The sequence below is a fragment of the Pan paniscus genome, chromosome 3, assembly GCF_029289425.2.
Source record: "Pan paniscus chromosome 3, NHGRI_mPanPan1-v2.0_pri, whole genome shotgun sequence".
NCBI lineage: Eukaryota > Metazoa > Chordata > Mammalia > Primates > Hominidae > Pan > Pan paniscus.
The window spans coordinates 52,878,492-53,959,795 of record NC_073252.2 but is presented as its reverse complement, the minus strand read 5'-3'; the positions used below and the strand labels follow the sequence as shown (position 1 = coordinate 53,959,795).

Below are 1,081,304 nucleotides of genomic sequence, written 5' to 3'. Positions count from 1 at the left end.
AATGGGTAGGAAAGAATGATGAGAGGGTAGTAGAGTAGTGTAACAAATTTACACACCATAAACTTGGCAAAAGTAGCTGCATACTTCTGGCAGTCAATTTGGATAGAAACAATCAGTTTTAAAGTTCCTAGTCTTGGCCAGGCATGGAGGTTCAGGCCTGTAATCCTAGCACTTTGGCAGGCCAAGGCAGGAGGATTGCTGGAGTCTAGGAGTTCAAGACTAGCCTGGGCAACATAACAAGACCCCCATCTCTACACAAAATAAAAAATATTAGCCAGTTGTGGTGGTGCATGCCTGTAGTCCCAGCTACTCAAGAGTCTGAGGTGGGAGGACTGCTTAAACCCAGGAGGTCAAGGCTGCAGTGAGTCGTGATTGTGCCACTGTACCCCAGCCTGGGTGACAGAGAGACTTGTCTCAAAAAAAAAAAAAAAAAAAAACAAAAACCCCACAAAAAATCCTAGTCTACACAACTGTAACCTATACAACTGAGGAGAAATCTCTTCAGTGGATTCTCAGAGGATGGACTCCAGATATACAGTGCATCACACTCTTCACCATCCCCATAGTAAATACAATAGCAAGATTCATGGGCCTGTTTCTTCTAACACCTGTCAATACAAGCCAAAGCATCACAGAGAAGTGCAAAGTTAAAGCATCTCAAAAGCGGCCAACATGATGCAGCCCAAATATATAGTGTAGTCAGAAATACTGTTTAAAATGATCCACTGGTTAAAGACCCACTATTTAACACTACTTAATCTGTTTAACTCAGATTTTCTAGTATTTCGAATACTAATGACATATTAGGGAATTCTTAATACTAGATGATATCTGAAGTAAGTTTTACTTGCCATACCCTAATCAAAATATATCAGCACTGACAAAAATCCCTAGGAGGCAAAAATAAGACTTAAGACTAAAATTCCTGACTTGTGATTATGAATTTAGTACCTGTGTGGACAAAAAATGGTCATTCCTCAAAAGCCAAATAAAGCACCAGACAGAATTATATAAAAGTAATTACAAATTAAGAATTTATTTATAAGTTTTCATCTTTTTAGAAATAAAAAGGCTTAAAAAACAAAATGGTTGCAAAAATGGTTAAGTAATTTTGTTATATCCTAATTGCTTAGGTGTGCTCTGTAAATTCCAAATAAGTAAAATAATATAAAAATACATTTTCATATCTTTATAGAACAAAAACAAAACATTAAATGCTTTTGGATTTTCTTTACTCCTCCCACAGATGAGTTCACAAATACAAAAACTGGTGTACATTTATACTCAAGTACAAATCTCCAACAGCCAAGTAATTATAGTTTCTTCTGTTATGTGCAAAGTAGATTATTTCATATTTACTTGGTATGGAAAGCAGAGTACAGGCTCAATGGACAATAATCATTAAACACAGATTATGTTTAAGAAAATGCTGTTGTAAAAATGTACAATAGTACATACAATTTTGGTAATTATGCACTTCTTTTAAAGTAAATACAGCTTTTAGATATAAATCTTTCAAAGGTTTTCTTTGAAGAGCTGTGAGGTGACTATTTCAGATTTGATGAACAGTAATTTGTCAGTAAACTTCTCAAAAAACCAAGCCAAGAAAGAATTGTTTTCTTTTTCCCTCCATGTGGTCGGTTTCATTCTTAAGGAAGGTCTGATGCAGTAAGAAGATGCATTTCACAAACCTTTACACAAGTTTGTGAACTGTCAACTAAAGACACCACCTCTGATGTGGATGGTTTCATTCAATCCATGTTCGACCAGCTTTATATCTTCTAGATCATCTTTAATGATGCTAATCAAATGGCTAAGGCCTTCCTGTTGTTGTTTCAAATGCTAGAACAAATTAAGAAACAACATATTAATGTATTAATTTCTTAAAACTGCAAGCTAGTCACAGGAAAAAAGACTCCACTTTGACTGTTTTACTAGCAACACAGTACCTAGTAAGTGCTCTAAATATAGAGGGCATGCATATTTAAACATTTGTACTACATCTTTTGCTAACAGTGAAAGACAAACTCTAAAGAATAAAATCAAACAAATATATAATGAACAATATCTTCCAACAAAAATGTTTTTTTTACCAACTTTTGATAAAGGCATGATAATAAAACAGAACTCAAAGGAGGTATTCAAATATAGATGACTAGCAAAATAACATTCTGAAAACTGAGAATATTCATGTTTTGAAGTACAAAGTACACAGTGATAATGGTGGTGATGACTACAGATGCTAACATTTTTTTAAGACTCCTCATGGGTTAAGGTGCTGTTTTAACAGTACTGGTATTCACTCACTTAACTCATTTAAAATCCTTTTGAGCCCCCTTTGGGGTACCATTATCATCTCGACAGTTAAAGAAACTACAGGTAAATAACCTGCCCAAGGTCATAAAGTAGATGGTGAACCATGATTCAATCCCAAAACAATACACTGCTCATAATTTTAAAAAAGACAGGTGTTTAAATTATTCCCAGTTTTATTGCATATATCAACTCTATTTAATACAACTATTTATTTCAATATACTGGAACCTGTTAATTTATTGCAAATACTTAAAACAATGGAATATAATTGGTTATGTGTGTAATATCCAAGAACCTGGAAGCCAAAGTAGTTTTTGGTTGCATAAAACCAGCCATATCCATTCTAACATAATAAAATTGGATTTGTTGATGACATTTATAACCTTTATCTAAAATCCTCAGGGCCATGCCAACAGTCACTAGCTACCTAGTATGTTCCACAAAGTTAATCATCTTCATATATTTTCTTTAGATGCAACTGTTCATTTTCATTAAACCAATCTGCATTTATACTAATGAAAATAAGCCAAAGCAGTGTTTCCCAACTTTTTCACACAATGTGAAAACCCTAGAAAAGTGGTTGGAGGTTCTGGCCACCTCAACCTACCTCCATCCAGATCTCCTGAGGGCTTAGGGGATAGATCAATAACCAAATGTTTATAACTTACATGCGACATATAGGCAGGGAAGGTATTATCTAGAGCAGTTGCTTCTCAAACTTTAAAGTGCATACAAATCATTCTATGATCTTGATAAAATGCAGATTGAGTACGTCTGGAGTAAGGACTGAAATTTTGCATTTCTAATGACCTTCCAGGTGCGGCTACTACCTACACTTTAAGGAGCAAGGTCTAGGAAACTTTAGTGTCTCTACTACCTCTAAATTCATCTTTTTGGCGAGGAGAGGGATAATTCACTTTTTTAAACAGTGGCAAAACAGGCATACCATAAAATTTTGCCTGTAACTATTTTTAAGTATACAGTTCAGTGGCATTAGGTACATTTAGGCTGTTGTGCAATAATCAACACTATCCACTTTGTTTAGAACTTTTCATCTTCTCAAGTTGAAATTCTGTACCAGTTAAGTTCCTCCCATCCCCTCCTCCCCTCACACCCTGGCAACCACCTTTCTACTCTCTATTAATTGGACTACTAGGTACTTTTCATAAGTGAAATCATAAATATTTCCCTTTTATGAGTGGCTTATTTCATGAAGCATAACTTCTTCAAGGTCAAATTGCATTGTAGCATGTGTCAGAATTTCATTCTTTTTTCAAGGCTGAATAATATTCCATTGTGTGTATATATACTACATTTTGTTTCTCTATTCCTTGATTGATTCTTGGGTTATCTCCACATTTTGACTATTTTGAATAAAGATGCTATGAACATGGGTGTACAAATATGTTCTGAGTCCCTGCTTCCAACGTACTTGGGTATATATCCAGAAGTAGACCTGCTAGATCATATCGTAATTCTATCTTTAATTTTTTGAGTAAACACTACACTGTTTTCCATAAAGGCTGAACCATTTTACATTCCCCCAACAGTGCAAGAAAGTTCCAATTTCTCCACATTCTCACTAACACTTTTCTTATTAGGATAACAGCCATCCTAATAGGTGTGAAGTGGTGAGCTCACACTTTAAATAATGCAGCCTCATGCAACACTTACCTGCTTGATTTCTCGTAACAGATCTGCATCTATGTAATACCTTTCTTCAGATCTGACTGCTCCAAAATGATTCTGCATCCTGATTTGAGACATCAATTCATTTAGTCGGCCCTAAAAGTTAAGACTGAGTCAAATTACAACTGCCGACGAAGACTTGTAAAAGACAATGTTTTCTTCTGAAAGGATGGTTTCAAAACCATCTATTAAAAATTTCTATTTCTCTCTCTGTACATTATATTTGAAACACTAATACTAGCCAAAAGAACCATGACTGAGTTTACTTTAGAAAGGAAGTTCTAATTGGAGATAAGAAACACAAGTATACAAAATTCCTGCTTGAAGATTACATAACTTTTTGTCTGCAGATCCACCTGAAACAAATTTTAGAATTATGGTCTTAGAAGTGGTTACCTTGAACTGAGTAGGTGCATTTAGTTCACCCTGAATCGTATCCAGCTGAACTCGCAACTGCTCTTCATCAGCCTGAATGGCATAACCACTCTTCCTTTGAATTTCCTGTTTGATTAGGACCTATACAAATAAAAACCACCAATAACAACAGAATCATCTCTTTTTAGTTATGCAAGTAGTAGTAGTACAATTAGTTGCTGAAAGAAATCAGCTGAAAATCAAACAACAGTAGGGTTCAACAGTTCAGGATTTGAATTATGTTTCTGTCCATTTTAACTAGGCAAAAGTTATCACATAAATACACTGATATAGACTTAATTGTTTTTTTTGAGACAGGGTCTTGCTCTGTCTCCCAGGCTGAAGTGCAGTGGCGTAAACACAGCTCACTCCTTGACCTCTGTGGCTCAAGTGATCCTCCTGCCTCAGCTCCTGAGTAGCTGGGACCACAGGTGTGCACCACCGCACCTGGTTACATTTTTTAATTTTTTTGTGGCGGGGTGGGGGGGGGGTCTCACTATGTGGCCCAGGCTGGTCTTGAACTCCTGGGCTTAATTAAGTGATCCTCCAGCCTTGGCCTCCCAGAGTGCTGGGTTTACACTTTGCCAAGCCAACAATTTTAAAACTATGGTATGGCTTGGCCGGGCGCGGTGGCTCACACCTGTAATCCCAGCACTTTGGGAGGACAAGGTGGGTGGATCAAGAGGTCAGGAGATTGAGACCATCCTGGCTAACACGATGAAACCCCGTCTCTACTAAAAATACATAAAATTAGCCGGACGTTGATGGTGCACGCCTGTAGTCCCAGCTACTCGGGAGGCTGAGGCAGGAGAATGGCGGAAAACCCGGGAGGCAGAGCTTGCAGTGAGCCTAGATCGCGCCACTGCACTCCAGCCTGGGCAACAGAGCGAGACTCTCTCACAAAAAACAGACAAAAACTATGGTATGGCTTAAAAGCAGTACAAAAAAATAGACAACATAATACCAGTTTCAGACATTTACTCACAGCCTTTCCAAATAAAGTGTTCTTTAAAGATGAGTTTATAATATTTAGGTCTAAAAATTATTTCTTGGATTTTTTTTGAGATTACAAAAGCAAAATGTACTTGTTAAGAAACAATACGAGAATGTAAAAGACAAATTTTCTCTCATACCCCCAAGACAAATAGTGCTAACTGATGTTCATTCCCCTGTACCTTTCTCCTTGCTCATCATACAGAGAGAGCACACACACACAGATCCAAAATAAAACTAAACTGTATATATCACTCTGTGACATGGTTCCTTTTTTTGGTTGTTGTTTTTGTTTTTCTGAGACGACCTTGCTTTCTTGCCCAGGCTGGAGGGCAGCTCAATGCAGCATCGATCTCCTAGGCTCAAGCAATCCTCCCACCTCAGCCTCCCAAGTAGCTGGAATTACAGGTGCTCACCACCATGCCTGGCTAATTTTTTTTCTTTTTTTTTTTTTAGTAGAGATGAGGTCTCCCGATGTTGCCCAGGCTGGTCTCAAACTCCTAAACTCAAATGATCCTTCTGCCTTGGCCTCTTAAAGTGCTGGGATTACAGGCGTGGGCCACTGTGCCAGGCCGGTCTCAAACTCCTAAACTCAAATGATCCTTCTGCCTCGGCCTCTTAAAGTGCTGGGATTACAGGCGTGGGCCACTGTGCCAGGCCGCTTCTCTTTCTTTCCAATTTAACAATGCATCGGGGGAAAGGGTCTAAAGCAGCGGCCTCTAAAGGCAGACTCTTGGTTTGCTGCTACTCTCCAAGCCCAGCTTACTCTGTTAAAAACAGTGCAAATCCTTCCATACTCTCATCCATGCTCCTATAACCATATCTTTTTCATAAACACACACATAGACCGACTGCTTTTTACTCATCTAAGTTTTTAAAAATGGATTATATATAATTAACAAAATTAATTTTATTATCAATATTAACCATTAAATTTTATAATTAAAATAATTTTATTATCAAAATCTCATGAAATGCCTTAAGAAGTATAGCTCTAATTTGTTATTTTTAATGGCTGTATGCTTTTTAAATGTTATTAACCAATAATCAATAATTACTGTCTTGATGGATATACATTTTGTTTTCACACTACAATGCCATAATAAACATTTTTGTAGCTTTGACTCTATAAACAATGCTGTAATAAATTTTGTAGCTTTGACACTACAATGCTATAATGAACATTTCTGTGCATATATCTATTTAACTGGTATAGATCTTTAACAATGAGGCTGAGTTTTAAAGTATGTACGTTTTCAGTTCTAAAGCTGCTAGATTGCTTTCTCAAAAGATCCTAATGATTTAGATCCATAGGCCACACATCAGAATACTCTTTCCCCACATTCCTGTCAAGAACAGGTGGTGGTTGTTTAAATTTTTCCCAACCGCATGAGTGTAAAGGGATCTCTTTTTTTTTTTCCCAGATGGAGTTTCACTCTGTCACCCAAGCTGGAGTGCAGTGCCGTGATCTTGGCTCACGGCAACCTCCACCTCCCAGGTTCAAGCAATTCTCTGCCTCAGCCTCCCAAGTAGCTGGGATTACAGGCGCCCGCCAACATGCCCAGCTAATTTTTGTATTTTTAGTAGAGTTGGGGTTTCACCATCTTCGCCAGGCTGGTCTTGAACTCCTGACCTCGTGATCCACCCGCCTCGGCCTCCCAGAGTGCTGGGATTACAGGCGTAAGCCACTGCGCCCGGCCAGGATCTCATTTTTTTTCTTTAATCTGCAATTCCCAGATTCCTAGTAAATTAAAGGGACCATCTTTTAATGACTAAGAACTATTTTGCATTTGCTTTTTCTATGAACTGCCTTTACACATCTTTTGCCCAAATTTCAATTGGGTTTTACTGTCAAATTATAGGATCTCTTTGTATAATATGAATATGAACACTAAATCTAAAATGAATGCTGTTTGCAAAATTTCCTTTTCCTAAACTCTATCACATGACTATTGACAAATGGCTTCTGGTATCTTTTGCTACACAATTTTTTATGTGGCCAATGTTGGTTTATAGTTTCTAGCTTTTTGATCAATGTCTCTCAAATCCCAGGCTGTACATACAGCTTTGAAAGTTTCTTAAAGTCTTTAGTCCACTTTATTTTTATACAATGCAATGGTCTAATTTTCTTTTCTTCCTTATGGATAGTTATACTCCAGCATTATTTATTAAATAAACCCACTGAATTGAAATACCACCTTTCTCATATATTAAATTTTCAGCACACTTGCATCTATTTGTAAATTCCCTACTCTGTTCCATGCATTGTTCTGTCCAATCCCATGCAGACACTATATTGATTCAATTATAAGAGGTTTAAAATAGGTTCTGAAATCTGGTAAAGAAGTCCCCTTCACTATTTCTTTTTTGTTCCTGAACAAGCTAGTCTCAAACACTTATCCTTCTTTATAAACTTAAAGAAATTTTAATCAAAATTTTTTTAGAGACAGGGTCTCCCTATGTTGCCCAGGCAACAGAGTGCAGTGGCTATTCATAGGCACAATCATAGCTCACTAGAGCCTCAAACTCCTGGGCTCAGGTGCTTCTCCTGCCTCAGCCTTCTGAGTAGCTGTGACTATAGGTGCCATGTCATCACACCCAGCTTAATCAATTTTTAAAAAGCTGTAATTCATTTTTAATTTTGTAAAGTGGGTATTAAGTATTCTCATCTAAGAATATAGTTTATCTATTTGTAAATACCTATACTTTCCTCAGAAATATATTCCTATTTTACAGTTTTGTCACCATAGTGAATGGAACATTTTCCTATTTCCAGATAGTAAAAAGGAAAGTTGATTTTTGTACTTTTATATCTAGCCAGCTTACTACATTAATTCTATGGTTTATTCCCTTGGGTTTTCCAGATATACAATCATATCAGCAAAAATAGATCACTTAATCATCTTCCCAATGTTTATATTATTTCTTTGCTTGTTTTATTTATGAAAACCTCCAAGATAGCAACAAATAATGATGATAATATTGGGTGTCCGTTGTCTAGTTTCTAAATGCGATTTTAGTGTTCTGCCTTTTTGAGTATTTGCTATTCATTTTTGGTTACAGTTTCTATTATATATTTTCCTTTAATGTGTTGCTATAATAAGTCATGTTGATAGATGTCCTGTTATTAAAACCAACCTTGCATTCCTGAAATAAACTTTACTTGGTCATAGTATATTTTTTAAGAAATTGATAAATAGCTGGATTCTCTTTGCTTATACTTCATTTAGAATGTGGTTTTTTGGTCCGATTTGAGGTATACTCTACATACGACAATTCACCTGTTTTAGGTGTTCAGTTCTATGAATCTGGCAAATACATACAGTCGTGTAACCACCACAGTGATTAAGATACAGAATATTTCCATCACCCCAAGCCCCTTGTAGTCACACTTCTCTCTTCATCTACAGTCCCTGGCAACTACTAATCTGTTATCTGTCCCTAATTTTCTTTTGTATAATGTTATATAAATAGAATCATGCCTTACACAGCCTTTAAGTCTGGCTTTTTTCACTTAGCATAATTTGCATCTCTTTAAAATAGCTGTTTATAATTTCTTTTTTTGAGATGCTACAAACAGAAATGTAAAATGGTACAGTTGCTTTGGAAAACAGTTTACGTAGTTCCTCAAAAAGTTAAACATAGTGTGCATATGACACAGCAATTTCACTCCTAGGTTTATACCCAAGAGAAATAGAAGTATATGGCCAAACAAACACTTGTAAATAAATTTTAATAGCAATATTATTCATAATAGCCAAAAAGTAGAACCACCAAAATGTCCATCAATTGAGTAAAATGTGGTATAGCCATATGATGGAATATTCAGCAATAAATGAATAATAATCATTTATTAGTACCTGAAGTACTATTACATGGTACAACACAGTTGAACTTTGAAAACATTATGCTAAGTAAAAGCCAGTCACAAAAGACCATATATCGTTATGATTCCATTTATATGAGGTTTCCAGAACAGGCAAACCCATATAGGCAAAACCGGTTGCATAGGACTGACAGATTTGCAGTGAAACGGGGAAGTGACTGACAATGGGTATGGGATTTGTCTGTAGGGTGATAGAAATGTTCTAAAATTGATTGTGGTAATAACGGTTATACAAGTCTCTGAATATACTAAAAGCCATTGAATTGTACACTTTAAATGAGTAAATAGTATGGTATGCAAATTATCTTAAGCTGTGAAAAAAGAACAAATGAAGCTGTATACATTATTCCTCAATTGTCTAGAATAATTAAAATAACACTGGAATTAGCTCTTTTGTGGTTAGACAAAATTTGGCAATGAAACTATCTGTCCCTGAGGCCTTTTTCATGTTTCATCTTTCATTTTTCCAACTGTTTCTGTGGTATTTGTTTTCTTACTTCTCTGTAGATTAATTTTGGTAATTTTCATTTTCATAGAAAAATCAAAATAAAACTTCCTCTGAGTTCCAAATCTGTTACCCTAAAGTACATGCAGCATCTTCTTTTTTTTTTCTCCTTTTTTCTGAGATGGAGTCTTGCTCTGTAGCCTAGGCTGGAGTGCAGTGGCGTGATCTCAGCTCACTGCAACCTCTGCCTCCCAGGTTCAAGCAATTCTCGTGCCTCAGCCTCCCAAGTAACTGGAACTACAGGCGCAAGCAACCATGCCTGGCTGATTTTTTTGTATTTTAGTAGAGATGGGGTTTCACCGTGTTGCCCAGGCTGGTCTTGAACTCCTGAGCTCAGGCAATCCACTCACCTTGGCCTCCCAAAGTTCTAGGATTACAAGAGTGAGACACCGTGCCCGGCCCATGCAGTATCTTCTTATTCTGTTTTGTATATCTATGGTGATGCCTCTTTTCCCACTACTAATTTTGTATATTTTACTCTGTTTTTCCCTTCTTCCAGCTGATGAGATGCTTAGTAATTTTAATGGTCTTTTCAAAGAAATAGTTTTTTAATTTATTCTTTCCACTATTACATTTTTTAGTCTTTCACTAATTTCACATTTATCTTTCTTTTTAGTTTCTTTTGGCTTATCTTGATATTCCTTTTCTAATTTAACATGAGTACTAAGTTCCTTTATTTTTCACATTTGATTTTTTTAAATGAGAATTTTTTATGGCTGTAAGTTTTCCTCTGAGTACAGATTTTGCTGTTTCCCACTGGTTCTGGTATGTAATATTTCTGTTTTCATGATAGTTTATAATTTCAGTTGTTATTATTCTTTTAATTCCTCCTGTTAATTTGGAAATTCTATTGTTTTTCGACCATTATGGTTACACTCCTTTTTCTAGCACTCAAAAAATTTTCTGAACTATTTTATGAAACTATTTTATGAAATTTATGAGACATCAATAATCTCACAGAAGCTTCCCTTGCACTAAGATGCTTTATTTCTTCACTGCTTTCCCTCAAACTGTCACTAAAATATGAACTTTAGGATATTTTTATTCTCCTCACTCAAACCTATGAGACTTGTTTTCCAATTTCAAAGTTTTACTGAAAGAATTCGGTACTTGTAATTTCACATTATTCTTTCATTTTAGTATTTTTTTTTCTATTTTAAAAATCTATATTTAGTACATTATTTCACACACATAGTCTTATAAACACTGGGGGGGAAAATCCAAATTACTACCTGTAAAGTTCTATGGGAAAGATCCATGAGTTTCCTCTTGTATTGTGCAATTTTGGCTACAGATGTAGTTTGATTCTTTTGTAGCTCACTAATATCTTCAGATATGATCTGTTTAAAAAAAAATTGGGGGGGGAGGGTTAATCAAATATCACAACTATTTATCAGTTACACCTGTGTGGAAATTCTAATCTTGGGATAAGCCTGAGATTCATCTCTCAAAATATAAACTCTTTCCCTATAAATCTGTGCTTTATATTTCTTCCCTTTTTACATACCTAAAATTTTTTTAAAAGAATCATGCAAAGATATCTTTAGAGCTCTAGGAAATTTAGCAATGAGGCAATACATAGAAAAAATAAGCTAGGCGTGGTGGCTCATACCTGTAATCCCACCACTTTGGGAGGATGAGGCGGGCAAATTACTTAAGGTCAGGAGTTCAAGACCAGCCTGGCCAACATAGTGAAACTCCGTCTCTACTAAAAATACAAAGAAGTAGCTGGGTGTGGTGGCATGCACCTGTAATCCCAGCTACTTGGAAGGCTGATGCAGGAGAATCACTTAAACCTGGGGGATGGAGCCGAGATCGTGCCACTGCACTCCAGCCTGGGCAACAGAGTGAAACTCCATCTCACAGAAACAAAAAACAAAAAACAGAGTGAGACTCCATCTCACACACACACACACACACACACACACACACACACACACACGGCTGGGCACAGTGGGTCACTCCTGTAAGCCTAGCACTTTGGGAGGCCAAGGCAAGAGGAGTGCTTGAGACCAGGATTTTGAGACAAGCTTGGGCAAAATGGCAAGACCTTGTGTCTACAAAAAATATAAAAAATTAACCAGGTGTAGTGCTACATGCCTGTAATCCCAGCTCCTTAGGAGGCTGAGGTGGGAGGATCACTTGAGCCCAGGAGTTTGGGGTTGCAGTGAGCCGTGATCATGCCACTGCACTCCAGCATGGGCAAGAGGGAGAGGGAGACAGGGAGAGAGGGAGAGAGGGAGAGAGGGAGAGAGGGAGAGGGGGAGAGGGGGAGAGGGGGAGAGGGAGAAGAGGGAGAAGAGGGAGAAGAGGGAGAAGAGGGAGAAGAGGGAGAAGAGGGAGAGAGGGGGAGAGAGGGGGAGAGAGAGGGAGAAGAGGGAGAGAGGGAGAGAGGGGGAGAGAGGGAGAGGGAGAGGGAGAAGAGGGAGAAGAGGGATAAAGGGGGAGAGAGGGAGAGAGGGAGAGAGAGAGAGAGGGAGAGAGGGGGAGGGAGAGGGAGAGAGAGAGACAGAGAGAGAGGGAGAGACCTATCTCAAAAGGAAAAAAAGACAACACATACTTCAGAAATAATTAAGGAATCTGAAGTAACATGGAATACAGCCAACAACCAGGTCTGAGTGGAAAAAGTTAAGATGTGTAAGATGATATCTAGGGGGTGTCTTAATAGACAATTAGCCCTGTATCTAACTACTGACAGCAAGTACAGTACATTTCAACATTAACTGTTACAGAATACTTGGAGGGAGTAATCAAGAGTGCAGAGGAAAAGGAATGATATTAATTATGCAGCAGGATACATTTTTATGCCTCTGGATCTTTGACTTGCTGTTTTACCTGACTGAAATCCCACTATTCTGCCTTAGGAAGTCTTAACCTTACAGGGTAGGTTAAAATCTCACTATTTTATTAAAGCATCCCAATCAGAATTAATCCCATAATTGTCTCTATCATAATTAATCATTCTATGCCACTGGCTTACATTAACATGTTACAAGAAAGAGGTTAAGATTGTGCAAGACATATTTTAGCACATCCACCTGCACACATCACCTTTTAAAGAAACTTTCCAATGCCAGGCCATGCTGAAAGGACAAAATTAGGTGGCCATGTTTTATATTACAAAACCTAGGCAATCTCCCCATCCCAATTTTGAAAAATCACCAGGGTTTTTAGATACAAGAGTACTTACAACATTATTTTCTACCAGTAATAACTAAAAAAATTAGACATGTTATCAGCCACAGTATTTATTAACAAATACTAAAACCATCTAGGAATTGATCCAAGAAAGAACGCATAAGATTTTAAAAGGGAATATTTAAAAATTATTTTAAAGGACATAAAAGACTACAAGGATTAAAGAGACATACCACATTCATGGATGAAATGATTTAATATTAAAATTCAATTCCCACAAATTAGTCTTTGCATTTAATGCAATTCCAACCATAATTCTAGCATTCTGACAAATTGATTCTAAAGTTTTTATGGAAGAATAAAGACCCATAAAGACCCAGAAAACTTTGAAAAGAAGAACCAAGATTAGAGATTCATGCTACTAGATATTAAGATACACTACAAAGCCATAAGACTAAAAAAATGTGGAATGGGTGGGTATAAGAACAGACCAACTGGCCAATGAAACATAAGAGAGGGTCTAGAAATAGATCACATATATATATGCAAACAGTGTAATTTAAATTCTTTGATAATCATTGAGGAATATCACATTTTTATAGGCAATATTAAAAATATAGGGCCGGGTGCAGTGGCTCACGCCTGTAATCCCAGCACTTTGGGAGGCCAAGATGGGTGGATCACGAGGTCAGGAGATCGAGACCATCCTGGCTAACACGGTGAAACCCCATTTCTACTAAAAATACAAAAAATTAGCCAGGCGTGGTGGTGGGCGCCTGTAGTCCCAGCTACTTGGGAGGCTGAGGCAGAACAATGGCGTGAACCCAGGAGGTGGAGCTTGCAGTGAGCCGAGATTGCGCCACTGCACTCCAGCCTGGGCGACAGAACGAGACCCCCATCTCAAAAAAAAAAAAAAAAAAAAAAAATGGACCCACTATTTAGAGAAAAATAAATCTGAGTTCATACCACATACTTTATATAAAGGTAAACTTCATGATGACAACAAAAGACTCAAATGTGAAAGGTTAAACTCTAAATTTTTTTTAATGTAGGATACTCTCAGACTTTGGGATGAAAAATTATTTAAGCAAATTCCCAAAAAGAAAATACAAGGCAAACATTTAATGGATATCATTACATTAAAATTAAGGATTTCTCTTCAACTACAGACACCAAAGACAGAATTAACAAAGAGATGAGAAACTAGAAGATATTTACAATGTTATAAACAGAGACTACAATCTAGAGTAAATGATTACTGAAGTTCAATAAAGAAAAAATAGGAAGCCCAGTGGAAACACTGGCCAAAGATATGAATGATTTCAGTTCTGGACAAGATGGACTAAGCATATGCAACCCCAATCTCTCCCATTTAATATAGCTATAAAACTTGGATGGAATACATGGGGGAGCTATTTGGGAACTCTGGCAGGAAGATCAGGTAAGATAGGAATTTAAAGTACCATTAAACTTGTGGTGAGTTTACCCATTTTTCCCCTCAGGCGTCCCTAGTCTGGTTTCAACCCAGCCTCAAACCTGGAAATGAGCATAAATGCTGAAAGGGAGCTCCAAGGGAAGTCTGCTAGTTCTAGTGGGAGGAGATACATCGTATTACCTAGAGAAAGGTTTCTCAACTTCAGCACTATTAATCTTGGGTAATTCCTTGTTGTGGGAGTACTGTTCTGTACACTGCAGAATGTGTGCAGCATCTGGGCCTCTACACATTAGACGCCTGTAGTACTCCCCAACCAAGAGTCTCCAGACATTGCCAAATGTGCTCTGGGAGACAAAATCACCACCACCACCACAAGCCACTACTAAGAAGTACTGCTCTAAGACTTGAAATAATAGATTAAAAGGAAATGCTGAAAAAAAAAAAGTCCAAATAACCCAAAAGAAAGCAGAAAAGTAGAAACAGGAATGAAAAACAGAGGCTACAAACACAAAACAAATAAATGGTAGGACTAAATCCAAACTTTTTGCTGTCTACAAGAATCTCGCTTCAAATATAACAATATAGGTAGGTTAAAAGCAAAAAGGTGGACAAAGGTATGCCATACAAACACTTTTTATCAAAAGAAAGGTAGCGTGGCTATGTTAACACCAGACAAAGACTTCAGAGTGTCTTGAGTAAGTGTCCATGAACAGATGAATGGATAAAGAAAACATAGTGTGTATGTGTACACATATATACACACACAATAGAATACTATTTAATCATGAAAAAGAATGAAGTGCTACCATTTGCAGCAACATAGATGAACTTGGAAGACATTTTGTTAAGTGAAATAAGCCACGTGCAGAAAGATAAATTCTGCATGTTCTCACTCATATGTGGAAGCTAAAAAAAGTTGATTTAGTAGAAGAAAAGAGTAGAATAGTGGCTACTAGAGGTGGAGAAAGAGTAGGAGTAGGGAACTGCCAAAGGTTGCTTAACAGATACAAAAGTACAGCTGGATAGGAGGATTAAGTTCCAGTGTTCTATAGCACTATAGGTAACTATAATTCACAACCATTTATTGTGTTTCAAATAGCTATAGGAGTGAATTTCCCATGATACCAACAAATGATAAATGTATGGGGTAATGGATATGCTAATTACTTTATTTGATCATTACACACTGTATCCATGTATTGAATTATCACACTATGCCCCATAAATATGTAGTTATGTATCGATTAAAAACAATAAAAGGCCATTAGAGAAGATTTAAAACTTACCGAGGATTAAGAGGGATATGATATAATAATAAAAGGTAAATTTGCCAAGAAAACACAACAATCCTATATAACAACAGCCCTTCAAACTATTAATACATGAAGCAAAAACTGAGAAATGAAAGGAGAAAAACACAAATCCGTAAGTGTTGCTGTAGATTTCAAATCTCTTCTCAAACTAGCAGACAGAAAAAACAACAAGAATACAGAACTGAACAATACTATCAACCAACTGGATCTCACTGACATTAATAGAAAACTTCACCCAAGGACTGCAGAATACACATTATTTTCATAGGCTCCTGGGTTATAAAACCTCAGCAAAGTTGGCCGGGCGCAGTGGCTCACGCCTGTAACCCTAGCACTTTCGGGAGGCCGAGATGGGTGGATCACGAGGTCAGGAGATCGAGACCATCCTGGTTAACACGGTGAAACCCCGTCTCTACTAAAAATACAAAAAATTAGCCGGGCGTGGTGGCAGGCGCCTGTAGTCCCAGCTACTCCGGAGGCTGAGGAAGGAGAATGGCGTGAACTCAGGAGGTGGAGCTTGCAGTGAGCCTAGATTGCGCCACTGTGCTCCAGCCTGGGCGACAGAGCGAGAGACGTCTCAAAAAAAAAAAAAACAAAAAAAACAAAAAAAACAAAAAAAAAACCTTAGCAAAGTTAAAAGAATTGAAATCATAGAAATTTCTCTGACCTTTAAGAATCTTTAAGTATTTAATTATGAAAGTTTTTTTTTTTTTTTTTTTTTGAGGAGTCTCACTCTGTCGCCCAGGCTGGAGTGCAGTGGCACGATTTCTGTTCACTGCAACCTCTGCCTCCCGGGTTCAAACAATTCTCATGCCTCAGCCTCCCAAGTTGCTGGCATTACAGGCGTGCACCACGACATCCAGCTAATTTTTGAATTTTTTAGTACAGACCAGGTTTTGCCATGTCAGCCAGGCTTGTCTTGAACTCCTGATCTCAAGTGATCCACCCACCCTGGTCTCCTAAAAAAGTCTACTTTATGAAATAAAATATTAAGTATATTTAAGCATTAATTTTAAATTTGCTTCATCAACATACAATAATATACCAAGACAATTATATGTCAACATAAAATAATCATTACTATAACCTTCATTTTCATAAGGCCCCATAAATAATAATATGCAATCCCTGGCTGAAACTGGAAATGACAGTCTAATTAATCCACTAAGACAAGAATTCTAAATTCATTATTATATCAAATCAGATTCATGTGATTTGGGGACTTCTATCATAAAGAAGGTAGTTGTATAAAACTATTAAATTGCAGTGTATGCTACATTGTTTCCTGATTAAGATAAAACAGTAGCACATATACTAAAAAGAATTAAATGTCTATAATCCCTTTCCCTACTTCCAGGGCCAGGGAATAAAAAGCTAAATGCTTACATCTAATCTGGTTTGATGCTGCTTAGTCATCTGATCTTGAACCTTCAGTCTTCGGAGAAGTTCCTTAAAACCCACCATTGGTACAGGAATTAACCTGAAGAAACGCAGTGAACAATTTTCAGACCTTAAGCCTATTACTACAAAATACAAGAAGTGAAGGTTTTAGTAACACTCATGTAATTTTACATCAACTTTCTAGGGCTCTAAGGCAGATCTATGACTATGAGATAACCATGTTATGCCAAAGAGATTTTATTCAACCTCTCTATTTTACAAATGAGGAAATACAGTTCAGTCAAAACATTACATTATTAAATGAAAATGCAAATAGAATTTTCCGCTCCTAGTTAGTTCTCACTATGCTATGCTGCCTTACCATAATTTTTTTTTCTTATTTTTTTTTTGTTTTGGCTGAAGCTTTAGCTGGACAATAATCAATATTTTTTAAAGGCCAGGACAATGAAAATAAACTTGCCTCATATGTAAGAATTATAATTAATAGCTCCCATGTTTGCTTTCCTAGCAGCAAATATTAGTTCTTAAATGAAACAAGATGAAGACATACTTACTTTTCAGAATCAGGGTTATCTACCTTGGCCTGTTCCCAGATAATAGGATCAACACCTACCACAAATAAAAAATATTTTTTCTAAAACAATTTTCTATTTTTATAATATGTGTATGACAAAGGCTTTCCTAAAACAAGACCCTAAACCCAGAAGCTATAATGAAAAGTGACTGTCAAATATGATCATGGTAAAAATACAAATTTTTGCAGAATAAATAAAGTTCAAAAAAAGCACAGATTGAAAGGAACTATCTATAACCTATAGGATAATAGATTAACCTCCAGAATATAGAAAGAGTTCCTATACATCAAAAAGGAAGACAAAAAAATCTAGAAAATGGGCAAAGGACACAAATAGGTAACTCACAAAAAATATAAATGTAGCTAATAAACATATTAAAAATAAGTATTAATTTTTAAATTAATTATTTTGCCATCAGTGGCCAGAAAAATAACATTCCTGTTATGAATATAAACGGTAGAACTTTCCCTGGAGGGCAATTTGGCAATATCTAACATACATAATATTGACTCAAAAATTTCATTACCAGAGATCTATTCTAAAGAAATATATACCAATGTGTTCTAAGACATGTTTACAAGGATATTGTTAATTACTGTACAGTTTATAATAGTAAAAAGAAAACAACTTAGAGGTGTTAAGTAAAGGTGTATCCATGGAATACTATGCAATGTTTAAATACAGTAAGATTTATCTTCATGTATTGACATGAAAAGTGCTAAGAAATACTGTAAAAAGGCAAGCTGAAGGTGTATATGGAGAATCCTTTTTTAAAAGATCTACATGTAAATATGCTTACATTTCAAATCACAGATAAAGGATTAAACACAGTACCATAAATTGACAGTAGTTACTTCCGGGGAAAGGAACTAAAGGTAATCTATCACATAGTCAATCTAGTTATGCCATCCAGAATATTTTACAGTTAGAATACATTCAGGTTTTACTTGAATATTCAGTTAAAATGAGATAAGCTAGAAAAAAATAAGCCAAAATTTTACTAGTAAATTACCTTTGGGTAGATGGATTATGGACTATTTTTCTTCAGTTCACTATTTCTCAAAATTTCTATTTTAACATATACATATTAGCTATACAATAAAAAACTAAATGAATACAAATATTCAAAACTATTTCCCAAATAAGTAGATATGTGATAAGATGATACTAATTTTATTAGCATTAATAACCAACCAACACCTCTGAAATACGGGGAGTGTTTAGTTCTAAATCTTTCTTTTTTTTTGAACTCTGTGATTCTAGAAACATACCAGCAGGAGGATTCTGTAAAAGCTGTTTGATCTGTGCAGGAGAAAGTTCTGTTCTAGTCATAGAAAGGGTTACACCAAGTTGCTGCAATTGTGTTTTTATATTGGCTTGTTCAAAATGGGCATATAGCGTTGTAGCTGGAACTCTTCTTGAAGTACCATTTGGCGAACGCTCAACAACATAAATAACAACTTCTGTCCTGAAGGAAGAATAACCAATTTATAAAATATGGAGCACAAAACTCATAGCGACAAACCTCAGCATATCATAGCATGTGATTTCAGAAGGGTTTAAGTTGAATTCAGAAATGGTTGTTTTAGGAGGCAATTAAAATGTTTCCTTTTTTTTTTTTTTGAGCAAGGTTTGCTCTGTTGCCCAGGCTGGAGTGCAGTGGTATCATCACTGCAGCCTCAATGTCCCAGGCTTAAGCAATTCTCCCACCTCAGCCTCCAAGTAACTGAGAGTACAGTTGCACACCCGCTACGTTTAGCTTACGTGTGTGTGTGTGTATACATAAATATATATGATATATATATATATATTTTTTTTTTAATTTTTTTGAGAGACGGACACTCGCTATGTTGCCTAGGCTAGTCTCAAACTCCTGGTCTCAAACAATCCTCCCACCTTGACCTCCCAAAGTTCTGGGATTACAGGTATGATGAGCTGCTGTGCCCAACTGTTTTCTTCTTAAATCTTGGAAAATAAGAAAGTTTTACTTCATGTAATGTTCATTTACAAATCAACCTAAATGAAAGTTAAAAAGAACCAGGTAAATAAGATAGTATTTGTTTTTTTTTTGAGACGGAGTCTCTCTCTGTCCCTCAGGCTGGAGTTCAGTGGCGCGATCTTGGCTCACTGCAAGCTCCGCCTCCCGGGTTCATGCCATTCTCCTGCCTCAGCCTCCCTCGTAGCTGGGACTACAGGCACCTGCCACCACGCCCGGCTGATTTTTTTTGTATTTTTAGTAGAGACAGGGTTTCACCGTGTCAGCCAGGATGGCCTCGATCTCCTGACCTCATGATCCGCCCGTCTCGGCCTCCCAAAGTGCTGGGATTACAGGCGTGAGCCACCGTGCCCGGCCAATAAGATAATATTTATAAAGGGGTTTGCTTAGTTGCAAAATCCTATGTAAATGTTATTTACTATAGGAAATTCTGTTGAAATTTATGGGTTGCTTCTCTGCAATTACAACCACAAGTAAAATCTGATTCAATTATTGCATCTCATTAATAATCATTCCTCCAAATATCCTAAAATAAATGTCTTGCCACTAACACTGAGAATTATACTTAGGTCAAGGGAAGTAAAGCAATAATATTTATTCATGAATGAACATGAACAGTAATGAGTTAATAACATTTTCCAATAACATCTTTATGGCCCTCAATTTGCACGCATCTATGACAAATGGTCCCTTCCTGGCCTGAATGAAAATCTAGAAAATTATTAGCATCTAGTAAGTTAAAAAATCCAAAATTTTAAAAAAACTTTTAAATAAATGTTTTTATCAATACTGAATAATCACTAGCTGAGAAAAGGCATTCTGCTCTGAGAATTAATTTGTGCTTTAGCAACAAAAACATTATTGATCACTCCCTTAGGACCAGAAATAAATATACAGAAATAAACAGTATATTTATGTATACTTACTGATCATCTGGCAATGTTTTAGTGCCCTCTACATTTACAGTAAGGGTCTGGTTTCCTCCCAAAACTTTATGCAATGATTCTACCAACTGTTGTTGTTGGCTTCGAATCTCTGTTTCTTTTTTGTTGAAAACTAAAACCACTAGACCATCTTCATCTTTATTACTGGGCATGCAACTATAACCTACTGCCTGTGGAATGACAAAATAAACAATATAAAAAATATGTACAGATCTTAAATCAGGTGTTTAATATTAATAGCTTAATATCTGCTAAAATGGGAAAAACAACTTAATGTCTGGTAATTAAGGGAATAATGATTCTTCCCACCATTTTGTGCCCTAGGAGGTCACAAAATTATAAAGAAAAACTATTTTACCCAGGAATAACATTAACCTATAGAGTAAGATTAACATTTCCTCTTTGAGAGAGTAACTAAACAGCTTTCTCCCCTAAAAAATTTTGATATTCATTATTGTTGGTTGTTTCTGAACCATCTGCAAGTCATTATAAAAGTGACTGCAAAAATCACCAACTAATTATAATTTATTTCACTATACAGATTGTTCTCAACTTATGATTTTTCCATTTTATAGGGTGTAAAAGCAATATGCATTCATATATACATACATGTAAACCATACATGGAATTCTGATCTTTTAGTTTTTATTATAAAATTATTATTATTATAAGATGGACTTGATGTTAGATTATTCTGCCCAATTGTACACTAATGTAAGTGTTCTGAGCATGTTTAAAGTAGGCTAGGCTAGGCTATGATGCTTGGTAGGTTAGGTGTATTAAATGCATTTCTGAATTACAATATTTTCAATTATGATGGGTTTATTGGGATGTAACCCATAATAAGTTGAGGAGTATCTGTATATCTGATTCATGGAATCTTAAACTAAGTTTTAAATATATAAAGAAGTAATTTACAAATAAATACTTTTAAATCACAGTAATGACAGTCAACTTACAAATACTATAAAGAATGTCTGTATCACTTTATTGGTTTATATAATACAAAACTTTATGAAACAGGGTTGTTGCTTTTTTACATATTAATATGACCAATTATACTTTTCTAAATAATTGCTCTTTTAGATAGAAGCCTTTTATCCCTTTTCACCACTCATCTGCAACTTTTAAAAAAGAATTTAAATTAACTCAAGTGTACATTATGCATTTTACCATGTTATACACCAACTTTATTGTTATATTCAACTTATGTCTATTATTGAATACCTCTTAGCGACTAAATACATGTATCAAAATTTCAACTATATGCACTCAATATACTTTTTGTTAGTGATGACACAAAGAGATGTTCTGTAATAAGACAGGCTGACCACTTTATTCAAGGATCTGATCCTCAGCCTTACAGCTCCAAACACAGGGTTATGTACACATTGATTAGGTTTAAGAGACCAACGTAGGCCAATATAACTCCTAAGAGGCTGAGGTATAAACTGGATTGCAATACATAATTTGTTATGGAAAATGCATTACCAAATGGACCTAAATACTCTCACTGGCTGATAAAGAGATTTTCTGAAGAGACAAATGAGAAGGTTCTTTGGTAGGCAGGGAATAAGAACACAGAAAATGGGCAATATTGTTTTAATAGCTTTGGGGTTATACATGCCAAGGGGAATTCCTGTCTGCTGGTTAGGGTATACTCTCCTGGCCAATGTTAAATGAATACCACTAAATTGTAGTTTGGTGTCTCCCCTTTACAGGTGCCAGGCAAACCATTCTCCTGTTTACATTTTTTTTCTTCAGTTATAAATCACATTCCAGTCACATCTTCCTTCATTCATATTCTGGTCACCTTCAACCACACATATGTATGAAATCACTTCAATTTTATAATTTCTATATTTTCAAAATAAAAGTATAATCATACCATGTTCAAGGAGTAAAGATCCAAGCAATTGTTATCTTGATATTAATCTAAATATATTTTCTGTTATACAAAATCTTCAACTGAAGATAAAAATAGTATTAATAATACCTTAAATCGGCAAAAGGGATTTTCTTGTGTGAATTCCACTGGCGGAATATTATTGTTGAAATACCCTTTTCCTGTTCCCCAAAAGGCCTGCAGTTGATTCCATTTTGCCAAAATAGCATCTCTCTCATCTCCCAACAGCGTTGGAGCAGAAAGAGCACTCGCAGTATTTATCAGCTGGTTGGACTGGGTAGGAGCTTGTGTAGGCTGACTGAAGAGACCACCTAATGCTAAAAATGTACCCAAAATTAGTATTTAAAAACAAAACAAAACAAAACTTAATCCAGATCCTAGGCGTGGTAGGCAAAATAATGGCCCCCTCCAAGATGCCCATATCCTAATCTACAGAACCTATAAATATGTTATCTTACATAGCAAAAGGGCCTTTGTAGATGTGATTAAATTAAGCATGTTGAGATAGAGGGTTATCCTGGATTATCAGGAGGGACTCAACGTAATCATAAGATCCTCAAAAGTGGAAGAGTGAGCTCAGAGTCAAACAGATCTGAAGATGCTATGCTGTTGGCATATGGCAAGATGGAAGAGCCGCGAGCCAAGAAATGCAGGAAGACTCTAAAAACTGGAAAATGCAAGAGAATGGATTCTCCCTTAGTGCCTCTAGAAATAACATAGTACTGCCAGGACCTTCATTTTAGCACAGTGAAACCCACTTCTGGACTTCTAATCTACAGAAACTATAAAATAATAAAATTTTATTGTCTTAAGCCACTAAGTTTGTGGTAATTTGGTATGGCAGCAATAGGAAACTAACACACTAGGCCAAACCTTATAACGTTAAATTTGTTTTTCTAATAATATTTTTTTGAGACAGGGTCTTACTTTGTTGCCTAGACTGGAGTGCAGTGGCAAGATCATGGCTCACTGCAGCCTCAACCTTCTGGGCTCAAGCAATCCTCCTGCTTCATCATCCTGAGTCGCTGGGACTACAGGAGTGCACCAATGTGCACCTGGTTAATTTTTTTAAATTATTTTTTGTAGAGACAGGGTCTTACTATGTTTCCCATGCTGGTCTCAAAACTTCTGAGCCCAAGCGACTCTCCTGCCTCAGCTTCCCAAAGTGCTGGGATTATAGGCATGAGCAACTGTGCCCAGCCCTAATGATGTTATCCAAATTAATTCCATTACCAGAACACAGATTGGGTCCACAATATTAAACCTACACATGAAAGAATGGAGGGAGGGAGGAAGGGATGCATGTGGATAAAAAAAAGTTTGTAAAGATGTAGGACTTTTTAAAATAACCTTTATTGCTGTTATATTTATATAATAAATACAAATTGGGGGATACAAAGTCTAAAAATCATTGTTATATCAAATACCAGCTTACTAAACATTTTCCTTTCTCTCGTTATTAAAAAATATATATAGTAATAACAAATGGATTAACCATCAGTATTCTAGGCTAAAACTTTAGATGGCTGTGTAACTTTGGGCAAATCACTTAACCTCTCTGGGATACCAATTTCTCTAATGGAAAGAAGGGCCAAGTTCTTAGGGCAGATAAATATGCCCCAAAGTGTGAGATAAGTATGTCATCTTAAACAAAGGGAGGAGCAAGTCTAAGGCTCAGAGCTTAAGGCAAAGTTATCTACCTAGAATTTATTTACACTATATTTTCTTTGTACTTAATTTCAATTACCTTTTCCTTAGAGCAAATGATACTAATTTTCCACTTATAGCAGCAATAAATTTTACTTTAAAATAACTGTATTTCGTGTTTCAAAGTAAACTGATTTAAAGAAAATTCTTAAATAGTAATACAAATGGTATGTAGATAAGGAGAAAATGTGAATACCAAAATGACCTGAGTTTTAAAACACTGTATTAGATATTGTTTAAGTTCTCTTTCCGCTCTAAACATTGAAAGTACCACAAGGTCCACGGAGCTTCTACAGAGCTAGAGAGAGGCTCTTTTACTCTCCAGAAAAGTATTAATTCCCAAATTAGTATATATAAACATTGGCAAGAACTGGACTAGACTTCAGAACACTTGAATCCTGGTTTATTATAAGGTCGCTTTCTATCCTTGAGCAAGAAATTCCTGGGCTTTATCTTCCTCAACTTTTAAATGAGATGAATCAACTGTGATCTCTATATCGAGACATATGCAGTCAGCCTCCCATGCTGTTGATTATTCCTTTGGCCCCCAAAGAAAATCTTCACCTTCTGTTGAATACACATCCTCCTTGAAAGCCCTTCTCCCTTAAATTTCCTGACAACACAGTCTCTCTTGGTTTTTTATAAACACATTCATTCATTCATTCACCATTAATTCATACAACAAATACTTACTGAGTACCTACTAAGTGCTCAGAGCCAAATACTAAAGACACAGTGGTAAACAAGGTAGACAAGGTGCATTAAACAAACTAAACACATCAAACAAATATTAACAACTGTGATAAGTCCTTCAGAGAAGTACAGAGGTTCTGGGAGTACTAAATAAGGGAGCTGATCAAGCCTGAGAGAGGGGTCAAGAGAAGACAGTTCCATTAGCACTTCAGTTAGGGCCTAAAGGAAGGAGTCAGCTAAGCCATGGGGTAGAGGTAAAGGCCAACAGTATGTGTAACATCTCTGTAGAGACAGAGAGAGGAAGATGAGTGGACAAAAGCAATAAGGAGGACTTAACAATGAGGTAGGAAAAAACTAGACTGGAGTGTCACAGAAGCTAAGGTCTCCCACTGGCCAAATGCAACAACTGAAACATATTTATTAAAGCCCATGCATTCAAAATGGTAATTTTATAAAGTAAAGATCAAATTTTTTTTAAATCCTAACTCCTTGGATACCATTAGAAATAATGAGACCACCAACTCCTTTTTACAAAAATTGTCCATTGAAAAGAAAAAAAATTATCTTGCCTTTACTATACAAACTGTACATCAGGGTGATCAAGCAGTCTTGGAGGATGAAGAAAAAGTTCCTTTTACAGAAGAAATTTCAGTGTGATAGGGAGGAAATTAGAAAATCACCATTTTGCAACTCCTAATAAGATAACTGATTGAGGCAATGATCATCAAGGAATGAAACCATTAGGTTAAAGTAGTAAGATAAAGATACGCTGTCACCATCTGAACCTACTGATCAATCTTAGCATCACCAAAAGTGAGATAGCCTCTCAATGTGATGTGATATGAAGCACACAGCACCACTTGCAAAATGTTCTTACCAAAAAAGCAAACGTCAAGTCCCTAAAGCAAACTTTATTTACCACAATTATGAGAGATAAAGTTAAATAATATTACAAGGAAGCAGAAGAAAAATACAGAATGGGGGGCATTTAACAAGACAACTGGAAAATTCATGAGGGAAAAAACAGAATGGGGAATTCTCTACACTAAAAAGAACTTAAGGGACATGACAAGAAAATGAATGTGTGGTCCTTGTTTGGATCATGATTCAAACAAACCAAATAAGAAAACGCTTTTGAGACAAATAGGGAACTCTGGTTATAGATGCGGTATTACATAGTACCAAGGAATTATTGTGGGTTGGAATGAGGTACACATTTTTAAAGAGAGAAGTATAGTAAAGTAAGCATGAAATGACATGCTTGGGATTTGCTCTCAAATACATCAGTGATTTAAAAAAAGGAAAAAGGAGATGGACAATAACAAGTTCTGACTTTTGATGACTCCAGCTGGTAGGGTTCACATCACTTCTTTTTTTCTTTGTTAGCATTTTTCATAAAGAACAGTAAGTGTTCACTGGATTTACTGAGATGATTAATGACCTTAACTTATTTGATAAAATAAAGAAAACAGAAACCAGATTGGCAAATAGTTTGTAAAGGGGAGGAGAGTGGTAGCTGAAGTGAAATGTGGGATTAAAGTAGTTTTGTTGTTGTTGTTATTACTGTTTCAAGAAAAAATAAACTTTGAGTTACTTAAATGTGGATGAGAAGGTGAAGACTGCGGAACGGAGTACAGCTAGAATAATCAACAGCACATGCGCCCTGAAAAGGCAGGAGGTTATAAGATCCTGAGTCAGGTAAAAAGAGGAAAAGGTGGATAGAGGGAGAAAAAAAATAGATTTGGTGGAGGGAAGTTGAAGGAATTGCAATAAGGGATTTTATTTTCTCTTTGGTTTTTTTTTTTTTCTGAGACAGAGTCTTGCTCTGTCACCCAGGCTGGAGTCCAGTGGTGCGATCTCAGCTCACTGCAACCTCTGCCTATGGGGTTCAAGCAATTCTCATGTCTCAGCCTCCCGAGTAACTGGGACTACAGGTGTGCACTACCATGCCCGTCTAATTTTTGTATTTTTAGTGGAGATGGGTTTCACCATGTTGGCCAGGCTGGTCTCTGACCTCAGGTGATCCGCCCACCTCAGCCTCCCAAAGTGCTGGGATTACAGATGTGAGCCACTGCGCTCAGCCCTTTTTTGTCTTTGAAGTAGCAGTCAAGGCCATCTGCTAAAAGTAAGAACAGATAAATTTGAGATTCGAAGAGAATAAAGGTTTAAAATTACTGCTATAGAAAGCGGGAGAATAAGTTGAAAGTAGAAATTTCACAGGATTACCAGGCAACATTGAGACCTGAGGTTGGTGATCAAGAATTTAGAGAGGTATTATCCCCTCTTCCATAATGTGTGATCTTTCTCAAGCAATATCTACACAGACAGTTGGGCTTACAAAGGCTTGGGGTTTTTTCAGGCAAATGTGACACAAAAACAAGGAAGTTTAGCATATTGGCAAGAGATATAGAAATGGAAGGCCATGGAATCTAAGCTAGTTAGAGTAGTGAAGACAGAAAGAGCTAACAGAGCAGAAAGTATCAGTTGTCGAAAGATCCAACAGTCTTCTGAAGGATCCTCGATAATCCATGCTTTGGCTTGGAAAGGACTTCTGGCGGTTGTCAGAAAGTCAAATGTGACTTTTCCCCTTGATTCACAGGTATTGCCAATTGAGATAGGAATAGCTGTGATTAGTAAAAGGGAGCTAATAAGTATGAGGAATACATGGACGGGCATCTCTATACTGAGATAGGACAAGCAGTGGTCCTAACAATGCTGCTCGCTAATTTATGGTCAAAATCCTACTTGGCTTGGGGGTAGGAGATGGCAGCATTTAAGTGTTAATGTTTCTAAGAGTTTTGTTCTAGTACTCTCCTCTTACTCTGGAATCAGGTCTCCTAAATTACATCATCCATATCTACCACTTTAAATACTACTTATGTTCTGATGGCTTTCATAAATATATACAACTACCCAAGGGACACCTCAAACTCATTATCTACCCACAAACATCTGCTCTTGCTTTAGTATTCTGGATCTTAGTGAAGAACAAGGGATCCTTCAGTTACGCCACCCAGAAGCCCAAGATACCTTTATCCAGTCATTCGCTTTTATTGATTCTACAAGTTAAATCTCTCTCAAATTCACATCCTGTTTTTTCTCTCCATTCTTAACTGTCACTGCCTTAATTCAGGTCTTCACTATATCTTGCTCAGATTTTGGCAACAGCTTCACCACATCTCTGCCTCCATTCCAACCCACCTATAATCTATCTTTGTATTTCTCTAAGAGATACTTCTAAAAATCTGATTATTTTCCTGTCTAGCTTAATCCTACAACAGTTTAGAATTGCTTAAAGGACAGCTCCTTAGTAAAACATATAAGGCACGCTAATAATCCAATTCATATCTATCTCTCCAACTCTCATCACTGACCCTGAGGTCATTTATGCATTAAAAAAAACTGCACTGATCTAGTTATACTGGTCCCAAAGGCATTATACTCTGCCATAAACCATGCCATGTTATTTCCTCTGTGTGGATACCCTAGAATCTCCTTGACTATAAGCAAGGATTGTGGTCTTCAACCTTGTACACCCAATGCCTGACATACGATATATACAATAAATGGATATTACATAACAAAATGAGCCCCTTTCAATTTTAAAATAGCACCAGATTCAAATTCCCATTTTCCTAAAAAAACCAAATGTAACTACAGTTACTCATAGTTGGAGAGACTTTATTTCAAGAAACAAAGGAAACACTTCACTTTTGCTGTTCTTTCCTTAACTACTTAAATATTTCATCAAATTTTGTATTTTTGCAGGATTGTAGAAAAGACGAATGACTGGAATACTTGAAAGAATAATTCTGAGAATACTATTCTATTATCTTCATCCTACTGTTAGGCAATCCTTGAAATTCATGTTTAATAAGTTAATAACTAATCTTCAATGACTGAGTAGGATGAATTTTAGCTAGTCAATCAAGTTACTTAAAAAAATGAAACAGAAGTAATTTTAAGAGGCATCAGATTGGAAAAGTGAAAAGAGCACTAGAATGAGTAGTTGAATTTACATCCCTGTACTTCTTCTAGAGAGGTATACAGGTAAGTCACAATCTCTCAGGTTCCTCTCTTCACCCATAAAATGGGGATAACAAAAGTATTATTTCACAGGGTTCTTGTGAGAATAAGTTAATCCATACAGAACAACCCCTGGAACCTACTGCCATACCACCTAGTAAGGATGGTTAGTAAGGAAGCCATCAAAGACTAATAACCAGACTGTCTCAAAGGGACTTGGGAGCCAACTTGAAAAGGCTTGCACTGGCCAAAGATGTAACAATTTAAGCATCAATAAGAATGGTAACTGCAATGGATTAAAAAATAGTAACTAGTTTAAAGGCTGCAGTTTCTGACATTAAAAAAAAATTGGTCATCTTTGGAGAATGCTAGATAACCAACTCTTTATTCTGAAAACCAGTAATAAAGAGAAAGAATCAACCAAACAGATGAAGTCAAGTTTCTCCTCACAGAAGTATTTCAACAAATAAATGAATCCAGGTGGAATGGCACTATTTGTAACCCCTAATGAATTAATGGATCTAGGTAATGATCACCAATGGCTCAATGGCTGATCACTCAAAAAAAAAAAAGATATTATATGTCTTCTGATAAAAAATAGGCCTATAAAATAGTCTTGCAAACAAACAACAACAAAACAACAAAATATATATATGTACGCCCCAGATCTAACCCAATCATCAAGAAATACAGAGAACAAAGGAATGTGTTAAACTATACCATAGGCGTGCAATCAGAAAAGTCTTGACTAAAAAACTCTATAGGATAAATGATCTGTTTTCTTCAACAAATTAAAAAATAAAAAAGAGAGGCCAGGCGCGGTGGCGCACGCCTGTAATCCCAGCACTTTGGGAGGCCGAGGCAGGCAGATCACGAGGTCAGGAGTTCCAGACCAGCCTGGCCAATATGGTAAAACTCCGTCTCTACTAAAAATACAAAAATTAGCTGGGTGTGGTGGTGTGCGCCTGTAGTCCCAGCTACTCAGGAGGCTGAGGCAGAAGTATCGCTTGAACCTGGGAGGCGGAGGTTGCAGTGAGCCGAGGTCGTGCCACTGCACTCCAGCCTGGGCGACAGAGCAAGACTCCGTCTCAAAAAATAAAAAATAAATAAAAAAGAGAGATAAAAGTGGAGCCTATGGAGATTTAAGACAGGCAAAACCAAATACTGTTTACATACTTGAATGACAAAATATAAAGTAAGAAAATGATCACCATAAAAGCCAAGACTGCAGGTCCTCTGATGGGGAAGCAATTGGTAGGGAAATGTGGTAGGCTTCTGAACTGGCTGGCCAGGAACCATCTCCTGACATGGGCAGTGATTACAAGGGTGTTAACCTTTGTAAACTTATATATAATTCATTAAGCTGTACTTTCGTGCAGTTTCTCTATTTGTTATTTTTAACAACAAAAATTTAAATGGAATGATCCTAAACACAGGGACCTTATAATCCTAACTGTGCCAATCAGTGTTCTCCCCAGTTGCTATCATATTTAAACATGAAAAGTAACATTCCTAATCCTTTGGAATATATTAATAATTCTTATAAAAAGTCCACTAAAGTATTCTGAATGCACTCAATAATGTCAGCTAGTATCATTACGGTTTTGTATTTGAAGCTGAAAACCTCATACTTACTAGTTTGCTGCTGCTGCTGTTGTGTATTAAATCCTCCAAATCCCAGTCCAGTTCCCAAACCAGTACCTAAACCAGTACTAGTTCCCGTTGTTGTGCCAAAACCAGTACCAAATCCAAAACCTTTGTTCTGAGTACCACCAAAGAGTCCTTTGAATGAAAAATTGGAACTTCGTAAGTTTAAAAAAAAAAAATCTGACCTCTACTTCATTTACTTCTACGAATGACTTAAGATGGCCTCTTACCAGTAGTGCCTGTGTTAGTTGGGGCAGAAAAGCTGAACGCAGAACCTGCAGTTGTAGATGTTGTCCCAAATCCTCCAAACCCACCTAATTAAAAAAGAACAAAAATAGAAAGGAAGAACCTTTTGTATATATAAAGGCAACTTCTTTTTAAAATTATTTTATAATTGCTACATATAAAATCAAAATATATTGATCTAATTTTTCCTTTCTCTACTTTCAAGATCAATTTTTTAAAAAACTATACTACCAATCAAGAAGTCAAAATGTTACAAGAAATGAACTAAGCATTTAAAATAGAAATATCACAATGTAATATATACCCTTCAATTAAAGGGGTGGTTAACAGTTACAGCTGAGAAAACACATTAAGCCTACTGCCATAATTCTAAAATGACTATGTATGTACTTTTAGAGGAGGTGTTGCATATTCATATGCCTAGAAGATTTAGACTGATAACAGTAAAGAGTAAAGTAGACTATGTGTTTACTGATAGGTGGAACTGTTTAAAATGAATAGTTTTTTAGATCAGCAGTTCCTAAATTCCAGCAGATACAAGAAAGGTAGTTTAGCAGTGTCACATATTCCCATTTTTTACCCCAAGAGAAACAGGAAATCTGGATTTTCTATGTAAAATTTATTGGTTTTTGGCTGGGCGCAGTGGCTCATGCCTGTAATCCCAGCACTTTGGGAGGCCGAGGGGGGTGGATCACAAGGTCAGGAGATTGAGACCATCCTGGCTAACACGGTGAAACCCCGTCTCTACTAAAAATACAAAAAATTAGCCGGGCGTGGTGGCGGGCGCCTGTAGTCCCAGCTACTCAGGAGGCTGAGGCAGGAGAATGGCGTGGACCCGGGAGGTGGAGCTTGCAGTGAGCCAAGATCTTGCCACTGTACTCCAGCCTGGACGACAGGGTGAGACTCCGTCTCAAAAAAAAAAAAAAAAAATTTATTGGTTTTTAAACCCTAATTCAACTACTTTTTTTTGCAAGGAATTCAAATGTTTTGAAAACAGCATGCCAAACATATCACATTGGCAGACTTGTTGCCAGTTAGCAACCTTGGTTTTGGTGAATTAATTTATGTCTAAATTAACTTATATTTCTACTTAGTCTCTGTCAAGACTAAGTAACTTTTCAAAGGAAGCATACCAATATACTTACCTCCAAACAACAAGAATGTGTTTCTTGAAGGAAGAGATTTGACAGATAAATGGAATGCTAGCCAATCTAAAATTGTTTTGTTATTTTTGTAACTTATTGTCAGTCTTCAGCTGATTACCAATGTGGTATCAAAAAGCCTTTCAAGACAAATGTTTGAACCATTAGTGTCGAATTATATTGCAGATTTTTTGGAATCTTCCTTTAATCTCATTTATTTCTGGTATACAACACAGATTCATCAATATTGCAATATAGAAAATACAAGAAGAAAAACATGCAACCATTTTATATTAATCACCTCATTCTGATTTGGAAAACTACTCAAGAGTAAGCTGCATGTTGCATGCAGGCACAACGAAATATTCTATTTACTTGTAGGTTCTACTGCAGTACTGCAAACTATAAACATTTTCATAAAAGTCACCTAAAGTACTAAGCACTGTTGTAATTTATTTTCATTATTCTTCACTTCCATAGAATAACTATGATATAATCTGAATTGGCTACACAATAGAAACACTAGTCAGTTTCTCATCATGCTCCACAACATCAAAAATGTTTTAGTAACAGCAGATCTGCAAGTATACAAAATAAAAAGTAAACAAGAAAGTCTATCAGCCTTTTGCTGAAGGTTAACACATATAAAAGTAGTTAAAACATGTTACATTATCATAACTCAAAACTTAACAGTGATAACTCCAAATGAACATGAAATCAAGCAAATACCAACAAGTTTATTTATTGTTGTTGAATTATGAGCTGGGTGGCTTTATTCGGAAACACAAATTTCAAAGTAAGATTTCTGTTTTACCCAGTGCCAATTTTAAGCAAACAAGGAAAAGTAAACACATCAAAGGACAGTGATATGTGATTACTTCGAATACATCTTAATTAAAATGCATCATCTTGTCTTTGAAGTTTTCAAATATTCTTCGAACTGTTTTCAACTCAGATGCTAGGGTGATAATCACATTGCAGTAACCAGTGAATGAACAAAATAACAAACTTCCCAATTAACTTTTAGGGAGTAAATAATGTTTATCAAATGCATATAATTGGCATGGGCACAAGAGGCATAACGTAAGAGACTATGGACGATAAATTCATATACGAGCAGCTGAAGAACAAGTTTTTTTCTACAGTGTCACTATGTAAAGTACACATAAACCTATTTTAAATGTATATATCATTATTGTTTTGCAAAATTTCTAATGAGCTGCAAACAACCCACGTGCATATGAAAATCTTCATAATTATCTTTTTGAATGCAAAGACGTCTAGCTTACCTTTTAGAATTCGATGCTATATGACATAAAACTAAACTGCTCTCTTTGAGCATTTCCCAAAATTCCAGCAAAGAACTGGGGATTCTTTCTATAATTACAAATCTTATAGAAATTACACATCTTATAGTATCCTAATCTGCTGAGTTGACCAAAGAAATACATTATTATCATTATAACACAAGTTAAAAAACAAAACAGGTTACTGCTGTTCGTATAAGACTTGTTTCTCTTTGGAAACACAAGGACAATAAAATGAAATCTCAATGAAAGATGCAGAAAAAATGAAAAATGACTGCAGGAGTCCAAGAATCCCAGGATGGGCTTGACTGGTGGTGAGTTTATACTTTGGAAGTCTTACCTAATAATTTTAAAGATATATTCTATTCAAAATTATAATCCAAATGCTTATCATTTGGAAGATAAGTGCACATTTAATAAAGGAACATTGTAACTTGCAAAACTTTCTTAAACCACATCTTTTAAGGCAGTAAAAACTTGATACAGATGTTTTTGATTCGAGATAAGGAAATAAATTTCCTTTCCCTATTAGACAAGTAACTGTTCTTTCCCAAACTCCAGGAACCACAATATTCTTGGACTCCAGCTCCCAACACTGGTTACACATACAACCCGCAGTATCTACCTGCACTTGCCAGACTGTTACCAAAATTGAACGGAGTCGCCGAGGTAGTAGAAACACCGAAATTCCCAATATTAAAGTTCACTGCAGGATTAGCAGTTAATCCGAAACCCCCAAAATTAAACCCACTGGCGGTGGAGTTGGCAGTCTCAAGCCCACCAAATCCTGATAGGCGTGTAGGCAAAGAAACAAAATTTTAAAAAGGGGGAGAGGGAAAAAGAAAAGAAAGCAAGATAAGGATTAGAAGAATCAGCAGGAGGTTTCACAGAAGTGAACAAACCTGGTTTTGCTCCAAACAGTTTAAGAAAGCAGAGTGGGGGTGGGGTGGGGCAGATGGAAGAAGCATGACGGATAAACCCCACAGCGAGGACCACAGGGGGCCGGGGGTGGAACTAAGGGAGTCAATGGGCAGTGCCGGTGGATCCCCAGCCCTATCCTCGCCGAGTCCGGCAGCGGGAACCACGCAAGCGTTCCCGCCCATCCAGGAGGCTGAGGTGCAGAGGGGAGGGAGGTTCTCGGGCAAGGGGAGAGGGAAGCAACCTCCAATTTCTCTGAGTAGGACTCCCCGGCAGCGGGAAGCGAACCGCTCAAGCCAGGGCCCTGTGGAAACTCACGCGCGGCAAGCGAGCTTCTAGTGGGACCCCGAGTACCCCCGTGGCCTCCTCGGGTGCCGCCTCGGCCCACTCTGCCGCCGCCCGCCCTTTTCCAATGCCTCTAAAGTCTCCGCGTCGGCGGGAGATTCCAGGATCCCCAGGTCGGAGAGTCTCGGACAGAGGGGGCGGACCAGACCCTTCCCCTTCTTCCCGGGTGAAGGTCTAGGGGGATCACTCACCCGCGGGGGCCGCGGTGGCTGCAGCGGTACCGGAGGTGCCAGAGGGAGCCCCAAAATTGAAGGCCATGTCGCGAAAGCAGGAGACCAAGTAGGTTACTCCTGCGACGCGCAGCGCGCTCCCCTTCTCAGTCCGGCCGGGAAACCGCCAGCCAGATCACCGAGTTCCGCCTCCTTTCTGACCTAGCCTAAGAGGCCGGAAGGCGCCAAGGGCGTAGGAGGTGGGTGGTTGTGAGGGAACGCCCCCAGCCAGCTCACTTCCGGTGGGCTTCACAAGCTGTGGGGTGTCACTGTTAAGGTAAAATGCTGGGACGCTCGCGAGGGTGTGCCGCCTGAGAGTCCTTTAAAAACTGCCGTAGGGAGGCTCTTTGGGAAAGGTGTGCAGAGGCTGAAGTTGTTACTGTAGGGATACGCGGTAGACAGCTAGAATTTGTATGTGGTAGGGTTGAAGTTGCTGCCTCATCAACTAGCAGGCCTGGGAGGTCGGGCAGCAGGGCCGGGGTTGAGAACCCCCCCAACACCCACGAGGAGGTGGTATTTGAACCCAGTGCTGAAGGATGAGTAGACGGAGCAGAAGCAGTAAAGAGGATGCACGTTGGAAGAAATGAAAGAGAATGGAATTGTAGCAAACACGTTGCGTTTGCTATGTGCCAGGCACTCTTCTAGACATTTTACATAATTTAATCAGCTATCTTATGAGGTGGGTTGCTGCTATCTCCAATTTATAAAAGAGGAAACAGGTACCAAAGGGTCAGGCTGTTTCCAGAGTAAATACTCCTAACCACTGCTCTAAGGGGAGCACTGAAAAAGAGGGGAAGAGTGGCCCCCCTCTATTGTACTTGTAATATAATTTAATCCTCAGAATAAATAAATAGAGAAGATTCTGTAACTGTATTTTGCAGGTGAGATGAGAGAATTGAGGTTTGGAGTTGTTAAGCAGCTTGCCCAAAGTCACCTTGCAGGTAGGTTCTGGAGTCTAGTTTTGGACTCATGTTTCTCCACTCCAGAGTCCCAATTTGTAAGAATTACCATTATATTATATTGCCTTGTAAATTATGGTAAGGATTTCAGACTATTTCTTGAGGGTAATGGGAAACCTTTAAGGGGTTTTAGGCAGAGGACTAGTATGACTAGAATTTTGTTTTTAGAAGATCCCTCTGGCTGCCGTGGAGAATGGATTGGAAGGAGCCAGAATGCCTGAGGAAGATAGAGCTTTTAGGAGTCTGTTGTAGTTGCACAGGTAGGAGATGATAATGACTTGGATTATATCTGGCAGTGGAATTAGGAGAATAAATTTGAGAGATACTTAAGAAATAGCATATATGAGCCTTGTAGTATTTGGACGTGGGAAGTAAGGATTCAAGGACAACCTCCTGCTTTCTGGCTTGGGCAAGTTGGTGAATGGTGGACCAGTGTCTGACTCCTACAAACTGAGTATGCTCTCATACCCACTGCACTGCCTTCTTTCACTGTTTGTCACAGATAACTTATCAATCTAATTTTTCCTTACAATAGTATATATTCCATAAGTGCAAGAACCATGTCCCTCTTGTTCCATGCCCATCACAAGTGCCTGGCATATAACAGGGGGAAATAAATAATGAATGAATGACAGATAGGTGGAAACCAGATCCTGAAAGACCTTCCTTAGCATGTTAAGGAGCTTTGATTTACCAGCAGTTTGTCCAGCCTGCGGCCCACAGGCCACATGTGGCTCATGGCTCAGGATGGCTTTGAATGCAACCCAACACAAATTCGTAAACTTTATTGAAACATTGTGAGGTTTTTTGCGATTTTTTTAAAGCTCATCAGCTATTGTTAGTGTATTTTATGTGTGGCCCAAGACAATTCTTCTTCTTCCAGTGTGGCCCAAGGAAGCCAAAAGATTGGACACCCCTGATTTAGCACATAGCCTAACGCTTAAGTACTTAGCTTACCTTAAACAAACAACCATTCTTCTTCTTCCAGTGTGGCCCAGGGAAGCCAAAAGATTGGACACCCCTGATTTAGCACATTGTCTAATGGCTAAGTACTCAGCTTACCTTAAAAAAACAAACAGCCCCCCAATCTAGCAGAAAGGAAAACCAATGATTAATTTATGGAATCTGCCAGAAGCTCAGGAATTGGAGATATCACGTATCTTCATAAGTTGGGGTAAAGGGTAGTTAAAATGAGAGGAACTGGTTGAAAGTCTATTTAAGAAGCAGTTAGAGCTCCCCAAATCCTCTTCTGACCCAGTGCAGCCAAGTGAATGCTTCTTCCCCACTCTAGAAAAATAATGGAGGATTCTTCTCTACAGTGATTAAAATAGTATTTGCCAGGCACAGTGGCACCAGCCTATAGTCCCATCTACTCGGAAAGCTGATGTGGGAGGATTGCTTGAGCCTAGGAGTTCAGCCAGCCTGGGCAACACAGTGGGGACTCCCCCCCACCCCCCGTCAGTGTCAAAAAAAATAAAATAGTAGTGTCTCTGGACTTGGGGGCACCAGACATTATTGAGAGTGGGTAGTGCCCTACTGAATGGTGGAAGACTGAGTGGAAATGCATGCCTATACACACCTTCCCCTACTGCTCCCAGAACATTGGCAGCCAGGCCTTCACCCTCCAGGAAGATATAGGAGAATTTTTTATGGGTGAAATGACCAGTATCAAAGAAAAGACAATCATCTGACATCAGAAATCTCTAAATAAATGATTTAGCCACATCACATTATAGCAGTGGTTCTCAACTGGTGCCAGTTTTCTACTTCTCCCATCCCCTGGCACATCTGGCAGTGTCTACAGACAGTTTTGGTGGTTGCAATTGGGAAGATCTTACAGGCATCTATTGAGTAGAAGTTGAAGATGCTGCAAAATACTCTAGGACAGACTCCCTTCCTACCCAAACAAAAAATTACCTGGCCCCAAATACCACTATTACAGAGTTTGAGAAATCCTGCTTTATAATAAAGCTCACACTTTGCAAGCCTCACTAAGGCACTCAGAACTTCCATTCAGCTTTTAAGTCCCACTCTTATATATGAGTAGACCAGCAAGGATTACCAAGCTGAGGAGCGCCTTTAACACAGTGTATAGAGGTCAAAACAAATAGAGCAGCAAAAGCAGCTTGGAGGAAACTAACTGCAAGGAGAATAAAACTTTTAAAAAGTGAACATATCTGCAGAGAGATAGGAAGAGATATTGTAACCATGAAATAATATCAGGATGTTATTATTTTCAAAGAAAGGTATTCTTAGCAGAACAGAAGAGAGCTATTGGAATTTTAAAGCTATTACCAGAAATGAAAAACCCAGTAGAAGTGTCAGAAGATAAAGGTGAAGAAATCTCTCAGAAAGAAAAACAAAAAGACCAAGGATGGAAAATTGAGGAGAAACTAAAACTAGAGGACTAGTTCAAAAAGTCCTCTATCACACACGCTGTTATATCATGCACACTAATACAATAATTTCAGAAAGAGTATAGAGAAAAATCTGTCCTTTAAAGTCCTTCAAGATTTGGTCTCTTCCTATTATTCGTTCATTCAGAGTTTATTGAGTCCTACTATGTACTTGGTACTATTCTGAGTGCTAAACAAAAAAGGTATGGTTTGTGCCTTTGAGAACTTACAGTTGAGTGAGGGAAAACCAGATATTGAGTTACTAGTACACTTGTGGGCCAAGTGCAGTGGCTCATACTTGTAATCCCAGCACTTTGGGGGACCAAGGCAGCAGAGTCACTGAGCTGGGGAGATTGAGACCAGCCTGGGTAATATAGGGAGACCCCATCTCTACAAAAAAAAAAAATAGACCAAATTAGCCAGGTGTGGCACACGCCAATAGCCCCAGAGGTTGACGCTGCAGTGAGCAGCGATCACGCCACTGCACTCCAGCCTGGGTGACGGAGTGAAACATTGTCTCAAAAATAAAGAAAAAAAAAATAGTATACTTGTGACTGTTCAAGAAGGCAGCACAGGTGAGGAAATTATTAAATAATTCAAGAAAATTTATCATAATTGAAAGACACTGCTGGGTTGAAAATGGTTCACCAAATGCTCATTACAATTAATGAAAATAGACTCACACTAAGGCACGTTCCAAAATAACAGAACCATGATGGCAAAGAAGTTTCCAGAGAGTAAAAGAGGTCACACACACAAAAACAAGAATCAAAATGGCATCAGACTTCTCAATGGTAACACTAGCTAGAAGGCAGTTGAGAAATGCCTTTGAATTTCTGAATACAAATTATTTCCAGCTACAATTCTATTCCCAGCCAAGTTATAGATCAACTATGAAGGGAGAATAATAGCATTTTTAGACAAAAAAAAACTATTAAAAAACAAAATACCTCCTATTTCTTAGGCAGTTAGTTACTAGAGGATGTTTGCCGCCAAGATGGAGCCAATGCTGAAAGAGGAAGACATTAGGAGCTCCAACACAGATGGCAGGAATCCTCAGGATGACTTGGAGAGCAACCAGTCCAGACTGTAGCAAGTCAGGTTCTGGGGAAGGCTACTTCATAAGGATGAACAATTTGAGAGAGACTTAGACAATCAGCAACAAGGTTGGGGTTGAATTGGTAATAAATACATGAAAACTAAGCCAGTGGGACAGTTAATATTAGATGAGAAAGGAAAAGTGTTGAAATGTTACTACATGGCTCAATTGTGCAGTTTCCACATAATCCCAATAATGTGAATTGAATATTGAGCTAGACAAAATTATGGCATAACTATACTGGAAAGATGGGGGAATGAAAAGAATATTTGTGTGCATAGAAAAGAGCTAAGCCCTCATCCTCCATGGTGGGGAGTCAGTGGGTAATGCTGAAACAAAATTCACCAAGCAGCATATCATTTATCTGGAGACAAGGGGGTAAATTAAAAAAAAAAAAAAAAAGGCTAAAAGAGGTGCCTGCAAGCACTCTGAGAGTAGTATCTGCTTTTCTTATCTTTTTTAAAAATAACAATTGTAGAATTGTTTGATTCTTACTATGTGCTTATATGTATAACTTTAATAAAAATGAAAACAAACAATAACAAAAAGCCTTTGTACTTATTAAAATTACTAATGTCATTTGACCCAGCAATGCTACTTCTAGGAATTTATCTTATAAATGATTTGGCAAAATAATGGAATACAAGGTAATTCATTACAACACCATCTATAATAATGATTGGAAACAAACCAGGGTTTGGGTAAATAAATTGTTGCTTTTATACAAAGGAATACTATTCCGCTATGAACTGGGAACAAAAAAGCCCTTTATGTACTGAAAAGAAAGACCTCAAAGATAAATTACATGTGGAATGTTCATCCTTGGAGTTGAAAAAACAAAATTACATGAAAAATGCACAATTCAGAACACTGTATGTATGCTACAATTTGGGTTTAAAAAAAAAAAGAGGGCTAGAATATATAAATACACATAATTTGTACAAAATATTCCTGGAAAAATACATTTGAAAAACCAAATAATATTGGTTGCATGTGGGAAGATGTATTGGGTGGCTAGGAAATGGGTAGAGGAAGACTTTTACCCTAAACCCGTTATGGTGACAGACTCTGTCTCAAAAAACAAAACACACATACAAAAAACCGTAAGTAATGCTAATTGTTGCGGGAAGTCAGGGACCCCAAACGGAGGGACCGGCTGAAGCCATGGCAGAAGAACGTGGATCGTGAAGATTTTATGGACATTTATTAGTTCCCCAAATTAATACTTTTATAATTTCTTATGCCTGTCTTTACTGCAATCTCTGAACATAAATTGTAAAGATTTCATGGACACTTATCACTTCCCCAATCAATACCCTTGTGATTTCCTATGCCTGTCTTTACTTTAATCTCTTAATCCTGTCAGCTGAGGAGGATGTATATTGCCTCAGGACCCTGTAATAATTGCATTAACTGCACAAATTGTACAGCATGTGTGTTTGAGCAATATGAGATGTGGGCACCTTGAAAAAAGAACAGGATAACAGCAATTGTTCAGGGAATAAGAGAGATAACCTTAAACTCTGACCGCTGGTGAGCTGGGCGGAACAGAGCCATATTTCTCTTCTTTCAAAAGCAAATGGGAGAAATATTGCTGAATTCTTTTTCTCAGCATGGAACATCCCTGAGAAAGAGAATGTGCGCCTGCGGGTAGGTCTCTGAACTGACCCCCCTGGGCTTAGCCGTCTCTTACGGTCAAGGCTGCAGAGATGAAATAAACTCCAGTCTCCCATAGCACTCCCAGGCTTATTAGGAAGAGGAAATTCCCGCCTAATAAATTTTGGTCAGACTGGTTGATCTCAAAACCCTGTCTCCTGATAAGATGTTATTAATGACAATGGTGCCCAAAACTTCATTAGCAATTTTAATTTTGCCTCGGTCCTGTGGTCCTGTGACCTCGCCCTGCCTCCACTTACCTTGTGATATTCTATTACCCTGTTAAGTACTTGATGTCTGTCACCCACACTATTCGCACACTCCCTCCCCTTTTGAAACTCCCTAATAAAAACTTGCTGGTTTTTGTGGCTTGTGGGGCATCACGGATCCTACCAATGTGTTATGTCTCCCCCCGACGCCCAGCTTTAAAATTTCTCTCTTTTGTACTCTGTGCCTTTATTTCTCAAGCCGGCCAACGCTTAGGAAAAATAGAAAAGAACCTACGTGATTATCGGGGCAGGTTCCCTGATACCTGGCGCCCACGTGGTCTTTCTTTTGCAGGATTCCTAGTGACAGTGCAGATGTGCAGGTGAGGACAGCAGGAATGAAGACTGATGGGTGATTGCTTAATTGATTGTATGTGGAGGGGAGGGAAAGGAGGAGTCTAGCATGAGTCCCTGATTTCTGGCTATACAGTGAGATATGATTGTGATGCTATTTTCTAGTAATGGGAATTTGGGAAGAAAAGAAAAATGAGTTCCTTTACTTACTGCATTTGAGGCATCCTGGCTAAGGATATCCAGTGGGTGTCTGGATATGTGAGGCTGAAGCTGAACAGTAAATCCCATTTACTTCCTAGACTTCAATTACAACCCAAACACAAACCAACCTGTATTGTGAAAAGAAAGACCTCAAAGATAAATTACATGTGGAATGTTCATCCTTGGAGTTGAAAAAAAAAAAAAAATACATGAAAAATGCACAATTCAGAACACAACCCAACCTGTGTTTTGGTTGTAATTGAAGTCTGGGAGGTAAATGGGATTGTCAGGGAGAGAGTATCAAGTGAGAAGAGGTTGTAGCTGAGCACTAGTATTAAGAAGAGAGCAGAGAGCCCTCAAGGGAGCCTGAGATACAGGGGCCAAATCCAGCCCACTGCTGATTTTTGTAAAATACTCTTTTGTTGGAACATAGAGACATCATTTATGTGTTGTCTTTAGCTGCTTTCATGCTGTTAAGAACAGAATTGAATAGTTGTGACAGGGCACCTGGCTTGCAAAGCAAAACGATTTTCTGTATGGCCCTTTGGAGAAGTTTTTCAAACCCCACCTAGACTACTGCAGCAGCTCCCGTAGCACAATGAGCAAGACTTGTCTATGACCTTGGCAGTTCATTCTTGGTTGCCTGCAGAATAAGTTAGCTGTGGCTGGGGTTTCCTCCTTCTAGGGAAAAGGCTGCACCCAAGCTCAGGTTCCCATGGGACTGGTGCCTTCTTCATCACAGGAGTGGAGATTTTTAACATTCCATGGACAGCTGGCATTTCCAGACAACTCCTGTAAACCATTGTCATTCCAAATCCAAACCACCTGTTGCTCAGCACCTTGTGTATTCCCCCGTTGACGAGACTGCTTCTTCAAGCTTGCCCTATTAAAGGGGAGACTAGTAGGATGTGCTCTTCTGAAACCAAACAGCGTTGTGGGCCTTGGCTCACCTCTCCATGGGATAACATGAGGATGGTACCTTCTTTTTTCCTGGCCCTGTAAATTTGTATTTCCTCCAATGAAGCTCATTCCCTAACCCATGCTATGTAGCTTTGTGGATTCACCCTGAAGGGTGGTGTATGACAGCTGATGACCCAGAAGACCCATCTTGCATGCCAATGGAGACCTAGCACAACAGCTCCTAATTGATCTCTCTGCATCCATGTGGATTCTCTTCAATTGTAGTCATCTTGCAGCTAGAATGGGTCTTTCTAAACAGACTTGCCCACCTTCCTCCCACAACCCAATTGAAAACACAATAGCTCCCCATTGGTCTTAAGACATACCAAAATACCCAAATCTTTAATATGGTTTAATGAGACTCAAGATGATCTGGCCTCTGCCTTTTTCTCCAGCCTATTTCCCACCGTTCATCCCTCTCTGGACTGCAGCCAAATATTTTCTCAGTCACTTGTAGTAAACACGTTTCCTCCTGCCCTTGACCATGTCCTGTTCCTTTTGTCTGAAATACCTTGCTTTGCTTAATTAACTCCAGCTCCTAGTCATGTTCCCAAAACAATGAACTCAGTTGAAATTTTACATTTATCTGTATGATTATTTGGTTACTGTTTTCCACACTAGACCATAAGATCCATAGATCTCTTTTAAACCAGTAGCCTAGTTTATATTCAAAGTGCCTAGCATAAAGTGAGTGCTTAATGAAATTAGTTGAACACATTTTTAGGTATAATGTAGAAAGAAGCCAGGATCCAAATACCACATACTGTATGATTATATAAAATGTCTCGAGAAGGGAAATCTATAAAGACCGACAGATGATTAGTGGTTTGCCAGGGGCTAGGGTTGGCAACACTGAGTGGCTATAAACTGGCATGAGGAATTTTATTGAGGTTATGGAAATGTTCTAAAACTGCACAACTCAGTAAATTTACTAAAAATCATTGTATTGTACATTTAAAATGGGTGACTTTTATGGTATGTAAATTATACCTCAATAAAGGTGTTTAAAAACTTGACTAAATGAAAAAATATAGTTATTGGAAATGAGATCTTTATCTTGTGCTGAATGTGTATACGTTTTTATACTTTGTATTCTATACCACTCATCCTATACTATTTTCTTATTGCTAATGGATATATGTTTTAACATACCTTATTGTTTAAAAATTTTTTTTTCTGGATTTTTCTTACTCCCTGATTTGAAATAACTAGGCTTGGCATGTTACAAAGTTCCAGGTGTCTCTAACTACCTTGAGTAAGAAGAAATAGGTACAAGGAGCTTCCCTGTGACATAAACCAGCTGCAGAGTTAGGATTCCTAGGAAGTATGTATCTTAGGGATCAAGTGTCCTTGATACATGACATTTGTAACACTGAGCCAGATATTTTAAGACTGATCTAGATTTGCTGATTTCAAAAATAAGTTGCAATATTGGGATGAGAAAGGTTTTAAAGGTAATCTGAATTTTAGAACTAATAACTTTAGTACCCTAGATAGTACCATAGATAAATATCCCTAGAAACAAAAGCCTCAGCACTTTGGGAGGCTGAGGCGGGCAGATTGCTTGAGCCCAGGAGTTCAAGACCAGCCTGGGCAACATGGCAAAACCTTGTCTCAACAAAATAAACAAAAATTATCCAGGTGTGGTGGTGCACACCTGTAGTCCCAGCCACTAGGGAGGCTGAGGTAGGATAATAACTTGAGTCCAAGAGGTCGAGACTGCAGTGAGCCGTGATTGCACGACTGCACTCCAGCCTGGGCGACAGAGCAAGACTCTCTCAAAAAAAGAAAAGAAAAAAAAAAAAAAAACCAGTGCCTCTCCAATAGCTCTTGGATCCTACTGAGCCCTTTCGGGTGGACTTATCTGCATTTTGGTTGGGTTTACCTGGAAGCAGACCTAAGATAAGGATGTTAGGACAGGTGGATGATTTGGGAAGCAGCATTGAAGGGCTGGGCGATTAAGACAGGGAATAAAGAAACACTGATAGAAAGTAGTTACCACTGTGGGCAACCCTAATTGAGGACCCATGTGGAATAAGCCTGAGAACTGGTCCTCTGAGGATTGAAACATCTATCAGCTGACTGACTCCTGCCCCATTTAGTTGAGGGTTGCCTTGGGTTATTAACTCCCTGATACTCCTATGGTGCTTTGAGGGCTCTTGAGAAAGACTTAAGACAGAAAAGCAGAATGTGGGACTGCTTGGAGTGAAACTTGTCAGGCTGATTGTAACTGTCCACTACAGCGAAGCTGAAATCAGACATGGCCCAAGTGTGTGACTCAGGGCTGCATCTGTCAAGGAACATCTTTCCAGTGAAACTCCATAAACAACAGGACATCCAATGACATATGACTTCTAGAGCAATTTTATATAAAGTGGTTTTTTATTAATGAAACATTTCATTGCATTAAGGGTAGAAATAAACATGTCAAGAACCGCATGAAGTGAACCAACTGTATAAGCTACATGAAGAGCATTCTGGTCAGTATTCTTGTTAACAGGCACAAGCAATTTAGTGATAATGCCCAGAGGGCCAAGGATGCGGACCACCTTTTGCAGAACTCATATCTCAAGCAGTTTAAATTAAAAATTAGCCTCCCTTAAGTTAAAAACCCCAATAGGGGTTAGTCGTGTAGTGCTTGTTCCACTTGACCATTAGTGATCTTTCTAGAACATGAGGAAATCAAGTCTGGTTGGAAAAGCCTGGAGCTAAAAGTGGCAAAGCCCATTTCCTGTCCTGTGCTCAACTCCTAATTTTCCCTGAGAGAAGTGAGTTAAGCTCTGTGTCTTGGTTTCTTCCTAAGTTGAGGATCATGGTACCAGAAGCTTGCATTCTGTGATCATGACAGTGCTTACAATCACAAAGCCTTTGGGGGTCTTTCTAAGATAACTGCCGCAAGAAAATGAGCATGAGAAATAATTTATCTTCAACTTAAAGCCAAATAGGTGCATTCATTCCTCTTAATCTATAATTTTGACTGTAGTTTGTAGATCTGTCTCAGACTTTTCAGAAGGATAGTATCAAATGTGATTTAAACCAAGTAACTATTAAGAATCATAAAACAGGCCAGGCCCGGTGGCTTACGCCTGTAATCCCAGCACTTTGGGAGGCTGAGGTGGGCAGATCGCAGGGTCAGGAGATTGAGACCATCCTGGCCAACATGGTGAAACCCCGTCTCCACTAAAAATACAAAATTTAGCTGGGCGTGGTGGCACGCACCTGTAGTCCCAGCTACTTGGGTGGCTGAGGCAGGAGAATTGCTTGAACCCGGGAGGCAGAGGTTGCAGTGAGCCGAGATCACACTACTGTACTCCAGCCTGGCGACAGAGTGAGACTCTCTCAAAAAAAAAAGAATCATGACACAAGTATGGAAGTAATATGTTTTTGGTCTCCCTGCCAGTGTGCAACTCAGTCTAAATGTGTATATCATTAACTGTTATCATTTACAGTATTTAAAATATCCTCCTCACAGATGATTATATCCTGATAATAGGACTAAACCAATAAGTATGCACTAGCATTGTCAATTTTATTAGTATGGATAAGTACATGCATAAATAAGACATGCCCAATTATCTAGTTAAATGTTGATAAATTCTAAAAATGTAGACATTTAGCATTATTGAAGACCAAATATTTTTGTTAGTTTTTTTACATTTTGGTGAGTTGGAGTATCTAAAGGTTCTATCTTGATTCTATAGAAAATTTGAGAGTTTAATGAATTGCCTCTTCAAGAGGGGAAATATATCACATATTGTTTTAGTGTAGAAAAAGGAAAAATTGTCAGTAAAACAATTTATTACCTCAATACAGGGATAAGAAGCTATGGAAATGAAATCTATATTTTTTTCTTCATTTGCTTACATTGAAATCCAGTTTTAAACAAAAAAAAATCCTTTTGAATGGTTCAGTTGTTAAGAAATTCTATAAGCACTTTGTCAGCTAAATGTATAGGCTTCTCAATTCAAAATGAATGCTGAACTTTGAGAATCAAAGAAAATGCCCTTAAATATGCTTGAATTCTGAACACTGTGACATATGATGGCTCCCAATTCCCTGTCTTAGGTTATGCTGAAACCAAGAAGTCCTTTGAAAAGTGGTGTCTCTGCTTCTGGTCCTAACAGACCTTTCTTTAAAGTACTTTCTGCAATATTTTAAACATCCATCATTCTGTCAGCAAAATGATTGTCACAGGAAGTATACGGCACACGTTTCTCTATTCAGTGAGTGACAGTGAGCTACAAAACACTGGAAAGAACTGAATCTGAGGAAGGAACTTGTAAAAAGAACTTCAAAATTACCAAGAAGAAGGCTGTCCCAGAAGAACTATCTCTTTAGTCTAATCAGACTTTCTGAAACTTATGTGTAACTTAGGCTGTAGATAGATGGATTTCCCATATTCATAATTTTACAAATAATCACTCAATATTAGATTAATTAATACAGTAACATATTTGGCAAGGGCGACTCAGGAAGAAAAATCAGTTACTCATTACATTCTCTCAGAAGCATCTTTTCGTAGCACGATCATTTTGACTAAAAAAAAACAGTTAACTATCCACCAGCATCATAACTAGCATTTAATTCTACATGAAATATCTGTACTTTATCCTCACCAACATTATTTATGCATTCTCTTCGTTCACAAAAGTACAAGTTAAAAATCCTTAGGAGCTTATCACTATCAACTCATGGGTATTGCCCCACCCAACCCCTTTCCCATTTGATTCTACCCAGTATTTTATTGTAGTTGGAAGACTGAGTTTTCCTGGAGGAATTATGAACTGAAGATCAGCATAAAATGTAATATGTTTTAGAAATCAGATGCATTTGAATGATATATTGGATGAAGCTACCATTTTACCCTGGGTCCCGAACTCTTATTTACTTCTGTTTTGCAAGTGAAATGGAGGAATACAACATAAAATGGTATATACGCATTTTGAGCACAAAGTTCGGTGAATGAAGCATACTGAATGAAGTTAGACCAAGTAGCATTAACAAGTGATGCAGAGACATTTTACCCACAACAGTGGTCACAAAATTCTGGAGCTACCAGCACCCAACAACAACAAAATTACTATACAAGGGTTTATTAAATACTTGCTAGACACATAAAAGAACAATTTCAGAGCCCACATGATTTTATAAAGCTTAATGGCCAGCCATGTCAGCCTGCTCTTTAACCTCTGGCCAGAATGTTCCTATCACTTGCCAGCGCCGTGTCTTTTTCCTTCTTTCAACAGGCAACAAGCCTGCAAGGAGGTGGAGGGTTTCCCCACATCATCGTCCAGGTCAGGACAGCTCACACAGTTTCTTCACCAAGCAAAGGCAATGTTTAGGTTCGAATGAGGGGTGCTCTTTCATCCGCTGTTCCCTGAAACACAGAAGAGAGAAAACAAGTTAGATGTTCATGTCAGAAACTTCTCCCCAGTGTGAAAAGTTTGGGTGGGGAGTGGGGGCATGGAAGGAGGAGAGACCTATAGGAAGGTGGCTCATCTCACTCACCTCCCCTCTCGGGCTGCTGCTTGTTCTTGAAGATTCAGGCCTAACCTTTCCAGGAGGCCTTCTCTGACCACTCCCACCCTCAATACCAGAGCAGTACCCTTCTCTGTGTTGATCTGGATTATAAAACTTAGACTCTATTCAACTTGCCTCCTTCCTGGTTTGAAACCTACTAAGGAGTAGTGTCTCAGAGGTATTAGTTCTCAATAATTCCTTGCTTGTTGAATATATGAGGAAGGTTAATTGTAGGAGCAGTAATTAACATTTCCATGAGGTTTCATTTGTGCTTAAGACAATTTCAATGACTGCATAAAGTCACACTGGAAGATCCACACATAGAAATGGCAAAATAGTTTGCCTCACAGCTAATTCAGGCTAAAGTGACTGGCAGGGGATAAGAGAAATAATGGAAGAATATGGAAGTCAGGGAAATTCAGCTAATTTTACTCAGATGGTTTCATGTATTTATTTTCTACTTCACATTTGCCTTGGACACTTAGTTGAGGAAACTGGAGGAAAAAAGGCCTCTGTTGTAAAAAAAAAAAAAAAAAAGGAAGCTGCAGAAAATTTAAGAAGGGCTTCTACAGAAAAGGCTCATTGGAGGTATTCAGGTTCCTGGTTGGGCTGCTGGTCACTTGGAAAGGCGAACCCAACTCTTTATCCTAGCCTTCCAGGAAAGTAACTACACCCATGTTCCAAACATTTATTATGCAGTGATACCTAAATCATAGGTATCTTTGGATACATCAGGGATTCTTTCCAAGCAGGACCCTGGCTGTCTTGCTTTATAATCTTGGAGATGTTTTATCATATTTAATAATACTTAAACCTTTATTGAGCTCTTACTATATGCTAACACTGGGCCAAGTCCTTTAAGTCTACTATATCATCTAATCCTCATGAAAAACTCATAAGGGAGGCTTTTATTATCCCATTTTACAGATGAAGAAACTGAAGCACAGTTTCTAGGGTCGTATAGCTGTTAAGTGGCAGAACTGGGATTTGAACTCAGGCAGTCTGACACCAAAGATCAGATGTGTAACTGTTATATATTCTTCCTTTTCTTTCAGGTTATTGTTTTCAAAGACATAAAGTTAACTCCCAGGGGATACATCCAAAGAGATTCTATTCCCCAAATATTAGATGGTACATTCTATCCCTCCACCTTCTTTGACACACTTCCTTTGCTTCCCATTTGGTCCAACAGTAAAATAAGCATGAAATCACTATGCCCAGCATAAAATCCCAGAATTCATCCTAATAAGCCAGCTGACAGCCCTTCAGTGAAGTACAGTTGAATTCCTCAGGTAAAGTTATCCAGTAAGGAAGAAGTTCCTTCAGCCAGTTCTCACCTCATCCATGGATCCCTGTCCTTTGCATGCAAGCCAGGTAAAAACCAAACCAAAGAACACACCCAGCGCCATGATGATATAGGGTATGTTGGTGATAATCAAAGTAGTGTTAATCATAGACTTCAGTCGACTCGCCGTCTCTTTATCAATGTGAACACTCTGGAGAGGCAAGAAAATAGTATTCTTGATGACTAAACATCCAGTGTGTAACTGTTTTTTGCTATATCTTTCCTTTATTTAATACAATTTGGGAATGTCCTCCTGTTAGCAAACCAAACATACTGAAAATCCATTTATAAGTCAGAGTAATCAGAAGGGACATTTATTCATTAATATCTTGTCTTCTCCTGAAGACATTTTTTTTACTCTTAAAATAGATTGGAAAAAGGAGGTAAAATGTATTCAGAAATATTGAGACAGTATCACCTTTTGTTTTATGTCAGATAATTCCAATTCATCCTTAAAAATCCAGCTCAGCATCACTTCCTTCCAAAAGTTTTCTCTGGCTACCTCAGGCCTAGTCAAAGGCCTCCTCCCTAAGTTTCCATCTCACTCTCTACTTCCATCATTGTCCTTGCACTCTGCATTGTAACTGTTTGTCTTGCAATGGCTGTGAAGTCCCTGAAGGCAAGACTTAACCTCAGTCACCTCCACACTGGGTATAGCACCCAGCACACAGTAGGTGCTTGATTAATGCTGGCTGATTAAATGAATAAATAAATGAAACACTGCAAAAATGGTATGTGGAAAGTATAATTTCTTTCTTGGTTACATCTATAGTAATCAGGACCACAGCCCTCTACAGAAAGTGCTCAGCAAAGTTGTGGGCTAACTAGAATTCCAGAGACTGCTGATAGAAGGAAATGTACTAGAATAACACTTAGTGTATGCAGAGCAGAGGAATTACCACCTAGTATAATGAGTGAGGTATCTGAAGAGCTTAATTCCATAGAAATTATGAGCAACAATTCTGGCCTAGTTTAGGCTTAATTTGCATTGGAAGCCTGGCATAGTTGCACACGCCTGTAATCCCAGCACTTTGGGAGGCCAAGGCAGGCGGATTGCTTGAGCTCAAAAGTTTGAGACCAGCCTGAGCAATGTGGTGAAACCACCTCTCTACAAAAAATACAAAAATTAGCTGGGGCTGGGCATGGTGGCTCATGACTGTAATCCCAGCATTTTGGGAGGCCAAGGTGGGCAGATCACTTAAGGTCATGAGTTTCAACATGGTGAAACCTCATCTCTGCTAAAAATACAAAAATTAGCCAGGGGTGGTGGCGGGCGCCTGTAGTCCCAGCTACTTGGGAGGCCGAGGCACAAGAATTGCTTGAACCCAGGAGGCAGAGGTTGCAGTGAGCTGAGATTGGGCCACTGCACTCCAGCCTGGGCAACAGAGCAAGACTCCATCTCAGGAAAAAAAAAAAAAATTAGCCGGGCATGGTGGCACACACCTGTAGTTCCAGCTACTTGGAAGGCAGAGGTGGGAGGATCACTTGAGCCCGGGAAGTCGAGGCTGCAGTGAGCCAAAATCGCACCACTGTACAGGGTGAGAGTGAAACCTTGTCTCAAAAAAAAAAAAAAAAAAAAAGAAAAGAAAGCATTTTTTTTCATTGGACCGAGTCAGTGGATTGGGTTCTAAGACATTTTTTCTAATAACTGGATAGAGTTTCCTCCTCAGTAAAAAGGTGGTGTGGCAACAGTCTCCAATGTCACTTCCAGACTTCCAGGTCTAATATTTTATTTTTCTAGAGAAGAGAATAATCACGCTCTTCCTAGGAGGCAGCAAAAATACAAGGTTCCACTCCACACACCTGGACTTAATCTAGTCTTTCACAAAAAAGCAAATTAGAAGTTGGGGGTGGAGGGACTTCAAATATGCCACTACTGAACAGAAGTTGGCAGAAAAGGGCCCTTCTGCATTTTCAAAAAGATCTACTTTCATGCCCCTGCCCACAAACAGGAACATGGATGATCAGGAGCAATTGCAAAGAGATCCTATAAATTGGTAAATATTGCCTGAATTTTTCCTATGAAACGATAAAAACCTCATCTTAGAATTGTAATCACAAACCCTTAAAAGTTTGTAAATGTGAATACCAATATAATGCTAAATGGAGAAAAAAGATATAAAATTGTATCTATCGTATGATTTCAACTATGTAATATCAAGACCAGAAAATATCAGGAGTTGACATCTGAACTGCACCTGCCTCTGAGAGAGAGAGACTTATCAGTAATTTACTTTTTAAATCAATTTTTAAAAAATTTTCTAAGAATTCTATAAAGAGCACATGTTTTATAAAATGTAAAACATTAGATTACCTTTTAAAGTTGTTATTGGAAAAAATTGTACAACACATTGAGTAAAATAAAATAAAAATATTATCAGGCTGACACAGATTTTGTGAATAGTGATTTTAATTTTTCTTTTTCTTGCTAATCTCTGTTATTCAATATTCTACAAACAGCAAGTATTTTTAGGAAACACAAAAATAATAAAAAGGAGAAGTGTGCCAATCAAGAATTTATTGAAGAAAAAAACCTGCGTTTTTTTTTTTTTCCCTCAAACTGGGCGGAAGCAGGAGAAACTGAGGAGATATAACTACAGTAAATGTGATATGTGATTCAGAAAAGAATTTATCACAGGTGTGTTAAACCAGCATGGTTTCAAAGAAGGGGGAGACAAAGGGCTAGCTGGCATCTATCTGAGTGTGAGCTATTTCCCTGCTTCAACAATGTCTGCCAATGGCTCCTTTTACCTGTTTTTGTTTCCTACGTGAGCAGCTCCCCAGAAGGGAGTTTTGCCCAAATAGTGTTCTTGAGAAGGAAAATTTCTTTCCATCATTTCTCCAAATCAGCTCTCAGACACAGGCAGATTCATGTGAACATTTAAGTGAAATTTTCTGAGGAATAACAGGTTTAAAAATCTTTTGCCCTTCTGTCATAACTTACATGTAACTACAACAGTAGACATCATAATGGATTTTTTCTGAGTCTGAAAACACCCGTGGCTCCCTCCGTCTCAGGACTTACCTCATTGAGGTACATCACTGGGAAAACCATGGTTCTAATGTCTCCCGTTTCACTACAAAGACAAAGGATGAGATTGTTTCAGAAACATCCTCATCACAATGGCACACTTTCCCAGACACACACATTTATATGAAGATTCTAATACACTTATTTCTTAAATTACCCAGAATTTGCTGATTTCTTAGTTATCTTTGCAAACATGTACCCCAAAAGTTAGATTCCAGTCTGTCTAGCAATTCCATGTGCTGTACGTTTATCAAAACACAAGATACTGAAGGCAGATTCCTTAAAATGATGACTATTCTCCTTAGAGTCATCAGGGAAGGCTCCAGTCGACAGAACAAAACTGTCACTCCTCAGAGTGTTTTGTAACTAGGCCACTGAAGTACTGTCTTTGCAACAAGAGCCAACTGAGCACGTACCACGTGCCAGCTCTGTGCTGGGTGTTTTTGGGATATTATCTCATTCAATTCCTAGAGTAGTCACCTACAGTAGGTATTACTGTCCCAGGTTTACAGATGAGAAAATTATGACTCAGAGAGGCCTAGGATCACCACAAGTAAGTGATGGGGCCACACATGTAATTCCACTTTGATTCTAAGATTCCAGCTCTTAACTACTAAATTATACTGCCTCAGAAATAGATATGCAGATGACAAAATGCATTCTTGTAAACCACCTACTTCTTAGAAAGAGCCATGACACCTGGTATTAAATCTGGCAAATTCAATGAGGTAAACAAGCCAAGTTTTATAGATAAATATATTATGCATAGTTTTGCATCCTGTTTATTTCACTCAACATTATATCATAATTTTCTCATATCTAAAAAATTCCCATTGAAAAGTCTGAGCAGGAGATTATACTTTGGAATCCAAATTAAGCTGCAGCATGGGGAAGTAAGGCTAGACTCAAGAGATTATAACTATACAAATGAGAGCTATGGCTGGCCCCAAGTGGGATCAGTGGGAATAGAAAGAAAGGAAGAGGAAGAGACTCTGTCTCAAGTCTCTGAGTGATATAGTTTGGATACTTGTTCCCCCAAATCTCAGGGTGAAATGTAATCCCCAGTGTTGGAGGTGGGGCTTGGTAGGCAGTGACTGGATCATGGGGGTGGATTTCTCATGAATGGTTTAGCACCATTCCCTTGGTGCTGTCCTTGTGATAGTGAGTTATCATGAGATCTGTTATTTAAAAGTGTGTGGCACCTCCCCTCCTCTCTCTCTTGCTCCTGCTCACCCCATGTGATGTGCTTTATTCCTGCTTCTCCTTCTGCCATGAGCAAAAGCTCCCTGAGGCATCCCTAGAAACTGAGCAGATGCCAGCACCATGCTTCCTGTACAGCCTACAGAACTGTAAGCCAATTAAATCTCTTTATAAATTAACCAATCTCAGGTATTTCCTTTCCTTTCCCTCCCTCCCTCCCCCCCCCCTTTTTTTTTTCCTGAGACACAGTCTTGCTCTGTCACCAGACTGGAGTGGAGTGCCACCATCTTGGCTCACTGTGACCTCCGACTCCCTGGTTCAAGCGATTCTCCTGCCTCAGCCTCCCGAATAGCTGGGATTACAGGCACCCACCACCATGCCCAGCTAATTTTTGTATTTTTAGTAGAGACGAGGTTTCACCATGTTGGCCAGGATGGTCTTGATCTCCTGACCTTGTGATCCACCCACCTTGGCCTCCCAAAGTGCTGGATTACAGGCATGAGCCACTGTACCCAGCCAGGTATTTCTTTATAGCAACACAAGAACAGTCTAATACACCAAGAGAGTCAAGGTGCATGAGGGAAAGGCTTAGTGGAGTGGATAAAACTTGACTAGATAGTAAGGCTTAGCCAAGTTACCTAACCACTCTGCTTCTGTTTCCTCATCTGTAAAATGGGGATAATACAAGGTTATATGTGAATCCACATAAGGTGCTGAGAACAATACCTGATCCATGGGAAGTACTCTGTAAGTGTATGATTAAATAAAACAAGTAAATTCCAAGACCAAGGCACCCATGAAAATGCTGATCATGCCCCATCCCTGAAGGGCAGGGGTGAGCAGGCTCAGATGAAGTAGGCTGTACTCCTCCTGACATCAACCCCACCAGACGGGCAATGGAGCAAAACTGCTGTCCCCTCCATAGAAAGAAGCAAAACTTACACAAAGTCATCTAATTTTTTGACATAAATGTTGATTTGGAACCTCTTGGCTGCTTTTAGGATTATTCCAGTCAACTGCAAATCAGAGAAGTGAAAAGGAAACATTAGGATTTATTAAACTGCAAACAACTTTTTCAATAGAGCACCATTTCTGTGTAGTCCTCATAAACAAGGTGACCATTACCATGTGTGACAGGCAGAGTGGAAACAAGTAAAAGTGATCCCCAGAACAGAATGAGAACCATGGGTTGTATTAGGTGGCTGATAGACCAATGTGTCTCAAACATGAGTATGAATGTAGGTCCTTGGGAATCCTGTTAAAATGCAGGCTCTGATTCAGTAGACTGGCCATTTCTAACAAGCTCCCAGGATGCTGCCACTCTGAATAGCACAGCCTTAGAAGGGATCCAACAGGAAGGAGGCCTAAAAGATAGCCTGTTAGGTCTGGATTTCCAGGCAGTTGTCCAGAGAGCTAAGAAGAGGGTGGTGGTCACTGCCAGAGAGTGGCATCCTAGTATAGGGCCCACCTAGCATAGCCATGGGGCACAGCTGCAGCACTTGTCATCCTTAGGGCAGCTCCATCTTTGCACTAAGGTTATAAGACTGTGTTCGTCCCTTGGTGACAAGCACTGCTAACAGTTTGGCTGATCCAAGGGAACTGATCAGCTGACGTCTAAGAGAAAAGGGAGAAAACCACACACAATTGTATTCACCAGAGCATAAGATCACTGGTTTCTCAGATACAAATGCAATGTATGCAGCTAAGAGTGTGAAGTACCCATAAAATACTGTGCTAAAAGAATGTTCTTGCTTTTTTTTTTATTGGTCCATAATGTTCAAATTCCAAAAATGAAGACATGGTTAGCATGGTTTTTGTTTTTCTCGTCTATGAATACAGGATTAAATGTGTATTATACACACACACACACACACACACACACACACACACATATATGTATGTCTCCTCTATGTATATCTGATACCTTTACAATTAATAATATAATAAACTCTCAAATAACCTGTAGAAAGAAGTTTGCCAAAAGTGACTGAGGTTAATATACATATTCATATTTCAACCAAAATATTCCTGGCAGTGAGGAAGCAAAGGGACATCTTTAACCTTATTGATCTGTGTCCCAAGGGGAGAAATAAATATATGTTGAGGTTCAAGGCTAGCATCAGAAGATTGACCGGGTTACATGGGTACATCAGTAGTTTCCAATAACTGAGTTTTCACTGTTGCTTTTTGTTAAAGGCAGGTTTGCTCGTATTTCTGCTATTCAACCCACAAAATTCAGCCTTCTAATTACAGGGCTATGAGACAATGCCTCCACCAGCACTGAGCTGAATTTCTCCCACTTGAATATGTATATGAAAGTAAGGATATTTTTAAAGAAGGCTCAGGACTAAGCTGGTGAACAATGTATAGACAGAATAAAACATATGCTGTTTTACCAGGAGGAAGTATGTACTCACAGGATTAATGTCCACAAATGTCTCATGGTCTTCCTTATTTGGGTGCATGCCTTCTACGGCAGAAACAAACCTCTCATCTGCTTGGTAAAAGTGTGGGAAAGACATAATGATGGGTGCACCTGCATTTGAAGGAAAACAGAAATGAATGATGCTGTTTTTAAAATCTAAGCTGAATATAAAAGTTCCTGGCCACAGCCTGGTTCCTAAAGAAAAACAAAAAAGCTACATATAAATTAACTTGGGTAGGCTAAAACACCATTCTTTACCTCCTAGTTCAGGATTTATACTTCATTTTCTGACATCTCATTTACCCCCAATTTTTTATTCCACATTAGATATTGAAGTTCAGGCTAAATTATTTATTCTTCAACAAATATTTACTGAAGTTAAAATGATTTTAATTTTTCTTTTTCTTGCTAATCTCTGTTATTCAATATTCTACAAACAGCAAGTATTTTTAGGAAACACAAAAATAATAAAAAGGAGAAGTGTGCCAATCAAGAATTTATTGAAGAAAAAAACCTGCGTTTTGACCAAAGATAGGCATAATCTCAGCTCACTGCAGCCTCCGCCTCCCAGGTTCAAGCAATTCTGCTGCCTCAGCCTCCCAAGTAGCTGGGACTACAGGCATGCACCACCACACCCGGATAATTTTTTTGTATTTTTAGTAGAGACAGCATTTCGCCATGTTGGCCAGGCTGGTCTCAAACTCCTTACCTCAAGTGATCTGCCCGCCTCAGCCTCCCAAAGTGCTGAGATTACAGGCTTGAGCCACCACACCTGGCCTATAGAATTTTTTAAGAGTTAGCCTGGTTGTGCTATACACCCAGCCTCTAACTAGATCACAAAGATTCTGGGATTTTTTCCTTTCCTATTCATTTTAAGAACCAAATAAGTGCTTATGTAAATTTAAATATATATATATATATATATATATATATATATATATATATATATATATATATATCCAAATAGGGAAACAAGGTACTAAAGGAAACCTATTCTAGATCTGGCTATTGAAAAGAAGAGAGGGGCCCAATAATTGCTGCCAGGGAAATACATTTTTGGAGAAAGGAGCTTGTCGGCAAGTTATTTAAATTTGCTTACATATTCACCAGCCCATGGCTTAAGGAACTCATCACTCATCTCTCACATGCACATGCATTTTGCTGTTTACTGCTGAATAGTTCCACAAAGGCAAGACTTCCTTCTTTGTGACCTATAATCATCTCGAAAATGTATTTCTTAAATCTGTTGAGGGCTTAATAGGGGCTACTGTCCTGAGTGTTTTATATATATTATTTCTAACTCTCACACAACCTCAAGAAGCTATAACCACCTCCATTTTATTAATGAGAAAACTGATGTCTGGAACCCTCCTTAATAAACTTTGGCCAATTTACTAACAAATAGAATAGGACTCAAACCCAATCTGCCTGACTCCAGAACACTCATCCTGCTATCCAAAATGTTTCCCTGGAGAATTCAAAACACTGGAGGATAATCCTGGAGAGTTTCACTTCAGTCCAAATTCGGGAATACGTAAGAGGGAAGAGGAAAAGGATTGTAGCAAGAAGTTTAAATGTGTAAAGTAGAATACTTCCGTTGATTCTGGCATCAGCTTCTTGAGGAAACAGAATTTAATAAAAACAGCAAGAGAAAATATATCTACATTTTTGCTTTGAGCCAGATGCACACCAGATGAGGGGGCAGGGACACTGTTTCAGGACTATTACCAGTAAGGCAATGGGGGAGATCACAACCAGGAACTTGTTCCCATTCAACCTTGGTCTTTATCTCCAGGTAAAGGGTACCATGTTCCCTTGCACAATGGTCCCCAAATACCTAGACGCCATCTTTATGGAAATCAGCTGGAGTACTTGTTAAAAGTGTAGATTCTGGGGCCCTGGTATATCCAACATGGGACCCTGGGACATACATGCACGTGTGTGCACCATGAGTGTGTGTGCACACTTGTGCACGTGTGTGTGTGTATACCTATATATATACTATATACATATATATTAAAATACAGTAAATATAAGTATATGCAAATATATGCATATTTATATATAACTATATAAAATTTGTTAATATACTCATATATTAACAAATATATTAACATATACATACATAAATATATACATGTGGCTGTTAAAACTAGTCTTCAAGATGAAAAATACTTTTGTCAGTTATATATATATGTATATATACACATATATATGATATACATATATATAAACAATTTTTTATATATATATAATTTTTTTGTTTTTTGAGACCAGGTCTCACTCTGTTGCCCAGGCTGGAGTGCAGTGTTGCAATCATAGCTCACTGCAGCCTTGAATTCCTACGCTCCAGCCTCAGCCTCCTGGGTATCTGGAACTATAGGTGTATGCTACTATGCCCAGCTAATTTTTAAATTTTTTGTTCAGATGGGGTCTCCCTGTTGCCCAAGCAGGTCTAAATTCCTGGCCTCAAGTGAGCCTCCTGCTTCAGCCTCCTAAAGTGTTAGGATTACAGGCATGATCCACCATGCCTCACCAATATATTTTTAATAACTCTCCAGATAATTCTGATGTAAAGCCAGGTGTGGGGGTCACTGCCCTGTCAGACAAGGATCAGGAGGTATACTGCTGACTTCAGACTTATTCCAAAATGATATCTTATTCTTTTTTTTTTCTTTTTTAAAAGATGGAGTCTCGCTATGTTGCCCAGGCTAGAATCAAACTGGGCTCAAATGACCCTTCCACCATAGCCTCCTGAGTAGCTGGGTCTACAGGCACACGCCACCATGCCAGGCCTGAAAGGAGATTTTAAAATGAGTTAGATAAGGGAGCAAAAGTGAGCACATTACTTTATTCAGGAGAAAGGGACTACACAGAGAGCTCTCCAGAGAAATTTTAAAGAGGAATTACAGCCCAAGAGGGAATCACAGGGCAAATATGAGAAGACCCTGAGTTCCGCCAGGGATCTGCTCAGAGGGAGGAGTCGCATCAAAATCACGTTCCCTCTCTGCGCCCTAGTTTCCCCAATTATAAAAACAGGCCGCTGAATGTCTACTATCTAGTAAGTTCATTGTGAATAATTCTGCAACATGTGGCTGTTAAAACTACTCTTCAAGATGAAGAAAATAGTTTTGTCAGTTGTGCCACTGATAATTCTGCCTCATTCATGGAAAGGAGCAGAGTAGCTCTGACATTAAGAAACACTGGGACATTTGTGTCAGGGTTTAAAACTAACTCTGCTTCAAAATCACTGAGAATCTTTGCCATGATACGTACTTTCTTAAAACTGAGTTGTCCACTTTTTCTTTTAGCTTTTTTTTTTTTTTGGTGGGGAGGTGCGGAATCACTCTATTGCCCAGGCTGGAGTGCAGTAGCACAATCATAGCACACTGCAACCTTGAACTCCTGGGTTCAAGCAATCTCTCTGCCTCAGCCTCCTGAGCAGCTGTAACTACAGGTGTGTGCCGCCACACCCAGCTAATTTTTTAATTTTTTTTTTTTTGTAGAGACAGGGTCTTGCTATGTTGCCCAGGCTGATCTTGAACCCCTGGCCTCAAGCAATCCTCACATCTCGGCCTCTCAAAGTGCTGGGAATACAAGCATGAGCCACCGTGCCCAGCCTTAGCATTGTTTTGAACATGAAATCAGTTAATGTTTTGCATGCATTAACTACATGTAAATATGTAAAGCACTTAGGACAGTGACTGGCATACATCAGGTGCTTAGTAAACATGAGCTATTATTACTGTTAAGACTTCTAAACCACTGTCCAGAAAAAAAAACACAACATGGCATTCTAGAAATAAAAAGCATCACAGAAAAGCCATGATTTTTTTTTACCATTCAATAGCCATGTTATGAAACATTGTTCTTGAAAGAAACTGATCTTTCTATTGGGCTGACAATATATTCTTTTTTGTTTGTTTTGTTTTTTAGAGACAGTGGTCTCGCCATGTTGCCCAGGATGGACTTGAGAACTCCTGGGCTCAAGTGATCATCCCACCTCAGCATCCTTAGTAGCTGGGACTGTAGGTGTGCGCCACTATGCCCAGCTACATATTCTTTGTTGAACTCCAATCCTTCTGCATTCTTGACACCCCTATCATGTCCCCTCTCTGAGTTCTTACCATTCTTGCAGATGCTGACATTCAGAACTCCTGAGCCCAGGCAGTTTCCCTCAGGTATACAGAAGCCGGCATTGTCTGACGTATTGGCTAATATTTCTGCAGGAACTTTATACCGAAAGGCAGGCAGTCCCTGTACACTCTCATAGTCACTGAAAGTAATATACACTGACCTGTTAGGATGTAAGAATAAAAAGTGAATGTGGACTCTGGTCAGTGTAATCTGCCCGAAATCCGCAAGTTAGCAACAGTTCTCAGGTACAACATGGCCAAAAGCTCATAGGGTAAGTAGAAAAGAATGTTTGGAAGGCATTCTGTCAACTCAACGTGTAATAAAGCAGAAGATGAATTGTAGTGGAAGGTGTTTATGGTAGCAACGGTGATATCATCCAAACAAGAAAAAACAATATGTGGTAGAAAATTAAGAAGATAACATTTAGAATGGAGACTCACATAAAAAAGAAATAAGAGGCCTCTCTAGACCTGCATGGACATATGCCAGTGTGGATGGGCCACCGGCAAAGCCAGGGAAGCCAGGGCACGGTAGAGCCAAAGCTAAGGTAGAACAGGCAGCGATGGCCGTGGCCTCGTAGGGTCTTAGGCACTTGAAAAGTGTCACATTGGACAGATACTTTATTGGAATACACACTTTGATACTCAATCCCCCCCTCCAAGAAAAATCAGATTCCATATTTTGCCCCAGTCATTTATTTAAATGGAGTTCAACGTAATTCTGCCTTTCATTCTTACTGATTTCAAACATAGTCCCATGTAATATGACCACTGCTTACACTGCATAGTGCCTAACCACTTTGATGTACACAGTCACCACTGAGCCTTCAGCCCTTCCTTTGAAGGCTGGCCGGAAGAGCCTTCTGGGCCTCACTTTTTCATCTCTGAACCAGAGCTGTTGATACATCTCTCGCAAGGTTGTGAACAACATAGGTGGTTTCACTGCACAAACCAAACCACCCCTACAGCATTTTTTAATGAAAAATTTTAGGCACCAGAAAGAGATAAAATACTCTAACAAATACCTTTGTATCTGCCACTTAGACAAATAAAAATTATATTATGGATATAACTGAACCTGTCTACGTAATGCTCTTGATTCCATTCCTTCTCTGCCTCCCCTGAGGAAACCACTCTGCTGAAATATGGACAACAGTATCTTTTATTTGGCTTCCATGTAGAGACTACCTATTGACTGGAAGTAGACCAGGTCAGTTTATGCTTGACAGAGCATATCATAGTAACTAAGAGCCAACACTTAATATTGGTTACTGTGTGATGGGCCCTGGGCTAAGTATTTTACTAATACTAACTCATTTGTCCTCATAACAACCTCTAACATAGTTAACAATTTCTATCTTTGTTTTACAAATAAGGAAAGTGAGGTACAGAGTGGTTAAGTAATTTGCCCAAGGTCACACAGCTATAAGTGGTAGAGCCAAGATTCAAACCAACAGTCAGAAGTCTGTGCTGTGAACCAGTACACTATACTGTCTCGATGTGCCATCAGCATTTATCACTGATTATGCATAAATATCCATGCATAATAAGTGTGTCTGCATATATTCCTCATGCTTTTGGTGGTCTTGCAGTGAAAGACCTTATTTTTGAAAAAGAACTTATCTTTAAAGCTTTTACCTGCAAAAGTCAGATGGGAAGACATAAAGGACCTCATCTTTGGTTATTAGTGGGTGGAAAGAATCTCCATCTGTTCCATTAATCATATTGCACTTGTCTGTTATCCACCAGTCAAGTGACCTATAATTGATAAGCACAAGAAAGAGTAAAGACGATCACATTTGAGTTTAGATTCTCTTAAATGGTCAGGACTTTGCAAGATTTAACTGGAGCTGTCTATCCACAGTATCTTATTCATACACAGACACAACAGTTTTAATTAGATCAAGGGGGAGAAAAAGTAGGTCCCTGGCCCAAATCAGTTTTCATAGAGGCAATGGCCAAACAGCCCAAAACATGTGGTGGTTTGAAAAGTATTTGTGCTGTAGCTACTACACATCACTCAATGACTACTAAGCAAGAGTGGGACTTTTCACTGGCCTGTAATTCATGCCTGGCCATGATAAATCTACAAATCACTAATATTTAATCTGTAAGATGTTTTACCACCATCTTGATTTGTAGAATAATAATTACAAGACTATTTACATGTTTTTATATTTTTCATCCAAAAAAGGCTAAACACATTTTTAAGCAATGTAGAAGTAGACATGTAGTTTAAATGAAAACTGAAAAAATAATTCCACTGATAAATCATTTGACTTACGTTTTCCCATTCCATTCCACAATTTTTGTAAAGTTAAGGTAACTGTCTTCTCCAGTTAGAAAAACATAGTCTCCATCATTAGTCCCATTTTTCTGAAAATATGTGAATATGATCATTTAAAGTAACTGTGATAATTTTATGACAACTTGGCTAGACTATGGTGCCCAGTTGTTTGGTCAAACACTAGCCCAGATGGTGTGGTGAAGGTATTTTGTAGGTGTGATTAATATCTACAATCCGTTAACTTTAAGGGAGGTTACCCTCAATAATGAGTGGCTGGGCCCCATCCAATCTGTTCAAAGCCTTACAAGCAAAAACAGAGGTTTCCTAGAGGAGGAATTCTCCTCAAGACTGCAACATCGAAATTCTGCCTGGATTTCCAGGTTGCAGCCCACCCTACAGATTTCAAACTCAAGACCACATCATCAACTTTTACCTGAGTTTCCAGCTGCTGGCCTGCCCTATGGATTTCAGACTTGCCAGCTCCCATAATCACATAAGCCAATTCCATAATATAAATTTCTTTCTCTCCCTCTTTCTCATCTCTACATATACACCCTCTTGATTCAGTTTCTCTGGCAACCCTAACTGATACAGTAACTAAAAAATTTAATCTTCATCTAACTGTCCTACTAGGGCCTAACTGCTACACAAGACTGAACCAGGACCAGAAAATAGTGACTATTTTGCTAAATACTATATTAACCATATTATTATTTTATGGTTTTAAAAAGTAGGAGCTCAATTTTAAAATGGGCAAAGGATTTGAAGAGACATTTCTGAAAAGAAAATATACTAATGGCCAGAGAGCACATAAAAACATGTTCAGCATCATTAGTCATTAGGGAAATGCAAATCAAAACCACAATGAGATACCACTTCACACCCACTAGGAGGGCAATTAAAAAGAAAAATAGTAAGCGTTGGTGAAGATGTGGAGAAATTGGAACCTTTATACATTGCTAGCAGGAATATAAAAATGTTGCAGTCACTGCAGAAAACAGTTTGTCAGTTCTTAACAAAGTTAAACAGAATTCATAGGACTCCAAAATTCCACACCTATGTATATACTCAAGAGAATTCCACTTCAAGGTATATACCCAATGTTCATATAAAAGCTTGTATGAACAAATATTCATAGCAGCACTTCTAATAATAGCCAAGAAGGAACACAACCCAAATGTCCATCAACTGATAAATGGATAAGCAAAATGTGGTATATCTACACAACGGAATATTCCTCAGTTATAAAAAGGAATGGAACACTGATACATGCTACAACATGGATGAACCCGGACAACATTACACTAAATTTAAAAAGCAGACACAGAAGGGCATATATTATATGATTCCATTTATATGAGATGTCCAGAATATGCAAATTCACAGAGCCAAAAAGTAGATTAGTGGTTGCCAGGGCCTGGGAGAGTAAGACAGGAATAGGAGTGACTGCTAAGAGAGTATGCAGTTTCTTTTTTGGGATAATGAAAATGTTCTGGAATTAGCAGTAATGGTTGCACAACCTTGTGACTATACTAAGGACTACTGAATTGTACATTTTAAAATGGTAAATTTTATAGTAAGTGAATTATTTCTCAATAATAACAAATTTAAAAGCCTAAGTCCAGGACCAGGACCAATTATACCAGAATAGCTACACTGGAAGAAGACGGTATTAATATAGCCCTATTTTCAACTAAGGTTTCTTCAATTGTATATTCTCTCCAAGTTATACTTCTTAAGGGCACATACAGACACTACATTCCTAAAATTCTTTATTTGGGCATGTAGCTATGATTTCTCAGAAATAGCACAGGTAGTAGCTCCTCTATAATAATAGGAGTGAACAATTGTTGAGTATAATATTCCTGGCTCTTCTAAAATTTTTGCATGAATCACCTCATGAAATCCTCACAACCACATAAGATAGTGTGGCTATCAGTCTGGTGAATTCAATGATGTAAAAACAAAAAAAGTGAGTTATATAATGCAAATTATCTGAGAAACAGTGAGATATTAGCAACAAGATCTACTTGGCTGATGGATTGAAGCCACTGGGACCAAAAGGGCCTCGAGGGAACCTTTGCATAATATCTCTCAGTAGGAGGCTCTCCTGAAATTATTTCTAGAAGGGAGGTTCAGTCAGGGCTTGACAGGAAATCGGTGCTTCCTCTGGTCCTGTGAAGCTGTATTCCTCTGAGACAGGACCCTCTAGGGAACTCCTGCCTGGTCTGCTTCTCCCGAATGATGCATTCAGAGTTGGTGAGGCCCTACTTTTAGGACTCCTGTCTCTCACACATATAATTTTTTAAAACTTGCTCACAATTCTATTTTAACAATTTCTACGTTTTATATAACCTTGAAGGCCCAGGGACACAATTATTGCTGTTTGCCATAAAAACTGGAATACTACAGGATTACATGAAGAGGGTAAGACTCTTGAACAGGCAGAGCCAGAAAACAGCTACAAATTTAAAGCTGAGGAGACTCATCACAATCCCAGAGCACACCCCTAATCTAATCCTCTTCCTGGGGTTATTTTATCTTTTACCAACTTCCCAACTATCCACTGCACTCCAGGGTTTTTGTTTTTGTTTTTTTGTTTTTTTGTTTTTTTGGCTTTTTTAGACAGAGTCTTGCTCTGTCACCCTGGCTGGAGTACAGTGGTGTAATTTCAGCTCACTGCAACCTCTGCCTCCTGGGTTCATGCAACGTACCTGCCTCAGTCTCCTGAGTAGGTGAGATTACAGGTGTATATCACCACAGCTGGCTAATTTTTGTATTTTTAGTAGAGATAGAGTTTTGCCATGTTGGCCAGGCTGGTCTCAAAGTCTTAACCTCAAGTGATCCACCCACCTCGGTCTCCCAAAGTCCTGGAATTACAGGCATTAGCCACCGCACCCGGCCTCAAGTTTTTTTTCTTTCCAAAAAACACTCCATTTTTCACACACTCTACAAGATATCTTAACTCTAGGCAATTTCTAGAAGAAACTCAAAGTTAATCTGGCTTGGGGTGCCCCAACCCACTGTCAGCTAAAAAAAGAGGTTCTGAAAAGAAAAATCTACTTACCTCATAGAATAGGCCAAAATAGGGAGAGATATCGGGCCTGAAAACATGGATAAGGGACAAGATTTCATCTTTGTAGCCCCAGAGCAATTCGTCAACTGTGTGAGTCACAAAGAGCTTCTGCTGATAGGCTTTCAACATGGCCTCGATGATCTCCCTGAGGAAGCGCACCTGGGACCACTCTATGACAGTCTGCAGAGCAGAGGTATATTAAGACAGCAGCATCCCCTCCAAAGCACCTCCATCCACTCTCTCCTAATACCCCTTGGCAAAGGGGGTTGGAAATATAAATGTAAAGGTTGAGATTAAATAGCTGAAAAATCAGGCAGTGAGCTCCTTTCTGGCTGCATATGGAAGACAAAGCCTCTTCTCTGTCCTTTCCCAGTACTGCATTTTGTAAGTGTAATGTTTACAAAGAGACCATTTGCAGGCTCTGAGTTATCCAGACACCACAAAAGGGGAAAAGCTCTTGTAAACATGTGGGCATCTTTGGCCACAAGGTGGTGCTACCTTCCGCCTAAGCAGGGCCAGAGGCTCATTATAAACCCGACCTACACCCCTGGGACTAGGCGGCAGGGACCTCATACTGTCTAGGTCCTGGGTCCATCATCAGTGTCCAGCTGCATATGGAGCGGTCACCTAGGGGTTAGGGTGGGAGAGTCGGCAGGGGTTGGTGTAGGTGAATTAGAATGTTTACTGGGCCAGCCCAGGCACAGTGGTTCACGCCTGGAGTCCCTGGCCGACACAGGAGGATCCCTGGAGCCCAGGAGGTAGAAGCTTCAGTGAGCTGTGATGGAGCCACTGACTGCACTCCAGCCTGGGCGACAGAGCAAGACCCTGTCTCAAAAAAAATTAATAATAAATAAATTAATTTAATTAAAAAAAAAAGAAAGTCTCATGGGTCTCAGTATAGAATAGATGTAGAATAGGTGTCGTTATTAGGTAGAATTACCATTATAAACAGAGCCCACTGAAATCACAGTAGGCTGCCAGTCTATTGATTTCTGGTGTCAATTTATGAATTTTGAGAGTATAAAATCCAACATAAAAATCTGAAGTAAGAAATGGTATACAAATTTCATTGATAGAATTTCTGAATGAAAACAAGGGGCAAATAAACATTTTTAAAATTATTAGCTACCAAAAAATCCTAGGGGCATATTTATTTGCACAATTGCTAATCCTGAACACCCAGGAAGAAATTATGAAAACAAATCCTAAAATCCGAATTTTGTCATCATTTGAAAAGACCTTATTTGATACATCTTAGAAAAAAGTCCAAGATGTACTTTAAAGAAAAGAAAAAAAGTATTTTTCTTTTTATATATGTATATTTCAACATAACTTAATGGCTCCTAAATGTAAAATCATAAAGAGCATTAACTTAGCTCTTTCCTTTCTTCCAAAATCCAACTTAATGGTATTAAAATGCCTACTTACCAATACAGGAATATTTAATGTTCTAATTAAGTCAATTTTAGGGTCTCCAACAGATTGGTCTCGTTCAAAAACATAGGCCTTGTTGCTAACAGCAGATATTGTTGTTCCATTATCTCCAAATTGAATATTTGCTTTGTTTCTGAGTTCCCTAAAAGAAAGAAAAGGGTTTTATTTGAAAATAGACACCACTTTAATAAGCAAGACTTTTCCTTTCTTTCAGCATCCAAGTTATATTTTCAATATAACATTCCCAGTATAACATTATATAGAGACTGCAGCTACTAAGCCTTAAAAAGCTGGAGATCGAAGCTATAATGTGGGAAGGAAACGAGGCCTAGGATAGAGTCTTCTCAAAAACTTTGTTTTCCTTCTTTTCTTCCCTGATTAGGGAAGTGCAATAGTTGAGGGTCACCTTGACCGGGAATCAAAGCCGATGAACTCTCTCCTGGGTTATGGTTTGGTCCTGAAGTATTTTCAAAATTTTCAGTTTGGTTCACAGATTTAGTTTGAATTTCAATTTGTTTACCAATGTCTTCTTGTTTCTACATTGAATTAAATTGAAATTTTATTTTAAAAAATAATGCCCAAGGCTTAGTAAATTACAGGAGTTCACTCCTGTTTCTTTTTTTCAGATAGGGTCTCGCTCTGTTGCCCAGGCTGGAGTGCAGTGGCATGACTACAGCTCACTGCAGCCTCAGCCTCCTGGGCTCAAACAATCCTCCCACCTCAGCCTCCCAAGTAGCCAGAAGTACAGAAGCATGCCACCACACCCAGCTAATTGTTTTATTTTTTTGTAGAGATGAGGTCTTACTATGCTACCCAGGCTGGTCTTGAACTCCTGGACTCAAGTGATCCTCCTGCCTCGACCTTCCAAAATGCTAGCATTACAGGCATGAGCTACCACACCCGGTCTCTGTTTCTGATATACAGCACAGTTTGGTTCAAGTTAGAGCCCCCAAATGAAGCATTAGAAAGTTCTTAGAAAGCGCCTGGTGCCAGGGCTGGGCCTAGAGTCAGTGTGAGTGATGTAAGAGGTGCCTAAACAAGTAGTAATCAAGATAAATAGTTTAATGCACTATTTATTAAAACCAAAATTTATGCCAAAAATTTATGATGAACAAAATTTTAAATAAAAACAGGATCTGATCTTTTGTTCATCAAATGCCTCACACTAGCCCTAGCCCTAGCCCTGCCTGGTACATAGTAGGCATTCAATAAATTCCAGTGACTTTTGTTTCTTTCCCTTTGCTTATCTTTCCTTCTTCCTAAACCAGCTAGGGTTATTATGTCTGACATGGTAGCCACTAGTCACATGTGACTACTGAGTACTTAAACTGTGGCTAACTGGAATTGAGATTTGCTGTAAGTGTAAAATATATACAGAATTTCAAAAACAGTGCCAACCTTTTTTTATATTGATTACATATTGAAATGATGCTATTTCAGTTATAATGGGTAAAATTAAAATATATTATCAAAATTAATTTTACCTGCTTCCTTCTACTTTTTAAAAAATGTGGCTACTAGAAAATCTTAAAATCTTAAATTACACATGTGGTTCATGTAATATTTCTACTGAACAGAGCTAATTTAAGAGCACAGGTTAGGAAGGCATTGGCCAGCTGGGCTACCCACACCTCCTCTGAGGCCTTTTCCAACCATAGCAGCACAGGGATTTTTCTCACCCACCTGTGGATGTCCGTACATGTCTTTAGCATTCAATTAGAAACTTCTGAGTGACATCATTTAGACTGTGAAATTATCATGTAGCCTCAGGTAGACTGCAAGCAAGCTGAAGGCTGAAACTTGTACGTAAAGATGCTCCTCGGTGATGATGGAGTTATGTCCCAGTAAACCCATCATAAGTTGAAAACATCATAAGTTGAAAGTTTGTTTTTGATTCAACAACTTAGTATCTTTCCAATTTACGATGGGTTTATCTGGATGTAACTCTATCGTCATTGGAGGGGCATGCCGAATACATATCACTTTCACACAATCGCGAAGTCAAAAAAATCATTCAAGTTGAACCATCATAAGTCAAGGACCGTCTGTATACTGTATCTCTTTATACCTCTTAAATCCCTTCTAGACTTTAAAATAAAAACAGATGAGAAAATAAATGCATTCATATAGATGCATACAAATAGATGAGTCTTTGTATCTTCTCCAGTAGAAAAAACAAACCATTTTTTTCTGTGCTCTCATACTGTAACAACTTACACAGAAGACTTCTGAGACTTCTGGTCACCAAGAAGTGTGTGGCGTTTTCTCTGCGCCAATAATTCTGCAGTGTCCTCCAATTCAATTCAATTCTGATACTTTCTACTTGGACATAGCATCAGATTCTACAGGTTGAGACTGCCTTCCACCTCCTATGCCAATCAAAAGCCCCAGGCTGTTTTACCTGTGCTTCCGAACTAATGGCTATAAATTGGGGTTCCCATCCCCCTGTGCTTGGGCTCAATTAATTTGCTAGAACAGCCCAGAGTACTCAGGGAAACACTTACATTTTATTATAAAGGATATTACAAAGTATACAGATGAAGAGATGCACTGGGCAAGGCGTAGGGGAAGGAGCTCAGAACTTCCATGCCCTCTGCAGGCTGGCTACTCTCCAGGAACCTCCCCATGTTTGGCTCTCTGGAAACTCTCCAAATTCAGTCCTTTTGGTTTTTTATGGAAGCTACATTACATAGGCATGATTGATTAAATCACTGGCCATTTGTGATCAACCCAACTTTCAGCCCCTCTCCCCTCCTGGGAGGTTGGGGGGTGGGGCTGAAAGTCCCAACCCTCTAATCCTGTCCTCTTCCTTCAGGACCAGCTCCCATCCAGGAGCCATAGAGGCTGCCAGTCATCAGTCAATTCACTAGCATACAAAAAGACACTTATCACTTAAGCAATTCCAAGGATCTTAGGAGCTGTATGCCAGGAAATGGAGGAAGACTAAATATATATTTCATCATATCACATGTCTATATCCTATACTCTGCCAAGTGTATAGAAAGAAGCATACTTCATATCACATATACACATATCACACATCATATCACACTAAGCACCAAGCTATGCCCACTAATCCTATAAATAGCTGACCCTTGCATAGCTCTTCAAAGAGTTTAACCCACATTATTTTATTTCATTTAATCCTTACAAGTATGTAGTACAAATACAGCATGTAGTATTGCCCCACTTCACAGTTGGGGACACAGAGCACAGGCAGAAGAGTGAGAACTTGATCCCAAGTCTTTCTCATTAGCACAAGGTGCTCCTCTCTCTGTATGAGACAACCTCTCCTAACAGGTACCTAAGAAACGCCTGTAGGATGAAACCAGCTAATGCCTCTAACAAATGCCTCTAACCAAAGCCAAATCTAATGATAAATTAGACGCCCTTCCAGTTTACAAAGAATATATTTAAAAATTTGATAGACACTTCCGTGTTAAACCACTTACACAGCTTGAAGTTCAGTGTTTGCAGTGGACTTTTCGTTTGTTAGACAACCATCCCGCTTTCTGCTGGTAATAGCCCTGATTTGCTTTCCTCTCTTGTATTGTACAGCTGTGTAAGACGATCAGTCAAGGGTGCTATGGGACCTGAGCTCAACCAATTCCTTTCCTCTGGCCTCTGAATCCTGAGCACAGTGCCTCAAGATAGAAAACACAGTAAAAGAACGAGGCGTGGTGACATGTACCTGTAGTGTCAGCTACTTGGGAGGCTAAGGTGGGAGGATGGCTTGAGCCCAGGAGTTTGACGTTACAGTGAGCTATGATCATGCCACTGCATTCCAGCATGGGCAACAGAGCAAGACTTTGTCTCTACCAAAAAAAATTTTTTTTAATTTAAAAACAAGAAAACTCAGTAAAAGACGGGATTCCTCCCAGTGGCAGACACATGATGTGATGATCAATACACTCTCGTGACCTGGATCTTTAAAGCTGCCCTGCATCCTGCTTTTGTCTTCCAAGCTGCTTTCCTTGATTCTGTTAACCTACTTTATAGCCTTCAAATAGATTCCCCTTTTACTTAAATTAGCCAGAGGTAGTTTATTTTGCTTATAACCAAAGACCCTTCACTTAGAAATCATTAACTCCACCTTTTTATAGATAAGGATATGTGGATTCAGGACCAATCGAAAGTGTCAGGGCCAGGTTTAGAATCCTGATGACCTCACCTCTCATTCAGGGTATTCCTTGATTTTACACAGAGGTTAATTCACAGTAATTTATTGCAATATGGAGGAGGAGAGGAAATTTCAAAGCCAAACTTTTGTGTAAGCCAAGGCTGGTGCCTGCAGAGAGGGGCATATTGATCAGTTACTGTCCTACAAGATCAAAGAAGACCAAATGAACTTTCAGAAATACAAACAAGAGTTTGAAAAAACAAAACAAAAACAACAACAAAAAACAAATCAAATTTTCAGCCTAGGCAATTAATCAAGGAACTATACTTAAAAGTGCCCGGCATGGTCCCTGGTATTTAGTAGATGCTAATGAATCTCAGACTATAGTATAACATTTGTGCATTACTATGATGGTCCTTGTCATTAAGACAAGGTTCAGTTATGCTCCATGAACTATTTAATCAGGCAGGAAAATTCATGGTTGGTTTTAGAAATAATTTTAGAAACAATAGACTGAGATAAGGAGTGGAAATCAAAAGGAATAATTTTAATTAGGTGGAAAATTAACATCGGTATATCTAATTCCTCAGAGGTGTTTGATAAATTGGATGCGTATAATACCATCATAGAATCGTTATCTTTCAGTCATATTGGTTCCTTCATTCACCTAATCCTCTGTTGAGAATTACTATTAAGAAGTGATTGGGCATACACTGGATACAAACTAGACTGAGATCTGGCTGGTAGGGTTGACATTCAACCCCGGTTTCATCTTACTCACTGCTTCTGCGCCTCAGTTTCCTCATCTGTAAAATGGAGGTAATAACGTACTCACCTTGTAGGGTTGTTGTGAGAATGAAATCCACATAAATCCAGTTAGAACACTACCTGGCACACCTGCTGCTTAGGAGGGATTAGCTACTGATACCATGTGCAACGGCTTGTGCTAAGCTCTTGAGATGGTGCGACATTAAGTCCTGGTTCTGGTCCTCCAAGAATCCACAGTAGAGCATGGGAGACTGCCTTCAGAGGCCACCTCCTTCACAGTAAACGCACTGTGGGCATACAGAGGAGGGAGGGATGGCAACTGGAAGGGGACTCCTGCAAAAGACACTTTTGCTTGATTCTGGAAAGAGTGGGCTTCTGCAGGTGGGAGGGTGCTGCCCAACAGAGGCAGCAGTGGGGCGAGGGTGGGCAGCAAGCATGAAAGCATTCCCATGTGGGGAGTGAGAAAGCTGTGGTCCTGGAGGAGGACACGCTTTAAAAGACCATCACAGATCCAGGCGAGGCTGGGGTGATGAACACATCAACGTGAAAGGAGTACTGAAGTCCTAGGGTGACCACAGAGAAGAGGGAAAGCAAGGGGAGCCAGCCAAAGGCACAGGCTGAGGAGCCTCTACCCTTAACTTTGAGTACGCTGCCCGCTCAGGTAACTGAAGGCAGCAACCTGTAGATACAAAGCAGGATACTGAGAAGAAGTGGTAAGAGCAGGGTCGGGAGAAGACTCACCCGCTTGTTGACGGTGTGCAAGAAACAGTTTCACTCCTTAAGATGGAAATATCTCCCTGGTCTCCCTGTCCCCAGGCAGTGACCCATAGGCTCACGTAGGCAATTCACCTAATGTACCACGTGCATTTAAAACTCACACATACCTGGTCACAACCTTTTGTGCATGATAAGATGGTGTGAGAGATCTTTTTCTATTTTTTTTTACTTCTGAGCAGTTTAAGGATTTTTTTTCAAAATCTGTTTCTATTTTGGCAAAACAAATACAGTTTTAGCTACCAATCTAAAATCACTATCAGAGAAAAGCGAGGCAAGTTTAGAAAAAAGGAGAAAGCATTCTCCTATAATAATGGAAACAATGATCACGGTGTTCCTAAATTTTTTGTTGTCTCTTTATGTTAAAAAAATTTCTTATACAGCTTGGCTCAGACACGGTTAAAGAACTAAAGGGTTAATAGGACAGAATTAGACAGTATAAACAAAATTCCTGCCTTTGCTAAATTGCAAGGAAGACACTTAGATCCTGAAGAAATTAAATGTGGAAAAATAGAACTATAAGAAAATTGACTTGAACATCAAACCATTGAAGGGAGTAAGACTTTTAAAGCTCAGACATGATAGAAATGTTGAAAAAGAATAGACTTGACTACAACACATTTTAAAAATTGACAAGGTAAACAATGGAAAAGCAGTTGCCCCAAATGAAACATAAAAGGTTCACAGAGTGCCATGAACACTCCAGAACCCAGATAAGCAAATGGACAAAGGACAAGAACTAAAAGTGTGGAAACACAACTGGCTGGCAAACATGAGGAGAACATTCAACCCACGAGGTAACCAGAGGAGAAAATGAAAGTGGATCTACATGTTCAGGAAAGGAACAGTTAAGTGTAGTAATACATTTACTCTATTAAATATAATCATCATTAAAATTCATTTGTATGAAGACCAAAATATAACACTGAAAAATCCTATGCTATAACATTAGGTGAATAAAAAATATGTATATTTTGTATATGTACATGCATATGTACATAGTATGATAACCATCTAAAACTCATCCATGGAATAATGGCCAAGAAGATATCCACTAAAATGTTAGTTAGCATTGGTTATTTTTGAGACAGTGAAGCCATGGATTAGTAGTTTTTGTTCAAAACTTTACTGCATTTTCAAGTTGATCTTTAGTGATTATATATATGGAACACATATATATGTGTAATTTTTATAATATAAAATATAGTTTACACTCTTAAAGATAATGCTGTATATATTATGTATGTTGATTATATTTGAAAATCCAGTATTACTTGATATCAATGAATAATAAAATAACTTAAGATCTAGCCCTTACATCTTTTTAAATAATACAAGCCTAAAATAGAAATGAATAATCCAAACAGCAAAACTAAGAAACCCCAAAATAAGATATTTCACGGGATACTGTAAATTTAGTAAATACCTCTTAGAAATACGCGAATTAATTGGAAGTGCCCTTAGACAAATTGTTTTCTTTTTTAATTCTTGAAATGTTAAATGGTAGGCAAAATAGAAAAAGGTATCTGACAAGATAAAAAATAAACCTCAAAAAGGCTGCAGAAGCCATGGGATACCACAACTTTGATACAAATTTTATACAAATATGTCCCTGAGCAAAAGGATCATGAGGCCAATGAGCCTTGTATTCACAGACCCATTCCAGGGCTGCTCAATCTGCAGCTTTACAAAAATGTAAATAATACACTTCATTCCTTAAACCAGACTGACTGGCTGTTATCAACATTTGGAATGCCCATCATCTTTTTCCAAAAACATTACTATTCTGAACTCCCCAGAATGTGAAAGGTTTGGGAAATGTGCCACTGTAAATCCTGTGTCAGATGAGTTAGGCCCTCCACAGCCTTGCTTGGCCCTTCCCCATCTCAGAGGTTTCCCACCACCACACCAATCCATACTAACTGGCGAAAGGGGCTACATGCCCTCCCCTTCCTTTGCCCCAGGCCCCCTGGCATACAACTGATGGAGTCAGCTGACTCAGTTGGGAGAAAACACTGGAGCAGAAGCTTCTGGAATGTTCTGTCTTATCCAGCCTAAACAATAGCATCATAAAGCCACAAGTGACAGAAATCAAATCCAGTGAATGACCGCAAAAGGCACATGTAGAGACTAGCAGGCCCCATAGAAGGTTTGGACAGCTCCCTAAAAAGCCATGTTTTTCTACAAATCCCAGATCTCACGACCCACTCAGCCCTGTAAGGAGCTCTTAGCAGCCTGCACTGCACATATGCATATTCCTAACAAATCCATTCATTTTCAGGGCCTGATTCCCCTTTCTTGAACCTATATTTGGGTTTCCTGAACTAAGTCCTATGGTTCCGGCTATTAGGTGGGTGCAAAGTAACTGCGTTTTTTGTCATTACTTTTAAATACTTTTTAATAATTGTGTCCTATAGTGTTAGTTTTTCCATGTGTCCTATGAATTTAAACCACAGTTGAAGATGTTTAATTCACATATTCCACAAATATTCATTAAATAGTAGACAGTCAGAGACGAAAGGACTTGGTCACTGCACCCCATGGAGCTTCCAGTACCTTGGGAAGAAAGACAGATACCTAAGCCAATTATTAAAATGCAATTAGTCACTGTCATAATGGATGCACATATTTATTAGTCTGTTCTCATGCTGCTAATAAGGACATACCTGAGACTGAGTCATTTATAAAGGAAAGAGGTTTAATTGACTCACAGCTCAGCAAGGCTGGGGAGGCCTCAGGAAACTTACAGTCATGGCAGAAGGGGACACAAACACGTCCTTTTTCACGTGGCAGCAGCAAGGAGAAGTGCCCAGCAAAAGGGTTTTTGTTTGTTTGTTTGTTGTTGTTGTTGTTGTTGTTTGAGACAAAGTCTTGCTCGGTTGCCCAGGCTGGCATTCGGTGGCGTGATCTCAGCTCACTGCAACCTCTGCCTCCGGGGTTCAAGTGATTCTCCTGCCTTAGCCGGTGTGTGCCACCACACCCAGCTAATTTTTTTTTCTTTTTGTATTTTTAGTAGAGACAGGGTTTCATTATGTTGGCCACACTGGTCTTAAACTCCTGACCTCAAGTGATCTGCCTACCTTGACTTCCCAAAGCACTGGGAATATAGGCATCAGCCACCACACCCAACCAAAAGGGTTTTTAAAAAAGTCCCTTATAAAACCATCAGATCTCGTGAGAACTAACTCAGTATCAAGAGAACAGCATGAGGGTAGCTGCCCCCATGATTAAATTACCCCCCCGGGTCCCTCCCATGACATGTGGGGATTATGGAAACTACAATTCAAGCTGAGATTTGGCTGGTGGGGACACAACCAAACCACATCAACATACCACTTTACAAGTGCTATAAAGTGGTATACCTGACACTTTTTTTTTTTTTTTTTTTGAGATGGGGGTCTTACCCTGTTACCCAGGCTGGAGTGCAGTGGTGCAATCTCAGCTCACTGCAACCTCCACCTCCCAGGCTCAAGCGATGCTCCCACCTCAGCCTCCCACGGAGCTGGGGCCACAGGCACATGCCACCACGCCTGGCTAATTTTTTGTATTTTTGTTAAAGATGGAGTTTTGCTATGTTGCCCAGCCTAGTCTCGAACTCCGCCTCAACCCCCCAAAATGCTGGGATTATAGGTGTGAGCCACCGTGCCCAGTCTACTTGACATTTTAAATAAGATGTAACAGGGAGAGTATCCGAAGTCAGGCAAGTCTCAGGAGGAGACAGCATTTGCACTAAGTAAGATGTGAAGGTCAAGAGAGGTAGCGCTGAGGAATTCATTCTTGACTGAAGCAACAGCATGAATACTGGCAAGGCAGTGTGTCTGGGGAGCTTATAAATCATGGGAGTGGCCAAGCATGGTGGCTCACGCCTGTAGTCCCAGCACTTTGGGAGGCCAAGGCGGGTGGATCACTTGAGATCAGGAGTTCGAGACCAGCCTGGTCAACATGGTGAAACCTTGTCTCTACTAAAAATACAAAAAATTAGCCAGGCGTGGTGGCCGTGCCTGTAATCCCAGCTACGGGGGAGGCTGAGGCAGAAGAATCACTTGAACCTGGGAGACAAAGGTTGCAGTGAGCCAAGATCGTGCCACTGCACTCCAGCCTGGGAGACAGAATGAGACTCTGTCTCAAAAACAAACAAACAAACAAAAAATCATGGGAGTATGGTTGGAATTATGCTGTCTAAAGGGTAGCCACTAGACACATGTGGCTATTGCACATTCAAAATGTGGCTAGTCTGAAATGAAATGTTCTATAAGTGTAAAACGCACACAGGATTTCAAAGACAGTATAAAAAAAGATTGTAAAGTATCTCATTAATAATTCTAAATATTGCTAACATGTTGGAATGACACTATTTTGGATAGTTTGCAGAGTCTCCATCACATCTTAAGGAATTTCGTTTAAAAATAACAACAACAACAAACAATGGGACACTTAGATACTGATCCTGGTTCAACTTCTAATTATTGCCAGTGGGAGAGCTTAAAATACAAACTTTCTCTACCCAGTACACAATGTTTCATCAGGCATAGAACACATACAAAATGGCTTTTTAAAATGAGGACCCAAGTATTTTCTTAGATTTCTTCATATAGCAACAGGGTTCATCTTTATAATTCTACATATTGACTTGTACAGACTAAAACAATTAATCCACAAAGACCAATAATACAGTTTTGGTGTCCCCTCAAAATCTCATGTTGAAATATGATCCCCAATGTTGTAGGTGGGGCCTGGTAGGTGTTTGGGTCATGGGAAGGATTCCTCATGGCTTAGTGCTGTCCTCGAGATAGTGAGTTCTCACGAGATCTGGCTGTTGTAAAGTGTGGCACCTCTCCCCTCTCTTGCTCCTGCTCTGGCCATGTGACGTGCCTGCTCCCCCTCTCTTACTTCCACCATGATTATAAGTTTCCTGAGGCCTCCCCAGAAGCCAAGCAGATGCCAGCATCATGCTTCTTGTAGAACCTGTGGAACTATAGGCCAATTAAACCTCTTTTTTAAGTAAACTACCCAGTCTCAGGTCTCTCTCTCTTTCTTTTCTTTCTTCTCTCTCTCTCTTTCTCTCTCTCTCCCCTCCCTCCCTCCCTCCCTCCCTCTCTCTCTCTCTTTCTTTCTTCCTTTTTTTTGAGACAGGGCCTTGCTCTGTCACCCAGGCTGGAGTATAGTGGCATGTTCTCGGCTCACTGCAACCTCTGCCTCCCAGGTTCAAGCAATTCTCCTGCCTTAGCCTCCTGACTAGCTGGGAATACAGGTGGGCACCACCATGCCAGGCTAATCTTTGTATGTTTAGTAGAGGTGGGGTTTTGCTGTGTTAGCCAGACTGGTCCCAAACTCCTGACCTCAAGTGATCCACCCACCTTGGCCTCCCAAAGTGCTAGGATTACAGGTATGAGCCACCATGCCCAGCCAGGTTATTTCTTTATAGCAATGTAAGAACAACCTAATTTAGAAAATTGGTACTGAGAGTCAAATATTGCTATAAAGATAGCTGGAAAATGTGGAAGCAGCTTTGGAACTGGGTAATGGGCAAAGAAGGGAAGAGTTTGGAGGGCTCAGAAGAAGACAAGAAGATGAGGGAAAGTTTGCAATGTCTCAGAGACTGATTAAATGATCGTGACCAAATTGCTGACAGTGACATGGACAGTGAAGTTCAGGCTGAAAAGGTCTCAGATGGAAATGAGGAACTTGTTGGGACTGGAGCAAAGTTCACATGTGTTATGCCTTAGCAAAGATCTTGGCTGCATTGTGTTCACGCCCCAGGGATCTGTGGAAGTTTGAACTTGAGAGTGATGATTTAGGATATCTGGCAGAAATTTCTAGGCAGCAAAGCATTCAAGATGTCGCCTGGCTGCTTCTAACAGCCTACACTCAGATGTGGGAGTAAAAAAATGACTTAAAGTTGGACCTTATTTTTAAAAGGGAAGCAGAACATAGAGGTTTGGAAAATTTGCAACCTGGCCATGTGGCAGAGAAAGAAAAAGCATTTCCGCAGCCTGGGCAACATAGGGAGACTCTGTCTCAAAAAAAAAAAAGTTAAAAATTAGCCAGGCATGGTGGCACTTGCCTGTAGTCCTAGATACTTGGGAGGCTGAGGCAGGGGGATCCCTTGAGCCCAGGAGGTCAAGGCTGCAGTGAGCCATGATCATGCCACCGCACTCTAGCCTGGCAACAGAGACCCTGTCTCAAAAACAAAACAAAACAAAACAAAATATTTTTGTGGGGAGATAAATTCAAGCAGGCTGTAGAGCAACCATTGCTAAAACGATTTGCATAACTAAAAAGAAGCCAAGTGCTGAGAGTCAAGACAATGGGGAAAAGGCCTTGAAAACATTTCAGAGATCTCTGAGACAGCCCCTTCCATCACAGGCCCTGAGACCTAGGAGGACTGAGTGGTTTCAGGGACCAGGCCAGGGGCACCACTTCCCTGTGCTGTTTCCCACATCCCAGCCACTCCAGCTCCAGCCATGGCTCAAAGGGGCTCAGGTACAGTTCAGGCCACTCCTCTGGAGGGTGCAAGCCATAAGCTTTGGCAGCTTCCATGTGATGTTAAGCCTGAAGGAACACAGAGTGCAAGAGTGAAGGAAGCTTGGCATCCTCCACCTAGATTTCAGATGATGTATGAGAAAGCCTAAGTGCCCCAGCAGAAGCCTGCTCCAAGGGCAGAGCCCTCAAGAGAAACTCTACTAGGGCAGTGAGGAGGGGAAATGCGGAGCTGAAGGCTCCACACAGAGTCCCCACTGAGGCATTGCCTAGTGGAGCTGTGGGAAGAAGGCCACCGTCCTTGAGACACCAGAATGGTAGAGCCACCATCAGCTTGCAATCTCAGCATAAAAAAGCTACTGAGGCAGAGCTGCCTAAGGCCTTGGGAGCCCACCCCTTGCACCAGTGTGCTCTGGATGTGAGACACGGAGTCAAAGAAGATGATTTTGGAGCTTTATGATTTAATAACTGCCCTGTTGGGTTTCAGACTTGCTTGGGGCCTGTAGCCCCTTTCTTATGGCCAATTTCTCCCTTCTCAAATGGGAATGTTTGCCCAATGCTGATACACCCATTGTATCTTGAAAGGAAATAACTTGTTTGATTTTACAGGCTTATAGGTAGAAGGAATTCATTTCTAGATGAGACCTGGGACTTAGGACTTTTGAGTTAATGCTGGAATGAGTTAAGACTTTGGGGGACTATTGAGAAGGGATGATTATATTTTGACATGTGAGAAGGACATGAAATTTTGAGGCCAGGGGTGGAATGATATAGTTTGGATGTCCCCTCCAAATCTCATGTTGAACTGTAATCTTCAGTGTTGGAGGTAGGGCCAGGTGGGAGCTGTTTGGGTCATAGGGGAGGATCCCTCAAGGTTTGGTGCTGTCCTCACAACAGTGGGTGAGTTCTCACGAGATCTTGTTGTTGTAAAAGTGTGGCACCTCCTCACCCCTTGCTCCTGCTTTCACCATGTAACGTGCCTGCTCCTGCTTTGCCTTCTGCCATGAGTAAAAGCTCCTTGAGGCTTCTCCAGAAGCCGAGCAGAGCCAGTGTGCCATGTGTGTACAGCCTGCAGAACCATGAGCCAATTAAACCTCTTTTCTTTATAAATTACCCAGTCTCAGGTATTTCTTCATAGCAATGCAAAAATAGCCTAATCCAACTAATAGTAAGAGCAAACACTTAAGTATCACTAATTATGTGTGAGGCACTAGGCTAAGCACTTTATACATAATGACTCATTGACTCAATCTTCGTAACAACCACGTGGAGGAGGTCCTATTTTTATCCCCATTTTATAGATAAGGAAATGGAAGCACAGAGAACTAGTAAGTTGCAGAGGCGGGAATCAAAATGGGTCATCTGACTCCAGAGTCATAGCGTGAGCACCCAAGGCAGGAACTAGGATTTTTATCTCTGAATTCCCACCACTGAGAATAGTACTGATTCATAGCACATGAATCAGTCAGCAATAATTTATTGAGCAATCGATTACAACAGAATTGTCAGGCATTTTTATCATTCAGCAGTTTTGAAAAAGAAAGATCTTGTTGTCTGCTTCCTCTATTAATTTGTTTTCTAACCTGGTAAGGAGAGACTTTATTGGAAAGATTATTGTATGGGAGAGGGAGGAGGTATTGTAATAGGGAAAAGGGGAGATTGCAACAGAGAAAATGCTCTGATTCAAGCGTCTCCCTCTACTAATCGTTTAAAAATGATTAAAGGGATCCTGATTCCCCAGTGTTTGGAACTGGTGGTCACCAGCAAAGACTCTAACAGCCTCTGCTACTTGCTTATTGCTTATACCCAGGATAGGTGGAGAAAAGGAGCGGGTAAGAAACAGAAAGATCTGTCCCAGACAAAAGTAAATTCTGGAACTGCTTTAAAACTAGTTATGTGGGGAATGGAAATGGAGGGAGGCCCTAAAAGTCACTTAAGAATATCAAGCAGTAGCCGGGCATGGTGGTGCTCACGCCTGTAATCCCAACACTGTGGGAGGCTGAGGCAGGAGAATCACCTGAGCCCAGGAGTTCAAGACCAGCCTGGGCAATATAGCAAGATCTCATCTCTACAAAAAAAATTATCTGGGTGTGGTGGTGAACACTTGTAATCCTAGCTACTAGGGAGGTTGAGGCAGGAGGATCACTTGAGCCCAGGAGTTGGAGGTGACAGTGAGCTATGACTGCTCTACTGCACTCCAGCCTGGGCAACAAAGCCAGATCTTGTCTCTTAAAAAAATAAAATAAAATAAGAATATCAAGGAGCAACCTTAAAAGGGTCAGGGTAAGGAGTAACTCTTCATGGTTTAATAATCACAGTCTGCCAACTCAGGAGGAAACCGCTGCACTTCAAAACACAACACGCTGAGACTTGGCCCAGTCCACAAAGCCATTCTCTGATGAGGTTTCACACACACATACAAAACATCAGCAGCGTTTCAGACAATGAAATCAGAAAGTGTGCTCCCACACAGCCCTGGAGCCTTGCTCTTGGGAAGAGGCAAGGACTCAGGCCATATTGGGGTCACTCTGTATTTCTTTCAAGACAGGAGGTGGTCAAGACTTACCTGTAGGTGTATGGCCCCACTTCTTCCACCCGAGGGGTCTCCCCTCTGAGGATCTCCTCTGGATTGGTGACATTGAAGAAATAGAACTGAGTATACACAGGCAGAGGGGGCTTCTCCCAGGAGTCAAATGCCTCAGTACCATTCCTTAACACAATTTTCTAGGAAAAAACCAAAAGGAGATTTACAAAAATGTAAGGCAGTAGTTGGCTTTAAACCCAAGAAGCAGAGGAAGGGACGCCCCCTATTCTGACCTCCTAGATCACTATTTTAATCATTTCACAGGCATTCAACTGCAGTCTCCTGAGAACAGGGCCATATCTTACACCAATAGAGCCCACAGTTCTAATAAGTCAGAGAAGGCCTTCGATAAATATTTGTAAAGGGGCCGGGCCCAGTGGCCCAACACTCTGGGAGGCCAAGGCGGGCAGATCACTTGAGGTCAAGAGTTCGTGCTTGGTCAACATGGTGAAACCCTGTCTCTACTAAAAATACAAAAATCAGCCAGGTGTGGTGGTGCGTGCCTGTAATTCTGGCTAGTCGGGAGGCTGAGGCAGTAGACTTGCTTGAACCTGGGAGGTGGAGGTTGCAGTGAGCCAAGATCGTGCCACTGCACTCCAGCCTGGGTTACAGAGCAAGACTCTGTCTCAAAATAAATTAACTAGTTAATTAATTAATAATTGTAAAGGAAGGGTACTAAAGACAGCACATGGGCAGAAGCATGAAGCATAGTGTTTCCAAAACCTAGGGCACAGATTGAGTGCCTAAAGGGCCTGCTGGCTTTGTTATTTTTGAAGATTCCATGGATGGTGTATCTTCTGTAGAAGTTAAGCAATTCTGAAAAGCACCATACACTCCCAGTTTGCCCAGATGAGAGAATAACAAGCGGAAGGGCCCAAGAAGGCCAGTTTTGGTCCTTTTTCAAGTCAAAACACATCCATCCCTACCGCCTCCACCACCAGAGGCTTTAAATGTATTTTCTTATTGGATCCCCAAAAACCCTAAAATGGAACTGCCTATCCCCGTTTCAAAAACCAGGAGGCCTAGCCTCACTGAGGTTAGCTGACAATGGAGACTGCACTCTGCACACAATCCCTCCTGCACTTTCCACCCCTGTTCTGTGTTACAGGATGAATAATGCCCCCCATACTCTAAATTCCTAAGCTGAAGTCCTAACCCCCAATACCTCACAATGTGCCTGTATTTGGAGTCGGGGTCTTTAAAGAGCTGATGAAGGTTAAATGAGGTCATGAGGGTAGGCCCTGCTAATAGGACTGGTGTCCTAACTGGAGGAGGAAACTGGGACACAGACAAGCACAGAGGGAAGGCCACGTGAAAACACGCAGAACTGACAGCCCTCTACAAGCCAAGAAGACAGGCCTCAGAAGAAACCAACTCTGCCAATACCTTGATCTCAGACTTCTAGCATCCAGAACTATGAGACAAATTTCTGTTGCTTAAGCCACCCAGTCTGTTGTATTCATTCGGGAAGCCCTAGCAAATTAATACACCATGACTCCCCTAAGGGTGAAGTATTCTCCCTGCCTCACTGACTTCAGGCTAGGCCAAGTGACTAGATTTGGCCAACAGGATGTGGGTGGAATGGCAATGTATCAATTTGGAGCTAAGGCCTTAAGATGCATGGCAAGTTTCTATCTGCCATCTTGAAGTTGCCACCCTTGGAAAAGAGAAGAGCAGGCCACAGGTAGCTGCTGATCCTTCAGCCTAGGTTCTAAAATGGAGATGTGTAGACTAGTCCTAAAGTGGACCAGAAGCCTGGAGTCCAGCCTCGTTCCACTGAGCCAGCTGAGCTCAAACTGCAACCAGCCTGCACACCCACATATTATTGTTATAAGCAACGAGACTGGGGAGTTACTTGTTACTCACCGTGGCAGTAGAGGCCTGATAAATACAGCGCCTGAGGTTAACAGAAACCTAACACCTGGTATTCCCAACAGTCCTCTATCTGTTAATGGAGAAAAGCCTTGTATTTTTACTGTAAAAATGGCTGAAATACAAAAATAATATAAAAGCACAGACTGCAAATAAACAAACCAAAATGTGAACTTTGAGTGTCGAGAATTTGTATCAGTTATAATTCAGGTCCGGATTAGGAGTCTTCCATTCACTGTTGCTTTTGTTTGGATTTTTACACCAGAAATAAATTACTTCTGTAAGCAGAAAAAAAAATGTTCCCTTATCTTTTTTTTTTAAGTGAAAATCTAAGAAACTCAGATTCTATAGCATGTTATGGATAGACCCTAAGGCAAGGAGAAGGAATGGACACAAAGAGAACTCACTTCATCTTGGCTTTCCTCTGTTCTAGCAAAACAAAAGCGAGCCTGATGCTGCCTCAGCTGCGGTCTGCTCTGCTGCAAAGGCCCAGGAGCAGCCGCCCCCACTCTCGGCTCCACCGCACTTTTCTTCCTATTACTGTCAGGACAGTTGAGTGAGCACTCTGTATTCCTGCCTAATTTTTCCTGACAAGCATCATAGTGTGTGAAGTTTCCAGTGAGAAAGGACTTGAGATCTCATTTATTTGTTCATGTGAAGAAAATCACCTCAGAATTAGGAACCCTGAAAGAATCAGCAAACATAAATGAACAGATGGCTAACCTCCCGGGTTTATCTTGCTGGGCTGGCATCCAGCTTTTAGGCAACCATAAATCCAAAGACAAGTGGAAGGGTTTCCAGAAAGAAGGGCTTACCAGAAAGAAGGGTAAACCTGGCTGTTCTGACATGCGTAAACAGTGTGACTTGAACTTGTTCCTCCAACTTTCAGGATAGAAATAAACATTTAGTACATTTGACTTCTTAATGAAACAAAGCAAATGAAAAACTAACAAGAACAATAAAAACTGTCCTTGGCAGCATGCCAGAGTCATAACCAACCCAGACCATGTTACAGCTGGGGCTTCTCCTCTGTCTCCCTCCACCCCCACGGCCCTTCTCTGCCTGGCCACTTCTTAGTTGAGTCACCAGCACTCAGACAAATCCTCATAGCCCCTTTTACTCCATTCAAATCTTGCCCTCAAGAGTGGTGGCTTTTCCTGCTGCTTTCATATGTCTCTTTTCCTCCACCTTACAAGTTGGATGTTTGTCAGGAAACCCTCTGTCAATCCCAGAGTAGATCACGTGCTGGAGAGAGAGAGAGAGAGAGAGAGAGAGAGTGTGTGTGTGTGTGTGTGTGTGCTCGCGCGAATGCACTAAGTAGGAAGAGAGATGGGGAATGAGAGAACAGAGGGAAGTTGTAAATACAGCTGCCAACATTTCTAAAACAGTGTGTCTTTATTTTTATTTTCTCACTTTCAGCTCAGAGAATGGCAGTTCCTATTCAGTTACCATTACTGCCACGCCAGCTGCAATTTACTGTGAGTCTGCTAAAGTCAGGTGCTATGCTAGGGGCTTTATAATGTACCTTATCTCTGAGTTTTACACTGACACTACAAAATAAAAATCCCCATTTTGCAGACAAAGAAATGGTGGCACTGGCTGTCCCAAGTCACAAAGCCAGTAAATGAAATCAAATCTGACCAAGTCCAGGAGTGCAGATTTACTCACCCATCCAGCAGCTGCCACCCCATGGCACCCTGAGGGTAGAGTTGCCAGATTTAGCAAATAAAACCTGGGATACCCAGTTAAATTTGAATTTCAGATAAACAACAAATAATTTTATAATATAATTATGTCCCAAATATTGCATGGGCTACGTCAAAAATGTTTTTATTCATAGGAGATGCATGCTGAAGGATTTAGGAACAAAGTGTGTGATATCTACAACTTACTTCAAATAATTCAAGAAAAAGTGCATCAGAGAGATAAATATGGCAGGATGTTAACAACTGATACATCGGACTGAACCGAAATATCACACGAGACAGACTCATACTAAAATGTTATTTGTCATCTGAAATTCAAATTTAACTGGGTGTCCTGTATTTTATTTTATTTGGCAACTCTAGCCCAGAGGGACAGTGAAACTATGGAGAAGCCATAAGTTGGACTCTGAACTCTCAGGGTTTCCTCGAGTGTTACCCGTGCCATCTGGAGGAAAGGAAACTAGGGCAGCTGCGTGAGGTCACTGTCAGCTCCTAGTAAGGAGCCCACAGGTGAGGAACCGAAAAAGGGAGAGTTCAACTCTAGAGTTTCCAGGCAGCCGCGCAGCCCCAGTATGCTAATGTGTCCAAAGAAAGCACCTCAACCTCCTGCCACAAGATGGCCCAGAGAGGGCTCTGTTTTGACTTAAACTTTTAATTTCTGCCCCTTCTATTTCTGATCCTCAGGGCATTCAAGTGTGCACTCCCAGGAGCTTGCTCGGCAAAGGAAGGCCTGAGAAACTAACAAATAATAACCTCAGCCTCAAGACCGCGGACTGTCTGGCACAGGAAGTTATTCATTCCGCCAGATACAACGAGCTAGTGTCCCCCTCAAAGGCGCCCTTTGCCAGTCTGAACAGAAAGCCATGGCTTGGGAACAACTGATCCTCCTCACCGAGGGTTCTGCTGTGGTGGTGACAGCCACCAGACAAACCTTGTAATCAGCTGAGTCTTCTTAGTTACACTAAATGAAAAAGCAACATAAGGCCTTACATCAGTTTTACAGTGTGACTCTGGATATTAAGAGTGGCACTGTGGAGTCACAATATAACTGTTGCTTATTAATTTTAACCAAGACGAACATAATGAATTTTTCCACGCACAATACTGTGGCACTACCACTAAAACAAAATACTGGAAAATTATCAAGTTCTATGGTGAATTCACAGCGTCAACAGCTAAATTAATAATTGGACTAAAAAACATACTTTTCAGTTAATCACCCAATATGTACCTACTGAGAGCTTTCTATGTGCCCGGACTATGCCCTGCAAACAGGCATAGGCCCTGTCTGTAAGAAGAAATTTAGCTAAGGACACAAAACCAACATGCATGTAACAGGGAGTGAAAAATTATGTGCAAGACTCAGTAATTCAGCCTAACAAACAGCTTATGCCTGAAATTATTTAGATCCTTCCAGTAGCATGGATCTGTGATAAAATTCCCCCATCTAAACATTTCACAGGCTGCTCCAAGACAACATGACCAAAATGGACTCATGATTTTCTCCCCTAGTTGATCACTAAGTCCTGCTGATTTCACCTCCTCCTCTTCCCCATTTCTACCCCAAGGCACATTTCATCATTGGCTTGGACTGTGACAATACTGTATGTAGGCTCCTAACTGGTCTCCCTCTCTCCAGCCTTTTTCCTTTCAAATGCTTCATCCATCTCAGCCTTCAGAGAAGCCTGTCAAAAGTGCCTAAGGGAACAGATACTCCACCCCTGCTCAAAGGATAAAGTCCACAGTCCTTGACCTGTTGTGATCTGATGCAACTGCGTCACCTGTCGCTGTCTTTTCCTGGTAGGCACTTTATGCACCAGTAACATGCAACCATCTACTGTTACCTAGCACCCACCACACAAGTTCTCAGCCAGTGCCTTGGCCTGAGTCACTCACTGCCCTTCACCCAGAAGTCTCTGCAGGGCCCTTATCACCTGGTTCACTTCTACTTGGGCTTCAGGGCTCAATTCAGAAGTGCCATCTCTCAGAAGGCCCCTCTGAACTATGTGTTTTCTCTCTGCTTTCATGAAACTTCACAAGTTTTATAAGGAAAATGTGTTCATTAGTCTTTAGTATCAGATTGGGTCTGATACTAAGAACTGTATCTTTTTCATGGATCCCCAGCACATAACATGGTTTCTGGCACAGAAGGGACACAATAAATAATTAATGAAGAAACAGATGATACTGCAGCGTAGAGCACAACGCTGTGCCAGGCATTCATCTTCTGCTGTTTACCCAGTTCTTCTTGGTAAAATCTTCAATGTGGCAAAATGCCGCATATTCTAAATAATATGTAAGAAAGGTGATCTGAATAAATAAAAAGTCTGAATTTCAGTACTGCAGAATCAAGAAGAGACAGTAACTTTCTTAGCTGCAAATATTTTTCAAGGAGACATTTTGGCCTCCTTTCATAAATGGTTAAGACTAGTATGGAATTAGCAGGGTCTATTTTTATGCATAATTAATATGCCAAAGGCACACAAACATTAGTTCTAAGTCTGTTAGATCTGTCTTTAGCAATTTTGGTTTTAATGAATTTTTTATAACATCCTTTTTCATAGCAAGTATAGCATAGGATTTTCACAACCTTAAAACTGATGAAACTCTTTCATTCTTTCCACAAATATTAACTTAGCAATTCCTTTGTGCCAGCCACTGTTCTAGGTATTGGAGATATAATGGTAGACAAGATCTCCTACCTTCTCATTTTATTGGTGAATTCTAAAAACTCCTTGATATAACAAGGAACAAACTAGACTTGTAAGCAATAAAATATCACATTTATCTAAGGGAAAAATACCTAGATATTATGATAAATTATCAATCTACAGAAATTTCTATATTCATATTAGAAGAGATGTTTAAAGTAGCAGATAACATTACTACAAATGTGCAGAAAAAGTCATGTGTTGCCTCCAATTTCTATTCACAAATGAGGCTACTGATTGTTATTACTTTATTTTTTATTTATTCAGTTACTTATTTATTTTTTGAGAGGGAGTCTCACTCTGTTGCCCAGGCTGGAGTGCAGTGGCATGACTCGGCTCACCACAACCTCCACCTCCCGGGTTCAAGCGATTCTCCTGCCTCAGCCTCTCGAGTAGCTGGGATTACAGGCACACACGACCACACCCGGCTAATTTTGTATTTTTAGTAGAGAAAGGGCTTCACCATGTTAGTCAGGCTGATCTTGAACTCCTGATCTCAGGTGACCTGCCCACCTCAGCCTCCCAAAGTGTTGAGATTACAGGTGTTGAGCCACCGTGCCCAGCCTGTTGTTACTTTAAATCAGGTAAACGCTACTCCATCCATTCCCTACCCATTCCATCATATTTGTCACAGAAAATTTGGACAATGAAGAAAGTAAAAGGAAGAAAATTTAAATCCCCTGTAATCCACATTATCGCTGTTAACATATGGGTTTATTTCCCTCTGGTCTAGTCATACATATGTGTATTTTAAACAAAATTGAGATCATATGTATTGTATCATTTTTTCGCTCATCTTTTATAAATGATTATCCTTGTTATTAAATAGGTTTTGAAACTGTTATTTTAATGTCTGTATACTAATCCACTGTATTAGTATATTTTTAAAAATATACTAAATCAGTTTATTTAATCATTCTTTTACTATAGGACATTTGTGTTGTTTTCATGCTGAAGTAAATGTTCTTGAATATATTTGTCCAAATTAGTGAATAATTTTTTTTTCTTTTTTTGAGACAGAGTCTCACTCTTGTCACTCAGGCTGGAGTGCAGTGGTGCAATCTTGGCTCACTGCAACTTGTGACTGTCATGCCTCAGCCACTGGAGTAGCTGGGATTACAGGTGCACACCACTACACCCAGCTACTTTTTGTATTTTTAGTAGAGATGGGGTTTAACCATGTGGGCCAGGCTGGTCTCTAACTCCTGGCCTCAAGTGATCCACCTACCTCGGCCTCCCAAAGTGCTGGGACTACAGGCATGAGGCACCACACCTAGCCCAAATCAGTGAATAATTTCTTAGAATAGACACCTAGATTGGGATTATTGGGTCTAGAGACAAAAAGTTTTCATGAACTCATGAGCCTTTAAATATCAACAAGTTGCTCCAGAAAGCAGTGTATGAGCAACCATTTCAGCATATCCATCCCAATATTGGTGTTTAAGGTTTTCAGAAATCTTTGCTTCTTTAGTAGTGGCAAAATAGCATCTTCTTGTTTGAACTTGCATTTCTTGAATTACTGGAGAAGCATAACAGTTTTTACCATGTATGAAGTGAGACTGTTTTAAAACAAAAGTAAAAGAATCTTCAACCAGCATAAGCTTCCATTTGGGTACACAGAAGGCTGGTCAGAGACAGAACTGAGAACAACCTCTCTGAGCTGTGTGTAGTGAACATGGAGTCGCTGGCCAGGCTGACACCTGACCTGCAGATGAAGGAACAGATGCAGGCTGGATTAGCTTGACTGCTGAACACTGACATGACTTAATACAGCCACAACCCAAGTCAGCCTGACAGCAATCTTTTGGGAAGGCAACACCATGAGAGTGGTTAAACCAGCTGTCCTGATATAAGCCACTTCCAAGTGATAAAAATAAGCACTCAGGGAATCCATTAGGCTTTCACGGGAATCAGTAATACTTTTAAGGAAAGTTTCGGGATTCAAGAGCACTACTGGTTGTTCTTTAAGGTCAGTAAAGTGCTGCTTCATAATTAAACACAACTTAAGCATCCATGTTGCCATCTGCACAGTCTAAATTCATCCAGAGATAATGCAGACCAACTTGGAGAACTTGGCCTAATTGTGTATGGTATATTGGCCTAATTGTATACTGGACTCCAGATTAATAAAACTCATCAAATGGCAAAACACTAATTGATTTGCTTTGTTTTTTAAAATTGCTCCCTGAAACGAAACAAACCCAACCCAGACTCGTGCAGTAATTTAAGTAATTTCCACTGTTTACATAAAAGAAATAAACTGCCATTAACATTGTACTCTTATTCCCTGACCTTATTTTAACTCAGTAAAAATGTATTGGCATTCATTTATTTATGTCACTGTTGCTTAACTCATTTTGATTTTGCAACTGTCATAATTTTAACTAATGAGCTCTGATAGTTCAGATTCAAATGTAGCTCATGGGTGAACTGTACTTTGTTTATAAATTACATACAGGACAATATGGTGGAATGACAATCCCAGAAAACCTCCTGCTACAAAATACCCACTAACTTATTTTTGAAAGTTTCTAGGTGATTACAAATGTACAGCCAAGTTTGAGAATGGATGACCTAAAGGGAAAAAAAGCAGCTACCGGATAGAAACTTAAACATAGAACCAGGTGAAAATTGGGAGCGGGAGGGGAATATATATATACCTATATGGGGAGTGGGGAGGGGGGTGAGAAAGAGGAGTTTCAGATGTGAATAAATAAGAAATAAGGCCACGGAAACAAGGCCCACATTCTGTGTGTAACTTGCACAGCCAGTCTCATTATTTTGCAACCTGTTTGGTTGTGATTATATCTCTCAAAATTGAAATAAGTAATATTTTCATTACCTACCTATTTCTATGTCTCCTCTTCCATTACTGTTGATTATCAGAAGCACAGTGTTAAAAGAAAATATCCTTAAAATGGGAATTGTGGGCGCTGGGAGGACTGGTGAGATGTTAGTCAAAGGACACAAAATTTCAGTTTGATATAAACAAATTCAAGAGATCTAATGTACATCATGGTGATCACAGTGGATAACAATATATTGGGCCAGGCACAGTGGCTCATGCCTGTAATCCCAGCACTTTAGGAGGCAAAGGTGGGAGGATTGCTTAAGCTCAGGAATTTGAGACCAGCCTGGGCAACACAGCAAGACCCCATCTCTACAAAAAAAATTTAAAAATTAGCCTGGCATGGTGCACACCTGTAGTTCCAGCAACTTTAGAGTTTAAGGCAGGAGGATGGCTTGAACCCAGGAGGTCAAGGCTGCAGTGAGCCATGGTAGTGGCACTGTACTCCAGCCTGGGTGATAGAGAGAAGCCCTATCTCAAAACAAAAACAAAAACAAAAACAAAAACAAAAATAAAATTTAAAAAACCCCCAAAATATTGTATATTTGAAAAATGCTGAGATTAGATTTTGTGTTCTTACCACAAAACAAAGATAAGTAATTGAGGTAAGGTGTATGTTAAACAGCTTGATTTAGCCATTTCACTATGTATATCTATCTATATGTATATCTCTCTCAAAACATCATGTTGCATGCCCTAAATATGTACAATTTTGACTTGTCAATTAAAAAATGAATTTAAAAAAATGGGACTTGTGATGAGTGATTACATTAGTGTAACAATGGCACTCTGCCTCACACTGTCTCTGGAAAGTGTGTAAAATTCAGATGCTGAAGGGGCCAGATGGCTAGGGCAAATGAGTGACACAGGCCGTGGGTTTGTACATTTGTTTGCATGTCAAACCCCAGCAACAATATTCATTTCTACAGAGAAACATGCCCTCCCCCATTTCTGTTAAACACATGATCCTCTCAAGCTATCTTTCATTTTCCTTCTTTTGGTAAGGATGTCAGATATAGAGAAACATCTCTACTCTAAGAAACACAACAGCACATGCACAACAACAGATACCTTCACTGGGCCTTGGGAGCCAATAAGGGCGCAAAGGACGGTGGGTGCTGTGGTCTGAATGTTTATGTCCCCTCAAAACTCCTTTGTTGATATCCTTACCCCCAAGGTGGTGAGATTAGGAGGTGGGGCCTTTGGAGGTGATTAGGTCATGAGCGTAGAACCCTCTCGAATGGGATTAGTTCTCATAAAAGGTACCCCAGAGAGCTCATTTGCCATGTGAGGTTAGAGTGAGAAGACCATAATCTATGAGGCAGTGGACCCTCACCATACCCCAAATCTGCCGGGGCCTTGATCTTGGACTTCCTAGCCTCCAGAACTGTAAGAAATAGATTTCTGTTGTTTATAAGCCACCCAGTCTATGCTATTTTGTGACAGCAGCCTGAATGGACTAAGACAGTGGGAAACAGGGAAGGCAGGTCTCTTCTTAGGGTCAGCCTCTTTTCTGCCGAGACAGCTACCACACAGAACTTGGTATGATGAGTACCAAAGAACATCCACATGTTTCAAGAGAAGCTGGAAATCTGGACCAATATGTGAAGTTTCCAGATTTTAAAGGTATAAATCATTCATGAGTCAAACATGTGACCACTGGCCTACAGAGTGAGGCAAAATGTGAGACTAAACAACAAAATGCAAACAAAATCATTTCCAAAGAAATTATTTTCTCTACTCATCCAAGTAACACTTACTGACCATCTATTTTGAATAAGACATTGCATTTGGCGGTAAGAAAAGACACAAAACTAAATACGACAGGACATCTACCTTCAAAGAGAGCTTTCATACTAGATTAAAATACCAAATTACGTCATATGGGTTGAAAATCCCTGCAGGGCTGAGGCCAGAAGGGAATTATTGAGTAATTCAATTATGGAGATATGAATGCTCTTGTCTACTTTGATCAGCACTCGGGGAAAGACAAGAGATTGTGGAACTGGAATTACTGATGGCCCAAACTCCTGTTTTTAACACTGGACTCACAGGAAAGCCAAAAGGACACAGTAAATCAAAGACACACCAAGCAAAATCCTGGTTGTTTGAAAATGTTAACAAGATAGCTTCCAAACTGGCCTTACAGGAATATAAAACAGGGATATTATGTATTTTAAAAAATATTCTAAAAAAATAATTAAATGAAAACTAGATCAACAGTTCTCAAAGTGTGATCTCAGGACCCCTGGGGAGCCCCAAGACCTTCTTAGGAGGCGCCCACAAGGTCAAAACTATTTTAATACTAAGGTATCATTTGCGTTTTTAATTCTATTATTTCTCTGAGTGTAGAGTGGAGTTTTCCAGAGGTTACGTGATATATAATGATGTCATATTGGAAAATGTGCTTGTGTAGTCTTCTGTTTTAAACATTTCTCAAAAATACATATCAGTTTCAATTTCTAATATTGTAAATATCAATAGGTATGGAAACATAAGTTCTTTGGGGTCCTCAATAATTTTTAAGAATATGAGGGGCCCAGGAGTTTAAATTGGATTATAAAATCTGCAAGGGTAGAGACTGCCTCTTGTTTAGTGTTATATCCATAGCTCTTAGCACACTGCCTTGCAAATGGTACACACTCAGTAAATATTTGTCAAATAAAAGAATGACTGCCAAAGCATGTACCCAAAAGTGCATTTAGATATAGAAAGCAAACACCTAAAGTGGTCTTTATTTTCCCTTGGTTGTTTTTTCCAGTCACCAGCTTGGATTAAAAATGGTCCCTTCCTTAGTGTATAGTGTATAGATAGTGCATATCTTGATGATACGGCCAGGAATGTCTAGTAACTTGGCCAACATCCTATGTTTTCATTAATGAGCTTATAATTCCACCTCCTGATTCTTCCTGGGAAACAAGCAAATGTCTGGCAGAACAGATGGCTCCTCTGCTGTGGCCTGACAGAATGAAATCTTGGATTTATTTAACAATAAAGCAAAGTAGTTTCCACAGGCAGGAACCTTCCCCTCCTCACCAAATAATATTTCCTTTAATGTAAACTTGCAGATTAATAGTAATTATAAGTAGTAATCTCCTCAATCAGAATTACCATCTTAAGGAATGAAGACATGGTCTAAAATAATCACTATACAAATATAAACACCTTTTTTAAAAATGCATATTCCCAAAATTGCAGATTACGATCCCACAGCAACCTGCCTCCAGTAATGGATTTTATGATAAGCACTTTAACCTGAGTTCTGTTCCTAATGAGTCTGATTCAGCAAGTCTGGGATGGGGTCTGGTATTTTCTAAATCTTTGTAAGTGATTTAGATGCATCTCCTAGAGTCTAGGGGCTATGCTGACAACTGTTAGCCTACTATATTGTCTTAATCATTAATAACGAATGCACTCATAGTCAACATGAATTAGTAAGACACTAAAATAAACTTAATATGATTTTGATATCACAAGATCGTGTTTCTAAAAGCCAGGAAAGAATTTGGATAATTTTGCTTAGGAGTTAGAGAATCTTGCAAGGAAATTAATGACACTGCCTCTGTTTACAGTGCTATAGTTTCTTCCTGTGCTGAGCCAATCACATTGCTCCGTTATAAACTTGGAAAAGAGAAACTAGGAGATGAAGCACGTCTATGAGAGGTCAACAGCTGGAAAGTCACACTGAGGTGGGGCTGAGCAAGCCCGGATGAGTACAGAGCCAGGCTGAGTAAACAGAGGAAGCCTGTTGGTGGAGAAAGCAGAGGAAAAAGTGAGAGGCAGAGTGTGCCTGCTTCCTGCTGACTTTCCACTTTCGGTTGTCCTCTCAGGAGGCCTTACTGTGCCATGGTTCTTGCCCTTTGATTTCTATGAGCTTCCCCTTCCAGATTTACAGAAAGAAAAAAAAGAATCCTATCTTGCCAGAGCTAGTTTGAGTAGGCCTCAACTCCTTAAGAGAGCCAAGAAGCGGGATACATTGTGGTCTGTAAGGACAATGTAGCATGAGAGGTGAGGGATGGCCATAGAATTTATTGTCCAAAGCAGAAATCTTTTGGAGGAAAGGGGGTGTTAGTGATTACACCAGCACAACAGGTACACAGAAACCATGTAGGACTATTCCAGGCAAATGGGATGTATGGTCATCCTTGAGATGGGAAAAGTGGGTTCAGGATCAGAAGGCTAGCTGGCACGCTCTCTCCTTCCCTCTCCATTTGACTTTAGATAAGTCACTTCTATTCCAAGAGCCTCAATTTCCTTGACCGTAAGATAACAGATTTAAGATATCTTTACAGGTTTTTTCTGATCAAGAAAAATCTCAGACTAAGATAAGTCTTCTTTGAATAGAGGCAACTCAGGAGATGAGGTAGATATGCAAGAAGGAGCCTTTTAAAATGATATATAGCTGAATGCCTTTACATACACATCAATAAAGATGTTTTGCTGATTTGACTTTAAAAAACAAGATCCCATATAGTCACCAATCAAAGCAATCTGGTTATCAGTGATTACATTTTACTTCTTTTTTTATTTTTATTTTTATTTTTTTTGAGACAGAGTCTTGCTCTGTCGCCCAGGCTGGAGTTCAAGGGAGCCATCTTGGCTCACTGCAACCTCCGCCTCCCGGATTCAAGCGATTCTCCTGCCTCAGCCTCCCGAGTAGCTGGGACTACAGGCACCTGCCACCACGCCTAGCTAATTTCTGTATTTTTAGTAGAGACAGGGTTTCACCATATTGGCCAGGCTGGTCTCGAACTCCCGACCTTGTGATCCACCCGATTCAGCCTCCCAAAGTGTTAGAATAACAGGTGTGAGCCACCATGCCTGGCCTATATTTTACTTCTTGAGGCATCGGTAGAACAGCTCCAGAGTTTCTATGGCTCCCAAAAGAAACCAGCTGGTACTGACTTGCCCAGAGCCTCAGGTCCAGATGAAGGGGAAGTGTATTTGTCCTGTTCATTGCATCTCTGAGACCTAATGCTACAGTCCTGCCTTGACCTATGAAGAGGAAGTCAAAGGTGTAAACAGTCTCCCACTGGTTCCCTTGCCAGCCCATCCCTTGTTGGCCAGCCCTGACTGTGGCCAGTTCTGCATCCCTATTACTGGGAGACAGTCAACCTGCCAGCACGTCTGCAGAGATTAGGAGCGCAAACTTAATATTCTGAACTGCATAGCTGCTCTTAAAGGTCATGGGATCTCAGAAGTTTGGAGCTAAGAGGAACCATAGCTTGTATAATAAGTTTCAATTCACAGATGACAAATATAGCTAAAGACATAACAACTGTTAACGTTCAGGCATTGTGCGAGGCATTGTGCTGGGTGCTTTATAGAAATCATATGATTTCATTCTTGTGACAACTCTATGAGTTAAGTATTCTTATCCTTATTATTCCTATTTTCAAAATGAGGATGCTTAGGTTTTGAGGGATTAAATACCTTGCCACTGCGCTTGTTCAGCTTAGTCCAAGAAATCCTTAGGGACAGAAAAACAATGTTTGATTCAGTTCTGCTGATTCTCAGGACACTCTTCTTTCTATTAAAATGATCACAGGCGAGTGAAGAGGCATTTAATACGTATCTCAGGCACTGTGCTAGGTGTCAAGGCAGTTCACTGGGATACCAGATGAAATGTAACATAAACTCCTGCCTTTCCAGGCCTAAGGGAGGAAAAGGAACTGCTGGGTCTCTGCAAAGTTCTCTCTTCATGAAGGCCCAAACGCTTGTAAGGAAATGCCTTATTAATGCTCATAATATCCCCTAGGAAGAGGGTGTGGGAAAAAGAGAAGTACTATTATGCCTCTCTTGCAAATGAGAAAATTGAAGCAGAAACAATTACAGGCCTTGCCCAATACGAGGCAGTCACCACTGAGGCCAAAAATGAAACAAAATTGTCTTGCTTCCTTCCACGATATTCACTGGCCAAAATTAAAAGTCTCTCTTCAGTTACCTCTGGTCACTGCAGGGTTCAAGGACAATTATCATTTGAGACAACTTTTTGGATAGGAATTATCTTACTAAGCTTCCCACACCTACTCATTTGAATTTCATCCCTTTCCCCTCTTCCCTTTTTAACGTAGACAAGTCGGGGCATAGACAATCTTCAAATGAAAAAACAAAGAACTGGAAATATCAGAGTAGATTATATTATAACTACATTAGAATCAAGTTATGAATGAATTCTCCCATAGTAATACTAGTGGCAATAAAGATGACTGCCATATATTGATTACCTATTCTGTGCCTGATACTATGCTAAGTGCTTTATACTTGGTCCTACAATAATACACATGCAGAGACAAATCCAGGTTTTGTGGGTCCTGAAGCTTATACAATTTGAAGGGTCCTTCTTAAGAAAAAAGAAAATTTGGGATACAGAATGAGGTACAGGGCTTCGCAAGGGTCTGTGCAAGTGAGGGACCCAAAGCTTAACTTTGCGAGTTTCATGGTAAATGCATCACTGTGCCCAAGTTAGCTAACAGCTCATATCCCCAGTTTTACAAGCAATGAAATTGAGGACCAGGTAAGTTAAGTAACTTGACGTAAGTCATAAAGCTTATACTGGCAAGGATAGGATTTGAACATATGGAATCTGACTCCAAATCTCACGTATTTTCTTTGTGTGGCTTCTAATAAAAATAAAGTTGCTATCACTTATTAAGCACTAACTATATCCCAGAAAGATCACACCTTAAGGTTATAAGAATTATTTGACAAAGCAGATGTGATCGTTAGTCCTTATTATCCCTATTTACAGATGGGGAAAACATGAATCAAGTAAGATTAAACAGCCCACGGTCACCCAGCTGGGACATAGTGGAAGCTAGGTTTCATGCCCAGGAGTGTAACATCCTCAATCTTTCCCACTGTCCCATGCTACCTACCACCCTACAGGTAATACAGGAAAAAGCAGAATAGCGATGTGTGACTTACCTCTAATGACAACAGTATTTCCACACCTGCCCACTGAAACTAGCCCTGTCCTTTAGTTTCATACAATACACCGTGCAGTCCTCCTTAGCTGGGATTGAGCAGCTCTGAAAGTCCACTTCCCTGTACTATTACTTATCAGAACAGAGTCCATTCCTCATGGAGAAAACCACTTGGAAATACCAACACAAACTCAGGCCCTAGCCAAGTTGCCTTACAGCCACCCCCTCACCCAGAGAAATGGAGACACACAGAGACTCTAAGTGCTGGCTATATGGGAACCACGGGGAAGATCACTCATCCTATAGGGCTCCTTGAAACAGCCTTTCAAAGCCATATAAGAAAACTCACATATTTACTATAATTGGATTGCTTTACTCTAGTCACCCAAAGCAAGAGTTTACATCCTCAAACACAGCTCACCATGGATTTGGACATGGACAGGAGTGGAGAAAGGATTCAGTTTCTTTTTTCCTTGAACATGATTGCTCAGAGGAAACTGACCCTCGAGACGCTCAGACAGTGGGCCTTGTCTTCCCTCGGCAATGTGAACTTTAAAAATTACATTATGCTTTGCCATGGTGCTTTTTGAAAAACTGCCTTTAACTGCCAGATTTCAGGTACTCACTTAATTACTTTTGGAAACTCAGTTAAAGGAAGATATCCATTGCCACCTGGAATAAAACAGCTTTACTGACTGGAGAGTGCAGTGATTCAAAGTAGACTAGGCCTGGGCTTTTTTATCTGGCCGCAGCAAGTGCAGACCAGTGGGAGAAATGAAGCGTGCAGTTATGGATGCTAACAAGAAAGGCTGCTGCTCCAGTGATTTTTTTTTTTCTTTTTTAAGGAAAAAATGATCCCAGTAACTCTCTCTTGTTCCTCTTTTGACACAGCTTGGTGGATGTGGGGGAAAGGGCAGATGAAATGACCAGTGAAATCAAAAGATGAAGTCTTCTTAAAGGACTGGCTCTCCAGCCCAATCATCTAGAGGAAGAGACAAGTTCAGATTCTTGTAGGGTATCTAAATGCATCTGTGCCTGAAAATTATGGCCGTTTGAGAAAAACAAGAATTCATGGTGAGACAAAGCAACACAGACTGTTGGTACAAGATACAAAGCCACTAAGTCAGCGTTCAGCAAAGACTGATGGATGAATTGTCACCCAGCCTAAAGGACTGGCCCAGCTACCAACTGCCCCTGCCCAGCCCAAGAGGGCAAGAACACAATAGACCGCACACCCACGTCTCATCCCCAGGCGCACACCACTTCAAAGGCTACAGCAAGCAGACAACATAACCTGCCTCTTCTGCGGTGTCTTTCATTCAGTTCTGTTTCTTCATGAAGTGGGAAGGAAACAAGTTTGGGCCCACCTGAGATTGGGGTGTAGACGGAAGGAGTGGGGAGAGATGCAAACGACAGAACACAACCGAAGGCCTTTTTAAAAGTCAGGATCCATAGCCTTACTTACCACTGTAAAGGGAACAGAGTCGGCTCCATCCTTCCCTATCCTTCTTTAACCCTCGCCTACCAAGCCCTGGAAGACAGGGACGCAAGAAGAGCTCTAGCGCGGAGGGCCTGCCTGAGTGCAGGTCTTTCCCATACAAGATGTAGCAGCAGGGATGGGAGGGTGGGCTGGACGACTCCACAACACACACACAGCCCGCCCCGCCTCACCTTCTCGATACTCTGGTCTACAGCCTTCTGGAAGACCCGGGCCACCAGCAGCGTGACGCTGGTCACCAGCAGGAGCAGGGACAACGTCCCCGCCGTGTAGAAGCAGCACCGGCCCATTCTGTGCGCCGCTCACGGGCCGGGCCGAGCCGCACCCGCCAGGGATCCAACTGCAAGGAGGGAGGAGCCGCCGCAGAGGCGTCGAAGACCCGGGACCCTTCGGCGCCACGCCCTCCCGGCGCCCGGTTCGTGCGCGCAGCTCTGGGCTCCGCGGCCTGGCGAGCGCGGCCCCGGGTGCACGGGGCGGATGGGGCCGCGGAGGGACGGGCCCGGACTCGGTTTCGGTTTCCTTCGCCGGGCAGCCGTGGCGCCCGCCTAGCGCAGCTCGGGAGAGTGCAGGGAGTGCGCAGGGACGTGACGTTCGCGGGCCGGGCTCGCCGCAACCCCGCGAGGCAACCGCCGGCGACTGCGCTGGGAGGCGGGCGGGGGCGGAGGCCGCAGTCATGTGCCCTGCGGCGGCGGCAGTGATTCGGCCCGCGCCCTCCCCGGCCGGTCCCCGGTGGCACTGAGTGGCTGCGGCGCCTGAGCCAGGCCCGGCCTGGCCGCTCCCAGCGCCCTGCACCGCAGGCCCAGCGCTCGCCCCACCGAAATCGCCGAACCTGGTTCACACACTCATTTACTCATTCCGCAGATAGGTCTGAGGGCCTCCCATGGGCCACGCGCTGGGGATTCAAGGTGGCTGGGACATTCCCCTGCTCTAGAGGCGCTCGCAAGTTAGCGGGGACACCGTTACCGCAATTACAACACAATGTAGCAAGTGCTTCTACCAGGTGCCTGCTGAGATCATGCCAGCAAGCATGTTCTGCCTGGATGACCTAGGGCCCCACATTGAACTGGGGCCTGGGGGATGCATAAGTTTGTCACGTAAGGGGCATGTGCAAGAAAGGAAGATGTGCAAAAAAGGGAGGAGGAGGCATTTCACGGAGAAGGAAACGGTGAGCAAAGGCATTGGGGGTGAAAGAGCAAAACCTGTAGGAAGCAAGAAGGAAGTTCCTTTTGACTGTAGGCTCAGGTGTTCAGGGGGTGGAGTCGGAGGCGTTGAGGCCCCAAGAGGTCAGACTTTGAAGGGCTCTTGGTATCCTGTTAAAGATGTGGAAGTTGGGAAGGAGCTTAAAGCAGGCATCGCTGGTGTTCTTGCCTGCTTTGCTCACTATGGTGTCCCAGACACCCAGGACCAAGACCTGCACACAGCCAGGACTCAAGAAGTGTTCGTTAAATGAGTGTTTCTTCTATGCCAGCCCTTTACTAGTTTCTTTGCACAGTTCTACTCATTTAATACCCTTGGCAGTCCTATGAATAGGAGGTTGTGTTTGTCCCAGTCCTCCAGAAACAGTCCCAGATGGGGGTACTATGCAAGAGAGTTTTGAGGGAAAACAGGGAGCTGGACCTGGGATGCAGGTGTGATCCTTGTGAAGGAAAGAGGCAAGCAAGGAAGGAAGGTTGGGTGGAAGGAAGCATTTGATATATATACAGTTCATGTATAAAAAGTTCAGCAAGGCCATTGGGGTGGGGAATCCTTTTGCCAAATGGGCTTGTCCCAGAAGTCTGGCATCTCCCAGAAAGAGGCCTGCCTTAGTATCCCTGCTGTGCTCAGTCATGAGCTGGGAGCAGCCTTAGGAAGCTGGCCTTTGCAGCAGCCTAGGGATAAATATCAGGGTATGGATTTCAGCAGAGCTCAGCAGTTGAGGCGGAGCCATTGGTCAGTTGTGCTATCTACACTGCAAGATCCAAGAAGTACATTTTCTTGGCAACTATAGTGTATTATCCTCATTTTACACTCAAGAACACTGGGGCTCTGAGTTAAGTAACCTAACAAGCTCAACCGGTTGCTGAGTGGTGGATCCTGCTTGAACCAGGATGTAGGGCTGGCTGTTGGCTTCCAAAACCCTCACTTTTTCTACTCTGCGCATTGCTGCATCCCAATCTGTCACTAATGAGAATCTGAGGACAGCAAATCAGTTAGGAGGCTTTGTTGAAGACTTGGTGAGATAGCATGATGGTTTAAAAATGGTGGCAAATTATTTGTTACTCCTTTCGTTGAGAGGTGGGGTCTATACTTTCTCGCTTTGAATTTGGGCAGGTTTTAGCAATTTGTTAAACCAATAGAATACAGTGGAAATGACCATATCCTGGAACTTCTGAAGCTGGATCATAAATGCCTTGCAACTTCTGCCGGGGCCTTTGGAAATTCTTGCTCTTGGAGCCTCAAGTCACCCCTAAGTTCAGCTACCCGGAGACTGCTGCAGAGAACATGGGAAAGACTGTGGGCAGAAGCCCTGAGTCTGTAGGAAGAGAAATGTCCCACCAGTCCCCAGCTGTCCCTAGCCTTTTGAGTCACAGGCCCTAGACATTATAGAGCAGAGGTGAGTGGTCCCTGCTGAGCCCTGCTCAAAATGCAAAATAAAGGATTGTTGTTGTTTAAGCCACTGAGTGTTGGTGTGGTAGGTTACTCAGTAGATAACTGGAGCAGATGGTAAGGGCAGAACTGAGGCTGGGACATCTTGTAGCTACCAAAGCTCTTCAAGCAGCAGCCCCAGAGGACCAGTCCTGTGTTCAAATAGAACCTGGTGGGGTCCTGAATGATTCAACTGTCCCCAGCCTGATGGGTGGGTGGTCTTCAGTCCTCAGGTGTCCACAATCGGCAGCCTTTCTCTTCCCCTAATCCTGCCTCTTCTCTGCTGTTAAGTTTCAGTTAGCTACATTAACTCTGCTCTGTGCCCCAGTTTGCTTAAGGAGTAATGGTAGCCCACTAACCCTCACATGTCCCCTACCTAGGCATTGGTTGAAGTCCTCCTGTCATCTATATGTCCTCTCCTTCCCTAACTAGAAAAAAATATTTGGTAACTTGCCTGCCTAGGTACTTTGGCACTCAGAAGTTCATGCTCACATTGAACTTCCACCCCCTACTCTCTGACTGCTACAATCAGATTTTCTGTTTGCGGGCTCCATTCTGGAGGGCAAACTCCATAGGTACCCACTCCTCCCACCCCTGGACCACCCATCCCAGGGTACTCTTCCTTTTCATTGTTCATTGAGGTCCCTTCTTGTCTCTTGTCTGGGCCACCAGGACAGTAACAGACTGTGGGGATGGAGAGATGGAGACAAATTTGATAAATGTATCTCAGTGTGGGAGAGTTTCTAAACAAGGGTTTACAGCTCAAGTTGCCCTCAGTTTACCTGCTCTCTGAGGATCTCACTCTGTTTCCACTATGTCAGGCGGTTAGTAAGCCACTTCCCCTTTAAAACTCTGGACAAGCCGAATGAAAACCTCTTTCTTGGTTCTTCTTAACACAACTGACCAGGCTAGCATTTTTAAATGTGTTAACATAAGACAGAACAAAAAGGACCTAATTACAGAAAATATAAACAGCTTTTAAGAAAATAATGTATGTTCCCAAAATAGCAGTCTGTGATCCCACAGTAATCTCTGTCTTATCACCAAGGCTGGCACAACTTTTTAGCAGCTGGCCTGGCTGTCTTTCTGTTCAGTTCCATCTTCTCTACCCACAGCTATGTTCAGAAGCTTTTGACACAAAGCCCCAAAATCCAGATTTAAGTTTCTCAATGCCCTTTGGGACTTCCTCCTCATTTCTGATCTATAGGACATGTCTGCACCGCTAATTGGCATTGTTAGTTTATTGCCACAGGATCATCTCACCCTATGAGAGACTTTGCCCTCTCATCCAGGGAGTAGCCCCTGCTTGCCAGCCACTAATAACCCTGAACACACTCTGGAGGGGCAGACAGCTTGGGAAGGGGTTACTGCTCCCAGAGTTTAGATGAGGAGGCTGATGCCAGGGCAGGGAGACAATCAGGAATCTTCCTGGTGACTTCTCTGCCTCGGTTTGGATTTGTGTTCCCTCCAAATCTCATGTTGAAATTTGATCCCCAGTGTTGGAGGTGGGGCCTAATGGGAGGTGTTTGGGTCCTGAGGAGAGATTGTTCATGAATAAATTAATGCCTCCCTCAGGCATGAGTGAGTTGTCAGAGAGCGGGTTGTTGAAAAGAGCTGGCACCTCCTCCTTCTCTCTCTAGCTTCCTTTCTGCCCATGTGCCTCACACAGGTGTGCTCCCTTTCTGCCTTCCCAGGAGTGGAAGCAGCCTGAGGCCCTCATCCAATGCAGATGTCTGTGCCGCGCGTCTTGTCCAGCCTGCAGAACCATGAGCCAAATAAACCTCTTTTCACTACCCAATCTCAGGTATTGTTATAGCAACACAAACAGACGAGGGCGGAAAATGAGGAGACTGATGCTGTGGCAAGGAGATACGGTGATCTCTCTATACCTAAAATCAGAAGACTTTATCTGAGAAGAACAAGTACACTTAATGAATGATTGCTGGTGCCTGTTGAAATTAGGCAATCATTCGGGACTTAGAAAAAGAGCTTTCTTCACAGACTCTAAGGGCTATCGAGGGGAAGCAAGAGGGCTCTTTGGGCTTTACCTTAAATTTAGAAAGTTGATACTATACTCAAATGAGTTTAATGATGTAGTCATTGTATACTTTTATGTTCAAAGTGTTAATGTGTTAAATATAAACATTTAAAATACACCACAGGCCGGGCCAGGTGGCTCATGCCTGTAATCCCAGCATTTTGGGAAGCCAAGGCAGGAGAATCACTTGATCCCAGGAGTTTGAGATCAGCCTGGGTAATGTAGCAAGACTTCGTCTCTACAAAAAAATAAAAAAATTAGCAAGGCATGGTTGCACCTGCTTATGGTCCCAGCTACTCAAGAAGCTGAGGTGGGAAGATCACTTGAGCCCAGAAGGTCAACGCTGCAGTGAGCAGTGATTGTGTCACTGCACTCCAGCCTGGGTGACAGAGTGAGACCCTATCTCAATAAAATAAAACAAAAAATACACCACAATGTCTATAACCCTGTATGGTAGATAATCTCCAAATAAGACTACCAACAATTCTTCCTGTTTTTGTAGGCTCATGCTGCTCCTCACGTCAAAGGTGGAGACTGTTTCCTCCCTTTAATCTGGGCTGGCCTTGTGACCTGCTTTGACCAGTAGAAAATGACAGAACCCATATGTGCCAGTGCCAGGTTTAGATCTGGCAGCTTCTTCGTTTGCCTTCTTGGGACCTAACTGCCATGTCAGAAGCTCAGATTAGACTACTGAATGATAAGAGACCATGTGGGGAGGGATACTGAAGAATGAGAGGCCACATGGATGTCACAACTCCAACCAAGTTTCCAGATGAATACAAGCTCATGCCCCACAGAACAGAGATAGTGAGCTGTCCCTGCTGAGTCCTGTCCAAATTGCAGAATTGTGAGCAAATGAATGGCTGCATATCAAGCTACTAAGTTTTGGGGTGGTTTGTTATGCCATGATAAATAACAGAAACAGTACTTTTATCACTTATTAATCCTTTTAATGCTCCAGGTGCCTAAAAATGAATGGAAATGGCCCTAGGCCTTGCCTACTTTGGGACAGGTCAGGCTCCAAGATACTTCTAAAAGTCTTGGCTTTCTTCTTATTGAAGGTGATCTATAAAATGTACCATCACACCCTAGTGATTTGACATATGTTATTCCTAAATGTTTGTGGGGCATCCTAAATCCTGAGCAATACAGGCTCCATAAGAAAAAATTACTCTCTCCTCCCTCCTCCCCTACCCATCATTCCAAAGTTCTTACATTACAGAACTGCTTTATGCAGATAGGCTTACATATCCCAGAGGAGAGCTCATATACCATTTATATTATATCACATGCACCTGTGCCAGGCCACAGAGACTCTGTGAAGTTACCCATGTCCCTGTCTACTGCCTCCTCCGATCAAGAAGACCTCATGGCTTCCTCATTATCATCTTTGCACCCCCAACTAGGGGAATCTTTTCCAGTTTGTTTTGGTTTGGTTTGGTTTTTATTTTGTTTGGGGTTATGGGAAAATGAGAATTCCCCTCTTCAAATTCTTATTTTCCTTTTTGTTCCCCTAATAATGCAGACTTATTGAAACACGGAACTAGGAGGAGATATCCTATTCACCTTTTTCTCTTCCCTTTCCTGAAAACACAAGCGTAGTGTTGTCTAACTAATAGAATGTGTGGTTGGAGGGCGAGGAGTCAGGAGATCAAAGAGGAGAAAAATATAGTGGGCAAAAAGGGTGAATATGTCAGCAATATTATCTGCTACTTGTACATAGTACTTGTACGAGCACTATGCTAGACAGTGGGCTTGCATTACTTCATTTACTCCTTACAATGCCCTATGATGTAGACATTCTATTTTAAGGATAAGGAAACTGAGGCACACAGAGATTGACTAAGTAGTCCAATGTTACTGGCCAGTAGGAAGCAAAGGTATTACTAAATCCCAGTCAGTCAGATGCTTTAGCCAGGCTCTTAACCCCTTAGCCACTGCTTGGGACTTCTGGCCTCATGCTTATTGAGAGTAAAAGGAAAGCAGTGAAAATTGCAAAAAATAAAAATAAAAATAAGCAATGGCACTGGAATACTCATGGTGACCTGGGCATCCAGGAGGGGCACAGGTTGGAATTAGTGTGTGTGGGAGACAATGCCTCTGCCTGAACCTGATGTTGAACTAGAATGGAGAGCCAGGAAGGAGTTGCCAGTCCGGTGGCCAAAATTATACTTTGCAATATATCTAAGGTATATTCTGACGTGAAATGTATTCTAATGTGTTCTCACTTGAGGTACTTTGATGGTACTTTCTAGAAGCAAATGAAGCTTGGGTTGGGTTTAAACTCACTGTGGCAAAGCCAGCATATTGTGAAATATCAAGGCTGTCTGATTTCCTGCATGTTGTGAAATCAGGGCTAAATAAACAACACGAGAGGTCACAGTTATTCTTTAATGATGTGTTCCATGGGGAGAAGCTGTATAAACGAGAAAGCCAGGTTTACTCAGCATCTCTTTCTGAGGGGAGAAAGGGGGGATGGAGAGTGAAGAGGGGACTGTCTGAGGGTAGAGGCAGACTTCGTCAGCCTGGAGTGGTGGGGAGAAGATATTTGGCCAGAGATAGGGGTGCAGTAGTGGAATGGGGAATGGGGGGCTTAGATATTAGACTATGGAAAGGGTAAAAATAAGCCCCGCCCCTCACCACTAACCTGGTCCCCGCATGACTTCTAACCACTGCACCCACCACATATCCTGAGACTCTGAAATGATTACCTAGAAGCCTCCTATACTCATCAAACCTCAGAGAAGACTGCTATTCAGTTAACTTTACAACAGTTGTAAGCATTTCCAGTTCTTTCATAAATAAATACTATTTCTTTTTAGTGTCAATGAAAAACGTTTCAGAATATTAATGAGTAGTGTTTGCTTCAATTGCACTGTAAGCTATCTTAAGCAGAACTGTTTCCTCCATTTTGAATCAAACCAGAGGAGACAGAGATGCAAATCACAGTTCTTTAAAAAGTTAAACAGAATTATCATATGACCTAGCAACTCTCTTCCTAGGTATATAACCCCCAAAATTGAAGACAGTTCAAACAAATACTTGTAAACCAGTGTTCATAGCAGCATTGTTCACAATAGTCAAAAGGTGGAACCGACCCAAATGTCATCAGACAATAATAGATACACAAAATATGTTATAGACATACAGTGGAAAATACTATTCAGCTATAAAAAGGAAAGAAATAGGCTGGGTGTGGTGGCTCATACCTGTAATACCAGTATTTTGGGAGACTGAGGCAGGAGGATTGCTTGGGACCAGGAGTTCAAGACTAGCCTGGGCATCATAGCAAGACCCTATCTCTACAGAAAAATTAAAAATTAGATGGGCACAGTGGCATGCACCTATAGTCCCAGCTTACTTATGAGGTGAGATAGGAGGATTCCTCGAGTCCAGGAGTTCAAGGCTGCAGTGAGCTGATTGTGCCACTGTACTCCAGCCTGTGACAGAGCTAGATCCTGTCTCTTAAAGAAAGAATGAAGTCCTGATACATGCTACTACAGTGCAGACTTCTTTTCTTTTCTTTCTCATCTGCCATTTCTGATGTGAGTAATGGTCCCTCATAGAATATGATCTTTTTAAAAATCAGTGATGGGAAAAGAATTCTAGAAAGTTCTGGCAGTTTTTTACCCAGGGAGAAATAAAAGGGATAACCAGTCATAGGTACATTTTCTGTTACATAAGAAGCAAGATTGTACAAGAATGCTTCCAGGTGCTCACCTGGGATCAGCTGGGACCACAGGGGTTTCTTCATTCTCTCAGCGGAGTCAGTACACACACTCAGCTTCCCCTGGGGATGGCAGCTTCCTCCTGGTCCTCTTTATTTCCCCATGGGAAACTGTACAACTCATAGGCCCCAAGGTCCCTCACTGATTCCTAATCAACTCCTGTAAAGAGTCAGCTCCCTAAGTCCAGACTGCCTGGCACCATGCAATCTGTATATTCCCTTATGAACAAGGCCACTTTCCCATACCTGCCCACAGGAAGAAAAACCCATTGTGGCAGGGGAAGGGGACAGGCTTTCTCCTCTGGAACAGAGTCATACAGCCCAGCAGCCTTCACCTGCTTCACTAATGGTAAGCTTGGGCGACCACTGCCTCACTGGTCCTGGCCTGGGGAGTTTTTCTTTTCCCCACTAAAGCCTATTCCCCATTACTCCTCTTTTGTTTGGCATGGGGGAGATGAAGTTTTGCTCTTGTTGCTCAGGATGGAGTGCAGTGGTGCAATCTCAGCTCACTGCAACCTCTGCCTCCTGGGTTCAAGCGGTTCTCCTGCCTCAGCCTCCCGAGTAGCTGGGATTACAGGCACCTGGTACCACGTCTGCCTAATTTTTTGTATTTTTAGCAGAGACGGGATTTCATCACATTGGCCAGGCTGGTCTTGAACTCCTGACCTCAGGTGATCCATCCGCCTTGGCTTCCTAAAGTGCTGGGATTACAGGCATGAGCCACCGCACCCGGCCTATTCCCCATTATTTCAAGCGAACTACTGCAAAAACAGAGAACAAAATACCGCATGTTATCACTTATTAGCTAAAGAGCTAAGCATCAAACACAAACGGATACAAAGATGGGAACAATTGACACTGGAGACTACTTGAAGGAGGACGTGGGTGAGGAGTATAGGTTGAAAACCTACCTATTGGGTATCATGCTCACTACCTGCGTGACAGGATCCTTTGCACACCAAACCTCAGCGACACCCAGTTTACCTGTGTAACAAACATGCACATGTACCACCTGAACCTAAAATAAAAATCAAAGGAAAAAAATGCATATTCCTTAATCTATGCCACATGATGTTGTGGAATTCATCCCAAACTCTTTAACAATAGGTGACTACCATGAAGGGATCCACCTGGTATACTAATATCTCTATATGAAACAACAAAAAGAAACTGCACATTTAAGAATGAGGCCTACACAGAATTTCAGGGAGGCTGGGCAGGCCCAATCCTTTATCTGAAGAAAAATCTCAATATTCAGTGGTACAAAATACTACTTTTAAATTCAGTCTCCAATCCTTCCAGTGTCCAATTCATGAACATCTGGGCATCATCTTTCCTATCTTCTTTTTTTTTGAGACCGAATCTCACTCTGTTGCCCAGGCTGGAGTGCAGTGGCGTGATCTCAGCTCACTGCAACCTTGGCCTTCTGGGTTCAAGCAATCCTCGTGCCTTGGCCTCCCCAGTAGCTGGGACTATAGGCGTGAGCCACCATGCCCAGCTAATTTTTGTATTTTTTAGTACAGACGGGGTTTCACCATGTTGGCCAGGCCAGTCTCAAACTCCTGACTTCAGGTGATCCACCTGCCTCGGCCTTCCAAAGTGCTGGGATTACAGGCATGAGCCACCATGCCCGGCCTTTTTCCTATCTTCTCCTTAGTCCTTAACTCTCCGCTGCCTCCACCAGCCCTGTCCTAGAGGAGCCTCTCATGTTCCGGGTAATCATCAGAGGAGGGTTTTGGTCCTTCACATTCTTTCAGAGTCAACAGCACAAACCCATCCTTTGCTTGTCACTGTTGAAGTTCTCTCAAACTCTATTTACTATGTCTGAGCAAAAGGTAAATATTACTTGCTATATGCCAAGCTCTGTTCTAAGGACTTCACATCTATTAATTTTTCAAAGGTCTGGGTAGGGGAAGAAGACCCTGGTCATGGATATTTCTACTATGGAGGACTAGTAAGCCCCAGCTGAGCGCCTAGTTTAAGTCTTGGTCAGGCAAGAGTTCCAAGCTGAAGCTCAGAAGAAAGGCAGGGGGGAAGAGGCCCAGGTGAAGCCTCGTGCATGGGAATCGACCATGTAGGTGTAAGAATTCTCTGGCAGGATCAGACCTTGACAGGTGGATGCATCAGACTAATGATAATTTCACACCCCTTCAAAGCCATATTTTCGTTCAATATCAAAGGTAAGGCTTTGTGGGGGCTGGTAGCAGATGTCAGCCTCTTGTCAATCCAGCTCTGGGGGCATGTTTGTACACCATTCAGTAAAACAGTCCTCCAGGTGTTAATGAAAACTACCTTCCTTGGAATTACTTTATTTTAACCTCAGCTCATTTCTGCAAGTGGCTTAACCAAGTGTTCCCTCCAAACACATACAGTGCTTGGCCTGTGAAAGGCTTTGGGAGACAGAATTGTCTCCTTCTTGGTAGATTTCCAGTGAGATTTGGGTAATCTGCATCCTGGGGAGTGGTACAGTAGCCCACCCCTTATTGGGTCCTACTTAGCCAGAAGTCTAACTTTGAGAATTCATCAAAATTTGGCTGGGTACTGTGAGAAGATAGCAGAATCCTGTATAATCCAGAATCAGAATCAGAATGTGATGTGCATCACAATATTATCACCGTTGTCTTTATTATCACCGCTCTCTTCCTCTAATCCCTTGCTACTCAAAGTGTGATCCCAAGACGTTGCATTGGAACCACCTAGGAGCTTGTTAGAAATAGAGACTCTCAGGCCCTGGTCTGGGCCAACTAAACAAAATTTGCATTTGAAAAAGAACAACCTATGACCCATGAGTAAAGTGTGAGAAGCATAGCAGGTTAGTCCATAGTCCCTCAAGGCCCAGTCACAAGTGTGCTTTTCCATAACCCTTCTTCAAGGGACCTCAAAACTGGTATTTGGACTCTCCACTCTCACTACACCTCACTAAAAGGAGAGTGTCCCTGGCCTGCTTTCCACCCTCAGAGTCTCCCTGGACTATTGAAGATCAGTATGTCTTGGGACATTCAGGCTTGATCTTTGGGCTGCTACCCTATCCCTGAGCGATGTGTGACACAGTCATGCCGTCTTCCCAGGTTCTGATGATGTTGGGGGAATGTAATTACAAATAAAATCTCCTGCCAAACCAGGAGACCTCCCCACAAACACAGAAGGGAAAGACAATTTATTATTGAATAGGTATTAAACCAGAATGTGATGTGCATCACAGGCAATCTGCTGAAGAGATTGCAGATTGCAAAGTCAGAAAGGAATCTCACCCTTTCCTATATCTAGGCAGATACAGTCCATTACATACATGTTTTCAGGTAGAGGACTTGACAGCACCATTGTCACACATAGTTCATCCAAAATTCACTGGATAATTGGGCTGGCCGTCTGTGTTAATTGCCTTTATCCGAAGGAAAAATAAAACTTCTCATATCTTTATGACAGGAGGTAGTTTTGCAACTTAGAGCCAGGCACCTTAGAGTTAGGCTCCTGCCCTCCCACAGAAATGGAGAGAGGAGGGGCTGTCTTTCTTGATGATTACACTTCAAAGGGTTCACTCCCAAGTCCTTAAGAAAAACATTCCTGTGTTGTAAAGGTGGCAGGAGACTTTTTTAAAGCTTTTAAGAAGATTTACATACATCTTAAAAGGGCAGAGAAAGAATAAACAATTATAACTTTTTTAAAAATCCTTTTTATTTTATTGAGACAGGATCTCACTCTGTCACTCAGGCAGAGCGCAGTGGCATGATCTCGGTTCACTGCAACCTCTGCCTCCCAGACTCAAGCAATTCTCCCAGGTCAGTCTTCCAAGTAACTGGGACTACAGATGCAAGCCACTAGGCCCAGCTAATTTTTGTTATTTTATTTTATTTATATATTTTTAATTTCAGAAGTTTTTGGGGAGCAGGTGGTGTTTGGTTGCATGGAAAAGTTCTTTAGTGGAGATTTCTGAGATTTTGGTGCACACATCACCCAAGCAGTAAACACGGTATCCAATGTGTAGTCTTTTATCCCTCACCCGCCTCCTACCCTTCCCCCCAAGTCCCCAGAGTCCATTATATCATTCTTATGCCTTTGCATCCTCATAGCTTAGCTCCCACGTGTGAGAACATACAATGTTTGGTTTTCTATTCCTGAGTTACTTCACTTAGAATAATGGTCTCCAACTCCACCCAGGTTGCTGCAAATGCTATTATTTTGCTCCTTTTTATGGCTGAGTAGTATTCCATAGTAAATATATATACCACATTTTCTTTATCCACTTGCACTTGTTGGCATTTGAGCTGGTTCCATATTTTTTCAGTTGCGTATTGTGCTGCTATGAAGACACGTGTGCAAGTGTCTTTTTCATATGATTTCTTTTCCTCTGGGTAGATAGAGTCTTCAGCATTTTCTAGGTATATGATCATATCATCAGCGAACAGTGACAGTTTGACTTCTTTACCGATTTGGATGCCTTTCCTTCCCTTGTCTGACTCCTCTGGCTGGGACTTCTAGTACAATGTTGAATAGCAGTGATGAAAATGGGCATCCTTGTCTTGTTCCAGTTCTTAGGGAAATGCTTTCAACTTTTCCCCATTCATTATAATGTTGGCTGTGGGTTTGTCGTAGATGGCTTTTATTACCTTAATGCCCCTTCTATGCTGATTTTACCAGGGGTTTTAATCATAAAGCGATGCTGGATTTTCTCAAATGCTTTTTCTGCATCTATTGAGATGATCAAATGATCTTTGTTTTTAATTCTGTTGATGTGATGTATCACACTTATTGACTTGCGTAAGTTAAACCACACCTGTATCCCTGGTATGAAACTCACTTGATCATGGCATATTATCTTTTTGATATGCTGTTGGATCCAGTTAGCTAGTATTTTGTTGTAGATTTTTGTTTCCAAGTTCATCAGGGATATTAGTCTGTAATTGTTTTTGTTGTTGTTATGTCTTTTCCTGGTTTCGGTATTAGGGTGATACTGGCTTCATGGAATGATTTAGGGAGGATTTCCTCATTCTCTATCATTGGAATAGTTTCAGTGAAATTGGTACCAATTCATCTTTGAATGTCTGATATAATTTAGCTGTGAATCCATCCGGTCCTGGACTTCTTTTTGTTGGCAATATTTTTTATTACTGTTTGTTGGGGTGATCAGACTCAACACCAGGTCGTGGTGGCTATGAAGTCCAACGGAGTCAAAGGAATGAGACAAGACAAGTTAAGAGTACATACGGTGGGTCCAGGGAGCCAACGCTAGTATGGTGGCTGTGAAGGCCCTGAGCTCTGGGAGCCCATACTATTTACTGGTAATCAAACAAAGAAGCAGGTGGTGAGGACGTGTGGACATGGGGGTAAACAGGTGAGGACATGAGGACATTGAGGGTAGAAAGGCAGTGGTGCATCAAGTGTAGCTGTCACGGTTTAGCATATGCTCTGCTACTTGAGATAATGGAGAACAGGTTCTTCTAATTCAAGATACAATCAATTTATGATTTTGGGAGAGCAAGGAGCAAGGGGCCAGTGAGTCTGGACACATTCCAGAGGCTAGGAGGGGTTTTATGCCCTGAGCCCTGGATTCCATCCAAGCCACAAGGGGTTTTATGCCCTGGGTTTAGATTGTAGTGCTGTGGGGCAGCCTTCCACTCTTTGGCACAGAGCCTGGTGTTCCATAGGCCACAAGGGGTTTTGGACCCTGGACCCAGGACATGTTCCAAGACTCTTCTACATTATGTCAGACAAACAAGCCCTGCCTCAGCCCTTCTACCAATACTGTTTAAGTCTCACTGCTTGTTACTGGTCTGTTCAGAGTTTCCATTTCTTCCTGATTTAATCAGGAGTGTTGTATATTTCCAGGAATTTATTCATCTTCTCTAGATTTTCTAGTTTGTGTGACTAAAAGGTGTTCATAGTAACCTTAGATGATCTTTTGTATTTCTGTGATATTGGTTGTAATAGCTCCCATTTCACTTCTAATTGAGCTTTTTTGAATCTTCTCTCTTCTTTTCTTGGTTAATCTCACTAATGGTCTATCAACTTTGTTTATCATTTCAAAGAACCAAGTTTTTTTTCATTTGTCTTTCGAATTTTGTTTGTTTGTTTGTTTCAATTTCATCTAGGTCCGCCCTGACCTTTGTTATTTCTTTTCTTCTGCTGGGTTTGGGTTTGGTTTGTTCTTGTTTCTCTAGTTTCTTGAGGTGTGACCTTAGAGTGTCTATTTGTGCTCTTTCAGACTTTTTGATGTAGTCAAAAGTTTGATGAACTTTCCTCTTAGCACCACTTTTGCTGTGTGCCACAGGGTTTGATAAGTTGTGTCACTATTATCGTTCAAAGAATTTTTTAAATTTCCATTTTGATTTCATTGTTGTTCCAAAGATCATTTAATGTCCAAAGATCATTCAGGAGTAGATTATTTAATGTCCATTATTTGTACAGTTTTGAGGGTTCCTTTTGGAGTTAATTTTCAGTTTTATTTCACTGTGGTTTGAGAGGGTACTTGATATAATTTTGACTTTTTAAAATTTATTGAGACCTGTTTTGTGGCCTATCATATGGTCTCTATCTTGGAGAATGTTCCATGGGCTGATGACAAAAATGAATATTCTGCAGTCGTTGGGTATAATGTTCTGTAAATATCTATCTGGGGTATAGTTTCAGTCCATTGTTTCTTTGTTGACTTTCTGTCTTGATGATCTGTCTAATGCAGTCAGTGGAGTATTGAAGTCCCCACTATTATTGTGTTGCCATCTATCTCATTTCTTAGGTCTAGTAATACATGTTTTATAAATTTGGGAGCTCCAGTGTTAGGTGAGTATATACTTAGGATTGTGATATTTTCCTGTTGGACTGATCCTCTTGTCACTATATAATGTGCCACCTCTTTGTCTTTTCTAACTGTTGTTGCTTTAAAGTCTGTTTTGTCTGATATAAGAATAGCTATGCCTGCTTGCTTTTGGTGTTCATTTGCCTAGAATATCTTTTTCTAGCCCATTACATTAAGTTTACGTGATTTCTTATGCATTAGGTGAGTCTCTTGAAGACAGCAGATACCTGGTTACTTGATTTTTATCTATTCTGCCATTCTGTATCTTTTAAGTGGAAAATTTAGGCCATTTACATTCAACTTCAGTATTGAGATGTAAGGTACTTTTTTATTCCTTGTGCTAGTTGGTGCCTGAATACCTTTTTTTTTCATTGTGTTGTTGTTTTATAGGCCCTGCAAGATTTATGCTTTAAGGAGGTTCTATTTTTGCCTATTCTGAGGTTTTATTTCAAGATTTAGAATCCCAGCTGGGTGCAGTGGCTCACACCTGTAATCCCAGCACTTGGGGAGGCTGAGGGGGGTGCAGATCATTTGAGATCAGGAGTTAGAGACCAGCCTGGCCAACATGGTGAAACCCCATCTCTACTAAAATACAAAAATTAGCTGGGTGTGGTAGTGCATGCCTGTAATCCCAGCTACTCGGGAGGCAGAGGCAGGAGAATCACTTGAACCCGGAAGGTGAAGGTTACAGCGAGCTGAGATTGTGCCACTGCACTCCAGCCTGGGCGATGGAGTAAGCCTCCATCTTAAAAAAAAAAAAAAAAAAAAAAAAAGAAAGAAAAAAAATTTAGAATTCCTTTTAGCATTTCTTGTAGTGCTGGCTTGTGGCAAATTCTCTCAGCATTTGTTTCTCTGAAAAATACTTTATCTCTTATTTATTTATGAAGCTTAGTTTTGCTGGATAAACTATTCTTGGCTGCCAATTATTTTGCTTAAGGAGGCTAAAGATAGTACCCCAATCCTTTCTGGCTTGTAGAGATTCTGTTTAGAAACCTGCTATTAATCTGATAGATTTTCCTTTATAGGTTACGTGATGCTTTTGCCTCATAGCTCTTAAGATTCTTTCCTTCATCTTGATGTTAGATAACTTGATGACTGTGTGCCCAGGTAATGATCTTTTTGTGATGAATTTCCTGGGTGTTCTTTGAGCTTCTTGTATTTGGATATCTAGATCTCCAGCAAGGCCAGGAAATCCCTCAAATAAATTTCCCAAACTTTTAAATTTCTCTTCTTCCACAGGAACACCAATTATTCTTAGGGTTGGCTGTTTAACATAATCCCTAATTTCATGGACGCTTTATTCATTTTTTTAATTACTTTGTCTTTGTCAGATTGGGTTAATTCAAAAGCCTTGTTTTCAAGCTCTGAAATTCTTTCTTCTACTTGTTCTATTGTTGACTTTATATTTTTCTAAGTGTGCACTTTATATTTTTCTAAGTGTGTCTTTGATTTCCAGAAGTTGTGATTGTTTTTTCTTTATGATGTCTGTTTCTCTGGAAAATTGTTCATCCATGTCTTGTATTGTTTTTTAAATTTCTTTACGTTGGTTTTCACTTTTCTCTGGTATCTCCTTGAGTAGCCTTAATAATCAACCTTCTGAATTCTTCATGTGGCAGTTCAGACATGTTTTCCTTGGTTTGAATCCATTGCTAGGGAGCTAGTGTGGTTTTGTGGGGTGTTATAGAACCTTGTTTTGTCATATTACCAGAATTACTTTTCTGATTCCTTCTCATTTGGGTAGACTGTTTCAGTGGAAAAAGCTGGAACTCAAGGCCGCTGTTCAGATTCTTTTGTCCTATAGGGTGATCCCTTGATGTGGTATGCTCTCCCTTTCCCTAGGGATGTGGCTTTCTGGAAGCTGAACTGAATGATTATTATTGCTCTTCTGGGTCCAGCCACCCAGTGCAGCTACCAGGCTCCAGGCTGGTGCTGAGAAATACCTGATTCCTGTGATGTGATCCATCTTCAGGTTTCCCAGCTGTGCATACCAGCACCTGCTCTGATGGAGGTATCAGGGGAGTGAAGTAGACTCTGTGAGAGTCCTTGGTTGTAGATATGCTTAGTGTGCTGGCTTTCTTGGATGCTGGTTATGCTAGCAGTGAAGTTTTTATGTGGACAGACCCAGGCCCTCTGGTTAGCCACGATGTTGCAGGCAGTGAAATTAGGTGTTGTTTTCTCCTCCCTTGGAGCAGGGTTATTCTGTCATTAATTGCTATTATGTCCTGAGGTGGATGATCTCCAGCCAGGAGGTGGTGCTTTCAAGAGAGCACCAGCTACGATAGTAGAATGGGGATATAAGCTTACCCTAAGTTGGCCAGGATACATATTTGGGTTTCTCAGGTAATGGTCAGGGCCATGAAGCTCCCAAAAGTTTATGTCTTTTGTGATTGGCTATTGGGATGGGTAGAGAAAAACCATGAGGTGGGTGCAGGGTTAGACAAGTCTGAGCTCAGACTCTCCTTGGGCAGAGCTTGCTATGGCCACTGTAGGGGATGCTGGGTGGTTCTTGGGCTAACGGGGTTATGTTCCAGAGGGGATTATGGCCACCTCTGTCACTAAGAAAGTGGGGGAAAGCCAGTAATAGGCCTAACTCAACTCCCACACAGTTGGTGAGGCTGGTCTTGCTCGCTCTGTGCCCTCCTAACAGTGGCAAATTAATCTCCAGGAAGCCCAGGGAGAACTCAGACCTTGCCCCAGGCTATAAGCTTCCCTGCTGAGAAAGCAAGCATCACTTTCAGGCCTCACCTGCCCCTCCCTGTCTGCCCACATGGTGGGCCATGGCTCCTGTGCTCCTTTCTGCAGCAGTTCCTGTTCAACACCTGGATTCTCCTCAAGAGAGTTTATGCCCAATAAAATTATTATAAAGTTCAGTTGGAAGCTTCCCTTCTCTTCCTAGCAGATATCTGGGGTATGTGAGAGAGAGAGGAAAGAGCGTCCTCTTTCCCTCTTCTGTCCTTCCATCCCCGAGTCCAGGCGACCTTGGCAGTCACCACCATGGGTGTTAAAATGACTTACACTCATGAAGCAGGGGGTTTAGGGGGTGAAAATCTGCCACTCTTACCCACATATGCCCTATCTCCCTTATTGTCAGTAGCCTTGAATTCCCTAGACCTCATTTATGCCATGGACACTAACGTGGCCTTTATCCATGAAACAGGAAGCTTGGGCGTGGCTTAATTGGCAGGAATCAGCCACGATCACCTGTGCTGTGCCTTTTAACCTCTCTTGTTGTCTACCTCTGGATCCCTTAGATCCAGTTTTCTTTCCTAGGGCTTTGACCCAAAGCTTGGAATTGAGTTTGGAACAAAAATGTGTCTCAGGGGAGTTGCATGGACTCCCTATCATAAGCTGAATGCTAAGGTGAAACCGTAGAACTGAGTCCTCCTCCAATAAGGGAGAGGAAAGGATGTCTTGTGACACACCTAGATGACTGATAGCTATAGTTATGCTTGCTAAGATTTGGGTGCATGATGCTTGGCTTTTGTTAGCTCCCTTGGTCTTATTTTCCCAAAGGAAATGTCCAAGTGATGGGCATCCTATTCATTCCCATCACCTGGCAGGGTTTTCAGGATAATTCCTCAGAACTAGAATGTTGATCCAGATTTTCACATTACCCATCCCTCTTGTCCTTTCTGAGCTGCAGCTGGAGACTGCTGGGTGGTTCATAGGAACAAGTAGGATTAGTCTTAAAATGTAGGTAAAAACTTAAAAACAACTAGTGAGTTTAGAATTTAATGACAAATATATGATAGGTTTTGAAACATGATTTCTCACTCGCCAGTCCTCATTTTTGTTAAAAACAAACAAACAAATCATGATAGGACTGAGTTGTTCGCAAAATAGACTTTACATTTTTATACTTGGCCTGATTATTTGCATAAAGTACAGCAAGAATTATTATTTCCGCAAAGGCCTTTCGGATTGGCTTTGATGGAAGTTTGTTCCACAAGGAATCAGATAAGACCTTTTAAAGCTGAGCCCAGGCATGGGTTTATCCTCAAATACCTGTGAGTTTGGTGATCCTCTCCTCTTAAGGTTCCAAGATAAACTTGGAGTTCCTGGACCTGTTAAAAGTGGCATTCTTTACTGACCATAGGAACCCTGTGCAGGGACTGTGTAAACAAGGGTATGAGGCCAGTTTCCCCACTGGGATTTTATTGGTGCTGCAAGTCAAGATTGACTCCTTAAAGGAAAGCATACCCTTCCAGTCAAAGACTTGGTAAAGTAACCAGTTTTTCCAATTGTGTCCTGTTGCAAGAGAGAAGTGGATTCCTATTGCACTGATGTAAACAACTATATTGCCATAAGTTATGAATACTCACAGATAGTTTTCAAATTTTAGAGGAACCAGGCAGAGAGAAACAAACATGCTTCAAATTTTGATTACAGAAGTATACCTTGCTTAATTATTAAAGGCCATAAATAGTTCAAAATAAGTTTCCTTGACTCTGAGAAACAAAACAAGGATGAGCAATATTCCAAGCAAAAGTCAAAAAGATTGCTTTAGTTTTCTGAGTTCAGTCCATTTAGTTAATTCTTGCTTTGGTTGATATTCGTGAACATTTCAGCTCTTCATGAGTCCTGTACATTTTCCTTTATTCCAATGTCACAATCTCCAAAGTTATCAGAAGCCTGTATTTGAGAGCACCTGTTACAGTTCTACGGCTTATTCTAAATCATCTCTTGAAAAGGATTAAAACAAGACAACAATTGTCTCTGAATAGCAAAAATGTCCAGGGTAGTTACACTTGGAAACACAATTGACAAACGAGTTTGGTTTTCTCTGTGGTTTACAAAAAGTTAACATAACAACCTTAATTATGATTGGTAGCATAACTTAGACATTAGAATTTTAGAAAATCCCATACAGTTTTGGAACATGTATTAATATTACTCACAAAAATATAACCTAAACAAGATTGAACATCATTATGACAATTTCATTTACCTAGACATGTCAAATCATCTCGTTTGCCTCTCTTTTCTGGATGTTTCAGGGGCCCTCTGGACTATCTAAAAGCCAGGTATCAGGAAAGACAATTATGAAACTTAAGTTTGATTTTTGGAAGGCTGTTAAATATGTTTAAAACATTTGATATTATGAAATAGTGTTCCAGATTACTATAAACAATTTTGCCAAAATGATGACTCAGAAATTTTAAAGCAGCAAAAACCTTTAATAACCCTTTTGAATTTAGTTAACATGGTCACAGAGAACCTCTTCTGCAAGATTAATTTCCATAATTCTTGCACCAGTTGTTTGAACCTTCAGCTTTTCCTATCTAACTCAAAACAATCCTTTAACCCTAGGCAAAAATTTACATTTCCATGCTTCCTTATAACCTTTTACTAAAAAACCACATTTTACCGTTCTTACACACCTTGCATGTAAATCTATTTCCAGTAGTCTCAATTACACGTTGTAATGGTAACTCCTAGAATTTTTAACGTTAATTTAAAACCTGGTAAGTTGTTCTAATTGTGTGCTAACTGCAGCCAAGTTTTGCCTTCTTAATTAAGGGTGTGGTTAGTTCCATGTGTCCCCAGGCCTTACCAGCTGTGAAGCCAGCAAGTCATATTTCTCAAAACCCAAAAAGCAGTTTGTAACCTTAAAACATTTAGCAAACCTTGCATCTGACCTGCATTATGCAGCCCACCTATTTACATTTTAATGACATCTGTTTTTACCAATAATCTTTAAGGTTGCTTTTATTTCTCAAAGATTAAAGTCGCGTGAACTGAAAGGCATCACAGCTTTTATCTTCTCTTAAAAAAATATTAGATCTGAGCACTTGTCTTTCTTTAGGCCAAATTAATTAGAGCTCTTTTTACAGACATCACACACACACACATATATAACTGACAAGCATATAACACACACATCTAACAGCCAGGCAGGAGAAAACCCAGTCCCCGGGTGGGGTTCTTTAAGAGACAGGGCTAGGAAAACATCCAGATATCAACCACAGCAGGCTCATCCCCTAAGGCAGGATTGCTGAACAAAGCCCTATCAAGCAGTTACAGGCAGTGCCCCCAATATGTAAAACCAGATGAAGGCTTCATTTCAGAACCAAAACTTTGCAGATAATACAAACAGAGATAGTTGGTTGGGGGGCCTTGGTTTAGTAAAGCATCTTCTAAAAGGAAAAGAACTTTAAAAGTTACTACTGATGGGGTGAAGAAGAGGAAAGAAAAAAAGTTTAAAAAATGCCTGGGGAAGAACCTCTTATTCTTATTCAAGTGGTTCCTTCACCAGGGAGACAAGTTTAATTGCTGCGGGTCAGAGCTGGCCTTTCAGGCCCAGGGTGTGTGGCAGAAAACACCAGCCAGCTGCCCGCGGCACCTTGGGCCATGTGTCTCAGCCCAGGCAGGGAGGGGAGGGTGGAGGGGAGCCGCTGCTCACTGGTCCATCCCGAAAAAGGAAAGAAAAGGCCATGAAAAGGCTGGGGAGCAATGCGGAGGTGTGGGCATGATTTCCCCCACTCTCAGAAGTCTGAGGATGAAAAGGCTTAGGAGCAACAGTGAGAGGTTTTGAGTCATTTCACTCACCGCTTCTTGAGCCCCATGTTGGGGGTCAAAAATGTTGCAGGACTTTTCCTTCGTGAAGCTAAAGATGGCATTCTTTGTCCCATGGCCACAAAAATTCAGGCTTGCAGACAATTTGAATGGTAAGACAGAATTTTATTGGGTGAAAAGGAAGAAAAGGAAGAAACAGGGACTCTTGCTAGGCCAGAGTCCCTGCTAGAATGCTTCCTGCTTTACGGTTGGAATCCTAGGTTCCACACAGGAAGTGAGGGGGCCAGGCTCCTCCCCGCTGCAAACAGCGTGAACTTCCCGAGACTCCACCCCAGGGCGCAGGTTGGTTGGAGTTTTTCCGGGGACCCCCTCCCACCTGGCTGTCTCACCAGCACTTTGGCAGGCCAAGTTGAGAGGATCACTTAAAGCCAGGAATTCAAGACCTGATCGGGCAATATAGTGACACCTTTATCTCTATGGAAGGAAAAAAAATGTTAGCCGGGCATGGCGGTGTGTTCCTGTAGTTCTAGGTACTCCAGACACTCAGGTGGGAAGAGAAGTTGAGCCCAGGAGTTTGAGGCTGCAGTGATGCAGCCAGCTAGGATTGTGCCACTGCATTCTAGCCTGGGCAATAGAGCAAGACTCTGTGTCTCAAAAAAATTTTTTCTTTGCCTGATTTAAATAGTAAAATTAGAGTAAAATAGTAGGGACAGGGTGGGTACCAGCAGCCATCCTGCCTCCTGAAAAATAAACATAAAAATAAATTGGCCGGGCGCGGTGGTTTACGCCTGTAATCCCTGCACTCTGGGAGGCCGAGGCGGGCAGATCACGAGGTCAGGAGATCGAGACCATCATGGCTAACACGGTGAAACCCTGTCCCTATTAAAAAATACAAAAAATTAGCCGGGCGTGGTGGCGGGCTTCTGTAGTCCCAGGTACTCGGGAGACTGAGGCAGGAGAATAGCGTGACCCCGGGAGGCGGAGCTTGCAGTGAGCCGAGATCGCACCGCTGCACTCCAGCCTGGACGACAGAGTGAGACTCCGTCTCAAAAAATAAAAATAAAAATAAAAAATAAATAAATAAATAAATAAATAAATAAAATAGAAATAAGATAAGTTTAATTTTGGGAAATATATTTTAAAATATAATTCTAAGCTACCTGTCCTCACTAAAATTAAGGTGGGGATTAGAAGGAGTTAGGAAGAGAAGCCTCCTATGCCAGGGACAGCAGTAGGCACTCTCCATATTTTACCTCCTTTACAACTGTGGGAGGTAGGAATTATTATCCCCATTTTACATTTGAAAAAAAACCTGGAAAAATCTCAGATAATAATTAACTTGTCCAAGATCATGAAGCTAGGAACTAAGCACAGATAGGGATTCCCAGTTAAGGGCTCAAGGGAGATCAACCTGTTAAAGAGAAGAGAAGGTGTTTTTCATTTTCATATTACCACCATATGCTGCTGTTTCACAAAGGAGACTCACAAATTCATTGATTAGTTCTAGATCCATTCCCCATTTCAGAAATCCTCTGCATTGTAACGCTAATATTTACTGGGAGCTTAACTACATGCTAGGCATGTTCTAAGCAGTTTATATGTGATAATCAATTTAATCCTCACACAATCTGATGAGGTAAGTGCTATTATTATCCTCATTTTAGCAGATGGGACACCAAGGCACAGAGAAGTTAGATAACTTTCCCAAGGTTGCATAGCTAGTAAACAGTAGAGCCAGGATTCGTTCCTGGCAGACTGGTGCGAATGTTATGCTCTTACCTGTCTTTTATAACTCTGGCACCAGAGCAAAGTATAACAACTGGTTTGAATTTTTTACATATCAAAAGTGGCTTGGAGAGATTAAAGAATATTTTTTGTGTTTTTTTTTAGTTGTCCCCACCCAACAGAAACCTGTCAAACTGGTTATTCAGGTTTAAGTCACTTTATAGTTCTCACAGGAGTGTTAAAGGAAAATAATGAAAACAAACAGATGTTAAATGATTCACTCCAGTATAAGCTCAATTATCTAGGTTCCTTTGCTTTTGTAGCAATCAAGATGTCTTTGGACTTTGACCAAGTCTGAAACTTTTTCATATTGTATTTATTTCAAATAATGAGATGATCAAAGGTGATCTGTGAAAAACACAGGATAGAAACTGCAGCACCCTAATAGAACCCACATCTGGGTTGTTGATGAAAAGAGTCAAACTCTGTAGAATGTTTGAAGAGATTTATTCTGAGCCAAATATGAGTGACGGTGGCCTGTAACTCAGCCCTCAGGAGATCCTGAGAACATGTGCCCAAGGTGGTTGGGGTGCAGCTTAGAACATTTTAGGGAGACATTTACACATTAGAGAGACATGAGACTTCAATCAAATACATTTAAGAAATACATTGGTTTGGTCCAGAAAGGTAAGACAACTGAAAGTGGTGGGGTAGGGTGGTGGGGGGTGGGATGGGGGTCAGGGGCTTCTTATAGGTGGGTTTAAAAATTTTCTGGTTGACAATTGGTTGAATTTAAAGACCTGGGATCAGCAGAAAGGAAATGTCTGGGTTAAGACAAAGGATTGTGGAGACTAAAGTTCTTATTTGCAGAGGAAGCCTTCAGGTAGTAGGCTTCAGAGAGAATAGGTTGTAAAATATGTTTCTTTTCTTTCTTTCTTTCTTTTTTTTTTTTTTTTTTTGAGATAGAGTCTCACTCTGTCACCCAGGCTGGAGTGCAGTGGCATGATCTCGGCTCACTTCAAGCTCCGTCTCCCAGGTTCATGCCATTCTCCTGCCTCAGCCTCCTGAGTAGCTGGGACTACAGGCGCCTGTCACCACGCCCGGCTAATTTTTTGTATTTTTAGTAGAGACGAGGTTTCACCGTGTCAGCCAGGATGGTCTCGATCTCCTGACCTCGTGATCCACCCGCCCCAGCCTCCCAAAGTGCTGGGATTACAGGTGTGAGCCACTGCGCCCGGCCGTAAAATGTTTCTTATCAGATTTAAAGTCTGTGTTGATGTTAATGCTGGAAAGGTATAATGAGGTATGCCCAACCCCACTTCCCATCATGCCTCAGGTTTAATTTTAAAAGTGCCCTGGCTGAGAAAGTCCATTCAGATGGTTGAGGGGCCTTAGAGTTTTTTTTTTTTTTTTTTTTTTTTTTTGGTTTACAAGGTAAAAGTTGGCTTGAGATAGTATGAAAAACAGTGAAGGTATATAGGACTCAGAGTTAATTTTAGTCCTTTTGATGTCTGTCTGTCCCAATCCAGCTCCATGTATCATGAGTATCACAGAGCGTAAAGTACAGTCATTCTGAGGACAAACCAAGGAGTTTGGACCCTGTGTTAGTCCATTCTCACATTGCTATAAAGAAATAACTGATACTGAGTAATTTCTTTTTTTTTTTTTTTTTTTCCTGGTTTCTTTTTTTTTTTTTTTTTTTCTTTTTTCTTTTTTATTGATCATTCTTGGGTGTTTCTCGCAGAGGGGGATTTGGCAGGGTCACAGGACAATAGTGGAGGGAAGGTCAGCAGATAAACAAGTGAACAAAGTTCTCTGGTTTTCCTAGGCAGAGGACCCTGCGGCCTTCCGCAGTGTTTGTGTCCCTGGGTACTTGAGATTAGGGAGTGGTGATGACTCTTAACGAACATGCTGCCTTCAAGCATCTGTTTAACAAAGCACATCTTGTACCGCCCTTAATCCATTCAACCCTGAGTGGATACAGCACATGTTTCAAAGAGCACAGGGTTGGGGGTAAGGTCACAGATCAACAGGATCCCAAGGCAGAAGAATTTTTCTTAGTACAGAACAAAATGAAAAGTCTCCCATGTCTACCTCTTTCTACACAGACATGGCAACCATCCGATTTCTCAATCTTTTCCCCACCTTTCCCCCCTTTGTATTCCACAAAACCGCCATTGTCCTCATGGCCCGTTCTCAATGAGCTGTTGAGTACACCTCCCAGATGGGGTGGTGGCCGGGCAGAGGAGCTCCTCACTTCCCAGTAGGGGCGGCCGGGCAGAAGCGCCCCTCACCTCCTGGACGGGGCGGCTGGCCGGGCGGAGGGCTGACCCCCCCACCTCCCTACCTCCCTCCCGGACGAGGAGGGAGGACGCTCCTCACTTCTCAGACGAGGTGGCTGTCAGGCGGAGGGGCTCCTCACTTCTCAGACGGGGCGGTTGCCAGGCAGAGGGTCTCCTCACTTCTCAGACAGGGCGGCCGGGCAGAGACACTCCTCACATCCCGGACGGGGCGGCAGGGCAGAGGTGCTCCCCACATCTCAGACGATGGGTGGCCGGGCAGAGACGCTCCTCACTTCCCAGATGTGATGGCGGCCGGGAAGAGGCGCTCCTCACTTCCTAGATGGGATGGCGGCCGGGCAGAGACGCTCCTCACTTTCCAGACTGGGCAGCCAGGCAGAGGGGCTCCTCACATCCCAGACGATGGGCGGTCAGGCGGAGACGCTCCTCACTTCCCAGACGGGGTGGCTGCCAGGCAGAGGCTGCAATCTCGGCACTTAGGGAGGCCAAGGCAGGCGGCTGGGAGGTGGTTGTAGCGAGCCGAGATCACGCCACTGCACTCCAGCCTGGGCGCCATTGAGCACTGAGTGAACGAGACTCCGTCTGCAATCCCGGCGCCTCGGGAGGCCGAGGCTGGTGGATCACTCACGGTTAGGAGCTGGAGACCAGCCCGGCCAACACAGCGAAACCCCGTCTCCACCAAAAAAATACGAAAACCAGTCAGGCGTGGCGGCGCGCGCCTGCAATCGCAGGCACTCGGCAGGCTGAGGCAGGAGAATCGGGCAGGGAGGTTGCAGTGAGCTGAGATGGCAGCAGTACCGTCCAGCTTCGGCTTGGCATCAGAGGGAGACCGTGGAAAGAGGGGAGAGGGGAGAGGGGAGAGGGGAGAGGGGGGAGGGGGGAGGGGAGAGGGGAGAGGGAGCTCTCTTCTGGTTTCTGTAAGTGAATGTCCGATACTGAGTAATTTCTAAAGAAAAGAGGTTTAATGGCTCATGGTTCCACAGGCTGCACAGGAAGCATGATGCTGGCATCTGCTTAGCTTCTGGGGAGGCCTCAGGAAACTCACAATCATGACAGAAGGTGAAGGGGGAGCAGGCACATCACATGGCCAGAGCAGGAGCAAGAGAGAGGAAGGGGAGAGGTGATACATACTTTTAAACAACTAGATCTCAGAAGAACTCACTCACTATAACAGGAACTGCACCAAGGGGCTGGTGCTAAATCATTCCTGAGAAATCCACCCCCATGATCCAATCACCTCCCATCAGGCCCCACCTCCAACACAGGGGATTACAATTCAACATGAGATTTGGGCGGAGACATTTGTCCAAACTATATCAGACCCATAGTTGAGTTTGCAGTGTAGCCCTGTAATGATATAGAGAGGAGAAGGATTGGGAAATAAGGGAAGATAGGTGAGCAGGCCAGACCCGGGAGGCTTTGAATACCAGCTTGAAGAATCTGAATTTATTCTGTATCTAATGGGGAGCCATGATCCATAAGGAAGGCTATGGAATTATCAGGTCTCTTCCTGCCAAGACTCTAAATATTCCTTTGTATCACGGTTGACCCAGGTCAGGCTGAATGTTCCCAGGTTACTTTGGGTTAGCCTGGCGTTTCCAAGTCTGGTTCACAGTCTTCAGGAGCTAGGAACGGGGTTTTCTCTACCTCGGCTTCCCTGTTGAATTTTGATCTAGCTCAGGGAATCTGTTTGTCCCTTTCTAAAAATATGAGTGTGTAGTTTCCAAGACAAATGGGCAACAACTGCTCTGTGGGCTGGCTGAAGGATCCTGCCAGGGTGCTGGTGAGTTTGTTTCCTCATACTACATTTATCTTTAGCACAGCAACTAGCAGTAGGCAGAATTCCTAGCTCAGCCCAGTGATCATCAAGAAGTAGGCAGGTAAAGGCAACTATGAGTCCAACAAGGAGCGGACTTAAAGGGGGCAATCAAATGAAACTATTGCACCTGCTTAGGTTCAGATGCCCAAGATAATCTAGGAGAGATGTGATGGGAAGGAGAATAGGAGGGTGCTTAGTCATGTTAGGTACAGAGACAACATTTAAAAAAACTTTATTGTTTATTTACCACAATTTTTCATTGTGGTAAAACATACATAACATAAAATTTACCATCTTAATCATTTTTAAGTGTACAGTAGAGTGGCATTAAGTACAATCATATTGTTGTGCTGCCATCACCACTACCCATCTCCAGAAGTCTTTCCATCTTGCAAAACTGTATTCATTAAGCAATAACTCCCATTCTTCCCTCTGCTCAGCCCCAGGCAACCACCATTTGACTACTCTAAGTACCTCATATAAGTGGAATAATACAGTATTTGCCTTTTTGTTATTGTCTCATTTCACTTAACATAATGTCCTCAAGATTCATCCATGTTATACCATATATCAAAATTTCCTTCCTATTTAAGGCGGAATAATATGCCATTGTATGTGTTTACCACATTTTGCTTATTCAGTCATCCACCAATAGTCACTTGGTCTGCTTCCACATTTTAACTACTGTGAATAATGCTGCTATAAACACAGATGTACAGATATCTCTTTGATACTGCTATCACTTCTTTTGTGTATATATTCAGCAGTGGAAATGCTGGGTCATATGGTAATTCTACTTTTAGTTTTTAAAGAACCACCATTTTACACTGGTGGTGCCCTTTTACATTCCCACCAACAGTGCATAAGGGTTCCAATTTCTCCACATCCTTGCCGACACTTATAATAATTATTATTTTTTAAATAGTAGCCATCCTAATAAGGGTGGGGTGGTATCTCATTGTTGTTTTGATCTGTATTTCCCTAATTATTCATGATGTTGAGCATCATTTCATGTACTTACTGGCCATTTGTATATCTTCTTGGAGAAATGTCTATTCAAGTCCTTTGCTCATTTTTAAATCATGTTGTTTTTTGTTGTTGTTGAGTTTTAGGAGTTTTCTCTATATTCTGGATATTAATCCCTTATTAGAGATGATTTTCAAATATTTTCTCCCATTCTGTGGGTTGCCTTTTTTACTCTGTTAATAGTACTTTTGATGCACAAAATTTTAAAATTGTAATACAATCCAATTTGTGTTCTTTTGTTGTTGTTGTTGCCTGTACTTGTGATGTTATATCCAAGAAATTATTGCCCATTCTAATGTTGTGAACTTTTGCCCTATGCTTTCTTCTATGAGTTTTATAGTTTTAGTTCTTACATTAGGTTATGGATCTAGTCTGCATTAATTTAATGTAAATGGTATCAGGTAAGGGTCCAACTGTATTCTTTTGTATGTGGCAATTTTCCCAGCACCATTTGTCAAAAAGATCATCTTTTCCCCATTGGATAATCTTAGCACCCTTGTGCTAAGAGGGTTTATTTCTGGACTGTGTTCTATTCCATTGGTCTATACGTCTGTCTTTGTGCCAGTACCACACTGTTTTGATCGCTGTAACTTTGTGGTAAGTTTTGAAACAAAGAAGTGTGAATCCTCCAGCTTTTGAAGTGCGGATTTGCTGGATATAGGATTCTTAGTTGATAGTTTCTTTCTTTTAGCACTTTATATCAGCCTACTGCTTTCTGGCCTCTGAAGTTTCTGATGAGAAATCTGCAGATAATCTTATTGAGGATTCCTTATATGTGATGATCACTTCTCTCTTGCGGCTTTCAAAATTTTCTGTCTTTGGCTTTTAATAGTTTGATGGTAATACTTTTGGTGTGTCTTTGAATTTATCCTACTTGGAGTTCATTGAGCTTTTTGGATATTTATATTCATGTCTTTCATTAAATTTGGCAAGTTTTTGGTCATAATTTCTTTGAATAATCTCTTTGCCTCTTTCTCTCTCTTACTTCTCCTCAAGGACTCCCCACAAAGCATGTGTGGGGCTGTTTGACGATGTCCTACAGGTCCTTTAGGCTCTGTTTTCTTCAATTTTTTTCTTTATATTCCTCAGATTCAATAATTTTCCTTGTCCTTTCTTCAAGTTTGTTGATTTTTGTGCTTGCTCAAATCTGCCATTGAATCTCTCTAGCAAGTTTTTTTAAATTTCAGCTATTGTACTTTTCAGTTCCAGAAAATTTCTGGAAACCAATTTCTTTTTGGTTTCTTTTTAGGTTTTCTCTCTTTTTATTGATATTTCCATTTTGTTCATACATCATTTTCTTGACATTTTCCACATCTTCCTTTAGTTCTTTGGGTAACTTTAAGACAGTTGTTTTAAAGTCTTTGTCTAATAGATCCTCCATCAGATCCTTTTCAAGGACAGTTTCTGTTGGTTTATTTTTTCCTTTGAATGGGCCATATTTGCTTGTTTCTTTGTATCTCTTGTGTTTTTGTTTTTGTTGTTGTTGTTGTTGTTGAAAACTAGACTTTTGAATCTAATAATCTGGTAATTCTGAAAATCAGATTATTTTCCTTCCCCAGGGTTTACTAGCTTTTTATTTTTTATTGTTATAGGCTGTCTCTGTGCTGAGGATTAGCCTGAAATATAAGCTTACAGTCTTCTTGGGTCTTTTCTGAGCCTGTCCCTGGGCACGCACAGTGACTTTCTAATATCTTCTGTAACAAGTGTATACACAGTTGTTTTGAATGTCATAGCCTTCAATGTCTGGCTTCCAAAAATGGAGAAAAAGAGAAAAATGAAGGGCAGAAAAAGGCTCTAATCGTTTAAATCCCCTGGAAGTTGCTTCAGCCAGAGGAGGTGGAGTTTGCCACAATGGGGGGGAAGGTGCAACAACAAAACAATGGCTGTCATTTCTTCTTCTGCACCTTTGTAAAGCAACAATCAGCAATCAGAGCCCTAATATTTGGAGGACAGTTTTTTTTTTTCAACCTTGATTCCAGCAAGTTGTGTGCAAACTGCTCCAGGAACACATACACAGCTGCCTGACACAGGGCTGAGGAGTAGGGTTTGGCTACTATTGGCTATTACTGTGCTGAAATTCACTGAAATTAACTGCAGCTTACTGTCCAACTTTTCCCCTAGAAGTTGCTAGCTTTCAATAGACCCCAAAGTTTTAAAATAGTTATGTCAGACAGATGCTGCTAGAACAGTTGTTTAGGTGGGAAGTCGGATTCCTGGTGCTTTCTACTCTGCCATTTTCCCAGAATCCTCTCTCTAGTTTTAAAGACATAAGAATTTATAATATACTTTTAACTCCAGTGGTAATAACAGCACATTAAATATCTACTCATCCAAATAAAATTTGTTCATTAGTACAAAAATCCAGTGAAATCCTTTATAGAAGCTACACTCTTCACGTTGGTTCTTGGCAGGAAAGTCCCTCATCTGAGCAGCTTGAGGGCTAACAGGTATCTTCTCATATCAGAAGGAAAAAGGGGGAACATCTTATTTCCTGGAGAAAAAAGAACAAGAATAGCTGAAATGGAGGAAGTATGTGGCTTATATGTGATTTCAAGCTTGTGTTGCCAACAGATCTTTTCTATGCTTATAATAGGGTAAGGAATACAGGAAACTTATGGATAAATTTAGTGATATGGTTTGGATATTTGTCCCCTCCAAATCTCATGTTAAAATGTAATCCCCAGTGTTGGAGGTAGGGCCTTGTGGGAGGTATTTTGTCATGGGGGTGGATCTCTCATAAATAGCTTGGTGCTGTCCTTGCAATAGTGAGTGGTTTCTCGCAAGTTCTGGTTGTTTAAAAATGTGTGGCACCTCCTCCCTCTTTCTCTTGCTCCCACTGTCACCAAGTGAGATGCCTGTGCCCCTTTCATCTTCTACCATGACTGTAAGCTTCCTGAGGCCCTTACCAGAAGCAGTTGCCATTACCAAGCTTCCTCTATGGTCTACAGAACTGTGAGTCAAACAAACCACTTTATAAATTACCCAGCCTCAGTATTTCTTTAGAGCAATGTAAAAATGACCTAATACACCCAAGGAATGTGTTTGAGCCAATATTCCTTGAGTGCCTCTTTGTGCTAGGCACTTGGCTAAATACTTATTATTTCTATTGTCTAATATGGTTGCTACCAGCCTCATGTGGCAAATGAATACTTGAAATGTGGCTTGTCAGAATTAAGATGTGCTGAAAGTAAAATACACACCAAACTCTAAGGATTTAGTATGAAAAAGAATGTAAAACATCTCAGTAATATTTTTTGTTGATTACATGTTAAAATCATATTTTTTATGTGGAGCTAAATAAGACATATTATTATAATTAATTTATCTGTTTCTCTTTACTTTTAAAAATGACTACTAGAAAATGTATACTTACGTGGCTCACATTTGTGGATTGCATTATACTTCTATTGGAGAGTGTAGCTTTACATTATTCCCATATTGCATCCCATAACAATCTTATAACATAGACTGCTGTTAGGTCTATTTTACTGAAGGAGAAACGCTGAGATGTAGACTGTGGTGAGTTGCCCAGCATTAGTAATGTACCCCAGAGGGTTCTCTTGCCCTATTTTCTGCCATGTAAGAACACAGCAAGAAGTAGTCAGTCTGCATCTGGGAAGAGGGTCCTCACCAGAACCCGACCATGCTGGCATCCTGATCTCAGACTTCCATTCTCCAGAACTGTTTCTGTTGCTTATATACCACTCAGTCTATGGCATTTTGTTATAGTAGCCTGGACTGACTAAAACACATATTAAGCCACAAGACACCAAATCATAATCTCTGCTCATGTCTGATATAGCTGGCAAATAAATCAGCAAGGTTCACATAAAATTGCCATGGAATTTTGACAACACCTCCTGCTTTATCTAGTACCTGATACTAGCTCTGGGTCTTGTTTCACCATCTCTCCCATGATTTTGTTCCTATTACTGCAAACTAACTTGGATTTGGGGCAGATATTATTTTAGTATTTCATAACCCACAAAGCATTCTTTGAATTGTATCTCATTGCCACCAAGTAATTATTTTTCTGGCAACTTTTTTTTCTACTTCAGGTGCAGAGCATTGCTTAATCTTAAATTCATGGCACTCCACTATCAATTATATGCAAGACCCTCTCTTATTCATTCATTCATTTTCATCCCTATTCTCCACTTCTGTTCCTCTGCCCTCTCCATAGGCAGTCATTCTTTTTATGTTTTTTTGTTTTAAGTATTTTTAAAGTTGTATGTCTTTTTAAGTTTTAGGTTTGTTTAAGTTCTGGGGTACATGTGCAGAACGTGCAGGTTTGTTACATAGGTATACATGCGCCATGGTGCATCAACCCATCACCTACATCAGGTATTTCTCCTAATGCTATCCCTCTCCTAGCCCCATAACCCCTGACAGGCCCCGGTATGTGTTGTTCTCCTCCCTGTGTCCATATGTTCTCATTGTTCAACTCCCACTTATGAGTGAGAATATGTGGTGTTTGGTTTTCTGTTCTTGTGATAGTTTTCTGAGAATGATAGTTTCCAGCTTCATCCATGTCCCTGCAAATGACATGAATTCATCCTTTTTTATGGCTGCATAGTATTCCGTGGTGTATATGTACCACATTTTCTTAATCCAGTCTATCATTGATGGACATTTGGGTAGTTCCAAGTCTTTGCTATTGTGAATAGTGCCACAGTAAACATACATGTGCATGTGTCTTTATAGTAGTATGATTTATAATCCTTTGGGTACATACCCAGTAATGAGATCACTGGGTCAAATGGTATTTCTAGTTCTAGATCCTTGAGGAATCACCACACTGTCTTCCACAATGGTCGAACTAATTTACACTCCCACCAACAGTGTAAAAGCATACCTATTTCTCTATATCCTCTCCAGCATCTGTTGTTTCCTGACTTTTTAATGATCATCATTCTAACTGGCCTGAGATGGTACCTCACTGTGGTTTTGATTTGCATTTCTCTAATGACCAGTGATGAGCATTTTTTCATATGTTTGTTTGCAGGCATTCTTCTTCTTCTTTTTTTTTTTTTTTTGAGACGGAGTCTCACTCTGTTGCCCAGGCTGGAGTGTAGTGGCGTGATCTCAGCTCACTGCAACCTCCACCCACCGAGTTCAAGTGATTCTCCTGCCTCAGCCTCCTGAGTAGCTGGGATTACAGGCACCTGCCACTGTGCCCAGCTAATTTTTGTATTTTAGTAGAGATGGGGTTTCACCATCTTGGCAGGCTGGTCTTGAACTCCTGGCCTCGTGATCCACCCACCTCGGCCTCCCAAAGTGTTGGGATTACAGGCGTGAGCCACTGCGCCTGGCCTGTCATTAAGTGTTGACATATGTCTTCTCTCAGAATTCTTATAAGAGGTACATTTTTGTTTTTTATGCACAGTTTTATATAAACCACATCGTAGTAAAAGTTTCATTCTGTTTTTCTTCATTCAGCAATATATTTTAAAAAGTCTAACCATGTTGCTGAGTATCTATCTAGACTATTGCTTCTAATGATGCCTAATTATCCATCCATTTTATCCACTCATTTCACAGAAATGGACATGCACATTGCCCCCAACTCACCAACACTAGTAACGATGCTGCAGCAACATCCTCATACATCTTGCCTTGTGTGTGAGAATTCCTCTGGATTCCTATACTTAGCAGTGGAAATACTGAGTCATAACTAACATACGTATCAGAGTAAAACCAGGAAAACAGAAGCCACTCTAAGTGTGTAAAACTAAGATTTTAATGCAGGGAATAGTTACAGAGGTGATGAAAGAGCTGAGAGCCAAACAGGGGACATAGGTAATCTAGAGACTGGCAATAATAGGAAGCCCCTACTACACCTAAACTGCACGAATTGCTTGGAACCAAGAGTTTGAGTCATGTGACAAAAGCCGGAATCATAGCACCTGGTGGGAGCTCCAAGAGAAGGAAGAAATATAGATGCCTCTATAAATAGGAGAGAGATGGAGAGAGAAAAATAGCCTGACTGTTCCCTTTCTCCATCCCCAATCTCCTATTAGTGCTTTCCACTAGCCGAACCCAGCCCCCAATGCAGCTTGCTGATGCCAGGGCAGAGCAGGCAGGGGCAGTGAAGAACAAATCAGCCAGCAGATACCATATACTTGGTTTGACTAAGTCCTTTCAGATTGTTCTCCTAATAACTGTTCTAGCTACACTCCCACCAGCAATGTATCCCTACATCCCATCTACTCTTCATGGCCCACTGTTCAACAAAGAGTGGAGGTACAGATCTCCACTATCTTCCTTTAAGTGTGTCTAGCCTATTGCAGATGCCTCAGGCATCTCCTCAAATCTAGCAGCCTGACCGAACTAAAGGACCCATCCATCCACTTAACCATAACCTCCTGAGGGCAGGAACCTTGTCAATTTTATCTGTAATCCCCTATCTGCCATCATGCTCAATGCTACTGACCAAGTGAGAAATGCTCCTGTTGACTATTGGTGTCATGCCTTTACCCCCATTGTTATTTGGTTTGCAGGTGTAGTCTACACTGAGGGCAGTTTTCAAGAAGCCACTTAAAACACTATGCAGGAAAATCTCTAGGGAGATTCTGTGGGTGAGGGAGAAGGTTGACAATAAGCTGGTAAGCAAGGTTTAGGACTATAATGGTTGTCAAAACACTGTGTTGGTTGGTAAATAGCCACTGCTCTGAGCAATTCTGAGTGACTGCTGTGCTTTGATGGCTCCAGCCACTCTCTGCAAGATCAGCAACTAAAGGAAGGTATTGCCGTTATGATTAGGGGACTCTAGGACTCCGTTGTTGCAATCTGGCTGGCCATCTTCCTGATTGGTTAGTGTATATGCTTTACTGGTTGCTAAATATTTTAAATGTCCTTCCCCTGGATGAGTACCACAAAATAAGGAATGTTTAGGGGAAAGTCTGCAGACTTTAGGGTGCCCTAGGGCTCCCAGGAAGCTTGTTTCTTTATGTGATAATGGGCGAGAGATTTCTCTAGGATTATTTTCCTGATGGAAAATGCTGCATTTTTTGCTTTTCTCTTAATGAATAACTTATATAGTAAAATGCACAAATCTGATGTGTATAGCTCATTAAAATTTTACATATGTACTAACATATCCACCAACTAGATCAAGATGTAGAAGATTTGCATCTTCCTAGCAGACTCCCTCATGCCTTCTCTTTGTCAGTTACCCGCCAAGTAACCACAATTCTGACATTTATCATTATAAATTAATTTTGCCTGTTTTAAAACTTCATGTTAATAGGAACACAGTGTATACTCTTGACGTCTGGCTTCTTTTGCTCAACATTAAAAACATACTTCTTTTGGGATTTATTTGACTATCTTTCCAATTTGTTAAGTTGGATTCTTAGCTCATTAATTTTCAAATTTCCTTCTTTTTTTGGTATTTTTTACAACTTTAAAAAATTGTGTCAAAATATATGTAACATGAAATTTGTAACTTTAACAATTCTTTTAAAGTTTATAATTTGGTGGCATTAATTACATTTACGATATTATGCAATCATTATCACTATTTCAAAATTTTTTCATCATCCTCCAAAAAAACCTCTGTATCCATTATGCACTAACTCCTCATTTCTTCCTTCTCCCAGTCCCTAAAAATCTCTAATTTACTTTCTGTCTCATGAGTTTGCCTATTCTAGATATTTCATATAATGGAGTTATACACTATATGTCCTTTTGCATTTGACTTCTTTCACTTAGCATGTTTTCAGGGTTAATCCATGTTATAACTTATCAAAATTTCATTCTTTTTATGAATAATTTTCCATGTATGTATATGCCACATTTTGTTTATTAATTCGTCTGTTGGTGGACACTTGGGTTCTTATCACTTTTTGGCTATTGTGAATAATGCTGCCATAAACATTGATGTACAAATATCTCAGTTCCTGTTGTTAATTCTTTTAGGTATATACCTAAGAGTGGAATTGATGTGTCATATGGTAAACCTTTGCTTAGCTTTTTGAGGACTGCCAAACTATTTTCCACAGCAATTGCAAGATATTATATTCCCACCAGCAATGCATGAGTGTCCTAATTTCTCCACATCCTCACCAACACTTGTTATTTTCTATTCGTTTGTTTTTATTATTATAACCATCCTAATTGGTGTGAAGTAGTATCTCATTGTGGTTTTGATTTGCATTTCCTTAATGACTAATGATGTTGAACATCTTTTGATGTGATTTTTCGCCATTTGTATATCTTCTTTAGGGAAATATCTATTCAAATATTTTGTCTATTTTTTAATTGGGTTGTTTGTCTTTTTGTCGTTGAGTGGTGGGAGTTTTTAAATATATTATGGATATTAAACTCTTATCAGGTATATGATGTGCAAAGATTTTCTCCTGTGGGTTATCTTTTCACTCTCTCTCTCTTTTTTTTTTTTTTTTTTTTGAGACAGAGTCTTGCTCTATCACCCAGGCTGGAGTGCAGTGGCGCAATCTCAGCTCACTGCAAGCTCCGCCTCCTGGGTCGACGCTATTCTCCTGCCTCAGCCTCCCAAGTAGCTGGGACTACAGGTGCCCACCACCACGCCCGGCTAAATTTTTGTATTTTTAGTAGAGACAGGGTCTCACCATGTTAGCCAGGATGGTCTCGATCTCCTGACATCGTGATCCGCCCATCTCAGCCTCCCAAAGTGCTGGGATTACAGGCATGAGCCACCGCGCCTGGCCTCTTTTCACTCTCTTGATCATGTTTTTCGATATACAGAAGTTTTTTATTTTAATGAAGTCCAATTTATCTATTTTTTCTTTTGTTGCTTTGGCTTTTGGTATCATTTTAAGAAGCCATTGCCAAATTCAAAATTGTGCAGATTTGCCCCTATGTTTTCTTCTAAGAAGTTTGTAGTTTTAGCTCTTAAATTTAGGTCTCTAAGCTGTTTTGAGTTGATTTTTGTATATAGTATAAGATAAGGGCCCAACTTCATTATTTTGCATGTAGGTAGGATTTCTCCAAGACTTAGGGTAGGGATCTTGTCCATCTTGTTCCTAGTACTGTGCCTGACACACATTATATACTCATTCAACAACTATTGATTTGTTATATACCATACTAGGCACTGGAGATGCAATGGAGAAGAAAACAGACCTGATCCTCGTCACCTTGGTACTTTGTTGCTAGTGTTTGCTGAATAAATAAATAAGAAACCATCTATTTTCATGACATCTGCATCATCACAAGTTGATAATTGCTCTATATGGTAATTTTGACTCCATACATTGCATACCATAATTGTAGTCATTACTTAGAGACTCTCTCAGTCTCTCTCTCTCTCTCTCAACTCAAAGGTGAAATGTATTAAATACAGTAATCAAGTGAGTATATGTTATTTAAGAATGAGGTTGGTGATTTTCCAGGTGTTTATTTCTAGACTTTTTGCCAGGTAAGCTGGCCATTTCATTCCCAAAAGGATTATTCAAATATATAAAATAGTATTTTCAAACACTATTATATATTCCAGAAAAACAAGCATTTGAATAACAAAAACAATAGAACTTAGCAAACATGGTGAAACTCCCATCTGTATTAAAAATACAAAAATTAGGGTAGATAGAGCTCCCTCTCCCCTCTCCCCTCTCCCCTCTCCCCTCTCCCCTCTCCCCTCTCCCCTCCCCCCTCCCCCCTCTCCCCTCTCCCCGCTCCCCTCTCCCCTCTTTCCATGGTCTCCCTCTGATGCCGAGCCGAAGCTGGACGGTACTGCTGCCATCTCAGCTCACTGCAACCTCCCTGCCCGATTCTCCTGCCTCAGCCTGCCGAGTGCCTGCGATTGCAGGCGCGCGCCGCCACGCCTGACTGGTTTTCGTATTTTTTTGGTGGAGACGGGGTTTCGATGTGTCGGCTGGGCTGGTCTCCAGCTCCTAACCGCGAGTGATCCGCCAGCCTCGGCCTCCCGAGGTGCCGGGATTGCAGACGGAGTCTCGTTCACTCAGTGCTCAATGGCGCCCAGGCTGGAGTGCAGTGGCGTGATCTCGGCTCGCTACAACCACCTCCCAGCCGCCTGCCTTGGCCTCCCTAAGTGCCGAGATTGCAGCCTCTGCCTGGCAGCCACCCCGTCTGGGAAGTGAGGAGCGTCTCCGCCTGACCGCCCATCGTCTGGGATGTGAGGAGCCCCTCTGCCTGGCTGCCCAGTCTGGAAAGTGAGGAGCATCTCTGCTCGGCCGCCATCCCATCTAGGAAGTGAGGAGCGCCTCTTCCCGGCCGCCATCACATCTGGGAAGTGAGGAGCCTCTCTGCCCGGCTGCCCATCGTCTGAGATGTGGGGAGCACCTCTGCCCTGCCGCCCCGTCCGGGATGTGAGGAGTGTCTCTGCCCGGCCGCCCTGTCTGAGAAGTGACGAGACCCTCTGCCTGGCAACCGCCCCGTCTGAGAAGTGAGGAGCCCCTCCGCCCGGCAGCCACCCCGTCTGAGAAGTGAGGAGCGTCCTCCCTCCTCGTCCGGGAGGGAGGTGGGGGGGTCAGCCCCCCGCCCGGCCAGCCACCCCGTCCGGGAGGTGAGGGGCGCCTCTGCCCGGCCGCCCCTACCGGGAAGTGAGGAGCCCCTCTGCCTGGTCAGCCGCCTCATCCAGGAGGGAGGTGGGGGGGTCAGCCCCCCGCCTGGCCAGCCGCCCCATCCGGGAGGCGAGGGGTGCCTCTGCCCGGCCGCCCCTACTGGGAAGTGAGGAGCCCCTCTGCCCGGCCAGCCGCCCCGTCCGGGAGGGAGGTGGGGGGGTCAGCCCCCCGCCCGGCCAGCCACCCCATCCGGGAGGGAGGTGGGGGGGTCAGCCCCCCGCCCGGCCAGCCGCCCCATCCAGGAGGGAGGTGGGGGGATCAGCACCCCGCCTGGCCAGCCGCCCCGTCCGGGAGGGAGGTGGGGGGATCAGCCCCCCGCCCGGCCAGCCGCCCTGTCCAGGAGGTGGGGGGGCGCCTCTGCCCGGTGACCCCTACTGGGAAGTGAGGAGCCCCTCTGCCCGCCCAGCCGCTCTGTCTGGGAGGGAGGTGGGGGGGTCAGCCCCCGGCCCAGCCAGCCGCCCCGTCCGGGAGGGAGGTGGGGGGGTTAGCCCCCCGCCTGGCCAGCCGCCCTGTCCGGGAGGTGAGGGGCGCCTCTGCCCGGCCGCCCCTTCTGGGAAGTGAGGAGCCCCTCTGCCCGCCCAGCCGCTCTGTCCGGGAGGGAGGTGGGGGGGTCAGCCCCCCGCCCGGCCAGCCGCCCCGTCCGGGAGGGAGGTGGGGGGTCAGCCCCCCGCGCGGCCAGCCGCCCCGTCCGGGAGGGAGGTGGGGGGGTCAGCCCCCCGCCCGGCCAGCCGCCCTGTCCGGGAGGGAGGTGGGGGGGTCAGCCCCCGGCCTGGCCAGCCGCCCCGTCCGGGAGGGAGGTGGGGGGGTCAGCCCCCTGCCCAGCCAGCCGCCCCGTCGGGGAAGTGAGGGGCGCCTATGCCCGGCCGCCCCTACTGGGAAGTGAGGAGCCCCTCTGCCCGGCCAGCCGCCCCGTCCGGGAGGGAGGTGGGGGGGTCAGCCCCCCGCCCGGCCAGCCACCCCATCCGGGAGGGAGGTGGGGGGGTCAGCCCCCCGCCCGGCCAGCCGCCCCGTCCGGGAGGGAGGTGGGGGGATCAGCCCCCCGCCTGGCCAGCCGCCCCGTCCGGGAGGGAGGTGGGGGGATCAGCCCCCCGCCCGGCCAGCCGCCCTGTCCAGGAGGTGGGGGGGCGCCTCTGCCCGGCGACCCCTACTGGGAAGTGAGGAGCCCCTCTGCCCGCCCAGCCGCTCTGTCTGGGAGGGAGGTGGGGGGGTCAGCCCCCGGCCCGGCCAGCCGCCCCGTCCGGGAGGGAGGTGGGGGGGTTAGCCCCCCGCCTGGCCAGCCACCCCGTCCGGGAGGTGAGGGGCGCCTCTGCCCGGCCGCCCCTTCTGGGAAGTGAGGAGCCCCTCTGCCCGCCCAGCCGCTCTGTCCGGGAGGGAGGTGGGGGGGTCAGCCCCCGGCCCGGCCAGCCGCCCCGTCCGGGAGGGAGGTGGGGGGTCAGCCCCCCGCCCGGCCAGCCGCCCCGTCCGGGAGGGAGGTGGGGGGGTCAGCCCCCCGCCCGGCCAGCCGCCCCGTCCGGGAGGGAGGTGGGGGGGTCAGCCCCCCGCCCGGCCAGCCGCCCCGTCCGGGAGGTGAGGGGCGCCTCTGCCCGGCCGCCCCTACCGGGAAGTGAGGAGCCCCCCTGCCTGGCCAGCCGCCTCATCCAGGAGGGAGGTGGGGGGGTCAGCCCCCCGCCCGGCCGGCCGCCCCGTCCGGGAGGGAGGTGGGGGGTCAGCCGCCCGCCCGGCCAGCCGCCCCGTCCGGGAGGGAGGTGGGGGGGTCAGCCCCCCGCCCGGCCAGCCGCCCCGTCCGGGAGGGAGGTGGGGGGGTCAGCCCCCTGCCCGGCCAGCCGCCCTGTCCGGGAGGGAGGTGGGGGGGTCAGCCCCCGGCCTGGCCAGCCGCCCCGTCCGGGAGGGAGGTGGGGGGGTCAGCCCCCTGCCCAGCCAGCCGCCCCGTCGGGGAAGTGAGGGGCGCCTCTGCCCGGCCGCCCCTACTGGGAAGTGAGGAGCCCCTCTGCCCGGCCAGCCGCCCCGTCCGGGAGGGAGGTGGGGGGGTCAGCCCCCCGCCCGGCCAGCCACCCCATCCGGGAGGGAGGTGGGGGGGTCAGCCCCCCGCCTGGCCAGCCGCCCCGTCCGGGAGGGAGGTGGGGGGATCAGCCCCCCGCCTGGCCAGCCGCCCCGTCCGGGAGGGAGGTGGGGGGATCAGCCCCCCGCCCGGCCAGCCGCCCTGTCCAGGAGGTGGGGGGGCGCCTCTGCCCGGCGACCCCTACTGGGAAGTGAGGAGCCCCTCTGCCCGCCCAGCCGCTCTGTCTGGGAGGGAGGTGGGGGGGTCAGCCCCCGGCCCGGCCAGCCGCCCCGTCCGGGAGGGAGGTGGGGGGGTTAGCCCCCCGCCTGGCCAGCCACCCCGTCCGGGAGGTGAGGGGCGCCTCTGCCCGGCCGCCCCTTCTGGGAAGTGAGGAGCCCCTCTGCCCGCCCAGCCGCTCTGTCCGGGAGGGAGGTGGGGGGGTCAGCCCCCGGCCCGGCCAGCCGCCCCGTCCGGGAGGGAGGTGGGGGGTCAGCCCCCCGCCCGGCCAGCCGCCCCGTCCGGGAGGGAGGTGGGGGGGTCAGCCCCCCGCCCGGCCAGCCGCCCCGTCCGGGAGGGAGGTGGGGGGGTCAGCCCCCCGCCCGGCCAGCCGCCCCGTCCGGGAGGGAGGTGGGGGGGTCAGCCCCCCGCCCGGCCAGCCGCCCCGTCCGGGAGGTGAGGGGCGCCTCTGCCCGGCCGCCCCTACCGGGAAGTGAGGAGCCCCCCTGCCTGGCCAGCCGCCTCATCCAGGAGGGAGGTGGGGGGGTCAGCCCCCCGCCCGGCCAGCCGCCCCGTCCGGGAGGGAGGTGGGGGGGTCAGCCCCCTGCCCGGCCAGCCGCCCCGTCGGGGAAGTGAGGGGCGCCTCTGCCCGGCCGCCCCTACTGGGAAGTGAGGAGCCCCTCTGCCCGGCCAGCCGCCCTGTCCGGGAGGGAGGTGGGGGGTCAGCCCCCCGCCCAGCCAGCTGCCCCGTCCGGGAGGGAGGTGGGGGGGTCAGCCCCCCGCCCGGCCAGCCGCCCCGTCCGGGAGGTGAGGGGCGCCTCTGCCCGGCCGCCCCTACCGGGAAGTGAGGAGCCCCTCTGCCTGGCCAGCCACCCCATCCGGGAGGGAGGTGGGGGGGTCAGCCCCCGCCCGGCCAGCCGCCCCGTCCGGGAGGGAGGTGGGGGGATCAGCACCCCGCCTGGCCAGCCGCCCCGTCCGGGAGGGAGGTGGGGGGATCAGCCCCCCGCCCGGCCAGCCGCCCTGTCCAGGAGGTGGGGGGGCGCCTCTGCCCGGTGACCCCTACTGGGAAGTGAGGAGCCCCTCTGCCCGCCCAGCCGCTCTGTCTGGGAGGGAGGTGGGGGGGTCAGCCCCCCGCCCGGCCAGCCGCCCCGTCCGGGAGGGAGGTGGGGGGGTCAGCCCCCCGCCTGGCCAGCCGCCCCGTCCGGGAGGGAGGTGGGGGGGTCAGCCCCCTGCCCGGCCAGCCACCCCGTCGGGGAAGTGAGGGGCGCCTCTGCCCGGCCGCCCCTACTGGGAAGTGAGGAGCCCCTCTGCCCGGCCAGCCGCCCCGTCCGGGAGGGAGGTGGGGGGGTCAGCCCCCCGCCCGGCCAGCCACCCCATCCGGGAGGGAGGTGGGGGGGTCAGCCCCCCGCCCGGCCAGCCGCCCCGTCCGGGAGGGAGGTGGGGGGATCAGCCCCCCGCCCGGCCAGCCGCCCTGTCCAGGAGGTGGGGGGGCGCCTCTGCCCGGCGACCCCTACTGGGAAGTGAGGAGCCCCTCTGCCCGCCCAGCCGCTCTGTCTGGGAGGGAGGTGGAGGGGTTAGCCCCCCGCCTGGCCAGCCGCCCCGTCCGGGAGGTGAGGGGCGCCTCTGCCCGGCCGCCCCTTCTGGGAAGTGAGGAGCCCCTCTGCCCGCCCAGCTGCTCTGTCCGGGAGGGAGGTGGGGGGGGTCAGCCCCCCACCCGGCCAGCCGCCCCGTCCGGGAGGGAGGTGGGGGGTCAGCCCCCCGCCCGGCCAGCCGCCCCGTCCGGGAGGGAGGTGGGGGGGTCAGCCCCCCGCCCGGCCAGCCGCCCCGTCCGGGAGGGAGGTGGGGGGGTCAGCCCCCCGCCCGGCCAGCCGCCCCGTCCGGGAGGGAGGTGGGGGGGTCAGCCCCCTGCCCGGCCAGCCGCCCCGTCGGGGAAGTGAGGGGCGCCTCTGCCCGGCCGCCCCTACTGGGAAGTGAGGAGCCCCTCTGCCCGGCCAGCCGCCCTGTCTGGGAGGGAGGTGGGGGGTCAGCCCCCCGCCCAGCCAGCTGCCCCGTCCGGGAGGGAGGTGGGGGGGTCAGCCCCACGCCCGGCCAGCCGCCCTGTCCGGGAGGTGAGGGGCGCTTCTGCCCGGCCGCCCCTACTGGGAAGTGAGGAGCTCCTCTGCCCGGCCACCACCCCATCTGGGAGGTGTACTCAACAGCTCATTGAGAACGGGCCATGAAGACAATGGCGGTTTTGTGGAATAGAAAGGGGGGAAAGGTGGGGAAAAGATTGAGAAATCGGATGGTTGCCGTGTCTGTGTAGAAAGAGGTAGACATGGGAGACTTTTCATTTTGTTCTGTACTAAGAAAAATTCTTCTGCCTTGGGATCCTGTTGATCTGTGACCTTACCCCCAACCCTGTGCTCTCTGAAACATGTGCTGTATCCACTCAGGGTTGAATGGATTAAGGGCGGTGCAAGATGTGCTTTGTTAAACAGATGCTTGAAGGCAGCATGTTCATTAAGAGTCATCACCACTCCCTAATCTCAAGTACCCAGGGACACAAACACTGCGGAAGGCCGCAGGGTCCTCTGCCTAGGAAAACCAGAGAACTTTGTTCACTTGTTTATCTGCTGACCTTCCCTCCACTATTGTCCTGTGACCCTGCCAAATCCCCCTCTGCGAGAAACACCCAAGAATGATCAATAAAAAAGAAAAATAAAAAAATAAAAATACAAAAATTAGCCCGGCATGGTGGTACGTGCCTGTAATCCTAGCTACTCGGGAAGCTGAGGCAGGAGGATCACTTGAACCCAGGAGGTGGAGGTTGCAGTAAGCTGAGATCACACCACTGCACACCAGCCTGGGCAACAGAGTGAGACTCCATCTCAAAAAAGAAAACAAAACAAAACAAAAAAATAGAACTTGAAGATGAGAAATGGGAAAGCAGTCCTGAATTGGTAGAAACCCTAGGCATCTGGACAAATCGTTTATTTATTATTTGTTTGTTTATTTAAGAGTGATAATTTGCCAACATATTATTTTGCTAAATATTTTTAAAAGGATTATTGCAGCTGTAGAAAATATATAGAAAGCCATCTTAGGAAACTCTACCTCTTGCTTGCTGATATATAAATTGTAGTCAGCTTTTTCTTCTTTTTGTCACAACCTTTGGAGATTCCGGTAAAATGCCTCCTTCAGAATATTTCTGGGCATCCGTTATTTGTTTTTTTTTTTTTTTGGTTACATGAATAAGTTCTCCAGTGGCAATTTCTGAGATTTTGGTGCACCCATCACCCAAGCAGTGTACACTGTACCCAATGTGTAGTCTTGTATCTCTTATCCCCATCCTATCCTTCCCCCCAAGTTCCCAAAGTCCATTTTATCATTCTTACACCTTTGCATCCTCATAGCTTAGCTCCTACTTATAAGTGAGAATGTACAATGTTTGGTTTTCCATTCCTTAGTTACTTCAGTTAGAATAATGGTCTCCAGTTCCATCCAAGTTGCTACTAATGCCATTATTTCATTCCTTTTTATGGCTGAATGTTATTCCATTATATATATGTGTCTATATACACATATGTACCACAATTTCTCTATCCACTCATCGATTGATGGGCATTTGGGCTGGTTCCATAGTTTTGCAACTGCAAATTGTGCTGCTATAAACATGTGTGTGCAAGTATCTTTTTTGTATAATGACTTCTCTTCCTCTGGGTAGATACCCAGTAGTGGGACTGCTGGATCAAATGGTAGATCCACTTTTAGTTCTTTAAGGAATCTCCACACTGTTTTCCATAGTGATTTTACTAGTTTACATTCCCACCAGCAGCGTAAAAGTGTTCTCTTTTCACCACATCCACACCAACATCTAATTTTTTTTTATTTTTTGATTATGGCCAGTTTTGCTGGAGTAAGGTGGTATTATACTGTGGTTTTGATTTGCATTTCCCTTATAATTAGTGATATCTAGCCTTTTTTCATATGTTTGTTCACTATTTTTATATCTTCTTTTGAGAATTGTCTATTCATGTCCTTAGCCCATTTGTTGATGGGATTGCTTGTTTTTTTCTTGCTGGCTTGTTTGAGTTCCTTGTAGATTCTGAATATTAGTCCTTTGTTGGATATATAGATTGCAAAGATTTTTCCCGCTCTGTGGGCTGTTTACTCTGCTGATTATTTCTTTTGCTGTGTAGAAGCTTTTTAGTTTAATCAAGCATTGTTTGGACAAATTGTTACAAATCATTCCTGCAGGACTCCATTCAGCCTAGATAACCATACCTTTGGCCCAGTTCTCACAGAATTTCTACAGAAACCCTACCTCCTCAAAGTAATAAAAAGTTTATTATTTTGCTGCTGGGAAATATCTGCTGGGAAGATGAACACGCCTTCCCAGCAGAGTAATAAAAAATTACAATCGGACTAATATCAAAGAAAATAAAAATAACAATTGGGCTAATTATAATGATTACCTACATAGCTTTCTCCATTAACTAACTCACAACAGCTCTGTTAAGTAGGCAGGACAAATATTACCACCCCCGGTTCACAGCTGGAATAATAGTACTTGCATAATAATAATTCTTGAGGGATTCTTAAATGCTGGCACTGTGTTAATTTCTTTATATTCATCGAATATCCCTAATAACCCTACAGGTAGATACTATTATTTTCCCCATTTTCATGCCAGGTAATTAATGAAGCTTAAAAATGTAAGTACCCTGCCCCCAGGAGTGCATAATTATTAAGTAGCAGAACCAATGCTTATATTTAAATCAGAAACACTCAGAAGTAGCATGAGAATTCAGTAAAAACGAAACACACCCTCATGCAATCCGTATTATGTGGCCACGTGCCTACCAGGGTCAGCTGGATGGTACTTGTCTGCTAGAAGTGAGTCGAGGCAGAAGAATCAACACAGGAGCTGGAAGGGCCTCTGGAAATCAGCTGGGGACTAGAGACAGGTGTGCAGCCCTCGGTTTACAGAGGCTGTGAGACCAAGAGAGTTCCAAGACCTCCAGGAAAACATCTCCCTGCTAAAAGGCTTTCCCAATCTTTAGAAATCTATTCATTTCCCCCACTTTCCATCCTCTTTCTCTTGCTATCTCTTTATCGCTCCTCCTGCCTTCTTCCTTTCTTTCCTTCAGTAAACGTTTTTTGAAACGATGATGAGCAAAAAAGGCCTGATCCAGTCTATGGCGCGTTTCGGTGGGAAGATGAACACGCCTTCCCAGCAGAGTAAAACGTGATTACACCAAGGACCGGTACCCTCTCCCTTCCCTCGGCCAGGTCCACGTCCCCAGGCGTCGGAGAAGGGGTTGGACCGCGCAGCGGGGCGTCAGAGTTGCCAGGCGCCCGGGGCAAATACTAGCAGCGGTGGTTGTGCGGTGTCCTAGCGACGGGGCGGCAGCAGGGCACACACACCGCCCAAGCCCGGACGGTGGCCGCGAAGCTAGGGCCACCATGGCGGACCGCAGGCGGCGGCTCCGGCTGGGGACGTTGGCCCCGGTGCGCGAGGGCGTGAACCGCAGGTCCAGGTAAACACTCAGCGCCCGGGCCGAGGGCGCATCCCACGCGGGCCGCGCGGGGGCGCCTGGAGACCCGCGCTTGCTGGGGCCGGGGCGGGGGGAGAGGTCCAGCCTGCCTTCCCTCCTCAATGCTTCCTGTACGTACAACATAATACGCTGAGATAACCAGCGCTTGGCGCTGCTCTTTGCAAAGGATTTTTCCTGCTGTCATCCTCACAACCCCCGCCTCCCACGCCCCCAGGGATGTAGACTAATATCCCCATTTCTGATGGGAAAGTGATGGCCGCAGAGTCCGCTGCGGAGGCTGGTGCCCTCCTGCTAGCCACCCACCCTTCTCCGGCCTAGCCAACCAACTGTTCGCCAGATGCCCCGGGGCGCCTGGAGCCCTGTATCCGATGTTAGGCATCTGCTGTCCCTGGAGCCTTTGGTATCCAGATGGCGGCTGTGGCCAAGTGGAGCCCAGGGTTGGGGGAGCGCCTGGGGTGCTAGGGAGGTCTGCTAACATTTTGTACTGTTGTGGTAGCCTCAGAGCAGGAACAAGAAGGTTTTTGCCTTTACCGACTCCTTGACAATCTTTTGAGAATGGAATTCGTCTCTCTTCGAGACAGCACGATGTGGTGGTGAAGATTCCAAAGTCTAGAATCAGAAAGGCTTGAGTTGAAGGCTAGTTCTCCTCTTGTTTGCCTGGTGACCTTAGGCAAGTTGGTTGCTCCTTCTGGGCTCACTTTCCTAACTATAAAATGGGGCAATAACTTAGGAATCAGCTTTCTAAGATTGTCGTGAGGATTAATGGAGATAGCACATGTAAACTTGTCACTGGCACGTAGAACGTATCGTGTACATGTTAGCAATTATTCAAAGTTGTTTCTAGCAGTTATTCATAAGAGCTTCTTTGGGAAGCTTCTCCCCCCCATTTAAAAATTTTGTTTTGAAATAACTGTAGGCTCACAAGAAGTTGCAGAAATAGTACAGAGGTCCCATGTACCCTTCCCCTAGCTGCTTACAGTGGTACCATTTTACATAACGATAGCACATTGCCAAACCAGGAAACGTCATTGGCAGAATATGCTAATTGAACTAGAGACCTTACTTGGATTTTATCAGCTCTTACTTGCGCTCAAGTGTGTGAGTTCTGTAACATTTGGTCATATGTATACATAAAGATACAAAACTATTCCTTCCCCACAGAGGAACTCTTAGTATTACCCCTTTGCTGTCACTTCTTTTCCCACCCCAGCCTTGTCAATCGCTAAGCTGTTCTCCATTTCTGTAAGTTAGTTCTTTTGAGAATGTTAGATAAACAGAATAATACAGTATGTAACTGTTTGAGACTGGCTCTTTTTCACTCATCATAAAGCCCCTGAGATCCATCCAAGTTGTGTGTATCAATAGTTCATTTTTGTTGCTGAGTCGTGTTCCTTGGTGTGGATGTACCACAGTTTGTTTATCCATTCACTTGTTGAAGGACATTCAGGTTGTTTTGGACATTCCAGTTTTGGGGCTATTATGTAGAAAGCTGCTATCGACATTTGTATATAGAATTTTCTGAGAACATACTTTTTCATTTCTTTAGGATACATGTCCAGTATCCTTTTGCAATTCTTAAGGAGGGAAATATCCATATATCATGTACTAGTGTCTGTGAAAACAGTAAATATTTAGAAAAATTGTTTTCAGTTTTATTTTATGGGCCAAGCGAGATTTTTCCTGAACCCAACATAATGCAGAGTGGTAAGCTTATTAACTATGAGAGGCCATGTGGGGGAGAGGAAAGCCCTCCCTTTACACTGGTTGCCTTACTCTCCTCTTGGAACTTAGTTTCCTTATTGAAAAGAGGAAAGCGGTAGCCAGGCATGGTGGCACATGCCTGTAGTCCCAGCTACTCAAGAGGCTGAGGTGGAGGGATCACTTGAGTCTGAGAGGCAGAGGTTGCAGTGAGCCAAGATTACACCATTGCACTCCAGCCTGGGTAACAGAGTGGAACCCTGTCTCGAATTAAAAAAAAAAAAGAAAGGAAAGAAATGAGGAAAGTGGCTCACACCTGTAATCCCAACACTTTGGGAAGCGGAGGCAGGAGGATCACTTGAACCCGAAGTTTGAGACCAGCCTGGGCAACATAGCAAGACCCTGTCTCCTCTCTCTACAAAAACAATTAAAAAATTTAGCTAGGCATGGTGCCGCACACCTGTAGTCCCAACTACTTGGGGGCCTGAGATTGGAGGATCCCTTGAGCCCAGGTGTTTGAGGCTGCAGTGAGCTATTGAGCTATAATTGCCACTGCATGCTAGCCTGAGCAACGGAGTGAGACCCTGTCTTGAAAAAAAAAAAAAAAAAAACCAGAAAAAGAAAAGTGAAGAAAGTAGACTGGATTTCTTTTAGGATCTCTGCCAGTTCTAACATTCTATGAAGTTTCAGCTCACTGCCACGTACATTCCCCATTTTGAATTGTATGGCTGTACTTAAACAAAAATATTTGTTCTCAGATTTGATTTCATGAAGTGCTTGGATGCATGAGTTAGTTGTAAACGTGCATATAATGAACTTTGTGAAGACATTTAATATGGAGGGTTACTTACTAATAGGTAATGCTGAATGGGTCATTAATCTTATGATTAGATGTAATTTCAGCATCTTTCTGCCATTTAGCTATTTAAGAGTGATCTGTTAAATGCAGAGAGTAACTTTTTGTTAAGTTCATCTTTTTGTGTCCTTTCATCTAGATCTTCACAGTAGAGTTGGGTTAAGCCCTTAAAACAACACATACACATCTATGCAACAAGTAAGAAATTTCTAGGACTCACTAGAAAAGAATTGGGGTCAGGCCGGAATCTCTTAAAAACACTTTGTAGCAATGGGTGTAGCAAGGATTAGATTTGGTGTAAAAAGACATTATAGATAAAAGGGGTCTGAAGGTGGAAGAGGCTTCAGGGAAGGACACAAAGACTCTAGAATTACCTAACTAAGGCACTGTAATATGTGAGGATAATGAGACGCTCAGATTCCAAGTCGTGGCTTTGGTGTTCGCTGGTTGTGTTAGGTTATTCAGGAGCTTGTTCTATTTTCCTTCCTGTTTGCCCATCTGTCTCTTCCATCTCATCTATATGCCCTAACTACTCAATGCTAACAGGGGGCTGGTGGATAAGGAGGCTGAGTGAAGCAGCTATATATATGGCGGTGGGAGAGGTGGAGGTTGTGAATGAGAGAGCAGATGATTTGTCTCCAGTGGGCAACCAATATACCAATTGGGGCTCCTTGGATAAATGGACCCACTTTTCACAGATCTTGAAAAATCTGGCTTTTCAAGAGGAGCTATTTTTCCCGATTATTTATGTGAACATTTTTATTTATCATAAACTCCAGTAGAGTGATTAAGCACCTTTTTCTGGAGCTGCCTACCTGGGTTAAACTCCCAGCTCTACCATTTATTAGCTGTGTGACCTTTGACAAGTGTTTTGTTTTTTAACTTCTTTGTGCTCAATTTTCTTATCTGTAAATGGGAATAATACTTGTGCCTAATTCATAGGGTTGTTATGAGATTTAAATATGCTCGTATGTGTAAGCACTTAGAACAGTAGAACAGTGTCTGTTATATTGAAAATTCTCAATTTATGTTAGCTATTATGATTCTTATTAAAACACAAGGAGGACCAAATGACAGGTTTGTTGGCCCAAGGTAGCCCATGGACAGCCATTTTGCAGCCTTTGATCCCCTGAGTTTAGGGGGAACCCACAGAGGTTACATGAAGAACCAACGCCATTCAGCTAGTTAGGGGCTGAGTTGTCAGTGGGATCCAGGTTCTTCCCGCCCAACTGCACTCTGTCCCTTTTAGTGAAGAGAGAGAGTCCTTGGGAAAGGCAACAACTTGAGTGTCCTTCACAAAGCGAATGGAGAGATGAAATGTGGTGGCGGCAGTTGGAATAATGAACTAGATTTATATAGAGTGACATGGAAGGGTCTTTAAAATATAGTGCTGGGTAAACAAGAAGCCGAATAGTGCCATTTACGTAAATTAAGAGTGCATGCACACATAAGGATGCTTCAGAATTTCAAGGATGTGTACAAACAAAGGATATATTCCAAATCCACTAGGGCAGTTTTGCTTTTGCAAGGGAGACCAGTGAGAGTCAGATGTGGGGATAAAATAGACAAGAAAGCAAGAGAGGGGCCTTGTACAGAGCAGCGATTCTGGGCTATGAACTAGGAATATGATTAACTCCAGCTTCTCCAGTGAATCCCTCTTCCCCTACCCCCCACCCTAAAAGCTGGAGACCAGCCTTTTTACTACCTCCTTCTCCCACCCAAGTCCTGTGGTTAATATGAACAGGCATGTGGTATTCTAGGTACAAAGAGAATCTATCTACCTTCCAGATGTTTCACAAAGCACAAGAACGGGCTGAAGTTCCCCACCTCTCTGCACAGCCGGCAGTTGGTATTTCCAAGAAAGGGGCTGGACGACTTCAGGAAGGGCTGCCCGCCTTGCACTGGTCTGGTGACTCAGGTCCCTGTGGAGAGCTTTCTGCCCCAGATTTATCACAGAGCTCCCCAACTGGCCCCAAAGAAGAGGCAGATCAAGCTGCTCAAGGAAGCAGACCTGCTTTCCAAGCTCTCGCCAGCCCAGCAGGCTCGGAAGGCATTCCTGGAGGACGTGGAGGCCCACCTGACCCCACATCCCTTAGCGCTCTACCCGAATCTGGAAGAAGCTATGCCCATACAGGTGATGTGTCCTAGGGTTTGTGGGAGGGGCTTCACTGGGGCCTTGCAAATAATTCTATCTAAATGTCTAGGAAGTCCCCATGAGAGGGTGACATATTTGTAAGAGGAGCGATGAATGTCTCCCCCAGGGTGCGAGTTCTTGTGGGCCTCAGAGCAGCCTTCTGTCCTCTGTTCCCAGAAAACACAATCAGCAGCAACATGCACACTGCTCTCTTTGCTTCCTGTGAAGCCCTTCAATTTACAAAGATGCCACAAACCAGAAACATATGACTTCTATTCCCCATAATTTCTACCCATCTACTGTACTTTGTGTTGTGACTTTTTGGGGAGAGGAGGAAACAATGAGAGGGAATTGTCTAGTCTTATTTTTGTCACTTTAGCCTGGTATTAGGAGGTGCCCTTAAATACTTACTAAAGGGTGGAAAGAATGAGACCAGAAAGGTCGTGGGGAAAATCCTCCTAATGGTCCAGACTAGGGCTGGACAGCAGCAGCTCTGTGATGTCACCAATGTCCCAGGCCTCTCCTGACTTTAGCTCTATATCCTTAGTATGCATCTCTTGTCTTTGTATCTCAAAGTGGCTTCCATGCTTCCAGGCATTGAGTCTGTATTTCAGACAAGAAGACTGAAGGGACAAAGGTTAAAGGGTGCATGCCAGCTGACTCTGTCTTTTAATTAGGCAAATAATAGCTTTCCCAGTAAACATCTCTTTCATCTGACTACTCCTAGTTGCTAGGGAGTCTAGCAAATGGAGTTTCAGAGTTGGGCATTGAACCTGAGCAAAACCCAGGTTCTATTAGGTTTAAAGAGAAAACGTAGAATGGATATTGGGCAGGGAGCTAGCAGTGACTGCAACTCCATCCGCATCGCTGCAGCCTGTATTCTACACAGAGAGCGAGACAATGGTTCAGAAAGGCAAATCTCTGCTCAGAGCCTTCCAGTGTCCCCTTCTCTCTCAGAGAAAGCCAGAGTTCTTGCTGGGATCTGAAAGGCCTTGGCATTCTGCTTTCCACAGTACCCCTGTTCTGCTCCCTCTCCAACTTCAGCCCTGCTCCTGCCACTCCAACCACTCTGGCCTCCTGGCTGCTCCATCAACATTATGAGCATGTCCAATTCAGCTCTCTGTTCTGGTGCCTGGAACACTTGCTCCAGACGGCTGCTTGGCTTACTCCTTCACTCCCTTTAGATCAATGCTCAAATGTCTCCTGATGGGAGAGGCCTGTATAAAATAGCACTTCCCTTCCACCCTCACATCTACTCCTTACCGTGCCCTACTTTTCACTGTAGCACTTGCCACCACTGAGCTCCTCCCACAATGAAAGCTTATAAGGGCAGGGACTTTATTTGTGTCTTTCTCTGTGTACCACCAATACCTGTCCTATGGCAGACACTCAATAAATAATTTTGAATGAATGAATAAATAAATGATCAGTGGGAGAGAAGTCTACAGAAAGGACAGCTAGAATCGCTGATCGGTTAATCTCTCTCTGGGGCTTTCCCTCACTGCCTCCTGCAGGCCAGAACTTGTGAGTCCATGACAAAGAGATTGATTATTTCCACACCTCAGATGGCACATGAGCATGGCTTGGGATTGTGGCGCTTATTTCCATGTGTGACTTCTGCAAATAGGTGTGTTGGCTTCCTGCTGAAGCAGGATCTCTTATGGTGCTAAGGTGGCCATCAGAAGATCCAAGTTTAAGCCCTACCCACTTAGCAACCCCAGCAGAAAGAGAACGCACCTTTTTGCATGATCCTAGAAAACTTCCATAGCCTAATTATCATGGATCCAACTTTGATCATGTGTCTATTCCAAAGTCAGTCACTGTGGTTCTGATTGTTTGGTCTGCCTTAGGAGTGAGGATGGGGTCAGGCTAATTTAGACCATGCAGGTTGAGAGTGGAGAGAGAGGTGGTTCTCCAAGGAAAAATCCAGATATTCATGAGAGGGAAAGTAGATAGCGAGCAGTCAAAAACCACAGAAATCCTTTAGAGGCGCTTCACTCAGTGGGGCGTTTGGGGACAGGGGTAGGCCCAGAGACATATTCCATTCTAGAGGAAGTAGAACTTTAGTAAAAGACTGTGTACCCAGTGTCCAGGTGATGGGAGGTTTATCCAAGTGGTGCTGATTATAATCCCAAAAGACATAGTCCCAAACATCATAATCGTGAATGTTGAGATCCCCAAAGTCTAAAATCCCACAAATCACAATCCTGAAAGATTGAATTCCTGAATGTTGAAATCCTGAAAGCCAAATTCTGGGGAAGGGATTAGTGTGTTTTTGGTTGTATGCAGGATAGTTGCATCGTGGTAGGTGGACCTATTACCTTGCTATTGTCCTTATTTGGAAATTAAATATGGTTTAAGGAGATGAGTATGAGTGTCAACCTGACAAGAGGTGGACTTGTGGACTTAATTTTAGGTGTCAGTTTGACTGGATTAAGGAATTTCCAGAAACATGGTAAAGTGTTATTTTGGATGTGTCTGAGAGGGTGTCCCCAGAGGAGATTAGTATGTGAGTCTGAGTGGAGCAGGCCAGAAAGATCTACCCTCAGTGTTTCAGTGCTTCAGAGATCACAGAGTAAGTGAAAATGCAGGTGAAAAATACAAGAGATCTCCTCTGCCAAATTATTCAATTGTGTACAATTTATGCCTCTTCACATATAACACCGTGGTTGCCTTCGAGCATGTGACACTGTCAGAGAATTAAAAGAATTTGACAAGCTCAGCAACCTTCTGAACGAGACATTTGCTGATATTGAGATTCCTCCAGTGTCATAACCACATAAAATGGTGAACTACTCTTGGTTAAAGATATGACTGTCAAGAAAGATAGACTTCTTATATTTACCACTAAATCTAACATAGAAAAACTAGTGCATATTTCGCTTTGGCTATTGGATGGGACTTTCAAGACTGTCCCTACTTTTTAAAATCAATGATATACAATTCATGCCCCTGTTGGATCTGGAAATTCTAAAACTTATCTACTTCTTTATATATTAATGACTGGAAACAAATGAAGTATTTTATAATCACTTATTTGAAGATTTGGTGGACTGTGCAGAAGAAAATGGATTTCTTGGAACTCCCAAACCAAAATGACAGGTTTGGAATTAAGTGTAATCAAAGCTTCTAAAAGTGAACCTGAAAGAGTTATCAATAAAAATTTTTCTTCATGTAGTCTAACACATGTGGCAGAAATTCAGATGAATGGATTGGTCATGAGATTTGGCAATGACAGAAACTTGAGTTTAAAAATGAATCATTTCATGATCCTACACCCAGAAAACCTTGAAGATTCATCCAAAAGACTCCTAGACCTGATAAACGACTTCAGTAAAGTTTCAGGATATGAAATTAATGTTCAAAAATCAGTTGTGTCTCTATACATTATCATTGCTGAAGCTGAGAACCAAATCAAGAACTCAATATCATTTACAATTGCCACAAAAAACTGAAATACCTAGGAATGCATTTAATGAAGGAAGTGAAAGACCTCCACAAGGGGAACTACAAAACACTGATGAAAGAAATCATAAATGATGCTAATAAATATAAAAACATTCCATGTTCATGTAAAGGAAGAATCAATATTGTTAAAATGACCATACTATCCAAAGCAATCTACAGATTCAATGCCATTCCTATAAAATTACTGACATAATTTTTCAAATAATTAGAAAAAACAATTCTAAAATTCATGCAGAATCAAAAAAGTGTCTGATTAGCCAAAGTAATCCTAAGCAAAAAGAACAAAGCTGGGGTCATCATGTTACCCAACTTCAAACTATACTGCAAGGCTACAGTAACCAAAACAGCATAGTATGGGTACAAAAATATGCCTATAGATTAATGGAACAGAATAGAGAACCCAGAAATAAAGCCACACACCTACAACCAGCTGATCTTTGACAAACTTGACAAAAATAAACAATGGAAAAAGGGCACCCTATTCAATAAATGATGCTGGGAAAACTGGTTAGCTATATGCAGAAGAGTGAAACTGTGTCCCCATCTCTCACCATATACAAAAATTAACACAAGGTGGACTAAAGACTTAAATGTAAGACCTGAAACTATACAAATTCTAGAAGAAAACCTACAAAAAACTCTTCCAGACATTGGCTGAGGCAAAGAATTTATGACTAAGACCTCAAAAGCAAATGCAACAAAAACAAAAATAGACAAATGAAAGTTAAGCTAAAGAACTTTGAACTGCAAAAGAAACTATCAACAGAGTAAACAAACAGTCTGCAGAATGGGAGAAACTATTTGCAAACTATACACGTGACAAAGGATTAATGTCTAGAATTTATAAGGAACTTAATTCAACAAGAAAAAACAATTCCATTAAAAAGTAGGCAAAGCCATGAAGTCTCCCCAGGAGGTTAAGGCTGCAGTGATTGTACCATTGCACTTCAACCTGGGTGACAGAGTGTGAGACCCTGTCTCAAAAAAAAAAAAAAAAAGTGTACAAAGGACATGAACAGCCACTTCTCAAAAGAAGACATACAAGCAGCCAACAAACATATGAAGAAATACTCAACATCAGTAATCATCAGAGAAAAGCCGATTAAAACCACAATGAGATACCAGATACCATCTCATATCAGTCAGAACAGCTATTATTGAAATAAAAAAATAACAGATATTGGCAAGGATGCAGAGAAAAGAGGATGCTTATACACTGTTGATGAGACTGTAAGTTAGCTCAACCTCTGTGGAAAACAAGATGGAGATTTCTCAAAGAACTAAAAATAGAACTGCCATTCAACCCAGCAATTCCACTACTGGGTATCTACCCAAAGGAAAAGAAATTGTTTTATCAAAAAGACACCTTCACTTATATGTTTATCACAACACTATCACAATAGCAAAGTCATGAAATCAACCTAAGTGTCCATCAATGATGGATTGGGTAAAGATAATGTGGTATGTATATACCATGAAATACTATGCAGCCATAAAAAGAATGAAATCATGTCTATCGTAGCGACATGAATGGAACTGGAGGCCATTATCCTAAGTGAAATAACTCAGAATCGGAAAATCAAATACCATGTGTTCTTGCTTATAAGTGGGAGCTTAACAATGGGTATACATGGTCATAAAGATGGAGATAATAGACACTGGGGCCTCCAAAAAGGGGGGTTAGGAGGGTGTTGAGGATTCAAAAACTACCTATGGGGTACTATGTTCACTATTTGAGTGATGGGTTCACTAGAAATCCAAACCCCAGTATTACACAACATACTCATGTAACACACCTGCACATGTACCCCCGAATCTACAATAAAAAATTAAAAGGTAAAATAAAAAGATTTTTTTAAGGAAAGAAATAAACATGAAAACAAGTGTCATTTGTTCGCATTAGCATTCCTTACAGCTGCTGAAATTCCAGGAGCTTTTAATAAATTAAAGCTGCATCTGCCTGAAGAGATCAGTGCTATTACTGACTGGTTCAAAAATAATTATAGGATAAGTAAGATAAGAAGATGGTGTTGCTATTGGATCACCAGTATTGTTTCTGCCAACTTTGGGGTCTGTATATGAGTATATGTGGAATGGATTTCCCTATACCCAGAACAACATAGAAGTATGGCACAGAAGAGGGGAAAATGTAATAGGGAGTACTCACGTGAGTGTATATTGAATCACAGAAGAATTTTAAAAGGAGCAGTGCATGTAGAAAATGAATATGAACGTATTCTCCAAGGAGAGCCCTAAAAGAAAAAAAGCTACTATTTACTATGATGCAAGACTTCAAAATATAGTTAACGATCATAAATGCCTGCCAGTTCTTATGGAATACCTCTGTGTTATTGCCCATAATCTATCTCTCTTATACATTTTTTAACATGTTGAATTTTCTTCTTAGCTTTTTTTTAGTGCCCCCCACACTATTTTAAATTGTAAGTGTTATTTTTTACAATTCACTATGTTATGTGTTTCATCTTTGCATCATTTCTAATGCTGGAGATGTACATTGTGTAAAGACTTTTATAGAGCTCTAATTCATTTCATGCCTTTTTTGCAAATTCGACTTCATGAAAATGCGTTGTCACTAAACTAACTTTGTGTGTAAGCGTTGTGGATTTACATAAAAACATTGAAACTTCATCAATGAATGAAGAGATGTCCTTTTTTGTTCATCTGTATTTGTGAAAGATAACATTTCTTGATATCTTGGTTCTTTGGGTAACTGCACATAGAGTGGTGTCCCATCATGATTGTTTTTTGTTTGTTTTTTTGAGACAGGTTCTCATTCTGTCACCTAAGCTGGAGTGTAGTGGTGCAATTATGGTTCACTGTTACCTCAAACTCCTGGGCTCAAGGGATCCTCTCACCTTAGCCTCCAAGTATCTAGGACTACAGGAGCGCACCACCATGCCTGGCTAATTTAAAAAAAATTTTAAATAGAAACAGAGGTCTTGCTATGTTGCCCAGGCTGGTCTCAAACTCCTGGCCTCATACCATCTTCCTCCGTAAGCTTCCCAAAGCACTGAGATTATATGCCTTAGCCACTGTGCCTGGCCCCATTGTGCTTTTTGATTGATTTTGTCAAAAGGCTTAGGTTGTACATCACTGTGTTTCAGATGACTGAAATTATAAAGCAGAGTGCACACAATTGCCAAACATAGTGATATGCGTTTATACATATCACTTTTTGAGCTATTTCTTCATGAATATGGTTTCCCTGCTCATATTATACCCATGTGACTGCTAGTACACCTGACTGTTTATGCTTGCAAAACTATGTATATTGTTATTGCCTAATTCGTTGTATAAAATGGCCAATGAAGTGTTCTCTCATTTTTACATTTCTCAAATAAATCTCCATCTAAAAATTTAAGTGCCTTTAAGATACTTTTTTTGCAATTTTTTTCATAATTATAGTTTTGGGATTTTAATTTTGGGGATTGTGATTTTGAGGATTTTAGACTTTAGGGATTATGATCTTTCAGGATTTTAACATTTGGGATTATGTCTTTTGGGATATGGTCCAAATCTATCCATAGCACCCAGCATAATACTTGGCACAGAAGTTGGTGAACAGCACTGATGGACTGAAAAGGAAAAGTGAAGGGCAAGTTGGTCTGTTTTGTTGTAGAATGGGGACTCCCTTCTTCAGCATGTTTTTCTTTTCCTCTAAGACTATTTTCTGTTTGTAGCTCTTATCAAAGGTGCTGGAAGTGCTTGATCCTGACCAGAAGCTGGAGGACACATGGGCTTATTGTCAGGACACCAGGAAAGGAATGAAGGAACCCACAAAGCTTTTAAAAAAACATTCTACCCAAGTCTACCTGGGACCGTGAGTATTGTTCTTAACCCTTCAATCATTGCTGTCACCTGATGAAACATTCTAGGAATTACCTTCTTAAAACTTCTCATCTTTAGAATACTTCTAATGAAGCAAATGTAACTAAGTTCCCAAGGAAGAGGGAAAGGAGTCCTAGGTACCGCTCTAAATAGTGCTTATTTCTTCAATGGATGTGATTTATCCAGCGACGACGCAGACACAGGTGTCTATAAGGAAATTCCAGAGAGAGTCCCTCCCTATGCTTGAGGGGTAGAAACAGTGAAGGTTAGAAAATCCTTGATTTTGAGGCAGCTTCTAAGGCTTTCCAATTGCCTTTAATTCAAAAGTGCTCAGCATGCCAAAGCACCATACTTTTGGGGTATCATCCTTTGTGCCCCAAGAAATGTCAAGGCTGGAGGGCAGTGAAGAGATCACAACTCACTGCAGCCTTGAGTTCTGGACTCAAATGATCCTCCTGCCTCAGCCTCCTGAGCAGCTGGGACTTCAGGTATGTACCACCATGCCTGACCTAAGCCTTTTTTCTGAGTATAGGTCTACTGCTTGGAGTTTCCACCCATCTTTTTTGCATAAACCATACCTGTAATACTACCTTCATTGACCCTTCTCAAAGCACTAAGCTTAACGAAAGCACCTCCCTTTTGTAACACATTCTTGATTCCCCAGTCAACATAATATTTAATTAAATAACATAAATGCAGTGATAAGTTTACTGGACACAAATAGATTTGGGATACACATTTTTTGTTTGTTTGTTTGTTTTTGAGACAGAGTTTCGCTCTGTCTCCCAGGCTGGAGAGCAGTGGCACAATCTTGGCTCACTGCAACCTCTACCTCCTGGGTTCCAGTGATTCTTATGCGTCAGCCTCCCATGTAACTGGGACTGTAGGTGCCCACCACCACACCTGGCTAATCTTTGTACTTTTGGTAGAGGCAAAGTTTCGCCATGTTGGCCAGCCTAGTCTTGAACTCCAGGCCTCAAGTGATCTGCCCACCTCTGCCTTCCAAAGTGTGGAGATTAGAGGCATGAGCCACTGGGCCGGGCCTACATTTGACTTTTGAAATTAAAGACCTCACTGATGGGTGCTGAAGAGTATGGTGAACTAGAGAGTAGCCTATCCACAGTACCCAGACACTTAGAGGAGTGGGGACTGTGGTCAGTGTGTTTGGTGGGGGCCATGTAGATCTTGTTGGTCACACACATTACCTACATGGAGGGGATTTAGAGGGAATCTACTGCATTACATTATATATGTTTTTTAGGGTAAGACACAAGGTGAGAGGAACTCTACTCTTAGGACATTTCTGACTCTTCAGTCCACCTCCTGGTAAATGTAGGAAGGGTAACTGGACGTGCTTGTCTCAGTTCTGCCTTTCTTCCATGAGGAGCAAGATGGCCCATGGGAAGCACAATTTCTCCTTGCTTCCCCGTTCTAGAGGGGAGGACTGTCCTGGTCCAGCCTTGCAGGGGACTGGGTGGAAGGGTCTGCCAATTTCTGAGTGTCAGTTAGCAAGTCCTCTTGGACCTAAAGCCATGTCGTCTATCATGGCTGCTGTTAGCAGTGAAGGGGATATTTTGGCTATTGTCTTTGCTCTCTGTATTGTGTTTCAAGTTGCTCAGAACTTGGGTGAGGGAGCGAGAGGAGTGTTATATGTAGGGATCTGTGATATAATAAATATATTTGGTCTTTGTCCCCAGTTACTGACACAGGGCTCCTAAAACCCTTGGGATTTCCTGAGTGACAGGAATGCTTTTTGTTATTCATAAGGAGCCCCTTTTAGTCACTGGTGAGTTTATGCTAATGAGGCGCTCAGGTTGGGGCCCCTAGATTGTCTTAGAATGTGGCTGGTCACCAGAAAGACCAAGTGATTAGAGGGTTAGAATGTTCAGTCCCACTCAGTGTGACCTCTCAGAGGGGAAGAGAGGGGCGTGGCTGAAGATTAAAAACTCATGAACACATATATCTGATGAACCTCCGGGTTGATGGACACATCCAGGTGCTGGCAGGATGCAAGCGACACCAACTCCCACTCACCAGATAATCTGTCCTTTCCTTTAGAGCAAAATTTTTTGAAAGAGGCATTCATACTCACTTAGTCTTTTTCTCTCCAAACAACAATCAGGCTCTTATCTCCACCACTCCACTGACCTGACCTTAGTCAAGGTCTCCTTTGACCTCTATGTTAACTAAATCAGCTCTCAGAGATCACCATACTTGTTGTATACATAGTAGCAATTGACGTAATTGATCATGTCCTCTTTCTCATAACACTTTCTTTACTTGGCTTCTGGAACATCCCTCTTTCATGGACCTCTCCGTAGTCATCTTTTACTGGCCGCTCTTTACCTTCTGGCCTTGAAGTACTTCGGTCTTTGACGTCTTTTCAGCACATTTACTCACAACCAAGTGACCTCCTCTGGTCCATCTGTATATGGTTAATTCAGTATTTGTCCTTAGTTGTATAATTGGCATCTCAGACTAGAGAAACCCAAAACTGAACTCTTGTTTTCTCCCCCAAACTTATTCCTCCTTCTATCTTCCCCAGTTCAGTAAATGGGAACCCCATCTTTCCAGTTTTTTTCTGGAACAATAGTTGCAATCTGCCAGCAAATGGTAATGGCTCTACTTTTGAAATGTATCCAGAATCTCACCTTCTCCACTATTACCAGTCTATTCCAAGATTCCATCACCTCTTGCCTGGATTGTTGCAATAGCTTACTAACCGGTCTCATGGCCTCCACCCAAGCTCCCCCCTCTCAAGTCTATTTGTCACACAGTAGCTGACATAATCCTTTTAAAAGTGTAAGTCAAGTCGTGTCATTCCAGTGCTGGAGATTCTCCAATTGCTTATTTTTCTGAGTAAAATCCAAAGTCCTTACAACTGCCTTCAAAGTACTGTGTGATTAGGTCCCTGTCACCTCTCAAGCCTCATCCTCTACTATTCTACTCTTTAATTACTCCGCTCCACGGGACTTTGTGTTCTTTGGACATGCTCAGCACACTCCCAGCTCAGGTCTTTGCACATGCCATTCTTTTCTGTCTGTTATCTGCATGACTTGACATTTACATGGTTTGACCCCTTTCTTCTTTTGGGTCTTTGGTCAAATATTACTTTAATAGAGACAACTTCTCTATATAAATAAAATGCTCCCTACCATCACTCTCCATCCCTCCTGTCCTATTTTACTTTCTCTATATAACTTATAATCACCTGGCATATGTTTGTTTACTATCTATCTCTCCTATTCAGTTGTATACTCTATGAGGCCAGGGGCTTAACTTTATTTACAGTTCAATTCTAATGCCTGGCACATAGTCGGTGCTTACTGAATATTTGTTGAATGAATGGGTGGATAAATTAATATGAGTGTTATGAATAAAAGGTACAGAGGCTATGAATAAAGAGTAGGTTCAGGGGACAGCTTGTGGGGATGCCTCCCCGAGGAAGGCACATGTATGTTGAGATGTGAAGGAGATAAGGAAATGGTGACAGCATTGCAGTCAGATGCAACAGCTCAAGCAAAGGCCCAATGGCTGGAAGGAGCAGCATGAATTCACAGAACTGAGAGAAGGCCAATTGGCTGGAGCTCAGAGAGTAAAAAAGGGTGGTGGGTCCCAAAGAACTGGAGAGCCAGGCCATGCAGAGCCCTGGAGGTTGTGTCAAGATTTAAGTCTTTATTGGAGGAATAGCAAGAGGCTATTGAACACAAAAGCTTGTTCATGAATATCCATAGCAGCATTGTCCTTAACAGGCATAAAGTGGCAACAGCCCAAAAGTCCATCACCTGGATATGTTTGTGAATGGATAAACAAAAAGTGGTCTATGTAGACAATGGAATATTGGCCATAAAAAGGAGTAAACTACTAATACATGCTACAACATGGATGAGCCTTGAAAACATTATGCTAATTAAGAGAAGCCAGACACAAAAGCCTGCATATTGCATGGTTCCATTCAGATGAAATATCCAGAATAGGCAAATCTACAGAGACAGAAAAGTAGGTTAGTTGTTGCCAGGAGTGAGGGAAATGGGGAAATGGTGAGTGATTATTAATGGCTGCGGGGTTTCTTTCGGGGTAATAAAAATGTTCTGGAATAAGATAGTGGTGGTGGTTGCACAACTTTGTGAATATATAAAGGGTACTCTCATACACTTTTGAAGTGGTAAATTTTATGAATTTCGTGGTGGATGAATTATATCTCAATTTTTATAAAGAAGCTATTGATGGTGACGAAGCGTGGCTGCATTTGATATGTCCAGAGTTACATTTTGAAATGACTGCTTGGGCTGCAGTGTAGGGAATGGATTGGGGGTTGGAGGTTGGGGGAGCCATAGGAGTTGATGATGCAGAGACACTAGCATTTTGCAGCAGTCCAGAGAAGGAGACAGTTACAATCAGCCAGACTTTAACTGAGCTGGATTTTAAGAATGATAGAGAAGTCAAGGATGACTCCTACTTGTCAAGGTTGCCTGAGGCTTTGGTAGACTTCAAGCACAGTAATTTGGGCTTTTACCCAGTACATGTTTTAATAAATGGTACTCAAAATTTAAAAAAAATCAACTTATAATGGTAAATGCTATATAAGTTTTAATTATTATAACTAATCATGATATACTTGTCTTTATGATATTCGTAATGAGAATGTGCTCTTTGAAAAATTAAAATACAATTTGTATGTGAGCTTGCAAGAGACTGTTAGAAATACTTGCTTTATGATTTCCTTTTGCCTCTAAAACTGTTTGAAATCCATTTGGATTCATTGTGTCTCATATTGTAATTCTTTAATGATCTTATTATCTTTAGTTCCAGGAAGACATCTGTGTCAAACACAGGCCAATGGCTTTATGAAGAAAAGCCACATAAAGTGGATTTGCTCCATGAAAATGGTCCTCGTCCTGGTCTTCATGAAAATGTATGCAAAGCAGTTAGTGACTTCTGCAAGTGGGTTACTACTTTTGTAAGTTAGTGGTAATACTTAAACCTACTTTTAAATGTCAAGCTCAAAGTTGCTTTTATTAAAAAACAGTATTGGATAGAATCTAAGTCAAATCCTCAAAGTCGTAAAGGAATCATTTTCTTCTATTATGTATAAATAGAAATATTTCTGGTAGATGAAATTTCTGGAAAGTTTGCAAACTTGCTGCTAATTTGAATGTTTATGTTTACATCTCACATCATTGCAGCTGTTTCATATTTTTATTTTCCATTTTAATGTTAGGACTTTCTTTTCTCTCTTTCACTCCTTCAACTCATTTTTCTCAGTTAGATTTACCTAGAAGTACTCTGGCAGGTACTCCTTGATTATAATCTTCACACAAAAATGTTCTGACATGCCAGGCGCAGTGGCTCATTCCTGTAATCCCAGCACTTTTGGAGACTGAGGCGGGCGGATCACTTGAGTTCAAGAGTTCAAGACCAGCCTGGGCAATATAGCAAAACCTTGTCTCTCTTGTATTTTTGTAAAAAATATAAAAATTAGGCCGGGTACAGTGGCTCATGCCTGTAATCCTAGCACTTTGGGAGGCCAAGGTGGGTGGATCACGAGGTCAGGAGTTTGAGATCAGCCTGACCAACATGGTGAAACCCTGTCTCTACTAAAAATATTTAAAAATTAGCCGGGTGTGGTGGTGTGCACCTGTAATCCCAGCTACTTAGGAGGCTGAGGCAGGAGAATTGCTTGAACCTGGAGGCAGAGGTTGCAGTGAGCAGAGATTGCGCCACTGCACTCCAGCCTGGGTGACAGGGAGAGACTCCGTCTTAAAAAAATATAAATAAATAAATAAATAAAAATTAGCTGGGCATGATGGTGTGCCCCTTCCCACACAGGAGGCTGAGGTGGGAGGATTGCTTGAGCCTGGGAAATCGAGGCTGCAGTGATCGGTCATCATGCCACTGCACTCCAGCATGGGCAACAAAGCAAGACCCTGTCTGAAAAAAAAAAAAAAATCTGACATAAAGAGACTTTTGACTCAGTTATCAAGGTCTTCCCTTGTGCTCCTTCCAAGAACCTATATAGTTGCCTATTCCTGTTCCTGAGTCTCTGTAGATGTCTAAATACCTGATGCTTTTCTTGGATTTAAGGTCTTTAGGATTTGCATTCCATGCCCCCACCCCATCTTTTGAGTGTTAGTTTTAGTCAATGTATTTTTTTTAGTACTTTAAACATCAAGCTACTTACTTCATTGGCAAGTGACTTAAATATAATTCAGATTGGTTTAAGAGAGAAAAGGTAAGCATCCAGATATAGTAGGAACTTCAGGCACAGCTGGATCCAGGTGCTGAAATATTTTTAGATGTTGTTCCTATCTTTTGGCTGTGCAACTTGGACTTCATTATCAATCAATATTTCCCCAAGAAATGGCAAAAGTAGCCACTAAAATTTCCAAGCTTATATCCTACCAGCGAGCAACCTAAGTGTGAAGACAGCAAAGCTTTTCCATTAGGGAAAAGTCCAGGAATTACTCTCACTGGACTAACTTGGGGCACATGCTTTTGCTTGAATTAACCATTATGATTAAGGAGATGGAATATCCTTATTGGCTAGGCCATGACACACACCTAACCCTGAAGCCAAGAGTGGGGGTGTCCAGCCCAGCTGCAACAGAGTGAGAGTGAGGGACAGAGACTCCTCAGAGGGTGATTGAAGCGGGGATGCTGGATGAAGCAGACGACGCCCACTATGCCTAGTATCCAAACTACTGCTTGTCCATAATCTGTTCCGATTGGATTGCCTGATTTCCAGCATCCACTTCTCCCATTCCTGCTGCTGGAGGCGATTCGTCTCTCAAGGCAGGAAACTGAAGGAACCTTAGAATAGGAGTTGAGCTTCTCTGGTAACTGCCTTTAGTTTCAGACCCTGTGACCAAGCTCCCATCTTTACTGACATCCCACAAGCTGGGTCCCTGTCTCACCACCCTGTGGGATTTTCTTCACAGCACTAGCTTGTGCTTTTCCTTCCATGCTGTTTGTTTATTTTTCACCTCATTGATTCTGCTTGCTTTATTTCTGCTTCATTATTACTTTAGCCTCGTTTTGCCTGTACTTGTCCCTTTATGTACCTGATTCTGTTTCATGACTCCTCTCTATAAATTTTACTCCTGCCACAATGCCAGCTGCTGGTGACTTCATTCTCTCTTTGTTTTCCAGTTTCTGTTTTCCAGTGTGAGATTCTATTGAGTCTAAGATATAGCCTTGAGCCATATCACAGGTAAATGCTCAGCATACAGATTAGCTGCTCTTAATGTGCCCATCTCTACTCCCACCAGCTGTAGCTGAGGGAAGGAAATGGTGAAGGTTGTTCTGTGTACAGAATGCGGATGACTAAAACCGCCTCCTTCAGCAGGAGCTGTGAACCTGGCAGCTTCCATTATACAGAGTTATGGGCAGAGAAAACACTGCCATATCTACACAAGTCTGGAAAATACTTCTAGAGATGGCACCACTATAAAGTGCTGGAGAGGTTTGCTATGGATCAAACTGAATTTCCCTCAGGCTCATGATTTCCCTCACTGCTTCTTGCAAAGTCCTAAGCTGTCTCTTAATGACAAAGCCCTCCAAACCCCAAACACTTCTTGTCTTCAATGAATGCTGACTGAGCATTTTCTACCTCTCCCCAAACTACCTCTTTCCTCAGCAATGGCCAACTACCTCCCTTAGATTAAAGAAGAAAGCAAAGAGCATTTCACCGATTGCCCTCAATTCATGCAATGTGATATTCTTCCAGGGAATTTCGGACATCGATGAAGAGTTCATCTTGAAACAGTTTGACATTGACTATGAGACCAAACCAAGCCATGATGTGCTCCACACGATGAAGCTAAATCAGGTTCCTCTGGAGCTAAAGCGTAGTGTGGGGCTCAGTAAACTGCAGGAGCCAGAGTTGTTCCAGAAACTAGGCTATGAGAGGAAACTCCAGAAACCACAGGTAATTGCAGAAGGGGACCAGACCAAAAATCAAAGAAAATTAAGTTGTATTGAAGTCTTAAAGTTCTTGAATTCTGGTGTGTCATGGGTACTGGTTTTTCAAAGTAGAATTCTGGAATTTTTTTCATGATTAATATTTGTTAAATAAATGCATGTTTAATACCTATAACAAAGTCAGTTATACAAATGAGGCATGTCATTTGGGATTATTTTTAATACCTGAATAGTCATTTTCAGAGATAATTTGTTAGGTGTTTTATATGTTGGAATACTAAAAGTCAGTAGAAATATACATGAATGGTTATTATTGCAAGAGCAAAATGCTGCAATTAATTATTGTGAATGCTGTTAATATTATGTCCAAAGAATTCTTGAATTTTTGCTGGAGTCTTATTGACCACAAACCATCATTCTTGACCACATGCTTGCCTAATGATTAACAAGTTTCCTCAGCACCAAGTTTCTGTAAAGATGGAAGAACAAGGTAACAGAAAGGAGAAATAACATGCCATGTTCCAAAGGGAAGTACTGTGGGCCCCTAAAGTACTATTTACTTTTCTACAGTGTGTCACTGCAAATATATATACACAAGTCAAGTTATTTGAGTCAACAACAGATTTAAGTGCCTAAGTTGGAGGGGAGAGCCCTTCCCTGAAAATGAAAAACAATATTTTATCTCTAATTGTCTTCTGCCTTTTACACATAATCTTTGATATTATACTTCAATATTTGGGACATATTAATTTTGTCCTTTACAGTTGAACACATTTGCCAACCTATTTTGACACACATTATGTTTCTATCCTTGACTCCACTGCATAAGGTTTATGAAAACTACGCATTTCATCATAAATATCAGCACTTTTATTTTTCCATTCTCCTTTCATCTTTCTAAAAGGTAAAATGCAAAATGGTATTAGACAGGCAAATTATGTCCATCACACCTGAGGCCTGAACCACTGCTTGTCCTGATTCTGGGCTGAATAAAATTGCTCAATTCCCTGTATTTAGAAATAGTTATGCAAACACTGCTTTATAAACCATGGAAATTATTGCCAAAATTGAGCTTTTGACTGGCAAATGGAGGGTCACTATACAAAAGTTGAAAATATATTTCCACATAATATCTCTTCTCTTCTGACTAGAAGACCTCTTTTGACATTTCTTCCAGTGTGGATCTGCTGGTGATGAATTCTTTCAGCTTTTGTATGTCTGAAGACAACTTGTTCTGCCTCATTTAAAAAGATTCAGTAGTCGCCTGTTATCTGTTACCTGTAGGGGTTATGTTCCAAGATCCTCCAGTGGATGCTGAAACTTTGGATAGTACTAACTCCTATATATACTGCGTTTTTTGATATGATAACAGGCGGTTACTCAGTGACTAAGGGTGGGTAGTGTGTACAGTGTGGATACTCTGGACAAAGAGATGATCATATCCCTGGAGGAATGGAACAAGGATGGCTTGAGATTTCATCATGCTACTGAGAATGGCTCACGATTTAATACTTATGAGTTGTTTATTTCTAGAATTTTCCATTTAATACTTCAGACCATGGTTGACCACAGGTAAATGAAAATGCAGAGAGCAAAAACATGGATAAGGGGGAATTTTGTATTTTGTGGGAAAAGAATTCTAGTTCAAAGTTAATTCACAGTTTTAAAAATTTCACTAAAGGTCTTGCCTTCTTGTCTTCTTGGTTGTACTGTTTCTAGGAGAAATCTTATATCATCCTCATCTTCTTTTTGGGGGGATGTGCTTTTTCCTTGGATGCTTTTAATATTTTCTCTTTGTCACTGGTTTTGAGCATTTTGATTATCATAAACCTTGGTGTATCTTTCTTCATGTTTCATGTACTTGTGGCTTGTTGAGCCTTTTGGATTTGTGGGCTTATAGTTTTCATTAATTTTGGAAAATTTTGGACTATATTTCTTCAAACTTTTTTTTTGTTGTTTTTCAATCCCTTCCTAGAACTCTAATTAACTGCAATTAGGCCGCTTGAAGTTGTTTTACAGCTCACCACTGCTCTGGTCAGCTTTTTAAATTCTCTTTTCTTTTTGTGTTTCTATGGCTATGTCTTTAAATTCTCTATTTTTTTCCTGCAATGTCTAATCTTCTGTTAATCCCATCTAGTATTTTTTTAGAATCTCCTATGTTATAATTTTTATCTCTAAAAGTTTAACTTAGGTCTTTTTAATTTATATCTTCCATGTCTCAACTTCACCTTTTGCGCATAAAAAACATAGTTATAACAATTGCTGTGATGGCATTGTTTACTGATTCTAACATCTGCATCAGTTCTGTGTCAGTTTCCACTAGGTGATTTGTCTCCTCATTATGGGTCATACTTTCCTGAATCTCTGTGTGGCTGGTAATCTTTGATGGATGCTAGGCAGTGTTAACTTTATCTTACTGGGTGTTGACTATTTGTATTCCTATAAATATTCTTGAACTTTGTTCTGGGATGCAACCAAGTTACTTGGAAGTTTGATCCTTTTGAGTTTTGCTTTTAAGATTTGTTGGGGTTGGGTGTGGTGGCTTATGCCTGTAATCCCAGCATTTGGGGAGGCCAAGGCAGAAGTATCACTTGAAGCCAGAAGTTCAAGATCAGTTCGGGCAACATAGTGAGACCCCAGTCTGTACAAAAAAAAAAATTTAGAAAAGAAATTAGCTGGATGTGGTGGCATGTACATGTAGTCCCAGCTACTTGGGAGGCCGAGGCAGGAGGATTGCTTAAGCCTAGGAGTTCAAGGCTATAGTGAGCTATGATTGTGCCACTGTACTCCAGTCTGGGTAACAGAGTGAGACTTTGTCTCTATTAAAAAAAATTTGTTGGGAAAGACCAAAGTAATGTGGGGTAATTATTCCCTGCTATTGAGGCAAGACCCTTCTGTGTGTTCTGCCTAGTGTCCTGTGGATCTTTAGGTTTTCCAGGAGGAAGAAGGCAGTGTTCCTGGCCCTGTGTAAGTGCTGGACACTGCCCTCTTTTCCTTTTGGTTCTTTCCCTGACCATGGGTAGTTTCCTCCCACGCATGCACAAAGGGTACCCCCTGAAATCTCCTGGAGTTCTCTCTCTGTGCAGCTTTTTCTTTTCTGATACTCTGTGCTGCAAACTTTCTCTGCCTTGATCTGTCTGGACTCTCGGTCCTGTCATCTCAATTCAGAGAGTCCATTGGGCTCCTCCTGGGCTCTCCCTGAAGGCAGCGAGCTAGGGCAGTCGTGGGGCTTATCTTGTTTGTCACTCAAGGATCACTATCCTTGGTTACCCAATGTCTTGCATAGTATTAATTCATGTATTTTTTCTTGTTTTTTGATTGTTGAAGGTGGCAGGGTAAATCTGGTCCCCATTCTGGAAGTCCCTGTCTTTGTTTTCTGGGCATCCCTGTCTTTATTTTCTGACTCCACATACCCTCAGGCCTGCTAAACTGTGGTCTTTGGTGTATGAGCTTTCCTGCCACCTTAGCCTTGCTCATAGTATTCTCGCTGCCTGGAGTGCCCCTCCTCTCCATGTCCATAGGTTCTATCTTCCTTTAGACACAGGAAATATGCTGATTTCTCCATGGAGCTCTTCTAGGTCGCTTGGTTGACATTAATTTGTTCTTACTTCTAATCTCTCACAGCAATCTGTGCCTCTATTTTATATATCTTTCTTTGCCGTCTATATTAATTCATCAATTTGTGTATGCATTTATTCAAAAACAGTAGTAGGTTTTTGAGCACTGACCACTATGTGTCCAAAAGTGCTGGGAACAAATGAAGCAAAAATGGAGGACTGTTTCCTGCACTTCTGGAGATTACAGCCTAGTGGGGTCAACAGGTAAATGATTAACTATAGTGAAATGATGTCATGGTTTGTGCAGGACATAGGAAGAGGTAATCAATTCCATCAAGCACGGGGTGAGGGCATGTTTACAAAGGCATCACAGAAGGAATTATGTTTATCTTGAGTCTGGAAAGATCACCAGTTACCCAACAACATAACATATTCCAGAATTCAAGTTCTTCAGTGTGGCAGTAATGTAGATTCCATTCCTCTCCTTCTCCCCTTTCTTCCCCAATCTGTTTCCTTCCCTTTTTCATTTCAGTGGTTCGCATCTGAGGGCAATTTGCCCCCCTTCCTCCACCTCAGGGATATTTGGCAATATCTAAAGATGACATTTTTGGTTGTCACCACTTGGAGGATGCTATTAGAATCTAGTGGGTAAAAGCCAGGAATGCTGCTAAACATCCTATTATGCATGGGACAGACAGACAGACAGACAGACACACACACACATACACACACACCCCTCCCCTACATACAAATAGTTCTCCAGTACCAAATGTCAATAGTGCCAAAGTTAAGAGACCTGACTTTCATTCAACAAATACTTATTAAGCACCCATTATGTCCTAAGTATTTTTCTAGATGCTAGGGAGATGTAGCTGGGAATAATTTCCGAAGCTTATATTTTAGAGAATGAGAAGAGAGACAGACAAACGATCAGGAAATATATAGCATAGAAATGGTGATGAGGGTCATTAAGAAAAGTGAAGCAGAGAAAGAAGGCAAAGACTGTTGGGAGGGGGTTACTTTTTGTTTTTTCTTTTTTGTTTTTTTTGTTTTTTGGTTTTTTTTGGGAGACAGCGTCTCACTCTGTCGCCCAGGCTGGAGTGCGGTGGCGTGATCCCAGCTCACTGCAACCTCCACCTCCCGGGTTCAAGCGATTCTCCTGCCTCAGCCTCCCGAGTAGCTGGGACTACAGGCATGCGCCACCATGCCCAGCTAATTTTGTATATTTAGTAGAGACAGGGTTTCACCAGGCTGATCTCGAATTCCCAACCTCAGGTGATCTGCCCACCTTGGCCTCCCAAAGTGCTGCGCCCGGCCCAGGGTTACCATTTTTTAAATTGGATGGCCAGGGAAGATGCCACTGAAAAGATGACATGAAATAGGTAAAGAACAAGCCATGTGTGTGTCTTGGGGAAAAACATTACAGTAGAGGGAACAGTGTGTGTAGAGGCACTGAGGCAGAAGCATGACAAGGGTGCTCTGGAAATAGCAAGGCAGTCTGTATGCTCGGAACAGAGAGATCACAATGCTGAATCCAGCTCTGGAAGAGATTTCCCTCCTGTCTCCTCTGTCCCATTCTCTCTTTCTTGGAGCGTATCTGGCTCGACTCTAGAATGACCCACACATTCTGCCACATAGTTTAAATGTGCATGAGAGGAGACAGGGACAGAATCTTTGTGGTTTCATGTTTCTGACACCCAAGAGTTAGACTCCCTTTTGTGATGAGACAGTGTGGGTATTGCATTCACAGTATCAGTCTATGAACCAACAACAGGTTCTCCTAACATCCTCGATGTGCTACTGAGGAATCGGGGAAGGAAGGGAATGAGATATGTTCATCATCCTCTTTCTCTCTTCCAGTTATAAAGGCAAGAGCTTGGCTGGGCGCAGTGGCTCAGGCCTGTAATCTCAGCACTTTGGGAGGCCGAGGTGGGCGGATCACGAGGTCAGGAGATGAAGACCATCCTGGCTAACATGGTGAAACCCCGTCTCTACAAAAAAATACAAAAAAAATTAGCCGGGCATGGTGGTGGGCGCCTGTAGTCCCAGCTACTTGGGAGGCTGAGGCAGGAGAATGGTGTGAACCTGTGAGGTGGAGCTTGCAGTGAGCTGAGATCGCGCCACTCACTGCACCCCAGCCTGGGCGACAGAGCGAGACTCCGTCTCAAAAAAAAAGAAAGAAAAAGAAAAAAAAAAAGGCAAAAGCTTGGTGTTAGCGGTTTGATAAAAAAAATATTGTAGCATGTGCAAGGCTGAGCACCGTGCTGGGCTCACACTGTCTAATAACTTACTATTTTGGTTGACTGAATATTGTTCAAGGTCTTTACCCTAGGGGGAAATATGTGATTTTTACGTGATTCCTAGCTGCTTTGCATACATTCTCTCCTTTAATCTTCACAACAGCCCTGTGGGGATGTATACTATTGTTATCTCCATTTTACAGATCAAGAATTTATGTAACTTGATCATGGACTCCACCTACTAAGTTGGGGAAAGCTGGATTTGAACCCTGGTCTGTCAAAATCCAAAGGCCATGTTATTAACCACTGTATTATTTTTAAATCATGAACTTTAATGTTTACTTTGTAAAATCAAAGCATGCTGAAACTTCACAAAATACTTTGGCAAGGACCAACCTAAATTCCAAAGTAATGATCCTGCTCTCCTAAGCTAAGCTTTAGATTTTTGAAATGACAAACAAACAAAAAATCAATGGCACTGGGAATTATGTTACTTTCCATAGAATCCTTATAAGCCAAAGTGGGTGAAGATGAGGTATGGAGCATGGTATTTGAACCCCAAGTTGTGGAAAAAGCAAAGAGTAGACGAGCCTCTGGTTGACCCTGAGGTCTCACATAAGGCTCAAGAGGAGAATTTTAAAAAGGAGCTGCAGGAACAGGTATGTATTTATACTGAGATTTGATCATCTGAGCTTAAGATGATCACAGTGCATCTGCCACCCTCATACTGAACCAGACTCTGTGGCGTAATACAAAGGCTCCTGAAAGCCCTCCACCTTGCATATTGAATTCAGCAAGGAGAAAGCTAAGTAATGTTAAGGAGAATGTGTAATACGCAAGACTTGGAATCTCCTGGCTTTGTGGTAGACATGACATCTCTAAAGATTGGACAGCTACTCATGCTATTCCACCATTCTTGGAACAATTTATTCCAAGGATAATTGTTCAAAGGGTGGTGTGACTTGGTACGACCACCTCAGTGCCCAGAATAGATGTGATGTCATGAGTTATCTTTGGGTAACAAAATGTGAAGCTTGTTTCCTATCAGCTATAGGTGAATGTCAAAAAATTCAAAATTTCAACCAGGAAATTTCTTTTAAGCAATTCATTTGAGTTGCAGGATCTGTCTGAGAGGAAAGGGACAAAGGTTAAGCACTGTTTGATATTGCAAAGCAACAAACACTCACAACAAGGGTGTGCTCTAATTTTACTACAGATAAACTCTGCCTGCTCATTGCTTGTGTAAAAGTAGCTAGTGGAAAGAAGATACTCATTATGGCCCTGGAAATTTGGAAATATTGATGCAACACTTGCATAGTACTCTAATGAGGGTATTTGCAAACCTCTTCTCTTTTTCAACAGACCCCAAACTTCTCCTAGATAACAGACGTGAAAACACTTTGAGAAAGTAAAATACAATACAAATTAGACTTATTATTCTTCAGTAATTACTCATCAATTGTCTTCTTCAGATTGGAAAGCTAAGACAGGAAGGAAGGTCATTTTAATCTTTTCCAGTACTGAATATAAATTCTTATTTTCAGGTGTGAGGTATGATACAAATTTATGAGCACCCCATGTTTATATAAGTCTCAAAATTATGTAAATCATGTTTGGCAGAATTTCTTAGTATGGTTTTTGGAAAGCCTAAGTTTATGTGAATTTAATATATAACATAAAGCTATTCCAGTTGCACTTTTATTATAAAAGGTAACATCATTTTCTCAAATTAAATATTTAAAAAGAAAAATAGCTACAAACTTTTGCTTTAAGGTATCTAGAGTTCTCTTTTTAAAAGCATATTCTTAATTACTAATTCTTAAAAGACTTCAAAAGTTTTACAAAACATATTTCATTTTGATGACAAATGCTATAAAGATGTTTGCCAAAATGGTTACAGTGAGCTAATAAAGTAGCATTATTTAAATATAATTGATATAACTTGTATAGTAAAAGATTGTTTATCAGGCAGTTTAGACACAGGGAGGATTCATAACAATGGAATTGTTCTACAATAATTTTTATAAATCACACCTTTTTAATACCTGAGGAATGATTTACCTTATCGACTATAGGTGGTACCACTAGGCTGTGGCACCCCAGTTTACAAGACACAGGCACTGTGGGGTACTGGTAAGAGACAGTAACTATGACAACATGACTGTCTTTCTGGGAACTCGTGAGTTTTGACTACTCTTGATAGATTTGGTTTGGAAGGTGAAATGGTTTTAAAGTACTGAATTGAAATTATGTAAACTTATGCATCCAATTTTTAAATTAAAATAAATGTAAAGAAAAACTAAAAAGATGCATAAATATTGTAGATGTTGGGACTGATCAAATCATTTTTGATTGTTCTGTCCTTTGAAGTTAAGATCTATGATTTGTGGACATACTGTTAATCTTAACTAGGTTAGATTCCAGACATCATAGGTCAATAATTGTCTAATTGCTAAAATGTGTTGCCCATCCTTAATATGGGGATAAGGAAAAGGCTAGGGGAAGGAGAGAAAGCTGGACATCTTTAAAAGCCTTCATATTCATCAACTCATGAACATTACACACATATTCAAAAACAAGGATATGGGTTAAAATGAGATACTTCATGAAGACATAAATGCTTTTAATGAGAACAAATATGAAATCAAGCTTCTGATGGCTGACCCCTTTCTTCAAATGTGGGTACTCTTTTAGGAGGAGTTACTTGCAGACCTTCACGGAACAGTTGCCTTTAAGGATTTCATTCTAAGCAGGGGCTACAGGATGCCACGTGTGAGTAAAGCGTCCTTTCAGAAGGCCCTGCTGAGGGGCTTCATGGCTCACAGTTGTTGACGGGAAGAGGTTATGACCCTGACAAACCCAAATAGTTCTCTTACAGGCACATACCAAGACAGGCCCCTGGAAGAAAGGGCATGCTTATCCCCAGACGGGGACTCAGAGATAGGATATGGCATTTTGCCCTTTTTATTCTGCCTATTTGGTTTCTGCTACTATCAGAGATACTATTTCCCTGCTGATCTTTGACTCATCTTCCTTGGATTTGGCCTCAATAGGAGGTCTATGTACAGGGCATGGGCCTTGCAAATTCCAACTGTTACTCAACACCCTGAATTCTCTAGGATGTTTTCAAGTCTCCTTTACATCCTGGTCTAAGGACAAAGAACTGTGGCTTGGGTTAGGACAAAATAGCGTTGGGATTTGCAATTTTATCATTGCACTATTAGCTCTGCCTCAAGTAGAAACAGGCTAAGGCAAAAGTTCACTTCCTGGGGGGCCTGGCCAGTGTCTTCTGTCTTTTTTCCCTTTCTTCGTTTCTGCCTCCTGGTTTCCCCTCACTAACTTGTAAAGCTGGCCCCAGAATCTCCACACAATGTGGTACCCCTTTGGACAATCACTTGTAACAGGGTTGGGGTGGGAGGTTGGCAGAAGGGAACATGGAGCGGGAGGGCCTGCTGCCTCGAGCAGTGTGCCCAGATCAGCCCTGTCACTGCAGCAGGAGACTAGATAGGCATCTGGGGCTGAAGTCATAGCTGATAATGTCAAGCATTTGTCCACTGTCCTCTGTGTGCACGTACCTTGCGGTCCTTAGGGGACAGTGCAACTGAGATGGTCAGAAGTTTCTGGAAATGGGAGATTTGATTTCTGTTTTTCCAAGAGTGATAGAACTAACAATAGCTGATACTGCTAACAAATAAATGTAGGACGAAGTTCAGAATCAGACTGGTTTCAAAGTTAAATCAGGCAAGTCTAGAGCATGAGATGGAGATTTGAGACTGGGAAACTCCATTATAGAACTGGTTTGGAGGAACTGCTTTAGCTTTGAACATCAATACTAGGTCTGCTAGATATATTTAATATACAAATAACTGCCTAATCTGTATATAAGATTTGCATAACTATATTTATATATAATATATAAAATATAAAATATGCATCTATAGCTTTAATATTACATAATTATGTGTTTACGAGTCCATATTAGATATGTAAAGATGTACTTCTGTGATATATGTGTGTGTATATATAAATCCTTATTTGCCGTTGATATTATTGTGGCTCATTTTTGTATCTTAACATTTTTAGCGGCAAAACACACTTCTTTTTTTCATTTTGATGTGTTCCCTATTGATTTAATCCATGCTGTTCATGAATATTTAGTTCAGTTTTGGGCAAAAAGAAAGCATGCCTGACACACTGGCTATTGCAGGATCTGGCCAGCAGCCCGCAATGCAACAGGGCTCTCTGTTCCCAGGCGGATTGGCAGGTTGAGAAATAATAGACACACACAAGATAGTGAAAGCTGGGTCCAGGGGTGTCACCGCCTTCTGGTCCCACGGTGCCAACAATGCACTGGATATACCAGCATTTATTATTAAGTTTAGTGAGGGCGGGGGTAGGTTAGTGAGAGATTTAGGGTCATTTGATTGTGAGGTGAGATGGTCACATGGGGATGAAGTAATTCTTTAACATAACATTTGTATGTAGAAGTACAGTATACAGAGATAAGAATTTACAATATAGTGTGTGCGTCAATAATTTCTAACAGAGCCTTAAAAGAGAAACACAATCTTTCCATAACCTATGATTAGCAAGATATTAATCAGCAGTAACAGTTGCCACAAAAGCTGGTTACAAACAATCCATGGAAACAGGAGGTGAAGCTAGGCAACCGGTTAGACCAGAAATTCTCAGAAGGGAGTATGCCTTAACCCTAGAGAGGCCTAGAAGAGCCGCGGCAAGATGAGGGCGTTTATAGCCCTATCTTATCCATATGGACAGACGCCCCCCATGCGTCCGTTTATAGGCTTTCCACAAGGGTCGCATTCCATTCCCAGAGCTATGAACATCTGCTTTTCTGGGATAGGAATCTTGGTGATGTGCAACCTCCCTGACTGCACGTCTGTTCATAGGCTCTCTGCAGGGGGAAGCACATCATGCGCTGTTGGCTCGTTCTGGCAGCCCAGCCTGGCATTGTCTTTACACAATCCTGCATGCAATTTTGTATTTACAATAATCAGGAGCATTTCATCTTTTATTCCATAGCAATAGTTTCAGGGGGTCTCCCTACATCTAGCTGTCCTCTTTTCAGTCACATTGACTAGAGAAATGATGCCCCTGGTCACAACAGAGTCCTCTGAGAACACCTGTCACTCAAAACCCTACAATATTTTGTCCCTTTATTCTTACATCCTATATTCTTATTTTATCAATAAGATTTCAACTGAAAGAGAGAAGGGGCTCTATCACAGGGAGTAAGATATATATGCATATACACACACAGAGTATATAAATATATGTGTGTGTACATGTGGGTGTGTGTATACACAGTTATTATTTACTTAAATCTATATGTGAACATTCATTCTTTTTTTTAACCTCCTGTGTACATTCACATATGTTATGTGAACATATGCACTTACCTACACATTCCAGTATCTGCTGCTGGATTAACTACTTGATGCATCACCCACAGCCTCATTCCCTCTGCTGCACGGATGGATCCCAAGCCTTAGTAGCAGGGATGGGCAGCACAAGGCTATGTTGAGCTGGGCTGGGCCAGGCTTGGGCACAGAACAAGTGTGAATTCCATCTGAGTGTTTCTGATACTGTGTGACTACCTTCCAAAGACCAACATCTATCATGGTCAGATTATTAACATGTGATTTTGCATAGTGTAAGGATATATATTAGAGTGTGAAATTTTGAGTTAGGTATGGTAGTGGTTGTGGGGAGGACTGTACTGTGCAAGTTTTGTTTGTCAATCTAATGAAGGTTCTCTCATTTTTTTTTAGTTCCTTGAGAATATGTATATCGGGAAGGAATGTAAACGTGCATGTAATAAGACTCCTATAAAACGAACTCAAGCATAGAAGAATCGTAGGAGAATGATTAGGCAGATTTTATTACTATGTACTTGGCTATTTCTCTGTCTCCTTTTAAAGATTAAACAGAATTTATGATGAGTGTCCCACTGTGGATGTTCAACTTTGACTTGGCAACATCTGTATATGTAATACCTGATGGTTATAAGCATTTCTCAATGGATTTCTGCTTCAGTTAATCAACATTTTGTATACTTTATCACCCATGAGATCAATATTCACATGTAATCTTCTCATATTTTTGTGGCACGTGAATATTATATAGGTATATCAACTATTGGTAAAAATAAATAAAGGCATAAATAAAAACAGACTTACTCTATTGCCTTTTCCCCAGGTTTTTCCCCTGGTATTGAATGAGTACCTCCTTTCCTCTTCCTTTACAATATTATTTTCTTTCATTTTGAATTAAATTTACTGAGATATTTTTTCCTTTTGTCCGCATTGCCATGGGTGGATATGGTCTGTTTGGCCCCGCTAAATCTTATGTTGCAGCTTGATCCCCAGTGTTGGACGTGGGGGCTGGTTTGAGATGTTTGAGTCATGGGGGTGGATCCCTCGTGAATGGCTTGGTGCCTTTCTCACAGGAGTGAGTGAATTCTCACTCTTAGTTCCTGTGAGAACTGGTTATTGTAAAGAGCCTGGCTCCTCCTCCTCTCTCTTGCTTGTTCTCTCACCATGTGATGTCTGCACATGCTAGCTCCCCTTTGCCTTTTGCCACGAGTGGAAGAATCCTGAAGCCCTCATCAGAAGCAGATGCTGGCACCATGCTTCTTGTACACCCTGTAGAGCTATGAGCCAAATAAATTTCTTTTCTTAAAAATTACCCAGCCTCAGGTATTCCTTTGTAGCAACACAAATGGACTAAGACAGGCATGTTAGTGTTGATAATAAATGTGTATCTATAACATAAGGTCATAGGTCAGAAGGTTTAATGGAAACTCAAGATGACATGTATTTTAATTACTTTTTAAAAATTATATTTTATTTTAAAATGTTAATACTGTCTGGGTGTGACCACTCACTCCTATAATCCCAGTGCTTTGGGAGGTCAAGTCAGGAGGATGGCTTGAATCCAGTAGTTCAAGGCTGCAGTGAGCTATAATCATGCCAGTGCCCTTCAGCCTAGGTGACAGAGTGAGATCCTGTCTCTAAAAAAAAGTTAATGCTCATATTAGGAAAATCAGAAAACATAGATTAGCAAAAAGAACATAGAAAATACTAATTCTTCGTATAGAGTCAGCAATAACTGCTCTTTGCTCATTGGAATGTATCCTAGATTTTTTTCTATGAAACATATAGGGAATAATTTAATCAAAAAAGGATTTAATGAAAGGAAATTATTTATTAAAAACATATTCTGTCCCTAGAGTATCTTTTTTTTAACTTTTACTTTAAGTTCTGGGATACATGTGCAGAATGTTCAGGTTTGTTACATAGGTATACATGTGTCATGGTGGTTTGCTGCACCTATCAACCTGTCATCTAGGTTTTAAGCCCTGCATGCATTAGGTATTTGTCCTAATGCCCTCCCTCCCCTTGCCCTTCACCCTCTGGCTGGCCCCAGTGTATGATGTTCCCCTCCCTGTGTCCATGTGTTCTCATTGTTCAACTCCCACTCATGAGTGAAAACGTGATGTTTGGTTTTCTGTTCCTGTGTTAGTTTGCTGAGGTTGATGGTTTCCAGCTTCATCCATGTCCCTGCAAAGGATGTGAACTCATTCTTTTTTGTGCTGCATAGTATATGTGCCACATTTTCTTTAATCCAGTCTATCATTGATGGGCATTTGGGTTGGTTACAAGTCTTTGCTATTGTAAATAGTGTTTCAACAAACATACATGTGCTAGAATGATTTATAATCCTTTGGGTATATACCCAGTAATAGGATTGCTGGGTCAAATGGTACTTCTGGTTCTAGATCCTTGAGGAATCACCACACTGTCTTCCACAATGGTTGAACTAATTTACACTCCCCTCAACAGTATAAAAGCATTCCTATTTCTCCACATCCTCTCCAGCATCTGTTGTTTCCAGACTTTTTAATGATCGCCATTTTAACTGGCATGAGATGGTATCTCATTGTGGTTTTGTTTTGCATTTCTCTAATGACCAGTGATGATGAGCTTTTTTTCATATGTTTGTTGGCCACATAAATGTTTTCTTTTGAGAAGTGTCTGATCATATCCTATACCCACTTTTTGATGGGGTTGTTTGTGTTTTATTTTGTAAATTTGTTTAAGTTCCTTGTAGATTCTGGATATTAGGCCTTTGTCAGATGGATAGATTGCAAAAATTTTCTCCCATTCTGTAGGTTACCTGTTCATGCTGATGATAGTTTCCTTTGCTGAGCAGAAGCTCTTTAGTTTAATTAGATCACATTTGTCAATTTTGGCTTTTGTTGCAATTGCTTTTGGTGTTTTAGTCATGAAGTCTTAGTCCATGCCTATGTCCTGAATGGTATTGCCTAGGTTTTCTTCTAGAGTTTTTATGGTTTTAGGTTTTATGTTTAAGTCTTTAATCCATCTTGAGTTAATTTTTATATAAGGTGTAAAGAAGAGGTCCAGTTTCTGTTTTCTGCATATGGCTAGCCCATTTTCCTAGCACTGTTTATTAAATAGGGAATCCTTTCCCCATTGCTTGTTTTTGTCAGGTTTGTCAAAGATCAGATGGTTGTAGATGTGTGATGTTATTTCTGAGGCCTCTGTCCTGTTCCATTGGTCTATCTGTCTTTTTGGTACCAGTACCATGCTGTTTTGTTTACTGTAGCCTTGAAGTATAGTTTGAAGTCAGGTAGCATGATCCCTCCAGCTTTGTTCTTTTTGCTTAAGATTATCTTGGCTATATGGGCTCTTTTTTGGTTCCATATGAAATTTAAAGTAGCTTTTTCTAGGTCTATGAAGAAAGTCAATGATAGCTTGATGGGAATAGCATAGAATCTATAAATTGCTTTGGACAGTATGGCCATTTTCACAATATTGATTCTTCCTCTCCATGAGCATGGAATGTTTTTCCATTTGTTTGTGTCCTCTCTTATTTCCTTGAGCAGTGGTTTGTAGTTCTCCTTGAAGAGGTCCTTCACGTCCCTTGGAAGTTGTATTCCTAGGTGTTTTATTCTCTTTGTAGCAACTGTGAATGGGAGTTCACTCATGATTTGGCTCTCTGCTTGTCTATTATTTGTGTATAGGAATGCTTGTGATTTTTGCACATTGATTTTGTATCCTGAGACTTTGCTGAAGTTGCTTATCAGCTTAAGGAGATTTTGGGGCTGAGGCGATGGGGTTTTCTAAATATACAATCATGTTGTCTGCAAACAGAGACAATTTGACTTCCTCTCTTCCTATTTTAATATTTATTTCTTTCTCTTGCCTGATTGCCCTGGCCAGAACTTCCAATACTATGTTGAATAGGAGTGGTGAGAGAGGATACCCTTGTCTTGTGCCAGTTTTCAAAGGGAATGCCTCCAGCTCTTGCCCATTCGGTATGATATTGGCTATGTGTTTGTCCTAAATAGCTCTTATTATTTTGTTCCATCAGTACCTAGTTTATTGAGAGTTTTTATCATGAAGGGGTGTCGAATTTTATTGAGGGCCTTTTCTGCATCTATTAAGATAATCATATGGTTTTTGTCATTTGTTCTGTTTATGTGGTGGATTATGTTTATTGATTCGTGCATATTGAACCAGCCTTGGATCTCAGGGATGAAGCCGACTTGACTGCAGTGGATAAGCTTTTTTATGTGCTGCTGGATTCGGGTTGCCAGTATTTTACTAAGGATTTTTGCATTGATGGGCCTTTTTTGGTTGGTAGGCTGTTAATTACTGCCTCAATTTCAGAACTTGTTATTGGTCTATTCAGGGATTCAACTTCTTCCTGGTTTAGTCTTGGGAGGGTGTATGTGTCCAGGTATTTATTCATTTCTTCTAGATTTTCTAGTTTGAGTAGAGTTGTTTATAGTATTATTTGATGGTAGATTGTATTTCTGTGGGATCAGTGGTGATATCCCCTTCATCATTTTTTATTGTGTCTATTTAATTCTTCTCTCTTTTCTTCTTTATTAGTCTGGCTAACAGTCTATCTATTTTGCTAATGTTTTAAGAAAACCAGCTTCTGGATTGTTTGATTTTTTGAAGGGTTTTTCTTGTCTCTATCTCCTTCAGTTCTGCTCTGATCTTAGTTATTTCTTGTCTTCTGCTAGCTTTTGAATTTGTTTGGTCTTGCTTTTCTGATTCTTTAAATTGTGATGTTAGTGTGTCGATTTTAGACCTTTCCTGCTTTCTGATGTGGGCATTTAGTGCTACAAATTTCCCCTGAACACTGCTTTAGCTGTGTCCTGGAGATTCTGGTACGTTGTATCTTTGTTCTCACTGGTTTCAAAGAACTTCGTTATTTCTGCCTTAATTTTGTCATTTACCAGTAGTCATTCAGGAGCAGGTTGTTCAGTTTCCATGTAGACATGCAGTTTTGAGTGAGTTTCTTAATCCTGAGTTCTGATTTGATTGCACTGTGGTCTGAGTGGATGTTTGTTATGATTCTTCTCCTTTTGCATTTGCTGAGGAGTGTTTTACTTCCAATTATGTGGTCTATTTTAGAGTAAGTGCTATGTGGTGCTGAGATGAATGTACATTCTGTTGATTTGGGGTGGAGAGTTCTGTAGATAGGTCTGTTTAGTCCAGAGTTGAGTTCAAGTCCTGAATATCCTTGTTAATTTTCTATCTCGTTGATCTAATATTGACAGTGAGGTGTTAAAGTCTCCCACTATTATTGTGTGGGAGTGTAAGTCTCTTTGTAGGTCTCTAAGAACTGTTTTTATGAATCTGGGTGCTCCTGTATTGGGTGCATATGTATTTAGGAGAATTAGCTCTTCTTGTTGCATTGATCCCTTTACCATTATGTAATGCCCTTCTTTGTCTTTTTTGATCTTTGTTGGTTTAAAGTCTATTTTATCAGAAACTAGGATTGCAACCCCTGCTTTTTTTTTTTTTTTTTTTTTGCTTTCCATTTGCTTGGTTAATATTCCCCCATCCCTTTATTTTCAGCTTATATGTATCTTTGCATGTGAGATGGGTCTCCTGAATATAGCACACTGATTGGTCTTGACTGTATCCAATTTGCCAGTCATGTCTTTTATTTGGGGCATTTAGCCCATTTACATTTAAGGTTAATATTGTTATGTGTGAATTTGATCCTGTCATCATGATGTTAGCTGGTTATTTTGCACATTAGTTGATGCAGTTTCTTCATAGTATCACTGGTCTTTATATTTTGGTGTGTTTTTGCAGTGGCTGGTAGCAGTTTTTCCTTTCTATGTTTAGTGCTTCCTTCTGGAGCTCTTGTAAGGCAGGCCTGGTGGCAACAAAATCCCTCAGCGTTTGCTTGTCTGTAAACGATTTTATTTCTCCTTCACTTATGAAACTTAGTTTGGCTGGATATGAAATTCTAGGTTGAAAATTCTTTTCTTTAAGAATGTGGAATATTGGCCCCCACTCTCTTCTGGCTTGTAGGGTTTCTGCAGACAGATCCACTGTTAGTCTGATGGGCTTCCCTTTGTAGGTAACCCGACCTTTGTCTCTGGCTGCCCTTAACATTTTTCCCTTTGTTTCAACCTTGGTGAATCTGACGATTATATGTCTTGGGGTTGCTCTTCTCGAGAGTATCTTAGTGGTGTTCTCTGTATTTCCTGAATTTGAATGTTGGCCTGTCTTGCTAGGTTGGGGAAGTTCTCCTGGATAATATTCTGAAGTGTATTTTCCAACTTGTTTCCATTCTCCCCATCACTTTCAGGGACCCCAATCAATCATAGGTTTGGTCTTTTCACATAGTCTCATATTTTGTGGAAGCTTTGCTCATTCCTTTGCATTCTTTTTTCTCTAATCTTGTCTTCATGCTTTATTTCATTAAGCTGGTCTTCAGTCTCTGATATCCTTTCTTCTGCTTGATCGATTCAGCTATTGATACTTGTGTATGCTTCACGAAGTTCTCATGCTGTGTTTCTCAGCTCCATCAGGTCATTTATGTTCTTCTCTAAACTTGTTATTCTAGTTAGCAGTTCCTGTAACCTTATGTCAAGGTTCTTAACTTCCTTGCATTGGGATAGAACATGCTCCTTTAGCTCAGGGGCGTTTGTCATTAGCTACTTTCTGAAGCCTCCTTCTGTCAATTCGTCAACCTCATTCTCTGTCCAGTTTTATGCACTTGCTGGAGAGGAGTTGCGATCATTTGGAGAAGAAGAGGCATTCTGGTTTTTGGAATTTTCAGCCTTTTTGCACTGTTTTTTCCTCATCTTCGTGGATTTATCTATGTTTGATCTTTGAGGCTGATGACCTTTGAATGAGGTTTCTTGTGTGGGTGTCCTTTTTGTTGATGTTGGTGTTACTGCTTTCTGTTTGCTACTTTTTCTTCTAACAGTCAGGCCCCTCTGCTGCAGGTCTGCTGGAGTTTGCTGGAGGTCCACTCCAGACCCTATTTGCCTGGGTATCACCAGTGGAGACTGCAGAACAGCAAAGATTGCTGCCTGCTCCTTCTTCTGGAAGCTTCATCTCGGAGGGGCCCCAGCCTGATGCCAGCCAGAGCTCTCCTGTATGAGGTGCCTGTTAACCCTCGTTGGGAATTTTCTCCCAGTCACGAGGCACAGGGATCAGGGACCCACTTGAGGAGGCAGTCTGTCCCTTAGCAGAGCTTGAGTGCCATGCTGGGAGAATCCTCCTTGTCAGGATCCACTGCTGTCTTCATAGCAGGCAGGCAGGCAGGAACATTTAAGTCCGCTGAAGCTCGCCCACAGCTGCCCCTTCCCCCAGGTGCTCTGTCCCAGGGAGATGGGAGTTTTATTTATAAGCTCCTGACTGGGGCTGCTGTCTTTCTTTCAGAGATGCCCTGCCCAGTGAAGAGGAATCTAGTGAGGGAGTCTGGCCACAGTCACTTGGCTTTGCTTTGTTTGGTTCTACCCAGTCCTTAGCATGGTCAGGGGAAAAGCCACCTACTCAAGCCTCAGTAATGGTGGATGCCCCTACCCCCACCAAGCTTGAGTGTCCCAGGTTGACTTCAGACTGCTGTGCTGGCAGCGAAAATTTTAAGCCAGTGGTTCTTAGCTTGCTGGGCTCCATAGGAGTGGGACCTGCTGAGTGAGACCACTTGGCTCCCTGGCTTCAGTCCTCTTTCCAGGAGAGTGAACAGTTCTGTCTCACTGGGGTTCCAGGTGCCACTGGGGTACGAAAAAAAAAAGTCCTGCAGCTAGCTTGGTGTCTGCCCAAATAGCCGGCCAGTTTTGTGCTTGAAACCCAGGGTCCAGGTGGTGTAGGCACACAAGGGAATCCCCTGGTCTGCAGATTACAAAAACTGTGGGAGAAGCGTAGTATCTGGGCCGGATAGCACAGTCCCTCATGGCTTCCCTTGGCTTGGGGAGGGAGGTCTCCAGCCCCTTGCACTTCCCGGGTGAGGCGAGGCTTCACCCTGCTTCTGTTCACCCTCCATGGGCCACATCCACTGCCTAACTAGTCCCAATGACACGAACAGGGTACCTCAGTTGGAAATGCAGACATCACCCACCTTCTGCGTTATTCTTGCTGGTAGCTGCAGATAGGAGCTGTTCCTATTCATCTTCCGAGATCCCCTGCTTTTCATCTTGATCCACAGAATATCTTTATGGACAGAGGCTCGGATTTGAGTCTGCCCTCCCAGGAACAATACCCGAATTCATGCCTCAAAACTGAGCTGGTGAACACATCTCTATTGATGCCCTTGGCATAGACATGGCAACCAGCACAGAAGTCACCATCATCGGATGCTGGAGTTACCCCCAGGGCCACCGCCACTGCTGTCTTTGAACATAGATGCAACACCAGTGCCAGCACCTTACCCAGCAGCAGCATCCATGCCCAGTGTGGGTTCTGCCTACTCATCTCAGGGCCTCTGATGAGGCACTTGACTGGCGGAGCCAGATCCATGCCTATGAGTGAAGTAGGCAAAGAAAAGTAGTATATGGCATTTCTAGCTCCTACAGCGTAAGGGGACTCTGCCCCCATAGGTCAGGGGGTTCAGGTGCCTCTTAGAATATGGAGTTCAGATGACTAGACTCTTGAATGCCCAATATCAATATCTACTTTTTTCATAAAGAAAAAAGCATAAGAAACAAACAAAAAAACACCGTTTTCTAATTAATACAACCATCCCTCCTGCAGAAGAGGACACAATCATGTTCTCAAAAGTGATGAGATCAAAGTTGTATCCATTACTGCATTTGCCTTCAAATACAAAATCCCTGGGGGCTGGCATTTCATCCTCTGGGTCTGTGATGACCTCATCTCAGTAATCTGTATGCTGAACTGACTACATAGTAAATTTGATCACCAATAACACACCCTTTGTGGAGAAAGAGACAAGAGGAAGAAACTTAAAAAAATGGCATATACATGACATAGCAAGGAAGAAAATGCAGATAGATCCAACAGTATTCATTTCTACAACTGGTCAAGAAACCATAGTTCCTATATATAACTTCCCTTCTCCACTTCCCATTTCACATTCTTTTCACCTTTGGCCAGTCCCTTAACTGTTACAAAATATTTACTTAAGAGAGTGACCTAAACTTTTATTCACAAAGCGCCTGAGTCTTGCTGGTCCTGACCAGCCAGGACATTTTTATTAGTAGACATGACAACACTAGGTGCAACTCCAAGGGGTCCTTTGATTTCCATGACTCTACTGTCAATCAGTTTTCACTTGCTGTTGATGATTCATATAGTTCTCTCCTTTTCTTGTTCTTCAGGGATCATGAGGAGTCCATACAATGACCAGGTGGCAGTCTCAGATTCTAATTCAATGGAACTATTATTTTTTTTCTACTGATAGACACCTTGTCTCAAGCTTCTAAATCACCAGAGCCCAGTTCATGGGGCTAAGAAGTAACAGTTTTGCAAGTGGTTCTGAAGGAGGTGCTCCTCCTGATGCTACACCCATGTATGCTGAATATGGGAAAAACAGCATATATTGGTTGCTGGTGCAGAATAAATAATGAATGTTGGTGTGGGCAGAAATTTGTTAGGCAGGGTCAGCAAATCCCAATCCAGAATAAGTTACTATTCCAGTAAAGATAAATTTCTGCCCCTTTCATGATAATGGAAGAGGTCTGGGACATTCTTTGAACCCACTCATTCAACGACCATTATGACCTCCTTCTAGCTTGCCTTCCTACTGTAGAGGCTGGAAAACTAATGGCTGCATTTCCCAAACTCTCTTAATGTTTCAACTCATTCAAGTGCCCACATGTTTGGAAGTCCAAGAGAGCACCAAGGGGAGAGCTGATCCTCTGCAAGCCAGTCTGGCTTTCAGGTGCTGAGCAGCAGAGGCTACTGGAAGTGGTAGTCTGGAGGGAATCCACTTCGTTCCCCAGGCACATTGTTCCTAGCTTTGTTCCATTCAAACCTAATTCACATCAGGGATTTTAGTTTTATTTCCTGGACAAATAAATATTTAACAGAAGCAGTGGCCAGATCAGGTTTGATGAGGGAAATCCAAGTTGCTGAACCCCCGTGTAGCCTGTGATTCTGCTACTATGCCTTCTTCGCTCATTGGGCAACACTGGAGTGCCTGCAGAAAGGAGAGAGTTGGCATGCAGGGGCCAGGTCAACCTCTTCTCTTGACTATTGAGCACTTCCTCTCCAGTGGAGGCCTTTGGGTGGCATTCACAAAGAACCAAATATCCTCATACTCTGGATTCATTCTCAGAGATCCCATAGATACCTCTTCCTCTGAACATCTTTGTCACCAGACTTGCATTCTTGATCCTTCCATGTCTTGGCTGCTGAGCTACACCGTCAGCTAATGACCATTAACTGGTGATATCTGCACCTCATTTCCCCTTTCAGACAAAGTGGTCAGCAAGATAAAATGCTTAAAATTCTGCCTCCTGGAAGATTCCCCTTTGTTGATCCTCAGGGTCACCCTCAAGTTGGCCTGTAATGTTGCTGTAGTCCACTTGTGGCTGGTGCTGTCATATTGTGCTGGTTGCTGTCTAGTCAGTTGGACTTAGAGAACATACCATGAAGTCAGAGGTGTAGGCTGAGGAAAAAATGGTAATGTGGTAGGAGTGGGAACACCATGCAATTTGTTGTGTCTTCAATTTCTGCTCAAGCCCAATCTTATGTAGGAAACTTTCACTTGATCATAAGAAGCAATACAATTTGGTAATTTAATATGTGTACTTTGAAGCCAGGGAGCCTATGTTCTAACCAAGTCCTGCCACTTATTAGATATATGACTATGGTCAAATTGCTTTTATCCTCTCTCTGCTTCAATTTTCTCATCTAAAATAGGGATGATTACAATAACAGTACTATTTCCCAGAAATGTGGTGAGGATTAAAGGAAATGTTACAAGTAAAGTACTTAGAGGAGAGCTTGGCACACTGTGCACACACACTAAATGTCAGCTGACTTTATGGCGTGGTGAATCAGATAGTCCCCAGCTTATGATGAGCGCTAGCCATGAGATTAGGCTGCTGTATTTACCCGTGCTCAGCAACAAGCCAAGATCTGTTTCTCAAAAGGAGAAAAGTTACATGCCACAGAATCCGTGGCTTGGCTGCAAAACTCTCAGAGCCTATGCTGGATATTCCAAAGCTCCATTCAGCAGCCCTGTCTGCCACAGGCATTTCAATAACATTGGATCCACTGGATCAGAAGACAGAGCTTCCTGGACCAGTGAGAAAGCATACTCTTGCTTCAGGCTGCACTAAAAATTGGCAACCTCTCAGATTATTAAAAAAACTAGCTGAAACAGCATGTCTAAATCTGGTCTCCAAAATTCAAAGACACACCATTATAGAGTATTTCCAACACCCAGTTATAATACATATAAATAATCTGAGCAGCATAGATAATAATAAAAAGCTGTCAACTAGGAAGTGATGAGTTTGTAATTATCTTTGTTTTTCACATCATTTATTTAACTGTAAGTATATATAATTTGTTTTAATAATGGTTGTGTTTAGCAATCAGCTCACTAAATTCTTGAAAATTTGTCAGTTGACCTTTGTGAGTTGGTACAACCTGTCTCTAGCACCTTATTGACTGTAGAATTCAAGGCAATGAGGGATGTTAGGAGCAAAGAATGAAGAGAATTGTTTTCCCCTACCTCCAGTAAGGTTACTCCCACAAAGAATGACATCACAGAGTCTTCATGAAAGATGGAAAAAGCCTCATCATGAAGGGAGATTTTCTCTGACGAGGAAGGCTGCATTAATTCAGGTGTGCCAAGAAGCAGATGGCAAGATGGGAATAGATGTTCTTGAGCTTTACTGAAGGAAGGAATGGGAAAAGATAGAGAGAGCTTTAGACTGTGATGCCTGTCTGATGCCTGTGGAAGGAATAAGGGAAGGAAAGAAGATTGGTGTAAGAAGAATCTTGGACTGCAGCACAATTCAAATAAAGGTTTCGCCAGTCCAGCAGGAAGTCCTCAAGTTGAAGTTGCCTAGAGGAGGAGTTTCACTTCTTGCCAGAATGGGACTACCTTGGTGCTTCTGGCATGCTCAGTCATTGGTTAGGGGTAGCCCATGAGAAGCGTGGCCCCAGTGTGAGGGTGGAGGATCCAGGGAGGCAGCAATTTGGTCCACCAGCCAATGATGCTCTCTGCAGCAGATGATCTGAGTAGCATATTTTCATAGGGTTGGGAGTTTAGGGTACTTGGAGCCCACCGTATCTTCCCATATGTTCCCATTTCAGGATTCAGGGTCTCACTTTTTCCAAACAATGTTCTGTCTTCACATAAGGTATCCTAAAAACCTGTGAATTCAAATGATATCTTAACTTAGCAAACTAAACAGTCAATTATCTCTCTCTCCCCCAGTTCAACAGTTTCAAGACATATTTCTTTAGAAAATTCCAAAGAGCCCCTGATTTGGGGATTTGTGTTTGTTTTAAAATATGTCCACAAATTGGCTGGGCCGGTGGCTCACGCCTGTAATCCCAGCACTTTGGTGTGCCAAAGGCGGGTGGATCATGAGGTCAGGAGATCAAGACCATCCTGGCTAACACGGTGAAACCCCATCTCTACTAAAAAATACAAAAAATTAGCTGGGTGTGGTGGCAGGCAACTGTAGTCCCAGCTACTCGGGAGGCTGAGGCAGGAGAATGTCCTGAACCCAGGAGGCAGAGCTTGCAGTGAGCCGAGATCACACCACTGCACTCCAGCCTGGGCGACAGAGCAAGACTGTTTAAAAAAAAAAAAAAAAGTCCACAAATTATTTGATACTTTTTCAAAACGTGGTGTCTAATTCCCTCCACTCAAATGTAGTTAGTGACTATAGTTAGTGGGCTGTACTTAGCAACTTGCTTCTAATGAAGACAATGTGGGAAAGGTGATGATGCCTGATTTCTGAGTCCCAATCACATCAGGTGAAATTGTGGCTTCCTTCTTGTTCTCTTGGATCATCTGCTCTGGGAGTGTCTAACTGCCATGTTGTGAGGACACTAAAGTTGTCTATGGAGAGGCCCACATAGCAAGGAACTAAAGCCTTCTTCTAGCAGCCATGGGGCAAGCCACCTAGGAAGTGGATCCTCCACTCCCTAGTAAGTCTTCAGATGAGACTGCAACCCCTGCTGACATCCTGACTGTAGTCTTACAGGAGGTCCTGAGCCAGAACCACAAAGTTGCTCTTGAATTCTTGAATCACAAAAACCACTATAATGTTTGTTGTTTTAAGCCATTAAGCTTAAGATTTACTTGTTAAGCAGTAATAGGTAACTAATATAGATTTTGTTACCTGGAAGTGGAGTGCTGCTATAACAAGAACCTGAAGTGTGGGAGGGAGAAGAACTGGGTAGTGGGGTGGAAGCTGGAAAATTTTGAGAAGACTGTTAGTAAAAGCTTCAAGGGCCTTAAAAACACTGTTAGTAGAAGCCTTTGAGGAGGTGATAGCTTGTAGGAAAATGAGGTAATGTTATTGGAAAGTGGGAGAAACAGTCTCCTTGTTACGAAATAGCAAAAAGTTTAGCCCACATGGAATGTAGAAAAGGCAGCTGATGAGCTGGATGATCTAACGAAGGAGATTTTCATACAGAATGTTGAAGATACTGCCTGGTTTTCATTTGCTGCTTACAGCAAAATGCAAGAAGAAATAGATAAGCTAAAGCAGGACAGCTTAAAAAGAGGAACCAGGATTTTATGGTTTCGAAATGTCTAGCCTCTTGGATATCAGATAATGTTTAAATTAAGGAATGATTTGGGGCAAAGACAAAATCCAGGACATTGCCAGGAAAATATGGTCTAAAGAAGACTCCAAGGATGTAAGGATGTAACTGTTAAATCCTTTGTTAAGACCTCAGAAAGATAAAAGGTGTTGCCTCAGCGTACTGTTCAACTAGACAAAAGGCTCCCTAAAATTTTCTTAAGTGTGCTACAGTTTCTTTTGATCAAACAAATAAAGCTTCTAAGAAGCTGAAGATGTTGTTCTTCACCAGAAGCCCATGGTAGAGAAGGGCTTATCTTGAATTGATTTGTAGATTTGGCTTTTGAAAAATGGCATGGACCCAATAAGAGTCACAGGAAATCTGTAAAGTTTTTCAAAGAATTGTATTGGCATAAAAACTGCCAGCTTGGACTAAAAGGGACAAAGACAGTATGAAATGAAAAGAGGCCTCTGGATCTCCATAGTTCTACTGGCAGAAAGCAGACTGAGAGAACTTCTCAGCTACACATATGCGCTTCCATTATAGAACAGATGACTCAGAGGACATAACCAAGAAAGTGGAAACAAAGGCCATGCAGAATTATTCCTAGTTGAACAAAGTTCTAATTGAGGACCTTCTACAATTTCCTTGGCTGCTTTACAGAATTGCCATGGAGCAGTGACTCCTGTATGCCTCTATTTTTCTCCTATTTTTGGAATATGATTGTATATGGTGATTATATTGTGTCTGTTCTACTATTATATGTTGGGTGGTGTTACTGAGGGTGGGGGTGGGAGGGATAGGCATATAACTTTCTGTCTTCAGATTGAAAGGAAATGCATTAGAATAATTGTACTTAGGAAGTACATCTAAGCAGTTTCATCTGTACCTGGGCCTGATTCAGATTCTAACATTCTGGATTCCAAACTGATGCTGTAAAGGGGTTATGGGAGGATTTTGTAAGGGTGGGGCTATGGGGGTAAGTATATTTTGCATATGAAAAGAATGTAAGTAATTTGTGGCTAGAGAACAGATTGGTCTTGTCTTAAAATATGTTCACAAATTCTGTGATACTCTTTCCTTCAAAAGATGAAGCTTGATTCTGCTTTTCTTGAGTGTGGGCTGTGCTTAGTGGCTTATTTCTAAAGAATAGAATGTAGCAGAAGTAGCAATGTGTGATTCCAAAACTAGACTGTAAAAGGCGTTGTGTTCCCTCTTTGCTTTCCCTGAGATCACATGCTCTGGTGCAGATTTTCTCAGCCCAGGCAATATTGATGTTTTGGATAGAATTTTTCTTATTATTCTTTGTTGTGAGGGGCTGTTCTGTGCTTTGTAGAATATTTAGTATCACCTCTGGCCTCTACTCACCCAAAATTCCCAGAAGTTGAATTGCTATGTCAAAGGATATATATACATGCAGCTACACACACACACACACACACACACACACACACACACACACACACACATGCACTCACATAGTTGTTTATTCTGTCTTGTTCTTTAAGGTTTTTGGATATAGAGTGTTAAGTTGCCTCCAAAAAGGTTGAATTTTTTCCCTATTAAAATATATTGTTTATATTTGAATTTATTTTTATCATTGGTGAACATTTTTAAAAATGAACATTTAAAAAATGACTTTGGTCTATTGCATTTCTTTGTGACTTAGCCCAATTTTCTCCTGGGGCATGAGCAATGGTGTGCTCACAGGGCCTGCTTTCACTGTGGGCAGAATAGGCAGTATTACACATTCTGGTTAGAAGAGGTGGGGAAGCCCTGCTTTCCCCCATCACCCTCCAAGGTAGGTGTGCAGGGTATAAAATTCTTACATTAGAAATGCATTATTTGCCCACTTTTTAATGGGATTATTAGTTCTTTTGCTGTTGAGTTACTTGTATATTTTGGATATTTGTCCCTTGTTGGATGAATAGTTTACAAATACATAATGAAATCTAAGTTGGCTATAGAATGAAATCTTGTCATTTGCAACAACATAGATGAAACTGGAGGATATTATATTACGTGAAATAAGCCAAGCACAGGAAGACAAATATTGCATGTTCTCATTCATATCCGGGAGCTAAAAAAGTTGACCTCGTGGAGGTAGAGGGCCAAATGATAGTTACCAGAGGCAGGGAAGGGTGTGTAGGGGGTGGGGGAGGAATAAAGAGAGAAGTTGGTTGGTTAATACAGACAGTTAGATAGAAGGAATTAATTGTAATATTTGACACCAGAGTAGCAAAGTACTATATATTTCAAAATACCTAGAAGAGAGGACTTGAAATGTTCCCAACACATAGAATGACGGATATTCTAAATACCCTGACTTGATCATTACACATTCTGTGCATGTAACAAATACCACCTGTACCCCATAAAAATGTACAAATATGACATATCAATAAAAAATGCATTATTTTAGTTTGTCCTCCCTCTAAACTGATTTTAAAATATCAAACAAGTTCACTGTAAGATACTGGTGACACATCAACTTTCTTTTTGACAAATGTTCACAGATAACAATATTTACAGTTCCATGGTTGGGTGGATGGGTGGAATCAGAAAGCAGTTAAAGAATAATACTGAGGCCAGGTGCAGTGGCTCACACCTGTAATCCCAGCACTTTGGGAAGCTGAGGCGGGCGGGTCACAAGGTCAGGAGTTCGAGACAAGCCTGACCAACATGGTGAAACCCCGTCTCTACTAAAAATACAAAAATTAGCCAGGCGTGGTGGCACATGCCTGTAATCCCAGCTACTCAGGAGGCTGAAGCAGGAGAATCACTTGAACCCAGAAGGCGGAGGTTGCAGTGAGCCGAGATTGTGCCAACCACACTCCAGTGTGGGCAACAGAGTGAGACTCTGTCTTACAAAAAAAAAAAAAAAAAAGAATAATACCAAAAAGAGGAAGAAGACAAGAAACGAGATAAAGGGACACCCCAAACTTTGCCCTCATGGTGGTTTTGCTAGATCTGTCCTGGTCTAATCTACCTCATTCTCTCCCAAGAAGATAACTGTCAATGCTTTTAAAAAAATCTCTTGGACATTTACATCCTATATTTTGGTGGTACATGCTAGTGCTTGACCATTCTTGATATTCATTTATTCATTCACTCAATAAATACATATTTTGAGCCTCTACCGTGTAGGACACTAGGCACCCTATAGGTCACTGGGAGAAACCTATAAATTCCCTGCCCTTGTGAGCTTACAATCCAGTGAGGGAAACACACCTTTAATCAAAGAAGATAATATGGAGAGTGACAAGGGCAATTAATGGGGTGCAGGGATGGAGAATAGCAGAGGGCAAGCCTGCAGAAGTGAGGGCGAGGGCCAACTTTGGTTGGGGAGGATCTCTCTGAGGAGAAATTTGGCTTATATTCTCTCTAGTAACAGTGTGCACCTGGTGGGAATTGGGAGTCTTTCACTCATGATTACAATTATTTGAATTGTATCTAATGGTGTGAGGAGCTGGAGTGCATGGCGTGGTCCGGCAGGTCTGACTGGAGGAAGCAGAGATTGCCAATGGCACCCATGGGCTCTTCCCTTTTCTGTGTGCCGGGCCCGCTGCCCCTGCCCTGGACTCTCCCTGACTCCACCCTTCAAAACTTGCCTGTTCTCCTCTTCCTTCCTCCCTCATATTTCCCTCCATTCTTCCTCACTTCCTCTTTAAGCCTGCAAGGTTTGAGTTCACCTTACTCCTTAGTCTCCTTGCTACTTACAGTGAGGCCAACAGACCAGTATCAACTGGCAGCTTGTTAGGAAAGCAGAATCCAGACCCCACCCTGGACCTCTTTATTTATTTATTCATTCTCCTTTTATCCCAACTCCTATTCCTGTGCTTTTGCCCACCAAAGCCACTTCCTTTAATGTGTTAAGAATTGTCCCTAAATATGCATGTATCTTTGAAGCCTCAGTAGTGCTATTTTGAGTGTTTATGTATTTTCAACTTGCATAAATATTATTGTACTGTAAGTCATTGTTTCTTGCCTTTCTAGTCACCGTTATGTATTTAAGATTTAATTACGTTATGTGTAGATCTTGTTCATTGTTCTAACTACTGCATAGTATTTCATAGGCATCTATCGCATTTTATTTAGTTATTACCCTATGATGAACAGCCAGGGGTCTTGAACTTGCCGTTGGCCCAAGTAACACTGTATGTCCCTTATAGTCTTGTGCACATTTTTCCCTGGGCCTACGTGTTGAGGAGTGGGATTGCACAGCCATTGGCTATGTGCATACTTAGCTTCACAACACTCTTCCAGAGTGTTTGTACCTGTTGGCTCTCCCAACAGCAGCACCACACAACTTCTTTCTAATATTTGTCTCTCTGATGGATGTAAAATGGCATATCATTGTTTTAATTTGCATTTGTCTGACTATCAATGAGTTTAAGCATTTTTTGTGTCTAATTTTATTCAGCCAAAAATTATTGTGCCTATTATGTTCCAGTCATTGTTCTGGGCACTGAGGAAAGAGCGTCCCTCGTCCATTTTTATATTGGATCTTGCGTCTTTTTCTTGCCAATTTGTAAGAGTTCATTGTAGAGCTAGGTATTAATCTCATGTCAGTTTTAGACAACACAAATATCTTCCCCCAGTTTGGCTGTATCTGGTAACTGTTTATGGCACCCTTCATTGACCAGATAGCATCATTTTAATGAAGTCAAAATGTTTTTGGCCTCCTATGTTAGGCAATGTCACATTGCCAGTTTCCTGGATTTTGTTCTATTCATAGTTTTACCATTTACATTTAGGACTTTATTTCATCTGGAGTTCAGCATTTATGTGGTACAAAGTAGTAATCCAGCTTTATTTTTCTGTAAGATAGTGAGCTAGTTGTCTAACACAGATCTCCCTTTTCTAAAGTTTTAATGACTTAGCATGACTGATGTCAGCCTTGAGTCTATTCTGGAACTAAGATGAGTCAGAGGTTTGCAAACAGTTTCAGTTAGAAAATGTCTCTGTGAAACCTGAAACTGGGCAGCTCCAATGTGACTGCTTTGCAGAGAGGTTGTACTTGTGGTTAATGTTATGTGGCTCCCCAGGAGCCAGAGGTCTGACAGCAATGGACAGGTGCTGAGGGTGATAAGTGCATTCCCTCATGGAGAGAGGGGTTGCAGAGTTATTACAGATCAAGAACAAGTCTGAGAGTCACCACAAACACTGAAACACTCCCATAAGGGTTCTCTAGTATAACACATCCAAATTTGCACACTCACTTCTAAAATCTATGCTTTGAAATTTGAACATAGTTTAAGAATCATCAGACTTCAGTGTAGCTAGGGTTTCAGAGCAGGTCCTGGGGGTCAGAACACCGGGTTCAAATCCTAGCTCAGTCACTCATTAACTGTATGACCTTGACCAGATTACTTCCCTCCAAGCATTCCATTTATAAGGATGAGATAATCTTTATAAAGCACTTAGCCTGGTGCCTGCATATTTTAGTTATTCAATAAACAAAAACAATAAAAAGAAGGCCTATTAGATGGTAGCCTTGACATTCCAGGGAATAGAAAGATGTCCAAGCTGTGACCAGCAAGGGATTTAGGATCTAAACTGGGGATGAGACAAACCTCAAAAATACTGATACCATGAGAGAAAACCTGGTGTGATCGAAAGGATCCCATTAGGAATAACAAATCCCAAGGGTTCTTCGCTCTCTGTGCCAGCAACAAAAGGACAAGACCAAATCTCTTTCTTATTATACCCCACTGTGGAGAGGCAACAGGACTATGCAGAGACAGCTTTTCTACTGGCCATGTCTTCTCCCAGTGGTCATTATCTACTTTCTCTGCTTTTCTTAAAACTCCAGCCGGATTTTCTTTCTCCCACTCAGCTGATAACCTCATTGACTACTTCCTTTGTGGCACAAAATGTCCCTTATTTTCATTCTTTTCTTTTTTTCATGCCCTTCTCCTCTCTTTCCTTCATTGAAGGCCAATTCTTCCACTGGCATTCCTGACCCATCTCCCTCTTGTGCCTTATGAAAGTCCAATGAAAAAATATTTCCTCTGCTTCTCATGTCTTCAAGCTCAGTCTTCACTGGCTCTTTCCTGCACCCAATCGTGCTTAAATCTCTCTTGGTTTATAGGAACTGCCCTGAGTCCTGGTCTATTTCTTTTCTTTTTCTTTTTTTTTTTTTGGGGGTTGGTGGAAGGCGGCGGGGGGGGGGTCTCCCTCTGTTGCCCAGGTTGGTCTCGAACTCCTGTCCTCAAGAGATCCTCCCACCTCGGCCTCCCAAAGTGCTGGGTATCCTGTTCTATTCTTAAGCAACCCTTCAATTTCTCTCCAACCTATTGCCTCCACATTTCTCAAGAGAGAGATAACTCAATGCTGGACTTCTTATCCTTTTACAACATTTATATCTTAGCATTCTGAAATCCAACTTCCACCCCCACAAACACTCCAGAGCTACTGATGGCCTCTTATGTGCCAAATGCAACCATTTTCCCTTCAGTTCTCTATCAACTTCAGTTCTGCAGAGCAATGCCTCCATTCCCTCTCCCCGCCACCTTCTTGAACTGCTTTTCTTATCTGATTTTGGTTCTCCTTCTTCTCTGGCTCTTCCTTCCCACAGTCTTTAGTCTCTTTGACTTTGCAAACAGAGTTGCTTTTCATTGTTCTGTCCTCATCCCTCTAAGCCAGGATTGAGCAATCTTTTCTTGCATAAGTTTAAAGGAAAAAATATATAATAAAATAAACTTTAAAATATCCATCTATATCTATTCATACTTTATTAAATAGAATAATATCAATTAGAAAACGGGTTCTACATTATGGCCCATAAAATATAATCTCAAGACAGAATTGCAATATAAATAGCAACATGGAGGCAACTTCCCAATCTTTCTTCTTGCAATTGTGCCAAGGGCTCATCCATCCTTCATTTCTCTTTATAACATTAATCTTTACTATGGATTTAATTACCACATCTCTATGCAGAATTTCCAACATCTCCAGCCTTGATCCTCTTCTTAAACTAAAGAAACCGAGTTCCAACTTCCTGCTCGTGCCTCCAATTTAACACGTCCCAGCAGAACTCATCATCATCCTCCTTTGTCCGCACAAACGTTCTTGCCTTTTTTGCTCCCTGACAACACTATCTTCCTAGGCACTCACAGTTTTCTATATGGACGCAAACATGATTGTTTTGCAAGTGTATAGCGATAAGCACGGGTATCATCAGTGCGGCAAGAATGTTTTTAGGATATGTGGCTATGAACCTTTAATATAAACATATGACTATGATTGGAGCATTTTTTAAAAGAGCAGCAACACAGAAATTAATGAGCCAGCACTTAAGTTTGGAAAAGCCAAAAGGAAGGCCAAATAATGTTCTTTAAAAATGTTGCATTAGCTTCTTGGGATTCCCAAAGAAAAAAGTAAATTAAAAAAAATGTTGCATGATCAATACGATACAATGTAAAAATAATTCTGATGGGTTGAGAAAATAATTTTTGGTATTATTTTAAATAAATGAATGGACATTTATGACAACAATAAATATTAAGAGCCTTTTAGGTATTATAAGTGAATAGTGGGGCTTACATCTGAAGGATTTTACAGATTCTCTGGGATTTTTATCCCTTAGACAGGAGTCCCCAGACCTTGGTCTGAGGCCTGTTAGGAAGCAGGCTGCACAGTAGGAGGTGAGTGGTGGGCAAGTGAACATTACTGCCTGAGCTGCACCTCCTATCAGATCAGTAGCGGCATTAGACTCTCATAGGAGCACAAACCCTATGTGAACCGTGCATGCAAGGGATCTTTTATTTTTATCAGATTTTTTGAGACAGTCTCCCTCTGTCACCCAGGCTGGAGTGCAGTGGCATGATCATGGCTCACTGCAGCCTCCACCTCCCAGGCTTAAGTGATCCTCAGCCTCCTGAGTAGCTGGGACTATAGGCGCCACTGCCTTGCCCAGCTCATTTTTGTATTTTTCCATAGAGACAGGGTTTTGCTATGCTGCCCAGGCTGAAAGAATCTTATTTTATACAGTGACATTCATTCTCTTAAAAATATAGCTTTACGGTTACTTTTTATTATACATAAAATGAATTTCAAGGAAAGGTAATATCCACATGGGCTAAAAATGCATATGGAATCTACGTAAGAAAAATGCCAATAATGCTCTAGGGTGAAATTACCTGGGGCTTTTAATTCATTCATTCAACCTGTACTTCTAAGCGCTCACTCCGGAAAGGTTACAGGTGCTAAGAATTCAGCAGAGAACAAAGGACAATCATCCCTGCTGTCATTTACACTCTGAAGGGAGGAAAGAGAAATTAAACCACAGACACACAGATTATAGAGTGTATTAGAAATGACGCCCTAAGTGCTAATGAGAACGATGGAGCAGGGGAAGGATATCGGGAGTAGGATTGTAATTAAAACTGGGATTGTCAAGGAAGGGCTGGGCAGGGGAGGGGCCAGTGGGGATGCAGATGACACTTGTGCCAAGACCTAAAGGGGGTGAGAGAGAGAGGATGTCTGCAGGAAGGATGACTCTAGGCAAGGAAGCCAGTGTGGCTGAAGGTGGCAAGATGGAGACGAGTGCACAGTGGTCATGGGGAACAGATCCTGTAGGGTCTTAAAGGTTCTTCCGTGTGATCTGGAGCAACTGGAGGGTCTTGAGCAGAGAACTGGGGTGTTTTAACAGGATCATGCTGACTGGTGGTTTGAAAGTGGCCTGTGGGAGCTTGCTGTGTTTTGTTTTGCAGCAATGGGAAGGATGTGGTTGCCACTTCCTGAGATGGGGAAGGTGGGGAGAGTAGTAGGTTTGGGGAGTTAGGTGGGGAGTTCAGGTCTGGATGAGTTGGGTTTGAGATGTCTATTAGACATCCACGAGGAGATGCCCAGTAGGCAGTCTTCGCCCTCACCTCTCCTCTACCTCCTCTCTTATGATTACAGAAGTTGTGGCCTGCATCAAGGCGTGCATCAGCCTTCCAGTAACCCCACTGGCAGAACCTTGCACCCCGTTAAGGGCTACTGTCCATTCGGAGCAAGGGGCACATTAGATAATTTGCCCTACCAGAGAGAGCAATTATAGCAATTACTCCAAGGCAGGTGTTTGGCATCTGTGGCCTTTAGCAGTTGAATGTCGGAGTCCAAGGGAAAGGTGTGAGCTGCAGACATAGACGTGGGGACCATCAGCTTGAAGCTGTTGTGCAAAGTCATCAGATCAGCAGAGGAAATGATTTACAAAGAAATATATATAACACAGCACAGGGTTGTTGTCTTGTGAGGATTAAATTAAATACACACTTAAAACATCCGGAATACAGACAGTGCTTAATAAAGAGCTGCTGTTTTTATTAACAAACTTATCTGTAGGAGCTCGTCCATGGACAACATCCAGTTCATACAGATGGGCGCGCATTTCGCAGCAGCCATACACGGCCAAAGAGGACGAGACCGGATGTGGTTGAGCTGACTGGCATCTTTAGATGGATGGTCCTCAGTCCAGTCCTTTCATTTTACAGGCGAGGAGGCGGAGGCTTGGGGAGGCTAAGCGCGCTGAGCTGGCGGCGGAGCGGAGCTTCCACTAGGGCTCCCAGTTTCCCCGCACCGCGCCCGCCGTCCTCCGGGCCACCCATCCCACCCGAACGCGCCACCGCTCTAGCCCGCGCTCCAGCCCGCGCGTCACCGACGCCCGCGGCCTCTCCCACCTCTAAGTTCCAGGAAGCTCTCGGCCTCTAGCTGACCGCGTTGCTGCTGAGCTTCCCTGGGGAGGAGGCGCCGAGGTGCCCGGTGCGGGCCGAGGCAGGGCTGGGCCTCGCGGGCAGCAGGCGGAAGAAGGAAGGGCGGTGGGGCAGGTCCCGGCTGCGTGGGGCAGTTGTGCGCACTTGGGTTCTTCACGCGGGACACACGTGGAACGCCGACCCCTGCGCCCCCGGCCGCTGGCAACTGGCAAGGCCGGGAACAGAAAGTGTAGGGACAGAAGAGCGCTGGAGTCTTCCCCGGGAGGGAGCCCGGGGCTGCAGCCCAGGGGCGGGGAGCGGGGCGGGGCTGGGAAAGTTGAGTACTGGTCGCGCAGGGCCGGGCTCCGCCGGAGTGCCCGGCGCAGAAACCGTAAAAGGCTGGAGCGGGCGGGGTAGGTGTGGCTCTGTGTGCGTGACCTGAGCCCCGGTCCCAGTCCCTGTAGTCTCCTGCGGCCGCGGCCTCTCAGCCATGGGCGCCGTCTGGTCCGCCCTGCTGGTTGGAGGGGGTCTGGCCGGAGCACTTTTCGTTTGGCTGCTGCGGGGTGGCCCTGGCGACACCGGGAAGGACGGGGATGCGGAGCAGGAGAAAGACGCCCCTCTTGGGGGAGCTGCGATTCCGGGAGGCCATCAGAGTGGCAGCAGCGGACTGAGCCCTGGACCTTCCGGGCAGGAGCTGGTCACCAAACCAGGTATTCTTCCCCCCGTGACTCCAGGGCACATCTGCCAGAGCTTTGAAGTTCATCGAGGAAGGGAGCAAAGAGACAAACCCACCTGGAGCTTTCCTAGGGGCCCATTCCTGCGGACGGGCTCTCCTAAGGGGACTGGGCCATCCCCACGCCCCTCGGTTTCCCAGGCTGGTTGGTACGCGCAGGCAGGTTTCTTGTGTGGTCCTCCAAGGGCCGCGCCCTTGCCGAGTCCCTCAGCGCCCGCGCCTGAGGACTTGGTCCTGCCCCTCCGGCGGGGATGAGCTCCTCCACTTGGCGGCGCTTGGTGCAGTGCGGGCGGCTGCAGTGGCGGCGCCCCTTCCTGCCCTTTGGAAAGGGGGCTTAGGTTTAGGGGATCCTACAAGCCTCTTCGATCTCTGCCCAAGCAGGGACATTTTCTAAGTCCCAATCCGGGTAGTCTGACATCCTCCCATCGCACAGCCCATGAAGAGCTGGGTTTGGGAACACCCGAACTGCGGGCGCCTCCTGCTATCTGGACGCTTCTTTAGGAAGGCAAAGTTCAGGTTGGACTCTGGCCATGAAGGCTGTGGCTGAGGCCCTGGGGCTGTGCCTTGGTCACCCCTTTCAGCACTGTCGGCAGTCCCCCCCCACGCTGCCCCAGAATAGGGCCGGATAGTCATCCCTAGGAAGGGACTACCTAAATAGGGGACCCAACCCTGATGAGTAGAATTGACATCTGGGTTTAAATTTCTGTATTTTAGGGACCGTTTGCTAAGCAGAGAGCGAACACTGGCAGAAAAGCTTATCGTCCAGTGCCCTCCCTTGGCAAGCTGCCCATGCCTGGACAGAAGCCTAATGGTGAAAATGACATCTGTGAACTTTATTTTTAGCCCAGTGGTGTTCATGTGCAGCCATATGAAAATCTGCCCGTGTGCCTTTACTGTGATTGGTCAGGGATGCCTAGACAGTTCACTTATCTTTTTTCTGAAGACCAATCTCATGCTTTAGGTTGAAAAGTTGGGAATCCAGAATAATATTTGTTCATTCTCACTTCCAACTCCCACCATCACCGAGGCGGGCAAATCACAAGGTCAGGAGTTCGAGACCAGCCTGGCCAATATGGTGAAACCCTGTCTCTACTAAAAATACAAAAATTAGCTGGGCGTGGTAGCAGGCGCCGGTAGTCCTAGCTACTTGGGAGGCTAAAGCAGGAGAATCGCTTGAACCCGGGAGACAGAGGTTGCAGTGAACAGAGATCGTACCACTGCACTCACTCCAGCCTGGGTGACAGAGCGAGACTCCATCTCAAAAAAAAAAAAAAAAAAAAAAAAAAGGGATAAAATGAAACAAGACTGTTGTCCCCATACCACCACCACCCCCACACCACATAAAACCACAGCTGTGCTGATTGTATGTATGATTTGGAGATTTCAATCTTGTAGGGAGCTATTTGGACTACCAATGGCATGGCCAAGAAGGAAACTGCATTTTTAGAGGACTTGGATTTTGTATTTTTAAGAACATTTTTAAAAAAGTGCTTACAATGGAAGGGGATACAAAACACCGTTTTGTTGAGGAGGTTCCTAATGCATATGGGATTAGCAAGGAGAAACCAGCCCCGTCCCCCAATTCTCCCTCCACTCCTGCCCAGGGAAGCACTACTGTTCTCCGTATCTCCCCAAGGTGACGGCTCCTGCTGATCTGCCCGCAGGTCCGCGAGAGCCAATCCCTGCCCTGCACGCCTCCCCTGGGAGAACAAGTGTACTCTTCTGGTTTGTAACGTAGCCACGCAGCCCTTTGCCCCACAGCCTGGACAACATTCTTTGATGATAGGAGCCAAGCAACTTAACTTGGCTGCATGCCAGTATGGCCTGGATTGTGGAGACTGGGGACCATGGGGGGGTTACACGTCTGCCTCTACAGCTTACCACTTCATTTACACTTGTGCTGGCACACTGATACCCCTGGATGTCCCTTTTGTTGTCAGATATACATGTGTATTCTTAGAGCACAGTGTTGGGAGCATACTGGTTAATTAAGTAGTACCTGATTTTAATAGAGGGGGACTTTGTGAATTGCAGATTGATTAGTAGTAAAGCTTTCAGTAACTAAATCTATTTTCTCGGCCTGACTTTTTTCTTAAATGAACTACCTGACTCTATTACATTTTTCCTTTGATTTCTTAGAGCATCTTCAAGAAAGCAATGGACATTTGATTTCTAAGACCAAAGACCTTGGTAACCTGCAAGCAGCATCATGGAGATTGCAGAATCCTTCCAGGGAAGTCTGTGACAATTCAAGAGAACATGTTCCTTCTGGACAGTTTCCAGACACAGAAGCTCCAGCTACCTCTGAGACCAGTAACTCTAGGAGTTACTCTGAAGTTTCAAGAAATGAAAGCCTTGAATCTCCTATGGGAGAATGGGGATTCCAAAAAGGACAAGAGATATCTGCTAAAGCAGCTACATGTTTTGCAGAGAAGTTGCCTTCTAGCAACCTGCTCAAGAACAGAGCTAAAGAAGAAATGAGCCTCTCTCATTTGAACAGTCAGGACCGGGTTGATCACGAGGAGTGGGAAATGGTGTCTAGGCACTCATCTTGGGGGGATGTTGGTGTGGGTGGCAGTCTTAAGGCTCCAGTGTTAAACCTAAACCAGGGAATGGACAATGGAAGAAGCACTCTGGTGGAAGCAAGAGGTCAGCAAGTGCACGGGAAAATGGAAAGGGTAGCAGTGATGCCTGCAGGGTCTCAGCAAGTTAGTGTCAGGTTCCAGGTCCATTATGTCACAAGCACTGATGTGCAATTCATTGCAGTAACTGGAGACCATGAATGTCTTGGGAGATGGAACACTTACATCCCACTCCACTATAACAAGGATGGGTTCTGGTCTCATTCCATTTTCCTGCCTGCAGATACAGTGGTGGAGTGGAAGTTTGTGTTGGTAGAGAATGGGGGAGTTACCCGCTGGGAAGAATGCAGCAATAGATTCCTAGAAACTGGCCATGAGGATAAAGTGGTTCACGCATGGTGGGGGATTCACTGATTCAGTTTGCAAAGTAATGGAGAAGCTATAGAACAATGTGGAAGAGGCTGAGGTTGTGGAACACACTGAATAAAATAAAGGCAGTGTGACTCCAAATTCAGCCATCTGAATTGTTTCAAATTTGCTAGTGGATTTTGTCTACTGTGCAGAAATATATATGTCTAATGTGCAGAAATATATATGTGTGTATGTGTGTATATATATGCACACACACACAGATAATGCTTCCAGTGAATGTGAACTTCTTTTCCCTGTGGCACTGATTGACAGACTTGTGCTGATCCATTATTACTTTAGGGCTTGATTCTCTTGGGGAGTGACTTGGCTAAGCTTCAGGTGTGAACTGTGGTCATGGAGCAAAAACATTAACCAGCTGCCCAGGGTTCAAGCTTGAGCCTTTAGGTGATCTTTAAACTATGGTAGTAAAATAAGCCTCACTCAAACATAGCTGACTTCCTATTGGTACAGCTTGAAAAGCACTTTTTACTACATACACATTTTATGCTTAAAAAGTTAACATGATATGAAACTGTGATTAGAAAATATCTGGTCTGGATGTGATTAGTAAGGATACAAGATAATGCTCTAAGACTGCCTAATGCTTTTTATTTGATTTTCATCTGCCAGGCGTTGTTATGTGCTATGAGGGTAGCAAGTACGTCTTTGTCTTAATGATCTAAGGCTGGTGTAGAAACAAGGGGCCTAATGAGAACCAATCATCATGGAAGTCAGTTGTGGGGGCAGCCCATAAGGAAAGGGAACGTGAGTGGGGTTGGGCATAGGCTGAGTGAGGTGGCCTGAATGACACCTCTTAGAGGACTGTGAAGTACAGGCACAGCCCGACTGCAGGGAGGGACGCACCCATCATTTACCCATGAGAGCATCTGTAGGACCATCTCTCTCCCACTTCTTCTCCCCTCCCCCACCGCATCTGGACAGATGGACTGTCCTACAGCAATCGTTTCCATCTGTCACCCTCTTCCCTCTCCTTTCATACCAGTCACTATCTTGGGTAACAAATTTATACAGGACAGTGGTACAGAAATACATCTTTGCTCTGAGAATACAGCAAATATTAACTTTAAATTATTATAACTGAACAAATAATAAAACCTGAATTTTAATATCTTCATTTGATGTCTGAATTATTTGTCTAAATTTTAGTATCACAATAGCCTAGATGTAAAATAAAATACAAATATTTTCCTCCACTAATAAGAGACATATACAGAAAAGCAAACATCAAAAGGTACAGAAGACATGAAGATTCTGTTTTTCTCCTCCCTTTGGAGAAAAAGTTGACAATATTTATTCTCAAAGTTCACCTTTGACTGGAGGGAAATTCAGCACGCCTGTACTTGAAAATGAATTCTTACATGTTAAAATAACTTTTAATAAGTTTAACATCTATCAGTGAAATAATGTTTAATCCTTTTAAACAGATGGTCTTTGCTGAAAAGAATAAACCCAACTGAAAATAGCATTAGAAAGTGCTTAAAAGAACTATGTTTGACAGTTTTTGGCTCATAGCACTTTTATGTTAAATTCATGTGTACTGTTTACAGACTTCATAATGAATTTTATATTGTACCAGTAAGCTCTGCAGAAGGCATTCACCATTACTGCATGGAATGCCCAAACATGCCCATGAGGAAAATTAAAGGTAAAACAATTTAAGTAAAAGTCTCTCTAGAATTCTATTACTGGCTATTTTATCACTACCTGGTAAAATTAAAATTAATCTTTCAGTAAAGCCAACTGATCTAAGAGAGAAATATTACACTTTATATTTTAAAAATTCACTTAAAATTGGATGTGCTTACAGTTCTAACATTGTCCTTGAGAGCAGAAGCATGAGGATCTTCTGGTGAGAGCATGCATGCCCTACTCCATTTGTTGTCTGCATAGGTTAGGGCTGCTGCTAGCTGCTGTAATAGACACCATCCATTTAAGAAGGCTGCAGCACCAGAGGCCGATTTCTTGCTCATGTAACTGTCAGCAGTGAGTCTTCCTGGCAGGAGGGCAGCTCCCCTCCTTGCAGAGATTCAGTTACCCAGACTCCCTTCTGCCCTGTGGCTCTGCCATCCCCTATAATAACCCTCATGTCCTCTGCATCCAGCCCATGGAGAGGAAAATAAAGTTAGGAAGAACACCCATGCATGTTAACACTTTGACCTGAAAGTGCCACATATTGCTCTGTCCACATTCTGTTAATGAGAACCCTCAGGCCACACCCATATACAAGGGGAGGCAGGATTGGGAAATAGAGACTCTTGCTGGGCAGCTGTTTCTCAGTGACAATTCCAGGTTATACAACAGGAACATAAGATTCATTTTGGACAGCTAGCCATCTGCCACATTGTCCCTGATGTTTTGACACAACTGATACATTTTTGTATTTGTTCTTCTCTCATTTTATTTAGTTCACATATAAACCCCCCTAATTTATTAAAATTTAATTAAAGCAGACTGAATAGATATAATCTAGAAGTTACCAACTTGCTAAAGAGTAACAAAATCATTTTCTTTCTTTACTATTATTAATATGCAAAAAAGGGAAACTTTTGTAAAAGTTTTGACTGGGGGCCCTGATGTTAGGTTATCTGATTACCCTCAATGATATTGACAGAACAGTGAGTTCATAGTCACAAAATGAGTCCCTGTTAGTATGCTGAAATTTGTCCTCTGTCCTTGGTATTACACCACATCTTTCACTTTCATGTGAAAGTAGTTCTTCCCCCAGATTTTTTTTGAAGCTAAATTAGATTGAATAAAACATTTAAATTAAATTAAAATTTAAGTAGAATAAAATAAAATAAAATAGATTCTATTGTCTTGGGACCAGTAACAATAAAAAACCACAATTATTCCAATATATTAGAATAAGCACAAATTATATCTTATAATTAATCACCTTATAAGGTAATTATACCTTATTATGTATGAATAGTTTATAGGTATTAATTGTTACAATGTATGAATACTAGCTAGTAGATATTTGAAGTTTTACTGTGAGGGATTCAAGAATAGTTTATTTCAAAATAGAGTTTACAAGACAGGGTATCTTTTATTAAATTTTCACATAAAAAGAAAAAGTACACAGGGCACTAATTACAAGTAACACCACAATTAATTGGGCCTCATTCCTCTGTAAAGAATAGGCAAGCAACGAGTCATTTTAGTAACATTTTTTCCTGGTCTTTTACTTTCTGTATCCTCTTTTCTTGATTTCTGATCATTGAAGACATTGCTGAAAATGTTGATAAACAGTTAGAATAACAAAATCTACTTAGGTTTTAATTCTACTATGTGCTACTTAAAAGATCAGCTTGATAGTATAGAATAGACATGTTCTGAGCTCAAGACATTCTTAAAAATTGTGATGTAGCATATTTTGAAAAGGTTGGTGTTATGGAAGAGAGCTAAGGGTAAATCTTTAGTGTTTCAGGTGTTTTATTTACTTATTTATTTTGTAGAGACAGGGTCTCTCTATGTTGCCCAGGGTGGTCTAAGACTCCTGGCCTCAAGCAATCCTCCTGCCTCGGTCTCCCAAAGTGTCAGGATTACAGACATAAGCCACTGTGCCCAGCCTCAGTTGTTTTAAATGGGCATGATAATTGTAAAAGTAATACTAATTGTAAATAATTCAAACACCTCAGAAGGACACAAAGATAGATGAAGGTCAGTCTTTGTCTCTGCTCCCTCAATCTGCTGGAATCTGCCTCCACCCGAGAGGTCATTACCATAAGCAATTTGGTGAATATCTGCACATATACATGAATGTGCACATGTTTTATTCTTTACACAAACGAAAACATATGCTATAGACTGTTCTGTAGCTTCTTTTTCATATAACAAAACGTCAATAAGTTTCCAGTTCAGCTTATGTTTTGTTGTAACTGCATAGTATTTACTAATATTTCATTATACAAATGTATTAGAATTTAGTAAACAGACTAAAAAAGGTTACATCCTTTTTCTAAACATCCTTTTCTTTCTTTCTTTCTTTCTTTCTTTCTTGCTATAATAAACACTTTTGTATAAACACTTCTGTGCATTTGTACAATCATTTCTTATAGAATAAATTGCTAGAAGTGAAATTTCTGGGTCAAAGCGTAAATGCACTTCAAGTTTTGACAGTCCTCCCAGAATTCCCCCTAAAAATATTTGTTTTAGAATTTTCAAGAGGCGTCCCATCCAGACACTGCATTCAGCAAAAAGGTCTTTTTATTTTGTAAATAAATATATGTCTTCCATGTGGATTATTATTTGGTGGCATACATCAGATAAATTCAGAAACATATGCCATGGTGTGAGTAAAAATAGGATCAATAAGATAATGCATCTTCCTTCAAAAAACTCACAATAGATGTGGAGAGGAAGATGGCAGATATGAGACAGGGCTAACGTGCAGCTCCAACTTGGATGGACAGAGCAACATGTGGAGACTCACACTGTTGACTTTTGCTCCAAGAGCCACTGCAGGAACATACTGGGAAAACCAAAAGAATTTACAGATCCTTTGAAAAAAGCGGCATGCCACTGCAAATTCCACAAGATAGGTAAAAAACTGTGAGTTCCCAAAGTGTGGAGGGGGAAATCCTGCCTCTCAACAAATACCCCCATTGGGGAACCTGAAAATCCAGATTACGGGAGAAGGATTTAACCTTACCTAGAGCTGGAACAAATTTAGCGCAAAATATAAAAGTAGAAGGAGCAGTGGGAAGAGCCTTGGAGGCACTCCCATTCTCCAGCTCAAGCCCAGGGAAGCCATCCCTGACTATATCTCACAGGGGCCCTCGGGAAAGGTGGCTGGCAGAATTTGGGAGTGGTCACAGGGTGAAAGAAGCTTCCAACTGAACTCTGTAATAATTTCAACTGGGCACAAACTCTTTTGAGCGGAATCTGGGTGGTGAATGGGAAATGCTACAGAAAGGAGCACAGAAGCCACTACTGACAGTGTGGGCAGACAGGAAGGGGCAGGTGAGACCTGAAAGCCATACTTGCTTTGTCAGTGGGGAAGTTTATAGCACGGGCAAGGTCTGATCTGCCCGCCACCCCCAACCACCACCCTGCACTGGCTGCCTGGAGACACTGGCGCTGTTAGCAGGGCATGGTAGGAGCAAGACTGGCCTTGCCAACTGTGTGGGAGCTAGGTAAGGCCTATCGCACAGGCTTTCCCCAACTTCCTTGGCAACAGAGGCAGCCAAAATCACCTCTGGAACATAACTCCACTGGCCCAAGAACCACCCTGCGTACCCCACAGTGGCCACGACAGGCCCTACACAAGGAGAGTCTGAGCTCAGACCCACCTAACTCTGCCCCAACCTGATGGTATTTTTTTCCCTGCCCTGGTAGCTGATCACAAAACACACAAACTATTGAGAGCTTGATGGCCCTGCACATCACCTGATAAACCCAAATACTTATCCTGGCCAACTTAGGGCAAGCTTACATTCCCCTGTCTACTATCATAGCTTGTGCTGTCTTGAAGGTGCCACCCCCTGGCTGGAGGCCAACCAACTCAGGACATTACAGTAACTCATGATAGAAATGATAGAATAACCCTGTACCAAGGAAGAAGAAAACAGCAGCTAATTCCACTGCCTGCAACATTCTGGCTAACTAGAGGTACTAAGTCTGTCCATGTGAAAATATCACTGCTAGCATAATCAGTATTTGATTAAGCCAGGACACTAAACATATCTATAACCAAGGACTCTCATAGAGTGTACTTTACTCCCCTACGTCCTCTACCAGAGGAGGTGCTGGTATCCACGGCTGGGAGACCTGAAGATGAATCACATCACAGGACTCTTTGCAGAAATTTCCCAGCACCAGCCCCGAGCCTGGTAGCCCTACTGAGTGGCTAGATGTGCAAGAACAATAATGATCATTGCAGTCCAGCTCTCAGGAAGGCCCATCCCTTGGGGGAGGGGGAGGACACCACATCAAGGGGTCACCCTGTGGGACAAAAGAATCTGAACCTTGAGTTCCGGGCTTTTCCACTGAAATAGTTTACCCAAATCAGAAGGAATCAGAAAAGCGATTCTGGAAATATGACAAAACAAGGTTTGATAACATCCCCAAAAGGCCACACTAGCTTGCCAGCAATGCAGTTAAACCAAGAAGAAATCTTTGAATTGCCAGATGAAGAATTCAGAAGGTTGATTAAGCTACTCATGGAGATACCAGAGAAAGGTAAAAACCAACTTAAAGAAATCTAAGAAACAATACAGAATATGGATGAAAAATTCTCCACAGAAATAGATATAAAGAAAAACAATCACAATTTCTGGAAATGAAAGACACACTTATAGAAATACAAAATGCACTGGAAAGTGTCAACAATAGACTAGAACAAGTAGAAGAGAGACCTTCAGAACTTGAAGACAAGGCTTTCAAATTAGCCCAATCAGACAAAGACAAAGAAAAAAGAATTTAATAAAATTGAACAAAGCCTCCAAGAAGTCTGGGATTATGTTAAACAGCCAAACCAAAGAATAATTGGTGTTCATAAGGAAGAAGAGGAATCTAAAAGTCTAGAAAACTTATTTAAGGGAACAATTGAGGAAAATTTCCCTAGACTCACTAGTGATCTAGACATTCAAATACAAGAAGCTCAAAGAATACCCATGAAATTCACTGCAAAAAGATCTCCACCTAGGCACACGGTCATCAGGTTATCTAATGTCAAGATGATGGAAAGAATCTTAAGAGCTGCAAAGTAAAAGCATCAGGTAAGCTATAAAGGAAAACCGATCAGATTAACAGCAGATTTCTCAGCAGAAACCCTACAAGCCAGAAGGAACTGGGGTCATATTTTTAGCCTCCTCAAACAAAATAATTGCCAGCCAAGAATTTTGTATCCAGCAAAACTAAGCTTCATGAATGAAGGACAGATAAAGTCTTTTGCAGACAAAAAAAAAAAAAAAAAAAATGCTGAGAGAATTCACCAGTACCAAACCATCACTAAGAAATGCTAAAAGGAATTCTAAATCTTGAAATAAAACCTCAAAACACACCAAAATTGAACCATCTTAAAGCATAAATCTCACAGGGCCTATAAAACAATAACACAATGAAAAAAAAACCCAAGGTATTCAGGCACCAACTAGTAGGATGAACAAAACAGTATCTCGTATTTCAATACTAACATTGAATGTAAATGACCTAAATGTGCCACTTAAAAGATACGGAATGGCAGAAAAGATAAAAATCTACCAACCAAGTATCTGCTGTCTTCAAGAGACTCACCTAATGCACAAGGACTCATATAAACTTAAGGTAAAGGGATGGAAAAAGATATTCCATGCAAATGGATACCACAAACGAACAGGGGTAGCTAGTCTTATATCACACAAAACCCACTTTAAAGCAACAACAGTTCAGAAAGACAAAGAGGGATATTATATAGTGATAAAGGATCAGTCCAACAGTAAAATATCACAATCCTAAATATATATGCACTTAACACTGGAGCTCCCAAATTTATAAAATGATTACTACTAGACCTAAGAAATGCAATAGATGCTAATACAATAATAGTGGAGGACTTCAATATTCCACTGATACCACTAGACAGGTCATCAAGACAGAAAGTCAACAACAAAAAAAACAATGCACCTACACAATGCAATGAACTTAAACTATATCCTAGAACAAACAGACTTAACAGATATTTACAGAACATTCTACCCAACAACTGCAGAATATAAATTCTTTTCATTAGCCCATGGAACATTCTCCAAGGTAAACCAAATGATAGGCCACAAAACAAGTCTCAATAAATTTAAGAAAATCAAAATGATATCAAGTACTCTCTCAGACCACAGTGGAATAAAACTGGAAATTAACTCCAAAAGGAACCCTCAAAACTATATAAATACATGGAAATTGAATAATCTACTCTGGAATCATCTTTGGATCAATAATGAAATCAAGATGAAAATTTAAAAATTCTTCGAACTGAATGAAACTAGTGACACAATTTATCATACCCTCTAGGATACAGCAAAAGTGGTGCTAAAAGGAAAGTTAATAGCCTTAAATGCCTACATAAAAAAGTCTGAAAGAGCACAAATAGACACTCTAAGGTCACACCTCAAGGAACTAGAGAAACAAGAACAAACTAAACCCAAACCCAGCAGAAGAAAAGAAATAACAAAGATCAGAACAGAATTAAATGAAATTGAAGTAAACAAATAAAAAGCAATACAAAAGACAAATGAAACAAAAAGCTTGTTCTTTAAAAAGATAAAATTATTAGACCATTAGTGAGATTAACCAAGAAAAGAAGATAGAAGATCCAAATAAGCTCAATTAGAAATGAAATGAGAGATTTTACAACTTATACCACAGAAATACAAAAGATCATTTAGGGCTACTATGAACACCTTTATGTGCACAAACTAGAGAATCTAGAGGAGATGGAAAATTCCTGGAGATATACAACCCTCCTGATTAAGCTAGGAAAAAAAACAGAAACTCTGAAGAGACTAATAACAAGTAGTGAGATTGAAACAGTAATTTAAAAAATGCCAACAAAAAGAAGTCCAAGACCAGATGGATTCACAGCTGAATTCTATCAGGCATTAAAAAAGGATTGGTACCCATCTTAATGAAACTGTTTCAAACATAAGAAATAGGGAATCTTCCCTAAATCATTCTGTGAAGTCAGTATCACCCTAATACTAAAAGCAGGAAAGGACATAACAAAAAAAGAAAACTACAGAGCAATATCCATGATGAACATAGATGCAAAAATCCACATATTCTATGAAGTCAGTATCATCCTAATACTAAAACCAGGAAAGGACATAACAAAAAAAGAAAACTACAGACCAATATCCATGATGATGCTGGGTGCAGTGGCTCACACCTGCAATACCAGCACTTTGGGAGGCCAAGGTGGGCAGATCACGAGGTCAAGAGTTCGAGACCAGCCTGGCCAACATGGTGAAACCCCATCTCTACTAAGAATACAAAAATTAGCTGGGAGTGGCCAGGTGCGGTGGCTTACACCTGTAATCCCAGCACTTTGGGAGGCTGGGGTGGGCGGATCACGAGGTCAGGAGATGAAGACCATCCTGGCTAACACAGTGAAACCCTGTCTCTATTAAAAATACAAAAAATTTGCTGGGTGTGGTGGTGGGCGCCTGTAGTCCCATCTACTTGGGAGGCTGAGGCAGGAGAATGGTGTGAACCCGGGAGGCAGAGCTGGCAGTGAGCTGAGATCGTGCCACTGCACTCTAGCCTGGGCAACAGAGCAAGACTCCACCTTAAAAAAAAAATTAGCTAGGCATGGTGGCATGTGCCTGTAATCCCAGCTACTCAGGAGGCTGAGGCAGGAGAATCACTTGAACCCGACAGGTGGAGGTTGCAGTGAGCCGAGATCATGCCACTGCACTCCAGCCTGGGCGACAGACCAAGACTCCGTATCGAAAAAAAAAAAATTATATATATATATATATATATATATATATATATCCATGATGAACATAGATGCAAAAATCCACAACAAAATATTAGCTAACTGAATCCAACACCATATCAAAAAGATAATACACCATGATCAAGTGGGTTTCATATCAGGGATGCAGGGATGGTTTAACCTACTCAAGTTGATAAATGTGATACATCACACAAACAGAATTGAAAACAATAATCATATGATCATCTCAAAAAATGAAGAAAAAGCATTTGACAAAATCCAGCATCCCTTTATAATGAAAACCCTCGGCAAAATCGGCACAGATGGGACATACCTCAAGGTAACCAAAACCATCTACGACAAACTCATAGCCAACATTATACTGAAAGGGGAAAAATTGAAAGCATTTTCCGAGAGAACTTGTACAAAACGAGGATGCGCACTTTCACCACTGCTATTCAACATTGTACTGGAAGTCCTAGTCAGAGCACTCAGATAAGAGAAAGAAATAAAGGGCATCCAAATGGGTAAAGAGGAAGTCAAACTATTGCTGTTTGCTGATGATATGATCCTATGCCTAGAAAACCTTAAAGACTCATCCACAAAGCTCCTAGATCTGATAAATGAATTCAGTAAAGTTTCAGGATACAAAATCAATGTACACAAATCAGTACCATTGCTATACACCAACAATGACAAGCTTAGTATCAATTCAAGAACCCAGCCCCTTTTATAACAGCTGCAAGAAAAATAAAATACTTGGGAATATATCTAACCAAGGAGATGAACAATTGCTACAGGAAAAACTACAAATGCTGCTGAAGGAAATCATAGACAACACACACAAATGGAAACACATTTCATGCTCATGGATGGGTAGAATCAGTATTGTGGAAATGATCATACTGCCAAAAGCAATCTACAAATTCAATGCAATTCCCATCAAAATACCATCATCATTCTTCACAGAACTGGAAAAAACATTCCTAAAATTCATAAGGAACAAAAAAAAGATCCCACATAGCCAAAGCAAGACTATGCAAAAGAACAAATCTGGAGGCATCACATTACTTGACTTCAAACTATACTACAAGGCTAACATCACCAAAACAGCATGGTACTGGTATAAAAATAGGCACATAGACCAATGGAACAGAATAGAGAACCCAGGAAGAAAGCCAAATATTTACAGCCAACTGATTTTCGACAATGCAAACAAAAACATAAAGTGGGGAAAGGACACCCTATTTAACAAATGGTGCTGGAATAATTGGCAAGTGGCATGTAGAAGAATGAAACTTCAACTCAAGATGGGTCAAAGACCTAAACCTAAGACCTGAAACCACAAAAATTCTAGAAGATAACATCAGAAAAACTCTTGTAGACATTGGGTTAGACAAGAGTTCATGACCAAGAACCCAAAAGCAAATGCAACAAACACAAAGATAAATAGATGGGACCTAGTTAAATTAAAAAGCTTCTGCATAGCAAAAGAAATAAGCAGCAGAGTAAACAGACAACCCACAGAGTGGAAGAAAATATTTGCAAACTGTGCATCTGACAAAGGACTAATATCCAGAATCTACAAGGAACTCAATCGAATCAGCAAGAAAAAAACAAATAATCCCATTAAAAAGTCAGCTAAGGACATGAACAGACAATTCTCAAAAGAAGATACACAAATGGTCAACAAACAGATGAAGAAATGCTCAACATCACTAATGATCAGGGAAATGCAAATCAAAACAACAGTATGATACTACCTTACTCCTGCAAGAATGGCCATAATTTAAAAATATGACATAAGTTAAAAATATGACCAACAGATGTTGGTGTGGATGTGGTAAAAAGGGAACACTTTTACACTGTAAACTAGTACAACAACTATGGAAAGCAGTACAGAGATTTCTTAAACAACTAAAAGTAGAACTACCATTTGATTCAGTAATCCCACTACTGGAGGAAAAGAAGTCATTATATGTAAAGGACACTTGCACACGCATGTTTATAGCAGCAAAATTCACAATCGCAAAAATATGGAACCAGCCTAAATGCTCACCAACCAACTAGTGGATAAAGAAAATTATATCTATCTATCTATCTATATATAGAGAGAGACTATTACATGGTGTATATATATATATAGTATTATATTATATATATATGCACACACCTCACCCACCTCCCATTCTTCCCCCATATATATACCATGTATATTTATATATATATATATTTACATGGTGTGTGTATATATATATATGATATATTTACATGGTGTGTGTATATATATATATACACACACCATGTAAATATATATATATTTTATATATATAATATATATGTGTATATATACAATATATATATGTATATATATACACACCATGTAATACTACTCAGCCATAAAAAGGAATAAAATAATGGCATTTGTAGCAACCTGCATGGAGCTGGAGACCATTATTCTAAGTGAAGTAACTCAGGAAAAGAAAAACAAACATTGTATGTTCTCATTATACATGGGAGCTAAGCTATGAGGACGCAAAGGCATAAGAATAATATGATGGACGTTGAGGACTTGGGGGAAGGGTGGGAGGTGGGTGAGGGAAAAAAGATACATCATATACTGCTTGGGTGATGGGTGCACCAAAATCTCAGAAATCACCACTAAAGAACTTTTCCCTGTAACTAAACACCACACGTTCCCCACAAACTATTGAAATTTTTAAAAAAATGCTAAAACCCCACAAATTCACAATAAACTTAAAACCAAATGTTTTTCCTAATGTTCATATACATAGGGGTCTTGGGTTATCACGGGGACTTGGAATTTTCTTCAACAACAATTTGCTAAAGCCTTACTATATTAAAAACGTGGATTTTGGAGTCAGAAATTGCAGAGGCCAAGTCCCCGATCTACTCTTCACTGTGACTTGGAATTTATTGACTGTTCTTTTATCTTCAGTTTCCTCATTTTCAAATGCTGTAATAACAGTACCCATTTCCCAATGTTGTTGTGAAAATCACATGAAGAAAACGTAAGTGAAGCTCTGAGTACAAGGCCTGGCCCACAGTTGGGAAGTGCTCAATTAAGTGTTAATAGCAACTATTATTATTAATAAGGTTAAGTTTATTTTATGAAGATTCGTTCTTAGAATAGTATTTTCCTTTACCCAGCAATTTATTGTTTTCTAGGGATAGAAAAGATGGCATAAAAAATGTACTTCAAAATTCATTTCTCTCTGATAAAGGCTCCTGGATTCATGAAGGCGGGTTATAAAAGCATGAACCATGAGGGCTCCCCCATATTCATGGTACTTAGAACTTATGCCCAAAAAGCTGCTGGTCATCTGCAGATTAGAACAGTTTCTTATTCAAATAGTTTTAGCATTTTTAGAAGTGGATTCTTTTTATTTTGTGATTCGTTGGGTGGCATAGTGTCTTATAGTGCTATGCTAATTTAAATCCTGTGTAAAGATAAATACCATTATTTTGCTTTCTTGCTATTGACTATACTCTTTTCTTGGCTATTATTGTATAAATGCTTATCTACAGACATAATAGCAACAAGAAAGACGGTGTGTGGGAAAGTCCCATGTGAAAAACCACTCAGAACCTCAAAACCACTCCTCCTGAGGGATGGATTGTCATCGCCATTAGATAAGAGAGTATAGCAGGGCAAGAGCGACCTGCCCATGGTCACACAATTAATCCAGGGGCTATTAATGGTTAAGACCCTTATATTTAGACTTCAGTTTACAGTTGTTAATTCAATACCCTTTCAGCAGGTCTATAGACAGGAGGCTTAATCTGTAAAGAAGGTGAACATTCTCATGAGCGAGGAAGATCTCTCCAAAAACGTACACTGTACCTTGGTTCTTCAGCTGTAAATCTTCTACCAGAGTTTGCAAGCTTTCTAGTCTGTTCTGAAGCTTCCTGCATGTTTTTCCTGTTGTTTCTATTGGCGGAGACTGTGAATCTATTAGAAAATTGCTTAGATGTGATATTAAAAGTCTACTCCACATTTCCTTTTAGAAATCTTTGAATTAAAGGCTAAACAATTTTTCTTTAAAATAAAGGGAACTTTTTTTCATGACAAATTCTAAAAGAGCTATAACACTTAAAGGAAACTCTAAAACATGATTTTAAAAGAGAGATAAATGAGTTTTATCTAAATATTGCAATGCTAGCCTATTTGATTTTGTTCAAACCAATCCGATGTATCATTATTTAACTACATAATATTAAATAAGATGGGTGAAAAGAACACTTCAAGTTTAATGATGCATTCTGCATTATAAATGACAGCTTTTCGTACCAAGCCTGAGTAGTTCGATTAACTTGGGGTTTGAGGGAGTATGATCTAATATAGAAACTGCACCATTTTCAAGGTATGTGAGGCCAGTGCCCACGTTAGTTCTGTCACCTAACGAGAATGTTATTGTATGATGGCAGAGGGTGGCATGGATGCCAACATGATCACACTGAACCTAGAACAAATGTGGCAGTGGCAACTAAAGAAGGCCTAGGAGCATGTAAGCTATTCTCTTACCAGTATGCTGTTTTGTCAACCTCTAAAAGTACTTAATTGACAATCTGAAGATTTAAATTTTGATCTTAATCCCTGCCTAGCTGTATAAATTTGACAATATTTTTAATGGTTAATTTTCTTATCAAAAAATACCCTTTTCATTACAGCATTCAAGGCAATTATCTAGGAATTACTTCAGTTTAAGAGAATGAGAAACAATTTCTTGGAGAGTTTCTTTTTTTTTTTTTTTTGAGACAGAATTGTTGCCCAGGCTGGAGTGCAATCACAGGATCTCAGCTCATTGCAACCTCTGCCTCCCGGGTTCAAGCGATTCTCCTGCCTCAGCCTCCCGAGTAGCTGGGATTACAGGCATATGCCACCACGCCCGGCTAATTTTGTATTTTTAATAGAGATGGGGTTTCTCCATGTTGGTTAGGCTGGTCTTGAACTCCTGACCTCAGGTGATTCACCCACCTCAGCCTTCCCAAGTGTTGGGATTACAGACATGAGCCACAGTGCCCAGCCAGAAGTTTTTAACATAAATAATATAAAATATAGGTTTGATGAGTATCTGACAATAAGCGGGGGGTTGGGGGTGAGAAGAAAATGCTATGCCTTTATGTAACAAAAATTAATAATAAAGTGTCAAGCAGCATTGCTCTATTCCTGCAATAACCACAGCTTTAAAAGGTAACATGGAGGCCGAAGCAACTCCATCTTGGATGCTAATCTGCCAAGTTGACTTCTGATTAATCCCAGTTCCAGGAAGGCATCCAAGATTTCCAGTTTCCTTGTACGGTAGGTAGCAAGTACCTGCCATAAATTCTACCCTTAAGCAATTGTCCTGTTCATCCTTTCTGAGGCATGTATACCCTTTACTTATGGTATAGAGGCCCTGCGTCTGTGGGGATAGTGGTACAAGGATCCACCACCTTGTTTCACTGCTGCAGAGACACAGACATGGCTCCAATCTTAAGTCCCTATTAAATGTTTCTTTCTGAGAAATTGGATTTGTCAGTCTCTTTCTTCAGCCTCTCAGCTTCCTCAGTCTTTGTGGGTAGGTTTGCACACACTTGCCCACCACAGAACAGGAAAGTAATTTCACAGTTAAAATTGAAGAAGATAGTAAACGAATAGCTTAGAAACATAAGAGATGAAAGAGGACACAAGTACAGAAAAAAAGATGTAAAAAATGTACTAACATGTGATTAGGTATTTTTTAGGATCTAGAAATGTGTAAGCTATAGAATTTCAAAAGACTAAGAAATAACCTGATGATAATACAACTTTGTCTAGTTTATCTCTTACAAAAGGGAATGATGTCATAGAACACTGGAGTTGTTTGGTCACTGTCATACATGATGAGAAATATTTCAAGTTCATTCAACACATAATATTTAACTCTCACTTATTTACCAGGCATTTATTCTAAATCAAACATTTTTTTCTCATTTGTCTTATCAAATAACAAACTAACTTAAAATATTAAAAATGAGAAAATTTTGAAAAGTTTGTATGGTACGCACTTATACTCACTAAGGCAGAGACTGAATAAGAGCTATGATTTCAAAGAATGTAAATAAGAAAGAAAAGTAGTTCACAGCATTTAAAAGAGGATCCAAAATCTTTTAATAAAATAGAGGCAAAAATGTTTATTATTCATTTAGAGAAATAGATAATGTTTACATATAATATCTACGTACATTTACTAAGGCTTGCATGGTACACAATAGCTGTTTTATTTAAATAAGACCTGTTTAAATTACACAGAATCAGTTAGAGCTTACACATGAGAGCAGCATGCAAAACCTTAATTCTGAGTAAAAAGAACTTACAGTTCAGCAGTGTAGGAAATCAATTAATCACATCAATGATATCAGATCTTTCTTACCTTTAACAGAATCAGATGAATGAATAGGTTTGGCAGATCTATATTGTGATGTGGAACCTATTGAACCTTCAACTGAACTAGTTAGGAGTGAGTGCACTGGAGACTTCTTAGGAGAAGAATTGAATGAACGAGAAGCTGAGTTTTTCACAGATGGACTTGCTAAAAGTTTGCAAGAATAAAAGTAAAAGGACAGAATTAATTAAAAATAGTACACTGCACCTCTCAAAAAGTCAAGCTTTCATGAGAAAATGTTCCCAATGGTGGAGGGACAGGTGGACATTCTTCTAAATACCCAAGATTTGGGGTTGGAACTGAAAAGGGTTACACCTTAGGAATAAGGGTGAACAGAAACTAGACCTGCCCTTGGGATCCTGAGGTCTAGCTTCAAATCCTCTTTCTAATGTGATTAAATTGACCTGGATGCCTTAGTTGTCTACCAAATGCAAGCATGAATGCTTGCTAGAGGAAGGTAATCTCATTCATAGCATGAAATCATCTGTACAACTTTTCATATATAATATGTCATACAATAAAAATAACCAGGCATATAAGGAGACAAGATGATATGGCAGAAAATCAAGAAGAAAAAAATATAAATAATGACATAGATCTATAGGGTCCAGATAATGGGCTTATCAGGCATAGACTTCCATAGATTCAAGCAGCATTACTTCAAACTCCAAGTGAATTCTTCTTATCTGCATAAAGAAATCATATCTGCACAAATGAATAAAAACTGCTAAAACAAACCAATCAAAAACAAAAACAATCTTAAAGCAAAAGGGGAAAAAAGGAACAGACTATATTTAAATAAGCAATAATTAAACTTACAGCTGACTTCTTAGTAGAAACAATGAAAGCTAGAAAACAATGGAAAGTGATATCTTCAAAGTGAAGAAAAAAATGCCAATCTAGAATTCTATACTCAGCAAAAATATTCTTCAAAAATTAGGATGAAATAAACACAATTTCAGAAAAACAAAAATGGAGAGAATTTATCACCAGCAGATTTACATTAAAAGAAGCTTTAAAGGCATAAGTAAAATGATACCAGAAAGTTAAGTGTAAATATGTGGGTATTCTAAATGAATATTAACTGTACAAAACAATACAAATAATTAAATGTGGTATTCATATTTTTATAATTCATATTTTTAATTAGAATATATGACAATTGTATGAAAGTTGGAAGGATAGTGAATGCAGTTAATATATTCTAAGGTACTGCCAATGTATGAGAAAAGGTAAAAGCATTCATTTATATCAATATAATAAGGCAAGGATAAATGTTTTGCTGTCCTGAGTAATCACTGAAACAATAGTAAAAAACATATAAATGAAGTAAACCTGAAGGAATTAACTTCACATAAATGTTCTTTTCTTCAAAATATTAGTTCCTGAAAGATCTTCCCCAAGCCAAAGATTATTTAAAAATTAAGAGTTTGCAATTATTTTATTTAAGAATATTACATTTTGATTATAAATATAGCTACAATTAACAATGGGGATATGTTCTGAGAATTGCGTTGTTAGTTAATTTTGTCATTGTGCGACCATCATAGAGTATACTTTCACAAACCTAGATAGTATACAGGCTATATAGCTTATTGCTTCTAGGCTACAAATCTGTAGAGCATGTTACTGTACTGAATACTGTAGGCAACTGTAACATAATGGTAAGTATTTATTTATCTAAATATGTCCAAATATAGAAAAGGTAACACACTGTGGTATGACATTATGATAGCTACAACATCACCAGGTATCAGGAATTTTTCAGCTCTATTATAATCTTATGGGACCTCTGTTGTATATGACATGGTCATTGACCAAAACATTATGCAGCACATGACTGTATATTGACACTAAGAAAAACAATGAAAATTTATCTTTCTCCCATCTCTTTTTACCTTACCTCAATTTTCTCTATTTACAATTTACAGTCCAGATTTATAACTACATTTTTGTTGAATAATCATCATCACAGTTTCATTCTTTCTCATTTATTTTGTTCTCTTCCATAGGAAGACCAATTACGTGTCTGTTGGTTTGCCTTTGCCTTCCAAATCTAACATATTCTGTATAATTATTTTTGGTCCTTATTTTTAAAAATTCCTTTTGTGTAATTTTCTCCATGGCTATAATTTCAGTCACATCTATTTTATTTTTCATTTTCTAAAGCTTTTTCCTGTGATGTTTTTAATCTTTCTCTTCCATTTCTAGTCTGAGTTATGCCACTTTGCTTATCAACAAATTGTGTTGACTTTCAATCTCTTCTTTCTGGAGCTTTTTAATTTTTAATGGAGATCATCTTATCTATAATTCTTTGGAAATTTTATGGAGAGCTGTCCATCTTGATTCTTCTGCTTTTCCTTTTGTCTATTCAATAAATATTTATTCAGCACCTGCTATGTGCCAGGAAGGCTCCAGGCACCTGGGATATATCCAGTAACCAAATGGCTAAAGACATCTGCCCTTGCACAGCTCTTGTCTCACAGGGGTGACACAGTATGTGAGAAGATGCTAAGAGTAACTGATAAAAGGAAGAAGGAGCACTGGAAGTGTGGGAAAATCGTGATTTTTATTTTATTTTAATTTACTTTTAGAGACAGGGTTTCGCCATGTTGCCCAGACTGGTCTTGAACTCCTAGGCTCAAGCAATCCACTCACCTTGGCTTCCCAAAGTGCTGGAATAACAGGCATGAGCCATCACACCTGGCTGGTTGTGATCTTTAAATGAGGTGATGACAATTAAGTCCCACTGGGAAAGTGACACCTGGGCAAAGGTTTTAAAGGAGCTGAGGTTTTAGCAACATAAGGGAACAGGGCATAAAAGCCCTAACATGGAAGCTGTCTGACATGTTCAAGGAACAGTTTGAGAGTGGATAAAACAGAATGCATGAAAGAGGGAGTAGCAGGAAATGAGGCCAGAGAGTTAAAAAGGACTTGGAAGATACTGCAATGACTTTGGCTTTTACCCTCGTGGAAATGGGGAGACATTGTAGGGCCTATTTCTGTGCTTTAATTGGAAACTCACCTGCAGATGTGAATGTGAAGCAACCAGAGGGATCTTCCATGTCTCCTGCGTGTAATGTGACTGGCTCTCTGGAAGCATAAGAATGGTAATGCAAGCATTCCATTTCACAAACACAGTACTAAGATTCATAGATAGAAGCAAGTGAACACAGGCAAATGTGATGGTTTAAAATATAACCTCAAGATGGCAATCATAACCCTAAAGTCCTAAAATACTCTAAGAGGTAGGTTCAAAGTTGCATTATCTTTTTGTATTCAGAATCCATGAACATTTTACAGAATGAAAATATATAATCTTCATTAGAAAATCCATTTTTGCGTACTAATAGCTATAAAATCCACGTCATCTGTTCATGGATTCTAAGAGATGCAATCTTAATGACTCATTTAAAAATAAAGAAATTAGGTCGGGTGTGGTGGCTCACCCCTGTAATCCCAGCACTTTCGGAGGCTGAGGCGGGTGGATCATGAGGTCAAGAGATAGAGACCATTTGGCCAACATGGTGAAACCCCGTCTCTACTAAAAATACAAAAAATTAGCCGGGCGAGGTGGCGGGAACCTGTAGTCCCAGCTACTCAGGAGGCTGAGGCAGGAGAATGGCGTGAACCTAGGAGGCAGAGCTTGCAGTGAGCCGAGATCACGCCATTGCACTCCAGCCTGGGTGACAGGGAGAGACTCTGTCTCAAATAAATAAATAAATGACAATGACAACAACAACTCATAACATTAGTAGTATCAGTGTACAAAACTATAAGACATATAAGTTGAAGTAAACTACATAGTTCTCTGTGAGTTGGGTACCAATATGAGAATATTATGGCAGCAGTTCTCAAAGTGGTTCCCTTTCAGGAGGTTTGTGAGGTCAAAACTACTTTCATTATGATATCAGGTTGTTATTTGCTTTATAACTTTCAGTCTCTCACAAGTGTACAGTGGAGTTCTCCAGAAGCTCCATGATAGTTGATACGCATTTAATCACAACAGATTAAATGCATACGCAGATATGAGAATCTAGCTGTATTTTCTTAACCCAGTTACTGAAATGTAAAACATGTTTTCTCAATGACGTTTTGGAGCATATAGTTGTTTTTCATAATAAAGAAAAAGTTATTTTTCATAATTGCAGAATAAAGAAGTATTACAGTACTTTCATTGCTGAAAGAAGCAGATTTTTCTAGTCATGAAGAAACTCTACTGCAGAGCTTTAATTATCTCAGGGAAGTAGCTTCTATTTGTCCCATGCCTAGGACTGGGCTCCAACCCCAGTAGCTCAGTGTGGGTACTCAGAGGCAGTAAGCAGTGGTCATAAACATGGGCTCAGGAGCCAGCTAAACCTGAGTTCAAACCTGAGCTCCACTGTTTTCAAGCAGTATGACTTTGACAAGTTGCTATGCAATCTGAGTCTTCATTTCTAAGGGAAAATAATGTTTCCCTCATACATGAGATTAGACTAATGAGACAAGTCTAAATCAACTGGAAAATAAGAATTTTTATTAAGAATAAAAATATAAGAATAAAACATATGGAGTTGATAGTTGTGGTTATTAATAGGTATGATGTAGTATCATATACCCAGGTGAGAAGGAAATAAAAACAACATTTCTTTTAGGCTACAAGAAAGATTTACACTTGGCTAGTCTGCATCCATGGGTTCTGCAATCACAGATTCAACCAAATGTGAATTGAAAATACTTGGGGAAAAAAAAGATGGTTGCATCTATACTGAACATGTACAGGCCTTTTTTCTTGTCATTATTCCCTAAACTATACAATATAACAACTATTTACATAGCATTTACATCATATTAGGTATTATAAGTAATCTAAGAATGGTTTAAAGAATATGGGAAGATGTGTGTAGGTCATATGCAAATACTATGCCATTTTATATAAGGGACTTGAGCATCTGTAAATTTTAGTCTCTGCAGGGGTCCTGGAACAAATCCCCCATGGATACCAAGGGACAACTGTGTTTAGAAAGATTCAAATTCACTGTATTTTGATCAGGCAGCAGAGACAGTATGAAAATATTTATAATACTATCTTAATCCATTCACTAAACAAATATTTACTGAATGGCTACTAGGTGGCAGTCATTATGATTGGTACTGAAGATACAGCAATGAATTAGCCCCTATTCTAACTAGATCTTAACAGTAGAATTCACATTCATAATTGTTAATATATATAGAGGGCTCGGATATCTCTGTCTATTTAGGTGGTGAAAACAGAAAAGACAAAAATAAGTTTTTCCAGGCAGTCTGTCAAAAGACAGACTTCACGATTGTAAGCAACTTGAGGACAGAGCCCATATCTGTCTTGCTCACTATATTCTAAGGGTCTACTGCAGTGCATGGCACATTACAGACAGTTAAAGATCTTTTGAATTAATAATGAACAGTTGTAAAAGGGACATTTTGAAAATGGGGGCTGGTATTTCCTACCTACTAAGAGTTTCACTTGATTTGCTTCCTTCAGTGGAGTCCCTCAACGAGTTGATGCTTCTGTTGGTAGAGGGATGGGAGGAATCACAGTTTAAATAATGTTATTTCCTTACCAATATAACAAAAATTTGTGAGAAAAATAATGTATTCTTATGTAGGGTGAAATGATATCATCTGACAGCTGGATAAATAAATCATAAACATTAACTTAATGATAAAATTGCTTCTCTCAACATTACTTTTAGATAGATATGGATTCAAAAGAGTGAGAATGGGTCATTGGCTCTTCCAGGTGGAGGAAACAGAATGGAGAAAAAGCTTGAAGACAAAAATAAATGAACTTTTGGGAATCAGGAGGAGTCTGGTTTGATTAGAGGATAATACAGGAGTGAAAGCAGAGTGGTCACAAGAGAGATTCGTGTGACCACTCTGGGAGATTCTTCAATGTCAGACTGAGGGACATGTACTTAATGCAGTAGGCAGTGAGGAGCTACTGAAGATTTTCAAGTAATAGCTATAGTGTGTTAAAGTACGATAAATAACGAATTAACATTAGCCTTTTTTCTTTTTTGGCTAAAGTCAATTTTTGAAAGCTGTCTTTGATTATGGTCTTATTTGGAGTTATGGATTTCATTTCTTTGTGCTTTTAAAATTTTTCATTTAAGAATTCAGCTATTCAATTATTGATGAAAATAGGATGGTTTTCAGTAAGGTGCTTATAGTCCTAAATTGAAGTTTTTACAGTTTCCTTCTGAATCATCCTTTTCTCAAAAGTTATGTAAGCCATTGTAAATATGTGTAAATGTAGAAAAAGTCTTCCATTTTTGATATGGCATACCATAATAATAGCTTCATATGGATAAACATCAGCAAATTTTAAAGAAAAAATGTCTATTGAGTTGATTTCTAGAAACTAAATTACTTCAGTACATTTCACTGAAATCTTTCTTACAGTCAGTTAAACAACGAACCCAATATGCCCATTAAGTGTCATGTAAACTTATGTCCAAACAGACTTCTCAAATTACAAGGCCACATATAAAATATTTGGACAATTAATTTGATTCAGAATCTCAGATTCTTCTTACCTATGGCACATGTCTGATCTCAGGCTGGATTCAGTAATGCAATCTCTTACCCTATCCTCTCTGTATAGAAAATATAACTCTCAGTTAATCATATAAAGCACAATTTCATCCATGTCTTTTTTAGACTAATCAATTGCTTACATATATTCAATTTTTCTTTTAGTGACAGCTGTAGATTTTAGGCCTCCAAGCAAATTTTGCAAAGGGCTCTGGAGTTCATCGACAGAGAAATGCTTTCCTCCCATGAATTCTTAAAAGCTTTACGCTGAGTTTAGGCTTTAGTGACAAGGTCATTTATAGGATTATAGCAAATTAACATAAACTCTCTAAAGGTAGGGATCAAATATATTCACGTTCAATACAGTCCAATAGCGTCCAAGCCCATCATTAGTGGCTGGAGTGGTGGAAGCTGATCAGGGAAGTCCTGGTAATCCCTCAGAATAATCAGTGCTGGGAGCAAGGGTCTGTAACTTTTACTTCTGGCTTTTCCTCTGCTTCATAGGAGGAGGCATGTCAATCTATGCCTAAGTTTACAAATCTGTTAAATAAGTGTAATAATACTGCCCTGGTTTGGAAGGCATATTATAGTTATGACAAAAATGAAAGTGCTCTGAAAATGAAAATGTTCGTTGGAGTGGCTAGTGGGACATTTCTGACATTATGTGCTTCAGATAATGTAATGTTATGCTAAGGTAACTGGACTGTTACTAATGTTTTACTATTATTACTAATAATTAACAATTAGATAAACTCAGCTAATATTTTGCTACCTCAGGTAAATACGAATTGGACATCATAAGAAACTGGAGATTATTTATATATAGGTATTATTTCAGGAAGTATTACTTTTAGGTATTTGTCATATAATCGGAAAATGAATATTACAATAATGGGCTATTGTAACACTAAAATATATATACCATATTAAAATGCTTTAAGCTAAGCTAAGCTAAATGATAACACAAAAAAGTAAAATCCACTCTCTGAAAGAATAGGAGACTCCCATTAAATGTCTGTAGCTATGTGCAAAGAAGGGCTGGTGAACTGGCTGAATTCTTTCTGGATCTAATCTTTTACTAATATGATATAATCAAATCAAGTCATTGGCATGAATACAGAGAAAACGAAGTATTTTCTATTATCTCCTACTTGGAGAGTATATAGTTCTCAAGGTTCTAGTTTTATCTCCACCATTGAACTTGTGGCTGCAGACACGTCGACCTTTTGAGATGTGTTTTTCCCATTTACAAAATGGGATAAATAAACCCTGCTCTGCCTTGTCTCAATCAATAAGACTATGGATATAAAGTCTTTTGAGAATTAAAATTTACAAACATAACTTTGGGTGACACCTTGCACTGGGTATTTTCTGAATAGAATGACTGTATTGTTTTCTCTTAGTGTCAAGTTGTTTTACATTTGCTTAACTCCTCCATTTTCATATTATTTTCTGTGGTAGTAACTTCAGATACCTTTTAAAGTCATTTAAACCTCACCCTCCCAGAGAGTAACATGTGAATAACTCAATGGCAAACCATTCAAGAGATGAGCTTTCCCATTCTGTGTGCACACAGCCTTACACAGCCACATACAAGGCTCCCAGAGATGTTCTTCCATCTTCCTCTGTCTTGCTCAGAGACACAGCTGGCTCCTCATTGATCATGCTTCTCAACTCTTGGAGAAGCTGTTTCAGGTCCCTTGTTGGATCTTCCTTCAGTGTGTTAGCTTTTGTAGAGTGCTGAGTTAAAACAATTTACAAAGACACTTATTTTTTCAGATTTCTATGCTATCTCCTATCACAAAATTAATGCAACTGGTAAACAGAAATTATGGAAAAGCAAGAAGAGGAAAACAAAAAAATCACCCACAAGCTTATTACACAGAGATAATCAATAATAACCAGGAAATAATCAATAGAGTACTATATCTAATTTATATGTGCATGGACACATATACACATATGGGGCCAAACTAATTACATTTATTTTTAAACTACTTTTGTTTTAAAATTTTAACAATGTAGTATGAACATCCTTACTATGTCATTAAATATTTTCAAGTACACCTGGACAAAATAACTTTCAATACTTTGTTTAAAGCTAAACTAATTTGATAAAGCAACAAAACCTGAGAATTAAGGAGCTCTTTAGAGATGAGTTAATCTACTCCCCACATCTTACTGATGAGGAAAGAAACATCCAATATTTTCAAACTGTGTTAGTTGGTGTTTAAGAATAACATGAGATTTTCAGATTGATAGTGTACCCCAATAAATATTTATAATATAATAAGGAATACTGACATTTTCAATAGGCACATCAAGAGGGGAAACCAAATGATCAGAGTGCACTGGTGAGCAGGTAGACTCAGGCTATTCTTGAGCTATTCTAGCTGAAGGAGTCCATCTCACTGAAAAGTTACACCTGTCACACAGATTGGCTGCTGAGGGATGAACACTGCAGATTTTTTATTCATTGGGCTTTAATTTTCTAGGGTTTATGCCAACGAAGAGCTGATGTTACTGGTATAATATAATCCTGATATTCTCCTCTTCTCAACTCCACTAATAAACCAATATAATATCCAGCTGAAGATATGAGAGTTCCAACTCACTGAATGTGTGCTAAGTATGTCTTTCCAGTTTACTGATGGCTATCTTACCTGGAAATTGTCATGATGAGTCAGTCTAAAGTTTCATAAATTAGACTCCACTCAATTATTAAATTTGACTTCATTTGCTTAAAAATATAAGGATGTGAATCACTTTGTCAATTGTGAATAAAAACATTTGTCTCTAAAAAGATGATCCAATTTTACGAAACACTGGTTTTGTTCTTGCCCTCACGCTAATATGCATAATACCCAATATGGAATAAAACCTCATAAAGTTAATAAAGAAAAACTTATTCTATGGCAATATTCACTCACCTTAGTTATAACCTGGACTTCTTATCTTCCCATCTTCTGCCCACCAGAAAGTTTATCAAATAAGCTTTGGCAATTATTGTTAAAATTTTTGAGCCATTGACATTTATTATAAGTGAGCAATGTAAAACCCATAAACATATATAAATATGTTGTTCTCCCCTGTCACTGTGGCACCTAGGTTCTTTGAGAGTGACTGATGCTGTACAATACATAAGGTTTTTTTGTTTTGTTTTGTTTTTTGAGACAGAGTCCCACTCTGTCACCTAGGCTGGAGTGCAGTGACATGATCTCAGTTTACCGCAACTTCCATCTCCCAGTCTCAAGCAATCCTCCTGCCTCAGCACCCCCGTAGCTGAGGACTACAGGCCTGCACCAGCATGACCAGCTAACTTTTTTGTAGAATGGAGTTTTGCCATGTTGCCCTGGATGATCTCAAACTCCTAGACTCAGGTGATCCACGCATCTTGGTTTCCCAAAGTGCTGGGATTACAGGCGTGAGCCACTGTGCTGGCCGACATGAGGTTTGAAAAAGCATTCAATTGGCAGGGCACGGTGGCTCACACCTGTAATCCCAGCACTTTGGGAGGCCAAGGCGGGCAGATCACGAGGTCAGGAGATTGAGACCATCCTGGCTAACATGGTGAAACCCCATCTCTACTAAAAATACAAAAAATTAGCCGGGCATGGTGGCAGGCACCTGTAGTCCCAGCTACTTGGGAGGCTGAGGCAGGAGAATGGCATGAACCCGGGAGGCGGAGCTTGCAGTGAGCCGAGATTGTGCCATTGCACTCCAGCCTGGTGGACAGAGTGAGACTCTGTCTCAAAAAAAAAAAAAAAAAAAAACATTCAATTTACCATTCACTTAGAAATTAATTATAATCAGTCCTATGACATTCTTTTATTGACTTTATCCCAATACTTACCTTTCAAACTTCTATGTGTGTTGCTCCTCCAATGAAAATGTAAGCTCCACAGAGGCAAGGACTTGATTTGATCATCATTGTCTTTATATATTCCATTACATATAAGCCATACTTTGCTTGGGTATAAAACCACAAAAATATCAAGGCTGGAGGCGTTCTGAAAATCATTTGGTTCTAGTCCAACTCCCATATCAAAAGTGATGAAGAATTCTCTCTATGGCATTCTAGTAATATGCTTATCTGGCCTTTGCTTGATCACCAAAGATCAAGGAAGGGAGTTTAATTTTTGTATAGCTTCAAATCTTTTAAAGAAAAGCTTCCCTGCATACCCATACGCCTTCCAACCCTGGTCACAGTTCTAACACCTAGGGTCATAAGAAACAAGCATAACATAACCTTGTAAAAATGATACTTATTTTATCCTACACTCATACACCCCCTCCTTACTTCCCGACACACACCTCAAGCTAAATGTTCTCAGGAAAATTCTGAGCAGAGCAGAGAACTGTCCCCCTTGCTTGATCCAGATGCTATCGTTGAAACCTTTTTTGGTTGCCACACAATAACGCCGACTGAGACTGAGCAGGCAGTCAACTGAGAATCCTTATGTCTTTTCCAGAAGTTCTTAATAAGCTTCCTCTTCTGTGTCCTATACCTTGTATTTTTGGGTATTCACTACAACAATAGAAATGTCTTTTTTTTTCCTCTGAGACAGAGTCTCATTCTTTCACCCAAACTGGAGTGCAGTGATGCGATCACGGATCACTGCCGCCTTGACCTCTCAGGCTCAATTGATCATTCTGCCTCAGTCTCCTGAGTAGCTGGGACTATAGGTGCACGTCACCACACCTGGCTATTTTTGGGTTTTTTTGTATTTTTTGGAGAGATGGGGTTTTGCCATGTTGGCCAGGCTGGTGTCCAATTCCTGGGCTCAAGCAATCTGCCCGCCTTGGCCTCCCAAAGTGCTCCCATGTGAACCACCATGCCTGGCCGATTTAAATTTTATTTAGTCAAAATTATCAATCTTTCTTTTTAATGTTTGCATAGCTTATAATGATTTTATTAATTCATGTTAAATACTTCATTGGTTAATTCATAGGAAATATACCTTGATTTATAAAATGAGCAAAATACACTTTTTAAAATTAGAAAATAGCACTGCTGGGTGTGGTGGCTCATGCCTGTAGTCCTAGCACTCTGGGAGGCCAAGGCGGGTGGATCACCTAGGTCAGGAGCTCGAGACCAGCCTGGCCAACATGGTGAAACCCCGTCTTTACTAAAAATACAAACAATTAGCTGGATGTGGTAGTGCACGCCTGTAATCCCAGCTACTTAGGAGGCTGAAGCAGGAGAATCGCTTGAACCCGGGAGGCAGAGGTTGCAGTGAGCCGAGATCGTGCCATGGCACTCCAGCCTGGGCAACAAGAGCAAAACTCCATCTCAAGAAAAAAAAGAGAAGAAAATAGCTAGGAAATGGTTCTAAAATATAGTTTCATATAACTCTTATCAGGCTTGTAAAGAAATAAACACATGCTCTTCCTGAAGTTAGCAGAGCCCAACAAAGGATCCTGCTCTCCCCTACCCCAGTCCTTTGATCCTTAGAACAAGGGTCCCCAAACCCTGGACCGGTACTGGCCCATGGTCTGTGAGGAATGGGGCCACACAGCAGGAGGTGAGTGATGGGAGAGTGAGTGAAGCTTCATCTGTCTTTATAGCTGCTCCCCATCACTCACATTACCACCTGAGCTCCGCCTCCTGTCAGATCAGGGGTGGCATTAGATTCTCATAGGAGTGAGAACCCTCTTGTGAACTGCATATGCAGGAGATCTAGGTTGCACACTCCTTATGGGAATCTAATGCCTGATGATCTGAGGTGGAGCTAAGGCAGTGATGCTAGTGCTGGGGAGTGGCTGCAAATACAGATTAACATTAGCAAAAGCCGGGCGCAGTGGCTCACGCCTGTAATCCCAGCACTTTGGGAGGCCAAGGTGGGCAGATCATGAGGTCAGGAGTTCGAGACCAGCCTGGCCAACATAGCAAAACCCTGTCTCTACTAAAAATACAAAAATTAGCTGGGCATGGTAGCATGTATGCCTGTAGTCCCAGCTACTCGGGGGCCTGAGGTAGAAGAATCGCTTGAACCTGGGAGGCAGAGGTTGTGGTGGGCCAAGATCGTGCCACTGCATTCCAGCCTGAGCAACAGAGAGAGACTCTGTCTCAAAAAAACAAAAACAAAATGAAAAACATTAGCAGAGAGGGTTGACTGCACAAAGACCATAATAAATCAATTACTCACAGACTTATCAAAACCCTATCAGTATGTGGCAAGTAACAATTAAGCTGCATCTGGTGGCTGGTTTTATAGTGGTAAGTGAGTTGATGTACTTCAACTGTACAGCTGCACCTGGTGGCAGGGTTTAAGTCAGAACTAGACACTGATTTTTGTCCATGTGTGTCCTGCCCATTATTTGATTTACCACTTTGCCTGTACCTCTTTCCTGCACTGCACACTTGTCTCAGTCAGTTTTGGTAAGCCCACAAGAGAACCCTAGCCAAAATGGATAAAAACAATCATCACTGGAAAGCTTCTTTGAAAAGGGGGAAAGACCCAATGATGAGACAGCAGAAGGCTCTAAGACTGCCAAAGAAAAGAAAGCTGCATTGAAAAGAAAGCTGCATTTAAAAGAAAATACCAAGAGTCCTACTTAAATTACAGGTTCATTGCAATAGACGATTCAAATTCTCGAAGCCCTCTTTTTATAATATGTGATGACCAGCTATCCAATGAAACCATGAAACCTTCAAAACTGCTTTGTCACATGGAGACAAAGGACCATGCATTAAAAGACAAGCCTTTGGAGTTTTTCAAAAGAAAAAAAACCGTGAACATGAAGAACAGAAGCAATTATTGAATGCCACCATTTCGCCAAATGTGTCTGCACCGAGAGCATCATTCTTAGTGGCTAACTGTATTGAGAAAGTGAAGAAGCCCCTTACTATTGGTGAAGAGCTGATCCTGCCTGCTGCTACATACATTTGTCGTGAACTTTTAGGAGAAGCTGCAGTTCAAAAGGTGACATGTGTTCCTCTTTCAGCTAGCACCATAACTAGACATACAGATGAAATAGCAGAGAATAGTGAGGCACAATTGTTAGAGAGGGTTAATGAATCACCATGGTACACAATCCAAATTGACAAGTCTATTGATGTTAACAACAAGGCAACAATGCTTGTTTTGTGCTGTATATTTTTCAGGAGGATGTGCAGGAGCACATGTTATGTGTGCTTTTACTGCCAACCAACACCACAGCTGCAGAACTATTCAAGTCTTTGAATGTTTACATATCAGGGAAACTGGTCATTTTGTGTTGGTATATGCATGGACAGAGCGGTTGCCATGACTGGACAGCTTTCTGGTTTCACTGCTCTGGTCAAAGAGGTCGATTCTGAATGTGAGTTTATGCACTGTGTCTTCCACAGAGAGATGCTGGCTAGCTGAAAAATGTCACCTGAACTTAACAATGTTTTGCAGGATGTGATTAAAATTATTAACCACACTAAAGTACATGCCTTTAACTCATCTTTTCACACAGCTCTGCGAGGAGATACACCCACAGCATACACGTCTTCTCTTATACACAGAAGTGAGATGGCTTTCTAAAGGTAGATCACTGACCAGAGTTTTTGGGTTATGAGAGCCACTCCAGAGATTTCTTTTAGAAAAAGTCACCACTGGCAGCACATTTCAGTGACACAGAGTGGGTCACAAAACTTGCTTACTTGTGTGACATATTCAACTTGCTCAACAAACTCAATCTATCACTTCAGGGGAGAACAACAACTATGTTCAAGTTGGCAGATAAAGGGGCTGCATTCAAAGTCAAACTGGAATTATGGGAGCAATGAGTTAACATTGGGATTTTTGACATGTGTCAAAATTATCAGAGATTTTGAAAGAGGCTGTGCCAGGGCCTCCTTTCTCCCAGCTAGTGCATGATCACCTATCTCAGCTTTCAAAAGAGTTTAAGCATTACTTCCCAACCACAAAAGGCCCCCAAACTGGGAAGGAATGGATCCGTCACCCATTTGTGAATAAACCAGGTGCACTGGCTTTGTCCATGCTAGAAGAGGATCAGCTTCTTGAGATTGCAAATGACAGTGGCCTTAAAAGTATGTTTGAGACAACTTCAAATCTCCCTATATTCTGGATTAAAGTCAAGGCAGAATATCCTGAGATTGCCACAAAAGCATGGAAAAGCCTGCTTCCATTTCCAACATCCTATCTTTGTGAAGCAGTGTTTTCTGCAGTGACAGCAACCAGATGAGATTAGGGAGTAGACTGGACATAAGCAACACCCTTCGGGTGTCACTGTCTCCCATCACCTCCAGATGGGACCATCTAGTTGCAGGAAAACATGCTCAGGGACCCCACTGATTCCACAATATGGTGAGTTGTATAATTATTTCATTATATATTACAGTGTAATAATAATAGAAATAAAGTGCACAATAAATGTAATGCACTTAAATCATCCCAAAATCATCCCCCGCCTCAACCTGTTCCATGGAAAAACTGTCTTTCATGAAACTGGTCACTGGTGCCAAAAAGGTTGGGAACTGCTGCCTTAGGAGACACATTAAGGCTATTTCTAGGGCACATATATTTGCAGGGTAAAACTTGTACAGCTTTTTGTGCTATAGGAAGAATACAAGCATATACATTAAGTTGTTAAGCTTAAGGTTTGTTTTGTGGTTTGGTTAGTTTCCTATTACATTGTGACTCTGAAAACATTGACTCTGAAATCATTTTATGTTAGACTTGTTTCTAAAATTTTTCATAAATTATATCTTTAATGTACTTCTATCTTCTCCAATACTGTTTTTTCTAATGGCCTTAAGTCTATTACAGGCAAACTTATGAGTCATCAGTCATGATGTAAGATAAGTGAGGCCTAGGGAGAGTGTACTCCTCAACCAGTTCTGTCTCCATTCTCCAAAGATAGAAGATAAATGAAAAAGCTAAAAATAACAGCTTGATCTCATTCAGCTTGAATTCAACCATTCTATTTTGAGAATGTCTGCCCCAAACTCATCTCTTATATTTATATTCCTTTTAGAACATTGTAATAAAAATGGAACATAAGTATACCATTTACATAATATATTAGGAATAGATGGACAGGAAACAGGAAAAAAGTTATGAAGCATTGCTAAAAATCTTGCCCACATCATGTATATTTCATTGGCAAAGATCAAGCACAGCAGTAACAAATTGTAGTGCATAGGAATAGAATCTGATACACAACCAAAATCAATTCTATCATCCTAGATATATTTTATTTCTTATGTTAAAATAGCCAGTATTTGAAATATTAATCTAAAATGCTCCTATATCAAACTATCAGTTATATATATGTGTATATGTATGTATATGTGTACGTGTGTACACACACAAAGATACAGTAATAACATGTTCTAGGTGTTTGAGTTTGGGCCAAATCACATAACATTACTTTTCTGGTTTTCCTACTTTCTTACTTTTAACACAAGAAAATCACCTGGGTAATTTCAACTGCCTTTGAATCTTTAAAACTCTATGATCCTCATTCACAAAGACTAATGAAATACAATAATCGTTCATATAGGGTATCTATTTACATCATCAACTTAAAATTATTTTTATAAACATCAATCAGCTGTATAATGTAGAGAAACAGTACAGTATAATAATTAAGGACATAAGTTCTGGACTCAGGCTGTCTGGATAAGTCTTGCCGAAATTATTACTATTATTATTATTTTTTTTTTGAGAGAGAGAGAGTCCTACTCTGCTGCCCAGGCACTGCAACCTTGTACTCATGGATTCAAGCAATCCTTCTGCCTCGGCCTCCTGACTAGGACTACAAGCAAATGCCAACATGTCTGAATAATTTTTTTTATTTTTTGTAGAGACGAGGTCTCACTACTTTGCCCAGACTGGTCTCAAACTCCTGGTCTCAAGCAACCCTCCAGCCTCAGTCCCTACAAAGTGTTGGAATTTCAAGCATTAACCACAGTGCCCAGACTCAAGTGTCTTTTTGCTGTGTAAACCATGTGTAAGTCACTTAGCTTCTTCAAGCCTCATTTCCCCTGTCTGTAAAACAGGTATAGTAATAGCACTTACCTCATGTTAAGTAGTTGTGGGAAATGAACTAATCTCCAAAGTACTTTGCACTGTGCCTGGCAAAGGAGTTTTCAGTAAATCTAAGCTATTATTAGAATTGTAAAATAAAGAGACTAAAATAAAGATAAATAATAAATGAAGGGGCAATGTAGAACAATGTAAACAGTAATATTCTGCTTATAAACTTGGCATTAATTTCTGTACTATCCTAAGCCCCACTAAAATGACACTAAAGGAATTAAGAAGGGTAAAGAGGAAAGGACAGATAATAATAGATTAGTAATGCTAACAAAATTTTGGGAGATGGCAGGCATATGGATAATTCATAATTAATTTAGCAAAATGAAGTTAAAACTTACAGTACCTGCACAGAAGCTGCCAATGTGAAGCAAGCTACCATGCCTCTGAGTATTCCAGGAAGGCTCACGAATTGGAAGTCTCATGTATTTCAAAGTCCAGGGTAAGAAACAGGGCAGCAAAATTGGAGGATTGGCTAAGTCTATAGGAGAAGCTGTTAGAATCCCAGAAGCTGTCTCCATATACTCAGGTGATCATTCATTCTTTCCCCCTAAATGAATTTAGAGGCTTAATCTTTGGGTAAGGTTGAACCAAAGGACTTTGGACTCCATAGAGATATCTATCTTGTATAGCCGGAGTAAGGTTGCAAATGTTAAATATGAGTATTAAGTGAGACTGCATAGATATATGTTAATAGTTACCCTAGACTTCCTCTCCCACTCACGTCACAGAATTCTGACAGATTTATACCTATAAGTCAGGAATAAGAGATCCCTCTTTAGGGAAACTGATCAGCCCAAGAATAAAGACCTATAGAAAATTTTTGGGTCCTTCAATAAAAAAGCAATACCTAACCATCTACCAGTTGAAAAGCCCTGACAACCTTACATAAAGCTTTGGATAGCTTTTTAGGGCCTCAGTCTTAAATATGAATGGACATCCAAGGGTCACCAAGCATTAAAAGAAAGTCTCTACAAAAACAAAACAATGAATTCCAAGAAACATTAATAATTCAGGTAACACAAAAAATTATTTAAAAACCAAAGTTAATATCCTTAAAGAGAAACAAGAAAGTATTGGCTGGACATGGTGGCTCAAGCTTGTAATCCAAATAGTTTGGGAGGCCGAGGCAGGCGGATCACTTGAGACCAGCCTGGCCAACATGGCAAAACCCCATCTCTACTAAAAATACAAAAATTAGCCAGGTGTGGTGGCGGGTGCCTGTAATCCCAGCTACTCAGGAGACTGAGGCATGAGAATTGCTTGAACCCAGGAGACAGAGGTCACAGTGAGCCGAGATCACGCAACTGCACTCCAGCCTGGGTGACAGAGTGAGACTCCATCTCAAAAAACAAAACAAACAAACAAACAAACCAAGAAAGTGTTGTATCCATGAAAGAACGGAAAGCTACATAAAGAGAAAACTTTAGAAAACAACAAAAAATATGGGCAAAAGCTGGAAGCATTCCCTTTGAAAACTGGCACAAGACAAGGATGCCCTCTCTCACCACTCCTATTCAACATAGTATTGGAAGTTCTGGCCAGGGCAATCAGGCAAGAGAAAGAAATAAAGGATATTCAAATAGGAAGAGAAGAAGTGAAATTGTCTCTGTTTGCAGATGACATGATTGTATATTTAGAAAACCCTATCGCCTCAGCCCAAAATCTCCTTAAGCTGATAAGTAACTTCAGCAAAGTCTCAGGATACAAAATCAATGGGCAAAAATCACAAGCATTCCTATACACCAGTAATAGACAAGCAGAGAGCCAAATCATGAGTGAACTCTCATTCATAATTGCTACAAAGAGAATAAATTACCTAGGAATACAACTAACAAGGGATGTGAGGGACCTCTCCAAGGAAAACTACAAACCACTGCTCGAGGAAATAAGGGAGGACACGAACATGTAAGCCATTAAATCTTTTGAAGAGGCAGCTTTGCTGGTGGTATTGTCTTGTGCCACAGTGAGTCGTAAGTGAAATTTGGACCAAAAGTGAGTTTATGAAGACTGGTGGGCAGGAGCTCAAGAGCTGCAGGCTTGTCCTGCAGCCAGTGCCTGATGTGCCCCAGCTGGGAAGCTGATGAATAGCTGACATCTGTATCTCTGGACCTGAATGTTGATCCCTCGCTTCAGGTTGACATACCTGATGTGCTCAGTGAGAGAGATAAAGTCAAATTTACAGTGCACACAAAGACCACATTGCCCATGTTTCAGAGCCCAGAGTTTTCTGTTACAAGGCAACATGAAGACTTTGTGTGGCTATATGACACTTTTATTGAAACAACAGACTACGCTGGGCTTATTATTCCACTTGTTGCTATGAAGCCCGACTTCAATGGTCCTCGAGAGAAGATGCAGAAACCGGGAGAGGGTGAAGGGTCTATGACCAAAGAAGAATTTGCCAAGATGAAACAAGAACTGGAAGCCTAAGTGTTAGGTGGAAAAATACTAAAGAAATGTTTGGTGGCTTCTTCAAAAGTGTGGTGAAAAGTGCTGAAGAAGTCCTTTTTACTGGAGTTAGGGAGGTAGATGACTTCTTTGAGCAAGAGAAGAACTTACTTACTAACTATTACAATAGGATCAACGATTCTTGTGTGAAAGCTGACAAAATGACCAGATCTCATAAAAATTGTTGCCGATGTCTATATCCACACTGCAGCCTGCTTACATTGCCTGGCTTTAGAAGAGCCCACAGTCATCAAAAAGTACCTATTGAAGGTTGCTGTGCTATTTGACAAACTTAGGAAAGTAGAGGGTCAGGTTTCATCAGATGAAGATCTGAAGCTAACAGAGCTCCTCTGATACTACATGCTCAACATCGAAGCTGCTAAGGATCTCTTATACAGACACACCAAAGCCCTCATTGATTATGAGAACTCAAACAAAGCTCTGGATAAGGCCCGGTTAAAGAGCAAAGACGTCGAATTGGCTGAGGCACACCAGCAGGAGTGCTGCCCGAAATCTGAACAGCTTTCCAAATCTGCAAAAGAAGAAGTGATAAATTTCAAACCGAAGAGAGTGGCAGCATTTAGAAAGATTCTCATTGAAATGTCTGAACTGGAAATAAAACATGCCAGGAACAATGACTCCCTTTTGCAGAGCTGTATTGACTTGTTCAAGAATAACTGATATGCCTTCACTCAGAAGAAAAGAAATGAATGTGAAAGAAAGCCAAGCATCACTTGCACTTAAATCATTACCATGGAAGATTTATTAGCTTTAACTTTAGTTTAAAATTATGTGAATAAATATTTTGATTTCTACAAATCTTAAAAAAGAGGACACAAACAAATGGAAAAATATTTGATGCTCATGGATAGGAAGAATCAATATCGTGAAAATGGCCATACTGTCCAAAGTAATTGGTAGATTCAATGATATCCCCATCAAGCTACCATTGACTTTCTTCAAAAAATTAGAAAAAACTACTTTAAATTTCATATGGAACCAAAAAAGAGCCCATATGGTCAAAACAATCCTAAACAAAAAGAACAAAGCTGGAGGCATCCTGCTACCTGACTTCAACAATATAACAAGGCTACAGTAACCAAAACAGCATGGTACTGGTACCAAAACAGATATATAGACCACTGGAACAGAACAGAGGCTTCAGAAATAATGCCACGCATCTACAACCATCTGATCTTTGACAAACCCAACAAAAACAAGAAATGGGGAAAGGATTCTCTATTTAATAAATGGTGTTGGGAAAACTGGTTAGCCATATACAAAAAACTGAAACTGTTTCCTTACACCTTATACAAAAATTAACTCAAGATGGATTAAAGACTTAAACGTAAGACCTAAAACCATAAAAACCCTAGAAGAGAACCTAGGCAATACCATTCAGGACATAGGCATGGGCAAAGACTTCATGACTAAAACACCAAAAGCAATGACAACAAAAGCCAAAATTGACAAATGGGATCTAATTAAACTAAAGAGCTTCTTCACAGCAAAATAAACTAGGCTGATGCAGTGGCTCACGCCTGTAATCCCAACGCTTTGGGAGGCCAAGCTGGGTGGATCACAAGGTCAAGAGATTGAGACCATCCTGGCCAACATGGTGAAACCGTGTTTCTACTAAAAATACAAAAAATAGCTGGGCATGGTGGCACGTGCCTGTAGTCCCAGCTACTCAGGAGGCTGAGGCAGGAGAATCACTTGAACCCGGGAGGCGGAGGTTGCAGTGGGCAGAGATTATGTCACTGCACTCTAGACTGGTGACAGAACAAGACTCCGTCTCAAAAAAAAAAAAAAAAAAAAAAAAGAAACTATCATCAGAGTGAACAGGCAACATACAGAATGAGAGAAAATTTTTGCAATCTATCTATCTGACAAAGGGCTAATATCCAGAATCTACAAAAAACTTCAACAAATTTACAAGAAAAAAACAAACAATTCCATCAAAAAGTGGGTGAAGGCTATGAACAGACACTTCTCAGAAGAAGATATTTATGAGGCCAACCAACATGAAAAAAAGCTCATCATCACTGGTCATTAGAGAAATGCAAATCAAAACCAAAATGAGATACCATCTCATGCCAGTTAGAATGGCGATCTTAAAAAGTCAGGAAAAAACAAACGCTGGAGAGGATGTAGAGAAATAGGAATGCTTTTACACTGTTGGTGGAAGTGTAAATTAGTTCAACCATTGTGGAAGACAGTGTGGCAATTCCTCAAGGATCTAGAACCAGAAACACCATTTGACCTAGCAATCCCATTACTGGATATATATCCAAAGGATCATAAATCATTCTGCTATAAAGACACATGCACATGTATGTTTATTGCGGCACTATTCACAATAGCAAAGACTTGGAACCAACCTAAATGCCCAGCAATGATAGACTGGATAATGTGCCTGGATAGACTTTATCCAGTCTATCCAGGCACATGGCACATACACACCATGGAATACTATGCACCCATAAAAAAGGATGAGTTTATGTCCTTTGCAGGGACATGAATGAAGCTGGAAACCATCGTTCTCAGCAAACTAACACAAGAACAGAAAACCAAACACCGCATGTTCTCACTCATAAGTGGGAGTTGAAAAATGGGAACACATGGACACAGGGAGGGGAACATTACACAATAGGGCCTGTCAGGGGGTGAGGGGCTAGGGGAGGGATAGCATTAGGAGAAATACCTAATGTAGATGATGGGTTGATCGGTGCAGCAAACCACCATGGCACATGTATACCTATGTAACAAACCTGCACGTTCTGCACATGTATCCCAGAAGTTAAAGTATAATTTTTAAAAATTAAAAAAAGAAACAAAATCGCCTAGAACCCAAAATTATCTCTGTAATTTTTTCACATACAATGTCCAGACTCAATTATTTAAAGAGGAAGCAAAGAGACCAAACAACAAAGTGACTAGAAACCAACGGAAAAAATCGACACAGGCTCGGAGGGGATTCAAATCATATAATTATCATGTGCCAATTTTTAAAACAGTTATTTTCTTACTCTGTTTGGGTTGTTATAGGAAAATATCTTAGAGTGGGTAATTTATCAACAACAGAAATTTATTGTTCACAGTTCAGGCTGGGAAGTGCAAGATCAAGATGCCAGCAGATTCAGCATTTGGTGAGGAGCTCTTCCTCATAGATGGCACCTTCTATGTGTCCTCACATGGGAGAAGGGGCAAACAAGCTCTCTCAAGCCTGTTTTATAAAAGGGCACTAATGCCGGGCGCAGTGGCTCAGGCCTGTAATCCCAGCACTTTGGGAGGCTGAGGTGGGCGGATCCTGAGGTCAGGAGATGGAGACCATCCTGGCTAACACAGTGAAACCCCGTCTCTACTAAATATCCAAAAAAAAAAAAAAAAAAAAAATTAGCCAGGCGAGGTGGTGGGCACCTGTAGTCCCAGCTACTCGGGAGGCTGAGGCAGGAGAATGGCGAGAACCCGGAAGGTGGAGCTTGTGGTGAGCTGAGATTGTGCCACTGCACCCCAGCCTGGGCAACAGAGCAATACTCTGTCTCAAAAAAAAAAAAAAAAAAAAAAAAAAAAGGGCACTAATACCATTTGTAAGGGCAGAGCCCTTATGACCCAATCACCTCCCATTGGTTCCACCTCGGGGTTTAGGTTTCAACATATGAATCTAAGGGAAAATACAAACACATGGACCATAACATATACTTAACAATACAAAAAAGTAAAAGATAATATTGAGAATTTCTGTAAAGAACTTGTTAAAAAACATGAATTAAATGGAAATCTAGTACTAAATACCACAATTTCTAAAATGAAGAACTTAATTGATGGGTTTAATAGATTAGACTCAGGTGAAGGGAGAATTAATTATCTGGAAAATAGGCCAGGAAAGCACAGAGAGACAAAAGGATGGGCAAAAGTGTAAAGATATAAAGACATATAAGGCATGATGAAAAAACAATTAATACATGTGTTAGAGTCCCAGAGGGAAAAAAGAAAATAGAGAAAACAAACTGAGTAGATAAGGGATGAAACTTTTCTCAAATTGATGAAGATTTCAATCCATGCATCAAGAAGACCACTACCCTTAAGAAAGATAGATATAAAGACCAGCACATCTAGGCACATGATAGGCAAACTGTTATACACCAAAACAAAGAGAAAATCTTGAAAACAGTCAGAGAAAAAACTACCTCCAAAACAGCAACAACAAGATTTACAATTGACTTATCAGTGGAAGTAATGGAGACCTGAAGACAATGTTCTACAGTGAATTCATTCATCTATGAGATAAATATTTATTGAATATATGCTAGACACTGTTATAGGTACTTGGGAAACATCAGTGAACAAAACAAAGAATGAATATTACTTTTATTGTGTAAAATTATATAATAAACATTTTTAAGAGAAGGAATTAATTGTATAAAGCATGTCTGACAGTATATTTTAAAAATCTAATTCATTTTTGCTGTTAGAATTATTATTTAAAAACTTAAGCTGAGGCCAAGAGCAGTGGCTCACACCTGTAATCTCAGCACTTTGGGAGGCCAAGGTGGGAGGATTGCTTGAGCCCAGGAGTTTGAGACAAGCCTGGGCAACATAGTGAAACTCTGTTTCTATAAAAAATACAAAAATTAGCCAGGCGTGGTGGCACGCACCTTTAGTCCCAGTTACTAGGGAGGCTAAGGTAGGAGGATTGCTTGATTCTGGCTGGTTCAAGCTGCAGTGAGCATGACTGCACCATTGCACTCCAGCCTCAGTGACAGAGCAAGACTCTGTCTCAGGAAAAAATAAATAAATAAACAAATAAATACTTAAGTTAAAATTTAAAGTTAAACAAGCTAATGACTAGTACTTTTTCAGTGATGGATGCCATTCTTAATAATCAAGTACAATCTATATATTAAGCTGCTAGGAAAAATCTAATAGATTTTGGGTAATTAAAAATCACAGAATTTCAGAGCTAATCTTTCTTGGTGACCCTAGAGGTCATCTTGTCCAGACTACTCGTTAGAGAGGAAAAGAACAAGGTGCAATATATTTAACTGACTCTCCCAAGGTCACACAAAGAGTTAAAAATATGGTTCCAATGACTCCTGGTCAAATGTTCTTTGTTGTTGCTTGATGTGCAAAATTACTTTTGGAAAGGGGAGGGTAATTTAATTTTTATCAATGGAACATGTACATATTTTTAAAAATAAAATGATTTCATAACACTTAAAAAGCAGCAGTCTCCTGCCCTTCCCCTGTGCATCTCTGAATTTCAGTGTCCAGAGGGAAACATGCTTAACTTCTAACACTAATATTATTATTCTATTGTTTGATAGACTACTCTTTGTTGTATGATAGCTTATGTTTCAGCGCACACATATTAAGTGTGTGAGAGGATTCCATTTTAGTCATTTAAACAGTATATAATTTTCATTTAAATGGTACAGGTGAAACAACAGATTACTGGTGATCCTGTTGCCATATGTAAGATAGGACTTTTAACTAATTTAATTGATTTTCATGTGTGATTTATGGAATGCCTTATTTCTTTACAGTTGAATACTGGTTGCAAGGGATTTGTGGTTTCATAAATACATATTTTCAGAGAAAACAAACTTGAATTTTACATTGCACATATTTTTTTCTGAGCATTAAAAGTATAAAAGATTAAACTAAAAAATTTCCAAAGTTTCTAATATTTTAATTAAAGGGAATAAAAGTGTCTTATAATTAATAAAATTCTGTTATAAATAAGTTAACAAAGAAACCACATATAGCAAATAATTTTCATTGTGGTAGACTATTAAATATACCACCAACTTGCCTTTGCCTTTTGAAGTGATGTTTATTTTAGCCATCTCACTATTTGCTTTGTAATCTGGAAATTCTTGTGATGGAAATAACCAAAGAATTGAAGATAAGAAAACACCAAATAGTGAAGAAAATATTTTTATTCACCTGGACTCCATTGAATTTATAGGAAAATGTATAAATCTAAAATCTAGTAATTGAAAATGCTATGGATATAGAGATATTATTTTTTAACGTAATTCTTTCCAATTTAAAATTACTTACATATATGTCATTTGCGTAATGGATCATAAGACTGGTTACTTACATGAGACAGGAAGCTGGCTGTAGACTGCGAAGATGGTACATTAGAATGAGAACGAGTAACAGATGCTGGCTGGAGAAGGCGTGGTTTCAATGAAGAATTTGAGGTGTATCCAGGGCCCTGAAGTTCCTGGAAAACAATATAGAGGTAAGCAAAATAACTGCCAGCCTACAATTATAAAGAAATGTGAAATCAAAATGTATTTTTTTATTTCACAGGCAAAATCCATTATTGAGATTTTAAAATATGTCTGTAGCTTTAAAGTACACTTCTTAAAATAGACATATATTTCAGTGTAAAATGTACGATTTAAAAAAAAAATGTTTTGTCATGTAGATTACATCACTTTTGCTATTCCCCAAACAAGCAAATATATTTGCACTTAGGGTTTTGTACTCGCTTGACTCCTGAGCATGGAAAACTCTTGCTTTGGGTATTCCCATGCAGGTACTCGTAAACTTCACTAGTACCTTCACTCACCTATTTTAAACTCACCTATTCTAAACTCACCTATTTTAAACTAAGGATAGTGGTGCTTCTATTTGTTACCATATATGAAAAGGATAGGTATAGTATATAACAATGTACAGATCTTATCATTGCTATGTTGAAATATACTTGAATGTGTACCTAGGGTACACAAGAAAATATAAAAGCATATCAAAGAATGGCATTATTTTTGCTTAAACTACTATTTATGATGACCTTACTTTTATATCCAACGTGTGTTGAAGTTTTAAGCGCACTGATTCTTGCTCCTGACGCTGTATTATATCTTGACATTCTGCAAACTGCAAAGATGCCTACAAATGGAGCAATCATAAATGGTTTATCTTGCATTCTTTATGCACTTATATTTTATTAACCTATGAATGCAGAGCTGCCATCTCTTCAGAAAATCTTCCTGCCCTTCTACCAAACTATATTACAATGATCTATTTATCTGTTTTATTTAGTGAACTGTGAGCAACTGGAGGCCATGTTTTTATCCTCTATACCCCCAGCAAATACGTAGCTTTTAGTATGTGAAGGGCAAACAATGAATGAACTAAGGATGGAATGAGCAAACAGCTTTACCAAAGTATAAAAATTTATATTAAAATAACCATAACTGGCTGGGCATGGTGGCTCACATCTGTAATCCCAGCACTTTGGGAGGCCGAGGCGGGCGGATCACGAGGTCAAGAGATGGAGACCATCCATCCTGGCCAACATGGTGAAACCCCGTCTCTACTAAAAATACAAAAATTAACTGGGCATGGTGGTGCACAACTGTAGTCCCAGCTACTCGGGAGGCTGACGCAGGAGAATCGTTTGAACCCGGGAGGCGGAGGTTGCAGTGAGCCGAGATCGTGCCACTGCACTCCAGCCTGGCGACAGAGCGAGACTCCGTCTCAAAAAAATAAAATAAAATAAAATAAAATTTAAAAAATAACCACAACTGAAATTCACAGAGTCAATATAGCATGTTTTAAGAAACAAAGGTAGCAGAGATGAGATCCCAGATTATTGTATCTAACCATAAAGGCACTGTTTTCTTAGCAATCAAGGATGGTTTTGGTACAATTTTAGGCTTCCAGAGTTTCTAGGTGACAGGAAGGGAGATTTATTTCTCTACAATAAACGGCAATGACAAAAAGTATCACTGATCCTTCTCATTCTTTAAGCTATGTTTCCTACATGCACTTTCTGGACCCCACAAAGTGCCAGCCATTAGCATTACTTTATCATTTTATTGACATTATTAAGAGACTGTATTCTACCAAGTACCCAAGTCACTTTTTGGTGGTAAATCAGGTGCTCATGGAGACCTTTTTACTTATTCATGTCACTATGGATATCAGGAACATCTTACATCTTTGATCTTACTGCTCCTGTGACTATGTTAGCCTGAAAAAGAAAACTTGGCAAAAAGTATGCATTATGACCACATTTTAAAATTCAGAAACGCCTTCTCTAATAGGATAGGGTTTTCCTTTGTGCTAGGTGATTGGGATACAACACAAATTGATACTTCAGTTCCTGTCTACATAGAGCTTTTGTTCAGAACAATTCTATTTGGTTAATAACTATTTAGTTGATAATTACTTCATATGTTTAGTTAATAATTACCTTATCCAGAGCAACTTCCATATTAGTAACCTTTTCTTTCAAACGGCGTTCCTGAGATCGCAGAACTTCCAACTCCCCAGCCATCTTGTTTTTTTCTGTGGCAACAGTACTCAATTCCTGACTGAGTTTACTTTTCTCTTCTTTCAGAAAATGTTTCTCCTACAATTATATGAGAGAAAAATATCAGAAATAACCTGTTGATGTAGATGCTGAAAGGTAATGGAAATATAAAATTCTTGTTTAAAGGACCCTGAACTAGGTAAGTTTAATTTATATGCCATTTAATTGCTTCTGAGTTGTGGTTGGGAGCTGCTGGGAGTATGTTCTTATGTACTCTCTCCTATTTTAATCATTGCTGGTATTATTACTTCTTTCTAGTCTTAATAAATCTTTGATAAAATCTACAAAATATGAAATAACTATATTGTCATAAAAAGACAGTGTTTTAGTGAATTGGGATCAAATAATCGTATATCAAATTTTACTAAAATTTATTTTAAACAACAGAGATTTTTAAAAGATGCATTACTTGAAAGTTTTATGGATTTCTATTTTGTTTCAAGGTTGAATATTCATTTCACAAATTCCTACTGCATACCTGCGACACAAAAACAAATGGGACATATAGTTCCTGCACTCAAGTCACTTAACAGCCCAGTGATGACAGTGAGCTTACTGATACAATAGTCTCTGCTATTAAACAACATTTCATTAAAATTAGTTCATCCCTCCAAAAAAGCGCCATGGAATATGTATACAAAAATAATAAATGTATAGTTGTCAAGTTAAAATACATCAGTGCATTGAGTCTACATTTCTTTATGTATTTTTTCATAGTGAAGAACATTTATTGTAAATAAGGTAGAAGGTGTTGCTACTGTAAAATGCAAAAAAGTTTTCCTTTTCTGAGTAGATTAGGCAGAAAAGACTTCAGAAGGAAAGAGGAATTAATTGTATAGGCTTTCTCCTTTTTGTTTGGAGGGACTATCTTAGAGCTACGATGAATATTTTCCTTTAGGCAAGGCAGGCATCTTTGTTGACAGCAGGCAGTAACCTCTTAAAGCCATAAGTGCCATCAGGAAGGATAAGCACTGCTTTAGGTTCCCAAAGGCAAAAAAAAAAAAAAAAAAAAGGAGAAAGAAAAAAGTGAATTCAGGATAAGAGAAAGGAAGGGAAGAAAAAATTGGAAAGAAGAAATAAGTCTATATGATAAGGGGTATGCACAAATGCAGGTTTATACTTGTTAATATTTAGCTGCAAATACTCTGAAGTATTTTGGCAGCTCATCATGGATAGTAAGTTAGCAATTACTTTGGTTGCACTTATTTTCTACTTGTCATTTACTTTTTCACCTCTATTATGGTCAGTTCTGTTATAAATCTTCTTCTGAAATAGACGCTTTTTCCAAAGTAATGGATATACCAGAGAATATTTGAGCATTAGGCAAACTTCATGGTTGCTTATTCGTGAATGAGTCTCATTCATGGGAACCACTAGGTCAAGGCAGAAAACTCAATCCAGCTAAACACAGCTGCATAGGAATACACAAGAAGCATACATGCACACTCCTCAAACACCCACCTACCGGCTACCTCAGTTTTACCATGTGTTATGAACCACATCCATCCACATCCGGTGTTACAGGAAACTCTCCTCCTACTCCTCCACAATAACATACAAGCTGCATATATACTTAAGAAAACTTCAGGTCATTTTCAAGACAAAGAGCTATACTTATTGTTGTATTTATATATTTCTTAACAATTTACTATGTGTAAAACTGCTATTGTTTTTATTAGGTTCCTATTATTTTATGTGTCACTAATAAAATTTGTTAGTGTGGTGCTCCTGATCCCATTGTTCCCATAAGCCCTGTGGTTTTTATTACACAATTTTGCATAGCACAGCGATTTTTATGAACATGTATGTCACATTATAATGGAACTCACTGTATTTTGTTTATAATCATTCCTTGCCTCTACCAAGAATGTTCTTTTTCCCATTTCCCACGTTTAAAATAGTAGCTGTCTTTCAACATCCTGCTCAAATGCTTTTCTAGGAACTTTTCCCTTGTTCTCTCACCTAGAAATAAGCTTTCCTTTTCCCCTTGCACTTGCATCTCTGCTTCATCTTATTCTGCCTTGTGGTCTGCCTGTGAGCGAACACGTTGGTTTCCCCACTCTGAGGACAGCAACCCACCTTATTTGCATTTGTCATTGCCTCTTCCAAAAACTGTATCTTGCTCTGAAGGGCATCTATCTGACCTCTTTTGGCTGTGATTTGCTTTTGCATCCCCATTGCCACTTTCATAGCTGGAAAAAAAAAAAAAAGAGGCAAACTATGCCTTAGGTTCTTAAGTTTGAGAGACTATGGTAATTTGATGGTTAAACTTTATGAGAAGGTGACAAGTAAGATCCTCCAAGGTATCTGGGCAGTTTCAAGGAAAAGATCATGGACGAATGTCTTCGGTTTTTATAATGTTGGAATATAATAACTTTTAACTACTACTAGAGATTTTTAGCTGGGAAACATACATATAATCATGTTTTGTAGGGTTTTTGCCACTGAGATTAATTTCATTGACCATGATACGTTGCCAGCTTTCCAGTAATAACAATAACATTGACTAAACTCATACTTACCCATGTAGGGAAATATATAATATATAATATATGTACGTGTGTGTGTGTGTGTGTGTGTGTGTAGACATGGGGGGTGTCACATAAATAATAATATATATTGTATTATTACTAAAGTGATTTTTCAAGAACCTCATACTTAAAATACTGCACAAGACATCTAGTGTATCTTTTAAAGGGTCCAGTGATATCACAAACCCTTCAATTTTTATTCTCATGATTGTTGTCATGTGCTTGGAACTCACTACCATCTCAGTAGCCAAACTGCCAGCATAAGCATATCTGATTTTTTTTCTTAGAGTCAGCTGAGGAAAAAGGATTGAAAATGCCACAGCTTTGAGTCCAGTCTGGCTATAACTTAGAGGTTAAAAAGAAAAATGAAAATATACCATTCATTATAAACAAGCTATCAGAATGAAAGGTCTGACTTCTCATTAACAAGATATAGTTCTTCTATCTAAACTGTCAAAACAGGGTTAAACTGACACTGTATATTGATTTATTAATAGGGTAAAAGTCTGACATCATTTGCTCACCACTTTGAAGAATTATGGTCTGATTAAGTGGATCATGGTTGGCCTTGAAAGGAAATTTTCTAAAACGAATGTTTTTTTTTTTATTTTAAGCTGATTTAATAAATAGAAACAAGAATTTGAATGAGAACACAAGGGTTCTCTAGGTAACTTAATAATTGTAATGTCCCTGGGGTGGTTGTGAAGATGCCCAACAGTGAGGCTGGGTTGCTGTCTGGGGAGCAGGGGCAGCAGACCCCAAAAGACCTCTCGAGTGACTTCTCCAAACCCAACAAGTTTATCTGTGTTAACCAGCAAAGGGCCAAACCACACAAAATATGAAACACATCAAGAATTTGTGGTCGTCCTTGCACAGAGACTATGGTAATCTTCTTTATATCGTTCTAATTTTAGTATAAGTGCGGCCAAAGCGAGCACAAAAATAAATCTTCTGACATTAAAAAATATTGAGAAATGGAAAAGTATATACTTTAATTAGATAAATATTAATTTTTATGGTCAGCTAATATGGTCATGTCAACAATTATATGAATAACATGAACTGGAAGATAACCTTTTTATCTCTCTGCATTAGTATGGGCAGCAAGGTAAAAGGGGAATAAATCTGGGTGGTGAGAAGGTCCCCTCACCTAACAATTCAATTTCCAGGATTCCTTCCCATTTTTATCACAGTGAAGCAATCAAGAACTGCCAACTAGCCAGGGACCTACAGTTTATATAGTGTACATGTTGAAAAATAAAGGGTTGAATGGAAATTACAGGTAACTTGTATTTATAGCCTTAAAAATAATTACTTGACATTAATAGATACTGAGATCTGTTAGAAATTACTGAAATAGCCACTAGAAAGGAAAGATTCAGATAGTTTAGGGATTAAATTAACTCCATGGCAATTTCCTAAAAACAATTAACTACTGCTACATAACCTCCATCATTAATACCTACTATTGTATATTTCTCACATCATTTAGCACTGTGAAGAGGTGGTAGGTAATGTATTTGAGTTTCTGTTTTAACAAATTTAGTCCATTAAATTAAAAACAGAAGAAAAAATTTTAAATCTAACAGAGCATACCATGACCATCAGATCCTTCCATTGACTTTAATGTATTTCTTGTCTGTTCTAGTTCAGACTGTGCAGATTTTAATTGCATTTTCAACTTATTTGTAGTCATTTCCATTTCTTCACTTTTGTTTCGGAAATTCCTTTTTAAGACTTCATACTCCTCTATACAATGTGATAATCAATAATAGATGGTTACTTTTTTCTATCCCATTGTTAATTAAGTATATTTTATTTGTAATTAATGATCACAGAATTTTAGAACTGGAAGAGAAGTCATTTAATTACATCTTCCTTTGTTACAGAAATGAGATGTACATACACAATTCCAGGGATATGACCCTTTCTTTTTAATCTGCTTGGGTGGATCCTATTCCTCCTCTACCCACTTATTACTCATTGTTTTTTCCCAAACATTATAATTAGTTTGCAGTTATCTCATCTTAAACCTTCTTCTTGGATGACCGTGTTCACTAGAGTAGATTTAACCACCATCTGCTGGTAGATGAATCTCCATGACACTATAAGTAACCTGAGGCTGCCATCTGTCTTATCTGACTTATCTCCAGTATCTGTGAAAATACTTGGCACAAACTCATCATTTGATATACTACAATACACACATGTGTGCACACACACATACACACACACATATTTATTTATATGTATCTATTTATATGATTAGATTTATATAGAAAAGGATCAAAGCTCCAGCTCCATTTGTCCAGACATCTCCATGTAGATGTCCTTGTGCCACCTGAAACCAACTGCCTCACAGTGACTACATCTCATCCTCCAGCCCTCAAGCCTGCCTTTCCTTCTGGTTCCCTCTCCCAGTTGCTTACATTGCTTTTCCAATACCACAAACTAAAATCCTGAAACCTACACTTAATCCCTCCAACCACTAAGTTCTGTTGATTTAACCTCCAAAAATATTCTTAATTCTTTCCTTCCATTCTCACTGCCACTGCCTTAATTCAAGTCCTCATTCTATTTATCTGGGATGACTGCAAAAATCCTCCTTAACTGCTTGGTCTGCTTTTCTTTTCTCTAATTTACTTACTAACACAGTCCATCTAAAATCTGACAAAAAATCTCCTACTTAATATCTTTTGTGGGCTCCACATTACCCGGCTCTACCTATCTATTCTGCCTTATTTCTTAGCCCTCATTCGTTTCACTTTTGCTCCAGCTAATACTTCTGAGGTCACATTTTGATATTTCATGGCTTCATGCATTTGCCCATAATGTTCTCTCTGCCTGGAATGTCCCTTGCACCCCTTTTTCACCTGCTGAATTCCTTTTCCTCTTTCAAACCCAGTACAGATGTCACTTCCTACTGTAAATTCTGTATCCTCTGTGCTATCTTTGTACTCAATACACTTTCACTGTGCCTCACACACTGGTTATTCACCCATTTCTATCTAGGTTTATCTCCCTACTAGACTGTGAGCTTCATTGTGGGGTTTCCAGGTTCTACCACAGTGTCTTGCATAGTAAATGCTCAGTAACTTCTGACTTTATGAAGTACATGATACTTCATACCATACTAATATGCTTTGGCTCTGTGTTCTGACCCAAATCGCATGTCCTGTTGTAATTCTTAGTGTTGGAGGAGGGGCTTCGTGGGAGGTGATTGGATCATGGGGAAGGATTTCCCCCTTGCTGTTCTTGTGACAGTGTGTGAGTTCTCATGAGATCTGGTTGTTTGAAAGTGTGTAGCACCTCCCTCTTCTCTCTCTCTCTCTCTCTCTCCTGCTACCATGTGAAGATGTGCTTGTTTCCCCTTCACCTTCCACCATGATTATGTTTTCTGAGACCTCCCAGCCATGCTTCCTGTGCAGCCTGCAGAACTGTGAGTCAATTAAACCTCTTTTCTTCACAAATTACTCATTCTCAGGTAGTTCTTTATAGCAATGCAAAAATGAACTAATACAGAAAAATGGTACCAGAGAGGTAGGATACTGCTCTACAGATACCTGAAAATATGAAAGCAGCTTTGCAAGTGGTTAACAGATACAGGTTGTAACAGTTTGGAGAGATCAGAAGAAGACAGGAAGATGTGGGAAAGTTTGGAACTTCCTAGAAACTTGTTAAATTGTTGTGACCAGAATGCTGACAGTGATATGAACAATGAAGTCCAGGCTGAAGAAGTCTCAGATGGAGATGAGGAACTTACTGGGAAATGAAGTAAAGATCATTCTTGCTATGCTTTAGCAAAGAGGCTGGCAGCATTGTGCCCCTGCTCTAGGAATCTGTGGAACTTTGAACTTGAGAGAGATGATTTAGGGTATCTGGCAGAAGAAATTTCTAAGCAGCAAAGTGTTCAAGATGTGGCCTGGCTGCTCCTAAAAGCCTGTGCTCATTTGCATTAAAAAAGAAATAACCTGAAGCTAGAATTTATATTTAAAAGGGAAGTAGAGCATAAAAGTTTGGAAAATTTGCATCCCAACCATGCAGTTGAAAAGAAAAATCCATTTTCCAGGGAGAAATTCAAGGCTGCAGAAATTTGCTAAGTAAGGAGGAGCCAAATGTTCATAGCGAAGACAATGGGGAAAATGTCTCCAGGTCATTTCAGAGACCTTCTCAGAAGCCACTCCCCTCACTGGCCTGGAGGCCTAGAAGGGAAAAATGGTTTAGTGAACCAGATCCAGAGCCCTGCTGCACTGTGCAGCCTTGGGACATGGTGCCCTGCATTTCAGCTGCTCCAGTTCCAACTCTGGTTAACAGGGGCCAAGGTACAGCTCAGGCTGTTGCTTCAGAGTGCAAGCCCCAAGCCTTGGCAGCTTCCATGTGGTGTTGGGGCTGTGGGTGCACAGAGGGCAAGAGTTGAGGCTTGGGAGCCTCCACTTAGATTTCAGAGGATATATGGAAATGCCTGGATGTCCAGGCAGAAGTCTGCTGCAGGAGCAGAGCCCTCATGGAGAACCTCTACTAGGGTAGTGCAGAGGGGAAATGTGGGGTTGGGGCCCCCACACAGAGTCTGCACTGGAGCACTGCCCAGTGGAGCTGTGAGAAGAGGGCCGCTGTCCTCCAGACCCCAGAATGGTAGATCCACTGACAGCTTGCACTATGTGCCTGGAAAAGTCATAGGCACTCAGTGCCAGCCCATGAAAGCAGCCATGGGGGGCTGTACCCTGCAGAGTCACAGAGGCAGAGCTGCCCAAGGTTTTGGAAGCCCACCCCTTACATCAGCATGCCCTGAATGTGAGACATGGAGTCAAAGGAGATTATTTCAAAGCTTAGAAATTTAATGACTTCCCTGCTGGGTTTCAGACTTGCATGGGCCCTGTAGCCTCTTTGCTTTGGCCAATTTATCTCTTTTGGAACAGGAACATCTACCCAGTGCCTGTACCCTCAATGTATCTTGGAAGTAATTAACTTGTTTTTTATTTTACAGGCTCATAGGTAGAAGTGATTTGCCTTGTCTCAGATGAGACTTTGGACTTGAACTTTTGAGTTAATGCTGGAATGAGTTAAGACTTTGGGGGACCATTGGGAAGGCATGATTGTGTTTTGAAATGTAAGAAGGACATAAGATTTGGGACGGCCCAGGGGCAGAATGATATGGTTTGGCTCAGTGTCCCAACTCAAATCTCATGTCCTGTTGTAATTCCCAGTGTTGGAGGAGGGGCCTTGTGGAAGGTGACTGGATCATGGGGGCGGATTTCCCCTTTGCTGTTCTCATGACAGTGAGTGAGTTCTCATGCGATCTGGTTGTTTCAAAGTGTGTAGCACCTCCCCCTTTGTGTGCTCTCTCTCTGTCTCTCTCTCTCCTGTTGCCATGTGAATATGTGCTTGCTTCTCCTTCATCTTCCACGATTTTAAGTTTCCTGAGGCCTCCAAGCCATGCTTTCTGTACAGCCTGCAGAATTGTGAGTCAATTAAACCTCTTTTCTTTATCAATTACCCAGTCTGGGCTGGGTGGGGTGGCTCATGCCTGTAATCCCAGCACTTTGGGAGGCTGAGGCAGGTGGATCACGAGGTCAGGAGATTGAGACCATCCTGGCTAACACAGTGAAACCCTATCTCTACTAAAAATACAAAAAATTAGCCAGGCGTGGTGGTGGGCGCCTGTAGTCCCAGCTACTTGGGAGGCTGAGGCAGGAGAATGGCATGAACCCGGGAGGCGGAGCTTGCAGTGAGCTGAGATCACGCCACTGCACTCCAACCTGGTGGACAGAGTGAGACTCTGTCTCAAAAATAAATAAATAAAATAAATTATCCAGTCTGAGGTAGTTCTTTACAGCAATGCAAGAAGGGACTAATACACATACCAACCATAAACTGGAGTGTTTCACTGTTTAATATAAGGCCATGGATTTTTCCTGTCAATAAATTCACATGTCTATTTTCACATGTCACTTCATTAGTAAACTTCTAATCAAGCTATTTGACTCCAAGGACTCAAGGTTTCCACTTTCATAAACACAAAACTGTGCAGACAATGTGATTTATGTGAACACCTGTTTTCCTTTTGGAAGCCTGAACTCTGGACACCTCACACTTCTCTTAGAAATTCAGTACAGAATTTCCAGTACACTGAGGGCTGACTAAAGTTAAGGTCAGTAAGTGTAAGATGTGGGAACTCTTCATGAAAACTATGAGATTTCATGCTATGAATAACTCCATGGGGGCAGCATAACTATTCATGTTTGTCATGTGAGTGAGACACCCTTCTTTTGCAATTGTGCTAGGGTCTACATTGGCTTCACTGCTAAGACTCTTATTTTTTAGTAGGATTTGTGCTGAAGCAACATACCTGAAAGATTGTTTAATTCACTCCTACTTGTTTTCACCTCATTTAATAATTGATCTCTCTCTTGTTTGATGTCCTTCACTGCACGGAGCCGCTCAGAGCCTGCATTCACCAGCTTCACCTTTTCCAGCTCCAAGTCACTCACTCTGGCCTCAAGCTCCCGGATCTTTGCATCTTTTTTATCTTTTAATATCTAAATATATGGATAAATACAAAGGATAGATAGAGAAGTAAAAAATATGTACATGTATAGTTATAATTGATAGCTGCTAACACAGTCCTAAAATCTGACAACAGTCTCCTACTTAATATCCTTTTCTGCCCCCTATCTGTATTCCATCTATATTTATTATCTTTTCATTACTTCCCAGGACACTAAATTTGTATTTTATTATAAAGCATCAATAGAAAGTGGGAAAATATTTCACTTTCTTTTAACCTTAGATGTCAATTCCTAGTATTGCTTGCAACAACCCTTCATTATTCCTATTCTATCTCCATTCACTCAAAAAATACATATTAAGAACCTTCTTTGTGGCAGGAACTATTTTACAAGCAAGGGATATAGAAGCAGGGCTATGACTAGGGTAATGCAAGTGAAGCAGCTAGGTGAAGGCCTCTAACCTGGGCACCTCAGTTACCTCACCCTAGTCCTGGCCCTGGATAGCAATAAACAAAACAATGTCTTTGTCTTCATGTCCTCCTCTAGTAAGAAGAGAAGAAAACAAACATTTAATATGTCAGGTAAGAGAAGTGGCAAGAATAATAATAAAAGCAGGTGAGGGGTACAGAATGAATGCAAGGGAGGGGTTGCTACTTGAGGTAAGCTGGTGTGCAGAAAGAGTTCACATAGCAGGTTTGGGTGCTCTCCTCAAAAAGGCCGCTTACAAGGTTGGCCCTTGACTGTCGTCTGGGAACTTGGATTTTGGGAGGGTTCCCACCACCCTAATAAGAGTGGCTCAGTGTGCCTAAACTGTTTGTGCAAACAATGTGTTCATGCTGAACCCCTGCTTTCCTTCTGGGAACCTGGAATCTGGATACCTGCCAGGTAGAGGGGCCTATGGGACCAAACTCCAATATAAAAACCCGGGCACTGAGGCTTTAATGAGCTTCTCTGGTTAGCAACACTTGACAGGTGTTGTCACGGTGTCTTGCTGGGGCAGGGGGTGGAGTAGGAAGTAAGCATGTCCTGCATAACTCTACTCAGAGAAGGCTCTTGGAAGCTCATGCCTGGCTTTCTCTGGATTTTGCCCCATGTGCCTTTTCCTTTTGCTGATTTTGCTTTGTATCCTTTCACTGTAATAAATCCTAGCCTTGTGTATGATTATATGCTGAGTCTGGCGAGTCCTCCTAGGGAATCATCAAACCTGGGGTCGGTCTTGGGGACCCTGCCACAGTTGGCAAGGAAAGGCCTCTCTGATGATGTAACATCTAAGCAGATGCTCCTTGTGCTCCTGAGCATAAGGACAAGACACGTGGACAGTCTGGGAAGAGCTCTGTGTACAGGTAACGTGTCTGGGGAAGAGCAGGGACATCAGTAGGGCTGGAGTGAAGTGAGCTTGGGGTAAGCAGGAGATGAAGTCAGAGAGGGGCCAAGGGAATGATCAGGTTGCTCAGAGGCAATGTAAGAACTTGAGCATGCATTGTGAGTGAGTCAGGAAGTCACTGGACAGTTTTGAGTATGAGAGTGATGTAGTGTAACAATTTAAAAATACAACTCTGGCTCTGGTATGAAGGAAAACAGTGGTTGGCGTGGGGGTAGGGGGAGAAGCATGGAGACCAGTGAGAAGGCAACTGGAAGAGCAAATGAGAGAGGTGGGAGCTTAGACTGGGGTGGTTTGTGGTGGTGAAAGTATCTGGTCCTTTGACTAGGGTAGGGAATGTGAATATGGCAACTCTAATTCGGCGTTTCCAACTAACTGTCAGAAACTCCCAGCATGGCATGCTTCTGCAAACTGACTCAAACATTCCTATTCCTTCTTCACAGAGGGCCTTCCCCTACAATCCTTTCTGACTCTTCTCTGTTAGAGGCACTACCATGTTGCCAGTCTAAGTTTGAACTCACAAAGTCACCATGTCTTTCCCTGTCCCTCGCCCCTCATACCCAATTGTTGATCAAATCCTGCCCAACCTGCAGGTCTGGACTGCCATCACTTCGCATATGGATTGCCACAGTGCCTCGTAACTGGTCTCTATCTGTGTTGGTAAGGCTTCCTAGGAGGACCCCTCTCTTCCCAGGGTGTAGGTCTGTGTCGTCTAACACAATACCTGCACATGACTCTGGAGCACCTGGAATGTGGCCAATCTAAGTTATGTGCTGTAAGTGTGAAATACACACCATATTTCAAAGACTTTGTATAAAAATAGAATATAAAATATCTTGGTGATCTGTTGTATTGATTATAATATTAAAAACACTATATTTTGAATATGAGTTAAATAAAATGTTATTAAAATTAATTTCACATTTCTTTTTATGTGTCTACTAGAAAACTTAAAATTATATATGTCACTTACACTGTATTTCTGGTGGACAGAATTGACCTAGATCCTTCCAAATAAGTGACATTTGAAAAAAATATTGACTTTCTTTGGTCATCAGATTGTTTCCCCAAATTATCGCCCTACTGGCCTTAGTATCCTGGCAGATGCAATTTGACTGCTATAGCAGCAGTTTAACTGTGGAGACCAACGATACATCTGAAATATAGCCACATGACAAGCTTTTGGCTGTTCAAAAAGGATTGGTGGGGAGCCCCAGGCTTGTCTCACTGCCCGCCTGTGATGGGTTTGGGCAGTAAAGGCCCTAATCTGGGCTATCTGATCTCTGCCTAGCCACTCCTGGCAACTGTCACACTAAATCCAGCTGGCCTCATGCAGTAAGGGACGGGGAGGGCTTTCCCTAGGACAACCTGAGGCATCACAACACACATAGGACGAGTGCTGCTCCTGTTCCACCTCTTGAGGCCAGCTGATAGAATTCAGTCCTTTCTTAGTCTTATTATTTATTTGTTTTTAAGAAAGGTCTAGCTCTGGGGACCCACAGTTATTGAAATAAAAGTCACTCTGCTTCTCTGCTGTCAATGTGTGCAGTACCCACTCTGAAGAGGGGACAGAAACCAGGAGAGAAACCATACCTTCTACAGCTATGATTCCCCCACCTTTTTTTCTTATCAGATCACAGAGGGAAGTGGATGTGGCATTAGGACTTGAGTTTTAAACTTATGTTCTTTGTGTCTGTGTGAAACTCTAATTACCTAGGAAATTATTCCCTGAAGCTGCTCCAGCTCCATATTTAGGAACTGAAAATTAGTTTTACTCTCTCCAAGCCACTTCTGCATACTGATGCCAGATTAATCCACTTCCAACACTGTCTTCTTCATGTTACCCCCTCCTTCCTACCCCTAAACCTTTAATGTCTCCCACACCATCTCTAGGCTAAATTACAGACTAGGCTTCTTCCCGGGCTTGGAATGCCATCCTTCCTTCTCTTTGCCTAGTTTTTGCCCATTTCAGGTTCCCAGCTCTCTCTGAAGCTTTCACTGGCCCTCTAGTCAGGAGCTCCACATTCCTTTGAGGCACTAACACAGATCCTGATGGATGCTCTCAGGACCAGCAGTATCCACGTCATCTGGCAACTTGTTCAGAAACACCAAATCTCACACCCCATCCTAGACCTACTGAATCAGAAACTCTGGGAGCAGGCCAGCAGTCTGTGCTTTAAAAAGCCCTCCAGGCGATTCCGGTTCTCACTGAGAACCACTGCACAGTAACATCTACTTAGGCTGCCTAGGTTCAAACCACAAGGTAGTGCTGCTCTCCAGCAAGTTAAACTCTCTGTGTCTCAGTTTCCTCAGCTGTAAAATGGGATAATAATAGTGCCTCCCTCATAAGGTTTTGTGAGGATTAAATTGATTTAAGTTTTAGAGTATAAGAGTGGGATTCTCCTGTTTAGAACCTTAACACACTAGCAATCCACTAGTGATCTTCCTAAGCAAGGTAGAACAACCATCCTTTCTCCTCTGATATGCTCTGCCCTGCATCACACCTGTTCTAAGGGTTTCATTGTAGGGCTGGCCATTGAGAATCCTTTCTATGTCCCTTTTCATGGTGAGTTTGGCCATTTAAAAATGTATATAATCAGGTAAAAACTTAAGCAATAGAAAATTCTATTTTTAATGCAATGAACTTGTTTATTTCCATAAGATGGATAATTATCTATTGCTGGCCCTATTTTTAGAAGGAGGAAACTGAAGCATCTACAGTATATGTGATTTGTCTCCTACTACTCACCAAGTCAGAGATAAAGGTGACATTAATCCTTTGAAATCAATTTTTTTAAAAAACCCATTAAATTGTGTTAAATTTTGATAAGTATTTATCGAGCACCTTCTGGGTGCAAGGCACAAAAATATGGGGCAGGAGGTACAAAGGCTAATAAGATGTGTACCCTGGTTGAAGAAGTCTACAATCTTGTAGGGAAAAGGAGACACTGCTACATAAACACACACACACACACACACACACACACACACACACACACGGCAATATAGAATGTGAACCAGGTTTTAACAGGTACAAATAAAGTATGAGAAAGTTCAGAAGGAGACCAAAACAGGGGAAAGAAACTAATATTTATTAAATTTTAAATTATTAAGTTATTTAAATTTTAAATTATTAAATAGCCAGAAACTATTAATAGGCTCATTCCTTGATATATACTTTCTGATTTAAGCCTCACAGTAACCCAACAGGTTGTTGGGAGTTTTTTGTTTTGTTTACTTTTTGGTTTGGTTTTGTTTATCAGATATCGAAGCCAAGATTCAGCAAACAGTCCAATGTTTCACCGTAACTAAGTAGTGAGAGACGGGGTTCAAATTTAGGTCTGTCTGAAGAGGGAGAAAATACTTTCCTGTGGTATCAGGAAAGACTTCATAGATTTTCTGATCTTTTTTCTTTTGTACCCGTGATTTTGAGCCATTTTCGAGTCATCCATTCCTTCTGTAATCTGATAAAAGTATTTATCCTTTCTCACAAAAACACACATATACACATAGAAACAAACACCTTCCAACAGTTTCAGAGTGTCCACAGATACCAAGAACCACTTTTCAGTACAGGTCATACCTGCTAATAAATGATATTTCAGAAGTTAAATCACAAAAAAACTCTACAGACCTTAAGTTCCTTTAGTTCCATCCGCCTATCATTGATTTCTTTCTCCAGTTGAGCTTTTTCTACTTGCATAGCTCCAGCAGTTCGTCCATGCTGGCCCACCAGCTGTGTCATGTTCTCAATCTGCTGTCGCAGAATCTCGATCACCTTGTCCTTCTCTGTCATCTGCAGTTTCAGGGCCTCGCATTCTGTCTGCACATTTCTGAGATGATCCCCTTCATTTTTCAAGTGTTGCAGCTCCTGCAATTTCAAGTCCACCCGGGAGCGGAGCTTTGTGATCTCTGCATTGGTAGCCTCGATGGCTCTCTCTTTTTCCTGGAGAGAAGTTGTCAGGTCCGATATTGTCCTCTCTGAGCTCTCCAGAGTCATTTTCTTGGCTGTCAACTCTTCTACTACTTTGCGCAGCATCTCTTTGGTGGATTCAAGCTGAGCAGTCAAGGAGGATACTTTTTCTAGACTTTCATTCTTTCCTTGAATTGCTGCCATCTGATTGTTAAAGAAAAGAGAATTTCATAGATTTGGGAGGATAGGTATAGGCAACCTCAAGAGATACAAGTTAACTTAAAAGCATGAAATCATGAATTAGGCAATGTTTAGTAAGATCTTTTTTTTTTTTTAAGAGATGGGGGTCTCACTGTGTTCCCTAGGTTGGTCTTCTCAAATTCCCAGCCTCAAATGATCTCCTGCTTCGGCCTCCCAAAGTGCTGGGATTTCAGGGATGAGCCACTGTACCCAGCCATGTCTAGTTAAATTAACTCAATCATTTTGCTGTCAGAACTCTAGCTCTTATAACATATGTAAGACTGACATATGCTAATTAGACCAAGGTGGAGAGGGCTTAATTAAATAATAACGCTCCTCCACAACGGTGTTCTAGAGTGCAGTCTTGGGAAGTTTCCTCTGTGGATGTTTTCTGTACTGATTTAGATTAAGATAACCCTGGCAATGGGGGAAAGGGTGGTGGAATTTACAATAACTACCCCTTATTTTTAATTTCCCTCCAACTTTACCTTTAATTCTACCTCTGAGGAAAAAAATGAATAATGGCTTTTATCCACACACACATTCATATTCTCTGATCCTTGTTTGGAAAAGCTGAAAATTCTAACTTCCAGTTGGTCCTTTCATCTTTCTTCTTGCCCAGGTTAAGCCAGAGAGTAGGTTAATGGCTTTGCCTGGGTCTAAGCCAAGACCAGTCCCTTGGTTTGCTTTCACATTCTGAGAAGCTTACACTTTTGTGGGATGCTTTTTATGTCCCTGTGGCAGTAACTGGCATTAGAACCATGTCTTCCTAGCACAGAAAGTACACTGCTATTAAGAAGGCAGTCCACGTTTTGCTATTGGAGGGTGCACCGGAATGGAATGCACTCATCAGTCTCAATCAGTGATGAGACTTGGGGAAAGAGAGGCAAGTCTCTTTTGGGAGAAAAATAAAGCAAAAAAAATCTGTTAGAAACCTTCAACCCTGTTGCTCCTCGGGCTGCCCAATAATTTGATGCTTCTCTGCAGCAGAAATAAGCAATTATTAGGTTACCAATTTTTAGGTAAACGTGAAAAGGCAATGGGATAGGAGTTTAGTTCTTCAGCAATGTACAAGTGAGATAAAGCTTGACACATTTAGTTTAATTAGTGTCTATATATAGGCCGGGCGCAGTGGCTCACGCCTGTAATCTCAGCACCCTGGGAGGCCGAGGTGGGCAGATCATGAGGTCATGAGATCGAGACCATCCTGGCTAACATGGTGAAACCCCATCTCTACTAAAACTACAAAAAATTAGCTGGGCATGGTGGCACACGCCTGTAATCCCAGCTACTTGGGAGGCTGAGGTAGGAGAATTGCTTGAATCCGGGAGGTGGAGGTTGCAGTGAGCCAAGATCGCACCACTGCACTCCAGCCTGGGTGACAGAGGGAGACGCCATCTAAAAATAAATAAATAAATAAATAAACAAAAAAATGAAATAAAATGAAAAATAAGTATCAGGTTTTCATAAATTGCTCACAGAATCCATAGCTTTATTTTAGGAGCCATTTTAGGTCCATATATGTTAAAAATAAAAAGCTCTATTTAGACATAAAATATTTATTTCCCCAGAGGAGATTGTTTGGCGATGGCACAGCCTGTGCAGGCACTGACCTGCCGCTCCATCTGGCCCTGACACTCGCTCTTCAAGGCCTTGAGCAGGGCTTCCAGGCGCTGCACCTCCATGTTCCGGTTGTCCAGTTCCCGCCGCAGGTGGTCAATGGTGATGCTGTTGCCTGTGTCTCGGTCCCACAGACGCTTATTCTGCTCCTTCTCCAGACTCAGCTCCTTCTCCCTTTTGTGTAGATCAGCCTAAAAAGAGAGAGGAATGCTTTTTTCCTCCCTGCTATTAAATAATTAAGATAAAACATATTGTCTTTATATCATATTTGGAGTTTTTATGTGATTTCAGACACCTTTGATTTTGGAATCTGATTCCTTTTTAATGGCTTAAGAGCAATTATTTCCAAGAAAAATAAGTTAACATTTTGCTTAAAATTTCTAGCATTACTAGTCTATCTCGAGGGACTAGACCTCAAATAATATACAATGAAAAGGAAAATACAGTAGATTTTAAAAGTCATCCTGTTTTTAAGTCTTGCATTTTCTAAGAAAGACATTATGTCTCACATCAAGTATGCTCCTATAATAAAGAAATGCTCAAAAGCATAAAGGAAAAATGATAAGTAAAGGAAAAATGATAAGTAAAGGAGAGATGGCAGAATAGTGGCTGGTACTGGAATTGGAGTAGCATCTGGGCTGTGAATAGAATTACCTCCCTTTTCAGTCACTTAAAAAATACAGTGTTGAATAGGAGCAAAAACTCTAGTCAGACTAGTAAAAACAAAGATATATCTACACTCAAATGACTTAGGATCCAAGAGAAAGTTAAGACATAGACATAAGTAACTGGAAGTGGTTTTTCATTAAAGGGACAAAGATAAGGAATAGCAGACAGAATCTCACTAAAGGGATCAAAATGCTTCAGGATAGTATTTGAGTTAGACCTGAAGATGTAGAGATTAGGAAGAAGGGACAGGAAAGGGGCCTGTGTGTTTGCTTGGTGCACTGGGTCCGGGTAGAGAGAAAGGATTGGAAAGGTTAGCAGGGTGATGGATCATGAACAGTATTGAAAGGGAGGGTGTCTGACTTTATGGAGAAAGTAATTTTGAGTTGAACAGTGACATCATCGGAGCTATATTTTAGAGAGATGCATGTGGCAGCCCTTTACAGGAAGGAGTGAAGAGGAGAAAAACTGGAGTTGGGAACATCAGTAAGGAGACTGCCATGCTTCAGGCAATGAATAATGAGGGGTTGAACGAGAGGTGGTGATGGTAAGAATGAAAAGGGAGGCCAGGTTTGAGGATCTTTCAGACATTCAGTCTCCAAGATTTTCAAATTAGATAGGAGAACACTGAAAAACATGCAAATGTTAGGTAAAGAACTGAAGAATTATGCCAAGATTAAGAGCTTCTCTACACAGCTCTCAGTTCTATCCTTACCTCAGCTCATCAAACCCTTGTCAGCCTGCAAAGGATGGCTTTAACAGCAAAGAGCACCATTCCCTGGAATGGGGTTTGGTAAGCCGAGAAATTTATTCTGTTATACCACTAATACCGCAAAAGGGGATTCCAAACATTTCCTTTCCTAAATTTCTCATCCTATAGTTCCTCTAACAGAGGACAGAGTTGCTTCATTATGAGCACAATCATACTGTCCTTTTCTTTTAAAACAACTTCACCTAACCGTCCATTCCAAATTTCTATATACACAATTTTTATGTGTTTTGAATGTTATTTGGCTTTAAAATGAACGTGTAACACTACTTCAATTTAATGGAATATGGTATCTACTTGAAAGACTATGGCTATGTCAAGATCTCCTTCACCTAATACTGTAATAGCTCTGCTTAAGAAAAAAGTTAAGTATACAGAATATCATTTTATATGCAAAACTTGAATTGTGTCTAAAATAATCTATTGCATGTATGCACAAATATTTTGTAAATTTGTAATTTTATAAAGGAAACGAGTTTTGTGATATATTTTGGTGAAAAACTTCCCAGAATTAGTCTTATTCATATTTTAAAGCATAATCTTACCAACAGCTTTTGAAGTTGATCATCTAAATTTCCAGATTCCTGACTGAATTGATCACGCTCTGTCCGGGCTTCAGTTAGCTCTGAGTTGGCAAGGACTAACTGCTTTTCCAGCTCTTCTGTCTGAAAGGAAAGTACAAATTGAACAGTGTCTGATTATGACAGTGGGTAATATAAAATAAATATAGACTTTGGAAAACAAATGGTATTATTTTGAGAACAAAAATAAAAGTTCGTTGTGAGGCTGGGTGCAGTGGCTCATGCCTGTAATCCCAGCACTTTGGGAGGCCGAGGCGGGTGGATCACCTGAGGTCAGGATTTTGAGACCAGCCTGGCCAACATGGCAAAACCCCGTCTCTACTAAAAATACAAAAATTGGCCAGGCGTGGTAGTGGGCGCCTGTAATCCCAGCTACTTGGGAGGCTGAGACAAGAGAATCGCTTGGACCCGGGAGGCAGAGGTTGCAGTGAGTCAAGATCGTGCCATTGCACTTCAGCCTGGGTGACAAAAGTGAAACTACATCTCCAAAAAAAAAAAAAAAAAAAAAAAAAAAGTGTATTGTGATGTGTCTTGTAAAGTTTTTTGTTTTTTTTTTTTAAAGAAAATCTATGCTGAGTTTAGCCAGGGAAATTAGACAAAATGAAATATTTAGTACTGTTGAATTTGGGAATTGCCTGTAATACATCTGTCTCCTGTTTTCATACTATTCAAGATTTATCTTCTGTGAAGACATGTTCTATAATTTGGTATTTAAGAAAGCTTGAGGGTTGGCACAATGGCCCATGCCTGTAATCCTTTGGGAGGCCAAGGCAGGAGGACCCCTTGAGCCCAGGAGTTCAAGACCAACCTAGGTAACACAGGGAGACCCCATCACTACAAAAAATATTTTTTTAAAGGTTAGCTGGCCATGGTGGTGCACACCTGGGGTCCCAGCTACTTGGGAGGCTGAAGTGGGAAGACTGCTTGAGACTGGGTGGTTAAGGCTGCAGTGAGCCATGATTGCGTCCCTGCACTCCATGACAGAGCAAAACTGTTTCAAAAAAAGGAAGCTTGATATGGCATAAATAACATGCTGCAGAGCCTAAATAAATGAACTGTATTGTACTTAGAAGAGCTATTTTGCTTCAGAATATCAAAGTTTCGGTAATAAAAGGCATTGAATATAAAAGAATGAATGGTAACAAGTTATTAGCTATTGTCATTATTTTATAGCCACTACTTTTTTAAAGGATGAATTTATATATATTTATATTTACAGTAGGACAATTTATTTAACCATTCTAACCCTCATTTTGTTCAACTATTAATATAAAATGGGAATAAAAGTACCAATTTTAGAGGATGTTAAAGTGCATTTTATTCTGACAAGGCAGCTGTTTGATCTGTTTGAATATGCATTTCTATGACACATGCCATAAAGTGCATCACTGTTAATAGCGTTTCTATAGTTCTTTTTTTTTTTTTTTGAAATGGAATCTTGCCCTGTCGCCCAGGCTGGAGTGCAATGGCACGATCTCGGCTCACTGCAACCTCCGCCTCCTGGGTTCAAATGATTCTCCTGCCTCAGCCTCCCAAGTAGCTGGGATTATAGGTGCCCGCCACCATGGCCAGCTAATTTTTGTATTTTTAGTAGAGATGGGGTTTCGCCATGTTGGCCAGGCTGGTCTCGAACTCCTGACCTCAGGTGATCCACCCGCCTCAGCCTCCCAAAGTGCTGGGATTACAGGCGTGAGCCACCGTGCCCGGCCTCTATAGTTCTTTATGTCTAGGTTCAGCGTATGCTAAGAGGCTAGGATCTCAGACTGTGGAGACTAAGGGTTTAGATTTTAGCTGAGCCACACAATATCATAACTTAAATAATAAGATATTAAAACAATGAGAACGTGTTGATACTTAGTTATATGGTGATATCTTAACTTTAAGTAGGTATCTACATTACTATTTTATCATCTACTTTCTAGTAATAGGAAATCTTTCATGTCTGCATAAATGCTGCATATTCCTTCTTAGCTTTAAGGTGGCTATTTAGTAGGTTTCCAATCTACTGTCAATAATAAAACCTGGTTTGGATGATGTACTATGATAAAACTTTCTTAACTAGAGAACATACGACTAAGACTAACTTTTTCTTGAGAACGTTCTAGTTTTACTATTTACTATTTATTTTTAAAGATCTTCACTTATTCAACACATATTGAATTATATTATCTATACATACATACACACGTCTCTCTTTAATAATAATCATAAGGAATTGAAGTTATATATATATCCACATATACATATATGACTAAGAAAGTACTAATATAGGACTATCAGTTTCCCATTTACCTACAGAAATCAGAGTATAGACTTTAATATTTATATTAGCTATATTCCTAAACTGACTTTGTATCTGGCTGCATGCTATGTATAAAAAGTATTTCACCAGAATTAAGTACACGTAAAATATTAGATCACTGTCTAAAATGTATTCCTAGACTCTATTAATCTAATAAAGAAGTACTTTCCAGGAGACTGAGGTGGGAGGATCACTTGAGGCCAGGAGTTCAAGACCAGCCTGGGCAGCATAGTGAGACTCCATCTCTACAAAAATAAAAATAAAATTAGCCTGGCATGGTGGTGCATGCCTGTAGTTTTGGCTAGTCAGGAGGCTGAGGTGGGAGGATCGCTTGAGCCTGGGAGTTTGAAGCTGTAATGAGTCATGATCGTGCCACTGCACTCCAGCCTTGGCAACAGAGTGAGACACTCTCTTAAAAAAAACAAAAAAGTACTTCTTGTGCTCCTTTTGGGGCATATACAGGAAAAGAAATGAAAAAGTCCCATAAAAATTCAAGCTCTGTAACACAGGTTACTTCCTAAGAAAAATGAATGAACAATATCAATTGATAAAATCTCTTCACTTTTGTTATTATCAGGAAAGACTAAATCAGTACACACTTAGTAAATACAGTAAGGGGAAGAAACACAAACTTTACTGTTACACAATTATGTTTGCCTGGCAAGGAATGGGTACATGAACATGATCCGAGAGGCAATATGATCAGGCGAAGAGCCAAACACCTTAGGTTCTTGTCTAGTTTCTGTTACATAACTTCCCTGTGTTTCCATTTTTTTCATCTGTAATTGGAAAGAGTATTCTAGATGATCTCTCATGTTCCTTTCAATTCTAATACTTTATTCCACAAGAACAGTATTAATAAAGCTGAAACAATTTATTCTCCACCTGTCTTTTGAGCTATAAATTTAACAAGAACATTTCCAATTTGAATTAATCATATGATTAAAATAAATGTTTTCTACTCCTAGCCTGGCATAAACCATTTCTATCCTTGAGCGAAGAAAATAATTTGTATATATGCTTTAAAAGCTTAAATTAAGATTTTCTCTTTTGTCTGCTTTCACTTAAAAAAAAAAAACTTCTGGATAATCATTTCATAACATCAAACTTGACATGAGACCAAATTAAAAAAAGAAAGAAAAAGAAACGAGCCAAGTCTTATCTTTCCATCTGTCTATTAAGTATAAGAAGTTCCTCCAGCCCCCTGCAGGAACATTTGTTTTGTGGTTGTCAGTACTGACTCAGCTGCTATAGGTCTGCTTTTACCTTTCACTTTTTAGAGTAAAAACATTTATATTAATCAATCAAAAAGATAAATAGAGAGTGAAAGGGAAAACCATTGAAGTAGCAGCTGAGTTGATATAAACAGCTGTAAAAAACACTATAAAGAAAAGCCTTTTAAAATATCCAGAATAAATATTGACATCTGAGATGTATTAAAGATTTTTTCTTTTTCTTTTATTTTTACGTAGTAGCACTGGTTTTCCCTTTCACCATCTATGAAGGCACTTTTTGGTTTGGATCACTGGACAAATGAGTATTGGGATTTCATTCTAATCTCACATTGATTTTAGAGATATTGCCAATCATATCAAATCACAGGAGGTTTGGTTTGTCTGTTGGTGGTGGTGTTTTCTGTTTTTCTGTGCTCAAAAAGACACAGCTATGGAATAATAAGGGATGCTACAGGCCAGCATGGCGGTGCATTGGCAGAACTATGCAGAGGTTTGCACAGAATCTTCCTGCACAGTATATAGCTCCAGCCAGTGCTACTAAATCATCACTTTTTTAATACAAAATTCAGCCCCAACTGCTTTCAAAGTAGTAAAAATAAACGCTGAATCAACATCATGAGATATTTTTGTTGTCAAAAAGCGAAAGTTAAGAGTAAAGCCAAATCTACAGAGCCAATAGTGACAGCTTCTACTGGTCCAAATTCGTAAAGGGGAATTCTGGAGGTTCTCCTAAAATGGAAAGAGAAGAATAGAAAACAGCATTACAGTAAAACACTTTTGTAAGCTACGAAAGCTACATCTCACATTTTTTTTGAAGTACAATTTCTATGTTCACCAGCATAAAATAACTGTGTTAATCTGAAGAGAAATATTAACTTCCAAAACAAGTTTTCTCTTAATTTATGCATTCTAGTTGGAAAAGTTTTGTTTAGACCTGTCATGTCATCAATTTTTAAAAATGAAAACACTTTTTAAAATGAAGAACTCTGACCTTGGGAGAAAATACTAATACTGCCCCTCATAAAACATGTTGATGTTTAATATCAACACACCTTTATTAGTTTCCTTTCACACAAATCTCACTTTTTTTTTTTTTTTTTCTGAGACAGGGTCACCCTCTATTGCCCAGGCTAAAGTGAGTGGTGTGATCATGGCTCATTGCAGCCTCAATCTCTCAGCCTCAAGCTATCCTCCCATCTTAGCCTTTCTAGTAGCGAGAACTACAGGCGCACGCTACCATGCCCAGCTAACTTTTTATTTTTGTTTTTATTTTTATAGAGACAGAGTCCCACTATGTTGCCCAGGCTTGTCTCAAGCTCCTAGGCTCAAGTAATCCTTCTGTCTCAGCCTTCGAAAGTGCTGGGATTATGGGTGTAAGCCACTGCACCTGGCCATGAATCTCACTTTTAATCACAGCTTTTATGTATTATGTCCTTTGATATTTTTCCTTGTTGTTATTTGAATGGTATATACTGAAATATGCACTGAAGCAACAGAGAAAAAATAGATTTTAAGGTTTTAATAGGCTTTAGCAATGCCAAGTCATATGAAAATGAAAAATAAAGCAGAATAATTTGTGTTTTTAGATTTTATATTCAATTCATTATAACAAAAACATTTTATAACAATACAATTTTTTATGATCCCAAGTGAAATCCTTGTTATTAACTTGTTTGATTTTCCTTGCTCAGCTACACCATGTAATTAATGTCACCTTAGGCCAGAGTGTACTTAGCTATATTTACATGGCAGTCATCTCTCAGTGCTCCCTGACCAAACCAAAGGGAGTTACTGTTAAGACAGTCTAGTTAACCATCAACTAGGTGCCAACTCTATTTAGGGTCACTGTGGTGTATTATAAATCTCAGTGATTTATTAAAACTAATGAAGCTGATATGCCCTCCTTATTTCCGTTAGCTATTTACTATTTAAGACTGTCAAAATTCTTGCTCAGCCACTATTTACATTAGAGCAAAATAAGAGAATGATTCTAATATCATGTTTGTATCTATATGACCCCAAAACATTCATGTAAAAAGCTTGCAGTCATTCATCTGGATCTCGTGCTTCTACAATGCCAAAGATTTAAATGCTTATAAAAACTTAGAAATTCTTTTTATACATTTTAGATGGATATTTCAGTATTTGTGAAAAAATTTCCCAATATGTCCAAATCAGCATGATACTGTATATTGGACCAAATGCAAATTAGCAAACAATGGGTGAGGCTTCTGAAAGGATAATTTTTCCAAACAATAGTATAATGGAAAGCTATAGCAGTTACCAATCATGTAAGAAACCACAGGTGAGTTGAGCTTTATTTAGTACTTTGCGGCTTTTCAAAAAGTTTGTCAATAGACAATGAGTACTTAATCTTTCCAAAATGATTTGTGATTATTCATGAATATGCATTATTATATTGGACTGTGACAACAGCTCTCTTATTTCCTCTCTCATTGTCAGATTGTCAGCTCTCACTTCTGCCAGAGTGCCTACCTCCACTAGACCCAAGTGAAAAAGCACCCTCCCACCTCATGGTGCACTAAAATCAGCCCCTCCTGCTGTTGTCTGCAGGGTGCGGTCATGACCTTTTGGTATAGGCTTGGTCTGCCCAGACTGGGGTGGACATTCCTGCTATAAATCATCAGGGGAAAAGCTTGTCCCGAGAAAAGAAACTAGAACATAAAAAGCAGGCTTCAGAGAGGCAGAGAAAAGCGTGTGTTCCTCTCTGACCTTTTGTTTGTTGAGTGTACCCTTAAGCAGTCTAAGGTCGCTTAAGGTTGCTCAGAGGTGGCACTGGTTGAAATAACATTGCCACAAGGATTTAGGTTAAGGGTTATGCAAGGAGGTTTACAAAAGGAGGCAGTGTTATTCAAACGCAACCCCCCAATAAATTATGAAATCAATTTAGTGAGCTTCAAATAAGCATCTGAAGAGAACAGAAAATAACTGGCATCACATGTAATAGGAGTAAATATTGTTTTATGAATCTTGCTTCAGTTGCATGTGTGTTGGATCATAAGATGAACTATATTTCTTACTGTGAGTAGCAATGGAAAATATTTGGAAGACACTGCTGTAAAGGACCCACATCTATAACTGAGATTATACAGTTTCATGTTACTCTCTATGGCTTAGACTTTAGTAAAGTCCTGTCTAAATTCCAACCTTATCTTAGCTTTGATAAATGTTGAGGTATCTTATTTCCATGCGCGAACCAAGTAGAAACAGCCCCCTCCTGTGGCCGGCTGGAGTGATAGCGGTAATTAAAATGGGGTGCCCAAAGAAGGGCAAATGTCTGGAAGAATTCGTGCTGCAATATATGGAGCTTTCCTCCATGTACTGTTACCCTATAGAATTGGTTTCATTTTATAAAGGGAGTATGGCAGCTTCCTTATACTCTATTTCTTCTAACCTACTGCTCCAAATAGCTAAGGTGTGAGAAACTGACTACAAGTGACAGAACTGTAAGTAAATTGTTTCTGCTTGGCTGTCTAAGGGTCTCTTATAGGTAGGATGACTAAATACAGACTTTATCTTCCAAATGGGGACACTATGGAGATGAGAGGTAGCATTCATAAAACAGGACACTGGGCTAGCGGGTGTAAACCGAGACTGTCCCAGGCAAGCCGCCTTGGGTGATCACCCTTCTCACAGGGAATGAAGACCACCACTCCTCTTAATGGCAGCTCCTTGTTTGTTTTTTAGGGTCTTACTGTTTTACAAATGGTTGAAATGAACAAAAGTCTAAACTCTGGATAAACAGATGACAATGATACTGAATAGCTTCTCTTTAGCTATGGAAAGTGAAAGAAAAAAACCAGAATATCAAATATTAATGTGGTTTTAAAAGGAATTACATGATGATGAGAGATGACTTATCCTCCTAATTAATTTTTATGTAATTAATTCATTTAATTAATCTTAACATTAATTCAGTTTGGTAGCTTCACAATGATTAGGAGTTAGGAGTTGAAGTAAGAGAGGAGGTAGGCCCCAAAAATATTGAGTAGCAGGGGGATCTGGCTGGTATGGAAGTATTTGCTAAAGTTTAGCTAAGTAAAAATAATTAAGATGGTCTCATTTTTTAATGCATTTTTTAGAAACTCACTTGAACTATGCAAAAAATGTTTTGCTAAGAATGAATCAGAGTATACAATTTAAATAAAAATAGTTTATAAATAGTTTAAAATATAATTTAGCATGCTCTTACTCCAGCTTATAAACTGCTTTTAATTTGAAATTACTTTGATTCCTTATTTTCAAATAAACTATTACTAATATAATATTGATTCTGGATATTAAAGTCTCTAGAAACAGAACAGCAAAACCTAAACTCACTTTGTCTTCATACATCCTTTTGGCTTCCCTTAATTCAGAACGTAGCTGAGAAACAGTAGATTCCAGATCGCTGAGCTGACGCATATACATAGAGTTTTGGTTTCTTGCTTGCTCTCTAAGAAGAGTTTAGAAGGGGAATAAGTGCAAATAGCAAACTAAGAATAAGAGTAACACCTGAGTATTCTAGCTTTTTGACACTACCACTAGTTATTTTATATGGCATTATTAAGCCAATAGTCTTTTATTTTCCAAAACTGACTCTCAAAGGTTTCACCTCAAATATATTGTAAACTGCTGAAGCTGGGTGACAGCTGTATGGGAGTGCATTACACTATTTTCTCTCTACTTTTGTATATGATAGAAAATGTCCATATAAAAAGTTTTAACATACAACTCAAATAAAATTATTTCTACACATATGCATATATTTTACTTATATATATTCATATATATTACACACACACACACACACACACACACACACACACGGTTTGGCTCTGTGTCCCCACCCAAATCTCATGTCAAATTGTAATCCCCACATGTCAGGGGAGGGACCTGGTGGGAGGTGATTGGACTGTGGGGGCAGATTTCCCCCATACTGTTCTCATGATAGTGAGTTCTCACAACATCTGATGGTTTAAAAGTATGGCACTTCCCCCCTTTCCTGCTCCGCCATGGTAAGATGTGTTTGCTTTCCCCATGATTGTAAGTTTCCTGAGGCCTCCTAGTCATGATTTGTTAAGCCTGTGGAACTGTGAGTCAACTAAACTTCTTTTCTTTATAAATTACCCAGTCTTGGGTAGTTCTTTATAGTAGTGTAAGAATGGATTAATACAGAAAACTGGTACCAGGAGAGTGGGGCACTGCTATAAAGATATCTGAAAATGTGAAAGTGAATTTGGAACTAGGTAACAGGCAGAGGTTGGAACAGTTTGGAGGGATCAGAAGAAGACAGAAAGACGAGGGAAAGTCTGGAACTTCCTAGAGACTTGTTGAATGGTTGTGACCAAAATGCTGATAGTGATATGGACAAAGAGTCCAGGCTGAGGTGGTCTCAGATGGAGATGAGGAACTTCTTGGGAACTGGAGTAAAGATCACTCTCACTATGCTTTAGCAAAGAGACTGGTAGCATTTTGCCCCTGCCCTAAAGATCTGTGGAACTTTGATCTAGACAGAGATGATTCAGGGTGTCTGGCAGAAGAAATTTCTAAGCAGCAAAGCATTCAAGATGTCACCTGACTGTTTCTGAAAGCATACAGTCATATGTATTCACAAAGAGATGGTGTGAAATTGCAACTTCTATTTAGAAGGGAAGCACAGTGTAAAAGTTTGGAAAATTTGCAGCCTGACCATGTGGTAGAAAAGAAAAACCCATTTCCTGGGGAGAAATTCAAGCTGCCGGTTGCAGAAATTTGCATAAGTAAAGAAGAGGTGCAAGACAATGGGGAAAATGTCTCCGGGGCATGTCAGAGATCTTTAGGCAGCCCCTTCCATCACAGGCCTTGTGACTTAGGAGGAAGAAATGGTTTTGTAAGCCAGGGCCCTCTCTACCGCTCTGTGCGTCCTCGGTACATGGCACCCTGTGTCCCAGCTGCTCCAGCTCCAGCCATGGCTAAAATGGGCCAAGGTACAGCTCGGGCTGTTGCTTCAAAGGGTGCAAGCCCCAAGACTAGGCAGCTTCCATGTGGTGTTGAGCCTGGAGGTGTACAGAAAGCAAGAGTTGAGGTTTGGAAACCTCTGCCTAGATTTCATAGCATGTATGGAAATGCCTGGATGTCCAGGCAGACATCTGCTGTAGGAGTAGAGCCCTCATGGGGAACCTCTACTCGGGTAATGTGGAGGGGAAATGTGGGGTTGGAACCCCCACACAGAGTCCCCACTGGGGCACTGCTTAGTGGAGCTGTGAGAAGAGGGCCACTACCCTCCAGACCCCAGAATGGTAGATCTACAGGCAGCTTGCACTGTGCATGTGGAAAAGCTACAGGCACTCAGTGTAGCCTGTGAAAGCAGCTGCGGAGGCTGTACAATGCAGAGCAACAAGGGCAGAGCTGCCCAACACCTTGGGAGCCCTGCCTTGCATCAGTGTGCCCTGGAAGTGAGACATGGAGTCAAAGGAGATTATTTCAGAGCTTTAAGATTTAATGACTGCACAGCTGGATTTTGGACTTGCATGGGGCCTGCAGCCCCTTTGTTTTGGCCTATTTTTCCCATTTGGAATAGGAGCATTTACCCAATGCCTGTAACCCAGTTGTATCTTGGAAATAACAAACTTGTTTTTTATTTTACAGGCTTATAGGTGGAACGGACTTACTTTGTCTCAGATGAGACTTTGGACTGGATTTCTGAGTTAATGCTTAAATGAGTTAAGACTGGGGGACTGTTGAGAAGGGATAATTATATTTTTTTTATTTTTGAGATGGAGTCTTGCTCTGTTGCCCAGGTTGGAGTGCAGTGGCGTGATCTTGGCTCACTGCAAGCTCTGCCTCCCGGGTTCATGCCATTCTCCTGCCTCAGCCTCCTGAGTAGCTGGGACTACAGGTGCCCACCACCATGCCCAGCTAATTTTTTGTATTTTTAGTGGAGACAGGGTTTCACCATGTTAGCCAGGATGCTCTCGATCTCCTGACCTCGTGATCTGCCTGCCTCAGCCTCCCAAAGTGCTGGGAATACAGGCGTAAGCCACCACGCCCAGCCAATAATTGTATTTTAAAATGTGAGAAAGACATGATATTTGGGAGATTACAAATCTGAATTGTAATCACCATGTGTCAGGGGAGGGGCCTTGTGGGAGGTAACTGGATCATGGGGACAGATTTCCCCCATGCTTTTCCTGTGATAGTGAGTTCTCACGAGATCTGATGGTTTAAAAGTGTGGCACATCCCCATTCTCTCTCTCTCTTGCTTTGCCATGGTATGATGTGCTTGCTTCCCCTTTGTTTTCTGTCATAATTGTAAGTTTCCTGAGGCCTCCCACTCACGACTCCTGTTAAGCCTGTGGAACTAGGAGTCAATTAAATCTCTTTTCTTCATAAATTACCTAGTCTTGGTTAGTTCTTTATAGCAGTGTAAGAATTGACAAATATGAATACTTAAAACAGCCAATCCCAGGAGCCCCAAATACTTGCAAAAATACTTCTTATATGGTCAGATAATATTACCTATGTTACATAATACTTCCTGTTCATTTAAATGTTAGAAAAATGTTTCACTTTCTTATGAAATCTTACTAAGCAAGTTCTGAAAGATTATAGAACAGAAAGTTAATGAAAATAATATCTTTAAAATGAAGATGAATGACTAACAGTTTCAAACCACATACTGAATGATTTCCATTTGACTCTGGATACTATTGGCTTGGCTTCGAGCACTGCTAGCTTTCTCAGTAAGTCCTGTTATTTCAACTTCATGTTCACTTATTAACTGCTCAATCCTATAAAAAGAATGTGGTGATTGTTATTTGATACAGAAGATTTTCCTGACTATGAATTATTTTAAAAATAATGATTTTCAATACTCTCAAATTTAGTATTTTGCTTTGCTTTTGTATATGCTACTCTTTTAATAACAAATGTCTACAACAAGTCCAAAACCCTTTATCCAAATCTTTTGGGAGTCAGATAGTTTTGGAATTCAGAATTTTTTTTTATTTTACAATGGTAATAAATTGCAAGTAGTAAATATTATATGACACCCCCAATGAGATCTAGGGAAGTGTCCCATTAACCAAACATATCATGAATGCAATAATTTATAAGTATTCACACTAAATTGTAGACTATGGAAAGGTTTACATTAGCTCTAGTCAGGTTTTTCCAACAAATGAGTGACAAAAACTCTCTCCTTCACCAAACTTTAGTCAGGCTCTTCTGAGGCCTCTTTTCAACTATGCCTCAACCTTTGGCCTGCCTAGCCCCAGACCTAGCAAGAATCTTGGCAAGTCAGTTTAGTCCTCCCACCCTCAATATCTGATCAAGTTCTTCATCCCCTGCCTTTGATATCTAAGCCCTTGGCCTGCATTTAGCAAGAATCCCCCTACTCTTGATGCCTTTTCTCAGTAATTTTCCATCCACAGACCCCCTCACCATGCCCCCTGGCTATAAATCCCCATTTGGCCTTGTATTGGGAGCTGAGCTTAATCTCTCTCTCTCTCTCTCCTATAGCAATACTCCTATTGTAATCATCTCAAATGACATCTTCCTTACGATTTTATAACCAGGGTCAGGAAAACAAAATGTTAACATGAGTTTCCTATAAACCTATAAAAAAACTTATGTGTTTCAGAGCTGTTTAGATTTTGGAATTGTGGCCGAAACACTGTAAAACTGTGGTTTAGTTTCACTAGGCTTTTCCAAACCTCAGTCAGAAACCTACCTATCTTGGTGTTGTTGCAGAAGTAGTTCTATTTTGTTCTGTGATTCAGATTTCAGTGCTTCAAGTTGATCCTCTACCTGGTTTTTAAAAAGAGACACTGATTTAGTTACTGGTAAATATAAGGCTTGGAAAATCTGGAGATTTTCAACTAAAGGAATGCTTTAAATGCAAGTAAAAATAATACTAAAATCAGATACATTCTATCCCCATATTTTATTAGATCTTTTACTTTGTCTATACTCTCATGAAGCTATACGGTAAACCAAGCTAGCTCCTATTATGAGAGATTACTGTGGAAGTAACTTCTGTTATTTCAGAAAAATGAGAACTTGGCTTATTTTAAGAATTTTAAAAATTATACATCTAATGCTATTCTCTTAATGCATTTTAATATAAAATTATTTAAGTAGCATTCTCACCACTTACTGGAAATATCCTCCCTTTAAGATAAGAAATCTCTGTGTCTAATTCTCTTAGGATTTTACTAATAGCTGAGCCCAAGCTGCGGAAGTGCAGAGTAGACATGCTGTCGTGTTCACATATTTTTTTGCCTGAGGCTTCTTCAAAGTCCGCTAGGATTGACCGGATTTCTTGAAGCACTCCCTCATGACTAAGCATCATTTTTCGTAGTTGCTCTATCTGTGTGTTGCTGTCTTTCAGCATGTCCTCTTTAAGGCATTTGGCAGCTTCAAGTTCATGAACTGTATTTTGAAGCTGATTTCTTAAATCCTCCTGGGACTGACTCTCCCTTCGTCTATGAAATAAATGAAAGAAAATAAATAACATTGATAAAACTCATATTCACACAAGTAGTTTTACTACAAACAGTAAAACTTTAAAATAATTTCACATAATGAAAATATGTGACTTTAAAATAATTTCACAAATCCCAACCTGATGTCAGCCATAGCATCTCTCTCCATTTGCATCTCCTGAAGTTTTGTTTGCAAATCAATGACTGACTGCCTCAAATAAAACTTTTGTTTCTCATGCAATTCATTGCTCTGAAAAAAAAAGCCATGCAAATTAATCTTCATTAGAGAAACACATTTCCTTATAGCTAGTAACTTCCAAAGATCTATATATATTTTCAATTCATTTTTATGTCTACTTCCTTCCCTCACTGCTGCAGTTCAAAGTCTAATTAATAATTTCTCGCTTAGATTATGAGAATACCTTAACCAGTCTCCCTGTATCAAGCTTGACCCCTTTTAATCCATTCTCTACAACCAACACTCTGCTTCTAAAACAAATCTTACTTCCAGCTCAACATGGAGATAGGAATATATTTGTTACATGAAAACATGAGAATTGGTTGAAATTCTGTACATAAAAAAGTCAATCCCTACCTCCTACCCACTTAAAATACCTGGCAGCAAACACCACCATCCAAAACTCCAGGTGTCCTACTACAGAGAAATACACAAAGATTTCTAAGATCAGGCACTGAGGGATCTCCCAGAATAGGAGATGCTGTAGGAGATGCTCCCGTACATAGTTGATGCCGTACCTAATCCTCCCAAAGCAAAGCCATCAAATTCTGCCCATGAATAGAAAGTTTGCCATCAGATTTTTTATTGCCTAATTGTAGAATATAAACAGAAAACCAAAAACCACTGAACACTTGAAGAAAAATCCCAAAGTAATAAATAGATCAAGATCAAATAAACAAGCAAACACCCAGAAAAAAAAGAACCAGAGGAACTAAAGAAAGATAATGCAAGGAAAAGAAGAACGCTTCAAAAACTTGTATTTACAGAGAAATTCAAGAGACATTATCAGCATAAAGCAAGAATAAGATGCTATGCCAAATAAGTGATCAGGGGAGAAAGGGTCACGAAAATTAAAAATATGGTTGTAAACAAAAAAGTTCAATTCAATAGAAATGTTGCAAGTCAAGAAATTTCCTCCAAAGGTAGAAAAAGTAGACAAATTTTTGAAACAAAAAGTAAGAGATGTAGAGATTTAACCGAGGTGAAAATATGTTTCCAACAGGAACTTTGGAAAGACAGAACTGAAAAAACAGAAGAAAGGAAACGGCCAAAGAAAAAAACGCAACTGAATTCCTCCAAACTGAAAGGCACACATCTACAGACGAACAGGTCTACTGAGTCCCTAGCAAGGTGAATGAAAAAAAACAAAAATTCATACCTAAGTACATTATGGTGGCATTTCAGAGACAAAGAAAAGATGTTAAAGATGAAATTCAAGTAAGTAAAAAATAAAAAATCATCTACAAAGGAACAAGAACCAGACAGACATCTTCTCAGTAGCGATACTGAATGCAAAAGCACAGTATCTTCAAAAGATTGAGAGAAATTACTTTCAACTTTACCGAGCCAATTATCAATGAAGTATGAGTGTAAAATAGAGTCATTCTCAGACATGCAAAGATTCATAAAATGTATCTCTTTCTTAAGAATTTAACAAAGATGTGTTTTGACTAAATGAAGAAGCAGATCGAGAAAGAAGACAGGAGAGGCTGGAGGCAGAGCAAGATGGCGGAATAGAAGCCTACACCATTCATTCCCTAACCCCTGCCACCCTCGATGGGAACACCAAATTTTAAAAACTATCTGCACACAGAAGAGCACCATCATAAGAACACGAAAGTCAAGTGAAAAATAGTGAGGCAGGAAAATAGGGTCTGGAGGCAGGGAACATAAGGCTGATTCACACTTCAGCTGTGACAGGAAATATCCTCTCCTTAGGGTGTAGGCTGTAAATGACTTTGTAACTTTATTTCATTCTCCCCATTTACATAGGGCATACCCCCAAGTAACCAATGGAATCCTCTAGGGAGTATTTAAACTCCCAAAAATTCAGTAATGGGGCTTTTGAGTTCCTATGCTCAGGCCTGCTCCCACACTGTGTAGTGTACTTTCATTTTCAATAAATCCCTTCATTCCTTCCTTGCTTTGTTTGTGTGTTTTGTCCAATTCTTTGTTCAAGATGCCAAGAACCTGGACACCCTCCACCATTAAAAATATTATCTGGTTTTAATTCATATGGTGGAAAGAGGCATTGAGGAGGGCAGGAGAGACAGTCTTGAATCTCCAATGCCACCCCTTCCACCATCCCCCAGCAGTGGCTGTGCAGAGAATCTGCATAGGGCAGGGAGAGCACAGCAACTGGGGGGTTTTATATTTAACTCAGTGCTGCCCCGTCAGAGGGGAGAATCAAGCCATGCTGAGCTTAGAGGGAGCATTTGGACCAGCCCTAGCCAGAGGGGAATCGTCCATTTCAGTGGTCAGAACTCGAGTTTCTCAGCAAGCCTCACCACCACATGCTGAAATGCGCTGGGGTCCTGGGTAAACTTGAAAGGCAGCCTAGGACACAAGGACTGCAATTCTTAGGCAATTCCTAGTGCTAGGCTGGGCTTAGAGCCAGTAAACTAGGGTGGCATGTGACCTAAGGAGACCCAAGCTGGTGTGGCTAAGGGAGTGCTTGCACCATCCCTTTCCCAACCCCAGACGGTGCAGCTTGCAACAACAAAAGTGCCTCCTTCCTTCTGTTTGACGAGGGGAGAGCAAAGCGTAAAAAGGACTTTGTCTTGCATGTTAGGTACCAGTTCAGCCACAGTAGGGTAGGGCAGTGGGCAGAGTCATGAGGCCCCCATTCCAAGCCCTACCTCCCAGACAATAATTCAAGATACACCCTGGGCCAAAAGGGAACCCATTTCCTTGAAGGGAAGAACACAGTCCTGGAATGGTTCATTACCTGCTGACTAAAGAGTCCTTGGGGACCAGGCATGGTGGCTCATGCCTGTAATTCCAGCATTTTGAGAAGCTGAGGTAGGCAGATCATTTGAGCTCAGGAGTTCGAGACCAGCCTGACCAACATGGTGAAACCCTGTCTCTACTAAAAATACAAAAAAAATAGGCTGGGTGCGGTAGCTCACGCCGTAGTCCCAGCACTTTGGGAGGCTGAAGTGGGCGGATCATGAGGTCAGGAGTTCGAGACCAGCCTGACCAAGATGGTGAAACCCCATCTCTACTAAAAATACAAAAATTAGCCGGGCGTGGTGGCACGCGCCTGTAATCCCAGCTACTCAGGAGGCTGAGGCAGGAGAATCATTTGCACCTGGGAGGCAGAGGTTGTAGTGAGCTGAGATCGCACCACTGCACTCCAGCCTGGGCGACAGAGACAGACTCCAACTAAAAAAAAAAAAAAAAAAAAAAAATCAAACCAAAACAAAACAAAAAAATTAGCCAGGCATGGTGGCACGTGCCTGTAGTCCCAGCTACTTAGGGGGCTGAGGCAGGAGAATCATTTGAACCCGGGAGGGAGAGGTTGCAGTGAGCTGAGATGGCACCACTGCACTCCAGCCTGGGTGACAGAACATAACTCCATCTCAAAAAATAATAAAAGTAAAAATAATAAAAATAAAGAGCTCTTGGGCCCTGAATAACCAGCAGTGATACCCTGAGAGTATGCTTTGGGCCTTGGGCTCTGAGATGTGCTGGCTTCCGGGGTGACCTAGCACATTCCCAGCTATGGTGGCTACAGTGAAAGACTCCTTCTGTTTGAGAAAAGCAGAGGGAAAAGTAAAGAAGACTTTGTCTTACACCCTAGGTACCAGCTCAGCCACAGTGGGGTAGAGCAACAAGCAGGCTCTTGGAGTCTCTAAGTCCAGGACTATGCATTGGGACCTGGGCAGGGCAGCATTTCTGGACCTGCCCTGTGTCAGAAGGGAACCCAGTGCCCTAAAGGGTGAGTTCCAGGCCTGGCAACATTCACCACAAGCTGATCAAAGAGCCCTTGGCTTTAAGTGAACATCAGTGGTGGCCTGGCAGAAACCCCATGGACTAGTGGTGGTAGCCACAGGGAGAAGCTCCTCTGCCTTTGGAAAGGGGAGGAAAGAATGGGACAGACTTTGTATTGTGGTTTGAGTCAGCTTAGCTGCAGTAGAATAGAACATAAGGTAAACTCCTAAGGTATTTGACTCCAATCCCTGGCTCCTGGACAGCATGTCCGGACATGCACAGGGCCTAGGGGATCTTACCACCCTGAAGGGAAGGACCTTGGACAAGACTCAGGGCAGTGCTGACTTCAGGTCTGACCCATCACATTCCCAGTGGTGGCAGCCACAGGAGTGCTTGCATAACCACACCCCCAGTTCCATGTGGCTCAGCACAGAGAGAGAGAGAGAGACTCCATATGTTTGAGAGAAAGGTAAGGGAAAAGAACAAGAGTGTCTGCCTGGTAATCCAGAGAATTCTTCCAGATCTTATCCAAGACCACCAAGGCAGTATCCCTATGAGTCTGCAAAAACCATAGCATTATTGGGCTTGGGGTTTTGAATACCTGGAAAGCCTTCCCGAGAAGAACAGGCACAAATAAGCTCAACTGTGAAGACTACCACAAATAACTAACTTCAATGCCCAGACACCAAAGTACATCTACAAGCATCAACACCATCCAGGAAAACATGACCTCACTAAATGAACTAAGTAAGGTACCAGGGACCAATTATGAAAAAACAGAGATATATGACTTTTCAGACAGATAATTCAAAATATCTGTTTTGAGGAAATTCAAGGAAATTAAAGACAACTCAGAGAAAGAATTCAGAATTCTATCAGATAAATTTAACAAAGAGATTAAAATAATTAGAAAGAATCAAGCAGAAATATTAGAATTGAAAAATGCAATTGCTGTATTGAAGAATGCATCAGATTCTCTTAATATCAGAAATGATCAAGCAGAAGAAAGAATTAGTGAGAAGACAGGGTATTTGAAAATATACAGTCAGAGGAAACAAAAGAAAAAAGAAAAGAAAACAATGAAGCACACCTAAAGCTCTAGAAAATAGCCTCAAAAGGGCAAATCTAAGTTACTGGCCTTAAAAGGGAGTTAGAGAAGGAGATAGGGGTAGAAAGTTTATTCAAAGGGAAAATATCAGAGAACTTCCCAAACCTAGAGAAAAATACCAACATTCAACTACAAGAAGGTTACAGAACATCAGCAGATTTAACTCAAAGAAGACTATCTCAAGGCAATTAATAATCAAACTCCCAAAGGCCAAGGATAAAGGATCCTGAAAGCAGCAAGAGAAAAGAAACAAATAACATACAATGGAGCTCCAATACATCTGGCAGCAGGCTTTTCAGTGGAAACCTTACAGGCCAGGAGAGAGTGGCATGACATATTTAAAGTGCTGAAAGAAAAAAACCATCTACTGTAGAATAGTATATCTGGTGAAAATATCCTTCAAACATGAAGGAAAAATAAACACTTTTCTAGAAAACAAAAGATGAGGAATTTCATCAACACCAGACCAGACCCATCCTACAAGAAATGCTAAAGGGAGTTCTTCATTCTGAAAGAGAAGGATATTAATAAGCAAGAATAAATCATCCAAAGGTACAAAACTCATTGGTAATAGTAAGCACACAGAACAATATAACACTGTAATTGTGGTGTGTAAACTTCTCTTAAGTAGAAAGGCTAAATGATAAACCAATCAAAAGTAATAATAACTTTTCAAGCCATAGATATTACAATAAGATTCAAAGAGAAACAACTAAAAGTTAAATCGTGGGGGCACAAAGTCAAAGTGTAGAGTTTGTATTAGTTTGGTTTTCGTACATTTGTTTGTTTATGCAATCAGTGTTAAACTGTCATCACTTAAAAAGTGATGGTTTTAAAATAATGGCTCATAAGAGAGTATTGCAAGCCTCATGGTAACCTCAAAGGTAAAAAAACATACAACAGATATGCAGAAAATAAAAGCAAGAAATCAAAGCATGGTAGTGGGTTATCAGAACTTATTAACATTAGTGTCACTAGAGTTGGTATAAAACCAACTGCTAAATTTGACTGGCTTAAAAATAAAGAAATCAAAGCATACCACCAGAGAAAAATCACCTTCACTAGGAGGAATACAGGAAGGAAAAAAAGAAGGAAGTGAAGACCACAAAACAACCAGAAAACAAATAACAAAAATGGCAGGAGTAAGTCCTTAGTCATCAATAATAACATTGAACATAAATGGACTAAATTGTCTAATCAAAAGACATAGAGTGGTTGAATGGATTAAAAAACAAGACTCAATGATCTGTTGCCAACAAGAAACACACTACACCTACAAAGACACACATAGCCTGAAAATAAAGGGATGGAAAAAGATATTCTATGCCAATGGAAACCAAAAAAGAGCAGATGTAGCTATACTTATATCAGACAAAATAGATTGGAAGACAAAAACCATAAGAAGAGACAAAGAAGTCACAATATAATGATAAATGGGTCAATTCAGTAAGAGGATGTAACAATTTAAAATACATATGGAGCCATGACTGCAGCACCCAGATATATAAAGCAAATATTATCAGAAATAAAAGAGAGATAAGCCTCAATACAACAATAGCTAGAGACATCAACACCCCACTTTCAGGACTGGATAGATCGTTCAGACAGAAAAATCAACAAAGAAACATAAAACCTAATCTGTACTATAGACCAAATGGAGCCAATAGATATTTACAGAACATTTCATCCAAAGGCTGAAGAATACACAGCCTTGTATACACACAGGAATAGACACAGGAATGTTCTGGACAGAATACATTCCTCAGCACATGGATGATTCTCAAGGAGAGACCATACATTAGGTCATAAAACAAGTCTTAAAACATTCAAGAAAACCTGAAATAATATCAACCATCTTCTCTGACAACAATGGAATAAAACTACAAATCAATAACAAGGGGAATTTTGGAAACCATACAAATACACAGAAATTAAACAATATGCTCCTAAATGACCAGTGAGTCAATGAAGAGATTAAGAAGGAAATTTAAAATTGTATTGAAACATATGATAATGGAAACACAACATCCCAAAACCTATGGTATACAGTGAAAGCAGTACCAAGAGGGAAATATATAGCTATTAAGTGCCTACTTCAAAAAAGAAGAAAAACTGCAAATAAACAATTTAAATGACATATTTTAAAGAACTAGAAAAGCAAGAGCAAACTGAACCCAAAATTAGTACAAGAAAAGAAATAATAAAGATCAGAGCAGAAATAAAATGAAAAAAATACAAAAGATCAATGAAACAAAATGTTGGTTTTTTGAGAAGATAAACAAAATTGACAAACCTTTAGCAAGACTAAGAAAAAAAGAGAGAAGACCCAAATAAATAAAATCAGAGACAAAAAAGGATACATTACAACTGATACTGCATAAATTCAAAGGATAATTCGTGGCTACTATGAGTGATTACATGCCAATGAACTGGAAACATCTAGAAGAAAAGGACAAATTCCTAGACACATTCAACTTACCAGGATTGAACCCTGAAGAAATCTAAAACCTGAACAAGTCCCAGTAAAGAAAAGTCCAGGACCTGATGGCTTCACTGCTGAATACCAAACGTTTAAAGAACTAACACCAATTATACTCAACTGTTCCAAAAAAATAGAGGAAGAAGAACTTCTTCCAAACTCATTCTATGATGGCAGTTATTACCCTGATACCAAAACTAGACAAAGACACATCAAAAAAAGAAAACTACAGGTCAGTATCTCTGATGAATACTGATGCAGAAATCCTTAACAAAATACTAGCAAGCTGAATTCAGCAATACATTAAAAAGATCATATATCATGACTAAGTGGGATTTATCCCTGGGATGCAAGGATGGTTAAACATATGTAAATCAATCAATGTGATACATCATATCAACAGAATGAAAAACAAAAACCATATGATTATTTCAATTGAGGCTGAAAAAGCATTTGATAAAGTTAAACATCTTTTCAGGACAAAACTCTCAAAAAAATGGGTATAGAATAGAAAAGAATGAAGCACACTTACAAGATCAACGTAATAAAAGTCATATATGACAGAACCACAGCTAGTATCATACTGAAGGGAGAAAAACTGAAAGTCTTTCCTGTAAGATCTGGAACATGACAAAGATACCCACTTTCACCATTGTTATTCAACATAGTACTGGAAGTCCTAGCTTGAGCAATCACATAGAGAAAGAAAGAAAGGACATCCAAATTGGAATGGAAGAAGTCAAAATATCCTTGTTTCCAGATGATATAATCTTATATTTGGAAAAACCTAAAGACTCCACCAAAAAAAATGTTAGAACTAATAAGCAAATTCAGTCAAGTTGCAGGATACAAAGTTAACATATAAAAATCAATAGCATTTCTATATGCCAACAGTGAGCAATCTGAAAAAGAAATCAAAAAAGTAATCCCATTACAAGTTCCACAAATAAAATGAAATAACTAGGAATTAACCAAAGAAGTGAAAGACCTCAACAATGAAAACTATAAAATGCTGATGAAAGAAATGGAAGAGGACACTAAAAATCAGAAAGATATCCCATGTTCATTGATTAGAAAAATCAATATTGTTAAAATGTCCATACAATCCAAAGCAATCTATGGATTCAATGCAATCCCTATAAAAACACTAATGACATTCTTCAGAAATAGAAAAAACAATCTTAAAATTCATATGGAATCACAAAAGACACAGAATGGCCAAAGCTACCCTGAACAAAAAGAATAAAACTGGGGGAATCACATTACCTGACTTCAAATTATACTACAGAGCTACAGTAACCAGAACAGCATGGTACTGGCATAAAAACAAACACATAGAACAATAGAATAGAATAGAGAACCCAGAAATGAATCCACTCACATACAGCGAATTCATTTTCAACAAAGGTGCCAAGAACATATATTAGGGAAAAGACAGTCTTTTCAATAAATGGTACTGGGAAAACTGGATATCCATATGCAGAGGAATGAAACTAGATCCCCATCTCTCACCATATTTAAAAATTAAATCAAAATGGGTTAAAGACTTATATCTAAGACCTCAAACTATGAAACTCTATGAGAAAACATTGGGGTAAACTTCTCAGGCACTGGTCTGGGCAAAAATTTCTTGAGTAATACCCTACATGCACAAGCAACCAATGCAAAAATGGACAAATGGGATCACAAGTTAGAAAGCTTCTACACAACAAAGGAAACAATCAACAAAGTGAAGAGAAAACCCACAGAATGGGAAGAAATACTTGCAAACTACTCATTTGACAAGGGATTAATAACCAGAATATATAAGGAGCTCAAACAACTCTATAGGAAAAAATCTAGTAATCTGATTAAAAATAGGCAAATGATTTGAATAGACATTTCTCAAAAGAAGAAATACAAATGGCATATAGGCATATGAGAAAGTGCTCAACATCACTGATCATCAGAGAAATGCAAATCTGAACTACAATGAGATATCAACTCACCCCAGTTAAAATGGTTTTTATCCAAAAGTTAGGCAATAACGAATGCTGGCAAGGATATGGAGAAAAAGGAACCCTTGTACACTATTGGTGGGAATGCGAATTAGTACAACCACTATAAAGAACAGTTTGGAGGTCCCTCAAAAAACTAAAAATAGAGCTACCGTATGATCCAGCAATCCCACTGTTGGGTATATACTCCCCAAAAAGGAAATCAATATACCAAAGAGGTATCTGCACTCCCATGTTTGTTGCAGACTGTTCACAATAGCCAAGATTTGGAAGCAACCTAAGTGTCCATCCACAGATGAATGGATATAGAAAATGTGGTACTTATAAACAGTGGAGTACTGTTTGCCATAATAAAGAATGACATACTGTCATTTACAACAACATGGATGGAACTGGAGGTCATTATGTTAAGTGAAATAAGCCAGGCACAGAAAGGCAGACATCACATGTTCTTGCTTATTTGTGGGATCTAAAAATCAAAACAATTGAACTCATGGAGATAGAGAGTAGAGGGATGGTTACCAGAGGGTGGGAAGGGTAGTGGGGGAGTGAAGGAGAAGTGGGGATGGTTAATGGGTACAAAAAAAATACAACGAATAAGACCTAGTATTTGATAGCACAACAGGGTGACTATAGTCAATAATAATTTAATTGTACATTTTCAAATAACTAAAAGAATATAATTGGATTGTTTGTAACATGAAGTATAAATGCTTGAGAGGATGGACACCCAATTTTTCATTATGTGATTTTTTTACACATTGCATGCCTGTACCAAAATAGCTCATGTGCTCCATAAATATATATACCTTTTTGTTTAATTAAAAAAAGAAAGAAGATAGAAAACAGTGATTCCTGGAAACCACGGATCCAACCTGGGAAGTAGTGGCAGGAGTCTTTGGAAAAGAGTTATACAAGATACCTAAGAGAAACTAATCTAGACTGGGCAAAAGGTCAGAAGACACTTGGAGTGTCCTGGGTCAAAGGAGGATATAGAAAATCTATATGATATTTTTTTTCTAATAAGGATATGTAAAGGCAAATAGTGTAAGGAAAAAGGCAATTAGGAACCCCAGTAAAAACAAAAACCTACACAAGAAGGGAAATTTACTGATTTAACACTTATTTATTGAAGGCCAATTAAGTGTCATATACTCTGTTAGGGGATAAACATAGAAAACAAATTAAGACACTGTTTCTTCTCCTCATTAGTGCCTCTGTGCTTCGTTTGTCTATATATACAACTTCATTAGTGTATTTATCATAGGTAATGCCACTGTTTATATGACAAGCTCCCCTCCCAGACTATGAATTCCTTGTAAGTCCTACCTTATTCATTTTTGTATCCCTGTGCATACTGGGGTACATAATTTTCAACACTTAATAAAATTGTAGATTTTTTTTTCCTAAAAGTGCTCACACAATCTGATGAGGTAGAACAATGTGGTAATGAGTAAAATTAGATGTACTAAATACTGCAATAAATGTGCACAAATGGCAGTAACTGTACAGAGGAGAGCACACCTAATGTCATCTAGAGGAAAGGCTTCAGAGAAGAAAATGCATGGGCTGAGTCTTGGTGCATAATAAGAGTTTGCCAGGCAGACAAGGTAGAGAAGAGAAAATGGCCTGGGCAAAGGCATGCAGGTCTGGAATAGCACAGTATATCTAGGGAAGAGCAAGTGGCCTGATACTACCAGAATAGAGGTACCAATGAAGAATGGGTAGCATATGAGGCTAAAATGTACCAGGGAGAGGTTAGAGCATGAAGAGCTTTGTATGTGGCAGTAATGAGTTTGACTTTTAGACTATTAACTACTGGGACCAAATATGCAATTGTAAAGCCAGTTTGATTCTACGTAATGTCCACTTGAAATTTTTAGCAAATAACTTCTAGATGCTATTTAGCTATAATGTACACACACATATCTAAAAACCTACCCTCTACCATTGCTTTGTAAAGAGAAATCAGGTATCATGATAGCAGGACAGCAGGTCTATGCCAATTATTAACTATAAATGCAGACAAATGCTACTTATTATAATTTTGAGTTATTCAAGTTTCATTAAAATTTATATCATGAAACCAAGATGTTTTGAATAATTATTTAAAAAAGAAAAATAAATATGTAGACTTTTCATTAGCCCAATTTTAATACCGAAAATAGAAGGCACAGGTCAAATTAACAAATTTAACCAATAAACCCATTTGTTAGTTTTTTCTTCCAGGAAGTTGTATAACTGGCTTTACAACTACATACTGGGTCTCACTGTTGTCCCCCAAATAGCATCAGGTGCTAGAAGAGAAGGCAACTCACTTCATTTAGTCTTCTCTGTAAATCTTTGACTTGATGTGAATATTCTTCCAAAACACGTTCAAAGTGTTCCTTTCCAGGAGATGGGATGATTTTTCTAGGAGAATCAAGTTCCATTTCATATTTAGGGAAAAAAGGAACCTGTGTCAAAGTCCCAGCTGAAGATGTGTTTTCAATTATTGTACCACGAATAGATGACACAAAAAACGAACTTGAAGAACCTAAATATTAAAGAATTCATTAATTAACTTTTTGTTTTTTTTGAGAAGGAGTTTCACTGTTATTGCCCAGGCTGGAGTGCAATGGCGCGATCTTGCTCACTGCAACCTCTGCCTCCCGGGTTCAAGCAATTCTCCTGCCTCAGCCTCCTGAGTAGCTGGGATTACAGGAGCGTGCCACCATGCCCGGCTAATTTTTTGTATTTTTAGTAGAAACGGGGTTTCACCATGTTAGCCATGGTGAAACCATGGTCTGGTCTCGTACTCCTGACCTCCTGACCTCAGGTGAGCTGCCCGCCTCGGCCTCCCAAAGTGCTGGGATTACAGGCATGAGCCACCACGCCTGGCCCATTAATTAACTTTTTCATAAAATAATTTTGTGCACACTTTATGCTAACTGATTCCCTTATTGAACCCCGAAGAAGCTCAAGGTCTCAAGGGGAAAATATGCATGTGAAGGGATAAAGCAATTTTGGCCTTAAGCTGATGCTGTAGCAGGATGAGACTGTTGGGGGCCTTCTTGGGAGAAGGTGAATGTAATTTGCATGTGAGTGAAATGTAAATAATTTGTGATGGGGGCAAACTGGTGGTGGTTTTAAAATATGTCCAAAAATTCTTCGATATTCTTCCCTTGAGGAGGTAGAGGTTAATTTCCCTCCTCTTTGTAAGAAAGGGGAAGGAAGAGTGTATGTGTTTATGTGTGTTTGTAGCATTTGCTTAATTTTGGAAAAAAAAAAAAAACCCACCTGGAAGAATAAAACAGAAACTCATAAATGCAGTTATCTATGGGGTATAGGGATAGGTGGAAACAGAGTGGTGCAGATAGGGATGGGAGCAAGACTCTATTTAGAGCACACAGTTTACAAAGTTTTTATTTCTGAGCCATATAAATGTTAGATGTATTCAAAAATAAAATTAAAAACAAAATGAAAATAAATACTAACAGAAACAAGTAAACCTAAGTAAATAAGGAAACTAATAACCACCTCACAGAGAAAAGAAGATTGTTCCTTCCAATAATATTAGAACACAGTGTTAACATTAGAACACTGTACAGCCAGCCTTAGTTACTTAGTAAGTTGTTAATGTTGGTAGTATTGTTATAATTCTGAAACTAGTTCATGTGTATTGTAGAAGAGAGAAAATGAATAAATGTACTGAAGTCTTTGGAAATTAGTGTTTTCACTGTAGGAAAGACACAAATATGAATGATAAGGAAGAACTCTATGGTATTGGATTTGAATTTGAGTTATCAGTGCTTCTAACTTATGATTTTTAAAAATCGACTTCCAAGCTTTAGCCACTGAAAGGTCCTAGACACAATGGCACCTCAGTAGCAATATGCATGCCAGACCTTGATTTCTAAATATGATTCCCTCCTAAAAGGAACAAGGGCTTCCTAGCAAAATAGTTGAATCCAGGTCTGAGGGAACAGGCAAAATACAAGGTGAGCCTGAAACGTTTTGATGTGTCAGAAAGCAAAAAATTGGGGCCATGCCTTTAAAAAGACACAGGAGCCAGTTTAAGGAGCTGGTCAAATTTCATACAACTGAGAATCAAAAACAGTAGTGACAGCAATGCATCATAGCACTTTGAATTAAAAAAACAAAAGATGGTTCTATAATGATAATAGGGAAAGCTGTTTTATTCCTGAAGAATGTCAGCTAATAACTATGATAAAATTAGAAAATCATAAATGTAACAATTGATTTAGGCACAGATCTTTAGTTGATGCTAAAGCCACTGGATGAAGGATTATTTAGTAGCAGGATATTCACAAGGTTTCAAAAGATACACTATAGATTACATATTAATAATAAAGGGGGAAATGTAACTTTCAATTAGTGGGATGTGGCATTATGTGTTCCCTGGTGTAGGCTGTAAAAGTATATATCACTTGGCCGGGCGTGGTGGCTCATGGCTGTAATCCTAGCACTTTGGGAGGCCAAGGCAGGTGGACTGCCTGAGCTCAGGAGTTCAAGACCAGCCTGGGCAACACAATGAAATCCCATCTCTACTGAAAATACAAAAAATTAGCCAGGTGTGGTGGTGTGTGCCTGTAATCCAGCTACTTGGGAGACTGAGGCATGAGAATCATTTGAACCCGGAAAGCGGAGGTGGCAGTGAGCTGAGATCATGCCAATGCACTCCAGCCTGGGCAACAAAGCGAGACTCTGTCTCAAAAAAAAAAAAAAAGTATACATAACTTATGTAAAACTCTTGTCAAATGAGTATAATCTAAATCTGAACATGAGAAACAATTTTTAAAATTCTAGAATGGGGACATTCTATGATACAGTCTATAATAACTGGTCTGAACTCTTAAAGCCAATGCCATGAGAAACATACAGAGAGAGAGAGAGAGCGAATGGTTATAAATTTAAAGAGAATAAGGAGATCAAACAACCAAATACAATTCATGATCTTTGATTTGCTCCTAGATTAGTAAAAATACCTAAGACTTTTTGGGAGGGCAACTGGAGAAATTTAAATATGAACACATTAGATGATACTGTATTGACAGTATTTATCTTAGATATAATAATGTGATTTGAGAAAATCATCCTTATTCTTAGGAGATGCACATTCAGGTTTTAAAGCAAGAATCATGATGCTTTCAACTAATTTTCAAATGGTCTGGCAAAATAAGATACATATTATGGGTATAGAGATAAAGCAAATATGACAAAATGTGGACAGCTGGTGAATCCAGCTGGAGGGTATATAAGATGTTCACTGTATTGTTCTTTCCATTTTTCTACAACTTCGGAAAATTTCAAATAAAAAGCTGGGAGGGGAACAACACACACTGGGGCCTATTGGGGTGCAGAAGGAGGGAGAGCATCAGGATACATGGCTAATGCGTATGGGCTTAATACCTAGGTGATGGGTTGATAGGTGCGGCAAACCACGATGGCACACATTTACCTATGCAACACACCTGCATATCCTGCACATGCATCCCAGAACTTAAAATTAAATTAAATTAAATTAAAAAATAAATAAATAAAAAGCTGTTCATTGGACTTAGCAGAGGGGGAATCTGGCTACATTGGCCAGAGTGATTTCATTGGAATACTGGGAGCAAAAGCTGTAAGATAGTAGCTTGTAGAGTGAATGGATGGTGAGAAAACATAGCTAGGGAATACAGATTTTTCTTTCAGAAGGCACAGCTATGAAGGAGAGATCAGGAAGGGATAGTTTGGGGAAAAGGGTTTTTGTCATTTTGCTTTGTGTGTTATATGTACTTGTTAGTGTTTTCAGATTGGGAGAGACTTGGCATGTTTTTATTGATGGAAAGGTGCAAACGGAGAGAAAAAGGCTGAAGATATGAATGAGCAGGGTGATTTCTGAGCCAGATCTCTGAAGGGGCAGAGGAGTTGACAGTGGGGGGCGAGAAGAAATGCATGGGCAATGAATTAAGAAGCTGACTCTTCCATTGAGCTATGGGAGAAGGAGGCATGGACTGTGAAAAATAGTGGGCCTTCAGCATAGGATATGAGGAGAAAAGAGAGGACCAGCATAGGGCTTCTATTTTCTCTAGAAATTAGGAAATAATGTTATCTGAGAGTGAGACAGAAGACAGGGGAAAGGAGTTAAGAATGGTGTGATTTTCGTATGTTTATTGCGGCACTATTCACAATAGCAAAGACTTGGAACCAACCCAAATATCCATCAATGATAGACTGGATTAAGAAAATGTGGCACACATACACCATGGAATACTATGCAGCCATAAAAAAGGATGAGTTCATGTCTTTTGTAGAGACATGGATGAAGCTGGAAACCATTATTCTGAGCAAACTATCGCAAGGACAGAAAACCAAACACCGCATGTTCTCACTCGTAGATGGGAATTGAACAACGAGAACACTTGGACACGGGGTGGGGAACATCACATACCGGGGCCTGTTGTGGGGTGGGGGGAGGGGGGAGGGATAGCATTAGGAGATATACCTAATGTAAATGACGAGTTAATGGGTGCAGCACACCAACATGGCACATGTATACATATGTAACAAACCTGCATGGTGTGCACATGTACCCTAGAACTTAAAGTATAATAGTAAAAAAAAAAACTCATACTCCTTCCTCTGCACTACCCACCCACCACCCCCCCAAAAAAAGAATGGTGTGATTTTGAAATAAGTATTATGGAAAACTGGAAAGATATCTGGCTAAGATCATGAGAAAGATTTCTTAGCAGCATCCAATTGAGATAAGAGACTGACTTTGAAGTGGAAAATCCACATTTGTGTATTTTCCTTAGCAAATTCAAAATCTTGCAGCAGCCCATTGAATAACAGGGAAGGCAGTCAGCCTGATAAGGATTTGGTTTTTCTTGTAAGAGTGCAAGAGAATAATAAAGGGGAAAGGAAGTTGAGAATACTGGCAAGTGACTGGCTGAAATAAGGAATGATACAAAAGAAAGTGAAGATAGAAAGAGGTTGAAAATTTTGGAGAAAATGGCAGAACCTAAAGCAGTTGTTCCCAACCTTTGTTATAAATCAGGATCACCTGGGGAGCTTTAAAAAAAACCCAGCGGTGCCTGAGCTCCACTCTAGACCTACTGAATCAGAGTCTCAAGGTGTGGATCTAAGCCATTTAACTGTTTAAAATCTCAAAAAGTGATTTTTGATATGGGTACACTATCTTCATGTGCAGAAAATAGGTGTACTCTAGGAATAAGGGAGTGAGATGGTTGAAAGATAGGAGGTTAAAAGAAAAACAAACTTCTTCACCAGTAGCACTCCCACAAGCATGGTGAATGTTCCCAAAAACCCATCAGACTTTCTATAAAAAGTGTGGCAAGCACCAACTCCACAAAGTGACACAGTACAAGAAGGGCAAGGATTCTCTGTATGCCCAGAGAAAGCAGCATGATGACAGGAAGCAGAGTGGCTATGGTAGGCAGACTAAGTCAATTTTCTGGAAAAAGACTAAAACGATCAAGATTGTGCTGAGGCCTTGAGTGCATTGAATCCAGCTGCAGATCTAAGAGAACGCTGGCAACTAAGAGATGCAAGCCTCTTGAACTGGCTTGAGATATGAAGAGAAACGGCCAAGCAATCCAGTTATCAGTGTCATCTTTTGTTTTATTATGAAGACAATAAAATCTTGAGTTTATGTTAAAAAATAAAAGACAGGAGGTGGAATTTCAGAAGTCTATCAGTTCTTGGTAATAAGATCCAAAATAAGGGAGTGGGTAACTAGAGTAAAGGTTAAAATAATAAGAATTTAAGAGGTCAAAAAGCTGTAAGTCTAAGATCTCAGATGGGTCACCTATGAGGACAGTATTACAGGATGACGATGCACCTAAGCAGGGAGGGACAACCCGTGATCTAAGTGCCAGTGCCAATAATGAGTATGAGGATGTGGCTATGTAGGAAGTGAGCAAGTGGAGGTGGGCAGGGGAGATGGGTGTGGTAAGGTGGAGATGACAATGGCATTTTAGGATGTATGAGCATAGTGAGAAGCAGAAATGTTTATACAATAATGGTGCTGAAAGAAACGTTTTTAAGCAGACCAGTAAAACAACAGATCAGTAACTGAGAATAACCTCTGCATGCACTAAAAGAATGAGTTACATCTGTGATTATCCTATTCTGAACCTGAATTTCTACTAGAAAAAACTTATATGAATCTGGCTTCTGAGATAGACCATTAAATTGAAAAGAAAAAAAGAATGAGGAGAGAGGGGCAAGGAAGGGAAAGTGCAGGTCATTTGCCTGATTGCCCTTGAATGCATTCTCTGTCCTTCCCCTTCTCTGTTGAGTGTTGTAGGTTCCCTTTCTAGTTCTCTTCCACATAGGTTTGCAATGGGAAGAGCTCGCAGAAGAGCTGGAGGCAGCAGAAGAGGGGAAGCCAAGCTCATGGTCCTCTCACTGTCTCAGATGAGGATCTGGTAGTTGGTGGTGGCTTCAGCTCCTTCCAGGCAGCCCTCTCCGTGGTTCTACCTCTAGCTTCCACGCCCTTGCAACAGCTGCTTTTCTCATTGGCCTTCTAGCCAAAGGCATGGTTGGTAGCAGCTTCTTGCAGTTGGTAATTTCTGTGTTGTTTCATCCCTTTAGGCTTTGCAGCTCTTTCAACACCTATTTAACCATTCCTTGTATTAAATTCCAACTATTTATTCCATCTGTATCTGTTTTCCTGACATAGGAATCACCTTTGATTGAAATAATTTGGATCAGAGGTGATGGGGGCCTGAACCAGAACACCAGTAATGGAAATGGAGAGGGAAAAAATGGATTCAAGAGACATTTCAAAGGTAAAATCAGCAGGGCCTCAGTACCTGACTGGATGTAGCAGCAGGTGAGGAAAAAGAAATGAAATGATACAAAATTATGACTTAGGGCAGACCAAGGAAGGCAGACTAGGAAGACACAGGAGGAAGAGAAGGCATTAGGGAGGCATGGGGCATGTTGAGGCTGAAGTACCTCAATGTAGAAACATTTTTAAAACAAAAAATTCCTTAAAAGACAAAGGAATCTCTTCTTCAAAAAGTAGAATTATAAACAATATGGTAGACATTCATGATCATGGTCTGTAACCCACATGGTTAAAAACAAAACATACTAGAAACAGCAGCTTGAATGAATATCATGGTTAATTCTATTTTTTCCCCATTTTGTTTTATAAACAGCACATACCTCCATTAGATGTGACACCACTACTTGATAAAAGATCATTATTTGATTCACAAGCTTTTGATTCCATATTAAATATTGCTACTTCTTCTTACAGATCTTGAAGTATGAATGGTTCCCTCTTTGGTTCTTTTGGTTCCTGTCTATGAAAGACAGAGATTCAATCTTTATTAACAAGGTACTATGTGAAAAAAGTTCATAGAAGAACAGGAACTGACTTTTTAACATTGAAATTTAGTAATAATTTCTTCTCCAGAAAAATAATTATTTATATAGAAATACATTATATTACATAAAATTAATAAGTGAATACAATCTTATGGTGAAAATTATTGATTTTAATAGCCAAGTACATTATTAAAGACAACCTGAAAATAAGAAACTAATTATTGTAGAGGTTTCTCATAAGGTTACACCATCAAATAATGGAAGAAAATATCTCCTAGCAAAAACCACAAATCATCAAAATGGAAGTCACTAATAAAAGTTGAAGAACTTCTCTGATGTCAAATAGTGCTCACAATTTTCATTTAAGCTAAGAGGAGAATTCTAAATGTGGAGAACAATGGTGGTGGTCTGATTCAAATCTTCCTCACATCTTCCCAAATAACCATAAAATCAACCAGGCACTCCACACCCCTAGCATCACTGGAAGACAGAGAGTACCACAACCTTCAAATAATCTGCAAGTACAGGGAAATCTTTTTCCAAAACAATTCCCGCAGCCCACCTACCAACACTACAAGCCTAGGGGTACAGAAAATGGGAGGGAAGAGGTAAGCAGAAGACAGAAAAAGTACAGATAAATTCATCCCCAGAGGTGAAAAAGTAAAGGCCAAAATATTAAGCACAGGTTGGAACTTGATAGTCCATAGCCCTGACAATGGGGTAAGGGTTTGAAGAAGTAGCGGCCTCAGAGAAGCAGGGTTTCTTGGGGTGAATGAGATACAGAGAGAAAAAATGGTCTCCCCTAGGGACATGGCAGTCAAGGGAAAGAAGGAAATGAGAGAGGAACACCAAGGAACCAGCAGAAGCAAAACACAAGCTAGATATACCACCCTTCTTCCATCCTTCCCACCCAACACCACTACCCATAAAGAAACTGCATGGCAGAAGGCAGTCTCAAAGTAGGACCCTTGCCCACAAAATGAATAGGAATAGATAAAAGCAGACTATATCTACTGCAAAATGTCAGAAAACATGAATACAATCTTTTCTGCTGATGAAAAGTCTCTCCCACAAACAACAAACATGAAGCCAAAGAAAACTGAAACATAATACTCCAAACTGAACCCAGTAGGCTCAAACAAGAATTTAGGGTATGAAAAATCACCCCTGAATTAGAAATGTAAAGCCAAAGAATAAAAATGGACAAGAAACAAAACAAGCAAACAAACAAACAGGAAGAGATGAAATGAGAGTTGATTAAAGTTAGGAAAGACAGAGAAATAAAAAACAAAACTATATCAGAAATAAAGACTGAATCACAAAGTACACAAGCAATGACAGGTTGTAATAAAAATTTAATAAAGGCACTGAAGAAAATCAGGAAAGCCACCATGAGAATAAAAAATAAAATAAAGAAGTAAAAAGGGTGAGAGCTGGGTGTGGTGGCTCACACCTGTAATCCCAGCACTTAGAGATGCAGAAGCAGGAGGATAGCTTGAACCCCGGAGTTCAAGACCTGCCTGGGCAACAGGGCAAGACCCCATTCTCCACAAAACGGAAGAAAAGAAGACAAAAAAAAAGAGTGAGAGAGGACTGAAATTGAAGACAGGTAAATGAGGTTGAATATAATATAACTGGGTTTCCTAAAGGAAAAACATGAAACAGAACTATTATTTAAAACTATAATCCAAGAAAATTTTCTAGAAATAAAGACCTGAATCTACACATTTTCCATATCAGGGAAAAGTGATCAAGAATGATAAACTCTGAGACATACACTAGTAATACAATATTAAGACTTTAAAGATAATGAAAAAATCCTCAGTGTGTCCAGGCAAAAAAGATGAAATAATTTACAAAGGCAAGAAGATTAGACTGGCACCAGGTTATTAAAAAACAATACACACAGTAAGTCAAGAGTGTAGTAGTACTTTCAAGAAGGGAAAGAAAGGACAAACCAAGGATATTACAGCCAGCCAAGATGTCCCTCAAAAGGGTTGAAGCCACATAAAAGCAGTTTTGACTGTACCGGGACACTGTGCCGTGTGCCTCTGCTGAGGATTCTACTAGAGAAGATGAGCCTCATTCATCCAAAAGACCACTGTAAAATGTGGCAGTGTCTACAACTGGTGAAGATCTTCAAGGTTTTGTGTAGGTTCTAAATTTTTAAAAGTAAATTTGGAAGAAAAGGATAAAGACAAACATTTAAAAAACAAGACCGGGAAAACTGCAAGGGGACTGATGGTGAATATTTACATACTCAATTATAGAGTTGAGAAAAACAAAGGTGAGGTAATGGCACTGAATAGTGATATAAATATTATGTGCATGACAAAGGAGAATAAATGTAACTAAAAACGGAAGGAAGAGGGAGAAAAGTGGAAAGTAAAAGACCATTGACTTAAAATGGAATAGACAGCAGTCAAAGGACACCACTTAAAACTGAGAAAAAGTAAAAGGTCAAGTAAGAAAAAGCAGGTTTAAAAGTACACTATAAAAAGCATAAGTACAAAAGTAACCACTAGAGTAAAAATACAAACCTTCTTAAATGACAAAGAATTTTAAATGGAAACATAAAGAAGAAACACCAAATAAAGAAACTCTAGCAAATATAACACATTCAGTAATTACACCCACAAGATAATAGAATGATGTGAAAAAAATACCACAGAATTTAGACCAAACAGTCATGTTGATTAATGTAAGAGGACTTAACTTGCCTATTGGAAGAAAAGGATTTTCAAATTGACTTTAAAAAAAACAACTCTGCTATGTACAAAAAAGTATGCCTAAAAACACACGCAGAGATTCAAAAAGACTAAAAATAAAAAGATGAACACAAATTGCCAGGCAAATGAAAACAACAAGAAAGCACGGGTTAAAATCCTAATACCAGACTAAGTTGTCTTCAAGCCAGAGAGCATTAACTAAAACAAATTGCAGTGCACTTGAAGTTAAAAGCCACATTGCACAATAAAGATATGTACCATATAACACAGCAATCACTTGGATAAAGCATAAATCCACAGAAGATACGGTAAGAACTGCAAACGCAGTAATAATGGGAGGCTTTAACAGACAATTAGTATGAGATAGGCCAAGTGGACAAAAAATAAGTAGAGATATAAAAGATTTAGAAGAACTAATCACTAAGGTAGACCTTTTGGCTATATATTAAACACTATACTTTGATAACAGACAGTATACTTTCCTCTCCAAGGGCACATGAAACATTCACAAAAATCAGTCATATTCTAGGGCACAAATCAGTAGGTTCCATAAAGTAGGTTTCCATAGAGTAGAAATGTTACAAACAACACCTTCTGGTCACAGTATAATAAAGCTAAAAATTAAAATCAAAATCTCCCAGTTAAAAAGGTCTTTCTACCTGGAAATTAAAAGGCCTTCTATTAAACAACTCTTGTGTGATAAGGGAAATACAAGCTGAAATTAAATAATTTCTGAAAAATAATAATGAAAATAGTACATATCAATCTGTGACATACATTAAAATAGTAAAAAGATGAAAATTCCCAGCCCTGGACACCTACATCAATAAAAATGAAATAATAAAAGTAAATTAATTAAGTGTCTAACACAAAAACATAGAAAAATGGGTGAATTAAAAGAAAGCACAAGTAGGAAATAATAAATGCAAAAGCAGAAATTAAGATAGAAAAAAGAAAAACAATTAGTCAAATTCATGAATCAAAATCTTGATTCTCTAAAAAACAAAACAAAATAGATGTGGGTGAGGACCACTAAAGTGATGGGAAGAGGAAGATCATGTAACACGCCGCTTAACATTTTTACATTAATTCATGATTGTAAGCATAAAGTCTTTAAAAATTTTTAAAAACCCTGAGCTTAACAGTTTTTATTAAATGGAATTCATTTTTATTTCACTCACATTTTCTTCCTTTTGATTACTGAGATGCCACCTGTCAAAACTACAATTAACGATAGAACGTATCTACCTTAATATGCTTCGTGCTATCGTTTTTTAGGAAGTAAGTAGTAGGTAGGGAGATATTCCATAAAGAATTATAACAAATAGAATGTTAGTCAAGATTGCTAGGCAATTTAAATGTTCTAAATAGAAGAGACTGCTACTTGAGGAAAAAAAAACCTTGCCTATTGAAAGAAAAGGATTTTCAAATTGGCTTATAAAAAACGACTCTATGCTGTGTACAAGAAGGATGCCTTCTCATTTAAACCAGTTTCATTGTGAATGTTTGTCATATAACTTTACTGATACACTAACATGATACATTTTGGGATTCTTCAGGGTAATGAATGACACTAAGAAACTTCAAATTGCTGAGTAATGTTATCATGAATTAGAGATCAATCAGAAGCATAAAGGAATGAGTAGGACAGGTATAGAACCACAACCAAATACTGGCAAATCATATAGTAATTCACTATCAAAGACTTTAGTATTAAGCAGGAAACAGAATCTAAGATCAAGGTAAGCAGAACTGAAACTAGGAGTTAGAGAGTAGAGAAAAGAAGAAAGAGGAAGGTTTGGCTTTAGAATATTCTGATGTGGAAACCGCACTTGTCTACTTCGACGTAAGATGATGAATGCTTGTGTTATTCATCATAACTCATTATGAATGCTTGTGTTATTCATAACAGGCTGTTGGAAAGCAGCAGTCCTTCAAAGGGGAATTTTTTTCTTAGAAAATTAGTAGTTTACAGAAGACAGCATAGGTTTATTCACTTAAACAAGAGTTTTTTGTTTTTTTAAATTTTTAATTAAAAATTTTTTTTATTATTATTTTTTACTGCTCCTTGTGCAGCAGGGCTACCCCATAAGGAGTGTGCCCAGAGTAGTCAGGAGTTTCACTTCTTTATATACATATATATATATATTTTTTTTTTTTTTATTATACTTTAAGTTCTAGCATACATGTGCACAACGTGCAGGTTTGTTACATATGTACACATGTGCTATGTTGGTGAGCTGCACCCATTAACTTGTCATTTACATTAGGTATATCTCCTAATGCTATCCCTCCCCGCTCCCCCCACCCCACAACAGGCCCCGGTGTGTGATGTTCCCCTTCCTGTGTCCATGTGTTCTCATTGTTCAATCCCCACCTATGAGTGAGAACATGCGGTGTTTGGTTTTTTGTCCTTGTGATAGTTTGCTGAGAATGATGGTTTCCAAATTCATCCATGTCCCTACAAAGTACATGAACTCATCATTTTTTATGGCTGCACAGTATTCCATGGTGTATATGTGCCACATTTTCTTAATCCAGTCTATCATTGTTGGACATGTGGGTTGGTTCCAAGTCTTTGCTATTGTGAATAGTGCCGCAATAAAAACACGTGTGCATGTGTCTTTATAGCCGCATGATTTATAATCCTTTGGGTACATACCCAGTAATGGGATGGCTGGGTCAAATGGTGTTTCTAGATCTAGATCTCTGAGGAATTGCCACACTGTCTTCCACAATGGCTGAACTAGTTTACAGTCCCACCAACAGTGTAAAAGTGTTCCTATTTCTCCACATCCTCTCCAGCACCTGTTGTTTCCTGACTTTTTAATGATCGCCATTCTAACTGGTGTGAGATGGTATCTCATTGTGGTTTTGATTTGCATTTCTGATGGCCAGTGATGATGAGCATTTTTTCATGTGTCTTTTGGCTGAATAAATGTCTTCTTTTGAGAAGTGTCTGTTCATATCCTTTGCCCACTTTTTGATGGGGTTTAAACAAGAATTTTAAAACAACTGTTTATTTGTAAAGAGGATGCTTAGTATCTCTGTTGCCAATGCTGGTAGTTATTTTGTGTGTGTATTTTAGAGTAATGAAAATCTGCATTTAAATAATATTTGTAATTCATTTTCACTATTTTAGACTGACCATATATCCTGAATTTGGTCAAGTCATCAGTGTTTCTCTACTTTCGTGACACTATAGGAATTGAAATATTTTTCCTATTTTCAGGCATAAAGCTTATGAAATGATTAAAGATTTCTAGAAAAAGCAAGGTTTTTTTACTTCAATAAATCATAAAATTGTTAAAAAAAAAAAACTCTGCACTTGGTTGAATTGGGGATCATAACATGAACTTACATGTGTTTATGTTAAATCTCTGAGTAAAATACAGAGGTGAGATCTTGGCCTCTTCTGATATGCCGAAGGTCTATTATGAACAGTTCTGCCTGATTTAAAATTATGAACAGGTTCACATTAAAAGGAGCCTTACATTTCTAAAAAGTAGTATCTAGGCCGGGAGCAGTGGCTTACACCTGTAATCCCAGCACTGTGGGAGGCCGAGGCGGGCAGATCATGCGGTCAGGAGATAGAGACCATCCTGGCTAACATGGTGAAACCTCGTCTCTACTAAAAATACAAAAAATTAGCCAGGTGTGGTGGCGGGCGCCTGTATTCCCAGCTATTCGGGAGGCTGAGGCAGGAGAATGGCGTGAACCCGGGAGGTGGAGCTTGCAGTGAGCGGAGATCACGCCACTGCACTCCAGCCTGGGTGACAGAGCGAGACTCTGTCTCAAAAAATAAATAAATAAAAATAAAAAGTAATATCTATGTAACTATTCTACTCTAGTTATTTGATTGGAATGTTGCCAAAAAAAAAAAAGGTCTAAGAAACCACAGACCACAAAGAGGGGACTTTTGGAGGAAAATTCCCTAAAGCCTTAGGCTTTGTTATATAGCTGAGATAAAGCATTTAAAAGTACCTCCTGGGTTCTGACTCCTGCTCCTTGGATTCGAAAGGCCCTGGTGGATGTGCACTTATACTTTTCCTAGTGTGAATAATCCTCACCTTGATTTCCTTTTGTATGGCTACTACTTAAGGTGGACCTCTCCTGTGACTATCATAGAATGAATAACTGATTTAGAATCCCTTTTTTTTTTTTTTTTTTTTTTTTGACGCAGAGTCTTGCTCTGTCGCCCAGGCTGGAGTGCAGTGGCACGATCTCGGCTCACTGCAACCTCCACCTCCCATGTTCAAGCAATTCTCCCACCTCAGCCTCCTGAGTAGCTGGGATTACAGGCGTGTGGTGTGGCACCATGCCCAACTAATTTTTGTATTTTTAGTAGAGATGGGGTTTCACCATGTTGGCCAGGCTGGTCTTGAACTCCTGGCCTCAAGTGATCCACCCACCTCAGCCTCCCAAAGTGCTGGGATTATAGGCGTGAGCCACCACGCCTGGCCCAAGTTCTATTTTGATTGCGTACAGATGACTTATGATGTATGTTCTATTTAGATTCCTGGATTCTTCAACTGACTCAAGCTCCTAGGTTGATGAACCAGCCTACCTTCCACAGAAACCTGAGACTGGGGATCTTACAGAACTGATCTGTATTCTTCTAGAACCAGTCTGCAGGTATGTTTTCCTTGGGAAATTCTGAGGTACCTCGGGACTGATTCAAATAAACATACTGGGCTGGTACAATCTCAGAAACACAATAAGGAGAACCATTCATGTTGAACAGTATTGTACTACCTGAATTGCTGTTAGCTGCTTATTAACTTCACATGCTCTCAGTGTCTGTTTTCTCAATCACACTCTTTCAAGTCTCTGGATGTTGTAATCCTAGCTCTGTGATCTACTAGCTGTGCCACCTTGAGAACAATATTTAACCTCTGTATGACTATACGAGGGAGATAAAAAGTATACAGCTTAAAAGGTAAAAGAGTGTATACCTCAAAAGAATAAGAGTTAACTGAGATAACTCACGTGCAGGCCTTCCTACATAGTAACTGCGGCCTTCCTACATAGTAACTGCCTCAACACATACAAGGTACCAGATAATTGGATAGCAATAACATGAATAACAATACTATCTGGCAGGGCACAGTGGCTCACGCCTGTAATCTCAACACTTTGGGAAGCCAAGGTGGGCGGATCACTTGAGCCCAGGAGTTAGAGACCAGCCTGGTCAACAGAGTGAGACTCTGTCTTTACAGAAAATGAAAAAATTAGCCGGGCATGGTGGTACTTGCCTGTAGTCCCAGCTACGTGGAAGGGTGAGGTGGGAGGATCCCTTGAGCCCAAGAGTTCAAGGCTGTAATGAGCCATGATCACCACTGCACTCCAGCCTGGGTGACAGAGCAAGACTCCATCTCAAAAAAACAGAAACCAAAAAAAGCACCCCAAAATCCCAATACTATCTTTATAACTTAAGCAGTGTATGTAAACTAACTCATTTTCCCATAATAAAGAGCAATATTAAGTTTCATATAGGCCCACTAACAAAAGAAAGTGGGTTTAATCTGCATTGACTAAACACAGGGACTATTATAATGTAATACGGAATTAAGCTACTTACGATCACATTTCACCCATACATAATACCATCTAGCAGGGAGGCAATATGGAAGATGCACAGAACTTAGAATCAGGAAACTTAATTCTGTCATCAGTTAACTGTGAGAGCATGGGCAGACCTTTTCATATCTCTGAGTCTCAATTTCCATCCTGACTAAATGAAATTACAGTTGTGTTTTTCAAACCCTTCTTAAGCAGTGGAAATGTTTCTTTAAATCTTCTAAGCGCCACACACCCTCCTCTCTGCCCCAGAGACACATCTATGGAACACAGAGGGCTCCACTGAACATAGTCTGAAAACCACAAAGATAAAGCTCTTGCAGCTTTTATATTGTAGGCCTACGATATATTTATATTCTGGCCTAGGCATCCATCAAGTTCAAGGCTTCAGGTTTTCTAAAATAAATCAGATATAGATACAGATAAAATAGTGTTATCAGTTGTATATGTTCACAATTCTTAAATATAACTAGAAGTAAAACAAAAGTTACCTTAACTTCTGGATATTCTTATTTTCACTTATTCTATTAACATCTGAAAAAACAAAATATTTAAAATCTGCTCATTTATATATATTTCATTAACTGAAATTTATTATTTCAAAAGTTCAATTTACAAATTCATGTTCATCACTTAAGACCTTGACAATATGTAAAACACACATATAACAATGGCAACAAGAAGTGTTATTTTTTCCTTTTATGTGAAAGTACATTTTAATAGCCTAGAGCAGGCCAGGCATGGTGGCTAATACCTGTAATCCCAACACTTTGGGAGGCTGAGGTAGGAAGACTGCTTGAGGCCAGGAGTTTGAGATCAGCCTAGGCCACATAGTAAGACCTTGCCTCTACAAAAAATTTTTTATAAAATAGCCTATAGTGGCCGGGCATGGTGGCTCATGACTGTTATCCCAGTATTTTGGGAAGCTGAGGTGGGCGCATCACTTGAGGCCAGGAATTCGAGACCAACATGGGGAAACCCCGTCTCTACTAAAAATACAAAAATTAGCTGGGCATGGTGGCATGTGCCTGTAATCCCAGCTACTTGGGAGGCTGAGGCAGGAGAATTGCTTGAACATGGGAGGCAGATATTGCAGTGAGCCAAGATCATGGCACTACACTCCAGCCTGGATGACAGAACGAGACTCCATCTCAAAGAAAAGAAAAAAACAGCCTATAGCACCTATCTAAATTATGTTTTTACAACAAAATGTGTTTAATTATATGCTGTCTATTGGCCCAATTTTAATTTTACTGGCACAGATCTCATTGGCACTATCAAGATAATGTAGCAAGTAAACCTACAGGCACATATGACCTAATATCAATATTCTCAGACCTGACCTTTCTCCAGGTACAGTCCAAACTGACTTAAATAGACCAGCTAAATATCTTCTGACCATTTTAACTGCTCTTCACTGTTTGGAAATGCTCTTGACCAGGCAACATCACTTGTGCTTGGTTAGAGAAGTAATTGGGTAGAGAAACTTCTGTCTGGTGAGTCAAAACAGGTCTATATATTTTAAGCAGGTATACCGAAATGATAAACAACCAAGATTTTTGGAATATCTCGGTGGAATGTAAGCAGTTTTTCCACATTTAAAAAAATGAATGAGCCTGTAATCCCAGCACTTTGGGAGGCCAAGGAGGGATAATTGCTTGAGCTCAGGAGTTTGAGACCAGCCTGGACAATATAGTGAGATCCTGTCTCTACAAAAAATTTTAAAAATTAGCTGGGTATGGAGGTCCATACCTGTAGTCCCAGCTCCTCAGGAGGCCGAGGTGGGAGTATAACCTCAGCCCAGGAGGTTGAGGCTGCAGTGAGCTGTGATCACACCACTGCACTCCAGCTTGGGCAACAGAGTGAGACCTTGTCTCAAAAAAAAAAAAAAAAAAAGGAAAAGAAAAAAATGAATATATTCTATGTGCAGAATTCAGACTAATGAATGGAAGTAAAGAGAGACAGAGTTTAGTTCAAGGTGGAGATGGATTTTCTAAAGACTAGAGCACCCTGAATATATATGTGGAGGGCTTCCTTGAGAGGTGTTGAAGATAAGAATGGGTGAGCACTTGTTGAAATGGCAACTGCCACTGGTATTCTTTCTTGGGTAGAGTGTTGGACTAGAAAAATCTCTAAAATCTTCTCCAGTTTGGACATTCTATGATTTCCCATGGAAAACATCCAACAAAAAGCTGACCTAAAATATGATGACTTCTCACAGATGATATCAGTCAACAGCAAAGCCAGATAGGAACAATTCTACTGCTTCCAGCAAGTTTCATGCTATTTTGTTAAAAATGTTTGGCTCTAGATAAATTAGAATAAAGTTTTTACTTTTCTTTTTTCTTTCTTTTGAGACAGGATCTCACTTTGTCACCCAGGTGGCTGTGCAGTGGTGGCTCAAGTGATCCTTCCACCTCAGTCCCCCAAGTAGCTGGGACTACAGCTGCACACCACCATGCCTGGCTAATTTTTGTATTTTTAGTAGAGACGGGGTTTTGCCATGTTGCGCAGGCTGGTCTTGAACTCCTGAACTCCAGGGATCTGTCTGTCCCAGCCTCCCAAAGTGCTAGGACAGGGATAAGCCACCATTCCCAGCTAAGTTTTTTTCCTTTAACATTTCTGCATATATATTTACAGTCGTATTAAATTCATCTTATCCCAAATCTGCTCTTTTCATCTCCTCACTAAACCTTCTTTCTTGGGTGTTTCAAATATCTTCATCAATTCAAATTCCATATCCAATTAATCACCATATTCTGTTAAGTTTAAAATCAAGACCAATCAAGTTTCCACCCTCATGAATTTATATTCCAATGGGGAAAGAAAGGCATTAAGGGGAAAAAAATCACAAATATAATTTTGGAGAGTTGTCAAGTACAATAAAGAAAATAACAAAGGATAGTGGTATAAAGAGAGATGGAGTTGAGACTCCTGATATGGTTTGGCTGTGTCCCCACCCAAATCTCAACTTGAACAGTATCTCCCAGAATTCCCACGTGCGTGGGAGGGACCCAGGATGAGGTAACTGAATCATGGAGGCCGGTCTTTCCCGTGCTATTCTTGTGATAGTGAATAAGTTTCATGAGATCTGATGGGGTTGTAAGGGTTTTCCGCTTTTGCTTCTTTTCTCTTGCTGCTGCCAAGTAAGAAGTGCCTTTCGCCTCCGCCATGATTCTGAAACCTCCCCAGCCATGTGGAACTGTAAGTCCAATTAAACCTCTTTTTCTTCTTCTCAGTATGTCTTTAACAGCAGCATGAAAACAGACTAATACAGTAAATTGGTACCAGTAGTGTGGGGCATTGCTGAAAAGATACCAGAAAATGTGGACGCGACTTTGCAACTGGGTAACAGGCAGAGGTTGGAACAGTTTGGAGGGCTCAGATGAAGACAGGAAAATGTGAACTTCCTAGAGAATTGTTGAATGGCTTTGCCCAAGATGCCAATAACAATATGGACAATAAGGTCCAGGCTGAGGTGGTCTCAGATGGAGATGAGGAACTTGTTGGGAACTAGAGTAAAGTTCTTGCTATGTAAGAACTTTAAGCATAGTAAACTCTTGCTATGCTTTAGCAAAGAGACTGGTAGCATTTTGCCCCTTCTCTAAAGATCTGTGGAACTTTGATCTTGAGAGAGATGATTTAGGGTATCTGGCAGTATAAATTTCTAAGCAGCAAACCATTAGAGAGGTGACCCGGGTACTGTTAAAGCCATTCAGTTTTATAAGGGAAGCAGAGCATAAAAGTTTGGAAAATTTGCAGCCTGACTATGTGATAGAAAAGGAAAATCCATTTTCTGGGGAGAAATTCAAGCTGGCTGCAGAAATTTGCATAAGTAGCAAGGAGTCTGTGGGCAGCAAGCCATCCAGGTGCCAAGGCAAGAGACCGAGGGCATGAGCTGTTCCAGTATAATAAAATATATAAAATAATAAGAATAGTTATACTAGATATAGATCTTAGATATGATTATATATGAATATCATTAATCATTAGCTTGTAGCAATTATTCTTTATTCCAATATTATAATAATCCTCACTCTACAATCATAACCTAGGAAAAACCAGGCCATACAGAGATAGGAGCTGAGGGGACATAGTGAGAAGTGACCAGAAGATGAGTGCAAGCCTTCTGTTATGCCTGGACAGGGCCACCAAAGGGCTCCTTGGTCTAACGGTAATGCCAGTGTCTGGGAAGACGCCCATTGCCAAGTGGACTGTGGTCTAGTGGTAGCGTCAGTGTCAAGGAAAAATACCCGCTACTTAGCAGACCGGGAAAGGGAGTCTCAATTTCCCCGGGGGAGTTTAGAGAAGACTCTACTCCTCCACCTCTTGTGGAGGGCCTGACAGGCCCGCCTGCAGTTATCCAGAGGCCTAACCGTCTACCTGTGATGCTGTCCTTCAGTGGTCATGCTCCTAGTCCGCCTTCATCTTCCATCCTGTTCACCTGGCTCTGCCTTTTAGATAGCAGTAGCAAATTAGTGAAAGTACTAAAAGTCTCTGATAAGCAGAAATAATGGTGTAAGCTGTCTCTCTCTCTCTCTCCTCTCTCTCTCTCCCTTGGCTGCCAGGCAGGGAACGGCCCCCTGTCCAGTGGACATGGGACCCACGTGACCTTACCTATCATTGGAGATGGCTCACACTCCTTACCCTGCCCCTTTTCTTGTATCCAATAAATATCAGCGCAGCCTGGCATTTGGGGCCACTACTGGTCTCTGCGTCTTGGTGGTAGTGGTCCCCCGGGCCCAGCTGTCTTTTATCTCTTTGTTTTGTGTCTTTATTTCTACACTCTCTCATCTCTGCACACGGGGAGAAAACCCACCGACCCTGTGGGGCTGGACCCTACAGAGTCTAATGTTAATTCCCAAGACCATGGGAAAATGTCTCCAGGCCATGTCAGAGACCTTCATGGCAGCCCACCCCAACACAGGCCCAGAGGCCCAGGAGAAAAAAGTGGTTGCGTGGGCTGAGCCCAGAGTCCCTGTGCTGTGTGCAGCCTAGGGACTTCGTGCCCTGTGTCCCAGCTGCTCCAGTCATGGCTGAAAGGGGCCAATGTGCAGCTCAGGCTGTGGCTTCAGAGACTGGAAACTCCAAGCCTTGGCAGCTTCCATGTGGTGTTAAGCCTGAAGGTGCATAGGCCTCAAGAATTGAGGTTTGGGAACCTCTGCCTAGATTTCAGATGTATGGAAACGCCTGGATGCCCAGGCAAAAGTTTGCTGTAGGGATGGGACCGTTATGGAGAACCTCTGCTAGCGCAGTGCTGAAGGGAAATGTGGGGTTGGAACCCCCACACAGAGTCCCTACTGGGGCACTGCCTAATGGAGTTGTTAAGAAGAGGGCCACCATCCTCCAGACCCCAGAATGGTAGATCCACCAACACCTTGCACCGTGCACCTGAAAAGCTGCAGACACTCAACACCAGCCCATGAAAGCATCTGGGAGAGAGGCTGTATCCTGCAAAGCCACAGGGGTTGGAGCTGCCCAAGACCATGGGAACCCATCTCTTGCATCAGCGTGACCTTGATGTGAGACCTGGAGTCAAAGGAGATCATTTTGTAGCTTTAAAATTTGACTGCCCTGCTGGATTTTGGATTTGCATGGGCCCTGTAACTCCTTTGTTTTGGCCAATTTCTCCTATTTAGAATGGCTGTATGTACCCAATACCTGTACCCTCATTGTATCTAGGAAGTAACTAGCTTGCTTTTGATTTTACAGGCTCATAGCCAGAAGGGACTTGGCTCGTCTCAGATGAGACTTTGGACTGAAGACTTTTGCGTTAATGCTGAAATGAGTTAAGACTTTGGGGGACTACTGGTAAGGCATGATTGGTTTTGAAATGTAAGGACATGAGATTTGGAGGGGCCAGGGGTGGAATGATATGGTTTGCCTGTGTCCCCACCCAAATCTCAACTTGAACTGTATATCCCAGAATTCCCATGTGTCATGGGAGGGACCCAGGGAGAGGTAATTTTCTCTTGCTGCCGCCATGTAAGAAGTGCCTTTTGCCTCCCACCATGATTCTGAGGCCTTCCCAGCCATGTGGAACTGTAAGTCCAATTAAACCTCTTTTTCTTCCCACTCTCGGGTATGTCTTAGCAGCGTGAAAACAGACTAACACAGCTCCTCTAGTTAGGGTAGGTGAGGGAAGGCCTTTCTAAGGAGGTGGCATTGAACTGAATGACAGAAAGGGGTCAGCCTCACAGTGGCCAGGGGTAACTTCTTAAAAGAAATGCCACCACAAAGGCCCAAAAATGAGAAGAGCTCAGTGTTCACTGACTCCCAACGAAGAAGGCTAATGAGGCTGCAGGGTAGCTAAGTGGGGATGAGAGGGCTTCTAATGGAGGCCAACTATGTGTCATGCCAAAAGGAACACTGTGCTTATCACTTCCTTTCCTACGCTATCCTGAGAAGATGTCAGTGAGGTTGGCGGAGGTAAAGCTCATGGGGCCTTGAAAAGGTCACATACTGAAGACTTTGGGGCTTATTCTAAATGCAACGCAAAGCACTGGAGGATTTTAATCAAGGGCATATGATCCTCCAGCGACTGAGTAGAGAATACACTAGGAGAAGCTGGGGCTAGCTATAAAGCCATTGGAGCAGTCCAACAAAGGGACTAAAACCCAACTCTGAAGTAGGCCAGTCATTAAAAGTAGATGGTGCTAGGGTTGCGAATGGGGATTGACTACAGAAGGGTACAAGGGATCATTTTTGGATGACGAAAATGTTCTAAAACTGAATTGTGTGCTGATTGTACAATTCAGTAAGTTTATTAAAAATCACTGGACTGTCCACTTAAAACAGGTGAATTTTATGGTATGTAAATTATACCTTATAAAGCAGTTTGAAAAAAAAGCAGATGTGGGGAGTGTATTAGTCTGTTTTCATGCTGCTGATAAAGACATTCCCAAGACTGGGTAATTTATAAAGAAAAAAGAGGTTTAATGGACTCACAGTTTCACATGGCTGGGGAGGCCTCACAATCATGGAGGAAGAGCAAGGGAAGTCTTATGTGGCGGCAGGCAAGAGAGAGCTTGTGCAGGGGGAGCTCCCCTTTATAAAACCATCAGATCTTGTGAGGCTTATTCACTATCACGAGAACAGCACAGGAAAGACCTGCCCCCATGATTCAATTACCTTCCACTGGGTCCCTCCCACAACACATGGGAATTATGGGAGCTACAATCCAAGATGAGATTTGGGTGGGGATACAGCCAAACCATATCAAGGAAAGTGGGAAGTGTAAATTAGCTGCCTGGGTCCCAGAAGTGAATCGTTAAACTTGAACACTGAATTTTCCTGTATCCTGAAAACTCCAAAGTGTCTTAATTCCAGATGACTAGCGGTTGCTTTTAGCCGTATTTTAACACATGGAAGCACTTCTGCATTCCCTCTTTTCCCCAGGCCTGGACCTCAATCCCCAGGTGTCTGCAACTCTTACTTGATATACACACGATGGATAATCAATAATGATTCAGCTAAGGTAAGGACAAAGCCTTTGCCACTTTTTACCTTTATTCTTTTTAGCCAGAGCAAATAGTGATATATTAATAGGAATACTCTTAAAAAATTGCTTTAAATGCCAGACTACCTCCTTCATATGCACCACTTAAATTTCTTTTCTTACCAAATTCCCTATTCAAATCCTTTCTTTAGGATTTACAGGATTCAGATAAATATACAGTGATCTCCACTACTGTACCCCACTATTGCCCCAGCTGAAGACCTGTAAACTATTCATCAGTACAGCATGCTATGTGATTTATGAGCACGCTCATATGTATTAGTTCCCTACAGTTTCCATAACAAATTATCAAAACTCGGTAGCTTAAAACAATAGCAACTTATTCTTTCATAATTTTGGAGGCCAGGAATCCAAAATCAGTCTCATGGGGAAGAAAGCATGGTGTTGGCAGGGCTCCCTCCCTCCCTCTGGAGGCTCTGCAAGAGAATCAGTTCCTTGCCTCTTCTAGCTCTGCTGGTTGCCAGGCATTTGGTGACTTGTGGCCACATCACTCCAATATCTGCCTCTGTGGTCATATTGCCTTCTCTTCGGCCTATAGCAAATCTGCTTCTCTCTCTCTTAGGACCTTTGCGTTTGCATTTAGGACCCACCTAGATAATTCACGATAATCTCTCCATTTCAAGCTACTTAATCACGTATGCAAAGGCACTTTTCCCTTATAAGGTAACATTTACAGGTTTCAGGGATTAGGACCTGACATATTTGAGTGGCCACTGCTCAGCCTACCATATAATTTGGGGCCATCTAGCTGGGGGACGGGTGGATCACAAGAGGCCCTGTTTAATAAATGGTGGAGGTCTAAAGTGGCTCACTCATAGCATACTAGATAACACTAAGTCCTCATTGTAAATGCACAACAACAGTAAGGGCTTTGCATACATACAAATAAATTGCTGTCCTCAATTTGTTTTGGGAGTATAATATTAACTGTATGGCATGGAAACCATTTCACCCACAACACAAGTAAGATAACCGCACTAAGATTAAAAGCAATGAGCGCAGTACAGAGATAGGAGGACCACATCTCTCTCAGCACTCCTGCACCCTTACCTGATGAGCTTCCGCACAGACAAACAGTCCTACCTAGCATGTCTCTGGGATATGTGGAAGCCCTGGTCCTTTCCCCACCCCCCCCCCCCCCCCCCCCGCTCCACCCGGCCACAACTCCTTAATGTCCTGCTGAGAGAAGCAGCAAGAACTGGTTGCCAGTCAAAAAACCTGGGCAACAGCCAACCTCACTTCTACTTTCCCCTGACGTTGGAGTTCAGCATGAGGCACAAACAAAACCTGGAGCAGCCCGAGTGGGGCCTGGAGCAGAGTGCTGTGGAAAAGGATGGAGACTTTGCAGAACTCATTGTGCTGCTGATTGATGCTGATAATGAGGGAAAGCTCTGACCCCCACATGTGGTTTAAAGACAGGGCTCAAGCTGAAAGGGCCCTTGCGCCGGCGTTTAACACCATTCCGTCTTGGATGCGAGGCTGTCCTCTCTACCACCAAGTCTTCCCCATCTCCTCCCCCTGTTCGCGGCAGCGCGGTAGACACAGAGTCAGCAGTCACGTTGGGGCAGCTTACTCGGTGATTCTCTTCCCCACAAATCAAATCACTTTGCGCAGGTCCAGGTTTCAGCGCCACCGTCCCCAGGGGTCTTGCAATCCCCGAAAACAACAGCAGCTCATTCCAGTAAAGAAACAATTTATTGGGCATCTTCCATGTGCAGAACAAACACGAGGCACTGGAAGATTCCAGAAATGAACACGAGTCGCTCCGGGTCCTCAGAAGAACCCCACTCCCACCCCACCATCCTCGTCTCCCGGGCCGCGCCCCGCTTGTACCTGCAACCAACCCCTAATCCTAAGACACCGGCCACATCTCCGCGGGGCGCCGGCGGGCGCAGCGGCCCCACCTACGTCGACCTGGCGGCTGGGACGGGGCGGCTCCCCACTCTCCGCCCCTAGGCCCCGCGGAGGCTGCGGGGCGGCTCCTCCTCCTCGGCTGCGGCGCCGGAAGCTGCCCGCGCCCGTCACTCCTCGCGGCTGTGGCGCTCGGGGCGCTGCCCAGTCCGCGCGAGCCGCGTGGGTGACGGTTAGGACGCTCTGCGAGGCTTCGTAGTGGGGGGAGGGGAGGAGGGGGGTGCTCGGCAGCTGCCCGGCGGGGACCCCTCCCGCGCCTGCGACTCCGCCCGCCGGACGCCGTCGCCGGGGCATCCGAGCGTCGAAGTCCCCACCACCGCCCGGGCGCCCTAAGGAGTGGGGGTGTACCCAGCCCGGAGTCAAATCCTGGAGCCCTGCCCCAGAAACTACCCTGGGTTCGGACCTGCACCCGGCGCCCTCTGCCGCTTCTCCCACAGCCTCCTAACTGGTCTCCGGCCCTACTCTTGCCCCCACCCGAGCGCCTCGGGCCACTCTCGTAGCTGTCCCCACCGTGGTCTTCCCAGATAACTCACTGACCCGCACCAGTCTGATCTCTTACCTGCCAAAGAGTCAAGCCCAATCTGGAGTTGCCCGCCGGGCCTCCTACTCTGACACCCCCACCCGGCCCCACCTCACCCCCACCTCCCATTCCCACTCCTGGCATTCCCATTTGACCATTTCAAGTTAACAGAATTCACATTTTGCAGCTCTGTTTTCTCTGTCCCCGAATGTTTTTCAAGTTCAAACGTGTTCTCGGCATAGCTGACCCTTCTGCCTCTGGAGACTTGTTCCCTCCGCTGTGCTACAGTTACCCTCTGTCGTTATCTCTAATATAGAATTTATCAGATTTTTGCTGCCCAAATTATCGATCAAATGGAACGCGTCCAGAAAGGCCAGTGTCTGATAGATGCAGCCTGAGGCATTTAATTCTACTAGCAATCACATTGTGCAGACACCTACAGCAAATAACTTTTTATGTATAAGTTGATTAGAAATATTAGTAAGTCTTACATTAAATAATGTAGCTACAAATTTTAATAAAAATAGATTAAATGCCATTAAAGATTGTTTATCATATCTTTGTAGTTAATCCATTTATTGGCTTATAGAGATCTAGGATTAGCTATAGAATCGAGCATTTTTAACAGGAAGTGAAACCATAAGTATTACATAGAAAGGTAAATAATTTAGGTTTTGTGGTTGGACAAAAAGCAATTTCTAATTTTTTCTTTTTTCTATCAAAACATGAGTGTTCCAATGACATAAAAATATTTTCCATACCTAATACATGGTTTCCATTGGTGTCTCATTTTGTGCTTGTACCCTGGAAACACATAAAAAGGTTTTTTTTTCTTTTCAACGTCTTTAATTAAAAGATGTGTGTTAATTAGTGTAGCATGAAATTATCTACACCCACATATATGTACGAAAAGTTATGTGCCCCTGATTTTACTATAAAAGTCATCACATTTTGAAGTGTCCTGCGGTTTTACAACATTTTTTAAATATTGTATTAAAAACAGCTTCTTAGCTTTTTAAATAAAGAATTAAAAGATCGAGAAAGGGATCCAAAGTCCTTTTCCATTCATTCATTCATTCCACCCATATTTATAGGGCACCTACAACATGCTATGTGTAGGTTGTGAAAATAAAGCTGGGAACAAATACAGTCCCTACCCTAGTAGTGCTTACATTCTTGTAGAGGAAGATGAGCAATGCACAAATAGACAAGTTCAAATATGCCAGATGGGGATAAGTGTTGTGGAGACAGAGGTAGGAGTTTAGGGAGTGTGGGGTTGCTGTTTCATAGTGAGGTCTTGAAAAGTCCTCACTGATAAAGTGACATTCAAAAGAGACTTGTAGGGCTGGGGGAAGGGATCTGTGTGGTTATTGTGGGACAGAGCTTTTCAGGCATTTGGTTGGTGTGTTTGAAAAAACCCAGAGGCTAGTGAGGACTGAGCAGAGTGGATGAACAAGCAGAGGTTGGGGCGTTGTGGTCATTTAGGGCCCAAGTCACCAAGAGCTCTTTAGTAAGAGTCCATGCATAGGTCCAAGGTTGTTGTGTCTCCCTTCACTGGTTCTTACTCTGCACTAGACCCTGTGCTGGGTACTGGGGAGATGCAAAGAAGCTCCAGTTTCTGCCCTCAAGGAACCTGTGTCCCTCCTAATGTCAATCCAAATGGTGGCTGGGGTTTGTGAGGATGCAGTTAAGACTCAGGAACATGGAACCCAGGCCTGATCTGAGCTTTGGCACTAGCTTGGGCAAGCCATTTGAACTTTCAAAGTGTTAGTATTTTCATCTGCAAAATGTGAGATGTAGAAATATCAGAAGGGGCTTTTCTAACTGAAGAAAAAAAACCAAGAAAAAGCCCTATGATTCTATAAAATCAAAGCATAGAACTTTATCTTAATACAAAAACTTTCGTTAAAATTGTGTCAGAAAAGTACTTCAGATATAATATACATGATGCATATACAGGGTCACTTAAAATTTAATTCACAATTTGCTAAGTTCAAAAAAAATCTTGGTTCAGCCAACACAACGAGCTTTGTAAACAGGTGGTACTTAGGAAAAAAACACATTTTAATTTAGCATATGGTATAGATTATATGAAATTACTTTAACCATTGTGTTTCCTTTATGATTTAGACCTTGAAATTTTCTTTGGCCAAAGATCTTCAAAACTAAATACAGTGTTAAAGCAGAGTTACAGAGCAGCCTGGATTAGGGGGATAGATATTTTCCTTTCCTGACTATGGTTTAAAACTTTCTGTTGTACATTTTATTGGGCAACTACTTTTCCCCAGTGCCCAGTACAGAGCTGGACATATAGAAGTCATCAATATATATTGTGGTGGAGGGGATAAGTGGCAAGTCATCTCTAATACATAGTATTAGTATGCAAGTACATAGAGCATAAAATATTAAAAGACCATGTAGTTAATGTTCTGACATTCTTCTCTCCACCAGCGACACAAGGAGAGAAATATATCTAATTAGAAAGCTTGAGTTCAATAAACAAATATTTATTGAGCACCAACTGTGTATCAGGAACATCAGTGAACAAAACGGACCCAAACCCTGCCCTCATGGAACTTACGTTTCAGTGGTGGGGGACAGATCATAAATAATCACCGTGACAGAATTAATGTACTAGAAGGTGGTAAATGCCATGGGGACAAAGGAAGCAGGGAAGGAGAAGAGGAAGTGTGGGATGGATTGTGACTGAGTCCAAACTTGTTCTTCTTGCCACATCACGTCAATAAGTCAAGAGACAAGGAGGTGGAGGAAGGAAAGCGACTTTATTTTGGGGAGCCAGGAAACCAAGAAGAAGCAGAGCAATGTCCTAAAGAACCATCTTAGAATTATGCGAGCTTTGCCTTGTCTTTTATGTTTAAGTGACAGGGAACCGCAGACATCTGGGCACCAACAAGGGTCCAGGGGAAGTCTGTGAAACTTCTTTGTCCTTGGGTAACGTTCTCTCATGTAACAATAGCCAAACCCCCTTGTTCCTGTAAATCTTTAACAAAACATAGTTGTTTATATACTTCTTCTTTAATCCTAGGGTTAGTTTCCAAGACTACATGATTGCAGTTTTTGCATTGTATCTTAGTGCTCTAAAATTATCCTAACCGATGTGCAGGAATGGGTATCCCCTTAAATAAAAAATGGAGTTAGTTATGTTAGTTCTTTTACTGTTTCGCTGTTGCAGTATGGAAATAGAGCAGAGAAGAGCCCCTCCAGGTGTGAGCAGAACCTTGAAGGAGACAGGGAGCAGCCAGCCATGTGGCTCTCAGAGCATTTCCAGGAGGAATTGTGATTGTATTTCTGGGAACACATCTTGGCAGGGTAAGTAATTTCTAATTTGGGACTACTTTTGAATTAGTTTTAAAAGGAAACTTTTCATATGACATCTTAATTTAAAGAGTAGAAATGTTTGTATTATTTGGAGCTGATTGAGGTTTTAAAAATCAACTTTTTTGAGTTATACTTCATTTCCAATACAATTTTTTTTTTTTGAGACTGAGTCTCTCTCTGTTGCCCAGGCTGGAGTGCAGTGGCGCGATCTTGGCTCACTGCAAGCCCTGCCTCCCGGGTTCATGCCATTCTCCTGCCTCAGTTTCCCGAGTAGCTGGGACTACAGGCGCCCGCCACCATGCCCGGCTATTTTTTTTTTTTTTTTTTTTTTTTTTTACTTTTATTAGAGACAGGGTTTCACCATATTAGCCAGGATGGTCTCAATCTCCTGACCTCGTGATCCGCCCGCCTCAGCCTCCCAAAGTGCTGGGATTACAGGCATGAGCCACTGCACCCGGCCAATTGATTCATTTTAAGTGTGCTTTTTGTGTGTGGAAGTCATAAAAATCAAAGTTTTTTTCTTGTCGATATGATGACAAAATATTTAATAGAATGCTAAAGATCAACAATCTTGGCCGGGCCTAGTGGCTCACATCTGTAATCCCAACACTTTGGGAGGCTGAAGCGGGAGGATTGCTTGAGGCTAGGAGTTTGAGACCAGCTCAGGCAACATAGAGAGACTCTGTCTCTATTTTCTTTTAAAAATAAAAATTTAAAAGAAGAATAACAGGCTGGGCACAGTGGCTCACGCCTGTAATCCCAGCACTTTGGGAGGCTAAGGCAGGTGGATCACTTGAGGTCAGGAGTTCCAGACCAGCCTGGCCAACATGGTGAAACCCCACCTCTATCAAAAATACAAAAAAATAAGCTGGGCGTGGTGGCGTGTGCCTGTAATCCCAGCTATTCAGGCAGGAGAATCGCTTGAACCCAGTAGGTGGAGGTTGCAGTGAGCCAAAATTGTGCCACTGCACTCCAGCTTGGGTGTCAGAGTGAGACTCTGTCTCAAAATAAATAAATAATAACAATCTTTAATTAAATCATTTATATTGTTATCACAATGGTATAGTTTACAATCCTAGATAAAACCACCAAATGCCTTTTTAGATATGGGCTTAGAAAATGGAAGTAGTGTAAGATAAACCATTTATTTTCTATGAAGGGAAAATATTCAAATTGGCAGCATATAAATTTTGATTCACAGATTGTTTTAGAATGCTTAAATAAAGATAACATTAGCAGAGGTATAAACATGATGGAAACCTTCAATAGCAAACAAAATACATGTTTTATAACAAGAAAATCAATGAGTAAACAACCAAAAAATAAACAGATGAATAAAGCAAGAAAACATATGTAAGTTCTTTCTTTGTGTTGTATTAGTGTGTAATTATTTTTACTGTCCTGTCTATAATTCATTGGGCTTTTTGAATCTGTAGTTTGTTTCTTTCAAAGGTCTGAAAAACCCTCAATTTTATGTATATATAAATTGAGAGCGAGAGAGACAGAGGTGGGGGTATTTATTACAGAGTGGGGAGAGAGAGAAAAAGACACAGAGAGAGACAGAGAGATGGGGAAGGGGGATTTATTATAGGAATTGGCTCACACAATTTTGGAGGCTAAATTCCATGACATGCCCTCTACAAGCTGATGACCCAGGAAAGCTGGTGTTGTAATTTAGTCTAAATTTAAAGGCCTGAGAACCAGGGGAGACACTGTCCCAGGGCAGGAGAAGATGATATCCCAGCCTGAGAGAGAATTTAAGTGTGCTTTTAAGTGATGAGTTTTGAGAAATGTGTATACCCAGTAACGAAACACTTCGGTCAAGATTTCTGTCTCCCCAGAAAGTTCCTTGTGTTCCTTGGCAGTCATTCTCTCCCGCAACACTGATATGGGTTTTTAAAAATACAAGTCTTTTTTTTTTTTGATTGACAAACTCTTTCACAGACTGATGAAAAAAGGGGATAGAAGTAGCAGATGGAAGTCAGATAGCTAATAAAGGGAGATTGCCTGTTCTCCTCTAGGCCTTGTTTCTGCCTTTGAGATCATTGTCATTAGCATCTTTGAAGCCAACTAATCCTTTATCATAACCATCTTTTGTTTAAGATCTCAGTACCATTGTTTTTGCTGAGATATATTCTTTCTTTCTTTTTTTTGACAGTTTCACTCTTGTCACCCAGGCTGGAGTGCAATGGCACCATTTTGGCTCACTGCAACCTCCGCCTCCCAGGTTCAAGTGATTCTCCTGCCTCAGCCTCCCGAAGTAGCTGGGATTACAGGTGCCCGCCACCATATTCTTATTAAGATCTTTTACTTCTATTTAGGAAGAAATAATGTAAGTTTGCGGATATATTTCTACCAGTTTTTAAATAATAATCTACTACAGTGACTTCTATAACAGTTGTGACTTCTGTCAGGGATCTAATATCAAGTATGTGCCATCAGATATTATTATTATTTGGATCTTTATGCATCTGGCAGTTTTCTGACTTTTCACTACAACCATGCTTACCAAGATTAAGTGATGAATAATGATCTAATTAATCATAGTGTCATGTTTTACATTTCTTTACCTTTTATAAGCACTTTTTAAACTTACTGTGGTAAAATATACATAGGATAAAATTTATCTTTTTAACTATTTTCAATCGTACAATTCCATGGCATTCACATAGGCATATTGTTATGTAACCATTACCACCATCCATCTCCAGAACTTTTTCATTTTTCCAGACTGAAACTCTGTACCCATTAAACACTAACTCCTTATTGCCTCGTCTCTCATCCCCTGAAAGCACCATACTACTTTCGCTTTCTGTCAGTTTGACTACTCTAGGTATCTCATATAAATGGAATCATACAATATTCGTCCTTTTGTGTCTGGCTTATTTAACATAGTGTCTTCAGGGTTCATCTATGTTGCAGCATATATCAGAATTTCATTCATTTTTTTAAATAAAAAAGGATTTAGATCACAGATTTCATTCATTTTTAAGTCTGGAAAGTATTTCATTGCATGTATATTCTACATTTGGGCTATCTATTCATTTGTCCATGAAGTCCTTCAGTTGTTTAAAAACTAATTTCATTGAGCTATAATTTCCATTCAATAAACTGTATACATTTAAAGTGTACCATGTGATGAGTTTCGGCATACATATATGCACCTGTGAAACTACTGCTTCAAGCAAGACATGGAGCATTTAGATCATTCCCAAATAATTTGAGTTGATTGTGTTTTGATAGTTCTGCCACCAACTTATGATATTTGGTGAAGCAAATGCTGTAAATTGCATATTCAGCATCTATCCCCACTTCCTCCTTTCTCAAGAACCCCAGTGTTGAACACAACATTCTACAGAGCCCTGTGCTTCAGGGGAAGTTCTAGTAGGTGGATCTTGATTAGTTTAAATCTAATCTTTGTGCTTTCATTCCTCTTCCAAGTGACTGTTTTCAGAGGAAGCATTTAATCTACTTCATGGCATTGAGAAATGAGGGAAGATCAGCTGGGAAAGTTTTCCTCAATCTTTCTTTTCTTTTCTTTTCTTTTTTCTTTGAGACAGAGTCTCACTCTGTCACCCAGGCTTGAGTGCAGTGGCGCCATCTCCCTCACTGCAACCTCTGTCTCCCAGGTTCAAGCGATTCTTCTGCTTCAGCCTCTCGAGTAGCTGGGACTACAGGCATGCACCACCCCACCCGGCTAATATTTTTTGTATTTTTAGTAGAGACAGGTTTTCACCATGTTGGCCAGGCTGGTCTCAAACTCCTGACTTCAGGAGTCACCCACTTCGGCCTCCCAAAGTGCTGAGATTACAAGTGTGAGCCACCGTGCCCGGCGTTTTTTTGTTTTGTTTTGTTTTAAATCAGCTGACATCACGCTTTGATCCCCAATCTTAAGGAGACACGTGAAGACATGATTCTTTTTGCCTGTGAAAGGCTGCCTAGAGAGATTGCACAAACTTTAAAATAAGATTGATTTTTGTCTATTTAGGATTGTTCTGAGGCCTTCTAAGAAAGACTAAATAAACTTCCAAACTTATAATTTAACAATTTATTAGGCCGGGCGCGGTGGCTCACGCCTGTAATCCTAGCACTTTGGGAGGCCGAGGCGGGTGGATTGCCTGAGCTGAGGAGGTCAAGACCAGCCTGGGCTGGTCTCAACCAAAAAGCTTGAGAATTGCCAGACTGGGTGAAACCCCGTCTCTACTAAAATACAAAAAAAAAGTAGTCAGGTGTGGCAGTGTGTGCCTGTAATCCCAGCTACTCGAGAGGCTGTGACAGGAGAATCACTTGAACCCGGGAGGCAGAGGTTGCAGTGAGCTGAGCCGAGCTCGCCATTGCACTCCAGCCTGGGTGACAAAGTGAGACTCTGTCTCAAAAAAAAAACAAACCCTATTTATTGTCTACAGTTAATTTACTTTACCGATTAGTGAGCCAGAATAGCCAGTAGATGTCGCTCTGATTTCATTTTCAGAGATAACCTACTGACTTTTCAATCTCTTAAATATTCCATCTAGAAGCATTTTTAAAAATCCAATAAGTTGACAATCACATTAAAAGTTTTAGCAAAAAATAAAGAGAAAAACATTAGGGCATACTAAGAAAAATTAAAATCAAGAAATGGGAATTTTCAAAAGATCAACTTAATTTTTCCTTCAGTGCTGTTAGCAAATACAATGATGTGTGATTGCTAAAAAGTGAAAACAGTGATTAGGAAGATGACATTTAACAGACTGATTGGTGTAGGGAGGCTAAACAAGTAGTAGAGTCAATATGACTGATATATTTTTCTGTTCTGGGGCCATATTCACAATGACAGCAATATGAGCTCAATAACTCACAGTGGGAATTTTTCGTATAGAGACAGAAAATAAAGTTGTAAGCTACATTGGATCTATTTGTCATGAAGGGATGAATCTGATCAAGAAAACAGGGGTAATTCTAAGTTAGAGGCAGAAGGAAGGAGAGAAGTAATAGAAAAACACAATGTGAAGCTTCATTTTTGGTACTGTGCTAAGCTTCTCTAAACTTTCTCCCAAACCAGGAAAAACCACGAAAGGGTTTCCTTGTGTATTACTCTGAACTCTTTCAGTTGCAAGAAGCAGAAACTCAACCCCCGCTGGATTAAGGAAAAAATAAACAGGTACCTATGGGGTCATAAAACTGGTAATTGTAGGAGTGGGGTGGCTTTAGGCCTGGCTGCGTCTGCTTATGGTGGCCTAAAGCCACCCCACTCCTACAATTACCAGTTTTATGATCCCATAGGAACTTGGAAAGTTAAGGGTCTTCAGGGTCAAAACTGCTTTTGTAATAATACTAAGACATTGTGTACCTTTTCCACTTGCTCTCTCAAAAATGTATAGGGGAATCTTCCAGTGGCTATATGCCATGTGATATTGAACAAATTGAATACAGAAGCAGATGGTAGAATCCAACCATCTTTTACTAGCCTGGCCATTAAAGAGAGTTGCAAATATGTGAAACAGTGCCACTCTTCTTGGTAATATTTTTTGTTTGAGACAATGTAATTATTTTTCATAAAAATATTAATATGTTACTTTAACATATAAAGATTTATTATTTTTAAATGAATTAATACATAAGTATTTTAAAATGTTCTTTTCTATTTTCTAATATAGTAAATATTGATCAATACAAAACACATAAAATTTCTCTGGAGTCTTCAATAATTTTTAAGCATGTAAGGGTTCCTGAAACCAAAAAGCTTGAGAATTGCCAGCTTCAGTAAGGTACAATTGGGCACAAGGCTCAATGGTATCACCAGAACTGTCTCCTACTTATCATAGACTGCTTTTCTCAGAGCTGGTTTCCTTCTCAGGCGTGTGATATCAAAGATGACTTCCAGCTGGGGCGTGGCAGCTCACACTTGTAATCTCAGCACATTGGGAGGCTGAGGCGGAAGGATCACTTGAGCCCAGGAGTTTGAGATCAGCCTGGGCAACAGAGTGAGACCCTGTCTGTACAAAACAATTTTTAAAATTGGCCAGGCATGGTGACATGCACCTGTAGTCTCAGCTACTTGCGAGGCTGAGGTGGGAGCACTGCTTGAGCCTGGGAGATTGAGGCTACAGTAGGCCACCATCACACCCTGCATTCCAGCCTGGGCGACAAAGCTAGACTCTGTCTCAATTAAAAAAAAAAAAAAAAAAAAAAAGACTTCCAGCAACTCGAAAATTTTATCTACCAACCTAGCAAACCATAGGAGAAAATGCCATTTTTTGACAGCACTAGTAAAATTTCTAGTTATAACATTGGTCACACTTAAGTCTCATGCCCATCCACATATCAATCATTTGAGCCAGGGGTTGGTTGATTCCTGGGTCATTACGTCCACCCTGGAGCCGGGGACAGGGGCAGCCCACCAGCACCACAGGATCGAGGAAGAAGTGGTTCCCTAGAAAGATGATGAATGGGGCATAAAAGAAGTCCTCTATTAGAAAGCCTGAGTCCTATGCTGTTCTCAGTTAGAATCCTAACCTTTCTTTCCACTGTCAGCACCTTGAGACAATAGAGTTGCCTTTCTCTTCTTGGGGAGAAGAGTCTGATTGCATTCTGTAATTAAGAGTTTGCATCCAAATCACATATCCTAACAGAAGTTCTTCTTATGAATTAGCAGTGCTATACCAAAAGAAAGTTGTCTTTTCACCGTAAACTATGCAGAACACCTGACTTAAGCTAGGATTTCATTCCTAAACGTCTGAAGATTTAAATTTCATGCCTGCCTGTGTTGCTTGCAGGATTACTCTGGTCAGATCATTTAACCTTCTGGTGGCCTCTGTGTCCTTACCTCTAAAATCAAGGGCGTGGGAGGATTGTCTCTTGCAGCTTTAACATTCTTTGAATCTGATCAACAGAAGATGGAGGAAAAAAGTTCTTCCAAACCTGGTCTATCAACTGCTATAGTGAAGGTCCACAAAATGAAGTTTTACATTTTTTTTTCAGATTACATATCAATTTCGGTTCTATGTTTGTTTCTTCAATATTTTTGGTGATAATCTAAAATGGAGATTTCATCAGTCTGCAAGCACTGGGTTCATATTATCTTTTCCTTATTTTCTTTGCCTTTAGCTTCATTACTTTTTTTGTTTATTATTTTTTAAATTGACAACTAAAAATTATATATACTTATGGTGTACCACATGATGTTTTGATATAAGTATACATTGTAAAATGGCTAAATCAAGGAATTAACCTATTACCTCACATACTAATTTTTTTTGTGGTGAGAGCACTTAAAATCTAATCTTAGCAATTTCCAAATATACAATACATTGTTATAACTATGGTCATCATGCTGTACAATAGATCTCTTGAGCTTATGCCTCCTAACTGAAATTTTGTATAGCTGTGTTACTTTTAATATTAAATGTGGATTCTGTAAAATCCCAGTTTTTACAAAATGTATTAGGAGTAACATAATAAGAGCCTCATAAATTAATTTTTTCAGAAAGAAAGCTGTTCATTTACTTAGGACTTTTATTTAAAATACATATGTTCTTTGAAATGAAAGAAAAGCTAATGTTTCTCCATTTATTCTAACTTACAAATTAAGCTGTAAAAGAAAACCACAATAGAAATTGCGTAAATTACCCTTAAGAATCAGCCAATTTTTACCACATACTTTCATTTGGTACACCTTAGGTTTCCTTATGTTTCCATTCACATACTACCATTACATAAGGTTTTACTTTTTTTTTTTTTTTTGTCTTTGAGCCCTTCAAGTGAAGTTACCATTGAAAATCAAACAATATCTGTCCAGTGTTGTAAATTAAATATCGTGTAGTTTGATATCATATACCTGCCTTTCCATATCAGCCTTTCATTAATTATAAGTACAAACACCAAAATAATTGTTATCAAGCCCCACAGTAGTTTTTAACTTCAGTTTTCAACTTAATTCTCATTATCCCATACTTTTAAACAGAAAAAAGTTTTAGTACATATATTACCTGGAAGTAATTCTAATCTGTTCCAATAACTAAATAGCTGAGGCTTCTGGGTTAGATATGGTTATCTTCTACTGTTCCAATTTTTAATACAAAGTATGAATGTTAAATTTGTATATAACATTATTACAAAATGACACTGGTAACATGAAATCAGAACAACATTCTTTCCCGAGTACCTAGTACTTACCCACAAGGCATTGTAGATTTCTTTTCATTTAAAGAGTGGATAACAATCTTGGAGTAGATAACAATGAAAACCTAGAAAAAAAACCCCACCTCCTGTTTTTATTGAGTCAAACAAGCAGAACTTTGATTGGAAAGTCCCATTTCATATATTACACTTGGTAGTATTTTCTTCTAACGAAAAAAAAAAAGCCCTTGTGCCACCACCTTGACATGTACTTAAACGTTTACCCAAATCACTTAGGCATTGCTTCTCAAACTTGGCTGCACAGCAGAATTGCCTGGAGGGTTTTTAAAAACACAAATGCCTATGTCTCACTCCCTGAAATTCTCCTTTAATTGGTATGAGGCGGGGCTATTCTAGGAACTATTTTCTATCCCTTGGCAATTAGCCATCTGTATAGTATTTTTAACTTTCTACGTGTTATTAACTGTAAGACTGTTTGAATTGTCAGGTCTTTGTGGTGAGCTGAATTCTGCATGGCAGTGCTTACTGTGCAGAAAGGTTGCAATGCCTCACTTTGCCTTAATCCATGTTCCTCTAACTTCCTTACTCTTTCTCTCAAGAGGAGGCAAGTGGCTGTGGCGGCCGCAGCAGTGGCTGATCATCACTGAAAATACCAAAGAAAAGAACTGAGCTGCCTCCTTCATATTTTTTCCATTGAGGATTAATTTACCGTGCTTTTTCATTTTCTCTACATCCTGCAAAAGCTTTTTTTCTCTCCTAAGAAACAAACTATGAACTGATTGTTGAAAAAAAGAAGTAAAAAGTTTTAGCACAGCTTCTCTGTCTCTTCGGGACAAGTTAGAAAATTCTGAAGTGAGCCGAAGCATAGTAAGTGCTTTCTTTCTTTTTAAGCTACTTCTGGGGAGGGAGGAGGCTATTGTAATGGTAAATTTCACTCCGAGAGGAAGAAAGGGTTGATAATCAATCAAAAATGAGGTATTCCTTTGAGTATTTGTGATTTTCTTACTATATTGTAAGAAGCTTTTAATTTTCTCTGTAAAATAGGCAGAAATGGTTTTAGTGTGTGTATGTGTGAAATAAAAGCTCAGAAAAGCAATCTTCAGAGCGCCACTGAAGGAAGTTTTGACGAACGGAGTAGAGATGTATACCACTTGGGGGCTTCAGTGAGAACCCAGAATTCCTGGAGGAGGATTTACATTCAGAAATGTTGAAGTGAAAATTCCTTCTGGTTCAGCATCTTGGAGTTCAGCTTGGAAGAACATTTTACGTATGGAAGAATTTGCTTCTCCAAACCTCTCTTTTGGCCATTGTGTGTCCTGAAGGATGGGACAACTTGTGCTGTAGAAGCACTGCTTGCCTGAGTTTGCTTCAGGCATTTTAAATTTAACTTGAGGGATCATGTGTTTGGCATGATGAGGACCACTGAAAACTTCCACAAGCCTAGTGCCACATTAAACTCTAACACGGCCACCAAGGGAAGGTACATTTATCTGGAGGCATTCCTGGAGGGAGGAGCTCCCTGGGGTTTTACTCTAAAAGGTGGCCTGGAGCACGGAGAACCATTAATCATCTCTAAGGTATGTTTCTTTTTCCAATATTGCCTTTATTCAAATTGTTTTTTTCAACTTGTCAGATTTGTCAAAAATGCAAAATAATGAGAACTGCCTTAATATAACTTAATTTGCTGTTTCATGCCTTTCTGATTATCTAGAAATATTTTGGATAGCCTGGTATTTGAAAGAAAAATGTGTCTAGCTCATTTATTCTATGAAATCCGAAGAAAAATATGCCTGTTTGATGGATAATCTTCTCTTTTTGTGAATGAAATCGCATACAATCAGTTACCACATGAGCTTTTCAGTTATAAATCAGATTAAAGATTAATAACATGGTTAAGATGGTGGCATGGTATATATTTGTGCATTCAGAAATATCTGCTTTTTCTCTCTTTAACTGAAAATAGCATCTAAAAATATTTTAAATTTGCTTATAATTCTGGATAATAGATTGCATAAATACCATGTGTTGCTTTTTTCCCCCACACTCAGAAAGGAGAATTAAATCAGCTTTCAGCATAACTCAAGATCAAAACATTTCTGCCTCTCCTATTTATCTGTATATTTGAATCCCTTTTTAAACCTTAGTCATCCTGCAGCATACCTCAATTCTTCATTTATCTTTTGGTGTGGGTAGTCATACCAATGAAATATTTATGTACTGGGGTTAATATTTCTATTTTTCTCTTAAACTACAGATTAACATTACTTGTTATAATATTGCTTTTAAATTTTTAGAATATTTAATAGTCTGATACAATAGATCATAATGGCTTTTCACACATGTGCATTCATCAAGAAACATTTGTAATTAAGGGAGAAAAAATTTTTAGTTTGAGGGTGGGAAGAAGGTAATATGGATTGCATTTGAGCTCTGTTATCGGTTCAGGTTACTTTTCATATCCCCAGAAATAATTCCAAAAGGTTATTTTTCAAATTACTGAAGTAATTCTTACTGTGGATGAGCCAGGGAGAACTGGGTTTCACAGTGATAAGCCACGAGTGCACGGGACACCATTATAAGTTGTATGACTTTTCCTTAACTTTCTTAAGTAAAACAAAAGGATGTGCATACGTGTGTGTCAGTTAGGAAGGCTTCCCCCTGTGAAAAAAATTCAAAACCGAGTTTATAGTGGCTCTCAGTAAATTGGGGTTTGTTTTTCTCATATTACAAGAAGTTTGGAGGTAGATTTTCCAGGCAAGGGGAGCAGCAGCTCAATAATGTGATCAAGGACCCCACTTATCTCTCCACTCTGCCATTCTTATGATGTTGGCTTTGTCTTCATGGTTGCATGATGGATCCCACAACTCCAGCATTGATTGCATCTTCATTCCAGACAGGTTTTTGGCTTTTTGTTTCTCATTAGACCTTTGCTTACATCTCATTAACCAGAACTGTACCCTATGCCTGTCTTTAGGCCAATCACTGGTAAGAAATGCCAGTGATTAATACAGACTGATTAGGATTTCTTTCACAGGTTTCTACAATAAGGACCTACTCTTCCTGAAGTCAAGGAATCATTGCCCACTGTTTGAATGATTTGAGGTTCTTTTTGCAGGAAGAAAGAGGGCATGGTTGCTGAATAACGACAGATAATTCTGCAATGAACATAAATATTGTCTCGGCATTTAAAAAGTCTAGTTGTACACAATTTGCCTGTCCCTTAATGATAAAATATTCTGTATCTATACACGACAGTATCTGACAGTTTGCTGACAGAAAGGTCTAATCCTCCCACTAATGAGCCAGCTTCTCTAAGCCTCCATTTTACCTGCAGAATGGGGCTATCCTACTATCTACTTTAATGGGTTGTGTTTAAATGCAACCATGCATTTAGGTTAGTGTCTAGTACACAGAAGGAGCAAAGATTATGATTATTGCTTTTCATTATTCTAGCAGACATGTGTAGTAGGAGACAGGTCTGGCTGCTGTAAAAAGATCCAAAATAACAATAATATAGGAATTTATTTCTCTGACATAACAGTCTGAGCATAAGCCAAACCAAAAGATGGCTCTATGATGTCAGGGACCCAAGTTCCTTCTATTTTCTTACTTCCATCCTGGAGTGATATCTCATCTTCATGGTCCAAGTGACTTGCCACCACATCTGCTTTCCAGTCAGTAAGAAGCAGGGAAGAGGGAAAAGAGAAGGCAATCTCCTTTCTTTCAAGGATCCAATCTGGTCCAATGTGCTCTGTCCAATATGGTGGCCCACAGTCACATGTGACTATTTCTATTTCAATTAAAGGTAACTAAAATGAAGTAAAAAATTTTAAACTCTGTTTAAATGTTCCTCATTTGCACTTGTTGCATTCCAAGAGTCGCATTGTTCCGAAGCTCTTGAACATCTTCCCCCATGTTGTCTGTCTGGCAAACTCTTTAAAGCTCCATTTCTTCTTCTCTCTGAGGTTTTTCTGATGTCACCCAAGTTGAGTTCCGTGGTCTCCCTTCTACACTTCCATATTATGCATGTATTACATTGAATCATAAAATTTTATTTCGTTGATTGCCTTCTCAGAAGTCTGTGAGCCTTTTTAGGGCAGGGACTATTTTTTTTTCTCATCTCTATCACATCTAAATCAGAGCCTAGGTACACAAATGTTTGTTGAGTAAATGAAAGGGCATGGCTGTGTCTTACTCATTTTGCATTTTCAGGATCTAGCACAGTGCCTGGCACAGAGTAGGCACTCAATAACTTTTACTGAATTAATAAGCAAAAGACCAAACAGAACCGATGAGGATGCCAGGCAGACCTCCATGTGGGGCATGTATTAGTTTCCTATTGCTGCTGTAACAAATTACTACAAACTTATGGCTTAAAAACAACACAACTTACAGTTCTGTAGGTGACACACCTCACACAGATCTCACTGAGCTAAAGTCAGTGTGTCAGCAGGGCTGTGTTCCTTGCTGGAGGCTCTAGGGGAAGATGTGTTTTCTTGCCCTATCTAGCTTCTAGAGGCTGCCCACATTCCCTGGCTCATGGTCCCCTTCCTCCATCTTCAAAGTCTGCAACAGCAGGTTGAGTCCTTCTCACCCTGCAGCTGACCTCTGACTGCCTCTCTCTTTCACTTTTAAGGCCTCTTGTGAGTACCTTGGACCTACCAGGATAATCCTGGATAATCTCCCTATTTTAAAATCAGCTGGTTAATAGCCTTAATTGTATTTGCAAACTTAATTCACCCTTACTAAATAACCTGACATATTCACAGGTTTCAGGGATTAGAATGCAGACGTCTTAGGGGAGACAGGGCATTATTTTGCCTGCCACCAGGCATTTGAGCATTGGTAGAAGTCTATGTAATTAAGGCAGTACCAGGGATGAGACTAAAGTGAAATGTAGTGGCTGATCATGCGTATACTAGATCTTCTCTCTAAGACAATGAAAGAAAATGCACATTAGCTCATACACTGCTAACCAGATGTCTACTATTCTCCCAAGTTAGGGTGACCCTCCATTGTAGGGGAAGGGAAGGGATAGTACACATTGAGTCACACATATGAAAGGCACATACACATTATACAAGGCAGCTATAAACTGCCAGGTTATGGATGGCAATATAATAAATGAAGTATCATTTTTCTTTAGATATAAATGAGGCAGGAGAATGAATGGCCATAAAGGATCTACAAAGGGTAACAATAGAATAAATCATTTTTGAATTGCTTTCTTTGGGATTTAATATCCTTGGAAAGGAAAGGTGGGGTTGTGGAAAGCGCCTCTGTAATCTGTGAACTTCAAAAAGAAAGGGTAACTTTTAAAAAATTGTCATTGTAAGTGGATGCTCAGGTAATTCAATAGTCCAGGAAGTTGGTGGCATGATTTTATTATGATTCACTTACTCTGTATTGTAGCTCAGAAAAGCAGTTCCACCTGCAGAAGAGATGCACCTGCTCCCAGGGCTCATAAGCCAAGTAACAACAATAAACAACAACAGCAGCAACTGCCGGTACTTATTTAGTGTTTGTGATGTTCCAGGCTCTATTCCAAGAGATCTACGTGTTCACCCATTTAATTTCCACAACTTCACAGAGAGGGTAACACTCTTATCCCAATGTTATATGTGGGACACGCACCCAGAATTAATTTGAGTAACTTGCTGAAGCTCTCATAGCTACTAAGTGATGCAGTCAGGATTTGAACTCATGCATTCTGGTTCCAGAGTCCATGTGCCTCACACCCTATGCCATTCAGTCTCCATTGCCTACTGAACATTTGGCTCTCTCTAGATTCTAGAGCTATTATCTGAGTGAAATATGGGATTGATATTTCATTATATAAGTTTTTAAATCTATTCGGGGGAATTTAAAAAAATACATAGTCCAATAAGATTCCATAAAATAGGTCTGAGTACTGCTCAGTCAACTGCTTTAAGTAGTTCAAGACCCATAAAATAAGGGGACACCTGCTGTTCTTGGCAAATATGTTCATGGTGTCTCCACCTGTAGAGGCATTTCTTTGTGCTTTTCAAACATGGACTTCAGAATTAAAAGGTAGGCCACTGCCCTGGTCTCTTTTGTCTCTTACATCATCAACACTCAGCAATGTGCTGGTCAAAGCACTCCTCCAACAGTGCTTATATTTCTGATTTCTACTCCCCTGGAAGGTATCTGTGCTCTAGCTGGACTATCTCTATGCCATCTCATTATAAATCTTGCTGGTTCCATCTTCCACACTGTCACCTCTCCTTCTCCAAAACTGCTTCCTCCACCTGTAATATCACCACCTTTTTTCTATCAATCCAAATCTTAGCCTCCTTGTCCACCAAGACTTGACTCACTGACTCTATTTCATCAACAGCTTTCCATTCTTTATCTATGGAGGCGAGGGGGAGGTGCTTAAGGCTCATTTTACCAGTTCTTCAGCCACAGTCCTGAGTTCAATTTTTTTTTTTTTTTTTTTTTTTTTTTTTTTTGAGACAGAGTCTCACTCTGTCGCCCAGGCTGGAGTGCAGTGCAGTGGCGCGATCTCGGCTCACTGCAAGCTCCGCCTCCTGGGTTCACGCCATTCTCCTGCCTCAGCCTCCCAAGTAGCTGGGACTACAGGCGCCTGCCACACGCCCGGCTAATTTTTTGTATTTTTAGTAGAGACAGGGTTTCACCATAGTAGCCAGGATGGTCTCGATCTCCTGACCTCGTGATCCACCCACCTCGGCCTCCCAAAGTGTTGGGATTACAGGCGTGAGCCACCGCGCCCAGCCCCTGAGTTCAATTTGAAATGGATTTTTAGGCAGTTCCCCAAGACCTGGATCTGGTTGAGGACCCAAAGTCATCTTTTTCGTCTCCTTCCAACTACCACATTAGATCAGCTTGTTATTCTGACCTTTTAAAATAGCCAATCCTTTCTGACTTTTTCCCTTTCTTGCTTTTTCCTTTAACATCCTTTGCCCTTCCTACTAGGGTAGCCTCATCTCTCTGCTGCTCTTCAGCTAGTTTGTTTCTTCCCTTATCGTTCAATCTATCTTTGTCCTGCCTTTGCATTCATTCTTCTTTCCTCTTATCTCCCCAGTGGCTTTATTTTTTATTTTAATTATTATTTTTTGTTTTTGAGATGGAGTTTCGCTCTTGTTGCCCAGGCTGGAGTGCAATGGCACGATCTCGGCTCACTGCAACCTCTGCCTCCTGGGTTCAAGCGATTCTCCCGCCTCAGCCTCCCAAGTAGCTGGGATTACAGGCATGCGCCACCACACCCGGTTAATTTTGTATTTTTAGTAGAGACGGGGTCTCTCTATGTTGGTGAGGCTGGTCTCAAGCTCCCAACCTCGAGTGATGTACCTACCTCGGCCTCCCAAAATTCCGAGATTACAGGCGTGAGCCACCCCACTCGGCTTCCCAGTGGCTTTTTATTATACAGGTATATAAAGGTCCTATAAAGGTAGTTGTTTGCATTTGGCGTCCTGCCAATAAATTGTACTCGTTAAGGCCAGATGGGTTTTACTCATGCTGTATATATTTCTTCTCTTAGCAAAATCTTTCTCATTTACACATAGCAAATGCTTAATAAATGTTAAATGACTTACAGGATTGTACAGCTATAGGAAAATTAGCAATCATGTAATAACTTTCTTCGTACACAGAGAGAAAACTGAGATGCAAAAAAAGTTGCCAAGATGGTTTCAGTCTTAGCAAATTGAGAGTATGTGTGTATCTGTGTGTATGTAAAGCCCCAGCTAGTAAGGAAGTAATTGCTTTCTCTGATTGTGCCCTTTATAGTTTTTTTTTTTTTTTTTTGGAGACAGAGTCTTGCTCTGTCGCCCAGGCTGGAGTGCAGTGGTGCGATCTCGGGTCACTGTAAGCTCCACCTCCCGGGTTCACGCCATTCTCCTGCCTCAGCCTCCTGAGTAGCAGGGACTATAGGCGTCCGCCACCACGCACGGCTAATTTTTTGTATTTTTAGTAGAGACAGGTTTCACCGTGTTAGCCAGGATGGTCTCGATCTCCTTACCTTGTGATCCGCCCACCTCGGCCTCCCAAAGTGCTGGGATTACAGGCGTGAGTCACCGTGCCCGGCCTCACCCTTTATACTTTTCTATGAACCCTAGCTCCCCTGTTAGACTGTTACCTTCCAGAAGCTAAAGACCCTTCATTGATTCCTTTTCTCTCTCTCTCTCCCCTTCCCTTCTTTCCTTCCTCCTTTTCTTTTTATTATTCATGGTGCTTAAACTATACGTAACAATTATGAAAATGAAAATGTGAATGAATAAAGAGGAAGATAAGTATTAGAGAGGATATTCTTAAAAATCTTTGTTAGAAGCTACCTAGGCCAGTGTGCACACAGGTTACTAGAAAAACCTGTTTAAAAACTAAGGCAAGCAGGTTAAGTTGGGCTCAGTCTGACCATGTCTTTCATATGCACATATGTAATGTTTGGTAAATGTCTGTTGAATTGAATTAGATTGAGAAAAAAGGGAAACTCATGTTTTTCTTTAACTTTTAAACCTTTAAAAATTATTATTTTAAAGTCTTACGCATTTTTTAGCACAAATTAATTTTGATATTTCCTATCATTGTTGTTGGAAATAACTTTTATTCAAGTAGCATGCTGACATGCTGTACCAAATGGGTCTTAGCATCAGTAAGAACTCTGCTTTCTTTCACAGCTAATAGATTCCCAAGGCTTTGCCTTCTATGCAGGGGACACAATTTATTTTAAGAAATATTCATCTCATTTTAGTGAGCCCACAGTGTGATTGGAGAGGCATAATGAGAGACTTTCTATCAATTTTTGAAAAAACAAAACCTCAAAGGACATGCTGGATCTTAACTAATCCATAGACAGACTCTTCCACATCTCTCCCTTTGATGTAGTTCCAAACAGTGAACATCTTATCCAAAGGGCCACAGTGCAGAGTCCTTGTTCTCCCACTTGGTTCATCCCAGGAGTCCATCCATCTCTTGTGCTCTGACATCCCAGGCACTTTTCAATGAAACAAAATGAGGCGAAGATTCTCTACTAAATCTAAGCACTGTTTCTCCCCCTCTTCTAATGACTTTCTCCACAAAGGCTACATGGGTACGCTGTGGATCTTGGTTTGTAGAATGGAAGTGATTCTTTTCTGCCTTCAGAGGAAGCTTTCCTGATTTGGCAGACCGATGTACAGAACACTCTGTCCTGGGCATCTGAACCTGAATTTGCACTTATGTCAACTACATTTTTTCATTCCTCAATATCTATTTGTTTTCTTCTCCATTTTCAGCAGTATTTTTTTCTTGGAGATGTATGAGATTATTTATTTATTTTGAGACAAGACTTCATTCTGTCACCCAGGCTAGAGTGCAGTGGCATGATCACAGCTCATTGCAAACTTGACCTCCCTGAGCTGAGGTGATCTTCTCACCTCAACCTCCCAAGTAGCTGGGATTAAAGGTGGACACCACCACACCCGGCTAATTTTTGTAGAGGTGGGGTTTTGCTATGTTTCCCAGGCTGGTCTCAAACTCCTCAGCTCAAGTGATCTGCCCACCTCAACCTCCCTTAGTGCTGAGATTGCGGGAGTGATCCACCACGCCTGGCCTAAACCTTTATTTTTGAATGCCCTTTGGTGCATGTATATTAATTTATATTTGTAATTTCTATGTTATATATATGCATATATATATATATTTTTCATTTTAAGTGAGGTTTTCCAGCATAGAAAAAAGCTTACATCCCAGACAATATAGGGCTCTGAGTGGGAATAAACAAGTTTTATTTCTACCCTAGCTTTTACTGGCTATGTGACCACGGCAAGTAACAGCCTTCTTGAACCTCAGTTTCCTGTTTCCTCATCTTTCTTTCTTTCTTTTTTTTTTTTTTTTGAGACGGAGTCTTGCTCTGTCGCCCAGGCTGGAGTGCAGTGACACGATGATCTTGGCTCACTGCAACCTCCACCTCCCGGGTTCAAGCGATTCTCCTGCCTTAGCCTCCCAAGTAGCTGGGACTACAGGCATGGGCCACCATGCCTGGCTAATTTTTGTATTTTTAGTAGAGATGGGGTTTCACCATATTGGTCAGGCTGGTCTTGAACTCCTGACTTCGTGATCCGCCCGCTTCGGCCTCCCAAAGTACTGGGATTACAGGCATGAGCCACCGCGCCCGGCCAGTTTTCTCATCTTTCAAAGGCACCAGGCATGGTGGCTCACACCTGTAATCCTAGCACTTTGGGAGGATGAGTCAGGTGGATCATTTGAGTCCAGGAGTTCAAAACCAGCTTGGGCAACATGCCAAAACCCTGTCTCTACAAAAAATACAAAAATTTGCCAGGCATGGTGGTGCATGCCTGTGGTCCCAGCTACTCAGGAGGCTGAGGTGGGAGGATCGCTTGAGCCCAGGAGGTGGAGATTACAGTGAGCCAAGATTGTGCTACTGCACTGTAGCCAGGTGACAGAGCCGGACATTGTCTCAAAAAAAAAAAAAAAAAAAGAGGAACATTCTTACCTAATGAAGTTGTTATAAGTATCCAACATAGTATAAGCTATGCAATAGTGCTTTGTAGGTATCCAGCGTAGGTAGGCAACTCATATGCCAAAGATGATACTTGGCTGATTTTCTGTATCATGGCCAGCAGTTGCTACCTCACACTGAAACACTGAACAGATTATTCCCTGCCATCATAGAGCTTATATTCCAACAGAAGGGGACTGGCAATAAACATGTTTGTATATGCTAATTTCAGGGTGTGGTAAGTATTATTAAAAAAAAAAACCCAATACGATATGTTCCAGAGTGATAGTGTCTGTGAGGTAGAGGTATGCCACATGGTGATTAGAGAAGGGTTTTCTGAGGAGATGACATTTGAGCCAAGACCTAATAAGAAATAAGAAGCCAGACATGCAAAGAGGTTTATAAGTTGGGCTGAGGTAGGAGAGTCTTAGAAAGTTCTAGAAACAAAAAGAAAGTCAGTGTTATTGGAGTACAGTAAGCGAGAGAGTAGTATGAGAAATGGAAAGGTAGGCTGAGGTCAGATCACATAAGGCCTTGCAGGCTGTGGAAAGGACCTTGGACTGGATCTAAATGCAGGGTGTGAGGGTAGATCGCACCAAGAGTCTTTCTCTATTCATGGTGAAATGGACAGACCCATGGCAGGTACTTAAACCCTGGGAGGTTTTTAGTACTGGCTCTTAAAGCCACCTTCTTCCTCCCTCTCATGTACATTTCTAAGGCACTTCCTGGGTCTACAACAGGACAGGGCTTTCCAAAAGACAACTGTTAACCAAAAGACAACTGTCAACATCATAGTAACTTAGGGAATGATGCACAAAGAAACAGTAAATACTCTCTTTGCTGTTGGGAGAGTTTTCCCCCTCCACCCCATAACTCTTGATCTCTTGGGTTATTTTTCACTCTCAATTGACAAGACTTCCTGGGTTGCTTTTATCACCGTGCTGTAAGTAACTTGACTGAGGTCCTGCTCTGTAACAGGCATGCTAGCTCATGTAAGCATTACAAAACTCTGGGAAGTCCTATAGATGGAGAGACTGGACTCTTGCTGAAGGTCATAAAACTACTAAGGTACACATCTAAGACCTTTTTAACTTTCAGCCTGAAAAATTTCTTTCAAAGTAAAAACTGCATTGTCACTTTGTGATGCCAAAGAACCCTTCCATCTATGTTACCCCATATCTTGATAAACTGGTAAAAAAAAAAAAAAAAAAGTGGAATGCATGAACTGTGTGCAACAGTCAGTCAACTTGGTGGCATCCTTAAGGTGCCCTGCTTGGTGAAATGGCGGAGGGTGGGGGCGGTGCACATCTACATCTATTAACACTGGGAGTTCAACTGGGCTCTCTGCATCTTCCCAGGTGCTGCTTCCTGCTGCTTTTTACTTCTGCTAGACTCTGACCACTCTGATTGTTTGGGTGGGGTATATTCCATCACATGGATAGGCCATGAAAAAGCCCCCAAGGCCTGGTACTCAAGGAGAAATACTAGACGAACATTAGATGGTTTAAAGCTAACAGGGACTGAAACCAGTTAAAAGAGGGAATCAGACATAAGTTGCAAACTGATAGAACAATGATCTGCTGGGGCACATTAGGTTCATGCCTCCCGACATGCTGATGAGCCCCGGTTATGAGCTGGGCACCACAACTGATTGTCTTTTATGAAGGAGTGCTCATTACACCAAACTTTATCTCATTTTGTTTGTCCCTTTCTAGCCCTTGCTTAGTTCAAAATGTAGTACATCTGCTGTGCTCATCCAGCTTCATCTACTGCTGAGTTGGCTGTGTCCACGCTCAATCTGTCTGCTCTGGTTTCATGATGGTCACTAGCATTCACTTTCCCTGCAAGGCCTACTCTCCGGCTTTCCTAATAGTATACTCTCTTGGCACGATCCTGGGAACTTCACGTACAGTTGTTACCCTCAAAGCCATTGCTACCTGCTAGGGTCTTGGCTCAATTGGCCTCATCTCTCACTCATTCTTGGTTCCTGGAAACCTGGTACAGACAGATCCTAGTATTCTAAAGATCTCAAAATTTAAAAATCATTGTGACATGAATTTGAAGTCAAAACCCAGGCAATTTAAGTGGAAATAAGCATTCTTCAGGTTAGTCAAAGTGCTTAGCACTTTGTATATTAAAGTGTATCCTGAGCCACACATTTGCTAGAAGGTAAGAAGAAAAATTGGACTCTAGAATCAATTGCCTTTCTCTTTTCCTTTGAAAAGTTAAAATTTTTAATGAAAGAAGTTGTGTGTGTACAATGTAAGCTTTTATCATCTTGCATGTGTCCTCTGAGAGGTTCACATTTTTGAGGCCTTGTCTCATGGAAACTGGGAAATGAGCTTCTGGAATTCAGACCCAGGATCTGGCTGCATTCCAGAAATAAATATACATGTTGGGCGTTGAGATAGACAATTAAAAGAATAGGAGAGTGTGCAAACTTTTGAGAATGAGAAGGCAGAAAATAGACTCTTTTCTCTCATGCTTTGCTTTTGCTTTTGTTTATTTTTTATATTTTTACTTTTGAGTATCAGCTAGTGAGTAGCAGGGCAAAAACAAGGCAGCCATTGATCTAAGTGTAAGGCAGCAGGAGGAAGGTTAAGAGAATGAGTGTTATTCTTTAGGACTACATTCATAGTTGCATGGTGGTGCTCTTGGCTCAAAGTCTACAATTAAATCAGTTGTTGGCGCTCCCTTGAAAGCGTTACTATCACAGTTTCCCCTACATATGTAAGTCAATAAATTTGACCTTTAAGAAGGACAGTTGGTGTAGACCCCCTCCAGTGGGCCAACACATATTGCAAATTTCTGAACTCAGGCCCTGCAAAGTACTACTGCCACCTTGCTTCTTTAACAGAGAAGGCAAAATAAACAGAGGAGGATTCCATGGTATAAAAAAGAAAAAAATACATTATTTATATTTAAATAAATAAAATTATTTATAGAGCATTATTTATATGTGTCAGTCTCTGCTGTGGGTCAGGTACTATGTTAGATTCTTTTATTTATTATTTTGTGGAATGAGATTTGTTTTTATATATGAGGAAAGAGGTTTTTCATAAAAGATGGAGCCAAGATTTAAAGCTAACTCATTTCATTCATTAGTTATCATATTTAGTCAACACATCATTTATTGAGTGCCTAAAATCTGACAGCACTGGGAAACAACAGAAGATGAGGTCACTGCACCCTAAAGGAGCATGTTCTCCTTTTTTCTTCTTATACCACTGCAACTGACCCGTCCACATTTCCTCACCTTCATTTCTGTGTGCATTGGCTGGACTTCCAGCTGTCAGCATCTGCAATTCTTTGCTTGGAAGCCCTTTGCCACAGTAATGACACCAAGAGCAACCCTCCATGACCAACTGGAGTTGGTACGTAAGCAGCTTAGTTCTTTCATCTCTCAGATGGGATGACTCTAAGGTGTATGTTTTCCACTAGCACCTAGAATTTCTTCAGAATCCAACTCCAGTTGCCCACAGTTGTAGCTGGCTTGATCAAACATCTATGTCAGCTGCCTTCCCTTTTCTACCTCATGTTCCCACTTCCTTGTCAGCTTTCTTTACCCCCAGGTAAACTACTTGCATTTGAAGTCTTGTCTCAGGGTCTGTTTCTGAGGAAATCCAAACTAAGATGACCACCATTTAGAGAATGCTTACTAAGGATAGCCAGACCCTAAAGACTAATGTAGATCTATCTGTTTCCAAAATCTGTGATCTTTGGAGCATTGCACTGTACTATGGAATTCAAGCAGAAGGAATCCCATAGAATCTTACACCTAATCTTTTCTTGGGTGCTAAGGAAAGTGGAAATCCATCCCTAGACAGGATATTTTGTAGTTCTCTCTTTTGGCCTTCACCCTCTCATAGGATAGGTGTGTCTTCTCTTTTCTCCATAGAATTGACTGAAAAGTCTCATTCTGCTTTTATCATCACTTCATTTCTCTGAATGAATCAAGCATCTCTGAATGAAATCAAGATTTTCTCCCTCCCGTCTGAGAGTAGGATCCACTCTCTTGCTCTATAGGTTCTCTTTTGTTCTATAGGTTAAGGGTTAAGGAAAATGTGACCCCCTTGAACAGAATAGATAGAGAAAATTATTCATTTGGGGATCTCTGAGGAGAGAAATTCTTTTCTAGAATTTTATTTATATTGCTTCTTTTCTTACTCAACTTATACTACAACATAGACTAAAAAGAAAAGTGGATACATAACTGTTTTTTTTAAAGTCCAGAATATTTGACAATATAATGTGGTAGTGGTGTGAAGTTTTGCACCTAAGCAGGCAATAGAATATGACATAGTTTCCGACCTACTCTGCCCTTGAAATAACAGAATAACTTTTTAACACTAACATGCATTTCCTTGAATAACTTGTACCACTGCCAAATTCCACACAAGAAGCTTCTTTTCTTCAGGGGCTGCTTCCCCACAATGTGAATATTCTTTGACTCACTATGTTGTCCATTTCCAATTTCCTTGTTTTTTGCTTGAGTTCACTGAAGACTGACAAACAGTAGCTTCATGTGACAGCCATTAGTCTGCTTTAAACCTCAGCTTGATCTTGAATGGATAGAATAATGAATAGATTTTGTGTCATATAATTCATGTTGTCAGTTATATGAAATTGGCAGTTAAAGAGAAACTAAATATGCTTCCAGTCCTCTCTTTTCTAAATTCATATTTGAATATAATAATGTGAAAGGCATTATTCCTTCTTTTAGCTGAAGCATTTTTGTAGCAGTCTGAACTGTGAATAATAGAGAAACTTATGCTCTATTAAAAAATAGAAGGTGAGGAAGATAAGTGTTTTACTCTTTGTATTGAGAATTAACAAGTGGTTTTAAAAATTAAGCTTGTATGTGTGTGTGAGCACAGGGAGGGGTATTTCATCATAATGAGGGAGGCCTTGGCAACTTAGTGTTCATTTTAACTCCATTGATTGCTGAACACATTCATGCCTGCTCTAGCTCCAGGGAGGCTGTGGAACAGGAAATAAGAGATTCAAAAAGCAGCACAGAAGAAAATCATCTCCTCTCCTTCCATCTCCCAAGCAGAGAAAAATATGCTTTCTTTTTGGTCAAAATTGCTTGGTTTGTCCTATTTATGCTGTCATTTCAGAGAGATTAAAAGTACAGTTTTTCATACATTGCAAGTGGGAATGTAAAATGGTGCAGCCACTTTGGAGAAACAGATGGCCATTTCTTAAAATATTAAACATAGAGTTACCATATCACCCAACAGTTCTACTCTGAAGTATATACCCAGCAGAAATAAAAACATATATCTGTACAGAGACTCATACTCAAATGTTCATAGCCTCATTGTTCACAATTTTTCATAAATAGAAAAAATCCAAATGCCCATCAACTGAATAAACAAAATGTGGTATAGCAATATAATGGAATACTATTTGGCAATAAGAAGGAACTGAGTTACAACATGTATGAACTTTGAAAATATTATGCTCAGTGAAAGACACCAGACACAAAGGAACATATTTAACTCCACATATATGAGATACCCAGAAAAGGCAATTCTAAAGGGACAGAAAGTAGATGAAAGATTGCCTAAGGCTATGGATAGGAATAGAGAGGGACTATAAATGGGTACAAGGTTTCTTTTTGAGATAATGGAAATGTTCTGAAACTAGGTGTTCTGAAAGTAGATAGTTGCCAACTCTGTAAATACAGTAAAAATCAATGAATCATAAAGAAAAACACTACTTCTATTCTGGTAACAAAAATTAGAAGAACAAAAAAAGACAGAAATTATAGTAAACCACAAAGTAAATTATTACCCACCATGTTAACCATTTAGTATTGATTTTTTTTTTTTTTTTTGAGATGGAGTTTCGATCTTTTGCACAGGCTGGAGTGAAGTGGCACAATCTTGGCTCACTGCAACCTCTGTCCCTGGGTTCACGCCATTCTCCTGCCTCAGCCTCCTGAGTAGCTGGGATTACAGGCACCTGCCACCATGCCTGGCTAATTTTTGTATTTTTAGTAAAGACGGGGCTTCGCCATGTTGGCCAGACTGGTCTTGAACTCCTGACCTCAGGTGATCCACCTGCCTCAGCCTCCCAAAGTGCTGGGATTACAGATGTGAGCCACTGCACTCAGCCAGTATTGATTTAATTAACTGAAATTTAATATAGTAGAGGAAAATAACCAAAATGAAGCTCTAAAGCATGTCACAGAGTCCTAATTATTCAAAGAATCATAAAGATGTGATTTACACCATTCAATAAACTGCAAAAAATTTGTGCAGAATCAAAGAAAGCAGGTACAACAACGTATATTCTTAATTATTTCATTTATGTAAATTTTTAAAACCAGTCATTAGTGAAAGAAATCAGACCAATCATTGCCTCTGTGGTTGGAGACTGACTAGGGCACAAGGGATGATGTGCGCTAGTGCCCTTTTGATGCATGAAAGTTTTAAATTTCTGGGATGATGGAAATGTTCTATATCTTAATAGTGATATGTGCTATGTGGATATATGCATTTGTCAAAAACTCATTGAACTGTTTCCTTAAGATCTGCACATTTTACTGCATGTAAGTTATACCTTAAATAAAATCTGATACCTTAAATAAAGTGAGAGACAGGAAGAAATTGGCCATTGGAAGCACAAAACAAAATTGAAAGTTTAGAAATGGACCCATTAGATATATAATAATTTAGTATAGGATGAAAGAAGAATTTTTAAAGGTTTTTTTTAGAAACAGAGTCTCACTATGTTGCCCAGGCTAGAGTACAGAGGTTATTCCCAGGCACAATAATGATACACTGCAGCCTTGAACTCTTGGGCTCAAGCCATCCTCCTGCCTCAGCCTCCGAGTAGCTGGGACTATAGGCATGCACCACCATGTCTAGCAGAAATTTTAAATCAGTGAGGGCAAAAAAGGATTTTTAAATAACAATACTGGGATCAGGAAAGATAAAAGCTGGAGTCATTTCATTCCTAACACCAAAATTAGGTCAGATGAATAAAAGATTCAGATAGAAAAAGTGAAATAAGTTTACTTCATATATTTATGTATTGTTTGGAGACTTTTATAGCAAATACATTTTAAACTTTTTGTGGTAAAATATACATAACATAAAATTAACCATTTTAGCCATTTTTAAGTGTACAGTTCAGTGGCATCAAGTACATTCACACTGTGTGCACTTATCACCACCATCCACCTCCAGAACGTTTTCATCTTCCCAAACTGAAACTCTGTACCCATTAAAAACCAATTCTCCATTCCTTCCAGTCCCTAGCCCTTTGCCCCTGGCAACTGCCATTCTACTTTCTGTCTTCATAAACTTGATTACTCTAGGTGCTTCATATAAGTGGAATCATACAATATTTGTTCTTTTGAGACTGGCCTATTTTACTTAGCACAGTGTTTTCAAGATTCATTCACGTTGTAGCGTGTGTCAGAACTTCATTTATTTTAAGGGTGAATAATATTCCATTGTATACCATATGTTGTTTATTCATTTATCCATTGATGGATATGTAGGTTATTTCTGCCTTTTAGCTATTGTGAATAGTGAGCTATGTACATTTGAGTTTAAGTCTTTGTATAGATATGTTTTTGTTTTTGAGACAGAGTTTCACTCTTGTCATCCAGGCTGGAGTGCAATGGCACGATCTCAGCTCACTGCAACCTCCGCCTCCCGGGTTCAAGCAATTCTCCTGCCTCAGCCTCCCAAGTAACTGGGATTACAGGTGCCTGCCACCATGCCGAGCTAATTTTTGTATTTTTAGTAGAGACAAGTTTTCACCATGTTGGCCAGGCTGGTCTCAAACTCTTGACCTCAGGTGACCCACCTGCCTCAGCCTCCCAGAGTGCTGGGATTACAGGTGTGAGCCACCGTGCCCAGCCTAGATATATGTTTTTAATAAGAACTTGTGTGTACAGATATTTTGGTGAGTTCCTTCTTTCAATTCCATGGGATCTATACCTAGAAGTGGCATTGAAGAATCATATGGTAATTCTAAGTTTAATTTTATAAAGACCTACCTTAGTGTTTTCCACAGTAGCTGCACCATTTTACTTTCCCACCAGCAATGTGCAAGGGTTCTAATTTATACACATCCTTGCAAATGCTTGATATTTTCTATCTTAATTTTTCTCTAATTAATTTTCTTCTTTTTTTTTTTTTAAGAGACAGGGTCTTGCTCTGTTGTCCAGGCTAGAGTGGTGTCACATGACCATGGTTCATTGTAGTCTCGACCTCCTGGGCTCAAGTGATCCTCCTGCCTCGGCCTCCAGAGTATCTGGGACTACAGATGCATGCCACAACACCTGGCTATTTTTTTTCATTTTTCGTAGTGATGGGGTCTCACTATATTGCCCAGGCTGGTGTCGAACTCCTGGCTTTAAGTAATCCTCCCAAAGTGCTGGGATGAGCCACTGTGCCCAATCAATGATAGCATTCTTAATAGGTATGATGTGGTATCTCATTTTGTGATTTTGACTTGCATTTCCCTAATATTTAGTGTTGCTGAGTATCTTTTCTTGTGCTTATTGGCCATCAATACATCTTCTTTGGTGAAATGTCTGTTCCAGCCCTTTGTTCATTTTTTAAATTGGAATATTTGCTTTTGGTTGTTGTATTGTAGTTTTTTATGTATCCTTGATATTAACCCCCTATCAGATGTGTGATTTGCAAATATTCTCTCCCATTCTGTGGACTGCCTTTTTACTCTGCGGATAGTGTCTTTTGATGCATAAAAGTTTTAAATTTGGATAAAGCACACTACTTTTTCTTTTGTTGTCTATGCTTTTGATGTTAGATTCGAGAAATCATTGCCAAGTCCAATGTCATGAAACTTTCCTCTATTTTTTTCTAAGAGTTTTCTAGTTTTAGCTTTGACATTTAGGACTTTGGTCTAGTTTTAATTTTTGTGTTTGTGTGTTTTCTTTATGAGATGGAGTTTTGCTCTTGTTGCTCAGGCTGGAGTGCAGTGGCGCCGTCTCAGCTCACTGCAACCTCCGCCTCCTGGGTTCAAGCAATTCTCCTGCCTCAGCCTCCTGAGTGGCTGGGATTATAGGCGTCTACCACCACACCTGACTAATTTTTGTATTTTTAGTAGAGACAGGGTTTCACCATATTGGCCACGCTGGTCTCGGACTTCTGACCTCAGATGATCCACCCGCCTTGGCCTCACAAAGTGCTGGGATTACAGGTGTGAGCCACTGCACCCAGCCTAATTTTCTTATATGGTATAAGGTAAGGGTCCAACTTTATTATTTGGTATGTGAATATCCAGTTTTTTCAACACATATTTCCTACTGAATGATCTTGGCACTCTTGTAGAAAATTATTTAGCCATTTATAGCCAGAGTTGATTTCTGGACTCTCTCTATTCTATTGTATTGGTCTAAATGTCTGTCTGTATGCCGTTATAACTGTTTTGATTACTGTAGCTTTGTACTAAGTAAATTTTGAAACAAGGAAGTGTGAAACCTACACATTTGTCTTCTTAAAGTTTTTTTTCTTAGTACTTGGGGTCCTTTAAGATTCCACCTGAATTTTAAGATAGGATTTTTTATTTCTGCAGTAAATGTCATTGGGATTTTGATGGAGATTACATTGAATCTGTAGATTGTTTTGGTTACTAGTGATATCTTAACAATATTGTCTTCTAATCCATAAATGCAGAGTGCCTTTCAGTTTGTGTCTGCTTTCTTTCAGCAATGATTTACAGTTTTCATGCATGCTTTTTGCCTCCTTGGTTAAGTTTATTACTAAGCATTTTATTCTTTTTGATGCTATTGTATATGGAATTTTTTTATTTCTTTTTTGAATTGTTCATTGTTAGTGTATAGAAATGCTAATTTTTGTGTGTTGATTTCGCATCTTGCAACATCACTGAATTTGTTTATTAATTCTAACAGCTTTTTTTGGTGGACTCTTTGGAGGTTTCTACATATAAAATAATGTCAATGGAGATAATTTTACTTCTTCCTTTCCAGTTTGGATGACTTTTATTTCTTTTTGTTGCCAATTGCTCTGACTAGAACTTTCAGTTCTATGTTGAATACAAGTGGTAAAAGTGGATATCCTTGTCTTATTCCTGATTTCAGAGGAAAAGCTTTTAGTTTTTGGCCATTGACTCTGATAATAGGTGTGGAATTTTTTATATATGATCTCTATTATGTCACACTTTAAAAAAATCTATGAAAGTATCAAAAGATGGATAAATATTTACGTATTTATAGATAAATATAAATAAACATTTATATCATTTGGGGGAAAAGAATCTTAATAACCAAAGCCAAAAATTATAAGGGAAAGAAAAAGATGATAGATTTAATTCTGTACAAAATTGAAAATATCTACATAGCAAAAACTTCATTAATTAAAATGATATAATAAATAGGGATAAGATCCTTAATACTGTATAAAAAGAACTCTTATATATACATAAGGAAAAATCCACACACAAAAGCTACATTGGCAAAGGACATGAGCATGAAATTCACCAAAAAGAATAACCAAGGGTCAAAGAATATATAGGAAAAGAGTTTATCTTCTCTAGTGATTACAAAGAAAAATGAAATTAGATTTTTTTTAACCTGTAAGACTGAAAAAGATGAGGAAGAGTGATAATATTCACTCAATGTAGTAATTTCATATCCTTTCAGTAGGAATAAAAATTGGTTGAGTCTTTTTTGGAAGGCACCAAGTATTAACTCTTGAAAATGTGCATCCCCAGCAACTGTAGTTGTCCCTCAGTATCAGTGAGGAATTGGTTCCATTTGGTACCCCTCAGGTACCAAAACCCACGGATGCTTAAGTCTCTTATATAAAATGGTATAGTATTTGCATATAATCTACACATATCCTTTTGTACACTTTACTTTTTATTTTTTAATTTTTTTTGAGACAGAGTCTCACTCTGTCAGCAGGCTGGAGTACAGTGGTGCAATCTCAGCTCACTGCAACCTCCAACTCCCTGGTTCAAGCGATTCTCCTGCCTCAGCCTCCTGAGTAGATGGAATTATAGGCATGTGTCACCACGCCTGGCTAATTTTTGTATTTTTAGTAGAGAACAGGTTTCACCATGTTGGCCAGGATGGTCTTGATCTCCTGACCTCATGATCCACCTGCCTCGGCCTCCCAAAGTGTTAGGATTACAGGCATAAGCCACTGCGCCCAGCCCTTTTGTATACTTTACATCATCTCTAGATTACTCATGATACTAATACAATGCACACGCATCACTTCATTTGCATGGATTCAACATAGTACTTGTACACATAGTACACACAGCAAATTCAAGTTTTGCTTTTCAGAGATTTGTGGAATTTTTTTCTGAATATTTTTGATTTGAGGTTGGTTGAATCCATGGATGCAGGACTGGTGCACATGACGAACATACTGTGTATACCTCTGGGTTTATGCTAAGGAAATAATTGCGCAATAGATATGTACAAGTATGTTTAGCTATATATCTAAAAGAGCAAAAACTTCGAAAAATCTATCAACTGTATATCAACTATGGGGCCACTGAAAATAATGATGCAGGTTATCAATTTATAGATATACATGTCATATGGTTTGTTTCATGTGCGTCCGTGTAAAGAGACCACCAAATAGGCTTTGGGTGAGCAATAAAGCTTTTAATCACCTGGGTGCAGGCGGGCTGAGTCTGAAAAGAGAGTCAGCAAAGGGTGGTGGAATATCGTTAGTTCTTATAGGTTTTGGGATAGGTGGTGAAGTTAAGAGCAATGTTTTGCAGGCAGGGGTGGATCTCACAAAGTACATTCTCAAGGGTGGGGAGAATTACAAAGAACCTTCTTAAGGGTGGCGGAGATTACAAAGTACATTGATCAGTTAGGGTGGGGCAGAAACAAATCACAATGGTGGAATGTCATCAGTTAAGGCTATTTTTACTTCTTTTGTGGATCTTCAGTTACTTCAGGCCATCTGGGTGTATACGTGCAAATCACAGGGGATGCGATGGCTTGGCTTGGGCTCAGAGGCCTGACAGTTTGGATCTGTGTCCCCACCAAGTTTCATGTCAAATTGTATTCTCCACTGTTGGAAGTGGAGGGAGGTGGTTAGATCACAGGAATGGATTTCTCATGAATGGTTTAGCACCATTACCTTGGTGCTGTTCTCATGATAGCGAGTGAGTGAGCTCTCGTGAGATCTGGTTGTTTAAAAGTGTGCAGCACCTTCTCCCTCACTCTCTCCTTCTCCTGCTCCTTCCATGTAAGATGCCTCATTCCCCCTTTGCTTTCCACCATGATTAGAAGCTTCCTGAGGCCTCTGCAGAAGCAAAAGCTGCTATGCTTCCTGTACAGCCTGCAGAACCGTGAGTCAACTAAACCTCTTTTCTTTATAATTTTTTTTTTTTTGAGATGGAGTCTCGCTCTGTCTCCAGGCTGGAGTGCAGTGGCACGATCTCGACTCACTGAAACCTCTGCCTCCTGGGTTCAAGCGATTCTCCTGCCTCAGCCTCCCGAGTAGCTGGGATTACAGGCACGCACCACCACGCCCAGCTAATTTTTGTAGTTTTAGTAGAGACGGGGTTTCACCATGTTGGCCAGGATGGCCTCGATCTCCTGACCTCAGGATCTGCCCGCCTTGGCCTCCCAAAGTGCTAGGATAACAGGCGTGAGCCACCGAGCCTGGCTTTTCTTTTCTTTTCTTTTCTTTTTTTTGAGACGGAGTCTCACTCTGTCGCCCATGCTGGAGTGCAGTGGCCTGATCTCGGCTCACTGCAAGCTCCGCCTCCCAGGTTCACGCCATTCTCCTGCCTCGGCCTCCCAAAGTGCTGGGATTACAGGTGCCCACCACCGTGCCTGGCCATTTTTTGAATTTTTAGTAGAGACAGGGTTTCATGTGTTAGCCAGGATGGTCTCGATCTCCTGACCTCATGATCTGCATGCCTGGGCCTCCCCAGGTGCTGGGATTACAGGCATGAGCCACCACGCCTGGCTGCACCCGGCTTTTCTTTATAAGTTACTCAGTCTCTGGCATTTCTTCCTAGCAGTGCAAGAACGGACTAATACAACATGGAAAGACATTATATATTCATATTCATATATTTTTGAGTAAGAGAAGTAGGTTGCCAAGTAACATGCCTAGTACAATCCCAGTTTTATTTACTTACATGTTTAAATATTTATTTTTGACAAAATTTGGGAGAATATGTATATAAAAGTATTAAAACTGATTGTGTCTTTGTAGTGGGATTTTAAGTGATTCATATTTTCCTCTTTTGTATCTTTTTCTGAAGTCTCTACAATGAACATGTAATCTTGTTAGAGTAATGGTTTTGTTAAATGATAATATTACTTTTTCAGTAGCGTTGAGTACATTGTTGTGCAACCATCACCACTATCTGGTTCCGGAACTTTTTCATCTTCCCATACTGAAACTCTGCACTCATTAAACAGTAATTCCCCTTTGCCCCTCCTCTAGTGATAATAGCTTTAAATCAAGAAAATTCTACATTTAATAATTTTATCTTTTTTCCCCCTTCCCAACTACACATACACTTTTAAGAAAAGAACAGTTTTATTGAGATATAAATCAAATGCCATACGATTATCCTGTCACACACATACTTTGGAAGTTCTGTGACCCTCTTTGTAGTTTGTTTGTTTGTTTGATGGAAGCATTTTTACCAGGCAGAAAGTACAACGTTGGAAGTGAATGTTCTTGAATTTATTGGAGACAAATTATAGAGGAATAATGATATGTGAATTTTACCTACCATAAACCTGCATCCTGTATTTGGACAGGAGCTCTGTGTACCTTCAAAAACTGTTCAAAACTGGTTTTAGGTCCAGCTCCCTGTGAAAGTTGAGTTAAGCTAAAGAGCAGGAATCTATTAACAGGTCAACAGCAGCAGGGGGGCGGGGATTGGAAAGGGCCTGGAGCAGCTGCGGTTCATTTGGGAGTTTAAAATTGGCTTTTCTTTTATTCTCTTATTCCTGCTACCTCCATAGAATCCAGGAAGAATAGGGATGTTTTTTCCTACATTTGATTATAACAGGCCCAAATCTCTTTGAACATAACCAGTAAAGGAAAGAAGCATCCGTGGCCATCAAACTGGGTAAAATGGTAACATAATCTCTGATGTGTAGTTTGAATCCTATTAATTATAATTGTGTAGAATTGTACAGTGAGAATGCTTTGGGAGTTTTTAACGCTAGGTTTTTCAAAGACTACATTCCTCATTAGACCTTCCCCATTAAGGCATGCTTGAGTGATGCTACACAGCCGAATAGTTGGGATTTTTTCCCCCTCTTGTCATAGTCTGAAGACAAAGGATTCTTCCGCTTGCCAAAGTTCCAGGGAGCCTAGGTTGAGCCGCTGTGACAGCACTTCGGCAGGGAGCTTTTTATTCAGTCTTCGATTTGCCGTCAGGCCTCATTCACGAAACAGGATCAAGTTGGAGCAGTACACGGAGAAAAAAAAATCAACAGAGGAAAATCTCGCACAGCCAGATATGGCGCCATGGGTCACTTTTTCCTTTCACTAATGCTGAGTCATGATGGAGTCTAGGCTAAGGCACAGAAAACTGTACATTTCTGGTCCTAACTGCATTGTTGTCCCTCAGGATTCTCGGTGCCTTTGCTAAAGTAATGTTACAACAGTCCAGAAAATGCTAGCATTAGTATTGCAGCTTACTTGACTTCTCTGAGAAGCAGCGAGAGTGGCACAAAAGAGCTGGGAGCCCTGCAGTTGATACCAAAATAACCTGCCAATGGCCTTACAACCTTGCTACTTCTCAGTTTTTCCTAGCCTCAGTTTCCTCGTCTACAAAGTATGGATAATGTGCTGCTGCTTCTTATTTACAAGGTTCTTGTGAGGATCAAACAGAGGTAATGCATATGAAAATGTTTGTTACATTACCCAGGAATGATTCTTATTATCATCAGAATTTTTATATTTGAATGTAGAAGTTGTATGTATGTGATCGCTTCTGGATTATGTGTGTGTGAACTTCACACATTATCAAAAGAGATTACTTTTTTAATATTGTTTGCCCAAGGGAAAGTGTTGAGGGCTACATAAGTTTAAAAGTGACTTTAACTTAGGCATTAGATATAAAATGGTCTCCCCATTTGCCTTCAATTCAGTAAAAACAGCATATTTGTGATTGGCTACATCAACAGGCATCCTTCCCTCTTATGTATAATCTGGTATAGCATAGTGATTAAAAGCACAAGCTGTAGAGCCAGATGCACAAACACAACATTTTTGTGTTGACAAAAGACAAAGACACTACCACCGTTGCGACCTTTATGTATCTTACTATCTAAGGTTTTTAAATCCATATTACATCTTTACACCATCGGTTGTTTATTAGTTTATTAGAGCTGGCAAAACAAAATGCCGCAGACTGGGTAGCTTAAACAACAGAATATTTTTTTCACAGTTCTGGAGGCTAGAAGTCCAGAATCAAGGTGTGAGCAGGTTTGGTTTCTCCTGAGGACTTTGTCCTAAGTTTGCAGAGGCTGCCTTCTTACTGTATCCTAGCAGGTCTTTCCTCTGTGCCCCCACATCTCTGGTGTCTCTCTGTATATCCAAATTTCCTCTTAGAAGAGGCCACTAGTGGTAGCTCACACCTGTAATCCCAGCACCTTGGGAGGCTGAGGCTGGTGGATAGTTTTAAGTCCAGGAGTCAAGACCAGCCTGGGTAACACAGTGAAAGCCCGTATCTACAAAAAAAAAAAAAAAAAAAATTAGCCAGGCATGGTAGTATGCACCTGTAGTCCCAGTTACTTGAGAGCTGAGGTAGGAGAATCACCTGATTCTGGGAAGTCAAGGCAGTAGTGAGCCATAATCACACCACCACTGCACTCCAGCCTGGGTGTTGGAGTGAGACCCTGTTTCGAAAAAATACAAATAAAAAAATTTTAAAAAAAAGAAGAAAAAGCAATTAGATTGCATTAGGGCACATCATAATGGCTTTATTTTAACTTAATCACCTCTTTAAAAGCCCTATCTCTAAAAAGTCACATCTGAGACACTGGGATTTAGGGCTTCAACATAGGAATTTTGGGAGAACATAGTTCAACCCCTAACATAATGCTCTCTACTCCACAGATAATGCAAAATTAGCCAAGGGACCAGGATTGACTCTAGTATCATACAAAAGAGTCAAAGGCAATTGTGAGTCTAGTAGTAAAATTTATTTGAATATCTCATGTGGTACTCACATCAATCATATAAAAGACATCTGACTTTTATGGAGAAACTCAGACTTTCATGGAAAATCATAGATATTTGGCAATAATTTTTGGCTTAGTCAATAAAGAGTTTGGAAATTAGAATTTGGGGTTGTGTCAGAATATGGAAACAGAATTCACACTAGTTGTTTCAGCAGAGGAAATTTAATACAGAGAATAAGTATAAAGATATTTACTACTACCTGCTTACCAGATGCAATTTTGCATGATATTCTAACTGAAGCAGACACATGATAGTTTGTGGCATGTCAAGATGATCAAGAATATGACAGTGCAGGAGTTGACATAGTTCTGAGACAGCAGTGTGAAGGTATGCTGTTGTCCTCATTAGGTGAAAGCAAAAGGCTTATGGTAATTCTTGAGAATTTTTTGAAGGGGAAAAAAATGTTAAGATCAATAGCTAAGTACTACATGCGAGATACTTGTATTGCTTTGCTCAAGTTATCACATCTGGAACAGCAGTTGCAATTGGCATTACTTGATTAAGTTTACAAAAATCCATATTCACTGTCCAAGATGAATAAATCTGCACAGGCCAAATTAAATGGGAATGTTAGGAATCACACCTGTATCTTTTAAGTCTTTGGTGGTGGCATTAATCTTGACAGTTCTTCCAAGGGTGTGATAATTGCTTTTAGTTTACCATTAGGATAGGACAAAAGGAGTTCCAAGGGCTTCCACTTGGCCCTCCTACAGTATTAGCTCTTTCTCTACATCCCAGTGTGGAAATTAGATCATTTTTAAAGCATGTTGGCTGGGCACAGTGGCTCACACCTGTAATCTCAGCACCTTGGGAGGCGAAGATGGGCAGATCACTTGAGGTCAGAAGTTCAAGACCAGCCTGGCCAACATGGTGAAACCCTGTCTCTACTAAACATACAAAAATGCACACCTGTAGTCCCAGCTACTTGGGAGGCTGAGGTAGGAGAATCGCTTGAACCCAGGAGGCAGAGGTTGGAGTGAGCTGAGATCATGCTGCTGCACTCTAGCCTGGGTGACAGAGTGAGACTCAGTCTCAAAAAAAAAAGCATGTCTACATATAGTCTACATATAGGATACATTAAAACTACAGAAATAACTATAGGGTAGATCCTATAAGATAGACTTTAGCCCAAACTTCATTTACCACTTGATATGGTTTGGATTTGTGTCCCCACCCAAATCTCATGTTGAAGTGTAATCCCCAATATTGGGGGAGGGACTGGTTATGGGTGACTGGATTATGGGGGTGGATTTTCCCCTTGCTGTTCTCATGATAGTGAGTGAGTGCTCATGAGATCTGGTTGTTTGAAAGTGTAGCACTTCCTTCTTTGTTCTCTCTCTCCCTCTCCCTCTCCCTCTCTCTCTCCCTTTCCCTCTCCATCTCCATCTCCCTCTCCCTCTCCCTCTCTCCCTCTCCTGCTCTGCCATGGTAAGACATGCTTGCTTCCCTTTTGCCTTCCACCATGATTTTAAATTTCCTGAGGCCGCCCAGCCATGCTTCCCATGTAGCCTGTGGAACTGTGGATCAATTAAACCTCTTCTTTTCATAAATTACCCAGACTCAGGTAGTTCTTTATAGCAGTGCGAGAATGGACTAATATGGAAAATTGGTAGAGAAGGGGGGCATTGCTATAAAGATGCCTGAAAGTGTGGCATCGTCTTTGGAACTTGGTAATGGGCATAGGATGGAACAGTTTTTAGGGCTCAAAAGATAGTAAGATGAGAGAAAGTTTGGAACTTCCTAGAGACTTAGTGAATGGTTTTGACCAAAATGCTGATAGTGATATGTGATATGGACAATGAAGTCCAGCCTGAGGAGGTCTCAGATGGAAATGAGCAACTTATTGGGAACTGAAGTAAAGGTCACTCTTGTGATGCTTTAGCAAAGAGGCTGGTGGCATTGTGCCCCTGCTCTAGAGATCTGTGGAACTCTTAACTTGAGAGAGATGATTTAGGGTATCTGGTGAAGAAATTTCTAAGCAGCAAAGCATTCAGGAAGTGGCCTGGCTGCTTCTAACAGCTTAGGCTCATATGTGTTCACAAAGAGATGGTCTGAAATTAGAACTTATATTTAAAATGGAAGCAGAGCATAAAAGATTGGAAAATTTGCAACCTGATCATGTGGTAGAAAAGAAAAACCCATTTTCTGGGAAGGAATTCAAGCCAGCTATGGAAATTTGCATAAGTAAGGAGGAGCCCAATGTTAATAGCCAAGACAATGGGGAAAATGTCTCCAAGACATTTGAGAGACCTTTGTATCAGTCCTTATCACAGGCCTAGAGGCCTAGAAGGAGAAAATGGTTTCATGGACCAGGTCCAAAGCCCCACTGCTCTTTGAAGCCTTGGGACCTGGCACCTTGCACTGTGGCTGCTCCAGCTCCAGCCAAGGCTAAATGGGGTCAGGGTACAGCTCAGGCCATTATTTCAGAGACTGCAAGCCCCAAACCTTGGCAGTTTCTACATGGTGTTTGGCCTGTGGGTGCACAGAGGGTAAGTGTTAACGCTTGAAAGCTTCTACCTAGAGTTCAGAGTGTGTATGGAAATTCCTGGATGTCCAGGTAGACGTCTGCTGCAGGGGCGGAGCCCTTATGGAGAATCTCTACTAGGGCAGTGCAGAAGGGAAATGCGGCATCAGAGTCCCCACACAGAGTCCTCACTTGTGCACTGCCCAGCAGAGCTGTGAGAAGAAAGTCACTGTCCTCCATACCTCAGAATGGTAGATCCACTAACAGCCTGCACTGTGCACCCGGAAATGCCACAGTCACTCAACACCAGCCTGTGAAAGCAGCTGTGGGGGCCATAACCTGCAGAGCCACAGGGGTGGAGCCACCTAAGGCCTTGAGAGTTCACCTCTTGCATCAGCATGACTTGGATGTGATACACGGAGTCAAAGGAGATTATTTTGGGGCTTTAAGATTTAATGACTGCCCTGCTGGGTTTCGCACTTGCATGGGACCTGTAGCTTCTTTGTTTTGGCCAATTTCTCCAATTTGGAAAGGGAGCATTTACCCAATGCCTGTACCCCATTGTATCTTGGAAGTAACTAATTTTTTTTTTTTAATTTTATAGGCTCATAGGCAGAAGGGACTTCCTAGTCTCAGATGAGACTTTGGACTTGGACTTTTGAGTTAATGCTGGAATGAGTTAAAACTCGGGGGGACTGTTGGGAAGGCATAATTATGTTTTAATGTGAGAAGGACATGAGATTTTGGAGGGGGCAGGGTGGAATGATATTGTTTGGATTTGTGTCCCCACCCAAATCTCATGTCCTATTGTAATCCCCAATGTTGGGGGATGAACCTGATGGGAGGTGATTGGATCATGGGGGCGGATTTCTCCCTTGCTATTCTCATGATAGTGAGTTCTCATGAGATCTGGTTGTTTGAAAGTGTGTAGCACTTCCCTCTTCACCTTCTCTCTCTCTCCTGCTCCACCATGGTAAGATGTGCTTGCTTTCCCTTCACCTTTTGCCATGATTGTAAGTTTCCTAAGGCCTTCCAGCTGTGCTTCCTGTACAGCCTGCAGGACTGTGAGTCAATTAAACCTCTTCATAAATTACCCAGTCTCAGGTAGTTCCTTATAGCAGTGTGAAAATGGACTAATACATCACCTGAACACCATAAATGTTCTCTTTGGCTACTGATCCCCAGTGGTGTTTTGAGTGCCTGAACTAGCATTCATTCACAACCATTATATAGAATTCTTCAAGGATATATAGAATCTTTAATTTCTCTCAATAAAAAGGTCAAACTTCACTTGAATCATATTAGCAAGTTTAATCCACATTATTTGTTTATCTGGAGAGCTAGCGTATGTCTACATATGTATGTATGCATACCTATTTATTCCAAAACTGATTTAAAGTGTGCACTTATCTAAGAAGTTGTAGTAGCCAAGGTGGTACACTGCTCAGATGTTACTTCAGGAGAAACTGCTTCAAGGAACATAATTGTCAGACAGTTTCCAGCTGTTACACCTTTGGATCTGCTGCAGTGTTTATGCCAAGGCCATGCTCACCCCAGGCTGCTACTAGCCAATAGCTGAACATATTGGGGTATGAAAGCCGTGCCATTCTGCCTGATGCCTCTTACAGTAGGCAATCTTTGCTCCAGGACTTCCCATCAGCCTGGCCAAGACTTTCTCAGAATCACACTGCAGGCCGAAGCTCCTTTTCCTCAGTCCTCCTGCCTTCCCTCCTGGCTTTCTCTCTCCCCTTTCACGGGTGTCAGATCCACATTGTGTTCAAAGAGCTCTCTTCTCCTATTTCTGATACCTCACTTGTTTATCCTCCGTAGGTGTTTCTCCTAATACATCTCTTGCACATCTGGTTCCACCTTGGCATCTGTATCTTTGAGGACCTAAACAGACATAGAAATCAAGTAACAATGCAAAAAGCCTGACGCTCACTGACTATTAGATTGTTGACAAATATAAGATTGCTGGGCCTTGGGAAAGCATAATTTCACTTGTTCCTAATAACTGAAAATGCTTTTTGAAAAACTAAATATGCCATGCATAAAGGGCCTAAGATTTAGGTTTTCCTGTAGAAAAACATCTGTGCCCTAGTGGGAAAGTGTCACTTTTAAATATAAAATTTTAAAGTGAATCCAGGGAAGACATTAAATTCCCAGGATTGAGGACAATAACCAAGAACCTGAACAGCATTTACGTGTTTGTTGGTCTCTGCTTTCTTTATCTTGCCCTCTTTGCTTCCTGCTTTATGTTATAAAGTGTTAATGTGTCAAAAATGAAAAATGTAGGGTTGGTGTGATGTTCTCAACAGGCTTCTTCAAAAATATTTTTTTCATCTTTCAAGAATCAGCTAAAATTGAATTTGGCATTGTTTGCCCTTTGTTGCCTAGGCATTGGGGTCAGACTCTTGTCTGACCTAAGTGAAGCCATGATGGACAGTTCTGTAGAGGGCATTATCACAGCCTAATCAGATAAACTGAAAGCAAAATTGTTTTTCTCTCTCCCACAGAATCTGCTCCTCCATTTTCTTCCTCTTTTATATTCTTTTCTAACTTGCCCTGTGAATTTTCAAGACATAGTAAGATTTTATTGTTATTACTGAGACAGGTTGGTTGCAGAAACTGTTGTATGAACCAAATGTCTTCTGCCTTGTAGATAGACTTCCTCAGGAACTAAGAGCAGTGTCTGTACGCCTCAGGTAACAAGTCACTGCCAACTCTGTAATACGTTTTAACCTGATGCAGAAGTAGGGGCCCTGCTGTTTTCTGGATTCTTTAGCCTTTTGTTCAATGTAATAATGCATTTAATCATGGGAGAATTTAAAACATTTACCTTGTAATAGTAGCAATAAGTCTAAGCCCCAAATCAATAGAAACCTGGCAAAAAATACTCAGACTAAACAAAATTACCAAGAACAACGACAAAAACCAAATCCTAAGAGCCATAAAGGAATCCCTTTTTTGTACATGTTTAATTTTACATTTTAGCAAAAATAAAAAATAAGGAAGGAATAAGTTTAGGTTTGGGCTGAAGATGCAATGAGAATATAGGCTTATGAGAAAGTAAAATACTAATAAAATAGTATTTTGCTTCTCTGCTGGGGGAGTAAGTGAAGGAAACTAATATTTCTTGCATTTATGCTATGTGCCAACCCTTGTGCTGGATGCTTTTTATATATATTATCTTGGCCCTCCCCAGAACCCAGAAAAGTTTTTTTTTTTTTTTTTAGACAGGGTCTCACTCTGTCACCCAGGCCGGAGTGTGGTGACTCAATCACGACTCACTGCAGCCTCAACCCTCTGGGCTCAAGTGATCCTCCCACCTCAGCCTCCCAAGTAGCTGGGATTTCAGGTACATGTTATCAGACCCAGTTAATTTTTTAAAAAATTTTTGGTAGAGATGGGGTTTCACCATGTTGCCCAGGCTGCTCTTGAACTCCTGGGCTCAAGCCATCTGCCTGCCTCTGCTTCCTAAAGTGCTGAGATTACAGGCATGAGCCACCATAGCCAGCTCCTATGTCATCATTTTATCAGTGAGTAAACTGAGGCTTAGATAAGTTAAATAAGCTGCCTGAAATCACATGTGTTTGTGGTCCCTCTGGGATTCAAACCCAGTCCTGTCTGACTTTAAGCTGTGGATAAAGAATGATTTTGGAACTGTGAAGGATAAGCAAATACTGGTGAGAGGGACTAACTCACACATGAGACAGCTAAATAATGAAGTACATACAGTCTAGAGCAAGCAAAGACCCAGGCTAGTGGTAATCACTCCCTATGTATTTTGCCAGTCCTAACCAGAGTCTGAGAGCCCCTTACAAGTGAAGTCACTGCAACTGCAATTGGTGATCTTTCAGGAACTAAGTGAGGAAAAGGAGGAAGCATGGAAAGACTTCAGATGAAGATAAGTAGTCCCAACTTTCACAAACCCGGGTATAACTTCAATAATTTCTGTTGCCTTTGAGACATGTTGAGCCCTCAGTTGCCTGGGCTTGAGGGAAGTTAGTACCAGAACTCAGAGAAAGGACTTGGTTATAAGGCTGATTCCAAGGAGTGCATAAAACTTTCTAATATCTGATACTGGAAATGGGAATGAAGAGTTCAGTCTTGATTTAAACTAGCTCCATTATTCTAGGAGGTGGGACATAAGGAAATATAGACAGCAGATGACATTTGAATTAACATAAGGGACATAGAATGGCAAGCAGCCTGTTGGGAGCCAGACCAGTTAAGAGTTAGAAGACAAGATTCAGCCCACTGGGAAAGTGTGCTGTTAACTACAAGTCAGAGTAATAGGACTTCATCAGAAGGGCTGGAACTAATTTTTGCCTATCCTCTTGACCAAGATTTGACAAGAGTGAGGGAGGAGGAAACATTCTACATATAGGGGACATTCCTACATATTGCTAGTAGAAATGTAAATTAATACAGTACCTACAGAGAGAGTATCTTGGCAGTATCTGTTGGAATTACAAATTCACATTTTCTTTAACCCAACACGACCACTTTTAGGTTTTGAACTTGTAGAAATACTCAATGTACACAGTCATGTATATACAAAGACATTACTGCAGGATTCTTGAAAAGGGCAAACAAATTATAGAATTCCTTGTCTCTTGACTAGGATTTTTGTATAGGTTTTATAATTCCCTCTTAGGGCTTTCAGTAGTTACCACTTAGCTATTATTTTGATAATAAATGAGTTTATTTTTAAATTATTATGTTAATTCATAATTATTATGATAATTAAAGCCAAAAATTGTATTATATATAAATATATATACATATATCTAAATATTTACACATTAGTTTAAGCAAGATTATGTTGTTAAAGCTATTTTCAGTTTAATGTGATACAGTGTTTTGTTTGTTAATAGTGATTCAGTTAAGGCAGATAGCCATATCAAAAGCATTTGATGGCCTGGCGCGGTAGCTCACACCTGTAATTCCAGCACTTTGGGAGGCCAAGGCAGGTGGATCACCAGAGGTCAGGAGTTTGATACCTGCCTGGCCAACATGGTGAAACCCCATCTCTACTAAAAATACAAAAAAAAATTAGCCAGGTGTGGTGGCAGGTGACTGTAGTCCCAGCTACTCGGGAGGCTGAAGCAGGAGAATGGCATGAACCTGGGAGGTGCAGCTTGCAGTGAGCTGAGATGGTGCCACTGCACTCCAGCCTGGGCGACAGAGCGAGACTCCATCTCCAAAAAAAAAAAAAAAAAAAAAAATTAGATGGACATGGTGGTGTACACTTGTAATCCCAGCTACTCAGGAGGCCGAGGCAGGAGAATTACTTGAACCTAGGAGGCGGAATTGCAGTGAACCAAGATCACACCACTGCACTCCAGCCTAGGCCACAGAGTGAGACTCCATCTCAAAAAAAAAAAAGAGCATTTAATAAGCATTTCAATTTTTAAAATTAAGGAAATTTTGGTTTTGACTATAGGTCCTAGTCAAGTCTTTCCAGAACTGATATGGCCAACCTCTGTTGAGCAATGTGGGTGTTAGAAGATGGGGAGCCAGTGAGGGACTGCAGGTTAAGGGATGTGTAGTAAGCTGTTAGGAGCAAGGCCACCTAAGTCCCCCCACTTAAATTCCCAGTCGTTTCATTTCCCTTTTTTTCTTTTTGTCCCCAATTGTCTTTTTTTTTTGAGACAGAGTCTCACTGTGTTGTGCAGGCTGGAGTACAGTGGCGCAATCTCAGCTCACTGCAACCTCTGCCTCCCAGGTTCAAGCAATTCTCCTGCCTCAGCCTCCTGAGTAGCTGGGACGTCAGGTGCATGCTGCCACACCCAGCTAATTTTTTGTATTTTAGTAGAGACCGGGTTTCACTGGGTTGCCCAGGCTGGTCGCAAACTCCTGAGCTCAGGCAATCGACCTGCCTCGGCCTCCCAAAGTGCTGGGATTACAGGCGTGAGCCACCAGGCCCAGCTCCCAGTGTCTTAATGTAGTACTCTAGGTGGATGAGAGGATTGGGGTCAGGAAAAAAGTCTGGTAAGTCAAAGAATAGAGCTGGGTTTGATTTGAAAAGACAAGATAATGGACAGTTTTTAAGAGATAGAGCTTTATAGGAAGGAAGATTGAGATTTAAGACGAAATATGTCAAGAATGGGTCAGTTAAGTTCTACCTGGTATATCAGATCTCCTTCTTTAAAGCTTCACTCTTCATTGACATACACAGACAGATTTAAACAATTTAAACAAAAATTATAGCTAACTCTTAATAAGTACTTAATATGTGCCCAAGCTTAATGCTTTATATGCATTAACTCATTGATTTCTTACACCTCTATCAAGTAGGTCCTATTATAATCCCCATTTAACATAAAGTTGAGGAAAGAGGCCTATACACTAAGTGATTTGACCCCAGACCCATAGCTATTCACTATACTGTGTCTCTCTGTCTACCTCATAGGGTTTCTGTGAGAATCAAGTGAGTTTTGTGTGTGAAAGTACTTTGAAAACCACAAAGCATTTGATACTTGAAAACCAGTTCTCAAGAGATAGAAAATGTTATTCACTCTACTCTGTGGAACAATTCTTTAAAAACAGGACTTGGAAAGCAAGCTACTGTCAAAACTAAAATAAAATTAACCTCAAATTAGAGGAGCACTTTTAGATGACAAAATAAGTACTAAGAAAATACAACAATAAAAAGAAAAAATGACATACAATCAAGATACAAGACTAATTGTAATTTTTAAAATGGCCTTTTTTGATGGGGTGAGAGTTTTTCACAGAGCTGAAAGCTGTGATTGCATTGCCACATTTTACAAAACAGTCTCTGGAACAGGATTGACCTGGCTATCAAAGGATAATTACATGGCCTAATAGACTGTCCCTACCTTCAACTGCTAATGAAGCCCTTGGAAAATGTATCCCCACTTAACGAATGAGGCTGAAAATGCCAAGAAGCCTTTTGCCAAGGATGTGTTCTCTAGGCTCAGGCTGAATTCATTATTTTGTTAGAGTATTACCACCAAGCCAACCATGGGCAATTTAGCATGCCACATTTCAAGCAGAATTTAATTCATCTCTGTGTGCCATAAATGAGACAAATACCCTGTGATCAGGTGACAGCTGTCAGTAATGCCATAAACAGAAAGTATTAATGCAAATGGTGAATTCCTCTTAATCATACCCCCATTAAAAGCTGGTACAAAAATTAGGGGGTGTGTGTGTGTGAGAGAGAGATTGTGAGGAAAGGCATGCATAAAATAGTCTGATTACTTTACGATACTCAACTCCACTTTTGTTATAAAACCTCACATATTTTCATACCAAAAAAAAACAGGTAAATTTCTTGATGAAAGAAAAGTACCTCTGAGTTACGCTTTGTCTGAAAATGTATGTCTTTTTATGGAATTGCCTAGCTCTGAAGATAGCTATTGCTTATAAAGACTAGTTTGTTCTTTCTTTCTTTCTTTTTTTTTTTTTTTTGATATGGAGTCTCACTCTGTCTCCCAGGCTGGAGTGCAGTGGTGTGATCTTGGCTCACTACAACCTTTGCCTCCCGACTTCAAGTGATTCTCCTGCCTCAGCCTCCTGAGTAGCTGGGACTACAGGTGCACACCACCACGCCTGGCTAATTTTTTGATTTTTAGTAGAGATGGGTTTTCACCATGTTAGCCAGGATGGTCTCGATCTCCTGACCTTGTGATCCACCCGCCTTGGCCTCCCAAAGTGCTGGGATTACAGGCATGAGCCACCGCGCCCAGCCAGTTTGTTCTTTCTTTAAGACCACATGCTTTCCTTAATGTAGCAAATCTAAAAGCAGGGACATTTGGAATGTTACTCAAAGTAGGAGGGAGTCCTACCACCCAGGGAGCCTGACATCCCAGTCAGAAAGTGACATATGAATGTATTAAGAATGCGCCCAACATCTAACAATAAAAAAAATGGGTTACCTTAAACACCATTTTTTGAACACTTACTGCTCCCAGGCTCTGAACATCTGAAGAAACATCTGAGAGACACCAAGGATGCAGTGAGAATCTTTTTTTCTCATTAGATGTAAGAGCAGCTCTCAGTTCTTTTGGGCATCAGAGTTACCTAGGAAGAGTTCGGGGTTGTATTTTGCAGGCTCTGGAGTCAGACTACCTGGTTTTACATCCTGTCTCTGCTGTTTGTTAGTTGCATGATCAAGGGTGTTACTTACCCTCAGTAAGTCTAGTGCTTCTGTTTGTGAAAATGAAAGGGGGAATGGATAAAAATAGACCTATCTTATTAAGTAAAGATGGACTGATATAATGCCTGGTGCAGTTTCAGGCATATGGTGAGCATGCAATAAATAAATATTAGCTCATTTATTATTAGTAGTAGTATTATGTTTCTTCTCCTATCCAGAGTGAGACATTAATTGATCAAAATGTGTCATATACCTCATGTGGATTGGGGCAAAACAAAAACCAAAAGAGAAACACAGTTTCGTGCAATAATTTAAATCTCTTAAATAAAAAATGTAGAGAAGTTGCTGTTAGTAAAATGTACTGACTTTTCATTCTTTATTAATTCAATGATATTTGTTATCAAATATTATAATAAATGCTATTTGAGCCCAAATATAAATCTGATTTGTGACTTGCCTTCAAGAACCACAGTCTTGTCATGGAGAGGAGAGGATGTTATGATTGGGAAGCAGTGGTGGGGCACTGGAAGGGGTGGGTCTTCTGGAGATCTGACAAAATTCCATTTCTTGACCTGGGTGGCAGTTCTATAATAATAAAGTTATGCATCTATATTATATGTACTTTTTGGTGTATGTGTTATAGTCACAATAAAAATGTCTTTAATTGTGGTATGTGAGTGATTTGTATCTCAGTTTAAAAAAATTATATGGGATATTCCTGAATAAACCTTGGGGAATGTTTCTTTCTTTCTTTTTTTTTTTTGTGACAGAGTATCCATCTGTTGCCCACTCTGGAGTGCAGTGGCGTGATCTCAGCTCACTGCAACCTCCGTGTCCTGGGTTCAAGCGATTATTCTGCCTCAGCGTCCCAAGTAGCTGGGACTACAGACATGCGCCACCATGTCCAGCTAATTTTTGTATTTTTAGTAGAGACGGAGTTTCACCATATTGGCCAGACTGGTCTCAAACTCCTGACCTTGTGATCCACCCACCGTGGCTTCCCAAAGTGTTGGGATTACAGGTGTGAGCCACCACGCCCGGCCAGGAATATTTCTTAGACAAAGCATCAAAAGCACAAGCAACCAGCATATGTTAATTAGCTTGATTTAGCCATTCTGCAATGTATACAAATTGAAAGCAACAAGTTGTACAATATATACGATTTTTATTTATCAGTAAGAAAAAAAGCACAAGCAATGAAAGTTAAAATAGACAAATTGGACTTTATTAAAATTAAAGACTTGTGCTTCAAAGGATACTATTGAGAAAGTAAAAATATAACCTATAGAATGGAAGAAAATATTTGCAAATTTTCTATCTGATAAGAGTCTGGTATCTAGACTATATGAAGAATTATTATGACTCAACAATGAAAAGACAAGGCTGGGTGTGGTGGCTCATGCCTTTAATCCCAGTGCTTTGGGAGACTGAGATGGAAGGATTGCTTGAGGCCAGGAGTTTGAGACCAGCCTGGGCAACATAGTGAGACCCCATCTCTATGAAAAATTTTAAAAATTAGCTGGACATGGTGGCATGTACCTGTAGTCCTAACTACTCTGGAAGCTGAGGTGAGAGGATTGCTTAAGCCCAGCAGTTTAAAGTTGCAGTGAGCTATGATTATGCCACTGCACTCCAGCCTGGGCAACAGAGCAAGACTCTGTCTCAAAAAAAGAAAAAAAAAAGACAACCCCATTTTAAAATGGGCAAGAGGTTTGAACAGATATTTTTCCAAAAAAGATATATAAATGGTCAATAAGCACATGAAAAGATGCTCAATATCATTAATCACCAGGGAAATGCAAATCAAAAATACAATGAAGTATCACGTTATACCCTCTAGGATGGCTGTACTCAAAAGGACAGACAATAAAAAGTGTTGGCCGGGATGTGAAGAAATTAGAACTCTCATACATTGCTGGTGTGAATGTAAAATGGTATAGCCGCTTTGGAAAACGACTGGCTATTTCCTCAAAAAGTTAAACATAGAATTACCATGTGTCCTAGCAATTCCATTTCTATCCAGGAAAAATTAAAACATAAGTCCACACAAAAAACTTGTACATGAATGTTTATAGCAATAACAAAAAAGTAGAAAAAAATTTTCATCAACTGATGGAAAAATAAAATATGGTGTACTCATTGATGAAATATTATTCAGTCATATAAAAGAATGAAGTACTGATTCATGCTACAGCACAGAGGAACATTAAAACATTATGCTATGTGAAAGAAGCCATAAAGGCCACACATTGTATAATTCCATTTATAAGAAATGTTCAGAATAGGCAAATCCATAAACACAGAGAGTGTATTAGTGGTTGTCAGGGACTATGGGGGAGGAGGGATGGGAGAGCGACTACTAGAGGGTACAGGACTTAATTTTAGTGTAATAAAAAATGTTATGAAATTAGATAGTGGTAAGGTTGTAAGACTGAATATGTTAAAAACCACTGACTTGTATACTTTAAAAAGCTGAATATTCTGGTAAGTGAATTATCATCTCAATAAAATAAATAAAATACAAAGTATGGGATAGTTCCATGCTTTGTAATGGTTATATTTGACTAAATTATAGATTGTACAAAGAGAGTAATGGGAAATAAATTTTAAAATATAAATTGAAATCAAATTATAAAAGGCTTTATTAGTGAGAAGCTGTCAGTAGAGAACCATTAAAGATTTCTGAGGCCAGGCATGGTGGCTCACACCTGTAATCCCAGCACTTTGGGAGGCTGAGGCAGGTGGATCAACTGAGGTTGGGAGTTTAAAACCAGTCTGGTCAACATGGTAAAACCCGTCTCTACTAAAAATACAAAAAACAACAACAACAAAAAGCCAGACGTGGTGATACATGCCTGTAATCCCAGCTACTTGAGAGGCTGAGGCAGGAGAATTGCTTGAACCTGGGAGGTGGAGGTTGCAGTGAGCTGAGATCGCACCACTGCACTCCTGCCTGGGTGACAGATTGAGACTCTGGCTCAAAAAAAAAAAAAAATTTTTTTTGAGAAAGTGAGGAATGTGATTAGAGCGTAGTTCAAGAAATGTAGTCTAGCATCATTTTGATTCATCTCTGCGTCTTTCCTAGCCTTTGTACTAGAGAGGACAGTGATTATGTACTTTGTAGCTTAGTTTTGTCTTAGTGAATACATATGATTTTAGAAATTTTTCAAAGGACTGGATCATATTAGCCTGGTAAATTGAATTATATGTCCTTTTGTAATAATACAATGTATATGAATATATACAAGCATTACCTCATTTCATAGGAAAGAGGTGACAGATAAAATGAGAAAAAGCGAGATTTTGGTTGTGTTTACTAATACATATTCCTGATTTGGAGAACTGGGAAGGGAAAACATAACTGTATTAGTCTAAGTCTCAACGGGTTGCTATATTAGAATAATTCACTAAGGGTTGTCAAGGACTGTGAAGGATCTGAGAATTGACCTTACCAGCAAGCTAACAAATTAACCTGCCATAGTTTCATGAATGCTGGCAGAAGACACAAGACTTTTGGGTCAGAGATAAAGGACTTTTGCATTTTATCATAGTTGATTTCAACTTTAGTTAATGGAAGAGTTAACTAGTTATACAATTTTTAGAAATGTAATCAAATTAGTACTTGAAAGCCCCAATATATTTATTGTAAAATAAAATATTCAATGCAGAAGTTGCATAAAACCTGTTTCTCACATTGCTTTTTGAATACATGCTTAAGGGACATTTGAGAGTCTATGGCAAATGTTGGCTCTTTGGATTGGAAACCACAAGCTAAAAAAGAATATTAAGGAAATCCAAAGCAAATCACTTGATTTATACCAAGCACTCAATTTTCTCAACACAGTTCTTCAGAAGACAGTTTCAGTAAATTGTGTTAATCACAGATTCATTGTTTACAATAGCTTTCGTTAATGTAACATTCCACAGTAGGGAAAAAAATTTTACAATGAGTGAGAAAACACTCTGTAATTAATTCTCCTAGTGTTTTCTACAATATTCCAAGAGATCTGTGTGGATCACAAAACAATACTGTTTTTTAAAAAAATTCTGTTCTAGAAATCACATGAAACAATCCTACCTGTAACTGCAATTGTATTTTATTTTATTTAAATCTGATGAACTGCATGGGCATACAACACAATGTGAGGGCAATTGTGCCAGCAGAATATGTCTATGATCAGGCAGTATGCTGAGAACCAGCAGGTGGGGGAAAATGAGACTTGGGGGACTACAGGGAATGAATCTGGAGGCAGCAGCAATTTTTTAGAATAATCTGAAAACCCTTTGTTTTGAAGGATTTGGTTACCTAATTAGGTTAGAGAAGCTTGTGTGCTTTGTACACAAGGAGAGATGATCTCTGTGCTTTTCCTAGACTCTCAAAGCCATTTGTGTTAATTATATGACCTCCACTAAGCACTCAAGGTCTGGCCTATGATATGTTTTCTGTACTCTTCCAAATGCTCATACATTCATTATTAAGAAACTTGGCTTCAGAGCATCAGATTACTGCATTTCTTGTAAACCAGCTTAGTGGCAACAAAATCCAATTCATCTCTAGACATTGGGTTTTCTTAGATGAGCTCTTCTATTTTTCTGTCCCTTGGTTAAAGAAGAGCTGCAAATAGGTCTGCGGAGCTACTTGGTTATCAGTTTTACTTACTATCAAAAGATCTGTCTGTATAACCTTTGTTCTTAGATATTTGCTGCGTGTAATTTATTTTATTTTTTGTCTACTAAAACATTTTCCTTTTTCTTAAGCAGAAATAGCACATGACTAAGAATTAGAATATGCAGTCTCTCCTTTCATCTCTTAATCCCTCACATATAACCTGATGCATTAAGATAATGCTTTTGGGAATGTGCTATGGGTTTCAACAACATGTGTGACTGCTAATGAGCTGGGATAGGCTTGGCTATGATTTCTCTAAGGCTGGAGTTCCTACGAGTGTGGAGAAATACATATTAAAGGATTAAAGATATAAGAGAATGTTCATGAACTATATCTTAACTAGTTCTTTTATTTATTTATTTATTTTTTGAGACGGAGTCTCACTCTGTTGCCCAGGCTGGAGTGCAGCAGCGTCATCTCGGCTCACTGCAAGCTCCACCTCCTGGGTTCACGCCATTCTCCTGCCTCAGCCTCCCAAGTAGCTGGGACTACAGGTGCCTGCCACCACGCCCGGCTAATTTTTAAAATTTTTAGTAGAGATGGGGTTTCACCGTGTTAGCCAGGATGGTCTCGATCTTCTGACCTCGTGATCCACCCCCCCTCGGCCTCCCAAAGTGCTAGGATTATGGGCGTGAGCCACCACGCCCGGCCTATCTTAACTAGTTCTTATGGCTGAAATAAGACAGAGAGACTGGGAACATTTCCTAACCAAAATAGGATTTGGTTAAACTTTGTATGCGGTAAGAGGAAAGGACAGACCCTCTTAGAAAACTCAGACCATTGCCCCTTGCCTCAAGACTGCATATAATATAATCCTCTTTCTGTTTTTGCCTGAATTGCCCAGATGCTCAAAGCCATTCATAATGTTCACAGTGACTATATTAATTTTTAAATTTTGGAATTATTCTCATGATTTTTTATCATACATACATATATATTGTTTGTATAGGTGGTATATGTGTGTGCATATATATAGAAAATATATACATTTACCTATAATTGCTTTTGGAAACAAGTGAGATATCAAGAACATGTTAAAGAACAGATGATGTGATTTTGTGGCTGGCAAGATGGCCAAATAGGAACAGCTCCGGTCTGCAGCTCCCAGTGAGATCAATGCAGAAGGCAGGTCATTTCTGCATTTCCAGCTGAGGTACCCAGCTCATCTCATTGGGACTGGTTAGACAGTGGGTGCAGCCCATGGAGGGTGAGCAGAAGCATGGTGGGGCATCGCCTCACCTGGGAAGTGCAAGGGGTTGGGGAACTCCCTCCCCTAGCCAAGGGAAGTCATGAGGGACTGTGCTGTGAGGAATGGTGCATTCTGGCCCAGACACTATGCTTTTCCCATGGTCTTTGCAACCCACAGACCAGGAGACTCTCTTGGGTGCCTACACCACCAGGGCCCTGGGTTTCAAGCACAAAACTGGGCGGTTGTTTGGGCAGACACCGAGCTAGCTGCAGGAGTTTATTTTTCATACCCCAGTGGTGCCTGGAATGCCAGCAAGACAGAACCGTTCACTCCCCTGGAAGGGGGCTGAAGCCAGGGAGCCAAGTAGTCTAGTTCAGCGGATCCCACCCCCATGGAGCCCAGCAAGCTAAGACCCACTGGCTTGAAATTCTCGCTGCTAGCATAGCAGTCGGAGCTCCACCTGGGACACTCAAGTTTGGTGGGGGGAGGGGCGTCCGCCATTACTGAGGCTTGAGTAGGCAGTTTTCCCCTCACAGTGTAAACAAAGCCACTGGGAAATTTGAACTGGGCAGAGCCCACTGCAGCTTCACAAAACCACTGTAGCCAGACTGCCTCTCTAGATTCTGCCTCTCTAGGCAGGACATTTCTGAAAGAAAGGCAGAAGCCCCAGGCAGGGGCTGATAAATAAAAGTCCCATCTCCCTGGGACAGAGCACCTGGGGGAAGGGGCAGCTATGAGTGCAGCTTCAGCAAGCTTAAACATTCCTGCTTGCCAGCTCTGAAGAGAGCAGTGGATCTCCCAGCACGGTGCTCGAGCTATGCTAAGGGACAGATTGCCTCCTCAAGTGGGTTCATGACCCCCTTGCCTCCTGACTGGGAGACACCTCCTAGTAGGGGATGACAGACACCTCATATAGGAGAGCTCCGGCTGGCATCTGACAGGTGCCCCTCTGGGATGAAGCTTCCAGAGGAAGGAACAGGCAGCAATATTTGCTGTTCTGCAGACTCCGCTGGTGATACCCAGGCAAACAGGGTCTTGAGTGGACCTTCAGCAAACTCTAGCAGACCTGCAGCAGAGGGGCCGGACTGTTAGAAGGAAAACTAATAAACAGAAAGGAGTAACATCAACATCAACAAAAAGGACGTCCACTCAGAAACCCCATCTGAAGGTCACCAACATCAAAGACCAAAGGTAGATAAATCCACGAAGATGAGAAAAAAACAGCTCGAAAAGGCTGAAAATTCCAAAAACCAGAATGCCTCTTCTTCTCCAAAGGATCACAACTCCTCGCCAACAAGGGAACGAAACTGGATGGAGAATGAGTTTGACAAATTGACAGAAGTAGGGTACAGAAGGTATGTAATAAACTCCTCTGAGCTAAAAGAGCATGTGCTAACCAAATGCAAGGAAGCTAAGAACCTTGAAAAAAGGTTAGAGGAATTGCTAACTAGAACACCCAGTTTAGAGAAGAACATAAATGACCTGATGGAGCTGAAAAACACAGCACAAGAATGTTGTGAAGCATATACACAAGTATCAATAGCTGAATCCATCAAGCAGAAGAAAGGATATCAGAGATTGAAGATCAGCTTAATGAAATAAAGCATGAAGACAAGATTAGAGAAAAAAGAATGAAAAGGAATGAACAAAGCCTCCAAAAAATATGGGACTATGTGGAAAGACCAAACCTACATTTGATTGGTGTACCTGAAAGTGACAAGGAGATGGAATCAAGTTGGAAAACACTCTTCAGGATATTATCCAGGAGAACTTCCCCAACCTAGCAAGACAGGCCAACATTCAAATTCAGGAAATACAGAGAATACCATAAAGATACTCCTCAAGAAGAACAACCCCAAGACACATAATTGTCAGATTCACCAAGGTTGAAATGAAGGAAAATATGTTAAGGGCAGCCGGAAAGAAAGGTCGGGTTACCCACAAAGGAGAGCCCATCAGGCTAACAGTGGATCTCTCTGCAGAGACCCTACAAGCCAGAAGAGAGTGGGGGCCAATATTCAACATTCTTAAAAGAATTTTCAACCCAGAATTTCATATCCAGCCAAACTAAGTTTCACAAGCTAAGGAGAAATAAAAACCTTTACAGACGAGCAACTGCTGAGAGATTTTGTCACCACCAGGCCTGCCTTACAAGAGCTTCTGAAGGAAGCACTAAATATGGAAAGGAAAACCCAGTACGAGCCACTGCAAAAACATACCAAATTGTAAAGGCCATTGACACTATGAAGAAACTGCATCAACTAACAGGCAAAATAACCAGATAGCATCATACTGACAGGATCAAATTCACACATAACAATATTAACCTTAAATGTAAATGGGCTAAATGCCCCTTAATAGACTGATTAAAAGACACAGACTGGCAAATTGGATAAAGAGTGAAGACCCATCGGTGTGCTGTATTCAGGAGACCCATCTCATGTGCAAAGACACAGATAAGCTCAAAATAAAGAGATGGAGGAAGATTTACCAAGCAAATGGAAAGCAAAAAAGGAAAAGCAGGGTTGCAATCCTAGTCTCTGATAAAACAAACTTCAAACCAACAAAGATCAAAAAAGACAAAGGCATTACATAATGGTAAAGGGATCAATGCAATAAGAAGAGCTAACTATCCTAAATACATATGCACCCAATACAGGAGCACCCAGATTCATAAAGCAAGTTCTTAGAGACCTACAAAGAGACTTAGACTCACACACAATAATAGTGGGAGACTTTAACACCCCACTGTCAATATTAGATCAGTGAGACAGAAAATTAACAAGGATATTCAAGACTTGAACTCAGCTCTGGAGCAAGCTGACCTAATAGACATCTACAGAACTCTCCATCCCAAATCAACAGAATATACATTCTTCTCGCACCACATCACACTTACTCTAAAATTAACTACATAATTGGAAGTAAAACACTCCTCAGCAAATGCAAAAGAACGGAAATCATAACAAACAATCTCTCAGACCATAGTGCAATCAAACTAGAACTCGGGATTAAGAAACTCACTCAAAACCGAACAGCTACATGGAAACTGAACAACCTGCTCCTGAATGACTACTGGGTAAATAACGAAATTAAGGTAGAAATAATGAAGTTCTTTGAAACCAATGAGAACAAAGATACAATGTACCAGAATCTCTGGGACACAGCTAAAGCCGTGTTTAGAGGGAAATTTATAGCACTAAATGCCCACAAAAGAAAGCAGGAAAGATTTAAGACAGACACCCTAACATCACAATTAAAGGAACTAGAGAAGCAAGAGCAAACAAATTCAAAAGCTAGCAGAAGACAAGAAATAACTAAGATCATAGCAGAACTGAAGGAGATAGAGATACGAAAAACCCTTCAAAAAATCAATTAATCCAGAAGCTGGTTTTTTGAAAACATTAACAAAATAGACTGCTAGCCAGACTAATAAAGAAGAAAAGAGGGAAGCATCAAATAGATACAATAAAAAACGATAAAGGGGATATCACCAGTGATCCCACGGAAATGCAAACTACCATCAGAGAATACTATAAACACCTCTACACAAATAAACTAGAAAATCTAAAAGAAATGGATAAATTCCTGGACACATATACCCTCCCAAGACTAAACCAGGGAGAAGTTGAATCCCTTAATAGACCAGTAACAAGTTCTGAAATTGAGGCAATAATTAATAGCCTGCCAACCAGGTAGGCTATTAAAAAAAAAAAGCCCAGGACCAGATTCACAGCCAAATTCTACCAGAGGCACAAAGAGGAGCTGTACCATTCCTTCTGAAACTATTCCAAACAATAGAAAAAGAGGGACTCCTCCCTAACTCATGTTTAACTCATTTTACTCCTCCCAGCATCATCCTGATACCAAAGTCTGGCAGAGACACAACAAAAAATGCAAATTTCAGGCCAATATTCCTGATGAACATTGATGCAAAATCCTTAATAAAATACTGACAAACCCCAAATCCAGTGGCACATCAAAAAGCTTATCCACGACAATCAAGTCAGCTTCATCCCTGGGATGCAAGGCTGGTTCAACATGCACAAATCAATAAACGTAGTCCATCACAGAAACAGAACCAATGACAAAAACCACATGATTATCTCAATAGATACAGAAAATGCCTTCAATAAAATTCAACACCCCTTCATGCTAAAAACTCTCAATAAACTAGGTATTGATGGAACATAGCTCAAAATATTAAGAAATATTTATGACAGACCCACAGCCAATATCATACTGAATGGGCAAAAGCTGGAAGCATTCCCTTTGAAAACTGGCATAAGACAAGGATACCCACTCTCACCACTCCTATTCAACATAGTATTGGAAGCTCTGGCCAGGGCAATCAGGCAAGAGAAAGAAATAAAGGGTATTCAAATAAGAAGAGAGGAAGTCAAATTGTCTCCGTTTGCAGATGACATGATTGTATATTTAGAAAACCCCATCATCTCAACCCAAAATTTCCTTAAGCTGATAAGCAACTTCAGTAAAGTCCCAAGATACAAAATCAATGCAGAAAAATCACAAGCATTCCTATATACCAATAATAGACAAACAGAGAGCCAAATCATGAGCCAAATCCCATTCACAATTGCTACAAAGAGAATAAAATACCTAGGAATCCAACTTACAAGGGATGTGAAGGACCTCTTCAAGGAGAACTACAAACCACTGCTCAAGGAAATAAGAGAGGACAAATGGAAAAACATTCCATGTTTATGGATAGGAAGAATGAATATCGTGAAAATGGCCATACTGCGCAAAGTAATTTATAGATCCAATGCTATCCCCATCAATCTACCATTGACTTTATTCACAGAACTAGAAAAAACTACTTTAAATCTCATATGGAACCAAAAAAGAGCCCACATAGCCAAGACAATCCTAAGCAAAAAGAACAAAGCTGGAGGCATCATGCTACCTAACTTCAAACTATACTATAAGGCTACAGTAACCAAAACAGCATATTACTGGTACCAAAACAGATACATAGACCAATGGAACAGAACAGAGGCCTCAGAAGTAATGCCACACATCCACAACCATCTGATCTTTGACAAACCTGACAAAGACAAGAATTGGGAAAGGATTCCCTATTTAATAAATGGTGTTGGGAAAACTGGCTAGCCATATGCAGAAAACTGAAACTGGACCCCTTCCTTACACCTTATACAAAAATTAACTCAAGATGGATTAAAGACTTAAATGTAAAACCTGAAAGTATAAAAATCCTAAAAGAAAACCTAGGCAATACCATTCAGGACATAGGCATGGGCAAGGACTTCATGAATAAAACACCAAAAGCAATGGCAACAAAAGCCAAAATTGACAAATGGGATTTAATTAAACTAAAGAGCTTCTGCACAGCAAAAGAAATTATCGTCAGAGTGAACAGGCAACCTACAGAATGAGAGAAAATTTTTGCAATCTATTTATCTGACAAAGGGTTAATATCCAGAATATACAAAGAACTTAAACAAATTTATAAGAAAAAAACAACCCCATCAAAAAGTGAGCAAAGCATATGAACAGACCTTTCTCAAAAGAAGACATTTACGTGGCCAACAAACATATGAAAAAAAGCTCATCATCACTGGTCATTAGAGAAATGCAAATCAAAACCACAATGAGATACCATGTCATGCCAGTTAGAATGGTGATCATTAAAAAGTCAGGAAACAACAGGTGCTGGAGAGGATGTGGAGAAATAGGAACACTTTTACACTGTTGGTGGGAGTGTAAATTAGTTCAACCATTTTAGAAGACAGTGTGGTGATTCCTCAAGATCTAGAACCAGAAATACCATTTGACCTAGCAATCCTATTACTGGGTATATACCCAAAGGATTATAAATCATTCTATAAAGACACACACACATGTATGTTTATTACAGCACTATTCACAATAGCAAAGACTTGGAACTGACTCAAATACCCATCAATGACAGACTGGATAAAAAAATATGGCACATATATACCATGGAATAATATACAGCCATAAAAAAGGATGAGTTAATGTCCTTTGCAGGGGCATGGATGAAGCTAGAAACCATCATTCTCAGCAAACTAACACAGGAACAGAAAACCAAACACTGCATGTTCTCATTCATAAGTGGGAGTTGAACAGTGAGAACACGTGGACACAGGGAGGGGAATATTACTTACTGGGGCCTGTGGTGGGGTGGGGGGCTAGGGGAGGGATAGCATTAGGAGAAATACCTAATGTAGATGACGGGTTGATGGGTGCAGCAAACCACCATGGAACATGTATGTCTATGTAACAAACCTGCATGTTCTGCACATGTATCCCAGAACTTAAAGTATAATAATAATAAAAAGAACAGATGATGTATCCAGAAAGATTTTTTTTTCTGTCTATAACCTTTAGTTAGCAATTTCTATCAAGGCAATGTTAAACTCATTATGAACAGGAAATATAGAAAGATGATACAAAACAAAGCAAATTAAAAAATAGGTCTGGGCCAGGTGTAGTGGTTCATGCCTGTCATCCCCGCACTTTGAGAGGCTGAAGGGGGAGGATTGCTTGAGGCCAGGAGTTTGAGATCAGCCTGGGCAACACAGTGAGACCTCATCTCTTAAAAAAAAAAAAAAAAAATTGGCCAGGCATGGTGTCTTACACCTGTAGTCCCAGCTACTTGGGAGGCTGAGCTGGGAGGATCGTTTGAGCCCAGGAGTTGGAGAGTATAGTGAGCTATGGTTTCACCACTGCACTCTAGCCTGGGCTACAGCCTGAGACCCTGACTCTAAAACAAACAAACAAACAAACAAAAGGTCTTAGGAGAGCTGATTACAGTTTAGCGGAAGCAGCCTTTTGACTTTCCCTTCTTTTAATACCAGGGATTTTACTTAGATTGCAAAACTGTGGATGTTTTGTGGCAACTTGGAGTCTCAACATCTATTAGCAAAAAAGTAAGAGGATTGTAATTACAGTCTAAGCTTCGGAGCTGGTTGGGCCTGACATTTGAGAAAATGGATAAGGCCAGCCCTTTGTCTCCCTCTGCCCCCACCCGCTTCCCTCTCTGGGACCCAAGCTCTCTTGCTGCCCAGCCAAGCCTGTCGTCTTGAGAAGGCACTGAAGCTGCTGACCCTTTCTGCTCTGCCCACCAAAATATAACCACCCACAGTCTCTGTTCAGAGATGGAATCCAGTGAGATACCTATAATACATTCACAGTAGATGTCAGGTAATAGAAGAACTCACTCTTCTCATATCACATGGGAAACACACTGTTGTCGCCTTTCCATCCTGTTTCAACAATTCAGATTATCTCAAGATTCAGAAGCTGCGATGTTAAATTAGGGGTCAACTGTCCCTTGCCCCCCTCCCTTGTGACCTCACTTTCCTGTCTCTCATTGATACTTGCTGTCTGCAAATAACCTGGACTCTGGGTACTTTTTTCATGTGAAAGGAAGGATTTTGAGCTCTTTTTGGCTAAAGTTGATAAGAAGGATTGGAAAGTAGCTTAGTTCCTAATTGAGGTTCTCTCCCTGTCTCTAAATATAAATAGAAAAACTCATGGAACATTTGTGAGAGAAGAGTTATATGTTTAGTTGCTTAGAACATTTTATTTTAGAAATAAATATTTAGGGATACAGCCATTCATGATGTTTTCATGAACTTATCCCTTATGAATGTATATGATATGTTCATTCACCTCTTTGTAGAAGCTTTGATTGTTTTGCACAAAACAGGAAGTAGTAGTAGTGGCAGTATGGATTTGGGAGGGTGAAGTTAGCTTTGGCCAGGTGATCTCTGCATATCAGACTATTAAAGGCAGCGCCTTTACAGAATGTTGGCTGGGCTGTGACTCATGCTTTGCTTTGCACTCCCTAAAGAGGCTTTATGTATCGCCTCTTTGTCCTTTCCCAAGTCATTTGAAAATAAATAGAAGAGAGAATAATGTGATCAGGGGCTCTAATTGTATTTATTGCTTATGTAGGGTTGTAGTAGGTACAGGGATGTTTCCTTATTCTTTATGTCTTGCACATCTGAAATGTGTCATAATAAATGATATTTTAAAAAACTAAACAGAACAAATAGTTTTGGGAATTTGTCCTACATAGTCATATGACTCATCTGCATAGATCCTAATATGATCATAGCTTGGCCATTTCCATTTTTTCTGTTTTTCTCCTTCTTAAACACAAGTGGAATTTTTATTTTATTTATTTATTTATTTTTTGCGTTTTTCAATCTTGGATAGGACTAGTTGCTTCCCACCTTTTCTGAGGTACAGAAAAAAATAAGTGCGTGCTGCCATTTGCTTAAAGATCAGCAGTTTCCATCTCTGCAGGTCAGAAAGGAAGTGAATACAATGTATTGGATCAATAAGCACAGATATTTGCAATGCTAACTGTACCAATTTCAAAAACACAGTAAGTTGTATATTTAATTGAAAGTTCAGAAAGGACAAACAGTAGATGACAGCTAATACAGTTTGAAAAGAATGTTTAAAATGTGCAGACAAAAGATTATTTGCCTATAAACAAGATTGATAATTTATAATCATGTGATGGATTGAATCTCTTTCATAAATATTTGAATAAGATGGGATCAAGGCAGTAAAGTTGATCATGAAGCTTTACCTTGTCAATCCTCATGAGTGTTGACGATACCTGTTGGGAATAAACCCTGTAGCCTGGCTGACCAACTGATATCTATATCCCAATCCACTGGCACATCAATAATTTTTGTAAAGTAAAAAGAAAAAGAGGGAGAGGGAACTGTTTGTTTGATGGTGGATGGAGAAAGTGTCCCAGGAAAGAAAGCTACATGCTGGTGTCTTAGTGGCAGCCAGGACCACCCTGTGTGGACATGTAGTTTGTACTCTGCATGACTCCTGGGGGCATCATTCACATAGATTCCTAAAGGAATGACGCTCTCTATGGTTGTACGATCTCAGCCCTAGTGGTAATCATTTATTTGGCAATCTGGAAATGTTTCCAGAAGTATCCCTTGTGAAGGACAAAGGTCTACTGTGTATCTTGCATATTTCATTATTAACCCTGTCACTTGTGCTGAGTAACTGCTTAATATCTATTCAGTGCTAAAATAAGAGAAAGGCAACTTTAAAAAAAAAAACCTTTTTGAGACATAATTCACATATTATAAAATTCACCTGCCTATAGTATACAATGATTTTTAGTATATTCATGGAGTAGTGCAACTATCACCACGATCAATTTTGAAACATGTCATCACCACCCCACCCCCAGAAAAATAAACCTCATGCCCATTAACAGTCATTCTCTGTTCCTCTCTTGCCCCAGCTCCTGGCAACCACTTATCTACTTTCTGTCCCTACAGATTTGCTGATTCTGGACATTTCATATAAATAGAACCATATACTGTGTGGCTTTTGGTGGCAAGTTTCTTGCACTTAACATAGTGTTTTCAAGGTTTATCCATGTTGAAGTAGCATATATCAGTACTTTATTTCTTTTTTATTGCCAAGTTATATTCCACTGTATGGCTATACCACATTTTATTTATCCATTCTTTAGTTGGTGGACATCTGAGTTGCTTCTACTTTTTTGGCTATTATGAATAGTGCTGTTGTGAATATTCATGTACATTTTGTTTGTGTGGACATAAGCTTTTAATTCTCTTGGGCATGTATCTAGGAGTGAAATTGCTGGAGAGAAAGGCAATTTTAATTTAGAAATCTCTACATTATTTGCTTTTATATTTAAAGTCATCTTATTAATGGTATGTATCTGGCTTGGCTGGTAATTCTGGGTCCTGTATCAAACCTCCGCCTTACAATCCCCATCCATGTTGTGAGCCGGTAGGTGAACCACAGAAAATTGAAATGTACTACTGGGTTAGTCTCTTTGAACAGGGTCATACTTACATTGAATTCACTCTGATTTATTATTTTGCTACTGCACTTGGAACACAGACAGTATTCACTAAGAATTGGAACTATAGACTAGAAACAGAGGTTCCCTGTTTTCATTAGTCAACTCTCAAAGGATGGAAGCAGCCAATTTCAGACTATTCTAGGGCTCTTGCTCTCTTAGTTACTTGCCATCCTTCTTTCTTTTGGCCTTTTTGCATTTCATTAGTGTCACTTACAGAACTAAGAGAACACAGATAATTCATCCAAAGAATTCTTATAGTCTTTAGGTGAAAAGAACTTTTAATATGTGTGTCATCTTGGTTTCTATGTCCCTTGTAAATTATGTTGTTTACCCTGAAACTATGAAGAAGCTGCAGTTGACTTACTTCAACCTCATCTTAGCTTCTAGTATTGTGCTATTGGAGTTATTATTGAGGATGATAAAAAGAGTGTATAGTATTGAAGGCAAATTGTTTAAGTGTGTAAATTATAATTTATTTTTTTTAAAGGGGGTTCACTAACAGACTAAGGACCATCAGAAAGATTTTTTTAAATAGACCATATTTTTAGCAACGTTACACATAGTTGTAGTGGTTATGACTTTGCAAAATAAACATCGTCTTAGAATTGAGGTCCTAGAATTAATGGACTTAAGTCTGATTTTTAATGGGCCAAAGCTATTTAAACTGTACATGCATTAACAATTTTCTTAGTGGCATGTATACTTGAGTAGGAGGTTATAAAGAGTAGACAATGAGAATGATGCTGTTTGACTTTTAAAGGGAACATTGTTTCATTGGAGAGGAATAAAATATGGACTTCTCTTTAAGCAAGGCAGTTTGCATTTCTGTTGGCCAGATTTCTTGAGAATGTGATAAAGCATTAGCCCCACCATTTCCAGCATCCTCCATTTAATTCTTCTTAGACTCTTTTCCACAGAATGAAATTGATTGATTCATGGCTGAGGGTTTGAAAAGAGAGCTTTGGGGAAAATTTTAAGAAGTGTTCCAGGAGGCCATAAAGACTGTTGACAGGTGGCCAAGCCCAGGAAAAAAAGTATTAGTAATAACAACAGCTCACCCTACATAGCTCTTAATCATATGTCAGGCATTGCACTAAACACGTTACATGTACTAACTCATGTGATTCTCACAACAATCCTATGAGGTCAACTTGTTTTTATCCCCAATTTAGATGAAGGAATTAGGGCACAAATAGGTTAAGGCAATTGTTCAAGGTCACACAGCCACAATGTGAGCCCAGGTGGTCTAGTTCCAGAGTCAGTACTAACCACTAAGTGTGCAGATTACTAGAAACTTGGAGACACTCCAACTCCTGAATATGGTGCCTAGCCAGGGCTCTGGAGGAAGCAGGCAGGGCAGGGCCCAGGTCCCTGCCAGCACTTTGCCAAAATGAACTGGTGAACTGAGGCACTGTCATGACCTTTGCTGCTTGAATAATTTCAGACGGCAAAAGAAGCCCAGTCATGTAAAATTCCTTTGTGGCTAGAAGATGTCAACAGGCACAGATCTAGCTCATCTTTCAAGATATGCAATTTTTTTTCTTAACAGAATGAATGCTCCTGTATATAATATTGTCCTTTATGGTGGCTGGTTCATAGAAACTGACAAAGAAGTCAAATTAAGGGCAGTTAAAAGTTAAAGATGTAAAAGTTAAGTCACAAGACCCAAGTAGAGTGAGAAGAAGGTAATTTGTGTGTCTGTTTAATCCCTGGCATGACCTTTAATCTCTGCTACTTAAAAATTACAGATGCAATCTTAACTATGGCATAATGAAACAAAGACCACCACTTCTTTTTTCTTTCTGCTTTTTGAAGTTGCGCAGATGTCAGAGGAAGATAAATAAATACTGTTAACAGCTTCTGGAAGCATAATGTGCTTTGAAAGAGTGAGTCAAAGCTCGAGCCAGGGTTTATGGCCTCAGCAAGTCGAGGTTTTCCTGATGACAAAATGAGGCCTTGGGGTTTTGGAGGAAGCTTTCTTGAAGAATGAGCACAGCCAAGAATGGTGCTACACTTGGGACTCTCCTTTGTCAATAGAAAAAGACAAAGGACCCGTTTATAAAATGGATATCAAGTAGCAGATTAGAGGGACATAGTTGTGTCACCGGTATGATGGTCGTAACTGCAAGTTGTCCAGGTTCTTGGTGTTTTGAACAAAGAATTGGACAAAACGCCCAGCAAAGCAAAGAAAGAATGAGGCAACAAAAGAACAAAAGCAGGGATTTATTGAAAACGAAAGTACACTCCACAGCGTGGGAGCGGGCTGAGCAGCCGCTCAAGGGCCTGGATATAGAATCTTCTTGGGTCCAAATACTCCCTAGAAGTTTCCCATTGGCCACTTCATGCTCACTTCATGTAAATGAAGTGGTAGCCTGCAATCAGTCTGATTGGTTGCAGAAAGCCAACCAGAGGCTGAAGTGAAGTTACAAAGGTCACACTCCTGTGCAAACATCTGGTTGGTTGCAAAAAGCAACCAATCAGAGGCTAGAGTGAAGTTACAAAGTTATACTTCTATGAAAAGGAAGACTTAGCCGGCAATCAGTCTGATTGGTTGTGGACAGCAACCATTCATAGGCTGGAGTGGAGTTACAAAATTACAAATGAAGACTTGACCGGCAATCAGTCTGATTTGTTGTGGACAGCCAGTTTCCCATCTGACATGCAGAAAAGGCAGGGGGTTTGCAAAGGGAGTAGCTTCTGGTCCTTTTGTATTTTTTTTTTCTTTTTTTTAGTAGAGACGGGAGTTTTCACCATGTTAGCCAGGATGGTCTCAATCTCCTGACCTCGTGATCTGCCTGTCTCGGCCTGTCAAAGTGCTGGAATTACAGGTGTGAGCCACCGCACCCGGCTGCTTCTGGTCCTTTTATTACTTAGGCATGAAAAGTTAGGGTTTTCCTTTCAATTTAGTCCTAGGAAGTTGGCGTGAAACAGCCTTAGGTTCCCTGCCTCCAGACCCTATTCTCCTGCCTCAGTTGAATTGTATTTCAGCAATTGAAATCAGCTAATTGAGGACAGACACCTCATATATGTTACCCACCTACTCTCCCTAATATGTAGAATGCCTATATATAAAAATAATAGCAAGAAACAATAATTACAACTTATTGACACCATGTGTGCCCTGTACTAGCATCACCTCCATTTTATGTGGGAAAGAACTGTGTTGGAGGGTGAAGTCACTAGCCCAATATTACACAAGTCTTTTAACTACAGAGTCAGCTTTCTTAACCACTGTAGCCCATTGGGGTTGGAATAAGGCTTTGGAATATCTTCTGGGGTTAACGGGGGAATTCTTGAAAGTTTTCTCAACAGGAAAGTCACGAAAAAGTGGTATTGCTGCTGGAAGGCAGGATGGTTTGGCAACTTTTGAACTGTGGTCTGACTGTGAAGTGATAAGAGTCTGAATTAATATGCTCAACTAGAGTCAAAAGGAGAGGCAAGATGGAAGACTCCCTGAGAAGGAATGGGTGATCCTTGAGACATGGGCACTGACCAGATGTGGGAATTAGGGAAAGGAGGGAGTCAAAGATGAATCCAAGATCTCCAGAGTAGTGTTAGAATGCTTGTGCCATGAATAGAAATGGGGAAATAGGAGATTAAGCCAATTTGGAAAGACTTCTTGGCCTGTGTTGGTGGCAGGGCACTGCCCCACAAAGCATACTGGTTAGTGGGAAATGTGGCAGCTCTTTCTTCATTGTCAGAGCCTTTGTTTTACTACACAGAAGCTTAAAACGCTGGATGCTTGCTTTCCTAGACTCCCTTGCATGTGACTGAGATCCAGTCATGAGGCACAGGTGGATACTTATTGGAAAGATTTTTCTCTCTGATAATAAAAAGTCTAGCAAGAAAAACCTCTTCCTGCTTTGGGTTTCAAATGCAAGGATACCATGATGTCATGCGGGGAGCTGCTGCAGCCATTTTGCAGTCTTGAGGGACAGACCAAGAAAATTAGGGGAAGCTGACTCAGAGCCCTGACACTGGGGAGCCCCTGAAACAACACCAGGACTGTCTGCCTCTCTTATGTGAAAAAAGCACCCCCCAACCCTGGTCAAGCCATTTTTAGATGAGTTATTTTGTGATTTGCAGCCAGAGCATCCAAATTGATGCAGACTTTGTGCAGGTCACAGATCACCTTGATCTAAGCTTTGCTGTGTTTTCTATTTTGGATATTAATTTTGGAAAGACACCATGTGGGAAATGATCATCACAATTGCCCACTGAAGCCTCCAAAATAGTAAGAGTTCCAGAAAGAGAGAGAGAGAATGCACTTTGGATACCATTTCTAGAAAATGAGGGCTTTTTAACAAAAGTCTGTAAAGGCCAAACAGCCTGGCCCAGATCTTAGGCCCGCTTTGCTGCTAGGTGAGAGCCTCTGTTAGGTTTCAATAGTGCAATGTGCTTCTCAAATGACAAGGGGCCCATTAGTAAATTAAACATTCCCATAGCCCCTAGATACAAACTGGGCGAAAGAAGTATTTTCCGTTTTCAGAACTGCTGCTCTTTTCATTTGCTTCTTCCCACCTTCCTTGACATTTGCTGGTGTCTGCTGCCAGGAAGGCATGTTTAGCTCAGTGATGGATGTGCACTAATGAGAATTAGCCTGCTTTGTGGAGCTTTTGAATCAGAGCAAGTATGCTGTTCTGAAGGGCTGAATGACTGGTTGATTGAAAAGTAATTGATTGCAGAATTTCAAAATGAGATTCAAAAGGTACATTACAAACTAGATTTCACAAAAGCCAACTTTCTTTGTCATGTTCTTCTTTTCGGTCATTTTATCCTTTTTAAGTTTACAAAATTATTTTAGAATTTAGTACCAACTTCACCATCTGATTCCTGAAGCTTGGGGTATTATATACATATAAAGTTTATGATAAATTCTCATGATAAGGAAAAAAACCCTATGCTACATAGATTCTAGTCCTGACTCCGCATTAATAACTGCCCCTCAGGGAAAATTGTTTAACTTTTCTGAGCTCCCATTGTTGTTGACAAAAATGTTTGAATAAATCATGCATGAGATCCTATACACGTGAACTTAGACTTTCTATGGTAAGACACAGATTCTCATATTCTACATGGTGTTGGGCTGGGGGTCTTCCCTATGCTCCTCTCTGAGAAAACACTCCTGCAGACAGAGAGCAGGCAAAGAAGCCTCTTGCTAGAGGTGTAATCTCAACAAAATTTGGTTTTGATCGTGGGATTCTGGGTGGAGATGCTAGATAAAAGATGATGCAGCTGGGCACGGTGGCTCACGTCTATAATCCTAGCACTTTGGGAGGCCAAGGCGGGTGAATCACCTGAGGTCAGGAGTTTGACACCAACCTGACCAGCATGGTGAAACCCCATCTCTACTAAAAATACAAAAATTAGCTGGCCATGTTGGTGGGTGTCTGTAATCTCAGCTACTCGGGAGGCTGAGGCAGGAGAATTGCTTGAACTCGAGAGGCGGCGGTTGCAGTGAGCCAAGATCGTGCCACTGCACTCCAGCCTGGGCAGCAACAAGAGTGAAACTCCATCTCAAAAAAAAAAAAAAAAAAGCCTAGTTACATTTGAATTTCAGATAAACAAGGATTTTATTTTTAGTATAAGTATGTCCCAAACATTGCATGTGGTATATTTATACTAAAACATTATTCATTGTCTAGTTGAAATTTGAATTTAGCTGGGAGTCCTGTATTTGTATTGGCTAACTCTGGCAACCCTGATTCTGAGAGGAATAATTGATGGTAATGGCCTGAGCCTAAATTGCTCAAAATAAGCAAAGGAGGAGCTGCAGAGGATTCTTAGGTCTTGGTAGATATGGTGTCCTGGGAGGGGCTGAGTAGGTTCGGCTAAAGGTGAGGGGAGTGAAGGGACTGAGATACCTATTAGGAGCCTGGCTAGGATGAGAACCCTCCCTCCTTTCTTCCTCACCCATTCTTAAGTATCTCCTCTACCCACTTTCCTTTTATAAACCTTAATTAGCTTTAACGTAAAGTGAAAATATTGGCTGGGTGTGGTGGCTCATGCCTATAATCCCAACATTTTGGGAGGCCAAGGTGGGCGGATCACAAGGTCAGGAGTTCGAGACCAGCCTGGCCAACATGGTGAAAGCCTGTCTCTACTAAAAATACAAAAATTAGCCGGGCATGGTGGTGGCCACCTGTAATCCCAGCTACTCAGGAGACTGAGGCAGGAGAATCGCTTGAAACCGGAAGGCAGAGGTTGCAGTGAGCTGAGATTATGCCACTGCACTCCAGCTTGGGCAACAAGAGCGAAACTCCATCTCAAAATAAATAAATAAAGTGAAAATATTAACTTTCTATGATAGGCTGTCGTTTTGGCATCCTTTTTACGGTCCTTGTTCCTAATTTTGAAATGAGTGGGTGGGCCTTATTTTTCTCATTCTCCCTGCTCACGGCCCCCTCCCTAATTCAATTAATATCTGCTGGTGTGTGCCCCAGATTGATTTTTTTTTTTTTTTTTGCCCTCTGTGGACTAGTTATTTCTCAACAGAAAAATGATTGCCAAATTTCTGAAATTCTTTTCTAAACTTCTGAACCTTTTCAGGTGTTATTTATGCTCATCATTCAGTTGTTTGTACATTCTTCACTCACATAGCAAATCTTTAGGAAGTAAAAGAATTGCACTAGGGTTTTACCCTGGTATGTAGCTGTGTGGAGCACTTCAGAGGCAGAATTAACATTGTGCGCTACTAGTTTTGTTGCTGTTTGTCAAACAAGATCACTTAACACCTCTGCATTGGGTAACCATGCTTTCCCATGAAGCGAGAGGACTGCTGAGCTTGAGCAATGGCGGGGACCTCTCCCAGATGGTAAGTGTTTTAGGGCACAAGGTCATTATATTAAAAGTAGCAAGAGAATGAACGGGAATCAGGCGGAACATACTGATACTGACACATGTGTGGCACAAGAAATTGCTAAGGTAGGTGCCTGATTGTAAGGGGATGTCCCCTCCAAATATTGGCACTTGAAAGCAGCCACAAAACCTGGTATTTTAGTTATTTATCCTGAGGGTGAGTAGTGGGAGGGACCTTTCGTGGTACCCTCTGTGTGGTGCTTGCTGTGGTCCTTGTGTTGTAGCCTTTGATGTCCAATGTGCAAGATACAGAATTTGGCAAATAGAGGTCGTTTGTCAAGGTTGGTTCTAAAGGGGCTGCCTAAGTTTGTCATCTATGCAACATAATTCAAAGGTCTGTTCTGTTAAAAAACAAACAAACAAACTCTTAACTACCTCAGAACCACGAGTGAATGCAGAACATTTATTCAGAACAGCTTTTTTCTATTTAGGCACCAAGGCAACTAAAAAGAAAATGATGGCCCCACCATCTGGGAGCTTACAAAATTAAGCAGATGGTTAAAACGCGGTGTAACAAGAGGTGTGGTGATAGATCACACTGGGTTAGGAGCCTGCTGGAGGCGCGCAGTACACTGAGGACTTCCGCAAAGAGAGACGCCTGTAGACGCAGGAGATTGTAAGCGTGGACACTGTAAAAGCTGCTATTGGTGCCATGCCCAGGTCCCCTTAACTGGATGGGTATCCCCAGCTGTAAGCTGTTGTATTGGCTGCTGAGGCTCACAGCTGCACTCTCTTGTGGAAAATTGTGTTCTGCTGAAAGGAGCAAAAAAATGAGGTTACGTACCTTCCCCCCAGGGATGGCCTAGAACCAATGACTGATCAATAAGAAAGTACAAAAATCTGGCCTTCTTGCATCAAAGCAGACAACTCTGTGTGCCCTTCCTGCTCCAGAGATCTGATGCGATCAGGCTGAGAACAGACTTCAGCTGGAACCACATTTTCACTTCCGTGCCTTTCTGCTTCCTTCATTGCCCTATAGGATTCTCCCAAGAACATCCTTCAGTACATTGCTTGTAATGAATCCCTGTCTCTGACTCTGCTCCTAGGAAACCCCTGATAGCAGAGAAGCAGAAGTTGAGCTCTTCTGGTGTTGAGGGCTCATTTTTCCTGATGTGGGGAGAGGGAATAGACGAAGTGGTTGGGAACATTGGTGAAGGTCTGATGTGAGGCATGTGAGCAACGTGGAGAATGGGAGCAGTGTCTGATATCAACTTAGGTGAGAGACTACCATATGTGTATGGCACCAGTCTGTATTGTGGTATCATTTTCTTCAGCACTCAGCAGCCTGGGGTATAAAAACACAGACATAGATGACACAAGGTTGTAGTTCTGGCAGGTGGATGCCATAGGAAGTCAAGGAACCAGGCACGACAAGAAAGGACTTGAAGATAGGAAGGAATGACTAGTTTGAGAGAAAATGGAGGTGTCAGTGGACCAAAGCTGTTCATACAAGGGAAGGATATGTGTGATGACCAAAACAGGTAACACGTGTCAAGATTAGGAGGTTAGGCTAGTGTGTTGAGAGTTTGGAACAGGAGAACTTAAGGTTTGAAGGTTTAAGCATTTCTGCCTAATGACATGACTAGGATATGCCACAGCACAGGTGTGTGAGTGAATTGGAGGGTGTGCTTCTGGGGTGAGGAGGGCAGGGCACTGCAGTGTTAGGGAGCTGGATGGTCCATCCTCTTGGACACTGCCAGCACTGAGCCCCAGTAGTGGCCCAAGGAATTCACACTGCACATGCAGCTGTTACCTGCCCCAAGTCCCAGAGATGCCATCACTTCCTGTGTCAGGCCTTCGTGGAGCAGGTGTCCCTAATGAAGGCAGTGGGCAAAGACAAATGACTTGGAGGTATGGAATTTCCCAAGGAGACCCTTTTGTGGTGGTATGGAAACCAAACCACTTGTTAACAGGTTAAATATTTCCCATCTTTCTGTTTTCATGCTGACATAGGTGTTCTTGGACTCATTGACCCTCCTGGTAAATCTCCCAGTCAGGAGAGATCCACCCTTATTGGACCTCATTCCATTATCCTCCTATGTATTTTGACTTGCTGTCCTTGTCTCCTAATCATCTCAATGACCCAGGCATTGAAGAATGAAGAGCGCCATGATATTGTAAGAGAAGCAGTTTGATGTAGTAGACAGGGTCATGCTTTTCCTTCTGCCTGGATTGTTCCCTATTCCCTTCCTCATTCAGTCAATTCTTACTCATCCTTTCCTTTTGGCTTAAATGTCTCTCTTCTCCCCAGAGTATTTCAGAGTCCACTTCTGTATTATATACTCTCAAAGCACCTTATTCCCCTTTGTGACTCTTATCACAATTGTAATTAAACAAACAAAAAGATTATTTCATTACTTAAGGTCTATCTGACTTCATGGCATGTAACCTCTATAAGGATAAGGCTGTCTGTGTTATCCCTAGCTGCTAGCATGGTGCCTTACATAAAGAATGTGCTTAATAAATATTTGTAGAACAAATAAGAGACGTATATGGAACTGAGAGTCCATTTCTGTTTTAAGGCATGTTCCTATTTAGCTGTGTGATCTTGGACAAGTCACTTCAGCTCTCTGAGCAAAATAACTTCTTACTCACTTTAACATTGTATGATTTCTGATTTCACAGTCTATCAGCCAAACACCTTAACAACTCTTAACCCCAACAGTATGTCTGGGCTAACTAAAAGCGTTCATCTGGAACTTCTTAAAGTAGCTTTTTCCTAGAGAAACTATTTTTCCTTGTGTTTCAGTAATCTCTTTCTAAGTAAAAAAAATTCCCACATTTAGTGGCTTAAAACAATAATTTGCTCTCTCAAGTAAACAAGAAAAAAGTAATAATAAAGATCAGAGTGGAAATCAATAAAATAGAAAAATAAAAACAGAGGAACATGACATAGAGACTGTGCAATGTTTGGGGAAAGAATATCCAAGGCAGAGGTACTGCTAATCCACAGGTCCTACAGCAAGGCATGCCTGACATGTTTTTTAAAATCAGAAAAGAGGGCTGGGTGCAGTGGCTCATGCCTGTAATCCCAGCACTTTGGGAGGCTGAGGTGGGCAGATCACCTGAGGTCAGGAATTCGAGACCAGCCTGGCCAACATGGTGAAACCCTGTCTCTACTAAAAATACAAAAATTATCTGGGCGTGGTGGCAGGCACCTGTAATCCCAGCTACTTGGGAAGCTGAGGCAGGAGAATCGCTTGAACCTGGGAGATGGAGGTTGCAGTGAGCCGAGATTGCGCCACTGCACTCTAGCGTGGGCAACAGAGCAAGACACTGTCTCAAAAATAAATACATAAATAAAATAATAAAAAGATAAAATAAAATAAAAATCAGGAAAGAGGTTGTGCATGGCTGGAGCAGAGCACCCAAAGTGTATTGAGCCCCTGGTCAATGTGAGGACTTCGGCTTTTCCTTTGAGTATGATGGGAAACCCCTGGATGGTTTTAGCAGGGCAGCAATGCAATTTGAAGTCCTCAGCTCTCTCCTTCTGTGTCAATTATAGTTTGTTCTCTTGCCTCTAGTCATACAAAGTTGTATTTCCCTGGATTGTGAGACAGAAAAATCTAATTCTATATGATCAGAGATAGGCTGTTGCTTTGGGCAGGTTTTTATTTCATGTTTATAGATTAAGAGTTTGCACTTTCAGTTCCCAGGGAGTTCACACAGATGGGGTGACTGCTTTGTCTTAATTGCAATTGTCATGATGTATGCGTACTTTCCTAGAACTGGACTGAGGCTCAGATGGATAGATAGTTCAAGGAAGATAGATTAACAGAGAGAGGGAGGGAGAAAGAAAGAGAGAGAGAATAGATTAAATGGATGGATGGATGGATGGATGGTTAGATTAACAGACAGACAAAATAAATGGATGATGATAGGAGGAGGAGAGAGCTCGTCCTCTTTGAGGCAGTGTATAAGGAGGACTGGTTGACTTTTTCTTTCTTTGTGAATCACAAACAGAGTTTAGAAGTGGCATGGTTTCATTAATGCTACCTTAATTAATATCCCCTTAATCATCAAGTATATTCCATTTTGACAAAATAGAAACTGAATTCCTTCTTATCTCCCAAAGGCAATGGAAAGGCTAGAGAGAGCTGGCACTGTGCTATTACAAGCAGATGAGCGGCATATTTGCTGAATAACGAGAGTAGCTAACAGTACTGAACTTTGCCCTTTTGGTGTGGGACTCTTTCTTTCCTGAATGTTCAATAATGTCTGGCTCTTTTCCTTTGTGTTCTGGTTTTATGCAAACACAAATTACACTCTTGTTGACTTCACTGTAACCCATGAAATTAAAGAAGGGGAAATTGGAGTCCTATAGAAGGCAGTTTCACCAGTCCTGCCTCTTGGATTTGTGCGATGGAAACTGAGAACAGCTGTATTTTTCTAACCAATTTTATGAGAAAAGAAGTGTCTCCAGCAGTAATCAGCACAGGCACATGATAGGAACAGACAGAGATGCTGCTTTAAAATCATATATTCTAGAGCTGAAAGCCATCTAAGAGAGCATCCAATTCTCCCTCATTGTATAAATGAAGAAAGTAACTAAAGCTCGGAGGTACTTGTTCACACTTCTTGAGTATATACTAATTATGGGAAGCAACGTGGCATCACAGAAATACCACAGGCCTTGTGGAAGTCTGTGTGGGAATCATAGCTCTGCCACTTCCTAGCTGCTGTGGCCGTTGGGCAAATTATATTATCTCTTTGAGCCTTCTCTCATCTGTCCCTACTTCATGGGCTGGTTGTAAGAATCACATGACATGAAATATAAAGCCCTGGCACAAAGTAGATAGTTAATAAATAGTAGTTATGATTAGCTCGCTTTTGTTGCCAGTGACAATACAGAGTAAAAACCATCTCAGCAAATACTTAGTATAACAATAGGATTTTAAAATGTCAACCAATGGCAAACTTGTTTGAAGTAAATTTCAATATACTGAAATTCCAATATAATTCAGGGAAACAAACATTTTTATATAAAATATTGTGCTATACACTAGAGTTAGTTCAAAAATAAGAACAAGGTCTGGGTTCTGCTTTTAAGGAAATGAGAGTAGACATGCACGCTTGGCTGCCTTTCAGTGAGGGCTGTGGGACGGGCCACTGGGGAGGAGGGGACATGGGTCTCTGGGTGCACAGAAGAGGTTCTTCCTGGACAAGGAGCTCAGGGAAGTCTTCACAGAGAAAGTAACATTCGAGAGGTTTTTAGAAGGGTCTAGAAAAACAGATTGAGGGACATTCTTATTGAAGGGGGCCCCATAATTACAAATACAAAGTATATTTAGATTTAACCAACTCCTCTGTTTAAATGAGCATAGAATATGTGAAGGGCAAAGCTTAAAATAAAAATGATAGCTACCACTTACGGAATTCACTCATGTATTCACTCTTTTGCTCGTTGTGCAACTCTGTGAGGTAGATTATTATCTCCATTTTGCCAAAGAGGAGACAGGCATGGGCAGGTTAAATGTGTTGCCTAAAGGCCTCACAGCTGGTAAGCAGTACCAAACTTGAATTCAGGTCATCTGACTTCAGAGTCCATGCTCCAGTTCGGACATTAGACAGTGAGCTTGACTTTTTCTGCTAGCCGCTCCAGATCTATACCCTCCTCTTCTCCCTGCTGCTCGGGGACCCAGGGAGCTGAGCTGTGTGGGCTCTGTCAGCATGCTCCCTTGGCCCTGGTTTCCCGTCATAATAATGGAGGGAAATGGGAGATGGGGCCTCAGGTTTGCCAGGGCTGTATCCCTTTGTTAGAGGACACAGCTCCTGTTGGCCAGCCGCTCCTGCAGCTACAGGTCTCCCTGTGTTGAAAAACTCTTCTGTCTCCTTGTCCCAGGACAGCTAATGCTAGCCTCAGAACACTTCACCATCTCATGTTGGTTCCTTTAACCCTGTCCCTGTCTCAGTGAAGATCGGAATTTGGGGGTTATAGGATAATCTCCTGTTCAGCTTTAGTGGATACTACCAAATAGTTTCCCAAAGTGGTTATACCATTTTTTTTCCTACTAGCAGTGTAGGAAAGTTTTAGTTGCTTCCCCCTTTTGCCAACTCTTGGTATTTTCTGTCCTTTTCATTTTAGCCATTCTAGTGGGTATACAGTAGTATCTCATTTGTGATTTCAGTTTTCATTTCTCTGAGAACTACGGAAGTTGGATACCTTTTCATGCGTTCATTGGCCATTTGAATATCTTTGGTAAAGTATCTAAATCTTTTACCCTTTTTCTTTTCTTTTTTTTCTCTTTCTTCTCCCTCTCTCTCTTTTTTTGTTTTTGAGACAGTGTCTCTCTATTGCCCAGGCTGGAATGCAGTGGAGTGATCCCAGCTCACTGTAACTTCAAACTCCTTGGCTCAAGAGATCCTCCCACCTCAGCCTCCATAGTAGTTGGGACTACAAGCGCACACCACCACACTTGGCTAATTTTTAAAATTATTTTGTAGAGATGGGGGGTGGTGAGTCTTGCTATTTGCTCAGGCTAATCTTGAGCTCCTGGCCCTCAAGAAATCATCCTGCTTCAGCCTCCCAAAGTGCTGAGATTACAGGTGTGAGCCACTGTGCATGGCCTTTTTGCCCATTTTTAAATTAGATTGTCTTTTCTTTTGGATTATGAAGTTATTTATAGATTATGAGTACAGTCCTCTGGCAGAGATATGTATTACAAATATCTTCACTCTGAGGCTTGCCTTTTCGTTCTTTTAAGCATATATCTTTTGATGAAGAGATGTTTTTAATTTTAATATACTCTATATATTTTGTTTCTTTATGTTACTATTTGTAAAAATAATAAGAAATACACATATTGCTCTCGGCCCACAGTCCCTGATACAGAGATCTTAAAACCCTTGTAATTTCCTAAGCAATAAGGATGCTAGGAGAACCTTTTGTTCTAATATTCGACCTTTTACTCTGGTTCCTGACTTTTAAAGTCCTTAGGAATTTTAGAGCTTTTAAAGTTCTTAGGAATTTCCTGGGCGGCAGGAGCATCGTTTAATAAGGTAGCTCTTGGTGGACTCCTGGATGGGAGCTGGTCACCATAAAGACTAAGCCATAATTATAAGCTGGGGTCTTTCAGCCCTAACCCACCAACTTGCCACAATTCTCCAGAGAAGGGAAAGGGGCTAGAAATAAAGTTAATCACTGATCATGTCTACATGATAAAGCCTCCATAAAAATTCCTAAACTATGGGATTCAGAGAGCTTCTGGGTTGACAAACACATCTGCATGCCAGCAGGGTGGTATACCCCAACTTCATGGGCATAGGAGAGCCTGCACATGGGACCCTTTCAGACCTCGCCCTATGTATCTTTTCATCTGGCCAGTCATCTGTATCCTTTATTATATCCTATAAACATAAGTAAAGTATTTCCCTGATGCTGTGGTTTGAATGTTTATCCCCTCCAAGCTCATATTAAAGCTTAATCCCCAATGTGGCAGTATTGAGAAGTGGGGTCTTTAAGAGGTCTCGAGGGCTCTACCCTCATGAATGAATTAATCCATTGATGGATTAATGGGTTATTACGGTACTGGAACTGGTGGCTTTATAACAAGAGGAAGAGAGACTCAGCTCTCTGGCATGTGATGCCCTGTGCCGTCTCGGGACTCTCCAGAGTCCCCGCCATCAAGAAAGCCCTCACCGGATGCAGCCCCTACACCGTGGGCTCCTTAGCTTCCATAACTGTAAGAAATAATTTCCTTTTCTTTATAAATTATGCAGTTTCAGATATTCTGTTATAAGCAACAGAAAATGCACTAAGACACCTGAGTTCTGTGAGACACTCTAGCAAATTAATCAAACCAAAGTGGAGGTCATGGGAATCCGATGGATAGCTGGTCATTCAGAAGCAGAGGCCACATTCTGTGCTTGTGACTGGCATCTGAAGGGGGGTGGGGGCAGTCTTGTGGGACTGAACCCTCAACTTGTGGGACCTGACACTATCTCCAGGCAGATAGTGACAGAATTCAATTGAATTAGAGGATACTTAGCTCATGTCCACTGTAGAATCTGCCAGAGAATTGCTTGGTGTGTGGGGAAAACCCCCCACCCTCTGGCATCAGAAGTGTTGAACGATTTCGTGAGAGTAGAGAGATTCAAAGAACCATTGGTTTTACCTATATCCTGACATGGCTTTGTATGGTTTTTAAAAAGGCATGTTTGCTACTACAATATCACAAGAATGTTTTCCTGTGCTTTATTCTAAAAGCTTTCTGGTTTTATCTTTCATATTTGGATCTGCAATTCATTTGGAATTGATTTTTGTGTGTGATGTGAGATTAGAGTCCTGACACGTTTTTTCTCTCATATGGCTATCCAGTGAACCTAGAACCTTTTATTTAAAAGATTCTCTTTTCCATCAGTTCACTGCAATGTCATACTTTTCATGAATCAGGTGACTGTATACATATGGTTGTTTTCTTGTATGCTATGTTCTATCCCACTGGTCTATCTTCTTGTCTATCCTCGTGCCTATATTATACAATCTTGATTATTATGGCTTTATAATGACTCTTGATAACTGGAAGTGGAAGTCTTCCAGCTTTGTTCTTGAAGATTGCCTCAGCTATTCTTGGTCCTTTGCATTTTCATATGTATTTTAGAAATAGTTTGTCAACTTCCACACACACACACACACACACACACACACACATGCCTAGAGTTTGGTGAAGATTGTGATGAATCTATAAATTCATAGAAAATTGACATCTAAACATTTCAATTCATGAACGTTATGTTTAGGTCTTCTTTAATTTTCCCAGTAATATTTTGTGGTTATCAGTGTAAAGTTCTTATACATATTTCATTAGATTTATTCCTATGTGTTTGATTTGCTATAGTAAATAGTATTCTTTTTAAAATGTTGTCTTTTGTTTGTTGCTATTATATATATATTTTTTGAGACAGGGTCTCACTTTGTCACCCAGGCTGAAGTACAGTGGCGTGATCTCAGCTCACTGTAACCTCTGCCTCCCAGCTTCAAACAATTCTCATGCCTCAGCCTCCCAGGTAGCTGGGATTACAGACGTGGACCACCATGCCCAGCTAATTTTTGTGTCTTTAGTGGAGACAGGGTTTCACCACGTTGGCCAGGCTGGTCTCAAACTCCCGAATTGAGGTGATCCACCTACCTCGGTCTCCCAAAGTGCTGGGATTACAGGTGTAATCCTGTACGGTGATTGGCCATATAATTGATTTTTGTATATTCACCCTTTGTCTAGTGATCTTGTAAACTCAGCAAAGTATATCTGTGGAAGGCATTTGGTAGATATCCTTTATTGGTTTAAGAAAATTATCTTCTATTCTGTTTTTCTACACTTTTGTTTAAAACCATGAATGTGTGCTGACTTTTATTAAAGACTTTTCCATCTCTTAAGATGTCCAACCCTGTTTTGACTCAGCTCTAGGACCCAATTCTATAGCCCTTTCCCTGGTCTTGGCTTTATCCCCACAGTCACAAAAACTCCATGAACAAAAAGGGACAAACAAGGACCTGAACCGAAGAAGTGCCAGTAAACATGGAAAGGAAGAGACAACTGTAAGAGATTTTGATGCTCTGCAATATAAATGTTTTGTACAGTCCCAGATGTGTTGAGAGAGAAGCCGACTTCTCAAAAAATTTTTTTTTTTTTGAAACGGAGTTTTACACTTGTTGCCCAGGCTGGAGTGTAATGGCACGATCTCGGCTCACTGCAACCTGCACCTCCCAGGTACAAGCAATTCTCCTGTCTCAGCCTCCCAAGTAGCTTGGATTACAGGCATGCGCCACCATGCCTGGCTAATTTTTTTGTATTTAGTGGAGACAGTGTTTCACCACGTTAGTCAGGCTGGTAGTGAACACCTGACCTCAGGTTATCCACCTGCCTCGGCCTCCCAAAGTGCTGGAATTACAGGCGTGCGCCAAAATGCCCGGCCGACTTATCAATTTTTTAAACTCCTGCCTCCTTTTGATAAACATAAAAAATCCACATCAAACTTTTGTTTAATGTATGTATTATGGAAACAATAAGCTATTTTCCAAATATAAATTTTAATATGATTAAGCTTCTTGAACTTTTAAATATAGATTGCCCTTATTAGAGATTAATAATATAGTATGTGTAAAAGCAAATTACACATTCTATAATCCCCCGTCCCTAAAGTCCGATACATCCTCCCTAAAAGGGTACTCTTCTCCCTCACTTTCTCCTAATTGAAACTCATTGAAATAGCATCTACATACAACATCACTGCATTGTGGAGGGGCAGATAAGCTGGTTAAGCAATCTATCATTACTATCATCTGGATGTCCCAGGATGGTTGGGGTAAGTAGAAATGTATGAAGACTCTAACTGGCAATGGGATTTTATCATTGAAAAGTGCAGAGCTGGCCAATTCAGACCCAAGTTGCAGGTGTACCTGGGAGAATACACACTTGTGGGTTTTCAAATTTACTAATATTTAAGCAGTTTGATTCTCTACAATTACTTCAACATTTGACTATTGGGCTTGAATTTAATGAATCCTGGTGCCCTCTTGTGGACATGAGAGAATGTACAAAGAGTATAGCTTTGAGTTCTTTTCATTTTAAGGATTACTTTGTGTACCCATGTCCCATTAACCTAAGATAACTCAATAGGTAGAAGATCTCAAGTCACACAGCCAGGCATAATGTTGCCAATTATAAGCCCTGTGAACTTAAGATTCCTTATCTGATAAATGGCAGTAACAATAGTACCCACCTTACTAAGGTTCTTGAGAAGATTAAAGATTTAAGGAAATTCCCTTCCATTCCTACTTTCCTAAGATTTTGTTTGAAACCATGAATAGGTATTGACTTTTATCATATGTTTTTTCTGCATTTTTAAAGATGTACACTTCTGTTTTGACTCAGCTCTGGGACCCAACACTACAACCCTTCTCCAGGCATGGCTGTACCCCTACTTTATACATCCATACATACAATTGGCCTTCTGTATCTGTGGGTTCTGCATCTATGGATTCAACCAACCACAAATTGAAAATATTTGGGAAAAAAATAATAAATAATAATACAACAATAAAAATAATACAAATTTTAAAATAATATAGTATAACAACTATTTACAAGCATTTACCTTGTATTAGGTATTGTGACTTTTTTTTTTTTTTGAAACAGGGTCTAGCTCTGTTGCCCAGGCTGGAGTGCAGTGGCATGATCATAGCTCACTGCAACCTTGAACTCTTGGGCTCAAATAATCCTCCCACCTCAGTCTTCCAAAGAGACTACAGGTTCATGCTACTATGCCTGGCTAATTTATTATTATTATTAGTTTTTGTAGAGATAGGGTCTCACTATGTCTCCAACTCCTGGCCTCAAGTGATCCTTCTGCCTCCTCCTCCCAAAGTACTTGGGATTACAGGTGTGAGCCACCATGCTCAGCCTAGAGATGATTTAAAGTATATGGAAGGATGTCATCAATGATAGACTGGATAAAAAAATGTGGCACATATACACCATAGAATACTATGTAGCCATAAAAAAGGATGAGTTCATGTCCTTTGCAGGGACATGGATGAAGCTGGAAACCATCATTCTCAGCAAACTAACACAAGAACAGAAAACCAAACACTGCATGTTCTCACTCATAAGTGGGAGTTGAACAACGAGAACACATGGACACGGGTTGGGGGGAGGGCATCACACACCAGGGCCTGTCAGGTAGTGGGGGGCTGGGGGAGGGATAGCATTAGGAGAAATACCTAATATAGATGATGGGTTGATGGGTGCAGCAAACCACCATAGCACGTGCATACCTATGTAACAAACCTGCACGTTCTGCACATGTAGCCCAGGACTTAAAGTATGATAAAAAACAAAAAGTATAAAAATAAAGTATATGGAAGGATGTGTGTGTGTCATATGCAAATACTATACCATTTTATATAAGGGACTTGAGCATCCATGGATTTTGGTGTCTGTGGATGAGGGGGCCTGGAACCAATCCCTCACAGATACTGCAGGATGTATCTTAGCCTGGCACATAGTGGGCTCTCAATAATGTTATCTGTGTTTAGTATCAATCATCTTAATCAATTATCAATCCCTTAAAGGAAAGGGAAGGGTATGAAGGATATAGTATCCCAAAACAGAGTGGCTACAGACACTAGTACCCTCTCCTCCCCAGTCCCATCCTACCTCATTCCTGATTCCCTGCAGCAACTACTCAACTCTCAACTATTTCTTTTTATATTTATCATCATATTTTTAATAACATGTTTTATGGATTTTCTTCATTTTTTTGTCCATATGTAGGTATTATCTATTGACTTTCTATTATGGAAGATGAACGTTTAACTCTCTTATAGCACTCCCTCCATACTTCCTTTCCCCCATTTATGATCCCATGTATGTAAAAATAATGTACTCTATTTTATATATTTGGTCCTCTCCATAATAATCAAAAATATGGACCAAGGCACAAAAGGTGAATACTAAAAAACGGAACCTTGTTTCACATTATTAATGTCAAATAAGCCTGAACTCTTCTTAAATGAAGCAAAGAAAGAATTTATAATGAAAAAGATTATAATTTACAATGATAATGGAGTTATCATATAACTTTATGCAACAAGGAAGAAGAAATAAAAGGAGAAGGTTTTAATCACCTTTGTTGGTCCATGTCTGATCAAGCAGAGGAAAACTAAAAAGGACATAAAATATCTAAACAATTTAATAAATAAATCCAAATGTGATTCCAGATAGACTCATATGACCAAATAACACATGCAAATATTGGCCTTATATGAGGTTATAGAGAAAACTGTTTTCCAAAGCAGCTGCACCATTTCACACTCTAATCAGCAGGGCCAATTTCTCTACATCTTCACCAATACTTGTTATTATGTCTTTTTGATCATAGCTGCCTTAGTGGGTATGAAGTGGTATCTTATTGTGATTTTGACTTGCACTTATTTAATAGTTAAAGATATTGAGCATCTTTTCATGCACTTTTGGTCATTTGTATCTCTTTTTTTTTTTTTTTTTTTTTTGAGATGGAGTCTCACTCTGTTGCCCAGGCTCGAGTGCAGTGGCGTGATCTCGGCTCACTGCAAGCTCCACCTCCCAGGTTCATGCCATTCTCCTGCCTCAGCCCCTCCCGAGTAGCTGGGACTATAGGCGCCCGCCACCACGCCTGGCTAATTTTTTTGTATTTTTAGTAGAGTCAGGGTTTCACCATGTTAGCCAGGATGGTCTCGATCTCCTGACCTCGTGATCTGCCAGCCTCGGCCTCCCAAAGTGCTGAGATTACAGGAGTGAGCCACCACGCCTGGCTGGTCATTTGTATATCTTCTTATCGGAAATGTCTATATAAATCCTTTGCTCATTTTAAAAATTGAATTGTCTTTTTATTGTTGAATTATTATTGAATTCTAAGACTTGTATTCTAGATGCAAGCCCCTATCAGATATATGCTTTACAACTATTTTCTCCCATTGTCAGGGTTGTTTTTATATTCTCTTTATGTTGTCATTTGAAACACAGTTTTAAATTTTGATGATGTCCAATTTATTTTTTTCTTTTATTACTTGTGCTTTTGTAATCATATTCAAGAAACCATTGTCTGATTCCAGGTCATGAAGATTTATGCCAATGTTTTCTTCTGTAAGTTTATAGCTTTAGCTCTTACATTCAGGTTTTTTTGATATTTTAACTTTTTGTCTGTGGTATGAGCTAAGGGTCCAGCTTTTTCTTTGATCTGTGGATATCCAGCTGGCCTAACGTCATTTGTTGAAAACATTATTCTTTTCCCCATTTAATTTTCTTGGTTCCCTTGTTGAAAATCAGTTGACCATAAGTATGAGGGTTTATTTCCGAACTCACAATTCTATTATATTCTATTTATGTCTGTTCTTCTGCCAGTACCATGCTGTCTTGATTACTGTGGCTTTGTAGTAAGTTTTGAATTTGAAAGTATGTCTTCCAACTTCTTTCTTCTTTTTCAAGATTGTTTGGATATTCTGGGTCCCTTGAGTTTCCATGTGAATTTTAAAATCAGCTTTTCAGTTGCTGCAAAGAAGCCAAGTGAGATTTTAATAGGGATTACATTTAATCTGTAGATCAAATTGGGGAATATTGCCATCTTAACAATATAAAGCCTTCCAATCAATGAATGTGGGATGTCCTTCATTTATTTAGGTCTTTTAAATTTTCTTTCAACAATGTTTCATGGTTTTCAGTGTATATGTGTCATGGTACATTTTTGCTGCCATAACAAAATACCTTAGACCAAGTAATTTGTAAACAGCATAAATTTGTTGCTCATAGTTATGGAGTCTGGGAAGTCCAGGATCAGAGCACCAGCAGATTCAGTATCTGGTGAGGGCTTGCCTTCTTCTTCCAAAATGGCACCTTGTTGCTTGACTTTACATGGTGGAAGGCGGAAGGACAAAGGAATAGAGCTCTTCCTTCAACTTCTTTCATGACAGCGCTAATCCCATTCATGAGGTTGGAGTGTTCATGACTTAATCACTTCCCAAAAGACACACCTCTTAATACTATCATACTGACTATTAGATCCTAACATGAATTTTGGAGGGACACATACATTCAAACCATAGCAATATGTTTTACATTTCTTTTGTTCAATTTATTTCTAAGTATGTTCTTCTTTTTGAAGCTATTATAAATGGAATTTTTTTAAAATTTCATTTTCAGATTGTTCATTGCCTGTGTATACATATCCCCCCCACAATCCAGCATCCACAATCTTTTTAATAATGACAGGATCCAGTTAGTTTTTGTAGTACAGCTGGCCTTTTGGCCTCTGGTGTAGGGTTTGGAGTAGCTGTGCAGGTACCTGGGGCCTTACTGAAATGCTTATATATTTCTTGGTCCTTGTGAGGATGAAAGAGCAGGACAATGCATAGACTTTGGGGGCATCCAGGTCAGGACCTTGCCCTCCAATTATGATCCCCACAACCATTCATTTTGTGTTCTTGGCCAGGAAACTTCATTTTCTTGATCATCTGGCCTGTTGCTGCCACTCACGAATATCCTCTACAGCACAACTTGGTTGAAGGTGGAGTTGGTTCCTCTGGCCAGAAACATGTACCGCTTGACCAACAGCTTTAGATCAATTTCCTGGCTCTTGAGTTTCTGGCACTGGGTTCCTTGTGGCAGGTGTGGACTCCCATGATGGTGCCTCCTACTCAGCCATGTCCAAAAAAGTGAGCACTCTCAGACTCTTTAAATACTTTATTTGGAATTTTTGGACATTTACCCAATTTTTACCTAATTTTTTCCATATAGAATTACACATATTCAGAAGTGAGCTAAGAGTCTTTTTCTTATTTGATCATTTAGGTTACCTTAGGTCTGAAATTCTCAGATATGTATTGCTCTCATCTACTAGATCCTTGAAATTTGCCAAAATTTAAATTATTTTTGGCAAAATCGAGCAAATATGAACACTTCCAATGTCAGTGAGGAAGTGTTAAAGTGAGTACTTCCATATACTATTGGTGGGACTGTGAAATGGTGCGGGCACTCTGAAAATAAGTTTGCCAATACCAAAATCCTCAGTAAAGATTGTAATTTTAGACCCCGTACTTTTCCTTCTATAAATCTATCATTAAAATACTGAGATCCAGACCAAGATTTATATATAAGACCTCCTCAGTATTATTTTATAGTACAAACGTGTTGAAATCAATTTCAATGTGCCATAAAAATATTTATCTATGCATTAAAAAAGGCTGAAAGGAAATATATCAAATTGTAATAATGTTATCTCTGAAGAATGGGATGAGGTAAAGTCAGTATAATCAGTAATAAAAATGGGGCAAGAGCACAGATTGTACTAGTTACAGACTTGAGTTTGAGTTCTCTCTCTGCCAGATGTAGCTGAATGACTTTGGGCAAGTTACTTAACCTCTCTAAGCCTCAATTTCCTTAAATATAAGATGGCGATAATAATAGTTATTGCCTTATAGGGTTACTGAAAGAATTGAGTGAGATATACACAAAGTGCTTAGCACAGTAGTTGATCCACAGTGAGTGCTAAGTGTTAGCTCTCGTTGTCATTGGTCACCTGGCCTTGTCATATACAACTGCACAATTCCTTGGAAATGTTTCCACTGAATGAGACACGTATGGATTTGGACAGTCTGGCTTTTTCTGCCATGTACTTCAATGGCCTTAGTTGTTGAGGACTTGATATGTGCGTGTGATGTGAGTGTGATTGACCAGAGAGGTAGTGTGGCACAGGGGAAAGAACAAGGAGACTTTGGTCCCAATCTAAGTCTTGGTTCCCTCATCAGTGAAGTGAAGGGAGCTGGACTAGAGAATTTCTAAGATCTCTTCTGGCTCTAAAATGTTCATTTCTCACCAGGCACGGTGGCTCACACCTGTAATCCCAGCACTTTGGGAGGCCGAGGCAGGTGGATCACCTGAGGTCAGGAGTTCAAGACCAGCCTGGCCAACATGGTGAAACCCCGTCTGTACTAAAAATACAAAAAATTAGCCAAGTGTGGTGGTTGGCGCCTGTAATCTCAGCTACTCGGTAGGCTGAGGCAGGAGAATTGCTTGAACCTGGGAGGTGGAGATTGCAGTGAGCCGAGATCACGCCACTGCACTCCAGCCTGGGCAACAAGAGGGAAACTCCGTCTCAAAAAAAAAAAAAAATAATAATAATAATAATCAATGCCACAGCAATTGTGAATTTAGACTTTTGTCTCCTAAACACAAGGTGGCAGCAAAAGACAAGGCTCTTGGCTGCCATTTGCCAAAACCAGTAGGATAAGATGGTATTATTTAATTTACATTATGTTATAAAGTAAAAGATCTAGGTGGCTTAAGATCACTACCTGCTCTTAGAGGTTTCTATGAGTCCCAGGTTTAATGTCCCTAGAATTATGCTTTTATCGCTATAATCAGAATTCCCCTACTCTCAATATATCCACTGAAGCCACCACTCAACAACACCTCTGCCTACAATTTCTCCAAGGCTTTTTCTATCACTTCTACTGCTTCTTGGAAAAATACCCTTCAAGTTTTCACCTGTGATAAGCAGGGGTCTTGCTGGCAGAATGGCAGCTATGTGCTTTACAAGATAAAAACAACTTCTGTCTTCCAGGATCGGGGAGGATTTGCAGTATGGGGGCTTGGTAGTGTTCTCCCAGGGAATAAATTTCAAATAAAACACCCATGTGTTGCCAGTCTATTCAAATATGTTCTAGTTATAAACAATAGTAGGAAATCTTGATGATCTGTGGGTTGGGTCTCTGTGTTCCTTGATTGGAGCTGGTCACTCCTAGCCAGGTGGGGCTGGAAAAGGATGGTGAGAAAGTGGGAGACAGACCATGAAGTGAGATCGGAAACCCCATTGCAGAAACGGAGTGAGGGGCCTGTCCTCAGGATCTAAAGAAGGTTGTTCTGAAGATCCCTAGGGAAGAGGCCAGGGGCCTAGTTGAGACACAGGTGAGGTGACTCTCAGAAGATTTTCAACCTGAGGTCCGAGGGAGTGGGCCTGAGGCCTAAATAGAAAGATCCTCTTTCTTCAGGGACCTTGGGGATTTCCAGACAGAAGTTGACCTAAGTGAGGCAGTGGGAGTAGAATGGAAGGGCTAAAAAGATAGGGCCAAAGGTCAAATTAAAGGATTGACATGTAGACTAGAAGGAAATTGACACAAGTACCAGGAAGAAGTTGTTTAATGGTTCTGATAGATGCCACATGACTTGAGCAACTGGAAACTGACCTTGCAACCCCCACAATGGCATTGGGCTCATATTCTGAGATTCCAAAGCAGAGGGGATCTCCAGAGGAGAGGAAGGAGGGCAGGTTATAAACAGAGCCTTTTTTTTCAGAGAGGATCCTCTTCCTTCTTTTATTTTCTTCCTGCTAAGTGGTAAGAGCAGAAAATCATTAAGGAAAGCAGCAGAAGAAACTGGCAGATCTGGAATGTGGGCCATTTTCTCACCACAATGTGGGCTTCTTCACTTCCGCAGGATTCTACCTGCTTTAGGGGTCACACCCTCTGCAGGGTGCTTGGGGATCGAGGGACAAGGAGGGAAAATGTTTTAACCTTTAAACTGGTGGCCTTTTTGGTGGTTACTATCTAAATTACCTCCAAAATGATTGGGGGTGGGAAGGGGAAAGAAAACCTAACCTGGACCTAAGGGACTTGTGGTAGGGATCAGATACTGCAATGAGCGTGGAATCATACATTTCTCCTTCAACTTGATGAGGTGCTCCCACGGAGGGACAGTTAGCAGAAAATTTGGTAAAGGCCTTATCACAGACCAGAGATATGACCAACTGGGGTGAGCTTTAAGGAGGAACTAGGGTAGAAAATGGTTAATGTTTTGCTGAAATACAGGGAAGAAACAAGGTGGATTGGGTCATAACTAACTTCTTTCACAATGTCATAAAAGTACCCAAACTGTGGAGTGCACCCACATCTACATGAGCAAGTCTTGTGAATTGCTTTGATGCTTGCACCATGCCATCTCAGGCCTGCCATGGTGCTAAGTTACCCTCCATGGATGCAGGGCTTCCAGCTTCCATCTGAGAGCAGGAGCAGCAGGTTAACTTTGTGTCAAAGACTCATCCTTCCTTTCCTTTGATTTCAAAGGTCCCTTGGTGGAACTTTCTACTGTCGGGTCTTTCATGATTCCCTATCAGAGGTTTTACATGTATGCTTTCGACTCTGAAAGGGAGACAATGCCAGCTAAACACAAGGAAAGCTGTTCAGGCTGAGTGTGGGAGAAGGGGAAGCTGGTTGCTGATTCTAATTCTGATGTTTGAGGGGAAAATAATATGTTTTTTTTTTGAGACAGAGTCTTGCTCTGTTACCCAGGCCGGCGTGATATTGGCTCACTGCAACCTCTGCCTCCCAGGTTTAAGTGATTCTCATGCCTCAGCCTCCCGCGTAGCTGGGACTACAGGCACCTGCCACCATGCCCAGCTAATTTTTGTATTTTTAGTAGAGATGGGGTTTTACCATGTTGGTCAGGCTGGTCTCGAACTCCTGACCTCAGGTGACCCACCCGTCTCGGCCTCCCAAAGCACTGGGATTACAGGCATGAGCCACCGTGCCTGGCTGGAAAATAATACTTCTATCTCACTGATCACATTTACTGGTAGTATGCTTTAAGCAGGAAACAAGAACTGGGTAATTGCGGCAGAAAAGCCTTTAAAAGAAAATGACTTCATTGGCATTAGCAAACACCTACAGAGATAATATCTCTGACCTTAGCTGGCAGGCACTGAGAAAATTCTGAGGAATAGAGGAGGAGTCTGGAAGACTTGGGACTTTGATTTTTCTTATCTGGGTCAGACACTGATCTTTAAAAAATGACATACGTTTTATAGTCATTAACTTATCACTTAAAATGTTCTGCTGCTACAGTTCCTGGAGTAGGGGTAGAACCCTTCAGTTTATTGAGGACCAAAGACCTACATTAAAAGTAAATCAAAGCCTAAAGGGAAGCAAAAAGCAACTTAATTGACTTCAAAAATTTTTAAGCCGTTCACTGGTTTAAGTAAAAAATATGAAGCATAGTAACAATTTTCAGCCACTCTGGAAAACAGTTTGGAAGTTTCTCAAAAAGTTAAACATGGACTTACCATATGGCCAGGAATTGCACTGCTAGGTAAATACTCAAGAAAAATGAAAACATACATCCAAACAAATGTTCATAGTAGCATTATTCATGATAGCCAAAAAGTGGAGAAACCCACATTTTTGTTAACTGATGGTGAATACATTAAATGTGGTATATCAATATAATGGAATATTATTTAGCCATAAAAAAGAATGATATACTGATACATGCTGCAATGTGGAGAAACCTTAAAAAACATTATGCTCACTGAAAGAAGGCAGACACCAAAGGCCACATATTGCATGATTCCATTCATATGAAATGCCCAGAACAGGCAAATCCATAGAAATATAAAGTAGATCAGTGGCTGCCAGGGGCTGGTTTGGTATAGGGGAGAATGGAGTAGGACTGCGAGTGGATATGAGGTCTCTTTTGGGATGACAAAAATGTTCTGAAATTGGATAGTGGTCCTAGTTGCACAACTCTGTAAATACACTATAAGCCAATAAACTGTTCAATGAAAAAGGGTGAATTTTATAGTATGTGGATTTAATTTTATGATATGTGAATTACATCTCAATAATATATGAAGCGTGAAACTTTATTCAATAAATATATTAAACATTTAAAATATAATTCAATTAAAATTAAAAATGAAGTATAGGGAAGGAGAAGAAGACAATGAGGAAAGATGGAAGAGAAAATACTTGGCTCAGGAAAGAAAATGAGCTGGGTGCAGTGGCTCACATCTGTTAATACCAGCACATTGGAAGGCCAAGGAGTTCAAGACCAGCCTGGGAAACATAGTGAGACCCATTTGTTGAAAAAGTTCAGATGTGGTGGCTCACACCTGTAATTCCAACACTTTGGGAGGCCAAGGTGGGTGGATCGCTTGAGGTCAGGAGTTCGAGACCAGTCTGGCCAATGTGGTGAAACCCCGTCTCTACTACAAATACAAAAATTAGCTGGGCATGGTGCTGGAAGCCTGTAATCCCAGCTACTTGGGAGGCTGAGGCAGGAGAATTGCTTGAACCCAAGAGGTAGAAGTTGCAGTGAGCTGAGATCACGCCTCTGCACTCCAGCCTGGGTGACAGAGCAAGACTCTGTCTAAAAAAAAAAAAAAAAAAAAATTAGCTGGATGTTGTGGCATGTGCCTGTAGTCCTAACTACTCAGGAGCCTGCGGCAGAAGGATCAGTTGAGTCCAGGAGGTTGAGGCTACAGTGAGCCAAGATGGTGCCACTGCACTCCAGCCTGGATGACATAATTAGAACTTGTCTGAAAAAAAAAAAAGAAGAAGGAAGGAAGAAAATGAAAACCAAACAAGAGAAGAGAGGCTGATTCCATGATTTTCAACACAATAGAAATTTCCATTGTTCTCTGAGGTTCCCTTGGGCTCTGGTCTTCAGAATGTTATTGTTATTATTATTATTTCCTTTAGAACTTCTAATGAACACATTGACCATTGCTTCCAGGCTTTCTGATTGTCCTTTGCCCTTAAACTCCACAGTGGCTTGGGTTTTATTCCAATAGAGCAGAGGATATGAAATATTTCTTGGTTAATGTTTCTGGGTTTGCAGTATCAGTCAGTGACCAGAGTTGGATTTTACGTCTAAAAACCATATAAACTCAAGCCGAGACTTGTCTGGGTGTAGACTTCCCATTGCCAAATTTAATTTTATTATTTAAAGTCATGTTGAGAAGTCAAGTAGGTGGTCTTTCTTCTAAGCTAGGACAGACTTATCAGTCTCACTTGCCTGGTAGTATTTTATGAGGTAAATAATTAATTTGAGATATTAGGCATAAGCTGGTCTTGATCTGTTCTCAAACTCCTGGTGGGTAGAAAGCTCAACTGTGGACACAGGGCCTGGCATGGGAAATGATTACATGGGAAGCCATGTCTAATAACCAGAAATGATACTTCATAATAACACAAAGATAATGAGAGAGATTGGGAGTCAGGTTAGTGTGTGAAACTAGCAGTAGACCTAGAGGGAAAGTGGGTTGTGGTCCTTCTTTGAAGTCACCACAGAGTCTTTCTTCTCCTTCCCCCACTATGGTTAGTGAATCACCAAGGATACTGACTTTACCTCCTGCTACTACTCAAATGTATATCTCTTCACCATCATTTCTCCTGTTCAGTTCCTCTTCCTCTCTAGCCTGGTCAATTGCAATATCTTTGTAACATGTTTTCTAGACTGTAATATTGCCCCTATTATCCATCCTTCCAACTAGGAAAGTAATATTCCTGAAGTCCAAATCATGCCATGTCCCTACCTTATTAGTTCTCTGTGTTGAGATCAGATGAAGCTATAGGCAGAGATGCTCTTATGGCATGAAGGACTGGGGTTCCCTTGTAAGACCGTCAGAATTTGCCTTATCTGAGCCCCTACTCAGGAGCCTAGAGGAATCCCTGAACTGAATGGTCTGAGTCAGCTGATACTCTCAGATAACAGCACTTTGCTCATAATATATGAAAACAGGAGCATGATTTAAAAAAAAAAAAAAAGGAACCAAAATCACCAGCTAATAGATATTATGCAATAAGCACATTACAGAAACACAAAGTCCTGGTGTACATCACCAGGGCAGTCCCTGAGGACAGTCTAGCCAATAACTACACTTAAGTTGGGTCTCCAGATCTCATTTTCTAAGTTTCTGATCCTGGATCCTTTCATAAATTATAGCTGCTACCTCCAATCCCACCCCAAGTCTCATGAACAGGAAATCTGTGAAAAAGTTTTACAGGGAGGTTTGAGAACTCCCTCTGAGCTAGCCAATCCAGAGTCTTGCTTTCAGCCAAGCTTCCATCATACCCAGATTTTAATTATGAGTTATTTATGTTCTCACTTAAGGAAATCCTTCCTACCCTTTGGAACTTCTATTTATCTTGTTATTAAAACTGTCTTCAAATAGATTTCCTGCTGCAATACAACACACTTGGTGACTTTCTCAGTCTTACAATGGGATTAGATATTTAGTGCTGAAAGGATCATTGCAAGGAGAGCAATCAGGTTTCTTTTCAGTGACAACTGCTTGGTCTTCTTTGCTGTAAAAGAACTTTGCTTTGAGCTTTGATACATGGAAAATGTCTGCCAGAGGCCGTGGTGAGAAAGAGTCCGTGTGTCTGCCCATCTTGGGTCATACCCTTGTCATCCAGGAACTAACAAGTCACCCCAGTTTACATGCAGTTGGCATTGGATGGGTGTAGGCAAATCACCTGGACTATCAAAGACACAGTGTCTAAAAAAGGCTCACTTCCTCCCTATCCCAGGTGGTAACGCTGCATCGCAAGTACAGGGCATCCCAAATACAGAACATCCCTAACCCTGCATGCCCAGGGCACTGTTCTCAGCTCTGCTGGTCTGACCAGGTAGTTTCACAGAATTCTTGCTTGATTAACTTGTAGTTTTTTGACATGATGTGCTAGATAGGTAAGATTTAGGATTCTTATCCATGTAAATGAAACTTAAAAAGAATTTCTCCTGATTGAGTTGCTTAGGGTTTTTGTTTGTTTGTTTGGTATATATATATATAAAGGGGATGTTAGGGCTGTAGTCAGTGGCTGATTATTTGAAAATTTCTTCAACAACATGGGTTCTGTTCTGCTAATTCTCAGACCAGTGAGGGCCTGTGTATGCTAGCAGAGAGAGGAAAAGACTAGGGTTTTCAGATTAGGACTCTGGGCCAGAATTTGTTACCATGTGACCTTGGACCACTCATTTAACCAAAGCTTCCCAGCCATTCCCCGTGGAAAGGAAGTGGATTGAATGACCTCCCGGTAGCCTCACCGGGATATTGCGGCTGCAGCAGAACAAAGGCTGCATATAGAAGAGGAACATGAAGACTTTTTCCTTACACAGTAAATGATATGAATTGACTGTGGTAAAGTTTCTAATTCAGATTTTTTTTAGTCCAGAGGGACAGCTTTTAAAATGAGAGATTTATTTAAGTTATAAGGAAATATCTGTCAACCCTCAGAAATTGCAAGATGATTATTTTGGTTGTGTGTGTGTCTGTGTGTGCGTATTCCTAGTGGAGGGTGAGAGCTTGACTCTTAAGAATCATATGAAATATCAAATTATCTCAACTTCTGATAAATAGGGGGAAAGACAGACATTTTGGGGAGGTTCAAACCTCTATAATTCTTTAGGCATTTAACCCCCCAAGAGCAGGGACTACGTTTATTCATTCGTAGTGTCCTCCACTCCGTATCAGCATCTGGCACCTAATATGCACTCCATAAATGTTTGTTGTGGTTGAATGAGATCATTTTCCCCATGTCTTTGAAAGACAGAGGCAAAAAGCAGAGTGTTCTCATTAATGGACAGGGTTTTATTTCATTTTCTTTCCCCTCCCCCCTCCTTCCTTTTTGCCTGCCTGCTTGTGCCTGCCTGCCTGCCTGCCTGCCTTCCTTCCTTCCTTCTTTCCTTCCTTCCTTTCTACCTTCCTTCCTTCTTCCTTCCTTCCTTCCTTCTTGCCTGCCTGCCTGCCTGCCTGCCTGCCTGTGTTAAATAATCTGAATGATTTCAAAGAATCAAAAATGGCTGTTCACATTTGGTAGGGTTCTACGGAGCTTATCTAACATATTTCTAAATGAGTACTGTAACACATCTGGGGCCAGGCACCCAAGCCTGTTCCTGTGTACTCTCTCATTTGCCTAGAAAACATAAATACTGATACAGGTCAGGGAAGCAAACTCTTGAGGGCTGTATTAAAATTCTTTTTATTGCAAGTGATGTAAACTCAATGAAGCAAAAAGAAGATATTTATTGAACCAGTACAAAAAGGGCAAGGGCATAGAGATTACATACCCTGGAGATCACTGGAAGTGGAACAAGAATGGAGCTAGGAGTCTCCTTCTCCTAACACTGCCTCTCTCTGCTTGTTTTCTTCATTCACACCACAGTCTGGGTACACAGCTGGTGAAGCCTCAAGATGCGGCATAGCCTTGCCCTCGGAAGATAACTGAGAGCTACTCTCTGGTTGTAAGTGAAGAAATCCCAGCAAAGGCTTCTGGTTGGCTAGGCTTAGGCCACATGCCCACCTGGGTGGCCAGTGAAACACTATGGTTGGGAACACCTTAGAATCACCGACTGTAGACGGGAGGGCTATTCCCTTAAAGGAGGGATGCCTTTCCTAGAAAGGAGGGTGCTGGATAAACAAAGTGCATCTCTAGGGGTCAGGGAGTAGTCATAGAAACTATGGACCAAAAGATAGCATTTGCTGACCAAGAGGCCCCAGTTTACTCCTAAATGTTCAGAGGGTGCATTTAACTTCAGTGACTTCAATCAATTCTGTAAATTTTGGTAAACAGAAAAAAGCAGAAGAAATAGACAAAATAGAAAAATAACAATATAAATTACGCAATCAATTCAGTCTGATAGTCTACTCACTGAGTATATGTCCTAAAGCAAGAATCAGGAAGACAATGAATCGCAGTTGGTCTCATTTCCCCCCAGAACAAACATCTTTTCCTTTATCTAGTACTGAACCAGAAAAGTAGAGGGCCGTTCCAATGCTGGAGGGAAACTGTGCTGGGCTTATGAAGAGGCAGGTGCCAAAATAGTGCCTTCCTAGAAGATTTTTCAGGATAGTCTTGACTATATGTGATTTTCACTGTATACACTGATGAATTTTAGAATTTAAACATCCATAAAACACGGTGCCTTTTAGGCTTTTTGTATGTGCATCTGGGTGTATTATTCAGAATGAAATCTCTTTACTGAATCTTTCCTATTTATGAGAATTGGGTGGAAGTGAGCAGGATAACTAATGAGTGGATTTGTGAGGTGTGAGGTGGGACAATATTGTAATGGAAGATTTTGTGTTGAGCTTCTTGTATTTTAATCATTTCTTGAAATTCTGCTTGATGCTTTAATGGATATATTTGATTATAGGCACACAAGACTAGCTTCTTTTAGGTCATCTAATTCCATTGTCCAGCTAATCCTTACAACCCGAAATACTATCCAGAGTGGAACTGAATACTCCAGTAATCAGCGACACCTCCCATTCAAAGCAAGCCTTTAATCTTCAGATAACTCTGACCATTAAAATGATGTCCCCTGTACATTAAGCCCAAATTTGAATTCCTATAATTTATACTCTTTGATACTATATCTCTTTCCAGGGTCAAACAGAAATCATCTAATCCCTCTGCCTCTTGGCAGCATTTCAAGACTTTGAAGAGACCAGTCATGTCCCAACAAGTCTCTCTGTTATCTTCCCTTGCTTTATTTTCACCAACTGATGATGATGATGATGATAACAACACCAGTAATAACAATTAACAATAATTGGGTGCATGTTATGTGCCAGGTGTTCTAAGCTATATACATATACTCATACAAATCTCATAAAAATCCTGGAAGGTATTATCCCCATTTTACAGATAAGGAAACTGAGGCCCAGAAAGGTTGCATAATGTGGCTCAGAGAGGCGCAGAGAGATTAGATAATGTGCTCAAAGTTATACAGCTAGTGAGTAACAAAGCCTAACTTTGAGCTCAGGCAATTGGGCTCCTGGGCCTTCCTTTGCTAGGTGACACTACTCTGAGTGTGATCCAGGTTGTCCCCATTTCTCTTAGAATAATGTCCAGAAGTGGATACAATCCTACAGGATCTGTCTGCCATGAACTATTAATGCCACTCAAGTTTTCATTAGCCACATACTACACCTCCTTCTAAACACTGACGCAAAGAGGAGCTCATCCACTTCCTTAACAAATGTGGTTATACCTATGCTATTTTCAGTGTGTGGAGTTAATTCACATCAAGCCAATCAGATCAATCACCACAGCTTTTTCCCCAATATTTGGGCAGCTAAAGCTAGGGACCGCTATCATAGCAGAGAATTCTCACTGTGTATGAGAATCATAGTCTTCTGTTGTGGTAATGAGGGAATACTATTTCCATCTTTGGCTGTGGAATAGCTTTCCGTGGCTGCTGCTAAGTTCAGGAGAGTTAGCAAATCATATGCCTTCATTACTATTTGGTTCTGTAACAGGAGTCTTTTTTTTTTTAAATCATTCATGACCTAATCTCTAATATTCCCTTTAAGGGTTTGATTAAAGTTGAGTACCTTTGAAAAAACACTGATGTGATTAAATATGGTGGACAGAAATCTATTTACAGTCAATAAGCTAATAAGGCCTGGGGTTTCAAGAGATGTGAAGCCTGTGTGTATGTATATGTGTGTGTGTGTGCACACATATGTGTGTTGAAAGATAAATAGACAATTTTCAGAATTATTTTATGATGTTGCTATTACAAACATATTAGCTAACTCTGGAAACTGGTCTAAATTGCTGGGACCTAAATAAAACATCTTAGAAGACAATTATGGCATTCAAGTCAGTAAGACATAATTTGCTTTGTTTTCAATTGTTCTATACAGTCATCCTGATAACAATATTCCAAAGCTGTTAAGCTCACATTGCATTCTATGCAAGCCAATACCACTCTACTTGCACAATAGTTTCACATTTTCACACAGAAAAATAACATTGTAGAAGTGGCGATGGCAAAGTCATTGTGCCCCAGTGATGCCCATGATTAATAAAAGGTGACATAGGTGATTAATCAGAAGTTGTACATGTTGCCAAATTTACAGACTTGTGGGTTTCAGTATAGATCACTGTAATTTATAAACCTCTCATTCATTCATTCAATAAACTTTTAAATGTTCACAGGCCCATTAAGTACTGGGAATACAAAAAAACATAATCCTCTACTTTCACCATGTGATCAACTTAATATTACCAATAATGGGGATTGGTAAGCAAGTCAGTGTCATAATGTGCCTCCTGATATGATGCACTGGCAAGGACATGATATCATCTTGTGGTTCCTGCCAAACATGCTTAACCTCAATCTAATCATGAGGAAACAATCAGACAAATCCAAATTTGGGGGCAACATATTAAACAATTAAACTCTTTTAAAATGTCAATGTCTTGAAAGGAAAAATAAGAAAAAAAGGCAGGGAACTGTTGGAGGTAGAAACATGATAATTAAATACAGTGAATTATCCCTGATTGGATCTTGTTTTTTTTTTTTTTTTAAATGTCATTATTAGGACAATGGAGAAGTTTGAATATCTAGTCTATATTATATATGAATAAGTACTTTATTATATGCTATATATTATATACTTATGATATTAAGTATATATTATATACTAATAAATATTATATACTAAAAAGTACCAGTGTAGCTTTTTTTAGTGTGATAATGATATAATTATATGAGAATATCTTTATTCTTATGAGATACATAATAAGGCATTAAGAGGTAAAATGTCATGCCTAAAGCTTACTTTTAAATGGTTCTGTTGGCCGAAACAGTGCCTAGAGCACTGTTCTCAGCTCTGCTGGTCTAAGCTCTGACCAGGTTGCTTCTCAGAATTCTTGTTTGGGGCAGTGGCTCACACCTGTAGTCCCAGCACTTTGGGAGCCTGAGGCAGGCCATTCACCTGAGGTCAGGAGTTCAAGACCAGCCTGGCCAGCATGGTGAAATCCCATCTCTACTAAAAATACAAAAAATTAGCCAGGTGTGGTGCCTGTAATCCCAGCTACTCAGGAGGCTGAGACAGGAGAATCGCTTGAACCTGGGAGGCAGAGGTTGCAGTGAGCTAGTATCGTGCCATTGCACTCCAGCCGGGGCAACAAAGTGAGACTCTGTCTCAAATAAAAATAAAAATAAAAGTAAATGCTTTAGTAAAAAAGAGATTACATATGGCTATAGTAATAGCTATATTAACATATCTTTTATATTTCACATTATACATACATTTTCTATTAATGTCTATATGAACATCTATATTGTGTGTCTATTATATCTCACTATATATGGCTATACTATTAATTTCCTAGGGCTACCAGAACACATTCTCACAAACCAGGTAGCTAAAAACAAAAGAAGTTATTCTCTCACAGTTCTGGAGGCTTGAAGTCTGAAATCAGGGTGGTGGCAGGGCCATGCTCCCTGCAAAGCCTGTAGGAGAGGACCTTCCCCAGTGTCCTCCAGCTTCTGGTAGTTGCCAGCACTCCTTGTCATTCCTCGGCTTGTAGTTGCATCACTTCAAGCTTTGCCTCCATCTTCATGGGACATTCTCTCTGTGTGTCTCTGTCTAAACTTCTTTCTTTTTATAAGGACCCCACTTACTGGATTAAGGCCCATCTGAGTTCTATATGACCTCATCTTAACTTGATTGTATCTGCAAAGACCCAATTTCCAAGTAAGGCTGTATTCCCAGGTACTGAGTAGACCTGAATTTGGGGGACACTGTTCAACCCAGTAAGGTATATAAAGATATTACAGAGGGAGAGGGAGGGTGTATAGGATGGGAGCATGTACAATGTAGCAAAATATTAATAGATGACGGATTTTGGTGAAAGGTAGGTGACTGTTCATTTTGCCCTTCTTTCAACGATTCTAAAGTTTGAAATATTTCCAAATAAAATTAAAATTTGGGGAAAATATACTATATCAAAAAAAGACATTGCCTTTGTTCTTCAGGCTATGTCGAAGTTATGGAGGACACTGGAGCAAACACCTCATGATGATAGCACTGCAGGGCCCTGCAGGAACAGGGAAGACAGCAGACAGTGCCAACTGTGCTTGGGAATGTTAGGAAGCGTTTCCATGAGCAGTGACAGCCGGTTGAACAGAGTTTTGAAGGATAGTGTCAGAGTCAGCAGCAGGGATGAAGGTGCATCTGGGGAGCTGCCAGTTGGCCAGAATAGTTGGAATAAGGGGCGTGTGTGTGACAATGGTGGTGCCGAGGCTGGAGAGAGGCAGGAAGCCTGTCATCCAGGACGCTGCACCGTGAAGACTGGGGGAGCTGTGGCAGAACTTTAAGCAAGGTGTAACCTGAGCAAAGTTTTGTGTGAGGGCTGGGGCTATGAAGAAGCCTGAAGACAAACTAATTGGAAGACTGGTGGGACAAGGGGACAAGCCAGATGAGAAACAAGGCAAAGAAGAGTAGAAAGAGAATGCAATAGTTAGCAGGAGGTAGAGGATCCGGGCAAATGTTTGTTTTTATAAGAAGAGAGAAACGTAAGCATGTGTATATGCCGAGGAAGAAGAGTCAGCAGATGGGGCAGATTGCAGATCCAGGAGAGCAGAGATGATGAAGGAAGCAAGTCCTGGGACATGGGACCCAGAGCACAATGGGAAAGAGCCCTGTTTCTACTGGGATGTTGAGGCAGGGGACTGGGGAGAGGGGAGGCGTAGGCCTCAGATCTTCTCAGGACCTCATGAAGAGCAAGGGAGAGGGGAACAGAGACCAGGCAGGGGCAGAACCGTGGAAGACTGACTGGGGTGGACAGGAGAAAGGAAGAGAGTGAGCCCAAAGGAGGCGAAAACAGGGTTACTGGTGAGGGAATTGGGAAGCAAAATCATGAGTCTTGGTTCGAATGTTATCGACTCAGGGATCAGTATCCTGCCTTTATTAACAAAACAGGGTTTCTCCCTGCTGCATCCTCCAGGCACACCTGGATGGGGCATGTTAGGTTTCACCATCAACCCTTACAAGGGCTGCTTCAATAGATTTGTGCCCAGGATTCCCAGAAAACAGGTTTCCATGAATGCCACAGATACAGAGAGTTGGGTTAGTGGGTACCCCTTCACCCTGCCCCCAAGAGCTTTTTATGTTAGTTTGTTTATGAAAGGGAAGGACGTCCGTCATGCCATTCCATTTAACTGTTAACTATCCAGGGGTTACGGTAACACACAAGGCTGATGAGATGTGTAGGCTCAAAAACAGAGCAGGCCAAAGGTAGGCATGCCAGGACCTAGGGCTGAAATGATTTCCTCTATCATGTGGACATAAGTTTCCATTTTTCTGGAATAAATGCCCAGGAGAGTGCAATTGCTAGATCATATGTTTTGAAAGAAACTACCAAACTATCTTCCAGAGTGTCTATAACATTTTACATTCCCACCAGCAATGTATGAGAGATCAAGTTTCTCCATATCTTGCTAGCATTTGGTATTTGTATTAGTCTGTTCTTATGCTGCTCTAAAGAACTGCCCAAGACTGGGTAATTTATAAAGGAAAGAGGTTTAATTGACTCACAGTTCCAAATTGCTGGGGAGGCCTCAGGAAACTTACAGTCATAGTGGAAGGCAAAGGAGAAGCAGGCACCTTCTTCACAGGGTGACAGGACAGAGTGAGTGCAAGCAAGGGAAATGCCAGACACTTATAAAACCATCAGATCTCGTGAGACTCACTCACTGTCATGAGAACATCATGGGGGAAACCACCCCCATGATCTAATTATCTCCACCTGGTCCCACCCTTGACACATGGGGATTATGGGGATTACAATGCAAAATGAGATTTTGGGTGGGGACACAGCCAAACCATATCAGTATTATTACTATTTCTTTTAATCTTAGTTATTCTAACAGGTATGTAATGACATCTCAATGTGGTGTTAATATGCATTTCCCTAATGGCTAGTGATGCTGAACATCATTTCATGCACTTATTTACCATGATGTAACCTCTGCAGTTGGATGTCTCCTCATGTTTTTGCCCATTTTCAAATTAGATTGTTTTTTTCTTAATGCAAAGATTTTTAAAGCCTTTTAGTAACATTCTTAGAGGCTTTTAAAAATCATTCTTCCAAGTACAGAATATATTTCAATTCAGCTCTCAGTAGCAGGGTGTTAACTCTAAACCCATCATTGCCTCAGCATGGATGCAGGATCCAATCCTCTGTTATTCAGCACGGGCATTTTCCCCACATGTCACATTCAAAAAACACTGCTACATCCTCATCTCTTTCCCAGCCATTACCTGAACTTTACCCCTGAGCTAGAATCTCCAGAGAAGCTTGAACTTTAGCTTCTAGAGTTGCTCCTGACCTCATAATTTGCTATTGCACCACTAAGCTGAAACCAAGAGTTGAAACCAAGCTTTGCGAATTATACCTCTTTTTCTGGATCCACATGCCCTATGATATAAAAATAAATGTCAGCCAGGCGCGGTGGCTCACGCCTGTAATCCCAGCGTTTTGGGAGGCCAAGGCAGGTGGATCACCTGAGGTCAAGATTCAAGACCAGCCTGGCCAAGATGGTGAAACCCCATCTCTACTAAAAATACAAAAATTAGCCGGGCGTGGTGGCAGGTGCCTGTAATCCCAGCTACTCTGGAGGCTGAGGCAGGAGAATCGCTTGAACCTGGCAGGTAGAGGTTGCCATGAGCTGAGATCGTGCACTGCACTCCAGCCTGGGCAACAGAGTGAGACTCCATCTCAAAAGAAAAAAATAAAAAATAAATGTCAGTGTGTTCCTTTGTACTTGTTCCCCTGTGTGCCAGCCAGTTTGTAATTTGTCTCCTAACCCAAAAGGCAAAGAGTAAATGGGAAAGAGTAGGAACTTGAAAATGTGACTCCCTAAAGACAGTGGGTCCCCTTTGAACATCATTAATTTGCAGGCATAGGAAGGAAATAAAAGAATGTGGAAGAGAACGTCTACAGGAGGAAGTCTTGGGTACACTGTACACCACATGCGACATAGCCTTCCTTAATGTACTCAGAGTCTCTGGCAGGTTATTTTTAACTGCCACATTGTCAAGTAAATGTTTGCACTTTGATAAGTGTCCTATCCACTGGCTTGTTCTAAACTCTGGTCTGGGAGCTTACCAGAAGAGCCTAGGAGTGGTATGCAAGAGAGAGAGCCTGGATGAGTGAAATATAATAATTGTTTAGCTGCCAGCCCTGATGTCTATGACAGATCAAACAATCCACTTGCATTGTGTTTCACTGCTTGCATCACCTGGTCATGAGTTTTCAGTGGAATTTGTGGAATGGATTGTTCTCACGGAGTCACCCAATATCCCTGAACAATGGTAGCATACATTCTTAGTTTTATATAAGAGCTAATAAGGAATGTTCCAGCCACCCGATCGGAGGCAGAGAGCTGTTGCTGATGCTTGCCTACTTGCTTTCTTTCTTTCACACTCTCCCTTTCTCCTTCTCCTATCTGAAGGAAGAAAGTAGGGGGCAGGCAGGGAAGGAAAAAAGATCCATTATGTAGAGGTCACTAGAAGAGTGACACCACAGGTTGGAGGGAAGATAAATATGAAATATGGAAAATAAGGGGTACTCTGTGGTTTTTCCCTTCATAAAATTTGGTTTTATTTATTTATTGGTTCTTCCTCGGTGAATAACCTTCTAGAAAAAGGCATCAGGCTGGGCGCGGTGGCTCATGCCTGTAATCCCAGCACTTTGAGAGGCCAAGGCGGCCGGATTGCCTGAGGTCAGGAGTTTGAGACCAGCCTGGCCAACATGGTGAAACCCCGTCTCTACTAAAAATACAAAAATTAGTTTGGCGTGGTGGCGCATGCCTGTAATCCCAGCTACTCGGGAGGCTGAGGTGGGAGAATTGCTTGAACCCGGGAGGTAGAGATTGCAGTAAGCCGAGATCGTGCCACTGCACTCCAGCCTGTAACGTTTCAGGAGTGCTTTTTGTTGCATGTAACAGAAAACTAACTCCAACTAGGTAAAACAAAAAAAGAGATTGATTAATTAAGCACTGCAAAATTTAGAAGTAGTGGTTTCGGTGTTGGTTTGATTTAGTAACTTGTCATTTTTTCTTTACCTTTTATGGTGTCCATTTCAAAGGAAGGCTGGCTCCATGCTTCAGGGTTCGTTTCCAAAAACAGGCAAGTCCTTTTCACAACTCGTGGAGACTTGTTCTTAATACTGGATGGATCGCCCATGACCAGCCCTGCTGGCCAGGGAAATGTCACGTGCGGATTGGCTGGGGCTTGGCTTTCCTGAACCAATCCCCACAGCTGGTGGTGGAAGGGCCCTGTTGATTTAGACGCCAAGGTTCTTCACAAGGGAGGGTGAATGGATATTGGGGCAACAACTGCAATGCTTACTACTACATCTTCTTAAAAAGTTATTCTAATTTCTGCACTGATGATTAAAATCCTTTAAGAGAGCATCAAGCCTCTCATTCTGAAACTTGAGATAAAATGGAAATAGTAACAGTGAATTAATTTACACTGAGACATGTTGCAGGAATAAATTTTTACAATCACATTTGTTAAGTGAGCCAAGAAGTAATTTTATTTCTCTATAATTGAATTAGATTAACTTATTATCCCCAATTTCTACTTGGTAATAGAAAACTATATCTTTCTAATTCAAGATAAATCCAATTACTTCTTGTTTAGAACTCAGTCAACTTAGTCTTTCTTTCTTTCCTTCTTCTTCTTCTTTTTTTTTTTTTTTGAGACAGGGTCTTCCTATGTCCTGTGTTGCCCAGGATGTACTTGAACTCTTGGGCTCAAGCAAATCATCCTGCCTCAGCTTCCTAAGTAGCTTGGGACTATAGGCTTGCTCATGCTCAGCAAAAGCCAGTCTTTCTTCAGTAAATTCTTAGTCAATATAGGACTTCTCTCCTTTATCTTTCTTTTTTTTTTTTTTTTGAGGCGGAGTTTTACTCTTGTTGCCCAGGCTGGAGTGCAATGGCACAATCCCGGCTCACTGCAACCTCTACCTTCTACCTCCCGGGTTCAAGCGATTCTCCTGCCTCAGTTTCCCCAGTAGCTGGGATTACAGGCATGCGCCACCACGCCTAGCTAATTTTTGTATTTATTAGTAGAGATGGGGTTTCACCATGTTGGCCAGGTTCGTCTTGAACTCCTGACCTCAGGTGATCCACCCACCTTGGCCTCCCAAAGTGCTGGGATTACAGGTGTGGGCCACTGTGCCCGGTCTTCCTCTCCCTTTTCTTCAAATCTTCACTTGAAGAATGATCTTGGTTCCTGTGGTTCCTACATATGATCTTGACATTAATGGGTGGGCAACTGTGACGTCTTCCTTGTGAGGAGGCCTCCTCTGAGATGGCTTTGGCTTTAGGTATCTATCCTCACTGCCATCTGCCGCTGATGTTCACAGTCTAAACTTGCCCCGGTCTATGCAACCATAAGGACATTCCCAGTCCATTGGATTTCTCTCAGCCAAACTATTGTTGGAGCTCATGGGGAAGGATGTCGGGGAAACCATGGGAAAAATTCAGATGCCCTTCTGCGCTACTAGGATGTTTCTGGAAACATGGAGGTGGAGATGGTGGGTCTCTCTTAGATAGTTTCTCTGGCTGGACCTGCCCTGTGGCCATTGCTACTCTACTGTAGTCACTTATGTTGGCTTAGGGCTCTCCATGAGAATATCTTTTTGTAGGATTCTTTTTTTTTTTTCTGAGACAGAGTCTCGCTCTGTTGCCCAGGCTGGAGTGCAGTGGTGCCATCTCGGCTCACTGCAAGCTCCACCTCCCGAGTTCACACCGTTCTCCTGCCTCAGCCTCCCGAATAGCTGGGACTACAGGTTCCCGCCACCGCACCCAGCTAATTTTTTGTGTATATATATATATATATTTTTTTTTTTTAGTAGACACGGGGTTTCACCATGTTAGCCAGGATGGTCTCGATCTCCTGACCTCGTGATCCACCTGCCTCGGCCTCCCAAAGTGCTGGGATTACAGGCATGAGCCACCGCGCCCAGCCTGTAGGATTTTTGATGGGGAGTGGAGGCATAGACCCTCCTGCTCCAAGATCCCCAAACCCAACTGAGGTTTCTGTTACCCCTACGTACAGGACTGGACTTTCCAAGAGCTACCCTGACTTATTCTCTTGCTCTATTTCCCACTTCTCCTGCTTTGCTTCCAGTCCAGCGAAGATTTTTAAAAAATCTTCACTGTCTAGTCTGGGGAGGGGAGCTTATATAATTTTGCATTCTTTTGAATCTCTTAGTTATGGCATAAATCCTGCTATTTAGTAGTTTTGTTCTAGGGCTGGACTCCAGTCATGTGATTTGGAGTGATTTTCTCAGCTTTAGCAATACAGAAATTGAATAGCATGGTATGTTCAAGCTTTACTTCTTATTAATTTTGTTTGTAAAAATACACTGGGCACAATTTGTGCTGGGGGTCCTGATCTAGTTCTCTTGAAGTGTTCAGTAATATGCGGAAATCTACTATTCACTTTTCTTCAGAGATTCTCATTTTTAACATTGAAAAGAAATGGTCTTGTCTGAAAAGCTTTTGCTTGCCACGCATATGGAAAGGCATTTAGGAATAAATGACTACTGCTTCTGCTGTTTCGGCAATGGGTTATTGTGATAACACAGAGATTAACAACATGTTGGATAAACATTGGTAAAGCCCAGCTGTATACTTTTAGGGCATGGTTTTGGAACTTCATGTTCATTTCTCTTTTTCTGTGGGGTGTCTGCTTCATGAAGTGATACCTACAAGTTTAGAGCTTGTAGAACAAAGCCTTGATCAGCTGCTGTGATGGCTATGTCACAGCCACAGCTTCATTTTTCATCCTCCAGGGTCTTGTTAATCTCCTTCAGTGCTTAACCGAGAGTAATTCCATTGAAATGGGTTGGAGTTCCCTTAGGATTAAAACTCTTATGTGTATCGGTCTGCTATCTTTAGTCTATTTCATTGCCTTTCCTCTTTTCTGAGCAGATATTGGATCTAAGGTTCTAGGTGAAGAAGCAATGAACATTCATAAGATGAAAAGTATAACTTGGAGGAAGAAACTCCAGGGAAAGGTTTTGTCTCCAGGTAAATGGACAGATCACATGAGATCTTTAATTCCCGTGCCTGTACCAGCTTCCATAAATGGAACATGTAGCAGAGAGGACCAGATTGACAAGAAGCACTCAGAAGAGAAGCCTGTGCCTCCATCCTGTGGCTGGCTGGGACCATCACACACGGGAGGCTGTGTGCTGAGGAGTGGGTGTTTGGAGGAATATCCTCCTAACCAGCTTTTCAGTGGACTCAGATGTATAAAAAGAAAAAGTTGCCAAGGACTGTACTTTCTTTCCCAGATTGTCCTAGGGTACATTGCATTAGCCTAAAATGGCAACTCTCTATCTTCCTAGTGTAATAATAATAGCAGTGCTGTTTGCTTGGCTCTGTGATTTCTACCCTTAAAACCCTTCCACTCAGTGTACATATAGCAGAACCTTCTTACAGTATAACCAGTAAGATTATAGGATTTCTATTAATACATTAGTCAAATGGTAACCCTAAAAGCACTGAACATTGAAAATACAATCCAATAGGATAACCCAGTAACGTGAGCATTTGTCCTGTGTCCCAACACCAGCATCACAAAGCAACTCAGCCATAGTCACTCTCCAAATAAAAACAAATATAAATTCATCCTGCGGAGCTGTGCGTGAGAATTTTACAACATTACACAAATTGATGGTGCCCCTCAGTATAAACAGCACAGTCTTTGTAGACACAGCCTTGGGTTTAGCCTCACACTGGTGACTTTCTTAACCCTGGCAAGGTAATTAACCCTATCCAAACCAGAGCTTTCCATCCAGTGCACCACAAAGGGTTTACAGATGTGCTGAGAGACTGGTCCTCTCAGTTCTTGAGGAGGTACTTGCTGTGATGTGAAAAAGACTAGAAACATCATCATCATCTCAGTTTCTTCATCTGTCAGTCATAATTGTATTTTTCTCATGGGGTTGCTATAAGGAATAAATATTGATCTCGGCAAGGTGTTCAGTACAGCACTTAGTAAGTGATTACCAAATGACAGCATGTCTAGTCTATACAGTCCTCGGCCAACCAGTCACTTTAGCCAGCGTTTGGAAAATGTCTGAAAGATAATTAATTCCAAACTATTGCACAAAGAGAATCCTGAAAGTTGTGAGCAAGGCCATCAAACAAGTAATTCCACTCCAGAAAAGTCAGGCCATCCTAGATTTAATATAATGATGGCCATTGGAACAAATTCTAGCTTTGCCTGCCAAGTTGCTCTTTTTTTTTTTTTTTTTTTTATACTTTAAGTTCTAGGGTACATGTGCACAATGTGCAGGTTTGTTACATATGTATACATGTGCCATGTTGGTGTGCTGCACCCATTAACTTGTCATTTACATTAGGTATTTCTCCTAATGCTATCCTTCCCCCATCCTTCCACCCCATGACAGGCCCTGGTGTCTGATGTTCCCCTTCCTGTGACCAAGTGTTCAATTCCCACCTATGAGTGAGAACATGCAGTGTTTGGTTTTTTGTCCCTGCGATAGTTTGCTGAGAATGATGGTTTCCAGCTTCATCCATGTCCCTAAAAATATGGAACGCTTCACGAATTTGCATGTCATCCTTGCGTGGGGGCCATGTTATCTTCTCTGTAACATTCCAATTTTAGTATATGTGCTGCTGAAGCGAGCACCAAGTTGCTCTTTAAGGCATCCTTCTTTCACAGTAAGTAGCTAGAAAAGTATGAATGCTTCGATTCCCTATTCCACTGAAAATAAAATGATTTCCTCAAATTTGAGAGCTGTTACAATTGTTTCCAATATACAGTGGTACCCCCGATCCACAGGGGAGACATTCCAAGACCCCCATTGGGTGCCAGAAACCATGGACAGTACCGAATCCAATTGTCATCAGTTGGAACACATTTCTGTTCGTGTCTTTCACCCACAAACTCAATGCCTTTTCCATCTTAACTGAGCACTTATCACACACTGTGGCCATAACTTTTGCAGTTTGAGGTGTGATAGCAAAACTAGCATAAATTTGTTTTTCCATCTTCCCAATTTCATGGATAGATTTATTCTTACTGTAGATTTTAGCAACCTCAGCATACATTTTTTTTCCTAAAGTCAAGAACTTCCACTTTTTTCTTCACAATACTTTATGTACGGTTTCTCTCTGGTGTATCTGAGAGCATCACCAATGCTCTGGTGATTGCCAGCATCACTACTCCTACACTTTAGAACCATTATTAAGTAAAATAAGGGGTACTTGAACACAAGCACTGTGATACTGCAACAGTCAATCCGATAACTGTGACAGCTGCTGACTAATGGACAGGTGGTGTCTATAGTGTGGATACACTGGACAAAGGGAGGATTCACTTCCCTGGGCCCAGTGGAGTTGCACAGTGCAACATTTCATAATTCTACTCAGAACAGTGCAGAATTTAAAACTGATGCATTGTTTATTTCTGGAATTTTCCATTGAATATTTTTGGACCATGGTTGACCGAGGATGATTAAAACTACAGAATGCAAAACCATTAATAAGGGGGAATCAGGGCCCAGATTATTATTTGTCCTCATATAGCTGGGTCTTGATGAGCTATCATTTTATTTTGTTTTACCTCTGGGTGCCCTGGGCACAGTTCCCTATTCTGTGCCTACTCTGGGGACACATATATTAGGATCAGAGGTGGCAAGACTGTCTGTAAAAGGAAATTGAAAAGACATTTAAAAACCTAAAGGAAGATTAGTGATTTCCCAGAGAAACTCAATGGCAGATGTCACTGGAATCAAGAAGCATTGCTCTCATGCCTGGAAAACCTGTTTCCAAAATGTTCCCTTTTGCTGCCAAGGGATCAGCTGCTCCAGTAGCTCAGCATCTTGGCAATTGTGGGAAGAGGACAGAGGTGAAGAATCTCTGGGCTTATTAGACATGACCTTAGAGAACACTGATGTGGGAAAGCAGAGAATGAACTTACAATGAGTGCAGGATGTTTGAAAGCAATACACTAAGAAAATGTTTCATATTTTAAAAACTAAGTAATAAGCATGTAAAACACTACCTTCTCTCCTAAACCAAATCAGCTGTTTGGATGTAAAAAGTAGTAAGTGCACTTAATTTTTTAAAAGGAGTTTGCTGGGAAGCTATTAGTGAAATAGAAATTGAGGAAGTCTTACTCAAGCTGCGTTTTGTTTTTGGAACTGCAGAACACACTCCCGTGTCTGGAGTAGTGTCTGAGAACACAGAAATGGGAATCTGAATACTGAGTTTCCAATAACTGCTTTGCAAATATTTAGCTCTATGACCCTGGATAGGACAAAGACAATCTTGACTCATCATTCCACACCTGTAAAATTATTATTTATAAGGTTCAAGAGTCTATGGCATGAAATTCAGAGACTCAGGGGTCCAATAAAGAGATTATGTATGAAAAGACCTGGCCCAGTGCCTGGTATGCAGTAGGCATGCCATGAGGTAGCCTTCTGGTGTGTGTGTAAAGCACAAAGCCCCAAGATTTCAGGGCTGAGTGGAGCCTTATGGGTTATTCCATATTTTCTATTTGTCTTTGTATGTTTCCATTCTGACCCATTGTGCATTGATTTTAAAGATTAAACTCTCATAAAACAACCTCATGTTCTGCATTTCTAAGCTATTGGGGGCAGATGGGACCTTCATTGAAACCCCCAAGTCCAAACATATGTGTTTACCATGGTCACAGCCTACTATGTGGCAGATAAATTGTCTGTTTAGTTGTCTATGTCCGTTGACCAAGAATTTCTTGACATACAGGGACTCCCACTTTTTGAGCTCCGTAGCACATCCGATGCAAAGCAGTTGCTCGATATATGTTTATTGTTGTCATTGACCATTAAACATACAAAAAAATGTAGTCTGATTGAATTGAATTTAGACATACGTGAAGAAATAATAAGTTACCAGAAGAGTGGTGTCCTGGTTGAAATGGGACACATAAGGGCAAGCACTTGCCATTGTCACCCAGCCCTTCAGGGTAAGCAGCATCCTTAGCCCACAGTTTCTCATCATGATCACAAGAGAAATGCAATCTCTCATGGGTACTCTACCCATTGTCCTGGGCCTACCTATCCACAAATCTATTCCTGCACCTTTCCCAGAAGGCTAACCCCTGCAGGCTATACTCAGTCTCCCTAGTCAACTGACTTCAAGAAGGAGAAATTGGCACTTAACATGACACACGCTCTGCTGTCCTCTTTTTGACTTCCTCCTTAAGGACCATGGAAAAGATTTACTCCCCAGATCCATTTTTGTATAATAATTAAAGGGCCCTTGTAGCAAATGGACTAAGAGCTTCCCAGGTCCAGCTCAATACCCCTTCCTTCCAAAAGATCATCCTATTCCTGCCTGGCCTCAGTGGTTAATCTCTGGTCTGAACACACATAGCACTTCCAGTTTCTAATTCATGTTTAATACTTGAAATCTACTACCTTGCATTGCTATTTATCTTTTTTGTAGGCCTTTCCTTTTCAACTAGACTATAAGAGAGTAGACTCCATTAACTACATGTTTTGTATCCGCTAGGCCTAGCACACAGTAGGTACTGAAAATACCAGTTTTTTGTAATGGTACTGATGAAGAAAAGTACCATTCCCACTGGATGTTGTTAGCCATTGGGAGGGCTATGCCTAATGGACTTTGAAGTTCACCCGAGCCTGAATTCTGATTCTTCCCCCATATTTGATATTTAACTTGGGGCAAATTATTTCCATTCCTCTTTGAAAATGGGAGCAATTGTCTCTTAGGATTATTTGGATAAAATTTATTAACTTTAGACTGATTAGCACCAGGGAAACAATCCCAACTGGAAGTTATGGTGATCTTGATGACAATAATAATACTTAAGGGGCTGCTGCATAATATCCTGACCAACATTTCATCCCAAATTTCCACTGTAGGAAGTAGAAACCAGATGTGCCAAAACATTTTAAAACAGCTATTTTATTGAAGTAATTTCATGTTTATAGAAAACCAGCCTGCAATAGAAATCAGCCCCTCACTTATGGTTCGCAGTCACTTGATGAATGGCCCATCGTCATAAAATAAGCAGGGAGTTTGGCTGGGAGCCATGCCACAACAATTTTATTGGAATGACTTCGTTGTCACTGCATCCCCACACTCATCTCTCTCCTACAGCACAGTTTTGAGTGATTGAAGTTAGTTTGGGCAAGAATTCCAGACAGGGAAAAGCAAATAAGTGTGTCAGGAGGTCAAAAGAGAAGAATAAGCCAGAGGCGGAGGAAGAAATGCGGAGCTGATAATTGAAAGATAATGGATGTAGGGGTGGGTTACAGCAACACAGTGGGAGGGGGATCAAGACCCCGCGCTTTCTCAGGCATCTGAGCGAGACCCAGGGTTACAACTCATCTTACAAGATCTATGAAGCATGGATTTCAAAATATTTGGGCCACCCAGTATGGAATTTGGGCAAATGGCACTATTGAATAAAGCCATTGACAAATTACTTTCCTTTCATTTCTTTCACTGGCAGGATCTTCTGTTTATGCCTCCTGAGATGCAAAACTGGAAGGAGTAAATTTGCTGACAAGTATCCATGTGCAGGGACACTTGATGGAATTTTTATCATGCAAAAATAGTCTTGGATGATGGGTTGAGAGATTGCCAGGAATCTCTGGAATCTAACCCTCAGTTGAGCATATAGAGGTTTCATTTTAAGATGGTGTCAAGGTGAAGAACTTATAAAACTAAGCTGTATTGATTTTTTTTCTTTGCAAATGTTTGAATTTTGTAATAGGCATTCATTCCCAGCGTAATCTTAACTAAATAGGAGGCTGGAAATCTGTGACGTAGTGGACCAAGGTTAGGTTTTAAAGGTAGGATTTTTTAATCAGACAGCTAACTCTAGAGGCTTATACAAGATCATAACTTTAATCCCTCCATGCCCCTGTTGTCTTATCTGTAAAATAAATATAATAATCATCATCCCAAAGGTTATAAGAATTAAAGCAAATTATAAAGGAAGTAGCCCCTGGCCTTAGGAGACCCTCAAAGTTTAAATGTCCTTTTTCTTTTCACTTCTCTCTCTTATTTTAACTCCTTCCTATCCAGCTCCAGCAACTTTCTCTGATTTTCTGTGTATCTGATGGAAACAGCTTTGCTGAACTTATAAATAATGCAGGCAAGGCTGGGCGTGATGGCTCACACCTGTAATCCCAGCACTTTGGGAGGCTGAGGTGGGCAGATCACCTGAGGTCAGGAGTTTGAGACCAGCCTGGCAAACATGGTGAAACCCCATCTGTACTAAAAATACAAAAATTACCCAGGTGTGGTGGCAGGAGCCTGTAATCCCAGCTACTCGGGAGGCTGAGGCAGGAGAATCACTTGAACCCGAGAGCCAGAGGTTGCAGTGAGCCGAGATCGCACCACTGTACTCCCAGCATGGGTGACAGAGCGAGACTCCATCTCAAAATAATAATAATAATGCAAGCAACATGAAAGAGAAAAGGGAGTGAGCCATGTAGCTACTGAGAGGGAGGTATTTCAAAGAAAGAGCTCATCAAGTGCAAAGACCACACAGTAGATGTGTACATGGACATTTCAGAAAATCTCAAGGAAGCCAGGGTGGCTGAAGTAGACCAATCCCAAGGAAGTATGGTAGGAGAAGAGGTCTAGGAGATCCAGAGGGGCAGAGTGTATGATTGCCTAGGGCCTTGAAGGCCAGTAAAAGTACTTGAGCTTTTACTCTAAGTGGGTTGGGGAGCTGCTAGATGGTTCTAAGCTGAGGAGTGATGTGTTTTGAAATGATTCTCCTGACTGCTATGTTGAGAATATGTTATAGGGCAAGGATGTGGAATGGGGAGGAGAGGGACACATAGGCAGAACAGGGACACCAGTTAGTATCCCACTAAATAACCCAGGCAGGAGGTCAGAGTAGCAGTCAGTAGCAGTGTAGGTCATGAGAAGTCATTAGAAAAGGTAGAGCAATTTAGGCTTTGCTGATGGGTTCAATATATAATGTGAGAGAGATCTCTTTAAGATTTTTGGTGTTTATGAAGGTGCTTTTTAGTGTAGGTAGTTGTTAAATTGGTGCCCTCACAGGGGGCATTGGGGGATGATGGGTGGAGCCTTCTATTCTGCCACCTTGCTCCACCCCAAGTCAGTAGTGTTTTTTTAGGGCATGATAAATTGAATATTCTAAAGGTGATTATGGTGATGGTTCTACAACTCTGTGAATATACTAAAAACCATTTAATTGTACATTTTATCTTATTTTATTTTTGAGACGGAGTCTCCTTCTGTTGCCCAGGCTGGAGTGCAGTGGCATGATCTCTGCTCACTGCAACCTCTGCCTCCCAGATTCAAGCAATTTTCCTGCCTCAGCCTCCTGAGTAGTTGGGATTACAGGCATGCACCACCACTCCCAGCTAATTTTCATATTTTTAGTAGAGACAGGGTTTCACCAGGCTGGTCTTGAACTCCTGACCTCAGGTGATCTGCCCGCCTGAGCCTCCCAAAGTGCTGGGATTACAGGCGTGAGCCACTGCAACCAGCCTGAATTGTACATTTTAAAAGGGGAAACTTTATGGTATGTAAATTACATCTCAATAAAGCTGTTGGAAAAAAAGAAAAGGAGGAGGTGGTCAGAGACTGAGATGCTTAAAATTGAGATTAGGGAAGACTTCCACATTGGCAATAAATAACAAGAGCTAGAGTCTGACCATGGAAGTTGAGTAGCCAAGATGGCTTGGAGGAGGAGTCAAGGAAGACAGAGGCCCAAGTACTGGAAGAACACCTGTGAGGATATGGGTGTCACTAAGAATGGTGGCAAAAGTCATGTTGGTGAGAGGTCTGACAGTGAGCTGGGGGGAAAATCTTCACCAAGTCAGGAGTGACCTGAGGGTTTGCAGATGACTACAACAAGGAAGCATGGCAGGTAGGAATCTGATAGCAGGATGTTCCAACTGGGTGTGGGTAGAAAAAATGTTCTGGAATTTGAATATTGGTGAAGGACTTAAAAAAAACTTCAAGTATTAAGGGCCTACTATGCTTTTCCTTTATTAATTAATTCATTCATGCAACATGTATTTGTTCTTTTGGGGACACCATTATCTACTCATTTGGCCATATCTGCAGATGCTCCCAAACATGGTGGAGCTGGCTTTTGATGGCCAGAATCCCAGATTCTGTTATAATAATCTCCTTTCAGTGAGTTCCCCAAGGACCTATTACCCACTAGTATAGTGGAGGGCTGTTCTGATCAGTATGCAGCCTTTCCTTGATCACTGTCATCATATTGGCCATCATTGTTTAGTTACACTAATATAGTATATGGCTTTATGTTTCTTAGGCCGTAGGGAGCTGCCTGTTTTAGAATTAGATGGAAGAAGTTGTGATAAGCTTTGCCTTTGGACAGATCTGGGTTTAAATCTTAGCTCTGCTATTTATAACTTCATAACTTTGGGAAACTTAATATTGCTGAGTCTTAGTTTCTTGTCTACAAAATATCTACCTCATAAGTGTTGGTGAGAATTAAATAACATGTGTGTGTCAAACTCCAAACAGATAGTAGGCATAACCAGAGATGTTAGTTCTCTTTCCTTTCCCTTGTTTTCCTTCCTTCACCTTTATGTTAATGTTGCTTCTGCTATTTTATTTCTAGCTTCTATCATGTCCAGGGTCTGGGTTCTGATCAGAAGGCTTCCTCTAGGGATGGTTGAAATTATCAAGCCAACTTCCAGATTGGCATAGAGTCACTCTGATTGTTTACTTTAGTGTGCCATGTTATGCTTCTCAAGGTGTTTTATAAAATGTTTCTAATCTTACTCTTTAATACTGTGAGGTATATAAGTGAGGCATTAGTATTCCTAATTTATGGAAGAGAATATAAGATACTGAAAGTAGCTAACATTTATTGGGCATTTATTAAATATCATTTTTCTAAATGTTTTACATACATTAAATAACTCAATCCTCGCAGCAATTCTATGAAATAGGTATTATTAACTTTATCTCACAGGAAGGGAAACAGGCACAGAGAGGTCAAATAATGTGTTGAAGGTCGCATAACTTCTAAGCCTGGGAGCCAGATTTGAACCCAGGCAGTCTGGTTACAAAACTTAACCAATATATGGCCTCTAATGTAAGACAAGTAAACAAATTGTGTGGGGCTTGCAAGTGAAGAAATCCTTTTACCAGTTACTGCTCAGGTATCTTTCTGGCCTCTGAGATGGAGTTTCGCTCTTTCACCCAGGCTGGAGTGCAGTGGTGCGATGTCAGCTCACTGCAACCTCCACCTTCCGGGTTCAAGCCATTCTTCTGCCTCAGCCGTCCGAGTAGCTGGTATTACAGGGGTGCGGCACCATGCCCGCCTAATTTTCGTATTTTTAGCTGAGACAGGGTTTCGCCATGTTGGCCTGGCTGGTCTTGAACTCCTGACCTGAGGTGATCCACCCACTTCAGACTCCCAAAATGCTGGGATTACAGGCGTGAGCCACAGCACCCAGCCTGGCCTCTGGAATCTGATGGAGATGGAAAATGTTGGTAGCTCACTGTGGTCACTAATAGAACACTATTGTTATCTTCAACAGGAGGGAGGCATTCCATACCTCCTGCATGAGTTTTATTACCCTGTTTCCTTCTAGCTCAGCCACCCTTGAGAATTCTTTTGCTGAGACAAACAAGACAATCCCTCTGAGATCGTAGCAATAATTGCCACCCTTGTCCTATTTTAGTTCTGCTTGTTGCAAGCCAAGTTCTAATATTAAAGCCAGTACTAAAAAATCATAAACTTTCTCAATATCATAAGTCTAAACACGTAGGGGGAGCTTTGGAAAACTTTAGGAAACAAATAATTCATGAGGTCAAAATCAATCTCATAATGATTAAGTAGATTTTTTTCTTTGGAAGCGGAAGAATATCTGGCCTAAGATCGAACCATTGGACACTCATGAAACTTATCTTAGAACAGTGAAACTATCTAGTCAGTCACATTGTGGATTATTTACTAAGTGCTAGAAATCTCATAGTTAAAGCATTTCATCAGGAGTAGATGATCAAATATTTAAAATATCAAGAGATTTGTTATTTTTCTTCTTGCTGGCACTGATTAATTTCTAACCACTAGAATTTCTCCCAGACCAGAAGTAGGGAAAAAAAGAGAAGAGAAAACTAAAGCCTAACTATTTTAGTATGTTAATAACTTTGATATGAATCTGATGAAGAAAGAGTTGAAAATTATTAGCTAAAATGAGATAGGGCATGTGTGTGCCTATATGTATATTTAACTATTGCCCTGTGAGCCCTATTCTATTTGAATTGACAATAAAAAGTGGACTTACCTTATATACTTGTAAAATGCATGAAATACATATGCAATTTGTTAACATTTATTTTCTAAAGACTCAGTCTCTCCACTGATGTAGTTACTGAAAAGAAGTTCTCTTTTCCTTATTTGCAAAATGTTTTACATATACATCCCCTATATGTATGTTATAATAGATGTTCTACACAGGTATGCATATTGCATATACATATTATGTTTCCATGAATAAATACAGCAGAATTTCAGTCTAAGGAATGAAAAGATTATGACTTAAACATAAACCAACTGGAGCAATTCAAAGGGTCTTTCTTAAGAACATGGAATAAACGTGCTAACTAAGATGGCTGAAATTATTTAAAGAATTAGGTAAAATATACATAAATTCCTTTAAATTTAAAGAAAAATTTTAAAATTAAATAAAATATAAATGAATGCCTCAGTCTTTGATCTGAATGCAGCAGAAAAAGGGGATTGAGGCATGGCTGGGGGCCAGCTAGCCTTGGCCTCTTGCTCTCTGAATGGCCCTGGTCCATCCCCTCTTTGAAGCTGAGTAGAGTTCACTGGGCTGAGGCATACAGTAACGGCAGGGGCTCGGGGAATTCATAAGAGGGAAAAAGGTCACACTGCACTTTCTGAGAAGGCCGGGATTCACATATGTGGGCACACACACACACACCAGGAAATGGAGAGTATTGCCCTTGTCACAGAATAGGCATTCTTATGGCCCCTCCACACATTTCAAGAGACTTTGAGAAACTAGTTTGGGGCTGGAACTGTCTCCCATGCCCTTTCTAAGATCTGAGAGCCCAGTGCCCAATTTAGGAGAGTTCAAACACCAGGAACACAAAAGACTCAATTTGGAGTGCAGCGGCCTCTTGTCTGTCAATCCTGTTTGCTGAACCTGCTCCTCCTTCAGGGTACTAAAACGGGATGGAGCAGAGGAAGGACTGGGATCAAGGATAGGAGTCCTCTATGATGGTGCTTATTCTCCTTCCATAAGGAGCAGATGTTACTTCTCTTGAGGATGTGTTATTTCATTTCCTACCTCCCCCTACAAACAATTGTGATGAGGAGGAGGAGGAGGATGGTGATAAAGGCCAACAGCATTTATTGATCCCTGACTGTTGAGTATTATGCTAAGCTTTACATTCATCACCACAGTCTACTTTCATTCCCTCAATAATCCCCAGCAGTAGGTGCCAATATCCTCACCATAGTCTACTTTCATTCTCTCAATATTCCCCAGCAGTAGGTGCCATTATCCTCACCTTCCCTGTTTCTCTGGAAAATAAACTGAGGCTTAGAGGAAAGAATTAACTTGCTTAAGGTCACACAGCTAATAAGTGGTTATGGTAGGTAGAATAATCTCCAGACATGTCCACCTCCTAGTCCATGTGACTATGTTGTGTTATGTGCCATGGGAAATAAAGGTTGCAGATGGAATTAAGGTTGTTAATCAGCTGACCTCTAGATTGGGGAGATTCTCCTAGATTATCTTATTGGGCCAAATATAATCACAAAGATCCTCATAAATGAAAGAAGCAGGAGAGTCAGTGTCAAAATGGTGCAGAGTGAGAGAGACTTGATGGCCATTGCTGGCTTTGAAGATGAAAGAAGCTGTAAGTTAGGTCTGTGGAAGGCTCTGGAAGCTAGAAAAGGAAAGGAAACCAATTCTACCCTGGAATCTCCAGAAAAGAACACAGCTAGCTGACACCTTGGTTTTAGGCTAGTGAGTCCCATTTTGGACTTCTGACCTCCAGAACTGTAAAATACTAAATTTGTGTTGCTTTAAGCCAGTAAGTTTGCAGTGATTTGTTACAGCAACCAGAGGAAACTAATACAGTGGTAAAGCTGAAGCCTGAAGTCTGGCCCTAGACCTTCTGGTGCAGAGCTGTGCCTTGCTCCTCATAGTGCAGGCCTTGGTAGAAAGGAATAGACCACTCTGCTGAACAGCTCCACCAGACAGGCCCAAAGGCCTAAGAGACACAAAACAGATCATGAACACTCCAGGAATGGCAGACATTCTGTCCCCATCCAGCCAGCGAATGGTGGGGTGGGGTGAGCAAGTTCTCTTCAAAACACTGAATCCCTGGGACCATGGCATTTCCCCACTGATCACATTCATTCTGTCTGGTCCTTCAAGGAGGTAACAGACTAGTGGGGGGCACAGTCAAGGTAAACAGATAAGTACCTTTCCATGGGATAGTGCTATGATAGAGTTTATGGAAAAGCATAGAAGAGGCATGCTACCAGTTTCAGGGGCTTCAGGAGGGCTCCCTAGGGAAGGTGATCACTGAACTGAGTCTTGAAAGGTGAGTTAGGGGGTTGTGAGGCTGAGGGTGGTAGAGGAGGAAGCTGCACCTGGAAAGTCCTGGAAATATACGAGAGTGTGGAAAGTCCTGGAGGTATACAAGCGTGTGGCTTACCCAAAAGCTGCACATGGATTTGACAGGACTAATTGAGTTTTTATTTGTTTGTTTCATCCTATCACTGGTAAGACAATATTTGTATCAGTCAGAAGATACCAGGTTAGGCTACAGTAACAAACAACCCCAAATCTCGTGGCTTAAACCACAGGTTTATTTCATGCTCATTCTACATGTCCATGATGTGTCTGCAGGGCAGCAGCTCGTTTTAGTTTCCCAGTGACCCTAGCTTACAGAGTAGTCATCATCTCAAACATTATCAGTCACCATGCCAGAGGGAAAGGAAACTCTGAAGGATCTCTGCCTGGAGATGACACGTGTTTTTTCTGCTCAAAATATGCTGACAAGAAATGTTTCATGGCTCTACCCAACTGCAAGTGGCCCAGCCTAGAACTCAATGAAAAAAAGCATTTCCTCTGCAGCCAAGGTGGAGAGCCAGGAATACTTGTTGAACAGAATTAATGACCAACACTGTGTTTGTTAGCCATTTTGTGTGTGACACTGTTCAACCAAACACCAAGCAATTTAGAAAGACTGGTATTTACCTTCTTAGACTTCTTATTAGCCACTAGTGCCCTAAGTCTTCTCTAATTGTGGATTTCAATACCATTATCCTCACTGTTCCACAACTTCCTGTTTTTATATTATGCACCCATGACTTTTCTAAGAAAGCATGTTTCTAGTTTGCTTTTGCCATCAAGAATCTTAGAGCCAAATTTGCACTATAGTACGTTCCAGGTAGCCCTTATTATCTGCAAACAGTTGGTACCAGAAAAAGTCTGTCTAAGGGAATCCACTGTAAAACAGGGAGCAAAATATGATGTTAGATTATGCAGAGTTGAAAAACAAAACAAATGAGTATGAAAATAAATTTACTTAATTTTACTTTTAAAACACTTATATCACATTGCAACCACGTGCTAATTCTCAGCATGAAAAATTAACCATGTTGACTTTTTGGGTCCCACTTTCCTCAAAAAATTTTAAGATAGCTCAATGGCTTTTTTTTTTTTTTTTTTTTTTTTTTTTTTTGATGCAGAGTCTCACTCTGTGGCCCAGGCTGGGGTATAGTGGCACAATCTTCGGCTCACTGCAGCCTCCAGCTCCCAGGTTCAAGTGATCCTCCTGCCTCAGCCTCCTGGCTTTTTTTTTTTTTTTTTTTTTTTGTATTTTTAGTAAAGATAGGGTTTCGCCATGTTGGCCAGGCTGGTGTTGAACTTCTGGCCTAAAGTGATCTGCCCACCTCAGCCTCCCAAAGTGCTGGGATTACAGGCGTGAGCCACCGCACCTGGCTGGTTTATTCTTTATATATTGCCTCTTTTGAGAGATATTCTAGTTAACTATGCAATGGATTTGCATTCTATTTGCTAGTTGTATTGGTTGTTTGCAATCCCACAGCATAGACGTTGATGGAACAGCAGGAAATTGGAGCTGGTGCTAAACTGCAGAATCTGTTAGAGCGGGGCCTTCTTTTACAGCTGGTCTCTTCACTAGTGAATATTTCTGAATTAGGAAGACTTTGCCTCCCTATGAAACCCTGTAACTGTGGAGACCTGGATAATAAATACCTAGATAGAGAATGAGAATCCCCATGTGTGGAATGCATTTCTTGGAATTAATCTTGTCCTTGGCTTTTATTTTATCACTTTTTTCCTTTTTGTTCAGATTCCCTCTACTATTTTCTTTTTTTCTCTTTTTTTTCTTTTTTTGTATTTTTAAGGAGTTGCCTCAGATCTTTTCTAACAGGAGGCAGGGTATAAACCAACAATGGACATAAATATTGACTACCCAACTTTTTAATTATCCCCAAACTTGTTTTTTCAGAATCGGCCACCTTGGGGTAGATGGGGTCTGTGAACTTTTCTTAAGGCACTGAGCAGAGTTGAGTGGCTGAAGATGCTTCAGTGAAGCTTGATGTTTATCCTACCCTTGTGGTCAGCTCCTTCCTCCCAGGGAGTTGTAAATCAAGAACTGTGGGTGTTTCTTGATTTTCCGGTGCTGCAGCTCATTTGGATGGTCCATAGGGTGTCACTGGGTAACTTCCTGCTCTGGGACCTCTCTCTGAAATAGAAACTTCCCTCCAAAGGAGAGACTGTCTCCTATTTCATTTATAAATCAAGTTAACTCTGGTTCTTTGACTTTAAGAAAATAACCTATCTCCTCCTCTCAGCAAATTTCTTCCTCTTGGTCTCATGCATGCAGTTGCTAACACATGTATTCTTGTGGTGGAAACAGTAGAAAAGTATTAAACCTTTAAAATAAAACCACAAAACCCTGCAATTCATGAAACAAACCTCTATGGAGTCTTTGCTCTTTGTAAGGGACTTTCCATGTGTTTGTTCATGCAATCCTTACACCAACCCTATGTGGTTAGTCTTATTGTTCCCATATTAGGTGTAGGAGATGGATGCTCGAAGAAGGTGCAAATTTCGCCCAAGATCACCTAGTATTGGAAGTGGGATTTATACCTATGTTGGTCTGACTGCAGAGCTGCCCATCTTTATACACCTCACCACTGTCTCACCTCTTTTCTTATGCTTCCCAGCCAGGTTATAAAACTTGGAAAAGAATAGCATACCTCCTATCTAAAAAATAACAAAAGAAAGTCATTCTGTAATTTCTAAATAATACTAAGTGTTACATATGTATTTTAATTTAAATAAAACTATGGAATTTTCCCTGATGGTCATCTTAAGTGTGAGAAACACACATTTTCACTTGTCAGGGTGGTCTTATTATAATGCAGAGCAAACAACATTATCTATATTCTATAGATGAGAGGCCCATCCAGGGTCCTGCAGATAAAAGGGCCAGAGTTGGGATTAGAGCACAGGATTCCTGACTCCTAACCCAGTTTACTTTCTTCTACTACAATATACCCCATTTACGACCCCAAATAGGAATGTTCAACAGTATAAATGTAATGATTTAGGATGAGATGAGAGGTAGATGGGAAGAACAGGAGGAATCACCTCTGTACCCTGTGGCACTCATTGCAACCCATGGAAATGTTTCTGTTTTAAAGTCCAGCATTTACTTCTGGTTCCAAAACAATGCTGAGTAATTTCATAGAACCTGAGAACCAGAGAAGGATCCTGGGAGGAACTTTTTGTTTATTTGACTTTATTTCATTGCCCTCACTTTATGTTCTTTTCAAAACCAAGAATGCCCACTGGGTTGTGAGTAATGACAATTTCCAGACAATAGAAAATAATGCCCAAACAGCTTTGTTTGAGAGATTCTTGACGTCTTTTGTTATCCACTTACCTTTTTATCTCTTTACATTTTGCTCATTGCTTCCATACAATTATCGCACTTATAGAGAGCATATTTTTCCTCAAACCGCCAACTTCACAAAACAGCAAATGATTTGTAGGTTATGTTGCATTAACTGTGAGTGACTGAAGTGCCCCTCAATCCCATACCCCTGCCTTTATCTTCATCCAGGAATGAAAGTAGCCAGGAAAGGCAAAGAAATCATTCAAGAATTTAAACATAAAAAGCTGGCGAAATTCTGCTGTGGTAGACTTCTACCGGATGAGTTTAATGTTAATTAAAACTCCAAGTGGAGTTGTTTGTAAATGAATCATTCCCTGTTCAGTTTGATGTAGCAAGGTCAGCTTCCTGCTCCACCGGCAGTGCGTGCCAGCTCTTTTTCTCATGTGTAAGCTGTGAATGCTGTTAAGCCTGTAAACCACTATAATAGGTTCAGAGATTTTAGGATCCCTGAAAGAGAAGGATCAGAACACAGCAGTGTTGAGTGTCAGGTTTCTTGGGCACTTGAAGGATTAGGCAGGACAAGTGAAGTGTTACTTTAGGGACAAATATCTGGGCGATTCTCAGAGGCAGCAGGCTGGAGAATGTGGGCTCTGAGGTTAGTCTTGAATTCTAATCCCAGCTCTATTGTTTTACTGACTGTGCAACATGGAGCAAGTCATTGCCTTCTTCTGAGCCTTGGTATTCTCATTTCTATAAAAATACAATTATAATAACCTTATTGTGTTGTTGTGACAATTTGATGCGATAAAGTTACTGGAACACAAGAAGCCCTCAACAACTGGTTGCAATCATGATGATAATTAATTTATCTATGCAATAAATAGTGGGCACTGCTATGTGCTCCATGCTGTTCTGGGCATCGGGGATACAGCAGTAAACAAGACAGACACAAATCCCTGCCTTCGTGGGGCTGACATTCCAGTAGAGGACAGACAATAAGCAAGATATGTAAGTAAAAAATAGAGTTCATGGCCAGGCGCGGTGGCTCATGCCTGTAATCCCTGCACTTTGGGAGGCTGAGGTGGGTGGATCACTTGAGGTCAGAAGTTCGAGATCAGCCTGGCCAACATGGTGAAACCTTGTCTCTACTAAAGATACAAAAATTAACTGGGTGTGGTAGCGTGCGCCTATAGTCCCAGCTACTCGAGACACTGAGGCAGGAGAATCACTTGAACCCAGGAGGCAGAGGTTGCAGTGAGCCGAGATTGCATCACTGCACTCCAGCCTGGGTGACAGTGCAAGGCCCTGTCTCAAAACACACACACACACACACACACACACACACACACACACACACATGCGTCATGAATTAAGTGTTAATGAGAAAATAACAATGCGGAGGAAGATAAGTAGTATTAGGGGAGGCTGAAATTTTAAAGCGGTAGCTAGGAAAGGCCCCCTCTGGAAGCCGAATTTGTGTAAGACCTGGAGGAGGTAAGGGAAAAAGTCAAATGGTTCCCTGGGGGAAAAGCATTCCAGGCTGAGGGAACAGCAAGTCTAAGGCCCCTGAAGGAAGACAGTGCCTGCCATGCTCCCTGTGCCGCTGGAAGGCCAGGGGCTGGTATTGAGTGATCCAGTGGAGAACACTAAGAAGTGAAGCAGCAGGGAGGTCAAATCCAGCACGGCAGGGCCTTTGGTACAGAGGGAGGACTGCGGTTTCTCTTCTAAGTGTGATGAGGAGGGTCACAGGGAGGGCACAAACCCTGGAGAAGCACAACACAGGACCAATCCCCATAACAGCAGCTCCACCCTTTCTCACTTAGACTGGGCTAGAGTGGTTAAGCATGAGGAAAAGAGATGGGCCTGGCTTTCTGTGCCTCAAAGCACCACGTCAAGCTGTGACATAGGCATCCACCACTCTTCCTTTGTGCCTACACCTGTATTTTTGAATGTACTCTCGTCACAGTGTATATCACCGTGCTGTTCTTCAAAGTCAGTTTCCCCAGTATTTGTTCAATAAATGTTTACCGATCACTCATTACGTGCAGGCACTATGTTAGGTGCTAAATAGTACAGTGACATAAAAGGCTGTAAACAATTCAAAAATCAACGCCTCTTATGTCAGAAAAGTAACACTGTGTCATCAAAGCAAAATCGACTTCTCCTATAGGTGTGGGTATATTTAGGATTTGAGAAGGGAAAAAGCGTGCTTAGCTTCCGGGCTCCAATGTGCGGATACACACCCTCTCCTTAGCTTGTTAGCTTAGGGATTTCCCACCCAGTTGCACACAGTGTGTTATCTGAAGTCATTTAACCTGTTGACAGTCGCATTCTTGGAATAAGTAAGTTCCATGCAGGTGAACTTGGACAAACAATGCCAGTAACCTTTTTAGCTGCTGAAGTAATTGGTCCAAAAGTTTAAAATAATAAGCTTCATTTTCCACTGAATCTTGTTGACAGAGAGTATCAGCAGGGCTTGGAGTTGGAAGAGTCTAAATCCCTGATGAATAGTTCAAAAAAATTACTGTTAAACTTTTTGTAAACAAGGTTTTTTTAGTCATAATAATGGTTTTAAGATAAATTGTGTGGATAATTGGTACAAACTTACGATGTATGCATTTAGTTAGCCTCAGTACAATCAAATGTGTTGTTACCAGTGCATCAACAAATGCACCTCAATATCTTAATTTATCATTCATGATAATAAATGGAGACAACACCATAGATTAAGGTAATTCACAGCCTTGTTCTAGCCAATGGCTTCAACTTTCTTTCCTTTTTTTTTTTGAGACGGCGTCTCGCTCTGTTGCCCGGGCTGGAGTGCAGTGGCGTGATCTCGGCTCACTGCAACCTGTGCCTCCTGGGTTCAAATGATTCTTCTACCTCAGCCTCCTGAGTAGCTAGGATTACAGGCGCGTGCCACCATACCCGCCTAATTTTTGTAATTTTAGTAGAGACTAAAACATGGTTTCACCATGTTGGTCAGGCTGGTCTCGAACTCCTGACCTTGTGATCTGCCTGCCTTGGCCTCCCAAAGTGCTGGGATTATAGGTGTGAGCCACTGCGCCCGGCAGTGGCTTCAACTTTCTTGGCAACCAAGTTTATTGTAGGAGTGGCCAACAAATATCACATCCACTGACACTGATGCTACCAAATAGAAAGGTCAGGAAAGGGCCAGCAGCAACAAAGAGGGAGGAGGGGAATGTGAGGGTCCTAAGGAATCCACAGGCTGATGCAGCATCCCTTAATCCAGTTAACTGAAATGAGTTAGACTAAGAGTCTACACTTGGCCCCCAGCTGGCTCAATTCAAGTCCTCCCTTGGACCCACTGGGACTCCACCTTTAGGAGTGGATCCTCTGGAGGAATCCCGGCACCACGCAAACTTCCCAGGGCTCCTTTGACTTGCTGGAAATTGGCTGACCTCTGAGGGAGTGTTGTTTCAATGGATCAATTTAAGCACAGAAAGAATCCAGCCTAATTTTTTGTGTGTGCGTTTTAATTTTTTTTATCAGTATAGGCTCTCTGACATGTCCCAGTGAATGTGCATGTTTTTTAAGTACAATGATATGAAATATATGAAAAGTATACTAAAATATAAACTCTGGGAAAGGAGAGAACACCGTGTTTCCTTTGTTGATATTTTCCCAGCCCTAGAATTATGCCTGTCAATGATAGATGCTTAAAAAATACTTGTGAGATGAATGAAAGAATGAATGTGTTCACCAAGTTTCTGACCTCAAAGAGTTTAGGACCTAGAAGAGCAGATAGGGCATGGTCAGAAATACCTATGACAAAGGTAGTGACTGAGGCTTGTCTTAAGACAGAAACCATTAAGAGGAGAGGATGAAATAGATTCTGCCTGGGTTGATAAGGAGACATTTCATAATGGAGGAGTATTTGGAGGAAAAAAGGAGGAAAAGGAAACTAGAAATGTGGGATGGGCCTTCTACAAAAGATTACTGTTGAAGAAAGCTTCTAAAAATCTTCTTTGGTAATAATTAAAACCCCAAGACAGCACGAATCCCTGAGAGACAGTATGGAGAGATGTGAGAATCAAAACGTGAAGTAGGGGCCCATGAAATGTTTGACAAATAAGTGCCATTTCAAAAACATCATCCCATGGCCAGGTGCAGTGGCTTTCATCTGTAATCCCAGAACTTTGGGAGGCTGAAGCGGGAGGCTTGCTTGAGTTCAGGAGTTCAAGACCAGCCTAGGCAATATAGTGAGACCTGTCTCCACAAAAAATAAAAAAATTTCCCCAGGCATGGTGGCACATGCCTGTGGTCCCAGCTAGTGAGGAGGCTGAGGTGGGAGGATTGCTTGGGTCCAGGAGTTTGAGGCTACAGTGAGTTGAGATCACACCACTGCACTCCAGCTTGAGCAGCAGAGAGAGAACCCTCACTTGGGGGCTAGGATGAATTTTTTTTCGAGACAGGGTCTCCCTCTGTTGCCCAGACTGGAATGAAATGGTGCAATCTTGGCTCACTGCAACCTCAACCTCCTGGGCCCAAGTGATCCTCCCACCTCAGCCTCCTGCATAGCTGAGACCACAGGCATGTGCCACCACATCTGGCTAATTCTAAAAGTGCAGTGCAAAACGAAGAGATTGTGAGGAACTCTGTAAATACAAAAGGTTATAGAAATAGTTTATAAGAACAGTGAACAACAATGAAACTCTTTATGACAGTCTTCCCTGTAATGTTTGCTTTCACATCAAATCAGTCATGAGGACATGATATAAACTATACAAATGAGCTTTCTTGACTTCCTTTTTTAATATAAGAAATTGATTGTTTCCTAGGTCTCATTTCGTTGAAATTGTTGGCAAATAATACTGAGGGGATGCAATTTCACAAACTGCAACATGAGCAAGACCGTATCTACAGTGTTCATCACTGTACTCGCAGCTTTTAGCACCATAGCTGAACACAGTAGTGGCTGTTCGTAAATATTTATTGAATGAACGAACCAATATTTTCTGAGTAGGTCCTGTGTGCAAAGCTCTGGAGAAGCATGCTGGGGGAGGAAAGGATGGAGTCATGATTTCTCATGAAGTCTCTTCAATGACTTCACAGTCCAAGGTGGGGGGGGTGGGACTGTGAGTGGGGAACAGACATAGACATAAATAGCTTTGCTGAAATTCAGGGGTGTGTAACCACAGCAGCAAGTTCAAGCAGTATAAAAATAATAAACTATTAGATGTCACTTTACATTTATATATTATTTTGTCCACTTGATTATCTGAAAATGGGAAAAAGAAGAATTATTATTATTATTTTTCTTTGAGACAGAGTCTTGCTCTGTCACCCAGGCTGGAGTGCAGTGGCGTGATCTCTGCTCACTGCAAGCTCTGCCTCCTGGGTTCACGCCATTCTCCTGCCTCAGCCTCCCGAGTAGCTGGGACTACAGGCGCCCATCACCACGCGCGGCTAGTTTTTTATATTTTTTACTATAGATGGGGTTTCACCGTGTTAGCCAGGATGGTCTCGATCTCCTGACCTTGTGATCCGCCCGCCTCGGCCCCCCTAAATTGCTGGGATTACAGGCATGAGCCACTGCACCTGGCCTAAATTTTTAATTGTTATTTATAAAATAAAAGCTATTTTATATATATTAAAATAATATATATTGGCCAGGCACAGTGGCTCATGCCTGTAATCTCACCACTTTGGGAGGCCAAAGTGGGAGGATCACTTGAGCCCAGAAGTTCAAGACCAGCCCAGGCAACACAGCAAAAGCCCATCTCTACAAAAAATACAAAAATTAGCCAGACCTATTGGCACACGCCTATAGTCCTAGCTACTCAAAAGGCTGAGATGGGAGAATTGCTTGAACCCAGGAGGCTGAGGTTGCAGTGAGCCAAGACTGTGCCACTGCACTCCAGCCTGTGCACCAGAGCAAGAGTCTGTCTCCCAAAATATCTATATATGTATATAGATATATCAATTATATATGTATATAGACATACCAAGCAATTATATATGTATATACATATATCTATATACATATACATTCCTCATTATGTTTGCTATATACATATACATATATATAGATATCTATATATGTATGTAGCTATATCTGCATATAATTTGTATATGTAATATATGTATATATATAATTGCTTGGTCTATTTTATGTATCTTGAGACCTATTGAAGGTTTTTGAACATGTGGGCAATTCTGGAGAGTAATTACTAAAAAAAGAGAAAATATGGGTGAGGTTTTGTTTACTCAGGTTTTGTTTTTGTTTTCCCCTTTACTTCCCTTTCATTGTTATTGACGTCTATAAGTATCCATTGGCATGTGACCCAGATTGAGCCTTATTTTCCTGTTTCCAAAGCATATGATTAATTTCTAACATACTACATTACTTACTTGTTTATTATGTTTATTGTTTGCTTCCCCTCCTCTGCCCATTAACCTAAGCATCAGAAGATCAAAAGGTTTTTGTCTATTTTGTCCACTTTTATAGCCCAAGCACTTGGAAAAATTTCTGATGTAAAGCAGGTGTTGAATAACTTTGTTGACTGAATAATAGTGCAGGACATTTTTGTTTTGTTTTGTTTTGTTTTGAGACAGAGTCTCACTCTGTCGCCTAGGCTGGACTGGAGTGGAGAGCAGTGATGCAATCTCGGCCCACTGCACCTCCACCTCCTGGTTTCTTTTCTTTTCCCTTTTATTTATTTATTTATTTTTTGAGACGGGGTCTCGCTCTATCACCCAGGCTGAAGTGCAGTGGCATGATCTCTGCTCACTGCAACCTCCACCTCCCAGGTTCAAATGATTTCCCTGCCTCAGCTTCCCGAGTAGCTGGGATTACAGGCATGCACCACCACACTCAGCTAATTTTTGTGTTTTTAGTAGAGACGGGGTTTCACCATGTTGGCCAGGCTGGTCTCGAACTCCTGACCTCAGGTGATCCACCCACCCCGGCCTCCCAAAGTGCTAGGATTACAGGCATGAGCCACCGCACGAGGCCCACCTCGTGGTTTCAAGCGATTCTCCCACTTCAGCCTCCCAACTAGCTGGGATTACAGGTGTGTGCCACCACACCCGTCTAATTTTTGTATTTTTAGTAGAGACAGGGTTTCACCACATTGCACAGGGTGGTCTTGGACTCCTGAGCTCAGGCAATCCAAATCCACCTGCCTCAGCCTCCCAAAGTGCTGGGATTACAGGCGTGAGCCACTGTGCCCAGCCAGTGTATTTATTTTTTAAGAGCAATATTAGGTTCATAAAAAAAAAAATGAATGGAAGGTGCAGATATTTCCCATGTATCTGCTGCCCACACATACACATAGCCTCCCCACTATCAAAATCCTGCACCAGAGTGGTACATTTATTACAACTGATGAACCTACATGGACATCTCCTGTCACCCATAGTTTATAGTAGGTTCACTCTTGGTGCTGTACATTCTATGGGTTTTGACAAATGTACAAGGCATGTGTCCACCACTACAATATCGTATCGAATGGTTTCACTGCCCTAAAATATTCTGTGCCACCATATTCATCCTACCCTTCCCTTTAACCTCAGCCACTGCTGATCTTTTTACTGCCTCCCTAGTTTTGCCTTTCCTACAATGTCATACACTTGAAATTGTGCGGTGTGTAGCCTTTTCAGACTGGCTTCTTTCACTTAGAAATATGCATTTAAGTTTCCTTCATGTTGTTTCATGGTTTGATAGCTCATTTCTTTTCAGTGCTGAATAATATTCCATTGTCTGAATGTACTACTTTATGTATCCAATGAATTATAATTTTAGAACAAAAAGTAAGGTAAGAGGAACTCAACTTTTTTTTGTTGTTTTTTGTTTGTGTTTTTTTTTTTCTTTTGAGACGGAGTCTCACTCTGTCACCCAGGCTGGAGTGCAGTGGCGTGATCTCAGCTCACTGCAAGCTCCGGCTTTTGGGTTCATGCCATTTTCCTGCCTCAGCCTCCTGAGTAGCTGGGACTACAGGTGCCTGCCACCATGCCTGGCTAATTTTTTTGTATTTTTAGTAGAGATGGGGTTTCACCGTGTTAGCCAGGATGGTCTCGATCTCCTGACCCTGTGATCTGCCAGCCTTAGCTTCCCAAAGTGCTGGGATTACAGGCATGAGCCACCGTACCCGGCCAGAGGAACTCAACTTCTAATGTAACCCGTCCCCAACCCCCAGGCCACGGACCATTACAGTGGTCTGTTAGCAACCAGGCCGCACAGTAGGAGTGGATGAGTAAGTGAAGCTTCATTTGTATTTACAGCTGCTCCCCATTGCCCACATAACCACCCGAGCTCTGCCTCCTGTAAGATCAGTGGCAGCATTAGATTCTCACAGGAGCCCGAACCCTATTGTGAACTACACATGCGAGGGATCTAGGTAGCACACTCCTTGTGAGAATCTAATGCCTGAAGATCTGTCACTGTCTCTCATCGCCCCCAGTGGGACCATCTAGTTGCGGGAAACAAGCTCAGGGCTCCGCTGATTCTATGTTATGCTGAGTTGTATAATTATTTCATTATATGTTATAATGAAAAAATAATAAAGTGCACAATAAATGCAACACACTTGAACCACGCCAAAACCATCCGCCCACACCCCATCCGTGGAAAAATTGTCTTCCACAAAACTGGTCCCTGGTGCCAAAAAGTTTGGGGACTGCTCTTCTAAAGGGATAAAATAGTTGCCCTGAGTGGACTTTTTGAAGATGTAAAGCAAGGGCTGGGGAGATGTCCTGAGCACCGTGGGATAATGGCCTTTGGATGGAAACTGAGTTCTGTCGTTCATTCAGCTGATGTTTATGAGCGCCCTCCCTGGGCAGGCAGGGTGCTGGTTCTTGAGGGTGTGGACACCCAGAGCCAGTCCCTGCGCTCTCACAGTTTTCCCTCTGGCTGCAAGCGCTGGGGTGTGGCCCTAGCTGGTCCGTTGGGCTCTGCAGGAGTCTAAGCTGGGCTCGGGATAGCTGGACAGACCCCAGGCCAGGGGAAAGCTCACTCGTGGCTGTCGCATCTCTCCCTCCAAGCAGGTCGAAGAAGGGGGCAAAGCAGACACCCTGAGCTCCAAACTGCAGGCCGGGGATGAGGTTGTGCACATCAATGAGGTGACTCTGAGCAGCTCCAGAAAGGAGGCAGTTTCCCTGGTGAAAGGATCCTACAAGACCCTCAGGCTGGTAGTGCGCAGGTAGGTGGCAGACCCCCACCCTGTCCCTCCTACCACCTCACCCCACCTCTCTCCCTACCCTACCCCACCTCTGGGAAAAGAGCTCGGGGTTGGTAGCTTGGCTTTAAACCTCCATGTATGGATCCTGCCTTTTTTTCTTTTTTCTTTCCTATCTTGTGGGATGTGGGGAGGAAGTGGGGTGAAGACATTTCAGACACTGCTGTCTTTCAAAACACTCATTTCCCAGTAGGTACTGGTTTGTCAGGGATAGACCTCACTGGACTACCTAAATTTTGGGGCCTGATGAAAAGTGACACTCATCCCAGATGTGGTCAGAGCTCTAATAAGCTTTTTGTCTGGTGGGACTAGAGAAAGAAATTGGCTTGGAGCTTTCAGTGGCATTTTGGGAACCACACCTACATCACAGGGTTCTTCAAAACAGGCAAATTCCCTCATTGGTTGTTTTGTTTTCTGGTCTCAATAGTGGTGATTCCTCTGTTGGGGAAGTGTTGGGTTGTGTTTGATTTTAATGCCTTAGCATCAGAAGCTTTGTACTCCCGGGAACCAACCCTTCGTGGAGGAAATTATTTATGGAAAGGGGATGGGAATTGAATTATTTTTTTGATCTCTATTAGTAAGCACTGCTTGAGACATTTTACACATCTTAGCTCATTTAATCTGCACATGAACCCCATGAGATAGCTAATCACTATCCCCATTTTACAGGCAAGAGGTTAAATAGGTTACTGGAGGTAGCCAAGCTGATAAGTTGAAAAGCCAGAATAGAATCCAGATTGCCTGATTCTATTTCATGCCACTTGAGCATCATTATCTTGACCTGCTAAGCGCTAGGCCCAAATATTTTGCATATTTGAATATTTCTTCCTTAGATTTCAGCTGCCTCACATAGCAGCTAATGTTACAGTATTTAAGAATGTTCTAGTTGGCTGAGACTTCAGGAGTCATCAATGAAGCCCCACCATTTTCAGGCTGTAGAAAGTAAGCTGATCTTCCATCATGCCACAGATGGCCTCTTAAAGACCTGCATTAATTCATTTCTCAAATGTTTCCTAAGTGAGCCCATGCTCAGGGGAACAGCAGCTCCTCCCAGCCACAAAAATCACAGCGATGACTGTGGTCCCACTGTGTCTCCAGGCTCTAGTGACTCTCCCTAGTGTGCTGGGCTGTGTCTGGTCTGTCTACAGGGCCATCAACCAGCAATTGCTTCTCTGGTGGTCAGTGATGCAGAGTGGCTCAAAGCATAGGCACCGGATTCAGACAGACCCTGGTTCAAATTCCAGGGCTGTCACCTGTTAGCTGTGTGAGCTTGGCCAAATTACTTAACCTCACTGAAAATTCAATATCCTCATCTTTAAATGAGGATTTAAATATATGTATTTATGCCAAAATATGGCAACAATCTAAGTATCCATGGAGGGACAAACCAAAGAAAATGTGGTGTATATATGTATATGTTTATGTATACACACACACACACACACACACACACACACACACACACACACGAGGAATATTATCCAGCCATAAAAAAAGAAGGAAATCTTGCCATTTGCAACAATGTAGATGAACCTGGAGGACATTTTGTTAAGTGAAAGAAGCCAGTCACAGAACCGTAAAAACTGTATCTTCTCACTTATACATGGTGTATAAAAAAGTCAAACTCACAGAAACAGAGAGTAGAATGGTGTTTGCCAGGGACTGGGGCACAGGGGAAATGGGGAGATGTTGGTCAAGGGGTACAAACTTTTAGTTATAAGATGAATAAGTTCTGGGGACCTAAGGTAAAACATGGTGACTACAGTTAGTAATACTGTATTGTTTACTTAAAATTTGCTATGAGAATAGATCTTAAGTGTCCTCACTATACACACACACAGGTAACTGTGTGTTGATTAATTTGATTTTTGATTGTGGTAATCATGACACAGTGTGTACATATATCAAATCATCACATTGTACACTTTGAATATATGCAATTTTTGGCAATTATACTTGGGCAATCCAACATACTTTACAAAGTGATTGGAAAGATTAGATGAAACACTCTGAGGTAACAAGAGATGCTGCTGCTATTATTTCTATTATTATTGGCCAACTCTAGGCATAGGCTCATTCCTTGCAGATCCAGATTTCAGTAAAGTAAGCAGTCATCTCAAACATGGGGCTGATGTTTCAAACAGATGGGTAGACAAGCTCAGAACCATGGGGCCATTCCTTGTGTCCAGAGAGTGCTGAAGGTTTTGAACTCACCTTGGCATTGGAACCCAGGAGCCCAGTTTGGAAACACTGGGCATTGATCTGTTGGGTACTAATGGCAGAATCCACACTCCTGATGTGTTTCAACATGACTGTGGTGATAGATTGGCCTCTGGAAAGGGCTGCTCTGTTTCCTGCTATGAAGAATAATCATGGTAGCTTCTGGTAGGCCTTCTAATAGATGGTGATATAAGATTTGAATTACTTCTTCTAGTAGAACCTTTGGAAACAGACAGATATGGGGTTGAAATCTGGTCTGGTTATTTGCAAATTGTGTGACTTTGGGCTCTCTAAGCCCCAGTTTCCTCATTTGTGAAATGGAAATAATCATTCTTACCTTGAAAGGGCATTAGTGAAGTAAGTGTAAGTACACAGTGGATATGCAATATTTGATTATTATTATTCTGGATTAGGCTAGAGAGAGACACATGCTAATATGGAGAAGTATTGCCATAATACCATATATGCTGGTTCCCTGGTTATCTGGAGGCCCCCCCTTTCATTCTCTTAGTGAGTTTACAACCATTTAAGGGCTAGTACCCAGCTTACAGGTCCAGAATTGGTCATGACTGTCTCAGACCTTGTGGAATTTAGGAGTGTTAATTCACAGTATCCAAACTCACAAGAAACTGAAGGATATAAACCAGAATGCTACTACACTGACTCATTTTGAAAAAGACAACTATAAGTGAAAAGTATGCCATATGGACCAAAAACCAGTATATAGTACTTTATCCCTACAAGAAAACTAAATGGGAAGTCTAATTATGGTCAGGAGTTTGCATAGTGATTTCCAACTCCAAGTGAAGAGAATAGTTCTGTAGGCACCAGTATTTGCTAGGATCCACTCTGATGGCCAGATGGTCCATCTTCCTAATAGGGGCTTGGCTGCCAGGCGGCCAGAGATTCACATCCAGAAGCAAGGGCCCTTTCCCCTCTGGGCCCCAGGGAATCATGCTGCCAACGTTCTCCTCTCCATTTTCATTCTCGTCAACACCAAATCCTCTTCCTGATTGACACATTCTTTCTTTACGTATGCTAATGCAATTGATAAGGTTACTGAGCAGTTCTTGCACTTTCTGCTTCTGGTGTGGGAAACATTTTGTCCCTAAGATGCCTTTTGAATATGTCTTATCTCATCTATTATGTGTTGATTTTTATAGTTGAACTTTCAAAGGAAAAGGAGGCTGCCTTTACATCTGACACATGCTTATAGATGGGGATTATCAACACGCCTCCAGAGGCATGGATGGACATTCCTCCCCTACCTTGCAGAGATCCGGGTAGAAGCCTCTTTGAGCTGGATTAATCTGGCTTTGTATTTCGTAGTGCCGTCACTTTCCTGAGAAGTCTTACCTTTATACCTTGGCACACGTCATCGTCCTGAGATTCTGTTTCCTTTGATTTATTGATGCCAGAGTGACTAAGGACATTTCATTTATTAACTTTCTTTTTTTCTATGTGATCTCTATACTTTAAAAAAGACTGGGGTGACTTCCTGGAAACATAATAGGAAGGAGTGTCTGTTTCATGAATAAATCATTTGTGTAGTCAAAATGTATATTTTGGCAGCCATGTACCTGCCTCTTTTTCTCTTAAAGTTATTTTGGCTGGGCGAGGGCAGCACCTCATGTCAGGCTTTCACATCCATCATAAAAATGCCAAGAACACAGAGCAGGGTAATAGTGTTTATATAAGTTTTGGGATTGTCTTACCCAGTGACCAAAAACAATAAAAAGTAGAAACACCTTCTTAAAAGGCTACAGTGACAAGAAAAATGCAAAGCCTCAAGTAAGTTGTGGGTCAAAGACTTTCAAAGATCTGCTGACCCATAAAGAAGGCAGAGTTTAGCCCTCTCTGGGAGGAGGGCGTGAAGGAGGCGCTGTGGACGCTGCAACAACAGAGCATGTGTCTGCTGCTTGATACACGAAAGAGTGAAGGTTAACAGCTAGTAGTGGATAAATGGAGAAGAAATGATAAAATAATAAGTGGGTCAGAGAAAAAACATTCCCAAAGGAAAATAAACAGCTCCCAGTTGCAGAAAACCCTTGTGGAATGCAAGGACAGTGCAAAGGATGTTAATTAGGAAAGCAGACATGGACACGAATGAGAGTCATACTCCAAATCCTCCCTGAAATCAACAGAGACTTTATCTGGTAGATACGTGTAAAATAGTTGTCCAGGGATCGGGTAACCTTTAAAATGGAAACTGACAAAGGAAAGGGTCTTCAGGTTTAATTTATCATCCCTGAGGGTAATGGAAGTTGCGTTTAGTATAAGGAATGCTCACTGCTATTTGTAGATAAACTAAAACTTGAATTTAAAAAATAGGAAGCTATATTTGACCTCCAGAACAGATTGCTGGGGTTAATTGCTGTGTATTCATATAAATACATATTTTTACCCTGAGTTCAGACTCAGACTCCTATCCTGAATTGGATTATCAGAATGGCCTTAGAATCAATGAATCCTTAATCCCAATTCTGATCTTTTCTCCATTTTCCTTGGCAAATCTAACCTTCCAACCTTCTGCATTAAGGTGCTGTTTATTTTGTTTATTTACTTATTAATCCTTCATTAATCAAAAGAAAGCTGGAGGTGCTATTTTTGCCAAATACTATCCTACTCCTAAATTTGTTATAAGTGAATTTTTTGTGTTTTTACTTGTAGTTGGCAAAGAAAAACTTGAGTATATTTCATTTCAAATATTTCATACTTTTTTATAATGCTATGCAAGCCAGGCAAAAGTCAGAGAGGATACCTGAGATAGCGGTGTCCAGCACTACCAGATTTGAGACTGCCTGGGTTTGAAGTCTGATGGCATAGGCACTAGCTTTGTGACCTTGGGCAAGTAATTTAATCTGTCTGATTTTTGCCTCACAAAATTGTTGTGAGGATTAAATAAGAATCATGTGGGTATGGTATTTAGTACAGTTATTAAATCATGAATCTACTGAAAACAAGTTGCATATTTGTTAAGTAAATTATCTCTTTGACAAGTTCCACCTTAATCTCTAGAACATAGCATATGAAGTCCTAGTTAATGGGAAGACTTTGGTGGGGAAATTATCTTTCTGGGCATCAAAGAGAGCAGAGGGTAGGGAAAATTGAGCCCCTTTTCAAAATGGAATCTTCCTCCCAAACCTTTCCATCACCTCTGCAAGTTTGATGTAACCTTTCCCCTTCCCATCAATTTGTTCTATGAGTTGATGTGTTGGAAGGAAACAATTCTTTTTTATTTGGCTGAATATACGTGTTTAGTAGTAGTAGTAGTAGTAGTATCAGTGGTAGATCACATTTTGCTGGGAAAAGAGAGATTGAGGAGAAAGCAGCACTGAAAAAGTAAAAAACAATAAACATCTCCCTAAAATATGTATATGCCAGGCTATATGACTTGCCCATGTAGAGGTGGCTAGCGTGAGAATCTAGGCTAGAGTGAGAATCTAGGTCTTAAGACTTTCAGCCCTTGAGTCTCTGCCTGGAGGTAGAAATGAGGGAAATGCATCCAAAAATAGGTAAGGACTTGTCCAAGGCCACATACTAGTGGCCAAAATAAGAGTCTAGTTCTTCGAGGATGTAAGTCTTAGGGACTTTTGGCCCCTCAAGCAGTGAAATCATGAACTAGTGCTTTCTATTCCACTGCCTCCTCCTTTTAGAAATATCTGTGATGCTAAAAAAAAAAAAAAAAAAAAAAAGAGAGACAAAAGACAAGGCCGGGCATGGTGGCTCACGTCTGTAATCCCAGCACTTTGGAAGGCCAAGGCAGGCAGGTCACCTGAGGTCAGGAGTTCCAGACCAGCCTGGCTAACATGGTGAAACCCCGTTTCTATTAAAAATACAAAAAATTGGCCAGGAGAGGTGGCGTGCCCCTGTAATCCCAGCTACTCGGGAGGCTGAAGCAGGAGAATCGCTTGAACCTGGGAGGCGGAGGTTACGGTGAGCCAAGATCCCGCCATTGCACTCCAGCTTGGGCAACAAGAGCGAAACTCTGTCTCAAAAAACAAAACAAGAAAACCCCTCAAAACAATAAAAAAACAAAGAAGCTTATGTTTGATTCATCTAAGAAAACATTTTGAATGAAGAGGTGATTCCCCATTGACCTTGAACTTCCTTTGGGAAGGAAATGCACCGGACTACTTTGGATGCCCAGCAGACTTGAGTCTCTGCAGCAGCCTCTGGAAATGAAACTCTGGGCTGCATTAGTGGCTGCTTCCTCCCTCCTAACAAAAATGGTGATGAAATTAAGTTCACCAAGACCCTTGGGCCCACACTCCCCCGAATTCACCGTCCCACGTTTCTGAGGGTTAACAGAATAGTTTCATTTTATAAACTAGTGAGATGACATTATTAGAATGGAATGGGATGGTTGGCTGACACACTTGCTACCTCAGTGTCAGATTTCTGTGACCTTATATTTCTAGATTGAATTGCAAGACTGTAACTCACCCAGGATTTGCAAGTCAATGATCTTAAAAGAAATACTTTGTAATGAACTTTTTTAAGTCCTCTGAAAGGATACAAAATTAACTCTATTAGCTATTAATAAAAAGGGTTGTGCAAATCAGTGCCTTTTCCAGCTCATGGTTACAGTTTATAAAAGAAAATAATTTCTTGGAATATTTTCACTACCACCTCCTCACTTCCTTCACACTGTTTTGCCACCTCTCCACCCCCTCACCTGCCTGACTCTATTTCCTGAAAAAGCATCTACATTCTTAAAGCAGTTTGAGATTAACCACCTGATGTCTCTTTCTGACTCTTTTAAAGCAGTTTAAAGAAGCAATTTATTAAAAGCTTTAAAAGCAAATGAAACAGAACTCCCTATTTTTAAGGCAATAAAGTTGACAGGAAGGGTTGAAACTTTTCTAGAACATAAAAAGCATATTTTTTTCTTATAAATTGACAATCTGCAAGCCAGATTGTGTAGCACGAAGGTGCCAATTCTCAGATATGAAATTGCAAACAGCATGAGGAAGACATTATATCATCTGGATTCCAGTCTCAGTTCTGCTGTGGTCTGGCCATCATACCACGGTGCTACTCAATCTCTCTAAGACTAAATTTCTTCTTAAAATGGAGGAGAACAATTCCATACTGAGTTGCTATAAGGATGAAATAAGATAGTATATATAAAATGTTTCATCATAGTAAAATATTAATCTTTATTTCATAAGGAGCTTCTATTGTACAGTCTCATGAAAGGTTACCTGACCACATTCTCTGATGATTGCTCTATTTAATGGCACTGATTTGACTCATTTTTGTAAATGAGAACACATAGGTTTTAAAGCTTCTGATTATAACCTTTCTGCTAAGAGGAAATGTGGCTTTAAAGGACAGTACCAACTAGGCCCAAGTTCAGAATGGGATTTTGTAAAAAAGGCCATATTCTCTGGCGAACTTAAGTTGAAAGAGTTCTAACTTTGAACCATGTTGAAGCTCATTGGTGGAAGGTTGAGCTCCAGGAGAGGAAGCTCGGATTGCAGGAAGGGGCTCTCTACGCAAGTGTATTTGCACCATCTGGTGTTTTTTTGTTCCAAGGACTGGTCAGGTTATATAGGCACATGTGACCCAGGCTGAGCAATTTGAAAACATAATGTTCTTTAGACAGCACAATATGCTGCCTCTGGGAAAGTTATGACATCAAAAGATAACTATCAAGTGGGCAGGCAGTGGGAGGTGAGGACAAACAGAAAAGGTGCAGTGACCTTTTTATAGGCAATTGCAAAACTGGTCTTGAAGCTCAAGGAACTCACCTCTGTGCATAAAAGTGTGGCTTCCTCTACCTCTCCTGGACACAGAAGACAAATGAGAAATATTTCTGTGCCATGGTAAGTTCCAAGAACTGACTTTCAAGACACAAAAAAAGGCCCAATGCTGTGCTCTGTGGTTAACTCCTGTATGAAGGGGCAGGAAGGCAGTGTGTCCCCACCACGTGCCACAGGAGGAAAGCACAGGAGCTGAAGTGGCAGCCAGCATGGCAGGCAGTACCACTCTATGGTTCTGTGTTAGGAGCGTCTCATGTCTGAAGTGTTACCTCTCACCTCCACATGTCTCCTGAAGAGCTGTGACCACCCTCCCATGCCCCGCTCTGCTCTCCCTTCATTACTTCACTCATCCTGGTCATCTGCTCTTTGAAGTTCTTAATTTGGGCAAAGGGCTGGCAGATGCCTGGGACGTGAGTACAAATCCCAAACTGCACTTCCGTTTGCACCCAGGATGAGACTTCCCTAGAGGGGAGATCAGTATAACTGAGAACTGTGGTAACTTACCCTTCTAAACATTTTTTCCACTTGAGCAAGTGGTTGAGAGGAGAGGAAGGAGGCAGCTGCAGTGGCCTCTGACCCCCAGAAACTTTTCCAAGAGGCCTGGCATCATGGGAATTTGCTCAGTATGCTTTGAGGAGGTATTTCAATCCTGCTGGGACCATTCTCAGAGCAGTTTTCGGCTTCTTTGGAGTTCTAGGCTTGAATGTCACTGTATAGAACTATAGTATTTTATTTCCTAACCAGTTGTTCCTTCCCATGGAAAATTCATGTAACACATTATTAGGTTTCCTGAGAGGTATGCAATAAGACTCCCTTACTGTAATGAGGAAGGGGACATCTTTTTCCCCCGTAGCACATAATGATAACTACTATTTTTATTCAATGGGTTACATATGCTTACTGGCTATGCACTAAACACTAGCTTCATACAAAGGAATGTTCTATTGTTCCTAGTGAAGGAGGTTTGATGATAAAAGACCACATTTCATTCTTGGGCTAGCACAGCTTTACTTCAGACAAATGTATTCCAGACAGGAGCCAACCTTCTATACCATTAAAGAATTAATGACTGCACCATTAAAGAATGGCACTCAAGGCTGGGTGCGGTGGCTCATGCCTGTAATCCCAGCACTTTGGGAGGCTGAGGCTAGCAGATTATGAGGTCAGGAGTTCGAGACCAGCCTGGCCAACATAGTGAAACCCCATCTCTACTAAAGATACAAAAAATTAGCCGGGTGTGGTGGTGGGTGCCTGTAATCCCAGCTATTAGGGAGGCTGAGGCAGGAGAATCACTTGAACCCAGGAGGCGGAGGTTGCAGTGAGCTGAGATTGCACCATTGCACTCCAGCCTGGGTGACAGGGCGAGACTCCATTTCAAAAAAAAAAAAAAAAAAAAAGAATGGCACTCAAATATCTGTCTGAGCCTTTAGGATATGAGGTCTGAGTTCTGAGATCAAATAAAAGTTATGGTGGAATCTTTCCCCCCAGTTTTAAATTTGGATGCATCAGCTAGAACAGGTAAGTTTGGATGAGTCCCATTTAGAAGATGAACCAAATATTTGGAACTCTGAATACTTGAATCAAAATGGCTTAAAGCTACTCCTTCTTAAATTGGGCTACACATTGGAATTACCAAGGGAGTTTTAAAACAGCAATAACAACAACAAACTAATTCCTGGCTCCTACCTCCAGAAATTCTAATTTATTTTATTTTACTTGTTTTTTGAGACAAGATCTTACTCTGTTGCCCAGGCTGGAGTGCAGTGGCATGAACACAGCCTTGACCTTCTGGGATCAAGTGATCCTCCTACTTCAGCCTCCGGAGTAGCTGGGACTACAGGTGCACACCACCACACCCAGATAATTTTTTTATTTTTTGTAGACAGAGTCTCGCTTTGTTGCCCAGACTGGTCTCAAATGATTCCCACCTTGGACCTCCCAAAGTATTGGGATTACAGGCGTGAACCTCCAAGTCCAGCCTCAGAGAGTCTAATTTAATAGATGTGGGGGTGTAGCCCTGTACTGGAAACTTTAAAAGCGCCTCAAGAAAAAGGCTGGGTGCAGTAATCCTTGTAATCCCAGCACTTTGGAAGGCCGAGGCAGGAGGATCCCTTGAGTCCAGGTCTGCCTCCAGACCAGCCTGGGCAACATTGCAAGACCCTGTCTCTACAAAAACTAGCCGGGCATGGTGGTGCGTGCCTGTAGTCCCAGCTACTCAAGAGGCTGAGGCAGAAGGACTGCTTGAGCCAGGAGATTGAAGCTGCAGTGAGCCATGATCGGGCCACTGCACTCTAGCCTGGGAGACAGAGCAAAACCCTGTCTCAAAAAAAAAAAAAAAAAAAAAAATCAAGAAAAAACAATGGATGGTTGCATCTGTACTAAAAATGTACAGCCTTTTTTTCTTGTCATTCTTCCCTAAACAATACAACAGTGATTCACGTAGCATTTACATTATATTAGGTAGGATAAGTAATCCAGAGATGATTTAAAGTATACAGGAGGATGTGTATAGGTTATATGCAAATACAACATCATTTTATACAAGGGACTTAAGAATCCATGGATTTTGATACCTATGAGGGGGTCCTGGAACCAATCCCCCATGAATGCAGAGCTACAACTGTATTCATTTATTTCATCAGCCCCCATGTTTCAAAAACCACACTTTGTATAGCCTTAGCATAAATCCCCCATTTCTTGAGAATGAGGGGTAGAGAAATGGTTTCCATAAAGGATTGTTAAATACCACCCCCTCCACATATCCTTAATGGAAAATCAGATCTTCGAAGGTCCTGGCAAGCTTTGTCCTGTTCTGTTTTTCTGTTTTATTTAATTTAACTGCTCTAAGATCACAAGTGTCCCATGAAGGTCCTGGAGAAGAATCTTAAAGTATAGGTTTGTGGGTTACTGAGAGCAGTAGTAGGCTCTTAGACTTCATTAGGCAAAGAGAAACACCTGGTTCCATCTGACTTGAGATGAACTGTGGGTTCTTTTTCCTTTGATCATTGTTTATTAAGATGGCTACCTCAAGTATGTATTTGTTACCACCTGTCTCCTCATGGTTCTGTTGCTTTGGGCATCTTCGCATGTGGCAGCTCTGAAGAGCCTCATTAGTCGTTGGCAAAATTAGGCCTCTAAGACTAGTGTCTTTGTGCTTTTGCCAGTAGCTAAAATGTCTGTTTAATTGTATTACCTAGTCTAGAGGCCCGTGCCGCTGTCTGTAGACCAGCTGCCAGATTGCTTAGTACAGTTTGTCAGTGCATTTGAAAAACGCAATTTTTCTACTCCCCTCTTATTCTGCTGTCAAACTCTAGTCTGATGCTGCGTTTGCTTAGTGGGTGGGATGTGTAAAATTATACATGTGGGGACAGTTGCTTGGTTAGTGTGTTTATTGTTTACGTAGGAAGGTTGCTATGTTGTTTTCATGAAGACTGTGATTCTAAGGAGCATTTTAAAAAGATTCTTTGGGTGCCAGGCGCGGTTGCTCATGCTTGTAATTCCAGCACTTTGGGAGACCGAGGTGGGTGGATCATTTGAGGTCAGGAGTTCGAGACCAGCCTGGCCAACATGGTGAAACCCCATCTCAGCCGGGTGCGGTGGCTCATGCCTGTAATCCCAGCACTTCGGGAGTCCAAGGCGGGTGAATCATGAGGTCAGGAGATCGAGACCATCCTGGCTAACACGATAAAACCCTGTCTCTATTAAAAATACAAAAAATTAGCCGGGCGTCGTGGTGAGCGCCTGTAGTCCCAGCTACTTAGGAGGCTGAGGCAGGAGAATGGCGTGAACCCGGAAGGCAGAGGTTGCAGTGAGCTGAGATCGTGCCACTGCACTCCAGCCTGGGCAACAGAGCGAGACTCCATCTCAAAAAAATTAATAAATAACTAAAAAGATTCTTTGGAATGTTTCTTTAAAGGTGTCTCTTAGGGATGAGCCACTATTATTTTTTGATTGTAAATAAGTAGGGGCCCACAAGCCCTGGACACCTAAAACAATCTTTCATGGAATTTTCTCAGGAGACATTTTGTATGTCCTTCACCCTCATAACTTAAAGAAGCAAACAATTAAAGAGACCCATTGTTTTTTACTGGTGGTTACATGGTACTGAAGGTTTTTTTTTTTAACTAAATTAAAAATTTCCTCAATTATCCCCTCTGACTTGCTCCCTCACTTCCTTCAGGTATTTGCTCAAATGTCAGCATCCCCTGCACAGTTCATTTTACATCGCAGTCCCCTTTCTCCTGTATCCTCACACCCTTCTAATCTTTATTTTTTACCTGTCTCTCTGTCACACATACTAGAATATAAGTTCTTCGATGGCAGGGATTTTGTTTGGTGTGGTATCCGCAGTGCTTGGAATGGTTCCTGGCACACAAATGTGCTCACTGAATATTGGTGAGCCAGCTCCAAGCCAGGCTGCCTGACATTGCCTCTCAGCTTTACAACATTTACTACCGAGGGCCCTTGGACAAGTTAATTGCCCTGTGCCATGGTTTCATGACTTGTAAAGTGGGGATAGTAACAGTTTCCCCTTCACGGGTATAATAAATTGCTGTCTAAATCTTGGCTGTTTTTAATTACATCATCAAATAGCGTTAGTTATTTTTCCTGCATTAAGAGCTGCTGGACAGGCAGTCTGCACTTATCTTCACTATCCTTCTATTCCCTATGGAATATGGTCAATAGTTTCATCACTTAACTGACCACACTTTTCTCCTGTATCCCCCACCAAAGAAGGATCATATTCGAAGTTCGTTTTCCCCTCTGTGAAATGAGATCTACCTAAGTTCCTCCTGCCTTAATGCCCCTGTGTATCTTCTTAGTAAGGTAGCCTGTCCCCAGCCCTTGTTCGGGAGTGAGGTCCCCAGGAGCCTGGCTTCAGGGGTGCTTCTTGTAGCAGGACCCACCCTTCTCTCTGTCCTCAGCTTCCTCAAGTCTCACTGGAATGGGTACTCTTTGCAGTCACCTTGTTATTTGGAGGTTTGGATTTGTTTCTAGTACTCCCACCTCCTACCCCTCAGGGAGCAGTGCTGTGCAGTGGTTAGGAGCACTGGCTTTAAATCTGATAGAATTTGGTTTACAACCCTGCCCGTTCTGTGAGATCTTGGCCAATGACTTCACCTCTCACTTTTTTATCTGGGAAGTAAAGACAACCATCCACACTTCATATGGAGGTTGTAGCCATAAAGACAACCTGTGTATAGAAAAAAAACTCAGCCTTGGGTTTGGCACACTGTTATCAATCATTTCATTCATAAGTTCAACCATAGTTATTGAGCAGGTGCTGGCACCAGTTCTCAGCATATATGTGCCGAATGGAGGCATTTCTATTTTTCACTAAGTAGTTTTCTATACTGTTAGCTGTTTTATGAGTAAAAGAACAGATCCAACCAAGGAGGGTTTGGGGCTTACGTTTCTCACCAGTGAAAGTTAAACTAAAATTAGACCGAAATCCAATTTGTCAGGGGGGGAAAAAAAAGCAATGGGAAAAGGTGACTTGCTAATAACGATGGATATAAAACTTTAGTACGGGGTGGATGGGTGAGAGGTCACTGGCAAGGCTCCTCTCCTGACCTCCAGAGGGGTCATTTTGGAGAAACTGCTGCCTGCTTTATGAAGGTCAAAGCACCCAGAAATGAAAGGACTTAGCCTCAGGTCACAGGTCTAGTAAACCACAGAATGAGGAAGAGAAGTCAGGTTTTCTAGCACCAGCCAAGCCTGCTCTCTCAGGGCATACATAAAAATATAAAACTCCAAAAGCCAGAGCTCCTTTTTGCTTTAATCTTATATTTTCTTTCTTACTGGTGGTAGGAAATGGATAATTTGGGATGTTCATGTTTTGTTAGATGATTCTCCCTTCTCTCCCTCACACATCTTTCCAGTTTTCCTAGTTTTCCAGTTTTCTTCCTATGACAGTTTTTTTTTCCCCTCAAAGTGTGGTCTTTAGACAACTTGCATCAAAACGGCTGTGGTGTCTATTTAACTCGCAAATCCTTTGTACCTCTTCCTACATAAGACTGTCTTGAGGGAGGCCTGCCTTTTAACAGATGCCAACACCCACTGAAACTTGCAGCCTCTAACCCTAAGGGAGTGGACATGCTCTTCTCTGGCTGGGTGAGGTCAACTCCATGAATCTTTCCTGCCTCATTGGCCCATGTAAGAGACAAAAGGATGAGATCAGTGTCCATTTGAGCAACTCTGTGGTTATTCTTCAAAGTCTCTAGCATCGTGCCTTTTCTTGGCCTTGATATATAGGTAAAGTTCAAAATTCAAATTTTCTACTTCAGATAAAGTTTGGGGATGGTTTTTATTTCCGTGAACTCCTTCAGAAACATTTTAGAACACAACCCAAATGCTCAGAAATGTTAAAACACACACACACACATACACATACACACACACACACACACACGCACACACCAGTACTTCTCAGCCTGCCACCTTTCCAAGGGCAGAGCAACCTGCAGCAGTTTCTAAAAATAGACCTTTCTGCTACAGGTCACTAAGCAGGAATGGCCTCCATGTCACTCTGTTTACAGTTTCACATCTGACACCTTCATAACAACTGTGCTGACTTGATGAGGCATGAGGACCAACATCAGTCTGTGGGAACTCCTGAGAAAATGCAACCTGGGGCTGCGGCTGGTGTGCATTCGGTGGCATCCCCACAAAATCCAGCCGTGTTTGGATTCAAGGCCCTTTCAACCTTTGTTTGCCATTCCTCGTCACCTTTCCATCACTGTCTCAAAGTCAGGGGCAGAGGTCAAAAACTCCGAGTCACTCCATGAGGTAGCAATGAATATAAACATGAGCTCATGTTCAGGAATTTAAGACTCACCGTGTTTTCTTTCGTTTTGTTTAATCTGTCTTGCATTTCTCCTCTTTGCAAACTTGTGGGTTTACAATGCAAATTTAATTTTAGGCTCTTTCAAGAAAATGCTCAGAAAAGGCGAACTTATCTTTGCTATATTCAGGACAGCCCTGCAACAGTGAGAGGTCTTTTCCTTTTGTGTAATAATTCATGCACATTCCCGTCCCAGTCCCTAAGTGTGCAGACTACGTGGGTGGTATTAGAATTAAAATTTCTTGGGATTAACATTCTAAAATTAAGAAATGGGGTCAAAGAATGGGGGCACTTGACACTAAATGTACATGAGCTGATTGGACTGGATTACTGGGCATTCACAGTCATAGGATTCCTAGTAAGTTCTGAAGAAGTGGACCAATTGGTATCAGTTTAGGATCCTACTTACAGGAATCATTTTTGATTTGCAAACTTAGCCTGCTATCTTTAAATAAATAATTCTAGTAAGCTCTCAAAATGTTAGCTTTGGGTGGGTGTCTAAGCATTTTCATTCTTTGATTTATTTCTCACAACACCAGTAATAGGGATTATTACTACTCTATTTTACAGACGAGGAGATAGACTTGCAAGAGGGCAGTCTTATCAAGGGGATACATGTGTTAAGTGTGGATTTAAACTCCAGTCTATCTGATACAAAAGCCCAAGCTTTTACATCAGTAAAAACTAGTTCAGTTGAGCTGGTTTTCAGTGATTGCTGAAATCCCTGAACCAATATGGGTTCTTCAGCCTCTGGGAGAAGAGGAGTTGGGCTTGGCCAATGCTTTTATTTGCTTTGCTTTAAAGAAAGCACACACTGGGCCCTTTTGTTTTCCCAGCAGTGTTGATTCACGTTCGCTAAATAAATTAGCCTTCCCGTCTTGTCTCACTCATTTGACATTAGCAAGTTTACATGCCAATAAAAATAGAAATGGGAGAAACAATACTGCAAGAAGAGAGAAGTGGCAGAGGCATTAGAGTGCACCAAGACATGAACACAAGCTCATCATTTTCTACACTCCTTTCAAAACAAAACAAAGCAAAACCCCACAGCTTGATTCCAATCACAGTTTGTTCTGTGATTTTATGTGGTTGAAATGCCTGATTAATACTGAAATGTTGTAACATTCATTATTTTGTAAGAGAATAGTTGAGACTTCCAATAAGATTTTATCATTTCTCTTCCAAATAGTGGAAGGCTGATAAATGATGTTAGGATTCTGTACTAGTCTTACTAGTACTTATTCATAGATCTAGAAGTCTCTGTGTCCATTGTGAGATGGGCTGTACGTGGGTCAAATACAGCTTCTGAAGAAGTTGAGATTTGTCTTTGTGCTCTGCTATTAACAGCATCCTAATGAAGCACTCAAGCTACTCCCATCTTCTCTCTGCTTCCTCCATACTGCGCCCCCCAGCCCAATCTCCCTAAAATCTTTCCTTCCTGAGAATTGTTCCTCCGTATCTGCCTCTTTCCTGGATCCTCATCCAAACTTGCCTTTGCATTTCTTACTCCCTCAGAGCCTTGCTAGGAGATGATTTGCTAATCTTTGACATGGCTAAGAATAGTAAATGTCCTTTGAGAACAATACAATCTTACACTAACATACAACGGGAATAATAAAGTTACTATTCATATTTTAAAGGGCGATTTTGCAGGTTGTCAACACCTTACCCTAAAAGAGTGAGTTCCCAATGGTGTAATCTCAGTGACAAACTGTATACCGTGATAGGTGACAGGACCTTCAGGTCATGGGCAGAAAGTGATCTTAATAAAGGCTGACCTTGGCCACTGCAGCCTGCATGTTCTGGGGCATCCTGAGGTCTCCCTGTGTGACTGACACTTCCCCTGAGGACTATTCCCAGTGCAGTCAGTAGGAAACCTTAGTGGTCAATGATGGTGGGCCAGGGAGGTGAGGGACAGAGGATATGTCAGATATCCTAATAGTATATACAGTTTAAAGACTCATTTCATAATTTTGGGAGTTGTTTTCTAGGGATATTGTGATCGTTCAAATGTAAATATCTGCATCTTGAATATACTGGAAAAAAGTGATTGGCATGTTTTAGGGGCAGCTCTAGCAGTATAACAGTGTACGGGTTTGCCCCTTTATGGTTTGTGGGTAGGAAGAGATTTATTCTGAACTAGTTTTCTCTGCTACCCAACTGCTTATGAAATATGAACACAGGCTGGGTTCAGTGGCTCAAGCCTGTAATCCCAGCGCTTTGGGAGGCCAAAGCAGGTGGATCACTTGAGGTCAGGAGTTCGAGACCAGCCTGGTCAACACGGTTAAACCCTGTCTCTACTAAAAATACAAAAGATTAGCCAGGTGTGGTAGCACACGCCTGTAGTCCCAGCTGCTTGGGAGGCTGAGGCAGGAGAATTGCTTGAACCCAAGAGGAGAGGTTGCAGTGAGCTGAGATTGCACCACTGCACTCCAGCCTGGGTGACAGAGCTAGACACTGTCTCAAAAAAAAAATAAAAAATAAAAAAAGAAAGAAAGAAATATGAACACAAGCTTGAAACTCAATAAAATTGAGATTTAGATCTGTCACTTGCCCTCAACAGGCACAACAAGGTAAGGTGGCCAGATTTAACAATTAAAAATACAGATGTCCTATTAAATTTGAATTTCTGATAATCATTGAATTTATTTTAGTCAAAGTAGGTACCCAATTTTATCTACCAAACCTAGTCACATGACAATTTAGATGTATAGAAAAAAATGTAGGTTCCTTGTCTTCCTTACGAACCCACTTCTGCTGGTTGGCAATAATAATAATAATAATAATAATAATAATAATTTTTATTCCTAGCCAAGTTAAAAGCTCACCTGGTCCAATCAATTTGAATAGTCCCTTAAGGGGCTCAGTCTGAAATAAAATCCTCCCTTGCTCAGATGTCATCTTTTTTCTCCACTGCCCAGCTGTCTTGCTAAACAGTGTCTGGGGATTTGGAGAAGTGGTGAGCGCAGGTCTTTGGCACCATCTCGCCTGGTCCCTTGGCTCTGTCCATAGCCTTCCCAGCCACTGCTGGCCTCCAACGCTGAATCCTGCAGCTGGTAAATCCATGGTCAGCCATGGCCTGGGCAATGCCCCTGGGATTGCTGGCAACCCCACACTTACAGATTCAGTCTCTGCTCAGCTCCCCTTAGCTTCAGACAACTTAGCATCTGCCAAACTCTCATCGCAGCAACTCCTGACCCAGGGCCCATCCTAGGATCATCTCACCCCACCATAGTTGCCTCCTTGCAAGTCTGCTGGTTGCCGTCTGATGTCTGAGATTCTTCCTTCTGTCTGGACCTCTAGAGACCTCGAAATTGAGCCAGGCCAGACCTACTCCAGTGACCTTCTCCTAGGGTCTCAAATGGTGCAGTGGAGCCAGGGTTCCCTGAGCCCTTTAACATTCTCCTCACTTAGCTCACACACTTTCCCTCTCCTCCCTGAGGCTAGAAGAGAAATCAGAACTTGGTCCTCACAGCTTGACTTGCCACCATCTTTTCCCTCATTTCCACAAGTTGCTGGGATCTTGAGGGCTGGGTTTTCTCACTATTTCTCACTCTTCTCTGTGCTTCCCTACTTCTATAACTTCAAGCTTCTTGTCTTAGTTGGGAGGGGTATCTTTTTTGCACGATGGGACAATTTTGGCAATTAGAATCCTCTAGGCCTCACCCTGGATAGGTTACAATGGTTGTCAAAAGTGTGATCATGCCCAGGAACTTCTGGAAAATACAAATTCCCAGGCCCTGCTCTAAGCCTAATGAATTGGGAACTCTGGAGTTTGAGCCTAGCAATCTGATTTACCAAGTCTTCCCCATGATTCTGATGCACCCTAAAGAACCATGGCATTAAATATTTCAGCAAATTCTCTCTCTCCCTCTCTACCAACGCCTTTCTTACCATTTTTCATGCCTAAACTCTTATTAGACAGACCGGATACTCCCTCTTAATCTAACTGATTGATTAGCTACATAAACTCAAATCATTTTATGATTAAAAAAAGAAATGTATAGCCTTAAAAGCAAAGGAAATTCTGATATATGCTACAACATGGATGAACCCTAAGGACATTATGCTAAGTGAAATAAGCCAGTCACAAAAAGACAAATACTGTAAATGATTCCACTTGTATAAGGTACCCAGGGTAGTCAAATTCATACACAAAAAATGTAGAATGGCAGTTGCCACAGGTTGGGGGAGGGGAGATTAGGGAGTTTTGTTGAGTAGGTACAGAGTTTCAGTTCTGCGAGATGAAAAGAGTTCTGGACATTGGATCTACAAAAATGGGAATATACTTAATGCCACTGAAGTGTACCCTTAAAAAATGGGTATACCAGCAAACCAAATTCAATAGTACACCAACAAGATCATTCATCACAACCAAGCGGGATTTATCTCTGGGATGCAAGGATGGCTCAACATATACAAATCAATCAATACTATATATCTTCTCAATAGAATGAAGAACAAAACCAGATGATCATTTCAAGTGAAGCTGAAAAAGCATTTGATCCTTTCATGATAAACATCCCTTCATGATAAAAGTCCTTCAAAAAACTGGGTATAGGAGAAACATACTTCAACATAATAAAAGCCATAGATGACAGACCCACAACTAGTATCATACTGAATGGGAAAAAAATGGAAAGCCTTTCCTCTAAGATCTGAAGCACAACAAGGCTACCCACTTTCACTACTGGTATTCAACATAGTACTGGAAGTCCTAGCTAGAGCAATTAGACAAGAGAAAGAAAAGGCATCCAAATTGAAAAGGAAGAAAGCAAATTATTTTTATTTGCAGATAAGATGATCTTATATTTGGAAAAACCTAAAGACTCCACCAAAAAAACTAGTAGAATTGATAAACAAATTCAGTCAAGTCACAGGATACAAAATCAACGTACCAAAATCAGTAGCATTTCTATTAGGTTGGTGCAAAAGTGATTGCAGTGTTTGCCAATAAAAGTAATGACAAAAACTGCAGTTACTTTTGCACCAGCCCAATATATGCCAACAGTGAACAATCTGAACAAGAAATTTAAAAAGTAATCCCATTTACAATAGCCACAAATAAAATTAAATACCCAGGAATTAACCAAATAAGTGAAAGATCTCTATAATAAAAACTATTAATATAATACACTGATGAAAGGAGTTGAAGAAGATACAAAAAATGGAAAGATATTCCATGTTCACAAATTGCAAGAATCAATATTGTTAAACTTCTCAAAAGAAGACATATAAATGGCAAACAGATATATGAAAATGTGCTCAACATCATTGATTATTAGAGAAACGCAAATCTAAACTACAATGAGATATTATATCATCCCCCCCGTTAAAATGGCTTATATCCAAAAGACAGGCAGTAACAAATGCTAGTGAGGATGTGGAGAAAAGGGAACCCTCGTACAGTGTTGGTAGGAATGCAAATTAGTACAACCACTACGGAGAACAGTTCAAGGTTTCTCAAAAACCTAAAAAGAAAGCTACCATATGATCCAGCAATCCCACTATGGGGTATATACCCCAAAGAAAGGAAATCAGTACCTCAAAGAGGTATCTGGACTCCTGTGTTTGTTGCAACATTCTTTACAATAGCTAAGATTTGGAAGCAACTTAAGTGTCCATCAACAGATGAATGGGTAAAGAAAATGTGGTACTTACACACAATGGAATATTATTCAGCCATTTAAAAAAATGAGATCCTGTCATTTGCAACAACATAGATCAAACTGGAGATCACTATGTCAAGTGAATTGAGCCAGGCACAGAAAGACAAACTTTGCATATTCTCACTTGTTTGTGGGATCTAAAAATCAAAACAATGGAACTCATGGACACAGAGAGTAGAAGGATGGTTACAGAGGCTGGGAAGGGTAGTAGGAGGCTGGTGGGGAGGTAGGGATGGTTAATGCATACAAAAACGTAGGATAACTAATACCTACTCTTTGATAGCACAACAAGGCGACTATAGTCCATAATAATGTAATTGTACATTTAAAAATAACTAAAATCGTGTAGTTGGGTAGTTTGTAACACAAAAGATAATGGCTTGAGGAGATGGATACCCCATTCTTCATGATGTGATTATTATGTGTTGCATGCCTGTATCAAAACATCTCACGTACCCCATAAATGTATACACCTACTTTATAACCACAAAAATTAAAAATTAAAATGTTAAAATAAAAAATGGGTAAGATGGTAAATTTTGTTATAAATATTTTTAATTTTTAAATTAAATTTTTAAAAATAAAAATAAAGGACTTTGGTGATTAAAGCAAAAATAAAAACTGGGTTAAAAACAGTTTAAGCAATAGGTATTGATTTGGTGAATGGTGACATGGCCAACTCAGCTGATTATTCATTGAACGTAATCCTGGAGGTTAGGGTTCAGAACTGAATACTGGAACAAATGCTCCTGGTAAACATGAGTATTTCACCAAACCTTAATTGAATTTCTGATCTACCTAAAGTATAAGAAGGAGCTGGTCAAATAGATCTGACTCTAGCGTTCCAAAAGGGTAATTGGTGTCAGTGTGTCTGTTGAGATAAAAGATAATCTATACTTGAAATTTTTGCATATCACAGGCTAAAAAGCCCTCTGTGTAAATTAATTCCTAGTGGTCTATATCTTTCTACATTAAAAATATGGGCAAATCAAATTTCCCCATCCACCAAAGGGACGAGGCGCTGGAGAAGGTCTGATTGTTTACTCTTTACTGTGTACTGTTGTCAGCAGTACATTGGTTAACTAGGAATTATTCTAAGTCCCTTCATTGCCCTGTTCTTCCAATCATTTGGCATCAGGTGAATGGTTCCAGCCTCCCTAGAGGCAGCAATAAAGGACAGGGACTGGTATTGGAAGATGGTGGGGCTGTAGACCAATACCTCTGCCTCCTGTATTATTTGTCTACCCAATAAAATAATATTCTTTAATATAACAATTCATGTTTATCAATCTTGTTAAAGGATGAATTAAAGAATCTTTAGAAAAATGCCCCAGTCTAGGTAAAATCTGAACTTATTATGCGTAACACAGCTTCAAGACAAGTCCCCTATAACTCCTTCACAATCCAGTTGCTAACATTTAGCCCCTCTTATAAGAAATTCTGCAGCCACCACTGTTCTAACTCCATTTCCATGCTGCATACATTTTCTGAGAGGGAGAAGAATCTTTAAACATCAAATTCTGCCATCTGTCTCAAAACTATATTCATATAAGACAATGTTTCCATAAGCCCCAGGAAATTGGTTTAGGTAAATAAAGGTAGATAATATCTATGTTAATAAAAGATAGTGATATATTTTCTCTCTCTTCTTTTTACTGTGTTCATTGTTTTTTTTTTAAGTACCTAGGTAATGTCATCTTTTAATAACCCACACCTCCACCAATCCTTATAATGTAAATCATTCAGAATTTAGATTCTAAATTAAATAAGGTTTATTATGCTCCTGGTTAAGAAAAGAAGGTTATCATAGTTTTGTGGAAGAGCTAAGAAAACACACCCCTAATTTTATGGGGAGGCTATGGAGTGCAATGGAAAAGTACTTGAACTTTGGAGTAGCCCTGACTTTGAATCTGGACTTTTCACTTATTGGCTGTGTGAATCTAGCTGAATAACCTATTACAAACTCAGTTTCCTTTAGCTATACAGTTGGAGGAAACTTTATCTAAATTTGTATCTCAGGGGGTTTTTGTGGTACTTAAATGAGATCCTCTATGCAGAAGCAGGGTGACAAGCAAGTACTTGGCATATGGTAACCGCACAGGAGATGGTAGTTATCAGAAAGAAGAGGTGTGTGAAAGCAGTAATCACCAGAGCTCTTGGCTAACTTTGTGAACTGCATGGGGTTGTTGAGTTTACCATCATTCTTTTTGGTTGTACCTTACTTATTTGAACACAGTTTTATTTCTTTCAGACTTGATGCAACTATATCTGTTATCAGTTTCTCATGGCTAAGATGTGAACGAGACAACAATAGGCAAAGCTCATTTATGATGTAGACCCAAGGTGGGCTGGAAAGTCTGGAATAAGCTGGAAAGGTCTTGATGGAACCTTTTGTGGGTGTTAGAAATGTTCTATATCATTTTTACCCTTTACATAGATTAGTACACTTTATCCATTCTGTGTATGTTACACTTTAATAAACATTTTTAAATGATTTGATAAGGATCACAAGACCCACCCATACCAAATCCACTATTAAAGCAAGTTGATTTTATTTTTAATAAGCCTCGCTGAATTTAACAAAGTTTTTTGTGCGAATTTAAAAATGACATCTGGCTGGGCATGGCGGCTCATGCCTGTAATCCCAGCAATCTGGGAGTTTGAGACCAGCCCTGGCAACATAATGAGACCCTGACTTTACAAAAAATTTTAAAAAATAAAAAAAAAAATTAGCTGGGTGTGGTGGTGCTTGCCTATGGTCCCAGCTACTCAGGAAGTTGAGGTGGGAGGATCGCTTGAGCCCGGGAGGTCAAGGATGCATGAGTCGAGGTTGTGCCACTGCTCTCCAGCCTGGGCGACAGAGTGTCTCAAAAAATAAATAAACAGGCTGGGCGTGGTGGCTCACGCCTGTAATCCCAGCACTTTGGGAGGCCAAGGCGGGCAGATCACGAGGTCAAGAAATCGAGACCATCCTGGCTAACACGGTGAAACCCTGTCTCTACTAAAAATGCAAAAAATTAGCTGGGCGTGGTGGCAGGCGCCTGTAGTCCCAGCTACTCGGGAGGCTGAGGCAGGAGAATGGTGTGAACCCGGGAGACTGAGCTTGCAGTGAGCCGAGATCGTGACACTGCACTCCAGCCTGGGCAACAGAGTGAGACTCTGTCTCAAAAATAATAATAAACAAACAAACTTACACAAGTACTTGGTCTACAGATGTTTGTTTAATCCACATTAAAAATCTGGGAGTTTTGCATAATCTGGATTTCTGGCTTGTGGAGAAGTCAGACGATCTGGCAGCAGTGGGCTGGAGCTGCATGCTTCCACGTCTAATGAGGCATTCCCTCTCCAGTTTGCCTTGGGGCCCCACTGTTTCCTGTGATCCTACACCTGTTGCTTTGCTCATTTACTCCACCTGCCTGGTCTAGTCAGCATTTGAGTTTGCCAGCCTTGTAACACAAACACTGGTTGGCCAGTTATCTTCTTCATCTCCAGCCAACTGACAAAGTTATCTTTTCCACTGAAGAACTGGTTGATGATTTTTAATCCTAAACCGGGGAAGAGAATCGTTGTGTCTTACTCTTTGATCTCTCCAGTCCACGGCAAGCATTCATGAAATGCTTGTTGAGTGAATGAAAAACCCCACATCATGTGCTGACAGCTTGTTTGTACGTATCTCCTGTCACATTTCTTTTCATGGCACATGGGTTTGTTAGTCCCACTGTGATTCAAACCATCCTTTTCTACCATAGCACAAGATGCCGGGTTAGGAAAGCGAAAGGAAAAATGTTCTCTTCACTGTCAGTTTAAATCATGATTTGAAGCAGGTTTTATTATACCAAATTATCATCAGGCTAATTGCTTGACAACCTCTCTTGTTACTGCTGGCTGGCGCCATTCAACTGATCCCCTCTGCTGATATCTGGCTGGGGGAGGCGTGGCATATCCTCACTAAGGAGAATTCTGCTACCTGGAAAAATACCCAAAGCTGCTAAGCATCATACATGCCATCTATGTCCCATTCCAAAGTTGCCGTAAATCCAATATGTGCAGTAGTGTTTAAGAGCATATGACTTGAAATCAGGTTACCTGGCTTCAAATCCTATTACTACCACTTGTTTTGTGACCTTGGGCAAGTTCTTTTTTTTTTTTTTTTTTTTTTTTGAGATGGAGTTTCGCTCTTGTTGTCCAGGCTGGAGTGTAACGGCGTGATCTTGGCTCACTGCAGCTTCTGCCTCAGCCTCCCGAGTAGCTGGGAATACAGGCATGCGCCACCACACCTGGCTAATTTTGTATTTTTAGTAGAGATGGGGTTTCTCCATGTTGGTCAGGCTGGTCTCGAACACCTGACCTCAGGTGATCTGCCGGCCTCGGCCTCCCAAAGTGCTGGGATTACAGGTGTGAGCCACTGTACCCCGCCAACTTTGGGCAAGTTTTTAATCTCTCTGTGCTTGAGATTCTCCAGCTGGGAAATGGTGATAATAACAGTACCTCCCTAGTGGAGTGGTTGAGAGAGTTAAAACAAAATATGTAAAGTATTTAATATCCTGCCTGATGCCTAGTAAACACTCTACTAAGTACATATGTAAGTATATAAATGTAACTGATATGTGCTTCTACCTTTCCACCTTATTCTTTTTTTTTATTATACTTTAAGTTTTAGGGTACATGTGCACAACGTGCCTTATTTATTCTTTATATTAGCTGTGGAATTGTCCCAGAGATTGAAATGGATCATTAATAATGCTAGTTTGTGTTCCACAATGATTTTTCTCCAAGAGGCTTTTTTTTTTCATTCTTAAGAATAAATTGTGAACCCAAATGTAACTCTTTTACCTGCTATTCTTAGCACTAAATGGTAACTTGGTTTTCCCTGTCTGGGATGTTGGGACTTTGAAGGGATGATTGAGTTCAATGCCTTTAATTGCTACCTTCTGGCCAGTAACATTCTTGTGAAGAAATACCTTGGTTTCCCCAAAGAATTAAAGAATGTGGAAAGAGAGAAAAAAGAACAGGGGGATATGATTACTTTAGGCCAGTAGAAAAGAAGCAAAATTAAATTGAAAAAATGTGTTGATTCTCATCTGTAATTCCAGTCATTTTCATTTGTGTGCCTTTCGATTGCTGTATCATAAGTGGTTTATGTCCTACAGTTATTATACTGGACAGGCATTGTATAATAATACTTTGGACTTAACTGACATCTTTTATGATACTAAGAAGCCTGGAGCCATTATCTCATCAAAATTGTTAAAGTTACGGTGTCATCAGCCTGGGATAAAAAATGATTGCCTGAGTGTAAAATGAGCATTGGGTTCAGCTGCTGTGTGTCTGCTTCCCTTACAGCATTTTCAAGGATCTGACTCTTTCAGACATACTTGGAGTTCAACAAATACAATTTCCCAGGAAATTAAATGAAAATGGGCTATAAGGGAGAAACTAAGCTTACTGAGTTTCTATCTAGGCTCACTGCCCAGTTTTCTTTCAACCTGAAACCTATATGTGGGAATTTGCAGAGTTGGGCTAAACTAATCGTGAACCCCACGAAGTTCATTTACTGTCTAACACATCATCATCATCTTGGACCTGGTCTCTACCCTCACCATTGAGATTTATTCTACAATCACTCTTCCTTCTAAAGATGCAGTGTGACTTCCAAAAGTGAGATGTACAGGACACCTGTTCTACCTGAATCTTTTGCATATTTTGTAAAGTTTATTTATTAAGCACCTAATAAATGCCAGCCATTGCTCTAGGTGTTTGGAACTCAGCCATGATAAAAATCAAAAACCTCTGTCTCATGGAGCTGACATTCTTGTGAGCAGAAGCAATAAATAACAAACACAATACATATGTAAATGAAACAGTGTGTTAGAAGTTGGTGAGTGCTCTCAGAAAAGAAAACCAGACCAAGAGTTCAAGAGGCTGTTTCTAGCTCCCCCATTCATAAATTTCCTAAGTTCCTCCTGGGAGTTTAAATGGCTATGCCCTACAGGCATTTAAACCTACCTTACACAGAAAATCAATCTACCTTACAACACCTAGAGAATAGTTTAACTGTTATGGACAGACCCAGAAATTTAAAAAAAAAAAAAATGAGCAAAGAAACCACAGTCTTCATTATTTTGTGCAGCTTTCCCACCATAGACCTTCATCTCTAATCCCAAACAAGCACCTCACAAGGCCATGTGCAAATCATTAAGGAAAAATACCAGCGGAAATCTGGTGTTTAGAAATCAAGGCTATTTATCTTGGTCTGCAGTTCATCAACAGAGTAACATAAAACTCTCCTGCCCTGGGCTTATAAAATGGCAATTAGGAGAAAACAGGATGTGCTTGAGTAGATGAGCTACTAGCTTTGAGAGAAAAAAATGAAAGCACCATATTCAAACACTCATCTAGTTTATTCCTTTTTATCCTCTCTTCACCACAAATATTAGGACTAGGAAGACACTGAGTGGTGTTCTAGACCAGAGGCCTCCTCCAAGGATGAGGAACAGAGCCTTAGACAATAAGTAACGTGTTCAAGGTCACGTGCTAATCAGTGGCAGAGCCAGAAGGGAAAGCAATGTCCCCTCCCTTCTGGTCCAGTGTGCAGCGGGGTCCACAGCACTGCTTCCAGATTAGATCATCATTACTTCTTCCAACAAGAATGGCCTAACCCTCTGCAAGTGATTGCCAAAGAATCTGGGCAGGTAGAAAGTGAGAAGTCAAGATGTTTGTGAGAGCATTCCACATGAGGAACAGATGCGTTTGTTTTTGATCACAGCTGAGTCTGAACGCTCTCTAGAACTCAGATGTAGAGAAAGGAGGAAATACAAGATGGGGCTGTGGGCAGGTCTTACCTGGGCTGGGGGAGAAGCGTGGTGTGGATGGTCTTCCTTCTAAATGAGGGGAGCTGGTGCACATTCCAGTGTAAAGAACATCCTATGCACCAGAGTTGTCTGCATTGACTCAGGACGGCATCATCTCCAGACTTGAGGACCCCCGAGCTCACCATTCTTCTGTCCATGAGTGGCCACCCAACCACCCAAGGGTGAAAGGTCGTGCTCTATGCTCTCACCTCAGGTCATGATGAAGGTAGGAAGAGCGACCATCCAGCCCATACCACCACAACTGGGTAACATTAGAGCTCTTCCTGTAGACCAAGCACTATGCTAAGTGCTTTTCCATAGCATCACCTTCAGTCCTCACATCAGATAGGTACCCATTTCAGAGGAGAGAAAACTGACGCTTGGAAAAGCTGAATAATTTGCCTGCAATCAAAGCTGGTGAATGCAAAGCCTTTATCTCAGAGGGTGGTGGTTCAGAACATGGGCTCTGTGGTCAGATTGCTTAGGTGTGCATTCCAGATCTGCTGCTTGCTGGCTGTAAAATGTTCAACAAGTTACTTCTCGAAGCCTCAGTTTCCACATCTGTAAAGTTGGAGTAATAATTATAATATTTACCTTATAGAATTGTGGTGATGATTAGAGAATGTAACATGGTAACTACCGACACGTAGTAACTACTAACTATGGGTCAACTGTAGGTTGGAACCACATGAAATTTCTATTGTAGTGGACCAAAAATTATCAAATATTGGCAATTTCATATGGTTCAATCTAGTATTACTAATAGGCATCCATTCTTTGTAAATATCAATGCTTTCCTTATTCATCTCATAATTTGTGAAAGGACAGGTTATTTAATTGCTTTTAACTTTTCCTTGTTTTAGTTTCCCTAAAGAGTGACATAGAGGCTGGGTACGGCGGCTCACGCCTATAATCCCAGCACTTTGGGAGGCTGAGGCGGGCAGATCACCTGAGGTCAGGAGTTCAAAACCAGTCTGGCCAACACGGTGAAACCCCATCTCTACTAAAAAAAAAATAAAAAATTAGCCAGGCGTGGTGGCACATGCCTGTAATCCCAGCTACTTGGGAGGCTGAGGCAGGAGAATCTCTTGTATCCGGGAGGCAGAGGTTGCAGTGAGCTGAGATTGCACCACTGCACGCCAGCCTGGCGACAGAGCAAGACTGCATCTCAAAAAAAAAAAAAAAAAAAAAGAGTCACATAGATTTCTTTTACTGTAACAACATAACATCCATGAGGACTGTGTATGCAATATACACAGTTCCCTGAGCCAACACAACCTGTTGAGGATGTTGTCACAGAGAATCTGGAGCAGAGTGGATCTGAAGTGAGCTTAAATTGGACAGAGCTGGACTATGAGGAAGTGACTGGTGACACAAATGAGTCCACTCCTGGCTCCTTTAAACTACTGTGAATGTTCTGGTCTTTTCAGGAATGGCGTTCCCATACTAGCCGGCTGATTGTGATAAACAAACGTCAAACATGACCATTCGTTATTCCGCATAGTGGAGATGAGCTCTGGTCTGCAGCAGGAGGTTGTTAAATTTGACATATTCAAAATGAATTGCACGGCCTGGCTGCTCTTGAACTCTGGCTTGCTGGGAGTAGCCTATGATGGAAGGAAATTCCACTCTGTGGTGGTGTTTTGGGGAGGTTGCATGGTGGGGAGAGGAAAACATAAAGCTGGGATAAGAACAGTGCTTTCCTAAGAAAAAAGGAGGCTACTTTTGAACGAATGCATCTATGATGCCAGATCTAGTGGGAGGCTTCTCTTCTTTTGAAAGATGATTCTGTGCCCCACCCCATTCCTATCCCACATTTGCCTCAATTTCATTTCCTTAGATTTCACATTATAGAGATATAAATAACTCTGGAATTCAAGTGGAACATTCTAGAGAGACAGACATTCTAGTTAATACAGGAACAATCTTTCAATAAAATTAGTATCACCTTTGAAATGCAATGATACTTTGAGGATGCTTCAGACTTTGTTGGTGTTTGGAATGATTACTACTGCTGGTAGAAAATAATGCCACTGTGAATTCAAAATTCTGTGTGTGTGGGCAGGGGGGCATGCTCCCTTTCTCTCTTCTTTCTGTGCCTAAAAATAACCTGCAAATCTTGTTCAAATTCTTTTGCAAGGAAATTTATAAATTGTCTGTGTATTCTATAATTATTTTCCCATCATGATGGCTCTAAGGAAAATACATTTACATACCCATAAACTCAGACACTCTTGGAGTCCCATTTTCTTTCTGTGTGTGCTGTTCCTTTTCTCTTTCTCTCTCTCTTTGTGTCTATGGTTACTGTTAAGCTGACCCCTACAGTCTGGGGCAAATACCAAACTTGAATCAAGCACTACTTATCCATACAGCTGCGAAGGATTGCGGTTTCAGGGCCTCAGATGATAGATTTAAGTAAAGTCTGTAACTGGATGGAGTTTAGGAAACCTGTTATGATTTCATCTACAAAGGCGGGCTGCATCGCACCCCACTGTGCTGAATTTTAAGATGCAATATGGTGTTGTTGTTTTGTCTTTTTTTATGAGCAGCATCTTTATTATAAATGATCTATTTTTATGTCTGTGGTGATTTTTATAATACTGAATTTCATTGTTGAGAACAATGACTGTAGAAAGATCTTTCTTTATTGTTCCTGCCTCTTCTCCCAGTGTCTGGAAGAAACTGTTGCTTGCAAAAAACATAGCTAATTAAAAATTGAACTTAATTAGCTACAAAGAAGCCCGACTCGCCAGGGCTGGGAGGAAGGGCAGATAAAGCTGCCGACGCTGTGTTCTTCTTTACCTTCGCTTTAATGGTCTTCACAGCACGTCGTGTTTATGAGTCAGAGGACCCTAGAGCGACACTTGTTGGGGACGGGCAGGACACCACAGCACGACAGGCAGCTCCTGCAAGTGGCGGCGGGAATGCACGCCGGAGTCGGCGTGCCAGCGCGGTGGAAACCGGTTCTCAGGTTCTGGCCGAGTGGACTTCCCCTTACATCAGCGGGCCAGCTCCTGTCAGGCAGGCGGCCGGCGATTGGCCGGGAGGAGGCAGTCATTCAAACTGCCTTTTGTGTTTGGCTAATCAGGGCAGCCCAGGTTCCCAGCGGAGGTGCGTCTGTGGTGTCAGACACCTGTGTCTCAGCTCTGTCTTCCTCGGGCTGGCTCCTGCGGATCCTTCCTGGGCAGAACCGTGCCTCTAGGCCACCTCCCCCAAGCCACCAAGCCCCCGCGGTGGGCCAGCCTTGGCCCAGTGTCACGCAGGACAGAAATGACCAACAGATAACTGAGGACAATGGACCTGCCTGGGCATAGACTTCCTTAAGGTAAGTCCATTTTAAACCAACGATTTCTCGATGACATTATTTCTCCGTCGATGTTGGCAGAAATGCCAGCATTGGGAAGGTAAACTAAAGAGAGGTAGGGAAGTTGTTCAAGTTAGGCCTTTGCGATGAAATCACCAAGGTTTTGGGCTGTCAGATATGCTGACAAAATAATATAAAAGAATAAAGAAACATGTACATGGGGAGGAGAGAGCTTGACAAATGACTCTAGTCCTCTCAGGCAACGGGCACTTTTTCCTATTTGATGAGAAGCTCAAGTGATAACAGAGTAAAGTAACTTTTAGTTAAGGCCAACAAATATATATGCTAACTTGTGTAATAAGACCAAGTCAGCCTGAACATCTTGGCTCCCTCCAATCATGCAACCTCAGGATTTACAGCCCAATTTTAATTATAACTTATTTTTAAAGCTATCTTTAACTTTCTTATTTGGGATATGAAGGCAGCTTTTCTTTTTTAGGTCTGTTCAACATGGGTGAATCAATGAATTGCACTTCAACAGCAAAATTGGATTGTATTGATTGGTTGGCTCACTCTTCTCATCCTTTATGTTTCAGAGAAGGTCGGATTATAAATGCAAGCACCTACATTTAAGCAACAGTTGAGATGCTTAAGAACGTGCTTCTGTGTGATTCTGATTAATCCTTAACTATGCTCTGATTTCATTTTACTTGTAAATCAATTGACACATACTTCAGGGACCATCCTGTCTTTTCTCTGGGGTTGCTGTCACCGTATTTGTAACTTGAGGATTTAATAATTGAAGATTGATAAAAAAGACTGGTGGTTTGGGACTAGTGTTTTCACCCTGTCTGTTTTGTTGTGATAGGAAGGAAAGTAATTTTCCCTTGGATTTAAATTTTTTTCATTGAAAACATTCTGAAAATGGGTAAAGTTCTCTTTATAAATCTAAAGAGGTTCTGAGACTACTTTTCCCACCTCATTAATTTCAAGGATGTAAACACCTTCATGAAAGGAAGGTGTTTACCCGTTCTCAATGATTCTGTTCAAGTGATAAACAGCAATAGGGCAAACAGGTCATTCAAAATCTGTGCTAATCATCCTCAAGTGTGTTTTTTCTTCCAATGATTACAGCCAGTTGGAGTTTTCCATTTTTTTCAGCAGTTAGCTAAAGTGTCTTTATAAAAACATTTTCCTATAATAAAATAACACATTAGTGACATTTAATATAAACATAAAAATTACTGCTTTGGTGAATAAAAGCACCAGAAATGGCATTACCCATCAGATGAAATATGATCATCACACAAGTCTACAGCAATCACTTAAAAATATAGTGTATATGCAAGTGATTTTAAAATATGGATCCATAGGTAGGTAGACACAAAGTGAATTTATAAATGTTGAAATAGTTAAAGAGAAATGAACATTGGAAAGCTAAATAGATATTGAACATTTTTATATTTGAAAAATCTACCTTCGCTTATGAATTACAACCTAGAGAATATATAAATCAAAGGTAATTTCCTGAGTTAAGTATAAGTCATTTTTTGTATGGAGAGGGATAAATACCCTCATCTTATTCCCTAATCTTAGCCCTAATCATTGTCTTCCATAAAAACCCCAGTATCCTAAAAAGGTACAGAAAGGAAGAGGAGAGAGCTGGTTGAAAAACTTCTTAACAATACTTAAAAGTAAACAAAGTCACAAACCCCACGTTTTATATTAAGAGTGTAGAAAGCCCTTGTTCAGGTCTGCAGAGTACCAGCGCACTCCAAATATGTAATTTAACACATTCATTAATAACTATGATAAATAGATATTTTATTCCAAGAACAATATCATTAGAGAGTTAGATTGGAGGGCAAGGGGATTAAGTATCTTAAGTTTATTGTTTCCCGAGTGACCATTTTTAAAAGCCTCCTTCCAGGAACTGTGGAATGCCTGCCAGGCTCCCTGACTGCTGTCTGGTGAGGGTCCCTACTGGTGCTGTGGACAGCACAATACACAATGGGGCACAAGAAAGCCACGCAGCCTCCCCCTCCTAGACACATGCTGTGCACCCCCTTGGCTCTGCTTGGAAGGTTCAGCTCTGCAAATGGAAGGTTGCAAACATCAGACACCTTCCTCTCTCTGTTTCTGTCTCTCTCCCCTTCTTCTCCCCACAGTGTCCAGCCTTGGCCCCTGACTTTTCCTGGGGTTGGGGAGGCCTGTAGGTTCAGAAGCTGAGCAGCTGGGTGAAGATCTCCCTTAGCTCAATGTGCTCTGGCCATAGGGAGCAGACAAGCAAGCTGAGTTTGGGTAGCCCTAGACACATGGAAAAAGAAACAGCTTCCTCACCTCCACCCCTCCATAGATGACTTCATTAAAATGTCGCTGGTTAATAGGGAAAACGTAGCACTCCCTGTTAGGCCAAACCCCTAAAAGGCATGTTTTTTAGAAAACAAAAAATAAACAAAAAAAATCCCCAGCAGCCTTAATGATCACATTTTGGTGACGGGTGGGAAGGTATACTTTCATACAAATGGATGATTTTGGAAGGCATGAACCTAAGCTGTCTCACACAATTTTGCTTCTTAGTTGGACTGACTGGTTTAAAAAATGAAGCCCAAATGATAGCCGCAGAGCGGTATGGGTGGCATATCATCTGATCCCATTGAGATAAAAGCTCTCAACAAACTTGTGTGAACCAAAACTGATAGAATGAGTGATGTTCCACAAGTGATCAAGAGACTCCTAGCTGGGTGCGGTGGCTGACGCCTGTAATCCCAGCACTTTGGGGGGCCAAGGTGGGCAGATCACCTGAGGTCGGGAGTTTGAGACCAGCCTGACCAACATGGAGAAACCCTGTCTCTACTGAAAATACAAAATTAGCCAGGCTTGGTGGCGCATGCCTGTAATCCCAGCTACTCGGGAGGCTGAGGCAGGAGAATCGCTTGAACCCAGAAGGCGGAGGTTGCAGTGAGCTGAGATTGTGCTATTGCACTCCAGCCTGGGTGATAAGAGTGAAACTCTGTCTCATAAAAAAAAAAAAAAAGAAAGAAAAAAGACTCCTGGCATCAGTCACTGAAGGAGGACTTTGCTTCTGCACTGGAAGCCTGACTTTAAAGCAAAAACTCTGGTGTTGGAATGTAAATGAGCCCCACCCTGGGAAGCTATGGCTGCTCAGAAACACTTGGTTTTTTCCAAGTACCAAAGCTCCCTAGTAAGCAGTACAGCTACCAGTAGACTCCACCCACTAAAACATGTGTTCCACATTGCCCATCAGCCCTCCAGGGGCGGGGGTCCCAGCAATCAGCCTCTGAAGGGAATCTCCAAGTTCTTCCCTTATCTTTACTCTCACAGCAGTGGAGGCACGGTCTCAGTGACCTGATACTTATGCATTTATTTCTCAGTTGTTTATTAATCGTGGGTCATTAGTTCTTCCATCTGAGGTAGGTCATATATCATTATCCTAGTGTGGAAGAGAGAGAGAAAAAGAATGAAATGGAAGAATTTGTCCAACACTACCAAGAAGTTAGTGAGAAATTAGAACCTCAAATACCATGCGGTTCTCCTTCCCTTTTTGTCTTTCTGTCAAAACGGAAATCAGGGATCCTTAAACCTTTCCCTGAGCAGTTCTCTCTGGGCACTAAAATGCTTCAGGCCAAAAATATGCTGGTTCTCTTAACTGGATCACTCTGTGACTGAAAGAGAGAGCATTAAAACAATGAAATGAATTGGGTGTGTGCTCACCTGAACAACTCAAAACCCTAGCGGGTTGCTGGTAAAGTTTTCCTGAAGCCTAAATTGAGGACAGCACCCTCTCTCCTCTGGCTTTTTCCTAGAAAGACCTGATCATTTAGTTTATAACAAATTTCAACCCTGGCCCCTTGACCAGGGAGGCCAGTTGCGGGTGAGCCGTCTGAAGGTGGCTGGCCTGCATTGCCTCCGAAGGTATTTCAGGAATGTTAATGGTATGCCTGAGTGGAGGCCTCAGAGCTCCGAGCTCAGGCCTGAGAACTGTTCTTGTGGCCATCTGTTGTGGCCCAGGAAGTCTCATAGCAACAGCTTCTCAAGAATGGTGCTTTTTTTTTTTTTTTAAATTAAGATTAACTCACACAAAACCAAAAAACTGCTCCACTGCTCAAGAAGAATCAGGACAGCATTCAGATTTTTTCTACACAGTGATGAGCTTTTAAGGAAGAAAAGCCCCCGCATCCTACATTCCTGCTCTTTAAATGAGCAATTTGTACTTGGTGTTGAGGTCTTAATTTTTTTTTTTCTCCCCCGGGGTAGAATTCTTTCTTTGGAAAAGAATGGAGGTGAAAACAAGTTTCCAAGGCTGTGGAGAAAATAGTCAGCAAAAATATGGTTAGGAAAAAAGTGGTCAGTTTTTTTGAGATTTTCTTGGTATTTGTTGTTCTTAGCGATCCTGTCAGCAGCTGCATTTTTTCCCCCTCTGTAATAATGTGAGCTTTATATGCCTGGCTATTTAGTTAGTGAAATGAACTTCAGACAAAGACACTAATTTTACCATGATGATGTATGCCCTCCGGTATGAATCTCGAATCTGTGCAACAGCTGACCTCAGAAAAAGAGGTAGGGAAAGTAATAATTATAGTTCTATATTTTTTCATTGATGAGACATTAAGTTAGTCATTTACAAAAACTGAGGTTTTTCCTCAGGATAGAAGATACTGTAAAATGATAAATACGTGAAGCCTGGGCAGGCATGCCAGACAGAGACAAAAGAATTCTATTCTGTTCCGCATTGTACCCCTTACCAGGCTATTTCAGGAAGGCACACGGCCTGTCAGAGCACAGTGCCTCATCTGCAAATCTGATTCCTGCATTGTTAAGGAGGTTAAATATAATCACCTAAAAGGAACTTGGGAAAAGATCCTTGAATCTGAATGGTGTCTATAAAGAAGTATTATACACTGTCATTCTTGCTGTGGCACAACCCTGGGAAAACATTTTCATGAGAACTTTTAGATCTCCTTCACTTTTTAGTTTGGCACATTTCCCTCAAGTTTTGTGACATAAAATTTCCCAGAAGAGTCGCAAAATATTCCAAGTGATTTTTGACTATTATTACATAATTCCTGAATATGCAACACACTTGGAATACTTCTTCATATTCTTGATTGGTAGTGTGTATTGCTACTTATATATTATTCAGATGTAATACATTGCCCTTAGTAATGGCGCCAACCTCTACTTACGTGTTATTTAGATCTATTACATTGCCCTTAGTAATGGCGCCAACCTACCCGGAAAGGGATATGTACTTCAAGTTTTGTTGCTGAAACACAGGTTCCTAATGACCTTTCTTTCTATAAAGGCCTGACTTATACCCTCTTTGTGCATATTGCCTCCTATATAAAATATAACCACCACATATTTAGGAAGTGCCTACCATGTATCAGCTGGGTTTCTAGGTACCGAGTTTGGAGCTGTGAATAAAAGTAGACAAAAATTCTGGCACACATTCTAGTCAAGTGACACAGGTAACAAGTCAGATAACACAAAAATAAGTCAATTGTATTATAGGCTAGAAAATGATAACTGCTATGGAAAATACATAAAGCAGAGAAGTACATCATATAATGGCAGAGAGGGTATTGCAATTTTCTAGGGAGTGGTGGAAGGACCTGCTAAGAAGATGATATTTAAAAGAAAACTTGAAAGAGGGGAAAAAATGAGCCTTGAAGGTTACCTAGGGAGCATTGCTGACAGAGAGAAGAGAATATGCAAAGGCCCTGGGGCAAACGTGTTTGGGAAAGAGCTGGGAGGCCAGTGTGGGTGGAGCAGAATGTGGCGGGGCAGAGAGACAGTGGGTCACTGGGAGGCAGTTAGCTTTTACTCTGAAAAAATCCTAGGAGAACTTGCTTCACAGAGCAGTTGTGAGCATTAAATGAAATAATTTGTGTAAAGCCTTCTATAGAGTGCCTAGCACACAGAAAATCTTCTGTACTTTTTAGCTGTCATCCATTTGCTTATTATTACCACTACGTAGTCTAGGATTTAAGGATGGAATGATGTGAGCACACAGCACAGAGCTTTGTTCTGATCAAAGTTAATTGTTTCTTATGAGAATTAAACTCCCAACCTTGGCCTCTTAAATATTAAATTCTATCAGCTAAGAAGGTTCCAAGTCTATATTGTCACACATACAGAGAAAAAAAGCTTGCTTTTAAAAAATTGGCCCTGACTAAGCTAAATCGTTGTTTCCATTTTGAAAGTACCAAGTCCATGCTCTCTAGGGACAGGTGTATTTTGAGACATTTGCTTCCAATTTCAGCTACAAAAGTCTTATTGAATTCCACTGAATTCGCATGATCTCACAACATACTCATGTTTGAGTTCTGATATCAATTCCCTTTTCTAGGCAGCAGGATTCGAGGTAGGGAGGAGCATATTGCAGATATAATGAAAATAAGGAGTCAATGTGCTTTTCTTCTCCCCACAGTCCAGAAGCAAGATTACCTTTTGAGGCACTTCAGGGACCCTTTCTTAAAATGATCTTCCTGGACACCCCTTTGAATGTCTAGATTATGCTGATCTCCTTTGAACCTGAGGGACTTGGGTCATAACTTATGTCGAGTGATGACTAGCTCAGGAAATTAGAACAAGACAGGGAATCCTTTTCTCCAAGCATATGAAGACCATCATTTAGAGTCAGGGATATTCTTGCTCTAGAACCACCATAAGTGATTTGGGAGCAACAAAAGGAATTATTGATGATAACTAGAGATGCTGAATGAATGAAAAGATCTGTCTAAAAATGTGCACCTTCATCACTGGAAATGCTTCAGGAGAGGCTGATTAATCAATCAATAGTCAGAGGGGTTTGAGTTTATCCACATGACATACTAAAAGAACCCCTTTGGGGTTAAGAAATAACCCCTAGAGGATTTGGCATCCTACCAGAGATCATGTAATTAATGACCCAGAAAGGTACCATGTTTTTACCTCTTCAACCCAAAGACAGTAAAGAACACAGATGATATAATTTAATATAAATCTGAAAGAATGATAAAACCACCCACGATGACTGGCCCTGTTATTTATTTAGTTGGTCAAGTTCTAATATTTTGGCTTCACAAGTTCCACTATTTTTGATGACATGTGTTGTATATTTTTAGTTGTAAATCAGTAATCTTTATGGCATTCCTCTAATTACTAAGCAATGTAAACTCTTTTTAAAAATTTGGGTGAGAGCTTGACTTCTAAGATCCCTTCCAAATTTGTGCTTCTGCTTCATCCTTCCAAGATCTGCTTATTAAAAACCAAATTCTTCAGGAAAAGTCACCTTAAATTCTCTTTAACTGACGCCTTAGTTTAGGAATTCTGAGAGCCAGAAGCAACTGATTGTAGAAGCTCTATTTCACTTAGGGGCAGTGGCTAGTGGAGTCATCTTCTTGCAGTGTCACCCTGGTCCTGGTGCCCGGAACCCCAGTTCCCAACACCGATGATGCTGTGTTCCTGTTTGCAGTTTCCAATGTTGTCACATCGCTACTGCTGGCTGCCAGGTTGCTCGGTTATGATCAGTGGGCAGAGTGGACTGGAGCTGTTTTTTCCTTTGGAAAAACATTTCTGCAGTACTTATTACATTCTCAGTGATTTGCAAAAATGCTCTCTCTCTTAACCCAATGACAGAGCTACAGTTTTTGTTCCCATTTAACAGGTTAAACAATTGAGATACAGGGAACTAATCCAAAGTCTCACAGTGACAGGGACTTGAACCCAGGTCATCTGTCAACAGAGTCTGTGCTCTTAGCTGCTACATTGGATTTCTCATCCACAAAATGTCTAATCCTATGTGCTCTTTTTATTTGTTGTAGCTCTCCTGTTGATTCAGGGGGAAAACTGATATGGCATATTATTACACTTTATTGCCCTCTGTGAGGGCAGAGAACATAACCTATTGATACCAGTGCCTAGTGTAGCGCCTGGTGCATGCAGATACTCAAATATTTGTTGACTGAGTGAGGGAGTGAGGGTGTGACATGAATAAACAATAGTAAGGCCATAGAAATGCCATCCTAGTCTCAAGAGTCACAGAGATGTATGTAATCGCAGGATGTCACTTACATAAAAACTTTAACTTTGAAAAGTTAAAAAACATAAAATTAGAGGTGAGGACATCATGGGACAATTACAGTGTTTGAACCAGTGTCAACAATTTCATCCCTTGTTAGGTACTCATTCATAGTTTAATTAATAAATCACATTGCATTGGAAGTGTAGCTCCAAAGGACCCTGATATCAGACTAACACCTGCTATGTGACAATTGGGGAGGGAACAGGGAACCATTGGAACGCCATGAATTCCACTAAATCAGTGCAAATCTGGATTTGGTGCATTTAACAAATGGACATTGAGACTCACAGATTTGTTATAGAGCAGAGAAAGGAAGCCTGAATCTTGACAATGCCAGTATCTGAGGGAACATTTGGGTGTATTGAACATAAACCCACTAAGACCAACTCAAATAAAAAGAGATGAAGATATCAAGATACGAAGGAAGCTTGTGAAATCCAACTATAGGAAGCCAGGAACACCTCAACATTAACTTAGTGGTGAAAAGCTCTTAGAGTCAGAAGGCCTGCGTGTGAGTTCCAACCTTGGCATTGCTGAATTTGTGACCTTGGATAAGTTACCTCATATTTCTGAACCTCATTTACTTGTCTAAAAAGAAGGAATAATCAAAGTTTCTACCTTGTTGTGTTGTTGTGTAGTTTCAGTGAGATAATACATATAAAGCACTTGGAACACTGCCTGACACGTAATAGGAACTCAGTAACCATTAACTCTTATTATTATTTAGAAAGTAGGCAGCTATTCACTTTCTTTTTGGATTGCATAGTTGTTCATTTCAGCTGACTTTGAATGTTAGTTCCATTGCTCTGTCTGCAGACTGGCTTTCTGACAGACATGGTGCCAGGGTTAATTTAATGGCATGGTGATGTCATCAAAGCTCCAGGTTTGTCTGTATTTTCATTCTGCCACCCTTAGCATGATGATTTTCTTCCTTACATTTGTTCCTCATGGTTGCAAGGTGTTTGCTGCAGCTCCAGGCATCATGTCCTCACAGAGTCTTGTCCAAACAAGGGAAGGAGTTCTAGTTTTGTGTATTTCATCAAGAATGAGAAATACTTTTTCCAAAATCCTCCTGCAAACTCTCTTTTTTTAGGAGTCAGATCTCATTAATTAGGCTTATGTCCTATATCCTTGCCTACACTAGTAACTGGCAGGGAGTGATTACCAAGAATAGTATAGACCAGGCATGGTTAATCCCTTAGGGTGATGAAGGAGCTGCCTTTCTGAGCACATCATTATCTGATGCTGCAATGGAATCAAAATTATACTTGTGGAGTAAAACAGGGGACAGTAACCATTGAGTAAACAATTATGAGGGCCTGTTTTCGATAAGCAAGTGTCTAAGCCAGGCAAATCAGAGTGTTTCTTTGTAATTTTATCTTTTTGTACATGGAGTCTAAGAGGAGGCAGAACTCTTGCAGTTGTTAATCTGGGATAAGGTAAACCTGAAGTTCTCTGCTCTGTGGTTGTTTTCTGTGTACTTTACCCCTGCATGCACACACACTGAATCCTATTGCAAAGATAAAAGTGAGGTCTTTTTTTTCACCTTGCTCTCTCTGTCTATATACTGTCATGCACCCCATAATAATTTGGGTCAATGATGGACCCCATGCATGGCAGTGGTTCCATAAACTGATAATGGAGCATACACAGAAGTGATATACAGTACTTGATATTATCCCTGCAGATCAAGTAGGGGAAATGTTTGATATTCAGTAATGTGCTGGGACATTTTCATATGAAAAAATAGAGAGCCAGGTGTGGTGGTGGCTTGTGCCTATGATCCCAGCTGCTTGGGAGTTAGAGGCAAGAGGATGGCTGGAGCCTGGGAGGTAGAGGCTACAGTGAGCTGTGATCACACCACCGTACTCCAGCCTGGGCAACAGAGCAAGACCCTGTCTCTAAAAAGAAAAGCAAAAGATGTTGTGTATAACATCTAGGTTTGTGTAAATACTGTCTATGATGTTTGTATGATGAAATTGCCTAATCAGGCATTTCTGGTCACATATCCCCATCATTCAGCAATGCATGACTGTGTCTAGATGTATAGGTAGGTAGATAGGTACAGAGAAACACACACACACACACACACACACACACTCCAACAGATGCTGCCTCTCCCAAGGAAGAACCTGACAATAATTTCCAGTCCCTGAGGCCATCTCCATCCCTGGCCTTCTCAAGAAATTCCCATTTTTGCTTGATTTTCTCTGTGGGTTCAGTGTTACTGTGTCATTTGCAACAACAATAACAAAATCCCATCAGAAGCATTCTCCTAAGCTTCTGGGATTCTGTCCCCCACATCTACTAGTGTGTGGCCCTGGCTCGCCCCGGAGCCATCACTGGGCTCTACCCCATGTGCCCCACAGCTCTAGAGCCTTATCACCTGACACTCTCAGCCTCGCCCCAGCACCAGGTCGCACCAGCCGCAATGTGAACAGCTCTGCCTATAGCTGAGGAAGAGCTGGTCTAGCCTCACCCCTTCAACTGGGGCTTGATCAGGACCTGTTCTCCTAGAATAGACGGCAACAGAGAGACAGTAACCTCTGTCTCTGATAAAAGGGTGTAATATCTGCCAAGTCTTTCCTAAAGAGACTCAGCAAAAGAGACCATCCTACTGACAAGTACATGTTTCATAAATAAAATGACTTTATTTCAGATATACAAGTGCCTTTGACAGGGAGTTTAAATCTGGTGGCTGTATTCCTTTTGGCCTGACTTAAATAGGAGAAGAGAATTGTGGTTTCCTATCAGTGGGAAATTAGTAAAGGATTCGAGGAGTGAGTGACTAGGAGAGTAGAGTGAAGTCATAGACAAAATCAATGTGGCTATCGGGGCAGGCCAATTGGACTCATGAGAAAAATCCCTTGGAAGGTGGAAATATGAGACATTGAGACTGTCATTCAGGAAGTATGGATAGATCTTTTTTTAATGTTTATTTTTACTATTTTGTTATGAAAGTGGCATAAACATTTATGAGAGTAGAGGGTCCCACAAATTCCCACGCACCCACCCTCCAGCTGGATGGCTCTTGTTAAGTAGAACAAGACAGGGAGGAGGAGAAGATGAAAGAAAGGAGCAGGAGCCAGTGAAGGACAAAACGTTCAGTGACAGATCTATTAGTGAACTTGTCAAGAGAAGACAGGAAGCTGAAATCCAAGATGTTTATTCTTCTTAATCATAGGTTAATGAAATAATTGCTAAATGAGATCTGGCTTCTAGCGATCTGAGTAGGGATTATGTAACTTGAGGAAGCAGATCCCGTGTTGTAATCTCCAAATTGCTGAGTGTGAGAGAACCAAAAGGCTCCCATCTAACACGGTGACAAGGCTAAGACAGCAAGAGTCAGTGTTTATTTGTTTGGCATTTAGCAATTATTTTTCTACAATCTCCCAGGCACTGTGCTAGGCTTTGTGAGCATGCAAATCTGAAGGACCAGGTTCTTGCTTTCAGAGAATGCAGCATCTACTGGTGAAAGTAGATGAGAAAAATCTATGACTTTTTTTTTTTTTTTTTTTTGAGATGGAGTCTCGCTCTGTTGCCCAGGCTGGGGTGCAGTGGCACGATCTCTGCTCACTGCAAGCTCCGCCTCCTGGGTTCATGGGCATTCTCCTGCCTTAGCCTACCGAGTAGCTGGGACTACAGGCGCCTGCCACCACGCCTGGCTAATTTTTTGTATTTTTAGTAGAGACGGGGTTTCACCGTGTTAGCCAGGATGGTCTCGATCTCCTGACCTCGTGATCAGCCCACCTCGGCCTCCGAAAGTCCTGGGATTACAGGCGTGAGCCACCACACCTGGCCGAAAAATCTATGATTATAACAGTCATGCTATGATGAAGCTTTTCTGGCAGCATAGAAAAGATGAAAGCTTCTTGTAGGAGGATGATTGTCTTGATCTTTGGAAAGATGAACAGGCATTTGGTAGATGGATTTAGTGAGTGAAGACATTCTAGCTAGACAAAGTAGCTTACACAAAGACAGAGAGGTACTCAAAGAGAACCTTAAGTCAGGGCTGCAGGGCTGATGGCACACTTGTGACCTGCTAAAAGACAAGGTGGAGATGGGGTAGAGGTGGCCAGGAAGTGGGGAGCAGGGGCTAAAATTCAGCCCGTGCTTCGCCCCCTGGTGCAGCTGTATCCACCTGGAGGAGGTGTCTTTTTCTGGTTTGACAAGGGGCCACGTGGGCAGGGGGTAGCCCTGTCTGAGTGTATTTAGTATTCTTTGACTAAAGAGTGTATGTGAGGATGCTCATGAGTTTGAACAGAACCCAGAAAGGTGATGGGACATTAATAAATAATTAAAAGGCAGAGTAGTGACAAAATCAGACTTGTGCTTACGAAAGACCATTCTGGCTGCATTTTGGGAGGTGGTTTTCAAGATGTTAAGTCTGAAGGAAAAGAAACTAGTGAGAAAAGGCTGCTCCAGGTGAAAAATAATGGGGGCCTGAATGACAGCTGTGGGAGGGGAAGGAAAGGAAGTGGTGCATTGAATATCCAGAAGGTACAGCAGGTAGACTTGGTGACGGGCTGGCTGCTTGGGTGCAGGGGTGCAAGGCAAGGAGGATGACTCCTAGGGTTTTAGCTTTAGCAGCTCAGTGGGAGATTATCACATCCCTGTAAAGATCAATAAACCCAAGAACTTTGCCATAGTGTGTGCTGAGGTGTTACCTGTTGAATAATAACAATAAAAGCGTTCTTTATATAATCACGGTGGTTAAAGATTAAGAGGAGGACTTCAGTAGTAGCTTTTGAGACAGAGGAAAAACACCTTGATCCTTAGTTGTGTCCCTTCAGAGAATGAGCAATTGATATGAAAGGAAACTGTAGGATCTTTTGCGTTGTGATCCCATTCAAGCACAGCAAAATCCCCTGTAGTGGATAATCTGCCCATTCAAGATAGGTCAGAGAGTAATGCCCAGCTGCAGAAAGCTAGTTCATCTCCTTTATTCTTTCTTTCAAGATGAAAATAATGTAAATCTAGGGTATCTTAAACCCTTTCTCATTGTTTTTGGAGAAAGCAGTTTTTTGTTTTGTTTCTGATGGTGGACATGGCAGCAGCATTCTTTCTGTCTCCCTGTGCTTATCATGACGGTGTCCTAGCACAGGCTTTGAAGTTGAATGGTCCTGGGTTTGAATTCCTAGTTCATCACCATCTGTCACTTTGGGCAGAATACTTATCTCTGTGAACCTCATCTGTAAAATGTAGGGAAATACAGTTTCCTCATGGAGCTGTTATGAGGGTTAAGGGACAAGGAAAGTGGAGTGCTTGGCATAGGACCTGCAGGCCACATGCTGGTCACAAGTGGTGGCTGTGGAAATGGACTTTGTTGGTGCTACTGTACTTGTTGTTAATGCCAGTGTTCAGATATCAAGAAAAGATATGGCACCTGGAATCCCAGCACTTTGGGAGGCCGAGGTGGGAGGATTGCTTGAGCCCAGGACAACATAGCGGACCCTATTTCTAAAAAAACATTTTTTAAAAAATTAGCCAGGTGTGGTGGCACAAGCCTGTTAGTCCCAGCTACTCAGGAGGCTGAGGTGGGAAGATGGCTTGAGCCCAGGAGGTCAAGGCTGCAGTGAGCCATGATTGTGCCACTATACTCCAGCCTGGGTGACAGAGTGAGACCCTGTCTCCAAACAAACAAACAAAAACCCAAAAAATAAACAACCAACTTGCTTTTGCAGCCTTTGATTATTCCTTGGGCCTGCATCTATTAGATGCTGATTGTATATCACGTTGCCTTCTTTATGGGTTAACCTGAGGAGAAAGAGTTCCATGCCACGTGAGTCAAAGAGTAGGTTATATACATGGCTTGCTCCTTCCTGATGTGTCTTGAGATACTGTGCTGATTATGCTTGGGACAGAGAAGCATACCATTAGACTATTGAAATCACTGGAAAGAAAGCAGAAAACTGTGGTACTTTCAGCTTTCACATGATCAAGGTGTTTTCCTAGGATACAATAGGCCACTGAAGCTACACTTGATATTACATTAATAATTCAATAAAGCACATTAATTAACTACCAGTCCATGGCTTCAGCAGCTAATAGCACCTAAAGAAAATGTACTTCAACTTTCTTATCAAGAAATGGTCTTGATAAGAGACCGGGTGACTGTAACTTTGGTCATTGCTCTGGAATGTTCCTGATGGTGCTGCCAGTTTTCATTGCCCATAGGTGCAATATGGAAATTTTTATAAATGCTCTCATTTGATGCTTTTACAGATTAACAACGTTTTTATATTGTATTGTAACTGAAAACAAACGAGTATTTTTCTTATCTCACCTGTAGAAAAGGGAGTGGTGAGAATTCAGGAGTTAATATTGTAAAAATACCTGAGATAAGAAATACATGTTTAAGTATTACTGGTTTTGATTGCCACTGAATCCTCATGAAGCAACCACAAAAATCAAACAGAATCAGGGACTAGGAAAAGTGGAAAGTCTGTATTTTTATACTACTCTAAAATCTATTAGGTTGGTGCAAAAGTAATTACAGTTTTCGCAATTACTTTAACGGCAAAAGCCACAATTACTTCTGCACCATCCCATGCCTTTGAGAAGGAAGATAAGTTTTCAGAGTGTTTAAAATTAGCCACCTGTAGTTTGCTGTAAAACAGAAATAAAATTTGGTGACAGTTAAAAATTTACATCTCAGCTAGAGGCGATTTCCCTCCAGGGGACATTTAACAATATCTGGAGACATTTTTAGTAGTCACAACTGTGTGTGGGGAGGGGGTCGTGCTACTGGCATCTAGTGGGTAGAGGTCAGGGATGCTGCCAAAATCCTGCAATGCACAGGAAAGGCCCCCCAGTAGAGAATTACCTGGCCCCAATTGTCAGTAGTGCCAAGGCTGAGAAACACTGAGTTAAATAACAGCTGTTGGGAGCTTCTACCACTGGACTGTCTCTTTCAGCAAGAAATTAGCCATCCTGTTAATTGAAATTATTTTCCTCCGGTTACATAAGGAAAATGTACTCCTTTTCTTTTCTTTTTTATTTATTTATCGCCCAGGCTGCAGTGCAGTGGCGTGATCTCAGCTCACTGCAACCTCCGCCTCCCAGGTTCAAGCGATTCTCCTGCGTCAGCCTCCCGAGTAGCAGGGACTACAGGTGCGCCACCAAGCCCAGCTAATTTTTTGTATTTTTAGTAGAGACAGGATTTCACTATGTTGGTGGCCAGGCTGGTCTCGAACTCCTGACCTCAGGTGATCCATCCACCTTGGCCTCCCAAAGTGCTGGGATTACAGGTGTGAGCCACGGCGCCCAGCCTTACTCCTCTACTTTCTTATAGGTTTAGTCTGGACCATCTTCTTTATATATAGCTCTCAAATTGTCAGACAATTCAGTCCCCAAAGTCCTCAGGCCAGATGCTTGAAAGATTGTGACTGCAAAAAAACAACAACCAGGTTGATTCAAGGGTTCACTTCTCAGCTGATTGGTTCAGCATTCTGTGGACACACAGCTGTTTTGTGGTGATAAAGAGAGCAGAAGAACGAAGTTGGTTGAGGAAATGCCTTCACATTTCAACACTCCCCTTCAAGAAAAGGGAAAGCTGGCTTTTCAAATACTTGCCAAGTGTGAAGCCATCCAGGAGCAATTACAGAACGTTCCTTTCAATCTTTCTCCTCTGTTTTCCTTGACTTATTTTATGAACTATTTATTGAATACTTACCATCCCAATCCCTATGATAAGTACTGCTCCTAATACAAAGAAAACTCAAATGATTTTAAGAATAACTAAAAAAAAATTACAAAGTCCTGTAGGTCATCACCTACAGGAAAAAGAAATGTCGGACAAAGGATTTCTCTCCTAGATTTTATGTATTTACATCTTACAACATATAAAGTTAAGTCCACATTTTTCTATGCATTTGTCTATTGAAAACTGTTAAAATACAGAAATTTATAATAAATGATACAGCCATATGTTAATTTTCTTGATTTTTTTTTTCGTTAGAATTCTTTTGCTTTATCTTGAAAGATTACCCAGTTCTGGGGCTTACTAGTGGCAATATATTGATATATAGTAGGCAAAATTAAATTTAATTACAATAAATAAACTTCATTATATGAAATAGGTTGGTGTTAAATTGGATCTCTCTTGGTCCAGCCCTAGGAAAACAAATTACTTTTCATTATGATAAATGTTAATGTATCTCCAGATACTTCAGTGGAACTCACTGTATAAATACGACAGAAGAGTTAGGAAGGTGGACCCTGGAGCCAGACTGCCTGGATTAAAATCCTGGCTCTGCCACTGACACTCTGTGACCGTGCAACCTTAGACAGATCACTTTCCTCCTGGTGCCTCAGTTTCCTTATCTTCAAAATGAGGATAACAGTCATAGTATTTTTCTTAGAAGGTGATTATAAGAATTGAATGAGTTATGCATGTAACTAGCACATAGTAAATGCTCAAGATACAGTATTTTTATTGTCATCATTATTGTTGCATTGTATTTTATTTTTCTGTATTTGTACTAAAGATGAACTGATCGATAGACCCATTGCAGCTTTCCCAAGTGTAATGTGGTATAAAGGCACTTAATTCTGATTCCACATGTTCCTGGAGATAGTTATCTTTTAAAAACACATACTTGGCTGGGCGTGGTGGCTCACACCTGTAATCCCAGCACTTTGGAAGGCCGAGGAGAACGGATCATGAGGTCAGGAGATCGAAACCATCCTGGCTAACACGGTGAAACCCTGTCTCTCCTAAAAGTACAAAAAATTAGCTGGGTGTGGTCGCACGCACATGTAGTCCCAGCTACTTGGGAGGCTGAGGCAGGAGAATCACTTGAACCCGGGAGGTGGAGGTTGCAGTGAGCCAAGATTGGGCCACTGCACTCCAGCCTGGGCAAGAGAACGAGACTCTGTCTCAAAACAAAAACAAACAAACAAACAAAAACCCACAAACAAAAAAAACCGTACTTTGCAACTAACAGGACATCTATTGATTGATTTATGATCAAAGCCTCTGACTTTCTATATAGTATGACCATATAAAGTAATGGAATAAGACCACCATCTTGTATTCTTTCTTTTCTTCTTCTTTTTTAAAATATTTTAAGTTCTAGGGCACATGTGCCCACATGCAGGTTTGTTACATAGGTATACATGTGCCATGTTGGTTTGCTGCACCCATCAACTCGTTATTTACATTAGGTATTTCTCCTAACACTATCCCTCCCTCAGCCCCCAACCCTGCAAAAGGTCCTGGTGTGTGATGTTCCCCTCCCTGTGTCCATGTGTTCTCATTGTTCGACTCCCCTTATGAGTGAGAACAAGCATCTTGTATTCTTTTTTTTTTTTGCACTGTCTCCCAGGCTGGAGTGCAGTGGCGCGATATCAGCTCACTGCAACCTCTGCCCCCCTGGCTCAAGTAATTCTCCTGCCTCAGCCTCCCGAGTAGTTGGGATTACAAGCATCTGCCACCCCATCTCTTAGTAGAGATGGGGTTTCACTATGTTGGCCAGGCTGGTCTCAAACTCCTGACCTCATGATCCACCCACCTTGGCCTCCCAAAGTGCTGGGATTACAGGCGTTAGCCACTGCGCCTGGCTGCATCTTGTATTCTTAAGCCTCTAGAGCATCTCAGTCTTCAGGCAGCCAAGGACATTTATTAGAATTGGAGCCTCTGGCTGCCTTGGAAGAGGATGCTTTCAACACTTTTAGCCTGTTGTAATACTTGGGGCTACTGGCTGATTGTGCTTTAAAGGATGTTGATATCAAATATGGTCTGGCTATATTTATGCCAAGTTGCTGACATGTTGTATAATATTTATTGTTCCTAATGTATGATAGGATCAAAATGCTGTACACAAACAGGTAAAGATGGTTTTGCAGCTTTGGGTTTTCAATTTATTTTCTAGAACGTGTCTCACTTGCTCTCCTACATAAAGACACATGATTGCTTTTGAGCTTAACTAAATTTAGTGTGGTATCTAAGTTGTCTGTGTGTTATTCTGGTGAGCAAAGGCACTTGATCAAAATGATCTCTTGAAAGTTGGAATGCCCTCATTAAAATGTTCAAATGGTAACCGTCCACCTGAAGGATGCCATGAAAATATTAGAAATCCTTGTTTTTTAAGCATTGATGTTGATAATTGTTAGACAATGTCTGAAACTTTTGAAATCACAACCATCTAAGGCAGTATAGGAAACAGAAATAGCAGGGATGTTGAAACACTAAAATAGTAAGTTTTGTAAGACAAAAGTGACCTTGCGTTCAAAATAAGATTTCTAGGAATTTATTCTGTTGATTTTAGATTGAATTTGTAGTAAGTAAACAATTAGCTGACTATATAAGGCTAAGGAGTTACTTATCTATGAAACCAAAAATGTGAACTAGTTTATCTCTAGGGTCCATTTTGTCTCTAAAATGCCAAAAATCTATCTAATATATTTCCCTGGATTGAATTCCTCAAGGGTCAAGGTGCATGCACCTTTGATATAGTGCTGAATGAAGCATTACTAATAAACATTAAACTGATTTGGATTTAAATACCTCTTACACAGCTCAAATGCAGGCTTGAAAAGTAATGTCCCCATGGCGGTAAAAGCATCAGTATGAGTGTACGTGTGGAAAGATTTGTTGTAGGAAGATCAGTCAGCCCTATTTCATGATGACTTCAATGTTGTCGGTGCAGTAGTGGAGTCATGGCCATGACAGCATCATCAGAGTGAACTTTAATTAAAAACAAGTGGAGAAATCAACAGCTAGGATTTGCCCGGGAAATACCTAAATGACATACAGCCCGGAAGAGGATTTCGAGGCACCATTTTATTGCATTCTAGTGGGAGAGAACAGTTCTCATTATAAAAATTCTAAGAAAAGTTGGAAAAATAATGAGCACCATAAATTAGATTTGAACTTGGCATGCCTTGTAGCCTCAACACATCCCATTTTGTATCCCCTTAAACTGTCAGAAAACAGGCAGGTATGACTCATTCCTCTAACTTGGGTAAGCAGAAATTAAAATAATCCTATTTAAGAAATAAATAGCAAAAAGAAAACTATAAATAAATGGTCAAATAGAATTGCTTAGTTGTTGAGAGAACTATGTAACTCAGCTAAGTGACAACAAAGGGAAAAAACCTAATTAAGTTGCTGAAGAGGGGGAAAATATTTTTTCAGTGGCATAAATCCCAGAGCAAAAACAAAAACAGAAAAAATGAAAAGATGTATGCTTTTAAATAGATGGAAAAAATCCTTGTTTTCTAAAATGTAACCTTAAAGACCCTTGGTAGAAATTCTAATAGCTACCGTTCAATTTCATTCTATAACACCTTTGATACAGAATCACTCTTTATCATTTCATAGTTCCAAAAATGTATTAAAGGCACAATTTTCTCTCTCTCTCTATATATATACACACATATATATACATATATATACACATACACACACACACATATATATATATATATATATTTTTTTTTTTTTTTTTGAGACGGAGTCTCACTCTGTTGCCAGGCTGGAGTGCAGTGGTGCAATCTCGGCTCACCGCAACCTCCACCTCCCGGATTCCAGCGATTCTCCTGCCTCAGCCTCCTAAGTAGCTGGTATTACAGGCGCCTGCCACCACGCCTAGCTAATTTTTGTATTTTTAGTAGAGACAGGGTTTCACCAAGTTGGCCAGGATGGTCTCAATCTCTTGACCTTGTGATCTGCCCGCCTCGGCCTCCCAAAGTGCTGGGATTACAGGTGTGAGCCACCAAATACTATATATTTTAAACAAACAAATACTTTTAAGTGCTTACTACCGACTGCTGCTTACCAGTGTGGTGCATGTTAGCTACTCTGAATGTCGGTTTTTTATCTGTAAAATGATAGTAAAGGCTGGGTGCAGTGGCTCACACCTGTAATCCCAGCACTTTGGGAGGCGGGTGGATCATTTGAGGTCAGGAGTTCGAGACCAGCCTGACCAATATAGTGAAACCCCATCTCTACTAAAATACAAAAATTAGCCAGGCCTGGTGGCAGGTGCCTGTAATCTCAGCTACTTGAGAGGCTGAGGCAGGACAATCACTTGAACCCTGGAGGCAGAGGTTGTAGTGAGCTGAGATCACACCACTCCACTCCAGCCTGGGCAACAGAGCGGGACTCCCTCTCAAAAAATAAATACATACATACGTACTTACGTACATAAATAAATAAAATGGGAGTAAAAACCTTTACCTCTAGAGTTCCTGGGAGTATAAATTACATGCATTATACATTAAATTACATACATAGTATTGTACTGGGTAGCTGGCAGGAGTCCAAAAAATGCTGTAGCAGCTTGTAGAAAGTGGTCTTGGTATGCTAAACTCTACTCTGACTCTGACAATTTCCAATTTTTTACCAAATCAGCTTACTGTGCCTCAATTTCAAAATCTTCAAAAATGGCAGTGTGTTCAAAAACTGTGTGTGTGTGCACGTGTGTGTGTGTGTGTAATATTTATATGTATGTGTGTGTGTGTGAAACATTTGAGATTTGCAGTGTGCTGAGGAATATAAAGCATCTTGGGAAAAAAGATGCCATTCAAATACAAACAAATACTCGTCATTTCCTCCAGTTTTATTGACTAAAAGCATCAGTTGCAACATCTCAAAATCTGATCTATTTCTGTTTTATGGAATTAAAGCTTGATTTAGTACATGTTTTGTGGTCCTTCTGGGTCTAGGAGATGAACAGACTGAACTGGAAATAAACAAAGCCAAGAATCTTAAGCTAGAGGGTAGAGACCTATTCACTCCCACACCCTGAGGAATTTATGACCAGTAAGTTGCTCTCTAATGAGCACAGAACAAGAGCATTGCATCTTCTCTTAATTAGTTTGACAGATATTCATTTAAATTTGAAAAGATTCCCAGACTTGGGATAGCAAAGGAAAGTCTTGAATTCCTTTTGCATCTTAATTCTGTTTTTGTTATGGTGGCTCTGGGGAATGTCAATATCTGAAGACAAATAAAAACTCATGTCTTCATCCAGGGACCTCCGCATTTTCTATTTATTACTGGCCACAAACCACCAGGTTTCAGTTTGCAGCTGTAAAGTCTAACACAAAAGCAACAGGTTCTGCAATAATGCTGTTGGGCCTGGTTTCTATGAGGGGTGCATTTTTTTTTTCTCGTGGTTAATAAAGGACAGGGTTTCAAGGCAGGCTTTAAATAGCCATCTTTACATCAAAATAGATCACCACGTGGGCATCATGAAACCATGAATTGTTTTTACCCATAGGGCATAGTTACCACTAGCCCTTGGTAATCCATGGAAATGAGTAATTGAGAGACCTTATATACTCCCAAGCCATTTTAATCAATAGTAACATTAACCTTTATGAAGGTTGTTAAAATATAGCAAGGGTGCTGATGACTTACTTCACTTTATCATGCTTTAACCTCTAGCTGTGCAGGCTGTTCACTCCAAAACAGTGCCCAGTTAGGTAGCACCAGGGGCTTGCAACCCACCCCTACTTCACTGGCCTGGCCAGGCATCTGTGAGGCTGACTACATAGGCTGAGGGATGCCTTCTCCTCCTGCAAACAAAGAAAAGCCTCATATGGGCTGGTTGTGGACTTGACTGAATAGAGCTGCTATTGAGGAAATGTCCAAGCATACACAACCTTGGGAAGAAGGCACAACACTTGCCTAATCTACCAAAGCACAGTTTTTAGCTCTCGAGGGAGCGCATTCGTTCATCAGTGAGACTGGTCCAGCTTCACTTTGGCAAGTGCCCCCCACCCTGTCTCTCTCCCCTCACTACCATTTTCACCATTACCTTAGAGCAGATTCCTTTTACTAATCAACTCATCTTAATGAAGCCAGAATGCAACATTCAAGGAAAGTTCTGATTTAAAGAAAAAGAGGCAGAGCTTGCAAAGCATCACCTGTTGTTCTCTCAGTCCATTGGCCTGGTCATTAGATTATACTCTCTGGAAAGCTGATTTGATTGATTGGACAGAGATGGCATAGCATAGCATAGCACAGCACAGCACAGCACAGCACAGCACAGCACAGCACAGCACAGCACAGCATAGCATAGCATAGCATAGCATAGCATAGCATAGCATTGGACAGAGATGGTATAGCATAGCATAGCATAGCATAGCATAGCATAGCATAGCATAGCATAGCATAGCATAGCATAGCATAGCAAAGCATAGCACAGCACAGTGTCAGGTTAGAAGGCCTGGGGAAAACCCCTGCTTTACCACTTAGTGGAATAACCTTGAGCAAGTTACTTCATCTCTTTGAGAATCCATTTCTCCCTCAGTAAAACAAGAATGATAATATGAGACTTGGGTGAGTTAATACATGTAAAGTGCTGAACACTTGCTATGGAAAGCAGTGGTTCTCAAATCTTGGGCCCTGGACCAGCAGCATTACCTGGGAACTTGTTAGAAATGCAAATCTCAGGTCCCAAATAAAACTTAGGGGTATAGGAGAAAATACTTGCAAATAATATGTCTGACAAGGTGTTAATATCCAGAATATTTAAAGAACCCCAGAACTCAACAACAACAACAAAACAAGCAACCCAATTAAAAAATGGGCAAAGGACTTGAGCTGACATTTTTCTGAAGGAGATATACAAATGGCCAATAAGCACATGAAAAGATGCTCAACGTCACTAATCATCAGGGAAATTTAAATCAAAACCACTATCAAAAACACAGAAAATAATAAGTGTTGACAAGGATATGGAGAAATTGGAATGTTTCTACACTGTTGGTAGGAATATAAAATGGTGCAACAGTAGGAAAAACAGTATGAGTATTACTCAGAAAATTAAAGGTAGGATTACCATATGATCCAGGATTCTATTTCTAGGTATACACCCAAAAAAACTGAAAGTAGAGTCTCAAAGAGACATTATGTCCATCTGTGTTCATAATGTTATTCACAATAGCCAAATGACAAAAGCAGCCCCAGTGTCCATCAGTGGATGAATGGATAAACAAAATGTGGCACATATATACAATGGAATATTACTTAGCCCTAATAAGGAGTGAAATTCTGACACATGCTACATGACACAAGGTTCATAAACGAACCTTGAGGACATGATACTAAGTGAAATAAGCCAGTTCCACATGCATATAACTAACTATGTGATTCCATTTACAAGAGGTACTTAGAGTAGTCAAACTCATAGAGACAGAAAGTAGAATGGTGGTTGCCAGGGGCAAGGGGTTTGGAGAAATGGGGAGTTATTTTTTAATGGGTACAGAATTTCAGTTTTACAAGATGGAAAGAGTTCTGTGGATGAATAGTTGCGATGGTTGTATAACAATGTGAATGTACATAACACTACTGAACTGTACACTTAAAAATAGTTCAGATGATCATTCTTATATGTATTTGACCAATTTTAAACAGAAACTCAGTGGTGGGGACTAGCAATCTGACAATCTGAGTTGTAATAGTTCCTCTAGGTAGTTCTTTTTTTCTTTTTGAGATGGAGTCTCACGCTGTTGCCCAAGCTAGAGCGCAGTGGCATAATCTTGGCTCACTGCAACCTCTGGCTTGCAAGTTCAAGCAATTCTCTTGCCTCAGCTTCCCAAGTAGCTGGGATTACAGGTGTGTGCCACCATGTCCAGCTAATTTTTTTTTTTTTTTGGCATTTTTTTAGTAAAGACGGGCTTTTGCCATGTTGGCCAGGCTGGTCTCGAACTCCTGACCTCAGGTGATCCACTTGCCTCAGCCTCTCAAACTGCTGGGATTACAGCCGTGAGCCACTGTGCTGGGCCCCTCTAGGTAGTTCTGATGCTTGCTCAAAATTGAGAAATAATAATGTAGAGCAAGTGTTTAATAAATGGTGGCTGATATCGGCCAGGCACTGTGGCTCACTCCTGTAATCCCAGTGCTTTGGAAGGCCGAGGTAGGCAGACCATCTGAGGTCAGGAGTTCAAGACCAGCCTGGCCAACATGGTGAAACCCCGTCTTTACTAAAAATACAAAAATTAGTCGGGTGTGTTAGTGGGCGTCTGTAATCCCAGCTACTCGGGAGGCTGAGGCAGGAGAATCACTTGAACACGGGAGTTGGAGGTTGCAGTGAGCCAAGATCATGCCATTGCACTCCAGCCTGGGAGACAAGAGCGAAACTCCATCTCAAAAACTAACTAACTAACTAACTAACTAAATAAGTGGTGGCTGATACTATTATAATAGCAATTATTATTATTAAGTATTATCAGTAACATATAAATAGTGCTCAATATAGTTTGATTTCTAGTATATTTCCTAATATTCTAATTTTGAAAATTAGTGAGTCATATCTGGAAAATTTTACTAAGTGAATTAGGATATACAATTAACAAGAACACTTCTCTAACCATTCAACATTTAGGAAAGCTTGTATATGTTTGTAATTTCCTGATAACTGAATGGAGAAGTGCAGTTATTTCATTTCTGGAGTATACATTGAACCTTGCAAATTCAAGTAATCCTTTGTCCAGGCCTCTAGTACATCATAGTCCATATAGACAATCTGTTTTGGTTTGTTTGTTTGTTTGTTTGTTTGTTTTGGAGACAGGATCTTGCTCTGTCAGCCAGGCTGGAACACAGATCACAGCTCATTGTAACCTCAAACTCCTGGGCTCAAGCAATCCTCTTGCTTCAGCCTCCTGAGTAGCTAAGACTACAGGTTTATGCCACCATGCCCAGCTAATTTTTGTTTTTGTTTTGGAGAGATAGGGTCTTACTATGTTGCCTAGGCTGGCCTCATGAGATTCTCCTGCCTCAGCCTCCCAAACTGTTGGGATTACAGGCGTGAGCCATTGCAACTGGCCCTCAGAATCTGTATCTGACCATGTTTCTCTTCAGGATCAGAAGTCTTTAAAAAAGAAATGTGAAAAACCAAATTATGTTGTAAACTCTTAGTTTCCTTTCAAATGACCCCAGTCTATCAGAATAGACTAGATGTTAAGAGCAGTGTTAGCAGGCAATTAAGTCTTTTGTGCCCATCCACCACTTCCTAACATTTACCTAAATAGAGAGTCTAGAATATCATGTTTACACCATTATGTATTCTGTCTGGAGGTAACAATATAAAAGATAACATTAATTTACTTTTTTTCAGTAGATGCTACTGAACTGTGAACATCTTATTAGGCTCGAGTTTAGATTTTCAAACTTGTCTCAGGAAGCTGTTGCTACCTGGTACCCATTTTGTTTTATTTTTATTTATCTTTTGGAGGACAAGGAGAGAATGACTTTGAAAAATCTCCTGGGCAAGAAAGGGGAAGACTTTTCTGCAAGGAAAATGGATCGTACTTTGTTTTCCTTCATAAAGGGTAATGAGGATATAATCTCAAAGCTACGCTTGACCATCATCTGTCAAACCAAAGCAAATAAGCCAGTGCCTGTCTTTCCTTATTGTAAAACTAAAAGAGAAGATAACCACCATGTGGCAGTTGTCTAGCCAAAGAAAATCACCCTCATTTCAGAAAATGTTTACTTTTTCACTCTCATTGAGTGATATGCCATCGAGGTATGAGTTAGATGTTGGCATTTTGTGGAAAGGTTTTCTTTGTTTAGCAAAACCACAGCTGTTCATTTCTGGTAATTTTGAATTTCCTAAAAAGTGGCCATAGCTTCAGAATTTGATTTTTAGTAACCTTTAGCAGACTGAGAGTTTTTCTGGTTTGAAGATTATATTGAAACACCAAAAAAAAGTAGAGTGGTTTGTGTTTTACTTTATGTATTAATGTGAAATTTGGAGATGAAGTATCTTGTTGCTGAAATAACTGCATCCCCTCGTTTTCCGCTGTCCACTTTTATATATTTCCTAAATATCCACAAATCTTGATACACTCTTGTAGTGATTTGATTCTTGTTTTGTTCATATGTGTGTTTTTTCCACTAATGTACACCTTTGGGAATCCACCCCCAGCCTTTCCATGATTTCTTCTGTAATTTGGGTTTTATTTTTAAATGCTATTGGCATCCGTGTAGAGGGATCCTGCCGTTACCCCTCTCCAGATCTTAAGGTTATCTCCCTATTCTGTTGATTGAGAGATCCAAAGTCAAAGGTGAGTCAGGGATTTGGTGTGCAGGTTCTTACTGATGAACATGTTTTCTCCAGACCCAGCTGGGGGGTTAAGATTCAGGCAATTGGTGACGAGAGGGGCTGCTTTCCTCCAAGTTCAGTAGCCCTCCCTCAAATGAGAAACTATTTCACAACAATCTCAACCCATTTGTCCTCCACTGTGGATAGGGACGGGGGAGGGACTTGCTTGAAGAGTTCTAAGGTGATTTTTTTCCCATTAAAAAATTGCAGTAAAGTATACATAACATTAAATTGACCATTTTAACCATTTTAAGTGTATAATTTGGTGGCATTAAGCACCTTCACATTGTTGTGCGACCATCACCACTACCAATCTTTAAGTGAGTTGAAGATGATTTTTTTAAAGTTACTTCTTGCCTCAGATCCCAAATTCCAGTTGACTTTGTGCGCCCTCTCTCTGTGTGTGTCTCTCTCTCTCTCTTAAAGTCTGCGTTCTCATTCTGATTATTTAACTTGGAGAGTGTGAAGGATTTTTTTTTTTAACACTGCATGATGAATTGGTCTCAGTGGAATTCAAACGATCTCGTTGTTTTGGTTATTTCTTATCGGGAATGCTGGATTTTTTTCTAAGAGCCATGGCAGGGGTGAAGGGGCACAAGGGAGCCACCTCCTTTTGAGTCAATTTAGCAAAAGTGAGAAAACGGTGGGGTGATAGGAAGTCATTCCTGGATGCTAAAGGGGCATCCTGGCTCCCTGAAGAAACTGAGACTCCCAGTTTTTACGTAGTGAACTTTCTGGCTGTACTTTACGGCAAACTCCTTACTGTTTTTATATTTGCCGTCCATTGATAAGAACTTCTTAAGGTCACAGTGTCCTTGGGTAATGAAGCCAGGCAGAGGAAAGTTCTTTAATATTTACCTAGTGTGCACGCCATACCAGGAACTCTACAAGGAAACACACGGAACATGCTCAGCCTCTGGATCAGCCTGACTTGGGAAGACTGCCCATCAGGCACACCCTGTGCTGGCTCCAGCTTCTGGAGTTTCTGGGGAATCATACCTGAAAGGATTATCATCTTCACCCAGTGTCCGGATCATCGGCCATGGAAGTTTGTTTGTTCAACACAGGCTGAATCAGTTCCATGTTGAATAAGACACATTTTCCTTCTTGAAATATTCTTAGAACAATGTTTTCATTTTCTCCAAGGAAAAACTTGCTCAGACACAGTTCTTTCTGATCCAAACCCCCTGCTCACCTCTGCCTCCTCTCATTGTTGTAAAACCCAAGTGTTTCTATTCCTCTACTCTAAACCTGCTCAGAGGGAATTCTGCCTTTTGATTTGGAGGTATATTTTTCCATCCACATATGGCAGTATCCAGTAATAATATTATACATCTAAAGGAAGGAGCAAAATTTTAATCTGTGTGCAGCTGCATGTATCCTGCTTCTCTCCTATGGCAGGATTTTCTAGTTAAACCTCTGGCTAGTTGGAAGATGATATTAGTTATAGAACTAGTTTGTTTAGCCAAAAAATATATAAGTGGAAGCAGTGCTCATGATATAGAAATACTTAAAACTTTGGAGAGACAATCTGAAGCCTTAACTGGTGTGTTAGTCAGTAAGTTTTAACTCCCTTTAGATTGAGAATGAATCCCAGGGCCCAATATTATGAGATGCTAAGTAGCTTCTAAAGGGATTACTGTCAGACTTAAAAGTGTTTTCTTTTGGCCAGAGCTTTAGTGGTCTTCATATAAAATATCAGCTGCTATTATTATTAAACTTTCTATACTGAAAAATAATTTAGTATAATAATGATATTATTTCAGGCAAGATTTAGTTGCATGTTACAAATACTTTAAAAAGTAGGCTGGGCATGGTGGCTCACACCTGTAATCCCAGCACTTTGGAACACTGAAGTAGGAGGATCCATTCAGCCCGGTAGTTTGAGAACAGCTTGGGCAACATAGCAAGACCCCATCTCAATCAATCAATCAATCAAGAAGCCGGATGTGGTGGCATGCTCCTGTAGTCCCAGCTACTTGGGAGGCAGAGGCAGAAGGATCACTTGAAGCCAGGAGTCTGAGTTTGCAGTGAGCTATATGATTGCACCACTGCACTCTAACCTGGGGGACAGAACAAGACCCTGTCTCTAAAGAAAAAATAAAAGTAGACACTATTGAATAGCCAACTAAGTTAGAGTTGAATCCATGTAATATCAGTCTATCCCAGCATCTTATGAGGTGGGTAAACACCAAGTCAGTCAACTTCTATGTTATAAAAACAAAACAAAACAAAACAGAGGCAGAAGGGAGAATTCCCAGCATAACGAGTTGGTGGGGGCATTGTAGGATAGGTAGGTGGTTCACCGTTCCTCCTCAAATATCCCTAACTCCCACCTCACCACTGGGTCCAGTGCAGGGAACTCTTCTACAGTATTTCTGCTTACCCAGCCTCTCCTTGCATGGTTTCCCACTACTGGACAAGTCAGTTCATTTCTTATCTGCATGGCTCTAATTGTTAGAAAGTTGAAATTGTGAGTCCTCGACACTCCACCTTCAATAATTGCTGTCCATACTTATAGCCAAGACAAGCTGTTATTTTATGCTGTCAAGTTTTAGAACACATGCAGAGCTCACATAAAGCATTTACCATGGATTGTTAGTGTTTTAGCAGAGTTGCAAGGAGTCAAGTACCAACAGTACATGAGAAATATCTTATCCGTCTCATTAACACCTCCTTTGCTTTGATAAAAAGTCCTCAAGTGGTCTTGGGAACATACTACAGATGTGCAGCTTGGCATGGAAATTGGAAAACTCAGATAGGGCTTCGATGGAAGTCACCCATTCAAACCTGTCTTCAACTTCCATTCGACTCCTCTTGTTATAATGTTGATAGCAAGGAAGAGAGGGCCATACCTAGGTTCAAGTAGTGGGCATATCTGAGAAGAGGGCTGGGGGATAGCTGGTCACTCAGCTACAGCTTTTTATTGGCCATGCTGCATGCTCAACTTCACTCCTGAGGAAATGGGATCAAGAACAACACAATATCACTTTTGCTCAGCAAGCCACTATATCATATAATCACAGAGCTAGAAGGTCAACCCCCGTATTTTACAGATTGTAAAACAGATTTAATAGCCTTTGACAGAAGGTTTGTAAACCTAAATGGCTACAGGACCAAGAAAGAAACACAAATGAATGAAATGTTCCAGGCGCAAAATCTAAATGGCCCCTTTTTCGTTTTTTGTTTTGTTTGTTTGTTTGTTTGAGACAGAGTCTCTCTCTGTTGCCCAGGCTGGAGTGCAGTGCAGTGGCGAGATCTCGGCTCACTGCAAGCTCCGCCTCCTGGGTTCACACCTTCTCCCGCTTCAGCCTCCCGAGTAGCTGGGACTACAGGCGCCTGCCACCATGCCCGGCTAATTTTTTGTATTTTTAGTAGAGACAGGGTTTCACCATGTTAGCCAGGATGCTCTCGATCTGCTTATCTAGTGATCTGCCTGCCTTGGCCTCCCAAAGTGCTGGGATTACAGGCGTGAGCCACTGCACCCGGTCCTAAATGGCCCTTTTTTCAAGAACACAATGAGGAGTGGTGAGGACTGGGGCAAATGGAGGACTCATGCCCCATCTAAAGGAGTCAGCTGCTTCTCAACTCTAATAGGTTATTTTTATTTTTATTTATTTTTTATTTTACTTTAAATTTTGGGATACATGTGCAGAATGTGCAGGTTTGTTACATAGGTATATATGTGCCATGGTGGTTTGCTGCACCCATCAACCTGTCATCTAGGTTTTAAGCCCTGCATGCATTAGGTATTTGTCCTAATGCTCTCCCTCCCTTTGCTCCCCACCCACTAACAGGCCCTGATGTGTGGTGTTCCTCAATAGGTTCTTATGATGAAGGAATGCAGACCCAGTGTTGCCAGAAATCTGGATTTTTAAGTGAACCATCACAAATGACTCAATTTGAAATTTTAAAGCATTATGTGGAATAACATGGTATAGGCCAACCAAAACAAGCCTGGGAGTCAAATGCCATTTCCAGATGCTGGCCTAGGGTCAGAGAGGCTCATGGAAGGGTTGTGTCCTGAATAAGGGCATTTGAGATGGGACTATGAATGAGTCCAGATGGTTTTCTACAATAGGCCTTTGCCAATCCCTTCCCTCTTCTCCAGAAAAAAATTGAGCTATGATTTGTGCCATTCTGGGAAAAATGCCTGTTGCCCTCTGAGATCAAGGAGCTTATCAGGGTGCAGAGGAGGAAGCTAGCTGAGAATGGGAGTGTGGAGCATGGATACAAAAGCAGCAAGGACAGAGCATGAACACAGGAGGCACAGAGTTCTAGCACATTTGAAGACACGCCTAAACTCTTGCCATTAGAACCTTCAACATTTTTCCCCCTTTCCCAAAATCGTCCCTTTGCTTACTACATATTGTCAGTACCGCCTTCAACCAAAAGCATAGTTAACGGATTTGATATCAACACTCTCAAGTCTTAATACACCGTGTTACCTGTGACTTCGACTGACATATCCTTTCCAGAGGATCAGATGGGAAGGGTGCCTGACAGGAACACTGGAGAATTTCAGTCCTGATTTGAAATGAATGATTTAAGCCAACTGATGCCGAAACGTGGTGTGTTCAGAGGACCCGCTGGAGGAATGCAGCGTTGTGCCTCTCCCCATTTATCATAGTGTTTACAAATCCGTTGGAAGTTGAAAGTAAATTATCATCCTGCTCTTAATGACTGTTTTTTAGCTAAGAATTTTAGAGGTGATTGAGCGTGAACCCATCACTGTAGTCATGTGAAGGAGTGGAGGGAAAGGAGTGGGGGAGGCACCCAGGGCATGCATAATACTTGATCTAGGAGAGGTGCTCATGGCCAGGTCTGGAAAGTCAGAAGCACCTCTCCTTCAGATCATTCCTGTCCCAGTTGGATGGCTTATAAAATGTGGGGTGTTTCACATTCACATTCACTGGGATTTGAGTTTTGATCAGGAGACAGGATCAAAGAATCCTCAGTTTCAGATATGTGTACAAATGTGAGTGGTGCATCAAGTGAGGAAGACAACACCTTCGCTTCAAGGAACTCCACGCTAATCTCCTAGGCTTCTCAGTCATCATATCTGAGAATATTTATCTTAGAGGAGAGAAGACTCAGAGGGGTTGTGTCTGCCTTCTGATACTTGAAAAGACCAGTATGGGAAAGCAGGATTAGACTCCAGAGGGCAGAATTAGGACCAGTGGGTTAAAGTTAAGGGAAGCAGAAGTCAGTTTGACATTAGGTTTGACATTAGATTCTTTGAAAATAAAAAAGGCCTGGGGTTGGACAACACCTTGGTAGCAGATGTTCTAAAAAAAACATTGCAGCATCATACGGGGATTAGGTAAGACGAAGTTCCTGTTCTCATTTAACCTTGAGATTCTGTAATTCGAATCTGGTTTGGAATCTTGAATGGACCAACCCTCATGCATTTTCTGCCTCCTGGTTCATAAATAATGTTTTTAAAACAATCATCTGGAAACAAATTACATAAACAATAATCTGATTTGTACACACATGTTCATAGCAGCATTATTCACAACAGCCAAAAGGTGGAAGCAACCAAGTGTTCATTGATAGATGAATGGGTAAACAAAATATAGTGTATCCATTCATATGCATACACACACACACACACACAATGAAATATCATTCAGCCTTAAAAAAATGAAATTCTGACTCATGCTATCCCATGGATGAAACTTGAGGATGTTATACTAAGTGAAATAAGCCAGTCACAAAAAGACAAATACTATCTGATTCCGATTATCTGAGGTACCTAGAGTAGTCAAACTCATTGAGAGAAAAAGTAGAATGGTGGCTGTCAGGGACTGGGTAAGTGGGGAAAGGGAGAGCTGTTGCTTAATGGTGACTTTCAGTTTTGCAAGATGAGAAGCATCCTGTGGATGGATAGTGGTGATGGGATGCAGCAATATGTTTGCGCTTAACACTATGAACTGTACCCCAAAAAATGGCTCAGATAGTAAATTGCATGTGTATTCTGCCACAATTTAAAAATACCTAAAGAAATAACAGTAATTGGTCTACCAATTGGACTTCCCTCCTGCAGAAGTTAACATGGAACAGATAGTGAAGTTAAACACACAATAAAAGAGATACAAAATGTGAGCAAATCTCAGAAGTCAAAATTAAATGAATGTGTATTTAAAAATCAACCTACTTTGCATTTGAAAGGTGAAGTAGCACTGTATTTTAACTGGATGAGTATTACCCGCAGTGGTGAAGAGCATAGGCTCCAGAGCCAGAATCCTGGGTTCAAGTCCTGGCTCTGTCTTAGACTAGACCTTGGGAAAATTACTTAATCTTTCTGTGCCTCAGTTTCATTATCTGCAGAAATAGAGTTATTTGTGGGACAAGTAAGAGGATGTATGAAACATTTAGAACTGAGCATGGCAGATCATAGATTAATAATGCTAGCTGCTGTTGTTGTTATAAGGCAGAATGAAAGGCTGTGTTTAGAGTTGACCTGATGTATTAACTTTTACTCATTTTTTCCCCTAAAGAATTTATTTAATTCAAATAATAATCATGTTGGTGTTTGAATGATATATAATACTTTAACTGAATATTTTTCTGTCCCAGTGGGTGACATTATGAAAATTATGAGAATGATGATACATTAATACAAAGAAGTTTTTGTAATCTAAGGAAATTTACTTTTGACCACAGTCAGATATTTTTCAGGCTTCAACTTTGTAGACTTATGCTAAGATGTATGACTACTTCATTGCATTACAGAAATGTAATTTAATCATCTAAGGGTTTTTGGTTTGTTATTAAAGTTTTAATTCTCTAAGGTATAGTGTGAGGCTAATAGTGTTTTCTGAGTTCTAGGAATTGACCTATATTTATTGTATTTTTTAACCAATAATTAACACATAGAATATTAATTAAAATATGAAAACTAAATTTAAGGTACCTGGATAGTCCTGTAAAATCTAAAATTTTTTTAACACTAAAATATTAACTGTTAGAATGAGAATTTGAAACTCGTAAACACAGAAGGTGTTTGTTTACTCTATATTAGGTTTGAAAATTATGTATACATCTATCTCCACATTAGTATAATTTGAGCTGAGCTTAGAAACAAGATGCTGGCAAGCATGAAAAGTTGAACATCATGAATATAAGTGTGGCTGGGCGCAGTGGCTCACGCCTGTAATCCCAACACTTTGGGAGTCCAAGGCAGGAGGACTGCTTGAGGCCAGGAGTTTGAAACCAGCTTGGGCAACACAGGGAGACTCCATATCTAAAAATGAAAATTAAAATAATTAGCTGGGCATGGTGGCATGTGCCTATAGGCCTAGCTACTTGGGGAGGCTGAGGTGGAAGGATCACTTGAGTCCAGGTGTTCAAGGCTGCAGTGAGCTATGATCATGCCGTTAAACTCCAGCCTGGATAACAGAGGGAGACTGTCTCTAAGAAAAAGTAATTAATTTTGTTAAAACCACAACTGTTACATAAGCAGTTACTATATTAAAGATGTATGCAATGACTTCATTCCTCAAATATTTTTTGATTCCTTGTTATGTGACGGGCTACCCTGCTTACCAATAATACAGATTGAGGACTTAATTTTTTAAATCTTTAAACTTTTTATTTGAAAATAATTTCAAACTTAACAGGAAAGTTACAAGAGTAAGAACAGTACACAAAGCACTCATTTACCTTTTATCCAGTTTCACCTATTGCCCCCATTTGCTTTATCACATAGCCTATGTACTATAATATTTTTTGAACCACTGAAGATAAGTTAGAGTATGGCCCTTTTATGCCTCAGTATTTCAATGCATATTTCCTAAGAACATGGATATTCTCTTTTATAGCTACAGTACAATTGTCAACTCTAGTAATTTTAACATTGATGTAATACTGTATTTTCTGAATTTCTGTTTTGTTAGTTGACACAATAATGTCCTTTATAGCTTATTTTTTCCTTCCAGTACAGGATCCATTCCCAGGCCTGGTATTGTATTTAGTTCTCATGTCTTTTTAGTTGATTTTTTCTTGAGACGAAGTCTCACTCTGTTGCCCAGGCTGCAACCTCTGCCTCCCAGGTTCAAGTGATTCTACTGCCTCAGCCTCCCGAGTAGCTGGGATAATAGGCACCTGCCACCATGCCTGGCTAATTTTTGTATTTTTAGTAGAGACGGGGTTTCACAGTGTTGGTTAGGCTGGTCTCAAACTCCTGACCTTAAATGATCCACCTGCCTTAGCCTCTCAAAGTGCTGGGATTACAGGCATGAGCCACTGTGCCCAGGCTTCTTTTTCATTTCTTTTAATCTGGAACATGTGCCAGGCTTTCTTTAATGAATTGTAATTTTTGAAGAATATAATCCTCCTTGTTTTCAATAAAGGACAAAGAACACTTAATTTGACTTTCTGACCCATATTGTGTTTGAATGAAAAATGACTTACTCTGCTGGATTCTCTGTGGAGCCCCGTGATCACAGTGCTGAGTCCCTGTGTCATGGTACTTCAGCTTGGAATATGAGGTTTCTAAATGGACCAATCCAGTCTTGGGAGAGCAGCCTGCTCTTAAACAGGGTTATTGACCAAATGTCTTCACATTGTAGTGAAATTTATAAACATACAAGCATTTGCCTAAAAATTTCTGAAATACTGAGTAATCCCATGGTCTTTTATTCAATTATTTTCATAGAAGTGTGAAAGCAAGCAGTAAAAGAGCTGAGGGGTGTATCCAGAAGTTCAGTGGAAACATGGGGATACAGACTTACTATCTAATGAGAGGCGAGCTACTGTTTTTATTGTAAGAGACAGAGCTGTAATGGTTTAGAGGAAAAGTGGTGAAGATTTGAATTAGGGGATTGTAGTAGAATGAAGTAGAGGGGACAGTCACACAAACCCAGAGGGCTTTAAGAAACAATAGGATTGGCCAGGCGTGGTGGCTCATGCCTCTAATCCTAACATTCTGGGAGGCCGAGGCGGGTGGATCACCTGAGGTCAGGAGTTCGAGACCAGCCTGGCCAACATGGCAAAACCCTGTCTCTACTAAAAATACAAAAATTACCCAGGAGTGGTGGCTGATGCCTGTAATCCCACCTACTCGGGAGGCTGAGGCAGGAGAATTACTTGAACCTGGTGGAGGGGAGAGGCGGGAGTTGCAGTGAGCCGAGATGATGCCACTGCACTCCAGCCTGGGCAACAGAACAGGAATCCATCTCAAAAAAAAAAAAAAAAAGAAGAAGAAGAAAAGAAAAAGAAACAATAGGATTTGATCACTAATTGTTTGTGAGGGATGTTTGAAGCTCATCGACTTGTGGAATTGTGAGGTTGTTAGTAGAAATGGGCAATTTGGGAAGACAGTCTGGGACTTTTTTGTTTGTTCTGGGAAAAGGTGATGATTTTGGTCTTGGAGAGGTCTTGGGCTCTGCTGATGAAGGTGTCCAACAGGCAGTTGGAAATGTAGAATAAAGCCAAGGAGAGCATCCAAAGACATATTAGAGATACGGGAATTATCTACATAGAGGGTGACCATTAAAGATGAGAATGAATGGGATCCCCGAGGGTGAGAGCAGAAGTGTCCAGGAGAGGAGGGCTGGTACCTTGGTACTTACAGGAAGAAGTAAACCTAGCACAAGTGACAGGTGGAGGACTAATAAGAACACATTGTTTCAGAGGCCAAGGGAAGAAAGTTTTAGACGGAGGGAATGGTTGGCAATGCCAACAGCAAGGGAGTGTGTGGACACTGAGAAGAGGCAGGCAGATTTGGCAATTGAGGTGGAGTCGTTTGGACAAACTTGAAAGCCTGACTACAGGGGATTAATAAATGTGAGTGGAGAACGGTGAGGCAGAGGCGGAAAGGGCAGGGGGCTGTGTGGCAATGTTCAGCTCTAGAGGCAGTGAAAAGATGGGAATTTAGGGTCACCAGGCTGAGGAACCCGATGACCATCTTCCTGTGTAATGTTCAGTCTTTCATTGTAGTGAGGAGGCATTTCTCCACTCTTTAATGACTCTTTTAAATCATTCAACAGTCACTTCTACCCAGAAGCAGATGAAAGGATGAAGGGGCACTTTTCCCTGGGTCAGCAGGAGAACAGCACCTTATCAGCACCATTATGTGATCTGAAGGGACTAGGATTAAAACCCTTAAGCATCCTGCCCTCCAGGGAAATGTGGAAACCTGAAGCAGCCCCTTATAACAGAAAGACTCTAGAAAAGTAAAGCTGGTTTCAGTGGGATTTCTGTGGTTTTCTCCATTGATTTTTCATTTCCACCTCCAAGAGCCTTTTATTGCCAAGTATTTAAAAAAAAAAAAAAAAAACTTCCTGTCAGTCAAGGGCAGAGTCTCAGCACTGCAGAGAGCCTCACACTGGGCTAACACCTGTCCCAGGAAGTTACCGAATGACAAGCTAAGGTGATCATCAGACTGTTCCAGAAACCCTATCAGGAGCTGCAGAGTCACCTGGTACATTAGCCCAGCAGGCCCAACATGTCCCTTCAGAGAGGCTGGACTAACGCTGATTAAGAGAAAACACAAACAGTACAAAGAAGGATTGCTAATAGGAATTATTTTACACACCTTTCTAGTTCACAAACCACCACCTTTGCACCAAAGCAAACTTGGGCTATTGAGCCTTGGAGGTTATTTATTTGTATGTGCAGGGCAGTGGTTTGGGTGAAGCTTGATTTTCTCACCATCATTCTTTCTTTTTCCTTCCACCTTAGGGAACAAACAGACTCTCTGTCACATTTTTATAAAGAGTAGTTGTCCTGGTGTTTTCAAAGTTGGGTTGTGCCTCAGAAACAAAACAGAAATTACAAAGAAGTGTGTGAAATGAATCAGTGTGTTAACATCTGAACTAATATGGAGTAAGTGTTTATGCTGCTTGTTTCAGAACTGCATATTCGGCATGAGATACAGGTCCCAGTTGCCTAAATAACATAGTTCCAGCGTTTTCTTTAGGTCTGAGACAGTTTGAATGTTCTTTTACGGAGTCTCACTCTGTTACCCAGGCTGAAGTGCAATGACATGATCTCCGGCTCACTGCAACCTCCACCTCCCGGGTTCAAGCAATTCTCCTGCCTCAGCTTCCCAAGTATCTGGGATTACAGGCACCTGCTACCACGCCTGGCTAATTTTTATATTTTTAGTAGAGTCGGGGTTTCACCATGCTGGGCAGGCTGGTCTTGAACTCCTTACCTCAGGCGATCCACCCACCTCAGCCTCCCAAAGTGCTGGGATTGCGCACGGCTGAATGTTCTTCCATTCTTTATATCCCATTTAGTTTTGGGAAATTGGACGACTAGACCTAGTCGTGCTAGGGGCACTCCTATGCTTGATGTCAGAATTACTCATTTTCCCCCAGGCACTTTTTCTTTGTGAATTTATCTTTAAAGGACAGCCTCATCAGAATGGACTCATCTGGTACAATACTAGTTTGTAGAACCATAGCTCTTGTATTCACTCTTACCTTCTTTTCCTGGAACCAAATCTTTTACTTGAATGTCAATAAAATGGCCCTTCTCAGCAACGGAACATTCTTGACTCCTGAGGCAGGGAAGGAAGCCAGGCACTTGTACATTTGTTTTCAAACGAACTGGTTCTTATGTTGTAAATATTTAACCATTCACCATAGTATTTCTACCAAAGTTTCCATTTCGTTTTCAGTTAATTCCATTTCTCACAAGCAGATAAAGGCTCTTTCACTTTCCAGAACCCTCTTTTAAGCAAATATAGATTATATTTTTGGCTCAAGAAGGAACAAAAAATGGAATTTGGAAGTCATATTTTTTCCTTGGTTGAAGAAAGGAGGCCACGGGGAAGTAATTCAACCAAGAAAGCATAATGGGTGTTATGGTAAGTCTTCATGATGGCCATGAATATTTTTATTGTTCCCTACCCTGTCTTTGCTTAAATTGCTAGAGTTGTGGCTAAAAGCAAAGCTGGGTTTTTTCTTCTCAGGTTTATAGCTTTGAGAGTCGAGAGGGAGGGACATTAAGTGTAAAAGCTACTGAAGAGGGCCAGGTGATCTTATCTCTTTAATGAAAATGACTGCAGACAGCTTCCTTCCAACTTTTGAGTTATCTGGGTTCCTGAGTGTCCATTTCTCACTGGTGTTTGCTCTTAGGATGAAACTTTAGGAATGCATTAGGCAAAAGATTATGATTTACAGCATACCGCTGTTTACTGTTTTAGTAATATATTTGTTTTAGGGAAAAGACCTCCTTATAACACATTTCATGCTTTTGACTTAAGTTGTGACTCCTCTTTCAAGTTTGGGATATTTTGCCTCCAGGAGATGCATTTTGGTCTTTTCCTTTTCTTTTCTCTTCCTTTCTTCCTTCTTCCCTATAACAGGTATCTCCTGCTGCACCAAGTCTGTGGGCAACAATGCAAAAAGTCAACCAAAATCCAAAAGTCTAAGCTGATCCCTCAGTATACCAGTTTTAAGAATGTCTGGTGTCACTTGGACTACAAATGACTTTTAAGGTCAAAGACCATAAGCATGAGTCAAATTGGAAACATTACCTTGTAGAGCCAGTCTGTCTGCCTGGTCACTTAACAGTTTATAAAACTTGACTCCTAGCTAGAAAGTTAATTGCCAGAGGTTCCAAGGAAAGCACTGGACTACCACTCGGAATCCTCCATTTACTGCATAGGCCAAATGATCTGGCTCTTTTCAAGGAGTTAGCATGAACATTCTACATTTTTCTTATCCAATATGCACAAATATTTCTTTGAGGGAAGATGACATTTTAAAGGTTCTTATTCAATTAAAACTTCCTAAAGCACTTTTTTTCCCCATTAACTGACAAACATGATACAGAACTATTTTCTTTCAAGATTATTATGCCTCTAAATCTTTTTCTGTCTCTTTCCTATTTAGCTTTGGATTTGCACAAAACACCCAAGCATTTTTCAGCAGTGTGAGCTGAGAATGTGGAATTGAATGAACACGCCTGGGATTTGAAATGAGAGATCTGGGCGGGGGAAGGGGAGAAATATATTCCTTGCATACTCAGATACGCCATAACTGAGGATTCTACATTTTCTTTCTAAAGCATACAGTGGAGATGGTTTATTTCTGAGAGAAATTCTATTTTAGTTTTGTTTTGCTTTTAACCACTAGCATGTTTGTATTTGTCATTCTTGTACATGGATTTTAAATTTAGGTTATTTTAATTTTTCTAACCAAATATTTTTCAAATATCCACTTATGTTGGAGAGAAAAGGACATTCCAAAAGAGTTACCTATAGTGTTTTTAACACATAATTAAAATGATCATAAAACCTTCACATGTGCTTTTTATTTCTCATTAAATGCCAGAGGGAAAGGCAATTGCAGGCGTGTAGTATTCCGACATTTTAGCGTGCTGCACTCCTGTCCTTCCGTCGTCTGAGGCCACATCTGTGATCATTGTCTTGTGCTTGCCAATAGAGGTTTTCTTCTGGATGCCGTGTCTGCTCTTGGTCTTGTGGCTTTAACACCGAAGAGCTGTTGTCTGCAAAAGACAGTACATTAGAGCTCCAGAGTTCACTCAGCTGCCTGCTTTGCTCCCGTGGTGACTTCATTCTTGGGAAGTTTTTAGGTTTCCTGGGAGATGAAGCATGAGCAACATTTGCTCCAGCCTGAGTAATTTCAGAAGGCCTTGAGTCCTGTTTTGTTATTCGGGTTTCCAAGGGTGGGTGAGGGGCATGAGAATTCCCAGCAGTTACCACTACACGTGAATACTGGTATCCCGCGACTCTCTGTTACATTTTTAAAAAGAGTGGTTATCGTGGCGTTTTTAAAGTGGGACTGTGCCTCAGAAGCCAAACAGAAATTATAAAGAGGTGTCTGAAATGAATCAATGTGTTAACATCTGTACTAATACGAGTGTATATGTTGCATATTCCAGAGCTGCCTCAAATTCTTTTAGGATTTAATAATATTGAACATTGGAAAGATTGAATTAAAGCCAGATAAGACTTGCTATATTTACAAAATTTTTTGATGTGGTCTACAATGGACTTTAGTATTTTTCTGAGTTAAAAAGAATAATAGCGTATGCTTTATAATTTTTGCCTTTATGACCTATTGTTTCTTCATTAACCTCAGTACAATGATATTATATTATTATTGGAATTGAAAAGGTTCCTGTGTAAGCCTTGCTTGGTAATTCAAGTACCCTTGAATTGTATAAGGAGAGCGCAGATATTTTAATGCCAGACTCCTAGTTTGTGCAGTACTTTTGGGCTGTAGTTCCCATGTTAAATGAGATGATCAGCCAAATCTTTGCTTTGCCAGGAACCAAAATCATTTCCAAACTACAATAGCAGTATGGTTACAGTTTCAGCTTCATCAGCCCCAAAGTAAATTCTAATAGGTGCTATTGAACATAGTTTAAAATATCCTGGTGAGAAACTATAGGCCTTAAATATTCTGTTTTCAAATTTTTTACCTAACCCCAAATAGCTAGCTTCTTAGTTTTATACAGCTATGCCAAAATAAAATACAACAGAACATTCTTCTTTTGGGGATATGAAATAAATCTTTTCATTTTCAACAGTGATAACCAATCTCCTGTCTCCCTCCGTCTCCCTCAACCCCTCACTTCCCTCCCTCTCCTTCTCCCTCTTTAGTCCCTCCTCCCACCCAGCCTCTCCGTCTGTCTGTCTTTTCTTGCATTACCTAAAGCCCTCATTGCTCCACATCTCATCAAGATAAAGTCAAGATTTACACACAATATAGGAGGTGTTTCTCTCCAGCCTCATACCTGACCACAGCATCCTTCCTTTCCTACTTCACACTCCAATCACCGAGAACCATGTCCAGTTCCTGAGCATACCATACTTTCTCCCTCTTCCTATGTGTTACTTCTCTAACTAGAAGGCTCATCCTCCCCTCTCTAAAGGCTGGCAAATATTCTCATGACATCATGTCTTTGTCTACCCCTATAACTAACCATATTGTATTTAAACTTCTCTCTTCCTCTTTAGACTCTAAGCAACTTGTGAGCAAGGACTGTTTCCATCTCGCTCACTATTATACTTAGAGCCCAGCACACTGCCTGGCATACAGTAGCTATACAGCACATATTTGTTGAAGGCTCAATTGAGTCTAGTTGTCACTCAGTTTGCTTTAAACATAGAGAACTCTCCTTAACTTTTAGTTTATTGTTGGAGGGAAGAGAGCAGAGGGCAGAATGTGCCCTGTGGTGGTTTATAACTCTGCAGGAAGCAGCTCTTTATAGCATTATATAGATTTAAAATTGAAGCACAAAATGGTTGTGATGAGGAAGCACGTACGTAGGGCTGCTTCAACAGGCGAACCCTAATTCATGTAAAATTCAACGCTGGGAAATCAAAAGAAAGGAAAATCACTCTCTCCAAGTGGTAGAAATGATAGTGGGATTTTTTTTTATCTCTAGGTAGAGATAGTTTTAAAATTTGCCTCCAGTCTGCTACATTAATTCTATTTGCCTGAATATTAATTGTGGGTATTTAAATAAGACAAGTTGAGTTTCACAAATGCTGCTTGCTGCTACATTTCCACCAAAAAGACAGCTTAAAACTGTTATTTCTTAAACTATTCCTTCTTAAATACATACCCATTGTCTATCTCAAACACTGCTTACCATTCATCCCCAAGTTGTACTAATAAGAAAAATTTCAGATAACCATGATTGCAGTTATGAAATTGCTGGGATTATGAAACATAATCTTAGTTTAACATGCATGGGTAGAATTACCTGAAGTAGCTGCCATTTATTCAGTCAATGCCAGGCATTTTATTTGCATCATCTCTGATCATCTCAACAACCCTGATAGGTGGGTGGTATTGTCCCTCTTTACAGAGGAAGGAATTGAGGCTCAGAGAGGTGAAACACCTTGGCCAAGATCACCTAGTAAGTGGCAAATCTAGGATATGAAACTTGGTCTCTTGGTCCAAAAGCTTCCTTTCTTTATAGCATATTTCTCTTCCTCAATTAAAGCACTATTGTTTTCTCAGGCATTGGATGTTTGTACAGGTCATTTTAGAATACTTTTCTTTGTGTATACCATGATGACATCATGGCTAATGGGCTACCAACAACAGCCTTCTTGAATTCACGCCCACAGACAGCATTGACAGAACTTTAGGATTTTAATCCAAGCTGTTGGGAGTCTTCCTACGTCCAAATGATTAGGAATTGCCAAACAGATGAGTCTACAATTGTGTTTCCCAGATTCTACAGCCATATTATAGTATATAGATCGTGTGTGGCTATGTCAAATTATTTGCTTCTGTTAGGATCACAGCACTTTGGGGGATGTGAGTAGGGGCTTTTTCTCTGAATATTATTCTCAGATTTTTCTCCCAACTTCCAGACTCAGGAGGTTAACACGTGAACTTCTGGAGAGCAGCCTGCAGGGGGAGATCCTAGGGTTCACGTAAAGCTTACAAAATAGCCTAAAACTTGTGTCCCAAGTCAGACGCTTCAGAACTGTGGTTTTATTTCTGGAATAACATACAACCCAACAGCCATGTCTTTAGAGACTTGTGGCTGAATTAGTTCTGATATTTTAAGAAAATTAAGTTTCAGGTCTTGTAGATGTGCCAGTAAGATGTCCACTAGGTAGAGATTTTACCCAATATTGTGTTCTCTATTGTTTATATTCTGTACATGATGGTAGTGACAAGGATTTAGGGAGAATGCCTATTTTAAGCTCTCTGGAAGTCAACTGCCAAGAAAGTCAGCAACCTGTCTTCCTAAAATTATCCACAAAGGCTATGATTATCATAGGTTTAAAGGCATACATATTCCTCTGTTTTGCAAAAGTCTTTTTTTTTTTTTTTTTTTTTTTTAGAAATGGGGTCTTGCTATGTTGCCCAGAATGGAAGGTAGTGGCTATTCATAGGCATGATCATCATGCACTGCAGCCTTGAACTCCTGGTCTCAAATGATCCTCCTGCCTCAGCCTCCCCAGTAGCTGGGACTACGGGTGTGTGCCACCATGTCCAGCCCAAAAGTCTTACTACTAACTTTTATTCACGAAGGTAATTCAAAAGATAGGGCATTGATTCCAACTTATAGAAGTTATAAATATTAGCCCCAAGTTAGTTCCTATAATTCAACATTGGCAACCTCCCCTTCAATGAGAATGTCCTTTCAGGTGCTTCTTCTTCCTTTCTCTATCCTGGATTACCATGTAGGCCTTTTGAAAATAGACACCTACTTTATGACAGTTTGGACAGACTAACAGGTCTGTATGAAAAGGCATTGAAAATATAGGCATGATTTCCCCAAAAGAAACCTAGAAATGGCTTTAAAAAGTTAGAAAGTGAGATATAAAAAAATTATAGAGTTAACATTGATGTTAGGAAAGTAGTCCAGGAAGGGATCTTAGATCTTACGTTAGAATGATATTTGGCTACTTCTTTCACTATTAGCAAATTAATTTATATAGATCACTAGATTTTTCCCTGTTTCTGAAATCCTTGGTTCACTGGGGAAATAGCCTTAAATTCAAAGAGAGCAAGGTGTATCATTATTTGTCTCTGTGGTTCAGTGAGCAGGTTGTATCTCTCATGTGTTTCTTGATATGAGGATGGGATCAACCAAGAGAAAATGTGAACAATGCTTAGTGAACCTTAAACAAATTAATGCTTTTCCAGGAAGTGAATGCAGTGGGGCACAGATGTTGGGATTACTCCTAACCTGCAGTGATACTCGTCCTTTACTTCACTCAACAAATACTTATTGTGTCTTTGTGCCAGGGATAAAACATGCCAAAATCCCTGCCTTAGTTGAGATTATATACAGGGTTAGGTATAGATAATAAATGTTAAACATGACTATTTTATAAAAAGTAATTTACATGAATCTATAACTACTTTATAAAGAATATTTGAAGGGCATTTAAAAATTATAAGTATCAAAATAAAGAAATAATATTCAAAGATTAGTGCATGGGAAAAAATGGAGAAGAGGATCAGGAGTTCTAGGGTAGGAAAAAGGGGGACAGGTTGAATTTTTTTTTTTTGATACAGGGTCTCGCTTTGTCACCCAGCCTGGAATGCAGTGGTGCGATCTTGACTCACTGCAGCTTGGATCTCCTGGGCTCAAGCGATTCTCCCATCTCAGCCTCCCGAATAGCTGGGACTACAGGTGTGTGCCACCATTACCCAGCTAAGTTTTTTCTGTATTTTTTATAGAGATGGGGTTTTGCCTTGTTGCCCAGGCTGGTCTCTAACTCCTGAGCTCAAGGGATCTGCCCACCTTGGCCTCCAAAATTGCTGGAATTACAGGTGTGAACCACCACGCCCAGCTGGTTGTAATTTTAAATAAGGAAGTGAGGGTAAGCCTCAATGCCAAAGCAACATTTGAAGGAGATGAAGATGGTAGCTATGGTGACACCTAGTAAAGGGAATTGTCTGTGCAAAGACTCTAAGGCCAAGACCATGCCTAGTCTGTTTGAAAAAGAGCAAGAAGGCCACTATGGCTGGGGCAGAGTGAGTGAGGGAGGATAGTACCAGATCAGGTCAAAGAGGTAACGGGTATGTGGGGAGGAGTGGATCATATGGGGACTTGCAGCCCGTTGTAAGGACTTGCTTTTATTCTGGGTAAAATGATGAAAGGTTGCAGGGTTTTGAGCAGAGAATCAACATACTTTGGCTTATATTTTAGAATAATCACTCTGGCTATGAAGACTGGAGGTGAGCAGATAAGGGCAAGGCAAGGATTCCAGTGAGGAGGCTGTGGCACGGATCCAGGACAGAGATGCTGGTGACTTGGACCTGGATCATAGCGAGGGAGATGGGAGATGTGGTTGGATTCTGTATTTATTTTGAAGGTCGAAACAACAGTATCTACTGGAATGCTCAATGTGGGGTGAGAGAAAGAGAGAAGTCAAGCTTTTAGACTTGAGTACCAGGTGGCTGGAACTGCCATCAACTGAGATGGAAAAGATAAGAAGTGAAACAGGCAAGAAAGGTTTTAAACATTGTAAATTGTGTATAACTACTAAAATTGGGTGCAGATGTTAATGAGGCAGATTGGTGTATGAATCTGGTATTTAGGAGTGGAAACTGGGCTGGATATGTGAATTTTGGAGTCTTCAGCCTATATATGAACCATGAAATTTCCATGGGAAGTTGCTAATTCCTGAAAGTCCCGTCTCTAGAAGTTGCAGCCAATGACACAGGACTCAGTCTAGTCCTCTGGCCAAGTTGATCTTGACTTTTATTGTCTTTTAACTACAGTAGCACTGCACCGATCATAACCAGCTACACTTGTTAGTTTCATTGTTTTGTATTTACTGGTTCACCATATTTTCATACCATGTACAGCTTGAACTAGGGGTCATCTACTAAAATCCACTCATTTTACAGATAAAGAGGCTAGGCTCAGAGGAGTTAAATGACTTGCCCAAAATTACACGAAATGGTTACAGCGGGACCAGGAGTGCCTACCTTTCAGCTCTTTCCTCTTCCTTACACAAGCTAGAGCACTTGCAGCTTCATTAGATGGAGCAGGAAAGGTGATAACAGAGAGATAAAGTCAGAGATCATTTCTGCCACCAATTGTTTCCTTCAAAGCAAAACTCCAGGTAGTAGAGCTCTCTTATGCATTAACTTTGGTGGCACTTGCATCCTGTATAGTAAAAAGCCACAGGCGAAGTCTAGCAGACCTGCCCTTTGAAGGGAGAGTCGGAGAGAGCCTTCTGAGTTGCTCAGGCCAGGTTTTGGATAAATCAGGGGGTGACCATTGGATTATAGGAAGCTGGGACATGGGGAAATCATTTTTTTTCCATTCAATCAGTCACAAAAAAGTGATTCTTTTCCTGTTAGACTAGGAAACTTAAGGAAGAAGGATAAGAAAGAGAATGTAGGCGACTCTGCCACGAGCTTTTGATGATTCTTAATGATAAATTGAAGAAGCCTGGAAAGAGCTAAAGGAATATAGAATTGAACGTACTTTTTATTTGACTGTGGATTACAGTCAGAGATATATTCCACTTGAATTTACCCCAAGTGCCAGCACTTTCTTAGCTATTGTGAATTATGTGGATGGGCTACTGAGTTCCAATGGGTCATTATGTATAATTTGTAAACTGCTGTTCCACTTAGAGAGAATTAACTCATTGAACAGATATTCATGGGTTGCAGGCATGGGAATTGTAGGATGAATAAGATAGATGAGGTATTTGTTTTCATAGAATTTACAGTCTTATAGGGGTATACAGACAACAAACAAATAAGCAAAGAAGGTAAGTTCAGACAATAATAAGTACTATGAAGAAAATGAAACAGGGTCTTGGGATAGAGAGAGATTGAGTGAGGTGCTTTAATAGGAGGGTCAGAGAAAGACAGGTGACTTTTTTTTTAATCTTTTTTTTTTTTTTTTTTTTTTTTGAGATGGAGTCTTGCTCTGTTGCACCCAGGCTGGAGTGTAGTGGTGCAATCTTGGCTCACTGAAACCTCTACCTCTGGGTTCAAGTAATTATCCTGCCTCAGTCTCCTAAGTAGCTGAGATTACAGGTGCCTGCCACCACGCCCAGCTAATTTTTTGTATTTTTTTTTTTAGTAGAGATGAGGTTTCACCATATTGGCCAGGCTGGTCTTGAACTCCCAACCTCAGGTGATCCACCCACCTCAGCCTCCCAAAGTGCTGGGATTACAGACATGAGCCACCACACCTGGCCACAAGGTGACTTTTGAACTGAAACCTAAACCATAGGAAAGAACCAGCCACATGGAGATGTGGGCTATTCCAGGCAGAGAGAAAAATCCCAAGAGCAAGGGCCTTGACGTGGGAACAATCTTAGCAGTATGACAGAAGCACAGCGAGCAGGGTTGGGACCACATCACGTAGGGCCTCATAGGCCATAGTAAGAATTGTATTCTAAGTATAGCACGAGGCTACTGGAGCATTTTAAGCAAAGGAAAAATTATTATCAACTTTATTTCTTGAAATCACACTGAGATTCCTTTTTTTGAGGAAATAGAGTCAATGAGGGAAAAAGTCGAAGCAGAGAGGGAGACCAGTTATGAAATTATTACACCAATCTAAGGAGATGGTGGTAGCTTAGGGTGGTAGCAGTGAAGATAGCTGAAGTGATGAAATTTGGGACTGATTTGCAATCATCTGACTTGCAGATGATTGAATAAAAGGATTAAGGGAAGAAACAATGGAGGAGACACTGGGTTTTATCTGAATAATTGGGATGGTAATGGGATCATGAGTCAAGATGGGGAAAACTGGAGAATAGCAAGTTTGTAGAGTAGAGATTGAGGGGTTGGGAAGAGCAGAATTCAGAGTTCTATTTTAGATTTATTATGTTGGATAGACCAATCTGACATCCGGGCAGGTAACTGTACAAAAGAGTTTGGAATCTGAGGGAGAGAGAGAGCCAGAGAGAGAAAGTTGAGAATTACCAACTTTGTATAAATAATATTTAAGTTCAAAGGACTGGAATCCCTCATCCTAGGAAAGAATGTAGATAGAGATATGAAGACCAAGCCCTGGGACATATCAACCTCATGAGGAGATGGACCCAGCAAAGGCTACTTAAAAGAAACAGTGAGTTGGGGACAAGGAGAAAAACTCAGTAGGGTGTGGAGGTGTGGAAGTCAAGAAAAGAAAGTGTTTAAGGAGGCAATAGTGAGCTGTGATGAATGCTGCTGAGGGGTCCATGACATAAACACAAATCATTGACTTGGCAAGAGGTGACTTTGACAGAGCAATTACTGGGGATGGAGGGGAAGAAGGCTGAACTGCAGTGGGTTGAAGGGAGAATGGGAAATGACAAAATGAAGACAAGTACAGACAATTTATGTTTGGAGTTTCTATCACCATTTTAGCTAGTGATACGGTAATGAGGCAGGACTGCAAGCAGTATTGCTAGAAAAACTCCCAATTATTAGGCTTTAAAAAGGCGAATTAAAACTAATACATATTCCTAGGAAATTTGGTCTGCTGTGTCTACTTGGGTGGATTAAGTTTTCATGGAGACACCTTGATGAGTCTCCATGTTGCCCTTACCAATCTTGAATACTAATTTCTTGGATCTGTTTCCTGCAGCTCTACCCTCAAATAGAACAAAAAGCAATAATAAGAAAAACCCAGTATTTATAGAGCACATAGTGTGCAGTTTAAAGGTGTTTTTGCTCATCTTATCCTCACAATTCCTCAGGAGGTAGGAGCTGTTATAATCCCTTTTTGATAAGGTCACACGACTATTCTAAACTCCGGGTGATCAATTGACAATTGAAATCTTGCAGCCGAGCGCGGTGGCTCATGCCTGTAATCCCAGCACTTTGGAAGGCTGAGGCGGGGGAATCTCTTGAGGCCAGGAGTTTGAGACCATCCTGGCTAACTTGGTGAGTCTCTATGTGGTGGCACACATCTGTAGTCCCAGCTACTCAGGAGGCTGAGGCATGAGAATCGCTTGAATCTGGGAAGTGGAGGTTGCAGTGGAAGGCCACTGCACTCCAGCCTGGGGGACAGAGTAAGACTCAGTCTCAAAAAAAAAAAAAAAAGAAAAAGAAAAAGAAAAAGGAAAAGAAATCTTGTTAACTGGCCGGGCGTGGTGGCTCACGCCTGTAATCCCAGCCGAGGCAGGTGGATCACGAGGTCAGGAGATCAAGACCATTCTGACTAACACGGTGAAAGCCCGTCTCTACTAAAAATACAAAAAATTAGCCGGGTGTGGTGGCGGGCGCCTGTAAGTCCCAGCTATGCGGGAGGCTGAGGCAGGAGAATGGCGTGAACCCAGGAGGCAGAGCTTGCAGTGAGCCGAGATTGCGCCACTGCACTCCAGCCTGGGTGGCAGAGCGAGACTCCGTCTCAAAAAAAGAAAAGAAAAGAAAAGAAATTCTGCAACACACCTTGTACTTGAGTTGGGTAGTGCCTTTGTTTCAGCAAAAAATCTTCATTTTCTCTCTCCTTCTCACCCAAATACCCAATAGTATGTTTAAATAATAGCATTGGGATTGGAACCCAGGCAGTCTGGGAGCTCCAGGCCCCTAGTCTCAACCAATATGCTATCCTTTAATACCAGGCAAATGGAAGGGAGACTCCGGAAAGGAAAAGCAGATGACATTTTATCAAATCAGTATTGGTATAGAATGACATAGATGTTATAATGCATTGAGCTAGAATGGAAAATTTTATCCTGGAGACCCCTTCTTAATGGTGTTTTTAAATCTGTGTGCCAGTAGAGCCCATACTAATGGAGTGCTAGTCCTCAATATTCTCCCCTAACACCCATTCTCACTCTGCTAATAAACTGTCCCTCAAAATCAAAATGAAAGTGTCACGTATGTACACTTTCCTTTTGGAAAGCATTTTGGTATTTTTCTACCTGACAGCTAGGAAAACAGATAATTGATTGATTTGTTGCCTTTATTGTTTTTAAGTGCCTCTTACATCGTGCGTAGAATTAGGGGCATTTCCTGAGGAGTAATAAGCCCTCAGGAGGAGACCTTATCCTCCAAGGTATAGAAAGTCCTAGCAGACGTTGGTGGCCAGGAAGTACCCTAGACTGGAATTATTTTTGTTGTTCTAATCTGAAAATGACAACATAGAACACAGCCAACAGCATGCAGCATTTTATTATGGTGATGCAGCTTTAATTGGTATGTAGAGGGCATGCCTGTGAAATTAGTCCTTAGTGTATTGGCCAATCAGATCACTTTCAACATTTCCCAATGTTTAGTTTCATCTTATAATTAAGTAATAATGATCATTTCCTGGCAGCTAATGACTAGCTAGAGGAGTTAGAAGCCTCATTAGGTTTATAATTTATCAAACTCTAAGCTTTTCATCAGTAGTGTTGCAAAAAGAGAAAGCATCTTCAAATTCCAAAATGATTCAAAACAATCTCTAACCGTATTTCATATATGTATTCACTTGTTCTTTGAAGGGTGACTTTATTTTTAAACTTTTAAAAATAACTGTATTTTATTATATAAGCAGGAAAAAATGTTTGTGTGACTTAGAGGAAGAAGGAAAGAGATGTATTGAACTCTGTTAGCACATACACACACTCTAAAAGCAGGATTGATAGACCGTGTTTCCTTTAAGAATCTTTTTGTGACAATTCCACACCCTTTCCTGAAGCCGGCTTGACTATCCATTAATTCCAGCAATAGCATCATTGTATTTACTCCACAGATATTTATTGAGCACCTACTGTGTGTTGGGCATTATGCTGACGATACTGCAGGGGCCAGAAGAGAACGGGGGGAGATGGGAACAAAACCTCCTGTCTTTATTAAGCTGATATTATCATCTTAAAGTTTCTGTCTTCAAAATTACCCTGGAAGACTGCAATTAGATATGTTCAAAGAGGCCAAGCTAAAGGTAGAGGAGGACCCTCACTGAACCATGTGGACACCTTGCCTCTGACTGTCTCCTCATCCATATGGCCATTACATAGTAGCTCCAGCTTCTGCTAACTCAAGGGTCACTCACTGATCAACCATATTTGGAGGATTACAATCCTCCTTTTGGTGAGAGAAAGTGTAAATCTCTTCTCCTAGTTTGAGACCTGCCCTCCTCTTCGTTTTGGGACCTGACATGAGCTGGTCATAAAAGAAAAAACCAGAACCAAAAAACAGTGTCTTCTAATTCCAACTCGTTTCCCCTTGAGTTCCTAATGGTTGGGGTATTTATTAAATAAGTACAGCCTGATGGAGGGACAGCCAGACCTACCATTCAGGTTGTAGAATTCTAGAAATGTGGAACTCAGGGACTCTTCCAAAGAAATTCTGTCCTGCCTAAATCAGGTCTGAAAGGCCTCTGGAGAAATGGAACAACAGCCTATGTGTACTCACTCTCTTGGTCTTTCATTGAAGTCACTCCTGGGAATCCCTCAAAGATATTTTCTGTCCACACACTCATGAGTTCCTTGAAGCAGAGTAATCTTAGGTGCTCAGAGAAACTCTGTAGTTCCTTCACCATAGGAGCCACTCGAGATGTGAGGTCCTCTGGATCATCAGGGTTGGCAAAAGCATGCAGCAGAACTCCAGGGAAACTGCTGGCATTTGGTTTGTGCTGTCAGATCAATCCTAGGATTTCAACATCAGAAATACCCATTATTGTCCTCTCTGAAATCTGTGGGCATTAGCCCTGGTGCCTCATGTAAAAGTTAGCCTTCTGGTTTCCAAACCAATTCTCTTCATGGTAGACTCTTCATGACCAAGAATTGGGACTTCCCAGCTCTCATGTTACCAAGTCCAGTTCTCCAAGATGGTTCCTGGGAATGCTTCTTCACGTCTGAGTACCTTGTCCTGAGCATGTTTCATAAATGGGTAAAATGTGTGATTGATATATCTTGTATTTTATTGAAAGCTTGTTTTCTTCTGTAGCAGTTCTGAAATTTCAAGATGTTCTTCATTACTTTGTTTTAATTGCCATGTGACAAATATTTCAAGAAACACCCAGCTATTTTAAAATTTTTGACAGACTTCATGATGGAAAGACATACACACAGCCCTACTTGTTTAATAAATACTCCAACCATTAGGAACTCTAAGGGAAAGAAGTTGGTAATTATTTAATGAACCTTCTGTGTAGTCACTTTCACATAAAGTATAGCTAAGGACTCAGAAGCAGCCTTTTACTTCAGCCCTGAAATTACTACTATTAGTAATTTAAAATCACTTTTCCTAATGTGCCTAGCAGTCTCATTTACCTATACCACAGGTCCTCAAATAACATTGTTTTGTTCAACACTGTTTCACTATAAATTGATGAGGAAAAAAATTGATTTCCAGCTGGGGTCACTATCTGTGTAGAATTTGCACTTTCTTCCCATGTCTGTGTGGGTTTTCCCCAGGGACTCTGTTTTCCCCCACATCCCAGGGATATGCATGTTAGATGAGTTGGCGTGTCTACAGAGTCCCAGTCTGAATGAGCATGGGTTTGTGTGTGAGTGCGCACTGTAATGGGATGACATCCTGGCTAGGGTTGGTAACCACCTTTCACCCTGAGCTGCTGAGACAGGCCATGGCCAACCAAAGCACTGAACTGGAAGAAGTAGGTAAATAAATATCTTACTTGTTTTTATTAATCTTTCTTAAATGCATATATAGTTCACATTTATTTCAATGATTAATATTAGAAGTTCTTTGGTCTTTATTTAGAAGTTTGGTGATGTTTTTGTGGCCAGAAATACACCATAGGAATTTAACTCTTGTTTCTATCAATTAGCCTATGGTAGAATTGGTTTAACTAGAAATCATTTTGCTTAAAGTCATAGTTTTTAAGAACCTACCAATGACATTAACTGAGGACTTACTGTAATTGTCCAAGAATTATAGCCTTTGAATTCATTCCTGGATGAGAGAAAAGATATTTCTATGATATATACTCCTATTTAAGAAATCAGGGGTTTTCCAAAGAAAGAAAATATCAGTGCTTCTCTGTATGAGCCCACTGTATCAAGAAAAGATGGACCCACAGAGGTTGAACCAAAACTCTTGCAGATGCAATAGGCACAGCCTCTCTGTTTCCCATTGTTTTTCTAGGGCTAATGAAAATGTGAAGACTGAGGGCTTGGCCTCACCCTGGTAATATGATCAAGAACGGAACTGTGGTAGTAAAAATGAGAACGTTAGAAGAATCATTATATTCAGGGAAAAGAAAGGCCTCAAAAGGGAAGATTACTCTGAATAATTCATGCTCCTTTTCTCTTTTTTCCTGTGTGAAATTCAGTGTTTCCTTTATAATGTTTTGAGAAGAAGGCTATGCTCAGGATCTTTAGAAGCTGGTGGTAACTTCGCAGTCACTGGCTCCATCAGGCAATGAGAGACTTGCTGAAGGAGAAACAAACTGTGAAGGTAAAAAATTCTACCCAGAATGGCAACTCTGTGTGCTTTAAGAATGAATCCAAGTTTTGGAAGTTGTGGGAATGTGTTCAGTCGAAACTTTTCAATTGCTTGCACTGGGGAAACCACCCTCATCCCTAGGCCTGGGGATTATGAACCAAAACCAAGGACTCCAGTCTCTGAGTCAGGGCGAGTGCCTTGGGAGGGAGGATGCAGGGAACTGGGCTCAGTGCCTCTCCTAAAATACCTTTCCCCTCCTAGAGGTCAGGTCTGGCAGGGTTTAATGACTCAATTCGTGTACTGAGTGGCATCTTGGTAGCTCCGGGGAAGTAGTCAACACCACCCAACACAAACTGGGATTGGAGGTTGGGTGGGGTGACTATGAGCTGGACACCTAAGAGGTTATCTTCTTGGAGAGGTCAAAGAAAGCTTTTGCCAAACCTGTTAGATGAGTCAACAGATAGAGACTTCCATCTCTGCTTTCGTTCATCCTAATTTTTTAATAGCACCAAATGTGTAGAAAATCCAGAAATGAATTATCTGATGTTGTATATTTATAACAGATGTTAGATGGTTGGTTGATTAGTGTTAGCTATTTCCAATGCATGGGTTGCCTCTGACATAAGTATTGAATTAAATCAAAAATATGTTTATATATACCTACTATGTACCCAAAAAAATTAAAAGTAAAAATATAAAATATTTTGAGTAAGCAGCATAGCAAGACCATTTCAACAAAAAAATAAAAAATCAGCCAGATGTGGTGGTGCACATCTGTAGTTCTAGCTACTCAGGAGGCTGAGGCAGGAGGATCGCTTGAGCTTAGGAGTTCAAGGCTGTAGTAAGCTATGATCATACTGCTGCACTATGCCTGAGTGACAGAGTGAGACCTTATGTCTTTACAAAAAGTTTTCTTTTTTAGTCAAAATATTCTTTCAAAAGGATCTAGTTAAAGGTTAATTTTCTGGCATACAAAGCTAGCAGACCAAATGGGTTCAAAACTTTAAATAGCATAATTCATCCAGGAAGACCATTCCCTTTTATTTTTTCCTGTGCCTTTATCTGCAAAGCTCTAAAATGGCCTTCAGGAATAAGGCAAGGTAGCTAATATTTTTCAAGCAAATTCAAGAGCAAGATAGAAATGAAATGATCCCATCTTATCTTTTCCTTCCTCCGATACCTCTGCAGTCTGACCCTAGGGAATGAGTGCTATGCGGATCAGATCAAGAGAGGTGATTTGTTTACTACTTCTGAAGAGCCTAAAACTTTTGCTAACCCTAAAAGTGACCTAACCTCTTGGGAAGGGAGGGGCATTCAGTCTTGAATGACATAGACCAACCAAGAACTCCTACGGACCTGTAAGCCCTTAACCGTGTAGATACCGAAGTGAGCTTTGGGGAGAGAGAGAATTGCTATCCCCCAGACATGGTAAGGCAGTCCCCTTGAGGCAGTCACAAGTCAACTGCTTAATCTTTGGCTAGTGTCCCTCAGCAGACTCCCTGCTACCTACTGTTGAGGTAGATAGCCTCTGAAGAGCCTCTGGATTCACAAAAGCCACCCTGAAATGAATATTTCTCCAAAAAGTGCTTGGGGTTTCTTCCACATCCCACATCCCAGCTCCCTTCCCTTTCATGCCCACAGCAAGGTCTATTGCTGAAAATTGGTGGTGAGGCAAGTTGGCTGGGAGGTGCACCTACACGGGGGATTTCTATTGTTTTTATAACCAGTGCCAGCTCTGAGTGCGTGGTGAGTAAGAGCCTCTTCCTCTTCCCTCTGGGCTGCCCTCCTCTCCCATGCCAATCTCATTGCTGGCCTGTTGTGGATATGGTGGTAAGCAAGGGCGGCTGCCTGGCTCTGATACTTCCCAGACTTGGGACCCAAAACTCAAGAAGACAACGAAACATGTAAGTGAGGGCTTCATGGGCCTGTGTTTCCTATTAGCCAGTATTCCTGGGTAAAGTTTTCTGGGGAGAAGGGGCAAATGTGAAGACACCACTACAGCATTACTCTTCCTTCCCCCGTTAAGTAAATGGGAAGTTCTTACTTGGCACACAAGAGTAAAATGAATGTTGACTGCCTCTTCCAGTCACCTTTGGGCTGATTTTAGGTTAGACGACATTTTCCCTAAAGGAATCCTATTTCTGCAAACTTCTTTTTTAAAACTCAAAATAATGTCTGCTTGTTCACTTTTATGTTAGAAAGTTATAATACGAGAGTAATTATGGTTACTCTTGTAACCATAATTTTGCTTATACATTGGTTTTGCTATTTTCCTTTCTGAATGGTGTTTATTTTAGATTTTAGATCCTCTCTTGTGTTATGTTGCTAACATTTTTGTCAGCTGCCAGATTATTACAAGCAGATAAAGGGGGAGTTTTCTTCTAGAGAGACCCCCATAGTTCACGCTCAAAGAATTTGTTTTGTATACCCTGTGAGGGGGTGAGGGAAATAATTCATTGGTGTCTTTGTGTGTGTGTCTATGTGTGTCATTAGCTGTAATCTGCAAAGATTTCTGCATCTTTAAGCATAAAGATCGCTTTCTCATTTTGTAACATGATTTCTTTTCAAACTTGTCATGTAATTGAATCCAGCTTTGAGTGACACTTTAAAATATGCTCTCCCGCGTCAGAAGTGCTTCTTTAAGCCAGGTGCTCTTCACGCTCACCTGCTGGCGTGTTTGATTACCAGCCAGCCACAACCAGGTGCCAAATCCATTCTAAATATGGGAGCCTGTGCTTGAGAAGACTAGTCATACTAATTATTCAGACCTCCTCCTTGGAAGTAATGTGGCAAAATCACAGAAGCAGAAAAGCCAGAAACAGTATGAGACTTGCTATTGAGGGACCATAAAATCAGAATTTTGCCTCATAATATTGTTTTGTTCTTGGGTACATCCTTTCCAGCTATGAGCTCACCAGCCCTTGCTCTGTCTCTGAGCTGGTTGGCATCATTGCCGTTCTACAGATGGAGAATGGGAGATACAGCTGTGCAAGCCAAAATGCCCAAAAGCTGGATGATCTCGCTGAAACTGGGAGCCAGCACCCCAGGTGTCTCTCTAGCTCCTTGCTGCCGGTGAATCTGCAGCTTAAAAAAGGAGAGCGGCAGGCTAAGTTGGAACCACCTAGAGTTGCCTGCAAGCAATCTGTATTTGAATTGCCTGTCAGAGGCCAGGTGAAACCAAGCAGTGGGTCAAACCAAAGGGGCTGCATGCATACATAAATGGGAAGAAGGTTAAAAGTGAGGAAATGAGGGCTCGAAGTCCAGGAATGTAGGGAATATGCTGGAATATCCTTTTTATGCAGGCCATCCCTCTTTTAACTGTGGGCTGAAATATACTGGATAGTATCTGTTGTACCGAAAGTACAATGTCACACTGGTAGGAAATATTTAAAGTAAAGCCAATGTATTAATTTAAATCATTAATGCAGGAAATATTTATTGAGGCTTTCCCATGAGCCAAGTCCCATAATATTCAGCTTTGTAACTTGAGTGCCTATCATTCAGTGGATGGACAGGAAGGATGCCTTGATGAATGGATAAACACATATTGTTCATGAGATTTTAGTTTAAGGACTCTTCATCTTCTCCTTGCTCATCCTCCCTTGGGACAGCCCATTCAATCCCACAGAGACACCTGTTTCACCCCTCCCAGAACCACCCACCCACAGGAAGGAGAATTTCCTTAATGAAGGCAAGTAAACACAGGCCTGTATGCCCATAGGAAGGAAGCCTTTGTGTACTTTTACCCAGATTGAATCAGGGAAAACCATGTCAGGAAGAAGGGCACACCCTAGCCGATGCACGGAAGTAACATTTGCATGTCACAGGCTTCAACCCAGCAATCCAACACACAGGTGCGTAATCTCTGGGCCAGGCAACCAGAGCAAATTTACCTTCATGGTCTTCGGAGCTCCACCTTCCTTCATTCATCATCTCTTGAGCTTGCTTCTGAAGGTCCCAGCTTCATCTTGGACATAAGCAGCCAGGATCTAGGAAAGGCTCACCAAACACCATTATCTATTGAATGCCCTCAATGCATTGGCCTCAAACCAAATGCAGAATTAGATTACTGTCCCCGACCAGTTGGTTCACATTTTAAACAAATAAATAGGCAGGTAGAGGTGAACTAAATAGAAAGGAAGATGGAAATATACTCCAGGGAGAGGCAGGTGCTGGGGAGGGGAAACTGGTCAGAGCCTGTCATTTTTAGAGCTTAAGTAGGACAGGATCTCAAAATATTTCAGATCCAGCTCCATGTTTTTGATCAGCCAGGAAGGCAAATTTGGTTGAGAGCAGGAAAGATGAGACACACACTTCATGCCCGCAATGTTGGCTCATTCTTTCCTGATTGTTTCTATCTTTGGGCCCCTATTGTGTCTTATATGTGCTTCTGATATAGGATATGGCCAATGTACTTTGTTACAAAGTAACAAAGCAATTATTTGTTTACTCCCTATCTCTTGTAATGGATCATGAGCTCAGTGAGGGCAAGGACTCTTTGTCTTCCTCATTTCTAAATGTCTAAAGCCTGATCAATAAATGCTTGTTGAATATACATATGATACCCTCAACCCCCAAAGCCATGTAACAGGGTAAGGATGACTGCGATTGGGTCTCAAATTAGAACAAGGGCCAGGATTTGAGGTGTTCAAGGAATTCAAAATAGATGTGATTGGATTTGAATGGTTGACAGCTTTCTTGAATATGCAGTATGACGCCACTGGGATTTTGAGATGATGGAATTAAGCATGTTGGGAGGAGGCCAGTCACTGGAGGCAAAGGCTCAGGATTAGGAATGCTCTTGTGGTTCTTGGGGAATAGTGAATGGACCATAGTGGCAGGATGAGGCCAATGTGTGAAGGGACAAACAAAGTTGTTTGAAATTTAAACTTTTGGCAATGGGAAACCACTGAAGCCATTTAAGCCGAACTGTAAAGAGATAAAAGGAAAATTCAAAAGAACTGAATCTAGGTAATAGGTTAGAGCATGAGGTGCCAGGAACAAGGGCTCTATGAAGGAATGGAAGCCAATACCCATGAGTGTGTGATAAAATGCTGATCTGGGTGGGGGAGGAGGGTAGTGGGAATAAATGTTAGGATTCCGGAGTATTTGTGGGGGAGGGGAGATTTGAGATTAATGTATCATTTGTATCCAGAGTTTTCTCTCTAAATGAGGTTAAAAGAATGGGCCAGGAGCAATGGCTCATGCCTGTAATCCCAGCACTTTGGGAGGCCGAGGCGGGCAGATCACCTGAGGTAGGGAGTTCAAGACCAGCCTGACCAACATAAAGAAACCCCCATCTCTATTAGAAATACAAAATTAGCCGGCCGTAGTGGTGCATGCCTTTAATCCCAGCTACTCGGGATTACAGTAGCTGAGGCAGGAGAATTGCTTGAACCTGGGAGATGGAGCTTGTGGTGAGCCGAGATTGCACCATTGCACTCCATCGTGCCATTTTTTGAGACGCTGTCTCAAAAAAAAAAGAATGATGGCTAAACTCTTTATTAGGTGTTTGTTAAATGCCAGTCACTGTTCTAGGCATTTTACAAACAGTAGCTCAATTCATCCGCAGAACACCCCTTTGTAGTATTATTATTGGCCCCACTTGACAGATAAACTGAGGCACAGAGCAATTAAAGCACTTGCCCAAGGTCATACAGTTATAAGACAGAGAGACAGGATTCAGACCAGGATGTAAGTCTGCCAAGGCCCAAATATTAACCACAAATGCCTGCTTCAGCAGGTTCATGGGAAGATTTAAGGTATGATGAAAGGGGTTCTAAACAGTGATGTTTGTTATCATTTTGAAAGGAGACCAGAGAAGCATTTCCTGCATCCATTTTCCTATGATCATTAATTGCCTACTCACACACAGTTTAAGGTTATCAGTATATAGTAAAATTTAAAATCTGTAATAGGATAATGTTTCTTATTTTGCCTTTTAAACACTGATTTTTCTCATTTAAAAATTAGTATTTGTTATAAAAATTCAAATCTTACAGAAATAACAGATATACAGTGAATATCCCATGAAATCTTAATTATCCTCCTACCCCCAAATCATTATTTACTGTTGGGTAGAAATTCTTCCAGCTCTTTTCTTTTTTTTAATCTGAGACGGAGTTTTGCTCTTGTTGCCCAGGCTGGAGCGTAATGGCGCGTTCTCAGCTCACTGCAACCTCGATTTCCTGGGTTCAAGCCATTCTCCTGCCTCGGCCTCCAAAGTAGCTGGTATTACAGGCATGTGCCACCACGCCTGGCTAATTTTGTATTTTTAGTAGAGACAGGGTTTCACCATGTTGGTCAGGCTGGTCTCAAACTCCTGACCTCAGGTGATCCACCCGCCTCAGCCTCCCAAAGTGCTGGGATTATAGGCATGAGCCACCACACCCAGCCCACCTCTTTTCTTTTATATATATAGGCTGCTGTATTACCATCATTTATGTCAATAGTAATCCTTTTTTCCAAAAGGTGATCATACTGTTTTGTAACATGCTTTTTCTTTTTTTTCTTTTCTTTTTTTGGCAGAGTTTTTGCTCTTGTTGCCCAGGCTGGAGTGCAATGGCATCATCTCAGCTCACCACAACCTCTCTCCCGGATTCAAGCAATTCTCCTGCCTCAGCCTCCCGAGTAGCTGGGATAACAGGCATGCACCACCATGTCTGGCTAATTTTTTGTATTTTTAGTAGAGACAGGGTTTCTCTATGTTGGTCAGGCTGTTCTCAAACTCCTGACCTCAGGTGATCCACCCACCTCGGCCTCCCGTAACAAGCTTTTTAATTTAATAAATAGGACAGCTTTCCATGTCAGGACATATGGGTTTTTTTTTTTTTTTAACTTTTATTTTATTTTTAATTGAAACATAATAATTACATGTATTTAAGGGATACAATGCAATGATTTGATACATGTATACATTGTGTAATAATCAAATCAGGGTAATTAGCAAGGATATACACTTTTATATTATTTCCTTTAAAAGTTATATAGGATTCACTTTCACTTTCAGCATCATTTCATCTGGATTCATGTTCTTTTGCAATTACCAGAGCAACAGATCTGATGTGACCTAGATTCTTACCTCAATGCCATTTTTGTTCCTTTTGTGTCTTGGACAGGACTTAAGGAGAAGCAAGTTCAAATGGGGTTCAGTTTTCTGTTTCTGTGAAAACAATAAAAGCTAGTACTTATGTAGTACTTATGTAGCACTTATGAGCCAGCAACTATTCCTAGCTCCATTGTACAGATAAGGAGACTGAGGCCTAGAGAGATTAAGTAATTTACTTGCTCAAGGTCATACAGTTAGAAAGTCAGAACTTGAACCTTGGCTCTTTGACTCCAAAGCCTGTATATTTACACCACACTGTCTCTTTATCTCTTTTACAAGTCTTTTACCTAAACTAATTAATATGAAGTGGCTTCCATAGCATTATGCAGTCAACCATGGTGTAAAAGTCAATAAAGATAAGCCCTACCACTTATCTCTGTGGCTCAACTAGCAACAGAAAGCAGGGAGTTGTCTGAAGGAGCAGCTTCATTTCGGCTGTTTCTCTCTCCAGCCTCTCCCCACCTGTCACTGTTAGCCTCGAGTTTGACCCTCAACATCCCCAGAGGATGCCTCCTAGGACTCGAACCTCATTTAGTGTCTCTACTGCCGATGGACGCCATGAGTGGAGCTGTCGACCACCTTGGGTGAAGTGGTGGTCTCCACGTCCCAACTGCGCAGCACGATGGCCACAGAAAGGTTGTATCTACCCCACCCAGCACAACACATGCAGAAATTTCAAAAGAGCCTATTTAAGTAGATGAGCATAGATAGATAATTCTGGGAGAACATCCTTAAAAGGAGTTTGTTTTTTTGTTTGCTTTGTGTGGGTTTTTGTCTAAATAAACTAGACTGCTTTAATATACTGCCTCTTTTAATGAAATAAAGTAATTGTCTCCTTAGCTGTGTGCTAGGAAAGCCAATACAAAGACATATAAGAAAAACCCCACAGACCTAGATTCCTAAAACCATTCATATTTGATCCCATTCTCAAGATATCTCATTATATACATGCAAATAGTCCAAAATCTGGAAAAATCCCAAATCCAAAACACTTCTTCTTCCAAGAATTTCAGATAAGGGTTACTTAGCCTGCCTCATGCTCCCCAAAATAGGCATCTTCATAGAACTTTAAGGTGAGAAGGGGACTGAAGATTTAAGAAGTTCCATTTCTTCTCTGATACGTTTTCCAACAGTCCCCCAAAGTGGGCAACTAGCTTCCATCTGAACACAGTCAAGGAAAGTGAACTCACTAAGTAGGAAAGCAGACTATTTCATTTTCAGAACCCGTTGAGGGAGGGGGAAGGGATAGCATTAGGAGATATACCTAATGTAAATGATGAGTTAACGGGTGCAGCACACCAACATGGCACATGTATACATATGTAACGAACCTGCATGTTGTGCACATGTACCCTAGAACTTAAAGTATAATATATATATATATATAAAATTTAAAAAAAGAACCTGTTGAATTGCAACAGTGTTCTTCTTTATGGTAACTCCATATCTGCTGTCCCAAAACTTCAATTCTTTCATCCTTCTTGGACCAAACAGAAAACATCGAATAGTTTTTATACTTTACCACCTTCCAATCTTTAAGAATAGTCACCATTTCCTTGCCAAATTGTTTCTTTTCCAGGTTAAGGTCTTTAATTCAATCTTCACCTATTATTCCCATGTCATGATCTAGCATTTTGGACTGTTAAGGTCCCTCTTCTTTATATGCCCTAAATTGTCCATGTTGCTCTCAGACTGTGACAGTTATCACATAACATGGTACTTCAGGGAAGACTAGATAAGGACAGCCACTTACCTTGCTCTTGATGGTCTACTTCTATTAGATGTGCTAAGGTTAAGATTTCATCCAGTTCTTTAAAAGCAGGGGAAATTAAGGAACTTTATTCTGGAAAGTTTGTAAAGAAATCAACCAGTCATGGAATGGCAATTATGAAAAGCACAAAAAATAACACATGTTGGTAAGTATGCAGAGAAAAGGCAACTCTTATACACTGTTGGTGGGAGCGTAAATTAGTCCAGCCACTGTGGAAAATAGTATGGCAATTTCTCGAAAAACTGAAAATAGAACTACCCTTTGAGCCAGCAATCCCACTACTGGGTATCTATCCAAAGGAAAAGAAATCAGTATATCAAAGGGATACCTGCACTCACATTTTGAGCGCTATTCACAATAGCAAGATATGGAATCCTAAGTGTTCATCAGCAGACAAAAGGATAAAGAAAATGTATATATACATAGTGGAATACTATTTGGCCATAAAAAAGAATGAAATCATGTCATTTGCAGCAACATGGGTGGAACTAGAGGTTCTTAACATTAAGTGAAATAAGCCAGGTAGAGAAAGACAAATATCATCATATGTTTTCACTCATATGTGGGGGCTAAAAAAGTTGATCCCATGGAGGTAGAGAGTCGAGTGTTAGATATTAAAGGCTGGGAAGGGTAAGTGGGTGAGTGGTGGTGATGAAGAGACGTTGGTTAATGGGTACAAACTTACAGTTAAAGGAATACGCTCTAATGTTCGACAGCAGAGTGGGGTGACTATAGTTCAAAACAATGTATTGTGTATTTCACAGTAGCTAGAAAAGAGACTTGAAAAACTCCCAACACGTAGAAATGATGAATACTCCAGGTGATAGATACCGTAAATACTCCAACTTAATCATTATACATTCTATGCATGTAACAAAATATCACATGTATCCCATAACTATGTACATATATTATGTATTAATAAAAATAAATAGAAATCAACTGGTCAATTTATTTTTCTTCAAACAATAATACAGGAAGCCAGGCAGAGTGGATCATACCTGTAATCCCAGCACTTTGAGAGGCCAAGGCAGGCAGATCGCTTGAGCCCAGGAATTCAAGACCAGCCTGGGCAACATGGTGAAACCCCATCTCTACAGAAAAATACAAAAATTAGCTGGATGTGGTGATGTGCACCTGTAATCCTAGCTACTTGGAAGGCTGAGGTGGGAGGATTGCTTGAGCCCTGGAGGTTGAGTCTGTGGTGAGCAGTGATCATGTACAAGCTGCACCCCAGCCTGGGAGACACAACTAGACTCTGTCTCAAATAATAATAATAATACAGAAAAAAACTATGGACCTAGATATTTTATTTTATGTATCGTAGTATCTTTCTTACATATCAGTTTTTGTAACAATATTTATCCACGATACCATCTGTAAGACAGGAATTGTGTAAAAATAACAATGCTGGCTATGCACAGTGACTCATACCTGTGGTCCCAGCACTTTGGGAGGCTAAGACAGGAGGCTCACTTGAGACCAGGAGTTCAAGACCACCCTGAGCAACATAGTGAGACCCTGTCTCTGCAAAAAATTAAAAAATTACCCAGGCATGGTGGTGTGTACCTGTGGTCCCAGCCACTAAGGAGGCTGGGATGGGAGGATTGCTTGAGTCCAGGAAGCTAAGGCTGCAGTGAACTATGAGTGCACCACTGCACTCTAGCCTTGGTGACGGAGTGGTATCTTATCTTTAAAAAAAGAAAGAAAGAAAAACAAAAAACCAATGCTTAACTTTTCATAAGTGTCTGAGTAACAATCCCTGTGGTACCAAATATTGTGGCCTGTTGAAAGAGATGAACTACTGTAGAGTATTTCTTTATGCCAGTGATTCTTTGAAATGGATGGCTAGGCTGTTAAAGACCTGCATTTTTTTTTTTAGCAGCCACCTCCTCATCCCACCCTTTACTGCCATCTTGATGGAGTCATGTTTATATGAATTTGTTCAGATCGCTTTGAAAGAGCTCACTACTTCCCTCCTCCACTGAGGATTTAGGTACCCACTCCAGATCCAGATTTGGTTTTGTATCACTAGAAAAAATGTAATAGAGTAGATCTATCTGGAAAGGCTTTCTTTGATTAGAAACTGTGACCATGTAGATGTAAGATTTGATTATAACTTTAGACTTAACTGGAGAAGTTACTGCTAGAATATACAAGGCAACATGTGGTGGTGGATATATGAAGGTGGAAAAATACATTAGATGTCCTTATATCATTTTCTAAAAAGCATATGATGGGGGGAGCTGTATAGGAGAGTATCACAGAAAATTATCACATATAGGAAACTATCGTCAAAATTAACAGTGCCCCTCAGCCATTGACTAAATAAAAAAAGGAGGACAAAATTTTTTAAGACAAATGAACTTTAAATAAAGGCCACTAATTATAGCAGAGAATGTGTTGGATAAGAGTAGGTATATGTAATTATATAGTAATTATGCTGAAAATGTAATCACATGCCACCAGCTAGCTAGTTAACCATTTTGCTGGGGGATGAATCCACCCCCAGCAACCATCTCCTTCTGATCTCAGAGACCCAAATTGACTTTGTTAGAATGTGTGATATGGTTTCTTCTTAGAAGGGTGACCTTTTCCTGGCCAATTAAAAGGTACTGCTTTGAGGATATTGGAACCCATACTCAAAGGGATAAAAGGAAATTGAAACTTCTATTAAAAGGAGCTAATGATGCCTGGAGCAGTGGGGATTAAAAAAGAACAAAGTCAGTCTTAAAAAGATCCCCCAAATCAAAGAGCTGCTTCTCTCATCAAATACCAGAAGAAAGCGAAATGATTTTTAATGAAAAGTGGGGCAATGGATTCAGCCTTTTCCCTGGATCCTGGGGCTTCAATCAAAACCAGTGAGTAGTTTTAAGCAAAATTCTTTGAACATTTGGGATAATTATGCTACATAAATTTGACATGGTGTTGTAAAAGGTAAACTAGCTTTTCTTCCAAATTAGATAAATAATCAAGAAAAATATCAGAAGGATAACTCTAAAAAATCATACAGATAAGAGTGCTTTATAACTGATTCCCCATCTGATACAAAATAATTCCTGGGTTAAAATCTAGGATTTTGATGATAAAAGTATAGGAAATCACTGTCAAAATTGTCCTGTGGTGGACAATTGTTAGGTGATTGCTGTGATTGTAATTAGCACAACCTTGGTAGGTTGTACATTCCTTAATACACTTTCTTATCACCATCTGCATTAGTCTACTTGGGCAGCCATAACAAAATACCACAGACCATGTGGCTTAAGCAACAGAAATGTATTTTTGACAGCTCTGGTGGCTGTGAAGTCCAAGATCAAGGTGCTTGCAGAATTCAATTTCTGGTGAGGGCATTCTTCCTGGCTCGCAGGTGGCTTCCTTCTCCTTATGTCCTTACATAGCTTTTCCTAGGTGGATGTGCTTGGAGAGAGTTAAAAAATGAGCTCTCCAATGTCTCTACTTATAAGGATATTAATCCTATCTGATCAGGGCCCTACCTTTAAGACCTTATTTCCAAATACGGCCACAGTGAAAGTTAGGGCTTCAACATGAGAATTTGGGGAGTACATAAACATTTAGTCCAGCAACTCAAAACTACAATGAGATATCTCACCCAAGTTAAAATGGCTGATATTCAAAAGACAGGCAATGACAAATGCTGGTGAGAGTGTAGAGAAAAGGGAACCCTCATACACTGTTAATGGGAATGTAAATTAGCACAACCACTATGGAGAACAGTTTGGAGCTTTCTCAACAAACTAAAAAGAGATCTACTATATAATCTAGCAATCCCACTGCAGGGTATATACCTCAAAGAGAGGAAATCAGTGTATCAAAGAGGTATCTGCACTTCTGTGTTTGTTGCAACATTCTTTTTTTTAAGTATATTTATTTATTTATTTATTTATTTATTTGATGGAGTCTTGCTCTGTCACCCAGGCTGGAGTGCAGCGGTACGATCTCAGCTCACTGCAACCTCTGCTGCCTGGGTTCAAGCGATTCTCCTGCCTCAGCCTCCCAAGTAGCTGGGATTACAGGCGCATGCCACCACGCCCGGCTAATTTTTGTGTTTTTAGTAGAGATGGGGTTTCAGCAACTTGGCCAGGCTGATCTTGAACTCCTGACCTCGTGATCCACCCATCTCAGTCTCCCAAAGTGCTGGGATTATAGGCATGAGCCACCGCGCCAGCCTCAACGTTCTTTACAATAGCTAAGATTTGGAAGCAACTTAAATGTCCATCAACAGATGAATGGATAAAGAAAATGTGGTACTTATACACAATGGAGTACTATTTAGCCATAAAAAAGAATAGAACCAGTCATTTGCAACAACATGAATGGAACTGGAGATCACTATGTTAGGAAATAAGCCAGGCACAGAAAGACAAACATTGCATGTTCTCACTTATTTGTGGGATTTAAAAATCAAAACAATTGAGCTCATAAACATAGAGAGTAGAAGGATGTTACCATAGGCTGGGAAGGGTAGTGGTGGGCTGGGTGGGGAGGTAAGGATGGTTAATGGGTAAAAACAAAATGGAAAGAATAAATAAGACCTACTATTTGAAAGCACAACAGGGTGACTATAGTCAATAATAACTTAATCGCTTATTTTAAAATCACCTAAAGAGTGTAATTGGATTATTTGTAATTCAAAGGAAAGATGCTTGAGGGGGATGGATACCCCATTCTCCATGATGTGGTTATTTCACATTGCATGCCTGTATTAACACATCTCATGTAACCCATAAATAAATAAATAAATAAATATATATATATATACCTACTATGTACCCACAAAAAATAAAAGTAAAAGTATTTTTTTAAAAAACCACTTAGTCCATACCACCATCCAACAATAAGCAAGAAGTCAGGGAATCTCTGGGCTTGTCAAGTAGCTGGGTTTCCTGCCACACTTGGATATCAATGGCTAATGTCTTTACCACTTAAAGAATAGTTGGGAGGGTGGCTGGCAAGCAGTCAGGAAACCTAAAAGCCAGCTAGTGCTGCATTTTCTATTTGTTTAAATTATAAATGAATTAATTGTCCAAGCCAAAGAGCATAACCAGTAGAAGCCTCCTCCTTACAAATTTGCTTGAACTCCCAAAAGATATGTTTAATGGCAATGTAACCAATCGGGAAATTCTCTGTCATAAACCATCAGTTTTGAATATGAGTCATCTATACAGCAAATCGGGGTATTGGCAAAGGAAGCTTCACAGTGTCCAGCTTTACTGCCCCTGCACTTCAGCCTGCCATGGTTTTAATGGTGGCTAAAATCATTATTTTACAATTGAAAATCTTTTCTAGAAAGCTGGTCATTCCTATTTATACTTGGACTCAAAGCTACCTAAGGGGCCCAGGATGCCTCATCTCAGCTTGGAAATTCTAGAATTAATTATGTGTTCTAGGATGAATTAAGTGTTAAATTCAATTCCAAAAAAGGACACAACCATTTCTGTGCTCATATGTATTAGGCTGAGGCAAACTTACCTGGTGTTGGCAGTTGGTTTTGGCAGTTTAATAATTTGAGCTAGATAAAGAAAAAGGAGGTTGTTGAGACAAGAAAGATGGCTCTTCTCAAAAGTAAAAGACATCTGGACTGATAAGAGGACAACTGAGAGAGAAGCTAAAGATAACCAAGAGAAACTGATCATAAATTTGCCTCAAGGATCAGACAGGGGGTCATGCAGTTGAATTATAGGCAGGGGTCATGGTGGCGGCTTTAGAACTTGTGTCCTGATTCTGATGCCTCTAGGCAGCCTCTGTCATGCACCCATCTCCAAATATTGGGAGGTTGAATATGCATGTATGAAAAGAATTGCCCAGTATAAACATGTATTATAGGTTACACATAGTTGATGGGACTGTGAAGTCCCTGAGAAGTAGCTCAGCCTGTGTCCCATATCACAGGCTCCTGCCTTAACTGTGCTATGTCGAATGGCCAATAAAACTCATGCAACAGCATAAAAGTTTTAATTTTTACATTTCCTTATGTTCCCAGGGAGACCAGGCCTTCCTGGAGAGGGTATTCCAGGTTATGAGTTCATGCAAAGTAAGAGATGTAAGAGATACACTTGAGTCTCCCTCTCTCTCTCTCTCTGTGATGTATGTGTGTGGTGTGTATAAGTGTGTGTGTGTATATATATACATATACACACACATATATAAAACATATATATATAACTCAAAAAATACTAGCTGGTGAGCTAATATATGTTTACCCTCATGATCCAGGCATTCTACTTGGTTGTTGAGGGATGTAGACCTGGAGCAGATATATCATGGTGTGGTGAGACAAGAGATGGGAGGAGAGGGCCATGCATCATATTCCATTGATCCTCAGTAGGACTTTTGCTATATTTACAGTCTGACTTCAAAGCTAGAACTGATCTCCCTTAAGTCTGAGGCTATGAAATGAGCTCATATTATGAAGAATTGCTCAGTAAACTTAAAGAAGTATACCATACAATTATATGGTTTATATCAAGTATGATGATCATTTCTGCCACTTGTACCACTAAGCGGTCAGGGTTAGGAATCCTATACTGAATTCTTCCATGTGCCAGACCTTGTTCTAGATCAGGATTTTTCAGCCTTGGTGCTGTTACTGTTTGGGGTTGGATAGTTCTTTGTTGTTGGGTCTGCCCTGGCCATTGAAGGATGCTTAGTAGCATCCCTGGCCTTTACCCAATAAATGGTAGAAGCATAGCCCCCTCCCCCAATTGTGACAACCCAGGTGTCTCCAGACATTGCAGGATGTCCTCTGGGAGCAAAATTGCCCCTGGTTGAGAACCAGCGTTCTAGATACATGACATATGGTATGACATGTGGTATATGCAAAAAGCATGAACTGCAGAGTCACATTCTTGTCTTCATTTCTTCATTCATTTTATTTAACTCATTAATTTTTTTGAGACAGAGTCTCACTTTGTCACTCAGGCTGGAGTACAGTGGCACCATCTCAGCTCACTGCAACCTCCGCCTCCTGGGCTTGAAGGATCCTCCCACCTCAGCCTTCTGAGTAGCTGGGACTACAGGGCCATGCCACCACACCTGGCTAATTTTTGTATTTTCAGTAGGGACAGGGTTTTTCCATGTTGCACAGGCTGGTCTCAGACTCCCAGACTCAAGTGATCTGCCCACCTCAGCTTCCCAAAGTGCTGGGCCTATGGCTTAGCTGAGCCACCATGCTCAGCTCGTTCATTTTATTTATTGAGCCTTTGCAACATGCCATGAACTGTGCTAGGTTATGGGGATACAAAGATGAGTAAGGCATGGTTTTTGCCTTAAATAGAAGACTCTAGTAATGGAGAAAAACTCATATATAGATAAATTACCAATCAATGTGGTAAATGTAACAAAATAGACATGATAACAGGCTTGGGTAGAGAGTTCCTAACCCAGCTGGGCAGTAGAAGCTGGAGGCGTCAAGAAAAGCTTTCTCGAGTTGTCTGGCCTGAACTGAGTCTTAGATAAGTGGGTAGAGGAGGTGAGGACACTGAAGCAGAGGCATAATTCAGTGTTGCAGTTAACGTCGAAGCGTAAGATAAGACACAGGTGAAAAAGCCTGGTGTGTGTTGAGTGTTGGGAAGGGAACGTTAAAAGTCTGCCGAGGTAGACAGGTGACCTTGTCTGGCATTCTGAGAGTTTGTACTTTATTCTAAGAGGTGGGGAGCCATTGAGAGCCTTCAAGTAAGGAAGTGACATGTTTTTGTTTAAACCAGTTGTTTTGGCAACCTCTACTGGCTGGACTCAAGGGATCCTCCCACCTCAGCCTCCCAAGTAGCTAGGACTACAGGTGTGTGCCACCATGCCCAGCTAATTTTTGTATTTTTTTTGTAGAGATGGGGTTTCACCATGTTGCCCAGGCTGCCATGCAGGAAATGGATTAAAGGAGCACAAGAGTGAAAGCAGGGAGACAATTTAGATTTGCCAAGAGGTAATGAGGGCTTGACCTAGGGCAATGGGAAATAGGGGACAGGATTTGGGAAATATTTTGGAGATAAAACAGTATGATTTAGTGACTCTTTTGATACAGGAGATGAGGAGGAGGGGGAGGGTTCAAGGATGATTGCCTCTCACAGTTGGGGTGCCACCATCATTGCCTATCCTATAGGAAATATATAGTGATGGTAATTATTGTATTATGCTATTATATTAACTTATTATCCCCAGTTTGCAAATGATAAAATTAAGGCTCAAAGGAGAAAGTTGCTTAGCCCAAAGTCACACAGCTATTGAGTAGAGAAGCCAGGATTTGAGATCTATTTGACTATCTGACTTCCAGCCTATCACACTATGTGGCTTTGGCTAAGTATGGATTAAAGTGGTGAAAATGAATCATTCAGAAAGTAGTCAGCTTGGTTACTGCTGGCCTTTATGCTTGGCCAGTGCTCAGTATTTGTTGAAGAAAGGAATGATTTTAATGAAAATTATACTAATATATTTACATATCATTTTCATGTATTTCAAATTAGAATGCATGAGGGGAAAAATAAATAGCTTATCCAATATTATATGCAAATATCCCCCACCTGAGCTGCAGCTTTAGTCTCTTCTCAGGTTCCTGCAGCTACAAGTGAAGTCTTGAGGTCCCCTAGTCCATTGTTCTGCCTCTTTGTTTAATCACTCACCATGTTCTCTTTAGACACAGTGCTAAGGACACAGGTATAGCAAATACTTGTTAAATGATTCAGTCATTTATATATTTTTAGCATCACCATTACATTCTGGGCCAATAAGAGGACCTTCAGTCCTATTGTCATTTCTATCCAAAAATATTAAATGTGACCACGACCAAGAAAGACTGTTGGGCAGGAAAAAAGGGAAAAATGTCACTGGGCTAAAAGTGGAAAGTTATGGATATTGTTAAGATAAACACAAAGAAATTCCTGTGTTACTTTTCTCTAGGGTTGCTCACTTAACCTTTCCGTCTCCAAGTCCAGACTTCAAAGCTCCAAGAAAAAACAAGATACAACACTGTAGGATTAGCTGCCCAATTTACTTATATTTTAAGAAAGTGTCCAAAAAGGCCAGTTAAGCCTGTCTGACAGCAGTGACAGGTCTCATCGTCAGAAATTTCAAGAATGATTATAGCCTGTGACCTGTGATGGCTCCAAAGGCCATAGGAATTGCCAGGGGATGTCACTGGTATTTATCTCTCAGGATCACCTTCCTTCTCTCTGCTGGGGGAGTCAGTTCTGGACCTGGATGGAAAAGGATTCCCAGTACCCAGTTACATAGCTGCTTACATCTGTTATCTGTGCATGTGAGGTTTTATACTAGACCGGAAAATAGAGAGACAGTCACAGTTTTGTATTCATGAAATTAGAGACTCGTGGAGACCGTTCTGCTGTGGCCCATTCTTACCCTGCTGTATCAGAGATTCCTTGGTCTGGAGTCAGGGACTCAGGCATGGTGAGGGCGCCAGGAGAGCTGGCAGGGAGTTCCTCATTTCTTATTCCTGCTGCTCCTGCTTCATTTCCAACTATAAGGAAACTCATGGAAGTATTTTTGGTGTATTTGTGGTACCAGAGCCCCTCACCATTCCCAAGACAAGGCTTGACTTTCCATCCCATAGTATGTAAGCAGAGTCTCGTACTACGGTTCCTCTTAGGAATTACTGCTGGGCAGTAGGTTATTAATAGTAACAGCTCACACCCAGTCCAATTTAAAAGAAACAGATTGTTCCTTTAAAAAATCTTCTCTGAATTTAAATTACAGGTATTTATAATATTTCTCCACTTCTTACCTAGACACTGGATATTCCTCCACGTTAAATGCCCTTGGACTACATTTTTCTTTGCCTGCTGGATTTTATTCACTCTTTATATCTCAGTGTCATAGGCCCTTTCTAACCCTCACTGAGTTGCATGGCACCTGGAAAAAGCCCTTCTTACTCGACTGTAATATAATTGTCAGTGAAAGACCTTAACATTTCTTTGGGAGCAGAGATGGTTTGCATTTATTGTAGTATTTCCAATAAGGCACACGCAGTGGGATTTGGATGTCAAAGAAGGCTTGAACTGAATAGGAGCACATCCTAATTTGCAGGCCAGTAGACATGGATCTGTACCAATGTCTGTCTCTTACCAGCTGCATAATGGAAACATTACTTACTCTTGCTGAACCCACATGAAAAATGGAAATAATCATCTTACCTTCAAGAGTTGTGAAAAATCAAACATAGTTCCTGGCAGAAAGTAGGTGCTGAATAAATACACATATTCACCAGGCACGGTTGCTCATGCCTGTAATCCCAGCACTTTGGGAGGCTGAGGTGGGTGGATCACCTGAGGTCAGGAGTTCGAGACCAGCCTGGCCAACATAGTGAAACCACCGTCTCTACTAAAAATACAAAAAATTAGATGGGCGTGGTGGCAGGTGCCTGTAATCTCAGCTACTCGGAGGGCTGAGGCAGGAGAATTGCTTGAACCCAAGAGATGAAGGTTGCAGTGAGCTGAGATCATGCCATTGCACTCCAGCCTGGGCAACAAGAGCGAAACTCTCTCTCTCTCTCTCTCTCTATCTCTCTCTCTATATATATATACGCACACATATTCATTTGATCATTATACTAGGTTGAGGATTAAGTTCTTTCCAAAACATTTATGTAAGGCCATTGATAGATGGTGAGAAGTCTTAATCTAAGTATCAACGTATTTTCTAAAATAATTTTGAACATTGTGAGAGGCAGAGTGAAACAAACACAGTATTTGAAGTCAAAAGACTTGGTTTGATTCATTTTGTGACTTTTCCTCCTGGTAAATGACATATACACTCATTTATAGCCATTCATGATGTTCAAAGCTATTTGCCTTAACTTGTCCCTGAATATGCCTGCTCATTACTAGCGCTAACATTTTTAAATGGAATATCTGTTACTCATTTATAATTGCTTTCTTTTGGTTCAAAGTGTGCTCTGCTCTCCTAATGTTCCCAAATAGTGAGGGTGCTGCTGTTTGCGGGTGGGGGGGTCCCCTTGGAGTTTAGATTCTGTTTCTGTGGTGCAACAGTGACATCCATTGGCCTGTTATGCTAATTATAGAAGAAACCTGCTTCTCTGCTCTGTGACTGTTGGATTTTCTGATATAAAGATACAAAGAGAACAAACTGTCTCCGGGCCCAAGTAAGACAAGCTAGTGATCAACACCTGGTCCCCTGTAGACTGGGCTGGTTTCAGGACCCTTCCCAAGGATACATATTCTAAGATCAGTGCCAGCTGGGTGTTCCCTTCTGGTCAAGTGGAGACAGTCCTGGAACTGGTCCTCTCCATGGAGTTCAGCACGTTCATTGGGCTGTTGGGAAACCATTGGTTTGGGCTCCAGCATAAGCCAGGGCAAATCACTTTGCCTCTGGACTTTTCCACATTGATAAAATGAAGTCGATAGCAATACCTGCTTTGTAGTTACCAAAGTGCTCTTCCATGCATTTTATAATAACTTCCCACAATCCCACAACAATTGTGAAAATTAGGAAAGCATAGATCAGATCGGCTTAGCATCCACCGACTGTGAGGATGTGAAGCTGAACACCAAATTACAGGGTTTCAAACCTCAAGCCTTGGTGACTTATGTTTGCTGCCTTAGTTGGAATTAATGAAATCATTACAGAAATTCCTGCTTCATTTCTGGAAGAGCCCTCAGGGGAGGTTCTAAAAATGGAAAATCAAAGGAAAGGCTATGTGGCTGGATGTGAGAGATTGAACAATGAGTCAGTATCTTTAAGTAGAAAAAGATTTACATTGCTGGTTTCCATCTCCATAAAGAACATAACAGGAAATAGCAAGACTAAAAATATTTATTTTTGCCTAGTATGTGTCAGATACTCTGTTAAGCATTAAGAATGGAGGATAAACTAGACAAACTGTTTCATACCACCCAGAACCTCACTGTCAAGTGAGCAATACAGAGCAGGAACAGTGAACTATATATAATAGTGTGGTAAATGTTACATCAAGCATTCCTGCAGGATGCTACCCTTCCAAACCCCCTCCCATGTGTGTATGTGTGTGTGTGTTTGTGTGCGTGTGCACATGCCCGCATGTGTGCTTGGTAGGATCCAACTAGTGACTAACATAGGTACCTTTGGATGGATAAACAGATGAATAGTGTCAATTCAACTGGAAGCCAAAACATCAAACATTTTTCAATATCAAAACCAAGCAGATTGCAAAACTGACACATCAGATACATACCACCCACAAAAACAAAACCCAAGGATTCAATTGCACTTTGTGTCATTTCATAGTAAATCTTTTTTTGGAAACAATTAGGGAATGTGTAACTAATTTGTGGTGGACTTAGCGAAACCCACCACTGACTCACTGGTAAAGCCTTTTCAAAACACTGTTATGATTAAACAAACCAAAAAAAAAAAAAAGCTCATCTAAAAATGGACCTCATTCAGATCCCATTCTTCCTTCTCGGTTGGTCCCCTAGCATGAAAAGCTTGGTTCTGGTGTCCCCTCTGATTAAATTGTCTCATTGGAACCCTCATTGTGAATACTCAAGGCCCATCCTTCAGCCACCTCTCTTCTCCCTCAAAGCACTTCCCGATGTGAACGGACTCTTCCTCACTAGACAGCCTCAAGTGGATGGATCACTCCCTACTTGCAGGTGGAACTTTCTGAGGACAGAAGCCAACAGCAGACCCCAGGCACCTTGCCAAGAGGCCAGGCCCCATGACTGAGTTCTTTACTCCCCCACCATCTAGCCATCTGGGCTCCTTTGGAAAAAGTACAGCCCATAGTTTAAAACATTACTTTTCATATTGGTCATTTGGGTTTAGAGCCATATGTTAGACAAACTGAGATTTTAGCCTACAGTTGTTGGCTCTCTTTGCAATTCTTACGTATATGTAACAAGCACCAAAGTATATATCAGAAATCCAGTGAAGTTGCTGTGGGCTTTCAGAAGCATTTATTTATTTATTTATGAGCTAGAGTCTCGCTCTGTTGCCCAGGCTGAAGTGCTGTGGCATGACCTTGGCTCACTGCAACCTCCGCCTCCCAGGTTCAAGCGATTCTCCTGCCTCAGTCTCCAAAGTAGCTGGGACCACAGGTGTGCGCCACCACACCCAGCTAATTTTTGTATTTTTAGTAGAGATGGGGTTTTGCCATGTTGGCCAAGCTGGTCTTGAACTCCTGACATCAGGTGATCCACCCTTCTTGGCCTCCCAAAGTGCTGGGATTACAGGCGTGAGCCACCGCACCCAGCCTGAGAAAACTTTTTTACAAAACAAGAAAAGATGGGTTCATTTTGACTGAAGCAACCCATCTAAAACATGCATATGCTGAATAAACCAAGAATGAAGCTGCGCAGGGGTATTCCCAGAGGCTGTGCTCAGATGCTGGGTATCACACGGAGGCCACCAGACTTGAGAGTGTGAAGCTCACTGCCCTTCCCCACCTCACACGCACCTCTCTCACCCACGTCAGGGCACTGCCACCCGCCTCTGTGCACCCCAGCCCCCTCGAGAGCTCTTCTTGCTTGGGAAGCTCCAGCACCATCAGCATCTTCACCATTCATCTTTTAGCAATTTGCACTTGGGCATAGAATAAACCCACAAGGAGCCCTTTGCAGGACTATCTGATTAAGTGCATAGAGTGATTTGAGGTCCTCTCTAGAGGTCTCACTGCCCAAAAATCTTTCACCCAGCTGCTTAGGGTCCCATATCCCTCTATGAGGGGCTCATTCATTTGAGTTAACTCTTACCCTGTCTGTTTTTAAATAGCTACCCCTAGGAGAGAGTCATCAACACCTCAGCGATAACTAGTCTATCACATATTGGTTGCATTATTTTTTATATTTATTTTAATTAACTTTTTTTGAGATGGAGTCTTGCTCTGTTGCCTGGGCTAGAGTGCAGTGGAGCAATCTTGGCTCACTGCAACCTCCGCCTCCCAGATTCAAATGATTCGTCTGCCTCAGCCTCCCGAGTAGCTGGGATTACAGGCACCTGCCACTACACCCAGCTAATTTTTGTATTTTTAGTAGAGACGGGGTTTCACCATGTTGGTCAGGCTGGTCTCAAACTCCTGACCTCAGGTAATCCACCTGCCTCAGCCTCCCAAAGTGCTGGGATTATAGACATGAGCCACTGTGCCTGGCCTGATGAATCATTTTTTTTCATTTGTGGGTGGTTATTTTGTTTTTTGAGACACAGTCTCACTCTGTCACCCAGGCTGAAGTGCAGGAGCACAATCATAGCTCACTGCAGCCCTGAACTGGTCTCAAGTAATCCTCCCACCCTAGCTTCCTGAGTAAATGGGACTACCGGCATGTACCACCATGCCGGCTTAATTTTTTATGTTTTGTAAAGACAGGGTCTCACTGTTACCCAAGCTTGTCTTGAACTCCTGGCCTCAAGTGATCCTCCTGCCTCAGCCTCCCAAAGTGCTAGGATTACAGGTGTGAGCCACTGTACCTGGCTTAATTTGTTTTTAATGATGTTTTTATTGAGAGATAATTTATATAAAATGTGTGACTCTTGAGTATTCCAGTTCCATGAATCCTGACAAATGTATTCACTTGTGTAATCCACATCCCTATCAAACTATAATCCATTTTCTTTTTTTTTTTTTTTTGAGACGGAGTCTCGCTCTGTCACCCAGGCTGGAGTGCAATGGCGCGATCTCGGCTCACGCAAGCTCCACCTCCTGGGTTCACGCCATTCTCCTGCCTCAGCCTACCAAGTAGCTGGGAATACAGGCGCCCGCCACCATGCCCGGCTAATTTTTTTGTATTTTTAGTAGAGACGGGGTTTCACCACGTTAGCCAGGATGGTCTCGATCTCCTGACCTCATGATCCGCCCACCTCGGCCTCCCAAAGCGCTGGGTGGGATTACAGGCGTGAGCCACTGCGCCTGGCAAATATAGTCCATTTTTATCACCAGATAAAGTTTCTTTGTGCCCCTTTCCAGTCCGCTCTGCACCTCCAGGCACCTACTGTTCTGATTTATTTCACCATAGATTAGTTTTTTCTATCCTAGAAATTCGTTAAATGAAATAACACAGTATATACTCTTTTTTGTTGATATTTGTCACTCAATATAAGGTTTCTGAACTTTATCTGTGTTGTTGCTTGTATTAATAGTTCATTGTTTATCCATTCTCCTACTGATGGACATTTGGATTGTGTCTAGTTTGGGGCTATTATGAATAAAGCTGCTACAGATATTACTGTACAAGTATTTTTGTAGACATGTGTTTTCATTTTTCTTGGGTAAATACCTAAGAGTAAAATGCTACCTCATAAGGTGGATGTGTGTTTGATTTTCCATACCATTTTCCAAAGTGTGGTACCATTTTGTTCCATAACCTTCCCAACATGTGGTACTGGCAGTTGTGTTAGTTTTCTATTGCTGCATAAGAAATTATTACAAACGAAGTGTCTTGAAGCAGCACTTATTTATTAGCTCACAATACTCTAGGTCACGGCTGTGCATGGCATCATTGGGTTCTCTACCTAAGACCTCACAAAGCTGAAATCAAGGTGTAGACTGAGCTGGGCTCTTATCTGGAGGCTCTAGGGGATTCTACTTCGAAGTTCCTTCTTGTTGTTGGTTGAATTCAGCTCCTTCTTCTTGTTGTTTGAATTCAGTTTCTTGTGGTTGTAGGATGAAGTCCCCATTTCCTTAATGGCTCTCACCCAGAGCTGCTCTCTCTGCTCCCAGAGGCAGCCTGCATTTCTTCTCACATGGAACCCCACACACCCATCTTCAAGCCTGCAAGACACATTGAATCCCCCTCGTGCTTTGTATCTCTCTGCCTTCCTCTTCTACTGCCAGGCAGAGAATAAAAACTCTGCTTTTTAAAAGACTCACCTGCCTGGGCCAAACCTACCTGGATAATCTCCTGTATCTTAAGATTCATTGACTTGGGACTTCAATTGCATCTGCAATTTCCCTTCACAATCGATGTTTGAATAACTAGGGGACAGGAATCTTGGGACATCTTCAGAATCCTGCCTACCATAGCAGTCCATGATGAAGTCCTAAAATCAGGATCACTTTTCATTATCCAGTTGCTTAAGAATCCACATATACTTTCCTTCTAAAGAAGCATGCCTACTGTAGGTTCAATAATTGCAATCCTGTGGTTCGAGCTACTTGAGAGGCTGAGGCAGGAAGATTGCTTGAGCCTAGGAGTTCGAGGCTGCAGTAGGCTGTGATTGCGACAGTGTGCTCCAGCCTGGGCAACAAAGCAAGACCCTATCTGAGGGAGAGGGAGAGAGAGAGGGAGAGGGAGAGGGAGAGGAAGGGAGAGGGAGAGGGAGGGAGAGAGGGAGAGAGAGAGATTCACAGAGTTGGTTACTGAGAGCCATGTCTCTAGATTCCTAGCCTAGAACATTGTCTACTACACTCTAATCACTTCTTGCTTCTAGACAGAGTCTGATCCTATAAGGGGACTTTGCGGTTTGGTAATTTAAATCACCATAAAAGTCTCTGGAAATCTAGAAAACATTTATTGAAAATCATGCATAGATAGTTCCAAATCAAAATTTTTAAACTGGCTAAATCTATTCCAAGAAAAGTTATACTTTGTCAGCTTGAAACCAACTGGGTAGGGAAGGAGCCATTGGGTCTGGCATGTTCATGCCTAGGTGTTAAGATCTTAGGATTTCTCGGTTGTGTGTTTGAAATCTCACTCAATCCGGGGACCCTGCATTTTTCCCTAATAGAGAATAAGTAATCATAGGCCTGGCATTCAAGATACTCTCATAAGCCTTTTATTTTTCAAGATAGATTCCAGAGAAGTTGGTTGTGAAGCTACACAACTTGCTAAGTCAAGGCTAGAATCCAGGTCTCCCTGTCGCTATACACCAGAGGTAATAACCAGCAGCAAAGAAGCCCAATCTCTCGTGAAGCTGTGCTTTGTTTGGCCCATAGATTGTTGTTCTTGTTGATTTAGAGATGGAGCCTCACTATGTTGCTCAGGCTGAACTCCTGGGCTAAAGTGATCTTCCTCCCTCAGCCTCCTGGGTAGTTGGGATTATAGGTGCACACTGCTGCGCACAGCTTTGGTTTTTAATTGGATTAATTTCCAATATTTAAAACTTGGAAAACTTTACATAAACATCCAGATGTCCAGGATTTTTCTGAAAAGTTGGGAACTCAGGTAACAGTGGACCCACTTTCTGCAGTGTAACAGTTGGGTTAGAGTGGTCCTTTAAACAGGACACGAGGCCTTCAGTGGCCACAGTTCCAACTGGTTCACTTTCCCCATTTACCCTCTTGGTCTCTGTAGGAACTTGAGTCATGACACCTGCCTCACCCCAAGCTGCAGTTCTGAGACACCTTGTCTGACTATTCAAACAATTTCTTATCTGGCCTATATATACCAAGTATGTTTGGCTCTCATTTCCTGGCAGTTGAAAATAATAAACCAGATTTTCAAAGTGGGTGAACTACTTGCTGGCTGTAAGTCTGGCTTCATTGAAAGAATACTTTCTCTGTAGGCCCATAGTCAGTTACCACATGGGATCCTCCTGGCTGTCAGCATTCATGTAATTTCAAAAAGTATCCCTTTCCTTATGTGCTAGCTTACTCCTCAGAAAGTTCTGACTTTCAGTGAATAAAACATCTGATATTTGTGAAGTCAAAGAGTTTGCCTAGAAAAGCCACTTTCTCATCTAAAGGGCTTACTGAACCTAACTTCTTTGGAGAACATCTGTGTAGCCATATGAAATTAATGCAGGCAGTTGTTAATTGATCATTCTTCTTGAGTTTATGCAGCCAGAATCTTTCATTGATTAATAGTTGTGATTCTCAATCTTAGCTGCACATGACAATGATCTTGACAGCTTTTAAAAATAATGATGCCTGTGCTACAATTAAAATAGTCGTGATGATGATGATGCCTGCCATTCATCCCCAGAAATTCTGATTCAGTTGGTTTGAGGTTGGTCCTGGGCCTCTGGGTCTTTATGCTTTTGTTACTGTTGTATCGTTTTATTGTGGCAAACACACACACACATACACACATACATTAAATTTGTCATCTTAACCAGTTTTAAGTGTATAGGTCAATAATGTTAAGTGTATAGTTCAATAAGTTTATCAAAGTTATTGTGCAATGGAGCTTGATAACTTTTTTATCCTGCAAAACTGAAACTCTATACACACTAAAAACTCCATTTCCCTCTTCCACAGCCTCTGGTTGCGCCTTGGTTTTAAAGGCTTCCAGGTGGTTGAGCACAGTGGCTTTTGCCTGTAATCCTAGCACTTTGGTAGGCCAAGGTGGGCAGATCACTTGAGCCCAGGAGTTTGAGACCAGCCTGGGCAACACAGTGAGACCACATCTCAAAAATATATATATTAACAAAATAAAGGCTTCCAGGTGATTCAGATGTGCCTCCAACCTTGACTTGGAGGGAAGGATTCCCACCTCAAAGGGGTTCTAAGGATTTTACAGTTCTTACCAGGGTTTCCACAGCTGCCAATACCATCTACAAATAGGTAGGATGGGTTTTTTGTGTACACAGTAGTACCAGGACTTCTGATGAACTTGAGTACAGTTAGCCTCTGCCTCAGGCCTCCAACTTTGGAACCACCTCCACTTGGCTGCAGCTTTACCTATGAAGTACTCATTCATGCCATGTGGCCTGGCTGGGATCCATGGGGTTTTTTTAATCTCCTATCTCTCTGCCATTTATAGCTTGTGTTTGATTTCTTGACCCACCCTTAATACCAGTTGAGGGTGGGGCACCTGGGAAGGTGTACCAGGAAGCTGTGGCATTCCAAGAGTTCTTTGGACTTGGACTGTCAGAAGAACCAGTCATCTGGAAGAGAGCCCAGATCCATATGGACTTCCTGCACCAGCAGTGGTGAAATTCAAGGCTTTGCCTGGAGTCCTGGACTGTTCTATGGATTTGGCTGCTTTTTGTCACATCTACAATAATTAAAATGGTGTTTTGTGATGTTTGTGGCTGTTTAAGCTTACCTATTTTATTAACTTGATTCCTGGCACTTTCATCTGTCTCTCATGATCCCAATAGAATAGAAACATTGCCCTGTTCTGGTATTTTCCATGAGCTGCCTGTTGTGTTCATCTGTGGAAAAGAGTTGTTTTGAGAAACAGATTCAAGTTGATGGAGCTAGGACCTGGCTTGCATCCTTTTTTTGTAGCATAAAATTCAAAACCTCTCTCTCCTGTTTGCTGGTGTGTGTCTAATCTTTCTCTCTGCCATCAGGCGTGACATCCTGACCCCACGCCATACCTTCATTCCCTGATAAGCGCTGCCCTGGTAAGTTCCACTGCATCAGTGCTGACCTACCTGACCTGGCATACTACAGAAATCTTTAAGTGCATTAGGACGTTCCAGCTGAACACTTTTATCACAAAAGCAAACAAGGCTGGGTCACCTTTAGGACCCCTATGGATTACTGGGAAAAAAAGGAAATTTTATGAGGAAAATTTGGGCCTAAAGTGTTGTTGACTTACGGTGGTACCTCTAAAGTCCTTTAAAAAAGAGTAATTTTCTGCATTGTCGGTCTAGTGTTTAAGAAAAGTCCAGTGATACCCCAGTGGCAAAGCTGCAGAAAGTTCTGGCCTCACTCATTGCAGCTGGAGCTTTGCAGTTTTAATCTTGGACTTGTTCATGTGATTACTTCTATTCAGATGCATCAGTGGATTACAGCCTGCCTGGTGTAATCACGGCTCACTGCAGCCTCTACCTCCAGGTCTCAAATGATCCTCCCACCTCAGTCCCCTGAGTAGGTGGGACTACAGGCATACACCATTATGCCCAACTAATTTTTAAATTATTTTTTGTAGAAACAAAGTCTCACTCTGTTGCCTTAGCTAATCTAATCTTGAACTCGTGGGCTTAAATGATCCTCCCTCCTCAGCCTCTCAAAGTGCTGGGATTACAGGCATAAGCGATCATGCCCGGCCTGTTATGTAGTCTTTACAACATTTTTTTAAAAAGAGGAAATGCTAAGCAAATAGATGTTATTAAAATTGTAGTGCAAACCAAAACGAGAATGTGGGAAGATGTTATAAGATGTATGATAAAGATCTTTCAATTCTTATATCTTAATTTCTTAAAAGGAAATACAGAGCAAGCAGGGACTCAGAGCTATCTGCATACCCACGTTCATAGCAGCATCACTGATGGTAGACAAAGGGTAGAGGCAACCCAAGTGTCCATGGAGGGAAGAATAAATAAACAAACTGTGGTATAAACATTCAATGGCCTATTATTCTGCCTTAAAAAGGAATGAAATCCTGTTACAGAATATGGCATAGGTGAACTTTGGGAATGTTATGCTAAGTGAAGTAAGTCAGTCACAAAAGGAAAAATACAGTGTAATTCCACTTATACAAGTTACCTAGAATAGTCAAATTCATAGAAACAGAATGTAGAATGGTGGTTGGCAGGGGCTGGGGAATGGGAGGATTGGACAATTATTGTTTAGTGCGTACAAAGTTTCAGTTTTACAACTTTGTAAAACTGAAGAGTAAAAGAGTTCTGAGTACAAGAGTAAAAGAGTTCTGTAGATGAATGCTGGTGATGGTTGCACAACAGCATGAATATACTTAATGCCCCTGGACTGTACACTTACATGTGGTTAAGATGGTTCACTTTACATTATGTAGGCTGTTTTTTCTTTTGTTTTGTTTCCTTTTTTTTAGACAGGTTCTCGCTCTGTCACCCATGCTGGATGCAGTGATGTGATCACGGCTTACTGCAGCCTCAATCTCCAGGGCTCAGGCGATCCTCCCACCTCAGCCCCAAGTAGCCGGGACTACAGGCATGTGCCATCATACCCAGCTAATTTTTAAATTATTTTTTGTAGAAACAAGGTCTCACTCTGTTGCTGGTCTTCAACTCATGGGCTCAAGCAATCCTTCCTCCTCAGCCTCCCAAAGTACTGGGATTACAGGCATGAGCCATCATGCCCAGTCTGTTATGTATTCTTTAGAACAATTTGTTTAAAGGGGAAATGCCAAGCAAATAGAAGATGTTATTAAAATTGTTGGCTGGGCGCGGTGGCTCATGCCTGTAATCCCAGCACTTTGGGAGGCTGAGGCGGGCGGATCATGAGGTCAGGAGATCGAGACCTTCCTGGCCACAAGCTGAAACCCCGCCTCTACTAAAACACAAAAAAATGAGCTGGGCGTGGTGGCGCCCGCCTGTAGTCCTAGCTACTGGGGAGGCTGAAGCAGGAGAATTGCTTGAACCTGGGAGGCAGAGGTTGCAGTGAGCCAAAGTGCGCCACTGCACTCCAGCCTGGGCGACAGAAGGAGACTCTCTCTCAAAAAAAAAAAAAAAAAAAAAAAAAAAAAAAGTTGTTCTGCAGGTGCACGCAGGGTGCGGGGAGGGAGCACATAATGTCACGCCCCCTCTCCCTCGTCCATCGCTGCAGCCTCCTCCTGCAGCTCCTGGTGCTGCTTGTGTGCTCCTTCGGTGAGGACCTGGTACCTCTTCTATGAAGCGGCAGCTGAGGAGACTCCGGCGCTCGCCATGGCCGGCGAAAAGCCCAAGGAAGGAGTCAAGACTGAGAACAACGATCATATTAGTTTGAAGGTGGTGGGGCAGGATGGTTCTGTGGTGCAGTTTGATTAAAAGGCATATGTCGGGCGCGGTGGCTCACACCTGTAATCCTAGCACTTTGGGAGGCCGAGGCAGGCAGATCACCTGAGGTCAGGAGTTCGAGACCAGACTGGCCAAAATGGTGAAACCCCGTCTCTACTAAAAATACAACAACAACAACAAAAATTAGCCGGACGTAGTGGCACATGCTTGTAATCCTAGCTACTCAGGAGGCTGAGGTAGGAGAATTGCTTGAACCAAGGAGGCGGAGGTTGCAGTGGGCTGAGATTGTGCCATTGCACTCCAGCTGGGGCAACAAGAGCAAAACTCCGTCTCAAACAAACAAACAAACAAACGAAAAAAACTAAGAGGCATACATCACTTAGTAAACTAATAAAAGCGTATTGTGAATGATAGGGATTGTCAATGAGGCAGATGAGATTCCGATTTGACAGGCAACAAATCAATGAAACAGACAGACCTGCAAAGTTTGAAATAGAGGATGAAGATACAATTGATGTGTTCCAACAGCAGAGGGGAGGTGTCTACTGAGAAGGGAACCTGCTTCGTTACTCCAGGACTGTTTTCTTTTCAGACCAACATGACATTCTCAATTAGAAAACTGCAATTTGGTTCTACCACATCCTGACTACTACAGTATAGTTTTCTCTATTATTTAATTTCCCCCTTCCCCATTCCTTTATTGCACATAAAGTAACTGGTATATGTGCACAAGCATATTGCATTTTTTTAACTAAACAGCCAATGGTATGTTTTGATTGACATCACATGGAGATGGGATAGAGAAAAATACTGATTGTGTGAAAATGCCCCCTTTCTCCTTTAGTGGCATGCTCACTCAGCTCTTATCTTTCTATTCTAGTAAGTTATTTTGCTTTTACTGTTTTAACAAAACAACAACATAAAAATCCTTGTATACCTTGTTCAATTGGAGAATTTTAATGTTTTTCATTTATCCTTGTTAAACCAAGGACGGTTTTATAACTCTTTTGTATGTAGCTGTTACGTGTAGGGGAATCTGTCTTTAAGTAGGGATAAATTACTCTAAAACAAACAAAAAAAGTAATCCTATGGCTGGACTCAGTGGCTCACACCTGTAATCCTAGCAGTTTGGGAGGCCGAGGCAGGCAGATCACTTGAGGTCAGGAGTTCAAAACCAGCCTGGCCAACATGGTAAAACCCTGTCTCTACTAAAAATTCAAAAAGAATTAGCTGGGTGTGCCTGTAATCTCAGCTACTTGGGAAGCTGAGGTGGGAGAATCACTTGAACCCGGGAGGTAGAGGTTGCAGTGAGCCGAGATCGGGCCACTGCACTGCTACAGAGCAAAACTCTGTCTCAAAAAAAAAAAAAAAAAAAAAAAAAAAAAAGAATCCTAGATACTTTTCTCTTCACATATCTTGTTTAAATAAACTTTTTGCTTAAAATTAAAAATAATAATAATAATTGTTGTGCAAACCAAAACGAGTCTGTGGGATGTTACATGAACTTCTCTTTGGTCAGATTTATATAGAGGTGAGCCTAAGTCATAGAGAATTGCTTTTATTATGCCTGAGAAATGCATCTTAAACATGGGACATGCTGCTCAAAAACGGGCCTAACTTTGTTAGATGTTTTAAGGAAACTAAGGTTCCACATCCATGTGCCTACCTGCCAGCTGGGCACACCCACACCATATCTCATAGGCACTTGCCCCAGACTGAGGTAATCTTTCTCATCAAAACTGCTCTCTTTCTAGTCTTCCCCATTTCTGTGAATTAGGTATCATCACTCATCAGTTGCCAAGCTTGAAATCTGGGCATCTTCCTTGCCCCCTTCATTTATCTCACAACCTCCCACATCTAATAAAAATTAACAAGGCCTCTGTCCGTCCACTCCAAGACTTTTACACAAATGTTCAAAGCAGAATTATTCATCATAGACCAAATGTGGGAATAATCCAAGTGTTCATCAACTTGTAAATGGATAAATGAAATGTTGTATTTCTATACAATAGAATACTATTCTACAATAAACAGGAATTAACTATTGAAACATGCTACGACACGGACGGACCTCAAAAACATTATGCTAAGTAAAGGAAGCCAGACACAAAAGATTACATATTGTGATTCAAGTTATTTGAAATATCTAGAAAAGGAAAATCTATAGAGACAAAAAGGAGATCAGTGATGCCTGGGTTAGTGGGTGGGAGCAGGGATTGGGCATGAGGGAATTTTGGGGGTGATGAAAATGTCCTAAACCTGGATTATAGTGATGGTTGCAAAACTCTATCCATTTACTAAAAATCATTGAATTGTATACTTTTTTTTTTTAAAAAAAGGCATTTTATTTGAAAAATAACTTAGATATTTTATATTGAATCAAACAGATTTATTATAGAAAGAAAAGCAAAGGGCATAACTGTACAAATCAAGAAAGAGATTTTGGCTAGGTGCAGTGGCACATGCCTGTAATCCTAGCACTTTGGGAGGCCAAGGTGGGTGGATCACTTGAGCTCAGGAACTTAGACCACCCTGGGCAATATGGCAAAACCCTCTCTCTACTAAAAATACAAAAATTAGCCGGGCATGGTGGTGCATGCCTGTGGTCTCAGATACTTGGGAGATTGAAGTGGGAGGATCACTTGAGCCTGGGAGGTCACAGTGAGCTGAGATCATGCCACTGCACCCCAGGCTGGGTGCAGAGTAAGACCCTGTTTCAAAAACAAACAAATAAATAAAAATAAAAGAGTTCAAGAAAGATTAACAAGACCTATCCACTCCACTTTCTAATTTGTCTCCCTATCCTCACCTCTCTTTTAATCCCCTCTGCTATTACCCTAGTTTAGCCTATTTATTTGTTTGTTCAACAAACATTTGACCACCTACTATGTGCCAGCCACTTTCCTAGATGCTTGAGGTATAGTAAACAAACCAAGCAGGCCCCTGGCCTCATGGAGCTTACATGTTGGCAATAGACGGGCCAGCATCACCTCCAGGTGTACTCCCACTACTGTGCCCTAACTGTTCTCCCTACCTCTGGCCTTGCCCCACTCCATCAGTGTCCACTACAACCATAGTGATCCTTCAAGAATGCAGATCTGATCCTGTCCCTCTGCTTAAAAACTTCCAATGGCTTCCAGTTGCCTTTTGGATAAACTTCAAACTCCTAACCAGGACTTGACTGTAGCTGTGTATCTGGAGCCGGCCGGGCCTTTGTGCCCAGGCTGTGTGTGCCAGCTGTAGCCACTTCCTCCTTTGTGCTCTCCTCCATCCATACTGGCATCTTCCCTTTCCTGGGTCTGCCAGCCCTCTTCATTCTCTTTGCTAACCTAACTCCCATTTAATCTCTATATCTCTGTTTAGAATCCTTTTGCAATCCCTCAGTTCCAGTTTAGGGGGCCTTCCTATAGTTCCCCAGCCTACCAGACAGATTTCATCACACAGTTCCCATGGAAAAGAGATGCACAATAAAACATGTTAATAAAACACGTTAGGTGAATGAACACCCAGAAAGAAACATCTAGAGAGAGACAGGTTGAGCCGATACAGGTTAAGTATCTCTTATCCTACATGCTTGGAACCAGAAGTGTTTTGGATTTCAGATTTTTAAAAATTTTTTTTGGATTTTGATATTTTTGCATTATATATTTACCAGCTGAGTATCCCTAATCCAAAAATCCAAAATCCACAGTGCTCCAGTGAAGATTTCCTTTGGGCATCACGTCAGTGCTCAAAAAGTTTCAGATCTTGGGGCAGTTTGGATTTCAGATTTTTGGATTAGGGATACTCAACATATATTGACTTTTGTTACTTATGTGATACCATGGCCCCCACATTTAAGGGAAAGGGTGTTTTTCAGAGTTAGGAAACAGGAGCTTTATATACAATTTCCATGAAGGACACAGTGAGAAAGAAAGTCAAGATGATTTATCCCTCTAAAAAAAATGAACATAGCAAGATTTTCCGTTCTAATTCTGTAAATGAGATTAACAATGAAGTGATATGCATACAAAGTGCTAAGGTCATTTGGTTAAAAGAAACTAAGGTAATATTTTCGGAGAGAAAAGAAAACCAGAGAATAATTCTATCCCTATTGTTGGCATTGAGGATATTGCTTCAGCAGGCATATATCTTAAATGTTTTAATTAAATTCTTTTTACTGGAACTTACTCTGTTACTTCAAATTAGGGACCAAAAAAAAAAAAAGAAAGAAAGAATACCGTTTCTCTCTGCTCACCAGCTTCTTTTGATAGGGACAGTAAGCTCAAACTATGTGACAAGTTGACTTGAAACTTAGTTACTCCCCAAAGAAAAGCTACTAATATGTCACCATTTTGTAAAGGATACATGCTTTTTTTTTTTTTTTTTTTTAGACTGAATCTCGCTCTGTCACCCAGGCTAGAGTGCAGTGGCGCGATCTCAGCTCACTGCTAGCTCCGCCTCCCGGGTTCACACCATTCTCCTGCCTCAACCTCCCGAGTAGTTGGGACTACAGGCGCCCGCCACCACACCCGGCTAATTTTTTGTATTTTTAGTAGAGACAGGGTTTCACCGTGTTAGCCAGGATGGTCTCATCTCCTGACCTCGTGATCCGCCTGCCTCGGCCTCCCAAAGTGCTGGGATTACAGGGTATGGTGGCTCATGCCCAGCCAGATACATGCATTTTAATTTGGTGAAAAAATATTACTTGCATTAAGGGGATTCTGCCTCATTGCCCTTAAAAAAGTTCTCTTCCCTACAAATTTCCAAACTAAAGGGAGCATACATCAAAACAACATTTGCTGTTTGTCGCTTTGATCAAGAAACACCCATTTCAAAAACAAACTCAAAACTAGGCCAGATTTTTTGAAAAGTCCCTTCCCAAATTAAATCAGTCAATATAAACAGCTTAGCCTCCCCACTGGATAAGAAAGAAAAAGTGGGATGGGGTGAGGGTGGGTAGGTAGCCCAGGTAATAAGTATTGAGTTGGGTTCCTTAAGCTTCTCATTTTGCCTGTCGCCATGACTGTCTTCAACGGTTAGCTCTATGAATCTCTATCAGACTTGAGTTGGAATCACACTGTGTGATTAGGGACTTAATATAGTCTTATTTGGGTCTTCAAAAGCTTCTTTTGCCATTATATATTATACCAAGGTAATTTTAAAAATAATCTTATTGGCCAATGGTTTAGAAAGAAAGATTTTTTTTTTCTGAAGAAGATCCACAGTTCTCCTCTCTGTTTCTGTAAAGTCTTATATTTTTCTATTTTTTGTCCTTTTTGTCTACATAAAGAGAAAGGATGTTTAAGATTAATTGCTAGGCAGCTTGCTGAGAGAAAAAAGCCAAGGGTGGAGGAGTGGGGTGGGGTTTAAATAGCAGCCAAATTGAGCAATAGTGTATTTTCCTCTTCAGAATGAATTAGGCTATTTTCTTCTTTTTCATACTTGTTCTTTACTGTGTTTTTGTTAAAAAAAATTTTTAATTGTGATGAAAAATACATAACATAAAATTTACCACCTTCACCACTTATAAGCGTGCAATTCAGGAGTATTAAGTATATTCACATTGTGGTACAACAGATCTCCTGAACTTTTTCATCTTGCAAAACTGAAACTCTATATCCATTAAACAACCCCCGTGTCCCCACTTTACTGTTGTGTTTTTAAAATATTTATTTATTTGTTTATTTTGAGACAGGGTTTCACTTTGTTGCCTAAGCTAGAGTGCAGTGGCGCAATCGTAGCTCACTGTAACATTGAACTCCTGGGGTCAAGTGATCCTCCTGCCTCAGACTCCCAAGTAGCTAGGATTACAGGTATGTGCCACCACACCCAACTACTTTTTTTTTCTTTTGTAGAGACAGGGGTCTTGCTATGTTGACCAGGCTGGTCTGGAACTCCTGGCCTCAAGCGATCCTCCCACCTCTACTTCCCAAAGTGCTAGGATTACAGGCATGAGCCACCATGCCCAGCCTTACTGTTGTTTTTAAATTAGAGTTAAAAAGTTGGACTTTTCTGATTCTGTATAATGTTTTCATCAATTCATATGTCGAGAAGTCAAAATTTTAAAGTATTTTTAATATAAGAGATACCTGTTTTCTATGAACAGTGTTCCTATATTTCTACAGGTTATTTATCTTTTCTTCTCTCCTACACATTTTCAGGTAGGTGAGAGAGGAACTCATTCACATCCTTGAACCTTTAGCCACCTCTCTTACTCCTCATAACGTGAGGATCGAGGCTGAGTTGTCCTCCAATAGCAGGAAGCAGAATAATCCTTTTTTCCTAGATCATATGTCAAATTTATTTTCTTCTCTCTCTTTCTCTTTCTTTTCTCTTTCTTTCTTTCCTTCCTTCCTTCCTTCCTTTTTTTGTTTTTGTTTTAACACAAGGTCTTGCTCCATTGCCCAGGCTGCCACAATCTCAGCTCACTGCAACCGCTGCCTCCCCAGGCTCAAGTGATCCTCCCACCTCAGCCTCCCAAGTAGCTGGGACTACAGGCACACATCACCATGCCCCGCTAATTTTTGCATTTTTTGTAGAGCCAGGGTTTCTCCATGTTGCCCAGGCTGGTCTTGAACTTCTGGGCTCAAGTGATCTGCCTGCCTCGGCCTCCCAAAGTGCTGGGATTACAGGCGTGAGCCACCACACCCGGCCATGTCAAGTTTCTAGAAGCCATTTCTTACCTTCTCCCCACTCATCCTCCCCATTACCCCCACTCCTCAGCAACTGTGGCATACTAGTCTCTGGTCTTAGGGTTCATACCGGCTGCCAGGGGTCCTTCTTGGGTTGGCTCCAGTTTTCTGAAATCTGGCAGTTAGTTAATAAGAAAACGAGGGATATCAATAATGGGCTTAGACAGTTTCCTCTGGGTATGCTTTTAGGTTCTGTCAGATTTATTCATTCCTACACATGAGGAAGAGACCAATGTTCCCTTCAGACATGAATATGAACATAGACCAGAGATAAACAAGGTGGGGTGTGTGTAGGGAGTGGGAGGGAAGCTCAAAGTCCAGATGCTTATTAGCACCGGTGAAAACACACCCATTTATGAAGAACAGGGATCTCACGCTGGATAAGGGGACAAAAAGCAGAATTCTTAACCTGGCAACTACCATACTGACAGAAGCAGGGTTCTCACTCATTAATTCATGATATTGAAGTACCACTGGTATTTCTAAAAACAGTTTTCAAAGCATTATTTGTTTTGTGATCTCAGTAGTTTGAAAACTCCAAAGGAATGTTTATTGGAGATCTATTATCTACCATGCCTTGTACTAGACACTGTAGGTACCCAGAAGAGTAAGAAAGATGTAGTCCCTTCCCCAAGAATCTTACTGTCTAGTTGTCAAAATCCTGGAGTATATTATAAGTAGAGGCCAGGCGTGATGGCTGATGCCCATAATCCCAGCACTTTGGAAGGCCAAGATGGGAGAATCACTTGAGGCCAGGAGTTCAAGACCAGCCTAGGCAACATAGAGGCCCCATTTTTATAAAAAATTTAAAGATAATCTGGTCATGATGATGTGTGCCTGTAGTCTCACTTACTCAGGAGTCTGAGGCAGAAGAATCCCTTAAGCCCAGGGATCCCTTTGAGGCTGCAGTGAGCTGCGATCATGCCACTGTAATCCAGCCTGGGTGACAGAGTGAGACCCTGTCATCAATCAATCATTAGATACGTAGTTAGAGGATGGATAGTTAGGTAGGTAAGTAGATAGATGATAGCAGAGAAGGCTGAGAGCTGATACAGCCTGAGGAACAAAGTCAGGGGACCCTAAAGTTATTCAAGGGATTAAACAGGATAAGGAAAATAAAGCACTCAGCAGACTTCCTGAGACACTGATCAATAAATGGAAGTTGTTGTCAGTAGCAAGAATAATATTCAGATAAATTAGCTCCAGGAGTAGATCTCGTTGGGAATACAGGGCATACGCATATGCTTCTCAGCAGTTTTACGACAAGTACCAAAAATTTGGTTCATAAATTCAGGGAAAAAATGGCTGGAGCAACTGAGAAAAGATCTTGGAAGAATGGGACTTACAAAAACGAAGGGGGACAAGGAGGATAGCCTAGCCTTATAAAAATGAGATGGTGGGCATGTGTCTAGTGTTTTAGGAACATGAATTCAACCATATCTGTGTGTGCTATTCACCATGTGGCATCAGAGATGAATGAGGCAGAATCCCTGCTCCTAAAACACTTTTCATCTAGGAGGAAGATTTTTGTTTTAATGCTATCAATAGCTTTATTAAAGTTAAAACGTGATAAAGGCTATAGTAGATGATTGAATGATGCAGTTTTGAACACGTAGAAGAGAGAGAAGTTGCTTTTGGATGAGGATCAGAGGCATTTCATTGAGAAAGGAATATATTTTGCAGGTCCTGGGAGGTTGGCTAGAATTTCCATAGCAGAGATTGGCGTTAAGGAAAGGATCGAAACCCAGACAAAGGAAAATGGAGGAGGGAAACCAGGGCATGCTTGTAAAATGGTAATTATTCGACTTATTAAAGGTCGTTAGAAAAACTCTGACCCTTGGAGAGCGAGACCATCCTGGCTAACACAGTGAAACCCTGCCTCTACTAAAAATACAAAAAATTAGCCGGACATGATGGCCGGCGCCTGTAGTCCCAGCTACTCGGGAGGCTGAGGCAGGAGAATGGCGTGAACCCGGGAGGCGGAGCTTGCAGTGAGCCGAGATGGCGCCACTGCACTCCAGCCTGGGAGACAGAGAGAGACTCCGTCTCACAAAAAAAAAAAAAAAAGAAAAAGAAAAAGAAAAAGAAAAAAGAAAAACTCTGACCGTTATACCTTAGCCAGTTAGGATGAAATCAGGCAAAGTTATGTGAAAAGGTACAATCTTTAAGGAAAATTTGAATAAATTCCCATTTACTGAGGAAAAATCATTCTAGAGACATCTGGGGCTTTGTCCATCCCCCATTAGACTTACGAAGTAAAAAGGGTTTATAAGTAGCTTGGTTTTTCTTAGTGCCCTGAATAGGAATAAAGTATTTGCCTGTACAGAATGAATGTGTCCGCTTTCCTTTACCTTCTAGGAGATAGCAAACTTTGTCCTCTTATTAAAATAGTTTAACCTACAGCACATCTTGGTTATCCAGGGTGGTGTGAGAGAAAAGCATGGGCTTTGGGGTTGGGCAGACTTCTCTGAGTCTTCATTCTCTCCCTTCTTTACTGTTGGACCTTGGGAAGTTACTTAAAAGCTGAACTTCGTTTTCTCTTCTATAAAACAGGACTGATAATAGCTACCTGAAGGTATTATTGTAAAAATTAGAAAAAAAAAGTATATAAATAACCAGGCGAGGTGAATGACCAGGCGGCACAAAATACATGGTGGCTGCTTCTCTTACCAATAGACAATGGCGCAACTCTTTGTGGGCAAGTGCGTCTGTCTGTATTGCCATGATTTTTGGTCTACCATCAAGAAATGGCAGCCAAGAGCCTGCTAGAATCTGCTCAGGACTCTGTTATCTTCTTGTCTTTGACCAATACAAGCACATGTTGGACACCGCCCAAATGTGCCGACCATAAGAATTTTAAAAGTATATTTTTCCCCCATCTTATCTTCTCGTTTCTAGGCAAGAGCGCTAAAGTATGTGGCATAATACTCACACCCGGCTTGGAGTAGAACAGTTTCCTGAACACCTACGGGGAGAAAGTTGTACTTAAAAGCAAATAAACTGGAAAATCAAGAAAAATTTTCCTCTTGCTTGAATCTGCTTGTGAAAGTCTAAAATAAAATGTGTGATTTGAGGCAAATGAAAGAGATCCTAGAAAATTAAGTACTCTGAAGAGTTATCATGGTGGTTACTGGCTAGAATCCCTCTTAGAAGCACATTGTTTGTAGGTTTTTAAAGAATAAGAGAGGTGAATTAGCTTTTTTAAGTCAACAATTAAAGTGAGACTGCCAAAAAAAGTAAACAGGAGCTACATTTAATTTCTGTTTTTCCTTTGAGAGCCAAGGAGGCCAGCACTTCAAGTCCAGTGAAACTGCCAACTAGCTAATGGAAAATTTTTCTTTTCAAACATAAACATTAAGGTTTACAAGTAAAGATAAGGGTTTTTTTGTTGACATAGAGCACCAAATAAGACTTAGCCCCTTTTAGAAAATTTGTGGACATTCAATATCATATTGTCTGGACCTCAGTAGGAGTAAATCATCAAAGGAAGTCATTTGCATTTCAGGAACCCCAATTAGTTTTACCCTAGCAACTTTTCTTGCTTTTATCTCTTGAAGTTTATTTTTCATAGCACTTTGGGTTTTCTTAAAGCAGTGTATGGCAATGTTGATGACCTTTAAATATTTATATGTAGTCAAGACTTTATATACCAAACTCTTAAGAAGACAACTGAGTCATTCGGATGGGTGTTTTGATGCTATGAATAAAATTGAAAGGCCCAAAATTCTGATACGACGCAAAGACATGAAGTGCCAAATCAATAAGCAATTTTATTTTTTATTTTTTTTTTGAGACGAAGTCTTGCTTTTGTTCCTCAGGCTGGAGTGCAATGGTGCGATCCTGGCTCACAGCAACCTCCGCCTCCCAGGTTCAAGCAATTCTCCTGCCTCAGCCTCCCGAGTAGCTGGGATTACAGGTGCCTGCCACCATGCCCGGCTAATTTTTTGTATTTTAAGTAGAGACGGGGTTTCACCATGTTGGCCAGACTGGTCTCAAACTCCTGACCTCAGGTGATCCGCCTGCCTCGGCCTCCCAAAATGCTGGGATTACAGGCGTGAGCCACCGCACCCAGCCGAGCAATTTTTTTTAAAAGTAATTTTAGTTTTGTTGTTGATGTTTTTTATTGTTATGAAGAAATCATTGGTGTATTTGATGATTCTCTTGGTCAGCGAAGCTGCTCTTAACAATAAATAAGTGATAAGTTTGTAGCAATGGAAAAACATGATTCTACCAGCCATTAAAACAGATTTCTACAAGTCATTTGTTCAACTTGCATGCCAGTTTATGACAGTGTCACCTTTCTCTATTTGTAGTTCTCCTGTCTCCTTACTTATCACATAAGATTAGAGTCAGATACCTCAACCTAGTCTTAAAATCCCCCACCCACTGCCCTCCAGGCACGCTAGTGTCTTCCATCCCAGGTCTACTCTTGGCCTAGTCTTTCTTCCTTTTCATCTCGTTATCTCCTACACTGTTTCCCTGGCTCTTTTTCCCCACCCAGTCATCAGGCAGCTTCTCAGACAGGGAAGCAGTATTTGTTAAAATACAAATTGTAAGCCAAGGATAGGAACTGTACCAAATTCCATGCTTAAATCTTCTATGCTTCCCCTTCCTCATAGCTCCCCCAAGCCTTTACTTATCTTCATCTATGTCGTTAAAACATGAATATTTTTCTAGAAGAAAAAAAAAAGCTTCCATTAGAACATATGGGATTATGCCCCAGAAAAGATTCAGTCCTCAAGTCTTGTGCTTTTTGGACATCATCAATTAAAATACTCACTTGTCTCAACAGAAAATAATATTCTCACTTCTGCTCAGGCAAAGGTTAGGTTCTGAATGCCATCCAGCTCAGCCTGTCCATCCTGCACATAACCACCTCCCCACGCTCCCCAGGCACATTCTCCTCGGTGACAAGGACCTACCAGTATTTGAATGCACTCCAGTTGAACCCATGCTGTTAAGGACCTGTCACTTGTGGAGTTTTACCTTTCAGGATTCTGGGCCATCAGTATTCATTGTCACCTAGATCACATGTCTTTTTCAAAGAGTCAAATGCCCTTCACATACCAAGCACACTTCACTTTCTTCCAGAAGGTTGTTGCCACTAACAGGATGTGGCAGCTGTTAGTAATTCACATCAACCCTGTTGAGAGCTTCAAGGTTGAAAAGGAAAAACACTTTCTCCAGCACAAACAACCAGAATCAGTTTTAAGCTGGTGAGGTTTTGTTGTTTGGATTGCAGCTTGACCTATACCTTTTTTTTTTTTTTTGAGACGGAGTCTTGCTCTGTTGCCCAGACTGGAGTACAGTGGCGCAATCTCTTCTCACTGCAAGCTCCGCCTCCTGGGTTCACGCCATTCTCCTGCCTCAGCCTACCGAGTAGCTGGGACTGCAGGCGCCCACCACCATGCCCGGCTAATTTTTTGTATTTTAGTAGACACGGGGTTTCACTGTGTTAGCCAGGATGGTCTTGATTTCCTGACCTCACAATCTGCCCGCCTCGGCCTCCCAAAGTGCTGGGATTGCAGGCGTAAGCCACTGTACCTGGCCCGACCTATACCTTTTACAAGTGAATTTACAAAGTGGATTTTCTTCTCTGAAATTTTGCTTGGGGACCAAAATTTAAATAAATACCATAAGTGAAAGACATTACCCTATTTCTCCCACGTAATCATCACTCACCCCTATACATGTTAAGTGCTGCCTGATTAATAAGAGCTAAAATTCAATAAGCACTTCCTTTATAGCAGGGACTATCCTAAGTGCTTCATATAAAGTATTACATCTAGAACTTCAGCAACTCTATGATTCAGATTCAATGTTTAGCTACCATTTTATAGGTGAGAAACTGCTTCATGGGGTAAGTGGTCATCATAAGATCACATCATAAGCGCTGCAGCCAGGACTCAAATTTACCTATTCTGCTTCAGAGACTACACTTTTAACCATTAATTCCATGATGCAATGCTGTCTCAACTGAAATGGGATTCCACCTTGGTGGCAAAGTCATTATGATCAAAATCAATGAGGCCGGCACCTCCCATTCAATATCCTCCCCATGCTGTCAGCATGACTTCTTGAACAGTGCAGATCTGATCATGACACTGGTATAAAAGTTTTAGTGATTTCTCTTTGCCTACAATATAAAGTATAGATCTTGAAGATGGCCTAAAGGGCCATTATCTTCCATCATCTGCCTCTCCATCTATATCAACTGCCACCTGCCCATGCCCTAGTGATGTCACTTGCAGTTCCACAACTGGCCTGTGCTGTTTGATGCTTTGAGATCTTCAAACTTTCTGCCCTGAACTATTCCTCCCCTCCTCTTAGTTAGCAAGTTCATGCACATCCTTCAGAACCTCTCCCAAGCATGTCCTGTGCATCCTTCCCTGACATAAATATCCTCTCCTCTGTTTGCTACCAACACATAGAACTATTTATCAAAATTATCATAGCCACTATTTTCAGCTCTCATGCGCCAGGCATAGTATTGAACACTTAGCATGTTTGCTGGGTACAAATATTGAACCACAGACAAAATTAAGGGAGAAATGTAACTGTTTCTTTAAAAAAAAAAAAACTGACCATAATGTCTATTTTGAGACCTCATTCAGCTGGGAGACAGAAACTTAGTATCAGCCAATTCAGGATCCCCTCTAGCTCCTGGGGTTGCAGCTAAGTTGTAAGAAGCTTAGGCAGAGTCTAGGGTGTGTGTGTGTGTGTGTGTGTATGTGTATGTGTCTGGATGAGATTGAACCTTTGGTATCCTTGTCACCATTCCCCATGCTAGTGTCTGGTTGGTGTCTGGTGTCGGGATGTTGGTATCTGCAGCCTTTTCAGATGGATTAGGAATCTGTGCCCTCTTGGATTACCAGAAACAATTGGCCTCTCCTGAAACACTTTGGACTGGAAAGATTGGTGGAAGGTATAATACTCTCTCCAGCCCAGGTGTACCACACAGACATTTCTTTCATTCCCACTCCATGCTGGGCTCGCAGGGACTCTGGGACTGAGTCAGTTCTCCGGAGTCCTGCCTGGGACCAGGGCCCACATCCTTTGTGCCCTCAACTCTCTCTGCCTCTCTGGAGCTTTCATCTTGCCCCACATAACACTCCTAACTCCCCTCCACTTTCCCTCTGGCTCTCCTTGCCTTTCTTTGTCAGTCCTAGAAAGCTGTAATGTCTGCTGGGAAGAAAAACTGGCTCTCATTGAGTATTCTTGCACATCTTAAGTCGGGCACATGCATTCCTTTGTTCTATGAGTTCTGTTGTGTTCCCTTGTTTTTCTTTGGTCAGTGAATGACACTGACTGGGAAGAAAGATGAAGGTTACTGGAAAAGTCAATGTTATGAGTAAGCAGTTAATATCTCACTGTTACCTTGGCCCCAAACACACACACTCAATGATTATCCCATATTAATTTTTATAAAAACCTTCTGTGGAAGATGTAATTACCATTTTCACAGAGGAAAAACTGAGGCTTAGTGAGATCAACTGACGTCACCCCCAGCAGGCAAGATCTTGAATTCAGTCCACACTTTTGACCACCACACTCCACCATCCTTAGCACATGGGACTGAAATAATTTCTTTAGATACCTGGGTTTTCCACTACACTGTGAGTTCCTTGAAGTTAGGGTTGGACCTCATCCATCTTGATATCCCTATCCCTGGCATATAACAGGTTCTCAGTAGGTGGCAGTTGAATTGAAATGGGTCAAGGAGAGAGAAAGGAAGGTAAGAAGGAAAAAAAAAAGGAGAATGAGAAAATTCCCTTATCTTAAGCTATTTGGAAACTTCCTGAATGATACTCTGCCAGCTAAAATATAAGTGGAATGAAAAGTTTGATGATTATCTAAGTCACGTCTAGCACTGAGCTCTCCTTATATTATGCTGTCAAATTATTCTAGCCATAGAAATTAATTCCTTGTCTCCAGGAAAGAAAAGGGTATAATGTGGTTGGTGACATAGCAATGACAAGTGAGGAAAATGTGCATATGTGAGCAGTGACCAGTGTGGACAGTTTTTACCAGTCAATGCAGTAATAGCTGATTTTTATTTACTTTTCTAGACAGTACCATCCAAGATGCTGGTGGCATATAAATCTGATAACTTGTGGAATTTCACAGCTTTCCATTAAAATTTTATCTGAAAGCCCTTGTTTTACCACATTACATAAAAGCCTCTGATAACAAGTATCATATTTATTTGCCCATGAATGTAGGTGAAGGGTAGAAGTTTTAGGCTGTGACATGCCCAAGTTACAGTCAACGTAGTTTTGCTGAATAGTTTTTTTTTTTCATAATCATCTATTATTTTTTTAAAAAATTTTATTTGATGTTGTAACAGATAACTAGAACACAACATAAATGAAACCGTAAAGTTAATCATTTCCCTGCCCCACCTTTCCCAGGTAACTTATATTAACAGCCTGGGGTGTGTTCTTCCTTGGTCATGTAATGTTTGTGTTCTCGCACAAATTCTCATTCATAGAAGTTTGCTTTTTCTCCTTATAGTGTTTCTCCTGACCTCCTTCCTTGCCTTTACCCTCCAGCGAATTTCCCTTATTCTTTCCCCCTTTCTCTTCCCCATTCCTCCTCCATCTCTTTTCTCTCTCTCTTCCCCTTCTCTATTTTTCATTTTCTACCTTTTCTTCTTTCTTTCTCTGTTAGCCTTGGAGGACCCAGGCTCTTGGAAAATTGCATTTATCTTCAAGGTGTGACAGTTCAGTCGAGTTTTGACTCTGACCATTTTTCTTGGGTTGTCTTATGCCTCAGCATAAGAAAGGAATAGAAAAGGGTAGGCAGAAAAGTCAAATATTCAGTTAATCAAGATTAACTTATTTGATGGAACTACTTTAGACCCCAGGATGCTTTTTAAAGTTATTAAAATGTTTATTATACAAATGTAATTCAAAGAGTAAATCATGGTTCTTGTTTTTAAAAAATCCTCAAAGTCTATAGAAGTGTTTAAAACAAATGATAAATTTTTATTTATCTGCCAGAATTCTTCTCCCTGCAATGCCACTCTCCAAGAAGAGTTTAGCTTTCCTTCATGAAGTTTTTCTGGATATTTATAAAACATGTAACAAATATTGTATGTACTGGTGGATGTAGACAGCAAATGGGAAGCTTTTTCACTAGATAATGTGGACATCTCTCCATGTCAGCACATATAGGACCCCCTTCTTTCACTTTAAATGCTGCATAATATCCTTTGCAATTAATTTAACTATTTTCTACATGAACATTTAGGTTGCTTCCAATTTACAGGATGCATTTCTAATCTTTCAACCAAGACTTCCCAAAAAGAATGCTGTCAATTCTTGTCTCCTTAATGACTTGGGGCTGCTGACCTGAGTGACTGTTATTTAACCAGTGACCCCCATAGCCTTGACAGGGTCCTTTGTGTTCCGTGTCTCCATAAGGACAAGAACTTGCTGGCTACCTTCACCCTCTGAGGCTATCTCTGTAGGTCTCATTCTGCTAGTATTGTTGCTCTGTTCTTTCCTAACCTTTCTGCCTCTGTTTAAGCCTATACAGGTTTGATACAGGCTCCATGCGCATTGTAGTTGACTGCTGTGCTAACATACTTTGGTAGCATAGATAGTGAATAACTCTCATCTACCTAGTCCTCCTCTCTCTTTTCTTTGGGTTCTCACCTGTGCAAGATAGCTTTCGGGATAACAGCCAGGATGCATTAAGGCCTTTACTTGGGACCCTGGGGCTATAAAGAACAACAGAAAACCTGGAGGTGCTTTGGTCACTGTGAAACAGCTGCCACACAAAGAGACCTTATCCAGAGAAAGGGTGAGGCCAGTATCAACTCAGAGGATCTGGGGGCTCACTGGCCTATTTACGGGAAAAGACTGTGATAGAGATGTTAAAAGGTATTTGAAAAGACAAAGTAACTCTGAGACGCTGAAAGAAATTATAGAGTTTTCCTCCTTCATGTTCACTACATGAAATAGATCATTTCTAAGGGGTTGGCATGGCCTTAAATGCATTTCCCTAAAGTTTCCATTTTAACATCTTCTTCTAGGACACCTAGGATGGTTGTTCACTTGTTTTTCATTTTGTTGTGAGTGGTTCCAAAAAATCAAAATATTTATTAAAGTGAATATTATGCTAGAAGTCATATATTGTTCACAGTAAACCCCAACACCCATTTGAGAAAGCAGCACATCATTTGTTCCTCCTAATATTTTCTCTCCTAAGCAAACAATCTATGTTTCAAGTGTGTTCTTTCTTTGTAGTGTGTTGTTTATATTGGTCATTAAACAGTTCCTAAAACTGACTTTCAACTTATATATAAGTTGTTTCTCTAAGGTGTCAACATTGAAAAGAACAGTATAGAGCAGGGGTGTCCAATCTTTTGGCTTCCCTGGGACACACTGGAAGAAGAAGAATTGTCTTGGGCCACACATAAAATACACTAACACTAACGATAGCTGATGAGCTAAAAAACAAAAAAAAAAATCACACAAAAAAATCCCATAATGTTTTAAGAAAGTTCATGAATTTGTGCTGGACCACATTCAAAGCTATCCTGGGCCACATGCGGCCTGTAAGCTGAGGGTTGGACAAGCTTGGTATAGATGAACCAGGGAATTTATTGTATGACTGTGCCAAGAAAGAGTTAATAATTATTTAGCAAAGATTCCTACATTTCAAATAATTGTTTTTCACATCAAAGCTTTAGTTGCAATAATAGAAGGAATGTCAAACTGAATTGGTAAGAAATAATGGTAGACTATTTCTAAGTAAAATTTAGTAATATTTTAAAGTATAGGCTGGGCACGGTGGCTCACGCCTGTAATCCCAGCACTTTGGGAGGCTGACACGGGCAGATCACTTGAGGTCAGGAGTTCAAGACCAGCCTGGCCAACATGGTGAAACCCATCTCTACTAAAAGTACAAAAATTAGCCAGGCATTGTGGTATGCACCTGTAATCCCAGCTACTCGGGAGGCAGGAGAATCGCTTGAACAAGGGAGGCAGAGGTTGCAGTGAGCTGAGATTGCACCACTGCACTCCAGCCTGGGTGACAGAGCGAGACTCCATCTCAAAATAAAATAAAAGAAAGTATAGAAGTAGGTAATGATAGCCTTTTTTTTTAGAGGCAGCGTCTTGCTCTGTTGCTCACACTGGAGTGCAGTGACACGACCCTAGCTCACTGCAGCTTCAAACTCCTAGGCACAAATGATCCTCCTGCCTCAGCCTCCCTATTATTAATAGCTAGGACCACAGGTGCATGCCACCACGCCTGGATAATTTTTTTATTTTTATTTTTTGTAGAGATGGCGTCCCCCTATGTTGCCCAGGCTGGTCTTGAGCGATCCTCCCACCTCAGCCTCCCAAAGTGCTGGGATTATAGGTATGAGCCCAGCCTCATAGACTATTTCTAAGTGAAATTTAGTTGAATATTTTAAAGTATAACATATGTTACAAAACCAAATTGCCATAATATATATTAAAAAACCTAAACTTGTGAATAAATTGAGAACCCAAATAATGTGTGATTTCTAGATACAGTCTTTTTAAATATACAATTAATTAAATGTATTAGACTTAAATTGAAAATGTATTAGACTTTAAATTAAGATGAAATAATTCAAAGAATAAGTGCTGAATCTAGAATTTTGAGATGTATGACAATAATCTGAAATTTCTAGAGCTTTTTGTCTGAAAAAAGATACTCATTCTCACAGGTCCCTCCCAACTAATCAACTGTAGTAAAAAAACAAACTTCTCAATATCTATATGTATACAATATGAATCAGACCCTCTGAATATACTAGATCCTCAATAAGCATACTCTAATTTGATGTGATTTTAAATATTTCTTACAGGTTATTATATTTATCTTTCACTGACATTTGGATTTGTAGGTTGAAATGTTTAAGAGAGAAGGGAGGAAACTGACTTGGCATAAATGCACACAGTGCTGTTCTGGCTGCCAGTGTTGTGGGTTCTGTCGCTGACTCCCTGGTTTTGACTCAGGACCACCTGCGGGACCTTGCACACCTCAATCTGTGCAGGTGGGTGCTGTGCTGCTCTAGGACCATGCTGGGGACTTATTCCAGTCTCTCTGGTCTTTCCTTCCCACAACACACTCCAGCACCACAGGTGGCTTTGGCGAAGGAAAGGGAGCAAAAAATGATAACCTATTTAAAAACGTCTTTTGAAAAGTGTAAATTTTAATGGCATGTGAATCATCTGTCCATTAAAATATTTAAAATAAAAACTTTTAAACAAAAGAAAAAATGAACAAATTACAAGTTCCAGACTGGCCATGCACACCCTTTCTAAGACAGGCTGTGCACTTTTTTCCTATGTGTAACTTTCTCACAAAATATTTTCGCATTTTTAAAGCTTTATTTCTTCATTAATGTATTTGATTTTAATAAAAAAGTAAAATGCTTTCGATTCTAATGTGATGCATTATTTCTGAAAGCAGTCTTAGGAACTAAAGGGCAGTGTGATTTTACAGAGAACATCTTTAATAGTGGCTGGGAGTTTACACATACACACACTTGATATGTGTAACTATTTCAGGTCATTCTTTCATCTTGTGGAGGAAGGGACAGACAAGGAGAACTGAGGTACCAGTTGAGAAAACTAACCCCCAGCTCATGCAGAGAGACATTAGCATAATTTTGTATTGTTGCTGAAATTTCTTCATGTCTTACTTTTGATCCCATGAGACAAGTTGTTTGCTTCCATCTAAAAATATCGGATGATGCCTCTACATTGCAGATACAAGTTAAAAGTGTTTTTCCAGAATCTATGTTACAAAGGAAGCCCAGGGACCTCTGGTCATAGTGATGAATTTCACTGGTGTAACATCCATGCTGTGTGGGAGGTGAGATTTGGACCCAAACTGTGTTTTTAATCACCAATTTACAGTGATGTTTCACACAGAAGTAGAGGGATCTGTTCCACCCTTATGAGATTTCACCTGACCCAGAGCACTTAGAAAACAAGATAAAGCAGCAGCAGGAGAGGAGGCCTTATCTGTTCTGCCCACAGAGCTCCTGGCTGTGTTCTCCAGCTAATACTTCTTACTCCCCCCCACGCGCAATGGCAGCGGCAATGTGCGTTATAAACTGCAAGGGCTGACCACTTCTTCAAAGCTTAAGTTCTGGACATCACCTCCCTCTCCCCCAAACAAGATTGCCACGGGACACGAGGACACAGACCAAACCATATTAACCTCTCTGCTTCCAATGCCTAGCAACAATGTTTGTGGTTACCCCATGACTGTGTGACAGCTGTGTATGTGTTGATACCTGCTTGTGATACCATAGGTAAAACAAAATACAATTTTAAGGAGGATAATACTTTATGGCAGGGAGGAGCCTGTCCATGAAGGTTTCAGTAAAGAGGTTTATTCAGTGGTTGCCGTGGCTGCTAATGCTCCTGCATTCTGTCAGGATATAAGAGCACAGACAAGTAAAGGCAAATGTGGTATCAGCTGTTTGGTAAGGGAGGTTTCTATTTTCCTACCTAGTGAGGTCTTCTCTGTGTCTATATGCATATTTATTACCTTAAATATAGAACCTGGACATTTAACAACAGGGATTCTGCTTGAATTAGAATAAAGCCAATTTCAAACCTTACTGTTACTCTCATCTCTGGAGGTGACACGTGAGAGCAATTAAGAGAGGACTCTGAGGGGAAAAAATTCCTACCTCCGTTGAAAGAGGCTGGAAGAACCTTTGAAGAAAGATGAAACTTAAACTAGCACCATCCCTTCCTTTAGAATATTAACTGGACGCCTATATCATAAATGCAAAACAAATGCAAATGGATATATTTTCTAAAATTCCGAAGTTTGCAAAGCTGAATGCAAAATCTCTCGAAATTACAGTCATGACGACCGAAAGAATCACGTCTCTTGTCTAATCAGAGACGATGCTTATGGAAACAAAAACAGGCCCGGAAGGAAGGCTTCAGCGGCATTCACCACCACCTGCATCTCTGCTGTGACTTACGCTGAGAAGAGGGCATGCTGAGAAAAAGGATGGTTATTTTCCTTGTAATGCGAGCTTTTTTTTTTTTTTTTTTTTAGCTGTGAACTTTTTACCTTGCTTCATTCATGCTTCATTTGATCAATTACTAACTGTATAGCCTCTGAAAAGCGAGCGCGGGCTTCTTAAAGTTGATATTTTGCTTTTGGATTCCTCTGCATTTTACAACGGGGGGAGGTTAATTAAGGCACCTTTCTGATTGAATGGGCAGAGGGACTGAGGGTGTGTGCTTCGGTCCGGTCCCCTTAATACCGTAAGGACCCAAGGACCGCGGAGGGGCGAGTGGAGCGCGACGCTTCCACCCCAGAATCCGTTTTCAAACCTTAGGGAGCCTTCTTTGCCATTGAAATGCAAATCCGGTCCTGAGCTCCCGGGCCAATCCGGGAGGCTTCCTGTGGGATTACCTGGTGGCGAGCGAGCGCCGAGCCAGCGCCGAGCCAGCGCGGCCCCTCGGGTGCGGCGGGCGCGGGGTGGACTGCGCGGGCCCGGGCGGGACGAGAGGTGGGCGAGCGCCCCGCACCCTCGGCGCGCCGCGCGGGATCAGCGTCCTCCAGCCGCGCTGCCCCGGCCCACCGTGCAGCTGTAGCCGCGGCGCGGTGGCGCGGTGGCGCAGGGCGCTGCTGGGCCGCCCATTGTTGAGCGCGTTGGGCCCCGCCGGCGATGCCCCGCGCCGCCTCCTCGGAGCGGCGGCGAAGTTTGAACTTGGCGTCGGCCTGGAGCCCCGAGCAGCCCGGGGGCGGCGGCCGCGAGGCGAGCGGCGATGGTGAGTGAGGAGGGCGGCTGGGCACTGAGAGGGAGGCGGGGGCCGGCCGGCTGCTTTCTGGAGCGCGTCTATTTCGGGCTCTGCGGCGACTCTGGAAAGCCCTGTCTCGAGGATGGCTCCCAGGGGCTTTCACGGCCAGCACCCCGGCTGATGGGGGCAGGTGGCGTGCTCCGAGGGTCTCCTGACACTCCTAGGCCTTGGCTTTTTATCAGAGAGGCAGTAGCTGCCACTCCAAGAGGAAAATAATTGTTGATTATTGACAGCATGAACACTTTTCGGAAGAAATGATCTGTGAAATATTTTAATTTTGATAAATTGCTTCCCACCAGGGCCCCTGCTGAGTTGAGAACTCCTTGCCTTTCTTAATTTTACTGGATTTGTTTCTGTAGGAAAGGCTCCTGAAGTGCGTTGAGGGGCACGCCTACCCCCAACCCCCACTTGCTCCAGATCTTAAGACAGTTACTTAAATAGTGTGTTCCTTGTGCTGCAGCAACACTTAAATCATGAAAATGAAATTCTACCTGACGCTCGCTTTACTCCGAATTGCCAGAGGAATAAAACTTTTGCTGGTGGGGGAGGGGAGTGGTTACAAAATTTCAACACCTGGAGCACTCTCTGGGGGTGGGATGTATTTCTCTTCCTCTAGGATGTATTTTGGCATTACCTTTTTCCCCTCTCCCTTTAAATAGTAGTGTTGTTGTGGCGCACTGTGTGCACGGGAGCTTCTGCACTGGGAGCAAATGGGTGCCCTGCATGCGGGCCATCTCCATGGAGAGATTGCTGTGATATCGGGGGTGCAACAGGAAGTCCTAGCACAGAGGCTTCCAGAGAGAGTTCTGTGCATTTTCTGTTTTTAATTAGTTGTTTTAAAGCCTAGTTAAATGTCCGTTTCCAGTTAAAAGCACGCTGGTCGGATATATGGCTAGATCTTTCCCCCAAATAATTTCACCAGAAGTTGGTTTACATTTTAAATTTATTTTGATGGTTACCTTTTTTTTCTGGTTATAAAAATATTACACAATCGTTGCAGAAAAGGTGTAATTTACAGAGAAAGAAATAAACTCTTATAACATCTATGTTTTGTTTGCTAAGACCTAGTTTTTCACAGAATCCTAGTCATTTGAAAACTTTTCAGCTATGGACTTTTTTTTTTTTCTCCATTGCTAACAATCCTGGTTTAGGAACTAAAGCTAGGAATTGACAAGGAAATAAACTTACTTAAAAAAAGTTATAACCAACAATAACTTATTCACATTGCCCATGAGTTGGAACAGAATTTATTGTGGCAATTTCTCTTGAATCAACTTCCCACATCTGCTCCCAGCAAATGGTTTCTGTTTGTACAGCCTATTTTGTAAATACATCTCTCTACCATTAAGGCGAGGTGCCCAAACACATACCCCTTTCCAGTGCTTGTGGCTTGGCTCATATGGTTAATATGTTTATTGGCTTCTGCATCAGAACTTCCTCACCATACATTTGATAAAACCCTGGAGAAGGTTACCAAGGGATGTTGTAGAGAATTCACTTCCCTGGAGATTTTAAGAATAGGATAAACATCCATCTGCCTAGGATGGCTTCAGTGCAGTACTGTCTGGATAAAGGAAGACTAGGTCACTACTCTGAACCTCAAAATTGAGGAATTCTAAAATTTGTTTAGAATTCCTCAATTTTGACCTGGGACCAGGTCCTCTGTGACCTGGGACCAAAGCAAATTAAGGTTGCCAAAAGTACCTGAGCCCAGTAGGAGGTGGAGCCCTGTTTTGATTTATGTGAAACAAAGGTCTTCTTTTGGTAACAGATATGTTAAATTATTCTTAGGAGTTACCAATCCTTTTCTATTATGGATAGAAAATCAACAATGATTTAACTGCTTTCTGGGAAGGTATAGGTGAATTACAGTATAAATTCTGTGATTTTAAAGTAAATGAACTGATTCATGGGAATTAAAAGTTTTGCCTGAAAGGTGGGCAGGGTGTGTGTGAAGAGTGTGCCTGAGTTTTCTCCACTTTTAACCTAGTGTTATTTTTAGAATCCTGTCTTATGTGTTAAATCTGGTTACATTTTTAAAACATCAACATTCTACTGTCTCTTCAATGTTTATTCTTGCTTTCCCTTTTCATGCAGAACCCATACAGACCTTTGACCAAAATCAATTATTCTTGTAAGTTCTGTTGGAGGATGTTTCCCTGGAGTCCCGCAGTGCTGAGGTTTTGCTGGTGACTTCCAGAAGGTCAGGATTTCATGGGTTGCCGCTTCTTCTGACTTTCTGTTTGACAGAAGTATCCTGTAATTCTAACCACTGTGTGACCTCAATTGCCTTGACACCTTCCTCCCCTTCTGTAGTATCACTTGAACAGGAGCTGTTTCGTCCTGCAGGATCACTGAGAGGGGTTCACTTTCTAGGGAAGGTCATGTCAGAAAGAAGATTGGGAGGTAGAGCCTGGTGGCTGGGCAGTCTTCACCTTGCCTGAATGAGCAATGCCTCCATTTCACAGCCTTCAGCTTGTGGGATTTCTTCATGCATGTCAGAAACTAGTTTTCTTATGCTGTTGTAACACCCAAAGAAGGAATAGGGGCATGAACAATGGTCATTCATTTATTCAGCAATCATTTACTGTGTGGGAGGCATCCCAGGAACTGGCGATGGGTTCCCTGCCCTCAGGAACTCGTCTTATAAGAGGCAAAATAAAACATGTTAATAAGCTGGTGCCATTCTGAAGGTGTAGAGTACAGGGGTTAAGAAATTAAGTTTGTTGTAAAGTTAAACATACACCAACCTATGACCCAACATTTCCACGCCTAGGTATTTACCCAAGATAGGTGAAAACAAATGTCCACCAATGACTTGTACAGAATGTTCATAGCAACCTTATTTATAACGACCAATACCTGGAAACAACCCTACATCCATCAACAGGAAAATGGGTAAAGAAACAGTGGCACATCCATACAATGGAATACCACTCAGCAATCAATGGGAATGAACTCTTGATACAAAAACCTGGATGAGTCTCAAGAGCACGTTAACTGAAAGCAGCCAGATACAAAATAATAATAAGCAATTCTATTCATGAAGTGCTAGAATAGGCAAAACTAATCTATGACAGAAGTCAGTGGTTGCCAGTGGGTAGGGACTGACTAGAAAGAGATAAGAAGGGATTTTCTGGAATGATGGAAATGTTTTATGTTTTGTTTTTCGTGATGGTTTCATAGGTATACACAATTATCCACACCCATCAAACTGAACACCTAAGTCCTGTGCATTTTATTGTATGCAAAGCATTACCTGAATTAGAAGAAAAACTTAGGTTCTAGAGTTACACAAGAGTACACATCCCACATCTGCCTCTAGGCATATATTACCCTGGACAAGATATTAAATAAATACCTCTGAGCTGCAAGACATTGGACAATAATAGAACATCTTCATAGGGTTGTTGCAAAGATTGAGTTAATGACTGAAGGTACTTAGCTTAGTAAGAACTCAATAAATGTCAACTACTATTTCCAGGCACTGTGATAAATATAATATGTGATTTTGGAGTTGATGAAAAAGTATTTACACTTTTGTGGAAGCCATATCATTTAAGATTATCAAGGATCTTATATTAACTGGTATCCTTATCATTATTACTATGCATACCTTCATTTTGATAAGTTTTTTTTTTTAAAGCAACAAGACAGAGTCTTGCTGTGTTGCCCAGGCTGGAGTGCAGTGGCACAATCTTGGCTCACTGCAGCCTCCACCTCCCGGGTTCAAGCGATTCTCCTGCCTCAGCCTCCCAAGTAGCTGGGACTACAGGCACATGCCACTATACCCAGCTAATTTTTTTTGTATTTTTAGTAGAGACCGGGTTTCACCATGTTGGCCAGGATGGTCTCAATCTCTTGACCTCGTGATCTGCCCGCCCCAGCCTCCCAAAGTGCTGGGATTACAGGCGTGAGCCACTGCACCTGGCCCTTGATGAGTCATTTTTTAAGGTTGTGGGGATTTAAAATGTGAAGTTCTTGTGTACGTGATCAAAATACTACTGGGGTTTGGTTTTGCCAGCAGAAGTAAACTCCAAAGAGAGGAACTACGCACTAGGTAAACTCCTTTTTTTTTTTTTTTCCTGAGGACTGATCTGAGGACTGATTTAATGATGATTGTCGAAGCTGAGCTCCCAGATGAGGCTCACAACATCTTCTGGGAATCCAAATGAAAGGTTAACATACTATATTCTCTTCCCAAAGATGTAGGTAGAAAAAAAAAACAAAACTCGATCTCTCTATCAAAATTAACGTCATGCTTTTCAGTAAAATGCTTTGGACAGAGTGGTAAATTTATAATAGTTTATTTAATCTATTAAGCTTCAATGATTTAATTTAAGTTCAACAAAGCATTTGGGAAAGATGTTATATATTTTGCCAACTCCAAGTGAGGCATTTTGTTGTTGGGTTGGTTTAATTCATTCAGTAAACATTTGTCAAACATTTACTGAGAACGCATTAGCCTCTGGGAATTCAATGATGAATAATAAGACATTGTACCCTCAAGGGTTCATAGACACTCCAGCCACAAGTGTGAATGTGTACACATTTCTTTTGGAATTTTTCTCAGAGCAGAGAGGTCTGTCTCAGGCTAGTCTTTTTGTTTGTTTTTTTGTGTTTTGTTGTTTGTTTTAAAAGCTCCTGCTTACAGTGGAGGTTTAAAATCCTGGTTCTTTTAATTGATGTTATTTTCTTAAACATTGGCATTTCTCATTAAGGCTTCACTTGTTATTCCTTACTAAAAATAGCAAAAACAAAATGGTCTTATATAAAGGCAGTTGAGTACAGTGGAAAGGTCAGAGACTGTGCAAGTAGAATGACCTACGTTTGAATCTGAGCTCTGCTACACTAGTAATTTGGAGAGTCCTTTAAGCAGCTGTTTCCTCATCTGCAAGATGGTGATAATGATACCTTAAGAGAGGTATTAATATTTATTAGGTTAAGGCTGTTATAAGGATTAAGTGACAGAATACATGTAAATATAACTAGGCTGGCACCTGATAGGTGTTAATTCCTAACATTTATTGAGTACTTACTAGGAGTCAAGCACTGTCTAATACTTTTTGTGCTGGCTGATTTTATCTTCCTCACACTCCTATGAGGCAGGCACTGTTACTATCCCCTTTTAAAGGTGAGGAAACCAAAATCATAGGTTAAATAACTTGCTGAGGGCATGGAGGTGCCAGGGTTAGTACCCAATACCATCCTGTCAATTAATGGATGAGGTCCGTAATAGATGTCAACTATCTTTCCCTTTTAGATATGATTGTTTTATACCAATAAGTGGAACTAACTAGTGGCCTGCTTATGGCTGCATGCAGATTAATACTGGTGGTGGGGGATGGTTGACTCCTTGAATATGTTCTTAAATGGTTAATGGGTCTACCACCTTTGGGGGTTTGTGGGATGCTTGTAGGAAAGGCTCTAATGAACATGTCTTTTCTTTTCCCAGCCCCTCACAAGTCCACCTGTGAGGTGGTCCTCTCTGACATTGTCCGTTGCTCCTTACCCCCAATGACTCCAATTAGGAAGTCAGTCGATTTATTTGTGAACAAAAAATTGGAGAATCATGGCTGCCTATTAGAATTTGACCTATGCTTTGTGAGGTCTATGTAGGGATGGACATAGATGCAATATTTTCTTGGTCTCCAAAAAAATAGCAAGGTAAGAAATGTGCCCCAGAGCACTGTTACAGTAAGAAGAAAAGTCTACCATTGATCCTGGATATTTCATATTTCCTATTTCCATTGGCATTTTCTCAACTCCCAGATGCTGGAGAACCTTGAGCTAAAACTTAAATAAAAATAAGTTCCAAATGGTACGTTGAAAACGCTACTGATTTAATGAAGACGAAGTCACCTTGACCAATTCATTAAAATAATGTATAGATGCCCAGGGGAAAATGTAATTAAATAAATATGGATCCTAGTATCTGTTCCTATATGAGCCTTTTCACTTAGTTTCTCCCCCAGAGTCCTGAGTGTCGTGGAAGATACTCTGGATTATTGGTCCTGACATCAAAGCCTCTCCATTGCAGTGTGGAGTTAGCTAGGCAGCCAGAATCTCAGGACCATTTCCTCAACCACTCAAGTGGTGCCACGTTGGTCTATTTCCAGACCCATCGAAGAAGCCCCTCAGCATGCAGAGACCTTTGGAGACACTGGACTGAAACCAGATGGTGCAGAAAGAAGCCCCTAAGCAAAGTGTTGCTTGCAGCCCTGTATTTGAAGGAGTGCCACTGTGTACCAATTATGTCCATCCAAATAAGCCGTATTATTTTGGGGCAAAATGACTGGGAAATGAAATTTTTAGGACTCTGCTCTCTGATGGGGAAAAAATAAATCTGGAAGAAGAACCTACAAGGATCTTAGCTGTCTGCTTGTCTCTGACACTCTCGAGGCCTTGTGCCAGGCTGCTTTGCTGTGCAAAAGCTCCACTTCAGTCTTTTAGTCTGACTCACAATAGCCGCACATGGTTGAAGTTAGGAGAATTGCAGGACTGTCACTTGAAGTCCCTCTCAGCCTCTTCACCATTGCCCCCAGCCTCTTTCCCTCTAACATTAAGCCCTTTGTGTCGGTTCCCATGGTTACCTCCTCACTACTGGCAGCTGGAATGTGATAGTGAGAGGAGGCTGCCTCCCCTACTGAGCCAGGTCTGGCTGGGGCGGAGGCCATTGATCCGCAGCTGGATTTGTGAAATGGGGTCACAGTCCAGTACCTTCTCTTTGTCGTGGGTTCTGTACCTTTCCCAGGCTTGACATATCAGGGTTGCAGTGGGAGGGGACATGGTGGGTGATGGACTGCTTACAGGACATGTCCTGTCATAGGGTGGCCTGGCCTGGCTGTCCCTGACCTGCCAAACTCCTCCCTGAGGTCACCCTTCCATGTGTGAATGCCCATTGAGGGGGAAGGGGCTGCTCTGCTTGGTCAAATAAAAATGATGACTCACTTCCCTACCTGCTTTCTGCTCAGATTCTGTTCCCAATACCATCTGTTCTTAAGTTAGTCAACATTAACAAGGGTGGGCTCCAGTCTGGAAAGAATTTGCATCAAAGGCATGTTTTCACATCCAGCTTGGAAGACCAGGCAGGCTCTGGGAACTGGGGGATAGCATAGGGATTCAAGGTTCAAGACGAAAACAAAACTAGCCGAGAGGTTTTTGTTGTTGTTTTTATAAGAGACAGGGTCTTGTTCTGTTGCCCAAGTGGGGTGCAGTGGTGCAATCATATCTCACCACAACCTGGAACTCCTGGGCTCAAACAATCCTCCCACCTCAGCTTCCTGAGTAACTAGGACCACAGGCACATGCCACCGCACCCAGCTAATTAATTTTTTTTTTTTTTTTTTTTTTGGTAAGAGATGAGGTCTCACTGTGTTGCCCAGGCTGGTCTCAAATTCCTGGCCTCAAGTGATCCTCCCACCTTGGCCTCCCAAAACACTGGGATTAAGGTGTCAGCCACTGTACTCTGCCCCGAGAGTTTGTCTTGAAGTTATTTCCTGACATACTATTTGGAGGCTTCTTAAATTCCTTCTCATTTAGAGTCTGGTGGGCCCCAGAGTTGAGGCAGGACTTGGAATTACAGGTGGAAATTAAGCAGCCGTGGTGGTGAGGGTGAGGGGAGGTAGTTTCTAGTAGAAAGCACCAAAAATCAACACTCCTGAGGAATTCAATACTGGAAGAATTGTTATGCTCTTCTTGGAACAAGGCAAATCTGTTTTCAGAGATCTTTCAGCCCTGTAGGTATCTAACTAAGCACTTAAGTGATGCGATTGTGGGAGAAGGCAGTTAAGGGCACACTCTGGAGCCTTATAATAGGTTGGGTCCAAGCTTTACCATTTCCTTTGTGATCTTGAGCAGGTTATTTAAGTTACGTTTGCTTCAGTTTCTTTTTCTGTGAAATGAGGACAGCATTTCAGAGGGTTGCTGTAAAGATTAAATTTGTTATGTAAAAATACTTTGCATGTTGTACAGCCAGCACAGGTGCCAATTGTAATGTTTTTAAATGTTTTGAGAATGTCATGCTAAACTGAGGACATAGATTTTATCAGTCCTACTTTGTGGTATGTATGTCAGTGGGTCCAGAATTCCCCTGGAGAGCACAGGAAAGTGCTGGGGTGAGCAGGAACATACAGGATGAGGAAAAAAAGAATTCAAGTGTTTATGACACTACCCTATAGTAACTAAGAGAAAGGAAAAATGAAGGGGATAAGTAGAAAATCAGCCCATGGAACTATAGTCACAAACACTTAGAAAAGGTCTACTGTAAGCTGTAAACCATTACTTTTCCACAAATGGGCTGCAGTTTGGTACCTTGATGTCCATGTAAATTGTGCTCCCAAAGAATATAAAGTAACCACTGGGAAAAGCTGAGTCCCCCTTTGGGTGATAGCAAAGGTTGGAAACATTTAGGTTTGATATTTGGAGGCATTTAAATAGCATGGAATGTCTATTATATACCCTAAAAAGCAGAACGAATCTTGGATATTATGGACACAAATGCATTTGGCACGAGCTTAAAAAAAGTGCATGTGAGCTTCTTTCTAAGACCCAATAATCCTCTTGGGCAAAGTAAGGATTAGGCCTCCCTCACAAACAAGGCAGGGAGTTCATTTTTGCTGAGATTCCTCAGCTGATGCCAAATTTAGCAAGGGACCCATTTTTTCCCAATGAATGACAATCTCCATTTACATTTTTAATGTCCACTCCTTTAGGCAGGTCTAGGGCTGGAGCAACTTATTTGCATATAGATGGGAGACAGGACCCTGGCTCCTACAGACTACATTGGGACCCTCAGAGACCTTCCTAAGCCAGAGTCCCTTTACCTCACTCACTTACAAAAGGGGAGGGGTCTCCTACCCCAGAGCCTGAAGTAGGAAGGACTCAGGGGCTGAAAAAAGCTGGGGCCAAACTCATTCTGTTTTAAAGACAGCCTTGAAGATGCATTCACCAACAGCCATCCCTGCCTAGTGCCTGCGACTCCTGCCAGTGAGAGGTGGCCTCTAGGCAGCTCCTCTAGGTTAATTCTGTCATCCTTGACCTTGAGGAGCCCTTTCTTTCACACCACTCACTGGGTGCTCTATATCTATTCCCAAGGAGCTCAGGTAATGCCCTATATTTCCTGTTCTTATCTGCAAAAAAACCCCTCCACTTTGGATTTAAATATTTATATTCCTCCCCAAATGTTTTGGACAATTTGTAGTTGCCCTTTTTAAGGAATTAACCCATCAAGACACCACCATCCTGTCACCCTCCCCATGGTGACTTTCCACATCCATCTCCCTTATGCAGGCCATGTTGATTGAACAATGATAGCACCTGTCTTGCAGTGGTTATTAAGCCACAGGGTAGATAATACTTTGTCCCCTTTTTACAGATGAGGTCCTGAGGTTCAGAGAGAATAGTGGCCAGGAACTGGCAGAGATCAGATTAGAACCCAGGTTGATCCAGCTACAAATCCTTTGTGTGCCTCCCCAACAAGACTGGAGGTCAGAAGCTGTCTTTTATTCTACACCAATTCCAACTCGGAGCCTGCATGTAGAACATGCTCATCCCTTGTTGATGTAGGTACGCAGATCATGTTTTCTCACTTGGGATTTGCCAGGTAGGCCCTCCCCCTGCTTTTTACCTTTGGTTCATCAACTGTTAAAGGTAAAGGGACCCCCAGGCTCATCTGTACTAACCTCCTCATTTTACACATGAGAAAATAGTAGCCCAGAACATGAAAATGACTTGCTCATAGCAATTACAGAGACGGCCTTGTGCAGGTGTCCTGGCTGCAGGTCCAGTAATGTTTCCTGCTATAATAGGGTATGTATATATGGCCTTTTAGAGGGTCTACTTAACCATCCGTGCTCCCTTCCCTGATGTTTTGTGGGAACAGGGAAGAAGGATTACCAAATCGACTTTCCTGCTTTACTTCCACCATGCTTGTTGCATGTTCTCTTTCTTGCTCCTTTCCACAAGTAGCTCCTTTCCAAAGTGCTTTTCTGGAGATGATTAATGGTACTACACCATGCAGCATAGTCTAGGAGAGGCATGTCAGAGGTATTTGGACTGGGATGTGTTCTATGTGACCCCAGCTTTACCCTTTGATGAGACTCCCCTGATGCAGGATGTTAGCCCTTTGTGGCTTCAGCTGAGGGTCTGAGCGTTGGCTGAGTTATATTCACACTGATGTAGTCCAAGCAGAATATCAGCAACAGAGCTGTACTCTGGGAAGACAGTAATTCCCATTCGAATGAGACAGGATAGATAACTGCAGGGAACCCATCAGGAAGCTGGCCTCGTGTCCACTCGGCATATTTTTATTAACCAAATACTTATTGGGCATCATCCAAGGAAGAGAACCATATGGGGCCAAGGAAGAAAGGAGAATCTCAAATAAGATTAAGACTATGACATCATAGTTAAGAGCATAGACTTTGTCATCAGCCAGATCTGGAGTCAAATTCTTTTTTCACCAGCATTTGGACAAACTTCCTGCACTTCTTTGAGTCTGTTTCCTCATGAATAAAGTAGGGACTAATAGCAGAAAGTCACCTGCCTTCAAGGTTGGCTGTAAGGATGGTAAGAAGCTGTGCAGAAACAGTTTGGCCCCCAGCCTGGCTCAGAGCACTCCATAAGGTAATGGCAACTTTGAGGACTGATGCTTGGATACCTGCCCTCCCTGGGGCATGCGACTGGGGGAAGCAAGTGTCTACACAGACTGTATAAAAGTGAATGACAAGGAGAGGGAGGCATGCTGAGTGTGGGCTGCTCTCATGGTCTCTTTTCCCAGGACTTATGGCATGTATGTATATATTTATTCAGTTAATTTTGCCTTTCTTCCCATTAATTTATAATTCCACAAAGGGAAGGATCGTGTCTGTTTTGCCACGAGTCCAGTGCCTAATCCAATGTGTGGCCTGTGGTTAGCCCTTAGCAATAGTTGATTGAATGAATGGATGATTGGGCTAGGTATAGATGTGACTAGGCTCTGGGTTTCAGCATGAAATATCTTTTTTTTTCTTTCTTTCTTTCTTTTATTTATTTCTTTATTTTTGAGACAGAGTCTCACTCTGTCACCCAGGCTGGAGTGCAGTGGCATGATCTCAGCTCGTTGCAACCTTCCTCCACCTCCTGGGTTCAAGTGGTTCTCATGCCTCAGCCTCCTGAGTAGCTGGGATTACAGGTGTGAGCCACCACAACCAGCTAGTTTTTGAATTTTTAATAGAGATAGTGTTTCACCATGTTGACCAGGTTGGTCTCAAACTCCTGACCTCAAGTGATCTGCCTGCTTCGGCCTCCCAAAGTGCTGGGATTAGAGGCGTGAGCCACTGCACCTGGCCTTGAAATATCTATCTTAATATATCCTGCATCATTTCAGCAGTGTGACCGGCGCTAGAAAGTTCTTGTAGGGGCAGGAATGCTGTCTGGGTGTCAGGGGTAGGGACTTCATCATTTCTCTAGATCTAGGGACAGTTGGACTTGAGAGAGGGGTCTCATCTGAATTTCAGTCAGTCTACTTTCTTCTTCTGAAGCTTTCCCTTTAAAGAGGCTTTTGGTATTAAATGTTTGCTACTGTATCAATGGACTTTTAGGATCACAGAATCCAAAGGCAGTATGGAACAAGAGAGCTTAAAAATTAGAGTATGGGACCCTGCTGTGCCAGTCCTGTGGCTTACAAGTCCTGGCCTTGAGCGAATAACTGTCCCTCTATGAGGCTGTCTCTGCATCTGTTAAATGGGGATAAATAATACTTGCTTTACTTGCCTTTTAGGATTATTGAGGGCCAAATGAAATAATGTTTGGGAAGTGCTTTATAAGCTATAATCTGGTATTAAAGTAATGAATAATGGTTCGCTGTAGAGATTTGCATTGTTCTCTGGGAACACTAGTCTGTTACTGTAGGCTAATGATAGAGGATAGGGAAAGAAAGGCCTAGACTGAATTTTTCCAGGAGGTATTTGTCTCTCTCTACTGATACTAGTTTCACAGGAACCCTGCTTCTTCCTCCACTGGCTATTTTCAGCAGTTATTGGAGCTCCCAAAGTAATCCCCTTCACCAACTAGTGTGGAGTCTTTCTGCTGCCCACATATGCTCTCAGGATAGGCACTTCCATTTCCTAGAGAAGACGTTCCTTTAAAAATGTAGAAAATTTAGACCCTTAGACTCATTCTATTAAGAAAAAATAAGGCTAATTTTACTATTTTCTGATAATTAAAATAATAAACATTAATTGTAAACAATTTGCAAGACATAGAAAAGAGAGAAGAAAAATAGTACCCATAATCCTGTCACCCAGTAGTAACATTTTGGAATACTTGCTGGTGTTTTGTTTTTATGCATATGTTTTATCTCATATGAATAACAAAAGAGTGATGTGGAAAAATGACAGGCATACATGGTTTGATATGTGGTTGATACCTACCAAAGTATACAAAGCCCAGTAATCCTAAAAGGAATCTAATGGGGTAGGTAGTGGAGAGGGTGAGGCCTTTAGCCATAGCTCTTTCTACTTTTTAATTTAATTTTTCTTTTCTTCTTTACAATAAGGATGATTATTGCCTCAAATGATAAGAAGATTAACTGAATTACTGTTTTTAAAGCACAAAGAATCTGGTACATACCATGTGCCCAGTAAATGTAAGTTTCAGTTCTACGGGTAAAAATTTAATAATTATTGCCAGGCACTGTTCTGATTGCTTTATACATATTAATTCATTCAAGCCTCACATCTACCCTTTGATGAAGGTGCTATTAGTATTCTTATTTTATAGGGGAAGAAACAGGCATAAGAGGTTAAGTGACCTGCTCAAACACCTTCCTAGGTGACAGAGCCAGAACAGGACCCCAGGCAGCTGGCTCCGGAATCCACATCGTCCATATACATTACACAGCCTGCTGCTTGTTGGAGTTGTCTTAAGATCTAGGCTCTGAGTGCTTGTAGCTAGGGGCACACCGCTTCCATGAAGATATCATCTGTTCACTATAAAGCCCTTGTGAGAGCCCTTGGTTTTCTTATGCACTTGTCCTGGGCTACTAGCTGTGTCAAAGGGCTCAGTGGGTAGAGGGACTGATGTCAGCAGTAAACTGAAGCAGATTAATATTTATTAGGCAGGTTAAAAGATTTGGCAGGTCATTTGGCTTTTTCTCCTATCCACCCTTTCCTCTTCTTTCTGCAAGGTTGACATAGAGGTCATTGGCTAAGATCTGGAGATAATTAAGCTTACGGTTTCAGAAAGAGTCAGAAATATGCTGAATGTTACTGGGGTATATTGTACACCTGGATTTGTTTGGCAAGTTTCAGGGGGAAATCAAGTGAAAAAAAGCAGCAGCCAGAGCAGGAGGTGCAAATGGACAGAGGTTTGAGACATACAAAGTGCATCTCTGCAGAGCTGAAGGGTTATGTGTGGCCCTCCTGTAATAAAACAAGCTGTAGACCAGGGTAGGTAAGCAGAAAGACAGGAGGAGGCTTTAAGTACAAATGAATGGCATGCCTATGACTAAAACACTAGATAGGATACAGGCCTGAGGGCATGCAGAGGGAGCTTCCTAGATGGTAAATAATGACTTAAAAAGGAAAAAAGATGAGTAATGAGAGGACAGGACCCAGAAGGTTAAGACTTAAATGTGTAAGTTACAAAAGGTCAGTAACAGGAACAAGGGGGCCTTTTAAAGAAAGGGTAATTCATTGAGATGTCTGTGAAACGGCTGATCAATGGTCAGTTATCAGAAAATGAAGAGCACCTATGTTTGGCTAAGAACAGAAATCTGTGCCTGAGGGCATCACTTCTTAAAATCTTCTTCAGACACTGAAAAAGCTTCTAATCTAAGGCCTTTTCAGCCTCCTGGAGACTCAAGAGAAAAAGTGCTGAGAAACCTACAACTATGGCATTAGAGACCTGCAAACCCAGGAGAAGGGGGATGACAGGATAGAGATGCAATAGTAAGGCTAACTTCATGGATGAAGGACACAGAGTAGAAGGAAAACTTGAAAACCAAGAACGTGGCTTTAAATAAGACAAATTGCCACATGAATGAGGGTACACACCCAACATAAATCAAAAGGAATTTCTCCAAAGGATTCTGAGGACAAACTTAGCCCTGTATAAATGCATCCTGTCTACTTAATCACAAAAAGCATTCTGATTGCCTCCAAACATAAGGCAACAAAATTGCACTGAGCCATACCAGCTGTTTGTCGAAGGGGCTCTGCCACAGTCTCCCAACTCCCAACTTTTCTTGTCTGTTCCAAGAAAGCCTGCCGCTAATGAGATGGATCAAAAGTTAGGGCTAGATTCTATTTTCAAGAAGAAATCAACTCAGAGCCTGATCTAGAAAGTAACTAGAAGAAAAGAAGATCCCACATTTCCCAAAATAGATATTATGAACAGTTTAATGCCCTTATGGATTTAAGGACATAGAACTTTGTTTTGGATGCATTACAATTATTTCCTTTACAGGTTCCTATGATTCATTCAGCAAATATGCATTGTGTGCCTACCATGAGACACTCACTGTGCTAGGCCTTGGGTGTGTAGAAGTTTCAAAAAACAAGGCCGAAGAAAAGCCAGAGGTGGACCCTGACCTGGCTGAGCTTATGTCTTAACAACGAAGCAGACAATGCACAAGTGAACAATTTCATGTGGTTATAAGTGCAGTAAAGGGAAAGATCGGGTGCCAGGAAAGAGTATTTGCATTAGATAAGGCAGTCTCCGAGGAGGTGATGTTCCAGTTGGGAGCAGAAACTAAGGAGTGGTCAGCCAAGAAATGAATTGGGAAGAATATTCCAGGCTTAGAGAACAGCATGTGCAAAAAGCAAAGAGCTTGGCAAGTTTGGGGAACCTAAGGAAGGCCAGTGAGGTCAGAATGCAGTAAGGGGAAAGGTTGAAGGAGGGGCAGGAGCCACGTCACCAGAGACCTCGCAGGCCAAGTAGGGGAACCTGGATTTTATCCAAAATGCATAGGGAAGCTACAGGATTTCATTAGGGAATGACATCATCCATTTACATTTTTTGAAAGGCTGCTGGGTAGACACTGGATTGGAGGGGACAGAAGTGGAAGGGGGAGGCCAGTGAGGAAGCATTCCCTCCTGGATGAAACATAACAAAAAAGGAGGAAATGGCTGATTCTAACAGACAAAACCAAGCACTTCCCTAAGGTTGTAACAGACCATGCCAAGGAGACACGGTTCCTCCATCTCACCCTCCCCTTTAAGGATAAAATAGAAAAATGCAAACTCAATAGAAACCAGGAAGCAAAGGGACCTGGAGAGACCATGCCTAATGGCTCAGTTCCGTGTCTTTTACTCCAGTTTCCCCAGCCTTCCCTAATTTGTACAGTGTTCAAGAGAGCCCTAAGGAACGGAATGATCTGGAACCCTTTCTTTTGTATTGGCTGAAACTCAGTTCAGAAAGCAGTTAATGGGTACTATTAAAATACCAAATAGGTTGGGCATGGTGACTCATGCCTGTAATCCCAACACTTTGGGAGGCCAAGGTGGGTGGATCACTTGAGCCCAGGAGTTTAAGACCAGCTCAGGCAATGTAGTGAGACTCCATCTCTACAAACAACAACAACAACAAAACATTAAAAATCAGCCTGACATGGTGGTGCATGCCTGTGATCCCAGATACTTGGGAGGCTGAGGTGGGAGGATCACTTGAGCCTGGGAGGTCGAGGCTGCAGTGAGCCAAGATTGTGCCACTGCACTCCAGCCTGGGTGACAGAGCAAGACCCTGTCTCAAAAACGAAACAAAACAAAAAACAAATAAGAAAGCAGTCAGTATATATTCTGGAGTTATGAATATTGGGTGGCAGGCAGAGCAAATATGAATGTCCTCATCATGGGAAGTAGAAGAAATATGTGGGTGGCTGGCCTGGCTTTCTTGTTTAACTGTCTGGAAGAAGAAAGATCATACTACAGTATATTTTTTTAGCCTCTGCTAAACTTTCTCAGGTCAGCTTTGATTCCTAGCTCTTCACTCGTAGTGGTAATATTGAGATATAGATACTGGAGAACAGCAAGAAACATAAACATAAAACAGCTCCAAGAAATGTCTTGTTAGTTTTGCCAACAAGTTAACTTGTGAGTTAAAAGGATATAGGAGGAAAGAAAGGCTGCAGATCTGTTGAACATTTAGCAGTACAGTCGACCCTTGAACAACACAGGGGGATTGGGGATGCTAACTCCCTAGAGTCAAAAATCCATTTACAACTCTTGACTACCCTAAAACCTAACTACCAATAGCCTACTGTTGACTGGAAGCCTTACAGTTGATTAACATATTTTGTGTGTTGATTAACATATTTTGTATGTCATATGCATTACGTACTGTATTCTTTCAACAAAGTATGCTAGAGAAAAGAATGGTTTTTGTTTTGTTTTGTTTTGTTTTTTGTTTGTTTTTGAGACGGAGTCTCCGTCTGTTGCCAAGCTGGAGTGCAGTAGCGCCAGCTCAGCTCACTGCAACCTCCACTTCCCGGGTTCAAGTGATTCTCCTACCTTAGTCTCCCGAGTGGCTGGGGTTACAGGCATGTACCACCACGCCCAGCTAATTTTTGTATTTTTAGTAGAGATGGGGTTTCACCACGTTGACCAGGCTGGTCTCGATCGCTTGACCTCATGATCCACCCACCTCGGCCTCCCAAAGTGCTGGGATTACAGGTGTGAGCCACTGTGCCCGGCCGAAAAGAATGTTATTATGCTAAGAAAATCATAAGGAAGAGAAAATACGTTTACTATTCATTAATCAACAGTGGATCATCACAAAGGTCTTCATTCTCATTGTCTTCATGTTGACTAGGCTGAGGAGGAGTAAGAGGATGGGTTGGTCTTGCTGTCTTGGGTGGCAGAGATGGACGAAGAGGTGGAAGGGAAGACAGGAGAGGTGGATACAGTTGTTTGAAAAAAATCTGCATATAAGAGGACCCACGTAGTTCAAACTTCTGTTGTTCAAGGGTCATCTGTACTTTATTCATTCAACAAATATTTATTGAGCAACTCTCTGTTCCAGGCACTAAGCTGAGCTGGTTTATCTTTGTTGACCTGTGGAAGAGAGGGACCAGCAAGCAGGCAACTAGCAGCCAGTGTGAATTGCACTTTGAGGTGTACATCTACAGCCAGTGTGCTGCACTGCTAGCACACAAGGGGCCACCTCACCCCGACTTCCACAGTTCCTCTGGGTAGCCAGCAGAGGAAATGATGTCGAAATTGAAACCTGAAGGATGAGTGTGGGTAAGCCAGGAGAGGATCCTTTAGGGATCTGGAAGTAGCCCAATAGGCCTGGAGAGTGTATAGTTTATCCCAGTATGTTTCACTTGAACTGGATTCATTGATTTCCAGGCTTCTACAATGTATCGTTGGTTATCTTTAAGTGAGACATTGTACCTTTTAGTATCTTTTAAGTAAAAATGGGCTTATTTGGTAATATGTTTAGTTAATGGCTCTACCATCACCATTCCCTACCAAATCTGGGTTAGTAATTGTAATGCCTACAAAATCTGTGGCATAAATTGAACATTTTTGAAACCTGCCAAACTGAAAGGAAGGAGAGTGAGTGGTTGACAGTCCGAAGGGAATATGATTCCATGTGTGGTTTGAGCAAATTTACATAACTTCTCTGTATCTCAGGTTGTCAGTCTGTAAAATGGGACTTAAACCCTCATTCATTCTCTCCTTCATAAAAAAGTTGTGGGAATAATATCTGGCACATGGGAAAGCACACTTTTTTTTTTTAAGAAAGACTTGGCATAATTTGCCTGAGTCGTGTATAACCATCGGCGCACCAGTGGGGCACCATTCCCCGATAAGATCAAAGCACATTGCAGACTTTGTCTATAGCAGTCTGTTTTGAGGCTAAGTAGCAACTTGAGGTGGGTAAGAAAATGTGCATTCTAGAGACAGCATGAGTTCAATGTACAGGTAAGGTGTTCAATGTACAGGTAAGTTATTCAATGTACAGGTAAGGCAGAAGGAAGGAAGGGCAAAGAAACAATTCCAGGGCCCTGGTTTTTGGGATGACAGGCTTCCCAACACTCATGCCAGGACTATTTTCCACCTCGGTTCACTATGGGTTTTTTTTCTTTTTTTTTAATATAATGAATTTTTAAAATGTGTGTTTGTTGCCCAGATTATTCCAGAAAGAGTTGAAGGGAGGAAAGGTGTGCTTGGTGTGCTGGTGATTCTAGCACTGTCTCCAGCCTGATTTCTAGTTTGTGTGGTACATCCAGACAGCTCACCCAGGTGCCCAGGCTCTTTCTGGCATCCAGAGCCAACCCATCCAGGGCAGGAGGGTGAAGATTAGGAGGGGCAAAGATTAGCCTGGAGGTTGCAATTAACAAGAATCAAAATGGGTTTCAGGATTCTCACACCCAGTTGCTAATTTCAGCTAGTCCTCTAGAGGTGACAAGTAGTAGGACAACATGGTTTTGGGGGCAGTGCTGGGGTGCTGGTCTCTGCTTTTCTAGGGTAGAAAGGAATCATGCATTGAAAATGCTTAAATCGATGGAATGATTTTATGTTCCTCATGCTTCCATCTCTTTCTGGTCTGCCTGCTCTTCCTGCCAGCCCTTCACTGTGACAGTCACCACTCCTAGACCTCTGTCTCTAGGCATCTCCCAGGAAGGAGAAGTGGAAAGGAAAGAGAAAAGAGCTCAGTCTCTGGTGCCGAAGACATTGTGCAAAAAAAAAGATGGAGTCGAAAACTTTGGTTTACACAAAAAATTAGGAAGTTATTAAGTACTACAAAGGTTTTATGAAAGCTCAGGCCTGGTCTTGATTGTTTTCCCCCAACAAACAAAGTTAGGGTCTAAAGGGGTCCTGAAAAGGAAAAGTCCCTCCCCTGGTTGTACCAATGGGTGGTCTTGGAGTGTGCTGTTTACACTCATATAATCTTTACAGTCAGGTATTGGATGGCGAGGTATCTTTCAATCTACTTTCTAGTCACCGATTGTTCCTATGCATGCATTATATAGATGACAGAACTGAGGTACAGAGAAGACAAAGTCACAGAGCTGCTCAGTGGGTAGAGCCAGGACTCAGACTCCAGAGTCATGCTCCTAAAACCATGGTACACTGCCTCATGGTTTCACTTTACCATGGATGAGGAGCCTGAGACTCAGAATTTACTTGACCAATTTATTCAGTTCATTATTGACATAACCTCAACCAATTTTCAAACTTCAAGTCTAGCACTGTATTGAATATATCCAAAGTCAAGAATCCTAAATTCGGTGAGAAAAGTAATGTACAGAAGGAGGTGGTGGTACTTAGATATAACTAAGGAGCTTAGAAATGGAAACTCCCTGTTGGCCTCCTGGCCATCTCCCCCATGCTGTAGAATAAAAAGAGATCCTTTCATTTGCCTTAGGATTTAGGAAAGAAAGCTCTTTCACTTCCGTTCTGTGTTCCAGGAAATAGAAGGCCAGATGGACGGGGCTTATTCTTAACAGCTGTTCAGTAATCCCTTCCCGTCTCAGCCATGGCCTGTGCAGAGGAGGCACGGCCTCATTTGTACCTTCTCCAGATTCTGTTTATGGGCCCACCAGTCAGATCTCAGAGGCTTAGAAAAATCCTTGAAGACAAAATTGAAAATAAACCACTGGTTCCCCACAAACAGAGATGATGACAAAACTTCAAAGCCTGGTGCAGGGGACAGTCTGATGAGACATCAAGAGCACAGTCAGGATGCTTAGAAATTCATGACCTGTCACTGTCCTAAGGAGAAGAAATGTTCCTGTTCCCATGGCGGAACACATTGGCCATGTAGGGCTTAAAATTTTTCTCTGACTCCCTGGGAGTATGGAGGAAGAGAGTTATGGGAATGGTGTTAGGGACTGGGGGTGGGAGGGTGGATTTAAATGGACACACAAAAGGCTTGCCTCCCAGTGCAGTGGAATCTAAACAATCTGAAATAGCTCAAGCTCAAGAGTTGGCATGTGCTTCTGAGCTGCCACCCACTGAACAGAGCAAGGCCTGTTACACTTGGAGATCCCGCTCCTTAAAGAGAACTTGAGAAGCGAGGTGGCAGAGGCTTGGTTTCAAACCACCTCGTTTGACAGTTTGCTTCAGTGAATCCAGTTTTTCCCTTATTACCAAAACCAAATTACAGGGGAGTTTGTCTTTATAACAGTTAATATAACTTTCTTCCTTTTTGCTTAGAAAATCTGGGTTTTCTGAGATTGGGAAATAATGCTTTATTGCTTCACAGGAACATGGATAAAAAAGGAAGACACGACACTCAGTAGTGGATTCGCCTTCGTAGGGCAGAGAACTTTGTTAGGTGCAGGCTTAGAACCCTGCACTTAGCTGTGCTGCTTTGCTCTGGCTCCAGGGTTCGTTTTCATGTGCTTTTTCGGTTTTTAAGATTCATTTGTGCTCCTGTCCATGAACACCATCATGCTCAGCTTCTTCTTTTCCCATTGTTGACAGAGATGTGTGCACAGACCCAGGCCATGCAGATACTAGTGCCTCTAACTTCGTCAGCCCAGAACACCTCACCTCTGGCCGCCAGCACAGGAAAGCAGCGTGGTCAGGAGGGGTTAAACTTCGGCTGAAGCACAGGTAAGACGCACGGAAGTTGGTGCTGGCAGTTCAGAAAAAGAACTCAGTCCAAAAAGCCACTCAGCTGCTGGGAGAGGAGTTGGGGGCAAGGATGGTCAGGATACAGGCTGTTGAGAGAGAGGTAAGAGGCAGAACAAGGAGGCGAGATAGAAGCTCAGAGTTTAGAAGGATACTGATCTTATTAATGGTAGTTTACGCACAAGGTTCTAAAGAACTGTAAAGTTCCTGGGAGGTCATTCCAGGGTCCCACAGATAGTTTGATTCAAATATCATTTCAAAAATACATTTATAATTATTTGTAAAACTACAATTTAAAACATCAAAAGTGATACACTTATGTTTTATACCTTGGAAATGATCGGTGTGCCAAATTGTACAGCAAGACCAATTCATCTTTGAACTAATCTTCATTTAAAATTTCTCGGAGGAATGTCCCAAGATTCCAATGTAAGCCTAACAAAGATTTGTAGCTACTTACCCATGTGGGTCAGATTTTGAGAGTGAATGAACCTGAGTGCTTCCCATGTGCTAGGTGTCCTGGCTTTGCACGGGCTATCTCATTAAATTCTCACACCAGCCCTGTGAGGTTTGCTCTTGTAGAATAGCATTCAGCTAGGAGGCAGTGGATTCAAATTCAGCCTCTACACCAATGCCTCAGCATCAGCACAACAGTGCCTACTTCATAGGACAACTGTAGGATTCAACGAGATATGGTATTCAAAGCACTCAGCACACAGCCCACTCAGAGAGAACAAAAAATAAATGTTAGGTGGTGGTATAATGCTGTGTGAATATAATTATCCTCATCATTCTCATCATTATCACAAAAGTCTGTATGATATCATGAATGGTAGTATGATACGGGGAGTAAGATGGGGTTTGTGCAATGTCAGACTACCTAAAATTCAAGCCTAGATTCTGCCACTTACCATAGACCCTCAGGCTTGTTATAGAAGCTCTCTCTACTTCCAACTGTAAAATAAGTTTAATAACTGATCCGCCTCCTAGGGATGCTGAAAGGACTGAAAGAGCCGATACATGTCAAGCACTAGGGCTGTGCCTACTATGTCATGAGTGCAACAAATGTTATCATAGTAACCAATTATCTTGATTTCAGTTTGGGAAGTTCTTTCATATAGACATGTCGACTTGCATTATAAATAAGTAGGCTTGGCTCAGTGGCTCATGCCTGTAAGCCCAGAGATTCAAGACCAGCCTGGGCAAAATGGCAAAACCCTGTCTCTACAAAAAATATAAAAATTAGCTGGGCATACTGGCACACACCTGTGGTCCCAAGTACTCTGGAGGCTGAGGTAGGAGGATTGCTTGAACCTGGGAGGTCGAGGCTACAGTGAGCCATGATTGAGTCACTGCGCTCTAGCCTGGGAGACAGAGCTTCAAACAAACAATATAATTTGGATTTATGCAAATCCATATTGGCATCTTTAGACTATCCATGTTCAATAATACAGAAATATACATAAAAGAATTTCTTAATGTTATATAATAAAACAACACTTGTATTGGGGTGTTTAAGGTTCTTTGTTAGATTTCATTTGGAAAAAAAAAAAAGATTTAAAAGAAGTTTAAACATACCAAAGGTCTAGGGAGGCCAACTGGCTGGTGTCTGAGAGTCAGGCCAAGAACAGGGTGAGATTCGCCAAGACCTCTGACTCAAGAGATCCAGCCAGCAAGGTTGCTCCCAGAGACATCCTAAGAAGCAGAAGCTCCGAGGTTATCACTCTTTCCTTTAGCCTGCTAGGATCTTTAAAATATAGAGAATCAAAATTTTCTCTTTAACAAGGAGGTGTCCACAGGGCCCGATAGGCTAATCTAATGTCAGTGCCAAAGCTCAAGGCCAGAAAGTAGTAGTTAGGGAGTTTCTGCTCCAGCCTGGAAAGAAAATGATCAAGACCTGAACTAAATCAATGGTGATGGGACAAGAGATGAGACAGATTTGAGATAAATTTAGGGAGGCAGAATAAATAGCAGATGAGGGTAGGATAAAGGAGAGAAAAACTAAAGAGTGACTGCTGAGTTGCTGGTATGAGGCACTTGGGGATATCTGCAGGGCCATTAGGACAGGGAAGGCAGGAATCACAGAAACTGACTGGGGGTTAAGAATATCAGCAGTAGAATCACATAGACCTGGGTTTGAGCTAGAAACAATTAAAATATTTTATAAAACAATCCCTGAAAGTTGAGTGGAACAAACAAATGTATATCTACTTACTATCTTAAACATAAATAAATCATCTTTATAACAAGCTGGGATTGTTCTCATCAGTGTGGTCAAAGCTGGCCGATGGCGCTATGTCTGTATGGAGAACATAAGCGACAAGCAATTTCCTTTGTAAAAAGTCATGAGCTAGATGGTGCAGACATCACTCCTGCTCTTGGCTGGAATTTTTACTCTTCATACACTAAGAATTTTACATGTATGTGTCATATCTCTACAAATACAGTCACGTATTGCTTAATGACAGGGATACATTCTGAGCAATGTGTCATTAGGCGATTTTATTGTTGCTGAACATACTAGAGTGCACTTACACAAACCTAGATGGTGTGACCTACACACCTGGGCCATTTGGTATAGCCTAGACTATGGTGTAGCTCTTAGACTATGAACCTGGACAGCATGTTGCTGTACTGAATTCTGTAGGCAATTGTCACACAATGGTAAGGATTTGCTTGTCTAAACAGACAAAAATACAGTGTAAAAGATAAAAAGGATACACCTACATAGGGCACTCACCATGAAGGGAGCCTGCAGGAATGGCAGTTGCTCTGGGAGAGTCAGCGAGTGAGTGGTGAGTGAACGTGAAGGCCGGTACTGTGCACTGCTTTACTGTACACTGAGGCTACGCCAAATTTATTAAAAATTTTTTCTTCTATAATTAACGTTAGCTTACTGTAACTTTATAAACTTTTAAACTTTTAAAAATATTTGACTCTTTTGTATTAACACTTAGTTTAGAACACAGACACATTGTATAGCTATACAAATATTTTCTTTTTTATATCCTTATCCTAAAAGCTTTTTTTCATTGAATTTTTTTTTCTTTTAAACATTTTTGTTAAAAACTGAGACACAAACACACACTCTAGCCTAGGCCAAACAGAGCAGGATCATCAATACCACTGGCTTCTACCTTTATGTCTTGTCCCTCTGGAAGGTCTGCAGGGGCAGTGCATGGAGCTGAACTCTCCTGGATAACACTGCCTTATTCAGGAACACCTCCTGTAGAACCTGCCTGAGGCTATTTCACAGTTAGCTTCTTTTTTTAATAAGTGGGAATACAGAATAAAATAATGATTAAAAGTATAATATAGTAAATACATAAGCCAGTAACACACATTTATTATAAAGTATTATGTACTGTACATGATTGTATGTACTGTACTTTTAGAGGACTGGCAAGTGCAGTAGGTTTATGCCAGCATCAAAACCACGTGAGTGATGGCTACAGCTTCACCAGGCGATAGGAATTTTTCAGCTCCATTATAATCTTATGGAACCACCGTCATAATGTGCACTCCATTGTTGGCTGAAATGTCATTATGTGGCACATGACTGTAAATTGTAAGCCCTATGTTAGTGTACCTCCTAATTTTCCTGTCCCCCAAGAAGTCTCTCTGCAACCCAACTGTTACTGATATGGGACTAACCTAGGAAATCAGAGTCATTCTCATCTAGTTACGCTCAGATCCTACATCCTGTTTGTTTTGCTTTTTACTTTTTTGTTTTGAAATCATTGTAGACTCACAGAAAAGTTGTAAAAATAGTACAGAGATTTCCTGTATACCTGTCACCCAGCTTTCTCTAGTGTTAACACCCTTTATAACCGTAGTACAAATATCAAAACTAAGAAATCAGCGCTGGTGTAATACTATTAGCTAACAGACTTAACTTTATATAAACTATAAACTTTACTCAGATCTCACCATTCTTTCCCATTAATGTCCTGTTTCTGTTCTAGGATCCCACATTGTGTTCCCTTAGCCTCCTCTGATCTGTGATATTTCCTCAGTCTTTCCTTGGCTTTTGTGACCTTGACACTTTTGAAGAGCTCTGGGCAGATATTTTGTAGAATGCTTACTATTTGGGTGTGTCTGATGTGTTCTCATGGTTACGTTGAGGTGATGGCTTTTGACAATACCACAGAAGTGATGTTGTTTTCTTCTGTCTCATGTAAGGGTTACATGATGTCAATATGTCTCATTACTGGTGATGATTAACCTTGATTACTTGGTTATGGTGAAGTCCGCCGGGTTTTTCTATTTTAAAGTTACTATTTGTCCCTTTGTAATTAATAAATAACCTTGGAAAGATAATTTTCAGGCTATGGAAATATCCTGTTTCTCCTCAAACTTTCTTCACTGATCTTGGCATCTATCAGTGTTGCCTGTGACAACTATTACTATAATGTTCTAAATTTGATTCTTTATTTCTTTCATTTTTTCTACATTTATTAATTAGAATTCTTTTTTAAAAAGCCTATTTCTCTCCTCTACTTATTTATTCATTATTCATTCATGTCAGTAAGGACTCTTTCATATTTATTTTATCGTGTGGGTTATAATTCAGTACTACTGTTATTTATTTTGTTGTTCAAATGGATCTAGTTTTGGCCATCGAGAGCTCTTTTGAGCTGGCTCTGGTCTAAGTCCTGTTTGGAAATGTGGAAAAGGATGAGGTAGTGATGCCTTGTCCTTACACAAAAGACTGCAGACCATGATGTGCTATCATCTTCTTAGGAGTCTTATAAATGTTGAAGTGGGAGGTTGATGGTGGGCATGGAGCAGTTCTAATTTGTGACATGTCACAGAGGCCTATACTGATTTTGGAATTGGAAAGTGCTGTGGTCACCTCATGAGCTAGTTCCAAGTCCATGAGTAACAGGTATATATATATTTATAGCTCCTTCATTGTGGAGAAAATAGCCAGGAAGGATCTTCTCACTTATCTATAAGAAAAAAGAAAAGCCAGAAGCTCATTTCCCAGGTATATATAGGAGCCAGTGAAACAACCAAGTTAAACAGAGAGAGACACTTTTAGTGGTCCAGGGCTTAATATTCTCACAGATCCAATCCCACCCTTCCTTTCCCGCTTAGATCCCTGCATTCTCTCTTATCTATCAATAGGAATTCTTATGATCTAACTTATCTTGGCAGAAACTTCTCTCTAAAATCTATCAAGCCTTGGGCTAGGGTAATGAGTCGGTAAAGGAGACAAAATGTTCTAGCTTGAAACTGAAGATTTTCCAAGCCGATGCTTTTCTCCATAAGCTTCTCATTCCTTCCTCACCTTCTCCCACAAGTCATTATAAAAATAGTATGATGTAATTATTAAGCATTTACCCTTATATGGGGATCTCGGATCACCATGCTTCATAAAGTAAATCAAGATGAATGGATAATAGAAGCTCAGAATCTGACTCCTCTAATTCATTCTCAATTGAACAGCAAGGTTAGTTCTGCGGTGCTGTCCCTTGGCAGTGAGTTCTGTCCCTGTGCTGCTGACTTAGTGTTTTCATGACAGTACGTCTTAGGAAGATGTGGTGAGATGTTGTTATAGAACCACTGCTTCAGTCGACTCCCTAACTATGGGAGGCTTAAAGCAACTAGCACTTTTGTAGACAGTGGCATTTTTGCATATGGAGGAGGGCATGTGTTTAGCAGAGAAGATCATTTAAGGAGACTTCCTGATTTCAGTTTGATGCATTCTATCATCAGATGATTTTCCTTGCTTCCCTCCTCCTCTTGCCCACAAAAATAGAATTCCAGCATTTCTAAGCTATAGGCTATTGTTCAAGATGCCAGCTCTTCTCAGGGAGTCATTAAGGGTCACCTTCTCTTCTTCCCTCTTACAGAGCAGGAATTGAATTTTAATTGGCCAATTTACAGAGGGGACTGGCATTGAGAGTCCCTCCCACTTGCGCTGAGCTGGGCAAGTTCAAGGCGATTCAGGCCGTCCAACTGGAGGCACATGTAGTACTTGTGAGGCTTTTACCACGCTGTGGGGAGCAGAAAGAGCAGTAGCAGGGCAGAATGGCTTTTTATTCCATGCCTGAATATGACATCCAATTGGCCAGAGGGTTGCTATCTGGGATGTTTCTATTTGCCACAAGGTAAGTTCAGTATTGTGTTAGAATGCGATTCAGAATCTTTCATTGCAGGATCCACCAATGACAAGCCTTTAACAGCTGTCTTTTTGATATTGTGCTATATCTGTTTATAAAGAAAAATAACCAACTGCCTGTTAGGTTTAAACCTGTTTCTCTAAATTGTTATGAATATTCTCATTATTTGAATATCTCACATGATTTGGTGTAGTATTAATATTTCTGTTCGGGAATTCTCATTCTCCTATGTATAAATACAGTCGCCCTATTTTTTATGATGTGTGTATCTTGACTGGCTTTTTATCCCATTCAAATTAACAAGTGCTTTGTGCTGTGTACTTCACGATTTTGCTTCCTCATTTCCCTGGGGAATTTCAGAGTAACCATTGCTGTTTCTTATGGGAATGGTTATATACCTATGTACTAGTAGCCAAGTTCTCTATTCTCATTGCCAACATTTGTATAAAGAAAGGGAAGTTTTTATTTTATTTGACTTTCACTTATTCCTTCTCTGATGCACTTCCTTTTTTTACACAGATCTAAGTTTCTGATCTATATCATTTTCCTTTTCTCTAAAGAACTTTTAATATTTCTTGCAAGGCAAGTCTATTGGCAACAAATTCCCTCAATTTTTGTTTACCTGAGAAAGACTTTACTTCTTTCAACACTTTTGAAGAATAATTTCACAGGATCCAGAATCTATGTTGGTGTTTTTTGTTTGTTTGTTTTTCCTTTCAACACTTTCAATCTTTTACTCCACTCTCTTCTTTCTTGCATGGTTTCTGAGGAGAAGTCAGATGTAATTCTCATCTTTGCTCCCCTATAGGTGAGGTGTTTTTCCCATCTGGCTTCTTTCAGGCTGTTTGGCTTTATCTTTGGTTTTCTGTAGTTTGAAACTGACATACCTAGGTGTAGTTTTTCTGGTATTTATCTTGCTTCATGTTCTTGGAGCTTCCTGGATCTGTGGTTTGGTGTCTGACATTAATCTGGGGAGATTCTCAGTCATTATTGTTTCAAGAATTTCTTTTCTTCCTTTCCCTCTTTCTTTTCATTCTGGTATTTCCATTACGTCTATGTTACACCTTTTGTAGTTGTCTCTCAGTTCTTGGATATTCTGTTCTGGAATTTTCTGTCTTTTTTTCTCCTTGCCTTTCAGTTTTGAAGGTTTTTTATTCAGATATCCTCAGGCACAAAGATTCTTTCCTTGGCCCTGTCCAGCATGCATGTGTGGGGCAGGGGTATGGGCAAGGAAATCTCTGTACCTTCCACTCAGCTTTGATGTGAACCTAAAACTGCTCTAAAAATTTTTTTTTAAGTCTATTTTTTAAAAAAAGAAGACAAAAGGAACCCATGTGTATATTCTAAATTTCAAAGAAAAGGTATAGTCTTCTTATTCAACTTTGAGATTATAGTCATATATGAAAAGAAGTATTGATTGAGATTGCCAATTGTACGTTATTTAACTCCATCACAATTGAAGATTTAAATACTTCATTATATTCTCTTATAATTCAAATTCAACTTTTATCCATATATAATCTTGATTTGAAATTTTCCTCCAGAATTATGCTAAATGCCAGCGCTTGCTTCTAGAGATGCCTTTACTTAAAATAGGACATGGAAAAAAACAGGTGGATGCAACAGTCGTGGTAATGTTCTAGCTCTCTAGCTGATTTGAGTATTTATTTTATTATTACAGGCATTCATTTTATTATTACACCATGTAAAAGATAAAAAAGACAACATGAACTGCTTATATTATCAAATTTGCTCATCTATATATAGAGAGATTACAGGGCTGGTTTTTCCAGTTTTATTTGGCATTCTTTCATCTGAAAGTGAGTAAGAGAGAACGTTCTTTTGATTTTTATTCTCCCAAAGTGTCAGCTTCTGTTTGAGCGGTGGTAGTTAAACTCTTCTCTATTGTAAAATTTCTTGTGGAAATATTGGTAGGTAGGAATTGAGCTGGAGCAAGTGTTAAAGTCTTTTACATTTTCAGCTGCTCTGCCTTAAAACCTTCACTATTCTTTTTATTTCAGTTCCAGTAACATTTGGAAACTTTATTTTAATGAAGTTTCTTTGCCAGTCTGAGTTGAAAATATAGATTCTTTTGAGCATTATTTAACATTTTTCACTAAAATTAATGTCTTCTGTCTTTTCCTTTGTTTTCTTATTGCCTCTAATTTCTTACTTATGGCCTTTTCCTTTAAATGAAGAGGAAGACAGTGAAATAGAGAAGTGAAAAATATAACACAAGGCATCAGACTTACTCCAAAAGAGAATTCAGTTTGTTTGGTGTTAGAGGTTTGGGAGGGATTTGTTTTTGTTTAATGGAGTGGTGTTTAGAATAAATCACCACCAAAAGGTAAGGCTTCTGCCTCACACACACAAATGCAAAAAACACAACCCTTTCTTCATTTGTTTTGAGGAGTGCAATTTAATTTATTCTTGGCCTTGTATAAAAATTAGCTTAATTTTGAAATATGTTGGTTGGTATTTGGACTCCTTTAAACTCTCAAAGGCAATCTTTTATGGGTTTCTCATTAAGGAGGAAGGTTTCCTGCTTAGGGGTAGCCTTCTCCGGGCACTCAGCCTCACCATCTGCTGGATAGAGGGGAGAAGCTCTGCACCTTTTACTGCACCCTGCTGAGCTGCTCCTCATTTGTCTGCCAGCAGAAGTCCTCTGGGAAAGCTCCCAGACATCTTCTCCCTAAAAAGCTATAGTAAGTCAGGGGCACACACAACATTTCTAGCCCTCTGCAGCTATCTGAGCCTCTCTGAGATCCATGACAGTCTTGGGGGTGTTTGCATGTGCCTGTCTGTGGAAAATAACACACCACCATGGAAGTGATTTCTCCTAAGTTTTAGCAACATATGCTATGGCACAGAGAAACAGTATGGAAGAAAATTCTAAAATCATAATATCTGATATCTGGAGAAATTGGTAGAAACCATCCTTCTTTCCTCCAACAAATAAAATGCCCAGTTCCAAATGAGAGTTGAGAAACAGAAATTATTTATTGGTAATTAGAAGTTGTGCTATTCTATTTATGCTGTGCTATTCTTTTGTAATTGAGTTTGTAAGTTAATAAAAGGCAAAGATGAATGCTATTACACATCATAGATATTACAATGTTTGCATCAAATTCTGCTTGATTTTTATGCAGATGTTGACATGTAGGAAGGACAGTTGAATATTCTGATTCTCTGTGTGTGTCATTGCTGACAAAGGGGATATAAAGAGGGGAATATTGGGGAAAAAAACATTTCAATTTGTTACCCCCCGGCAATTGAATGAAAAACACTCACCCCTGTTGCTAGTCCCTCTCTTTTATAGTAGTGTTTTCATGCAGTAATCAATAAAATTTAAGAGGATGGGGAGGAGATAACTAGTAGTGAAGGGGATATTGGGACAGGCATGGTAGAATGGGGTAAAGTAGGATACGAGAAAAGGGGCTGTATCTTTTATGCCAGTTTTGGTGTTACAGTGTTATGACTGCACATTAGCAGACTTCACACTTACTGGTGCTTCAGCTGTCAAAACCAAAAGTCCCCAGGACATATTATCAGGATGTGACATTTAAAAACAACTTTTCTTTCCAGAAGGGACTGTGTGTTGCTATGAGATGGTATTACCTAATGCATACCTTTCTACCTACTGAACCACTTTTTAAAGACACAGATATTAATGAGGGAATTATGAAAAGCCTTGGAAAAGTGTTTTTTAGGTTTTTTTTTTTTTTTTTTTTTTTTTTTGTGAATCCAAAAGGTCTGAGGGATAGTCTTGAGGAGCCTGGAAGTAGTTATAGAAACAAGGAGTTGGCCGGGTGCAGTGGTTCAGGCCTGTAATCCCAGCACTTTGGAAGGCCAAGGCAGGCAGATCACGAGGTCAGGAGTTCAAGACCAGCCTGACCAACATGGTGAAACCCCATCTCTACTATAAATACAAAAATTAGCTGGGCATGGTGGTGCACACCTGTAATCCCAGCTACTCAGGAGGCTGAGGCAGGAGAATCGCTTGAACCCGGGAGGCAGAGGTTGCAGTGAGCCGAGATCGCACCATTGCACTCCAGCCTTGGCGACAGAGCGAGACTCTGTCTCAAAAACAAAAAAAAAAAAAAGAAAAGAAAAGAAACAAGGGGTTAGGGATGCTGTTGAGGGCTAAAGGAGTTCTCAAAAATAATGTCTTTGCTAGTAGAGTGTTGAAGGACAATGGCCACCTTTTTTTGTGTTTTGAAAGATTCTTGTTTGTTTCAAATCTTTTAAAAATGCTTCAGACCTTTTCTGTCTCCTGTGAACATATTATAAACATCTAAACACCATCTGGATCTATGAATGAAACAATGTTATGAGTGCAGCTCAGTGTTTTTTGACTTGGTCCCAGTTTTCCATTGCTATATGTTTTTATCATTAGTATTTGGGGCCTATCATTTTCCTATAAACAGGAAATGCCTAAAAAGGGATGTTGTTCAAATATGCATCATCTATTATTCTATACTAAAGAAGATATAATCTCTCCCTGAATTCTTTCTTTTTTTTTTTTTTTTTTTTTGAGGTAGAGTCTCGTTCTGTTGCCCAGGCTGGAGTGCAGTGGTGCAATCTCAGCTCATTGCAACCTCGCCTCCCGGAGTCAAGCGATTGTCCTGCCTCAGCCTTCTGAGTAGCTAGGATTACAGGCACGCACCACCACACCCCGCTAATTTTTGTATTTTTACTAGAGATGGGGTTTCACCATGTTGGTCAGGCTGGTCTTGAACTCCTGACCTCGTGGTCCACCCACCTCGGCCTCCCAAAGTGCTGAGATTACAGGCCTGAGTCACCACGCCCGGCCTCCCCCCGAATTATTTCTACAGTGACATTTAATTGTTCATATTGAGTTTATTTCCTTTTTAAAATGTGAAAGGGGGCAATTTAGCAGTAATTATCAAAATTGCAAGTGCATTTACCCTTTGAGCCAGCAACTCCACTTTTAAGAATTTCTGCAGACATTTCAACATACATAGAAAACACTATGTGGACATGGTTATTCATTGCAGCATTATTTGTAATAGCAAAAGACTAGACATGAAAAAGCGTCTACAAAAGGGGTCTGGTTAAACAAATATATGCATACAGTGGAGTACTAGGTAGCTGAAAGGAAATAAAGGTATGAGGAAGCTCTGTAAATACTGGTATGGAATGATCTTCAATATGTTTGAGGGCATTTATTTGAGAAGGGGGTCTCAGTTTTGCCCAGGCTGATCATAAACTCCTGAGCTCAAGCAATTCTACCACCTCAGACTTTCAAGTAGCTGGGACTACAGGCGTGAGCCACCATGCCCAGCTGAATATGTATTGCTGAGTAAAAAAGCAAGGGATAGAACAGGCCATGAAGTTTCTTTTGGGAAAGGAGTGAAATGAGATTATATGTTCATGTTTGCCTGTATTTGCATAACAGAACACTGGAAAAGATACTTAAGAAATTAACTACAGTGGTTAGCTTGTAGGGGCAAGAGAAATGGGTGTGGTGGAGGAGGAATACCAGAAGTAAATATGGGGAAAATATGAAGACTTTATAAACTTTATAAATTTCGATGATGCATACATGGTTATTTATATTAATCCAGATACATTTATATATGTTTAAAATGTTTCATAAGCTAGGCATAGGGGTACGTGCTATAGTCCTAGCTACTTAGGAGGCTGTGATGGGAGGATTGTTTGAGCCCAGGAGTTCAAGGCTGCAGTACGCTATGATCATGCCACTGCACTCCAGCTTGGGTGACAGAGTGAGACCCTGCCTCAAAAAACGATTTCATAATTTTAAAAATACATGAGGAAAAATGGGGAAAAACAGCAGTGGCATGTAAAAAGAATCTTTAAAAACAATGCTTTACTATTCACAATAGCAAAGACATGGAATCATCCTAAAGGGCCATCAATGACAGATTGGATAAAGAAAATGTGCTACCTATACACCATGGAATACTATGCAGCCATAAAAAAGAATGAGATCATGTCTTTTGCAGGAACATGGATGAAACTGGAGGCCATTATCCTTAGCAAACTAATGCAGGAACAGAAGACCAAATTCTGCATGTTCTCATAAGTGGGAGCTAAATGATGAGAACGCATGGACATATGGAAGGGAACAACACACACTGGGGCCTACTTGAGGGTGAAGGGTAGAAGGAGAGAGACGATCAGAAAACATAACTATTGGGTACTAGGCTTAGTGCCTGGGTGATGGAATAATCTATATAACACCCCCAGTCCATGACACAAGCTTACCTATATAACAAACCTGCACGTGTACCCCTAAAATAAAAGTTAAAAAAAAAACCAGTGCTTTATCCCCAGCTAAGCACAGTGTTCAATAAGAATATGATGAAGAGCTACAATTCAAATATTTGAAATTTTAATTTAATAGACCTAATTTGCAGAATATATTGATGTATTTTGTTTCTTTTTTGGGGGATATGGGGGTGTTTGATTAGAACTTTCTTATGATGGACTTTGTCTCATAGTATTGCGCACTAAACAATAATGGATGGAGAGGTTGATGGGTTAGTAAGGGGTTTAAGAAATATGGTAACTTTTATTTTGTGGTGCTGGTAGTCTGAGTATATTTTGTATTCTTATACACTTGACTCGGGTCCAGTTGATAACTGGCAGAGTTTTATAACGCTGCACCGAGAAGAGCCCATGCAACATGTGTCATAACAGTTCGTTAAAGAACAGCATCAACAAAAAAATTAGTTCTTAGAATTTTTTATTTTCCAATTAATAGTTGTCACTTTCTCCATTTATCCAAAGCATACCAATCTTTCAAGGTCATCTGAAGTCCCACTGTACTACTAAGCCTTCTGGCTGACTTCAGACCCCATTCATGTGAGCTTTTGGTGCTTGTATCCAAAATGCCTCTACAGCCTCGGTGGCCCAATATGATCTGAATTTTATACCATCTGCTCTTCACTCACAAGGTTCTGGCTATACTCTCTTGTATTCTTTAAAAACCCAAACTCATTCCTCCTCTCAAGGATTTTGCATTCATTTTTCCTTTGGAGCTATATATTCTTCTCCTAGCTCTTTGCATGGTTAATTATTTCTTATCATTTAGGTCTTGGTTTGAATGTCACTTGCTCATAGGGGCTGTCTCTGACTTAAATGGGGACTTTCCATCACACTCTCACATTACCCAGTTTTATTTCCTTCAGAACCCTTATAACTATATGAGAATATCTTGTTTGATTTGCTTACTTGCTTACTCCCTGTCTCCCTCCTCTGCCTCTCCCACCTCATTGCACAGTGCTCCTTACTTGCAAATTAAAAGCACAGGCTCTGGAGAGAGATGCCTGGGTTTAGCAGCTGTGCTGCTCACTACATTTGTGACAGTGAACACATTGTTTATTCTGTATTTACCTCACTTTCCTCATTAATAGTCCTATATCATAAAGATAATATAAAGGCTAAGTGAGAAAATACTCGTCAAGTGCCTAGAATGGTGGTTGGCACTCAGTAGGCACTCAAAATATTTTTTGAGTGAATGAATGATGCTCTGACTTTAATAGTTTTTCTTGCATCTGAGCCTCCCCAGCAAGATTATAAACTCTTAGGCCTTCCATGACCTTGCAGAGCTCCAACTATAATTTAACAAGGTTGAAGGCACATAGGTGATTAGTGAATACTGCTTAAAATACTGAACTTACTGTAGATTTCTCAGAAACTTGTTTTGCATTCCTGAATCTCTCTGTCTTAGGGTAAAATCATCTAAGAAGGACATCATGTCACTTGCGAATTCCAGTTTCATCAGCCTACCCATCCCACGCAGTTAAGCTTCCTTGTTTGTGGTTAGGAATGCAACAAAAGGGCTTTGTTTGAATTACACCCACACACAAAACTTAGTTTGCTAAATTTTAAAATTAAACCATCTTCTGACTTACTGATATGCTCATGATGTGATGTACTTTAGGAAAATATTTCTTTAAGTTCTTAAAGATCAAAGTGATCCCAAAATGTAAAATTAGTATGCCATGCTCTTTAGGAATGCTTATTAAATGTTTCACATCATTGAGAAAGTCAGCTGTTTAACTGAAAAAATAGCTGTTTAACTTTTTTTTTTAACTCTCAAGCTACAGTGAATTATATTTTCAAAATGAAAGACTATTTTAAAAATACTTTGCTTTTCAATAGGTAATACATGCGTATAGTATAAAATTTGAAAAGTTACAAAATGAAATACAGTGAAAATAAGTTTTCCTTCCCAGAGGCAGTCATTGTATCTAGTTTCTTAAGTGTCCTTCCAAAACTACTCTTTACATTAATATACACACATGTGATTTTCCCCACATACTGTAGCAGACTGTACATGTAATTCTGCATCTTTCTAGTGTAACAATATATTTGGAGATATTTCCATATCAGTATGTATAGAGATACTTCATCCTTTTTAACAGCCATTATATGGATATACCACACTGAGTTAACTAGTCAGCTGCTAATGGGCATTTAGGTTGTCTTCCAATCTTTTGATGGGTATGTTATTTTAAAAATCATTTGCTAGATGTTGTCAAACTGGCCTTCATTCAGGTTGTACTGATATACACTGGTGGGCTATTTTTGGTCATCCTTTTCAATTCTTCCCTTATTTCATCACTTACCTCCTATCTGTACGGTATGGAAGAATCTTATAAAACAAAGATTTATCTCAGAAGCCCTCTCCCAACATATCTTCTGCATCTAAAAGAAAAGTTTTTTTTTGTTTTTTTTTCCTCGTGTTTTTGTTTTTTTCAGGGCCTTTTGATTTGCTTCCCCCTCCCCACCCCGACCGCCAAAATCATCTTGTCATCTTGTTCTTAATCTATTAGAACTGTGATGAAACCTGATACTCTACCCAGGGCAAATAAATAGTTACCTCTCCAACCTCCTCCAAAGAAAAAGCTCCAAAGTTGAGTTTGCTGTCTTTGTATTGCAGGTATTGGGCCTACTTTCTAAAGCACTTATTTTATCTGTACTGTAGGAATTATTTCATTTGGTCTTTCCTGCAGAATGTAAGCTCCTTAAAGGCAGAGACAATATCTTAGTCATTATTTCTTTAAAATATCTCTTTAAAATTTGTTTTTTATTTTCTTAAATGGACATTTAATTGTACATATTTATGGGTTACATAATGATGTTTCAATACAAATAATGTATAGTGATGAGATAAGGATAATTAAATATTTTTAAATATCAGTTTCAACTCTTCTAGTCCTCATGTACCACGTCCCTGGAGCCTGATCCCGTGTGTCACCTCCCTCACTTCTCCCTCTTCCAGGTTAGGTTCATCATGAAAACAGAGGACATTGGGTACAAGGTCCCCTCAACTTTTCGCGCTACCTACTTGCTTTCACATTTGCCAGCATCCGCCTTTCTTCTATCTCAACAGCACTGGCTTTCCTCCTCCATAAGCTCATACCCTTCACCTGAGTGTTTGAATCCCATCCCTTCCTGAGTCTTTAAGGAGTCCTCCTCCTGTGTCCTGTGTCGTCAGATGGGCCTCTGCACGCTCTCTGCCTTATAGACACTTGCTTGAACTTCTCATTTAAAACAAAAACAGCATGAACAAAACCTTTTCACTCCCTGGATCCCTTCAGTCTTCTAGCTACCACCCTCTTCTCCCCTTTAGAAACAGGTTTTTGAAGGAATCATCTGCCCATACTGCCTGTCTTATCCCTTGTTCACCTTTAGCCCCATCCTAAACCATGCCATTGCAAGGACTTGCTAGTTGCCAAATCCAGTGGCCATGCATCTACCCTCATCACACTAACCTCTTTACAGCATTGCAGTGGTTGACAGTTTTCTCCTCCTCCTCACTCTCCCCACTAGAAATCTGTGAGACTCCCATACTTAACTTGTTTTCCTCCTCCTTCTGTGGAAGCTCCTCTTGGGCTTTTTCCCAGGCTCCCTCTCCCCTAAATTTTGATCATTCTCAGAGACTCATCCTTAAACCATTTCCTTTGTCTCCCTGTTCATTCTCCCCAAGTCGCTTATCTTCTCTCAAAGGCCCTGTGTTTTGTGACTTGTAAATTTCTATATGCAGCCCAGCTCTCAGTCCTCTAGTCCCTCTCCACTGAAAGTCCCACAGGCACTCATTCGCATGCCCCAGAATGAGCCATCAGCATCCTGCTTATTTCCTCTTCTCTCTCTCCACTCCCATCCCCTCCATCTAAAAAAAAAAAAAAAATTTAAGAGACTCTCTCTGGAAGCTGCAGTGCAGTGGCACACAGTCATTGCTCGCTACAGCTTCGAACTCCTGGGTTAAAGTGATTCTCCTGCTTCAGCCGCTGAGTAGTGGGGACTACAGGTGGATGCCACCACACCCAGCTAATTAAAAAAAAAATTGAGCCCCCTGCCTCAGCCTCCCAAGTAACTCAGCTTATAGGCACAAGCAAACTAGAGGGCCTATCTGGAACCCCTGAAGTTATTAGTAAACATTGTCTCACACCTCATCTCCTTGACAGGAAGACATCTTTTTTCCTGTGGAGCCTGTGGAATTTATCACTTTCTATTTCTCTTGGGTGGGAAAATCTTCTCGGCATCTAGCTAGGCATGGACAGATACTGTTGGTTGATGACGCCACTGAAGAGCCATCCTTAGTGTCAGGTGGTGCTGGTCTGAGGTCACGGTCCATTGGTGTCCATTGGCTTCTCAAGGCCAATACCCAGTCCCGGGGCTAATTTCTACTATTGAGAGTGATTCTGCCAACTCCCTTCACTAAGTAGTGGGAATGAGCAGTAGGAAGATGACAGTTTGTTCTTTCTCTTCTTTCTTCTAATGTATTTTGGGCCCACTGGGGTCTAAAATGGTACATACATGAAGCACCTCTAGGTATCTCATGCAAAAGAGACTTTATTTTTTCATCGAGGCTGGGCTTTTGCTATGTGATTAAGCAGTGGCATTTGTTGAGTACCTGAAGTCACATATAACTGGGTTTAAACCCTTACTCCCAGACTTACTAGCTGTGTGATTTGGGCCAGCCCCTGAAGGGTTTAGAGCACTAGGAAGGATTTCTAATCATTGGATGGAACAAGGTGATAAACCAGGAATCTAAGTCAGTGAGGCAGCCTACCTTCAAGGAACTGGTTGAAGATGCAGCAGCCTAATTTCTGGGGACTTTGGTGTCCAAAATTAGAGAAGGACTAGCAGTAAGAATGCTGAACTGCTAAGATGCTGAGCCATGAACCCTCAGGCTCCCGGCCTACCTGCACTGAGAAAAAGGTTGATTCGGCCGGGCACGGTGGCTCATGCCTGTAATTCCAGCACCTTGGGAGGCCAAAGTGGGCAGATCACAAGGTCAGGAGTTCAAGACCAGCCTGGCCAATATGGTGAAAGCCTGTCTCTACCAAAAATACAAAAAATTAGCCAGGCATGGTGGCACAGCCTGTAATCCCAGCTACTCGGGAGGCTGAGGCAGGAGAACTGCTTGAACCCAGGAGGTGGAAGTTGCAGTGAGCCAAGATTGTGCCACTGCACTCCAGCCTGGGCGATAGAGCAAGACTCCATCTCAAAAAAAAAAAAAAAAAAGGTTGATTCAACTTTAGAAGGCCAAGGCGGGTGGATCACTTGAGGCCAGGAGTTTGAGACCAGCCTGGCCGACATGTTGAAACCCCATCTCTACCAAAAAAAAAGAAATACAAAAAAAAAAAAATAATTAGCCAGGCATGGTGGCATGTGCCTGTAGTCCCAGCCTCCTACTCAGGTTGCTGAGGTACAAGAATCACTTGAACCTGGGAGGCAGAGGTTGCAGTGAGCCAAGATTGCGCCACTGCACTCCAACCTGGGCAGCAGTGCTGAACTTCAAGGTCTAGTGGTTACATGGGACCTGTTATTGAAGATTAGAGAGGTATGGTGATATGGTTTGGCTGTGTCCCCAACAAAATCTCATCTTTAATTCCCACGTGTTGTGGGAGGGACCCGGTGGGAGGTAATTGAATGATGGAGGCAAGTCTTTCCCATGCCGTTCTCATGATAGTGAATAAGTCTCATGAGATCTAGGTTTTAAAAAGAGGAGTTCCCCTGCAAATGCTCTCTCTCTCTTTGCCTGCTTCCATCCATGTAAGATGTGACTTGCTGCTCCTTGCCTTCTGCCATGATTGTGAGGCCTCTCCCTAGCCATGTGGAAGTGTGAGTCCATTAAACCTCTTTCTTTTGTAAATTGCCCAGTCTCAGGTATGTCTTTATCAGCAGCGTGAGAATGAACTAATACATGTGGGGACAAGGAGGCAAACAAATTGTCATATGTTGGTTCTGCTGTTGATGTCTTGATTTTGCATCTACTTCATCTCCTTAGCCCAAGCTGTGCACCTGCTCCCTTTTGTTCCTTTATAGTTTCCAGGTGGGTGAGGTCTGTTTCTTTTTGGCCTATGTTTACCCCCGTGATTTCAGGTCACAGCCACTGCTCTGATGGCTCCCTTCCTCACCACCATGGCCAGGGTCCGAAAGGCTGTGACCATGGTAAGTCTCAGGCCAGGCTCTGCCATAATTATTGACTCAATACCTCACTGGGGAGCTCGGGGCTGGGCGCCTCATCAGTACCAGCAGTTCCTGCCCATTCTTGTCTCCCTCATCATTTACCATCCTTCCTTTTAAAGATCTCTGAAGGCTTGTCTCCCTACCCTGTCTACTATTCATCAACTTATTAGTAATGAATGATGGTAATAAGACTTAACATTTATTGAGCTCTTACTATGGGCCAGGTGTGTTTTCTCATTTTTAATCTCACAAAACCCCGTGAATAGGTTCTACTATAATCTGCCTTTTATAGATAAGGAAACTCAGGGTGATTACAAAATTTACCTGAGATCTAAAAGCTAAAACCAGTGGTATTCAGTTTAAATCTGGATTAGAACCCAGGTTTGTCTTATCTCAGAGCTGATACCCTTAGCTACATTCCAGCCTCTCTCCCTCTCTTGAGAGGGAGTTGAATTTTTCTCACTTTTCCTGACCTATTTGGCAACTCAAACATTAGTCCACCTGACTACAGGCTCCTTCTATTCAGTAAATCTTTGTTGACTGACTGTTTGAAAAAAAAAATTTGTGTATTTGTTTCCCTTGCTTCACACAAGAACATTTTCCTATCACCCTAATCTCTAAGGATTTGAAGTATATGTGTGTGGTTTTTTTTGTTTTTAAGTCATCATCTATTTGGGGAAGCTCTTCAGTGTCTGCTATATTTTTAAAGTTATTTTAGATTAAGATGCAGTTAATCCAGCCTCTGATTAATCTTCTCACTTTCTAGATGAGCAAAGGCTTAGCTAAGAAGGGGAAGTAACTCACATAAGGTCAGACAGCAAGTTAATAACGAAGTCAGGGCAAGAGCCCAGGTCTCCTGACACCTGGTCTAGTATTTTTCTGATGTCCTAATACATTAAATTTTATTAGCTTCAGGGGAATTATTTTTCATTTATATTACAAAAACTAATTTATTTTTTCACAGAAAAGAGATAGGTGCATTTTTAGCTATAAGGCCAAGTACAATGAGTTGGAATAATTTACAGCTATTATTTTCACCATATCCAGATGGATTCCTGGATCCCATAAAAGTGTTTCTAAACTGCAGAAAAATCACCCTACAGTCTTACAGTTCAAGAATTTTCAGCATGAAATGCCTGATAGATTACCTGACTTTTTTTGCCAAAAATAAGGCACAGCAGCTCTCTCCTGACTCTGACTTTCTATAGTCCTTACTGAATTATAGTCCTTACTGAATTCATTCTTCAGTGTTGCAGTCTGAAGGACACCCACATTTTCTCTTTGTCTTTGTCAATTCTTTGTGTTGTAAGGGCAGGATGTTTAAAAGTTGAAGTCATTGACTTGCAAAATGAGAAATTTTAGAGAGCATTTTGTTCTCTAGACCATGTAGCTTAGAGCAGTGTTCACACTGAGGTTGCTGCTAATGTTTCTGCAGTTCTTACCAAGAAATTAATAGTATCATTTATCCAGCAACAGGATATGATAGAGGACTTCAAAAACCCCAGAAAATGTTTTGCCATATATCCAAAGCCCTTTGGGAAATGGAAAGGAATTGCGGGCTCCCATTTTTATATATGGATAGATAGAGACCAAGAAAGACCAAGGCAACTCCATGTGCTTTACATTAATAAAGTATAAAACGTTAACATGTAGGAAGTCTAGGCGAAGTTTATGTGAGAATTCTTTACACTAATTTTGCAACATTTTAATGCAAGTCTGAAATTATGTCAAAATAAGTAAAAATTTTTACAAGTTAAGCAGAGAATAACAATGATTAGTCAGAGAAATAAGTAGCAAAATCTTCTTCTCAGTATTGACTTGGTTGCTTTTCAATCTCTGAGGACACAGCAGTCTTTGCTTCCAAATCCACAAGTCACATCGGTGAGGAGACTCAGCTGAGACTTTGGCTAATGTTGGGGGGTCCCTCCTGTGTCTCCCCAGGCGCAGTGAGCCTGCAGGCCGACCTCACTCGTGGCACACAACTAAATCTGGGGAGAAGCAACCCGATGCCAGCATGATGCAGATATCTCAGGGTATGATCGGCCCTCCTTGGCACCAAAGCTACCATTCCAGGTAAGTGGCTATAGCTGAGACTGAAGGGTTTCTTTCTTTCTAATGTCATGTTCCCAGAAAAGAATGTTTTCTTCTCTGTTTTGAGAATGTTTTTTCTTATACTCACACTAAATATTAAATCTCTATCTGCTGCTTTTCTCATCCTCTTATAGTGCTTGACGTGTATATGAGTTACCTTTATATGCTTGGCTAGATCAACTTGAAGATCAGAATTATTTGAAGCACTGGCTGGCCATTTGAGATATTTATGGGGTCCATCAATTCTCAGACATTTCTCCACTGATAGCACTATATTAGAAAAATTGAGATTTTTCTTCCTTCAGTGCTTAAGTGTGCTTTCTGCCTTAGTCAAAACCGTATCCATTTTTATTCATGTGTTTGAACTCCCCATTTGGTTTTGCTCTTTCAATTAAGGTAATTTGTCCATCTTAGTTCCAACGGCACAACAACTAATGTACTGAGGACCACTCAGTGTATACATTATCTCATGTAGTGACTCATAGACTTCTTTAAAACAGATACAGTAGTATTAACCCCATTTTGCAGAATAGGAAATTGAAGCTTGTGGCTGGGTGCAGTGGCTTATGCCTGTAATCCCAGCACTTTGGGAGGCCGAGGAGGGCGGATCACCTGAGGTCAGGAGTTCAAGACCAGCCTGGCCAACACGGTGAAACCCTGTCTCTACTAAAAATACAAAAATTAGCCAGGTGTGGTGGCATGAACCTGTAATCCCAGCTACTCGGGAGGCTGAGGCAGAAGAATCGCTTGAACCCGGGAGGTGGAGGTTGCAGTGAGCTCAGATCACGCCACTGCACTCCAATCTGGGTGACAGAGTGAGACTTCATCTCAAAAAAAAAAAAAAAAAAAAAAGAAATTTAAGCTTGGAAAGATTAGTTTGTCCAAGCTCAAACAACTGATCAGTACCCAAGTCAAGACAAATCCAAGCCAGGTTTCAAAGCTGCTGCATGTAATCAGTAGGTTATACTTCCTCTGCTTTTCTAGCTACTGTTTGTTGTATGGGTCAAGGTTTGGTCAGGAAGAAGGAGAGCCCTCACAAGTAGTTTAGGAGAGGGGTTATAGAACGAGGGAGCACAGCCTGACCACCGTCACACATTAGAGAGAGAATTAAGCCAGGACTCCCCTCCACTTCAGACTTGGAACCCCTACAAACTGGAATCTATCTTCTGATCCCAGGGAGTTAGACTCCGTAGCTTATCACTTTTGGGAAATGCTTAGATAGCGCGAATGTAGCGAGGTCAGGAAAATAAGGGTCACTTAGTCCTTTCATACAAAGGAGACGCAAGTGTTGGTATGTGTGTGCATGTGTGTTGGGGGGAGGAGCGGAGGCTGGAAGCTTCTGGAAGGATTACTTAATGAACAGATGGTAGCTATGCATTTGGCAAGGCCAGAACTCAATCACAGCCCTTAATACTCATGTCTGGTCAAGTCAAGGGCCAAATCCTAGACTTCTCACTGATGAACAGTAGCTCATGGAATTGAACAGGACAAACCTCTCTCAGCATATCAGGGTAGGCTTCAGGCCACAGGAAGAGATAATGTCCTGGTTCCTTCCTGGTTACAGATGCTCCTCTCCCTTGCCCATGTCCTTCCCAATCACCCTGAAAGAAATTATTCTCACCGTCTGAGCCATCTGTTCTCAGAGAGCAGGTTTCCTAGCAGTGTCTCCTGACCCTTGACAAAGCCAGACTGCTTTTGCTTTACAGGCATGGAGGTGTTGAGGGCCTTTAGAAGGTAAGGTGTGTGGAGCCTAACAATGAAGGAAGAATAGCATAGTGGTAAGGGACTGGGCCTTTAAGTCAGACCTAGGTTTAAATCTCCCCTTACCCCTACGGTGTAAGCTTGAGCAAATCATTTAACCTTTGATCTTGGCTTCCTTTTCTGTAAAATAACTAGTACCCACGTCATTGGATTGTTGTGAGGATTATATAAAATAGCATATGTGCAATTCTTAATACATAGTAAGCACTCAATGAATGATGACTGATTATAATAATTAAGCTGAAGACTTCAGGACACCATGAAACCTGGTACTGAACTTGAGGGTGAATGGCGAGCACACACTTATAAATGCAGGTGGGTATGTATTAACAGAGTGCCCTTCAACAGTGGGGTCCTTTGAGCATCCTTACTCCTAACCTTCTTATGAAGCTCTAAATCCAAAGCCATACTGTGACTTAAAAAATGTGCTGGCCCTTCAGCAGAGATAAGCACTGCAATCAGTACTTAGAATGACTGCTTACAGTAACTATGGTGAGCTCCAGTAGGCCTCAGGGGAATGGGGCCGTCAGCACCAGAAGTACAGTATTTTCAAGGCTTTGCTTCTGCACCTCCTCCTTCCTCCTCTGCATCCCAGCCTCCAGAGGGGCTTAGGCAGGTGGATCTGCCCTTGTGCTGTATCTACCACTCTGTCTCTCTGATTGAAGCTTCAAAATTGTTCCTCCTGACATAAGGACCATCAGCACAAAAGCATTGCATGGGGACAAAAGGAGAAAGGAAAGTTCAAATAACCCAAAACGTTACAGACATGTGCATTCTCTCCCGCTGCAGCACAAACCACCCTGTGGTGCAGCACAAACAAACCATGCCTGAGGCTTGCAGCTTTGGCAGAGGGCTTGACCCCCATGCTGAGTTCCACCTGTGGGATCTGATCTTGGCAGCTGCAGGTGGAGAGGTGCCCCAGGTGTGTTTCTGAGGAGCACAGTGGCATCTAGTGGTCCAGTGTGCCACATCAGTTGGCTGGTATCTCTCTGACAGCGTTAGTTTAAGTTCCAGAAACCAATCTCAGTCCTGAATTTATGGATCTGTTTCTTGTTAAGAAGCAGGTGTATGAGGGGGTGAGAGGATGAGGGAGAGACAGGAGTGAGGTGAGAGAGAGAGAGAAAGAGAAGTATGGAGAGACTGAAGATGTGTAATTTAACTGTGAGCTGGGTTGGATTTGGAATTTCACTGAAATTGTATTTCAGCTGCTTTCTATCAGACCCTTGACACTCTGTTTTTGCTGCCCTATGGAAATCTCACCCAGTGGTTCTAAAGTACTAAAGTACTTTAGAAGAGACTGAAAAGTTACGTAGTCTAGCCCCCTGACAAGAGGCTGAAATAGCAGTATCAAATCAGTGATTCATTCATTCAACAAATCTGTATGAGCATCCACTATGTCTCAGATGCTTTGTAGATATTGGGAGTACAATGGTGAACAAGACATAAAAAGCCCCCTACACCACAATATTTGTTTCCCAAAATGTGTTCCGTGGAATAACAATCCACTAGATACTTCTTAGAAAAAAAAAGTTTCTGAGATCAAGTAAGTTTAGAAAACATCTCTTAGTATTATATATTTCTCTTTTAGAACAACACATGAAAAATGGTTTGGGAGAACAATAGTTTATAAAAGACTCAGAAATCTTGCAGTAAATAAAATTGTTTAGCTTATTTAGCTGAATATTTTCCAAACATATTTAATCATCTAAGGAATTAGTGTTCTGTGAGCACACTTTAGGAAATGTTTTCATACACTTATTTTGTGCTCTATGTTTTAAATATTTTAAAAATACTTTTTTTTTTTTTTTGAGATGGGTCTCACTGTGTTGCCCAGGCTGGGGTGCAGTGATGCGATCAAGGCTAACTCCAACATTGACATTCTGGGCTCAAGCGATCCTCCCGCCTCAGTCTCCCAAAGTGCTGGGATTACAGGCGTGAGCCACCGTACCTGGTAGATACCTGTGTTTAAAAGTATTTTAAACACACAAAATAGAATGATATTATAAAAATACATACATCTACCACAGAATTAAAAAGCATTTTATGTGCGCTTCAGTTCTTTAAATATTATAGATACAAAGTCTCTTTCACATAACCAAAGGGATATGATATAATGTCAAGTAGTGGTAAGTGCTGTGAAGAAAATAAAGCAGGGTAACAGGCATAAAGGAGAGAAGAGATACTCTTTAGTTAGTTCCAGGAGGTCCTCTCTGAATGAAGTAAGAGGGAATAAGCCAGGTGAAGAGCACTCCGGGTGGTGGGAGCAGTGAGTACAAAGACTCTGAGACCCTGAGATGGGAATAAATTTCCTGGGTTTGAGTTTCAACAGGGAAACTATTATGCTGGAGTGCAGGGAGCAAGAAGAAGAGCAATAGAAAATGAGGCTGGAGAAGTAGCCAGACCATGGTAAGAACTTTGATCCACTCAAGATCCACCCCTCTTGAGAGTAAGGCTGGCTTTATGTGAGTTGGAATTGTTGCAGGATTGAAAACCTTCATTCCAAGTTTTCTTACCCATCATTAAAAGTGCCATTTTGGTGGCATCAATGGCAAAGGTAATAAAAATGAGTACTTCCAGACAGCAGTGGAAGAACTTGTCCTAGTGAGTGATATCAGTGCCTGTATTCCCCAGGCAGCTTGGGAATGGTAATTCTGAAGGGACAGAACCCTCTCTGGGCAGGAGGGAAAATACCTAACAGAGGCCTCCCATGACCTTTCTACCTTAGGTTTGCTACAGGAAGGAACCCACTATACCCTTGCACTGGTCTGATTAGAGATATGTGTAACAGGGATTTCATATTTATAGATACCATCTATATTTTAAGATATGTTAGGCTGGGCACGGTGGCTCACGCCTGTAATCCCAGCACTTTGGGAGGCCAAGGAGGGTGGATCATTTGAGGTCAGGAGTTTGAGACGTGCCTGGCCAACACGGTGAAACCCCGTCTCTACTAAAAATACAAAAATTAGCTGGGCATGGTGGTACATGCCTGTAATCCCAGCTACTCGGGAGGCTGAGGCAGGAGAATTGCTTGAACCCGGGAGGCGGTGGTTGCAGTGAGCCAAGATTGCGCCACTGCACTCCATCCTGGGCAACAGACCGAGACTCTATCTTAAAAAAAATAAATAAATAAAATAAATAAATAAATAAATATATATATATATATTTTAGTGATGGTATCTTCCCCACTCGATAGTGTTTCAGTTAACCATCAGTTTATTTACTTTGATTTGTTGTGTGTGTTCCTATGTTAGATTTGAATTATCCTTTCAATGAAAGACTGCTAAAATTCTCAGCAGTTGGGAGGAGGATTACCTAATGTCTCCTACCTTCATAGAAATGGTGACTGAAACGGCCCTTATGGGGTTCCATTTCCCCTGGAAGTATTAGCTCTAAAAAGGAAGCAGACTGGGTCATACAGGATTATCCACAAGGCTGTCTAGTGCTTCTTTAGTGGGACCTCTTTATTTAGAGGGGAATGAAGAAATTCAGGGTAGGGGGTAAAATCTTTGACATATGCTATGCCATTGAGTGCCGGGTCTGATTTCCCTGATCTGGCTGACTTGGGAGCTATTTCCTTCCTTTCTGCCTTGAATTTATACCTATCCGTCCCGAAGTAGGATGCGCCATTCAGTCAACTGACTTTCTCTGATAGAGAAAAATTACATTCTTGAGGAGAGCTGCTGAAAGTGTAGTCTCCTTTTCCTTAAATTCCAGCCAAGTTTTGACTCCGAATATGGTTTTTCTAGTCTCAACATATTATCTGGAGATATTCCAGCCATAAAGCATTATCACATACTTGACCAATAAGACATTACATTTATTTACATGTGATCTAGAAATATAAGAATACATCATGAATTTTAATAGTGTTGAAACGCCTATCCATTTAAAAATAGAAAATCTTGGGCAAGAACTTCTAGTGATTTACCCTTCTTTAGAGAACAGTGAGTCACAAACATTTAAACCACTTATTCCTTCATATATGCCCTCCCCGTGTGTGTATATATATAGAGACAGAGACAGACATTTTTTAGAGCAGTTTTAGTTTCATAGTGAAATTGAACAGAAAGTCCAGAGATTTCCCATATAGTCCCTGTCCCCATACATGCACAGCCTCCTCCATTTTCAGCAACCCCCACCAGAGTAGTACATTTGTTACAACTGATAAACCTACATTGACACATCATAATCACCCAAAGTCCATAGTTTATATTAGGGTTCACTGTTGCTGTTGTGCATTTTGTAGGTTTGGACAAATGTATAATGACATGTATCCACCATTATAGTATCATACAGAATAGTTTCACTGTCCTAAAAATCCTCTGTGCTCACCCATTCCTCCTTGCATCGCCCCTAAGACCTGGCAACCACTGATCTTTTTATTGTGTCCATTGTTCTGCCTTTTCCAGAATGTCAGTCATGTAGTTGGAATCATATGGTTTGTAGCCTATTCAGACTGGCTTTTTTCATCTAGTGAACTGCATTTTAGTTTCTTTCATATTTTTTTCATGGCTTGACAGCTCTTTTTTTTTTTTTTTTTAAGTAATGAATAACATTCCATTGTGTAGATACACCACAGTTTATTCGCCTACTGCAGAACAGCCTTGTTGCTTCCATGTTTTGGCAATTATGAATAAAACTGCTGTAAACATCCATGTGTGGGTTTTTGTGTGGACGTGAGTTTTCAGTTCCAGTGGATAAATGCCAGGGAATGTGATCACTGGATCTTATGGTAAGAGTATGTTTAATTTTCTAAGAAACTGCCAAACTTCTTTTAAAAGTGGCTGTGCCATTTTGCATTACCACCTGCAATGAATGAGAGTTTCTCTTGCTCCACATCCTCACCAGCATTTGGTATTGTCAGTGTTCTGGATTTTGGCCGTTCTAATAGGTGTGTAGTGGTATCTTGGTTTTGTTTGGTTGTTTTTTGTTTTTGCCTATGACAGAGCCCTCAGGAGGTCCTGAGAACATGTTCCCTAGTATCTTGTTGTTTTAATTTGTAATTTCCTAGTGACTTATGATGACAGCCTTTTCATTTGCTTTTTCGCCATCTGTATATCTTCTTAGGATGTCTTTGGCCAGTTTTTAAATCAGGTTGTTTTCTTATTGTTGAGTTTTAAGTGATTTTTTAAAAACACATATATTTTGAGTTTCTAAGTAATTTTATTTTGAGACAGCTTTCTGGAGTTTACAGTGCCATGATTGATAGTCTTTTTCCTCTTCTCCAGACGGGCTCTGAAAACCATCTGGAGGAGCTTGTAAATGAGAAAATCTTGCCCTCCTAAATGTATGAGGAGGCTTTGCTTTGGCTTTTGGAAGTCATCCACAGGTGTTGGAATCCCAGCACCGAAGAGCCCCTGTGATTAAGCCTTCTCATAAAGCTTCCCTCTCCTTCCTTCTTTCCCCTTTGCTCTGCCTCTCATGAGCTTTTTCTGACTCTAATTTCTCTCATTCAATTTTGTGTTTAGCTTTCCCACCACAAACAAATTGTTTCTAGTGCAGTTAAGATTCCAGGAAGATTGCCAGGGTGTATCCTTCAATTCCATAAAAAGGAAAGATATTAACTAAAAACATATACATGTGCACACAAAGTCTCCTTCACCCGTGCCTATTCTCTTATTAACTTTTTCCCCTCTTCCCACAAACAGCCCCAGTAGACACACAGTTTCAGTCTCAATCACTCTTCTACCTCTCTCATTTCTTGGCACATGCAAAATGTCATTTCCAGCATGCAGCAAATCACATCAAAGTGCTGCCTGTGCCCAAAGGCCACGTGGCTTCCTCTGAGCTCCTCATTCCTCTCCTTGCTAGCCTGGGTGATTAATTAGAGGCAGATAGGTTAGCGTGTTGGGCAGTTACTCCTAGCGATGACACAGAAGGAGGCTGAGCAAGGCCCAAATATGGCCCTTTTTACCCACCCTTCCAAACACCAAACCTCTTGCACAAGAGAACATTTATAAGCTGGGTCCTCTGCCTGTAAGCCTACTAAATGATAACAGCTCAGTGGTACTGACTGCTTTGTCTTTCTTCCAGCTCCTCTACTAGTGACCTCTCCAACTATGACCATGCTTATCTAAGGCGGAGCCCTGACCAGTGCAGCTCCCAGGGGAGCATGGAGAGCCTGGAGCCCAGTGGGGCATACCCACCCTGTCATCTTTCCCCTGCCAAGTCCACCGGCAGCATTGACCAGCTCAGCCACTTCCATAACAAGAGAGACTCGGCTTACAGCTCTTTCTCCACCAGTTCTAGCATCCTAGAGTATCCACACCCTGGCATCTCTGCCCGGGAGCGTTCAGGCTCCATGGACAATACTTCTGCTCGAGGTGGCCTCCTCGAAGGGATGAGGCAGGCAGATATTCGCTATGTCAAGACAGTCTATGACACCCGGAGGGGAGTCTCAGCAGAGTATGAGGTGAACTCTTCAGCCCTGCTGCTTCAAGGTAGGGAGGCCCGAGCCTCAGCAAATGGTCAGGGCTATGATAAATGGTCTAATATTCCTCGGGGCAAGGGAGTGCCACCCCCATCCTGGAGCCAGCAGTGCCCCAGTTCCTTGGAGACTGCCACGGACAACCTTCCTCCTAAGGTGGGTGCACCCCTGCCTCCAGCTCGGAGTGACAGTTACGCAGCATTTCGGCACCGTGAGCGGCCCAGCTCCTGGTCTAGCCTTGATCAGAAACGGCTCTGCCGGCCTCAGGCAAACTCTTTAGGCTCCCTGAAGTCTCCATTCATAGAGGAGCAGCTGCATACTGTGCTGGAGAAGAGTCCAGAGAACAGCCCCCCAGTGAAGCCCAAGCATAACTATACCCAGAAGGCCCAACCTGGCCAACCTCTGCTGCCGACCAGCATCTACCCGGTACCTTCCCTGGAGCCACACTTTGCCCAGGTGCCTCAGCCTTCTGTGAGTAGCAACGGTATGCTCTACCCTGCACTGGCCAAGGAGAGTGGATACATAGCCCCTCAGGGAGCATGCAACAAGATGGCTACCATTGATGAGAATGGGAACCAGAATGGGTCTAGCAGGCCTGGGTTTGCCTTCTGCCAGCCCTTAGAACATGACTTGCTGTCCCCGGTGGAGAAGAAACCAGAAGCTACAGCCAAGTATGTCCCCTCCAAAGTCCATTTCTGTTCAGTGCCTGAAAATGAGGAGGATGCCTCCCTGAAAAGACATCTCACACCTCCCCAAGGCAACAGCCCACATTCCAACGAGAGAAAGAGCACCCACAGTAACAAACCATCTTCTCATCTCCACAGCCTCAAATGCCCTCAGGCTCAGGCCTGGCAAGCGGGTGAAGACAAGAGATCTTCCAGGCTCTCAGAGCCCCGGGAGGGCGATTTCCAGGAAGACCACAATGCCAACCTCTGGAGGAGGCTGGAGAGAGAAGGCCTAGGCCAGAGCCTGTCAGGCAACTTTGGCAAGACCAAGTCAGCCTTCTCATCTCTCCAGAACATTCCTGAGAGTCTGAGAAGACACAGAAGCCTGGAGCTAGGCCGGGGAGCCCAGGAGGGTTACCCCGGGGGCAGGCCCACCTGTGCAGTCAACACCAAGGCAGAAGACCCTGGGAGGAAAGCTGCTCCTGACCTCGGGAGCCATCTGGACCGGCAGGTTTCCTACCCGCGGCCTGAGGGGAGGACCGGTGCCTCGGCTTCTTTCAACAGCACAGACCCAAGTCCCGAAGAGCCGCCTGCCCCCTCGCACCCGCACACATCCAGTCTGGGCCGGAGGGGGCCCGGCCCAGGCAGCGCCTCGGCTCTTCAGGGCTTTCAGTACGGGAAGCCCCACTGCTCGGTGCTGGAGAAGGTCTCCAAATTCGAGCAGCGAGAGCAAGGGAGCCAGAGACCAAGTGTGGGCGGCTCTGGTTTTGGCCATAACTATAGGCCCCACAGGACCGTCTCAACTTCCAGTACTTCTGGGAATGACTTCGAGGAGACAAAAGCACACATCCGTTTCTCTGAGTCAGCTGAACCCCTAGGCAACGGGGAGCAGCACTTCAAAAACGGGGAGCTGAAGTTGGAAGAGGCTTCCCGGCAGCCCTGCGGTCAGCAGCTGAGCGGAGGAGCGTCGGACAGCGGCCGTGGCCCCCAGAGGCCGGACGCTCGGCTCCTCCGTAGCCAGAGCACCTTCCAGCTCTCCAGCGAGCCAGAGAGGGAGCCCGAGTGGCAGGACAGGCCCGGCTCGCCCGAGTCGCCCCTGCTGGATGCCCCCTTCAGTCGCGCCTACCGGAACAGCATCAAGGACGCACAGTCCCGTGTCTTGGGGGCCACCTCCTTTCGACGTCGAGACCTGGAGCTGGGGGCGCCCGTGGCGTCGAGGTCCTGGCGGCCGCGGCCTTCCTCGGCCCACGTGGGGCTGCGGAGTCCCGAGGCATCGGCCTCCGCCTCCCCGCACACGCCCCGGGAGCGGCACAGCGTGACCCCTGCTGAGGGCGACCTGGCCAGGCCCGTGCCCCCTGCCGCCCGGAGGGGTGCTCGCCGGCGCCTGACTCCCGAGCAGAAGAAGCGCTCCTACTCGGAGCCCGAGAAGATGAACGAGGTGGGGATCGTGGAGGAGGCCGAACCGGCACCCCTGGGCCCGCAGAGAAATGGGATGCGTTTCCCGGAGAGCAGCGTGGCCGACCGGCGCCGTCTCTTCGAGCGCGATGGCAAGGCCTGCTCCACGCTCAGCCTGTCGGGGCCCGAGCTGAAGCAGTTCCAGCAGAGCGCCCTGGCGGACTACATCCAGCGCAAGACCGGCAAGCGGCCTACCTCTGCCGCCGGCTGCAGCCTCCAGGAGCCCGGGCCACTGCGTGAGCGCGCCCAGAGTGCCTACCTCCAGCCCGGCCCCGCGGCGCTCGAAGGCTCCGGCCTCGCCTCGGCCTCCAGCTTGAGCTCACTGCGGGAGACCAGCCTGCAGCCCCGCAGGGAGGCCACGCTCCTGCCAGCCACAGTTGCAGAAACCCAGCAGGCTCCCCGAGATCGCAGCAGCTCCTTCGCCGGTGGCCGCCGCCTCGGGGAACGGCGACGCGGGGACCTGCTTAGCGGAGCAAACGGTGGAACAAGGGGCACCCAGAGAGGGGATGAGACCCCCAGGGAGCCATCCTCCTGGGGGGCCAGGGCCGGGAAGTCCATGTCGGCCGAGGACCTGCTGGAACGCTCGGACGTCCTTGCGGGCCCTGTCCACGTGAGGTCCAGGTCATCTCCCGCCACCGCAGACAAGCGCCAGGTACGTGCAACCAGCAAGTCCTGGCCTCGAACTGTCCCTTCCTCCCTAGAAGTTTTAGTGGGGCTCCCCAACCCCCCACACTCTCACCCGCTCTCCCAGTTCAGTTTTCCTTGTGATTACAGAAAAGTAGCATTTGTTTTCATGAGTTGAGTTTCTCAAGTGTCCCTTACCTGGTTTCCTTACAAAGATATAGGTATCTAGATTACGTATATTGTTATACAGATTCTCTATCTGTCTGTCTACCTCCATTTTAGGAAGTCACCACCTCTCAATGGAAAAATGCAAGGTTAGGAAAAATTAGGGATTATCTTTTTTGTTGTTTGCTTTTTTTTTTTAAATGGATTAGAGTCTGGGTCTGAGTATTTTAAAAGTTTTAGCTTTGCACCCTTTCTGTTTCTATTGGACTTTGCATCTACAAAATAGCTAGAATGATTGACATTGATAGTCATCGGTTATTGAATTCCTGGCCCTCAGCTAAGTGTGTGGCAGGTCCTGAGCTAACTGTAATCTACATTTATTATTTCATTTAACCCTCATGATAATCCTGTGCAGCAGAGTATATTATACATGTCAGACCCCTGTCTCTCGGACTCCCACCTCAGCTCTTTCTGTGCATTATCCTGGTGAGGAGAGAAAATAAGAAACTCAAAATCTCACATAAAAGGATTTTCTAATAAAGGCACCAAATGCTGCAAGGATTATAAAGTACTTTCCCCTGAAAATTTTAAGCAGTGCTAGGAATAGAAGCTGAGCATTCTGACTCCTAGGAGCCTGTTAATTTCCCTAATTCTTAGCCTATCCTCAGGCTTCACTTCCACTGTAGACCAGTGGCCTGCCTCATGCTTCCCTTCCCACCAAAGACAATAATAGGAATCACATACCTGTTAACAGGGGAGGAAGAACTCCGCTCCACTCTCCCCTCTCGGATTCTGCTGTTTTCCCTTTCAGAGAAGTCAGCCATTCAGCAAGCATCTGTAGAGCATGTGTTGTATGAAAAATGCTGTGTTACAGCATCAAAGGATACACAAAAGAAAAAAAATAAGGCTCATGCCTTTCTGGAGTTCACAATTAAGCAACGAATATGACCTTATATGTATAAATCTAATATGACTAGTGAATGCTTTGGGAATGGTGATCAATAATATGCTATGGAAAGGAAAGTGATTAATTCTGAGGTGATCTGAAAGTGCTTCTCCTGAAGGGAAATGGGATTTTGGGCCAGGATGTAAAAGATGGGCATGATGACAAGAGATTAGGGGAGAGGGGATGCATTGATAGGAAGAAACCAGTTCAGACAAAGAAAGATTCAGCAGTTCTGGCTGAGAAGTTTGCTGCACTCTATCACACGCATACAGCAACAAATGCTACTTGCTCCTACCAGTCAGATGCTGACAGGGCAGGATTTTACAAGTTTTTGACAAGGATTTAGCTCTTTTTCAAAATTCTCATTAGGGAGGCCTTTCTGCCTCCAAAAACAAAGTCATCATGGAAATCAGTTCCTCTGTATGTGACAATCGATCCATCTCTGGCCTGAAATAATGACTGCAGGAGGCTACCATTTTGAACTACTTGTAGCCTGAGACCTTCTCATATATTTGGCAGGTCTGGCCTCTCCTCAGCCAGCTTGAAATCCTCTCTGAAACATGCAACCTTCTATTTTCTTCTCCTTTAATTCCTCTTCATTGCAGAACAATAGACACTAGTGATGGAGCTTAAGTGCACATCAGACTCTTGCCTGTTTCCTTCTGAGAGAAAATACCGTCCCCTCCCAGATGTTTTCTGTTTAGAATTGTACAGAAATATTTTCTCCCAGTGTAAATCCCCAACAAATATAGAGGCAACTTCCCATAAGCCTTCAGTAGCCTTTTCCTTCCTTCAGAATGAACAGAGCTAATTCCCACTCCCTATCCTACCACTAACACACATTTAAAATCCATATATGTAACACACAATTTCATTTAGCTTGATGGATTTTAGCAACTTAACTGCATAGCAGTCTAGACACCTTCCTTTCTCTCCCCGTGTTTCAAAGAAAATAAAAATGCTTAGGTGAAAACCAAATCATTATTGTTTATTCCCCATTAGATATTGTTATTTTGTCTTAGAGGTTGGTTGGATGGCTATGAATGTTACTATTTTATCTTTTCCCCCAAATATTTCTTAAGCCTGGTTGATTAAGAAATAAAGCTAAAACATAGGCGTTGGGAGAAGTGAAGAGATTCCTCCAAATCCCAATTAAATACTTTGTATTATTTGGAAAACTTTTTAGAAAGACAAGTGAATACAAAACAGTACTTGGGCACCCTTTTCATAAAGGGAATGCCATATTTAGATGTTATTTAATTTGGGGACTATGCAGGCAGAGAGGGAAATATTTCCAAATGAAATACTTCTTTTGTACTGCTTTGCTCCAACAAATTCTGAAATTTCTGAACAATGCATAGTCTCTTATATTGTCACTGTGCCAGGACTGCATTCTTGAGCTTCCTCCCTCTCCTGGTCTCCTGCACAGCAGCCAGACCTTAGCTGACTGGAGAAGCATCTCGTGGCAAGGCGGTCTGCTCCTTGCATCCTCTTCATCATCTGCCTTATTTGTAGTTATGATGAGTAAAAAATAAAACAAAGTTACTCTCACCACATAACTATTGTGGTTATTATATACATATTTTTCCTATTGAATAAATTTCAAGAACATTATCAGTAAGCTTTTGGGAAGGTTTGTTAATCAATCATTTTTCTCATCCTTGCTTTAGAGAATTCTGACAAGTTAAGTGAACTTGTAGAGACTGTCTGCCTGAGTTAAAACCACAATGTGGAGTGTGTTTCTGCTGCTGGCTTAGTTGATACTATCTCCAACAAATGTTGCTTGCTCTTACCAGTCAGATGCTGACAGGGCAGGATTTTACAAGTTTTTGACAAGGATTTAGCTCTTTTTCAAAATTCTCATTAGTGAGGCCTTTCTGCCTCCAAAAACAAAGTCATCATGGAAATCAGTTCCTCTGTATGTGACAATCGATCCATCTCTGGCCTGAAATAATGACTGCAGGCGGCTACCATTTTGAACTACTTGTAGCCTGAGACCTTCTCATGTATTTAGCAGGTCTGGCCTCTCCTCAGCCAGCTTGAAATCCTCTCTGAAACATGCAACCTTCTATTTTCCTCTCCTTTAATTCCTCTTCATTGCAGAACAAATAGATATTAGTGATGGAGCTTAAGTGCACATCAGACTCTTGCCTGTTTCCACTTTCTTTCTGTGAGACCTTGGAAAAGTTAACCTGTTAAAAGTGGGTAGGACCTGCAAAGCTACAGAAAGATAGCCAACATTTCTGCCTTAGAGACAGAAATGTATATCTGTTCATTGCATAGATTTAAAATATAGTAGAGACTATAAAGAGAAACCCTTGGAGAAATAAGATTACTGGTGGGGATATTTCCCCTGGATGCTAAGTTAGAGACTTCTCTGGTTCTCACAGTATTTTCAGGGAACTTCATGTCTGATGTGTAACATAATCACTATGAGATGGTGTGACAAACATTACTGAATTGCTGAGGAAATTGCTCAATGCATGGAACCACAGTATTGGATATAGGCTTGATTCTGTGGAATGCAACTCATAAGTCTTTTTTAGCACCTTTCCACAAGCACGCATTTAAGCTTATACAAAATAGAATTGACTTTCCACAAAATGTGAAGATACAAATAGCTAACAATAATCACATTTTTGCTGTGTGCCAGTCATTGTACTGTGTTTTATAAGTATAAAATTAGTCTTGGCTGGGTGCAGTGGTGCACACCTGTAATCCCAGCACCTTGGGAGGCCAAGGTGGCTAGATTGCTTGAGGCCAAGAGTTCGAGATCAGCCTGGCCAACATGGCAAAAACCCATCTCTACTAAAAATACAAAAATTAGCTAGGCATGGTGGTGTGCATCTGTAGTCCCAGCTACTTGGGAGACTGAGGCACGAGAATCGCTTGAACTCACGAGGCAGAGGTTGCAGTGAGCTGAGATAGCGCCACTTCCCTCCAGCCTGGGCAACAGAGCAAGACTCTGTCTCAAAAAATAAAATAAAATAAAATAATTCCTCACATCTGTGCAATGAGGTAAATACTATTATTATCTCTAAGTTACAGAAGAATGAACCAAGTCACCAAGAGGGTACAAAATTTGCCCAAGGTAGTAGAGTGAGGTTTTCACCCCATACTGTCTGACTGCAGAGTCTTTAAGTCACTATACCATGCCATCTCCTGAATAAAAAGAGGCTGGGAATGGGGAAACAGAGGCAAGAGTTAAATGTTCTATATCTGAAAATATCATCCAATGAATTTATTTCATTTTAACATTTATTGATTACTATTTCAGTCATGCATCATATAATGGTCAAGGATGGACCACATATGTGACAGTGGTCCCATAAGATTATAATACCATACTTTTACTGTATCTTCTCCATGTTTAGATACAAAAATACATACCATTGTATTGCAACTGCCTACAGTATTCAGTACAGTAATATGCTGTAACAGGTTTGTAGCCTAGGAGCAATAGGCCTATACCATATAGCCTAGGGATGTAGTAGTCTATGTCATCTAGTTTCTGTAAGCACACTCTATAATGTTTGCACAAGGACAAAATTGCCTAATGATGCAGTTCTCAGAACATATCCCTGTTGTTAAGTGACACATGACTATTTTTCACATCAGATTTTTCATAAGGATTTCTAGTTATTTTTAGTAGTTACTTGAAATATTCTAAAGTAGGTGAATATTGTCTTCACATTTCATCAGTGACAGAGATATTGAGATAACTTGGAACCCAAAACAAGAGGACTGAGATTCAGTAGACTTTAGATTTACATTATTATTATTATTATTATTATTTTGAGACGGAGTCTCGCTCAGTCACCCAGGCTGGAGTGCACTGGCGCAATGTCAGCTCACTGCAAGCTTTGCCTCCCGGGTTCACGCCATTCTCCTGCCTCAGCCTCCCGAGTAGCTCGGACTACAGGCGCCCGCCACCAGGCCCGGGTAATTTTTTTTGTACTTTTGGTAGAGACAGGGTTTCACCACGTTAGCCAGGAGGATCTCCTGACCTCATGATCTGCCTGTCTCTGCCTCCCAAAGTGCTGGGATCACAGGCGTGAGCCACCGCGCCCAACCGATTTACATTATTAAGTATGCTAAGAACTGGTGTATTTTTAAGTCAATTTTGAGATAATTAACAAAAATAAATCAGACACTTAACAAGTTGGTATAATTCTATGCCTAGTATTTTTCCCATAGCCACTGTTTTTTTTTCCTGTAATTGCCATAATAAGTACTTTGTACTTCTTACCAATTTATAGAAAATTAAGTCTTGACAGTGAATATATGCTCAAAGCAAGAAATGCAACAGGAATTTATCTTCCTTGGGCTTGTATCAGATTGGGAAGATATTTTCCTTTGTCAAGTGGTATTTTGATTGATAGAAGATTCAGAGAATTCTCTCAATAGTTTATTACTGGGTCTAATTCCTTTATTTTATCCACATCCACATAAATAGTTTAAGCTCGATATTCTAGGGGCCAAATCATGTGAATACAGAAGTTATATTCATTGTCAAAACGAAATGCAAAGGATGTAATAGGATATGAATACATATTTATACTTTACTGGGTTAGGCGCTCACATGGGACCTAGGCTTTTCCAATTAATTATTGGCAAAGTAGCACATTCTTGTCAACATAGGGAAAAATGGTGGGAAAAGACTTTTAAAGGACCATAAATTTCATGGAGAGCAGGAATTCTCATTCCCTACAATGATATTTGAGTGAATCAGAACACATGGAATTCATTTTTCTCAAGCCATTCAAGTCTGATTACATCCAGCCCAGCTGCCATTCAACCTATAAAGATTCCATGGCAAGACCTTGGGCTTTGAAGAGATCATGGCTTGAATCATAGTTTCTCCACTTACTTAACTGTGGGCAAGATATGTCACCTCGCTGAGCTGCAATTACATACCCTGCTTCCAATTGTTATAAAGATTAAGTTACAAAAAAAAAAGTCAAGTGCCTAATATTCCAGGCATATAATTTGTTGGTGCAAGGTACTTAGCAGAGTGTCTGGCACACAGTAAATACCCAGTACCGGTAGCTGCAATTATTAATAATGTTCAGGGGTTTGTTTCTTCTGCCTGCTCCCACCTTTGACCCTTTCTATTGCTTATTAGTTTCTCAACCACTAAACAAAAACAATGAGGAACGGGGTGAAGAGCAGTTAACCCATTGGGCAGGGTTAAATGGCAAAATAAATTACTGAAATTAAGTTAGAGATTATATATGGATTTTTCTGGTTTTTGCCTGTCTCCTGTCATAAATTGGGAGTTGAATATATTATCATTAATGGCAACATCATCATCTTCATTATGGACCTGATCACAGGGACCAAACTGTATACTATCAAAAACTGACAACCCTTTCAGGACTCCAGTATATACCCTCATTAAAACAAAAACAACTACCCCTGAAAAGGCCCCAGAGTTATTGATCTCACATGTGAGTGAACTTTTTCCTAGAATTTATTGCACCCGATTACAATCCAAATTCATATCTTCACTAATTGTAACTAAGAACATTTGAGATTTTTGCAAAATGTAATAGACTATCCTTTCCTGTCATCTCTCATATTTCCCTATTGCCATTTGAAAAGTTTGGCACATTGAATTCATTGTCTTCGTTATCCTATTTCAAGTTTAGCAGTTGTTTTGAACTCCAGAGATAATCGTTAGGAGACTTCTCTTAGTTAGGAAACATCCTTGTTAGAGGAGGCACCTGGTGAGACAGACTGAAGTTCAAATTCTGACTCTGCTTTTTTTTTTTTTTTTTTTTAAGTCTTCGGCTTATCTCCTGCATCGATGCCATGGGATTATGTAAGAGTGCCACCACGTGGCCTGACAATAGTAGGTTGCCAGTAAATAGGTGTTCCTTCTCCTTTTTACCTCCACCCTCTTGGTAAATTTAAACACCCGTTTATTGGCAGTAATGCTGTGCCTTTCTTGTGTTTCAAGGATGTGCTTTTGGGGCAAGACAGTGGCTTTGGTCTTGTGAAGGATCCATGTTATTTGGCTGGTCCTGGATCTAGGTATGTACATGTATTTATGATGCTCTCTGCATATGAATGCTGCTGGTGTTAAACTACTCTTGTTCCTTTCTACAAGAAATTGAAATGTGATGTCATATAGTGTCACATGCTTTTTTGATTTGTCTAGGCCATGGATAACTTTTTTTTTTTAGTTTTATTATTATACTTTAAGTTTTAGGGTACATGTGCACAACGTGCAGGTTTGTTACATATGTATACATGTGCCATGTTGGTGTGCTGCACCCATTAACTCGTCATTTAGCATGGAGAACTTTTTATTTTCCATTTAGAAATGATTTTCTTTAAGAATGACACTTGTTCAAAATAGGTTTTGAACATGTGCTATTGAGGACAAGGTTGATTTGGCTAACCAGTTTGACAACAGAATAATTAATGGAGGTGCTTTTCTTGAGCGTGCCCCATGGCTTTCACAAATGGGGCCTCCTGTATGGCTGATCTCATCCAGCTCTGTGTGCAGAGCATCACATCTGGTGACCACAGTGCTAGGGAAGAACAGGCATTTCATGAACAGCTTCACAGAGGAAGGCAAACTGTAAGCATCGGAGGTGAAAAATAAAGCTCAAAATCATAACTTTATACATGTGGGGATGGAAAACAGAGGAAAGTGGTTTTTTTAAAATGCCATCAAAATCATATATCCTGGGTAGAAAAGTAAAATGAGCACTTTTTTAGAATTTAAAATTTTGAACTGTTCACATGGGACTTAATAAGTAGAAATTTTCAGAAAGGGTATTCTCTGAACCATGTACTCTGTATGTAGTTTTAATGCAGCATTACAGAGTTATCTACTATAATCTATTATTACTAATGATAATACACCTACACCCTACCTACTCCTTTCTATGTTTTTAAGCCATTTCCTTAATTTTTCTTACATTTCATTCAATCATTGTTTCTACATTCACCTTCTTAATAACACAACCTAATTCTGTCAAGTAGAAGCAGCCAACATAGTCAGGAAGTAGGTATTAATTACCTGCTTTCTAGCCAAGATCAGCCTTCTACATTTATATGCTCTTGCTCCTATAGCTGTGTTGACAAGGAAGAAAGTATTCAAGGTGAGGTTGAGGACTTTGGTGAGTTTGGGTGCATTAATTAAAAGCTAGAGACAAGGGAAAACTAACAATAGAGTACTGCTAAAGAAAATTGGTCTGAAATCAAAGATGGGACTAAACAACAAACAATCAAATAACCCTATTTAAAAATGGGCAAAGGTAAAAAAAAAGATCAAGATCATGTCCTTTGCAGCAACATGGATGGAACTGAAGGCCATTATCCTAAGCAAATGAACACAGAAACAAAAAAACAAATACTGCACATTCTCACTTACAAGTGGAAGCTAAACATTAAGTACACATGGACACAAAGAAGGGAACAATAGACATTGGTGCCTATTTGAGGGTGGAGGGTGGGAGGAAGGTGAGGATTGAAAAAACTACCTATCAGGTACTATGCTTACCTGGGCGACAAAATCATCTTTACATCAAACCCCAGCGTCATGCAATTTACCCATGTAACAAACCTGTACATGTACTCCTTGAACCTAAAATAAAAGTTGGAAAGGAAAACAATAATTGAAGGTGACAGGTGAGGGGGGCTGCTGGTTGGCTCAGTGGCAATATCAACAATCTGAGAAACACAGGTAGCAATTTTGTGGGGAGGGGGAAATCTTCCTCAACAAAATTAGTTCTGTGTTAAAAAAAAAAAAAAAAAACTTTCTGAGCTGTAAAAATGCCAAAAGAATAAATATGACAAGCATCGCATACCACTGAATAACTGAAATGCTTGTCCTGTTCTTCAGCAATTGACATTAGCATAGGTGCAGCTGCATGCCTAGTGCTTGCTGAAAAGGATATTGATAATTTCAGCACATGTAATTCTCAGCTGTCCTGGGGAAAAGCATAGGAATGGAAAGTGCAGCCGACAGGAAAACATGGGAGGGACTTGATCACAGATCCTGTGCTATGAATTTTGAGTACTAAAAATTCTGCTTGCAGTATATTTTTCTGACCATCACAACCAAGAAGACACAAAAAAGTATAACATTCTTTTTTTTCTAAAGGCTTGCATGGTCTTTTATCATAGTCACTCTGTTAATCATAGTACGAAGACAAGAGTCACATCAACTGGACAATATTGAAATGTCAAAATAATTTGGAAGGTGGAATTTGGAGGAATGTGCCCTCTGTTCTCCATGGATGCTTATTAGGATCAGTCAGTTTTCCTCCATGCTGACATAATTCTCCCTGAATACATGAAATTCAGACTTTACATTAGTGCTTTTTAAAAAACATAAAATGTTCTAATTTATAGAAAAATAGAGATTTTGCACTGTTCAAGTTTTATGAGAGTTTGATGCCTTCATGGGTCACAAAGAGACAATAGTTGTCATTATTATATACTTCTTTCCTGTTTTCAAACATTCTCCACTCTTTTTATCTCCATTTTAAAGAAAAACACTAGAGGATACCAATCCAACTAAATTCAGACATTCACTTGTTAATTTCAAACATAAAAATTTACTTGTCTATATAAAAATGGGCAAAAGACTTAAACAGACATTTATCCAAAGATGGCAGACACATGGCCAACAAGCATTGAAAAGATGCTCAACACCACTAATCATCAGAGAACTCAAAACCACAATGAGATGTTTACCTCACACACATTAGAATGGCTGCAATTAAAAAAACGAAAAACAACAAGTGTTGGTGAGGATATGGGGAAATTAGAAACCTTGCACACTGTTAGTGGGAATGTAAAATGGTGCAGCTGTATGAAAAACAGCATGGAGATCTCAGAACATTAAAAATAGAACTACCATATGATCTGGCAATGCCACTTCGGAGTATGTGTCCAAAAAAATTGAAAGCAGGGTCTCCAAGACCCATGTTCACACCCATGTTCATAGCAGCAGTATTTACTATTCACAATAGCCAAGAGGTGGAAACAACCCAAATGTCTACTCATGACAGATGATTGGATAAACAAAATGTGGTATAGCCATACAATGGAATATTACTCAGCCTTAAAAAGGAAATTCTGCCACATGCTTCAACATGACATTACGTGAAGTGAAATATAAGCCAGTCACAAAAAGACATACTGTATAATTTCACTTGTATGAAGTACTTAAAGTAGTCAAATTCACACAAAACACAAAATAGTGATTTCCAGGGGTTATTAGGAGGGGGAAATGGGGAGTTATTATTTAGTGGGTACATAGTTTTAGGTTTGCAAGTTGTGAAAGTTCTGGAGATCTGTTTCACAACAGTGTGAACATATTAACACTACTGAACTTAAAAATGGTTAAGATGAAATTTTATGTTGTTTTTTCTAACCACAATTTTTTTAAAATGCTTTTTCTTTTTTTTTTTTAAAGCAAAACAAAACAAAGGTGAGACTAATTGCTTTCAAAATCCATTCTTGAATAGTAGGATTCCTGGATACATATCAGCAGACTCTGGGTGACCCTCTCACACTCTATTATAAAAGGGACTTGAACAAAGTCTTTTTTTATCCCAAACTTCATTCCTAAAAACACAAAATAATCACCACGGAGAAGCATTCTCAACCAAGCTAAGCATTTACCACTGATATTATCTTCAAAAAGAAAATGCCACTTTAGTATAGTTTGTGTAAACTAAGGTCACACAAACTAAAAACATCATATAAAAGTCTATTGGGCTGGATCTTTAAAGGATAAGTGCTATATTATTGTATGTTTTAGTGATGTCTCCCCCTTTAGAAAAGCCTCAAGATATAATAAATAAAATAAAGGCATCTGAATTAGTCGTTAAAACATCAGATTTCAACTGACTCCACATCCTGTTAAAGGATGCTGGGTTTAAAAACAGTTTGTATGCTACAGTCTGGAGAGCAGCTGGGCAAAGGAGACGTCACTGTTCAACAGACATTTGCTGAGGGGGTACTTGGTGGCAGGTACTGGGGATGCCAGGATGGATGAGACAGAAGTGAAGAGCATCCCCAGCGGGAAGCCACCAGGAAGTGCAGAGTGGCTACACTTCTCTATGGAGAGGTTCCTGGTAAAGAAACCATGTCTGAATGAAAGGGACCGGTCATGGGAAGGGAGGGGTTGCATCAGAGAGAGAGGTGGGCCCTTTATTCCATCATCTGCATCTATGTATAATAAAGGAAAAATAAAGGCATGAGAAGAGCTAATTTGGTTCTTTGCCATCTTCTTCCACCACATGCTGCATTCTGTTTGCCTGGCACGTGGATGATCTTGTGGCAAGCCCTGTGTTATTGCTCTGATGTGGGACTGAGTCACCACTCCCTCAGAGGAGTCAGATCTGTGAGATGACATGTGCCATCTGCACTCCAGATTCACTCACATAGCCAGTCAGGGAACTGCAGACAAGGAATGTACAAATCACGGTGGGTTTGCTGGAGAGCTTTTTATCCTCACATTAACTCTTGCATAGCAGGTAGTGCCACAGACTCTTTTTTCTTTGTTTTGTTTTGTGGATTTTTCTCCTTTAGAACACAATAACAAAAGTTTTGCGAATTGTTGGGTTTTTCCTCGGAGTCTAGCGTACAGTTGTTTAAATCACCATGTACTATATTTGCTTATTATTGCCAGCCTCTTTCTCCAGAGGTAACTGTTTATTAGCTCCTTAGGTGAGACTCTCCCCCTCCTTTTTATTTTTCATCAGATGAAATGAAAACACTAGGAGAGTAAGCAAAAGTTGTAAATAAAACCTTCAAATTCAGCAGCCCATGCAAATGCTTTCAAAACAGACCTCCCCCGTGGGGATCGCACTGGGAGAGAAGAAGGCAGCATTATTTTTCCCCAGAGCTGGGAGCTATTTCCTGAAGTAGTCCTAAAAGGGGCTGAAGAAATGCACTGTTTGTTTTTATAGCCTGAAGCCTGTCCTCAAAAGCTGCCTTATGTTGCATGGTGTGTACAGGATGTGGGGGCGGTGAGAGGGTTAATAAAAGAAAATGCCTGTGAACCCAGTCATTCCATGTGACATTTTCCTGTAGGAATTTATGCCTGCCTAGTACTGGTTTAACTTGGGTCTTCCTGTGAGCAGCCAGGGAAGACAGTGTGCAGTTTCTGGGGGAAGGAAAAGAGGTCCTCCTTCCTCTTAAATGCTTTTCTCATCTATGTAAGGAGCACTGGGCTGCATGTTTGCCCCTTTCTTCAGAGCTGTAACCCTCCTGTCTGTGTGCCGTTCCAGGTCACTCAGTTGTTCAGAAAGAGGCCAAGAAGAGATGCTGCTGCTCTTCCACCATCTCACCCCTCGTTGGGGTGGTTCAGGCTGCAAAGCCGTTGGTGATTCCTCCGTTCCTAGTGAATGTCCTGGAACCCTGGACCATCAGAGGCAAGCCAGTAGGACACCCTGCCCCAGGCCACCACTGGCAGGAACTCAAGGGCAGCTCACAGACACCAGGGCTGCACCCCTGACCCCAATTGGCACCCCTCTGCCTTCAGCCATTCCCTCTGGCTACTGCTCACAGGACGGTCAGACAGGGCGACAGCCTCTCCCGCCCTACACCCCTGCCATGACCCACAGAAGCAATGGTCACACCCTGACCCAGCCTCCCGGTCCAAGAGGCTGTGAGGGTGATGGCCCAGAGCATGGGGTAGAAGAGGGAACGAGGAAGAGGGTCTCGCTGCCTCAGTGGCCACCTCCTTCTCGAGCAAAGTGGGCCCACGCAGCCAGAGAGGACAGCCTTCCTGAGGAATCCTCAGCCCCCGATTTTGCAAACCTGAAGCACTATCAAAAACAGCAGAGTCTTCCAAGTTTATGCGGCACTTCTGACCCAGACACACCTCTTGGGGCCCCGAGCACTCCAGGGAGGATCTCCCTCCGAATATCTGAGTCTGTCCTGCGGGACTCCCCGCCTCCTCATGAGGATTATGAAGACGAAGTGTTTGTGAGGGATCCGCACCCCAAGGCCACGTCCAGCCCCACATTTGAACCTCCTCCCCCACCCCCACCTCCTCCACCGAGTCAGGAAACCCCAGTGTATAGCATGGATGACTTCCCTCCACCTCCTCCCCACAGTGTGTGTGAGGCGCAGCTGGACAGTGAGGATCCCGAGGGGCCGTGCCCCAGGTGAGTGAGCAGACTGGGCAGCTTTCCCCCACTAACAGGAGAGTGTCATGCCCCAGGTGGCCCAGGTCCTTCTGCTGGCCACAGAAGAGCCCTGGCATGGAGATGTTTCTATACAGCTCAGCTCAGGACACTGTTCATCTGTTTGCCTCAGGAGGTAGTTGGACCAGTGTCATTGGGTACTGAGGAGTCAGGGTGGCAGAAATGAAAGCTGGGACCCAAGGGGCACATTTCACTTCTGGGGACAGGATAGGCTTAGGCGGTCCAAGTAAATCCCTCCTCCCTGGCTGAGTTCTGAATCAGTTAGGAAATAAGACAAAAGAGGAGGGCATATAGAAGACAAAAACGTCACTTGTATTACTGACAGAGCTAACATTAAAGAATATGGCTTCAGATTGTAAGTGGGTCTCTTGATACTGAACCCCCAAGTTAAACAGGTTTACCTACCTCATCAAAGGTCATGCTAGACACACAAATACACATAGATATTAATATATACAGCCTTGAGGCAGCCTCAGTCTCAGAAGAGAGAGACTGGGATGTGAATGCTCAGCTTCTCTTTCCAAAATCACTCCATGTCCATAGGGAGGAATAAAGAGTAGGGCTCAAGGTCAGTAATGTTTAGGGAAAACCTCTTGGAAGCTAGAAGAATGAGAAAGAAGCATTCCCCAACACATAGTCCCTAGAACAAGTAATCTCTCAAAACACCAAAAAAAACACATTGCCTGACAGCACCTTTTGAGTGGCTTTCTTTAAACACCACAAGAGTGACTTACTACCACTACCCCCGTTAACCTAGACCTTTCAGAAATCTCTGGAATCTAACAGCAACATTCACCAGAACTGAATTCCTAGTCCATCTTCCTCAGGAGATGACAACCTCCTGACCAGCTGCTGGGCTCAGGAGCCCCTTTAGAGTGCTGTTGTTTTCTAAAGAAGGGGTTGATCTCAGAAATGTGACTATCTCACCCTACTCCTATGTATATATCTATGTATGTTTGTGTGTCTAGCATGACCTGTGACTAGGTAGGTAAATGTTTTTAGTTTTGGGGTTCAGTATCAGGAGACCCACTTATAATCAGAAGCCATATTCTTTAACATTAGCTCTGTCAGTAACATGTGGAAGATGTGGAAAGCTACAGCCCTGATGATGTGGAAAGCTTCTCCCTCAGTCTTTCTCCACCCTCTTATCATCACCCTTCTCATCATTCTCTCTCTCTCTCTTTTTTTTTTTTTTTTTAAAATATCCCTGGCAGCTCCAACAAACTTTCTAAAGTGACAATTGCAAGGGAAAGGCACATGCCTGGTGCAGCCCATGTGGTAGGTAGTCAGACACTGGCTTCCAGACTCCAAACTTCTATCAAGGGTTCAGAGGCTGAGTCCACACCACCCTCCTTCATGAGCGTTCACGCCCAACTTGCTGGGTCTCTTGGTGGGCAGCCAGCACCCATCCAGACTCAAAGTCTCAGCCATGATCCAGTCAATGGAACTCAGGGTTTAGAAAAGAAAGTCAGTTCTGATCCTCAGAAGAGTTCAGAAGACATCAGAACAGAGGCTTTGGCCAAGGAAATTGTCCACCAAGACAAATCTCTAGCAGACATTTTGGATCCAGACTCCAGGCTCAAGACAACAATGGACCTGATGGAAGGTTTGTTTCCCCGAGATGTGAACTTGCTGAAGGAAAACAGTGTAAAGAGGAAGGCCATACAGAGAACTGTCAGCTCTTCAGGATGTGAAGGCAAGAGGTAAGTCCCTGGTGATGTCCTCAGAGAGACTTACAATCACACTTCTTCCATGGGGATGATGATAAGTCTAGGACTAGTTGCCTGATGTTCTCCTACTGCCACAGCTCCTGAACCAAGAGTGACATTTTATCTCAGTCTTGGAGGAATGGCTCTGGCAGTAAGGATGTGGGACAGATATGCAACAACAAAGAAATAGTAATAGTAATAATTATAATAATTGCCATTAGTACCCATTGTTAATGTTGTGTGTCAAACATTGTATTAATTTATTTATATCAACATTATTTAATTTTCACAAGAACTTTCTGAGGTGGCTACCAATTTTACCTCCATTTACAAATGAGGAAACTGAAGTACAGAGGAATTAAGACCATGCTCACCAAGGTCATTGAACATGTGAGTGATGGCACCTGGATTTGATCACAGCCCCATCACTGTGCCTGTCTCCAGCAATTACACAGTGCCCCCAGCTCAGCAAAGGTGTACTTGCCCGTTCTGTATCAGAGCTGCTCTGGCAGAGAGGCCCTCAGAGCTCGGTGCTGGGAAAGGAGCAAGTGGAAGTGGTGAGCGTGGCCAACGTCTTGCCAAGACTGAGAGGGGAAGGGCTTTGTAAGGAGGAGAGCCTAGAGAAATAGATTCATGTACTACACTGACCCTTACCTCTGAGGCATTAAGGTGGGTGTTGGCGCAAATCCTGAAAATCAGGAAAGGTCTGAGTAGGAGCGCACTGTCTGGTTTGGCCCAGTCCGTGAGCCTCTGCTTCTGAAGCTCCTTGAGCCAGCCATGTAACACGTGTCCCAGTGTGCAGTCTGTGCTTTTGATGCTTTTCATTTCTCTGGGTTACTGCAGTATTTTCTTGCATGTTTTATTTCCTTAAAAGACTACTATGAGAAAGACTGAGTAGCTTTCATTTTCTCTTAAATTTTCAGTGAAATCTTTGTGGATTGACAGTCTGGGACTCAGCAGTTAGTGGCTTCCAGACTAAATAAAAACAGAACATTTTATCCAAATTTGGGATTGCATTTTAAAAATTTCCAACTGATCCTAACTAAATTACTAACAGGAACACCACGTTTCATTTTATGGGGGAGAGAGAAAGGAAAGAGCTATGTGATACTTACAAGCTATTTGTCACGTTGTCAGAGGCTCTTCTGATTCAAGGCCTTAACTGTCACCTTGTCCATTTCCCCGCTTTTATTTTCAGATTTGGGAAACAGACTAATTGAGGTGAAGTGATTTATCCAGGGCCATGTCTTTAGCAAACACATACTGAGCACCTACAATGTGCAAGGCAATCCACTGGGTACTATGTGGACCCCAAAGATAAGATTTTTGTGGGTGTGCCAGTCAGTTCACCATGGGTGGTTGCAGTATGGTCATTCTGTTCTCTGACCACTGGCTGAAGGACCAAAGTAACATCCTTAGCAAAGTATTTCCTAGCATTACCACTGGAAATATATGTTTGCTCCGTCAGTTTAGAAGCAGAATGGTCATGGAGCTTTTGCAGCACTGAGACCTTCCTGGGGATTAAAAAAAAAAAAAAAGGCATGTGCCATCTCCTGGTGGAAATAAGCATTGTCCTCTTGGGCATGAGATGGCCAGTAGCCATTGTGAGGGTTGGTCAGATGCCAGAGAATCCCATTTGTAATGCGGTGGACATATCTGAAAACAAGAACAAAAAAATGTATCAGAAAATCTTTTCCCTGTCTTTCAGTTAACTGGATTAAATGTGGTCATTGTTGCTTACTGGGACAGTTATCAAGCAGGAAACTAGTAAAGATGATTTTTTGTGTGTGTGGTTCCTAATTTCATAGTAAAATGATGGGCTAGATGTTAAACAATATCACAAGATTGAATAAAGTTCCTCTCCAAGAGAATCGTACTTCCATAGAGTCATTTATTCAGTGGGTAGGATATGAATTATAGGCTGAAAGGCAACTCAAATGTGGTAAAACAGAGAACACTAGATAGCAGGTTTCTCAATTCTGAGTTTTTTCTTCAGCCTTAAAACATCCCTATTATATTATCAATGAGTAGATTTTATATCTTGTATTAGTTCACTGCGGACCAGCAAACTGCAGATTTCCCAGGATTATATAGGATAGCAGGCACACTTGAGAAGGAAAAATTTTGTATGTTCAAGCAACAATGCATAGTAGGCACTAGAAAGATTACATGTCACCAAAGGAGTATAGGAAATAATTGACCTAAAACCTGAGGTTTGTGCAGCACCTTGAAAATACTTTCACATTGATTGAGTCATGGTTCCACACTGCCTTTCTCTGAAATAAGGAGTCAGTGTCGTTCTTATATGAATCACAAAAGCAGAGAGGTTAAATGTCTTCTCCAGAGTCAGCTGGCGAGGCCATAGCCTTGACTCCCGCTGTCATCCCTAATGCTGCTTTTGGTGGTTTTCCATCCCAAGTTTGCCTGGCTTCAACAGCCCGGTACATAGTAATCACTCATTAGTTAACAGTTACTAGTTTATCCTAATTTCTGGGAAAGAAATTAAATAGAATTGTTACGCGCTTCTGAATGGACTGACGTCTGCAGTGAAACAAAGCCTCTGGTGTGATCTGTGTGGCTATACTTTGTGCTCTTTTTGGCCCAGGAATGAAGACAAGGAAGCAGTGAGCATGTTGGTTAACTGCCCTGCCTACTACAGTGTGTCTGCTCCCAAGGCTGAGCTACTGAACAAAATCAAAGAGATGCCAGCAGAAGTGAATGAGGAAGAGGAACAGGCAGATGTCAATGAAAAGAAGGTAAATAAAGAATCGGATGCCCTTGTTCTGCTTTCCTCAGAAAAATTGACAAGGTCCATGTAATCAGCGTGGTGACTGGGCCTCTTGAGGCAGGTGGGGAAAGGACCTGTCGCATCACCAGATTGCACCAAAATCATTAGACTTTGGATTTACATGGCACTTTAACTAATTTCCTCTTAGCTTTTCTGTGAGTAGCCAGGGCAGGTAAGCTACTGTCCTTTTCGTTTTTACAAATAACAGAAGTGAAGCTTAGAGGGATTATTAGAAGTCTCATAGCCAGGACCTGAACCCAAGTCCCTAGCCTCCTAATCCAGCACCAGGACCCTGACACTGTTCTCAGCTGCTGGTTGGCCAGTGCCAACGGTGTGTGTAATTTTCTTGTTTCATGGTCAAAAGGAAAATTTAAAAATCTAGAAACTTTTTTTAGGCAAGGAGGCCAATTGTTAAATGACACTTCTGAGAAAAAGTAATATTAACCTTTATATCTTCCCCAGCCCTCTTTGCGGGACTTCCGTGAATAGCTTGAAAGTGCAGTGCTGGAATCTAGTTGTTAGCATTTGATACTCCTACAGAGATTTCAAATGTTAAGACACTTAAAAAATGACCGTGATGCTGCTGCTGTCTTCCCACATGCCATGGAGATCTAAACTGGGCTGTGTCTGCAGGGGAGAAAGTTCTCACCTTCCACTTTCTCTATAGCACCAGAGGGGCTGCCTTCTGCTGTGCTTGCAGCTCTCTATGCAGCTCAGGCACGCGTGCTGCAAAGGAAAGCTTGCTTGCTTCTTGCTGAGCCTGGAATGTAAGTGGTTTTCAGTGATCCTGATTCCAGGAGAAACTTTCTAGGGTGATTTTATTTCATTTGATCTACAATGTGTCCCAAGCTGTCTTGTCTGTTGGAATGAAACCACAGGATATAGACCCTAGGAGCAGAGGGTAATTGGACAGGAGGGATCTTTGCAGCACCTCTGGGTCATGGCTAACATGCTGATGCAACCATTGTAGTAGCAAGCTCCCTGCTAGCCCAAAGTTTTCCTATTTACATACTTGTCATTGTATACCCCTGATATATACCTACCCCAGCACTGCCGAGCACTTCATTTAACGGGTCCCCTGATTAGCAAATAAGACCACTTGGCTTTTGGTCTGTCTATATTTATCCCAAAGAGAGAGCTATGTATACACCCTTACATGTACCACGTTGCCATGGCATCTTTAACTGAACGTTTTACACAATTTTTTTGTTATTTTGTTTTCTGCCTGTGGGCATACCTGCTTTACAGTTGCAGTGTGGCAAATACTCATTGCTTTTCCTCCCTATCTTAATTTTTAAGTGTTTTTTTTTCTAAGTTTTATTTTAGAATCGGGGCATAGGCAGGTTTGTTACAAAGGTATATTGCATGATCCTGAGGCTTGCTGTATGATTGTATGCATCAACCAGGTAGCGAGCATAGTACCCAATAGGTAGTTTTTTAACCTTTGTCCCCTTTCCTTCCAACCCCCTCTTTTATTCCCCAGTGTCTGCTGTTCCCATATTTATGTCCATGTGTACCCAATTAACTGTTTTCCCATCACTTTCTCAATGATCACCCTCTCACTCGAAGCATTATGTGGCAAAAAGTATTTTTAGACTGAGAATATGAAGAAATAGAGAATTAATTCATCCTCACGGGAAACAACATTAGGTAGCATGTATTTCATTCCAAGTGTGGGCTATGTATTTGATTTTCTTTTCAACACAATGCTGTACTATCTTACTTGCACAAAACTCCTCTGACACTTGTACTACCACATTTTATGCTAATCAGAATTAGAGAATTTAAGGGCTGGGGTCACACAGTTAACAGATGCTAAAGTCAGATTTAACCTTATGTCTTTCTGACCCCAAAGCCTGCTAAAAATTGCTCCCAGGTCAGCTGCCTTTAAACCTTGCTGCCCTGGGAACTGAGCTAAACTGGAGGTTCTCTGGGTATAACTAACCAGAGCTAGAGTTTGAGATTAAAACCAGTTAAAACCCATTTTAAACCAAAAATATGAGAACAGCAGTGTCCGTGACTTGAGGACTGAGGAGTTTCGAGTCATTTGGAGTGCCTTTTGAGGGAGTCACGGGCTTAGGAAGACAAAACCCCACTCAGGGTGAAAGAGATCTTAGGGAGAGGAAATGTCACAGCCACATAACCAGGGCCTGGCACCTAGCACGTGCTCAATAAACATTTGTTTCATGAAGTTACAAAGTGCAAAACTCCCAAGTTGGAGTTTACCATTTAACTGAAGAAAAACATCCAGAAGGCCACTGTGGAAAGTTACAGGATTCGAGTCTATGGCCTTGCTATCCTCAACACATTTGATCTCAGAAGCTGACCAGGGTCAGGCCTGGTTAGTACTTGGATGGGAGATCATGGTATTAGAATTCAGAAGAAAAAAAAATCTGGAAGTTAAGCAACTAGTTTGTCCTTTCTTGACCCTTTTTTCTTTATAAAATGGAAGTGGTAATGATCTCTCACATAATAGTTGTGGGGTCAAATTAACTGACGTATATGAATGTGCTTTTTGAGCTGCAGGGTGTAAGAGCATATAATATCTTAACAGAGAAGTGTTTAAGGCAATGTCATGTAAGTATGCAAATGTTGATGGCATCTGGTATCTTTCATGTTAAGATGTTCAGTGAGAAGGTGCCTTATTGCCAACAAGGCTAGGCACTTTCCTAAATCAGACTCTTACGAGGAAAAACAGCTCACATTTGTTTTCTCTCTTCACTGTGGAAAATGTTGCCCACAGCACCAGGGGGATGATACCCACTTGCCCTGTGGGCTTATCTGGCTCTTCAGGGATAAAGAAAGATGAGAAAAGGCTATTTAGTTAATGAGGCCTCCACATCCAGTTAGAATTTCCTTCGGTTCCTTCTTCCCTCAATCCTTTCTTCTAGGGCTGTAAGTGGCCTGAGGGTTTGCATCACTTTGTGAGTGTAAAATGTTAGGCTCATAAACGCTTAGTGAGAACACACCTTCTCTGTTTCAGACACTGTGCTCTGCCTTGGGCATACAAACATGAATAAGACCCTGTGTCTGCTTTCCTGGAACTTTAGACTGGCAAGAGAGGTGGATTATTTCAGCACTACATTATTGGTCTTCTGATAGACACATGGACTGTACTGGGGGAGCCCAAAGGAGCAGTTCCTGACTCAAGAGAGTAGAGTCAGATTTTACCTCCTCCAGGAAGATAAAACCTGAGATCAGCATTGAAGAATGTATTGGTGGGAGTCAGGAGCATTCGAGACAAAAGGAAAAGCATAAGGAGAAACCAAAAGATAAGAAAAAGCATGGAATGTGTATGATAAAGAAGGGTGCTTCAAGTAGTTTGATATTTTGGAATGTAACAAAGGCTCATGATTGATTAAATAAAAAATCACCAAGCTTAAGCCAGGCACAGTGGCTCACACCTGTAATCCCAGCACTTTGGGAGGCCAAGGCAGGAGGATTGCTGGAGCCCAGGAGTTCGAGACCAGCCTGAGCAATATAGTGAAACCCTATCTCTACCAAAAATATAAAAAATTAGCCAGGTGTGTTGGCGCACAACTGTAATCCCAGCTACTCAGAAGGCTGAGGCAGGAAAATTGCTTGAACCCAGGAGGCAGAGGTTGCAGTGAGCTGAGATCGTGCCACTGCACTCCAGCCTGGGCGACAGAGCGAGACTCCATCTCAAAAAAAAAAAAAAAAAAAAATTAAAAAACTAAAAAATTAGCTGAGCATGGTGGCACACACCTGTGTTCTGAGCTACTTGGGAGGCTGAGGTGGGAGTATCACTTGAGCCCGACAGGCAGAGGCTGCAGTGAACCAAGATCGTGCCACTCCAATCCAGCCTGAGTGACAGAGTGAGACCCTGTCTCAAAAAAGAAAAAAAAATTACCAAATTTAGAAAATAACAAAGGAAAGCCACAAACAGTGGGAGATGAGGCTGGAAGGGTTCACAAGAGCCAGTAGGTCATCAGGTCATGTAGGGCTTTGTGTGAAATGCTGAAGTTCGGATTTTATCATATGACAATGGAGAACCCTTTGAGATTTTAGTTTGTTGTAATGAACTACAAGTTTATAAATGTGTAATCGAATTTTCATTGGTATCACTTACATTTACATATCTGATTTGGAAACACAAAGTTTTAAATAAGTGATGTTGTTGAAAACATCTTTAATATATTCAGCAAAATGCAGTTTTCTTCCTGAAATACAACAAGCTTTTCTAATGATGGTTTAGAAAAATGATACTTGGTCAATATCCATTTTTAGAAAAATGATACTTGGTCAATATCCATTCTCCAATATTGTTTTGAGGTAGAATGTAGCCTTTGACCAACTTTTGCAAAGTAATAATTTGTTATTTAATATTTAAAGTTATTAATAACCTAAGATATATATCTAGGCTAGGAACTAGAGTCTTGGTTTACTAATAACTATTTTATAAATTAAAAATAACACTTCAGTTTCACTTTGATATTTCTATTTATATATCCTAGATGATGAATAATATTCCAAGTAAATGTAAGTATCAGTTAAAATATGAAACTTCCATTGTCTGAACTTTTGATATACGTAAAACTAAAGACAGTGTAAATAATCAGAGCTGTCAATTTTTTGGCTAAAGCCTGCCTTATTATTAAGCAAAATTCTACTTAAACCAATCACATAATTCCCTATTCTGAAGGCCAACAGGCTTTGGCTTCAGAAACTTAGAGGAATATTTCAAAAGGCAAAAGGAATCTATTGTTCCTCTGAGTCAGCTTTTCTCAGGAGATCACTGGTTCTCAGCTGCCCATTCCCGCTGCTCTTCCTTCATTCCTGAAGTTCCAGCTCTCCCTCTGGTCTTACTTCCTTTCAGTATTTATTTTAGAATAGGTCTGCTGATAACACATTCTTTTAGTTTTCTCCATCTAGGAATGTCTTTATTCCACTGTCACCCTTGAAGGGCATTTTCACTGGATTTGGGATTCTGGGTTGAGTTGACTCTTTTCTTTCAGTACTTAACAAATGTTCACTTTCCTCTTGCTTCCATGGTTTCTAATGAGAAATGCACAGTCCTTTAAATATTGGCTCCTCCTGTATGCAATGTGTTGTTTTCCTCTGGCCACTCTCTTTAGTCTTTAGTATTTTGATTATGATTTGGATGGACTTAGTTTTCTTTGAGTTGATCGTATTTGGGGTTTGCTGAGCCTCTTGATTCTGTAAATTTATGTCTTTCACCAAATTCTGGAAGTTTTCAGCCATTCTGTCTTCAAATATTCTTAATGCATTAATCTTCTCCCTCCAGGACTTTAGTGACTAGTGATACAGTATTTCAATGACAGTTCATATTGTCCCACAAGCTCCATTCATTTTTTTTTTAATCTGTTTTCTTTCAGTCCTTCAGATTGGATAATTTCTATTGGTCTGTTTTCAAGTTCACTGGCTTTCCTATCTCCATTCTGCCAGTGATTTTTTTTTAAATTTCAAATATTATAGTTTTCAGTTCTAAAATTTACATTTAAAAAATAGTTTCTATTTCTTTGCTGAGAAGGTCTCTTTTTAAAGTTGTTTTAAAGACTCTTGTAGAGTCTGGGCACAGTGGCTCATGCCTGTAACCCAGCACTTAGGGAGGCCGAGGCAGGCGGATCTCTTGAGTCTAAGAGTTCAAGACCAGCCTGGCCAACATGGTGAAACCCCATCTCTACAAAAAAAAAAAAAAAAAAAAAAATTAGCCAGGTGTGGTAGTGCGTGCCTGTAATCCCAGCTACCTGGGACGCTGAGGTGGGAGGATCACCTGAGCCTGGGGGGTTGAGGCTGCAGTGAGCTGTGATTATGCCAGCAATGCCTATATGCTAGAAATGGCTTTATCTAGTCCTAGTTTTTACAAGCTAAGCTGAATTCCGCTCTATTCCTAAATCCCAACCACTTGGCTAGTAGTCCTGAATTACTCTTAAGATGGAGACACACAGAGGCCAACTGTGTGTGTAGAGTGACGTTATTGGTGATGTGGTCTTGTCAGGGGAAGGAGTATTCCCCCTACAGACATCTATCTAATATGAGCGGTGTGTCATCTTCAAATTGTTGTCTAATCTTACGACTGCACAAAAAATATAATTAGAATGTGTATAATACTTTCATATTTTCCAAAGTGATTGCACCAGCCTTCAACTCTTCAAATTTCTGGCCTCCATTTCAACATTCATGACTTGAGAAGTCGAATTTCTAGAAAATGCTTTTGAAAAACTCAACAGTGGAAAGAAACAAGGCTTTTCTTTTCATCCTCATGGTTTTCGTTATTTCTGTTATGACTTCTTTTGAAACTAATATCATATGTTGTGATTTCCGCCAGCCTCATTTGAGCCTCATAGTATTCTTATGAGCTATTTTAATAAAGTGATGAAAGTCTGAAGCCAGATGATCTGCGTTTAAGCCTGGCTCTGTCACGTACCAGCTGCATGGCCTTGAACAAGTTAACCTCTATCCTCCTCACTTTCCTCATCAGTAAATGGGGATAATAATAATACCTCTCTCATTGGGTTGTTGCAAGTAGTAATTGAATAGTAAAACACTTAAATGGTGTCTGGCACAGAGAAAGAGCTGAATAATTAGACATTATTATTAGTTTTCGGCAGGTGTTATTGTCTTCTCGCTGTGGATAACTGAGAAACAGAAGGTCAAGTGACTTGCCTGATGCCGAATGTTATGTCAGAGCCTCCTGCCTCCTTGTCCAGTGTTCATCCTGCTGTAGGCAGGAAGTGGGGAAGGGTCCAGAGGACATTTCTGCAGAGGATGAGGTGGGAGGGAGGGTCTGTGAAGCTATGTTTGGAGGAAGAACTCGTATAAACAGCATCTCACACAGGGTGAGCTAACAGTTTATGCCAGATGAGAAGTGGATAAATGATTTCACAAATTAAGTAGCTCCTGAGAGACTAGTGTGTTATTTAAAACCAAACACACCTCTTCTCCCTCCCCCGGTGAGTTATTCTGGTAGACATTGGTAGGTTTTTTGGAAGAGATCTGCCTGGCAAAGAAATGGCTATTTAGTATAGCCAGCTTTCTCTTGCTGCTGTCAGTTTCTTAAATCCCTCTTAACTGCATTTTAAAATTCAAATTATCATATTTTAAGGGGCTCGTTAGGGCTTTTAAAAAATTCAAATGCCACCTAACTGAGGAACATTCAGCCAGGAGTGACTGACGTGACCACTCAGTAATTCTGGCCTTAGCATCTGTGGCTGAGCCATGAGATATCACATTAGCGCCCAGCAAATATTAATAACTTTCCAAAATCAGAATGCCACAAAATGTATATTGGTTCTTCCCACAGAAGCCTCCCTGCATCACTTCTGTACATTTTCATCTCATTCCGTTCTTTCTTGTACCGTGAAGCCTGGGGTACACACATGCTCCTGTGACAGATTTATTTATGGTTCTGCCCAGCACTGATGTCTCTGAAAACCAAAACAGGGTCTGGGGAGGAAAGATGGGGTTGATTGGATGGTTGTGTTTGAAGCCTGATTGCAGTTTGGCTGGGTCAAGTTATTTTGACCCTTCCAGTCCACTGAACCATGCTCACCTCAGGGCCACCCCTGCAGTGTTGCTGATCTGCTTAGGTGCCGGAGAGAGCTGTTGAGCTGAGTTCAGCAGAAAATTTGAAAGGATGAGTTCTCTCCTCTCATCACTCACCACCACATGTGAGAGCAAACTACTTATCCTTGGTTTCTGCCCATTTGCAAATTGATAAGCATCACACACGTCCTTTAAAATACCAGCCTCTGGCTGGGCGCGGTAGCTCACACCTGTAATCCCAGCACTTTGGGAGTCCAAGGCAGGTGAATAACTGAGGTCAGGAGTTCGAGACCAGCCTGACCAACATGGTGAAACCCCATCTCTACTAAAAATACAAAATTAGCTGGGCGTGGTGGCGGGTGCCAGTAATCCCAGCTACTCAGGAGGCTGAGGCAGGAGAATCACTTGAACCCAGGAGGCAAGAGTTTGCAGTGAGCCGAGATCACGCCATTGCACTCCAGCCTGGGCAACAAGAGCGAAACTCCATCTCAAAAAAACAAAACAACAAAAAAAAGCAGCCTCTAAGAGCCGCAGGAGGATTTTTAAACACAATGAGGCCACATGAAATAATAGTTTAATAAGGGTTTTAGTTCCTTCCAGAAATGACAACACACCATACTAGTTTCAAAAAAAGTCATTAATAGAAATAATGAAAAACAGGCTGAAAAAAACCACCTTGTTTCTTTCCACTATTTGGTTTTTAAAAAGCATTTTCTAGACATTCTAGAAATTCTGCTTCTCAGGACATGAGGTTGAAATGGACGCCTGAAATTTGAATGAGCTGAAGGCCTTTTCCTGAGGGTGGAGTGATAATGTTTTGCCCCGGTAACTATCTCTTTCAATTTGGTATAACCCAGTGGTCTTTAAGTGTCTTCCAGTAACATCTAGAGCAACAAGCCTAGGAAATGTACCCTATGAGTTAAAAATTCCTGGGCTGACTTCACATAGATGACATTCTCTCTCATTATCTGTCTGAAAAACAGGAATGATGACATTTGACTTGTCTTAACCCAGTCCAGCAGGAATGCTGGGAGACACAACAGCATGCAGTGTTTATTTTTCCTGCTGCTTTGCATTCCAGTGTCCTTGCCATTTTCTCCATATGTGCTGATATCACAGTGAAAGATCATCACACCCTGCCAGGCATTTTGCTGGAGGTATATAACATGTTATCTTGCAGGTAAATTTCATAGCTTCCAGCCAGAATTGCTTTTTTGGAAAATGAAATTTTTCCAGGCGAAGATAAGAAAACTTAAATAATTAATATTAAGCAATTTTAACAGCTTGAGGAAAACCAAAGATTATAACCTGCGATGAGATGGTGCAGCAGATGTGATTTTTGAGACAGAGTCTCATTCGGTTACCCAGGCTGGAGTGCAGTGGTGTGATCTAGGCTCACTGCAAACTCCACCTCTCAGGTTCAAGCGATTCTCCTGCCTCAGCCTCCTAGTAGCTGGGGATTACAGACGCCCACCATCAGTCCTGGCTAATTTTTGTATTTTTTTCAGTAGAGACGGGCTTTCACCATTTTGGCCAGGTTTGTCTCAAACTCCTGACCACAGGTGATCCGCCCACCTCAGCCTCCCAAAGTGCTGGGATTACAGGCATGAGCCACTGCGCCCAGCCTGGATGTGAATTTTTTAGCCACCTGCCGCCTCTAGGATTAGGCAGATTGAGAAAACAACAAGATATCACCATTAAAGCCAGAACTTAGACATTTCAAGGAATTATGAACCTCACTCGTGAAGTACCTCTGATGGTCCAACTCCAAGATAGGCAGATTGTGGAGAAATAAATATTTCCCTAGTCATTGTGATTACATTCCAAATGGACCTTCTCTGGTGCTGATACTGAAATAGTACAAAAAGTTGTCAGTACCTTTCAATTCTGTTGGTCAAAAATATGTTTTTCCTTTTTTTGTGTGTTTTTTTTTTCCTTTAAAATGAACATATACTTCCAACATAGAAGTTGTAACCTTTATATTTAACCAAGTTTCCAGTTGAAGCCAGTTTGGGGTGTGCATGTGTGTGCGTGTGTCTGTATATGCGTGTGTGTGTATATACACACACACCAATTTTATATATATATATATATATATATATATATATATATATAGTATGCATGTGTGTATGTACATACAGAGAATTTTTGAGCTGGAGCCTTTTTAGCAGTAAAAAAAAAAAAAGTAAGTTTTAACTAAAAAAGATTGTCTTCTTTCCATCTAGCTATTTTAGGCTAAGAGAAAAATGAAAGACTAATTACAAAAACCGTGGAGTTTAATTTCTGTTGTGCAAAAGAAGCAGTAGACAATATAAATGAATTCAAACTAGAAGCCACTAAGACATTTACTTCCTTCCTTCAGTTAAATATATTGGGTATTTGCTTCACTGTTTTATAAGTATGGAAATATGTGATTAAGGTGTCAAATTGCACAGCTCTGGTAACTGGAGACAGGGGAGGTAGAACAAGGGGCTGACTTTCTGATAAAGGTCTTGGTGTCAATTTCTAATGATTGTACAAGGGTGGCCCCTAAAGTGAGGCTGACTTGAGTTCACTTCACCTCACAATGTCTTAGTTTCCTCCCTTATTATAGGTAGATAAAACAGTATCTACTATAAGATTGCTGGGAAGACTAAGTAACATAATCAATGTAGAGTTTCTCCATATGTATGGCACATATCAACTGCTCTACAAATGGTAGCTACAATTAATATTCAACTCAGCTCTAAGACCTTGGGCCAATCCCTTAATTCCTCTGACTCTTGGCCTATTTGCAAAATAAGAATACTGTTTACTCTACCTGCCTACTTACCCATAGTATTGTCATGAGGATCAAATGAGAACATGTCTTAAAAGGACTTTTAAAAATGAGTAATTGGCCAGGCACAGTGGCTTATGCCTATAATCCCAGCACTTTGAGAAGCTGAGGCTGGTGGATCACTTGAGGTTAGGAGTTCGAGACCAGCCTGGCCAACATGATGAAACCCCATCTCTACTAAAAATACAAAAATTAGCCAGGCGTGGTGGCGGGCACCTGTAATCCCAGCTACTCAGGAGGCTGAGGCAGGAGAATCGCTTGAACCCAGGAGGCAGAGGATTGCAGTGAGCCGAGATTGAACCATTGTACTCCAACCTGGGTGACAAGAGCAAAACTCCATCTCAAAAAAAAAAAAAAAAAAAAAAAAAACAGAAGACAAAGCTGTACATAGCATGACACAATGGAAAACATTACAAGGTTGTGTGTAATCAAGTGTTGGTGTGTGAGGTTTAGAGAAAGGCAATGGTAGACCCTTAGGGAAAGAAGGCTATTATGGCATAATATTGGAGGACACTCCATATAGAGAAGGGGGAGGATATTCAGCTGAGCCTTGAAGATGACAGAAGGTGGCTGGGGGAGGTGACTTCTGCTTCCACTGGCACCTCCTGTTGGCTGATCTTTGCGGTCTCATCTGTCATTTCAGGCTGAGCTCATTGGAAGTCTCACCCACAAGCTGGAGACCCTCCAGGAGGCGAAGGGGAGCCTGCTCACAGACATCAAGCTCAACAACGCCCTGGGAGAAGAGGTGGAGGCTCTGATCAGCGAGCTCTGCAAGCCCAATGAGTTTGACAAGTATAGGATGTTCATAGGGGATTTGGACAAGGTGGTCAACCTGCTGCTCTCCCTCTCAGGGCGTCTAGCCCGTGTTGAGAATGTCCTTAGCGGCCTTGGTGAAGATGCCAGTAATGAAGAAAAGGTAGGTGGCCTAGTGATGCAGTTCAACAAGTTCTCCCTCAAAGCCCACATACATAGAGAGGCGCCATTAGACGCCATCCTTTCTCTCAGGAAGATTTGTGGCAATCTCTTTGGGGCAGGGAGAGAATACATGTATAGGTAACCAAGAAACAGAGAAGGCATTTCCTGCGTTGAGATATAATGCTGGCCAGGCATGGTGGCTCATACCTGTAATTCCAGCATTTTGGGAGCCCAAGGCAGGCGGATCACCTGAGGTCAGGAGTTCAAGACCAGCCTGGCCAACATGGTGAACCAACATGGTGAAACCCCGTCTCTACTGAAAATACAAAAATTAGCCAGGCACCATGGTGCGTGCTTGTAATCCCGGCTACTCGAGAGGCTGAGGCAGGAGAATTGCTTGAACCCGGGAGGCAGAGGTTGCAGTGAGCCGAGATCACGCCACTGCACTCCAGCCTGGGCGACCACATCAAAAAAAAAAAAGATGTATTGCTGTACTGCTGACACTTAAGGCTCACGGAATTCTTGGGAAAGTAAGAACCACAGGCACCAGAGTTTCTTTCCTCCCAACTGTCTTCCTTCCTTTCTTTCCCAAAAAGATAAAAACATCATGAATACATTAAAACAGGGAGGGGGCAGGAACATAGGCTTAAGGCTCCAGGGCATCTCACATGAGGGGCCACAGGCACTCAGTGAGGACGCACCAGGGTGTCTCCACTGCACCCCCTCCTCGAAGGGAGGGTACAGGGGGACAGGTAACAGTGCTGACCCCACTGGAGACAATTCACCAAGAGCTTCCACCTGTCAGGCACTGTGAGCTTATGTGCAGTCTCATGGAATCCTCACAACAGCCCAGTGAGGGAGCTAGGATAGGAGGAGTCCTACTGCAGACTCCAAGTTGTATCACCGCATTGAACAGAATTCCAGAGCTATAGAGCATTCTTCATCCACTCCTCTGTACGGCAAATAGTTACTGGGGGTCTAGCGTGTGTCACTTAGTGGTCTAGGCACATGGGATACATTTGTGAGCAAAGCAGATAGATCCTACCCTCCTGATACTGAACAACAAACAGTAGACACAATTATTTTATATATATGTGCACACAGTATGTGTGTGTATGTGTACATACATGCTAGAAGATGGAAACTACTCCAGCCGTGAAGAGGGGCTCCTTTTCTTGCCTATGCTACCATCTTTCTTTTTCTTTTTCTTTTTTTTTTTTTTTTGAGACAGAGTCTCACTCCGTCACCCAGGCTTGAGTGCAGTGGCACAATCTAAGCTCACTGCAACCTCTGGCTCCCGTATTCATGCCATTCTCATGCCTCGGCCTCCCGAGTAGCTGAGATTACAGGTGCGCACCACCATGCCCAGCTAATTTTTGTATTTTTAGTAGAGACGGGGTTTTACCATATTGGCCAGTCTGGTCTCGAACTCCTGACCTCAGGTGATCCACCTGCCTTGGCCTCGCAAAGTGCTGGGATTACAGGTGTGAGCCACCATGCCCAGCCTACCATACCATCTTTCTTTTTCATTGCTCTCATGAATTCTCCAATAATTTCTCCTAATACATTGCATTAAAAGGAAAGATGTCCTTTTTCAAATAGATTTTAAAAGGATTAGAAAAAGTCTGGATCCTAAACATTTAGGAAAGTGACTCAGCATTTAGGAACTCTGCAGCGCCACTCTCAGCATCTTCCTGTGTAAATGTGCTGAGTCAGCTTCCTTATCTAGAAATAGTCTGATACTACCTAACTCAGAAGTGTGTCCTGTCCTCCTTTCTTCCACTCGACAAACAGCTAACAGTAGCCTGTCAAATATGAGGTGCTGTGTCTGCTGGGGACAAATGCTGACTAAAACACAGGCCCTGCTCTCCAGGAACTCACAACTTATGGAGGAAAGCAGTATGCAGGAGCAATTGTGTGCTGGTGCTGAGCATAATGAGAAACTCAGCCACCAAACACTTCTCAGGTGGGGGAGCATAAGGCAGGAAGGACTTCACGCAGTGACACATGAATACAGTTTAGAAGAACCTCTTAATTCTAAGAGGACTGAGAGGGGAAGGGCCTCACCATTTAGAAGAAATACCATAGACAAAGTCAAGAAAGAGATGCCATGTTTAAGAATTGATTTGCATGTGGTTTGGTATGTCTAGAACATACAGTGATTGCTTGGTTTTGTTTTTAAAAATAGTGAACTAAGGCTGGGTGTGGTGGCTCACACCTGTAATCCCAGCACTTTGGGAGGCCAAGGCGGGCAGATCATGAGGTCAGGAGTTCAAGACCAGCCTGGCCAACATGGCAAAACCTCCTCTCTGCTAAAAATACAAAAATTAACCGGGTGTGTGGCGGGTGCCTGTAATCCCAGCTACTCAGGAGGCTGAGGCAGGAGAATTGCTTGAACCCGGGAAGCGGAGGTTGCAGTGAGCCGAGATCACACCACTGCACTCCAGCCCGGGTGACAGAGCAAGACTGTCTCAGGAAAAAAAAAAAAAAAAAGAGCTATGGGAATATTAGAAACTGACAGAAAGTACATGGCCCCATCAAAAGAGATAAAGAAGAAAGTTCAAAGAAGGTGTGGGAAGGATTAAGGGGGAAACCAGGAAGGGGTAATGAGGGCTCGCCCCTTGTCCCTCACCCAGAGCTATAGCATCAGCAGCAAAGCCATTATGGGACTCTTTCTGAAGGGACAAGGAGAAGGGAGCCCTGATCAGAACCATAGCTGCAGCTACCCTGTAGCACTGAGGCCCTGGTAAAAGAATGCAACTGCCACCAACTCGAAGCCTGGCACAGAGGCAGCCAGGGATACACGCCACAATTTCTTTTCGCACTCTCCAGTCTCTTTTCCATCACTCCCCTTGGTCAAACCCAGACAGCAAGGGAGCCCAGTGGATGCAACCCCTAGAGTTCAGCTTCCTTCAGCACAGGGCAGAGAAGAGTGGACCTGGAGAGGCAGACACAATATCCAGCACAGAAAATCATCACAAAGACCTTACCACAGTCATACACTAGACTTTAGACTTCAGCCTATAGGTAGGGAAGAGTCATGAACTAACTTCATGACTTACTCAGCCTGGGGAGGGGCAAGATTGATGTTAAAATAACAGTTGGGAGGCTCATTTTAATAGTCTAAACAAGGAGGGTTTATGCTGTTGATGTAGGCAATTGTCCTGGGGGTAGAGAAGAGGGGATAAATTAGAGAATGAATTTGTATTAGCAAGGGGCATGTTAGATGAGGGGAAGGGTAGAGCAGAAAATAATTCCAAGTTTCCTATTGGGCCACCTGGATGAATGCTCTAGATATCTGAGACAAGAAAGACTGGAGCAGTTCTAGTTAGGGCAAGATAAATTGTTTTAGAACCGAATTAAATTCAACACTTACATGTATGCCTGCACTCTTAAATACAAGTAAGTTTGCTCACCCAAAAAATACTACAGCAGTATTGTTTTTTTATCATGATTGGTCTTTGTTAAGAAACTAAAACTATAAGTAGAAATGAGAAAAGGAAGAAAAATAGTTACCAAATGGGGAGTAGTGAAGACCAGGATTGGGGAGGAGTATCTATAAGGCTTTAACTGAATCTCTAAAAAAAAATTTTCTAATCTGCAGCCAATATGAAAAAAGTGTTCATATTAAGATTTGGCACCATTAATGATAGGTACACAGAGTGATTCTTTATACATTACTGATGTCTAAAATATTTTATATATTTTTTAAGGTAGGTGATGAAAAAATTCTCAATTTTTTAACTTATATCTCAATGATACTTTGAAAGGCATCTCCATTCAAATTCAGTCCCTCAGGGTTTTTTTTTTTTTTTTTAAGGTATGTTTTTCTGCTTAGGGAAAGGAAACTTATGCCAATAAGCCTGTAATTCTTCACTTTTCCCCCAGGCATTATTATGTAAGATGTGACAGGCTAGTTTAGGGGGATTTAGGGCAAAGACACATGAGTCTTTGATAACCCTACATAAGATATTTTGTATTGAGGTATACTTAAGTGATCTTATTTCTTGATTGATTTTCATTTTAATTTTCCACAATCACTTTTTTTTAATTTCAATAGGTTTTTGGGGAACAGGTGGTGTTTTGTTACATTGATAAATTCTTAGTGGTGATTTCTGTGATTTTGGTGCCTCCATCACCCGAGCACTGTACACTGTACCCAATGTGTAGTCTTTTATCCTTCACCCACCTCCCACCCTTCCCGCTGAGTCCCCGAAGTTCTTTGTATCCTTCTTATGCCTTTGCATCCTCAATAGCTTAGCATCCACTTAAAACTGAGAACATACAACGTTTGGTTTTCCATTCCTGAGTCACTTCACTTAGAATAATGGTCTCCAACTCCATCCAGGTTGCTGTAAATGCCATTACTTTGTTCTTTTTTATGGCTGAGTAGTAGTCCATGGGGTGTGTGTGTGTGTGTGTGTGTGTGTGTGTGTGTGTGTGTATAAACCACAATGTGATACCACCTTACTCCTGCAAGAATGGCAATAAAAAAAAATACATGTTGGCATGGATGTGGTGAAAAGGGAACACTTTTACACTGCTGGTGGGAATGTAAACTAGTACAACCACTATGGAAAACAGTATGGAGATTCCTTAAAGAACTAAAAGTACATCTATCATTTGATCCAGCAGTCCCACTACTGGGTATCTATCCAGAGGAAAGAAGTAATTATATGGAAAAGACACTTGCACACTCATATTTATAGCAGTACAATTTGCAACTGCAAAAAAGGGAACCAGCCCAAATGCCCATCAATTAACAAGTGAATAAAGAAAATGTGTGTGTGTGTATATATACATATTTATATATGTGTATATACACATATACACATACTATATATATACACACACCATATATGTGTACATACACATATATACACATTATATATATACACACATACTATATATATACACACACACACACATACCACATTTTCTTTATCCACTTGTTAATTGATGGGCATTTGGGCTGGTTCCCTTTTTTTGCAGTTGCAAATTGTGCTGCTATAAACATGGGTGTGCAAGTTTCTTTTCCATATAATTACTTCTTTCCTCTGGATAGATACCCAGTAGTGGGATTGCAGGATCAAATGATAGATGTACTTTTCATTCTTTAAGGAATCTCCATACTGTTTTCCATAGTGGTTGTGCTAGTTTACATCCCCACCAGCAATGTAAAAGTGTTCCCTTTTCACCATATCCATGCCAACATATATTAGTTTTTGATTATGGCCATTCTTGCAGGAGTAAGGTGGTATTGCATTGTGGTTTTGATTTGCATTTCCCTGATAGAAATGTTGAGCAGTTTTTCACATGTTTGTTGACCATTTGTCCATCTTCTTTTGAGAATTGTCTATTAATGTCCTTTGCCCACTTTTTGATGGGATTTTTTCTTGCTGATTTATTTGTAGATTCTGGATATTAGTTCTTTGTTGGATACATAGTTTGCAAAGATTTTCTCCCACTCTGTGGGTTGTCTGTTTACTCTGCTGTTTTTATTTTGCTGTGCAAAAGCTCTTTAGTTTAATTAAGTCCCATCTATTTATCTTTGTTTTTGTTGCATTCCCTTTTGGATTCTTTGTCATGAACTCTTTGCCGAAGCCAATGCCTAGAAGATTGTCTTCTTTCCATCTAGCTATTTTAGGCTAAGAGAAAAATGAAAGACTAATTACAAAAACCATGGAGTTTAATTTCTGTTGTGCAAAAGAAGCAGTAGACGCTTAATATAAATGAATTCAAACTAGAAGCCACTAAGACATGTACTTCCTTCCTTCAGTTAAATATATCTTCTAGAATTTTTATGGCTTTAGGTCTTAGATTTAAGTCCTTGATCCATCTTGAATAGATTTTTGTATAAGGTGAGAGATGAGGATCTACTTTCATTCTTCTACATGTGGCTTACCAATTATTCCAGCACCATTTGTTGAATAGGGTGTCCTTTCTTCACTTTGTTTTTGTTTGCTTTCTCGAAGATCAGTTGGCTGTAAGTATTTGGCTTTATTTCTGGGTTCTCTATTCTGTTCCATTGCTCTATATGCCTGTTTTTACACTAATACCATGCTGTTTTGGTGACTATGGCCTTGTAGTATAGTTTGAAGTTGGGTAACGTGATGCCTCCAGATTTGTTCTTTTTGCTTAGTCTTGCTTTGGCTATGCGGGCTCTTTTTTGGTTCCATATGAATTTTAGGATTGTTTTTTCTAGTTCTGTGAAGAATGATGGCGGTATTTTGATGGGAATTGCATTGAATTTGTAGATTGCTTTTGACAGTATGGTCATTTTCACAATATTGACTCTACCCATCCATGAGCACAGGATATGTTTCCATTTGTGTGTGTCATCTATGATTTCTTTCAGCAGTGTTTTATAGTTTTCCTTGCAGAGGTCTTTAACCTCCTTGATTAGGTATATTCCTAAGTATTTTATTTTTTTGCAGCTATTGTGAAAGTGGTTGAGTTCTTGCTTTTATTCTCAGCTTGGTCGCTGTTGGTGTATAGCAGTGCTACTTATTTGTGTACATTGATTTTGTATCCTGAGACTTTACTGAATTCATTTATTAGATCTAGGAGCTTTTTGGATAGTCTTCAGGGTTTTCTAGGTATAGGATCATATCATTGGCAAACAGCAACAGTTTGGCTTCCTCTTTACCAATTTGGATGCCCTTTCTTTCTTTCTCTTGTCTGACTGCTCTGGCTAGACCTTTTAGTACAATGTTGAATAGCAGTGCTGAAAGTGAGCATCCTTGTCTTGTTCCAGTTCTCAGGGGGAATGCTTTCAACTTTTCCTTGTTCAGTATAATGTTGGCTGTGGGTTTGTCTCCTCAATTACTTTGCCTAAAATGTCTGAATGGTTAAATATAATTTTTTTAATTTAAAAATGATCATGTTGGAGAGAAAACCACATTAAAGGTAACATATGCTACAATATCATAGAAAAGCGTAAGAAACTCTTAGAATATGACATTGCCGTCATTGTTGAACAGAATTTCTCTCATTTTGGATCAGAGGCCTGCAAAAGAGAACTGAAAAAATGGAAACTGACTTCTTTAGAGATGGGAAATATGATGATCTCATTGCTATTATGGATTAGGGAGAGGTTCTCAAACTTTAGCCACAAAAGAATCATCTGGAAGGCTTGTTAAAACAGGTTGCTGGGCCTCACCTCCAGAGTTTTTTATTCAGGAGGTGGAAGAGGGCCTGAACCCTTGCATTTCTAACAATTTCCCAGGTGATGCCACTGCTGCTGGTCCAGCAACCACACCTTGAGAACCACTGTATTCGTGTATATACTCAAGGTACCTTGATGATTTTTTTTTTTTTTTTTTTTTTTTGAGACAGGAATCTCACTCTGTCATCCAGGCTGGAGTGCAGTGGCACATCTCGGCTCACTGCAACCTCTGCCTCCTGGGTTCAAGCAATTCTCATGCCTCAGCCTCCCGAGTAGCTGGTATTACAGGCATGCATCACCATGCCTGGGTGATTTTTGTATTTTTAGTAGAGACGGGGTTTCACCATGTTGGCCAGGCTGGGTTTGAACTCCTGGCCTCAAGTGATCCATCCATCCCGGCCTCCCAAAGTGCTGGAATTATAGGCGTGAGCCACCAAGCCCAGCTGATGATTGGTTTTTAAAGTCAAGAATCTGAAAGCAATTTTATCTCCAGCCAATTTAATGTAACAACTCTCAAACTGAAGCTATCCTATGATGTTACAATTTAGAGAATGCTGTAATATGTAATATAAGGATGATAAGCTGATTTTCAAAAAGTTAGCCTCCTTACTTAGGAGTGACAATAGGAATAGAGCTTAGATATTTCCCAGTCCTGTCAGAGGTGTCCTTGCAGGGAGTCTGGCTCTTTTCTCCCTTTCCCTGGCCTTCATTGATCTGTCCAATTTTCCCTGGCAGAGCTCTCTTTACGAGAAAAGGAAGATCCTGGCTGGTCAGCATGAGGATGCCCGGGAGCTGAAGGAGAACCTGGATCGCAGGGAGCGGGTAGTGCTGGGCATCTTGGCCAATTACCTTTCAGAGGAGCAGCTCCAGGACTACCAGCACTTCGTGAAAATGAAGTCCACGCTCCTCATTGAGCAACGGAAGCTGGATGACAAGATCAAGCTGGGCCAGGAGCAGGTCAAGTGTCTGCTGGAGAGCCTGCCCTCAGATTTCATTCCCAAGGCTGGGGCCCTGGCTCTGCCCCCAAACCTCACGAGTGAGCCCACTCCTGCTGGGGGCTGTACTTTCAGTGGTATTTTCCCAACATTAACCTCTCCACTTTAACCTCTTCTAAAATACCCAACCAAAAGATCACTGTTTCTCTCAACACTATTTAATCTGAAAAATGTTTCAGTACAAACCACTGTTTGAACTATCTGGGTTATTGGTGTTTGTTCCTGATGAAAGGAAAAAAATTCTCTCCAGGAGGAAGCCTTTTTCCTTCTTGCCCTTCCTGATTGATCTTCTGAGAGCTCGAATGCTGCTGGACACGTACCCCTTTCTATTATTACTTTGTAGTAGAAAGAAAGTTAATGAAACTGAGAACTGATTGGAGGGTGTTTGATCATTTAGTTTTTAACAGGCTGAGGCAACATGGATCAGTGTGTGTCCCCCTCAGGAATGTATCCACAGTGGCCTTCCTTGCTGGTGGGCAGTGTATCCTGATGGCAGGGTACAAGTACCATTAATGAAGGGTCTGCAACATAAAGCCTTAAAAAGACACACACTAAGAAAACTATAAAACCTTGAACATTGTTATTTATATTTTTTAAAATGGAAAAGATTATGTTTGTTGTGCTAACCACTTATTTGATTCTGTTTTGTGGTGGACATAGATGATTACGTTTGAGCTTTGTATTTTGTGAAAACCTTAATGAAATGAATTCCAAAGATAGTCACGTTGAGCGTGAAGACTTTTTTTCTTACATTCCTGTCTTATTTTTACCAACACGAGCAGGCATTCTGCACTTCCACTGGACTGAGTATGGGGGAGTCCTGCTCCCCTCCTGTCTCACACCTTCCCCAGGAAGAAGGCCTCATGCACTGCGGTTATTGCATCATTTCCTAGTGCTTCATGTCATTATCACTGGTGGGGAAACAAAGCTAAATTTTATTAACAAAGACAACTCTCAGACCTATATAATAGGAGGAGGACGTCCAGAATCCAACAAAATTCAAACGGAGCCCATGCTGTTCTCCTGAACAAGATTTGGGCTAAATAAGGCCTGTTTATTGAGGCTGTTTTAATGATGCTTTAAAAAAAAAAAATGTTTTCTAAAATGTCAAACCTGTTGACCACACTTTGATTAAAAACTGCCTCCTTAACCTCTGAAGACTGATTTTGCTTTATCATGTTTCAATAAAAACATTTCAGAGGTTACTCTGTAGCCCCAGTTGTAAGCTTATAAAAACAAACTGGAAGGCTGAGGAGGTTATGGGCTGGCAGCCAGGCTATGTTTACAGCTGCTGGAGATGGCAGTAGCCTTATACTTTGAGCAGGTAGTACATCCCAGGCTGTGCTAGAGGTAGATTTGTTTTTTCACGTTTGATCTGTGGCTGGTGGCCACCTTTGTTGATTTGGGCTTACGAGTTTCATAGTAGCCAGTCTTAGAAAATTGGGGGAGTAAAATTTTGAAGTTAAAAAAAAAAAAATGACAAGGGAACCAAATGCTCCTTCTCCCCTTAGTACATTTTCATTACTTAATGAAGTTTTATCTCCTATGTAAGAATATCAAAACTGTAGTTTGGGTCTCCAGTAGAGATGTCTTTTGATTGATTAACTTATAAACAACTGGCCACCCAGAAGTTTCCTTTGCATAGTCAACCAAAGCTATGGCTTTGTTCTTTGGAGCTTATATACTGCATGACTCCATTGATACAAATAAGACAGCACCTTGGTTTCCCAGGGATGTTTTCATTCAGAGGTCCTGTCTCCCAGGGAAGCAGTAGAACCACTGACAGCATTCAACAGCCACACTGCATGGTCATCAGTCTTAGGCCAACATGGGAGCCTGAAATTAACTCCATCAGTAACTACCTGTGTGTCTTGCTGATACTGAATCAGCCCTCACAAGCCAAGCCAGGTGGAAGACAGCCAGCAAACGTCTACAGTTACTCTTAGTGAAATTCCTCAGAGGAATCCAGGGGGCTCCCAGTTCCCAACACTCTTCGAGATGACGATTTTTCGGGATTTGACTGGGGAACATTTTACATATTCAGTCTTTCTCAAAAACTTTTATTTATTTTCTTGAGAAAGGGTCTTACTATGTTGCCCAGGCTGGAGTGCAGAGTGGTGCGATCACAGCTCATTGCAGTCTGAACCTCTGAGGCTCAAGCCATCCTCCCATCTCAGCCTCCCAAGTAGCTGGGACCACAGGTGTGCACCACTATGCTTGGCTAATTTTTTGATTTTTTATAGAGACGGGGGTCTCGCTATGTTGCCCAGGCTGGTTTCAAACTCCTGGGCTCAAGGGATCCTTCCGCTTTGGTCCCAGAAGTGCTGGGATTACAGGCCTGAGCCACTTCCCCCAGCCACTTTTCTAATTTATAGACATAAAAGTAATTGACTCCCACAGCACAGTAACAGGCAATGCTGCTTGGCATGCCACAAACATCTGAAAGCTTGTGACACTCCTAGGATTGTGTCCATTCTTTCATTATGTGGAAACTTTGTTCTGTTATGTGAAATGGGTAAGGCACCAAGTGAGACTTTGAAATCTCATTTTTAGGTGGATGTGATATTTATTGTAATAGGACTTGACCTCTGTACTTTAAAGAAATCACTAACCAAATTTTCAAAGTTTCCTTTTAAATGCGTTTAGCTAGAAATCTATGTATTTATCCCTTTCCTATTTTGCATTCTTCTCCCACTATTTTTAAAAACTCATTTACAGTAGAAACCATCCTTCTTTCTCCCAACAGTATCCTTTGCCAAGACCATGAGAACAGTAAGGAGCATGTTGTTGATCAGGGTTTCAGAATACGTGTGATGTCACTGAGAATGTTTGCTCACAGTCAATAATTGTCTTTGTGGATGTGATAATTTTGGAGATACACTTCTGGTCAGAACTCAGGTGAGATAATCTTGCAATACTCCAAATGCAGATACTCCAGCCACCCGCAAGGTTCCAGGAAAGGACAATGTCCTGCGAGAAAATCAGGAGACCTCCACTTCCTGGGCCACTTGAGAAGTTCCTGGGCATGTCACTACATGTTGGTTGACTCAGCCATTTCTCATGCTGTTCTGTTTCTTGCGGTGGCCACTTAACCCCAAAGAATGAAGGGAGGATCCACAGTGAAAGTGCCTGAGTTTCTCTACGAGACCAGATGCTGTCGAAACCAAACATCTTTTCCTTTGCTCTATGGGAACATTTTAGGGTTTGTTTTGCACAGCTGGTTTCCAGACTAGAAGATTAACAAGTTTGGGTCCACCCCTAAGAATCAGTGGCTGTCTTTTAAGGTGAGGAGTGTGGGCTTAACTGAGGTCCTTTGAGGGAGCTATAAAGGAGAAACAACCTGGGACATCCCAGTTTTCCTATTCCTCCACTGTTAATATCTCATCTAAAATAATTCATGAGTTTAAATGGTAAATATATGCTTTAAGCTCTACCTTTAAACTTGTATGTTATTCAGGCATCTCTTATTAAGATACTGGGTCTCTGGATACCCAAGGAAATGTTGGCTTTTTATTCTTATGTGGTTCCAAATTTCCTTCTCTTCAGTTTAATTGTCCATGGTAGTGCTGGCTTCATTGTTAGGTTGGAGTTATTATTTTCCTTTTAGAACAACATGAATTTTATTCACCTTACTATTAGAAAAAGGAATAACTACAGCCAGAAATAACTTCATTTCCTACAAGGTATAAAAAGTGGTCAAGTGAATGTGAAGGGGCTTTTCTACACAGGAATATATTATTGGGAACAAAGTATTTCCTGCTGCCTTAACTCTTTGGGATGCATAGGATAAAATGATAAAGACCATTTTAATATCAGAAAGGGTTGTCTTATTAATTTTTAAATAAAACTTCACATTTCTTAATGGGGAGCTCATTCAGAAACTAAATAATGGTTTCTCAAAGTGTGGTCAGGATACGATCTGCATCAGAATCCTTGGAATGCTTGTTAAAAATACCAATTGCTATGACATAACCAAGTCTGCTGGAATCTGCATTTCAGCAGGTTTCCCATGTTATTCTGATGTATTTTAACATTTGAGAGCCACTACCAATCATCTGTACAGTTCCTACTGTTATGATCACAATAAGACTAACATGAATTTAATAATCTGAATAATTTTTAAAATTTAAATAAACAGAAATTGAAGTTAAATTTAAAAATAAAAATAACCTCAGAAGTTGAAAGTCCTGTCATATTTATTCTATTAGCTATATAAGTTTATACTGTCTCCACTACTTTTATATAATCCCCAAGGTTGTGATACAGATTTTGTTCCCTGTTTACTCTTTTTTAGATCTGTTTTAAACAAGTTATGCACTTATTCAGATTTAATTGCACTAATTATTTTTCCTCAAAAGGAATCAGTTTTATCACACATTGCCAGTAATTTTAAGTTCTGCCCTGACTGAAATTAATCAACTGGCCTTTTCAGTGGGAACTTTACTGATTCAGTGGGAATCAGATTCCTGTTGCTTCATCACAAATGTTATCCTACATATGAGTTAGAACCTCTCCTTGGTGTGGATTTGACAGTTTAGCTAATGAAACAAGACTGTGTTCATTTTCTTTGAGAAATGAAAGCAGCTGTCACCCAATTTTGAAACTCTAAAATCAAAATTAGGCAAGAAGAAAGTTGTGAATGAAAAAACTGGCTCATTGATTCCTAGTTCATTCTATAAATTATTCTCTAGGTGGAAAGGCAGCTGTATTTCTTGCTTAAACACTGGTATTGCTATTGCTTTACAGTAGGTTGAACAGGGGAAATATTTATATAAAGAGTTATTAAATTCTGATAAACGAGTGACTATAGGACATAAGGAAATTCTCTCTGGTACCCTAGAGCTAAGGAAGAGTACTCAAGGAAAGACAAACTGGGAAAGAGTCCCAAGCCTGAGGTTCAGACCTCCTTGGAGAACTGAACTCGACCCACATAGCAGGGAAGTTAGCTGGTTTGCCCAGGCTGGAACTGGTCTGCAGTCCCTGAGCGCATAGGAAGCAACCCTCCAGAGTGCAGGCTGGGTCAGTCCACCAGCAACCAACAGCCTGGCTGTGCACAGAGTGGGGGCCTGCAGCAGGCGTGGCTGCCCAGTGGGAACCCTCCAGGTCACAGGTGATCCGCACAGGATCTTCAGAGAGTGAGGAGCCAGTGTTGGCGGAAGGCCTTCCGGGCACTGATGCAGCAGGAATCTTTCAGGGCTCAAGTTTGTAATCCACAGGCCCAGGAGAAGGTTATGGCCAGAATGAGGCTTCAAGGTCCCAAGGCACCACCAATTGTAGGCAGTGGTTGGAAGAGAACTCCATCAGATGTCCTCACACCCATACCACTGACCCATAAGGCAGCAGCCACAAAGGGCCCCAACAGCACCCCCTATGGAGAGAGCTTAACATCGTGCTGACTGTAAAAGATGCTTAAAAGGACCCTGCCCATTACACAGACACTTGATTGAAGGGTTATTCCAGAGCTGAGCCAATAAATTGATAGCCGTCACAGACACATTGTTCTACATATATACCCTGGCATTATCTTCTGATATCACATGTAATTTTATAGTTGCTGATTCTGTAAGAACCATTTCTCAGATAATAAAACAGTGCCTATAAAATGGCCAACATATCTCTTGAAGGAGGTGTCAAAAGGAAAGCAGTTTCTCATTTATGTTTTCTTTAAACATGCTCCATACACCTATATTACTCAAAGTATCTAAATCAATAGATTTAGATTCAGGCCGATTTAAGAGCATGTCTAAGGTTTGTTTCTGTTGAGGTCTCTCTCTGCCTAGCTCTGCCTCTGTATACCTCTGTATGTGTCTACGTCTCTCTTGGTGTGTCTCCACATATGTTTTTCTCTATCTCAACATCTGCAACTGTCATACTTTCCTGTTCATTTATTCCCAAAATGATTCATATTTATACATTAAGTTCAGTGGTGCAATTATAGCTCACCACAGCCTCGAACTCCCAGGCTCAGGCAATCCTCCTGCTTCAGCCTCCCAAGTAGCTGGGACCACAGGCATGAGCCACCACACCTGGCTAATTTTTTTAAATATTTTTGGCAGAGATGGGGTCTCCCTATGTTGCCCAGGCTGGTCTCAAACTCCTGGGCTGAAGCAATCCTCCTGCCTCAGCCTCCCAAAGTGCTGGGATTACAGGCATGAGCCACCATGCCCAGGTGTTTTGTTTGTTTGTTTTAATTTGAAAGAAAAATTAAGAATCTCACCTCATTTTAAATTTTAATAAATATAAAGAAGATGTTGCAATATTGTTTAAATATATGTAAGAGTGAATGAGAACTATTCCTCATCTCTAATTAGAACAGAATATAGGAATTGGCTTTATTTTGTAGTAATAAAAATTGATTTGATAAAAAGGAACAATTCAAAGGCAGCTCATGGATACGGAAATGAGAATTTTAAAAGCCCATCTTCCCTCAAAGATTAAAAGAAAAAAAAGAAATAGAATACCTAACCTTGTATGCAATGGTTTAGAGCAGATTTATTAAAAGGCAGGGAGGTAGTCTGATGTCTCCTTCCAGTGAAAGTAGATAGGCAGAAAAGGAACTTAAGCTTAGGATATAAACAACAAACAACATCTTCCAAGTTGCCTCAAAAGGTCAACCTCAGTTTGATACTGTATCACTCAATGTGTTTTTTGTTTTTTTGTTTTGGTTTTGTTTTGGTTTTTTGAGACAGTGAGCCCGTAATCCCAGCCCTTTGGGAGGCTGAGGTGGGTGCATTATTTGAGGTCAGGAGATCGAGACCAGCCTGGCCAACATGCTGAAACCCCATCTCTACTGAAAAAAAAAAAAAATTAGCCAGGTATGGTGGTGCATGCCTGTGGTCCTAGCTACTCTGGAGGCCAAGGCAGGAGAACTGCTTGAACCCAGCAGGCGGAGGGTGCAGTGAGATGAGATCGCACCACTGCACTCCAGCCTGGGCAACAGAGTGAGACTCTGTCTCAAACAAACAAACAAACAAAACAAATTGCAAGTCCTTCTTGCAAATGTTGGTTAAAAGCTAACTAAGGAGTAATGTGCTTAGGAAGAAGAAACTAAAAATCAAAATCAATTTACGGTGTGGTTAAGTAATGTGCCTCTACAGGTAGATGAGAGAGATGCATGTGTAGGAAGGGAGGTACAGCAGGAAAACTGCGTGTTCATCATGACTCTGGATGATTAAATATGTGCATTCACACAGGTAATTGAGAAGATATATGGTATGTCTGCTAACAAAAGTAGAACTACAGCTCTTCAGATCATATTGATCAGAAATCAGTAGAAAGTACCAAATAAAGACTTCTATCTACAGGAGATTCGTGGCATTGAGCAAGATGGCCAACTGGAAGCCCCTGGTGCTCGTCTCTCTCACAATGACAACCAGAACAATGAATAAACAACTACATTTTAACAAAAATAAGTGAGGGACAGTGCCACAGTGCATCAGAGAAGTAACAGAAACCCCAGTGAGCAGAGAAATTCAGGATGGCCAAAGAGAATGGAAGGAAATCCTGGGCTTCTATTGCCCTGTCCCCAAACTGGGACTAGCTGGGAACCAGGAAGAACTTCTTCTTATGGTGAGGAGGTAAGAGGATTCCATAAATCCCCATCAGCACCTTGGATATCTACAAACCTCACCACTGGAGTCCCCTGCAGTCCTCACAGTTACTCAACCCAGCTGGGGGAGCTGCCTGGAGTCCACATAGCGTGCTCCTCCCAGAGAAGGAGCCAACACCATGCTGTGCCCCACAGCCCACGTGGCTGCTGTGCTATACCATCTTGGAACTAAAACTACAGCTGGAGTGTGTCTTGCTCCAGGGGTGCATAGCCACGGCTCCCTTTCATCCCTGAGGCTAAGCTGCCACTAAACCACCCCATCCCAGTGGCCTGACATCCCCAAGCTGAGCTGCAAGTAGCTGTTACAGCCTTCCCACAGGGCCAAGCAGAGGTGGAGTCACTCCACCTACCCCTACCCCTGCCCTTTCAGGCCAGAGCTGAAGTGGCACCCTGCCTCCCAGCAACAGTACCTAAGCCGTTCAGAGCAGCCACTCTTCCCCTATGCCTAAGTTGAAGCAGCACTCTGCATCCCAAGAAATGATGCCTTGGCTGCCACTCAGAGCAGCCATGCACCCTAGGACTTACGCTGATGCAGGGCCCTGCAACTGAGGGAAATGGTCCCTGAGCCACCCAGAACAGTCATGCCTCCCAGTCCTGAAGCAGCACAGCCCCTGGGGAATCAGTGCCTTGGCCAGGCTGAGCAGCTGTGATTCCAGGGCTGAGCTGATGTAGTACCCCATATCCCAGGGAAATAGAGCAGTGGTTGAGGTGAGACACTCTGCCCTACAGGCCAAACAACTCCAGTACCCTGTGCTTCCTTGGGGCTGGACTAGCTCCCTCAAGTACAAACTGCTGAGATGCCCCTCTTCTTGGGAAGTGAAGATATCACTTGCTGTTCCCTGCCCCACCAAGGCCCAAATGAGAGATGTGCTCCACCATTCTGGGATACTTGCTGCCACCGCACCTGGCCTCTCACTCTGGGACACTGCCGGGTCCCACCATCCCACGGTCTAGAGGAGGGGTATCCAATCATTTGGTTTCCCTGGGCCACAATGGAAGAAAAATTGTCTTGGGCCACACGTAAAATGCACTAACACTAACGAAAGGTGACAATAGCTGACAAGCTTAAAAAAAAAAACTCAATGTTTTAAGAAAGTTTATGAATTTGTGTTGGGCCACATACAAAGTCATCTGAACCACATGTGGTCACACACCATAAGTTAGACAAGCTTAGTTTAGAGTCACTACTACACGGTCACCTTATGGGACCTGAGTTGCCACTGAGCCCTATTGGCTCAAGTTCCCAGATTGCAGGGATCTCCTGCTCCCCAGGCCCAAACCTCCAGAGCACCCTTGTTCTTCCTGAGTCTGGCCAGTGGTGTGCCTGCATCCAGTGGAAGAACCATCACCACAACCCTGCCTGAGCTACAAGGGATGACTCAGAGTTACCGATTCTGGCAGTGTGGGCAACCTACATCCAACCCTGCCACAGAGAGCAAATCTACACCCCAAGACCCAAGTGCCACAATGGGTTTGTAAGACTCTGAGCCCTACAGCTGCTCTGAGCACCTGCACCTCAAACCCAGTGCTGATGCAGCTGCTTGTAGACCATGTCATACCTGACACCAAGAGGAATCCCTTTAACTCCCCCAATCGACTTGAATACAATAATAGAAGAAGACTTCAACACCCCACTGTCAGCACTGGACAAATTATCAAGACAGAAAATTAACAAAGAAACATTGGATTTAAACTGCCCTTTAGGTCAAATGAACCTAACAGACATTTACAAAACATTTCATCCAACAGCTGCACAATACGTATTCTTTTTATCAGCAGATGGGATACTCTCCAGGATAAACCCCATGTCAGGCCACAAAACAAGTCTTGAAAATTTTTAAATAATTAAAATTATGTCAAGTATCTTTTCTGACCACAATAGAATAAAAATAGAAATCAATAAGAAGAACTTTACAAATATGGAAATTAAACAACATGTTCCTGAATGAAGAAGTCAAGAAGGAAATTAGCCAGGCACAGTGGCTCATGTTTATAATCCCATCCATTGGGAAGGCTGAGGCAGGAGGATTGCTTGAGCCCAGGAGTTTGAGACAAGCCTCAGTAATATAGCAAGAGTCTATATCTACAAAATATTTTTTTAAAAAATTAGCCAGGCATAGTGGCAGTCTCCTATAGTCCTTGCTACTCAGGAGGCTGGGACAGGAGGATTGCTTGAGCTGAGGTGTTCAAGGCTGCAATGAGCTATGACTGCACCACTGCATTCCAGCCTGGGGAACAGAGCAAGATCCTGTCTCTAAAAAAATGAAATAAAAAAGGAAAAACTTTTAAAATTTTTTGAAACAAATGAAAATAGAAACAACATACTAAAACCTATGGAATACAACAAAAGCAGTATTAAGAAGAACATGTATGGCAATAAACACCTACATCAAAAAAATTTAAAGGTTTCAAATAAACAGTGTAACAATGTGTCTCAAGAAACTAGAAAAGCAAGAATAAACCAAACCCAAAATTAGAAGGAAAGAAATACTAAAGATCAGAGCAGAAAGAAACAAAATTCGGACTAAAAACAAATACAATTTTAAAAAAATCAGTGAAATGAAAAGTTGGTTTTTTGAAAAGATAAACAAAAATTGACAAACCACTAGCTAGACTAACCAAGAAAAAAGAGAAAAACCCCAAATAAAATCAGAAGCAAAAAAGGAGACAGTACAACTGACACTACAGAAATACAAAGGATCACTACAAACTATTACTAACAACTATGTGCCAACAAGTTAGAAAACCTGGCAAAAATGGATAAATTCCTGGACCATACAACCTACCAAGATTGAACCAAGAATAAATAGGAAGTCTAAATACACCAACAACAAGTAACAAGATTGAATCTGTAATAAAAAGTCTACCATCAAGGGGCCGGGCGCGGTGGCTCACGCCTGTAATCCCAGCACTTTGGGAGGCTGAGATGGGCAGATCACAAGGTCAGGAGATCGAGACCATCCTGGCTAACCTGGTGAAACCCCGTCTCTACTAAAAATACAAAAAAATTAGCCAGGCCTGTAGTGGCGGGTGCCTGTAGTCCCAGCTACCCAGGAGGCTGAGGCAGGAGAATGGCGTGAACCTGGGTGGGGCAGAGTTTGCAGTGAGCCGAGATCATGCCACTGCACTCCAGCCTGGGCAACAGAGCGAGACTCTGTCTCAAGAAAAAAAAAAAAAAAAAAAAAAAAGTCTACCATCAAGGAAAAGCCCAGGAACCAATGGCTTTTCTGTGGAATTCTACCAAACATTTAAAGAAGGACTAATACCAATTCTTCTCAAACTCTTCCAGATAATTGAAGAGGAAGAAATTCTTCCAAACTCGTTCTGTGAGCCCAGTATTGATATCAAAACCAGACAAGGATGGACGGACGGACACACACACACACCCCTATAGGCCAATATTCCTGATGAACATAGATACAAAAATGCTCAACAAAATAATAGCAAACTGAATCCGGCAGCACATTAAAAACATCATTCACCATACATAATCAAGCGAGATTTATCCCAGGGATACAAGTATAGTTTAACATATGCAAATCAATAAACACGATACATCACATTAATATAATAGAGGGCAAAAACCATATGATCATCTCAATAGACACGGAAAAAGCATTTGATAAAATTCAACATACCTTCATGATAAACACCTCCAACAAGGTAAGTATAGAAAGAATATACCTCAACACAATAAAGACCATATATAACAGACTCACAATCAACATCATACCAAATGAGGAAAAGTTGAAATCCTTTCCTCCAAACTCTGCAACAACACAACAGTGTCCACTTTCCTCACTTTTATTCAACATAGTACAGGAATTCCTAGCCAGAGCAATTAGGCAACAGAAAGAAATAAAGGGCATCCAAACTGGAAAAGAGGAAGTCAAATTTTCTGTTTGCAGATAACGTGACGTTATATATAGAAAACCCTAAAAAGCTGTACTAGAAAACTCTTAGAACTGATAAATTCAGTAAAGTTGCAGTGTACAAAATCAATATACAAAAATCAATAGCATTTCTATACACCAGCAACAAAGTAGCAGAAAAAGAAGTCAAAGTAATCCCATTTACAATAGCTACCAAAAAATAATAATAAAAGGCCTAGGCATAAAATGAACCAAGCAGGTGAAAGATTTCTAGAAGAAAAACTATAAAACACCAATGAAAGAAATGTAAGAGGATGAAAAAAAAAAGAAAGAAAAGATATTCCATGTTCATGGCTTGGAAGAATTAATATTGTGAAAATGACCATACTACCAAAAGCTATCTATAGATTCAATACAATCCCTACCAAAATACTAATGACATTCTTCACAAAAATAGAAAAAAAAATCCTAAAATTCACACAGAACCATTTAAAAATGGGCTAATGAGCTCAATAAACACCTCAAAAGACGACATACAAATGGCCAACTGGGATATGAAAAAATGCTCAACATCACTAAATTTTCAACATCAGAGAAACAAAAATCAAAACCACAATGAGGTATCATGTCAGTCCAATTAGAACAGCTATTATCAAAAAAACAAAAAATAAATGCTGGCAAGTTTGTGAAGAAGGGGGAACTCTTATACAATCTTGGTGGGAATATAAATTAGTACGGACATTATGGAAAGCTGTACAGAGGTTCTTCAAAAAACTAAAGACAGAACTATCACATAATCCAGCAATCTCACTACTGGGTATATATACAAAAGAAAGGAAATTAGTATGTCAAAGAGGTATCTGCACCCCCATCTTTATTCCAGCACTATTCACAATACCCTGAGATAGACTCAACCTAAGTGTCAGTCAATAGATGAATGGATAAAGAAAATGTGGTATATATACCCAATGGAACACTATTTAGCCACAAAAAAGAACAAATCTCTGTCATTCATGACAACATGGTTGAGCTAGGAGGACATTATCTTAAGTGAAATAAGCCAGACACAAAGACAAACACAGTATGCTCTCACTCATAGTGGAGGCTAAAAAAGTTGACCTCATACTGAACGTATCTAAGGCAAAATAGAGATGATGAAAGGGTCAGTGAACTTTAAATAGATCAATAGGAATTCAGTTTGAATAACAGAAAAAATGAAGGATTTTAATAAATTACAAAGAACCAGGAGTCTGTAATTGTAATCTCTAGACTATGAATTTTAAAATGCAAAAAGTTATAACTAAAAGGCCAGTTAATAAGTTAAAATAAAATTTTGGCCAGGCGCAGTGGCTCATGCCTGTAATCCCAGCCCTTTGGGAGGCTGAGGTGGGCAGATCACTTGAGGTCAGGAGTTGGAGACCACCCTAGCCAACATGATGAAACTCCATCTCTACTGAAAAAAAAAATACAAAAATTAGCTGCTCATGGTTGCATGCCTGTAATCCAAGCTGCTCTGGTGGCTGAGGCAGGAGAATCACTTGAACCTGGGAGGCAGAGTTTGCAGTAAGCTGAGATTGCACCACTGCACTCCAGCCTGGGTGACAGAGGAAGACTCCATCTCAAAAAAAAAGAAAAAAAAAAGAAAGAAATTTTTAAAAATACTGACTTCAAAAGAGAGCAGGAAAGGAAGAACAGAGAAACAAAGAAGAAAGGAGACAAACAGAAAACATTAATACTTTAACCCTAAACTCAACATTATCAGTAACTGTACTATATTTTAGTGAGCTAAACATTCCAATTTAAAGGTAGTAATTGTCCAAATAAATTATAAAGCCAAGACCCAACTTTATTTTCAAGATACACTTAAATATTTAGAAAGTAATATATTAAAGGTAATTAGATGAAAAATGATATGCAATCAGTACCATGCAATCAGTAACCATAAAACTGAAGTGGCTATATTAATATCAGATAAAATACATACAAGACTAAAAGTTTTACCACAGATAAAGAGGGCAATTTCATAGTGATAAAAGTGTCAATTCATCAAAAAATATAATACATATCTATTTGAAAAGCTTCAAAATACATAACACAATTGACAAAATTAAAGAGAGAATATAAATCTATGATCTTAATATCTCTTCCTAATCAATTAATAGGATAAATACCTAATGCATGTGGGGCTTACTACCTAGATGACAGGTTGATAGGTTCAGCAAACCACCATGGCACATGTTTACCTATGTAACAAACCTGCACGTTCTGCACACGTATCTTGGAACTTAAAGCAAGATTTTTAAAAAATAGTAAAAACTAGGCCAAAAAGTCTCAGTAAGCACACAGATGATTGGAACAAGGTCAATTATCTTGACCTAACTGATATTTTAGAACATTAAACCTAATAAGTGAAGAATACACATTTTTCAATTACACATGATATATGCACCAAGATAGGCCATATACATGCCCATAAAACAAGTCTCAATAAAATTAAAAGCATTAAAACCACAGATTATATTCCCTGACAATGAAATTAGAAGTAACAATGAGATATGTAGGAAAATCCCAAATATTTGGAAATTAAAATGCTTTCATACTGTACCCAAACCAAAGAGGAGATAAGAAAAATTAGAAAATACTTTAAACTGAGAAATAATGAAATACATCAAAAATTGTGGGATATATTGAAGGAAGTGAATAGAGGGAAATAGTGTGTATATATATACATTATGATTCTATTTGCCAATACAATCTATGGTAGAAAATGCTTATATCAGAAAAGAAGAATAGACTAAAATCAATAGCTAAGGTTCTACTTTAAAAGCTCTAGCTGGGCACAATGGCTCACGCCTGTAATCCTAGCACTTCGGGAGGCCAAGGCAAAAGGATTGCTTGAGCGCAGGAATTTGAGACTAGCCTGGATAACATAGCAAGATCTCATCTCTACAAAAAATTTTTTTAAATAAAAAAATCAGCTGGGCATGGTGGTGTGCACCTGTAGTCCTAGCTACTAGCGAGGCTGAGCAAGTCTGACTGTGTTTCTTTTTTTTTTTTTTTTAAATAAAGCTAGAGCAAACCAAAACTAAGGAGGAAGAAGAAAATAATAAAGGCAAGAGCAAAACTCAACAAAGGACAAAAACAACTGAGGAAATTAACAAAAGCAAAAGTCAACAGAACTGATAATTCCCCAATTTAATCCAGGAAAAAAAAATGAGAACATAAATTACCTATGTCACAAAGGATCTAACAAGAGAATATTATGAACTTTACGCAAAAAAAATTCAACAATGTAGAGAAAATGGATACTTCCTCAAAAAATACAATTAACCCAAACATCTATAGCTAATGGTATACTTAATAGTGAAATATTGAAAGTTCCCCCTAAAATTGGGATCAAGGCAAGGATATCCACTGCAACTACCTTTATTTTACGTTATAGTGGAGGTCCTAGCCTTTGCCATAAGGCAAAAAGAATAAAAGACAAAAACTTGCAAAGGAAGAAGTGAAATTATCTCTATTTGCATATGATGTAATTGTTTACAAAAAAGTCTAAAGCAATCTAAAACAACTGTTAGAACTAATAAGTGAATTTAACAGGGTTTCAAGATATAAGGTAAATATACAAAAACAATTGTATTCCTGTATACTAGCAGCAAACAACTGAAAACTAACCAGAACTTTAATTTATAATTGTATTATAAAATAAAATGTTCAGGGCTGGGCACAGTGGCTCATGCCTATAATCCCAGCACTTTGGGACCCTGAAGCAGGCAGATCAACTGAGATCAGAAGTTCGAGATTAGCCTGGCCAACATGGTGAAACTGCATCTCTACTAAAAATACAAAAATTAGCTGGGCATGGTGGTGGGCACCTGTTATTCCAGCTACTCAGGAGGCTAAGGCAGAAGAATTGCTTGAACCCAGGAGACAGAGGTTGCAATGAGCCAAGATTGCACCACTGGACTCCCACCTGGGTGACAGAGCAAGACTCCATCTCAAAAACAAAATAAAATATTCAGGAACAAATGTAGTCAAAGACATGCAAGACTACTCTACTGATAACTATAAAACATTATTGAGAGAAATTAAGGCATTTAAAATAAATGGAAACATGCCAATTCTACCTAAACTGATCATAGATTCAATGTAATCCAGTGATAATAATCCCAGTCTTTTTTAATTGACAAGCTTGTTATAAAATTTATATGGATTTTCAAAGACTCTAGGATAGCTAAGGCATTTTGAAAAATAACAACAAATTTGGAGTATGTATATTACCTGACTGCAAGACTTACCATAAAGATTAATCAAGAAAGTGTGGTACTGGCTTAAGGATCAAGATACAGATTTATGGAACAGAATACAGCCCAGAAATAGGATGGCACTTACAGGGCCATTTGATTTTTCAAAAGAGGCACCAAAACAAATAGGGAAGAAGGTCCTTTCAACAAATAAAACTGTAATAATCTGATGTTCATATTGAAAAAAAATAAACTGGGTCCCTCTTCACACCACACACAAAAGTCAACTGTAAATGAATCTGTCTCACCCATCACCAGATTCACAGCTGAGGAACCTATAACAAAAGACAGGCTAACAAGAGAAAAGCATACAAATGTATTTAAGTTTTATGTGACACAGGAGCCTTCAGAAATGAAGACCCAAACAGGAAAAACTATGTTTCTATGCTAAGTTTGATGAAGTGGATAGTTGAGAAGCAAAACTGGACAAAAGGGATAGGATTTAATGGTAATAAACTGTGGAGAATTTAGCAAGGCCTGTTTGTTCAGATTCTTCTGGACATCTCTGGGTCTTCAAAGTTCACATAAGGGTCATATGGCCTACTTCAAGGGAAGGTCAACTCTTTTATGGCCCGGGTCAGGGAAGAAGGGCAGGAGAAGTTCAAAGAATGACCTTCTTGCTTCTGTTCTTTCCTCAAATATCAAGTTGTTAGGGTAGTGTGTCTTGAACCCCATCAAATCATAGATCTAAACATAAAAGCTATAATCATAAAGCTTTTAGAAGCAAACATATGAGAATATCTCTGTGACTTAGGGAAAGGCAAAGTTTTGTGACACTGGTCACAGAAAGCCAAAAACATATATAAATTTCATCAGAATTTAAAACTTCTACTCATCAAAAAGCTATTATTGAGACAATTAATAGGCAAGTCATCACATGAATAGGCAATGAACAGGCAAGTGCTCACCATGATTAATCATCAGGGAAATGCAAATTTAAAACATAATGGGTTACGACTACATAGCCACCACAATGGCCAAAATTAAAAGACTGACAATTCCAAATGTTGGTAAGCATAGAGCAACAAGAACTCTAACACCGTGTTGATGGGAGTGTAAGAGTTAGAAACATTTTGGGGAAAATATCTGGCAGTTCCTTACAGATCTTAACCTATATTCCTACCCTTATAACCCAGCAATCCAATCCCAGGTATTTACTCATGAGAAATGAAAACATACATCCACTACAAGACATGTATAAGAACATTCATGGCAGCTTTACTCATTATATCCCCAAATTGGAAACAGCCCAGGTATATCCACCAATAGAACAGACAACTTGGTATATTCACACAATAAAATACCACTCAGTAATAAAAAGACATGAACTACTGATAAAAGCAACAACATGAATGAATCTCAAAAATATTATGCTGAGTGAAAAAAGCCTTTCACAAAAGAGTATACATATACTGTATGATTCCATTAGCAAATGAAATCTATGGTAGAAACATTAAAACTCTGGGGCAAGTGGGGCAGGGATTGAGTGAGAAGGAGCAAAAGGGAACTTTCTGGGGTGATGGTAATGTTCTAGAACTTCATTGAGGCTCAAGTTACATGGGTGTACGTGTGCGTTAAAATTCAGTGAATGTACACTTAAAATTTGTGTATTTTCCTGCATGTAAATTTTGCATCAAATGAAAGCAAATTGTAAATATATATTTATCTCTGATTGATACCCATGTTGAAGCATTTGAGAGAAATAAGGTATTTGAAATGACTCAAAAATTAGGTTGAGAGAGAAGCAGATGAGTGGATAGATTGAGAAAGCAAGCATAATAAACTGTTAATGTAAAATTAGGTGGTGAGTATACAGGGGCTCATTACAAAATTCTTTTAAGTATGATGTATATTTCAAAAATTTATAATAAAATGTTTATTATATATTATAATAGATATAGATATTATTATAATATTTATAATAAAATGATTATTATTATTTGGGGGAAATTCAGTGCATATACACTTAAGATTTGTGCATTTTATTGAATTTAAATTTCATAACAAAAGAAGAACTAAACAAATATTGAACTCCGGGTAATGACAGGTAACGCAGAAGAATTTAAAAGTGACTGCAATTTTTTTTGAAATATGTCAACATTTAAAAGGATAGTTAGATGAGTGCTCAAACAAGAACCATAAAATGCTTTTTTTGTGTTTTTTTTTATTTGCTTTTTTTGAGACAGAGTCTCGCTCTGTCGCCCAGGCTGGAGTGCAGTGGCGCCATCTCGGCTCACTGCAAGCTCCGCCTCCAGGTTCATGCCATTCTCCTGCCTCAGCCTCCTGAGTAGCTGGGACTGCAGGCGCCCACCATCACGCCCGGCTAATTTTTTGTATTTTTAATAGAGACGGGGTTTCACCATGTAAGCCAGGATGGTCTTGATCTCCTGACCTCGTGATCCGCCCGCCTCGGCCTCCCAAAGTGCTGGGATTACAGGCGTGAGTCACTGCGCCTGGCCATAAAATGTTAATGGTAGAATCTAGATGGTGGGTATATCTGTTTTTATTGTAAAATTATTGTATTTTTGTTGTTTGAACATTTCCAAAATAAATTGTTGAGGAAAAAAAACTCAGTGAGGGTGTAGGGCCTCTATTACTAAATGAAGGAAGAAAAAATCAGTACTGGGACTAATTAACAGCCTGCCCCAGTGAATAATGTTTACCTACTGAGCGGTCCATTCTCACCCATTCCCTCCTATCCCACCTCTGTGAGTTCAATTCTATCCTCAAAGAGTCATTCCTTTAACTTTAGCTTTGACCCTTGTTGAAATTCAAATACAGTAGTTTGATAATTCCTTATTGCCTCCCTTGGATTATTTTCCTCCAGTCCCCTAGAACTTGGTCTTATTCTTTTCTCTCCCTAAGTGACCAGCAGTCACTATTAACATGCATCTGGCTCCCAAGCATTCACTTCCCTTGCTACAGTTGCACATGTCCACATGATTCATAGATAGTTCCTTGGAACTATATCACTGCCACCTCAAAGCCAGTATTCCCTCTTTTTTTCCTTTGGAAACAGGGTCTGGATCTGTTGCCCAGGCTGGAGTGCAGTGCTGTAATTATAGCTCACTGCAGCCTCAAACTCCTGGGCTTAAGCAATCCTCCTGCTCCAGCCTCCTGAGCAGCCAGGACAACAGGTGTGTGCCACTACATCCAGCTAATTATTTTATTTTTTGTAGAGATGGGCTCTTGCTATGATGCCCAGGCTGGCCTCCAACTCCTGGCCTCAAGTGATCCTCCCATCTTGGCCTCCCAAAGTGCTGGGATTACAGGCATGACCCACAGTTCCTGGTCAAGGCCAATATTTTCAAAACCAAAACTCTCTTCCCTCCTAAACCCTCTATATCTGTTATTAGTACCACCGTTATTCCTAGGATACAGATTTACCTCATTCATTCATTCAATAGTTATTGGGTTTTACTTTGAAATCCCTCTGCTAGAAGTAGATGGACAAAGTGGACATAATCCCTGCTCTTTCAAGGCTTACAGTTTATTACAGTCTAGTTGCTTCTTCCCTCCTTTATCCTTTCCATGTTTAATGAATAAACAGTAATCATGTTATTGCCTGAGAGAAAGGAGAGGGCTCCAGGAGTCATCAATTAATTATCACCCAGGTTACACTGGGCTATCCACCCATCACTCCTATGTGCATGGCCCTTCAGGCCCAGTGGTTTGGTACTTCCGCATCCTGCTTAGGGCATTCTAATAGTTTCTGAAGCTGCCTGTGTTTCATTCTGCTGTATATCCCAGTCTGCCTGGGACGGTACTAGTTCATGCTTATTGTTGCAGCGTAATTAATAGTGCCCCCTTTCTCTGTCAAATGTATCCTGGTTTGGCCAATAAATTTTGTGACCACCCACTCCTGAACCACACACAAACATTTCTAATCTGAGCACTTACTACTTATTCACGCAAGCCAGCAGGCCAGTGGAGCCCCTCTGTTTCCAGAAACTGGTAGATTTTAGGGTGTTAGGGAGCACTAGCTCTTCTCCTCTGTTCTTCTAAGAGGGATCATCTGTCCTAGGGAATTTCCTTTGCCTAAGAGTTTGGACTTTTAAACATAAAAGCCATAAAGGGTTGCAGCCTCCTCCTAGTTTCCCCATTCAGCCAGATCCCTTGCCTTAGATAGGGGGAGGAAAAGAATTTAGAGAAAAGGCCTGACTTATGATCTCAAAATATCCAAGATTTAGAACCCAGTTATTCATATATATGCTCTCATCTAATCACTAAAAGGTCTTAAAAGACATACGTTTCCTATTTCCTTTCTAAAAACCTACACTCTTCTCTCCTCTTTCCCATTGTAAAAACGAAGCAAGAAAAAAAAATTCGCAAACTGGACAGCCCTCAGAATTACAGATTTGGAGCAACTCGAGCAATGCAACGTGGCCAGAGCAAATTTATGGACAGAAAAAGGAAGGTGACATATAGAAAACGGAAGTGAGGTACAGAAACAGCCAGACTGGTTACAGCTCAGCCTTTGCCTTATTTGGACACAATTTGAACAGTTGGCCACCTGTGAGTGGACCCTATTCTTCTGTCTCAGGATTGGCTAAGACTCAGCTCTTATTACATACTCCTAAATCAGGTTCATAGTTTGTCTACCTACCAAGGTAGCTTACGGTTTATCCATAAGGACTCAACTATGTGAGTACAGAGACTTTCTCAGGCCAGATTTTAGTTTGATTTAACAAGGGTAAGCTCATTAAATGCTTGTTGAAGTTACAAATATTAGCTATTTGCACCTACTGTGCTTGAGTTACAGTTCTTTTCCTAAGTACCGTACAGGTCTAGACAAAAAGAAAGCAGCTAGGTATCTAAGAGATTAAAAAGACCTAGATGAGAGAATGTACAATTCCACAGGGCAGCAAAAATAAACTTTACTTGGTTTACATTTGCCCAACTGCATATGGCCCCATCTCTTAGCTTTCACACTGTATATAATTCTGTACAGGGATAGAACCAAGTTTTCCCCTTTTTGTTCACTCATTGCCTCTCATTGCATCATGAACAAATGCATTGCATCATGAACAATGCCTCTCATTGTTCACTCATTTGTTCACACATTGCATCATGAACAATAGTGCCTGAGATGCTTACTTCAGAATTGAGACAGGCAATTGGGCCAAAACCTGTTGAACCTCAGTGAATATAAAACATGAGTGGCAGAAAAGAGCAAAGGAAAGAAGGAAGGAAGGAAGGAAGGAGGGAAGGAGGGAAGGAAGAAAGACAAAAGAAAGAGCATCCAAATAGAAAGTAGTCATATTATCCTTATTTGCTGGTGATAAAATCTTATATTTGGAAAAACCTAAAGACTCCACCAAAAAACTATTAGAGCTGATAAATTCAGTCAAGTTGAAGGATACAAAATCTACACAAATCAGTAGCATTTCCATATGTCAACACTGAACTATCTGAAAATCAAGAAAGTAATCTCACAATAGGTACACATAAAATAGGAATTAATCAAAAAATGAAACATCTCTATGATGAAAACTATAAAATACTGATGCAAGAAATTGAAGAGGACACAAAAACATTGAAAGACATTCCATGTTCATGGACTAGATCAGTATTGTTAAAATGTCCATACTACCCAAAGCACTCTAGAGAGTCACTGCAATCTCTATAAAAATACCATTGACATTCTTCATAGAAATAGAAAAAAAAATTCTAAAATGTATATGCAACCACAAAAGATCCAAAAGAGCCAAAGCTATTCTGAACAAAAAGAATGAAACTGGAGGAACATTATCTGACTTCAAATTGTGCTACACAGTTATCATAACCAAAACAGCACAGTATTGGCATGAAAACAGACCCATAGACCAATGGAGCAGAATGGAGAACCCAGAAATAAATTCATACATCTACAGTGAATTCATTTTCAACAAAGGTGCCAAGAACATACATTGGGGAAAGGACAATCTCTTCAATAAATGGTGCTGGGGAAACTGGATATCCATATGTAGAAGAATGAAACTAGACCCCATGTCACTATATACAAAAATCAAATCAAAATGGATTAAATACTTAAATCTAAGACCTCGAACTATGAAACTACTACAAGAAAACAATGGGAAAACGCTCCAGGACATTGGACTGGGCAAAGGTTTCTTGAGTAATATCCCTCAAGCACAGGCAACCAAAACATGAGCGGGACTTTTAGGGTGCACTACTCTCAACACCTGAGAAGCAAAACTATGAAAATAAAAGCAAAAATTCCCCCCGACCCAACCCTCCTGGTCTCCTAGACATTCTTCAAGTTCTGAGTCAATTTATGCCTATGATTTTAAAACACAGGTTTTGTAGCCAGACGGACTACATTCAGACCCAGATTCACTATTATCCTTTGCCTTAGTTTGATAATCTGTAAAATGGGGCTAATCTCTCGAGGCTATGCTGAGGATCAGATGACTGCCAAATATAAAGTATTTATATGGTGCACCGTATAAATACTTTGCACCAACCTTATATATCTTAAGCACCTCGTCAATGGGTGCTGTCATCATATTTGCCAAGAGTTATCCCAGGTGGGAGTGATAGAGCAGTGAACAAAACAGACACAGCCGCTGGCCTCCTCCAGGTGCACACAGCCTTCCAAAAATAATATTAATTAAATAAAGCATTGTAACAACACTGACTTAAACTCCTCTGGTCGGGACTGCCCTGTGACTATGTCTGGAATATGTCTAAATTAGCACCCACAACTGTTTTATAAGTCTTCAAAGCCTGTCTCCTCCCAGGCCTTGAACCCCTAGGCACAGAGACCAGCGGCTGATCCCTACCTTTGGGCGCTCGCCCCTGCACTGTGCCTGGCCCTCAGCAGGCCCTACCGACTGTCCTTGCTGACAACAGGAGGAGGGCTGTTGGCGGCACTGACAAATCAAGCGGGTGTCGGACCTCAGCGCCTAGAGGGAGTGTTCTGTCTCCCTCCTTTCCGCCCGGTCTCAGTCTCCCGCCCAGATTCCCTCCCACCGGCAGTAGCCAACAGCCTGTCCCAGCCTTGACCCCATCCATTCTCTCAGCTTACTTTCAGGGTCCGAAACGTGAAAAGGCCAGCAGCTTCGCAAGGTCTCCGACCTCTGTTCCACTCGCCCTCGCCCTCCTTGCTGCTGCGCCTAAAAGCAATCCCAGGCCCACCGCGCCCGCCCACGCTGGCTTCCCCCAGACACCCCCGGCTGCGATTCCCCTACCAGACTTGGCAGTTCCCCAGGGTGTTCGCATTAGCGCCAAGGGGAAACATTCGTTGTTAATTACGTTGCTTCTTAATGATGAGCGTCTGCCGGGCGGCTCCTCTCAGAAGAAAGGGAAAGTGTTCGGAATCGCAACATTTCTGGCCCTGAGCTCTGGAAGGATCGAGCTCCGCTACGGGCCCAGGGCTGAGAAAACGCGCGACCCCGGGGGTCCGTCCACCTCTTCAGGGAACCCACACATTCCACAGATCTCTGTGAAACAGAAAAAGTGTTCCTTCTGAAGACCAAGGGCGTCCCTACAAGATAGATTCTGTCCTCTTCCCTTTGGCTTCTTGGTGAGGGCGACCCTCTCTGCTGAGAGCGCTTCCCTCCAGCTCGCCACGGAGGACGCTGTGTAGCAAAGAAAGGTCCCTCTTCACTTGTGTGAGTTTGCTAACAGTGCACTCAAGGCTTCTCGGGTGAAAGAGGCCTGAGCCACTTCTTTTGAAGCCCTAAATGTATTTTTTAAATGAAGACATGCCAAACAGCTACACAAAGTTGTAATTGTGCTGTATTTTAAAGCTCCGCCTTGATTACCAGTGTTGTTTACACGCATGCAACTGTAATGACTGCCTGCATAAGCTCATCTGGAGATAAGGCCTAAAGGCCGTATGTGAGGCCCTTGATGGACATGAGGCCAGGATCAAATAGCTCTTGTCCTCTCCCCTCTGAGACGAGCTCTGTGACTGCAAATACACAGGGAGGGGAGGGGAAGTGGCCTGAGAGAGGCGGCGGGAGGAGAATTAACCCTACAACAGAGACAGTGAGGTTTAAAAAAAATAAGTGGACTTGAGAACTGGGTTCATATTGGGTGCCGGTGAGGATACTTCACCTCCTTCTTGCCTCATTACCCATCTGTAAGCTGAGGAATGTTGAAAGAGGCTTTGTTCTCCAGCAAAGATAAAAACAGTTCTAAGGAGAAAAGAGGCCATGGGCCGGGAAGCAAGAATGCATTGCTAAGAGCACCCTGAAGATGTTTCTTTCCTCCTTCTTGACTCCCTCCTCTCCTCCCTGAGATGGAATCAAAATGCTTTAACAGGCAGTTGACGAAGAACACGATTCATCCCAACCAAGTGGAGAGTTTTTCTTGTGTTTGATATTTATTAAAATCTTGGAATTCCACACTTCATCCATTTTTCCCATGGCTTCCCTTCATGCATAAACAGCAAAAAGGATGCTGCTTGTTACATAAACTTGTCAGGCTGCAAAAGCCCAACATTCTGTTTTCTCCCTAAGTGGGGTGCGGGAGGAAGCGTGTGTTTATTATGTATTACAAAGAGCTTTGCACTACCTAAAATCAAAGTAATTAGGTAGTGCGAGTCAAAAATAGTTTTGAAATGTTATAAATAAAGTGACAAAACACTTTTTTTAGATTTCTGAGAAATGCATTCCTGACTTAATATTGCTCCTGCTCTCTCTGCATTTGCTATTAGAAAAGAAAGGCCTTCTTTCTCAGTCTATCTTTGCACCATCACCTGGACACCCTCCGAGATGAGTCACAGGCAGAGGAAATTATCGTGATTGCATATTGTTTAGTCTCTAAACTTCAGCTGCTTCCTGGGCAACCCAGTTGCCTGCAATTTAACCTGCCTGGATGGATGAGCTCATTAATGAGCCGCCCCGCAGGCTTTCTCGATTGGCTCTTCTCCAGACCCTAGTTCTCTTTCTTCACCCAGTGGTCACTGGTTCACCAGCCTTCCTTGTGTGATGAAGTAAGTCCTCACCCCACTCTCACTGCGCTCCTCCCTCCTTCTGGAGGAGACCTTAGAAAGGGTGGCAGGAGCAGTCATTTCAAGCATCCAGTGGAGCCTGCACTTTTCACAAAGGCCACCCTTTCTCCAGGATGCCACCAACTTCTCAATGCCCTCCTCCCGGGTTCCTTGGGAGGGAGGGGAATCAAGTCAGCAATTCTTCTTTCTTCCTCCTTTCTTCGCCAAGAGGCTGCTTCCCCATCGCGGGTCAGCGCCAGCCTAGTAGGGAACCCTGAATTCCTCTCATTGTTTTCCCCCTTACAGAGAAGCAGAGTGGCCCCAGACGGTGGGAAGCCCTCCTAGGAGTCTCATTGAGGACTCTCACAGCTACCAGTTGGGGATTGGGGGTGAGGGGTGGGGACAGATGGAAAGCCTTGGGTTTTAATGTTTATATAAGAAACAGCAATTCAGGCTCTCCCTCGCCCATGTGTCCTGTGGTGAGTGTGTCTCTAGGGAAAATCCTGGTATTTGCTTTCCAGTTTAAAAAAATTTAATTATTAAGATCCTGACTTTTTGTGCCTTGGCTTCCTGCTTTCTAAGAAAGCCAAAAGCACTTGGATTAAATAAAATTAAGTCCAGACTTCCTTTTGTGGACCCCAAGAGAACACTGCTCCTCTCCTCTCGGCCAGGTCTCTTCTCAGTGTGCTCCACCCTATCTTTATCTCTTATTTTTTCCTTTTTGCTTCCCTTCTTGCCTTTCCAACCACCTTATTTAATTGGCTTCTGGGTCTTTTTTTTTTCTTTTTCCATTTTTGCCACTCTTGAACCCAATTTTATCCTTACGCTATTTCAATCAGCTTCAGCCAGGAGCTAGTAGTGAAGAAAATCTTGGCCAAAATTGAGAAGTGCTGCTTGTTTTTAACCTAACCTCTATCAGAGTCTTCTAGCGGTCAAGAGCACCTCAAGCCACTTCTTTTTACAGAGGATCCCGGAACCGCTTTTTAAAAAAAATTTTGATAAATGCCAAAAAGTCACACAAACTGTAGAATATCTTAGGTGTTTACACTAAAAAATTGTCCCTTAACACACACTCACAAAACAATGTAACTAAAGATGTCATGTAAGTCTAAATATGAAGCTCCTTGTGAATTTGGGACCCTAGTCAAAACCTCTGATGTCCATTTCCCCCTGAAGAACCTTGTGGCCCACATATTGCTCTTCTTATATTGGCTCAACTAGCTACTGGGGAATTTGAGCAGCAGGGCAGTACTGATTCCTTTGTTGCCAGTCCTCTCCCCTGCCTGGGCAGTCTGAGACCCCCTCTCCCCCAGTAGGGCACTCAGTTGAAAATGGTGGCTTTCTGCCTTCAGGTGTCCACCGATGACCAGATGGTGATTGTTAATAACGTTATTCTTTTAAAACCATGACTGGTTTTCCAACCCCACACACGAGGGTGTTTTTAAATTAATTGATTTTTAACTCTGTTTTTAAATGAATAAAAGTGTTTTAGAATTAGCATCATTTGAAAGAACAGCAGATCCAATTGTTGGAACTGAATGATAGGTACTCAGGAATCACTATGCTGGACTCTCTACTTTCATGTATGTTAGACATTTCCATAACAAAAATAAAATATAAGTAAGATGCTCTTGAATCTAAATTTACTCTAAATACTAGCATTAAGAATAAAATGTTCTGGACTGGGTGCTGTGGCTCACTCCTGTAATCCCAGCACTTTGGGAGGCCGAGGTGGGTGGATCAATTGAGGTCAACAGTTTGAGACTAGCCTGGCTAACATGGAGAAACCCTATCTCTACTGAAAAAAAAAAATCCCAAAGAATTAGCCAGGTGTGGTGGTGCACACCTGTAATCCCAACTACTGAGGAGGCTGACGCAGGAGAATCGCTTGAACCCAGGAGGTGGAGGTTGCAGTGAGTAGAGATTGTGCCACTGCACTGCAGCCTGGACAACAGTGAGACTGCATCTCAAAATAAAATGTTCTGAATTAATTTCTCTTTGTAAGTTGAGAGAAAAACCTTTACCACTATTTCCTAAATAAAACTTTTGTCTGGCTTTCTAGGGGTATGTTTGTGTGTGTGTTTGAGGTTTGTTTAGCACAATCTGAGATATAGGATCCAGATGATGATGATTTTGAGACAGTGTCTCGCTCTGCTGCCCAAGGTGGAATGCAGCGGCATAATCACGGCTCATTGCAGCCTCAGCCTCCTGGGTAGCTGAGACCACAGTTTTGTGCCACCATGCCTGGCTAATTTTTTTTTTTTTTTTTTGAGACAGGGTCTCCATATGTTGGCCAGGCTGGTCTCAAACTCCAGGACTCAAGCAATCCTCCTGCCTCAGCTTCCCCAAGTGCTACAGGCATGAGACACCGTGCTGGGCTAGCGAGACCCATTTTATTATTAAACTATGTTTTTTAATGTTAAAAATATTATAATTGTTTTAAAGAAGTTGACTTCATTGAAAAACATTTATTAAGACTTACTAAATGTGAAGCTGTAACAAATAAGATGTAAGAAAAATAATTATAGACTTACTGGTACATTTGGAGTAGCACTGTTAAGTAGCAAGAAAAGCTCAGGAGAGCAGACTCCAATCAGAGGAAGAGGCAATAGGAACGGTTTTTCAGAGAAGCTGGCCTTTAAGCTATGCCTTGAAGGATAAGAGAAATTTCACCAGACTAGACAAGTAGGAGGAGGTGGAGTTATTCCAAGGAGGAATGGTGAGAGTTCAGGCCCCAAGATAAGTGTCTAGCATATTTGAAGTTTGCTAAGCACATCTGTGTGTACGTGCAGGATGTGCATTTGCCTGGGAGAATGCTGGGGGCAGTGGAAAGACCAAGATGAAGGCAAAGTTCTGAATGTGTCTCCCCAAATTCCTATGTTGAAACAATCCCCAATGTGAGACTATTAATAGGCAGCCTTTTGGGAAGTCAGGCTCAGTTCTCATGAATGGGATGAGTGCCTTTATAAAAGAAGCTGAAGGCAGCTCATTTACCCCTTCCACCATGTGAGGATGTAGCAACCAGGCACTATCTATAAGGCAGAGAACAAACCCTTACCAGTCACCAAATCTGCTTCCACCTTGATCTTGGACTTTCCAGCCCTCAGAACTGTGAGCTATAAATTTCTGTTTATCAGTTACCCAGTCTACAGTGTTTTTGTTATAGCAGCACAAACAGACTAATACACTGTATTAGTCTGTTTTCACACTGCTATAATGAAATACCTGAGACTGGGTAATTTATAAAGGAAAGAGGTTTGATTGACTCACAGTTAATGAGTCAGGCCTCCGCATAGCTGGGGAGGCCTCAGGAAACTTACAAACATGGCAGAAGGCAAAGGAGAAGCAAGTACCTTTTTCACAAGGCAGCAGGAAGGAGAGAAGAGCAAGGGAAACCAGCACTTATAAAACCCTCAGATCTCATCAGAACTCACTATCAGGAGAACAGCATGGGGGAAACTGCCTCCATGATCTCCTCACTTCCCACCAGGTCCCTCCCTTGACACGTGGGGATTACAATTCAAGATGAGATTTGGGTGGGGACATAGAGCCAAACCATATCAGATACCATGCTAAGAAGTTGAAGCTTTACCTTTTAGGCCAGTAAGTCTGGGGTGGGGCCCAGGAATCTGCATTTATCAAGTTCTTTAGGTGATTTTTATGCAGGTGGTCTGGAGATCTCGCTGTAATAAATACTGTTTAGAGGGGCTCTGTTATAGATAAATGAAATTTATAGAAAGTGACAGAAGACACATTTTTATAAAATGGTAGGCATGGTATTAAGTGTGAAGCACCAAAAAGACATAAAACTTGAACCCAGTCCTCAACACATAATTAAATTAGGCTGATAAGATTTACTACAGCCACTAGGTATGGTTGTGCAGGCTGTGCACTGCACCACAATGCCATCTGAGAAGGTACTGTTCACATTTTAGGCATCATAGATTTGTGTATTTGTTACAGTTTTTGGCAGATAAGTCCAATGTCTTATTCTAATAAAAAGAGGATAGTACAGCAATTTTTCAACAGATGGAAATAAAGTGTCTTGAGGAAGGTAGTGGTATATTGTTATATTAATGGCTCCAGTGAATCACATTTCCTGGTATCGACACCCTTCTTTGGTCCTCTGCTATATTAACTCTGAGCCATTGGGAAATCAGCAAATGTGACACAGGCAGACTTTGCAGAATTCCCAATGATCAAAGCCAGGTTCTCCATGATTTTTATGGACTTTCCCTCATCATCAAAAGATGGCTGCTGCTGATCCAAACAGCTATAGGCATCACATCTGCATTCAAAGTAGGTAGAAAAGGAGCAGTGTAGGCAATGCCAACCAGAGTGTCTTTTCTCTCTTCTCTTCTCTTTTTTCTTTTGACAGAGTTTTACTCTGTTACCCAGGCTGAAGTGCAACGAAGCAATCATAGCTCATTGCAATTTCAAACTCCTGGGCTCAAGTGATCCTCCTGTCTCAGCTTCCCAAGTAGCCAGAAGTATGAGGTGTGTACCACACACCTGGCTAATTTTTTTTGTATTTATAAAGACGGGGGACTCACTATGTTGCACAAGCTGGTCTCAAACTCCTGGCCTTAAGTGATCCTCCTCCTTCTGCCTCCCAAAGCACTGGGATTACCGGTGTGAGCTACCATGCCCAGCCCCAGAGCTGCTTTTATTAGAAAAGCAAATTTTTTTCCAATGACATTCCAGCAGACTTTCATTTATATCTCATTGATCTTCGTCATTTGGCCATTGTTAGCTGCAAGGGAGTCTGGAAAATGGAATATTAACTTTTCCAAGCCTCTGTAGTAAAACATGACAAGGAAATAGGAGTTTAGGAAAGGATATTGGGTTGACTAAACAGCAGTGCCTGCTGTGGAACTTTTAATCATGCATCCCATACATAGCCACGCTCCTATTAATACCACTGTGTTAGGCCATTCTTGCATTGCTAGAAAGAAATAACTGAGGCTGGGTAATTTATAAAGAAAAGAGGTGTAATTAGCTCAATTTCTGCAGGCTGTACGAGCATGGCACCAGCATCTGCTCAGCTTCGGGGGAGGCCTCAGGGAGCATTTACTCATGGGAGAAGGTGAAGCAGGAATGGGTGTGTCACATGGTGAGAGTGGGAGTGCGATGGGGGGAGGTGCCACACTTTTACATAACCAGATCTCCTGAGAACTCACTATTGCAAGGACAAGCCATGCAGGATCTACCTTCATGACCCAAACACCTCCCATCAGGCCCCACATCTAACACTGGGGATTGCATTTCAACATGAGATTTGGGGGGACAAATATCCAAAATATATCAATCACAAATGTATACAACATGGAGACTGGAAGCTACTAGCCAATTTCCAAACTTTATCTTACAATTCAAAGGGAAGAAATTATCTCCAAGCCATTGATTTATTCAACAAATATTTACTGAGGATAATTCTACAAGTTAGACATTGAGCTAGGCTTTGAAATACCATCCCTGAGATTCAGGAATGGACCTACTGTTCTGCAGGACGAAGAATTCAGCCTCCCTGTAGGCCTGGAGAGAAGGGATAAATATTGCCAACAGCCTCTCATTTCACTGTAACTTCCGTTTTCACATCTGTTTCATTTATCTTTTCTTTTTTTTTTTTTTTTTCTTTTTTTGAGTCAGTCTTGCTCTGTCATCCAGGCTGGAGTGCAGTGGTATGATCTCGACTCACTGCAACTTCCGCCTCCTGGGTTCAAGCTATTCTCATGCCTCAGCCTCCTGAGTAGCTGGGATTATAGGTGTGCGCCACCATGCCTGGCTATTTTTCGTATTTTTAGTAGAGACAGGGTTTTGCCATGTTGGCCAGGGTGGGTCTCGAACTCCTGACCTCAAGTGATCCACCCACCTCCGCTTCCCAAAGTGCTGGGATTACAGGTGTGAGCCAGGGTGCCTGGCCTTCATCTATTTCCTCTTTTAACTTCCATTTCCATTCCCATTTTCCTTGTATCAGTTAGCTTTTGATGCAATAACTAACCATCCTGAAACTTTGTAGCTTAAAACAACAATCACGTATTGTTACTCACAAGTCTGCAGGTCAAGTGGCTGGTTCTTCTGATCTGGGCCAGGCCTGGCTGATCCCAGCTGGGCTTGCTCATGTGTTTGCAATTCATCAGCGGGTCAGCTGAGGGCACTTAGCCTAGGATGGCCTCACTCACATGTCTGGTGGTTGGTGCTGGCTGTCAGCTAGGGCAGTGGGGTAACAGGGCCACGTGTCACTCGTTCTCCAGCAGGCTTGCTGAGGCTTATAAATAAGGTGGTGGTTACGGGATTCTCAAGAGTAGGAAGAGTAGGCAAACCCTAATGTGCTAGGACTTTTCAAGTTTCTGCTTGTGTCATATTTGCTACCTGTTCCATTGATCAAAGTAAGTCACAAGCTCGGCCCAGATTCCAGAGATGGAGAAATAAAGTCCATCTCATGATAGGTGGAGCTGCAATCACACTGCAAGGGCAAGAGAGCAGGGAAGGGAAGAATTTGTGCTCATTTTGTTAACTCCCACACTTCTTTTCTTCCACTACATAGGACACCAAAAATTCGTTAAGCTGGTTAATGATCTTTGAGGCCAGGTGCAATTCACTTTTATCAAACATTGGTAATAGTGCCTCTGCACTATTAGGGGAAAAAAATAATAAAAGGCCTGGCGTGGTGGCTCACGCCTTTAATCCCAGCACTTTGGGAGGCTAAGGTGGACAGATTGCTTGAGCTCAGGAGTTCAAGACCAGCCTGGGCAACATGGCAAAACCCCGACTCTACAAAAAATACAAAAATTATCCAGCTGTAGTGGCATGTACCTATAGTCCCAGCTACTTGGGAGGCTGAGGTGGGAGGATTGCTTGAGCTCAGGAGGTGAAGGTTGCAGTGAGCTGAGATCATGCTACCGAATTCCACAACAGAATGAGACCTTGTCTCAAAACAAAAAACAAAAAACAAAGCCTGAATTATCCACCACCAACTCCTAAGCCATTGGCTGTCAACATTTATGAACTAAGACCCATTAGCAAGAAATTTATTTTACAGTATCCAGAATATACATGTACACATTTTTTTTTTTTTTAGAAAAATAAATTATGGGCCAGTTGCAGTGGCTTACGTCTGTAATCCCTGTAATCCCAGCACTTTGGGAGGCTGAGGCGGGCAGGTCACTTGAGGTCAGGAGTTTGAGACCAGCCTGACATGGTGAAACCCCATCTCTACTAAAAATACAAAAATTAGCTGGGCATGGTGGTGCATGCTTGTAATCCCAGCTACTTGAGAGGCTGAGGCAGGAGAATGGCTTGAACCTGGGAGAGAGAGGTTGCAGTGATCCAAGTTGGTGCCACCGCACTCCAGCCTGGTGACAGAGCGGTACTCCATCTCAAAAAAAAAAAGAAAAAGAAAAAAAAAGAAAAGTAAGTTATGACCCACTAAATTAATTCACCACCCACTAATGGGTTATGATCTGTAGTTTGAAAAGCATTTTCGTAAGCTAAGGCCAGGAACACCACTTTTCTAGGAAAAGAGAACAGCAGGTTCCCTTTGAGGGGTTCAATAAAGAGCCTGAGTTTGGAGCTTGCAGGATCAAAAGAAGACCAGCATGTGGGGAGCCTACTGAATGGGAGATGAGGTGGGAAATATAGACAAGGGTCTGCCAGGAAGGTCTGCAGGTTGTGGCAGGGCATTCGAGACTTACTCTTCAAAAAAAATAAAAATAAAAAATAAAGAGTCTTGCTATGTTGCCCAGGCTGGTCTTAAATTCCTAGGCTCAAGGGAGGGATTCTCCTCCTTCAGCATCCTGAGTAGCTCGGATCAGGAGCATGCTGCTGTGCCTGGCTTCCATTATTCTAATGGAAGTTCCCAGTGGTTTTAAGCAGAGAAGTGACATGATATAATCTATTTTCCAAAATAGTTTCTCCTGACCTCATGCACAGCCCTAAAATGATTGCAGAATGACCTAATTTTCTCTAAATTTAAAACAAGCCTGGAATGGTTTTAAGACCCTCCGTAGAGAATTCTTTCACTCTCCCCCACATTCATTCAATGAAACTCATTTCCTGGTTCCCTTCCCTCCACAAGGGCGCCTACCCTCTGCTGAGCAATCTGGAGACCAGAATCCTGCAGAAATAAGAGTACTGAAGTTTTAAAATTCCTCTTTCTATCAAGTCCAGTACTTTTACTATCCTTCTGTCACTAAGAATCCACATATCTGCTGGCCACACTGCCCTCCTGGCTGGAGTCATGCATACCCATGGACTTTTGTTTTTTTTTCTGATTTGCAACATTGACACTTGGAAGGACATCTGTAAGTTTTGGCAGCTGGATCCTCACAGCTTGGAAGCAGGTCTCCTCTCCCAGTGGGGGTCTCCATCTCTGCTGGGACATCTGCAGTGCCTGCTGTTGGGAGCTGCCACACATGGTCTGAGTCGGGGGTCACACAGACTGAAAAGGAAGCTGAGAGGGATTGCTTAGCAGGAGACAAGCAGATTTCCCAGGGCCTGGGCCTCCTTGGCTGGTCCCCAGGAGATGAGTTCCAGCTGCTTTTCTTTTTTGCTTCTTCTTCCTCCCCCCACCCCCCTTTCCGGTTTGGGCCCCCTTTCCCTCCCTCCTTCGGCCGACCCGCAGTCCAGACAATATTTCGGGTGGAAAACATCACTGTCAAAAAAGAAGAATCCAGAGGATGAGAAGCTGAAAAGCTGAGGGGGAGCTCCCCTCTTCTGGAAGCCTGTTCCACGGATCTGTCACCTCTTGTCTGGGAAAGATGATGGGGTGCAGCAAACACACTCAGATGTGTGTTCCTGCGACCTGTTAGCCCCTCACTTCCCTGTGCCCCCTCTCCACTTCCCCTTCCCACGCTAATGACTTGCCCCAAGTCTGTGGTGAGCATCCCAACAGATTTATTTTCTTTGCAGTTTCCAAAACAGATGCTTTCAAAGCTTGGAGTTAAAGATACTGATAGGAAAAGGGATATTGAAGGGAGAGGAGGAAGAGGAAAGAAAGAAGTGGCATTGGAAAGTAGAGCAGGCCAGGCACAGTGGCTCATAGCTGCAATCCCTGCACTTTGAGAGGCCAAGGTGGGCGGATCACTTGAGACCAGGAGTTTGCAACCAGCCTGGGCAACATCATGAGGCCCTGTCTCTACAAAAAAAATGTTTTTTTAATTAGTTGGGCATAGTGGCAGGCCTGTAGACCCAGCTACTCATGAGGCTGCTGTGGGCGGATCACTTGAACCCACGAGGTTGAGGCTCTAGTGAGCCGTTAGCCGTGATTGTGCCACTGCACTTCAGCCTAGGTGACAGAGCTAGACCCTGTCCCAAAAAAACAAAACAAAACAAAAAACAACAACAACAAAGACAAGAAAAGTGGAGAAGCTAGTAAGTCAATAAATTGTAATGGTTAAAGGCAGGAGCTCCAGATTCACTCAAACCTGGTTTATAATCCTATAACTGCGGCTTATTGACTTGTGAATTAAGGTTGTCTGTTTTAACTTCTCTGAGGCTCTGTTTGCTCATCTGTAAAATGGGCATAATTGTATCTGCTTATCTAGGTTAAAAACTAAGTGAGACTCTTCTTTTCTCTTTTCTTTCTTTTCTTTTTGTTTTTCTTTTTTGAGAAAGAGTCTCCCTCTGTTGCCCAGGCTGGAATGCAGTAGTGTGATCTCGGCTCACTGCAACCTCCACTTCTGGGTTCAAGCTATTCTCCTGCCTCAGCCTCCTGAGTAGCTGGGACTACAGGCATGCACCACTACACTTGGCTAATTTTTGTATTTTTAGTAGACATGGGGTTTCACCATGTTGGCCAGGCTGGACTCGAACTCCTGGCCTCAAGTGATCCACCCGTGTTGGCCTCCCAAAGTGTAAACGACACTCTTAATGCAATTATTATCTACTCGAGTAAGTGCTTGATAAACGGTAGCTCTTTATAATGAATATTATTCATGTAAAGGGAACATTGGAATAGCTGTCGGATACTTTCAAAGAAACAAAACCAGGAAACTAGCTATTGAGGAGCTTTGGAAACACAAGCTTTCAGCTGGATGCTGTATGTCTTTTTTTTTTTTTTTTTTTTAACAGACTGAGTCTCACTATGTTGCCCAGGCTCGTCTCAAACTCCTCCTGGCCTAAAATAATCCTCCAAAGTGATGGGATTACAGCATGAGCCAGCCTATTTATGTCTCTTAGGTAATTTTTTAAAATGTTTATGGGTACATAGGTATATATATTTATGGGATACATGAGATATTTTGATCTAGGCATACACTGTATAATAATCACATCAGGGTAAATGGGGTAACCATCACCCCAAGCATATATCATTGCTTTGTGTTACAAACATTCCAATTATACTCTTATAGTTATTTTTAAGTATGCAATAAATTATGGTTTACTGTAATTACCCCATTTTGCTATCAAATACTAGATTTTATTCATGCTTTCAAACTGCATTTGTGTACCCATTAACCATCCCCTCTTCCCCTCTTACATCTGACCACTCATCCCAGCCTCTGGTAACTAACCTTCTACTCTCTATTGCCTTGAGTTCAGTTGTTTTAATTTTTAGCTCCCACAAACAAGTAAGAACATACGAAGTTTGTCTTTCCTGTGCCTGGTTTATTTTACTTAATATAATGACCATCCATGTTGCTACAAATGATAGGACCTTGTTTTTTAATGGCTAAATAGTACTCTAATGTGTATATGTACCACATTTCTTTATCCATTTGTCCATTGATGGACACTTAGGTTGCTTCCACATCTTGACCACTGTGAATGGTGCTGGCGGTAAGCATGGGAGTGCAGATGTCCCTTTGATATCCTGATTTCCTTTATTTTGGATATATACCTAGCAGTGGAATTGCTGGATCATAGTGTAGTTCTATTTTAGTTTTTTAAGGAACCTTTGACTTGTTCTCCACAGCAATTATACTAATTTACATTGCCACCAACAGTGTATGAGGGTTCCTTTTTCTCCACATCCTCGCCAGCATCTGTTATTGCCCGTCTTTTGGATATAAGCCATTCTAACTAGGGTGAGATGATATCTCATTGTAGTTTTGATTTCCATTTCTTTGATGACTGATGATGTTGAGCAACTTTTCATATACCTGTTTGTCATTTGTATGTCTTCTTTTGAGAAATATCTATTCACATCTTTTGTCCATTTAAAAAATTAGATTATTAGTTTTTTTTCCTATAGAGCTGTTTGAGTTTCATATATAGTCTGGTTAATAAGTCCTTGTCAGAGGGATAGTTTGCAAATATTTTCTCCTATTGTGTGGATTGTCTCTTCACTTTGTTTATTATTTCCTTTGCTGTGCAGAAGCTTTTTAACTCGATATATTCCCATTTGTCCATTTTTGCCTTGGTGGCCTGTGCTTTTTATTACTCAAGATATCTTCGCTCAGACCAATTTCCTGGAGAGTTTCCCCAATGTTTTCTTTTAGTAGTTTCATAGATTCAGGTATTAGATTTAAGTCTTTAATCCATTTTTATTTGATTTTTGTATATGGTGAGAGATAGGGGTCTAGTTTCATTCTTCTGCATATGAATATCCACTTTCCCCAGCACCATTTATTGAAGAGACTATTTTCTCCCCAGTGTATGTTATTGGCACCATTGTCAAAATTGAGCTCACCATAGATGTATGGATTTATTTCTAGGTTCTCTGTTCCGTTCCACTGGTATATGTGTCTGTTTTTACGCCAATACCATGCTGTTTTGGTTACAATAGCTCTGTAGTATAATTTGAAGTCAGGTAATGAAATTCTCCCACTTTCATTCTTTTTGCTCAGGATGGTTTGGCTCTTTTGGGTATTCTGTGGTTTCATAGAAATTTTAAGATTATTTTTTCTATTTCTGTGAAGAATGACATTGGTATTTTGATAAGGATTGCATTGAATCTGTAAATTGCTTTGGGTGGTATGAACATTTTAACAATATTGATTCTTCCAATCCATGGACATAGAATATCTTTCAATTTTTCTGTGTCTTCTTCAATTTCTTTCATTAATCTTTTGTAGTTTTCATTGTAGAGATCTTTCACTTTTTTGGTTAAGTTTATTCCTAGGTATTTTGTTTGTAGCTATTATAAATGAGATTACCTTCTTGATTTCTTTTTTAAATTATTCGCTGTTGGCATATAGAAATACCACTGACTTTTGTATTTTGTATCCTGCAACTAGACTGAATTGTTTATCAGTTCTAATAGTTTTTTAGTAGAGTCTTTATGGTTTTCCAAGTATAATATCATCTTTAAACAAGGATAATTTAACGTCTTCCTTTCCAATTTGGAGGTCCTTTATTTCTTTCCCTTGTGTGATTGTGCTAGCTAGGATTTCCAGTACTATGTTGAATAACAGTGGTGAAAGTGGGCATCCTTCCATCAATGATAGACTGGATAAAGAAAATGTATTATATATACACCATGGAATACTATGCGACCATAAAAAGGAATGAGATCATGTCCTTGGTAGAGATATGGATGAAGCTGGAAGCCATCATTCTCAGCAAACTAACACAGGAACAGAAAAGCAAACACCACATGCTTTCATTCATAAGTGGAGTTGAACAATGAGAACACATGGACACTAGGAGGGGAATAACACACACTGGGCCAGTCCAGGGGGTGCGGTGCAGGGAAGGAGAGCACCAGGACAAATAGCTAATGCATGCGGGGCTGAAAACCTAGATGGTGGGTTGATAGGTGCAGCCAACCACCGTGGCACACGTATACCTATACAACCTGCACATTCTGCATGTGTATCCCGGAACTTAAAGTAAAACAAAAATTTTAAAAAAATTAAATAAATAAAGTGGGCATCCTTGTCTTGTTCCAGATTTTAGAGGAAAGGCTTTCAGTTTTTTCCTACTCAGTGTGATACTAGTTGTGGGTCTGTCATATATGGCTTTTGAATTTTATTAAATGCTTTTTCAGCATCAATTGAAACAATCATATGGTTTTTATTCTTCATTCTGTTGATATGAGGTATCACATTGATTGATTTGCCTATGTTGTACCATCTTTGCATCCCTGGGATAAATCCCCCTTGGTCATAATGAAGATCTTTTTAATGTTTTGTTGAATTTAGTTTGCTAGTATTTTGTTGAGGATTTTTACATCAATGTTCATCAGGGATATTGGCCTATAGTTTTCTTTTTTTGATCGTCCTTGTCTAGTTTTGGTATCAGGATACTACTGGCCTCACAGAATGAGTTTGGAAGTACTCCTCTTCTATTTTTTGGAATAGTTTGAGTAGAGTTGATATAAGTTCTTTAAATGTTTGGTAAAATTCAGCAGTGAAGCCATTGGGTCCTGGTCTTTGCTAGGAGACTTTTTAATACAACTTCAATCTTGTTACTTGTTATGGGTCTGTTCAGGTTTTGGGTTTCTTCATTGTTCAATCTTGGTAGGTTATATATGTCTAGGAATTTATTCATTTATTCTGTGTTTTCCAGTTTGTTGGCATAGAGTTGCTCATAGTAGCCTCTAATGATCTTTTGAATTTCTGCAGTACTGGTTGTAATGTCTCATTTTAATATCTCTGATTTCATTTATTTGGATCATCTCTCCATTTTTGTTTTGTTTTGTTTTTGAGACAAGGTCTCACTCTGTCTCCCAGGATGTAATGCAGTGACATGATCACAGTTCACTGCAGACTCCATCTCTCAGGCTCAAGTTATCCTCACATCTTGACCTCCCGAGTAGCTAGGACTACAGAGACACGCCACCACAGTCAGCTAGTTTTTTCTACCTTTTGTAGAGACAGGGTCTCACAATGTTTCCCAGACTGTTCTCTATTTTTTTCTTGTTAGTCTGGCTAAAGGGTTGTCAATTTTTTTTATCTTTTCAAAAAAACAACTATTTGTTTCATTAATCTTTTGTATTGTTTTATTTGTTTCAATTTCATTTATTTCTGCTCTGATCTTTATTCTTTCATTTCTTCTACCAACTTTGGGTTTCGTTTGGTCTTGCTTTTTCAATTCATTAAAAAGTATCATTATGTTATTTATTTGAAGTTTTTCCTCTTTTTTAATTTAAGCACTTATAGTTATAAACTTCTTAGTACTACTTTCCCATATCCCAAAGGTTTTGGTATGTTGTATTTCCATTTTCATTTGTTTCAAGAAGTTTTTCAATTTCCTTCTTACTCTCTTCATTGACCTACTGGTCATTCAGGAACATACTGTTTAATTTCCATGTGTTTGTACAGTTTCCAAAATTCCTCTTGTTATTGATTTTTAGTTTTATTCCATTGTGGTCAGAGAAGATGCTTAATATTATTTCAGTTTTTTAAAAATGTTTTAAAACTTGTTTTGTGGGCTAACATATGGTCTATCCTTGAGAATGATCCCTGTGCTGAGGAGAAGAATGTATATGCCACAGCTGTTGAATGAAATATTCTGTAAACATCAATTAGGTCCATTTGATCTGTAGTGCAGATTAAGTCCAATGTTTCTTGGTTCGTTTTCTGTCTGGATAATCTGTCCAATGCTGAAAGTGGGGTGGTGAAGTCTTCAGCTATAATTATATTGAGGCCTCTCTCTTGTTTTAGCTCTAATAATATTTGCTTTATATATCTGGGCACTCCAGTATTGGTGCATATGCATTTACAATTGTTATATCATCTTGCTGAATTGACCACTTTATCATTACATAATGACCTTCTTTGTCTCTTTTATAGTTTTTGTCTTGAAATCAATTTTGTTTTATATGTGTTTAGCTACCCTTGCTCCTTTTTAGTTTCCATTGGCATGAAATATCTTTTTCCACCCCTTTGTTTTCAGTCTACATGTGACTTTATAGGTGAAGTGTGTTTCTTATAGGCAGGAGATGGCTGGGTCTTGGTTTGCTTTTTTTTTTTTTTTTTTACCAATTCAGTCACTCTATGCCTTTTGATTATAGAGTTTAGTCCATTTATATTCAATATTATTATTGATAAGTAAGGATCTACTACTGCCATTTAAAAATTTGTTTTCTGGTTGTTCTGGTTGTTTTGTGGTCTTCTCTTCCTTCCTGTCTTCCTTTTTCTGAAGGTGATTTTCTTTGGTGGTATGTTTTAATTTTTTGCTTTTTATTTTTTGTGTATCTATTGTGGGTTTTTTGATGTCAGGTTACCATGAGTCTTGCAAGTAACATCTTATAACCCATTATTTTAAACTGATGACAACTTAACACTGATTGCAAAAACTGACAGACAAGCAAAGAGAAAACCAATAAAAACTCTACACTTTAACTTCATCCTCCAACTTTTAAACTTTTTGTTTCTATTTATATCTTACTATACTTTCTATGTCTTGAAAAGTTGCTGTAGTTATTATTTTTTATAGGTTCATCTTAAAGTCTTTCTATTTGAGATATGAGTACTTTACCACAGTTACAGTGTTATTATATTCTAATTTTCTATATTCTTACTATTACCAGTGAGTTTCGTACCTTCAGATGATTTCATATTGCTCACTAATGTCCTTTTCTTTTAGATTGAAGATCTCCATTTAGCATTTCTTGTAGGACAAGTCTGGTATTGATGAAATCTTTTGGCTTTTGTTTGTCTGGAAAATTCTATTTCTCCTCCACATTTGAAGGATCTTTTCACTGGATATACTATTCTAGGGTGAAAGTCTTTTTCCTTCAGTGTTTTAAATATGTCATACCACCCTCTCCTAGCCTGCAAGGTTTCCAGTGAAGAGTCTGCTGCCAAATGTATCAGAGCTTCTTTTGTGTTATGTGTTTCTTTTCTCTTGATGCTTTTAGGATCTTTACTTTATTCTTGACCTTTGGGAGTTTAATTATTAAATGTCTAGTTGTAGTCTTATTTTGGTTAATATGTTTGGTGTTCTATAACCTTCTTATACTTATTTGTATATTGATATCTTTCTCTCTGTTTGAGATGTCCTCTGTTATTGTCCCTTTAAATAAACTTTCTGCCCCAGTCTCTGTCTCGACCTCCTCTTTAAGGCTAATAACTCTTAGATTTGCCCTTTTGAGGCTGTTTTGTAGATCTTGTAGATGTGCTTCATTTTTTAAATTCTTTTTATTTTGTCTTCTCTGACTATATTTTCAAATAGCCTATCTTTAAGCTAATTTTTTCTTCTACTTGATCAATTCTACTGTTGAGAGACTGATACATTCCTTAGTATGTCTATTGAATTTTTCAGCTCCATTGTTTCTACTTAATTTTTTAAAATTATGTCGACCTCTTTGTAAATTTATCTGATAGGATTTTGAATTCCTTCTTTGTGTTATCTTGAATTTCACTGAGCTTCCTCAAAACAGCTATTTTGAATTTTTTGTCTGAAAATTCACATATTTCTGTTTCTCCCAGATTGGCCACTGGTGCGTGATTTAGTTCATTTGGGGAGGTCATGTTTTCCTGGATAATCTTGATGCTTGTGGATGTTTGCTGATGTTTGGGCATTGAAGAGTTAGGTATTTATTACAGTCTTCACAGTCTGGGTTTGTTTGTATCCATCCTTCTTGAGAAGGCTTTTCAAGTATTCAAAGGGGCCAGGCATGGTGGTTCATGCCTGTAATCCTAGCATTTTGGAAGGTCAAGAAGGGAAGATCGCTTGAGTTCAGGAGTTTGACACCAGGCTGGGCAACATGGCGAAACTGTCTCTGCAAAAAAATTGTTTTTAAATTAGCCAGGCACAGTGGCACATTGTCTGTGTTCCTAGCTACTTGGAAGGCTGGAGTGGGAAGATCACTTGAGCCTAGGGTTCGGGCTGCAGTGAGCTAATGTTCATGCCACTGCCCTCCAGCCTAGGCAACGGGGCGAGACCCTGTCTCAAAAAAAATAAAATAAAACATTTTTTAAAAAGTATTCAAAGGGAATACTTGGGTGTTGTGATCTACATCTTTGGTCACTGTAGCAGTATCTGCATTAGAGGGCAACCCAAGCCCAGTAACACTGTGACTCTTGCAGACTCGTAGAGGCACCACCTTGGTGGTCTTTGGTAAGATGAAAGAGAATTCTCTGGATTACCAGGCAGCGACTGTTATTCTCTTCCTTTACTTTCCTCCAAACAGAGTCTTTTTCTCCATGCTCAGCTGCCTGGAGCTGGAGGAGGGGTGATACTAGCCACCACCCCGGGCCTGCGCTGGGTCAGACTTGAAGCCAGCACAGCACTGGGTCTCACCAACACCTGCAGTGACTACTTCCTGGCTACTGACAAGGTTCACTCAAGGCCCAAGGGCTCTTCAGTCACAGGTGGGTCCAGAAATGCCATCTGGAAGCCAGAGCCTAGAGTCAGGAACTTAAGTATGTCGTTTAAAATCAGATATGATAGCTTCCCAGGGGCTCTGATATTAGGTGTGAAGTAGAAAAGGTGAGTAGATAAGTTTATCCCCATTTCACAGATGAAGAAATTAAGGGCCACTATCATAAGATAATGAATGTGCACGAGAGTGTTTCTGGTTGTTTGTTGCCACACAAGCTGATAAACAAAGGAGCAGTACCCAAACCCAAGGCATCTCAACTCTTCAGTGTTCTCTCCACTGAGGAAAGAGGAAGGAAAACTTGCCTAACATGTGAAGAGAGATCTCCCAAATTTAGGCAGATGGGAGAAAGCCTTAGGGATGAGCTTGATGGTTTATCTGGGTATATCCTCAAGCCTCAGAGGGCTGTGAGAAGAGGGGAACAGACTGCAAAGGGTAAGGCCAATTCAGTGTCTCCAAAAGTAATGTCTGAAGATTGTAGCTGTAGGGTTAGTAGATTTAAAATGAGAGGTAAATATAATCTAAAAACAAAGCAAATAAAATGATGGAAATATCTCCCCAATGGCAGCCCTTTTGAAGGTGAGTCATGTTTAGAAACAGAGACCATTTCTAATAACATAAAATTAGGGGGTTGTGTTTTATAATCCCCCAAAGCTAAAGAATTTTATTCCTTCCTTTCAAGCACTGGAAATAATGGCTTGGATTCCAACCAGGAAGACCACATAACTAGCTCTGGATCCCAATCAGTGATTTTTCCAATAAGAACAAGAGAATCAAACTGAGTGTGGGTTACTTGCTGAAAATAAACATAAATCAGAAATGAGACTTAGGGAGATGCCAGAATTATGCAAGCTGCACATCTGGTCCTACATTCTCTTTGGAAGGTTTCTGAGCAACACTTTTTTTTTTCTTTAAATCTCAATCTGTTCTTGTAGTGGATCCTTCTGAGTTTTGAAGAAAATTAAAACTGATATTTTCTTTAGGGTAGCTGCCTGCTTGCTTGGATATATTGCAATCACCTTATACTCAGCATGTCCAAAGATAGAAAATAGAAGTCATCGTGTCCCCTGACAAATATGTTTATCCTCCTCTATTCCATGTCTCAGAAGTAGCACTCCCTGCCAACCCATCACCTAAACCAGAAGCCTGTGTGTCCTCCTTGGGTGCTCTTTTTCTCATGCTACTTTTCCCATAGGTCACTAAGTTCCATCAAGTCTGCATCCAAAACCTTTTTCAAATTCCTCCACTTCTCTCCATCTCTTCTTGCCCTCATCTAGTTCAGGATTCCATCTTTGCTCACCTGGATTGCTATGTATTAGCCATGAAGGCCTCAACTCCCAGCTACTAGATTGCCTAGACTTGGCCCCAGCCCAGGCCTCCACAACCGACATTTCTACAGCACTCCATGGTAATAAGCTACTCCACCAGACTTCTCCCATTCCGTTGCACAGTCTAGCGCGAGGGCCAAGAGAAAGGAATGCTGTGAGCCCAGCCAAGGAAAAGGAGTTGAGGAGTTAAGCAAAGGTCATACCAGTGACCCAAGAGATGAGCAGGCAGGTCGCCCTGGTTATGCACCTCGACTCTGCAGCCTTTTAGCACGTACTTCACTGCATTGTAATTGTTTTTTTAAATTGTGATAAAATAAACATAAATAAAATTTATCATTTTAATTATTTTTAAGTGTATAGTTCAGCAGCATTAAGTACATTCACAGTGTTGTGCCACCATCATCACCATCCATCTCTGGAACCTTTTCATCTCCTTAAACTGAAACTCCCTAGCATTAAATAATAACTCCCCATTCTTCTCGCTCCTCATCCACAGGTTACCACCATTCTATTTTCTGTCTGTATGAACTTGACCACTCTCTATGTACCTCACATAAGTGGAATTATAAAGTATTTGTCCTTTTGAGTCTGGGTTATTTCACTTAGCATAAGTCTTCAAGGTTCATCTATGTGGTAGTATATGTCCACATTTCCTTCTTTTTTTTTTTGGAGACAGAATCTCCTTCTATCGCCCAGGCTGGAGTGCAGTGGTGCCATCACAGCTCACTGCAGCCTCAGACTCCTGGGCACAAGTGATCCTCCCACTTCACCCTCCCAAGTAGCTGGGACTATAGGTGCACAACCATCACACCTAGCTAATTTGTTGGTGGTGGTGGTGGTGGTAGAGACACGGGTCTCACTATGTTGCAAAGGCTGGTCTCAAACTCCTGGACTCAAGTGATCCTCTCACCTCAGCCTCCCAAAGTACTGGGATTATAGGCATGAGCCACTGCACTTGGCCGTTTGTGTGGAATAACCAACCTCTCTTCATTCTCCCCTCCCACCCACACACCCTTCCCAGCCGCTGGTAAGGATCATTCTCCTCTCTACCTCCAAAGACTGTCTTAACGCAAATACTTGTTGAATAACTGATCATTAACCCCAGTAAAAAGAATTCTGTAAGAGAATGAAAATTAAGAAGATAAAAGATGGGGAGGATAGGAGGGATTTGGGGTCCTCAAAAGGTTTATTTATATCCTGCTAAATGTACAAAGCTTTGATGCAGATCTTAAACAGATGAGAGGGCAGACAGAGGGCTCCACAGGGAAGATTTATCACTCGTGGTTAAACTCACAGGCTCTGGAGCCAGATGACCAGGATTCATGTCTTAGTTCTCTTTATCCCTTCCTGGGTGTGAGACCTCCAGCATGTTACTTAACTTCTCTCTGTAAAGTGGTACGTAGCTCATAGCATTATTGTGAGGTTTAAATGAGTCAACACAGGCAAAACACTTAGAATAGCGCCTGACACATAGTATGCACTCAGTAAATGCTAACTCTATTAATAAAATTAGAATTGGATAAAGATTAGATTTAGAGTATGAATTAAATTAGAAATATCCCAAGAAAGTGTATTAGGATGCTGGGCTGTCCACACTCTCACACAGCCCTTTTTGTTGGGAAAGTAAGTTGACATTTTTTAAGCACCAAATTTGTGTCAGACTTGAGGATCATTATTACAGATTATTCACATTTCAGAGGCATGGAAAATGTGGACAGAAATGTTTAATTACTTGCCCAAGATTATATATTTACCAAGGGGTTAAGCCTAGTCTCAAATTTAGTTTCAAAGGAAAATGGGTAATGGGTAAAGTAGAGGGACATAATATCCCAGTTGCATCCAAAGGAGACCCTAATGTGGGGGCTTGGGGACTTTCAAGATGAGGGGGCAAAGCCTTGTGAACCATTCCTAAGGAGGGAAAGGAGAGCTGCTCATCCTGGGACATTTTCCATGGGCTTGTTCTACAAAAGAACTTTCCCGAGGACATGGATGTCCTAGGTCCATGTGTATTGTAACCTCAGGGGCAGGTATTGGGACCGTATACCCTCATGGCAGAGACTGACAGTTGCTATCCCTATATTCATTCTTCCCTTTTTTCCTCAGCAATGAAACTGGTTTTTATCAGGGCACATGACTACCTAGAATAAAGACCACCTTTCCCACATTCTCCTTTGGAGCCTGGTGTCTCCATAATTATATTCTGGTCAATGAGGTATTAAAGTGCTGTGTGGCAACTTCTGAGAAATCTTCTTAAAAGCAAATGATGTGAGATTTTGGCCTCCTCCTTTGTCACTTATTTGTCCCCTCCAGATGTGTGGCTAGGGCTCCAGCTGCCATCTTGGAAACTGGAGGACCACAACATAAGGATGTTGGAGCAGAGAGCTGAAAGGAGCCAGTGCTGTGGAGCTATTCCTGCCCTGAGCCATCTGCATCAGGGGTTCTTTTAAGTGGGAGAGAAATGAGCTTTATCTTGCTTAAGCCACTATTAATTTAGATTTAGGCCAGGCGCGGTGGCTCACACCTGTAATCACAGCACTTTGGGAGGCTGAGGCAGGTGGATCACCTGAGGTCAGAAGTTCAAGACCAGCCTGGCCAACATGGTGAAACCCGGTCTCTACTTAAAATACAAAAATTAGCTGGGCATGGTAGCAGGCGCCTGTAATCCCAGCTACTTGGGAGGCTGAGGCAGGAGAATCATTTGAACCTAGGAGGCAGAGGTTGCAGTGAGCCAAGATCAAGCCATTGCACTCCAGCCTGGGTGACAAGAGCAAAACTCCGTCTCAAAAAAAAAAAAAAATTATCTTGTCTTTTCTGTTAACTGAATTAACACTCATGCCCCTGGTTAATACAATCCCACTTCTGATGTATGCACACTTGGGCCTGCCTATGCTGTGACCCAGGTTGAAGAGACCAGTGTCCTGAAGCAGAGCACCATCCCTTGCTCTACCACCTAGAGGAAGAGAAGAGTCCAGCCTCAGTTCCCAGTAGGGCTTCTTAGCTCTGCATATCTTTCAGCATCTTCTATTAGACAAAGGCTGGTAGCCATGGTATCAACAACTTTATTTGTCTGTCTACTTAGAAAGCAAACTATGTAAACCTAATCATTGTAGCTCTGTTGGTTAAACAGTGATATGAATATGATATTATTCATAAAGCTGAAAAAATGTTAATACATGCGTACAATTTTTTAGCTTTAATCTATACCTGATTTTCCCCTTGAAAAATAAATATAATTTGTTTCCGTGGTTAATTGTTATAAACAACCCTGTAACCATTTGTTTGTTCATTTATTCATTCAAAATATAGTGATTCAGCCTGGGAGCAATGGCTCACGCCTATAATCCCAGCACTTTGGGAGGCCAAGGCAGGAGGATTGCTTGAGCCCAGGAGGTCAAGACCAGCCTGGGCAATATAGTGAGACCTCATATCTATAAAAAAATTTAAAAATTAGCCACGTGTGGTGGCACATGCCTATGGTCCCAGCTACTCAGGAGGCTGAGATGGGAGGATCACTTGAGCTCGACAGGCAGGGGTTGCAGTATGCTAGGATCACACCACTGCACTCCAGCCTGGGCGACATAGCAAGACCCTGTCTCAAAGAAAGCAAAGTCACAAAACCCCAAAAAGCAGTGATTTATTCTTCCATTCAACAAGACATTAGTATTTTCAAGTAAAACATTAAAAAAAAAACACACACACACAGGCATGTTAAATGTTATCTAGCATCATGGGCAGAGTTCTACTTAACACTTGTTTTAAAAAGTTCTAGTTGTTAAGTAGAACCCTGCCCATCATGCTAGATAACCAGGGAATAAAAATGCAGAAACCTCAGCCCCTGGCAGTTCAGGAAATATACAGCTTTGTTGAGAACAGAAAAATAATATCCAGGAAGGAACTACAGCTTATAATCAAGTCTGGACTGGGATTTTTCTTGTTAAAGGCTATTCAAACACTGGGCGTATTATATATATATATGAAGACTCCATTAAAATAAATGAAGTAGCTGCCCATGAGGAGGAAAAAAGGAGAGTCGGTGGGTTGAACTTGAGGAACAGACCTCTTCAAACTCACCTCTAACGTGCTTATCTCACTTACTGAAAATTCTCAGCCATTTTAATGTTTCATCCCTCAAATGTCTCTGCTCCAGGAATCTTGCTTTCCCCTCTTCTAGCTGAAACATAAGCTGCTTAGGGCTAAGATCTTACTGCATAAAATTAGGTGTGCGCAGGAGAGGGCTGACTAAATAATTTCTAAAATGATCTGAAATTCACAAATAACTATCATTTATTTCAGCACAAATGATTATGCCAGATAGTTGGCACTCATTGTCTCATTTAATTCTTATAACAACTGTGAGAGATACACACTCTTATTACGTCCATTTTTCAGATCAAGAAACAAGACATGGAGAGTTCAATGTCAAGCCAAATTTCCAAAGAATTGGCAGAATCCAGGACTGTCAGAGTGTAAACCTGTGTTCTTAGCACCTATGTGTTTAGCTCATGTGCTATCCTCTCAAAACCTTCTTCCACCTATCTCTCTCTCTCACACAGCATTGTTAGCCCCTTTGTCACACTTACCCATTCTCCTGGTTCTATAACATTTATAGAAATGTCTTTCCAAAATATGAATTCCTTAGAAGAGGAACTATATTTTGACCATCTTTATAACACTCTCTGCTTAGAACATAGGACCCAGCACACAATAGGTGCTCATATGTTTAGGTAATTAACTATACCAGTCACCAAAAACTTATCATTTTAATTAAAAGTGTATAGGCAGGTTCAAGCGATTCTCCTGCCTCAGCCTCTCAAGTAGCTGGGATTACAGACACACACCACCACGCTAATTTTTGTATTTTTAGTAGACACAGGGTTTCACCATGTTAGCCAGGCTGGTCTCGAACTCCTGACCTCAAGTGATCCATCCACTTTAGACTCCCAAAGTGCTCGGATTACAGTCGTGAGCCACTGCACCCGGACTGTACTAGGTCTTTTAAAGGACACAAAGATAATTAAGGCATAGTTCTGTTCCTCTGGAGCCTGAAGTTTAGGAGACAAGACTGACACATAAGCAAATTACTTGGCCACAAAGCTGACTGTGATAAGGGGTAATACCCCGGGGACATAAATGTAGCATTTCATTGAATTAGATCCCATCCACTGGAAGATACATAATTATTCTAAGCATTACTAAGAAATAAAAGTTGATGCTAATTAAACTATGCTCACTATTGATTAGAAGATGCATCTTTATTGCAGAGATGTTAAAATGTTTTAAAAAGATGCCTCTTGAATGAAGTACTACTAATACATGCTACAATATTGATAAATCTTGAAAACATTATACTAAATGAAAGAAGCCAGACAAAAATGGTCACATATAGTCTGATTCTGTTTGTATGAAGTATCCCGAATAGGCAAGTCTATAGAGACAGAAAGTAGATGAGTGGTTGTTAGGGCTAGGGAAGATGGAGGAACTAGTGGATGACAGCTAAAGGGCACGAGATTTCTTTTTAGGGTGATGAAAATATTCTAGAATTGATTGTGGGAATTGTTGCACAACTCTGTGACTTCTAAAAACCATCACATTGTGCACATTAAATAGGTGAATTTTATAATATGTGAATAGTAGCTCAATACAGTAGTTCTCCCTTAGCCATGGTTTCACTTTCCAAGGTTTCAGTTACCCCATGGTCAGCTGTGGTCTGAGTGAGCACAGTACAATAACATATTTTGAGAGAGAGACCACATTCACATAGTTGTTTTTTTTTTTTTTTTTTGAGACAGAGTCTCTCTCTGTTGCCCAGCCTGGAGTGCAGTGGCGCGATCTCAGCTCACTGCAACTTCTGCCTCCCGGGTTCGAGCGATTCTCCTGCCTCAGCCTCCTGAGTAGCTAGGACTACAGGTACGTGCCACCATGCCTGGCTAATTTTTTGTATTTTTAGTAGAGATGAGGTTTCACCATGTTGGCCAGGATGGTCTCGATCTCTTGACCTCGTGATCTGCCCACCTCGGCCTCCCAAAGTGTTGGGATTACAGTCGTGAGCCACCGTGCCCAGCATTCACATAACTATTATTATAGTATATTGTTATAATTATTCTATTGTTATTAATCTCTTACTGTGCCTAGTTTATAAGTGAAACTTTATCATAGGTATGTACATAGGTATGCATAGGATAAAAACATAATGCATATGAGGTTTAGTGCCATCTGTGGTTTCAGGCATCCACTGGGGGTCTTGGAACATATCCCCTGCAGATAAAAGGGGACTACAGTATAGCTGTAATCAAAGAACTCTGCCACTTAGAATCAAGAAAATATGAGAATACACCTTCTAGATAGCCATAAAAATAAATCAAAATAAAAAATATGTAAGAATAGCGTAATGGGAGTGCGGGGGCTGGGAGAGAGACTAAGTCAGGTAGGGAGGGATCTAGAAAGCTTTTTGGAGTGGGCACGGACACACAATATGTGCCATACAGACATAGGAAAGTGGATAGGAAAAGGGGATCTGGCAGAGGCAGCAGCTTAAGCAAAGCCCGGAGGCAAGAGTGCAGGATGATGTCTAAGCAGAAGCTGAAGGAAAGGAGCTGTGGTGGAAGGGGAGGCTGGAGAGGCAGGCTCGCCCACACCGAGGAGCGCACCCATGCCAGGCTACGGGCTGCAGCTTTTCAACAGGTCAAGAAAAGCCCTGACATTTCCCCAAGTGCCAGTCTTTAAAACTTTGGCAACTCCATATACAAAGGAAATGTATTATGAAGGCTTCTTCTAGTTACAGGGCACTGTTACTGACCCAGCAGGCAGTAAAATCCCCTTTGGAACTTGGAGCCAGATGACAAAAAGGTTAGAAAGGCAAAGGGCATTGTCACCGGAAGCACGGTGTTTAAACAGACGCTGGGAAAAACTAGGGTTTCTGACAGTGAGCCAAGAAATTCCAAAGGTCACGTCAGCAGAGCCAGGAAGTGGAAAGAAAGAAGTCATCGCCATGCTAGGAGCCACACAGGAGGAATCGGAGTCACACTTTCTACTCCAAAGGGATTGAAAACTGAGAGTAAAATGAAATGGGGATGGGGAAGGATGCACAGTGAGGGAAGGAAAACAACTGCCACGCCAGCCTGAGCGAGGCCAGCCTCATTCCAGAAGGAGTTCTTGGGCTCAAAATGCTGTGGTTTGGGAGCTGAAGCCTGAATTTGCCTGCCCTGCACTAAGCAGCATGAGCCTAGGGCCAAGGGGAACGGCAGGGTACATAGGAGGTAGGGACGGGGATTGGAAAGGCAGGCTCCCTGGACAACTCTCCTAAGTCCTTCAGGGAGGGAGTTGAGCCGGGGACCCTGGGCTCGCCTACTGGGCAGGGGACAAGGGCAGCCCCCTGGGTGCTCTTCTCCTGTTCTTAGGAAGAGGATTCCAGGCAGCTCTGCTAATTCATCCCAGCTCCAAAGCAGGCAGTGGATGTGTGGAGCAGTGGAAGGGCTGGAGACTGTATGGCAGCTGAGACCCTGCCCTATAATCAATAGAAAAAAATGACCAGGCTCTCATCTGGGTCTCTGTTCTTTACTTATCTCTTCAGTTTCCAGTAGAGCTTTGGAAGTTTTAAGTGAGACGATCTCTCAACTTAAATGATATAAACATCGTAGTCCACTGTTATCCTTTCCAAAAATGCTGACACAGTTCCCAAGATGTACAGAGTACTGTGAACTGTGAAAGTTTGCTTCAGAGGACGTGTCCTTTCATGTAGAAGAATACTGTGCAGGCTACTCAATACAGAGCACAGTGGCAGGCCCCAAAATAAATAAAGAAATAAAGTGAGCTATTGGCGATGTGTGCTTAATTGAATTGACGTGTTTATTTGCCTGGAGTGTAAGCCCACCCACTCCCACAAAGGGCTGGAGGCCCCTGAATTGCAGTTTGTGCCTGTTAATACTCACAGCCTTTGGAGATTCAGTACTGAGGGACGTCATGCAGTCTGGCTTTTTCTAAACAAAACCTGAAACCTTCTCCTCTGGGTCTACCCGTAAAGAGCAGTTACAGGAAGAACTGCTTGGCCAGTCCTGTGGATCTGATAAGACTCTTGTTTTCTTCCTTAGGGTTGAAGGAGGCCTGTACCCTGCCTCTTCCTGGATCCATGCTCAGCTCTGCTTTTCTCAGCCCAAAGGCTGTGGCACCTGGGCACTGGGTCCAGTAGGGCAGGATGGGGCAGAGGAGACTTAGTCTGGAAGGGCTATGGGCTTTTTTTAAAGTAGTGTGACTGAAAGTGGGCATTTCCTGTCAAAATGGAACGTAGAGCTGAATGTGGGCTTGGGGAATGCCTGGGAATTCATTTGGGCTCAGCCCTAGAAGAAAAGCATAAGGACTTCCTTGCTCAGAGTTGCTGATTCTGTAAGGTCTGGGATCAGTGCAGGAAACTGCATATTGAAAAGCATCCTGGATCACACTTCTAATTAGGAATGTTGAAACAGGGCCAGGTGTAGTAGCTGACGCTTATAATCCCAGCACTTTAGGAGGCCGAGGTAGACAGATCACTTGAGGTCAGGAGTTCAAGACCAGCTTGGCCAATGTGGTGAAACTCCATCTCTACAAAAATACAAAAAAATTAGCTGGGTATAGTTGCATGTGCCTGTAGTCCCAGCTACTTGGGAGGCTGAGGCACGAGAATCTCTTGAACCCAGGAGGCAGAGGTTGCAGTGAACCGAGATCATGCCACTGCACTCCCCCCTAGGTGATAGAGTGAAACTCTGTCTCAAAAAACAAAAACAAAAACAAAAACAAACAAACAAACAAACAAAAAAGAAGTGTTGAAACAGAAGCTGTGTATGAGACACCATCACAGCTCCTAAAACTCACCTACCTTTATTGTCTGCAGAAGGCCCTCCTCCTGAGTAAGCTGCCTAAATCTACCACTACCTGCTATTCAACCTTAATCACATCACTTTTACGCACCCTCCATACACAGTCTGAAGCAATTCCAGAAGACATCAAAAGACTTGCCCACTATCCTCTTTCCAATTGCAGTGGGTTTGCTCATGCAGTTCCCTCCCCTTGTAATGTCAACTTCTCTGTCTGTACCTATCAAAACCCTACCTGTCCTTTAAGCCTCAAGTGCCACCTCTTCTATGAAGTCTTCCTTTACCTTTTTAAACAACAGGTTCCTCTTTCCTCTGAACTTAGGTAAGTCCCATTTTCCCCCTATACTGTTTGTGATACTTACTTTGTTTTGTTCATTTATTGTGGTCATTTGTGCACATATTTATTCTCACTGCTAGACTGAGTTCCTGGATGGTACAGGCCATACCTTACATCATCCATACTACCTGGTTTTGACATACATGGCACAACAGAAAAGTACTCTCCCTGCCCCAATATCCCTACTCAGAACTTGGAGATAAGAAAAATAAGGTTGCCTCCCAAGGAGATTTCCACTGGTTTTGCCTACCTGGATTCTGCCCACCTTCTTCTGGTAATAACACCATTATTTTACACTAACTTTCAATCCATGTATAAAACCAGATATCAGACCTGGCCATGTAACCAAGGTCTAGACAATCCATGTATTTCAACTCCCTGGACTCCATTCTTAGTTTAGGGATGGGCACATAACCCAAGCCAGGCCAATGAGATTTAGCGTTAGAAGTTTTTATTGAACTATCAAGAAAAAGAGACTTTCAACTGGTCTTGAAACTGGGAGGATGTGTGCCTGGAACTGTAGGGCAGGAGCCACCTACTTGTCAGGAGCGAACTTGAAAATGAAGCCAACGTGGAATAGAGTAGATTGAAAGGATTAGGTCAATGGCATTGTCTGAACCCTGAGATCCAGCTGTGACAGAAACTTTACATATTCTGAGTTGGGTTTTCTGTTTCTTGTGGTTAAAAGAACACTGTCATCGAACACTAATAACCCCCTCCCCAAAATTTTAACCCCCTCCCCAAATTTTAATTTTAACCCCAAAATTTTAATCAGTATAATCTACACACTCAAAGGGAATGTGATAAACCATCTTCCTATCAATGCATAATAGAAGAATTTGACTCTACTCCAAACTTCAATAAAGGAAAAGTGGCTATTTCTAGAGTGTTAGGACTAGAATATCATAGTAATTTAATAAATAGGAGTGTAATGAATTATATAGTGGCCTGAATAATGGTCTTTTGTGTGAACAGCCTCCTGCAGCATGAAACTCAAAGTCAGAAACTGGCAATGACCGTTTAAGCTCAGATAAGGAGAGAAAGTGTCCTCGCTTATGGACTCAAATACCTCTGGCAGGTCTATATCTGTTACAGATCAGCCAATCACAGCTTTTTCTTATTCATATTTCAGTGTTCAACAAGCAGCTTTAAGATGATAACTTCCCCTTAAATTGGTGTCCAGGGAGAAAATATGCTTATCCCATCAATATCAAAGCTGCACAGAAGTTTGAGTTATCATTATAAACAAACACTTGACTTTCTGGATTCATACCCCGAGGCTCCATGAGCTTGGCTAATTTGAGCTTTTCCCTTGTGGTGTGAGGACAAAATCAGATGTCTGGCCCAGGAAACTGATGGTCAGATCCTAGATGATATTGAGTTCATGCTGTGAGTCCTCTGCACACACAGGTAATAGTGTCTATAATTTATTTTAAAGTATTTTAGCATTTGCAATGTGATATTACCTGTGTGTCTCTTAAGTTAAGCAAAAACCCTAGAACTAATCAAGAATGTCCAATGAAAGGGCAAGCAGCTTGTGTTATATCAGAAAGTGTCCTCCTCTGGAGCTGGTCTTAGAATTATCGTACCTCAACAGCAGTTTCAAATAAATACACTCAATATCAGAGATGGGGTTTTATTGGCAAACTAGTTGTGTTTTAATGGGCACCACTGATACCAGAAATGGGCTTCCACTGGTGAAATTAACAGTATTCAAGGTACATAGAGTGGCTAGAAAAATACCATAAAAGTACTCCTTGTCCTTACATAAATAGGGTATAAAAATCCAGTGAGGCCTGAGCCTGAATCTTTAGCTTGCTCACTAATTAGTTCCATGACAAGCCATTGGTTTATGAGGGTTTCTGATTGTCTAATGCCAACTTGACATTGAAGATGAAGGGCCTACATAGAAGGGACCTTAGCAAATATTGGTAAATAAATTAGATTGTTGGTACATAAATGAATAAATAATTTGAATGAAATTGAAAATTAGTAGAGGGATCATCATAGTGTTACTGAAGATCTTGCTGTCCACTTCCTTCAAAATTTTTCCTTACTGATCTATTTCCCATCACTATGAACCAGTTAGTATTACTCTTTGGGTTAGGGCATATTAAATTTCCTAAGATATACATTCTTCAAAGGCAGAAAATACATTTTTAAAAATTTTAATTTAATTAATTTATTTATTTTTAGAGAGAGGATCTCTCTCTGTTGCTTAGGTTGGAGTGCAGTGGTGCAATTATAGTTCACTGCAGCCTCAAACTCTCAAACTCCTGGGGTCAACAGTCCTCCTGTCTTGGCCTCCCAAAGTTTTGGGATTACAGGCATGAGCCACCTGTATCTGGCCCCATACTTCTTTTTTTTAATTTTAATTTTTTTTTTCTTTTGAGACAGAGTCTTGCTCTGTTGCCTGGGCTAGAGTACAGTGCAATCTTGGCTCACTGCAACCTCCACCTCCCGGGTTCAAGTGATTCTCCTGCCTCAGCCTTCCAAGTAGCTGGGATTACAGTTGCACACCACTACACCTGGCTAATTTTTGAATTTTTAGTAGAGATGGGGTTTCACCATGTTGTTCAGGCTGGTCTTGAACTCCTGGCCTCAGGTGATCCACCCTCTTTGGCCTCCCAACTTGCTAGGATTGCAGGCATAAGCCTAGGATTTCGGGCCCAGCCTGGCCCCATATTTCTATATACTATTAAAAAACTACCAATGCACCAAACAGGATGTGTTTCATGAGCGTGGACTGATGATTAGATGAGCCTAATAATGATGATAATAATAGCTAGCCATGTTAGGCATCTGCTGAATGTCATGCACCACCCAGATGCTTTGCAAATAGCTTGGTCATTGAATCTACACAACAACCCATTATTATTATTTTCAAGTAATTACAAGCAATTACATTACTTACCCAATGTCACATGGCTCATAAATTCCAGGGCAGGGATTTGAACTCAGCTCTGTGTAACCCCAAGCCCAGGCTCTGGCCAATGTGGTTGTGGAATCTCTGATTACAGAATGTTCACCAGAACAGCAGGTCCAGATTCTAAAATTAACGGTTATGCTCTCTCTTAAGGAGTTACTCAAGCCTTTCCCAAATTTTACAAGGGATTTGAAATGCATGCCTACTTCTCTCTCCTTTTTGGAGAGTTCTAGGTTTCTCAAGAAAAGCAGGATTCATAGACTCTGCTGGGACACCTGTCAGTGGGACCTTTACATGTTGACCATTTGAGGAGCCCTGGGGATCCCAAGGCACAGAGAAAAGGACTACTGACCTCTTAGAGAAGACCCAGTCTTGCTTCAGACACTGATGGCTATTTGGTTTTGAAAACCTTTTTTCCCTGGATTCCTGGGAACTGATTTGGAAAATAATACCATGCTTTCTGAAGGGCATCACATAGGAAACCGACGCTCAAAGTCAGCTTGGGTTCATGTTCTTTTGTGGTAGATAATTTCTTGGCTCACCTCTTTGCCTGAGGCATTGCTACCCAGTTGATGCTTGGTGGGGACTGAGTCCCAATGAAACAACTGAGGACAAGAGACCTTCTGAGCAGGGAACTTGGAGGAGACAACATCTGGCTTCCCAGGCAGCAGGCAGAAGCCCTTGGGAGAAGCCGGCCTTGGTCAGTGGGTGGTGTCATTGGCTGCCAGTCTTGGCTGGCTGAGAGCCCAATCCTTGTACCAAGGCTTTCAGCATGATGGATGGTGGCAGGCTGGTGGGGCCACTGCACAGTGGTGACCAGAGGGAGTGCGTGGCATGGCTCTGACTCAGGGGGCCCATGGGAGGAAGGAAACTGGATGGCCAAGAAAATTCTGGTGTTTCAGAACCTAGGATGAGAAACTCTGTTCCTCGTCAATTGGAAACCATAGAAGATAAACTGCATTTCCCCCCATCTGCTAACTGACCCAGGAGTGCCCTGTTTCCAAGAGTTACTTTTGGCTGCCCTTTGACCACTGAACACATAAGTCTTTCAACATACCATGAGGTCAACCTTTTAACTCTCTTTCAGGATCGTGTGGGGAAGTGAATAATGTCAGGGGCTAGGAGGTTGTGGCAAAGGGGAGTATGTTTCATCAGGGCTTTTCTCTTTTTGAAGTTGATTGATTTTCTATGTTGAATTTAAACAAACCACCAATAGACTTTTGAACTATATATATGAACTTTCTAGCTATATCCATTAATAGCCTGTCTTATTGACCAAGAAAACTTCTAGCATTGCCCCAAGATCTTCAACTCTCTGGTCTCACTCCATCACCCAGACTGGAGTGCAGTGGTGCAATCATAGCTCACTGCATCCTCGAACTCCTTGGCCTCAAGTGGTCCTCTGGCCTCAGCCTCCCAAGTAGCATCAACTTTCTTTCATTTGAGCCATGAGAACCAATTGTAAGTCTCAACCCAGAAAAATCATATAAGATTTAAGAAATGATAAAAGCTAACCCTTACATAGTGTCAGGCATGGATCTTAACAAAATAATTTAGTCTTCACAAAAACCCTATTATCCTGATATTACAGAAGAAGAAACTGAGGCACAGAAAAGTTAAGGAATTTGGTCAATCTCACACAGCTAGTGGGTGAAGGAGCACATATTCCAACCCTAGCAGCCTGACTCCAGAGCCCAGGATCTGAGACATTCTGCTCCATTTCTTGCTATATGTTAGTTATCTGTGTCTTTAAAGAATTTCCTGATTTCACCTAAATTGTCAAATGTATTGTCATAAATGTTCATAGTCTGTAGTGCTAGCACTTCTTTCATTTCTAATGCTGGTAATGCGTGTTCACTCCCCCCACCTTTTTTGTTCAGCTCAGCTAAAGATTTATCAATTATATTGAACCTTCAAAAAAAAAAACCCCAACTTTTGTTTTAACTGGGCTTTCTATTTTTGCCCATTTTTACTTCATTGATTTCTGTTCTTTATTATTTCCTGCCTTCTACTTGCTTTGAGCTTCTTTTAATCTTTTAGCTTCTTGAGGTGGAATGCTTAGATGTTGATTTTGGAACTAACTTTGTTTATAATGTAGACATTTAAAGCTATAAATTTCCCTCTAAACACTGTGTAATTGAATCCTGCAAATTCTGACATTTTATATTTCATTGTCATTCAAGTGGAAATATTTCCTTTTTTCTTTCTTTTTTTTTTTGAGATGGAGTTTCGCTCTTGTTGCCCAGGCTGGAGTGCAATGGCGCAATCTCGGCTCAACACAACCTCCGCCTCCTGGGTTTAAGCGATTCTCCTGCCTAAGCCTCCCGAGTAGCTGGGATTACAGGCATGTGCCACCATGCCCGGCTAATTTTGTATTTTTAGTAGAGACAGGGTTTCTCCATGTTGGTCAGGCTGGTCTTGAACTCCTGACCTCAGGTGATCCACCCGCCTCGGCCTCCCAAAGTGCTGGGATTACAGGCGTGAGCCACCATGCCCAGCCTCAAGTGGAAATATTTTCTAACTTCTCTTCTCATTTCTATTTTTTTTTTTTTTTTTTTTTTTTTGGAGATAGAGTCCCACTCTGTCACCCAGGCTGGAGTGCAGTGGTGCCATCTCGGCTCACTACAACCTCCACCTCCTGGGTTCAAGCAATTCTCTTGCCTCAGTCTCCTGAGTACTGGGATTACAGGCGCACACCACCACACCTGGCTAATTTTTTTTTTTTTTTTCTGTATTTTTAGTAGAGACGGAGTTTTGCCATGTTGGCCAGGCTGGTCTCAAACTCCTGACCTCAGGTGATCCGCCTGCCTCAGCCTCCCAAAATGCTGGAATTACAGGTGTGAGCCACTGCGCCCAGCCTAGAAGTGCCTTGTTTAATTTCCAAATATTTCAGAGATTTTATAGATACATTTTTCTCATTTAATTGTATTACATTATCATCAGAAGATATACTTCTTTTAAATTTATTTAGACTTATTTCATAACCTACCCTATGGTCTCCCTTGATGAATATTCCATATGTACTTGGAAAGAATATGTATTCTGCCACTGTTAGGTGTAGTGCTTATCTATGCCAACTGGGTTATGTTGGTAGATAGTGTTTTTTTCAAATCTATATCCTTACTGGTTATCTATTTATTTTATAAATTATTAAAATCTCTAACTATAATTGTGGCTTTGTCTATTTCAGTTCTGTCAGTTTTTCATGTATTTTGAATATGTTATTAAATGCATACACATTTAAAATAGCTATACACACACACACACATATATCATTATGAAGTGACCCTTTTTTCATTATGAAATGTCCCTCTATTGTTGATGATAGTTATGTCCTCAAGTCCACTTTCATATAGCTATATAGCTTTTTTTTTTTTTCTTTTGAGATGGAGTTTCACTTTGTCACCCAGGCTGGAGTGCAGTGGCACGATCTCGGCTCACTGCAACCTCCACCTCCCAGGTTCGAGTGATTCTCATGCCTCAGGCTCCCGAGCAGCTCGGACTACAGGCACCTGCCACCATGCCCAGCTAATTTTTGTATTTTTAGTAGAGATGAGGTTTCACCATATTGGCCAGGCTGGTCTCTAACTCTTGACCTCAAGTGATCCACCCACCTCGGCCTCCCAAAGTACTGGGATTACAGGCATGAGCCACTGCACCTGGCCAGCTTTCTCTTGATTAATATTTGCATGGTGTATTTTGATTCATTTATTTTAAAACTCCGTCTTTACATTAGTTTCTTCTTCTCTTCTTCTTTCTCTTCTCTTCTCTCTCTCTGTCTCTGTCTCTCTTTCTCTCTTTCCAGTGGTACAATCACAGCTCACTGCAGCCTCAACCTCCTGTGCTCAAGCAATCTTCCCACCTCAGCCTCCACCGTAGCTAGGACTACAGGCACATGCCACCATGCCTGGCTAGTTTTTTGGATTTTTTTTTTTTTTTTTTTTTTTTGTAGAGATAGGGTCTCACTCTGTTGCCCAGGCTGGTCTTGAACTCTTGGGCTCAAGTGTTCCCTTCCTCCTCGGCTTCCCAAAGTGCTAAGATTACTCAGCCTCTGTTTTTGTATTTAGAGTGTGTTTCTTTTAGAAGACGTGTATGTGTCTTGTTTTTTTTACTATCTGATAATCTCTGCTTTTAATTGATGCATTTAGTCCATTTATATTTAATGCAATTGTTGAATTTATAGCAACCATTTTGCTTTTTGTCTCAGCTGTTCTTTGTTCACTTTTTTCTGTTTCCTATTTTCTTTTTTTTTTTTCTTTTTTCGAGACAGAGTCTCACTCTGTCACCAGGCTGGACTGCAGTAGCACGATTTCAGCTCACCGCAACCTCCACCTCCTGGGTTCAAGCGATTCTCCTGCCTCAGCCTCCCAAGTAGCTGGGACTACAGGTGCACACCACCAGGCCCAGCTAATTTTTGCATTTTTAGTAGAGACAGGGTGTCACCATGTTGGCCAGGATGGTCTCGATCTCTTGACCTCATGATCCGCCTGCCTCAGCCCCCCAGAGTGCTGGGATTACAGGCATGAGCCACCATACCTGGCCTCTTTTGGATTTTTTTTATTTAATGTCCCTCATTGGTTTATAATTTATTTATTTTATTATTTATTTATTTATTTATTTATTTATTTATTTATTTATTTATTTTGGCAATATGGTCTTGCTCTGTCATCCAGGCTGGAGTGTAGTGGCACCATCTAGGCTCACTGCAACCTCCGCCTCCCAGGCTAAAGAAGTGATCCTCCCACCTCAGCCTTCTGAGTAGTTGGGACTACAGGCATTCACCACCATGCCTGGCTAGTTTTTGTATTTTTTCTAGAAATAGAGTTTTGCGACGTTGCCCAGACTGTTCTGAAACTCCTGGACTCAAGCAAATCTGCCACCTCAACCTCTGAAACTGTTGTGATTACAGGCATGAGCCATTGCACCCGGCCAGTTTATACATCTTTAGTCTATTTTTATGGTGATTGCTCTAGGGTTTACAATATGCATCTTTATCTTATCATAGTCTACCTTCAAATAAAATTGTACTGCTGCATATATCATATTAGACCTTTATAACAATCTGATTTCCCCACTCGGCCTCTGTCATACCTTTTACTTATACATATGTTATTGAACCCAGCTCCATTGGTATTATTTTTTAATACTCGTATCCTCACTATATGTTAATTCCTTAACATATTCACAATATAATTCTCTTAAAGCTCTTGGCTGCTAATTTCATTGTTTATATCATTTCTGGGCCCATTTCTATTGATTGGTTTTCTTCTGGTTAAGGATCACATTTTCATGTTTTCTTTCACGTCTAGTAATGTTTTTATTGGATTTTGACATTGTGAATGTTATGTTTTTCCTTTTCTTTTTTTGAGATGGAGTCTCACTCTGTCGCCCAGGCTAAAGTGCGGTGGCACGATCTTGGCTCACTGCTACTTCCGCCTCCAGGGTTCAAGCGATTCTCCTGCCTCAGCCTCCTAAGTAGCTGGGATTATAGGCATGCACCACCATGCCCAGCTAATTTTTGCATTTTTAGTAGACAGGGTTTCACCATGTTGACCAGGCTGGTCTTGAACTCTTGACCTCAAGTGGTCCACCCGCCTCGGCCTCCCAAAGTGCTGGGATTACAGACGTGGGCCACCATGCTCGGCCTTTTATGTTTAAAAACTGTAACATTTTATTCTTTTTTTTTTGTTTTGAGATGGAGTCTCACTCTGTTGCCCAGGCTGGAGGGCAATGGCATGATCTCAGCTCACTGCAACCTCCGTCTTCCAGGTTCAATCAATTATCCTGCCTCAGCCTCCTGAGTAGCTGGGGTTTCAGGCATGCACCACCACACCCAGCTACTTTTATTTATTTATTTATTTATTTATTTATTTATTTATTTATAGTAGAGGCGGGGTTTCACCACTTTGGCCAGGCTGGTCTCGAACTCCTGATCTCAAATGATCCATCTGCCTTGACCTCCCAAAGCTCTGGGATTACAGGTGTGAGCCACCATGCCCGGCCTTGTTGTACTTGATTCTTGCAGGCAGTCAACTTGGTTGGGAATCAGCTTAGTCTTTTTTTTTTTTTTTTTTGTGAGACAGTATCTAGCTCTCTCACCCAGGCTAGAGTACAGTGTTGTGGTCATAGCCTCAGTCTCCTGGGCTTAAGCAGTCTCCCAAGTAGCTGCAACCATAGGCATATGCCACCACACCTGGCTAATTTTTAAAATTTTTTGTAGAGATGAGAGTCTCACCATGTTGCTCAGGGTGGTCTTGAACCCCTGGGCTCAAGTGATCATCCTGCCTCAGCCTCCCAAAATGTTGGGATTATAGGCATGACCAACCATGCCCAGCCTAGCTTAGTCTTTTTGAGGCTTATTTTTAAGCTTTCTTTGGGAGGGCCTAAAGTACCCTCTATTTTATGACCACTTTGGCCTTACCCCTAAGGGGTGGCCTTTTCTGGGCCCTACTGAGTGTCTCTCAACTTTCTGTAAGTTCCAATTATTATTCAGTTTGCAGTTCCCTGGTAGTTTTTCTTTCCCTGATAATTGTTTTATGTGCCCAACGTACGGAGTCTCACCTTACGCATATGCAGTCTGGTATCTGGCTAGAGACTCAAAATGACACCTATGAATACTTATGCAATCCCTTCTCTGGATCCTTTTTTTTTTTTTTTAGATGGAGTCTCGCTCTGTCTGTCACCCAGACTGGAGTGCAGTGGCACTATCTCGGCTCACTCCCGAGTAGCTGGGATTACAGGCAGCTGACACCATGCCTGGCTAATGTTTTTATGTGTTTGTGTGTTTGTTTGGTTTTGAGACAGAGTCTCGCTCTGTTGCCCAGGCTGGAGTGCAGTGGCCTGATCTCGGCTCACTGCAACCTCCGCCTCCCAGGTTCAAGTGATTCTCCTGCCTCAGCCTCCCGAGTAGCTGGGTGGCACGCACCACCACACCTGGCTAATTTGTTTTGTTTTGTTTTGTTTTGTTTTTGTATTTTTAGTAGAGACGGGGTTTTGCCATATCAGCCAGACTGGTCTCAAACTCCTGACCTCAGGTGATCTGCCCGCCTCGGCCTCCCAAACTGCTAGGATTACAGGCATGAGCCACCACACCTGGCCTGCATACTCTTTCTCTCTGATAACTTGCCTTATAAATTATTGTTGTCTTGACCTCCCCAAAGTCTGATCTGTGTCTCCTCATTTCAGCGAGGCTATCATACTCTGTTAGTAATCCCTTTCCTTGTACTGTAGTCCAGAAAGCCAGGGAAGCTGGAGGGCTCACTGAATTTGTTTTCCTTCTCTCAGTAATCAAAATTCTGCATGCCTGTTGTCCGATGTCTGAAGATAGTTGTTTCATATATTTTGTCTAGTTTTCTAATTTATTTTTATTGCTGGAAGGCTAATGAACTACCAGTTATGCTATCATGATCACAGCAGAGTCAGACTGAAGTTTTATTAAAATTTTTTGAGCCTTTATCTCTATTAGATACAATGTTAAAAGCTTTATTTGCATTGTTTTATCTAAATTTCATATAAACCCCACAAATTTGCAGTACTTTTTTTCTTATTATAGACACATAAACTGAAAGTTATGAAGGTTAAGAAACTTGCCCCAAGTCACAGAGCTGGTAAGTCATGAGCCAGGAGCCAGACCTATCTGATTCTTCCCCTTCGTTAAAAAGATTACCTTCCCATTTAATACTCAACGATTATTTTTGCTGATTATAAAAGTAATGCATGATTATTAAATAAATCTTTGAAAATATAAAGATTTATAAAAAGAAAATCTAAAATTCCCATAGTTGCACTACCCAGGGATAGACACTGCTAACATAGCTTTCTATTCAAATTATATATACATATATATGTCTCATATATACACAAATGTGATGGCTAATACTGAGCATCAACTTGATTGGAATGAAGGGTGCAAAATATTGATCTTGGGTGTGTCCATGAGGGTACTGCTAAAGGAGATTAACATTTGTGTCAGTGGGCTGGGAAAGGCAGACCCACCCTTAACCTGGATGGGCACCATCTAATCAGCTGTCAGTGAGGCCAGAATATAAAGCAGGCAGAAAAATGTGAAAAGGCTAAACTGGCTTAGCCTCTCAGCCTACATCTTTCTCCCGTGCTGGATGCTTCCTACCCTTGAACATCAGACTCCAAGTTCTTCAGCTTTGGAAAGGCTCAGACTGGCTTCCTTGCTCCTCAACTTGCAGACAGCCTGTTGTGGGACCTTGTGATCGTGTTAGTTAACACTACTTAATAAACTTCCATATATATAGAGAGAGATATAGATATAGATATCTATATCTATAGATATATATATATCCCATTAATTCTGTCCCTCTAGAGAACCCTAATAAACCATATAAGCAACATAAAGATATTATTACATAAGTGCAAATATATATGTATAAGTGTATATATGTGTGTGTCAGAGTTTTTTATCTGTATTACAAAGTTAGGATCCTATGGAATTCTATCATACATTTATCCATACTGTTTTATAACCTGCATTTACCATTTAATAAAGCCTTATAAACATTTGCCTTATAAAATTTTCCGTTAGATATAAACATTCTTTGAGAACAAGAGTTTTTTAGTTTTTATGGCGGAAAATTTCAACCATACTACAAGGAAAGAGAATATCATAATGAACCTTCATGCTTCATTACTTAAAAATTATTAACATTTTCTAATCTTTGAATATAATTTTTAATGGTTGTCTCATATTTTCATGCATAGATGTAGCATTGATAATTTAACCAATTCTGCATTGATGAACATTTGCATTGTCTTTTGTTATTGTGAATAACCCTGTAAAAAGCTCTTTCTGAATAAGTCCTTGTGCAAATGCAAAATTATATCCTCAGGATAAATTCCTGGAAACAGAATTACCTGATTAAAGAGGATGAACATTTTAAGGCTTTTGATACATGTTGCCAAAACGCTCACTAGCAAGTTTGTATCAATTTGCTTTATCTCCTCCCATAACAGTGTAGGAGAGTGCCATTTTACCACACTCCCAAACAACTGAGGATTATTCTTCAAACATGTGTTTGCCTATTGGACAGTTTGAATGATACACTGGCATTCTTCCTCCACCACCAGCCACCTTCATGCCTCAAATTAGCTACAGAGAGACTGGCTCTCATAGCAATAAGGTTTACTGGGGGCTGAAAGTCAAAATGAGACTAGAGAACACATTCTTTGTTCTACACACATCCCCTATCAAAATACACACTACCTATCCCAAACATGTGGGCCTGGGATCTGGCATCTCTCTCTCCTTAGAAAAGCCAGAATCCTTTATTGTGGCAACAATAGAGAGCAGCTGATCAGCCACAGGTCCTGGCAAAAGTGGCACCAGCCACCTCTCTGGGACTAGATCAAAGCACTGAGTTCTGGCTAATGTTATGCCAGGAAGGCATGTGCCTTTCCGTCTTCTCGGCCTGCATGCAGACTTGCAAATACTGTGTCCAGAAGTTGGCTCCAAAACAGCTAACAAACGTGTAACTGGGCAGAAAGAAGTTCAGGGCACAGGATGGCTTATGAGAGAACAATTCTGAGAGAACTGAGATGCCTCTCAAGTCATTTCACTCCCTCCTCTGCTCCCCAAGCCTTGACAATCAAGAGGAAGATCTGTAAGGATGCCAAGAATAGTCCTAGTCTTGAAAACTGGGGTCTGGATAATAAAGCGATAGGGAAGACTGCAAGAACCTTGTCTAAAGCATGGGGCTGGAGCATCTGAATTTCAATACATAAGCTTACATTACTCACTAGAAAGTAAGCTTCATAAGCACAGAATTTTTTTCTTTTTTGTGTATGGATTTATCCCACAGGTAAAAAAAAAAATGCCTGACACATTGCAGGCATTCTATAAATATTTGGATTAATTAACCTTCTGAATTTATTCATTGAATGGAAAGGACGAATTAGGAAAACCATATACTCAACACTTATGTATTAGATACTTAATATATGTACAGTAGTCCCCCTTATCCACCAGGCTTACGTTCCAACCTCCCCCCCGTGGATATCCAAAACCATGGATAGTTCTGAACCCTATATATACTATGTTTATTCCTATACATACATATGTATAATCAAGTTTAAGTTATAAATTAGGCATAGTAAGAGATTAACAACAATAACTAATAATAGAAGAGAACAATTATAATAATATGTCAACATCACTACTCTTATGCTTTGGAGCCATTATTAAATAAAATAATGGTAACTTGAGCACAAGCACTGCAATACCTTGGCAGTCAATCTGATAACCGAGATGGCTAGTGACTAACAGGTGGCTAGCATCTATATCCTCGATACACTGGACAAAGGGCTGATGCACATCCCTGACAGGATGGAGATGGAGCTGGACAGCAAAGCTTTCATCACACTACTCAGAACAGTGAGCAATTTAAAACATAGGGATTGTTTATTTCTGTTCCTTTCCATTTAATATTTGCAGACCACTGTTGATCACAGGTAACTGAAAGCACAAAAAAGGAAAACAGTGGTTAGGAGGGCACTACTGTGTATCACTGGACTAGGAGCTAAGCATAGGCTCAAGGAATGATTAAAAAAAAAGACTTTCCTTCTGGAGAAGATGATATGTGCACAATAAAAATTTAAGTCTTTATTAGGTTTTGGAGCATTGGTGTAGACAGCAGGAACTCTGTCTCAGCTGATGAGGGAAGGTATTGGAAAGGAGGTGAATTTGGGTCCAGGTCTTGAATGGTGTTGATGGTGTTCCCTAGGGCTGCAATAACAAATTACTACAAACTGGGTGGCTTAAGACAACAGGAATTTATTTCTCTCACAGTTCTGGAGCCACAAGTGTCAAGGAGAGCCACACTCCCTCCGAAGTCTCTAGAGGAGAATCCTTTCTTCCCTCTTCCAGATTTTGGTGGCTGCTGGCATTCCTTGGCTTGTGGCAGCATAACTCCAATCTCTGTCTCTGTCTTCCAACGACCTTCTTCCCTATGTCTCTCTGTGTCAGGACACTCTCATTGGGCTTAGGGCCCACCCTAATCCAGTGTGATCCCATTTTGAGCCTTATCTTAAATTACATCTGCAAAGACCCTGTTTCCAAACAAGGTCATATCTTGAAGTTCCAGGACATGAGACTCTGACACAAATTTTTGGATGACACTTTTCAACCCACCACAGATGGGTAGAACAGCAGTGACAAAAACAAAAACTCAAGGGACCATGACTCCCAAAAACCAACATGTAGCCAAAGCCTCAAAGCTTTCTGAAGTCATTCCAGAACAACACAAAAGAAAAGAGACAACTGCAAATGTAGGGTTCCCAATAGACACATAACCTTCTGGATTGAATTTCCAAAAACTGAGAACAATTTAAAACACACATGGAATGTATAAAAGGAGAAATTTTGTTTCAAAATTATATTTGAGTTTGAAATGGGCAAATAATTAAAAGCATGAAGGCTAGAGTCAGATGGTCCTAGATTTGATTCCCAGTTTCTTAAGTTACTTGCTCTATAATTTGGGCATATTACTCCTTTCTCCACACCTCATTTTCCTCATCAATAAAATATAGATAACAATACAGCCTGGCTCCTAGAGTCGGTATAAAGATTAAAAGTGATAGTGCACTTAGAATGCTTAGTCTAGAGCCTGGCATACAGAAACTGCTCAAGAAATGTTATCTCATTATTTTTAGATGCTGATAGAAGTGGACAATGAATTCAATGAGGGGACAGAGAAGGTTAGGAAACTGGACATTAACAGGATATTGTAACGGAATGTTTACATTCAAGAAGAAAAAATAATTTATGTTTTCCAAGGACTGGGGTATATTCCTATTTAACTGTAATATCTAGTGTGGCAGTTCTTAAAGTATGGTTTGGGGACACCAGGGAATCTCCAAAACCCTTTGAGGTAGTCGATGAGGGCTTTCCCACTCTCATTCTCTCTTGAGGGTGCTGTGGAGTTTTCTAGGTGCCACATGACATGTGATGTTGCAGCTGAACAAAAACAGAAGCAGATATAAGAATCCAGCTGTCTTTAATAGGCCAGACATTAAAGATATTTGCAAAAATGTAAGACATTGACTGTCCTAGTGCTAACTTTTTTAAAAAAAATTTATATTAACATATATATTGACTGTTACTTTTAAATGAATGAATAAATTAAAGATGTATCTATTTTAGTTTCTAATACAGTGGATATCAATAAATATAACCCACATAACAAAAGCACTTTGAAATTTTCAATATTTTTTAATAGGAAAAAAGATCCTAAAACTAAAAAGTAGGAGAATCTCTGGTCTAGAGAAGCACATGACATGCCTGGCAACACCTCTGCAAAATACCAGGTAGTCACTGGATATAAGTGGGCTCAACATTCAAATTCAGAGATTATCACCTCATCAAAATATTTTTAGAAATGTTATGAGGAAAGCAATGTGAAATCAATGCTTCTATAATATATCCATTTCCTTTGTGCTATGGTTTGAATGTTTATGTTCCCTCAAAGTTCATATAGTTGAAATCCTAACCCCCGTGGTGATGGTATTAGGAGGTGGAACTTTTGGAGATATGTTTAGGTCATGAGGGCTCCACCTTCCTGAATGGGACAAATGCCCTTACACAATAGGCCCAAAAGAGCTTGTTCACTCCTTCCATGTGAAGACCAAGCTAGAAGGCATCGTCTATGAACCAGAAAGCAGGTCCTCTGGCCCGAATCTCCTGGTGCAATGTGTCAGGCATTTTTTCTTACTTGTGGGATAAATCCATGCACAAAAAAAGACAAAAATTCTGTTCTTGTGAAGCTTACTTTCTAGTGAGTAATGTAAGCTTATGTATTGAAATTCAGATGCTCTAGCCCCATGCTTTAGACAAGATTCCTGCAGTCTTCCCTGTCCCTTTATTGTCCAGACCCAGTTTGATTGTAGACTTCCCAGCCCCGAGAGCTATGAGAAATAAGTTTCTGTTGCTTATAAGCCACCTAGTTTATGGTATTTTATTATAGCAGCTAAAACAGTCTAAGACACTTTAATTCTCAGCAATTGTTCGACAGGCAGAGCTTCATGGATTGTAAAGATCAAAGATCCACTCAAGATAGCTCAAGTAAAGGTGAACACAAAGACAACCGCTAAAAACCCAGAATGTAACATGTATTTGTAGTATAAGTTTTCATCTTATACTCCCCTTATTTCACATCCTGTCTTGTTTTATTCATATTAGAATTGCCAATTTTTCTTGCAATAAATTGAAAACCACTCAAGCCTTTACTTAGGAATTAGGTTACATCTTTGCTTTTTGTTGTTATAATTCCAGAACTGCCATTTTTTTCCCAGGAGAAAAATGGTATGGATGGTCATATTCTATACCATGTAACCCTATCCTAACTGGCTACATCAGATTGAACTGAAACAGGATACTTAATCCAAGGGTAGACAGTCCATGATTGATCTATGGCATATTTTCTGTGAGTCTAACGGTGGCTTCCTATTGTTAAATATACCGATAGGCAGTCCTCCAGAGCAGCAAGCTCAGACTTCTCTGATGATTAAAAATAAAACATACAAGGGGCTGATCAAAGAACGGATACGCAGGCTTCTGTCTTGGAATTTATTCAGGTATTTGAAGGGGCCTGTGAATCTGTTTGTTTAACAAGGCCCCAGATGCGTCTTATCATCAGGGAAGTTTGGTAAACAGGTGGCTTTTTTATAAAGGCATTGGGAAATCCCAGGTATGGAAAAGAGCAGTGGTTCTTGAACTTTATGAACATACCAGTTACTTGGATCCACCACAGAGAGATTATGACTAAGTAGACCTGGCCTGAAGCCCAGGAATCACCGTTTTATTCCCCAGACAATTAATATGTACACCCAACTTTGAGAATGGCCAAGATGAGATGGTTTTTTTTTAATTTTTTCTGGAGATGGGAACTCCATTGTTGCCCAGGCTGGAGTGCAATGGCGCGATCTCGGCTCACTGCAACCTCTGCCTCCCAGGTTTAAGAGATTCTCCTGCCTCAGCCTCCCAAGTAACTGGGATTACAGGTGTGCGCCACCACACCCAGCTAATTTTTTGTATTTTTAGTGGAGATGGTGTTTTGCCATGTTGGCCAGGCTGGTCTAGAACCCCTGGCCTCAGATGATCTGCCTGCCTTGGCCTCCCAAAATGTTGGAATTACAGATGTGAGCCAGCACACCTGGCCAAGATGGTTTTATTAGATGATTTTTCTCTTTTCTTTTGTTTTTTTCTATCATCAAAGTGTTTTGATTCTGAGATTCCCTACCATCAAAGAACAGATTTTTTTTGAAAAAATAAATGAAAGGTAAGTAGTGGGCTCAGAACAATTTTGGAGCAGGCTCTGCTACCTCTGCTATGGGGGGAGGCAGAGCACAACGCAGGCCTTCAGCAAGCTTAAGGGCAACTCTGGGATATTTAGGAACTGTGGCTGGGGTAAAAGTGAGACAGGAGGGGCGCAGACAGGGAAGCTTCCCTTTCTTTCCCTCAGCTCCTCATGATGGCAGCTCATCATCTACTTTTTTTTATTTTTGTTTTTGTTTTTTTTGAGATGGAGTCTTGCTCTTGTCACCCAGGCTGGAGTGCAGTGGTACAATCTGGGCTCACTGCAACCTCCACCTCCTGGGTTCAAGTGATTCTCCTGCCTCAGCCTCCCAAGTAGCTGGGTCTACAGGCACCTGCCACCACATCCAGCTAATTTTTGTACTTTACTTAATAGAGATGGGGTCTCGCCATGTTGGCCAGGCTGGTCTTGAACTCCCAGCCTCAGGTGATCCGCCCGCCTCGGCCTCCCAAAGTGCTGGGATTATAGGCGTGAGCCACTGTGCCCAGCCTCAACTTCTAATCCTCATCAACTTTCAGGGTGGGTCAAAACTCTACCAAGTGCTACTAGCCCAAATCTCACGCTGAGTGCATAACTGAACCAGTGAAAGCCACAGCCCTCTCAACCACATGACATTGTAAATGCCTTTGTAAACTGCAGCTTGGACTGAAACTTGGTGAAGACAACAAATTATGCCCCAGAGGTTCCAGTCTCTGAAATTTCCTCATTAATGTCACATCAGCCTGAAATCAAGATGCTATTTCTCAGTGGGAGCTTATCTTTACTATCAGATCACACTGCTTATTTTCCAAGAAGGTCCAATTACACTTTGCTTATTCTCCTTCCTAGAAAGAACTGAATTGATTTGCACTAGCCTGATTTAGTGCCATAGGCATTTGTTTCTCCATTAAGAAAAGTGTTCTTTGGTCACCTCTCAGAATTCACAATGAACCTGTACTTCTTGCATCTTATCGTCAGGGAAGTTTGGTAAACAGGTGGCTTTTTTATAAAAGCACTGGGAAATCCCAGGTATGGAAAAGAGCAGCGATTCTCAAACTTTGTGACCATACCAGTTACCTGGATCCACAACAGAGAGATTATGGCTCAGTAGATTCTGTTATTCCCAGTCACTGCTTTTTGAGTCTAGACCCACAGGCTGCATAAGACAACCTTTATTTTTCTTAATAACAATCTATTGCCATCTATCAAATTACATATTGGCCAATTTATTTTGTTTTCTATCTCCCTCTAGTAGAACGTAGGCTCCATACGAGGGTAAAGTTTTGTCTATTTTATTCCCTGGGTCTAAAAAGTTCTCTGGTAGTTAGCAGACCGTTAATAAATATTTGTCAATGGGATGAATAAATGGGTTTTGTTTTCTCTCTGACCAGTTGAGGGAGAAGAGGGAAGTATGGCTTGTAGCTGGCTGAGTCAAGGGACAGGGGAGAGTGGTTGGTTCTAAGGTTCAGGGTCAGGCAAGGGATATAATTTAAGGAAATGAGATACTGTGGGCAGAGAAAACCTTAACCAAAGTTTAATGTAGAGTAGCTTCAAGGCTCTAACACAAAGCACTAGAGCAAAGTGACAAATGGACAAAAACTAAGGTTGGGTACTCAGAGCCTAGAGATCAGACACAGAGGGTCAGAGGCTAAGCAGAGGGAAAAGTGTGTGGCAGGTGAGTGCAAGAACCCCCAGCCCCAGCAGAGTCACACTTGAACCACCAAATTCTGCTTCCTGCTGGTTTTCCCTTATAAAAATAGGACATTAAAAAGCTGCTACTCACTGGGCATGGTGACTCACGCCTGTAATCCCAGCAGTTTGAGAGGCCGAGGCAGCCAGATCATTTGAGGCCAGGTGTTTAAGACCAGCCTGGCCAACATGGAAAGCCCTGTCTCTACTAAAAAAAATACAAAAATTAGCTGGGCGTGGTGGCCACACCCATAGTCCCAGCTACTCGGGAGGCTGAAGCAGGAGAATCACTTGGGCCCCAGAGGCAGAGGTTGCAGTGACCTGAGATGATGCCACTGCACTCCAGCCTGGGCAACAGAGTGACACTCCATCTCAAAAAATAATAAATAAATATAAGTAAATAAAAGCTGCTACTATTTCTAGATTTACATTGAAGAGCAGCAAGCTCTTGCTGACATTAGACAACTTAGCATGAAAAGTTCTAAGTGGTAAGAAAATAAAATACAAAATATAGTAAGCTAGTAACAACATACCATTTTTCCTCTTTATTATGCCATAGAACCTGACAAATTTGTAGCCATTCTGAGGCCTCGTTTGAGTCTCAGAGTATTTTTTAAAATATATGCTTCATTTTTTTTGAAATAATTCCAAATTTATAGAAAATTTACAAAAGAGAATTTCTGTATACCAAATTCTCCAAATGTTAACAGCTCCCGTGTTTACCTTACCATTCTCCCTCTCCCTATATACTTTGTTTGTTTGTTTTTTGAGCCAGTGTCTCGCTCTGTCACTGCGCTGGAGTGCAGTGGTGTGGTTACAGCTCACAGCAGCCTCAACCTTCCAGGCTCAAGCAATCATCCCACCTCAGCCTCCCAAGTAAGTGTGACTATGGGCACATGCCAACACAACCAGCTAATTTCTTTTTTTATCTTTTTAAAATTTTTTTGTAGAGATGGGGTCTCACTGGTACTTCCCTATATACTTTGTTCTAAACCATTTGAGAGTAAGTTATCTATAGTATCACATTACCTGTAAACATTTCTTTTTTGGAAGATTCAATATCATAAAAATGTCAAAATCTCAAATTGATAAATAAATTTCATGCAGTTACAATAAAATTCCAATTTTTTTCCAGGAGCCTGACAAGTTTTATCTAAAATGTTTTGTAGCCTTTATTAAAGAGAAATACAATGTTGAAGAAAAAAAGATAGGACTTGACCTGCAAAGTATCAAAAATTATCGTAAACGTATAGTAATTAGGACAGAGTGGTATTGACAAAGGTATGGACAAACCAATCAATGGGAACCCAGAAATAAACCCAAATGTATACAGACTTGATTTTATTTCAGTACAGCCATGTTAGTTTCAGGTGAAAAGGATAGATGTTTTTCAGTGTGTGGTACTGGGACAATTATTAGGTTGGTGCAAAAGTAATTGTGGTTTTTGCCATTGCTTTTAATTATTTTTAATGGCAAAAACTGCAATTACTTCTTTTGCACCAACCTAATAGTTAGCTTTGGGGAAAACATGGTATTAGACTCATAACAGTCTTTAGCCAGACTGTTTAAAGACCTGTACGAGAAAAGTAAAAGCATATGACTCTTAGAATCTTATATAGAAGAGTAACCTTATTAACCCCTAAACATTCCTATGCGTATTTCCTAAACACAAGGACATTCTCTTACATAACCACAATTTAATTATCAAAATCAAGAAATTAATATTGATTCACTACTATATCTTAATATAAAGACCTTATTCAATGTTGCCAATGGCCCCACTAATGTCCTGAGAGCATCCTGCAAGAACAGAATTCTACGGTAACCCCCACTGTGTTCAGTCACTGGCTGTAAGCAACCCTGAGTGAAGGCCGTGGTGGATCACAACAGCTGGAACTGTCAGGTCATTTCTGCTCCCCACAGCAACAGATCTGGGTGACAAGTTTGTATAGCTGCTAATATAGTTTGGATATTGGCTCCACCCAAATCTCATGTTGAAATATAATCCCCAATGTAGTAGGTGGGGCCTAGTGGGAGGTGATTGGATCATGGGGGTGGATTTCTCATGAATGTCTTAGGACCATTCCCTTGGTGCTGTCCTCGAGATAGTGAGTGACTTCTCGTAAGATCTGGCTGTTTAAACATGTGACACCTCGCTGGTTATCTCTCTTGCTCCTGCTGCCACCGTGTTAGGCATCTGCTCCTCCTTTGCCTTCTGCCATGATTGGAAGCTTCCTGAGGCCTCTGCAGAAGCAGATGCTGGCGTTATGCTTTCTGTACAGCCTGCAAAAGCATGAGCCAATTAAACGTCTTTTCTTTCTACATTAACCAGTCTCAGGTATTTCTTTAAAGCAGTGCAAGAATGGCCTAATATAGCTGCTACGGTAGGCCTTCTTGTTACCAAACTAGAAAGGTCAAGAGAATCCTAGAGGTCCATCCTGAGCTGAGTTGTTCTGCTGTGCCCACCTCGGCAACTGCCTGCCTCTGACCCCTTGGTAGGCCAGAAATAGAAACCTCTCTATGTCTGAGCCAGTGTAAGTCAGGTTTTCTGTTATTTGTGGTCAAAAGCATTTCTAACTGACATAAGCCCCTAAAAATAGAAATGCCAGATTTTTTTTTTTTTTTTAAGAGACGGAGTCTCGCTCTTTCGCCAAGGCTGGAGTGCAGTGGCGCGATCTCGGTTGACTGCAAGCTCCGCCTCCCAGGTTCACGCCATTCTCCTGCCTCAGCCTCCCCAGTAGCTGGGACTACAGGTGCCCACCACCACACCCGGCTAATTTTTTTTTTGTACTTTTAGTAAAGACGGGGTTTCACCGTGTTAGCCAGGATGGTCTTCATCTCCTGACCTTGTGATCCACCCACCTCGGCCTCCCAAAGTCCTGGGATTACAGGCGTGAGCCACCGCGCCCTGCCAGAAATGCCAGATTTTTATAGCTACGCATGTATACACACACAAACACACATACACATACTCAAACTGCTCTCAAGAAAAAATTTAACAAATGAATTACATAATATATGAGTACAGCTGTTTCCTCTCATGACATGCAATATATTTTTATCACTTCAGCTTATTTTGATGATTTTAATAGGCATAACACTTTTCTTTAACAACTAATCACACAGAATCACAGAATTTTAGAGTTGGAAGGAACTTGAGTGATTGTCTCATCTAAACTCTCTTACAGTACATATAATGTTAAGAAATGTGTTTACAAATAAGTGAAGTAGTCATGAAAGAAAAAAGTGATGTAACAGCAGGTACAAAAGCAGTTGAACCCAGGTAAGAGGATTGTCCAATTACCTCAAGCCAAATAATCAACGTGTGTATTCATGAATGTGCCCACTAAACATTTTCTACAATGTTCTTTATGGTCAGACTCAGCAAACTCTCTTTTTCACAGGGAATACAATAGCAGAACTTTAAAGAAATTTACATTGACGAAGCTGTACCACGTTGTCATGTCAGTATAATGTGGGGGGAGAAGCAAATTATTTGATTTCAGCTTCAATCAGTTTTATTGTAGGCTCCGCCACTTGCTAAGAGTGTAACCCTGGGCAAATGATTTGTCCTTTCTTTATCTTAGTTCCTTCATCTATACAACAGGAATGATATCACAGTTACTATCTTACATTAGCTATTATTATTGTTGCAGTACAGTCTACTGAGAAATATGCACTCACTATGTCACAGAAATAGATGTGACTTATTAAAGTATTCTGGCATTTATTGGCCTTGGAATGTCCACTGCAAGGGTTAATAAACTTCGGGCTGTCATGTTCCTCTGAGTCTGACTGGGCCCTAGCCTGCATGCCTTTCCACTGTTGGCAGGAGTCTAGACCTCAGATCTTTGTACTTTGGGGACCTTTGAACCTGAAATTGCAATAAAAGGAGGGCAATTTATTCAAGAGGCTTTATCCAGTTGCCATAGAAACTGATCCTTTTTCCAACTTTCTTTCCATACCCTCCAGTGCAGAGTCACTAGTCAGTAGGTTTTTAAAAGACAGTAGTGGATGCCCTCAGAAGCATCTAAAACACCTAAACTGCAGCCTGAGGTCCTTTTGTAATCTATACAGATCCTTTCTCTGGAACCTGTAAAATGTTGCAACTCTATGTTAACAAACGGAACTATGTCTGTGTCTTAAATGGGGAAATGTTTGTAACCCAAATGTCTATGCCCAGCTGAGTCTACTTGGTTCAGGCATGAAGGCAACAGAAACACATTCCAACTATGTAAGGGCCCAGAAAATCTACAACTTTGTAGTATCCCTGAAAAACTTACTCTAAGACATAATTGGCAAACTGAGAAATAAAATAAACAATAATACATTGAAAGGAAGCAAGTAATTTGATCTTGGAAACAGCTTAGTAGTATAGATTTCTGGGAACATTTCCTAATCCGCTTTGTAAGGGTGCTTCAATCTTGTCTGAAATCTACAATAAACTAATAGGATTTTTTCTTAAAGATAAGTAAGTTCCTGGCTTATTTTCACTAAGCTGAGACTAATAACGCTTCAATTCTAAACAAAATATTATTTGTATCTTATGGCTTTGGGTCAGATTACCCATCTTTCCACACTGTCTCTAAAAATAATACAAATGACGAAGAACAAGTTGTACCAAAAGCACTCTGTTATTCCCACTCTCTGGCCTTTTGGGAGACAAAATGACGTAACTGAAATAGCAAGTCAGTCTGGCTGGGGAATCAATACTGAGTCTGTAAATTATCAGCTGCATAGCCTTAGACAAATCACTTACCTGCTCTTTGCCTCAAATTCTTGATTTATCCTTCATTCTACAGCAAAGGGAGACAAAGGGGCTTTCCCAGTTTTCTACAGTTTGGACTCTAGGGTAAGAGGATTTTCAGTAATCAATACTATCTAAAGTGATAAACTGCTTGTATATCCAAAAACAATGAGATGGAGTCACATACCTGGATTCCCATCAGATAGAATGCAGAGGGACTTACAGCCTTTCTAACAGTGGGCACAGCAGTTGCAATCCTATTTGTATTTTTTTTGTAGTTTCTTCAGTGGAAGTGTGTGTGTGTGTGTGTGTGTGTGTGTGTGTGTGTGTGTGTGTAATTTGATCTTTACAATTCTCTGAGGAATGATTATCTCTGTTTTTTTCCTAATAAAGAAACAGGGCCAGGCGCAGTGGCTCATGCCTATAATCCCAGCACTTGGGGTGTGCTGAGGCAGGTGGATTGCTTGAGGTCAGGAGTTCAAGACCAGCCTGGCCAACATGGCAAAACTCCGTGTCTAGTAAAAATGCAAAAATTAGCTGGGCATGGTGGTGTGTGCCTGTAGTCCCAACTACTCATGAGGCTGAGGCAGGAGAATCACTTGAACCAATGAGGCCGAAGTTGTAGTAAGCCGAGATCGCACCACTGTACTGCAGCCTGGGTGACAGAGTGAGACTCCATCTCAAAAAAAAAAAAAGAAAAAGAAAAGAAAAAAACAAAAAGAAACAGATGCTCAGAGAAACAAAGTGACTTGCTCAAAAATGAATGTAAGACAGAGGTGGATGGAAAGGGTGACAGGTGATAATGGAAACCGTAAAGACCTCTGAATACAACTCCTCCATAAAAGTAGTGGGAACACTGCCAAAAATAGTCAAATACAACTTTTTTAGAACTCTGGAAATCAACCAAAGAGAAGTATTTATTTACAGCAACAACAACAACAAAAAAGCTGATCTCAGTAAGCACAGTGAACTTTGTGGAATTTTAATTTGTCCTATTCCTATTCCTCCTTAGTTCAGCAGAGGCTGGAGAACAAACAGCCCCCCCAGTCATGGTGAACACCAGCAGCCTAGAAGCCACTGGAGGGGGCAAAATGGGCTGGGAACTCCCAAAAACATTCTTCTCAGAGAGCTGTCATTTTTTGACAAATCTGGCAGTTCCCTGGAAAATTCTGTTCTAAAGCCTTGTCTTTATTTGACCTGACTCAGAACAGCCTTTTCCCGAGGGCCATTTGTAAAAAGCAATCAATAGCAATTGTTTAACATTACAACTGCTTGAAGCAGCCATAACAGTTGAGACAAACAAGAAGTGGACCAAAAAACACTTAAAAGGAAAAGCTTGGGAATGAAATATTCATAGGGGGCTTTGCAAAGCTTCCACATATTTCTAGAAATCTAGAAGGATGCAAATGATAAGGCTCTGCAAGAGCCCAGGGAAGACTTAAATAAATGGAAAGACATCGTGTGTTTATGGATTGGAAGGTTTAATATGGACAAGATGGCAATACTCTCCCAAATGGATCAACAGATTCAATGCAATCCCTATCAAAATCCCACTTGCCTGTTTGCAGAAATTGACAAATTTACATGGAAATGCAAAGCACCCAGAATAGCCAAAGCATTCTTGAAAAAGAAGAGCAAAATTGAACTCACATTTCTCAATTTCAAAAGTTACTACACAGGTAGAGTAATCAATTCAGTGTGGTTCTAGCATACAAGAGATAACATTGGTTGGGCACGGTGGCTCACGCCTGTAATCCCAGCACTTTGGGAGGCAGAGGTGGGTGGATCATTGAATCATTTGAGGTCAGGAGTTCAATACCAGCCTGGGCAACATGGTGAAACCCTGCCTCTACTAAAAATACAAAAATTAGCTAGGTGTAGTGGTGGGTGCCTGTAGTTCCAGCTACTCAGGAGGTTGAGAGAGGAGAATTGCTTGAACCCGGGAAGCGGAGGTTGCAGTGAGCTGAGATCCCGCCACTGCACTCCAGCCTGGGTGACAGAGTGAGAATCTGTCTCAAAAAAAAAAAAGAAAAAAGAGAAAAGAAAAAACAACAACAAAAAAACCAGGAGAGATATATAGATCAATGGAATTGAATTATTGTTCCAGAAATAAATTGTTACACTTAATGGTCAGTTGATTTTGACAAGGATGTTGACACAATTCAATGGGGAAAAATCATCTTTTTAACAAAAGGTAGTGGGACAACTGAATATCTATATAAAAAGAATGAAGTTAGAACCTGAAGGACTGAAGAACATGTCATCTCAAAATATCCTAGATAGGTGTATTGATTATTTCAAGTTGAAAACATTGGAGAAATTGCAGTTTCAGAAAGGGCTAGCTAGACTGTCTCTTCCTCCATGCAGTAAGCCATTTCCTCTGGGAAGGGTACCTTCACCTTATCAGGGTAAGAAAGTAGCCCTTCCATCACAGACTTGGAACTGGACCTGCAATGTGCCTGAATAAACATATTTACTGAAGTAACCCTTATCTTCTGCTAGTATTATGCCCCCACCCCATATATCTCCTAGTGACTCCCCAGGAAAATTTACTGTCTCGAGCTAAATTATATTTGTACTGTCATTTCTTCTAAAATTTATCATTCTTTGTCTAAAAAGTATAAAATCAGCTTGCTTTGGCCACTTCTTCAGACTTCACTCTCTTGTGAAGATACCCATGTACATGTAAAACTAATAAAAATTTGTATACTTTTCTCTTGTTAATCTGCCTGGTGTCAATTTTGTTTCTAGACCCAGCTGAAGAACTGCTAAGAACCAAAAGGGGTTGGAGAAGATCTCTGGCTCCCCTACAAACCCTACCTCATGCTATATGCAAAAATTAACACAAAAACAATCCAAGATTGAAATGTGAGATCTAAAACTACGAAACTCTTAGAAGAAAACATAGAAGTAGCCCTTCATGAGCAGTGAATACTTAAATACATCAAAAACATACTGACAAAAAAAAAGGAAATTAAACATCGAAATTTAAAACTTTTGTGCTTCAAAATACATTATTAAGAAAGTGGAGGCCGGGCACGGTGGCTCACACCTGTAATCCCAGCACTTTGGGAGGCTGAAGCGGCTGGATCACAAGGTCAGGAGATTGAGACTATCCTGGCTAATCCGGTGAAAACCTGTCTGTACTAAAAATACAAAAAATTAGCCGGGCGTGCTGGCAGGTGCCTGTATTCACAGCTACTTGGGAGGCTGAGGCAGGAGAATGGCATGAACCCGGGAGGCCAGGCCAGGCCAGTGAGCAGTGAACTGAGATCGCCACTGCACTCCAGCCTGGGAGACGGAGCGAGACTCCGTCTCAAAAAAAAAAAAAAAAAGAAAAGAAAAGAAAAGAAAGTGGAAAGACGTCCCAAGAATGGGAGAAAATATTTGCAAATAATATATCTGATAAGAGACTAATATCCAAATATATAAAGAACTCATACAATCCAATGATAAAAAGACCAATAACACTATTTTAAAGCAGGCAATGTATTTGAATAGATATTTTTCAAATATATACAAATGGCCAATAAGGACATGAAAAGATGCTCAACATTATTAATCATCAGGGAAATGCAAATGAAAACCACAATGAAATACCACTTTATACCCACTAAGATAGCTATCATCCAAAAGATGAACAATAACAACTGTTGGTAAAGAGGATATGCAGAAACTGAAACCCTTATGTACTGCTAATGGAAACATAGAGGGTTCAGTCACTTTGGAAAACAGTTTGGAGTCCTAAAAATGTTAAAAATAGAGTTACCATGTGACTTAACAATTCTACTCTTAGGAATATACCCAAAAGAATTAAAAACATGTTCACACAAAAACTTGTACACAAATGTTCATAATGATGTTATTCATAATAGCCAAAAAAGTTGGAAAAAACCCAACTGTCCACCAACTGATGAGTAGATAAACAATATGTGATATGTCCATATAGTAGAAAATTATTCAACCATAAAAAGGAACTAAGTAGGCCAGGCACAGTGTCTTACACCTGTAATCCCAGCACTTTGGGAGGCCAGGCGGGTAGATGGCTGAGCTCAGGGTTTTGAGACCAGCCTGGGTAACATAGCAAAACCTGTCTCTACAAAAAATACAAAAATTATCTGGCATGGTGGAGCATGCCTGTAGTGCCAGCAACCTGGGAAGGTGAGGTGGGAGGATTGCTTGAGTCTGGGAGGTCAAGCCTGCAGTGAGCCATGATCGTGCCACTGCACTCCAGCCTGGGCAACAGGGTAAGACCCTGTCTTGGAAAAAAAAAAGAAAAGAAAAAGAAGAAATGAAGTACTGATACGTGCTCCAATACGAATGCACCTTGAAAACATTATACTAGGTAAAAGAAGTCAGATGCAAAAGACCAGAAATCATTTCATTTATATGAAATTTTTAGAACAAGGAAAATCATGATAGAGATTGAAAGTACATTAGTGATTGCCTAGTGTAGAGGGGCTTTGGGGTGAAATAGGAGTGAATAATAACAGATATGGGATTCTTTTTGGAATGATTAAAGTATTCTGAAATTGAAGTATGATGATGGTTGCACAACTTTGTGATTGCCCTAAAACCACTCACACATATACTTTAAAAGGATAAATTGTGTGATATGTGAATTATATCTCAAAACATTTTTAAAGATAGAGGTGAAGCCAAGAAGCAGGTATTCCAACTGTGAGATCAGGGGACTCTCCACCATACTACACCAAAGGAAATGATTTAGCCATCACAAACTACTGTTTATTGGAGATACACAAAGAAAGGGGACAGGCATAAATAGTTTGCAAGACTGTTAATAGCTCTCAGATAGTCCTCCTATATTGTCATAATCCTCACTGGAATCTGCACATAATAAGCTCTTAATAAATATCTGCTGCATAAATACCCTAGGTCTTTGGTTCTATAAGAGAAACGTCTTACTGGCAAAACATGTTTAACAAACTCTTTTTTGGGTCATTGTCATCCCTTCCTCCCTAGGGATGCTTGGGAGTAGGAATCAGAGCAGGTTGGTGGGTCTTATTGGATTGGAAATCTTCCCATATATGTTTCTTGTCTGGTTTATTTATGTATTTATTTATTTTTGAGACAGGGTCTTGCTCTGTCATCCAGGTTGGGGTGCAGTGGCACAATCATAGCTCACTGCAACCTCAAACTTCTGGGCTCAAGGCACCCTTCTGCCTCACCTCCCAAGTAGCTGGGACTACAGGTGCACACCACTGCACCCAGTTAATTTTTTTTTATTTTTTGTAAAGATGGCATCTTGCACTGTTCCCAGGCTGGTCTCGAACTCCTGGGCTTAAGTGATCCTCCTGCCTTGGCCACCCAAAAGTGTTGAGATTATAGGAGTGAGCCACCACACCCGGCCTTATCTGGCTTATTATAAGTTCATCTCTGAGAAAAGTTCTTCCCTTTTTTTCAGGCATGCCACATAAACTGATTTTCTGGAGTTTCAGAAGAGAAATTCTTAACATATACTGTTTATATGAGCAGTTACTCTGCCAATTATCAAAACATACTTCTTTCTTTCTTAATGTTAATTTTGGCAAATATACTTATCAAATACAGCACATTTGTTAAAATGAAACTCCTAAGAAAAAATAAAAATAAGGAGAACAATAACTCATGATCAAAGTTTGTTCCGTAATTAAATATCTATCTAGCTTTATGGAAATTCTATGATTCTTTGCATTCTTCTGGGAAGAAAAGGGGTTGCTTTGTTTTTTATTTCAAATGTCAATACATGAAAATATTCAACTCAACATATATGTTGAATGCTTTCTATGTTGAAAGCACTGTGCTAAGCCTGGTACGACATACATAAACATGATAAGGACATGGTAGATAAGACGCTGACATCAAGGAATTTATGGTCTACCCAGCGAGACCTTCCCTTACCATCTTATTAAAAAATTTAAACCTCGACACTGCCCTGACACTCTCTACCTTTGTCCACACTTTTTTTCCTTAGAAAAATCTAACATACTGTATATTCTACCTATTTATCTTTGTTTATTGCCTTTCTTCTCCAATAGAATATAAGCCACATGGAGACAGGCATATTTGTATATCTTGTTCACCACTATGTTCTAGTGTCTAGAATGGTGGTTTGCATATATTTTTGTTGAAGGAGAGATGCATAAACAAGCATCTCATTGGTGAACTGGAAAGAATGAGTTGGATAGTTCAGTCATGGATAGTGAATAGAGAGATGTCTTGGCAATCAGAAGATGGGTCAATTTCAGGTGGGGGTAATCTTGGACAAGGCATTTTTCTTGATCTATAAAGTGAAAGAGTTACATTATCAGGATACTCAATTTTTTGCGTCTTATAAATCACCCACTACTCCCGTAAAGAATCTGAGCTCTTCTGTAATAGAAACAAAAAGTCCATTATATTCCAGGAACAACACTGACATGTGTTTCTATATTCCATTACATTTTCCATTTACAAAAAGTTTCAAACACATAAAAATTGTAATACCATATGGAAGTAAATTTTATTTGCTAGAATTTATAATGTAATAAATAATAATGCCGTAAAGAGTTAAAATTATAGTGATGCTATTGAGAATAATTTATTATAATATCAACTATAAAAACATACTAGTACTAAATTTTAAATTGTAGTAAATGACAGCAGGAAAGACATTATGTATGTCTCCTGAACACTATATATATGTTCTTGCAATTACTTTAAAATATGTTATACTATACTTATATAAGATATTACCATTGGAGGAGACTGAAGGAGACTGAGTGTGCCTCAGGTGAACATTTTATGCAAGGTGTTGTTGAAAGGCGTGGTTGAGTACCTAAAAAAAATGGAGAACTGGGAACCGCATTACTTGTTATAGAACAAGTTGTATAAACTATATTCAAAAAAATGAATTTTTCTTTTTAAAAATATGTTGCAAATTTGATCTAAGACTGACTTTTATTAAAACCAGTTATCCACGTATGGTGATTGAGTTGGGAAGAAAGCAAGTAGGTAACTGTTTCCCTACTTAACCTTCTTGAGCAGTTACTGTTATCTTCCAAAAAGAACCTAAGTTCTGTGCATGACCAGGTCAGTCAGCAACTGTCCTGAACCGATTGACAATCCCTGAATAAAATAACCTCCCTGTCACTGTCCCCTTCCTTTGTAATCAGAACATCACTGGAAAACACACATCCTCAAGGTAGGTCAAGACTGACAGAATCAAAAAGTAAATTAATTAATTAATTAATTTTTAAAAGACTGACTGAATCTTCTCCATTGGCTTCCCTTTGCTCTCAGGATAAAATCAAACTCCCTAATGTAGTTTTTATGGACCTTTGAGAACTGGCCCTGTTACCTTTTCAGTTCATAACTGACCACTCCCCTTTCATTTTTTGTTTCAGGCTTTCCTGTAATTCAGAGCTTCTTTCAGTTTCTCAAAAGGGCTGTGCTCTTTCTAGCCTTCAGGTTTTTTCTTTTTTTGCAATTAAAAAAATTAGATACAATTCACCATTTCAACCATTTTAAATGTATAATTTATAATGTTGTGCAACCACCATCCCTATCTAATTCCAGAACATTTCTATCACCTTAAAAAGAAACCCTATACCAGCAGGGCACAGCAGTCGCAGCTATAATCCCGGCTCTTTGGAAGGCTGACGTGGGGGGATGACTTGACTTCAGGAGTTTGAACCAGCCTGGGCAACATAGGTACACCCTATCTCTACAAAAAATAAAAAAATAACCAAGTGTAGTGGTGTGTGTTTGTAGTCCCAGCTACTCGTGAGGCTGAGGAGGGAGGATCACTTGAGCCCAGGAGGTCGAGGCTACAGTGAGCTGTGACTGTGCCACTGCACTCCAGCCTGGGTAACAGAGCTAGACTCTGTCTCAGAATAAACAAAAACCAGACAAACAAAAAAGAAAGAAAGAAAAAAGAAAAATAAAGAAACCCTATACCCATTAGCAGTCACTCCCAATTCCTCCCTTTACCTATTCCCCTAGGCAACCACTAATCTACTCCATCTCTCTGGATTTACTTGTTCTGGACATTTCATATAAATGGAATCATACAGCATGTGGCCTTTTGTGTCTAACTTTGACTTAGCATAAGGTTTTCAAGGTTCATCCATGTTGTGGTATGTATCAGCACTGCATTCCTTTTTATGGCTGAATAATTTTCCACTGTATGGATATACTACATTTTGTTTATCTACTCATCAGTTGGTGGACATTTGGGTTACTTCCACTTTTTTGGATATCATTAATAATGCTGACATGAACATCTGTGCACACATTTTTGCATGAACACGTTTTCAATTATTTGGCTATATATCTAACGGTAGAGTTGCTGGGTCCTATGGTAACTCTCTATTTAACTTTTGGAGAAGCTGCCCAACTGTTTCCCCTCTAGGATGTTTTTATCGGCCCCTAAACTATTTTGAATGTGCCATTCCTTAGTCTGGAGCATTCATCCCCTGAGATCCCAGTTTAGACATCACTTTCTCTAAAACGCCTTCCCTGACCACTTACCTCTAAATTAGATATGCTTAAAATCTGAGGTAGAGAATACCATCCCAGCATTTACCATATTATCTTGTCTTCCTTGGTTTTCTCTCCCTAGTCTGTGAGCTCTGTTGAGAGGTAATGTGGGTATCACTCTCTAGCACAGATCCTGATATCTGGGAGGCATGCAGTGAGGAATGTTAGATTGAAGAATCACCGCATTATTCTACTCAAAGCAACAAAAGTCTTTGCTGCATGATTCTTCCACTAATGAAAGTCTGCATAAATTAATTGAGTTATTGAAGAATAACATTGGAGAATATGTACACGTGTATACATAAGTATATTACTAATATTCATGACTAAGTATTTTATTGACTGATTTTTTAAGTGTTTAATAATAAAATTTAGGGACCATCTATTACGCCAAGATTGAAATTATATTCATATGTACAAATGTTTCAAGAAACAATTGCTGGGAGGATCCAAGATGGCCAATCAGAAGCAGCTGCTTTCTGCGGCACTCACAGAGAGGAACGAAAGCAGTGAGTGAATTCAACACCTTCAAATGAAATATCCATATTCTTGCATTGGGACTGACTAGGCAAACAACTCGACTTGCAGAGAACGAAGAAAAGCAGGAGAGTGGGCCATGGCCCACCTGGAAGCAGGACAGAGCCAAAGGAACCCCACCCCTAGCCAAAGGAAGCAGTAAGTGATTATGCGACCCTGCCCGGGAAACCACACTTCTCCCACAGATCTTTGCAACCTGTGGATCAGGAGATCCCCTCATGAGCCCATGCTGTGTATTGGTCTTGGGTTCAATACACAGAGCTCAGAGTCTCTGGAGCCTCCGCAGAGCAGCCACTTAGGCATACACACAGACACGGGAGTTTTACATACTCTGGCCCCAGGATCGCCGGCAAGGTGGGAAATCCATCCGTACATATCCCTAGGAAGGGGGCTGATCCAGGAAGCCAAGCAGCATCATTCTGCAGGCCTCACTTCCTGACATCTCACAAGTTAAGACTCACTGGCTTGGAATTCTAGCCAGCCAATAGCAACAGGCTGAAATCTGCCTGAGACAGATTAAGGTTCCCGGAGGAAGGGGCAGCCGCCATCTCTGTGGTTCGGTAGACTCAGCCATTCCAGCCTTCCAGTTTTGGAGACCACAGACAATCCAGATGAGGACGGGTCCCCGCCAGTGCAGCACACCTGCTCTACCAAAAAGCATCCAGACTACGTTTTTAAGTGGGTCCCTGAACCCGTTCCTCCTGACTGGGCGAGACTTCCCAACAGGGGTCTCCAGCCACCTCCTACAGGTGTATTCAGGCTGGCAACAGGTCAGTAACCCCCAGGATGGAGCTTCCTGAGGAAGAAGCTGGCTGTCATTTTTGATGTTTTCCAGCCTTCACTGGTGATACCTCCAGGTATGGGAAAACCCAAAGCAACTAGTGTCTGGAGTGGACCCCCAGCAAACCACAGCAGCCCTTTGGTAGAGTGGTCTATTAAAAGAAAAACAGAAGACAACAACAACAACAGCAACAAAAATACCCCATAAAAATCCCACTCAGGTCAGCAACCTCAAAGACCATAGGTAGAAAAGCCCACAAAGATGAGAAAGAATCAACACAAGCCCGGGAGTTAGAAGCTGCAATGAGCTATGGTCGTGCCACTGCACTAAAGCCTGGGTGACAGAGCGAGACTGTCTCTAAAAATTATAAAATAAAAGAAGAGGTTTTGGAGAGATCATAGCAGACAGAAGGCAGGACTAGATTGCAGCTCTGGACAGAGCAGTGGGCAGCAGCTTGCATTGTGAATTTTAGCTCCAGATCAACTGCAAGAACAAACCAGCAATACTGAGAGAAACCACAGACCCTCTCTCAGAAGTGGACTGCTCCTGCAGAACCCAGGAGACCACCCCCGCACCCCCCGCCAAAACAAAACAAAACAAAAAAAACTGTGAGTGCCCTAATTGCGGAAGCGGGAAAGGGAGACCCTCCTCTCCCGAACACACACCTCTACTGGAGAAGGTGAAGGTCTGTTTGCAGGAGAAGTTTCCGACTTTACCTGGAGCTAAGTCAATTTGGAGACCCGAGTGAAATACAGGGGTAGAGGACGCAGCAGAAAGGCCCTGGGAGCTCGCAGGTTACGGGAGAGAAGCATAGAGTAAAACTACACGGGGAGAAGCAAATCTTTAGCTGAACTTTGTAACAATTTGAACGGGGTGAGAAGCCTCCTAGCCTGAACTCGGGGTAGGATGCAAATCTGGTGCGCAGACTCCACAGGCAGGGGAGGAACTAATAAGCCCTTTTCTTTCGCAGCTGGGAGGTGGATAGCCTGGGGCACGTTTTCAAGCCCATATTGCTCTCCACCTGGAAACGGTCTGGGGGCTCTTGAGGGGTAGGGGGACGCGGTGGGAGTGAGACCAGCCCTTCGGGTTGCATGGGAGGTGGGTGAGGCCTGTGACTGCCAGCTTTCCCCCACTTCCCTGACAACCTGCATGACTCAGCAGAGGCAGCCATAATCCTCCCAGGTACACAACTCCAGTGATTTGACAATCTCACCCCCATCCCCCACAGCAGCCACAGCAAGACCCACCCAAGGAGAGTCTGAGCTCAGAACATGCCTAGCCCCGCGCCCACCTGATGGTCCTTCCCTATCCACCCTGGTAGGGGAAGACAAAGGGCATATAATCTTAGGAGTTCTAGGGCCCCGCCCACCACCAGTTCCTCACTATAGTACCACAGCTGATGCTCTCTGGAAAGTGCCACCTCCTGGCAGGAAGCCAACCGGCAGGAAAAGAGAGCATTAAACCACCAAAGTTAAGAACCCTCACTGAGTCCATTGCCTCCACCACCTCCACTGGAACAGGCACTGGTATCTATGGCTGTGAGACCCATATAGACAGTTCACATCACAGGACTCTGTGCAGACAACCCCCAGTACCAGCCTGGAGCCGTGTAGACTCGCTGGGTGGCTAGACCTAGAAGAGAGACAACAATCAGTGCAGTTTGGCTCACAGGAAGTCACATCCATAGGAAAAGGGAGACAGTACTGCATCAAGGAAACACCCCATGGGACAAAAGAATCTGAACAACAACCTTCAGCCCTAGACCTTCCCTTTGACAGAGCCTACCCAAATGAGAAGGAACCAGGAAACCAACCCTGGTAATATGACAAAACAAGGCTCTTCAGCGCCCTCCCCCGACGCCCACAAATCACACTAGTTCACCAGCAATGAATCCAAACCAAGAAGAAATCCCTGATTTACCTGAAAAATAATTCAGGAGGTTACCAGCCTGGCCAACATGGCGAAACCCTGTCTCTACTAAAAATACAAAAATTAGCCCAATGTAGTGGTGCACACCTGTAATCTCAGCTACTCAGGAGGCTGAGGCAGGAGAATTGCTTGAACCTGGGAGGCAGAGGTTGCCATGAGCTAAGATCGCCCCACTGCTCTCCAGCCTGGGTGACAGAGCGAGACTCCTCAAAAAAAAAAAAAAAAAAAAAGAAAAAGAAAAAGAAAAGAAAAGAAAACAAACAAAAAACCCCAGCACTCTGGGAGGCCGAGGCGGGTGGATCACAAGGTCAGGAGATCAAGACCATCCTGGCTAACACAGTGAAACCCCGTCTTTACTGAAAAATACAAAAAATTAGCTGGGCATAGTGGCAGGCGGCTGTACTACTCGGGAGGCTGAGACACAAGAATGGCGTGAACCTGGGAGGCAGAGCTTGCAGTGAGCTGAGATCATGCCACTGCACTCCAGCCTGGGTGACAAAGCGAGACTCCGTCTCAAAGAAAAAAAAAAGGATTCAGGAGGTTAGTTATTAAGCTAATCAGGGAGGAACCAAAGAAAGGCAAAGCTCAGTGCAAGGAAATCCAAAACATGATACAAGAAGTGAGGGGAGAAATAGTCAAGGATTATCAAGAAATATTCAATAGCTTAAAGAAAAATCAACAAAAAAACTTCAGGAAACTTTGGACACACTTTTAGGAATGCAAAATACTCTGGAAAGTCTCAGCAATATAATTGAATAAGTAGAAGAAACAAATTCAGAGCTTGAAGACACGGTCTTTGAATTAACCCAATCCAACAAAGACAAACAAAAAAGAATAAGAAAATATGAACAAAGCCTCCAAGAAGTCTGTTCTCGTGCCATTAATAAAGACATACCCAAGACTGGGTAATTATAAAGGAAAGAGGTTTAATTGACTCACAGTTCCACATGGCTGGGGAAGGCCTCACAATCGTGATGGAAGGTGAAGGGGAAGCAAGACATGCTTTCATGGCAGCAGGCTAGAAAGCTTGTGCAGGGGAACTCCCATTTATAAAACCACCAGATCTCGTGAGAGTTATTCACTACTGCAAGAGGAGTATGGGGGAAACCACCCCCATGATTCAATTATCTCCACCTGGATCCGCCCTTGACACGTGGGGAATATTATAATTAAAGTGAGATTTGGGTGGGGACACAGCCAAACCATATCAAATTAAACTAAAAAGCTTCTGCACAGCAAAAGAAGCTATTATCAGAGTGAACGGACAACCTATAGAATGAGAGAAAATGTTTGCAATCTATCCATCCAACAGAGGCCTAATATTCAGAATCTACAAAGAACTTCAACAAATTTACAAGAAAAAAACAAACAACCTCATTAAAAAGCAGGCAAAGGACATGAACAGACACCTCTCAAAAGAAGTCATACATTTGGCCAACAAAATATGAAAACAAGTTCAACATCATTGATCATTAGACAAATTGCAAGTCAAAACCACAATGAGATACCATCTCACACAAATGAGAATGCCTATTATTAAAAAGTCAAAAAACAACAGATGCTGGTGAGGTTGTGGAGAAAAAGTAATGCTTTTACACTGTTGGTGTGAGGGTAAATTAGTTCGGCCATTGTGGAAGACAGTGTGGTGATTCCTCAAAGACCCAGAGGCAGAAATACCATTTGACCCAGCAATCCTATTACTGGGTATATACCCAAAGAATACAAATCATTCTATTGTAAAGATATATGAATACATATGTTCAATGCAGCACTATTCACAATAGCAAAGACATGGAATCATCCTCAATTCCCATCAACAATAGACCAGATAAAGAAAATGTGGTACATATACACCATGGAATACCATGTAACCATAAAAAAGGAATGAGATCATGTCCCTTGTGGGGACATGGATGGAGCTGGAAGCCATGATCCTTAGCAAACTAATGCAGGAACAAAAAACCAAACACCACATGTTTTCACATAAGTGGAAGCTGAATGATGAGAACACATGGACACATGGGGGGAAATAACACACATTGGGGTGTGTCAGAGGGGTCATGTTGCAGGAGGGAGAGCATCAGGAATAATAGCTAATGGATGCTGAGCTTAATACCTAGGTGACAGGATGATCTGTGCAGCAAATCATCATGGCACACATTTACCTATGTAACAAACCTGCACATCCTGCACATGTACCTTTGAACTCAAAAGTGGAAGAATAAAAAAAAGAAACAACTGCTATTCTTTGACCAAGTAATTCCACTTCTGAAAATCATAAGGAAATAACCATAAATGCAGAAAATGTTTTAATGCATGAAGATACTGACAGAATATTTACAAATAATAAAAAATTAGAAAGAATCTTCATCAACAGAAAATAGAGGAATGGCTAGCTAACTCTACAAACATAAAAGATAATGTTTAAGAGTAAGTTAGAATAATGCAATAGAGGCTGGGTGCAGTGGCTCACGCCTGTAATCCTAGCACTTTTGGAGGCCCAGGCGCGCGGATCACAAGGTCAGGAGTTCGAGACCAGCCTGACCAACATGGTGAAACCCCATCTCTACTAAAAATACAAAAATTAGCCAGGCATGGTGGCACACGCCTGTAATCCCAGCTACTCAGGAGGCTGAGGCAGGAGAATCGCTTGAACCTGGGAGGCAGAGGTTGCAGTGAGCCAAGATCACGCCACTGCACTCCAGCCTGGGTGACAGAGTGAGATTCCATCTCAAAAAAGAAAAAAGAATAATGCAATAGAGACTGTAATATACTGTGACTGTGCAATGATTTAAAAAGGAGGGGGGAACCCTGAATCTATGGGGGAAATTCCATGGTAAGAAATACAGTCATGCATTGTTTAATGACCAGAATGTGTTTGGAGAAATTCACCATTAGGCTATTTCCTCATTGTGCAAACATAATAGAGTGTACTTACACAAAACTAGATGATATAGCCTACCACACACCTAGGCTATATGGTATAGCCTACTGCTCCTAAGCTACAACCTGTATGGCATGTGAACTGCACTGTATACTGTAGACATTGTAACACAATGATAACTATTTATATATCTAAACAAGAAAAATGTACAGTAAAAATATGGTGTGATAACCCTATAGGATCACCATTGTATATGTGGTCCATCATTGACTGAAATGTTATGTGGCACCTAACTGTATGTCAAAATGCTAACCATGTTATGGTATGCAGCAGGACAACACGTAATTTTCCCCCTTTTTCTATTTTCTAAATTTTAAATGTGATTTTATTACCTTTATAATTTTAAAAGGTATAATAAACATCAAAGCAAATAACATAAAAACTTTTTGAAAGCCTACATGACTAAAACGGATGTCTCTGATGAGGTTTTTGCTTAGGACTTTCATTTTGAGAGTATAACAACAAAGATTTATAATGCCTTATGAGATGCTGGAGGGCAACTGCCAATTCAGAAAATGCTTTAGTCCAAATCAATGGAAAAATTAACTGTTTCTAAGACTCAAGACAGTTTGGCACTCTTATCTAAAACTTTCCATTTCTCTATTATACTATGCCTGGAGAATGTAGAGCAGAAGTCCATCCTCAAACTTCAGTGAGCAGAATAATTACCAGAGCCCTGGATTAAATGAGATTCCTCAGTCCTGGCCCCAGAAAATCAGATTCACTAAATCTGGGCTGGAATTCAAGCATCTGCCATTTTTCTCTAACAAGTAAAGCAATGATACAGATGAGCCACAGACCACATGTGAGAAAACATGCTTTCCATAATCTTCCAAGGTCTTAACCTGTCTCTAATTCAGAAGTGGCCATTGTAATGAGCTCTGCTATGGAAGATAAATTCTGCAAAATGCATCAATTTACATACAGAACAGCTACCTGAAGTTGGAAGTTCACATTAGTTTGATTGCCCTTAGGGAAAAATAGAAATTGAAAAAAAAATAGAAAGAGAGAGACAGGAAATGCCTATGCTTTAAATTCTAATGAATGTTTGTGTCTGGCACCTTGAGACAATAATACAAAAAACGAGCAGTCGAGGCAGGGTGCAATGCTTCACACCTGTTATCTCAGCACTTTGGGAGGCTGAGGTGGGTGGATCACTTGAGGTCAGGAGTTCAAGACCAGCCTGGTCAACATGAAACCCCATCTCTACAAAAATACAAAAAAAAAACAAAAAAAATTAGCCGGGCATGGTGACGTGAGCCTGTGGTCCCAGCTACTCAGGAGGCTGAGGCATGAATCACTTGAACCCAGGAGGCAGAGGCTGCAGTGAGCCAAGATCATGCCACTGCACTCCAGCCTGGGCAACAGAGAGAGACTCTGTCTCAAAAAAAAAAAAAAAAAAGAAACAAAAACAAAACAAACAAACAAAACCAAGCAGTTGCACTTACCATTTCTAAACTGACTACTTTGATAGGTCTGTCAATATAAAACACAAGCTACAGAACTATTTTAAACTTTCTTTCCTAATCCCAAGAACCTTTGCTATTCAGTCACTGTTTGGATATGGATGTTGGATAAGCAATGATACCACCATCTCATCAGCACATCAACATAATTTTAACATCTTAAAATTTGGAGACTCTTGCTATCTGGCAGGGATTTCTCTCCCAAAGATGCCCCAGAGGCGAGAAAATAGGATACCCACACGTTCCATATGTTCACAATCCTAGGATTTGCCAAATAAATATCTAAATGCTTGTGGAATCTCTGCTGGAAGGCAAAGGAAATCTATGTTGGAAGCTTTCACCTAATTCTAAAGAGAATTTTATTCCATTTGTAGCAAGTCCTGAGTTCTACCTCTCCATCAGACATTTAACTAAGGCACAAAAATTCCTCAAGAATCCAAGTCACTCATAAAGAAATGCTTGTACAAAAATAAGTAAATAAAATAAAACAAATTGCTTCAGTAAACCTGTCTTTAACTGCTGTGTTGCTGCTGCTATTGTTACACTGTATAATTTAACTCCTTCTTTTTGTGTGTGTGGTTTTTTTTTTTTTTTTTTGCAACTGGCTAAGGGTTTGGTGCCAAGGTAAGTATCCCCCTTTTCCCTGGCCTAGAGGCACCTCTACAAACTTGGTGGGGAAAGGGAGAACCGAGGGAAGGAGGCCATGGGCAACAGACTATAGGGAAGGGGGAGCCTTTGGAATACCACCAGCAGAGGAGACAGGGGTCAAGATTCCCTTTTAAAACTGCAGTGGCTGCCAGAATATATGTCTTAGATGGCACTTATACCTTTATTTACCACGCTGGGAAACAACCCCTGCCCATGGCTATCTTCAATCAGCTCTGAAACTTTCCCTGTTGCCAGGAACCAGCTTCTGCCTAGTAACAGGCCATTTGAGGTTCCCATTGGCTGGGACTAACCCTATTTAATATTAAAGAGAATATCTCCTTATTACATTGAATAATTAACTATACCAGCCTGGGCAACATAGAGAGATCCTGTCTCTATAAAATAAAAAATAAAAATAGCTGGGTGTGGTGGTGTACACCTGTGGTCCCAGCTACTCCGGAGTCTGAGGTAGGAGGATGGCTCCAGCCTATGAGTTCAAGGCTGCAGTGAACCATGATCGTGCTACTGCACTCCAGCTTGGGCAACAGAGGGAGACCCTGTCTCAAAAAAAAAAAAAAAAGAAATTAACTATTAGAAGCCATTTAGATTAGATGTGGTTCAAGGAAGGGATAGTTACATTTAAAAATTTTTTTGTTTGAAATAATTTCAAACAGAAAAGTTGGAAGAACTGTGCAAAGAACCCCTGTTTACTCTTTGCTGCTATTCTTCAGGTGTTAACATTTTACTACTTTTGCTCTGTATTCCTCCTCCTATTTCTTTTTTTATTAATAGGCTTTAAGAACAGCTGTAGATTTACAGAAAAATTGAGCAGCTAGTACATAAGGTTCAAATACACCCCCCAGTTTCCTCTATTAGTAACATCTTACATGAGTATAGTACATTTGTTACATCTGATGAACCATTATTGATACACTGTTATTAACTAAAGTCCATAGCTTGTTCAGATGTCCTTAGTTTTTACCTAATGTCCTTTTTCTCTTTCCCCATCCCATCCAAGATACCACACTTATCATGTCTCTTTGGGTTCCTTTTAGCTATGACAGTTTCTCAGACTTTCCTTGCTTTTGATGACCTTGGCAGGCTTTTAAAAATTTATTTTTATTTTTATATATTTTTTAGAGATGGAGTTTTACTATGTCGCCCAGGCTGGAGTACAGTGGATTTTCACAGGCATGATCATAGTTCACTGCATCCTTGAACTCCTGGGCTCACACAATGCTCTTACCTCAGCTTCCCAAGTAGGCGGGACAACAGGTGCAAGCTACCACACCTGGCTATTGACGGTTTTTAGGAGTACTGGTCAGGTATGTAGTAGAATGCCCCTGTATTGGAATTTGATGTTTTTCTCATTATTAGACTGGATCACAGCAGTAAAGTACCATTCTCATCATTATCATATCAAGGGTACATACTATCAAGATGACTTTTCACTCCTATGGAAAAAAATTAATAAATAAATAAAAGATGACTTTTCACTGCTGATATGGACCTTCATCATTTGGCTGAGGTAGCGTCTGTCAAGTTTCTCTACTGTAAAGTTACTCTTTACCTCCTTTTCCATACTGTACTCTTTGAATGGAAGTTACTACGTACAGCCCACACTTAAGGAGCAAAGAAGTATGCTCCACCTTAAGGGTGGAGCATCTACATAATTAATTTGAATTATTCTGCAGAAAAGATTGGTCTCTTCTCTTCATTTAGTAATTTATTTAATTAGTTATTTATAGTGACATGGGCTCCTGGATATTTATTTTATGCTTTGAGTTATAATCCAACGTTATTTTATTTTGTTGCTAAGATTCTTCCAGTTTTGCCCATTGATTTAACATAATTTTTAATCCATTAAAAAATTAATATTAGGCTGGTTGCATGGCTCACACCTGTAATCCTAGTGCTTTAAAAGGCTGAGGCAGGAGAATCACTTGAGCCCAAGAGTTCGAAGTTACAGTGAGCTCTAATCATGCCATTGCACTCCAGCCTGGGCAACAGAGTGAGACCCTATCTTAAAAAAAAAATTATAACCTGAGATATGAAAACTATTTTTTTTTTTTGAGACGGAGTCTTGCTCTGTTGCCCAGGTTGGAGTGCAGTGGCGCAATCTCGGCTCACTGCAACCTCCAACTCCCAGGTTCAAGCAATTCTCCTGGCTCAGCCTCCCAAGTAGCTGGGATTACAGATGCATGCCACCATGCCCGGCTAATTTTTTGTACTTTTTAGTAGAGACGGGGTTTCAGTGTGTTAGCTAGGATGGTGTCGATCTCCTGACCTTGTGATCTGCCCAACTCGGCCTCCCAAAGTGCTGGGATTACAGGCGTGAGCCACCGCCCCCGGCTGAAAACTATTAATAGAAACATTTCTCCTTCTGTATACAAGTTTAAAAAATCGATCTGTGATTGTGTGAAATTTATTTTATATCAAATTTTTAAAACTAGGTAGAAGATTCCCATCATCCAAAGTTGAAAAGAAGCAGAGGGGTGTATGGTGAAAAGTAGCCTCCCCATCCTGATCACATTCAACTTGTTACTTTCCCTGGGAAATAACAATGTTAGCAGTTTACTGTATTTCGTTTTTAGAGATTTTTTTCATATACAAAAAAATACATATACTTTCCCTTTTTTCTTCCCCTCACTTTTATATGAATAGTATACATATCATGACAAACCTGGCTTGTTTGTCCATATCTTGAGAGATTGATCCATATCAACATTTGAAACTTCCTCATTCTTCTTTATGGCCAGAAGGTATTTTATTGTATTGGTCTCTTACTGATTCTCAGTAACATATTTGTCTTTTCCAATTTTTTTTAGTATTATAAGCAATGCTAGAATTAAAAGGCTTCTACTTAGCAATTTTGTACCCATGCATATCTCTGTAGGATAAATTCTCAGAAGAGGAATTTCTTGGTGAAAGGGTTTTATGATAACCTGACTTGCAAGTAAATCAAGTATACATAATGATAAGTTTGAGGTGCTTGAAATTAGGCTTTCTCTACTTAGGCCAGGAGGGACTGCTAAGAACCCTGCAAGGACAATGCAGGTTGGAACTCCAGGCATAGCATTTTGGAACATCACATAACCCCAGCAAGGAGTCGGGTAGATAGGGCAGGGTAGTAGAGTTCAGTGAATGGTCCCTAACATTTCTAACACTAGAAAATGATGAATTAATGGGTATCTGTTATGTTCCCTGCTGGCTTCTTTTATTATTATTATTATCATTATTTTATTTTATTTTTCCATAAGTTATTGGGGTACAGGTGGTATTTGGTTACATGAGTAAGTTCTTTAGTGGTGATTTGTGAGATCCTGGTGCACACATCATCCAAGCAGTATACACTGCACCATATTTGTAGTCTTCTATTCCTCACCCCCCCTCCCATTCTTCCCCCCAAGTCCCCAAAGTCCACTGTATCATTCTTATGCCTTTGTGTCCTCACAGCTTAGCTCCCACATATCAGTGAGAACACACAATGTTTTGTTTTCCATTCCTGAGTTACTTCACTTAGAATAATAGTCTCCAATCTCATCCAGGTCATTGCAAATGCTGTTAATTCATTCCTTTTTATGGCTGCATAGTATTCCATTGTATATATATATACCACAGGTTTTTTATCTACTCGTTGATTGATGGGAATTTGAGTTGGTTCCACAATTTTGCAATTAAGAATTGTGCTGCTATAAACATGCACATGCAAGTATCTTTTTTGAATAATGACTTCTTTTCCTCTGGGTAGATACTCAGTAGTGGGACTGCTGGATCAAATGGTAGTTCTACTTTTAATTCTTTAAGGAATCTCCACACTGTTTTCAATAGCAGCTATACTAGTTTACATTCCCACCAGCAGAGTAGAAGTGTTCCCTGATTGCCACATCCACGCCAACATCTACCATTTTTTAAGTTTTCGATTATGGACATTCTTGCAGGAGTGAGGTGGTATTGCAATGTGGTTTTGGTTTGCATTTCCCTGATCATTAGTGATGTTGCGAATTTTTTCATGTGTTTGTTGGCCATTTGCATAACTTCTTTTGAGAACTGTCTATTCATGTCCTTAGCCTGCTTTTTGATGGGATTGTTTGTTTTTTTCTTACTGATTTGTTTGAGTTAGTTGTAGATTCTAGAAGATTAGTCCTTTGTCAGATGTATAGATTGTGATTTTTCTCCCATTATGTGGGTTGTTTGTTTACTCTGCTGACTGTTCCTTTTGCTGTGCAAAAGCTCTTTAGTTTAATTAGGTCCCAGCTATCTATCTTTGTTTTTATTGTATTTGCTTTTGGGTTTTTGGTCATGAAATCCTCGCCTGCTGACTTATTTCAGTATCACCAGATGCATATTTAGCCTAGTCAATAAAGAATTTGTAAGATATTATTACCAAGTAAAATGTTTTTCAGGATCCTTATAAAGTGAATAATTGGTATGGATATAACTAGCATCCAATAAGCAATGCTTTCTAATCTTTAAATAGTAAGGCCAAAAAAATTTTTAAATACTCATCAATATTTAACAATAACATCAGTGTAATGGTTAATGCTGAGTGTCAACTTGATTGGACTGAAGGATGCAAAGTATCGTTCCTAGGTCTGTGAGAGTGTCTGTGAGGGTGTTGCCAAAGGAGATTAACATTTGAATCAGTGGACTGGGAGAGGCAGACCCATCCTCAATGTGGGTGGGCACCATCTAATTAGCTGCCATTGTGCCTAGAATAAAGCAGGCAGAAGAAAGTGGAATGAGCAGACTCGCTGAATCTTCCAACCTTTGTCTTTCCCCCATGCTGGATGCTTCCTGCCCTCAAACATCAGATTCCAAGTTCTTCAGCTTTGGGAGTCTTGGACTTACTCCAGTGATTTGGCAGGGGCTCTCGGGCCTTTGGCCACAGACTGAAGGCTGCACTGTTGGCTTCCCTACTTTTGAAGTTTTGGGACTTGGACTGGCTTCCTTGCTCCTCAGCTTGCAGACAGCCTGTTTTGGGACTTCACCTTGTGATTGTGTGAGTCAGTACTCCTTAATAAACTCCCCTTCATATATACATCTATCCTATTAGTTCTCTCCCTTTAGAGAACCCTAATACACTCAGTATATTACTTTGAATTACATGACATGAGGCAGTCTTGTCTCTTGTAACTGGTTTCTATTTGTAACCTAAAGCCAACAGAGACTGTTTTTATATATAGAAGTCCATTAAGAAAGCATCATTGGAGATGTGCTTTTGGATAAGTCTGAGTGATTAAAGTGGATTTATTGCTATGCCCTTGACATTTTACTCCCAAAGATTCTACCATTCTACCTGGTTTCTGTACCAGTATTTCTGAAGTTTTATCCTTGGCACCTCCATTCTATTTCTGATCTCCTTTTCTTCCTGAACTCCTACTTTGCCCATGCTGCCTGTATCCTACTCCCTTAGTCACCTACCTCCAAGTATCCAATCACAACCCGTCATCTTGTTTTTCACTCTGCCAAATGAAAGGAAATCTTCTTTTCAGGCAGACAAAGGATTACTTGAAGGCATATGCCAAACAATTTATCATATGTTCCTTTCTTTTTAATAATATGACTCCATACATCATTAATGATAGACCAAGAAGACAAACCCAAATGAGACTGTCAGGAAAGTGGCTCTTCTACAAGTGCTCCCACACTTCATTAGTTAGTAACAAAACATCAGCCAGACCAGAAACAAAGGTCAAGAGAAGCTGATTTTTCCACTGTTGTTTATATGAATTAGTACATCAGATGGTTTTGCAATGTGTTCACAAGTCTTTGATACTCCTTTCAAGAGCTGGAGCTTCTTCTCTTCCACATGAGTGTGGGTTGGATTAATGAGTCACAGAAGTGATTGCGTGTGACTTCCATGACTATATTATAGAAGATGCCATGGCTTCTTCCTTGCTCTTTTGCTTGGATTATTTCTGAGGGAAGCCAGCTGCCAAGACACTAAATTGTGAGGACATTCAGTCAGCCCTCTAGATGGGGACTGAGGCCTCTACCAAGAGCCATGTGGGTGAGCCATCCGAGAACCACCCTTCAGACCCAGGCAAGCCTTCAGATGACTACACCCATGACTGACGTCTTGACTACAACCTCATGAGAGTCCCTGAGCCAAAACTGCTCAGCTAAGCTGTTCCTGACTTACAGAAACTATGAGATGATAAGTGTTTCACTTTTTTTTTTTCCTGAGATGGAGTCTCATTCTGTCCCCCAGGCTGGAGTGCAGTGGTGCAATCTCAGCTCACTGCAACCTCCACCTCCCTGATTCAAGCAATTCTCCTGCCTCAGCCTCCTGAGTAGCTGGGATTACAGGCGGGTGCCACCACACCCAGCTAATTTTTGTATTTTTAGTAGAGACGGGGTTTCACAATGTTGGCCAGGCTGGTCTCGAACTCCTGACCTCATGATCCGCCCGCCTTGGCCTCCCAAAATGCTGGGATTACAGGCGTGAGCCACTGTGCCCAGCCCTGTTTCACTTTTTTATTAAACTGCTAAGCTTTGAGGTAATTTGTTACATGGCAATAAATAACTAGCAATTACAATATTACATTTATGGTGTGTGGCAGTAAGGACTTTAAAAAAATGTAACAAGACAGTTTCACTAGCAACAAATAGATATGCAACTCAATGTAAAAGCTGCTCTGCATACCCATTAAAATGAGCAAATAACATAAAACCCACTCTTAGTATGGCTTTCAGGAGACATGCCTGCTGGTGGCACTTTAACATGATTCAATTTTTCCGAAGTACAAGTTGGTAAATGTAACAAAAGCTATAAAACTGCAGCTGGGAAAATAGCCAAGAAATAAAAGAACCTCGTAATTATTTTTACAAGATATCTATATCTTCTTGCTGCTATTGTAATTTGAGAAAAAAAGATATATCAGTACTACAGTATTTGTAATAGTGAGAAATGACTCAACGTCAAAGATTAAAGAAATAGCTAAACAAACTACAATATATTAATCATGGTAGACCTTCTGGCTATAAAAAATGTAAAAAAGGAAAATTACTTTAATATATGGGATATGCTGTTAAATAAAATAGTAGAAGCTAAAATAAAATATGCATGCTGATTAGACTTATGCAATCAAAAGTTAAAAGGGAATATATGGGATTGGAAATGGTTAAAATCTATTGCTCATTAGGTTATATCTTCTGAGAATATGTTTGAATTGCTAAAAAAAATTATTGAAAAGTAAAACTAGCACCAATCTTCATCTTCAGACAATACTTTAACTAAAAGATCTGTATGACCAGGAAAAAAATGTATATTTTAGATTTCTAGGTTTCCTTCCCTAGCCTTATGTTAAATAAAGTAGTTCTAATATAGTCTCTCCTTAGCATTAAGAAGAGTAAAAGTACTGGTAGATCTAGCCCCTTTTATGGTGCAATCAAGCATAGTAAACATTCCTAAATCATAACTGGCCCACACCTGTCTCAGTGTCTCCTTTGCCCCATAAACAAACAGAAAAGCTACAGGTGAGAGATGGTTGGTCACAGCTGGGAGTTCCCTCTTGTCTTCCTGCTATGGGTGGGAACAGGCAACCAGTTTCCTGGAGGAGGAGCCACCTGCCTGAAAAGTCATGCACGCAGAACACTGGGCAAAGAAACTGGTTAAAAACAAAAGAAAATTTATGGCTTCAAGTCAAATGAATGCTAATAATAATTTTTAAAATAATTTAAAACTTAACTCATTTAGGACCTTGCCCATAGACTGCAGAGAAGGGAAATGGCATTGAAGCAAAAGCGTGGTCTACAAATAATTTCTCAGCTGCTCCACTTTTAGTCATCTAAAGACCTAAACTTTATCCGGAACTCGGTATAGAATTCCAGTTCAAAAGGAAAAAAATAGTGACATATCAAACAATAAAATAGATTGGCAATTATGTACAATATGGTTTTGGTTTTGTTATAAGTTTTCAAAGTGTATATATACAATAAAATATCAGTGATTGCTCAAGGTAGCGAAATTAGCGACAGATTTTTTCTTCTTTATCTGTGTAACTGATTTTTCTTTGCAATGAACATGTATTATTTGTATAAATATAAAATTCTTCAAGATGCAAAAATAGAGGTAAAATTTATAAAAACACAACCTTTATCAACTGACTTTTGTGCATCTAAAATGCAATAAGCACAAAGCACTTAAGAATCTCATTGTTTTTTGAGGCACATAAATTGTGTTTAGTGCTGATTATATTTCATTGTAGTTTTTAAATTTTCTTACAACTGTTCATCATGTAAAACATATGTGAGAAATTCCTTTCAACTCGAATAATTTGTCATCAAAATAATCCATTTCCTAAACCTACCAGATAATGGCAGTATTTATGTGGTATCTTCTCACAACACAAAATACTTATTTACTTCTCCCCATATTAACTTTCTATTTCCTTTTAGGAACACCAACAGTCCATAACTTCCATCATAAGCCAGTATCTAAATGCTGTGGCTTTCAATTTATAAGGAATAAGGATTATCTTTTACTCAATTCAAGTGAATAAAGACATAAGGAGTTTTGAACCTGAGGAAGTACCTCACAAAAGCCTCCAAAACTGAATGAGTCAGAAATGTACGACAATAACAGGGAAAACATTAATGAGGGCAGCCTGAAGAGCCCTGCCTGTGTCCAGAATGCTGAGATCACCAGGTGATACTATTCCACCTGCTCTGCCTTTCTGCTTCTCCAGGTGGCCTTGAGGAAGCTTTTAGCAGGAAAACACCTAGACCCAAGAGACAACAAGAAGGTGTGACACATACAAGGATATAAGCTTATGGTCGGGCGACACCTAATACAACTTCTGCATGCAGATGTTTTTGTCTTTGCCCCGTGTCCAGGGGATTAATCCTTTTCCCTTCTCAAAGAATCACAGGCTGTTCACAGGATTAGGAATTTTAGTGGTCTCAGAGTTAGCGGCCACATGCAGATGCTTTCCTTTACTAAAAATCTGAGAGACATCTTAAATAAACACATCTTATAGTATAAGAATATAGCTACAATTCAATTCTTTATTATCTGTGCTACAGTATATGTGTGTGTTTGGAGGCAGGGGTGCATGGGTGGGTAGAATGGAGTGATATAAAATATCAATAACACTTGATATGGTTTGGCTCTGTGTCCCCACACAAATTTCATCTCGAATTGTAATCCCCATGTGTCAGAGGAGGGGGCTTGATGGGAGGTGAATGAATCATGAGGGTGGACTTTCCGGTTGCTGTTTTCATGATAGTGAGTTCTCACCAGATCTGATGGTTTAAAAGTGTGTGGCACTTCCTCTCTCTCCCTCTCTCCTGCTCTGCCATGGTTAAGACGTGCTTGCTTCCCCTTTGCCTTCCACAATGATTTTAAGTTTCCTGAGGCCTCCCAGCCATGCTTCCTATACAGCCTGCAGAACTGTGAATCAGTTAAATCTCTTTTATTCATAAATTACCCAGTCTCAGGTAGTTCTTTATAGCAGTGTGAGAATGGACTAATACAACACTGATGATTAAAACCTCAAATAATTCAAAGATTCTAACAAGTAGCAAGTAAACTTGAGTTTCAACCCCTTCGTCAGTTCCTGATTGAATTTTACAATTAGCTAATAAGAACAAAGATCAGAAGAGAAAAATGCTTGTGTAAGATCATCCATATTAGATACACTGCTCCTGAAAGAAATGTGTAAACCTAAAATTTGAAAAGTAGTTCTAGGACTTAGCTTTCCCAAGAATTTATGACAGGTATCAGGAATCTTGCCCAAGAAATCCAGGGCAATATTTTGTGATCTTTCCATAATGCATGGAAAGAGGCTCCACAGGTAGGTTAATTACATATTTCTATGAAACATTACTTAGTTAATATGCCCCCTAGGAGTCCAGAGTTAAAGTCATTATTGTGAGAATATATGGCTTACAGATAAAGCAAAATCAGCCTTCTGTTCTCCCCCACCCCCCATTTGCAGCTACTCATTAGTAATATTGTGTATTTTAGCGCTGTCTGTCCTGAAGATCTGAGGCTGATTTGATACTATTGGTATGTTTTTTTCTTTCCTCCTCTCTCCTTTCCCCAGAAAAATCAAGGTTCACAGAGGTTTTATATTTGCCATATAACCTATTAGGGTCAAACTAGGTGGAAAACTAAGAACATCCACTCAACAACATGCAAACACTGTAAAGGCATGGCTATTCCTGTGGCCCTTTCCAGGAAGAAAAATCCATGTGACTCTCCCTGGACCATTAGTGCAGGCAAAGCTGTCAGCGCAGAATACTCATTTTGCTCACTTTTAAAAGTCAGTTTTAATCAGAAACTCTGAATACTGGACTCTGATCTGAACACCCTTATGCGATTCACTAAGTCTTGAGAAGTTCTCAGTCCTCAAATAACTAAGAAAATTGGACTATTTCTGGCCCATTAGCAGGATCATAGATTGAAATCCTTGTCTTACCCCTACCATGATTGGCCCATTCTCTTAGGCAGTGAGACCCATTGTGGGATGGTGGCATGTCACTTGGCTCGCAATATTTATGTCTCTGAAGTGTTTCCCTAGCTGACATCAAAGGATAAGAATTCACTAGAAGCTAATTGTATTTTGGGACATAAATAGAAAAAAACCTTCAAATCCTGTACGATTAATAATTATAGTTTTCGAAAAAGTGATGGTACAGAAATACCTGTTAGTAGGTGCTAGATTTGGGAGTGTTCACTGTTGTAAAAGAAGAGGAAACAAGGAAAGGAAAAAAGGAAGGAAAGAAAGAAAAGAGAGTACTTGGAAGAACTAGACACTTTCAAAACAGTCCTGGCTTTGGCCCCAATAGGCATTTGAAAAATATTTCTCCTTACTTGTCTTGGTATTTTCTTTTTAAATTGAGAACTAATTTACATACAGTAAGGCCTTTACAAAACACACAAGTCTTAAAACTAGAAAAGAGAGGGCATCATCAGGCTGCACAGACCAGATGCTGAAGTGCTGAGCAGGGAATGGCAGTAGCGGCCACAGCAACCAGGGCAGCATGAGCAGCACTGGGCTCTTGCAGCCTACCCCAAGTGAGGTGCATTCCTGCCAGTCTCCAGTGGCCTTCACCATGTGCTGGCACCTGCTGTACACCAGTCCACCCATCCAAGCTGTCGCCAAGGAGCTGTTCCTGGGCAAAACCGAGAAGGAAGCACAACAAAGGTTCTTGCCCACAGCTCTCCCACTCCCTCTGCCTACTGACCCCCACCGGTGCTTCCCTGTGTGGTCCTGCATGTTGTGTGCCTGTCCCCTGGGGAACTGTGGGCAACAAATTATCTTTTCAGTTGTACAATACTTGTTTCCTGACCTGTTGGCCTTACTATACCTCAAATTTTATGTCAACCCACAATATTTAGACCAGCACGAATGACAAGACACTTTGTACCCTTAAGAGTGAACAAATGAAGAACATACGAACTGTGCACCTTTTGCCAATGTTTTTAACAAGTTTTGTATGTTAAAGCATAAGAGTTTCTTTCAGGTGATGGGGAAGGCTAGTAGCTGTTGGGTGGGATCCACTGAAGGCAAAGACTTTGCTGTGATGATGGAGCCCTGCATCAGGTTTCCTGTAGCCCAGGATTCAGTACCAGGCCATGGTATCATCAAATTTTTGTTCTAACAAGGACTGGATGTGGTCTGCCTCATATCCCACGGACACCATGAGCTCTGTGTTTCAGGAGTCCTGGTAATCAGAGAGCAGCTCCCGGTATGGCCTTCGTGTCTCCTCCTGACCAGTGTTGATCCATAGGTGTTCCATGACGTGGACTAGTATAGGCCTCTCCCTGCAGTCAGAAATAGGTTTATGAAGCTCTGTGGAAATGAAAAGCAAAGAGTGGGATCTTGTACAATTGTTCACACAGTATCAGCTTCCTCAGCGCCACAAAATCCGCCCAATAAATGGCAGGACCTGGTTACTGTGGTGTAAAGAATGACTTTCCAGCTCCACATGTCCACTGGGGCCCATCATATGTTTGGCCATGGAAGAGTTCAGGACCGCATAAGAGGGACTCCCACCGAAGGTGCCCGGCTTCTGGCCTACAGTGAACCTGGTATCAAATCCAAAGTCTGTTATTTTTATGTTGTGATGGACCACAAGGAAATTCTTGGGCTTCAGGTCCCTATGGATATCCCCCTTCTGTTGGTGGTACTAGAGGGCTGATACTATCTGCTGGAATTTGCTTCAGGCCTCTTCCGCCTTCATGTAGCCCAACTCTAGGATGTAGTCGACCAGCTCTGCTCTGCTGGCCGTACTCCATGGCTAAGAACAAAGTGTCTGTGGTGTTGAAAGAGTTTGATGACCTTGGGGTGACCCCATGGAATAGACTCTAGAGGGAGTCTAGAGTCTCACTGCTGCCCAGTGAGAAGGTACTTGGTGAACTTCATTCACCCTGGTGAAGCTGTCCTGGCTGATGATCTCGAGGAGCCTATAATGATCAGTAAGGGTCTCCTCATCAGCAGAGATGGTCGTAAGGCCCTGCCACATGGTAACCTTTTAGCTACAAATCCTAACTAGGAATGCTAACCAAGAATGCTACCTATAAAAAAGTTGCTAACTGTGAAAACGAAAGAGCACAGCTGGAGTTGCTCTGCACACTTTCGTGTGTGACCTATGGGTCACTCCAGTGCCAGTGACTATGTGCCCGGCCAACTTCACCTGGTCTGTAGCTGGGTGCTGGATAATGGCACCAGGAATCACCTCTGCTGACCTCTTGGCTCTGTTTACTTCCCTCTGTGTTGGTGTCATTCTTGGGTGGGCTTTCCCTTCAAGGTGACAAGATGGCACCAACCACTCTAGCAACCTAACAGAAATAGAGCTTCTGTTCCCCCAGGGTTCCAACCCGGAGGTCTGACCTTTGGCACGCGACTGGTTACGTGCCCAGACCTCAGCCAATCACTGTGGCTGAAGAGAATGGGCTCTGCTGATTGGCCAGGTTGAGGTCATGTGGCCTCTATCTCCAAGGGAACTTGGGAGCTGCTCACCTGCTTCTAGTGGGAGAGGGTGTGACACCTGAGAGAGCAGGTTCAGGGTCGAGCCCTCTGTTCATTTCCTGGATATGCCTGCTCATGTCCTCCCACGCCACTGTCTTCTGTGTACAAAGGAACCCATGGCAGCACTTTTTCCCCTCTCCTGCCGCCTCCTTCACAGGCCCCATTTCAGGCATAATACAAAGGAACAGGGCTTCCTGCTTGAAGGTAGGATTTGGGGTTCACTCCCAGCTTCAAGGCCTGCTGCTATGTCCTGTTGTAATCAGCCAGTCAGTGATCACCTACCATGTGCCAAACCCTTCTAGGTGCTGATCCAGGGATCAACAGGACTGATGACGTTGCTGTCCTCAAGGAGCTGACACTGCAGTGTGAGTGGACAAATTCAGAGGACAAATTCCGATCAGTGTTCCCTCTTCCAGCACACATTCACTGAGGTCCTACTGCATGCTCCAGACATGGAAGCACGGCAGGGAGTGAAGCAGGCAGAGGTCTCCATTCTTATGGGATGATAGTCTAGCAGGGGAGACAGAGAAAACAAAAGTAAAACATAAACAAAGCTAATTAACCTGAACCCAGGTCATCAATCTGTTGAATTCAGCAAATTGTATTCCAGCGATTCAATATGGAAACAGAGGCCTAGCTAAGTGGTGGCTCATTCTTGGAGACCCAGCTCAGATGTCACCTTATGAGGCCCTGCTGGATCCTTACCACTCCCCCAGATCCTTTTGCCTTACTTGGGACCCCTCAGTGCTGTGATCACACTTTGAAGTCCTTTCTAGCCTGTGAGTTGTGTGAGGACGCTGAGTTAGATGCAGAAAGGGGCTCAGAATGTGATGATGAGTAAAGTCTGAATAAATGAAAGGATCAACCCCCACCCCACCCCACCCCCCCAAAAAAGTAGAAAATAGGAGTCAAGCTTGGTAGCTAGAGATCAGGAAGTGTTATTTTCACATCATGAAGGAAGAATAGTCAGGTCAATACTTTTTAACCCAACTCAGTGACTTCATCGTGACCAAATTTAGCAGAAATTTGATAAAGTTTACTGCATGGTTCCATTTAGATTTTTCCAATTCATGAGTGATAGTAGCATTACACACACACACACACACACACACACACACACACACCCCTCACCTCTCCATAAGCCTGAATCCTCCAGAGATCTGTCTGAGTTTCAGTTCCGGGCAACATCAGCGCTTCTAATTTGACTGGTATTAGTTTATGTGACTTCAATTGGACACAATTCTGTTTAATGACATAATAGCTAATGATTGTTACACACAGGAGATAGTTAAATAGTCTTTTTCATTTGAAATGAGAAACCCAGACATCTTTCTCGTGTAGAAGCATAATGAAAATTATTTAGCTTTATCAACAAATTTTTATCAGCACCTTTTTAATCAACTAGATTTCTTTGCTTTCTGCATAGATGGAAATTTAAGTGAACTGTATACTTTGAATGGTATTAAAAATAATAATACCAAATGTTTACTGAGGATCTACTATGTGCCAGGCATTTTCTATGAACTTTGTACAGGTATAAATTCATTTTATCCTCTCAGGAAACCCATTTTCTATTGCTATTATTTCCATCTTACAAATGACAAAACTAAGAAGTTGAAGGTCTTGTCCAAATCAGGACAGGAACCAGGCAACCTAGCTTCACTGCCATGAGCTTAAGTACTTACATAATCCAACCTTTCGTTAAACATTTTAAATTTGTTTTGATGTTGACAAACCCAAGTGTACACAGCAGCACTGCTATGCAAAACAGCTTGTACAGAGATTAAATTTACACTCTGGATTCCATGCCACCATGAACCTAGATGGTCATGACAGGAATGAAGTAATTTAATTATAAAACCAGGCCAGACATGATGGCTCACCCCTGTAATCCAGCCCTTTAGGAGGCCGAGGCAGGCGGATCTCTTGAGGCCAGGAGTTCGAAACCAGTCTGGTGAACATGGCAAAGCCCCATCTCTACTAAAAATACAAAAATTAGGCCAGGCACAATGGCTCACGCCTGTAATCCCAGCACTTTGGGAGGCCGAGGCGGGCGGATCACCTGAGGTCAGGAGTTTGAGATCAGCCTGGCCAACATGGTGAAACCCCGTATCTACTAAAAATACTAAAATTAGGGCTGGGTGTGGTGGTTCACGACTGTAATCCTAGCACTTTGGGAGGTTGAGGCAGGTGGATCACCAGAGGTCAGGAGTTGGAGACCAGCCTGGCCAACATGGTGAAACCCTGTCTCTACTAAAAATACAAAAAATTAGCTGGGCCTGTAATCCCAGCTACTCAGAAGGCTGAGGCAGGAGAATCATTTGAACCTGGGAGGTGGAGGTTGCAGTGAGCCTGGGCAACAAGAGCAAAACTCCGTCTCAAAAAACAAAAAACAAAAACAAACAAACAAACAAAAAAACCTAAAATTAGTTGGATGTGGTGGCACACACCTGTAATCCCAGTTAATCCAGAGGCTGAGACAGGGGAATAGCTTGAACCTGGGTGGTGGAGGTTGCAGTGAGCCAAGATTGCACTCCAGCCTGGGTGACAGAGCAAGACTCTGTCTCCAAAAAAAAAAAAAAATTAGCCAGTTGTGGTGGCTCACGCCTGTAATCCCAGTTACTAAGGGGGCTGAGGCATGAGAATTGCTTGAACCCGTAAGGTGGAGACTGCAGTGAGTCGAGATCATGCCACTGCACTCCAGCCTGGGCAACAGGGCGAGACTTTGCCAAAAAAAAAAAAAAATTGACAAAACCAGGGTATTTTGAGGGTGAGAGGAAATGGAGAAACTCTTTTACATCTTACCTAATTCTTATCAACTAAATCAGCCCCACCAAGGTTTTTTTTTTCCTCACTGTATATATCCAATCCAATGGATGACACCTTATCCAGCTTATTGAGTCAACATTCCTGATATTCCCAATATGAAACTAAGATATTACAATAGTTTCACTGATCTCTGCTTCTAGTTTATCTCCTTTACTGCAGCAAGAAGAATCTTTGTTTCACCCCATCTTATATGTCACTCTCCTGTATTAAACCTTCAATGGCTTCCTATTGCCTGGATCAGTGGCTCTCAGATTTATACAGGAACTTAATGTGGTGATAGTTGCATAGGTGTGATTATACTAAAAATCATTGAATTGTACATTTAAAATAGGTGAATTGTATTGTAAAGTTATTTTTTAAAATGTATAGGGGGAGCTGGGCATGATGGCTCATATCTGTAATCCCAGCACTTTGGGAGGCTGAGGCTAGAGGATTGCTTAAGCTCAGGAGTTCATGACCAGCCTGGGCAACATAGTGAGACTTCATCTCTACAAAAAAATTAAAAAATTAGCTGGGTGTGGTGGTGTGCGCCTATAGTTCCAGCTACTCCAGAAGCTGAGGTGGGAGGATGGCTTGAGTCTGGGAGGTCAAGACTGCAGTGAGCTGAGATTGCATCACTGCACTCCAGCCTGGGTAACAGCGGGAGACCCTGTCCCAACAACAACAAAAAACATGTACGGGGTGCCAGGTGTGGTGGCTCACACACGTAATCCCAGTGCTTTGGGAAGCTGAGGCCAGGAGTTTGAGACCCAGCCTGGGCAACATAGCCTGGGTAACAGAGAGACCTTGTCTCTAAAAAAAAAAAAAAAAAAAAAAAAAAAAAAAAAAAAAAAGCTGAGTGTGATGGTGTATACCTATAGTCCCAGCTACTAAAGAGGCTGAGGTGGGAGGATCTCTTGAGCCCAGGAGTTTGAAGTTACAGTGAGCTATGATGGCAACACTGCAGTCTAGCCTGGGTGACCAAGTGAGACCCTGCCTCAAAAAAACCCAAAAATGTATAGAGGACTCAAGGCATCTGGAATTCATAACATGCTATGTGTAACACACTGAAATGTTGAAGTATAAGCAATTTTAATAGCATAAAATAAGACTAGACCGAAGCAAGAACTGCAAAAGGCATTTCAATGCGCTTTCACACACTTGCAAGAAGATTATGTCTTCCCCTGTTTCCAAAGAGCTAAGACAGAAGTACGATGTTTGATCCATGACCATCCGGAAGGATGATGAAGTTCAGACTGTGCAAGGACATTGTAAAGGTCAGCAAATTGGCAACGTACTCAAGGTTTACAGGAAGAAAGATGTCATCTACATTGAATGGGTGCAGCAGCAAAAGGCTAATGGTACAACTGTCTGTGTAGGCATTCACCCCAGCAAAGTGGTTATCACTAGGCTAAAAGTGGACAAAGACCGTAAAAAGATCCATGAACAGAAAGCCAAATCTTGCCAAGTAGGAAAGAAAAAGGGCAAATACAAGAAAGAAACAATTGAGAAGATACAGGAATAAATGAATCTATATACAAGCTTTCATACAACTGCTAAAATGAAAAAAAAGTGTTGAGCTAAGCTTATCAACAATTTCTAATGTTTGGTTTTAAAATGAAATTGCCATTTGTTAAATTACTTTGTTGCTTACCACTATGTGCTAGCAAATAAGCATTAACAACACTGAAGACCTAAGAAAAATTTGAAAGAGGAACTTAAAGCACATTTAATCTAATACTTTGAAATATTTTTTGTCTTCAAATTAAGACTTCAGGAAAACACCTGGATTTGGAATAACACTAAGTTTTTCTGGGAGGAGTTTTCACAATGCTTGGCTTCCTAGAAAATGCCTGTATTTCCTGAGGTCAAAAAGACCCTTCTTTCAACCTAGTCCTAAATGACCTTTCCAGCTTCATCTCTTTCTGCACTGCCTCACTTCTGCCACACTATGTGGCTCAGTATCCCCAAACCACTCTGTGGTTTTGGTCATGTCCCTTCCTTCTCCTGGGATATTCTTCCAGAACTCTTTCCTGCACTTCACCCTTCAAAGCTCATCTAACTTCCTCTTTCCCTCCTGACTTCCCCAATCCAGAAAAGCATAATCAGAGCAGGAAATAGGTATATTCTACTAAATGTTTTATTTCCAGCATAACCAAAGAGACTGGCACATGAAAAATGCTTCACAAACGTCCCCTTCTCTGAATTCTCAGAGTCTTGACACACACACATATCTGTGCACTTACCTCACTGTGCTAGAAGCAATTTTCAGTGACACAACCCTCACATCTCCTTCCCCAGTAGACTATGAGCTCTTAAAGGCAGGAATTATGTCTTTATCACATAGCAGATGCTCCATAAATATCTGGAAATCTAGATGAATTGAAAACATATTCACTAATCTCCAGATGCTCAAAATCTTCAGGAATATTGAGACATACAATTTACTTGAATACTATGTGGCAAAAATTGTAAATGAGTTATGTACACAGTATTATAAGAATTCTGACGAAGGAGCTATAAAGCTTCCAGCTTGGAGGTGTTTGTCCTGGAATCTTCATATAGTCTGTGACATTTGAGCTATCCTTTGAGGAATAAGATTACCAAGAAAATAGCAAAAAGGGTTTTCTAAGTAAAAGAAATTCAGCACAAGACAGAAACTGAGAGGTTAGGGCCACCAGCATCCCAATGGGTCTGATGTAGCTGAAGTTTAGGGTTCATGGCAGGGAGTGGCTGGCAGAAAGCTGGGAAAGTACGCTAGTCCTGGCAGCCCTCCTGGCCTGGACTTCACAACATGAGTAAGAGGGTGTCAGGATCAGATCTGTGTTTTAATCAGCTCTCTACACCCTCTTCTCCCCTGACTCCTCCCCAACATAGCATATTGACCATGTAAAAGAGTTGACCAGACGCAGGTATGAGGGACATGATGAATCATCATAAGAATCAACTTGAGACTTAGGATTGTGTTCTAACCAGTGAACAATCAGCCAACACTAGTGCTATGTAAATCACACACTGAAGCAGAAATCAAGAATGTGGTAGAACTAACAGAGCTGGTTTCTTGGGAAAGTTAGTATCATTCAATTAAAAGATTCCTGGCCTCTATGAAGCCCTCCCTGATTTTCCCAGCCCGAAAGGATCTCTGTCTCTCTGTTTCTCTTTCTCTCTCTCTGTTTCTCTCTCTCTCTGTTTCTTTCTCTTTTTCTCCCTTTCCCTCTCCCTCTCTCTCTCCTGAAACAAGTGCTCTCTCCAGAGCATGTATTTTGTACTTAGGACACTTTTGACAATTTTTTCCTGCATTGCTGCTGTTTGTCCTCATTTCTGGTACCATCTTTCTTTTCTCTTTGCCTGATTTTACAAGCTTATTTTCTGATATAATGCAGCTTTAAAAGACATCATGGGAGCAAGATAGGGTACAGGTCAGGCACAGTGGCTCACGCCTGTAATCCCAGCACTTTAGGAATATTGAAACATACAACTTATCACTTTAGGTCAGGAGTTCGAGACCAGCCTGACCAACATGGTGAAACCCCGTCTCTACTAAAAATACAAAAATTAGCCAGGAGTGGTGGTGGTTGCCTATAATCCCAGCTATACGGGAGGCTGAGGCCTGGGAATTGCTTGAACCTGGGAGGCGAAGGTTGCAGTGAGCCAGGATCACACCACTGCATTCTAGTCTGGGCAACTTCCAGCCTCAACTTTTTTTGAGACTCTGTCTCAAAAAAAAAAAAAAAAGAAGGGTATAAAGCAATCAGTAATATTGTCAGATTTTAAATTTCAAGACAAGAGGGGTCATCTCCCACTCATCTTTATAAATCCCACAGCACTATACAAAACACATCTGTTGAATAAATTGATGTGGTAATAACAATATGATAAAGTAAAAACATTCATTGGATTTTTTTAGAAAGTTGACATTTTTTCCATGAAATATCACTAGCTTACTAGTAGTTTACAATTTTTACTAGTTTACTAGAGTATTTGCATAGATGTCTATTGTATTCTTTTAATTTTTTATCTCTTCAAACTATGTCCCATCTGTGGTTGCCATTTTTCTTGCTTTGATTTGACAAAGTTTCATCTCTTATATAGGTCTTTTGGGAAAAAAGCTCTTAGATTTATTTATTATGCTTATTTTTCTAGTAGAAGAGATATATTTATTTCAGCAAAATTATAAAGTAAAAAATCAAAGAAACAATAATATTTGGCACTCGCTGAGACATAATTTTGTAAAGAAGAAAACAGTAATCAGCATAAGTATAATAAATTATAAAGATCTATTGATCTTTTAATGGGGGCAAATAACCAGAAGAAACACAAAAAGACTTAAAATACAGCATCATTGTCACATCTCATGAAAACATTCCCATAAAAAATTAACAATTTCCACTTGAACATGTATTTCAGCCCTCTTTGAACTTATTCTGAAATCTTGATGCTCTACTGACGTTTATAGACTAGCCATTCTCTTCACTCCATGAACTCACAAGTTATCGGTCCCTTCAAAAGCAATTAAAAAGGAGCACTTCATGTTAGATATAGAGTACTTAAAGGCTAATATTTAATCTTAATTGGCAACAAGTTTAGTGCAAATAAAATTATATTTAGCAGCTTAGATAGTGCTGGTAAGGATGCATTCTCTTAACCCTTACTGTTTCCCCAGAGTGAAATCATTTCTCTCTTTTTATGAGTACAAACGTTGGCCATTCAAACCTACTGAAAACTAGTAATGATAATTCTGTTTGTTACACAGCGAGTTTCCATGAAAGATGGTTTCAGTCACTATGCAAATTAGCCACATGGTTTTTACATTTGGAAAGTTCCCTTCGGGTTGATACAAAAAAGCAGGGCCTGAATGACAGTCATTCCTCTTGGGAATGGAGTCCAAGTCATAACTGGATCTTACCCAGCTGCTTCTCTGATCAGTGAGAAGACCCAAAGGAGGCATTAATCATTTTACCCATTAACCACCATGCATGGAATTCAAAAGAAGACTTGAGAACAGGAATCTCTTAAATCGAACTGTGCTCTCCAGTAATAATTTTATTTCACTGATTTAAATGCCAAAAAAAGAAAAATAAAGCCATCTGATTTCAAACCTGGTGCTTCCCACTGTCAGCCAAGATTTATTCTTCAAATGAACAGAAGCCAGAGAGCTACTAGCCAGAGAGGATTTTGCATGTGCTTCATCAATTCCTCGAACTGCTTCTCTTTTTGTTAGACATCTGTTCCCTCTCTAGCCAAGGCCTGGGACTCCTGCTTCAGGAAACAATATGGCTTACTGTGCCCAGCTCCATGGTGGCAAGGGAAGAGGAAGAATGCCTCCTAGATATCAAGCACCTGGCCCCGCCTCTTGTCTAGGTTTCTCCAGTCAAGGAGTTCAGCTTTCAAAAAGCTTGGATGACCCTCTTGAGGTCCAGAATGTAGTGACATAAGATCCAGGGAGGTCAACACCATCTCACTCGACCATCCTCTTTACCAACTCTCAGCAGCTTTTCTATTCCCCCTGAATTCTCTCACTGAGCAGGGTGAGGGAGTGCTGCCTGCATGTTGGACAGAGAGACCCACCTCAGTCACTATAGTCTTCTCTTGCCCTTGGACTGTGGAATTTCTCATACTGGTTGGCCAATTTCCACTTGTTGTGCTGACTTTTGAGTAGTGCAGCGAAGGAAGTTTTTCGGGTGACACTTCTAGATATTTCCTTGCTCTTGGCCTTTCTGGTAGGGGAAGAACTTCCAACTAAGGGATAGACAGGGAAAATGGGCTTGCCCCGAGGAGCTCCCAACAGCTGCCATATTTCCCCAGAGGTATTACTGGTTAGATACTGCCATGGCTTCTTCCCACTGCTGTCCCTGACATTTACCCGAGAAGCCAACCTTTGCACTAGCAATTTGATGACCCCCTGGTGGCCGTGAATGGCTGCAAGGTGCAGCGGGGTATATCCACAACTGGACCTCACGTTTACATCGAGGACAATCCCTGCCTTCTTTGCTCCAGACACCAAGTCCTGAAGGGCCCTGAGGTCACCATGTTTGGCTATCCAGTGCAAGGCAGTGTACCCAGTCAAAAAGTCTTTGTGCAAGGCCAGTTGAGGGTCCTCCCAGAACAAAGTCCACACCTGAATCCAGGAGCCACTGGCAAGCTTCACAATCCACTCATGCTCCCTGGCATCTAGTGGAACCAGGGATGATTTGTGCTCAGAAGTTCTGTGGGGGGCCAAGGCTGCAGACCCCTCCCCACTGGGGACCCACAAACTGTGTCGCCAACCCCGCTCGGCCACAACAGCCTTAACCTCTGCAAGTTTTAGTGATAAACCTGCATCAACCCTTGGGCTGGGTGCTGTTCCTGCCTTGGAGGGCTTCCTGGATCGAGGTGGGCGCCGACTTCTTTTCAGCAAGCCCTCATCAAGGTACTCCTCATCAGAGGAGGACAATTTGGCTCTCCCTGCCAGAGAGCTCCTCCTGAGGGACCTCCTTAACTTAGGAACTGGCCAAGGCAAAGGCTTCGGGGGGTGGCCTGCAAGGCCATTAGCCCCTGCAGGGACCTGCTGAGAGATGTGACCATCCCCTCTGTTTCTGAGACCCTGAGGGCTCCGGCTGGGGCTGCCCTCCTTCCGAGATACAGAAAGGCCCCCAGCTGGATTCCTGAGCTTCCCCCTATCTGGGGTTCCCAAGACAACCTGCAGCCCCTCTTCAGAAGCCCCCGGGGAGTCTTTGGGCCCACTGCTGCTCTCCTCACTGCCATCACTCTCCTGGTCCACAAAGTCATCCAGATCTTGGAGGGACAGCTGACAACGAATGCTGCGAAAGACAGTCAATGAAGGGTTCCCCGCCCAGGATTCCCAGGACTCATCCGGAACAACAGGAAAGAGAGAGTGCGAGGAAAGACGGGGGTCTGGTGGCTCTGAATTAGGCTCGGTGGAGCCGGGTTCCAAGGGCAGCTGGAGGAAGTTGTCTGGCAGCACCGACCAGGCGCGGATAGGGCCCTGATCACGGGCCTCCGGCACCTGCGGGTGCCTGGCCACCCACTCTCGAGTGCGCTGCTGCTGCTGCTGCAGGGTCGAATAATGCAGGGAGCTGGGGGTCAGCAGCTCCGGCCGGTCTCCGCGGGGAGCGGGGCCGGGCAGGAGAGCAGGCGGGGAAGCCCTGCTCGTCGCAGCCTCGACGGTGGCGGGAGGCGAGTGAGCCACTGCAGGCACAGGCGCCGGCTCAGCTAGCGCGCCTTCTTCCCGCTCCCTGGAAGCCCCGCGGTCATCCTGGGCAGGCAGAGCCCGTGCCGGCTTCTCCTCCGCGGTGGCGGAGTGCGGGAGTGCGCCGAGCTCTCCCGGCAGCACAGCCAGGTTGTTCTGGAGGCATTCCCAGCAGCAGCGGCCCTGCGTCTTCGCCGCCGCGCACCTCGCTCTCGCCTGGGCCCCTGCCGCTGCAGCTGCGGGCACCGGCGCCCTCTGTCCGGGACTGCCCTTCGATCCGCCGCCCTTCCCGGGCGCCCTACGGGAGCCGCTGGCCGGGAGTCCATTGCAAGCTGCGTCGGCGGCTGTGGCTGCTGCACCTGCTGGCTCCTCCTCCGGCTCCTTCTCGCGCCGCCGCCGCCTGGGCTGCGGCTGGGGCGGCTCCCCCCGGCGCGCGCCTCGCGGGGAGCAGGGCGCTGCTCCCCCTGCACTGGGGGCGGTCGCGGGCGGCTCGCGGGGTCGCTGCAGCCCCTCCTCCCCCAAAAGGTCCCTGTACCTCCTCTTGAGCACCACGTACTTGGTGCCGTCGGGGTCCTGGCGCACTGCGGCGACCGAGTTGACGAAGCCCTTGAAGAGCTCGCGGCGGTGCTGGTGCTGGCTGGGGGACGCGTCGGGGTCTCGGAGAAAGCTCTTGAAGTGGCTCAGCAAGGCAGCGTTGGTCACGCGGCCCCCAGCCTGGCACAGAAAGTCCAGTAGTGCCTCCTGGCTTAGCTCTCGGGCCATCGCTGCCTTGTCCTCCGCCCCCGAGGTGTCTGAGTCTCGCCCTCCCGGGGCTCTCCCCAGCCAGAGGAAACCCTGGCCGGGCGAGTGTCACCTGCGCCCGGGGCGGCACTAGCCGCCCCCATCAGCCGCGGAGGCCAGCGCTGCCCGCAGCCCGTGAGCGCGCCAGGAGGGCCGTGGGTCCCCTGCGGGTGGCCCCAAGGCTGAGTCCCCGCGGCAGTCTGCGTGAGAGAGGGCGGCTCCGAGGCCGCCCCTGCGCGACTCTAGCCTCTCGCAACGAGTCCTCACAGCGAAAGTTCCCGGGATAGGGCCGAGTCGGTTTCACCTGCGCCCTGGCGGCACCTCCTCCCTGGCTCTGGGGGAAGGGTCAGGCCCGCCTCCTCGTGTCCCTCCGCCCCCTGAGGTCTCCCCCACCCCCTGCCACCCATCCCAGAAGAGTCAGGCCGGAGAGCCAGCCGGTAGGTGAGGTTGGCGGCGAACCGAGCCGGCAGCGAACTGCTCTGAGGCCGGGGAAGTGGAAGGCAGGTAGGCGACCGGCCGTTCCTCTAAGTCTCCGCCACGCAGGAAACAAAAGCGATAGAAGGTCCGTTCCTGTCCTCCGGTGCTTTGATGAGTTCAGGCTGAAGCCGATGGGGGAGGAGGAGAAGCTGCAAGTTAACAGGCAATCTGAGTTATCTTTCTTTATTAACGCTGTAGAGGAGTACTTCAGATTTCTCGAGGCTGTATTGAGGTCCGCAAAACTCACTTTGCATCCAAACTAAATTTTTCTTAATATAGAAATACTTTCTGGGCCGCTTCTCCGGCGCCCCCTCCAAGGGGTCCAAATACATCCAAGTCTATACCGAAAAGAGAAATCACTCTGAAAATTACTACTGGGCAATATTGGTTTGGGCCTTTTTCCTTCATACTTGTCTTTCCTTCATACTTGTCTCACATTAAGGTGCTAGAAAAAAAAAATCACTTTGATAGCTTCTTGCCCCCGGCGGCTAAAATGAACTAGGAATTATGTCTCGCCAGTTAAGGTATTTGATGTGTAGCATTAGTTTGCTTTTATTTACTCTAAAATTTGTGAACAGCAGAGATTTGTACAGTGTTTTGTATTGGTTTGGTGAAGTGCTTCCTTTCAGAATGTAAGGTTCAAAATGCAGACTAGAACTGTCTTTAACAACACCTTTTCCCCCTAACAGCTGGGATCCCTCTTCCTTTTTCTCTCTCCACATGTTGACCCTTTTGTCTTTGATGTGAGATCCTGGATGTCCCTCACTGTTCCTTATCAGTCCTGTTGACATGCCTGAGATAGTTTTCACTGTCATTATCTCTTTACCTCTTTTAGTTCCAAGCCTTCTCTCATTCTTTTCTTTAACTTGGCCTTCCCATTTCTTTCTGTTACACGACATCCTTGTTTACCTTCGGCCTCTACTGACAGGAAATATGTCTGTTTCTCAGATCCTCTCATGTCCACTGTATTTCCCATTCAAAAACCTCGATTTTCTCCTTCCCTGTAATTTGCCTCTCTTTTCTCATGGACTCTTCTCATCTTTTCACTTTTCCTTTTGCTCTTCTATTTCTGATTATTCATAGTTCCTATACTTCTCGCCAAGAGAGAGTATTGAAAGTATGTGTGTTGGCCCTACAATTGTTGACCAAGACATGTTTTAGCATGGACCAATCTTAGTGACTGCCCTATAGACCACATTAACTGAGCTTGATTTTAGATCCCCAAAAATACCCTAGCACTTTTCCAGGAATGAATCTTTGGTTTTACATTATCTAGGTCAGAAAAAAAGAACTGGAAACATTTTTGTCTATTTTTGGCATTTTCTAGGATCCAAACCCAATACTGGGTTGAGAGAGGGATAGTAGTTTTCACTGATGTCTCTATATAACATCAAGCCTTTAAGATAGTTTTTTAAATTAAGGTTTTGTATTAAATTTCAGCTTTCTTTTGAATTTATTTGCTGGTATAGAGTCTTGTTGGGACTGAGTAAGGTGAGTCCATACCTAAGGCAGGAGGAACACCAAATGAAAGACTCAAGTGGGCATTTTAGAATGGCAAGTGGAAAGAATCCCTCTTTGCTACTTTTTAAAACATCTGGTTACAAAATAAGGGGCTAACTGCAAAAGAGAGCCATAATATGGACTGAGGTTTCGACTCAAAGGAAATAAAAAGACTAGAGTGAAAGAAAGTGGAGGGCCAGGTGAGGGGAGATTATAAAGCATCTGTTTGTTGAAATCAGATCATTTTTAGTTGAGGGTGGAATTAATAGGATTGGAGCCAACAAGAAGAAAAAAAAATCTGATTGCTTTAGATTTCTGGATTCCCAGGTACTTTGGTGTCCAGACCTTCTCCTCTCTCTCTCCCTTGTCCCAGGATAAAGAGGTGGTTAATTAGAAAGCTCTTTACATTATCTCAGGGAGCATTTTCCTGCCTCCCACATATACAGTTCATTATTTCCAAAAATATTTATGAAGCTCCTACATTACCCTGACACTGTTGGAAATGGGTATAAAGAAGAAAGTGTACTTGAGAACTCACTATTTCTATTTAGTAAGGAGCAACAAGAGAAATGGCATGAACCTGAGTGCTAAGTGATTTAACAGAGACATGCACCACATACTGGTGAAGTTGAGGGGAGGTGCATAAAGGAAGAGCTCAGGCTCAGCTTGGGGGATCAGGACAATTTTCCAGTAAGAGCTAACTTTGGGGCTGGGCGCGGTGGCTCACAGCTGTAATCCCAGCACTTTGGGAGGCTGAGGCGGGCGGATCACGAGGTCAGGAGATTGAGACTATTCTGGCTAACATGGTGAAACCCCATCTCTACTAAAAATACAAAAAAATTAGCCGGGCGTGGTGGCGGGCGCCTGTAGTCCCAGCTACTCGGGAGGCTGAGGCAGGAGAATGGCGTGAACCCGGGAGGCAGAGCTTGCAGTGAGCCGAGATCGCACCAGTGCACTCCAGCCTGGGTGACAGAGCGAGACTCCGTCTCAAAAAAAAAAAAAAAAGAAAGAAAGAAAAGAAAAGAAAAGAGCTAACTTTGAGTAAAAAGGTGAGAATAGGCTTTAAGGCAGAAAAAACATTGGTGCGAAGGCAAAGATCTGGCTTAGCATCGCTATTTGGGGAATGAACTGCCAATAGATCTGCTTGGCCTGTTTGGCTTTAAGGAAGACGGTGTGTGTGGATGTGCTGGAAAGGGAAAAAGTAGATGGGAATCAGAAGATGAAGGGCTTTGGGGGCAGGGGCGGCTTGGAAGAATTTTCCCAAGGGTAGCAACCTGACCAGATTTGTACTTTAGAAAGATCTCCTGGAAGTAAGTGTTGGTTTGGAATCATGACCAATATTAATAAGTAAAAAGAGTACATTGTAGAACAATGTTGTATGTAACCAAACCTAAGAACCATTGATTGTATGACACATTGTGATTTTAGAGATGTTAAAATATGAAAAAAAGTTCCTCCTAAAATAGAATACGGCATAGAGAAATATGGCATGTGTAATAAGATCCTATTTTTAGAAAAAAACTATGTGTATATGTATTTGGGGGTAAAATTTAAGGACTGGATACGGGGTGGCTTTAATTTTTTTAAATAGCCTTATAAACTATTTTACAATGAGAATATGTTACTTTTTAGTTTGAAAAAGACACTAACGAAAAAAAATCCCATAAATGAATATCAACAAAGAAAGAGACAATATCAAGTCTTTAGGCTGTAGGAGGAAGGTGAGGCTGCCCACAGGAAGAATAGTCCAGAAGTTACTGAGATGATCTAAGAAAGTGATGAAAAAGGTCTGAGCTCAGCAGTGGCCAAGAAAGGGAGACCAACAGATGTATTGGAGAAGTGTTCAGTAGATACATGTAATAGGATTTGGAGCCAGAGTAGTCTGAGGATGAGAGACCAGGTTGGCTTACTCCCATGTGTCTAGCTTGAGTGCCTGGATATAGTGCCACCCAACCAACCACTGTGTGTTTTTCTCCATTAGGGAACAGTATACCCTGGGGGGTTAGAAACAGGGAAGGCAGGCACTGAACTGTTCCAGGTTGAGGGTTGGCAGGTTAGGGCATGCAAATTAAGCTTGTGGAAGAGTGTAGTGGTATGAATGGATAGTGAAGGAAGTCAGCTCAGAGGGTTAGTGGATGACTGTTACCCACGGACAATTGTTACCATCCGCCTCAGTAGAAAATATAAAAGCAGTCGTTGTTGGAAATGGGAAAGATGATCAATTCAGTTTGGACATATTAAGTTTGAGGTGTCTATGGGCCATAAAGATAGAAATATCTAGGAGGCAGTTGGTAATATAGGTTCGAGGCTCAAGGATGTGTGGCATTAGCATCTATAAATAATGGTCATTTAAACCACAGGCAATAACAAAATTGTTTAGAAAGAGATATATAGGCAGTGGGAAGAAATGAGGTTAGAGGGTGAATCCACATTTACCAAAGAGAGAGGAAAAGAAACCTGTCAGGGAGACTTAGAAGGAGCAGCTGGAGGGGAAGAGGAGTACCAAGGAAGGAGGAGGAACAGCTTTCTATGCCAAGATGCCAAGTTAGATAAGACATGAAATATGACCATAGCCTGTTAGGTCACTGGGGCCCAATCTGGAGCAGTTTCACAACAGTGGTAGGGACAGAGACCAGGTCATAGAGTGAGTGGAGTAGAGAGTGGGATGAAAAAAGCCTTGAGCATGAAAGGAAGGAGAAAAGAGAATTCTAGACAAGGAGAATATCAGATCATGTAATGTAAGATTTGTTTTGTATAGTTGTTAGAAGAGATATGAGCATGTCTGTGTGCTGAGGGAAAAGAGCCAGGAGAGGATAAGTTGAGACCTAAAGGAGAGAGTAAATAATTGATGAAACAGGGCTTGGGGTGGGGTTGGAGTCCAGAGTTCAGGTAGAGGGATTCCCTGGGACAGGAGAGAGGAGAGCCATTTTTCCCATTAAGAATTGAGAGAGGAAAAATAGCTATTGTATTCATTAGCATAGGCTAACCTGCTATAAAAATAAACCTTAACTCGTAATGACTCAAAAATAAAGTTTATTTCTCACTTACATCATTTTTAGGGCAGTTTTTAAAGACAGGCAGGCAGCTACTTCCCATGCAGTTATTTAAGGAACAAAGCTGATGGCAGCTCTGCCATCTTTAACACATGGTTTTCATATCATCAAACAGCTTGCCAGAAGGGGAAAGATCACGGTGATGTGCACGTGAAACATTTTTATAGACCAGGCATGGAAGTGGTAGACAATACTAATGCTCAAATTCCAGTGGCAAAAAATTTCATCACATGATACATCTAACTGCAAGGGAGGTTGAGAAATGTAGCGGAGCTGTGTGTCCAGGACGAAGGGAGGAATAGATTCTGGTTAACAGCAGTTCATCTTGGCCATAGCTGTAGATATACATTCACTTTATTTGCACATGGGGAGCAGAAAGCTGAGAGGTTTTATGCATGAAGACCTCCATTTTCCTCATGGTATAGAAAAGGATGCCATTCACTGAGTATGAATATGTACGAGAGAGAAAGAAGCATGAATAAAGTTCATGCATCAGGGCAATTGGGAGAAGCATATAGGATTGCCATTTGGCCAAAGGAACCAACTTATTTTGAAAGTTTATGGTGTCACCAGATCAAACCACTCTGTTATTTTCTCCATGAGGGCACAGTACCCTGGGTGTTTAGAAACAGGAAAGGCAGGCGCTAGACTGTTCCAGGGTTGAGGGTTGGCAGGTGGGGGCATGAAAATTAAGATTTTGGAAGAAGGAAGTGGTATGGATGAATAGTGAAGGAAGTCAGCTCAGAAGGGGCCTAAGAGATAGGGAGAAAAGGTTTGAGGAGGTCTTGGTGGGGTTGAAAAGCAGGCATAAGGGGAGTAAGTGAATATGAGAGCTAGAGGGTTAGGACATTGTGAGCAGAATATCAGTTATTCCCAGGTCTTGAGGCTTGAGGTTTCTAAAGTGGAATAGTTTGGGAGTGATGACAAGGTTCAGAGTGTGACCACATGAATGAAGCATGGTGGAGGGGAGAGGCATATTGAAGATGACGATACCATAGAATGGTGAGACCAAGTGTTGAATGAGTCTTATACAGGGATACAGAGTTATCTAGGATGGAGAGGACAACAAAAATTGTCTAAGTCCTTAGTACTGTGGTATGAGGAACACTGATGGCATTCTGCCAGGAGTATTTGCTCTGCTTCTCATAAACACATAGTGATGAGGAGCAAATAGTGTAATAATGTAGTGATTTACACATGTGGGTCATGTTCCAGACCACACTTCTTTATCAGATCATCAGAACAAGTATGGGAAGTGTGTAGAACAGAGATCATTACTGTTATGGATGAAATGTTTGTGATCCTCTAAATTCACATGTTGTACATCCTAACCCCCAATGTGATGGTATCAGGAGATGGGGCCATTGGGAAGTAATTAGCTTATGAAGGTGGAGCCCTTATGAATAGGCTTTGTACCCTTATAAAAGAGAACCCACAGAGTTCCCCCACCCCTTTCTGCCATGTGAAGGCACAGTGACAAGACAGCTGTCTATGAGCCAAGAAGTGGGCCTTCCCTAGACACCAAATCTGCCAACATCTCGATCTTGTACTTCTCAGCCTCCAGAACTATGAGGGATAAATGTTTGTTGTTTAAGCCACCAAGTCTATGGTATTATGTTAAAACAGCCTGAACAAACTAACTCAATTATCTTGCAGAAAGCAGCTCTCCTTGCTATTAATAAGTCTGTATTTCTTGTAGGATGTTCTGATGAGCTTATTCTTTGCCTTCCGTCCAAACCTCTACTGTGGATGTGGAGTGATATCACCACTCAGGAAGGTGGAACTGCCCAGTGTTAATCATCCAGGTCAGTGGGTAGATCCCCAGGTGATATAGTTTGGATGTTTATCCCCTCGAAGTCTAATGTTGAAATTTGATCCCCAGTGTTGGAGGTGGGGCCTCTGGGAGGTATATGTGTCATAGGGGTAGATTCCTGATGAATGGCTTGGTGCCTTTCTCATGGTAATGAGAAAGTTCTTGCTCTATTGGTTCACACCAGAACTGACTGTTAAAAAGAGCCTGGCATCACCTTCCCTCTCTCTTGCTTCCTTTCTCACCATGTGACACACTGGCTCCCTTTGCCTTCTGCCATGAGTAAAGGCTCCTGAGGCCTCACCAGAAGCTGAGCAGATGCTGGCACCATGTGTCTTGTACAGCCTGCAGAACCATGAGCCTAATAAACCTCTTTTCTTTATAAATTACCCAGTCTCAGGTATTCCTTTATAACAATGCAAAATGGACTAACACACCAGGTGAAACCATAGCAAAGGTAGAATGTAGAAATGCAGGAGAGAAAACCAGGGGGCTTTCCAACCCTCTGTCCTCACTGTCCTTTGTTCAGGTTTGGATTTCCACAAGTCTAGACATTCTGACATAGCAAGGGAAATGCATTTTCATGCTGAACTACAAGCTGAAGTTGGGGATTCTAATTTATGTGCCAGACAATCTAATGATATGGTGCTTCCTGCATTTACTTCCCTTCTCTTATTTGAACCTTTATTTATTTATTCATCAAATATTAATTGAGGGTCCACCAGGTGTATGCACTTTTCTGAGGCTGGGAACACAGTGGTAAACCAAACAGATAAAATCACTGCTCTCAGAAAGTTTACATTCTAGTGAGAAAGAAACAGACAATAGACAGAAAATAAACAAGGAAATATCAGTAGCAAAAAATGCTCAGATGCAAAAGCCAGCTGATATGATAGAGGCTGACTAGAGAGCTATTCTAGCAAGGACAGGCAAGGAAGGCCTTTGTTAGAACATAAAAATAAGCAGAGACCACAACGATGAGAAGAATGCAGCCAAGTGAAGATGGGGAGGAGGGAACAGGATGGAATGAGCCTTCCAGACAGAGTGAACTGCTGAGGTTACATCAGAAATGAGCATGGTTTCACCTCTGATTCTTTTGATAAAGATAGATAGATTAGGTAGATAGATAGATAGATAGATAGATAGATAGATAGATAGATAGATAGATAGATAGAAAAAGAAATAAGCTTGGTGTGTTTGAGGAACAGAAAGCAATCCAGCCTCGAATCTGGAGCATGATGAGCAAGGAAAGTGTGGGGTGAGGTCAGACAGTAAGCAGGATCTGGGTCTTGCAGGGCCTAATGGGGTTAGAGTTTCAATCTAAGTGTGATGGGAAGCCATTAGACGTTTATAACCAAGAGAGTGACACATAATTTATGTAGTAAACAGACCATCTGGCTGCTGTGTGGAGAGTAGATTGTAGGGGATATTAAAGTAGGAATAGAAAATCCAGCTGAGAAACTACCACAGAAGGGGAGGTAAGAGATGGCAGTGGCTTGGAATATTAAGGCATCAGATGTGGAGAAAGATTGAGATTCGCAAAATGTTCCAGAGGTAGAACTAAGAGAGTTTGCTGATGGATTGATTTCTTAGGCTGTTCTTACATTGCTATAAAGAAATACCTGAAACTGGATAATTTATAAGAAAAAGTTTAATTGGCTCACAGTTCTATAGGCTTTACAGGAAGCATGGTGCTGGCATCTGCTTGGCTTCTAGGGAGGCCCCAGGAAGCTTCCTATCATGGTGGAAGGCTAAAGGGGAGCAGGCACCTCAAGTGGCAAAAGCAGGAGCAAGAGAGTGGGAGGGTGAGGGGGGTCCACACAACCTTTAAATGACCAGATCTCGCGAGAACTTACTCACTATCATGAAGACAGCACCAAGCCATGAGAGATCCATCCCGTGATCCAATCACCTCCCACCGGCCCCCACTTCCAGCACTGGGGATTACAATTCAACCTGAGATTTGGGCGGGTACAGATATCCAAACTATATCAATTGGATATAAGTTTACCAAGATTGAGAATGTTGCAGGAAGAACTGGTTTGGGAGCAGGAAGTCAAGCATCCCATTTTGGAAATGTTATATTTGAATGACCATTAGATATCTAAGTAATAATCTAGAGCAAGCAATTGGACATATAAGTCTGGAGCTCAGGAGTAGGTCAGAGCTAGGGTATAAATATGAGTCTTTGGCTTTGAGGTGGTATTTTAAAGCCATGGGATTAAATGAATGTATCTATGGAAGAAATCTAGAAAGAGAAGAAAAAAGTCCTACGTCCAGCTCCAACATGAGGGGTCCATCTTTAGTAGTATCTTGCATAAATATTATAAGCTGTCTCAACCATACTATGGCAATGAGAGAAACTGTAAAATCCATGCTTTGTACCCCTAAAGCCAGTTTGCTGATTGTGGCTCCAGCAGACATTAGTGTGAGTAACCTTATACCCCAAGAATAAGGTTAATTTTAAGGTCTGGAGTAAAAGACTTTCCTCCCTCTTGTGGAAAGTCTTCCTCTGTTACCAACTTTAGAACATATGGGTTTAAAATTTTTTAAAGGCATCAGCAGGTTTTCTATGTGTATCCTGATTTTACATGTGGAAAAACCAAGTTTCAAAGTTTAATGGTGTCTTAGCCCATTCAGGCTGCTATAACAAAATACTATAAATTGGGTGGCTTTTAAACAATAGAAATTTGTTTCTCACATTTCTGGAGACTGGGAAGTCCAAGATCAAGGTTGCAGCAGATTTGGTGTCTGCTGAGGACCTACCCTCTGGCTCATAAATAGTACCTTCTATATGAGTCTTCAGTTGGTGGAAGGGAAAACTCTGGTCTCTTCAGCCCCTTATAAGGGCCCTAATCCCACTCATGAGGACTCCACCCTCATGACCCAATTACCTCAAAAAGGCACCACTTCCTAATACCATTACATTGGGATATTTGAATCAAGTTGACTTCAAATCTATTTTCATTCTTCTTTCAGCTTTCTGTAGTAATTCTTGTGTTCTTCCTGAGTAACTCTATCGCCTCAGATTCAATCGCTGCTTATATTCTTATGATTCCCAAATATATATGTATAGTTCACCTAGAAAAAGCATAGACTTTCAAGCAATTTTGTCATCTCGGCTCTGTTCCTATCTCCTTAAATTTGGCCAATTTCAAACCTCTCTGGGCCTCAGTCTGTTCATTTGTACAATGGGGGAATTAGATTAGTTGATTCTGAAGTCCTTTCCAGTGCTCACATTCTGATTTTAAATTTGCTGCTTCTTCTAATAATGTTAATAGTAATAATGACATTTATTGCATATGCAGTGCCAGACATTGAGCCAAGTGCTTTACAGGTGTTAATATACTTAGTACTCCTAATAGCATCCTATGAGATAGGAGCTATTATTATTTTTATTTTATAGTTGAGGAGACCAAGATCCAGATAATGTAATTTCTCGCTATTTTGTAATGAATAAGTAAGTGGCAGAGGCAGGATTCAAACCCAGAGGGTTTTAGTCTGGAGTCAGCATCACTTAGTTCCAGCTCTGTACTTGTTTCTCTTCAAAGACCCTGAACCCTGTTCTGCCTTCTCACCTTAGCCCGACTTGACTTCTGCCCCTCAAGCGCAGATCCTGACTTCTTGTGTTACCTCTTTCCTGTCTATCTTTATCCTCTTTCTCCCCTATCTCTCCTGGCTATTCTTTCCTTCCTACACAAAAGAAAAGAAAAGCAAAACCAAAAAAGAGTGCCTCCCTCAGCCACTGCCTTAGCCCAGCCTCATTATTCTGTGCAGATGTCCAGATGTCACCTCCTCCCAGGGATCTTTGCTGAACTCCTTGGCTAGGTCAGCTTTCCATCTCCACGTACCTCCAGGCATTTCCACTGGGAGAAAGTTAGGTTTGAGATGCCCATTAGACATTAAATAGAGATGACCAGTGTCTGAACTGTGTTGCCCCCTCATCCAGAACAGGGGCTCATGATGGTGGGATTGTGTTTGGTTCACCACTAGCAAAGACTTTGTTGTGAAGAGGACTTGGAATAACAAAATGTATTTGTTTCATGGAGCTGCTGTAATGCAGTATCACAAACTGTGTTCCTTAAAATAATGGGAATTTATTTTCTCACAGTTCTAGAGTCCAGACATTGGAAATGGAAGTGTTGGCAGGGCTGTTCTCCCTCTGGAGACCCCAAGAGAGAATCCTTTTCCTCTTCCAGCTTCTGACAGCTGTCTTCATTCGTCAGCTTCCTTGGCTTGTGGCCACATCACTCCAATCTCTTGCTCCATCTTCATGTGGCCTTCTTCTCTTCTCCTGGATTAAAGATAAACTAAAAATAAGATCCTTAATTTAATTATATCTGCAAACCTTTACCTTTTCACAAATAAGATAGCATTCACAGTTCTAGTGATTTAGACATGGACACATCTTTTGGGGGCCATCATTCAACTCGCTATACAAGAAAACTGAAAGAAGTTCAGGGATGTCCTTCTCCAACCCCTCCCCTTCTCCCTTGAGTCTGGCTAAATTAAATTTCCTTCAAGATTCAGCTCAGCTGTCACGAAATCAAGGGAGTCATCCTTGACCCATACCCCCAGTCTCAGCACGTGTTCCTCCTATAATAATAATAGCTGTTGTATATTCAACACTGTTTTAAGGGCTTTATGTGTATGAACTCATTAATTCTTGCTGCAAACCTATGGGTAACCTCATTACTATCCTTATTTTACTGAATCCTAATAGTCTGTTGTGTTGTCTCTGTCCCCTACTAGACCTCCTCCAGGGCAGAGACCAACCACTTTTTTATCTCTGTGCCCCTAACACTCACCGCAGTACATCCAGGCTCTCTAGGAAGGCGGATGGGTTGAATAAATGACTGAATAAGAGATAGTTTGGTAATAGACTGGGGACACTTTTGAGTATCAAATTAAGACATTTGGAGAAATCCATCTCTGAGATCATAGGAGGCCAACAGAGTTTTAAAGCCAAGAAGTGATAGAAGGTACCCCTCTTTCAAATATATCCTCTTCTTGGGAGAAATCACATCAAATATTGTTTTAATTACATGTAGTTCTACCTGGGCCTTTCTACCACACTTTAGCCTCATATTTCTTGCTTCTTACTGGGTCTTTCTTGGCCCTAAATCAGCATGTCCAGACTAGCCCTCATTATCTTTCCATTCTACCAAAGTCATTCTTCCTACATTACAGAGCTCACAGGTGTTCAACTAGACCATGTGAATTTATCCCAAGCACTTACCTCACCTGCCCTGCCAACTCTATCTTCTGAACTTTATCTCAGATCCATTCCCTTGGCCACTGCCGCATTTTGGGCTCTTGCGTCTTTCACCTGGACTATTGCTGTAGCCTCCTTATCAAACTTGCTGCTTTAGTCTTTTCCAACTCCAGTCCATCCTCTATTGTACTGCTCATCTTATAACCCTAAAAGCCAGATCAGATTATATTACTCTCTTGATAAAACAACAAGCAAACAAACCCCAAAACAATTTTGCAATGGTTATTCATTGCTTACAGGATCAAGATCTTCAAGATGTAGCTATGTCTTAATTCATCTGGGCTGCTATAACAAAATATGATAAACTGGGCAGCTTCAAAGCAATGGAAATTTAATTCTCACAGCTCTGGAGACTGGAAAGTCCAAGATTAAAATGCCAGCAGATTCAGTGACTGCTGAGGACCCATTTTCTGGTTCATAGATGGTGTCTTCTAGCTATGTCTTTACATGATAGAAGGGGCAAGGTAGTTCTCTGGGTTCTCCGAGTGCATAAATTCCATTCATGAGGGCTCTGCCCCCATGACCTCCTAATTCCATCCCATTGGTGATTAGGTTACAGAATGTGAATTTTGGGGGGATACAAACATTCAAACCATAGCAAGCTACAACCTAGTTTTTCTCCCTATTCATGAATCATTTGCCTCCTTGGTGAAGATTAATTTAGTTAAAAGTAGATAATATAATCTGTAAATCCACTTAACAAGCATACAAATAGCAATAAAGTTATAATATATACTGAAATCATTTCTTACAAAGAAACCATAGATTAAAGATAATGCTGAACTCCAAGCCCAAGCAAACAATACTGCAAGCCCAGGGGATTGGCACATACACCTAGTATGTGCCTTCAGCAATGTTAAACTTAAAACAATAACTGCCTAGCCATATCTGAAAATAATTGATCTGCAAACTTTAAATTATGGAAAATGCCATTTATAATAGAAATTTACATGATCCCTCTTTAATGATGAGCTCCTCCTTAAGCATATACAGTCATGTGTTCCTTAACAGGGTTATGTTCTCAGAAATATGTCAGGAGATTTTGTTTTTGTGAAAACATCGTAGAGTATATTTACACAAACCTAGATGGTATGTATAGCTTACTACACATCTAGGCTATGTGGTATAGCTTATTGCTCCTAGGCTGCAAGCCTTTATATCATGTTACTACACTGACTAGTAAGACAGAAAACAGTAGCACAACAATAAGTATATGTGTGATAGAAATTTTTCTGCTCCATTATAAGTTTATGGGACCACCATCGTATATGCAGTCTATTGCTGACTGAATCATCATTATGTAGCAATGATTGCTGATATACATATAGACAAATTTCATTTATGTTTCCTATACACATAGCCCAAAAGTAATTTTATATAATATTTTTCATAATTTTGTGCATGCAACAGATTTGACTGTGACTTGCACATATGTTTAATATATATTAACACATATATACATGTTATATATTTTAAATGTATACATACATTTAATTATATATTTTAAATGTATACATACATTTAATTATATATTTTAAATGTATACATACATTTAATTATATATTTTAAATGTATACATACATTTAATTATATATTTTAAATGTATACATACATTTAATTATATATTTTAAATGTATACATACATTTAATTATATATTTTAAATGTATACATACATTTAATTATATATTTTAAATGTATACATATATATAATATATATAATATATATAATATAATATATAATATTATAAATTAAATTAAATGTATGTACTATATATTCATATTTTATATATTTATAGCCATATAATATTCATGTTCAATATTATATTCAATATAATGAATATATATATTAAAAAAGTGAAACAACCCATCAATCTCTCTTTCTTTCTCTCTCTCTCTCTCTCTCTCTCTCTATATATATATCTTATTTAATTTTAAGTAAGAAGATGAGACTTCTTTAAGACTAAATAATGCCAGGTTGGGATATTTTAAATGTATACATACATTTAATTATGTATTAAATTAAATGTATGTACTATATTAAATTAAATGTATGTACTATGTACTCATATTTTATATATTTATAGCCATATAATATTCATGTTCAATATTATATTCAATATAATGAATATATATATAAAAAAAGTGAAACAGCCCATCAATCTCTCTCTCTCTCTCTCTCTCTCTATATATATATATATCTTATTTAATTTTAAGTAAGAAGATGAGACTTCTTTAAGACTAAATAATGCCAGGTTGGGAGAGACATAGCTACAGGTTATTGGGAGAGAACCAGACCTTCCACCGATTAGAAGTTGAGCATTCCTTATCCAAATATCTGAAATCTAAAATCCTCCAAAATCCAAAGCTTTTGAGCACAGACCTCATACCACAAGTGGAAAATTCCATATCCGACCTCATGTGACAAGTTGCAGTCAAAACATTGTTGCATGCACAAAATTATTTAAAATATTATATAAAATTACCTCAGGCTATGTGTTTAAGAAACATAAATGAAATTTATGTTTAGACTTGGGTCCCATCCTCAAGATATTGCATTATGTATATGCAAATATTTCAATATTCAAAAAAAAATTTGAAATCCGAAACACTTCTGATCCAAGCATTTTATGTAGGGATACTCAACTTGCAGCAGTCATTCACCATTCCTCCCTACCCCCAGCCACCAGTAATCTACTTTCCTTTATTATGGATTTGCCTATTCTGCACATTATATATAAATAGGAATCATAAACTATATGGTCATTTGTGATTGGCTTCCTTCATGTTTTCTTCAAGTTTCAACTATGTTGTACCATGGATCAGTAGATCATTTCTTTTTATTGTCAAATAATATTCCGTTGTGTAGATATACCATATTTTGTTTATCCATTCATCTGTCAATAGACTGACGGGCTGTTTCATTTTTTGGCTATAATGAATAATGCTACCAGGAGCATTCATGTAGAAGTTTTTGTGTGAACATATGTTTTCATTTCTCTTGGTTATACACCTAGGAGTAGAGTTGCTGTGTCATTTGGTATCTCTATATTTAACCTTTTGCAGAGTCGCCACACTGTTTTCCATATTCGTAGCACCATTTTACATTCCCACCAGTAGTGGATTCAAGAGCACCAGATCTTACATTTTCACTTATGAAGGAACCAAAACTCTCCTCTAGGCTCAATTTTTTAAAACCTGGGAAAGGATTTTACTTCGCCTGGCCTGTGACCAATGCAGACCTGTTTTCTCATCTCTGTAGCTAGAGAAGGGTCACCTAAGAAGATGGCCATCTAACACATGGGTGTGGGAAGGAGTTTCCCTGGAAAAGTGATATACTGGGCAGACAAGAATAGATGTCTGCCACAGAAGCCTAAAAGTTAAGGATAGCACCACCCCTTAAGGATAACTGTAAATGTGTAGGAGCAATTGTAAATGTGATACAATGACTGGGAGGGTAATAATGGCATTTAGATAGTGTCTTGGACCCGGAGGTATAAATGTCCTGAAATATGCAAGACAGTTCCCATTCAATAAAGATTTGTCCGCCCAAAGGCCAACAGTGCTCCAGTTGATAAAATCAGTTCTGTAATAATAAACTCCCCATTTTTCAGTTGGCAACATGTCTATCCAAAATAAAGATTTTATTTCCTAGTCTCCCTTTGCAGCCAGATGTGGCAGTGTGATTAATTTCTGGCCAATGGAATGTAAGCAGAAGTGTTGTGTGCAACTTTTCACAAGGATCCCTGCAGAGAGAGGTTATGCCCTTCTTTTCGCCTTTCTTCCTCCAACCCCCCAAACACTAGCTGGAATGCAGATATGATGGCTGGTGCTGGAATAGTCATCTAGATTATGAATAAAAACTCCACTTTGAGAAATAGTGGAAAAACAAGATGGGAGGAATCTGGATATATGATGATTGCAGTCATCCCAACTTCGGGCTGTCCCTGGTTAGGTGTGAAACAAACTTCTATTTTAATAAGGCGCAATTTGTCTTCTATCACTTTTAGCTGAACCAAATCCTAACAAATCTAACCATATACTATGTGCCAGGCACCTTCTCCACTGTCTTACTTGTATTCTCATTTACTATTCATACTTTCCCTGTGCCCCCCATAAACCACAATGCATACAGGTCTGCCTGCTTGCAAGCCACAGTACTCTTGATGCAAATATGTATTGCAACAAATAACATTTATTGAGCCCTTACTATATGCCAAGTACTGTCTCATGAAAGCACTTTATATGCATTAACTCAATGATTTCCCATCAAACCAATAAGATAAGTACCCTTACCCCCACCTCATTTTGAGATGAAAACACTGAGGCTCAGAAAAATTAAGTAACTAGCCTGAGTTCACCTAGATTTTACATGAGAGACACTCTGTCTCCAGAGCCCCTTTCTATAACTATGCTGCCCAGATAGCAACAAATTAACAAAACCCAGAACAAACTGATAATGATAAAACTAAAGTGACTGTAATTTACAATTAATAAGCAAGAAGAACTGAAATCAGAACCTAAACTACCTCAGTATAACAGTGACGATGATGATGATGATTATGATACATGATAAGAAAGTGGCCTTTTGAAATTTGGAGAAAAACCAACTATCTGCATATGTGCATTGGCCAAGCATTTTTCTGGCTGCTGGACTTTTTAGTAGAGTGCAAAATTAGAATTCTAATCCTTAAATATGTGCCAATTGTAGTATATAGAGACCAAATTTCAATAACTTACTAATAAATACTCGTTAGCTACATGTAAAAAGGAAGGTCTGTGGAATCACACATCATTCAGATATATGAATAAAGATGTGCATTTGTTGAAATTAATGTACAGTCTGTCAGGAGGGCCTATGGACCTTACTTTGAGAATCATATTTATAAAATGCTGTATGTGAAATGAAGAATCTTGTGTTAAAGCCATAGCCCTCTGTTTCTATTCATATATGAGAGATATATATCATAACTATATTAGGGTTCTCTAGAAGGACAGAACTAATAGGACACACACACACATACACACACACACACACACATATATAAAGGGGAGTTTATTAAGTATAAACTTACACAATCACAAGGTCCCACAATAGGTCGTCTGCAAGCTTAAGGAGAAAGGAGAGCCAGTCTGAGTCTCAAAACTGAAGAACTTGGGAGTTGGATGTTCGAGGGCAGGAAGCATCCAGCATGGGAGAAAGATGCAAGGCCCATCTCGGCTTTTCACATTTTTCTGCCTGCTTTATATTCGCTGGAAGCTGATTAGATGGTGCCCACCAGATTAAGGATGGATCTGCCTTCCCCAGTCCACTGACTCAAATGTGAATCTCCTTTGGCAACACCCTCACAGACATAGCCAGGATTAATACTTTGTATCTTTCAATCCAATCAAGTTGACATTCAGTATTAACCATCACAATACCAATTTGAAGCTTAGGGCATTAAATGTTCTGAGATGATTAAATTCAATGAACACTGATTGTATACCCACTACTTGTGACTGCATGGCATCAGGGATAAAATGATGACTAAAAGTGATCCTTGCCCTCCAGAAACTTGTAATCTACTAGAGGAGACATCAACAAGACAAGTATAACCCAAGGGCAGATGTGCCATAATAGAGGTATGTTCTAAAGGAAGAGTGAGGAGAGTGATTATTGATGTCTCTGGATATCGGAGAAGGCTTGAACTATCATTAGGATTCTGCCAAATGGAGAAGAGAAACCAGACTGAGAGACAAACAGCAACAAAACACAAATCTGGCCAGGTGTGGTGGCTCACCCGTGTAATCCCAGCACTTCGGGAGGCTGAGGCGGACGGATCACCTGAGGTCAGGAGTTTGAGACCAGCCTGGCTGACATGGCAAAACCCCATCTCTACTGAAAATACAAAAATTAGCTGGGCATGGTGGCGATGCCTGTAATCCTAGCTACTTGGGAGGCTGAGGCAGGGAGAATTGCTTGAACCCGGGAGGTGGAGGTTGCAGTGAGCAAAGATCATGCCATTGCACTCCAGCCTAGGTGACACAGTGAGCCTCCGTCTCAAAAAACAAACAAAAAAAGGGACAAAGTTATGGAAAAACTGTAACAGGCTTAAGGAGTGCCAAGTAGTTGAGGGCAATTTATTTACAGGCATATCTCAGAGATATTGCACATTCAGTTCCAGGACACTGCACTAAAGCAAGTCACACAAATTTTTTGGTTTTCCAGTGCTTTTAAATGTTATGTTTACAGTATACTGTAGTCTATTAAGTGTGTGATAGCATTATGTCTAAAAAAAACAATTTACATACCTTGACTAAAAAATGCTTGCTGCAAAGATACTAATGATCATATGAGCTTTCAGAGAGTCAAGATCTTTTTGCTGGTGTAGGTTCTTAGTGTTGAAGGCTACTGACTGATCAAGGTGGTGGTTGCTGAAGGCTGAGTTGGCTGTGGCAATTTCTTAAAATAAGACAACAATGAGGTTTGCCACATTGATTGCCTCTTCCTTTCACAGAAGATTTCTCTGTAGCATGTGATGCTGTTTGATAGCATTTTACCCAGAGTAGAATGTCTTTCAAAATTGGAGTTGATCCTCTCAAAGTCTACCACTGCTTTATCAACTAAGTTCATGTAATATTCTAGATCCTTTGTTGTCATTTCACCAATGTTCACGGCATCTTCATCAGGAGTACATTCCATGTCAGGAAACCACTTTCTTTGCTCATCTATAAGAAAAAACTCCTTATCTGGTCAAGTTTTATCATGAGATTGCAACAATTCAGTCACATCTTCAGGCTCTACTTCTGGTTCTCTTGCTATTTCATCACATATGCAGTTACTTCCTTCACTAAAGTCTTCAACTTCTCAAAGTTATCCATGAGGGTTGGAATCAACTTCTTCCAAACTTCTGGTCATGCTGATATTTTGATTTCCTCCTATGTATCACAAATTGTTCTTAATGGCATCTAGAATGATGAATTCTTTCCAAAGGTTTCCAGTTTACTCTGCCCAGATCCATCAGAGGAATTACTATCTATGGCAGCTATAGCCTTCCTGCCTGCTTCTTTCCTTCCTTCCTTCCTTCCTTCCTTCCTTCCTTCCTTCCTTCCTTCCTTCCCTCCTTCCCTCCTTTCTTCCTTTCTTTCTTCTGGGTCTGGCTCTATTGCCTAGGCTGGTGTACAGTGGCATGATCTTAGCTCACTGCAACTTCTGACTCCTGGGCTCAAGCCATCATTCTACCTCAGCCTCCTGAGTAGCTGGGACTACAGGTGCATGTCACCACGCCTGGCTAATTGTTGTATTTTTTGTAGAGATGAGGTTTTGTCATGTTGCCCAGGCTGATCTTGAACTCCTGAGCTCAAGTGATCTGCCCATCATGTCCTCCCAAAGTGCTGGGATGTGAACCACTGCTCTGGCCATGAAATATATTTCTTAAATAATAAAACCTTAAAGTCAAAATTACTCCTTGATCCATGGGCTGTGGAATGGATGTTGTGTTAATAGGCATGAAAACAACATTAAGCTCCTTGTACATCTCCATTAGAGCTCTTGGTTGACCAGGTGCACTGCCAATTAACAATAATATTTTGAAAGGGATCTTTTTTTCTAAGTGCTAAGTCTCAACAAGGTACTCAAAATATTCAGTAAAGCATGCTGTAAATAGATGTGCTGTCATCTAGGCTTTGTTGTTCCATTTATAGAGGACAGGCAGAGTAGATTTAGCATACTCTTAAGGGCCCTAGGATTTTTGGAATGGTAAATGAACATTGGCTTCAACTTCAAATCACCAGCTACATTAGCCCCTAACAAGAGTCAGCTTGTTCTTTGAAGCTTTGAAGCCAGGCATTGACTCCTCTCTAGCTATGAAAGTCCTAGATGGCATCTTCTTCCAACAGAAGGCTGTTTCATCTACATTGAAAAATTGGTTTTCTAGTGTAGCCACCTTCAATCATCTGAAGTAGATCTTCTGGATAACCCGCTACAGCTTCTATATCAGCACTTGCTGCTTCACCTTACATTTTCATGTTATGAAGACAACTTCTTTCCTTAAGCCTCATGAACCAACCTCTGTTAGCTTCAAACTTTTCTTCTGCAGCTTCCTCACCTCTCTCAGCCTTCATAGAATTGAAGAGAATTAGGGCTGTGTTCTGGATTAGGCTTTAACTTAAGGAAATGTTATGGCTGCTTTTATCTTCTGTCCAGACCAATAAAACCTTCTCCATATCAGCAGTAAGATTGTTTTTCTTTCTTATCATTTGTGTGTTCACTGGAGTAGCACTTTGAATTTTCTTCAATAACTTTTCATTTGCATTCACAACTTGGATGTTTGACACAAGAGGCCCAGCTGTCAGCTTGGCTTGCTTGCTCTCTCTCTCTCTCTTTCTCCTTTCCCCCCTTTATTTCTTGCTTTATACAGACAGAATTTCACTCTGTCACTCAGGCTGGAGTGCACTATCATAGATAGCTCACCACAGCCTCAAACTCCTGGGCTCAAGGGATCCTCCCACCCTAGCCTCCTGAATAGCTGGGACTATAGGCATGTGCCACCACCCCCAGCTAATGTTTTATTTTTTTACAGAGACAAGGTCTCACTTTGTGGCTCAGGCTGGTTTTGAACTCCTGGCTTCAAGCAATCCTGCCACCTCAACCTCCCAAAGTGCTGAGGTTACAGGCATGTTCCACTGTACCTTAGCTTTCTACATGCTTTTCCCACTAAGCTTAATCATTTCTAGCTTTTGATTTAAAGTGAGACATGAGACTCTTCCTTTCTCTTGAACACTTAGAGGCCATTGTAGGGTTATTACTTGGCCTGATTTTAATACTGTTGTATCTCAGGGAATAGGGAGGTCTGAGAAGAGAAAGAGAGATGGAGGAACAGCTGGTCGGTGGAACAGTCAGAACACACACAACATTTATCAATTTCACCATCGTATATGGGTGTGGCTTGTGGTACCCTAAGACAATTACAATAGTAACATCAAAGATCACTGGGCTGGGCACGGTGGCTCCTGCCTGTAATCCTAGCACTTTGCAAGGCCAAGGCGGGCGGATCACCTGAGGTCAGGAGTTTGAGACCAGCCTGGCCAACATGGTGAAACCCCATTTCTACTAAAAATACAAAGATTAGCCAGGCATGGTGACAAGCGCCTGTAATCTCAGCTCCTCATGAGGCTGAGGCACGAGAATGGCTTGAACCCAGGAAGCAGAAGTTGCAGTGGGCTGAGATCATGCCATTGCACTCCAATCTGGGCAACAGAGTAAGACTGTCTCAAAAACAAACAAAACAAAACAAAACAAAACAAAAAAAACCCAAAGATCACTGATAGTGGATCACCATTACAGATATAATAATAATGAAGAAGTTTGAGAAATTGTGAGAATTACCAAAATGTGACACAGAGACACAAATGAGCACAAGCTATTGGAAAAATAGCACCAATAGACTCGTTTGATGTATGATTGCCTGCCACAAACCTTCAATTTGCGGAATATGCAATATCTGTGAAATGCAATAAAGCAAAGCCCAATAAAATGAGGTATGGGCCAGGAATGACATCTCATGCCTATAATTCCAGCACTTTCGGAGGCTGAGGCAGGAAGATTGCTTAAGCCCAGGAGTTCGAGACCAGCCTGGGCAACATAGGGAGACCTCATCTCTACAAAAAATTAACATTTAAAAATTAGCCACATGTGTTGTCTTACACCTGTGGGCCCAGCTACTCAAGAGGCGGAGGTGGGAGGATCACTTGAGCCTGGGAGTTTGAGACTGTAGTGAGCTGTGATCATACCGCGGCAGTCCAGCCAAGGTGACAGAGAGAGACCCTGTCTCAGAAAAAAAAAAAAAAAGCATGCCTGAACTTTAAATTACATGCATGTACTTCTATTATAATGTTATGTACATTATTAAAGCAAACATATAGAAATTATACAAGGAAATAAGGCAAAAAAAATTGTAAAGATATTGCTAATCATAATGGATTCTCCCACTATACCCAGCTAATATAACAAGCCTTAGTGGGATGTGTTTGTTTGTTTGTTTGTTTTTAGACTGTCACCCAGGCTAGAGTGCAGTGGCATGATTTCAGTTCTCTGCAATCTCCACCTTCTGGGTTCAAGCAATTCTCCTACCTCATCCTCCCAAGTAGCTGGGATTACAGGCATGCGCCACCATGCCCAGCTAATTTTTGTATTTTTAGTAGAGACAGGGTTTCACCATGTTGGCCAGGCTGGTCTCGAACTCCTGACCTCAAGTGATCCACTCCCCCCTCGGCCTCCGAAAGTACTGGGATTAGAGGCGTGAGCCACTGTGCCCAGCCCCTTAGTGGGGTTTTGCTATGGACTAGCGATGTTGTAGCTGTTGTAATGTTGTAGCACAACTCATTACTCATGTGTTTGTGGTGATACTGGTGGTAAAAAAAGAAACCTGTGCTGCCAGTTGTATAAAAGTCTAGCACATACAATTATGTATAGCACATATGCCTGTTATTGATAATAATACTTGATCATGTTACTGTTCTATGTATTTATTATACTATACTTTTTAGCATTATTTTAGAGTGTATTTCTTCTACTTATATGTAAAAAATGTTTACTGTAAACAGCCTCTGGCAGGTCCTTCAAGAGATATACCAGAAGGAGGCATGGTTATCATAGGAGGTAACAGCTCCATGCATGTTATTGCCACCAAAGACCTTCCAGTGGGATGAGATGTGGAAGTGGAAGACAGAGATATTGATCATCCTGCACCATGTGTAGGCCTAGACTAATGTGTATGTTTGTGTCTTAGTTTTTAACAGAAACATTTAAAAAGTTAAAAAAAATTTAATAGAACAAACGTATAGGATAAGGATATAAAGAAAATGATTTTGTACAGATGTATAATTTGTATTTTAAGCTAAGTATTATTACAAGTCAAAAAGTTTTTAAAAATGTAAAAGTTTATAAAGCAAAAAAGTTACAGTAAGTAAAGTTAATATATTGTTGAAGAAATAAAAAATTTAAAAATAAATTTAGTGTAGCCTAAGTGTGTAGCATTTATAAAGTCTACCATAGTATACAGTATACAGTAATATCCTGGGCCTTCACATTCACTCACCACTCACTCACTGACTCACTCAGAGCAACTTCCAGTCCTGCAAGCTCCATGTATGGTAAGTGCCCTATACAGATGTGCCATTCATCTTTGATACAGTGTTTTATTGTACCTTTTCTATGCCTAGATATGTTTAGATACACAAATATTTGCCATTGTGTTACAGTCACTTACAGTATTCAGTACAGTCACATGCTGTACAGGTTTGTAGCCTAGGAGCAACAGGCTATACCATATGGCTTAAGTGTTTAGTAGGCCATACATACCATCTAGGTTTGCATAAGTGCACTATACTCGGTGATGTTCACACGATGACAAAAGTCATCTAACAATGCATTTCTCAGAATTATCCCTGTTGTTAAGCAACGTGTGACTATAATACTACTATACTGCCAGTGTATCACCTTGAGAACAAGAGACATATGACTGTGTACTTGATCTTTGTCTCTGGTTCCTCCTAAAACCTTTGGAATTTCCGGAGTGATAGGAGTTTCTTATCATAATAAGCTCCTTTTAACCATACCTGAATTTACGCTAAGGAGGTGACTCAAGATAGACTTTTAGATAGTTTCAAGGGAGGGGCTGGTTATGTCAGGAAGACTTGGCACATAATTAGAAGGTTGGAGCTTTCAGTCCCTTCCCTCCATATCTGGGGAGGGGAGAGGGACTGGAGACTGAGACCAATCACAATGGCTTAATCAATCAATGGTTTAAACAATGGTCAGTGGTTTACTCAATCGTGCCTACATAATGAAATCTTGAAGAAAACTCTAAGGAGATTCAGAGAACTTCCTGGTTGGTAAACAGACAATATAAGCAGGGGTTGGGGACATGGCACGCCCCCACTCCATGGGACAAAGGCTGCCGCCTCCTCTCCCACAGACCTTGCCCTATGCATCTCTTCCATTTGATTGTTTCTAAGCTGTATCTTTTATAATAAAATGGTACTTGTAGGTATAGCACTTTCCTGAGTTCTGTGAATCATTCTAACAAATTATCAAACCTGGAGGGAAGTTGTGAGAATCCCTGAATTTGTAGCCAAGCCAGTTGGGAAGATGTGTGGGTAACCGCTGGGACTGCATCTGGCATCTGAAGTGGGGATAGTCTTGTGAGATTGAGTCCTTTACCCTCTGGGGTCTGCACTACCTCTGGGTAGTTAGTTTCAGAATTGAATGGAACTGCTGGACATCCAGTTGGTGTTGGAGAATTGCAGGGGCGTATGGGGGAAGTACTTAGCATTTGCAAAGTGGGCCATTATCTAAAACATTTGAGACACTGCAGGAAAGTACTCAGTACAGAAACATTAGACCTTGAATATAGATAGAGGGTAGCCGTTGTGCTACTTTGAGGCATTTCTTCAAGTGAGAGATAAAAATATTGACATTTTTAGACTGGAGTCATACATACAAATGTTTTCTTGGCATACTTTTCAAAAGACACGTTCTCTTCTTAGTAACCTTATCAAAGATAATGAGGCCTGTTTACCCAAAATTATTTGGCAGCAAATCTGTCTGAAGGCTCTCTTTTAGCCATATGGCATATATCTCTCCATCAGGAGAAAGTTTGCAAGGATCTTGAAACAAACAGCTGCTGCTATCTAAGTAAGTGTGAATGCTGGTATGAATGTGACACATTATATTTCCTTCAATAGATATTTTTATTACATTGATTCTTTTGAAAGAGTTCATTATTTCCATACTTTCTCTGAACCTTCCTTTCTCTTTGGCCTCCTACTTTTTTACCCTCCATCCCCAGATAGGAAAAGGACATTCTTAGAAATTCACATACACAATGGCAGAAATACTCAAGACTTTAAAGGAATGAGAAATAGTCCATTATGAAAAAAAAACTACATCATTTCAAGATGGGAATAAAAGATACTATTACCTGATGTTTAGGGTAATGAGTAGGGAAAAGAGAGACTATACTTTTAGATTTGGACAAGGACAAAACTCAAAGTAATTCATGTGGCATATATAACCTAGATATTTGTAAAATGAGTATAAATAAAGAGTGTTTTTAAACAACTGCAAAAATAATGAAGAAATGAGCTAGTCAATGTGTGTGGATACAGGGTCTTCCTTGTGAGCAATAATATCGTTTAGGATATTGTGACTTTTATCTTACTAAGTCAGAATCCCCACATATAACATTAATTTACAAGTTAAATTTTTAATAAAAGACTTCTTTCACTCGTAGATGCAAGCAGTGAAAGCAGTATTTTTAGTATTATTTCAAATGAGAATATTTACTGTACTTCATTGAATTAGTTCATTAAATCATGGTAAAAACTGTATAATGATTTTTTCTTCATTTTAAGAGACTGCAATTATAGTCTTATGATAGGTATTTATAGACTGCCTCTTGTGCTATAGAAAACATCTTATGTCACCTACTTAATATTTTAAAATGACATGAATCTCTGTTCATAACACCTTCAGGAAGTTGTGAACATGAATAACAGTGTGCAGATAATTTTTAGTTTGCTAATTGAATAACACTTTAATTCATCCAAAGTGGTTCCTAGAGACTATAACAGTAAGTAGTTCATTTATTTTTAATTGCTAATTTAATTTCAGCTGTAACACTTTCATTTAGGGGATGACTTCATAGTAGAAAGTATTTGGCAGCAAGAAGAGAAATAATCAAATATGTAACAATCTTCGAGATTCCATGAAGCACAGGGCTTATGACACTATTTATAAGAAATGAGGCCATTCTGTAACTTTAACTTTCAAATGTAACATATATTACATTCATAATAAAATAAATATGTACCTTTTATTTTCCTAACGGGTTAAATGTATTTACCTAAAGGGCTGTGCATTGTAGTTGAAGGAGCATGGTATGGAAGTTTAGGGGTTTGATTCTATGCCCTGCTGTGAAACCATCTAGCTCTGTGATCTCAGCCTTACAAGTTAGTGTAGCATTTCTGGATTTCAGTTTCCTATCCTAGGGAACAAACTCAAGAATCCCTAATGCACTTCCCAGCTCCAAATTTCTGTGATTCATTCCATAACTTTCAGAGATACCTACAATGTTAACATGTTTTAATAGTTGTACGAGCACGGGATTGTAGTCACACCAGACGGATCTCCAGTTCTGCCATTTACTTCATTGTAACCTTTGGCAGATAATTTTTCTGAATTCCAGTTTATTCAACTTTAAAACAGGGTTAATGATAGGAGAGCAGACACCGTTGATGTCCTGCTGCATAGCGGCTCGCTCCGCTGCAGCTACAGGGGACAGCTCCATGCCCTGTCAATGGTTCACCACTGGGCCTGCTGGAGTCTCCTTCACTGCCCCTGGGCTTTTTCAGATGCCACAAGAACTTGTACAGACCAGAAGTACCAAAGATGTAATGCCCTCAGGTGAAACCCTCCACCAGTGAGAGACAGAAGCTTTCTGACCCTCAATGGGACAATTCAGAGGCACAGGTCACACAGTTCTTCGGGGGGTCCTCAGTGGGATTGAGGCACATAGCAGTAATCTGCTCATTAATTCACCCTGTGTTTGTGAATTAATCTCTCACTCCCCTGTCTCATTTTTCCCACTACATCACTGTGCTTCCTGGGATCACCTCCCAAATAAACTACTTGTAGACAATTTATTTCTCAGGTTTTGTTTTTGGGAAACCCCATTTGACAATTGCTGTGATGATTAATTGAGAACATAAAGCACCTACTAGGTCCTATAATAAGGCCCCAACAAATATGATTATTATATCTGACAAATGAAACAGAATTTCGTGGTTCTAGGTAATATTTAGGTTGTATTTCTATAGTTAAGTGATGCTTACATCCTGCTAAAGCATATTTCATACTGTTCTGAGGTATATCAGATGCAAAGAAAATTTTGTAAGTGGGGAAACTTTAGGTATGATTAAAATTTTGTTATAGAAAAATATTTGCTAAGATGTTTCTTTTTTTTAAGTTCCTCCTTTCTCCTTTTTATTGTTTCATACTGAAGTCATAATTCTATTTCTATATGAAACATTAATTGAGTACTATTTATGGAAGAAATAAGTAGAAGAGTATTAGTAATATAAGAGACAACCTGTGCCGGACACAGTGGCTCACGCCTGTAATCCCAGCACTTTGGGAGGCCGAGGCATGTGGATCACTTGTGGCCAGGAGCTCGAGAACAGCCTGGCCAACATGGTGAAAACCCATTTCTACTAAGAATTATGAAAAAAATTAGCCAGTCATGGTGGTGCATGCCTGTAATCCCAGCTTCTCAGGAGGCTGAGGCATGAGAATCACTTGAACCTGAGAGGTGAAGGTTGCAGTGAGCCAAGATCAAGCCACTGCACTCTAGCCCTGTGACAGAGTGAGATTCTGTCTCAAAAAAAAAAAAAAAAAAAGAAGAGGCAAGACTACTGCTCAATGATTCTACAATTGTTCAATCATGAATGGGTCATTTATTTGACATTATCTAATATGATAATTCTAAAAGAAGAATATTATATACTTTGTATTTCTTTCAGTGCTGGGATTGAATTCTTTTAATCATTTCTTAATCTATACCTTTCCTAGGCAAATGCATTTTAAAAGTATGTTGTTGTTTGTTAATATGTCACTACTCAGTTTAAAATGCATTCTTGGCTTGTAGGAAATTCCATATATAAGCACACAGCTTATCTGAAAGATCTTTGAAAATGATGAAATGGAGCAGAATGAATCTTATAGCAAGCAGCAGTAGGTATCTCAATACTATCTCTTCTTAACTGCACATCCTAACAGAAAAGACCACTCTAGCATTTTGTTATTTATGGACATAGCCTTAACCCCTCAGCTTGCTCCCAAACCAGAAAAGCATCTCTTGGTGGTGCCAGGTACATACAAAGGGAATCATTTTTCTTGATGAAAGTATGGTGGCCTTGGGATTCCAATGCATTGGTGGTGGAAAGAAATATTGTTGGTTCTTTCTGGAAAATAACTCTATGTGTCAAGAGTGTTAAAATATATATACCTTTCATTCAGTAATATCACTTTCAGGAACATTTCTTTAAAAAATAATTAGAATGGCCAGGCACAGTGGCTCATGCCTATAATCTCAACACTTTTGGAGGCCAAGGCGGGCGGATCACTTGAGGTCAGGAGTTTGAGACCAGCCTGGCCAACATGGTAAAACTCGTCTCTAATAAAAATACACAAAAATTAGCCAGGGCTGGTGGCACGCACCTATAGTCCCAGCTACTCAGGAGGCTGAGGCAGGAGATCTCGCTTGAACCCAGTAGATGGAGGCTGCAATTCGCCAAGATCGTGCCACTGCACTTCAGTCTGGGCAACAGAGCGAGACTCTGTCTCAAAAATAAATAAATAAATAAATAAAAATAAAAATTTAGATATATATGTGTAAAAATGTTTATTGTGTTATTTATAATAGTAGGAGGGAAGAATGAAAAGGAAGAAAGAAGAAAGAAAAGGGGAAAGGAAGGGAGAGGAGGAGGAAGGAGAGAGAAAAAGACGAAAAATAAAACATAAAATTAGAAACAATCTAATATTCAGTAACCAGGGAATAATTCACTAAGTTTTGATGCCCTCATATGATGGACAATTTTGCAGCCATGAAGATGATTTTATTTATCTATAGTTATGGTTGACATTTTTCATGCACAAAAACTTCTATTGCTCAAGAAAAAAGTTAAGTACTTCCTATGGAAACAATAGACAAATGACATCAACAAGAAATTTACAAAGAAAGAAAAAAAATGGCCAGTAAACATTTAAAAAACTTAATCACTAATTGTCAAATTTAAATTTTTTAATCTATAAACTATCATTTTTTACTGTGAAATGGCAAAGATTTTTTAAAAAGTATATCCAATGCTGCCAAGAGGGCAGAGGCCTTTCTGTAAAACAGCAATATGTATCAAAAGCTTTAAAATGTGCAAATGTTTCTACCTAGTGTATTGCTTTGAAAAAAAATTCACAGGCGAATTAAAATTTCTTGTCTGGGCACAGTGGCTCATGCCTGTAATTCCAACACTTTGCCTAACCAAGCTGCACTTGGGGAGGCAGAGGTGGAAGGACTGCTTGAGGCCAGGAGTTTGGGACCAGCCTGGGCAACATAGTGGGACCTCATCTCTACAAAAAATAAAAATAAAAATTAGCGCATCCTGTGTTCCTAGCTACTCAGGAGGCTGAGGCAGGAGGATCTCTTGAGTCCAGGAGTTTGAGGTTGGAGTGAGCTGTGATCATGCCAGTGGGTACTCCAGCCTGGGCAATAGAGCAAGGCCCTATCTCTTAGAAAAAATTCTGAAAATTTTCTATGAAGCAATGTTTCTATCCTAAGTTAGATATTGAAGGATAAAAAGTAAGCGTGGTGCATATTGCTATGTGAAGGAAGCCAGTTTTAAAGGTTTCATAATGTATAATTTCATTTCTATCACATCCTGGAGAGTGCAGAACTACAGAATCTGTAAGGAGATCAATGATTGCAAGGGGTTTAGAGAGGATTGAATAGTAATATGGGGGAATTTTAGGGTTATAAAACTGCTCTGTATATACCATAATGGATCATATAAGTAATGGATCATGGCATGATGCATTTGTCAAAACCCATAGAACTTTACAGCACAAAGCGTGAACTTTAATGTGTGCAAATTAAAAAATAAAGTAGGGAGTTGGGGATCACAGGATGGAATACAGACTATGATAAAAGAATCTATTATATTACAAATGTATGAAATAACCTCACTGAAGAGGATGGGAGGAAAGGGTGCTGACCTAAGTACCTTTGGAAATGGAGTCTATACATTAAAGGCAAAAAAAACCTGATAAAATTGTTTCTCATTGAGTATATGCTAACAATTCTGAAATTACTATACATACATACTAAAATGGAAGAATTAAGAAAATGTATGGTGGATGGTGAGAGCTAGGTTTATCACTATTGGACTCAGAGGTTACAGACAAGAAGAAGGCTAGAATGATCTATGTGGTAATGGATTTGAGTTGGGGACATCAGTATGAACTCATAGATACAAATGGTGATAGAGCCATCCCTTGATATCCAGAGGGGATTGGTTCCTGAACCCCCTGCCCCACCCCAAGGATGTGAAAATTCACAGAATGCTCAAGTCCCTGATATAAAATGCCATAGTATTTGCATATAACCCATGCACATCCTTCTGTATACTTTAAATCATCCCGAGATTACTTATCATACGTAATACAATGTAAATGCTATGTAAATAGTTGTCATACTGTATTGTTTAGAGAATAATGACAAGAAAAATGTCTGTACATGTTCAGCACAGACACATCATTCTTTTGTTTTTTTCCTTTCTGAACATTTTCTTTTTCTTTTCTTTTTTTTTTTTTGTTTTGAGATAGGGTCTCATTCTGTTGCCCAGGCTGGAATGCAGTGGTGTGATTATGGCTCACTGCAGCCTCAACTGCCTAGGCTCAAGCAGTTCCCTCACCTCAACCTCCCAAGTAGCTGGAACAACAGACATGTGCCACCGTGCCCAGCTAATTAAAACAACAAAAAAAAGTATTTGTAGAGATGAGGTCATGCTGTGTTGCCCAGGCTGGTCTTGAGCTCCTGGGCTCAAAGGATCCTCCTGCCTCTGCCTCCCAAAGTGATGGGATTACAGGCATGAGTCACTGCACCCAACTTCTTTCTGAATATTTTTGATCTGTGGTTGGTTGAATCAACACATGTGGAACTCACAGATATGAAAGGTTGATGTGCAAAGAAATATTTACAGATAAATGCATATACACAGGTTAGTATACACATACATTTTCTTCCTCTGACAGCTGAGAAGGTCTAGAAGCAACCACATCCCTGTAGCAATGAGCACACTTAGTGCCTAGATCTTGTTTCTAATACCAATCTCCAGTAAAAGTAACCAGAGACCCTTAGAGAAATGGCAGGCTCTAGGACTGGGACAGAGGATGTACAGAATAAACCTGGAGCGTTTTGCAGTGCTAGAAAGTAAGGAAGTGCTCAAAACAAGTAAACAAGCAAACTGCCAGTGATGGGCGTATGTCAAAAGGACAACAGAGCCAACTGAAAGAGCTCCCAGGGGCCAAAGGTGGAAGAATTTGAGCAACAAAATAAATAAAGTGGTATTGGATCATAGCCCAAAGCAGAAAACAAATATCCATGAGTCTATACTGATATAAGTAAATGATTGAACAATTGTTAATAAATAAGTGGGAAGAACGGACAAATCTCCCATGATGCAGGAGAGTACCAAATAATTTTTATATATGCTCCACTCCCAAAAAGGTGGAGCATAATTCCTATTCATTTAATGTGGGCTGCTTATTGTGACTTCCTTCCAGAGAGCACTGTATGGAAATGAGGAAACTTTACAGTGGAGAAACCTGACACACATTAGTTGAGCCAGGTCATCAAAGTTAATATCCACAGTGATGAGTCGTGTTGATAGTATATACCCTTGATATGATGTGACGACAATGGCACATTGCCTCTATGATCTTCCTACCGCACACCCATAAACTTAGTCTAATCATGAGGAAACATCAGACAAATCCAAACTGAGAAACATTCTACAAAATACCTGGCCAGTACTCTTCAAGGAGCCCAAGGAGACGTGACAACTAAACATTACGGGCTCCCCTGTATATGCCATCCTGGAACAGGAAAAGGACATTAGGCTGAAAATGAAGGAAATCTGAATAGTTATTGGTTAATAATAATATATCAATACTGGTTCATTAATTGTAATAAGTGTACCATACTAATTTTAGATGTTAATAATAGGGGAAATTGAGTGTGGGTTACATGGGAACTGTATATACCATCTTCAAAACTTTTCTGTAAATCTAACATTTTTAAGTACAAAAAAGGTTATTAAAAATGATAGTCAATTTTAGGCTGGGCGCAGGGGCTCACAACTGTAATCCCAGCACTTTGGGAGGCTGAGGAGGGTAGATCATCTGAGGTCAGGAGTTCGAGACCAGCCTGGCCAACATGGTGAAACCCCGTTTCGACTAGAAATACAAAAATTAGCTGGGTGTGGTGGCACACACCTATAATCCCAACTACTTGGGAGGCTGAGGCAGGAGAATCACTTGAACCCGGGAGACGGAGGTTGCAGTGAGCTGAAATTGTGCCACTGGACTCCAGCCTGGGAGACAGAGTGAGACTCCGTCTCAAAAAAAAAAAAAAAAAAAAAAGTCAAGTTTAAAAAATATTTGAAACAGGAAAAATAGAAAAAGGACCTGTGGCTTATGGAAAACCAAAATCTGCAGTATAAATCCCCTTCGAAGTAGAATTTACTACCTGGCTGCTGGGAGTGCAGTGAGCACAGTCTCAGCTGTCAGCTTTTACAGGGTCTGCCTCAACTGTAGAGAGACGCCCCTTACCAAGTCACAGCTTTCAGAAGTAGCCCACATCCAAAGACTGAGCCAGGGTGCAATGGTGTGGCCATTTCTGCCAGAAGGGGACAACTGATGGGCATTATTTGCTCCAGAGCTCCCCACTGGGTTGGCTCAAGCTTTATTGGGTACACATCATGGTTCATGTTTTCTCTCTGCCCAGTCCTGCTTCATCCCCCTTCCTTTCACAGGTTTGATGCCTAATACAGGTTTTTTACCCCAACCTCAATTTTTGCATCTGCTTCTAGAGAACCCGACCCGCAACATGGCTTGTTAGAGAGCTCTCTCCTGCTACCCACCGGACCCTAACACATGAAAGATAGTGGGAGAAAAGGAAGAGAAAACCGGCCCTCGCATGGCAATGAAAGAAGGAGTTCTAAGGATGGCAGATGGAGGTAGTTATAGATGAATGGATGGCACGGAGGATATCCTTTGTGGAACACCGCAGTGGAGAGTTCTCTGAATTGCCATCCTGGACTGGCTTGCTCAGGGTTTTGGTCCACTGTAGCCTTAACATAGAACCTTGGCAGCTGGAAATTTGAACTATCTGTTTAATTTCAGCTGCTGGCCTTTTACCAAGGTTGGGGTCCTGTCCTCTACATCTGCTCCATGGAACCATATAGCAGGTAGCTGATTCTGGGCACCCGTTTTAACGGAAGAATTTTATTTAGTTTTAAAGATAATTTCCCTCTGAGCCTTACTTGAGCCCAACTTATGCTTAAATATTGAAACATTTACCAAATATCTTCTCTGTCATCATTTAAATAAGGCTACAGGCAACAATTTATAACCTTATTTCATACACATATTCTATTAGGTTGGTGCAAAAGTAATGGCAAAACCACAATTACTTTTGCACCAACCTAATAATACAAATAGCATCCTGGTAGTACTCACAGTGGCTTTTGCCTGTTGCAATGGACTGAATGCTTGTGATCCCCCTCCCAAATTCATATATTTAAATGCTAATTTCAATGTGATGGTATTTGGAGGTGGGGCCTTTGGAGCAAGATTAGATCATGAGGATGGAGCCCTTATAAGAGGCCAGAGAGCTGGCTATCTTTCTTCCGGCCATGGGAACACACATGGAGAAGTTGGCAGTCTACTGCCTAGAAGAGGACCCTTACCAGAGCCCAACCATAGTGGTACCTTGATCTCAAACTTCCAGCCTCTGGAACTGTGAGAAATAAATTTCTGTTGTCTATAAGCCGCCAGTTTATGGTATTTTGTTACAGCAGCCTAAGGTAAGACTCTTACCCCTTTTGGAAATTAACTACATTTGTGCCTTGGGATTTTGGTGGGATCAGTCAAGGTGCATGTGTACATACACATGTACATACACACACTCACGAGCCAAAAGGTGGGCACACAATCCAAGCCAGGCCAACCAGACTTTGTCACAGGGTGTCAGAAAGCTGGGAAGTAAAGCTGACTTCTGCTGAAGGGGTGGTTCTTCTATCTGTGGCCTGATTGTTCAACCCTTCCTGTGTAAGCTCCCCAGACCCTTGTAATGAATATCTCTTTTACTGGCTTTACTGGCTTTATCTGGTTTTACTGGCTTTAGCCAGTGTCTCTGTCTGCCACTTGGCTTCAAAACAAAACAATAAAATGACCCGAATGGGTATATTTCTACTTTATAATCTTCACACATAGCAGTCCACACAAATAAAAAGAATTTCTACAACACTCCCAGAAGGTAGAGGGAATTATTACAAAGTAAATGTAGAGGGAATTATTACAAAGTACTGAGGGAACTTACGGGGAAGGAGCCAAAAAATGAAGATTTGTCTCAAATTCCTGTGACATCCACCAGTTCCATTTCCAGGAATTTATTCTAAGGAAATAAACAAGCAGTGAAAGATGTATGTGCTAGGTCATTGGCCACAGAGTTATTTATAAAAATAAAATATAGAAATAATCTAGATAATTATGGGTAGTAGCAGTCATTAAAAATGTAATGAAGGCTTGTATGCATTAATACGAAAAGATGTTCTGATATACTTTTAAGTAAAAATGTGATTATAAAACAACCTAACACTTCCGTTTTTACAAATACATTTCTATATATGTAAGTATGTATACAAAAAATCTAGAAGTGAATATATAAAAATATTGGTAGTTGCTATCTGAATGGTGAGTTTATGAGTGATTTTTATTTTTCTCATTATATTTCTCAGAAATTTCCAAATTCTTTGCAAAGAGGTCTTAGTAATATGTAATCAGAAATAATCAATGAATCAAGTAACGTTCTTGAAGGATTTTTAATAATGTAAAATGTAAAAATGTTACATTGTAAAAAAGGATAAAGTGCTATTTTTAGCATCATCTTTTAATTATATAAAAATATTCAGTGTTTTATAAGAAAATACATCAGTATATTAATGTGTTTTTCTCTGAGAGGTTGGCTTATTAAAGATTCTAAGATTTTTATAAATAAACAGTATACCTACATATATATGTATATATATATAAAATTTACCTAAACATCAACAAATTGAAAGAAATAATATTTAAATCCAGATACCAATATGAACCCTGTTATTGTATAGGACCAGAGAATGAATTGATAATACATTAAAATTCAACCCCTTTCTATTAGGAAACTTCATCTGATTGAGGAAGATGATGATAAGAAGAATCAGAGAGAAAGGTGATCAGATCCAGTCTGGGATCCAATGTGGGGTTAACCCTAAAAAGAATTGAACTTGGCCTCTTTTTTTCTCCCCAACCCTTCTGCTAGGGCCAATATGATTCACGTCCAGTTATCCTTCTAGCTCCCTTAATTATTATTATCATTAATTTGCTCCTACTGAAACTAGAATATCGTTGGACAACAGTAGCCATGTCAAACCTTTATAAGGGTGCCAACCCTTCCGTTTTTCTAAGTTGACTTATTGGGTAGAAATAACTGTTTACTGAATGTCTACCATATGCACAGCTTTGTAAGAAAAAGGAAAAATTATAAAATATGGTTAGGCAAAAAAATTAAACAATAGTTTAACAGTGACATAACAATTCAAAGTCATTCCAGGAGAGTACACCACCACACCAGAGGCAGGATGACAGTAGCAAGTGTATGGGTTTAAGAGGCAGATCAGCCTCTACCACTGTTTTGTTGATGTGTGACTTTGACATATGTTATAGACCCAGTGAGAATTGGTTTTCTCATCTGTAAACTGGAGATAATAATAACTACCTGCGGTGTTCGGCCTCCATGATAGTTTCTAGTGATCTTGCCTTCTGGTATTCACACTTCCCATAGTCATCTCCTGCATTGAATAGAGCTAATATGACAACAAATAGGATATTGTAGGAATTATACAGTATAATTTTCTAGGGTGAGGTCATGAGAGACCTTGTGGTTTCCACCTTGCTCTTTGCTCTGTCTTGGATCACTGGTTTTGGGAATGTCAGCTGCCATGTCATAAGGACACTCACTTAGCCTTATGGTGAAAACTACATGGTGAAGAACTGGGTCCTCTCACCAACATCCAGTGCCAACTTGCCATGCATGTGAGTGAGCCATCTTGGAAGCAGATCTTTAGCCCCTTCCACACCTTCAGATGACTGCAGCCCTAGCCAGCATCATGACTGCCATGCCACAAAACCTGAGCCAGAACCACTTGGTAAGCCGCTTCTGATTTCCTGACCCACAGAAACTGAGATAATCACTGGTGATTGTTTTAAGCCACTACACTTTGGGGGATAATTTGTTATGCAGCAATAGCTAACTAATACTCTAGATTATGATGTATTAGTGTTATTTATTTGCTTTATCTGCTGCTCCAACATCAGACAATTGAGAGTGCAGGGTCTGGGACAGCATCTTTGGGAAAGAGAAGGGATGCTGAGAGTTATAGACAGAGGTGCAATTTGTATATGAGGGCGCATAAGGATAGCCCTGGTGGGAAGATTTGGTTTTCTCTGGAAGCAGGAAGCATGATATAGCTGCTAGAGGAAATGACAAGTAATAGAGAAAACAAAAACAGGGTTAGACAGCATGAACGTATAGTGATCTGAGCTGCAGGGTTCTTTTCTTTCTCCATCAATTCTCTGTGATCTAGGGGTAAAAGGATTAAAATAAACAGCAACTGGGGAAAGACCAAGTGAAAAGTTCGATGACCAAGAGCATTGGCAGGGAGGACTGATGCCCATGGTTGTAACATGTGAATTTCTTCTAGCTGAACACAGATTTATACTGTGAAATTACCAATATTTGGTACAAAAAAATGTCAATTTCATATAGTTCAACCCATATTCATTCTAAAGAGTAAATCTACATCTTCCTGGAGGAGTTTGGGTGGTTGAGATCACTGATGAGGAAGAAGCAAGTTTCTTAAGAAAGCCCATCTTGAGAAAAACCCCTACAGATTAAAGTGAGTTTTCCCAATGCCTGGAACAAGTAAACTTTTTTTTTTTTTTTTTTTTTTTTGAGATGGAGTCTTGCTCCGTAGCCAGGTGGGAGTGCAGTGGCGTGATCTCGGCTTAGTGCAACCTCCGCCTCCCGGGTTCAAGCGATTCCCCTGCCTCAACCTCCTGAGTAGCTGGGACTACAGGCGCGCACCACCATGCCCAGCTAATTTTTTGTATTTTAGTAGAGATGGGGTTTCACCATGTTGGCCAGGATGGTCTCGATCTCCTGACCTCAGGTGATCCGCCTGCCTCGGCCTCCCAAAGTGCTGGGATTACAGGCATGAGCCACCGCGCCCGGCCCACATAAACTCTTAAAAAATTTAAAAATAGATATACATGCACGTAATTAAAAAAAGGAAGATACAGAAACATAAAAGAAGATAAGTAAGTCTCCATCTGCACTAATTGTTTTCAGCCGCAAGCAATAGAAACCTCATACCTGACTGGTAGGGAAATGTATTCACTCTCTTACCAGAGATGCGAGATGGGGTTCAGTTAGTTGATTTAGCAGCTTCACCGTATTATCAAGGACACAGATTCTTTCTGTTTTTCTACTCTGCTCTCTACTGCCTGGGCTTCAGCCTAAGGCTAATTTATTTCACAGTTGTCAAATGGAAACAGTTGGGCTTCATCCTTCCTTATTTGTGTCCAACTGACTTTCTGTGAATTTGTCCTTAGAGTAAGAAAGCAAATTCTAGAACCTTCCAGCAAACCTCTCCTCTGCTCTCCTCTCATTCACTGGACAGAATTGGGTCACATATCTCTTCTTTAACAAATCACTGTCAGGGGAAAGGAATCATACCTGTAACAATCAGAGCCATCCCTGGCTAAAAAGTCCATTTTCCAAATGCATTTGTGTAGAATGGATGTGGTTGAGTCACTCACAATGTTCATCACCTTGACCCACACCTGCTGCACGTGCTCTTTCACAAAAGCAAACACTATTCTCAATCTCTAGTGCATCCTTCTGAAGATGCATGTTCATTTAGATGCATTCTCTTCCCTTTTTACAGAAATGGTAGTGCAGCATACATGTTGTCTTACACATTGTTTTTTTTTTTCATAGTATACACTATTGGTAAATGTTTAATGAATAAATGCTAAGTTCAGAAACATATATTTTGTAAGCCAGATGGCTTTTATCCTAATTATGTATTTTCTTGTTTGCCTTTTGTACTCCACTAGCATTAAGCTTTTTTAAGTTCCAGCAATTTCAGTTTTGCTAAGGGGAAAACAAGGAAGAGTCTTTGTGTGGACTGGGGCCAGGGTATTAAAGGGGATCAGCAGATCCTGAGTGCCAATATAGTAGTGGCAGCAGACAGAAGAGAATCCCAAGGGGTATGTAAAATAATATAATAACAACAATAATAGTGCCTCCTATGTACCAGATTGTGCTAAACATATATTCAGTAAGAACCAAGTTGGGGCCGGGCGCAGTGGCTCACGCCTGTAAACTCAGCACTTTGGGAGGCCGAGGCGGGCGGATCATGAGGTCAGGAGATTGAGACCATCCTGGCTAACACAGTGAAACCCTGTCTCTACTAAAAATACAAAAAATTAGCCGGGCGTGGTGGCAGGCGCCTATAGTCTCAGTTACTCGGGAGGCTGAGGCACGAGAATGGCATGAACCCGGGAGGTGGAGCTGGCAGTGAGCCGAGATCATGCCACTGCACTCCAGCCTGGGCAACAGAGTGAGACTCCGTCTCACAAAAAAAAAAAAAAGAAAAAAAAAAAGAAAAAAAGAACCAAGTTGGGTCTCCTTGGTTGGCTGTCTCTTCACAACTAATGATTCTCCTTCAAATGCTAGACCTTATGATTTGTAGTGTTTTCACAATGGAGGTGATTCTCTTAGCCTTTGTGAGTGAAACTCCAAGAGCTATATTAAGAAAGATATGAGTGCTAAGGAGGCAACATAGCTTGTTGAGAGATGCGGGTGGTGTAGGGTAACAAACTTGGGCTTGAATCCTAGCTCTACCACTTATTAATTTCACAGTGTAATTAGACATTGGATAACGTGGATGATTTTGTTTTGTTTTGTTTTTTGTAGAGATGGGTCCTTGCTATGTTGCCCAGGCTGGTCTCAAACACCTGGCCTCAAGCCATCCTCCTGCCTTGACCTCCCAAAGTGGATAATATTCTTATTGTCTCTGTGCTTCAGTATCCTCATCAAAAAATGGAGAAATGCCAGAGGATTGCTGTGATGATTAAATGAGAGATGCATACAAAATACTTTGCATGGTGCCTGAGACAGAAAAGCATTCAACAAATCTAAGCAAAAGTTTGATGGCATGCGATAACTTGTAGAGAAAGAGGTCCACTCTTACAGGTTTTGATATCACAAAAACAATATTAGTACAGCAATTTAAGATTTTTTTATTGATGTTTAACCTGTATACAACCATACCCATTTTAAGTGTACAGACAAATGAATTTTGACAAATTCATTCACTCATCTAATCATCACTATAACCATGATACAGATTTTTATCACTCCAAAAGTCCATCCTGTGCTCTTTTCAAGTCCATCCTCCTTATCTGATACCCCAAGCCACCATTGTTTTGCTTTCTGTAACTACAGTTTTGTGTTTTTAGAATTTCATATATGTTGAATCATACCATTTGTAATTTTGGGGTCTGACGTCCTTCACTCAGAATAATGTATTTGAGATTTATCTACATTTTGCATGTATCCATGGTTTATTTTATACCAAAGCAGGGTTCTATTATGTAAATATAGGTACCTCAATTTGTTTATCAGTTAACCTGTTGTTGAACTCTTGGGCTGTTTCATTTTTTGGCTGCTATGCATAAAGCTGCTATGAATGCTTTTTTGTGGACTCATTATTTCTGTCATGTAACTATTTTTTAGTGTAAATGTAGAGTCATATGGTAAATATATGTTTAACTACATAAGAAACTGCCAATCTGTTTTCCAAAGTGCTTGTACATTTTGCATTTTCACCAACTGCAATGGTTTGGATGTGGTCTGTCCCTACTGGAATGCATATTGAAATTTTATCCCCAATGTGGTGGTGTTGGGAGGTAGGCTAGTGGAAGGTGTTTGGGTGAGGGAGATGGATCCCTCAAGAATAGATGAATGCCCTCCTACAGAGGTGAGGTAGTTCTTGCTCTGAGAGAATGAATTAGTTCCCATGATAGCAAGTTGTTAAAAATGAGTTTGGCTTCCTTGGCTTCTCTCTCTTGCGTCCTCTCTCACAATGTGATCTTTACACACACTCTCTCTTTCTGCTTTCTGTCATGAGTTGAAGCAACATGAGGCCTTCATCAGATGCAGCTGCCCAATCTTGACTCTTCTAGTCACCACAATCATAAGCCCAATAAACCTCTTTTTTAAAGTAAAATACCCAGCCTCAGGTATTCTGTTATACCAACACTAAACAAAGACAGCAACAAGGCATCAGAGTTCCAGTACTCCACATCTTGCCGAACAACTGGAATCATCAGTCTTTCTAATTTTCACCATTCTACTAGGAGGCATACAATTGTACTTTAATTTGCATTTCTCTGATGACTAATGATGTTGACCACCATTTCACATGCATTTGGCCAAACATGTATCTTCTTTTATTATGTGTATGTTCACATATTTTGTCATTATTATTTTTTGCAAATAGTGTAGGTATTTTTCCCCAGTCTGTGGCTTACCTTTTTAGTTTCTTAATGGTGTATTTTGAGGAGCAAAAATTTGAAGTTTGATAATATCCAGTTGGTTAGTGCTTTCTGTGTCTCCTCTACAAAACTGTTGCCTAACCCACAGTCATGAAGTTTTTCTTTGTTTTCTTCTAAACAAAGCTTTACTGTTTACATTTAGGTTTATGATCCATTGGATTCAATCTTGTGTATAGGTGAAATAAGGTTTGAGGTTCTTTTCTTCTATATGGATATCCAATAGTCCCAGTATGATTAGTTGAAAAGATTATCCTTTCCCATAGAATTATCTTGGCACTTGTGCCAACAATCAATTGACCATATGTGTCTATATGTAGACTTTCCATATGCTCTTCCACTGGACTATATGATTGTATGTTGGCCGATTCCATGTCTTGATTATTGTAGCTTTTTAGTTAAGTATTGAAATTGCACAGTGTAAGTTATCCAACTTTGTTCTTTTTCAAAATTGTTTTGGCTAGCTAGCATAGGTCTTTTGTGTTTTCACATACATTTTACAATCAGATTGTTAATTTCTATTTTTAAAAAAAGCTTGCTTGGATTTCAATTGGGATTATATTGAATCTGTAGATCAATTTAGGGAGAATTACATCTTAACAATATTGAGTCTTTCAATCCATGATCATGGTATATTTCTCCATTACTTTAGGCTTTCTTTAATTTCTCTCAACAGAGTTTTATAGGTTTTTAGAGTACAGATCTTGCACATATTTTGATAAACTTATCTCTATTTTGTTTTTGATACTGTTGTACAATAATTGTTTATATGGTTATTTCATTATAATAATGATCCTATGAGGTAAATATGAGCTTAATTTATTAGTTAACAAATGCAGCTCAAAGAGATCAAAAGGTTGGCTTAATATCATATGATTAGCTAATCCCATTTCTGGAAATGTATCTTGCAGATATACTTTCACATGTTCAAAATGACTAGTACAAGGTTATTATTGCAGCATGGTTTATCATGATAAAAGATTGAAAAAACCTTGAGTGTATCCATGAGACTTTATCAGTGATACAGCCTTAGAAACAGTAGGCAGCTGTATAAATGAATGAAGAAGGTAACTATGTATCTATATAAAAGGAACTGCAAAATATATTAAGTGAAAAAAAGATACAGAATGTTATACATAGTATATTTTTTCTTTCATGTACAATATGGGGTAAGGTAGGAAATAAGGATACATATTTATATCTGTTGCAAATTGCTTAGAAAAACTCTGGAAAGATACATGACACAATAATAAAGTATTTACCTCTTGTTGGGAGGCATGAGGACTGGATAGATGGTGAATAGAGTGGAAACTTCATTCTGCATCATTTTATGTTTTTTAAAAAACTGTGTAAGTATATTACCTCTGAGACTGCTGATTTCCTCTCAGTGTCCATTTTTCATTTCTTCCTTTTACAAGTAGGACATCCCCCCTGAGTTTTTGGAGGGCATATCCTAGCCTCCCCTGCAGCTAAGTACATTCCTGTGACTGAATTTTTGCCAGTGGAATGTGAACACAGGTGACTTATATTATTTCCATGTCACTTCCTTAAATGGAAACTAATATCTTCCACTTTCTTTTCTTCACCCTTTCCATGGGCTAGAATGTGGATATGGCGCTGGTGAGACTGTTTTGATCAGAGTAGATAAGGTAACAATCGGAAATAAACATCTAGGCTGGGTGCGGTGGCCCACGTCTGTAATCCCAGCATTTTGGGAGGCCGAGGCAGGTAGATCACCTGAGGTCAGGAGTTTGAGACCAGTCTGGCCAACATGGTGAAATCTCATCTCTAATAGAAATACACAAAAATTAGCCGTGCATGGTGGCTTGCACCTGTAGTCCCAGCTATTTGGGAGACCGTGGCAGGAGAATCACTTGAACCCAGGAGGTGGAGTTTACAATGAGCTGAGATCGCGCCACTGCACTCCAGCCTGGGTGACAGAGCAAGACTGTCTCAAAAACAAACAAACAAAAAACCATCTATTTTTCTTTAACCAATGACTCTTGGGATATTCCCATTACAGCAGCTTCGCCTATATCCAAATACATCAACTTAAAAATTTTGCATAGCTCATGATATTTGACAGTGTAGGAACACGAACGCAAGTGTCCTGGCTTCCAAGTCCATGTTTTCTCTGCTGATGAGTAGGAAGGCAGCCTTGCAATGGCTAGTTCGTTATCTTCCTAAAGTGTGGAATGATGACTCATGAAGCATAATCTGCCAAAATTCATGATACCAGCCAACCTACAGCCACTTCTGCTGATTCAGATGGGACTCAATAAAACAGACAGAAGTAAGGTGAAATATAAGGCTGATGACTTTTGAAATCTCAGCCTGGAAAGAGAGAATTAGTGGTAAAGCAAATTGAACTTGGGAAAATTAACAAAATGAACATAATCCAATAGGTATCGGTACATGAGGTAGCAAGGAAATTATGACTGAAATATTATAAGTCAAGGAAATTTTATCTCATTCAAAAGGAACAAGTCTACAGTAAGAGAGATGAGGGTGCAGAGTAACCCCTGCATCAGAGAGTTATTCAGCTGGTAGAAATGGACAGTGGTAGAATGGTAGATAGCAAATAGGACGAGACAAAAGGTGAGAAGGTGTAAGTGACATGGCTGTCAGAATATACAAGTGCATATGATTCTCTTCTAATTCAGTGGCAGTATCTAGTATTCAGAGGGACATCCACCACATAAATTTTCTAGGCTCATGAAAAGGAATAATAGCTGTCACCACAATGACTGGCCACAGGGAGAAAGGAATTATCTGAGAAGGAGTGATGCCAGAGCCAGGGGAAACTGACCCAGCTCCAGGGCTGGCTGCCAAACAGAGTGGCCAGCAAGCCAAGTCATCTTACTCTAAGGAGCATGTCACTTCACAGGACGTACTTATTGCAATCAGATTTTTTAAAGAGCGTGCTTTAAAGAGTACCACAGCCTATAAGAATGGAAATGTCCCTGCAGGCTTAGATAACTTTTGCCTTTAAAAAGAATACAAAGACATTTTTTAAATTTATTTTTTGTTTTTCAAGTAATACTTGCCACAAGAGGGTGAACAAGAAAGGATGGAAGCTACTGCTTCGTGCTGATGACATAATGCTATCAGATGACAAAGAAAAGGTAAAACTCAAGTTTTAATTTATTTGTCTCCTCTCCCAAAGAGACTAATGTTTTAATGAAAAAAGGTAGAATAAACATGATTTAAAGGCTACTAAAATCCAGCATGGTAAGCAAGCAATCGATTGCTTTAAATGAGTTTCTAGGCCTAAATGAATTATCCATGCAAGAGATTTCATAAGTGATCGTAAAGGTAATTACTCACTTTCCAGAAGCCAGAGAAAAATAAGAAATGATAAAAGATTGAAGAAGGGCAAATATTGTCTTGATTTTCAAAGATAATAAAAAGTGGTAGGGGCAAAGAAGAGTCAGAGTTATTGGTAAATTTAACATTGCCTAACAATTTTCTAGAATGATTTTTAAATGCATTTTTTTTAACAAAGAAAAGAAGAGATAATCACTGGAGCCTATGTGAGTTTATAAATGACGGTTTCAATGTTTTTGCCCGTCCGTGTTTATCAGAATCTCAGTGGATTCTGTATCTTGTAAACTTGCTGAGTTCATTTATTACTTCTAATGATTTTTTAGTGGATTCCTTAGGATTTTCTGTATATTTGTGTTATCTGTGAATAGAGAGTTTTACTTTTTCCTCTCAAATGTAGATGCATTTTACAATGTTTTAATGAACATTTTTACATATTGTGTTGCAGAAGGAGTTCAGGATCAGTCAGTTCAGGACAGTCAGTTAAACCATCCAAAATTAAAGTGGCAATAGCTAACTTATCACCTGTTTTGTGTGTGTGCTTTTGTTTGTTGTTGTTGTTGTTCTGTGACTCAGTCTTGCTCTATCGCCCAAGCTGGAGTGCAGCAGTGCGATCTCGGCTCACTGTAACCTCTGCCTCCCCGGTTCAAGTGATTCTCGAGCTTCAGCCTCCCAAGTAGCTGGGATTACAGGCGCCCACCACCATGCCCGGCTAACTTTTGTATTTTTAGTAGAGATGGGGTTTCACCATGTTGGCCAGGCTGGTCTCGAACTTCTGACCTCAAGTGATCCACCCACCTTGGCCTCCCAAAGTGCTGGGATTACAGCCGTGAGACACCGTGCCCAGCCTCCTGTTTTTCTTGTATCCCTTTATAATTAATCATTTTTATGGTAGTCAAGAGTGATCTGGTCTTTGGGTTCTTTGATTGTAAACCACAGAAACAAATCCTAAATAACTTAAGCCAGAAAATAAAAAAATAAATTGTAGACCCCATAAACTGTAACAATTTGCCAAAAAGTAAAAAATAATTTATGGCCTGCATAAACTGTAACAATTTGTATTGTCTTTGTGTCTCTTGATTCAAGATTCAAATGTAACAGCATCTAATTGGCCAAGCTTAGATCACATACTTTCTTAAGAATGTATGTACTGTGGTGATGAAAGGAAGGGTGTGATGGAACGTCTCTTCAGGAGCCTCTTATTGAAAATAAATTAAATTAATTTTTTTGGACATGAGATCTTGCTATGTTGCCCAGGTTGGAGTACGGTGGCTGTTCACAGGCTCAATCATAACGCACTACAGCCTTAAACTCCTGGCTTTAAGTGATCTTCCTGCCTCAGCCTCTTGAGTAGCTGGGACTACACCATGCTACCACAGCCAGCGAGGAACCTCTTTTTTTGGTTTTGTTTTGAGAGGGAGTCTGGCTGTGTCAGCCAGGCTGAAGTGTACTGGTGCGATCTCAGCTCACTGCAACCTCCACCTTGTGAGTTCAAGCTATTCTCCTGCCTCAGCCTCCCGAGTAGTTGGGATTACAGGCATGCACCAGCACATCCCACTAATTTTTGTATTTTTAGTAGAGGTGGGGTTTCGCCATGTTGGCCAGGCTGGTCTCGAACTCTTGACCTCAGGTGATCTGCCCGCCTTGGCCTCCCAAAGTGCTGGGATTACAAGGCATGAACCAGTACGCCTGGCCCAGAACCTCTTTTTTAAGAGGCATTTACTTTTTACCAAGTTGAAACATTCATTGGAAAAGCTCTCCAAATAAATTGGGGTTCAATTAAAAAGGGAATAGACCCTAAATTACTAACAATGTCAAATATTCACTATAGCTGTTTTCTAAAATGCAAATTTTCTTTGCTTAAAGACCTCCTTGACTCTTCATTACCTTAGTATGGCAATAAAAATTATTCATTTCCTAGTCTTTACCCTCATCTCCAACTCAAAATTTATTGAATATACCAGACCATGTGACAGAAGCTAATAGACAAAAAAGCACTCTTACCTTGAGACATTCATAGTCTAGTGACAGAAGCGTGATAGTACGACCACCTCTTGATTGCTTAATATGTCTAAAGCAGAGTTTACTGGCAATAATAGCTGGGGTGGCCATAAGTCCTTGTTTTTCCTATTGTCCTGACATCATTACTATCAGCACAAACCCCCTTTTCCCAGCCTCAAAAGCTTCTCAGTTTGGACAGAAATTATAGGTCATTCTAATAATAATAATACAGTATTTTCTCAGTTAACTCTCAAAACAATTCTGTGAAGGAATGAGATGTTACCTTCCTACTGGATAATGTGAGTAGAGTTTTATAAAAAGACTATTTGCAAAGGTATGTGCAAAATGAAGGGAAACCATAGGGGTTTACTCTGGGTCACCCTAGGGAGGGATACTGGCTGCTTCCTTTGGTTGAGGGAGGCAGCCAGCTTGCAATGGTGCCACAGCAAGGGAGCCAGGGGGGAATAAATAAGCATACTCCTTCCTCTTTGTTCCATCGCTGTTGCTTCCTAGTGCCTTCACTCAACTGGAAGCTAGAGGGAAAGAACGTCTCTTGAGTTAAGGCTCCAAGGGACAGACAGCAGGTTGGAGAGTGGATCTGGCTAACAGAACACGCCCTCCCCCAGGACTCACTGTTACTACCCTATTTTACAATAGAAAAAAGAAATGAGATGAAAGTTTAACTTATTTGATATAACAAAGCTCTTAAGTGATCATCTGTAGCTGAAGTGCCAGGTTCTCCCCACTCTGCCACTCTCTCGCTAAGGCTCCAACATTCTAGCAATGCCAGGATACCCATCCTCCCCATAGCATCCTCACATCCCAAATGAGATGTTGGAATATGTAACGTTAAGTTTTGCTGATTAGAATAAACTAACCTACCCACCAAGGTAGGGCATTCACATTCTTATAATCTAAGCAGATGAGTTTACAGCATATACATTCACAAAATAAATAAGTAAAAAAAAAAAATTTGATAAACAAATTCTACAGTCTGTTCTGGTCAAGATAACACAGTTCCTTTGCAACTGCCCTTACATCCGGTTGGTGGTGTGTGGAGCCCTCTTTTCCCAGGCCTTACATGAGGCCTCTGGTCCATGGGCAGTGCTGCTGCTGTCTGATCCTCCTTATGGAGAAAGGACAAAATGTCCATGTACCAGAGCTGCAGAAGAAAGTATTTGTCTTCCCCCTCCCTTTGCACAGCACCCATCTGTGTGTAATCTTATTATTATATATTTTTTGAGACAGGGTCTCACTGTGTCACCCAGACTGGAGTGTAGTGGCGCGATCTCGGCTCACTGCAACCTCCGCCTCCAGAGTTCAAGCGACTCTCCCACCTCAGCCTCTATAGTAGCTGGGACTACAGGCAAGCGCCACCATGACTGGCTAATTTTTGCATTTTTTTACAGCCAAGGTTTCACCATGTTGGCCCACCTCAGCCTCCCAAGGTGCTGGGATTACAGGCGTGAGCCACCGCGCCCGGCCCATTTATGTGTAATCTTAATTCAACACTTATTGAGCGCCTACTGTATGTTTGGCATAAAATGGTGGTCCCTAATTTCAAAAGATTTGGAGTCTAGAGGGCAGAAATTGAAGAGGTTGGTGCTCTGCACGTCTGAGTCCGCCCACAGACTGAATAAATAAGCTCTGCGTCGGCGCCCCTCACCTTTCTTTCATGGCCAGACTTTTCTCTGGCGGTTCCACAGCTGTCCTGACAGTGGAATTCAGACCGGGTGACCAAGCCCCTCGCCCACCTACCAGCGAAATCCAGCATCAGTTCCAGGGCAGCCGGACCCGCGCCCGGGGACGACTGACCCTTAGCCCAAGGCTGCGGGGGCGTCGGAGTCTTGAAGCGCAGGCGAGGCAGGGCCAGCGGGACAGGGAGACTCAAGGCCCCAGGGGATCTGGGCGTTTGAAGACTCAGGTCAGACTCTGAGGCGCCCCAGTCTAAAGAGACGGGTTGTCTTTTCCCTAATTCAGGAGGCCAGGCTGTCCCTTGGGGCGTCGTACCGAGGGCAGATCACAGCCCTTCCCTCCTCACCACACTTTCCCTGTGCTTCCACCCAGCTGGTTCCCCGCCCTGTCCATCGCTGTCCTCAATCGCTTGTTGTCGTGGGCCCCCCTCTCCGGCCCACGTGGGGCCGCAGGGATCCACAGCTCATCTGACACACCTCGCTGCCCCGCACGAACCGGGACCCCTCCATTCCGCCGGCCCCTCAGACACGCAGTAACACCCCAACATCTGCTGGGAAAAAAATCTTCCCCACGGCGGAGGAGTTCTCAGTCCCACGCGCCCAGAGTCGCACCCACTCGAGCCACCCGCCTGTTGCCGTCGCCACGCCCTCCAGCCGCAGCCCCAGCGCGCATTCCTACGGGTCGCCGGGTCTGTCGCCAGCGATCGAATGAAGTCGGCTGATCCCCCATGTGTGGCTGCTCCAGTGACACCCAGGGGAGGCCTCGGTCCTTACCCCTAGAGCAACCAATGGCTGCCTTAATTCTTCGGCGGGGGCGTTCTTTTTCTTCCTCCCAAGCAGGCGGCCGTTGGGTCGGCCGAAGGCAGCAGCGACTACTACGGCTCTTCCTCTCCAATGGGATCCCCTGTCTGCCCGCGCGCCACAGTGACAGCTTCCAGATGCCTGTCTTTAGTCTCCCTTCTCAAGGGAAGCGGTGGGCGACCGAGGTGCGGCCTGGAGGGCCCCCATGTGGGAAGGGAAGACTTGCGGAAGGGCAATTCTTCCAGTGCGGAGACGAGGAGGCCAGCCCAGCCGCACTTCGGTCGCCCACCGCTCCGCCCGGTGGTCCGCAGCCCCTTCCAGGCCGGCTTCTCCGGGTGGGGCGTGCTAGTCCGGGGCTAACTTTCCGCCACGTGCTGTCCCTGCGACCCGTCTCCCCCGGTCGCCCTTCCTTCTCCCGGCGGCCGCTGGAGCTGCCCGCTTCGTGGAGCCGGTGGCAGGCCCCGGGGCTGAGAGCTCGCGCCCAGGCTTTTACTCAGATTCCAGCACCTGATGGAGCAGGGGGTGGCGGCCAGCGCACAGGCTGTCGGCATCTCATGGCAGCGGAGACGGTCGTTTGGGGACGGAGGGGCGAGCCCTGCGGCCGGGGCCAGTGGAGCTGGGCTCGGAGCCCGCCCACCATCCTCCCGCCCACCACCGCGGCCTGGCGCGCAGGCTCACACCCCTTCCTGGGGAAGCGAATGGTCCCTTCCAGGCGGGTGGCCATGTTGCTCTAATAAAGCGGGAGGGGCGGCGGCGTGGGGGCAGCAGATGCCGCTGGCTGCCAGCGGGACGCCGGCGAGCAGAGCGCAGCCGCGAGGGAGGCGCGAGGGAGGCGAGCCGGAGCCCGAGCACTAGCAGCAGCCGGAGTCGGCGGAAAGCACCGGGGCGCAGCCGGAGCCGGTGCCGCAGCTGCGATGGCCGTGGCCGTGGGGAGACCGTCTGTGAGTGCTGGGGCCTCGCCTGCTGCTCCTCGGGCGCCGGGTGGTCTCTGCTCTGGGGCGGGTGCGGTGAGGACCACAGGGGAGCCGGGCGGGTGCTCGGCCCTGCGGCGGCGGCGGCGGCTGTGGGTGTGTGCACGAATTTGGGCGCGCGTCTGGGGTCGGGGTTAGGAGCCCAGGGGCTCAGTTACGTGATGCAACAGTGGATCGCCTCGTCGCGTCCCTCTTCTGGGGATGCGAAAGAAAAAGGACCCCTCTCCTGTTCCCTTTAAAATAATTCTTTGAGGCGCGGCGTGTCTCAGCCGCCTCCCTCTGCCCGCGCACCTCTTCCCTCGTGACAGCCAGAAGGGCGCCGGGTTCGGGGCTTTCCTCCAGTCTCCCCCGCGCCGAGGGGGCGCTCAGGGCATGGGAATTGCGAGCTGAAGTGCTGCGTGTGGCACAGCTGTAGAAGCAGGTCAGAGGGGTGGGATTTCCGTGGTGGCCTCCCCAGCGCATTGTGAGATCCCGGACACCCTCGGGCATCCACCCGGCTGAGCGGGCCCTGCCCAGGATGTGGACAAAGCCCCAGATAACACACACAAAGTTTTCTGGAGGCTCCCTTGTGGTGTGGGTGGAAGGACTGAAATGTTCTGCGGCTGAAAGGCCGGGGGCGGCGGGCTGAGGAGGCTGGGACGCGAGGAAGAGGAAGGGCGGGCGGGTGCGTGAAGAATCGAGTGCCCCACGGCGGGAGGGAGGAGAGTAGGAGGGAGGAGATACCTTTGCCCGGAGTGTGTGGGCCAAGGCGCCGCGCCTACTGGGTTGCAAGACTCGGTCCGCGCCCCGGGGCCGGGCCGGAGGGGAGCGGGACTCCGAGGGTGCGGTTCAGTGGCCGCTCCGCATCCCCAAGTGAAAGGCGGAGGAAGGGGCGGCGGCGGCCTTTCCTTTTTTTTGAAAGGAGCGGAGCTGGGTGGGAAAGGCGGAGTCCTCCTGTTTTCCCTTTCCCCTTTTCGTCGTCGATGTTCACAGTCCACTCGCCTTACTGGCTTTGGGGGCGCCTCGGGCGATGTCTTTCCCTGTCTATCACCTCCTCTTCCCTTTTTCTTCTTCCCTTTCCCACAGCTGTGCAGCTGCAGGTGGTGGCTCGGGAGATTTTGTAGTTACAGACGAAAGACTTACTGAGACACTGGAAGCTCGGAAATCCCAGAAATGCAAGGCTGTGCTCTCAGGCTCCCGGCTCTTCCCCCTCTCCCCGCCTAACTCTTCCCCAGATACGCGCGCCTTTTGCACCCTACCCCCTCGGGAGAAGTTCATGGGTCCCTTTGCGGATTCTAATTCGATTTGGTGGTTCGGCTGCCCGCGGTGCTGTCAAAGACGTTTTCTGCAGTCAGAAAACACAGCGGTCATATCGAATCATAACTGTCTTTTAGGCCTTTTCAACTCTACGATTTAATGACATGGCTCTTTTAAGAATTCTGGTCTTCTTTTGCACATAAATTGTGCTCTTGATAATCAGTGGTCACATGTAGGTTATTGTTACTGAGGGAATTTGCATAGTCTCTGGGCTAGTCGTTTTATTTTTGGTGAGAAAATTGAGGTCTATAGAGGTGAAATTTATCTGGTTAAATTACTCCTCCCCCTGCCCCCCATTATACTTATTAGCAGGCATAGATTCAGAGAACTAAAATAACAATATCTGCTTTAGATAAATTGGCAAACGTTTAGGATTGCAAATATTCAGTGGGGGTGTTTGGCTTTTTCAGTAACACGTATTATTGCTGGTGCATTCTTGAGGGATGGAGGAGGTGGAAGAAATAATTAGCTGCACGTTTTCTATAAATTAGTTCATATATGTCAGTTAAATAGGAACAGTATGTGGATTTAAGGTTTAGTTGTGTGGCCGTAATCACATCCAACACCAAGTCGGCCAACCATATGTGAGCTTAATCCCACAGAATTCTTATGTTAGATCTCCCTTTTCAGATAATAGAGGAGATTTTTTTTAAGTATACGTGCACAGAGGAAGTGACTTCTTTCTGCGCACTCTGTTGTCACCGGAATTAAAATTAAATTACAATCTAAAGACAGAAGACTTTTCTTTTGGAAACCTAATGTACGAGTGATTAGGAATTGACTATAAAGTTAGAAAGTCTACAGAAAATGTGTGATCACATTTCACAGATAATTGTTGAATCCTTTCACTTTGCTCATTGGGCTATTGTCTTAAGTGTGATCTTGGCAGTTATGGCTTTAAAACAAAGTCAATGAATGGGGAAGATTCTTGAGACACAGCTCCATGGAATCTACACTGCATCTTTAAAGTTAAGAGTTCTCTGGCCCTCCCATTTCTTATCTAGTCTGTGATTTCACCAAAAGAAAGGAAGGGTGCGCTGAGGGAAAAGAACCACTCCGAAGTTGATTTATGTGTGAATGGAATTTCCCTAGGTATTTAATTAGATTTTTTTAAAAGTTATTTAGGACATATATCTCCTTTTGCGATAACTACCTCTCCCCGCCAGACTGAAGAAAAATGCAATCTGAATAACTTACCCTAAATTTTTGATATTCTTGAATGGGAACATCTGAGTGTGATATCCCAGGTAAATATGACATTTTAGTGGGCTAAAATGCTTACATGTCAAATGCACTATTTTCTGTCTTATGAAATGGTTATATTCTGTTACAAACCATTCAAACCTCAAGGCTAAATTCAGATAAGTTTCTTAAGTGGATTTGTTGTTGACTGCAAAACAAAGCTTCAATTTAGTGTGATACTGTTTATTTCAGTTTTAATTTTGATCCCTAGCTTCTCCATTTCCCCACTGATGGTTTTTGGGCTTAGCCCTAAGAAGACCCTGAAGCACATCTGCTGTTTGCCTAGTATAACTGATGATTAGCAAGAACATTTTACTCCCAAGGGATGTGTCTGCATTTTGGATGAATTAGCATTTTTGCGTCCAAATCCCGGGGCAGCTATTATCTTTATTTTAAACAGAACATGGCAATTTACTCTACTTGGGAATCAGGCTTTATGTAGCTGATGGCCTCTCCTAAGCTGTGGTGTTCATCAGTTTAAAAACTCTAGGAGTTGAAAGGAACGTTAGAGGTCATTTGGGTTAGCCTGCTCCCCAGTGCAGAAATATTTCTTACTTTATCCCTAACAAAAAATATGTGTTTAAACTTCACTGGTGGTGGAGATTTCCCTATGATATCCTTCAAGAAATGCACTTAATTGCTGTTTTATCTGTTGAGCTGAAGGAAATGGAAAACCAAGTTTCCATTTGCTCATTTAACACCATTTATTAAGCACCTGCTATGTGTCAGGTACTTGTTCTAGGTGTTGGGGATATAGCAGTGGACAAGTTTTCTTCTTACCAGGAGCTTTATTGTTTGAGAGATTTGGTGTATTAAAGTGACAGACTTCAGTGTAAATGTGTAAATCATTTAGGGAGAAAAGGAATTATATGCCTATTGCTGACTCAGCAAATATGATTCAGGTGAAGGATCATATCTGTCTGGGGATAATTATAGGCAATTCCTAAAGAGGAGGGCAGGGAGTGTGGGAAGTGGAGGAGTACTGCCAATAAAATGTTACTTTCCCTTGTTATAAAATTGCCATTTTTGTGACTTGAAAATGTGGCCCCAGATGGATGGCTGTGGTCGGTGTGCCTGGAGAAACATGAATGGAGCCAAGAAAGGTCCAGGGGAGGGCCACCTAAACAATAAAGGGACTGTCATCTCAGGTCAGTTTTCAAAAATTAGAACTTTTTAGTCAGTGATATAAATTATACATACTGAGGCTCTATAAGCAGTTATTAAGGAATGCAAGAAGTTTCTGAGGTACAATAATCTCTCCTTTTAAAATCTTTTGAAAGTTATAGATTAATTTTATCTTTTAAATTATCGCCTTTAAAAATGATGTGTCTACATTACAGTGAAAAGGAGACCCAAGGAATTGATTAAAAGAACAAAACTGCCCATAACCCACTATCCTGATATAATAGTTCTTAGGTGTTTAGTCTATTTCACCACTTTTTTGAGCAGACATAACCCATCTTGTATAAACTGCCACCTAGAAACCAAACTGTGTGCCTGAATGAGTCCTGTGTGACCATTTGAATAATACTCTTAAAATGAAGGAAGTGGATGCTTAGTGTTTGGGCATGGGCCATCCTATGTCTGCGAAAGGAACAAATGATTGTGGGACTCTGCTGTTTCCTTGATTTGGATGGCCTACTTGATTGATTGCCAGCAGACCAAGTGTTTATATTCTACCCAATGATGACGTCACACTGATCATGATCATCGGATTTAGACTGTGGCGCAGCCCACAGAGTTTTCTGTGCCTGTGTTTCTCTTTATAGGACTCTAAATTTGGTTGGGGATAGACGCTGCTCTTGGATTTTATCATTTTATTGGGATCCATCTTTCATAGTCTTAGCTAGACCTGTCTCAAATGGGGTTAGCAAAGCTGAACCATTATTTAAATGAAACCCAACACATCTAAAGCTTCTATACTTTTTCCCAAGGAGATCTACTTTACAATATAATTGATAACCTCCCCCGCCCCCTTTTTAAAAATCTGGATTGACAGAAAACTCCCAAATAACAATACTTCCCCTGACCGACTCATGCCTGCTGGCAGCCCATCAATGCAGCAGCTGTTGAACATAAAAACAATACTTGGGCTAAGGTAATAGAGACAGACTTCTAAAAGGAATTTGCTGGGCGATCTAAAATGAAATTCACATTGTTCCAGGCTTGACCTGAGATAGAAATCAGGAGTCTGTTCCCTGATATGACAAAGCCAAGGCACCAGAGCCACCTCTTTTTAGGATCGACGCCAATGAGTGTGAGCACATCGCTCAAGCCAAATGGCACAGGAAGTCCAGTTCTGTGGACACATTCTGCCCACCTGCTGAACTGTGACTGGGTAGGATGGAGTGTGAAACATTGAGAGAGGGGCAGGCTGAGGTGGTGAGGTGGGAAAGAGACCATATTCTAAAAGGACCATTTTTCTGACAAGTGGGAGCTTTGTTTGTTCTTGTCTGTGTGTGATTTCTTTTTTATTTATTTATTTATTTTTGCATTTTTATTGTACAAAAAGGAAATGAAAATATATATAGCATAACATTAAAATTTACCTACTTGTTTTTGATAAGTAACATTCCTTTGGGAAGAATTGATTTTTTTTCTCATAGAAGTTGAGGCACAATAATGTAGATAGGTTAGAGATTGAAAAACAAAATAATCCTCAACACCCTAACACATCAGTACTCATTCTTGCCTTTCCAACCCACCTGTTTTATCAGACATTTCTTGTGTACCTTCTATATGCAGGTGCTGAAATTATGTTGGTGAGTACTTGACTGCAGTCCTTGCTGCTATCATGAAATCTCTCTATAGGCTGAGTAAGCAATAGGATTTAGCAAGGAAAGGGAGATGGGGAGGTGGTTGTGGAAGTGTTCCAAGCCCAGGAAACAGCATGTGCCAAGCTCTGGAAGTGAGGAAGAGACTCTTAAAGAAATCCAATGTAGCAGGAACATCAGCATTAGGGTTGGGTAGGGAGAGTGGACAGACAAGAGGCTGAGGAGGTGGGAAGAGACTCAGTTGTGCAGTGCATTCTTTATAGGCATGTATTTACTGTGTAGCTCTTTAAATGCTTTATATTCCATCCACCCTTTGCCCATAACTTAAGATATCTCAGATCCTTGAAATTGGTTGAAGGAAGACAAAGAAAATCTGCAGACTACTAATTCTTCAGGATTCAATAGGAGAGATGAGAAACGATCAGGGGAGTTGATTCCTTTCATGCCCAAATTGAACCCTTAAAGAATAGAGGAAATGAAGACTGACAGAGGACACAGAGAAGGAGAGTCCAGTGACAACATATGACAACGACAATGCTAGATCTTCCTCTGCCCAGTTTTGTGCATTGAGCCTTTCCTCAGGATTCAGAACTAGAAGTTATTATTTTCTTAGACCTAAGCAACTGAGTCCTGAAGAGTGTGGTGGGGCTGGGGGGAAGATGGTAGGACTCTTTCCACCTTGGACTTCAAGTGGCAATCAGTGTTCTCCAAAAAGGAAATTAAAAACTCATTGGATTTTATGAAAACAGGAGAAGAGTCTGTTAAAAGCCAGGGTTTGCTTAAGACTTCATGCTGTTTTAGTTCATCTCATCTCTTTGAGGACTGTCTTCATACCAGTATAAATTTTGTGAATCTCATTAAGGTACTCATTAAACTTACTCTGACCTGCTGTTGGGGGGCAAAAGGCTTGACCAAAAACTTCTGTGCACAGGAAGCTTGTTCAGCATCCTGATTTTCAAATTTATTCAATTCAAATTACTGTCAAGACAATTATCTCACCTTATACTCACAAAATACCTGAGAAGTAATATAGAGAAGGAAAATGAGGCAGGAAGAAGTTGTCAGTTAATCTGCTACAGCAAATTTGTGGGAGAGCTAGGCTTTGGAACCAAAGGCTTTTAGACCAACATGCATACAGACCTCCCATCTGATTCAGTCAGTTAAGCTAAATTATGTTGCGGTAACAAATTGGCCCCATGTTTTGGTGGCTTACATAGCAAGGGTTTATTTCTCATGCAGCTTTCTTGTCTGTTCCATCCTCGGAGGTCTGCTGCATACTGCATTGCCTCCAGGACCCAGGCTGAGGGAGTATCCTCTATCTGGGCATTGCCAGCCTGGTGGCAGAGGACAAAGAGACATGCTGAACCCTGGCTTCTCAAGAGCTGGCTTCTCAAGCTCTTAGATGGGTCACTTCCATGCAGATCGTATTGGCCAAAGTAAATGGTCATTCCTAAATTCAAAAGGATGAGGATAGAGAATCCTCCTGTAAAGAGTGGCTCTGAAAGACACTGGGTCAGGCTTGAGGGCCTTGGGCTGGGGAAGTAAATCCCCCTCTAGGGAGGGCAGTGAATATTTTGAATAACAGTTGGCTAGATTCCTAGTCAAGGAATCTACTATGAAGCCAAGTCTTTATTTTTAAAATTGTATCCCTGTCTGTAAGGATTTTTCTCCCTCTATTTGGCCTGCTCTGATTCTAGCTGGGCATGGTAGAATGATGTGTGTGTGTGTGTGTGTGTGTGTGTGTGTGTGTGTGTGTGTGTGTGTGTGTGTGAGAGAGAGAGACAGAGACAGAGACAGAGAGAGATAAGAGTTAGGCAGCCACAATGAATTGAAGTCAGAGTGAATTCTCCTACTCACTGGTGATGAGCTTCCAGGGACGTCACCATCAAGTAAGTGATGGGTGGTAACCTTCTGAAAGACCTTCTGTGCTGCTCTCTGATGACCTCAGCTGTGGAAGTGTACTCTCTGGGAAATGGTTCTGAGGCCATTAGGACTTCCAGCTGCTTGACAGAATGATTTCCCTTGGGACCTTGGCCCTTTGGACCTTTCCCAGCCATATGTCCCTAAATGCAGATGAATCAGATGGCACCCTTCTTTCCCTTGCTCTGTTTTTCTCTCTGAGAGGCCATAGTGTATAGCGTTTGGGTGAAAAATGTGGGCTCTGGAGCCAGGTTGCTCCGGTTCTAGAGTATCAGTTTTACCATTTAACAAGCTTTGTGTCCTTAGGCAAGTTACTTCCCTCATCTGTAAAACACTAACTACTTCCCTCAAAGAGTTACAGATTAAGCCAGTTAGTACACACACAGTGCTTACACTGCTGCCTGGAACATTCATCCTCAATAAAAGTTGGTTATCTCAGGAGAATGGTGCTGAAATAGTAATGGCTTTATACTGAAGACTGGGCTCAAACCAGAACTGTCACCCCACCCCACCCCAGTGGGAACTGAGCAATTGCCCCTTCTCTTGCACACCTGAACCACACAGGCTTCCCATTTTCTAATCATAGCACACCTTAGAGGCACGGATCAAGCATACCCTCCATGAAGCCTCCACCCATGAATCACCAAAATTTTGGCGATTTTTATTTATTTGAATTGCTGGCAACACTTATGTGTCATCCACATAGTGCTCTGGAGTCCCCACCCCACCTTTCCTTAAGTTACCTTTTTTAAAAAAAGTGACTGTCAAATATAATTGTGAACATAAAAACACAAAACAAAAAAACCTTATTACCTACCATAAGCAATATGTTCCACTAGCCCTTGACCACATTCTTGCATTCTTAGTCTAGATAGCCAGACTTAAGGGAAAGGACTATATGTCCTGTACCCCCCACCAATAAACATTTGACTCAATAAGTGAAAATTCACCCTTCAGATAAATTGGATAAGACGTATTGTCTAAGACGTGTGCCTACCTGGCTGTTGCTGTGTCAACCCCCGGTAGGTGTAGACCTCGCAACTCCACTTTCTGCCCCAGGCTTCTCTGCCATCGCCACCTGGGTTCCGCTTAGCTATTCTGACCTTTCTGCACTTCTGGACATCCAAAGGAGTTGCCATCCCAGGGGGCAACCCCCTTGAGATGGTGGATCTGCATGGCTCCTCAATTGACCTGGCTCCTTAGAAGTTCCCCTCTGGGCCCCAGCCTCAGCCCTCAGGGGTGATTACTCTACAGTCCCCTTAGGGTGGCCTTCCCTCTTCCCCTGTTTCACTTTTCCCTGTCCCCCATTCTGTTCCCCTGGGTCACTTCCCAGGACTCACATGCATGCAAGTCCCTGTCTCAAGTCCTTGCATTTTGGGGAAACCTAGATGAAAACACCTTGTTTACTAGTGTGGGGCTCGTCTTTTCCTTATACAAATAAGGGAGTATGAATGTTAATTTTGTAATATACTAAGGGCTACTTTGGATGTTTTAAAAAATACTCAGAACAAACTGACTTTTTACCAGGTTTTCACTAATATTTGTAAGACGAGGTTTTTTTTGTTGTTGTTGTTAGAATTAATGTTTTATTGTCACCCAGATGGCAATTAGGTTTATAATCTTCATACTTTATATTTTTTGTAAATTAAAAAAATTAAGTTTTAAATAGTCAATGGCTGGTTATATTTTCAGAAAACATGATTAGACTAATTCATTGATGGTGGCTTCAAGCTTTTCCTTATTGGCCCCAGAAAATTCACCCACCTTTTGTCCCTTCTTAAAAAACTGGAATGTTGGCATGCATTTGACTTCATACTCTAAAGCAACATCCTGACAGTCATCCACATCTACTTCAAGGAATACCATGTTGGAATACTTTTCAGAGAGGGAATGAAAGAAAGACTTGATCATTTTGCAAGGCCCACACCATGTGGCTGAGAAGTCAACTACAAGTTTATTGCCTGCAGTGTCCAAGGCTTCCTGAAAAGCAACCTTGCTGTTGATCTGTTTTACCACTCTTGGCTGCTGGGGTCTGATGAGCAACTGTAACGACCGATGGAAACGGATCCAAAGCACTGGACTGAGCTTGGACAAGACAAGGTTTTTTTTTTTTTTTTTTTAAATAATAATAATTATTATTTTTAATGGATACGGGGTCTTGCTATGTTGCTCAGGTTTGTCTCAAACCCCTGGCCTCAAGTGATCCTCCTGTCTAGGCCTCCCAAAATGCTGAGGTTACAGTTATGAGCCATGGGCACATGGCCAGATTAAAAAAGTAGACTCAAAAAAAAAAATTTGTATCGCATCACCTAGACTTTTCTATAATTTTCGTTTCTGATTCTTTGGGACGGAACTCATAATCTCTCAGGGTGGCACTACTTGCTTTTGAATCTATAGTGCCTATTTTGTTCTGTAATGGGTTTAATTTACCCATTTCAAGTCAATTGCATTTTTATATTCTAGGATCTAGATCCAGAGTGAATGGGGGAAATTATGGTTTTGATACATGAACTATGAACTTAGGACAAAGCTTAAAACTCTTTTGAAAAAAAAATCAGAAAGTTTTGGGCTTATATTGTCTGCATAAATTGGAAAAATGGGGTAATAAGAAACAACTTTAATTAGCTAACATTGAACAGTTTTAAAGATGGGGATTAATGTAGTATTTCCCTAAGAGTGTTTATTTTATTTTATTTTGAATTTTTTATTTTTGTGGGTACATAGTAGGTATATATATTTATGGGTTACATTAGGTATTTTGATGCAGGCATGCAATGTGTAATAATCACATCAGGGTAAATAGGGTGTCCATCACCTCAAGCATTTATCCTTTGTGTTTCCAACAATCTAATTGTACTCTTTTAGTTATTTTTAAATGTACCCCAAGAGTTTTTAAGAGAATTGTTCAAATGATCACTGCACTTCGTGTAAGCCATTCTCAGAGGCAGTTTCTGAGAATGTCATGGAAACTACGTAAACCAAGCTGATTCATTTTTAGATTCTCCTCACGTTTGTCACCTTTGCTCTCATTCTTTGAGGTGTTTGGTTTGACTTACGTGGGTAGGCAGTCTAAGACTAGTACTTTGGCCTGATAATTTGATTGTTTGTCACATGCCTCTTTGTTTTCAAAGCCTTTTCCAATCCTTAGTCAACTTCTTAACCACTGGGAATGTTGGATTGTCTGAAGTTGAAGCACAGTTTTCTCTCTGAGCCCTCTAAAGAAGTCTTTTAGTTGTTGATAATCAAATTTGCTCCTTCAGAAACTAAAATTCCAAGGTATTTTATGAACTTAAGGCAGATAAGATGAGGTCTCAGGTATCAAAATCACTAATAATTAATTTGCTGCCACTAGCTGCTGCTCCGAAGCTGACATTTAAGCTATGTGAAGAGGACCAAGTCTAAATTGGATTTTATAACCCAGTCAAAGGTGGGGGTGATGAAGACTCTCATTGACTTTATGTAATGGAGATTTATATAGGGATATTGGAGAGTTGGGGATACCGCTGAATATTTCTAAATCTCCTCTTTCTTGAAAAACTTATGCTTTTATTCCTCAGTGGCTTTTCCTATTTCCTGTTCATTAAGTCAACAAATATTGAGCCCCAGCTAACACCATGCATGAGGGACGATGTCAAAACCATATCCTTCTACTCCCCCACCAAACCAAATCAGAACCAAAATTTGTCTTTGGAAAATGGATCTCTTTGTCACTAAGGTTCAAAATTTTGGAATAAGGTTTGAATTCAGGGGCGAGTTATCAGGATGTGTTTTGTCGTTCCAACCTCCTGTCTCAAGTCATTCATGACTGTGCAGCATCAACCAGTCAGATATTTGAGGACCTTCTGTGTTTCTTGTCCTGTGCTCCATGTTGTTGGAAAGCCTACAAAGTAGCTGGGGAGAAAAGGCTAAGACTCAGATAATGCTCAACCTCCATGACTGGGAGGATCTTGTCAGGCTCTTTTAACTAGTATTCAGCCCAACACTTTTTCTTAGTAAACATGAGGAACTTGGCTTAGCATTCAGAAATAATAAGGCCCATTTTATTTCCCTTCTCTTTACCTTTTATAATGTAATTCGAGGACCCTTGAAAGGTAACCTCCAGCTTTTTTTCTTCCCAGGCTATCTTTCGAAATTTATTTTTTTAGTTTAAGGCAAGGATAAAAAGGGCACACCAAAGGGAATTGGGAAGTTTTATTAGAATCTGGATGGAATGTCTTCAGGCTCACTGACAGATTAATTTGTGCCCTCTATTTCCACTACAAAACATTCTGACTGCCTGCACCATTCCACATGCTTTTGACTGGTAGACTAGTACAGATGCTCCTCAGCTTGCAGTGGGGTTATGTCCTGATAACCACATTATATTGAAAATATCTAAGTTTAAAACGCATTTAATACACCTCGCCTACTGAACATCAGAGCTTAGCCTAGCCTACCTTAAATATGCTTAGAACACTTACATTAGCCTGCGGTTGTGCAAAATCATCTAACACAAGCCTGTTTTATAATAAAGTGTTGACTATCTCAGGTAATTTACCAAATACTGTATGGAAAGTGAAAAATAGAATGGTTGTATAGGCATTTGAAGTGTGGTTTTTACTGAATGCGTATCACTTTTGTACCATTGGAAAGTCAAAATCGTAAGTTGAACCATTGTAAGTGGGGACTGTCCGTGTTCTGTTTTAGAGCTGCACATGCATTTCTGCACCTGCCAACAGAATTTTATGCTTACTGGGTCAGTAGTTTGTTTTCAAACCTACTTACACTAGTTGTAATCATCATCATCGCCTAATTTAATGTTTTGTGAATCTATGAAATATAAGTGCAAAAATTGAATTGCTTCTAAATGAGATGCTTTGGAAAGTTTTAGTAAAGGTAAAAAATTTTGCTGAAATAAAACTGCCATTAATTAAATATACATAAGATAATTGCAAAAAGTTGGAGACAAAAATTGTAAGAATCTAAAAAGAGCCTGTATTCAGATTGCATTGAAAACACTTTTAAGTTCTGTCTCCACATTAAATAAACAAACTGGAAATTATAGATGATGCCTGAGGGTTTGTGCTGGAAAGACACCCTTATTGATATTCCTCTGACCTATTATGATGAAAAAGCCTTGGCCTTTTGTCAAAAAATTGTGAATGAATGTATGTTTAGATGTTTTAAGGTGAATTTAAATGTTTTGGCTATAACTAGCGTTTTAAAAATCTCAATCTTTAAATGCCTTTTAAGATAAAATGTCCAGTTCCTGCTTCTAATAGTCTTAGCTTAAGGGACTTGTACTTAACAAAACATTTCCATATTCTAACACACGTACCCCCTGGTTTAGGATCATTGTATGTATGGAATTATCCCCACATGGGGAAACGGGAAAAAAGGCTGAGAATTACTGGTTTGTCCTGGGTTGAGGTACACATGTCTCACTTGGCATTACCTATATTTAATTCCTTTCACACCCTGACGTAACTGGTTATCAGTTTTTTTGTGTTTGTTTTTTTCCTGATACTAGCTTTAGAGATAAAAGGACATTGGAAATACTGCCTGTTTAATCAGTTTCTCTTATGTTAGTCCAGAATAAGGGGAAATATGATTTTGGAAGCAAAATAATCTCATTTGGAAAGGCAAAGTTATTTTAGTGATCTTTTAATGTATTTCTTTAAGGTATACACACAGTCACACACACACAAACACACACTCACATACCCCACATGGGATAATGGATAACTTAAAGATGTACTCAATCTGTCCGGGAAGGAGAAATTCTCTCATTATATGTAGATAAAAGCTGGGACCACTTAGTTCCTGGATTTTTGCATTCATTCAAGTGACTTGGCTTTTTGGCCCAAGTGGTGCATTCCAGCTATCCTTTGCTAATCTTACATTAGCAATTTGATTTAATTTTTAATCCCAACCATGGAAAAATTATGTGTTAAAAAAGCAAGTAGAAAGTTGTTTTTCTATTCCAATGAAGAGAGTGGGAGGAGAAAACTTAACAAATTTGAAGTTGAAATGTGTGATTTCTTAAACTAGAGTCATTTCAGAGTTTTTTTGGTCTTTAAATATACTTTTGGAATGTTTTCACTTGCACATTGGCTTTGCCGCTAAACCCGTTGCACACACTGCAGTGGTTTCCTAATTGAAATTGTGCAATTCCACGTATTTTTCCTGTGATTACATTTCAGTGGGTAAAAGTTGATCTTCACAACAACTTTGTGAGGTGGGTTGGTTGGATATTATTCTTCACCCAACACCTTCACCTCCTTTTTGATTGATCAGGACTCAGACTTGCCCAAGGTAAACAGTGATGATCTTAAGGCCAAGTCTTCTGACTGTTGTTTACACCTTCTTCTACCATGTAGAGATACCATCCTAGGCTGCAGAACACTGTTGTCAGTTTGGAACTTCCATGATGATGGAAAATGTTCCACTATTGCATAGTTGCCATCACAGTCATCAAATATGGCTTTTAAACACTTGAAATGTGGCTGGGATAGCTGTACAACTAAAATTTTTATTTTGTTTAATTTTAATTAATTTACACTTAAACAGCCACATGTGGCAAGTGGCTACCATACTGTATAGTGCAGCTTAGGAATGTAGTCTAGAAGTATTTATAGTCTGATCTTTCTCTTTTTTCCAAGAAAAACTTTATTTATTTATTTATTTATTATTATACTTTAAGTTCTAGGGTACATGTGCACAGCATGCAGGTTTGTTACATATGTATACATGTGCCATGTTGGTGTGCTGCACCCATTAACTTGTCATTTACATTAGGTATATCTCCTAATGCTATCCCTCTCCCCTCCCCCCACCCCACAACAGGCCCCGGTGTGTGATGTTCCCCTTCCTGTGTCCAAGTGTTCTCATTGTTCAATTCCCACCTATGAGTGAGAACATGTGGTGTTTGGTTTTTTGTCCTTGTGATAGTTTGCTGAGAATGATGGTTTCCAGCTTCATCCATGTCCCTACAAAGGACATGAACTCATCCTTTTTTATGGCTGCATAGTATTCCATGGTGTATATGTGCCACATTAAGAAAAACTTTTTTTAATTAACAAAAATTCCAAACATACACAAGAGTAGAGAAAATAGTATAATGAACCCTTCCGTCCCATCACCTAGCCCAGTCATCAATTCTTGGCCAATCATTTTTTTTTTTTTTTTGCATCTCCCCCTCCCATTTAAATTCATGGCCAATCTTGTATCGTCTATTTACCATTCTCTTTAGCCTCCTCGCTCCCTTCTCTAACCTCTTCCCTCACCTCTCCCCAAATTATTTTGAAGCAAATAACAGGCACTGTCTGATCTCATTTTGTTTTAAGAGCCAAGCTGTGACCTAGGGAAGGAGGGGCAGTGAAAGGGATCAAGGAGAGATACTCGAGGATCTTCAAACGTATCTGTGATTTAAAAAGAAAGGATGAAGTATATGGATGGTAAAAGTTATGATTTAACAAAGATAGGTCATGAGTATTCAGATACGTGATACTCTGTATGCTTGAGCTATTTCATCACCATCATCATCATCAAAAAGCCAAGTTGGAACTCAGGTGGAAGTTACTGTGCCAGGCCTCGCTTACCTGTGCTTATCTTGAACTTTGGGTTTATGCATAATTTAAAACACTTAAACATTATTTCTGTGCAATATTTATCATTGAGCTTTATTGAATACCAGCAGTGCTGTAGAGTCATGGGACCTTTAAACGGTCAAAAGAAAGCTGAGGATCATTTTAGTCTAGTCTCCTCAGAAAGCTTAGCTCCTGAGAGAAGTAGCTTGATTTGAGCTCATATCAAGTGGCCCAGTGCTTCCTGTCATTTACCACACTTGCCAGAACGACTGATTCACTGAGTTAAAACTTGGCATTGCTAAGTCATTCTTACCTAGCTTTTAAAGTGACAGATTCTTATGACCTCTTTGAGAGCAGAGATATGCCTAAGTCTGCTTGCTTGGCATTGTAGATACTCTTGTTAGAGAGAAATGTTTTCGTCATTAATAGTATAAAAGAGTCATTTATCAGGCCACACATGGTGGCTCACACCTGTAATCCCAGCACTTTGGGAGGCCAAGGCAGGCGGATCACCTGAGGTCAGGAGTTCGAGACCAGCCTGGCCAACATGGTGAAACCCCATCTCTACTAAAAATACAAAAATTAGCCAGGCGTGGTGGCGTGCACCTGTAGTCCAGGCTACTTGGGAGGCTGAGGATGGAGAATCGCTTGAACCTGGGAGGCAGAGGCTGCAGTGAGCTGAGATTGTGCCACTGCACTCCAGCCTGGGCAACAGAGCCAGACTCCATTTCAAAAAAAAAAAAAAAAGGAGTCATTTATCAAATTTTGTCTTTTGGGCTTAGAATTTATGCCTATTACTGGTGGTATAATATTATGTATTATTGCCTATATAATACATATTATATATAATTTATTATAGGAAATACTTATTTTCATATTTCTATTTCTAAAAGAAACTTGTGTAGCAAGCACATTTTAGTCATATGAACAGACACATTGAAGGAAATAATGCTTGCACCAATGATATTTAAAAGTGCAGTTTTCCTCACAACATAAAGCAAGAATTGTTGCTATGCTTTTATAGTTTAATTTAGGAGCCAATAGTGATTTTCTCTCATGACAGAGTGCAGAATATGTATATTCTAAATTTGGAACCCTATACACGGTATCTTAGGATTTAAAGGGAATGGTTTTGTGATGGTAAAAGGATCTTGTATCATCGGAAATGCTCTCAGGGCTTGGCTCAGCTGTCTATTGATGGAAAAAGATAATGTGCTTTAGAAAAAGAGCTATATTGAAATTTTCACCAACTTTCTGATGGACAACTGCAAGCTTTCAGCTATAAGAGGCTGCCATTTCTTTTACATGGTTTTGTCTCCAGCAGAGTCTGCCCTTTGTGTTCCCTTAGGCTTTGTTAACTATGTTCCTGGGAGAGAAGGAAAGTCTGTGTTTCATCTTATCATCTGTGTTGCAGTTTAGTCCAGTTTGCTTTATTCCATGGTGAGTGGAGAGAGTAAGTAGTTGGATGGCGCCCTACATTTTAATGTTACCACAACTCAAGATTTATGCTAGTTTTGCAAAGAATTCTCTCATGAAATGAGTTTTATCTCCACTTGACAGGAGACAATTGAATCCACAGTAGGGCTAAGAAGAAGATTTAGGAAGATATTTGGTCAAATTAGTTATCCTGTGCTTTTTATGCAGGATAGAGACAGGAAACTGTTAAGGCTTGTAAAATGACTATGACCTGATTAGGCAAATATAGCAACTATTTTCAGCAAAGAAGCCACAAGATGAGTATAGCTGACTTTTTTTTTTTTAATGTATAAAGTTTGGAGATTTTCCAGTGATTTTCTAATAGACCAAATTTAAATCTAACAATAATACATCTTGAAAAAAATTAAAAATTTATGTAATCAGCCAGGCATGGTGGCTCACACCTGTAATTCCCAGCACTTTGGGAGGCCGAGGAAGATAGATCGCTTGAGCCCAGGAGTTTGAGACCAGCCCCGGCAACATGGTGAAACCCCATTTCTCAGAAAAAATACAAGAATTAGCTGGGAGGTGGTGGCGCTCACCTGTTGTCCCAGCTACTCCGGTGGCTGAGGTGGGAGGATCGCTTGAGTCTGGGAGTTTCAGGCTGCAGTGAGCCGAGATTGTGCCACTGTACTCCAGCCTGGGAGACAGAGGGAGCCCCTGTCTCAAAAACTATTAAGTAGTCTAGATCTCAGTTAATGCTTATGCTTTATTGTAGTTAGAAAAGTGCTTAACCTGGCCTGTAATCCCAGCACTTTGGGAGGCCGAGGTGGGCAGATCACTTGAGGTCAGGATTTTGAGACCAGCCTGGCCAACATGGCAAAACCGCGTCTCTACTAAAAATACAAAAATTAGCCAGGTGTGGTGGCTCACACCTGTAATCCCAGCTACTTGGGAGGCTGAGGCACGAGAATTGCTTGAGTCCAGGAGGCAGAGGTTTCAGTGAGCCAAGATCATGCCCCTTTACTGCAGCCTGGGTGACAGAGTGAGACTCCATCACAAAAAAGAAAAGAAAAAGTGCTTAACCTGATGTAGCTATAACATTAATAAGAAATAGAAATTTATCTAACTTTCTCTTTAGTTAATGGCCAATGGTTTATACACAGTTTTGGTTAAGCTTCAATTAGGTTCCATGTTGAATTATTGATGGCATGGTAAGAAGATAGTAAGGGAGGCAAATGTGTAAGCCATCTGTGAATGAGCTTCATTATTTAGCTCATTTATTTGAGGGAGAAAAAGTACCAAAAAGGCAACCCACATTCTTCAGTTAAACTGCTGGAAAAACACATGCCACCTCTTGGCTCTGACTAGGAAATGGGGGCCTGATGGTGCCATAGTCTTCAGTTTTTCAAAAGAAGAGATGGACATTTGGAATTTGATGTGAAATTTCCACATCTGACAATGTTGGCAACTAAATGTTTTAAAAATACTGTGTGGGTCACATAAACACATTTGCTGGTTGAGTCTGCCAATTTGCAATCTGATTTCCATTGGAAATAAATTTATTTGTTTTTCTTGTATTTGAATAAAGGAACCATTAATAGTTTTTTTTTTTTTTGGTATGCCTTTTAGAATGATTTAACATTTGAACAATTTAAGCTTTTTGTGTGTGCAGAAAATGTGCCTGCTTTTAAAATACAAGTGAAGCAAGTGCTTGAACTCTGATATTAAAACATATAGATTGGTTGAGGACAACATCAACATTTTTGAATTGTTTCTGTAACAGGATTTCTCCAATACAGGCCCGGCCATAAGAGAGCAAATTTGGAGAACCAAAAGTTGATGTATGGTGTGAGCAGGCCCACAGCTGAGGGAGTGGGAGGAATTCTAGAGTGTGTGGTAGCCAGGCAAATGTGGCTCCACAAAAACATATGCTATATATAGTGAATGGGGTTGGATTTTCTATTTTTGGTTGAGTTCCAATGACAGTTAATGGCTGTTCCTATAGGCCATGAAATTATTTATGAATTCGGCAGTGGGACGATATAAAATGCAAGTTGATATAGGTAGAATAAAATCTGTTAACAAATTTCAATAAATTATTAGTGCTAGAGCCAGAAGGGCCTTCAAAGGTCACCTAATAAAGGACCTTCCTTTAAGATGAGGAAACTGAGGCCTGGGGAATTGAGGCTTAAATTTCCCATTAATCCTTATTGAGGCCTAAGGACTTAAGTTGAGGCTTAAATTTCCTGTTAATCCTTCCCTCTACAGCTGAAACCCAGCATCCTCCCTTCTTTTCGGTCTTCCTGCCTATACAAAAATGCATCTTCTACGAACTATTAGTGACAATTAGAGTCTTAGAAAAACAAAAAAGGCAGATGTTTTGTAAGCAGACTATTTAGAAAACATCTTTCTAAAAGGTTGATTTAGGCTGTCTTTCTAATTATTGGAACATTTTTATTGATAAAATTTCTGTTGTTTTTGTTATGAGTTTTGAGACTCTTCTTTTCCGAAGCCTACTCTTTCATAACCTTTTTAAGAAGCAAAAAGCCAGTGAGATCATTAACAGTAAAAGAAAAAGATGTGGCAAAATTGCTCTTGATTTTACAGAATGTCCTAGTAGTGGGTTGAACCACATGAAAGTTGATATCCAGCCATTTCTCAACTACAAAAATAGTAGCTTCATGTGATTCAAGATGGTAGCTTGAGCAAAATGGTAATAAGGAGTATTGATGTATCTTCCTATTCTTAAAGAAATCCGTGGCATTTTACATGGTCATTGAACACTCCACCCCTCTCAATTTATTCTACTCAAACGCTGTTATGCTGGAGCATTTTTATTGAGAAATGTGGAGTTGGAAGTTAAAGGTTCCATGTGTACATGTGGAATAGTCTTCTTCCCACATGTTATGTTTGGCTTGAAACATAGTCTTCTTGCCTTGAAGAAAAGACTCCCTAGCTAAAGTCAGATGCTGGATTTGTCTCTAATTTTTCAGGCCAACAGAAGCAAGTTGGCAGCGGGAGCTCTTTTCATGCTCAGTCTTGGTCATGAGCACAATAGTTTCATATGTAGTTCTTAATATTACAACTTGCATTGAGGATCTGGGACTCTTGAACACATTGTCTTGTTGTAATCGTATCCTAATTCTGATTTGGGAGACAGGGTGAATGAGCCTCCAGAGACCAGTATTGAACTTTAGACCTCTTCTTCTGCTGGTTTTCTAAATCGAATCCACTGAATATTTGTTTGGCCAAACAAATTTTTAAAATAAGTGGCATTTTAGCATTTTGGAGATTACAAAAAAAGTACAAAATATGAGACATTTGAACTTCACTTTGAAAGTTACAGAGAAATTTGAGAAAATGTTGGGAACTCTGAATCATATTTCAGGCCCCTAACTAAATAAAATAAATCTTTGACTTTGGGCATCAAGGGAATTAATAAATGTATCCATGCGAATTTTTCTTAAGAAATTAGAAAAGAGAAGTCCATACACAATCCAGTCGATAGGAGTAGGGTAAACTCTACCGACTTCATGGTTCATAAAGATTAGAGTGTATCACAGCTGAGTAAACACAACCAAGGAGGCATCACAAACAGCAACATAGTAATGGGATTTTTCTCTACTACTTTAAACCAGAGGGTTAGTTAAAAATTCACTTCTGACATTTCTAGCCCTTTTCTGACTATTAGTTAAGAATTCAGATGCTTTACTCCAGTTCTTAAAAAGCATTTCATAATACTTTTGTATGAACTGTAGAACTAAAGGGCCCTTTTCTTGGGGTTTCCAAAAGAAAAAAGGTATTGGAGAGACTAAATCTATTTTTTCTCTCTTATTTCTGCAAAAATGCCCTTCCATACTTCTGTTCCCTTTAGAATAAATAACAGCTCAACTCCCAGCATGACATGCATGCCCTTCCGAGACTTCATGCCTGTCTTCCTACAGTCTCCATTAGGCCACCTGCTGGGCCCTGTGTGTGTACCCTTCGCTTACCTCTGCTTTTGCATTTCACCTAAATGCCTTTCTCTTTGGCCTGTTTCCAGTCTCTCTATCTAGTCATCCTTCAGGACTCTCAACCAGGCAGAGTTAGGAGGACTAGTTTTCTGAATTCCCATTTTTCTTAGGCTTCTCTAATCAGCAGACACTGTGTTGTACCATAATAGTTTTCACGCCTTATTAATTTTTGTATCTTAAACACAGCATAGAGTAGTGGCTAGCACAAAGGAGTTATTCAGTAAATGCTTCAAAAGTAATTGTGCAGTTACAGGCTCAGGTCTCTTGCTATGTAGAGCGACTTAGTCAGAAAACATTACTGTGGCAAAACATCCTAAAAGGAGATTGCAGAACAAAGAATTTAACGATCTCCTAAATTTTCTCCAGGAATTCTTACAGTTATCAGTATTTAGTGGTTGAGCATCTGACAACAGGAAGCTTTGAAGGGCTGAGAAATAAAGACATGCAATGAATTGGCTTAAGATTTTAATTTTCATTTCACCTGTTTTCTAGTCTCAGTCCAATTTTTCTCAGCCCTGGATTGCTCAGACCATACTAGTTGGATTGGACAGAGTGTAATATAATTTACTCCTATCAATCAGAAAATACTACAGTGACTGGTGAGGCAGCCTTAGCAAATGATATAGGTATTTCTCTTTGATGCTGTATTCAGGGCCTTCCCCTGGGCTTTTCTTAGTAATTGAAATTATGTGTATAGGATTGACTCCTGAAGCTGTTTTTTATGGAAATTAGTGGGCATCTTTCAGTATTTTCATTTTCATTGCTTATTTGCTTCCAGAAAACTACCAACATGCTTGATGAAAGTTCTAGAAATAATGTGAGAGGTGATTATTCATTAGATATCTTTGTCCTGTGGAAGTGGGGAAACAGGATTCATTGGAACAATAAGTATTTACATTTTAAAGTTTATATATGATATCTGTATGTATATCTTATATAAACATACATAAATGTCTAGCAGAATTGATGTTGAATTAATAGAGAACAACATTTTAAATATTTTCGACTGTGGAATTGTTTAATGTGGGAAAGACTATACAAGGTGCTTCATAGTTTTAATATAGTTCCAATCAGTTGAAACCATTAAAAACCTATGATACATTAATATATCAAACCTATGAGATGTTAATATTATATGCATTTTACAAGTAAAGATAGAGGCTCAGAAGTAACTTTCCCCAAAGTCATTCCCCTAAAATATGGCAGAGCTGGAGTCTTTACTTCTGACTCCCAGCCAAGGGGGTTTATCACACTATTCCATGCTGCTTTTTTTTTATATTAATTATGGAGAGGTTTTTTTTTTTAGCCTTTCACCTAAAATATTGAGATTTGAGTACCAAATTTAAGAATAGCACATGGACTTCATGCAGACATCAATGTATACTGGTGAAAGGAAACACTAATTTTTAGCTTAAGATTAGATTTAGATTAGATTTAAGATTTAAATCTTTCTACGTATTGTGATCAGAATATTGAGGAGGTTGTTTTAGCTAAGTACTTTTTAATTGTGACCTTTGAATCTTGTCTTAAGCACAACACTTACGAAGATGCCAAGACTTTATGAGCTTCTTAGAAGGGCAGTATTCACTTGAGAAAGCAGGAAAAAGGAAACCACTTTAAAATAAAAAAACTTTGGAGCTATTCATTGATACACTGTTCATCTTTAAAGAACGTGGTGAAGGTCTAGGTATAAAATGCTGAATGGTTGTCACAGCTGCCCCATACAGCTCTGCATTGTCTTCTTAAAAACAGACCTTTTAAAATATGAGGATGTAAGCTATTTTTTTAAAAGTAATTGTTAACTAAAGATGGCCGGTGGATCCACAAGATACCACAAGCTCCAGGTTGTTACGATCCCCAACTACCATGACTTAGTGAGGTTGGACATCTTTTTATGTGGTTATTGGCCATTTCTATTTATTTCTCTGCAAATAACGTATTCACATCCTTACCTTCCTCCACTACCCCCCCCTCCACCGCCCTGCCAATTGGGCTGTTTATCTTGTTGAGGTTCATCCTTTATTGTATGTGCAAATATCTTCTCCTAGCCAGTCATGTATCTGTACTTTTGTTTTTGGTGTCTTGTTACACAGAAGTTCTAACTGTGCCATCTTTTCTCTTTGGTTTGTACTTTCGGTGTGTTGTTTTAGAAATCTAGATCACTCTTCACTGAAATTCACTTAATTATATTTAACTACTGTTTTGTCTTTTGCTTGGTGGTTTAGAAGGGGCAAGAACATAGCAACTGCTAAGAAACACAGTTCATTCACCCAGTGGGAGAAGTCCTGAACTAATAAATTAGAAGCAACTCGAAGAAAGCAAACAGCTTGGAACCTAAGGCATGAAAAGGAAGAGCGCTCAGGAATCCAGCCTTTTTAGTTGGGGCAGGCAATTAATGCTCTGTGATTTGAAGAAATGTTTATGAGATAATTAACACCTAACTTGTAATTAGCAGTTGAGTACAAACTGAGCTAGATGAAAAACAAGCAAGGGAGCCCTTAAGTTAGTGATAGGGTCGTTAACTAAGGTTGTTAATGTTTGCTGTTTTGGGGGAGATATCCCATTTTAGTACTCCTTTCACTTAGGTTATTTTCTGATTTATAGATTAAAATTCTCATCAAAACAATAATAAGTAATAATACTGGGCACTCATTCTGCTAGGCACTGTGTCTAAGGACTTCATGTACATGATCTCATTCTGTCAACAGACTTATGAGTAGATGCCATAATTATGCCATTTTACAGATGAGAAAACAGGCTCAGAAAGGCTAATTAACACTCCCAAAGTCCACAACTGGCAAGTAAATGGTGCCAGGATTGAAGTCAATTCTTTCTTCTCTCGCAGGTGCCCAAATGTGATGTTACACATTTTTAAAAATAAAAAGTAGATGAGCAGAAACCGAGTGGTGAGTAGTTGAAGTCAGTGATGGGGCCTGTTATGCTTTAAATCAAGTATCTGTTGGCATGCCCTGGGAGAGTTAGTTGCTCTTAAAGTTTCTGCAGGACTTTATCACTCAAAGCCTGTGGGGGGGAAACAAAAAAGTCAAAGCTCCATCTCTCCTGGGGTCCCTGCTTTTCTACATTCGCTTTGCTGCTGCCCACCAGGGTGACAGACGGGTCTGCCTCTCTTTTCCAGCCCCAGCCTTGTTCCACAGCATCCCTTCAGTCAGTCAGGTCCAGAGAAACCCACCTGTCACTCTGATGCAAGGGAACTGGCTGTGGCTTGCAGTGCGTGTGTGCATGATACAGCATACGTGTGTGTGTGGAGCAGCCACGCAGCGCAGCACGAGGGAGGCAGCTCAGCCGTTGATGCCCAGAAGAGGGCCCTCTCCCAAGGTTCCTCATCAGCTGTTCAGCTCTCCATATAGCTCAGCATGGATTTCCTCAGACCATCCCAAACATAACCTTACATTTTGGTGAAAATTTGTCTATACTTTTTGTATGACACAAATCGAGCAAACAGCACAGAAACCAAAATCTATTTATTTGGAAATATTCTGAAGCAATTCACTGGTATAATTTCATAGTGTTAAAGCGGGTTAGAACCCAGGCTCTGTTACTTACTGAGAACTTGGGCGAATTTCTTTGTGTCTCTGTGACTTTGTTTCCACATCTGCGAGGATGTACACTTTAATGCATTTTTTATGCACCTTAGACCAGTGCCTGGCATATAAATAATACCTTCTGAATGTTAGCTAGTTTTAGAGATGTAAAGCACTAAGCCACTATTTCCAGAGTGGTGGTCCTGGCACTATTTCAATACACTTCACCAACATTTTATATTCGTATCACTAAAAGTTTTGGTGATTTGATACCACTTTTACCTCTCCTCATAAATCAAGGCATTTTGTGGTCTCTGGAGAAGTAGGGTTCATTTGAGCCCCAGAATACAGCTTCTGGCTTTGGATCTATGCTTTTCCAGCAATCTTTTGATCACTCACATGTTGTCCCCTCATTTGAGCCTAAAGGCCTAAAGAATTGGTTTCACTCCCCTCTCATATTGGTGGTGTTCATACGTTCTACCCACTAGCAGTTGAAATTGGGATAAAAACATCCCAGATGTCCCGTGTTGACTCTTCCTAATTCCTTTTCCTGTTGTCCTCTTTCTTTCTTAAAATTATCCCCCTTTGCCATGGTACTGGTCCGCTATTTAAAGGTCAGTGACTCATGTTGTGCCTCAACACTCTGCCAATCCCTGTACCGGATGCTGGGGAGGCAAAGTGAATACCACTTCAGGTTTTTGTTGCTGGAGATTTCATAGAGTGTTAGAGCAGGAAGGGCTCACAAAGAAACAATCTCATCTAGCCCTTTTATTTTACAGAGAAAGAAGCCAAGACCCAGGAGAGTAAGTGACCTGCTTAAGACCCATAGGCTCAGAACTGGAGCCAAATCCCCTGACACTTGCCCACACTACAAACCCAAGGACAGTAGAACTAAGGCGTTCTAGATAGGTCATTTGTAGACAGATTCTTCAGTCGTTTCCCACTGCCAAGTGGAGAAAACCCAAACTCCCCTTCTAGTCACCGATCTTGTGTTTAGGACCCTGGACATTGGTTTATTTATGGTGAAAAGAATCTCACTGTTGGAGCTGGGCTGCAGATGGAATGAATCAAGTTTAACTTAGGTCCTCAATGCAGTTGGATATTTTATGGTAAGCTACCCTTTGTAAGAAATGTGAGCGCTTGGGTGGGTGTGGTGGCTCATGCCTGTAATCCCAACACTTTGGGAGGCCGAGGCAGGCAGATCACTTGAAGCCAGGAGTTCAAGACCAGCCTGGCCAAAATGACAAGACCCCATCTCTACTAAAAATACAAAAATTAGTCAGGTGCGGTGACCCATGCCTGTAATCCCAGCCACTCAGAAGGCTGAGGCATGAGAATTGCTTGAACCCGGAGGTTGCAGTGAGCAGAGATTGCGCCACTGCACTCCAGCCTGGGTGACAGCAAGACTCTGTTTCAAAAAAAAAAAGAAGAAAAAAGAAAAAAAAAGAAGGAAATGTAAGCCCTTTTAAAAGGCTTATTGAACACAGCTTGGGTTACTCTTGGTGCCTCTTGGGTGTGTATCTCTAGGACTAAAGAATAACTAATGCCTTGCGGACAACATAGAACATGGTTGGAAAACTCTTTCTACCATCCCAAAGTGTTTACTATGACTATGTCAGCTTGGGGCATTTTTGGTTAGTTGGTATACTTTCTACAAACATGAAGTACTTCCCGTAGCCATTCCCATAGGTTTTTTTGCAACTTCAATCCGCTTCTATTATTATTACTTCAAGTTTGAAATATATTTACTTATTCACTTAAAATAACAATAATAAACTTATTACATGTTAATGTAAATAACATTGTTTTATGAAAAATACATTTTTCAAGTCAAAAAATTAGCTGAGATGCATTGTTTCACATTTTGCAAATCTCTTTAATGTCTGACTTAATGGACAGCTGGGTCATCAGATCTGTATTTCATTCACTCTGATGCAGCGTATTCTTTTGGTTGAAGTACCTGAAGATCCAACCTCACATAGGTATGTGGTTGGAAAAGGAGGAACTTGTATACCCCTAAAAGGTTCTTGGGGAGGACCCAAGGATTCTCTTACCAAATTTTGAGAACCACTTTCTTTAAAGTAACTCATCTACTCTCTGTATCTTCTACCTTCAGTCTTCTCTAAGGAGGAGTTCTGAATTTCCTACAGATAACTTGGAGAAGGAAGTAAGCACTTTTGTTATTTTGAAGTTAGTGACTGTGTCCTGATAGTAGTGTATAAGGTAACACTATAAAGAAAAACAAGAAAAGAGTTTAAGGCAAATTCAGGATAATGTTTACCTCCAGTACAGAGGGAGAGTGATGCCATCTCGCAGGATACCATGGGGCTTCAAAGCTTTTGTTAATGTGTTGTTTTTTGGTCTGGGTGTTGGGTATGTGAGTGTTTGTTCTATTTTATTTACATGGTAAGGACATGTTGTAAAAGATTATGAGGTATCTACTTATATACTTAAAGAAACCTCTGGTTTTTAGTACTTGAGGAAGCAGTAAATACTATATTTTGTATTCAACATTTTCTGCTTTTTTTTGGCTTGTATCTCTTGCATCTTTCTAGGACCAGTTTTTAAAAATACCCCTTTTGATACCTGGCTCACCCATCAGAATTATTTTTCACTTCCTATACTTGTGTTAACATAAGATCCAAGGCTTGTGATTCCCTAATTGCCGCATGAATACACAGAACTGGAGACTTGCAAGCTCAACTTTGGGACTAGAGTGATGAGATTTCTTGGTGTCTGAATGTTTGACTGTCAGACGACAATGGCTTTCAACCGTTCTAAGCCTTCTATGTCACATTGATCCTGGCCCTCAAAGACTCGTTGGTTGTTCTCCTTTCCACTAGATAATAGGCTGATTTTGTGGTATCTAAACAATCATAAAGTTGCACTTCTTGGAAAGGGTAACCCGCTATTTGACTTATGTTGGGAGCCATCCCACTCTGTTGTATCTTCTTGCTTGGCGTCAGCATTTTAGACTTGTGTTTTGATGACCCAATACCTCTAGTGAGGTTTTATTTGAAGTCTGATACCCACTCTGACATAGGCTCTGGCAGCCTTTAATCTTTTATCCCATTGCAAATGTTAGAATCCCATAATTTAACAACTAGAGTTTATGTACCTTTCCTCAATGACCCTTCTCCACCCATCTATGCTACAGATGATGACACTGAAAACCAGAGAAGTGGTGGTCCCTGTCACTTATAGCCAACCTAGCTGAAATAGGATTGGAAGCCCTGATGGATGTTTAGCTATGGAACATAATGGTTAAAGTAGTTTTTTATGTTTTTTTCCTTATTTGCCTTAAGGTAGATAAGCCCAGCTACACAATATAACATGGAATGAGGTAGAGAAAGAAGAGTATAGTGTTCTAAAGAAAGCATTTTTGGTGGGAGGGAAATTTAAACCATAGTAAAAAGCTCAAGAGAGAGAGAATATGGCAGTAAATAATATGTGACTTTGAATTTTTTAAAGTTTGATTTTAGAATGCTCTCCCCTTTGTTACACTTACAAAAATATTACTGCTTAAGTAGATGATATCTGAACATGGTTTCCAAGGGCCTGAGTAAATTATTTGTAATTACCTCATGGATTGTTAGGAAATCAACAAAACAGGTATTTTATGTTGCTGCCATGGTGGCTAGTGGTTGAATATTTGTTCCAAATTACAAGTTGCAGAGAAGTGCATGTAAAGGAATGTGAGTATAATTAAAATGCCTTCAGAAATGGGGGTCTAAGTAAATATTATATTTATTAAGTGAAACAGCACAAGTGAAATTACCAACTAATGCCTAGCTCAGGGTAGGCTTTAGAATAATGAATATTAGTTTTCCTGAGAGTAAAAATATTGCTAGTTTTTAAAGACTTATTTTTAAATATAAGCTCAGAAGTGGATAATGGAGTTTCACCAGTAAATCAATATTTTTTTTCATTAGTCTAATTTTAATACCAGGTAATGAGCATTTTTAGCCTTTCTAAAGAGGATGAAGGAGTGAGTCTGGGGATGTCCTCTTATCCCAAAAGGTTCGTCTTTTTTTTTTTTTTTTTTAGGATGATTAAGTTGATAAAATGGCTTACCAGTTCCTTGCACATACTAGGTAAAGATACAGAAAATATTTCTTCTCTAGCCCATACTACCGAAAGGTTATTTGTTTGTTTGTTTTTGGTAATACAAGCATATGTGTGTTTGCTCCTCAGTAGTCTATAAGAAGCTAAGGAGGAAGTGGTGGGAATATCTGATATGTTAGTCATGTGGTTTTAATCAGTCAGGACTGCTAACTGCATCCTTTCTTGTTTTTCTTTGCAACTTCTATGTAAGCTTTGGTTGATTTTTCTCTGCAACTAATTCTTACAGCTTTGCCAGAGAAAAGTAAGAAAGGAGACTTGATAATCCTTGCTCTTAGAAGAGTGTGAGAGAGTAAGAGTGATCGCTGTAGGCTCCCTAACCTTAATCTGCACTCTCTGGGTTAGACTTACTCTGCTTCTTTTCTGTGAGAAATATAAGAAATCCACTCCAGCAGTTGGTGGTGGAGGTCTCTTCTTGGATTCTTCCTTCTCTTGTTTCCTGCTGTTCCCACTTCCCGTAGCTCCCACGTTGCTTTCCTTGTGTGCTCTTACTTGGTGGAATAGGGCCTGTGCACCATGACAACCTACCTCTCCAGCGATTTCTCACCTTGGAAGTTGGTGACTTCTGTAGTGTGATGTGCTTGGGTGGGCCACGCATGTCCCTTGATGGCCAACACACACATCACTCTCTGGTTTATAAAAGGTTGACCAGAGGTAACTTTTCTAGACTCCCAGGCTCTACTAATGTAGTGGCCTGGGCTTTGGAGGAAGCCTGCTTGGCTTTGACTCCTGGCCCTACCACTTACTTGCTGCACAACCCTGAGCAGCTTAATCTCTTAGAGCTTCAGTGACCTCCACCGTAAAATGGGAATAATAACGGTGCACACCTCAGAGGCGATTGTGAGAAGTAAATGAGACCTATGTAAAATACTCAGCATAATGCCTGCCATATATGTATAAAATAAGAGCTTTATACTTGTGAACTTTAGCAGAATAGTTTATTTCCTGAGAGCAAACACCCCTACAACGTTTGACCTCTTCACTACCGTGTCTCTCCCTCCCCGCAGTTGATTGTGACTAAGTGTTGGGAAGGGTTCATACTGAAGCATGTGGCTGGAGTATTGACATCCCTTTTCTCCGTTTTCCAAGGGCCCTCTTAAACTTCACTTCCTCCATCAAACATACCATGGGCATTTCAGCCCATAGTGAATGCTCCCTCCCATGAATTCTGTATCACTGCACTGCTGCTCCATGGCTGTTGTTTTTGGTTGGGGAAGTCAGGTTGTATAGACTTTGTGAGAAATAAGTTGCTGCATTCATTCATCCTAAACGTATGGCCCTGGCTACTTGTGATGTCATAGTACATACAGTTCAAAGTAAGATGAATAAGACAGGGTTCCTGTCCTCAAAAAATGTACATTCTTTTGGGGGCCTGACCAAGTGAGAAACTAAGTGTACTGCTAGATGCAAGATGTGACCAAGGACCCAAATAGAGTGGACCTTTATAAAATAAGAAGCAATGGTGTCTAATTCAAGGAACCAGGGAAGGTTTAGTGAAGAAAGTGGCATTTTGCCTGGAATTTTGAGGATGAGTAGGATTTGACAAGTGGAGTTGAAGGTGGAGGCATGCTCTGTGCAGAGGTCGGTATGCTTTGAAAAGAGTCAGTTGTCCAGTTTAGTGTATGGGCGGTGGTGGACTTAGAATCTGGCAAAACTGGTTTGAATGCTGGTTCTGCCATGAATTGAACTTTAGTTTCCTTCTCTGTAAAATGGAGCCAATAGTATCTACTTCTCAAGTTATAAGGATTAAATGGGAAGGTTTTTAAAAGGGCAAACAAAGGGCCAGGCATGGTGGCTCACATCTGTAATCCCAGCACTTTGGGAGGTCAAGGCAGGTGGATCACCTGAGGTCAGGAGTTCAAGAACAGCCCGGCCAACATGGTGAAACCCCGTCTCTACTAAAAAATACAAAAATTAGCCGAGCGTGCTGGTGGGCGCCTGTAATCCCAGCTGGTTGGGATGCTGAGGCTGGAGAATTGCTTAAACCCGGGAGAAAGAGGTTGCAGTGAGCCGAGAAACTCCATGTCAAAAAAAAAAAAAAAAAAAGGTGGGGGCAAACAAGCACCCAATAAACATTATTTTCCTGATGGCTGGAGTGGAAGGAGGGACATATTGAGAAGCTTGAAGTGTAGACCAAGCATCAAGCATGGTGACCTTTGAATGCCTTGTTTGTTTTTGCTAAACCATACTTAGTATTGTGGTCTTTTCATAAATGTTTGATAAAATTGTTTTTTGATTGATTGATCTAGGGAAATGGCATACCCCTCTTTTTTTGTTCTGTGGATAAAAAAGTGGTAGAGCCTGTTGCCTTTTTTCCTTCTCTGGGTATTTTAACCTTCATCATATAGGTACTCCCAGCAACTTTAAACTGATACTTTGAAAAGATAGTGATCTACTTTTCCACCTTGATCCCAGAATATGAGGTGAAGTATGAGGTACATTTATTGGTGCTCTGTTCTCCATGGGGACTAAAGCTTCACAAGTTTGTCTGTCCAAATACATCAGGTTTTACAGTGATTATTTCTTGGGTGTTCATGCATGTGACTTGTGGCTGTCACACTGTCTTCTGAATTATTAATATCCGGGCTAAAGGGTGGATAGGAAGTGGAACTGAGAAGGAATCATGGGGAATTGCTGCCAAGCCTTGTTTCCTTATATCGGTGGCTGCAGCTGCCACATTGCGCTAAACCCACTCCCGGTAATAAGCAACCTAAGTGTGTACATTTGGTGCAGTTGTGGCAAAAGAGGCTTAACTCTGTGTAGCCATGATTACAGTGAGATACGTGGTCTGACCCTCTCTATGTGGGAAGGGATTTGAGGCTTGGATTTTTCTCAAATTCAAATGGGAAAGTAGTTCTTGTTTTTGCCAGTGTAATCATCACTTATTTCCCTTAGCTTGCCATTCATTTTATCTATGTGAGTAATAATTATTCAAATGGACCATTAGGCTTTGGGAGTGTTTAATGGCAGCCACCTGGATCAGTGCCTAAGATTTTTGCTAATTCTGGTTTGTCTTTCACCCTGAGTCTCATTTAACTTCAGTTTTTCCTTCCTACAGATTGTATGGATTACAGCAAGGATCTCTTGCCAAGCTATAATCTTTCAAGTTTTGATTTTAGCTTAATGCTTCCCTGTAATCATGCTATCAAGACTGTCAGAAACATATTCCCATTCACATATCCCATACTCTTAATCTATCAATCTAGGAGCATTGATGTGGAATTGGACCCGATCTTGCTGAGAAGTCTGGGCTGCTGACCCAAACCTTTTGTGCTTTGTGGTAACAACATGAGTAAAAATGTAACCTGTGCTCTTGCACATATTTTATCATCTCTTTTTGAGAGCTGATGGGATTTATAACAGATTGTTGTATGCAGTTGCGTTTTCCCTGTGTTCTACTTGGGCCCTACTTGATTATTCAGACATATCAACATGATGATAATGATAAAGAAAATGGCTCTTAAAGAGACATTTTTAGTGGACAATGGAGGGGGTGGAGAGGACTGTGGGAACATTCTTGTGAGCCGCAGCATGTGAAAAGGTTTGTTTTGCATTAACTGATCAAGCCAAGAAAGCCAGCATATAAAATCTTCTATCAATAGGAGAACTTTGAGAAAAGAGGAAAATTGTAATACAGCCTCTTGGGTCTGCTTTCCTAAGCACAACAGTATGTGTGAGAAAAACTCTAAACCAACTTTCTCTTACACCTAGATGGATGCTTCTACAATGTGCAGTTAACTTTCTGTAAGGCAGAAAGTTGTCTCTGCTAGTGGGAGTATTTATTGATTTATTAGGGGTTATTTGGTCCTATTTTTTGAGAAGGAGAACAGAGTAAGGAAGGAGTAAGAAAGCTTTAGCTTGATTAGAATGGCTGAACTTGTAGCGGTAACAAATAGAGTCTGTTTATTAGCTTCTCTGCAAGATATGCATTTTTTTTTTTCATGCTCTGCAGAAGTTTGCATCAAATAGCTTACCATTTGGATGGTTGCCCCAGCTGGTAATCTGGGTTAAAACCTTGACTGAGGCAATTCTATACTCATGATCCCTTGGTGTGCTGGTCTGGTGGGAAGATATGTTTGTAAGTACACTAGGGAGTGGGAAACAGAAAAGTCTTTCATGACGTGGCTGCTCAGTGATTGTTTCTAGATCTCTCCCCCAAGTGACACTCGAATACTTAGTAGCACATCCTGGGCATAATGCTCCCCATTTAAGGACTATTTCCAGTAAACTGAAAAAGAATCAGTTTTAAAGTCTTACATCCTCTACTCTTAGTTTTCCCAGTTCATTGATTTCCCTGCCCTTTGGGCCTCTTTCCTTTTCCTGCTGCCTTCCTTGATAGATTCTACCTCTTTCTTTCCATCCATCTTCATTCCCTTTCTGCAACTATTCAAATCTTTTTTTTTTTTATTGAAATGGAGTCTTGCTGTTGCCCAGACTGGAGTGCAGTGGTGTGATCTTGGCTCATTGTAACCTCCGCCTCCTGGGTTGAAGCGATTCTCCCACCTCAGCCTCCTTAGTAGCTGGGATTACAGGCGGGTGCCACCATGGCTGGCTAATTTTTGTATTTTTAGTAGATACGGGGTTTCGCCATGTTGGCCAGGCTGGTCTCAAACTCCTGGCCTCTAGTCATTGCCTGCCTCAGCCTCCCAAAGTGTTGGGATTACAGGCATAAGCCACCACCCCCGGCCCAGATCTTATTTCATCTTACCATAACCTAGGGCAAAACTGACCTGCTTTAAGAGAGTTTTACATTTTTGCTCTGGTCCACATTCATCTCCATTGTCTAACCCTGTAATCTTTGTAGTATATTTCATCATGAAACATTTCAAAATCATCTTCCATTTTACCTCAATAACTTATCTCCCTAATAAGACTCAAATTCCTTAAGAATCTTTTGTATTTCCTAGAATTCTTGTTACAAACACAACACCTAAACATTTGCAGTTTACTTTCATTATTGGAAGGCTTCCTCCAAAGGCTAGCTAGTTTGTGGTTAGCTGCCCTTATCAGATTCAGTGTAAAAGGTTTGCCTTGGTAGCCTGAGAGGGATCTAGTTTACCATGCTTTTACTAATATCTATCTTTTTTCTCCTGGAGACAGTTGTGTGTTTTTTTTGTTGTTTTTTGTTTTTGTTTTTTTTTTAGCTGGGGAAATGCCAATATTCATTATTATATCTTATCCTAAAGTTACACAGGAGAAATAGGGATGTTGAAATAATGTATACTTTGGTAGGCAGAATCCGAAAATGGCCCCAAGATCCCAGCCCCCTGGTGTACACGCTCTGCATAATCCCCAGAACTTGTGAATATCACTCCCACAGGTAGGTTATGGCACAGCTGTCGTTTAGAAATGGAGATTGACCTGGGTGGACCTTACCTCATTAAGCAGTCTCTTAAAAGGGACCAGACTGTTCCTGAAGAAGGATATTTGACATGTGAGAGGGACACAGGGAGATTTTTCATTGCTGACTTTGAAGACAGAGGTGACCTCGTGGCTTGGAACCGTCAGTGACTTTTTGGAGCTGAGTGCAGCCTCTGACAGCGAGTAAGGAAAGAAGGCCCTCAGTCCTACAGCTGCAAGGAATTGAGTCTGCCCACATCTGGAATGAGCTTGGAAGAGGGTATTTCCCCAGAGCCTTGAGAGGACAACCTCCTTAGCTTGGCCCACACTTTGATTTCAGCCGTGTGATAACCCAGGCAGAAAGTCCAGCTACACCATGCCCAAACTTGTGACCTATGAAACTGACTGCTAATACATGGATGTTGTTTCAAGCCACTAAATTTGTGATAATTTGTTATATGGCAGTAGAAAACTAGCACATGCCCCACATTTATGTAAACAACCTCTATTCCATCCTGATATTGTTTTATCCAGGGTTGAGATTAAGTCACAGTAGAACTCTTAGAGGCCAGGTGTGGTGGCTCATGCCCGTAATCCCAGCACTTTGGGAGGCCGAGGCAGGCAGATCACAAGGTCAGGAGTTCAAAACCAGCCTGGCCAACGTGGTGAAACCCCGTGTCTACTAAAAATACAAAAATTAGCTGGGCGTGGTGGCAGGTGCCTGTAATCCCAGCTACTCGGAAGCTGAGGCAGGAGAATTGCTTGAACCCTGGAGGCGGAGGTTGCATTGAGCCGAGATCGCGCTATTGCACTCCAGCCTAGGCGACAGAGCAAGACTCCATTTCAGGGAAAAGAAAAAAAGAAAAAAAGAACTCTTAGGAAGACTTGAGGATTTTGGCCATAATTGTTTAGTAATATTTGTAGAGCAAGACCAGATGTTAATTGGTATGTTTATTTCCTCAATATGTATCATGGTTTTGGTCATTTCTGGTATAATTCCTCAATTTTCAGGTGCTGGAAATGTGTCACTGGACTCAGATGTTCTAGGTCAGCCTGGATTAGGAACTGAACATGCTTTGGGAGGAGAAAGCAGCCAGGTTGTGACTAGGGGAAACAGCCCTGGTGCTTTTGTTCATGACTTGCTTGGAACTGGATTGGATTTTTTTTTTTTCTTCTCTCACAGAGACTGCCATCACATGGCCATTACTGTAACTGAAAATCCCCTGCCTTTTCAGAAAGGCACAGAAATATATGGTATCTTTCAGAAAGGAAGTGGCTAATTTATATCCGGTGATAGAAATGGTGGCATCAGGAAGGAAGCGTCCCATCCATATTTCATTATTTGCTGATGAATGCATTCAGTGAATAGAAATAGATGAACTGAGCCACAATATTTCTCAAACAGGAAATACTGAGGAATAGATGTGTGAATATGAGTAGCACAGGACATAAAAAGTTGAGGAAAAAACTTCCAACTGCTTTGAGCCTCTTAATTCTATTTGACCTCCTATTCGTCACTGTTTTGAAGATATTCCATAGGATAAAGACAGGGCAGGAGGGACAAAAATGACCCAAATAAACAACAGTGAGACAAGTGGGTGGTTTTATGCTCTGCAAGAGACGTGATATGTCTTAAATGGAACTGGGTTGTTTGGGACCCACTGGACAGCAAGAGGGTTTTGAAATGGTTTATGACCTCTTCCCCACTTCCCCGCTTGCTTTGCTCATTAGTGTTCCTAGGTGGCTGCTGGGTGACGGGCTTCTCATCATCTCTGATGTGGGCCAGTGCGAGAGAGCAGCTGCAACATCTGTTTCTAATTGGGTCGTGCCTTTATAAATACTTCTTGCCTATTTGTCACATTGCTTCCCTCCCACCCTGTCTTCCTTGGAGTACTGCAGAATCTGTAAGCGTCCCTGGAATGCACACGTGGACCTTGTCATTCCCAAACAGACTTTCTGCTGGTCAGCACTTTGTAATGTTCGGCTGTTACAGGCATTAGTCACTTGTGCTCAGAGAGAGACTGTGGTCTTTGGAAACTGAAGAAAATGTCTTTTTTGTTGTTGTTAATTCTTGGCATCCAGTTAGATTTAACTTCTCAAGAGTTTACACAGACTTTTAGAAAAACATTCTGTCTCTAAGAAAAAAGTGCTCTAGCTTTGTACAATTTTTGGATTTTCACACTTGGTGGTTGTTTGCTGAAATGCTGTTTTGCTAGTGATTCCCCTCCTCCCCCTATCTGGGGTTGTAAGCAGCCTCTGGGGCTCTGTTCACTTCGGATACCTGTTTCTGGGGACTGCTTTTCAACAGAGTTTTTCCTAAGGGCATATGAGAAATTTAATTTCTGATGGAATGAAGGTGAAACTCTAGTCCCAGGTAAACCTGGGTAGGCTGTAGAGACAGAAAGGGGGCTGCAGGTCTAGGTGGAAGAACAAGAACGAATGCAGCATGGTATTTCCAGGCCTTTTAGATTCGGCTTCATCCACAACCAATGTGAGTTCTTATCTGCAAAGCGGGCCTAAGTGTAATGGAGGGAAGGTGGGCCAGGCACCAGGGTCCTGGGTTCTCCCGCGCCTCACTCTGTCTCCACCTGGCCCATGCATAAAGAACACTAGTCAAGTAGCCATTGTACCTGTTTCCTTATCTGAAAATGAGAAGGTTGGAGAGTATGACTTCTGTTGAAACAACAAGGCGCTTACAAATTTTGGTGAAGTCGAATGAGGGCAGCGTTAAGAGAAATATCAAAGTTAGTCATTGGATTTCAGGGCTTAGGGATGGAAACCAGCTGGTAGTAGACTGGTTGTAGTTATGTCCAAAGGGCAGAGTGGGAAAAATTTGGCTGAAAAGAGTGTGGTGGGTGACCAGTAAATGTTAGAGGTATACATCAGGGCACAGAGGAGAAAAGCTAACATGATACTGATGACTTCAAGTCTTCACTGTCCAATTCAGAGGATAGGGGAGGGTTTAAGCTGATTAAACAGTGGGCTTTTTTTCTCCTGCAAGAGGGTGGAGATCTATAACTGTGCAGATTTTATCAGATGCATGCTAATACATGTTATTCTGGGGGACTCTCTTATACCTTGAAGTAGACATTGCTGCTATTTGGCGTGAAAAAAATAGGAGGACTTATTTGAATTGAGAATGGGGATAGGCTGAGTTCCACCGAGATGTTGGCTTAGAGATGCCTGGGCCATGCTGTACAGTAGGAAGCCCAGCAGAGGAGATTGGGCTGTGGGTCATGACAAAGGGAGTTGTTAGCTTATGGTTGGCTATTAAAGTCATGGGCAAGGATGGGCAAGAAAAGTGTGTAAAATGAGCTGACAAAAGATAAATATGTTAATTAATTCTTTACAACAGCCCTGTGAGAGAATGTGTCTTAAAGCTGACAAAACTGAGGCAAAGTTAAATACCCTAGGTCACACAGCTAAACTATGAAAGAGGTGCTCTTGTCTTGACTTCACATGTCGGGCACCTTCCACTACACTTTTCCACTTTTCCGATTCCTCCTGTCACTTTCAACATGACTTGGTTCTACTATTGGAAAAATTAAGTTCTCCTATTTTACTCTGTTAACCTACCTATTAGCTACAATAAATATTGTGGGCTTACCTCCTCAAAAAAGATCTTTATTAATTTAGTATTATTGTTATTGATGTTCCTGGATTTTAAAAATCTTATATATTTTCTATTATAAAACTACAGCTTTTTTTTTCTTTTGTAATAATTCAAATGTTACAGAAACAAAACCATTAAAAGGTAACATTTCCCGAAAATCTTACCAGCCCCAAAGAAAACCCCCACACGGCATTAATTTTGTAAGGATCTGGAAAAGCAAAATGTGTTCCTCTACTGGGAGTCTTTTGGAGAAAGTTACTTGGAGATAGCACTTGGAATTGGGACAATTATTCAGTATTAATCAAGTGCTTTTTTGGTTATATGATGTGTTTTCCAGAGTGGCTCCCTGGGTTTGGCATTCTGAGCTTATCTACCTGGCTTTGTGACCTAGGGGCTGGCCCCTGGATGCTCCTCCTTAGTCTCAGCTTCCAGTTGGGCCGCACTGAGAAGTTGTTCTTTCCTTGTATTACCATAAGGTTTTTCTCTTAACAGTTCCTCACTGCCGCCTGGCGCTCTCTGTTCTGCTGCTTGTGTGAGACAATTTCCTTGGGGGTTTTCTTGGCTCTAGGCATGGGATTTCATGGTATAGATGACAAGCAGAGTAGCAAATGTTGTTCAAATCATCTTTAAAGAATGCAATTCTCATTGGTAATGAGATGGTCCAGACATTTTATATTATGAAAGTTACCCCAGCAATGCTTAGCTTTGAAAGCATCCCGATGCTGGCTTCATAGCTGTGGTTTGGGTCAAAACTTTGCATTCCAGTGTTTTCCCTTTTGCATGAGAACTGAGGGCGTTTCCCATCTTCCCATTAACCTTCTTTTTTTAAAAGAGAATGTGAAACCAATTCAATACTTTCTAGAATGCAGTCAGATAAGAGTGTGTATCTACAGAAATGATTAATCAGGGTACTTAAATAAAACTTACTTTGTGGACAGTTCGTGAGGCCAGAATTTCTCCAGATACTGGGAGGTGGCTGGTGGTCAGTCAAAGATTTTGTGTGCAAGACAGCATGTTCTTTTCTTTACCTCTCTTCAGCTCAGAGGCATCTGTACTACTGAAATAGGACCTCAGGAAAAGACATGACCTAAGATGAAGGGGTATGTACTTCTTCTCTTTTCCAAGTGGGTATTCTGTAAGGAGAAAAGACAGAGCTCAAAGGAGTGTACTGTACATGTCTCCTCTGCCCTCTGCTGCCCCATGGTTTCATCTCAGCTCTCTTTAAAATTGGACATCTGTTCCCTTGAAACCTGAGTTCTGATATTTCTACCTTCTCCCATCAGGTACTGCTGCTCAGAAAGACTATTTGTTTTCATCTGAATATGTGAAACCTGCACATCAGCTGTACACAGGGGCCGCCTATTAAATTAATATTCAACAGTGCTTTGGACTAATACATATTTTTACATACTATAGGCTGGTGAATTCACTCAAAGAATGAGTAGTTAATCACATGAGTTATAAGGCTACACAGCATCCTGTCCTTTGGATAGCTTTATGGTTATGTATTTGTGACTATTTGATTGACATCTGTGTGCCCTATTACCCTGTACGCTCCATGAGTTGGGGAGGCTTTGTTTTTTCATCATGGTATCCTTAGCATTTAACACAGTGTTCTACCCGCACTGGTACTCGATGAATATTTGCTGAATGAATGAAAGCATGAATAAAGATTTACTTTTCTTTTTGAGAACAGATAACTAACTTATACAGAGAAGTCATTTCCTAGGTTTTTTGTTTGTTTTTTATTTTTGAGATAAAGTATATCACTCTGTCACCCAGGCTGGAGTACAGTGGCACAATCCTGGCTCATTGCAGCCTCTAACTCCTGAGCTTAAGCAAGATCCTCCTGCCTCAGCCTCCCAAGTAGCTGGGATTATAGGCATGAGCCATTGCGCCCAGCCCTAGGTTTTGTTTTGAGGATATAAATCCACTTTTCAAAAATCTCGTGGATGACTGGAGATGTAGCCAAACAAAAAGAAATTGCTTTTAAGCAGGGCATTTGTAAAGAGTGGGTACATAACTTTCTTAGCTAATTCATATGTATTGTAGTTAAGCAGAAATTAAAAGTTGAGGTGGAAAACACAGAGGTTATGCACACAGATTTCCATTTGGTTTGGAGTTTCCCAGCATAACTGATAGAAACTCCCTTTCATGGGTCAATTAAAACTTGAGCCATCTTGATCTGGCCAGAGCAAATATGCTACCAGGAATTTTTCACCCTGTGTTGGCTTTCCTTAAGCAAAATGACGGAATTGGATTTATGCATCTCTAACATCCAGATTAAGAAGCCTTAGAATTAGAAAAAACAAAGAACCAGAGACTTTGTTTAGAGGTAATTTGATTAAATCTCCTCATTTTACAGAGGAGGAAACATAAGCCCGAGGATTAAGTGACTTGGATCAGTATACTTTATTTATCCATAATCTGAGGCGTTGAGAAAAATGTAATCACCATGTCTTGTTAATAAAAATCTCCAGCTCTCCACCTGAATATATAAATGTTATCTCTTAAATTAAAAAAAAAATAAATTTTAAAGAGAAAAATCTTTCTAAACTTAAATTGTAATACCTGATTTTAAAGGTAAAAATTAAATATTGCTTTCAAATGGAAACGTAATTTTAATTTGTTTGGATTAAACAATTCAAATATCACCTTGGTAACATGCTGTCTTGCTTCCGCCTGCTGATAAGGATCAGAGGCTATGGCCTACCTAACCACATCTACCGAAACACTTCATTTTTAAAAGTAAAGAAAAGGGATATCACTTCAGTTTAAGTATGGTGAATAAAATCCATCTGGGCACACCGAGCTTGTTAATTTCAGTAGACCCAGGGCTGGATTAAAATACAGTCATGTACTGCTTTACAAACTCTCAGTCAACAATGGACCGCATATACAACCGTGGTTCTGTAAGATTATAAAACTGCACTTTTACTGTACCATTTCTATGTTTAGATATACAAATATTTACCATTGTGTTACAGTTGCCTACAGCATTCAGTACAGTAATATTCTGTACAGGTTTATAGCCAAGGAGCAATAGGCTATCCCATATATCCAAGTGTCTAGTAGGCTATACCATCTAGGTTTGTGTAAGTGTATCTGGAGTTTGTTCCTGCCGGTTGGTTTGTGGTCTTGCTGACTTCAAGAATGAAGCCGCAGACCTTCACGGTGAGTGTTGCAGCTCTTAAAGGTGGCACGGACTCAAAGAGTGCGCAGCGGCAAGATTTATTGTGAAGAGCAAAAGAACAAAGCTTCCACAGCGTGAAAGGGGACCTGAGCGGGTTGCCGCTGCTGGCTTGGGTGGCCAGCTTTTATTCCCTTATTTGTCCCTGCCATGTTCTGTTTCTGTTGTATCAGAGTGCCCTTTTTTCAATCCTCCCCGCGATTGGCTACTTTTAGACTCCTCCTGATTGGTGCATTTTACAGAGTGCTGATTGGTGCATTTTACAATCCTTTTGCTACAGAGTACTGATTGGTGTGTTTTTACAGAGCACTGATTGGTGCATTTTATAATCCTCTTGCTAGCTACAGCACTGATTGGTGTGTTTTTACAGAGCACTGATTGGTGCATTTTACAATCCCCTTGCTAGCTACAGAGTGCTGATTGGTGTGTTTTACAATCCTCTTGTAAGAAAAGTTCTCCAAGTCTCCACTCGACCCAGGAAGTCCAGCTGGCTTCACGTCTCACAAGTACACTCTAGGATGGAGTCCCCAATCCCCAGGCTGCCAACTGAGACCAGTCCGTGGCCTGTCCGGAACTGGGCTGGCCAGCAGGAGGCGAGTGATGGGCTAGTCAGCATTACCGCCTGAGTTCTGCCTCCTTCAGATCAGCTTCAGGCATTAGATTATCATAGGAGCCTGAGCCCTGTTGTGAACTGTGCATGGGAGAGATCTAGGTTGTGCGTTCCTTATGAGAATCTAATGCTTAAAGATCTGAGGTAGAGCGGTTTCATCCCCAAACCAACCCTGTCCGTGGAAAAATGGTCTTCCACAAACTGGTCCCTGGTGCCACAACAGTTGGGGACCACTGCTCTAGAATGTTCACACAAGAACAAAATCACCTACTGGCATGTTTCTCAGAATGTTTACTCATCACAAAGTGGTGCATGACTGCAGAAGCAAAAGTGATGGGGAATCCAGAATGCTTCCCCAGCTGGGGAGGATGTGGATTCTGCTAACTGCTGATTCTGCAAACAGGAATGTGATTCTGTGGCTTTTCCTCCAGCTTTGTAAATGAGTTTTCTCTTTAGGAATGGATTTTCTTCATGCTAGAATCATCCTTCTCGTTTTTTATTTCTTTCTGTTCACTTTATTTTTATTGTGATTTTACCTTATTCATATGTCCGAGAGCCCTGCTGGTCAGCAGCTTCTCCTGGAATGCCTAGCAGCTGTAATAGAACTTCTGATTAATTTCAGATTTTTAAATGATAGTTGCCTCTTCCTCCCAACTACTGTAGGTAAAGGAAGTCCAAGTTTCAGAAGACCTGTTAAGTGCTAGGCACTCTCATCCATACCTCTTTATCTCCTCCCAACAACCCTGCCAAGGAGATATGTATGAGAGAGCCTAGCACCTCTTCCTGTTTTTACTGAGGGCAGAATAGAGACTAAAGCAAGTAGAAAGCAAAGCTGGGATTCAAACCCATGTCTGTCTGACTCTAAGCCTTTTGCTGCCCTTCTCTGGTGAAGCAAGATTTGGAATTGTGGAACATATTTTACAGCAGCGCTCAGAATGTAGGTGGTGGCACATATTCTTACATAATTTGTTTTATAATTATCTCAATAATGAAGTCAGCTGGGAATTTTCTGAAAAACTACCAGTTATACCCTTCAGGTATACATTCATAAGAAAGTGACCTTTTGGGCATAGATAACATTTATCCGGAAGGGTTCTGCAAGCTGGGCTTTTGTTTCACTGATAGATTTGGGGAACTTTAGCTTTCCTAAAAGGTACCCCCTGAATTTCCCTAGACAAAAACTACTTCTCCTCCATGCCTTCCCATAGTTGACGCCATGGTATTCATGACTTTTATCCTTCATAGTCCTACATTTACATCTGTCCTAGCTCTACTACTACATTGTAAAACCTCTTAAGGGTCAGAACTGCAGTGTTCTTCAATGAATTATAAAAATAACTTATTTTAGCTTTCTTAGTGCTTTGAGCAGTGGGTATTTTTGAATGAACAAATAAATAATTGTATCTAAGAGGATATGTTCTAAAAAGAGAAAAGTGAAATTGTCAAGTGAAAAACAAGTTTATTTTACACCATAAAGGTTAGTCATAATCCATTTCAAGAAGGAGTGGGCTATAGAAATTACCTAATTACAAATCCTCACTAGGTAGATTAGCAAATGCAGGGCTAAATCAATTAAGGTCTTATAGTTACTTACTTAGTGGTTCTGTGTTGGCACTTTCTTTTCAAAAATGGTTAAAACTAAGCATTATATTATGGGTTTCATGTGCCATCACTACAAAAATCATATTTGGTCTTGGCATTGCCAGGATCAGTGAAAATATACTTGGAGCTACTTTGCCAGTTCTAATTCTCAATTTCCACCTCTTAAGGTTGCCAGAGAATCATGGTTTCAGAGTATTTTTTTCCTTCTATTTTAATGTATTGGATTTTTATAACAGCTGAAATAATTATGCTGTCTGGGGCTACCTGGGAACTTAATATTCAGTTCATGAGATAAATTTCAGTTTCATGAGACAGCAATGACTATGTTCGACAACTCTGGAACCTGACTTCCTGGGTTCCAATTTCAGCACCTTGACTTTACTAGTTGGGAAACCTTGGGCAAGTTACTAAACGGTGCCTCTGTTTTCTCATCTGTAAATTGAGTTTGGGTAACAATGTAACTAATTTATAGAATTATTAAGAGAGAGAAATTAGGGCTTTTCTGGAGCATTGGAAGGGATAAATGTTAGCTGTTATTATCATGGTGGAATTCCAAATAGCTTGAGCAGCTTTTCAATCAGTATTTTCCTTTTATTGGTCAGAAGAATGTTTGGTGAAATTTTCCCCAAGATTTCATAATAAAGACAATGATGGAGGTATAATTTTATTGGGATCTGGAAGATTTGGATATGTAAACACTGGCTGTAAGGGCCTTTCACATAGAGGAAATAATGTGAGTAAATTCTGATGGGAAGAAACCTGGGTTTGTCCCAAGAAGAGTGGTCATTTAATTTAACTGCAGTGTAAGGTGCTCCCTGGGGAGAAGTGGGAGATTCAGTAGGAATGGAGACTTGGGGTTAGCCCATGGGGCCCTGAAATGACAGGCCAAGGAGTTTGGATTGGGGACCTTGAGTACCGAGATCCCCTTGATGGCAAGGTGGAGGGAGGAAGTATTAGAGAGGGTGAGATCAAGTCAGGGAGGCCAGTTGGGAGGCTGTTGAATTAGTAGGAATAGAAATGTGGAGGATGTAGTATTGATAAGACTTCAGAGTTGATGGTGGGAGGGGAGCTGGTCTCAAGCATGGCTAAGTACTGTTAACAGAAATAGGGAACTCTGGAGAAGGGGCGAGTTTGGGATAGAAGAATATGATTTCAGTTTCATGAACATCAAGTTTGAAGTACAGATGGGACAACCCAAGAGAAGTGTTCCTCTGATAGAAATTCAGAACTGGATGCCAAGCAGAGTTCAATATTAGAGATAAATTCAGAGAGTCGTTTCCAGATGTGTTAGTGTTAACGACATGGAATATATGCAGTTCCCTGAAACTGGGCCTGGAGACTCAAAAAAGACCCCTCAATCCTTGGCTTGTGGTAGCTAAGGGAAGAGCTATAAAATGCTGGACTGGAGGGATGCGGTTCAGCTGCTGTGCTGGAGGCACTGGGTAAGGTGCTCAGAGCTGCCCTGTGCATGTCCTCCAGTGCCGTTCTCTCCAGTTTTTAAGCCTGTTCATAAACCAGAGGAGGAACTTCTTTTTCCCTTTCCCCCATGACATACTGATGGGCAGTGACTCTCAGGTTTCCTTTAATACTGGGCAGAGAATTAGGCTCAAATTATGAAATGTAAAAACTGTATTATAAAATTTACATATTCTATATTACAGTGTTAGAAGACAGACTCTAAAGATACAACTTTAAATTTCAAAAATGTCAAGACCAAACTGTTTTATAACCCTTCATTTTGTATGTGGTTTTCAATGGGTATAAAAATACTTAGTGGGTGTGTGGGTGGCTTCTCATGTTTTGGAAACGGTGAGAATATGAGATGCTGAGCTTTGGGTTCTGGGATGAGAGCTATAATTACTAACTCTGATTCTTTCCCAGGATTGGTTCATAGGTGGATATCTGGTATCTAAAAACCCAGCGATCCAGAATCCAGAGCAATAAACCATTCTCCCCTCCCCCTGAAATTAACAGAATTATGTGGCGGTGGAGAGAGGGAATGTGGGATGATAGTTCTGCCCTGCGTTGTCTCTTTCATACTGTTCACGAACGGTTGAAGTCAGTGATGTAGCAGAAATGAAGGCTGGTGCCATGGCTTCTCCTAGCCTGATACACAACAGCTACTGCACAGCTAGGTGGAAAGAGTTCTAAAAATAACCCAGGACTCATTTCAAACCCTCCTCCCCCAAGTCTTGGCGGATGTGGTAAACACCTTAAAAACACCTGCTGTCTGAACCTTTGAGGTATCTAAAGAGGAAGGGGCAGGTACAAGGATTGGGGCTGGAAGAAGTACAGTATTGTTGGAAGGCTTGCCCAGCTACAAGGACTGCTGCCTACTGGGGCCTGCCCTCGAAGCTGTTTGGTGAGCTGCCTACCATGCCATCCTGTTCAAGGATAAGTGCCTACTCTTGAGTCTCATATTCACTGTTGGCAGGTTTCAAGGAAACTATTCATAGACTAGACATCTGTTGTCTGTCCCATTGACCTCAAATCTGCAGCTGCCACCATGGTATTCAGGCAGTGTGGTGGCTTTTAGTCTTATTTCACAGAATCAGAATTTTAGAGCTGATATGGACTTTAGACATTTTATTATTAATAAAACCATTGAAGTCCTTTAAAATCACTGCATTTCTGGAGTCACATTTCTGTGCCTATATAGTGACCACAAACATTTGAAATGGGGTCTTAGTCCTTGCTTATTAAAAGAAATCACCCTCTTGATTATGTAACATAAAAATAGGATGATGAAAACCAGTCTTTTGAAAACATTGACTAAGTGATCCTGTACAAAGCTTTTTTTTTTTTTTTTTTTTTTTTTAAATAAAATGGAACTTTGAAGCTGGGAGTGGTGGCACATGCCTGTAGTCACAGCTACTTGGGAGGCTGAAGCTGGCTGAGCCCAGGAGTTTGAAGCTGCAGTGAGCTATGATCACACCACTGCACTCCAGCCTGAGTGACAGTGCAACCCTGTCTCTAAAAAAAAAAAAAAAAAAAAAATGGCTGGGTGTGGTGGCTCATGCCTGTAATCCCAGCACTTTGGGAGGCCGACGCGGGTGGATCACGAGGTCAGGAGTTCAAGACCAGCCTGGCTAACATGGTGACACCCTGTCTCTACTAAACATACAAAAATTAGCTGGGCGTGGTGGCACGTGCCTATAATCCCAGCTATTCGGGAGGCTGAGGCACTAGAATCACTTGAACCTAGGAGGCAGAGGTTGCAGTGAGCTGAGATCGTGCCACTACACTCCAACCTGGCGACAGAGTGAGACTCCATCTCAAAAAATAAATAATAAAAATAAAAATAATAAATAATAAAAATAAAAATGGAGCTTTGAGGATCATTTTCTCACCTGGACTCCAGTATTTTGAATATAAAGTTCATTGACAACACAGCCAGAACACTAGGAGTCCTGTCTCCAAGGAGAAGACTTTCAGTGTCTAATTTCTGAAATTGCAAACCGTAACCATGATATTATAACTGAGGGACTGTAGCTGATCTCTGCATCTTGAGAAAAAAAGGTTTCACAGATTATCTCCAACACCCACGGGATGCATTCAAAGTTGTGGGGGCAGCCAGTACCATTTTATATAACAGCATAAATCACCCAATGATTTTACTTTAGCTTCCAGCCATATCCTATGTGATTTTAAAATGTATGATAACTACCTTACCCCAGTCTACATCGGTAAACTCTGCAAAACTCCAGCAGTTACAGAGCCTGTGCTAGGAGCTACAGGGTGAAGAGGGGGAAGAAGACTCAAGAAACCTGTAAAACTAATGGAGGAGAGGAAACCAGCTCATGTGCTGAGAAGTTTTAAATATGCTGGATTTATGGTAGGTAGAGCATTGTCATCATTGTAAGGAGTATGAATCCTCCACTGTGAGCTTTTCAAAGTTCTTTTATGTATCTGGAAGAGTGTTAAATATTTTTTCACTATGAGTTGACAGTAAATTGAAAGCTTTTCTTGAATAATGAAAGTGATCAAAATGACTGGAGGTTTTTGTGTTTTTTTGGTCACTTAATGCATATCTGAAATAGTCACCTCTAGAAGCTCAAATTTCCCTGGACCAGTACACTTGTAACAAGGAATGAGATGCTCAGGGAGATGGTCTGCTTTGGGAGACTGTGACTTTTGTGGAAAGAGCTTGGCTTTGGAGTTGTTAGTGCCCTCAGCTGTGTAGAAGCCAAGGCAGCTGTCGGGGGTCTCCTTTTTCCATGTATGTCAAGGGAAGAAGAAGAAAGAATGTAATGTTTGTGATATGTGATATCCAGGTGGCATGGTTCATGGACACTCAAATCTTTCTCCCCTGAAATTGCAGAATGAAGAGCTTCGAAACTTGTCTTTGTCTGGCCATGTGGGATTTGACAGCCTCCCTGACCAGCTGGTCAACAAGTCTACTTCTCAAGGATTCTGTTTCAACATCCTTTGTGTTGGTAAGTTATTCATCACCCACACAGCAAGAAATTTGATCCTTAGATATTGACAGGTAACTGTCGGAGAGACATGCTTCAGTGAAATAAGAATGACATGTTTATTCTCTTTCTTTCATCAGTAAAACAAGGCAAAATATCTGCCTTATACATGTCACAAGTTATAAAGATTGAGAGCTGTATTTAGGTAAATGCGTTGTATGTTTTGTCATGTTACTCAAATTACTATTAGTATTTCTGTCACACAGTTAAACAACTGATCATTACAATATTGTTAAGATCCCTTAAACATTTTACTTTGGACTAGGCCTCTGCCTTGGTATTTTTCTTCACCCCTCTAGCCATATCTTTTTTTTTTTTTTTTTTTGAGGAGTCTTGCCCTGTTGCCCAGGCTGGAGTGCAGTGGGGCGATCTTGGCTCACTGCAACCTCTGCCTCCCGGGTTCAAGCAATTCTCCTGCCTCAGCCTCCTGAGTAGCTGGGATTACAGTAGCCACCATGCCCAGCTAATTTTTTGTATGCCATATCCTTTTTGGACTAAGAAGAGGAAGGTGGAAAGGAAGGGGGATAAAGAAAATCAAAATATAAAAAAAGTGTGTGTGGAACAGATGGCTGTTCCTCTCTCTCCCCATCACGCCTGATGAATGGCAGGTGAAACAGCAGTGAAGTGGTTTGGGCTGTGTTGATCTGTTGGCATTGTCCTCTGGGCATTTCCCTCTGAGACATCACTTTGAGACAGATCAAAGAATTCTGTATGTAGCCAAGTGGACTGTCTTTTCCCTAAGCTTGGCAGAATGTGTCAGACTTACTTTTCTTGTCCAAGTAAAGCAAAGAGAATTTAGAAAAGGTGTGTGTTCAATGTGAGAACCACCATTTGCTTATTTGTCAGTTATGGAAGTTGGGGGGAGTGCAGATATTTTTCTTTTTTAAAAACTTCTTGAACTTCTTGATGACTCTACTGCATGTAGCCTCTGTGCTGGGCATTCATTAGTAGAAAGCCACAATTGGCAGGCACGCTACACCAACTTGCTCCCTGGCATTGTATCTTAAGCACTGGATAAGAGAAAGACTGGAGAGAACACAGCCAACTCTCATCTCATGCTTTCCCCTTTTCCCTACGTGAAGCCTTTTAAAATTCAGCAGGAGACCTCCCGAATGGCAGCTAGTTCTACAGAGTGGCGTGAATGGGTTGTCCTTTCTCTCATGATAAATGCTCATTGCAGAGCAGGGCAATTCTTCATTAGCATAGCAATTTGTTGGCGATTTGTTGGGTTTCTATTGAAAAGTATGCTAAATTGTAATCGCAGGCCAATTACTATTCTGGCTTCTCTTCAGTGCCTCCCCAGCCCTGTCTCCAAAATCAGCTCTAAGAACATGTCTGAGAGTTCTGTCCTGGCTCCTGCAGGGGACAGTAGGGGAAAGCCTTCTGGTGGGATCCTGGTTTAACTGGGTATGTGGTGTGCAGTGGGGTGTGCTGGCTCAGGGGCTGACTCCTTGTGTTAAATAAGACAATTCAGATGCTGAATTCCTCAGAGACCAAATTGATGCTGCCCTGTTAGACGTGTAAAGCAGTCCTATTTGGAGTCTCCTGGGTGGGTTACAATACCTGTGATTCTTAGATATTTGTCAGGTTCTATTCTTAAACATGTTTAAAATTAGTTTTTCAAACTAATGAACATAATATATATTTGTTGTTTAAAATGTTATAAAACACTTCCCTTTCATCTCCCACCCCCATTTCCATTTCACAGAGATAACACTGTGGGATCCTTCTAGAAACTTTTGACATCTTTCTGTATTAGGAAATTGCTTTTGGTGGCTTACAGTTCTGTAGGTAGGAGTCCAGTATGGGTCCGCAGGGCTGCATTCCTTCCTGGAACCTTTAGGGAGAGTGCGCGCCTTTTCCAGCTTCTGGAAGCTGCCTGCATTCCTTGGCTCTTGGCTCCTTCCATCCATTCTCAAAGCCAGTCACGTTGCATCGCTCTTTTAGTATTCTTGTGTCAGGAAATTTTCCACAGAGAATTGCAGAAATACAGCTTAAACCCAGTTAAGACTCTCCCCCACCCTCCAACACACACTGAAAAGGTAATATCATGAATTGGGTAATTAAGAGCAGCTGGCTCCAGGGGTTCAACGAGCCCCATCAGGCCTCTGTCTCTGGTTCTTGATCCTGCTTCTGCTTGCTTCACATTCAGGCATTTTCCTCATGACAGCAGTCTGGCTCTGTCAGCATCACCAGCCGAGCAACCTCAGGGGAAGGAACAAGGCATTCCTGACACGTCTCACCAAACAGTCAGGATTTCACTGATTGGCCAGGACTTAGTTACACGCTCAGCCTGGGGGGAAGATGGAGTCAGTTCACTCCAAAACATACAAGGTTCCCCATAGGCAAGAAGACAGGATCAGAAAGGAGACAGGGCTTGGGAGAGAGACACACTGGACAGATAAAAACAGCTTTCTCACAGTTACATAGGTGCTTTCTTGTTTTGCTTTTACACAAATGAGATCATGTTGTTCATCCTGTGCATTTTCCTTTTTTCACTCCACAAGGAATCCTGGATATCCTTCGTTGTCAGCATATCTAACTCTCCAGGTCGTTTTCCATAACCCTTTGGAGCCCCTTGTTTGGGGCCAGCGTGAGCTCTTTGGGAGATAGGAGTGTCAGCATTAAAGATCATCCTCAGAGAGTTGAATATCAAATCCCTTTGCCATACATATTTTATAGCATAATATCTTTATAAGAAAAAACTTACTGTCAATCAATGGTCCATCTATTTTTAAAATAAGTCTATAAAAAGTAGATCAAAATATTTGGACAGCCACGTAGAGGAGGAGGTGTTATATTTAACTTAACAGCATCCATGGTAATTTTTCCTCCTTACTTACTCCCTTCCTCTTACTGCCCATTTGTATTTTTTTGCACAGTATGCACATGTGTGATATTTATAGTGTGAATTTACATTTTTGTGATAAATATGGGAGGGAATTAAGGATAAAAAAATAAAATTATGATCCTGGTAAGGAAAATTTTTACCAAAAATGTCTCAGAATTGTAATTTTGTTTTGTGGCGTGAACCTGTAGGTTGAAAGAAAGCAGAGGACATAAAACAGGGCAGAAAATGGTCCTGGCATGAACTAAGTCTAGTTTCAGAGATAATGAATTAAATGTATGCTGCTAGAACCCATCTCTGTTGGTCCTGGGAAGGCATGTAATAGAGGAAGAATAGTTTTCATTTCACTGGGAAGAGAATTCTGATGTTAAATGAGATAACAGAACACCCAGGAGTTCATCATTCCCCTACTCTCTGTTTTGCTACAACACACCTAAATCACTCCTGAAGCTACATTTTAGTTTAAATAAAGCCTTTCATATTTTACCCATGCTGTAATTCTCCAGAGAATCTAAATTAGATCTAAATTAGCATTTAGCCTTTTTTCATAATTTTAAATTTGTATGTCTTTCTCATCCATTTTCCAAAATGATACTAACTCTACGAAAAAACCTCATCCACATTGATCCAGCTGTCTTGTAAACATACAAAGGTGAATAAGATATTGTAACATCTCTGCTTTTGAAGAAGAACCAGTTTGATAGTAGAGTCAAAGTAAATTAGTAATACATTTTGAAATAGAAAATTTGTCCACAATTCAACCTTAATTGTTTTGAGGGGATGAGAGAACAGGAATTGAAAACAGGTAAGTGTAAGACCATCTTAGCCAAGGCTATAGTGTCAACATAAATTGTGGAAATTTATAATCAAATCTTAAACTTTTTATCCCGTCTTGTTTTTCCAGGAAAGGATGTAAATGGCTTATAGGGTAAAACGAATGAAGATAAAATTAACCCCAGAAAATAAAGGTGAAGCCAGGGATAGAGTCAGTACTCAAAGTGTGCCATCAGGCCTGCCTATAGCAATTAATTGATGAAGTATTACATTTTTCTCTCAGCTTAGTGGACAGAGCATGGAGAAAATTTATTAATTCACTCATTCATTAGCAGATATTTAGTGAGCATGTGTTATATGCTAAACACAAGCAAAAAGTTTAACATATGACAGATTTATAGTATCTATAAAGTAAAAACAAAATGATTGCTCCAGATGAAACACAGCTTTACCTGGAAAAATTTCTCCATGGATTTTCAGAAAAGAGATTTGGTGTATGTAGTGGTCTGGGTTCCTGGGCATTCTCTAAGTCAGTGCAATTGTTTAATGAAATGCCAGGTGCCACACGCTGGCTCATCTTATGCCGGAGTATGTTTCATCAAAGGTGATTCTATGAGGAACAAGAACAACGCAACTTAAGTATGTAGCTTTCTGACTCTCTGATTCCATCCAAGAGTAAAATCTAGAATAATTAGGGAAGGCAGGCAGATCCCCATGCACAGTTACTTACTCAAGTAGCCAGTCTTGGCAATTAGAGTGAAAGATGCTGAATCACAGATCAACAATTTGTTCAATCTACCGTTGCCTTCTAATTAATAATACAATCCCTCTGTTTTTCCCCCGCCTTGTTCACCTTAGAGCTCGTAGGTTAAATAAGCCTGAGGATAGAATGGAAAAGGTAGGACTGCTTTCCCCTGTGATGTGGGCATCATGTTTACTAGCATTGGCAGGAATAGGAAAAACAGAAGTCCCAGATAGCACTTTAATAAGGTCTCTAATTACTGTAGCAATAGAGTGTTTAGGCAGATGAATTTATGATAAAATAAACAACAAACTCTGAAAAAAATCTATCACAGTGGCATATCTCTGTATAAATCATCACCATGATCATTTTTGTTTTCAATTAACTTTTTTTTTTTTAAAGATGGAGTCTCTCACTCTGTCGCCCAGGCTGGAGTGCAGTGGTGCAATCTCCACTGACTGCAACCTCCGCCTCCCAGGTTCAACGGATTCTTCTGCCTCAGCCTTCCAAGTAGCTGGGATTACAGGTGCCCACCACCACACCTGGCTAATTTTTGTATTTTTAGTAGAGACGGGGTTTCACCATGTTGGCCAGGATGGTCTCGAACTCCTGACCTCAGGTGATCCGCCTGCCTCAGCCTCCCAGAGTGTTGAGATTACAGGCGTGAGCCACCGTGCCTGGCCTGCAATTAACTTTTAATAAATGTCTCCTTTGTGCCAGGCATTCTGCTAGGGAGTTTTGAAATACTTTAAAGTTAGTCATTGACTTTTCTGAAAATATTATTAGGTTGTTTGGTTTGAATTGGAACCTATGCCTAGTAGGCTTTTAGTTATTCAATTAGAAAGAAATTTTTGTCTTATGGGTCCTCAAAAATATAGATGAGATTCCGCTTACAAAGATTAGAGAGAAGCCTCAAAAACTAATCCCAGTGCTTCAGGAGGCCAAGGCAGGAGAATTGCTTGAGCCCAGGAGTCTGAGACTAGCATGGGGAACACAGTGAGACCCTGTCTGTTAAAGAAAAAAAGCTAATGCATTGAAAAACTTCCCTAGTTCTTCTAGAGTTCCTTTTATTCCAAAAGCTGTCATTTCCTGCTGAACTGCTTTTGGTGAATCACACTGCTGCTGGAGTTGCCGTGTCTAATTACAGCTCTTAAAAGCACAGACCATAGAAATGGAAAGCAAAGCACACCAAAGTTTAGAGGAACAGTGGTTTTTTTCAACCCATTGATTAACCCTGTGCTGTAAGTAGGGCCTGGTATGCTAATTGTTTGTAATTTCCACCTTAATGTAAATGATAATTAAAATTACCATGCCTTTAAAAAGTATGGTGTTCCTGATTCACATGGGTGCTTAAGCAATTTTCAACCTAGTAAAATAAGATGATAACTTCAGTCTTGTTCAGGTAACCTGGAATGCTTGCCATGTAATTGAAGTCTTTATTGCTATTCTTAGGGAAGAAGATGAAAGTTAAGTAGGTCACTTTCTACTGACAGAGCCTTTCCCATGAAGGAGAAACTTTTATACGGCAGATCTGCTTCTGTGCCTTTTGTGTTCTAAAAATAGGTAAATCCTGAAAAGAAGTTGGCTCTGCTTGAGAATGTTACACTTGTAGCATGTACTTAAAATGACTCAAGTACCTTCGGTATTGACTGGCAGTGAGAACTCTGTTTTATTTCTGTATCCACTACACAGTAACTTTGTTTTGCTCAAAGTTAATTTGTTAAGCCATGAATGGTGAGTGTGAACTTGTTAAACTCTTTTAGGTTAGGGAGCAGAGACTGGTTTTATATTGCTTTTATGGAGGGTTTTTTTTTTCTAAGACTATTCAGGAAAGTAAGGAAGACAGGAAACCATCTCAACTGCTGCACAGCCAGACCCCATAGAGATCTGGAATGACATTCAGGATGTTACAAAAGTGCAAACAGTGTCAGTGTCTGTTTTTATTCATTACTTCATCCCTGCACCTATGCTTGTCACACAGTGAGCGCCCAAGCATTAATTTCATGATGGATTTCCAATGCTCTACCCCATCTATCTGCTCTTTCCTGTATTCCCAGCCTACATTCTGTCTGCAGCATGGCTTCTGTTTACTTACACAGCCTTTGCTGCCTCATGGTTTCTGCTTACTTACCTCTCTTTGTATATTGTTTCTTTTTCATGCCATCACGCTGTGTGGGGATTGCATGTATCTCATTCAAATACCCAAAGAGAAAAACTGTGATTAGATAGACCACTCTCCAATGTGGAGCCCCAGCTCATAGTGAAATGATTGGGCTTCTGTTGTTGCCTTGAGGTCAGGGACCTAGCCATGGTCTGGTTGTCTGTGGCCAACTAGCAGGGCCATGGATGTAAAGGATGGTCTTGCTTATAAGAGGAAAGCGGTTATGACAAACACTTAGAATGGTGTTCCCATAATTATAAATTAGAGTCTGACTGGTATTATTCAGTCATGTTCTAGACCAGATTCTAAGATGTGGGAGAACACCCTATCAGGCTAGTTTCTTGAATTCTCAGAACTTGGCACAGAACTTGTATATAGTAGGCACTGGAAAAATACTGGCTGAATGATGGTTGCCTAAAGAGGAAATTCTGTGATCTTAGATGTTCAGGGACACACAGGAAAGGTTAAAGAGTAAGATGAATATACTTGACCAACTTTTATCCTATAAGTGAATCATCATAGTTACAGGCAAGCCATATAAGGCTTTTCTAATCAGAGAAAGCTCAAATCCAGAAAGACTTCATCCTCCTTCACTTTTGTATTATGTTGGAAAGCAATGAGTATACAATACAGAATTTATAACTAGTAAGTAGATTTTGTCATTATAGTGGGAGGGTTGCCCAGAGCTTTTCTTTTTTCCATAGAACACTACCATCCTTAAAGTCATTATAGCAGTCCTTAGAAGAGGGGATGCTCCTAGGAACATATTGGGATTAGAAGTTGTTGAAAGGGCTGTTCTATATTGGCAAGTTTAAATTGAGCTGGAAATCTAATTGAAAAATTTTCCAGATTAAGAAAGAAAAACGGTATCCCTAGGGCTAATGTTTCTGGATTTCTACCTGCTTCTCTCCATCATCATATGCTCAGCCACCACCACCACGAACATAAGGCTGTTTTTTTCTCATTGCCAACTGTCTTTGACTCAACAATAAGAATTAGAATTAAGAGAGTAGTTGCTTGGTGTTATTTTGAGGGTTGGGCTGCAGTTCTTCATAGCTCCACATTTGGGTGTCATCATGTGATTCGTACAGTGGTTCCAGATACCTGCTACTCTGCTTTGCACATGGGAGGTCTCAGTAAACACTTACTGAGTTGAATTATCAGTGTAAATAAGGTCATTTGACATCATTTACTTTCATTGTCACAAACTTCACACTGAAGCTGGGAAAACTATCTAAGAAGCCACAAATGTTTGGCTTCTTGACTCCAGCTGGATAAAGAAAAATAAAAACAATATGGAGAGATTAATATAACCATAACTGGAAAATGTTAGGCAGTCAGTTTTCTGTGTAATAGTAAAATCAGGCTGCTGTCTTGGTTGAGTGCAGGTGTTGGAACCATACAGACTTGAGTTAGAACCCTGGTTCCACCACTTAGCAATGACTTTAGGCAAGTTACTCATAAATCTTATCTAAGCCTAGTGTTCCATCTTGAACATGGAGGAAACAGTAGTACCTATTTCATGGGAGTAGTACTAGGGTTTAAATGAGATAATGTAGCCGGGCGTGGTGGCTCATGCCTGTAATCCCAGCACTTTAGGAGGCCAAGGCAGGTGGACTATTTGAGGTCAAGAGTTCAAGACCAGCTCAGCCAACATGGTGAAACCCCGTCTCTACTAAAAATACAAAAATTAGCCAGGCGTGGTGACATGTGCCTGTAATCCTAGCTTCTCAGGAGGCTGATCTGGGAGGATCACTTGAATCCAGGAGATGAAGGTTGCAGTGAGCCGAGATCGCGCCACTGCACTCCAGCCTGGGGGACAGAGCGAGACTCTGTCTCAAAAGTGAATAAATAAATACATATATACATACATACATAAAGGAGATAATGCACTAGAAGCTCTTGCCACCGGGGTTGGCACAAAGTGAGCACTCAGTGATGTTAGTGATTATTGTCATCAAGAGTGTTATTTTGAATAATGTAATTCTTTTCTACGACATGGTATCATATTGATGTTGAATTAACTGATCTTTTAGGTAATTCAGTGTAAATGGAATCACTTGTTTCAAGTAACAGAAATTCAACAGTATAGTCTTTTATCCCTTAAGTAATATAGTTTTATACTCTAACATTTAGGAGAGAAAGAGACAAAGTTCATGTTCTTGTTCTTGTAATATACAAACTGAGCACAGGCAATCTTACAAGTACAATTTTTCTATTCAGAGGTAAAGAAGAATCTCTTGATCTGTAAATTTGAAATCTCTCTGCTAAATAGTTTCTGAAATTCATTGAGGCATTTTTAGGAAAGTATTCCATAGATTACACATAGAAAGAATTATCTCTTCACAGTGACATTTCTGGTGACGGTTTTCTTTTTTAAACTTTATAATCATGACTAATAAAATACTGATGAATTGAACTGATGTCTGAGAGACATTGACACATTCTCTGATTTTTCTTTTGTGGTTATGTAGGTGAGACAGGCATTGGCAAATCCACGTTAATGGACACTTTGTTCAACACCAAATTTGAAAGTGACCCAGCTACTCACAATGAACCAGGTGTTCGGTTAAAAGCCAGAAGTTATGAGCTTCAGGAAAGCAATGTACGGCTGAAGTTAACCATTGTTGACACCGTGGGATTTGGAGACCAGATAAATAAAGATGACAGGTACATCTTGGGATTATGGGGGGACCTGAATGGATGAGGAGATAGCAGGATCCATCCCAGGTAAATTTAAAGGCCAAATGTTTTGGGGGTTTTTTAGTTGTGGGGCTTGGTCCTCTATTGCCTAAAAGGTGTGATATTCTTGTCCTCTGAGAATTTTTCTGAGAATATTCTTCCTTGAGGTCAGAATCAGACATCAAAATTGATCCCAGCTAGTAGGATCAGAAAGGGGCTTTATTAGAGGGACTAAATTAGCTTACAACATCTTTCCACAAAGGCCATGAAACCAGGTTTGGGGCTTTCCTACCAGGAAAAGCAATCTAGAGAAACACCCAGCCACCCTACAGAACAGTTTTAGCAGAAACCCCAGCCATCAATCACTTCATACTGCTTGGGAAGCCAGGACACTAGAGGGGAGGTCTCTAGAAGCTCCACCAACTCTGCCCCAGGTAATCAAATGCCTTCACCATGGCTTGCTATATAATGATAAAATAGTACACTGAGTTTTTATAATGTACCCCATTTATAAAGCCATGTAAGTTTGGGTCTTTACCATGAGTTATCTTTTGCCCTTATTTGAGGGAAGTTTTCAATTCTTAAAATTTCGTGGCATACAACCCATGTTAGTCTTAGTCTCAGGATTTTGTTCACATTCCTTCTCAAGAGCACCAATTGTTCATCAGTCTCAACCTCAGATGTCTTATGACTATTTTACATAGTACATTCATTCTCAAAAGAAGTTTGAGAAAGTTAAAATAAAACTGCCCCAGGTCCAAAGGTGATTGTAGAATGGGGCTTCCAGAAACATCTTTGAGCAGTTACAACATTATGGGCATAAGTGTCTACCTGCTTAGTGTGACCAACATGTAGACATGAACAACAAATCAGTAAGTTAGGGTGTGTTTGCTTACAGCTCAGACACTTTGCTTGTATCAGGATTTTTTTCCCATATTCCTCAAAACTGTATATTATACACATGTGTTTTGTAAAGAGGAACTCGACTATTTTTATCTAGAAATGCGTATTGCCTAGATATATTTTATCTATGCCTGATATAAGTATGAGCACCACAGTAATGACAGATAAATGTTTAATTCATTCTTTAGCTGAGCACCAAGCTCTTTATTTTATCTACAAAGCACTTTAAATGCTCTTCAGTAGACATTGTCCCGTGATAACAGGAACAATTGGTAGATAGAGTGAGAAAGATTTTATTTTGCATACCAAAATGGACTATCTGTACATTGTGCTGAGGCAGGGAACAAGTTCAGCTCTGACATGGCAGCTGAGCAGTTGCTCTTAATATATGACCTCAATGACAGGGAATGATGGAGAGGCCCCTGCCTGAAGGCTGTTTGTAATGCCAAGAGCAGTAAATGAAGAGAAAGGCCTGGTCATAAGGAAAGGGACACAAGTGCATTGTGGGAGCTGGGAAGAGAGCCGGGGGTTCCAATCATTGCATACTTTACAGAACATACCCAGAGCAAGGCCTGTTCTCCACCTCTCAGACTGGTATAGATTTTCTCACTGGCGTTAGGAAAAATCTTGCTCGTCCATTCCTTGATTGGAAGACAGCAACTGTACTTTTTCAGGATCCCTCCCCCCAGGAATGAGAACCATCCTCCACATAGCCTCTTGCTGAGATTCCCTGTGCTCTTCCAGCTCACTGGGGTTGCCGCAGTGCTGCCACTCAATTTTTGCCTCTCCCCTAAACTGGGACTTTCCCTCGGGCTGCTGGTGGCTTTTCACTCCCCAATCAGCACTCAGCAGCAAACAGGACAATGCATATCCTCATATTTGCAGCTGGAGCCCTCCTTAAGAAATTATCTGACTCATTTGGGTCAAATAATAGTTTCCAAGGAGATTTAGAAGAGAGGAAGTGTGATATTAACTTAACCTAGATACCAAATATTTTTTTTCCTCTGAAATTTCTTGACAGCTATTGCATAACCTCTTTAAATGGCACTTAAAACTCTCTGTTACCCTGTGCCTCAGAAGGTATTGTTGACACGTTGACTGTAAAGCCAAATTACTTGTTCACAAATTGTTATTTGGACAGGCTCTGCCTCCCTCAAGAAACTGGAAGTGGGATATTCATTTCTGCATCAATATGTAACCATATGGGAAGGGATGTGGTATTTCTCTATGCCCATGTTGATTTTTACCTACTTTGGGGATTAGGCAAGCTTTTCTGCCATAGATGCAAGACTTCAAGAATGTCCCAGTTTGTTTATGTAGGCTTTAGACATGTCAACATTCCTGTATTATTATCTGCCTCAGACCAGGCTAGCTAGAAGGAGGCAGGAAGAGAGATCTGGTAAGGTTTCCTGTTATGTTTAAAAGCACATTTCACTCTTTGTTATTTAAGGGCTTCCTTGTTTTGGCTGTTTGTACTCTTCAGTGGAGAAAGAAAGGGGCCTGGGGAAGAAGGGAAAGCAAGTTTTGTTGTTCAATTGGAAATAGAATAATTAGTTTGCCCCACACTGGGGAGATGGGAGGTGAGCTGTCCATGGCGTATCACTAGCTGTAATGATAGTTAGCCCTCAAAGGCAGAGATAATTGAAATCCCCTGAGACGGAATTTCAACCTCACCAAATCTTTATCAGAGTTATAAAACAGTAGTGAGATGGACTGTTTGGCCTTTAAATTTTAAGTTTTTAATCACACTTTCTGGTGGAGGTAGTCAAGGGATAAGGAAAATTGGCTAACAGACAGCAAGATAAGGGAAAAAGATGGTAAGTATTTGGTTGTATATGAAGTGGAAAGTCAGTCCCTGAATGATGGCATTGGCCATTTTGCAAGAATGATCAGTGGGTAGGTTGGATGGATGGAACACATTGTCTAAGTATCTTTTTCCATCGGTTTTAGGGTTAGCCTCTGTCATTTTTGTGTGTGTGTATGTTTTATGGCCGGAGGTATATGGAAAAAAAAATGAGTGCTGTGTAACAAGGAATATCTCCATGCCTTAAAAGAAAATTATGTGAAAACATAAGGGCTAGATTGGATTTGTCCTCCTGTCTTTCCTCTGATTGATATGGCCACAATTCAGGGAAGTTTTAATTGGCAAAAAAAATATAAATAAGTGTTAGTAGGAATGGAGCTAGCAAAAAGCTAAGTTGGGATTAAGCTTCCTATCTTTCTCACTTTAGATGGAGAAGTGGAAAGGATTTGGAGGAAGAGGCAGATAATTCATCTCATCTACAGGATGATGATGAGGAGTACAAAACCACTTGGCTGGCTTGAGTCTCATCAAGAAGAAATTATTTCATCAGCATAATTAAATCTTTGACATAGGGAATAGCGGTTTTGGTAAATTGTTGTCCAGGAATACATTTCTTTTTATTGGTTAATAATGGTATGGAAGGTAAAGTAGATGGGATTTCATATTTATTATGTGTATGACATAAGAGAAGGAGGCTCCAGGTTGAATCCCAGGTTTCTGACTTGGCCAGTGGTGTGGGTGGTGGCCCACCATGCTAAGGAATACAGGGAAAGTGAGGGTTTGAAGGCAGGATGAATAGTTCAATTTTGGATGTATTTAGTTGGAGAAGCAGTTGAAAATATAGGATAACCAATTGTGGATGGGTCTGAAGCTCAGAGGAAAGATCTGGGTTGGAGGTAGAGATTTATGACTTGTCATCAGATAGATGGTGAGTGGAACACAGGAATGAGTATGATTTTCTAGAGGGAATACATAGAGTGAAAAGAAGGGAGACTGAATGATTGGCCAGGACTCTCTAATAAGAACAGGTAGAAGGAAGCCTGAGATATTAGAGAACAAAAGATATCTTGAATCCAGTGCGGAAAGCATTCCTCACTGCAAAATGAGTGTTGTTATGCTTCTCATTATCTTTGGAGGATCAGAATCAAAACCAGAGGCAAGAAGGGAAATTAATAGAAAACAGAACCATATTTGGACTACTATTGAGAGGAGGAGGTGCTAAAAGCTAAAAATCAGACACAGGGGAGGCAGGGGAGCAATTGCTGTGAGCTGCTTCTCTTACCCTTTGGGATAAGAGGCTGCTGGGGAAGAGCCCTAATCCCCAAATCTGCCTCAGTGTCAGGAGACAGAAGGATCAGCCCCAGACTCAAAGGGCAAAGGGCATGGGTGGACCTCACTGGAGTGGCCTGCTCTACTTCCCTACTGGACATGAGCTCCATAGCAGAACAGATAACCAGCAGAGAACTGGGTGAATGTAAAGTTCCTTTTTTTTTCCTTAGGTTTTTCTAAAGTCAGGCTTGATTCTATAGTGGTGGTTGTTTATTATATAATTATGAAATAGTTATATCTGACTTTTATGTGCCAGCCCTTTACATTTATTGCATGTATTGGCTCATTTATTTGTCACAATAGCTCTCTGATAGAACTACTATTTTTGTCTCTGATTTACCTGTGAGGAAATTGAGACACAGAGAGGTTTAGTGACTTGCTTAAGGCTGTGCAGCCAGTAAGTTGTGCGGCTGTATTATGGTTTTAGGCTTGAATCCATGTTTCTAACCACCATCCTCTATAACTATCTCATTAAATATTATTATTATTATGCAATATATGTCTATATTTCAAGATTAGAAAATATAGAAGAATCTTATTGCTCATTCATTCTTCTTATTGGAATTTTGCCTGTCATGATTTGGAACTTTATTATTGCTGAGGTACATCCTACCTCTTTTTTTTTTAAAGCCTCTAGAGATTTTGTCTACTCTAATTGAACCAATATATTGTGATAAAATCACCAAAGAAAAATATCAAAAAGCTTTTTATGACTGCTTTCAGTTTTGCTCATAAGTTTCTTTGTTGTTATTGTTTATTTTGGGGATGTTTGTTTTTCTTAGGATGTCTGCGTCATTTTTATTATAAAAGATTTGTGGTTCCCTTTCAAGGGTTTCAGTTTAACTTATGGGTATGGGATTTGGGTGTTGAAAGGTTTTTATTTTTCTTAAAACTTGTATCTTCGGAAAGGCAATAAAGTTTGGGGAGAATTAACTCTTCGTATTCCTAATAGAACAGTCTCTTTGTTGCTAAAACGACCTTCTTCTGAGTAGTCCCTTTGGAGACCAGAAAGAATTAGTGGGTTTCCCACAATGACCTAATATACTACTTACTTCCTGGACATGTGGTTTATGGAATGTGTATCCCCAATATGCTATTAGTCATTGTGTTTATGGTCAGTTAATAGGATTACACATAATTATCCAAAACAGATTTGAATGATTTGGTGAGAAGAGAGGGTTACGACATTTACCTTTAAATCATGAAGATTTTGAGTTGAAAGGAATCTTGAAGATCATAATAGTCTAGGCGCCTCAGTTCCTAGGTGAGTTATGGATTATGCACAGGGCTATGGGAGCACAGACAGCCCCCATCTCTGGAGGAATAGGGCAGATGACCAGGGAATAGCTCGCAGTAGGTGGTGGTGTCATATCCTGAAACCACACACCAGTTTCATTTTGTGCACCAGTGGCAATCAGCAGGGAGAGGCTATCAGAGTCACTTTTCTCAGATGGATTTTTGAGGCCCAGTTTTGGCCCAGCAGGAAAGAATGCCACAGTCTCTTAGCAATATCTTCCACGGATACCCCTTGGGGGAGTGGCAGTCAGCTCCACATATGTACAGTCTCTGTTTTAGAGGATGAATGTTAGCCAGGAGAAGAGTAGGAAAAAGACAGGTTTCTCGCAGAAGGGCCAGCGTGAGCAAAGACACAGAGGAAATAAGGGCTTGACACGGGTGGGGGGCGGGCTGCTACAAATGATTGGGCGTGGCTGGGACAGGAGAGGTGAGCCTGGAGCGCTGTTCAGGGATCAGGTGATGGAAGGCCTGGATACCTAGGTAAGGACTTGGGCTTTAGCCCTTAGGAAAGAAGAAGCCATTGTGATGTTGAATGGAGGATTGTCCTGTGAAAGAGGTTTGAGACTAGAAACATGCTGTTTCTGCATTCTAGCTATAAGCCGATAGTAGAATATATTGATGCCCAGTTCGAGGCCTACCTGCAAGAGGAATTGAAGATTAAACGTTCTCTCTTCAACTACCATGACACGAGGATCCATGCCTGCCTCTACTTTATTGCCCCTACTGGACATTCACTAAAGTCCCTGGATCTGGTCACCATGAAAAAGCTGGACAGTAAGGTACTTGCTGCCATTCTGATTATCATCCACTCTCCTTTTAGATCTTCTTTATCCTAATGCCCTAATTTGTTCTCTGCTTTCAATGTGATTTTTTTTCCTGGATTACAGGAACAGTGTTTGACAGCATGAGAAAAACACTTCAAAACCTCTTGCCTGTTAGACAAAAATAAAATAAAACAAAACAAAACTAGCAAAAAAAAAAAAAAAGTCAAGTTGCTTTCCAGGAAGTATTTTTAATTCTTAAATGGGAGGTTGAAATATAACTTCCAGGTTTGTTTACTTTCTTAAAAAAAAACTTTCTCTAAAAGGTGTTTAGAGGTTTGGTTTTAATTCAAAGTTTACAATGGAATAAAAGGTTAAATTTTTGTCTCTGTGATGATAATGGTCCAGCTTCTTCAATTTTAAAACTGAACTGCACATGTGTGTTCAAGTAAAGCAAAGTCTTAATTTCAGTGTGATCCCTGAGCTTGCCACATTTATACCTTCTCTTTTTCACAACACATGAAGGAAGAGACTGGTAAGTTTGATAAAATTTTGCACCTTACTATATATTAATTAGACTTTCCATTTTGAAATAAATAGAAGACAATACATTCTGAAATAAGGATGAAACAAATGGCAACAAGAACAACCACAAAACTAAGCTGTGGATGGTATTTACCGTTAGATTCAAAACCCCTTTTGCATTCACAGAAAAGTCTTATCAGATGATAAAGCTCTTTAGAGGACTCTGCTGGGTGTTGTTACTATGATTTTATCTAAACAACACTGATAAAGATGCTGTCTCTCCAGAGGGACAAAACAGTGAGAGAATGCTCAGAAGATCAGCCTGTCCCCAAGGCCTCTGTCTGAACTGTCCTTTAAAGGGCTGGAGAGGCTGAAGCCAAGCCAGGCTCCTTTGGCTTCCAGCAGGCGCAGACACAGTAGTTTACAGAAAAATCTTCTAATGGCCTGGAAGGATCACTGCAGCTAGAGTACTCTTCGCAGAATAAATAGAAACCCTCCTTCATCCCATCTGATTCCTCAGCTCCCTGGGAGCTGTGCCATTAGCCATGATAGTGGAGAGATCACGGGCAGTGAGGGCCGCTTCTGGGTCTGTTGTGTCCTTGGAAGCAGGGGCAGACCTCCCTGTTCTCAAGAGTGCCCCGTTCTCCACAGACATTCTGAAGGAAGTAGAGTGAGGAGGCTTCCTAATCGAGGGCTGAGTATGCAGACCCAGCCGGATAATATCCAACACTATTATTATGTTTAATAGAGTTCATTGAAAATGGAAAAGAAAAAGGCAAAACAGGCACAACTAATAAAAGCAAACAGTCAACCATAAAGCAGGTTAAACTTTCAAAGAAGTGATATTGTTGGAGAGTTGGAGAGCTAGCTAGCATCTGAAAATGATAATATCAAAGTTTTATTTATACAAGTAAAGGGAAGGGTTAAGCAAATGTATGGTCATTTCAGAAAAGACTTTCAAGTCCGGCTAGTGAGGAAAAAGAGGTTTTAAAACTAAATTGCTTGATTTCTCTATCTCCTCTGATCAATTTGGCCAAGAAAGAGTGAATCTCTGCCATTTTGTCTATGTTGACATTAATTAAATACTAAATGTATATAAAAGATAGCCAATAAGAACAATAGGAAGTTTCTTGTTCCTCTGGTCCTGATCCAAACATTTCCCCCACCATCAATGATGTTTTTCTTAGTCTGCAACTTGCTGGAGGAAGCCCAAGCATGGTGAGCTTAGGAGCAGGTTGAGGAATAGGTTGAAGAATAGGTCTTTCTGTCAGCATGTCATCTCATTCGGGTTTATCAGGATTTCTAATTTGGCCTTTGGATAAAAGGAGAAGCAAAGGCATGCAGATGGGACCTGAACACCTCCCGAAAGACTCTCTGTTCCCTGGCTAGGACAGCTTCCTTACCGAGTCTGTTTTCTCTCACCTGAACTGGGTGAAGATCATAGTTCTATATATCGGATGTCAGTAACGTCTTATTGAAACCTGTGTTTACAGGGATTAGGGGAAAGTTAATCTTAAAATGTGAATTTAAGAAATGTGTTCTGTGCACAGGGCTGGGGGCAGCCGGGGAAAGAATGTCCACATGGGGTTTGGAAGTTGTGCTCTGGGGTATCCTTGGCTCCCTTTCTGGGCTTCCTGCCACTAATGTCAAATTCTGAGTTCTCCCCTGTTCTTTGTAACTGATGCTGTGAAAGTGAGCCTTGCCTTTGGCGCTCGATTTTATTCTGGCATGAAGGAGTAATTTGATGGAATTACTGATTTTCAAAAGAATTAGTTGGTGTGATTTTGAAAAATTTTACAGTAGGCAACACCATTTTTGTTTTGGTTAATACATAGGTTCTCCTCTCAGCAATTTTCAGGTCATCAGAAGAAAGAAAGGATGTTGGGCTGCATAGAACTGAATACTCCACTGCTCTTACAAAAACTTTGCTATTATACTGTTAGGGTGTGCAAACTCAAGAGCCTAAAGTAGATGGGAGGGGTCTAAAAGGAGTGGTTGATCATTCAAAGAATAAGCTCCTTTGTTATCACTATTTGTCATAGAAGAGTAACACTTCCTTTACTCTGTAAAGAAAAATGAGGTGGCATAGGAGAGGAAATTACAAGTATACTTTCAGTGCAGGATGGGAGGAAGTAAAAGTATTTGAATATGGAACTAAAAGTTTATCTCAGGTCTTCTTAATTTTCCACCTAGGTAGAAAGTCTGATTTTCATTATCATCTCTACCCCAAAAAAAAAAATTGTAGGTACATAGGAGGCGTATTTATTTATGGGGTACATGAGATGTTTTGATATAAGTAGGAAACATCTTTATTTTTTACAGTAAGGTTTTGCAATTTTTATTTGTTTGTTTGCTATGTTTTATTCACTTGTCTATTTTTCTTATGTTGGAATTGTGTAAAAATGGACATGTCTGTTTTACAGGTGAACATCATTCCAATAATTGCAAAAGCTGACACCATTGCCAAGAATGAACTGCACAAATTCAAGAGTAAGATCATGAGTGAACTGGTCAGCAATGGGGTCCAGATATATCAGTTTCCCACTGATGAAGAAACGGTGGCAGAGATTAACGCAACAATGAGTGTAAGTCCTCAAGTCAAATGGGAACAAGTGATTTTTATGAACGCCTGTCTTAGTAGCAGCATTGTAGAGTGGCTGGAGCACTGGACTGACTAGGAACCTGATGACTTCAGCTGTAGTCCAGCTTTGCCACCACTTCAACTCATTTAACCAGTCTGCTCCTCCGTTTCTCCATCTGTCAAATGGGAGCTTTAGACAAGATGATCTCAAATTTCCTTCCCACTCTAACAGTTACGATTTCTACAGCAAATCTTGTGAGAAGGAAATGCCAGCCCAGTACCATTTCATAAAAAGCAGCTCAAAGTAAATAGATCTGTGCTTGTTTCTACCAATCTTGGCAGAAATACATTAGCTTGTCCCAATTTTGCTTTGGTGATTGGATCCTGCCCTTCCCTCCTTTCTATTTTCCCTATACTTTTCTAATCATTAGGTAAACTGGCAGTTGAGGATACAATTTCCACATCACAGAGAGGAACTAGTCAGGTGATAAATGATTAAAGTGACAGTGGTTCCCTGTGTGATTGTGATGTAATCCCTCCTGGTGAGTCTCCATCCTGCCGGTTGATGCTCAAGTCTGTTTCACTGCTCTTTTGTGTGTCTCACAGCCCATAGCTCAGCTGTGAGCTGCAATGACTCTGCACATCTTTTTTTCCCTTTGGGAATGCATAACATCCATGAAAGCCACATGCTTTGCATATAGTGGAGGCCCAATGATGGTTGTTGGAATTCAAAGTAGTAAAGGCTCTAGAATTGTTGGAAGAATCTGGAAAGCAGATTCTTCCCAGGAAATAGGCATGATGGGGTGTGAAAGGAAGGTTGCCACAAGGGAAAATGGCTAGACTTGTGCAAAAGAATGAATGGACAAAAGATCACCAAGGGGTTTTGGTCCCATTACGAAGTGAGTGTTTAACTAGTAGAGCCACTGAGATGGAAGATACACCTTACTTCTTGGGAAGTAGTGAGTTCCCATCGCCAGTGGTTAGTAGATAACAGACCCTGTTTCAGTCCACTTGGAAGAGATACTGTAGCAGGAATTCTTAAGCAGGATTGAACGTATAATAAGCAAGATCTCTTCCACCTCTAAAATTCTCTGGTTGTGGGTATTGAGAGCTACATAATAATAATAGCACCTGACATTTTTCACATTTCTGGAGCATTTACTATGCACCAGGAACTGTTCAAGACTTTCCATTTAATCCTCACAACAGTTGCATAGGTAGGTGCTGTTATTATTCCTACCTCATATATGAGGAGACTGCAGCACAGCACCTAAGATTGCACGGCTGTGGGTAGTGGAGGTAGAATTGGAACCCAGGCTTTGGCTGTCAGGCTACACTCTCACCCTGTGTACTACCGCCCGAGCAGAGCAGTGTACCATCAGCCTCGGCATCCATGGATTTCACCAACCATGGACCAAAGATATTTGGAAAAAAAAAATGCAACAATAAAAACAATAATACAAAATATATATATATGTGTATATATATAGCATATATATATTTTGTATTGTTTTTATAACATATATAGCATATATATAGCTACATATTTTATATATATAGCTATATATATATTTTATATATATATAGCATACACACACACACACACACATATATATATATAAAATACATATATATATGGTCAGGCACAGTGGCTCATACCTGTAATCCCAGCACTTTGTAAGGCCGAGGAGGGAGGATCACTTGAGGCCAGGGGCTCAAGACCAGCCTGGTCAACATAGCAAGAAAATAAAAAATAAATTCTACAAAAAAAATTTTTTTAAATAGAGTATAATAACTATTTATATAGCGTTTACATTGTCTTAGATGTTATAAGTAATTTAGAGATGATTTAAAGTATACAGGAGGATGTGCATAGGTTATTTGTAAATACTATACCATTTTATATCAGAGATTTGAGCACCTGCAGATTTCAGTGTCCATGGACAGTCCTGGAACCAGTACCCTGTGGATACTGCAGGAGGTCTGTACTTTTTTATAGGAAGGTCAAAATCTCAAACTGAGATGGCACTCCTTTATTCTGCTGTAGAACTGTAATTTGGGGTGTCAGTGTGGGATTCAGGAAGTATCATGAATGACTGCTATGTAATTTTTCTTTATATTCCTATCCTTCTAGATAATTTTTCATTATTTTCTAGTCATGGAACTATATCTGTGTTAAACTTATTGGAAATAAAATACCCAAGAATTTTTGCTCTCTTTCTCTCTTTATCAGATTAATAGAACTGAATCTCTGACATTCCAAATTAATCCTGCTCTTTAAAGAAATTTTCTTTTAGGCTCTTCATTACAAACTATTCTTGCTGATCAAATTCCACGTAATGTCTGAGGAAAACAGATTCCACTGGCAGTTGCTTTTGTTACATTTGAGTGGAGAAATTTCCTTGGTCATTACACCAAAATATTGACCAGAAAGGTCCTGTTGCTCCTCAACTTCAGGGGAAACAATAGGGTTCAGGTCTGAAACTCAGACTTGTTTGAGAAAGATAATGTGCTTTCTTTCCTTCTTAGGGTGTGAGATGAACTAGAACATTTCAATATCTTGAGCGTCCAACAAAATGCTACTTGGGCAATCTGAGCCAATGATTATGCCAAGTTCTCTGTAGGAGAGGAATTGGCTTGAAAACTTTATCTTCTTTCTCAGTGTATCTATAGTGGAAGAACACTGGATCAAGGAACTCTAAATAATAATTCTTGGAGCAGCTATTTCAAATCTTATTCTTACATGCTAATAGAAAAAAAGATAGGATTATTATTTCCTCCCTCACTCAGAATGCAGTGATAACTACCAAATAAACCAATGTGAAAGAGTCAGTTGTCTTGGACACCATCTCTACTTCAGATAAATCTGGGTGCATAGCTTGAGCCAGTAATTTGGGCTAAAGTGTGTTTCTGACTTAGAATTTGTGCAGATAAATCTGGGTGCATAGCTTGAGCCAGTAATTTGGGCTAAAGTGTGTTTCTGACTTAGAATTTGTGCAATAGTCAACTGTCTAAAGCAGTGTTGTTCAAATAGAACTATAATGTGAGACACACAAGTATTTTAAAATTTTCTAGTAGCTACCTTAAAAAAAGTAAAAAGAAATGTGAAATTAATTTTAAGGACTTAACCCAATATGTTGCAAAATATAATTTCAACATGTATTCAATATAAAAATTATTAGATATTTTAGGCTGGGCACGGTGGCTCACGCCAGCACTTTCGGAGTAATCCCAGCACTTTCGGAGGCCAAGGCGGGTGGATCACAAGGTCAGGAGATCGAGACCATCCTGGCTAACACGGTGAAACCCCGTTTCTACTAAAAATACAAAAATTAGTTGGGCATGGTGGCCGGTGCCTGTAGTCGCAGCTGTTCGGGACGCTGAGGCAGGAGAATGGCGTGAACCCGGAGGGCAGAGCTTGCAGTGAGCCGAGATCGCGCCACTGCACTCCAGCCTGGGCAACAGAGCGAGACTCCATCTCAAAAAAAAAAAAAAAAGATATTTTAATGTAGGTCTTTGAGATCCAGTGTATATTTTACAATGACAGCATATCTCATCGTGGACTGAATTTTCACCAAAAATATTTTATCTGTATTTACATTTTATAAAATTCACAACTAAAAAGTTAAATTTACATACAGGTTTCTCCTAACATACCTTAAAGATTTTCAATATGAAATAAGTGCCAAAAAGATACTTTATCTTTAATCTTTGTGTCTACCTTGCCATCTACCTTGGTCTTCTTTTTCAGAAGATTTGAGTTTGAAGCAAAGTGAAATGCAGTTTTGCCAAAACAATAAAGTTGCATTTAATTGAAAAATATTTTACGTTGCTTCCATTTTAAATTTAGATGTAAACTAATTAAAAGTTAGATATTCAATTTCTTGTTCCTACAAGCTGTATTTCAGGTGCTCAACAGTCACATATAGTTAGTGGCTACTGCATCGGCTAGCACAAGTCTTAAGCTTACTTTATAGTTGCAAAGACTCATACACTTTTCCCTTGAATCTAGCTCATGTCTCATACTCAGTGTTTGGTTATAAGGGGGGTGGGATACGTGACATCCACCCACCAAACTGCAGCCTGCTTTTCCCTTGTCACCAAGTAGAGGCCTGCAGAAGGAGGGAGAAGATAGAGACTGGTGGAAACCAGTCTGTCAGAGCAGGGGAAAGTAACTATTCTCTGTCCTTTTGCTTGGCAGGTCCATCTCCCATTTGCAGTGGTTGGCAGCACCGAAGAGGTGAAGATTGGCAACAAGATGGCAAAGGCCAGGCAGTACCCCTGGGGTGTGGTGCAGGGTATGTGCACAGCATGGGAGATGGAGTCTTCATATTTAGCCCCTATGTGAATGGCCGTGTTTGTTCATTTTCCGTCTTGTTTAGGGAGGCCCTCAACAGTGGGCTGGCAGTGGGAGGGAGTGGTGGGGCTCCACATGTGACAATCGTGGAGGTGAGGAAGAAAGAAAAAGTAATCAGCTAGGTAGACAATGGAGAGACATGGCTGCCAAGCCCTTGAGGTAACCCCTCAAGGATGCTGGGTTGTGTAGGGAATTAATATAAAGTCCTGATTGAAAAATAGTTCTTCCCTAGGAGTTGGAGCTCGTTTCATGAGCCAAGTATTAAAAAGCAGCAAAAAGTTTCTTGCAAACAAGAGGGTACTTTTTTCTCCATCAACTATGCAAAAAATGTCTTCTAATAAAATGTTATCTTAGTAAATCTGAGACTTAGGAGAATATTTGATCTATATTTGGCACTGTGGGACATGGCCACAGTCTCACCTGAAAGCTTGTCAGGTGTGTCACTTTGAAGGACAAGGACTCTATGACCTACTCTTGTGTTCTGAAGGAGGACATCCAGTGCTATGGATTAAGCAGGATGGCTACAGAAAGTTCTTCACTGGTTTAAGATGTATCAGACCTCCTTTTCCTCTGTTTTGAATAAAGGCAATAAAGCTGTGAGAAGAAACAGTACCTTTGAGATCCCTGGGAAAAATACAATTTTTCTTACTCTTACTAATTTCTCTACAATAAGAAAACTCCTTTCTTCCTTGTGTTGTTGATAAAATTAAATGAAGTGGTATGTAAAAGTGGCCCTGCACAGTTATAGACAGCATGGAGTGGTACAAATACATCTGGCTTTGGGCCAGATGTTCTGGCATTTGAATCTAGACCCTGCTACCTCTCTTTGGGAGGTCAGCTTGCTCACCAAGCTCCTGCGTCTGCAAAGCAAGAGTCATGACATCTAGTTGGCAGAGTTATTATGAAGGGTAAAGACAATATTTGTTTTCAAGCTCCTCCCTCTGTGCTCTGTGCTGAGTAGGCACTCAGCAGTCAGCGTTGTCATCAGTATTATGGTCAATGTTGTCAGAAATCTTGTCTTCGTCAGGAATGTAAGGTGAATCCAGTAAAGGATCTTCAGATGGTCTTGAGACCCCAGAGATTTCAGGAGTGATGGTAATAACATCTTGGAAGCATCACTGCAGATATTTCAGTGACATCATTGCTAATCCCACTTCCGCCATTTCCCCCCTCTCTTGTAGTTGAGAATGAAAATCATTGCGATTTTGTGAAACTTCGAGAGATGCTGATCCGGGTGAACATGGAGGACTTGCGAGAGCAGACTCACACCCGCCACTATGAATTGTACCGACGCTGTAAGCTTGAAGAGATGGGGTTCAAGGACACTGACCCTGACAGCAAACCCTTCAGGTATGAAGGCATCTAGCAATCAGGTGTCTCCCAGACAGTGGCGAGAGTGGCATGGTGGTACATCACAGAAATGCTTGCTGGATTGAGATGGTGATGATGGAAGGATCTGGTGGGTGAAGATTAATACATATGTTGTCAGGCATTGCGATAATTGCTTTATTTGCATTATCTCAACTAACTTACCTAGTTGATGTCATTATTATCCACATTTTACAGATGAGGAAACAAAGGCACTGAAAGTGTAAACAAACTGCCCAAGGTCCTCCAAGTAGTAAACAATGGTGTGGTGTTGAGCTCTTGCCATCTGGGTCCTGAGCCCAGGTTTCTGCCAGTTCTCTTGCAGAGGTACAGAGCCTGGTCGATATATTTACAAAGGTGCGGCTGCTGATTACAGTTTGCCCCATTCATTTTTGCCAAACACCTTTAACTTCCGGAGGCTCTTCCTTTGTCAAGCACTTTTACTATTAGCTTTCAGTGGTTCGGTAAAATTCTAACAACAAAGAATCAGGAGGAAAGGAGAATAGCTTTTAGGAGATCTATGTATTTTCTTATATCACTGACGGGTGGAGACGCAAAATGTGAAGGGGAGAAATGGATGTAGAATTAATATCCTAGCCGAAGCCCAGACCCCGTCAGAATCCAGTGGTAGGGATAGGGTTGGCAAGGCTGGGGTGCTGTTGCCCACACCGTAGTGAGTCATGGGGTGGTTCTGGGTAAAGGTGTGGGGTGAGGCTGCCAGGCCAGGTTCACCACCTCCTGGTCGAGGAGAGGATTGTCCAGATGGTGCCCAAGCAGTTTTCTTTCTTTTTTTTTGTTTGAGACGGAGCCTTGCTCTGTCACCAGGCTGGAGTGCCTTGGCCTCCCAAAGTGCTGGGATTACAGGCGTGAGCCACCGCGCCTGGCCCCCAAGCTGTTTCTTAATGGGGATTTGAATTCAGGTGGTGTGAGGTGTGTCTGGGCTCTGTGCCTTTACAAACTGAGGGCCATAGTTCCTTGGGGAAAAAAAACCTGTCTTTCTCCTCTTCGGCCTACAACACACTCTGATGTCTACAAGCTGGCTGACAATAGAACCGGAGGCAGCCTGTGCACAGCAGATTCTGTCCCCGTGGGTCTGTAGGAGGGAGTTTATTTTCTTGCAATTGCTTTAGAGATAGTTTAGGAATGCCTGGGCTTGTCGCCTGGCACTGTGCTGCTGAGGAGTTCCATGAGCATGTGTGTATGCAGTGAGAACAAATGCAGAACCCAGACAAGGGGCATACCAAGAAGTTAACTTCTAGCCAAGATTGCATCATTCACTTCTGCCCTGACGGCTTGCAAAACTGACCATCTCCAACCATGTGAAAGTCATGTTCTGAGGCGAGGTGTAGGACACCTTTTTGTGTACACAGGTTTAGCTAATTGAACCTTGAAATGCATTTACCAGAAAATAATCCTTACAAAATCAAGTCCACTTTATGGTTACTAAACCTGATGAAATGGTTTCTGTGTGGGAAAGGCCGTCTTCAGTATTACATAAAATATTTGTTTTCATGCAAAGAGATATGGAACAAAAGGAACTGCCATAAAATTGAATTCATTTTCCCCTCACCTTCATTCAAATCCAGACAGTGTTGAAGAGCACTGGGCTAGGAGTCAGGAGTTTGGGTTCAGTTCTTGGTCCTGCTACGCTACAAGTTCTTAACCCATCTGGGCCTGAGTTTCTTCATCTGTGAAATGAGGAGCTGATCCAGATCAGGGAATAATTAGATCCAGTAAAAAAAAATTTTTTTCCATACTGGGTTAGACAGTAAATATTTTAGGTTCTGCAGGCCAAACGGTCTCTGTCACAACTATTCAGTTCTGCCCTTGTCGTCCGAAAGCAGCCATAGACCATACTGTAAATGAATGGGCATGGCTGTGTTCCGGTAAAACTTCATTTACAAAAACAGATGGGGGGCCAGATTTGGTCCTCAGGCTGTAGTTTCCCAACCCCTAGACGAGATCATAACTTGGAGCCTGTGAACTGCCTGCAAAAGTTAGAATGCATGTGACTGCTTCTTGAGTTTGTTAGAGGTCATTTACCTCCCAAAGTGTTTTACTTCTCAAAATGTTCAGAGCCATTTGGCATAGTTGTGTTTCTTTCAACTCAGGAATCTGTGGAATTTGAAGAGTCTATGATGCTATCCTTAGCTATCTACACCACCAGGAAGGGCCCAGTGGCCTAAGTTTGCCTACTGGGACAGGCAAGACCAAGTCCTTCCACCATCTTGACTGGGTTCCTTAGGATCCCTGGGAGCCTGGGGATTGTAAGGATTTCCTGCTGCTGCAGACGCACAGCCTGCTAAGTTGTCTGTGTGGCCAGCATTTTAATTAAGGCATTTCCTGCAAGCCCAGAGTAACTGCCCACCAGGAGGAGGTCGAGCTGGGTAGGCCCAGCAGGGCTTCTGCAAGGGACAGCTGCTGGGCAAGCCCACTGCTTTGTTCTCCCTGTTTCAGGGGCTTCAGGATTGGTGAGGGATATCACCGAGGCTGCCTGACGCTTAGAGAGCGTGCTTTATCCATGTCTCCCCTCCCCACTTGGATCCATTTCCCCTGGCCTGAGTTTTGCTTTTTGATGATGAAAAGGGAAAATGTATACACACACACACACACACACACACACACACACACACACAATATATATATGAAATAATATATATTAATTATATCATATATTACTAATATATGATATAATTATATAATAATATATAATATATACACATATAATATATATACACACACATATATATTACCAAGGCCTTTACTTTTTTCCATATATAAGAAAATTAGAAAAAAGTGGACCTTCTAAAAATAAATACCTTCCAACATCTCGATAACTGGAACCAGGTTTTCCATTTCAACTGGAAACAATTTCTCCTCTTAGACCACTCATTCAAACTCTGATGTCCCTCCTGGTTTAGGGAAGATTACTTGGTACCAAAAGTTGGCTTTGAATCACATGTCTTGGTAAATAGTGATACAAAATGAATTTGATTTTCCTTTTCTTGGAAACCACTACTTTTAAAAGGGCTCGGCCTTTCCCTTTGAAGAATTTCGGGCACCCTCAGCACTTCCTGTGCACCTGAGCGGGAGGAATGGAGTGAGGTGACTCTGTTTGAAGGATGACAGAGTTAAGGAAAAGCAGAAGCCACAATTGATTGAAGTGATTTTCCAGAATTTCATCTGCAAAGTCACCATTCCTGGATGTGCTTGGAAGATGGATCTTCCGTGTGAATTTAGGCTGAGCTTGGAGGAGTATAAATCAAGGGCTTAAGGTTTTATTATATTCTCAAAGCACAGGATTTCTGCATGGGTGTGCAGTGAAGTTCATCCTTCCCAGTGAGCACCCTCGTTCACCATTTGTCCTCTGGGCCCCACTTGTGTTTACAGTACATGTTTGTAAAACAGAGAGTGACCTCTAACACCAAGTCTAGTAAGAGGCAGTGCCACTGTGTATGTTACACAGCGTGAGGCAAAAGGAGGAGTAGTGCGCGCACAGAAACGCCGTATTCAAGCCTTGGCAGCACACCACGGCAGTAAAGCTAGCGGAGCCCGTCCCTGGGTTGCCTTTAAACCTGCCTGCATTCACACTTGCGTCTTTATTGTCTTGTGGCAGAATATGTATATAACCAGACATTCCTCTGCTCTTTCCCAAGCCCATCTTTATCCGCCCCCTGTGCATGCCCGGCTGCTGCCCTGAAGCCTTGAAACTCATGCTTCTACCACCCAGAGCACCCATGCTTCCCTGGACCCAGGCGTCTCCTTCCTCCAGACCCCAGCCCCTTTCTGGCTGGCATTATAGGGTAGAAGAGGAGACGTCACGTGTCTCCCATGAGCCACTCCCTGCTTCCTTTCTCCTGAGAGGCCACAGCACTTTTCCTAACAGTACCTGCCCAAGCTGCTCCCATCTCACCTCAGAACACCACTGTCTCCTTGCTTCACCCCCGTTCAACTCACACGAAGCACTCAGTTACCACCATTTTCTCAGAGGCCAACGAGGTCCAGGCCCCAGAGACTCACTTGTTTTTAGGAGTGCCTGGGCCTCTGTACACCAGCCATGCAGTGCAGGAGATGGAGTTCTTATCTGAGCAAGGCAGCCTGGTCTCAGTCCTGGCTCTGTTACTTCTTTGTGGTGTGACCTGGTCAAATTACCTGTGTGTCCAAGTTTCCCCATCTATAAAGTGGGAGGTGATAGTAATGGCTACCTTATTGGGTTGTTGTAAGGATTAAATGAATTCACATGTGTATTGCTCCACTCCACAAAAGCTGGTGGAGATGATCATACTCTGGCCTGCCCTCCACTAGATGCTTTTAGATAAGAACAGAGAGAGAATCGTGCTGTGTGAATCACCAGAATGAAGGATGAACTGAAGTGTCTGTGTTCGTTCTCTCTTCCTTTGACTTCAACAAGCAAAACCTGCCTCTCCCAAGGGCTGTTAAGAGGAAATTACAAGATAAAATCCTCAATTTCAAATCAATCTAAAATCTTGTGGAAAAGTTACACATTTCTCACTTAGAAAAGGGTATTAATAACTGTAATTAAAAATTAAGTTTGAAGAACTAAAAGTTGCAAAAGATACCACTAAAGGGATGCGTGCAGTGGCTCACACCTGAAATCCCAGCACTCCGGGAGGCTGAGGTAGGAGGATCATCTGAGCTCAGGAATTTAAGACCAGCCTGGGCAACATAGGGAGACTTCATCTCAACAAAAAATTTAAAAAAAAATTAGCTGGGCATGGTGGCACATGCTTGTGTTTGGTCCCAACTACTCGAAAAGCTGAAGTGGGAAGATCGCTTGAGCCCAGGAGTTCGAGCATATAGTGAGCTATGATCCTGCTCCTGCACTCCAGCCTGGGTGAGACAGTAGGAGCCTGTCTCAAAAAAAAAAAAAAAGATGTAAAATCACTTTGGATATCTTTACTGAATATGAGCCAGTTCCTTCTGAACTGGTCTTCAATGACTGGAAATATTAGTGAGGGCTTGTGGTATCTCTAGTGGACAACTCAACTGGCAGAGGGGCTGGGAATCTGATTCTGTGGATGCTATGGTTCTAAGTTATTTGTAAGTAACTAATTACAGTTATGATTCCTTGGGGTAAGGTTTTATGGCTTCTGTCTTATGTTCCTGATCATTGTTTCCAATGTCAGAGTTCAAAAGCTGGCTCACATCCTAAGACACAATGATATAAGAAGTAGCATTTGTTGAGCCCATTTGCCTGCTCTGGCCCAGGGTGTCAAAACTGCTTCCAGACTCATGTCTGAAGCTAATGTTGCCAATGGCAAAGTTGCTCCTTAGGCTTTCTCTGGGACTAGGCTTTCCAATTTTGGACTGCAGGCTTCACTATAAAAAGCATTTTCCATCATGATCCAGCATACACATTTTGTGTAGTAATGCCTACTCTTAAACTTTTTAACGTACTGGTTAAGACCCACAACTGAGTTGTGATTCATAGTTTCATAAGATGGCTTGTGGTTGGGACTGGATAAGGCAGAGTCATTTAGTGAGTTCTCAGCATTTAGCGTAGCATTACCCAGAGCACATTCTATCAGTGAACTGCCTAAATTTTCCATGATCAGACAAATTTGGAGGATTCTAAGACAATCAAGTTGAATAGATTCTTTTACTGAAGGGCTACTCAGAGCATTTAAGACAAGCAGTAGTTAGCAAACTAGTTATATCAAATCACATGGGAAGCATTTAAAACTAGCAAACTAGTTGCATCAAATGACCTGGAAAGCATTTAAAACTAGACCATTTTGCCTTACCAGACATCCTGAATCAGCCTCTCCAGGACTGAACTTTGGACTCTGTATTTAGGGAAGTGTATGCAACAAAATGTGCCTAGTGACCCTGCTGTATGGCCAAGGTTGAGATCCACCATGCACTGTGAATCTGCTAAAAGGATATCAGGGGCACCATTCTCCCTTCCGTCTTTTGACGTTGGAGCCCCTGTTTTGGAGATCCTTTCTTGAAATTGGTGGTCTCTGGAATACACTTTCGGTGGTGTTTCTATCAAAATTTCCATTGTTTGTTAGAAAGAAGAGGGAGATATATTCATTATTCTAAAATCAACAAAAACTGAGTTTTCTGTAAAATTTCATAAGAGGGATGAGTCATCCTCTACCTTTGGCAATTCTGACCTAAATAATAGTGATCAAGAGTTTATTATAAGCTAATATGCAAAATTTCATGAATTATTTTATAGTTCTGTTATGAGTACACTTCTCTATATCTCCATTGCTATAGATCTTAAACTTGAAGTCCAACTATTGCTATTAATATTAGCCAACACTAACATTGGCCAAGCATGTTTTTATCTTGTAAGATAATGTGAAAGCGAAATGTACCTCTGGAAACTCAAAACACTTGATTGTTCATAAACAGGTACTATTGATAGTGGCAAGGGCAAGAGAACTTACTTTTAATAAACTAATAACCGTGTTAATTATTGAAGTATAAACCAGCCTAATTAATATGTTTTCTTTTTTCGAGATGGAGTCTTGCTCTGTTGCCCAGGCTGGAGTGCAATGGCATGGTCTCAGCTCACTGCAACCTCCAATTCCTGGGTTCAAGTGATCCTCCTGCCCCAGCCTCCCAAGTAGCTGGGATTACAGGTGCTCATCACCACATCCAGCTAATTTTTGTATTTTTAGTAGAGATGGAGTTTCACCATATTGGCCAGGCTGGTCTCGAACTCTTGACCTCAGGTGATCCTCCTGCCTCGGCCTCCCAAAGTGCTGGGATTACAGGTGTGAACCACCATGCTTGGCCTAATACATTTTCTAATACTAAACTAGTTGTGTGGTTCATTATAGATGTGTGTATCTACATGCACGTATGCTCCTATCACCTGAATTTCCTTTTTCTTCGTGTAAATGGACAGATGTAAATGATATGTGGTGGTCTGCATGGTGCCAGGGATCGTGCAGAGTGGCTATCCAGTTTGTAGTCTACACTTTGGATGAATTTAGTCCATGGGAAAGGCAGATATACTGCAGATGGTTAATATACAACAATTGTTGTAGGGAAACTACAAGACAAAGAGAGAAATAGCACTTTATAAAATATCAGCAAATGTTTCTGTGTGTATGTGGGGGTGGCAGTGGGGGTGTATTTTCTTAAGCTGTGTTACCAAAGTGATTTCTCTGTAAATATATTTGTTTTGACTTAGAGATAAAGCTGAGCTGTAGCATTCAATGTAGAATATTGGGCTCTAACTTCCGAGACAGTCAGGAGGAAGATAGAATTGAAAATAAAAATTAAACTTCTCCCTGCTCTATTTACAACTGGTAATATAACTTGAAAAGTAGCAATTTTCTACAGTACCTTTAAAGGTAATGTTGTCTCTTTAGTTTACTTGCTGGGTCTATTTTCCACATTGGGGGCTGGAGGGAGATGAGAGGGGAGGGTACCATTTAGTGGGCACTGACTATATGTTCGATGTTTTATTCCCTTCCCCTCATTTCATTCTCAGGGTCATATCCCTAGAAGGTAAGTGTCACTGTATCCACGTCTTAGACCTTGGAGGCTGAGGGAGGCTGTGCTTTTCTAAGAACAGCCGGTTACTTAGTACGGCCCAAATTCAAATCCGGATCTGTGGGACTCCAGTCCCTCTTCATTTCTCCCCCTATAGCAGGCCTTCTCCATCTTCTCAAATTCTATACCACCTCCACCTCCTCAGCCCAGGTTTTCCTTGTATGAATATATGTAAGATAAAACTTGGCTAGTCAGAGACACACCTTTAGTGCTGTGTCGTGCTTACTGACTGATTTCTAGTTCTTGATGCACTTGTCTTTCCAACCACAGCATAACTAAAAGCAAAACAGTGTCATTCTACTTATGCTTTGATCTGGCAAGCAGCAGCTTTATCTATGTTTTGAAAGTAGATAGGTAGAAATTATGTGAACTGAAATTTCTTAGTATACAATTTCATGATGCTGTCCTTCGTTTGTGGATTTTCAATAGTCTTCAGGAGACATATGAAGCAAAAAGGAATGAATTCCTGGGAGAACTGCAGAAGAAAGAAGAAGAAATGAGACAAATGTTTGTTATGAGAGTGAAGGAGAAAGAAGCTGAACTTAAGGAGGCAGAGAAAGAGGTAAGCCATCTGTCCTGCTTCAAGGGAAAGATTTGTAAGAGAGAGATTTTCTAAATACATCACGCTTTAGAGGACTTCATGATGGTCCAAGTACTTTCTACATGCATTTTGTCACGAGTGACCTGCCAACCTGGCCAGGAAAATGGGTCAGATATTCTCATCCCTGTCTTACAGATGATAAACAGGTTATAAAAGTTAAAACTATTTTTGCAGTCACATACCTAGTTAGCAGCAAAACCGAGACCAAAACTAGATCTTAGGTCTCCAGATCTGATCACATGGCCTGTGTAGCTCTGTGTTTCTTCAATTTACAAGTCTTAAAACATGAGATTTGGGATTCTGCGACTATTATTATCATCTTAGTCTATCAGCCAACTCAGCTAGACTTTGGCAGTGTCTGGGGGACAACGATCTGACACAAAGCCTGCACTCCACATCTGCGCCCATGCTTCTGCCCTCACGGGGCTCGCACTCCCTGCTTCAGCCTTACCTTAGTCCCCTCCCCTGGCCAGATTAACTGCTTCCTAGAAGTTAACATAGATTTATACTATAACATTCATCCCATTGTATTTGAGTGTGTGTGTGTGTGTGTGTGTATGTGCGCTTGTGTGCATAATGTCTATTTCTGCTGGTCAATAATGAGTATCTGAAGTGTTTGACCAATGTCTCTATATGTTTCTAAGTGAAATCATTTAAATAAATTTCCCCATTTTCTTGTTTTAATTTATTTTGTCTAAAAACTACTGAAATTTAGAGGCTATTTAAATAGCTAAGCACTCAAGATGGTTTTGCTGCAGAGAAAGTTGAGCCTTATTTGCTGTTGGCTTCAAGAACCAAGGGGATGCTGGGTAAAAAATCTAAAATTGTCTAGAATTCCTTCCTTTCCTTTTCTTTTTCATTTTCTTTCTTCTTCCTTTGCTTTTCTTCTTCCCCTTCCTTCCCTCAAGGGCCAGAAATTTCCCAACACATTATTTAAGTAGCTAATACATAATGCATATATATATATACACACACACACACACACACACACATATATATACACACACACATATACACACATATATACATACACATATATGTGTATATATATACAAACACATACATGTATGTAGTCATTGTATATATTTCTAAGTAAATGTTTTTTATACATTTCGAAAAAGGACCAGAGGTAAAGAACCACTTTTACCACTAGGGTGAGTTTTTTGTTGGGATCATAATTATTTTTGGCCAGGTGCAGTGGTTCACGCCTGTAATCCCAGCACCTTGGGATGCCAAGGTGGGAGGATCACGAGGTCAGGAGTTCGAGACCAGCCTGGGCAATATGGTGAAACCCCGTCTCTACTAAAGATACAAAAATTAGCTGGGTGTGGTGACGCATGCCCATAATCCCAGCTACTCAAGAGGCTGAAGCAGGAGAATTGCTTGAACCCAGGAGACAGAGGTTGCAGTGAGCTGAGATTGTGTCACTACTCTCCAGCCTGGGCAACAGAGCGAAGGAATTTTTAGTCCCAAGGAGTTCTAGTGTCACAGGAGTCTGGGACTCTGAGGGATGCTCTTCAGCATCCCAGCTCAGCTCCTCCAGGAAGTCAGCAAAATGGTACTTTACACCTGTATTAAAGCCAGTGCAGCCACATGACACATGTTTGTTTGTTTTCTTTTCTTTTGAGACGGAGTCTCTGTCACCCAGGCTGGAGTGCAGTGGTACGATCTCAGCTCACTGCAACCTCCGCCTCCCAGGTTCAAGCAATTCTCTGCCTCAGCCTCTTGAGTAGCAGGGATTACAGGCACCCGCCACCACGCCTGGCTAATTTTTGTATTTTTAGTAGAGATGGGGTTTCACCATCTTGGCCAGGCTGGTCTTGAACTCCTGACCTCGTGATCCACCCACCTCGGCCTCCCAAAGTGCTGAAATTACAGGTGTGAGCCACCGTGCCTGGCCATGTTTTGTTTTTTGAACAGATCCAAAGAACTTTACATCAAAAGGATTTTCATTCCGTTCACCAAGCCTGTTTTCTTTTTCTCTCCAGCTTCACGAGAAATTTGACCTTCTAAAGCGGACACACCAAGAAGAAAAGAAGAAAGTGGAAGACAAGAAGAAGGAGCTTGAGGAGGAGGTGAACAACTTCCAGAAGAAGAAAGCAGCGGCTCAGTTACTACAGTCCCAGGCCCAGCAATCTGGGGCCCAGCAAACCAAGAAAGACAAGGATAAGAAAAAGTAAGCAGGTGTCACCCCCCTGTATCGGGGACCTCTAACAATTTATTCCTCTTGCATGTCTCTACTTTTCCCATTTACAGACTGGAAACTGGTCCTTTACCAGAAAGATAAAAGCAAGTATTTTCTCTACAGTGCAGGGAAGATGATGAAGGTTTTTAAAATTTTTTAAAAGATACACAAAGATTAATTTATAAAACTTTACCACAATTGACCAAGCAATCAGGCCTGGAGGAACCTGTTGTCTCCAGTAGCATCTTCCACACCAACACTAGGAGTCTCAAAGAAGACAGGTTGATGTCTCTTCAGCACCCTCTGAAGACAATTCTCATGACTCTTGATAGAGAGCATCCTAAAATCACAATTGTTAAAATTATTTTCCTATTCTGTGTTGTAAGACTTCGTAAGCCAGTCACTGAAAGTCTCGTTCCCAAAATGAAACATTTGGAAGAGCTGCTAGTGGCCACTAGTTTCCTCTAAATTCACTATGATGAATTGTTTTATTGTGAAATGGGATCCAAATGCCTATCCAGTTGACACCTCTGCCAACCTCAAGCCAAACCTAAACCCACTCATAAAAGGTTTTTTAAAATAGGGTCTTAATGTCATGTGCCAAAGGGTCAGATTCTGCTCTTGAGTTGGTCACTTCCTATGATACTCCAGTAGCAGCTGCCTGAAACCAGTGGGAGATTTAGGCCTCCCTTGACATTCTCCTGTGATTTGAAGCTCTCCTTTGAATCATCATAAAGCCTAGTTTTATGTCAATAGCTATCGGTTTTGACAGGAAGCACGATGGTAAGAATACCACTAACGAAAACCTTTGTGGTGTCTCAATGACAAATATGCAGATGCCACCCTCCTTTGTCTAATGTATGGTGCTTTACGGCAGCTATTTAATATAAAGAAACTCAGAACTTGTTTCAGGAAGTCTTGCTCTTTCGCCTTACATGCCAAGGTTCTAGGGAAAAAGCTGACCATAAGTAAAAACACTGATGCTCAAGCACATAAAGAATTACATTCTTTAAACATAGAGTACATAGGATCAAGTCTCTGCACAGTAATTGAGATGTGTTATAGGGAGAAGTGAGCACAGTGCTATTGTCCACTTAGTCTTGGTGAATGTGCAGTAGGCTCACCCCTAAGGAATCTCATGTTGCCTGCAGTAAAAATAAAAATGGACTGCTACAATGACATACTGAGAGAGTTTTAAATCATGCTTTACAAACTTTGACATTCTGAGCTCTGAGACAGCAGAAAATGTATCACCAGAGCAAGGGAGGAGGCAAATGTTCTGAACAATAATTGAAGTGGTTGTGATTTTATTTGGAGTTGGCACAGATCCAAGTGACCAAAGGAGTTCAAGGCCCAAAATTTAGTTATGCTGGATTAATTCTGAGAGTAACAAGCACATGGATTATAATCTAAGAAAACCCTTTGTAGCTATGCGTGTCAGGAGAGCATCTAACACTAATGGTGATGTTTCCCATGCAGAGACTCAGATTACAGTGACTCTTCCAGTGAAGACAGATGAAAGCCATTTGGCATTGTACCTTTGTTAATCCAAGCTAAACTAACCAAGGATATAGGGGTGTGTATGTGTCTGTGTGTGTGTGTTTGTGTGTATGTACACATACATCTATAGGTATGAATGAGACAAAAAGCTGCTGACTTACAGCTTAGGAAATGCAAAGTCAAGTTTTTCTTTTCACCCTGAGGCACTCAGTGCATAAAGGTTCAAGTTTTAAAACTAAGAATGTTTCCAAAAGACCAGCAATGTTAAAAGAGTATTTTGTGTATACTAGACGTGCCTTTAAGCAATAGAAATTCCAAGAGCTGATCATTATTGTGCCTCCATTTTAGAAAAGTTTATTTAGTAACAAACTTCCCAGTGTAGGGAGGTTTTTCCTTGCCCTTTTGAACATGTTAGGTTATTTTCTTCCTATCCTGGGGCCTTACCAATGTGTAATGCTTTCAAAATTTCTATGAAGCCTGTGTGGATTCTATTTTAGCTTATTTATATATTCTCATTTATTTTGAAGGATATTATACTTAATTTGGTTCAGAGTAGTCGCCAGGTTTTGCACCTGACAATGGCACATATTTTTTGTATAACTTTTTCTAGGTCCTTACCCTTTTCCACACTTTACATTTGTACAGTGAAAGCAACTGCCAGTGGAGGCCTGAAATGTCCAAGAAAAAAAAAAATCACACCTCTTACTGCCAGTGGTAGTGGAGTGTTTTGGTTAGAGGGACCGCAGAAAGACAGTGGCCAGGCTAGACAGAGCAGCACTTTGAAAAGAGCTGGGAAGATGCCTCCTAGCATAGCTGGAACAGATGTGGGAGTTGCCATTCAGGAACTGACTTTGTTATAGGTAGAAAATGAAAAGGCAGATGCTTACTTATTTACCTGCTATGCTTCCACCTCCAAGCCTAACTTAGTTTTTCTAATAGTTTTAAATTCTCTTTTTTCTATTCTAATGACACGCTCCTTTTTTAATGTAGGTAAGGCTTTATACTTCTCCTTGACCTGTAGTGGCATGAGAGTATATAACATTTCCTAAGATGACAGGCAAAGTAGAACTAACCCTGGCACTGCCATTAGCTGGACCCCACCTTCTGCCATCTCTGGCCACGAAGTCACTTTCCTTGTTTGCGGCTATACCACAGTGGTGGGACGCCCAGGGGTAAGTTGGTCAGTGGACAGTGTTCCTCTTTTCTGAAAACTGTCTGCACAATTGCCAGCAGGCATTTGCTGATTAAGATGCAAACAGTTTTAAAATTCATCATTTTAAAACCATACTTGGCATCTAATAACTACAGTTTACCCAACCATCCACTCATCTTTTAAAAAAAAATCGTTTTGATTCTTGCTAAGGAATAAGGTTGCATGTTTTGCAGTTGCCTAAAATTAGACACGTGGACCGTGGGTTTGGCATTACTTTGTACCTAAAAGAGGGGGAAAGCTCCTGGCATTGCTGTAGCTGTAACCATTCCAGTGATTGTCCTTTTTTTCCCCTACCCAACTAGATTAATAGCATGTCCTCCATTCACTATGTAATTTCAATCCCTAAAGTGCTTTAGACCTTTTCTTCAAGTCAGTTGTACAAAGGCATTTATTGTATATTTATTCTCTGACTCCTTCAGCAGCTCAGAAGTGGAAAATGAAGCTCCTATTCAGTACTAATGGGACACCCAAACCTAATAGATAATGGTTTTGTGTTATTTGAGAAAACAAAAGCCAAACAGTAAATCCTCCCACTAGACATGCAGTGGTTTCAAGAAGTCACTTGTGAATTCTAAATTACATACAAATGGAAACTAACCGTATGTCTTTAATTCAGTATTAAATTTTGCTTTTGCTTGTCATGTAGAGTAGCCTTCTCAAATTTTTGGTTTTAATTTCTGTCAATTCCATAATCATTGCATGAGCATTCACCATCACTGAATGCTGGTGCTGTCGCTCCTAATTTTCCTTTCTTTTTAATTTATTATTATTTCTAACTTTTTTGTTTTGTTTTTTAACTTGCAGTGCAAGCTTCACATAAAGCCTGGCAAGCCAAGGATGTTCCCGCATTCACCTGCTTTTGCAGTAATATCGTATCTCTGCCATGTGTGTTCTTTAGTTTTATTTTATTTTATTTTTTTACCCTTCCTCAAACACCAGTAACTATTATTAACTCGTTTTGCTGAATGTTGTTGGGTGGTAGAAAATGATAGAACAAGGGAATAACCGCAAATGCTCTGTGCAGCTGGACTCTGTTTCCGGAAAGTAAATGATTTGCTTTTTATGCCTGTTCTGAATGGCAGCACGAAGCAGGCCTGTTACTTGTATGTCGCTTTGGACAGAGGAAAGTGGGGTAAAATGCTACCTGTACGTCTGACATGAAAACTTCTCACCGCCTCAGCAGCTGAACTAAAAACCTGAATAGCCATGACAAGAGTTTGCATTTTCTTGATGATTCATCTCCATGAGTGCACAATCCCTGAACTCACTGTCTTTTCTCCACACTTGTCCTAAGCCAAGGTAGATTTGTACGTAGACAGACTGGTGAGCAAGCATTATATTTTATTTTTACCCTTGCATGACATTTTCATTTTAATCAATAACATTATTTGGCCTGAGCTTGTGGGTCTGTTCAGACTCTCTCCTCTCATGGTTTGAAACTGCATCTGAATGCCTGCCTTCGATCCTGGCCAAGTTGGAGTAGACTGGTATGAGAAAACTATGATTAGTTCACATTTACTGGTGCATCCTTGATCCTCTCACAGATAGAGGTCTTAAAGGTTGGATCATATAACATTGCTTAGTAGAAGAATCTTCTACTAAGGATGATGGGCTTTCTACAGCCTGCTTACCACTAACAGTAAGGAATCTTTCATAAACACACCTCAGTTTGTTCCCAGTGGGCTTAGAGGGAGGACCTGATGACTGATTCCAGGATACTTGTACTTCTAATAACATTTTTCATGAATCATGAGAAAATTTCCACAGATACTTCCCTTAGAAAATTTGCTATAAACTCTGTATCATTGGTAGCACAAATTTGAGCGAGGCCTTGTCAATTTTAAGGTGGAAATAGGAAGGACCACAACATGACCCGTAAGTCAAGAAGGTAGACATTTCATATCCAGCTTCCTTGCTTAGTCTCCTTTCAGTATTTGGCAATAAAAGAAAGAAGAAATAGAACAGCTGAAGTCTCAAATCATTGTCTGGAATTTTCCTCACCTTGGCTAGCTCCACCTGCTCTTTGTCTAAGGCCCTTGCCTCATCAGGGATTAGAACTGGCCCATATGCCAGAACCTGTACTAAATGCCTAATTTGTATGGAAGAGTGCATATTTAATCTCTTTTCTATACTGCTCCTTTCTGATGCTTATCCTTTCATCTGTGTGATTGTTTTTTCCCCTCTACTAACAAGATCCTCCCAGCTCTCTCTCTACATGTAGAAAGGATAACATTTCTCATGAACCCACTGCCCCTCTGCATTTTCCTCACTGGTTAGAGATTAAGTAAATAGGATAGAATATGCTGCATCTCCCCTGACACACACTTTCTTTTTTGAATGAACAAGTCTCCATTTTGATTTCAGCAAAGATTTTTTCTCCTTTTCTTTGTCCTCAACCATACTTAGAGGAAAGAAGGAATGGTCTTCCATGAACTGATTATGCTTAATTAAGCAAAGTAAGGAAATTAGTTTCGTGGAAGCCTAAACAAAGCTGGAATAGAAACTACACACTAGACACAGCAGTAGTCATAGTCTTCACAGGTTTAGGAGCTACTGGACCAACATTCTTGCTTTTGCTTTTGTTTTTTAAAATAATTCTAGTCTGGAGCTAACTGTGGAGCAGCCAAATAGTAGCTGGCATGTTGATTCAAACCATGGGCTGAATTTGCTCATAGGCTGTGCATCAGACAAAAGCTTGAATATTTGTGTTGTATGCTTGTTCCAACCACCGCTTGTGTGAGCATTTTTGTGGCTTGTACAGAAAGTACACTTTTAAATTGTCTCTTGCATCACTAAAATTTTTTTAAAATGAGCATAACAACGAAAGGCATCCAGCTGACTTTTTGATTCCAAGATTATTGATTGGATTGACTTTTTTGCATTAAATTTTTCCCAGCAAAATAAATCATATGGCGAGTCAGGGAATAAAAAGTCAAAAGAAACAAATAGAAGCTTTTTTTTTTTTTTAAATGTATTGCTTCTGAACTTTTTTCTGCCACTGCTCCCTAGCCCTGTTTAGTTTGTTATTGCTGCTTTTCTTTTTTCTTTCTGTATCTATGCCTTTTTTCACAGTAGTCCTTGGCTCTGCACGGAATAAATGATACCCTCAAATCTAATTGGATGTGCTTTCGCCTTTGCATGTAAGTACGGTAGTAAGAAACCTTTGAGATCTTTCTGACTTTTCAAAATTAGAGAAAGCAAATGGGATGGATAGATTTTTTTTTTCTTTTCAAGGGGGGCAGGAAGGTAATGGTTTGAGTAGCCTTTGTTTAAAAAAAACACTAAATATATTTAAAAGGCCACATTTATATTTTTTTCACAAGAACCACATAATAAATTCCACTTCTTGACCTGAATTTGGAAATCCGAAATTACTAATCCAGGCCAGGTGTGGTGGCTCATACCTGTAATCCCAGCACTTTGAGAGGCCGAGGTGGGCAGATCACTTGAGGCCTGGAGTTCAAGACCACCTTGGCGAACACGGTGAAACCCCGTCTCTACAAAAAATACAAAAATTAGCCAGGCGTGGTGGCACGTGCCTGTAGTCCCAGCTACTTGGGAGGCTAAGTCAGGAGAATTGCTTGAACTTGGGAGATGGAGGTTGCAGTGAGCCAAGATTGCACCACTGCATTCCAACCTGGGTGATGAAGTGAGACTCTCCAAAAAAAAAAAGAAATTATTAATCCCTGCCTGTGCTCTGCATAGCCTCATGGGCATCATTGGATAGCTCAGAGGGCCCTTGATTCTGGCAAGGCAAATAAAGCCAGAATGAGAAATTACCATCTTCTACTAGAGAAAACCAAGAGAAAAATTTTTATGCTAGGATGCCTTTATGACCACTTAATTTTTTAATCTTAGTTTAATGGTCTCTCCCTGGTGCTAACTGCTGACAGTGGCCACCTCTTTTTTGGGGGTTGAGGGGCCTACATAACTAGCTGGCCTTACCCCATATCTTTTGTTCAAACATAATGACCATCTTTTTGCTTCTTCTGAACTTTAGATCTCCATAACACATGTACTGTAGAATGTGATGGAAAAGCATTGATGAGAATTTATTGGCAGTTCAGATTGTGTTTTCCCAACTTAGGCTCTTTATTAATTGGTTAAGGTTTTCTCCAAAAAGGGCATTTCAACAATGGGAATTATTTAATGTAACAGTGGGCACAGATTACTTATCTTCCTTCTCTGCTTTGTGACTCACCAGCAGTAACACACACAATCCACATCTTGTGCACCTCAAATGAACAGACTTGGTTTCCTTGCTTTCTTGACATTTCCATGACTGTTTCACATACAAACTATTGGGTGAGGTTTTTCAGCTGTTACCGACCCACGTCCTGCTGTCTCTGTGTGGTCCTACAAAAACTGTCCATTCCCACCCCTTTGCTTTGCCATTTGCAAGAGTCTGGAATTGTCAGGTCTCAGCTTCGAAAAGTCCTGGTTCCACTGACAGGACACATTCTTTAGTGGGAATTAAGACCTACAAAGTCTAGTTTGTATGTAGGTATGAAGGGAATTTTTTAAATAAATTGAAAAGCTGTGAACAGCATTAGAACTTTGTCTATTTCTTAATTTTAAAATATGCTGATATGCCTTAAACTGTAGTTGTAGATCCTTGTCATTTTGCTGTTTGAAAATAACCAATGTGTTTTCTAAAACTGTCATGTAATCTACTTTCATTGTTAATGCAGAATTGTCATATATGTAAGCTGCATGTTAGACATTTGTCTTTTTTAAACTAAAGTAATTGTATTGATGTGAAGCATATCATTTTTTCAAATATGAAAGTGATCACTTAGCAACATGCTTGGTAATTTGGCATCTGTTAAGGTAGGAGAGTGGTGAACAGGTAATCTATGCATATATCACTAGTGCCAAGACATAAAGCGGGGGAAAATATATTTTTACCCAAACATTATTTGTGTGCCCTTTTTGTGAGTTCTTTTTAGTCACTGCTTGGTTTGCATATGTACACGTGCTTACTGGATAAAAGAAATAGGGATAAGAGTCTCATGCTTTCCTGCCTCGTGTGGTAGACTTCAAATGGCTGCCGTCTGGGTTACACCAGTTTCTCAAAGATACGTGCCATGTGGTGTCCTGTACTTCACATATCATGTTATCACCCTTTTTCCCCCATGCCTGTCCCTGTCCACCCTGCCAATTCATGTGCCTTGGTGCCCAGCTGAGGCATCGTCTTCTTCACTGGCCTCCTCTTCCCTGCTGCCTCTCACCCTCCCGTCGAGCTCGAGGAAGTCACCCCATTAACTGACACACTGCTGTTCTTTCACAGCTTGTTGTAGAGAAGCTCCTTTTCTTTTCTTAAGCCATTAAGAATCAAATTTGAATCTGAACCTTTCTTTTTTCTCTTCTGTAGCTTCTTCTTTATGTAACCATCCTGTTGACAAGCCCTACTCTCTCCTAATGGACATAGAGCATTAGAAGAGCAGGAGCTGTCTGTTCACACGTGTTGGGGAAGAGTTACCTCATTTCCACCATCGCCTCCTGTTCTTTTAAAGTCTGGGTCAAATATTGCACTGCTGTTTGTATTTGTCAATGTCTGCCCATAGTGGATACTGAAGTGACTTACCACTACCAAAAATAGTCATATTCAATAATATTAATTAAAAAGGAAAAAGGAAATTGAGTGAAACAGAAAACGTGGGCCAAGACCCAAGGTCTTGTGCTGGGATCCCCTTGCTTAGAACTATCATGTTCTTGAAGCTGCTGATCCAAGAACTGATGGACTGAAGACAGCGTGTACCCTAACCTGAGGGGGCCACCACACCCAGGGCCCACAAACTTGATCTCATGTAACTCCTGTCCTTTCTGTCCCATGAGCCACATTCTGAACAGCCTGATCAGGATCCTCAACCGTCAGGTCATAAGATCCGAGCAACATTTTCCTTCCTTTTGTTAGTTTTATGGGTTGTTTTGGTGTTTGGGGTTTTTTAAAAAAAAAAAAAAATCATTTGATATTGCATGAACAGAGATGGCTGCAATTTTTTTTCTTTGGAGTGTTCTATTGATACAATGTTTTTATTTTTCAGCTGACCATCTGCCTCTTGAGAGAGAGAGAAGTGGGCATCCTTCCTTTAAATTCAGGAACCACTGTTGTTTTATTTGACTTTTTCTGTTACTTGCATCCCTTATATAAGTTGTTTTGGATTTGGGACTATGTTTTGGGGGAGAAAAACTCCAGTTAGTTCTGTTTTTTGTATTGGTTATTCAGCTTACTTTTGGTATCAAAATTATGCCAGTTTTAAGCTCACTTGAGTGAAGTTTAAGTCACAAGATTCTGTTTAACATGCTTTCCTTGTTTTGGAAACAACCAAAAACTTCCCTTTTTTGTTACAGGATTTTGACCTACAAATCCTAATCATGTTTAAAATGTGCCGGTGTTGGGTAGATGACTTTTCTGCCTCTGGGGTTCAATTTATATTTAAAGATACCTTAAAATAACTTACTGGCCCATCCCTGCCTTTTTATTTGTTGTGAAGCTCTGTACCTTGTGTCCACAGCTTTTTACCAGGACCCATATGTCTTGGACCATGGGAAATGAACCCCAAACAAGTACATGTCTCTTCTCCCAGATAACAGCATCATTAACAATGGTTCTGATTCACATTGTCTTCTCAGAGTTACCTAGTTGGATTTCTCTACAATATCTGCAAAAAAACCTGCTGAGAATCAAAGCATTCAGACTTGATCACTTAAAATAGCATCCATATCCAAACACATACTTCTGCTAGTTGAGTGAGCTCTGATTTCTAATGCTGACCTGTTTGTGATGAGTCAGATTCAGGGCTAGATTACTTTAGTTAGCAGTCACTTCTTGGGGGCAGTTTTCATAGTGAAGGGACAATTTTCAAATCATATGTATTATAAAGCATGGACATATATTGTTATCTTTCAATTTCATTACCTGTTTGTAGATAGGCTTATTTCCATCTTTACTTTTCAGCTCCATAGTAGGTAGATCATAAAAATACCGTTGGTGGCATGAGTTGCCTTTAATCAAGATCCTCAGGAGTGTTCCCCTCTGAATAAGAATGGTAACATATGGTTCCTTTAGACAGTGAAATGAAGAAGCAACAGTCCCTGCCTCTTGAATCACTTGATTCCTGGAAAGAGATTTTTTAGAGCAATTGGATGAACAAGTTGGCAAGCTGCTTTCTTTACTTAGAAACTAAGTAAATGTAAGTAAAGTCAGATACATGTGAGCCATTAAATGACCAAAATGTCAGCATCAAAAGCCATCCCCTTCATTCTACACTATAATCTGTAAGGACAGAAATCTGCTAGTAATGTGACCAGTGGAGTGGGAAAGGAATAGCAGCTCCTTACCAGCTGATGCCAGAGCATGACATCAGTTTTGCAAGTTAAACATGTAGTTCCTGTTGTGTGAGACTACTGTCATCACTACATATAAGTGACTTTATTCTTAAACTCCCTGTTTTGATATTTTAACTTTATTCTATCATTTTAAAAACAAATTCTGCATCAGATTGTAAATATTTTTTGAGCAGTATTTAAAAATCAAATTAGGCAGTATTTAAGTAAGAAATGTATGTCTGTTGTTGCTATTTCCTTTTTTGTTTTTCTATTTTAGCTCCCAGAGTAGAGGAAGTTAATGTGAACCATCTTAATGGGAGGAGTTGGGGAACTGAGAGTATTATCAGTAGGTTAGCCTCAGTCCAGTTACCTAGGGGAACCTGATCATGTACACCTCTGGCCAACTGAGTGCCTTGCCATCTCAATTCCCCTAAGATAGATTGCCATTGATTTGGCATTTTACAATAGGCAGTTCTTTTTCTCTAGTGTTGATAAAACTGGTAGATTTTCTGGCTGACCAAGTAAGGGATGTGAAACCATCTTGGGTATAATTACTAGCAATAAAAATTATTGGCTTATCTCAAACAAGATTGTGGAAAAGCAAAGCAGGGAGAAGTGAGCCATCTAAACCTATTTCCATTGGTAATAGGCTTTTTGTTCTTCATCAATCTTAAACAAATATTAGTTCTTTTCAGATACAGACTCTGCCTTAATACAAGCATAGTCTAGATGGTCTCCTTGAGATTAGCCCAGCACACGTGTAAAGGAGAGATCCAACTTTCTCAATTGTTATGCACTGAGCTGGACAGATAGAAACAGGTCCTCACCCCCAATAATTGACCGAACTTCTTTTCCCGTCAACAGTGCTTATCAAGTTCCTTCTTATTTGGTTATCTATCTATTTATTTATGCATTTATGTATTTATTTATTTATTTATTTTTGGCCCGCTATTGGCCCAGATTATGGGTAAACAGGTCTGGTATCAAACAAATACATGGCTGAGTGCGATGGCTCACACCTGCAATCCCAGCAGTTGGGAGGCTGAGGCCGGTGGATTGTTTGATGTCAGGAGTTTGAAAACAGCCTGACCAACATGGTAAAACCCTGTGTCTACTAAAAATACAAAAATTAGCTAGGCATGGTGGCGCGTGCCTGTAATTCCAGCTACTCAGGAGACTGAGGCAGGAGAATCGCTTGAACACAGGATGCGGAGGTTGCAGTGAGGCAAGGCCGCCCCAGTGCACTCCAGCCTGGGCGACAAAGCACATCTCTGTCTCAAAAAAAAATAATAAAATAAAAAACACAAAAGACTATTAAAGTTTTTTTAAGCCACCTTTAAAACCTTTTGTTTCACAACTGACTTATCTTCCCACCTGGAGACTGACAGTGATGGCAGTGTGGCTCACTTCAGAGTTCCTAGTGCTTGCATTTTTAAGACCACGGTATCTAGTTTTTGCGAAGGATGCCATCTGTCAGGTCAATCTCCAGCAAGCAACTGGCATACCCAGGGCTGGTGAAGGGATTGCTTGTATTAATTTTTTTTTTCTTTGTTGGACTCTCACTCTGTTGCTTAGGCTGAAGTACAGTGGCATAATCACAGCTCACTGCAGCCTTGACTTCCTTGGTTCAAGCAATCCTCCCACCTCAGCCTCCTGAGTAGGTAGGACTATAGACATCAGCAACTATGCCTGGCTAATTTTTTTATTTTTTGTAGGGATGGGGTCTCATGTTGCCCAAGCTGGTCTCAAACTCCCAGCCGCAAGCATTCCTTCCACCTCAGCTGCCCACAATACTGAGATTATAGGCATGAGCTACTGTGCCCAGGTTGCATGTACTAATTTGAGAAGACTAATTGGGAGCCTAGGTGTCTACTCATCTCCCTTTCCTACCTTGCTATTCCTGATTAACAGCTATATATAAATGAGACCTATTGGTTGTCAGTGGAACATCACGTGAGGTACAAAAGATTTCACATCTGCCTCAAATCAGTTACTTGTAGGGATGTGAGATGAAGAGCCTTTCAGTCCATTGTGGAAAGTTTCTTCCAAAGTTATGGCACCTAGACCGGGGAGGCAAAGGCTATTATAACAAGATTTTTTTGGTCCCTGTCTCACAAAAGAACAAATAAATGTGTGTGTTTGAGGGTGGGGAACGGGGAGCAGAATAACATTCCATAAAGAGCTGGGCTTAGACAGGTGCATTGGCTCAACATCTGTAATCCCAGCACTTTGGAAGGCAGAAGTGGAAGGATCACTTGAGGCCTGGAGTTTGAAACCAGCCTAGGAAACATAGTGAGACCCTATCTTTAAAAAAATTTTTAAAGTTAGCCAGGCATGGTGGTGTGTGCCTGTAGTCCTAGCTACTCAGGAGGCTGAGGTGGGAGGATTGCTTGAGCCCAGGAGTTCAAGGCTGCAGTGAGCTAGGATCGTGCCACTGCACTCTACCCTGGGCAACAGACCTAGACCCTGTCTCTTATATAAACAAAAGAGCTGGGCTTAACTGTGAACAATGTGTTTAGAACTCTGGAGAGTTGCAGTTCTAGCTTTCCTTGTCTTTTTTTCTTATTCACTCATCCATCTTCCCCCAACCCCTCCTTCCCTCTTTCCAAATACTTTATTGTGTATACTGCACCAGGCCTACATTAGGTACTGGGGATTTAGCCATGCACTATGAATTGAACTTGTATAACTCATATAAGCACAGCAACGTTAAGAGTGAAAGAAAGAAAAGGCAAGCCTTTTCTATGCTAAGTCGTTTGCTGAAGATAGATCATATCCTGAAAAGCAAAAAGGATTCTGCTCCCCACCAGTCACTTTGTCGTGGCTGCTTGCCTAAAGTTGGCCTTCATTCTGGAGTGTCCTATTGCCTAACAAAATAAGCTATTTCCAAGAAATGGGAGACCAGTTCACTAGGCCTAGGGCTATTCAAACTGCTTTTCTACTACCTTACTGTTGTGTAACACAATAAGGTCAACAATTCTGGCATTTGATCTGCTATGAAGGCTATACTTCTAGAGATAAGAGAAAGGCATTTCATCCTTCTCATTTCATCCTTAACTCCAGAGGCTCTTAGGAACTAAAAAAGTGAGTTCTCAAATTTCTCTGATAAGACATTCTTGGTTATCTTATTACGCCTTTTAAAGTAAAACTGGCACAAGGGAGAGTTATGTCTGACATTGGTCTTACATACGAGTACATCATAAAAGCCACTAAATATGGTGAGGGAAAACTTGCTATTTCTTGATGCAAGCTGTGCTAAGTAAGCGTGCTCTTCAATTTTTCTCTCCTAATGATTGGCCAAATCCAATTCAAACTGAAAGCAGCAAGGTTTTGGGACTTGGCTATATTCAAGCCTTCCCAATTGTATTTCTAGGCCACTTTACAGAACCACACAACTCACTAATTGGGATTTGTAAGACTGGTTCTGGTTTTTCTTGGTCTGAAACGTGGTATCCAGTCACCATCTGCCCCTTAACCCTGGCTGATCTTGCCAAAGTTCCCTGTCTCTCACACACACAGGCCTCCTGTACCTTAAGTAATATGAACTTCTAACTAAGCCAACACAGTTGGCTCAGCAACCAGATGAGTTCAACTGCTCACTAACATACAGTAAACTCAACTCAGTTTCTCCCAGAAATTGAAAAAGATGCTGTATTTTTCTAAAAGCACCATCTAGTGGCCAAAACTCATAGCATTATTTGATAACAGGTATAGGAGACATTCTCCTCAACATAAAGACTGAAAGAATTTTCGAGGCTTTAGAAGTAACATTTACATGTTAGACAAAACTTCATGATGTCAAATAGGGTAAACGTTTGAGATGAGTTAGAAGTTGAACCCTGTTAAACTGGGGATGCATTCTGCCAGGTTGGTTGTGAGAACCTGTGACATAGTATCTTCGCTTTCCAGTTGAAAACGTGCAAACTACTTTAGATAAAGATAAGCTCCTCATCATGTTGGCTGTGCATCAGTAGCTTAACCACATTTTCTTCTCAAGTGAAAAGCCACCATGCTGCTTTGGGCACTAATGCTCAAGCATAACTTGCTTCAGGAAATCTAGGAGTAAATTTAATAGCTTGAAAATTCAGGTTTGTAAAGAGCACAGAGGACACACACAAGTGGCTGACTCTAACACAGGAGAAAATACATAGTATTTCTTGGGGGCACAAACACCAGTGTCTTAATTCTCTCAAGAACATAGGTTCAGATTCTCTTCAACTTGGCTGAGTGAAGAGCTACATTCTACCTTCATTCACAGCCAAAGGTAGCGTCAGGAACATTTATGACAAACTAGTCATATTTGACCTTTTACTGACATTTGGGAGCATTCTGCATTCCCAGCTTTCCCTTCTCCCTCCAAACTAATACATCGTCTATCTGTAGAGAAAACTTAATAGTTCTCTATATAACTAACTTTATATTCATCTCGTAGAGAATGAAGAAGTAAAATATTTAGCTTCCAGTCTGATCTTCAAGGGCTAGAACATGTTCTTTAGGTTTTTTTTGTTTTGTTTTGTCTTGTTTTTTGGTTGAATGGAGGATTAGAGAGTAACTACTATCCCCATCAAGTATATTCCCTTGCCTTTCCAGAGGCCTCACGGAGCGACAGGTTTTTTAACCACCAGGAGGCACAAGACAATTATGATGCAGAATGCTCAAGTTTCTGGATCTTGAGTTTGTGATGTGATGCCAAAGTTTAACACAAGTAACTTGGGACAGGCTGAGAATAGTTTCAGGTAAAAGGAACTAATTGAACAGCAGGAACTTTTTTTTTTTTTTGATAGTCTTCCTCTGTTGCCCAGGCTGGAGTGCAATGGCACGATCTCGGCTCATCGCCTCCTGGGTTCAAGCGATTCTCCTGCCTCAACCTCCCGAGTAGCTGGGATTACACACCTGGTTAATTTTTGTATTTTTTAGTAAAGATGGGGTTTCAGCATCTTGGTCAGGCTGGTCTTGAACTCCTGACCTCGTGGTCCGCCTGCCTCAGCCTCCCAAAGTGCTGGGATTACATGCGTGAGCCACCACACCCGACCGGAACATTCTTAATGAAAAGTTCTACACTGTTCAAGAATACTAGGCTCTTTCTGTCACAAGCCACAGTTCTCTAAGGGCCCACAGTAAGTCGTGAGGAAGTGGGCTCAGGCCTCTGAAATGGTGGCCAAGGTTTAACAGTGCTTTTGAGGGCCAGGTCTCCAAAACTATCACTGAACTGAACGATGGGTTAAATAAGCTCTGAGGCATGAGGGCTAGCAGCCCACTATCCCACTTGATTCGGTGTCCCATGAGAAGAATGCTGTGTTCCAAACTAACTTACCAGCAATTTGTAAATGTTGAAAACCTTAAGACCGAAAAGTGAAAATCCTATTGTCCTCTAACATTCTGCTCAATTTGCAGCTACTGGACTACAAATGAAATACTGACTCTAAACTCAGTTTTATCCCTAGCTGTCTACATAACACAACTATGTCCTCATCTGTTAAATAGGAGGAAGTTTCATAGTATCTGTATCATTTTACAGATACTATGAACATTTGCAGTTGTAAACTTCTTAGAGCGCCTACAATTCAGATGAATTAAACAGATGAAGGTCAGGATGAGAAATTTTTAAAATGTCTATCTGTGAAGCCAATCCTTTGCTATCTTCCCTCCCACTCCCTTTACTGACATGTTGAGTAAATGCTTCCCATTTAATTGGATTCTAAGGTCATAAAACAGGTAGTCAACCGTACCACAAGAATTTTTTACAAATCAGATGACCTGAAAATACTCTTGTTCTGCTAAATCTGAACATTACAAAATGGCTAAAAATGACATTTTAAAGATAGGGGTCTGAGCCTACTCTCACAAGCAGTCACATTAAGATGTAAATTTACTATTTGGAGGATTCACAGTGCACCAGTGAAAAATATCACGAAAGAAAAATTCTTATGTCTAAAACCTATATCCCTCGATCACATTCAGATCCTCTTCATGTTTTATTTTCAGTAAGTGTATTCTTGGTCTTTCTATTGTTTTCTCTAGTTGAAATAGCAGTGCCTAGCCAATCAGGAACCTGTACCTCTTCACAACCAGAAAAAAGTCACAAAAACAAAAGTTAAGGACAACTTTTTATTGCTACCAGAGGCTTTTATCATCAGTACACAGTTCTGACTGCAATACCTTTTTCAGACTGCAAAGGGAGCTGAGGATCCAGAAGTCATTAAAAGAAACATAAGGCTGGGGAGGCAGGGGGAGTAAGTTCTATTAGAAAATCCTAATAGCTTAACAAAACTAGGGTACTAAATTCAGTTATAACATGTTACAGACTTAAATCATAGAGCTGCCCCAACATCTAGACAGTCTCTCCTACTGATTATAAATGAGTGAAAACTATCAGTTAGAAAAATCTAATTTAAGTTGTTAATACATGTTTCTTTGGTGAGCACCTGGATATATTTATCACAAATTCTTTTATACAAATGTCGAAAATGCTTTCAACAAATCTAAGTGTCCTAATTACATGCCACTTTTAAGCATCACTTTAAGGTAAACAAAAATGAAAACCGTAATTTTAAATTAAAATTTGAAATGAGACACAAAATCAACCTGGTAATATGAGAACTTTTTCTATTGCCATCTCTGATTAATATGGGACAATTCCAAAGTACCCTTTTCAGACTAATTGGAACTTGAGTCATGGCTGTCACACTGAAATAATTTGTTCATTCAACTGCAGTGAAAATCAATATAGATCAACATGCATAAAGTTCAGTAACTATTAAATGGAGAAGCAAGCAAAAGCAACAGGAAAATTAAATCAGGATGCTGAGGGGGAACAGGATTGCTGGCCATGAATTTTAATTGAATTTTTGACGGGGCAAGCTACGTTACATTATAGCAGAAAAAAAGTGCAACTGACATACTACAAAGAGACTTTTTACGTTTAAAAAAAGTTTGGATCTTTTGGATTTCTTTTTTTTTTTTTTTTTGGTCTTTATGTGCTTAAATAACGCTGAATTATAATTAGCCACACAAATAATGAGAGTTTTTTTTTTTTTTCTGGCTCACTCCAAATCAGCCTGTTAAGGTATATTTCCTTCTACAGCCTTTCCTGATTTTGCATGTTCTCATTCCCAAAGTAGTCTACCTTAGTTTACACTCAAAGGTAGCACTTGTTGAAACTACATGACAGAAACAGGCTGCAAAGGTGGACAAGGGGAAGCATGTCCCTCTTGTCTTGATAAATCAGTGCCACACACAGAACCCACATTTTCTGAGACATTATCTTCATTATAGAGCCGTTTGATTCCATCATAGAAGTCATCCACTTCCATTTCCTCTACTTTGCGTTTAGTAGAGGTCTGCTTGCACCCACTGGCAGCTGGGAGATGATGGTAAAAGGCTGCTGTACCTCTGACTGGCACTTCTGGCTTGCTGTTGTCCTTGGAGAAGTCTGGGCCTGGGACAGAGGAGGGATGTAATCTGAACACTCCTTTGTCACAGGTCACCAGGGTGTGCTTGAGGGGACGGTAGACATAAATGGAATTTAGAGGCAGGGAAGACTGCAGAGTAGAAAGGTGATGTGCCACAAGCTCCCGACAATGGATCAACTGGGAGCTATCCATCTGGGCCAGGAAAAAAAAAAAAAACACACACACAGTTGATCATTAATTAACATAGGCTGCTCTGTTATCTCTGGTGGCCATTTTTCCTCCCTGTGCTTTCCGTCCCCGCTGAGTCTTTTCACTCCCCACATCTACCTCCAACTCATCTATTTATCCAGCTACCCATCCATCATCATCATCTTAGAAATTAGGTCCAAATCTGTATTTCTAATATAATTATCTTTGGAACTTGAGTTTTGTATTTGCAATGTATGCTGAACATTTACATGAGAACAGAAACTACTTTTTTGTATCCAACGTCTGTTTTGTTTTTTTTTTTTTTCAGTCTATTCCCCCTGTCTAGAAGGCCCTTCATCCTACTCTCTTGGCTTCTTCTAATTTTTTTCAGTGAAGTCCAAAGTACTCATAAATACATTCATTAAAAATGTAAGAAGCCAAAGGGCAAAAAAAAAATTTTTTTTAATCAGGGATGAGGAGGGAAGCTAAGAATTTTAAAAAAGTAAATGAAAAATTTAGAAATATGTATTTTGTAGAAAATAGTAGACCTAGCACTAAGATGAAATGTTTTTGGTAAAGTTTTTAATTTGGGAGTTTTGCTGATTCCTTCTTCTTACCCTTCAGGACAATTCACAGATATCAATCCTTTCTGGAGTTACCCCTGACTCCCTCAACACCCCAAACACCCTAAATGCCACAGTCATCTGTTTCTATATCAACCTTTTAACATATTTATGGCCAGGCGTGGTGGCTCATGCCTGTAATCCTAGCACTTTGGGAGGCCAAGGCAGGTGGATCGCTTGAAGCCAGAAGTTCAGACCAGCCTGGCCAACATGGCGAAACCCCTTCTCTACTAAAAATACAAAACATTAGCAGGACATGGTGGCAGATGCCTGTAATCCCAGCTACTCAGGAGGCTGAGGCATGAGAATAGCTTGAGCCCAGGAGGTGGAGGTTGCAGTGAGGTGAGATCAAACCACTGCATTCCAGCCAGGCCAACAGACAGAGCAAGACTCTGTCTTAAAAAAAAAAAAAAAAGACACTAAAACCTTTCAACGTATTTACCACATTTCATTATAATAATCTATTGAACCATTTAGCCTTTCCATTATAGACTACAAGACCAAAGGTGTGGCATTGTATTATATTCATCTTTTTATCCCTAAGTTTCTGGCACAATGACTGTACATGGAAGGCCTTTAAATTATTACCTGTAGTAAAGTGTCTAACTCTTCCTCACTTTCAGTTACAGCATTGTCAAAATAACCTTAGTTAGCATCATCATATATTCCTTCCCTCCTCTCTCCAGCGGCACCCCAATGCCTACCAGAAATAAGCTAAACTGCTTAGTTTAGTATTAATAAGAATCTCCATAATCTGATCTCAACCTTCTTTTCTAGCCTTATTTCCTAGCATACTCTCAACTTGTGGTCTACACTCTTGCTCAAGTCCTGCTCTATATGATGCACTAATCTTCCCCTTTCTTATTTTACCCTTAATCATCTTATTTCTACCTGTTGAAATTGTATTGCCCATTCCTTCCAGGACTGGCTAAACACCATCACCTTCAGGAAGCCTATCTTGACCATTTAACTATCAGGGATCACTTTTTTCCAGTTTTGGGTATTCTGAACATTTCTGGACCAAGTCTTACTTATCCTCATATAACCTGCAGCACTCACCATGACTGTTTGCAATACCACAGAGAAAATTGGGGAAAATAACGCACTCTACAAGAACACATTTGGTCACAAAATTATTTTTATCTCTAAATACATTCACTATTTGTTACTGAAAAATACCAGAGGAAAGAATGGTAAAAGGCTGATGTTAGTCATTGTATAATACAAATGCAAAGTAACTGAAACTGTCAGAAATATACAAGAAAATGGCAGATTTTAGCATCTACCATAATGTTCACTGATTTTTTTCCCCTAGTTTGAAAGGCATTAGATAACACACTGTGGGTAAGAAACTATTAACTAGTATTAGAATTTGTTCTCCCTCCCTTAAAAGAAAAAAAGTTAACATAACACTTAAGATAGTCCCTGAACTATCAAGCTTATATTTAGGCTAGGTCTTATTATATATCCCAGGGATGTAGAACAAGCTGAAACATGCTAAAAACATTGGAACAAAGCACAGAGAAAGGATGGAGCTTCTGCCAATATTTTAGGAAGCCTAAAAAAAAAAAAAAATGAAAGAAACTGGGAGTAAAAAAGGGGCTATAGTGTAGAAATTATTTCTAAAAAATAAGTACAGTCATCCCACAGTATCCATGGGGGATTAGTTCTAGGATCCCCCAAAAGATAACAAAACCCAACATGCTCAAGTCTCTTATATAAAATAATGTAGTATTTGCATATAACCCACTCGCATCATCCTGTGTACTTTAAATCATCCCTAGATTACTTATAATACCTAACAGAATGCCTACACATCACTTCATCTGTGTAGATTCAATGTAGTACTCAGCGTGCCACAAATTCAAGGTTTTTTTGGAACTCTGTGAAATTTCTTCCTGAATATTTTCAATTCACGGTTGGTTGAATCCAGATGCCAAACCCATGGATATGGAGAGCCAACTGTACCTCGTTTAATGAAATGTTCTTTAGCAAATGAATGATATTTATTGGCCTAGAAAGGTAAAGGTACCACAAATATTCTAATGCCTTGGTCACTGGGCATAATAAATGCCATGGCAGAATCAATACTATGGCAGAATCCTAAAAAGACATGTATTTAAGTAAGAGGAAAACTATGTCACTATAATCTTTCTGTGTGAAAAAACGAAGTAAATAGAGAGTTATATTTTAGCGGTGGGAGACTGACAAGAAATGATAGAGCTAGAAAAGACCTTAGAAATTATTCAAAACAAAACCATCCATATGAACTCCACTTCCACCCAAGTCCCAAGTAAGTCTTTTCTCCAAAATAACATCAAAATAAATTCCTTCTAATCTAGTACAATCTGAATTTGTTCTATAAGACACCAAAATAATTTGTTCCTTCTTGAGATCCAGTGGAAGAAACAAAACAAGCACATATACTGGAACTACCAAAACTCTCGACACCAGACAAGTACTCTAATGGAGTTGATAAAAAGGACTTAAATGAACTCTAATTATAAGGTGTCAAGAGAATATTATTTTATAACAATAAATGACATAAATGGTAGGTCCAGATGGATCCAGGTTTGATGAACAGCATGAAGCACTGAGGAACCTGCTGGAATAGTCTGACCACAGCCACCTTCAAAAAGAACCAGGAGACTGGTGGGGAGGGGTCTGCTTTTTTTTTTTTTTTTTAAATTTGCTTCTTTTTACTTTTAGGGGGTACATGTGCAGGTTTATTACCTAGATATATATTGCATGATGCTGAGGTCTGGAGTACAAGTGATCCTGTCAACCAGGTAGTGAGCACAGTACCCAACAGTTTTTCAACCCTTGCTCCCCTCCCTCCCTCCCTCCCCCTTCTAGTAGTCCCCAGTTTCTACTGTTGCCATCTTTATGTCCGCGTGTACCCAACGTTTAGCTCCCACTTGTAAGTGAGAACGTGTGGTATTTGGTTTTCTGTTCCTGCGTTAATTCACTCAGGATAATGGCCTCCAGCTGCATCCATGTTGCTGCAAAGGACATGATTTTGTTCTGTTTTATGGCTGCACCTACTCTAGTTTTAAACTAGAACATGTACTTTGACTACTGCCCAGCTAGGAACTACAAAGACCACTACACTAATCTAGGTAGAGTTAACAGCCTGAGTTTATCAGGGTGGGCCACATCAGTCAGAAAGAGGAGGACGTGAGCACAACCACACAACAGAGCAAGGGTAGAAGAAGGCTAAGGAGAGAAAGAGGTTTAGCCATCCCAGAATGGTGACCAACAGGTGGCGCAAGAGCTTAAGGGGGTGTAGTGGGAGGTTAACAGGGACAAAAGGAAGATTGCCTTTCAAACCTGGGAACACTCACCATACTTTGTCTCAAAGTGGGGGCTCAGGCAGAACTAGTGAGAGTGGCCTCCTCACAGCACGGTATGTCTGTGATGGACTCTCCTCAAACCAAGACACTGGGAATCATGTCGCAAATAATTTTGGCATGATCTCATCAATCTGATGCAAGAATTTCCTATATTAAAACCAGAAAACTAGGAAGAAATCTGATATTGTGGCCTTGTCACACGTCTAAACACAAAGATATTAGACCTGGTGTTCCCTACCTGAACACAGCAAACTTAGCAAAAACAGAAATGAGTCCTAAAGAACTAGGAGCCATCCATGTTTGGACCACATGGGTTGGTGTTAGAGAACTGCTAGAACAAGTCCCAAAAGTCTCTACCAAGATTTATGACCTTCCTTTTCTTCACTAACTTCCCCACTGCAATTATATACTACATGGGGCATATCTCTTAAAAAGAAAAAAAATTCACTGTATTTCCAGTTTTCAAACTACGTCCAAACACTACCTACATAATATAATCTAAACCTACACTACATAGGTAGATTTCTAGCTATGGAAGGGAAAACGCTATGTTGAGTGGAGATCTGCCCTTAAACACAAGTATAGCTCCATTCTTCTATTCTATATTCTGGGATTGTGTGTGTACAAGATTTTCTTTGGGGAAGGGGGACTGGGAAAGGGTTCCACTTCTAAAACAAATTATGAAAACCACTGAACTAGAATTTTTAAGGTTTGTGTGGTATGAAAAAAAGCATTGGTTCTTTTAAATCACTACTAAGTAGCTCTACACAGCTCTAAGAAAGTCTCCAGTTCCCTACACCAGAGCTATAAAATAAAGGAGGTGAATGAAATAATTTCTCCAGATTCTGTCAAATCCCAGGTTTGCAATACTCCTTCAGCTAAGAAGAAAAAAAAAAGTTTCAGTGAATACTTTCTTTCTCTAGCACCAGAAAACTTACAAAAGAGTATCAGATTTTCCAGTGTTTTTCACTAGGAAAACATGATCTCAAAGCTACAGAATACACATGCTATTTACAACATTATTATTTATGCTTCAAAATCTGTCCTCTGACACTAACACTTTAGAGCAATCTTTTTCTGTACTATCTTGAGAGTAAGCACAGAGAACAAGTCAGAAGGCATTTAGAGAGATGTCATTTGTTCCAATAAAAATAATGTAATGTAGGAGGTTTTCTATTAAGCCTATTCCTCTACTTCACAGTCTAATGTGAGTGATTAATATTCAACTTTTCTTTCTAACACTCCAGGGTAAGCAATGTAAATTTTCTGTGTCATATTATTCATTTAAATGGTGGTTTATCATAATTTCTAAAAATTCTAAGTAGCAACTACCTCCTAGGATTTATTCTCATTACAGCATTTAATTATTTTAATCTAAGACAATTAAGATATCCCTTCAAAACAAAAAACAGCCCATGTTACACTACATAGGTAGATCTCTAGCTAACATACTGCTCTGATCATCAACCTTTTTATGAAAAGACTGAGCTCCCCTCTGCTCACAAACTAGAGCCTAAAATTCTTGGAAGCACTGACATACTTGTTTAAAAAAAAAATTATTTTTTTGCCTGGTTCATTTTCTTCAGACATACTTCTTAAAATGTTTGCTATAAGATCAATTATAACTTTCTTAGAAAAACACCAAATTCAACTATTATGTTTTTCTTTTATAATAATCTAAATTTTTAGCTCAATAACTGCAGTTCTTTGCTACAATTAGTTTATTGCAAAATGTTAAGCTTAGAATTTCACAATCTTCTAAGTAAAATCCAATAAAACAAATCAGAATAACTACTGTTAAATAAGAATAAATAGCCATATAAAGGGAAAGTAGGTTCATGAGTCTTTTATGGATTCAGGTGGCAGGAAAATGGTCTGCAGCAGATCTAAACTCGGTAAGTTCTATTTGGTGACATGAATAGAACCAGTAAGCCTTCTCTCAAAGTAGTTGCTAACATACAGCACTCTCACCAACTTTCCATTTGAATGAGAATTTTCTCCACTGAACCTTTACATTTTACTTAGGTAGTTGATAATTTATCAACCTATACATTTTATAATAATCTGTAGATACAAGTTACAAACTAATCTTAGGTAATAATGGAACTGCCAGGGAAAAACCTCTTTCAGAAAAGTGGCTTCTACCTGCCAGTTTGGTATAAATACTTCACTTACTAGCCAACAATAAATTATTTGCTTGTCTAAAAAGCAACTTATTCTAATTTTTGTTCCTGACATCCGTTATAAAATGAGTGAAGTAAAGAAGTACTACATTAAAACCTACAGATGTAGCTAGGAAGTTTCTTTACAAAAAACTAAAGGACAATATGGTATTGACAATCTTATGAACATTTTAGAATTCTTAAAAATAAGAGAAATGGTTAAAAGGAATCTTAAAAATACTATATAAGTTTTATATGAAAAAAAGAGATCATCTAGCCCGTAAATTTAAAATATATACTTTACTCTTGTCTACTCTTAAGAATGGTTTGCCATTACAACATGAGAAATGTCTTTTAGTTTGGTAACTCTATGTATTCCAATAATAGAAAAACTTAAAAAGAACACTATTTAATTAGACTGACACCTACCTGTGCTTTCTGAAGCAGTTCAATTGTAAGAGAAAGCCAATCAGGAATGAGTTTCTCCATTTCCAGACTAACCATGGCCAGAGCAAGCATGGATCCTCTGAATTGCAGAAGTTGGTTGCAGGCCATACAGTGAAGTAGTTGCTTGGTAAGGGCTGCCAAATGTTGAGATGGGCTCAATTTGGGCAAACTGAAAAGTAACTGAGGCCTAGTTGACACTGCAATGGCATGGAACTGAAAATCACAAGAACATCATTTTAACTTTATTTAAATATCTGGGAAATTACATATAGAAATTGAAGCAACCTATTCAATTTCTTTTTTTTTTTTGAGACAGAGTCTCACTCTGTTGCCCAGGCTGGAGTGCAGTAGCATGATCTCAACTCACTGCAACATCCGCTTCCTGGATTCAAGCGATTCTCCTGCCTGCCTCAGCATCCTGAGTAGCTGGGATTACAGGCGCCTGCCACCACGGCCGGCTAATTTTTGTATTTTTAGTAGAGACAGGGTTTCACCATGTTGGCCAGGCTGGTCTCAAATTCCTGACCTCAAGTGATCCGCCTGCCTCAGCCTCCCAAAGTGCTGGGATTACAGGCGTGAGCCACCGCGCCCAGCCTAACCTATTCAATTTCTAAGTCTGTGAATTAAGCTTCAGTGATATGACATATATACTAATTTATAATTTTTCCTTGGATATCAAGTTTTCTTTTTCCTATTTCCAGTACAAAATAAATGAGTAGGCAATCTATTTTTTAATTTACTGAAAACTACACACTCAAATAAGAAACTAAAAGACTTCAGGTATATTTACAATATGAAGAAAATCCAATGGTGTGGCTGTGTGAAGATCCCAATTCAACTTATCCAGAATAATTCTCTCCATTCTCAAAATTTCAGATGAGGAACATCCACAGAAGCTGTCTCTTGCCAATACCTTTAGTACTGGAATTCTCTATCCAAAGCAAAGGGGAACAGGGACAGGGAGAAAAGGACAGAAAAGAAACTCATTTATGATTTTTGTTTTAGCAAACGAAGCAAGTTAATAAATATGGAGAGAAATTTTCACGGAAGAAACATTATCTTGAAAGGATTTATTACCTCATCTTCCTCAACAGTCTTGGCAGCTAGGAAAAAACAGCTGATTGCAATACAACTCAAGTATTTTGGATGAGCCTAAAATTTTGAAGAGGGAAAAAGCAACTTTAGTGATTTTTCAAAAACAGTTTAACTTTTTGTAACTGTTTTAAAAACCTAGATATGCAGATGAGACAGGTATACACAAAATACTATGGAATTCAATTAATGTGACTGCCACTCATTACTTTTTAGATCAGAGCTAACTTTAAGAACAGGAAAGAAAGTTTATTAAAAAGCTTTAGAGCAGTAATGAAAGGAAGGAAAGTATACTTGCAAGATCAAGTGTGTCTAGAGCTAACTTTTTTTTTTTTTTTTTTTTTTTTGAGACAGAGTCTTGGCCTGTCGCCCAGGCTGGAGTGCAGTGGCACGATGTCAGCTCACTGCAAGCTCCGCCTCCTGGGTTCATGCCATTCTCCTGCCTCAGCCTCCCAAGTAGCTGCTACTACAACGCCCGCCACCACGCCCAGCTAATTTTTTTTTGTATTTTTAGTAGAGACGGGGGTTTCACTGTGTTAGCCAGGATGGTCTCATCTCCTGACCTCGTGATCTGCCCGCCTCGGCCTCCCAAAGTGCTGGGATTACAGGCGTCAGCCACCATGCCCGGCCTGAGAACTAACTGTTAGCATTACAATCCTAGCCATATGATATTCTACAAAAATAATATCAATTCCATTGCTCAAAGTTCAACCAAAGCCAATTAACCAAAGTTCATTTCTATCCAGCAGAAAAAAAGCTTGATTTAGAAGTTTTTAATAAATAATATTCCCAAAATTAAAAAAATTTTTGTGTATGTAAACATTTTTTAAAGCTAATTGCTTGCAATCTGGGATATCTGAAAAATGCCTACTTTTATCTCAGCAACAAGTCCACATCACTCCTCCCTCCCTCTCTACTACATCTAACCTACTTTTCACAGATAATTCCACAGAAAGATGAGTTTAAGGTTAGTGTCCTTTCTTGGACAGTACATTTTTCAAAAATTATTAGTGAACACATTGTTGTAGTTTCTATCATGAGTTTCTTGCTGTGTTTATTAAACATTTGAAACAAAGTTGGAGAAATTTCTGGAACAACTAGAGAATTTTGCCAAATATCTCGTTTTTTTCATATTTCTTATTTATTGGGTCCTGTCGTGTTTAGTAAGTGTCTTAAGAGTAGAAGTTTGAGCAGCTATTCAGTCTTACACTCCGTAATTATTTGGCTTCTATTTTGTATACCTAATAAAGCATTTAATTGACAGTTACCCCAGTTTACATATTCTTTTGCATACTAATGCCTAAAAGTTTAAATACTATGCTACTTTTTCATGCCTTGCCATTAAATAAATGCTCGTTTTCTGCTTTAAATATGTTGAGGGCCTATTTACTAACTTGACACAGCCAATGACATGGCAATGGGGACAATATAAAACCTAATTATTTGTATGCTGTCATTCAACAAAAATATACCAAAGTTGCTTTATGACATCTTGTTATATACCAAAGTAAGCCCATAGAAAGCACTTTGTGTTTTTCAGAAAGCCACACAGTATGGATATTCAATAAGTAGTGACAGAGAAAAACGTGCAATAGGCTTATACTTTATTCTAGTCTGATTCCTTGTCCACCTCTGTACACCAATATGTTAGAAAATGACTAAGTATTCTGCTGATGCTATACGGTTTGTGCTAAAATCAAGAGATATAAAATTTCATAGGCTAAAAAGTTATGAATACTTGTAACAAAAAGAAAATTACAGAATACTATTAGAAACACTTCCAAAAACACTTCTGCTTTTTAAACAATAGTAGAAAGACGGGAGTGGTGGCTCATGCCTGTAATCCCAGCACTTTGGGAGGCCAAGGCAGGCTGATGACTTGACATCGGGAGTTCAAGACCAGCCTGGCCAACACAGCAAAACCCTGTCTCTACTAAAAATACAAAAATTAGACTGGCATGGTGGCACGTGTCTGCAGTCCCAACTACTTGGGAGGCTGAGGCACAAAAATTGCTTGAACCCAGGAGGCAGACACACTCCAGCCAGGGCAACAGAGCAAAACTATCAAAAAATAAAAATAAAATAAACAATAGCAGAAGACATCACCATGTCTTCTTATGGGTACATACATCATTCTCCAGCAAAGTTCTCCACTTCTTTCTACCTTACAGAATGTTCACTAATAGCCTCTAGTTTAGCATACATACACTCAAATGAGGTTATATGTAAGTCTATCTTAAAACACTTACCTTTACGGTAGCTAAAAACCTGTCCAAAAGACTGCTAGCCAGAGCAAATGTTTCTGGGTAAAGGTTGAATTGGTACTTGAGTTTGGCCAGCCATTGAATTACTTCATCTCTCTGGGATGGAGAAACATTCTATAAGGGAACAATTTTGAAAACAGAAGACAAAGTTTGAGCTATCATCAAGAGTATGTTTAGAATTCTCTCTCATAAAAGGTTAGGTAATACTACAAAATATGTTTAAAAATGTTAAGGTTATTCAAAATCTATCAGACTTGAGATACATGAAAATAAAACTTTATGTATTGGTTATCATATTTAATATCAATATCCAATATTCTCCTACTCTTTATTAAAATTTTCACTATGTCATCTCACCAAATATCCATAGTTGAATTAAATTTAGGTGCGCAGAGAATATAACATTTTAAAGTTTAAGTAACACTATTATCAGCTGATAGTAATTTGGAGTTAAGTTACCCCACCTCTTAAGATTGAGAAAATATAGTGAATTTCTCCCGCAGCAAGTAGCCATTAACTTATCTTAGGAAATATAAATGAACTATGATAATGGAAATGATAGCCCATTTGAAAAACTAAAATCAATAGTAATAAGTAAAAGATACCAGGGACAACAGATGAATTATACACTTAGAGATGATGAAAAAATATTGAACAGGAAATTAATCTGAAGTAAATTACTATTTTGAAAAATTTCCACAAACACAAAACATTATTGTTTTATTGTTGTTGTAAGCCTATTGAGTATAGGCTTAATTTTTAGCAGGGACACACTTTAAAGTAATAGTGATTAGAAAACTTTTACTCTTGAGTTTTGGAGTTGCCATTAAAAAAATAAAACCGGTTGTTTATTTTGGGAACATTCAGTATTCTCCTTACAGCTCTTTCAAACTGTAGTTTCAAACAGTTTGAAAGAGCTGCAAGGAGAATACTCAAATAATATGTAGGAAGATTAAAACAACAATGTTTTGTGTTTGTGGAAAGCTTTCAAAATAGTCATTTACTTCAGGTTGATTTCCTGTTCAATATTTTTTTTCATCATCTCTAAATGTATAATTCATCTGTTGCCCCTGGTAACTTTCACTTATTAATATTGATTTCAGTTTTTTAAATGGGCTATCATTCTGTTATCATAGTTCATTTGTATTTCCTAAGTTAACCATAGTAAGCCTACAATGGTATGGAACACTAGAAGTTATTCCTCATATCTAGCTGTAATTCTGTATCCAGGCTACTTTAAGATCTAGTTCTGGACTAAGGATCCATAAAAATCCCTGAGAACCAAGTAAAGCCAATCACAAGACTTCTGGATGAAGAGTTAAGCATTCAAGAGAAATTAAATTCCTATCAAGATGAGCTTTTATCCAAAATGCCACAACAAATAAGGAAAAGTAATGTTAACTAAGCCAGCCAAACACATCAACAAGGAAATAAATTCCCAGGAGAGGTAGGTGATGTTATAATCTGATGGAACTGGGAAGGCTTTTAGGGAGATGAAAGGAACGATGACTTACAGTAGCTATGAAAACAAGAACACCATTAACTCCAACCTTCAGTTAGAGATACAATGTGGGGTATGGGAGAAAAAAAAAATCCCTGAATGACAGATTACATTAAATAATGTCACTATTTGGTGTTTGGCATTAAACAATAACAGAAACATACAATTGTAAGAAGAATCACAAAGGTAACATACAAAAAAAGAGAATACAGTTATATGGAGATTATCATATAGTTATAACTAAATGACATAACTAATGTAAAGCATATATATGGAATGCAAACGTACTCAAATATTAGTTCTCCTTTCCCACCTCTAAACTACCCAATTCTCTAATAATGTCAGAAAAACAAATTTACAAAACATTATCTATGAAGTTATTTTAAACACTGTTAACAATTAGTCATGAAAGAAATCATGACAATATCTTTGAACTTTAATATTCCATATACTTTTTGAGACAGGGTCTTGCTCTGTCACCCAGGCTGGAGTACAGTGGCACAACCATGGCACACTGCAGCCTCGACCTCCCAGGCCCAAGTGATCCTCCCACCTCAGCATCCTGAAGTAGCTAGGACCAGAGGTACGTGCCACCATGCCCGGCTAATTTTTTTTTTTTTTTTGAGATGGAGTCTCGCTCTGTCACCCAGGCTGCAGTGCAGTGGTTCAATCTCAGTTCACTGCAGCCTCCGCCTCCTAGGTTCAAGCAATTCTCCCTGCCTCAGCCTCCCAAGTAGCTGGGATTACAGGCTTGTGCCATCACGCCTGGCTAATTTTTGTATTTTTAGTAGAGATGGGGTTTCGCCATGTTGGCCAGGCTGGTCTCAAATCCCTGACCTCAAGTGATCTACCCATCTCAGCCTCCCAAAGTGCTGGGATTACAGACGTGAGCCACTGCGCCCGGCCTAATTTTACTTTTTGTAGAGACGAGGTCTCACTATGTTACCCAGGCTGGTCTTCAACTCCCAGGCTCAAGCAATCCTCCCACCTCGGCCTCCCAAAGTGTTGGGATTACAGGTGTAAGCCACTATGTTTGGCCCATATACCAGATAGTAAAATTTAACAACAGGGCCAAGAAAAGCATTCCTGCATAGCCAATGTTATCATCACTAGCCAAAACCAGCAATAATTTTTTTAAAATCCAAAAGATAACAGTTTAAGAAGACTCAATTTAACTGAAGTAATATTGAGTCTAAGGTCACTTTTTCAAATCAATTCAAATATGTACTAAACAGTAATATCATCATGACAGCATTACAAATAGTAAGTTCTGCGCCTAATTCATTTCATTCCTATTCCTCTAAAATAAAGAATGAGAGAGAAAAAGAAAAAGCCCAAAACAGTATTTCCTGATTCCATCAGGTGAACTGTTTCTCATATGGACTGCTTAAATAGGATTAGAAGGATTCAGTAGTTGAACAAATAATCCTAAAGAGAATTTATAATGGATTGATCAAACATGGTAAAATATAGACTGCTATTAATATATATTCTGTATATATATTATATTCCACATGCTGCTAGTCTCCTCCTTAAAATATACAACCTCCCCAGCTTTAAACTCTAAAAGGTTCACCATTACCTAAAAGATTAAGTACAATTCCCCAGCATGGCATACAAATCTATGACCTACCTCTTCTTTGTTGTTGTTGTTTTTGTTTTTTGTTTTTGAGACAGTCTTGCTCTGTCACCCAGGCTGGAGTGCAGTGGCGCAATCTTGGCTAACTGCAAGCTCCGCCTCCCAGGTTCACACCATTCTCCTGCCTCAGCCTCCTGGGTAGCTGGGACTACAGGCACCCGCCACCACACCCAGCTAATTTTTTGTATTTTTAGTAGAGACGGGGTTTCACCATGTTAGCCAGGATAGTCTCGATCTCCTGACCTTGTGATCCACCCGCCTCGGCCTCCCAAAGTGTTGAGATTACAGGTGCAAGCCACCATGCCCGGCTATGACCTACCTCTTTAACCTCGGACATCTTCCATCACTTTCTGTCTTAAACTTCATGCTGTAATAGTAACTTCTACTGATGATCCTTCCTTGCCCCTGCTATTTTACGTTACTGCTCCTTTGTTCATATTGCTCCTACTGACTGGAATGCACTCCCTTCTCTATCTCACCTGCCTTATTATGTATCTCTTGAGAGCTATTTTGATGTTACTCCCCGCCAGATACTTTTCCTGATAATTCAAGTTGGGCTGAGTACCTTCCTATGTTCCCACAGCATCTCATTACACCTGTTAAACGTTCAACATTTTTTTAAAAATTAAATTTCTGGGCATGGCTCACAATTGTAATCCCAGTACTGTAGGGGGCCAAGGCAGGAAAACTGCTTGAGCCCAGGAGTTTGAAACTAGCCTGGGTAACACAGTGAGACTTCATCTCCACAAATAAAAAAATTAGGCATGGTGGTGCGTGCCTGTTATCTCAGCTACTTGGGAGGCTGAGGTGGGAGGATCACTTGAGCCTGGGAAATAGAGGCTGCAGTGAACTGTGATGGAGCCACTGCACCCCAGCCTGGGCGACAGAGCAAGACCCTGTCTCAGAAAAAAAAAAAATAATAAATTTTTCCTTTTGGCTTTGATGAAGTAGGAAGCAGCAAATCTAAACTCCAGTTGAGAATGACTAGAAAAGCTGTTAACAACCTCTTTTTAAGATTCCTTAGAGTTCTAAAATTCTACTGAAAATCATCTGTATATAAACAATTTGTGGCAGGGTTTTATCTTTGTAAATCAAAAGCACTTTGGCAAAATAAATTGAGAACACCTGAAAGTATGTGCCACTTTGACCAGTTTCAATGTTTTCCCCAAATTCATGTAACAAAATTATCATGAACTTGAAAGTACTATTACACAATATAAAAGAAGTTCTCTGCAAGTGCCAAGAACACAGTAAGGTACCTGAATGAATCATAAAGAAATGATAATCACCATTCACTTAAATGCTTACTTTGAGTCTATTATATGCAAGTAAACAAAAATGACACAACCATACCCCTCAGGGAAACTCACAGTCAAATCACCAGAAAATTATAATACTTTGTGCTGTCATAAGGGAAGCAGAGTGTGGCAGAAACACATAGAAGGTGAGTGACAGGTGCATAATATTCTTGCCTGACCACACTGTCCTAAATTTGGGGATAGGGGATGCAAATTAAACAAGAATTATGTAAGAGACTGACTTCAAAATATAGTTGGGGCAGGGGGGAAGTTAGAAGGAAACTGGAGGAAAAAGGCATAAGAGAAAGCTTAAAAATATCTTACTTTTCCATTTTTACCAACACTTCAAAACCAAATTAGAAAAGTCAGAGCAACAGTGGAAAGGGAGGTAAAAAAAAAAAAAAAAGCCAGTCTCTTAGAGGAAAATAAGAGTTAGAACTAGAATAGAGAAGGTGCTGGGTGCGGTGGCTCATGCCTGTAATCCCAGCACTTTGGAAGGCCGGATCACAAGGTCAGGAGATCGAGACCATCCTGGCTAACACGGTGAAATCCCGTCTCTACTAAAAAATACAAAAAATTAGCCGGGCGTTGTGGCGGGCGCCTGTAGTCCCAGCTACACAGGAGGCTGAGGCAGGAGAATAGCGTGAACCCGGGAGGCGGAGCTTGCAGTGAGCCAAGATTGCGCCAGTGCACTCCAGCCTGGGCAGCAGAGCAAGACTCTGTCTCCAAAAAAAAAAAAAAAATAGAATAGAGAAGTGTCCCTGGGGGTTACCCTGGCAAGCAACTCAAGCCCCTATAGCCTTTTACCCCTATTCTTAACTCCTATCCCCACCAGACCAAGGCCACCCAAATTTTACAAGTATTAAATATGGCTTCTACTTGGCATTACTAAAGGCAAATCCTTAAGAAGTGGATCTCTCTCAGAAGTTCTGATACTATTCTGTTCTCTGGTATTACCACACCAGTATTCGTTAAATCACCTACAGAAATAGGCCAGATTTGGGTGTGGTTGCTCACGCCTGTAATCCCAGCACTTTGGGTTGCTGAGGCAGGCAGATCATCTGAGGTGAGGAGTTCGAGACCAGCTCGGCCAACATGGTGAAACCCTGTCCCTACTAAAAATACAAAAATTAGCCAGGTATGGTGGCGGGTGCCTGTTAATTCCAGCTACTTGGGAAGCTGAGGCAAGAGAATCACTTGAGCCCGGGAGGCCGAGGTTACAGTGAGCCGAGATCATGCCATTGCACTCCAGCCTGGGCAAAAAGAGAAAAAAACTCCTTCTCAAAAAAAAAAAAAAAGAAATAGGTCAGATTATTTGGTAATATAGCAATATACTACAATCTAGGTAGAATATCACCTTCAAAGACCAGGCTGTAAAAATATATTATTGTTGGTTACATGCTGACTCAAGGAGATAGCAGGAGGAGGAAAGGAATGGTCCTACAAGCAGCTATAAAGAAGTTTTGAGGCTCACTAGAATGTCACAACATAAGGACAGGAATTTATTTTCTCCTGTTGTATCCCCAATACCTAGAATAGTGCCTAGAGTATAGCAGATACTCAGCAGACATTTGCTAAATGACTTGAATTCCCAACTAATCTAAAAATCACACATGCGCGCGCGCACACACACACACAAAATATCACAGGAAGAGGACTACCTTAGGAAAAGGATCGAATTATAATATTTTTTTTTTTTTTTTTTTGAGACGGAGTCTCACTTACCCTGTCGTTCAGGCTGGAGTGCAGTGACGTGATCTCGGCTCACTGCAACCTCTGCCTCCTGGGTTCAAGCAATTCTCATACCTCAGCCTCCCAAGTAGCTGGGTCACAGGAATGACTCACCACACCCAGCTAATTTTTGTATTTTTAGTAGAGATGGGGTTTCGCCATGTTGACCATGGCTGGTCTCGAACACCTGACCTCAGGTGATCTGCCCACCTCAGCCTCCCAAAGTGCTGGGATTACAGGCGTGAGCCACTGCGTCCAGCCCAAATTATCATTCTATTACTTATTAAAGTCTTGAGCAAATTGGGACTACTGAGTACTTTTTCAAAGAATTAAATGAGATATTAAATGAGATAGCATATATATAAACACTCCTCATTCAAGTTAACTAATCAGTTTGCAAAATGACAAGTAACAGTAAATGAAGAATGTATTTCTTTAGCTTGTGGGAAAGAATGATATAAGTAGGAAAAATTAGAATTGAATTAAAAAGGCATATATGCTTTCAAAACCAATAAGCAAAGGATAGCCTAAAACAACACATGAGGAAGTTACATATTTGCCATTCATTCACTCATGCATATTAAAAGAACATTTGACCACTATTCTATTTTCCAAGCACCATGTTAGATATTAAGGATAAAAGACATATAAGACATCTTATACAATAAACTTTTGGAGTGGATAAAGTTCACAGTTATTTGTGAAAAATAATTATATATGACAGAAGTATAAACATTTCTAAAAGAAAAACCATGCAGCTAACAGTAGTTAAGAGACCAGCTGGCTATCTTCTAAAAAGCTTCCAACATTGGTATTACCTTAGTAATTCACATGAACTCCTTACCGCTAATGATGAAAGAGTAGGTTTTTAGTTGACTAAAGACAATGGTATGAAGATGTTCAGCCTCTGTGGCTAACTATAAACTATATATCTAAAGAAGGTTACTACTGTTAGTATAGATTATGACGAAAGAAAACAAACCTAACTATTTTCCCAAAGCTGTAACTCAGATAACAACAAAACAGGTCAACAAACAAAAACAGTTAACTCTTGTTTCAGAAATAAAAGGCCACAGTAGGAGCAGGAGTTTTTAAAAAAGAAGAGGCCGGGCATGGTGGCTCACGCCTATAATCCTAGCACTTTGGGAGGCCAAGGCTGGTGGACTGCTTGAGCTCAGGACTTCCAGACTAGGCTGGGCAACATGGTGAAACCCCATCTCTACCAAAAATACAAAAAATTAGCCAGGCATGGTAGCATGCGCCTGTAGTCCCAGCTACTCAGGAGGCTGAGGTGAGAGGATCGCTTGAGCCCGGGAGGCAGGGGTGGCAGTGAGCTGAGATCATGCCACAGCACTCCAGACTGGATGACAGAGTGAGACCCTGTTACACAAAAAAGAAACAGGGAGAGTCTCTCAAATACAGCACATCCTTAAATGGTACACACTCCTCCAATGTAGTGTCAAGATATTATTATGTATGGCAGTGATATGTTTATTTCTAATAAAATTCATCTGTCTTAAAAGAAAAATCATTACCTGATTTGAAGGCATTTTCCGCACATTCACTTTCCACATCTGTGCTTCCCTAGTGATTGCCTTTTCCAACAGGAAAGACAATCTCTGGTTTTCCAAAGGCCCTGGAAACTTCATGATATCCTTTGGATCTGCCTGCTACCCAGCTTGCTGTAGCTACCTACAGAATCAAATAAGTTTTAAAATTAGTTATAGAATAAGTGTAGCATTATATAAAGTACTAATTAAGCAACTCATAAAACAAAATAAGAATGCTATGAGGCAGTATAGGATTTTACAGCTCTTTAAAATATCGTATTAAAATACCAAAATAATCAGTTATCTAAAACATTCACACTTGAAATCTGAAATTCAGTTATAAAGAGAATAAAAACAAGGCCATGTAATTGATGGAACCTTTGGACTCTGATCAAAACATGTTATTACTGTTTCAAATTGTCAAAACTTTGTCACTGGCTTTTTTACCAGGAATTCTTAGAAGTAGTTATTCCAAACATTCCTCTTAAAAACCTAATCAGATAAGGGCCACTAACATTTTTCCTTCATTAAAAAGAAAATATATTACATTAAATCCTACCCATTCCCACTTCTTCAGTATGAAACCATACCCTCCAGTATGAAATCATCTTAAATTGCGCTTCCAATTCAGTATCCATTAGCTACACATGTGGATATTTAACTATGAGCTGAATAAAATTTAAAAATTGGCCAGGCATGGTGGCTCACGCCTGTAATCCCATCATTTTGGGAGGCCGAGGCGGGTGGATCACTAGGTCAGGAGTTGGAGACCAGCCTGGCCAACATGGTGAAACCCCGTCACTACCGAAAATACAAAAATTAACTGGGCATGGTGGTGGGCGCCTGTAATCCCAGCTACTCAGGAGGCTGAAGCAGGAGAATCGTTTGAACCAGGGAGGCAGAGGTTGCAGTGAGCTGAGATCACACCATTGCACTCCAGCCTGGGCAACAGGGTGACACTCCGTCTCAAAAACAAACAAACCAAAAAAAAATGTATTTCTTCAGTCACAATAGCCTTACTTCAATAACCAGATGTGGCTAGTGGATACTATATCGGACAGTGCACAAAAGGAACATTCCTATTAATACAGTAAGTTCTACTGAACAGTGCTCACCTAGAAAGCTCCACAGTACATTGACTAGCACTCTAAAATGAGCAGCATGTCTAAATAGCAAGTTTAGCAGTGCAAGACAACATAGAGTCCAAGAGAAATGTCTCTAGGTTTTATGTTTATATGTATTTGGAAACAAGAGTCCCACTCTGTTGCCCAGGTTAGAGTACAGTGGTGTAGTGGCTCACTGCAGCCTCGAACTCCTGGGTTCAGGTGATCCTCCTGCCTCAGCCTCCCAAATAGCTGGGACTACAGATGCACATCACCAAGCCCAGGTGATTTTGTGTTTTTTTTTTTGTAGAGATGCAGTTTTGCTATGTTGCCCAGCCTCACGCAGTCCTCCTGGCTTGGCCTCCCAAAGCACTGGGGTTACAGGTGTGAGCCACTGTGCAGGCTTCTAGGTTTAAAAAAAAAAAAAAAAAAAAAGCAGCAAACTACAGACTTGAAGTTTGATTGTGTGTAGAAAATTGGATTAAGAAACTGCTAAAGAATGTGAAAAGGTGGCTGGGCACGGTGGCTCACACCTGTAATCCCAGCACTTTGGGAGGTGGAGGCGGGCAGATCACGAGGTCAGTAGTTCCAGACCAGCCTGACAAAACATGGTGAGACCCCCGTCTCTACTAAAAATACAAAACTTAGCCAGGCATGGTGGCAGGCACCTGTAATCCCAGTTACTTGGAATCCTGAGGCAGGAAAATCGCTTTAACCCAGGAGACAGAGGGTGCAATGAGCCAAGATTGCACCACTGCACTCCAGCCTGGCGACAGAGCAAGACCCCGTCTCAAAAACAAACAAACAAACAAAAAAGAATGTGAAAAGGCTTAGCTGGATTTGTTGAAAGGTAAGCAACTAAAAAGGTAATTAACTTCAGAAAAAAGAATTTAAGAAAGTAATATATCACAATATTTATACAGCAATAATAATGAAAAGACTGGATAGGGATTGCAATATGATAAAACTACATTGGGAGGATGTGGAGACATAACTATGGATATTGGAAGAGGGTAAAATAAAAGCCACATCTTTATGTTTCATAGTAGGAAATTCATAAATATCTCAAATTGAAATGTCAAAAAACAGCAGCAGAGCAAGTTGTTTGAAAATGTGATGCTAAATAACGGGACAAGGAGGAAAGAGTTGGGAGTAGTTAACCTCTGCAGAGTAAGAAAAGGGTGAGAAAGGCCTAGCGTAGGAGAATGCTGTTTTTCATTATAAATTTCACTAACAATTTGACTTTCTCAACTATGTACCTGTAAACTATGTACCTGTATTACACACTTCAGATTCATGGGCTCTAAGAATTTTTTTAAATATCCAGAATTAACATGTAAAAAGTTCCAATTTTTTTAAAAATAAAAAATTTGGAAAAGCAAAAAATAGCAAACCACTTCTTTAATTTCCACATTCTATCCCAACTCCAGCTACTATCCTTCTTCCTATGTACCACTCCACATATGCTACCTATTTGCTTCTCAACTTACTAGAGACTAATTCTGGTTAACTCACAATTATGATTTTGTTAATTTTTGTGTCTTTAAACGCCTGAGTTTTTGCAAATCTTCTATAATTAGCATAAAATATCTTCATACTAAGATGACAAAGGGTAAATAGAGAGGAAAAAGAACTAATACTAATCCAAAAAGACCTATCTCAAAGGTAATTTCTTCTAAAAACTCTTGATTCTTTAATCATGTCATAAAGCAGCTTTCTGTTAACTCCCCAACTACGTTATAAATTCCTGGCCAGGCGCAGCGGCTCCGGCCTGTAATCCTTGCACTTTGGAAGGCTGAGGAGGACAGATTGCTTGAGTCAAGGAGTTCGACGCCAGCCTGGGCAATGTGGTGAAACTCCATCTCTATAAAACATACAAAAATTAGGCAGGCGTGGTGGCACGTGCCTGTGGTCCAAGCTACTTGGGAGGCTGAGGTTGCAGTGAGCCAAAATCATGCCACTGCACTCCAGCCCCAGCAACAGAATGAGACCCTGTCTCTAAATAAAGAAATCCCTATGCAGTCACATCTGCCAATATCATTTATATATATATATATATTTTTTTTTATTATACTTTAAGTTCTAGGGTACATGTGCACAAAGTGCAGGTTTGTTACATATGTATACATGTGTCATGTTGGTGTGCTGCACCCATTAACTCACCATTTACATTAGGTATATCTCCTAATGCTATCCCTCCCCCCACCCCACAACAGGCCCCGGTGTGTGATGTTCCCCTTCCTGTGTCCAAGTGTCCTCATTTTTTTTAATACTCACTGTGTCCACAGCACAGTACTTCGATGGAACAGAGACCCAACCAATTGTTCCAGTTTCAACCACTGGTGCCCCAAACAAAAACATACAACCAAAAACTCTACCCCCACCTGTACCAACCCACTGTGTGTGGGGTTTTGGTACCTTCTTTTTTTGATACATCCTTGTTCACAACTTTAACCTACCAAAATCTAATCTCTTTCACAGCAATCCTTCCAATCTTTGAAGGGTGCTATCATGCTCACCAATTCATCTTTTCCATAGCTGAAAACTTCGATAGCTCCTCACGATATTTTGCCTCTTCTAAATTAGCTTTAGTTTTACCATAAATACAGTCTAAAATCATGGGCTTTGTTTTTTTTTTTTTTTTTTTTGAGACAAGAGTCTCACTCTGTTGCCCAGGCTAGAGTGTAGTGGCACGATCTCGGCTCACTGCAACCTCCACCTCCTGGGTTCAAGTGATTCTCCTCCCTTAGCCTCCTGAGTAGCTGGGATTACAGGCACACACCACCACACACGGCTAATTTTTGTATTTTTAGTAGAGGCAGGTTTTACCATGTTGGCCAGGCTGGTCTTGAACTCCTGACCTCAAGTGATCTGCCTGCCTTGGCCTCCCAAAGTGCTGGGAGTACTGGCATGAGCCACCACTCGTGGCCCTCATTAGCTTTTTTTTTTTTTTTTGAAGACCACACCTCGGTATCAATTCAGATATAATTTACGGTCAACAAAAACTCTTAGGAGACTTTCTCAGGTTCCTTGTTAAGCCAGTTCTATCCCTACCTGCCCCAACCCATTGTGTGCGAGGTTTGGGTACTTTCCTTTTTTTTTTTTTTTTTTTTGACACATCCTTGTTCACAACTTTAAAAATATTCTTTATAAAAAAGAAAAAAGGTCATCTTGTTATATTCTATCCCTGTTGCATACTGCTGAGACGTTCTGAGATTCCAATTTTGTTGCCTTGGTGCCTTTCTCAGATCTTCAACAATTTGGTAGGCAAGCTCACTATAATTTCTTCTAATGCAGACATAAGTATTAACACTAGAAATGGAATGTAGGCCAGGTGCTGTGGCTCATTCCTGTAATTCCAACACTTTGGGAGGCCAAGGCAGGAGGAGCTATCGAAGTTTTGGGAGGCCAAGGCAGGAGGAGCCCAGTAGTTCACGACCAGCCTGGGCAACACAGTGAAAATCTTTATATAAAAGAAATGGAATGTAAACTAGATGACCATCTGACAAGAGATATTTAGAAGAAACAGCTATTTGGGTCAAGATTAGACTTCATAGGTTCTAAGGTTTCTTCCAAACTCCTATTAAAAACCTTAAAACTTTAATAATTCTTTCACGCCATTAGCTACAACCAAATGGATCCACCAGCCTTCACAAGCTATCCCAACAACCGACTGTCACTAGTGACTCAAGTTCCTTCACTAGGTTTCAAGATTATTTTTAGGGGGTTTAGATGGTACAGAAAGAGACACATAAAGTAGAATCATGTAAAAAGAAGTAAATCAGGTTCAATGGATTCCCGTTCTCCAATCGCCTATAATTAAAGCCCTCAGTATGACTTTCAAATATTTATATTGTAATAACTTTTTTTAAAACAAAGGTATCTGGTCAAAGAAGAGTCACAGGGGAAATTAGATAATACTTTGAGATGAGTGAAAATGAAGATATACCAAAACTTACCAGATACAATTAAAGCAGTGCTTAGAAATAAATTAATACCTGAAAATGCCTCTACTAAAAAAGGATATCTCAAATCAAGAGCCTAATCTTCCACCTTAAGGTAATGGAAAAAGAAGAGTAAACTGTTCCTAAAGCAAGACAGAAGCAAGGAAATACTAAATATTAGAATGGAAATTAATGAAGTAGAGAATACAAAAACAGCAGTGAAAAGTCAATGAAACCAGAAGCTGATTCTTTGAAAAGATCAAAATGGACAAACCTTTAGCCAGCTAGACTGACCACGAAAATGCAGAGGACAAATTACTAAAATCAAGACTAAAAAGAAGACACTACCTACCTTACAGAAATAAAAAGAATTATAAAGGAATTTATGAACAACTGTGTGCAACTAAATTGGAAATTTTAGATGAAATGGTCCAGTTCCCAGAAATACAAAATACCAAAACTTAGGAAGTAAAAAGCTGCACTGGTGAGATGATTCCAAAAAAACAAAAACAGAAAAAAAGAAAGAAAGAAAAAAGCTGAGTATTTGTAAAACCAAAGATTTAAACAGTTAATTTTTTTAAAGCACTGCCAAAGAAAAATCCATGCCCAGATGGCTTCACTGGTTAATTCTACCAACCATTTTCAGAAAAACTAATAGCAATCTTTACAAATTCTTCCCAACTTATTCTTTGAAGCCAGTTATTACCCTGCTACCAAAACCAGACAGACATCACTAGAAAACTACAGATTAGTATTTCTTCTGAATATAAATGCAAAATTTCTCAACAAAATACTAGCAAACTGAATCCAGCAATATTAAAAAAAGGATTATATACTATAACCAAGTGGGATTTGTTCCAGGAATGCAAGCTTGTTTTAAGATTCAGAAATCAATGCAATACATTATCAATAGGAAAAAAAAGAATCACTCTTTGCTCACTCCAGAGAAAGCTAACAAAGAAAAAGTAAAACGAGGTAAAATTTCCTTAAACTTTTAAAAACAGGACAGAAGGCAGGGCATGGTGGCACCTGCTTGTGATCCCAGAACTTTGTGAGGCAGGAGAGGAGCACTTGAGGCCAGGAGTTTGAGACCAGCCTGGACAACAGAGCGAGATCCCTGTCTCCACCAAAAAAAAAAACCAAAAAATTTAAACTAGCCAGGCATGATGTCACACACCTGCCTGTAGTCTCAGCTACTCAGGAGACTCAGGTGGGAGGATTACGTAAGCCCAGGAGCTTGAGGCTGCAGTCAGCTATGATTACAGCACCTCACTCCAGCCTGGGTAACAAAGTGAGACCCAATCACTTAAAAAAAAAAAAGAAAAGAAAGAAAAGAAAAATGAAACTGCAATACCTGACCCTCAACTAGATCCTGTACTGGAAGGAGACAAATGGTGTAAAGGTCATTATTGGGTCAAATGAGATAATTGGGACGGTAGATTACACAAGTCAATGTATCAAATGCTAAATTTACCAAAATTGAAAATTTTGCTGTGATTCTGTAAGAGAATATTACTATTCTTGTGAAATATTTAGCAGTATAGGGTCATAATGTATGTTCTACATAAAAGAACAAAAGACAAGACTAGTAAGACATACTATGATACAGAAAGCATGGGCTTGGCTTTTCTTTTACTGACAGTGCACAAGCCTATTTTCTACGGGTAAAGCACATTTTGAGTTGAATTAATAAATTCTGCTAAGAAAATGCAAACATTTAAAATACAATTTTAGTTTTAACAGAACTATATAGTTTTGTTACTGTATGCCTATTGTTGGTTACATCCAACTTTGCATGCTTTTTTAGAAAAGCAGGAAATAACAAAAGACTATTTTAGTTGGCATATTCCACACACATCAAACTTTATGCCAGTTTCACATTTCCCCTCCCATTCTCTCAATTGCTGCTGCTTCTCCTTTCTCCACGGTTATCAAATAGCTTAATGTCTGAGGTAATAGTTTATAAAAGGCTTATTGTACAGCATAACTATTACAGATATACATACAGGGCCCCCTGCTCCTCTGAGGAAAAGTGCTGCACAGTGCTGGGTATACAATATAAACAACTTCACTAATATGTATTATTGTATTTGCTATCATCATCACACCAATTCCATTAATAATCCTGTACTAGTGCTGACTTCTGAATCTTAGTTCCTCTTCTGAAAGGAGGGATTAATGTGGCCGTACAAGAAACTGAAGTTCTACTATTCCCTCCTTGACTTTATGCACTAGAAACAATGAATTAAAGGTATTTGCAATTCCAAGTGTATGCTCTTTCCCAATCTCCCTGGCTGTACAAGCACTGCTGTTTCAACTTGAAATGTCCTCTAGCTCATACTTCCCTTCCTAAAGTAGCCATCAGTCTGTAAGACTCTCTGGATTTGTGCAGTTGTGCCCTGCCTTCCAACATCTGTACTTGGACATAATTCTACCTTTACATTTAGTTGCTTTGAGACTATTGGTAAACTTGCCTTTCCTAATAATGAATTCTTTGATGTTAATCTCCAGAGTTGAGCATATGCCTAATAGCTTCACTTGTAAACAGCTTAACAAGTAAAAGCACTGAGTGCTTACTATTTGACTACCTATTGTTCAAAGCGCTATGCCATATTAACTCATGTAATGTTCCCACAATTTGATGAAACTGTGGAAAGCCCTTTTTTTCTAGTTTTTTATTTTTCTTACTACACCCCCATTTCAGCCATAAAGCCCATTTTAAAGACGAAGAAACATACATAGGAAGATGAATATTCATTTTTAATGTATGACACAATCAAAACAAAACACGGACACACTCAGCTTCCAATCTTGACCAACACACATGCTAAGCTCCATTCTAACCTACTAGGATGTCACAATACCACATAAACTACCTGTAACTGCAGATCATTTTTACTGAACTTCCCTAACACATGCTGACGGTATTAGTCTGCCCTTCATCGGTATCAAGAAATTTCTAGTAGAGGGGCTCAGAATCTCTCGGAGATTCTCTGGTCCCAGATTAGCCAATCTACATCTATTCCGTCCATTATTTCTTAATCTATTTGTCCAATCCTTTCTATTTCATCTGCCACAAATGACCTGGAAAAGCTAGCAGCAGATAACACTGCTATTTCAACAAACTCATTTTCAGGACAGAGACCACACAGCGTAGAATCAGACTTAATTCTGGCTACTGGGTTTTAACCGCGTTACCTAAGGAGAAAGTTAATCTTGTGGAGTCTCAGTTTTCCTCATCTGTAAAATGAGGCTCCTACTACCAGCCTTGGGGGGATTAAGTGAATTGCAAGCCACCTTAGGAGAATGCCTGGCAGATAATAAGCCTCATCAAATGTTGTTATTTAACGTCATTACTGTAATGCTCTGCTGCTCTAAGTCGAGTGGCTCCCCACTGACAGAATAAAACATAAACATTTTAGTTCAAACCCCTTCAGAGTCTGAATCCATCCTACCTCCCGAAACACCTTCCACTGTTTTGATACCCAATTGTCAACTTCTGCCAAAAGGATCAGTAACGGAGCCCCCTAGCTCCAGCGGAGGCTCCTCTGTCCTCCTTTCAAATTCCAGTTATTTAATCTAGCCTTTAGAGCACAACTCAAATCTCACCTCCCCCGGATTCCCCCCACTCACCCGCCCCAAGCCCTGGGTAACGTTGCCCTCCCCCGAATTTCACAGCACCGGAGGTTCACCCCATTCATTTGGCATTCAGTCTGCCGTGCAAAGTTAGTAATCCTCCTGGTGTCCCCGCAGAATCGTTCAACCTGAGGGTGGGGGTGTGTCCCCTTCTTTGTGTATTAACACGGGCTCGTAGAGCCTCCAACACGCACTATAGAGTAGCTAATTTGCCGCTGCCACAAAAAAAGTTACTCGCTGACAGAAAAATTGGCCCGAAAAGGAACACAGTAGTGCCGTTTTCAAGTGGGCAGGTGACGGGTCTGTCTGGGCCGGAGAGGACCAAGAGGGCGGCCCCGAGGTTCCCCGGGCTGGGGGATGCGGGAGGGTGGGTCTCCGGCGAGCAGCGCGCGGCCACGGGCGCTGCCACGGGGGCGGCGCGGGGGGAGCAGCGGGGCCCCAGCGCGTCGACGCCAGCCGCGGAGACGCGTCGAGCCCCCGCCCCCGCCCCTCACCTTCTCCTCCTCTTCCTCCTCCTCCTCCTCCCCGGCAGAGCTGTAGGCCTCACAGTGGTGACGCGGGGTCATCCGGGGGCCCGTTACCACCTCATTCTCATAGGCGCGCGGAGGCGGTGCGCGCGGGACGACTGGGCCAACTGAGGAGGGAGGAAGGGGAAGCGGATCGGGGGGCGCGGGCGCTGGCGCTCGAGCGGGACGGACGGCTGCGGCCGCTGGGTCGGTCAGCGAATTAGTTCCATGATGACCCCCGGCCTGAGGCCGCCGCCGCTCGAGCCCGGGTGGGGAGGGGGCTCCCTCTCGCCATAGGGCGGCGGGGGCCGGGGAGAGGCGGGGGGTGAGACCGGCTCTGCCCCTGCCCGGGGAAAGCGCCTCCGAGGGGAAATGGTGAAAGGGGGGGAGGGGAGAAAAGAAAAGAAAAAAAAAAAAAAGAAAGGGGAAAGGGGGGAAAATAAGAAAAAGCGAGACAGAGGCGCTGCCGCGTCCGCTCGCGGGGAAGGCTGGGGAGGGAGGGGAAGAGAGGGGAAGGGAGGAAGAAGTGCCGGCTTCCTCGGCTCCGCCCTCGCGGACCGATTCCTAGACTCGCCCACTCCTTGTAAACTACGCGGACTTGGTCTTTCACCCTTCCTGTTCCTCCCCGCCGCCTTCCCGGTCCAACGAAAGTACAGAGAAGTGCGGCCGAAAGGAGACGGGCTGGGGAAGTCGTTGGCACTAGGATGGAAGGAGGGAGGACGTTTTCTCGTGGCTAAGAAAAGCTGAAGGTCCGTGGACTCATTTTCCTTGAAGGAGCGGAAGGGTTGCTTGCAGACCGCACGGTGACGTCAGCGTCTCTGGGCCCCCACTGAGGGGGCGTGCGGTGGCCGGAGAGTGCGCTGCGCATGCGCCTGGGGAAGAAAGAAGCGGCCGAGCGCTGCGCTTGGGGGAGGGGATTTCACGATCCGCTCCTGTGGTCCAGCTTTAGAGCAGCTTGGTTTTATCTAGCCCTACTCGTCCCCAGGCTCTTAGAAGGATTCACTGGGAAGGGGCTACTGATCTCTTGGGTGGAGATCTTGCAGATTTGTTGACCTAGCAAAGTATTACGTGTTCTCTTCTTACCGTTGACATGTAAATAGAATTGCGGTTTTTCTCACTGCCACATTGTGTGGGTGGAGGGAGATTCTAAAGGGTTTTAGGAATCGGAAAATTAGGGAGAATCAAATCATGGGTGCTTAAGGCCTCAGTGAAACACTGTAAATTATACTGCTGACGGCGAGGAACCTGCTTGGCAATGTGCCAAGGGGATTTTATCCCCTCAACCAACACGTCTGAGTATTTCCAAATAGGTTTTATTACCAGGTGCTTAAAGAATGTGTGGTGACATAAATGGGTTTTATTTGGGGTTCTGTTAGTACAAACGGTAACTTTTTGCTATTTTGATTGTTTTAATTATTTAAAAATATGTAGTATTACAGAGTTTTGAAAGAGCAAGAGCTAGATCTCAACCATTTATAGAAGTCTCGTTTGTTTTTTCCATTTGTTTTTTATATAGTTATTTTAACTGTCAGTGAAAAAATATGTGTTGAGTTTATTTAGTGGCCAGACTCAGCAAACTGGAAGTAGCCAAGACAGACATAGCTCCTGCCTTCATGGAGTTTACAGTCCAAACAGAGGATAACCATTGAGCTAATTATCACTATGTAAAATTACCAAGTACATTTACTTGTTTACTTGTGCATGTATCCCCTCCCTAGAATATAAGGTCGCAGGCGGCAGGGATCTTGCATGTTTCACCCTCTATCCCTGTGTATAAAAGGCTCTCAATATTTGACCAAGTAAACAATTCTGGTATTAAAACCATTAAGATGGAAAATCGCCGGCTGCTGTGGAAACGCTTGCCTTTCCGCCTGGTTTGGGATATCAGAGAAGGTTTTTCTGAAGAAGTGACATTTAAGATGAGACTTGAAACCGCTGGGCAAAGAATGATACAAGCAGAGGAAGTTATGTGAAAAGGCTCCGAAGCTGAGACGTTCTAAAAATCTCTGAAAGCTAGTGTGGCTGGCCCTCAGACAACTGAGGCAGGATGTGGAAGCAGAGGACAGATGCCATAGAACAGAAGAAGGAATGGGAAGCCCTAGGAGGATTTCAAGTGGGTTGTATCCTTTTTTTTTCTTTTTTTCACTTCATGTAGCCTATTATTATATGGTCTTCATTCAAAAAAGCCACCATTTTTCTGCATGTTACTCTTGAGAGTGTAGCATTTCTGCATAATACTATTGAGAGTGTAACATAATTCCATTGTTAGACCATGAAATTGCTTCTGATTTTCACTCCAATAAGAATAATGCAAATTCCACTCCTAAATATATACCCAAGAGAAAGGAAGATATTTGTCCATGCAAAAACTTTTTTACAAACGTTAGCATTATTCATAATAGCCAAAGATGAAACAACCTAAATGTTCATCAGCTGGCGCCTGTATAAATCAAATGTGATACATCTATGTACAATCAAATTTTTATTTTTAAGAGATGGGCTCCGTGGCGCAGATGGGGGTGCCATGAGACTTCCTATGTTGTCCAGGCTGGTCTCAAACTCCTGGCCTCTAGCAATTCTCCCTCCTTAGCCTGAAAGTGATGGGATTACAGGCATGAGCCATCACACCGACCTATACAATGGAATCTTATTGGGCCATAAAAAGAAAATACTAATACATGCTATAACATGCATAACCTTTGAAAGCAGTATGCTAAATGAAAGAAGCCAGTCACAAAAGACCACATATTATATGATTCCACTTACGTGAATGTCCAGAATAGGGAAATATATAGAGACAGAAAGTAAGGAAGTGGTTGCTTAGGGCTAGGGGCAGGCATGGGATTAGGGGATGATAGTTAAATGATATGGGGGTTTCTTTCTTTTTTCTTTTCTTTTTTTTTTTTTTGGAAACAGGGCCTTGCTCTGTCACCCAGGCTGCAGGCTGGAGTGCAATGGTGTGAACATGACTCACTGGAGCCTTGACCTCCAGGATCAAGCAATCCTCCTGCCTCAGCCTCCTGTGTAGCTGGAACCACAGGCGCATGCCTCCATGCCCAACTGATTTTTTGAAGGTTTCTTTTTGAGGTGAGAAAAATGTTCTGAGATTGATTGTGTTGATGGTTGCGCAACTGTGAATATTTAGGTTGAGTATTATCCAAAATATTTGAGACCAGAAGTATTTTGAATTTTAAACTTTTTTTTTCAGTTTTGGAAATGTTTGCATTAAATTATATACTTACTGGTTGAGCAACCTAGTCTGAAAATCCAAAATGAGCATTTCCTCTGAGTGTCATGTTGGCACTCAAAAAGCTTTGGATTTTGGAGCATTTCAGATTTTTGTATCAGGGATATGCAACCTGTACTAAAAACCATTGAATTGTACACTTTAAATGTATTACTTCTATGGTGTTTGAATTATAATAAAGCTGCTACCCAAAAAATGAAAAACAAAAATAATTCAATTAACATCTTCATAACCTCTTTGGGGCTATTCCTAGGTCCAACAATATTATGATTTTATGGCTTTTACTGAATACCAGTTGCCAGTTGTAAGGCAGAAGATTAAACCAATTAAAATATTACCAGGAGTCTTTAAGAGCTCCCATTTAATTATATACTTATCCTTATTAAAACTATCTTACTGCCTATGAGATTGCCAGTGAGAATTTAATCTCCTATAAATATAATTACAAGTAATTAATAGGTGGGTAAGTAACTAGTTGCAGTTGTCTGAACAAAAAGTATGGATATTTTCTTTCTTTTTTTTTTTTCCTTTGAGACAAGGTCTCGCCCTGTCACCCAGGTTGCAGTGGTGCGATCTCAGCTCACTGCAGCCTCAACTTCCTAGGCTCAAGCGATCCTTCCACCTCAGACTTCTAACTAGCTAGGAATACAGGTGTGCACCACCATGCCCAGCTAACTTTTGTATTTTTTGTAGAGACGGGGTTTTGTCATGTTGCCCAGGCTGATCTCGAATGCCAGAGCTCAAGCAATCCAGCTACCTCAGCCTCCCAAAGTGCTGGGATGACATGCATGAGCCACTGTGCACAGCCAATATGGACATTCTTGTTCTTCAGTATCCATTTGTAAGACCATACTTTAATTCACTTTTTTTTTTTTTTTTTGAGACAGAGTGTCTCTCTCGTCACCCAGGCTGGAGTGCAATGGTGCAATCTCAGTTCACTGCAACCTCCATATCCCAGGTTTAAGCAATTCTTCTGCCTCAGCCTCCCGAGTAGCTGAGATTACAGGCGTGCCACCATGCCTGGGTAATTTTTGTATTTTTAGTAGAGACGGTTTCACCATGTTGGCTAGGCTGGTCTCGAACTCCTAACCTCAGGTAGTCCACCTGCCTCGGCCTTCCAAAGTGCTGGGATTACAGGCTTGAGCCACTGCGCCAGGCCATATTTTTTTAAATAACTAATAATTGTTTTTACAATTAATTGTAGTTGTAAAAAATTGAAAGTTTATGAAATTCCCTGAGAAAATAAATAAGACATATAAAGAGAACATATTATCCGCGTATTGGTAAATAACTTCTATTTAGTAATTCTAAATAGTAAAGTTAGACTACCATTCTACACGGCATTTCTAGGTGTGGTAGTTCATGCCTGTAATCGCTTTGGGAGGCCAAGCTGGGAGGATCATTAAGCCCAGGAGTTTGCACCAGCCTGGGCAACACAGAAAGACCCTGTATCTGAAAAAAAAAGGAGAGAGAGAATAATAATAACTAATACATGCTGATCACTCACTATGTAGCAAACATTATACTAAGCATTTTTATTGCATTCTTTTGTGTTTATCCCCACAGCACTCCTCTATAGTAGGTATTTTTGTTGTTCCTATTTTACAAAAGATAAAGAGGTAAAGTAAATCCCAATGTTCGTCACATAGCTTAGAGGGGCACAGCCAGGATTCAAACCCAGGTTGACTATCTCCAAAGCATGGTATGTTTTTAATCACTACTCTTTACTGCCTCTCCCTTGGAAGTTTCTGGCTTGCAGTAAATTTTAGGACAAAAATAGTCACCTTGTGGTGATTTTTGGCTTGTGTTTAATCTTAAATATTTTTAAAAATCTAACATGCAGTTATTTGTGTGTCCAAAGAGTAGATTTTTACTGGAAAAGGATTTCAGACTTGTTTTATTTCATGACTAGAATATTAAATCTTGAAATTAAACTATACCTTGCTTCAAATCAAAGAGGAGCAGCATAAGGAAGCACATGAGAAACAGCTATCAGAATAAAGACAGTGAGCGGGTGTGATGCCTCATGCCTGTAAGCCCAGCACTTTGGGAGGCTGAGGCGGGCGGATCACTTGAGGCCAGAAGTTTGAGACCAGCCTGGCCAACATGGCGAAACCCCATCTCTACTAAAAATACAAAAAGTTAGCCGGGCATGGTGGTGTGTGCCTGTAGTCTCAGCTACTCTGGAGGCTGAGTCAGGAGAATCGTTTGAACCTGGGAGGCGGAGGTTGCAATGAGCTGAGATAGCGCCACTGCACTCCAGCATTGGCGACAGAGTGACATCCTGTGTCAAAAAAAAAAAAAAAGGAAGTATAAAGACTGTTCTGTAATGCAAAATAGTGTAAAGTGAGACCTCTTCAGAAGTCTAGGAAAATGGAAGGGAATCAAATTGATGGCCAGGAAGTGGTTCGCTATCATTAAATATTTCTAGAAATACTGCCTACATTTTTAGGAGTAAAGAAAGCAAGGCTGTTTCATGTTTAATGACAGAAGCTTCTATTCTCCTTTGTCCTAAATGAAATTTTTAGATAATGTTTCCACAAGACAATTTATGAAGGTACTATCTTGTAGGAGAGATGTTAAAGCCTACAGGAACAAAGGAAATTATTTACTGTCATAATCACTTAGCATCTGCCCACACTTTAGGATTCTTTTAACAACTTCTAAAATATTTTTCATTTATCTATACAGAGATAGAATGTAAGAGGAGTAAATGTCCCAAACCAACTTGGCATCAAGATATTAAGAGAAAAAAAAGTCCCCATTCACCAAATAATATAAAGACCTCCTCCTTAATATTAAGTGGGGAAAGTGCTCAGAGGGAATAAGTCAAGGAAGCCTCAAGCTGCCTTTTTTTTTTTTTTTTTTTAAGAGACAAGTGAACATTTATTTTTGTGCCTTTCTTCCTATGTGTATTTCAAGTCTTTTTCAAAACAAGGCCCCAGGAATCTCCAGATTCAATTGTGTCCCTGGGCTTGGTAGACTGCTGCAGGAGTCTTAGGGAACCTTGTACAAATGCTAGAGTTACTCATTTACCAACATTAAACCTTAGGATAGAAGATGCAACAAAAGCAGGACTCCTTCTTCCATGGAATATGCTGATTTCAGACGAGGCGACAGCCAATGTAGAAAACGCTGAAATTTTTCCTTGGAACTGGACTGTGATGAGAGGTGCTTGCCATGAACCTAAGTTACTGTCTTTTGTTTTCTTTTTTTTTTTTTTTTTTTTTTGAGACAGAGTTTCACTCTTGTTGCCCAGGCTGGAGTGCAATGGCGTGATCTCAGCTCACCACAACCTCTGCCTCCCGGGTTCAAGCGATTCTCTTGCCTCAGCCTCCCGAGTAGCTGGGATTACAGGCATGTGCTACCATGCCCAGCTAATTTTTGTATTTTTAGTAGGGACAGGGTTTCTCCATGTTGGTCAGGCTGGTCTCGAACTCCCGACCTCAGGTGATCCTCCCACCTCAGCCTCCCAAAGTGCTGGGATTACAGGCGTGAACCACTGTTCCGGCCAGCTACTGTCTCTGACCCTTCCTTTCCAGTGTTTGAAGATAAGGCAGGAAATAATCTTCTCTGAAGATACTTGATAAAAATTTCCAAAAAAGCAAAAACACATGCTTCCACTTCATTGACAAAAATTTACTGCCATTTGGCACCTGGGTCTAGTTCAGCTGGCGGATGAGCTGATTGATGCATTCACCCTGATAGCCAGCTGTGCCCATCTCCTTGAGGAAGCCCACTCTATTTTTGGTAGCATGACGGGCCACTGAGTGGTGGAAAGGGCACAAGAACCATGAGCTCTCTGGAAATGCTTCCCTGGGAAGGCAATTTCATGAATGAGGTCTTCCAAGCAAATGACACCAAACTTCCCCAGGTGCTCCTCAATCACTGTGTTTTCTGTCAGAGAGATGGTCTTATTCTTGACCTTGGCTTGTCCACGTTTCAAAATTCAAAATTCCTGGACAGACTTCAGATTTGGAAATCCCTAGGTCACATAAGGTTCCACTATACGCAGCATTTTTAGGTTCTTGGGGGTGGCTTTTACAAAGACACCATTAAAAATTTTCTTTAGGCGAAGTCTTGCAATGGTTCTCTGCCCCAGTAAACTCACACCATCAATCCTTTTGATGCACACAACAAAGGCCAAGGAATGTTCATCTGGCAATTCCAAGGCATGAGGTTTCACTTCTAGTTGTCTGAGAAGCAGCTTGTCATGTTTCTGCCACCAGGAATCATGTTGGAATGATTCCAGTCGCTTAAACCTGAGCTCTTTTCCTTTGCTCCTTCTTTGCCAAAAGTGCCTGCTTTGCCTGGGTGGCTTTGAGGGCTTAATAAGCCTTCACCTTTTTCAGGAGATTTTCTGGAACCAAAGGGATTTTTCTTTGCCCTTGATCCACCGTCTTTCTAGTGTAGCAGCTACTGATCTGGCACAACCCCACCACATGGGGAAGACAGCACTCGCTCTGTTTACTTGACCATAGAGACATCAGTTCTAGCTCACGCTGGAGGACCCAGAGAGCCAGCCTGCACTTAGCAGCAGTGAGACACTGAGGTCCTGCTAACCCTGATTCCTGCCAAAAGTTGCAGCGCTTCCAAGCTTTTTAGAGCCTGTGTCATTTACAAAACCCAGCCCTTTTCTTATAGGTTAGTTTCATCACACTGGCGGTTTGGCTTTGGACAATAAAGTGCTTCCCACAACGCACCTACAGCTTCCGCTCTAGTGATGGCGCCGCACTTCCTGTGCGGCTCTGCTGCCGCCTCAAGCTGCTTTCTAAACTTGGGCCAACACTCAATATAAACTAGCTTTAGGTTTCTCATATTTAGGGAGTGATTTAGGAAAGTCTCACCAGAAGGGATCATTGGTTTCATGCTTCATTAAGAGGAGCCACGGAGATCAAACAGCAACCACCTATTTGAAAGTTGTATCTCAAAAGACTTCAGTAGAAACATTTGCCAAGGGGAAGAGTCAAAGTCTGTAAAACATTTGAAGAGATTTATTCTGATCCAAATAGGAGTGACCAATGGCCCAAGACGCAGTCTCAAGAGGTCCTAAGAACATGTGCCTAGGGTGGTAGCTTGGATTTATACAATTTAGGGAGATATAAGACATCAATACATGTATGATGTACATTCGTCTGTCCAGAAAGGTGGGATAACTGGAAACAAGGAGGGTGGGGGGTGAGGGGATTCCAGGTAATAAGTGAATTCAAGGATTTTCTTTTCTTTCTCTTTTTCTTTTTCTTCCTTCCTTTCTTTTTTTCTTTTTTTGAGAGAGAGTCTCACTCTGTCGCCCAGGCTGCAGTGCAGTGGCACGATGACAGCCCCGCTGCAACCTCCACCTCCCAGGCTTAAGTGATTTTCAGTTTTCCTGCCTCAGCCTCCTGAGTAGCTGGGATTACAGGCGTGTGCCATCACGCCCAGCTAATTTTCATGTTTTTTTAGTAGAGACAGGGTTTCACCATGTTGGCCAGGCTGGTCTCAAACTCTTGGCATGGTTGCTTCAGCCTTCCAAAGTGCTGGGATTAAAAGCTTGAGCCACCACACAGCCGATTCAAGGATTTTTGAATTGGCAATTAGTTGAAAGAGTTAAATTGTTGTCTAGAAACCTAGAATCAGTTGAAATGAATGTCTGGGTTAAGATAAGGGGTTGTGGACACCAAGGTTCCCATTATGAGGCAAAGCCTACAGGCAGCAGGCTTCAGAGAAAACGGTCTGCAAGTGTTTCTTATCAGATTTTAGAAAGTGCGAGACTTCTGTTGATTTTCTCCTGGATTAGGAAAAAGTCCTGGAAAGGAAAGGGGATTCTCTAGAGAATGTAGATTTTCCCCACAAGAGACAGCTTTGCCGGGCTGTTTCTAGATACGGCAAAGAAACATGTTTGGGATTAAAATATTTTGATTTCCCTCTTTGTCTGTCATGTGACGTTATGCCAGTTAGGTTGGAAAGCAATCCATGTTATCTGGTGTTAAATAAAACCCCTCTAATGAAACTTTATGGTTTATAGGGCGTGACTCCCCAGGCCCCTTATGTAGGAATTTGGGCAAGAGAAGAAAAAGGTCAGAGTTTAGTTCTCACATTTTATTTACTTATTTTTAGTTGGGAGAAAAATACATCATTAAAACAAAGTATCATTTTACTCTTTTCCAGAACTGTTTTGAATTGTCAAAGGACAAAGTTAACAGCAAATTTAAAGACCTCAACTGGCTTTACTGCAATTCTAGAATCAGGCAACACTTATTTTATTATTTATAATTTATTCCATAAAATACAATTTAACTGTCCCAGTGAGCTGAGTAGTAGAGGTTGGCTTTATAGGCAGAGAAGGACTGAAGCAGAAACAAAGAAAGAACTGGTCATTTCAAAGTCGCTTTCCTTGTAAAGCAGGGACAGAGAGAACAGTAGAAAAATGACTGATTGGTTAACATCAAGTTATTTGGGGTTAAGGATTACAACAGAGGGAATTTTCTTGGGAGTGGTAGAATGCACACACTGTAATCCCAGCCACTTGGGAGGCTGAGGCAGGAGGATTCCTTGAGTTCAGGAGATCAAGGTCAGTCTGGGGAAGGTAATGAAACGCATCTCTTAAAAAATAAATATGAAAATAAACTAAACCAGGGAGGACTTTATTATCATGCAGATTAAAACTGGCCTGTTTGGGAGATTAGCTGTTACCTCTCTCTCCTGATTTCTCAGATAACAACTTAGTTTGGTGACATGAAACTTCAGCATGGGTGACTGTTTTGATTTTTAGTCTAGTCCGTTGGGGCCTAGTGCAGGAGCTTAGTCCAAAACAATGGCCTCCTGTAATTTTTATTTAACAGAAGCAGGAACCACCAAATTCAGCATGTAATCAGACTATCAACACACACTTATCAAGCACTTGCGGGGGAAGATGCGTAGAGAAGGGTAAAAATCCTCCAAGTTTTATTTTAGTCTCCTCACACATATGTTTACTATAACACTTATTTCTTCTCAGTAAAGGAAAAGAATTATGTTTTGGGAGTCAATTTAAATTATCCACAATCAAGCCAGAAGCAGTGGCTCATGCCTGTAATCCCAGCACTTTGGGAGGCCAAAGCAGGAGGATTGTTTGAGCTCAGGTGTTGGAGACCAACCTGGGCAACATGGTGAAACCTTGTCTCTACCAAAAATACAAAAAATTAGCTGGGGTGGTGGTGCCTGCCTGTAGTCCCAGCTACTCAGGGGTCTGAGGCGGCTGAGGTGGGAGGATCACTTGAACCTGGGAGTTAGAGGTTGCAGTGAGCAGAGATCTCGCCACTGCACTCTAACATGGATGACAGAGTAAGACTCGTCTCAAAGTAAATAAATAAATAAATAATACACAATCAGGGTTTCTAAGACTTCATTCTTGAAAAACTAAGCTGCCTTTTTTTTATACTTTAAGTTTTAGGGTACATGTGCACAACGTGCAGGTTTGTCACATATGTATACATGTGCCATGTTGGTGTGCTGCACCCATTATCTCGTCATTTAACATTAGGTATATCTCCTAATGCTATCCCTCCCCCCACCCCGACCCCACAACAGGCCCCGGTGTGTGATGTTCCCCTTCCTGTGTCCACGTGTTCTCATTGTTCAGTTCTCACCTATGAGTGAGAACATGTGGTGTTTGGTTTTTTGTCCTTGCGATAGTTTGCTGAGAATGATGGTTTCCAGCTTCACCCATGTCACTACAAAGGACATGAACTCATCCTTTTTTATGGCTGCATAGTATTCCATGGTGTATATGTGCCACATTTTCTTAATCCAGTCTATCATTGTTGGACATTTGAGTTGGTTCCAAGTCTTTGCTATTGTGAATAGTGCCGCAATAAACATACCTGTGCATGTGTCTTTATAGCAACATGATTTATAATCCTTTGGGTATATACCCAGTAATGGGATGGCTGGGTCAAATGGTATTTCTAGTTCTAGATCCCTGAGGAATCGCCACACTGTCTTCCACAATGGTTGAACTAATTTACAGTCCCACCAACAGTGTAAAAGTGTTCCTATTTCTCCATATCCTCTCCAGCACCTGTTGTTTCCTGACTTTTTAATGATCGCCATTGCAACTGGTGTGAGATGGTATCTCATTGTGGTTTTGATTTGCATTTCTCTGATGGCCAGTGATGATGAGCATTTTTTCATGTGTCTTTTGGCTGCATAAATGTCTTCTTTTGAGAAGTGTCTGTTCATATCCTTCGCCCACTTTTTGATGGGGTTGTTTGTTTTTTTCTTGTAAATTTGTTTGAGTTCATTGTAGATTCTGGATAGTAGCCCTTTGACAGATGAGTAGATTACAAAAATTTTATCTCATTCTGTAGGTTGCCTGTTCACTCTGATGGTAGTTTCTTTTGCTGTGTAGAAGCTCTTTAGTTTAATTAGATCCCATCTGTCAATTTTGGTTTTTGTTGCCATTGCTTTTGGTGTTTTAGACATGAAGTCCTTGTCCATGCCTATGTCCTGAATGGTATTGCCTAGGTTTTCTTCTAGGGTTTTTATGGTTTTAGGTCAAACATTTAAGTCTTTAATCCTATTAGGAAAAGAGGAAGTCAAATTGTCCCTTTTTGCAGATGACATGATTGTATATCTAGAAAACCCCATCGTCTCAGCCCAAAATCTCCTTAAGCTGATAAGCAACTTCAGCAAAGTCTCAGCATACAAAATCAATGTGCAAAAATCACAAGCATTCTTATACACCAATAACAGGAAAACAGAGAGCCAAATCATGAGTGAACTCCCATTCACAATTGCTTTAAAGAGAATAAAATACCTAGGAATCCATCTTACAAGGGATGTGAAGGACCTCTTCAAGGAGAACTACAAACCACTGCTCAAGGAAATAAAAGAGGATACAAACAAATGAAAGAACTTTCCATGCTCATGGGTAGGAAGAATCAATATCGTGAAAATGGCCATACTGCCCAAGGTAATTTATAGATTCAATGCCATCCCCATCAAGCTACCAATGACTTTCTTCACAGAATTGGAAAAAACTACTTTAAAGTTCATATGGAACCAAAAAAGAGCCCGCATTGCCAAGTCAATCCTAAGCCAAAAGAACAAAGCTGGAGGCATCACACTACCTGACTTCAAACTATACCACAAGGCTACAGTAACCAAAACAACATGGTACTGGTACCAAAACAGAGATATAGACCAAAGGAACAGAACAGGGCCCTCAGAAATAATGCCACATATCTACAACTATCTGATCTTTGACAAACCTGTCAAAAACAAGAAATGGGGAAAGGATTCCCTATTTAATATATGGTGCTGGGAAAACTGGCTAGCCATATGTAGAAAGCTGAAACTGGATCCCTTCCTTACACCTTATGCAAAAATTAATTCAAGATGGACTAAGCTGCCTTTATTATGAGATAGTGATTTAACAAATATTTGAGTCCCAGTTGCATGCTGGGTTAGGCACTAAAAGAGATTCTAAGGTGAATGAAATATAGACCTGCTAATAAGAAACGTAATTATTCATTCTTTAATTGAGCAACATTTGCTAGCCGTGTGACCTTGAGGCAAGTTACTCAGCTTTTTGTTGTTGTTTTTTTTGTTTGTTTGTTTTTTGTTTTTTGAGACAGGGTCTCGCTCTGTCATCCAGCCTGGAATGCAGTCTCAACTTCCTGGGTTCAAGTGATCCTCCCACCCCAGCCTCCAGAGTAGCTGGGGCTATAGGTCTGTGCCACCATGCCCAGATAATTTTTGTATTTTTGGTAGAGACGGAGTTTCACCATGTTGCCCAAGCTAATCTCAAACTCCTGGGCTCAAGGGATCCACCCACCTTGGTCTCCCAAAATGTTAGCATTACAGGCCTATTATGGCCTACTGAGTAGGCCTACGCATGGCCAACTCAGCTTTCTATAACTTGACCTGTTTCGTCGTCTGTAAAATGGAGGTAATGATGTATCTCATAGAGTCTTTATGACAATTAAATGGGATAATATTTGCAAAAGGCTTAGAACAATGTATGACACATAGGAAACCCTCATTTTTAGCTTAACTATTGCAAGAGGTTTTTATGTGCTAGGCTTGAGTATGTGAGGTATTAATGATTTGCTGTGTAACAAACTACCTCAAAATATAGCTGCTTAAAACAACAAATATGTATTATCTCATACAGTTTCTGAGGCTCAAGAGCTCTAGCTGGGTGGTTCTGGCGCAGCATCTTTCATGAGGTTACTGTTAGTGGTGGCAAATCCACACAGGTCTGCAGCAACCTCAATTCTTGCCTCCTCAGAAGAAAGAATTTGACTGAGGGGCATAAGGCAAAGGTAGAGACTGAGGCAAGTTTTAGAGCAGGAGTGAAAGTTTATTAAAAATCAGGCTGGGTGCGGTGGTTCACGCCTGTAATTCCAGCACTTTGGGAGGCCAAGGTGGGTGTATCACCTAAGGTGGGGAGTTCAAGACCAGCCTGACCAACATGGAGAAACCCCGTCTCTACTAAAAAAAAAAAAAAAAAAAAAAAAAAAAAAAAAAAAATTAGCCGGGTGTGGTGGTGCATGCCTGTAATCCTAGCTACTCAGGAGGCCGAGGCAGGAGAATCGCTTGAACCCGGGAGGTGGAGGTTGCAGTGAGCCGAGATTGCGCCATGCACTCCAGCCTGGGCAACGAGCAAAGCTCTGTCTCAAAAAAAAAAAAAAAAGTTTATTAAAAATCTTTAGAATAGGAATGAAAGGAAGTACACTTGGAAGAGGCTCAAGTGGGCGACTTGAGAGATGAAATGTGCGGTTTGACTTTTTGACTTAGGGCTTTGTATGTTGGCATGCTTCTGGGGTCTTGTGTCCCTTCTCCCCTGATTCTTCCTTGGGGTGGGCTGTCTGCACGCACAGTGGCCTGCCAGAGCTAGGGAGGGGAGCATGCTCAGTGTGTTCACTGGCATTGTATGCATGCTTGCTTGAGGTGTTCTTCCTTACCAGTCAAATGTTTATAGAAGGTCATGTATCAGTTAAACTGCCATTTTGCCTCTTAATGTGCATGCTTGAGCCCACTTGCCCAATTCCTGAGATCTTATTGGGAAGCTGCTAAGTTTCTGGTGTTTGTGTTTATTGGGAGACTTTCTTTCCCTGGCACTGGCTGCAACCAATTATTATTTTAGAGAGACAGTTTAATAACGGCCTGACCATCACCTGATGGTTGCCTGACATTCCTGTTGTGGGAGCCTCTCTCCTGCTCTGCTCATGTCTGACTAGCTATTTACTGTAACATTTCAATGAGCTTGTTGACTGGGGCTGAAGTCATGGAGGGGTTGGAGAATCTGCCACCCAGTTCAGTGGCTGTTGGCAGAGGCTTCAGTTCCTTGCCACTAGGTCTCTCCATAGGGCTGTCCAAGATCAGGCAGCTGGCTTCACATATAACAAGTGATGGTGTGGGAGGGCAGAGAGAGACAAGATAGAAGCTGCAACTGCTGCCATATTCTGTTCAGTAGAAGCAACTCACTAAGTCCAGGCTATACTGAATGGGAGAGGAATTAAACTTGAAGAGTATCAAGTAATTCATGGACCTATTTTTAAAACTGCCACAGGTATGGAAGGAAAAGTAAGGGTTATCTAAGTAGACAAGAACAGATACGATAGGCAAAGGGTGTAGCGGAAACAAAGGAATAGAGATAATAAGAGAATTACATAGAATGCACTCTAGCATGGCTAGAGAATTAAGGTGATTACTTCTTCCCATTTTATTTTATTACCATTATTATCATTACTATTTGGAGACAAGGTCTTGCTCTGTTGCCTGCGCTTGAGTGCAGTGGTGTGATTATGGCTCACTGCAGCCTCAACTCCTGGGCTCAAGCAGGAGCCCAGCTAATGTCTTTTGTAGAGACAGTCTCACTATGTTGCCCTGGCTGGTCTCAAACTCCTGGTCTCAAGCAGTCCTCCCACCTCAGCCTCCCAAAGTGCTGGGACTATAGGTGTACACCACCACACTCAGCCTCACTTATTCCCATGTTATTTCTTTGCTTGTTTGTTTGTTTTTTGTGATGGAGTCTCGCTTTTGTTGCCCAGGCTGGAGTGCAATGGCACGATCTTGGCTCGCTGCAACCTCTGCCTCCCGGGTTCGAGCTATTCTGCCTCAGCCTCCCAAGTAGCTGGGATTACAGGCATGCACCACCATGCCCAGCTAATTTTGTATTTTTAGTAGAGATGGGGTTTCACCATGTTGGCCAGGCTGGTCTTGAACTCCTGACCTCAGGTGATGCACCCACCTTGGCCTCCCAAAATAAAGTAATTTTCCCAATATATACAATTAGTAGATGGCAGATCCAGGGCCTGAAACCATATTTCTGATTATAGAATCTTTGATTTTATCTCTATGTTGGGGTTCTCCTGAGAAACATAGCCAACAGGGAGGGTGGGTGTGCCTGTGTGTGGAGAGAGAGAGAGAGAGAGAGAGACAGAGAGAGAGAGAGATTTATTTTAAGGAATTGGCTCATGCAATTGTGGAGGCTTGGTAAATCCAAGATCTGCAGTCTAGGCTGGAGACCCAGGGAAGAGTGGCAGTTTCGAGGCCATAATCAGTCTGCTAGCTGAATTCCTTCTTGCTCAGGGGAGATCAGTGTTCTATTAAGATCTTCAGCTGATTGGATGACACCTACTCTTATAAAAGGTAACACGCTTTACTCAAATTACACTGATTTAAACGTTAATCTCATCCATTAAAAAAAATAATAAAATTAAAAACATCTACTCAGAAACTCCAGAATGATGTTTTACCAAGTATCTGAGCACTGTGGCTCAGACAAGTTCACACATGAAATTAACTGTCTTACTACCTTATACAACAATGACGATTTACAGTTCAGACTGCAAAGGTCCTTGAATGCCATTTTGTTGGATTTGTGAAAATTAACCAGTGGCTCTCTAAGAGATTTGACCTTCATCATCTGATACTGGCAGCAGGAATGAGGTGGGGTGGGTGTCCTATAGAATAGTTTAATTTCTTTAGGGAACGTGTGTTGGAATATTTGCCTATCATGCTTGATTTTCAATCTTATTTTGACACATGACAAATTGGATGTTTTTTCCTTTCAATACTTTTCCTTTTGGTCCACATATTTTTAGTAATTAATCATTTTTTATACATTTTACATATCTCTTTTTTCTTTTTTGGGGGTGGAGAGACAGGGTTGCTCTCTGTCGCCCAGGCTGGAGTGCAGTGGCAAAATCTTGGCTCACTGCAATCTTGACCTCCTGGTCTCAAGTGATCCTTCCACCTCAGCTTCCCAAGTAGCTGGGACTACAGGAACATGCTAATTTTTGTAGAGATGGGGTCTCACCATGCTGCCCAGGCTGGTCTTGAACTCTTGGCCTGAAATGATCCTCCTGCTTTGGCCCCCCAAAATATTGGGATTACAGATATGAGCCACCTCACCCAGCCATTTCATGTATTTCAATATAATGACTTAGATTTCAAAAATATTTTTCTTTGGCCGGGTGTGGTGGCTCATGCCTGTAATCCCAGCACTTTGGGAGGCCAAGGCAGGTGGATCACCTGAGGTCAGCTGGCCAACATGGCGAAACCCCATCTCTACTAAAAATTCAAAATTAGCTGGGCGTGATGGTGGGCGCCTGAGGTCCCAGCTACTTGGGAGGCTGAGGTAGGAGAATCGCTTGAACCCCAGAGGTGGAGGACATAGTGAGCCGAGATCGTGCCACTGCACTCCAGCCTGAGCGACAGAGCAAGACTCCATCTCAAAAATATATATGCATATATATGTATACTTTTTTTATTTATTGTATATTCTCTCCTATTTAGTCTTTCTTAACTTTAACTTTTTCTTTCTCTTTGAGGCCTTATTTCAAGGCTTACTTTTAGATATCCCTTCTACCAAAGTGCAATGTGAATTTAGTAAAGATGACAGAAATGTAGGTGAGAACTAAAGGACCCAGTTTGTAGACCATCTGGACTAGGAGATTCAAAAGGTATAAATATTGTTCAAGCTTCATTTCTTTGCAGGCAGTGCATAAAAGAAAAGCTATTTCAACCTTGATGCTGGAGAGATTTCTCTCTGTAGCTAACATAGAACAGGAAACCTTAATATTTTTCTTGCCTCAGAATTTAAAGTCACATTGGTCCCAGACTGTTGTTTTGGACCACTTGAAACAGCAGGAGAAAACATGTAATTGGGAGTGGGCTGGAGAATGTTATGAGGCCACCCAAAAGTGATCTGGATTATAAATCTATGCATACACCCTATTAGAGAACAGGAAGCAGAATCTAGAAAACCAGTAGAGCAAAAGTTCTGATAAGCTAGAAGAAAAAGCAGAACCGGACTTGCAGAGTAAATGGGGGCTGAGACCTCATAATAGAGTGTAAAACAGAGTGAAAGGATTGGGAGCTAGTTTTATGGTCATATCCATATTCTGGTCAGTTGTTTTGTGGAAACCGCAAAAGGGAGGGTGAGCATCAGATGGTTAGTTAAAATCAGCAGTGTAGCCATTGTTTTGAAAGGGCTGGTTTCTGTTTTGCCTGTAGGGAAGGAAGCCTGATGGTGGTTAGCAAGGGAGAGGGTATAAGGAGTGGGATCTCCCATTGCATCATGGCCCTGGGAATGTAGTTTTAAGGTTTCTCTGTGGTCCTCTTGGCCAAGAGGGGGTCTTTTCAGTCACTTGGGGAGCTTTCCAAGAGAAGATTTTGAAAGTTTATTCATCTTTTTGTTTTTAATAAAATTAAACCATCTTGGAAAAATAGTTTCTCCTATTTTACCTTGAAAGATTGCCAGGTGTGGGCATTCTGTGAATTCTCTAAGTAACACATTCCAAAGGAATTTTCTTCTCCTTTTAATTGTGTTCCGGAAGCTATTATTAATAGGTTACTCATTTGAACTGTATGACAGCAGGAAGTAAGACTCAAACATCTAACCACACTAAATAACTCTTTGGATTAACCCATGTAGAAAATGATCAGCTAATTTTGACTTAAATCTTGCTTATACTAATGACCACTTGCATTTTGAAGAAAAAAATTAATCATATTCCCAAATCCACTACTCTAAAGTATGAGATAATTTCTATTCCAGAATCTTTTTGTTTTTGTTTTTAAGACAGAGTTTTGCTCAGTTCCCCAGGCTGGAGTGCAATGGTGTGATCTCCACTCACTGCAACCTCTGCCTCCTGGGTTCAAGTGATTCTCATGCCTTAGCCTCCCGAGCAGCTGGGACTACAGATGTGAGCTTTTTTTTTTGTATTTTTAGTAGAGATGGGGTTTTGCCCATGTTGCGCAGGCTGGTCTCAAACTCCTAGCCTCAAGTGATCTGCCCGCCTCAGCCTCCCAAAGTGCTGAGATGATTATAGGCATGAGCCGCCACCCTCAGCCTGTTCTATTCCAGAATCTGAAGTGTCTTCTGAACACTTGAGGATAAGGTAAGGTAAAGACAAAAACATAACGGTGGAGAAATATGGTGAGAGGAACCAATCTTTATGGGGCAGAAACTTCAATATTCTATGAGATCTTTCCCTCCTCCCCAAATATCAAATATTCTCCATCATGCCTCTTAGAGAGGGCTCCCGGTCAATTTTTATAGGTTCTCTGAAACTTGGCCTCTTGACCACTATCAGGAATTTACAATATACAGGCAAGGTGTGGTGGCTCATGCCTATAATCACAACACTTTGGGAGGCCAAGGTGGGTGGATCACTTGAGGTCAGGAGTTTGAGGCCAACTTGGCAAAACTTTGTCTCTACTAAAGATACAAAAAATAGTTGGGTGTGGTGGTGTGCACCTGTAATCCCAGCTACTTGGGAGGCTGAGACAGGAGGTGGAGATTGTAGTGAGCTGAGATTGTGCCACTGCAATCTAGCCTGGGTGATAGAGCGAGACTCCATACCCCACCCCCGCCAAAAAAAAGAATTTACAATATATATATAAATAGGCAATAAATATTAAAAGGCTGATATGAATGCCAAGTCAGTTTTTTTTCACCCAGAGAATTGCTGAGTAGAACATAGACCAGATTTCATTTGACAGCTACTCCCACATGCATTATAATACACACATCATATTCCTTACTGTAGAAAGTTACAGTTAAGGTTATAAGAACTGAATCTTGTCCATATGAAAAAAGAAAGACTATGTTAGTAATAGTATTGCTTTTATATTTATGTATAGTATATTGTTATTTGCCTTTGCCTTTAAATATATTACTATTTTGTCTCTTAAAATTGTTCAAAAACCCAGGTAGTTATTCACCAAGTTCTCGTTAGTCACCGAATTAAAATTGCATTTATAATAATGAGAATGTCAAATAGTATATACTGAATTTTATAAGTTTGATATACATTTTCAACAAAAGAGCCAAGATAAAATGTAATTTTCTAAACCGATAAGGCCAGGATACTTTATCATAATGTTAAAATTATCCCTAATGTTAGGAGTTAAAGGCTAACATTAGGAAATCTTTTCAAAAGATTTTTTTGAGTAGAGGGGCTTTTTTTGTATTGAGTCAACCAATTTACATTAAACAATTCAGTAAAGTTTACAGTAATCAATACACAGTATATCCTCATATTCCACAGCAGCTTCAGAGTAGTAGTAGGACAATAGGAGTTTCTGGCTCTGAGCCCCCACCTGTGTAAATACTGGCACCCCAGTTCTCCAATCTTCCCAGCACTCAAGATTCCTCTTTCTCTTGGCAGGTCCCAAAAGAGTCAACTTGATCTTTTTGACAGCCATTAAGAGAACTCTATCTCTTTGTTCCATGCCTGGTCACTTTGGCACAGCTGTCTTGCTGACACTCTTCAGATATGTGCTGACCTTGGCATGCCACTAGGGGGTCGCTGCCTCATAGTATATACTTACCAATCATCACACTCCCCCATTGCTGATGCTCGATTGAGTCCTTTCAGGTCAGTGTCTCTGTTGTTCTAGGTAATGGGGGAGTGGAGTGAAGTGGGATCCTGTCTCTGCTGGTGTTACAATCCTTTAATGGGTTTCTAAAGAGGGTCACCTTGCTTTACATTTTTATGGAGAGCTCAGTGTTAAATTTTATGTGGACACATTTTCTTGCAGTTCTTAGCTCTTATGCTCCCGTCAACTTCCGTGGTACTGGGTCAGGTAACATTTGATGTGACATGACTTCAACAACCCCTGAAAGGAGCTGGACACTTTAACTCAAAACTATTCAGGGTGAGTTCCCTGCCCACTTCAGGTCATCCCAGAGAAACCAAGCTGATCAAGAAACCAGGAGATAATGTTACAAACACACTACTCACTACTGTGGGTTCCAAGGCATTCTCCTCTTTCTCACTTTCTTTCCCTTTCCTCTCTCTCGTCCTACTCCAATTTGCTCTACTTTCTAGACTGCAGCAAAGGCCCTTTGTTACATGTAACTTTTACTTTTTAAGAGAGAAATTTATTTTCTGTCAACAAAGAAGTATAAATATAAAATTCTATTAAATAAATAATGAAGAGTCTTCATTTAATACGGTTAGTTAGGAAAGAGATAAGGGAAAAGCATTGTGCCTGAAGACAATATTTGAAATTAGTCTTTATTACTTGGTTGTCTAAGTTTCCTTTTTCCTGTCAGAAACAGTTTTTTATTTAGTTAGATCCACCAACTTGTTTCTTCAGCATTAACTGGGTTTTAATGATCTGCTTCTTACAAACATTCAATTGCCTTTTTCTCAAGCTTCTTTTCTGGGTAGGCCCCACAGAGAAGCAGCAGGGAGGAATTATATCCCAGGATGAAGCATCCTCACCAGTGCAACATCATTCCGTGTTGTATTTGCCAATAAGTTGATGACATTAGGCCTTTTGAGTAGAGTCCCCATTTCTTTTTCTTCCAGACATTAGATATTTTTCAAAGTGAATTTTAAGTACCTTTTTTAAGATCTAGACTGCAATAAATTTTTCTGCAATTAAACACAACATAATACAGTGTGTGGTTCAGACTGATGCTAGTATCAGTTGATTTTGCAAGCCCCATTTACTAGTAAAAGCTGGAGTTGTGTGACCCTATCTTATTCAATAAACAAGTATCCAAATATTTATTGAGCACCAACTCAATATAGGGCCTTGGACTGAATTAAAGTAGCAAGCTGACCACAAAACCAGGAGATAATGTTACAAACACAGTATTCCTATTGTGCAGTGGTCACAATTTTAAGGTAAAATTGGGGACAGCTATAAAAATATTTTGTGTAACAGAATGAAAAATTTCTTGCCAGGCAGGGTGGCTCATGACTGTAATCCCAGCACTTTGGGAGGCTAAGGTGGGTGAATCACCTGAGATCAGGAGTTCAAGACCAGCCTGGCCAACATGGTGAAACCCCGTCTCTACCAAAAATACAAAAATTAGCTGGGCGTGTGCGCCTGTAGTCCCAGCTACTCGGGAGGCTGAGGCAGAAGAATCCCTTGAACCCAGGAGGCAGAAGTTGCAGTGAGTTGAGATTGTGCTACTTGCACTCCAGCCTGGGAGACAGAGTGAGACTCCATCTCAAAAAAAAAAAAATTGAAAATTTCTGCATATGTCTGGATTGAAATTACCCATGAAGTCATATAGGACTTAATTCAGAGGACATTTTTTATCTATTCCAATGTTGGGTTAGGTTTGTGCCTTAATACTCTTCAGGATTTAACTACACCAGATGCAAAGGAAGTAAATGCCCAAACCTCATAGCCAAGTTTACCATTTTCCAGTATTTTGATGTGAAATTATTCTGACATAGTAGAGTCAAATGCCTCCTACTGTTTTTCTGATAGCTCTGCTATTGACTGGATGTGTGTGTCCCCAAAATTCATATGTTGAAGCCTAATCCCCAGTGTGATGGTATTTGGAGGTGGGAATTTTAGGAGGTACTTAGGTCAAGAGGATAGAGTCCTTGTGAATGGGGTTAGTGCTCTTACAAGAAAAGATGTGAGAGAGATGATCTCTCAGCCATGTGAACATACGGCAAAAGGCACCTGTCTACAAGCCAAGAAAAGACCCTCACCAGATATCTGCTGGTGCTTTGATCTTGAACTTCTCAGTCTTCAGAACTGTAAGAAATAAATGTTGCATAAGCTACCCATTATGTTGTAATTTTGTTAACAGCAGCCCAAACTGACTAAGACAAACAAGGATCTTAGCCTTTTGGTTTTATTATGTTTAATGTTTTTGGAGATCCCCAAGTGATTTCTTCCTCAAGGGAAAATTCAAAACACTATCATCACCAAGATACTCTGTCTTGTCAATTATTTTCTGCATTTATCAATTTCCCCTTACATTTACCCTGCTTATAATTGTACCTCACCTTATGGCAGGTTCCCACTTTGGTTTTTATTTTGTTTTGTTTTTGAGACAAGGTCTCATTCTGTTGCCCAGGGTGGAAGGCAGTGCTGTGATCTTAGCTCACGGAAGCCTAGACCTCCCGGGCTCAAGTGATCCTCCTGCCACAGCCTCCCAAGTAGCTGGGACTACAGGTGTGTACCACCATGCCTGGCTAATTTTTTTTTTTTTTAATATTTGTAGAGATGGATCTCACTATGTTATCTAGGCTGATTTCAAACTCCTGGCCTCAAGCAATCCTCTAGCCTTGGCCTCCCAAAGTGCTGGGATTGCAGCTGTGAGCCACCATGTCCTGTGACTTTTCCTAAGCATTGTTAGCTCTTGTCTTTATTCTAAGATCCTATTCAGATCTAGTGGATCTATCTCACCTCCCAGGACTCTGTTTATTGCCCTTGATCTAGGTTTACTGTGCAGTGATATACATATTATCTCTCTAAACATCTTCTGTGCTCTTCTCTTACTTATGTCAGGTTCCAATGTGTGTGGAGAGAATCATCTAAAAGGTCTGCATTATACTGGCCTGGAGGCATGAGGTGTTAATTAGGGTACTGGCTATGTTGTTGGAACAAGAAACTCAAAAATACAAAGATTCCCAAATGGCTCTATAACATAGAGAATTTAGCTCCTTCCGCCTTGTTGCTTTCCCATGCTTAGGAAGTTGGCTTCATTTTTGTGTCTGAAAATGGCTCAACCACCACATCCTCATTCCAACCCACTTAAAGGGAAAAGAGCGAATGAAGCACCTGGCCCAGAAATTGCATATATTACTTCTGCTTACATTCCATTTTTTTTTTCTTTCTTTTGTTGGGGCGGGATGGGGGGACAGGGTCTTACTCTGTTACCCAGGCTGGAGTGCAGTGCTTGATCTTGGCTCACTGCAACCTCCACCGTCCAGGCTTAAGTGATCCTCCCACCTCAGCCTCCTGAGTTGCTGGGACTACAGGCATGCACCACCACACCCAGCTAATTTTTTGTATTTTTGTAGAGATGGGGTTTCACCATGTTGCCCAGGCTGGTCTCAAATTCCTGGGGTCAAGCAATCCACCCACTTCAGCCTCCCAAAGTGCTAGAACTACAGGCGTGAACCACTGCACCCAGCCACATTCCATTTTTTTATGCAATCTTTAGCTATATTTGGCTCCAACCTTAGTATAGAAAGAGATAAAGGTATTGAGAGGACAATTAGCAAACTCTGTCTACCACATACTGTAATTTTTTGTTTTTTCTTTGGAGACAGAGTCTCACTCTATCACCCAGGCTGGAATGCAATGGCATGATCTCGGCTCACTGCAACCTCCGTCTCCCGGGTTCAAGCGAATCTCCTGCCTCAGCTTCCTGAGTGGCTAGGATTACAGGCGTGTGCCACCACGCCTGGCTAATTTTCGTTTTTTTGGTAGGGACAAGGTTTCACCATATTGACCAGGCTGGTCTTGAACTTCTGGCCTTCAGTGGTCTGCCCACCTCAGCCTCCCAAAGTGCTGGGACTACAGGTGTGAGCCATTGCACCAGGCCCACATGCTGTAAAGTCATCTAGGTCCCTTAAAAATAATTTTTTAGAGGCTGGGCATGGTAGCTCATGCCAGTAATATTAGCACTTTCGGAGGCCAAGGCAGGCGGATCACTTGAGCCCAGGATTTAGAGACCAGCCTGCACAACATGGCGAAACCCCATCTCCGCAGAAAATACAAAAATTAGCCGAGTGTGGTGGCACGTGTCTGTAGTCCAGGCAAGCTACTGGGGAGGCTGAGGTGGGAGGATTGCTAGAGCCCAGGAGGTTGAGGCTGCAGTGAGCTGAGATTGCGCCCACTGCACTCCAGCTTGAGTGACAGAGTGAGACCCTGTCTCAAAAATGATAATAATAATTTTTAAAAGGCAGTAACTAGCAGTTGGTGCTTTGGCTATTCAGTTCTTGCATCCTAGTTCTCTGGAAGTTCCCACTAGTATTCAGAGCAGGGGGATGGAGGTAGTAAGAAAAATAAGATTTTTGATCTGATCTCTCTTTATGCTGTGATCCCTATGCCATTTGTCCCTGCCAAAAATGTAACCTGTGCATTGACTGTCACAAATAGCCAGATTTTGACTTTTTGATCACTTTACCTTGAATGTACATTTATGCTATAATACATTAAAGATATAACTAATCCTAGTAAGACTAGGAAGCTGAATGTATCCCTTTCTTAGGCAGCTAAAATCTCAATACTTTTGAGTGCCCTTCACTTTACTCTTTGTACACAGGGAGTCTTCTTGTTTAGGAACCTCATCACCCTAGCTGCATGCCTTATCCACCATCTCAGCAGCTTGTTCCTTTAATGCCGCCAGTCTGAGCTTCAGCATGCTGCTTGCATTCCACAGGAAGCCTTGTAGTCTTGAGCATATTCCACAGGATGTGTGCTTCCTTCCTTAACTACTCTGAAACCTGTGGCTGATAAGTACACCATTGTCTTAATGGAGATCTCTGTTGATAAGAACCAAAACTTCCTCAACACAGCTCTATGGGTGTAGGCAGGAAGGGTATTTATTGAAGCAATTCAGGGGCATATCTGATAATCTAATTTCAGAATATAGAATCCTATTGCATAGGAAGTAGTTATCCAAGAGCTACCCTTTTTGGGATCAGATGATCTCTCATCTCTGCTTCCCTAGATATGTCCATTTGTTCCTTCTCTACCTCATTCTTTTTTTTAATGCTTTTTGTGAAAACTGTCATGTATCTCATTCTTTCTGATCTTTGCAAGGTTCTCAAGGTTTGCTCTCCCATAACTCTGACCCAAGGCTTTGATTTGCCGTGGTGTCATGTTTGTCCCAATGTACCCACACATCAGAACTTCTCTGCACAATAGGAACAGCCTCCATCTTTTTATTTTGGTACAGTTTCTCAAAGGAGGACATTGAATTGGCTCACCCTGAATCAGGTGTCTACCCCTGGTCCAATCAGTTGTGACCAGGATCTTGGGTCACCTGAGACAAGTATGACCACTGTGACTGCGGGTAGAGGACAGATTCTCTTAGAATGAGTTGTGGGTGGGAAGAAGATGGTTGATGTATCTAGTACATATGTAATATTTTTTCTTTCTTTCTTTTTTTTTTTTTTTTTGAGACAGTCTTGCTCTGTGGCCCAGGCTGACGTGCAGTCGTGCGATCTCAGCTCACTGCAATCTCCACCTCCTGGTTTCAAGCGATTCTCCTGCCTCAGACTCCTGAATAGCTGGGACTACAGGTGCATGCCACCACACCTGGCTACTTTTTTTGGTTTTAGTAGACAGGGTTTCACCATGTTGCCCAGGCTGGTCTTGAACTCCTGGACTCAAGCAATTCACCCTCCTCGGCCTCCCAAAGTGCTGAGATTACAGGTGTGAGCCACCGTGCCTGGCCCTCTCTCTTTTTTTTTTTCTTTTTGACACAGTCTTGCTCTGTGGCCCAGGCTGGAGTGCAGTGGCATGATCTTGGCTTACTTCAACCTTCACCTCCCAGGTTCAAGCAATTCTCCCAAGTAGCTGGGACTACAGGTGTGCACCACCATGCCTGGCTAATTTTTGTATTTTTAGTAGAGCCAGTTTCGTCATGTTGCCCGGGCTGGTCTTAAACTCCTGACTCAAGTGATCCACCTGCCTCAGCCTCCCAAAGTGCTGGGATCACAGGTGTGAGCCATCATACCCAATCTCTTTTTCGTATTTTTAACCTCAGACCAAATTTGGGATGAGTGAAGTCAGTCCTGCAATAGTATGAGAGTTACACTTCTAGTAAGTTACAAAATACCATCTAATCAAATACCTTAATTTGTACTAGGAGTGGTTCTCCAAAGGGCACTACAGGTCAGCTGTTCCCATGACCATATAACTTGTCACCTCATCCATGCACTCATGCTTGAGAATTGGTGGCTGTAGACCCTGCTGCACTGGTATCAGTTTCTGGAGATATGCTGCATTTAGACCTCATTATTTTAGGTGTAGCCTCTTCACATCTCCTTTTGAAATTTTCCAAGGTTTCCACCATGTTTCTTTAAATTACATGATCTGTGGATATCATTTAGAAATATAAAAATATGAATTACAAACTCACCTGCAGCAGGAGTAGATTGAGGTTTTTGTGGTGCTTAAAGCTTATACAGCTTGGGAGATTTTTTAAAGAAAAAATAATTTTAAATTATGGAGACAAAATTAGGTATGAAATTGATTCATGAGAAAAACACAACAAATATCTTTTAAATACATGGCTTTTTAATTTCATTGGGCATAAAAATAACATGGCAATGTTATTAAAATACAGATTTCTGGGTCCACCCCAGACCTACTGAAACAGAATTTATGAAGTCCTGGAATCTGCATTTTAGCACACAACCCCAGGAAGGCTGAATACCACATTTTGAGATAAACTAAGTAATCACTGCAGCGAATAAGACTTTAACACTATCTCTTCTCTTTTTCGAGGGTATATTTGCTTGGTGTATATGTATATACAATTATCACTGTATGAAAGAAGAAATATAAATTGTGTATACAGAGTTTATAAGTGTTTATGTAAATAGTGGAATTTGTCATAAAGTTATATTTTTACTTAGCCATTTTATAACTAGAATAAGCCACTAAACAGAAAATCAGAAACCTCAAAAGATAGTTATGAATGTCCTAATATTTCACAGGATATTTTCATTACTTGGAAGAAAAAAATGCTCTGTAGATGTCATTTTTCCTTAAGAAATAAACAGATGAATACTAAATGCAACTTAAGTAAAAAGGATAATGAGATTACTGGTGAGAAAATTACTCCAAATACTGCAATTTCTCTCTCTCTCTCCCCCCCGCCCCCCGCTATATATATATACATATATATATACACATATATATATACGTGTATATATATACACATATATATACACATATATATACACATATATATATACACATATATATACACATATATATATACACATATATATACACATATATATACACATATATATACACATATATATACACATATATATATATACACATATATATATATACACATATATATATATTTTTTTTTTTTGAGACAGAGTTTCAGTCTTGTTGCCCAGGCTGGAGTGCAATGGCGCAATCTTGGCTTACTGCAACCTCCGCCTCCCGGATTCAAGCAATTCTCCTGCCTCAGCTTCCTGAGTAGATGGGATTACAGGTGCCCACCACTATGCCCAGCTAATTTTTGTATTTTTAGTAGAGACAGGGTTTCGTCGTGTTGGCCAGGCTGGTCTCAAACTCCTGACCTCGGGTGATCCACCCACCTCGGTCTCCCAAAGTGGGGGGATTATAGGTGTGAGCCACCACGTGGCACCGCATTTACTATATTCTATGACATATAGTGTATCTGTTTTACAAAGTGCTTATGATACTTGTATCATGCATATATATATATATATAGTCAAAATTTTTTTGACAAATTCATTTTAATCAAATTAGCTTTTATTTAGTGATTAGTGAATGGAGCCCCATCCTTTCTAAAATTAGAAAGGTGCTCTGATTAGCCGAGCACAGGAAGTAGGCTTTATAGGTAGAAGAAGGCTAAAGAAAGCAGAAACAGGCAGGGCGCGGTGGCTTATGCCTGTAATCCCAGCACTTTGGGAGGCCTAGGCGGGAGGGTCTCCTGAGGTCAGGAGTTCAAGACTAGCCTGACCAACATGGAGAAACCCAGTCTCTATTAAAAATACAGAATTAGCCAGGTGTGGTGGTACATACCTGTAATCCCAGCTACTTGGGAGACTGAGGCAGGAGAATCGCTTGAACGCGGGAGGCAGAGGCTGCAGTGAGCTGAGATTGTGCCATTGCACTCCAGCCTGGGCAACAAGAGCGAGACTCCGTCTCAAAAAAAGAAAAGAAAGCAGAAACAAGGAACAAAAAGAGAATTGGTTGTTACAGAGCTACTTTCCTTACAGGGTTAAAACAAAGGGGACTTCCTTATGCTGGCTCAGGTAAACTGGGCCCCTTCTAATTGGTTGCTGTGAATTGAATATCCTGTTGTTTATTTTTAGTGTTTTTAAATTTTTTTATTCAAACAGATTTTGACAGATCTATTTTTAAAAAACTGGCCTTGTTTAAAGAAACTTTGTTAATCTTATCAGTTAAGAATGCTTTTTTCTTTGAGCAATTTAATGGTTTTATCACATAATTGATTGCTACTATGCATAAAGTTTAAAACACACATATCTCTTTTTTTTTCTTTCTTTTTTGCGACAGTCTTTCTCTGTCGCCCAGGCTGTAGTGCAGTGGCATGATCTCAGCTCACTGCAATCTCTGCCTCCCAGGTTCAAGAGATTCTCCTGCTTCAGCCTCCCAAGTAGCTGGGATTACAGGTGCCTGCCACCACCCCCGGCTAATTTTTGTATTTTTTAGTAGAAACGGGGCTTCACCATGTTGGCCAGGCTGGTCTTGAACTCCTGACCTCAGGTGGTCCACCTACCTTGGCCTCTCAAAGTGCTGGGATTATAGATGGGAGCCACCGTGCCTGGCCTAAAACACACGTATCTGAAGAGATGACCTGCATATTAATTTGCAATAGAAAAAGAAATAATGGAGTTTACTGAATTAAATCACTGAACTAATTTGACAGCTTAAACTATAGTAGTCAAGGAAAATCTCTGTGGAATTCATATTTACATATTAAAACATTCCTGAGTTAAGGGGAAAAAAATAGCTTGGCTTTATAGCTTCAGGGAAATACTGCTAAGTAAATTTAGGGGACTTCCAGTGGTAGAGTAAAAGGGGGAAAACCATAGAATTATCACACTTTTCTGATAACTGGAGCTCAAACAAACTCTTGGGACATAAGCTGCATAATTCTGTCCCAAAGACTGGTTCCTCTTGAGTGACCTTCTGAGGGTCCAGGTCTTCCTGGACCTTGAAAATAAAGGGTAGAGTTTGCACCTCAGGTTGGGAATCGGAAATCAGATTTTAAGGCGTGAGGGAGGTGTAAGTCAGCCAAGGACACAGAGTTCTTCAGAACCAAGCTTTCCTGGGACATGAATCATATTTATTTTAGGCATAAAACTTTCTAGCTCCAAATGAGGGAAAATTTCTTTCTTGCTTTATAAAGAATGTCACTCTCTGCCAGAATGTTAGGAAGCTACTGAGTAGACCCAGTCCTGAGGCTCTGTGGCCCATTTGCAGAGTTCTCCTTCTTAACCTTCTGTCAACGGTCTGCCTGGCCCTATGCCAAGCCCAGCTTCTCAGTCCTGCGGTTGTGTGTAAAGGCAAAAGCATGTCTGGGGTGTAGGCTGCATTCTCCAGTGAGTTTGTTTACCTGCTCCAGGTAAGTCAATATGTCCCAAGAGAATCCTCGGGACACAGAAAGCATATCGTGCCAAGTGAATGCAGCCCTGCTGTAGGCCTGCCTCATTAGACAAAACCATAGCCCTTTGCTTCCTGAAAACGTTCCTGCATGGATTTTAAAGCTGTAACACGACCTTATTAATTTTAGTTGCAAACTTGAGCACATACAGAGGGTCTATTTAAACCATAATAAACCTATGCTACACTGTAGGGTTGTGTTCATTTATGTGGTTGCATTTTACCATAGTGTTGTAAAGTTAAATTCCAGGCTATCAAACAAAAATTTCCAAATGTGAGAAATGTGAGATCCTTTTTTGCCTTTCTTTTTTTTTTCTTTTTTCTTTTCTTTTCTTTTTTTTTTTTTGAGGCAAGATCTTGCTCTGTCACCCAGGCTGGAGTGAAGTGGTTCACAGCTCACTGCAGCCTCAACCTCCTAGGCTCAGCCTGTCCTCCCACCTCAACCTCTTGAGTAGATGGGACTACAGGTGCACACCACTGTCAAGTGTTCGAACCAGAGCGACTCCATCTGGAGTAAGGACTATGAAAATGAGGCTGGGACTTGCTGGGCTGCGTACCCAGCAAGTTAGGTATTCCTAGCCTCTCGATGTTTACAGTTAAGGGAACAGATTGATAATGTTTACTAAACAGACCCAGACTTGGGAGTGTCCTGATATCCCGATATCTTGAAAACAGAAGCATTTTTTTTTCTTTCTGAATTTTTAATAGAGACAGGGTTTCACCATGTTACCCAGGCTGGTCTCAAACTCCTGAGCTCAAGTGATCTCCCACGTCAGCCTCCCAAAGTGCTGGGATTACAAGCATGATCCACTGAGCCTGGCCAGTTTGTCTGTTTTTTTTTTTTTTTTTTTTTTCATGCTATGAAATTATTTGTATATTGTAGGTACTCAATAAGTATTGAATTAATTATTTAATACCTAAAAGTCAATCTGATTGAAGTTGCTTGTATTCAAAGGATCTTAAATAATTCAAATATGTGCAACATAATCCATTTTGTTTCAAAAAATTATTTGTGCTTATAAAAAAGGCTGGAAGTATATTTTAAAAAATATTAGAAGTGATTATCACTGAAGATTGGTGTTACTGGTGATTTTAATTTCTTTGTTGGAGAAGTTAAATTATTCCTCTTTGAAGATGAAATGATTTTATACTGAAAAAACCCTAAAGACTCCACCAAAAAAAAAAACTGTTAGATCTAATAAACAAATTCAGTAAAATTACAGTATAGAAAATCATCATAGAAAAGTTGGTAGCATTTCTATATACCAATAGCAAACTGTCTGAAAAACAAGTTAAGAAAACAATCCCATACACAATAGCTACAAAAATTGAAATACTTAGGAATAAATTTAACCAAGAAGGTGAAAGATCCTTACACTAAAAACTATACAGCACTGATGAAAGAAATTGAAGAAGACACAAATAAATGGAACAATACCCTGTGTTCATAGATTGCAAAAATTAAGATTGTTAAAATGTCCATATTACCCAAAATGAACTATAGATTCAATGCAATCCCTATCAAAATGCCAATGACATTCTTCACAGAAATGGAAAATACAATCCTAAAATTGTATAGAACCACAAAAGGCACCAAATAGCCAAAGCAATCTTGAGCAAAAAGAGTAAAGCTGAAGGCATCAGACTTCATGATTTCAAAATAAGCTGCAAAATTATAGTAACCAAAACAGCATAAAAACAGACGTATAGAACAATGAAACAAAATAGAGACCCCAGAAGTAAATCCATGCATTTATGGCCAACTGATTTTCAACAAAGGCACCAAGAGCACACAATGGAAAGGAGAGTCTCTTTAAAAAATTGTGTTGGGAAAACTGGATATCCGCACGCAGAAAAATGAAATTAGACCCTTATCTCCTATCATATACAAAAATCAACTCAAAATGTATTAATAACTTAAACGTAAGATCGGAAACAATGAAACTACTAGAAGAAAACATTAGAGGAAACTCCATGACTTTGGTCTGTGCAAGAGTGTTTTGGATATTACCACAAAAGCAAAGGCAACAAGAGCAAAAATAGATGGTTAGAATTACATGGAACAAAAAGCTTCTGTACAGCAAATGAAACAACAGAGTGAAGAGACAACTTACAGAATGGATGAAAATATTTGCAAACTCTATCTCTGATAAGGGATTAATATCCAAAATATATATACAAGGAACTCAAACAATTCAATAGTGAAAAAAAAGCAAGTAACCCTATTAAAAATGGGCAAAAGACATAGAAGACATACAAGTTGCCAATAGGTATATGAAAAATGCTCAGCATCAATAATCATCAGGGAAATGCAAATCAAAACCACAATGGAATATCACCTGACACTTGTTAGCATGACTATTATCAAAAAGACAAAACATAAGCGTTGTCAAAACCATACAAAAGAATGAAATCATGTCCTTTGCAGCAGCATGGATGCAGCTGGAGGCCATTATCCTAAGTGAATTAATGCAGGAACAGAAAACCAAATACTGCATGTTCTCACTTATAAATGGGAGCTAAACACTGAGTACACACAGACACAAAGATGGGAACAGTAAACACTGGGGATTCCAAAAGTGGGGAGGAAGGGAAGGGGAGAAGGTATTATGTTCACTACTTGGGTGACAGGATCATTAGGCATCCAAACCTCAGCATCATGCAATATACCCATGTAAAAAAACTGCACATGTCTGCACATGTATCATGTACCTCTGAATTTAAAAAAATGTTGGCCAGAATATACAGAAAAGAGAACACTTATGCACTGTTGGTGAGAATGTAAACCAGGAAAACCGCTATGGAATACAGTATGGAGGTTCTTCGAAAAAGTACAAGTAGAACTATGCTATGATCCAGCAACCTCGCTATTGGGAATCTACTCAAAGGAAAGGAAATCATTATATAGAAGAGACATCTGCATCCCCATGTTTATTTCAGCATTATCCACAATAGCCAAGACATAGAATCAACCTAGTTGTCCATCAATGGATGAATGGATAAAGAAAATGTGGTATATGTACACAATGGAATATTATTTAGTCATGCAGAAGAGCAAAGTCCTGTCATTTGTGACAGCATGGATGAGCCTGGAAAGCATGTTAAGTGAAATAAGTCAGGCACAGAAGAATAAATACTGCATAATCTCACTCATATGTGGAATCTAAAAAACCTAATGGTTACCAGAGGCTTGAGTGGTTAGGAGGAGGGAGGGGATGGGGAGATGTTGTATAATTACAGTTAGAAAGTTGAGACCAGGCGTGGTGGCTCACACCTGTAATCCCAGCACTTTGGAAGGCATGCTGATTGCTTGAGTCCAGGAGTTTGAGACCAGCCTGGCCAACATGGCAAAACCCCATCTCTACAAAAAATACAAAAATTAGCCAGGCATGGTGGTGCATGCCTGTAGTCCCAGCTACTCAGGAGGCTGAGGTGGGAGGATCACTTGAACCTGGGAGGTGGAGGTTGTAGTGAGTGGAGATTGCACCAATGCATTCCAGCCTGGTCAACAGAGCAAGACCCTGTCTCAAAAAAAAAAAAAAAAGTCTAGAATATGCAAATAAACAGAATAAACAGAGACAGAATAGTCAAATATATATAGCAATAAATAGTAGATAAGTGATTGTCTGGACCAAGGGTTGGGAAGGAGAGAAATTGAAAATAACTGCTAATAGTTATGGAGTTTCTTTCTTGGGTGATGAAAATGCTCTAAAATGGATTGTGGTGATGGTCATCCAACTCAGTGACATACTAAAAACCACTGGATATACACTTTAAATGGGTGAATTATATGTGAATTGTATCTCAATAAAGATGCCATTTTCTGTTTTTTTATTTCAACTTTTATTTTGATACAGGGGGTCCACGTGCAGATTTGTCACATGGAAACATTGCATGATGCTGAGGTTTGGAGTGTGACTCCAGTCACCCTGGTAGTGAGCATAGTATCCAATAGGTAGTTAAAAAAAATTTTTTTTTTCTTCTTTTTGAGATGGAGTCTTGTTCTATTACCCAGGCTGGAGGGCAGTCGCGCAATCTCGGCTCACTGCAACCTCTGCTTCCCAGGTTCAAGTGATTCTTGTGCCTCAGCCTCCCGAATAGCTGGGTTTACAGGCGTGTGCCACCACGCCTGGCTAATTTTTTTTATTTTTAGTAGAGATGGGGTTTCACCATGTTGGCCAGGTTGGTCTCGAACTTCTAGGCTCAAGCAATCCACCCACCTCAGACTCCCAAAGTGCTGGGGTTACAAGGGTGAGCCACCGCCCCTGGCCTCCAATAGGTAGTTTTAAACCCACTCCTGCTTCCTCCACCCTCTGGTAGTTCACAGTGCCTATTGGTTCCACATTTAAGTCCATATGTGTGCTCAATGTTTAGCTTCCACTTCTAAGTGAGAACATGCAGTATTTGGTTTTTTGTTCCTGTATTAATTTAAATAAAGCTTCTTTTAAAAAGCAAATACATTTTCTTCTTTGGTTATAATACTTCTGGAATTTTCTATAGTAACCAAATATCATTCTTGTAATCAGATAGAAATAAATACCTTTAGGGCAGGCACGGTGGCTCACACCTGTAGTCCCAGCACTTTGGGAGGCCGAGGCAGGCGGATCACCAGGTCAGGAGTTTGAGACTAGCCTGGCCAACATGGTGAAACCCCGTCTCTACTAAAAATACAAAAATTAGCTGGGCGTGGTGGTGGGCACCTGTAATCCCAGCTACTTGAGAGTTTCAGGCAGGAGAATTGCTTGAACCCGGGAGGTGGAGCTTGCAGTGACCCAAGATCATGCCATTGCACTCCAACCTGGGCGACAGAGCAAGACTCCATCACGGAAAAAAAAAAAATAGAAATAAGTCCCTTTATTTTTATTTATTTATTTATTTATTTTGAGATAGGCTCACTCTGTTACATGCCGGAGTGCAGCTCCACAGAAGCCTCGACCTCCCAGGCTCAAGTGATCCTCCCACCTGTCTCCCATGTAGCTGGGACTACAGGCATGTACTACTATGCCCAGCTAATTTTTAATTTTTTTGTAACTTTCTCAAATTTAAATTGAAAAACATTGTTTTTAAAATTTTTTGTAATTTTTAAAAACTTAATTTTGTAAAATTTAATTTTTTTTTTTTTTGAGACAGAATCTCACTCTGTTGCCCAGGCTGGAGTGCAGTGGCGTGATCTCCGCTCAGTGCAAGCTCCACCTCCCAGGTTCATGTGATTCTCCTGCCTCAGCCTCCCGAGTAGCTGGGACTACAGGTGCCCACCACCATGCCTGGCTATTTTTTTTTTTTTTTGTATTTTTAGTAGAGATGGGGTTTCAACATGTTAGCCAGGATGGTCTCGATCTCCTGACCTCGTGATCCGCCCGCCTTGGCCTCCCAAAGTGCTGGGATTACAGGCATGAGCCACTGCGCCTGGCCAAAATTTAATTTTTAAATTTTCTATAGGTCTCAGTATGTTGCCAAGGCTGGTCTCAAACTCCTGGGTTCAAGCAAGCCTCTTGCCTTGGCCTCCCCAATGTGCTGGGATTACAGGTGTGAGCCAACAGGCCCAACAAGAGTATCTTTATTTTTAAAGTACTGACTAGTACCAACCAGTCCTAATAAAGCTCAGCATTCTTTTTCATCTCTTGGCTCCCCCCCCTTTTCTCACAGTGGCATTGCCAAACCTTTTCTACTCTTTCTTAAGAATTTGTGCTGGATTAATTCCCCATCCCTGTCTACTCAGCTCTGTGCCCTAGGTATCTCATCATACAGATTGCTACAACCTGGCTCCCTTGCCCTCTAGCTTCCAGATGGGTTCAGCTATTGGCTTTAGCTGAAATCCTGAGGATGAGAGGAGAGTGAGGTCACATTATTTATTCCTGTAGCTCCCTCCCTGTCAGCTTTCTACAAATTGGCTATATCCCTTTATCTAAAGGCCATAGATCCCGTCTTCTTCAAAGCTTTCCCTGGGTCCCAGTGACTGCTTCCTCCTCTTGCTTCTTCGGGCTTAGGGATGGTACCAGTTACCTACTATTACTTGTTATGGGGTAATTCATTATTTCTTATATTATTCCTCATCCTTACTCACAATTCTATACAAAATCTGTTCAAATTCAGTGTTCCACATCTTTTCTGTCGGGTTCACCACCAAGACAGCATTCAAATCCATCTTCTTCCATTCACTGTCAGCAAATGACCTTGCCTCATTCTTTATTTTTACATGAAAGGTTGAGGCCTTCCTCAAATGGCTGTACAACATCAGTTCACTAAAAGTAGTCTATGTAGGGCCAGGCACAGTGGCTCACACCTGTAATCCCAGCACTTTGGAAGGCAGAGGCAGGCAAATCACTTGAGGTCAGGAGTTCGAGACCAGCCTGGCCAACATGGTGAAATCCCATCTCTACTAAAAAATACCTACTAAAATTAGCTGAGCATGATGGTGGGCACCTGTAATCCCAACTACAGGGATTACGAGGCGAGGAGGCCGAGGCAGGAGTATCGCTTGAACCCTGAAGGCGGAGGTTGCAGTGAGTCAAGATTGCGCCACTGCACTGTAGCCTGGGTAACAGAGGGAGACTCCGTCTCAAAAAAAAGTAGTCTATATAATGGCCTGCTCTCTCTTCTTGATCTCTGAGAGCACAGGACACAGCTCATTCATGGCAGGGCACTACCCTGATTTCCTCTGACCTCGAAGGACATCTTTCCCTCATTAGCTCTTCTCCCCTCTTGCATACCTTAACTATGGATGCTGCTGAAGTCTGAACCTTGGTTTGCCCTCATGACAAATTTTTTTTTAAACAAAGGTTTATCAGTTTTTTACCACTTTATTACTTTTATTCAGATAATTTTTCAAACATATACTTGCTGGCCTAATCATTTAATTAAACTCCAGTCCTTTATCTCTTCAACCAGATGCTACATATTTTACATGGATTTCTAGTTGTCTCTTCAAACCCAGTATCACTTCATCCTTCCTCTCATTTTCCCTCCAGTTAGATTTTCTCCCATTATGTATTTTTCTTTTTTGGAATTCAGATTTATTGATTTCCATCATATTGACTTTAAAAATGGCATGAAGCTGACTGCAAGAAAGGGAACTGGTCATTTTAAGTTAAAATTAAGCGAATCGTGAAAGTACATCACCTCTGGCTTCAGTCACCACCTCGCCTTAGATTGAGTATAGATTTTTTGTGAACAAAGTTCTAGAACTCTGAAATCCAGGGATGCTGCAGGCCTCTCCCCGCAATGTCCTTCACTTTGGGTCAGCCTCCTGGGCCAGAGGTGAAAGTGCTTTCAAAAATACTGCCATTTCCCCAGCACAGTCTTTGATTGCATCCACATATTGAGTTGGAACCCAGTACACCCATTAGTCAGTAGTAAGAGGCTTTCATGGGGCCCAACTGAAACCCATCATGTGGTAGTCTTCATGTCCTTCCATATGTTCACTGACCACATTTTTTATGGATCCCATGGGCAATTTCTCAGTCCGCTCTTTACTGCCAATCCACGGTTGGTGTTGTTCTAACTTCAAGGTGAATCTCACTTTTCCTCCGGACTTATTGTACATGCTGGGCAGGGGTACCTTTTGTAGGTGCTCCTGGGCCCCCTTAACAGATGGCATCACATCTTCGGGTTTTCCTTTATCCAACGCTTTCCTGTGTTGTTTCTGCCTGCAGAGAGGCTCCTTCTTGTTGTCTTTGGCCTTTGCATCCTGCTGCGCAGCATCTTTGGGTGTGTTTACTGCTAAAACATCATTGATGGTGGAGCCAACCACCATGATCTTGGCCCCACTGGTCACTTTTATTTCTCTCAATGTCTTATCCTCAGGGACGAGTCCCTTATACATGACTTTCTGTATGGCAGGCGGGAGACCTGTAATCAGTGGATCTTCTGTTTCAGTTCGGAGCCTGTGCTGTCCAGGGGGAACTTCACGTCGTGCTTGGTCTTGTTCCAGATGATCCTCAGGTCCACCAGCTCGCTGTCTGCGCTGCCGCCCGTGTCTTCGCCGTAGCTGACAGAAGCCTGGGACACGGGGTCTCCAGGGGCCTGGGCTGGGGCCGGCTGCAGGCTGCAGGCTTCCTCGCGCGGTGCCGGAGTCCTCGGCCACCGTCCCTGCCCCCGCTCCTGCCGTGGCTTCGGCCTCCAAGCAGTTGAGGGGCCGTGCCAGCGCCTCGGTCGCCACGGTCTTAGCTTCGGTGTCCATGCCAGGTTCCTCCATGCCATCCGGGACCCCGGCCGCTGCCATGATGATTGTGTACCAGATTTTCTCCCATTATGTATTTTTTCCAATGGTAACTATGTTCTCTTTGGCTCAAGAGTTTAAAACATTGAAATTTTGTTTTTGTTTTTTTTGAGACAGGGTCTCCCTCTGTCACCTGGGCCTGAGTACAGTGGCGTAATCATAGCTCACTGCAGCCTCGAACTCCTGGGCTCAAGTGATCCTCCTGCCTCAGCCTCCCAAAATGCTGGGTTTACAGATGTTAGTCACCATGCCCAACCGACATTATTTTTTTAATGCTTCTATTTTCTGTGCTCCTCCACTCCAATTACTTATTGAATTCCACATTTTTTCTTAAACTTATTTCTCAGAGTTCTTTTCTTTCTCACTGTTCTAATCAATGTTTTGTTTGTTTGTTTGTTTGTTTGTTTTTATCATAGGCCAAGATTATTTTCATAGTCAATTTGTCTTCAAATTCCACGCTCCGCCTAGTCCTACGTGAGAATTAATTTTTCTAGAATATTGCTAATATCATGCAGTTGTAGAATATGGCTCCAATTATAATTACAATGTCAACAACTAATTTTCATAGAATACTTGCCATATGTTGGGTGCTATACAATTTTTTATATGGATTAATTATTTTAATCATAAGAATCCTATAAATATACAATTATACATACATTTGGAAGAATTTTAGAACATTTAGAAAACTCCCAGAATCACCTAGCTACTGGTGGTACTAGGATGCAAACTGAGCTTGAAAAGAAAAGTCGTGCCATTAATCTTTTTCTTATGCTATATAAATTCCTCAACCTGACTTCTGAAGTGCTCCACAAACTGCTCCCCCGCACCATATAGTCCAATCTCAGCTTATGTTTCTCTCTGCATCAAACAGAGGGAGAGTTTCCTAATGCACCATAAACACACCATACTCATTCCAGTTCTTTCCCTTTCCTTTTGCACTTGTAAATTTTTTCTCCTGTCATCTGATCAAATTCTCTTCTTGAGTTAAGGAATGGCTCCAGAATAGAATAAAGCCTTCATAAAATGCTATAGTTTTTTTTTTTCTCAGAGCCTACAAGACCACTTACTGTCTGCCCCATTCATTTTCACATTCACTCATGAAGTGCTTTGGATTTTTATTTAACTGTTACATCTAAAATTGGTGTGTATTCATCCCAGAAGAAAATATTGAACATTTTTATTTGTCAGGCCCTATATAAGGGCTGAGAATACAAAGATGGGTACAATTCAGTCTCTGAACTTGACGAGTTTAATTCAAGTGGAAAGCAAAGATGTAAACTAAAATAATATACTCTGATAAGTGATAATATTGGAAGGTGACATTGCAGTGATGCTTCACTCCAATAATTGTATGACTGCAAATGTATTAAGGATAAGGGAGCCAGGTTTCTCACTGACAGAGAAACAAGTTACAATTAAAGAAAGGGAGAAAACCCTGGGAGTAATGTCACCCCAATAGCAAAGAGCCCACTAGTGCCCAGTTGTTGGTTTAGAAACCAGCAGTTTTGCTTCACTTTATGATGGGGATACATCCTGAGAAATGCATCATTAAGTGATTTCATTGTTGTGTTAACATCAAAGAGTGCACTTACACAAACCTTGATAGTATAGCCTACTGCACACCTAGGCTATATTGTATAGCTTGTTGCTTCTAGGCTGCAAACCTGTGCAGCATGTTACTGTACTGAATACTGTAGGCAATTGTAACATAATGGTAAGTACCTATGTATCTAAACATATAAAATGTACAGTAAAACTATGGTATTATAATCTTATGGGACCACCATCCTATATGTGGTCTGTCATTAACAGAAACGTGTGGCATGTGATTGTACTTAATTGATCAGTCCTCTTGTGTGTAACCAGTTCCCCTAATTGCCACCAGCCTCTCACCCTGAAAATTCCTTCCTTACCCTGCTTGGGCTATGATTCCCTACTGTGGGCCGCCATATTAGTCTGTTCTCACAGTACTATAAACAACTACCTGACACTTGGTAATTTATGAAGAAAAGAGGTTTAAGTGAATCAGTTCCGCAGGCTTAACAGGAGGCATGACTGGGATGCCTTAGGAAACCTACAATCATGGTAGAAGATGAAGAGGAAGCAAGCAGCACCTATGTCACAAGGCAGCAGGAGAGAGAATGAAGTGCCACACACTTGAACCATCAGATCTCATGAGAACTCACTATCATGTGAACAGCATGGGGGAAATCCACCCTCATGGTCCAATCACCTCCCACCAGGACCCTCCCTCAACACATGGGATTACAATTTGATGTGGGATTTGGGTGGAGACAGAGAGCCAAACCATATCATTCACTTCTTTACACACACACACACACACACACTTTCCTCCAGTCGCTTCTTTACACACACACACACACACACACACACTCTTTCCTCCAGCTGCTGGGGTTTCTTCAGCCTTAGCTGAATCACACCCCAGCAGGGACCCCCAGTGAGGTTTTGGCATCCCTTATGGGTTTCCTACTCACACTATGGGGACACACAGCTTGCTGGGCCCCAGTCTAATAGGTTTTGGATTGACTTACTTGGGAAGTGAACAACTAAATAGAAGGGAACAAGGGAAGGAAAGAAGAGCATTTCTAATTTTAAAAATATATTATCAGTCACATTCCCTTTTTGTATTATACTTGAACCTTTGTCTTTAATTCAGATTTTTCCTGCGAGAGATTCCCAGAAATTGAATTACTGGGTCAAATGTTATAAACCAAATAATTTTTTAATTTTTATTCCTGCCAGCAATATAACATCACTGTCTATTTTATTCTAAACAGCTTTGAATGTTATATCTAATTTTAAAGGAATTTTTGTTAATTCTTTTTTATAAATTCTTTTTTATAAATTATTTTTGGCCATTTACATTTTGGGATTTTAATATTTTTAGGTGGATATGTTAATGATATTAACACTTAGCCATATTTATTGCAAAAAAGATTAATTTTTAAGCCATAACTAGCTTCTTTCGGTCATCCTGCATTTCTACTTACCTTTCTTTGCTGCCAATAAATTTTCAGGTAGGTGCACACTAAAGGGAATATTACTCTAAGAAAACATGAAATTGGGAAAACAAGTGGCCTGTTATAAAGCCATTTAAATATATAGTATAGTTTTTAAAAATTAGTTATTTGTAGATCACTATTATCCTTTTTGTTTGATAGATTTAATTTTCTCAATTTTGTTTTTACTTTATATAATTCGAGGCTTTGGTGGTAATGTTATAGTACCAGTGAAATGAATTTTTCATCATTATAAAGTTTCTTTTATCTTTCATATATTATTCTAACCTTACAGTCTACTTTAATATAGTGATGCCAGTTTTCTTTTGGTTGGTATTTGCAAGATATAACATTCTTTAACCTTTTATTTTCAACCTTTCAGTATCCTTATGCTTTAGGTGGGTCTTTTGTTATAAGAATCAGGGCTGGACACAGTGGCTCATGCCTGTAATCCCAGCATTTTGGGAGGCTGAGGCGGGTGGATCACCTGAGGTCAGGAGTTTGAGATCAGGCTGGCCAACATGGTGAAACCTTGTCTCTACTAAAAATACAAAAAAAATTAGCTGGGCCTGGTGGCACATGCCTGTAATCCCAGCTATTTGGGAGGCTGAGGCAGGAGAATTGCTTGAACCCAGGAGGTGGAGGTTTCAGTGAGCTGAGATTGCACCATTGTACTCCAGCCTGGGCAACAAGAGCAAAACTCATCTCAAAAAAAAAAAAAAAAAGAAGAGAAAAAGAATCAGGATCCTGGCAGGAAATAAACGGGCAATTGTATTAGTCCGTTTTCACACTGCTGATAAAGACATACCTGAGACTGAGAAAAAAAAGAGGTTTAACTGGACTTAACAGTTCCACGTAGCTGGGGAGGCCTCAGAATCATGACGGGAGGCAAAAGGCACTTCTTACATGGGGGCGGCAAGAGAAAATGAGGAAGATGTAAAAGCAAAAACCCCTGATAAAACTGTCAGATCTTGTGAGACTTTTTCACTACCATGAGAACAGTATGGGGGAAACTGCCCCCATGATTCAAATTATCTCCCACCAAGTCCCTCCCACAACACGTGGGAATTATGGGAGTACAATTCAAGATGAGATTTGGGTGGGGACACAGGGCCAAGCCATATCAGCAATGCACACAAGATGTTAAATGAAAAGAGTTTAATGAAGGAATTCTTGAGAGAGCTATGGACAGCATTAAGGGAACCAATAAAAGATTTTGAAATGCCCAGCCATTAGTAACAAGGAAAAGCCTTTATACATGTAGCCCTGAAGGGTCAAAGAGGAAAGAGTATTACTGGAACCTAGCAAAAGCTGTTGCTGGGAGAGGGGCCCCTGGCAAGAGGTGTGGTCTTACATAGAGATAACCACTGAAAAACTCTGGCCCAGCTGGGAGGGAAATTAGAAGAATTAATACCTTGGCTTCTGTTTCCTCCCACCCTGTGACCTTCTGCCACCATCTGCTATTGGCCAAACCCAACTAGAAGTTAAAGGACAAAGGAGATCAGGTGAGCAGAGTACAGAGTGGGACACAAAGCCAGACAGAAGGGTGGAGAAGAGCCAGCACACATGGAGGCAGCTGATGACTGGGTTTTATTGTTGTTATCCAGTCTAATCATTTACGAATTTTTAAAAGGAGCATTTAGTCCATTTGCTTACATTTATTGAGATTACTAGTATATTTCTACCATCTTTTTGGGTATCATATTTCATCCGTTTTTCTTCTCCTGTCATGACCGCTTTTTGATTATTTGAGAAATTTTTCTCATTCCATTTCATTTCTATTATTTTAATGGTTACTTTAGAAATTTATTATATACTATCTTTAACTTCCTCCTAAACAACAGGAGGATCTTTGGAACATGTTTATTCTCATTATCCCTCCTCTGACATATGCAAACATTTTTCTTGGGTATTTTTAACCCAATAAGATATTATTTGTTGTTGTTTTATATAGTCACTGGTAGATTTGCTAACTTTATTTACTCATCATTTATCCTTGCATCTTAGACTTTTCATCTTTCATCTCTTTCCCTCTTTCAATCTTTTGCAATGTCCTCTATTGAGATGTATTAGTGATTAGTGATAAACTCTTTCCACCTGTCGTTTCTTTTTTTTTTTTTTTTTTGAGACAGAGTCTCACTCTGTCACCCAGGCTGGAGTCCAATGGCACAATCTCTGCTCACTGCGACCTCTGCCTCCCAGGCTCAAGTGATTCTCCTGCCTCAGCCTCCCAAGTAGCTGGGATTACAGGCACTCACCACCATGCCTGGCTAATTTTTGTATTTTTAGTAGAGACGGGGTTTCACCATGTTGGCCAGGCTGGTTTTGAACTCCTGACCTCAAATGATCTGCCTGCCTCCCAAAGTGCTGGTATTACAGATGTGAGCCACCATGCCTGGCCTGCCTTTTCTTGTTTCTAAAAATGTCTTAATTTTGCCCTTATTACTGAATGACATTTTTTTTTGCCACCTGTATAACTCTAGGTTGACATCTTCACAGATATTATTTTATGGTCTTCGGGCTTTCATACATTTTTGGGGTGGGGTGGGGGGAGAAGGGTCTTGCTCTGCCACCCAGGCTGGTGTGCAGTGGCACAGTCTCAGCTCACTGCAGCCTCAACCTCCTGGGCTTTAGTGATTCTCTCAACTCAGCCTCCTGAGTAGCTGGGACTACAGGTGTGCACCACCATGCCTGGCTAATTTTTGTATTTTTTTTTTTTTTTTAGAGTTAGGATCTCACCGTGTTACTCAGGCTGGTCTCAAACTCCTGAGCTCAAGTGATCTGCTTGCCTTGTCCTCCCAAAGTGCTGAGATTACAGGTATGAGCCACCGCACCCAGCCCATCCATTTCTTGAGAAGTCTGCTATCAGCCTAATTGTCGCTCCTTGGAAGGACAGATTTTAAAATATTTTCTTTGTTTCTGGAATGTTGCAGTTTCACATGATATGTGTAGGTGTGGATTTCTTCTTATATATCCTGATGTAAATTGGGAATTCATGGATTATTCTTAAACTATTGATTGGTACCTTTCCATTGGTTCATACAAATTATCAGATCTTATATCTTAAAATATTGCTTCTGACTCACTTGTACTCTCTCCTCTTTGGAACTTTGAATAAGTATATATGGGAGCTTTCTTTCTATCCTCCATTTTGTTTAACCCCTTTTCATATCTTCCATCATTTTGACTATGCTGCATTCTATATAATTTCCTCAGGTCTACCTTCCAGTTCATGGGTTTTTGGTTTTGTTTTTGTTTTTTTTTTTGAGACAGAGTATTGCTCTGTCACCCAGGTTGGAGTGCAGTGGCGTGATCTTGGCTCACTGCAACCTCTGCCTCCCAGGTTCAGGCAATTCTCAAGCCTCAGCCTCCCGAGTACCTGGGATTACAGGCACCCACCACCACACCTGGCTAATTTTTGTATTTTTAGTAGAGACGGGGTTTCACTGTGTTGGCCAGGCTGGTCTCAAACTCGCGACCTCAGGTGATTCATCTACCTCAACCTCCCAAAGTGTTGGGATTACAGGCGTGAGCCACTGTGCCTGGCCTCAATTCATATTTTTAAACACTTCTTTTATTCCTTTACATTGTTATGGGCTGAATGTTTGTGTTTTTGTCTCCCCACTCCCAAATTAATATGTTGAAATCCTAACCCCCAATATGATGATATTAGGAATGTCTACAGAAGGCATGCAAACTAACTTCTCTAATTTCTCATGGTTTATTCACAAGAGTGGTCACCCCCCGCCACTTTTTACAAGTCAGCAGCACTTATTAGGCACTATCTTATGTTGTATCCTGCCTGCTTCCAAAGGGCATTTCAGGATGCTTACAGGGAATACACTTCATCAACATGAACCATCCTGTTTTGTTGAAGTTTTGGGTCTCATTGCTCATCACTGTGAAGGAGCAAAAAGCCAGGGCTGATCAACTGGACCAAGGTGGTGTTCTACACCATCAACCTGCCCAGTGAAGCAGATGGAGACCTAGTGCCTTCAAGTAGCAGCATCCAGCATTTGGGTGAATCAAGTCCAGGAATTCACTTTGTTTATCCTATTTCACTGAGTTATTTTTTTAAAGGGGCAATTGGTAAGCGAAATAAATCTTTCTATACATGGAAGAAACATTGGGAGGAATTTTCAAATTCATAATTATGAAGACTTCTTTACAGATTTACCCAAAGACTTTCTTCCTAACTTTAAAATTTTTAAATTACATGTGAAGTACCTGGGTTTAAGCCATTCTCCTGCCTCAGCCTCCCAAGTAGCTGGGATTACAGGTGTGTTCCACACCCGGCTAATTTTTGTATTTTTAATAGAGACGAGGTTTCGCCGTGTTGGCCAGGCCAGTCTCGAACTCCTGACCTCAGGTGATCTGCCCGTCTTCGCCTCCCAAAGTGCTGGGGTTACAGTCATGAGCCACCATGCCCGGCCTCTGGAGGCCTTTTCTTTGTGGTTCTGGAAAGTGTGGAGGAGAGCAAGTCCAGCTCTAGGCACCTCCGCACATCTCTTTCTGTGTTCTTCCCTGTATTAGTCAGCAGAGGGTGTGCTGTGTTGCAGCAGTGATCAAATTAAAACCTCACTCAACTCACTCATGCAAAGTCTGCTATAGGGACAGCAGCTTTCCAGGGAAGCTCCCTTCCAAGTGGTAATGGAGGGATACAGGTTGCGTCCATCTTAACAGCTACTGTACATGGAACACAGGCTTTCAGGGACACTGAAGCAGGGGATGAACTCACACATGCTCTTAACTGCCATAGGCTGGAAATGACACACATCACTTTTACTCCCAGCTCACTGGCTAGAGCTCATCACACGGCCCCAGCTTAACTTCAAAGGAGGTGCTAGGGCATCTTCCTTTGTGTCCAGGGGGAAGAGGAAAACCTCTTATGATGAGCACTAGTAAATTTCTACCATATTCCCACTCCTCTAATGTTCACCCATGCAGTGATGACCCCAAGGTCTTCAGCTTGTTTATGACTATCTCTGTACCCATTCCTGAGGACTAACCCTAGCAGTAATGAGACAAGATAATTCCCTTGACCTTGATCCCCTTCATGGGTGGGAACTTGAGTGACTCGTTTCACTCAGCCCACTGTTGGCCACTCCTCATGAGAGGGGGTGTACAAGCAAGCGAGTGCAGGAACCAGAGGGAGCAAATGCTGGAACTGGCTGATCACTCCTCTCTGGCAGGAGCAGGCTCTGTGTGGGCCCTGCAGCAGCATCCAAGCCCCTGCCCTGGGTTCTTGTCCAGCATCCAGGAAGAATCAGGTCACACAAACAGATTGAAGGGTAGTGTGTGTGGAAGATTTTATTGGGCGATAAAATTGGCTCTCAGCAGGATGGGGAATTGGAAAGGGGATGGTGTGGGACCTTTCCCTGAGGCCGCACTGTGTGAAGTTAGCCGCCTTTATCAGTTACCTCCCATGCTCAGTTGCTGCTTCTCTGATCATGGCTCAGCTGCTTATACCCCTGACCCTCAGCAGCTTGTGTTGCTCTGCCAGCTGAAGTCTTTTTATGGGCACAGGATAGGGCTGTAGCAGGCCAAAAAGGCAACATTTGGGTGGAAAAATGGGGTCAGTTGTTTTTACTTAGGACTGCAGCATTCCAGGCTTAAGGGTGGGATTTAGCCGGGAGCCCAGCCATTCTGTATCAGTAAGTTCTCTGAGACAAGTTAGAGGCTAAGAAAGGAGAGGGTTTGGAGAGTGAGGATGACATACGGAAGGGATCTAAGTCTTTCAGTTGGTAAGATTCCCACGCTAGAGAAGGAAGAAGCCAGCAGGAACCAACTTTCCTTTCCCCAAACCTATTTACCATCTGGCCTGCTGTGGTATGATAGATGGTGAAACTGCCTTTGCAAAATTATAACTGAGGAAATTATGACAGTGAAAGAAATCAGACCTAACCAACTCTATCTTGCTTCTAACCCTTAAGCTGTCGTTATTCATTTCTGGGTGGGTGTAGGCTGAACTAACTTTGGGAAGGAATTCAGTTCATGGTTTGACTCCAAAACAAAATTGATAACAGCCCTTTGCGGAAAAGATCTTCTTCTTGCCTGGGATCCAGTCTGCCTTTGCAGGAATAACAAATTAACTACAAGGTTAGAAATTACAATTTAGGGGTCATGCAGCCTCTGGCTCCAAGAGTCTGAACCTCCCCAAATTGCTCCTGGGGATAATATCACTATTTTAAAACCTAAGATCAATGCTTGAGATATTTTGCAGACCCTGCACTTGATGGATCAGCTGACACCACCCAGACCGGTAATCTGGCCCAACCAGCTCTGCCGTCATATCCAGGAACAAAAGACATTAAGAAAATCTAACTTTGACCCACTATGATTCCATCTCCTACCTGAGTAATCAGCATTCCCCACTTCCCAAGCCCCTACCTGCCAAATTATCTTTAGAAACTCTGATCCCCAAATGCTCAGGGAGACTGATTTGAGTAATAATAAAAACAGCTGGCTCTGCGTGAATTACTCTTTTACCATTGCAATTCTCCTGTCTTGATAAATTGGTTCTGTCTAGGCAATGGGCAGGGTAAACCACTGGGCATTTACAGTGGGGTAGTGGAACTCCCCATCTGACCTTGCCGCTGTGTAATGAGGAGGTCCTGGGGATATAAACCCAAGGTGGTTTGGGTACAGTTTACTATTATACATTTTAGGGAGACATGAAACGTCAATCAATATGTGTAAGATGTATATTCGTTCAGTCCAGAAAGGTAATGAGGATGGTGGAGGAGTTCTCGCCCATGAGCATCAATTTCTTTTTCCCCCCAAGCTTTACAGAGGTAAAACTGACAAAAAAAAAAGTACAGATATTTAAGGCATGTAATGATTTGATATGCATACATGTTTTGAAATAATTACCACAAAGTAATTGACATATCCATAAGCTTACATAATTACCTTTTTATTTTAGGGGTGAGGACACAAGATTGATTCTCAGCAAATTTCAAGTATATAATGTATTACTGTTAACTATAGTCATCATGCTGTACATCAGGTCTCCAGAACTTATTCATCCTGCAGAACTGAAACTTTGTACCCTTTAACCAACACTTTCCTGTTTCCCCAACCCCTCAGCCCTTGGTGACCACTCGTCTACTCTCTATTTCAATAAATGCAACTTCTTAGCTTCCACATGTAAGTGATGTGAAAAGAAAATAGATCTGGGACTTATCCCTAAGCCAGAGGGAAAAGTCAAGCTGGGAACTGCATCAGGCAAACCTGCCTCCCATTTTATTACTAAGTAAGATAGCTACAAAGATAAAAAGCTAAATACTTTCCTCACAATTTCCCCACAAGGAAATTACCTGTGGGCCACCAGGTCTTTACCCTAAAACAGTTCTGTTGAATTTCACTTTGGCAATGTAAATTGACGGCTTATCTTCACAGGAGCAAGAAAAAGGACAGAACTCAAAGGCATCCCTCTGCTCACCTGAGATAAATGCCTGTCTGATTTGCCTCCTCTGTCCCATTGTTTATGTAAAAATCCAGATTCACTGAGCCAGACTAAGGCTTAAATGACAATTCCTCTACCCCCTCTCACACGTAAGTTGTGTATTCACTGAAAGGCTCATCAAAATCCCAGAAGAATGCAACTGTTTGTTTCCTGTCTACCTATAACTTAGAACCCCTCCCCACTTCAAGTTGTCCTACCTTTCTGAACTGAACGAGTATACATCTTACATATATTGATTGATGTTTCATGTCTCCCTAAAATGTATAAAAGTAAACTGTACCCAAACCACCTTGGGCTCATGTCCCCAGGACTTCCTGAGGCTGTGTCACAGGTGTGTCCTTAACCTTGGCAAAATAAGCTTCCTAAATTGATTGAGACAGGCCTTAGATACTTTTGAGTTAACAGTGATATCATATGACATTTATCTTTTTATGACTGGCTTGTTTCACTCAGCAGAATATCCTCTAGGTTCATTCATGTTGCTGCAAATGGCAGGATTCCCTTCTCTTCTAAGGCTGGAAAATATTCCACTTGTGTGTATTCCAACATGTATTCATTTGCATTCATATATAAGTATATATATTCATTTATCTGTCGATGGACACTTAGGTTGACTCTGTGTCTTGGCTGTTATGAATAATGCTTCAGTGAACATGAGATTGCTGGTATCTCTTCAAGATAGTGATTTAATTTCTTTTGCATGTATACCCAGAAGTAGAACTGCTCAATCATATGGTAGTCACATTTTCAGTTTCTTGAGGAACCTCCATAGTCTAGAATAGCTGTACTAATTCACATTCCTGCCAACAGTGTTCAAGGGTTCCCTTTTCTCCACATCCTTGCCAATAAATGTTATCTTTTGAGCCTCAATATCTGAAGAGGGGAATCTGATTTCTAGCTAGTCCCTGAGAGAATAAACAACAATGTAGGGAATTTTTGGAAATAGGGAAGATTTATCTTTCATTTGTTTGTTTGTTTTTGAGATGGAGTCTCGCACTGTTGCCCAGGCTGTAGTGCAATGGCGCGATCTCCGCTCACTGCAACCTCTGCCTCCCAGGTTCAAGCAATTCTCCTGCCTCAGCCTCCCGAGTAGCTGGGATTACAGGCGCCTGCCACCACGCCCGGCTAATTTTTTGTATTTTTAGTAGAAATGGGGTTTCACTATATTGGCCAGGCTGGTCTTGAACGCCCGACCTTGTGATCCGCTCCCCTTGGCCTCCCAAAGTGCTGGAATTACAGGCGTGAGCCACCGTGCCCGGCTGGGAAGATTTATCTTTAGAGGTCTGTGAATATTCTGTTTATTTGCTTCCAGAGTATCTCATACCTACTTATCTCCACCTCCCCCATGCCAGCTTTTCCTCCCACATCACATATGCAGTTATTTACACTCAGAGTGCAAATACAAACACACATGCAGAGTCAACTTCAAAAACTCTTTTTCTAAATTGTTTTATTTTTTCTGCCAAGTCCAAACTTTGTCAGCTCTGATGGAGCCAGATGATTATTCATGAGGTAAATACCTGGTATAATTCATGGTTATGAAAGCATTTATTGATTCATAGCTTAATTTATATGTAATTGATGTGCAAATGTTTTTTGTTAGGCTATTAATTTCATTACGAGTGTTTGGGCTTATATATCCTATGCAAAAAGATCTTTGTGCTTTTCTCATTGGTCTCTATTCCCCAATTTTCTGCTTTCATACCTTCAGTATACCGTAATATTTTGAGCAACCTATCCCTCTCCCTCCAAAAAATAGGGCTCCTTGGACATAATCCAGCTCCCCACTCTGTGGACATGCATGGTTCCCTGAAGGTTATAGACAGAGAGAAAGTGGTTGCCACACAGTTTCTCTAAGTCTAGGAGAAAGTTTGATGAAATCCACAGTGTTAAAGAGGCATTCAGAGGGCTCTGTGCTCTCTCACTGAAGCAATACGGTTACTTTGGTAGTAACCTTATGAGACTCCAACCTCAGTTCCTTTCTGCCTTTCCTTTATGTATATCTATACCGAATGAGGCCAATTTTTTCATGTGCATTAAGGCAGATATGCAAAAATGAGCTCATCTTAGGCTCCTCTTCCCTATCCACAGCAGGGTGTGCCAAGCCCAATATCTCAGTATTCTAAGATTCCAGAAACGTGTTCTGTAAACATCAGAACTTCCAGACTTCTATCTTCAGCAGGAAGGTGCTCCGCCTCCTGGGCTCAAACGATTCTCCTGCATCAGCCTCCCAAGCCTGGGATTACAGGCATGTGCCACCACGCCTGGCGAATTTTGGTATTTTTAGTAGAGACGGGGTTTCATCATGTTTGTCAGGCTGGTCCTGAACTCCTGACCTCAGGTGATCCACTGGCCTCGGCCTCCCAAAGTGCTGGGATTACAGTTGTGAGCCATAGTGCCTGGCCAAAATTTTTTTTTTAATTAGCTAGGTGTTGTGGTGCATGCCTGTATTACCAGCTACTCAGGAAGCTGAGGCAGGAGGATCCCTTCAGCCCAGGAGAGTAAAGTCTGCAATGAAGTTTTTTCTTTTCTTTTCTCTCTCTCTCTCTCTTTTTTTTTTTTTTTTGATACAGAGTCTCGCTCTGTCGCCCAGGCTGGAGTGCAGTGGCGTAATCTCAGCTCACTGCAACTTCCACTTCCTTGGTTCAAGCAATTCTTCTGCCTCAGCCTCCCAAGTAGCTGGGATTACAGGCACTCCATGCCTGGCTAATTTTGTATTTTTAGTAGACGGGGTTTCACCATGTTGGCCAGGCTGGTCTTGAACTCATGACCTCAGATGATCACCCCATCTCAGCCTCCCAAAGTGCTGGGATTAGAGGCATGAGCCAACGTGCCCGGCCAAAAACATTTAACATAAAAAGTATGAAAGATGTAGTTACTCTGAAGTAAAACAGACCACTTAAGGATTTATTATTCCCCTTTCCCAACACTGTAGGACCTTTGAGAGGTCCAGTGACTTCACTTGGGCCTCCAATAAGAGAAGTGTAAGGCTAGGATCTCTGGGTTCTCAAGCTACTCTTTTGACCACAAGATCACACTTCCTTCCTCTTTTACAACTGGTATGCAGAAAAGAATACATTATAGAAGCAGCTGGTGTGGTAACACAGAGTATGATGGAAAACATCACAATGTTATTTAGCAAGAGTACAAAATAAAATCTGAATTTACATGGCTCTTTTAAGAAATTGTTTTGTAGATTTGATAAGTAGCTCTCAATATGTAATTTAAATAAATGAAACAATTTATTACAAACCTACCATATGTTAGGCACGGTGGTAAGTACTGGAGATACAAAGAATATGCAAAATGAAGTTCTCACTATCATGTATTAAAAAGAAGAACAAACCACAGTGTGTTAGACATTATTGTTGCCTAGCCCAGATCCCCCTTATAGCCTGGGCCGTTCATCCTTCAGCTGCTCATGTGCCTGGGCCAACAGCTTATAGCTGTGACTTTCTCCAGAGGCTTGACTTTGGCTAAATGGACCCACCTCACTGGAGGCTCCTGAGACATTATACCCCCCTCCTCCCCAAGGGTGACCAAGGACCAACTTGTTTCTACTCTCCAACACTCTTCTGTCCCAACCCAAACTTTTCCTGGAACCATATCCTTGCTCAGCTCCTTTTTATCTGGCTCTTCCCTTTCCTTACAGATTTTTTCTAAAGAGCATTCGCTCAAAGTACAGACACTAGAACCCCTTCCTGAGGCTCTGCTTCTACAAAACCCAACCTAAGACAAGAAGTATTGCTGTAAGTCATAGATAAGTCTCCTAGACACATTGTCTAGGGAAGGATCTATAACAGATCTGTAAAAGTTTTTATATACCCCAATATTTCCTATTGAGACAGGATGTTTCCTTGATCTCCTTGACCCCCTTTGTGGGCAGGAACTAGAGTGGCTTATTTCACTCAGCCTGCAGTCCATGAACGTCTAAGTGTTAACAGCTCAGTGAAGGGTCAGGGTGACAGCCTCTTGCACCTGCCATTTTTGACACCCGAGCTCTTGTTCGGCGTCCAGGAAGAATCAGGTCACACGAACTGTGTGAAGGATGATGAATGTGGAAGACTTTATTGAGCAGTGGAAGTGGCTCTTGGTGGAAGGGGAGCTGGAATGGGGATGGTGCGGGAAGAAGGTGATCTTTCCCTGAAGCCCAGCTGTCTCTGGCTGTGCTCCCCTCTGAAATCACACCATCTGAAGCTAGCCACATTTATCCGTAGTCTCTAACACTCAGTTGCTGCTTCTCTGCTTGCCTCTCAGCAGCTTGTATCTCTGCAGGTCAGCTGCTTGTGTTGCTCTTTTCTTCTTTTTTTCCTGCCAGCTGGTCTGGTTTTATGGGCACAGGGTAGGGAATGGGGTGGGCGGAAAAGGCAGTCAATTGGGTGGAGAAATGGGGTCAGCTGCTTCCACTTAGGGCTGAGGTTCCAGGCTTGAGGGTAGAGTTTAGCTGGGAGCCCAGCCCTTCTGTATCAGGGTCAGCTGCTTTCACTTAGGGCCAAGGTTCCAGGCTTGAGGGTGGGGTTTAGCTGGGATCCCAGCCCTTTTGTATCAGGGTCAGCTGTTTTCACCTAGGGCTGAGGGTCCAGGCTTGAGGGATACAGAACAGGAACCCAGCTGTTCTGTATCGCTATTATCTAAAGGACATTTAACATGATTGAGCTATCTCACACCTTCTCTATCTTTTCTTCTAAAGACTGAGCAATCCAGTTTTTAAAACTTTTTTTCTTTTTAATTTTTGTGGGTATATAGTAGGTTTATATGTTTATGGGGTACATCAGATACTTTGATACAGGCATGCAATGCAGCATAATCACATCATGGTAAATGGGGTATCCATACCCTCAAGCGCTTATCCTTTGTGTTACAACAATCCAATTACACTTTGTTATTTTAAAATATACACTTAAATTATTATTGGCTATAGTCACTGTGTTGTGCTATCAAATACTAGGTCTTATTCTTTTTTTTTTTCTGAGATGGAGTCTCACTCTGTCACCCAGGCTGGAGTGCAGTGGCGGCATTTTGGCTCACTGCAAGCTCCGCCTCCCAGGTTCACGCCATTCTCCTGCCTCAGCTTCCCAAGTAGCTGGGACTACAGGCGCCTGCCACCATGCCCGGCTAATTTTTTGTATTTTTAGTAGAGACGGGGTTTCACCATGTTAGCCAGGATGGTCTTGATCTCTTGACCTCATGATCCGCCCACCTCGGCCTCCCAAAGTCCTGGGATTACAGGCGTGAGCCACCGGGCCTGGCCCAGGTCTTATTCTTTCTGTTTTTTCGTACTCATTAACCATCCCCACTCCCTATCCACCCCCACTAACCCTTCCCAGCCTCTAGAAACCGTCCTTCTACTGTCTAGCTCCGTGAGTTCAATTGTTATAATTTTTAGCTCCCACAAATAAGTGAGAACATGTAAAATTTGTCTTTCTGCGCCTGGCTTATTTCACTTAATATAATGATCCCCAGTTCCATCCATGTTGCTGCAAATGACAGGATCTCATTATTTTTTATGGCTGAATAGTACTCCATTGTGTACCACATTTTTCTTTATTCATTTGTCTGTTGATGGACACTTAGGTTGCTTGCAAATCTCGGCTATGGTGAATAGTACTGCACTAAACATGAGAGTACAGATATCTCTTCGATATCCTGATTTCCTTTCTTTTGGGTATATACCTAGCAGAGGAATTGCTGGATTGTAGGGTAGCTCTATTTTTCATTTTTTGAAAAACCTCCACACTGTTCTCTATAGTGACTGTACTAATTAATATTCCCACCAACAGTGTACAATGGTTTGTTCCCTTTTCTCCACATCCTTGCTAGCATTTGTTATTGCCTGTCTTTTGTATATAAGCCATTTTATCTGACGATCAATGATGTTGAGTACCTTTTCGCATACCCGTTTGCCATTTGTATGTCTTCTTTTGAGAGATGTCTATACAGATCTTTTGCCTTTTTTGCCTTTTTTTTTTTTTTTGAGATGGAGTGTCACTCTGTCGCCAGGCTGGAGTGCAGTGGCAGGATCTCGTCTCGCTGCAAACTCTGCCTCCCAGGCTCAAGCAATTCTCCTGCCTCAGCCTCCCAAGTAGGTGGGACTACAGGCACATGCCACTATGCCCGGCTAATTGTTGTATTTTTAGTAGAGACAGGGTTTCACCACGTTGGCCAGGATGGTCTCCATCTCTTGACCTTGTGATCTGCCTGCCTCAGCCTTCCAAAGTGCTGGGATTACAGGTGTGAGCTACCATGCCCGGCCCTTTTGCCCATTTTAAAATAACATTATTAGGTTTTTTTTTCCTATAGAGTTGTTTGAGCTCCTTATACATTCTGGTTATTAGTCTCTTGTCAGATGAGTAGTTTGCAGATATTTTCTTCCATTCTGTTGGTTGTCTCTTCACTTTGTTGATTGTTTCCACTTCTGTGCAGAAGCTTTTTAACTTGATGTGATACCATTTGTCTATTTTTGCTTCGGTTGCCTATGCTTATGGGGTATTACTCAAGAACTATATGCCCACACCAATGTATTGGAGAGTTTCCCCAATGTTTTCTCTTAGTTTCATAGTTTGAGGTCCTAGATTTAAGTCTTTAATCTATTTTGATTTGATTTTTGTATACGGCAAGAGATAGGGATCTAGTTTTATTCTTCTGCATATAGGTATCCAGTTTGCCCAGCACCATTTGTTGAAGAGACTGTCCTTTCCCTAATCTATGTCCTTGGCACCTTCATGGAAAATGAGTTTACTGTAGGTGTATGAATTTGTTTCTGGGTTCTCTGTTCTGTTCCATTGGTCTATGTGTTTGTTTTTATGCAGTACCATGCTGTTTTGGTTACTATAGCTCTGTAGTATAATTTGAAGTCAGGTAATGTGATTCTTCCAGTTTTGTTCTTTTTGCTCAGGATAGCTTTGGCTATTTTTTTTTTTTTTTTGTGATCCCTTATAAACTTTAGTATTATTTTTCCTATTTCTGTGAAGAATGTCATTGGTATTTTGATACAGACTGCATTGACTCTATATATTGCTTTGGGTAGTATGGACATTTTAACAATATTCATTCTCTTAATCCATGAAAATGGAATATCTTTCTTTTTTTTGGCTTTCTCATCAATTTATTTCATCAGTGTTTTATAGTTTTCATTATAGAGATCTTTCACTTATTTTGTTTAACTCCTAGGTATTTAATTTTATGTGTGGCTATTGTAAATTGGATTACTTTTTTCATTTCTTTTTCAGATTGTTCATTGTTGGCATATAAAAATGCTATTGCTTTTTATATGTTGATTTTGTATCCTGCACCTTTACTGAATTTATTAGTTCTAATAGTTTTTTTGGTGGAGTCTCTAGGTTTTTCCAAATATAAGATCATATCCTCTGCAAAGAAGGATAATTTGATTTCTTCCTTTTCAATTTGGATGCCCTTTATTTCTTTTTCTTGACTGGTTGCTTTAGCTAGGACTTGCAGTACTTGAACAATCTAGGCTTGCAATGTGACCTTTTAGTTAATATTTCTTGGAGGAATGGATATTCTTCAGGGAATGGATTATCAGAATAGAATGGTAAATATATATGTAACTACATGAATGATATGTGTGATAGCACTTTCCCACAATTGTGTGGTCATTGAAAGCCATTTTACTCAAAAAACATCTCCCCATGGTCCCTATGGAATTATAGAATAAAAACTATATACAGGTGGAGTCCCAGCACTTTGGGAGGCTGAGACAGGTGGATCACCTGAGGTCAGGAGTTCGAGACCAGCCTGGCCAACATGGTGAAACCTCATGTCTACTAAAAATACAAAAATTAGCTGGGTGTGGTGGCGGGTGCCTGTAATCCCAGCAACTTGGGAAGCTGAGGCAGGAGAATCACTTAAACCGGGGAGGCGAAGTTTGCAGTGAGCTGAGATCTCACCATTGCACTCCCACCTGGGTGACAGAGCGAAACTCCATCTCGAACAAACAAACAAACAAACAAACAAAAACTCTATAGAACGAAACTGATAGCCTTATAGTATAGGCAATCATACTTAGTAAAGCTCTAAAAAGGTGTTGTGTGATTCGGCTATTGTGTTCCTTATTCATGCATTTCAACGAATGAGTTTGTGACTGCATGATAAAGAACAATATCAATGCAAATTTTCTTACTGGTGGCTCCTCCTCCTGGCCATTCTCTTTAGTCTCGCAGGCTGGTCTCTTCCCAAGCTATCATATTCTCCCCTTTAACTCTCTATTTTAGCTAAGGCATAAATATTCAATTACCATCTTAAATGTTAATATATGAGATTAAATGATTAGAGACAAAATTAAAATATTAGAGCCATCTCCTAAATGTGCCTTTCCTCCCAAACTGCAAGAGAGATGATTGCTTATTTAAAGATAAAGACAGGGCAGTAATTAAGAATCAATGGAGGTTACAAGTTAGCAGAATAATAACTAACTTTTAGTATGGCCAGCTGCTATTCTAAGAGCTTTGCCTTATTGTTTAATGTTCACAGTAACCATATGAATAACTAATATTATCAACCCCATATTACAGATGAGGAAACTGAGGCACAAAGAGCTTAAGCAGGTTTTCCAAAATCTTCCAACTACTGACTGAAGGATTTAAACCTAGGAAGTCTGGTTACGAGTTGTTACAGAGTCCATAGCCTAACCACTAACACATACTACCTTTTTGTGTGGGAAATAAAAAAGACTCAGAACTTAAGATCTTCTGAGTACAGATGTTACAGCTGACAGAGTGAGCTAGAGGGACTGACAGAATAATTTATAATCTCATCTTAGTTACTGTACTATAATTACAGACAGAATTTTAGATTAACTAGGTCAGTTTCTAGGGTGATTTACAACCTCTTCAATGAAAAGGGAGTTGAAAGTATGAGTAATACATATTAAAATACATGTAAATACCAATGTTTCCTTTTTAAAAAACAGTTCTTACTAGATGTTTTTATATTTGCCTCTTAAGAGAACACAAACTGCAAATTCTAGAAAACTCTCATCTTTGAAATTTCCCAGAGAGCTTATTAAAAATGGAATTTGTTCATTGCCTAGAGTATTGGAAGGTGTTGCACAAATGCAGACTCTTTAGGATTTTGCATGTCTTGCATCTGGTTTATAATGTTATTTATTATGCAAAGAACACAGTATGATGGCTACAATGTGAAAATAGAGAGACAGTAGTTGCCAAGTAGGTCTGGAAAATATAAGACTGCCAGTTTGGAAAAAAAACAGAAGGAAAGGCGAAGTGCTTTATTTTATAGGAAAAGGTTTGCATTGTCAGTAGTGTAGGGATTGACAACTTGTCTTAATGTTATCTTTTTTTTTTAAGTTGGCTGCTACCATTAGAACCACTTCTTGAAAATAAAAAGTTATGTCTAGTAAACATTTATCTTATTTAGAATGCTCAAAAATATCAGACCATTAAAGCTGTAACACAAGTTTCTTTTCTAGCTGTTTTAATGGAGAGAAAGACTATGATAAACAAATTTTGCTTGAGTGAGAGGAAAGAAACAGGTCTGGAATATGGGGCATTGTGTGGGGTATGGCAGACCTTGGTGGGGTGTCAAAAGTGGGCTCTGAGAAGCATAAAGCACTAGGCAGTGAGAAATCTGAAAAGGAAGAGATTTATCCAAATACATTTTGATATTATTGCCAGGCAACAGCAAGCTAACTTTTTGCCTGCCTGCCCACCCGCCTGCCCACCTGCCTGCCTAAAGGGTAGATCTGGAATTTTTTTTCCAAGGCCATGAGAGAGAGCCTCATCTATTTGGGATCACTTAAGAGTTGTTTTGCCTAATGTGGGAAGACAAATTGTTCATGGCTTCCAGTGGACATCCCTTGGCATCAGCGAACTAATAAGGACCCCCCCCACTCAACTACCCACACCTGGTGATCCACGGGGCTAAGACTAACTCCTCCCCAACCCCACACTACCACATCATCATTTCCATTTTGTATTAGATGGTTCCTTGACTTTTCCTCCCAGCTGCAGTTTATTGTACCAAGAGTGACTATTGACCAACACTGGACCAATTTGAGCACTTACTCTACAAATTTGGAATTGAGGTGGATAAGGAGTAGAGGCAAGGATGAAGAAAGAGAAGGAGGGAGATTGATTCAATTTCTCTATGAGACAGACCAGTAATCTACACACTTGTGAGTTGTGTGTGGCCTTCTTCTGCCAGGCAGACAGGGAAACAGAGTAAGTTGGGGTGCAGGGACAGAAGAATGTGATGGTTACATAGAGAGAAACACAAATGGGAGGCACAGAGGAAATCAGGCCCACATGTCCCTTATGCTTCCATCAGATACCCCTGCAGTCATATCATAAATTCTCCTTGTTTGCTTCACTTAATTCAACTGGATTTGGTTTTTGTCACTAAGAGGCTCCCAACTAGATACACCATTTTCTCCTCTTTATCACCCTAATGCTATGAAGTTCAATTCCTTTTCTCTTTTTGAAAGAGGAGGAAAAATCGACAAATTCTTCAGCTATACAGTTCCCTTGGGCTTGTGGCCTCCATATGGATTATGGAACATAAAAACCATGTCAACTTTGTTATCTCCCATCGTGGCTGATGTTTGGAGCCATTATCAGTACATACGCTTAAATTGAAAAATAACAGTTTAAAACCGAGATAGTGATGTGAAAGCACCTGGCAGGTTGCCTTTCCCAGTAAATATGATTTAGATGCCATTGGATACCAAGAACAGAGGCTCACTCAAGTTTTTGTTTTGTTTTGTTTTTTAATAGTGGGTTTTCAGAAAGATATACATAGACAAAAAGAATCTCACCTACAACCTAAGGCCTGGCATTGCAGTTCTAAGCCCTAATTTTTCTTTTTCTTTCTTTTTTTTTTTTTTTGAGACGATGTCACCCAGGCTGGAGTGCACTGGCCCAATCACAGCTCACCGCAGCCTCCAATCCTGGGCTCAAGCAATCCTCCCACCTCAGCTTCCTCAGTAGTTGAGACTACAGGTGCATGCCAGTATGCCCAGCTCAATGTATATGTATATGTATATGTATATGTATATGTATATGTGTATATATGTGTGTGTATGTGTATGTGCGCGTGTGTGTGTGTTTGTGTGTGTGTGTGTGTGTGTGTGTATATATATTAGCTGGTCTCAAACTCCTGACTTCAACTTCAAGCCATCCTCCTGCCTTGGCCTCCCAAAGCACTGGGATTACAGGTGTGAGCTGTGGCACCCAGCCTGTAAGCCCTGAATTTTCTAGCTAATCATTCAGTAGCAAAAGTTTGCGGACCCTCCACAATTAACAATTATAGTGGGTTGGTTCCTCTTTGTCTCCACCTCTATTGCTTCTGCCTCTCCTGTCCACCCTCTATTCAGTCTCTTTTCTCTACCTCATTGTTTTCTGTTTTTTCTTACTCATTGTCTCTCTCTCGCGCGTGCCTTTTTTTTTGAGACAGTGTTTTTCCATGTTTCCCAGGCTGGTCTTGAAGACTTCTGGGCTCAGGCTATTGGCCTGTCTTGGCCTCTCAAATTGCTAGGGATTACAGACATAAGCTACTGTGCCCAGCCATGTCTCCTTCTTATAGTTTCATCTTATAACTTTTGTGTGCTGATGACCCATCATAGCTCAGACTACCCTCATTTTCTCTAAGTGTTTTTTTCCCCTCTCAGCTTGTGTGTCATCTACATCTGGCTGGTTCTTTTTTATATTTGCTCTTTTAAACTTTGAAGAGAAAGAGTCTGATTTCTCTAGATAATATCTGTTTTGGAAGAGCTCTTGCATTAATGTCCTCATAATATCCTGGTTTCTATGAGCCATTATATTGAATGTCTTCAGTCTAAAGTCATGGCTAGGAGATGATGTGGATGGTGGGTGTTATGGAGGGTCCATATGGTCTCATGATAGATCATGGCAGCTGAGTGCTGCCTCCCCAGGAGGGACCATCAACATGACTGTCTTGTTTAATATAACGTTCAATAAATCCTCCTTTCTCCCTTTCTTTCCTTTTTTATTTTCCTTTTTGTATCCAGCATAGTGATCTGGGGAAATCTCTTTTTAGAACAGGAGAGAAAGGTCCAATCTTTCACATTTATGTGGTCCTGACTCACATGCAAACTTTGCAAAAGAACACTGTGGCCTGGTATTTTTTCATTTGTCATGTGCAGCAGTTTTGAGTGGTCTATGTGAGTTTGGGGAGATCCTTTCTGGAGTCTGTGAGGTGAAAATTATTTTTACTATAATACTAAGATGATATGATCTTTTACTATTTAACTTCATTGACCTTTGTACTCATGGTGTAAAGAAATGGTGGTTAAAATTGCTGGCATTGGCCAGGCATGGCGGCTCACACCTGTAATCCCAGCACTTTGGGAGGCCGAGGTGGGAGGATCACTTGAGCCCAGTAGTTTGGGACCAGCCTGGGCAAGACAGTGAGACTGACCCTGTCTCTTAAATTAAAAAAAAAAAAAAAAAATCTGGCATCTGAGTACGACTCAAGGCAGTGGCACCAGACCATACTAGAAGTCATTGTATTTTGTCACTAGTGCAGTAGCAGTAAAAACAAAGTTTTAAGAATGTGCTTGGCAAGGCGCCATGACTAATGTCTGTAACCCCCAGCACTTTGGAAGGCCGAAGTGGGCAGATCACCTGAGGTAAAGAGTTCAAGACCAGCCTGGCCGACATGGCAAAACCCCGTCTCTACTAAAAATACAAAAATCAGCTGATTGTGGTGGCATGCGCTGGTAATACCAGCTACTTGGGAGGCTGAGGCAGGAGAATTGCTTGAACCCTAGAGGTGGAGGTTGCAGTGAGCTGAGATCACGCCACTGCACTCCAGCCTGGGCAACAGAGAGAGTCTGTCTCACACACAGAAATAGAATGTCCTTGATTTCTAAGCAGAAGAAAGGTCCTATAAGAATAAGTAAAATAAATAAATAAATAATTGTAAGCCAAAGCAAAAACCTTTTTTTTTTTTCTTGAGATAGAATCTTGCTCTGTCACCCAGGCGGGAGTGCAGTGTGATTTCAATTCACTGCAATCTCCAACTCCCAGGTTCAAGCGATTATTGCACCTCAGCCTCCCGAGTAGCTGGGATTATAGGCACCTGCCACCATGCCAGGCTAATTTTTGTATTTTTAATAGAGACAGGATTTCACCATGTTGGCCAGGCTGGTCTCAAACTCCTGACCTCAGGTGATCTGCTCACCTAAGGCAAAAAGATTGTTTTTTAAGTAGAAAGAAAGAAAGAAAAAAAAAAGCAATATCCATGATGGAGCCATAAAATTATTGATTTTATAAATCTTGACCTTGGTTACATATTTAAAAATATTCTATGTAAAAGAATAGAAAGTCTGGGGAGGCCGGGGGCAGGGGAGGGGGGGGTGGATCACCTGAGGTCAGGAGTTCGAGACCAGCCTGGCCAACATGATAAAACCCCGTCTCTACTAAAAATACAAAAAATTAGCTGGGCTTGGTGGTGCATGCCTGTAATCCCAGCTACTCAGGAGGCTGAGGCAGGAGAATTGCTTGAACCCAGGAGGCGGAGGTTGCAGTGAGCTGAGATCACGCCACTACACTCCAGCCTGGGCAACAAGAGCAAAACTCCATCTCAAAAAAAAAACAAAAACAAAAACAGGAAGTCTGCTTAATGCGTGTCTGCTACGTACGGTCATAGAATAGCTGTCACCAGGAAAAGCACTTTTGCAATTGTTTGAGACACAGGCTGAACTAGCTGCTGCTTTCACAGAATATTATTTTTATTTGGGAGAATGGCTGGCAGAAAAATTGGCAGTTGAGACTTGAGTATTTGGCAGACATCATCTCAAAAGTAAATGAAGTGAGCCTGTCACTTCAAGGAAAAAAACTTGAAATAATACAGTATTTATTGCCAATGTTAAAATTTGAGTGAAAATCAGAATTTTGGAAAACTTGTACCCACCACTAAGAGCTTGATAGTTTGTCAATACTTTTAACACTTTGCTGTTGAGATCAGTGATGATATTAGTGGATATAATTTTTTATATTATCTAATGAAGTATGTCAATGTTTGGAAGATCTGTAGAGCTCAGTGAACCAATATATTGCAGATGACTTTGTAAAGTCTTATGTTGTAAAACAATGCATGAGTAAAAAGAGCCACTCAAAATGCAATGCAAGATAGACCAGTGGATCTCATTGTAACAGAGTTATTAAAGTTCACTGTATGGTTTCAGATTCCACATTATAATTAACCTTTAAGTAACTACTACTTTTTGAGTTTTAATTTGTCAAAGAAACATTTCCACAATTATCTGAAAAGGCCACTAAAAATACACATTCTTCCCTTTTGTTTCTTTTTTTTTCTGGTGTAAATATATATATATTTAGGCCGGGCGCAGTGGCTCATGCCTGTAATCCCAACACTTTGGGAGGCCGAGGCGGGTGGATCACCTGAGGTCAGGAGTTCGAGACCAGCCTGGCCAACATGGTGAAACCCTGTCTCTACTAAAAAATACAAAAATTAGCCAGGCGTGGTGGTAGGCATCTGTAATCTCAGCTACTCGGGAGGCTGAGGCAGGAGAATCACTTGAACTCAGGAGGCAGAGGTTGCAGTGAGCCGAGATCGCGCCATTGCACTCTAGCCTGGGGGACAAGAGCGAGACTTCGTCTCAAAAAAAAAAAAAAAAGAAGAAGAAGATATATATATATTTAGAATTAGCCAGCCATAATCAGTTTAGATGATCCCAATTCTGTTGGCAACATCCAAAGCACTGCAATCAGGAGCCAGTTGAATATATATGCCTTCTTCTCGCCATCAGGCATGATCAAGGTGTTGACTTTGGCCACATCAGTGTTGCAGAGCTTCTTTATACACTGTTTGAGGTTATGCTTGTGAGCGTTCATTGTGGTTCATCCACAGTGAACGCAAGTGTGTTGTTGTCCTCTAGCTTCTTCATGGTGGAGTCAGTGGTCAGTGGGAACTTGATGATGGCAGAGTGGTCAAGCTTGTATCTCCTGGGGGTGCTCTTCCAAGGATATTTGGGCTGCCTCCAGAGTTGCAGTGATTTGGGCTGTCAGAAGGAGGATGATGTGCAGATCTTCTTTTTTTGTGGCTGTGGATGCCTCTCAGCACCGCCTTCTTGGCCTTCAAAGCCTTTGCTTTGGCTTTAGGAGGGGCAGGAGCTTCCTTCTTCACCTTCGGCGACATCTTGTGAAAAGGGCCACTCCTCCATTTTCTAACACTATCTGTGTGGGGCCAGATTTTCTTCATATGTTGAAATAAAAACACATATCACAACAGCATAAATGCAGAAGTAGATATGAGAATCCAGTTATCTTTTTTCATTTTTTGAGACGAGGCCTCACTCTGTAACCCAGGCTGGAGGGCAGGGGTGTGAACATGGCTCACTGCAGCCTTGACCTCCTGGGCTCAAGCAACCCTCCCACATCAGCCTCCTGAGTAGCTGGGACTACAGGTGCATGCCACCATGACTGACTAATTAAAAATAATTTCTTTGTAGACATAGGGATCTCACTATGTTGCCCAGGCTGGTCTTGAGCTCCTGGCCTCAAGTCCTCCCAATTTGGCCTCCCAAAGCTCTGAACGAGCCACCCCACCCAGCCCAGTTGTCTTGTATTATTCCAGATATTAAAAAGACTTACCAAAATGTAAAACAATGTTTCTCTTCTAATTTTTTTCTTGGAAAATATAGTTATGTTTTATAAAAATATGTTATTTATGTTAACTAGTAGTGGGTTATTATTTTAATAAAACTAATTTTTAAAATTTTAAGAATTTCTCAGTTCTGATTTTCAATGCTGTAATATATACTATTTACATAATCTAAAGTTCTTTGAGTTCCTCAGTGGCATTTAAGAGGTGAGGCAGTGTTGTGCTGGAGCTGGCTGGTCCTGCTCACGAAAGCCAATCACATGCATCTCTTTCCAACTCTGCATTCAATGACATCATATTGGTGCCTTGAAATTGGCCACAGGGATGTATTTACAAAACAGAAAACAGCAAATGATACGAATCGGAGCTTTTTAAAAAAGTTGCTTATTAAACATAGACCAATATGCCATTCTGTAAAAGAATCCTGAAATCAAAATATTGGTGAAACATTGGTCTATTGGCTACCTCTATTTCTCTCCTCTGTCCCCTACCCACAGGGAATCTTCCCAAATCATTATTTCATTTGTTCAATAAATATTCACTGAATGTCTCTATTTTCTAGGCATTATGCTGGGAAATGGAGATGAGAAGATGAATAATTTAGGAATGTATTTGTCATTATAGAGTTCTTTGTTTAACAGGGACATGTGATAATGGTTGTGCTAGAAGTTGTTAACGGTAGTATAATAGGAGAGAAATTTCCAACCTAGACCAGGGCATGGGGACAGAGGAGGGAATCCTAGGAGGGTGTCTGTATCAATTAGTATCCAATCAGGAGATAGAAACCACACTAAGAGAATTTAAAAGAAGAAATTGTTAACCAGGTACAAAGTTGTTAACTAGGTAACCAAAAAGACAAAAGGAAAACACTAAGTTATTACTGGAAGTAGCAATTGCAGGAAGCAGCTGCCACAATGAGGCTGGTGGAATAAAGACACTGAAATTACTAAAATTTAGAAGCTTGAGTACAGTCCCATGGAGCTGAAATTCAGATATCAGAAGATGAGGCACTGCTCAACTGGTACTGTTGTCTCTGAGGTGGGACAAAATGAGGATGGTTCTGCAACTACAGGAAAAACTGCAAACGGAGTTAAGCCACTGCTATGAGAGAAAATAATGTGTCTACTAGTGTGAAGAAATAATGCTAGGGTAAGGCTCACAGGCATAAAAAGTAGGAAGCGAGAAAACATGTAAGAAGTCCCTTCACCCTCCTCCCCGCCTTCAGTATCCTTCTAGAACACTCTAATAGCAGTACCTAACAGGAAGCCAGCTGGCAAAGCAGAAATGTGGTTTGAAGAGTTCCTAAACCAGCATTATTAAGCAGAGTTCAGAAGGGTGCATTTGCAGCTGAAAGATAATGGCTTGGTAACTAACACAGTCTATCTCTTGGCTACTCAGCATCCATATTTACCCAACTATACGTATTCAATCTTCTAACCATCGACAAAAAGAACTCTATATTTCCACCCAAGATTCAACTATCCTATATATGAATGAAGACATTTTTACCTTCTCCCAAAATGAAAAGATACAAAGTGCTAATACTCATTGAATCAATTTCTGGGATACAGTCATACCACCCATCTCTTTAGCGTGTCAGTTACTCCTCAAATTCAGTCACAGTCTCACCTGAATGTTCTTCTACTAAAGACTAATTTGTACAGTTAACCTCTAGACAAACTTGTATAAAATAATAAGGGAAAGAAGGAGAGAGAGGGAAATAGTTTCTCTCTCTCTTTCTAGACACACACACACACACACACACACACACACAGATACATACACAGTAAGCAAGGATGAAAATATACAAAGCTTTTTTATAACTGACCACAAGACCATAGTTGATATTTATCATTTCTCTCTTCCTTTCTATGTTTCATTTGTCCTCAGGTAGCACCTCAGCTTATTGGAGTTCTTCGCTTAGTAGTGTGATCCAAACTTTCAATACTGGAGCATACGAATATTCAGTTGTCCCTAACAGTTTTTAAATTGCTGTAGTTTTACATTAAATTTCATTATTGTACATGGAAATACTAAGAGGTTCCTCAGAGAATCCCAGGCATAGTTTCTCCCTGGTCCCAGGCACAGTCCACTGGACCCTCATTGTGTAGCAGCAACACAATTCTTCCTCAGTAATTTGGAGGCAATCATCCCAGCCAAAAAGGGCCAGGTGTCAGTCTCAACTTTCAATTCAGTGCAGACACTGTTGTGTTTCCTGGCAAAACTATTCTGCCATTGGGAACCAAGACCTCCAAAAAACCAACAGAAATGAGAATTGTAAGTATGAAAGGCAGAACTTCTATGAGTGGTCATGAGGTGGAATATTTGAAGATATCTATTCCCACTACCCCCTTGATTCTTGGACCATTGTATTTTGGTTATAGAAGAGATGGCATCACCTATTGGTTGCTGATTCAAAGCGTATTTCAATCTAATAGAACTCCATTCCTCAACTGGCATTGCAAGAGAGTTCAAGAGGCAATTCCACCATTCAATTAAGCCAACTGCTTCTGGATGGTTGGGGTCTATGGTAAGATCAGGAAATTCCATGGGAATAAGCCCATTGCTGCACTTCTTTGGCTGTGAAATGAATTCTTTGATTAGGAGCAATGTTGGAATGCCATGAGGGTAAATAAAGCATTCTGAAAGTCCACAAATGGTTATATTTGCAAAAGCACCACAAACAAGGTAAGCAAATTCATATTCAAAACACATGTCTCCTCTATAATACAGGGATCCACTGTGTAATACATGCCTCCTCGGTAATACAGAGATCCACTGTCATCAGTCTCTGCTTGGTAGCTGGCTGGCCTTCCAGGGAATAGTGCTATACTGAGGACTCAGTGCTGTTATTCTCTGCTGTTGGTCCTTTAAGCACTCATCAGTAACAGTAGCCAGGTCAGCCTGTGTTGTTAAGCCTGTGGATGACCTCCACTCTTGACACTGTGACCACTTTACACATTGGCTGATTCAGTGAGCTGTATGATGGCTGGTGAAAGAAGCTGAGTGATATATAAGAATATGACACTTTTTCTACATTATTATTGAGAGTTTCCTATATAGAGGATGCTCTTTGGAGGGCATTCACATGAAATATAAGTGTCTTCATGCCGTATTCATTATGAGAGACGTATCCACACACTTCTTTCCCAGGTCTCTTCTTACCAATATTCAAATCCTATTCTTATCAAGTCCCTGAACATCCAGCCAAGCTCTAAGAAACTGCCCATGAATCAGAGTAGTCCATACTTATAGCTGTTTCTGAGTTTAGACAAAGTGGATAACCAAGTGTATTTTTTGAAGTTCTGGGCTTGCGTGTATTTTACGTTACCACCATCCAGAGACACTCCTGAGTGGAACTGTGCTACTGCACTGTCCACTCCAGTTTGCCCCAGAACACTGTCTTACCATCTGTAAATACAGCCTGAACTTTCTCCCATTCAACTGGTAATAAGAAACTCCCTAATGAGGCCACGGGCATGGATTGAAGGAGAAGGGCCAATAGTTCATGTTGAAGGAGTAAAGCCATCTACTTAGGTAACTTAGTTGGGTCTTCTGGATGTGTGTGAGGTCAATCTCTTTTATACTATTTCTACTTGGTGGTAGATTGCTTCTGTACACACTCAACTTTATGCAGCCAACTTTTATGGCTAGGAAGGGCACGCAATTCATAATGGAAAACTCAGGTTACATGTAAGGCATTCAGTACCAGGATCGAGCCAGAGCTGTTTCTAGAAAGGAGAATGGTTATCTTGAGAAGAGTCATAGATTGGCTTCAAAACCCTGAGTTCTACATTTTGATTCTCCAGTTGTTGTTTGGCAGAGACTTCATACAGCATCCTACTTGCCACAGACATGCCAAGTATCATTGCATCTACTGGGTTATAAAGAAGAGCAATTTACACTTCAGTCTATACTTGTTCTGGTCCCCCTCAGAACTGGCGGCTTTATTGATTTAATAAGATTACTTGTAAATGGGAATTGAAGTAGCTCACTTGAATGTAGGCTATATTACCTCTAAAATCCAAATGGGTCTACCTAACACCACAAACAGGGTAAGCAAATTCATATCCAGAACACTTGTCTATTCTAGTGGGGACACTAAATATCCCACTAAATTTCTTTAGTGGGGGACTGTGCAAGGTGCAGCAACTTATCTTTCACTTTGGTGGCAATATTTTGAGATGTTCCATACCATGTAACCCCGGGAATTTCACTTAGGTAATGGGCTTCTGAATTTTCATGGGGGTTTATTTCCTATTCTCTAGTTTATATGGGTCTTATTAAATCATCTGAAATACTTGCTGCTTCCTGTTCAGGTCCTGATCAGATCCAATCAACATAATGGTATCAATGCAGTGGACTAGTGTGATTTTATGTGGACTGTCAAGATTATCATAATCTGCAGATTATATTATGGCGGTACACAGGAGAGTTGACATAGTTCTTAGGCTACTTCAGGTAAGAACAAACTGCTTCTGGTGGTCCTTGCAAACTAGTATGGAAATAGAAATATTTGCAAGTCAATAATGGCATACTAAGTGCCAGCAGCTCTTGATTTGTTCCAGAAATGAGACGACATCTAAATATTAACTGCAGTTGGAGTCACCTAATTAAGTTTTTGATAACATGTGGTTATTCTCCAGGATCCCTCCAAGCTCTGTATAGGCTGAACAGGTGAATTGAATGGGGATGTGAGAGGTATCACTACCCTTGCTTTTTGTCACATCTTTAATGGTGAAGCTAATCTCTGAAGTTCCATCAGGGATAAGGTATCACTTGTGGGTTCCAACACTGGTAAGGGCAGGAATTTCCAGGGGCTTCCACTTGACCTATTTTTACCATAATGGTCCTCAATGGGTAAAGATTCAACGGGACCACTGCAGAACATACAAGAGAATTCTCCTGCCTCTGAGTTATCTCACCTGAGTAAGGAGAGAGCTGCCTTATGTGTCCACCCACTCAGTTACTGGCTGAGGGCTGTTCTCACACTTAGGAGGAATAGACTCTGGAGGCCAGAGAGAAACAACAGGGCACCTACAGCATCTGCTACAGTTATTTGGATGGCGCGGTTTCTGAGTTCTACATTTAACGCATTGAAAAGTTAATGACATCTAGCAGGCTGTTGGATTAGTGAGTCTGAAATTGAGGAAAGATAGTTCTAGCTCTTCCTCTATATTCCCATGGCCCTGTGCTTAGCTCTGTCATAGCGTTTACTATGTTTTACTTGAATGACCTACTTATGTGCTTGCCTTTTGACTAGAATGGAAAGGGGCAGTATCTTTTTTGTTGTTGTTTTTTTGAAGCACCCATTCTGGGGCCTGCCACACAATAGTTGCTCATTAAGTGAAGTGAATGTTTTTCTCCTCACCAATATTCTTGCGCTGTTTTAGAAAACTCTTCCAGAAATGGTACAGTAACAGCTGATATATAACCAAGAGAGCATCAGCTGCATTTGGACACTGGCCCTGTGCCTAGCTACCTTTGGGCAGTGGGGAAAATACTCTTCCCAGGGAAAGTTGGAGTGGTTGGAATCCATAATTAACGTATAGTGTTTATGCTAATATTATATGTCTTATACTAGGATACAATGCAATGTAATGCATTTAATTGATTGCCTTGCACCCTGAAAGAATGCTAAGTCATTTATTGACACCACACGCAATTTCTGAAACTCAGAAATTGACTGATAGTATTCATACAGAGTTTACATTGTTTCCTGAGAATAAAAACAATGAATGATTAACACTAAGGCAAAGTAGGCCAGGCACGGTAGCTTACATCTGTAATCCCAGCACTTTGGGAGGCTGAGGTGGGCAGATCACCTGAGGTCAGGAGTTTGAGACCAGCCTGGGCAACAAGGGGAAACTCCATCTCTACTAAAAATACAAAAAATTAGCTGGGCATGGTGGTGGATGCCTGTATTCCCAGTTACTAGGGAGGCTGAGGTAGGAGAATTGCTTGAACCCAGGAGGTAGAGGTTGCAGTGAGCTGAGACCATGCCACTACACTCTAGCCTGGGTGACAGAGTGAAACTCCGTCTCCAGAAAAAAAAAAAAAAAAAGAAAGAAAGAAAAAGAAAGAAAACCCAGTAAGGCAAAGTATCCGAATCATACTGTTTCTTATAAATAGGAAATTGATTATCACAACAAACCTGTATATGAAAGAAAATGCAGTTTGTTCTGAAATAGAATTTCAGTACATATTTTAGAGTCATTAAAACCTAATGATCAAGTTCCTTCAGTTGTATTAACAAATAAACAGGTGTTTGATTCCCAGTACTTGTGCAACTGGTTGGGATAAGATCAGAAGTTACCATAGTTCAGTGGCTTCTGAGAACATACAGCACTCTACACTTATAAAGAAATAAAACAATAACTGCTTGGTTTACATTATTATTGCTTAATATGCTACATACCGTAATTCACCAACAAAATTTATACTTTTCAGTTGAGTATCACCTGAGGTTTTCATTTTGTTTTGTTTCATTTTGTCTTAAATGGAATCACAGGAAGGTTAGCATAATTTGGAGCCAGAATTGCCCACACAGCTGTCAGGTTTCCTGGGCACATTGCAGATCTGAATTTGGGTCATAAACAGCTTGGAGATTTCTGACCTCAAGGGCTGTAGGGGAAATCAAATTAAGCCTGTGAGAGGTAGCACATAGCTTTCCTCCATGGTGACCCACTTTGTTCACTTCTCAGAACAAAAAAGGAAAAGACAGCTGGGTGGCAACAGCCAAAGCCATCTGTTGTAGAAATGGGCACAGAGTTCAGATTTTCAAGGACAGGGCGATTTAAAAACAAAAGCAAAGAGAAAGAAATAGGTCGTTACTGAAATGTCCTTGTAAGAAATAAACAGGCAATGTTAATTCTTATCCAAACATTTTATGAATGTAGTATTCATCAGATTTTATTGATGCTGATCCTTGGGCTTGGCAACAACATTCTTGGTATGCAAAATTTGTTTATACAGTTTGTGTCCAGGTTGGTTCATCCAATTACCTAATAAGGACAAGGTTTAGTTTTCATATTGGCCAGTTAGCTCTGTACAGAGAAAAGCTCTGCTCCTTTGCTGTAGCTTGTATGCTATCCAATTCAGGTTTCTTCTAAGCACGGGTTATTGATCATGTGAATAGTTTGGAATAAACTGTTAAATTATTGGAAGAACAACTTAAAGCAATGTTTTCTTTCATATGGGTAAGAAGATAAGTGACAATAAGAAATACTAGTTACCCTTACCAAGGCCTTATCACAAACTATGTTGCACTTAAGCTCTCTGTCTATATATTGTCTCATTTAATCTTTATATAACTGCCATTTTTCAGGTAAGGAAATGGGCTTTGAAAAACTAAGTAGCTTGCCATATAAGTCATATAGAGATAAAATAGTAAAGCTGAAATTTGAACCCAAGATAATAATTTACATTTACTTAGTATTTTATGGTTTACTAATTGTGTTTACATACATTCTTTCACTTAATCTTCCCAGACAGTCTTGTGAGATAGTCAGTAGTTATAATCTTATTTTTACGAATGCGGGAGAGGGGGCTTTCAGGGGTCACTCAGCTAGCAGATGTCAGGGCCAGTACAAAAAGCCAAGTGTGCTGATTCCAGGTTTCAAGATCTTTTAACTATTAGACAGCCGAGGTCTGGGATATGTGTATTTATTGTGAAGTTAAAGTCTGTGTAGTACAAAATGAAATGTAGATTTCATAATTATCCAGATTATTCAGGCTTTACAGGGTCCAGACACTTCATTTTTGTTTAATGAAATTAACAACATAACTGGAGAGGGGGAGTGAGTGGGAGGGGGTGAATAATGAGAAATTACTTTTAATGGGTACAATGTATATTACTCAGGTGATGGATACCCCAAAAGCCCTGATTTCACCATTATACAATCTATGCATGTAACAAAATTACACTTGTATCCCATACATTTATACAAATTTAAAAAAAGACACACACACACAAAAAGTCATATTTTACCCACTCTAGAAGTTGTGTAGTTAACTGATTAAAATTACATGGAATGTATTTTCTTTTTTCTATTTTAATGTTTATATGTTAGCTATACAATAAGTTCTTATTTAATGTCATTGATAGATTCTTGGAAACTTCAACTTTAAGGGAAATGATGTATAATAAAAAGAATTTTACCATAGGCTAATTGATATAAAAAAGAGTTAAGCTTCTACAGCATATTTCTTGTCACAAGAAATCACCAAACTTCTAAATAAAGTTCTCGAACACTTCTAATATTAAACATTAAAATAAATGTGAGCTATTTAAAAAAAGAAATTAAGAATATAAATAAAATGTTACCAGTGAAACATATAGAATATTATAAACAAATTTTTTTAGAGATGGGGAGGTCTCACTATTTTGCCTAGGCTGGTCTTGAACTCCTGGCCCCAAGTGATCCTCCTGCCTCAGACTTCCAAAGGGCTGAGATTATGGGCATGAGTCATCACAACTGGCCAGATTATAGTATTTTTATACAATGGAATTATATGGCAATAAAATTTGCTATGGCTATAGGCAAACATGGATGAAGTTCAAACACAAAGTTGGAAAAAAAAGTCACAGAAAAATATACTCAGTGTGATTTCACTTATATAAATTTTTAAAAACTAAACATTATTTAGGGATACAGATAATCTATTTTTAAAAGGAAGGGAATGATTAACTGAATATTTGGTACTAGGGTTACTTTCAGAGAGAGAGAGTAGGGGATGTGATCCAGGAAAAGCATCTAGAGCTTTCAGATTATATTCTATTGATTAACTTGGGTAGTGGATACACAATTACTTGTTTTATTGATGGTATTTATTTATTATATTTTTAGAGAGAGGGTCCTGCTTTGTTGCCCAGGCCAGAGTGCAGTGGCTTGAACATAACTCACTACAGCCTTCAACTCCTGCCTCAGCCTCCTGAGTAGCTAGGACTACAGGTATGCACCACCATGCTCGGCAAATTGAAAGAAAGTTTTGTAGAGATGAGGTCTCTCTATGTTGCTCAGGCTGGTCTTGAACTCCTGGCCTCAAGTGAACCTCCCTCCTTGGCCTCCCAGAGAACTGGGATTACAGGTGTGAGCTACCATGCCCAGCCTTTATTGATGGTCTTTACATTGAATATATGTATACTGTCTTGTTTGTGTATTTTACAATACAATTAAATATATATATCAGATATAAATATATATATCAGATATAAATATATATATTTATATATCTATCTATCTATCTATCAGAAAAGAGACCAGAAGAATGTACATTACCACAATAACATCAATTGTATTAGATTGTTTAGTTACAGGTGATTTTGTTTTTCTTTTTCCACATTTTCTGTAATGTGCTGTTATTACTTTCATGATTAAAATAAGTAACCCTGGCCAGGAGCGGTGGCTCATGCCTGGTAATCCTAGCACTTTGGGAAGCTGAGGCGGGGGCATCACGAGGTCAGGAGATTGAGACCATCCTGGCTAACATGGTGAAACCCCGTCTCTACTAAAAATACAAAAAAATTAGCCAGGCATGGTGGTGGGTGCCTGTAGTCCCAGCTACTTGGGAGACTGAGGCAGGAGAATGGCATGAGCCCGGGAGGTGGAGGTTGCAGTGAGCCGAGATTGCACCACTGCACTCCAGCCTGGGCGACAGAGCGAGACTCCATCTCAAAAAAGCAAAAAAGTATGAAAGATGTAGTTACTCTGAAGTAAAATAGACCACTCAAGGATTTATTATTCTATGTGGAATAATATGTGGAAAATAAATGTGGAAAAAGGAAAACAAAATCACCTGTAACCAAACAATGTAATACAACTAATGTTGTTGTGGTAATGTACATTCTTCTGGTCTCTACTCCGGAGGCTGAGGATAGAGAATCACTTGAACCTAGGAGGAGGAGGTTGCAGTGAGCTGAGATCGCACCATTGCACTCCAGCCTGGGCAACGAGAGCGAAGATCTGTTTCAAAAAAAAAAAAAAAAAAAAGAAGAAGAAATAAAGTAAAATAAGTAACCCTTACAGGGAAATGGCAATAATCTCACTTAGCCTAAATAAGTCAAAAGTATAACTTGAAGTGGTTTTAGTTAGGATAATGGGTTTCACAAATATACCGGAAGCACCAGTGTCAAAAGGACATCCTGAAGGTGGAAGTTCTACCCACATGTACTCTTGAGTTGCTTAGATGCTGTTAATCTGTTCTTGTGCAGAGCTGCTCATTCTTAAAAATGTATGTAACATTCTGAGTTGAAAGGAGAAGACAGTCACACAGTGAAATCTCTCCCCCCTGAGATAACTATTCTCTCCCTGTTTTGCTGCTATCCTGTCTACACACTGCTATTGTTGCAAAACTTGCATAACAGTATTGTGATTTGTCAATTCTGTTCTCTCCCATTAGGCTCTGAGCTCTCTGAGGGTAGGGTCTAAACCATAGCCATTTTGCATCTACTGTTTCCTCCACTGTGCCTGGAATAGATTAGCTGCCCAGACAACTTTTATTAAACTGAACAAAAGAAGCAATGAAGATTTTAAAGTGCTGCATTTATAAGACACATGGCTACAGAAACCTGAATATTCTTGGAAGCTAATCTTCACGCAGAATGAGTCAATATGTTTCTGTCCTGTTTAAATACAAGATCTCGAGATAGCATATTATTTATGTCCATCATAAAAACTTAACAAACATTGCACAACACAATAAGCACAATACATTGGTAACTTCTGGCACATTTCTAAAAAAGTTTCTTTTCTATGTACTCTTTTTGTCCACCCCTTACCATCTCTACCTCCTAGAATCCAGCACAGGCTGTAAACCTCAAACCTGCTGTTTTAGCAGTGAGTTATCAGAGGGCCTTGACTTCCTCTTAGAATGATGGTATGCAGCTGAGCTAATAATAGTAGCGTCATCAGAGTATTTGCTGGTTGCCATCTTCTGTTTTAAAGACTTTAAAAACACTTCCTTGTCATAAGGTGGAAAAGAACCCACATGTCTGCAAAATAGTCCTTATCAGGAGAAATAGGAACATAGCACAATTTCTTTCTGGCCCCTAAACATTTGCAAACTACTGACACGACACACTCACATGATGTCTCAAATCTTTAGACATCTCCCCCCAGGCAGAAAAGAAGGAGCCTCATTTTTCTTCCCCTGCTGGCTTTCCTGAGATTTGAGTGGTGGGACTGTGTTGAAACAACTGGCTGGCTTTTTTTAAAGAAACATGTTAATTCAAAACTCTAGGATAAGGGTAGCTGATCCTGGTAGGCCTGATCTGTCTGGATAGTTTCTTTTCAGATTAGTTTGACAGAGATAAGTCTAAGATTTCTCAAAAGCATATTTGCTTTCTATTGAAGAAAAACAAAAAACAAAGGAAACACACACACACGCACACACGTATGCAGGTGACCAGTGATTAAATTTCATAATAAAACACCCAATCCAAATTGCCTGTGCTTAAACTAACCTAAACTACTGATGCAGCCATTTTGAGTGAACTTAGTAGGAAATACAGCCAAATAGGTCTTCTTCCTGGTATTCGAGAAGAAGGAAAATAAAACAATTCGGATATAGGCTTGATCTATGTAACATAGTCACTAGGCTTGATCTATGTAACATAGTAACTATGTCACTGTAAAAGAGTGGTTAAACTTGATCTATGTAACATAGTAACTATGTCACTGTAAAATAGTGGTTAAGAGTATGGATGCTAGAGTCAGATTGTCTAGGTTTGAACACTGATTCCACCACTGTCTAGCTGTGGGATCAAGTTACATAAAACTCCCTGGGACTCTATTTCTGGGTCTGTGTGATGGTACTTACCACTTGTGTGTGTTACAGGCATTAAAGTTATGTCAGGACATATAAATCACTGAATACGGTGCTTGACAACTTCATTATTGATTACTACATGTAGATTATTATAAAGTTAATGAAATTTAGCTTCAGGGGCCCTCATTTGCACACTCTCTCCAAGTTCTCGGAGTGGCCCTAGCAGAGTGTTCATGTGATGGTTAATTTTATGTCAACTTGACTGAACTAAGGGATGCCCAGGTAGCTGGCAAAACACATTTTGGGGTGTATCTGTGAAAGCATTTCCAGAAGAGAAGGGCATTTGGATCAGTAGACTAGTAAAGAAGACCACACTCACCAATGTGGGTGGGCATTATCCACTATGCTGAAGGCCTGAATAGAACAAAACGGCAGAGGAGAAGGGTGAATTTGCCCTTGCTGTTTGAGCTGGGACATTCATCTTCTCCTGCCTTGGATATCAGTGCTCCTGATTCTCAGGCCTTTGGACTTGGACTGGGACTTAACACTATTGGTTTCCCGGATTCTCAGGCCTTTGGGCCTTGTACTGGAACTACACCACCTGGTTTCATGGGCCTCCAGCTTGCAGACAGCAGATTGTGGGATTTCTCAGCCTCCATAATTGCATAAGCCAATCCCTCATTATAAATCTCCTTCTATATACAGTCATGCATTGCTTAATGATGAAGATAAGTTTTGAGAAATGCATCATTAGGCAATTTTATTATCGTGTAAACTTCATAGAGTGTACTTACACAAATTTTGGTACTATAGCTTACTACACACCTAAGCTATATGGTATAACCTACTGTTCCTAGGCTTCAAATCTTTGTGGCATGTTACTGTGCCAAATACTGTAGAGAACTCTAACACAATGGTAAATAGTTGTGTATTTAAACATATCTAAACAGATAAAAGCTACAGTAAAAATACAATGTTATAATATTATGGAACCACTGTTGTATATGTGATGCGTTACTGATCGAAACATCATTTTGCTGTGCATGACTATATCTATATATATCCTATTGGCTTTGTTTCTCTGGAGAACCCTGACTGATATAGTTCACATATATATTTTTTTGAGTTTTGTGAAAGTAAGTGATTTTAATTACAATCAGTTAAGGCTGCTATCTTTCTCCATGTCAAATTTCACTGTATCATTTTCCCTTGAATTTAGAGGTGCTTGAGTGTCCACCAGCATTTTGGGGATCTAAGGGGAAGTTGAGTTGAAAACATATCATTTAACTAAAATTTAAAAACACATTTTGGATTGTTCCAATAAAACAATGAGGAATTATAAAAACCTAATTTGGATATAAAAGAAAGGTGCTCTGTTTTGTTATCTAAAAGTGCTTTTATTGAAGAACTAAGAGAAAATTTACATAAAAAGTTAATGGGATATGAAATAAAAGTGATAAAAATGCATGATGACATTGCTTCTTGTTCAGATACGAAGAAGCAAACTATGTATAACACTTTTTCCAGATCATTCTAAAACCAGTGCTTCCTTAGAGGGAAAAGAGAAATTTTTAGAAGTAATGGATAAACTCTTGGATTGTTTGATACTCTATTAAGAGGAAGGAATCATAAAATCCTACAAAATATAGAAATTTCTTGCTGATTTGATACAAAATACTGACATTGACAAAGATGACATAAACCTCAAAATATGCTTCTGCAATGAAGAAACAGATGAGAAGCTAAATAATTAGTCTATCCGTTTTCACTGGTATCCTGGATTTTTTATAGCTTGTATGCAGAAAAAGCTTGGTAAAGATTTTCCCAAATCTAATATCAACCATAACATATACTATGGTATTAATAATGAATTATAAAACTGAAATAAACATTTTAAAACAGCAACAATTTTTTAAAAACAAAATTTGATTAGCCATATTACAGGAAAAACTAAATTTAAAAAAAGTTCTCTTTAGAAAATTATATTAATATATTATTATCATATGAAGAGGTGATCAGAGAGTATACAGCCAAAAATATTGGTAAAAAGTTGTACAGCCATATGTCAGGCAGTTTATTAATAAAAAATATTATGGGATTTTCCAGATTTTTTATGTTTGTGAATGTAAAAGACTATTTTCCAGAGATAGTCATCACAGTATCTCCTATCCCACATGTTCTTGTTATAAGGTGATTGACACATCCCTCATTGAGAAGTGGAATCTACGTTCCCTGTCTTTGAACCTGAGCAGATGTGACTGTGGCTGAAAGGATGTTGTAGTTGACAGAATAAAGGTCCCTCAAAAATGTCCACATCCTATTCCTCACCACCTGTGAATATGTTATGTAATATAGCAAGATGGAATTAAGGTTGCAAATCTGCTGACCTTTTTTTCTTTTCTTTTCTTTTCTTTTTTTTTTGAGACAGGGTCTTTCTCTGTCACCCAGCCTAGAGTGCAGTGGTGTGAACATGGCTCACTGCAACCTTGACCTGGACTCAAGTGATACTCCCATCTCAGCCTCCCAAGCTGAGACTACAAGTGCATGCCACCATGCTTGGCTAATTTTTAAAATTTTTGTAGAGAAAACGTCTTGCCATGTTGCCCAGGCTGGTCTAGAACCCCTGGGCTCAGGCAATCCTCCCATCTCGGCCTCCCAAAGTGCAGAGATTACAGACATGAGCCACCATGCCCAAACTTTTCTTTTTCTTAAAAATACGGAACACTTCATAAATTTGCCTGTCATCCTTGCATGGGGGCCATGCTACTCTTCTCTGTAACATTCCAATTTTAATATATGTGACCAGGTGTGGTGGCTCACGCCTGTAATCTCAGTACTTTGGGAGGCTGAAGCGGGCAGATCACCTGAAGTCAGGAGTTCAAGACCAGCCTGGCCAAGAGGGCAAAACCCTGTCTCTGCCAAAAATACAAAAATTAGCTGGGCGTGGTGGTGCACACCTATAATCCCAGCTACTTGGGAGGCTGAGGCAGGAGAATCACTTGAACCCAGGAGGCAGAGGTTGCAGTGAGCCGAGATCGTGCCACTGCACTCCAGCCTGGGTGACAGAGTAAGACTCCATCTCAAAACAAACAAACAAACAACAAACAACCCCCCCCCACACAAAAAAAACAACAAAAAAACAATTTTAATATATGTGATGCTGAAGCAAGCACCAGCTGACCTTGAGATGGTGAGACTATACTGGACTATTCAGGTGGGCCCAATATAATCACTAAGGTCCTTATAGTTGGAAGTGGGAGGCAGAAGAGTCAGAGTCAAGAGAGATCTGGAGATGCCATGATGCCGGCTTTAAAGATGGAGGAAGAGCCACAAGCTAAGGAACGCAGGTGGCCTCTAGATGGTGGAAAAGGCAAGAAAATGAATACTCTCTAGAGCCTTCAGAAGGACTGCAGCCCTGCTGACACCTTGATTTTAGCCCAGTGAGACCCATTTCGAACTTCTGACCTCCAGAACTATAATATGATCAACATTTGTTGTTTTAAATCCCTAAATTTGTGGCAATTTCCTAGACCATCAGTGTGAAATTAATATAGATGCTATCTGACTGCCAAGGCTGGTTTGTAAAAGGAGACACAGTGTTCAACTGATTTTCTTCAGGCCCTGCCACCATGCCATGAGGAAATGGAAAGACCACGTGGAGTGGTCACATATAAATGTTCCAGCCACCAGCCTCAGCGGAGGTCCCAGCCCACAGTCAGCCACAACTCCAGACACGTGAGTGGCAGCAAGATGATGCCAGCCGCAGTTACCATCTGATTACAACTTCATAAGAAACCCTGAGCAAGGGCTGCCCAGCTGAGTTCAACCAACGCCCCAGACCTGTGGGTGATGATAATAAAATTATTGTTGTTTTGAGTCACTAAGTTTTGGGTGATTCATTGTACAGCAGTAGATAGCCGAAGCAGTCAGTATGTAACAACTGTTTAGAATTTACACTTTGTCTTGAATTGTCTCGTTTTAAATAAGTATTCACTTTCATATCTAATTTTGTATTTGTAAATTCTTTTTTTCCTAGAGAGAGCCCCTCCAAATAGTAAAGTTTCAAATGTACTACTTTAAATCTGGTTCTACTTCTGCACGTAGCCACAATTTCTTATTCAGAATGTGGTTGAAAACATAAAATTATATGTAATTAAACAGACCTGAGGATTTTTGATATAAAGCAGTCTTTTTTTCTGAGACGGAGTCTCGCTCTGTCACCAGGCTGGAGTGTAGTGGCGTGATCTTGGCTCACTGCAACCTCCACTTCCCAGGTTCAAGTGATTCTCCTGTCTCAGCCTCCCAAGTAGCTGGGACTACAGGTGTGTGCCACCATACCCAGCTAATTTTTGTATTTTTAGCAGAGACAGGGTTTCAACAGCAGTCTTTCTTTTTAAAGTTAAAAAAAATTTTTCATTTTGAAAACACTTTAAAATGTTAACAGAAGCAAATTTTAAGCTTATACCACTTATCCATATCACTTTAAACATCAATTGCCTTTTCATTTGAGATAAAAAAAGAGATCATGACTCTCACAGACAGTAAAACTTCCTTTGGAAATAAGAGGATATATTCAACAGATGTATCCTAAGTTACTCTTTGCTGACAGTGTCAACTTCATATAGCACTGTGATGTCAAGGAAAGACAGGAAATCTCTGAGTTAGGTCATGGTTCTTGAAACAAACCATGAAAGAAAAATGTGTTACGTAAAGAATCATGTACAATGTACCAGAATGTAGCCTGAGCCACTTAAAATATATTTTAAGATGATTTTGAGATGATTAGTTCTGATTTCAGGCATTGCCGAATTCTCAGTTCACTCTCCTTTGCCAGGCTTTTCACATTATGTCAAAGCTACTTCATTTATTTCAGTTGATTCTTTGTGTAAAAGAGAGAGCACTGGATAACAAAGTACTGAGTCGGGCTTCAGAGTCAACCGAGCATTTAGTTCTCAAGTTCTCAGGCTGCAGAGAGAGCTCCTACAAGGCTACTCTCTTGCAGGTTAGTAGAACTGGGAGGGACTAAAGTGGCTGGCTGGAAAAACTGGTCGTCTTGCTGTAGTCATTCAGATGGTGTCTACAGTGTGGATAATTTCCACAATTCCAAAGCCAACCCTACGTAGATAAACACTATGAATGTTTATGAATATGGCCAACCCTTGCATAAACACTCTTCCAAAAAAACAGGGCATGCTTCTAGCATTAACAACAAAAGCAACAAAATATATAGTAAATGGATTGTAAAATGTTGATTTCAAATTTGAGATGGTCTTGTTTGTGGGAAAATCAGAAAGGAGAATATATGAGATGTTTCATTGACTTATTCTGCTGATTGCTTGAAGACAGAGATTAATCATCTGCTATATAAATCATCTCATTCTTCCAGGTTCTGATTTAAAAATGAGCTCTTGGTTGAAAAATCTGCATTACTTCAAGATGGCACCCTATGCTACTATGCTATACCTTCCCTGTTTCTCTTCCTCAGAGAGGCATTCCTGTCTCCATTGCAGTTTCTGTGAAGCAAGGCTTATCTAAGCAGGAAGTTTGGGGCTGCAAACCACTTTTTTTTTTTTTTTTTTCGAGACAGGGTTTTGCTCTGTTGCCCAGGCCGGAGTGCAGTGACATGATCATGGCTCACTGTAGCATAGACCTCCCAGGCTCAAGCAATCTTCTTGTCTCAGGCTCACATGTAGCTGGGACTACAGGTGCATGCCACCATGCCTGGATAATTTTTAAAATTTTTTGTAGAGATGAAGTCTCGCTATGTTGCCCAGGCTGGTCTTGAACTCCTGGGCTCAAGTGATCCTCCCACCTCAGCCTCCCAAAGTGCCGGGATTCCAGGTGTGAACCACTGTCCTCAGCCTAATGACAGAAAACAGCCCAGGCAGGGACCCAGCAATAGTGAGTAGACGGGGAGGGGGAGTATGGCCTCATGTCAGCTTTACGTATCCTTATCCTCAGGTTTTTTCCTTTCAGGGCTGCTTTCCACCAGACTTCTTTGATGAGGTTAGGGATGATCCCTTCCTTTCCCTTCATGAAGTCACAACATGGTGCAGCCTAGAAATATATAGCTAGTTGCTTTCACAAATGTTTGTATTCAGTCATCACATATGAAGCAGACACAACTACCTCTGGCTTTTTGTTTTCCTCAGTTTAGAAAGCTGAGGCTCAAGACCATGGGAATTATTCAAGGTATTCAAGGCACCATCTCTAATGAGTAGGGAAGCTGAGACACAAAGCCAGTTTGATCCATGGCCAGTGCTTTTGCCCTACACCTCAGACATACCAGGGTGTATGCTGGGGCCTTGTTTTATTTATGTATTTTTGTATCCCTGGTGCCTAGTAGCATGCCTGGCACTCAGTGTGTATTCACTAAGTTTCGATTGAATAAAAAGCTAGGATTTATTGTCAAAAACCATATCTTTGAGGAGAAAGATGATATTTGGAAAATTGTAGCAATTTTGATGCCTTATGAAGTTCAGGGAAGTCTAAGTCATTTAGGGAAGCACTGCAACTGTCCCATGAAAGTGCCCTATTTTCAAGGTAGAAGCTTAAGTGTGAGCAGGTTTGCAGGACACTTGTCAGGAGTCAGGGATTCACTGAATGTAGTCAGTGTTTCTGTGTGGGCACTCCCTGCTTATTACCCATTCTGTGAGCACCTTTTAGTTTCAGTCTCACATGTCACTGAGGACAATGGGCTGCACATCAGGCCTTCATGGGGTTATTGGTGACAGTATCACCCAACCCCACTGCACCCCTACCACATGCTGTAGAAAACCAAGTATCTTAAATTGTCTGGAAGTTCTTGGGGGCTGCTAGGTTTCTGATTTCCTTATTTTGTATGTGTGCATGATACAGGAAATTTGCCTTCCAGAAAGCTCCGGAAAGGCTAATGGGTAAAGCCTGATTAGCCTAAGGGGAATAATGTGTTTTTCATAAATAACACTTTCAGCTCCGGCAAGGTAAGCCAATGTGATAAGGACAAATAGAATGAGGAGAATTTTTTTTAAAAGATATATTAACAAACAAAAAATTCTGCAAAGTAAACAGAGAAAACCTACATAATCCCCCAGCCCATTTCCCAAGAATATCATCATTCTTAAAATGAGGTGTTTAAAAAAGAGGATGCTGTATTAATAATTACTGGATCTGTATTTTTAATGATTGCTTTCCTTTAATCTTAAAGAGATAAGTGGACTAATGTGGATAAAGGGCTCTATCTTGGACAATCTGATCAGTCTTTTCTTCTGTGCTGAGCAGGGCCTGCCAAGAGCAGGAAATTCAACGCCATTTACAAAGCTTTCTTGTCTTACTCTCAGAGAAAGCCATCACTGTTCACATCATTCAAGAGGCTGTCTGTAAAAGGACACATAAAATACCAGTTATGAAATATAGAGTACACATTTAGTATAGCTTCATATCATTTAGTGCTAAGCAGCAAGATGATTATGTCAAATAAAAGTTATCACTTATTTATGTTTAAAAGATCAGATAAGCATTGGATAAAATTATGTAGCCTAAGCAAAGGACAATTTCTAAATCTTTTCCTTTTTGTTTTATATAGTCTGTTATTTTTAAAGTCTTCTACCACATAAATTTGCATTTCCTCTGTCACATCACTTATAAAATAACATATGTTCCTTTTTTACCTTTGCCTTCTTACTTGAAAAAAACATCCCCAGTCTCCTTCATGCTTTGATCACAAACTCTTCATTTCTCTGATGGTGGATAGTTGGTCGAGCTGCTTTCTGTCTGTGGGCCCTGTCCACTCAGCCTTTTGATGCTCTGTACAATGAGCTGTCATCTCTGTAATTTTAATCTTAGCTCTAGTCTCTAAGTTAGTTTCATGTTCCTATTATGTTTATCAGCATAGATTTCCAGCAAGATGATTATGTCAAATAAAAGTTATCACTTAATGTTTAAAAGATAAAACAAGCATTGGATAAAATTATGTAGCCTGTAAATCATTTAAAACTGGTGTGCTAATTTTATCTTATTTTCCAAAACCCTCACCAAGCTCACACCTCTCTGAAATAAGTGTTAGCTTTTTTGGCTGCCTTCCCCCAGTTGCTCTGTGCTCCAAACAGATGCCTGTGTTTAGTCCGAGCTAATATGCAAAGGGACCTAGTTTTAAAATTCCTTAGCTGCTCCGCAAAGAAGAGCGCTGCCAAAGCTAGTTGTGTGCCTTCCCATATTTCACAAGTAACAAAATAATTCACAGAAAACACATAGAAGAACAGAAAGGAGAAATCTCTTCCCAGGGACTATCTGATTATGTAGATTAGAACTCACGAATATGGTATTTTCTAATTTAGGAGGGAGAGAGTAAACAAATAAATGTTCCAGGGCAGTCAACCACATCCCCCATTGATATTCCGTGTGAAAGTGTCTCTGGCCTAAGGCACCTGGTTGGTTTGCTTTTTGTCCCGTCCTGGGAGAGATGTCGCCTATAATAACAACGCTAATTATAATGAACAATAAATGATAATTTATGGGTTACCAAGGACCAAGAAGCTCTGGGAGTCTTCATTAAAACAACAGCACTACAACCTCTGGAGGTACGCCGTAATTATTAGATGTTTACGTACCCTCATCAGCGTGCTAAGTTTTTATTGAAAAGCCCCCTCCTTCAGTCCCTCCTGAATTTTTTTAAATTATGGAAAAATTCCAAGACACAGAAGTAGAAAGAATACTGTAATGCAGCCTCGAGTACCCATCACCCAGCTTCGACCCTCAACTTTTTGCCTATCTTATTTCACCTCTCTTCTCCATTTTTTTTTTCTCTTGGACTGGAAAATTTTAAAGCAAATACCCAAACTTGTAGCATTTATTGAATATTTTAGTAAACGCCCCGACAATGTTATAATAATTTGGTGGGTTATTGCAAAATGGAACGGCAAGACAAAATAAAGAAGGAATGTAGAAAACTCTCCCGTGGCTGAAAAGGCTGTCACAAAGGTTAGCTGTTAGGAGAAGCGCCGCGAGCGTGACATTCCCCCGAGAAGGGCGGAGGCAGCCAGGCGAGAAGGCACAGCCCCGCAGGGCAGGTAACTGAATACCTTCCCCGCTGCCCACCCAGGCATGCGCAATCCAGACCCTGGAGTTGCTAAGGCCCCAAGGCAGAGAGAGGCTCAGGCTACGGAGAAAGCCAATCAGAGGGCTCCAAGACTGATAAGTTAGCCAATCCAGATTCGAGGGTGAATCAGGTCCTCAGCATTCCCATCGCCCCACCCGCATCCAATCAGAGAGCCGGCTACTTTGGGCGGACTTTTCAAAACAGCGAAAACAAAACAAATCGGGGACCTTTAAAAGGCGTAATGAGACCAGAAACGATCTCCTTCCGCCCCTCTGTCTTCCCCCGTTCCCCAACGCAGATCCATCGCGGAATAAGCCCGACGCCCAGATTCCGCTCTCCGCCCTAGCGCCAGGCGGGAGGACTGGCTCGGCAAAGCCGAGGAGAGCTAGGGAGGCCGCGACAGAGGCTCGAGACGGCGGCTTAGGGGCGGGACTCTTTTTTAAAGTCCGTGGAGGAAGTGCAGGATCCCTCCGCGGGGAGTCACGTGCCCCGCCCCCTTGGGGGCGTCGAAACTCTTAACAAAAACAAGAGGCTCGGGGAGGCTTCCGCTGAGGCGGCGGGGGTGCGGCGGTGGGCTGGTCTTCCGCGGCCGGCGTTGCGCCGCGGCGGAGGGTGGGCGCGCGGGGAGCGGGATGGAGCCGGGGCTGTGAGGCCGAGGCGGCGGTGCCTGGGAGGAAGGGTCGGATGCCGGACCGGGGGCACCGCTGAGGCGGTGGGTCCCCGACCTGCGAGACAGGTTTGGAAGCCCCCGCTGCGCCCAGTCCCTGCGGACCGCGAGGCCGCGGGCGGGTGGAGGCGCGTCTCCGGCACGGTGAGTGGACCCGCCCAGGGCCGCCGTGGGTTTCTTTGTTCGTGGTGGGGACTGTGGGCTTTGAGGGGGTTGGTACCATGGGAGTGCCTCGGTGCTGCCTGCTCCTCATCCGCTGGAGCGACCAGGGTGCTGCCCTCAGCCCCAGCCCCGGGGGGAGCTGGCGCCCGCGATGGACAGATAGATGCTGGTGGGGTGGACGGAGGTTGCGACTAGGTTAAGGGCAGTCTCCGCCTCGGTGCCCCTCGCCCCCGCTCGTGTTGTCACGGGGACTTGCTGGCGTGGTGCTTCTCGAATTGACAGCCCCGGGGCTCTGCAGAGTTGCGGGGCCCCGGCATCAGTGGGTGGACGGGTGTTGTCCGTACGGGCGCGGGGCGGACTGGACTGGACTTCTCTCCCCGGACCGTAGCCGGGTGTGCCGCGCCACCCCACGGCTCCTGGGACGGGGGTATCCGCCTCTCGGGTAAGTCCGGAATCGGCGCTGCCGCAGCGGACGGGAAAAGCTGGGGGCGGGACTCTCCGAGAGGGGCTTCTGCAGCTGGGCGCCCCGGGCGGGCGGGGCTCGGGAGTCTCCTCCCTCCGCTTCTTTGTTCAGTCGCGAGACTCTCCCTCCCCTCCCCCCTATTGTGCAACGCCCCATCCCCGGGACCCGCTGCAGTCGCTCGCCACACTGCAGTCCCCTGGGCAGAAGGCCCTCCCTGGCGCGACTTCAGGTGGGGCAGACCGAGGGGACGCCGGCGCCCGCGGACAGTTTCCTGTTTGTGAAACGCCAGGAGGCCAGGGCTGGCCGGTCTTACCCAGCGCTGGCCGGCGGACCTGACCACGGCTCCTCCCCCTGCCACACCTCCCTGGCCGTGGTCGGGATTGCCCTGGGGCTCTGGCGGACGTGACTGGTCCCTTCACCCGCTCCTTGTCGGGGTGTGCTGGGGCGACCCTTGCTGGAGGTACTGGCCTCAGCCCTTTCTCCCGCTTCCCCACCCCTCTTACCCCCAGATTACATTCTCTGTGTGGTGTCTTTACTGCAGATGAAGGATTTGGGGGCAGAGCACTTGGCAGGTCATGAAGGGGTCCAACTCCTCGGGTTGTTGAACGTCTACCTGGAACAAGAAGAGAGATTCCAACCTCGAGAAAAAGGGCTGAGTTTGATTGAGGCTACCCCGGAGGTAAGTTGGCAGAAAAGATAACTTGCTCAAGCAGCTGATGGGGCTTGGAGGAGGTAACCCCCCCGCCCCCGTTGAATCATGACTAAAGCCTGCAAAATTTCTTAAAAGTTGTTCTTTCTGGAGTACCAAGATAAACCTTATTATAGGTTAATGCTTTTGTTTCTTAGCAAGAATGAGAGTGATACTTTAGAGAAGTGGGGTTTTTTGTTGTTGTTTTTAATGTGGCACCCTCCTCGCTGCCCCCCATACTCCAGCCTGCAGCTTCAGGATGGGAGACTCCGGGTGAATTGAGCAGTTCATTTGTGCAAACACCCTCTGCCTGTGAAATACATATTTATAGTAGAATCTTAAATGACTTTAGAAAAGCAAACAAAAGAACCCTTTCTCTCCATTCCAAGGGAATTGAATTATATTTGCTATAACTCTCTGAAATCTTGCAACAGTTCACCTTATATTGAATTGCTGAAGCTCTTTTATGATGCGTATTTTTAAGAAGCAGTGATTTACGTCTTACAGATGATAAAGTGTATAGCTTTAGTTAAGCGATACCACTCTTTCCACCTATATTCTTGAAGATTGAGGGAAAAAAATTAACCTTATTCTTGGGAAAAAATTAACCTTATTCTTTGGACCTGTATGTGTTTTTCATCTGGTTCTAAGAAAATTGTAAACCTTGGTTCTTGGTTTTTATTGCAGAATGATAACACTTTGTGTCCAGGATTGAGAAATGCCAAAGTTGAAGATTTAAGGAGTTTAGCCAACTTTTTTGGATCTTGCACTGAAACTTTTGTCCTGGCTGTCAATATTTTGGACAGGTTCTTGGCTCTTATGAAGGTATTTCATCATTTTTATAAATATGTCTTCCTTTTTCTATGCCCAGTGCCTAGCACACAGGGTTCAAGAAATATTTATCGAATGGGTATAATAACGTCCACTGTACATAAAAATTTATAATCAGAATTGTGATCGTTAGTGCCAGAATAAGACTACAAGATTAATTGTATTGTTGTATCTTAGGTTTTTCTGTTGTGTCTTAGGTTTTACCTCTTAAGTACTTTCTCTTGAATATGTGACAAAAAAAGACTACTATTTTTTAGGTATTTGCCATATATTTATAGTCCTCAATATAAGATTTCATCTGCCATCATGCTTCTCTTGAAGCCAGATTTTTAAAATATTGAAGCATGACAAATGAAGTATAACAGTTTATTAAATATGACCGGCTGCCTTCCCTAGAAGTCTCTTCAAAGCAGGGAGCCATGGTTTTATTAACAGTCACCAGCAATGGCTAGAAAAATGTGGGGAATCTTCTGCCAGTAGGATTGCTGTCAGCTGCTGGGTCAGTTCTCAGGGCATTGAAAAGAAAAGGGCCGCCATCTGTCCATGGCAGCTTTTACATATGTCCCACTCTGCACAACTCGTGATATTTCTCTTGGGCAAAATTACATTGAAATATGGAATGACTCTTAAAGATTTTTATGTAAAAAGATAAGTATAAAATATTTTAATATCCCAGTACATTTTGTTTTGGTGTTAAAAAGCTTAATTTATTTTGGGGGAGATTATATTATGAATTTCATAAGTCTGAAATACAAATTATACTTTAGTGCTAGGAATCTAGCTTTTGAACCTGCATGGAAATTTTTGTACCTGCATTTGAATTTACATAATTTAAAGGTTCAAAAAACTTTTTTTTTTTTTTTTAAATAGAGATAGAGGCTTGCTGTGTTGGCCAGAATAGTCTTGCTATGTTGGCCAGAGTGTTCTCAAACTCCTGGCCTCAAGCAATCCTCCCACCTCAGCCTCCCAGAGTCCTGGGATTACAGGCGTGAGCCACTGCTCCCTGCTGCCTTTTTTTTTTGGGGGGGGAGGTCAAGAACGTCTAAAATGTGAAAATGTGTATAATTGTGGGTAAAGAGCCAGTACATATAAGAGAGACAACTTGATTGTGTTCTGTCTTAAGAATAGGAGCATCATTACAATATTCTAAGTATCTGCTAAGTCAAAATGACAGTTGTTAAAAGAAGCCTCTTGTTTTTTTCTCAGGTGAAACCTAAACATTTGTCTTGCATTGGAGTCTGTTCTTTTTTGCTGGCTGCTAGAATAGTTGAAGAAGACTGCAATATTCCATCCACTCATGATGTGATCCGGATTAGTCAGTGTAAATGTACTGCTTCTGACATAAAACGGATGGAAAAAATAATTTCAGAAAAATTGCACTATGAATTGGAAGCTACTACTGCCTTAAACTTTTTGCACTTATACCATACTATTATACTTTGTCATACTTCAGAAAGGTCAGTGGGATTAAAGATACATTTTGTACTTTGAACATTGCTATAGCTAACAGTAAATAATTGGAATGGCAATGAAATTTATATTTTTACCTTCTTCAAACTTTTAACTTCGACTTTATTGTTAAATTTTTTTTTTTTTTTTGAGAAGGAATTTCGCTCTTGTTGCCCAGGCTGGAGTACAATGGCGTGATCTCGGCTCACTGCAACCTCCACTTCCCGGGTTCAAGCGATTCTCCTGCATCAGCCTCCCAAGTAGCTGGGATTACAGGCGTGCGCCACCACACCTGGCTAATTTTATATTTTTAGTAGAGACAGGGTTTTTCCATGTTGGTCAGGCTGGTCTCGAACTCCTGACCTTAGGTGATCCACCTGCTTCTGCCTTCCACAGTGGTGGGATTACAGGCATGAGACACCGCGTCTGGCCCTGGCAAATCTTTAAAATCATTTAAGTCTTTGGAAGTTTAATAAATCTTTGTTCTTTGCATTGTATAGGAAAGAAATACTGAGCCTTGATAAACTAGAAGCTCAGCTGAAAGCTTGCAACTGCCGACTCATCTTTTCAAAAGCAAAAGTAAGTCGATTCCTGCTTATGTATATATCTCACAGTTTCTATTTTGAATTTTTAAAAAATATTTTTCTTTTTTTTTTTTTTTTTTCTTACAGCCATCTGTATTAGCCTTGTGCCTTCTCAATTTGGAAGTGGAAACTTTGAAATCTGTTGAATTACTGGAAATTCTCTTGCTAGTTAAAAAACATTCCAAGGTAATTACAGTCATTATTCTTTAAGGCAAATTTTTTTCCTGATGTTGATTTTTTTCTGTGGTGACTTAAACATTAAGTAATACTTTATGGGACTCTTAACTTTTACACTTGTTTTTTTTCTTATATCTCTAGTGTTAAAGTTCTCAAAATGCAGCTTTGACCCAGACAGTATTAATCCGGAAGGGAACCTGGTCACTTAGCTCAGCTTCTTTCTGCATATAGGTGCCCCTTCTGTAGTAATCATGCCATATGATAGTACAGCTGTTCCATTGCCACATATGCATTGTTCTAAAATGCATACTAGGTAGTAGACTCAGAACAAACACTAATGGGATAGGATGGGATCCCATCACACCTGTAGGACTGAACTGTCATCCCATTAGCAGCAGCATCAATTAACACCAGCAATGTTGATGTTTTAAACCCCAATGTCTTTTCAAATCCTTTAGGCCAGCTAAGTAAAAGTAAGTCTTACCATCACAAAGAGATATAAAACAAAAGCACAATACTTTTCTTAAACTCTCAGTCTAGTTGGGGAAATGAGGAACTTAACATGAAGTGGTGTGTTCTGTCATTTGTTATTGTGTCTTGGTGCCAGGTAATAGTGAATATAGAGAGTACTTTGGGATTTTTTTTTTTTTGAGACAGTCTTGCTCTGTTGCCCAAGCTGGAGTGCAGTGGCATGATCTTGGCTCACTGCAACCTCAGCCTCTCAGGTTCAAGTGATTCTCCTGCGTCAGCCTCCCGAGTAGCTGGGGCTACAGGTGCTCACCACCATGCCAGGCTAATTTTTATATTTTTGGTAGAGATGGGGTTTCGCCATGTTGGCCAGGCCGGTCTTGAACTCCTGACTTCAAGTGATCCCACCTGCCTTGGCCTCCCAAAGTGCTGGGATTACAGGCGTGAGCCACTGTGCCCGGCTTACTTTGGGTTTTTTTTAAGCAAAGAAATAGGGCAGACTAGGAGAAACACTATGACTGGGAGCCTGTTTGGAGCAAAAGAATCTTTGACAGTGAAAGTTTCAGCGAAGGCTTACGGCCAAGAAATTGGTGGACTAGACAGATACAAAAGTCATTTTAGGGTAGACTTGCAGGTACAATGTCTAGGTGGTAGTCACAAGCAGGAGTAAGGCTGTCCAACTCAAACAGTGGTTTTGGAAGCCAAGCATGGAAATGAGGCAAGGAGTCTTGAATGACCAAGATTTGTATCTAATGGTGGATATAATATTAGCATAATTGGCAGGAAATTTGGGAGAAGTTAATTTGTGATGAGAGCAATATGATTTTAGATGCTTGTGTACACAGGTGGGTGTCTAGTAGGTGTTTGGCGTTTTGGAATAAGAAGATAAACTATAGTTGGAGATTGAGGTTTGGAATTTCTCATGAAGAAGCAGTAGTTGAAACGGTAAGAAGCTTGTGGAATCCTTTTTGTAGGGGTCAGTTGAAGCTCTGGGGTTTTCAGCGTTGGCCTTTCCCCCCAACATTAGGAGCCAAGTGAAGAAAGGTACATCCCCACAAGTAGAAGCACTGTCAGACTGGAAGGAGGTTTTTAAGGAGGTGGTCAGGAGTATTGAATTTTTATAAGAGATCCAATATAATGAAAATTGAAGGTCATTGGATGTGTCAGAGGTAATGTCAGTAGAGCAGTGAGAAGGAAGTGGTAGAAACCAGATTACAAGTGGGTTAGGATGTAGCTAGATTAGGTGAAAATGGGAAGCCAAGAAAATAGATCTGTTTTCTGGTGAAAATATGTGCATGTGAAGCATTTTGTTTGTAACAGATAACTTTTTGCTTTAGTTATGATTTTATTAGTTTTTATCTGAACTTTTTATTGATAGTGATAGCTGGAACCATCTTCAGTGAAAATTGATTCGTTGAAATAAACTGAAGGCATTCCGAAGGAGGAGGGAAAAAAATACGTAAAAAGAAAAACAAAAAAAATAAACTGGAGCACTGCCCAGTGGTGGCGGAACTATGTCCTTTTTGGGAAATTCCTGTTCTCTCATATCACTAACTTCTTTAGTTTTGTATCTGGTGTTATAAGTGTGTATTACCAGCAATCCAAACAATGCCTTGTTGCAGGAACCCAAATTGGTTTCTGTAACAAAAGGAATGTTAAATTCCTTTGCATTGAGACTAAGGACTATACTTGATAGCTGATTTATTAACAGACCCAGAGTGTTTTTAGGTCAGTGTTTTCTTAGAATAGGCAAAGCTTTCTGTGTATTGAATCCTATGTAGTTTTATACTTAACGGTGCTCCTCTCCTAAACCAGTGGTTCCCAAATTTTGAAAGTTTGGCTGCACATTACAATCACCTAGGCAACTTACAAAACTCTTGATGCCCATGTTGCACTCATTGTCAATTAAATCAGAATACCAGGGGTGGAAGCGGGTAGTGGGAGCCAGGCATCTGTATATATATATTTTTCATAGCTCACCTAGTGATTCCAAGGTGCAGCAAGATTTGGGAGACATTGCCGTAACCTCTTAAAATATTTTTTTTTCAGATTAATGACACTGAGTTCTTCTACTGGAGAGAGTTGGTTTCTAAATGCCTAGCCGAGTATTCTTCTCCTGAATGTTGCAAACCAGATCTTAAGAAGCTGGTTTGGATCGTTTCAAGGCGCACAGCCCAGAACCTCCACAACAGCTACTATAGTGTTCCTGAGCTGCCAACGATACCTGAGGGGGGTTGTTTTGATGAAAGTGAAAGGTAGGCAGGTTCCTTGACTAATTAAACTTCCCTAGACTAAATATTACTGAGTTTATTATACTCAGAACTGTGGAATAGTGTAAGACATCAGAGAAAGCAAGCACCTACACTAAGAGCTAAGAATTAAAGCCCCCACTCTTCAGGCAAGCAAATTAACCAGAAGTAGTATTTTAATATGTAATGATTTATAAGGTCCTCTCCAATTTTTTTAGTTTTTTTCTTTTTTATATTTTTTTGAGTAGAGATAGGGTCTCGCGATGTTGCCCAGGGCTGGTCTTACATACTCCCAGGCTCAAGTGATCCTCCTGCCTCAGCCTCCAAAGTGCTGAGATTACAGGTGTGAGCCACTGCACTCGGCCTCTTTTCCCTTTTTAAACTGGTTGTTTTCCATCTTTCTCCTATTTCCCTTGCTCTTGAAATACAGCTAAAAAACCCCAAAAAAACAAAACTGAAAAAGAATTCTGGGCTTTGTAATGTTAGTATGAATTCCTAATATTGTGCTGTGGTGAAGAGATTGAGGGGTAGGTGCCTGGAAAATAAAGGGAATCACCACCACTGATGGGGAAGACTTCTATATATGTTCTCAGAGGTTTGTCAATTGGTGTTGTCTTATTCAGAATTTGATTACTTTGTAAAGTGAATAACTTTGCTAAATTTGTTTGTTTTATGCCGTAGAGATAAAGGGCCAGAAGTTTCATTTTCATAGCTTGTTAGTTTACTTTGATATTTGACAGTGTAAGTGGTATAATAAATCACTGATGCAAGAAATACATCTAAATAGACCATATGCTAGGAGGTATGTTGTTTTTAGTCTTCATTACTGGATTTAAAATACTTAGAATTCTACAATTCTAATACTTGCTGATAGTTATTAATTGGTACAAGAATAATAGTTTGGCAAATAGTAACTTGTTTAAACTTAAGAAAACCTATATTTTCTTTCTTTCTTTTTCTTTTTTTTTTTTTTTGCATGTGCCACCATGCCCAGCTAATTTTTGTATTAATATTTTTTGTAGAGATGGGATTTTGCCATGTTGCCCAGGCTAGTCTTGAACTCCTGGGATTAAGCGATCTGCACACTTCGGCCTCCCAAAGTGCTAGGATGACAGGGATGAGCCACTGCACCCAGTCCAAAAAATCTATATTTTCCAATGAGATTACTATAGACTTCATTTAGGAAGTCCTTATAAATTTTGTCTCTGTAAAGCATAAATTTTGAATATAAAAATCCTCACTAGAGATACTCATATAGCAGCTTTATTTTGGCTATAAAACATTTAAGTGTGTTTTAAGTAATGGTATCCTCTTTTTTTGTCTCTTTTTCTCTTTAGTGAGGACTCTTGTGAAGATATGAGTTGTGGAGAGGAGAGTCTCAGCAGCTCTCCTCCCAGTGATCAAGAGTGCACCTTCTTTTTCAACTTCAAAGTGGCACAAACACTGTGCTTTCCATCTTAGAAATCTGATTGTTCTGTCAGAATTTATATTTACAGGTTTCAAAGCAATAAATGGGGGAATAGGTAGTTTCCTGGTTTAGCCCCCATCTAGTCAGGAATTAATATACTGGAATACCTACCTTCTATTTGTTATTCAGATCAGATCTGGCCTATTTTCATATTTATCCTAAGCCATCAAATGGGGTAGTGCCTCTTAAACCATTAACAGTACTTTAGACATTGGCACTTTATTTTTCTCGTAGATCTTTAGCTACTTTGGGGAGGAGGGAAGGTGCTGATACCTTCAATTTGTTACTTTTCAAGATTTTAAAAAATAACTAGTGTAGCTTATCTTAAACATTTTATAAAACCTTCAGATGTCTTTATTTAAGCAGATTGGAAGTATGCAAGTGCTTCCTTAGCAGGGACAGTGGATAATCCTTAATGGTTTATCATAGATTTCACCCTCCCCCCTTCTCAGAAGAGTTGAGTATGCTCTTAAATGTCAAACACATTTTTGTTGTTTTGTTTTTTAAATGATCAGTGTCTATTTGATGTGATGCAGATCTTATAAATTTGGGAATTATAATATTGACATTTCTGTGATTTTTATATATGTAATGTCTTAATTGAGATTTCTGCTAAGGCAAAAATAATTAGGCTAGGGCTCTTAGTTTTCATTCCTGTTGCCCAAGTATTGTCAAACTATGGTATTATTTTAATGTTACTTTAAAAATCCATAATCTGCTAGTTTTGCATGTACTTATATGAAAACAGTGCAGTAAGTTGAAAACTCAGTATCTATGGAATTGATAAATGTTGATCTGGTGTAGTATATTTTATCTCATTTTCTTATATTAAAAAATGTCTGCATGATTACGTTTTATTTCCTTTGTAATTTACATTTCAAAATAGTGTATTGCTATATGGGTGCCAAGATTGAATATGAAGAACCCGAGTGTTTGTAGTATTATAGTTTTAAGCAAATCTGTGTGGTGATACAGCCATAAGAATGGGGCTTATATAAACTCTGTACATGTAAGATTTTGTACAGAGAATTTTTAACTTTATAAATTGTATATGAACATGTAAATCTTTTAAAATGTACATAAAATACTGTATTTTTTTACCTTGTGTGTGATAGTCTAGTCATTGCATGTAAATATAATTTATTATGTATTCTGTAGTATAAATCATACATTGATGACTTACATTTTTACTGGTAAGTCAACATCCGTTGGATATTTTCTGAAGTGGCTCTTTTTGAAGTGATAATAGATTGTAATTCAAAATAAAATTATTAATGAATTCTCCTTGTTTGGGATCACATCTTAATTTTTAATCTGTTAAAAGTTCTTGATGTATTTTAATGAGAAGACTTTAGGTGAGGCTACAGTGATTCCAGAGTGAGCCTTCTAACTGGCTAGCAGAAGTTCTCTAGGTTTGGCATCTGTGCCTTGGAGATACTGAAAGAGAATCTGTCATTTGACAATTGACCTCTTTGTGGGATGGACTCATTAAGTATGCTCTCAGAGACTGGTATATTACCAGAATGCCTATTAATTTTCAGTGAGAGGCAACAGGTATTAAGTAGAACAGAATGCTCAGGTTGGCAGATTAGAACGATCTTTCAGGAGACAAAGCAAGTTTTAATCAGTTGTTTGGTTAATAAGTATGGGGTGTTGGCTGTGATAGGGCCCCGCCAGCTTCTGGCTCTTGTGGACCTCAAAAGTATCAAGTTGTTTTGCAAGTGGTGGTCCTTTCCCCTGCCCCACCCAATAGGTTCCCCATCTGTCTAGTTTGATTTTTGTAGACCTTTGTTTTCTCTAGTTAGAAAATCAGGTACACTGAATATGGTTTTCATGTAACACCTCTTCTCTGGAGATAGGGGTATGTTTTCCTACCCTTCTAGTGGAGAATCCTACTTGAGGATGACCTTTCCTCTCTTACTAAATAATATTAGTAAATAGTGGGCAATATATTCTGCTTTCAGATTTTGATTTGTTGAGATGTAAAAGTTCTTTGGGGCTTACCAAATCTCAAGACTCTCTTTAGCTCCTGCAGGATTGTATTGCTTTTCTTACTGGATATTTTTCCTGGGTAAGTATCTTTGTGGCTTCATCTCTTCCCCCTGTGGTTTTCAGTGTATTTAGTCGAGACCTCTCTGCTGAGCTTGCAACCTGTTTATTCACATGGCCTGCCATGCCACTTGGAGGTTTCTGATTACTCCCAAACCTGCTGTTTCTTTATGTCTTTCTCAGCGAATAATTCCATCTATTCATGTTGGAAACTTAGGTGATATGCTCATCTCCTTTTGCCTGTTTATGGAGGTCACCAGCCTCTATCATTTGTATGATTTCGTTTACACTGTTTATATCTCTCTGTCCCCCCTTTTTCTGCCATTGGCATGGTTTAGACCTGTACTCTTTTATCAGCAGAGGTACTGTAATATATTTGTGATCCCTCAGCTTCCAGGCTTACTCCTGGTCTCTGCCTTCCTGTCTACATATCCTTTTAAAATAAAATTTTAACTATCTCCTGAAAAATTGTTGAGTAGGTCACGCACAATCAGGAGAAAAATCTATTCATGACATACAAGTCTCTGTCTAATCTGAACACTGCACCTGTCTCTGGCCTTTTTTTCTTGTCATTTCCTAGACCTTAAAAAATGTGTATTGAGAAAGAGAACTCTGTTAGCTATACAGAAGATGAACTGGGCAATATAGAGGAGTAGCATGGAGACCAGTCTGACTGAACTAAGGCAGTGGAAGTGTGGATGAGGAAGAGAGGTGAAAATTGAGAAGCGCTATCCTTTCTCTTTGGGCATAATTAGGAGGCTCACAGACAAGTCCAGGAGCCTGGTTATGCCCTCCTGTGCCATTCAACCAGGTGGCTTTCCCATGACTGTGATGAATAAAATTGAGAAGCCCCTGCCCTTTTCAGAGCAGAGGGTGAGGAGAAAGCTACCATTTTGTCCTCATCCTTACCCCCCTTGACTTGGCAAGAGATTTGACCTTTCAGGTTTTGATCCTGTCATTTTCTAGGATGTGGTGCACGCACTTTGCTGTTGTGCATGGTGAAGTATTGTGCCTAGGTCCTGGGTCTTCATCTGTTTGGCTCTGCTACTGTTTCCTTCTCCCAGGAAGTGTGGTTAGGCAAATAATGTGTTTTAATTACCTGTCACACTCAGGATTAATACATACTCAGGTTAACTGTAGAGAGGCATTGGCTTCAGAACACTCCTCGTGACAATTGTAACCATTTTCTTTGTCTAGAGTCTGCCTTTTTCTTTTTTACAATTTCTTTTATTTCAACACTAGGTTTCAATATGGTGTTCCTGCTACCTCCCACCTCCCTCCTCCCTCATCACACATGCAAATTGTCAGCTTATTGAGACAACCCACTTAGATTCATATATGGACAAGGACAAGGTATTTTGCATTTGTTACTGGAATTCAGTTTTCCTAACTATTTACTACCAGAAATGGTCAATAACTTACTTTGTGTTTAGCAAATCAAATTGTGTGATAGATAGTTTCCCAGTATGATGGCCAGTCAGTCTTTCCATCCCTGTGCCTACATGCTGCTCTTCCCATCCACAAGTGGAGTCTGTTTCTCTTGAGTTTTGGCTGGCCTTATGAATGGCTTTGCTTACTGAAGTGCAGCAGAAGAAATTCAGTATATGTCCAAGCCTAGGCTTTAAGAGACTGGCAGCTTTCCTTTTATCCTTTTTGGAAGCTAGCCACCATGCTGCAAAGAAGCTCAGCTGGATTACTGAAAGATGAGAGGCCATGTGGAGAGAGACTCTTGAGGATGAGAGATTATCTTGGATGTTCCAGCCTTAGTTAAGCTCCCAGCTGAATGTGGGTGTATCCTCAGCTACACCACAGAAAACAGAGGAACTACTCAGTCGATCCCAATCAACCCACAGACTCACTAGAAATAACAAATTATTGTTTTAAGCCACGAGGTTTTGGGGGAGGGTTGTTAAACAGTAATAGGTAAGTGAGACAGATTGCTTGTTATTTATGGTCAAATGGTGATTATCTCTGGTGAGATTACAGGTGATGTTTTTTTTAAGTTATGCCTATCTGTAGTTTCCTTTTTTTCCTGAAATTGATTTGAATTATTAGTGTATTAACAGAATAAAGAATGAACTTTAAAACACACAACGCTGGTTATATGCTTCCTCTAATTAAAATTCTTCATGGCTCTCACCACACCTTAGCATCAAGTTCAAACTTCGTACTGCGGCTTAGAAGACCCAGCTTGATTTGTTCCCGGCTCCCTTTTCAGCCTTGTTTCATGGCATCCACATCCACGTGTTTCCCAGGCCCACTACATCCTGAGATGAGTCAGAGACCCCTCTTAGGGGCCTGTTCCCTACTCCCAAACATGGAAATTAAAAAAAAAAAAAATTGTGAGTTCTTCCAAGAGAAATTCCAGGCATCTGGCTAGCCCTGAGAAGTAAAAGAGAAATGTGATAAGCAACAAATAGCGGCTCAAAACAATAGCCAAGTAAGTTAGAATCATGGGATGTTTGGTTCCCCTATAGAAACTACAGATAACATCTTAATATATATCCCTGAGTTGTTTTGCAGAAACCTGAACCCCTACCAAATGGATGCGCTAGCACATAGACCTCAGATAAGGGGGAGCTGAGGACTGAACTCTGACCACCGTTCTCTGTTCTAAATTTCTTCCTGAGAGGCCTGGAGGAGGTCATGCCCATGAGCCAGAGATTACATTTTTTTCTGTAGATTTCAAATGTTGAGACAAAACGTCATCTCCTTAACCAATCGCACACTAGAAAATCTTTGAATCCACCCCCACTTCGAGATGCCTTGCCTTTTTAGGTCAAACCAATGTATAGTCTCTATGTATTGATTTCTGACTTCGCCTGTAACCTCTGCCTTTCTGCCTTTAAAAACTCTTACCTGTAAGCCATCTGGGAAATTAGGATTTAAGTCTTAGATGCCTGATCCTTCTTTGGTGCCCCGCAAATAAATGTTTTCCTTTCTCCTGCTGCAAACCTCAGTGTGGCTATCTGGTCTTGCTGGGCCGGGTGGGTGGACCCCAGTTCTGTTTGATAACACCCCACTCACCATGCTTTTGCTCACTTCAGTGCCTTGATGCACACCATTTCCTCTGGCTAGAACACTTCGGCACCCTTATCTGGCAAACCTACTTACTACCTTAGGACTCCCTTCATTGGCTTACTCATTCACCCATCAGATATTTGAATGCTTTGTGTGTCAGGCACACTTGTGTTGCTATGGAATGCCAAACACAACAAACCCTATCCCTGCCCTCGAGGAACTTACAGTCTAGTAGCAGAACCCAAAAATTCATGGCAAATAATAAAATGTTCAGGCTGGATGCGATGGCTCACGCCTATAATCCTAGCACCTTGGGAAGCCAAAGTGGGTGGATCACCTGAGGTCAGGAATTTGAGACCAGACTGGCCAACATGGTGAAAACCCATCTCTACTAAAAATAAAAAAATTAGCTTGGCATGGTGGCGGATGCCTGAGGCTGAGACAGGAGAATCGCTTGAACCCAGGAGGCAGAGGTTGTAGTGAGCTAAGATCACACCACTGCACTCAGCCTGGGTGACCGAGTGAGACTCCATCTCAACCACAATACCACCAAATAAATAAATCATGTTAAAAGGCTGTGACAATTTTTTCTTCCAAGAAATCTTTCTGGAACTCCCTGACTTTCCTCTCTTTGTCAGTGTTACATGTTTCCATAAAACCCTACATTTTTTCTTATCCTAGAAATTAATATCTTGCTTGTGTGTCCCACTTACCTGCTAACCTTACCTGTTTGCTCTGGAACAGCAGGGCCTTTTGTTTCTTTCATTCTTTGTTGACTGCCAAGCACCCAGCACATTATCTGGCCCATACTCCTCATGCTGCTGTTGCTATTACTGGCAACAAGTAACTTTGCTGGCCACTTATTATGTTTCAGGCACCTTACATGAATGATTTTATCCTCACCACACTGCTATTAGACAGGTACTACTATTAGTCCAATTTTACATACGAAGAAACTAAGGATTAGAGAAGATAAGTACCTTGACACAGGTCTAGTAAGTAGCAGGGCCATAATTCAAACAAAATTTCTCTGCCAAACACTATCCTGTTAACCACAACGCTAAGCTATTACCCAAAAGTTGATGATATTACCAAATAGTTGTTGATTGAATTAAATAATTAAAATTCTTATAAAGAAAATTCTACTCATAATACCAGTAAAATAAATCACAGAATTCTTTTGTTCAATGTTTAAGCGCTCTCACCCATAGAAAGGAAAGGTGGCTAAGATTTAGAGTTAAAATATTTTTTCTCAGAAGCCAAAATAGGACACAAATGTAAAAATCCAAGACAGTATAGTGGCAGAGAATATAGGTATTCCTCAAGGGCTGGAGATTTTAATTTGCCCTGGACCTCTTGGTACTCAAGCCTGTGGGTCTTCCCAGCCCCTGTATGTCTAGTTCTTTTTACACTTTGATGGCAGTTTGTGCTTGATCATTCTGGGTTCCAATACTCACAGTGTTGGAATTCAGTGTTAGTGTGGGTGGAACTTGCAACCCCAGACAACCGTTTTGTTAAAAGCTTGCTTGCCCTTTGCTATTTTACTATTATTCAACGTAGCAATCATCTCACACTTACTCATTTACTGCTCTGAGGTTTGTCCAATAAATATTTCACATGTCTGTGGTTTATCCCCTTGCCTAAACTCTAAGCTTCTCGTGAGAAGAGACCATACATTCTCCTTCCTTTATATCCCATGGGTGCCTAGCATAATAATCCTGGGTAAAAATGTGTGTCAATATTTTTCTACGTGGATCACACCTGACAATGTTTTTTTCCATTCTTGGTTGCAGTGAGTCATAGTTTGTAAAGGTAAACACACATGTGAGGACAAATTCATGCTCTCCAGAGTTAGGATTTCAGATCATTAACAGGGCTTCTGGGAGGCCATTGCCCATTGCTACAATCACCTGTACCTATTTGAGAGTAAGATGTAGTGATGGGCATAGGCTCTGCACCAGAAGGCCAGTCCTTGAGTCCTGGTTTGGCCACTCACTGTTTGACCTGGCGAGGTGTTAACTAAAGTGTTTGTGCCTCAGTTTCTTCATTTGCATAAAGGAACTAATAACAGCTACTTGTGAGGGACATAGTAGTGTGCTGCGGATGCCCCAGCCTCTGGGAGTGCCCTTGGCAGGCAGCCTTCTGTGGACAGCCCCTCTGGGGACTGCCTTAGTGGCAGAGTACCGCCTCATCCAAGGAGGGCTCACATCTAATGACTGAGTTGGAGGAGGTATAAAGTCCTGGTCACTTTGGTGCCCACACAGGACAACCCAGGTGAATCTGTCCAATCTCGCTTCTTTCTTTTCTTTCCTTTTTTTTTTTTTTGAGACAGGGTCTAGCTCTCACCTGGTGACAGAATGTAGTGGTGCGATCACCACTCGCTGTATCCTCGACCTCCCAAGCTCAAATGATCCTCCCACCTCAGCCTCATGAGTAGCTGGGACCATAGGCATGTGCCACTATGCCTGCTAATTAAAAAAAATTTTTTTTGTAGGGATGAGGTCTCTATGTTGCCTAGGGTGGTCTTGAACTCCTGTGCTCAGGTGATCGTCTGGCTTCAACCGTCCAACGTGCTGGGATTACAGGCATGAGCCACCACACCTAGCCCAACCTTCTTTCCCCTCTCTGTTTTGGGTGTTGATCCCAAGGGTATTCCCTAATAAACACAGTGTACCCTAAACTTTGTTTCAGAGTCTGCTTCCTGGGCAACACCACCTGCTCCACTGCCTCGTGGGGTTATTGTGTATTTAAATATGATGATATATGATAAAGCATTTGGAACAGTGGCTGATATGCGCTCAATAAATACTGGCTGTAACAATTATCATCCCGTTTTTGTCTCTCTTCCTGCTAAGACTCAATTATTTATTCAACTATTACTGAACTAGTATGATGCACAGTCATGTCCTAGGCACTGAGAATGCCAAAAGGAATTAAAGCACAGTTTTTACCTTCAAGAAGCTCATAATCTAATGAGAGAGGCAGACATATCAATTACTATGTAATGTAAGAAATGCGGAAATAGGAATTTGCCTATAGTGCTGTGTTAGTGTTCTGGCCTTGCCTCTGCTTGTATTCCTAACCTTCTGGATGAAGCTAAAAGGCCATGTAGTGTGATTCCAGTCATTGAAGGGAGGCCCTGAGGGCCCAACCTCTCCCCAGTTCCCCTCACATCCTTGTTGCCCTTCAGCTCATTCTGCCATTCCCCCTTTTAGAATGCCTTTTCTTTAGCTAAACACCTTGAATCTGGTTAAAATGCAAATATTTCTAAAAGGGCTTACGTTTTAATGGGATTCAGAAACTGGTTTGAGCATATGTTAGCTGTGAATGTAGGTTTTGGCAAGCCACATGCTCAGGTACCCCATGAAGCAGATACTGAGATGAAGAGGTTTCTTGGGAGGATGCTTGTAAAAGGGAAAAAGGGAGGCAAGAGGATTGGACAAGGAGAGGCTGCAACTGTATTGCAGATCTGACAAAGATGCAGCTAACCTAGTACTTTGGAGCAGAATTTGCCCGTTAGAAGAGTCCCAGGCTGGGCAGAAATGGGCTGACCTTGTACTTCCTAGCAGCTGGGGAGGCTGTAAGCTGAAAACTACCCAGGAAGAGCTTGGCTTCTGCTCAAACGCCGAGGTGGGGTTTGATGATGCTGCAGCTGGTGACTGGGAGCTGCTGCCCTCCTGGTGGTGGAATGGCAAGATCTTCCTGGAAGGGAGATCTGTGTGTCACACCTCCCAGCTGCCACATCATGTAAATTCTCTGAGAACTAGTTTTCTTGTTTTTTTTGTTTTGTTTTGTTTTGTTTTCATTTTTTTTTTTTTTTTTGAGATGGAGTCTTGCTCTGTTGCCCAGGTTGGAGTGCAATGGCACAATCTCGGCTCACTGCAACCTCCGCCTCCTGGGTTCAAGCGATTCTCCTGCCTCAGCCTCCTGAATAGCTGGGACTACAGGCACCCACCACCATGCCCGGCTAATTTTTGTATTTTTGATAGAGACGGGGGTTTCACCATGTTGGCCAGGCTGGTCTCGAACTCCTGACCTTAGGTGATCCACCCGCCTCGGCCTCCCAAAGTGCTGGCATTACAGGCATGAGCCACTGCGCCCGGCCGAGAACTAGTTTTTTAAGCTGAAAAAAGGGTACTCAGAATGCCAAAAACCTTCAGCACAAACGCTTCTTTCAAACTTCTGCACGAACAGACTTGACCAAACTTTAACACCGCTTCTAGCAGACTAAGGTTGTGTCCCTGGGGCAACCTAGCCTTCTTTTAAGTTCCTGTCTGGAAAAGCTCAGGGCTGTGAAAAGAATTTGCTGTTTGTTCCAGCCAACACCTGAAGATAGACCCCTGACCTCCTTACTTAGAGCATTTACCAAACAGGGCTTACAATTGTGAATTCTTTCTCTGTCTCTTTGAGATGTATGTGTATCTCCTGCAAGTCAGGAGTGTCTCTCTCAAGAATCTGAAAGCCATTCCTTTGAAATGTAATTATCAGGAAGGATAGGGCCCTGGCTCCTAACTGGTGTTAATTGCCAGCTAGCACGTGCAGCTGGCCTAATTATGGTGATGCCCACCAACCGTTTGTAAGGCTTCACCAGAGTCCCACAGGCTCCTCCTCCCTCCTCCCGCATCTTCCCCTTTAAAACGCCCAGTCACCTCAGCACAAATCAGAATTGAGCTCTGCTCCTTCTCTTACTCTCAGTAGTTACTGAATAAAATCTGTTTTCACCACGTTAACAGATGGTTGTTTATCTTTGACAATAAATACTAAGATCTATCTTCCCAACCTTACAGGGCTGTGAAGACGGAATAAGTTAATGGGGAAAATAAAGTTGTGAAGCTCTTTGCAAATATAAGTTGTTGTCAATGTGAAGGCTTTGCATATATTGTTCTTAGAGAAGGTTTTAAAAAACTACATCAAAGTATTTTTCTGTTACTATATCTCCTTTGTAAAAATGTAAGCAATATAGAGAAAGTGGATAATGCCTCTAATACTGTTCCTCAGAGATGCTACTGTCAACAGAATGACATTTATCATTTCATTCTTTTTATGCAAGTATAAACATGTAAACTTTAAAAAAATGTATAAGCGCGATCCTACTCTATGTATGCTTCTATAACCCACTTTCCTCATTTAACAATATATCAGGGGCATACATCAGTGTCAGTAGATATAAACCTACTTCCTTATTTTTAAAGATTGAAGAGGGTTTTGTTGGATGCTTACGTGATAATTTATTTAACTGATCTCTTTCTGATGGATGGCTGTATTATTGACAATTGTTCAGTATTTTAAATCAAAGCAGCAGTAAACATTCTTGCACATACATTTCTGCCTACCTGGGTAATAATTTCTTTAGGATGCATTTCTAGAAGTGAAAATCTTGGGTCCAAGAGAATGTATATTTAAAATGTATACTGTGTTGACCTGCATCCCTGAAAGGGGATATAGATTTATATTCCCATCAGTAATGCCTGTCAGTGACAGTTTCCTTACTTCCTTGACAGGTAATTTTGATGGGGAAGGGGGATGAGGGTCAGAAAAGCAAATGGGGTCAATTCGATTCCTAAAGAATTCAGAGGAAGGTGTCACTAAAAAGGATGGGAGGAAAAAGCACAGACCCCAAAAGCTGGGCTCAGAAAGTAGGCAGTGCCTGACTTCCTTTTGGTCCCAGATTCCAGCTTGCCCACCACTGAGAAACACACATCCTAAGCCACCAGAACATGGGGACTCCTTTCCATAGGATGTGGGAGGCAAGCAACTGCAACGGCTCCCCTTGGGCCTGGGCAGGCAAAAGCCTTTCTGTACAGCACTGGAGAAAGCTCTGCCTGCAGCTATACCTGCCTGGCCTCGGCTCTTGCCTCATCTTGCACATTAAGGAGGAGCAAGGTTGATGTGTCCCACGAAGGAATGATCAAAGTCTAGTAAAGCTGCCAACTCTAAGAAGTGGTGCTGCGCCTGAACTTGGGGCCTGGCTTGGGGAGCAGACATTCATCTTTGGTTGCTCCAGGGAAACATTTCATGCTATTTTCCGGTGGGGCATTGGAGAGGGGGAAAAGGTGAAGGTGGCAGACTCATATTTTACCCGCCTCCATGTCTGTGTTGTACCAGCTGCCGTAGTTCTTCTCTTTCCATTTTTTTCTTATTAATTTTCTTAAATTGAAAAGATTGGAGCGCATTAACTTTCATGGGGAAAGAAACTTTAAAATACTGTTTGAATTCTCATCTTTTATGTATCCATTCTAATACCGCAAATGTCTTCATGATATATGTTACCTGCCAGCTGTTGTCGCAGGGGGTTGTGTTTTTCACATAGTTTCCAAGGGCTAATCCTTTTTTCCTTTGCATCTTACACTAAGCAGCTTTAGAGCACAATGGTGCAGCTGCTTCACAGCTGTTGTCTGGACTTAGGGCAAGAGCCCTGTTTGGGGTTGAATGATTTGACTCCTTTATGCAGTTTCCAGGACCCTGAGTTCTGAGAACACACACAGGGCTGCTCAAGCAAGAATGAAATGAGCCTACAAGAGACGCTTCTCCTTTGTCTGAGGCACACAGAGAGAACTGCATTTGCTCACCCAGGGCCAGCCCCAGCAGGCTCTCAACACTGCTTTTCTTCCCTTTCTTGATGCTGTTAGAAAAACATGAAAAAGATGGCACAGAGAGAAGCAGACCTAGTTATCCAATTCTTAAAATCTTTAAAAGCCATACTCCTGGTTTGTTGAAGCCAACGAGATTGTCTGCTCTTAGAGGGCAAGTAACCTACTATATTCAAGACCTGCAATTATGCTCAATAGATATGCATCATTTTATCAACTTGAAGAAATTAGAGAGGGACCTAAAATGCTAAAGAGGGAGGCTGGCTGGACATGAGGCAGAGCTCATGGTAACCACACCTTTGTGGGGTCACCAGAATTCAAGGTGAGAACCTCAGCTCTGCCAGCCCAGAGCTAGAATCTATCACACGGAGTGGAACAGCCTCTTACTGAAAGAGAATGAGGATACCAAGTAATTAATTTATACTGAGCATTTTCCTTCTTTGGATCTAGAATACTAATGCCTGCCATCAAAAACATGTTCTTTCTGTTGGCAGAATACATGGGAAATTGAACGGTAATCAGAAGGTCCATGCTTGGGCAGCATGGCCACAGAACAGTAGGTTTGATTTTGAGCATTACTTGTCCCCAAACAGCTTTCCCAGTTACAGCTTTCCCAGTTAAGGTCATGAGGTGTTGTTGTTTTTGTTGCTTGTTTTTTACTCTCTCAGTCATTCATTTCCATTGCTTCTACAGAGAGTTAATATCATCCTTTACATTTTGGTTTGATTATATTACATGAGACTAGAATTCCTGTATAAAAACTTTATATCTTTTCTTGATCCTGAGAGCTCTGATGCAATCATTCCAAAAACGACTCTGCTATCCTAGAAGTACTTTAGTATTAAGCATTTAGTATTGGGAATTGGGTAGTATTATTTTCCCAGTAGACTTTATAGTATATTTGTAGAATTATAATTTTAAATATAGTTCAGAATTTCCATAAACATTAAGCATTTTTTTAAAGCACTGAATGTAGAAGATACAAAGATAGACATGCACACTAGTTTTCTTCTTTTAGTTTTGCTACTAGTAACTAGTAGCAAAGAGAAAAAACATAGGCTCTGCATACAGGGAGCAACACAGGACTGACAGGAATGTAAAAAATCCTGTGGAAGGAGAAGGAAGAGGGAAAGAAAGGAAGCTGCAGGTGACATGAGATGAAAGAAAGAGAACACAGTGGGGATTAAAACATGGAGGGAGGATTAGCTGTGGGAGCCAGTGAGTCCAGGCAAGTTCTGTGTAGGACAGCTGTTGGAAAGATCCTGGGCAGGAGGAGGGCTTTCGGGTTTTAGTCCCAGATTTGTCCACAGCTGTCTGACCTAGGCAAGTAACTTAACTGATCTGGAGTTAATTTTGTTGTTTTTTCTTTCTTTCTTTCTTTTTTTTTTTTTTTATGGAGTCTAGCTCTGTTGCCCAGGCTGGAGTGCAGTGGCCCGATCTCAGCTCACTCCAACCTCCACCTACCAGGTTCCAGCGATTCTCATGCCTCAGCCTCCGGAGTAGCTGGGATTACAGGTGTGCACCACCAAGCCTGGCTAATGTTTGTATTTTTAGTAGAGACGGGGTTTCGCCGTGTTGGTCAGGCTGGTCTCGAATTCAGGTGATTTGCCCGCCTCGGCCTTCCAAAGTGCTGGGATTACAGGCTGAGCCACTATGCCCAGCCCCCATTCTGTTCTTTATGAAATGAGGAGTTTGGGCTAGGTGACCTGGGTGACTTTCTGAGGTCCACTATAGCTTTGCCGAAGCACCCAAGACTCTTGTCTTTTGGGAAAGACCAGACTAGACTGAATTCCCAGACTAGAGGGCTGTCATTATTTCTAGGTATAATGTTTTAGATTACAATCCAGACTGTGATCCAGTCAAGTCTGTCTTGAGCTGTGTTAATTTTTACTTTAGAAGGACAGAACTGATAATGATTATATAAATAATTACGGTGGCAAAATGGAATCATGGGCATTAATTAATGGGAATAAGAACATTCAGCACAAATATATTCTGAAACCAAGACAAGGATAAAGACTGTAAGGCAAATGTACCTGGGAATGTGCTGCAAGTATAGCAGGTGTAGAAAGAACCACCATTTGGGCAGCTCCATCATTTTTCAAGCTCTGGTGAGAGAGGCCATCTTAGGCAGGCAGCTATCAGTAGTGGAGATCTGAGGGTGGCACCAGACAGTGACAAGCAGCATAAATTGGCAGACAATAAGCCACACCCATATTTAATATCTAGTGCATGCCTGTAGAGAGTCTATGCTGTTCTGACAATCTCTGCAGTTTCATCTCTTGGAGGATGGAAAGCTTAAAATATTTAGGTTAGAGAAAGGGTCTGATGAGTGAAGAACTCCTCTTTTGGCTTGAATCTATCTCTTCTGCCTTTTTTTCTTTTTTTTTTTTTTATATTGAGTTTCACTCTTGTTGCCTAGGCTGTTGTGCAATGGCATGATCTTGGCTCACTGCAATCTCCGCCTCCCAGGTTCAAGCAATTCTCCTGCCTCAGCCTCCAGAGTAGCTGGGATTTAGCAGAGATAGGGTTTCACCATGTTGGTCTGGCTGGTCTCGAACTCCTGACCTCAGGTGATCCCCTCACCTCGGCCTCCCGAAGTGCTGGGATTATAAGTGTGAGCCACCACACCTGGCGTCTTCTGCCTTTTTTTTTTTTTTTTTGAGGTGGAGTCTCGCTCTGTAGCTCAGACTGCAGTGCAGTAGCACGATCTTGACTCACTGCAACCTCTGCCTCCCAGGTCCCAGTTCAAGCAATTCTCCTGCCTCAGCCTCCTGAGTAGCTGGGATTACAGGCATGCTCCATGATGCCCAGCTAATTTTTTTTTTTTTTTGTATTTTTATTAGAGACTGGGTTTCACCATGTTGGCCAGGCTGGTCTTGAACTCCTGACCTCATGATCCGCCCACCTCGGCCTCCCAAAGTGCTAGGATTACAGGTGTGAGCCACTGCACCCAGCCCTCTTCTGCCTTTTAATAATAGTTTTATTTAACTTAAAACCAGCTGTGAGCTTCTTGTTCATTGTTGCTATGGCCAGCTCCTAGAAAAGAGCTCATCACAGAGTAGATGCTCAATAAATGAAGGTGGAATTAACAAACACATGAAGCTACTGAAGGGTTCCCTGCAGGAAATTATGCTCTAGAATGGATGCTATTTTAAAGGACAGTATAGAATGGAAAGGGGTGTCAGTGATGCTTCTTTAGAACTCTGAGAATTGGAATTATAAAGTCAATACACAACAGAACAAAGCAGATATTTGGAGAATTCTCCTTAAAGCAAAACAAAACAAGCAAACAACTGACCAAAAAAGGGAACAGCATGTCTTCTGGGCCCCAAGGTGGGAAAAACAGGGCTTGGTTCTAGTGTACTCTGTGGAATCAACATGGCTAAGAAAGCGCAGGCCAACAGAATGAGAATGATTTGACCAGAAACAGAAAAACGAGTCAGAGAATCCAAGACCGACTTTGCCAGTGTGCACAAGTGTGAGGCTGGGGGCCTGGATGTCCTTTCTGAAATAAGAGAGAAGAGAGACCAAATTAGGAACACCCTTATGGTGAGACCGGACTACTTAGAGTACCCTAGCTTGTTCTGATCCTATATTCCTGTTTTGTTTTGTTTTTATTTTTTGAGACAGGGTCTTGCTCTGTTGCCCAGGCTGGAGTGCAGTGGCACAATCACAGTTCACAGCAGCTCTGACCTCCTGGGCTAAAGTGACCCTCCTGCCTCAGCCTCCCAAGTGCTGGGACTACAGGCATGGAGCACCACTATGACTGGCTAATTTTTCTTTTTTAGCAATTTTTTGCAGAGATAGGATCTCATTATTTTGCCCAGGATGGTCTCACACTCTGGCTTCAAGTGATCCTCCCGCCTCTGCCTCCTAAATGCCAGTTTGTGCTGGGATTACAAGCATGAGCTTGTAATCAAACAATACTCATGCTAAGAGAATATAGAGTCAGAAGGCCTGCACCTGACTTTCTGATCCTATATTCTCTTAGCACGGGTATTGTTTGATTTCTTTGTTACAGGTAACTAACATGTTGATGTTGCCCTTTGCTGTCAGTTCAGCTCCTCTAGGAAGCAGATGCTAAGATGGAATTAGGAGTACAATAAATTTATTGGGGGCTAATGGCCATGACAGAAGGGAGAGGAAACAGGACTGGGCAATGAAAGTCTTCACACCTCTATGCAGATTAGACACCTGTGAAAGGAAAGAAAGAGAGGCAGAATTGGGCAAGGGGAGCTTCAGACCATGGTGTGGATCTGCATAAATCTCTGCCTATGCAACCGGGAGTTCTGGAACAAAGAGTCCCCATTAGAAGAGTCCCATGCTGGGCAGACAGGGCCACACCCGAGCACTCCCAGCTTGTACGGTATTGGCTGGGGGCTACCCAGGAAGAGATGGGCCTCAGCTCAAACACATGGCATATGTTGAAGATGCTGCAGCTAGAGGCAACAGTGAGTTCTCTCTTAAAGGGAGATCTTCGCAGCACACCTCCACAGCTGCCATGCGATCCAAATCTGTTATTCCATGCTGGCTTTCACTATAGAATAGTGGCCAGAGAGTTTGATACCTGCTTTCCCAGCCTCCCTGACAATTGGAATGACTATGTGACACAGTTCTGGCTAGTGGGGCTTCTGAGAAGCTAACTGGATAAAAAGACAAAGCCTTATGCGAAGAAAGCACACACACACATACATGCACCGGCTATTTGTTTTCTAATTTTGAATGCAGTCTTGATACCTGGAGGGGCAGCCATCTTGCAGCCAAGAGGCCATAAGCAAATGTGCTGAAGGATATAGTTCCTTGATGACATTAATGAGACTGCTCTCTTCTTGGTAAATAAACAATATGTTATTAACAAATGTTCTTATGGTTTAATCTATTGTTTTGGTTTTTGTTACTTGCAGCTAACTGATAATACATTTATTGCCTGGTTGAAGTAACTTAAAGTATATATGTACCTAAAGAATATATGTAATTCACCCACAAGCAAGTTCCCATATAATAGGTCTCATTATAAATGAGTAAGTTGGCATTCTACTTTACATATGAATTTCTTAATACTTTGGTTAGAGTGAGCCAGTCCTTGTGAAATCAATATTCACAGAGTATTCTGAGAAAAGAGTTTTGAGACCTGAAAAGCCAGAGAAAGACGAAGCCTGAAAAGGGTGACAAGGCGCACTCACTCAGCGTCCTTCCCGAGATTGCGCATTCCAATCTTAGCAAGAGGGTTTGCATTTATTCAAGCCCCAGGACAAACTATGGCTGTACATCCTAGTTGGCAATAATTTTTAAATATCAAAAGCCTGAAACTTGTCACCTTTTAAAAAAAAAATTTCTGCAGTGAAATAATGAAGCAGCGCCTGTACTTTTTAGGAGAATCAGCCCTGTTTGATTAATTATAGGCCACAGGACAGCAATGGAATATATAGACTATGAGGACCAGTGGGCATTGTCTAGAAAGATGCAATTTGTTTATAGAAGACCGATAAACACCGTGCTGACTTTCTTCCATTGACATACTAGCAACCATAAGGAAATTCACTCGTTGTCATGTTGGAAGACAGAGTCATGAAAAAGGATACAGAATAGGTCAGTTTTAAACATAGTTGAAGAAAGTATGGGGTGAGGACAATAGTGACAGAGTGGGGAATACTGAGTTGCTGGGCTGTAGTAGTGGGAATTCTGGGCACTTGTCCCTTTAGCGTGAGGACCCTAGACACTGGGAAATCTGAGGAGCACTATTTAGATGCAAAAATGGACCATTTTGATGTTCTCATCTGTATCAGTGTTGTCAAGGAAACAGATGACTTGCTCAAATTAGGATAATTCAAAGAGTGTTTAATAAAAGGACAATTTTCAAAGGTAAAAGAGAGGTATAGGGAAACCACAAGGATAGTGAAGTCAGGTCTTGAAACAGAGAAGCTGTAATCAAATTAGGCCCAAAGTGATAAAAGGAGGATAGATGGCTGCTGGAACCCAAAAGGAAGAGTTGCATAGAAAAGATGACTTGAGAAGATCTGTGACCTTGGTTGAGAGGACACAGCTTACCTGAGAGCCAGGGGCCTAAATATACTGACCTCATACTCCTCCCTCCCTCCAATCTCTGCCAGGGCTCCCCATTGGCCCAACTAGAAGCCAGGGAGCACAAGAGCCTACTGGTGTAGTTCATGAACTCAGTTTCCTGGGTGGAAAGCACAATGGAGAAGAGCAGAGAGTGGGTCTGAAGGACAAAGAGAAGACACTGTGTCCCTTCCCTTGTTTGTCCTCTTTCAGAGATGGTTCTGGACAACTCTAGGACTAAAACCAGAAAGAGAGAGAAGGAAACTAAGTCTGGAACATCTGCAGATGATGTAATTTGTTCCTAAGAATTTGAGAGATTCTGAAAACATAAATAAATTATAACTTCAGGCTTTCAAGTAAGACTTGGATACAGCGAGCTCTCCCGGGAGGTGTTGAGGAGGGTGTTTGGAAACGTACCTTTGGCTGGTATTGAAGGAAGAAGAGTTCTCATTTCAACCAGTTAACTAGTTATTTCATCCAAGAAATAGCATAATGGAACTATATAGGGAAATGAGTATTTAAGTGTTGGAGGAAAAAAAAAAAAAAAAGGAAAGGAAAGCAGACCAAGCAGGAAGAAGCAGAGGAGGTGGAGTGGGCACTTATTAAGGGAAGCAAAGCTTTCCAGAAACCTCAGTTTATGATTCACTACCCAGAACTGGGTCATATGGTAGTCGGGCACCCCGAGCTGAGAGCGAGTCTGGAGAAGCAGACATTTCTACCTGGGCACAGTGATGCCCTGAACCAAATCAGGTTTCTGGTAGAAGACAGAAACAGGTGTAGATATTGGGCAGGCAATTAGCAGTGCTTCCTGTCTTACAGAAAACTAAGACTCATATATGTGAAGGAATTGACCCAAGAATTCACAGTTAGTAAGTGATGGAGCTAATATTCACACTTGGCTTCTTTGGACTCCAAATGCTTTTGTGTACTGGGTTATAAAGTTATAATGGAAGGCTGGTGCTGGCTTCTTGCCTTAACATGTAGCACTAAAAGACTGGTAGTTTATCCTGTAGGAAAGGATGGCTTTGGACATATGGAGAAGAAAAAACAGAATATTTCTAGGAGATGAATTTATTTCACCTGCAGTGAGGAACACAGGATATTGGTTCCAGTTTTGTCACTGACTTATAACTTAGGTAAGTCACTTATTTTCTCTGTGACATTTTGTTACTGTCTATAAAATGGAATAATATTACCTTCTAAAAACTCACAGATAATGTGAAATATAATAACAATATTAAGAAATGCTTTGATATCCATGGATAAAGTGTTTTAAGGAAAAGTCAAAGATGTCAAACCAGCATTTTGGGCCACAGTGCTCATCAAGAACATTCCAGATAAAGGCAGAACACCACTCCTGTTGGATGTAACAGTGAAATTAAATACTGCCAAAGTCTAAGTGCCTGGAGAAATTCCTGTTAGGAACATGAACTACAGAGAACAACAATGCTTCCTCTTCTTTTCCTTTATTAAAATAAGATTTCCTCTATTTCTAAGCTCCTGGACCTGAAGCAGACCTGCAGAGAGGATCAAGTGCAGAGACGAGCTGCTGCTGAGATCATCATAGGGGACCTCTTCTAACACATGAGTTCCTGAGGAAGTGCTGTGGCCTTCCAATGCTGCCACTGGTAGTCTCATTTCAAAGAGTAAAATGTGAAAATCCAATGGCAGCAGCTATTGTGATATGCAAGACAGCAGGAATTGGGACTAAAAATCAAGGGATACTTGTGATAATAGATCCATAGTACTTTGGAGCTGGAAGAAACCCAGCTTCAAAAAACAGCTTGATTTGCAGCTCTTCATTCAAAAAGGTATAAACCCTCTCTTTTTAAATGCTTAAATGGAATAAATGTATTCAGGACAGCTGCTGAGATTATCTAGAAATACAGATTGCTTAAATTTGAATTCTGAATTCAAACTTACTAACTATGCAACTTTAGGAATGTTGTTTCATCTTTTCGGATGTTTCCTCATCTGTAAAATGGGATGGTAATAGAATCGTTCTTGAGTTTCTTTAATTAGGCAAGATAACCTATGTAAAGCCCTTGGTACACAGTATGTACTCCCTAAATTCTAGCCCTTATATTAGTATGTATCTATAAACTATTAGAATTATAGAGCTATAGTTTCTATATTCAGAAAGGCTTAAATATTTGTACATGCCTACCTCACTGCTTCTGTGTTAGAGATACAATTGAAGGAGGGAGGTTGACAGTGAAAATGCTCAGAAGTTAGAGTCAGACAGACCTGATTTTGGACCTTGCTGTCTCTCCTGGCATTGTGCCCTTTGGTTGGCTACTTTACTTCTCCAAACCCCAGTTCCTTCTCTGTTTATCTAAGCAATGTGTCTTTCTTCTGGATGCCTTCAGCAGCCCTGTACCATTCCAATCTTGATACAAACTCAATTCCTTCATTAACTTCCATAAGAAATCTATTTACACTGAGCATATTATCACTTTTTTTTCATCCTTACTGTGAGTTCATATGATCATAGGGAGATATCTCATCACACAGAGTGCCCACATTTTCACTTGAAAAATCTCTACTAGATTGATGTCTTCTAACTCTTGCCTCCTGGCCCTCAGCCACCGTCTTCCTCCTACTCTTAAACTTACCCCAAGAATGCATCCAATCCCATTTTCCTTCCCTATTCTTCCTTTATTATTCTGAGAAATGTGCTTCTACCATAAGAAACCTGGATGCCAGCCTATTGCTCTTTTTTTTTTGAGACCGAGTCTCGCTCTGTCGCCAGGCTGGAGTGTAGTGGAGCGATCTTGGCTCACTGGAACTTCTGCCTCCCAGGTTCAAGCAATTTTCCTGCCTCAGCCTCCCGAGTAGCTGGGTCTACAGGCGCGTGCCACCATGCCCAGCTAATTTTCGTATTTTTAGTAGAGATGGGGTTTCACCATGTTGGCCAGGATGGTCTCCATCTCTTGACCTCATGATCTGCCTGCCTCGGCCTCCCAAAGTGTTGGGATTATAGGCATGAGCCACCATGCCTGGCCTCTTTTTTTTTTTTTTTTAAATCACAACTGGGTAATCAAAGTATTTCTTCTGTCTCTGATCAGATGCTAAGAAGATAATTTTTTTCTCTGATCATGTTCTTAAACTCCTTAATCTTTAGAATGCAATTCTTCTTTTCTTGGAGAGAAACTGTGTTGGATATTTTCCATTTGCTCCTCCAGATATGAACCCCTCCTCCCACCCCACACTCATCCTCACCCTGCTGTGTACCTAGGGAAGATGACCCACGCTGACTGCATCACTGGCTCCTTGCCTTTTGGCTTCTGGATGGTTTGGCCAGTGAGTGTCAGGAGCAGGAGACTGGAGGATGGGAGAGTGAGTTCAGGATATTTATCCCCTCAGATTTATCCCCATCTTCCCAGGTCACTGCAGGTTGGACACATCCTCTACTGAAGGCCACATCGCCTGTCAGTGGGTCCTTCCCTGAAATTACCCTTTCTGGTTCTGAGAGCTACTCTTTCTCCTTGTACCTTCAGGCCTAGAGGTGGTCACAGCTCCTGCTGTAGCTGGCCCCAGGGATGCTACATTACTTCTTATATATTTTCCTTACTTGTCTACACCTTCATAAATAGTCCCTTTATTAAACTCTCCTCAATTACACCATTTAAGTGTACCATCTATTTCTAGTTACAGCAACCTACCCATTTATTTAACTCTTCATTCCTTCAAAAACCATGATTGAGTTACCATTTCTAGCCAGGAACTATTGTGGGGACTGGGGATACAAAGGCGAATAATACATTCTGTTTTCCATGAGCTCACTGCTGGCAAAGGACACAGACAAATGAACAGATGGTGACAATGGAGCTGTAATAAGAGCAGTGTTAGCATTTTTGCTTTGAAAGGACATGAGGGAGGTCCTTAGTTCTCTTTAAGGAATAGCTGTGGTCTGAATATTTGTGCCCCGACCCACTTCCCAAATTCACATGTTGAAATCGTCACCCCCAAGATGATGGTATTAGGAGGTGTGTCTTTGGGGGGTGATTAGG

At 41.0% G+C, this 1,081,304-nt stretch overlaps 11 protein-coding genes, 4 long non-coding RNA genes, 4 other non-coding genes and 6 pseudogenes across 67 annotated transcripts; 10 read left to right on the top strand and 15 right to left on the bottom strand.

The window, feature by feature from the left end:
* Positions 1–1,011: 1,011 nt before the first annotated feature.
* NUP54 (nucleoporin 54) lies at positions 1,012–35,647 on the bottom strand. 4 transcript variants are annotated; one of them, XM_034958626.3, is made up of 13 exons: positions 34,734–34,908; positions 33,905–34,066; positions 30,815–30,898; positions 30,573–30,719; positions 22,602–22,828; positions 20,588–20,775; positions 18,937–19,133; positions 17,645–17,699; positions 17,076–17,169; positions 11,036–11,143; positions 4,402–4,521; positions 3,991–4,101; positions 1,012–1,842 (listed from the first exon to the last, which is right to left on the bottom strand). In XM_034958626.3, the coding sequence occupies exons 1-13, from the start codon at positions 34,798–34,800 to the stop codon at positions 1,714–1,716; spliced, it is 1,689 nt and encodes a 562-aa protein (XP_034814517.1). In that variant the 5' UTR covers positions 34,801–34,908; the 3' UTR covers positions 1,012–1,713. The 4 variants fall into 4 exon arrangements, with proteins under 4 accessions (XP_034814517.1, XP_003832340.1, XP_034814518.1 ...); XM_003832292.5 differs by lacking the exon at positions 33,905–34,066 and having other exon boundaries at positions 34,734–35,647; XM_034958627.3 differs by lacking the exon at positions 11,036–11,143 and having other exon boundaries at positions 34,734–34,904.
* Positions 35,648–44,945: 9,298 nt separating this feature from the next.
* On the bottom strand, positions 44,946–100,154 carry SCARB2 (scavenger receptor class B member 2). Its single transcript, XM_003832291.5, has 12 exons — positions 99,497–100,154; positions 81,745–81,902; positions 67,031–67,178; positions 65,594–65,782; positions 62,524–62,615; positions 61,878–61,997; positions 60,231–60,400; positions 56,096–56,214; positions 54,621–54,694; positions 52,473–52,524; positions 49,440–49,598; positions 44,946–47,959 (listed from the first exon to the last, which is right to left on the bottom strand). Exons 1-12 carry the CDS (start codon positions 99,611–99,613, stop codon positions 47,921–47,923), a joined length of 1,437 nt encoding a protein of 478 aa, XP_003832339.3. The 5' UTR covers positions 99,614–100,154; the 3' UTR covers positions 44,946–47,920.
* Positions 100,055–105,137, top strand: LOC134730191 (uncharacterized). The gene is made up of 3 exons (XR_010111859.1): positions 100,055–100,488; positions 103,643–103,752; positions 104,489–105,137. It is a non-coding gene; the product is annotated as an uncharacterized LOC134730191 (long non-coding RNA).
* Positions 105,138–142,783: 37,646 nt separating this feature from the next.
* On the top strand, positions 142,784–178,665 carry FAM47E (family with sequence similarity 47 member E). Of its 5 annotated transcripts, none has more exons than XM_034958624.3 (8): positions 142,784–146,230; positions 150,591–150,936; positions 158,106–158,245; positions 163,060–163,168; positions 165,980–166,180; positions 172,474–172,629; positions 174,665–174,742; positions 177,763–178,665. In XM_034958624.3, the coding sequence occupies exons 1-8, from the start codon at positions 146,157–146,159 to the stop codon at positions 177,838–177,840; spliced, it is 1,182 nt and encodes a 393-aa protein (XP_034814515.2). In that variant the 5' UTR covers positions 142,784–146,156; the 3' UTR covers positions 177,841–178,665. The 5 variants fall into 5 exon arrangements, with proteins under 5 accessions (XP_034814515.2, XP_008955942.3, XP_054967378.2 ...); XM_008957694.4 differs by having other exon boundaries at positions 142,786–146,230; positions 163,060–163,213; positions 177,763–178,658; XM_055111403.2 differs by lacking the exon at positions 172,474–172,629 and having other exon boundaries at positions 142,789–146,230.
* Positions 178,666–193,215: 14,550 nt separating this feature from the next.
* Positions 193,216–205,554, top strand: STBD1 (starch binding domain 1). The gene is made up of 2 exons (XM_003832290.6): positions 193,216–201,403; positions 203,566–205,554. The coding sequence occupies exons 1-2, from the start codon at positions 201,184–201,186 to the stop codon at positions 204,420–204,422; spliced, it is 1,077 nt and encodes a 358-aa protein (XP_003832338.1). The 5' UTR covers positions 193,216–201,183; the 3' UTR covers positions 204,423–205,554.
* On the bottom strand, positions 205,433–316,336 carry CCDC158 (coiled-coil domain containing 158). 24 transcript variants are annotated; one of them, XM_055111386.2, is made up of 26 exons: positions 316,194–316,324; positions 306,557–306,599; positions 305,741–305,836; positions 297,592–297,731; positions 290,727–290,944; positions 279,013–279,122; positions 278,545–278,872; positions 278,119–278,195; positions 277,067–277,177; positions 273,747–273,861; positions 265,833–265,952; positions 263,846–264,043; positions 261,714–262,196; positions 256,539–256,728; positions 251,789–251,941; positions 249,741–249,853; positions 247,542–247,700; positions 246,140–246,232; positions 245,433–245,558; positions 228,421–228,578; positions 226,841–226,900; positions 225,753–225,812; positions 223,309–223,376; positions 220,272–220,430; positions 217,721–217,828; positions 205,433–207,672 (listed from the first exon to the last, which is right to left on the bottom strand). In XM_055111386.2, exons 4-26 carry the CDS (start codon positions 297,656–297,658, stop codon positions 207,596–207,598), a joined length of 3,351 nt encoding a protein of 1,116 aa, XP_054967361.2. In that variant the 5' UTR covers positions 297,659–297,731; positions 305,741–305,836; positions 306,557–306,599; positions 316,194–316,324; the 3' UTR covers positions 205,433–207,595. The 24 variants fall into 24 exon arrangements, with proteins under 24 accessions (XP_054967361.2, XP_054967362.2, XP_054967360.2 ...); XM_055111387.2 differs by lacking the exon at positions 316,194–316,324 and adding an exon at positions 315,418–315,594; XM_055111393.2 differs by having other exon boundaries at positions 207,125–207,672; positions 228,433–228,578.
* LOC103784012 (sorting nexin-5-like) lies at positions 232,330–240,142 on the top strand (annotated as a pseudogene).
* LOC112439672 (U6 spliceosomal RNA) lies at positions 251,025–251,130 on the bottom strand. The gene has a single exon (XR_003027924.1). It is a non-coding gene; the product is annotated as a U6 spliceosomal RNA (small nuclear RNA).
* LOC112439717 (small nucleolar RNA SNORD50) lies at positions 296,529–296,599 on the top strand. Its single transcript, XR_003027955.1, has one exon. It is a non-coding gene; the product is annotated as a small nucleolar RNA SNORD50 (small nucleolar RNA).
* SHROOM3 (shroom family member 3) lies at positions 315,721–674,232 on the top strand. 3 transcript variants are annotated; one of them, XM_063603551.1, is made up of 16 exons: positions 315,721–315,890; positions 316,332–316,495; positions 319,209–319,345; positions 321,513–321,630; positions 328,072–328,339; positions 328,517–329,049; positions 448,428–448,582; positions 604,523–604,654; positions 625,216–625,347; positions 633,163–636,328; positions 643,374–643,447; positions 648,673–649,554; positions 650,808–651,296; positions 653,908–654,058; positions 665,079–665,351; positions 673,254–674,232. In XM_063603551.1, the coding sequence occupies exons 6-16, from the start codon at positions 328,882–328,884 to the stop codon at positions 673,620–673,622; spliced, it is 5,991 nt and encodes a 1,996-aa protein (XP_063459621.1). In that variant the 5' UTR covers positions 315,721–315,890; positions 316,332–316,495; positions 319,209–319,345; positions 321,513–321,630; positions 328,072–328,339; positions 328,517–328,881; the 3' UTR covers positions 673,623–674,232. The 3 variants fall into 3 exon arrangements, with proteins under 3 accessions (XP_063459621.1, XP_008955935.2, XP_034814511.1); XM_008957687.5 differs by lacking the exons at positions 315,721–315,890; positions 316,332–316,495; positions 319,209–319,345; ... (2 more) ...; positions 328,517–329,049; positions 448,428–448,582 and adding an exon at positions 478,935–479,295; XM_034958620.3 differs by lacking the exons at positions 315,721–315,890; positions 316,332–316,495; positions 319,209–319,345; ... (3 more) ...; positions 448,428–448,582; positions 604,523–604,654 and adding an exon at positions 610,634–610,788.
* Positions 425,037–425,142, bottom strand: LOC112439638 (U6 spliceosomal RNA). Its single transcript, XR_003027896.1, has one exon. It is a non-coding gene; the product is annotated as a U6 spliceosomal RNA (small nuclear RNA).
* Positions 539,026–541,949, bottom strand: LOC129397595 (uncharacterized). Its single transcript, XR_008625154.1, has 2 exons — positions 541,049–541,949; positions 539,026–539,349 (listed from the first exon to the last, which is right to left on the bottom strand). It is a non-coding gene; the product is annotated as an uncharacterized LOC129397595 (long non-coding RNA).
* Positions 561,010–564,788, top strand: LOC134730270 (small ubiquitin-related modifier 2-like; annotated as a pseudogene).
* Positions 632,228–696,887, bottom strand: LOC117979970 (uncharacterized). The gene is made up of 3 exons (XR_010111858.1): positions 696,329–696,887; positions 652,418–652,958; positions 632,228–637,300 (listed from the first exon to the last, which is right to left on the bottom strand). It is a non-coding gene; the product is annotated as an uncharacterized LOC117979970 (long non-coding RNA).
* Positions 696,888–779,648: 82,761 nt separating this feature from the next.
* Positions 779,649–790,661, bottom strand: SOWAHB (sosondowah ankyrin repeat domain family member B). Its single transcript, XM_063603543.1, has 4 exons — positions 787,824–790,661; positions 784,502–784,628; positions 780,579–780,689; positions 779,649–779,957 (listed from the first exon to the last, which is right to left on the bottom strand). Exon 1 carries the CDS (start codon positions 790,204–790,206, stop codon positions 787,825–787,827), a length of 2,382 nt encoding a protein of 793 aa, XP_063459613.1. The 5' UTR covers positions 790,207–790,661; the 3' UTR covers positions 779,649–779,957; positions 780,579–780,689; positions 784,502–784,628; position 787,824.
* Positions 782,228–784,307, top strand: LOC117979968 (large ribosomal subunit protein uL24-like; annotated as a pseudogene).
* Positions 790,662–795,217: 4,556 nt separating the features above from the next.
* LOC134730190 (uncharacterized) lies at positions 795,218–826,599 on the bottom strand. Its single transcript, XR_010111857.1, has 4 exons — positions 825,971–826,599; positions 824,534–824,608; positions 802,304–802,485; positions 795,218–801,358 (listed from the first exon to the last, which is right to left on the bottom strand). It is a non-coding gene; the product is annotated as an uncharacterized LOC134730190 (long non-coding RNA).
* Positions 826,599–947,537, top strand: SEPTIN11 (septin 11). 15 transcript variants are annotated; one of them, XM_063603546.1, is made up of 11 exons: positions 839,763–840,086; positions 885,594–885,751; positions 886,238–886,352; positions 895,391–895,586; positions 901,523–901,709; positions 904,640–904,801; positions 908,999–909,095; positions 910,336–910,504; positions 918,488–918,620; positions 920,648–920,835; positions 929,605–930,016. In XM_063603546.1, the coding sequence occupies exons 2-11, from the start codon at positions 885,695–885,697 to the stop codon at positions 929,606–929,608; spliced, it is 1,308 nt and encodes a 435-aa protein (XP_063459616.1). In that variant the 5' UTR covers positions 839,763–840,086; positions 885,594–885,694; the 3' UTR covers positions 929,609–930,016. The 15 variants fall into 15 exon arrangements, 14 of the variants coding, with proteins under 14 accessions (XP_063459615.1, XP_063459619.1, XP_063459618.1 ...); XM_034958611.3 differs by lacking the exon at positions 839,763–840,086 and adding an exon at positions 926,633–926,697 and having other exon boundaries at positions 862,807–885,751; XM_034958609.3 differs by lacking the exon at positions 839,763–840,086 and adding an exon at positions 926,630–926,697 and having other exon boundaries at positions 862,807–885,751.
* LOC103784010 (thioredoxin-like) lies at positions 848,546–849,012 on the bottom strand (the record flags this gene model as incomplete). Its single annotated transcript, XM_034958619.3, has 1 exon — positions 848,546–849,012. A coding segment is annotated over one exon (414 nt), but the record flags the coding sequence as incomplete, so codon positions are not given.
* CCNI (cyclin I) lies at positions 936,984–973,111 on the bottom strand. 2 transcript variants are annotated; one of them, XM_003832286.6, is made up of 7 exons: positions 965,328–973,111; positions 956,136–956,292; positions 948,417–948,545; positions 946,153–946,227; positions 945,866–946,006; positions 945,058–945,288; positions 936,984–938,493 (listed from the first exon to the last, which is right to left on the bottom strand). In XM_003832286.6, exons 2-7 carry the CDS (start codon positions 956,247–956,249, stop codon positions 938,050–938,052), a joined length of 1,134 nt encoding a protein of 377 aa, XP_003832334.1. In that variant the 5' UTR covers positions 956,250–956,292; positions 965,328–973,111; the 3' UTR covers positions 936,984–938,049. The 2 variants fall into 2 exon arrangements, with proteins under 2 accessions (XP_003832334.1, XP_063459620.1); XM_063603550.1 differs by lacking the exon at positions 956,136–956,292.
* LOC134730189 (ribosomal protein uL30-like) lies at positions 972,249–973,073 on the bottom strand (annotated as a pseudogene).
* A 29,342-nt stretch (positions 973,112–1,002,453) lies between the features above and the next one.
* Positions 1,002,454–1,004,421, bottom strand: LOC100985217 (ubiquitin domain-containing protein UBFD1-like; annotated as a pseudogene).
* An 18,921-nt stretch (positions 1,004,422–1,023,342) lies between these two features.
* On the bottom strand, positions 1,023,343–1,029,142 carry LOC134730188 (large ribosomal subunit protein uL23-like; annotated as a pseudogene).
* Positions 1,029,143–1,043,996: 14,854 nt separating this feature from the next.
* On the bottom strand, positions 1,043,997–1,044,106 carry LOC112439650 (U6 spliceosomal RNA). The gene has a single exon (XR_003027905.1). It is a non-coding gene; the product is annotated as a U6 spliceosomal RNA (small nuclear RNA).
* Positions 1,044,107–1,050,853: 6,747 nt separating this feature from the next.
* CCNG2 (cyclin G2) lies at positions 1,050,854–1,060,852 on the top strand. 2 transcript variants are annotated; one of them, XM_003832283.6, is made up of 8 exons: positions 1,050,854–1,051,173; positions 1,052,196–1,052,333; positions 1,053,030–1,053,167; positions 1,054,380–1,054,630; positions 1,055,123–1,055,201; positions 1,055,294–1,055,392; positions 1,057,901–1,058,106; positions 1,059,438–1,060,852. In XM_003832283.6, the coding sequence occupies exons 2-8, from the start codon at positions 1,052,196–1,052,198 to the stop codon at positions 1,059,559–1,059,561; spliced, it is 1,035 nt and encodes a 344-aa protein (XP_003832331.1). In that variant the 5' UTR covers positions 1,050,854–1,051,173; the 3' UTR covers positions 1,059,562–1,060,852. The 2 variants fall into 2 exon arrangements, with proteins under 2 accessions (XP_003832331.1, XP_063459856.1); XM_063603786.1 differs by having other exon boundaries at positions 1,050,892–1,051,633.
* The last annotated feature ends 20,452 nt before the right edge of the window (positions 1,060,853–1,081,304 follow it).

What these genes read in the sequence shown, in the direction of transcription:
- SHROOM3 (XM_063603551.1), top strand. Translation starts at nt 328,882, where the DNA reads ATGATGAGGACCACTGAAAACTTCCACAAGCCTAGTGCCACATTAAAC. An exon ending in AAACTTCGGCTGAAGCACAG is followed by an intron (nt 604,655 to 625,215) that starts GTAAGACGCACG and finishes GTGTCTCCCCAG; the next exon opens with GCGCAGTGAGCCTGCAGGCC. An exon ending in CCCGAGGGGCCGTGCCCCAG is followed by an intron (nt 649,555 to 650,807) that starts GTGAGTGAGCAG and finishes TATCCCTGGCAG; the next exon opens with CTCCAACAAACTTTCTAAAG.
- NUP54 (XM_034958626.3), bottom strand. Translation starts at nt 34,800, where the DNA reads ATGGCCTTCAATTTTGGGGCTCCCTCTGGCACCTCCGGTACCGCTGCA. An exon ending in AGCCACCGCGGCCCCCGCGG is followed by an intron (nt 34,067 to 34,733) that starts GTGAGTGATCCC and finishes CACGCCTATCAG; the next exon opens with GATTTGGTGGGCTTGAGACT. An exon ending in AAAACATTGCCAGATGATCA is followed by an intron (nt 19,134 to 20,587) that starts GTAAGTATACAT and finishes TTCTTCCTTCAG; the next exon opens with GACAGAAGTTGTTATTTATG.
- SOWAHB (XM_063603543.1), bottom strand. Translation starts at nt 790,206, where the DNA reads ATGGCCCGAGAGCTAAGCCAGGAGGCACTACTGGACTTTCTGTGCCAG.
- CCNG2 (XM_003832283.6), top strand. Translation starts at nt 1,052,196, where the DNA reads ATGAAGGATTTGGGGGCAGAGCACTTGGCAGGTCATGAAGGGGTCCAA. An exon ending in GGTTCTTGGCTCTTATGAAG is followed by an intron (nt 1,053,168 to 1,054,379) that starts GTATTTCATCAT and finishes TTTTTTTCTCAG; the next exon opens with GTGAAACCTAAACATTTGTC. An exon ending in TAGTTAAAAAACATTCCAAG is followed by an intron (nt 1,055,393 to 1,057,900) that starts GTAATTACAGTC and finishes TTTTTTTTTCAG; the next exon opens with ATTAATGACACTGAGTTCTT.
- SCARB2 (XM_003832291.5), bottom strand. Translation starts at nt 99,613, where the DNA reads ATGGGCCGGTGCTGCTTCTACACGGCGGGGACGTTGTCCCTGCTCCTG. An exon ending in GTGGAATGGAATGGGAAAAC is followed by an intron (nt 61,998 to 62,523) that starts GTAAGTCAAATG and finishes TATCAATTATAG; the next exon opens with GTCACTTGACTGGTGGATAA. An exon ending in TGTCAGCATCTGCAAGAATG is followed by an intron (nt 56,215 to 60,230) that starts GTAAGAACTCAG and finishes CTTCAAATGCAG; the next exon opens with GTGCACCCATCATTATGTCT.
- STBD1 (XM_003832290.6), top strand. Translation starts at nt 201,184, where the DNA reads ATGGGCGCCGTCTGGTCCGCCCTGCTGGTTGGAGGGGGTCTGGCCGGA. An exon ending in GGAGCTGGTCACCAAACCAG is followed by an intron (nt 201,404 to 203,565) that starts GTATTCTTCCCC and finishes TTGATTTCTTAG; the next exon opens with AGCATCTTCAAGAAAGCAAT.
- CCNI (XM_003832286.6), bottom strand. Translation starts at nt 956,249, where the DNA reads ATGAAGTTTCCAGGGCCTTTGGAAAACCAGAGATTGTCTTTCCTGTTG. An exon ending in GGAAAATGCCTTCAAATCAG is followed by an intron (nt 948,546 to 956,135) that starts GTAATGATTTTT and finishes GTTCCCTTATAG; the next exon opens with AATGTTTCTCCATCCCAGAG. An exon ending in GGTTTTTAGCTACCGTAAAG is followed by an intron (nt 946,228 to 948,416) that starts GTAAGTGTTTTA and finishes TCAAAATTTTAG; the next exon opens with GCTCATCCAAAATACTTGAG.
- FAM47E (XM_008957694.4), top strand. Translation starts at nt 146,157, where the DNA reads ATGGCGGACCGCAGGCGGCGGCTCCGGCTGGGGACGTTGGCCCCGGTG. An exon ending in AAGAAGCTATGCCCATACAG is followed by an intron (nt 150,937 to 158,105) that starts GTGATGTGTCCT and finishes TTCTGTTTGTAG; the next exon opens with CTCTTATCAAAGGTGCTGGA. An exon ending in GGAAACTCCAGAAACCACAG is followed by an intron (nt 166,181 to 172,473) that starts GTAATTGCAGAA and finishes TACTTTCCATAG; the next exon opens with AATCCTTATAAGCCAAAGTG.
- SEPTIN11 (XM_063603544.1), top strand. Translation starts at nt 885,695, where the DNA reads ATGGAGGAGAGGAAACCAGCTCATGTGCTGAGAAGTTTTAAATATGCT. An exon ending in AGATTAACGCAACAATGAGT is followed by an intron (nt 904,802 to 908,998) that starts GTAAGTCCTCAA and finishes TTTGCTTGGCAG; the next exon opens with GTCCATCTCCCATTTGCAGT. An exon ending in TTAAGGAGGCAGAGAAAGAG is followed by an intron (nt 918,621 to 920,647) that starts GTAAGCCATCTG and finishes TTTTCTCTCCAG; the next exon opens with CTTCACGAGAAATTTGACCT.
- CCDC158 (XM_055111388.2), bottom strand. Translation starts at nt 297,658, where the DNA reads ATGGAATCAAAAGCTTGTGAATCAAATAATGATCTTTTATCAAGTAGT. An exon ending in GATGCTATGGCTGACATCAG is followed by an intron (nt 278,873 to 279,012) that starts GTTGGGATTTGT and finishes TTTATTTCATAG; the next exon opens with ACGAAGGGAGAGTCAGTCCC. An exon ending in CAATGACAAATGCAAATAAG is followed by an intron (nt 247,701 to 249,740) that starts GTGGGTTGCTGT and finishes ATATAATTGTAG; the next exon opens with GAGAAACATTTTCTGAAAGA.